This window comes from Pelophylax lessonae (genome assembly GCF_965119305.1).
Source record: "Pelophylax lessonae genome assembly, chromosome: 8".
Lineage (NCBI taxonomy): Eukaryota > Metazoa > Chordata > Amphibia > Anura > Ranidae > Pelophylax > Pelophylax lessonae.
In genome coordinates, this window is record NC_138775.1 from 291,550,967 (window position 1) to 292,628,179 (window position 1,077,213).

General features: G+C 44.2%; 1 long non-coding RNA gene across 1 annotated transcript; it reads left to right on the forward strand.

Annotated features, from left to right (window-relative positions):
• Nucleotides 1-107,888: 107,888 nt before the first annotated feature.
• On the forward strand, nucleotides 107,889-972,099 carry LOC309561228. Its single transcript, XR_014225552.1, has 4 exons — nucleotides 107,889-108,059; nucleotides 533,904-534,064; nucleotides 703,143-703,202; nucleotides 971,989-972,099. It is a non-coding gene; the product is annotated as an uncharacterized lncRNA (long non-coding RNA).
• The last annotated feature ends 105,114 nt before the right edge of the window (nucleotides 972,100-1,077,213 follow it).

Genomic DNA, 1,077,213 nt, shown 5'->3' on the forward strand with positions numbered 1-1,077,213 from the left:
GGGATAACAGAAGGAGAAGGAAGAGAAGGGAAGGAAAGGATAACAGAGGTCAAAGAAAGAGAAGGGAAGGGATAACGGAGGGAAAAGAAAGAGAAGGGAAAAGAAAACAGAGGGAGAAGAAAGAGTAGGGAAGGGATAACATAGGGAAAAGGGAAGGAATAACAGAGAAGAAGGAAGCAAAGGAAAAGGATAAGGAAGGGAAAAGGAAAAAGGGTAGGGAATCAGAGGGAGAAGGAAGAGAAGGGAAAGAAGGGATAACAGAAGGAAAAGGAAAAGAAGGAAAGGGAAGGTATAACAGAGGGAGAAGGAAGAGAAGGGAAAGAGGGGATAACATAGGGAGAATAAAGAGAGGGAAAGGAATAACACATGGAGAAGGAAGAGAAGGGAAGGAATATCAGAGGGAGAAGGGAAGCAGAGAGAATAATGGAGGGAGAAGGAAAAAAAAGGGAAACGGGAGGAGAAGAGAAAAGGAAAGATGTAGGGCAGCTTCCCTCTAGGGTCTGTATTTGTAAATCGCTGTTGCTTTGTAATTTTAAACAAAGTTAGTTTGTTCAGACAGGTACCTCTTGACTGGAGTTAGGTTAGTTAAAGTTAGTAGGTGTATAAGTACTACCTGTTCCTGCTAGTTGGGTTAGAAACCCTGATTGGAGGAATGTGATAGCTTAAAGCATGGTCATCGCAGCTTTTCATTCAGACTAGAAGAAGAGACTATTGGACAAGTATTCCTGTGTTCTAATGGTTTTACTGTTGCAGCTTCTGTGTGTATCTGAAGCTTGGTGACAGAAGTATCCCTGTCCTATTGTTATTATCTCATTTGCCCCATGGCAGATAGGGAAGTCTGTGCTGGTCTGTAGGTGTAGGCAGAGTTGTATAAAGTACTCAAAACCCATACTTGAGTAAAAGTACAAGTGCTCGATCAAAAAGTGACTTGAGTAGAAGTGGAAGTGCTCGATCAAAAAGTGACTTGAGTAGAAGTACTAAAGTATTCAACATTTTTTGTACTTAAGTATTGCAAGTTGTTTTTTTAAAAAGTTTGCTTCTCAAGTACTGAAAGTAAAAGTACCAGTAGTTTTTTTTTTTTTTAAAAATTGCTACTCAAGTACTGAAAGTAAAAGTACAAGTACTGTGTTATGTAGTTATTAAAGAAATAAGTCAAAAGTTTATTAAAGTTAAAGTTATTAAAGAAAGAAGTCAAAAGTCAAAAGTACACATGACATTATACACATTTTTTTGAGCTTCATTAAACCTGCCATCTACTGTTCTGGCAGTGGTAATTTTTATAATTGTAACGAGTAACTATATCGGAGTAGAAGTATTGAACTCATCGAAAAAATGTAGTACAGTAGTGAAGTAGTTCTACTTAGTTACTATACATCTCTGGGTGTAGGACACTGTTATTGAAGTCTTTTTTTTTTCTAGCAGTTATGCCTGGCTTCTTCTGTTGGTACCTGATTATGTTTCTTGAACATAGTTACAGTAGATCGAAACCAAATCACCAACATTTTATTGAAGTGTTAAAGTAGAACTAAAGGCAATTTTTTTTCAGTTTGGATAAAGTAAGGGAGGGCTATAACCCCTGATTTTTTTTGCCATCTGTGTCCTGTTGGGGATGTTTCCCTTCACTTCCTGTCCCATAGCCAAAACAGGAAGTGAGAGGAAATTCCTCCAAAGTTAGGGTGTCACCAGGGTCACAGGAACTAATGTCCCCATTGGAAGATTTCCTCTCAATTTCTATTCTGGTGACAAACCAAAATGTGGCATTTACTTTCTCTCTCAGTGATAAAGGTAATCAAGACAAATAGAGAAGGTGAATATTCCCTAATGGGGGCACAGACAGTGGTTATTTAAATAATCCCTTATGATCCTGCCAAAGAAGGTCCTTGTCCAGGTACTTCCTTTTTACAGGGTGACCTCAATCTGTCCCTGTCTTCCAATTGTGTTTTTGCGTTGTCACTCTGTCACATGGACCCCTGGTGGAGACTTTAAGTGGATATTGTTGATACGTTGCATGGTCACGGTCAACCGTTGTCACTATCAGGAAGTCAATCCAGAGCCATGATGTTCAGCCGACCTTAGAATGAATGCATGTAGGCAGAAAGTGGCTGAAAGAGGCCGGAGGACATGGGCAGCAATTAGAAAAGGAAAAATTATGGAAAAAAAAAGGTGAGGAAAAAAAAATCTTTGTTTACAATGCTTTAGAAGCAAAATATCCAGTTCGGGTTTTCTCTCCCCGGCGGCATGCACATGCTTTTAAACCGTCCAGTTTTTATTACAGAATGAGACTGATTGATGACTTTTACCTCTGAACATTGGAGGGACAAGATGACTCACCTCAGGTCTTTTATAATGTCAGTGCTGAGCTGGTTTAAAGTCAGTTTTTAATTAGCTCCTTTGATGGTTGTGGCAACAACAGATTTCCACAAATTTGCGGCTGTCAGTTCTCCGTCCCAGCTTTTCTCCGTAGGTGGGTGTCTAATATAGCACGTAATTGCCTATAACACAATGTTATTAATGTTTCTGTCATTCATTCATGGGAAGCTGTATATTCATTTTAGAGAGTCGACACCCTGAGTTATTATTGTAACATCCACCCAACTTTTTCGTTGTGATTTGCTGTTTCATATTTTCAGAGCTGTTGTTTTCAGGTCTACCTCTGTCTTTAGATCAAGTAAGGTGATCAGTATCCTTGTGGAAACACTGCTCAGATAAGAATACGGGCAGGGCGTAGGTACCCTAGTGGGGACAAGTGGGACATCACTTTTTAAGCCTGAACTCCAGGCTGAGAGCTAGAGATGGGCTTGGGGGTGTTCGGGATCCCCCCAGGAAGCCAACACTGCACACAGCTAATCACATGCAGAGAGACATTTCCCAATCTGTACAGCGGCATACTGGGAAATGTCTCTGTGACGGTACTCACCTTCACTGGGAGTGAAAGACTGATACTTAACGGACACTGAGAATATGGTTTGGATTGCTTCAAATGGGTTATGTGTTTACACTTATGATAATGTGCTTTGTACTTCAATGTCAGAGACAGATAGTCTGTCACTGGCGGTCTTTTTCCATTGTCTGTGTATTGAGGTGTGATGTGTATTCTGTTAAGCTTGTCTGTCCCATTGTTAATTGTTAATGAACTCACATATTGTTTCTGTCCAGATGGCTAGATAATTAGTTCAGGTTAATTCTATTTCTGTATACAATATCATCTGCATATTATAATGTAATCAGGCAACCCCTGACCTGATGGGGTAATCTGATCAGGAGGGGGGTGTCCATGCTGTATATAAACTGTGTGCGTTGTTCAATAAAGGAGAAGGTTCCAGTACAAGCTAAGTTGTCGGCTAGCTTTGTATGGGGGCGGCTGGAATATTTGATATCTATGTTCAAGACTGAAGGAAGCCGTATGCTGACGGAAGTCCAAAAGCACAGTGTGGGTCACGGTTCCAATACAGTCTCTCCACCAGTGATAAGTCGTATGCAGTAGGAACAACAAAAACAAAAGAAGGGTGCATGACCTAGTGCAATATCATAAGACCTTTATTGGAGAGTAAAAAATGATTCCATACATCATACTCACAAAGGCATGCTGAACATGCACATATAAATTCCTAATGCAGTCAGGAGACCTCCAGGACTGGGATTCTTTACTGTACTGCAGGTGGACATGAAGGCATCTGTACTGGTGAGGCTGACGTGTTTCAAGGGAGAACCCTCTTCATCAGGGCTCTGGAGACAGGGCTCTGGCAACAGACACTTTTATGTTGGTTGACCTGTAGGCCTTGCCGGAAATGGCAGGAAAAATGTTGACCCTTACAGCCTGGTTACCCTCAGCTCTCAGGTCACCCCAAGGACATGGGAAAACATCAAGACATTGTAACATTTGGCACCTGGCTGGTTCAACTAAAGTGAGGAGATGAGAGCAGCCAGGAAAAACAAGTGCTTTTACAAGAACACATGGTAATCCCTTGTACCTGCCTACAAGATCAGTTGGCAAATTTGCCTTATAGAAGTGTAGCATCCTCCTAGGTAGGTGCTAGGAAAAAAGATCAGTTTGCTCTGCCTGCCTCACAGGGGAGCCTGATCAGTAGTTAGGCCTGTTGCATGTGTCCATGTGTGATTCGTCTGGTCTGAGGGAGTGTCCCCACTGGGGAGCCTGTTGGACAGTGGAGGAAACCCAGCCAGTGACACACAGGCTTTTATGACTATCCCAGTGGGTAGGCACAGCAGTGGTGCATCCTGGCATATGTTATAAAAGCCATGGGCACATGTGACAGGGTGGCTTTGGGCGGAAAGCCAGGTCCCAGGAGGAGGGTGATGGCTGTCTCTCCTCCTGTTGCTGAGGAAGGTGGTCACAGGCAGTCTGCCTTGTGGACCAGACGTGTGTAGCTGAGCCAGGAGGTCCATTGGATGCCGACAAGGGAGTTGGAGGCAGAGCGACCCAGGGAAAAACAGTGTCCGTGAGTATCGGGAAGCTTGCCAGGGGTCTGCCCTGGAAGGGGACCGCTCCAGTAGAGTGTCAGTGGACAGGAGGTCAGCACACACAGTCAGTGAGAAAGGGGGTGCCAAGTAAGACACTGAAGAGTAACCTAAATGAGAGTACATATTCATTATCTTCACTTCAGTGGCAAGGCGATGCAGCGGCCTTGCCGCATTCTACAGTCAGTTGTCCTCAGGAATTGTGCATAGTTCAAGTTGGAGTATGCCACTCATCCCTTCACCCATCCAAGTTCCAATAAAAACACAAAAAAAAAAAATCTCCTGGACTGTTCATTAGCTGAGCCAAGAACTGTTAATGCAGTGTATCTGCTTTTGCTAATAGTAACCCAGGGGAACCCAAGAAGTGTAATTCTCAGCAGCTCCCTAGGGGGCAGTGCTACAGAAGTAATAAAATTGGAAGCAGTATTTTCACATAGCCCTCTTTCTGTCCAGTTACCCCACCAAGAAAAACAAGCTTGCAGCTCAATCAGCTGCACTGTACAAATATATTTTTTAATGTTACCAGAAGCACTTTGAGTAGGGTATTATTTTCCAGGCACAAAATCTTTAATTTAAATGCATTCCTCAATCCACTTTGTACCAAGCCTTGGTATTTGAAGCTGAGCTGTGGGAGTGGCCCAGCAGGCTCCATCCACTGCAGAAAATTGCAGGAGAGGGGCGGAGGCAAGACCGGTCACCTTGCACACGGAGATAGAGCAGAGCTATGAGATTTGCCCTGCAGGCTCCACCCACTGCAGAAAACTACAGGAAGGAAGGGGGAGGAGACAAGACCAGTCTCCCTGCTCAAGCAGAGAGAGCCTCAGGGAATGGTCTTTTTTACAGGAAGTCTCAAACTGGATTATGACACAGATCTGGAAAAAATACACAAAGCACGCCAGGACTGAAGAAGAATATAGATGACCAATAGATTCAGACATTCGGTAAAGAAAAATGTATTATTTATTTTTAAATTCAGACAATATTGACTTATCCCGGAGTTCGGCTTTGTTCCTGTAACACAGAATCAGTATAAACCAAGGCCACCCGAACTGCACAGGAGATGCTGAGTGAATTAAAGGAAGAAATGCGTGTAATATATTTTTGTACTTTATGCAGCCAACATAATCCATGGCTCTGTGCAGATAACACAGAATCCCACATGTCAGTCTCCTCCCCAGAGTAGAGTCTCCTCCCCAGAGGAGCTCATATTTTATTTTATCGTTTTACCTACCACATTCATACACATGGAAGCACACACACCAACCAACCAATTTATTAGGTGATCTTTAGCAGTAGTAGAGTAGTGTTCCATGTTAGCCATCGATTGATGCAGAAAGTTTGGAGTTTCAGGTGATCCCTTTTATTGGCTAACCTAAAGTGGAATCACACTGTATAGGAGTACCACAAACTGAAAACAATTTAACTCCTTCCCGCTCGTGCTATAGCCAAAAAAGACGGCTACAGCGCAGACCTAATTTGCTTGGAGGGCGTACATGGACGTCCCCCTGTGATCTCGCTGCCAATGCCTTCAGCTGATCACAGATAGGGGTAAAGGGCCAATCACAGTGGCCATTTACCACGTGATCAGCTGTGTTCAATGACAGCTGATCATGGAAGTAAACACAAGCTGGTGTTAGCATGAGGAAAGAAAAAGAGAACCGATAACCGGCTTGTGTTAAAGGGACATCGATAGTCAGGGCACTAATTACCAGTGTCCTCATTATCAGTGCAGTCCCAATAGTATCCACCAGTGCTGCCAATCAGTGCCCACCAGTGCCTCCAGTCAGTGTTGCCAGGCAGTGCCCATCAGTGCCTCTTTATCAGTGTTGCCTATCAGTTCCCATCATTGCCGCCTATCAGTACCCATCAGTGTCACCTATCAGTGCCGCCTATCAGGGCTGCCTATCGGTGCCCTTCAGTGCCCATCAGTATCACCTATCACTGCTGTCTATCAGTGCTGCCTATCAGTGCTGCCTATCAGTGCTGCCTATCAGTGCCACCATCACTTTGATAAACACCCCCCCCAGCATTTCTAGCCCCAGCTATCTTGCGAAAGGGCAGATGATATATGTAGCATTTACTTCCTGGATTCCATCTGCCCTTAGCTCAGGCACGCAGGCAGGAGGGTGTGCTTAGCTGAGAAATCCCTCCTACTCTTATCCCATGAAGACTTCTGTGATGTATGGCATCATTCTGGCCTAAGGCAGAAACCAGGAAGCAACTGAAGAAATTTAAAAAAAAATAAATAAATAAATAAATATAAGTACTTTTGCTGACTTTTGAACCCTCATGTTTGTATATAGTCGCAAACCTAATAAAACCTTTTTCTTTAAAAAATATACATTCCTATCTATTTACCAATGCTAACAGCATAAGGGTTAAATAATATTGTGTCGATTGGGACAGTTTAATTCCGCTTTAAGTCATTACGCGTGTTTTTTAGATAACTTAGATCTTTTCATCAGCCTTTATAATGTATAAAGACTGGCGAAGGGATCTTAGTTATCCCAAAAGCTTGCATCTTTAATAATTAAAGTGGTATTAAAGTCAAATTGCTTTTCATAAATCAGATACTAATAATATAACTTACATATATTTGATGTTTTTTTTTTTTTTTTTTAATAAATTTCTTCCTCTGGGTTTTATTTTTAAACTGTCCATTGGCTGGGCTGCTTCATTGCATTTCTATCTGTGCCCCTGTGCCACTGGGACCCATGGAGTCCTGTAGGAGTCTCCGCTACATGTGCACTCCTGCTGAGACTACAGCTGTAAGTGCAGCCATTTAGAGTGCTGCACACGCAGGCAGCGCGCCAGAAACATTACAAAAAACATCAAATAGATGTATGTTATATTATAAGTATTTGATTTAGGGGAACAATTATTTTATTAATAATTTAAACACTTGCCTACTGGGTACTTTTACCCCCTTCTTGCCCAGGCCACTTTTCAGCTTTTGGTGCTGTCACACTTTAAATGACAGTAGCACAGTCATGCAACACTGTACCCAAACAACATTTTCAGACAGATAAAGCTTTCTTTTGGTGGTATTTAATTGCCACTGGGTTATTATTTTTGACTTAAACAAACAAAAAAAGACTGAAAATTAAAAAAAAAAAAAAAAAAGTTTCTCCTAGTTTCTGTTATAACATTTTGTAAATAAGTAATTTTTCTCCTTCACCAAAGTGTGCTGATGAGGCTGCACTGATGGGCACTGATTAGGCAACACTAATGGGCACTGATGAGGAGGCACTGATGGGCACTATTAGGCAGCACTGATAGGCAGCAATGATGAGCACTGATTAGGCGACGCTGATGGGCACTGATGAGGAGGCACTGATGAGGCTGCACTGATAGGTGACACTGATGGCACTAATAAGCAGCAATTATGTGCACTGATAGGTGGCAATGATGGGCACTAATAGGCAGCACTGATGGATGGCAATGATAGACATCACTGATAGGCACTGACAGGTAGCACTGATGGGCACTGACATTCAACACTGATGGGCACTGATTGGCAGCACTGATGGGCACTGTTGAGGCTGCATTGATATTCAGGGCACTGATGATTACCTGTGTGGATTCGCCAGTTATTGGCTCTCCTCACGCTGTCAGCATGAGGAGAGAAATGCCGATAACGGACAAATCCTGTTTACACTGCGATCAGCTGTGATTGGACACAGCTGATCACGTGGTAAAGAGCTCCTGTGATTGGCTCTTTACTATGATCTGTGATCAGCTGTGTTCCAAGGATATGGCAATCACAGATCCCTGCGGATGCTTGCCACAGAGGGCACGCAAGAAGCGCGATCACAGGAGGACATCATGTGCTACCTTCCAGGCAATGTGCAAGCGCACTGTAGCCATCATTCAGCTATAGCCCAGTCATGAAGAGGGTAAAGAGCAATTCCACTTTTATTGAAAAAAAAAAACACCCCCCTCTGGGTGATCTCTGTACATTGCAGGGATTTTAACAAACATTGTTTTGTTATTCTGAAGTAATAGCTGTTTGTTTGTCTGTGTCCATCTCAAAGTGAATCTGTATGGGAGTGATTTTACAATGATCAATCAGCTGTTGCTCTTGCAGGTCTCTAATGAGGAAAGTGGCAAGGTCTGCATCCCTTTACATGCGATTTTCCTTTGGGGGTATCACACCAAAAATTGCATTTTTGTTGCAGGTGACGCACAAAATCTGACTTGCATCTTAGTGCAGACTTCTGAGAAAATCAGTGAGCCAATCACACAAGCAGGAAATTACATTTTCAGGGGGAGTTCTGTACACTCGAGACCGCCTCCAGGTAGCCATATTGCATTGCATTTTACAGTAAATTACAGCAGCTGAAGATTGAAAAGGAAAGGTCATTTTTAATAACATTCAATTACAATATAACTTGTGTTGCAATTTTATACTCTCTAATATTTTTTTTCTTTTAATTTGCTGTTTTATTTCCCCACAAAAGTGGAGTTACCCTTTAATTAACTTATATCACTTAAACTACTGATATTCTACATTGGAAACATTACATTAATAATGGGTAGGGTTTCTCTTTGTTCTTATACTGAACAAAATTATAAACGCAACACTTGTTTTTTTCCCCATTTGCCCCCCTTTTTCATGAACTGAACTCAAAGATCTAAGAAAACCGGGATTCATCCATGAAGAGAAAACCTCTCCAAAGTGCCAGACACCATCCAATGTGAGCATTTGCCCACTCAAGTCAGTTACAACGTGGATCTGCAGTCAGGTGGAGACCCCCAATGAGGATGACGAGCAAGCAGATGAGCTTCCCTGAGATGGTTTCTGAAAGCAGCTGTCCGGGTGGCTGGTCTCAAGCGATCGTGGAGGTGAAGATGCTGAATGTGGAGGTCCTGGGCTGGTGTGGTTACATGTGGTCTGCGGTTGTGAGGCCGGTTGGATGTACTGCCAAATTCTATGAAACGCCTTTGGAGACGGCTTATGGTAGAGAAATGATAATTCAATTCACGGGCAACAGCTCTGGTGGACATTCCTACAGTCAGCATGCCAGTTGCACGCTCCCTCAAAACTTGCGACATCTGTGGCATTGTGCTGTGTGATAAAACTGCACATTTTAGAGTGGCCTTTTATTGTGGCCGGCCTAAGGCACACCTGTGCAATAACCATGCTGTCTAATCCTCATCTTGATATGCCACACCTGTGAGGTGGATGGATTATCTCGGCAAAGGAGAAGTGCTCACTAACACAGATTTAGACAGATTTGTGAACAATATTGGAGAGAAATAGGCCTTTATGTAGATAGAAAAAGTCTTAGATCTTTGAGTTCAGCTCATGAAAAATGGGGGCAAAAAAAAAGGGTTGCATTTATTATTTTGTTCAGTGTAGTTCTTCATGGGATGGATTCCAAATTATACAATAATTATTTTCAGATTCTAGTTTATGTTGATATTGATCGCACAATTCCTACAGATTTGTAATCTGCAAATTCAATCTGACGATCGCACATTCTATCACATTCCAAAGGTATTCTATTGAATTTAGATCAGTGACTGGTCTATCCTCTGTGTGTGTCAGCACACAAAAAGATTCATTAGACCAGGCTACATTTTTGTAGTCTTCAACTCTCCAATTCTGTTGACTCTGCACCCAATGCATCCTCAGTTTTCTGTTCTTTGTGGACAAGAGTCCAACATGGTCTTCTGCTGTTGAAGCCCATCGGCCTCTCAAGGTTCAACATGTTGTACATTCTCAGATGGTGTTTTGCTCACCACAGTTGTAGAGCGGTTATCTGGGCATTTGTATTGATGAGTGGAGGCTATTTTAGATCCCGTTATGGAGACCTTCACTACACATTTTTATATACCTGCCCTGATGCATGCAGCCATCGCTCACTCAGTTCCCAGTTTGGACATATTCATTGGACGATCCGCTACCTCAGAAACTGTTAACCACTTAAGCCCCGGAAGATTTTACCCCCTTCCTGACCAGGGCCTATTTTGCGATTCGGCACTGGGTGACTTTAACGGACAATTGCGCGGTCGTGCGACGCTGTACCTAAACGAATTTGACGTTCTTTTTTCCCACAAATAGAGCTTTCTTCTGGTGGTATTTGATCACCTGTGCGATTATTTGATCATGCACTATAAACAAAAAAAGAGCGACAATTTTGCAAAGATAACAATATATGTTTACAAAAAAAATGTAAAAATCAAAATTTTTGAACATTTTTGGCCAATTTGTTTTCTGCTACATATGTTTGGTAAAAAAAAAATCACAATAAGCGTATTTTGATTGGTTTGCGCAAAATTTATTGCGTTTACTAACTAAGGGAAAGATTTTTGTCATTTTTGTTGTTTTTTTTTTCTACGAGTAATGGCGGCGATCTGCGATTTTTTTGCGGGACTGCTACATTGCGGCGGAAAGATCGGACCCTTGACTGACATTTTTGACACTTTTGGGGGTACCAGTGACATTACTGCAGTAATCAGTGCTATACATATGCACTGTTACTGTAAAAATGACACTGGCAGGGAAGGGGTTAACTTTATTGGGGAAGGAGGGGTTAAGTGTGTCCCTAGGGGCGTGTTTCTTACTGTGCAGGGATGTGGCTTTACATTTAACAGCAGAGATCAACGGTCCTACATAGCAGGACCGTTAGATCTTTGCTGTTACACAGGGGAGAATGACAGGTGGCTTTGTTTACATTAGCCGCCTGCCTTTCTCCCTTCACAGCGGACTATCGCGAGTGACACACGCGCGGAGGTGTCCGTGAACGAGCTGGGGCGGGAGCGCGCCTCCGGCGGCGCGCGCTCACCCGCTATTGGTTCCCAGGCTAGTGACGTACTGGTACGTCACTTTGCCTGGCCGGGCTGACCGCTGCAGTATATGTACTTGCGGTGGTCGGCAAGCGGTTATTATCCAATTGTAAGTTGACCCTTGTTAAATTACCGAGGCTGACTTGCCTATTGGATATATTGTTTATTGTATGTGCATTTTTTTTAGATACCTGAATCATGCCTGCTCCTGATGAAGTGAATTTTTACGAAACGCGTTGAGCTTAATACAGGCTATTTCATAAATTTATAAGAATTAATTATGTATCCAGTTGTTTCATGACCCTATTTATTTTTTAATTCTGTGCCTGGCTAATATTGTATTACTTTGTACCATTGTTGTGGTTTTACCAAACCGTTTATGTATATTGATATAGGTATCATTTACAATATCTCAACTCCTTGGGTTATATACCTCTATCTAGCTATATTGGACTATATTATTTCATTAAACAGATATTTTATTGATTATTGGTTTCTTTTTTCTCATTATGTACGTAAATATTATCTTTTGCTGGTCACACCTCACACAAAGTCCCAGTTTGTGTTTATCCTTTTGCTTCAGAACATATAGAAGCTTGAGGTGGATGAGCGATGGCAGTAGAAGACCCCATCAGGCTCCTGACCACCAAGAACAGAAAGCTGAGCCTGTTGTAGACACAGGATTACCACCGTTGAATTCTGGGAAAAAAAGTAGCCTGATCTGATGAATCTCACTGTCTACTGAGGCACACAGATGGTAGGCCTGTAGGCAGGTGTAGTCTGTACTCCTCACCGTAGGTGGCATTTGACCGAAGTGGAAATGCAGAAGGTGAAAGAAGTCGAGAGGAAAGTTGGCTCTTCTATGATTTCCTGTGGCCACCAGGGGAACGGCTGTCCGATTAGACGCTGGTGCTCCTCGTGACCTCTACGGCCATCTTGGATGAAGGCAGAGCCTATTTAAAGCCCTACAAGGATAGAAGGTGCCCTGCCAACAGGTAACCAGACCCTGTGTGAGGGGGGCAGTCTCTGTATAAATAAGCCATAAGAAGTTCATAGGAAGTCAATATAAGTATGGAGTTCATAGGACAGGTGCATATGTATTCGTAGCCTATTGCATTAGGGTGTGCATCCCAAAGCTTAAACACATATGCATGTGCATATATATATATATACTGCCAGTGTCAGTGGAGCAGTGGATGGTATAAGTAGGGCAGAGTTTGGTGTCAGTAGGGTAATGGACGGTGTCAGTCCTTTTTATTTTCTTTATTTTTATTTTTTTTATTATTTTTGTATAATTTTTTTAGGACCCCATTAGGGAGCTTATGTGAAATATCAGGGGTCTAAACAGGAGGAATCTGCAGCACACGGGATGTTTAGGGTGTGCCAAGGCACACCTGGCACACCCTGTGCCCACGCCTATGGACAGGAGGAAGTGATTCAACAAGAATGGGGGGATCCTAAATCATGGTGTCAAGGCAGGCTTATTCACAGGAGAAGAAGCAGGCCCTAAATGACAGACAGGAGAGAGAATAAAAAGTGCCTTTAAGTGCAGACAGTTTACTGGTTTATTGGGTGCAAGGGGCAACTCACATGGACTGAAATAAAACAAACTAATCAACTTCTTCTCTCTCCTGCCTATTTATAGACTGGCTCCCTGATTTGGTGCACATTGTGGGACTGGTTAGTGTAGGGACAGGTTCCCCATCTGTCAGGGACAGTGCGGAGCAGCAAGGAGAGGTTCCAAAGAAGTAGGGAAAGTGCAGGGACTGCACTATCTCTTCTCAGGAAGCCTTCTATTTGGGTGTGGACAGGCCAGGCCACATTCCCGCTCCTCGCTGCAGAAGCTGTTGGCACCATTGCAAGATAACATTCCTCTGCCACAGCCTGTAAGTGGCTCCGGTCAGCTGTGCCTACACATTGGGCCCAATTGTGCATTGTGGGACATTGTGTTTTCTCTGGCGCCAGCACACCATGCTGCACCCTACTCACAGGCCAGTCACCTGAACTCAATCCAATAGACATGCTCATAGGGGGGGGCGGACAACAAATCCTCTTGTAGGGGGCCCGAGCACACAGGAGAGCCCACAGAGGGGGGGGGGGATTTGTGATGAACAACATTCACAGAAATCTTCCTCCAGTAGCTGAAAACTGATCTCTCCCCCTCTCCTTGTTGCCAGCTTTATCTGCTGAGAAAGAGACAGTTGTCCCTCACTAATCCCTCTCCCCTCCCAGCCCTGGCTCTAATGTTATCTCTGCTTCTGAGTTTGTTATCTCTGTAACTTTGTTTCTCTCCATGCAGTTCTTCATTTATTCCTTGTCCCAGCCTGTATATTTCCTGACACAGTCACAGCTGATCAACTGCATTCCCATGGGGTGAAGAATTTACTGTTACACCAGTTTCAAAGCTGCCTGTTATCTTGTCCCAGTGCAGTTAAGTGGCTATGGTTATGTAGCTGGGCTTCCCACTCCTCTCCCCCACACTGCTTCCTGACCTATGCAACTTTGCTTCTTCTCCCCTACACTGTCAGTTCCCTCTGCATCCATGTATCATCTCCTTCTATATAACCATTTACTAACTGATCTGGCAGCAGTAAACTAATTTTTTTTTATCTTGTATCTACAGATAAGACTATAATAGGGCTTACCTGTAGGTTCAATGAATATCTCCTTAACATATCAGCTGGTAAAAACACCAGCGCATGTGCACTGTGCTGTCAATGGATGAGCTGTGCTGTGACCATGACACCGGCGCGCATGTGTGTGAGTTACAACATCGCAGTTTGGTCAAACGACTGTAGCCCAAGAAACCAGAAAGAAGACCATACGAAGATAGAATCCATCTTAGTAGTGACAGCACATCGCTGGAGAGATCTGTTTTTTTAGGTTAGAAAAATATACTTAAGGGCTCATTCACACAGGTACTCTGGCTGTGTAAAGGAGGGGTTTGTGCTGGAGCCGCCTGTCATTCTATGGGAATGCAGCGCCTGTATGAACACAGCCGCAGGCCCTAATTGGACAGGTGTGCAGGTGAGTGGCCCCCAAATGCACACTGTCTGTGTTCAGGCCATACACTTGCATCCCCACACCTGTCAAATTAGGACCTGCAGCTGTGTTCATACAGATCCAGGTGGCTCAAGCCACATAAATAAACCTGATTCACACTGTACAGACCACAGCACCCATGTGCATGACCCCAACCCCTCCCCCCCACACACACAGATTTATTTATCAACTCAGTTTCATCTTTTAGATTTATCAGGAATTCTGTGAGTTATGTTTTATTTGTGTCTGCTAATAATGATTTTATTGTATTTTTATTGAAATATAGCTTTAATATTTTCTTAGGGGGGGCCTGTCAGGTAGTCTTTACGGGGCCCCGGGATTTCTATCAGCAGCCCTTGACACAAACAGTTATAGAAATACAGAAATCAGGGCTGGCTCTACCATGGGTTCCGCTGGGTCCATTGGACCCAGGAGGAAAATTGAGAGTGGCAGCAAATTGACACCCAAGATTTTTTTTCCAGCAGTTTTCTGTTGCATTTCCCCAGTTCATACTGCCGCCTGTAGTGCAAACTGATGAGTATGAGGAGGTGGAGCGTCTCCTCCGGGGAATGTCCCTCACGTAATTGTGGTGTGCCCAATGATGTCAGACATCAGCAAAATCCATCTCACACAGGGCAGGCTGAATCTTCTGGGCGGGGGTCTCGACAGACACAGGAGTGACAGGAGGACAGACAGTGGGTGTTTGGTGTACCTGGTCCGGTGGTGGGGTATGGAAGAAGATAACAGTATATATAATATTTTCTAAATGTTATATTCAATATAGCTATTACTGGTTTTTTTTGGTTGTTTGTTTTTTGTCCCTATACCCCACAAAGCAGCACCTTAACCCCCCCTTCCCCCCCACACAAAGCAGCCCAATAACCCCCTCCCCCACAATACAGCTCCTTAACCACCCCCCCCCCCCTTACAATGCATATAGACAAGGTGCTGTTGCATGTATATCTGACTTCCTGCTAAATTTAATTTTAGTTTTAATTATCATGATATAAAATAATGGATGAGGGGGCCTTTTGGTGGGCGTAATTTTTTTTTCTTTTTTGGAGGGGTGGGGCAGCATTTCATTCTTGGACCCAGACAGCACAATGCCTTGGGCCAGCCCTCCCAATCAGTGGTGGAACGTCCATTGGGAGCGCAGGGGCACGGCGCCCCCTATCCATGCGTCCAGCCCCCTAATCTACATGCAGGGCGCCGGACACATGGATTTCAATGGGTTTTTTTTTTTTTAAGCACGTGATTAGAGCCAGAGGCTCTAATAGGCTTCAAAGAAGGGTGGGCTCGGGGCGCAGAGCACTTCGCCCTGAGCCCATCCAGTTGTGTGACAATAGCAAATGAATATTCGCTATTGCCACACTGATTCTCCCCCTGGCCAATTAGGATGCGGGTCCGATTGGCCGAAAGGAGAAGCCATGCTATTGGCCAAGGAGGAGGCAGGAGTCGCAGGGGAAGCTGCTGCCGCTGCCTGCCCAGGGTGATTGAGCCGGCAACCGAAGGGGGGGTTTAGGTGTGCGGGCTGGAGCTGGTGTGGTCTGGGGGGGTATGGTGTGGTCCATCTGACGCCCCCCCCCCCCCCCCAGGCCCATGGAGCACCAGCCGCCACTGCTGCCAATAATCATTCCACGGTCAAAAGCACCCATTCTAGTATTTGATTAACATATCTGAAGCTTCTGACCTGTATCTGCTAGATTTTGTGCATTGTAAAGCTGAGTGGCTAATAACTGTATGAATAAGCAGGTGTACGGATGTTCTAAAAAAAAAGTACTAAAAGAGTGTATACATTTTAGCCAATGTAGCCAGATACCAATCAATCATCACTTGCTCAGAAAAAAAAAAGAATAATAATGCTCAATACCACTGCAAGAGGGATACAAATGGCGTAAAAAGATACAGCCTTGCAGGAATTGTAGCAAGCCTCGATTTTTCACAAAGTAATAATGTAACACAGAGTCAAACCAGTTTATATCAATAAATATTCAGTTTGTACAAGATATTCTGTTGACGGCTTTCCAAAACCTTCACTTTTTTGCTGGAGTTTAATATAAAAGAAACTACATATAAAGTATGTGATGAGATACGTGCCATTGCATTCAAAAGCATTGTTTTTATCAATGCATTTTTATTCGCTGTGCTTTTTAAAGCATCTTTGCAGATTTTGACAAATACAGATAAACGGAGCCGCATGTAAAACACACAACAACGCACCGTTTATGCCTTTTTTTAAATTTAAAGCAGACCTTCCAAGCCATGTGGAAAGTCTGCTTTTTTTGCAAGCCTCCTGTACTTCCCCCACCGTTAATGGATTTTAAATAATCCATCTGTAAAGAAACAGAAAGCCAGAAAAAATTACCTCGACCCCTACCTGCAATCTGTGGCGGCCCGTCCATTGGGGGCGCAGGGGCAACACCCCCCCCCCATCCATGCGTCCGGCTCTCTAATCTACATGCAGGGTGCCGGGCGCATGGATTCCAATGGGTTTTTTTTTTTTTTTTTTTAAGCACGTTATTAGTGCCAGAGGCTCTAATAGGCTTCAAAAAAGGGTGGGCTCGGGGAGCAGAGCACTGTGTCCTGAGCCCACCCAGTTGTGTGACAATAGCGAATGAATATTCGCTATTGTCACACAGATTCTCCTCCTGGCCAATCAGGAGGCGGGTCCTGACACCCGTTTCCCGATTGACCGAAAGGAGAAGCCATACTATTGGCCAAGGAGGAGGAGGGAGGAGACGCAGGGGAAGCCCATCCCATGGAGGAGACTGAGGGGGAAGCAGTCGCTGCCTGCCCTCCACATGTCAGTCCAGGGTGATTGAGCCAGGCCACCGGGGGGGGGTATGGTGTGTGGGCTGGAGCTGGTGTGGTCCGGGGGGGTATGGGGTAGTCCGTCTGTCCCCCCCCCCCCCCGGCCCATGGAGCACCAGCCGCCATTGCCTGCAATACTTCTAGGAGGGACAGATGATTTCATCATGTTATCTTGCAGAACTAAGAGCTCAAAATCCCTCACGAATGCACTCCAGCTGATCCCAATAGTGCATTGTTGTGAGATTTCTAGCAAGCACCTAGCCCATAATGCAGAGGGGAGACACAGTGACATCACCTGTGCCTCCCGGAAGGGTTTCAGGCCAGGGCCCAGGTAATTCATTTTTTTTCCCCAATCTGTTTGTTTACAAATGGCTTTTCAACTCCTTGCCACTGGCCTTTTGGAGGTTCTTAACCAGATAGCAAAGGCAAGTGACCAATGTATTGTCTGTCACAGTAAATTCTGGATGGACCCTCTGCACACGGATATGCATCCTTTCCAACAAATTATGCAATGAAAAACAGGGATTTTTAGTTCATACATATTGCAATACATGTTTAAGCTGGCCAACTGCATCAAAGTAATCCCAGTCCTACCCTGCTTTGCCATTGCAAATGCTACAGTGGACACCAAACCAAGCTGGGGCATAAAGACACAAGGTGGGGGAGAGCGACTAGGTCAGGTCTGACCTGCATTACAACAGAGAAAATATATACCTGTGCTCAAACCCCAATAGCTTGTACACGTAGAGCTTGTACTGTACATGAAAAGGGTCCATCCAGAATTTGGAGTGTTAATATGTGGTCACAACCCTGTAGCACCTGATCGTTTAAATGCATGTACAAGCTATTGGGAAAGCAATCCATCGTTACTCCCGTTTGCTTGTTACTCTAAAAACAGTCCAGGGGATTTAAATTTGTATTTATTGTGGAACTTGGATGGGAGAAGGGAATAGTGGGATACTCCAATTGAACTATTCACAGTAGATAAGGACAACTCTCACGTGGCCTCACCAGGTTATTTGTGGTAGCAGACACACTGCTTTAACCATACTGCCACTTGTATGGAAGAATTAGGTCCTCTTGCTTTCTCTAGCAGCAGACTTGAAGCAACTACATTATCTTCAGGACACTCTCTAGCATCTCCTTTACTGACACCCATCCACTGACTCTTCTACTCAAGGAATGGCCCTCACATGATAGGCGCCATGACACAGATCTGTACTCGCTGTAGGCAGAATCAGATCCTTTCCAGTGTCCCCCTTCCAGCAAGACCTCTGGGTTTAGCTCCTCTCTAACATTCAGTCCCTCAAGTCCACCACCTGAGGCCGCATGGCAGCTTCTACAGAGGAGTGGCAGCTGCCCCCTCCCTCCAGGACCCTGCTCTCCAGCGGAAGACCCTGAGCACATGTGCCCTTGGCATTTACTGTATACAGTATTCCAGCATGCACCGAGACACTTTCCTCTGCCGATCACCAGGGCTGTAGTATATGCCTGTGCCCTCACTTGTCAGGCTTCCTCCCACTGTCCAATATGCCTCCCTCTTGGACCAGTGTGAAACATTTCAGACAAGTTGAGCTGCACCTGAGCACCATGAGCAGACCCTACCAATGGATCCCACTCTCTGATAGGCAGAGAGCAATATAAATTTACCTGGCGATCTCTCTGGTAAGCAAAAAGACCCAAAAATATGAATCTCTCTTCTAGCACCCACTTAGGAGGGTGCTACATCAGCAGACAAGGGTAATCCAAAAGCAGGTCACGTGGGAGCCAGGCCAATCATGGGCTCAAAATGAGTATCAGGAACACAGGAGCAAGACTGAAGACCATTCAGAAAGGAGCTTGTGTAGAGTTCAGATTTGGCAGCAGTGGACGTGCTTGCATGTCCGCACGTGTTCGCGCTCGTACAAGTGCTCAAAGTTGAATGTACAGTTAGGCTTCTCTGCCTGCAAGTACAGAACATGGCACTAATTGTTCAGTTACCTAAAAACTTGAATCTGATTGGTTGCTGTACTTTGTTGCTTCTCAAACTATTTTTTTTTTATCTCACAGAATAAGCTGTAAAAACTTGGGCTCGCATAACAGCCTCCTCACAAGGACAGGGGTGTCAAGCCACAATACAAATGACATACTAATGAGAATCTGAATGTTTACTGGATGTGACAAGTTTCTTTGTGATGAAAAGTTATAAATCCCCGAACATATGTGCTCTGCAGTGAGCCCAATAAATCTTCTGCTTTCATCTCATTTCCTCTGGAATCCAGACAAACACGGGGCAGCAAACTCCAGAAACCATTTGGCTGCCAATGGGCTATGGAGGGTGAGCGGAGCCAATGGAAATTAGAGCTTAATTGGGCGTTAAAGGGTTGATAACGACTCGTGTGAAGGGTGTTGCTGCTGGCATCTCAGAGACCCCGGATCTTCCAGCTGTCACAGAAATGGAAGTTTTATGCCCAATTATAAATCAGTTGAACTTGAATGTAAACTGCGGTCCGCACAGAAGATTTCACCTTTAAAGCACAACACCGGGATAAGTAAATATTTTCTAAAAACAAGAGTTTTCTTCTACTTCTCTATGTGCTTTGTAGCACGCTGCACGCACTGGAAATCGCACCCTTGCAGTTCCAATGCCAGCTGTGGTTCCAAAAATGGTGCATTTCAGGAGACAAGGCAGCCCATTTAACCACTTAAGCCCCGGAAGATTTTACCCCCTTCCTGACCAGGGCCTATTTTGTGATTCGGCACTGCGTGAATTTAACGGACAATTGCTCGGACGTGCGACGCTGTACCTAAACTAAATTGACGCCCTTTTTTTCCCCACAAACAGAGCTTTCTTTTGGTGGTATTTGATCACCTGTGCAATTTTTACTTTTTGCGCTATAAACAAAAAAAGAGCTTACATTTTGAAAAAATAACAATATTTTTCACATTTTTTTTATTATGAAATTCCCCAAAAAAAAATGTAAAAATCAAAACTTTTTAACATTTTAGGCCAATTTGTTTTCTGCTACATATGTTTGGTAAAAAAAAATTGCAATAAGCGTATTTTGATTGGTTTGCGCAAAAGTTATTGCGTTTACTAACTAAGGGAAAGATTTCTGTCATTTTTTTTTTTTTAACGAGTAATGGCGGCGATCTGCAACTTTTTTTGCGGGACTGCGACATTGCGGCGGACAGATCGGACCCTTGACTGACATTTTTGACACTTTTGGGGGTACCAGTGACATTACTACAGTAATCAGTGCTACATATGCACTGTTACTGTAAAAATGACACTGGCAGGGAAGGGGTTAACTCTATTGGAGATGCCGGGGTTAAGTGTATCCCTAGGGGCGTGCTTCTTACTGTAAAGGGGTGTGGCTTTTCATGTAACCACGGAGATATACGATCCTGCATAGCAGGACCGTATGATCTCTGCAGTTACACAAGGGAGAATGACAGGCGGCTTTGTTTACATCAGCCGCCTGCCTTTCTCCCTCTGCAGCTGATGATCGCGGGTGGCCGGCGGACATCGGGTCCGCCGGTCACCTGCGCGGACATGTTAGGGGCTCTCAGGCTAGCGACGTGGTCCTACGTCACTTTGCCTGTACGGGGCTGACCGCCGCAGTAAATAGTCGGCAAGTGGTTAATAATGGGCTGCCCTGCCCATGCAAAACGTGGCTCATATAGCCGCATAGGTGTGAACCTAGGCTAGGGGAGGGTTTTAAAATCAGGTTTTTATTTGTCATCTGTGTCACGTTTGGGGAGCTTTCCTTTCGCTTCCTGTGCCATAGCCAAAACGGGAAGTGAGAGGAAATCCTTTCTAAGTGGGGGAATCCCTGGTTATCACCAGGCAGACGAACGTCACCAGCACACTGTGGATCTCCAAAGTTTTCCCATACAGCACCCCTGTCGGCTGCCCATCAAGAGGGTATTTCATCTTGGATGTACACACAAGAGATCTAGACATCACGTTCTCTGACCCACATTGGGATCCACAGTGTTCTGGGGATGTTCTTCTGCCTTGACTATCATCAGTTTCAGCCAATGGCCGCTACAGCACCTGTTTATACAGTATAAACAGCCATTATTCAGGATAGTGTGCATTGGGATTGTGCATTGGCATCCCTTGACTACCCACATTGGAGATCTATGGTGTGCTAGTGACGTTCTTCTGCCTTGAGTATCTTCAGGTCCATCCAAGGGTTGCTACAGCACCTGTCTATATACAGAGTCATTATCCAGAAATGTGTGCATTGTGATTGTTCATTGGTATCACTTGACTACCCACATTGGAGTTCCCCTGGGGTGGTGGTGACATTCTTCTGCCTTGACTATCTTCAGTTCCAGTCAATGGTTGCTACAACCCCTGTCTATATACACAGCCATTATACAGGAGCGTGAGTTGAGATTGTGTATTGGTATCCATTGACTACCCTCATTGGAGATCCACGGTGTGCTGCTGACGTTCTTCTGCCTTGATTATCTTTGGTTCCAGCCAAAGGTCACTACAGTACCTGTCTATATACATAGCCATTCACCAGGAATGTGTGCGTTGGGATTGGGCGTTGGCATACCTCCCAACTTTCTGAGATGGGAATGAGGAACACCTATTAGCAAAAGTATGAAGGCACAGGACACACACCCTGCCACGCCCCTTTTAAAAGAGAATTGTACAAGAAAAATGATTGGTTAAACCCACAAGTGCTTTTTTTTTTACCACTAATATTCCTTTAATTTTGGCTTTTGGAACTTACAAATGCAGCAATTTAGAAATTGGATAAAAGATTTTGCACTGTGAAATAGTTTGATAGATAGGTAGTGCATTTTATATACAACTATATAGATGAAACCAAAATGAGGGACAAATGAGGAGGAAAGAGGGACAGAGGGACTTTGTTCCAAATCAGGAACAGTCCATCGGAATCAGGGACAATTGGGAGCTATGCATTGGTTATCACCAGGGTCACCAGAACTAGTGTCTCCATTGGAAGATTTTCCCTCTATTCTTGTTCTTGTGACTACCCAAAATGTAGAATTTTCTTCCACTTTGACTTTCTGTGATAATGTTCATCAGCAGAAATAGAAAGAGTGACTCTCCTTAACACAGACAATAATAAAAACCTGACAGGTGCTCTAACCCCTCCCCACTCTATCCAAAATGTAAAAAAAAAATTTTTTCCTTTAGTTATACTTTAAAGATTTGGTTTTGGCATTTGGCTACAGGACATAGCTTGGATCTGTGGAGCGTCAGGATTTGGTTGAAATCTCATGACAGTCCCGCAGAATACTGGACGATTCGGAGGTATGCTTTAAGGAGTATTTTGTGGGCACAAGGACTTTGGGATATGTGTGCAGTGTGCACTGTGAAGAAGCTTAGACCATGTTCCTTTAGGCCAGTGTTGGGGAACCTTGGCACCCCAGATGTTTTGGAACTACATTTCCCATGATGCTTAACTACACTCCAAAGTACATGCGCATCATGGGAAATGTAGTTCCAAAACATCTGGGGTGCCAAGGTTCGCCATCACTGCTTTAGGCCATGCCCATTTCAAGCACAACTTAGCCACACCCACTTTTCATTGCATGTCTTCTCCTTTTCCAGGTTATCCATCTTTCTCAACTTCTGAGTAAGGTATAGAAGAACTATAAAAAGGGGTGGCAGGGGGCAGTTTTGGACTTCAGTTTGGCTTGCAGGTGATAGGAGCCAGGCTGTCTTCCCTATATACATCTTTGTATTTAAGAGATGGATACAAAGATTCTTTAGGAGACATTTTATGACAAACCAGATTTTGCTGCATTGTGCATTTGGAATAAGTCTCTCAGGTCAACCCCCAGCGGGTCTCCCCATAAGAAATGAAGCATATTGCAGAAGTTCTGCTTACAGTGACACTCGGAGTGTGTATACTGCCTGGAGGGAGGGACATCTGGTAAATGGGAGATAAAATGCGATAATTATAAATATCTATAATGATACTCTGCTGGGTTTATTCAGAGCGCAGAGATGATTTAACATCTTCGCAAAAAAACAGCAAACTCCTGACTCGGGGCAAATTCTGGACTGACAGGATTTGCAATCGATGCTTGCATGTTATCGCATTTTACAATTAAATTAACATTGTTTTTCACACAAGCGCAGAGTTCCAAAGAGAATACTTTAATCGCGTTAAAAACTCCAAATTGTATTACGCCTGTGAAAGGGGAGGGCGGACAGACAGAGGGCAGTTGAATGACCTTCAGGGATTCAGGTGAAGGAACATTGCTATAGATTTTGAGGCAACGGTTAAACTGGGCCAAGCATGAGATTTTTTCATGTTAACTGCATCACACTAAGAATTGTGTCAGTGTAACACTTCCAGGCAAATCATGGGATCCAGTACAGCCTACTTGAAAGGGCACCCCCCCCCCCCCCAACCCTAGTACCCCCCATCAGTGGCTTTGCCTAATATCCCTTAATCTGTTCCCTATGAATACCCCACTATCCTGCACTCTGCACCCCCCAATACCCCCCATCAGTGGCTTTGCCCACTATCCCATAATCTGTTCCCTATGCATATCCCACTATCCTGCACTCTGCACCCCCCCCCCCCCAGTACCCCCCATCAGTGGCTTTGCCCATTATCCCATAATCTGTTCCCTATGCATATCCCACTATCCTGCACTCTGCACCCCCCCCCCAGTACCCCCCATCAGTGGCTTTGCCCATTATCCCATAATCCGTTCCCTATGCATATCCCACTATCCTGCACTCTGCATCCCCCAGTACCCCCCATTAGTGGCTTTGCCCATTATCCCATAATCTGTTCCCTATGCACATCCCACTATCCTGCACTCTGCACCCCCCCAGTACCCCCCATTAGTGGCTTTGCCCATTATCCCATAATCTGTTCCCTATGCATATCCCACTATCCTGCACTCTGCACCCCCCCCCCCCAGTACCCCCCATCAGTGGCTTTGCCCATTATCCCATAATCTGTTCCCTATGCATATCCCACTATCCTGCACTCTGCACCCCCCCCCCCAGTACCCCCCATTAGTGGCTTTGCCCATTATCCCATAATCTGTTCCCTATGCACATCCCACTATCCTGCACTCTGCACCCCCCCCCCCCCAGTACCCCCCATTAGTGGCTTTGCCCATTATCCCATAATCTGTTCCCTATGCATATCCCACTATCCTGCACTCTGCACCCCCCCCAGTACCCCCCATCAGTGGCTTTGCCCATTATCCCATAATCTGCTCCCTATGCATATTCCACTATCCTGCACTCTGCATCCCCCCCCCCATTACCCCCCATTACTGGCTTTGCCCATTATCCCATAATCTGTTCTCTATGCATATCCCACTATCCTGCACTCTGCATCCCCCCCCCCCATTACCCCCCATTACTGGCTTTGCCCATTATCCCATAAACTGTTCTCTATGCACATCCCACTATCCTGCACTCTGCACCCCCCCCCCCCCATTACGCCCCATCAGTGGCTTTGCCCATTATCCCATAATCTGTTCCCTATGCATACCCCACTATCCTGCACTCTGCACCCCCCCCCCAGTACCCCCCATTAGTGGCTTTGCCCATTATGCCATAATCTGTTCCCTATGCATACCCCACTATCCTGCACTCTGCACCCCCCCCCCAGTACTCCCCATTAGTGGCTTTGCCCATTATCCCATAATCTGTTCCCTATGCACATCCCACTATCCTGCATTCTCCACCCCCTCCCCCCCGCATACTCCCCTTACCCCTTACTCTGCAGCCTCGCATTCTCCGTTATTCAGCACTTTACACCAGAATAGTAATGTGGGAATACTGCACTGTGTGTGTATTAAAATCTATAATTAGGGCAACTAATACATAAGAAGTATTACACAACTTATAAAAAAATGATAAAAGTGTAGCGCCTTATGGAAATATGTCTAAATTCAAACATAGAAAAAATGTGGACACATTTAACCACTTCAGCCCCGCAAGGTTTTACCCCTTTAACCACTTCTGGACCGGAAGATTTTCCCCCTTAATGACCAGGCCTTTTTTTTTGCGATTCGGCACTGCGTTACTTTAACTGACAATTGCGCAGTCATGCGATGCTGTACATAAATAAAATTAATGTCCTTTTTTTTCTCACAAATAGAGCTTTCTTTTGGTTGTATTTGATCACCTGTGCAATTTTTATTTTTTGCGCTATAAACAAAAAAAGAGCGACAATTCTGAAAAAAAAAAAACAATATTTTTCACATTCTGCTTTATAACATTCTCAAAAAAAAAATTTTAAATCAAAATTTTTTAACATCTTAGGCCAATTTGTTTTCTGCTACATATTTTTGGTAAAAAAAAAAATCACAATAAGCGTATTTTAATTGGTTTGCGCAAAAGTTATTGCGTTTACTAACTACGGGAAAGATTTATGTAATTTTTATTGTTTTTTTTACTTGTAATGGTGGTGATCTGTGATTTTTAGCGGGACTGTGACATTGCGGCAGACAGATCGGACCCCTAGCTGACATTTTTGACACTTTTGGGGGGGACCAGTGACATTACTACAGTAATCAGTGCTATAAATATGCAATAATGACACTGGCAGGGAAGGGGTTAACATTGTGGGTGATCAAGGGGTTAAATGTGAGCCTAGGGGAGTGATTCTAACTGTGGGGGGGGGGGCGTGGCTTGTCAAATGATCAGCTCTGTGATCATTCCAGGGAGAAGGATGGTCAGATGTGTTTACAACAGCTGACCGTTCTTCTCTCTCAGCGGTGAGCGATCGCGGGTGTCAGGCAGCAAAGTCGCCTGCACTGTGCATCAGAGTCCCCACTGCTGAGTGGGGGCAGGAGCACGGCGGCGCACGCTCACCCCCTAGCTGCCGGAGCGCGACCGACATAGGTCTACGTCGGTTTGCGCAGGAGAGCCACACTGCCGCAGCAAGAAGGTGGCGTGTGGTCAGCAACCAGTTAATGACCAGGCTGTTTTTTGCTATTCGGCACTGGGTTGCTTTAACTAACAATTGCGCGGTGGTGCAATGCTATACCCAAATACAATTTAAAATACCTTTTTTTCCCCACAAATAGAGCTTTCTTTTGGTGTTATTTGATCACCTCTGCAGTTTTTAGATTTTGCGCTATAAACAAAAAAAGAGCGACAGTTTTAAAACAAAAAACAGTATTTTTTACTTTCTGCTATAAAACATTCCCAATAAAAAATTTTTAAAAATCTAATTTTTTTTTTTTTATCAGTTTAGGCCAATTTGTATTCTGCTACATATTTTTGTTAAAAAAAAAATCCCAAAAAGCTTATAATAATTGGTTTGCGCAAAAGTTATAGCATTTACAAACTATGGTAAATTGGGAAAGCTGCGCTAAACAAATGATACACTGTGGATTTGGCAATAACACAGAAAAAACATAGACTGCAGTCCAAAAGTAACACAAATTATGTATGATGGTATTAGAACAGTCCACAGAAAGAGGATTCCAAGGTGCAGGTATAGGGATGATGAATCCACCACCAATAGGTCACTCCAAACAAACCACGGTGAAGCAAGCTAGGTGTAAGCTTACCAGAAAGAATATGGTTAAAGGCCTTGTAAGATCTGTGAGCGATCAGCTACAGGGGAACTTCACATCACCAAATCCTTATCTGTCCAGGGATCCTCCTCGTCAAACCAATGCAAAACACCAAACTCCTCCTCCAACCCGGTGGAATACCACCTTGAAGCGCTGTCCCGGTCCTCTCAGGAGAAGCTTGTCCTTCCCATGCAGCCCCGGTTACAGAGAAGCGGACACGGTGCTAAGTCCAGGCCAGCAGCAGAGCCGGTAATCACCCCGAGTCTCACTCCTCGCCTCTCCCCACTGCGGCCTCGTGACGTCAAGCTTGGTGTATGGTGGCAGCGGCGGCCAAATCCACAGTGTATCATTTGTTTAGCGCAGCTTTCCCAATTTACTTTACATCTATAGTGATTCCCACTACAGCTGCTGCTTTTTTGTTTATTTAGCTTAGCGCAGTTATTTACATTTAATGTTTTCAAACTATGGGATAGATTTTTGGACTTTTTATTTCTTTTTTTGTTGTTTTTATTAGTAATGGCAGCGATCAGCGATTTTTAGGGGGTCTCCCAACTACTGCCAGTATTAGTATCACGTACCTGGTGCTGGAGGCCAACGGAGAGAGAGGGCTTCCCTTTGCGGCTAAGTTCCAGACCCCCCTGAGGATGAGAACAGGAGAGGTCAGGCCCAAAGTAGCACGGGTCGCCTGCTGGAGTGTGTGCAGAAGGATCCAGAGTACAGCTGGAGTGCTGGAGTGGGATCAGCAGACAGGTGGCGCCCTTGAGGTGTTTGCAGGACTTGGATAATGCTGAGACTGGAACGTGGTCAGGTGGATAGCCAAGATCAGGAGCCAGGTGGATGTCAGAGCAAGCGTGGTCAGGTGGATAGCCGAGGTCAAACACAGGAAGCAATCAGGAGACAGGTGAAGGACAAGCCGGGTCGGTAACAGGAAACAGGAACTGGAATATCACAAGGATAACACACTGGAGGAGCCGAAGATCAACCAGCAACTAAAATCACTAGCAGGCTTCCTTATATAGGCCCAGGTAAATTGCTGGTAGTGCTGCTGGGTCCTAAAGTCCTTCTTCTGCTAAGTTGCTGATAGTGCTGCTGGGTCCTAGAGCCCTTCTCCTGGTGTTTGTGCCCTGACAATTAGGCAACCTGACCTTCTGTCCGGGCCTCATAGGTAGAAAGTTTCAACATTTTCATCTGTCAGATAGGTTTCGCCTTTGAGAGTTTTTATCTGGATCCAGCCTGAAGTCCTTGTTGGACGTTCAGGCGATGTTTGACCTGCTGCTGGATTCCTGGTGGTTGCACCGGCTAACACACTTTCTCGCTACCTTGAATCATAGTTTGATTGCTTCCAGTCCCACCACCTCGTTTGAAAGTCTCTTTTTGGAGACTGGATCTCCTTAACATGGAAATAAACAAACTGCTCCTGCAAACACCGGAGGAGTTTGTACCTCCATTCTTGTTGAAGTGGTAAAAAGATTTGGGACTCGCACTCTCTTCTAAACAAAGCAAACACGTTCTCTAGTTTGCTCATTATTTGTCTATTGCAAGCAGGTTTCAGGAGTTGATTTATAAGATTTTTACTCACTGGTATAAGATTCTCTAAATAGCAAAGATGCTCTCCTGAAGAAAATATATCCGGAAGCTGTGAGCACTTGTTGGCGATGTAAGGAGGAAGAGTGATCTATGCTCTGCATCTTCTTTAACTGCAAGAAACTGACCGGGTTCTGGTCCCAAGTGAGAGACTCAAGTCAAGTGGCTCACTGATTTTGACTTGGACTTGGATCCAGCCAAGTACCTTTGCACCTTTCTGATCTCCTGAAAAAGAGATACAAACACACCATATTGATCCACTTGTTGAATGCAGCTAAGGCCTCTATACTGGTGCTGTGGAAGCAGGAGACCCACCTACACTCTCGATGTGGTTGGGTAAGGTGGAAGAGATTCACACTATGGAAAGCTTTATAGCAGCCCTAAAGGGCAAGGAAGAGATATTTAGATGGAAGTGGTTCTATTAGTCCCTGTATACATGAATATGGCTCAGTCCTTGCAGATGAGGGGTATCCCCATCAAACTTTTTCATTCCCTGCCCCCTTCTTCCACCCATATGTCCCCATATGTCTGCCCCCCCCCTTTTTTTTTCTTCTCTTCTCTCCTTTCTCTCTCATTTCCCTTTTCTTTTCTCTTTTAAAGTTTTTGTGTTAACTATCCAAGCCGTCCCAGATATGGCTTCCTGCTTCTTGGGTTTTATTTCATGAGAAAATTGCTCAGATGGGAAATTTAGGATCTGGTCAGTTATCTATACTTGTCACAGTGGTGCACATATTGTCTGTTATTTGTTTGGTGATATGGTTGTCTAGTTTGGATGCAATTGAGGACTGCCTTCAGACTTGTGACCCTGTAATTTGCTACCTGTCTGGGCGTACTTTCTTTAAATAAAGAATACAAAAAAAAAAAAAACACTTGGAGGCAGCTATTGTTTTTGTATGTAAAGCACTATTTGTAGAGTTAAAGTGGATCTAAACTCTCCTATCCTTTAGCAAGGAATATTGCTATCTTAGCTTCTGTTTGACCTACAGTTGCCATGGTGCTGCACATGTGATCAGTTACGACACCAGACATTTCATGCTGTGACAGTTCAGTTGAGATCACAAGCAACTGTGACTGTTATCCTTATTGACATGCCTCGAATGGAACAGGTAAATCAATGGATTTAGTTCTGCTTTAACCAACTCCATTGACGATCATAGAAAAAGGTGTGTGTATCTAATACCATGTGGCAAATCACATGCATACACTAACAGCGCTACCACATGTATACAGGATTTTTAACATGTGTATTGTAAATCATGAAGTGAGTGAAAGTCCAGCAAAACAGCATCACTTGAAATAGTCCAAGTAGTGTTCCTCCACAGAGTCCTTAAATCTGGCATGCACCACCACCTCACCGGCGTGCCCCCCAAGAAGTGCCCAAATAACCTCCGGGTGGGGAATAATACTCCAAAACTGATGAACAATGAGAGCAGCCGAACCCCAGGACTCCTCTGGATCCCCAAATGGCTGATGCCTCGATCAGTCCTCACATATACCGTGTGACATGCAAATGAATGATAGGCTCATAGTGTAAATCCATATACACGATAAATGTATTGTTAAAAATAAGCCCAAATATTATGCACTCACAAATATAAAATACAGTAAAGCTCGTCAAAGTATATCCTGGTCTGGGCTACCTGGTTGTCGTACCGTCCTGCACTCGTAGTCTGCGTCCGCGGCTTGGATACCACCGCCGAACCTCCGGGTGCCAGTCTGACGTCAGGCGCTCAGGACGTATCGTTTTTATGGTCACCGCGTGCTCAAGCCCTTATGCGTTTCGTCACAGCGGACTTCTACGGAGGGCGTCCGCTGAAGTCCGCTGTGACGAAACGCGTAAGGGCTTGAGCGGATCCAAAGACTAGAAAAGAACCAGCCTGGGTGAAGACAGCATTGGACTCCTGTGTTGATAAGTGTCTGTTTCTCAACCACTTCAGCTCCGAAAGATTTACCCCCGTTCCCGACCAGGCCATTTTTTGCAATATGGCACTGCGTTATTTTAACTGACGATTGCGTGGTCGTGCGACTCTGCACCCAAATCCCAAATAAAATAAATAAAATGTATGTCCTTTTTTCCCACAACTACAGCTTTATTTTGGTATTATTTGATCCCCTCTGTGTTTTTTTTTTTTTTTTTTGCGCTATAAACAAAAAAAGACCAACAATTTTGAAAAAAGAAAAAAAAACAATATTTTTTACTTTCTGCAATAAAACATATCCAATAACAAAAAAACTTAAAAAAAAATGAATTTCTTCATCGGTTAAGGCCAATATGTATCCTGCTACATATTTTTGGTAGAAAAAATTCCCAATAAGCGTATATTTATTGGTTTGCGCAAAAGTTATCGTGTCTACATGGGATATGTAGGATATATTTATGGCATTTTCATTTATTTTTTTTTTTTCTACTAGTAATGATGGCAATTAGCAACTTATAGCGGGACTGCGATATTGTGGCAGACAAATTGGACACTGAATTTTTTTTTTTTAGGACCAGTGACACTAATATAGTGATCAGTGCTAAAAATATGCACTGTCACTGTACTAATGACACTGGCAGGGAAGGGGATAACATCAGGGCGATCAAAGAGTTAACTGTGTGCCTAGCTTGTGTTTTAGTGTACTACTGTGGGAAATGCTTTTACCAGAGGAAGGCATGGATCCATGTCCCTGCTTTGCAGGAACACCGGATCAATGCCTTCCTTACTGACAGAACAGCAAACTTGTTTAGACAGGCAGATTGCCATTCCGCCTGTGTCCTGAACGATCAGCGGGTGCCGCCAGACATCGGGTCCACGGGACCCACCGTGTAGAATCACAGCGGGAGCAAGCCGCCGGCAGGGCCCGATATTTAGAAGTGCAGGATCACTAATATATACACGTGATCCTGCGCAGAGCGGCTGCCTTTTGCAGGAAAGCTGCTATAGTGTGGTCGGCAAGTACCGGCAAGTGGTTAAAAGTCATCAGCTACAGCATTTTTTATTTTATTTAAAAAAAAAAAAAAGACTGGAGTTCTTCTTTAGGGACAACATATGGAAGCTCAGCATGACAACCCATATCAAGATATTACACTCGCTAAATTGAAAGATTTAATGAATTTTGCAATCTATGAGGAAAGAGCAGTAGTAGGTTTTATTGAACGTTTGGGTAAATGTAGAGAGATGAGAGCTGTAGATTTACATTAACCACTTCTGGACCGGAAGGATTTGCCCCCTTAATGACCAGGCCATTTTTTGCGGACAATTGCGCGGCCGTGCGACGCTGTAACTAAATAAAATTAATGTCCTTTTTTTTCCTACAAATAGAGATTTCTTTTGGTGGTATTTGATCACCTCTGCAATTTTTTTTTTTTTGATTTTTTGATTTTTGCGCTATAAAAAAAAAACAGCGGCAATTCTGAAAGAAAAAAAAAAAAAAAAAACAATATTTTTCACATTCTGCTATATAACATTCCCAAAAAAATGAAAAAATTAAAAATCTAATTTTTTTAACATCTTAGGTCAATTTGTTTTCTGCTACATATTTTTGGTAAAAAAAAAAAATCGCAATAAGCGTATTTTTATTGGTTTGCGCAAAAGTTATCGCGTCTACTAACTACGGGAAAGATTTATGTCATTTTTATAAGTTTTTTTTTTTCTTTACTAGTAATGGCGGCCATTTGCAATTTTTAGTGGGACTGCAGCATTGCGGCGGACAGATCGGACCCCTAACTGACATTTTTGACACTTTTGGGGGGGACCGGTGATATTACTACAGTAATAATCAGTGCTAACAATATGCACTGTTACTGTAATAATGACACTGGCAGGGAAGGGGTGAACACAGTGGGTGATCAAGGGGTCAAATGTAAGCCTAGGGGGGTGTTTCTAACTGTATGGGGGTGGGGCTTTTGAAATGATCACAGAGACTTGTGATCCTATATAGAAGGCTCTCAGTCGCTCTGTGATCATTCCAGAGAGAAGAACAGTCAGATGTGTTTACAACAGCTGACCGTCCTTCTCTCTCAGCGGGGAGCGATCACAGGCACTTGGCCACAATTGGATCTGCCGGCCCCATGCATCGGAGTCCCCGCTGACGCTGGCGGCGCGTGCTCGCTTCCTAGCTGCAGGCGCGCGACCGACGAAGAGCTACGTTGGTTCACGCAGGAGGGCCAGACTGCTGCAGTAAAACTGGGGAACAGGTTAAAAGTCTTAACTTGTGTGGTACAGAAATAAATGCCTTCTCAACTCCATCCAACTGTTTAAGGCAGAGAAACCAGATTGTCTTTTAAACTTCTCAGCCCCAGAAGGTTTACCCCCCTTCATGACCAGACCATTTTTTTGCAATATGGCACTGCGTTACTTTAACTGACAATTGCGCGGTTGTGCAATGCAATACACAAATAAAATGGATGTCCTTTTTTTTTTCTTATAAAAAGAACGTTCTTTTGGTGGTATTTGATCACCTCTGTGGTTTTTATATTTTCTGCGCTATATACAAAAATAGACCGACAATTTTGAAAAAAAAACAATATTTTTTTACTTTCTGCTATAAAACATATCCAATAAAAAAAATGTAAAAAATCTAATTTCTTCTTCAATTTTGGCCAATATGTATTCTGCTACTGCCTTTGACAACGCCTAATGGTAGGACGAAACGCGTCAGTCATGCCAGCCCCCATGCAGATATGCTTGTAGCCGTGTCCAACTTTTTTCTACATGCCTGTATCACGCAGCTGACATGTGAGTGTTTTACCTTTGTTTTATGCAATAAATCTGTACATACTTCACCATGTGAGCCCCATATGTGTTTTTGGAGGAACATCAATGTCCATCATTTGGGGTTTATGAAGTTTGCAAACTTTACTGTCCTGTATGAACATTCCGTGGTGGATTGGATGCTGATTTGGAGTGGACCCTTCACTGATGATCGTTTTTTATACCTCATGCTCGGTGGACCTTCCTTAACAGGGGGGTCTATAATTCTGGTAAGGAGACTACCTTATTCATGCACGTGGTGATCGTCAGGAATGTGTCTGCACTAATGGTGTTGGAATTTATTTGTATTTATTTCTGCACCTGAGCACCAGCCTCAGACGGACTTTATGGGCTTTGTTCATTTCAATTTACTATTTAGGGTCCCTTTTCAATGTGGCGCTGTACTTGAACACAATTGCTTTATGGTTTGATATACTATTGTACTGGCAGCCTTCATTCTTGTTAGTGTATTGAGCGCAGCTTTCTCCTTTCTTTGTTTACCTACGTGTATATTGATTGGTTTATGCAAAAGTTTTAGCGTCTACAAACTATGGCAGGAGTTCCCAAACTGTGTGTCGGGCGCGAGCTGCGTTTGAGTGGGTCGCGCTGAGCCAGAAACCACTGAGAGTGTGAAACTGTGCAATGCGAGCCCGTGCAAATTACAGAGAGCCAAAACAGTCAAATCGCGATGGATTCATGACCCTGCCCACGCAGTTTATGGAGGCTGGTCTGCATTTCCCGCGAGAAAGATACTTGCATCAGTGAGTACATATGTGGGCTGTTATGTAGGTTGTAGGATATATTCATGGGGTGCAGAGCCAGCTCCTCGGTCCTGCTGGCAGGAGTGGTGGTGGCTAGACTGGCGGTGGGATTCTCTCAGCTATAGCTGGCAGAGACGGCAGCCTCTGTGTCATAGGAGGACCAGGTGGCCCAGTGGTGTCAGGAGTTCATGGCAGCTTCTATTTTTAATTTAACATCCCACTCCCTTTAAAATATGCATTATTATTAATTTTTGCATTTATATAGTGCCAACAAATTCTGTAGCGCTTTACAAAATTCAATTACAAGCAAGTGGGTCACAAAAAATAACTTTATTCCGAAGTGGGTCTCGGCCCAAAAAAGTTTGGGAAGCCCTGAACTATGGGATTATTTTATGTATTTTTTTTTCACTAGTAATGGCAGCGATCAGCGACTTCTAGCAGGACAGCAACATTGCGGCGGTCAGATTGGACACTAAGCGACACTTTTTTGGGGACCAGTGTCACTAATACAGTGATCAGTGCTAAGTAATATACACGGTCACTGTACTAATGACACTGGCAGGGAAGGGGTTAACATCAGGGGCAATCAAAGGGTTAAATGTGTTACCTGGGAGTGCTTTCTAACTGTGAGGGAGGTGCTTGTACTGCAAGAAGACAGAGATCCGTGTTGTTGCTTAGCAGAAACAAAAGATCTCGGTCTCCTCCTGTCACAGAATTGTTTACATAGGCAGACCGCCATTCTGTCTGCCTCGGCAGCGATCGGCTAAACCGGCGGACACTCCCCGGACTCGCTTTTTGACTCCCACTGTGGTCACTGGCGGCGAGCGTGTGTGCCACGGACCCTGGAACCAAAATTACGTACATGTACGTGATTTCACGCTGAAGTGCCGCCCTGCCACAGTATATATGCGTGGGGCGGTCCTGAAGTGGTTAATGAGCAAGGAGTTCCCAGGACACTGGGAATGTGTGCTGAACGGCAGGTATATTTCCCCAATATTTGAGTTGTGGTCCCTATAAGGGGGACAGTTTATAGACTTGGTTTAGTACTCAGGGGTTCTCACCTATGCAGGATTAGGGGCTCCAGGGCAGGGCCATCTTACCAAATGGGCATGCTGGGCAGTTGCCCGGGGGGCCCCATTTGCCCAGCGACCCAGCCCCAGCCAAGCATTAGCCCCGATTCCTGTGTGCATCCCACCGCCAAACTTAGCAGGTGGCAAGCCCCTTTCGGTCCTGCCCTGCTATCAGGCCACTTGGGCCATGGAGGGGGAGCCCTCAACTTCATGAATACTTGTCCGCCTCCATGGGAACATGCACACACAGGACAGTCGAGTCTGACTCCCGACCGTGTGTGTGTGGTCACCGGACCCAGCCGCCAAGCTGTCATTAGCCTGGCACTGCTGTACAAATAAATATCGCCTTTTCGATAATTTTCATTTTTAATCTCGTGGGTGATTGTGTAGGCGGTGCCCCAGTGCACTGCATTGCCCGGGCCCCTTAAATGCTCTTAAGATAGCACTGTTCCTGGGCCATCTCATATCCCGATATGTATGACTCCAATTCTTGTTTTTTGGATTTTTCAATCACCTGTTGAATGAAAACGATATCATTTTACAGTATAAATGAATCTAAAACTGCTAGGCTTTTCAATATCAAGGCAAGGGGTTATTTTTATGCTTCTGCCCAGGACCTGCCACTGGGAAAAATGTTGTGCCTTTTTCCACCCCCCCACCATCCGGAGGAGGAAGCAAAATGTTCATACGAATGTTAATATTTTACAATTTTCGAGCTGTGCTTGACTCTGACCTCATAAACAGTTAGTGTTATGTTTGTTTCTTTACCCCCAGAGCGGGTCATTGTTTTCCTTTTACATGGTTTGGTTATTTGGCCAGCTTAGAGGCAAATAAATAGCAAAGTTCCGCTCAGAGGGTTTCCTTCACACTGTGGTCTCTCTAAAAGGTTTTCAGGCATTTGGCAGAGGCTCCTGACCCCTGACAATGCCGGGTCTAAATGTGTGTTCTGAGCCAAATAGCAAAGTGGCAGAAGCTGAACCAAAACGCATAAATTGAGCTTAGACAATGAACCATACGTGTTCTGGGTCAAGTGGCTTTATTACTTTTAAACAAGAAGTACTTGTGCTCAAAGAAGAATGTGACTGCTGCAAAGCAGTGATCTGTGTTAAAAATGGAAAGTTCACCCAAAATAGAAAATAAAAAGAAATGGAAAAAGAAAACATATACAGTATATATGTAGCACCCTACAGGTAGGTGCTAGGTAAATGTATAGTGGGCCGTGTCTGCCTAACAGCAAGCCCAATCAGGGGACACATCCCAGCTTGTAACTACCCCAGAAGGCAGATTAGGCTGCAAAGGATTCTGGGAGTGGGTATAAGTTTGGGGGGAAGTGTGTGGCACGGTGTCTTTGGTGGGAGCAGAGTCCCAGGAGGGAGAGTACGGCTGTCTCTCCTCCTGTCTGAGGAAGAGGATATCTCGGGGCGTCGCCTGAGTATCCAGAGAGTGCTGAGTTGAGCTGAGGGGATCTGGTGTGCCGAGAGCCTGCGGAGAGAGAGAGGGGTCCAGTCCCAGGAAAGCCTACACAGGTCGTGAGTACTGAGGATTGCCCCTGGGGGTCTGCCTAGTGTCAGAGGGGACCACTCCGGAAGAGGTTCTAGGATCCAGTGTCAGCTAGCTGCAAAGGGGGTACCTAGGTTGAGGACCCTGAAGTTATAAAGGGGGTACATAGTCAGTGGACCCTGAAGAGTTACAGTCAAGGGGGCATCTGCATCTGGGCCCTGAATTGTATAGAGTGTGTCAGTTGTAAGTACAGATTTGCAGAGTTCTACTTCATACTACCTCAAGCTGGCCAAAGTGGGGGAAAGTATTCAGTGAATTGTACAGCATAACAGTGTCAGGAGTTCTACAGTTTCACAGTCCTGGATCTTCTGGACTTTCAGTCGAGGATTCAGCACTTCTATCAAGTTGCAGTGTATACTCAGTGTTAGTGAGCGTTGGCTGGCGCCGACTGGCATCAAGGAAGCACCAACTGGCATTTTCAGGATCAAAGTCCCAATTGTAATTAGTTTGAGCCTAAAGGAGTATCCCACTCATCCCCTTTAACTTATAATAAAAACCACAAACAAAGATGCCGGAGTTGTCGCTGCTACAGTTGTCACACCCTGGGACTCAGCTCACATGGGCAGGAGAGGATTCCGGTACTAATGGCAGACCCACATCAGGCCACAGGCCTGGAAACCTTGCTATATATATATATATATATATATATATATATATATATATATACACTGTATATACACTATTTATATAACAACAGGTGCACTAGATGGGCAGCAATAAGACAACCTCCAAAATAGGAATGGTTTTATATAGGCCTTTTTTTCCCTACTCATCTTTTCTGAATGTTTTTCACTAGTTTTGCATTTGGCTAGGGTCAGTGTCACTACTTTTATCATGAGGCGGTACCTGGACCCTATAAAGGTTGCAAAGGAAGTCCCACTCCTCCAGGATGGTACATCAATACGTGCCATTGCCAGAAAGTTTGCTGTGTCTCCAAGTACAGTCCCAAGAGCATGGAGGAGATTCCAGGAGACAGGAAATTATTCTAGGAGACCTGGACAGGGCGATAGACGGTCCATAAGCAGGATCGGTATCGGCTCCTTTGTGCAAGGAGGAACAGGATGAGCACTGCCAGAGCCCTAGAAAATGACCTTCAGCTGACCACTGGTATGAATGTCTCTGACCAAACAATCAGAAATAGACTTTATGAGGGTGGCCTGAGGGCCGATGTCCTCTAGAGGGCTCTGTGGTCACTGCCCAGCACTATGGAGCTCAATTGACATTTGCCATTGAACACCAGAATTGGCAGGTACACCACTGGCGCCCTGTGCTTTTGACAGATGAGAGCAGGTTCACCCTGAGCACATGTGACAGACATGAAAGGGTGAAGCCGTGGAGAACATTATGCTGCCTGTAACACCGTTCAGCATTTCCAGTTTGGTGGTGGGTCAGTGATGGTCTGGGGAGGCATTTCCATGGAAAGACTCACAGACCTCTACAGGCTAGACAATGGCACCCTGACTGCCATTAGTTATTGGGATGAAATCCTTGGACCCATTGTTAGACCCTACACTGGTGCAGTGGCTCCTGGGTTCCTCCTGATGCATGACAATGCTCAGCCACACGTGGTGAGAGTATGCAGCCAGTTCCTGGAGGACGAAGGTATTGATACCACTGAATGGCTGCCACGTTCACCTGACCTAAATCCAATGGAACACCTAAGGGACATTATGTTTCAGTCTATTTGACGCCGCCAGGTTGTACCTCAGTCTGTTCAGGAGCTCAGCGATGCCCTGGTCCAGATCTGGGATAAAATACCCCAGGATGCAATCCGTAGTCTCATTAGGAGCATGTTGTCAGGCATACATACAAGCTCTCAGGGACCAAACAAACTACTGAGGAACATTTTGAGTTGCTGCAATGAAATTTGTGAAAAATGGACTAGCCTGCTGCATCATTTTCTCACTTTGATTTCCGGGGTGCAGGGGCGTACCTAGACCATTTGGCACCCGGGGCGGATCTGATATCTGGCACCCCCCCCCCCAACTTTAAAATGTAAAAACACAATTTGCGCGGTTGTGCGACGCTGTACCCAAATTAAATTGATGTCCTTTTTTTCCCCACGAATAGAGCTTTCTTTTGGTGGTTTTTGATCACCTGTGCGATTTTTTATTTTTGAAAAAAAGGAGTGGCAATTTTGAAAACAAAAAAAAACAATATTTTTCACATTCTGCTATATAACATTCCCCGAAAAAAAAATTTGTTTTCTGCTACATATGTTTGGTTAAAAAAAAAAACACAATAAGCGTATTTTGATTGGTTTGCGAAAAAGTTATTGCGTTTACTAACTAGGGGAAAGATTTCTGTCATTTTTTTTACTAGTAATGGTGGCGATCTGCGATTTTTTTTGTGGGACTGCGACATTGCGGCAGACAGATTGGACCCTTGACTGACATTTTTGACACTTTTGGGGGGACCAGTGACATTACTGCAGTAATCAGTGCTATTCATATGCACTGTTACTGTAAAATTACACTGGCAGGGAAGGGGTTAACACTGTTGGTGATCAAGGGGTTAAATGTGACCCTAGGGGTGTGTTTCTAACTGTATGGGGGTTGAACTTGTGAAATGATCATAGAGACCTGTGATCCTATATAGAAGGATCACAGGCGCTCTATGATCATTCCAGGGAGAAGAACGGTCGGCTGTGTTTACAACATCCGACCGTTCTTCTCTCTCAGTGGGGAACGATCGATGGTGTCAGGCAGCAATCGGAGCCGCCTGAAACCCCCATCGGCTTCCCCAATGACGATCGGGAGCGGGACCGCGCCACCTATCGGCATTCAGGCGAGCGACGTATACTTACGTATACGTACGTAAATATACTGTAGGCACTTGGCAAGTGGTTAAGTATACAGCATGTATACAGGAGCAACGAAGGGCCAACAACTGAAGTGGGTTTCATTAAAATAGCACGGTGTACTGTGACAAGCCATGTTGCAGATATAAAAAACAGGAGGACTGCCTTACCAGAAATACTGCCATTTAGGAGGTATGTAGTATGCAGAGTAAAGTGTATATTTTCTGGGGGGTTAGTGAACAGATATATTCAAGCTGTATAAGTAGTTTTATTTTATGTACTGATATTATATGGTGCCCAGAATCAAGTGAGGCTGGAAGAATCCATTAGGCAGATGATCAGATCTCCACACACAGCACCCCCCCCTCCCCCCGATGGTAGTGCCCAGACAGACTGGTGTGTCCTCTCTCTCTCTCAGATCCCCTCGGTCAGTCGGGACCTGGGCTAGTGGGCTGGCCAGGAGGAAGAAGACACCCAGGGCAGTGATTTTTATCAGGGACAGTCACAGACAGGAAGAAGACTCTTGCAGACAGTTGCGGCCAGAGGAGGACATAATAATTACACTTACATCATCACAGATTGACAGAGGACACTTACCTGCAGGCTGCAGCGAGGAGGAGATGGGTGGAGCAAGGTCACGTTCTTGGCGCGGAGGAGGAGGAATTTAAACCCTCCTCCGCTGTGAATGCTGGGCATTCCCTGTGTGCCTGACGTCACTGGTTGCTAGACGCCAAGCGGCAGTCAGAAAGCAACCAGTGGAGGAAGCAGGCAGCGTGCGTTTCATTCTGGGACACTGTTTTGTCCCGGAATGAAACTGCCTTCTCATCTGTCATGCTATAAGCAGCAGCGGCCGGCCCGGCACCAGTTTGTCTCTGACACCCCCCATTTGCCTGACCCAGACAGTGACACCCCCCCAGTGAATGGCACCCGGGGCGGACCGCACCCCCGCCCCCCCTATTGGTACGCCACTGCCGGGGTGTCTTTAAATTCAGCCCTCTGTAGGTTGAAAATTTTAATTTCCATCAAACAATATGGCATCCTTTTCTTTCCAACACTTTACCCAGTTCATATGAGTACAGATATCCAGCATGATATTTTTCCCTATTGCAATCTGATGTATTTACAAAGTGTTCCTTTAATTTTTTTTGAGCAGTATATATATATATATATATATATATATATATATATATATATATATATACAGTATCTCACAAAAGTGAGTACACTCCTCACATTTTTGTAAATATTTTATACCTTTTCATGTGACAACACTGAAGAAATGACACTTTGCTACAATGTAAAGTAGTGAGTGTACAGCTTGTATAACAGTGTAAATTTTGTGTCCCCTCAAAATAACTCAACACACAGCCATTAATGTCTAAGCCGCTGGCAACAAAAGTGAGTACACCCCTAAGTGAAAATGTCCAAATTGGGCCCAATTAGCCATTTTCCCTCCCCGGTGTCATGTGACTCGCTAGTGTTACAAGAGCTCAGGTGTGAATGAGGAGCAGGTGTGTTAAATTTGGTGTTATCGCTCTCACTCTCTCATACTGGTCACTAAAAGTTCAATATGGCACCTCATGGCAAAGAACTTTCTGAGGATCTAAAAAAAAAAATATTGTTGCTCTACATAACGATTGCCTAGGCTAAAAGAAGATTGCTGAGCTGCAGTATGAAGACCAAGACCATACAGTGGTTTAACAGGACAGGTTCCACTCAGAACAGGCCTCACCATGGTCAACCAAAGAAGTTGAGTGCACGCGCTCAGCATCATATCTAGAGGTTGTCTTTGGGAAATAGACGTATGAGTGCTGCCAGCATTGCTGCAGGGGTTGAAGGGGTGGGGGGTCAGCCTGTCAGTGCTTAGTCCATACACTGCACATTGCATCAAATTGGTCTGCATGGCTGTCGTCCCAGAAGGAAGCCTCTCCTAAAGATGATGCACAAGAAAGCCCACAAACAGTTTGCTGAAGACAAGAAGACTAAGGACATTGATTACTGGAACCATGTCCTGTGGTGTGATGAGACTAAAATAAACTTGGCCAGATGGTGCCAAGCGTGTGTGGCGGCAACCAGGTGAGGAGTACAAAGACAAGTGTGTCTTGCCTACAGTCAAGCATGGTGGTGGGAGTGTCATGGTCTGGGGCTGCATTTCCACTGCCAGCACTGGGAAGCTACAGTTTATTGAGGGAACCATGAATACCAACATGTACTGTGACATACTGAAGCAAAGCAAAGCCCTCCCTTCAGAGACTGGGCCGCAGGGCAGTATTCCAACATAATAACGACACCGAACACACCTCCAAGATGACCACTGCCTTGCTAAAGAAGCTGAGGGTAAAGGTGATGGACTGGCCAAGCATGTCTCCAGACCTAAACCCTATTGAGCATCTGTGGGGCATCCTCAAATGGAAGGTGGAGGAGCGGAAGGTCTCTAACATCCACCAGCTCTGTGATGTCATCATGGAGGAGGGGAAGAGGACTCCAGTGGTAACCTGTGAAGCTCTGGTGAACTCCATGCCCAAGAGGGTAAAGGCAGTGCTGGAAAATAATAATGGTGGCCACACAAAATATTCACACTTTGGGCCTAATTTGAACATTTTCACTTAGGGGTGTACTCACTTTTGTTGCCAGCGGTTTAGAAATTAATGTGTGTTGAGTTATTTTGAGGGGACAGAACATTTACCCTGTAATATAAGCTGTACACTCACTACTTTACATTGTAGCAAAGAGTCATTTCTTCAGTGTTGTCACATGAAAAGATAGAATAAAATATTTACAAAAATGTGTACTCACTTTTGTAAAATACTGTATCCTCATATTTATCAAATACTGTAAAGTCTCATAAAGTTATATTTCAGCATGTGAACTTTAAGCAAACAAAGGGAAAAAAACACCCACTTCTATTTAAACAATAATTTCAGTGAATGCAGCTGCTGTCTATTATTCCCAACTGGAAATGTACCTTAATAAATCCTAAATTCCAAACTATAAAAGCCAATAAAAGGAAATATAGATACATATACTGTAATACACAAATGTGCAAAGTTTTTAAAGTGAAACTACTGCAACAAAAGTCTTTATGGGTTGTGCAATCTTGAGTGCTTGGGTGCCTGGTTCCCAGGGTATCCCCTGTAGTTAATATTCCACCTCGTGCTGAATATTTTCACACAGCACTCACCAGATGTTGATAACTGTCTTACTGTACAGCAAGTAAAGTTATATAGGCTTGTAGGTCCCTTTGGCTGAATTCACACCTATGCATGTTGCTTTTGAGCGTATCTGTTATATATTATGCTGTGCTTTCCGTGTTTTTTTACCTCAATTTTTTCCTGTGATTTACAGCCATTTTGAGGCAATTTTACTGGGATTTGCAGATTTTACTTTGATTTTTTGGGGGAAAATTTGTTGTTGGGCAGATGTAAAAATGCAAATCGCTGAGGAATCATGGTAAAAACGCACTACATGCTTTTCTGCAGCTTCTCCATTGAAGTCTATTAAACTAAAAAAGCAAAAAAAAAGCATTGTTTTGCATTTTAAAAAGTCCCTGACCCTTTCCAAAAATGCAGAGGCACACAAATGCATTAAAGTGAATGTGTTCCATAGGAGTCCAAGACAAACGCATTGGTGTGAATGGAGCTTTAGGGAGAGCTACAGCCTTACTCCTCCTCTGTGTAATCCAAACATTACTCCAAAAAGTTTAGAGGGCAGGCAATATAATGCAAATAAAAATGGAGAAGGAGACTATCATAGTATAAAATTCTTTTGGATATGTTTATTAAAATATAGATAAAAAGCACCACTTGTTGTAATCATACATCTTAATACACTGGAAAAAACGTCCCGCTATTGGTTTCAAAAGATGGAGATTACCTGGAGCCTGGCATGTGTTCCACTCGCAAATCCGGAAGTGACGCACAAGGACAGCCGCCTAACGTGTTTCGTCATCAATGACGTCTTCAGAAGCAGCAGAATCTTTATATAAACTCTGTTTGCTAATTGTGGTATTTTAGTCCTTACAAGAAGATATACAACTTCCAAGCCCTGATGAAGAGGAAGCATTCAGACCTCTGAAACACGTTGGCTGTTTTTTTTTTTTAATTACTTGATGAACGATTAGACCCTGCAGTGACCCATGTTTTACCATACTGGATGAACGCAGGTTACAGCTAGGACACTATGTGTCCTATTCATACCACCCTGGAGGTTCAGTGCAGTGAACTGTGATAAAATGCACACATGCTGCATTTTATCACAGTACAGTGACATGACTGAAATGTTGCTTCTGTGCACTTCAAATAAAGATTGTACAAAAAAAAAAAGGAGTGGTGTGATGCCCTCAAATGGTTATCATATTGCCCCCTACCACCCCTACTGCAGCTGCAACGGAAAGCTACCGCTAGGGTTTAGTGTGCAGCAGCTGTCCAGGACAGATCGACTTTCCCTGGAATCCTTTGGCACTATATCGAAGTTTCTCTTTCTGGATTCATGTATCCTATATATCAATTACCCTTGGCACCCCAGATGTTTTGGGACTACATTTTCCATGACGCTCAACTAAGCTGCAGAGTGCATGAGCATCATGGGAAATGTAGTTCCAAAACATCTGGGGTGCCAAGGTTCGCCATCACTGCTATATATCCTGGTGACAACTGAGGAAAAAAAACAGAATTTTGAGTGGCCATCAAAACATGAATAGAGAGGAAATAATCCAACAAGGACACTTGCTCTGATGACAATTGTCTAAGAGGAAATGTATTTTACCTTTTTCTTTTTACTTAAAACTTTAAAAAAAATGTTGGCTTTATGTGTTGCTTTATCTGATCGCCTGGGTCAAAGAGCTGATAGTCTAATGCAACCTAGGCAAAATCTTCACAGTGCAAGTGTACCTTTTGATAAACATATTTGTTGGATTTTTTACATTTTATTTATTGTAGGTAATTTTTCTTAATAATTACATTGAAGCAGTAATAAAAATGCAGTTTCTCCTAGGCATTGACCCAGGCTAGGAGAAACTGCATTTTTATTACTGCTTCAATGTAATTATTAAGAAAAATTACCTAAAATAAATAAAATGTAAAAAATCCAACAAATATGTTTATCAAAAGGTACACTTGCACTGTGAAGATTTTGCCTAGGTTGCATTAGACTATCAGCTCTTTGACCCAGGCGATCATTGTTTGGAAAACACAGAACAACCATTGATTTGCTGCAAATGTGGAGTTTCGAGGTCAGCAAAATGCCCAGCTACTAACTACTGTGTAAAGAGTGGGGATTACAGCCTGCTGACCCAGTATGACAGAAACAGGCAAAATGCACAAAGGGTCATCAGTACTACCATGAATAGAGAAGACCAGAGCTGGAGATAACCAACAGATCCTGACCAGCCTCAGCTTACATCAAAATCGCATCACTGCTAGGGCCAAAAACAGGGTCAGAGATTAATTGGATGATGACCCCTGAAAAAGAAAAGCCTGGCATTCCAGAAATACTTTACTATCTATTTTTCCTACTATAAGCTAAACCAGTAATATGGAGATATATATACAGTATATATGTTGTGATAGGTCAATCTACCCACAGCACTGTGACAGAACTTCTTGTAACCATTTTTCATTGCTGGAGGACTCTGCTCCTTCCTCTTTCTAACTCTTCTCTCCTAAAATACTCTGTTCTGCTGGAGGACTATGCTCCTTCCTCTATAACTCTCCTCTCCTGAAATACTCTGCACTGCTGGAGGACTCTGCTCCTTCCTCTAATTAACTCTCATCTCCTGAACTACTCTGAACTGATCGAGGACTCTGCTTCTTCCTCTATAACTCTCCTCTCCTGAAATACTCTGCTCTGCTGGAGGATTCTGCTGATCTTTTATTAAAAAGAATTAAGCAACACATTTTATACAAAAGTAAAAAAACAAAACCATAGTACAAAACATTAACAGAAAACAAAGGAATACACATCCATGCTCAGAATATACATACAATGTATACATAGTCCACTACCAAAATTTTGTAGAAAACTATTTACTAAGAGGCACAACCCATCACCTATGTATGCAGCCATTTATCATAAATTAAGCATAAAGACAAAATATAGGGTGATAAGAGACAAATAGCCACACTCGGGAAAGTATTGAATGCTCCGTACACCCACTCAGCATAACCCAGCCCAGGGAGCGGCGGGCGGGCAGCGCCGGCGACTGCGAGTAAGCAGCACTCGCTGATGATAGATTGATGATGATGACGAGCGATGGATGGCTGCAGATAGCGGGGCAGCGTGGCGGACCCGGCAAGGCCCAGTCACGGACACCGGTGTCTGTGAGCGGACACCTTGCCGACCCCTGACCCAGCCTGGAGAGTAAAGGAACACGAGGGCCCGCCCAACCTGTTTGTATAACTCTGTGTTAAAAGGACAGCGTGGATCTGAGATCTTCAGCCAACAATCGCCACTGCCGCAGCAACTTTAGACACGGAGCGACATAGGCTGGAAGCTGACCACGATAACCCCTGGGATTCTTCACTTGGCCACCTTCTTCCCAAAGTCATAGAAAAGGCCTAAACCGAGGTCCAAACATGCCTGCCCATTCAGGAGGTTCCACTTCAAGCATATTACCAATGATAAACTTGAGAAAAAGCAGTGAAAAGAACATGGTTGACCATACCTAAGCTACCCTCCCTCCGGGATAGATAGGTGATATCCCACTTGATGAGGTTCAGTCTGTTCCCCCACAGCATCCAGAAGAACACACTTAATCACTAGATCCTAGCATAGAGAGACACTGGCAAGATGCAGACAAAGCTGACATACAAGAAGATCGGTATCAGATAAGTCTTAATCAGATCAACCCTTTTCCTCAGAGATAACTTCCATCTTTTCCAGCTGACCTCCTTAGTATTGGCAACTTCCAGCCTGACTTCCCAGTTTTTGAGGCCATAATCTCCGGGCCCAAATTCAATGCCTAGTATCTTCATTTTTTCCTGGGGCACTGGAAAGGTGTTCGGGAGATCAAACCTCTCACCTTCCTTTCCCATCCAGAAAGTTTCACACTTTTCCTGATTGATCTTGGAGCCTAATATTTCAGAGTACCGTGATGTCAGAGAGACCACCTCCTCGGTTTCATCTGTCCCAGTGACAATCACTGACACATCATCCCCATAGGCAACAACCCTCAAAGGGGGCTCACCTGGGATTCCCCAAATAACATGCTGCTCTTTATAATCCGGATGAAGGGGTTGATTGCAAACACATAGGAGCAGGGGACTCAGGGGACAACCCTGGCGCACACCAGAGCCAACGTCAAAGGACTGTGCAACCCAACCAGTAACAAAAGGGAATCTTTCTGCCCCCTAATAGAAGGCTTTTAACCAATTGACAAAACCACTCATGGTTGACACAACTGAAAGCCTTCGTCTGATCCAATCCCAGCAAATACTTTCCCCAGCCTGCAGCTCTGCACTGCTCCAAGGCTTTCCGGACAGCTAAAACTGCTGTGAAGGAGCTCCTACCCTGGATCGAAGAGTGCTGATGCAGACAAAGCAAAGAATCTGCTACCAATGATAGGAGCCAGAAAAGTATCTTGGCCAGAACCTTTCTATCGGCATTGAGAAGGGATGGGGTGCCAATTCTCAATCATCAAAGGATCTTTACCTTTTGAAAGAAAAATCACAGCTGAGTGCCTCATGGAAGGTTGAAGCATCCCCTCAGCAGGTCATCACCAGAGGATATAAAGAGGAGATTTTAGATAAAAAAGAAAAATAATTTCTTATGCCGTTAGCCCCTAGAGTGCCGACTATATATTATCTACCTAAAAGTGCATAAAAGTTTGGGTAAGCCCCCAGGTAGACCCATAGTGAGTGGCATTGATTCGGGTACTTCTAGAATAGGGAAATACATCGATTTTATCTTACAGCCACTAGTGATTGGCACTTTGGCGTACCATAAGGATACAACTCAGTGTATCGATGAACTTTCCCAGATTAAAGTAGAGGGGGACATTCTACTGGTGACAGCTGATGTATCCTCCTTTTATACTGTTATCCTGCACCAAAGGGGGTATGAAGCCAAAGAGTTTTTTCTGGGACATAATGAAATGTTTCCCCATATACAGAAATGTTTCAATCTTAAATTATGAAAATTCGGGATGGAACAAAATTATTTTTTCTATAAAGGGAAATACTACCTACGGAAAAAAGGCGTAGAGATGGGGCAAAATTTGCCCAAAGTCTCACAAATTTGTTTATATCTTTATGGGAGGCTAGATCTATATTTTCTTGTAGGAAACCCAACCTTTTATATATATATATATATATATATATATATATATATATATAACGCCCTGTTCCTGTGGAGGGGTGATGAGACCTCCCTACACAGATACATGGTAACTCTTAACTCCAATGAGTGGGGAATAAAATTCACATATGATTGGAGTTTCAAGTCAATTCGTTTTCTGGATCTGGTCATATCGAGGGAGGGTGATGGCTTTATGACTAAAACATTCTTCAAGACCACAGATAGGAATAGCTTTATCTCATTGGACAATTGCCATCACCCTTCTTGGTTAACGTCCATTCCTAAAGGCCAATTTAGACGAATACAGCGTAATTGTTCTAAACTGTCGGACTATCAGCAGCAGTCAAGCACATTAAAAGACAGATTTTTGCAGAAGGAATATGACCTTAGGAACGAGATTTATTATCAGTTGCTGATTTGGATCGAAATGACCTATTAACCTGTAAGAAAAAGAAAGATAACAGTTCCAGGTTTGATACTGCATTTGTTACTACATTCTCGAACCAATTCAGATGGGTTAATAGGATCATTTACAAACACTGGAAAGTGCTGAAGAATGATCAAGTGTTGGGACCCATTCTCCCTGAGAAGCCACATGTTATTTTCAGGAAAGCACTTACTTTGAGAGACAGGGTTGCGCTCAATACAGTGGATAAACCTGTACAACCAGTGATGTTTGGCAATTTAAAAGGTTTTTATGTGTGTTGAAGGTGTAATATTTGCCTTCATTCCACAACTTTGAAAATGACCACTTTTAGGTCATCTGTTACATCCAAGGTATATAAAATTACTAGTTTTATAACTTGTCATACTCGTGGAGTAGTTTATCTACTCCACTGTAAGTGTGGTTTTCTATACGTGGGGTGGACCATAGACCATACATACTTTAGCTATTAGAGAAGGTGAACATCTGTCTAATATCAGAAAAGGTTTTGCTGGCCATAGTCTGTCGAAACACTTTGTGAAATGTCACTATAAAGAAGATCCCTCCCCATTGGAAGTGATTGCTATTAAAAAATACAGTATCTCACAAAAGTGAGTACACCCCTCACATTTTTGTAAATATTTTATTGTATCTTTTCACATGACAACACTGAAGAAATGACACGTTGCTACAATTTAAAGTAGTGTACAGCTTGTATAACAGTGTAAATTTGCTGTCCCCTCAAAATAATTCAACACACAGCCATTAACCACTTAAGCCCCGGAAGATTTTACCCCCTTCCTGACCAGGCCCTATTTTGCGATTCGGCACTGCGTGACTTTAACGGACAATTGCACGGTCGTGCGACGCTGTAACCAAATTATATCCTTTTTTTTCCCACAAACAGAGCTTTCTTTTGGTGGTATTTGATCACCTGTGCGTTTTTTACTTTTTGCGCTATAAACAAAAAAAGAGCGACAATTTTGAAAAAAATAACAATATTTTTCAAATTTTTTTATATGAAATTCCCCAAAAAAATGTAAAAATCAAATTTTTTAACATTTTTGGTCAATTTGTTTTCTGCTACATATGTTTGGTAAAAAAAATCGCAATAGGCATATTTTGATTGGTTTGCGCAAAAGTTATTACGTTTACTAACTAAGGGAAACATTTCTGTCATTTCTGGTGTTTTTTTTTAACGAGTAATGGCGGCGATCTGCGATTTGTTTTGCGGACTGCGACATTGCGGCGGACAGATTGGACCCTTGACTGACATTTTTGACACTTTTGGGGGTACCAGTGACATTACTACAGTAATCATTGCTATACATATGCACTGTTACTGTAAAAATGCCACTGGCAGGGAAGGGGTTAACTTTATTGGAGAGGCAGGGGTTAAATGTGTCCCTAGGGGCGTGTTTCTAACTGTAAAGGGGCGTGGCTTTTCGTGTAACCACAGAGATATACGATCCTACATAGCAGGACCGTATGATCTCTGCAGTTACACCAGGGAGAATGACAGACGGCGTTGTTTACATTAGCCGCTTGCCTTTCTCCCTCTGCACCGGACGATCGCGAGTGACCGGCGGACATCGGGTCGGCCGGTCACACACGCGGACTTGTTAGGGAACAAGCGGGGAGCGGGAGCGCGCCTACGGCGGCACGCGCTCGCCCCCTAGAGGCTCACAGGCAAGCGACGTAGCCCTACGTCACTTTGCCTGTACAGGGCTGACCGCCGCAGTAAATAGTTGTGCGGCAGTCGGCGAGCGGTTAATGTCTAAACCGCTGGCAGCAAAAGTTAAAATGTCCAAATTAGGCTCAAAGTGTCAATATTTTGTGTGGCCACCATTATTTTCCAGCACTGCCTTAACCCTCTTGGAAATGGAGTTCAACAGAGCTTCACAGGTTGCCACTGGAGTCCTCTTCCACTCCTCCATGATGACATCACGGAGCTGGGGGATGTTAGAGACCTTGCACTCCTCCACCTTCCATTTCAGGATGCTCCACAGATGCTCAATAGGGTTTAGGTCTGGAGACATGCTTGGCCAGTTCATCACCTTCACAGTCAGATTCTTTAGCAAGGCAGTGTTCGTCTTGGAGGTGTGTTTGGGGTCATTATCATGTTGGAATACTGCCCTGCGGCCCAGTCTCCGTAGGGAGGGGGATCATGCTCTGCTTCAGTATGTCACAGTACATGTTGGCATTCATGGTTCCGTTAATGAACTGTAGTTCCCCAGTGTCGGCAGCACTCATGGAGCCCCAGACCATGACGCTCCCACCACCATGCTTGACAGCAGGCAAGACACACTTGTTTTTGTACTCCTCACCTGGTTGCCGCCACACACGCTTGGCACCATCTGAACCAAATAAGTTTATTTTAGTCTCATCAGACCACAGGACTTGGTTCCAGTAATCCATGTCCTTAGTCTGCTTGTCTTCAGCAAACTGTTTGCGGGCTTTCTTGTGCATCATCTTTAGAAGAGGCTTCCTTCTGGGACGACAGCCATGCAGACCAGTTTGATTCAGTGTGCAGCGTATGGACTAAGCACTGACAGCCTGACCCCCCACCCCTTCAACCCCTGCAGCAACGATGGCAGCACTCATACGTCTATTTCCCAAAGACAACCTCTGGATATGATGCTGAGCACGTGCACTCAACTTCTTTGGTCGACCATGCCGTGGCCTGTTTTGAGTGGAACCTGTCCTGTTAAACCACTGTATGGTCTTGGCCACTGTGCTGCAGCTCAGTTTTAGGATCTTGGCAATCTTCTTATAGCCTAGGCCATCTTTATGTAGAACAGCAATTCTTTTTTTCAGATCCTCAGAGAGTCCTTTGCCATGAGGTGCCATGTTTAACTTCCAGTGACCAGTATGAGAGAGTGAGAGCGATAACACCAAATTTAACACACCTGTGCCCCAGTCACACCTGAAACCTTGTAACACTAATGAGTCATATGACACCAGGGAGGGAAAATGACTAATTGGGCCCAATTTGGACATTGTCATCTAGGGGTATACTCACTTTTGTTGCCAGCGGTTTAGACATTAATGGGAAAAAAAGGATATAATTTGGTTACAGCGTCGCACGACCGTGCAATTGTCCGTTAAAGTCACGCAGTGCCGAATCGCAAAATAGGGCCTGGTCAGGAAGGGGGTAAAATCTTCCGGGGCTTAAGTGGTTAATGACTGTGTGTTGAGTTATTTTGAGAGGACAGCAAATTTACACTGTTATACAAGCTGTACACTCACTACTTTACATTGTAGCTAAGTGTCATTTCTTCAGTGTTGTCACATGAAAAGATAGAATAAAATATTTACAAAAATGTGTGGGGTGTACTCACCTTTGTGAGATACTGTGTATATATATATATATATATATATACAGTATACAGTATATATGTATATATATATATAGAGAGAGAGAAAGATAGCTAAATATATATATATATATATATATTTATTTTATTTTTTTCATCCATGTTTTGCGTGGAGTTCAGCTTTAATCAAATGGAACAAATGACTCCCAACAGAGTAAGTTAGTCAAGTATCTTGTAGTAACGTGTAGCGATGATTTATCTTACAGGATTACATAATGTTTCTTTACGATTCTTTTTTTTTTGTGCCTTTGCTGCATGTGTGTCCCTGACATCATCAAGAAAAGCTTGAAAGGGGTGCTCAGTGCACGGAGACTGTTCCTTAGTGAAGATTCCTATTAGATCCTTTGACAATCCTCAGGCATCCGGTTTACCTGTATTGTGACCTGTGAGGTCCTCGGCTGTTCTGATTATCGAGCCCTCTGTGACCCCTGCTTCCCATTTATTGCCTGGTTGTCACCTGCGTTGACCCCTTTGCCTGCGTACCTACGCATGAGATTAATCGCCTGCCCATCTTGGGACCTAAAAGCTTTCCAATTCCTTCCAATCCGCTTTACCTGTTGCAAAGATTTCTGATTGCTGTGACTGCGTCCTTTCCGTCAAAAATGACACATAAAATCAAAGAACAATTTTGAGCAGCGCATCTAATGGCACACAAATGCATCTCACCTGTCACTGAACCGATCATTGTCTTGTAATAACATTTTTATGACTCTCATTCGGCAGGTACTGGATTCACTGCAGATATCACAGCCGTCAGTAATAATGCAACACAAATATTTAACTGCTATGGATGTTATTAAATTTTAAAGGAAATATGATTGTAACGGCATTTATCCTGACAGCCCTTTTTTTTTTTGGGGGGGGGGGGGATTGCAGGGAGCATGCAGCTGTAAATTAAAAGAAGCTCTCAGTACTCAATCTCTTGCTTATGCTGTGGGATATATGGGCATTCAATGGGTATCATGTGTCCTATTTGCACATAAAAGGCTTGCATGTGTTTATAAGGCATGTACTGATCATGTCGACTCTTAGGCTTTATGCACACGGCTGTACAAAGGCCATACACCATGCAGAGCCTGTGTTATGACATTCCTGGGACCCGCTGCCACTACATACAGTCACATTACTAATGCATTAGAAGAGGTGGCTGTGCATCGTACAGGGGCATATATAAGGGGGGGTTATAGGGGGGTCCAACTTCCCCCCAAAGTGTCTGAAGTGTGGTAGCTAGCTCTGATAGTCGCTGGGAGAGTACTGGGGGAGAGATCTGTACTGGAAAGAGAGATATGTCCTGGGGGATCAGCATACCTCACAACTTTTTGAGATGGGAACAAGGCACACCTATAAGCAAAAGTATGTAGGCAAAAAGGACACACCCCCTGCCATGCCCCTTACAGGTAAATTATACCAAAAACAATTATTAGTTAAACCCAGAAGTGATTTTTTTTTTTTATCACTATTGTACATTTATACAGGCATCTAAAATTTACAAATGCGGAAATTTAGAAACTGGATGAAAGGTCTAGCACCGGGAAATACTTTTTGAAAAATAAATAGTACATTGTATATACAACTATATAGATCAGACCAAAATGAGGGACCAATGAGGAGGACAGAGGGACAGAGAGACTTTCTTCCAAATCAGGGACAGTCCCTCAAAATCAGGGACAGTTGGGAGCTATAGATCAGTACTGGGGGGGAGACCTGTACTGTGGGAGAAATCTGTAATGGTGAGAGATCTGTACTGGGGGGCGGGGAGGGAATTGTACTGAAGGAAGCAATCTTTACTAGTAGGAGAATCAGAGATCTCTACTGGGGATCTCTAGTGCTGCTCACTGCATGTACTTTCTAATTATTTTTCTCTAGGTACCAGAGGGTACCCCCCCCCCCCCCCCACACAAGAAAAAATAGCTACAACCCTGGTACAGAGGGTTATGCACATTTGTATAAAGTACTCGAAACCCATACTTGAGTAAAAGTACAAGTGCTCGATCAAAAAGTGACTTGAGTAGAAGTGGAAGTGCTCTATCAAAAAGTGACTTGAGTAGAAGTACTAAAGTATTCAACAATTTTTGTACTTAAGTATTGCAAGTAGTTTTTTTTTTAAATTTTGCTACTCAAGTACTGAAAGTAAAAGTACAAGTACTGTGTTATGTAATTATTAAAGAAAAAAGTCAAAAGTTTGAACATCATATTGTTTTTTATTATTTCAAATGATTAACCTAAAGGACAATCACAATTCCTTTGGCTGTAACTTTTTGTAAACAAAAACAGATAAAGTATGTCCCTCCCTTCCCCCTTTAAAGCATCCCTCCTTTTCCCTGCATGTTTTTTTTTCTCCACAGCTTATTGGTGCGCAAAATCATATATAAACCAATGTGATATACAACAATATATTCCAATAATGAAATAAAGGAAGAGTGTATGAAATCAAAGTCAATAAAAAGTCCATATATATAATGCCATAAGACCATATATATGTGACAAAACAAGATAAATATATTTTCAAAGGTGCAGGAATCAAACAGGTGCTATTCCAAATAATAGGTGCAGACTCCTCCCACCACCTTGTGGATTTCCCCCTTACCCGGCGGATGAAGGGAAGTGCAAAATAATATCCAAATAGACTCTTCCAGTGAAACAAAACTGCAAAACCTGGGCTCTCAACTTCCAGTGAAAAAAGCAAAATCAGCGTCTTACCAGAAAAAAGGTCTATGTACGCTTGTGACTCTCCTTGGTTGGGGGAGGTTCTCTTTCCCCTTAACAGCAGATATGTAGACCATTTTATTTATACATACAGTAGCATTTATTTTCGTATGCGCTGATTTACACATGACATTATACACATTTTTTTGAACTTCATGAAACCTGCCATCTACTGTTCTGGCAGTGGTCATTTTTATAATCGTAACGAGTAACTATGCAGCACAAAAAGAAAATATCGGAGTAGAAGTATTGAAATCATCGAAAAAATGTAGTGAAGTAAAAGTGGAAGTAGGAGAAAAAAATTATTCTCCAGGAAAGTACAGATACCGCCTTTCGGTACTTAAGTACAGTAGTGAAGTAGTTCTACTTAGTTACTATACATCTCTGGGGTTATGTAAAACAATCAAACGCGCACTGATGAATGCAGATAGTGTCAGTGCACATGCATGCTGAACACAAACCTCGGCACACAACCATGTATATGTGCCTCTTTAACCTCCCTAGCGATATTCCCGAGTGTGGCTCGGGTTAATATAGTGTAACAAAAACTGTAACCCCGAGCCACACTCGGGATTACCCCAGAATCATACTCACCTTCCCTGCGATCCCCCGCTGTCCTCCCCCACCTTCCTCCCTGCCGTCCTCCCCCGCTGTCCTCCAGCCATCCTCCCACTGTCCTCCCGCTGTGTGCTCGGCCGATGCCGGCACTTGCCTTCCGGTTCCCTTCCCTGCGAGCGTTGCGACGCAGGGGGGTGGAACCGGCGGCAAATTCAAAAATGTAAATATACTAAATGACATGATACAAAGCTGTACAGGATCCTAACGGATTACACTGTATCATGCCATTTCACCACAGGATTTCACCTGGTGACTTTTCCAGTGCCCTGCATGTGCTTTTCCAGTTCTTTGTACCTGGAAAATTGAGAACGACCATGGCGTCCAAAAAGCGATCTTTTTGCCCAAAAGCGACTTAAAGTTGGGGCCCTTTAAGAGCGTTGGGTAAATTTAAAGGGGTCGTAAAGTTTTGCATTTTTTTTACAAAAATAACAAACATGTTATACTTACCTGCTCAGTGCAAGAGCTCCCACTGTTATCAATCTATCCAATGAGGACAGGGACAGTGGCTGGGGCCACATAGAATGCATTAAGGTGAAAAACAAGGAGACTTTACAATCCATTTAAGCAATGTGTTGAGCTGCTGCATTTAATATTGTTTCTAGCAGCACAACAATTTTACTCTTTGATACAGTATATGATTTTGACAGCGCACTGGTTCTTTTTTTACTTTATTCGTTAGGAGCGGTGGTGCACTTAACAACAGTCCCAGTTAACCTGCATGTAGTATAGGTACAGTATAGGTACATTATATTTTCAACACAGGTGCAAGGTAGATGTGGTTTAGATGCAGTAAAAGTTTGGTATATTGTGGTATAGGGTTGGTATTGGTGCAGGCCAGGTTTGGAAAAAGTGCTGCATGGAGTGCAGTATGGATGAGGCATGGATTGGGTACACTTGGTGTCCTGCACTTAGTCCCCGCTAGCAGTATCAGCAATGGGCAAATAGCCCTCTCACCGGTCCCTGGGATGCTGCGGTGACCTCTCTCTGTAGAAGGTTGGGCCCCCTCAGTCTCTCCACAGAATGCCTTTGGTGATCAGTGGTGGGAAGTAGAGGGTGGGGAGATGCTTTGTTCTCCCTATGGCAACGGTGTAGATGTGATCGCTATGGTGCATGCTGTGCTGCCCCTGGTGTCTCTGCCCCCAGGTTTCAGTCTCTGGCTCTGATTGATCACCTCATGGATAATTTGTTTGCACCACAGGACTAAGGTGCACACTTCAGCTCCCATGCTGCAAAGAAGAGGAGGTTTCCAATGCAGTCTGGAAAAAGCTGTTCTACCACTCCCCTTCCTCCTCAGTTCATTATGGAAACTGTATTGTAAAGATCCATAAGTCCAGTGGCGGCTGGTGCTCCATGGGCCGGGGGGGGGGGGGGGCAGCAGACGGACCACACCACACCAGGCCGACACCATACCCCCCCCCCCCCCCGGACCACAGCAGGACAGGACCACGGCAGGGGGCAGGACAGGAAAGGACCCCACTCACTCACCCTGCCTGGACATCTGCAGCAGCAGGCGACGGCGGCGACTTCGGCTTCTTCCCCCTGTCTTCTGTGTCTCATCCCTCCTCCTCCATGCCCAATGACATGGCTTCTCCTTTCGACCAATCGGGAAGCGGGTCTCAGAACCCGCTTTCTGATTGGCTAGGAGGAGGATCCATGTGACAATAGCGAATTTTCATTCACTATTGTCACACAACTGGGTGGGCTTGGGGCGCAGTGCTGTGCGCCCCGAGCCCACCCTTTTTTTTAGCCTATTAGAGCCTCTGTCTCTAATCACATGGTTAAAAAAAAAGCCCCATTGAACTCCATGCGTCCGGCACCCCACATGTAGATTAGGGGGCTGGACACATGGATAGGGGGGCGGCGCCCCTGCGCCCCCAATGCACCAGCCACCACTGCATAAGTCCCATTCTGTGATTGATGTTTCAGACTACAATTCCTATGATCTTCAGTAATCTGCATAGAAGTCCATAGGCTTTCCTGACTATATTTCTCCCTCTGCTGACTGGAGGGAACACAACATTCAGCATAACAGCAGAAAGGAAAGTAACCATAAGGGAAATGTCTCCTTCTCCATGTTTCTGTAGTCCAGCACCTGGCTATATGTATTCATTTGGAATTAGAATTTATTAGAACATTTACTCCAAATATTAAAGACAGCTCAACTTGTCCATTGACACATCAGCCTAACATCAAGGAACTGCCAACAGTGACAGTAGGATCCCATCTGGGTCCTTTCTAAGTAACACCTAATTAATGATATATAACATGTGACTCTTGGGTGCAATGATGTCTGGCTGACTTGGCATTAGACTATAGAGACATACAGAGCCTCCCCACCATTTGGCAGACTATAGCCAAATGTATTTTCAGCTGGACATCAAGTTTGGATGTTATATAAGCATTGTAACTGGATGACACTTAAATGCAGAAAAAATACATTGTTATGGCCATTTTGTTTTTCATATGAACAGACTTATTCGTTTGCATATTTATGGGCTGGCTGTACATTAGTGGACAGATGAAAACTCTACTCTCTCAGGTTGGTTCTGTTTTGCTCTCAGCAATGCACCCTGGACTCTTTTACCTCCCCAAATTCTTTAATGGTGACAAAATAGCTTGAGGCTCATATGTGGCACCTACTGCAAAACTAGAAATTTGCTTAGTTTCTGTATCAATCATCCATTATTCAGAATGGGAGCAGAGCAGGTTGAAATGTCTGTGCCTGCGATCATCTTAGTCTTAGCAGGCAGCATTAGATCTGACATAACACTTGGCCCTTACTTAGTGCCCTCAGGCTCCTCTGTAGCCTTGGAGAACTTTTTTGCCAGTAGAGGGACCTTGGGAATTGGGCTCATCACAGCAGAAAAAAAAGGCTAACTGCTCACAGGGTCCATTAACAAAATGTAACCTGTAAGCAGTACACTTATGCAATTATTGAAAAGTTCTGATTGGTTAGGAGAAGCCGACGGCCTGCAGAAATCTCCTCCCAAACTGTGGCAGCTCCAGATAAAGGACCCTTTTAACACCAGGCAAATTAAAAAAAATGAATATAATTCTGTAACCATTAATACACCAATAAATGTATTTTTGGTAATGCAAGCAGCGTAAGTACCTGGACTTGGCTTGATATCAGCTTCCTGCAGTCCCCTGTACAGCAAAGCTCATACTGGAGGTGGGAGAAGCGACACAAGAAGCAAAGCATGCGTGCTGCAGTGCAAGAAACATATTAATAGCATACTTGCCAACTGTCCCGTTTTTGCTGGGACAGTCCCAGAAAATAGGAGCCTGTCCCGGGTAATTTCCATTGTCCCGGCAATGTACTTATTTACACTTTGCACTTACTTAAAGTGGTTGTAAACCCACTTTAACGTCTTTTGCCTATAGGTAAGCCTATATTAAGGCTTACTGTACCTATAGGTGCTACAAATATCTCCTAAACATGCACAGTTTAGGAGATATTTACAGTGCATGCAGCCGGTGACGTCATCGGCGCATGCGCTCTGAAGGAACGGCCACCCGTGCCGTTCCTTCAGAGCCCTATGCCGTGAACGGCGGGAGTGATGTAATCGTGCGCCTGGCCAATTAGATGGCCGGAGGACGCAAACAAGGAAGCAGGACGGCCGGACATGTCGGCTGCCCTGTCGCTGAGCGGGCCGCACTGCGAGTGGGCTTCGTTTTAAGGTAAGTATTTCATAATGAGCTAGTATGCGATGCATACTAGCTCATTATGCCTTTGTCTTTACAGGGTTTTTTTTTTCTCAATTTTTTTTTGCGGGTTTACTTCCTCTTTAATGTACTTATTTACACTTTACACTTTATTTATATTTCCATATTAAATTTTTTGTATGGTCACACCTGAGCACATTTCACACTTTATAATTGTAGGGAATTGTGATGAGAATTTTAAACTTTAGGCAGAAGTAGTGCGGCTGAATGGGAGAATTATTTCAACTCTGCTACTTTGGCCTCACGTTTAAAATTCCCCTTTCAATTTCCTGTAATTCTCTCTTTATTGAGTAAACTCTATAATCTGATGATAAGTAGGCAGAGATTAATTATGTGGAGTGGGCGGAGCTTCAGGGAAGTGGGTGTGGTAAGTAATTAATAGCTGTGCTGCAAAGTGTCCCTGGAATTTTATTCAAATGTTGGCAACTATGTAATAGTTGGAGAGAGATGAGCTTATTCCTGTGCTGCTTCACCTTTCACTGTCCAGTCACAGCTAGAGGTGGGGAGGAGACATGTAAGTGAAAGTGAAAGTGAAACTGAAGAACATCAGGACCCTGAGCTGTGTTAATCTCAGGACTAGATGAACAGAAACACAAATCTTTTGGCAGGTAAAACAATTCTCATATATTAATGTCATCTGTTTATTGAGCTTTTTGTCTGGAGTTCAGCTTTAACATGTGTGTTTTATTACAGGTTAATACATATGCAAAGGTTTACCATTATTTTAACCACTTGCCGACCGCCCCACGCAGATTTACTGCAGCAGGGCGGCTTGGCTGCGCATAATCACGTACTTGTACGTGATTTGTCATGTATGACTGCTGAAAAATTATAACAATTTATGGGCGGACTTTGAAGTTTCTTAAGTATGCCCAAGCACCCAAAGCAATTACAAAATGCAGGGTGAGGCCGAGTTCACATTTATGCAAATTGGATGCATTTGTAACCGCATCCATGTGAATGTGAACGGCTTTCAATACAGCCGGTTCACACGTGTGCAGGGTGGCCACGGTGCGGTTTAAAAAAGGGTCCTGTGAGTTTTTGGGTCCAGTTCAGGTGCGATTTCAGGTAAAAGTTTGCACCTGAATCCCACCTGAACCAGTAAACAGAAACGCACCGGACTACAGCACAAAAACTACGGCCGCATATGTGTGAACACAGCCTAATGCTGTGTATTCAGCTGTCAGGACCTGGTTCACCTGCTGGTGGTGCTGTGGTTTCCTGGGAGGAGGGTTGTAGATCCATTGTCCACCAGCAAGTGTCTCCTGGTAGCCAGTAGTTTCTAGTAAATCAGTCTCTATCTGATGCTTGTTGCTGGGAGGGTATTTAGTCTTTCCTCTGCTAGTACACTTCGAATCAGTGTTTTGCTTTGCTTGCTACCAGATACTGTATCCTGTTTATCCTGCTTATGATCTTTCTCTTGCCCAGCATCTTGTACCCTGCTGCCAGAACTTCCCTTGTACCTGATCCCAGTCCTGGTTCCCCCTACCTATATGTTCCCTGCATTGCCAGTCTACCCTGTTTATCTGTGTTCCTCATTTACATACACATTGTATATTGTTAGTTTGTAATTCTTGTTACTTAGTTTTGGTTATATGGTTGTTGTTCACTTGTATCTTCCTATTTGTTTGTTTCAGTATTGCTGGTGTTTGGATATCTTTCGTTTCCCTATTAAAATATTTACTTCACAATACAGTATATAGTCTGGTAGCAGTTCCTAAGTGTAACTGCGCAGATTTGGTCATCTCTGCTGCAGATTCCTGACACCAGTCTAAAGGCCAACAAAGCCCCTAACTATTGTGGTTAAATCGTGTGTGTTAAATCTTTTCGATTTCTGCTTGTCTTGGTCCTTTCCCAAGTGTTACTAAACCCACAACGTGTTACTAAACCCACAACAGTAAAATCAGTCTGTATATGCAGTAAAGCATGCTTGTTATACTCTTCACTATCAGTGGCGGCTGGTGCTCCATGGGTCAAGGGGATGCGGCAGACGGACCTGACCACGGACCACACCAGCTCCAGCCCGCACTGCACACCATACCCCCCCCCCCCAGTCGGCGGCTCACTCACCCTGTGCTGCCCCTGTACTGACATGTGGAGGCGGCGGCAGCTTCCCCCTAGTCTCCTCCGTGTTCCCCTTCCTTGGTCGGGCTTCCCCTGCGTCTCCTCCTTCCTCCTCCTTCGCCAGGAGGATGGCTTCTCCTTTCGGCCATTTGGGGGAACGAAACCCGCTTCCTGATTGGCCAGGAGGAGAATCTGTGTGACGATAGCGAATATTCATTCGCTTTTGTTACACAACTGGGTTGGCTCAGGGCACAGTGCTCTGCGCCCCGAGCCCACCCTTTTTTGAAGCCTACTAGAGCCTCTGGCTCTAATCACGTGCTTAAAAAAAAAACAATCTCCCATTGGAATCCATGCATCCGGCGCCCTGCATGTAGATCAGGGGGCCGGACGCATGGATAGGGGGGGCGGCGCCCCTGCACCCCTAATGGACGGGCCGCCACTGCTCACTATGAAACCTAAGGGTTTAATTCTCTGCATTGTATAAAAAGGCTGTTTGATCCTTTTTCCACAGTCCCCAAACCATCTGCTAATAGAACAGAGCTATGGGGGCAAGCTGCACATTCTCAGTTTGGTGCGGATTGCTAGAGAGTATTATTTTCTTGGGAGAGTGCATGTGATCAGCACAGGGTCAATCAGCACTGTCCAGACAAAGGGTCAGAGGTCCTGCAGCATCATAGGACAGTCAGAGAAGAATGAAAACTCCTCCTAAAAGCTTTAACCAGACACTGATAGAAGTCACAGGACTGCTATATACTGTTAATGAGAAGAAGTATTTAGCTGTTTATATTTACTAAAATTATTGCATTTCCATGTTCTGTGTACTGTGGAAGACCAGATACAGTAAATCCCCCTCCATTGCAGGGGTTACGTCCTGGACCCAGCCGCGAAAAGTGAAAATCCGTGAAATAGAAAAACCCTATTAAAATGCATTGTAGGCATGTTTTTTTTACTGTCACTGTACGTGTAAAAGCATTTTAAGGTCTTTAAACACACTTTTAAAACAATAGAAACTCATTTAAACACATAAAAGATACTGAGAGACTTAGCAAGAGCTATGGAAAACACAAAAATATTTCATTTTTAATGATTTATAAAGTAAAATAACATTACAAAAAAAAAAACGCAATATACCGGGACCGCAAAAACTGAACCGCGATGGAGCGGGGGTTTACTGTATAGTGAATGCAGACTCCTTGGTTTAGTAACACTTTAAGATTGAAGGTGTTGCCAGGGAAAGACCAGGTTGGGCATTTGACTCCTGGGCCAGGAAAAAGGTTGGTCCCATGCCCCAGAATGGAGATCACTGACATCATTCATTAATTAGGACATCGTACAGAGCAGGACCTGTAGCCTGTAGCTTAGGGTGACCAGACGTCCCTGGTTTCCGGGGACAGTCCCCGTATTGCGGACACTGTCCCCAGTCCAAGTCTGTCCCCAGTTTTGTCCCCGGATTCAGGGCCGGATTAATGTAGACAGGGCATCCCATGCTGGCTGAGAAACAGCCTGGTGGCTCAGATGCAGACGCCCCCTGCTGGACGATCTCACTGCCGCTCCTGCTGCTGTTCAGTGGAGGAGAGACAGAGCCAAAAATTAACTGTGTGGAGGGCTGAGAACGGGAGGTGAGCAGATGGGGGGGGCTGTTTGTATACAGGTGAGGGCAGTGGGGGAGCAGGGATCAGAGTTGATGCAGCTGCATGGAGAGGTGGAGAATTTAGCTGTTGTGGTGGAAGGGCTAAGAGGTGGCTGCAGAGATAATCTGTGAGAGAAGAGTGCAGAGGTGAGCTATGGATGTGGGGGCAGAAGTGTCCTCTGTGCATAGCAAACCTCTTAACCCTGTACTCTATGCCTATCTCCCTCCTGTATATTATGTAGTCCTGTGCCCAGCGTTCTGTGTATTATGTAGTCCTGTGCCCAGCGTTCTGTGTATTATGTAGTCCTGTGCCCAGCGTTCTGTGTATTATGTAGTCCTGTGCCCAGCGTTCTGTGTATTATGTAGTCCTGTGCCTGGCGCTCTGTGTATTATGTAGTCCTGTGCCCAGCGTTCTGTGTATTATGTAGTCCTGTGCCCAGCGCTCTGTGTATTATGTAGTCCTGTGCCCAGCGTTCTGTGTATTATGTAGTCCTGTGCCCAGCGCTCTGTGTATTATGTAGTCCTGTGCTCAGCGCTCTGTGTATTATGTAGTCCTGTGCCCAGTGCTCTGTGTATTATGTAGTCCTGTACCCAGCGCTCTGTGTATTATGTAGTCCTGTGCCCAGTGCTCTGTGAATTATGCAGCCCTGTGTCCAGTGCTCTGTGTACTATGCAGTCCTGTACCCAGCACTCTGTGTATTATGCATTCCTGTGCCATTTGCCAATAAAAAAAGAAAATTAATAATATATCCCCGGATTTCATTTTAAAAATCTGGTTACCTTACTGTAGCTACCTGATACACAAGGGATGGCAGCAGCAACAGCCACCAGGATCCATACAACGTTATTGGATACTTGGATGCCTCCTCCAAATATCAGACATACATTTCTCTAGTGAATTCTGCAGGCCAGATCCTCAGTGAAATCCCTTGCTTAGCTTCAGAGATTCTGAACCAACAGACCCCCAGACTATTCATGAACTCCACAGCCACCTTCTGGGCATCTTCCCCCAGGAATTGGCTGAAACAACATAAATATTTAGGTTGCTGATTTGCCTTTCCAGCACACTACATTCTAGAACAATTCTCTAGAAGGCAGGGGGAAATAATCAAACCTGCAACCAATGGAGCCCAGGACAAGCCAAATCAATCGCAAACTGCTCCATCGATTACAGTGGGGGCAAAAGAGCTAACTTTACATAGCTTTCCTAGCAACCTAGGAGATAGGGTTGCCACCTTTTCTTCAAGTCAAAAATGCAAATTTTAGCTGTGCACAGAAAAAAAAAATTAAAGGGGAAGGCTGCAGACAGGTGTAAAGGGGTTTTCTGCACACTAAAGCCCCTACTTACATCAGGATTGCCAGCCTTCCCTCTTAAATCAGAATTCCCAAAGCCCCCCTTACATCATAGCCCACAGAGCACCCGTTACACCTGAGTTCCCCCTACCTTAGTGTACTCACTTGCTCAGAGGCAGGAGAGGGAAGAAAGGGAGGGGGATACTTTAGTCACAGACAGTGGATGGTGAGCTCACTCACCCGAGGATGGAGGCTCAGTCATCAGAACCTAGGGGGTAGGGGCAGCAGGAGCCCTCTCTCCTCTCCTGTCTGTGCAATGGGGGTGGAAACTGTGCTGGCTCTGGGTAGCATGAGAGAGATAGTGTCACAGACACTCACCTTAGACAACTGCAGCCAACGATGGCCAATCCTTGTGATTAAGATGTGCCCAGGCACACCTGACCCGTGCACATGCCTATGCACTCGGTGGCTATGGTTACTTAGGGACTGGAGCCAAAGTCTATTTTAAATAACGGGTCTGAAACCCAGACACATGATTCAAAACCCAGACTGTTCGGGTAAATCCCTGACTGGTGGCAACCCTAGTGGGAGACCTGGACCACCGCAGAGGCAAGTATAATCCCTCTTCTATTGCATGGACCATTTGGATTCACTAGTTGTCTTGACAGGGTCTCTTTAAAAGTGACGTACCACTGAAAAAGCAAAAATTATTCCAAGTAGTTAATAAGCCACCTTGATAGTAGGAACTAAGTTCCTCTCACCCTAGAAAATCCATAACAAGGTGCTGACAGAAGATCCTTTCTAATAAAAATTAAAACCGCTGTTAGGTTACGGCCCAGAATTCATAAACAGACCCCCTTGTACGGGGGCCCATCGTGGCGGTTGTGCAAAGACACAGCTAAATGCCTTTGAAAAATGTTCATTAATATGTTAATTAAAATTATACATCACACATTTAAATAGCAATTATAAATTACAAGACTCTTGGACGTTGATTGTCAAAGGCTGCCTGGAGATGTATCTCCCTGTAGCGGATATCTCAGCTTCAGCACGCAATGCCTCGTATTGTCGAAGTCTAGCTGGCATGTTATCACAGGCTGAAACACCAGATTATCTGGCACACGGCCAGCAGAGAGTGCACTAATGGGGTGCAGCAACTTTGTGCCGCTGAGATGGCACATGCTCATGAATACTCTGAACTTTGGTCCGGTTCATTATGACTTCCTAATTGCTGAGGATGATGGGAGTGGCTGCAGATTGTTTCCAGGCTTAGCGATAAAGAAAGATGAGTTTTACAAACCAGCTAAAAAATTTTTGTTTAACTGCTTCAATACTGGACACTTTTACCCCCTTCCTGCCCAGGCCAATTTTCAGCTTTCATTGCTGTCACACTTTGAATGACAATTGCATGAACATGCAACACTGTAGCCTTATAAAATATTCATAATTTATTTCACACATTTAAAGTTTTCTTTCAGTGGTATTTAACCACTTCCGGACAGTCTGCCGCATATATACTGCAGCAGTGCGTCCCGGCTGCGCAAAATCACGTACATGTACGTGATTATGTGCAGGAGATGTCGGGGGGCCCACGCGCCGCTCCCGCTGTGATTGCACCCGCTGATCGTTCGGCGGAATGACCAGTGGCGGCTGGTGCTCCATCGGTCGGGGGGGGGGGGCGGCAGACGGGCCTGGCCACGGACCCCTCTCCCCCCCTCAGAGCCCTCCCCCCCTTCACTCCAGAGTCCAGTCTACACCATATCCCCCCCCCCAAGACACCAGTTCACCTACCTTGCTCCTGCTCCTCTGGATAGCGATGGCTTCCCCCTCAGTATCATCCATGTCCCCTCTCGGTGGCCATCTCCTCCCTCCTCCTCCGCCAATAGGATGCCTTCTCCTTTGGCCAATTGGGAAACAGGTCTCAGAACCCGATTCCTGATTAGCCAGGAGGAGAATCAGTGTGGCAATAGCAAATATTAATTCGCTATTGTCACACAACTGGGTGGGCTCAGGGTGCAGTGCTCTGCGCCCCGAGCTCACCCTTTTTTTGAAGCCTGTTAGAGCCTCTGGCTCTAATCACGTGTTTCAAACAAAAAATAAACCCTCATTGGAATCCATGCATCCGGCACCCTGCATGTAGATTAGGGGGCCGGACCCATAGATAGGAGGGTCCCCTAATGGACGGGCCGCCACTGGGAATGACAAAACGCCAGTCTGCCTATGTAAAGACGGCAGACGGCTGCTCTGTCACAGAGGAAGAGAGAGATCTTGTGTTATAGCTAAGCTGAACCACAGATCTCTCTTTTCTTCTAGTGCATCCACTCCCCCCACGGTTAGAAAGCACTCCCTAAGAGCACGTTTAACCCCTTGATCGCCCCTGGTGTTAACCCCTTCTCTGCCAGTGTCATTTATACAGTAACAGTGCATTTCTTTTAGCACTGATCACTATATTGGTGTCATTGGTCCCCAAAAAGTGCCATATAGTGTAAGATTTGGCCACCGCAATGTCGCAGTCCCGCTAAAAATCGCTGATTACTAGTAAAAACAAAACAAAAAAAAAAAAGTCCATAAATCTATCCCATAGTTTGTAGACGCTATAACTATTGCGCAAACCAATCAATATACGATTATTGGGATTTTTTTTACCAAAAATATGTAGCAGAATACAAATTGCCCTAAATTGATGAAAATATTAGATTTTTTTTTACATTTTCTTATTTGGTATGTCTTATAGCAGAAAGTAAAAAATATTGTTTTTTATTTTTTTTAAATTGTCGCTCTTTTTTTGTTTATGGCGCAAATAACAAATACCACCAAAATAAAGATTTGAGGAAAAGAAATAACATAAATATTATTTGGGTACAGCATTGCATGACCATGTAATTGTCAGTTAAAATAACGCAAATGGCTTGGTCATGAAGGGGGGTAAATCTTCCGGAGGTCGAGTGGTTAATGGTTAGAGTTAGTGTAGGCCTCTCTGAAGAGATTCCTTTTTAGGGATTGCCTAAAGGCGGATGGTGTAGGAGATAGCGTGACATCAGATGTGGGTCAATCTGAGGCTGGGTCTACGCGTTTCGCCCAAGGAAGAGGGCTTCTTCAGGATCTCATAACAGATATAATAGACACCACTAGGAGCATAAAATACAATCAAATGAATTTCAATATTCATTAGTAAAAAATCATTTTACTAATGAATATTGAAATTCATTTGATTGTATTTTATGCTCCTAGTGGTGTCTATTATATTTGTTATGGGGTCCTGAAGAAGCCCTCTTCCTTGGGTGAAACGCGTAGATCCAACCTCAGATTGACCCACATCTGATATTTAACTGTTTCTGTGAGACACATTATATGATATGATGTACTCCATATTATAGTTATTTGTTGTATTTTTTACATATTTTTTGATACTAATAAATAAATACTATTTTTTATGTGAGTTGTAATATCTTTCTATGCCGGACACTATTGAAATCCCACCTCACTCATCCCTTATCTCCTATGGAGTAAGAGGGTGAATGTTCCCCACTTTTCTGTAAGTTTTTTTTAATTCGGCGTCGCCAGTACCCGGAAGTGATGTCATATGACATCACTTCCGGGTACTCGGCGGCGCCAAATTAAAAAAAATGGAGACCCTGTCAGAGCCGAATGCAGTGTCTTCTCTTCGGCAGCCCTGCAGGTAGGATGCCGGGTCTCCCGGTGGGACGGGAGTCGCGGAAGGCGGCGGGAAGGGTGGACGTCCCGTCCCGCTCCTTGGAATGACAGTCGAGCGGCTTCTCAGCCGAATTGGTTGTCATTACAAGGCAGCCAACCGTCGGCTATGGACGCCGGTACCGGGGTGATGCCTCTAGCTGCAGGCATCACTCCGGTACAAGCACTTTCCCGAAATATTGTTAATATTGGGAAATCCAAAGGCCGATTACAATATATCGGGAAAAGTGCATATCGGCCACCGATATATCGGTGTTGCCGATAATCGGTCGATCACTAGTTTTTAGTCTCCACATACATAACAATGCTCTTACAGGACTCATGCACACTGCAGCTCAAAGAAGCTCAAAGAAGCTGCTCCTACAGGCTTTTGAGCTTTTTTGAGCTATTATTTTTTCTGCCTGGAAACTCCCCTTCATGTTAACCAATGTGTTCATGCATACTATGGCCCCTTTCACACGGGCGGTCCGATCCGCCTGTCGGTTTTTTAGGCGGACCTGATCGGATGCTCCATGAATCCCTATGGGAAAGCAGATGTCAGCGGAGACACCCGCTGCTATCCGATTCTGATCCTGTCCGTGAAATCCTATTTTCCATCAGTCTGGAGGATTGGATCGGATGGGATCGGATGAGAACGGACAGGCGGTCTGTTCTCATCCGATCCCCCCATAGAGGACAGCGGGGATCTGACAGCTCCTTCTTTGGAGACGGAGCTGTCATCCCCCTTCTCAGCGGGGATCGGCGGAACGATCCCCCGCTGAGCAGATAACAGACCTCATCGGGCTGTGCGCCGTGTGAAAGGACCCTTAGGCTATTTCAGGAGTTTACCGGCATATGCTCTTACAGGCTGAAAAAGAGAAACCCCATCAAACTCGTGTTTTGGAGAGGAACTTTTGAGCAGAAAAGACACCTAACAGGCCAAAAAAACATGAAAAAGCGTGAAAAGGGGCCAAAGAGCATGAAAAAGTTTAAAGAAGCTCGAAAACACACACAAAAAAAGGAAAAATTAGCTGAGGGGAGGGTTTGTGAAAAAAAACGCTTATGCTCAAAAAAGCTTAAAGGAGCTCAAAGAAGCTCAATAAAAATGTGCAAAGGAGCCCAAAAAAGTACAAGCTTCCTTAAGCTGAAATAAAAGCTCTAATGCATGTAAAAGCAGCTATTTTTTTTTTTTTTAGCAGCAGTGTGCATGAGCCCTAAGGATCAATTCTACAAAGGAATCCTGTCTATCGGCTGATTGAGGTAATCAACAAGTGATCATTGCCTTTGCAGACTAATGATTTATCCAGGTGGAAAATCCAACCTAATCTGGAGCACATTGACCTTTTCTTTGTTGTTCAGAGCATTCGTTTTTTAAGCTAAAGAACATTTCAAACAATCAAATTTATAATCAATTGATTGTTCTTTTATCATTATCTGCATGGCCGGCCCGACAGTCAGCTCAGAATATTATTTCTAATGTTTGAATCTCTCAGAAAAGTGTTACAACATTTTATAATAATCAGCACAACTCAAAAGGGTAGAAAACTGCTGCACAATAAGGGATCCTTACCCTACTGGGAGAATGCTTACTACTCTTAAAGCTGAAATGGTTTATTACCCCCAAAACTTCATATTCCTGATATGTGGCTGCTGTACTGTGTACTTGTATGAGGAGGTCTCCTGTTCTCTTTGTATTGCTTCCTTTATGTGAAATCCCTGGTGTTCCTGCCAGTACCTCTGCTTTCCTGTTAAAAACTGACCACACTAAGCAGAAGAGCACACCGTGCTTAGTTCCAGAGTCGCTGATAGGGGGGGGTGGGGGAACCACCAGTCCTCCTGTAGGGGGCCCGGGCACACAGGGGGGCCCCAACAGCACGGGGAATCAGTGCGGTCAGGTGGAGGGGCAATTACAGAAGGAAGCCCTGTGTGGCTCCCTGCAGCAGCTAAAAGCCATTTTCTCCCCCTCCTGCCAGCTTTCAGCTGCTGCGGGGAGAGACACAGACAAAGGGTATCGTTCCTATAATTTCTTCTCTGACACCGATCCCCCTCCATGTTCTGCCTACTTCTGACCACTCCCCCCCCCCCCATGTGCCCTCCTTTCACTGTGCCAATCATCCTCCCGCAGCACTGCAGGCTTCCCTGTTCTGTAAAAAAAATAACAAATTGTAAAAAAAAAAAAAAAAATGTAAATATTGTTATAAATCATTTTAAAAAAAAATAAAATAAAATAATTGTAAATATTTTTAACATTTTTAAAAAAAACTTATAATTTATTATTTTTTTTAAATGTAAAAAACAATTAAAAAGGGCTAATTCACCCAGATTCTCTGTTATGTTCGTGTTCACTAATAATGATTTTAGTGTATTTTTAGTGATAATATTGTCTTGAAATATTTGGGGGGCCCTACTAGGTAGGCTGTACAGGGGCCCTGTGATTTCTAACAGCAGCCCTGGTCAGTTCTCTAGCTATGCCTGCTCGCCTCCAATGTTTAGACTTTTCCTGACACGCCTCCCCTGCACAGCCATTCACTGGGAAGCTCAGTATGCTGCTGCTTCTCCTCCCCTAGCTCTTATGCAGCTGAGAACTGAGGGAATGTGATCACCTTTAAAAAAAAAAGGGGGGGAGGTATTTATAATGTTTTATATATCTATACACAAATGTTTTGTATTTCATTTCTATTTTAAACTGAATGGTTTGTTTTACAAGGTGATCAATACAATCACTTGAAGTTTAATCAGCTTATATTTTGCCTTCCTTGGTTTCTCAGCATGTTAATGACATTTTAAATAAAACCTTTCTGTTTCTAATACTGTACATACATTATTTTATTCCTAGTGACGGTCATTACTGGGTCTCTGTGCTTCTCTATGCCAGTGTTTCTCAATCTTTTTTTCAGCAAATGCACCCTTTAAAAATTATGGACTATCTCGAGGCACCCTTTAAAAATTATGGGCTATTCTAATAGTTTTACATAATGCAGCAACATCCACAAGTCAAAGTAGGACACACAATGTTAGAGGTGATTTATTCTTCCTAAGCAAATACACTTTTGCAAACTGGTACTGACTAGTATTCCAATGTTTCTCCATCACTCAGCTAATGTGGCTCCACCGCTGATGGAGAGGGGCAGGGGAGGATCAAACAAGGATGCTATGCAGGCGACTGACATCCTCCTTATCAACCGATGATGCCATTGGTCGTTAGGACGCCGGCAGCTAGAAGGTTGTAATGGTGCACAATGACAAATTGTGACTAAAAGGAAGGTTTCATCCACACGCCAGCTTGTATCAAATTTTTGGGCAATTTTTAGGCATTTCACCAAGGTACCTCTGAAGAAACCTTAACCACTTTACCACCGGAGGATTTTCCTGCTTAACGTCCAGGCCACTTTTTGCAACTTGGCACTGCGTGAATTTAACTGACAATTGCGTAGTCAAGCAACGCCGTACCCAAACGAAATTTACATCCTTTTTTTCCCACAAACAGAGCTTTCTTTTGGTGGTATTTGATCACCTCTGCGCTTTTTATTTTTTGCGATATTAACCGCTTGCCGACCGCCGCAAGTAAATTTACTGCGGCGGTCAGCCCCTGCCAGGCAGAGTGACGTTAATTAACGTCAATAGCCTGGGAGGGTCTGTAGAGCGAGCGCGCGCCGCCGGAGGCGCGCTCCCGCGCGGTCATGGACCCCCCGCGCATGTGACCGGCGGACCCGATGTCCGCCGCTCACTCGGCGATCGTCGGGGGAGAGGGAGAAAGTCAGGCAGCTAGTGTAAACAAGCTGCCTGTCATTCTCCTCAGTGTTAAAACACTGATCAGACAGATCTACTATGTAGATCTGTTGATCAGTGTCCTTTCACCTCAAGCCACAGCCAATCACAGTAGAAAGCATGCCCCTAGGGACACACACAGCCCCTCCCTCCCAAATAAAGTTAACCCCTTCACTACCAGTGTATTTTTACAGTAACAGTGCATATATATAGCACTGATTACTGTAGAAATGTCACTGGTAACCCCAAAAGTGTCAAAAATTTCAGTCCAGGGTCCGATCTGTCCGCCGCAATGTCGCAGTACCGCAAAAAAATCGCAGATCGCCGCCATTACGCGTTAAAAAAAAAAACAACAAAAATGACAAAAATCTTTCCCTTTGTTAGTAAACGCGATAACTTTTGCGCAAACCAATAAAAATACGCTTTTTGCGATTTTTTTTACCAAACATAGGTAGGATAAAACAAATTGGCCGAAAATGTTAAAAAATTTTGATTTTTACATTTTTTTTGGGGGAATTTCATATAAAAAAATGTGAAAAATATTGTTATTTTTGCAAAATTTACGCTCTTTTTTTGTTTATAGCGCAAAAAGTAAAAATCGCACAGGTGATCAAATACCACCAAAAGAAAGCTCTGTTTGTGGGAAAAAAAGGACGTCAAATTCGTTTAGGTACAGCGTTGCACGACCGCGCAATTGTCCGTTAAAGTCACACAGTGCCGAATCGCAAAATACCCCCTGGTCGTTTAGCAGGAAAATCCTCCGGGGCTTAAGTGGTTAATAAAAAAGAGCGAAAATTTTGCGAAAAAATTGACATTTTCTACTTTGACAGTTAAAAAATATCCAATATATTAATTTTTGTCATATATTTAGGCCAAAATGTATTTAGCTACATGTCTTTGACAAAAAAATTCTCAATGAGCGTATTTTTAACCGCTTTAAGACCGGAAGATTTTACCCCCTTCTTGACCAGGCTATATTTTGCGATTCAGCACTGCGTTATTTTAACGGACAATTGCGCAGTCGTGCGACGTTGTACCCAAATTCAATTTATGTCCTTTTTTTTCCCCACAAATAGAGCTTTCTTTTGGTGGTATTTGATCACCTGTGCGATTTTAAATTTTTGAAAAAAAAAAAACTATATTTTTTACATCCTGATATATAACATTCCCCAAAAGAATTAAATAATCAAAATTTTTTAACATTTTAGGCCAATTTGTTTTCTGCTACATATTTTTGGTAAAAAAAACTCACAATAAGTGTATTTTGATTGGTTTGCGCAAAAGTTATTGCGTTTACTAACTAAAGGAAAGATTTGTCATTTTTATTGTTTATTTTTTTTTACTAGTAATGGCGGCGATCTGCGATTTTTTTTTTTTGCGGGACTTCGACATTGCTGCAGACAGATCGGACTCCTAACTGACATTTTTGACACTTTTGGGGGTACCAGTGACATTACTACAGTAATCAGTGCTATAAATATGCACTGTTACTGTAATAATGACACTTTATTGGTGATCAAGGGGTTAAATGTATGCCTGGTGCTTACTGACGTGTGTGGGGGGAGGGGATTGTGTGACACAGGCACAGATCGCAAGTTGAGCTATGCTGAATCCTGTAATCTGTCACTGTCTGTCATATAGGAGATCTGCCCGCTTTGTTTACACAAGTGGGCGGATTTCCTCACTCGATCCCTGATGATCGGGGAAGAGCGGCGGTGATCTATTCTCTAAGAAAAAAAGCCCTGTTACTACTTTAGTTTTCAAGAAGACCGCTGCAGGCTGAGCAATTAATAAGGCCCTCTGGGGAAAAGGGATCTAACACGCTATCACTAGGGCTCAGCTCATTGGATGCCTCCTTTTCGATATCCACTGGGCACTCTTCTGTAAGGGAGAAATAGCTCACAATACCACAGTACAGCTGGACACCCTCCTCCACCTTCTTCTGGGCACTCTTCAGCAAGCTCTCCAGACCCTAAATCCCAGACTAGCACCCTTGAAGCAGCCCCTCCAGCTATGCTACAGCTAGGACCTTGATGAAGATCCAGCGGGGTTTCAGAAAACTACCATTAGGGACAGAGCCCCCTAAGGCTAGGGGCTCCTCTTGCAGGACTGAACCCAGGACAAAAACTAAAACTCTTGCTCCAGTCCTCATACTATTTATGGGCTCTCCGGACACCTACTGTGCACACCTACCCAGGGATTGGCTGGGTCTCCATAAACTTTTAGACTGACCTCCTGTCTTTCCTCCCACTGTGATTCTAGAACTCTCTAGAATGCAGGGGCAAATAATCAGATTAGCAGCCTATGAAATACTTAGCAGGCTAAAGCAATAAAAAACTGCAAACTAAATTTACCTATCATGCTATACTCTAATTAGGAGGGTGCTCCACTTATATTCATGTATTGTACCTGCCCAGTTATAATTAGTTCCAGTAGCATCTTGCTCTGTGATTTTATTTAGCAATGTACTTCTATTTATGTTACAGTTCCTGTCAAAACCATAGAAAAATGTAGAAAATATAGTCTTTAAAAAAAAAACTAATTTAATCTTCAGGATATATATACACCTGTTACACGGCTTGAGTATTATAAGCCTAATTTCCAATCTAAATGGGAATCAGATATAACTGCTTTGCTAGACACCGAACACAAATTACTAGGAAAAGAATGGACACTTTTGCAGCAAATACTCAGTGGCAGGACTTGTGATATAAATCGGATTCAAGATGCTACAAAACTCCAGGCTTATTAAATCAAAGGAATCCAACAAACAGCACTGCCTGCTGCAGATGTAACAGGCAAATCTAAAATGATAGATCTATGCGTGGTATTGATATATAGATGTAGCACCCTCCTAGGTAGGTTCTTAAGCTGATAGGTAAATTTAGTTATTTTTGGCTCCTCTGTAATGATTAGAGCAGCTATTGATTTCTTTGGGCTGTTCTAGAATTCACAGGCTGCAAGTTTGATTGCATCCCTCTGCATTCTGGAGGCTTCCAGAACATAGAGGGCTGGGGAGTCTAATGGGCAGTTTGAAAATTTATTGTGCTGAACCCAATCCCTTATGAGATGTGCCCAGTAGGTGACTGAGGGGGATATAAACAATCTATGGTCTAGAGCAGTCCTGTTCTTGTCCTGCTGGAGAAGTTCTCAGCCTCAGGGGGGCTGCTGCTCACCAAGGTCCGAGCTTTAGCAAAGCTGAGGACCTATTTGTAATTACTCCTAGAGCTAAGGATTTGGTTTGGAGGACCCACTGAAAAGTGCCTAAACCAGTTAATCCAGGGGCCTTAAAGTGGTTGTATCCTCACCAAAAAGAAAAATAAAACCCTGCAAGACATACTAGCTCATTATGAAATACTTACCTTAAAACAAAGCCCCGACACGGGAGCCCGGACACCGCTGAAGGAGCTGTCATGTTCCCTCGGCGTCTCTTCCGGGTTCGGCGGCTCCGGCGCTGTGAGTGGCCGGAGCAGCGATGACGTCACTCCAGCACATGCGCGCGGGAGTTTGTTTTCAGGCAAGGAACTCTGAAGGTCCGCCGAACCTTCAGAGCGCATGCGGCGCTAGTGTCAGCGGCTGCATGCAGTTCGAATATCACCTAAACCGTGCAGGTTTAGGAGATATTAATTGTACCTACAGGTAAGCCTTATTATAGGCTTACCTGTAGGTAAAAGTTAAGTATACTCTGATACTACCACTTTAAGGGGTAGCTCTACATGTATATATTTATATCAAGCAGGGGCGTAACTACAGGGGTTGCAGGGGTTGCAATCGCTACCGGGCCCCATGCTCCAGGGGGCCCGGTAGCAAACCAGTGGGTGAACTTAAAGGATCGCAAAGGTCACACTTGCGACCGGGCCCTGGCTTTGCACCACTGTGGGGAGGCCCCAAGATTGCAGGAAGGGGGCCCACTGCAGAACTTGTGAAAGGATCCTGCTGCGGGACCATAATAAAAGGCCATGCAAGGAGTGTAAAGAGCCCCAGGATTAGTGGGAAGAGCCCTGGGCTTGAAGGGAAGGGCCCCGGCCAGGGGTCTGGGGGGCCCTTCATGGTTTCTTGCATCAGGGCCCTGAAGGTTCTAGTTACGCCTCTGATATCAAGCACACAGGTGCATGCACAAAGCAGGCAATGCTCTAATGCTAAAGTCCAATCACAATAGCAAGAAGGATCTCTGCCGGCAAAAAAGCATCTACTGCACAATTCACCCTTTAACTCATCTATACTTTTTATTTAAAAATATCTACCTAAGTGCCCCAGGGTCTGTAGTCATTTGGCAAACTAGGTTCAATACAATGTGGACGTGTCTCATTGAATGTAACCAAAGTCCATCAAAGGGTTCTCAAAAGGTCCTACATACATTAAGTGACAGAATAGTGACACCCTGATGTGAGAAGGGGCAAAAAGACCAGAGCGCATAGACTATGTATTATGCCCTGGCACTAAGCCCCACCAACATGTCTACCCTCACATAAATGCCAATTGTCCCGGATGTGCTGGGACAGTACTGCATTTTAGGACTCTATCCATACGATGCTGTGTCCTGGGAGCATGCACAGTAACTAAAAAGGTTAATAAAGTAGAACGAAATCTCTACTAATGGAAAAAATCCCTCCACTCCAGCAGGCATCTCGTCCCTGTTTTTTTCTGGGTCTTTGGCTGTCTTTATTGATGTGGGATGGCATAACTTCTGGCTGAATTTTTATAAAATTTTGTCTGCTAAGGTGAAGACTTACCATACATGTGTCTGATTGATGCTCTTTCTTCCTCTTGCTTCAGGTGGTTACCCTATGAGCTTGCTCCACTTTTAAGGTGGCTCCTTAGCCTTGCAGGATCCTATCAAGCCACCCCTAAGTGCATGCTCCCGGCTAGAAATAAAACTTAATGGATGAGCACCAATACAGGCATACAGCCTATGCAAGCCACTCCCTTCTCCTTTCTCCAAGCTAATTTGCTGCTACTGCTCTGCTGCTTGCAACCATGAGACTCAGACAGGAAGTTTGGGGAATCTGCGTTGATGACCTGGTGTCTGTCGTTATAGGAGCAACTGTAACTGTTTTTTATCACATATTCTGGGCATTAAGTAGTGAGAAATGTTTACCAGGCAGCTTGGCATACAGTCCTTCAGATAGGAACGTGAGAATTGGCATATAATTTAATTCAGCGATCTCCAAACTTTTCAGTACAAAGGCCACATCATATATTTTACAAATATTCCTGGACCTTCCATCCATGAGTGCCCATCAGAGTTCTCCCTTACATCCATGAATGCCCACCAGAATCCCTACTTACATCCATGAGTGCCCATCAGAGTTCTCCCTTACATCCATGAATGCCCACCAGAATCCCTACTTACATCCATGAGTGCCCATTAGAGTTTCCTTTTACATCCATGAGTGCCCAACAGAGTTCTCCCTTACATCCATGAATGCCCACCAGAATCCCTACTTACATCCATGAGTGCCCATTAGAGTTTCCTTTTACATCCATGAGTGCCCATCAGAGTTCTCCCTTACATCCATGAATGCCCACCAGAATCCCTACTTACATCCATGAGTGCCCATTAGAGTTTCCTTTTACATCCATGAGTGCCCAACAGAGTTCCCTCATATATCCATATGTGGGGCAAACAGAGTAATTCCTTACATTTATGTGTGCCCATCAAAGTCCCACCTTACAACCATAAGTGCCCAAAAGAGCGCCCCCCCTTGCATTCGTGACTACCCACCAGAGTCCCCCCTTACAGCCATGAGTGTTCATCACAGTCCGCCCTTACATCCATGAATGCCAATATATCCCCTCTTACATCCATGTGTGCCCAGCATAATTCCCCCATATATCCATATGTGGCCAGCAGTATCTCCTCTTACATCCATGTGCACCCTGAAGAGTCCCCCTCCTCTTAAATCCATGAGTGCCCAGCAGAATCTTCACTGGGGACAAAGGGTAGTTGGTCATGGCTAGCTGACTAGCAGTGAATGCTTTGGTCTTCATGTTACTATACACAGACTGGTGCATCCATTGTCTGTTGGCAATGGACAGCTGCTGTGGGCCGCATAAAACCTTGTAGTGGGCCGAATGGTTCCCTGGTTTAACTCAAAGTTAATAAAACAAAACACTTCCGATAAGCAGTTATTTTTTACAGATTTCAACAGCTCTGCCATTGCGGTCTACATGCAAATTATCATTTAGAACAGAGCTTGAATTCAAGCCCTAAAGGCAAAGCTAATTGTTGCCCGTTCCTGACAATTCTGTTAGCCAGCTGAAGAATTCTAACTTAATGAATGAAATGCATTACAAATGGTTTTGCTAGTTCATTAACAAACTTCTTGGCTTTGATCAATAATTTCAATCTTCTGAGCATTAATTAACGTGAACAATAGGATCCCCTGAGTGGTCACGAAGAAGATTCACTGATCAGTAAAATTGCTCCAAGATTGGAGATCAGTCAACATAATACCAGGCTAGAGTTTACAAATCAACTCATTGCCTAGAAGATTAGGAATCGGAAGAATATGCAATCACTGATAAGTCAATAAAGGAATCAACAAATTCAGCATTGCATGAAATTACTGTAGATATGCTACAAGCTTCCTCACAAAGAGCTGGCCACAATTACCACCATAGCAAGCAAGGATTAAAAGAGCAGTTATGCATACGATTAATTACATTTCTAAGTACAAAGGGATTAATAACCGATAAAATAGGGCAGCCACAAGAATCAATATTCAATGGAATTACAACATCACAGGGAAAGCTGACTCTCTAATGTGATACGTTCTATTCATTATAGCCTAGAAAATACTCTTCAATAGAACTGTATGATTTTCATTAAAATTCAACCTACAATTCAAACTACGAAAATATTTTGCTCCTGGTCTTCCCTTTACCTTTCTGAATAAGCTGACCACTGAGATATCACACCTTTAAAAATGACCCCCCTGTCTCTCCAAACTGCGGCCCATGGGCAAAATGTGGCCGGTTGCTTGCTTTTATCTGGGGCATTATTCCTCCCACTGTCAGCAATAGTGGGGCAAAATTCCTGCCGCTGACAATGGGGCACTATTCCTCTCACTGATGCCAAAGATGGAACACTATTTCTCCTACTGACACCCATGATGGGGGACTATTCCTTCTATTGATACCAACAACGAGGCACTAGTCCACTCACTGACACCAATCCTTACCCCCTATTACCAATCATGGGGCAATGTTTACGCCCACTGATGCCAGGACATTTTCTACCCCCACTGGCCACTTGCCACAGTCTGGTCCCCGTAAAGCATGAAGGACAGTAAACTGGTCCTTTGTTAAGAAAGTTTGGAGACCCATGCTCTAAAGGTTACCAGGGATTCATTGAGCTGTAGTTGATTGACTTCCCATTTGAGGGTGCTTGCATAGTTCTTGGGCCAATGTCACTTGAAAGAGCCAGCGGCACAACACCAAGAATCTTTAAAGCTGTTTCAAAGTTACTGACCACCACTGTAAGGATGGTGGGGGACCATTTTTCTCACTGGTCACCTTTAAATTAATTAAAGGTCATCCTAGGGTAAAACGTTTGAGAAAGGCTGGTCTAGATCCTCTAATATTTATGAAACGGAAGTATATACATTTGCCCTTCTCAACCACGGTTGCGTGGAACTCAAGTGTTCCTCCCGAGGTTGCTAGGGGTTCCTTGAGCTGTGGTTGCTCAACTTCCCATTTGAGGGTGCTTGCATAGTTCTGGAGTCAATGCTACTTGAAAGAGGCAGCAGCACAACACCATCATTTTTGTAGCTGTTTCTAAGGATAGCATTCTGACCTCAATTGTAAGGGGGTATTCTTCCCAGTGGCCACCCACCATTAATTGATTTTAGCATGGGTTCCACTAGGCCAGAATATATTTTCAAGGGTTTAGTTGGGGTAAAGGGTTTAGAAAGGCCAATTTATAAGGTAGAAAATACTCTGGTATTAACCTTCTCTCTCCCACTATGAATACACCCACCACTGCAATCTCACACATTCCAACATGGCCCAAACCCATAAAAAGTGGAACATACTCTGTTCCTGATCTTTTTACTATACTTCCCATTCCATTCACCACCGGGATATCATACCCTTCAACATGAACCTCATTAAGGTAGAAATACATTTGCTCCTGACCTTCTCTCTTCCATCTGCTTACACCCCCAATCAGGATATCATACCCTCCAACATGACCCTATATAAAGAAGAAAATACTCTGCTCCTAGCCTTCTCTTGACCTTTTGATTATGCTCACCACTTCCAACATTAACCTTCATAAGAAAGAAAATACTCTTCTCCCGACCTTTTCCTCTATCTTTCGAATTACAATGTACATCCATCACCAGAATATCACTCCCTCCAACATGACGATCCATAAGGAAGAAAATACTCTGCTTCTGACTTTCCTTCTACCTTTCTGATCACACCTTCCAACATGATCTTCTATAAAGTTGGAAATACTCTTCTCCTATTTTGATGGTTACACTGACCACTATAATATCATACCCTCCAATATACAGTAAGTGTGCACAGCCTATTGAATTAGGGTATGCACCCCAAAGCTCAAACACATATGCATGTGTGTATATAAGAGGGGTCTTCAAATTTTGGCCCTCCAGTTGTTTGGGAACTACAATTCCCATCATGCCTAGTCATGTCTGTGAATGTCAGAGTTTTACAATGCCTCAGTGAGCAGTGAATGGTGTCATAAGGGCAGATATTGGTGTCAGTAGGGTAGCTGGCGTTCTCAGTAGTTTTTTTTTTTTTTTTTGTATTATTTTTTTACAGTTTTTTTTAATTATTATTTTACAATTTTTTTTAGGAGAAAAAAGAAGAAAGGAGAACATTTTTTTTTAAATTGGTGAAATATTAGGGGTCTAAACAGGGGGAATATGGGTTTGACGCCCTGTGCGCATTCCTACAAGTGTAGATATATTGCCCTCAGAGCTTCTGGTCATCCCAGCCAGCACTGAAATTAGCTCTGCATGCCTAACACAGTCTTGCTCTGTGTCTCCTCAGTTAAGTGCTTTTTGTACTTCTCCAAAAAATCCCCAAAGTTTAAATACATTTGTTTTAGGCCCCTTTCACACAAGCGGACCGTTCAGATCCGCCTGTCACCCTATGCATCTCTATGGGGCATCAGATGTCAGTGGAGACATGTCCACTGACATCCGATCCTATCCGTCAAATCTGGATGGACGGAAACCCTATTTTCCATCCGTCCAGAGGGTCGAATTGGATGGGATCGGATGAGAACGGACAGACGGTCCGTTTCCCATCCGATTCCCCCATAAAGAACAGTGGGACCTGACAGCGCAGAGACACAGCTGCCATTCGCCTGCTCAGCGAGGGATCGGCGGATCGATCCCCCACTGAGATAAACAGAGTCCGCCTGACGGACTCCCCATTGTGAAAGGGCCCTTAGTCCCGGTTCACACTACCGCGACTTGTCAGGCGACTTGGGCGCCTGACAAGTTGCGGTCCATTCAGTGCTACGGGAACCGTTCTAATAGGAGCGACTCAAGTTGCTCCGACTTAGAAAATAGTTCCTGTACTACTTCGGGGCGACATGAGAGCAACTTGTATTGACTTCAATAATGTGAAGTCCGTGCAAGTTGCGCCGAAGTCGCGGTGCACGCAACTTCACAGGTCGCCCCCAAAGTCGTGCCGCAGTAGTGTGAACGGACACTAGAGTTATAGAGTATTATTGTCATAATATAAAATACTGGATGGCCAATTATTATTGTTACCACAACTCTACTACAACTTTTTTTTTTTCTTTTTATTAAAGACTAGACTCCCTTTTTTAACACCCACTTGCTGTGGCAGCGATAGGGGTTAAAGGGCTTACAACTTATGGTGTATTGAGGTCCCCAAGATCTGAGATGATGAAAAAGACTGGAGATCTACTGAGGATAGCGGCTAGCTGGAAAATAAGGGTTAAAAGTGAATTCCCTGCACTCATGCCCCCTTTTCCCTTACAACATCTATCCACAGCTATGCTGCCTAGTAAAGTACTGACTAAGCTGACATCTATAATAAATGGACATATTTTATAGGGTGGCAGTAGGAAGGTTGCTGGCGGGCCCCATCAGAAGTTTGCTTTAGGGCCCCATGATCTGTAGATATGCCCCTAATTCTGCACCTTCAAGAGCTTTGTAAATGGAGTGGTGAGAGCTCCCTGAGCGGCGGATTGTCAGGTGTTTGCCCTCCCTTCTCCGTCACCACCGCAGGGATCCATCCCTCTCAGCAAGAGAGATTCTCAAAAAAAATTAATTCCCAACGATTCCTATCAGTCATCTCCGCTGTGCTCCATCTCTGTTCAGTCACTGTATTGCCGGTGATTGAAGTGAGGGCAGCAGAAGACAACCCAACGCAGATAACGAAATTTGTATTCCAAGATTAAGACGTACATCTGCCAGCAATATAGATAGATAAATAATCATTAATTAGCTTAATGGACTCACTTCTGCCAGGTTTGCAGGATGCAATGTATGATATAATATGCCAGCAGGGAAATGTGTCTGCTATATGGGAAATAATGATAGAGAACTTTAACCCAAACCCCAAGGGAGCTTTCATAGGCAAATAAAAACTTGCGTTGATTGAGGCCCTCTTCTGCAATGCGCTATTGGTCAGCGAGGCTATGCAAGCCAATAATGAGGTGCAAAAGGAGAGAGGAGTGACTATTATAAATTCAAGACAACTGTGCCTTTCTTATAACTTTCACTAATTTGCCCTCCCAGTCTTATACTAGGTTCACACCTTGTATTTTTGTATGCCGCGTTTGCGTGGGTACAGCAACCTATTCAAGTGAATAGCAATGCCTGCATTTCCACAAATAAAAAGGCGTAGCACCTTTTCAAAAATGGCATGCAATTTCTCTGCAGTTCCCGCATAGGCACTACCATTTTACATGCGTGGGGGTGCCATTCAGAATGAATAGCAGCCCCGCGCGATTCCGCAGGGCAGTGCGTTTTCACTGCGGGTGGTTGCAAGTGTGGGAATCACTGCAAAAAAAAAAAAATGTGTATTTATGATTTTTTTTTTTTTGTAAAGTTTACAAGTGAACTTATCCTTTAAAGCTAAACTCCAGTGATGATAAATTTTGCATAAATACTGTATATTGGGCCAGCTTGGCACAATGGAAATATGCATATGTAATAATCAACCACTGTGGAGGCTGTAAATCTCTGTAGTAGTCCAAAATATTTAAAGGATAATTTCACCTTTACAAAATATAATAATAAATGCACTTTTTTTGCATGTAAAAAAAAATATGCATTTATTATTTTTTTAATGGACCTGAAGATCATGGACCTGCAGATCATGGGTGTAATGCTGCGGTCTTGCCATAGGTGTGCGCAGCCTATTGGATTAGGGTGTGCACCCTAAAGCTCAAACACGTGTGTGTGTCTACATATATGGGACCTTGACACATTGATCTCCCTGCCGGCACAGTGACAGGTAAGTGTGTAAACTCTTCTCTTATGGCAGAGTAAGATGGAGATCTTTCCCACCTTCTTGCCACCACACAGAGCGATAATGCTAATGCGCATGGAGTGATTAGGGTGTGCCCTGGCATACCCGCCACACCCTGTGCTCACGCCTATGGGTCTTGCAGACTGTCTGTGTATCTGTCTGCCCGTACCTCCGATACGTTCAGGCAGGTACACTGTGACAGGAAAAGAGAATGAACTACCATGGCCCTCCACAGTGCCGTGGCAGTTCACTGAGAACTTCAAACCGACAGCCGCAAAGGATGTTGGACCTTGTAGCTTTCCCATTGGCAAAACACTGTGAATGGATGACACGGCCGGGCGTGCGAGTGTGACAGCTACCCAGATAACAAGCAATTGTACTACAAGTTTGAAAATTACTTGCTAAGCTATTGCTAGACTTGCCAGGTTTCACAGGTTTGTTGCACAATTGCAGCAAGTCCTCATTGCATGACTCCAGATCAACTTTCATTGCAAACATTCTGCAAGTCTGCTGCAAGTTCTGGTTCAGTTATGTTGTGCAGTTGTCCTCCCACCACAGGGGTCACTGTGGCTGAATTTTCATGCTGTAAACTTGCAGAGCTCTTGCAGTAGACTCACCACTGCAACTTTGCTCTTGCTAGAGACTTACCACGCAAATTTGCGATAAATTGGAAAAGTGTCTGCTAGAACTTGTGCTTCATGTCTTCTGCAAGTGTACAACTTGCCAGTAAAAATGTGCAGCAAGTTAACAAACTTACAATTCAACACTGCCACAAATTCGGGGGAAGTTATTCTTGCTATGTGGGTAGTGGGGGGGGGGGGGGGAGATCCTCCACTAGCTGTCAGAACAGGGGACTTAGGGGAGCGGGAGCTGGTGCATCTGTAACATGTGACAAAGGCTTATCCTTTAAAGCGGAGATTTCCGGCCGCAAAATCGTCACAAAAGATTTTGTGCCATCCGCTTCCTTAGTGTCACCTGAAAAACAATTGGATATTCCCGATTTTTTTTTTTTTTTTTTACTTACCTTGTTTCAGAAGAAAATATACTTACCTTCCTTCCACTTCCTCCCTCTGCGGCCCGCGCCGTCACTTCCTGTCCTGCAATGTGTCTTGGGAACTCTTACTCATCACTCCCAGGAGGCAATGGGCAGTGACGTAGGTGTCTCATTGCTTTATTTGCAAACAGGAAATGACGCGATGATAGGCGTCCCTATGGAAACCCTTACTATGCCGATCGCATAGTGCTGGGCATGCGCGAGATTTCGCGCTGCATTCATCTGCCCCATCCAGCAAGAACCAGGAAGCAGGGCATACATTTTCATACTGCGGCTTAGGGTGACCACAACAAAGATGGCGGCGCTCAGCAAACGATTTCTAAAGTAAGATTTTATGATTGCAAATCACTTAATCTGTGTAAAACCGGATTAGCGGATGTATGAAGGGCGGTGGATCACTATTTGGGAAGTATTTAAAAAAAAAAAAACGATTCTCTGGCCGGAACTCCGCTTTAAGTGATGGCTGCAATCTTCCAGATTCTGTCCCAAGTGTCTGCCCTTCTGCATAGTAACCACAGGGGGTCCCTCACAAGGCGCTGATGCCATTTAGAACACACATTGCATTTTTCTCAGTTAATGCAAAGCGTTCTCTAATTGGAGGAGGTGTAGAGGAGGGGTGGAGCCATCACAATCTCCACCTCATCCAATCAGAGAACGCCTTGTAGTCACTAAAGTCAATTACAAAGCATTCTGTGAATGGTGGCCGTGCAGAGTGAACGAGTGACCCCTGTGGGTACTATGGATAAGGGCTACTACAGTGATTTACAACTTCCAAGAAGGCTTATAAGCTGTCATATATACATACTTCCACTTTGCCAAGCTGGCCAAACGTAAGTATGCAAATTATATAATCCCTGGAGTTCAGCTTTGAAGATTCCCAGGTAAATCCTATTCCTGCACTGTAATGGCATGCACACCTGCTTACGGCACTACCCTCATCTATTATAAATGATAACAAAAGATGGCCAATTGAGTTGTAATGTGTTGCTATAATACTGTTTTTTGTAATCATAAGAATGCACTGCCCAATATCAGACAGCTGTTATATATAACCATTAAAAACCATTTAACATGGAAACTGTTTTTAATGATTATATATAACAGCTGTCTGATATTGGGCAGTGCACTTCCATGATTACGAAAAACAGTTTGATAGCAACACAATTAAACTCTGTTGGGCCTGTAAAATGGCTCTTTCTGCTGTATAAAGTGGTGTGTTCATGACATATTCAAACATAACAATAAGTACATAGCAGCTGAATATTCAGAAACAGTTTCCAAAGATATAGAGTTTGGGACTAATCTGAGCTCTTAAGGGTATGCATGCATTGGGGTGATCCAAGGCCTGTAGAGTATGCAGGCATTGGGGTGACCTGACATCATCAGAGTATGCATGCACTGTATGGATCCAAAGTCTGTAGAATATGCATACACTGCATTATTCCAAAGTCTGTAGAGTATGCATGCACTGAGGTGATATGAGGTCTTTGGAGGATGCATGAACTGGGGTAATCTAAGGTCTGTAGAGTATGCATGCACTGCGGTGATCCAAGGTCTGTAGAGTATGCATGCATTGGGGTGATCCGAAGTCTGAAGCGTGTGCATGCATTGAGGTGATCCAAGGCCTGTGGAGTATGCAGGCATTGAGATTACCTGATATCTGCAGAGTATGCATGCATTTGAGGTCTGTAGAGGGTGTATGCATTGAGGTGATGTAGAGTGTGCATGCACTGCTGGTATTTAAGGTCTGTATAGTATGCGTGCACTGCGGTGATCAAAGCTCTGTATAGTATGCGTGCACTACGGTGATCAAAGGTCTGTATAGTATGCGTGCACTGGGGTGATCCAAGGTCTGTATAGTATGCGTGCACTGGAGTGATCCAAGGTCTAAATTAGTATGCGTCCACTGGGGTGATCCAAGGTCTATAGGGTATGCATCCTTTGGGGTGATCTGAGGTCTGTGGAATATGCATGCATTGGGGTGATCTGAGGTCTGTAGAATATGCATGCATTGGGGTGATCCAAGGTCTGTAGAGTATGTATGCATTGGGGTGATCTGAGGTCTGAAGCGTATGCATGCATTGGGGTAATCTGAGGTCTGAAGCATATGCATTCATTGGGGTGATCCGATGTCTGAAGCATATTCATGCATTGGGGTGATCTGAGATTTGTAGAGTATGCATACACTGGAATGACCTGATATCTGTAGAGTATGCATGCATTGGGGATGATTTGAGGTCTGTAGAGGGTGTATGGATTGGGGTGATCTGAGATCTGTAGAGTATGCATGCAATGGCATGACCTGATATCTGTAGAGTATGCATGCATTGGGGATGATTTGAGGTCTGTAGAGGGGGTGTGCATTGGGGTGATCTGAGATCTGTAGAGTATGCATGCATGCATTGGGTTGATCCAAGGTCTGTGGAGTATGCGTGCATTGGGGTGAACTAAGTTCTGTAGAGTATGCATGCACTGGGGTAATCCAAAGTCTGTGAAGTATGCATCCATTGGGGTGATCTGAGGTCTTCTCCTGTGCATTCATGTGTAGGTAAATATATGCCTACTCTGTAGGCCTTAGGGCCCGTTCACAATACTGGCTGCAATAGAATGCAGCTGCTGGTGTGCAGTAAGATGACATCCGTACCGATGCATCCATTGAGGCAAATCATTTTTTTTAAGCAAACAAAGAACCATCTCACCAACTGGCCTGGTAGGAGACAGGGCATTTCACCTTATCTTTTGGTGGGAGTGTGCTGGAATCGCTGCCCAGAGCATTCCCAGGACACCTAGTGTGAACCAGCCTTTAGGGCTCATTCACACAACATGCTGTGACCTGTGTTTTTCTGCACTGGACAAACACAGGGTGCATAGGACATTGTGGTGTGCCCTGTTCACACCAAAACGATGATGTGATGTGTGTTGCAGTGGAGAAAATTGCAGCATGTCTGCATTTTTCCACAGGTTACTGGGTGGCACCATATGTCACCAAACAACAGTGCAACACATTGCAAGGCTGTGCAGTCGTGAATGAAGTGTCACTATATGACTTAAAATAATGTTAAAGATAAGATGCACTGAAACACTGACACTCGTCCTAACCTGCACTGAATAATTCTGCATTTTACCATGCAGGCTAGTGTGAACCTTGCCTTACAGTCTGCCACAATGGCACAATGACAAGAAATACCGCCATATTGGTTACAGCAGTGAGTTCATCCGTGTTGGATAAAGGTTGCCATCATCCCTTTAATTATATAGAAATATTGTAACAAACCTCTTTGTGGGACTTTTAAAAGGCAACCAAATCAGCAGGAAAGATATTACTGTAAAAATATGAATATTTATTGGTAGTAACTCGCATGAGGCCTATATTGGTTTTAAAACATCAGCAGACATATGATAACATGATTCATGTATGGAGTGGTGATATCCAATACAATGAGTGACTGCACATTCCCCAAGGTTAAGTAATAGTTATACATGGAACGGGCAATCCAACATCATTTCAAAAGTCTTCATCTGGGATATTAATCACCACCCTGAAAGTAGAAAAGTTCTGCCATAATTTACATTCCACAATCATATATCATGGTACATCGAGATTTATTTAAATCTATATTCACATACAGTACCTCACAAATGTGAGTACACCCCTCACAATTTTGTAAATATTTTATTATATCTTTTCATGTGACAACACTGAAGAAATTACACTTTGCTACAATGTAAAGTATGTTACATAGTTAGTCAGGTTGAAAAAAGACACAAGTCCATCTGGTTCAATCAAAAAAAAAAAAAAACAGTATTGAAAACCAAACCATACAATCCCGTATACACAATCCTATACCCGCAAGTAGTGAGTGTACAGCTTGTATAACAGTGTACATTTGCTGTCCCCTCAAAATAACTCAACACACAGCCATTAATGTCTAAACCGCTGGCAACAAAAGTGAGTACACCCCTAAGAGTCCAAATTGGGCCCAAAGCCTAAACCATCTTGAGTATAGAGTTCACCAGAGCTTCCCAGGTTGCCACTGGAGTCCCTCTTCCACTCCTCCATGACAACATCACCGATCTGGTGGAGACCTTGTGCTCCTCCACCTTCCATTTGAGGATGTCCTACAGATGCTCAATAGGGTTTAGGTCTGGAGACATGCTTGGCCAGTCCATCACCTTTACCCTCAGCTTCTTTAGCAAGGCAGTGGTCGTCTTGGAAATGTGTTTGGGGTCGTTATCATGTTGGAATACTGCCCTGCGCCCCAGTCTCCAAAGGGAGGGGATCATATTCTGCTTCACTATGTCACAGTACATGTTGGCATTCATGGTTTCCTCAATGAACTGTATCTCCCCAGTACCGGCAGCACTCATGCAGCCCCAGACCATGACACTCCCACCCACCATGCTTGAGTGTAGGCAAGACACACTTGTCTTTGCACTCCTCACTTGGTTCCTGCCTCACACGCTTGACACCATCTGAACCAAATAAGTTTATCTTGGTCTCATCAGACCACAGGACACGGTTCCAGTAATCCATGTGCTTAGTCTGCTTGTCTTCAGCAAACTGTTTGCGGACTTTCTTGTGCATCATCTTTAGAAGAGGCTTCCTTCTGGGATGACAGCCATGCAGACCAATTTGATGCAGTGTGCAGCGTATGGTCTGAGCACTGACAGGCTGACCCCCCACCCCTTCAACCTCTGCAGCAATGTTAGCAGCACTCATACGTCTATTTCCCAAAGACAACCTCTGGATATGATGCTGAGCACGTGCATTCATGTTCGAGGCCTGTTCTAAATGGAACCTGTCCTGTTAAACCGCTGTATGGTCTTGGCCACCATGCTGCAGCTCAATTTCAGGGTCTTGGCAATCTTCTTATAGCCTAGGCCATCTTTACGTAGAGCAACAATTCTTTTTTCAGATCCTCAGAGAGTTCTTTGCCATGAGGTGCCATGTTGAACTTCCAGTGACCAGTATGAGAGAGTGAGAGCAATACCACAAATTTACACACCGGCTCCCCATTCACACCTGAGACCTTGTAACACTAATGAGTCACATGACACCGGGGAGGGAAAATGGCTAATTGGGCCCAATCCGGACATTTTCAATTAGGGGTGTACTCACTTTTGTTGCCAGCGGTTTAGACATTAATGGCTGTGTGTTGAGTTATTTTGAGGGGACAGCAAATTTACACTGTAATACAAGCTGTACACTCACTACTTTACATTGTAGCAAAGTGTCATTTCTTCAGTGTTGTCACATGAAAAGATAGAATAAAATATTTACAAAAATGTGTGGGGTGTACTCAAATTTGTGAGACACTGTATATTGAAAGCCCTGTCCGTTTCCCTGTTGAGCTCAACAGTCCCATTTCCAGCAGGGCATAGATGGAAACATCCGCCCCAATATAGGGCTATATACTGAGGCAGAAAGAAATCATTACTATATTTCTTTACCACCATATTGGTGAGAAGAGAAACAAAGATAAACAAGACCTCTTCAATGTTGGAGTAAATTGTAGATGTAGAAGTACTGGGCTGCACATAAAATTCTGCAGGTAATTCTGCAAGCTACTAATAACAGCAATCACTGGGAATGGGCATGGCGATTTTTGGTGAAATTGACTTTGCTTCACAATTTCTGAGTTCACCATCGACAAAGTGGAAACACTCACTTTCACTCATTGAGCAATCTCGTTCCTTTATTTAGAATGTATGTTTTTGTTCAATTGGTGGTGATTTTATTTATTTAGCTACCTGAGCTCCGGTCGGTTTTACTCCCTTCATGACCAGGGCATTTTTTGCTATTTAGTACTGTGCTACTTTAACTACTTGCCGACCATGCTACAGCCATATGACGGCTACAGCGCCGTCGTCCAGTTCCAGTCTATTGACGTCCTTCCAGAGCCACATCCGCTGCGGCGGATATCCTGCGCGTATCCTTCAGACACAGCAGATCACAGATCAGGGTAAAGGGCCAATCATAACTGATAACAATGTAAACACACTTGCTGTTTATCGGTATTCCTCTCCTCACGTGTTGTCTCAGCGTGAGGAGAGGACAACCAGTAACCGACAAGTGTGAAAGGGGACATCTACACTGATAATCAAGGCACTGATCATCAGTGTCCTGATGATCAGTGATGCCAATCAGTGTCCATCAGTGCTGCCAATCACTGCCCATCAGTGCAGCCTATCAGTGCCCTTTGGTGCCACCTCATCAGTGCAACCTCAGCAACACACATCAGTGAAGGAGAAAAATTACCTGTTTGCAACATTTTATTAAAGAAACTAAAGGCCCGTACACACGTGCAGATTGTCGGCCGAAAAGATTCGGCCGACGACCGATCGGCCGATTTTCGGCTTGTTAGTATGATGCTTCTGACAGCCGACAGCGCACTTTCGGCCGAACAGAATCTGTCGTGCAAGCATTAAAATTTTTGTATGCCAAGAACGGCCGAATGTTCGCCAGTCAGTACAGATTTCGTCCGACAGACAGTAGATTTGCAAGACTGGGCATGCTCAGAAAAGAAAAAACACAGGGAAAGTTAACCATCACATGACATCACTTCTGCAGTCGGCTGTTGTTGGCGGACAAAATTCTTGTGCAGTCTTTTGCACTTTTCAGCGGACACGACAGCCCGGGGACAAAAGACGGCCGATCGTTCGGCCGACAATCTGCACTTGTGTACGGGGCTTAAGAAAAGGGTGTTTTTTTTTAAATTTTCAGTCTTTTTTAATTTGTTTAGCAAGGAATAAAAAACCCCAGTAGTGAGTAAATGCCACCAAAAGAAATATGTGTGAAAAAAGGGAAGGGGGTGAAAGGGCCCAGTAGGCAAGTGGTTAACTAGTAAATGTGCGGCCATGCAACACTGTACCCAAACAAAATTTATATACATTTTTTTCACACAAATAGAGCTTTCTTTTGATGATATGTGATCATCACTGGGATTTTTATCTGTTATTATAAAAAAAAACAACAAACAAAACAACAATTTTGAAAAAAAAAAAAACAATATTTTCTACTTTCTGTTATATAACATATCTGATTATCTGATTAAATCAAACTTCTTCATACATTTAGGCCAAAATGTATTCTGCTACATGTCTTTGGCGAAAAACTATGATACCCTAAGGCAACCCTCAAAAATTCCACTCGCCTGCTCGCATTTTTCGAGTGGAATGATGAGGATGGCGAGTAAGGGCTGTGCTGTAAGAAAAGGGTGGACCCGGGGCGCAGAGCAGTCCACCCATTGTGTGACAATAGCGAATGAATGTTCGCTATTGTCACATGGATCCTGCTCCTGATCCTCCTCCTGGCCAATCAGGAAGCGGGTCCGAGACCCGTTTCCTGATTGACCGAAAGGTGAACAATTGCCATTGGCCAAGGAGGAGGACTTGGGAGACGCAGAGGATTGAGGAGAAGCCGCCGCTGCATCAGGTAAGTGCACGCTGGTCTCTCTGCACGCTGTGAGCACTCTGCATTTAAGGGGGCACGATGTGGGCACTCTGCATTTAAGGGGGCCCGATGTGGGCACTCTGCATTGAAAGGGGGCATGCTGTGGTCACTCTACATTGAAAGGGGGCACGCTGTGGGAACTCTGCTTTCAAAGGGGGCACGCTGTGGTCACTCTGCATTTAAGGGGGCATGCTGTGGGCACTCTAAAGTTGTTCCATAAACATAAATTGTTTTGCTCCATAAAATATCCCAATGTTTGTAGACGCGATAACTTTTTTTTTAACAAAAACATGTAGCAGAATACATATTGGCCAAGAAATTTAAATTTTTGCATTTTTTAAATTGTTTTGTAGCAGAAAGTAAAAAATATTGGTTTTTTTTTTCCATAATGGTCGGACTTTTTTTTGTTTATAGTGAAAAAAAAAAAGTTGAGGTGATTAAAGCGGAGTTCCAGCCATTTACTCACCTGTCCAACGGTCCAGCGATGCGGCCGCCGGAAGCCTCGATCCTCTCCCTCGGCGCCGGCATCACTGCTGTGGGCACCCGGCTGTTACAGTTTGCGGCTTCACAGCCGGGTACCCACTGCGCATGCGCGAGTCGCGCTGCGCGCCGTGATTGGCCGGCAATCTTCTGGGACCTCTGACGTGTCCCAGAAGATTGCAGGGAGGGAGGGGGAGAGGAGAACTTCCGCTCAGGGCGCCGCGGCGCTCCGAGCGGAAGTGGGAGCGGGTACCTGTCAAAACTAGGTACCCGCTCCCCCCCCCAAAAAATGACATGCCAAATGTGGCATGTCGGGGGGTCAGGACTCCCTAAAGCGGAAGTTCCACTTTTGGGTGGAACTCCGCTTTAAATACCACCAAAAGAAAGCTCTATTTGTAGGGGAAAAAAAAGGATATAAATTTTATTTTCATACAGCATTGCACGACCGCGCAATTGTCAGGTAAAGTAACGCAGTGCGTACCGCAAAAAATGGCCTGGTCATGAAGGAGGGAAAACCTTCCGGGGCTGAAGTGGTTAATCAATGTCTCAATGAACACAAGAACAATTTTCCAAAATTTTGACAAAATTTAGTTTTATAGAACATTTTTTTTAGCTCATTACAAAGTAAGGTTAACAATATAACTTAGATTACAAAATCTTCAGTTTTACTCAAATTAGTTGATGCAAAAATGAATACATCCCACGACAAAAACTCCTCCATCTAGTATTTTGTATGACCTCCATGATTTGTAAGGAGAGCACCAAGCCTTCTAGGCATGGAATGAACGGCGACATATTGCAACATCAATCTTTTTCAATTCTTCAAGAACGACCTTTTTTAGAGCCTGGATGCCGGATTGCGAGTGATGCTTGTCTTTTCAGAATTCCCCATAGGTGTTCAATTGGGTTCAGATATGGAGACATACTTGGCCACTGAATCTCTTTCACCTGGTTCTTCCTCAGAAATGCAACAGTGGCCTTAGATGTGTGTTTTGGATCATTGTCATGTTGGAAAAGTACACAATGACCAAGGGCACGGAGTGATGGTATCATCTTGAATTCTAGTTCCCATCAATGAAATGCAGCTTCCTGACACCAGCAGCACGTATGCAGCCGCACAGAAGGACCCTTCCACCACTATTTTTCACTGTAGGCACCATGCATTTTTCTTTGTACTCCTCACCTTTACGACGCCATACAGTTATAAAGCCATCAGTTCCAAATACATTTATCTTGGTCTCATCACTCCAGAGTACAGAGTTCCAGTAGTCTTCTACTTTTTTGGCATGGGCCCTGGCAAATTCTATGCTGGCTTTTTTGTGAATAAAGTCCGTGCTGCAATGGTGCTGATACAAAATAGTGCAATTGTGCAATGTGACAGAAAGTCTTTTCATGTGACTCTTAAAAGTGCCGGTGCCGATGCATACACATGTGCAACAATGTTGTGACCCTCCGCTTCGGAGTAGAGTGGTAAGAATTCCCACTTACCAGATGTGGTGGATTCCCGGTGGCGTATGCCAGCAGGAATCAGTGTGAGCTTTGGTCACAGTTATTCCGGTCTCCTGGTGAGAGATGGGGGTCCGCGGTTCTTTCGCCTATATATGCTCAGGGTATAGAGGAAAGAAGACTCCTCATAGTGTAGACGGTTCCAAACTTCTTTATTTGTTAAAAAAACATCACGCCAATCCCCTTTCACATCTAGGCATTGCTATTTTTACAGGAGTTTTTCAGGCTTGTTTTTCGGGCGTTTTTGCAGCGTCTACTTAGTTATGACTTTTGTCTTATGACAAGGTGCTCCATCATGCTGGAAAAGGCATTGTTCTTCACCAAACTGTTCTTGGATGGTTGGGAGAAGTTGCTCCCTGAGGATGTTTTTGTACCATTCTTTAGCCCCGGTTCACACTAGGGCGACCTGTGAGGCGACCTGGTCGCCTCACAGGTCGCCTCCCATAGGGAAGCTACGGACCCGTTCTAATAGGAGCGACACAAGTCGCTCCGACCTAGAAAAAGGGTCCGGAGCTTCTTTGGGGCGACCAGGAGGCGACCGCCATAGACTTCAATGTTATGAAGTCTGTGGCGGCCGCTCCGAGGTCGCGGCGCGCTGCTCGCACCGCGATCTCGGAGGTCGCCCCTGAAAGTAGCGTCGCGCCAGTGTGAACCGGCGCTCATTCATGGCTGCATTCTTAGGCAGAATTGTAAAGCAAACAATCCCCTATGGTTGGGACTATGTAGGCAAACATTGATCCAATGTGTTAAAAAATTACATTTATTTGAATTGTATAAAAATGCACATATCACATTTCATAGAAAAGGTAGTGAACAATTGGACATGTACAATTAGATACAATGACAATAAAAAAAAAAATCACGGCTTGCAAAGGATGCTCATCCAGATAAATGGAACTTCAGTGGAAATTCATTCTCCGAGGGCCGGCGTGTTTCTGGTGAGAAACACCTTTCCTCAGGGGTACAGAGTTGTATAAAGTACTCGAAACCCATACTTGAGTAAAAGTACAAGTGCTCGATCAAAAAGTGACTTGAGTATTAGTACTAAAGTATTCAACATTTTTTGTACTTAAGTACTGCAAGTAGTTTTTTTTTTAAATTTTGCTACTCAAGTACTGAAAGTAAAAGTACAAGTACTGCGTTATGTAGTTATTAAAGAAAGAGGTCAAAAGTTTGAACATCATATTGTTTTTTATTATTTCAAATGCAGCTTTTATTCATGCATACAGTAGCATTTATTTTCGTATGCGCTGATAATACACATGTTTTGAGCTTCATGAAACCTGCCATCTACTGTTCTGGCAGTGGTAATTTTTATAATAGTAACGAGTAACTATGCAGCACAAAAAAAAATATCGGAGTAGAAGTATTGAAATCATCGAAAAAATGTAGTGAAGTAAAAGTGGAAGTAGGAGAAAAAAATTCTACTCTAGGAAAGTACAGATACCGCCTTTCGGTACTTAAGTACATTAGTGAAGTAGTTCTACTTAGTTACTATACATCTCTGGGTATAGAGTATGGAGCGGTGTAATTTCCTACATTATTTTAATAAGAAACAAATTGTTTGAATCATATAACATTTCCATTTATGTATATTTCCATTCCATTTCCATTCACATGTATATATGTGCACCAAACATCACCACAGAATATTATGTAGCACCCTCCTAGGTAGGTGCTAGGCAAAAGCTAGGGGAGCCTGATCTGTAAGGTTGCCTGTTACATGTTCCCAGGTGTGATTCACTGGGTCTGAGGGAGTGTCCCCACTGTATCCAATGAGGGAGCTTGTTGGACAGTGGAGGAAATCCAGTCAGTAAAACATTGGCTTTTGTGGGAGTCCCAGTGGGTGTGCAGTCTCGTAGTGCATCCTGGGATTGCTCATAAAAGCCGGGGGGGACATGTAACAGGGCGTCTTTGGCAGGAAGCAGAGTCCCAGGAGGAGGTGGTCTCTTCTCCTGAAGCAAGAGGAAGGTGGTCTTAGGCAGTCGGCCTAGTGAACCAGGTGTGGAGCTGAGCTGCAGAGGATCCAGTAAAGCTGACGGTGGAGCTGCTGGCAGAATCTTCTGGGAAAAACAGTGTCCGTGAGTACAAGGGGACTTGCCAAAGTGTCTGCCCAGGAAGGGGGACCACTCCAGTGAAGTCAGAGGATCAAGGGGCCAGCTCACACAGAGTGTCAGAGTCAAGGGGGTGCCAGTTACAGAACCCTGAAGAGTAGGGACAAAGGGGGTGCCAAGTAGGACCCTGAAGAGCAGTGGCGTCGGCAGGGGGGGGCTGACCTGGGCTATAGCCCCGAGTGTGCTCCCCAAAACCCCCGGGTCTCCTGTTGCTTTTTTAAAATGATTAGCCCCGAGTCCCAAAGCCTGGGTTTGGCCGAGAACTTGGGCTACATACCTCAGCAGTGTAAGATTTATAAAGCACATCCAATGATTGGTGGGCAATCCAGGGCAGCCGCAAGGAGAGTTAATGCAGCTGTCAAGTTTCAGCATTGATGTCGGGTGTGGGCGGGGCCGGTATGCCACGCCCACCTTCCTCCCCAGACAGCTTCTGTTTCTCTATGCACGGAACAATGGGGCGGAGCCCCGCATACCGGTCCCGCCCACACCCGAAATCAATGCTACTTGACAGCGGCAATCACTCTCCTTCCTTGCGGCTGCCCCAGATCGCCCACCAATCACTGGATGCAGTGGAGTAAAGGGCACTGTGTAAAGGGCAGGCAGTGGCAGCTCCTTCAGTGCGGGGACTAGCGGGGGCGGGGCCACGACGGGAAGGGGGCGGAGCCTTGGCGGGAAGAAGGGGGCGGAGCCTCGGCGGAAAGAAGGGGGCGGAGCCTCGGCGGGAAGAAGGTCAGTGCCCATTGCCCAAGTGTGTGTGCTAGGTAGTAGAGGGATGGGGAAGCTGCATATAGAGGAATTCATCTTTCCCTATTCTTTCTGCAGCTGCTGAATAACTGATTCTCCTCCTTTCCCTCCTGCAGGAAGAATAGGGAAAGATCAATTCATCTATATGCAGCTGCCCCATCCCCCTCCTATACAACTTCTTTTGCTGGCTCACCAGTGCTCTTAACCCCCCCCTCCAGTGTTCTAATCCCCCCTCACTGCTCTTATCCCCCCCTGCTCTTATTCCCCCCCCTCGATGCTCTTATTCCCCCCCCCTCGGTGCTCTTATTCCCCCCCCTCGGTGCTCTTATTCCCCCCCCCCCCTCGGTGCTCTTATTCCCCCCCCCCTCGGTGCTCTTATTCCCCCCCCTCTGTGCTCTTATTCCCCCCCCTCGGTGCTCTTATTCCCCCCCCTCGGTGCTCTTATTCCCCCCCCCTCAGTGCTCTTATTCCCCCCCCCCCTCGGTGCTCTTATTCCCCCCCTCGGTGCTCTTATTCCCCCCCCCCTCGGTGCTCTTATTCCCCCCCCCCTAGGTGCTCTTATTCCCCCCCCTCGGTGCTCTTATTCCCCCCCCCCTAGGTGCTCTTATTCCCCCCTCTCGGTGCTCTTATTCCCCCCCCTCTGTGCTCTTATTCCCCCCCCTCTGTGCTCTTATTCCCCCCCCCCTCGGTGCTCTTATTCCCCCCCCCTCAGTGCTCTTATTCCCCCCCCCCTCGGTGCTCTTATTCCCCCCCCTCGGTGCTCTTATTCCCCCCCCCCTCGGTGCTCTTATCCCCCCCCCTAGGTGCTCTTATTCCCCCCCCTCGGTGCTCTTATTCCCCCCCCCTCGGTGCTCTTATTCCCCCCCCTAGGTGCTCTTATTCCCCCCCCTCGGTGCTCTTATTCCCCCCCCCTAGGTGCTCTTATTCCCCCCTCTCGGTGCTCTTATTCCCCCCCCCTCTGTGCTCTTATTCCCCCCCCCTCTGTGCTCTTATTCCCCCCCCCCTCGGTGCTCTTATTCCCCCCCCCTCAGTGCTCTTATTCCCCCCCCCTCGGTGCTCTTATTCCCCCCCCTCGGTGCTCTTATTCCCCCCCCCCTCGGTGCTCTTTCCCCCCCCCCCCCTCGGTGCTCTTATTCCCCCCCCTCGGTGCTCTTATTCCCCCCCCCTCGGTGCTCTTATTCCCCCCCCTCGGTGCTCTTATCCCCCCCCCTCGGTGCTCTTATTCCCCCCCCCCCCACCCTCAGTGCACTTATCCCCGCCTCAGTGCTCTTAACCCCCCCACCCAGTGCACTGGACTGCCCCCTGTTCTTTAGCCCTCCCCCGGTGCTCTTCAGCTCCCCACTGTGCTTTTCATCTCCCTCCCCCCTATGCTCCCTGTCCCCCCCAGTGCTCTCCACCCCCTGCGCCTTCCAACCCCCCTGCAATGCTTTCCAAACCCCCTCTTAATACTCTCCAGTCCCCCACCCCCACCCCACCATGCCCTTCAGCTCCTCCAGTGCTCTCTGCTTCGCCTGTGCTCTCCGGCCCCCCTAGTGTCCTTCTATCTTCTATCATGTCCTCAGTCTCTGAGCATCTCTTGTATCATGTCTGCAGTCTCTGACCGTCTCTTGTATCATGTCTGCAGTCTCTGACCGTCTCTTGTATCATGTCTGCAGTCTCTGACCGTCTCTTGTATCATGTCTGCAGTCTCTGACCATCTTCTGTAACATGTCCTTAGTCTCTGGCCATCTTCTGTTTAATGTCCTCAGTCTCTGACCATCTCCTGTATCATGTCCTCAGTCTCTGACCCTCTCCTGTTTAATGTCTGCAGTCTCTGACCATCTCCTGTATCATGTCCTCAGTCTCTGGCCATCTTCTGTTTAATGTCCTCAGTCTCTGACCATCTCCTGTATCATGTCTGCAGTCTCTGACCACCTCTTGTATCATGTCTGTAGTCTCTGACCATCTCCTGTACCATGTCTGCAGTCTCTGACCATCTCCTGTATCATGTCTGCAGTCTCTGACCATCTCCTGTACCATGTCTGCAGTCTCTGACCATCTCCTGTACCATGCCTGCAGTCTCTGACCATCTCCTGAACCATGTCTGCAGTCTCTGACAATCTTCTGTAACATGTCCTCAGTCTCTGGCCATCTTCTGTTTAATGTCCTCAGTCTCTGACCATCTCCTGTATCATGTCCTCAGTCTCTGACCATCTCCTGTATCATGTCCTCAGTCTCTGACCCTCTCCTGTTTAGAAACATAGAAACATAGAATGTGTCGGCAGATAGAACCATTTGGCCCATCTAGTCTGCCCAATATATCTGAATCCTCTGAATAATCCCTGGCCCTATCTTATATGAAGGATAGCCTTATGCCTATCCCATGCATGCTTAAACTCCTTCACTGTATTTGCAGCTACCACTTCTGCAGGAAGGTTATTCCATGCATCCACTACTCTCTCAGTAAAGTAATACTTCCTCATATTACTTTTAAACCTTTGCCCCTCTAATTTAAAACTGTGTCCTCTTGTGGTAGTTTTTCTTCTTTTAAATATGCTCTCCTCCTTTACCGAGTTGATTCCCTTTATGTATTTAAAAGTTTCTATCATATCCCCTCTGTCTCTTCTTTCTTCCAAGCTATACATGTTAAGGTCGTTTAACCTTTCCTGGTAAGTTTTTCCTGCAATCCATGTACTAGTTTAGTAGCTCTTCTCTGAACTCTCTCTAGAGTATCTATATCCTTCTGGAAATATGGCCTCCAGTACTGCGCACAATACTCCAAGTGAGGTCTCACCAGTGTTCTGTACAGCGGCATAAGCACTTCTCTCTTTCTACTGCTTATACCTCTCCCTATACATCCAAGCATTCTGCTGGCATTTCGTGCTGCTCTATTACATTGTCTTCCCACCTTTAAGTCTTCTGAAATAATTACTCCTAAATCCCTTTCCTCAGATACTGAGGTCAGGACTGTGTCAAATATTCTATATTCTGCCCTTGGGTTTTTACGCCCCAGGTGCATTATCTTGCACTTATCCACATTAAATTTCAGTTGCCAGAGTTCTGACCATTCTTCTAGTTTTCCTAAATCCTTTTCCATTTGGCGTTTCCCTCCAGGAACATCAACCCTGTTACATATCTTTGTGTCATCAGCAAAAAGACAAACCTTACCATCGAGGCCTTTTGCAATATCACTTATGAAGATATTAAACAAAATTGGTCCCAGTACAGATCCCTGAGGTACCCCACTGGTAACATGACCTTGTTCTGAATGTTCTCCATTGACTACAACCCTCTGTTGTCTGTCACTCAGCCACTGCCTAATCCACTCAACAATATGGGAGTCCATGCTCAATGACTGCAGTTTATTGATAAGTCTTCTATGTGGGACAGTGTCAAAAGCCTTACTGAAATCTAGATATGCAATGTCTACTGCACCTCCACCGTCTATTATTTTAGTCACCCAGTCAAAAAAATCTATAAGATTTGTTTGACATGATCTCCCTGAAGTAAACCCATGTTGTTTTTCATCTTGCAATCCATGCAATCCATGTCTGCAGTCTCTGACCGTCTCCTGTATCATGTCCGCAGTCTCTGACCGTCTCCTGTATCATGTCCTCAGTCTCTGACCCTCTCCTGTATCATGTCCTCAGTCTCTGACCCTCTCCTGTTTAATGTCTGCAGTCTCTGACCATCTCCTGTATCATGTCTGCAGTCTCTGACCATCTCCTGTACCATGTCTTCAGTCTCTGACCATCTCCTGTACCATGTCCGCAGTCTCTAACCATCTCCTGTACCATGTCTGCAGTCTCTGACCATCTCCTGTACCATGTCTGCAGTCTCTGACCATCTCCTGTACCATGTCTTCAGTCTCTGACCATCTCCTGTACTATGTCTGCAGTCTCTGACCATCTCCTGTTCCATGTCTGCAGTCTCTGACCATCTCCTCTACCATGTCTGCAGTCTCTGACCATCTCCTGTACCATGTCTTCAGTCTCTGACCATCTCCTGTACTATGTCTGCAGTCTCTGACCATCTCCTGAACTATGTCTGCAGTCTCTGACCATCTCCTGTACCATGTCTGCAGTCTCTGACCATCTCCTGTACCATGTCTGCAGTCTCTGACCATCTCCTGTACCATGTCTGCAGTCTCTGACCATCTCCTGTACCATGTCTGCAGTCTCTGACCATCTCCTGTACCATGTCTTCAGTCTCTGACCATCTCCTGTACCATGTCTGCAGTCTCTGACCATCTCCTGTACTATGTCTGCAGTCTCTGGCCATCTCCTTTAGCAAGTCTCCAATCTCATACTCAAACTTAAACACATTGCTAATAGTATTAGCTATCTATTTATGCTGAAGGTAGGACTATGCAGGGGAGGGAGGCAGAGAGTGCAAAAGGGGGAACTGTGATTAGAGAGACGGAGGGCAGACTGCAAGGGGCACTGTGATGGGGGGGGGGGAGGGGGCTGTGAAATGTGTGCAATAAATATTCTTGAAAACATTACAAATTTTTGTGGGTGTTTTTACATTTTAAAGTTGGGGGGTGCCAGATATAGGATCCGCCCCGGGTGCCAAATGCTCTAGGTACGCCACTGACTGGATGTGCTGTAATACATTTTCTTTCTAAAAAACCCCAGTGAGTTGGCGCACAATGAAAGAGATCTCAGAAGAAACTCAGACGAGTCAACCAATCGCAGCAAGACCTCCCAAACTAAAATAAGAAAGGGGTCTCACCATAAATATGTACCAATGTTTAAGAATGACCAAATAAATCTATAAGCAGCTAAAAAATCAACTGATTGAAGCAAACAACATATAAAATCCAACTCTTGTAGGCTGATCCGATTCCTTAAAAAAATTCTTAAAAAATCCTTAAAAAAATTCCTATATCCGCCTAGGATATATGAAGATAGGAAAATATATCCAACTTATAGACAACTCCCAATCTATATTAAAAGACGTGTATGATGCGAATCCTAAAATTGATCCAATTCCTTAACACTAATCATAAATAAGTAATCTAAATATCTGTTCCCAGTGGAATTATGGCTTCTTTTCCTAAAACAATATGAGATGAAAACAGGCTAAATAGTCGCAACAGCCGACTGGATCGCAATACTAGTTTGTAATTCACAAATATAGCCAATATTCTCACAAATGAATCAGTGATGATGCATGTATACCCAAAGATCGTAAAGCTGTTGCAACTATTTAGCCTGTTTTCATCTCATATTGTTTTAGGAAAAGAAGCCATAATTCCACTGGGAACAGATATTTAGAGGGGGGCAGATATAGGGTGGTATGGAGAGGAGCGGAGTACAGGGGGTCAGTCATGGGGTGGTATATTGAGTTGGTCTCACCTTTGCATCTGTAAACAGCTTCCACTTTTCTGGGAAGGCTTTCCACAAGATTTTGTATTGAGCTTGTGAGAACTTGTGCATTTTTGAGGTCAGGTACTGATGTTGGACAAGAAGACCTGGCTGTTTACATTTACGCCAAAGGAGTTTGATAGGATTGAGTTTAGGCTGCATTAATTTATGTTCTCCTCTCCATACCACCCCATGTCTGACCCCCTGTACTCCTCTCCATACCACCCCATGTCTGACCCCCTGTATTCCTCTTCATACCACCCCATGACTGAACCCCTGTACTTCTCTCCTCTCCATACCACCCCATGTCTGACCCCCTGTACTCCTCTCCTCTCCATACCACCCCATGACTGACCCCCTGTACTCCTCTCCTCTCCATACCACCCATGTCTGACCCCCTGTACTCCGCTCCTCTCCATACCACCCTATATCTGCCCCCCTGTACTCCTCTCCATATCACCCCATGTCTGACCCCCTGTACTTCTCTGCTCTCCATACCACCCCATGACTGACCTCCTGTACTCCTCTCCTCTCCATACCACCCCATGTCTGACCCCCTGTACTCCTCTTCATACCACCCCATGTCTGACCCCCTGTACTCCTCTTCATACCACCCCATGTCTGACCCCCTGTACTCCTCTCCTCTCCATACCACCCCATGTCTGACCCCCTGTACTCCTCTCCTCTCCATACCACCCCATGACTGACCCCCTGTACTCCTCTCCTCTCCATACCACCCATGACTGACCCCCTGTACTCCTCTCCATACCACCCCATGTCTGACCCCCTGTACTCCTCTCCATACCAACCCATGTCTGACCCCCTGTACTCCTCTCCATACCACCCCATGTCTGACCCCCTGTACTCCTCTCCATACCACCCCATGTCTGACCCCCTGTACTCCTCTCCATACCACCCCATGTCTGACCCCCTGTATTCCTCTTCATACCACCCCATGACTGAACCCCTGTACTTCTCTCCTCTCCATACCACCCCATGACTGACCCCCTGTACTCCGCTCCTCTCCATACCACCCTATATCTGCCCCCCTGTACTCCTCTCCATATCACCCCATGTCTGACCCCCTGTACTTCTCTGCTCTCCATACCACCCCATGACTGACCTCCTGTACTCCTCTCCTCTCCATACCACCCCATGTCTGACCCCCTGTACTCCTCTTCATACCACCCCATGTCTGACCCCCTGTACTCCTCTTCATACCACCCCATGTCTGACCCCCTGTACTCCTCTTCATACCACCCCATGTCTGACCCCCTGTACTCCTCTTCATACCACCCCATGTCTGACCCCCTGTACTCCTCTCCTCTCCATACCACCCCATGTCTGACCCCCTGTACTCCTCTCCTCTCCATACCACCCATGACTGACCCCCTGTACTCCTCTCCATACCACCCCATGTCTGACCCCCTGTACTCCTCTCCATACCAACCCATGTCTGACCCCCTGTACTCCTCTCCATACCACCCCATGTCTGACCCCCTGTACTCCTCTCCATACCACCCCATGACTGACCTCCTGTACTCCTCTCCATACCACCCCATGTCTGACCCCCTGTACTCCTCTCCATACCACCCCATGACTGACCTCCTGTACTCCTCTCCATACCACCCCATGACTGACCTCCTGTACTCCTCTCCATACCACCCCATGACTGACCTCCTGTACTCCTCTCCATACCACCCCATGACTGACCTCCTGTACTCCTCTCCATACCAACCCATGTCTGACCCCCTGTACTCCTCTCCATACCACCCCATGACTGACCTCCTGTACTCCTCTCCATACCACCCCATGTCTGACCTCCTGTACTCCTCTCCATACCACCCCATGTCTGACCCCCTGTACTCCTCTCCATACCACCCCATGACTGACCTCCTGTACTCCTCTCCATACCACCCCATGACTGACCTCCTGTACTCCTCTCCATACCACCCCATGACTGACCTCCTGTACTCCTCTCCATACCACCCCATGACTGACCTCCTGTACTCCTCTCCATACCACCCCATGTCTGACCCCCTGTACTCCTCTCCTCTCCATACCACCCCATGACTGACCCCCTGTACTCCTCTCCATACCACCCCATGTCTGACTCCCTGTACTCCTCTCCTCTCCATACCACCCCATGACTGACCTCCTGTACTCCTCTCCATACCACCACATGACTGACCCCCTTTACTTCTCTCTTCTCCATACCACCCAATTTCTCACCCCCTGTACTCCTCTCCATACCACCCCTTGACTGACCCTTGACTGAGGGGGCCATTGGGTGGAGTTTGGGCGGTACTTACTTTTAAATATGGGAGGAGCTTGGGCGGGGCTTACTTTAAAATGTGGGAGGGGTTATCAAATTTATCTTCGGGCTGAAGCCCCTGGTCTTTTTCCCACCTAGCAACGCCCCTGCTGAAGAGTGATACACAGTACAGTACAGTGCAGTTCATCTAATTCTCCTTCCTTCACCTCAGTATCAAGGTGAAGCAGAGGCCTTGCCCCACTCAGCGTTATATAGAAGTCCCAGAAATTGTGCATAGTTTATACAGTTGGAGTATCCCACTCATCCCTTCTCCTATCCAAGTTCTCAAAAAAAAAATAACAAAAAAAACAAAACCCCTAGACTCTGACTGAGCCAAGCACTTTGAATACGCTACATTGTCAAGTTGTTGCTATGGGTAACCCAGGGGAACCCGCAACCAGCAGCTCCCATGGGAGTAGAGCTACAATTACATACCACTTTAAAAGTTCCTGGTAATGAGAAAGCCGTGTAGAGAATAAAATCAAAACGTGATGGGAGAAGGAGGGGGGGGGGGGGTGATATCAGAGCCGCCAGAACCAGAGTCTCATGGGGGGTCCCCACAAATAAGGCCAAAGACTGTCCCTGGGTCAGGTGGATGGGCCTGCCTACACAGAAAAAAAAGAAATAATAATAGGGAGAAAAATTTGAATGAAAAACAAAATAGATGAAAGCATATCTGGGTATTATAGGATAGTAATGATAGTGGGGGGAAAGCAGCTACCTAAGGTACAGCAGATTATCTAAGGAGTTGTGGTCAAATGAGATTCACTCAGATATTTCAAACAATTATGACAAAATGAGCAAAAACCATAAAGTTAGGCAAAATTATAAGTGAGCGCACTCCCTTGGCTGAGATGCCTCCACACATGAATGTTCTCAGGATGGATGGCACAGCACTGTTGGTAGCGCTCACCTTTTCTTCTCCAGACAAGGTTTTTACTGGATGCCCCAAATAATCTGAAAGGGGATTCATCAGAGAAAATGACTTTACCCCAATCCTCAGCAGTCCCATCCCTGTACCTTTTGTAGAATATCAGTCTGTCCCTGATGTTTGTTCTGGAGAGAAGTGGCTTCTTTGCTGCCCTTCTTGATACCAGGCCACCCTCCAAAAGTCTTCTCCTCACTGTGCGTGCCGACGCACTCACACCTGTCTGCTGCCATTCCTGAGCAACCTCTGCACTGGTGGTGCCCCGATCCTGCAGCTGAATCATCTGTAGGAGACGGTCCTGGCACTTGCTGGACTTTCTTGGCCGCCCTGAAGCCTTCTTCATAAATGCAGTGAAAATGTTTTTTTTTTTTTTTTTTTATGGGATTTAGTTCATTTTCATGGCAAAGAGGGACTTTGCAATTAATTGCAATTCATCCGATCACTCTTCATATCATTCTGGAGTATATGCAAATCGCCATCATAAAAACTGAGGCAGCAGACTTTGTGAAAATTAATATTTATGTCCTTCACAAAACCTTTGGTCACGGCTGTACACTTATAATCAGTGCCGCCTCTCAGTGCCCATCAGTGACGCCTCTCAGTGCCCATCAGTGCTGCTTCTCAGTGTCCATCAGTGCCGTCTATTGGCACTTTTCCACTGCCGGCTCCCCTCCACTTGGCCCTACTTTGCTCGGTTTGGTTTTCCACTGCATGGTACCGCATGGTACGGTGTTGGAACGGTTCGGTGTGGTTTGCTTTTCCACTAAAGTAGTAAGTGGGTGGGATAACAACGATTCTCTGACCAATCAGTGGCTAGTAGTGACAAACAGTCAAGGCTGCATGCAAAGGATTGTGGGATATGGTATCGGTACGGCCCTCTTGGAACCACAACCGAGGTGGTACTGTTTAAAAGAGCCGTACCGTTCGGTTCCATGTAGTGGAAAAGCACCGGCGTACCGTACCGTACTGAACCGTTCCAACACCGTATTATGCGGTACCATGCAGTGGAAAAGCGCAAAAGCGAGCCGTACGGTTCGGTTCCATGTAGTGGAAAAGCGCCGCTGTACCGGACCGAACCGTACCATGCGGTACCATGCAGTGGAAAAGCGCAAAAGCGAGCCAAACTGTTCGGTTCCATGCAGTGGAAAAGCGCCGCCGTACCGTACCGTACTGAACCGTTCCAACACCGTACCATGCGGTACTATGCAGTGGAAAAGCGCAAAAGAGAGCCGTACCGTTCGGTGCCATGTAGTGGAAAAGCGCCGGCATACCGTACCGTACCGTACTGAACCGTTCCAACACCGTATTATGCGGTACCATGCAGTGGAAAAGCGCAAAAGCGAGCCGTACGGTTCGGTTCCATGTAGTGGAAAAGCGCCGCTGTACCGGACCGAACCGTACCATGCGATACCATGCAGTGGAAAAGCGCAAAAGCGAGCAAAACCGTTCGGTTCCATGCAGTGGAAAAGCCCCGCCGTACCGTACCGTACTGAACCGTTCCAACACCGTACCATGCAGTGGAAAAGCGCAAAAGCGAGCTGAACCGTTCGGTTCCATGCAGTGGAAAAGCGCCGCCGTACCGTACTGAACCCTTCCAACACCGTACCCTGCAGTACCATGCAGTGGAAAAGCGCAAAAGCGAGCCGTACCGTTCGGTTCCATGTAGTGGAAAAGCGCCGCTGTACTGTACCGTGTGCAGTGGAAAAGCGCAAAAGCGAACCGAACCGTTCGGTTCTATGCAGTGGAAAAGCGCCTTATCAGTGCTCATCAGTGCCATCTATCAGTGCTCATCAGTGCCGTCTATCAGTGTCCACCAGTGCCGCCTATCAGTGCCGCCTCATCAGCGCACATCAGTGAAGGAGAAAAATTACTTATTTACAAAATTTTATAACAGAAACTAAAAAATTTTTTAAAAATTTTTGGTCTTTTTTTATTTGTTAAGCAAAAAATAAAAAACCTCAGTGGCACCACCAAAAGAAAATTATATTTGTGTGAAAAAAATGATAACAATGTAATTTGGCTAGTGTTGAAAAAAGGTGTACAGCGCCAAACACTTCATAAACAAATAAGTGCAACAGAAGTAAAAAGACTAAACAAAGTCCATATAAAGTCCGTGGGGCCGGTTGCTAAGGGTCAGAGATGAATGAAGAAAAGTTCCAACACCATAGAGTTGAAATCCCCAATCCTGGAAGAACCACATGCTCATATAAAGTAATTCCCTTACCGGAACATTAGACCCCCCGTTAAGGAAGGTCAAACAGGCATGGACCGCAGAAATCACGAGTAGAGCGGTATCCCCACAAGTATCTGGCACCAGGTCCGTCACGATAACTTCATCATTGATGATAGATCATCATACATTCATACTTCATAAACTCCTTCTCACGATTGGTAAAGGTGCCCCTCCAAAGACAAATGGGACTCAATAGTGAAGTATGTACGTTTATTAGAATAAAAAACAAAGTAGATAACTCACATGATGTGGCATGATACAAAGCATGTATTCATATTGGCCGCGGCTGGAGGCGTGGCTGACGCGTTTCGTCGCACCACAGCTAGTGTTGCATGATTGCGCAACAGCGACAGCGCTGAAAGCAGAAAATTGGCCTGGGCAGGAAAGAGGTGGGATTGCCGGTAGATAAGTGGTGAAGTAATCTAAAAAAACTGCCAAAAAACACATTTTGTTTTGCTGAAACGGCAACATTTCACCGAAATCTCCACATTTTTAGAAGCAATTTAGGTGAAATACAAACTTCCGTGTAGGGATCGGCCGATTATCGGCAAAGCGGATATATCGGGGGCCGATATGCACTTTTCCCGATATATCGGACCGATATTGCCGATATATCGGGAAAGTGCTGTACCGGAGTGATGCCTGCAGCTAGAGGAATCACCCCGGTACCGGCGTCCATAGACGACGGTCGGCTGTCTTGTAATGACAACCGATGGGGCTGAAAAGCCACTCGGCTGTCATTACAAGAAGCGGGAGGGGACATCCCCCCCCCCTTACGCGGCTCGCCCGGGTCTCCCGTCCCACCTGCACGGCCGCCGAAGACCAGATCAAAGCTGCATTCGACTCTGATCAGGTCTCCATGTAAAAAACCCGGAAGTGATGTCATGACCTCACTTTCGGGTACTCTGCGCCAAATTCAAAAAAATGACAGCATTTAAAACACCCAAACTTGGCGTTTTGAATGCTTTTAAGTGCAGAGGAGGGGTTTGGGGTCTTTTAGACCCCCAGATCCCTCCATAAGAGTACCTGTCAAACAAAAAAAAAATAAAAAATTTTAATGTACGAAAATATCGGCCAATACCGATATGCATTGGCCCAAAATATCGGTATCGGCAATAAAAGAACAATATCAGTCGATCACTACTGATGGTATAAATAACAAGCGGTCAGGAAGGGGGTAATATAGCCATCTGAGGGGGGTTCTAGGTCTAGGATGTTTTTTTATTTTCCTCCCCTCACAAAAATGTGCATCCTAAAAAATGTTTCCCTCAGCTACAGGTGAGCGCGCCCCCGTGGTCCCCCTCACGACGAGTGGCGGCGCGCGCCCAGAGCCTTTCCCGCCTCTCTCTCTCACACACAATCTGCTGAAGCGGATGAGGCGCGCGCTCCCCTTCCATCAGCTTCTGCTCTGCTCCGCGCGTGCCCGCGCCTCCCTCCCTGAGGTGAAGTGAGGAGGAGGAGGAGGACGCGCTGCGGAGCGGCACAGGCAAAGCTTGAAGGGAGCGCGCGGCGCGGGCACGGCGGGCAGCCCAGGAGTAGAGAGAGAGAAGCTGCAGCCGGAGAGGAGAGGAGCTGGGAAGAGATAAAAAAATAAAAAAGAAAAAAAAAAGAGGGAGAGGAGCTGAGCCCCGGACATGTCCTCCTGTGGTGAGTGCACCCCGATTTATATACCCCCATTATGTGGAGGGACCCCTCCCCCCCTCACATTCTGCCCTGAGGGGGGTCATTACTGTGCAGGAATGGGTGTCTAGTTCTGGATGTGATTTTATTGGTGTCACAAAGAGAAATGTAATTGCCCCCCTCCTTTACAATTGCCCCCTGACATACCTTCACCCCGTAGGAATGCCCCCCCCCCCAACCCTTGAGTTGAGTCCTCCCGTGTCATCCCTGCTTGCATTAAATGGAAATTTTGCTGCCCATCCTCCTTACCTGCGGGGCCCCATCCTCCTTACCTGCGGGGCCCCATCCTTCTTACCTGCGGGGCCCCATCCTCCTTACCTGCGGGGCCCCATCCTCCTTACCTGCGGGGCCCCATCCTCACCTGCGGGGCCCCTTCCTCCTTACCTGCGGGGCCCCATCCTCCTTACCTGCGGGGCCCCATCCTCCTTACCTGCGGGGCCCCATTCTCCTTACCTGCGGGGCCCCATCCTCCTTACCTGCGGGGCCCCTTCCTCCTTACCTGCGGGGCCCCTTCCTCCTTACCTGCGGGGCCCCATCCTCCTTACCTGCGGGGCCCCATCCTTCTTACCTGCGGGGCCCCATCCTCCTTACCTGCGGGGCCCCATCCTCCTTACCTGCGGGGCCCCATTCTCCTTACCTGCGGGGCCCCATCCTCCTTACCTGCGGGGCCCCATTCTCCTTACCTGCGGGGCCCCATCCTCCTTACCTGCGGGGCCCCATCCTCCTTACCTGCGGGGCCCCATCCTCCTTACCTGCGGGGCCCCTTCCTCCTTACCTGCGGGACCCCATCCTTCTCACCTGCGGGGCCCCTTCCTGCCCACCTGCGGGGCCCCATCCTTCTCACCTGCGGGGCCCCATCCCGCTCACTTACGGGACCCCATTCTTCTCACCTGCGGGGCCCCTTCCTGCCCACCTACGGGACCCTATTCTTTTCACCTGCGGGGCCCCATCCTGCTCACCTGCGGGGCCCCATCCTGCTCACCTGTGGGACCCCATTCTCACCTGTGGGGCCCCATCCTTCTCACCTGCGGGACCCCATCCTTCTCACCTGCAGGACCCCATTCTTCTCACCTGCGGGACCGCATCCTTCTCACTTGCGGGGCCCCGTTCTGCCCACCTGTGGGACCCCATTCTTCTCATCTGCGGGACCCCATTCTTCTCACTTGCGGGGTCCCATTCTGCCCACCTGCGGTGCCCCATCCTACGGGGCCCCATCCTGCCCACCTGCTGGACCCCATCCCATCCTTCTCACCTGCGGGACCCCATCCCATCCTTCTCACCTGCGGCACCCCATCCTTCTCACCTACGGGACCCCATCCTTCTCACCTACGGGACCCCATCCTTCTCACCTGTGGGACCCCATCCATCTCACCTACGGGACCCCATCCTTCTCACCTACGGGACCCGATCCTTCTCACCTACGGGACCCGATCCTTCTCACCTGCGGGGCCCCATCCTTCTCACCTGCGGGGCCCCATCCTTCTCACCTGCGGGGCCCCATCCTTCTCACCTGCGGGGCCCCATCCTTCTCACCTGCGGGACCCCATCCTTTTCACCTGCGGGACCCCATCCTTTTCACCTGCGGGACCCCATCCTTTTCACCTGCGGGACCGCATCCTTCTCTCCTGCGGGGCCCCATCCTGCCCACCTGCTGGACCCCATCCTTCTCACCTGCATTGTCCCATCCTGCCCACCTTGCAACACCCCACCTCCTGCAGCCCCTCACATCTTCATTGTGCGTTCCCCTGGCAGCATTAACATTTGCCTGCACCCCGGGGGACATCTCAGTGCCGTATCCAGATCAGACTATTGGAATCTGCCCTGGGTACACCTGCTGGTCACAGTTTTTCCGACCTACCCGGCTGCTGCTCCTGTACCCCACTAAGCAGTTAGTGCCCTTATCAACTCACAGCTCATCGGTCTTCATCTCATTGCAAACGCTTATATCCCCCCCCCCCCCTCTTGGGGTGCCATGAAAGTTCCAGCTTCACCCATAGAGTCCAGTAAATTCCAGATTCACCCATAGAGCCAAGGAAGTTCCACCTTCACCCATAGAGCCAAGGAAATGTCAGCTTCACCCATAGAGCCAAGGAAATGTCAGCTTCACCCATAGAGCCAAGGAAATGTCAGCTTCACCCATAGAGCCAAGGAAGTGCTGGCTTCAGCCATAGAGCCAAGGAAATGTCAGCTTCACCCATAGAGCCAAGGAAATGTCAGCTTCACCCATAGAGCCAAGGAAGTGCTGGCTTCAGCCATAGAGCCAAGGAATTTCCAGCTTCACCTAAAGAGCCAAGGAAGTTCCAGCTTCACCCATGGAGCCAAGGAAGTGCCATCTTCTACAAAAGAGCCAAGGAAGTGCCAGCTTCTACAAAAGAGCCAAGGAAGTGCCAGCTTCATCTGTAGATCCAAGGAAGTGCCAGCTTCATCTGTAGATCCAAGGAAGTGCCAGCTTCTCCCATAAAGCAAAAGAAGTGCCAGCTTCTCCCTTCAAGCCATGGACGTTCCAGCTTCTCCCATAGAGCCAAGGAAGTGCCAGTCTCACCCATTTGAGCAAAGGACGTGCAAATTTCACCAATAAACCATGGAAGTACCAGCTTTACCAAGTGAGCCAGGGAAGTGCCAGCTTTACCCATGGAGTCAAGGAAGTGCCAGCTTTACCCATAGTGCTAAGGAAGCTCCAGCTTCACCCATGGAACCAAGAAAGTGCCAACTTCACTCATCAAACCATGGAAGTTCCAGCTTTACCAATAAAGCCAAGGATGTGCCAGCTTTACCCATGGTTCCAAGAATGTGCCAGCTTCACCCATTGTTCCAAGGTAGATCCAACTTCACCTATGGTGTCAATGTAGTGTCAGCTTCATCCATGGAGCCAGGGAAGTGTTGGCTTCAGCCACAGAGAAGAGGGTCCGTACTTCATTCATGGTACAAAGTAAGTGGCAGCTTCACCCATTCTGCAATGGAAGTGCCAGCTTTACCCATGGTGCCAACCCTTTTGTGATTGCAATAAAATAACGTCTGTCTCTACGCTGCATGACAAAACCCAGCAAACACCTATTTGCCCCCTCCCTTGAGTGTCAATGAAGTTTGAGTTTCCCCTAAGGTGCCAGTTTCACTCATTGTGCCAAGGAAGTTCCAACTTTACCCATGGTGTCAAAGAAATGCTTGCTTCGCCCATTGTGCCAAGGAAGTTCTAAGTTTAATCATGGTGGCAACAAAGTGTCAACCAATGCCATGGAGCCAAGGGAGTGCTGGCTTCAGCCACAGAGCCAAGAAGGTGCCAGCTTTACCCATGTGCCAAGGAAGTTCTATGTTTAATCATGGTGGCAACAAAGTGTCAGCCTTATCCATGGAACCAAGGAATTGCTGGCTTCAGCCACAGAGACAAGAAGGTGCCAGCTTTACCCATGGTGCCAAGGAAGTTCTAACTTTAATCATGGTGGCAACAAAGTGTCAGCCTTATCCATGGAGCCAAGGAATTGCTGGCTTCAGCCACAGAGCCAAGAAGGTGCCAGCTTCACCCATGGTGCCAAGGAAGTTCTAACTTTAATCATGGTGGCAACAAAGTGTCAGCCTTATCCATGGAGCCAAGGAATTGCTGGCTTCAGCCACAGAGCCAAGAAGGTGCCAGCTTCACCCATGGTGCCAAGGAAGTTCTAACTTTAATCATGGTGGCAACAAAGTGTCAGCCTTATCCATGGAGCCAAGGAAGTGCTGGCTTCAGCCACAGAGCCAAGAAGGTGCCAGCTTTACCCATGGTGCCAAGGAAGTTCTAAATGTAATCATAGTGGCAACAAAGTGTCAGCCTTATCCATGGAGCCAAGGAATTGCTGGCTTCAGCCACAAAGCCAAGAAGGTGCCAGCTTTACCCATGGTGCCAAGGAAGTTCTAAATGTAATCATAGTGGCAACAAAGTGTCAGCCTTATCCATGGAGCCAAGGAAGTGCTGGCTTCAGCCACAAAGCAAAGAAGGTGCCAGCTTTACCCATGGTGCCAAGGAAGTTCTAAATGTAATCATAGTGGCAACAAAGTGTCAGCCTTATCCATGGAGCCAAGGAATTGCTGGCTTCAGCCACAGAGCCAAGAAGGTGCCAGCTTTACCCATGGTGCCAAGGAAGTTCTAACTTTAATCATGGTGGAAAGAAAGTGTCAGCCTTATCCATGGAGCCAAGGAAGTGCTGGCTTCAGCCACAAAGCAAAGAAGGTGCCAGCTTTACCCATGGTGCCAAGGAAGTTCTAAATGTAATCATAGTGGCAACAAAGTGTCAGCCTTATCCATGGAGCCAAGGAATTGCTGGCTTCAGCCACAGAGCCAAGAAGGTGCCAGCTTTACCCATGGTGCCAAGGAAGTTCTAACTTTAATCATGGTGGAAAGAAAGTGTCAGCCTTATCCATGGAGCCAAGGAAGTGCTGGCTTCAGCCACAAAGCAAAGAAGGTGCCAGCTTTTCCCATGGTGCCAAGGAAGTTCTAAATGTAATCATAGTGGCAACAAAGTGTCAGCCTTATCCATGGAGCCAAGGAAGTGCTGGCTTCAGCCACAGAGCCAAAAAGGTGCCAGCTTCACCCATGGTACCAAGGAAGTGCCAGTCTCACCCATGTTGCTAACACCTATGGGATTGAATGAAAAAATGTATATCTCTATCCTGCATGACAAAACCCAATAAAGACATATTACCACCCCCCCCCCCTTCAGATTAGTTTGACATATGACATATTTGCCCCCCCCCCCTCCAAGGAAGTGCCAGCTTCCCCCATGGCACCAAGGAAGTGCCACCTTTACCCATGGTGCCAGCACCGTTGGGGTTTCCTTGCATCCGTCTCTACTCTGCATGACCAAACCCAGCACAGCATCCCATGTACCCTCTCAAAACTGTATGCCATCACCTCTGGAATCGCCTACCGTTACTTCGAATGCCTGTCTCTACCCTGCATGACAAAACCCAGCATAGCAGCTTAACTACCCTATCAAAACTGTGCCAGCGAGACCATACTGGTAGGAAGGGTAAACAGATATGCCCTCATCTACATATGCATGATGCCCCCTCCTTTCCCAAGCCGCCTTTACTTTGCAACATCTTTTTTTTTTTTGTGTACTTTGTTTCATTATGTGTATTGCTTTTATTATTCATCTGCTTCTGAGTTTGCTCTCCTTTTCCCGCAGCCCATGGGTTAATCTCTCGCATGCAAGCGAGATTCATACATATCGCAGACCTGATCAGCCTTAAATTGTTTTACATTTTCTCCCCGTCTCAGCGGTGGACCTTTCTGACGGATGTCAAGCCGCGCTTCCACCTCCCTCCTTTCATCAAACCCATCATTGTTTATAAAACCCGTCGCAACGCATAATTGTGTTGGGTTGCTTCCCCTTAAAGGATAAAAGGGGAAATGAAAAAAAAAAAGAATCTCCCTACGAGGGTCGTTATCTTTTCACGTAGCAAGGTTGTAACCCTTATTAGCCTTAGTGCCTTTATTCTCTGGGTAGTCATTATATCTGGCAGCGTATAATTTTGTTTGTTCGGGATTATTTGTGCCTGTGTGACCCCCCCCCCCCCTCTCCCACCACCTTCTCTCCGAGTTCACTTAATTGATTATTCCGATCGATGCACCCTCATTAATTGCAATGATCCTAATGCACGATGTGAAGACCCTGCGATTGGTGGGCAGGCAGGGACGGCGCTCTGCCTCGGCATCTGTCTTTAGCTGTGGAAGTTGAAAATTGGAGCTTTGCCTGTTGAGGAGCTAAGCTGGTAACTAGTGAATCATCCCCCGTAGTGGTGAAGCTACAGAAGAGTAGAGTTGCCTATGAAGAGATATCCCCCCCCCCCCCCCCCACCATCTCTGCTTTAACTGTTTTAAATCTGGAAAGAAATGGAGCACCTGGACGCATTTTGCATGCATGGCATGAATTATTTAGCCGCCTGACACCAGTAGAGTCGTGATAAATTGGATTTAGGCTCTGTGCATTTTTTTTTTAAACTGAATTGGTCAGTCTTGCCCCTTTGTGCATTGTTATACTAGGCATGAGGGGTTAACCCCCTCCGCTCAGGCTGCAGGGAGAGACGTTGGCTCCCCTTCGGTTTAGGAAGGACGGACTTGAATGAATATATTGCAACATTATTCATAGCTGGGTAATTCCTGCCTTCTCGGGGATGGTGAAGCGAATAGACGAGGCTTTGCTGCAGTTGTGTTTTCATTAATGATGAGGTCTTCATTGCATGGTGCTTTTATGGAGTTTAGAGCTTTTCTTTGCAAGCCTGGTTTTGTCGCTGGAGGTAGAGGATACAAGGATGCAACCATTTTATCTGAAACCTCTTCTGCTGTAGAGGCAGAATTTAAAGGGCAGCTCCACCCAAGGCGGATGTCTTTAGTTTCCAAAGGTTGCGGAAAAGTTAAATCATGTATCAGCTTATTATTGCTCTATGGGATTGCTGTGCTGAGATATACCCACTGGAATTTCCAACTTCTTACAGAGCAGGGGGGTGTCACCCTCACACAGGGTATTCTCCATTTTGTAGAGTAATGCCTCGTACACACGCAACGATTATCGGCCGACCGATCATCCGACTTTTGTCCAGAGTTGTGTTTTGTTGGTTGGAATGTGCCTAGACTGCACACGAATTTTCTCGGCCAACAAAAATCTACTTCAGAAATGATGTCATGTGCTGGTTTACTTTCCGTGTGTTTTTTCTTCTCTGAGCATGCCAAGTCTTGCTCATCAGAATTTTTGTCTGCCGAAATCTGTACTGACTGATGGAAAATCGGCCGTTGTGTTGATGGCCAACAAAAATTTTATAGCCTGCACACCAGATTTTTTTCGCCCGGAGTCGGAGTTGGTTGTCGGAAGTCGGAAGCATCATACTAACAAGCCGAAAAACGGCCGATCGGATGTTGGCTGAAAATTCACGACCAATAATCGTTGCGTGTGTACGAGGCATGAGCAGATCATTGGTGGATCCAGATGCAAGAGTGCCACACTTTTGTTATAGCCTGCTGGGAGGAAGGCCACACTTTTGTTATAGCCTGCTGGGAGGAAGGGGTAGCTGAGCAGGCTTTCTGAATCTTAGACTTGTCAGAGGTTGGCAGGTGATTCAATCTACTGGTGACCACCCAAAGTGAAGGATAGATTGTGGGTGGAGTTCGCCCTTAGAAAAAAAGGGATTTTACTTTTTTTTTGACGTTTGCTTTCTTTATATATTTTTTTTTTCCATAAAGTTTTTATTGAGAATGAAAAAGCAGAATACAGAAATGGTAAACATTGACAATGAATTAAAAGTAACAAAGAAAATGTCTTAATTAGTAACACTCTTCTGGTTACAATAAGTGTCGGTTCACACTAGGGCGACACGACTTCACATAATGGAAGTCAATGCAAGTCGCTCTGATGTCGCCCCGAAGTAGTGCAGGAACCTTTTTCCCTAAGTCGGAGCGACTTGAGTCGCTCCTATTAGAACGGTACAAATTGCACAGCACGGTCCGCTACTTGTCAGGCGACCAAGTCGCCTGACAAGTCGGAACAGTGTGAACCGGCACTAAGAGCCCGTTCAGACTAGTGCGACACGACTTTGGGGGGCGACCTGTGAAGTCGTGTGCACCGCTGTGCACCGCCACTTCGGCGCGACTTTCAGAGACTTCACATAATGGAAGTCTATGCAAGTCGCTCCGAGGTCGCCCCAAAGTAGTACAGGACCCTTTTTCTAAGTCGGAGCGACTTGAGTCTTGAGATGGAGGGAGGAGGTGGGTGGAGCCAGAGAGTCAGTAATAGGCGCAAAGGAGGACGAGGAAGATCCTCCTCTGCTGTGCATGCTGGGTCCTCTTCTCAGCTTCGCTTTTCTCTCGGGACCGTGACGTCACTGGTTGCTAGAATCCATGCAGTTGGCGATTCTAGCAACCAGTCTAGCACAGGGCGGGCGAAGAGGTACAAACAGAGGGTCTCGGGAGTCGGCTGCGGCCGGTCACGCACCATATAAGTTAAAGAGAAAGCTGCTGCTGCAGCACCCATTCATTTTTGGCATATACTGTATAACCTGTTTTCGGCCGAAATGGGATAGGCCCATTTTCGGCCAAAAATTTTGGTTGCCGAAATTTCGGTGCACCACTAGGTCAAACCTAAACCCTTTGGGGTTAATTTACTAAAGGCAAATAGACTGTACACTTTTCAAAGTGCAGTTGCTCCAGACCTCAGTAAATGAACAGAAGCTCTGCTGACTTCCATCATCCAATCATGTTCAAGCAAAAATTCAGTTTTTTATTTTCCTTGCATGTGATTGGGTATTCTTTTCAAAGTGAAGCTTTACCTCATTTACTAAGCTATGGAGTAACTGCATTTTGCAAATTATGGTCTATTTGCCTTTAGTAAATCAACCCCTTTCAATTTGTATGCAATCAGGCAGGTACTTGCACTACATAATTGAAGGTAATTCTAAAGGAAATTGAATAAGAGAACTGTATAATGCATGGCCAGCATTCATCTTTATATGTTCAGTGTTATACAGTAAGGATATACAGAGCAATAAACATGGTGAAGTATAGAACTTTGTATCATCTCATTTTATTTCAGCTGCAAAGCGGTAATGAACCTAAAACCAGAAATGTAATCTATTGCAGCTTAACAATCATTAAATGTGGTGGCTGAATTCGTTTTCATTGTAAGGGTTTTTTCCCTCTGATTTCACATGGTGATCTGGCCAGTAACACCTCCTTTATCCACTTAAGCCCTGGAAGATTTTACCCCCTTCCTGACCAGGGCCTATTTTGCGATTCGGCACTGCGTGACTTTAACGCACATTTGCGCGGTCGTGCGACGCTGTACCCAAATAAAATTGACGTACTTTTTTCCCCACAAACAGAGCTTTCTTTTGGTGGTATTTGATCACCTGTGCGATTTTTTTTTTTTTTTTTTTTTTTTTTTTTTTTTTTTTTTTTTTTTTTTTTTTAATCATGCGCTATAAACAAAAAAGAGCGACAACTTTGCAAAAATAACAATATTTTTCACATTTTTTTATATGGAATTCCCCAAAAAAAAAGTAAAAATCTAAATTTTTTAACATTTTAGGCCAATTTGTTTTCTGCTACATATGTTTGGTAAAAAAAATTGCAAAAAGCGTATTTTGATTGGTTTGCGTAAAAGTTATTGCGTTTACTCACTAAGGGAAAGATTTATGTCATTTTTGTTGTTTTTTTTTTTTTTTTAACGAGTAATGGCGGCGATCTGCGATTTTTTTTTTTTTTGCGGGACTGCGACATTGCGGCAGACAGATCGGACCCCTAACTGACATTTTTGACACTTTTGGGGGTGCCAGTGACATTACTACAGTAATCAGTGCTATACATATGCAAAAATGACACTGGCAGGGAAGGAGGGGTTAAGTGTGTCCCTAGGGGCGTGTTTCTTACTGTGCAGGGATGTGGCTTTACATGTAACAGCAGAGATCTACAGTCTTACATAGCAGGACCGCATGATCTCTGCTGTTACACAGGGGAGAGTGACAGGCAGCTTTGTTTACACTAGCCGCCCGCCTTTCTCCCTCTGTAACTGACGATCGCGAGTGACCGGCGGACATCGAGTCCACCTGTCACACGCGCGGGGATCAGAGTGAGTGAGCGGGGGCGGGAGCGCGCCTCCGGCGGCGCGTGCTCGCCCCCTATTGGCTCTCAGGTGAGTGACGTACCGGTACGTCACTTTGCCTGGCCGGGGCTGACCGCCGCAGTATATGTACTTGCAGCGGTCAGCAACCAGTTATTAGAGTGCCTCCATTCTGGATTAAGGTGCACAAGGGGCACACTTGGACAGCAGCATTGTTAATCAGGGGGGGTGGTAGATGTACTAGCAGATTTAGATGCACTAACAAATTGAAGCTGAACTCCAGCTAACTTTATAAGAATTTACAGCAAACATTTTATTTTGCTTTTGGGTTAAAGGTTTTATAAAAATATATGGACAGCGCACAGTGATGGTATATATAGAAGTGAACCCATAAGCAGCAATCAAAAAGTAAAAAGAAATCAGTTTATAAACTGATTTCCTTTTACTTTTTGATTGCTGCTTATGGGTTCTCTCCTATATCTACCATCACTGTGCGCCGTCCATATATCCTACTAAAATTCTTTGCATTTACATCCCATGCTGGGGACTGGCGGCTCAGTGAGCGGTTTTGGAATTTTTAAAGTGACCACCTGGTTTATTCCTCCACAGGGTTTTTTTTTGGTTTTAAGCGCCTGAACTGTGTATATAATCTTTTGGTTTAATAAAAACACATAAAAGCTGATCATTTTAAGCACCCCTGTCAGTGGAAAATAGTTTGTCTCTTCCCTGTAACTGCTACATCAGCAAGCGAGCTTGTTCTTTGGAAAAGCAACAGAGTAAAGTGGGGCACACACTAGTAGAAAATCTGCCGGAAATTCCCGTCCGAGGTAAAATCATACGATTTTCGGTAGGGATGCAGCGATCCGATAATCGGATCGGATATCGCCGCCGATATGGCCATTTTAGATGGATCGGGGGATCGGTAACATTGACCGATCCACTGGCGGATCCTGTTTTTGCTTGGTAACGGCTCAGCCATCCCTTACTAGGTGCAGTAGTAGTATGGGATGGGAGCCGCTACTTCCTGTACAGTTCCAGCTCACAGGCGGAGTGATATCAGATGCACTTCGCCTGTGAATGGAGGAGCCATACACATAAAGCAGCGGCTTTGCTCTGTACTGTAGCCGCTTGCTTTGTGTGTAGCTCCGGATCGGTTCCGGTATCGGCGATTTCATAACGCCAGATATCGGTATCGGGTCCAAAAAATTCGGATCGGTGCATCCCTAATTTTCGGCTAGTGTGTACACAACTTTCAACAGTCGATGCCGCCATTTTCAACGAAAAAAAACGGAGGGACAAACACCAAAATTTTTATCGTCCGTCCCCGGCGACCAATTTTCGTTTAATGTGTATGCAGTACGTCCGTGAAAAATCAGATACGAAAGACCGCGCATGATCTGAAGTTGCTGACAACCCGGAAGTCTAGAAACAAATGTCCCAAAAAAAAAAAAAATCGGACGAGAAATTTTGGGAACATTTATACACTGTCTACTAAAAACGGTTATGAACGCTGAGCAAAAGAGAGAAAAATCGGAGGATATTTCACACTTGTGCGACTTCAAAGTCGAATGATTTTACTGTGATTTTGCCGCGACTTTGTTGCCGCGATTTTGACGCGAATTTGACTGGGCTTGAATTGTCTTTTCCTCAAAAAGCATCAAAGTAGTGCCAAAGTAGTGCAGGGACTACTTTGAAGTCGGTGCGACTTCAAGTCACACAGATATGAATGGGAATCATTGGAAATAATGGAGAACGAATTGTCATGCGATTTTGCAGTCCCAAATCGGATGACAAGTCGCACAAGTGTGAAAGGGGCCTAAGGCCCCTTTCACACATGCGGAATGTTTGTCCGTGTTTCATCCATCCGTTGACGGATGAAAAACAGACATCTATGAAAAAACGAATGTAAATGGATGATCATCCGTTTACATCCATTTTCACCCGCTTCTGTCAATCTGTTTTTTTGAATGGATGAAAGCCCTATTTTTCATCCGTTAACCACTTAAGCCCCGGAAGATTTTACCCCCTTCCTGACCAGGGCCTATTTTGCGATTCGGGACTGCGTGAATTTAACGGACAATTGCGCGGTCGTACGACGCTGTACCCAAATTAATTTGACGTCCTTTTTTTTCCCACAAACAGAGCTTTCTTTTGGTGGTATTTGATCACCTGTGCAATTTTTTTGATCATGCGCTATAAACAAAAAAAGAGCGTCAATTTTGCAAAAATAACAATATTTTTCACATTTTTTATATGAAATTCCCCCCAAAAAAGGTGTAAAAATCAAAATTTTTTAACATTTTAGGCCAATTTTTTTTTTTTACCATATGTTTGGTAAAAAAAATCGCAAAAAGCGTATTTTGATTGGTTTGCGCAAAAGTTATTGTGTTTACTAACAAAGGGAAAGATTTTTGCCATTTTTGTTGTTTTTTTTTCTAAAGCGTAATGGCAGCGATCTGCGATTTTCTTTTGCGGGACTGCGACATTGCGGCGGACAGATCGGACCCTTGACTGACATTTTTGACACTTTTGGGGTTACCAGTGACATTACTGCAGTAATCAGTGCTATACATATGCACTGTTACTGTAAAATGACACTGGCAGTGAAGGAGTTAACTTTTTTTTGAGAGGGAGGGGTTATGTGTGTCCCTAGGGGCGTGATTCTAACTGTGATTGGCTGTGGCTTGAGGTGTAGGAACAGTGATCAACGGTCCTACATAGTAGAACCGTATGATCACTATTCATACACAGGGGAGAATGACAGGCGGCTTGTTTACATTGGACGATCGCGCGCGGGGGGGGGGGGGGGGTCCGTGACCGCTCGGGAGCAGGAGCGCGCCTCCGGCGGCGCGTGCTCGCTCCCTAGACCCTCACAGGCTAGCGACGTAGCCCTACGTCGCTTTGCCTGTGAGGGGCTGACCGCCGCCGTAAATAGTCGTGCGGCGATCGGCAAGCGGTTAAGTTAATTAAAATATAATTTCTAGTTGTTGCAGGGTATTGCAGGTTATACATTTTCTATTATTCTTGGGGTGCTTTATTGTTATTATGATATAGGATTTATATAGCGCCGTCAGTTTACTCAGCACTTTACAACTTGAAGGTAGACAGTAGAAATACAATACACTTTAATATAGTGGGAATCAGAGGGCCCTGCTCGTTAGAACTTACAATCTAAGAGCTTTATTGAATAGTTCTAATATTATTTTTTTCTTTTTACTGTGTTAGAAATGTTTAAATGGCTCTTCAGGCAACATTACAAGTATGCTTGAATATATTGTTAACATATCACAATATAGAGCAACCGTAAAAATATTCAGAAATGCTTCACCTTTTGTCATTAAAAAGCCATCTCTGAGTTCTAAATATAATATAGCCTTGCAAAATGAACACAGTTTGGCAGGGGTACCATAATCCTAACATGTGAGATCTGGCAGCCCCCCCTACTGCCCCCCCCCCCGTTGAGGTATATTCAGCCTGTTGGACATCTGATTGAAATCTTTCCAGCTGCTACTGACTTGACAGTATAGTTCAACCCTATAGTGCTAACTTCTGCACCATTACCTTAATAAGCTGTCTCCTTTTATCATCATTCACTGAGTTGGTTTCCAGTGAGGTGGGCTGAACATCTCCCTCCCCCCCCCCCACCTTTTTCCTCCCAGGGTGTAGTTATTTCTACCCATAATTTTTTTCAGTACCTGGTTATGTATGTCTACTCATTGTCCCCCTTTGGGCACCCCTTATCCTTGCTGCCCCTATTTGCCTGTATAATTCCTCCTGAAGAAGCGGTTCCAAACACGAAACATGTAGAGGATTCATCATACATCTAAAGAGCAACTACATTTTATCAGCAAATAGCTTGGAATGTTATAGTGATAATAAAGTCTAATTTTTTTTTTTTTTTTTAAACAAAAATGTTATACTTACCTCCTCTGTGCAGGTGGTTTTGCACAGGGCAGCCAGGATCCTCCTTTTCTCGGGTCCCTCTTTGCTGCTCCTGGCTCCTCCCTCCTATCGAGTGCCTCCACAGCAAGCAGCTTGCTTTGGGGGCACCAGAGCTGAGCTGCAGCTCCCTGTGTCCATTCAGACATGGAGCTGCCGTTTGGCCCCATCCCCTCTCTCTCCTGATTGGCTAACTGACTTTGATTGACCGCAGCAGGACCCAGTGGGGCTACTACACACAGAAGGCTTTTTATGTTGATGCATAGCCTTCTGCCTTCAGCCCCGGTTCACACTACTGCGTGTGTGGGGTTCGCATGTCATGTCGGAGCGCACTGCTCCGACATGACATGCGATCAGCTGTGCGGTGCGAGTTTAGCCATACAGTTTGTATGGCTAAATTCGCATCGCACCCGCAGCAAACACGCACAGGAGGCATTTTTGCTGCCGCATCAGGATCGGATCACACAGCGGATCACACTTGTGCGATCCGATCCTGTGCGAACTGCACGATCGCACTGCGATATGCGATCAAACTGGGGGTGTCGTTAAGATTACATTGACACCCCCAGCGGAGCGCATATGGCAGTGTGAACTGCCGGGGGTGCGTGTGCGATGCGGGAACAGGCTGCGAATTCGCAGCCTTCCTGCATCGCATCAGTGTGAACCGAGCCTTACAACTCCTTTAGGGATTTTTGAAATGTCTCTTTGATGCATTTTACATTTATGGGCATTTGTCTTTGTTTTTAATCATGGGTAAAAGAAAACTTTATCTGTTTTTTGAAAACATGTAATCATGTAATCGTAATCCTTGGCTACAGAGATAGGTACAGAGATAGTCAGTTTATCCTTCTGTTGGGGGCACATGAGGGGTGCCCCTAAGAGCCGGTTCACATTAGAGCGATCCGACTTGCCGGGGCGACCTCACAAGTCATGGTGCGCTGCTCGCACCGCGACCTCGGAGCGGCCGGCATGGACTTCATAACATTGAAGTCTATGACGGTCGCTCCGGGTCGCCCCAAAGAAGCTCCGGACCCTTTTTCTAAGTCGGAGCGACTTGTGTCGCTCCTATTAGAACGGGTCCATAGCTTCTCTATGGCAGGCGACCTACGGCGACCTGTCAGACGACCAGGTCGCCTGACAGGTCGCCCCAGTGTGAACCGGCTCTTTTTTTCAGACCACTGAGTGCTAGTCGATGACTGCCTAGGCTGACATGACATCAGTCTGCTGCAGGCATGAGGAAGCATTTCATTTGTCTCCCCCCCCCCCCCCCCTCCACTGATGAGACTACAACATTGTAACTTTGTAGCAAATCACAAGACTAGAGGCAGATGTCTGGGCCTTTGTAATCTCCAAGAACTGCACAGACACCAGGATTTACATGATTGTATCATTTTCGAGCCAACATCTCAATCCAGGAAACCTGGAATATTGCCTGAACAAAGATTGTGCCATCCTGGAAAGAGAATCAGATGCAGGCATTGTCAGGGGGAGTACTGGGATCCCTGTGAGAGTTAATAAATACCTAGAAGTATTGCACTGACACATTACTTACTGCACATGCTTAATAAAATATATCTAATGATACTTCTGCTGCAAATGATGGGGAGATAACAGAAAATACAAAACAATCATCTGTGACAAAACCATATTCTGTCTCTTGGATATATTTTTTTTTTATCTTCTTTCTGAAATTGTGCTTTTCGGTTTAGCATTTTTTTTTTTCCTCCTGCTTTGTGTCAACCTCTATGCAGTGTCGAGGCCTTTAGCTCATTAGCGTCAGTCTGCTGTTTAACAGCATTCTAAAGCAGTTTAATGTGACATGTACCTCTTGTTGAGGCTGAGAGGATGCAGAGAGCTTTTGTGAGGCTCAGGTAAAATACAGTTTAAACACGAGGCCACTAAGGTAGAAAGCATTTACTGCCTCATACTTCTGCAGTGTCGTGAGCTTCAAGTTCATTGGTGGGAATTTTTTAACAAGCCTTGTATATAAGAGGGAGATTGTGGTGCACCTTATAAAGGTACACTCCAGTCAATTAACCTTCCTAGCGGTATTCCCGAGTGTGACTCGGGGTAAGATTTTAGTGCCAAAAGCGGTAACCCCGAGTCACACTCGGGGTAGCGCTAAGAAGATCGCTGGATGCTGGAGGAGGTTTTTCTTACCTTTTCTCCGGGATCCAGTGAAGACTGCGAGTGGTGTGCGGCGGCGGAGCTTCCTCCCGATCGTCTGCGAGCCCCGGCTTCCGTCTCCGGCGACGTGACGTCCGCCGGGGGGTGGAACCGGCGGCAAATTCAAATGTAAAATGCACCAAACACACTGATACCGTTCAAAATAAAATAAAATCACATTACATTGCCCCCCAGTGCCCTTTCCTGCAGTTTTACTGTACTTTTTATGTAAATATGTGTGTATATATATATATATATATATATATACACATATTTACATAAAAAGTACAGTAAAACTGCAGGAAAGGGCACTGGGGGGCAATGTAATGTGATATGATGATATATATATATATATACACGTAATTCTTGTGAATGAGCAGCCCAAACCAACTGTATACATTATATATATATATATATATATATATATATATATATATATATATATATATATGTATACATAATATATGTATACATACATATATATATATATATATATAATATATATAATAAATGTATACAGTTGGTTTAGACTGCTCATTCACAAGAATTACATGCAAAATAATGGTACCGCTTTCAGCACCTAAAATCCAAAAGAATCATACTGCCAGGGAGGTTAACCACTTGCTGACCGCCCACCGCAGTTTTACTGTGGCAGGCTGGCTCGGCTGCGGTCGCGCTCGTGGTGCTAGGGGGGGGGGGGGGGGGCGAACGCACTCCGCCTGAGGCGCGCTATCGTTCCCACTAGGCAGCGGGGTTGCTGATGCACTGGGTCGGTGGCCGCGATTGCTGTTGGCCCCCCGCAATCGCTCTCCAGTGAGAGAGAATAACGGTCGGCTGTTGTAAACACAGCTGACCGTTCTCTCTGAAATGATCACAGAGCGCATTTGATCCTTCTATATAGGATCACAGGTCTCAACGGTCATTTCACAAGCCCATCCCCCCACAGTTAGTAAACATTCCCCTAGGCTCACATTTAACCTTTTGATCACCCACTAGGTTAACCCCTTCCCTGCCAGTGTCATTATCACAGTAACAGTGCATATTTTTAGCCCTGATTACTGTAGTAATGTCACTGGTCCCCCCAAAAGTGTCAAAAAGGTCGGTTAGGGGTCCGATCTGTCTGCCGCAATGTCGCAGTCCCGCTAAAAACTGCAGATCCCTGCCATTACTAGTAAAAATAAATAAAAATGACCTAAATCTTTCCCATAGTTTGTAGACGCGATATGTTTTGCGCAAACCAATCAAAATACGCTTATTGCGATTTTTTTTTTTTTTACCAAAAATATGAAGCAGAATACAAATTGCCCTAAAAAATTTAGATTTTTTTGTTTTTGGGAATGTTTTATAGCAGAATGTGAAGAAAATTGTTTTTTTTTCCAGAATTGTTGCTCTTTTTTTGTTTATAGCGCAAAAAAAAAAAAATTGCATAAGTGATCAAATTCCAACTCAAGAAAGCTCTATTTGTAGGAAAAATAAGTACATCAATTTTATTTTGGTACAGTGTCGCACGACCGAGCAATTGTTTGTTAAAATAACGCAGTGCCGAATCGTAAAAAATGGCCTGGTGATTAAGGGGGAAAATCCTTCTGGTCCAGAACTGGTTAAAAGCTCAAGCTGCATAGTTGGTACTAGTATATTCAGCCTGCTCAAAAGATTTTTGCATCTAGGCCAGATATCTCAACCAAGTTTTTGTGGAGTGGTAGGGTTCCTTTAGAGTTTGCTTGGGGTTCCTTGAGGAGTGGCAGATTGACCTTCAACCCTATGGTGCCTACATAATTCCAGGACCATTGCCACTTAACCGAGTCAATAGGGAAAGAACAATAATCTTTTTATCTCTCTTTATTCTTCCCAATTTACCACCACTGTAAGGGGAATTTTTCCTACTGGTCACCAATGTAAGGGAAATTCTTCCAACTGACCACCAGTGTAAGGAGCATTCTCTTTTTTGACCTCCAATTTAACCACTTGCCGACCAGTCACGTTGACTGTACTGCGGCAAAGTGGCTCGTTATCGTCTGGCGACGTAGACCTACGTCACCAGACATTCCCCTCTCTCGGCGGCATGCGCGCGGCGCCGGAGGCTCGCTCCCGCTGTATTCGGTTACAGCGGGAGTCGGGCCAGGGGAGGAGCGGCGGTGATCACCGCTGCTCTTCCCCGATCGTCGGGGAATCGAGTGTGGAAATCCACCCGCTTGTGTAAACAAAGCGGGCGGATCTCCTAAGTGACAGGCAGGGTCAGAATGCAAGGTTCAGCATAGCTGAACCTGCGATCTGTCCCTGTGTCACTCAGTCACCTCCCCCCAAACACATTAGTAAGCACCAGGCATACATTAACCCCTCCCTCTCCAATAAAAATGAACCCCTTCCCTGCCAGTGTCATTTTTACAGTAACAGTGCATATGTATAGCACTGATTACTGTAGTAATGTCACTGGTACCCCCAAAAGTGTCAAAAATGTCAGTCAAGGGTCCGATCTGTCCGCCGCAATGTCGCAGTCCCGCAAAAGAAATCGCAGATCGCCGCCATTACTCATTAAAAAAAAACACCAAAAATGACAGAAATCTTTCCCTTATTTAGTAAACGCAATAACTTTTGCGCAAACCAATCAAAATATGCTTATTGTGATTTTTTTTTTACCAAAAATATGTAGCAGAAAACAGATTGGCCTAAAATGTTAAAAAATTTAGATTTTTACATTTTTTGGGGGGAATTTCATATAAAAAAAGTGAAAAATATTGTTGTTTTTTTCAAAATTGTCGCTCTTTTTTTGTTTATAGCGCAAAAAGTAAAAATCGCATAGGTGATCAAATACCACCAAAAGAAAGCTCTATTTGTGGGGAAAAAAAGGGCATAAATTTTATTTGGGTACAGCGTCGCACGACCGCGCACTTGTCCGTTAAAGTAACGCAGTGCCGAATTGCAAAATATGGCCTGGTCAGGAATGGGGTAAAACCTTCCGGTCATAAAGCGGTTAAAAATACGTTCATTGAGAATTTTTTTGTGAAAGACATGTAGCTAAATACATTTTGGCCTAAATATATGACAAAAATTGAATATATTGGATATTTTTTAACTGTCAAAGTTTTTTTAATTAATATCGCAAAAAATGAAAATCTCACAGGTGATCAAATACCACCAAAAAAAAGCTCTGTTTGTGGGAAAAAAAGGACGTCAATTACGTTTGGGTACGGCGTTGCACGACCGCGCAATTGTCAGTTAAAGTCGCACAGTGCCGAATCGCAAAAAGTGGCCTGGACGTAAGACAGCAAAATCCTCCGGAGGTGAAGTGGTTAAGGATCCTTCTTTCCACTGACCACTAAGGGGCATTCTTCCCACTGACCACCAATATAATGAGCATTCTTCCCACTGACCACCAATGTAAGAAGGATTGTTTCCACTGATTAGCAATGTAAGGAACATTTTTGCCACTGACCCCCAATATAAGGAACATTCTTCCTACTGACCACCAATATAAGGGACATTCTTCCCACTGACTACCAATGTAAGGAGCATTCTTCCCACTGACCCCCAATGTAAGGGACATTCTTCCCACTGACTACCAATGTAAGGAACATTCTTCTCACTGACCACCAATGTAAGAAGGATTGTTTCCACTGATTAGCAATGTAAGGAACATTTTTGCCACTGACCCCCAATATAAGGAACATTCTTCCTACTGACCACCAATATAAGGGACATTCTTCCCACTGACTACCAATGTAAGGAGCATTCTTCCCACTGACCCCCAATGTAAGGGACATTCTTCCCACTGACCACCAATGTAAGGAACATTCTTCTCACTGACCACCAATGTAAGCAGCATTCTACCCACTGACCACCAATGTAAGGGACATTCTTCCCACTGACTACCAATGTAAGGGACATTCTTCCCACTGACTACCAATGTAAGGGACATTCTTCCCACTGACTACCAATGTAAGGGACATTCTTCCCACTGACTACCAATGTAAGGGACATTCTTCCCACTGACTACCAATGTAAGGGACATTCTTCCCACTGACCACCAATGTAAGGGACATTCTTCCCACTGACTACCAATGTAAGGGACATTCTTCCCACTGACCACCAATGTAAGGGACATTCTTCCCACTGACTACCAATGTAAGGGACATTCTTCCCACTGACTACCAATGTAAGGGACATTCTTCCCACTGACCACCAATGTAAGGAACATTCTTCTCACTGACCACCAATGTAAGCAGCATTCTACCCACTGACCACCAATGTAAGGGACATTCTTCCCACTGACCACCAATGTAAGGGACATTCTTCCCACTGACTACCAATGTAAGGGACATTCTTCCCACTGACTACCAATGTAAGGGACATTCTTCCCACTGACTACCAATGTAAGGGACATTCTTCCCACTGACTACCAATGTAAGGGACATTCTTCCCACTGACTACCAATGTAAGGGACATTCTTCCCACTGACTACCAATGTAAGGGACATTCTTCCCTCTGACTACCAATGTAAGGAACATTCTTCCCACTGACCACTAATGTAAGCAAAATTTTCTTCTTGTAACCATGAATGTAAGGAGCATTCTTCCTAGTGCCACTTAGAGTAAGGGGCATTCTTCCTGTCACCAAACATAAATGTAAGGGTGCCCTTCACCTACTGAACACCAATATTGGGGGAATCTTCACTGACCAACAATGCAAGAAGGCATTTCTCCACTGACCACCACCGTAAGGGAGTCTGTGTTTCTTTTCTAGATATTATTTTATTCATATTTGTTGCTAAGATTAAAAATTGTTTAATCGTATAGAGCACGGGGTGTTAAAAGTGGTCCACGTTGAATGTGAAATGCTGTAGTTACATAATGCTCTTTATTCTTTTATGTATTATTACATCTATAATTTACTGAACTTGATAATGTACCGAGAGCTGTAGATGAAAGTTTTAGTATGGGTTCCCTGAGACCTGAAAAATATTTCAAGGGTCCCTCTGAGGTATGACGGTTGAGAAAGGCAGGTCAGGACAATGCTGTGTTGCATCAATCTCAACACTCCATTGTGTCAGCAATTTGATCTGGGGACATTTATTGTGATGCAGTAGAGCTGTTCCTGAACAGACCGACTGCTGGCGACTTTTTGTCTCTAACATGAATGCTAGTTAAAAATAAAAATGTCAGGACACAGATATTTCCCAAAGTCATCAAGTAAATTCATACCAGTCTTGAAAGTTTGAATGTGATTGGTGAAACAGGGAAAAGGAAAAAAAAAAAGTTAGTACAGGCATAGTGACCCTATGAGGTGCTGTCTGACATCAGGGAAGAAATTAGTAAGAATTCAGTATATGGGAATACATACCCACAGCAATAACTTTATGACCTCTGACAGGGTAGGTGAATAACATTGATTATCTTGTTACAATGACATCTGAAATTCGGTGGGATATATTAGGCAGCAAGTAAAAATGTTGTCCCTGAAGTATATGTGTAAAGCCCCGTACACACGAGTCAAAATTCGGCCGGGAATTTTCGTCCGACGACCGATCTGCCGATTTTCGACTTGTTAGTATGATGCTTCCGACAACCGACTCCCGACTTTTCGGCCGAAAAAATTCTGGTGTGCAGGCTATAAAATTTTTGTCCTCTGTCAAAACACGTCCGATTTTCGTGCAGTCAGTACAGATTTCGACAGGGAAAAACCTTATGAGCAAGTCTGGGCATGCTCAGAGAAGAAAGATCACAAAGAAAGCAAACCAACACATGACATCACTTCTGAAGTAGAATTCTGTCGGTCGAAAAAAATTTGTGTGCAGTCTAGAACACATTCCAACCAACAAAACACCACTCTGGACAAAAGATGGACGACCGGTCGGTGGAAATTTGTTGCGTGTGTACGAGGCTTTAAAAGCAGGAAAAAATGGGCATCAGAGTTTGTTGCGTATGGGGGCTGTGTAGCCGCAGACTGGTCAGGGTGCCCATGCTGACTCGTGTCTACAGACAAAAGCTCCTACAATGGCCGCATGAGCATAATAACTGGACCATGGAGCAGTAAAAGAAGGTGGCCTGGTCTGTTGGTTCATGTTTTTTTTTTTTACGTCATGTGGATGGCCGGGTGCGTCACTTATCGGGGGGATAGATAGCACCAGTATGCAGTATGGGAAGAAGGCAAGCCGGCAGACCGGCAGAGGCAGTGTGATGCTTTGGGCAATGTTCTGCTGGGAAATCTTGGGTCCTGCCCTACATGTGGATGTTACTTGACACATACCACCTACCTTAACATTGTTTGGGGCCAAGTACACCCCTTAATAGAAATAGTATTTCTTGATAGTAGTGGCCACTTTAAGGATAATATGTCCTGCCACACTGCAAAAATGGTTCAAGGAATGGTTTAAAGCCATAGTATACTCCGCTTTTTAACTTTTACCTATAATAAGGCTTACCTGTAGGTAAAATTAATATCTCCTAAACCGACTCGGTTTAGGAGATATTCACCCTGCATGCAACCACTGACACCAGCGGCGCATGCGCATTGAAGGTCCGGCGGACCTTCAGAGCTCTTTGCCGGAAAGTGAGCACGGGAGAGACGTCATCGCGGCTCCGGCCACTCACAGCGCCGGAGCCGCGAACCCGGAAGAGACGCAGAGGGAGCATGACAGCTCCCTTAGCGATGTCTGGGCGACCGTGTGGGGGCTTCGTTCTAAGGTATGTATTTCATAATATGCTAGTATGCGATGCATACTAGCATATTATGCCATTGTCTTGCAGGGTTTATTTTTTGTGCGGGGATACTACCCCTTTAAGGAACACAACAATGAGTCTAAAGCCAAGTCTACCGATTGTCGGCCGTAAATATTCGGCCGACGAACGATCGGCCGATTGTAGGCTTGTTAGTATGATGCTTCCGACAGCTGACAGCGCATTTTCGGCCGAACAGAATCTGTTGTGCAGGCATTAAAATTTTTGTATGCCAACACCAGAACAGCCGATTGTTCGCCAGTCAGTACAGAATTCGGTAGACAAACAGCCGATTAGCAAGACTGGGCATGCTCAGAAAAGAAAAAACACACGGAAAGTTAACCATCACATGACATCACTTCTGCAGTCGGCTGTTGTTGGCCAACAAAATTCATGTGCAGTCTTTTGCAGTTTTCAACCGACACGACAGCCCTGGACAAAAGACGGCCGAACGTTCGGCCGACGTTCGCTACGTGTGTACGTGGCTTTAGGTGTTGATTTGACCTCCAAATTCTCCAGATCTCTATCAAATCAACCATCTTTGGGATGTGCTGTAAAAACAACTTAAATCCATGGATGCCCCACTGGACAACTTACAGGGCTACGTACCTTCAGAGGTCTAGTGAGTTCATGCCTCAACAGGTCAGCTCTGTTTTGGCGGCAAAACAGGGACCCACACAATATTGGAGTGGTGGATATAAAGTTATGGCTGATCTGTGTGTTTTGTATGTGTGTATATATGTATATGCATATATATGAATGTGAGTGTGTGTGTGTGTGTATATATATATATATATATATATATATATATATATATATATATATATATATATATATATATATATATATATATATATATATATATATATATATATATATATATTATATTGTCAAAAGTATAGGGACACCTGCCTTTACACGTACTCGAACTTTAATGGCATCCCAGTCTTAGTCTGTAGGGTTCCTACACCCCAAACTCGCTCATCCATGTCTTTATGGACCTTGCTTTGTGCACTGGTCTAAATCATTTGGGAGAGGGGGAATTATGACGTGGAGTTGTTTTTCAGGGGTTGGGCTTGGCCCCTTAGTTCCAGTGAAGGGAACTCTTAAGGCGTCAGCATACCAAGACATTTTGTACAATTTCACGCTCCCAACTTTGTGGGAACAGTTTGGGGATGGCCCCTTCCTGTTCCAACATGTCTGCGCACCAGTGTACAAAGCAGGGTCCATAAAGACATGGATGCTGGATTTTGGTGTGAAGGAACTTGACTGGCCTGCACAGAGACCTGACCTCAACCCGATAGAACACCTTTGGGATGAATAAGAGCGGAGAATGCGAGCCAGGCCTTCACTCCAATATCAGTGCCTGACCTCACAAATGCTTTTCTGGAAGAATGGTCAAACATTCCCATAGACACACTCCTAAACCTTGTAGACAGCCTTCCCAGAAGAGTTGAAGCTGTTATGGCTGCAAAGGGTGGGTCAACTCAATATTGAATCCTACTGATCAGGACTGGGATACCATTAAAGTTCATGTGCGTGTAAAGGCAGGCGTCCCAATACTTTTGACAATAAAGTGTGTGTGTATATATATATATATATATATATATATATATATATATATATATATATATATATATATATATATATAGTATCTACAAGGCTTGTGTCACTCTGTCCTGGGGTAAATACAGTAAATAAGTTTGTTACGGCCACTGTGAATGAGGCCATAGACTAAGGCTCCGTTCACATACTGGCGGATCTTATTGCGGGCAGAATCGTGATTCTCGTGATTTGCAAAGACACCCCAAACACGGCACAATTTTTGCCGTGATTGTCGCCCGCCAAATCGCACAAAGAGAATCGCAGGATGCCTGTGTCACTATATAAATCACACTATAGGTTGCTGATCACCACCATTACAGTATAGTGTCTATAGCTGAGTAAATTCCAGTATATATACGATTGTTTGTAGGCGCGTATATATTAAACAGTTAATATACGCATAGTGGGATTTTTAGCAGGATTGCAACATTGTGGCGGATAAATCTGACACCTAAGTGACACTTTTTTGGGGATCAGTAACACCAATACAGTGACCAGTGCTAAAAAAACGCACTGTCACTGAACTAATAACTCTGGCTGGGAAGGGGTTAACATCAGGGGTGATCAAAGGGTTAAATGTGTTCCCAGGGAGTGCTTGCTAATTGTGTGGGAGGTGCTTTGACTGGGGGAAGACAGAGATCCGTGTTTCTGCTTAGCAGGAACACAAGATCTCCATCTTACCCTCTCACAAAATGGCAGTCTGCCTATCTCATGAACGATCGCCGGGTGCCAGCGACATCGAGTCCGCCGGACCCGCTGATTGGCTCCCACTGTGTCCAATACCAACGGGAGCTAGTCGCTGGTATGGCATGTGTGCACCCTAGACCCAGTGCATGAAACGGCGTACAGGTACGTCATTTCGCGCAGGAGGCCTGCAGTATATATGTGTGGGGCAGTCCAGAATAGGTTAAACAGTTAGTTAAAAAGTCAAATATAGCGCGGGTTTGACAAGGTATGGGAATCGTGGATTAACTACCTCACGGGGGGAGCTTGAGGGATTCGGGTGGGTCTGGGGGCGGGGTGCGGGGTCGGGTCCGATTCTACTTCTTCCTTCTTCTCTTTTCTTTTCCTCCTTTCCTCTCTAGGTTCTATCTCCATTTCTCACTCTGTACTGCTTCATACCACTGCTAACATGAGGTTCTCAGTGGTTACGTCACGCAGCATCTTTGTTGCCTCTATTCCCGGCATTAGGCTAGGACAGAGGTCTACAGGGTCAATATTTAGCCACTAGCCCTGGGGTTTGCATTGAGAGGGGCCAAATAATTGGGCTAGCAGGACCTATCTATCCATTGTACTGGTCTCTCATGGTACCTTATGGTTCCTGTTCTCTGTTACCTAGGCCAGTGGTCCTCAACCCTGGCCTACAGGGCCCACTAACAGGCCAGATTTTCAAGATAACTGAAAAATACATCCCAGGTGATATAATTTGCTGCTCAGTGATTGCAGTACTGTAGTCTGCATCTCCCCAAGGTAATACTTAAAATCTGGCCTGTTAGTGGGCCCTGAGGACCGGAGTTGAGGACCACTGACCTAGGCTATAGATATTTACCATGTTACTGTGTTGGCCTCCTAGGGCCGTGTTGGCTGTTGTTTGATACTGATGTACCACTGCTTGCAGTTATTTTGCACTGATTTTTTTATGTGTATTTTGTAAAAATTTCAATAAAAACCATTGAAAACGAAAAAGTCAAATATAATACAATTATATTTAAAAAATTTAATTTTTCGGTTTTTAGCAAAGTGCATCCTGCATTTTCCATTCGGTGCACCTATAATAAAAATGGAATTTGCGTACAGTGTTGCATGACTGCGCCATTGCCAGTTAAAGTAGCGCAGTGCTGAACAGCAAGAAATTGGCTGGCCATGAAGGGGGTAAAACCTTCTGGAAGTCAAGTGGTTAATATGTGTTAACACAAAAAATGAAGCATGTGGTATTTTTTATAAATATCTTAGTTATGCGGCTGTTGTATGTGATATGTGGAAAGGAAGTCATTGCTATGCCTTATATTAGAAATACGCTTTTCTGGTGATTTTGCACATGTATCTACAAAGGGTGAATGGAAACTGTTTTACATAAGCCAGCTGGCAGCTCATTTCCAGTGGCCCTTTAAGCCATGACACTGGTAATAATTGCATCTTTCAAACTGTCTCCAATTGCCCTTAATTGAGCAGGAGACATTCAGAAATATTGATCATATTTGAAAATGCAGCTGTGTGTTTGGATCTGTGACCTATAGATCGTTGGATGTGAGGCTTACAGAAGAATTATCAATTATTTCATTCTCTACTGAAACTCCTCTGTTTGGGGAAAAAAAAAACAGCACAAGTCATTTGTGAGATTTTAGGTCCCTTGAGGAACTTTAGCGGAAAACTGGGCTGAACAGGTACATGAACAGTTACAAAAACATTCCCAATGGCAATTTAGAAGCTTTATTGTAAGTACAGGTACTCTTTAACCACCTTAATACCTCTCTATAGTAAAAAGAGAAAATGCGTTGGGTTGGTGGTTGCAGTTTTCTGGTGTGCTATTTATAAATGACGTTGCAAAAAAAGTGCACACACAGCCAATACGCCCTTTTAATGCCTGCAGTTGAGGTTGTCTTAAGGCTCCGTTCACACCTGGGTGATTTAAGATCCTAATTGCACCCCAATCGCGCAGTGATTGTCGCGGGATAAATCGCGCTGCAATCGCAGCAAATCCTCCTATCTCGGTAGAAGTCTCGCGTCAGAGAGGAGGCGTGTCGCGCTGCCACTCGCGTCATCCCTCCGTGCTCCAGCCGGACATGAGTTCCCACAGGCTCAATTAATTTATGCCAGTATACATCTTGGATACATGTAAGTGCATTCGCCTATTTTTATTCAATAAATCGGGGGTAATGCACCATTGTCAATTCCATTGATTTTCTTTACATAAACAAACTGTGGAGCAATTTAAGAGATAGAGCACCACCCCATCTGCGGACCATATGACCGATAGCCAGCCTAGAGTCACATCTGGGAAAGTGGAGAGTTTAACCATAACGCCCAACCTAGCTTACATCTGGTAAGAGGCTTTTGAGTGTGCTCACATGCTGGGTGAAGGTATATGGGAAAATAGCTAAACCTTGGTTTATGTGGATGAGTTACGCCATCTATACACATATTTCTGGTAAGAAGCTAAACCTGCTGGTGGTGGGATCGTTTCACGTGGATGTCACTTTATGTTGAACTGAGTTTTTGCACGGAATATATCACAGAAATTTCACGGAATATCACTATCGTTTGATGGACTTCATTTTGCATGTTTCACACATATGATATATTCATGGTTTATATTGTATTTCAATATCATGTTTTTTTTATAATATTGATTAACCACTTTACCACCGGAGGATTTTGCTGTCTTCCGTCCAGGCCATATTTTGCGATTCGGCGCTGTGCGACTTCAACTGACAATTGCGCGGTCGTGCGACGCCGTACCCAAACGAAATTAACGTCCTTTTTTTCCCACAAACAGAGCTTTCTTTTTGTGGTATTTGATCACCTGTGCAATTTTTACATTTTGCGCTATAAACAAAAAAAGAACGTTTATTTTGAAAAAATAACAATATTTTTAACATTTTTTTTATATGAAATTCCCCCCAAAAAAGATGTAAAAACCAATTTTTTTAAAAATTTTTGGCCAATTTGTTTTCTGCTACCTATGTTTGGTAAAAAAAATCGCAATAAGCGTATTTTGATTGGTTTGCGCAAAAGTTATTGCGTTTACTAACAAAGGGAAAGATTTCTGTCATTTTTGGTGGGTTTTTTTTTTAACGCGGCGGCGATCTGCGATTTTTTTTGCGGGACTGCGACATTGCGGCGGACAGATCGGACCCTTGACTGACATTTTTGACACTTTTGGGGGTACCAGTGACATTACTACAGTAATCAGTGCTATAAATATGCACTGTTACTGTAAAAATGACACTGGCAGTGAAGGGGTTAATTTTATTGGAGAGGGAGGGGTTAATGTATGCCTGGTGCTTACTGACGTGTAGGGGGGGGAGGTGACTGAGTGAGTCATGGACAGATCGGATGTCCAGCTATGCTGAACACTCCGATCTGTCACTCCCTGTCACTATGGAGATCCGCCCGCTTGTGTTTACACAGGCGGGCGGATCTCCACACTAGATCCCCGGAGATCGGGGAAGAGCAGAGGCGATCACCGCTGCTCCTCCCCTGGCCCGACTCCCGCTGTGAATATAAACAGCGGGAGCGAGCCTCTGGCGGCACGCAAGCGCCGCCCAGAAGGGGGAGTGTCTGACGACGTAGTACTACGTCGTCAGATGATAACGAGCCACTCTGCCGCAGTAATATTACTGTGGGCGATGGTAAAGCGGTTAAGGACACATTTCAGTTTTAGCGCACCAACCTTTTTTCACAATTTATCACTTACATTTCTTGGTAGCAGCTATACATTATATATATATCAGTGCACCTTTATTTTTCATAATCGCAGCAAATCGCAACGCCTGATATTGTAGCTCAAAACAAGTTCCTGCTCCTTTTTGAGTGACAAGCGCCGCGCGTTGAGATTTGCCGAGATTGCGGTGTGATTTATTGCACGAAAATCGTGACAAAATCGCGGCACGATTGAGGTGCCATTAAGAAGTAATGACATCACGCACACGTTCCACGATTTTGCCACAATTTGGATTCGCGGGCAGAATCGCTGCGATTCTGCTGGGAATTTAAATGGCCCAGGTGTGAACGGAGCCTTAGGCCCCTTTCACACTTGTGCCACTTGTCCTGCAACTTGGGACTGCAAAGTTGCATGACAAGTTGTTCTCTATGATTTCTAATAATTACCGTTTCCTATCCGTGAAACTTCAAGTCGTCCCTGCACTACTTTGGGCCAATTTTACTGACTTTTGAAGTCCATAGACACAGGCATTGCTTCAAGTCCAGTCAAAATCGTGGCCAAATTGTGGCAAAAAAATTGTGGAAAAATCGCAGTAAAATCACATGACTTTTAGGTCGCATAAGTGTGAAAGGGGACTTAGACAGTGCAGATCACAGGCAAAATGCACAGTGTCAATCAGAGTAGCTTTGTGCCTTATGATTGCTGTGAACCAATCACACGAGTCACAAGTGTAAACACAAATGAAAATACAGCCTTCCCCTTCTGCCTCTGCGGTGGATAGAGTCCACCTGACACCCTGCCACAGGAAGCAAGGATGCCAGCACCTCACTGTACGCAACACCCACCTATCGACACCGAGAAAAAAGAGCTTATGATGAGCAGGTTGCCATGGTTACAAGGACCTCGATTTGCTTAAAGCAGACCTAAACCTATAGATTTTTACGGTTTCCAAAAACAACAGGAATGATAACTGTCATATTTGCTTGTGCTCTCAACCAAACTGGCAAACCATCAAATGGCTGGTGTCATAACAGATCACATGTGCAAGTACCATGTTGCATATCAAACATTGGCTAAGATGGCAGCTCCCTTGGCTGAAAAGAGATTGGAGGGTTTAGTCCCACGTTAATGTTTTTTGGGGATCTTGTTACATGGAGATTGGGGGTTTTGAGTGCATTAGCATTCATCTATATATATAATTTTATATATATAATTTTATATATATATAATATATATATATATATATCTACACTGCTCAAGAAAATTAAAGGAACACTTTTTAGTTAGGCCCTTTTCACACATCCTCATATCCACCTGTCTGTTTTTTTGGCGGATCTGAACGGATGCCCCATGCATTTCTATGGGGCATCGGATGTCAGCGGAGACATGTCCGCTGACATCCGATCCGATCAGTCAAATCTGGATCTTCTCATAGCCTAGGCCATCTTTATGTAGAGCAACAATTTTTTTTCAAATCCTCATAGAGCTCTTTGCCTTGAGGTGCCATGTTGAACCTCCAGTGACCAGTATGAAAGAGTGAGAGCGATAACACCAAATTTAACACACCTGCTCCCAATTCACACCTGAGACCTTGTAACACTGATGAGTCACATGACACCAGGGAGGGAAAATGGCTAATTGAGCCCAATTTGGACATTTTAACTTAAAGCGGTAGTATCCCGCTTTTTTACACTTTTACCTACAGGTAAGCCTATAATAAGGCTTACCTGTAGGTACAATTAATATCTCCTAAACCGGCACGGTTTAGGAGATATTTGCAGTGCATGCAGCCACTCACGCGAGCGGCGCATGCGCTCTGAAGGTCCGGGGGGACCTTCAGTTTTACTTGCCGGGAGCTTGCCGGAAAATCATTCCCGCGCGCATGCGCGGGAGTGACGTCATCGCGGCTCCGGCCAATCACAGCGCCGGAGCCGCCGAACCCGGAAGAGACAGCGAGGGATCATGGCAACGCCCGCAGCGATGTCCGGGGGTCCGTGTCGGGGCTTCGTTCCAAGGTAAGTAATACATAATGAGCTAGTATGCGATGCATACTAGCTCATTATGCCTTTGTCTTGCAGGTTTTTTTTTTTTTGCAGTTTTGGGTTTACAACCGTTTTAAGGGTGTACTCACTTTTGTTGCCAGCGGTTTAGACATTAATGGCTGTGTGTTGAGTTATTTTGAGGGGACAGCAAATTTACACTGTTATACAAGCTGTACACTCACTACTTTACATTGTAGCAAAGTGTCATTTCTTCAATGTTGTCACATGAAAAGATAGAATAAAATATTTACACTATTCCACTATAAAGAGATACTTGTACAAATATGGTCTTCATGGAAGAGTCATCAGAAGAAAACCTCTTCTACGTCCTCACCACAAAAATCAGCGTTTGAACTTTGCAAATGAACATATAGACAAGCCTGATGCATTTTGGAAACAAGTTCTGTGGACGGATGAGGTTAAAATTTAACTTTTTGGCCGGAATGAGCAAAGGTACGTTTGGAGAAGAAGGGGCACAGAATTTAATAAAAAGCACCTCTGTCCAACTGTGAAGCATGGGGGTGGATCAATCATGCTTTGGGATTGTATTGCAGCCAGTGGCACAGGGAACATCTCACGAGTAGAAGGAAAAATGGATTCAATAAAATGTCAGCAAATTTTGGATGGTAACTTGATGCCATCTGTGAAAAAGCTGAAGTTAAAGAGAGGATGGCTTCTACAAATGGATAATGATCCTAAACACACCTCGAAAGGTTTTGCCATGGCCTTCACAATCTCCTGACCTCAACATAATTGAAAATCTATGGATAGACCTTAAAAGAGCAGCGCATGACAGACAGCCCAGAAATCTCAAAGAACTGGAAGACTTTTGTAAGGAAGAATGGGCAAAGATACCTCAAACAAGAATTGAAAGACTCTTGGCTGGCTACAAAAAGCATTTACAAGCTGTGATACTTTCCAAAGGGGGCAGTACAAGATATTAACTCTGCAGGGTGCCCAAACTTTTGCAGACGCCATTTTTTTGTTTTCTGTTATCTTGAAAGTGTCAATGATGGAAATAAAATCTAACTTTTGTTGACATATAAGAATGTCTAATCTGTAATTTGATGCCTTTTGGAGATTTTTCCATCTTTCCTTGACTTCTTTACATTAATACAAATTTTTACCTGGGGTGCCCGAACTTTCGATCCCTACTGTGTGTGTATATATATATATATATATATATATATATATACACCTTTTTGACCATGTTTGCAGTATACAGTATTTTTGGCAGGTTGTTTATATTGCATGCTAATTGTGAGATGACTGGAGGTGTTCCTGTGGCTGGGGGCATGAGATTGATCTGAATAATGGGGAGTCCACTTTACAAAAAGGGGAAATGTTCATTTGTCTACAGTTTTGCATGACTGATTAATTGTCAGTCAAACTATCACAGCATTAAAAAAAAATGGCCTGGTAATGAAGGAGTATATAAAGGCTAGTACTAAAGTGGTTGAAGATTAACCTTCCAAAGCAAAGTTTAAATGTAAACTGGACCAAAAAAAAAAATTCAGTGCAGTTTTGGACCCTTTCCACCTATTTTCTAATTTATTTAGGCCTCATTCACTAGGGCAACTGGGGAATGAAAAAATGAAAGCCCATCTGCTCATGTTGAAAAAATGATATTCCCTGTTGCGTTCAGCGGGCAGTACTGGATGTAATAAAGGATGTCTTCCAGCTAGGAAATGAAGTGGGTTCTAACTGACTTGCTGCCACTTCTAATGTACATTCTGAGAAGCTCACAGTGTGCAGTGAAATCAGAGTAAGTCATTTTAGTCCTGCAGTGGAGCCGGTACAACAGTGCACAAGTGAAGGGAAGGCCGGAGGTCAGATTTCTTGCTTATTGATGGCTATCCCCTTGAACAGAAAGGAAGTAACTTTGTTAACCGCACTTTTGTGATTGCCGTGGCTCTCTTAGTCTCAAGCAATGCCCAATTTATCTTATAGCTCGCTTTAGCCAACTGTTAAGGGACCGTTGCTTGTCAGGTTGCAGAATAAGTTCCTTTTCCTTTCCTACCTCCTCAGCCGTTCATGTACCTTTCATGCAATTCCTGATTTCTCTCACGGCAGGTCATTTAGAGAAAGTCGCTGTGAAAAATCTCTTCTGCCGAGTACGGGATAATAAAACCGATGAAATCAGATGAAGCTTTTATTTCAGGCTGATAATGTCACCACTGTGACGCTCAGCGATGGGGGAAGGGAGGGTGATTGGAGACCAATGATGTTATGGTACAGGTAGACAATTTTAAAGTGATGCTTATTGCACTTGAGAGGAGATGTTATGTACTGGGCTTGTGTACAAAGTAAAGTGCAACTCTATTTTTAATGAAGTGTATGGTGATAAATAAAGCATAAATAATACATCTTTTTGATTATTTTTACTTATCTTCTTTTTTATATATAGTATCTCACAAAAGTGAGTACACCCCTCACATTTTTGTAAATATGTTATATCTTTTCATGTGACAACACTGAAGAAATGACACTTTGCTACAATGTAAAGTAGTGAATGTACAGCTTGTATAACAGTGTAAATTTGCTGTCCCCTCAAAATAACTCAACACACAGCCATTAATGTCTAAACCGCTGGCAACAAAAGTGAGTACACCCCTAAGTTAAAATGTCCAAATTAAACCCAAAGTGTCAATATTTTGTGTGGCCACCATTATTTTCCAGCACTGCCTTAACCCTCTTGGGTATGGAGTTCACCAGAGCTTCACAGGTTGCCACTGGAGTCCTCTTCCCCTCCTCCATGATGACATCACAGAGCTGGTGGATGTTAGAGACCTTGCGCTTCTCCAACTTCTGTTTGAGGATGCCCCACAGATGCTCAAAAGGGTTTAGGTCTGGAGATGTGCTTGGCCAGTCCATCACCTTTACCCTCAGCTTCTTTAGCAGGGCAGTGGTCATCTTGGAGGTGTGTTAGGGGTCGTTATCATGTTGGAATACTGCCCTGCACCCAGTCTCCGAAGGGAGGGGATCATGCTCTGCTTCAGTATGTCACAGTACATGTTGGCATTCATGGTTCCCTCAATGAACTGTAGCTCCCCAGTGCCGGCAGCACTCATGCAGCCCCAGACCATGACACTCCCACTACCATGCTTGACTGTAGGCAAGACACACTTGTCTTTGTACTCCTCACCTGGTTGCTGCCACACACGTTTGACACCATCTAAAGCAAACAAGTTTATCTTAAGTTTATCTGGTCTCTTCAGACCACAGGACATGGTTCCAGTAATCCATGTCCTTAGTCTGCTTGTCTTCAGCAAACTGTTTGCGGGCTTTCTTGTGCATCATCTTTAGAAGAGGCTTCCTTCTGGGATGACAGCCATGCAGACCAATTTGATGCAGTGTGCGATGTATGGTCTGAGCACTGACAGGCTGACCCCCCACCCCCCCACCCCATTCATCCTCTGCAGCATTGCTGGCAGCACTGATATGTCTATTTCCGAAAGACAACCTTTGGATATTACGCTGAGCACGTGCACTCAACTTCTATGGTCGACCATGGCGAGGCCTGTTCTGAGTGGAACCTGTTCTCTTAAACCTCTGTATGGTCTTGGCCACCGTGCTGCAGCTCAGATTAAGGGTCTTGGCAATCTTCTTATAGCATAGGCCATCTTTATGAGAGTTCTTTGCCATGAGGTGCCATGTTGAACTTCCAGTGACCAGTATGAGAGAGTGAGAGCGATAACACCAAATTTAACACACCTGCTCCCCATTCACACCTGAGACCTTGTAACACTAATGAGTCACATGACAACGGGGAGGGAAAAGGGCTAATTGGGCCCAATTTGGACACTTTAACTTAGGGGTGTACTGACTTTTGTTGCCAGCGGTTTAGACATTAATGGCTGTGTGTTGAGTTATTTTGGGGGGACAGCAAATTTACACTGTTATACAAGCTGTACACTCACTACTTTACATTGTAGCAAAGTGTCATTTCTTCAGTGTTGTCACATGAAAAGATAAAATAAAATATTTACAAAAATGTGAGGGGTGTACTCACTTTTGTGAGATACTGTGTGTGTGTATGTATTTTATATATATATATATATATATATATATATATATATATATATATATATACAGTATATATTTATTTATTTTTTCTTTTTTGTTTCTAATAGATATTCACACTCGCCAAGTTGTTCACCAGCTGGTGTAAAATCCATGTGACCTTACCTCCATTTTTCTTTATCTGGTATACCACGGCTTGTCTCTTAACTGTCAAAGATAGTTTGCACTTGAATATATCCTGGAAGGTGGAAGTAACAACACAGGAGACTAAAGCTGCTTGTTAGAGAGAGATTTAATGCTTCAGTTGAAATGATTGTACTTCAAATGAAAGGATTGTTAGCAAGAGACTTACTTTTGCTAGCCAGCAGTTTTAATCACCTGTATAGCATTAGCCATAGTCCTACATTAAAGTGGTTGTAAAGTCAGAAGGTTTTAGATCTTAATGCATTCTAATGCATTCTATGCATTAAGATCAAAAACCTTTCCCGTATGGCAGCCACCCTAATGCTTACCTGAGTCCCCTTCTCGATCCAGCGTTGCCCACGACTGTCTCAGCCATCCGGTACTCCCCTCCTCATTGGCTAAGACACTGCAGCAGTGCCATTGGCTGCCGCTGGTGTCAAACAAAGTCAGTTAGCCAATGAGGGGAGACGGGGTGGGCCAAACTTCAGCTCCATGCTTGAATGGGCACAGGGAGCTGTGCCTCGGCTCCAGCGCCCCCATAGCAAGCTGCTTGCTGTGGCGGCACTCAAAGGGAGAGAGGGACCAGGAGAGCCGAAGAGGGACCCGAGAAGAGGAAAATTCAGACTTTACAATCACTTTAAAGGATAGCTGTTTCATGTAGTTATTCTTTAACTTCTCCTCACACCCTTAAGTCTTATAAACACCTGTCCAGGCTCCTTTCATATATTTTCTATGTAGGCCACTGAACTGCACAGCCGACACTGCACATGTTCTCAGATAGTTTGTTTCTACTTCTCTGAATCAGTCCCAATGGGGGATGACCTCTCCATAGTAAGAATTTGATTTTTCTGTGTGCATGCACAAAATAAATAATGGACCAAGGAGAGTTTGCAGCAGCAACAGTGTGGAGAGCATCAACAGGTGAGTAACAAACTTTGTGGAAGATTGGTTCTAAATTAGTTTGTAAAAAGTGATTGCATACTTATGTTTCCAGTGGCATGTACCGCATCTCTTGGTTCCAATATTGCAGTTTCCATCAGACTATTTAGCATTCAGCATTTCTGGGAATGTCGGATGTCTGTGTCCCACACTGTGCGCCCATCTGTTGAAAGTAGATGGCCTCTCTTTAGAAAGAGTGGGAATTTTCTGTGAATGCTCAGAACTAAATAATGGACCAGGGGGAATTTGCATTGGCAGTGGTTTGACAAGAACGAAAAAAGGGGGGACGGGGTCAGATGCAAAATTTTTAGGATCAGTAAGGATCGGAGAATGGAACCAAAGAACAATGAGGGAAACTGCAATCAGAAACTTGTATAGTTAATACGTTTTTTTAATGAGCCCTGAAGATGGTGACAAAGATCCTCGAAACGCATTGACCTTCTTACTAAATCTTCAGTATATATTTTAGAATGCTACAAAAATCAGTATCCTCTTGATTTGTTGTATCATCCATAGGGCCGATTCACAGCAGGCGCGGTAGGTCTGCGTTACGCGGCTAATCCGGTGCAGTTCCACTGCAAGACAACGCAGGATGCTTTGTCTTCTACCTGGCCTGTTTACACCACCGCATCGTGGCACTGCTGTCATCCTACTGCACACCAGCAGCTGTGTTCTGATGAAGCTGCTGGTGTGGACCAGCCCTTAAAGCGGAACTGTACCCATCAATTTAATGGTTTCAAGTTATATTCCAGGCATGCTAGGGGTACTGTCACATTAGCAAACTATCAAACAACGCACTAACTGGTTTCATACCTGATCACATCATGAAAGTTGAAGATCAAACAGAGGCTAAGATGGCAGCTTCCTTGGCTGAAAAGTATAGGAGGGTTTAGCTCCGCTTTAAATATAGGCAATCTGGTTAGATTGGAGCAGCCTGTAATCCTAACTTCATTAAAGATGTCTGTTTTTCATCGTGATGATCCTGTGACAACTTTCCTAGTCATTGATAGTAGATACACTATATGGTCCAAAGTTTGTGGACCCCTTCATTTGTTTCCAATGAAGGGTATTGTAAATATGCAGTATACAAAGACAATTGTAGACAATCCTGCCCTTCTAACCTTGTGACAACAGTTTAGAGAGAGCCCTTTTCTTTTTCACCATAAATGTGGTCCTGTGCTCAAAGCCAGCTCAATAAAGATATGGTTTGGGGGGGGGGGGGGACGTAATTGTCTGTTGTCTGGCGATCGCAGGTCCCAGTACTCGGGGGGTCATGTGATCGCTATGCCATTCATTCATACCAGCTGTGTTTCCTATGCTGTGATTAACCCACCGTTATCACATGGTACCAGGGCTAATCACAGCGCTCTGTACCATGTGATTAGCTGTAGCCAATCGCAGATCACTAGTGATTACAGCTGTCATGAATGTAACCCATTTATGACAGTTGAAAACTTTGCTGTTACAATGATCCTCATTCTAACAGCAAAGTGTAAAAAAAAAAAAAAAAAAGTTTGATTACCCCCTTAATGAAGTATGGTGTTAATATGGTGAAACTGAACTACTCTGATATTATTATTATGTACAGAACAAAATAGTAAAAAATAAAAAAATGTTAAAGGTTTAAAAATGGAATGAAAAAATTATTTAATTTCTTTCTCTTTTAACATACTGTCACCAGTCAGTGTCCCTGATCACTGCCACATCAGTTATATGATGATGCTGAAATGCACTGGTGAAAGTATGTAAAGAAAAAAATGTGGACAATATGTTTTGTTCAATTTCTTTATTTTCAAAACAATTGTGACAAAAAAATTACAACTGTGCCATGCCTCTTAGAGCCCATTCAGACTAGCGCGACTTGTCAGCCTGACAAGTCGCGGTAGGTCGCGGTCCATTGAATAGTACAGGACCCGTTCTAATAGGAGCGACACAAGTCGCTCCGACTTAGAAGAAGGGCCCTGTACTACTTTGGGGCGACTTGCATTAACTTCCATTATGTGAAGTCTCTGCAACTAAACTCAGACTGTCTACTTTCCAAATAGGGGTCAATTGGGAGGTTTTTGTACTGTCCTGGCATTTTTTGGGCCTCAGGATGATGGCCGTCAGTACATCAGAACTGATCAATTTTCAAACATATACAGTATATACCATAGTTTGTAGACGCTATAACTTTAACACAAACCAATTATTATATACCTTTTCGGATTTCTTTTTTACCAAAGACATGTAGCAGAATACATTTTGGCCTACATTTATGATGAAATTTGATTTTTTTGGATATGTTTTATAACAAAGTAGAAAATAGTTTTTTCAATATTTTCAGTCTTTTTTAGTTTATATTGCAAAAAATAAAAACCCAGTGGTGATCAAAAACCACCAGAAGAAAGCACTATTTGAAAAATTATAAAGATTTAATTTTACATACAGCGTTGCATGAATGTGCAATTACCAGTTTAAATGGCACAATGCTAAACAGCAAAAAATGCCTTGGTCATGAAGGGGGGTAAAACCTGGAGCTGGGGTGGTTAATCTGCCAGTAATTTTTGCTTGCTTATTGGGATTGATAATTGTACAATTGTGCCTCTCTAGTGACTGTCTGTGTGTAAGACAAGTATAGTTAGCTTCCCTGCTGCAGGACCTCTGAGTTATGGCACTTTTCCACTGCAAGTACCGGCTCGGCTCCACTCGGCCCTGCTTTGCTCGGTTTGGTTTTCCACTGCATGATACCGCATGGTACGGTGTTGGAACGGTTCGGTACGGTTTGCTTTTTCCACTAAAGTAGTAAGTGGGTGGGATAACAGCGATTCTCTGACCAATCAGTGGCTAGTAGTGACAAACAGTCAAGGCTGCATGCAAAGGATTGTGGGATATGGTATCGGTACGGCCCTCTTGGAACCACAACCGAGGTGGTACTGTTTAAGCGAGCCGTACGATTCGGTTCCATGTAGTGGAAAAGCGCCGCCGTACCGTACCGAACCGTTCCAACACCGTACCATGCGGTACCATGCAGTGGAAAAGCGCAAAAGCGAGCCAAAACGTTCGGTTCCATGTAGTGGAAAAGCGCCGCCGTACCGTACTGAACCGTTCTAACACTGTACCATGCGGTACCATGCAGCGGAAAAGCGCAAAAGCGAGCCGAAAGCGCCATTAGATTTGCAGTGAGATAGGACAATGGAGCACAATCACTGCTCAGCACTATTAAACAGGAAGCAGCACCATATATAATAGGCAAAGGTGTCTGTCCGTTTATGATTTATTTATTTTTTATAATCACAGCACATGTTTTTGTTTAATTTATTATTGCACATTGAAAAGATTGTTTACAATACATTGATGACTAAGTTAACATACTTATCTGAGAACATTCAATTATTAATGGCTGCCTTTAACCCCAGTTGTTACAATAATCTGCTATAGAGTTCTTCTGAATAGATAATTGAATTTGGAGTTTCATACTTCATAATTTTCTCAATAAAAACCTGTTTTGAGCCCAGTGGTGGCAGTGTTACTCTCTCTCTGTTCATGTCTTTGTGAACCTGCTTCTTTGTGAACTGCTCAGAGAGACAATGGGGTTTATTTACGAAAGCTTAAGAGTGCAAAATCAGGCTAACTTTTGCATAGAAACCAATCAGCTTATAACCTCAGCTTGTTTAGTTAAGCTTTGTCAATAAAACCTTGACGCTGATTGGTTTCTATACAGAAGTGAGCCTGATTTTGCACTCTTCAGCTATAATAAATAAACCCCTATGTATCCTCGCCATTCTTTCACTCTTCACTGTAGATAAAGACGACTCCTGGCAACATATCAGACAGCCATAAAGGCACTGTTTTACCTGCCTCAAGATTTGTAAAGTGGTGCACATAATTCAGTCTGGTCTGTGCTATATGGCTACAGAAAAGAAGGAAAGTGACATCACAACTGCCAAATACGTACCAGAGCAGGTTTCACACCAGCAACTTATAGCTCCAACCTCCTTTGCCTGTTAGAGTCCTCAAGCATTACAGAGTTTTTTTAAGAGAGGAGAGTTAGGCTCCGTTCACATCTAGGCGTTTTTGGGCGATTTTCTGCTTTAAGCCTTGGCTTTAAAAATGCCCAACAAGATAAATCCCATTCATTTCAATGGCCCCTGTTCACATCTGAGCTTTCTGTCGCCCTAAGCAAAACGCCGGTCGCTCAAAAAAGTACATAAGCTTCTTTTTCGGCTGATTACTGGCGTTTTACTGCTTTTCATTGGTCACTTGTCAACTCAAAACACCTGCACAAAAGCTGCAAAAATGCCAGAAAAAAAAACGCCTGTAAAAATAGCAACACCGAGATGTGACTGGAGCCTTAGAGAAAGGAGAAAACTCCCACCAGTCCACAGTCGCCAGTGCATATTTTTTTAGGAGTGGAGAGTTAGAGCAGTGAGCAGTCAGGGTTGGTGAGTATATTTGTTCTTCGTGGACCCGCTGTAAGTAGTAGCAGTCTCTAAATTGCGGCCTGGGGGGGGCAGATGTTGCCCTTTGCATGCCTTTATCCTGCCCTTGGGGCACTATTCTTTTCTCTAATACAAGACATTACTCCCAGCAATGGGGCATATTTCCTGCCACTGACACAAATAATGGGGCTTTATTTCTCCCACTGACATTAGCAATTTTTCTCACTGACACCGACAATGGGGCACTATTTCCCCCACTGACACCGATGATGGGGCACTATTTTTCCACTGACTCCAACAATGGGGCACTATTTCTCCCACGGATACCAATGATGGGGCACTATTTCCCCCACTAACACCAACAATGGGGCACTATTTCCCCCACTAACACCAACAATGGGGCACTATTCCTCCCACTGACACCAGCAATAGGGCACTATTTCTCCCACTGACACCAATGATGGGGCACTATTCCTCCCACTGACACCAATGATGGGGCAATATTTCCCCCACTGACACTAGCAATGGGGCACTTTTCCTCCCACTGACACCCACAATGGGGCATTGTTCCTCCCACTGACACCAACGATGAGGCACTGTTTCTTCCACTGACCCCCCACAATGGGGCACTATTTCTCCCACTGACACCAATGATGGGGTACTATTCCTCCCACTGACACCAATGATGGGGCACTATTTCCCCCACTGACACTAGCAATGGGGCACTTTCTCCCACTGACACCCACAATGGAGACTATTCCTCCCACTTACACCCACAATGGGGCACTGTTCCTCCCACTGACACCAACGATGAGGCACTGTTTCTTCCACTGACCCCCCCACAATGGGGCACTATTTCTCCCACTGACACCAACAATGGGGAACTACTCCCACTGACACCAACGATGAGGCACTATTCCTCCCACTGACACCCACAATGAGGCACTATTTCTCCCCCTGACACCCACAATGGGGCACTATTCCTCCCACTGACACCAACGATGAGGCACTATTCCTCCCACTGACACCAACGATGAGGCACTATTCCTCCCACTGACACCAACGATGAGGCACTATTCCTCCCACTGACACCAACGATGAGGCACTATTCCTCCCACTGACACCAACGATGAGGCACCGTTTTTTTCCCCCTAATATCAAAGATTCATTGTTTGTACTTTATACCTTCCACTGTGGTATTCTGGAAACAGGGCAGAAAAGTATCAGCGCTTCTGCTAATTATCTGCTTCTGCGTGTTCCAGCACGTCACTCTGCTTAATTTGAGTTGGCAAAATTTGCTCCATACTCTTTAGAGAAGAGGACTATTTTAGCTTACACATTCGATTTAGGACCAAAAGTTAGAGGAAGCAGAAGCAACGAGAACCAATAATCTTTACCAGCGTTCCTATAGAGGCAGGTGTAACTTACAGATCATACCTACCTTCTCAAACCCTGCCATATTTAGCTTTCTGTAATTCTCTCTAAAACACGAAGGCTTCAGTACATTCTAAACAAGTACCAAATCCAGTAACTATGCAATACAAAACCGAAGGTTCGGGTGGCGGTGTTTGATGTGAGTTGTGCGGCTTATGTGTTTTTATCTTTACTTGGCAAAATGCTATTTGACTTTATATTCATGTTTATAATAAATTACTACACAATAAGGCACGTATTTTGTTTATTGCCTATGGTGCCTGGGGATATTCATACGAAGCGCTACCCTTGGAAGTGAGAGCTACTCAGGAGGAATTTGTTTACCGATGCCTGCAGTTGTTATCCAGGTTATCTCCATTGCTTGAATAAGACCTACTTGGCGGTGAGTGCGCACTGCATAGGGGTGAAAGCTGGTGATTGGGGATTGCACACACATTTTTTTCTGCATCGAGTGATATTGTTTTCACCTGGGTGTGAGTGTTTTTTGTCATAACACTATAGACGTTTTCTTTCTTGGGATATACATGGAGTTCCGGAATCCTTTAAATATTGATGAGTAGAGATACCAACGCCTCAGGAATGCCGTACATATGTTTGTTTGCTGCACTTAATTGAGCAGCCAAAGCCACTAGTAAGCCTCTGATCCGGTTATCTGGAGGAATATCCCGGCTTTTTTATCTGAAGTTTTATTTGATGTTTTGGATCACTGGAAGTTTAAACCTTTTCTGATATTGAGTGGGTAATACACAGAAAGACTTTCACGTTTCATAGTACTTTACTATATTGGTTGAAAACACCATAGATAGTTTTCATTTATTAGGCCCCTTTCACACAGTCCGTCCGTCGGACGGACTCCGTTTATCTCATCGGGGGATGGCAGCTGTTCTCCGTTCTGTGTGGGGAGACACAGCTGTCAGGTCCCCATGCATCTCTATGGGGGAATCAGATGGGAACGGACCGTCTGTCCGTTCTCATCCAATCCGCTGGACGGATGGAAAATAGGGTTTCCAGATTTGATGGATCGGATGTCAGCGCCGCTAACTACCACTAACTGCTTCTCACACTAACTGAAGTCACAAGTGACACTAATACAGTGATCAGTAAATTATCTTTATACTGTATATAGTGACACTGTGACAGGGAGTGAAAGGGTTAACTGGGGGGTGATCAGGGGATTAAATGTGTGCCTATGTGTACTGGTGTCAGTGTAGTGCTTGTGTACTCACTGTCTGATGCTCTTTTCTCTCATGCTGGAACCGAAAAGGGTTTTAGGGAGAGAAGATTGCATAATTTCCTGTGCCTGTGGTTGCATTACACAGGCACAGGACGTTCTGCAATTGGTCAGAACTGATTACCAGGTCCAGGCTAAAAATTATTGGCCTGAACCTGATGACTGATCGGTTTTGAACCGAATCAGCACATCCCCGGGAAGGCGGGCGGGCGGGCGCCCCCTAGCCCCGTGCGACTGATGTACAGTTACATACATTCGCCCAGCCAAGCCACCTTGCCGCAGTAAATCTGCGGCGGGTGGTTGGCAACTGGTTAAATGCTACAGTGCGTATTTGTTTTTTAATCGGAAGCCATAGTTCTACTGTAAAGAGAAAACAAAGGCAAAATAGAATTTTAATACCTCAACAAATTCTATCATGTAACTAAATATTTTCCAGACTTATGTTTTTATTTTTTATAATAATGGTAGAGAAGCCACTTTTACCTCGCAGACTTTTATTGGTTCCATCTAAGAACTGTTCAGGATTGTTTTATTACCGCATGTCATTCCGGTGTGACAATCTGCTCCCCCAGTTTTCTGCAGGTTAAATAATTTTTTTTCCTCTCTTAACTTGACTTTAAAAACAGTATTTTACCACTAGGAAAATAGCGAGCAGTTTTTCCTTTCATCCTAATTACATATTCCACTGTCAAATCACCCAGCAGTTTTCAATTCCCGAGAAATATTGATGTAGAATTGTTTATTTGTAGTGGTTCTTAAATGTAGCTGTCGTTGTGAATTTTCTACAGAAATGTCTTATAACTCAGACAAAGTCACTGCAAGTTTCCAGTCAGCAGACATTTTTAACTCTTGCAGTGTGTGAAGGGCAACTGCGCTACTTAGTATGCTTTTTTTAAATACAGGTAAAATAAGTATTAAACACGTCACCATTTTTCTAGGTAAATATATTTCTAAACACACTATTGACATGAAATTTTCACCACGTCGGTAACAACCCATGAGATTCATACATACAAAGAAACTAGTGATCGACCGACATCGGTTTTTCGTTACCGATACCAATATTTTGGCCAATGCATATTGGTATCGGCCGATATTGGCCGATATTTTTGTACATTTAAATTTTTATTTATTTATTTATTTATTTATTTTTTTGACTGGTACTTTTGTGGAGGGATCTGGGGGTATAAAAGACCCCAAATCCCTCCTCTGCACTTAAAAGCATTCAAAACGCCAAGTTTGGCTGTTTTAAATGCTGTCATTTTTTTTAATCTTGCGACAGACAGTACCCGGAAGTGATGTCACTCATGACATCACTTCCGGGTTTTTGCATGGAGACCCGATCAGAGCCAAATGCGGGTTTGATCGGGTCTTCGGCGGCCATGCAGGCTGGTTGCCCGGGTCTCCCGGTGGAACGGGAGACCCGGGCAAGCCGCGGAAGGTGGCGGGAGGGGGGGGGGGGCGTCCCCTCCCGCTCCTTGTAAAGACAGCCGAGCGGCTTCTCTGCTGCATTGGTTGTCATTACAAGACAGCCGACCGTCATCTCTGGATGCCGATACCGGGGTGATGTCTCTAGCTGCAGGCATCACTCCGGTACATGCACTTCCCCGAAACATCAGCAATATCGGTAACCTCCGGCGCCGATTCCGATATATCGGGAAAAGTGCATATCGGCCCTCAATATATCGACTTTGCCGATAATTGGTCGATCCCTAAAAGAAACCAAAACAAATAAGTTCAGAAATTAAGTTATGTGTAATAAAATGGAATGACACAGCGAAAAAGTATTGAACATGCTAACTGAAATTTATTTGATACTTCCCAGAAAATCTTTGTTTAAGATGCCTCCTGTATGGAGAAACTAGTCGCATTCGTTGCTCAGGTGTGCTTTTGGCCCATTCTTCCACACAGTCTTCAAATTATGAAGATCCCATGGGCCTCTACTATGAACTCTGATCTTTAGTTCTTTCCATTTTTCTATTGGATTCAAGTGAGGTGATTGACTGGGCCGTTCTAGCAGCTTTATTTTCTTTCTTCTAAACGAGTTGAGTTTCCTTGGCTTTGTGTTTGGGATCATTGTCTTGCTGAAATGTCCACCCTTGTTTTATCTTCATCATCCTGGTAGATGGCAGCAGATTTTTATCAAGAATGTCTTAGTACATTCTTCCATTCCTCCTTCCTTCAATGACATGAAGTTTGCCAGTACTGTATGCTGAAAAACAGCCCCGCCCACACCATGATGTTCCCACCTCCAAACGTCACTGTTGGTATGGGGGTGTTTTTGGGGTGATGTGCCATTTGACCTCTAAACATGGTTGTGTATTATGGCCTCCAAACAGTTCAATTTTGGTCTCATCTGACCAGACTATATTCTCACAGTATCTCACAGGCTTGTTTAAATGTTGTGCAGCAAACTTTAAACAAGCTTCAACATGCTTTTTCTTCAGCAATGGCGTCTTGCATGGTGAGCATCCATACAAGCAATGGTGGCTGAGTGCATTGTTTTTTCTTTCAAACAATTGTACCTGCTAACTCTAAGTCTTTCTGGAACTCCCTACAAGTGGTCATTTGCTCTTGGACCGCTCTTATGATAATTTTTTTGACTCATCTGGCAGAAATCCTGCAAGGTGAACCTGGTCATGGCCTGTTAATGGTGAAATGATGTTCTTGCCACTTCTGGATTATGGCCCCAACAGTGCTCACTGGAACATTCAGAAGTATAGAAATCCTTCTGTAACTAATACCATCAGTATGTTTTGCAATAATAAAGTTACGAAGGTTACGGGAGCTCTTTGCTTTTACCCATAATGGGATGTTTCTTGTGCGACACATTGGTAAAGAGACCTCTTTTTATAGGCCATCAGTTGAGACTGAACCAGCTGATATTAATTTGCCCTGACAAGGGGCAGGATTGCTTTCTAATTACTGATAGATTTCAGCTGGTGTCTTGGCTTTCCATGCCTTTTTGCACCTGCCTTTCTTTATGTTTTAAATACTTTTTCCCTGTGTCAGTACATTTTATTACACATAACTTAATTTCTGACTGTGTTTGTTTTGGTTTCTTTGTATGTATGGATTACAGGGGTTGTTACTGACATGTGGTTACAATTTAATGTCAAGGTGATGTGTTCAATACGTATTTTAACTGCTGTATTTCTGTATAAATTTGAGCTGAAACTCATATGTGTTTGATTATATTTAAACCAGAACTCTGCTTACCCTTTCTGAACCGCCCTCAGATCTATGTTTAACCTGCCTAGCCCCGACAGGAAGGACTACCCAATCACATGACCACTGTAATTTGCTGTCACAGCAGTCGCATGATCAGGAGCAGGTCCCGCTGCCTCCTTATTATTGTTAAAGGCCAGGAGCTGTCTATGAGAGCTTGGTCACAGTGCTGGGAGCACATAGTGAGCAAACTTTCAGCACAGAAACGTCGGCCTCCCATGGACGCATATTTGCATTCCGTTGTCATTAAAGTGTTTGTAAGAGCCGGTTCAAACTGAGGCGACACGACTTCGGGGGGCGACCTGTGAAGTCGCGTGCAACGCGACTTCGGCGTGACTTGCAGGGACTTCACATAATGGAAGTCTATGCAAGTCGCTCCGAGGTCGCCCCAAAGTAGTACAGGACCCTTTTTCTAAGACGGAGCGACTTGTGTCGCTCCTATTAGAATGGGTCCTGTACTACTCAATGGACCGCGACCGACCGCGACTTGTCAGGCTGACAAGTCGCCTGACAAGTCGCGGCAGTGTGAATGGGCTCTAAAGGTACAAAATTAAAAGCAAAAAAGTAACAAACAAGTTATAGTTACCTTCTCTATGTATTGGTTTTCCACAGAGCAGGCCCGATCCACATCTTCTCGAGTCCCCTCCGATGGTCTGTGCTCCTCCCACCTGTTGAGTGCCCCCCTAGCAAGCTGTCGATAGTACACAGAAAGCACAGCTCAGTCCCGCCTTAAGAACCACTTTAAAGCCTGCCCTGTTTGTCACTGCACATATGCATTGCATGGGTGACAAGAGGTTAAACGCAGACATTTCCAAATCTTATCGCACCCTTTGTGTTTGGTAAACAGTTACACCACAGGATTCAGTCGCAGAACGCAACTGATTTACTTTTAGTGGTGATTCCTTACAAGAATCTGTCATTCCTAAAAAAAGCGTTGCAATAGTGCGATAAGCAAAGTGTATTGTCGCACAGATCATAAAAACCTTCAGCTACTGTTGCAACTGTGCCATTCCTGTGTGCATCCAGCAGATTTAGGTAATTATAACGAGGTCTGAAGAGACAAAAATTGAATTCTCTTCCAGCAGTCAACAGATGCAGCTGATATATGTGTAAATGAACATAGAGAAGTGTTCTGACAGCATGGGAAAGCGATGATAGTGGAGCGTTTTGACAGCAGGAAAAAAAAAATGCAGGGAGAGAAGCGTTATTATTTTAAAATTTTTTTTTATTAGGTTGCACAAATTTAAAACATGCTCAATACTATTTTTACATTTTATGACTAATTAAAAGAGATGAATGGCTTTTTTTTTTTTTTGTAAGATTATTACTAACCTAGGTGGATGCAGCTTCTGTCCCCCGACATCTTTAGCACTGAGAATCAAGCTATCAAGCACCCTCAATCGCTCAGTTCTCACAGCTCCCTGAGCAGAGAGCTGCTGACTTTTAGTCAGCAGCTTTCTGCTCAGTGTGTCTGAAGTCAGATGGAGGCTAGGACCGCAGGGTGAGACGCAGGGTGAGCCGCACTGGCCGTCTATGGATCTTCCGGCGTGATGACGACGTGTTTCGGAGCATGCGCACTGCGGGGGAATACCAGCGCGCACTCCTTTTTCAAGCTAGCCTCAGTCTGACTTCAGACACACCAACCCACTTCCTGTGGGACAGGAACCGGAAGGACACAGAGGATTATTGACCATCAGCGGTGGCCCCATGCAGAACATGGATGCCAGAGGACCCATTCACCTACATTCACTTACTTTGATGTAAGTTTTTAATGTACCTTGCTCATTAAATCTTACAGTCTATACTCAGAGGTGCCTGTTTTCTCTCTTTGTATCTTTTCCTCCTTGATCCTATGGGTAAATGTTGGGCGGAAAGTATGTGCAGCTACGTGAGACTGGACTCAAACCAAACTACACCAATGCCACACAAATGGGCGGTAAGGCATGTCAAGGTGTTGTCGGGCAAATTGTAACCAAGCTTTTTTTTGGCATTGGCACAGTATAGGCTTCTTTTAGGCAACTAGTCCATGCAGATTATTTTTGTTCAAGTATTGTCGTATTGTGCTTCTAAAAATCAACCACACTGCCTTTTTCCAGAACAGCCTGTATTTCTCTTGAGTTTACCTGTGGGTTTTTATTTGTATCCCAAAAAATTCCTCTGGCTGCAATCTTTCTTGGTCTACCTGACCTTGGCTTGGTTTTAAAATATCCCCAAATTTTCTACTTCCTAATAAGTGATTGAACAGTACTTACTGGCAAATTTAAGGCTTTGGATATCTTTTTATATCCTTTTCCATCTTTATAAAGTTCCGTTGCCTTGTTATGCAGGTCTTTTGACAGTTCTTTTCTGCTCTCCATGGCAGTATCTAGTCTGCTCAGTGCATCCACATGAGAGCTAAAAACAACAAAGACATTAAATGCAACTTAAAAAGCCACAGATTGCCATTGTAACCTGTGTGTGTGACCTTGTGTGCCTGTACCAAGGCCAAACATTCTTGGGGGTGGAAACGTTTGATCAGGCCCTTATCATCATTATTCTTAATTAAGAGAGTTTTTTTGGCATGATTTCCCATATTTGTAATTATAATGCCAAAATGTCACGATTTCTGCCAGGGGATGCACAACTTTTGAGCACAACTGTATTAAATGATGCTGTATGAATACATGAAAACATGTAACAAATGTAAAGTTCGGTGCTATCCAAATGGAAATACACTTTAAGGTCTAAAGCTGAGAGCTCTACTAATTTACACGCAGAAGAGTGTGCTGTAAAATCAGTGAGGGGTTGGGAACTATGCCGTGTCATTGCCCCACCCCCATAAATGGCAGCTTTGAAGGAAGAGTAGAAAAATGCATCTTATTTTTTTTTTATTCTTTGTTTATTCGTCCAGGTGTTAGTGATATGTGGACCCCATAAATAGTTTTTTTTTTACATATACTCGTTTTCTTTTTCAGTGCAAGTGTAATTTGGTGTAATTTGCTATCTAATTTGCATATAAGTAATTTTATCTCCCTGACATCCAAAATTCTATTTTCGGCTTGTGTAGGTAGATCTGTACCTGGGAAAAAGTCAGTGTAATTGTTCTGTGTGCTTTAAAAATTCCTTGAAGCAAACAATTATGAACTTCTGCTTCATTCACACTCCCCGCGCCTCGTTGTAGCGATGGTGGTTCGCGCTCTTTGCCTAGGGATGTTATCGCACGTGTTTGTTCCGCTGGTGTGTAGCGCAACAATTACAAAACGGGGAACTTTCTTCCTGCTGTTGCCCATAATTCAAGAAGTCTAAAAAATAATGAGCAGTTAGCATGCAACACTTAACAGCTCATTCATTCAAATGTGTTTTAGAAAAAAAAGTGCACATATTTATTTTTATTTATGTGCCTTCATTCTGTGATTTGTTGTATATTGATAAGTTTATATCATTTTTTTAAGCGTTTAAATGTTTTCTTTGTGGTGCATTGCGTCTTTTTTTTTTTCCTGCCATGTCTCTTTTCTGGATTGAGGCTTTTATTCAAAGGTCATAAATATACAGACAAGGCGAGGGTTTTACATATTTTGCTTTGTGCTAATGCAGTCAAACTGCAACAGTATTTTTTTTTTTTTTTTTAGCTTGGCATAGACCAGCGAAATTAAAGAGGAACTAAACTCTCTCAATCAACATTGACTATGTTTAACCACTTTACCCCCAGCCCTATTTCAGACACTTTTTTTTCACAAGTTAAAATCAGTATTTTTTCCTAGAAAACTACTTAGAACCCCCAAACATTATATATATTTTTTAGCAAAGACTCTGGAGAATAAAATGTCGGTCATTGCAAAATTTTTTGTCACGCGGTATTTGCGCAGCAGTCTTTAAAACGCCATTTTTTTGGAAAATATTTGACAAATCACATTTGACTGCATTTAAAAAATACTAAACAGTAAAGTTAGCCCATTTTTTTGTATATTGTGAAAGATGATGTCACGCCGAGTAAATAGATACCCAACATGTTACGGTTTAAAATTGCGCCCCCCCGTGGGATGGCGACAAACTACGGTCAATAGAGATCTCAATCTGCGATGCTTTAAATTTATTTAACGGTTACCAGTTTAGAGTTAGAGTATAGCTCTTTTTTTTTTCATTATTGCCCACGCTCGCGGTGATACCTCACATGTGTGGTTTGAACAGCGATTTCATTCGCGGCTCGACTAGCGTATACGTTTTTTCTTGTGCGCGAGCTAACGGTGACGGGGGCAGCTAAATCTTTTTTTTTTTTCCTATTTATTTTTTTTTTTTTTTAACTTTATTACAGGTTTAAAAAAAAATAAAAAATCTGATCACTTTTATTGCTGTCACAAGCAATGTAAACATCCCTTGTGACACCAATATGTAGTGACAGGTACACTTTATGGAGGGATCGAGGGTCTAAAAGACCCCAAACCCCTCCACTACACTTCCCTGTATGCAAAACGCCGAAAAAACTGCATTTTTGCATACAGCCGTTTTTCAAATTTGCCGCCTTTTGCAGCACAGTAACCCGGAAGTGACGTCATGGACGCCGCCTCCGGGTTACGTCATCGGAGACCCGATCGATGCTGTTTCCGGCATTCATCGGGACTCCATCCAGCCGGCGGACGTGCCGGCTGGGTGCTCGGGGGCTCCCGGTGGGACGGGTGCCCCGAGCAAAGCCACGGAAGGCGGCGGGAGGGGGGGGGAACGTCCCCTCCCGCCCCCCGGGTAACGATCAAATGGCTCCCGAGCCGCATCGGTCGTTACTGACGGAAAGCCAACCGTCGGCTCTAAACAACGGTACCGGGATAATGCCTCTAGCTAGAGGCATCATCCCGGTATAACCCCTTAAAGTCAGCCGACGTAGGTCTACGTGGCTGGTCGTTAAGTGGTTAATCCTTATGCTGCCAGCCTTAGTAAATAGGAAAGTATAAGGTATTTACTTGTTTTAAACTATTTTTTACATTTTAATTGCTTCCTAGTTTCTGGCCTAGGCCAAAATGATGTCATACATCCCTAGAGTCTTCTTGGTAGGAGGGGCTTTCTCAGCCAAGCATAATAAAACAGTTTTTGGCGCATTGGAAGTATGTGACCATAAAGAACAAAAGTGCACGTGAGAACACAGCTCTGTAATAAATGTCTCAGTCCATGAAATAGCCCATAGATTCTAAATACATAAAGTAGCGGCAGCTTCCCTTAGAGCCGGTTCACACTACTCTGACTTGGGACGCGATTTGTGTGCCCTCAAGTCGCCCCAAGTCTCTTGTCATTACAAATTCAATGTAAATGAATGAGAGCCATCCTAATATGCACTACTGAAGTCGCTTCGACTTCAGAAAAGGTTCCTGTACTACTTAAAGGCGACCTCTATCCGACTTGTGCACATAGACTTCAATGGGAGTCGCCTCTAAGTCGGATCCTTATCTATTTTCAAGCGACTGTGATCAGACTTTCCAGGAAGAAGAAAAAGATTAGATAGGCATTCCCCACAGACAAAGTCGCCTATCATTTAAGTCTCTTACAAGTCTCTTACAAGTCTCTTCAAAAAAAGAGGGAGATTATGGTCTGCCACATTTACATACTTAAAAAGCCTCCATCCCTAATATATCGAGAAAAAGTGGGGGAAAGCAATGGGACTTTAAATGAGGCATTTAAGTAGAGGAAAAGGGGAAATTTATTCTATAATGAATACATATATATAATACATGTAATTATACAGAATTTATGAGCAAACAACATGATACATAGTATACAATTTATATTGAAATCATAAATACATAAAAGTAGGATCTCACATAGGATCTCTCAACATAATACATGTCAATATAAAAACTGTTTGTTTGTCAATTCATAATTACTAAATAAAAATAGAAAGGATAAAGCATCTGAGTTAATCGTAGGCTCGACGCGTTTCTTGGACCTCCGTCCATTCATCAGGAGCATTGGGTACAAGAAAAATGTCTAAAAAAGGGGAAAATATATTTATTTATGCATTGTTGCACCAGAACATCAAGAGGGTAAAAGAATACCAAAGAGAATATGTACGAAAACCTTTACCTCAAATGTCTCAAAAAACCTAATTGGACACGAAAAATACCTCCAGATGGGAGGGGAAAGTGAAGACATCGCAGGCATAGTCTCCCCCGGGGCTGAGGTGCCGATGATGCCAAGCACAGGGGGGATAATCACCGTCCAGGTAGTAAACGGAGCTCCTGAGTGATATACCAAGTAGTGGCAGTGAGTGCTCCCTTGGACCAGAGAATTTCTAAAATGCATAAAGATATTGGGTATGATTCAATTGGAATCTGTATAGAAATAATAAGGATATATCAAATGGTCCAAAAAGAGTGCCCATCAGTGTATAAAAATCATGTGGATAATATAGGTGAAATGAAGAGGGAAGGAGACATGGAGAGATAAAGACTAGAAAAATTGATTAGATAGAAAAGAAATACCAGGTGTGCAAGTGGTAGTGCAAGTGCATCAATAAACCAAGTGCTAGAACCAAGTAGGTAAAGTGAATAAAGATATGAAAAGAACGTACCGTGAATAAAGGAAGTACAGGGAAAGTAATCCCCATTTGTAGTGGGATGGTGAACAGGAGAGCCGAGTAGGTCCTTGCGGGGTGCCCCGATGTACAGGCGAGATCAGCGCCAACGCCATGTGTACCGCCAAATATAGACGGAATTCCGTCCTCCCACTTCCGGTGATGAACCGGAAGTGGGTGGCGTCAGACCGTCCGAGGCGTGGATGACACAAAAGAGGAAGCTGTCACGGTAGTGCGACATAGGTATGTCATCACGTCCCGGGCAACCTTACATGACGTCGATGGGCAGTGGGAAACCCCACCCCCAGCATGGATGCAATGCAGAGGCAGGACGGGGGGGAAGCCCCAAACGCCCAACGCAGCCCCGGAGTAGGAGACACCCCCCATGCAACACTAAAAACCCCCCTCCAACCGATGATTTAGGTGGTTCCTGATAAATAAAGGGAGTACATATTGATAAACTAAAAAATATATAATATAATTGACAGTGAAAGCATTGTTCAGGTGCAACATGGCCATTAGTCTAAATTAGAACGTACAGGGGTGGCAGAACATGAGAACCGGGGTGTGTTATCCACCCAATATCGCAACAGAAAAAGAGGGAGATTATGGTCTGCCACATTTACATACTTAAAAAGCCTCCATCCCTAATATATCGAGAAAAAGTGGGGGAAAGCAATGGGACTTTAAATGAGGCATTTAAGTAGAGGAAAAGGGGAAATTTATTCTATAATGAATAAATATATATAATACATGTAATTATACAGAATTTATGAGCAAACAACATGATACATAGTATACAATTTATATTGAAATCATAAATACATAAAAGTAGGATCTCACATAGGATCTCTCAACATAATACATGTCAATATAAAAACTGTTTGTTTGTCAATTCATAATTACTAAATAAAAATAGAAAGGATAAAGCATCTGAGTTAATCGTAGGCTTGACACGTTTCTTGGTCCTCCGTCCATTCATCAGGAGCATTGGGTACAAGAAAAATGTCTAAAAAAGGTCTTCAAAGTTGCGCTAAAAAGTCGCTCCTTCTTGGGGCGACTTTCTGGTCGGGGTAGTGTGAACCGGCTCTTATTAGAGTATAGCCAGCTCTGTATAAATAAAAACAAGGGAAGAGAAGGAAGCAACGTCTAATTGTAGCAATCAAAAATCAGTATTCTAAACAGTGGTTTTAAAAAATCACAAGATCACAAGGATGAGTGAGTTTGGGGTTGAGGAACTTGACTGGCCTGTACAGAGTCCTGACCTCAACCCAATGGAACACCTTTGGGATGAATTAGAGTGGAGACTGCGCACCAGGCCTTCTCATCCAACATCAAAAATGGAGGGTTGATACAGAGATGTGCCAGACCAGCCTGAAATCCCTTCCCCAAACTTATTCATGGAAGAAGCAAAAAACAGTGTCCCTGGGGAATTTGAGTGGATCAGGCTGGAAGTAGTAAGTATAGTAAAGAACGAATAGAAAAAGTATGTAAAAGTTAACATTTATTAATCCATTTAAAATCACATGTATAAAGATAAAATATTGAAGAACATGGTGATATAAACGTTCAATAGATAATACATATAATAATAGTATGTGTAATATCTATTGAACGTTTATATCACCATGTTCTTCAATATTTTATCTTTATACATGTGATTTGTGATTTTAAATGGATTAATAAATGTTAACCTTTACATACTTTTTCTATTCGTTCTTTACTATACTTACTACTTCCAGCCTGATCCACTCAAATTCCCCAGGGACACTGTTTTTTGCTTCTCTCATCCAACATCAGTGCCTGACCTCACAAATGCGCTTCTTTAAAAAATGGTCAAACATTCCCATAGACACACTCCTAAACCTTGTGGACAGCCTTCCCAGAAGAGTTGAAGCTGTTATAGCTGCAAAGGGTGGGCCAACTCAATATTGAATCCTACGGACTAAGACTGGGATGCCATTAAAGTTCATGTGCGTGTAAAGGCAGGCGTCCCAATACTTTTGGTAATATAATGATACAGCGATCGTCAGGGGCAGGATCATTTAATTTTGGTTGTTCTTTGGTGTAAGGTTATGGTAGTAGCAAGAAATATACAGCTAAATATAAATAAATATATATATGTGTGTGTATATGTATGTATATGTATATGTATGTATATATATATATATATATATATATATATATATATATATATATATGTATAATATATATATATATGTATAATATATATATATATATATATATATATATATATATATATATATATATATATATATATATATATATGTATGTATATATATGTATATATATATATATATATATATATATGTATATATATATATATATGTATATATATATGTATATATGTGTATATATATATATATATATGTATATATATATATATATATATATATAATTTTTTTTTTTTTTTTTTTACTATTTTAGGCCAGTTTTCCTTTGATAAAAAAAAAAAAAAAATAGGAGATATCCATTACCATTTACTACCAAATGAAGGCCGAATTTGTCCAGAAAAAAAAAAAAGGTATAATCCACCTGGATGCACAAAGTAGTTGTGGTGATATGTACAGTTTTACTAACACATGTCAACGTTTCAAATTTGTGCTTAGGCATATAGATTTGTTTTACCCCTGGGTGTGAAGGGGTGTAAAGTTAATGAAGGTTCTTTTCTTCCCCTACTCTATTACAAGGGTAGTTTTTGTGCGCTTTTGTTTCTGTTAGGGAGATTTTCCCTCATTTCCTGTCTTGGTGCTGTCACTGGGACATGAGTAGAGGGAAAATCTCCCAAATGCAGCAACAGGCAGCAAAAAAGAATCTGACAGGGGATCCAACCATTCACCATTTTCCAAAACGAAAAAAAATTTGGGCCAGAGCTCCGCTTTAAGGCCCCCACCAAACCATAGCAACATTTGGGTCTGGTGATCGGCCACACATGCATTCAGCACTGAATCTTAGCATGAAAAGGAAATGCAGATCTATGAAACATTATTTGTACTGCTGCACAGTGTGTGTAAATAAATAAATAAGGGCAGAGCAAAGTTAAATAGCCGATCATTTAATGCAATTTCTCCTTTATTGTGTGCTTTGCCTGGAGTGTTGCCACTCTGTCTCCGAACAGACCCAGACTAGTGCCATCTTAAGAGCATTAAAGGGCGCCCGGGCAATGAGGTGCACTGGGGCCCCGCCTACACAATTACCCACGAGAATAAAAATGCAAGTTATCGATAAGGCAATATTTATTGGTACAGCAGTGCCAGGCTAATGACAGCTTCCAAGTTCGGCGGCTGGGTTTGGTGAACACTCACACACACACGGACGCGAGTCAGACTCGACTGTCCTGTGTGTGCCTGTTCCCGTGGAGGCGGAGAGGCATTCCTGCACTTGTGGGCTCCCCCTGCATGGCCCAAGTGGCCTGACAGCAGCGCGGGGCTGACAGGCGCTTGTCACCTGCTAAGTTCGGTGGCAGGATGCACACGGGTATCAGGACTAATGCTTGGCTGGGGCTGGGGTGGGTCGCTGGGCAGGTGGGGCCCCCTTGGCAAGTGGCAGCGTGTCCATTCGGTAAGATGACCCAGACAATAAAGACTAAAAGCAGAGTGGTGAGGGTTTACATTCACTTTAAGGCTCGGTTCACACTTCTTCGACCCCAAAGTTTGCACAAGTTTGCACTTGCTTGTACCGTCCTTGTGACTTGCTTCTGACTTTTGTGATTTAACATTCCAGTCTTGGCACTCAAGTCGCAAAAAAGTAGTGCAGAAACCTTTTTTGTTGCTGCAGCTTGAGTCGCATTGATTAAGTGCCGGTTCACACTAGGGCGACCTGTGAGGCGACCTGGTCGCCTCACAGGTCGCCGCAGGTCGCCTCCCATAGGGAAGCTGCGGGCCCGTTCTAATAGGAGCGACACAAGTCGCTCCGACCTAGAAAAAGGGTCCGGAGCTTCTTTGGGGCGACCCGGAGGCGACCGCCATAGACTTCAATGTTATCAAGTCCGTGGCGGCCGCTCCGAGGTCGCGGCGCGCTGCTCGCACCGCGACCTCGGAGGTTGCGGTGCGAAGTAGCGTCGCAGTGTGAACCGGCGCTAAGACAGCACCTATTGATGGGCACGTTTTATGTTCAAGTCCTAATATAACATTCTGAGTAATTAGCCGTGTTGAATGTATAGATAGAAATTGTATTGTGCACATTTTTTTTTTTCTACATGTTTCTAACCTTCCTAATAAAAACATTTGTAAACAAAAAGACAGTACCCATAGGCCCCTTTCACACTTGTGCGTCTTCAAAGCCGCGCGATTTTAAAGCGATTTTGCCGCGACTTTTGGCGCGATTTTGACTGGGCTTGAATGTCTTTGGCCTTAAAACGCTTCAAAATCGTGCCAAAGTAGTGCAGGGACTACTTTGAAGTCGGTGCGACTTCAAGTCGCACTGATATGAATGGTACTCAGTGGAAATAATGGAGAACGACTTGTCATGCGATTTTGCAGTCCCAAAATCGCATGACAAGTCGCACAAGTGTGAAAGGGGCCTTAAGGTTTCATTCACACCTGAGCGTATCGTTTTCAGGTGCTTTTTTTGGGCTGTTTTTTTAGGCGTTTTTTTCAGGCGTTTTTTGCAGGTGTTTGGAGGCAGGCATTGACATCTAACAAAAACGCTTGTAATCTGCCAAAAAAGAAGCTCATGTACTTTTTTGAGCTTCAGGCGTTTTGCTTCATGCGAAAAAAAAACGCTCATATGTGAACAGGGGCCATTGAAATTAATGGGGTTTTGCTTGTTAGGCATTTTGAGACTTTAGAGATGAGTGCTTTACGAGCTGAAAAAAGCTCAGATGTGAACAGGGCCTAAAATTAATGTGTTTTGACTTGTCATACAACAAGTGTCGACGTGTTGCAAGTTGCATGACAAGTCACAGCAGTGTGAACTGGGGGTAATTCTAGGGGTAGAGGAATAAATTATAATGTTCCCCTTATTTCTCAATCGGGGACACTCTGCTTTTCTCCCTGACGCTCTTGCTTGTGGGCAGCCCCTCGTCATCCTCGTGTGCATCGCAGGACTAGTGGCCACTTGTTACTTTACCATTTCCTGATTTTAGATGTATGCAGCCTGCATACATCCATACATACATATTTTATAAACATTAATTATGCTGAGTGCTACATCTCATATTTACCTTCTACATCTGCCAAAGCCATTTTTCTTTTTCTGCACACTTAATCACTTCAGCTCCGGAAGATTTACCCCCCATCATGATCAGGCCACTTTTTGCAATACGGCACTGCGTTACTTTAACTGAATTGCAAATGCTGTACCCAAATAAAATTTAATTTTCCCACAAATAGAGCTTTCTTTTGGTGGTATTTTATCACCACCTCTGTGTTGTTTTTTTTTTGTGCTATAAACAAAAAAAGACCAACAATTTTGAAAAAAAAAAAAAAAACTATATTTTTTACTTTCTGCAGTAAAACCTATCCAATAAAAAAAAATGAGAGAATGAAATTTTGTCATAAATTTAGGCCAATATGTATTCTACTACATATTTTTGTTAAAAATAATCCCACAAAGCATATAATGATTGGTTAGTTTACGCGAAAGTTATAGCGTCTACAAACTATGGGATATATTTTTTGAATTTGTTTTTTTATACTAGTAATGGCGGCGATCAGTGGGACTGCGATATTGTTGTGGACAATCGTGTGTCCATCGCCAACATGCGTGCCCCCTGTAGGCAGAATTGCAGAATCACGTATATATACGCGATCCTGCTCACAGCTGCCACCCGGTAGCAGTAAAACTGCTATAGGGCGGTCGACAAGTGGATTATAAAATGGAATGATAAAACATGATGGGCTTTTCAAACTGTTGGTGGCACAGAGTGAGAAATTGTGACACAGAGATTATGTGCAAAATTGTTGCAAATGCATCAAATTCTGTATTATGTCACAGTGGCCATAATTGATAAAGGAGTCCTGCATCTCCTACTTCTTGGTGCACTAGCGTGCTTTTTCGATATGTCCAGAATATTTGCAATCTTTTCAAATATATGTCGCACAAATTGCAATGTTTCTGTGAACTACAACAAATGTGGATTTTCTTATTTCTGCTGCACTTGTCACATTCACACTGCAAATCATTTTTTATTTATTACACTAATAAAAACATTTCCAATCTGCGCTATGTCACACCGTCCATAGTTTATTGGGCCCTACATTTTTTCTTAAAGAAGAGACCCTGTAGATTAAAATGTGGTAGTTGCAATTATTTTTATATGTTCGGTTTGCGTCACTGTTTCTAAATTTATATTAATATGTCAAGTCTTAAAATTGTGTGTGCACCTATGAAGTAAAAAGCTATGGCACCCAAAATTGTCCATTGGCTTTAAAAGTCTTTGCAGGTCATTAACTGTGAATGGTGGTCCTAGAATTATGGCGTTCACTTTGGCAGCGATACTTAATAGGTGTTGTGCAGTTGTCAGTTTTGTACGCAAGTGGTGGAGGGGGATGGTGGACAGCTTTTAAAATTTTTGGGCGATAAACATGTGATGAAATAGGTCACAATGTAAATGATCAACTTTAGGATTAACATTAGAGTTCTTCTTTGGTGGAAATTACTAGGAGCACCAAATCACTGCTACTGAAGGAGAAACGGGAAGGTCCTCACAATGGAGATATCCGGTGAGCAAAGTGTATGTACAAGTATCCTGGCAGGCAAAGTGATGTGCAGTGTGCTGGCAGTATCCTGGTAAACAAGATGGATACTAAGACTGCTCAGTAGGGTATAAGTGTATCTACAGGTGTAGGCACAGATATGTCCTTAAGGTGGGGTAATTGCGTCTTTAACCACTTTGCCACTGCTCACTAGAGCTGTACTGCGGCAAAGTGGTTCGTTATCGTCTGGCGACGTAGACCTACGTCACCAGACACTCCCCTTTCTCAGCGGCGCGTGCGCGCCGCCGGAGCCTCGCGTGCGCGCCGCCGGAGCCTGGCTCCCGCTGTATTCCACATACAGCGGGAGTCGGGCCAGGGGAGGAGCTGCTCTTCCCCGATCGTCGGGGAATCGAGTCTGGAGATCCGCCCGCTTGTGTAAACAGAGCGGATGGATCTCCTAAGTGACAGGCAGGGTTCAGCATAGCTGAACCTGCGATCTGTCCTTGTGTCACTCAGTCACCTCCCCCCACACATGTCAGTAAGCACCAGGCATACATTAACCCCTTCCTCTCCAATAAAATTAACCCCTTCCCTGCCAGTGTCATTTTTACAGTAACAGTGCATATATATAGCACTGATTACTGCAGTAATGTCACTGGTACCCCCAAAAGTGTCAAAAATGTCAGTCAAGGGTCCGATCTGTCCGCCGCAATGTCGCAGTCCCGCAAAAAAAAAATCGTAGATCGCCGCCATTACTCGTTAAAAAAAAAACACCAAAAATTACAGAAATCTTTCCCTTAGTAAACGCAATAACTTTTGCGCAAACCAATCAAAATACGCTTATTTTTTTTACCAAACATAGGTAGCAGAAGACAAATTGGCCAAAAATTTTTAAAAAATTTGATTTTTACATTTATTTGAGGGGGAATTTCATATAAAAAAATGTGAAAAATATTGTTATTTTTTCAAAATAAACGCACTTTTTTTTTATAGCGCAAAAAGTAAAAATCGCACAGGTGATCAAATACCACCAAAAGAAAGCTCTGTTTGTGGGGAAAAAAAGGATGTAAATTTAGTTTGGGTACGGCGTCGCACGACCGCGCAATTGTCAGTTAAATTCACACAGTGCCGAATCGCAAAAAGTGGCCCAGACGTAAGACAGCAAAATCCTCCGGTGGTAAAGTGGTTAAGGTGGGCAAGTGCGTCTTTAAGGTGGGAAAGTGCCCGCTCACCAGTCCTGTGACCCAGGCCCAATGGAAGATGCCTTGGCAAGATGGTTCTTCAGGTTGTTAGCCTGGATACCTTGCACGCCTCACGTCCTCAGGAACTGAGATGCACCTGAGTCCCTCTTTGGTTGGATGTCTGTCACAGACCGACTCTTGGGACTGTGGCAGGATTCTCTCACCAACTTTTGTGTCCATTCTCTCTCCTCTTGCCTCTTGCTGTGTTCCTCCACTCCCGGACAGCCTCCCCCTGTATGGGGCATGTTGGCTTTGTAGTTTTGCCCCCCTGAGATTTCTATGGGGCTGCCTGTGATGGGGACTACATATCCCAAGATGCTTTGCTGCTCCTGCTCCAGTGTCTTAATTGGCACGTTCCCCCTTCCAATAAGGAAGCAGGGGAGGGAACAGAGCGGGCGGCTAGGTACTTGCAACCACCACTCGCACACTACAATGAAGATGAGAGGGAGGGGAGAGAAATCCCCCGCAGGAGCTGACAAGCTTGCTCACACTCAGAGCCAGTCAGTGGATTAATGTGAGCAAGGCTGGCAGGAAGTGAGCTACAGAATGTTTGGGAGTTCTAAGTAATTTCTAGCAAAAATACAGATTTTTACTTGTAAACAACAAATGTCAGAAAGAAGGCTGGGTCCTTATTATTTTAAGCATTATTTTTTTATCTCTACAGGAAATTGGCAGCCTGCAGGGAAGAGTTGTACAAACTCTCTGCTGCTACAGTGGGATAAAAGACAAATACAAAACAAACATAATACATAATAATTGCACAGTAATTTACAATTTCCATCCTCGTTTACCTGTCTGAAATATTTAGAATAACTCTCCTTGTATTCTTCATCGTATGTTTGCTATATGTCACCATCCTTTATATAGACAAATCCTGTTGCTGCTGACTTTTAAAAGGCAGGTGGTTACCAGTGCCTGGAGTTCAGCACTGTCTTCCTGCAGTCAATTCTTCTTACCTCGGTGGGTCCCCAGCACCGCTGTCTTGTATGTATCTTCCTGAGGAAATACAGCCGTCTCTCCACTGTGCAAGCTCACACAGCACTCTGTAGTTGGTCCTGTAGCCTCCTGGAACATGTGATGTGTCCCAGGAGGCTGTGGGAGGGGAAGGGACGAGGCAGTGTCATTCACATTTAGGCGAGGATTGCGGAAGTGGGAGCCAGTACCAACAAAAATCAATACTTGTCGCCTGCCCACTCATTTATTGGCTGGGGGGAGGGAGAAAACCAGCAGTACTTCATTGTACTTCTTCATTGTACATTCTTATTAGCCATCATATTAGTCATCAATATTTATTCATTTATTTGTGGTCCAACATTTTAGAAATTTAGCGCTGATTTCTTTTCTCTATATATCTTGAAGTTAGTTTGTGATACTACTTAATCAGCTGCTGATTTCAGGTGTTCCACCACTATTCCATCGCCTGATCCCACACTTTTCTGTACCTCACTGGTAGCGCATTTGGTTCCCCTCTTTCTTATTTTTTATTTGTGGTCATCCAGTTCTATGATTAGCACAGCTCTGCCTCTGTCTGAAAGTTAAAGGTCTTGTCTCTTCCTCAGCCAGTGACTGGACAGTGAAGAAGAAGCAGCAGTCTATTGAATACATCTTTCTCCCACCCTACTCTCTCCTCCTATCAGCACGTTCCTTGTAGGCACATGAGCATTACAGTCTTACCAATTGGCTCCTTGTGCACCTTTTCCCTCCCCCAGTCTTCGCTCTGCTGTACAAGGACTAGAAGAGGCTCATATCAAGTCAAATACCACGTAAAGTTCAGATACTTACACTGCCTATAATTAAGAGAATTTTAGTTGTTTTTCTTTTTAGAAATCCTATGTCCCCTGCCAGCTCTAAGACTGAGAACTGAGCAATCAAATACCGCTCATCAATCAGTTCTCAGTGCTCCATGAGCAGAGAGCTAGCGACTGTCAGCTCTGGTTCAGGCTCTCTGCGGCTCACTTAGAGGCTGAGCCAGGTGCCGGATAGGGCTTCTGGATGGATCCCAACCATATTGTTGCAATCTTTCTGCAGCCTGGACTGGCTTTGTGACGTCAGCCGACCGCAGGCTTCAGCCCGCTGTAGGCTGAAAATGGGTCACAGGAGTGCAGTTTTTGTCTGCACAAGTACTTCTCCTTTAAAGCAACAATAATAATGATTTAAACCACACACCGCTCCAGGTGGAAATGCCTTATAAAATCCTCACAGTAACAGCACAGGTGCTGGGTTGCAGGCTCAATGTGCAAGCCATATAGAACAAAAAGTGTGTCTGGACAGCCACACTCCAATGCAGATATTTATTGAAAAGAATATAAAATACCACAGCATACAGAGGTACGGATCAAAGACAGCTGACACATTTCACACTACTAACAGTGCTTAATCATAGCTATGATTAGGCACTGTTAGTAGTGTGAAACGCGTCAGCTGTCTTTGATCTGTACCTCTGTATGCTGTGGTATTTTATCCTCTTTTCAATAAATATTTGCATTGGAGTGCGGCTGTCCAGACACACTTTTTGTTCAATAATAATGATTTATTGTTGAAATAATGAATGTAGGGCTTCATTATTTTGTGCATTTTTTATCTACTTGGAGTTTAGCTTTAACAAAGGCATCATACGGTACATTCATTTAGTTTACGATTTGAGATAGCAAACCTTTACAGCCGTTTCTTTGTTTATTAAAAGTCAGCAGCTACAAAAAATGTTGCTGCTGACTTTTAATAAACACACATTCACCTGTCCCAGGATCCAGCGATGCGGCCGCCTGAAGCCTCAGTTCTCTCCTTCTCCTCTCCCAAGCGCCGGCATCACTAGTGTGGGCATCCGGCTGTGACAGCTTGCGGCTTCACAGCCGGGTGCGCACTGCGCATCCTTAATAGCTTGGCAAACTTCTGAGACCTGTGACGTGTCCCAGAAGATTGATGGGAGGGGGAGAGGAGAACTTCCGCTCGAGCCACCTAGGCGGCCCAAGCGGAAGTGGGAGCAGGTACCTGTCAAAGCTAGGTTGCCACCCCCCCCCAAAAAAAAAAAATGACATGTCAAATAAACTGCATTTTTTTCATAAATCACAAATACAGGAGAACCTAGCATAACGAGACACAGAGAGTTATACACTGCTCAAAAAAATTAAAGGAACACTTTGAAAACACATAAGATCTTAATGGGAAAAAATATCATGCTGGATATCTACATTGATATGGACTGGGCAATGTGTTAGGATCTATACTGGTATGGACTGGGTAATGTGTTAGGATCTATACTGGTATGGACTGGGTAATGTGTTAGGAACTAAAGGATGCCAAAATTAAAGTAAAAAAATGATGCAGCAGGCGAGTCCATTTTGCTGAAATTTCATTGCAGCAACTTAAAATGGTCCTCAGTAGTTTGGCCCCCACTGTAACGTTCATGCGTTTTTGTTTGTGGATGGATTTACAGCTGCAGAATTATTACACTCAGTAGCCTTGTAGAGAATCTGTTGAACAACATATCCAACTCTCAGGACTTCATCACCGTGTACAGCCTGTTATATACTATATATATATATATTAATAGATGTTTAATGGAGGGATAGAGTATATGAGGATATATAGATGAGAGACAGGCTATTGTATGGTGAGCACTAGAAGTAGTATAGGAGAGTTGCAGGTGATGGTAAGCAGATAGGTTCTGATGTCAAGTATAGTGCAGATGGTAAGAGGACACAGATGGAGTATACTTTAGACAGAGTAACCTAGTGCAAGGATAGTTCAAGGTAGTCCCAAGAACTAACCGTCTTATGCAGATGATAGTGAATAGATAGATACAGATAGTCTTGGTAATTGCAGTAGATGACAGTAGGAGATTGGTTAGTAAGAATCCCCTGCGGGGTACTTATCACTTAGGTTAGGAATAACAGTGTCCATTGGAGAGGGGTGATCCCGTAGCGAGATACGGATCACCAGCGAGGTTTCCGGCTTTAGTTCAGCAAGGAAGGTATGTCAGCAGCTCCGACTTCTCAGGCGTAGGTGCGATGAACATGTGGGTTTGAATGAGCGATGAGTGAGAGCAAACCGGCGATTGAAATAGCCGCTCATAGCGGCGCTCGGCAGTGATGTCATCCGGTCTTAAAGGTGTATGCGTCCTTTGTTATACAAGATGGGACGCAAAGAGAGGAGAAATATAGGAACAAGGGTACCATAGGTACCGGAACATTACACCCACATGCTTGTTTGCAAGACTGACAATGTCGGGTCATGCTCCTAATGAGACGACGGATGGTGTCCTGGTGTATTTCCCCTCAGATCTGGACCAGGGCATCCCTAAGCTCCTAAACAGACTGAGGGGCAATCTGGTGGCATCGGATGGACCAAAACAAAGTGTCCCAGAGGTGTTCTTTTGGATTTAGGTCAGGCAAGTGTGGGGACCATTCAGTGGTATAAATTTCTTCATTCTCCAGGAACTGGCTGCATACTCTCGCCACATAAGGCCGAGCATTGTCATGCACCAGGAGGAACCCAGGATCCACTGCACTAGCGTAAGGTCTGACAATGGGTCCAAGGATTTCATCCTGATTACTAATGGCAGTCAAGTATCATTGTCTAGACTGTAGAGGTCTGTGCGTCCCTCCATGGATATGCCTCCACAGACCATCACTGATCCACCACCAAACTGGTTGTCCTGAACGATGTTACAGGCAGTGTAACATTCTCCACAGCTTCACCAGACCTGTTCTTGTCTCTCACATGTGCTCAGGGGGAACCTGCTCTCATCTGTGAAAAGCACAGGGTGCCAGTGGTGGACCTGCCAATTCTGGTGTTTAATGGCAAATGCCAGTCGAGCTCCATGGTGCCGGGCAGTGAGCACAGGGCCCACTAGAGGACGTCGGGCCCTCAGGCCACCCTCATGAAGTCTGTTTCTGATTGTTTGATCAGAGACATTCACACCAGTGGCCTGCTGGAGGTCATTTTGTAGGGCTCTGGCAGTGCTCATCCTGTTCCTCCTTTTACAAAGGAGCAGATACCGGTCCTGCTGATGAGTTAAGGAACTTCTACTGCCCTGTCCAGCTTTCTTAGAGTAACTGCCTGTCTCCCGGAATCTCCTCCATGCCCTTGAGACTGTGCTGGGAGACACAGTAAACCTTCTTGCAATGGTACGTATTGATGTGCCATTCTGGAGGAGTTGGACTGCCTGTGCAACCTCTATAGGGTCCAGGTATTGCCTCATGCTATCATCAGTGACACTGACCATAGCCAAATGCAAAACTAGTGAAAAACAGTCAGAAAAAGTTTCAGTGGCCCCCACCTGTAAAACCATTCCTGTTTTGGGGGTTGTCTCATTGCTGCCAATTTAGTGCACCTGATTTTGATTTCATTAGACATTGATTCTTTAGACAAAGCCTTGTCCAATATCTACAAGCAATTGTTTGTGGATACCAACAGGGTCCTTGCACTTTGCAGAACAGAGTGGGAAAGGGTGTTCCCTCTGTTAGACAAAGATGACTGGGATGATCTTTGGGATATTACAATTTTTCCAGATTGGTTTCAACTAGAGATCATCTCATCCAATACAAATTCCTGCATCACATATACCTTACCTCGGTCAGGTTAGCTAGAATCATTCCTTCCCAGTTGTCCTGCTGTTGGTGGTGCACCTCACCCGGAGCAGATTTTATACATATATTTTGGGACGGTGTTCTGGTTCTGGTTAGGTTCTGGTTAGAAGTTACTGAATGTATATAGGAAGTTACTACTCTGTGTTAGACCCACTATTTAAGTGTGTCTCCTAGGACTAGTTGATGCCCTGGCTCCAAAAAGAGTAATACGTACCCTTTTGACTTTGCTATTCCATTATGCTAGAAAGATGATAGTTCTCTCTTGTAAGAAGCCTACACCTCCCGCCACCTAGCCATGGAAGGCACTTGTAAATTAAGCACTCCCCTTCTATAAAGCCACGTATGCCAGTAGGGGAATACACAATAAATTTGAGAAAGTGTGGGGTGGCTGGACAAAGAGCCAGATTCAGACTAGATTCAGTGTATTTTAATGGCTCCTGGCAGTTGATGTGGTTTGACGCTGATACTTTGGGCTTCATGTAAGATGTGTCCCTTGGGGAGTTGAACGTGTATCAGCTCCAGGGTCGGTTGTTTAGCACTGTGGCCTGGTAGACTGTTACTAAATCTGGGAGTCCGGAAAATAAAGTAATTTTATGACCTGATAAACTTGAAACAAGATGTAATGGTCTTACGATTATTACAAAAAATATATTCGCCTTCGAGCTATGTTGTGTGCCTTTGTGCTGAAGTTTTGTCTGTTTAAGTGTTGCCTGATGGTCAGGCTGTTCTTAAATGTATAAGTGTTGTCTGTGTTTGTACTGTTCTGAAAACTGCAATAAAAAGAATTTTCCACAAAAAAAAAACAACAAATCTGGCTTTGTTCGGGACTCCAGCCAGCCAGCAGACGTGCCGGCTGGTTACTTTCTCTTGGTGGGACGGAATTTGCACAGTCAATTTCTGGCCATATACAATACAGATAAAACAATCAACAATGGATTAGATCATTTTGAAAAAAAAAAAAAAAAAACAGTTGTTCAAACCAACAAAGAAAAGATCAATTTGATAAGGGTTTCTTCTACGGCAGAGTGTTTTTTTTTTTTTTTTTTTTATTGATTTCAACATTTTTTTAGTACACTTGATTTCTGAAAGACATTTTTTTTATCGAAATGTTATTTTATATAGCAAACTATCTTGTCATTACACGTATGATTGGTATTTAGTGGCAAAAACATTAGTTTCTCTTACGTCCTCCGACAGTCGCCGCCTCCTCTAAGTCATCACTGTTGCGGATGGGAAGTCAATACCCAACAGTGATGACTTAGAGGAGGCAGCGACTGTCGGAGGACTCAGAGAAAGGAATTTTACAGGTAAGATTTTACAAAAATTCCGTTTTCTCTTACGTCCTCCGACAGTCGCCGCCTCCTCTAAGTCATCACTGTTGGGTATTGACTTCCCATCCCCAAAAGTGATGACTTAGAGGAGGCAGCGACTGTCGGAGGACTCAGAGAAAGGAATTTTACAGATAAGATTTTACAAAAATTCAGTTTTATGTGCAGTCTCCTGCACAGGCACCCAGATTTGCATGATTGTGTCATTTCTGAGCTAATGTCTCAGTCCATGAAAAAAGTATTAGTGCCAGTTCACACTAGGTCGCTCCGACTTAGGGGGCGACCTGTGAAGTCGCGTGCAGCGCGACTTAGGCGCGACTTGCACGGACTTCATAAAATGAATGTCAATGCAAGTCGCCTCCAGGTTGCCCCGAAGTAGTACAGGACCCTTTTTCTAAGTCGGAGCGACTTGTGTCGCTCCTATTAGAACCGTTCCTGTACCACTCAATGACCATGACGGTGCATGACTTGCCAGGCTGACCAAGTCGCCTGACAAGTCGTATTAGTGTGAACCGGCACTTACCAAAAAAGCATCACCGCTCCAGGCTTGTCAACTCTAGCTCACCACTATGGGGGGCTCATCCAGTTCTTTCAGTATATAGCCTCAAAATAAAGGGTTTTACAATTACATTTGAGATTTCATCAAAAATTATGAAAGTACTGCAAGCTAAAACCTTTTTTTTCCATTTTGGATAGAAAAGAGAAGGATTAAATCCCCTGTCAGTTTTTTTTTTTTATCTGTGTCTTATTAGGCCCCTTTCACATGGGCGATCTGATCCGCCTGTCAGATTTTCAGGTGGACCTGATCGGATGCTCCATGCATCCCTATGGGACAGCGGGTGTCAGCAGAGACATCTCCGCTGACACCTGCTGCTATCCGATCTGATCCTGTCTATGAAATCTGGGCGGATGGAAACCCTATTTTCTATCCGTCTGGAGGATCGGATCGGATGAGAACGGACAGGTGGTCCGTTCTCACCCGATCTCCCCATAGAGGACAGCGGGGATCTGACAGCTCTGTCTCTGCACACAGAGTGGAGATGGAGCTGTCAATCCGCCTGCTCAGCAGGGTTTGGTGGATCGATACCCCGCTGAGCAGAATGGACTCCGTCGGGCGGTACGGCCGTGTGAAAGGGTCCTTAAATAGATTTCTATTGAATTCCTGTCCCTTACTCAAAACAGAAAATGAGACTTTGCAAAGTGCAGCTGCTCCAGAGCTTAGGAAATGAGGTACGGCTTCACTTTGCAAAGAGTATCCAATCACATGCAAGGGGAAAAAAAAAACAGCATTTTTTCTTGCACGTGATTGGATGATGGAAGTCAGAGGAGCTTCTGCTCATTTACTAAGCTCTGGAACAGCTGCATTTTCAGAGTTCAATTGCACTTTGCAAAGTGCACAGTCTATTTGCCTTTAGTAAGTCAACCTCAAAACCTCTCCAAAGTGAGGGAAAGCCCCTTCTTGTTCTGGTGACAACTCAAAATTTAGTTTTTTTCCTTTTTTTTTGGCCATACTCATATGAATAAAATAATTGTCCATAGATTACATTAATTCAAATTACCTTTTGGGTTCTCCCCCGCCCTTTTAGTACCAGTGACAATGGTCAACTGAACAAACAGAAAGCATGAGTTTACCCAGCCGGGGCAAGGACAGCAATAAAAATCTGACTGAGGTTCTAATCATGGGGTTGGCAAAAATTCAATTGCAATCTATCTGTTGGTTGCAGCCTTATGACAGGTGAATTACAACTCCACTGTATCAGCCTCTAGCTCCTGAACCCTTCCCGCCACCTCCCAGACCTCATATAAGAGCGTCAATAGGCATTTTAGAACCGAGGGAATTCCTAGGCTCCTCCCCAGCTCTCATCATTTCCCCCTCCAGTATGCGATACATACCATTGACCTCTGAATGCTGCTTTACTTCTGATCCCTTAATTTTTAACCACTTCAATACTGGGCACTTTTACCCCCTTCCTGCCCAGGTCAATTTTCAGCTTTTAGCGCTTGCACACTTTGAATGACAATTGAGCGGTCATAATGAATAAATCTGCCTGCCTTTACACGCACATGCACTTTAATGGCATCCCAGTCTTAGTCTGTAGGGTTCAATATTGAGTTGGCCCACCCTTTATAGCTATAACAGCTTCAACTCTTCTGGGAAGGCTTTCCACAAGGTTTAGGAGTGTCTATGGGAATGTTTGACCATTCTTCCAGAAGCGCATTTGTGAGGTCAGGTACTGATGTTGACAAGAAGGCTTGGCTTGCAGTCTCCGCTCTAATTCATCCCAAAGGTGTTCTGTCAGATTGAGGTCAGAACTCTAAGCAGACTAGTCATGTTCCTCCACCCCAAACTCTCTCATCCATGTCTTTATGTACCTTGCTTTGTGCAGTGGTGCGCAGTCATGTTGGAACAGGAAGGGGCCAACCCCAAACTTTTCCCACAAAGTTGAGAGCATGAAATTGTCCAAAATGTCTTGGTATGCTAACGCCTTAAGAGTTCCCTTCACTGGAATGAAGTTGCCAAGCCCAACCCCTGAAAAACAACCCCACACCATAATCCCCCCTCCACCAAATGATTTGGACCAGTGCACAAAGCAAGGTCCATAAAGACATGGATGAGAGAGTTTGGGGTTGAGGAACTTGACTGGCCTGCACAGAGTCCTGAACTCAACCCGATAGAACACCTTTGGGATGAATTAGAGCGGAGACTGCAAGCCATAGACACACTCCTAAACCTTGTGGACAGCCATCCCAGAAGAGTTAAAGCTGTTATAGCAAAGGGTGGGCAAACTCAATATTGAATCCTACGGATTAAGACCGGGATGCCATTAAAGTTCATGTGCGTGTAAAGGCAGGTGTCCCAATACTTTTGGTAATATAGTCATACAGCGATCGTCAGGGGCAGGATAATTTAATTTTGGTTATTCTTTGGTGTAAGGTTATGGTAGTAGCAAGAAATATACAGCTATATATATATATATATATATATATATATATATATACAGTGCCTTGCGAAAGATGCCATTAAAGTTCATGTGGGTGTAAAGGCAGGCGTTCCAATACTTTTGGTAATATAGTGTACTTTCCTAATGCTATTGAAAGCTAACATGTTTTTCCTTTAGTTACACTGTAACACTAGACAAATTTGAAATGCTTTGTTAAATGATTCTGCATTTATACAAAGGTTGATATTCTTCATAGATCTCCAAGGAGACTAATGAAAAAGCACAGGTGGTGTGAAAGAACTTCTATATATATATATAGGGATATTGGTTGATATATAGTTCTGTAGGATAACCCAACTGATTTTTACAGCAAACCTGTCCTAATACCTAAGAAGCCAAACTGCTGAAAATAAAATATGAATTGTCCGTCTCCTAAAGTCAGTAAACACGGCAACATCTCGTGTTTTGAAGGGTTGGTTGGAATGCCACATTAAGTGTTGGAAGTAGCATGGAGAAAATGGGCGATGACCGTGTTTTCATTTTTTTTTTTTTTTTTCTAAATGTGTATTTTGAACAGTTTCCAACGAAAATTAAGCTAACTGCCTCGCCAACATGTACTTAGGAAGTCTAAATAAACAAGCTATACTTTTCTCTTTCTAAATGATACATTCCCTTCAACTCGTGTTAGATAATATCGTGGTTTGATGGATATACCCCTAAGTGTCACTTTGCAGGAGGAAATTACATTGTAATTGCTAGCTTAATTCATTTACATAGCATCTCAGAGCTCTCTCGTCTTTCTGCCTTTGTCTATGGGGACTGCGCTTTCTGGTGCCTTACAGTAATTTGAGAAAAGTACCTGGAAACAGAGAAAATTATGCTTTCTGTGCTTAATACATGTGTGCATCGGTAAACCTTGCTAAATAAACATGGTGGACAAAATAAAGCCTGTATGGATAATATATAGTGGTGGCAGTACATTACCGAGTGCATAAAATTACATATTTAGGTGTTTATTAAACTGAGGTGAGGCGGTAATTCATAAGTAACGGATAATTCTGAAAACATGAGAATTACATTAAAGGAAATAAATAAATGAAACGTGATATATATAGTAAAAAACATATATGTCTCAAATAACAGTAGCGCAAGGATGGTGGGAACCCCTTACCACCACACAGTTGTTCACAAACCTGGTACAAAGGCTAAGACCTATATACACAATAAAATCATATAAAGTGACCTTATGGTTAAGTTCTCAGCACAAAAAATAGTCCATAAAGTCCATGAACTCTAAATAGATGCAAATAATCTTCAAAGAGCAGAAATAATCCGTGATATTAGGGGGGACACCCCACTCTCCACCACCACAGTGCCGGGATAATAGCTGGATGGAACACTCACCAAATGATCATGCCCCCCCACTCTCGTGGATCAGGCACACAACACATGGATACCAGGAAGCTTAACTCCACCGGACCGCCACAGACAGCCCTTCGGGTAGTGTAACTCCCGTGTATGGAAAAAAATAAATGCTCCACTAGTCTGATAACGTTTGTTTCACACACTTTATTAAAACAATCCCACACAATGCACTCACTTGTTCATAGGAAGATTATCACATAAAAACCATATTCCAACATCACACCGGAGCTGTGGACATCCTTCAGACACTTACACTTGCTCCACGCCAAGTAGAGAGTTCCTCCAGACACTCCAGTTCCTCCGCCATGTCGGTAACTAAGCACGCCATTTGGTCGCGCCCCTACGTGTTTCGTCATATCCGACTTCAACTGGGGGCGTGACCAGACGGCACGTCGTACTGTTTTATAGTGGCGTACCCTGCCCTATGCAAAGCAGAAAGGGCTGGGCACACGCTGCGAAACACACCATCCGGTCTAACAGGCATAGATAATAGGAGTGATAGCCCAGCATCCACATGTACATTTAACCCCTTCTTTGCTGATAAACGACAATTCCACCGCAACACACTGGGAAGTTAGTGTGACTGGAGTCACCCAGGATTACCAATACCCCAGCCTAAATGACTCACACAGGTTACTATGTGCTGCACAATGAAATGCCTATAAAATATGGAGAGCCATTAACAACTGTCAATAAGACAGGATACACCAGTTAATGGCGCAGCAATCCTATTCAAGATGCATACACATATAAATGCATACATATATAAACAGATCCCATCCACTCCTAAAATTAAAAAGGGCCAGTGGATGTAAAAACAATATTCAAAACCATTAAGGCTTCATGTGTATATAAATTTGGCCACTCATACAAGCCTTAAAGAGGTTGTACACCGAGAATTTTTTTTTCTCTTCTTTACATCCTGAAAGAGAAACCCATAATGAGCTAGTATGCATCGCATACTAGCTCATTATGAAATACTTACCTTAGAACGAGCCCCCGCCGTGCCGTCCGCTTACCTGTATGACGGGCGACATGTATAGTCGCCCGTCTTCCGGGATCGCGGCATCCGGCCATCTGATTGGCCGGAGCCGCGGTGACGTCACTCCCGCGCACGCGCGCGGGAGCGGACGGTCACGGCACAGGGCTCTGAAGGAACGGCACGATCTGCCGTTCCTTCAGAGCGCATGCGCCAGTGACGTCACTGGCTGCATTAAAGGTAAATATCTCCTAAACGGTGCATGTTTAGGAGATATTTACAGTACCTATAGGTAAGCCTTAATATAGGCTTACCTATAGGTACAACTTCCTGAGGAGGGTTTACTTCCTCTTTAAGACCGGAGCAAAGTGTGCTTTATCGCATACACTACCATACCATATAAGAAATAACAATAAACTCACATGTATATGGGAAAGCCTGTATAAATCCAAGGAAAATACATACATAAATCATGATAAAAGCTATATCTCATGAAATATAAAATTCGTAAAATATATGCATATATCATATACATTACATAAAAATTAAAATTTAAAATTAAATTGCGTACCCTTAGGAATACTCCCCAGACAGAGATCTCAAAAAAACAAAAAATATATCAAAAGAATGATTAAAGATTATTATTTTCAAGACCCCACTGGAGATCCTCAGGGGCTCATCTACAATACTATGCATCACTAATGAAGCAGTTCAAATCTAACTCAATGTTAAGGCCTACTGGATCAAGCGACTGGGTCAGAAAGATCCATTTTGTCTCGCACTTGGACAATTTTCTGACCCAGTTTGCACCTCTCCACGATGGGGACACCCGCTCCACTCCCCAAAAATGCAGACCCCTAGGGTCCCGTTAATGGAACCTTCTGAAGTGTGCGGATACACTATGTTCTCTCTTCCATTTTAGAATATTGCTGATGTGTTCACCCACCCTCTGCTGTATAGTTCACTTTGTACGCCCAATATACAGCAAATTGCAAGGACACATGTGTGCGTAAACAACAGTAGTGTCGCATGTCATGAGGTGCTTGATCTTAAATGATTTATTTAAAGCTGGAACCCTGAACTCTTCACGTTTTCTCAGGTTCGATCTAGTGAAAAAACAAGACCTACACCTCCCGCATGTATAAAAACCCTTCCTCCCTAGGAAGAAAGAGGTATTGGGCGGGTCAAGTATTTTTTTTGACAATCCTGTCACCAAAATTAGGTGCCCTCCTATAGATAAATGAGGGAACCTCAGGTAGAACAGGTCCCAGTGTTTTGTCCATACATAATATGGGCCAATGCTTTTTAAAAATGGCCTCAACTCTTCTGTAGTCCTCAGAGTAATCTGATAAAAAAACTCCACTCCTTATTGCCAGACAAATTTTGAGCACTGATCTTCTTATTCTCCAAACAAGAACTTCTTGGGACTTCCAAAATCTTCATAATTTCAACATCCAAGATATCTTCTCTGTAGCCTTTAGTTAGAAACCTATCCTTCAGAATACCCGATTGTTCAAATAGTCAGCGTCAGACGTACAATTACGCCTGACCCTCATAAACTGATCAGGGGATATATTTTTGAGCCAGGTAGGGCGATGGCCACTCTGAATGCATAGATAACTGTTTCTATCTGTTGGCTTAGTTGGGTTAGTGAACTTGGTATCTTGTCTCCGAATGATCACATCCAGAAAGTGTATTTCCTCCTGGCTCCATTGGAAGTCCAACTGGATGTTATTCTGGTTGTTATTGAGGTGGCTCAGAAAATCCTTCAAAGAGGATTCTGGGCCCTCCCAAATGAAGATAACATCGTCAATGAACCTGCGATAATATTTCAATGCGGGCCTGCTGGTGTTAAAGACCAATTTATCCTCCCACTCCGCCATGAATATATTTGGGAGACTTGGGGTGAAGGAAATGTAAAGGTTTTTTTTTAGTTTTCTTTTTTTGCTAAACATGTAAAATTTATATGTAAAAAGCGTTATGAATGCATGTCAGTGTTTTTCAAAATACTTTTTTCTGTGTATAGTAGTTATACATGGGTGCAATTTTATATGTACTTGGGTGCAACCCTATTTGATAGTTATACATACATTCTTTGCTTCCTTCTTTGCATTGTTTTACAGCAGTTCTGCTTTACTGCGTCATCTCACAGTGCAAATTTCAAAAATCAGTCGCCTCTTAGGCTCGGTTCACTTATATGCGAATTGGATGCGTTTTGAACTGCATCCGATTTGCATGACATGTGAAAAAACATTGATTTTAATTGAAGATGTTCACACTATATTGCCAAAAGTATTTGGGACACATGCCTTTACATGCACATTTCATGCCAGTCTAATGCTGGCCATACACTATATGAAAAATCGTCCAAAATTCGATCATTTGGACAGTTCTTTCATTTTTCGGCCAGTTAATGGGCACAAATGGGTAATCGGTTGTGATGTTTTTGAGACGAAAAAACGAAAGACAAGATTGGAAATTTTTTGCCAAAGGAACGATAAAATGATAGGTTAATGTGTTTCTCGTCCAAACTGTTTGCACTAGGTATATGTGAATAAACAAACAAAAAATGGATTAATTTATGTCCATTGAGCGATTTATCAGTCATTACATGATGGAACAATCGTTTGCTCTCACAGCCCAGTGTTCGTTTTTTGAAAATGAGTTTGAACAATTTTTCGTATAGTGTATGGCCAGCGTCCGTAGGGTTCAATATTGAGTTGGCCCACCCTTTGCAGCTATAACAGCTTCAACTCTTCTGGGAAGTTCCTCCACCCCAAACTCGCTCATCCATGTCTTTATGGACCTTGCTTTGTGCACTTTTCCAAATCATTTGGTGGAGGGGGAGAATATGGTGTGTGGTTGTTTTTCAGGGGCTGGGCTTGGCCCCTTAGTTCCAGTGGAGGAACTCTTAAGGTGTCAGCGTACCAAAATATTTTGGACAGTTTCATGCTTCCAACTTTGTGGGAACAGTTTGGGGATGGCCCCTTCCTGTTCCAACATGACTGCGCACCTACTTTATATTTTATCACTTCCTTTTCTGTGGTAAACGGATTTCATTTCACATTAAATGGCATTTTAGAAGGAATATTTCCCATATGCTAGCTTTCATTCAACATGTTTCTTGGAACAAAGTCCACTTTTTTAAGGATGCGTAGTTCAAATATTGGAGATGCAATCCCTGCATTAAGGTAAAAAACATTTTATACTTTTCTGTCCTCCCCCTTCCCTGTGTGGAGGGGAAGAGAGGGTAAAAGTTATCTAGTGCTGTTCACAGCTGCATCTCTTCTCCCATGACTTCTGCTTCCCCAAGGGACCCAGGCAGCAGCCATTGGCTCCTGCTGCTGTCAATCAAATGCAGTGAGAAAGCGGGGCAGGGCTAAGCCCGGCTGTGTGCATATCTATAGAGTGCGGCTCCATAGACACACACAGCTCGGGAGCAAGCACCCACTGTGTGCCCCCATAGCAAGAGGAGGAGCCAAGATTGCCAGCAGAAGAAGAGTTTTGGGGCCACTCTGTGCAAAACCATCGCACAGAGCAAGTGAATACAACATTTATTATTTTAATTTAAAAAAAAAATTACCTTCAGTAATACTTTCATTTCTGAGGGGAGGACACATCAGTGTAGAAGACCTATGCCCCACATTAGGAAAGAATAACCCAGGTAAAGTAGAGCCTGACCCACCATGAAGGACCGAAACACCCCTCAACTGCCACCATCTTTCTGCCCTGTTGATTTGTTAGATTTGGTACAGGCACACAATGAGGGTCTTCGGCCACCTACAGAGAGTTTGGACTTATAATGCATTGCTGTACCTTTAAGGAGAATAGGGCTACTTGCCAGGCTTGTTTGCTCTCTTATAGGTTTGTCTGCTGTCACTATATATCACAGTTTGGGAGCACAGTTCTCATATAGTTCGGGACCACACGTTGCACTGGTGCCCTGATTCAGCAGTACAACCTTGTATATATTTGCAAACGTATGCAACAAACACCTTTGTTTGTAATTGTGCAGAGTAGTTGGAAAGTGTGTTGGGGTAATTTTGCCCTGTCCCATTCGAGGATTTTTCTTCCCCTTCTGTTCCGTGGGCAGTCATAGAAGTTGGGGTTTCTTGTCACTTTCTGTCCTAGTAACACCAGTCACCAGGTAAATATAAACAGTGAAAGTGGTCGTTAACCCACTTTAACTACATTATATAATCCACTGTGTAGCCTGATGACAAGTGCTCCTGTCTCTGTGTTTTTTAAAAAAAAATGCCGCCCTTACGGTATTTCAGAGCGATTCCCAGCGATAAAGTGACCGTCTGGCTCTCTCCTCTCCCCGTCTGACAGATGCAGGGAGCAAGGCCGAGATTCCTTTGCTGATGTCAGGCGGGGCAATAGAAGGAGAGGAGAGAGAGAGAGCCGGCCGGTCACCTGATCGCCAGGAAACGCTCTGAAATACAGTAAGGGTGGCATTGTTTTTTTATAAAACACAGAGACAGGAGCACTTGTAATCAGGATACAGAGAGGATTATAGGGGAAAAAAAAAAGTTTTAATAGCAGCAGGAGGGGAGGGGGCGGGCACTGATACAAGAGCAGACATGCAGGGACGGAAGAGGGAGAGTAGCAAAGAGGAGGACAGAGAGCAGCGGATGACGGAGGCATGTAAACTGACCACGGTGGCAGGGCTCAGCAGCCATGATATACTGTGGTCAGTTTACAGAGGTGAGGGTAGAAACTGGCAGGATCAGCCAGATATTTCAGGTGTTACAGGGGGGGGGGGGCAAATTTCCCAACACAAGCACTGTGCTGTGTAACATGCTTTAAGGGAACAGGATCTTTTTTTTTTTTTTTTTTTTTTTTTTTTAGGGTAACAAACGCTTGAACTTCCTCCTGGCATGGGTTTAGCCATTTCCCTTCTCTTTTCAAAACGTAAAAAATGTTGATTCGAACTTCAGGATAAGCTAATATTGTCTAACAACAGTTGTCATGTGTATTCTTCCTGAATCTTGGTGTGCTTTGTGAATTTTTCCCAGATCTTTTCTGTAATCAAGTTTGCCTACAGGAGCTTCCTGTAGAAAAACTGGTCACTGCTGCTCTCTCTCTCTCTGTGTGCGAGATGACTGGTCTTGTCTCCACCCCCTCCTCTAGTTGTCTGCCTGTAATGGATGGAGCTGCTTGACACCCCCCCTAGCACTGCTCTCTGAACAAGCTACGTACAGCACAGTGATGATGTCATTGCAAATTTTACAAGGTAATATCTGAGTTCGAAAAGACATTTGAAGCACACTTAATGGGTTTATAACCGTGTGGCTTTTGAGGAATATATACCGTATTTATCGACATATAACACGCACCTCAATTTTAGGAGGACAATTTCAGGAAAAAAGCTTAAATTTGAAATAAACAGCTTTGAACTCAAAACTTTTTAAAAAAAATCAAATGCAGCCTCACCAGTGCCCATGAATGGAGCCTCATCAGCGCAGTGTCCATAAATGCAGCCTCTGCAGCGCAGTGTCCAGCAATGCAGCCTTGCCAGTGCATTGTCCTGTATTTCTGCCTCGCCAGTGCCTTGTCCAGTATTTCTGCCTCGCCAGAGACATTGCACAGAGCGAGGGCAGGCCGGGCTGTGGAGAAGGGAGGACAAGCAGCCACTGTCCTCTGAAGTTCTGGCGCCTATGATAGATGTGACACGCCCGGCATTGGTACCACTGTGCTGTCTATCATAGGAGGCGGGACTTCCTATGACAGTGACCGCTCGTCCTACCTTCTGCTCGGCCCAGGCCCGCCCCCCTTTGCGTCTCATCGCTGCCTGGCCTTTTTTTTACTATATCGGCATATAACACGCACTGCTATTTTGAACTCCATTTTTAGGAGGAAAAAGTGCATGTTAAACGCCGATAAATACTATAAGTTTTTGTGCCTGGAGTTCAGCTTTAAATGTTAACATTATTTTTCCTAAGAAATAAAGGACCAGTCGGAAGATGGCATGACAGCACTGGGAAATGCTGAATGTGCATGGTGCCCTCTCTTCTGCTGATATCTTGTGTTATTAATCACCCCAGTGGATATAAACTGCAAGCACAGTCCACTGTATTTCATAGTTGGAGCCTGTCTGGAGAGAGAGTGCTGTAGCCTTGGGCATTGCATCTCGCATGAGCCAAACAAACAGGAATACACTAGCTGAGAGCTGTTAATCAAGAGCAAGCCTGGATATTTCCGGGACGCTGCTCAATGCTCATTTCCAAATCTTGGGCAAGATTTATGAAAAGTGTTTCAATGTTAGTGCTGCTAAAAATTGGCCTCAATCCGGAACTGGACTAATCACCAGCAGCCAGTATATCTAGAAAATTATTGTTCAGTCCAAATTTTTACAGGGTTTGTTCTTTCCTGTGAAATCCCACATTCCTTTATCTAAGTGTTATTTTTTTTCCCCAACCCTGGGATACAGGGTCAGTTCACACATTCATCAGTGATTAGAAGGAAGTTAAAGAGGAACTTCATTTTTTTTTTTAACCACTTGACGACTGCTCACTGTGCCTCTACTGCGGCACAGTGGTTCGTTATCGTCCAGCGACGTAGTACTACGTCGCTGGACTCCTACCCTTGTGGGCGGTGCTCGCGCGCCGCCAGAGCCTCGCTCCCGCTGTAATCATTCACAGCGGGAGTTGGGCCAGGGCCGCTGCTCTTCCCCGATCGTCGGGGAATCGAGTTTGGAGATCCGCCCGCTTGTGTAAACAGAGCGGGTGGATCTCCTCAGTGACAAACAGTGACAGATTGCAGGGTTCAGCATAGCTGAACATGCGATCTGTCCCTGTGTCACTCAGTCACCTCCCCCCACACACGTTAGTAAGCACCAGGCATACATTAACCCCTCCCTCTCCAATAAAATTAACACCTTCCCTGCCAGTGTCATTTTTACAGTAGCAGTGCATATATATAGCACTGATTACTGCAGTAATGTCACTGGTACCCCCAAAAGTGTCAAAAATGTCAGTCAAGGGTCCGATCTGTCCGCCGCAATGTCGCAGTCCCGCAAAAAAAATCGTGGATCGCCGCCATTACTCGTTAAAAAAAAAAAACAACAAGAATGACAAAAATCTTTCCTTTAGTTAGTAAACGCAATAACTTTTGCGCAAACCAATCAAAATACGCTTATTGTGATTTATTTTACCAAACATAGGTAGCAGAAAACAAATTGGCCAAAAATTTAAAAAAAATTAGATTTTTACATTTTTTTTTGGGGGGGGGGGGGAATTTCATATACAAAAATGTGAAAAATATTTTTATTTTTTCAAAATTTACGCTCTTTTTTTGTTTATAGCACAAAAAGTAAAAATCGCACAGGTGATCAAATACCACCAAAAGAAAGCTCTGTTAGTGGGAAAAAAAGGATGTAAATTTTGTTTGGGTACGGAGTCGCACGACCGCGCAATTGTCAGTTAAAGTCGCACAGTGCCGAATCGCAAAAAGTGGCCTGGACGTAAGACAGCAAAATCCTCCGGTGGTAAAGTGGTTAAAAAGATAGCAGCTACAAATACTGTGGTTGCTGACTTTTATAAATTAGGTATTTACCAGTGATTAGGGTCCCGCAGAAGCCGGGTCTTCTTAGTGCTGCGAGTCCCCAACACCACCATCTTGGAGCTGGCCGTAGCTTCCTGAGGGACCAAAGCCACTTCACTGTGCTTTTTGAATGGTCCTGCAGCCTTCTGGGACATGTCAAGGGGGGGGGGGGGGTAGGGGGCAGGGCAAGGGGTGTCATTTTCATCTAGGTGAAGATTGTGGAAGTGGGGATGGGTACCAGTAAAAATCGGTACTCCATACCCACCTCTGCAAAAAACCTGAAACTCTGGCTGATAGGAGAGAATGAACTTTTAGCCTCATTACATCCAATGCAGGGCTGGTGACATCAGGACCCTAGACCACTGGAGTGCGGGGGAGAAGAAGCCAGGGCCAGTCAAGCTGCAGGGAGGAGCTGAGGATCAAGTAAGTAAACCTCTTTTTGTTCCCCCATTACCAAAACGACCAATTAACCCTTGCAGTGCAGGCATAGTCCCACTGCAGGGGTGCACAGTCATTTTGGAACAGGAAGGGCCAACCATAAACTGTTCCCACAAAGTTGGGAGAATGAAATTGTCCAAAATGTCTTGGTATGCTGACGCCTTAGGAGTTCCCTTCACTGAAACTAAGGGCCAAAGCCCAACCCTTGAAAAACAACCACACGCCCGTCCATCATCCCTCTGATGTGAAGTTGTCCTGTCCCCATAGCAGAAAAACACCCCCAAAGCGTAATGTTTCTAACTCAAATGATATTCTATTTCTTTATATTGTATCGTAGCACATGTCACTTTATAGACTTTCTTTATATTGTATCATAGTCACTTTTCACAGACGCTAAGGAATATTTCCGGCACTGTACAGTCACTTTATTGTACATTGTGTTATGCATAGTTTGGTAATTTTAGTCATTCATGAATTTGTTAACCAATCAGGTTCTGCAATCATTTAAGGAGTTTTTTTTTTTTACTATAATTGCCAATTTGCACATTTAATCACTTTACTTAATTCACCAATTGCAGGTACACTTAAAAAGATACACACTATATGCAGCGCCATACCCACTCCTCTGAAAGATTTATCAAGTAAATGGAAGAACTTTTTGCTTCCAGTAGAGGTACTCAATTGGCAGACGTGGTTTTTTTGGAACAAGTTCTCTTTTATCTCGGAATATGAAGACTTTATGTGTACGAACTCTCTGCAATGAAAGAATTGATGAGCTTTAGAGAGTAATCATGGTCTAGGAAGGAGGAGCCATTGGATGGAAGAAAGTTACCCTCGTTCTTTTCTTTCCCCCTCTGTTTTTTAGTGCCTCCCCTTTTTTTTATATCCCTTGCTACCCCACCTTTACTTCTTTTTTTCCCTTCACTTAAAATTTTGAAAACAACTCATAACCATTGGTGGATGCAGTTCCTCAGTTATGTTTTGTACAAGACAATATAGCCTTTTTATGTATTTATTTATTTTTAAATAACACTATTGTGTTTTAGGGTCTAGCCAATTCATATTATTTAGGCTGCATTCACATGTCCGCGTATGGATCGCGGCGCGATTCCGCCCGCGATCCGGAGATTATTGCAAATCGCGGGACGCCTGTGCGTTGCCCGTGATTTGCAATAGCACCCCAAACGCTGAGCGATGTTGCCGCGATTTCCGCCTGCTGAATCGCGGTAACATCACGAAAAAAAATCGCGGGACGCATTACGCCCAAAAAAGTACAAAAGCTTCTTTGGAGCGTATTGAGTCCCGCGATTTTTTTTGCGCGATGTTACCGCGATTCGGCAGGCGGAAATTGCAGCAACATCGCTCAGCGTTTTGGGGTGCTATTGCAAATCACGGGCAACGCACAGGCGTCCCGCGATTTGCAATAATCTCCGGATCGCGGGCGGAATCGCAGCGATTCTGCCCGCGATCCATACGCTGACATGTGAATGCAGCCTTAAGGATTTCGTTATGTGATTTTATAACTATCCTACTACAACCCCAATTACTAAAAAAATTGGTCTGCTGTGTAAAATCTACATAAAAACACAACGATTTGCAAATCTCATGAACACATTTTATTTACAATAGGAAAAAGAAAGAACCCCCAATGGGTGGGACTATGAATGCGACTGAACACTTAAATATGTAAAAAATATCAAAACTTTATTTTGTACATACATAAAAAAGAGAAAATTTGAATAAAGAAGACAAAAACATGACAATATAATATGCTAAAATTGCATGCAATGACAGTTTTTGTCTCCTTTATTCAAATTTTCAAATTTTCTCTTTTTTATGTATGTACAAAATAAAGTTTTGATATTTTTTACATATTTAAGTGTTCAGTCGCATTCATAGTCCCACCCATTGGGGGTTCTTTCTTTTTCCTACTTACTGGGATGATGGCCACTGACACTTAGGTACTAGATGATGGGGCAACACATATATCCTTTTATTTACAATAGAAAACAACTCAAATGTTTAAACTGAGAAAAGGTACCATTTTAACCAGTTGCCGACCGCCCACCACAGATTTACTGCAGCAGGGCGGCTCGGCTGCGCAAAGTCACGTAGATCTACATGATTTTGTACAAGCGGCACACGCCGCCGGAACCGCGGAGGTGGGCCGTGGGAGGAGCGCCGGCGATTGTCACCACAATCGTCAGAGAAACTGACAGAAGACCCACCTGCTTATGTAAACAAAGCAGACGAGTCTTCTGTCACACAGGCAGAGAGAGATCAGGCGTTTCAGCCAAGCTGAAACCCCGATCTCTCTGTGCTTGTCACAGAACCCCCCCACAGTCAGTAAGCATATTTAGGCATACATTAACCCATTTGATCAGCCCCAGTGTTAACCCCTTCCCTGCCAGTGCCATTTATACAGTAACAGTGCATATTATTTAGCACTGATTACTGTATTAAGGTCTCTGGTCCCCAAAGAATGTAAAAAAATGTCAGTTAGGGGTCCGATCTGTCCGCCAAAATGTCACAGTCCGGCTAAAAATCGCTGATCGCCGCCATTATTATTAAAAAAAGTCCAGAAATCTATCCCGTAGTTTGTAAACGCTATAACTTTTGCGCAAACCAATTAAAAAATGCTTTATTTTTTTACCAAAAATATGTAGCAGAATACAAATTGGCCTAAACTGATCAAAAAAATTAAATTTTTAAAAAAAATTTTGTTGGGAATGTTTTATAGCAGAAAGTAAAAAATATTGTGTTTTTTTTTTTTTTTTAAATTGACTCAATTTTTTTGTTTATAGCGCAAAATCTAAAAGCCGCAGAGGTGATCAAAAACCACCAAAAGAAAGCTCCATTTGTGGGAAAAAAACCGCGCAGTTTATCGCTAAAATAACGCAGTGCCGAATCGCAAAAAAATGGTCTGGTCATTAAGTGGGTAAAACCTTCTGAAGTGGTTAAGAAAAAAAGGTAATTGTAAAACTGATTGTCTCAATAAAGTTGGGTGGGGCCATGGACCTTATATTGTAAGCTCCTTGAGGGCAGGGACTGATGTGAATGTGCAATGTATATGTAAAGCGCTGCGTAAATTGACAGCGCTATATAAGTACCTGAAATAAATAAAATGTATATCACGGTATAGTCTCCCCTCTTCTCTTATGAACATTCTTTAAACATCTGGGAACTGAGGAGATCAGTTGCTGGAGTTTTGGGAGAGGATTGTTGTCCCATTCTTGCCTGATATAGGATTCTAACTGCTCAACAGTCTTGGGGCATTGTGTGGTTTAGCATTGTCCTGCTGAAATATGCAGGGTCTTCCGTAAAAAAAGACGTTGTTTGGATGGGACCATATGCTGCTCTAAAATCTGGATATATCTTTCATATTAGTATAAATGTGTGTAATTCTCGCGCTGTCAGGTATAGGTATCTGAAGACCTCTAATGCTGCAGGTACTATTATTGTGAACCACACAATTCTAATAAATAAGAGGGGGAGGAGTACCGCGCTTGAGCCCCCGTTCACACTGGGGCGACGCTACTTCACACCGCAACCTCCGAGGTCGCGGTGCGAGCAGCGCGCCGCTACCTCGGAGCGGCCGCCATGGACTTCATAACATTGAAGTCTATGGCGGTCGCCCCAAAGAAGCTCCGGACCCTTTTTCTGAGTCGGAGCGACTTGTGTCGCTCCTATCAGAACGGGTCGGCAGCTTCCCTATGGGAGGCGGTCGCCTCACAGGTCGCCCCAGTGTGAACGGGGGCTTAAAGGTGCATCTGTGCTCTTGTAAATAAATATATAAAAAACCTAGAAATATTATGCTGATATATATAGAAAGTGTCTCATTAATATATAAATAAATATGTGCTTATTTATAAATAATTCATGTGTATAATACCTTCCTTGTAATATTGTGTAAAATCATAAACATATATAATCAATAAAACCACATCTTCTAAAATTCATACAAAAATTCATAGAATAGATGTTTTTATGCTAATAATATTCCAACTGTTCCTTTAAGTCTTTATATAAGTCCCAACATGATTCAATCCAATTTATAAATATAAAAGTGCTCAAGTGTCCCAAATCGGTGTCGATAGTGCTCAAAAACAACTTTCTTCTAAATATGCATGCAGGTGCTCTTCAGTGCTGTGACCACTAGGTGTCCTATGCGCTCACCTCCATCTCTTTAATTTTAGGCCTTATATCTCAGATGTGTGTTTCTTGCTCCTCTACGCCTCCAAGGTAATTAAGATCAGTTAGATGTCTCCTTATACATAGGATCGATGTAGCTAGGTCTCTGTCAGGACCTCTTAATCTCCAAAAAATAGAACGGGCTCAAATAGTGAAGTACCGTCAGGTTTTTTATTAAGATAATAGAGTAACACTTACATGAAACTTTCTTGATTAAAAGCATATACCAAATGCGGGTCCTAATGCCACTACGTCACTTCCGGTGCTTGATCCTACGCATTACGCTGCGTCCTCACGCAGCTTCTTCCAGGGACCCCTCCCCCTCTTATCTTTCATATTAGGCTTCTCATTCCATACACACTACTTCACCCATGTACCAGAGACGCCGACTTTTGAGCTGAACACTGATTACCAGCTGGAAGGTCCCTCTCCTCTTAATTTCGGAGGATGCAGTTCTCATGGTTGCCAAAAAGAATGTCAAATTTTGATTTGTCTGACCAGAGAACAGTTTTCCACTTTGCAACAGACCATTTGAAACAAGCTTTGGGCCAGAGAAGACGGCAGTGTTTCTGAATCATGTTCAGATATAGCTTCCTCTTTGCTTTACCTTGCATGTTTGGATGGCACAGGGAACTTTGTTCACAGTCAGTGATTTCTGGAAATATTCCTGACCCCATGCAGTGCTGTCCATCACAGAATCATGTCTGTTTTTAATCCAGTGCCGTCTGTGGGCCCAAAAATTATGGGCATCGAGTATTGTGTTTCAGCCTTGTCCCTTGTGCACAGAGATTCCTCTGGATTCTTGGAATGTTTCAATGATATTATCTACTGTAGATAACAAAATATTAAAGCTATTTGCAATTTTATATTGAAGAACATTATTCTGAAATTATTCAACAATTTTTAGAAGCAGCTTTTCACAGATCAGTTAACCTCTGCCCATCTTTACCTTTGAGATAATTTAACCCTCTAAGATGATCCTTTGTACCCAATCATGTTACTGACCTGTTGTCAATGAACCTTATTATTAGCAAAATGATATTCTAGCTCTTCCTTGTTAGTGACACTTGCTTTGCCAGCTTTTTGTTGCCCTGTCCCAACTTTTTTGAGATGTGTTGCTGCCATCAATTTCAAAACCACCTTATTTTTTTCTTAAAATGGTCCATTTTCTCAGTTTAAACATTTGATACCTTTTTTATTGTGAATAAAATAAGTGATTATGAGATTTGTAAATCATTGGATTCTGTTTTTTATGTACATTTTACACAGTGTCCCAATTTGGGTTGTATATTTGATATTTTTGCTTGAATCTGTCCCCTAGCAGTATTTGAAAAGAATATATATATATATATATATATATATATATATATATATATATATATATATATATATATATATATATATGAAATCTGTCTCCTAGCAGTACTGGTCACTGCAGTATTTGAAAAAAAAAAAAAAATATATATATATATATATATATATATATATACACACACACACTCACTGGCCACTTTATTAGGTACACTTTGCTAGTACTGGGTCCCCTTTTGCCTACAGAACAGCCTTAATTCTTCGCAACTAGCATAGATTCAACAAGATGTTGGAAACCATCCTCGGATTTTGGTCTATATTAACATGAAAGCATCACACAGTTGCAGATTTGTCGGCTGCACATACATGATGCGCATCTTCCATTCTACCACATCCCAATGGTGCTCTATTGGATTGAGATCTGGTGACTGTAGAAGCCATTGGAGTACAGTGAGCTCATTGTTCTGTTCAAGAAACCAGTGGTGAGATGATTTGAGCTTTTTGACATGGTGCAATATCCTGCTGGAAGGAGCCATCAGAAGATGGGTATGCTGAAGTCATAAAGGGATAGACATGGTAAGCAGCAATACTCAGGTAGGCCGTGGCGTTTAAACAATGCTCAATTGGAACTAAGGGACCCAAAGTGTGCCAAGAAAATATCCCCTACACCAGTGATGGCGATCTTTGGCACCCCAGATGTTTTGGAACTACATTTCCCATGATGCTCATGCACTCTGTAGTGTAGTCGAGCATCATGGGAAACATAGTTCCAAAACATCTGGGGTGCCAAGGTTGGCCCTACACCATTACGCCACCAGCCTGACCTGTTGATACAAGGCAGGATGGATCCATGCTGTCATGTTGTTTATGCCAAATTCTGACCCTACCATCTGAATGTTGCATCTGAAATCGAGACTCCTCAGCCCAGACTTTTTCCAGTCTTCTAAGGTCAAATTTTGGTGAGCCTGTGCGAATTGTAGCTTTAGTATCCTGTTTCCTTATTTGAGTTGCTGTTGCCATTCTAACATCTCAAACCAGTTGCCCCATTCTCCTCTGACCTCTGACATCAACAAGGCATTTTTTTTCACACAACCGTCGCTTACTGGATATTTTCTCTTTTCCCACCATTTTCTGTAAACGCGAGAGATGGTTGTGACTGAAAATCCCAGCAGATCAGCAGTTTTTGAAATACTCAGACCAGCCCGTCTGGCACCAACAACCATGCCACGTTCAAAGTCACTTAAATCCTCTTTTTTTCCCATATTCTGATGCTCGGTTTGAATTTCAGGAAGTCATCTTCACCACGTCTAGATGCCTAAATGAATTGAGTTGCTGCCATGTGATTGGCTGATTATCAATTTGTGTTACCAAGCAATAGAACAGGTGTACCTAATAAAGTGACCGGTGAGTGTGTGTGTGCTGTATATACTTGAACCTGTTGGTTGGAGAAATTTTTGAGGTGCTACAGTCACCTTATCTTTAAAGGAGAAAGTGTGTGGACTGTCAGCTTTATCCTTTGATTTACTGACTAAAAACAAGCGGGTCTAAAGATTACACTTTTCTGGCTGTAAACTTGACATGGGGCATTGACTCACTAAGCCATAAAGCATGGATACCAGCCCTGGATCTTGCACCTTTAGAACTAAGGCAGCTTCCGTATATCTCTCTTTTACAGACCTGCTTTAGGCAAGGAGCAAAAAAGGATAAAAAAATGTTGTAAAATAAGTGAAGTACATGTGTGCTTTGTAGTTTGGGCTACAAAGAACCTGAAACACATAATACAAATTACCTGTTTGGTTTTTGGGTCCATATTATTGCCTTACCGGGTGGTAGGAACAGATCCACACATGCAGATTAGATTACTGTGTATTAGTTGTTAGAAGATGGAAAGAGGTGGTGAAACCCCACACTGGTTGATAACAAACATTCCATCTTTCTCGGCGCATCCGAATAGCGCAGCAGTCCTCTCGCCTCTTCTTCCCCATACCCTCACAATCCACGCTGCTAGCTCAATGGGTAGCATAGAAAGCAATTTCCTCATCTGCATGATGGATTGTGGTAGAAATATGACTTTTTATCTGCACTTAGAGATGAAATGACCCGCTATCCTGCACACACTGACACATTGCCTGTGTTTGGATCTGCGGGAAATTCACATCCACCACAATTCCGGAGTTGTAAGATGCTTTATTGGAATATTAACAATGATAATTGTGCACAAGGAGTGCAAACAACAGGGGAAGGACCATTTTCCTAAATCTGCATCGTTATTTGGCAGAATTTCAAAAAAAGTCAGAAAAGTAGCACAAAGATTAACACATAAATGAAAATCTTGTTCCTAAAGTCTGCTTGTGCGTGCCCAGACTATGAGCGTTAAAGTGATTGTAAATAATAAACATGTTATACTCACCTATAAATAACCAAAAATAATTAAGCGCTAATCAATTTGTGAAAGAATGCGTAAAAAGATGTGCAAAAATTGCTAAAGGACTAGCTGCTGTTACTACTACCGTGTTTTCACTACACATACATATTGTACATATAAATCCAAAAAACAGTGCTGCACTACAAATACTCTACATGAATTATGATTAACAGATCCAAAAGTGACATAAGAATAAAGCGTCCAAAAATCATAAACTTGTTGAGATAAAGTGAATCACAATATTAATCCACCATCCGTGCAAACAAGCAATCAAAGTGCTCAGTGCTTCTCCACCTATGTGATCAAGCCCTTCACCTTACATTCTGACCCCCATTTCACCAGTGGGTCAGAATTAGCAGTCCTCCTCTGGGGATAATTATGGTCTGGTGATGATTTGAGGCTGTGCTTCCTATTGCCAACTTCTATAAACTCGGTCCTGATCGGCAATATATCAAAGGATATAAAAAAAAAAAACATTTAGTGCTCTCCGTTTACACTGAATGTTTATTAAAAATATATTATTAAATTGTTTTTAAAAATGTGACTCCAACACGCAGGCTCCGCCCCCTATATGCATTACGTCAGGCGTTGACTTTCCCTACCGAGGAAGTTAACGCCTGACGTAACGCGTATAGGTGGCAGAGCCTGCGTGTTGACGTCATATCATGGCCATTGCAAATGACATGTTTAATGCCGGAACAGCCTGCACTGATTTAGTGCCTGACTTGTGAGTTGTTTTATGTATTTTTATTAAACATTCTATCACGTACCTGGTGCTGGAGGTCAATGGAGAGATAGGGCTTCCCTTGCGGCTAAGTTCCAGACCCCCCTGAGGATGAGAACGGGAGAGGTCCGGCCCAAAGTAGCACGGGTCGCCTGCTGGAGTGTGTGCAGAAGGATCCAGTGTACAGCTGGAGTGCTGGAGTGGAATCAGCAGACAGGTGGCGCCCGTGAGGTGTTTGCAGGACTTGGATAATGCTGAGACTGGAACGTGGTCAGATGGATAGCCAAGATCAGGAGCCAGGTGGATATCAGAGCAAGCGTGGTCAGGTGGATATCAGAGCAAGCGTGGTCAGGTGGATAGCCAAGATCAGGAGCCAGGTGGATATCAAAGCAAGCGTGGTCAGGTGGATAGCCGAGGTCAAACACAGGAAGCAATCAGGAAACAGGTGAAGGACAAGCCGGGTTGGTAACAGGAGACAGGAACTGGAAAATCACAAGGATAACACACTGGAGGAGCCGAAGATCAACCAGCAACTAAAATAACTGTCAGGCTTCCTTATATTGCTGGTAGTGCTGCTGGGTCCTAAAGTCCTCCTCCTGCCAAGTTGCTGATAGCGCTGATGGGTCCTAGAGCCCTTCATCTGGTGTTTGTGCCCTGACACATTCAGTGTAAACGGAGAGCACTAGATGTTGTTTTTATTTATATCCTTTGATATATTGCTGATCGGGACAGAGTTTATAGAAGTTGGCTATAGGAAGCAAAGCCTCAGTCATCACCAGACCATAATTATCCCCAGAGGGGAATTGCTAATTCGAACCCACTGGTGAAACGGTGGTCAGAATGTAAGGTGAAGGGCTTGATCACATAGGTGGAGAAGCACTGAGCACTTTGATCGCTTGTTTGCACGGATGGTGGATTATTATTGTGATTCATTTTTTCTCAACAAATTTTTGATTTTTGGACGTTTTATTCTTATGTCACTTTTATTCACTTTTGGTTCTGTTCATCATTATTCGTGTAAAGCATTTCTGTTGCTGCACTGTTTTTTGGATTTATTTGTTATACTCACCTGCCCTCTGCAGTGGTTTTGCACAGGGCAGCCTGGATCCTCCTCTTTTCGGGTCCCTCTTCAGCTCTCCTTGCCCCTCCTTCCTGCCGAGTGCCCCCACAGCAAGCAGCTTGCTATAGGGACACCCGAGCCGAGCCACAGCTCCCTGTGTCCATTCAGACTCAGAGCCCTGTTCGGCCCTGCCTTCTCTCTCTCCTGATTGGCTAACTGATTTTGATTGACAGCAGCGGGAGCCAATGGCGCCACTGCTGTGTCTCAGTCAATCAGGAGGGAGAGTCCCGGACGGCCGAGGCACTCGTGGACATCGCTGGATAGAGATGGGGCTCTGGTAAGCATTAGGGGGTGTTGGGGCGGCTGCTGCACACAGAAGGCTTTTTATTCTAATGCACAGAATGCATTAGGATAAAAAAACCTTTTCCCTTTACAACCCTTTTAAAGAAGAATTATCGTTACAATTTTTTATGCATAGTTTAGGCCCCCATAGAATAAAGTACATTTGGACTTTATAACTAGGTGCTTACTAAGTCTAATCATGAAGTCTGACCTTCCCTCCTCCTCTCTCTATGCAGCAAATCCAACAACAACTTAGTAGAAGATGATTCCATCATAACTGCAGCTTGTTTTGACGCAGACCACTGGAATCTGCACAATCCGGCAGTGACATTGTAAATGCCTTTAGGCACCTTAATGCTAATTTTGTGCTTCTATGTTTGATACATTGGCAAAATGGTAGACATCAAACAGAGAAGGAAAGAATTATAATGATATCTACCAACAGGTTTATAAACAGACTTTAACCTGTTCTTGCCCATGCTATAGCTCAAAGACGGATACAGCACAGCTTTCCAGTTCTGGGAGGACGTCCATGAACGCCCACCCACGTGCGTGCCTCCTGTGCGCCCTGTGGCGTAATTATCAAGCACACTCTGTGACAGCTGTGTCCTTTGGACACAACCAATCATAGATCGTGATAAAGGGCCTATCACAGCGAACCTTTACTATGTGATTAGCTGTCCCCAATCAGAGCTGGTAAACAGACTTGCCGGTTATCAGCCTTTCTTTCCCTACATGCTGTCTGTGTGTGAGAAAAGAGAGCCGATAACCGGCAAGTCTGACAGGACACAGTAAATACATCGTTTACACTGATAATCAGGGCACTGATCATCCATGTCCTAATTATCAGTGCAGCCCCATCAGTGGCCAGGAGTGCAGCTTATCAGTGCCACCTATCAGTACTAGGAATCGACTGATTATCGGCAAAGCCTATATATCGAGGGCCGATATGCACTTTCCCCGATATATCTGAATCGGCCACCAAGGTGACTGATATTGCCGATATTTCGGGAAAGTGATTGTACCAGAGTGATGCCTGCAGCTAGAGGCATCACCCCAGTAGCGGCGTCCATAGCCGACGGTCGGATGTCTTGTAATGACAACTGATGCAGCTGAGAAGCCGCTTGGCTGTCATTACAAGGAGCGGGAGGGGACGTCTCCCCCCTCCCGCTGCCTTCCGCGGCTCGCCCGGGTCTCCCATCCCACCGGGAGATCCAGGCAACCAGCCTGCACGGCCGCCGAAAACCCGATCAAAGCTGCATTTGGCTCTGATTGGGTCTCCATGCAAAAACCCGGAAGTGATGTCATGAGTAACATCACTTCTGGGTGCTGTCTGGCGCCAGATTAAAAAAAATGAGCATTCAAAACAGCCAAACTTGGCGTTTTGAATGTTTTAAGTGCAGAGGAGGGGTTTGGGGTCTTTTAGACCCCCAGATCCCTCCAAAAAAGTATCTGTCAAAAAAAAAATGTACAAAAATATCAGCCAATATCGGCCGATACCGATATGCATTGACCAAAATATCGGTATCGGCAACGAAAAACGATATCGGTCGATCATTAATCAGTATCCTTCAGTGCAACCTCATCAGCGCTCTACAGTGTAGCCACATCAGTGCCCATCAGTGTAGCATCCTAAATACTTATGATCCTCCGTGTAGCCTCATAAGTATTTAGTGGGTGCTGGGCAGTAGTTGACAATGGAAGAATGCGTTAAGATAAACAAACTTCTGTTCTTACAACCCCTTATAGAATATTTAAATGCATCTTCCAATATGTTATTTTTTTAAGAAATGAATTCCAGGTATGGATATTTTATACATAGTTACATTGGTCCAGCCTGGACTAATATAACTATGTATATACTATACCTGGCTTATCTCCCTGGAAGCTGGAAATCACTGAAGTGATCACCACTACTCCAGTGATCTCCACTTGCTTCCAGGTCCTGTGCTGATTGGCTGCTAATGCTGCATTATAAACATAGAAGATTGGCCGCTCAGCTCATTTGCCATTTAGAGAATGCTTTGTATTTTCGGAATTAACGGAAAGCGTTCTATGATTGGACAAAGTGGCGAGGTGGGATGGTGATGTAGAATTCTTCTTTAAGATTCTGGGAGAAGTTTCAGTTTGTTGTTCCCACTTTACTTCCTTCCTTCCTTACATTCTTTCTCCCTTCCTTACTTTCTTTCCTACTTCTTTTCTTTCTTTCTTGCTTTTCCTTTTTTTATAAAACTTTTCTACTTTCTACATTTAATTTCATTCCTGCCCTCCTTCTCCCTCTCTCCTAACTGCATATTTTTTCATCCAACGTGGGTACATATAATTAAACATGCAAATGACATGTAGAACTGTGCTATAGTTTTCTAAAAAGCAACATGTCAGATCAGGAAATGTGGCACGTGAGCGGTAGTTGTGAATTGCTTCACTTTCACTGACTTGCTAAACATCTGTTGCAAGCTGTGAAGTTTGTTTTTAAGAAAAATAAAATTAGTAGGCAGGTACTTGACATCCTGGCAAAAGCATTTTTAGGAATGAGCAAAAACAAATCTACTATCACAAACACAATCACCTCAAGGTGAGGTAGTCTCTGAGGTAGTATGCGGGGTGCCCCAGGGCTCAGTCCTGGGACCAACCTTGTTCAATTTATTCATAAACAGCATTGAGGACGGGATCAGTAGTTCGATATCAGTTTTTGCGGATGACACAAAATTGGCCAGGGCAATAACTGCACAGCATGAAGCAGATATCCTACAGAATGACCTGGACAAAATAACGGAGTGGGCAACGACATGGCAAATGAGGTTTAATGTGGAGAAGTGTAAGGTTTTGCACTTGGGGACTAGAAACATAAAAGCACAATACACGTTAGGAGGGGAACCCTTGGGGGAATCAAAAATGGAGAAGGATCTGGGAGTCTTGGTTGATGATAGATTAGGCAACAGCATGCAATGTCAAGCGGCAGCTGCCAAAGCAAGCAGAATATTAGCATGCATAAAGAAAGGGATGTATTCCAGAGATAAGACTATAATCCTTCCACTTTATAAAACTCTGGTCCGACCGCATCTGGAGTATTCTGTCCATTTCTGGTCGCCAGCCCTCAAGAGGGATGTATTGGAACTGGAGAGAGTCCAGAGAAGGGCAACTAAACTGATTAGGGGATTGGAGGACCTTAACTATGAAGAGCGGCTGCAATCGCTCGATTTATTCTCCCTGGAATAAGAGACGCCTGAGGGGGGACATGATAGCAATTTATAAATATCTTAATGGGGATCTCAGCTTAGAAAAAAAGCTGTTCATTCGAAGGTATTGCATGAGGACTCGGGGGCATACAATGCGATTAGAGGAGAAGCGTTTTAACCTCACGCAACGAGGGGGGTTCTTTACTGTTAGGGCTACAAGATTGTGGAATTGTCTACCACAAGAGGTGGTTTCTGCGGGAAGTATGGTGGCTTTGAAAAGACTCTTAGACTTACATCTCAAGGATCAGGACATTAAGGGCTATGTGAGATGATTACAGCCACACACACCCACATGGGTTGAACTGCATGGACTGTTGTCTTTATTCAACCTCACCTACTATGTAACTATGTTTGTAACTATGTAACTCAATAAAGTTAAAAAGAAACAAAAAGTATAGCATGTGTTAATATAAGTAAAAGATTATAAGTATACTAAAATTTTTTGTGCAATATAATGTTTTTCTTGCACCTCCCTTTGCTGCATCAGCATTTTCCCATTTTGAAAAGTGGTTATTTGTTAAATAGACATTTAATTAGCTAAAATTGCAAACTGTGATTCCTTTTGCAAATTTAACCTTCTTGTTCAAATAAATGAACATGACAGATTCCTGAAATTTAGAACCCGAGATTGTTGTGACTTATCCAGGCCCTTGAGGGGAAATATTCATCCCACTGGTATGAGACACTATTCTGCCCTCTGACACCAAAAATGGGGCAGAATTATTGCTACTGATACCAACACTGGGGCACTATTTCTCCCCTAATACCAAAGATGGGGCACTGTTCCTCCTACTGATGGCAGAAAAAAAAAATGTATCTTTTCATTCATTGACGGACACAGCTCCTGATCTTCATAACCATTGGGTTATACTGCCCCTTCAGGAGTAGGACACTAGGCAGAAAATGAATCTGGCTACACCAGTCCCAGGGGGTATGCTTCCTCTCTATCTGCTATAGGTACTCAGTTTTTTTCTGTCTAGTCAGGAGTAATGACCTTTCTCTTACGTCCTCCGACAGTCGCCGCCCTCTTCATATTCGTCACAATGGGGTATTAGACTTTGCTCCGAAGGAGTAGCTAGGCAACAGAATATGTTAATATAAAAGTTTTAACACATCCCACCCCCAGGGGGTGGTCCCCTCAGTCAATACCCTCCTACTTCCTGTATCCATACTCCAGTTTTAATGTCTAGCTTGTCAGGAGTGGCTGGCTCTCTCTGTGCTGGAGCTTTGTGCCCCAGACTCTTTCTTCTTTTTTTGATTTTTGTTTGAGTTTTCTCTCTTGCTTTACTTAGCTGTTATTTTTTTCAGCGTTAGTTAGTTCTTCTGATGAAGAGGATTCGTGCGGGCTGGGTCTCTGGCTGATCCCCCTGGTCGCAGGTTGTGGGTCAGTGGCTTCCCAGCCTGCCATCGAGCGTTCAGTCAGGTATCGCTCCTGGCGCAGTGAACGACCCATCCCTGTTCGGTGCAGGGATGCTTGGTGAGGTGGCTACCTCACTGGACGCTGTGCGGTTTCTTAACCCACCGTTATGCTGCGTCCTGGATGCGACTCTCCATGCCTTGTGTGCAGCGGTTTGTTCGCCTGTGCGGGTCCCCCACGCCATCCGTGGAGGTAAGTGTATCTATGTGGGGACCTGTCTGTTTTGGGGGGGCTGTCAGTCTGGGACTGTGTTACCCTGCCTGTGTTCACACTGTGGATTTATTTGTCCCTGTCCCTCTGGCTGCATGCTGTGGGCTTGAGGAGGGGGGGGGGGGGCTGGGCTGCACTGTCTGTGTCGGCCTGTGTATGTGTGAAGGCTGTGTGCTGTGGGACATGATTTTGGACATGTTGGGGCACTTTACAGCGATCGTTACGGCGATCCGCCATGTTTTTTTGGCATGGGTGGTGTTGGTGCATCACTGTAGTGGGGGAGCGGCGGTTTCAGCGCCAAACAGCGCCATTTTGCCTGCACTCGCCCAGCCGCATGTTTTAACTGCGGGCGGCCATTTTCTTGTAGCCTTCCATAGGCTTTCACAGAGCGCCCTGATTGCATCACTTCCTCTTTCCTGGTGTGCACGATCGCGGCGGCAGCTACAGCGAGGTCTCCTTCAGGTTTTTACCTTCTAATCTTCCTTTGTCCATTGCCTGGGTTCTGTGTCTTCCCTGTGGGGGTCCCAATTGTGCTGTGTGTGTGTGCGGTGGGCTGCGCTCGCTGCGCTCGTTAAAGGGGCAGTTAACCCCTTCTTGGCCAGCAATATTTTTTTGGGCAATGGATTCTCAGGAGGGCAAATTTCCTACCACGTTGATGGGTAGTCAGGGGACTGCTGTTTCCCCCCCAGGGGGGGATTTGGCTGCGATTGTGGCTAATCTGGCAGCACAGGTGCAAATGCTGGTGGCTGCTCAATCCACAAAAAGGTCCAGGGATTCAGTTTCCTCTGGTTCTGAGGGTGATGGTGCAGGGGCTGGTGTGGCCGGGGTCTCCTCATCAGGGTCCCGTTCCTCCCTGGATCTTGTGGGGTCCGAGGTGGAGGCTGAGGTTGAAGGGGTGGATGATTCTCCCCCTGGCTCGTCTGAAGAGCTTGCACTCATGGATGAAATGGTTGCTTCTATTAAACATACGCTGCGCTTGCAGGATGAACCGTGTCCACCTGCTGCTTTGGCAGCTTATGGGACAAAGAGACGGCGCAAAACATCGCAGGTTTTTCCCTGCACAGATGATTTTCAAAACGCTGTTAAAGAGCAATGGCGTAATATCCGCAAGCCTTTTGCTGTCCCCAGTAGGTTCAAATTGCGTTATCCTTTCACGCCCGATACTGACGAGCGTTGGTGTGTACCACCTCCGGTGGATCACGCGATCGCGGTTTTGAACAAATCCACTGCGATTCCTGCTGAGGATACCCCGGTGTTCCGGGATGCCACGGACAAGAGGCTGGAGTCTCTTGCCCGTCATACCTATTCTATTATGGGTTCTATGTTGAAAGCTCTGTTTGCTTCCCTTATGGCGGCCCAGGCGGTCGCGAGTTGGACGCAGGTGCTTAGACGCGTTTTGGTGGCTGACTCAGCCCCGCAGGCGACATTGGACGTGGTGGATCAAATCCATCAGGGTGTCATGTATTTGTGCGATGCGGACTTGGATATGGTCCCGTTGGCCGCACGTGTACACGTGTGGCGGTGTTGTCTCGCCGCTTGGTTTGGTTGAAGTGTTGGTCGGTGGACCAATCTTCTCGCAAGACTTTAGCCAATCTTCCTTATGACGGTTCTCGCCTTTTTGGTGAATCCTTAGATACATTGATAAAGGGGATCACGGGTGGTAGGAGCACGCTCTTGCCCCAATCCCAGAAGGCTAAGTCGACTGCTGGTAAGAAGCATGCTTCCTTTCGGCCCTCTCAGGGGTCCTTTCGTGCCTTTCGGCCGCACTTTAAGGGAAAACCGTTCAAGGGTCAGGGCTCTCAAAAGAAGCCGTGGACAGGTAAGCAGAAGTCCGGCCAATCCGGATCCGCTGCCCACAACAGTGCGGCCTGAAGGGGCGCCCTCACCCGGTTCTGGGGTGGGGGGACGCTTGCTCGGTTTTCTACAACCTTGGTTGGCCCGTGTTCGGGACAGGTGGGTTCAGGAAATCGTTCGATCGGGTTACAAGATTGAGTTTCTCTTTCGGCCGGAGGGCAGATTTTTTCCCTCAAATCTTCAACTGTCTCCGGAGCGTTTGCGGGATCTGCACCTGGCGGTGCGGGACCTGAGAGCTCAGGGAGTGGTGGTCCCGGTGCCTCATCGGGACAGATTTCGGGGGTTTTATTCCAATCTGTTCACCGTGCCCAGGAAGGAGGGCAAGGTTCGTCCAATTCTGGACTTGAAGGCTCTGAACCGCTCTGTGGGGGTTCGCAAGTTCCGCATGGAATCCCTGCGGTCGGTGGTGGCTGCCCTGGTTCCGGGGGAATTCATGGCCTCCATCGATTTGAAGGATGCGTATCTTCACATCCCCATTTTCGAGGGTCACCAGAGGTACCTTCGATTCGCCATCGCGGAGGATCACTACCAGTTCGTGGCGTTGCCCTTTGGTCTCGCCTCGGCTCCGCGGGTTTTCACCAAGGTGCTTGCACCGGTTCTGGCATTATTGAGAGCCCAGGGCATTTCTGTCCTGGGGTATCTGGACGACATTCTGGTTCGGTCTGCGACCAGCCAGGGTCTGGAGAAGGACCTGTCTGTCACGATGCAAACTCTGCAGGAGTTTGGTTGGACGATAAATTTTCCAAAGTCGACACTGAGTCCGTCGGTTCGTCTTCCCTATCTGGGAATGATCCTGGACTCGGTGCAGGCGAAGGTCTTCCTGCCGGAAGACAAACTCAGAACTCTTCAGGAGGAAGTCAGGTCCCTCAGGGACGTTCCGCACTCGTCTCTGCGGACGTGCATGAGATGTCTGGGATTGATGGTCTCGGCCTTCGAGGCGATTCCCTTCGCTCAGTTTCACACGCGGGGTCTCCAAGCGGAGATCCTGTCCATGTGGGACGGGCGACCTCAATCTCTGGATCTTCAAATCTCGTTGAGTCATCGCACCAGAAGAGACCTTCTGTGGTGGCTCCAGTCACCGATGGTGTCCGGGGGCAAGTCGTTTCGTCCTATCTCGTGGACGGTAATCACTACGGATGCCAGCCTGTCGGGCTGGGGTGGTGTTCTGGGCGTTCTGTCCGCCCAGGGGACTTGGTCGGAGGGGGAGTCCTCCCTTCCGATCAACATTCTGGAATTGCGTGCGATAAATCTCTGTCTTCATCGCTGGACGGACCGGCTGCAGGGCTGCCCGGTTCGGGTGCAGACGGACAATGCCACGGCGGTGGCCTACATCAACCACCAAGGGGGCACCAGGAGTGCCCGAGCGGCTCGAGAAGTGGCCAACATTCTGTCTTGGGCCGAGACTCATGTCCCGGCGATAACGGCGGTTCACATTCCAGGGGTGGAGAACTGGCAGGCGGACTATCTGAGTCGCCAGACCCTGGATCAGGGGGAATGGTCTCTCCACCCGGCTGTCTTCCAGATGTTGTGCGCGAAGTGGGGTCTTCCAGATGTGGACCTGTTCGCGTCTCGCCTCAACTACAAGGTGAAAAGGTTCGTGGCAAGGACGCGCGATCCTCGGGCGGACGCGTCCGACGCGTTGGTGGCCCCGTGGCGCAAGTATCGGCTGCTGTATGCGTTCCCGCCGATCCAGTTGCTGCCCAGGTTCCTTCGCAGGCTGAACTCGGAACCACACGCGGTGATTCTTGTGGCACCGGACTGGCCTCGCCGGTCCTGGTACGCGGACCTCGTGAACCTGGCGGTCGACGCTCCTTGGCGTCTGCCTCTTCGAGAAGATCTCTTGTCTCAAGGACCGATATTCCATCCTGCTTTACAGTCGCTGGCTTTGACGGCCTGGCTGTTGAAACCGAGGTCCTGAAGGATCGGGGTCTCTCTCCGGAGGTCATTCACACTTTGATTAACGCGAGGAAGTCTTCCTCGGGGAAGGTCTATCACCGTACTTGGAAGGCCTACTTTGCCTGGTGTGAGTCCAGGGGGTTTTCACCTCGCACTTACTCGGTGTCTAGGGTGTTGTCCTTCCTTTAGACGGGTGTCGACCAGCGTTTGGCGCTGGCTACGGTCAAGGGTCAGGTGTCTGCGCTGGCCGTTCTTTTTCAACGTCCTGTGGCGTCTAACTCTTTGGTTAGTACCTTTGTTCAAGGGGTGCGACATCTGGTCCCTCCTAGGAGATAAATAGATAGATAGATACAACTTTATTGTCATTGCATAGTACAGGTACACAGCAACGAGATGCAGTTTGGCATCTACCAGAAGTGCAAAATGTAGCAATCGTGCAAAAGTGCAGATAATATCTAGCATATTTACAGTGCAGATAACCATCTAGCATAATTAAAAAATATATATACACAAATGAATGTGAAATATTGGGCAAAATGTACTGTAATGATAAAGATACATACAGATATAAATAGTGCAGATGTACTAAGGAGTGAAAAGATATACTATGTAGTATGTACATGTATAGTACAGAGGTTATATACAGTCTTTTGTTTGTGTTTGTTTTGTAATGATTAGCGGTGTAATGTTGAGTTCAGTAATATGATGGTGGATGGAAAAAAGCTGTCCCTGAACCTGTTGGTTCTAGTGCGCAAGTTTCTGTATCTCCTTCCTGATGGAAGGAGGTTAAACAGTTTATGACTGGGATGCGAAGAATCCTTGATGATGTTGTGAGCTCTGCGCAAACATCTGCTGTGGTGAAGGTGCTCAATGGCAGGTAATTGGGTGCCAGTGATGTGTTGAGCAGTTTTGACCACCCTTTGCAGTGCTTTACGTTCACTCACAGTGGAGCCTCCGTACCATACAGTGATGGAGTTGGTCAGGATGCTCTCAATGATGCAGCGGTAGAAGCTCGTTAAAATCCCCGGGGACAAATGAGATTTCTTGAGACTTCTCAAGAAATACAGACGTTGTTGTGCTTTTTTTACCAGAGCTGACGTGTTCAACTGCCAGGACAGATCCTCAGAGATGTGAACTCCCAGGAACTTAAAGCTGGAGACTCGCTCTACCTCGGTTCCATTGATGTTGACTGGTAGATGTCTCCTGCTGTTGGATTTCCGGAAGTCCACAATGAGCTCTTTGGTCTTTGTGGCATTGAGAGTCAGATTATTGGTGGCACACCATACTGCCAGATTACAGATCTCTTCCCTGTAGGCCGATTCCTCATTGTTTTCAATCTGGCCGACCACGGTGGTGTCATCCGCATACTTGATAAAGATGTTGGATTTATACAGAGGAGCACAATCGTGGGTGAACAGGGAGTAGAGCAGTGGGCTCAGAACACAGCCCTGCGGTATGCCAGTGTTCAGAATGAGGGTTGAGGATACCTGGTTTCCCAACCTGACAGATTGGGGTCTGTTGGTGAGAAAGTCCAGAATCCATCTGCAAATGGAGGTGCAGATACCCAGTTCCCTGAGCTTAGTGATCAGTACAGTGGGGAGGACTGTATTGAAAGCAGAGCTAAAATCAATGAACAGCATTCTAATGTATGTATTGCTCTTATCCAGGTGGGTGAGAGCAGAATGAAGAGCTGTGGAAACTGCATCCTCAGTTGACCTATTCGGGCGATAGGCATACTGGTGTGGGTCCAGTGTAGGTGGTAGGCCCGCAGTAAGGTGATCCAGGACCAGTTTCTCAAAGCATTTCATAACAATAGGGGAGGGAACCTTTGCCTCCTTGGGACTTGAATCTTGTTCTGTCCGTGCTACAACATGCTCCTTTTGAACAGATCAGGAAGATCTCATTGTCCATGTTGTCCAAGAAAGTCGCTTTTTTGGTGGCGATCACTTCGGCTCGCAGGGTTTCGGAGCTGGCGGCTTTGTCCTGCAAGTCTCCGTATCTGGTCCTTCATCTGGATATGGTGGTCTTACGACCTAACCCTTCTTTTCTTCCGAAGAGGGTTTCGGATTTTCACATCAATGAGGATATTGTCCTGCCTTCGCTCTGCGCGAAGCCCAAACATCCAAAGGAGGTGGAGCTGCATTCCTTGGATGTTGTTCGGGCGATTAGGGTTTACCTGAAATCGACTGAATCTTTCCGCAAGTCGGATTCTTTGTTTGTCCTTCCTGAGGGACCTCGGAAGGGCTTGGCTGCATCGGCCTCTACCATTGCCAAATGGATCAGACAGACTGTAGAACAGGCCTATGCTTTAAAGGGGAAGGTTCCCCCTGTGTCTGTAAAGGCGCACTCTACAAGATCTCTGAGTACGTCTTGGGCCTGTCGTCATGGGGCTTCTGTGGCCCAGGTGTGTAAGGCGGCGACTTGGTCGTCCGTTCACACCTTCACTAAATTCTACAGAGTGGATGTTCAGGCATCGGCAGATGCTTCCTTTGGCCGCAAGGTTCTTAGTGCGGCAGTTCCCTAGAGCCTCTTGTATGGGCTTCTTGGCTGTTGGGATACATGTTGTTATCCCTGGGTTATTTGTTCTACTGGGATTATTTTGCTTCTGTTGAGCAAGTTTTTTTTTTTTTCTTCTTCTGTTGCCCAGAGGGTTTCCTTCCTTTGGTAAGGTTCCTTTCTCTGCTGTGGAGACGGCGTTGCCTTGGGCGCGGCTGCGTTTCCCACCCCTCATGTTTGCACTGCTTTGGGACGTCCCCATTGTGACGAATATGAAGAGGGCGGCGACTGTCGGAGGACGTAAGAGAAAACTGAATTTTTGTAAAATCTTACCTGTAAAATTCCTTTCTCTGAGTCCTCCGACAGTCGCCGCCCCCGCCCCTCTTTTGGGGTTGAATGTACTCTCTACTGCTATTCCACTAAAACTGGAGTATGGATACAGGAAGTAGGAGGGTATTGACTGAGGGGACCACCCCCTGGGGGTGGGATGTGTTAAAACTTTTATATTAACATATTCTGTTGCCTAGCTACTCCTTTGGAGCAAAGTCTAATACCCCATTGTGACGAATATGAAGAGGGCGGCGACTGTCGGAGGACTCAGAGAAAGGAATTTTACAGGTAAGATTTTACAAAAATTCCGTTATTTCCTTGCTGGGATCTCTGGTCCTGGCAAATTTTTTCTCCTTGTTTTTTCCTGTGAGATCTACAATCAACTGTTGGACTGGGGGATGGGCTGGATAATCTAGATCCAGTGGTCACCCCAGTCTGGCCAGCGCACGCAAACCTCAGCTCCGCGCTAGGTCGGCCGCGACATAGCCCCACTAGATGGAGGCTGGCCTGCGAGTTAAATGTCTCCTGAGGTTGTATACAGCCTGGTCTCGGCCTGAGTTGCAGTGTTCCTTCTGGCCGACAGCCACCCATTTAGATGGCGAGGGGTTCTGTCTGGAGCGGTGCCCGCCTGGTTCCTGATATGGTGAATAGCTGTTCCCCCCCTCTCCCCCTGAAGGGTTTTGGGGATGGTCAGACTGCCGTGTTCCCTTTCTCATCTGGTACCCCCCTTTTCATCTGTCCCCCATCATACCCCCTTCCACTTATGCTGGGGCTGTGTGGGTGGTCTGGTCCACCTCGTGGGGTGGGGGCAGGCCGCTGTGCTAGGGATGGGGCCAGGGGGGGTGCGCCGCCAGCGACCGAACGATCGGCTGTGCGGGGGGAGGTTTGTATCTTGGGTGGTCTCCAGCCAGGGCCCCCTGTCCTGCCTGGGTCTGTCCTTGAGGCCTAGGGATCCCTCCTGGGTCCCTGGGAGCCTCCTGATGCCACCATGTTGCTGTAGCCTGTGTGTTTCTTTTCAAGGCGACCATGTTTGTGTAGTCCAGCGGCCATTTTGCGATGGTTTGCCATTGAAAATAGCGGCGGCCATGACAGTGGAGCCCTGTGGGCGGCAATTTCGGTGGTGGGAACCCCTCCTCATCCCCTGGTGCTGACTTATGGATCTTTTCACTTCCTGATCGCCGCACGTGGAGTTCAAATTATCCTGGTGCCTGCAGGTGCTTGTTTCTGCTTGCTGGGTGGTGAGTATGGTGGGGTTCTCTTCCTCTCTGCTGAGGATCGCTTAGTGCTTGTGCCTGGCAACCGGGTTTTAGAAAGGTTGGAGACTCCTGAATGGTCTCTCATTTCTTGAGCCTCTTAAAATGCCAGGACAGTACAAATACCCCCCCCCCCCCAAATTACCCCTTTTTGGAAAGTAGCATTTAGTAAGAGGTATGGAAAGTTTTTTAAAGTTGTAATTTTTTATCACATTTTGTTTTTTTTTCTGAAAATAAGGAAATGTAATCTTTTTTTTTTTCACATTTTTATTTTACATTCTGTCACCAGACAGCGTCATCATATGACTGGCGTGGTGGTGATTATGTACACTGACTGGAGTCAGTATGTTTTTTTTCTTTTTTTACAATTTTTTTTTTTTTGTAAAAGCAATATTTTGTACTGTCATGAATGGATTACATTCATAACAGCTGTGATTTCTAGTAATCTGTGATTGGCTACAGCTAATCACATGGAACAGGGTGCTGTGATTGGCCCATGTACCATGTGATAGCTGTGGGCCAATCACAGCATTGGAAACACAGCTATTATGAATGAATTCATTCATAACAGCTTTATTGATATTGTGATCATGTGATGGCATACCGATCAAAGCTTAATTGAACGAGCTGAAGTTAGAAGCTGACTGACTACCATGCACAGCAGCACCAGATTTTTCACTCATTGGTTTTAGTAAATTAACCCCATAAAATCAATACTTCTTGGAGCAATTGTGTTCGTGTGTATTTGGCTTATTTTTAAAACCCTGGGTGCTGAAGTGTACACGGTCCTTTCCAAACATCATTCCTCGTAAAAGATTGACTTGTACTGGGCCTAACTGTAAAGGCGAAAATAATAGTCACATAACAACATCACTTTTTGTTTTTAGCACTCCCTAAGTAGTGTGGCACGCCATCGTTTCCATCTCAGGGTCTGGTTCTTGGTGTGTGATGGGAAGAAAAATAAGTTCAACACTAAACTCAAGTGCTAGAAGAGAGGGTTTAGGGGTTACATGATATCCAAAAAGAGTACAAAAATAGGGCCCTTTAAAACCAGCTTTTTGGTTCTCCTAACAGTCCTGTGACTCTGCGAGAGAAGTGTAATAAGTCCTGCTAATGAATCTGGCCCTTGTCCCTGTGATATTAGTCAAAGATACATTGATCTGTGAGCAATGAATCCTTCCTGCAATGTCCAGCAGCAGCTTCAATCCAGCTCCTCTGCAACCATCTTCAACACTTCAGACTGGTTACAGCCTAGCTGCAAACACACTAAATTCCATTAAGGACACTGCAACTTATATCAGGGTCCCTCCAAATTATTCAGTTTTGTATTAATCTTGCCACATTTCCTCTTGAGCATATCAAAACCAGCAGTATTAGCCTTTCTGCCCATCGTGAGTCATACCCATAACTAATGTTAGGGATTATTATTGCTTTCACTGATGTCAATGTTGGGGGTTATTATTGCATCCACTGACACCAGTGTTGGGTTAATATTGCATCCACTGACACCAGTGTTGGGTTATTATTGCATCCACTGACACCATTGTTGGGTTAATATTGCGTCCACTGACACCAGTGTTGGGTTATTATTGCGTCCACTGAATCCAGTGTTGGGTTAATATTGCATCCTCTGACACCAGTGTTGGGTTATTATTGCATCCACTGACACCATTGTTGGGTTAATATTGCGTCCACTGACACCAGTGTTGGGTTATTATTGCGTCCACTGACACCAGTGTTGGGGGTTATTATTGCGTCTACTGACACCAGTGTTAGGGATTATTATTGTGTCCACTGACACCAGTTTTGGGAGTTAATATTGTGTCCACTGACTCCAATGTTGAGGGTTATTATTGAGTCCACTGACACCAGTGTTGGGGGTTACTATTGTGTCCACTGACACCAGTGTTGGGGGTTACTATTGTGTCCACTGACACCAGTTTGGGAGTTATTATTGTGTCCACTGACACCAGTTTGGGAGTTATTATTGTGTCCACTGACACTAATGTTGGGGGTTAATATTGTGTCCACTGACACTAATGTTGGGGGTTAATATTGTGTCCACTGACACTAATGTTGGGGGTTAATATTGTGTCCACTGACACTAATGTTGGGGGTTAATATTGTGTCCACTGACACTAATGCTGGGGCTTATCTTACTCCAAATTCTTCAGTGTGCATTGCAATACGTTGCAAGAAATGCAGCAGGACAAACATTTTGTTGATGTACAAAAATTCACTGTTAATGTGTGGCCCTCTGGAAGTGTGGGGGGGGGGGCTGCACTTGAGGCCCCCTATAATTCTCCAGTTGACCACCACTGCCTATACAGTATTCTCCAAGAAGAAGAAAACTGATGCCGCTGTCCATACCTTAATGACAGTATTCTCATCCTGCTGCATCTAAACTTGCACCCTTTTTGCAGAGGTTCTCTTCAGGACTATGCGGTACCCTACACCCACTTATCATTCTAAGTATCGCACTACGGGTGTAGTGGGACTCAATCCACTGTTTTGAACCTGCCCTGTGATAAACCAGCATCCCTGCTGATCAGATTGTGAATCTTCAGAACAGCAGGTGTGGGTGGAAGTGACGTTCTATAACTATTTGTATTTTTAACAAATCAAAAAACTAATAATAACTTATTCACACTTAGAGATGTAAACAGCTGTCAGTAGAAGAAAGAGATCAAAAGACAAGGTGCCTCTAAGTGCAGTAGGCTCTGAGTATTTATTAGGTTAAAAGTATAAAAGCACTCACATTTGGTAAATATGACATGGGCATAGCAAAGATCTGTCTGGAGTCTTCCTATCCGCTGTGCTGAGTGGTTGAAATGAGGACATCTGGTGATCCGCTTCCTGTAGATGCGTCCTTTCGTCTGTGTCTCAGCCTGGTCGGCATGAGATTTCCTGAAGGCAGGGTGTGGACGCAGCAGCTGGTGTCCAATAGAGCGGTTGGTGGGCGGTTACATGTCTTGGAGCTCAGCTCCTTTGTCAGACCTCCACCCGCTGGAGGTAAAAGGACATTTATATAGGCAACTGAAATCGTTATTAAATGGGACAGGTGCATTCAGGCAGAAGATAAATGGATAGGAAATTGATACCAGCATGTGCATACCCTGAAAGCTGGTAACCATTGCACAATTATCGCCAAAACTGTTTTAGAGGCCATTTCTCTTTAATTAGGAGCCGGCCCATTATCGCTGGCAACCAGGCTTAAAAAAATGTAGATAATTCTGGAATAAATTCTGCATGGTGTAGTGGCTGTGTGATTCATTCATTGAACAAAGTAACTCCTCTCATTTGCTGGTCTTTTGAACTTCTATCTTGATGGTCTTCTCCCTTCTCCCGTTTTTTAAATTTTTTTTTCAATTTTTTATTACTGTAAGCCTTTTGATGTTGTTTGCAAGTCTACAAAATTAGTTTTGCAGAGGATGGATTTCTGCTTTACTTTAATAGAACTGGGTTGTCTGTCTGTCTGCATTGAAATTGTTCCATATTTTTTCCACTGGTTCTGCCCAGTAGAGTTTGCACCCTTTTTTAGTGACCCTTGTGATATGAATAGGGTAGAAAAAACTTGCATTAACAAAAATAAATAAAATACTCACCGGCCACTTTATTAGGCACACCTTAATCGTACCGGCTTGGACCCCTTTTTGCCTTCAGAGCTGCCTTCATTCTTTGTGGCAAAGATTCAACAAGGTGTTGGAAACGTTCCTCAGAGATTTTGCTCCATAGTGACATGATAGCATCACGCAGCTGCTGCAGATTTGTCGTCTGCACATCCATTAATGGTGTGGGGGATATTTTTTGGCTTACTTTGGGCCCCTTAGTTCCAATTGAGCATTGTTTAAACGCCACAGCCTACCTGAGTATTGTTGCTGACCATGTCCATCCCTTTATGACTTCTTGGATCTTCTGATTGCTCCTTCCAGCAGGATAATGCACCATGTCACAAAGCTCAAATCCACTGGTTTCTTAAGCATGACAATGGGGTCACTGTACTCCAACAGTCACCAGATCCAATCGAGCACCTTTGGGATGTGGTGGAATGGGAAATTTACATTGTAGCAACGTGTCATTTCTTCAGTGTTGTCACATAAAAAGATATATTTATTATTATTATTATTATACAGGATTTATATAGCGCCAACAGTTTGCGCAGCGCTTTACAATGTGAGGGAAGACAATACAGTTACAATACAGTTCAAAACAGGAGGAACTAGAGGGCCCTGCTCGTTGGAGCTTACAATCTAGAAGGGAGGGTCAAGTGAAACAAAAGGCAATACCCGTGGGGGATGGGTTGATGGAGAAAATGGAGGTACATTTGTTAGGGGTTGGTAGGATAGGCTTCTCTGAAAAGGAGAGTTTTCAGAGATCGCCTAAAAGCTAATAGAGTAGGAGATAATCGGACAGATAAGGGTAATGAGTTCCATAGGATTGGAGAGGCTCTGGAAAAGTCCTGGAGGCGAGCATGGGAGGAGGTGACGAGGGAGCTAGAGAGCAGGAGGTTTTGAGAGGAACGAAGAGAGCGATTAGGTTGGTATTTTGAGACGAGGCTGGTGATGTAGCTGGGGGCTAAGCTATGGATTGCTTTGTAGGATGTTGTAAGTATTTTGAATTTAATTTGATGGGTGAGCGGAAGCCAGTGGAGGGGTGTACTCCCTTATGTGAGATACTGTATGTATATATATATGAAGTGTGTATATAGATAGATCGTTTTTTTTATTTTTTTATTTATTGCAATATTTAGAAAAAAAAAGCTTCAAAAGCAAACTTTTGCTTTGAATCCCCTCAGTGAACTCTATGTTAAAACTCCAGTTCCATATAATAGTTAAAAGCTGAAGTCTTATCTGGTTCCCTATTGTCCGTATAGGGGAATTGAAGTATCCACTGGGCCCTATACTTGAAAGCCCAATTGAAGTTTCACACCGTTTTATCTCACTCCTTTAGCAGGATTATAATCCTGAACCCCCTCATGGTATGATTTGTGACTGATGTTTTTTCTTGGAAATGCCCTAAAAATCTACTTTCTCTAGCGCTCATCGACAGACGTAGTCCTCGGTGATACACCACCTTCGGGTTATGTTACCTCCGCAGGAGCAGGACTAGACAGGAAATTAAAAAGCTCTGGCCACACCCTAGGGGCAGTCCCAGAGGGTATATCCTCTCTCTCTCTGCCTCAGCAAATCAGTTATTTTCTGTCTAGTTAGGAGTAAGGACCTAGATACCTTGCTGGGATCTTAGGTCCTGGCAAGAATTTTTTTCTAAAAGGATTTTTAGACAGCTTTTTTTCTCCAGTGTTCCTGTGAGATCTTCAAGCAAGAAAGCTGAACTGGGCGACGGGCTGGATGTTGAGATCCGGTGGTCACCCCAGTTCAGCCTACGAGCGCGTGCAGGCCATAGCTCCGCGCTGGGTCGGCCGCGACAAAGTCCCATTAAAAGGACTGAACCCGCGAGTTAAACGTCTCGCTGAAACGCCAAAGACCATGAGTCACGGCGTCCGTATCGGTCGACAGCCCTCCCGCCCCGGTGGAGAGGGGTACTGTCAGGAGTTGGTGCCCGCCTGGTTCCGGTATGGTGAGTAGTATGTTCCCCCTTTTTCCCTGACGGGTTTTGTGGTGAACGCGGGCCCCTCTCTGTATGGTAAGAAAGAGTTCTTTCTATCCTATAACATGTCACAAATCCTCCTACTTTGAGTGTGATTTTATGTGTGCAAAAAGCCAGGAGGCTTGGTTTGGGAGCTAACAATCTATTGTATACATGTTTTAAAGATGTAATCTGTGGCATTCTGGGAATCTTATGGGTTAAGTATAAGCTACCTACCAGTCAGAAGCCACGGACATGTAGACTGCCTTCCAAATCAGATCTCCAGCTATTAGCAGGCCTCCCGAACGGCCATGCGGTCCGCCAGGGCCGGTACCACCAACCACGCCATATCCCCATGCAGAGAGAGTGTTGTGTGCCTGCAGCACACCGCTAGTCAGCACAGGCCGCCGCCATTTTTTTTGCTGGATCGCACGAGCCGCCATTTTGGCGTAGCCTCGTGTCTCCAGCATGGGGGCGGCCATGTTTGAGGTGATCCTACACCTCGTGGAGCTTGGGGGAGGCGCCGGAAGGCGTGCAGAGGGGCGGAGCCGCCTCCCTTCTTCCTGGGCAGCCAGCCAAAAGACTTCCTGTTTGTCAAGACAGCGCTGTAAGCTGTTGCAGTTTAACTCTGAGCATCAAGTGGTGAGCCTGGGGGTCTATCTCTCTCTCTCTCGATCGATAGGGATCCCTAGCAGGTAACACTAAGGGGCTTTTGTGGCGCTGGGGGTCAGAAAAAAAAAAAAAAAAAAAAAAAGTTTTTTTTTCTTTTTGAATTATATTATCCAGGAAGTAACTGGAGTTATCATGGACCCTGCCACACATATTCCCCCACCTGTTTCCCTCGAGGGGGCCTCGGGACCCGCCGGTGCACAGAGTATAGAGTCATTTACAGCAATTTTGGAGTCTATGGTGGCTCGGGTGGAGGCGGCCTGTCAGGGACGGGGGTCAAGGAAGCGACCCCCGCCTACCCCTATACTATCTGACACCTCTGACTCAGATTCAGAGATGGTCACGGCAGTTGCAGGTTCCTCTGCAAGGGCTGTTATCCCAGGTAAAGCCCCCTCAGACAGTGAGGAGGACGCTTCTTCTCCTGCTATAATTCAGGAAGAAGCATTGGTGGACGCACTAGTTGTGGCAGTGCAAGAAACCTTAAAACTTGAGGCTTTACCGGCAGAGGCAACTGAAACAGAGAGGCCTTTCGGTACTAATAAGCCCATCAAGATGGCGAAGGCTTTTCCGGTACCTAAATGTTTTGGTAATCAGATTAAAGGAGAATGGGAGCATTCTAAACGTACCTTTACTATTTCCAAGCGTATTGCTAGACGCTATCCGTTTGAGGAATCCATCATTAAGAAATGGACGGTACCACCAGTCGTGGATCCGCCTATTTCCAGGCTGAATAAAGCCACGGTTATTCCAGTGGAGGACACTTCGTCCTTTAAGGATCCGGTGGATCGAAAGATGGAAGCAGAGTCCCGCACCATCTTCTCTCTGATAGGGTCAGCATTTAGACCAGTAATTGTTATTGGTCTAGTTTCCCAGACACTTACGGAATGGGCGAAAATGGTACGCCAAGATCTTAGGGGAAAAGATATTCCCCAGGAGACATCTGATTTGATGGAACAGATCATACAAGGGCTACGGTTTATCTGTGACGCAGCCTTGGACACAACTCCCTTATTAGGGCATGCATCTAAGTTAGCAGTGATCCTCAGACGTGTGCTGTGGTTAAAATGCTGGTCAGCTGACCTAGGTTCCAAAAAGACCTTGACCAATCTCCCATTTCAGGGGAATCGTCTATTTGGGGCCAACCTAGATGAAATCATTAAGGATGCCACTGGGGGCAAGAGCACTTTCTTGCCACAGGCTGCAAAAGCTAAGGGACCTCGCAACAAGCGAGGACCTTTCTTTACCGCCCATAAAGGGCGCCCGGCTGGTACTAGCGGGAAAGGCAAGACTCCTCCAGGAGGATTCAAGAAGGGCTGGTCGGACAAGCAGAGGACCAACCCAGCCAAACCCGAAGCAAAGGAGTACACAGCCTGAAGGTGCGCCCCCACCTGGTTTGAGGGTGGGGGGACGTTTTCACCGGTATTCAGGACATCAGATCGAGCATCAACCACTACTACCGGTGCGATTCTTCCCTTCCAACATTTAAGTACCACAGGAAGCGGTAGTTACCGTTCCCTGAATAGATCTTTTCCTTTACCCTTTCCTAAGATTAGTCCCGATACCACACAGGAATCGGATCTGGTTGACCAGATAGGCCAAGTAGCCTCTAGTCGGGTGACTTCGGTCCCTGAGGTTCAACCAGAAAAGATCACCCTTCCTGATAACTATCAGGTATCTGATAAATGTGTGGAAACAGAAAACGACCAGACTTCCTCGGATGGTCGGGGCCAGATAGCTCTAGGGACGCCTGGTTCAGATCCAATCAGCGCCAGTGGTCCTAGAAATTCTAGGCTGGCCTCCCCAAGCCGGCCTGGCCGACTTGGACATGCTAGTCGCAGACGTTCCGTGGGAACTTCGTCTCAGGGAGTGTCTGTGGTCTCAAGGACCAAGTTACCTTCGTGCTTTACAGTCGCTGGTTTTAATGGCCTGGCCATTGAGACCCAAGTACTGAAGGACAGAGGTTTGTCTACTTCAGTCATTTCTACCCTTATTAAAGCAAGGAAAGCGACTTCCAGCAAAGTCTATTATCACACATGGAAGACTTATATTGCGTGGTGCGAATCTTTAGGATTTCCTCCACGTACCTATTCGGTGTCTCGAATATTGGCCTTTTTGCAACAAGGGGTTGAGCAGAAGCTAGCCTTGAGCACCATCAAGGGTCAAGTTTCAGCATTAGCAATCTTCTTTCAGAAGCCGTTAGCTACCAAATCCTTGGTGCGGAATTTCATCCAGGGGGTGCGGCACCTGGCTCCTCCAGTCCGCGCGCCCTTACCGCCCTGGGATCTTAATTTGGTTTTGTCGGTTCTACAGAAACCTCCTTTTGAAAACATCAGGGAGATTCCCTTGCTTACTTTATCCCAGAAGGTGGCCTTCTTGGTGGCTATTACTTCTGCTCGCAGGGTGTCAGAACTGGCTGCATTATCATGCCAGTCCCCATACCTAGTGATTCATAGGGATAAGGTAGTACTTCATCCTAAGCCATCTTTTCTTCCCAAGGTGGTTTCAGATTTTCATCTGAATGAAGATATTGTACTACCTTCCTTGTGTCCTCAGCCCAATCATCATCGGGAACATGCGTTGCATTCCTTAGATGTGGTTCGGGCAATCAGGGTATACCTGAAAGCTACGGAATCATTCCGTAAGACGGATTCACTTTTTGTGATCACGGATGGCCCCAGAAAGGGTTTGCCTGCATCTGCCGCAACCATTGCCAAATGGATTAGACAAACGGTGGTACAGGCTTATTCTATTAAGGGTCAGAGTCCTCCGTTCCCTGTTAGGGCGCACTCCACTCGAGCGCTCAGTACTTCCTGGGCCTTTCGCCATCAGGCGTCAGTGGTCCAGGTATGTAAGGCGGCCACCTGGTCGTCGGTACATACCTTTACAAAATTCTATAAATTTGATGTGACGGCATCGGCGGATGCCTCATTTGGCCGCAAGGTTTTGCAGGCCGCAATTTGAGGAGACCGGTGGTCTACCTCGAGGGTTTTTTCTGTTTGGAAAAAAAAAAAAAAAAAGAAAAATTTTTTTCTCTCTTTTGTTGAGTCTCATCATTAAGGATGAGCATTGTAAACTTCTAGTTGGCACCGGTTGGGCCTTCTAGATTGGGATTTGTTTTCATTTTCCCACCCCTCAGTTGTGATACTGCTCTGGGACGTCCCGAAGGTGGTGTATCACCGAGGACTACGTCTGTCGATGAGCGCTAGAGAAAAATGGATTTTTGTAAAATCTTACCGTAAAATCCTTTTCTCTTAGCTCATCGACAGACGTAGTCCCCGCCCCTCTGTTTTGGAGTTGGGTTGGGTTAAATTCTCTAAGCACTGCTTTTTCACATAACTGATTTGCTGAGGCAGAGAGAGAGAGGATATACCCTCTGGGACTGCCCCTAGGGTGTGGCCAGAGCTTTTTAATTTCCTGTCTAGTCCTGCTCCTGCGGAGGTAACATAACCCGAAGGTGGTGTATCACCGAGGACTACGTCTGTCGATGAGCTAAGAGAAAAGGATTTTACGGTAAGATTTTACAAAAATCCATTTTTTTTCGTAGTAAAAAATGCTGCTTTCTATCCTCCCCATTCAGTGCTCAATGCTGGGAGAGATGCAGTCACATCCATCACCACAATTGTATTCACATAAAGTTGTAGTGCAAAAGAAGAGAAGGGGCATGTTCAGGCCAGGTATGTTGCTGAGCACACTGGATGCCATTTCACTGCACAGTCATATTCAGACTCCCAGCACAACTGCTGCAACAGGAAAGTGGACAAACCTTCCACTGTCATCCCACCTCTCCTACACTCTTTTGTGGCCACCCTTATTGCTGCAGTCCCTTTCCCATCATCTGCATTGCCCAAGCCCATGGCTCCCTGGAGTACCTACAACATGCCTGTCTCCCTTCTGCTGCCACCTCTTATGGTACACCAGGCAGTCCTCTGCTTTGTGCCAGGCTGAATCAATAGGCTTAGTGATACCTTCGTGACACTGCAGAAGTACTGTGCGAACGCATTCAACTTCAGCAGAAGTGGCCGAACCTACAGCATTGACTTTAGCACATTTACATTGGTTTCGGGTTAGCATTAGCTGTCCACAGACTTTTCTCATTGTGTAGAGCTGCTATTAACCACTTGCCGACCGCCGCACGACTATCTACGTCGGTGGTCAGCCCCTCACAGGAAAAGTGACGTAGGGCTACGTCACTAGCTTGTGAGGGTCTAGGGAGCGAGCGCGCGCCGCCGGAGGCGCGCTCCCGCTCCCGCGTGGTCACGGACCCCCCCGCGCGTGTGACCGGCGGACCCGATGTCCGCCGGCCACTCTGCGATCGGCGGGGGAGAGGGAGAAAGTCAGGCAGCTTGTGTAAACAAGCTGCCTGTCATTCTCCCCTCTGTATGAGAGCTGATCATATGGATCTACTATGTAGATCCGTTGATCACTCTGCATACAGCTGAAGCCACAGCCAATCACAGTTAGAATCACGCCCCTAGGGAAACACACAGCCCCTCCCTCTCAAATAAAGTTAACCCCTTCACTACCAGTGTATTTTTACAGTAACAGTGCATATATATAGCACTGATTACTGTAGAAATGTCACTGGTAACCCCAAAAGTGTCAAAAATGTCAGTCAAGGGTCCGATCTGTCCGCCGCAATGTCGCAGTACCGCAAAAAAAATCGCAGATCGCCGCCATTACGCGTTAAAAAAAAAAAACAACAAAAATGACAAAAAACTTTCCCTTAGTTAGTAAACGCAATAACTTTTGCGCAAACCAATCAAAATACGCTTTTTGCGATTTTTTTTTACCAAACATAGGTAGCATAAAACAAATTGGCCGAAAAAATTTTTTGGGGGGGAATTTCATATAAAAAAAAGGGAAAAATATTGCTATTTTTGCAAAATTGACACTCTTTTTTTTGTTTATAGCGCGTGATCAAAAAATCGCACAGGTGATCAAATACCGCCAAAAGAAAGCTCTGTTTGTGGGAAAAAAAGGACACCAAATTCGTTTAGGTACAGTGTCGCACGACCGCGCAATTGTCCGTTAAAGTCACACAGTGCCGAATCGCAAAATACCCCCTGGTCGTTTAGCAGCCAAATCCTCCGGGGCTTAAGTGGTTAAAGTGAACCGGTCACTTTTCCCTTTAAGAGCAAAGTAAATTGCTCTCCTGATAGCCCTAACCTCTTCCCTTTATCTAATACTTATTGGGCAGAACCAAAAATACATTTTAAAAATTACCAAAATATCAAGAGAATAAATATAGTGATTAAAATGTGTAGAAAATTTCCATAAACCATACACCATGAATACATAAATTCCATAGTATAATCTGTGATCTGAATGATGAAGCAGTTTGTTTTGAATGTGCTACAATCCACCCTCAAGTGAAAGGCAAACTCACCAGAAAGTCTAGCTGTAGGACATACAGCTGTAGCACCCTCTTAGTCAGGTGCTAGGTAAAAGCATCAGATTGCTTTCCTGCTTATCAGGGAACAGGATTTCTAGTTAGGCCTGTTACATGTGTCCAGGTGTGATTCACTTGGTCTGAGGAAGTGTCCCCATTGTATCATATAGGGGAGCCTGTTGTACAGTGGAGGAAACCCAGCGAGTGACACACAGGCTTTTGTGGCAGTCCCAGTGGGAGGGCACAACATTGGTGCATCCTGGGATTGACCATAAAAGCCAGGGACACATGTGACAGGGCTTCTTTGGGCGGGAAGCCAGGTCCCAGGTGGAAGGTGACGGCTGTCTCTCCTCCTGTCAGGTTGGAAAGTGGTCACAGGCAGTCGGCCTAGTAGACCAGAGTGTGGAGCTGAGCTGTGAGGTCCAGGAGAAACTGACGGTGGAGCAGTGGCAGAGATCCCTGTGAAAAACAGTGTCCGTGAGTACCAGGGAGCTTGCCAAGGGTCTGCCCAGGAAGGGGACCACTCCAGGGAAATTCAGTGGACAGGAATCAGCACACACAGTGGGTCAGAAAGGGGGTGCCAAATTAGACCCTGAAGAGAAGCTAAAGTACAGTTCACCAGTTAAATCTTCACCTCAGTGGCAAAGTGAAGCAGCGGCCTTGCCGCATCCTCTGCAGATAGTTTGTACTCAAGTTGTGCATATTTACTAGGAGTATCCCACTCATCCCTTCTCCCATCCCACTATAAAATAAAAACACAAAAAAACTAAATCCCCTGGACTGTTCGTTGACTGAGCCAAGTGTAAAGGGAGGAATATTTTACAGACTGTTGCTATGGGTAACCCAGGGGAATACACTTAAAGCAGTGCTACACAGCTCAAACCAGTGTGAATCAATATAAACAGCCTGCTTGTAACCCCTCTGTCAGCACAGACCCAGAATAGAAGATGAGCTCCAGGTATGAGAAAGCAGAAAGCCACAAAACCACATTGGGATAGAAGAAACTCACCCCACAAGTGAGTAGGATAAAACCATAGTGCAGTTCTTTTTTTGTTAAATCTTCATAACACAGCAATACAGGTAAGCAAATTGTTCCACTCACATTAAGGCAGCTGAGTGCAGTGCAGAGGCATAAGCGCTACAGGCTCCACCCCTACGAGTTTCGTCAAATGGTATGTCTTCAGAGGGACTTATTTAATACTTACTCTGCCCATATTCCCTCATTTTAATGGTTTACACCAGATTCCTGAGCTAAAAACCCAGTGTGAGCTCCATGATGGCCTTGGTGTTGGTGCTTACAGTGGACTAGCAGCCTTCCCTGACCCATGTGACAGTGCTTGGGCTTGGTGATTGGGTATTCAGGTGTTGAATTGTGGGAGGAAAGGGAGAAGATCACATGCATGAGGTGGGGTTGAACATTATCGCTTTCACCTCCAATGGGTTTCCTCTACTTGCGTTTGATATCTATTTGCTTTATTGTACTGTTTATTTTGTACTGGATGTCAACTGACTGCATCTTCAGTCTATTTAATACTCTAAGAGCTTTAGTCAGTGATCACATCTATTATATGTATCAGCACGTACTGTGTGTACAGCAGAGAAGCTTTGGAGGGCATTCTGGACAGACCTGCTTGTCTATATCTTTTTGTATTGCCATTGATTTAATACTGCATCTATTTTAAATACTCCCCCCCATAAATGAAAATTCTGTGAATTTCCAAGGCCGACAGACGAGTGAAGCTTTGGGGGACTGCAGTGAAGAAACATAATCTGAAGGAGGAGAAAGGCTATCCAGGGACCAGGGCAAAGTGACAGATGCACTTTAGGCATGGGAGAAGCTGACAGTTCTGCATGCTACTAGTTGCTTTGTCAGGAAATTGGCATTATACTTCATCATTCTCCTAAGAATGGGCCTTGCCTTGCGTCTTTCACTCTTGAACGCGTTGGTAATCTCTTCTGCGGTTATGGAGGAGGACAGCCTATCAAAGAGCTCTGTTATCAACACAGACAATTACGTCAACTAATTATAATCCACAGTAGGGGAATGAGTGCAAGTGAATGAGTGCAAGCTTTTCTACGTCAGCAATTATTATATTTGTGTAAAAAAATAAATAAATCTTTTGGACTCTGCAGAGAGTGTGAAGGGATATTTCAGTTTAACCACTTTAGGACCGGAAGAATTTGTCCCCTTCCTGACCAGGCCCTATTTTGCCCATTTCCCACTGCGTTATTTTAACAGACAATTGCGTGGTCGTTGACACTGTACCAAAATAAAATGTACGTCCTTTTTTGCCCACAAATAGAGCTTTCGATCACCTGTGCGATTTTTATTTTTTGCGCTATAAACAAAAAAAGAGCGGCTAATGTAAACACAGCCGCCTGTCATTCTCCCCATCCAATTACAGTTAGAATCACGCCCCTAGGGACACACTTAACCCCTTCCTCTCCAATAAAATTAACCCCTTCCCTGCCAGTGTCATTTTTACAGTAACAGTGCATATGTAATAGCACTGAATTAGTGTAGTAATGACACCGGTACCCCCAAAAGTGTCAAAATGTCAGTCAACGGTCCGATCTGTCCGCCGCAATGTCGCAGTACCACAAGAAAATCGCAGATCGCTGCCATTACCCGTTAAAAAAAACAATAAAAATGACAAAAATCTTTCCCTTAGTAAACGCAATAACTTTTGCGCAAACCAATCAAAATACACTTTTTGCGATTTTTTTTTTTTTTACCAAACATATATAGCGGAAAACAAATTGGCCTAAAATGTTAAAAAATTTTGATTTTTACATTTTTTGGGGAGAATTTCATATAAAAAAATGTGAAAAATATTATTTTTGCAAAATTGTCGCTATTTTTTAGTATATAGCGCATGATCAAAAAATCGCACAGGTGATCAAATACCACCAAAAGAAAGCTCTGTTTTTGGGAAAAAAAGGACGTCAAATTAATTTAGATACAGCGACGAACGACCGCGCAATTGTCCGTTAAATTCACACAGTGCCGAATCGCAAAATAGGCCCTGGTCAGGAAGGGGGTAAAATCTTTTTGGGTTACAAGTGACATTACTGCAGTAATCAGTGCTATACATATGCACTGTTACTGTAAAAATACACTGGTAGTGAAGGGGTTAACTTTATTTGAGAGGGAGGGGCTGTGTGTGTCCCTAGGGGCGTGATTCTAACTTTGATTGGCTGTGGCTTGAGCTGTAGGAACAATGATCAACGGTCCTACATAGTAGAACCGTATGATCAGTGTTTCTACACAGGGGAGAATGACAGGCGACTTGTATACACTAGCCGCATGACTTTCTCCCTCTCCACCGACGATCGCAGAGTGACTTGATGTCCGCCAGTCACACGCGGGGGGGTCCGTGACCGCGCGGGAGCGGGAGTGGCCTCCGGCGGCACGCGCTCGCTCCCCAGAGCCTCACAGACTAGTGACGTTTATATACGTCACTTTGCCTGTGAGGGGCTGACCGCCGCAGTATATCTACATGCGGCGGTCGGCAAGTGGTTAAGTGAGCCTCATTTTTTTTTTTTTTTTGCTGTGTTGAATGTAAGCACTAAATATTTCTTATATCATGTGGCGACTTTTATTGGTGTATTAATTCAGGGATAGACTGAAACCTGTAAACACAGCCGACCATCCTTCTCCCTGGGATGATCGCAGAGCTTAAGTGATCCTGCTATATAGGATCACATGTCTCTGTGGTCATCTCAGAAGCCACGCCCCCCCCACAGTTAGAATCACTCCCCTAGGGTCACATTTAACCCCTTCATCACCTATAGTGTTAACCCCTTCCCTGCCAGTGTCATTATTACAGTAACAGTGCATATTTATAGCACTGATTACTGTAGTAATGTCACTGGTACCCCCAAAAGTGTCAAAAATGTCAGTCAGGGATCCGATCTGTCCGCCGCAATGTTGAAGTCCCGCAAAAAATCGCAGATCGCCGCCATTACTAGTAAAAAAACAATAAAAATTACATAAATCTTGCCCGTAGTTAGTAGACACGATAACGTTTGCGCAAACCAAACAAATTATGCTTATTACAATTTTTTTTTACCAAAAATATGTAGCAGAAAACAAATTGGCCTAAAATGTTAAAACATTTTGATTTTTAAATGTTTTTTTGGGGAATGTTATATAGCAGAAAGTGAAAAATATTGTTTTTTTTTTTTCAAAATTGTCGCTATTTTTTTGTTTATAACGCAAAAAATAAAAATTGCACAGGTGATCAAATACCACCAAAAGAAAACTCTATTTGTGGGGAAAAAAAGGCTGTAAATTTAGTTTGGGTACAGCGTCGCATGACGGAGTAATTGTCTGTTAAAATAACGCAGTGCCGAATCGCAAAATAGGGCCTGGTCATTAAGGGGGCAAATCCTCCCGGACCAGAACTGGTTAATAAAATAATGCTTCACAACAAATAAAGGCTTGCAAAGGATAACTATATCTTGTGAAAAAAAATTAAATTTCATACCTGTTTTGTCCTTATGTATATAAGTTAAATGTGTTATGTGATGTAGTGAATGCAGTTGTTATACTTTGTGCACCTAAGCAGACTAACGCCATACTTTGTCCTAGGGTTCGGCTGCGATTTTAGGATAAGCAATTCTGTTCATCTTTCTGAAGTTGCCCAGTACATATACTCAGTAATTCTTGGGCTTCGCTCCAAAGCTTCCTGGGCAATGTGCCACTTGAAAATGACCTTAGCTCGGTTTAAACCAATGTTTAAACCTCCTCTCGCTTTTATAAAAGACTTTGATGTGCTGTCTTTTCCTGGACAAAAATACCTGTATAATCAAAGTATAATCTGATCAGATCAATCTCCCGAACGCAAGTCATTCATTGTGCTCCTTACGTCTGCGTGTCCAGCTGCTTCTTTTGGCAAGCTTGCTTGGATACAAAGGGTGCTGTCAATTCTAGTGTCCAGCAGTGTCCTAAGTACTTTATGTGGTTAAAAGAGACCCCCAGCACTTCCAACATTTTGTTTTTAATATGTAAAATTAAAGGCTATAAAGAAAATAATTAAAGGTTGATGGAAAAAATACCAATTAAAGTGACATTACAGTATATGTGAACCCTTACCTTTATAAAAGCAACCCATTCAAAATAAAATAGAAATGAAAGGCAAAAGATGTGTGTGTGTGTATGTGTGTATATATATTAATATATTTGTAGCAGGTTTTCCAGGCCTGTGGCCTGATGTGGGTCTGCCATTGTTACCGGTTACCTCTCCAGCCTATGTGAGCTTCGGCCCTGGGTGTGAAGACTGAGACATGGACTACTCCGGCATCTTGGTTTTGCTGTTTTATTGTAGATAAAAGGGGATGGGAGAAGGGAATGAGTGGGATACTCCTTTAGGCTTCAACTATTTACACTTGGGACTTGGCTCCTGAAAAATGCCCGTTGTCGCTTCCTTGATGCCAGCCGGCGCCAGCCAACGTTTACTAACTCTGAGAATACTCTGCAGCTAAATAGAAGTTCTGAATCCTTGACTTAAAGTCCAAAATATCCAGGACTGTGAAATTAAAGTTGAAAAGACAAGAACTCACTGCTCAAGGTGGTGTGATTCTATAACATAAAATAGAGCAGCGCTAGCAGACATAAACTAAACACAAGAATGAGACAAAATAAATTAAATATTTGATGTTAGAGAAAAATGTCCATGCAAAGCCCGTGGAAAGAACAAGTGTCATGCACTCTCTCATGAAGGACAGACAGGTGCGCTTGTGCACTACCGACCACCACCATACGAAATGGCCTGTCACCTCCAGAGCACTGATTGTAAGCATATATCAAACGGGCAATCACTGGACGATCATCCACAAATGTAAGGGAAGACAGCTCTACTCCACCGCACCTTAAGCAATATATGTCCCTGGATAAGGCTCTGGACTGCTGCTCCACTCAGGACCATGTAATGGGGAACATAAAAGCAGACAAGCCCATAGTGCAATACTGACATATACTTTATTTGCTAGGTGCACACAAAGACAGCCTCTTACTTTGTAGTTGTGTAAAAACGGCAATAATGATCACAGCGGTGCTGGCGGGTCATACAGACAACCGCGCCAGACTTCCAGATAGTAGCAGGTGACGTCAACGGCTCCGCCTTCCCCCCGAACGCGTGTCGTCCTCCAAGGGGTGGAGACTTCTTCAGCGGTATGAAGGCGGCCGAGGGACGTCACCCCTTATGTAAAACGGGCTTACCGCTCATTGGATGGGCGGTCCCGGTCTGCTGATTGGCTATTCTCCCTCGTCATGGCAACACAGATGCCGCTTCTCACTACACAGCGGAAGTTGAGACATCTGGTGCCGGAGAGATAGCCTATGCTGTATGCTATGCCGCTCGCTGATTGACCGAGCTAGCACTAAGATTACATAGTATGTAAATCTCAAAATGATTCACTACCAATGCTTATCCTCTCCACTGGCTAGCGGAAACAGATTAGCAGAGGGAAAACAATAGTATGGTCTATATGAATTCTATGGTTAACCCTAAGGACACTGTAGGTGCGTTATTGTTGTGACTGCAGGGAAGGTAATCTCCCTATTAGGCTTATAACCCTTTAGCTACACAACATACCATCAGGCACTATACAGGAACCCCTATATAGACAAACTAAAATAAATAAATAAATATATATATGGAGCTATCGACGTCCCGCTACTATCTGGATCACATAATTAGGCTGAATACAATATAAAATTGGCTAAATACAATGTAAAATTATTCCTAAAACATTATAAAACACTAAAAACCTAAATTACTAAAAAGTAATATAATTTCTAAAAGACGGTTAAAACAATATTATCGATCTGAAATAAAACAATTGAGATCAAACTCAACGTTTAACCCGCGGGGAACCCCCACTTTGGTTTCATATATCCAGAACGATTCGCGTTGACTGAGTTTCCTGATAAAATTTCCCCCCCTCCAATGCTTATTGACCTTTTCAATTCCCCAAAATTTCAAACTGCTAGGGTCTTTGTTGTGATGTTTTTTAAAATGTTGGGTAACATGGTGGGGGGTTTTTCCTTTTCTGATGCTTCGTACATGCTCGGCTATTCTAGTCTGTAGGGCCCTGGATGTCCTGCCGACATACTGCAGACCGCAGTCACACTCGAGCATGTACACCACTCCTGTAGTGGAGCATGTAATGAGGTCTTTAATCTCGTATTTTTTATTTGTGGCATTAGCCATGAAATCTTTCCTGCGTTTAAGATTCTTTTTTGCGGTGCGGCATACTACACATTTGCCGCAGGCATAGAATCCTGACAAAAATGTAAATAATTTACTTTTGGTTTGTGTGGGCGGGTCTATTACCCCTGGAGCCAAGATGTTCCTCAAAGTTGGAGCCTTTTTGTATACAAAAGAAGGTTTAGGTGGTAATTTAGCCCCAAGTACCTTGTCCTGTTGTAAGATCGGCCAATGCTTCTTTATTATTTTTTCGATTTTTTTATATTGGATATTGTAGTCCAATATAATACTGATTTCATCAGTTTTAGGATTGGCCACCTTAGGGATATTGGACAGGAGGGAATCTCTTGCGACACTCTGTACCGTTAATCTATCCCTCTCCAATTTTTCTTTACAGTACCCTTTTTGAATGAACCTCTCTGTATACAATTTTGACTGGGACTCAAAATCCGTATCTGATGCACAATTTCGCCTTAGGCGCATATATTGTCCTTTAGGGATGTTACAAAGCCATGTGTGATGGTGGCAACTGTCCAGCGGGATGTATGCATTACGGTCTGTTGGTTTTGAGTAATTGGAAGTGATGAATTTGTTATCGGTTTTTGAAATGACTAGGTCCAAGAAAACAACCTTTTCTTGACTAGTTGTCCATGTTAGAACAATGTTCTTATTGTTTAGGTTTAACTTATCCATAAACATGACCAGGCTATCTTGATCCCCATCCCAGATTAGGAACAGGTCATCGATATACCTTCGATAACATAACAACTCTGGAGGGCGATCGCCAAACACTACCTCTTCCTCCCAGTGGGCCATAAACAAGTTGGCCACACTGGGAGCAAAACGTGCTCCCATCGCCACTCCTCTAGTTTGTAAGTAATATGATCTGTCGTACCAGAAATAATTTCTGGTCAGACAAAACCACAAACTACTGAGAAGGAAACTCCTTAGTTTTCTTGGAAGGTGGGAGTTGGAAAAAGCCCATTTGACTGCTGCTTCAGCAGCATTATGTCCGATGATGGTATACAGGGATCCAACGTCCGCTGTAACCAATATCGCAGAGCTTGAGCACGGTAAGTTTTCCACAATCTGTATTATGTGCTTGGTGTCCTTTAAGTAGGCCTTGGTGTTGATGACCAATGGTTGTAGGTGTACATCTATAAACTGGCCTAGTCTGGACGTCACCGACTCAATTCCATTTACAATTGGCCTACCCGGTGGCTGTTCTTTGTTCTTATGCATCTTAGGTAAAAAATAGATGACTGGGGTACGGCAAAATAAGGGATCCAAGTAAAGGGACTCCTTTTTATTAAGGACTCCTTTCTTTTTGCCTGATTCTACTAGAACGTTGAGTTCACCTTTGTATTCTGACAGAGGGTCACCCCGCAATATGCAGTATGTTTCCCGATCAGAGAGGAGGCGTGTCATCTCCTTTTTATAGTATTCTTTACTGAGGACGACCAATCCTCCCCCTTTATCGGCGGGTCTGATGACTAACTCTTTGTTCTCTTCTAATGATTTTATTCCCGCTCTAATAGTTTGGGGGTCATTCACTTTTCTTACTTTTAACTCCTCCAAATCCTTGAATACCATGTTCTTAAACACGTCCATATATTTATTATCCCTATTTTGGGGATTAAAAATAGACTTGTTCCTTAGGTTAGTGTGTAGTATAGGATTACTGGAGGAACTAATAGAAGCAGAGGAACTAGCGGCGGGGGCAGAGGAATTCTTAATGATGGGGTTGGACATGCAGTACTTTTTTACATTTAGAGAACGGACAAATTTTTGGATGCCAACATAGGTCTGAAACTTGTTTAAGTTTCGTGCCGGAGCAAATTTTAGGCCTTTGTCCAAAGTTCTCAATTCATCGTCTGCTAATTGGACCCCACTCAAATTAAAAATGCCGGCTCCTAACGGGATTTTTTTCCTCTGGACTCTCCTGCCTCCTCTGTTTCCTCTCTGCTTCTTTTCCCTCCTTTGGCTCCTGGGGTGCCCTCTAACGGGCCCCTCCACCAGTTGTCTAACTGGTTCTGGCAGGGGAGGGGGGGGGCCCTCTCTTGTCCCCCCGTGTTCCCTAAAAAAGAGTTCTCATATTGGTTATTCCTAAGTGGATCAAACCTATTCTGGGTAGCAACTTGCGCATAGGTGTAATCATTCCTTCTGTTTCCATGCCCTCTATTACCATGCCCTCTTATAGGCTGACCACCTCTTTGGGGGAGGTTTGTACCCCCTCTCCCCCGATTATACCCTTGTGGGTTATGTCTCGGGGTCTGTGGTCGTTCACCTTGGGGGTATGTGTAATAACCATTTTGGTGATTATTAGGCGGGAAATGGTAATTCCCTCTTCCGGGGGTGTTATTTTTCCCTCTTCCACCGCTACCCCCCCTTTTCCTTCCCCGATTAGAGTGTCCTTGTTGGGGTTCATTATTATAATAGGGGGCAGGTGAGGCTCTCCAGACATCATTAGGAATATCCCCAATAATAGGAGCAGGAGTGGTGGGGGGGTTTTGAGGACCTTCTCCACCATCATCAGCATTATTGGTACTTTTTTGCCACTTATAGATACTATCTACCTGGAAATCCCCAAAATCTCTGATGAATTTTTTCTTTTTCTTATTTTGGGTTTCTATATCCCATTTGACCATCCTATTTTTGAGGATCCCTGAGAGTCTGGTGAACTCCTCGGTATCCTTATGCGGCTCTAGGGATGTTTGTAGATCTTTAATCTGGGACTCAATAATTTTCAATTTGCGTTTTTTCCTGATAAGGAGGAAATCAATAAGTTCAAGACCTTTTTTATTAAAAAATCCCTTCCATTCCTCCATAGACTCATTGTCCAGGAGTCCATCATTGGGTGGCAGATCCCACCTCAGGCGCCTGGGGATGAGTTTCTCACGCAAGTAGTATTCAAAAGTGGTAATATCCCACCATATTTTGATTTTTTTCTCTAGTGCGTATCCTAATTTTTTGAAAGCAGAAGAAACATCTCCTTCTATATTGGACACTTGACTACTAGAGAATATATCCCCCAGATTTACCTCCCTTTTTTCTAGATAGTTGAAGATATCCATATTAATTGCAGCCAGATATATGTAAATTGAGATACACAATGATACAGTAACAGGGATAATATCAGCGCAAAAAGATATTTAAAATTCACATAAAGCAGCTGCACTCTCAGGTCAACAAACAACACCCGTGTAAATTCTATAACATAAAATAGAGCAGCGCTAGCAGACATAAACTAAACACAAGAATGAGACAAAATAAATTAAATATTTGATGTTAGAGAAAAATGTCCATGCAAAGCCCGTGGAAAGAACAAGTGTCATGCACTCTCTCATGAAGGACAGACAGGTGCGCTTGTGCACTACCGACCACCACCATACGAAATGGCCTGTCACCTCCAGAGCACTGATTGTAAGCATATATCAAACGGGCAATCACTGGACGATCATCCACAAATGTAAGGGAAGACAGCTCTACTCCACCGCACCTTAAGCAATATATGTCCCTGGATAAGGCTCTGGACTGCTGCTCCACTCAGGACCATGTAATGGGGAACATAAAAGCAGACATGCCCATAGTGCAATACTGACATATACTTTATTTGCTAGGTGCACACAAAGACAGCCTCTTACTTTGTAGTTGTGTAAAAAGGGCAATAATGATCACAGCGGTGCTGGCGGGTCATACAGACAACCGCGCCAGACTTCCAGATAGTAGCAGGTGACGTCAACGGCTCCGCCTTCCCCCCGAACGCGTGTCGTCCTCCAAGGGGTGGAGACTTCTTCAGCGGTATGAAGGCGGCCGAGGGACGTCACCCCTTATGTAAAACGGGCTTACCGCTCATTGGATGGGCGGTCCCGGTCTGCTGATTGGCTATTCTCCCTCGTCATGGCAACACAGATGCCGCTTCTCACTACACAGCGGAAGTTGAGACATCTGGTGCCGGAGAGATAGCCTATGCTGTATGCTATGCCGCTCGCTGATTGACCGAGCTAGCACTAAGATTACATAGTATGTAAATCTCAAAATGATTCACTACCAATGCTTATCCTCTCCACTGGCTAGCGGAAACAGATTAGCAGAGGGAAAACAATAGTATGGTCTATATGAATTCTATGGTTAACCCTAAGGACACTGTAGGTGCGTTATTGTTGTGACTGCAGGGAAGGTAATCTCCCTATTAGGCTTATAACCCTTTAGCTACACAACATACCATCAGGCACTATACAGGAACCCCTATATAGACAAACTAAAATAAATAAATAAATATATATATGGAGCTATCGACGTCCCGCTACTATCTGGATCACATAATTAGGCTGAATACAATATAAAATTGGCTAAATACAATGTAAAATTATTCCTAAAACATTATAAAACACTAAAAACCTAAATTACTAAAAAGTAATATAATTTCTAAAAGACGGTTAAAACAATATTATCGATCTGAAATAAAACAATTGAGATCAAACTCAACGTTTAACCCGCGGGGAACCCCCACTTTGGTTTAATATATCCAGAACGATTCGCGTTGACTGAGTTTCCTGATAAAATTTCCCCCCCTCCAATGCTTATTGACCTTTTCAATTCCCCAAAATTTCAAACTGCTAGGGTCTTTGTTGTGATGTTTTTTAAAATGTTGGGTAACATGGTGGGGGGTTTTTCCTTTTCTGATGCTTCGTACATGCTCGGCTATTCCCCGGCTCGCCTCCGTGAAAACTTGATAAAGGAAAATGAATTGGCAGCACTCCAGGTTGAGTCAAAATCCAAATTTATTGACTGGACATCCAAATATGACAATCGTGACAAGGTAGACGCGTTTCACACACTGACTGTGTGCTTAATCATTACCAAATTACCTGGAGTGCTGCCAATTCCTTTTCCTATGTGAAATTGTAGTACCACCGACTCCGTTAAACTGCAACAAGTCACTGAATACTTCCCTTCCGCCTTGCTCTGGCTTGAGGTAGTATGTTGTAGAACTGTAAATCCCAACTGGCACACTCTCTGTACAATTCAGGGCCCAATAGTAGGTGCCCCCTTTTACCTTGAACCTTGAATCCTTTGGGGTTCACTGTCTATGTACCCCCCTCTGTAACTTCAGAGTCCTCAACCTAGGTACCCCCTTTCCGCTGGCACTGGATCCCAGAACCTCTTCCGGTCCCCTTCAACTCTGGCAGACCCCCAGGGGCAATCCTCAGTACTCACGACCTGTGTAGGCTTTCCTGGGACTGATACCCTTTCTCTCTCCACAGGTTCTCGGCACCCTGGATCCCCTCAGCTCAATTTGGCACTCTCTGGATTCTCAGGCGACACCTCGAGACATCCGCCTTCCTCAGACAGGAGGAGAGACAGCCGCACTCTCCATCCTGGGACTCTGCTCCTGCCAAAGACATTGTGTCATGTGCCACCCCCAAACTTATACCCACTCCCAGAATTCTTTGCAGCACAATCTGCCTTCTGGGGTAGTTACAAGCCTGGATGTATCCCCTGATTGGGTTTTCTCCACCGCCCTATGAGAACTCTCTTACAGGAGCCAGTGGGGAGACTCTCCCTTCAGCAGGCACACCTGGAAACCATGACACCCTGACTAAATAAATCACAGCCCTGCTGTTAGGCAGACAAGGCCCACTATACATTTACCTAGCACCTACCTGTAGGGTGCTACACATATATATAGATATATAGATATATGCACACAGTATATTGTCCAAAGTATTAGGATGCCTGCCTTTACACGCACATGAAATTTAATGGCATCCGTAGGGTTCAATAGTCTAAGTTGGCCCACCCTTTGCAGCTATAACAGCTGCAACTCTTCTGGGAAGGCTGTCCACAAGGTTTGGGAGTGTGTCTATGGGAATGTTTGACCATTCTTCCAGGAGTGCATTTGTGAGGTCAGGCACTGATGTGGACGTGAAGGCCTGGCTTGCAGTCTCCGTTGTAGTTCATCCCAAAAGTGTTTTATCGGGTTGAGGTTGCAGGCCAGTCAAGTTAATCCACCCAAAACTCATCAAGCTGTGGCTGCTTTCTAAGGCTCCATGTACACGGGACGTTGTTAAAAGTCCCTTTGAAGGCTGGAATTTTTAGGACGTTTGAAACGTCCGTTAGGTCGCGTTTGTACCCGCGTTTAGCGGCGTTTGCGTTTAGAAGCGTTCCTAGAGGTAAAAAAAATGATTCCCCTTTTGTGCGTTTGAAACGCCGCGAAACACACGTTCGAACGCAAATAATTGCGTTCTAAAAAAAAGTCCCTGAACGCAACTGCCTGCAAATGACTGTAAACGACCCTGTGTACATGGACAGATAAGATAAAATGTAGGTGGGTTCAGGGGCTTCTGAAAAAAACGCCCAACTGCTCCTAAACGACCATTTCCAGCGTCCCGTGTACATGGACCTAAAAAAAAAAAAACTAAAGACTTCACACAGCTTTTTTTTTTTTTTTTTGATGCACATAAAATGCATTTAGTTGATTTAAAAAGTAAACATTTTTTTTTTTTTTTAATAAAAAAATAGACCTAAAACCATTAAAGTTTCCCTTAAAGAACCATAAAGATATCAGAGAAAGATTCACATGGTTGTGAACAAGCACGGTGTGTTGTGTTCAATGTTAACCTGTCTACCTGTCCCCTGTCTGTCTGGACTGATGAATAAAGGAACTTATCTCAGCTATGGAGTGCGGCAGTATCTTTTTCTGGTATCTTTATAATCTACAGTGGTGAGCCGAGGTGAGCACCTGCAACAGATATGTTGTACTTTCCCATTTTGGCCTGAGCGGTGTATGTATATTTTTTGGACCTTAAAAAGGTTGTAAACCCCCCAAAAAAATGACAAAAAAAAAAAGGCATAATGAGCTAGTATGCATCGCATACTAGCTCATTATGAAATACTTACCTTAGAACGAAGCCCCCCGCAGTGCTGTCTGTTCACCGGTGACACAGCCAACATGTTCGGCCGCCCTACTTCCTGGTTCGCGTCCTCCGGCATCACTCCCGCGCATGCGCAAGGGGAGCCGCCGTTCACGGCACAGGGCTCTGAAGGAACGGCACCAGCGGCCGTTCCTTCAGAGCGCATGCACCGATGACCTCATTGGCTGCATGCACTGTAAATATCTCCCTAACGGTGCAAGTTTAGGAGATATTTACAGTACATATAGGTAAGCCTTATTAAAGGCTTACCTATAAGCAGTGGCGTATTAGGTTTTGTGCTGTCCTAGGCCTAACTAAACTTGTGCACCCTAATTTAAATATGACCCACCCCTTCCTGTAAAGGCCACACCCCTTCCTGTTTATGACCCACCCTGTCATCTGTAAACCACAGACCACAACCACAGTCTATCAGTGCAACCTCATCATTTCCCATAAGTTCAGCCTCATCAGTACCCACCATTGCCGCCTCATCAGTGGCCATCAGAGCAGTATATAAGTGCCCATCAGTACAGCCTATTAGCGCCCATCAGTGCAGCATATGAGTGCCCATCAGTGCCTGGGGGCAGAGGAGAGTAAGCGTTGCATTTGGCTGCACTGCCACACTTATTAGCATTGGCGGCCGTCGGGCCAGTTATATTAATTGTGGTCGGCGGCCTGTGGTCTGTCCAAATGTCCTGACCGGCCGGTATTATCATACTGGTAGGTAGCAGTGTGACCGCTTTATAGGGATACCAGACTGATTTGCCTCCTGGACCCTGCCCTCTGGCCCAATTCACCACATAAGACTGGCACTATACAAAAAGTGTAGCGCATGCCGGCGGGGACCCTTTTCGTGCCGGGAGGAGGCTGTTTTTTTTTTCGTGCAGAGTGCAGCTTTTTGCTGCCCCCCCCCCCCTGCAAAGTACCGCCCTAGGCCTGGGCCTTGTTGGCCTAGGCCAAGATACAGCACTGCCTATAAGTACAAGTTATAAGAGAGGGTTTACAACCTCTTTAAAGTACCATGCCAACAGTCTCTACACTAAGTATTTGAGCTGAGATGGGTTAACTTTAGTTTTGGTGCCTCTAATTGGTCCATTTGTCAAGTTGTTGTGAGCTCTCTGCAACTACCTTTAGGTAGACTAAAATAATTGATGGCTTTTGTTCCTTTAGCTTGAAGGTGCAGACAGCAAAGTTAATAAAAGTTTTTTTTTGTTTTTTTTTAACTTTCTCATATGGGCACATTTTTGATTGATATTTTAAAGTGGTTCATCTTCTTTCAGCACCAGACTGCTTTCTTTATATATATTGCAGGAGGTGTGTCTAAAGGGCCATACACACTATACAATTGTCTTTAGATTTTTACCTTTAGATTTACCAAAACCATATAATATGAGGTCAAATCTAAACACTTTTAATTTGCATGCAATCAGACAGGCCCTTGTACTACATAGTATATAAAGGTAAATCTAAAGAAAATCTAACCACAAAAGTTGTATAGTGTGTATCCAGCTTTAAGCTACAATCACACCAATGATTTTCCACGCAATGCAGATGTAATAAAGTGCTTTTTGGGTACCTTAGCATTCATCCGTTTAAAATCAACTGCATTGGTTATGTGACTCAGCACTGAATGTGTTCTGCATTCACTATCAAACTAGCCAAAATATTTTTGCATTTGTATTTAACTGTTAACAACGTGAGGATTATTAGTACATTAAATACATCCTAAAAAAAAAAAAACTTCAATAAAGTTTTTAGGACTCATCTCTTAGGCTCCTTTCAGATACAGCAAATCCATCCAAACGTAATCCGCCTGCTCAGCGAGGGATCCCCACTGATCCCCGCTGAACAGGCAGATGACAGGTCCGTGTCGGCTCCACTATGCAGAGCAGACACAGACACATCCTGCTCTCCTCTATGGGGCCGTCGGATTGAAGCCGACTGCATGTCTGTTTCCATCCAATTGTCATCCGATCCAATCCACTGTACAGATGGCGAACGTATCGCCATATTTCTATTTTTAGCAGATTTTATCGGACAAATGTCTGCCGACATCCGCCGCCTAATAGAGAACAATTGGTGGTCTGATCGGGTCCACCTAAAAAACACTCGTGTGAAAGGGTATATAGGGGGAAAGTTTCCGCGCTATTGGAGAAAATTAAGTAAATAAATGACTGCAGCCTACCTCAAAAATATAGATAACTATATTTGGTAAATGTGAGGAAAGGGGAGGTAATATGGCGCTGTCAGGCTAATAAATAGGAAAAAATAAATAAATATGTCTTAAAGTGCACTGGTGATAGGTGAATAAGAACCAGAATATATAAAACTTCATATGGTGAATCCTTAAAAAGTGTAAATAAGTTTGAATAAATTGGTAAAAAATGTATATCTATATAATGATAAATAGATAGAAAAATTTTTTTTTTAAGATATAGGTGATACAAAATCAATGTGTAATCTTAAAAATATATATAACTATATAAAGGATTTAAAGTGATGTTATAAATATCTTCCATATATACTTAAAGTGCTAATTAATCAATCGGATATATATTGTGCTAATGGGCCAAACGGTAAATAACTTTGTATAAATCTGTGCACATAAAAATCATAAATAGTGTCCAACAAATTAGATAGCATAAATAAATAAATAAATATAAAACGAATATATAGGAAAATTGTCCATATAAATAGCCAAATATTAAATGATGCTACAAATATAATTGAGTCCCAAAAGGGTGATGAAGTAGGGATTTGACAGGATAAAATGGATTACAGGACTTCCAGACTGATGGGGGTGCTCAATACAGGAATCAGTGCTCCCCTCCTATTATTCCCGCACTCACCAGATGGTGGTACCCCCACAGGGGTAATCAGCGTTTGGGGTGACTCTTGGAGGTCCCTCCGAAGGTTGGCTAGTAATCCACTTAAACCCGACTTCGTATCCTACTCCAGGGAAATTTGATGAAAAATCCCTCCTCTTAGAGTACTCCAAAAAAGTTTGAGAGATCCGGATGAGGAAAGAAAGAAGGGCTCCAATAGTGAAGTATTGTAAAAAATTGGTGCTTTATTAATATAAAATAACAATACTCACATTAAATAGAAAAAACAGTGCATGTATGTCCTAGGGACCGCAACACCCTCGTGTGGCGGTAGTTCCGGGACGCGGTGCGTTCCACCGGCCGGATGTGCGTCTCAGTCAACAGGAAGCGGAACTGACGTAACCACGCTCTACGCGTTTCGTCATCAATGACGTCATCAGGAGCAGCGTATGGTCACGTCAGGTCCGCCTAGTGTTATACTTCCTAGTTGCCAGGCAACGTTAATTGCAAATACATGACCGCCAATAGGAAAAAACCTCTTCGGCGCGTCATGAGTTGCCGGGCAAGGACATGTTTGAACATTTAGAGAGAAAGGATTAAAACAGACATAAATTCTATTGGTTAAAAAATCATAAATAAAGCATCATCTGTTACTAAGTGGAATTGAAGTGTCTAACAATGGTAAAATAGGATACGATGTATAAGTGTCGACGGAACTATTATATATTTAAAAAGGATTAATGGAATATAAGCGATAAATACTAGAAATTTATAAAAGTGTATGTAAATTAAATATAAAAGCAACTCGTGTGAAAGGGGCCTTACATTCAGAGCCTCTCTCCCTGCTACTGCTCCCTTGACAGTAACCACCAGCTGTCAAAATGACAGCCAGGAATTGCTTTGTATTATATAGCAGGAGTGGCTGTCAAAATGCAGATGGTCTACAAGTGTCATTGAATAAATACAATGTAACAATGTATTGTTAGAATGTCTGCACATGATACAGGTTCAAGAAATTAACAAAAAAAAAAAAAAAATCTAAATAATATTCCTATATAACCCCTGACTGCTCACAGTATATTTACTGCGGCAGTCAGCCCCTCACAGGCAGAGCGACGTAGGTCTACGTCGCTAGCCTGTGAGGGTCTCAGGAGCGAGCGCGCGCCACCGGAGGCGCGCTCCCGCGCGGTCACGGACCCCCCGCGGTCACTCGCGATCGTCGGTGCAGAAGGAGAAAGGCGGGCGGCTAATGTAAACAAGCTGCCTGTCATTCTCCCCCGTGTAGGAATGGTGATCATACGGTTCTACTATGTAGAACCGTTGATCACTGTTCCTACACCTCAAGCCACAGCCAATCACAGTTAGAATCACTCCCCTAGGGACACACATAGCCCCTCCCTCTCAAAAAAGTTAACCCCTTCACTGCCAGTGTAATTTTACAGTAACAGCGCATATGTATAGCACTGATTACTGTAGAAATGTCACTGGTAACCCAAAAAGTGTCAAAAATGTCAGTCAAGGGTCCGATCTGTCCGCCCCAATGTCGCAGTACCGCAAAAATAAATTGCAGATCGCCGCCATTACTCGTTAAAAAAAAAACAACAAAAATGACAAATCTTTCCCTTTGTTAGTAAACGCGATAACTTTTGCGTAAACCAATCAAAATACACTTTTTGTGATTTTTTTTTTTTTCCAAACATATGTAGCATAAAACAAATTGGCCGAAAATGTTAAAAAATTTGGATTTTTACATTTTTTTGGGGGAATTTCATATAAAAAAATGTGAAAAATATTGTTATTTTTGCAAAATTGACGCTCTTTTTTTGTTTATAGCGCATGATCAAAAAATCGCACAGGTGATCAAATACCACCAAAAGAAAGCTCTGTTTGTGGGAAAAAAAGGACGCCAAATTTGTTTAGGTACAGAGTTGCACGACCGCGCAATTGTCCGTTAAATTCACGCAGTGCCGAATCGCAAAATAGGCCCTGGTCAGGAAGGGGGTAAAATCTTCCGGGGCTTAAGTGGTCAACACAATGCAAACCTAATTTACTCCTTCCTCCTCTTCTCCTCATAACCCCATAATTTTTCTGCTGTTTTTTTTTTTTTTTATTCATATTTTTTTCCTTTTTATTTACTTTGTCACTTTTTTAATTTGCAATTTTTTTTTTTTTTTTTTAACGCTTTGCTCCAGAAATATTATTTAAATGACACTTCAAATGGGATAAATTCTAGAATAGAATGCATACTTTTCGTTTACAGTAAAAAAAACTTTCACTAACCCGGATAAAAATTGAAAAAAAGTCTATAGATTCCTTATCACATTAAATGTTTTTGCAAGAAAATATTGCCAAGGTATTTATTAGGCCCCTTTTTCAAGGGCGCCATCTGGCCAATTTAGCAGGAGATCCTTGAACTGATCCCCTGCCGATTCAGAGCAGAATGGGATGGATGTCACTTTTGTGACATTCGTGTCTTCAGTTTTAAGCTCCATTTAAAAACCAGGGCTTTCCTGACCCATTTTAGATCTATTTGCCGTTGGATGAAGACAGACTTGCATCTTTTTGCATCAGACTACCTCTAATCCGTCACATTTATATCAGGAAAAAATGGAAAAGGATGGAAAAATGGAAAAGGATACAGACCATTACCAAATTTTATCCCGGTGTTCCGTGAGAATTACCTACCCGTGAGAAAAACCTACCCCTCGTCACTTCCGGTTCACGGCACTGTATGGAATGCAGCCGTTACATTAAAACAGCGGGGCTGCAATACGAATCATCTCCGCTCCTGTGCCTGTCACTTCCCTGCTCTCGGCAAGTAAATATAAAAGCGGCGGCGGGTGTATGTAAACATAAATCACGGAGACGCCAGCCGCTTTTATATTTACTTGCCGAGAGCAGGGAAGTGACAGCCACAGGAGCGGAGATGATTCGTATTGCAACCCCGCTGTTTTATTTAACCGCCGCGTGGGTAGGTTTTTTCAACGGTACACCGTGCTATTTCCATACTAGTGCGCATGCGCACTAGTCTGCTCCTCTGTCGTCCCTTTAGGTATCCGGCCCTGTGAGCATGCGCACTGCTGCGCTGCTCAGCTGTTCCTGGCCGGAAGTGACGAGGGGTAGGTAATTCTCACGGGGTAGGTAATTCTCACGCTACACCGGACCTGAACAGACTCCAAGATAGAAGGATGTAAACAAATGCATGTCTGTTTACATCCACATGCCGAAAAACTTACATGGATCTTTCGATCTGGCCTGCCTGAAAAAATGACAGGTGGACCTGTTCGGACAGCTTGTGTGAAAGAGATCTTTCTTTGTGATGTTAAGTAATTACAAAGTTATTTTTGAATAAATAGGCCCATAGTGGAAAATGTACACATTGCTCTGGTCCATAAGGGACATACAAGTATGAGAGCTAAGGTGGTTAATTACAGTATTTATAGCCAGCATTTATATAGATGTGCTTTTCCTATCCACTTTTAGGCCCCTTTCACACTTAAGCCCCGTACACACGCACAGATTGTTGGCCAACCGATCGGCCGTCTTTTGTCCAGTGTTGTTTGTTGGTTGAAATGTGCTCTAGACTTGCACTGGACTTTTGTTGGCCAACAAAAACCAACTTCAGAAGTGATGTCATGTGATGGTTGACTTTCCCTGTGTTTTTTCTTCTCTGAGCATGCCCAGTCTTGCTCATCTGATTTTTGTCTGCCGAAATCTGTACTGACTGAGGAACACTCGGCCGTTCTTTGTTGGCCAACAAAAATTTTATAGCCTGCACACCAGATTTTTTTCGGCCGAAAATTCGCAGTTGGTTGTCGGAAGCATCATACTAACAAGCCTACAATCGGCAGATCGGACGTTGGCCAACAATTTACGGCCAACAATCTGTGCGTGTGTACAGGGCTATACAGTCCATTCAGTTCATCAGTTCAGTCACATCAAAATGTATCAGTTTTTCATCCATTTTTCATCCATTTTTCATCCGTTTTTCGTCCCTTTTCATCAATTTTTTTGTCCTTTTTCATCTGTTTTTCATCCGTTTTTCATTCATTTTTCATACGTTTTTTTTTTACATCCACCACCAATGCAATAACAGATGAAAAACGGACCGTTTGTCCGTTTACATCCGTTTTTCGTCCGATCCGTTTTTTTGACGGATGAAAAATAGGGCATTCATCCGTTCTTAAAAAAAAACAGACATTGACGGAAGCCGATGAAAACGGATGTTGACGGATGATCATCCGTTGTCATCCGTTTTTGCATAGAGATGCATTGATGTCCGTTTTTCATCCATCAACGAACGGATGAAAGACGGATGAACGGACAGCATGTGTGAAAGGGGCCTTATTCCCTGTACAAACGTTCCAATAATCGTACGACAAAACTCGCTTTCGACCTGATCGCACGATAATCTGATCGTTAGTACACAGTTTTCGACAGCCAATCACAACAGTTCATCCAACATAGTTACATAGTTAGTGAGGTTGAAAAAAGACATCAGTCCATCCAGTTCAACCTATGATGTGTGTGTGTGTTTGCTGTTAACCGTACATTGTATACCCCTGTATGTTGTACATTGTATACCCCCTGTATGTTGTACATGTATACCCCTGTATGTTGTACATTGTATACCCCTGTATGTTGTACATTGTATACCCCTGTATGTTTTACATTGTATACCCCTGTATGTTGTACATTGTATACCCCTGTATGTTGTACATTGTATACCCCTGTATGTTTTACATTGTATACCCCTGTATGTTGTACATTGTATACCCCTGTATGTTGTACATTGTATACCCCTGTATGTTGTACACTGTATACCCCTGTATGTTTACATTGTATACCCCTGTATGTTGTACATTGTATACCCCCTGTATGTTGTGGTCTTTAAGGTGCCCATCTAATAGTTTTTTGAAACTATCGATGCTCCCTGCTGATACAGGACAAACAAAATCCGAAGGGACAAACAGGAAAACTGTCGTACGACAGCCTCGCGAACGACAATAGTTTCATCAGTACACTATGCGTCCGCTAAAAATCGATCGACAAAGACCACGCATGCTCAGAAACACTAAATAGCACGGAAAAAGCCTGGCTGCCATTGTTTTTGTTTTGCACCATCTGATACGTAGCTAAGCAACCAGGAAGCTTTTCCTGAATCGTACGACAAAAATCATACGGTTTGTACGCATTGTTGAGTTCGATGTTAGTATCATGCAACAAAATGCGAACGATAAGTCGTCCTATTATCTGAACGTGTGTACGGGTCATAAGTCAGGGCTGTCTCTGGAAAGAATTAAGCCACAGAGAGTGACAAAGAGCTGTGGCCTGTTCATTCTGAGATATTCTCTTTAGCTTTTCGGCAAAAACCTGTATATTGCTGTGTAGAAAAGCCAGTTGAAATCGTTTTTTTTATTACTGTCATTCCATATAATCACTATTGGCTTCTGGCCTTCTTCACATGGGTGAAGTGGCCTGTGCTTCCAAAGTGCCGAGGTAATGAAGTGTCACAGCAAAACGTGGAAGCACAGGCCACTTTATGTGACCTTGTCATCTGCACTGTTTTGCACTATTGGCACTTTTTTGGAGAATTCAAATCCATTTATTTGCAGTGATCCAACAAGGACTGTTTTTTGCACATTATAAACGTCGCATTTATTTATTAGAAGTGGTTTCATCCAGCACTATTGGCACTTAATAAGAGGTTACTATATATTGGCACTTGTTCAGTTTTATTTTGGCACCATTTTGATAATATTTCATTTATGTATATGTGATTTATACACATTGGGCACATTTATATATATATTTTTATTGACACCTTTTATCACTATTTTTTATTGTTTATTATTCTTTATTTAGTCTATGTATAGACCCATTGGATATTGATCACATTATGGGTATATGATATTTTTGCGCCGCAATTTTATTTTTATTAATATTAATTACACTGTGTGAGATAGTGGATTGTTTGCAGCAATTATATCGCCAATTGGTTGCTCGAAGGATTTATTGATTAATTTACTTTTTATACATTTCTTTTAGACATTATTGTTGACTTTATTGAAGTTTGATGCCCTTCTATGAATCTGGACTGAGAACCTTTTCCATGAACATTCTTTTCGGACATTTGCATCCTGACAATTTAGGGTAGCGCTGAGTACTTTGTTTCTCTTGTGTCTGAAATCTATCAACCACCTCTCTTCCCCCAAAGTGATTTCATATAAGTGACTGAGCTTGTTTGAGCCATGGGTGCATCTTATTTTTTTTTTTGGACAAAGCAGCAGATTATTACGTTGAATAGTTGTATGCGCATTGCATATTAATCAGACCCGATGCTTTACCCCCTCCTCCCCCTTGTAATTACGGGAATGAATAATAGCCACTTCTGAATGATAACTGTCAAAAACAAACACGCCTTCCCACTACATAGAGGCCTTTTACATGTCTTCCCCTGAGCCATTGCCGCCACTCCGAGATAGCAATGCATTAAGCATGTGTACCAAGGGGTTGGCATGTCACATTGAAGTACATGTAATAATGTGCCATGTGTTCGTCTCTCCCCTGTGGAGGTGTGTGTCATGGTGTTCAAATGACGCCTTGATGTTTCAGGCTACAAAAGTCTAAACTAGATTTTTTTTTTACATTTTTTTATTGGGAATGTTTTATAGCAGAAAGTAAAAAATATTGTTTTTTTTTTTTTTCAAAATAGTTTTTTTTTTTTGTTTATAGCGCAAAAAATATAAACTGCAGAAGTGATCAAATACCACCAAATAAAAACTGTATTTGTGGGAAAAAAGGACATCAATTTTGTTTGGGTAAAGTGACACACGACCGCGCAATTGTCAGTTAAAGTAACACAGTGCTGTATCGCAAAAAATTGCCTGGTCATGAAGGGGGGTAAACCTTCTGGGGCTAAAGTGGTTAATAAACTGCTACACTAGTGGTCGCCTGGCGCCTTTCTCTCCCTTACCTCTTCTGTTGTAGCATGGGCTCCCAGACCCTGGAACAGGCAGCCTTGTCCACACTGGAGACTAGGGCTGCACGATATTGGGGAAAAAAGTACATTGCGATATTTGGTTTTCAACGATATATATCGCCATATTTCTCTGGGTGGAATGCAGAAGACACTGACAGTGTGCATTAGGCAGAGTCGGGACTCACAGTGGTGATAGGAGGTAGAAGAAGTTAGAACACAGCCCGACATGAGTGGAGCAGCCACAGCTCCTCACTGTTGTCCTGTCTGGAGCTCAGGATCAGATGGTGACCCGTCAGGCACAGGGTCCCGCCCACTGGCGGTTGGAAGGGTCGGTACAGGACCACCTTGTCCACCCGGGGGGTTTTGATCAGCTCTGCGAACTCCATAGCGGACACCGGAGGATCCCCGTCACCGTCCTCTCATCACCGGTACTACACCTGACACAGCGCTCCCCCTCCCTTACCGGAGACGAGTTTCCCCTTGCTTTCGGCTGTGATCCCAGCTCTGCCTCTAGTCTCCAGCCGACCATTACTCCGCCCATTGTCTCTCCATTGACTCTATTTACAACACATTACAGCCTGATCCCGCCCCGTACGCGCCCCCGATGCAGCCAGGAGAGACAATGGGCAGAGCAGGGCGGAGTAATGGTCGGCTGGAGACTAGAGGCAGAGCTGGGAGGGCTGGATTGCATCGGGCTGGAGGGGCGGAGTTCCGATCACAGCCGAAAGCAAGGGGAAACTCGTTTGTGTTGGCTGCCTGCACAATATTGTGTCTTCGGCGATATGAATATCGCCCGCAGAAAGATAATCAATATCACATCGACTATCGTTCAGCCCTACTGGAGACCACAGTCAGCTTTACTTTTTATTAGTAATCGTCCAATATAGTTTTTTTTATTGCCGATACCGATATTTTGGTCATCGCATATTGGTATCAGCCGATATTGGCTGATATTTTCGTACATTAAAAAAAATATATATTTTTTTTTTTACAGGTACTCTTATGGAGGGAGCTGTGGTTCCAAAAGACCCCAAACCCCTCCTCTTCACTTAAAAGCATTTAAAAGGCCAGGTTTGGCTGTTTTGAATGCTGTAATTTTTTTTGAATTTAGTGCAGAGTACTCGGAAGTGATGCCATGACATCACTTCCGAGTTTTTACACAGAGACCCGATCAGAGCCGAATAGGGCTTTGATAGGGTCTTCTGTTCGGCGACCGTGCAGGCTGGTTGCCCGGGTCTCCCAGTGGGACGGGAGACCCGGGCGAGCCGCGGAAGGCAGCGGGAGAGGGGAGGAGGGGGACGTCCCCTCCCGCTCCTTGTAATGACAGCTGAGCTGCTTCTCAGCCTCATCGGTTGTCATTACAAGACAGCCGACCATCGGCTATGGACGCCGGTACCAGGGTGATGCCTCTAGCAGCAGCCATCATCCGGCACTTTCCAGAAATATCGGCAATATCGGTAACCTCAGGGGGCCGATTCTGATATTTCGGGGAAAGTGCACATCGGCCTTGCCGATAATCGGTCAGTCTCTACTTTTTATACATTTCTTTTATACATCATTGTTGACTTTATTCAAGTTTGATGCCCTACTATTAATTGGTACTGAGAACCTTTTCCATGAACATTCTTTTTGGACATTTGCATCCTGACAATTTAGGGTAGCACCGAGTCCTTTTTTTATCTTGTGTCTGAAATCTATAAACCACCTCTCTTCCCCCAAAGTGATTTAATATAAGTGACTGAGCTTGTTTGAGCCATGGGTGCATCTTATATATTTTTTGGACAAAGCAGTAGATTATTACGTTGAATAGTTGTGTGCACATTGCATACTAGTCAGACCCGATGCTTTACCCCCCCTCCTCCTCCTTGTAATTACGGGAATGAATAATAGCCACTTCTGAATGATAACTGTCAAAAACAAACACGCCTTCCCACTACATAGAGGCCTTTTACATGTCTTCCCCTGAGCCATTGCCGCCACTCCGAGATAGCAATGCATTAAGCATGTGTACCAAGGGGTTGGCGTGTCACATTGAAGTACATGTAATAATGTGCCATGTGTTCGTCACTCCCCTGTGGTGTGTGTCATGGTGTTCAAATGACGCCTTGATGTTTCAGGCTACAAAAGTCTAAACTGCTTTTCTTTTGCTTTTCAATGCAAACATTACAGGCAGAATTGTTTTTTTTATTTTTTTTATTTAATCAGATATTAAAACACAAAAATTAAGGGAAAATGGTTCTTTTCCGCTTAAGAGCAGCTAAGTAAACTCACTTATCCGAGCCAGAAGAAGTTAGCAAGGTTGGTTTAGGAAAAGCTGCTTTTGTGCTAATCACGTGGTATTGCACTTGGATTATCCAGAACTAAATGAACATTCACTGTTGGCTTGTCAGAGGCTTTTTGTGTTATCACGCTGGGTTACATAGCAGCGCATTAACGCCCGCAAATTCACTCTTATTCAGACAGCAGTTCAATTTTGACAGGAGATTGAAAAATGCAAGCACTGAATGGAAATATGTGAATGCAGATGAAGGAGCGCCGAAGATAAAATATCACATTAACTTTTTATGCTTTTCTAAGATCTGGGAATTTTGTTTCTTTTTTTTCTCTTTTTGTCTTTTTTTTCTTTTCTTATGAAAAAATACTGCCACCTTGTGCAGTGATTTACCGAAAGCTTATCACAAACTTTAAAGGGCAAGTGTCTTATTTTCAGACATAAAGATGCCAATACAAGATAGATAAGTTAATTGAAAAGACAGGTTTTTGGATTTCAGATTGTTGTAACCAACACACTAGTGTTTTATTGCATATTTTTGGTTCCCCTTTGAAGAACTCTCATTTAAATTTTTTTTCAGTGTTGTGTGCCCTATGGCAGTGGTCTCCAAACTGCAGCCCGTGAGCTGCTTGTGTCCTTTTGCTTGCCTTTATCCGACCCTTTGAGCACCAATCTTCCCACAGACACCAACGATGGGGCACTATTCTACCCACAGACACCAACGATGGGGCACCATCGTCCCACAGACACCAACGATGGGGCACCATTCTTCCCACAGACACCAACGATGGGGCACCATCTTCCCACAGACACCAACGATGGGGCACTATTCCTCCCACAGAAACCAACGATGGGACACTTTTCCTCCCACAGACACTGACAATGGGGCACTATTCCTCCCACAGACCCCAACGATGGGGCACCATCCTCCCACAGACACCAGCAATGGGGCACCATCCTCCCACAGACACTGACGATGGGGCACTATTCCTCCCACAGACACTGATGATGGGGCACTATTCCTCCCACAGACACTGACGATGGGGCACTATTCCTCCCACAGACACCAACGATGGGGCACCATTCTCCCACAGACACCAACGATGGAGCACTATTCCTCCCACAGACACCAATAATGGGGCACTATTCCTCCCACTGATACCAATGATGGGGCACTATTCCTCCCACAGACACCAATGATGGGGCACTATTCCTTCCACTGACACCAATGATGGGGCACCATCCTCCCACAGACAAAAACGATGGGGCACCATCCTCCCACAGACACAAACGATGGGGCACCATCCTCCCACAGACGCCAACAATGGGGCACTATTCTTCCCGCAGACACCAATGATAGGGCACTATTCATCGCACTGATACCAATGATGGGGCACTATTCATCGCACTGATACCAATGATGGGGCAGCATTCCTCCCACAGACACCAATGATGGGACAGCATTTCTTCCACAGACACCAACGATGGGGATTAATTTCTACCTTGAATACCAACAACGGGGCACTATTCCTCTCACTGATACCAAAAGAGGGCACTATTCTCTCCACTAAAAGCAATGATGGGGCACTGTTTACTCTCAGTGACACCAGTGCGTTTTCAAACCCCCCCCCCCCCAAATTGGCCGTTTTTCAGAAAGTTTGAAGACCTCTGTCCTAGGGGACAAATTACATGTGGTACTATGGGGTTGATTTACTAAAAGCAAAAAGAGTGTGCACTTTGCAAAGTTGCTACAGAGCTTGGTAAATGAGGTAAAGCTTCACATTGAAAAGAATACCACATTACATGTGTAAGGGATTAGCTCGGTGGCGGGTGTGGATGACCCCTTGGGGGGTGCGTTTTCCCAGAGAGGTAGCCGACAAGTGCTTGCAAACAAACAGTGTGGTTTATTAAATGGTGTTTTCTTCACCAGGCTGTATGCAGCAAAACATCCAAAATAAAATAAAACAGAAAAATAAATCCTTGCCTCTGTGGGCGGCTACCTTCTCACAACTGGAACCTGCCTAAGTGTCTGTCTCCAACCTACCGTTGGGCAGACTTCCTTGTCCTACAGCGGACACTCAATAGTCCTTTTATAATAGCTTCACAGGGCAACACAGTCCTTTTGTTTCTTTCACATCAACAGTTCGTCTTCTCACCTTTGAGACGTATTCACCCTTGGTTACCGTCCCGGGCACACATCACTCCGGGGGGTCTTCTCCCAGGCCCACACATCCTGTCGGGAGGCACACGCTGACTGTCCTCCTGCTCCCAGCCCACATGGCTTCAGGACACAGCTTCTGGAGGCAGCAAACAATAGGACTTTCTCTGAACAAATTATAGAGCCTTAACTCCCTCATTCTGAACAGGTGAAGGCCTTTCAACTTCCTGCTGGCTAGCTCTGTAGCCAACACCCTAAATTAATTAATGGACTTCTCAATCAGGTGGAAATGTATCTCCTTCCTGTGACTACATTCCCAGATTTAGCTGACTTCCTGTCACATACCCCCCCCTCTTGTTTCAACCCTAGGGTTGGGACACAGATTTCCAGGCACGCATGTGTCAAGCACTGCTGACTCACTGATAAGCCTCCTATTATCCTCAAGCTTCCGGATGAAACTGTTTTGTCATCTTCATTGACGGATTTCTCATAAATGCCACACAGTTTGTCTCTCATCTCATATACACATTCTTCAACTGCATTTTTGGCATCATTTTGCTCCTTCTCGTTTCTGTCATCTTCATTGACAGCTTTCTCATAAATGTCAGACAGCTTGTCCCTCATAACCGTCTGTCCAATCCACCATGGAGGACCGTGATCCATAGGCAACTCAATTGGGCTAGTCTTAATGTCTTCAACATTCTTAAGACGCCTCTCTCTGCAATCCATAAATGTTTTCCACAAAACTTTGAGAACCTTTGCTTCACTAAGCTTTGTTCCAAGTAGGGACTCTTGACATCCCTCTGTGACTTGAGTTGCCTCTCCATACATCTGTACACAATCATTGACTTTTTGTTGTAAAAGGGAATGATCTTCCTTCTTGAGCTTTGCTTGCTCTAAGATGCTGTGCAGAGGATTTTCCAATTGAGACAACAGGCTGTCACACATTTCTTCAAAGTGACCCCTGTTCCTTTTCCCAGAGATATCAATATCATTCACCAAACATTTCATATTCATAGGCAGATCTGAAGCATTTGCACTCATCAACTTCTTAAACTTTTCGCCCTCCTGAGCGAGTCGCAGTAAAGGCCTACTATTTGATTTGATATTCAGTTTATATTTCTTGCCAAACTCTTCACAGAAGAAGCCAACCAGAACATCATCAACTTTCCTTCCACCAACATAGGGGTCAAAGGCAACAACACAGTTGAACCCAGCGATCTGGGTGGTATCCATTATAGACCTCCTCTCTGCATCAGTGAAGAAGCATGGAACTGCAACACATTCTTTTACAGGTTTCTTCAATGCACTTTCTGCTGAACTATTTGACCGCTCAAGGTCACCTAGTTCTTTTTCTCTATCTGAATTCCACATGGAATGCATCTCAAGATCACGATCAAACTTCTGCCACCCGTCTTTCACCAGTTCCATTTTGGAAACACTCCCTGAAAGGCACTTATTCATTTGCTTCACGTTTTCACCAACAGCCTTAGTTTTCTCCACTAGGTGGCGTTTGCTTTTTCCTCCCAGATTTATATCACTTGCTTTAGTTTTCTCCGCTTTAGATTTCTCCACTAGGTTTTCAGCCTGAACTGAGAAATCATCACATTTCTTACACAACTCCTTTATTTGCTGAAGTTCTAATGATACATTTTCCAATGCTTGAAGTTTTTGAAGGAACGGTTTATTCCAAAGGGGTGATTCAAGCCACGTGTCATCACATTTCTGAGGCTCACTCAGGACAGACCCCAAAACACTGATCCTTTTAAAAACTGCATCAGGCACACTATCCCCTCTTTGGGACAGATCCTCTGTTGCCTGGAATTCCTCTTCCAGTTCCTGCAACGGAATCTTCATCTCTTCTAGTTGCTGTTCTAAGGCTCGCTTAGACTTTTCTAGCTCCTGAACGCTTTTCACAACATCATCCTTGGAGCTGACCAATTCTTCCATTTCTGTACGCAGCTGTTTAACACTTTCTAGTTCAGCCTTACACTCTAGAGCTTCCTCCAAAGAGCGAGCCAAGAACAGGGCTTTGCTCTCGTTATCACGCACCTCCGTTTCTGCACGTGCGCGTTCTTCTGCATATTTTGCAGACACAGTCTTCTTTTCACCAAGCATCTGAACAAACTTCTTTTTCACATCTTCAACACACTGTAATGAACCAACGCTTTCTTCCATGCGTTTTTTCATATCCGCTATCTGAGCTTGCAATGTTGCGACTTGCTCTGATAGGTTTTTCTTTGCTTCCGCCTCCTCTTTTAATTGTTCCAGGAAGCCATTTTTCTCATCTTCCATTTGTTTGAGCTTTGTGCTAAAACTCAGCCTTTGACACCTCTCTTCCTGTAAGAGTTCCTGCGTGTCTTGCAGCTGCGATTCCAAGATAGAAAAATCTTCCGCAATTTCTCTAGATTTGCTGTCTGCTTGAGAAAGCTGATTTGTAACATTGTCCAACTCAACCTGCAGTCGGTTTGCCTTCTCTGACAGCTTAGCACACAATCGGTCACCTTCTGACACCTTGACTTGCGATTCCAGAAGCTGTGCCTCTACTTTTTCCCTCTTATGTTCACAATCTTCTTTTCCCTGCATAAGAGCCTTCACCTCATTGGCTAGCATCTGGGAATAAGAATGTAATTCTGCCACACAGGCTTCTTTCTCCTTTAACTGCTGCTGGACACGTTGGGCTTCCCCTTTCCAACTTTCACAGTCCGCACGCCATTCATCTACCACATTGCTTAAAGTAGTGAGCTCATACACAGTACTCAGTAATTTAGCCTCTCTTTCACTTTTCTCTTTGTCGCTGAGAGACAATGTCGCTTCCAGAGCAACATTCTGTTCCTGCGACTCCTGCAGGTCTATTTTTGTAGCTCCCAAAGACTGAAGACTTTTTTCCAGCTGATTACGCAACTCCAACATATCAGCCATACTTTGCTTCTGCAAAGTCTGAATTTCAATTTCCTTTTCCATGAGGATGGTATCTTTCTCCTTTATAGTCTCTCTGCGTTTTTGCAACTCGACCAAAAGAAGAGCAGTGGATTCTTCCCACTGTGACACATGAGACTTGAGTAGTTCATTTGTTTCCTGCAAGTTTCTATGCTCCATTTTAAGCAATTCCAAGGCTTGTTCCTTTTCTTCCATTTTCCGTTGCAAGGCATCCAACTCAGCCCTGCACACATACTCGGTTTCTTCCAAACCGATGGCCTCCATTGGCTGCTGGCGTCTCTGTTTCCAGCCTGCCATGCTCTCTTGATGAGCCTTTTGTTGAGCTGCAAAGCTCTGCTGAAAATCCGCATTTGCCTGCTGTTGAGCTGCATTTGATATAATCAGATGTTTCAACATCTCCTCCATTTTGAGCTTACTTTTCATCTGAGCACACTGCGTCTCCATAGCAGCTTCATCAGTGTTGCTAGGGACAACAACCTTCCTCTTTAGTAGACTCTCTTTAGGCATGGATGGGGCTGGTTCAGACGGCAACATCCCCTCCATCCATAGAATCCGGTCTCTCATTTCATCTATCTTTGCATTTTTCAGGCGTTTGGACCGCCCCATCTTCAATAACTCCACAAACAAATTTTTCACAGTCCAGCAAACAATTTTCAGACCACTGTCTCTTCAACACATGTAGTTTTTCTCTCTCTTGCAGGATCTCTTTTCCTGCACACACAGTTTGTGCAGTCACTTGCACCAGACACAACAAAGTTCATCAAATAATTTTGAGACCGCTGTCTCTTTAAAACACTTTTTTTTTTTTTTTTCTGTCAGGATCTTCTCTCCTGCACACATAGATTGTGCAATCTCATGCACCAGACAAAGTTCATCAAACATATGCACTCCATTGCAGGGATCTCTGCTTATGCCCACTGCATACCTCCACCATATGTAAGGGATTAGCTCGGTGGCGGGTGTGGATGACCCCTTGGGGGGTGCGTTTTCCCAGAGAGGTAGCCGACAAGTGCTTGCAAACAAACAGTGTGGTTTATTAAATGGTGTTTTCTTCACCAGGCTGTATGCAGCAAAACATCCAAAATAAAATAAAACAGAAAAATAAATCCTTGCCTCTGTGGGCGGCTACCTTCTCACAACTGGAACCTGCCTAAGTGTCTGTCTCCAACCTACCGTTGGGCAGACTTCCTTGTCCTACAGCGGACACTCAATAGTCCTTTTATAATAGCTTCACAGGGCAACACAGTCCTTTTGTTTCTTTCACATCAACAGTTCGTCTTCTCACCTTTGAGACGTATTCACCCTTGGTTACCGTCCCGGGCACACATCACTCCGGGGGGTCTTCTCCCAGGCCCACACATCCTGTCGGGAGGCACACGCTGACTGTCCTCCTGCTCCCAGCCCACATGGCTTCAGGACACAGCTTCTGGAGGCAGCAAACAATAGGACTTTCTCTGAACAAATTATAGAGCCTTAACTCCCTCATTCTGAACAGGTGAAGGCCTTTCAACTTCCTGCTGGCTAGCTCTGTAGCCAACACCCTAAATTAATTAATGGACTTCTCAATCAGGTGGAAATGTATCTCCTTCCTGTGACTACATTCCCAGATTTAGCTGACTTCCTGTCACACATGCAAGAGAAAAAAAAAAACCCAGCAGTTTTGCTTCCACATGATTGGATGATGGAAGATATTCTGCTCATTCCCTATACTCTAGAACAGGGGTGTCAAACTCAATAATGGGCCACATCACCATTATGATTGCCCTCAATGAACCGGTTGTATCTGGAAGACTAAATTTCCAGAGTACTCATCCCCTCCTTACATCAGATGTCAAGAGCACCCCCACCATCAGCAGCCAAGAGCCCTCTACCCTTCCTTACATCACAGTGATCCCTTTACCTTGTGCTGCTGCTGAGAAAAGCTGGGGGCATTGCTGGAAAGCAGAAAGTGCAGGGTCTGTAGGAGGACCAAAGGAAGGCTGGAGCTTTCCTACAGCTGCAGGAGAGGAGCAAGGGCCACGTGAGATGGTCTGGAGGGACGGATTTGGCCTTCTGGCCCTGTGCTTGACATCTGTGCTCTAGAGCGTCTACACTTGCAAAGTGCACAGTTTATTTGTCTATTTGCCTTTAGTAAATCAACATCTTTGTCTCATGTTTCTATGTGCTTTGAAAGCCAAGCTATAGGGTCCAACAGGTTGCCCCCCCCCCTCCCCCTTAACATCTTTGTCTCATGTTTCTATGTGCTTTGAAAGCCTAGCTATAGGGTCCAACAGGTTGCCCCCCCCAACATCTTTGTCTCATGTTTCTATGTGCTTTGAAAGCCTAGCTATAAGGTCCAACAGCTCCCCCCCCCCCCACCCACACCCACCCTGGTCCCCCTTCAGCTGTCTGAAAATGTAGCTAGTAGTGGACAGCCTCTTCATAACTTTTAATTGTCTCAGCTTCAGGAACTTACCTGAGACAACCAGGCAGCAAGAGGAATGCAGAGGGATGGAAGGCTGACACGCCCTCCCTCTGCATTCTTCTTGCCACTGCATGTCTCTGTCAAGAGCTTGAATCCAAGACAAGCAGCCACCTCTTTGCTTGTTACGTCGTCAGATGGCCAGGAAGGAGCGGGTGCCCTGTCCACATTCCTAGGTTTACAGGGCATGTAGGAACACGGGAACACGTACTACATGTACTTTGTCCCCTGGGGGACAGAAAACTAAAACAATGTGGGGAATTATTCTTTTAAAATGCTGCTTTGTTTTCCTTTTCAAGGAGTCTGAGATATCATTTGTCATTTTATGTCTAAGGGATATACTGGAAACCATATTTTATTGAATGGTAAAGTGGTGATGTGAAGTACCGTCTACATTATGCAATAATGTTTTGACCCTTCCACCGTGAGTTTACTGATATTGTTTCAGAATGACAACTATCAGTGTAAGTGCCTTTATACTGTAACTCAAAATTATGCTTTAGTAAAAGGATAGGCTTTTCAGACAGGATTTTCTGTTATACACCAGGCCACCCTGCCATTCACCTTTCCATGTTACTCATAATCCAGGGTTCCATTCTCTCGCTAATGCAGGTGCATTGATACCTGGCCCCTCCTCCTAAGTCTGACTTTTGGCCCAAATTTTTTATTTTTTTTTTAACAAATGAAGAATTGAAATGACATAGACATTTTCACTTTTAAATAATAATTATTGAGCAGATTTTATAAGTGAAAACATCTATTTGATTTTAAATATGTGACTTTTGCGCCAATTATTTTATTATTACTTTTCAATATACATGTTTAAAACTCAACTTGATCTCTTTAGGTAAAGCCAGCTTTCATCATCCTGTCAAATCAGAAACCAGAATCTTCACTTAGTTTTAAATGTCAACACACATCCAAAATTTCAAATGAGATTTAGCATGCTAATTTAATTTTAAATGCCATTTTTCCATATTTATTTTTAATTTGTAGCTTTCAATATTATAATACCCAGTGATCCTGCCATGAAGGTGCTTGCTCAGGCAGGAAATGGCTGCAATCAGAGTGCAAGGGGGTCAACAGCACTAAGATGTAACAAAGGATTTAAAAAAGGTAAAACAATGTTTAAAAGAAAAAGGCAACGGGTTATGATAAACAGTGCAGCATTCTGGGTTTACATCTACTTTAATACTTTGGGTTCTTTAATAAAGAGTGTTTTTTTCTTTTTTTTATTGGACCTCTTGGGTATCTTAATGTTAGAGGCAATATTGAAGTTGATATTGTTATATGTGGGAAAAGCCTGACCAGCAGAATATAGCCACGCTTGTAACATGATATAACTTGTGTTGGTACTCTATCCTATGTGATGACTCACAATGACTGCCATACGTATTGTTACCTTGGGAGAATAGCTGTATGTTATTTGCTAGTATATCGTAATCCCAAATTTATTGCTTTTCTGAACTGGTAATGGCATGCTGATGGTGTCATCCATGTTACAAGCGTGTTCTCAGCAAACACAGTCTAATGAGCCTCTGCTTTAGAGGGTGAGATTACATTCTGGATGTAAGTCTTCTCTTCCTTTATGTATGTTATTCTGTAAACCAAAGACCCGCTTCCTGATTGGCCGAAAGGCGAACCCATGCCATTGGCCGAGGAGGAGGCGGGAGGACTCGAGGAGACGCGGGGGACTGAGGAGAAGCCGCCGCTGCAAGTAAGTGCACTGGTCACTCTGCATTGATGGGGGCACGCTGCGGTCACTCTGCATTGAAAGGGGGCACACTGGTCACTCTGCATTGAAAGGGGGCACGCTGGTCTCTCTGCATTGAAAGGGGGCACGCTGGTCACTCTGCATTGAAAGGGGGCACACTGGTCAATCTGCATTGAAAGGGGGCACGCTGGTCACTCTGCATTGAAAGGGGGCACGCTGGCCACACTGCATTGAAAGGGGCACGCTGGCCACTCTGCATTGAAAGGGGCACGCTGGTCTCTCTGCATTGAAAGGGGGCACGCTGGTCACTCTGCATTGAAAGGGGGCACGCTGGTCACTCTGCATTGAAAGGGGGCACGAAGGTCACTCTGAATTGAAGGGGGCACACTATACCTTGATTACTGAAGGCCCCTTTCACACTTTTGTGACCTCAAAGTCACGCAATTTTTTACAGCGTTTTTTGCCGCAAAGCAATGCCTATTACATTTTTCTGTTTGCGCCCCCCCCCCCCAAACAATTTTGAGCACCAGCCACCACTGTATCCAGGCTAGTCAAACAAGTTTACAAATACCAGTTTCACACTCTGCATTGAAAGGGGGCACGCTGGTCTCTCTGCATTGAAAGGGGGCACGCTGGTCACTCTGCATTGAAAGGGGACACACTGGTCAATCTGCATTGAAAGGGGGCACGCTGGCCACTCTGCATTGAAAGGGGCATGCTGGTCTCTCTGCATTGAAAGGGGGCACGCTGGTCACTCTGCATTGAAAGAGGGCACGCTGGCCACACTGCATTGAAAGGGGCACGCTGGCCACTCTGCATTGAAAGGGGCACGCTGGTCTCTCTGCATTGAAAGGGGGCACGCTGGTCACTCTGCATTGAAAGGGGGCACGATGGTCACTCTGAATTGAAGGGGGCACACTATACCTTGATTACTGAAGGCCCCTTTCACACTTTTGTGACCTCAAAGTCACGCAATTTTTGACAGCGTTTTTTGCCGCAAAGCAATGCCTATTACATTTTTCTGTTTGCGCCCCCCCAAAAAAAAATGTTTTGAGCACCAGCCACCACTGTATCCAGGCTAGTCAAACAAGTTTACAAATACCGGTTTCACCCTTTTTTCTTGTTCCTGTTGTCTACCTCTAGCACTAACGGGCTCTCCAGCGTTCTGGCAATTCAAAATTCTTAGGGGATGACTGCACAGGAAAGAAATGATAACAAACCCCACCCTCGGCATCCTTCCATATGTTTATTGCATCCAATCACTTTCAGGGATTACCAAGAAACAAGGGATGCTAGATCGAATTCCTTCCACCAGTAATGGAAGCGTTGACTAGCTGTTCCTCCTCTGTTCCCTCAGGATTTTATTTATTTTATTTGCTTGCCATGGCATTGTCCACATAAGATTTAAGGTGAGCGGGTCTAAGCCTGAAAAAAGCCCCCACTTTCATGATTCAGTAGGATCTTCCCATAGTTTGCTTTATGTAATTCTATTGGCTCTAGAGGGCAGGATACTTGTAGCCCTCAGGCAGATCATTCCATATACTTGTAAGAACAACTCTGCCAATGTCCAATTGATTACATTCCCCATTAACAAATGATGTTTATTAATGAGAATGTAAAACTTGACACCCTATTTATATGTCATTCAGGATCAATATAATGCAATATGGAGCCTTTGGGTTATTTATTTTGGAAATGCCCACATATAAGATCCCTAGGCCTCATTTACATGAGTGATTGGGGCTGGTTTGCAGCAAGAATCAGCTCATTCTTGTAGCCGGAATCACCGTTCCTTACGCTTAGCTGTGGCCTTCTGCCTGTGTGAATGAATAACATGCTGCTGACAGTGACCACATACATGCAAAAATTACCTGTGGTCAGGGATGGAGGATTGCCCCTGGACATCGCGTTTGGGTGCAATGGTGACCATCTATCCCTAACCACTCCATGTGTGTTTACCTGCAGACATATCTGGCTGCTATCAGATTGTCATCATGCACATGGGCAGACTGGCCACAGTTAAACGCAAACACTGGTGATTCTGGCGGTAGGTATTCCCTGATTCTTGCAGTTGGAATTCACAGACTGGCCCAAATTGCCCGCGGGAATGAGGCCTTACTTTACCATGAGCAGAATGGGTCTAAGACCCCAATGAACTCTTACAGGCAGTGACTACTGCCTGATAGCGGTTCAAAATATTCTGATAATGAATATGTACAAGGGGCCTATGGGTGGGCTGGACTCTTGAGCCGCTCCTTCCTTTTAATTCCACCCCGCTTTCTTTTTTCTTCTACTTTGTTAGTTTTTTCAGACTTTCTTCCTGTGCTATACTTCATAATAGAACCAGGCCACCTGCTGACCTATAATGACCCTTTAACAATTAAGAAGTTTTGAAAGGATGAGAGTGCTACACCAACTTGTACAAACTTTTAAAAGTTTTTTTATTTTAGAACAGCTGATGCATTTCAGGGGCTTAGCACTCCCCCCTTCATCAGGGCTAAAAACAAGATGATGCAGGCACTTGGATTGGCACTTTTCCCTGATGAAGGGAGAGTGCTGAGCCCCAGAAACATGTTGGCTGTTCCAAAATAAAAATGTTTTAAAAGTTTGTACAAGCTGATGCGGCACTCCCATCCTTTCAAAACGTCAACAAACCCCTCTGGGGACCAGCAAAAACCCACAGTTGCTGGTGAGCAGCATCTAGGACCACAAACCAGGTACATATACACAACTTTCGACCTGCACCAGTGGAAGAGTTAAGTACATTCGATCTTATGAAAAAAGTTTCAACTTTGGCTGTAGGTAGTCTTTTTCAGTGTAGATTAAAAGGTTATTTGTTACATAAAAACAATGTAGTAACTCACACAGAGGAAATAGTTGATCAGCAAATGGTGATGGTTCATCTGCAACATTGTAGGGATGTTAGGGAAGTACACTGTGGCGGCCCTGGTCCTGGCTGTGCCGGTGGAGTCCGACACTTCCTGTGTTTCTGGCAGCGTTCAGTATCCAGGCTTACATCCAATAGTGGCAGGGGGGTGCTCGCGTTCGGAACATGCATGCTCCTTCCTCAGGTGATGACCACAAACCACCTATCCCATCAAAACACATCCTGATGACGCATGTATGATGGTGAAACGCGTTGAGGCTAGTGAGCGTGGGTGACGTATTTCTGTTCTGGTTGCGGTAAAGAGACCGCTGGTGAGACTCAGTGCCGGTCCACAGGCACCAACCCATGTGAGTGTATTTTTTTAATTTTAAAATCACAACAATGAACTGAATCAAGGGAGTTTCGCAATTATGGCTATTCCTTATTCTATCAATGCATGAGAGGGACTGTTACAGACATCGAAGCCATAGGAGAGACAATACAGATCCACAGAGGCCTTTTCAATAAGGGCTTTAACTTATTTTAACACTGGTGAGTGTGCAGTTTGGCTGGCGGTGGACATGCACAACATTGGGTGAAGCACTGAATGATAAAAATATATCATTTTGGCACGAGTTGGAATCAATGGACACTTGGATATTTGAAACAATTGCTGTTTTTTGGTTATCTGTTCACATATGTGTATGATTTGAGTTAATATTGGGGTTATATTGTTTAACTGTATTAACCGCTTGCCGACCGCCGCCAACTATTTACTGCGGCGGTCAGCCCCTCACAGGCAAAGCGATGTAGTACTACGTCGCTAGCCTGTGAGGGTCCCAGGAGCGAGCGCGCTCCGCCGGAGGCGCGCTCCACACGGTCACAGACCCCCCCTCGCCGATCGTCCGCCGGTCACTCGCGATCGTCGGTGGAGAGGGAGAAAGGCAGGCTGCTGATGTAAACAAGCCGCCTGTCATTCTCCCCTGTATAGGAATAGTGATCATATGGTTCTACTATGTAGGACCGTTGATCACTGTTCCTACACCTCAAGCCACAGCCAATCACAGTTAGAATCACGCCCCTAGGGACACACATAACCCCTCCCTCTCAAAAAAAGTTAACCGCTTCACTGCCAGTGTAATTTTACAGTAACAGTGCATATTTATAGCACTGATTACTGTAGTAATGTCACTGGTAACCCCAAAAGTGTCAAAAATGTCAGTCAAGGGTCCGATCTGTCCGCCGCAATGTCTCAGTACCGCAAAAAAAAATCGCAGATCGCCGCCATTACATGTTAAAAAAAAAATGACAAAAATCTTTCCCTTTGTTAGTAAACGCAATAACTTTTGCGTAAACCAATCAAAATACGATCTTTGCAATTTTTTTTTACCAAACATATGTAGCATAAAACAAATTGGCCGAAAATGTTAAAAAATTTAGATTTTTACATTTTTTGGGGGGGGGGGGGGGGGATTTCATATAAAAAAAGTGAAAAATATTGTTATTTTTGCAAAATTGACGCTCTTTTTTTGTTTATAGCGCATGATCAAAAAATCGCACAGGTGATCAAATACCACCAAAAGAAAGCTCTGTTTGTGGGAAAAAAAAGGACATCAAATTCCTTTAGGTACAGTGTTGCACGACCGCGCAATTGTCCGTTAAAGTCACGCAGTAAAAAATCGCAAGAAACCCCCTGGTCAGGAAGGGGGTAAAATCTTCCGGGGCTTAAGTGCTTAAGGAAGTATGTATGTAATGCACTTTTATAGGTTAGCGCAGCTAATCACAATTTCCTTGTTTCCATTCACAAACCTTGTAAGCTTTTTTTCTTGTCTATTTCGGCTGTTATCTTTTTTATTTCTTGATGATAATTAAATCTTATACTTAAAAAAAAAAAAATTTTACTTGGCTGTGTACAATGATTTTATTAGTTCTTTGTTTTATAATACTGTTCTCCCTTTCAGTAAGGCAGAGCTGTTGTTAAATAGATGCTGAATTTGAACATTTGTTAGAAATGCGGTTATTATTGTTCCATGTCTCGGATTATCTGATGGTCTCTGTGAGGACCCGGTGATTGATACAAGCTGACCGTGTGTTGGATCAGCCAGATGATGCATGTATGCACATATTTCATAATGAGGGCATTTCCTTACAAAGCTGCGGGTTTCTGCGCAGTCGATTCTTTGTATGTCTCATTTCGGATGTGGGAGACAGGTGGGCTCTTCTTCAATCAATAATACTCTCATGACTGCAGCTGCCATTTACATAATTATATGTGCACTTACATTGAGCTGGTTTCTCAGTGGAATTTAAAGCACCTCGCGGATACGATAGTAACAGATGCAAAATTTATTTTAGAATTTCACATAAAAAAAAAGAAGCTCTATCTATAGGGAGTGAGTACTTAAATTTTGTTTAAAAGCACTGTTTATTACAGTAGATAAAAATATATGATGCAAATGTAGTATTTATACCTTTGGATGAATCACTTGAATATGATGTATAAATTTGGCAATGCGTTGTGATAGATCTTGAAAGGGTTCAAAGGTAATAAAAGGGAAGAAAAAAGGTTTCACGCAAGAAAAGCTTTATTAAATGTCATTAACCCGTTTGTGACCACAATACGTCTTTTAAGACCATATAAATAATGTCCCTTGTTGTGAGACTGGAAAGAGATGTTTTTTTTTCAAAATCATACTCACCTGGTTGGATGCAGCATCCCCCATCGGCTCTAAGTGCCGGTTCACATTTGTGTGATCACAGAGATCGCATGTAATTCAGATCGCACTGCTCCTAAAATTACATGCGATCTCTGTGCGGTGCAAAATCGCACCTAACTCGCACAGGACATTTTTTTTTGGTCCGCAGCAGAATCGGATCGCATGGTGGTTCACACTAGTGCAATCCGATTCTGTGGGAACTTGCAGATCGCACTGCGATATGCGATCTGATCTGGGGGTGTCAACTTTTAATTGACACCCACAGCGTATCGCATATGGCAGTGTGAACTGCCATGGGTGCGGATGCGATGTGGGAACACGCTGTATATTCGCAGCATTCCCGCATCGCAGAAATGTGAACCGGCACTTAAGCTGGATACACACTTTATAATTGTCTATAGATTTTTTTCCTTTAGATTTACCAAAACCATATAATATGAGGTCAAACCTAAACCCTTTCAATTTGTATGCAATCAGGCCGGCCCCTGCACTACATAGTTGAATGTAAATCTAAAGGAGATCTAACAACAAAAGTTGTATAGTGTGTATCCAGCCTGAGAACCCAGCGATTGAACATTGCTGAGCTCCATGACCAGAGAGCTGAGAACCCAGCGATTGAACACTGTTGAGCTCCATGACCAGAGAGCTGAGAACCCAGTGATTGAACACTGTTGAGCTCCATGACCAGAGAGCTGAGAACCCAGTGATTGAACATTGTTGAGCTCCATGACCAGAGAGCTGAGAACCCAGCGATTGAACACTGTTGAGCTCCATGACCAGAGAGCTGAGAACCCAGCGATTGAACACTGTTGAGCTCCATGACCAGAGAGCTGAGAACCCAGCGATTGAACACTGTTGAGCTCCATGACCAGAGAGCTGAGAACCCAGCGATTGAACACTGTTGAGCTCCATGACCAGAGAGCTGAGAACCCAGCGATTGAACACTGTTGAGCTCCATGACCAGAGAGCTGAGAACCCAGCGATTAAACACTGTTTAGCTCCATGACCAGAGAGCTGAGAACCCAGCGATTGAACATTGCTGAGCTCCATGACCGGAGAGCTGAGAACCCAGCGATTGAACATTGCTGAGCTCCATGACCAGAGAGCTGAGAACCCAGCGATTGAACACTGTTGAGCTCCATGACCAGAGAGCTGAGAACCCAGCGATTGAACACTGTTGAGCTCCATGACCAGAGAGCTGAGAACCCAGCGATTGAACACTGTTGAGCTCCATGACCAGAGAGCTGAGAACCCAGCGATTGAACACTGTTGAGCTCCATGACCAGAGAGCTGAGAACCCAGCGATTGAACACTGTTTAGCTCCATGACCAGAGAGCTGAGAACCCAGCGATTGAACATTGCTGAGCTCCATGACCGGAGAGCTGAGAACCCAGCGATTGAACATTGCTGAGCTCCATGACCAGAGAGCTGAGAACCCAGCAATTGAACATTGCTGAGCTCCATGACCAGAGAGCTGGTTGGGAGCGGCTGGTTCAGGCTCTCAAAGGCTCACTGAGAGGCTGAGCCAGGTGCCAGTCCAGGGTTATGCGAGGATCCTAACCAAATTGTCACGAACTTTCCCCAGCCTGGACCGACTCTGTGACGTCAGTTGACTGCGGGCTTCTGCTGAAAACGGGTCACAGGAGTGCAGAATGGACTGCACTGCTGTGATCCACAGGAGAAGTGCAGCCAAACAAGCTTTGGCTGCATCCTATAACCTTTCAGCAGAAAACTATGAATGTGCAAATTTGTTCATACTTAGTTCTCAGACCTGATGTCAGACTGACAAATAAGTCATAGAGCTAAGGTCCATTCACATGGTCCATTGCTTCTGACGTTCTCACACCTATGCGATTCCTGCACTCGCAACAGGAACCCGTGGCCCGCACTAGTGTGAACCGAGCCTAAAGGGATGCAGATCCTGCAATTTTCCTCATTAGAGCCCTGCAGGTGCAGCGGCTGATTAATAATTGCAAAACCACTCCCATACAGACTGTCACATGGATACAGACAAACAAACAGCTATTTCTCCAGGATAACAAAAGGTAAGAATCTGCAACAAAGTTAAAATGCTGTTAAAAGTGTTGAAATCCCTGCAATGTATATCACCCAGAGGGTAAGAAAATGTTCTCAAAAAAATTGGAGTTACTCTTTAAACTAGCCATACATTATACAATGTTCTTATTCAATTTTCTTTAGATTTACCTTCAACTGTGCAGTGCAAGAGCCTGACTGATTGCATACAAATTGAAAGTGTTTAAGTTTGACCTCATATTATATGGTTTTGGTAAATCTAAAGGAAGATTGTATAATGTATAGCCAGCTTAATGACTTGGTAGCCACAGTGTATTACATAATTATATTGGGGTTCAGTGCTTTGCCCTTCATGGAGAGGGACTTTTTAACCTGGCTACCTACAGGATTTAAAAACTGGGAAAGATTGAATTACAGACTGCAGATATTGTGCTGGCAGTACCTGGAAAAGCAGAGCCTGGAAGTAATATACAAAGATGTGTAGAAGCGGCACTGTGGCCAGATTAATACGATGAACAAATTTACTGCTGCTCCTAAGAAAACAATGGCTCCTAGTGAATGCAGCATTGAAGACTTATTGACCAGGTTATATATGGAGAAAATTGGTCTTGGTTGAGATGGGGCTGTAAGAAGCACAGGCATTGACATATTGATCTAGTCATTGCAGGAATGTGCGTCCTTGTACTCTGCATTGATTGGGAGATATATGGTTGTTGCTATATGCTTTTGTTTGTTTTAATACATTCGAATGGGAGTCTACTGGATAATGACAGAGGCAGCTACTAGTGTTGTCTTTGACCCACTTCTCTGCCTTATTCTTCAGTTCCCTCTCTCTCTTTCTCTCTTTTTTTTTTTTTCTAGCTCCCCCTAGCCCCCTCTCTTCTTCCATCTCTCCCCCGACCAATCTACTCTCTAAAATGTTCTTAAAGCTAGTGGTTTCAGACATAAATGCAGTTAGTGCTGTCAATATTACTTTAGATCCCTTAGTTTTCCTGCTTGGTATAACTGATAATCGCCATGCTTCCACTCACCAGAATCTGTTTATATTTATACTGCATTTTATGCCAGAAAAACAATTCTAAGTGGAAAATGGCGGATCCCTCAACTATGTCAGCCTGGGCATCTATGGTAATGCTGACCTTCCCCTTTATCGGCTCACGTATATGGGTCGTAATTGTCCCAAAAAAATGTGATAAGGTCTGGTCAGCTTGGGTGGACGCTAGGAATCTTACCCTTAGATTAGCTTGTATTAGCCCTCATCCTTTCCAGTGCCATCTCCTACTGACCTCCCTCCTCCACCAGCTCCTCCTCGTGATCCTTCTATATTCCTTCTCCGCCCCCTCCCTCCCTCCCTCCCTCCCTTCCTTCCTCCCTCCCTTCCTTCCTTCCTTCCTTCCTTCCTTCCTTCCTTCCTTCCTTCCTTCCTTCCTTCCTTCCTTCCTTCCTTCCCTCCCTCCCTTCCCTCCCTTCCTTCCTTCCTTCCTTCCTTCCTTCCTTCCTTCCTTCTTTCCTTCCTTTCTTCCCTTCCTTCCTTCCTTCCTTTCTTCCCTTCCTTCCTTCCTTCCTTTCTTCCCTTTCCTTCCTTCCTTCCCTTCCTTCCTTCCCTCCCTTCCTTCCTTCCTTCCTTCCTTCCTTCCTTCCTTCCTTCCTTCCTTCCTTCCTTCCTTCCTTCCTTCCTTCCTTCCTTCCTTCCTTCCTTCCCTTCCTTCCTTCCTTCCCTTCCTTCCTTCCTTCCTTCCTTCCCTTCCTTCCCTTCCTTCCTTCCTTCCCTTACTTCCCTTCCTTCCTTCCTTCCCTTCCTCCCTTCCTTCCTTCCTCTCCTCCTCCCCTCCTCTCTCCCTCCTCCCCTTTCCCCTTCTACCACTCCTTTATTGTTTTGTTGTTTTTTTTTGGGGGGGGGGGGGTAATTAAAGAACTATAGGCAAAACTTTTTGTTATTCGTTTTGGAAAGAGCAGGGGAGGGTACATTTTTTTGTAGCCATCTGTGTCCCTTTGCAGAGTTTTCCCTTCACTTCCTGTCCCATAGCCAAACAGGAAGTGGAAGAAAATCACTGCAAATTCAGAAAATTTCTTGGAGACCCACAGGACCAGTGTCCCCATTGGAAGATTCCCCTTCTATTACTTTTCAGGGGACAACTCTAAATTGGGGATTTTCTTTGAATTTCACTTTTAATGATAACCGTAAACAGGACAAATAGAGAGGGTGACTCTCTTTAACTGGGGCACAACGCAGAAATAAAAACTAACAAGTATTCTTTTCCCTCTCCACTCCAAAACTAAAAAAAAAATATTTTCCTTTAGTGTGTGGATGTGGGGTAGTCAGTTTTTTTTTTTTTGGTTCCACCTGCTGGTTGAATGACAGAAACTGTCCCTTGTATACCCAGTTTGACATTCCTCTGTGCAGAGCAAATATATTGCATTAGGGACTCCAAAAGAAGCAAGAATTTGCTAAACAGAAAAGTATATTACAAATATGAAAATTCTGTGCTTGTACAGGAACAGAAATTTTATTCATAACCTGGTGATCCCCTCACCCCATTGTGCTAAATGTCTACATCTCATAAGGAAAGTGACAACATGTTTCAATGTGCGACTGCACTGCCTCGTGCTTTCTCTCTTTCGCCTGCTAGTAAACATTACCACAGTGGTGACACCCACAGTAAACTCTTTCCTTCTTGTCATCCAAAGGCAGAAGGTTTTTTTTATCTTAATGCATTCTATGCATTTAGATAAAAAGCCTTCTGTGTGCAGCAGCCCCCCCCCCTGTTACTTACCTGAGGTCCATCTAGATCCAGCAATGTTGCAGAAATGTCTCGGCTGCCTGGGACTCCCCTCCTCAGTGCTGAGACCGCAGTTCGGCGCCATTGGTTCCCGGTGCTGTCAATTAAAGTCAGCCAGCCAATGAGAAAAGAAAGGGGGCAGAGCTGGGCTGCAGATTCATGTCTGAATGGACACCGGGAGCTGTGGCTCAGATCGGGTGCCCCCATAGCCAGTGCTGTATTTTGGCCTAGGCTGACAAGGCCCAGGCCTAGGGTGGCATTTTGCAGGGGGGCAGCAAAAAAGCCTCCCCCCTCCACCTGAGAGTCTTTTGGCCACTGGTTGCTAGAGCCGCCTCTCTCACCTCTCTCTCTCTCACCCCCTCTCTCTTTCTCTCTCACCCCCTCTCTCTCAACCCCTCCTCTCTCATCCACTCTCTCTCACCTTAAGAACGGTCAGCTGTGTTTACAACAGCTGACCGTTCTTCTCTCTCAGCGGGGAGCGATCGCGGGTATCAGGCGGCAATCGGAACTGCCGAGTGGGGGCGGGAGGCGACGAAGGCGTGCGCTCACCCCCTAGCTGCAGGCACGCGACTGACGTATACCTACGTCAGTTCGCGCAGGAGGGCCGTCCTTACGGAGTATAACTGCGGCGGGCGGTCGGGAAGTGGTTAAAGTGGTTGCAAACTTCTGAAATAAAAAATTAAGCATATCCTTCTATTGTGTTTACTTGCCACTATCTAAAGCACTGAGTATGATTTCTGTCTGCACTCTCATTCCTGTGATATCTGCATGAGACACTTCTGGTGGAACACCAAACAATACTGGGAGACTGCCCCCTCTCCAGCACACAGCAGTTGATTGACAGCCTCAGCTGTGCATGTTTCTCTATGAGACTGTGTAGAGAGTAGTGGCCTGTGGCCCCACTCAGGCCTCAGATTACACTCACCTCCTTGCTGTGTGTGCTGTGCAGTGTGTGACATCAGATCCCCACCCCCTGCCTAGAAGGCTGAGAGAAGTCTGAAAATAAATAGATAAACGTATGTAGGAGGATTTGTTTCATCTCTGTGTATCACCTGGGGCCAGTCTCTTCACTGGGTTTATTTAGGGGTTTACAACCACTTTAAGCGCCTCTGTCTCCTGCCTATCTGCTTACAGAATAAATGCTTCCTCTGCAAGCTTGATTTCACCTTTTAGAATGTGCGTAGAAATTCGGAAATATTTTAGGTGGTTATATTGAAAAAAAATGCGATGTGACTGGTCACAGAATACATTGAAGTGAACTGAAGAGCATTATTAAGTATAGCAGTAGTAGAGCTGTCCTTTGAAAGTAGAATATAGGGTAAGTAACCGTGAGGGTTTTTGTGTTCGTAATTAATTTAAGTCATTCTTTTTTTTTTTTTTCCCTTTTTAACTACGATGAAAAGTAGGCCTCTTGCGTCATCCCTCTTCTTCCTAAACTCGCCGGCTGTTATTTGTTACCTTTCATTTACGGCGTCTCTCATTTGCATATTTCTGACTGCTAATATCTCCTTCAGAGCTTGGAGTTTTCATTAAGGTTTAAGAGCGATTTCCCAGCCTAATGAGTTCGGAAACGAGCGCAGTTTGGCAAATTTTTATTTAAGTTTTATTACTTGCTTAACAGCCGAGTGGCAGGAGATAAGGTTAGAGGAAATGCCGCACCTGAAAAACAACAATATGCCTCATTTGCATGAAAAGCAGTAAAATATGCATGATTGCTTTATGTCCAGCTCCATCCATGCATCCATCTTTTGTCTTAACCACTTCTGGACCGGGCCTTTTTCTGACTCTTGTTATTTACAAGTTAAAATCAGTTTTTTTTTTGTTATCTGTTATATCTGTAATATCTGTTATTTAGAACCCCCAAACATTATATATATATATATATATATATATATATTTTTTTTAGCAGAGACAGAGACCCTAGAGAATAAAACGGAGATCATTGCAATATTTTTTATCACACCCTTTTTGCAAAGCGATTTAACAAACACAATTTTTTGGGGAAAAAAAATACACTTTTTTGAATTAAAAAATAAGAAAACAATAAAGTTAGCCCAATTTTTTTCTATAATGTCAAAAATATAATGTTATGCTGAGTAAATAGACACCCAACATGTCATGCTTCAAAATTGCGCACGCTCTTGGAATGGCGACAAACATAATCTTTTATTTTTACGCAGTTTTTTTTTTTAAAAGTTTTTTTTATCACTTTTATGTAAACATTACTTGCAATAGAAATAAGCAGGACAGGTCCTCTTTAATGTGAGATCTGGGGTCAAAAAGACCTCACATCTCACATCTACACTAAAAAAAAAAGTAACTTTTCATGATGAAAAAAATGGGCTCTTTAAATCCGTTCCTAGAAAGTGACATATGACGTCGCTCTGGTCCTCCAAGGTCATAGAGTCGAGTGAGGGCCATCTTGCCCTCACTCAACTTCCTGCCTGAGGGGACAGCGGACCGGATATCCGGTAAGCGGGGAAAATGACTGGGAATTGGCGGAAAGGGGGGCACCTCTCCCGCCGCCCATAAAGGTGATCCAGCGGTGAATCCGCAGCTGGGACCACCCTTATGTTAAAGCGGACCGCCCGCCATTTAAAACAAAAAAAAAAAAAGGGGTTATGGCAGCTATCTCCTGCCATAACCCTGGTATTTAACATCAAAGTACCGACGTAAAACTGCGGCGGGCGGTCCGTAAGGGGTTAAAGGCTTTTCTACACTTTCAGATGTTTTCGATGTTTTAACTAGGTTTTAGCCCTCGTTCATACTGAATGCGGCTTTGAAATTGTGCAACTTCACTTAAAATTTTATTTCAAATCAGTGCGGCACAGCAAAGTCAGCAATTTAAACAGTTCCATTGCCAATAATAGGGTGCAACGTGCTATGCAATTTGGACCTGTCAAGTCGCACCGGTGTAAACGGAGGTTTGTGTAGTTTATTTTGTGTGTTAATTGTTTGCCTTCTATATTGTGGCTGCAGTTTGTAGTGTAATGGCTGTTTGATTCCTCTATGTTCTTGTATTGTTTCACCTAACTTGTCCCTATGCACCAAATGACAAGACAACTTTGTGTTCTGGGTCACACAGGGTTCAATGCATGCCTTGCCATATGCTCTTTATCACAATACAAACTGAGCAAAGTGAGCTCTCTGTGTGTCTGTGAATGCTCTGCCTGTTTGTGTCTGTGCCAGATTAATTTACTGTGTAGCTATCACCTGCACCAACACTAGAGTGATGGACCCAAGGATTGTGAAATGTATCAATTTTTTTCATTGGACGTATCAGTTCTCAAACTATGGACCGAGGTCATGCATTAACCTGTGCATTGCCATGCCGAATACCTCATGTTTCTACAGAAACTGCTGACACGGGAATATGTAGATTCACTCTACCATAATGCATGGAAGACTATAACCACTTGACCTCTGGAAGATTTACCCCCCTTCATAACCAGGCCATTTTTTTGTGATAGGGCTCTGTGTTACTTTAACTGACAATTGTGCGGTCGTGGGACACTGCCTAAATAAAATGTTTGCCTTTTTTTCCACAAATAGAGCTTTATTTTTTGCGCTATAACAACTTTTTATATACTTCTATTATAGAATATCTCCCTGATGAAGACCCGTGACCCTGTGTCGATTCGCGTAGGGGAGGGGCAAGGACAGTGACGGCACCCGGCTGCTAGGCAGAACCAGCTCCTAGGAGTGTGGACTGATGGCTTGCAGTCACGAATGAAACTGCTGTTGGAGGATATTTTGTATGTTTAGACTGGTGCGCTGGAAGCTCCGGCAAAATGTGAGTACCCATACTATTGTTTTTAATAAAGATATGCTTTTAAGGGTATAACCACTATTGAAATCTTTCTTCGTATGTGGCATTGCAACAGTGCTGTGGAGGGGTGGAGTGAGAAGACAGGCAGTTCATATTGGGGTTAACTGGATGCTCATCCCCAAGCCGGGGAGAGGCAAAAAGGTGTTATTAGACCGAACTTAGGTGCGAGGTCACATCATTTGAGGTGAGAACCCAACTATAAGGGGGGGAGCACTCATCGTGGTGGCACATGGATGTGTTCATTTAACTGCACGAAAGGAGAAGGAAGAGTGAGTACCCTGTGAGTTGGGGGGGGGGGGGTGAAGTGATTGGCGCTGCCTATATTATATCAATGAAGGTGTAATATGTAAATAAAATATCATCCAAATCCTGCTACCACATATTAATCACAAATAACATTGAATAAGTGATATCACATGAATCGTATATACAAAAGGCATATATATAACGTGCAAATGGTGCAGTAAAGTGGCAAGTGATTATTTTGAACAGGTAGATACTGGTAATAGATATATCAAAGTGGCTCAAATAAATAAAGTGTTGGGTGATGGTGCAAAATTTGCTAAATAAGATTAAATACATATTCTGATTGTAATATAGGTGGGTATTTAGAAAATAAAAAATGTATAAAATAAATATAGACAAATAAAGTGCATATACTACAAAGTTCTGGTGTTAAGGTGACAAGTGTGAAAAATGGCAGAATCCACAAACATGTTGTGCAACAGAGTAAAAGAACAAAATATTAAAGTGACAGGTGTGAAGGTTCACTGAATCCACAAACTTGTGGTTCAGCCAAGAAAATACCAAGGTAAAAAATTGGTCTGTGAAAATTGATGATAAATCAATTAGTGATTAAATTAATATTTAAAAAAGTCCATAAGTAGTTGATATGTGCAAAGTCCAAAAATATATATATATTATAGGGTGCTTTCTTGAGGTGATCCGGAGTGTGTGTGCGGGTGAGGAATCTTGTGCTCCCCTGTCAATACAGCCCGCACTTACCAGTAGGTTTGCCACCTCATCCCTTTAATCCAGGACACATATTAATTACACAGGTTCTGGGGCTAATATAATGCACATAAGGCACAGAGTGAGTTAAATTACCACCTTAATCAGCCACAGAACCTGTGTAATTATTATGTGTCCTGGTTTAAAGGGATGAGGTGGCAACCCTTACTTACCAGAGCTAAGTACCCCTACAGGGGTGGCTAGCTTGTAGTTAATATTGGGGTTCACTCCCGTATGGCAGGAGTCCTGGACCCTGATAACCTTAGCTGTGGTCCTTCTCACAGATCATCTCTCAAGGGTACAGTTTAGGCTCATAAACATCAATGGACATCAGTATCCCAAGGGTAATAAAAGGTAATCCCAGGTCATGTATAAAGGATAAATGCTTCATATAGTGAAGTATTATAATTAAAGATTCCTTTTATTAAGTTTAAAAAACATATTACGTTTAAAAAACAGGTACTCACATTACATAAGGAGATCAACGAGCATGTATGCAATAGGAGCCGCAACTTCCTTGTATATCGGTGTATTTCCGGAACGTCGTGCGTTCCAACCGCCAGATGTGCGTTCCAAACCAACAAGCGGAAGTGACGTGGTTACGCTCTTGACGCGTTTCGTCAGAGTGACGTCATCAGGAGCAGCGTACAACACGGGTAGGGTTGCCACCCCATCCCTTTAAACCAGGACACATAATAATTTCACAGGTTCTGTGGCTGATTAAGGTGGTAATTTAACTCACTCGGTGCCTTATGTGCATTATATTAGCCCCAGAACCTGTGTAATTAATATGTGTCCTGGATTAAAGGGATGAGGTGGCAAACCTAAACACGGGTGTCAGTGGCGGGAAGGATCATCACAAAATATTTACATAAAATTTACAGTGGCACATCATTGGGAAGTGGAAGGAAAATGATAAATGGTTTTCAACATTTTTTACAAATAAATGTGTGAAAAGTGTGACGTGCATTTGTATTCACCCCCCGGAGTCAATACTTTGTAGAACCGCCTTTCCTTGCAATTACAGCTGCAAGTCTTTTTGGGGATGTCTCTACCAGCTTTGCACATCTAGAGGGGGACATTTTTGCTCATTCTTCTTTGCAAAATAACTCAAGCTCTGTCAGATTGGATGGAGAGCGTCTGTGAACAGCAAAGTCTTGCCACAGATTCTCAATTGGATTTAGGTCTGGATTTTGACTGGGCCATTCTAAAATATGAATATGTTTGGATCTAAACCATTCCATTGTAGCTCTGGCTTTATGTTTAGGGTTGTTGTCCTGCTGGAAAGTGAACCTCCGCCCCAGTCTCAAGCCTTTTTCCAGACTCTTAACCGGTTGTCTTCTAAGATTGCCCTGTATTTGGCTATTTCCATCTTCCCATCAACTCTGACCAGCTTCCCTGTCCCTTCTTAAGAAAAGCATCGCCACAACATGATTCTGCCATTTTCATGTTTCACGGTGGGGATGGTGTGTTCGGGGTGATGTGTAGTGTTATTTTTTCCCTACACATAGCTTTGTCCTATTATCTAATAGTTGTCCTGTGGACAGATTCTCCCATCTGAGCTGTGGATCTCAGCAGCTCCTCCAGAGTTACCATTGGCCTCTTGGCTGCTTCTCTGATGAATGCTCTCCTTGCCTGGCCTGTCAGTTTAGGTGGACGGCCATTTCTAGGTAGGTTTGAAGTTGTGCCATACTCTTTCCATTTTCAGGTGATGATTGAACAGTGCTCTGTGAGATGTTAAAAGCTTGGGATATTTTTTTTATAACCTAACCCTGCTCTAAACTTCTCCACAACTTTACTCTGAGGAATACAAAAAGATTGTGACATAATGTCCCCCTTACAGGAGAACTCTGGGAATGGACCCGGGGTCGCTTTATTTAACGGAGGCCGGACGGAATAACCCTCCCCTCTCGTGATATTGTGTCAGCTTACCCCCCCCCCCTTTATTTTTCCTCTCCTCCACCTTCCCCCTCCCCTCCTTCCTTCCTATCTGTCTCATCTCTTCCTTCCTTTCTCTTCTTTTCTATGACACTGATAGTGTCCTCTTTTCTGCCTTAGCCTTTAAGTATGTGCTCATCAGCTGGTAGGAATATCATGGATGTAGCCACCACTACTCATATGAATGGGGATTCATTACCTCCTAATACCGGCCAGGAGATAGATTCCGGTGGAGGTGGTGACCCTGCCATTGGGTTCATAAGTTGTTTGTTCCTTCTACCATTGTCTATCATATGGCATTGTCTTGTATTACAATTATATAGTAATCTGAATGGTCAAATATATTTTGTTCGTGAACAGTCAGTTGATACATGTTGTGGTTAATAACTATTAACCTACAGTTGTTTACTCCCTATTGTATACCACATTTAATAGAAACCTGGACTATGATGCCATGTATTATTATTGTGTCTTTATATTTTGCATACCTTTAAATAAAGAATTAAAAAAATAAAATCTCCACAACATTATGCCTAACCTGTCTCGTGTGTTCCTTGGCCTTCATGATGCTGTTTATTCACTAATGGGCCATACACACTATACAATTGTCTTTAGATTGTTTCCTTTAGATTTACCAAAACCATATAATATGAGGTCAAATCTAAACACTTTCCATTTGTATGCAATCAGTCAGGCCCTTGCACTACATAGTTAAAGGTAAATCTAAATAAATTTATCAACAAATGTTGTATAGTGTGTATCCAGCTATAAGCCCGTTTCACACAGGTGATCCGATCCGATCGGCCTGTCAGTTTTTCAGGCGGACCGGATCGGATGCTCCATGCGTCCCTATGGATCGGCGGATGTCAGCGGATGGATGGCAACCTATTTTCTATCCGTCTGGTGGATCGGATCGGATGAGAACGGACAGATGGTCAGTTCTCATCCGATTCCCCCATAAGAGGACAGCGGGGATCTGACAGCTCCTTCTCCGCACACAGAGCGGAGACTGAGCTGTCCCCCGCCTGCTCAGCGGGGATCGACGGACCTAAGGTTCTCAAACAAACCTCTGAGAACTTCACATAACAGCTGCATTTATACTGAGTTGAAATTACTCAGAGGTGGACTCCTGAAGGCAATATAGGTTCCACTAGATTCTAGTTAGGGGTATCAGAGTAAAGGGGGCCTGAATACAAATACACACCACACTTTTCACATATTCATTTGTAAAAGATTTTGAAAACTATTAATCATTTTCCTTCCACTTCACAATTATCTGCCCCTTTGTGTTCGTCCATCACATAAAATCCCAATAAAATACATTTACATTTGTAACATGACAAAATGTGGAAAATGTCAAGGGGTATGAATACTTTTTCAAGGCACTGTATATGAGAGCTGTTTTACCTGTCAAAAGTGTTTGTTATAATAGTTTTAGATTTACATCCTCCCTGGCAGGAATGGGATCTAATCTATCTCTGCTGCAGATTAACTTTTCAATTACAGGCCACCATTCTACCTTTAACTTGTATTTAGACATTGAAAAGTGAAGAATCACTATTGCTGAGCTCACCTCTCTGTAACTCCGCTTGAATGAATACATACTATATCTACTTTTATTTGGGCAGAGGGGGTGTTTAGAATCATCAGCTTTTATTCATATAGTGTAATCCACTTTTCCAAAAAAAAAAACTGTAAATGCTTTTAAAAGTATTTGGTGAGGTATGCAATGATTTTTGTTTGTCTCTAAGGCCTCGTACACACGATCAGATTATCGAACGATCTGTCGTTCGTTTTTTGTTACATGCTAGCCTCATGTCGAAAGTGAAGAGGTTACTTTCATACGAAAATTCCCGTACGACAGAGTTCAACTTCAGAAATGATGTTATGTGTTGAATTGTTTTGTATGTGTTCTTTTGTTTCTGCGCATGCCTAGTCTTGCTCTTTTTTCGGACGAAAACTGTACTGATTAAACGAAAATCGGACATTGTGTTGACGTACGATAAAAATTTTATAGCCTGCACATCCAGTTTTTGTCATCCGAAAATACGTTATCGGCTGTCGAAAGCACCATACTAACAATCCGAAAATCTACAGATTGTTCTTCGGACTAAATCTTCCTTCTGATTTTCGTATCGTGTGTACGGGCCTGCCATAGATTAGCACAGGACCCGTTCTAATAGGAGCGACACAAGTCGCTCCGACTTAGAAAAAGGGTCCTGTACTACTTTGGGGCGACCTGGAGTGACCTGCATTGACTTCAATCATATGAAGTCCGTGCATGTCACTCCGAGGTCGCGGTGCAAAGCGTTGCACCGCGACTTCACAGGTCGCCCCGGCAAGTCGGGTCGCCCCTATGTGAACCGGCTCTAAAACTATCCCATCTAAAGGGTTGCAACACTGCTGTGTGATTTCACTGCAGAAAAAAACAATGTTGTCGCCTTGTTACAAGAAATGGAAAAATAACAGGATCAACGGGTAATAAAATGATGGTCTGGGGAAGACTCAGTCTATCAGTAGCATTAAGGCTGCATTCACATGTCAGCGTTTGGATCGCGGGCAGAACCGCCGCGGTTCCGCCCGCGATCCGGAGATTATTGCAAATCGCGGGACGCCTAGCGTTGCCCGTTGATTTGCAATAGCCCCCCAAACGCCGAGCGATGTTGCCGTGATTTCCGCCTGCCGAATCGCGGCAACATCGCGCAAACAAAATCGCGGGACGCAATACGCTCCAAAGAAGTACAAGAGCTTCTTTGGAGCGTATTGCGTCCCGCGATTTGCAATAAATCTCCAGATCGCGGGTGGAACCGCGGCGGTTCTGCCCGCGATCCAAACGCTGACATGTGAACGGAGCCTTACTCAACAGTTTTTGTTTTTCCGACATCTATGTAATTTTAGGTTTTGCACATAGTACCCTTTAACCGGTAATTATCAGTGGTTTGGGGTCCTTCTTACAAGAGAAACTGTCACTTTGCCTTGAATGGGCAAAATGTATTTTTCGATATAAAACCCAACACTTGCTAAAAAGAGACTTTATGGTACAACAGTGGTGTAAATTCAAGTGTACTGAAAAAAAAAAAAAAATTTTTTTTTTATCCATTTTGGTAAAAAATGTACAATTAAAAATATGAATGATTTAGCCCCCGTTCACATAGAGGCGACCTGTGAGGCGACCTGGTCGCCTCACAGGTCGCCGCAGGTCGCCTTCCATAGGGAAGCTGCGGACCCGTTCTAATAGGAGCGACACAAGTTGCTCCGACTTAGAAAAAGGGTCCGGAGCTTCTTTGGGGCGACCAGGAGGCGACCGCCATAGACTTTAATGTTATGAAGTCCGAGGCGGCCGCTCCGAGGTCGCGGCGCGCTGCTCGCACCGCGATCTCGGAGGTCGCCACCCGAAGTCGGATCGCCCCTATGTGAACGTGGGCTGAGTAGTATTACATCAATATTGATATACAAATAACTGGTTGCCTCCTGATCCTGCCCGCAAGCATCTATGTATATTTATATTGTCTTACAACTTTACACATTTTGATCATTGATCAAATGTAGGCAAATATGGGGTGCTTATGTGGTTCTCCCAAATAATGTATGCTCGCACTGGGTCAGCCTCTGCTGGTCGGACAAAGTTAAGGTTGTATTACAAATATTGCAGTTTTTAACAGTACATTTGGGATTACATTAAAGTCCCTTTATAGCAAGCCCTGGGTTATATATTAATCAAGCTGAGATGAAGGTACTGTCAATTTGGTAGCATCTACACCCCAATCATTACTTTGCTAGGCTCCAAAGTGTCTCTTCAAAAAAATCAGGCTATTTGTTAATTTCTGGGCTCAGGTAATTCTTTATCTAAATCAGTTAGAACAGACTTAGAAGCAATAAAGCACCATAAGGCTAAGTATATATAATTTTGTGGTTCGGAGCCATGTTTGGAGCGCCTCCTAACCCCTCCAGGCTGCAAAGATAGTGAATGATCTTCTGACCAGCCACCATGACATGTGAGTAAGGATCGGCTTCAGCCTTTAACACCACACATTTCGCCCTGCCCGCCGGGGTTTAGTCAAAGGGTTCATGACTAAGCTCCTGATGGGAATGGCGAAGCGAGTTAGGCTGTAGTTTCTTGGCGAAGACATGTAGGCTGAAGCCAATCCTTGCTCACATGTTCTGGTGGCTGGTTGGGAGGGCGCCATTTTCCTCATTTACTGCACACATCCCTCTGGCTGGGTATATTGACAGCCTGCACCCCTTTACCTGTGGATTTTGGGAATAAAATCCCTGGCTTTGAGTGGCATTCCAAGCTCAGTCTATGTTCAGAGCATTGTCACAATACTTTGCTTTACGCTTGCAGCTAAAACTATCCAACATGTTGCAGTAAGCGAAAGGGGGAAGGCCAGCAAACAACCCGCAACCATGTGCGCTGCATGCATTTGTTGGGCAAAGATGGATTTCAAACAATCGGCGATGAGACTTCACGTCACCTCCTCATTGCCGAACGTGGATCGCTTTTCAGAGTAGCGACAGGTTTAGATGTACTTCTTAACCTACTGTGAAGTGTTTCTTAGCCAGGCGAAGATGTAATACAATGATCAAGCAATGGCTGCTCTCCTGTATATGATTGCTAACTGAGCCTACAGCTAAATTTTTTGCATTATCTTACATTTATAGGATATAAAACCATTAACTTTAAATCTGCCACATTCACATTCATACCTAAAACAAAAATATATTTTTAAAAAGACAATTGTTACCCCTTCAAGCCAAGAATATTTTTGAAGCTGTGCATTTTTATGGCTTCCTTGTATAGTTTAGGGTGAAGTGTTTTGGGCTGTCGGCTACATTATGCAAATTGTTTTCTCCTGTGAGCAGCTGCTCAGGTAGAGAGGAGGGGGTAATGATATTAACCAATATAAATTCACAAAATCTGCTCCAGTTGACTGCTCCTTTTCTAGTAGACGTTTGAGGGACATTGAGGAGAATTCTCAGGACCTCTGCTGTTCTGAAGAACACTTACAGCATCTTCTGCTGAAATAGATATTTATTTAATTTCATGAAACTTGCAGAGAGCTCTGTTCTCACCTGCAGATTTACCAGACAAATCACGATTTTATATCTCTGTATTTTAAACAGATTTTGCAGAAATAAAATGAACAAAAACAAGAAATGTGAAGTCTCTATAAGGCCCCATGCACACTGGACGTTTTTACAGCTGCTGTTTTTGGCATCAGGCATTTTTTCTGCAGCCAGTAAGCTCCTCAGCATGATATCCTATGTGTCCATGGACAATATAGGCTGTTATCACCAGTTTTTGGCTGGGATGTTTTCTGGCTGGAAAACAAAAACAAGAACTAGTGGGTATGAAGAGGAGCTGTAAAAATGCTCTACCGCTGAAAAACTTTGCTATTTGGTGTTTATGAGCGTTTTTGACCCATAAGCTTTTGTGGGAGTATAGTTTTGCTAAAACGCTTAAAGCGGAGTTCCACCCGTTTTGGTGTTTATTAAAAATTAGCAGCTACAAAAAGTGTATCCGCTGACTTTTAATAAACACACACTCACTTGTCCCATGGTCCAGCGATGCGGCTGGTGGGAGCCTCGGGTCTCTCCCTCTTCTCCCCACGGCGCCGGCATCTCTAGTGTGGGCACCCGGCAGTGACAGCTCGCCACTTCACAGACGGGTGCGCACTGCACGTCCTGAGTGGACGGGCAATCTTCTGGGACCTGTGTTGTGTCACAGAAGATTGCAGGGAGGGAGGGGGTGGGGAGGACTTCCGCTCGAGCCGCCTAGGTGGCCTGAGCGGAAGTGAGAGCGGGTATCTGTCAAATCCAGGTACCCGCTCCTCCCCACCCCCCCCAAAAATGCTATGCCAAATGTGGCATGTCAGGGGGTCAGGAGCACTTAAACTGGAAGTTCCACTTTTGGGTGGAAGTCCGCTTTAAAAACGCTAATGCAAAAAGGATAAAAAAAACTCACGTTTTTACATCAGCATTCTACAGCTAATGCTACTGGTATTTTTATAACATCCAGTGTGCATGAGACCTAACTCTGTCTTTGAAGCAGATTTTGCAGAAAAAAATAAAACTAAAAAAAAAAAAACAGAACAAGAAAAGTATAAAAACATACCTCCTAAAGAACATCCAGTTATGCATCTTTATAGAAGTTAACCAATATTCCGGCAGGGGTGCACTCTGTACTCCAAAAGGTCGCTGTGTTCTTCAAGAGCTTTGTATAACAATGCATCTATTGTAGCAAAGGCTTGAATACAGTGTAGGTAACAAAAACCTAAAACCAAAAAGAAATATAAAAAAATGTAACCTTATCAGGTTGTTTGTATGTTGTCTGTGTCACTGCTGGGGAGATATACTGTTGTTGTTTGTCCTGGGACTATTGTTACCAGTAATGAATGTATGTAAGATAAAATAAAAGCTGTAAGTGGCCAATGGAAGAGAAGGTGAAAGGAAATCCTCCATTGGGAATATTTGTCTAACCACTTAACCTCCAGAAGATTTACCCCCCTTCCTGACCAGGCCATTTTTTGCAATACGACTCTGTTATTTTTAACTAATAATTGTGCTGTTATACGACGCTGTACCAAAATAAAAATTATTTTCTTTTGGGGCCCGGTGTGTAAAAGAGATATCATGTAACAAGAAAAGAGGAAAGTGGTCCTCAATACATGATATTTTGATGTAGTACCAGGAAAGGGGGGTTTTTGTGGTATATCAAGCCCCCCCAGAAGACATCCCACAAGGATCACCCACCATAGGGTAAGACGTCATAGGGAAGCCCACCGGCAGCCAATCCTGCAAAACAGGGACTCAATAGGACCCAAAGTGAGTGATCTATTTGATTTCAAGGGATTAAATGGTAAAGGTCAAATAAAATTGATGTCCTTTTTTTCCCACAAATTGAGCTTTCTTTTAGTGGTATTTGATCACATGTGCGATTTTTTATTTTTTGCGCTATAAACAAAAAAAGAGCGAAAACTTTGAAAGAAACAAAAAAACATTTTTTTTTACTTTCTGAAACACAACTAATAAAATAATGTAAAAAATCTAATTTCTTCCTCAATTTAGGCCGAAATAAATTCTGCTACATATTTTTGGTAAAACAAAATCCCAATAAGTGTACATTGATTGGTTTGCGCAAAAGTTATCGCGTCTACAAACTATGGGATCTTTTTAAGGCATTTTTATTTATTTATTTATTTTACTAGTAATGGCGGCGATCAGCAATTTTTAGTGGGACTGTGACATTTCAGCAGACAAATTGGACATCTGACACTTTTGACACTTTTTTGGGGCTCAGCGACATTATTACAGTGATTAGTACTAAAAATACTGTACTAATGACACTGGCGGGGAAGGAGTTAACATCAGGGGCAATCAAAGTGTTATGTGTGTCCCTAGGGGGTGCTTTCTAACTGTGTGGGGGAGGTCCTCTAACTGGGGGAAGACAGAGATTTCTGTATCCTGCTTAGCAGGAACACAAGATCTCTGTCTTCTCCCCTGTCAGAACGGTGATCTGCCTTGTTTACATAGGCAGACCACTGTTCTGCCTCTCTCGGGAACAATCACAGGTGGCCGGTGAACATCGGGTCCACCGGACACCCTGATTTGCTTCCCCTCTGTCCAATCAGCGCACAATCGCACCTCCGGCAGCGCGACTGCACCACCTAGTGGTATTGCACAAAATGACGTACAGGTATGTGATTTTGCGGGAATAGAGCCACGTTGCCCCAGTGTAAATGTACATTAGGCATTCGGCAAGTGGTTAAAGAGGAAGTAAACTCCTTAAAAATTGTTTATCTTTCTTTCTTCCCTGCAAAGTAAATGCATAATGTGCTAGTATGCATTGCATACTAGCACATTATGTGACACTTGCCTCCAACGAAACCCACGATGTCCATGATGCTGACTGTATCCATGTTCAATCGTCTTCTTCCGGGTCTGCTGTCTCCGGCAGTATTACTGGCCGAAGCCGCGTGGCGTCACTCCTGCGCATGCGCGCGGGAGCCGCCAGTCGCGGGACTGGGCTCTGAAGAAACGGCATGGGCGGCCGTTTCTTCAGAGCGCATGCGCCGATGACATCATCGGCTACATGCACTGCAAATATCTCCTAAACGGTGCAAGTTTAGGAGATTTTTACAGCACCTATAGGTAAGCCTTAAGATAGGCTTACCTATAGGTAAAAGTAATTAAAGTGGGTTTACAGCCACTTTAAGATACCCACTTTATAAAATATGTAGGTAAAATAATATTTTAATTAAATATTTATAAGATTAAAATACATATCTTAAAAAAAACCTCCACAGAGGGAATAATTCATATATCACACAACCTCTATCAATACATATTACATCTACCACAAACCTTCTACAGAAATAAGATAATTTAACTGCATTGCTTTTCCATTAACCTGCACACATACTCCAGTTTAATGTGTATATAATAAAGGTGGTAAAGTGGGAGGAGATATCTTCTAACTCACAGCTAGAACACTGCAGATGTTCGTCCCGAGAGATGTGTGACAGCTTCTGTTGCTGACCTCCTTTTTCCTGGTAATGACTAAAAAATTATTGAAGCCATTGGATCACCATGAAAGCCAGTCATTTTTAGAAGGAGAGGTCAGCGGTGGCAACTTACATATTTTATCAATACTTTAAAGTAAAATTTCCACACGTAAGAAAAAGGTTTCAGGGACCCTCATTGCAGATTTGTGCCAGCCTGCTCTTCAGACAGACTGCCAAAACGATTCAGACGAGGAAAGTAGGTCATCCATCCAGTAGTTTTGTTATTTCTCTCAAGTTCTGGACCCGCTAGCTGCCAGTCTGCAGCTTTAAACTCACCATGACCAGTCTTGTTGCCCCCTGGGAACTTTATCATGATGACATTGGAGACTTCAGGTTCCACGGATGGCCTATGGCACCTAAAGAAAGACCCTCCTACTCTGCGGTTCAGAAGAGGAAAAACTGAAGACCTTGCAGTTCATGTGATCACAGATTCGGTTGAGCATTTGGGCCATTTTTCTCAGTTTCTGGACCAACTAGCTGCCAGACTGCATCTTTGTATTCACCATAGTTGGTCTTGTTGTTGCTCCTTAGGACCTCATCATAATGGCACTGGAGATTTCTGGTTCCACCAATGGTCCATAGCACCTGAAAAAGGAACCTCCCTCTCTGCAGTCAAAAAGACAGGCACGTAATCACAGATTCAGGGAAGCATTTGGACCCTTGGTGTCTGGTCCCACTGGCCATTTCACACTGCTCTGTAGCAAAATCAAGATAAAAATGCATATTTTGTTGTGTTTCAGGTGCGTTTCTGGTGCAATTTTCGGTTGCCTGAACTTGTGAAAAATGGACATGTGACTCAAAAAATGCAAAACGCGGTGCATTTTTACCACGATTTTGATGTGTTTTCCATTCATTTCAATGGGGAGTTGCGTTAATGGTGGGATTTTCAAATTCGTACCAAACATGCAGCATGCAAGACATTTCAAAACGCACCGCACCCATAACACAGTGGTGTGAAGAGTCACATAGGAGTCCTATAAAGGGAAACATTTGTCTTGCATTTTTTTTTTTTTTGCAAGGGGAAAATGCTGGAAAAGGGCCCTAAGAGGTTCTAAAACACGGGATGTGGATGCATGATTCCCATTCACAGGATTACAGGACTTGGTTTTCACAGCAGTCACATGTTCAGGAGCCTCCCCCACTGGCTCCTTATTGTATATAGCAGTGATGGAGAACCTTGGCACCCCAGATGTTTTGGAACTACATTTCCCATGATGCTCAACTATACTGCAGAGTGCATGAGCATCATGGGAAATGTAGTTCCAAAACATCTGGGGTGCCAAGGTTTGCCATCACTGGTATATAGTGATCGAGAGCACTGTCAGCACAGAACAGTGGTGCCAACTGATGCATATATGCATACAGCTGGCATTAAGGCCCACTTGACACATATCTGCATTACACTGGTAGGAGGTTAAATGGAAACTATAAGGGTCCTGTCATGCGGGCTTTCCGCCCGGCCGACTCCATTTCGCTGATCCCAGCTGAGAAGGCAGATGACAGGTCTGTCTCCACTCACTGCTGATACAGACCTGTCAGAGCCCCGCTCTCCTCTATGGGAGATCAGGTGAAAACGGACTGCCTGGAAAATAGGGTTTCCATCCATCTGAATTTCATGGACAGGATTGGATCGGATAGCAGCGGGTGTCAGTGCACATATCACCGCTGACATCCGCTGTTCCATAGGGATGCATGGAGCATCTGATCAGGTCCGTTTGAAAAACTGACAGGCGGACCTGATCGGAAAGGCCATGTGAAAGGACCCTAACACCCTGTTCACACCTGAGCGTATTTCAGCTCGTAAAACGCTCATCTCTAAAGTCTCAAAACGCCCAACAAGCAAAATCCCATTGATTTCAATGGCCCCTGTTCACATCTGAGCGTTTTGTCTCCTGAAGCAAAACGCCTGAAGCTCAAGAAAGTACATGAGCTTCTTTTTTGGCAGATTACAAGCGTTTTTGTTAGATGTCAATGCCTGCCTCCACCTGCAAAAAATGCCTGAAAAAAAGCCAGAAAAAACGCCTGAAAAAAGCCCAAAAAAAAAGCCTGAAAACGATATGCTCAGGTGTGAATGGAGCCTAAAGCCCCGTACACATGATCAGATTATCGAACGATCTGTCTTCCGTTTTTTGTGGCATGCTAGTCTGATGTCGAAAGTGAAAAGGTTACTTTCATACGAATTTTCCCGTGCGACAGAATTCAACTTCAGAAGTGATGTCATGTGTTGGATTGCTTTGTATGTGTTTTTTCGTCTCTGAGCATGCCTAGTCTTGCTCTCAAGATTTTTTTCCGTCAAAAACTGTACTAATTAAACGAAAATCGGACGTTGTGTTGATGTACGAAAAAAATTCTATAGCCTGCAATTCCAGTTTTTGTCGTCCGAAAATCCGTAATCGGCTGTCGAAAGCACCATACTAACAATCCGAAAATCGGAAGGTCGGTCGTCGGACGAAATTTCCCTTCAGATTTTCTTATCGTGTGTACGGGCCTTAACTGTTTGTGGCCAGTTTTTTAAATTTATGCATTTATAAGTTAATGTTTTCAATCTGTTTTCATTTATTTTATACTTTATATAAAGTATTCTTTTTTTTTTTTTAAACAGCCTAAGTGTCCATTCACATTGATCCGACTTGTCAGGCGACTTGTCAGCCTGACAAGTCGCGGTCCTCACGCTTCCACTGTGTAGTACAGGAGCCGTTCTAATAGGAGCGACACAAGTCGCTCCGACTTTGAAAAAGGGTCCTGTACTACTTTGGGGCGACCTGGAGGTGACTTGAATAGAGATTCATGTTATGAAGTCCGTGCAAGTCGCGCTGAAGTCGCGCTGCACGCGACTTCACAGGTCGCCCCCTAAGTCGGAGAGACCTAATGTGAACGGAGGCTATGATATAAAGAGAATATTACATATAATTTAAAAGTACATATAAGCACAATAGAGGGGGTAGGAAACTGAATCTGGTTGTTAGTTTATTGCTAAATAAATCAAGTCAAAATTCAACTTTTGTTGTTGCTTTTGTTATTTTTGTTTTTTCTATCCTCTGTAAATGCTGAGACTCTGGTCTTCCCAAGTGAAATCTAGTTCACAAATTGAAACTTCATTTCAGTTGCCTAGTTGTGATCATTTCTTTGTACAGTTGTTGCTCCTTGTGATTGCGTTTTGGCCAAACCTTTGTCTTGCTGGATTGTGCTCTATTACTTGTACTTCCGAAAACGATTTTTTTTCTGCACGTACATCCCAAAACTCCTCTTGTACCAATGTTTATTTGCAATTATGAAGCTTTACCTTACAAAGGAGTACAGGAAATTCTCTGGAGATATCTATGCCTACTTCTTTTAATCGAAATCGATACTATAAAAAAGTTCTGCTTGATATGTTTCTATGTTGATGTATTAAGCAGATGAACGTGTTTTTGCTTTGGGATGTATCAGGGGTTTAGCCTACTGTGGAATATTGCAGCTGCAATGTATGCAAATCCACTGACCCCTTGTTCAATATTACAAGATGTACCGCTCTGTTGTTTAACTGACTTTTTGAGCTAGAAATTAATGATATTTGTTGCCTGAGGGGATTCAAAGTTAAAGTTGCAAAATGTTGCAATTACAAAACTTGTTTGTAAGTTTGAAGCCAGTCTCGTTTTGACAAGTTGTAGCTGTTGAGGGCCAATAAGCTTAAAAAAGTTGTAAAGGCAGAAGGTTTCTTTATCTTAATGCTTTTTATGCATTAAGATAAAAAGCCTTCTGTGTGTAGTAGCCCCCCTTAAGCTTGTCTGAGCATCTCATCTCTATCCAGCAATGTCCACCAGTCCCTCGACCGTCTGGGACTCTCTCTCCTTAGAGAGTGGGCAGGGCCGAATGGCAGCTCCATTTCTGAATGGACACACGGAGCTGCAGATCAGCTCAGGTGCCCCCATAGCAAGCTGCCTGCTTTGGGGGCACCTGTTGGAAGGGAGGGGCCAGGAGCAGCAAAGAGGGACCCGAGAAGAGGAGGATCCAGGCTGCTCTGTGCAAAACCAGTTGCACAGAGGAGGTAAGTATAATATATTTGTTATTTAAAAAAAAAAAAGACAAGACTTTACAATCACTTTAACTATGTTCTTAGGGCCATGCAGGTTCTTGAGTACCCACAATCCTCAGTGTTTCTTTTTGAGCTCATTCACACGCTAGCATAGCTGCTCCTCTGAAAACTGATCTGGTGTAGATCGCTGTGCAGGGCGAATTTGACAGTCCGTGAAGAGGCGATATGTATGAATATAGCAAGTAATATGCAATGTACACTATATTACCAAAAATATTGGGACGCCTGCCTTTACACCCACATTAACTTTAACGGCATCCTAGTGCGTAGAGACTAATATTGAGTTGGCCCACCCTTTGCAGCTATAACAGCTTCAATTCTTCTGGGAAGGCTGTCCACAAGGTTTAGGAGGGTGTTTATGGGAATGATTGACCATTCTTCCAGAAGAGCATTTGTCAGGTCAGGCACTGATGTTGGAGAGAAGGCCTGGCTTGCAGTCTTCGCTCTTATTCATCCCAAAGGTGTTCTATTGGGTTGAGGTTCTCGAATATAGGGATGGAGGTACAATGATCCGTTGTAACCTCATTTAAAGTCCCAAACCCCCCTCTCCATATATTGGGTTGAGGTCAGGACTCTGTGCAGGCCAGTTCCTCTACCCCAAACTTACTCATCCATGTCTTTGTTCCAGTGAAGGGAACTCTTAAGGCATCAGCATACCAAGACATTTTGGCCAATTTCATGCTCCCAACATTGTGGGAACAGTTTGGGGATGGCCCCTTCCTGTTCCAACATGACTGCGCACCAGTGTACAAAGCAAGGTCCATAAAGACATGGATGAGCAAGTATGGGGGTGGAGGAACTTGACTGGCCTGCACAGAGTCCTGACCTCAGCTCGATAGAACACCTTTGGGATGAATTAGAGCGGTGACTCCGAGCCAGGCCTTCTCGTCCAACATCAGTGCCTGACTTTACAAATGTACTTCTGGAAGAAAGGTCAAACATTCCCATAGACACACTCCTAAACCTTGTGGACAGCCTTCCCAGAAGAGTTGAAGCTGTTATAGCTGCAAATGGTGGGCCAACACAATATTGAACCCTACAGACTAAGACTGGGATGCCATTAAAGTTAATGTACGTGTAAAGGCAATACTTTTGGTAATATAGTATAGGTAGAGGTCGTATGGAAATATATTGATTGGTAATGAAAAAAGATGTGACTTGCAATTCTTTTTGAGATGTGGTTTTAAGATGTATAGGATAAAAACTTTATGGATTTTAAATAAAAAAAATACATGTCTTGTAAATTCAATAACTGACCTAAAGTGATTGTAAACCTAAAATTTTAAAAATAACAAACATGTTATACTTACCTGCTCTGTGCAATGGTTTTGCACAGAGAGGCCCAGATCCTCCTTCTTCTGGGGTACCCCGTTGGCACTCCTGGCTCCTCATCATCTCGGTGTGCCAGCTTAGGAAGCCACTTCCTATTGTGGCACATTTTCTTCAAAAAGTATAGTGTCTACAAATTATGGTGTAAATATACTGGAATTTAGGCAGCTATTCTGTAATGCCGGTGATCAGCGACTTGGAGTGGGCCTATGATAGGGTTGTGGGCAATCTGGCGCTAACAGATACTATCTGGGAGGGTCACTAACTGACACTGATATCGCTAGTGACACTAATACAGTGATCAGTGATAATACTGTACACTGACACTGTACTAATGACGTTGGCTAGGAAGGGGTTATCTAGGGGAAATCAAGGGGTTAACTGTGTGTATAATAAGGTGTAATATGTGCTGATTTACTCTACTATCTGGCTATATTTTTTCTCCTTGCTTTGCAGGGTGAAAAACAGCCAGATCCACTGTTCCCTGTACACAGAATTTTGTGTTTTTGTAAACACTGAACTCTGTGTATGATTGGACACAGCTGGTCAGCTAAATTTAGAAATCCAAACTTCAAAATCATTGGCTGAAATAAGCTGCAAAACTTGTGCTGCATCCAATCACCGCACGAGTCGGCAGGGGCACATGCATGTGGAAGAATCAGCCGACGTACACAGGGACGTAGATAAGGGTGGGGATTAGGGGGGTTGAAACTCCCCCCAGAGCATCAGTGTACAATATACATTTACATTTTTTTTGCACCGCACTAGGCACTAGTGCATTGCTATTTTAATGCTGATGCCTGCTGTTACTCCACCTGACCACCTGGAGTGCCGCCCAGGCTGTAGGCTTGGCTTGGGATGAGGGAGGCTCTTACTGACAGTGCTCTGGTCTGTCTGCTCTGCCTCCACACCTCCTCTGTAGTCCAGACTGAGACTCCAGAGACATGTCTTGGCTTGTCCAGCCAGTTACAGAAGCTTCCAGGAGGACAGCAGCACTGAGAGCAGATTGGGAGGGAGCGAGCAGCACCTATCCCGCCCACTGACACATGATTGGCTCCTCCTCTCTTTGAGCTGCCATTTCCTGCCTTTGGCTGTGGCTTTGGGAAGGAGCTGCCTGAGTCTGAGTGCTGTTAGCTCAGCTGAGCCTGCCTGCCTGTTTGCCAGTACCATGTGGAAGGATCATCTCAATTTTCTCTGAAGTGCTGCTGTGCTGTGCTAGAGTCTGGATCTTAACCTTATTTCCAGGAGGACAGGTCACCAACAACCACCAGGTGTGTCTCTCTCTCTGTGTGCTGTGTTATAGATCAGTGTTGCTAGAACAGTTGGAGTTCAGTTTTTTCTTCTGTTCTTTTATAAACTCTTTCATAATATCTCTTCTTATCCTCCTCTTATTTCATGCTTGCAATGCATAACTCAGTCTCAACATTACAGTGTAAAATAGGTGTAAGGTTGATGATCTCTTACAAAAGCCAATCCTGCCATTCTGAATATAAGCACAGTGGGCAGGATGGATTTCTTTTTTTTTTTTGCTCTTGTGTTATCTATTTTATGACAAAGGAAGGAGACCTACAAATGAACAGGCTCTCTCTCCCCATGTGTGTGCTATCTGCACATTCACATAACAGTGGTAACATTCTTAGATCTACCTTTAGCTGTATGGAGTGCTGTGCTACTATATTTGATTGCTGCCCTGAAGGTTATTAATCCCTATTTAAATGTATGCTGCTAGCCTGCTACATTGTAGTTCTGCTGAGGAAGTTGTTGACCCTTTCCATGCGATGCTAGGCCTACTGGTCTTAGCTTAAAGTGGTAGTAAACCAAAAATAAATCTTCTCCCTGAATGTAAATGGCATAATGTGCTAGTATGCATCACATACATTATTATTATTATCACATTATTTTTATTATCACTTTATTTTTGCGTGGCTGTTTTGTTACATATTTGAATGTATTCTGTGTTAATTATCTCACAGCAGAGTCGCTGCTTATATCACCAATTAGTTTTGGTTTTAATAATGATGTTTTCCAAGGGCAGTTTCAAATTTTGGATTATATATATATATATATATATATATATATATATATATGTGTGTGTGTGTGTGTGTGTCTCTTTCCCTTGTGTGCTCCTCAGGCTAAAATTGCAGTGCAGAATTTCTTCCTGTCATTGATTCATACATTAATTCTGTCATTGAGTCATTGTGGGAAGTGCTGGCAAAGTTTGTTGATTGAGGTACTGGGTCTTCTATAATTGTTGTTGTGTTAGCCTGTAAGGCCCTGACTGTTCACATGTAGCAATTTGGGATTGTGGGCAGAATATCCCTGTGATTCCGCCCGCCGCCACACCCAGATTCCAATCCAAATTGCACGGCAATGCTGGCAAAACGCAGCACGTGTGTTTGTGTTCTATTCATTTTTAGTGACACCAAAATGTGGTGTGGTTTTGCTGTGATTGTTGAGCGATTTATCACACAAGGATCCAAAACCACATCATGTTTTGGTGCCACTAAAAATGAATGGAACACAACCACATGTGCTGTGTATTTCCAGCATTGCAGTGTGATTTGGAAATGGAGGCAGAATCACGAGGATACTGCCAGCCCGTGATCCCAAATCACTACATGTGAACAGGGCCTTAATGACATTGACTAAGGCTGAGCTGAGTCTTCCATTGCTGTTGTGATACTGTTGTGTTTCCCGGGTGCACCGCATTCTAAGTATCTTCTTTTTTTCTGTATATATGGACTCTGTGGTGTCTGCAAAGTACCACTTCTCTTGTCCTGTATTTGCTGCTTCCTTCCACAAGATGGTGCCCTTTGCATCTGCCCAGTAAAGATCTCAAATTGCTACATGTGAAAAGTCATGGCCTAACAGGCTAACACAACAGCAATTATAGAGGCACCAGCCTCAGTGTATTTTGTAGGTACAAGGAAGCCCGGGTTTTGTTTAACCATGTCTCTTAGACCCTCCCACTGTAATGTTTTGACACACCCACTTTTTTTCATTCTCGGAAGCTCGGAAGTTGTGAGGTATGTTCTGTATGTATGAACAATGGACAATGCCGCTTCTCTTATCTGGTATGCCAGGTTAACAAAAACAAATCAGTGAGTGCTTCCTTCCATAAGATGGTGCCCTTTGCACCTTGGGCAGTCCAATGGCTGAGGGCACTGTACACTGTGTTCTGGTGAGGGGGGGAACACAATAGCACAGCTGGGGAGATTGCTGTACTAACGCAGCAAGTTTTAGTACAGTGATCTGTCAGTTTTTTTCCTTCAGTCAGTACCCAGCTTTAGGCTGGACAATAGCCAAGCAAACTGGGCAACATTCATAAGAACTGGAAGAAGGCAAACCTGAAATCAGGCTTAATTTTTAAGAAGATCTGAGAAAATAGAATTAAGAATGTGATTGCTTACTATGAGCAACACATAGTTGTTTCCTTTTCCAGCTTTTTTTTTATTTGGCGCTATTTGTTTTTTTTTAAAAAAAGACTTTTACAGAGTACCTGCTGCTGAACCCCCCCCAGAACAAAAATTTATTCACGGCCCTGGACGTACAGGTACTCAATTGTGCCTTCACCTGCCGCCTGCTCACAGTATATTTACTGTGAGTGGTCAGCAGGTGATTAACCACTTGAGCTCCGCCCACCACAGTTTTACTGCGGCAGGCAGCTGCTCCTGGGCAAGTCGCTTGCTCAGGAGACTCTAGGGGGCGAGTGCGCCGGGGAGCCAGTGCGTGCGCCGGGCACTCGCAATCTCCTGCAGCTGAGAGAGAAAGACAGACGGCTGATGTAAACATAGTCATCTGTCATTCTCCCTGAAGTGATCACAGAGGCTATGTGATCCTGCTATATAGGATCGCATGTCTCTGTGATTACTTCACAAGCGACGCCCCCTGACTGTTAGAATCATGACCCTAGGGACACATTTAACCCCTTGATCTCCAGTACAGTTAACCCCTTCCCTGCCAGTGTAATTTTTACAGTAACAGTGCATATTTTTAGCTCTGATTACTTTAGTAATGTCAATGGTACCCCCAAAAGTGTAAAAAATGTCAGTTAGGGGTCAGATCTGTCCGCCACAATGTCGCAGTCCCGCAAAAAAAATCACAGATCGCCGCTATTACTAGTAAAAAAAAAAAAAAAAAAAACAATAAAAATGACATATATCTTTCCTGTAGTTAGTAAAACGCAATAACTTTTGCGCAAACCAAACCTTATTACGATTGTTTTTTTACCAAAAATATGTAGCAGAAAACAAATTGGCCTAAAATGTTAAAAAATTTTGATTTTTACATTTTTTTGAGAATTTCAGATAACAAAAATGTGAAAAATATTATTTTTTCAAAATTGTCGCTCCTTTTTTGTTTATAGCGCAAAAAATAAAAATCGCACAGGTGATCAAATACCACCAAAATAAAGTTCTATTTGTGGGAAAAAAAGGACATCAATTTCGTTTGGGAACAGCGTCGCACGACCGCAGAATTGTCCATTAAGGTCACGCAGTGCCGAATAGGGCCTGGTCATTGAGCATCCAAATCCTCCGGGGCTAAAGTGGTTAAACATTGAATGCTGTGGTTTGACATGGAGGTATTGGTTGCTTTTTTAACTAAAATATCAGTATGGGGTGGACGGATGATTATTTTTCTGCCTGTGAAAGAGCTGTCTGATTTGCTGCTTGTGGCGATGCAGATAGTTCACTTCTCAAATGTATTTGAGAACTTTAGAGATATATCTATGGTTTGGAAGGTGGCTAGAGCGCGGTTTCTCCAGCCCAACACTTGGTCCCCTTATCAGCCCCTGTGGGGCAATCCGTCGCTCCCTCATCTGCGGATGCTTCCTGAGCCGCAGGTGTGGGCCCACTGCGGAGTCCAGAGGCTGAAGGACATAATGCCAATTGGCACACTTCGCACACTCCCGGACTTGCGCGGCTCCGTTGCTCTACCCCGCTGAATAGGTTTCTGCTACCTCCAACTGCGCCATGCGGTTCATGCCCAGTTCCCGACCACCCTGGTCCTGCAGACTGATCGTCTGGAGGATGTCCTCGCGCAAGCTGAGCTCCCCAAGCCTCTTTCTGCCCTTTACGCTACCCTGTTGGTTACGGACTCTCCTGCCCTGGAGCGTCTGTGGCAGCGCTGGTCTTCGGACTTGCCTGCCCTAGATAAGGAGGAGTGGGAGGACTGCCTGTGTCATGGTTCGGGTTCGGTTATAGCATCTAGAGACAAACTTATTCATACTAAATTTCTGCACAGGGTCTATTTCACTCCACTGAGACTGCACAGAATGTATCCTGCGCGATCGGCTGCCTGCCTTAAATGTCTGGTAGTTGAGGGATCTTATCTGCATATGTTTTGGACCTGCCCATGGGTGGAGGAGTTTTGGGGTGCTGTGTTTGACCTTCTGAACAACCGTCTCCACCTCACTGTCACCCATACCCGGGAACTGGCACTCCTGGGCATTCCTGATAAGGTTAGACGCTCTAAGTACTCACGGTTGATGCATTCCTTGTTGCTGTATTATGCTAGGAAGGAGATCATTCTTTGCTGGGGTTCCCCCTCCCCCCCCACGCTGTCTGCGTGGGTGGCCCTTGTGAATGGGGCTCTCCCCATGTATAAACTTACTTATATTAATAGAAATTGTCCCCACAAATACGAAAAAATTTGGCAGCCTTGGGTTAATGATGCGATTTAGCTTCCCTTCCCCTTGCTGCACTTTTGTTCCATGATCTGCCGATTCTATACTTGATACTTATTTTTTGCATTTTCTGTACTGTAGGTTGCAATATTTTTTCCACCACGCTTACTTGTGCGCTATTAGCGTTCTTTTTTTCCCATTGGTTTCTGATGTTGGCCACTGGCTACACGTGTGTTGTATACTGTTGTTTAATTCTGAATTTTTTCAATAAAGAGCAACCTTGTTTGTAAAAAAAAAAGATATATCTATAGAAGAAACTGTAGCGGAGCAAGTGTCAAGCTGAGGTTACCTAATCTCCCTGCAAAGGCCTGACAGCCTGGTTCCGATTCTTCAATATAATTATCATAAACACTGTCGTGTTAATCATTTATGTATTTTGCCTTAGGCTGACATCTGAAATTAGAGTCTTTTTTTTCCTTCAGCCTTTTTTTGTATCATGCCAGGGTTATATATTTTTAATTTTATTGTCAGATATCAAAGTCTCTGCCAGGTTTTACCTGCCTAGTTAACATTTAAAAGGATGACTTGTGAAATTGTCATCATGATATTATATATCAATTTGTCCTTCCAGCTTAATGTGAAATGACATCCAAACTGAGGAAAAAAAGATTATGAGAAAAATTACATTTATTCGCAGCTAGAGGAAGGAGCAGCTGCCTTTTTAAAAGGAGATTGCCTGGCTTGCTTTGGAACAAAATCTAGATCCTTGTCATATTTTGTCTTCCTGTGTTCTTAAAGATTTGTTTGTAGCACACAGGATCCTGTGGAGATTCAGCCCCCATTCATATCGGGGCGATTTGACATGCCAAATCGCTGCCTATTGCTGGCAACGTCACCATCTGAATCAGTGCGATGCCGACTTTGCCAGAAGTAGTTCCTGCACTACTTTTGGCGACTTCGGGGACGATTTCAATAGACATCTTAGAGATGTCTCTCAAATTGCCCCCCAAACTCGCACTGAAATGCCAGTTTGAAATTGTGCGAGTTCAGCACGATTTCAAACCCGCCTTCAGTGTGAATCTAGCCTCAGGGCCACACTAGCTTTCGAAAACTAGGATCAGAATCAAAAACAGACACACCAGATTCAAGGACAACGGCTGGGAATTGAAGGTGTTGGGCCTGTAGTGTGCATTCACACCATTGCACTGCAGTAACATGCACAATATCGTAATGTACGGTAACGCAGGTTACAATGCATTGTTGTGCCATCTGTTCTGCATGATGCCCCAGCACTCCTTGCTGAGGGACGTGCGTTGCAGTGTAGCATGTCCGAAAAAAAGGTACATGCATCTTTTGGGGTTTTGTGGTGCATTAGGCAGCCTATAAGAGCTGGTTCACACTGAGGCGATCCGACTTGCCGGGGACCTGTGAAGTCGCGGTGCACAGCGCGCACCGCAACCTCGGAGCGACATGCACGGACTTCATATCATTGAAGTCAATGCAGGTCGCTCCAGGTCGCCCCAAAGTAGTACAGGACCCTTTTTCTAAGTCGGAGCGACTTGTGTCGCTCCTATTAGAACGGGTCCTGTGCTAATCTATGGCAGGCGACCCACGGCGACTTGTCAGGCGACCAAGTCGCCTGACAAGTCGCCCCAGTGTGAACCGGCTCTTAGTGCCACTTCACACTGATGCGGCTGCGGCGATCGCATGTAATGTCGGAGCGCACTGCTCCTTCATTACATGTGATCGGCTGTGCGGTGCGAGTTTAGCCATACACTTTGTATGGCTAAATTCGCACCGCACCCGCAGCAAAGACGCACAGGACCCTTTTTTGCAGCCGCATCAGGATCGGATCGCACAGCGGTTCACACTTGTGCGATCCGATCCTGTGCGAACTGCAAGATCGCACTGCGATATGCGATCAAACTGGGGGTGTCGTTAAGATTACATTGACACCCCCAGCGTATCGCATATGGCAGTGTGAACTGCCAGGGGTGCGTTTGCGATGCGGGAACAGGCTGCGAATTCGCAGCCTTCCCGCATCGCATAAGTGTGAACCGGGGCTTATACATGGACTGCCTTAAAATGATTGTAAAGTCTTGTTTGTTTTTTTTCAATTAAATAACAAACATGTTATACTTACCTCCTCTGCGAAGTTGGTTTTGCACAGAGCAGCCCAGATCTTCCTCTTCTCCGGTCCCTCTTCGGTGCTCCTGGCCCCTCCCTCCTTTTGAGTGCCCCCACAGCAAGCAGCTTGCTATGGGGTACCTGAGCCAAGTCACCACTCCCTGTGTTCATTCTGACGCGAAGCCGCAGCCCGGCCCCACCATCTTTCTCTCCTTATTGGCTGACTGGCTTTGATTGACAGCAGCAGGAGACAATCGCTGTCTTAGCCAAGGAGGTGGGAGAGACCTGGACAGCTGAGACACTCCTGCAACATCGCTGGATAGAGATGGGGCTCAGGTAAGTATGAGGGGGGCTGCTGCACACGGAAGGCTTTTTATCCTGATGCATAGAATGCACCTTCTGCCTTTACAATCCATTAACACAATACACGTTACCACATGGCATAACACATGTAACATACTTCAATGGTATGAATAGGCCCACAGCTCAGTTCTAGTTTTGTATTTTATTTTTAATTCAGTATAGTAGCTCAGCATTTGGGAAAAAAAAAAATATGCTTTGGCTCCAATACTCTCCTCCTTTCTGGCGCTGTCCCCACCACACTCACTGCCCCAGTTTTCCAGAACAGATTCTTTTCTGTGCTGGATGACACCCAGCCTTGTCCAATTGCCGTCACCACGGCATCTTGCACTCACAATGCAGTGATACAAAAATCTAAACATTTACATTTAAATCAGGAATATCTCTGAAAAAATATACCCCTTTGTTTAGCTTTACTCATTAGGCTGCATTCATACTATAGCATTATGTGAATGTGCACAAAATTGCGAGACTTTGAGCATGTTTTCAAAACCTGAAAGCTGTACCCAAATAAAATTTGTCATTTTTTCCCCACAAATGGAGCTTTCTTTCGGTGGTATTTGATCGCCTCTGCATTTTTTATTTTGAACGCTATAAACAAAAAAATCTAATTTCTTCAAAAATTTAGGTCAGTATATATTCTGCTACATATTTGTTGTAAAAAAAAAATCCCAATAAGTGTATATTGATTGGTTTGCACAATTATATAGAGTCTACAAACTATGAGATATATATTGTAATTTTTATTTATTTATTTATTTATTTATTTTAACTAGTAATGGCGGCAATCAGTAACTTATATCAGGATTGCAATATTGCGGCAATCTGACACTTTTGACACTTTGTGGGAACCAGTGACACTAATACAGTTATCAGTGCTAAAAATATGCACTGTCACTGTACCAATGACACTGGCAGGGAAAGGGTTAAACATCAGAGGCGATCAAGGGGTTAAATGTGTGCCTAACCAGTGTTTTTGTGTACTATGTATGTTGTTTTTACTAAGTGCCGGTTCACACTGCAGCGGCACGACTTCGGGGGCGACCTGTGAAGTCGCGTGCACCGCGACTTCGGAGCGACTTGCACGGACTTCATAAAATGAATGTCTATGCAAGTCGCTCCAGGTCGCCCCGAAGTAGTACAGGACACTTTTTCTAAGTCGGAGCGACTTGTGTCACTCCTATTAGAACGGTTCCTGTACCGAACAATGGGAGCGCGACGGGCCGCGACTTGTCAGGCTGACAAGTCGCGGTCCAAGTCGGATCAGTGTGAACCGGCACTAAGGGATGTGCTTTGCAGGGAAAGAAAATACATCAGATCCCTGCTGACAGAACAGCGCTCTGCATTGTTTACATAGGCAGAGCTCTGTTCCATGTCTCTCCTTGCTGATTAGGTGGACATCCATTGGCCAGCACCTGTTGATCGGCTTGTGCTTTGTCTAATCACATCACAGCCGTGACGCCGGTGGCTCGTGCACGCCCCCTACCCATAAGTGCCAGGTAAAGTACTTAGTACGTAAGAGCCACAATGTCGCAGTCCCGATATGAGTCGCTGATCGCCACCATTACTAGTACAAAAAAATAAATACATAAAAATGCCATAAAAATATCCCATAGTTTGTAGACGCTATAACATTTGCATAAACCGATCAATAAACCTTTTTGGATATACAGTAAATCCAATATAAAAACCATAATGACCATTTTTCACATTTTTTTTTTTTTATTGGATATGTTTTATAGCAGGAAAAAAAAAAAAATATATATATATATATATATATATATATATATATATATATATATATATATATATATATATATATATATATATAGATATTTTTTTTCTATACAAAATTGTTGTTTCCTGACAGACTCCATGGCAGCATACGTATCGGGTTTGGCCCCGCCTCCAAACCTACCCATAGGACCTCACTCCCATAAATCTTTGCTCCTGTTCAGCACACGTGTTCTTTTTTTGTCCTCCAAAGGATTACCTGATATCCTACCTGAAGATGGATTCCGGGTGATGGATGGCTCTACCAGTCGGGTATGGAGCTCTCCAATAAGCCCCAGCTGCTGCGGGGTATGGAGTAGGGGCGAAGATGTATGCAGCCTTGGCCAAAAAGCCCAGCTGCTGCGGGTGGCCGGTACCCTAAGAATGAGATAAGTCCGGTGTGTGCATCCATCCCTGGTGATCTGCGGTCCGTGAGTACAAAGTCCTCCATGGCAGCTATTTTGTTTATATATTGCTTGCTTGTGCCTTTATGTCTTACCTGGTTTTTCTCCTGCCTTCCCTGGTGGCTAGTGGTCCGGGGCCGGTCAGCGATTCACTTCCTGACCGGCCTCCGGTGCGCGCTACTGCGCATGTGCGGCGCCTCGGGATCGAGGCTTGGTTCTCGCGCATGCGCAGTGTAAGCACGGCGCATGCGCAGTAAGCTGGCGTCGGTGGCGATCGCTGATGACGTCACCAGGCGCCATATTTAAACCCCAGAGCTGTCAGCAGTGTTGTGTTTGTACACACTGCTGATATTGGGTGTTACACATACGAAAATCGTTCGTTTTTGTGGTCATTCTGCTGTGCGCTGCCGCTCTGCCTGCTATCCTTGGTTCCTGGTGAGTACTGGCCCCAGTTTGGGAGCAACCCCCCCCCCCCGCGCTTTGCTGGTTTTTCTGACATGCTGTCCGGCTCATTCTTGTAGGTCAGCATCAGAATGGAAGCTACCTTGCCCTCCGGTGGTCAGCCCGCCCCTAACAGGTATTTGGGGCTTCTTGGTGGGGTTGTGGGTTATAGGGGGTGGGGGTAGGAACTCAAGTGTTCCTAGCTTCCTGTCTGTGTTTTTCTGTTTTTTCTCTTGTTCACAGCCCTCCTCGTTCAGAGACTAGGCACTCTTCTCAAAGAAGTGAAAGGCGCTCAAGCTCTCGCCACCGGCACTCTACTGGAAAGTCCCGTTCGGGCTCACATCATCGTAAAGCGTCCACTTCAGCCAGCCACGCACAGAGACCTGACAAAGCAGGTTGCAGAGGCTGTGGCGCTAGTGTCCCGGAGAGGAAGCTTTTCTGTGACAGATGTTTCTCCCAGGCTGCGGGAGAAAGGGATACTTCTGATCAACGCATTGAGGCTTTGGTCAAGAGAGTGGTAAAGGACTCTTTGGCAGAGTTGGGTGTCAGTCGTTCTCAAGACACTGCAACGGCTTCCCCAAGCCCTTCCCCTGTAGCACTACAGGTACAGGAAGATTTCGAGTCGACCCACACAAGCCATCAGTCGATGCTCTTGTCGGGTAGCGACTCTGAAGATGAAGATCCCTGCTTGGGTTTTGAATATTCCTTGGTGCCTTCCCTGGTTAAGGCGGTCAGAGAGACCTTAAATTGGGAAGAGTCAGCTGTTCCCCCTCCCAAGCAGAAGAAGTACTTTAAACAGCTCAATAAGGAGCGTGTTAATTTTCCCTTCCTGGGAGAGTTGGGTGAAATCATCTTAGAGGAGTGGAAAAAGGTGGAACGAAAGAATTCCTTAGTATCCAAGATGGCTAAACTTTACCCCTTCAAAGAGGATGACGTGAAACATCTTGAGTCTCCTCCCCTAGTTGACGCAGCAGTCATGAGACTGGTCAAGCACGTGACCCTCCCATTAGAGGATACGGTCTCATTTAAAGACCCGTTGGACCGAAGGATGGACTCTGATTTGAAGAGAATCTACCTTACAGCAGGTATGGCCTGTAAACCAGTCCTGGCTTTGGCTGCTCTATCCAAAGCCATGGAGTCTTGGGCTGATGTGGTAGACGAATCGGTCAGATCGGTTTCGGAGGAGGTGGCCAGAAGCGCTCCAATCCAGGAGCTTAGGCTGGGCGCGTCGTTCCTTGGGGAGGCTTCCATAGACTTGATCCGTCTATTGGCAAGAGTTATGCTGTCCTCGGTCACAGCTAAGAGAGCTCTTTGGCTCCGCCCTTGGGTTGCGGATCCGGCATCAAAGCAAGTTTGGTGCCGTATTCCCTTTGAGGGGTCCTCCCTTTTTGGGAATAAACTTGACGAGGCCATAACCCGGGCTACAGGCGGTAAGTCTGGGTTTCTTCCCCAGGATCGGCGCCAGTTCAATGTCAAGAAAGGACAGCCTACCAGAAAATTTGTGCCTGACCGGGCCAGGGAAGCTCGTTCTTATAGACCTGGTCGGGAGTTCGACCGGAACTGGAGATCAAGACAGTCTTCCAGGAAGACGACAAAGAACGTCTCCTCGGGGGACCGTGAGCCCACTAAGTCCTTTTGAAGGTGGGCCCGCTCAGACGTGTCGGGTGGGTGCGCGTCTACGCTCCTTCCGACATGTCTGGGCGGCTTCGATTCAGGACCCCTGGGCCGTCAGGACGGTGTCTTCAGGCCACAAGTGGGTCTTCAAGGAGAGGCCAGGCTCAAGGTTCCTGCCTACTGCCATACCATGCCTAGAAGAAAGGCGTCAGATTTTGTTTTCTTACGTCGAAGCTCTCATTGCTCAAGGGGCTGTCATCTCCGTTCCAGAGTCCGAGCGAGGCCAAGGAATATATTCTCCGCTCTTTCTGGTCCAAAAGAAGAACGGATCATGGAGACCAGTAATAGATTTGACCTTCTTGAACAAATTCATAAAAAAAGAAAGGTTCAAAATGGAGACCCTGTTGTCCATACAGCAGTCAGTCCAGCCGGCAGATTGGATGGTGTCCATCGACTTGAAAGACGCCTACTTTCATGTCCCTGTGGACGAAGATTTTCAAAGGTTTCTCCGGTTCGAAGTGGGAGGATTACATCTTCAGTTTATCTGTCTCCCATTCGGGCTCTCAACATCTCCACGGACCTTTTCAAAAATCTTATTGGCCGTGGTAGCCCTACTGAGATTGAAAGGTATCCGTCTTCACCACTATTTGGACGATCTACTCCTGTTGTCCCAAGACAGAGATCAACTATTAGTTCATCTGGAGCAGGTCGTGTCCACTCTCCAGAAGTTTGGTTGGTTACTCAACAAGGAGAAGAGTCACCTGATTCCAACTCAGTCCCTGATCTACTTGGGCGCTCTGTTCGACACAGAGAAGGCGACTATCTCTCTTCCAGAGGAAAAGATAGGGACTCTTCGAGACAGGATTCGCTTTGCCCTCTCATCCTCTCATCTTCAGGCACGTCAATGCCTGAAGGTGATCGGGACTATGGTCGCAGTAGTCCCCATGGTGAAGTGGGCCCTGTGGAGGATGAGACCCTTTCAGAAGGGATTCCTTCAGCAATGGGATACGTGGCATCTGGATCAACGCATCTTCTTAACCCCTTCAATGAGAGCGAGTCTCCCCTGGTGGTTATGCAGAGACCACCTGCTGAACTGCCACTCTCTGAAGCCGGCTCCGTGGGTAGTGGTTACCTCGGACGCCAGCAACATAGGCTGGGGTGCCCACTGTCTGTCGGAGGTGGCACAGGGCAGGTGGGAGTTTTCCACTCGAGGAATAGTATCCAACATACTAGAACTCCGAGCAGCATTCCAAGCTCTTCGAGCATTTGCTCACCTGACAAAAGACCAACCTGTCATGCTGCGCCTGGACAACACCTCAGCAGTGGCATACATCAGGAAACAAGGGGGAACACGCAGCTGGTCCCTATTGAGAGAAGTGGAGCCGATTATGTCCTGGGCACAGAAAAATCTCTCGAATCTTTCAGCGGTTTATGTTCCAGGAGTCCAGAATGTCAAAGCAGACTTCTTGTCCAGAGTGGATCTGGACAACAACGAGTGGTCCCTTCACACGGAAACGTTCAACTGGATCCTAACATTGGGGTTTTCTCCAGAGGTGGACCTCTTCGCCTCCCCCTGCAATCACAAACTGCCGAAGTACTACTCAAGATTCAGAGATCCACAAGCATCAGGGATAGATGCACTCTCGGATCAGTGGAGATTCCACAGGGCATACGCCTTCCCACCAATTCCGATTGTGTTGCAGTTCCTTCGGAGACTCAGGTCGGAGCCAGTGGAGGTAGTGGCGGTGATTCCCTTCTGGCCGAACAGGCCATGGTTTCCCCTTCTGACGCTACTCAGTGTCCAAGACCCAATTCCGCTACCCTTCAGACCGGATCTGTTGTCCCAGGGGTCTGTGCTCCATCCGTGCCCAGACCGTTTACATCTCAGGGTCTGGATGTTGAGAGGAGGAGGTTACAGGCTTTAGGCTGTCCAGAAACGGCAATCTCGACATTACTTAGTGCTAGAAGAAGCTCAACGAACAGGGTGTATCAGAGAATCTGGGAAAAATTTTCTGCACAACTGAATACAAGGCCTGATCCTCAATCTTCAATTAAGATCCAGGATGTATTGAGCTTTCTCCAATCAGGACTGGATTTGCCTCTATCAGTGAGTTCGCTCAGAGTCCAGGTCTCGGCTATTTCCGCTTTTACAGGGATCTCCTGGGCCACTCATGCCCTAATTCGTCAGTTCTTCCAAGGGGCAGTGAGAATCAGACCTCAGAGAAAACCCAGGTTTCCCAAGTGGGATCTGCCACTAGTTCTGGATTTCCTGGCGTGTCAGATTCAGGACATGTCTGATTCCTTGACCATAAGAGAGCTTACACTGATAACAGTGTTTCTAGTAGCTATAACCTCAGCAAAGAGAGTGTCGGAAATTGGGTCCTTTGGGACACAAGAGCCTTTCTTAACCTTTTTTCCTGACAGAGTGGTGCTCATCCCCATGCTGGATGCGAGACCAAAAAGGACTTCTGTCTTCCATGAAAACATAGAAACAGTATTACCAACCTTTAGACAGGAAGAGGAAGAATCTTCGGTTCATCCGCTGGATGTTGGAGTGTGTATTAAGAAATATTTAGATGCCACTTCCTCTTTCAGAAAATCAGAACATCTCTTTGTTACCTTCTATGGAAAAAACAAAGGTTCAAGAGCCTCGACGAGATCCATTTCCTCTTGGATCATCCAGACCATCCAGTGGGCTTATAGGGCTAAGGGCTTGACCCCTCCAGCAGTAGTTACAGCTCATTCGACGCGGAGCATCTCTACCTCCTGGGCAGTATCCAGACATGTGGCTCCTGAAGTCATTTGCAGAGCAGCGTCGTGGTCCTCTATTAACACTTTCTTATCCCATTACTGTGTTGAGCCAGCGGCTCTTTCTTCTGTGAATTTCGGTTTGCAAGTCCTGTCTGTTTGACAAAATGCATTAAACTTTTCTGTTCAGCACCGGCCCACCCTGTGTGTACGGCGAGTTATTTCCCGATACGTATGCTGCCATGGAGTCTGTCAGGAAAACGGAAAATTTATATCAAATACTTACCGTAATTTTCCTTTCCTGATGGACTCCATGGCAGCAGGAGTTCCCTCCCGGATTTCTGTGGAGGATAGTTACAGAACACGTGTGCTGAACAGGAGCAAAGATTTATGGGAGTGAGGTCCTATGGGTAGGTTTGGAGGCGGGGCCAAACCCGATACGTATGCTGCCATGGAGTCCATCAGGAAAGGAAAATTACGGTAAGTATTTGATATAAATTTTCCGTTTTTTATTTGTTTATAACGCACAAAATAAAAATTGCAGAGGTGATCAAATACCATCAAAAGAAAGCTCTATTAGTGGGAAACAAATCACCTAAATTTTATATGGGTACAGTGTTGCATGGCCGTGCAATTGTCGTTAACATAACGCAGTGCAGTATCGCAAAAAACGGAATGGTCATGAAGGGGGTAAATCTTCCAGAGGTCAAGTGGTTAAAATCAGCTTGCCCATACATGGATCGACTATCACCGGCCCCTGCTGAAGATTCTATGGCCAGCTTTAGTGTTTGTTTCTGTTTTCTGATGTGTTTGATAATTCTGCTTGGAGTTTGTTTGGTCTCTGTACTGCCGGCTGCTCATACTTGCAGGTGTTGCTTTTGGTATGCACAGAACCTCTTTCCATGTTTGTGATAATGCATTTCAATGAGAGCTGTAAAGAGGCAGATTACACAGTCCGGGTATACAGCATATAAATAAATAGATGTAGAGTGGAGCACAATTAGCACACAGACAACGTTGGTTAGAGGAATTACCATTCTGCCTAGTTCTCCTCCTTTTACTCGCAATGTACTGTAATCACTGCGCTGGTGGAGGGCTCCCTCTCTCCTGCTTTGCATATTGTTTGTCACTGAATTACTTATTATTTCTAATTATTGCTGTGGAGTGGAAATGGCCACATCGAGTGATTTAATTCTAGCAGATGACTCTTGAGAAAATGACTCCTTTCGATGAGACCAGACTCGCGAGCCTGGTAATGAGTGGTGTGTTCGCCAAAGTGGAGCCGGCGCTTTGTGATGTAAGATGGCCTCCTCATGGAGGGACACTTAAAGAGCACAGCTACAGCCTATTTTTATCTCAGCTGGTTGCATAACATAGATCAACCCCAACGCAATAAGCAAAAAAAAAATAACTTTCTGAGGTTTAGTGCCTGTAACAGCCGCAATATATAGAATGTAATTTTAAAAAACAGGACCTTTTTATGATCGTCTTTTTCAGCATTAGAAAATTACTTAGGAAACATGTCTAGGGACTTTTAAAATGGTTGTAAACCTTTGACAAGTAAAATGAACAAAGCATATCTCTCTATAGCAGGGGTGAGCAATAGTGGCCCTCCAACTGATGTGAAACTGCATTACCCATGAGGCATTGAAAAATGACCATTACAAGCATGACTACCAGAGGCGTAAACATGATGGGAAGACTGACAGTTACTGCCTGAGACAGGGGCATGATGGACTTGTAATTTTGCAACAGCTAGAGGGCAGCAGTTGCCCACCCCTACTCTATAGTGTATACTTGCCTTAATCCAAAGCACCAATGTCTGTGATGTCTGTCTGCTGCCTTGTTCCTCTGATATTTACATATGTCAATTCTGACAGATTGTGCTGACTCCAAGGGGGCTGACTCCAAGTAATGCCTCATCTGTGCATGTTTTCCTATGAAATTTTCTAGAGGGAGGGGGTGTCCATTGCCTCCACTTAGGTATTAGTTTACATCCAGCTCTCCTCTCTGATTTGTGCAGTGCGCGACATCAGATTCCTGCCCCCTGCCTTTCGAAGATCAAAAAAACTGTAAATTCTGGATTTTGAGAGGAGAGGGGCTGCAAATAAACAGGTACAACTTAAGCAGGAGGATTTGTTTAATCTTTGTGTATAACCTGAGGCCAGTCACTTCACTAGGTGTATGTAAGGGTCTACAACCACTTTAAGGTAGCAAACAATACATAATTTTATCATATTTTATTATTTTAGTCATTAATCACCTCAAGACTCGATTGTTTCACCCCCTTCCAGCCAAGGCCATTTTTCTGTTTTCAGTGCTGTCACACTTTGAATGACACTTACTCATTCATCGTTTGAGACAGTGCTTTCTTTTGGCTGTAAACCCCTACTGGTCCTTAGCCATTACTGTATGTTTTGTTTTTTTGCTATATAAACAAAAAAAGACCAAACATTTTGAAAAAAAGTTTTATTAGTTTTTGTTAGAACATTTTGCAAACAAATAATATTTTTTCATAAATAAATGCCAAAATGTATTCTGCTGCATTTCTTTGGTAAAAATATTCCAAATCAATGTATATTATTTAGTCTATAGGAAAGTTGTGGAGTCTACAAACTATGTTATATATACAGTATTTGAAAACTGAGCAATCCTGATTTATTGACTGCCTATTCTGTTTATTGAGGCTCTAAAATGCCAGAACAGTACACCCATTTTTGGAAAGTAGACAGTTCAAGGTATTTAGTGGTATGGTGATGGGCATGGTGATATTTTTTAAGTAATTTTTTTGTCACATTTTTTTGAAAAATTAAGATATTAAATTTTTTTTGTTTTGTTTTTAAAGTTCTCATTGTAACACGTTATTTCTCTCACATAATTATTATTATTATTATTTTTACACAAAGCTAGAAGAAATTTCTAACACACAGGTATAGTTAGAATTACACCCCATAACACATTCTGCTACTCCTTCTGAGTGTGGTGATACCACATATGTGAGCGTTTTTTGTAACCTAACCACATAAAGTGGCCCACAATCCAAGGAGCACTTTCAGTCTTGCTAAATTATGCCTCCTGACTACCTATACCAGTTTTGGAGGCCTCAGAGCACCAGGAAAGTATAAACAACCACCCAATGATTATATTTTGGAGAGTAAACACCCTAAGATATTTTTTAGGAGGCATGGTGAGTCTTTTAAAGACTTCATTTTTTGACACAAGTTTTTTTCTAAGATTTTTCTCATACACACAGCTTTGGCATACTTACAAATTCACCTCAAAACACTTTCTACTAGTCCTCGCAAGTATGGCAATACCACATTTGAGACTTTTCCACTGTCTGGATTGATTATGTAATGGACAATATATCTTTTAATACCAATGTATTGTAATGGTCACCTCTGTATGAGTGGTCAGGGAATTTAGCTCAGGGCTCGACAAACCCAGGGCGCCAGGTCGCATTTGCGACTAGAATTAGCGACCTGGCGCCTGGGGTGCCCTGCAGGTGGTGTCCTGTCCCTTTTGCGCCCCCACCTCCTCCCCGAGTGCACGGACTTCCCTTCCGCGCCGTCCAAAAATTGAGGCCCCGGCTTTTCGGCCTTCTTCTGTGAGAGAGAGTTCCAATGCGGAACTGGCGCCCTCTTGTGGTGGCCGGGAGTAATGACTTTCCACTGCCTGTTCTCAATACAATGAGAGGGAAGTTTTTGCAGGCTTCATCTCCCTATCTAGTTACCTTTGCTTAAAGGTAAGTGGACAGGGAGTGTGGTTATTATTATTAATTTATTTTTTAAATTAAAAAATTTATTTTTCTTTTTTTTTCAATTATTGTTATTTAAAAAAATGTGTGTATATATATATATATATATATAAAATCTTTTTTTTTTCCCTCATCGCCATGCCACAGCCGAAGGCCCCTTTCACACGGGCTGTCTGATCAGGTCCGCCTGTCAGTTTTTCAGGCAGACCTGATGGGACCCTTCAGTCTCCTCTATGGAGCAGTAATCTGCCGCCATCTGATCCTGTCTGTCAAAAACAGACGGATGGTTGTTCTATTTTCTATCCATCCCGACCGTGGATCGGATCAGATGGCAGCGGATGGAAAGAGACAGTCTGTTTCCATCCAATTGCGCTATAGAGGAGAGTGGGGTTCTAGTCATATTTATGTGTAAATTTAGTATCCGTTTTATTAACTAAAGCTTGGTTGTTTAAAAAAAAAAAAAAACTGTCTCCTAACTTTTTTAGCTGGCTCCTAGATTTCAGGCAAATTTGTCAAGCCCTAATTTAGCTTAGTGTAGAATCACCTATAGCACTCCCAGTTCCTATAAGCCTAGCCTACTAATATGTGGCTGCCCCCAGGAATGACTTTTTCACTGGTCAGGAAGTATAGGAGGCTGAAGAAGAGGGTCCCTGTGGTTCCAGGAGTGCAGTTAGATGGCTGGGACTGGTGTCTCACAGGAACATAGTCAGTCAGACGTGCAAATAGGTCAGTTCAGGCAGCAGGCAGAGACATGATCAGCAAACAGGCAAAGGATCGGTCCAGGCAGCAAGCAGAAAAGTGGGCAGCAGGCAGAAGCAATACTTTTCTGGTGTGGTCAGATCAGGAATAATGTTGCTGGCTGCACTGATTTGGTGACAGTTGGACCTGTGTAGTGGCTATCAGGAACACTGTTGCTGGCTTACACTGGTCTGGTCTGGTGACACTGGAACTGGTGTGGCGACAAACAGAGACACCATTTCTGACTTACACTGGTGTGGTGACACTGCGACTGGTGTGGCGGGGATAGGGATAAGGAACACTGTTGCTGGCATACATCTTTTTGCATCCATCCATCATACTTCCATCAAATATGGCTTATGGTCCTGGCTCTCAACCGGAAGTCACAGAAGATAGAAGTCACCTGTTTAAGTGTTGTATGCCAATCTGTAAAAAGAGAGGCATTGTCTGGTGAGTCCTAGTCTGCTGGTGAGAGGTGGAGTACTGGAGGACTGTTTTTCTCTTACGTCCTCCGACAGTCGCCGCCTCTTCATATTCGTCACATATGGGGTATTAGACTTTGCTCCGAAGGAGTAGCTAGGCAACAGAATATGTTAACATTAAAGCTTTTAACATATCCCACCCTCAAGGGGTGGTCCCCTCAGTCAATACCCTCCTACTTCCTGCAACCATATCTCAGTTTCAATGTCTAGCTTGTCAGGAGTGGCTGGCTCTCTCTGTGCTGGGGCTTTGTGCCCCAGACTCTTTCTTCTTTTTTGATTTTTTGTTTGAGTTTTCTCTCTACCTTTACTTAGCTGTTCTTTTTGTCAGCGTTAGTTAGTTCTTCGGATGAAGAGGATCATGCGGGCTGGGTCTCGGGCTGATCCCCCTGGTCGCAGGTCGTGGGTCAGTGGCTTCCCAGCCTGCCATCGAGCGTTCAGCCAGGTAACGCTCCTGGCACAGTGAACGACCCATCCCTGTTCGGTGCAGGGATGATTGGTGAGGTGGCTACCTCACTGGACGCTGTGCGGTTTCTTAACCCCCATTCTGTGCGTCTTGTATGCGACTCTCCCTGCCTCATGTGCAGCGGCTTGTTCGCCTGTGCGGGTCCCCCACGCCATTGTGAGGTAAGTGTATCTATGTGGGGACCTGTCTGTCTGGGGGGGTGTCAGTCTGGGACTGTGTAACCTGCCTCTGTTCACACTGTTTGTCTCCCTATCACTCGGCTGCATGCTGTGGGCTGCAAGGGGGGGGGGGGGAGCTGTGTGACACTGTGTGTGTCAGCCTTGTCAGTGTGAGAAGCTTTGTATATTAAAAAAGAATAGTGCGCAAATGCAAAAGAAATAACTACCAAATCTGAAGACAATCCATAAATAAAAATGGGGGTTTGGTCCCACCATATGGCCATATCGTGCTCAAGCCCACTACTGCGTCAAAGTACCCCATTATCAGTGGGTCCTACACTATCCATGAAAAAGAGATGAATCCAGCCATTCTAACCCTTGGAGATAATACTCCTTGCTGGGAAGGATGTGCAAATGCACTACAGGGGACTCCTCCTATATCCAATTGATGGTGGACACTGATTGAGTACAGGTGTGTGTGGGGGGGTGGGGAGGGTTGCTCAACCTCGATAGTCTGGTCAGACCGAATACATAATAAACAGGCAAAAAATGCCTGTTTATTAGTGTGAGAAGCTGTGTGCTGTGGGGCATGTTTTGGGCATGTTTGGGCACTATACAGTGATCGTTGCGGCGATCTGACATGTTTTTTTATACATGGATGACATGTGTGCATTACTGTACTGTGGAGCGGCGCCATTTTGCCTACATTCGCTCCGGCCGCATGTTCTACATGCATGGCGGCCATTTTCTTGTAGCCTCCCATAGGCTTTCATAGAGCGCCCTGGCAGCATCACTTCCTCTTCTCCAGGAACACCGATCGAGGCAGCAGCAGCGGCGAGGGTCTCCTCAGGTTATATCCTTCTTATCCATTGCCTGTGTCAGTTTTATTGTCCCTGTGGGGGTCTCATTGTGCTTGTGTGTGGTGCGGTGGGCTGCGCTCGCCGCGCTTGTTAAAGGGGCAGTTACCCTTTATTATCCGGCATTTGTAATAGGGGCAATGGATTCTCAGGAGGGCAAATTTCCTACCACCTTGGTGGAAAGCCAGGGGACCGCTGTTTCCCCCCCAGGGGGGGATTTAGCCACTATTGTGGCTGGCCTTGCTGCTCAGGTGCAGATGCTGGTGGCTGCTCAATCTACTAAAAGACCCAGAGTTTCTCTTTCCTCTGATTCTGAGGGTGAAGGTGATGGGGCTGTTATGGCGGGGGCCTCCTTATCGGGGTCCCGCTCCTCCCTGGATCTAGTGGGGTCCGAGGTGGAGGCTGAAGTTGAAGGGGTTGATAATTCTCCCCCTGGCTCGCCTGAAGAGCTTGCAATCATGGATGAATTGATTGCTTCCATAAAACAAACGCTGCGTTTGCAGGATGAAGTGTGTCCCCCCGCTGCCTTGGCGGCTTATGGGACGCAGAGAAAACGCAGGACGCCGCAGGTTTTTCCCTGCACTGATGATTTTCAGCGCGCTGTTAAGGAACAATGGCGCAATCTGCGCAAACCTTTTGCTGTACCAAGTAGGTTCAAGCTGCGTTATCCTTTCTCGCCTTCCACTGACGAAAGGTGGTGTGTGCCACCCCCAGTGGATCACGCAATTGCGGTTTTAAACAAATCCACTGCGATTCCTGCAGAGGATTCCCCTGTGTTCCGTGATGCCACGGATAGGAGATTGGAGTCTCTTGCCCGTCATACTTATTCTGTTACGGGTTCTATGCTTAAGGCTCTGTTTGCCTCTCTCATGGCGGCCCAGGCGGTCGTAAGTTGGACGCAGATGCTTAGGCGCGTCCTAGTGGCAGATTCGGCCTCGCCGGCGACCCTGGATATGGTGGATCAAATCCACCAGGGTGTCATGTATCTGTGTGATGCGGACTTGGACCTAGTCCCGTTGGCTGCACGTGTGCACAGCGTGGCGGTGTTGTCTCGCCGCCTGGTTTGGTTGATATGTTGGTCGGTGGACCAGTCTTCACGTAAGACCTTAGCCAATCTACCTTATGATGGGTCTCGGCTTTTTGGGGAGTCCTTGGATGTGTTGATTAAGGGGATCACCGGAGGTAAGAGCACTCTCTTGCCCCATTTCCCCAAGGCTAAGGGGGCTTCTGGGAAGAAGCATGCTAATTTTCGGCCCCCTCAGGGGTCCTTTCGTGCCTTTCGGTCGCACTACAAGGGCAAACCGTTCAAAGGTCAAGGCTCTCAGAAGAAGCCCTGGTCTGGAAAACAGAAGTCCGGTCAATCCGGATCCGCAGCCCATAACAGTGCGGCCTGAAGGGGCGCCCTCACCCAGTTTTGGGGTGGGGGGACGCTTGCTCGGTTTTCTTCAGCCCTGGTTGGCCCGCGTGCGGGACAGATGGGTTCAGGAGATCGTTCGATCTGGTTACAAGATCGAGTTTCTCTCTCGGCCGGAGAGCAGATTTTTTCCTTCAAATCTTCAACTGTCTCCAGAGCGTTTACGGGACCTGCACCTGGCGGTGCGGGACCTGAGGGCTCAGGGAGTGACAGTTCCGGTGCCTCATCGGGACAGATTTCGGGGGTTTTATTCCAATCTGTTCACCGTGCCCAGAAAGGAGGGCAAGGTTCGTCCAATTCTGGACTTGAAGGCTCTGAACTGCTCTGTGCGGGTTCGCAAGTTCCGCATGGAATCCCTGCGGTCGGTGGTGGCTGCCCTGGTTCCGGGGGAATTCATGGCCTCCATCGATTTGAAGGATGCGTATCTTCACATCCCCATTTTCGAGGGTCACCAGAGGTACCTTCGATTTGCCATTGCGGAGGATCACTACCAGTTCGTGGCGTTGCCCTTTGGTCTCGCCTCGGCTCCGCGGGTCTTCACCAAGGTGCTTGCACCGGTTCTGGCATTATTGAGGGCCCAGGGCATTTCTGTCCTGGGGTATCTGGACGACATTCTGGTTCGGTCTGCGACCAGCCAGGGTCTGGAGAAGGACCTGTCTGTCACGATGCAAACTCTGCAGGAGTTTGGTTGGACGATAAATTTTCCAAAGTCGACACTGAGTCCGTCGGTTCGTCTTCCCTACCTGGGAATGATTCTGGACTCGGTGCAGGCGAAGGTCTTCCTGCCGGAAGACAAACTCAGAACTCTTCAGGAGGAAGTCAGGTCCCTCAAGGACGTTCCGCACTCGTCTCTGCGGACGTGCATGAGATGTCTGGGATTGATGGTCTTGGCCTTTGAGGCGATTCCCTTCGCCCAGTTTCACACGCGGGGTCTCCAAGCGGAGATCCTGTCCATGTGGGACGGGCGACCTCAATCTCTGGATCTTCAAATCTCGTTGAGTCATCGCACCAGAAGAGACCTTCTGTGGTGGCTCCAGTCCCCGATGGTGTCCGGGGGCAAGTCGTTTCGTCCTCTCTCGTGGACGGTAATCACCACGGATGCCAGCCTGTCGGGCTGGGGTGGTGTTCTGGGCATTCTGTCCGCCCAGGGGACTTGGTCGGAGGGGGAGTCCTCCCTTCCGATCAACATTCTGGAATTGCGTGCGATAAGTCTCTGTCTTCATCGCTGGACGGACCGGCTGTAGGGCTGCCCGGTTCGGGTGCAGACGGACAATGCCACGGCGGTGGCCTACATCAACCACCAAGGGGGCACCAGGAGTGCCCGAGCGGCTCGAGAAGTGGCCGACATTCTGTCTTGGGCCGAGACTCATGTCCCGGCGATAACGGCGGTTCACATTCCGGGGGTGGAGAAATGGCAGGCGGACTATCTGAGTCGCCAGACCCTGGATCAGGGGGAATGGTCTCTCCACCCGGCTGTCTTCCAGATGTTGTGCGCGAAGTGGGGTCTTCCAGATGTGGACCTGTTCGCGTCTCGTCTCAACAACAAGGTGAGAAGGTTCGTGGCAAGGACGCGCGACCCTCGGGCAGACGCGTCGGACGCGTTAGTGGCCCCGTGGCATCAGTACGGGCTGATGTATGCGTTTCCACCGATTCAGTTGCTGTCCAGGTTCCTTCGCAGGTTACACTCGGAACGCAGCACGGTGATTCTTGTGGCACCGGACTGGCCTCGCCGGTCCTGGTACGCAGACCTCGTGAATCTGGCGGTCGACGCCCCGTGGCGTCTGCCTCTTCGAGACGATCTCCTGTCTCAAGGACTGATATACCATCCTGCTTTACAGTCGCTGGCTTTGATGGCCTGGCTGTTGAGACCGAGGTCCTGAAGGAGAAGGGTCTCTCCCCAGAGGTCGTTCATACCTTGATCAACGCGAGGAAGTCTTCCTCGGGGAAGGTTTATTACCGTGCTTGGAAGGCCTATTTTGCCTGGTGTGAGTCCAGGGGGTTTTCTCCCCGCACGTACTTGGTTTCCCGAGTGCTGTCCTTCCTTCAAACGGGTGTCGATCAGCGTTTGGCGTTGGCTACGATAAAGGGTCAGGTGTCTGCGCTGGCCGTTCTGTTTCAACGTCCCGTGGCTTCCAACTCCTTGGTTGGCATTTTTGTTCAGGGTGTGCGGCATCTGGTTCCTCCTAGGAGGGATCCTCTGCCCCCTTGGGACTTGAATCTCGTTCTATCTGTGTTACAACGTGCTCCTTTTGAACAGATCAGGGAGATCTCGTTGTCTATGTTGTCCAAAAAGGTCGCCTTTTTGGTTGCGATCACTTCGGCTCGCAGAGTGTCGGAGCTGGCGGCTTTGTCCTGCAAGTCTCCGCATCTGGTTGTTCATTTGGATAAGGTGGTCTTGCGACCTAATCCTTCTTTTCTTCCGAAACGAGTTTCGGAATTCCATCTTAATGAGGATATTGTCTTGCCTTCGCTGTGCGCGAAGCCTAAACATCCAAAGGAGGTGAGATTACATTCTTTGGATGTTGTTCGGGCGATAAGGGTTTACCTTAAATCGACTGAGTCTTTTCGACAGACGGACTTCTTGTTTGTTCTTACAGAGGGTCCTCGGAAGGGTATGGCGGCGTCGGCCTCTACCATCGCCAAATGGATCAGGCAGACCATTGAACAGGCGTATGCCTTGCGGGGGAAGGTTCCCCCTGTGCCTGTGAAGGCGCACTCTACTAGATCTCTGAGTACGTCTTGGGCCTGTCGTCATGGGGCTTCTGTAGCCCAGGTGTGTAAGGCGGCGACCTGGTCGACCGTGCATACTTTCACAAAATTCTACAAAGTAGATGTTCAGGCATCGGCGGATGCTTCCTTTGGCCCGCAAGGTTCTTAGTGCGGCAATTCCCTAGGGTCCCTTGTTGGGGACCTCTGGCTGTTGGGATAAGTTTTTTATCCCCTGGTTATTTGTCTTTTCCTGGGTTGTTGCTCCTGTTGAGCACTTGTTTTTCCTGTAGCCCAGCTGGTTTCCTTCCTTTGGTAAGGTTCCTTTCTTTGATGCGGAGACTGCGTTGCCTTTCGGCGCGGATGCGTTTCCCACCCCTCATGTTTGCACTGCTTTGGGACGTCCCCATATGTGACGAATATGAAGAGGCGGCGACTGTCGGAGGACGTAAGAGAAAACTGAATTTTTGTAAAATCTTACCTGTAAAATTCCTTTCTCTGAGTCCTCCGACAGTCGCCGCCCCCGCCCCTCTTTTGGGGTTTGGTTGTATACTCTACTGCTATTCCACTGAAACTGAGATATGGTTGCAGGAAGTAGGAGGGTATTGACTGAGGGGACCACCCCTTGAGGGTGGGATATGTTAAAAGCTTTAATGTTAACATATTCTGTTGCCTAGCTACTCCTTCGGAGCAAAGTCTAATACCCCATATGTGACGAATATGAAGAGGCGGCGACTGTCGGAGGACTCAGAGAAAGGAATTTTACAGGTAAGATTTTACAAAAATTCCGTTTTTTTTTTACTGGAGCACTTTTTATTCACATTGGGGAGTTTGAACTTTTTTGATAAGATTTTTTTTTTAGAACTATTGCAGGATGGATTAAACTAAATACGATCGACTAAAATACGACTACAACTTAAAACAATTCAGATGACTAAAATACTACTAAAACTAAAATGGCATTTTAGTCACAAGACTAAAATACGACTAAAACTAAAATGGCATTTTAGTCACAAGACTAAAATACGACTAAAACTAAAATGACATTTTAGTCAAAAGACTATGACTAAAATTAAATCGAAAATTGACATTAAAATGAACACTACTCTGCTGGCCATTTCTAAATCGGCAACACAATTCCATCCAGAGCCTGTAATAATTGCACATAAATGTTTAAACATGCATTGCACCACCGCATAGACATAAGTAAGGGTCATCTACTAAGCTGCTGAAAGAGAAAAAAATAAGATAAAGGCTTTTCTTATATTTGTTAATATTTAATGCTGGTAATATATTCAGATTATGTGCAATGACATTACAGCCAACAGAGTTTACAGTTTTTTGTATTTTAAAGTGGCACTTCTGTTTGTCAAAAAGCAATATTTTTGGTTGTTTATGAAACTCGGTTTTATTTATAAAGACGTTTTATATCACAATGGCTAAATCTCTGTCTGTAGTGCATGTTCAAACACTAATGGGCCATACACACTATACAATTGTCTTTAGATTTACCAAAACCATATAATATGAGGTCAAATCTAAACACTTTCAATTTGTATGCAATCAGGCAGGCCCCTGCACTACATAGTTGAATGTAAATCTAAAGGAAATCTAACAACAAAATTTGTATAGTGTGTATCCACATTAATACCCTAAATAGTTACATAGTAGTTGAGGTTGAATAAAGACAATAGTCCATCCAGTTCATCCTGTGTAGGCGCGCGTGGCTGTAATCATCTCTTATACCCCTCAATGTTCTGATCCTTGAGATGTACATCCAAGAGTCTTTTGAAAGTTGCCATACTTCCCGCAGAAACTATCTGGTTTGACAAGAATGCCCATTTGTAAACCCGTGCTGATTACTGCTGCTGATGTTGTTGTCTTTAGCAAACTCTACGATATAATCCCTTATCATCCCCTCCAGAAGTTTACATACTATCGATGTCAGACTGACCGACCTATAATTTCCCGGGACATGCCTCTACCCTTTTTTGAATATCGGTATCACGTTAGCTTTCCTCCAATTCCCTGATACATTTCCTGTCATAATACTGTCAGCAAAGATCAGGAACAGTGGTCTAGATATAGTTTTACTTAGTTCTTTGAGTACTCTCGGATGTACGCCATCCGGGCCTGGTGATTTATTTGTGTTAATTTTACAACATAACAACATATTATTAGATTTTTACTCCAGGAGTATATAATTAGTTTGGAAATTGTAGAGAAATGTTTAAATAATGCATTACAATTTACCTAAACCTTATTCGATTTGTAGTTGACTAAAATGTATGAGATTTTATTCAACTAAAATGTATGGAGATTTTAGTCAACTAAAATTTGACTAAAACAATTCAGATGACTAAAATACGACTAAAACTAAAATAGTATTTTAGTCAAAAGACTAAAATTAAAATGGCAATTTAGTCAAAAATCTATAACTAAAACTAAATGGAAATGTGCTGCCAAAATTAACCCTGATTTCAGCAAGACGATGATCCCAAACACAAAGCCAAGGAAACTCTTAATTGGTTTCAAAGAAAGAAAATAAGGCTGCTAGAATGGCCCAGCCAATGGAAAGAACTATAATCAGAGTTCATAGAAGAGTAGAAGAGGCCCACGGAACCTTTAAAATTTGAAGACATGTTTGTTTTAAAGAATGTGTCAAAATCACACCTGAGCAACGCATGCGACTAGTTTCTCCATATAGGCGGCGTCTTGAAGCTGTGATTACTAACAAATGATTTTGTACCAAGTATAAAATAAATTTCAGTTAGCGCATTCAATACTTTTTTGCTGTGTCCTTCTATTTTATTACACAACTTCATTTCTGAACGTATTTGTTTTGGTGTCTTTGTATGTATGGATTGCATGGGTTGTTACCAACATGTGGTGAAAATGTCATGTCAATAGCGCCTTTAGAAATATATTTACCTAGAAAATGGTGAAGCGTTCAATACTTATTTTACCTACTGTATGTTTGACAATGTTCAACACATCAGTCACCATGAAAAGGTGGTGCAGGCATGCATGTAAATTGCATTGATCCCCGCACTTGCATGCAGCTGCTCTAAAAACGCTCTGCTTAATAAAAAATATTAAGAGTTAATGGCACCCCCCATGCACTAAAACACGCGGTGCGTGATGCATGCGGATTCAATGCGGCCTAACTTTAAAAAGGTACAGGGACCTTTTTCCTGCAGAAAACACAGGCACAGCATCCCCAGGAGTTTTATTTTCCTGATCCTTCCCATAGGCTGCCTCCACACTTTAAAACCGGGCCCCACAGCCTCTTTTTTTTAAGATGCTTCGGTGTTTACAGGCCCTCGGAAATCATCAGGGCGAGTAGACCTGTATTGTACAAGATGACTTAAATGTCTTTGCTACTGGTACCCTAGATAAAAACGAGCATTTAAGCTTTGCAGTGTGAGAGGTGCCCCCACTGCAAGAGAGGAGTTTTCTTTTCCCTGAAGTTCAGCATTAAAAAATAGCAATTGTTTATGATAGACAAACTAAAAGTCATCTGGTTGGAGTTTACATCCGCTTAAGCGTATTTTACTTATGCAGGTGTACCTATAAGAAGTGGTATAGGTGAGAAGGTGGGAGAAATGTAAAATGAAATATTACTAAATATTCCTGTACACATTATATTATTCCAAGATTTGACGTTCTCGACTAAGCCCATTCATGACCTTTAAAATATCTTTAAATATCTCTTTAAAATATTACGCATGCCCGAGCCTTATTAGTGTGAACTCCCTGTATTTAATGATTATAACAGCTTCTAATTTTAAAATGGAAGTACGTTTTGGTGAACACTGGAGATTCATTGAGGAAGGCAGCACTGATCATAATGTTCCCCACCATTTTTAATACACTCATGATGGCTCCACCTATGGCCTTCGAGTTTGGGTTTTGGAACAAATTCCCCCCCTGTGACTCTGTGGCGGAGAGGTTTCATACCCTCTGCCGCAGAGAAACCTTTTGGATTTATGACCTCAATACTCTGTCCCCAGGAGGCCTCAATGAGGAACTTGAGGTGTGTACTATTTTGTAGTGAGTACCCGGTCTCCTCTCTGTTCTTATTAATTTTTTTCAATTTTGTTATATTATTCGAGCTTCTGTTATCATATACCTTTGCTACATACCACTTGGTCTCTTTTAATTAGAAATGCATATTAGTTGTGCAGTATATATATATATATATATATATATATATATATATATGTATTATTTATTAATTGAGCTTATTGATTTTTTTATTTATTTATATATTTTCTTTATTTACATCTTTATTACCAATATATATATCCATATATCCATTATTCATATTCATATATCCATTTTTAATCGTATATGAATATGTCTATAGTAATGGTAATATTGTAACGTAATACATGATCCTCTACTTACAGTGCAGCTACTTTATTAAATTTTCTTGTTTTACTCCCTGCTTCTAGTAGTAATATTGTATTCCCTGATACTGGCAATTTTGCAGGCCAAGGGTTAATGGCTCAGCTGTGTCTTCTGTGATGTTCTCTCCCCTCCCACTTTCCTCCCCCTCCCACATTTCTAGCTCTATGCAGCAGCTCAGCTTTCTCCCTCCTTCCCCTCCCATGTTCCTCCACTTCCCGCCATTTTGGCTTTATAAGCCCATCACTTCCTTTCACTGTCCATATTTGAAAAAGAGGGCAAGTCCCTGGAAATGTGTCATGCACACCCCCTCTCCTGACACCCACCAGGCATTTTGACAGCTGTGCAGCGCTGCCAATATCCATATTTAGAGCTGGCTGACTCCCTGTCATCCTCAGTCTCTGTTTGTCATGTACCTGACTGGAGGCTGAGGTGATGAGAGGGCTCCTCTTGCAGCTGAGTGCAGAGTACCCCTAAAGGTGGTGACAGAGGATGCTATGCCCAAAGAGGCACAGGTTGCCTGCATGTGAAGCTGCCTGATAAAACCAGATGCGAGGACACACACGGGTAGAGAAGGTGGTCATAGCCAATGGTTCTCTGGAGATGCTGGGCGGTCAAACACAGCAAGTCAGTCAGGTGCAGAGGTAGGTAGCGTAGTTCAGATTAAGCCGGGGTAAAACACAGGATGTCAATCTGGAATAGGCAGGAGCAGGTCCGTGAAGCAAGCCAGGTTCAGAGCCAGGAGAGAAGCCAGAGCAGGTCAGGGGTAAGCCGGGTCGGTAACAGGTAATCAAACAGAAGCACAAGGCACAGGATACAAAGCTGACGATAATCCAGCAATTTCTGTTGTCCTTATATAGGACAGTGAACACTGGCAATTAGCAGGCTTTGCGTATACGGATGCGCCATCGCGTATGACGATTCGCCATTGCGTGCCTTTCACTAATGCGTATGCGCGCATTAGCGAGGCCATATTGGGCCATATTGGGCAATGGCATATTTGCCAGTTCTTCTTGGACTTCTTCCCTGACACTGTTTTGCTCAGTAATGTCTACAGCCTCACACTCATTACAGCTGCTTGGTCCAAGGTGTTCCCTATCCATGCTGTTTCATGCTAACTTCTATGTAAGTGTGCAGCTTATTTTAATAAAGTGTTTTTAATTTGCTAATGACCTCAGCGCCCTGCTATTCATTTTCTTCCTCATTGAGCTGATCCTACCCAGATCATCTGCGGGAGCTGCAGAGGTTCCAGTCTCGGTCCCTTCTCCTGTTCATCCATCCATCCAGTTGCCTCATCCTTACCTTTACCCTGTTGATGGTCTACAGATACAGATGGAAGTTCCAGTGGACCAAGGAACTATGTACTTCTCCTAGGAGCACCGCATGTAGTGTATACTTGTACACTCTTTGGATCTAATTTTAAAACAATGTCCTGTTTTTTTTAATTAGCCTCGGAGTTATTCAACTTTCTCAGTAGAACCCCTTCAACACAGCCAGCAAGCTTCTTGATTTCACCGCATGGTTACGGGATTCTATTTTCATTTTTGCATTATGTTCCTTCAATAACTAAACATGCAAGAAAAATATCCACTGGCAACCTTTCGGCTGACGAGAAATGTTCATGCATGACTAAAGTTATGCCCATACATTAGGAACCTGTTGTGGTTTAATAAGATATAATTACTTTGTAGCTCAGGGATACAGAAAGGATATGGAATTCAAGAGCGTCAAACAAATCCAAGAGATGGCTTGACCTTTTCTGAAGTAATTATATGCTTCTACACAGCAAAATTTGTAAAAATAGTGTGTGTGTGAGTGTGTGTATATATATACAAACACTATGTCCTCCTTACTGTATATAATATTTTTTTATACAGTGTGTGTGTGCGTGTGTATATATATATATATATATATATATATATATACAAACAGTATCTCACAAAAGTGAGTACACCCCTCACATTTTTGTAAATATTTTATTCTATCTTTTCATGTGACAACACTGAAGAAATGACACTTTGCTACAATGTAAAGTAGTGAGTGTACAGCTTGTATAACAGTGTAAATTTGCTGTCCCCTCAAAATAACTCAACACACAGCCATTAATGTCTAAACTGCTGGCAACAAAAGTGAGTACACCCTTAAGTGAAAATGTCCAAATTGGGCCCATTTAGCCATTTTCCCTCCCCGATGTCATGTGACTCGTTAGTGTTACAAGGTCTCAGGTGTGTTAAATTTGGTGTTATCACTCTCACTCTCTCATACTGGCGACTGGAAGTTCGACATGGCACCTCATGGCAAAGAACTCTCTGAGGATATGAAAAAAAGAATTGATCTACATAAAGATGGCCTGGGCTAAAGGAAGATTGCCAAGACACTGAAACCGTGCTGCAGCACAGTGGCCAAGACCATACAGCGGTTTAACAGGACAGGTTCCCCTCAGAACAGGGCTTGCCATGGTGGACCAAAGAAGTTGAATGCACGTGCTCAGCGTCATATCCAGAGGTTGTCTTTGGGAAATAGACGTTTGAGTGCTGCCAGCATTGTTGCAGAGGTTGAAGGGGTGGGGGTTCAGCCTTTCAGTGCTCAGACCATACACCGCACACTGCATCAAATTGGTCTGCATGGCTGTCGTCCCAGAAGGAAGCCTCTTCTAAAGATAATGCACAAGAAAGCCCTCAAACAGTTTGCAGAAGTCAAGCAGACTAAGGACATGGATTACTGGAACCATGTCCTGTGATCTGATGAGACCAAGATAAACCTATTTGGTTCAGATGGTGTCAGGCGTGTGTGGCGGCAACCAGGTGAGGAGTACAAAGACAAGTGTGTCTTGCCTACAGTCAAGCATGGTGGTGGGAGTGTCATGGTCTGGGGCTGCATGATTGCTGCCGGCACTGGGGAGCTACAGTTCATTGCGGGAACCATGAATGCCAACATGTACTGTGACATACTGAAGCAGAGTGTGATCCCCTCCCTTCAGAGACTGGACCACAGGGCAGTATTCCAACATGATAATGACCCCAAACACACCTCCAAGAGGACCACTGCCTTGCTAAAGAAGCTGAGGGTAAAGGTGATGGACTGGCCAAGCATTTCTCCAGACCTAAACCCTATTGAGCATCTGTGGGACATCCTCAAATGGAAGGCGGAGGAGCGCAAGGTCTCTAACATCCACCAGCTCTGTGATGTCGTCATGGAGGAGTAGAAGAGGACTCCAGTGGCAACCTGAAGCTCTGGTGAACTCCATGCCCAAGAGGGTTAAAGCAGTGGTTGAAAATAATGGTGGCCAGACAAGATATTAACACTTTGGGCGCAATGTGGACATTTTCACTTAGGGGTGTACTCACTTTTGTTTTGTTGCAAGCGGCTTAGACATTAATGGCTGTGTGTTGAGTTATTTTGAGGGGGACAGCAAATTTACACTGTTATACAAGCTGTACACTCACTACTTTACATTGTAGCAAAGTAATTAATTAATTACTAGCGCTTTAAAAAAAAAAAAAGTATATATTTCTATATACATTGCCCCTAAAAATAAGGGGGATAACGTTTTTTTTTAAGATATCCATGTACATTTCTCATGCACCAAAAATCGCAAATGTAATTATATTATATATATATATCTATAGATAAGAATAAAAATGCCCATAAATTATCAATCAAAATTTAAATCATTCCAAGGGGATTGATTTTAGCATTTTTAAAACGCTATATATTAATGATATATATATTTGTGTTTTTGATAATAGGTTGTTACTGGAACATTTTCTGTGTTATATTGGAGGGTGACTACATTTCGTTTAATTGTCTCTCTACGATTTAGGATGGATTAAAAAGAAATGTTTTTTTTTTTTGTTATCTGATTACTTAATTGATACCTAATTAATTCCTGGTGTGATATGTATTTAAATATAAGGAATGTAGGAATGGCATTGTCACTTCATATTTGTTCTAACCTGAAGAAGGGCGCATCTGTATGTGAACCTTTTTTAAATAAATTTTAAGTGCAGCAATCCCTGGCCTGATTGCATGCGCTGAAAGAATACTGTGTGCGGTTCGCCTCACCTGTGAAGTTATATATATATATATATATATATATATGTGTGTATATATATATGTGTGTATATATATATATATATATATATATATATATATATATATATATATATATATATATATGTATATATACTGTGTGTATATAGATACAGTATATATATAAATACAGTTGTTCTCATAAGTTTTCATACCCTGGCAGAATTTAGGATTTCTTGCCCATTTTTCTGAGAATATGAATGATAACATAAAAACTTTTCTTTCTTTCATGGTTAGTGTTTGGCTGAAGCCATTTATTATCAATCAACTGTGTTTACTCTTTTTAAATCATAATGACAACAGAAACTACCCAAATGACCCCAATCAAAAGTTTACACACCCTGAAGATTTTGGCCTGATAACATGCACACAAGTTGACACAAAGGGGTTTGAATGGCTGTTAAAGGTAGCAATCTTCACCTGTGATCTGTTTTCTTGTAATTAGTGTGGGTGTATAAAAGGTCAATGAGTTTATGGACTCCTGACAGACCCATGCATTTTTCATCCAGTGCTGCACTGACGTTTCTTGATTCTGAGTCATGGGGAAAGCAAAAGAATTGTCAAAGGATGTGCGGGAAAAGGTAGTTGAACTGTATAAAACAGGAAAGGGCTATAAAAAGTTATCCACGGAAATGAGAATCCCAATCAGCAGTGTTCAAACTCTAATCAAGAAGTGGAAAATGAGGGGTTATGTTGAAACCAAACCACAGTCAGGTAGACCATCTAATATTTCAGCCACAACTGCCAGGAAAATTGTTCGGGATGCAAAGAAAAACCTACAAATAACTTGGGGTGAAATACAAGACTCTCTGATAACATGTGGTGTGGCAGTTTTTAAGATGCCCAATAAGGAGGCACTTGAAGAAAGATGGGCTGCATGGTCGAGTCGCCAGAAGAAAGCAATTACTACGCAAATGCCACAAAGTATCCCGCTTACAATACGCCAAACAGCACAGAGACAAACCTCAAACCTTCTGCCACAAAGTCATTTGGAGTGATGAGACCAAAATTGAGCTTTTTGGCCACAACCATAAACGCTACATTTGGAGAGGAGTCAACAAGGCCTATGATGAAATGTACACCATTCCTACTGTGAAACATGGAGGTGGATTGCTGATGTTTTGGGGATGTGTGACCTACAAAGGCCCAGGAAATTTGGACAGCATTGATGGCAAGATGAATGTAGGATGTTATCAAAACATACTGGGGGAAAATTTGCAATCATCAGCCCGGAAGCTGCGCATGGGACGTACTTGGACATTCCAACATGACAATGATCCTAAGCACAAGGCCAAGTCCACCTGCCATTATCTAGAGCAGAAAAAAGTGAAGGTTCTGGGGTGCCCATCTCAGTCTTCTGACCTCGATATCATTGAGCCACTCTGGGGAGATCTCAAACGTGCCGTTCATGGAAGACAGCCCAAGAATTTACAGGAACTGGAGGCTTTTTGCCAGGAAGAATGGGCAGCTTTACCATCTGAGAAGATAAAGAGCCTCATCCACAAATACCACAAAATACTTCAAGCTGTCATTGATTGTAAAGGTGGCAATACCACTGGTATTAAGAACTGGGGTATGTAAACTTTTGATCAGGGTCATTTGGGTAGTTTCTGTTGTCATTATGATATAAAAAGAGTAAACACAGCTGATTGATAATAAATGGCTTCAGCCAAACACTAACCATGAGTGAAAGAAAAGTTTTTGTGTTATCACTCATATTCTGGGTATATAAAATGGGCAAGAAATCATAAATTCTGCCACGGTATGTAAACGTATGAGCACAACTGTATGTATATATATATATATATATATATATATATATATATATATATATATATATATATATATATATATATATATATATATATATATATATATATATATATTATATGATTTCATTTGATTTGACAAGGAATGTTTGTAAAATCTATGTGTGAGTAGGTAATGCACAAAGATCCTGGCTGGTAGAAGCTGAAAATATTCTTTCACTTTATACTGCATACCACAGATCTGTGCAGTAGGAATTCCAAACATAGAATAGAAATGAAGCATTTCCTCTTCTACATACCACAAGCTTTCAGTATTAAAGTGGAACTAAGCTCTCTCAATTGATGTGTACTATTTTAAACCATTAGACCTCCAGAAAATGACACCCCCCCCCCTTCAAGACCAGGCCATTTTTTTTGCGATTTGGCACTGCGTTATTTTAATGTTGATGAATATATAACTCAGCACTAAAAAAATTGAACAATTTTGTGAAAACACAAAAATAAATCAATATAATGAACATCAATTTTTTGGGTGAAAAAAATCACACCAGATATGTAGATAATGTCCATAAGAACCCATTCACAAGGGCTAAAAAGGAAAAATATATGAAACAACAAAGTCCAAAGTAAACAAATCGTCCACTATTCACTTGCTCCATCAGTGTCCTCACAATCACAATTCCTAGTTCTTCCACCACCAGGTGACACCAAGTATTAAAGCCTCTTACCAGATCCTGTGGACCCTCATGTAGTATGGTTAAATGCGCGTGTTACATCTCCTTATGAAGGGGAACTCCAAAGCGCCAAACGTGATCCAGTCCGGGTTGGTTCATCAGCAGAATGAAAAATAAAAAAGCATATACGCCCATAGTGTAATCCATAAAAAACATTTGTTCAAAAATAACAAGTAGAACTTGCAAAGGGAATCTCACTAAGCAAATCCTAGGGCAATGGGTTTAAAAAACTTGCATATAGCAATAAAAACAGATACAATTGCTCTCCCAAAAAGCAGCAGGCTGTGTGGTTGCACCGGACTATCCCAACGTTCAGCAAGCGTGCGTGATGATGAAACATTGTAGCCATGCCCAACTAGTTTCGTCAAAGAGATGACGTTATCAGGGGACTGACTTACACATCATACACCACACTAGACTGCGTTATTTTAAATGACAATTGCATGTACCCAAATAAAATGTATGTCCTTTTTTTTCTCTCAAATAGAGCTTTTTTTTTTGGTGGTATTTGATCACCTCTGTGTGGTTTGTGCAAAAGTTATAGCGTCTACAAACTATTGGGATATATATTGCAATTTTTTTTTTCCATAAAGATTTTATTGAGAAAAAGGTAAGCAAACATAGAGACTTTAAATAGTGACATTGATCAAGATATGCGCCATAACGCATGCGAATAGTACAGTACATCAAACATACATGAAGTATCAATTGTCAACAGGGATCAACAGTAATATAAATGAGGTAAAACAGTAAACTTATACCTGAATATAATTAACTAGTAATAGGAATGGAGTCTGGTCCTAGAATAGGTAAGGTATAAGTGGAATAAATTCACATGAAATATCAATTGGGCGATGAGGGGTGATAATGTGGGGGGAAGATGCGATGTGAGGGGGGGGGGAGAAGGGAGGGGGGGATTCAAGGGGAGGTTGGATAAAGAGTATTGTAGGGTATATTGCAATTTTTATTAATTTATTTTCCTTTTTTCACAGTAATGGCGTCAATCAGCAACTTATAGCGGGACTGCGATATTGAGGCAGGCATTCTGACACTTTTGACACTTTGTGGGAACCAGTGACACTTATACAGTTCCCTGGTGGTGATCAGTGCTGGCTGGGAAGAAGTTAAACATCTAGGGCGATCAAAGAGCTAACTGTGTGCCTAACATGTGTTTTTGTGTGTACTATGTTGTGGTTTTACTAAGGCAAGTGGTGGATTCTATCCCCTGCTTTGTAGGGAATCAAATTCCATCACTTCCCTGCTTACAGGACAGAGCTCTGTCCTTACTCTCTCCTCGCTGATCAGGAAGTGCCATTGGACATCCATTGGCCAGCACCCAATGATCGGCTTCTGCTGTGTCTAATCACAGCCGCATCGTGTGCGCGTCCCCTAAGCTTTGCCGCCATACATCTAAGTAATGTGGTCGGCAAGCGGTTAATCTGCTAGCATTAGTAGATAGGAAGGTGTATTATATTTACTTGTTTTAAACTTTTTTTTTCACATTTCTTCATTTGCTTCCTGGTTTCTGGCCTAGGCCAAAATTATGTCATGCATTCCAGGAGTCTTCATGGGAGGAGGGGCTTTCTAAGCTAAGTACACCCTCCTGCCTGCATGCCTGAGCTAAGGGAAATGGATTCCAGAAAGTAAATGCTACAGTTTAGTAAATTTATCATCTGCCCTTACTCAAGATTGCTGCAGCTAGAAATGCTAGGGGGTGTTTTTTTAAAGTGATTTCTCAACAAAATAAAACTTGGAGACATTTTATTATAGTTAAATGAAATGGCGTTTTTGGTTTGTTGTGCTCAGATACAGTTTAGTTCTGCTTTAACCACTTTACCACTAGAGGATTTTGCTGTTTTACGTCTGGGCCACTTTTTGCGATTCGGCGCTGTGCGATTTTAACGGACAATTGCGCGGTCGTGCGATGCTGTACCCAAACAAAATTTACGTCCTTTTTTCTCACAAACAGAGCTTTCTTTTGGTGGTATTTGATCACCTGTGCAATTTTTACTTTTTGCGCTATAAACAAAAAAAGAGCGTTTATTTTGAAAAAATAACAATATTTTTAACATTTTTTTATATGAAATTCCCCCCAAAAAAATGTAAAAATCAAAATTGTTTTAAATTTTTGGCCAATTTGTTTTCTGCTACCTATGTTTGGTAAAAAAAAAATCACAATAAGCGTATTTTGATTGATTTGTGCAAAAGTTATTGCGTTTACTAACTTAGGGAAAGATTTTTGTCATTTTTGCTGTTTTTTTTTTTTCAACGAGTAATGGCGGCGATCTGCGTTTTTTTTTTTTTTGCGGGACTGCGACATTGCGGCGGACAGATCGGACCCTTGACTGACATTTTTGACACTTTTGGGGGTACCAGTGACATTACTGCAGTAATCAGTGCTATAAATATGCACTGTTACTACAAAAATGACACTGGCAGGGAAGGGATTAATTTTATTGGAGAGGGAGGGGTTAATGTATGCCTGGTGCTTACTGACGTGTGTGGGGGGAGGTGACTGTGTGACACAGGGACAGAGCGCATGTTCAGCTATGCTGAACACTGCGATCTGTCACTCCCTGTCACTTAGGAGATCCGCCCACTCTGTTTACACAGGCGGGCGGATCTCTAAACTAGATTCCCAGACGATCAGGGAAGAGCAGCGGCGATCGCCACCGCTCCTCCCCTGGCCCACCTCCCGCTGTGACTGAAAACAGCACGAGCTCCGCCTACAGGGGGAGGAGTCTAGCGACGTAGTACTACGTCGCTAGACGATAACGAGCCACGTTGCTGCAGTAGCAGCAACGTGAGCAGACGTTATGTGGTTAAGTGGCAGTGAATAGTAATAGATTAGAAACAAACCAATAAAGATTAAAGTGGCATTTGTAAATTTTAGAGCCCACTGTCAATCAGCAGCACTAACATTTCTTGCAAACAGTCCTTGTGTCTTTACTATTTTTTTCATACTCATGCTTGCAGAATGCTTCTAGGTCAAAGATATGATATATCTTTCTTGAATGCACCAATTTTCAACAAGTGGATAACTGAATTATGTAGAAAAATACTCCAGATCTTTTTTAATTTTTGTTAAAGTGGTTGTAAACCTCAGACATGAAATATGAACAAAGCATATTCCTCTATAGTGTGTACTTGTCTCAGTTAGGAGCACTAGGTGTAATTTATGCTGCTGCCTGCATCCTCTGCTATCCGCATGAATGACTTCTGACAAGTTTTCCTGAAACCAGGAGAAGAATGGTGACGGGAGGGACCTCCAGCTGATTGACATCCTCAGCTCTGTTCCTGTGTGCTGTGTGAAAGTGGGTGTGCCCCTTCCCTCCAATTAACTCGCAGAGCTCTCCTCTCTGCACCCAGAAGAGTGTATCTTTAACTCTCCTTTTTTCTGATCGCTCAGACAAGCTATATAAAATCGACACTTTAAATGAATGTAGAGAACAGAAGACTACAGATAAACCAGAGTGGATTCGATTTAAATAACAATTTTTAAAGATCAACTCTAATCTGTGTCCCGCAGCGACTCCTCTGTTGACCCTCTGTTGACTCACTAAAAGTCCTATTCACTGTAATGGAACAACTGGTGACGCAGCAGTGACACAACAAGGCAAGGGACGTGGCGGCAGCAGGTGAGTGGATGCCCGCTAACAGTTGCTGCCATGATGGATCTGAAATGACAGGTGCTCTTAAAATGTAAGGACTCATTCTTGCTGGTAGTTAGTATGAAATTGTGTGAATGCATCAATGCAGTGAATGGTATCTCAGCTTGCAGAACTTGGATTCATTCAATGAGTTTACCAAAAATGTAAATATTGCAGAATATACAGCTCCATTATCATCCATTATCATATAAGCTCCATTTAATGCTAAATAAACTCAATTATTAATGTATCTTAAAAAGAAAACTATCTTTAGATTGATTTTTACTCCAAAATATTAATAAAAGTTGCTCAGAGGTGCACAAACCTTTGCTTAAACATAAAAAAAAAAAAAAAGCAGTTGGAGTGGTTCTAAAGGCAGAAGGTGCATTCTATGCATTAAGATAAAAAAGCTGTGTGCAACAGCCCCCCTAATACTTACCTAATATTTACCTGAGCCCTGATCTCGACCCAGCAATGTTGCACAAGAGGCTCGACTGTCCAGGGCTCTCCCTCCTCATTGGCTGAGACAAAGTCAATGAGCTAATGAGGAGAGAGGGGGCAGGTCTGGGCCATGGCTCCGTGTCTACAATGGACACACATAGCAGCGACTCAGCTCGGGTGCCCCATAGTAGGCTGCTTGCTGTGGGGGCACTCGGTAGGAGGAAGGGGCCAGAAGCGCTGGCGACGGACCCAAGAAGAAGAGGATCTGGACTGCTCTGCACAGAACCACTTCATGGAGCAGGTAAAGCCCCATGCACAGAGCGTTTTTACAGCTGCTTTTACCAGCGTCAGACATTTTTTTTTGCAGCCTAAAAATGCCTATCCATGTTATTCTATGGCATCATGCACACACTGGCTTTTAGGAGCTGTAAGATCCGACTTGTGGTGCAACTTGTACTCTGAGGATCTTGAAGGGGAACCCCATGCCAAAATGTAAAAAAAAAGGTGTGGGGTCCCCCCCCCCCAACAGGCCCTTTGAGACTAGTATGGATCTTGAAAGGAAACCCCACATCAAAATGAAAAAAACACGGCGTGCCCCCCCCCCCCCCCCCCCAAGACCATACTAGACCTATCTGAAATAGTTTAGGGGCTTAGTTTCTTTTTGATGATGCAGTGGGTCCGACAAACAACCGCTTTGGTGCTGGGTTGTCTGTATCCCTAATCTATCAAAAGAAGAAGAGAAGACCTCCTTCTGTGCATCTGAAATTCTCCCCCTCGTTTTCTATATGGACTAATTTCTGATGACCTTAGACAAATTCTACTACCAGCTAGCAAATCAGCTCCTAATCCTCAAATAAAGTCTGTTATATCTCCTCCTGGACTCTTAAGCTATATCATCCCCTGAGGAACAACCGTGGACCAGGGTCTGTCATATCCTATTGATTTCCTGTCACTTTTCCTTCTTAATTTGTTTGAGCATTTTATTTTGTAAAACGAGTGACACAGATAAAAAGAAAACATCAAATCAGCATTTCTCTAATCTCTGCTGCTCCAGGGTCCTAAATGTGCAAATGTGGTTGTATTTTATGTATTCAGTGTTTGTTCTATCGGGTGCAACCTGGGCCAGGGTTTTATTTTGAACATACTAGTGATAAAAATGAAACCAAACCCAGGAAAATAAAACCACTTACTAATATCATGAATTGTACAAAGTCAACTATGTTGCTTTCACCAGGACCTTAATTATTAGGTGTGTGGGGTTCAGCATATGACGAGAATGTAAGGTTCTAGGAACTGTAAATTACACACCGGCAGATCTGAACATGATGGGTGAAATTTACCATTTTGCAGGTTTTTTTGGTGCAATCTACTTTCCCAAAGGTTTGAGGGTGCTTGAGGCAGTTTCACTGCTCATTTTCACTACTGTTGAAACATCTAAGAGTAATCAAGTTTTAAGAAAATGTTGCTTATTTTTTGAAGATATTTTTTTTTTGTGCCTAGATTATTTCGGATAATTTATTTTAGTTCAAATCAAGTTAGTATTTGCTCTTTGTTGCTGTCTTTTTCAAATCTGTACATTGTACACTATTAATTTGTTCACATTTTTATAAACTGGATACAAATGTACTGGTGGAAAAAAGTGAGGTAGGAGCCCCTGAAAGCTAACTTGTGTAATGGAGACCAGTTGACTTACCCAAGAGTTCAGTTTTCCATCCTGCCATAGTTGTGACCTCCCGAATACTTAAATAATTGTGTTGCTAATAACAAAATATAAAGAAAAAGATGGGGCTTTGTATGGGCAATTGGAGAGAGGATGATCACAATTATCACACCATATGATTAAAAATTACTCTTTATTGAACAGACATGTATGTATATAAAAAAGACAAAAAACAACATATACTATAAATACGTAGAAAAAATGGATAAAAGAAAAACGCATTTGTAGAAATATATTCCCATAGGGCAGTAATGGCGAACCTTGGCACCCCAGATGTTTTGGAACTACATGTCCCATGATGCTCATGCACTCTGAAGTGTAGTTGAGCATCATGGGAAATGTAGTTCCAAAACATCTGGGGTGCCAAGGTTCGCCATCACTGCCATAGGGAATGCTGATACAGTGTATCTCAATAGATGTTACGGTCCCTAGATAGCACGGTCTAGGGTCCCCAGCAAGCCGACGGGTTTCGCAACAGGGCTTCCTCAGGGCCAGAAAGACCAAGGCAGACCGATATTTCCAGCTGCGATAGAGACCTTGGCAGACACATGCGTTGAGGGGCAGATCAGTGCAGGCAGATATATGCAAGAGGTTATATGCAACAGAATGACTGCAAATATGTGGATTTGGGGGGAGAATTCACAATCAGTATCCTCTCAAAATCATCACAGAAACCCCAAAATTATAGGCGCCAGACACGTTCCTCGTCTAATATTACATCAACATAAATGGGGTCTCTGTTAGGACCACTGTATACATGAGGCAGATGCTTCACAGAGTACACTTTATGTATATCCATATGTATTGGCCATATCGTAGACCTTGCCATCAAAAAGAGGGACTCCTTACATCCATCTTTGTCACAGAGATCTGCCTGTGTTGCTAATAATATGGCTTCCTGGGCACAGCAGTCCGTGAACCATGTCAATCTGTAGGCCAGGTATTCTCCACTCTGTTCCAGCTATTGTAGGCCCTTTTCTTTCTCAGAGAGAGGGATTGAAGTTGCACAGAAGGGACCCACCCAAAAGATCCTTTTAAAGCTTGCAGAGACTTTCCTCAGGAAATTGCATAAACTTGGATTTAGGTAAATTCAGGTAAATGACTATAGCACAGTTACAGTGTGAACGAACAAGGGTGCCCGGAGTTATTGCACATCAGTTCTACTTTGACTTCATTAGAAAAGCAAAGTTGTTTAGATGTTGACTCATGAAATGAGATTCGACTGCAAGAAGGGAAGATTGCATTGCGCAAAAATCTTATCGCAAGGCTTGCATAATTTGTGCTGCTTAGAATTTAGTTTTGAATAGCGTGTTCTAGTCATTTGTTTTAAATGTGCATTTTGCAATTGTTCAACTAGAGCTATATGTGTTTAATGTTGTGTAAATCTTTTCAAGCAGTCAGAAGCCTAATAGTTCCAATGATGTTATGTTATAGTGCTATCCTGGATTCGGCCCTATCTGTTATGCCATCCCGGATGAGCCCCCAACTGTAGTTGCTGAAGTGTAGCTTATGCACAGTTATTTGGTGCTTCCAACATGGAATCCTTCTTTACCCTTCAGTTCCTTAACCATATTTGCTTGCTTTTTGTTTCTTCTCTATCCTTTATTAATTAATACATCTTTTCAACTTCCCTTTCAGTCTGATTGGAGTATTTACATTTTTTTTTTGTCTAGAATAGCACAGTTATGAACATAGTTAAATTTGGCTCAAAAATGGGAACTGGTATCATATTTATATTCTGCTACATGATCGCTAAATATGAGGTTATACCAATCCTGAGCTTGTAGCGGTTAGCAAGATCACCATTGATCAAATGGCAGCATGGTAATTGATGTACAAATATATACATAAAGCTGCGCTAACAAATGAAACAGTCCATGTGAATGTCCATAAATGAGAGGGAAAAATGATGACCCTTGTGCAGGTACCGCTTACCAGATTCCAATCATTAAAGAGCCAAGAAATTTAGAGGCAGAGTCTTCAAATGTGGAACACAGCAAGCTTCATAGGGCTCCGATGTAAATCTCCAGAAGTAGCAGATACTGTAGCCAAAATAATGAGAACCGAATCCACAGACCTCAGAAGGCAGCAACCCGTACCGTGGTGATGCAGGTGTCCAGGGATAAGTTTAAGTAAGGGAAAAAAAGGCAAACGCCATAGCGTAAAACCACAAAACAAACGATGATAACACCCAAATAGTGATAACTAAAAATCCAATAATGGTGAATGATGACAGCCACCACCGAAGAGGGTAGGATCCCTTATAGACTGTACCAAGAAGTTTAAGCAGGTAGTGAGATAAACCGCTTACCAGATAGACTAGAAGGTAGACGTATAATAGAACCTAGAGGGCACCAGTGAGGATGGGTACTCTTACCAGCTCCAGATATTAATTGAGCGGGGATTCAAAGTGACGCTGGACAACACTCCTGATAGCGCTCGTCAACCAGACTCAGGGAGGGATGCAGGTTACCCAAGAAATGAGGAGGGGAGAGCCATAGCATAAAATCCAACGACTAATTTATTGACACAAAATGTATTGCACTTACAAAATATCAGACGACAAGGAACGTGGATGAGAGGGGTTGGAGGGAGGTAACAGCCGCCGGCCGGACGGCTCCGCTCGCCCGTCCTTCACAACAAGTAGGTGGGTGTGACGTCAGCACGCCGTGAATTGTTCTGTCACAATTTTCTTAAGCATTGTTTGTACTTTTTTTCAAAAAAATATTCGGCCTGTAAAAAAAAACCTCTCGCATTCCGGTTTTGTGGGAATATTTTCTGCCACTACAGACCAGTTTCTAGGGAAAAGAAGAGCAGTGCCATCTAAGTGTAGCAATAAAGCACCACTTTAATACAGATAAGAGAGGAGACACTCACAAGATATTGATGTAAGCAGTGCTCTGTATACTAATATTCTTCCACTCTGCTTCAGGATCTGTGTCGCTTCTTTGTGCGCATGGCTCCCAGCTAGGCCTGAGCAGGGCCGGTGCTAGACTATTTTACGCCCTAGGCAAGACCAGCTACTTGCGCGCCCCCCACAAAAAAAAAAAGGGAAGGGGTTAAATACTCCTCTATGTCATACCCAGTGACCCTGATCTGATGGTTATGCTTTCATACCCAGTGACACCCCATGTTCCTCCATGTCACACCCGGGGACCCTAATGTCCCTCCGTGTCACACCCAGGGACTTTGATGTTTTTCCATGTCACACCCTTGGACCCCAATATTCCTCCATGTCATGCTGTCATACCCACTGACCCTGATGTTCCTCCATGTCACACCCAGGGACCCCCGTATTCCTCCATGTCATGCTGTCATACTCAGTGACCCCAATGTTCCTCTATGTCAGACCCTGATGTTTTTCCATGTCACAGTTGGGGACCCTGATGTTCCTCCATGTCACACCTGGGGCCCCCAATGTTCCTCCGTGTCACACTTGGGGACCCCAATCCCCCATGGCACACCCAGGGACCCCAATTCCTCATGGCACACCCGGTGAACCCTATCCTCCATGTCACACTTGGTGACTCTGATTCCCCATGGCACACCTGGTGACTCCGATTCCCTTTCATACCAGGGATGCTCCATGTAACACCCAGGGACCAGCTCAGTGCAGAGAGTCACTTCTTGCCTGGGGTTAAGGCCGTTCAGCTCCAGCTGAAGAGGATCATCATGCAGGCAGCACTCTGGTGGGCTCCATTCCTACCTCTTGGGGCCCCTCCAACAGTAGTGGAAAGCCAGGGCCTGATAGTTCCGCCACTGCCCAAGACACCTGGCATCTTTCTCTGTCCCTTCTTCCTCCCCTACCGCCACCTCTCCCCTCAGCTCACAATAATCATTCATGATGGAGAGAGATTGCTGACTCCTGGCTGCGCCCCTAGGTGGCAATGCGCCCTAGGCGGCTGCCTAGTTTGCCTAGTGGAAGCACCGGCCCTGGGCCTGAGGAAGAAGCAGGCATGCTCTGAACGCATGCCACGCCCACTTACCTTGGACCCAATAGTGACGACATCCTTGTCTTCCGAGTGTACCCGGGATACCTGGAAGCGCTAGGAGCCACCAGCGCCCCCAGAGCTATCGGCACCACTTCTAAAGCAACCAATCCTGGAGCAGAATAGAAGAATATCAGTATACAGAGCACTGTTTACATAAGTATCTTGTGAGTGTCTCTACTCTTATTTGTTTAAAAGTGCTTTATCGCTACACTTAGATGGCGCTGCTCTTCTTTTCCCTTCATCCCCATAGTCTCTTCTAGCTCCTTTCAGAGCTGGCAGCCACTGGGAAAGCAATTCTTTGGAATTATTGACTAACATACACCCACTTATTAACTGCATGGATATTTTTCATTACACAGAAGTATATGGGTATACTCTATTCTGCCTGAATATTGTTTGTTTGTGTCACAGACCATTTACTATATACATTATTTTTTCAAATGTACAAACAATGTAACAGTCTGAGCTTAAAGCATTTCTGAATTTTTCTTTTTTATGGCTGTTTCTCTCCCTCAGAAGGGTGATTATGGCTCAGTAAAATGCGATATTCATAATTCAATTAAACCTGTTCCGCACAGGTGTCTTGTCATTATTGGGTAGCTAATAAATGTCCTTTTCACTGTGATACAGAAAGTTGATTTAATGCCTGACGGAGCTTTAAGCTGCAGAGAAATATGACAGAAAGGATAAGGCGTCCAGCTGGTGACTGTCTATTGTCTTGTTAGAAAGCTACCTCAGAGTTGATACAGCAGAACAGTGACATACAGTAACCTATAGCAGCTTACAGTTTATATAAACCCTAAATCTATTTTTCCATGTGTTTGGCATCATGCAACTTTGTATAGAATTCTCCTAAGCAAATAATGTTTTTGTGAATCTGTTGCAAAAGTTCCTAATTTGAGATCATGTAAGTAGCAGCACATCCTGCTTCAGTCTGTCAACGTTAAGCCAATGGCCAGAAAGTGGAACCGGCTTTCTAAGCCTGCCGTGGACTACCTATGAGTCTGCTGCAGGCAGAAGGAAACATTCACGCAGTCTCCCCTACCCCAGTGGTCAGACTGCAACATTGTAACTTTGTAGCAAGTCACAACGCGAGAGGGCTAAGCTGTTTTAGACCCCGTTCACACTGGGGCAACCTGTCAGGCGACCTGGTCGCCTGACAGGTCGCCGTAGGTCGCCTGCCATAGAGTAGCACAGGACCCGTTCTAATAGGAGTGACACAAGTCGCTCCGACTTAGAAAAAGGGTCTGGAGCTTCTTTGGGGCGACCCGGAGCGACCTGCATTGACTTCAATGATATGAAGTCCGTGCCGGCCACTCCTGTGAAGTCGCCCCGGCAAGTAGCGTTGCCCCAGTGTGAACGGGGTCTTAGATTAATTTAGCTACAAGCAAAGAAATTAAGCCCTGTGTCAGCCCTGTGTCCTGTGTCAGTGCTTACTCTAGGAGGGGGCTTTTCTATCCCATGTGACAGCAGTATGCAAATCTTCAAGCTCCAGCACCGTCACTTGAGAGAAAGGGCAGAAGGGGAGTAAAGTTGCCCATGGATGGGTACAATTTTAAACGAAAATTTATGGACCGAGCCCATTTCTGACACATGTTGTTTACTAGTTAAAATCTGTATTTTTAGCTAGAAAATTACTTAGAACCCCCAAACATTATATATATTTTTTTAAACAAACACAAAGACTCTTGAAAATTGAATTGGTGGTCCTTGCAATATTTTTTTATCACGCTGTATTTGCGCAACGGTCTTTTAAACGCCATTTTCTTGGAAAAAATACATTTCACTGCATTTAAAAAAAACGAAACCGTAAAGTTAGCCCATTTTTTTTGTATATTGTGAAAGATGATGTCACACAGAGAAATTGCGCACACCCGCGGAATGGTGACAAACTGCGGTCAATAAAAATCTCCATAGGTAACATTTTTAAAATGTTTTAACGGTTACCAGATTAAAGTTATAGAGTAGCCCTTTTTTTAGAATTATTGCTCTCGATGTGGCAATTGCAACAATACCTCACATGTGTGGTTTGAACCTCGCTTTCATTTGTGGGCGCGACTTCGGTATGCCTATTTCTTTCGTGCGTGAGCTCACAGCGACGGGGGCACTTTACTTTTTTTTTTTTTTCGGATTTCTTTTATTTAATTTTTTACTTTTAGCACAGTTTAAAAAAAAAAAAAAACATCACTTTTATTGCCGTCACAAGCAATGTAAACATCCCTTGTGACAGTAATAGGCAGTGACAGGTACTCTTTATGGAGGGATCGGGGGTCTAAAAGACCCCAGACCCCTCCACTGCTCTTCAATAAAATTGGCACCTTTGAATACTGTTACTTTTTTAAATACGGCACCTTTAGCAGCCAAGTAACCCAGACATGACGTCATCACGCTGCTTCCGGGTTACTACATCGGAGACACGATCAAAGCCGAATCTGGCTTTGATCAGGACTCCAACCAGCTGGTGGACGTGCCGGCTGGGTGCTCGGGTCTCCTGGTGGGACGGGAGACCTAGACAGAGCCGCGGAAGGCATCGGGAAGGGGCGTCCCCTCCCGCTTGCAGGGGTAATGGCCGAACAGGTCCCAAGCCACATTGGCCATTAACACCTGTAAGCCGACCGCTGGCTCTAAAAAATGGTACCGGGATGATGCCCCTAGCTGCAGGCATCCCCTCGGTGCAACAACTTCTCAGAGGCGACATAGAGCTACGTCGGTTTGCGGGAAGTGGTTAATCATTAATGGCTCAATCAATGTTTGTTTTCAACTGCAGTGATGAGAAAATTCAAAGAAGTGGGATGGAAAATTTTTCATGAACAAACAAATTTATAACAGTGTATGTGGTTTAATTTGCTAAAGTCCATTCATTCTAATATCAAATGTTAAAAGCAAACAAAATCTTTCAAACGATATTAGAATGTTCTGAGAAATTTCATACAAATTTTCTTAGGATTTTTGTCCGAAATTGTATCCCTCTATGTATAAATACAATCAAACCCGTGCTAAAGGTGCCTGTATCTATATACTTTTCCTGTTGCTGCTGTTCATTTTCTATTCAATAATGTATATCAAACCACAGCGCAAACAGCATAACAATTCCAATGTGATCGCTCCAAACAAATAAAGTGCCAGAACTGTGCATACATAAAATGTATAACACAACAAATTGTATATTTCAAACAAACAAGTCCAAAATAATAAATGTAGACTTAAAAGTCTACATTTTTTTCCAAAGTGCTGTTGGTTAGAAATTCCTAAAGTACTGTAGTGCTCCAATCAGTCAAACAGTGAACTGTGCTCCACACAATCCATTTGTGCTTTTACCAGAGGTAAGTCAGACTTAAGTCACCAGTTTGAGGACTTGAGACTTGCTTGACTAAAATTAATAAAAGACTCGACTTGACTTTGACTTGGTATTCATGACTTGAGACTTGACTTTGACTTGAGACGTATGACTCGAAATTACTTTACTTTTTTAAGTTATTAAATATTTGCATTTTCTCAAGATGTGTTAAAGCAAAATGAATGTGCCTGTTATGTTTCTGACACCACAGTCACTTAAAACACCTCAGTGTGTTCTGATTTTTAGGACACTGGCTTTTTAACAATGGAAATACTTAACATGTTTTTAGTGACTGTGGTGTTGAAACATGACCAGACGAAGGATTTTGAGCTGTTTGGGCATTCAAAGTGTTTCTTTAATATGCCAAGAAAAAAGCACTAAGCAGTTGTGTTAATTTTGAAAATAAAACAAAACCTTTGCTGACCACTGACTTTTAACTGATTTAAAGGTGAAAATTGGGGTAGATCAGTATTTTGACTTGATTTGTGACTTGACCAAAATAAATGACTTGACTTGACTTGCTTGACTTCTAGCAGGGACTCGACTTGCTTGCTTTCCCCCACAGTAACTTGGTACTTGCTTGAGACTTGAAGGTTAAGATTTGAGACTTGCTTGTGACTTGCACATGTCTTTTAGACCCTCGATCCGTCAATAAAGAGTACCTGTCACTGCATATTGGTGTCACAAGGGATATTTACATTGCTTGTGACAGCAATAAAAGTGATCAGATTTAAAAAAAAAAAAAAAACCTGTAATAAAATTAAAAAAAAAATAAAATAAATAGGAAAAAAAAAAAATTTTAGCCGCCCCCGTCACCGTTAGCTCGCGCACGAAAAAAAGCGTATACAGAAGTCGAGCCGCGAATGAAATCTCTGTTCAAACCACACATGTGAGGTATCGCCGCGATCGCCGGAGCGTGAGCAATAATTAAAAAAAAAAAAAGAGCTACACTCTAACTCTAAACTGGTAACCGTTAAAAAAATTTAAAGTGTCGCCTATTGGGATCTCTATTGACCGTAGTTTGTCGCCATCCCACGGGTGTGCGCAATTGTAAACCGTAACATGTTGGGTATCTATTTACTCGGCCTGACATCATCTTTCACAATATACAAAAAAATGGGCTAACTTTACTGTTTAGTATTTTTTAAATGCAGTGAAATGTGATTTTTCAAAAATTTTCCAAAAAAATGGCGTTTTAACCACTTAAGCCCCGGAGGATTTGGCTGCTAAACGACCAGGGGGTATTTTGCGATTCGGCACTGCGTGACTTTAACGGACAATTGCGCGATCGTGCGACGCTGTATCTAAACGAATTTGACGTCCTGTTTTTCCCACAAACAGAGCTTTCTTTTGGTGGTATTTGATCACCTGTGCGATTTTTTGATCACGTGCTATAAGCAAAAAAAGAGCGTCAATTTTGCAAAAATAACAATATTTTTCACATTTTTTTATATGAAATTCCCCCCAAAAAAAATGTAAAAATCAAAATTTTTTAACATTTTCAGCCAATTTGTTTTATGCTACATATGTTTGGTAAAAAAAAATTGCAAAAAGCGTATTTTTATTGGTTTGCGCAAAAGTTATCGCGTTTACTAACAAAGGGAAAGATTTTTGTTGTTTTTTTTTTAACGCGTAATGGCGGCGATCTGCGATTTTTTTTGCGGTACTGCGACATTGCGGCGGACAGATCGGACCCTTGACTGACATTTTTGACACTTTTGGGGTTACCAGTGACATTACTGCAGTAATCAGTGCTATACATATGCACTGTTACTGTAAAAATACACTGGTAGTGAAGGGGTTAACTTTATTTGAGAGGGAGGGGCTGTGTGTGTCCCTAGGGGTGTAAATCTTACTGTGATTGGCTGTCTGTTGAGCTGTAGGGACACTGATCAACGGTTCTACATAGTAGAACCGTGTGATCAGTGTTTTTACACCGAGGAGAATGACAGGCAGCTTGTTTACACAAGCCGCCTGACTTTCTCCCTCTCCCCCGACGATCGCCGAGTGACCGGCGGACATCGGGTCCGCTGGTCACACGCGCGGGGGGGTCCGTGACTGTGCGGGAGCGGGAACGCGCCTCCATGGGCGCACGCTCGCTCCCCAGAGCCTCACAGGCTAGCGACGTAGACCTACGTCGCTCTGCCTGTGAGGGGCTGACTGCCGCAGTAAATATACTGTGAGCAGTCGGCAAGCGGTTAAAGACCGCTGCGCAAGTACCGCGTGACAAAAAATATTGAACTGACCGTAATTGTATTCTCCAGAGTCTTTGCTAAAAAAATATATATAATGTTTGGGGGTTCTAAGTAGTTTTCTAGGAAAAAATACTGATTTTAACTTGTAAACAAAACGAAATAGGGCTGGGGCTTAAGTGGTTAACAATACTGCATGTGGGTCTATTAGGTCTAAACTGGTGAGCGGGGAAATGTAGCCACTGATCCTCTATTTCTTCCTGTGTAATCACCACTCATACATGAAGGAAAGAGAATCCGTATAGTGTAGTACATTCTTGTTTATTTGTAAAAAGTTTAAAATTACACTTACAGTGTTGCAGAGATTGTACACTTTTAACATAAAATTGTTAAAGCAGGGCAATCGGCAGGAACTTGCTGGGTGGCCACGACCTCGCATGTGCTCCACTGCTTGCCGGACGTGACGTCACGAGGGAACGGAAGTCTATGTCAACACGTTTCGCCCCTCCCACAGGACATTTTTAAAGACAAAGATTCCCGGTCTCTTAGTTGGCTAAATAGTCATGCGCAGACTTGTTCTGTTCACGTGGTGAACATGTAATATCCTGTTGGGTGTACTAGGCTTCATAACCATACTAAGGCTGCCCACTTCTGGCTCCTACATATTCAGTCATCTCCATTTACAGCACGGTTTTAAAGTTATACTTTCTTTTGCATTATTGCAGCATCTATTAAATATTACATAGAAGAGAAGATTAAAGCTAAAACTAAAAACGTGAAAAATAATAATGAAATTAAAATTAAAGAAAAGAAAATTACAATGAAAATTAAATGAAAATAAAAAATAAAAATGGAAATAAAAAACAAAAGAACAAAAACAAATAAAATACAAATAATAATAACAAACAAAACATAAATAAAAATAAAATATATTGGATTTTAAAATATGAGTTATAACAATGATAAAACTATATGGCTCTGCCAATCACCAATTAGACAGAAAACAATTCAGGTCTTATTCTATGTTTAACCCTTTGGGACTCATAGTATTTAACAAGTATATCCACTTGGTTTCATTTTGAGAAATGCCCTTTTTTTTAGATTGCTTCTTCTCTAATTTGGCAATACTCTGTCTATTCCGCATAACTTTAGTGATGTGGAATCCCTATCTATTGTGAACCAATCTATAGTGCCTGGATAGACTATTATTTAATATCCCTTTTTAATGTTACTCACATGTTCACAAAGTCTTACTCCAAGCCTTCTAGTGGTTTTCCCTACGTACAAAAGCTTGCATGGACATTCCGGAAGATATGTAATGGGTACTCTCATAAACTTGTCTATCTTGAATGTTTTCCTCTTCACCTCAAAATTAGTGGTTTTCTTTTTCCTATTCTGTACTGTCCTACTTGCTACACATCTTCCACAGGTGAAAAAAACCCACCTGGTCTAAAAATGTGGTCGTTTTTTTGGGGGTTAAATACATTTTTCACCAGACTATTTCTAAAAGTAGGGGGTCGTGTATAGATAAATTGAAGTTTTATTGGTAGTATTTTACTTAATATTTCATCTTTCAAAAGGATTTACCAATGTTTCTGCACTATTTTTTCCACCTGTTTATATTGTCTAAAAAAAACTAGTCATAAAGGCTAGTCCATAGTTAATATCCCCTTTTTGTTTATTTTCCAGCATCTTATCTCTATTAAGTTTAAGGATTGTTTCTTTTGTTTTAGCTGGTTCCCTTGGCCTATACCCTTTTTCTTGGAATCCCTCCATAATAATTGCTGTCTGTCTGTCTGTCATAATCTGCTTCATCATCGCAGTGTCTCATAATCCTCATCATCCGGCTTTTTGGTACCCCACTTAGCCATCTTGGGTGGTGACAACTTCCTTTTGAAACATAACCATTCTTGCCTATGTCCTTAAAAAAAGATTTGTGTGTTTAGTTTACCAATTTTGTTTTTATATAACTAGATCCAAAAAGTTTACAGCCATTTTATCATACGTTTCTGAAAATGAGATCCGTATTTATTATTATTCAGTTTTTTGAAAAAAATCTAAAAATGTTTCTTGCGTTCCCACCCATACAATAAGGATATCGTCGATATACCTTTTGTACAGTTTTAGTTCTGGTCTGGATCTCCCATATATGGCCTCGTGTTCCCATTTGCTCATAAAGATATTAGCTACTTGGGGCGCTTATTTGGCCTCCATGGCAACTCCCTTCTTTTGCCTAAAGTGGTCTGCATTATACCAAAGGAAGTTGTCACTCAGCTAGATCTTGTGCCTTTACAAAAAAAAAGTCAGTTCTTTGCAAGGCCCAGGCTACTGCTTCCAAAGCATAGCCCTGCTTGATGTTGTATATAGCAAACATACATCGATGCTCGCCAAAATACAATCATCTCCTACTTCTACATTTTTTAGCAGGTTAGTAAGCTCTTTGTTATCTTTTAGATATGCTGGAAATCGCTCGGATAATGGTTGGAAAAAACAATCCGTATATTCTCCCAATCTACTAAAAAGAAAATCAATGCTGCTTATTATCAGGATACCAGGGTTTTTTTTCTTACAGTTATGAATCTTTGGTATCTGAAATGAAACCGGCATCCTTGGGGCATCCGGTATTAGATATCTTGCCTCTTTCTTATTGATTATATCTTCCTTTTGTGCTTTTTTTATTAATTTCTACAATTTTCCTTATTTTTATTTGTCAACTTCCCTTTTGATTTCACATATTTATTTCTATCTTCTATCAATCTATTTAGTTCTGTCAAATAATCAGTTTTATTTAGGATTACCAGCCCCCTCCTTTATCCTGGTCGTATTACAACCTCTTTATTTTTTTTCTAACATTTTTAGTCCCCTTTCTATATCTTTCTTCTGCCTTCTTGGTATAATTTTTAAATCCTCAAGATCCTGTTCTACCAGGGTCTTGAAAACCTCAGAAAATGGTTATTGGCCACTTTGGGATTGAAAATAGAACAATTCCTAAGGTGTGTATGTTTATATTCACTTTCTCCTTGGATCTCATAGTATTATTATTATTATATTATTATACAGGATTTATATAGCGCCAACAGTTTGCGCAGCGCTTTACAGCGTGGGGGAAGACAATACAGTTACAGTACAATTCAATACAGGAGGAATCAGAGGGCCCTGCTCGTTAGAGCTTACAATCTAGAAGAGTATAAAGTCCACATCTATCCCTCTATGGCAGGCTTAAGTCACAGGTTCCTCCATATCCAGAAGTACTGGGTTTGTACCTCTCTCTCTAAGGGTAAAGGGAGAAGCAGGACTGCAAAAGTAAAGTTCAGGTTTGTTTAACCAGTTTTCCAGTTCTCCTTGCTGCAAAGAACAGTTATAGGTGGGGGCAATGGCCACTTGTTTGCTTAACCACTTGCGGACCACCCACTTTACATATACTGCGGCAGGGCGGCCACTCTGTATCAGATGACACTTCCGGATCTGGGGCATGCGCGTCGCCGGCGACCCATTCCCGCTGTGATCGCACACAGCGGCAGCCCAGCGGCAGGTACCGTGGACTCAATGTCCGCCAGCACCTGCCAACTATACAGTACACAGACAGAACTGTGATCTGACTATGTGAACAAGGCAGATTGCTGTTCTGTCAGCAGGGAAGGTATTGATCCTGTGTTTCTGCAAAGCAGGAACATGGATCAATGCCTTCCCCCAATCAAAGCACCTCCTACACAGTGAGAAAGCACAGACTGGGCACACAGTTAACCCTTTGATCGCCCCTGTTGTTAACCCCTTCCCAGCCAGTGTCAGTACAGTGATAGTGCATATTTTATTCACTGTATTAAGGTCACTGGTCCCCAAAAATTGTCAGTTAGTTTCTGATTTGTCCGCCACAATATCGAAGTCCCGCTTATAAGTCACTGATCGCCGCCATTACTAGTATAAAAATAAATAAAAATATCCCATAGTTTGTAGACGCTTTAACTTTTGCGCAAACAATAAACGCTTTTTGGGATTTTTTTTTACTAAGATATATAATACATATTGTCCTAAATTGATGAAGAAATTTGATGTTTTACATTTATTTATTGGATATGTTTTATTGCAGAATGTTTTTTTTCCCCAAAATAATGTAATGTGTTGTAGTGTATTTACAATGTATTTTCAAACGACAACTGTACTGATTAAAACGAAAATCGTACGATCTGGTATCATACAAGAAATTTTTTCATGCTTGTCCGATCAGATAATATCGGATGAACTGTCATGATTGGCTCTTGAAAGCTCTGTACTAATGATCAGAATATCGTATGATTGCTTCGAAAGCAGCATTTTTTGTATGATTTTCTGATTGGGTCAGGGCCTTTAGGCTTTAACAGGGGCCGATAAAATTCAGGTTTCCTCCCCTGCCAGACAAGTCTGTGCTTTGTGGCAGAGCTGTGTAAACTTCAGGACTAAATGGACAGAAATGCAAATCTTTCTCAGGTAAAACAGCAATCATTCATGTATTTAACCACTTGCCGACCGCCCGCCGCAGTTTTACTGTGGCAGGCTGGGTGGGCTGCGCGAACCGACGTAATACTACATTGGTCGCGCGCGTGGTGCTGGGGGGCGAGCGCGTGCTGCCGGTGGGGCGCTCCCTCCACCACTAGGCAGCGGGGATGTACCGCTGATAGCACCGATTGCCGCCGGCCACCCGCGATTGCTCCCCGCTGAGAGAGGAGGACGGTCTGCTGTTGTAAATGAAATAATTACAGAGCGCCTGTGATCCTTCTATATTGGTTCACAGGTCTCTATAGTCATTTCACAAGCCCCTCCCCCCACAGTTAGTAAACACTCCCCTAGGCTTACATTTAACCCTTTGATCACCCCTAGGTTAACCCCTTCCCTTCCAGTGTCATTATTTCAGTAACAGTGCTTATTTTTAGCACTGATTACTGTAGTAATGTCACTGGTTCCCCCCAAAAGTGTCAAAAAGGTCAGTTAGGGGTGCGATCTGTCCGCTGCAATGTCGCAGTCCACACAAACAATTTGCAGATCGTCGCAGTTGTGTCGCAGTCCTCACAAAAAATTGCAGATCGCCGCCATTACTAGTAAAAAATAAATAAAATTAAAAAAAAGGACATAAATCTTTCCCCTAGTTTGTAGACGCGATAACTTTTGCGCAAACCAATCAAAATACGCTTACTGCGATTTTTTTTTTTATACCAAAAATATGTAGCAGAAAACAAATTGGCCTAAAAGGATGAAAAAATTAGATTTTTACATTTTTTTTTGGGGAATGTTGTATAGCAGAATGTGAAAAATATATATATTTTTTTCCAGAATTGTCGTTTTTTTTTTTTTTGTTTATAGCGCAAAAAATAAAAATCGCAGAGGTGATCAAATACCACCAAAAGAAAGCTCTGTTTGTGGGAAAAAAAGGACATCAATTTTATTTGGGTACAGCGTCGCATGACTGCACAATTTTCAGGTTAAAGTAACGCAGTGCCAAATCGCAAAAAATGGTCTGGTCATTAAGGGGGGAAATCCTTCCGGTCCAGAACTGGTTAATTTGTGTATTTAGCTGTGGCCTGGACTTCAGCTTTAAAAAAAGACAGGCTGAAAAAAAAACCAAATGTATGGTCTTATTTCTCACAATGGCTGATAACTAAAACCCTATAGCTCATTGTGTTTTGTAGACACTCTTAAACTGAGCACATTACATGCTTATTAATAAATCTCTCCTATTCTAATATTGCTTCAAAAGTGCCTCGGTAATTCATCCAGAAGTTATAGACTTCTATTCCATCCACCCATAAATTTAATGCAGGGAATTAAAATGGCATAGCCCAGCAAGTGTTGTGGTTTTGGCCTGTCATTCCAGAAAATGGAGTTTCATCCATATGCCAAGTCGGATTCAGTTTTGCAGACCGCATTGTCACAATTCACTTTGTAATAAAAAGCTCCCATGATTCAGAACTGACAGGAGCTCAGCATGAATGACCTTCCTAATTGAGCCTCTGTTCTACAATGGTAATAATTACTTTTGCTGCACTTACCTTTTCTTATTACCACCCTTATTCATATCTTTTTTTTTTTGGTTAAAGGTCACATCATGGAATAGTATGTTTTAACATTGTAATTTCAATTTTTTACTAAATTGGTTGTATTTAGAAGTGTGCTTAGTTAGATTCATGTATGCAATACAGAATTTTAAACTCTTAGCCGTTATATAAAATTTCAAGTAATATGAAATAAAAAACACTTGTGTAATGGATATGTAGAAAGAAGAGAACCAAAATAGTGGGACTTTAAATGAGGCAAACTATAGAATTTATTCATGGAGATGGAGATCTTGCCCGCGATACCTCCACTTTCCCCTCCCAGTATTGGTTTGTTTCTTGATAAACTAATCTTTAGATAGTCAAGGTAAATTTCTATGTAAATTCTGAATTTGATATTCCTTAACCACTTAAGCCCCGGAAGATTTTACCCCCTTCCTGACCAGGGGGTATTTTGCGATTCGGCACTGCGTGACTTTAACTGACAATTGCGCGGTCGTGCGACGCCGTACCCAAACTAAATTTATGTCCTTTTTTTCCCACAAACAGCTCTTTCTTTTGGTGGTATTTGATCACCTGTGTGATTTTTACTTTTTGCGCTATAAACAAAAAAGAGCGACAATTTTGAAAAAATAATAATATATTCACATTTTTTTATATGAAATTCCCCCCCAACAAAATGTAAAAATCAAAATTTTATATCATTTTAGGCCAATTTGTTTTCTGCTACATATTTTTGGTAAAAAAACATCACAATAAGCGTATTTTGATTTGTTTGCGCAAAAGTTATTGCGTTTACTAACTAAGGGAAAGATTTCTGTCGTTTTTGGTGTTTTTTTTTTAACGAGTAATGGCGGCGATCTGCGATTTTTTTGCGGGACTGCGACATTGCGGCGGACAGATCGGACCCTTGACTGACATTTTTGACACTTTTGGGGTTACCAGTGACATTACTACAGTAATCAGTGCTATACATATGCACTGTTACTGTAAAATGACACTGGTAGTGAAGGGGTTAACTTTATTTGAGAGGGAGGGGCTGTGTGTGTGTCCCTAGGGGCGTGATTCTAACTGTGATTGGCTGTGGCTTGAGGTGTTAGGAACAATGATCAACGGTTCTACATAGTAGAACCATATGATCACTGTTCCTACACAGGGGAGAATGACAGTCGGCTTGTTTACACTAGCCGCCTGCCTTTCTCCCACTGTCACGGACGATCGTGAGTGAGTGGTGGACATCGGCGCGCGCTCGCTCCCCAGAGCCTCACAGGCTAGTGACGTACCGGTACGTCACTTTGCCTGTGAGGGGTTGACCGCCGCAGTATATGTACTTGCGGCAATCGGCAAGTGGTTAAATGAGGCAAACTATAGAATTTATTCATGGAGATGGAGATCTTGCCCGCGATGCCTCCACTTTCCCCTCCCAGTTTTGGTTTGTTTCTTGATAAACTAACCTTTAGATAGTCAAGGTAAATTTCTATGTAAATTCTGAATTTGATATTCCTTAATCATCTCCGATGTTCTGATACAACAATGTATAAATCCCTTTTTCTTTTTAGATACATTATATGTATCCAAAGCTCCTGATGAATGGACAGAGGTCTCAGAAACGCGTCGAGCCTACACACATCTCAGATTTTTTTTTTTAACTGATTCAAAAAACCATGTATTGACAAACAAAGATTTTATATTGGAATATTCTCATCCCCAGAGATCCTATTTTAGATCCTCCAACACTGTACCTATTTTTTCAATATGAACTGTGTATTTTGCTATATGCTATCTTTTTGTATTTGTCTATATCTATACAAATGGTTGTTAAAGGTGTTCATATATGTTTTTTTTTTATGTTTTTTGATCCATGAATAAATTCTATAATTTGCCTCATTTAAAGTCCCACTATTTTGGTTCTCTTCTTTCTACATATATTAGGGATGGAAGCAATTAGATATTACTGTGTGTGGCAGACCAGAGTTTGTTTCTCTTATGTAATGGATATGTTAACTGGTTGAGTTTTTTAAAGGTGCATTTTAGATTAAATAAAAATGTATGTATAATTAATTGATCCATACTGTATATCACAGGTATCTAAAATTGGCAAGAAAATTCCAATTATTTTTTTTTTTTTAGCAACCGTGTTTTCAATTTTCAGATAGGATTTTCCAGAATCTCCATTGAACTTCTGCTAGTCTAATTTGCTCATTGCCTCTCTAAAAATTCTGTATGGAACTTAAAGCGGAGTTCCGGGCACAGAAGTCATTTTTTACTAAACATACCCCCGGGACAGTCAGGGCTAGCACATTCCACAATGGCTAGCCTCTGATCTGTCCCGGTTCGCACTTACCTTTTAGAAGAAATACTTACTTATAAAATTTCTTCCACAGCGTTTCCATCTCTCTTGTGGGCAGCTGAAGCCGGCGCGGTCCTCTTCTGTGTCTTCTTCCGCGTCTTCTTGTCCCAGAATGCGCCTGCACCGGCCCCTCTCGTCACTTCCGGTGCGGCGCCGCATTCCTCCACAGCTTCTGGGCGTCGCCCGGAAATGACGAGCGGGGCCGGTGCCGTCGCATTGATTCCTGGGAGCTATGACGTTCAGCTCCCAGGAATCATAGCGAGACAGGAAGTGACGGGGTGAGCCGCGGCTCCGAGGGAGGAAGTACTCTGAGGTGAGTATCTTCGATCTTCAATTACAAGGTAAGTAAACAAAAAAAAAAAAAATAACTATCCAATTCCTTTTCAGGTGAGGTCTACCTAGTGGAGGGGCACAAAAAAAAATATCGTTTTTGTGCCCGGAACTCCGCTTTAAAGTGGATCTCCACCCAAAAGGGGAAGCTCTGCTTGTTTGCCTCCTCCTCCCCTCTGCTGCTACATTTGCCACCTTTGTGGGGGAGGCGGGAGCAAGTACCTGGTTTTGACAGGTACCCGCTCCCACTTCCAGCTGACTTCGCTGCAGCAAACTCAGCTGGGAGTTCGCCCCCCACCCTCCTTCCCTGCCACTGCACAGTAGGAAAGCGGCTGTGAAACCGCTTCACTGTCGGTTTCCCTTAGCCGAGATGGTGAACAAGTGAGTGTCCTAATATTAAAAGTCAGCAGCTACAGGATTTATAGCTGCTGACTTTATTTTTTTTTCAGAAGGAGCCTGGAGCTCTGCTCTTTAAAGCAGAACTACACCCATTGATTTAATGGTTTCTAAAAGCAGTTTCATTTCCAGCATGCCGGGAGTGCTGTTACATTTGTTTTTTCTCTCAACCCAACTGTCAAACCATCAAATAGCTGATATCATGACTGATCACATGTGCAGCACCATGGTAGTTTCAGGTCAAACAGAGGCCAAGATGGCACCTTCTTCGGCTAAAAAGGATAGGTGGGTTTAGTTCTGCTTTAGCTTTCCTAAAACAGTTACAGTTAAGGCATGCAAAGAATGATAACTTTCACAGTTGTCTGTGCTCTCAGCTAAATTGTCAAGCCATCAAATGGCTTGTGTCATAATTGATCACATGTTTAGCACCATGGCAACTGAAGATTAAACAGAGACTAAGATGCCGGCTTCCTTGGCTGTAAAGGATAGGAGAGTTTATTTCCACCTTTTAAAGTTTAATTTAAAAAAAAAAGGTTTAAAACAATCAGCTCAAGGGACGTCACTTACGATTAATGCGAATTGTCTACTTGGGCTGCTGGTTGCTGGTTTAGTTCTTCTCCCTTCCCCCACCACTGTAGCCTTCTTAGACCACAGGGATTAGAAGAACTGAGGGACCTGTCATATGCATTCATCAAGAGTGCCACCTACGCCAACCCTTTCTGCCCCGCACCTCCATTATTAGAAGTACTATAGCTTACATGAATGGAGGAGGCAGACCTTTCATCTGCCTCTCCTCCATTCACAGATCAGTTTTCATTTATGGGAGCTATAGCATAGCTTCTTTGAATGAAGTAGGTGATCAGAAAAGGCGGGCATAGTCGGCGCTCTTGATGACTGTATATTACAGGTCTAATAGCTATATTAGCCCTCACAGCCGCAGAAGATTATGGGGGGGGGGGGGGGTCGGGGTCAAAGGACTGGAGATTTTAACTAAAGCAGCAGTTAGCACCGCAAGGGACAATGGAGCATTGACTGTTAGTACCGTCCCTTGTGTTGATTTTTTAAAAACATTTGTTGGCTAAACTTGGGCTTTAAAGCTGATGTCCAGGTTTATCTCCACTTTATATAGTTTGTTTAGGCCAAACTAACTATTTCCTTTGCGATCGCAGGATACGCGGTATAAACTGTATGTAGCCTCAGCTACATACTGTATACAGCAGTGTGTTCTGGGTGTGAGATGAGACCTTTCTGTCCCACACCTGGAACAAAATAATGTCGAGATGAGTGCCACTCTATCAGTGATTACAAAGCTTCCTCTTTATTGACTGAATCGGAGAGGCAGGCTGATGATATCAAGATCTTCGACTCTTCCAATCAGAGGATGCTTTGTCTTCATTGATAGAATACAAAGCTGCCTATGAATGGCTGTGTGCCGCTCAGCCTGACCCTATTTTGTTCTGGGTGTGAGACAGGAAAGTCCCGTTTCACACCCAGAACACAGTGCTGTATACTGTATGTAGCTGAGGCTACATACATGTTATTCATTTGAGCGCTGCAAGATTTTACCCCCTTCGTGACCAGGCCATTTTTTGCTATTTAGAACTGCAATACTTTAACTGGTAATTTTGCAGGCATGCAACACTGTACCCAAAAAATGTATAGTATTTTTTTCACACAAATAGAACTTTTTTTGGTGGTAATTGATCACACAATTGATTGAACGTGATGTGAATGAATGAGAAGTGAACTGGACCTTTAATGTAATTTAATCCAGTGTTTTTACAAGCACAGGCTTTGTCAGCAGCTGATTTGGCAGCAACTTCTAGTTCACTCACATTGTGTTCAATCAAGCCCCCCCCCCCCCCAAAAAAAAAACAGTGACTACTGTCTGGATTTTTTTTTTTTAAATAAGGTTCCATTTGGGACAACATGAAGTCAGCAATGCACCCTTTAGCATTGAGAACCCCCAGCTCTGAAAGAAGAGAAACTTGGGCTCTCACTTGGGTGGTCAGAAGATGGCTCCATGTAATATATGCATTAGGAATGCCGATATATATTGGCTGAAAATAAGGTTATCTGCATTTTGCAGATAGAAAAAAAGATGCAGATAATGGCCGCCGAAAATAGGGTTATCAGCATTTTGCCAATAGAAAAAAAAGGTGCCAATAATGGCCGCCGAGAAATGTCAGCTGCGAATTGGGTTATCTGCGTTTTATCGATAGAAAAAAGGTGCTGATAATGACCGCCGAAAACTATCAGGCAAAATTAAGGCTATCCACGTTTTGTCAATAGAAAAAAGGTACCGTCAATGACCGCTGAAAATTATCGTCCGAAAATAAGGGTATTTTTTTGCCGATAGAAAAAAAGGTGCCGATAATGGCCGCCGAAAATGAACAGCCAAAAATAGGGTGTCAGCGTTTTACTGAAAGAAAAAAAGATGCCCTTAAGGGGCGCGAGAATTATCGGCCGAAAATAGGGTTATTAGCATTTAACCTATGGAAAAAAAGGTGCCGATAATGGGCGCCGAAAAGGATCGGTCAAAAATAAGGTTATCGAAGTTTTGCTGATAGAAAAAAAGTGCAGATACTGGCCGCCGAAAATTATCAGCCAAAAAAAGGGTTATCAGCATTTTGCTGATAAAAAAAAAAGGTGCCGATTAAGAAATTCATATTAATTTAAATTCATGGTATTAAAAAGTCGAATATAATACAATTATATAAATATATATATATATATATATATATATATATTTTTTTTTTTTTTTTTAACCACTTCCGCACTGCTCACTAGAGCTCTACTGCGGCAAAGTGGCTCAATAACGTCTGGCGACGTAGACCTACGTCGCCAGACATTCCACTTTCTCGGCGGCGCACGCGCCGCCGCCGGAGACTCGCTCCCGCTGTATTCAGTCACAGCGGGAGTTGGGCCAGGGGAGGAGCAGCTGCGATCGCCGCTGCTCTTCCCCGATCGTCAGGGAATCGAGTGTGGAGATCCGCCCGCTTGTGTAAACAAAGCGGGCGGATCTCCTAAGTGACAGGCAGGGTCAGATTGCAGGGTGAACATGCCATCTGTCCCTGTGTCACTCAGTCACCTCCCCCCACACATGTCAGTAAGCACCAGGTATACATTAACCCCTCCCTCTCCAATAAAATTAACCCCTTCCCTGCCAGTGTCATTTTTACAGTAACAGTGCATATGTATAGCACTGATTACTGTAGTAATGTCACTGGTACCCCCAAAAGTGTCAAAAATGTCAGTCAAGGGTCCGATCTGTCCGCCGCAATGTCGCAGTCCCACAAAAAAAATCGCAGATCGCCACCATTACTCGTAAAAAAAAAAAAAAACACCAAAAACGACAGAAATCTTTCCCTTAGTTAGTAAACGCAATAACTTTTGCGCAAAGCTTATTGCGATTTTTTTTTTACCAGAAAACAAATTGGCCTAAAATGATAAAAAATGTAGATTTTTACTTTTTTGGGGGGGGGGGGGGTGGGAATTTCATATAAAAAAATTTGAAAAATATTGTTATTTTTTCAAAATTGTTGCTCTTTTTTTGTTTATAGCGCAAAAAGTAAAAATCGCACAGGTGATTAAATACCAGCAAAAGAAAGCTCTGTTTGTGGGAAAAAAAGGACATACATTTCGTTTGGGTACGGCGTTGCATGACCGCGCAATTGTCAGTTAAATTCGCACAGTGCCGAATTGCAAAAAGTGGCCCAGACGTAAGACAGCAAAATCCTCCGGTGGTAAAGTGGTTAAACTGTCCATTTAGGTTTCTGTTTTTGGCAAAGTTCATCCTGAATTTTCGGTTTTGGTCCTGATTTTTCATTTCAGTGCCCCACCACCACCAGTGCATACAGGAATGTTTCAGGTGAGGGGGTAATTCAGGAGTGGGTTGATGGAAAAGCTGGAGATGAGTTGTAACAGTCTTCTCCACTATATAGTTTTGACTTGAAGGAATGTTAAAAGGAATCTCAGTCAAACAAATGTAACCAAAAAATCTTTGATATAAAAATTGAGGACAATTCCGTATAATTGCGATAAATTTGCTCAGCTACAGTTCTAGAAAGTTTCTCTTTTATATTCAGAGCTAATTTAGAAATGCATGTTAGTTCGTGCTACCATGTGTTTAAATGCGGCTCTAACTTTGCTGTTCAGTGGAATTTAGAACATTCTTATTCGGTTTATAAATTCCTTTTTTTATTCCCCTGTCAGCTGTTTGAGAGGCTGGCAAGTAAATGACGGTAGACTGTGGAGATACAGAGAGTGTCCAATACACGACTCACTAATCCTGCTAATTGCTCAGCCAGCGGGGTGAAGCTGCTGACTCTTTCACTGGATGAGCATTAAGGACAGTTTGCAAAGCAGTCTCTTAAGAAGGCTCTGCGGTGGCACTTTCCTGGGTGATACATTTGTGATGCCTATAAATTTCATCCTACCAATCCAAAAAAAAAAAAAAAAGGCTTGAAAACTGTGATGAGAATAAACCCATAAATATCCCTATTGGAGACATTACCATACCATAGTTTTTATCCATTTGTTGTTCACTACTTGGTCATGTTTTTTTTGTTTTGTCATTACAGTATTAGTTACTTCGCTTTTGTTATATGGAATGTTAATTAGGTTTAATCATCTGTCACTGCTTCCATTGGCCTGAAGAAGGCTCCCTGCAGAAACTTGCCAGGCTGTTATACCGGATTATGTCACCAGGGGGTGGAGGAGGATTTTTTCGGGACCATTCTTCGCCTAGGACTTTCTGTCTCTTTAATGTTTTCCCCGCTGGTGGCCAAAGTATTAGGAAAGCCACAATGGACTTTGACAAGCCGACTCTTGTCTGTTCTGTGGCTGTTTACATGGTCTTTCTATTGCCTTTATACTAGTGCCCATACAGGAATATACAGTACATTCAGAGAGAGAGATACACAGTATATTTGCAATTATATTGCAAATTGCTTTTCTTCCCCTTTTTTTCCACTATTGCTTCCATTTAAAACCTCTGGTGACATACTTTTCCAGAATTTCCTTTTATAACATTGATGGAGAAACTCTCTTTACAAGGGTTTTTGCTTTTCTTTGGATCAATTGTATTTATTTTTTAAATTCTGTAATATTTTTTTAAGTATCTAATAATGTATTATTAGTGGAACTTATCTGTTATGCCCTAGGCTGTTTTTTTTTGTTTTTTTTTAATTAAACTCTTTTCTTTTTTTTTATCTACTCCTTTGAATGTGCTATGAATATGACTCACCTGGGAGATTGACAGATGTTTTTAGTGTGTTTCCCTCAATAGAAAGCTCTGCACTGTCAGCTGTGGGAGTGAAATAAGGACTGCATTACACATGAGGTTAGGAACCATAAAACCATGTGGTTGAGCTCTGTTTTTACTGCCCCACAACTGCTCCCACTTTTGCTGCAGAGGCAGTGGTCTGAGTTGTAGCCATAATGCTTTGCTTTCCAACCACAGCAGGAATTATACTCCTTTTGAATGTGCTATGACTGTGACTAACCTGGGAGATTGACAGATGTTTAGTGTGTTTTCACCTCAATAACAAGCTCTGCACTGTCAGCTGTGGGAGTGAAATAAGGACTCCGTTACACATGAGGTTAGGGACCATAAAACCATGTGGTTGAGCTGTGTTTTTACTGCCCCACAACTGCTCCCACTTTTGCTGCAGAGGCAGTGGACTGGGTTGTAGCCATAATGCTTTGCAACCACAGCAGGAATTATACCTCTGTCGGATTCTGCGAGCACTACCACTCACCAAACACAACCTATTCAAGTGTTTGGGGCCACGCTGCAACTGCTTTCCAATAGTTGGAAAGTGTACGTGGCTGCGGCGTGGTGGTGCAGCATTTAAGCAGTTAACACAGATGGTGAAGAGGCACCATATCACCTCCTCAACACCTGTCAAATGCCGCTGAAAAGTGGTCTATGCTGCAGTCCTTGCTGCTAGTGTGTGCGTGCTCTAAGTCTAGGTTGACACTTTTTGCGTTTTGGACAGGCATAGCATCTCATTCATTTGAATTGGGCTGCTGTGCCTCCAGAAAACGCAGAGAAAAAGCCCCTGCACCTTTTCTAAAAACGGGTCTACAAGGAAACTGCAAGTGCAGCGCGGTTCCCAGTGCGGGGAAACTGTACTGCGTTTTCCAGTTAGTGGGGGTACCATTTGAAATTTATAATTCCCACCACGCATCTCCTGAGCCGCCAAGCGTTTTTCTGTGGGGGAGGTTGCAGCTGCGGGAACAAAACAAGTGCGGACCTACAGCAGCAACCACCCGCACAAGTGTGAACCTAGCCTATGACTGAGAGGAGGCAGTGTACTTTGTCATTTTCAGCATACTAATTAAATTTTTATGCAGTTGTGTGATAATATTATCAATGGTAGATTCACCGTGGTTCTACAGTCTACGTCAAACACTGCCTGTCACTGAAGGATGATGGGCAAAGTACCTCACCCTCCCTAAAGAAGCTCCCATTTGTCTCAGGGCCCATTCACTTTGTCACCTCATTGCAATGTCATTTATTTTCACGAAAGCCCAATGCACATGTGCTGCAAGGCGAGGCCCGGTTACGCACTATCATGGGATTTCAGTGCTATGCATTGCAAAATATGATGTGTGACAAATATGATGGGTTGCCGTAACGCAACACACATTAAAACACTAATGTATGGATGGGCCCTTACGGTTTACTATAACACATTTGTCCCATCGTATACTTTACAATAGTATAGGTAGAGATTTACAATAAAGTGAATGCACTGGGGTGATAATTGTTGGGTGTTTGCTCAGTAATTATTTAAAGACTTAAGACTTTATGAACATTTTTGAAGTTACTCTGGCAGAAAGAGTACCATTAACCTCTTTAGCACTAGCCACTGTGCTGCTACTGCCGCCGAAGGCGCGCTCCCGCTGTTTTCATTCACAGCGGGAGTCGGGCCAGGGGAGGAGCGGCGGCGATCGCCGCTGCTCTGCCCCGATCGTCGGGGAATCCAGTTTGGAGATCCGCCCGCCTGTGTAAACAGAGCGGGCGGATCTCCTAAGTGACAGAAAGTGACAGATCGCAGTGTTCAGCATAGCTGAACATCCGATCTGTCCCTGGCTCACTCAGTCACCTCCCCCCCCACACGTTAGTAAGCACCAGGCATACATTAACCCCTCTCTCTCCAATAAAATTAACCCCTTCCCTGCCAGTGTCATTTTTACAGTAACAGTGCATATATATAGCACTGATTACTGCAGTAATGTCACTGGTACCCCCAAAAGTGTCAAAAATGTCAATCAAGGGTCCGATCTGTCCGCCGCAATGTTGCAGTCCTGCAAAAAAATCACAGATCGCCGCCCTTACTCGTTAAAAAAAAAAACACCAAAAATGACAGAAATCTTTCCCTTAGTTAGTAAACGCAATAACTTTTGCGCAAACCAATCAAAATACGCTTATTGCAATTTTTTTTACCAAACATAGGTAGCAGAAAACAAATTGGCCAAAAATTTTTAAAAAAATTGTTTTTTACATCTTTTTTTGGGGGGAATTTCATATAAAAAAATGTTAAAAATATTGTTATTTTTTCAAAATAAACGCTATTTTTTTGTTTATAGCGCAAAAAGTAAAAATCGCACAGGTGATCAAATACCACCAAAAGAAAGCTCGGTTTGTGAGAAAAAAAGGACGTAAATTTCGTTTGGGTACGGCGTTGCACGACCGCGCAATTGTCAGTTAAAGTCGCACAGCGCCGAATCGCAAAAAGTGGCCCAGACGTAAGACAGCAAAATGCTCTAGTGGTAAAGTGGTAAAAAAAAACATAATCTTCTATTTTCAACAAAAACCTTCTGTGGCGTCATCCTCCTAGACAGCTTTCCATTGAGTGCAGCGTAACTGAATTTAGCAGCACCTCCTCCCACCTTTCCCGTGTGTTGCTGACTGTGTGTCTCTAGGTACTTGCTAGGAAATGTTTTTAAATGCTTATCACAGGTGCTTCGGATGTTCAAAGCGAAATAAGAAATCTCAAATGCGCACAACTTGGAATTAATTTTGATGTCAATTTTTTATTCTTTACTAATCAAGTTTTCCTTCTGTAAGCAAGAACCAAACCCATGAATTAAAATATATTTTACACTGTGTCTCCTTCAAATGAAGGGACAGGTTGGCCATCTTTGGGCCACTGGATGCAAGCACTGTAATGGATGGGAATGTCACTTTTATAATTGCCCACTGTAGGGCTTAAAGTAGATCTTAAAGAGGAACCTCAACTGCCCAACACCCCATTTCTTTATAAATTCCTGCTTGTCTAATGCTGGGTTGTCCTCAATTCAGATACTCCTCAACCCATTAGATCCAGCGTTTCTCTGCTGTAATACGCTTCTCTACTGCCACTGCTCAGGTCCCGCTCTACCATCTTCCTCCATGATGTCTTTAGGAGGAGCCTGTCTCTTCGGGGTTTGGACAGCTGTCTCCTGATGTGCTACCAGGATCATCTATGGGTGCGGCAGCAGTAAACACTCAGAGTCCAGTTGCAGACAACAGAACTTGTATTAATGTAGAATCCAGTAATTCACAACAACCCCGTGAGAAGGCACCCGACTGGGAACACTTACAGTATATGATGGCATTGTGTAGCGGAGCAGGTCTCAGATGTGCCGACAGCGTCTGCCTTGAGGGGCGGAATGCAGCCTGGCCGGTCTGTACCCAAATGGGGAGGTTTCAAGGAAGGATGGCGTGTCCATATTCTTTCCCTACTTCTCTGGATCCCCTCCCTGACACTAATCACTGTCCCTTTCAGGCGGTTGACCTGTCCCTACACTACCCACATGCAAAATGTGTGCAAAGCCCAGGAGCCAGGGTCTTGAATAGACTCTGCCTGACCAAAGATTGCCACCAAAGTCACATGGGGTGGCAGCATCCAATCGAATAGCTCCCCCAGTGACCTGGGAAACCATAGAGAAATCATAATCCTATTGGCTTATCAACTGCCACCTGCAGTGGGGAAAGTAAACTGCACCTGCCTACTCACCCCCCTAAACCCCCCCCCCCCCCCACACACACACACTTCCTTCATGAATGGGAATCTGATGAGAGCTGAGGCTCTGGGAGAACAAGATGTGAATCTGAATTCAGAATGGACCTGCCTACTCACCCCCCCTAAACCCCCCCCCCCCCACACACACACACACACACACACTTCCTTCATGAATGGGAAGCTGATGAAAGTTGAGGCTCTGGGAGAACAAGATGTGAATCTGAATTCAGAATGGAGGAGAACGTTTAGTTTTAAAGTTAAGTTCTGCTTTAACCCTCAGTGACATTTAATTAGCTATAACACTGTGTACCATGAACATTTTCTTTTTTTTTTATCAAATAAAATACTGTTTTCACTCTTGTTTCAATCTTGTTTTGCATCTTAGTGTTGCTAGTTTGATGCTGCTGATCTCCTCAAGTCTCTTTTACATGGTGGCTTTTAACCCGCACCAGGGTTGTTTTGTGATAGGGTTAAAGAACAGTAATGCAACTGTTGTCATCCCATAACAAGAGGTATCTGAATAAGGACCTTCATGGTGGCAAGATCACCAGGTATTCTTATATGTGGACTCTGAATGAGTTCAGGTGTTTCTAGTGAAGGGTACTATTAGTTTTACAGCATACAATGATATTTATTTATTACATGTATCTATATGACACCAACACTATGCAGTGCTTTACATACATTCACATCAGTTCCTGTCCTCAAGGAACATAATTACAATCTAAGGTCACTATCTCACATGCATACATTCACATGCAAGAGCCAATAAATCTGCCAGCATGTCTTTGGCCTGTGGGAGGAAACACAAGCAAGAACAGGGAGGTCATACAACCTCAATGCAAGTAGTGCCCAAGTTGAGATTTGAACCGAGGACCCTAGTGCACAAAGCCAACTCCATAAAGACATTCAGCAGTTTGGTAAAGAGAAACTCGAGTGTATCCTGCAAAGAACCTTGACCTCAACCCTACTGAACATTTTTGTGATAAATTGGAATGTTGATTGTAAGCCAGGTTTTCTTGTCCAACATCGGTACCTGATCTCGCAAATGTTCTATTGCATCCACAGACACCCTCCAAACTCTTGTGGGGAAACCTTCCCAGAAGAGTGGAATCTGTTATAGCTGCAAGGTAGGGTGGGCAACTTCATATTAATTCCCATAGTTTTAGAAGGGAATGTCCAATAAGCTTCTACTGGTGTGAGGTCAGATGTCCGCAAATGTTTGGCCGTATACCGTCTAAAAGATTTTTAGTGATTGGATCAAATGTACTTTAACTGAAACTGAGTGTTGCTTACACTGAATTTGATCAACTTCTCTGCATAAGACATTGGCTTATGGAGTGAGGGAGAAATATGGCGGCACGTATAATGTTACTCAAGCAAAAACGATGTGCCTTTTTGTAGCAACCTCAAACCCTGTAACCTATTCAGATTATTCCTTAAATTTCTTTATTGAGTGAACACAAAAAGTACTCTTTTGGTGGGCCAACTGCATTTCCTCAATTCTTCCTTCATTGGAAAAAAAAAAAAGTAATAAGCCTTTAAATTTTCTTTGCAGATCAAAGGTAAATTGAATTGTTTGGATTTAAAAAAAAAAAAAAACCTTCAAAGAACGTATTTATCTCTTTTTTTTATTGCTGCATATTTGTTAATTAGTCTCTGCTAGATAAAACATTCCTTTAGGTTCAGCTCTATGCCGTTTGCGAACCTCAGTACTATCTTTGAGATCTGCAGCTTCTTTTCTGTTCCTTGAAGTGGCTTCCATCTATATTTAATTAAAGGTAGGAAGGAGCGTCTTTATTAAATGCGTTCGTCCAAATTTTTCCTTGGAATGCAAGTCTTAAAGACTTCTCAGCTATACCGGCGCTTGTCACGTGGTAGAGCCGAGACACATTGAGTTCTCTTCATTGTACTGGGATTGGATTGCTTTGTTTGCTCCTCGTTCTTGCTGGCTCTCAAATTGCAATCCTTGACTTTGTGGCTGATGTCTAATTCCGGACCACAAATTACTCTTGCGTGTTGCTTATGCCTTGTTTGCTTGCTGTTGATTTTCATCCGTGAGGTTCATTTTACAACTTTTATATCCCCATGAGCAAAATTGAGGCTAAAGTGGGGCAAAGTGTTTTGCCGCTTCTCACAGCTTTGGTCTGTGGCTGAATGTTACCATGTTCCAATTTTTTTTACATTTCTAAGGCTCCTTTTACATGGGGTGGACTTCTCCTGGAGTCTGCCTGCTCATCGGGGAATCTGTCCGCGGATCCCTGCTGAAAAGGCGAATGGCTGGTCCATGAGTGGACACAGACAAAACCTACTCTTCTCTATGGGTGAGTGGTTGTAAACAGCCCGCCTGTCTGTTTACACCCAACGGTCATACAATCTGATCTGCTAGATGGATGGGGAACCCCATCCATCTGTTTTTAGCAGATAGGATCAGTTGTCGACGGGTGTGAACACACATTTCCATTGACACCCAATGGTCCGATCCAGTCTGCATAAAAAACTGACAGGCAGACCCAAGCGGTCTGCCTGTGTAAAAAAGGGGCCTTAGTATTTAGGCTCCATTCACACTACCGCGACTTGTCAGGCGACTTGTCAGCCTGACAAGTCGCGGTCCCTCACGGTCCATTGACTGGTACAGGACCCGTTCTAATAGGAGCGACACAAGTCGCTCCGACTTAGAAGAAGGGTCCTGTACTACTTCGGGGCGACCTCAGAGCGACTTGCATAGACATTCATTATATGAAGTCCGTGCAAGTCGCGCCAAAGTCGCGGTGCACGGGACTTCACAGTTTGCCCCCGAAGTCATGCAGAAGTTGTGCCGCTTCAGTGTGAATGCGGTCTTAGTGCTTTTCTCTGCAGATGTTTTTTTAACTTTTTAACTAATCTTGTTTACTATTTTGTTTTGCTTGTTCTGTCTTCATAGTTTCTGCAGTATGAGGACTCTAGATTCATCTCTTTGCATGGATGTTGCATATTTTTGTGGGTTTTATCTCAATTCTCTTGTTTCCTTCCACAGCCCAAAAATATAAGTAAAATCATTTGTACAAGCACAACCCTTTTTATCCCCTCCTAAACCTTCCTCTTCCCCTCTAGAGCATGTCCCAGCATGAATTTCTTTTTCCTGTTTCTTATAGCGAGATGTGGTCATCAGGCTGGCAAAACTCTTGCATGGGCAGCTTCTGATAGCTCCGCTCCTTCTGATATAGGTGTAGCCCTGCCCCCCTGGAGGGCGGCTGGATTTCTCACCTTTTCGGGTCCTCTGGGTTACCAGTAGCAACTGTATGCAGAATCTTAACACTTTACTCTCCGGCTCAGTCAGTGAACAGTTTAGGGGTTTTAGTTGTTTTTGTTGTTTTGTTATAAATAGGGATGGGAGAAGGGATGAGTGGGATACTGCAGATCTTGAACTATTCACAATGCTGAGGGCTCCTATCTGTGGATGCGGCTAGGCCCCAGTTTCACTTAGCCGCTAGATGAATCTGAGGCAATGTTCTTGAGCACTTATCTTCTGGGTACTCCCCTAGCACCCCATTTCTATCCACCAGCTGACACCCGTCCTCTTACTATTCTACTCCGGAGTGGCCCCCTTCCTGGTCAGGCCCTTAGACACGATCCCCTGTACTCACGATACTGTTTTTCTAGTTTCTCCTGTGTCTCAACTCCTCTTATTCAGCTCTCCTGCACCTCTGGGTTCAACTCACACTTCTTGCTCACCAAGCCGGCTGTCTGTGACCATACACCAACCACTGCAGAAGAGGAGGCAGCCGCCACCCTCCTTCCGGGACTCTGCTCACCAGCCAAAGACCCCGAGCACATGTGCTTCTGGCTTTTATACCACACCCCACAATGCACTGAAGCAACCAGTCTGTGCCAATCACTGGGGCTGTATTAAAGCCTGTGTACTCATTGGCCAGGTTTCCTCCACTGTCCAATGTGCCTCCCCATTGGACCAGTGGAAACACTCCCCCAGACCACATGAATCACACATTGAGCACATGTAGCAGACCTAACTCACAGATCCTGCTCCCTGTTAAGCAGAGAGAAATATAGAATTTACCTGCTGCTCCTCTGATAGGCAGACAGAGCCAAAAACTATACTTACTCTCTAGCACCTACCTAGGAGGGTGTTACACTGGTAACAGCTTAAAAATATGAGGGGCGTTCAAATCAAACTGGGCCTTTCATTTTACAGGTATAAAAAAGGATGCTAGCGTGGGAGTACTACGTGCAGTATTAAATGGCAAGAGTGCCCTATTACTGATAGGCAGTGCACATGTCGTGGGCCAGTCCAGAGACTGTTAATCAAGATGGCAGACAACAGTGTTAGTGCATGCATGGAACAGCGTGTGGTGATGAAGATTCTTGTGAACAAAGGTTTAAAACTCGTGGATGTCTACAGAAGACTTTAAGCATAGCATGGTGATGAGACACTCAGCCGCAGTAAGACATTTAAATGATGTAAATGTTTTGAGGTGGCCGTACGCCCCTGAGTGAGGATCCCGGCTGTGGTGGTACCCAGCCCACAGCAGTCATTCATGTGAAAATTTAACACATGGAATGCCTGATCCTGAATAAGCGACGCATAGCCTGTTGTGAAATTGCATAACAATTTGTGTCTGCAGGTAAAGTGATGGCAAGTGTTTTCTGGGACATACGTGGTGTTAGTCATGTGCATTTTCTACCCCATGGTGCAACTATCAACAGTGAGCATTACTGTCATGTTCTGAGTGATGTGCCTACGCGTCTGAGGAAAAAACATCCTGGTTTGATCACTAAGGGCATCCTATTTCTCCAGCTCATACTGTTAGCCACACCATGTGCACATTACAGCGACCCGGTTGGGAGGTATTGCCACATTCACCTCTTACAGCACGGACCTTGCTCCAAGTGATTTACACCTGTTTGGACCCCTAAAAGGTATTCCTCGAAGGTCAGCATTTCAGCACTGATGACGAAGTAAAGCAGGCTGTCCTAGGATGGTTCAGGCATACTGACAAATCTTTCTATGCCGAAGCTTTCCAGGCATTTGTTAAACGCTGGGATAAGTGTATAAATGTTGCAGAGGAGGATGTTGAAAAATAAATGCAGTTTCCGACCCCGGTTTGACTTAATTGCCCCTCGTACATTGCCTAAGGGTGCTTTCACACTGCTTTGTTAAAAAAATACAGTAAAATCGCATATGGATTTTTGTTGCGTTTCTGATGCGTGTTCTGGGTGCCTGACTTCCAGCACCTGAGTAGCTTGGACATGGCTGACAGCGCGGTGCATTTTTTAATGCATTTTTGACGCATTTTCCTTTCATTTCAATGGGGAGCTACATTTCTAGTGTAGTTTTGAAAAGCACACCGAAGGTGCAGCATCCATGACTTTTCAAAATGCACCACACCCCTACCACAGTGGCATGAAGAGTCCCATCAGATTTAAATAGAACTGTTTTTATTGCACTTTTGCGTTTTAAACTAGGTAAAAATGCAGCAAGAACAGATCAGTGTGAAAGGGCCCTAAGAGTCCTTTCCCTATAGTGTGTGGTCGGTCTATAAAGAAAGTCAAGACAGCAAAAGTTTTTTTTTTTTTTGAGAGGGGGGGGGGGGCGGTGGAGCAGAGCCCAGTTGTCCAGCAGGTAGAGCTGACAATCCTGAAGGAAAGGAACTGAGTTATATATTCACTTTATTAGGTACACCTTGCTAGTACCGGGTTGGACCCCCTTTTGCCTTCAGAGCTGCCTTCATTCTTCGTGGCATAGATACAACAAGGTGTTGGAAACATTCCTCAGAGATTTTTCTCCATAGTGACATGATAGCATCACGCAGTTGCTGCAGATTTGTTGGCTGCACATTCATGATGCCAATCTCCCATTCCACCTAGGGTTGCCACCTCATCCCTTTAAACCAGGACACATGTTATTTACACAGGTTCTGTGGCTGATTAAGGTGGTAAATAAACTCAACTGGTTCATTATGTGCATTATATCAGCCTCAGAACCTGTGTAATTAATATGTGTCCTGGATTAAAGGGATGAGGTGGCAACCCTAATTCCACCACATCCCCAAAGGTGCACTATTGGATGAGATGTGGTGACCATGGAGGCCATTGGAGTACAGTGACCTCATTGTCATTTTGAAGAAACCAGTGGTGAGATGATTGGAGCTTTGTGACCTGGTGGAAGGAGCCATCAGAAGATGGGGACACTGTAGTCATAAAGGGATGGACATGGTCAGCAACAATACTCAGGTAAGCCGTGGCGTTCAAATAATGCTCAATTGGTACTAAGGGGTCCAAAGTGTGCCAAGAAAATATCCACCACACCATTACACCACCACCAGCAGCCTGAACCGTTTATACAAGGCAGGATGGATCCATGCACCAAATTCTGGCCCTACCATCTGAATGTCGCAACTGAAATCGAGACTCGTCAGACCAGGCAACGTTTTTCCAATCTTCTGTTGTCCAATTTCGGTGAGCCTGGGCAAATTTTAGCCTGTTTCCTGTTCTTAACAGACAGCAGTGGCACCCGGTGTGATCTTCTGCTGCCGTAGCCCACCTGCTTTCAAGATTTGATGTGTTGAGTGTTTAGATTTTGCTCTAAACCAGGCATGTCCAACCTGCGGCCCGGAACCGCAGGCAATGCGGCCCACTGCCCCTGGCAATTTTTTTTTTTTTTTTGCTAGGGAGGAAGGAAGTCGAGTCGGGGGCACGGCCTCAGAGGCAGCCTCGGAGGGGATCATCCATTAGTTGTGCTCAACTAGTGCTGGGGGGGGTGCGGCAGCACGGGAAGGGTGCGGCGGCATTTTATTACTTATATACCTTAACTAATAGTATATATTTTATATGCGGCCCGAGAAAATTTCTCTACACTCAAAGTGGCCCAGAGAAGCCAAAAGGTTGGACACCCATGCTCTAAACACACTTTAATTTGCTTCCACATAACCTACACCTTATGTGTGTGTTTTTTGGCTGTAGTGAAGACATTAGGTTGAAAGTTCCATTGAAAAAATAACTAATTTGAGTGGTTCAGTGTTCTCTATACAGCACTGTTGAATATATTCGTGTCACATCAATGCAAGATAGAAGGCTTTGTTGTGACAAAACAGTTCTTTGAGTTTGTTTTTGTACCCTACTATCAACCACCAATCTGCAGCAGTTGGAAGACACAGATAAGCAAGGCAGCAGTCAAAATGAAAAAAATAACACATTGGTTAAAGCAATATGTCTTCCAATGTAACTTGATGGCTGTTAAAAAAAATAGAAAACTTTCTTCAAGCTTTCTCATAGAAGGGCCGGAATATACAATAATTGATTGCCACAAAACAAACACCGGGATGAATATAAATGAAGTTTCGGAGCTTTCCCTTCCCTGCCGCGGCTTTAATATTATGTAAGAACATGGCACGCTTTCCCTCAGCGAGTTGTTGGGAAAAGGTCAGCGTGTATCGAAAGAATGCAGTGACTTCAATGTAATTTATTTAGGATGAAAGGTTATGGAAGGGATGTGTTCCACTGATTAGATCATTGGAGACTTGTAGGTTTTCACCGTCGGTCCTTTGTGCAACCTTGGCATGGCATTGTGTCCGCGCACTGCGCTGGAGAAAAGAGACATTAAAACTGCGTGTTTAGCACTAGAATGCAGCTAATATGTTTGCAATTGAGAAGAAAAAGCATTTTCTCTTTTCTGAATTTAATGCTTGTACCAGCAGAATGGCCACAATGGAAGGCAAAAAAATGTCCTGTTTTGTAGAGATGATTAAAGTTGAAATACGCTCATAGTTCGTACAAAGCGGATAAAGCTTAGGATTGGAATTTGATTTGATAAATGAAGCACCTGGACGGGGGTACAAAGTGTCTGAAACAACAGCGGCTTGTCACATTGTTCCTCATTATATATAACATCATAAAACTACCAGTAGATATAAAAGACATAAATGAATGCAGTTTTGTAATCATTACAGATCAAAACATGTTTTCTACTGCGTTACTGCAATGCACATTAACAAACGTTCATTTGGAATGGTATGCGCTAAAGGCCCGTACACACTTGATGGAAATCGGACAAAATATCCTCCGATTTTTCTCTCTCTTGCTCAGCGTTCATAACCATTTTTAGTTGACAGTGCATAAATGTTCACGAACTTTCTCGTCCGATTTTTTTTTTTTTTTTGGGACATTTGTTCCTAGACCTCCGGGTTGTCAGCAACTTCAGATCATGCGCCATCTTTCGTATCCGATTTTTCACGGACGTACTGCATGCACATTAAACGAAAATTGGTCGTCTGGGGACGGACGATAAAAATTTTGGTGTTTGTCCCTCCGTTTTTTTTTAATTGAAAATGTCGGCATCGGCTGCTGAAAGTTGTGTACACACTAGCCGAAAATCGTTACGATTTTACCTCGGATGGGAATTTTCGGCAGATTTTCTACTAGTGTGTACCCCACTTAAGGGAACATCGTTCTTATGCACATGTGTTGCAGCATTCCACAACTCATGGTAACACAATACTGTGCATTGTGGAGCGCTGCATTGTCAAAATTGGTGTTTGGATGTTTGGGTGAGCTGTCAGCCTATTCATTTCATTGCTATCTTACAACAAATAACGTTAACACGTGTTAAAACCCATTATTGCAGAGGACAAAAGAAGAAAAATGGGCCCAATGGGGTTTTAACGGGGCATCTAAATATAGGAGTCACAGGCAGTAAAAAGTAATATTTATAAAATGGTAAATATATTTATTAAACATGTAAAAAAGAGAAAGAGGCTGAGTCAAACAAAGCAATACTCAAAACCTCATAAAATACACATCATTTCAAATGACAACAAAGTACAGGTATCTGTGCAACACGATTAACAAATTGACTAAACGGCACCCAATGAATGTAGGAGCCTAGTAGATAGTGATTGGAACCAGGTAGTCCCAACATGTTTCGAAGATGATTTCTTCATCAGGGGAAAGGAGAGCACAGAGTTGACTATTTTTGAGAAATAATGCAATATATCAATAAATCAAATCAATACATATGCAAATATATACATATACAAAGTATGTTGTGATAAATATTGTAATGCAGGTTTACAATCAAGCATAGATCAGCCACGTGTATGTACAGTGGGTACGGAAAATATTCAGACCCCCTTAAATTTTTCACTCTTTGTTATATTGCAGCCATTTGCTAAAATCATTTAAGTTCATTCTTCTTCCTCATGAATGTACACATAGCACCCCATACTGACAGAAAAACACAGAATTGTTGACATTGTTGCAGATTTATTAAAAAAGAAAAACTGAAATATCACATGGTCCTAAGTATTCAGACCCTTTGCTGTGACACTCATATATTTAACTCAGGTGCTTTCCATTTCTTCTGATCATCCTTGAGATGGTTCTACACCTTCATTTGAGTCCAGCTGTGTTTGATTATACTGATTGGACTTGATTAGGAAAGCCACACACCTGTCTATATAAGACCTTCCAGATCACAATGCATGTCAGAGCAAATGAGAATCATGAGGTCAAAGGAACTACCTGAAGAGCTCAGAGACAGAATTGTGGCAAGGCACAGATCTGGCCAAGGTTACAAAAAGATTTCTGCTGCACTTAAGGTTCCTAAGAGCACAGTGGCCTCCATAATCCTCAAATGGAAGACGTTTGGGACGACCAGAACCCTTCCTAGAGCTGGCCGTCCGGCCAAACTGAGCTATCGGGGGAGAAGAGCCTTGGAGAGAGAGGTAAAGAAGAACCCAAAGATCACTGTGGCTGAGCTCCAGAGATGCAGTCAGGAGATGGGAGAAAGTTGTAGAAAGTCAACCATCACTGTAGCCCTCCACCAGTCGGGGCTTTATGGCAGAGTGGCCCGACGGAAGCCTCTCCTCAGTGTAAGACACATGAAAGCCCGCATGGAGTTTGCTAAAAAACACCTGAAGGACTCCAAGATGGTGAAAAATAAGATTCTCTGGTCTGATGAGACCAAAATAGAACTTTTTGGCCTTAATTCTAAGCGGTATGTGTGGAGAAAAGCTAAAATAATGAAGGAGTGGCTTCACAACAACTCCGTGACTGTTCTTGAATGGCCCAGCCAGAGCCCTGACTTAAACCCAATTGAGCATCTCTGGAGAGACCTAAAAATGGCTGTCCACCAACGTTTACCATCCAACCTGACAGAACTGGAGAGGATCTGCAAGGAGGAATGGCAGAGGATCCCCAAATCCAGGTGTGAAAGACTTGTTGCATCTTTCCCAAAAAGACTCCTGGCTGTATTAGATCAAAAGGGGGCTTCTACTAAATACTGAGCAAAGGGTCTGAATACTTAGGACCATGTGATATTTCAGTTTTTCTTTTTTAATAAATCTGCAACAATGTCAACAATTCTGTGTTTTTCTGTCAGTATGGGGTGCTATGTGTACATTCATGAGGAAGAAGAATGAACTTAAATAATTTTAGCAAATGGCTGCAATATAACAAAGAGTGAAACATTTAAGGGGGTCTGAATACTTTCCGTACCCACTGTATATTCAACATAGTATTATATAGTGATAATGCTTACCATAAATGGATATGTACACAGAAATAGGAAATCAACAAAAAAACGGATGTCCTATTGGCCGAGAGGGATTCCTAGATGGTCAAAGACACCCCCCAGGGGGCTCCACAAATATAGGAGGTGGATTTTCCTTACATTTCTTGCAGTCACAGCCTAGATTATAAAAGATCAGACCCCAAACTTGATCATGATCCGATAGGAAATCGGTATCAATTCCAGGTAGAGTGCCATAGGTGCCGTGTCATGCCCCCAGATATCTCACAAGGATCACCCACAGAAAGAAGGGAGATCAAAAGGCCTTCAGAGGGACTAGAAGTAAGCACAAAAGGCAAAGTAAAAAATATGTAATGTAATGAAGAGGTAAGGAATTCTAGGAAAAATTGGATTGCATAGGATGCCAGGGTATGAATGGTTCCCCGTACATTGTTACATGTTTTTAAAGTCATTCAAAGTGTACAAATGTTTTTTTTTTAATAACAAACATGGTATACTTACCTGATCTGTGTAATGGTTTTGCATAGAGCAGCTCCGATCCTCCTCTTCTCTGGTCCTTACCTTCCACCCTCGGTTGAGTGCCCCCATAGCAAGCCTCTTGGTATGGGGGCACTCCTGCATGCTTGCTCCTAAAGCCGTTGACACACAGAACGAGGCTCAGCCCCGCGCCTGCTCCCTCCTCACTGGCTGTGATTGACAGAAGCTGGAGCCAATGTGATTGAGACAATGAGGAGGGACTGAGCCAGGAGAGCAGCTGCTCTCCTGCATATCGCAGGATCAAGGTTTAACTCATGTAAGTATTAGACAATTTTTTTGCGATTCGGCACTGCGTTACTTTAACAGAAAATTGTGCGGTCGTGCGACACTGTACCGAAACAAAATTGATGTCCTTTTTTTCCCACAAATAGAGATTTCTTTTGGTGGTATTTGATCACCTGTGCGTTTATTTTTTTTTCTACTATAAACAAAAAAAAGAGCAACAATTCTGGAAAAAAACAATATTTTTCACATTCAGCTATATAACATTCCCAAAAAAAAAAAATTAAAAAATCAAAATTTTTTATCCTTTTAGGCCAATTTGTATTCTGCTACATATTTTTGGTAAAAAAAGAATCATAATAAGCGTATTTTGATTGGTTTGCACAAAAGTTATCACGTCTACTAACTAGGGGAAAGATTTATGTCATTTTTATTTATTTATTTATTTTTTACAAGTAATGGCGGCAATCTGCTATTTTTAGCGGGGCTGCGACATTGCGGCGGACAGATCGGCCTAACTGACATTTTTTACACTTTTGGGGGCACCAGTGACATTACTACAGTAATCAGTGCTAAAAATAAGTGTGAGCCTAGGGGGTGTTTTCTCACTGTATGGGGGAGGGGCTCGTGACCACAGAGACCTGTGATCCTATATAGAAGGATAGGATAATTTCAGAGAGAAGAACGGTCAGCTGTGTTTACAACAGCTGACTGTCCTTCTCTCTCAGCGGGGGAGCGTTCACATCGTTATCCCCGCTGCTGGCGGCGTAGCCCTGCGTCGTTTCGCGCAGCCGAGCCAGGCTGCTGCAGTAAAAATGTGGAGGGTGGTCGGCAAGTGGTTACTGGCTTATATTTTCTTTCCATTTTGCAGCACGTTTTGTGTTCATTTTATTCAGGAACTAATTGGCTTTATGGGTATTTATTTATTTGAAGCAATAGAAAGAAAAAAAAAATTGCGCTAAACAAAAATTATCTAAATCTATCGGTCATGTGTATTCTTGAATCCTGGGGTGCTTTGTGTATTTGTGTATTTCTTCCAGATCTGTGCTGAAATCAGTGGCGTAGCGTGGGTTGTCAGCACCCGGGGCAAAGCAAGTAATTTGCGCCCCCTAACCCGTGGGATTTTAGCACTCGAGTCTCTTCCACTAGATTAGTTAAAGAAACCCTTACCCCCTAAGCACATGTATTGTTTGTTATGAAAATACTGATCTAATTAAAGTAAAATGCATCTAAATACAAGTTTGAATGACCAACGTGCCCCCTTTCAATGCCTTGGACCCGCTTCCCGATTGGCCAAGAGGAGGATCCATGTGACAATAGGGAATTTTCATTCGCTATTGTCACACAATGGGTGGCCTCGAGGCGCACCACTCTGCGCCCCGCACCCACCCTTTTTTGAAGCCTATTAGAGCCTCTAATATGTGACTAAAAAGAAAAACCCACTCTGTGACAGCGTCAGGCTGCTGACTCACTTGCTGCAAAACTGACTGAGCAGTGAGGAGAGGCTGCATAGGCGGGGCTTGGCTTTCAATGCCACCCCACCCTACACCAATGGACAGGTGAGGCACAGTCCAGCCCCACCCCGACCCACCATTTTCAGCCATATGGCGGCGACGCTGGACATCTCCCTGCCTAAAGATGGAGGCAGCCGCAGACAGTGTGTGAACTGTGTATGTCAGAGTCAGACAGACAGAGTGACACTGTAGATGCGCCCCCCCAAATGTTGCGCCCGGTGCGGTCGGCCCCCCCTGCACCCCCCACGCTACGCCACTGGCTGAAATCCAGTGTGAGACTCCCTGTAATAAAGACCGCCCACTGCTACTCTCTCTTCTTGTGCAGGGGGAGTGGTCTGGTCTCTGACCCCTTCTGTAGTTTTCTGTAGTGGGTGGAGTCTGCTGAGCTCCTCCCACAGCTCTGCTCTCCCTCTCTCTCTCTCTCTCTTTGTGCAGGGTGACTGGTCTTGTCTTCACCCATCCTGTAGTTTTCTGTAGTGGGTGCAGCCCTTGGGGCCCCTCCCACAACTCTGCTCTCTCGCTGTGTAGGGTGATTGGTCTTGTCTCCACCTCCTCCCTTATCCAGCTTGTAGTGGGTGGGGCCTGCTGGGTCACTCCCACAGTTCTTCGGCACAAGCTATACACATTACTAGGGATAAGCTTGGGTTTGGTCTGAACTTGCACCCCTTGTCACCTAATAAGTTGTGGCGAGGGCATTCTCCACTCCACAGCTGCAGATACACAAAGACTCTGGGTTTCCTTATGACGTCTTTGAGCTTAACCACTTAAGCCCCAGAAGATTTTACCCCCTTCCTGACCAGGGCTTATTTTGCGATTCGGCACTGCGTGACTTTAACGAACAATTGCGCGGTCGTGCGACGCTGTACCCAAATTAAATTGACGTCCTTTTTTTCCCACAAACAGAGCTTTCTTTTGGTGGTATTTGATCACCTGTGCGATTTTTTTGATCATGCGCTATAAACAAAAAAAGAGCGACAATTTTGCAAAAATAACAATATTTTTCACATTTTTTTATATAAAATTCCCCCAAAAAAATGTAAAAATCTAAATTTTTTAACATTTTAGGCCAATTTGTTTTCTGCTACATGTTTGGTAAAAAAAATCGCAAAAAGCGTATTTTGATTGGATTGCGCAAAAGTTATTGCGTTTACTAACTAAGGGAAAGATTTTTGTCATTTTTGTTGTTTTTTTTTTTTTAACGAGTAATGGCGGCGATCTGCGATTTTTTTTTTTTTGCGGGAATGCGACATTGCAGCGGACAGATCGGACCCTTGACTGACATTTTTGACGCTTTTGGGGGTACCAGTGACATTAATACAGTAATCAGTGCTATACATATGCACTGTTACTGTAAAAATGACATTTGGAGGGAAGGGGTTAACTTTATTGGAGAGGGAGGGGTTAAGTGTGTCCCTAGGGGCGTGCTTCTAACTGTGATTGGATGTGGCTGTGTGTGTAACAGCACAGATCAACGGTCCTACATAGCAGGACCGTATGATCTGTGCTTTTACACAGGGAAGAATGACAGGCGGCTTTGTTTACATTAGCCGCCTGCCTTTCTCCCTCTCCACCCGACGATTGCGAGTGACCAGCGGACATCGGGTCCGCGGCTCACACGCGTGGGCTTCTTAGGGAACAAGCGGGGGCGGGAGCGCGCCTCCGGCGGCGCGCGCTCGCCCCCTATTGGTATCGGTATGTCACTTTGCCTGGGAGGGGCTGACCGCCGCCGTATATAGTCGGGTGGCGGTCGGCAAGTGGTTAATGTGCCCACATGGCAATATTAGGTCAATGATATTGATTGGGCAGCAGTGGAAGGGAGTGATAGCTTCCTTCCGGGTTTAATCCAAACCCAATTTCGGATCAAATCCAGGATCATCTCTAGTTTCTAAATTTACAAGGTAACCAGGATGCAGAGGCATTTGGTGCCTTCAGAATGAATGCCTTTGTGGCTGTTGAGAAATATATATGAATAAAAGTTTTTTTTTTTGTGCTCAGAGAAATTCACTTTTTATTAGTTATATCCAGCAAAGAGGGTAGTTTGGCCTGCCACTGTGTATATATTCAAGGGCAAACTTTTGTTAAAACCGATAATAACAAATGTCACGCAAGTCGTTTTCTTCAATTTGATAATGTCAAAATTACCTTTTTACATTTCAATCTACAGGCATTCACTATTTTCTCAAACTGTCAAAATCTGTTCTAATTTGCCTTCCTTGAAAACATGTTTTAAAGCAGTAATTCCCCAGAATCCTTTCCCCTGATCTTGTAATTGGCGCATTGCATCTTTACAAAATCAGTTCAGGGATTGAAGTCAAATTAAAACTGTCAGGGTTGTAGGTTTCAGCCCTGGGATTGATTATGTGATTGTAGTAAATTCAGAACCTCATTGTTGGCACTGATTTGGAAAGATATCCATAACCACTTGCTGACCCAGACTTTTTCTGTCATTTGTTGCTTACAAGTTTAAATTAGTATTTTTTGCTAGAAAATTACTTAGAACCCAAAACATGAAATATATATATATATATATATATATATATTTTAAGCAGTAACCTTAGAGAATTAAATGGCGAGTGTTGCTATATTTTATGTCACACTGTATTTGTGAAGCGGTCTTTGAAACGCAATTTTTTGGAAAAAAAAAAAACACTTTAATTATTTAAAAAAAAAATAGCACAATTTTTTGTATAATGTGAAAGATGATGTTGCGCAGAGTAAATAGATCCCTTACATGTCATGCTTTAAAATTGCACACGCTCATGGAACTAAGACAAACGACGGTACATATAAATCTACATAGGTGGCGCTTTTAAAATTTCTACAGATTACCAGTTTAGAGTAACAGAGGAGGTCTAGTGCTAGAATTATTTCTCTTGCTCAGACGTTCACGGCGATTCCTCACATGTGTGGTGCAAACACCATTTACATATGTGGGCATGACCTACGTATGTGTTCACTATTGTGTGTGAGCACGCGGGTACAGGGGTGCTTTATAAAAAAACACGTGACCTATGGATAACCTAGGTGAGAAGGTCAGGTGTAAGCTGCCACCAACCTACCCCTAAGGGACTTGGGGTAAAATGAATAAATGCAGTAAAGTGTTGGTATATGGCGCTACCTGCTCAAGGGGAATGAAAATAAAGTGACTTGGTGCACAGTGTGTGTATGTGTGCAAACTAAAATCTTTTAAACCGTAATATCCAAAACCATCCAAAAAAATCAAAGAATACACCCCCCCCCCCGCAAATTAGTTAGAATATAATAAATTAAATAATTATACAAAGGTGCACCATGCGGCAGCTCCAGATGACGTTGATGTGACGAAACGCGTAGGTCGGAGTTTAGCATCACACGTCACTTCCGGTTTGGGGACCCGGCCTGTGGAACGCGAAAAGTGTTCCGGCGTTCCCCGCTAAGCTGAACAGTGAACTTCTAGATTGTGAGTTTTATCTGCACTCGTTTTGCCTTATTTTATACATACTACACTATGGGGAATTCTTTGCTTTTATTTTGAGCCTGCCAGACCCAGTGGATTTCCAGGAGGGGACTCATAGCTATTGTAGCCACGGACACCCCGGACATCCAGGACCCTGTGAAAGCAAGCCAAAAGACGCAATAGACATAGCCAGCACCCCTGTTGAAAGGGGAATTACGTGGGGTGAGTGCAATACCTAGTGGGGGGCGACCGGTAAACGCACTGAAGCAACTGCACGGGACCCGGTTGGTTATCACCTGGATTAATTGCATACTTCACTGCCTGACACCAAGCGCAAGAGAAATTTTTTCCACAATTCCCTATGCGAACATTTTACCTGGTCTGCACTACTGCACTTTTTATTTAAATCATCACAACACCCCCTGAGAAGGGGGTATCACCCAGCACTGGTGGTATATTACTAAGCATTTGACCTAATACATCTCAGCACAGCGAGCACGTGCAATATTAATTTCAATAAAGCTGTATATAGTAGCACATTATCTGAGCACCAGTACTAATTTCTTTATCAGTTTAGCAGCTGCACTTGCACTAAGCATGTAGCACTTTTATAAGGGTATTATCAGACACCCAGCAAGCATACACCCTTTTTTCACTTAGCACGGTGCACCTTTGTATAATTAAAATTGCACCTCCGCGTTCCACAGGCCGGATCCCTTAACCGGAAGTGACGTGTGATGCTAAACTCCGCCCTACGCGTTTCGTCACATCAACGTCATCTGGAGCTGCCTCATGGTGCACCTTTGTATAATTATTTAATTTATTATATTCTAACTAATTTGCGGGGGGGGGGTGTAGTCTTTGATTTTTTGGATGGTTTTGGATATTACGGTTTAAAAGATTTTGCACACATACACACACTGTGCACCAAGTCACTTTATTTTCATTCCCCTTGAGCAGGTAGCGCCATATACCAACACTTTACTGCATTTATACAGGGGTGCTTTACATTTTGTTTATTATTATTATTATTATTATTATTATTTATTTTATTATTTGTTTTAATTCCTTAAAAAAAAAATAAAAAAATAATTGTGATCACTTTTATTGCTATCGCAAGGGATTTCCATTCCTTGAGATAACAATACAGCATGACAGGTCCTCTGTATGGAGAGATCTGTGGTCTAAAAGACACCAGATCTCTCCTCTACCCTTAAAAGCAAAAGATAAAAAAAAAATTAATAATAATAATTGTTTTTATCTTTTGCTTTAAGAAAAAAAAAAATCAAGTTGAAATGGCCCGAGAACCTGAAGTGATGTTGACGTCGCTCTGGTCCTCCAAGGGCATAGAGATGAGCGGTCTCCATCTAGCCATCATTTATCTCTATGGAAAATCCCTTCCGATGCCGGATGGTTCCTGGGCTAGCGGATCAGTAATGTTAGCCCAGGAACCAGTGGAAAGCAGCGCGGGGGGGGGGCACCTTTCCCCCTGCTTGTAAAAGTGCTCCCATGGTGAATCCCCTGCTGGGATCACTTTTATCAGAAAGCTGGCCCCCTAATGTAAAAAAAATAGCAGGGTTATGGCATCTAGCTGCAGCCATAACCCCGGTATTTAGGCCCCGTTCACATTGCCGCAATCCGACTTGGGGGGGGGGGGGGCGACTTCCGAGGTCGCGGTGCGAGCAGCGCGCCGCGACCTCGGAGCGGCCGCCACGGACTTCATAACATTGAAGTCTATGGCGGTCGCCTCCGGGTCGCCCCAAAGAAGCTCCGGACCCTTTTTCTAAGTCGGAGCGACTTGTGTCGCTCCTATTAGAACGGGTCCGCAGCTTCCCAATGGAAGGCGACCTGTGAGGCGACCAGGTCGCCTCACAGGTCGCCTTAGTGTGAACGGGGACTTAATGTCAAAATAATGACGTTTGTTTACAGTTAGGCGGTCGCAATATTGTTGGAACAGAATCAAATATTTGTATACAGATATATGCTAAAATACTTTCAGTACCAATAATTGACCTTGGGGTGATTTCTTCTGAACAGAACAATATTTTTACTTGATGTCTGATAGAAGGAATAGCCCACACACGTAGGTGAAGATGATTCACGATCCACCGATATCCATTAGTGATCAAAGCAAAATTCAGTTTGGTTCCAGAGGGTGTCACGGATGTCTGTAGGTTCATCTGAAACGTTTCGCTAAAAGCCTCGCGAGCTGACATTGAAGTTTGCATTCCAGTAATGCCGGAATGGCAGGTGACAGATCTGGTGTTTTAGAGATATTGTACAATAAAAGGCAAAAGAAACAGCTGTGTATCCCTTATGTGTGCTTACATGACTGAGCAAGTAACACGGCTTTTCTTCATGAAAAACACAGGCTTCGGCCTCCAGGGAGAGCCGTTGATCTATGCGGAGGAGACATGAAAGGTAACAAATAAAGCTGTTTGTAGTTTTTCTAAGTAAATTTAACTGTGATCAATACAGTATCGTATAGAGTGCAGTGTGCTAATTACTAGCCGTTTATGTGGAATGAATGAAACATTGGTTCAGTAGAAAGAGATCAAACCTGAACTCAGCAACCAGAAAAATAGACACCCCACCAATTGGCGTAGGTGGAACTTTATAAACATGGATGTTTAACTCAAAGTCTATTTCCATGAGTGCCTTGCATAAAAAAAAAAAAATACCAAAAAATGGCCAAAAAGCGTTGCTGAGCTGTAGAATTTTGGATATAGTTTATTATATTATTCAAAAAATTAATAAAGCGCTATATAGGAGCACAACCTTTCATAAATTCACATGCATAAATATATTCCTGAAGAGGAACTTCATCCTCTCAGCTAATTTTAATCATTATGATGCTAGCATTAGTAAATAGATAGGAAGGCATACTTTATTTGTTTGTTTTAAACTTTGTTTTACATTTCTTCAGTTACTTCCTGGATTTCATGCCTAGGCAAATTATGTTATTCATCCCAGGAGTCTTCGGGAGAGGGGGGGTTTCTTAGCTAAAGACATCCTCCTGCCTGCATGTCTGAGCTAAGGGCAGATGTATTCCAGAAAATAAAGGCTACATGAATCACCTGCCCAAACTCAAGATGGCCACAGCCAGAAATGCTGGGTGGGTGTATTTCAAAGTGATTTGTCAGCAAGATAAAGCATGAAGACATGGATGGATTGGGGGAATTTATGTTGAATATCAAAAATGATTAAAATAGGGATGTTGGTTTGTGGTGCTCAGATGCAGTGTAGTTCCTTTTAAAGCAGAGCTCCAACCTCCCCTCCCTTTCAAAAATTAAAAGTCAGCAGCTACAAATACTGTAGCTGCTGACTTTTAATATTAGGACACTTACCTGTCCAGGGGTCCTGCGATGTCGGCACCCCTAGCTGATTTTTCAAACACCTCTCGGGTGTTGCCACCACCATTCCTTGTACGGGGAAACTGGCAGTGAAGCCTTGCAGCTTCACAGCTTGTTCCCTACTGCACATGCGCCAAGCGTGCTGCACTTTCTGAATGGCCCAGCAGCAGGGGAAGCAGGAGGGGGGCCAAACTTCCTGCGGCAAGGACTGCGGCGAGGTATCCCGGAAGTGGGGTCAAAAACAGGTACCCACCCCCTCCCCGAAAGGTGCCAAATATGGCAGCAGAGGGGGGGGGGGAGGAAGCAAACAAGCGGGGCTTCCCCTTTTGGGTGGAGCTCCACTTTAAGGGAATAAAGCACACCTTGGAATATTGACCTCCAAATTATAGGCAGTTCAAAGCATGTTTGAATGAATCCACTGCAACACCTGGGAATCACAGCTCCTCCTTTCTATAGTTTTCCAAGCTGAAATATGCAATATTTAATGCTTCCAGAAAAAGAAGAAAAGCTCACAATAGTGAAATGCTGTTTTTAAAATTTCTTGAATATGTAAAATTAAAACCAAAAAACTCACATGCTCATAGTGACCCAGCACTATTTAAAAGCGTTCCAGCAAAAGCACTGACAAAGTTAGAATGCAAAACGGATCACAGCAATGGACAGGGATCTGAACTTAATGATGTCATAAGGTGCCTATGCGTTTCAACCCATTTCATTCAAGACTCGTCCAATATATGGACTATGGACTTTCAGATATTTACTTATTCCTAACAAGCAGTAACTTAGCTTTAAATCAAGCCCTCATTGACCTTTGTAAATACAGACATTGCAAAGTAATAAAGCAGAAATTTCTCGCCATTATTCTGCATGATGGCTCCATCTAGTGCCTATAAGCAGCCCCTGAAAATGTATCGCAGCCCCAAAAATTTTTGGTACTGCCACAGCCAGAATTGCACAGCTGTTTCCTGGTGGGCTCAGCTGTCCACATCCCCTGTTGTTCTACAGACTATATAATTTTTGTTCTGCCAGGAGGAGCAGGGAGAGCTGAGCTGATGACCGGCTAGCAGAGATGCGCTGCTAATATACTGTACTTCTAGGGGAGGATAAAAGGGTGAGCTAAGCTGCTGAGCCACTGCTAGGAGGGTGAGCTGAGCTACTGAATTAATGCTAGAAAGGAAAGGGGGAGGTTGAGCTACTTCACTGCTGGGAAGGGGGCAGTAGGATGAGCTGAGCTGCTTTGTCACTGTTTGGTGAGGTGAGTAGCAGTGAGTCATTGCTGGATAGGGAAAGCAGGAGGAGCTGAGCCACTGCTGGGTGGGGGCAGTAGGGAGAGCTGAACTGCTGAATCACTGGTGGTTGCAGTGGGACCTTGTCTGCTGAGTTACTGTTAAGAGAGGAGAACAGGGAATACTGAAACAACTCCATTGCTTCTGCTGTGAGCTTTTAGAATTAATGTCTCCACAGTGCCAGCAATTACACATGGGCTTGTTCTTAATTGCATCTACTGTTTGTAAAGAATTAAGTAAATATTTAGAATCACAACTTGCTCATAGATCTTTTTAAAGGCAGTAATCTTGAATCTATGATTAACTGGCACTGCTTCCTGCCAGTGCCCCTGTAAAATGGCATTCGGGCAGGAACCCTATTGTTCTGGGAGGACGTTGTATGATGTCCCCACGAGAACGCGCCTCTCGTTCCCCTACCGGGCTACTCTCCGGAGTGATCTGTCACCCCCTGTGTCATTGGATACAGAGGATGACTGATAACTGCACTGACCAATCACAGCAGATCACATTATAATTGTAAACAATGAATGGCTTCCTTTCATGCCATCCATTCTATGCAATTGTGTTGCAAGCTGTGATTGGTCACAGTGATCACATGGTACAGACCAGGCCAATCACAGCCCATTTGTACCATGTGATTAGCTGTGGCCAATCACTGCTAATTACAACAATACACAGTGTCTACACAATGTCTTTCAGTAAAAATATTTGCTTATAACAGTGAAATTCACTGCTAGTGTGGAGGGTTAGACTGCTTCCGCAATCTGCACCATGCAGTCTTCTTTGAATCCTATTAATGCCTCACACGTCCGATTTTAAACTTCTTAGCACTGACATTTTGATAAATCCAACTTTCTATATGAGTGAGAGGAGTCTGCATTGGGTATGTTTGAGAATTAATGCCCTATATTACAAAGGGATAAACAGGAGATGCTCCCACATCACCAGAATACGAGGATATGAATATGACTGCCTCGTACTTTTAGTTTGTGTTCGTGAGTTAAACGTATTTGGATTTATTTGTATTTTTGCCTGTGTTTATTGTGCTTTTCAATTTTGTGAATATGAATAAATGGAAAAGGTGTCATGAAAATATTTCATTCTGCTTTTGCAGGTAATAATGAGACCTAGAAGCAAAAAGACAGTTATATTTAATTCAGTGTAGAATTAATTACAATTAATTATCTGTTTGTACAACTATGCGGTGGAGGTAATTACTGGGAGATGGGGCCTTCACAACTGCTTAACTGCTGATTTAAAGCTTGTGTAAAAATTGTATTGGATAGAAGGGGGAGGAATTCCCTATTCACAGATGGGGTGGTGATAACTTTCTGCGGGTCAGCAGCTGTTTGTCATCTTTGTAAAGTAGTCAGGAAAGCCTTTATTTATTAATTTTTTTTTTTTATTTCAATCATTTTTATTAGAAAGATTTTGCAATAAAATACAACAGTATAAGTAAGAAAAAAGCAAGGGAGGGAGCCCAAATATAGGCAACAGTGATATAAACTGACAGCGTAAAAAAAGTCCACAGTTATATAAACGAGCTGCCATGCAAAACGTGAGAACATAATGGGGGGTATAGGGGCGAGCAAAATGAAATTCAGACATCAGAGAATACTTCCACCCCACCCCAATCAACCCCAGCCTGATATGGTCCCGGGAAACCAAGGGAACCCATAAACTAAGGCAGGGCAGCCCCAGATTACCACCGTCCCAAGGAAAGTGTAATAAAGGCAAAACAATAAGGGAGAAAAGGGAGAGGAAAAAGAAAAAGGGGGATGGTGAGGGGAAGGAAAGAGAGGGAGGGAAGACACATAAACGTTGCATAGAACCCTAATTGGTACAGCTAAGGGGCAACCCCCAAGGGGAGCAGGTACGAAAGCCTACTCTACCCCCAGGAAAGCCCGAAAAAAGCCCAATTATTTATTTTTTTAAGCTAAATATATACATCTACTACATTTGGAAAAAGTTTCAGGCTGATGTTTCAGTGATGACTATTAGAAAAGCGGGCAGTGTAGTATAAATTGCTGATTGTTTGTGAGTCTAGAAAATGCTGTAAGCATTATTCTTATGGGTAGCTGACACTTTAAGTCATTTTTTTTTCTTCATTAGGAATAACAAACATGTCATACTTATCTCCTCTGTGCAGTTGGTTTTACATGGAGCAGCCCGGATCCTCCTCTTCCCGGGTCCCTCATCAGTGCTCCTGGCCCCTCCCTCCTGTTGAGTGCCCCCACAGCAAGCAGCTTGCTATGGAGGCGCCCGAGCCGAGCCGCTACTCTCAGTGTCCATTCAGATACAGAGCTACGGCCCGCCCCCTTTCTTTCCTCATTGGCTCACTGGCTTTGACAGCAACGGCAACGGGAGCAGCGCTGCTGTCTCAGCCAATGAGGAGGTTAGTCCCGAAAAACCAGAGTCTCTCGTGCAACATCGCTGGATCTAGAGATAAGTATTATGGGGCTGAGGGGGGAGCTGCACACAGGCTTTTTATCCTAAAGTAGAAATATAGGCAAAACTTATTTTTTCATTTTGGGTAAAGTAAAGGGAGAGTTATAACCCCTGTCTGGGTTTTCTGTGTCCTAGAGATTTCCCTTCACTTCCTGTCCCATATCCAAACAGGAAGTGAGAAATCTCTGCACGTTAAGGGAATTTCTTGAGGACCCCCATGTCACCAGAACTAATTTCTCCAATGGAAGATTTGTTTCTCTTCTATTACTTTTCTAGGGACAACCCAAAATTTGGGATTTTCCTTTACTAATTTAGTGTCTTCACCGCACCAGAAACGCACCTCCCTGTTAAAATGCATTGAAAATGCATCAATAACGCATTAATAATGCACCTGTGTTATGTTTTGATGCGTTTTTCGAGTCACGTTATCGATGAAAAACACACTATAAGCGCATTCAAATCGGGCCAAAATTCCGTGCACTTTCTGCGCCATTATCGGCACCCTTTTTCGGCAAATTGCTGAAAACACCATTTTCGGACTATATGTTTTGGCCGCCTAAATTTCGGTGCATCTCTAGGCTACAAGCTATAAGCAGCAGGAGGGGCTGAGATTTCCCTCTTACATCAGGCAGCTAGCCGGGGGAGATCACGTGACTGCACAGCAGCGGTGTGAGAGAAGGTATTTAGCATTATCATTTTCAAAAAACACACACTGTAACTTATATCTTTATAAACTGGGGGGGATACCTGTCTTTGTTTTAGATATTTCAGCAGAATAGCGGCGGGTGGGGAGGAGATAGATTATGTCATAAACTGACCATGGTATCATGGATATCATGGTTCAGCAGCCATGATTACTGTTGTCAGCACACACAGAGCACACAGAAACAGGCAGGATCAACTAGGTATTTTACAGCATAGCATGGGACAAATTACACTGCAGAAGCACTATGCTATTTATCATGCTTTAACCACTTGCCTACTGTGCACTTAAACACCCTTCCCATCCAGGCCAATTTTCAGCTTTCAGCGCTGTCACACTTTGACTGACAATTGCGCGGTCATGCTACACTGTACCCATATGAAATTTTTATCATTTTTTCACACAAATAGAGCTTTCTTTTGGTGGTATTTAATCATCTCTGGGTTTTTTATTTTTTACAAAAAAAAAGAATAAAGACAGAAAATTAAAAAAAAAAAAAAAAAAAAAAGTTTTTCTTATTTTCTGCGAGTAAATTTTGAAAATAAATTTTTCTCCTTCACTGATGTGCGCTGATGAGGCGGCACTGATGGGCACTGATAGGCTGCACTGATGGGCACTGATGAGGTGGCAATTATGGGCACTGATGAGGTAGCACTTATGGGCACTGATGAGGAGGTACTAATATGCCGCACTGATGAGCACTGATAGGCGGCACTGCTGGGCACTGAGAGGTGGCACTGCTGGGCACTGAGAGGTGGCACTGAGAGGTGGCACTGCTGGGCACTGAGAGGCGGCACTGACGGGCGGCACTGATGGGCACTGAGAGGCGGCACTGATGGGCACTGGCGGATGGCACTGATGGACACTGACGGGTGGCACTGATGGGCGGCACTGATGAGCACTGATGGGCAGCACCATCAGTGCCCACACTCAGTGCCCATAGTGCTGCCAGTCAGTTCTCATCAGTGCCTAGATGAGCAGGCACTGATGGGCACTGACTGGCAGCACTATGGGCACTGATTGTGGGCATTGATGGGGGACACTGATGGCGGGCACTGTGGGCACTGTTGGTGGCAATTTGTGTATGTTTTTTTACCTTTTAGTAATCAGGGCACTGGTGATCAGTGCCCTGATTACATTGCTGTGTGTCCCCGGCGGCTGACGGCTCCCCCTCCTTCCTCACACTGCAGGCTCCGTGTGAGGAAGGAGCGCCGGCGATGAGAGATGATCTCATATGTTTACATATGAGATCATCTCTCATTGGATGGTCCGATCACGTGGTGATGGCCGCTGTGATTGGCCATTCACCACTATCTGTGATCGGCTGTGTCCAAGGGACACGGCCGACACAGATTCTCCCCGATGCGCGCTCGCGGGAGCGCGCGGGGAGCCTGCTTCTGGGAGGCCGTTTAAAAACGGCCTCCCGAAAATTCGAGTCCGCGCTGCAGCCGTATATAGGCTGTAGCGCGGATGCGAGGAAGTTAACCACTTAAGCCCCGGAGGATTTTCCTGCTAAACGACCAGGGGGTATTTTGCGATTCGGCACTGCGTGATTTTAACAGACAATTGCGCGGTCGTGCGACGCTGTATCTAAACGAATTTGTCGTCCTTTTTTTCCCACAAACAGAGCTTTCTTTTGGTGGTATTTGATCACCTGTGCAATTTTTACTTTTTGCGCTATAAACAAAAAAAGAGCGTACATTTTGCAAAAATAACAATATTTTTCACATTTTTTTATATGAAATTCCCCAAAAAAAATGTAAAAATCAAAATTTTTTAAAATTTTCGGCCAATTTGTTTTATGCTACCTATGTTTGGTAAAAAAAATTGCAAAAAGCGTATTTTGATTGGTTTGCGCAAAAGTTATTGCGTTTACTAACAAAGGGAAAGATTTCTGTCATTTTTGGTGTTTTTTTTTTAACGTGTAATGGCGGCGATCTGCGATTTTTTTGCGGTACTGCGACATTGGGGCGGACAGATCGGACCCTTGACTGACATTTTTGACACTTTTGGGGTTACCAGTGACATTTCTACAGTAATCAGTGCTATAAATATGCACTGTTACTGTAAAAATACACTGGTAGTGAAGGGGTTAACTTTATTTGGGAGGGAGGGGCTGTGTGTGTCCCTAGGGGCGTGCTTTCTACTGTGATTGGCTGTGGCTTGAGCTGTAAGGACACTGATCAACGGATCTACATAGTAGATCCATGTGATCAGTGTTTTTACAGCGAGGAGAATGACAGGTGGCTTGTTTACACAAGCTGCCTGACATTCTCCCTCTCCCCCGCCGATCGGCGAGTGACCGGCGGACATTGGGTCCGCTGGTCACACGCGCGGGGGGGTCCGTGACCGCGCGGGAGCGGGAGCGCGCCTCCGTGGGCGCGCGCTCGCTCCCCAGAGCCTCACAGGCGAGCGACGTAGACCTACGTCACTCTGCCTGTGAGGGGCTGACTGCCGCAGTAAATATACTGTGAGCAGTCGGCAAGCGGTTAAAGGAACATTTTTTTTTTTTTTTTTTTTTTTTTTAAGGGTTACAACCACTTTAAGCTACTCCTTTACACTACAAAGGCAAATGATGTGGGAAGTCCTATTTTGTGTATGCATCTTTTAAACATTTATCTTCTATTGTATAGAATGATTTTAGAATTTATGCATATTTCACAAAGTCATTACTGTTCTGTGCTTTGCATTTAAAGAATCCTAGTACTGTGCTATTCCACAACACATGAATCCACACATGCTGAATGGAAAAAAAAAAGAAGAGATTTACCATCACACTATTAAAAAAAGGGTGGGCAGCATCCCACCATAATGTTGGTCTGGTTAGACAGAAGGGGGAGGTTTACTAAAAATGGAGAGTTTAAAATCTGGTGCAGCTCTGCATAGAAACCAATCAGCTTCCAGGTTTTATTGACAAAGCTTAATTGAACAAGCTGAAGTTAGAAGCTGATTGGCTACCATGCACAGCTGCACCAGATTTTGCACTCTCAAGTCTTAGTAAATCAATCCCAAACTGTCTGCTCCCAGTCTGTTGACTGGTCTTGTTGGTTTATCCTTTAGCCTGCGGTCACACCGGGTACGATAGTGCGATTAAACCACTACTTTACCACTACTTCTGTGAGATGTGTAACTATTTGATATGACTTCAGTGCTACTTCAGTGACAGGGGCTGTTCATGTCACAGGGAGGAACAGTGATGTTATGAACAAAAGATTAACTAGTAAAGGGTTAATATTTACCTTCTTTCAGGCTCAAGAAGTGCTGATATAGACACAGGTATGATTTACAGCACAATTTACATTATAGTCTCTGGCAGTAAAATTGTGCTGAAATCCTGAAAAAGTAATACATAAACTACTTCTCAAATCGCACTTCTTGAAATCGTACCTATTAAGACACTGCCATAGAAACACATTAGATGCTACTTCAGATACAATTTGTAAATCGCATACCTGAAGTTGTATCAGTGTAATGGGGGGCTTACATAGTTAGATAGTTAGTGAGGTTGAAAAAAGACATCAGTCCATCCAGTTCAACCTATGATGTGTGTGTTTGCTGTTAACCATACATTGTATACCCCTGTATGTTGTACATTGTATACCCCTGTATGTTGTACATTGTATACCCCTGTATGTTGTACATTGTATACCCCTGTATGTTGTACATTGTATACCCCTGTATGTTGTACATTGTATACCCCTGTATGTTGTGGTCTTTAAGGTGCTCATCTAATAGTTTTTTGAAACTATCGATGCTCCCTGCTGATACGACTGTTTGCGGAAGAGAATTCCACATCCTTACTGCTCTGACAGTGAAGAACCCCCTACGTACTTTAAGGTTAAACCGCCTTTCCTCTAGTTTTAGTGAGTGGCCACGCGTCTTATTGTATTCCCTTTCTCTGAATAGTTTGTTCCTTATGCTCGGGTCGCCAGTACAGTATTTGTACATTGATATCATATCCCCCCTCAATCGTCTCTTCTCCAGAGAGAATAAGTTCAGTGCTTGTAGTCTTTCCTCATAGCTGATGTCCTCCATTCCCCTAATTATTTTTGTTGCCCTTCTCTGGACTCTTTCCAATTCCAGCCCATCCTTCCTGAGGACCGGTGCCCAGAACTGGACAGCATACTCCAGATGTGGCCGGACCAGAGTCTTGTAGAGCGGGAGAATAATCTCTTTATTTCTGGAGTGAATCCCTTTTTTTTTATACATCCCAGTATTCTGTTGGCTTTGCTTGCAGCGGCTTGGCATTGCATGCCACTGCCAAGCCTGTTGTCTACCAGTACCCCCAGGTCCTTTTCCATCCTAGACTCACCAAGAGGTCCCCCCCCCAGTGAGTAGCTTGCTTTCTGGTTTCTGGCACCCAGGTGCATTACTTTACATTTTTCAACATTAAACCTCATCTGCCATGTAGTTGTCCACCCCATAATTTTGTTCAGGTCCGCTTGTAAGGTTTCCACATCCTGCCCAGAAGATATTGGCATGCTTAGTTTAGTATTATCCGCAAATACTGAGATTTTACTCGATATCCCCTCCTCTAGATCATTTATGAATAAATTAAACAGGATTGGTCCCAGGACAGAACCCTGGGGGACCCCACTTTCCACACCCACCCAATCCGAGTACTCCCCATTAATCACCACCCTTTGCACTCACCCCTGGAGCCAGTTCTCTATCCAGGTACTCACCCTATGGTCCATACCTACCTTCCTTAGTTTGTACAGTAAGCGTTTGTGGGGAACGGTGTCGAAGGCCTTTGCAAAGTCCAGATACACCACATCCACAGGCCTTCCTTTATCTAGGTGGCAGCTCACTTCATCGTAGAAGGTTAATAGATTGGTTTGGCAAGAACGATTTTTCATGAATCCATGCTGATTACTACTAATAATTCCATTTTCATTACTAAAGTCTTGTATGTGGTCCCTTAACATCCCCTCCAAAATCTTTCAGACTACTGATGTTAGGCTGACCGGCCTATAGTTACCCGGGATATATCTCGGCCCTTTTTTAAATATTGGTACCACATTGGCTTTTTTCCAATCAGCTTAGTTCTAGTTAACACCAGTGTTTTGTTTTCTGCATGAAATTCTGCATGAAAAATGCATGCACAGTGTTTTCTATGTATTCCAATGGCCCTAGTTCATACTGGTGCAGTTTCTGGTGCAGAAAAAAAAGGTAGAACATGCTGCATTTTGTCTGCACAGAACTGTACTGGAACCAGTGGCGGCTGGTGCTCGGTAACTCAGCTGGGGAGGGTTTGGTCGGATGGACGGTCGGTCGGTCGGCAGGCAACACATCCCCCCCCCAAAAAGCCTGCCTCCTTACCTCCTTCTTCCTCCTGTCTGAGCCGGGGAGTGCTGGATGGCTGAGCCATGAGCCGCTGTGCTTCTCCTCCAGCCGTGTGTCTTCTGCCTGTTCCTGGCCACTGGTCAGTAAGATCGCTTCTCTTCAACCCTCTTCCTGATTGGCTGGGAGGAGAGTCAGTTTGGTGGCTGGACACATGGATAGGGGCCTGCACCCCCAATGGATGGGCCGCCACCGACTGGAACACAAAAAAATATGCAATCAACAATACTTATGGTAGTCACTTTGACATAAAGGAACTTCTTGTATGTAATACAAGGATATCGCACATAGAAAAAAAAAAATAGAATATGTGTTATATGGACCTATATTACTAAATAAACGGACCAATTTACTTCTATATATATATCCATTAACATCTATTAGAGGGGTGCTAAGCACCAATGAGTATTGAAGCACAGTGAGCCCACCCCCTCAATCCCATTAATAGTCATGATCTATAGCATTCTGGTCCTTGATCATTCAGCAGCAACTCCAGATTAGTGGAAAATAAATGGGGAGGAGGTTAGTGAAAAAAGGGGATTAAATTCAAATTAAAGTTAGAGCAGCCAGGAGTAGTGAGCCATAAAGAAACTTCACTTAGTCATATTTGGGACCTACTGATTCCATAAAAAGATTCTGAATTTCCGTTGACTCCCTAAATACGCATTTTTGCACATTAAGCAGGTTTACACTTTATTCTTGTTTTCATTATGGTGTATTTCATGTAACGGTAGGCGTTTAACACACTAGGACACGTTTGAGGGGATATTACCAACAGTAAAGCATTTTTTGAGTTATATATTTTTGTATTTATTATTTTCTCATGATAATTACACATTAGAAAGAGGCCGCGCCATCTACACCTCTCTCCCTATATACCTCTTTGTATAACCGGCTTCTGTGGGATTTCTGAGGTAGGCAGCAGCCATATTATATAACCATAGCGCGGGATCCAATACTCCACTTCATCTTTCTGTTTTCATGTTTTCAGAAAACGTCTTCAAATATAAACTATATAGCTTATAGCTTGCATAAAACTCTGCTTCGGTCTGTCCTGTGGTTTTCTCATTGGCAATACCATCTTGTCCCTTGCACAGCAAAGAGAAGCTAAAGCCTGGACATATCAGACACCTGTGTCCATACGGTCATGCGACACCACTCTCTGGGCATATCATTGGCCAAGAGAAATTTATAGAGATGGAGATGAGGATTTTGTTGCTCACTTTTGAGAAAGAAGTCAACATTTGTATATTAGTGCCAGTGCTGTTTAGTCTGCTTAGGCTGCATGTTGGGGGAAAATGAGTGTGTTTTTAAAACAGCTGATTAAGCAGATTATTAACAGACCTTTATGTTTACACACTTGGGGAATGGAAAAGTGCATTTAATGCTGAAATTTAGGCAGATATTAAATACACAAATTAATGCAGCTCTATCTTCATTCATATTCATTTTTTTTTTTAACGCAAGCATTTTTTTAAGAAATGGCACTTTTAGGCAAAGTGCACTTCTTTTTTTGCACCTGTGTGCTCAGCTAATTCATCCTACCCTTCCCATCCGCATATTTAATAATTACTGAGATTTAACCACTTTACCACTGGAGGATTTTGCTGTCTTACGTCCAGGCCACTTTTTGCGATTCGGCACTGTGCGACTTTAACTGACAATTGCGCGGTCGTGCGATGCTGTACCCAAACGAAATTTACGTCCTTTTTTTCCCACAAACAGAGCTTTCTTTTGATGGTATTTGATCACCTGTGTGATTTTTACTTTTTGCGCTATAAACAAAAAAAGAGCATAAATTTTTAAAAAATAACAATATTTTTCACATTTTTTTTATATGAAATTCCCCCCCAAAAAAATGTAAAAATCAAAATTTTTTAAAAATTTTTGGCCAATTTGTTTTCTGCTACCTATGTTTGGTAAACAAAAATCACAATAAGCGTATTTTGATTGGTTTGCGCAAAAGTTATTGCGTTTACTAACTAAGGGAAAGATTTCTGTCATTTTTGGTGTTTTTTTTTTTTTAACGAGTAATGGCGGCGATCTGCAATTTTTTTTTGTGGGAATGCGACATTGCGGCGGACAGATCGGACCCTTAACTGACATTTTTGACACTTTTGGGGGTACCAGTGACATTACTACAGTAATCAGTGCTATAAATATGCACTGTTACTGTAAAAATGACACTGGCAGGGAAGGGGTTAATTTTATTGGAGAGGGAGGGGTTAATGTATGCCTGGTGCTTACTAACATGTGTGGGGGGAGGTGACTGAGTGACACAGGGACAGATCGCATGTTCAGCTATGCTGAACCCTGCAATCTGTCACTGTTTGTCACTTAGGAGATCCGCCCGCTTGTGTAAACAAAACTCGATTCCCCGACGATCGGGGAAGAGCAGCGGCGGTCGCCGCTGCTCCTCCCCTAGCCCGACTCCCGCTGTGTCTGAAAACAGCTGGAGCGAGCCTCCGGCGGCGCGCGAAGTCTATGTCGCTGGACGGAATCGAGCCACTTTACCGTAGTACAGTCCCAGTGACTGGTCGGCAAGTGGTTAAGAAATGGCACTTTTAGGCAAAGTGCACTTCTTTTTTTGCACCTGTGTGCTCAGCTAATTCATCCTACCCTTCCCATCCGCATATTTAATAATTACTGAGATTTAAAGTGGTTATAAAGTGTAACTTTTTTTTTTTTTTACCCTGATGCATTCTTTTTCGTAAAAAACGTCCCACTATTTGTCCTATCCACCCCATTCCTAAACACTAAAGGCCCGTGCAATTAATAGCCTTAACACAAAAGGCTATCTACAGCGCTTGCTGAATAAACTTATGATGTTTACAAAAACAGATAGTAGCTCACTTATCTAATAAATTAATATGTGCCCCAGTTTACATCAGTGACTTTATGAATAATGAATTAATAAATGAATCAATAAATAAAATCAATAAATATAAGAAATCAAAGGATGAATAGTGACTAATCACATATAATAAAGTCCAAAATAAGTGACTGTTGTGCTCAAAATGTTCATATGTTCAAAGTCCTTTGTGACTGTATATATCCAATAGGTTCAAAAGTGCAGGTGCTCAAAGTGTGTATCCATAAATTCTGTGACATCGATTCGTTTCACCGTGTTTGTGGGTAGATTAAATCACTTACCAGATCCAATGGGTCCTATATGCCTTATAGCATTAGGACCACTCGCGCTTAATTGCCCCCTGGGTTGGGATGGGTTCCCCTTTAGTTTCCTGTGGACTGGTATCAGGCTCCTCCTCACACCCGGGTAAGAACCAGGTAAATATGGAGGAAGGGAAAAAAGCTCCAGATGGTGTAGTATATTAAAGTTATTTATTACCCACAATGTGGGTTTTAAAAGCAGGTAAAGTATACAAGTAAAAAGACGGTTGTCAGCGGTCAGCTGTGCGGGCTGCGCGTCCTCTCTGCAGAGTGGCGAGCGGTGCTTCCGGCTTGCGTTCCACCTGACGTACCGTAACCATTGTCTGCTCCACAAAAAAACAGGCAGAAAGGTTTGGCTGGAGTTAGGTTTTAATGCAATGTTAATTCATTGTATTAACCCCTTAGCGTCGAGGGAACGCAAATATGCGGCCTTGGATTGAAGGGGTTTTCCTGGGGTGATGGGTGCAGCTAGAGGCTGCACCCATCTTTAGAGCCGACGGTCGGCTTTCTTGTAATGACAACCGATGTAGCTGAGCAGTCGCTCGCCTGTCATTACAAGGAGCAGGAAGGGACGTCCCCCCTCCCGCCGCCTTCCACGGCTCGCCCGGGTCTCCCTTCCAGAAGGAAACCCAAGCGACCAGCTGCCATGTCCACCTTCCATGGCTCGCCCAGGTCTCCCCTTCCACCGGGAGACCCAAGCGACCAGCCGCTATGTCCGCTGGCTGGCCGAAGACCCGAACAAAGCCGAATTCAGCTCTGATCGGGTCTTAGATGTAAAAACCCAGAAGCGATGTCATGACATCACTTCCGGGGTACTGGAGCCTTAAAGGCCCCAGATTTAAAAAAAGATTACAGCATTCAAAACAGCCAAACTTGGTGTTTTGAATGCTTTTAGGTGCAAAGGAGGGATTTGGGGTCTTTTAGAAAAATCTGCTAAAAAATATGTTTGGGGGTTCTAGGTAATTTTCTAGCAAAAAATACTGATTTTAACCTGTAAGCAACATATGTCAGAAAAAGGCTTAGGCTCCAAGGGGTTAATCTTTTTCACCATTAACATTTGGATTGGGTTTAATGTGGTTTTGGCCTGCACAAGATCTTCTCCAGAGCAGCACAGGCCACTGGCTAAGCAGCATTGGGGTCAGAGGCTGGTGTGTGAAGGCCCTGGTTCCTGAGTTCTTGCATTTTGCCAGTTTGTTTGTTTGTTTGTTTTTCGCTGGCCCAAAGCTGAATGTTTTAATAATTGAAGGTCTCTTGATTGAAATTACAGATTACAGCTGTAACTGATTGTTTAAGTCAAATTTTTGCTGCTTTGCAGACTCTTTTCATGTTCCTGAGCCGTTCTGGTACAATTCAACCAATACAAGTAAGATCTGATTGCTGCTGCATTCTCCTGATGTTTTAATGGCCTTCCCTGCAATTGGAGATGAATTCAGTTCATGCACACAAATCACAGAGCTCCTTATAATGAGGATCCCTGAGATTTTATATTGGCAACATTGGAGTCACACTGTGATTAATATGGACTTATGTTTTCATGCTTAGACTAGTGCTCTTAAAACACATGTAAACCCTACCAATAAACTTCTCTTGTTTACTCCCTTTTGATCCGTTAAATATACCATTGGAAACATTTTGTTATATCTTTTTTTAACAAAAGATGCAAACAAAATAGCTGTTGATCATATCCAGTGCTGTCCTTTGTCCTCTGCACTCTACAGCCGGTCCCAAGACTATGGGGTGGCTTTACTAAAGGCAAATAGACTGTGCACTTTACATGTTTTTTAACCACTTATGGACTGGAAGATTTTATTTACCCCCTTAATGAAATGACCAGGCTCAGGGAGAGAGGATTGCATCATTTCCCTGTACCTGTGTTTACATTACAGGTACAGGAGGCTCTGCAATTGATCAGAACCGACCACCAGGTCCAGGCCAAAAATCATTGGCCTGGACTTGATGACTGATCGGTTCTAAACTGAATCAGCACATCGCGGGGACGGCGGGTGCGCGCGCACGACTGATGTATAGTTACGTCGGTTCGTGCAGCCGAGCCACCTTGTAAAACTGCGGCAGATGGTCGGCAACTGGTTAATTTGCTGAGCCTCTCTTGGTATGGACGGGTTGGGGTCATCTAAGGGGAATAAGACAGTTTTGTCCCAATTGATAACAAGGCCCAAAATGAGCAAAAGGTTTGTATTAGGGTCCTTTTTTTTTTTTACGGACACGGTTGACACTTGTGTCATCCGGTCCGTATGTCCGTTTATCATCCCAGATAATGCATGTCAATGGGATTGCGGTTGTCAGCAGATGACACCGCTGACACCGATGACATCCGCTTTTGCGTCCGTTCCGGAAGAAAAATAGGGTTCTCTTCCGTTCCAAAAAAAACGGAACTGATTGGAAAAAACCCAAATCGGATGTCAGCGGATGACTATCCGCTGACATCCACAATCCCATTGACATGCATTATGTCAGTTTTTCATCCGCAAAAAAATAGGATGAAAAACGGACATACGGACCCGACCGCCCGTGTGAAAGGACCCTAAGTGTCATGAGGGAAGTTAAGGAATTGCTTCTGTCCCCAAGAAACAGCAAGGTGTCATCCACATATAGGGAAATGTTTTCACTCCGGACTCCACTAATAAAACCACAGATGATATCAGACTGCCGAATAGCTGCGGCTAATAGTTCGATGGCCAATGCAAATAATATTGGGGGCAGGGGTGCACCTAAATAGTGAAAACATTTCTGAAACCTTAATTTTTATGCAGGCCCTTGGGGCAGGACATGGTAACTTCACCCATCATATGAATCTATTGCTGAGACTAAATGAACCCAGCATCTCCCACGGGTATGTTCACTCAACGCTGTCAGAAGCGCCTTGTGACAATAAGGCTCTTTTCCCAGGGTTATCTGATGGTAGCTACATATTTAAGAGTCTCCTTAAATGTATCGCAGTGGACCTAGTACGAATGAAACTGGACTGGTCTGGTTGGATCAGTCCCAGCATTACCCTACTCAGTCTCATTGCCAGGACTCTAGCTAAAATGTGAACGTCCGAATTCAGAAGCGATATGGGACGATAAGTTTCCGGAACCAATGAATTCTTGCCGGTTTTGGTAGCACAATAATACAAGCGTCCTTCATAGAATCTGGGAGCTTAAGCCTTGTTAAGAACCTTCAGCAGTTCTGGCAACAAGACATCCCTGTATTGTTTATACACTTCTGGCAGTAAGCCATACTTTGCAAGTTACATCATTGGTAAGGTTGAATAAAGACACCAGTCCATCCAGTTCAACCTGTGTGGGTGTGGTCATGTAAAATGAAAAAATAATAATTTCCCATATCCCTGTGTACTGTGTTCGCTAAGATGCACTTGCTCCAGAGCTTAGTAAATGACAATAAGCTCTACTGACTTCCATCATCCAATAATGTGCAAGCAAAAATACTTTATATAAAAAAATATATTTCTTTTCATTTTCATTGCATGTGCTTGGGTGTTCTTTGTAAAGTGAAGCTTTACCTCATTTACCAAGCTCTGGAGCTACTGCAGTTACAAAGAGCTCAGTCTCTTTGCCTTTAGTAAATCCTTGCATATATTATCAGCTCTGACCAGCTCACTTCTTGGAACTACACAACATTCTCTTCTTATGTTATGGATATCAGATATCAGTAGTTCTTACACACTCCCTGTCCAAGGGTGACATCACTGTTCCACCAGAGATCGGAGTAAATTTAGTAAGCGTTGTCACCCTAAGACTGTTATGATCGCTAGAAAAATGAAAATGAATGCAGTCCCTGCATCTAAGGACTGGTAAGCTGCAATATTTTAAATTTTTGTTTTGAGGATTAGATACACAGTTTAATATAGTGTTACTTAATTGTATTATTCGCTCAATACTGAAAATGTTTTTTTTTAGACTACAACAGACAGTCATTGTAAAATAAACAAATCAGCCTACGTTTAATATATATATATATATATATATATATATATATATATATATATATATATATATATATATATATTGTGAGGGATTAGCTCGGTGGCGGGTGTGGATGACCCCTTGGGGGGTGCGTTTTCCCAGAGAGGTAGCCGACAAGTGCTTGCAAACAAACAGTGTGGTTTATTAAATGGTGTTTTCTTCACCAGGCTGTATGCAGCAAAACATCCAAAATAAAATAAAACAGAAAATAAATCCTTGCCTCTGTGGGCGGCTACCTTCTCACAACTGGAACCTGCCTAAGTGTCTGTCTCCAACCTACCGTCGGGCAGACTTCCTTGTCCTACAGCGGACACTCAATAGTCCTTTTATAATAGCTTCACAGGGCAACACAGTCCTTTTGTTTCTTTCACATCAACAGTTCGTCTTCTCACCTTTGAGACGTATTCACCCTTGGTTACCGTCCCGGGCACACATCACTCCGGGGGGTCTTCTCCCAGGCCCACACATCCTGTCGGGAGGCACACGCTGACTGTCCTCCTGCTCCCAGCCCACATGGCTTCAGGATGCAGCTTCTGGAGGCAGCCAACAATAGGAATTTCTCTGAACAAATTATAGAGCCTTAACTCCCTCATTCTGAACAGGTGAAGGCCTTTCAACTTCCTGCTGGCTAGCTCTGTAGCCAACACCCTAAATTAATTAATGGACTTTCTAAATCAGGTAGAAATGTATCTCCTTCCTGTGACTACATTCCCAGATTTAGCTGACTTCCTGTTACATACCCCCCCCTCTTGTTTCAACCCTAGGGTTGGGACACAGATTTCCAGGCACGCATGTGTCAAGCACTGCTGACTCACTGATAAGCCTCCTATTATCCTCAAGCTTCCGGATGAAACTGTTTTGTCATCTTCATTGACGGATTTCTCATAAATGCCACACAGTTTGTCTCTCATCTCATATACACATTCTTCAACTGCATTTTTGGCATCATTTCGCTCCTTCTCGTTTCTGTCATCTTCATTGACAGCTTTCTCATAAATGTCAGACAGCTTGTCCCTCATAACCGTCTGTCCAATCCACCATGGAGGACCGTGATCCATAGGCAACTCAATTGGGCTAGTCTTAATGTCTTCAACATTCTTAAGACGCCTCTCTCTGCAATCCATAAATGTTTTCCACAAAACTTTGAGAACCTTTGCTTCACTAAGCTTTGTTCCAAGTAGGGACTCTTGACATCCCTCTGTGACTTGAGTTGCCTCTCCATACAGCTGTACACAATCATTGACTTTTTGTTGTAAAAGGGAATGATCTTCCTTCTTGAGCTTTGCTTGCTCTAAGATGCTGTGCAGAGGATTTTCCAATTGAGACAACAGGCTGTCACACATTTCTTCAAAGTGACCCCTGTTCCTTTTCCCAGAGATATCAATATCATTCAAACATTTCATATTCATAGGCAGATCTGAAGCATTTGCACTCATCAACTTCTTAAACTTTTCGCCCTCCTGAGCGAGTCGCAGTAAAGGCCTACTACTTGATTTGATATTCAGTTTATATTTCTTGCCAAACTCTTCACAGAAGTAGCCAACCAGAACATCATCAACTTTCCTTCCACCAACATAGGGGTCAAAGGCAACAACACAGTTGAACCCAGCGATCTGGGTGGTATCCATTATAGACCTCCTCTCTGCATCAGTGAAGAAGCATGGAACTGCAACACATTCTTTTACAGGTTTCTTCAATGCACTTTCTGCTGAACTATTTGACCGCTCAAGGTCACCTAGTTCTTTTTCTCTATCTGAATTCCACATGGAATGCATCTCAAGATCACGATCAAACTTCTGCCACCCGTCTTTCACCAGTTCCATTTTGGAAACACTCCCTGAAAGGCACTTATTCATTTGCTTCACGTTTTCACCAACAGCCTTAGTTTTCTCCACTAGGTTTTCAGCCTGAACTGAGAAATCACCACATTTCTTACTCAGCTCCTTTGTTTGCTGAAGTTCTAATGATACATTTTCCAATGCTTGAAGTTTTTGAAGGAACGGTTTATTCCAAAGGGGTGATTCAAGCCACATGTCGTCACATTTCTGAGGCTCACTCAGGACAGACCCCAAAACACTGATCCTTTTAAAAACTGCATCAGGCACACTATCCCCTCTTTGGGACAGATCCTCTGTTGCCTGGAATTCCTCTTCCAGTTCCTGCAACGGAATCTTCATCTCTTCTACTTGCTGTTCTAAGGCTCGCTTAGACTTTTCTAGCTCCTGAACGCTTTTCACAACATCATCCTTGGAGCTGACCAATTCTTCCATTTCTGTACGCAGCTGTTTAACACTTTCTAGTTCAGCCTTACACTCTAGAGCTTCCTCCAAAGAGCGAGCCAAGAACAGGGCTTTGCTCTCGTTATCACGCACCTCCGTTTCTGCACGTGCGCGTTCTTCTGCATATTTTGCAGACACAGTCTTCTCTTCACCAAGCATCTGATCAAACTTCTTTTTCACATCTTCAACACACTGTAATGAACCAACGCTTTCTTCCATGCGTTTTTTCATATCCGCTATCTGAGCTTGCAATGTTGCGACTTGCTCTGATAGGTTTTTCTTTGCTTCCGCCTCCTCTTTTAATTGTTCCAGGAAGCCATTTTTCTCATCTTCCATTTGTTTGAGCTTTGTGCTAAAACTCAGCCTTTGACACCTCTCTTCCTGTAAGAGTTCCTGCGTGTCTTGCAGCTGCGATTCCAAGATAGAAAAATCTTCCGCAATTTCTCTAGATTTGCTGTCTGCTTGAGAAAGCTGATTTGTAACATTGTCCAACTCAACCTGCAGTCGGTTTGCCTTCTCTGACAGCTTAGCACACAATCGGTCACCTTCTGACACCTTGACTTGCGATTCCAGAAGCTGTGCCTCTACTTTTTCCCTCTTATGTTCACAATCTCCTTTTCCCTGCATAAGAGCCTTCACCTCATTGGCTAGCATCTGGGAATAAGAATGTAATTCTGCCACACAGGCTTCTTTCTCCTTTAACTGCTGCTGGACACGTTGGGCTTCCCCTTTCCAACTTTCACAGTCCGCACGCCATTCATTTACCACATTGCTCAAAGTAGTGAGCTCATACACAGTACTCAGTAATTTAGCCTCTCTTTCACTTTTCTCGTTGTCGCTGAGAGACAATGTCGTTTTCAGAGCGACATTCTGTTCCTGCGACTCCTGCAGGTCTATTTTTGTAACTTCCAAACACTGAAGACTTTTTTCCAGCTGATTACGCAACTCCAACATATCAACCATACTTTGCTTCTGCAAAGTCTGAATTTCACTTTCCTTTTCCATGAGGATGGTATCTTTCTCCATTATAGTCTCTCTGCGTTTTTGCAACTCGACCAAAAGAAGAGCAGTGGATTCTTCCCACTGTGACACATGAGACTTGAGTAGTTCATTCGTTTCCTGCAAGTTTCTATGCTCCATTTTAAGCAATTCCAAGGCTTGTTCCTTTTCTTCCATTTTCCGTTGCAAGGCATCCAACTCAGCCCTGCACACATACTCGGTTTCCTCCAAACCGATGGCCTCCATTGGCTGCTGGCGTCTCTGTTTCCAGCCTGCCATGCTCTCTTGATGAGCCTTTTGTTGAGCTGCAAAGCTCTGCTGAAAATCCGCATTTGCCTGCTGTTGAGCTGCATTTGATATAATCAGATGTTTCAACATCTCCTCCATTTTGAGTTTACTTTTCATCTGAGCACACTGCGTCTCCATAGCAGTTTCATCAGTGTTGCTAGGGACAACAACCTTCCTCTTTAGTAGACTCTCTTTAGGCATGGATGGGGCTGGTTCAGACGGCAACATCCCCTCCATCCATAGAATCCGGTCTCTCATTTCATCTATCTTTGCATTTTTCAGGCGTTTGGACCGCCCCATCTTCAATAACTCCACAAACAAATTTTTCACAGTCCAGCAAACAATTTTCAGACCACTGTCTCTTCAACACATGTAGTTTTTCTCTCTCTTGCAGGATCTCTTTTCCTGCGCACACAGTTTGTGCAGTCACTTGCACCAGACACAACAAAGTTCATCAAAAAATTTTGAGACCCCTGTCTCTTTAAAACACTTTTTTTTTTTTTTTCTGTCAGGATCTTCTCTCCTGCACACATAGATTGTGCAATCTCATGCACCAGACAAAGTTCATCAAACATTTGCACTTCCTTGCAGGGATCTTCGCTTCTGCCCACTGCATACCTCCACCATATGTGAGGGATTAGCTCGGTGGCGGGTGTGGATGACCCCTTGGGGGGTGCGTTTTCCCAGAGAGGTAGCCGACAAGTGCTTGCAAACAAACAGTGTGGTTTATTAAATGGTGTTTTCTTCACCAGGCTGTATGCAGCAAAACATCCAAAATAAAATAAAACAGAAAATAAATCCTTGCCTCTGTGGGCGGCTACCTTCTCACAACTGGAACCTGCCTAAGTGTCTGTCTCCAACCTACCGTCGGGCAGACTTCCTTGTCCTACAGCGGACACTCAATAGTCCTTTTATAATAGCTTCACAGGGCAACACAGTCCTTTTGTTTCTTTCACATCAACAGTTCGTCTTCTCACCTTTGAGACGTATTTACCCTTGGTTACCGTCCCGGGCACACATCACTCCGGGGGGTCTTCTCCCAGGCCCACACATCCTGTCGGGAGGCACACGCTGACTGTCCTCCTGCTCCCAGCCCACATGGCTTCAGGATGCAGCTTCTGGAGGCAGCCAACAATAGGAATTTCTCTGAACAAATTATAGAGCCTTAACTCCCTCATTCTGAACAGGTGAAGGCCTTTCAACTTCCTGCTGGCTAGCTCTGTAGCCAACACCCTAAATTAATTAATGGACTTTCTAAATCAGGTAGAAATGTATCTCCTTCCTGTGACTACATTCCCAGATTTAGCTGACTTCCTGTTACAATATATATATATATATATATATATATATATATACAGTGGGTACGGAAAGTATTCAGACCCCCTTAAATTTTTCACTCTTTGTTATATTGCAGCCATTTGCTAAAATCATTTAAGTTCATTCTTCTTCCTCATAAATGTACACATAGCACCCCATACTGACAGAGAAACACAGAATTGTTGACATTGTTGCAGATTTATTAAAAAAGAAAAACAGAAGTATCACATGGTCCTAAGTATTCAGACCCTTTGCTCAGTATTTAGTAGAAGCCCCCTTTTTGATCTAATACAGCCAGGAGTCTTTTTGGGAAAGATGCAACAAGTCTTTCACACCTGGATTTGGGGATCCTCTGCCATTCCTCCTTGCAGATCCTCTCCAGTTCTGTCAGGTTGGATGGTAAACGTTGGTGGACAGCCATTTTTAGGTCTCTCCAGAGATGCTCAATTGGGTTTAAGTCAGGGCTCTGGCTGGGCCATTCAAGAACAGTCACGGAGCTGTTGTGAAGCCACTCCTTCCTTATTTTAGCTGTGTGCTTAGGGTCATTGTCTTGTTGGAAGGTAAACCTTCGGCCCAGTCTGAGGTCCAGAGCACTCTGGAGAAGGTTTTTGTCCAGGATATCCCTGTACTTGGCCGCATTCATCTTTCCCTCGATTGCAACCAGTCGTCCTGTCCCTGCAGCTGAAAAACACCCCCACAGCATGATGCTGCCATGTGGTCTGGCATTGTCATGTTGGAAAATGCAAGGTCTTCCCTGAAAGAGACGACGTCTGGATGGGAGAATATGTTGTTCTAGAACTTGGATTTACCTTTCAGCATTGATGGTGCCTTTCCAGATGTGTAAGCTGCCCATGCCACACGCACTCATGCAACCCCATACCATCAGAGATGCAGGCTTCTGAACTGAGCGCTAATAACAACTTGGTTGTCCTTGTCCTCTTTAGTCCAGATGACATGGAGTCCCAGTTTTCCAAAAAGAACTTAAAATTTTGATTCGTCTGACCACAGAACAGTTTTCCACTTTGCCACAGACCATTTTAAATGAGCCTTGGCCCAGAGAAAACGCCTGCGCTTCTGGATCATGTTTAGATTTGGCTTCTTTTTTGTCCTATCGAGTTTTAGCCGGCAACAGCGAATGGCACGGTGGATTGTGTTCACCGACAATGTTTTCTGGAAGTATTCCTGAGCCCATGTTGTGATTTCCATTACAGTAGCATTCCTGTATGTGATGCAGTGCCGTCTAAGGTCCGAAGATCACAGGCATCCAGTATGGTTTTCCGGCCTTGACCCTTACGCATAGAGATTGTTCCAGATTCTCTGAATCTTTGGATGATATTATGCACTGTAGATGATGAGAACTTCAACTTCGCCGAAGCATTGGGGGAATTGGTGATCCTCTGCCCATCTTGACTTCTGAGAGACACTTCCACTCTGAGAGGCTCCTTTTTTACCCAATCATGTTGCCAATTGACCTAATAAGTTGCAAATTGGCCCTCCAACTGTTCTTTATATGTACATTTAACTTTTCAGGCCTCTTATTGCTACCTGTCCCAACTTTTTTGGAATTTGTAGCTCTCATGAAATCCAAAATGAGCCAATATTTGGCATGACATTTCAAAATGTCTCACTTTCAACATTTGATATGTTATCTATATTATATTGTGAATAAAATATAAGTTTATGAGATTTGTAAATTACTCCTTAATTGCCCCCTGGGTTGGGATGGGTTCCCCTTTAGTTTCCTGTGGACTGGTATCAGGCTCCTCCTCACACCCGGGTAAGAACCAGGTAAATATGGAGGAAGGGAAAAAAGCTCCAGATGGTGTAGTATATTAAAGTTATTTATTACCCACAATGTGGGTTTTAAAAGCAGGTAAAGTATACAAGTAAAAAGACGGTTGTCAGCGGTCAGCTGTGCGGGCTGCGCGTCCTCTCTGCAGAGTGGCGAGCGGTGCTTCCGGCTTGCGTTCCACCTGACGTACCGTAACCATTGTCTGCTCCACAAAAAAACAGGCAGAAAGGTTTGGCTGGAGTTAGGTTTTAATGCAATGTTAATTCATTGTATTAACCCCTTAGCGTCGAGGGAACGCAAATATTGAAAACATAAATAGTGAAAACATTTCTGAAACCTTAATTTTTATGCAGGCCCTTGGGGCAGGACATGGTAACTTCACCCATCATATGAATCTATTGCTGAGACTAAATGAACCCAGCATCTCCCACGGGTATGTTCACTCAACGCTGTCAGAAGCGCCTTGTGACAATAAGGCTCTTTTCCCAGGGTTATCTGATGGTAGCTACATATTTAAGAGTCTCCTTAAATGTATCGCAGTGGACCTAGTATGAATGAAACTGGACTGGTCTGGTTGGATCAGTCCCAGCATTACCCTGCTCAGTCTCATTGCCAGGACTCTAGCTAAAATGTGAACGTCCGAATTCAGAAGCGATATGGGACGATAAGTTTCCGGAACCAATGAATTCTTGCCGGTTTTGGTAGCACAATAATACAAGCGTCCTTCATAGAATCTGGGAGCTTAAGCCTTGTTAAGAACCTTCAGCAGTTCTGGCAACAAGACATCCCTGTATTGTTTATACACTTCTGGCAGTAAGCCATACTTTGCAAGTTACATCATTGGTAAGGTTGAATAAAGACACCAGTCCATCCAGTTCAACCTGTGTGGGTGTGGTCATGTAAAATGAAAAAATAATAATTTCCCATATCCCTGTGTACTGTGTTCGCTAAGATGCACTTGCTCCAGAGCTTAGTAAATGACAATAAGCTCTACTGACTTCCATCATCCAATAATGTGCAAGCAAAAATACTTTATATAAAAAAATATATTTCTTTTCATTTTCATTGCATGTGCTTGGGTGTTCTTTGTAAAGTGAAGCTTTACCTCATTTACCAAGCTCTGGAGCTACTGCAGTTACAAAGAGCTCAGTCTCTTTGCCTTTAGTAAATCCTTGCATATATTATCAGCTCTGACCAGCTCACTTCTTGGAACTACACAACATTCTCTTCTTATGTTATGGATATCAGATATCAGTAGTTCTTACACACTCCCTGTCCAAGGGTGACATCACTGTTCCACCAGAGATCGGAGTAAATTTAGTAAGCGTTGTCACCCTAAGACTGTTATGATCGCTAGAAAAATGAAAATGAATGCAGTCCCTGCATCTAAGGACTGGTAAGCTGCAATATTTTAAATTTTTGTTTTGAGGATTAGATACACAGTTTAATATAGTGTTACTTAATTGTATTATTCGCTCAATACTGAAAATGAACCAATGTTTTTTTTTAGACTACAACAGACAGTCATTGTAAAATAAACAAATCAGCCTACGTTTAATATATATATATATATATATATATATATATATATATATATATATATATACAGTGGGTACGGAAAGTATTCAGACCCCCTTAAATTTTTCACTCTTTGTTATATTGCAGCCATTTGCTAAAATCATTTAAGTTCATTCTTCTTCCTCATAAATGTACACATAGCACCCCATACTGACAGAGAAACACAGAATTGTTGACATTGTTGCAGATTTATTAAAAAAGAAAAACAGAAGTATCACATGGTCCTAAGTATTCAGACCCTTTGCTCAGTATTTAGTAGAAGCCCCCTTTTTGATCTAATACAGCCAGGAGTCTTTTTGGGAAAGATGCAACAAGTCTTTCACACCTGGATTTGGGGATCCTCTGCCATTCCTCCTTGCAGATCCTCTCCAGTTCTGTCAGGTTGGATGGTAAACGTTGGTGGACAGCCATTTTTAGGTCTCTCCAGAGATGCTCAATTGGGTTTAAGTCAGGGCTCTGGCTGGGCCATTCAAGAACAGTCACGGAGCTGTTGTGAAGCCACTCCTTCCTTATTTTAGCTGTGTGCTTAGGGTCATTGTCTTGTTGGAAGGTAAACCTTCGGCCCAGTCTGAGGTCCAGAGCACTCTGGAGAAGGTTTTTGTCCAGGATATCCCTGTACTTGGCCGCATTCATCTTTCCCTCGATTGCAACCAGTCGTCCTGTCCCTGCAGCTGAAAAACACCCCCACAGCATGATGCTGCCATGTGGTCTGGCATTGTCATGTTGGAAAATGCAAGGTCTTCCCTGAAAGAGACGACGTCTGGATGGGAGAATATGTTGTTCTAGAACTTGGATTTACCTTTCAGCATTGATGGTGCCTTTCCAGATGTGTAAGCTGCCCATGCCACACGCACTCATGCAACCCCATACCATCAGAGATGCAGGCTTCTGAACTGAGCGCTAATAACAACTTGGTTGTCCTTGTCCTCTTTAGTCCAGATGACATGGAGTCCCAGTTTTCCAAAAAGAACTTAAAATTTTGATTCGTCTGACCACAGAACAGTTTTCCACTTTGCCACAGACCATTTTAAATGAGCCTTGGCCCAGAGAAAACGCCTGCGCTTCTGGATCATGTTTAGATTTGGCTTCTTTTTTGTCCTATCGAGTTTTAGCCGGCAACAGCGAATGGCACGGTGGATTGTGTTCACCGACAATGTTTTCTGGAAGTATTCCTGAGCCCATGTTGTGATTTCCATTACAGTAGCATTCCTGTATGTGATGCAGTGCCGTCTAAGGTCCGAAGATCACAGGCATCCAGTATGGTTTTCCGGCCTTGACCCTTACGCATAGAGATTGTTCCAGATTCTCTGAATCTTTGGATGATATTATGCACTGTAGATGATGAGAACTTCAACTTCGCCGAAGCATTGGGGGAATTGGTGATCCTCTGCCCATCTTGACTTCTGAGAGACACTTCCACTCTGAGAGGCTCCTTTTTTACCCAATCATGTTGCCAATTGACCTAATAAGTTGCAAATTGGCCCTCCAACTGTTCTTTATATGTACATTTAACTTTTCAGGCCTCTTATTGCTACCTGTCCCAACTTTTTTGGAATTTGTAGCTCTCATGAAATCCAAAATGAGCCAATATTTGGCATGACATTTCAAAATGTCTCACTTTCAACATTTGATATGTTATCTATATTATATTGTGAATAAAATATAAGTTTATGAGATTTGTAAATTACTCCATTCCTTTTTTACTCACAATTTGTACAGTGTCCCAACTATTTTGGAATCGGGTTTGTATATATATATATAGATATATTAGAGCTTCATTAGAAGTTGCAATCTCGATCTTGAGCCTTTTTCTGTATCAGTATTTTTTGCTATAAAATTACTTAGAACCCCCAAACATTATATATATATATATTTTTAGAAAAGACCATAGAGAAAAAAATGGCGATCGTTGCAATATTTTATGTCACGCTGTATTTGTGCAGTGGTCTTTCAAATGCAATTTTTTGGGAAAAATACACTTTAATTAATTAAAAAACTAAACAGTAAAGTTAGCCCAATTTTTTGTAAAATGTTCAAGTTTATGTTACGCCGAGAATCGTGAGAGAATCGGGATCTTTATTCGAAGCAAAGGAATTGTGACTCTCATTTTATCTAGAATCGTTTAGCTCATATATGTAAATATATATATATATATATATATATATATATATATATATATATATATATATATATACATACAGTATCTCATAAAAGTGAGTACACCCCTCACATTTGTGTAAATATTTTATTCTATCTTTTCATGTGACAACACTGAAGAAATGACACTTTGCTACAATGTAAAGTAGTGAGTGTACAGCTTGTATAACAGTGTAAATTTGCTGTCCCTTCAAAATAACTCAACACACAGCCATTAATGTCTAAACCACTGGAAACAAAAATTCCAGTAATCCATGTCCTTAGTCTGCTTGTCTTCAGCAAACTGTTTGCAGGCTTTCTTGTGCATCATCTTTTCTTTCTTGTGCGGTGTATGGTCTGAGCACTGACAGGCTGACCCCTTCAACCTCTGCAGCAATGCTGGCAGCACTCATACGTCTATTTCTCAAAGACAACCTCTGGATATGACGCTGAGCACGTGCACTCAACTTCTTTGGTCGTCCATGGCGAGGACTATTCTGGGTGGAACCTGTCCTGTTAAATTGCTGTATGGTCTTGGCCACCGTGCTTCAGCTCAGTTTCAGGGTCTTGGCAATCTTCTTATAGCCTAGGCCATCTTTATGTAGAGCAACAATTCTTTTTTTCAGATCCTCAGAGAGTTTTCTGCCATGAGGTGCCATGTTGAACTTCCAGTGACCAGTATGAGAGAGTGAGAGCGATAACACCAAATTTAACACACCTGCTCCCCATTCACAACTGAGACTTTGTAACATTAACGAGTCACATGACACCGGGGAGGAAAAATGGCTAATTGGGCCCAATTAGAACATTTTCACTTAGGGGTGTACTCTTTTTTGTTGCCAGTGGTTTAGACATTAATGGCTGTGTGTTGAGTTATTTTGAGGGGACAGAAAATTTACACTGTTATACAAGCTGTACACTCACTACTTTACATTGTAGCAAAGTGTCATTTCTTCAGTGTTGTCACATGAAAAGATAGAATAAAATATTTACAAAAATGTGAGGGGTGTACTCACTTTTGTGAGATACTATATATATTTATGTGTGTGTGTGTATATATATATATATATATATATATATGTGTATATGTATATGTGTGTATATATATATACTGTACATATATATATATATATATATATATATATATATATATATATATATATATATATATGCATAAATGCACATACTATATTTGTGAGTATTTTAAAGTGGCAGTTGTAGTCTAATTACAGTATTTAATTTTTGGTATTGGTACACACTGTATTAGTCACTGCGTTTCTGGACAGGATGAGGGTTTGTAGGCCTTAGTTTGGTATTTGGCATTAATAACGCTCAGTATAAACATCTGGATTTACCTTAGTGAGGTTTTGCCCTTCCCAGGATCTTCTTTTAAGCAGCACAAGCCACTGGCTAAGATAGCATGTGAGTCGGAGGCTGGTGTGGAAGCCCTTGGTTTCTTAGTACTTCTTGCATTTGATTGCCAGTTGTTTGTTTGTTTTTGCTGGACCGAAGCTGAATGTTTTATTAATTGAAAGCCTCTTGATTGAAATTACAGACTACAGCTGTAACAGATAATTCAGGACCTATCTGAGCTGCTTTCCAGCTTCTTTATGTTCCTGAGCCGTCGTGGTGCAATTTAACCAATGCAAACCACATCTAATGGCTGCTACCGTCTCCCGTTGTTTTATGGTCTGCCCTGTAATTGGAGAAGAATATACGTCATGCACACAAATTATAGAGCTCCTTATACTGCGGATTCCTGAGGTTCTATATTGGCAACACTGTGGTTAGCATGGACTTATCCTTCCATGCTTAGGCTAAATTTCCTAAAGTGTAAGTAAAAGTGTACACCGGTCAGCCAAAACATTAAGACCACTGAAAGGTAACGTAAATAGCCATGATTATCTTGTTGCAATGGCATCTGAAAGTTGGGTGGGATATATTGGGCAGCAAGTGAAGATGTTGTCCCTGAAGTTGATGTGTTGAAAGCTTAAAAAAATGGGCAAGCATAAGGATTTGAGCAACTTTGACAAGGTCCAAATTGTAATAGCTAGAAAACCGGGTTACAGCATTTCAAGTGCAGCTCTTTTGGGATATTCCCGGTCTGCAGTGGTCAGGACCCCAAAAGTGGTCCTAGGAAGGAATACTGGCAAACTAGCGAAACAGTCATAGGTGGCCAAGGCTCATTGGGGAGCAAAGTCTACCGGTGTAGTTTGATCCAATAGAAGAGCTACTGGAGCTCAAATTGCTGAAAAAGTTATTTCTGGTTCTTATAGAAAGGTGTCAAAACACACAGTGAATTGTAATTGGTTGTAAGTGGGGCTCCGTAGCTGCAGACCGGTCAGGGTGCCCATGTTGACCTGTAACCACAGCCAAAGGTGCCTACAATGGGCACGTGAGCATCAAAACTGGCCATGAAACAATTTAGGAAGATGGCCTGGTCTGATGAATTCAAAAAAAGTTAGACACAAAACAACAACTTTAAAGTTTCGACTTGGCCTCCAAATTTTCTAGATCTCAATCCAATCGGGCATCTGGGGGATGTGCTGGAAAGTCCAATCCACGGAGGCCCCACCTTGCAAGTTACAGAACTTAAAGTATATGCTACTGACGGTTTGGTGCAAGATACCACAGCATTCCTTCAGAGGTCCAGTGGAATCTGGTGACGTAGGTCTACGTCGCTGGACACAGGGCTGCCACCATGCTGCATTAGCAGCAACGTGAGCAGTCCTAAAGTGGTTAAAAACTGTACGTTTCGGTTTTTGGCCAAGTGCATCCTGCATTTTCGGTTTTGGTTTCGGCACCAAAATTTCCATTTGGTGCACCTCTAGTTTGGTTGTGTGACTGAATTTAAAAAGTGCCTTCTCAGTGAATTTTATTTGAAACTTCGCTGTGCTAAAAAATGATGTTTTATGCTAAGATGATTTATTACATGAGGATACCGCAGTTTTTAATTCTTTTAGTTTCTTTAAATGTGTAAGTAGAAAAATTTACAACACTTCCACCTTTTTAAGAGCCCCCACTGCATCAGAAGTGTCCATATGAAAATCCAGTCCTAAGCTTTTAAACAACACCTGCAGTGCTGCGTGCATTTGGCCCTCTTGCTTCGCCAAGTGAGAACTGTGACCGTGAAGGCCTTTTACTTGTCATGTTCATCCTTTATAACTCTACTTGGGGGTTTAATACAGGAAAAATGTGGCCTCTCTGTTCTATGTAAAGCGCACTACCGCCTCTCGTAATGGATCGGACTCACTCAGCCCATCAATCTAGTTGAAAGGTCTGGAGATTTGTAAGAGCTGTCTTCGCGGGGAAGCAAATGAAATGGCACACTTTGCGTGTGCAAGCATGCATGAGATCACACGTGTCCTCTGGCTGATACTTAACACCGGAGCGATCGAGCTATTACGCCGAGAAGAAATGGATTGGGCTGACTTTATATGAGCTACATACATCACCTGGTGCACACTCCATACACATGTCATTTAGTGGGAGAGGAGTGTATCAATTACTGGCAGGGTGCCTTAGAAACTGAGGCTTTAAATCATGAATGTATCTGTTTCACATCCAGTAATCTTGTCTCTCATCCTGATGTCAGTGAGGATGATAGCTGCTGAGATTGACACCTGGGGTCAGCAATCTGATGGTGCAGACTTGCAGCAGAAAGCTTGCTGGGACCTGTAGTTCAGCATCTGAGTGGACACTGCCTGCAACCTTTTTTAAAATCTGTTTTTATTCAGAACAAGAAATTACAAATGAAAGGGGTTGTAAACAGTGGTGGCTGGTGCATTGGGGGCGCAGGGGCGCCGCCCCCTCCCCCCCCCCAGCCATGCGTCCGGCCCCCTGATCTACATGCGGGGCGCCCGACACGTGGACTTCAATGGGGCTTTTTTTTTTACTGCTGGCTGGTACTGCTGGCTCAGGCTGGTACTACTGGTTAGTACTGCTGGCTGGTACTGCTGTGGGTACTGCTGACTCAGGCGGGTACTGCTGTGGGTACCTCTCACAAAGACTCAGCTGCACGGGGGGCCGGACCAGATGACTTCCCCACCCCTGTCTTAAAGACTTCGGCTCCATTCACACCTGAGCGTATCCTTTTCAGGCATTTTTCTGGTGTTTTTTTCCAGGCGTTTTTCAGGCGTTTTTTGCAGGTGTTTGGAGGCAGGCATTGACATCTAACAAAAAACACTTGTAATCTGCCAAATAATAAGCTTAAGTACTTTTTTGAGCTTCAGATGTTTTTCTTCAGGCCACAAAATGCTCATATATGAGCAGGGGCCATTGAAATTAATGGTTTTTTGATTGTTGGGCTTTTTGATACTTCAGAGATGAGCGTTTTAAGAGCTTAAAAAAAAGCTCATGATCCTTTTTCTGTATTTTTTGCTAGAAAATTACTTAGAACTCCAAACACTATATATATATATTTTTAGAGAGACCCTAGAGAATTAAATGGCGATCGTTGCAATCTTTTATGACACACAATATTTGCGCAGCGATCTTTCAAACGCAGTATTTTTTTCTTTTAATACACTTAGTGCCCATTCACACTACCGCGACTTGTCAGGCGACTGGTCAGCCTGACAAGTCGCGGTCCATGCAGTGCTACGGGAACCGTTCTAATAGGAGCGACTCAAGTCGCTCCGACTTAGAAAGTAGTTCCTGTACTACTTCGGGGCGACATCTTGCATTTGACATTCATTATATGAAGTCCGTGCAAGTCGCGCCGAAGTCGCGGTGCACGGGACTTCACAGGTCGCCCCCGAAGTCATGCCGCGGTAGTGTGAACCGGCACTTAAAGTAATTTAAAAAAAACTAAACAGTACAGTTGGTCCAATTTCTCGGTATAATGTGAAAAATGATGTTACACCGAGAATCGAGATCTTTATTCTAAGCAAAAAAATTGTGATTCTCATTTTATCCAGAATCTTGTAGCTCTAATGGACAGCTTTAGAAGAAAAAAAAAATTACCTACTATCTTCAGTGGTGATCTCCACCGAACATTCCTCTTATTTATCCCATTTTTGACTGAAGACCATTGGTGCGACCCAGACCACCAACTTTGGCAGGATCAGCATGTATTGATTAAATAATAATAAACACTATTCGGAAAAAAGTTTTTAAAAAAATCACCACAAGGTGCAGTATGTTACTTACATTTATTCTGATTGTGGCTGGCCATTGTACTGGTGATGGCTGTAATAGTGGCAATCCGCAGTCCTCGGTCCCCTTCTTATACCCCATTGTAATCTTCCAATGCTGTGGAAGTAATACCAGCACTGGACCTGTGACAGGTACTTATCCAGAGTACCGACAATGCACGCCCTTTCCGCCCACCTCCTCCATTCAAAGAAACTACTATAGCTTCTATGAGTGAAAAGCACTATGTGAATGGAAAAGGTGGACCTCTTATTTATCTGTCCTCCTCCATTCATAGATCATTTTCATTGATGGAAGCTATAGCCCAGCTTCAGTGAATGGAGAAGGACAGAAAGGGCAGACATAGTTGGCACTCTAGATGAATGCCTGTGAGAGGTCCAGCGCTGGTATTATCCCCTACAGCACTGGAAGTTTATGGCTACAGAGTATGGGAGGGGCGAGAGAGGACTTTGGATTTCTACTTATATGGCTGGCACCAACACAATGGACACTTTGCATTGAATGTAAGTTATGTCTCGTGTCCCGATTTTTAAAAAAAACACTTTTTTCCTAAATATGACTTTAAAAGAAAATGCTCTTTATTGTACTTATAGGACTAGTAGTCATAGACCATGGGTTATATACTGCTACCTTCAGGTGATTGAAAACTGACAAAAACTTTGCTGGGGCTGCCCCTAAGGCCCTGTTCACAGCTGAGCGTTTTTCAGCTTGTAAAACGCTCATCTCAAAATGCCCAACAAGCAAAATCCCATTAATTTCAATGGACCCTGTTCACATCTGAGCGTTTGGTCAACTGGGGCAAAACGCCTGAAGCTCAAAAAAGTACACGAGCTTCTGTTTTGGCAGATTATCAGCATTTTTATTAGATGTCAATGCCTGCCTCCAAAACACCTGCATAAAAACGCCTGAAAAAAGCCCCCCAAAAAATGCCTGGAAAAAAAGCCCCCAAAAAAAAAACACCCGAAAAAAGCCCAAAGAAAAGCCTGAAAAAACCCCCCAAAAAACGCCTGAAAATGATATGCTCAGGTGTGAATGGAGCCTTAAGCCTACTCATATAACCCACCTACTTTGTGAGGCTCAAGCTTTTTGCTAGTGTCCTTAGGTAATGGACTTGTTCTCCTCCAGGGAAGATTTTATTCGTGTAAACTATTGAACATTTTTCCATCTGAAGCTTCGGCAACATCTGTCTGCTTATTGCTTTACCCTACCTATCAGATTCCAGATTGGTTACCCTCAGTTTACATCTCTGAGACTGTACTTTGACATCACTGTGATGGGGCCGGCCTCTGATATTGGCTTCTGAAACTGGATCCTGGGTGGTGGGTAGCAACCCCAGCTGTCCTCGACATCTTTCTTGGACTAGCACTGTCCTCGAGCTACACTTTGCATCATTCTGCCCAGTTACTGTGAGCCCAGCCTGTCCTTTACAAGTCCCCACCCCCCAGGGGATTGCAGGCTAAAGCCCCGTACACACGTAGCGATTGTCGGCCGAACGATCGTCCGTCTTTTGTCCGGTGCTGTCCTGTCGGTTGAAAAGTGCTAAAGACTGCACACAAATTTTGTCAGCCAACAACAGCCGACTGCAGAAGTGATGTCATGTGATGGTTAACTTTCCATGTGTTTTTTCTTCTCTGAGCATGCCCAGTCTTGCTCATCTGCTGTTTGTCGGCCGAATTCTGTACTGACTGGCGAACAATCGGCCGTTCTGGTGACGGCCAACAAAAATTTTAATGCCTGCACGCCAGATTCTGTTTGGCCGAAAAGTCGCAGTCGGTTGTCGGAAGCATCATACTAACAAGCCGACAATCGGCCGATCGGTCGGCGGCCGAATACTTACGGCCGACAATCGCTACGTGTGTACGGGGCTTTAGTTTACAGTACTCCAGGACTGAGCAGTGTGAGGTGAGATACAGTATAATTTTGATAAAAAATAGTTCTGCTATCATTAGGATTGTGTTAATTAGGATAATTAAAATTGTTTTTATTTTCTTAACCCTGACATTGTTTTTAAAACCATTTTGTCTTTGCTCTTTATTATATCACAGCCAAAACACATATACCAAAATATGTATATGCACAATAGTGTTTTTTGTTTTTTCTTGGTAGCTGTTGACTGACTTTATGAATGGTTTATCTGTATTGTTTTGTAAAGATAGTAAATTGTGGCCATCGCTGAATAGCTCTTTTTCAAGGATTCTCACAAATGTTTAGTTACATCCTAGTTGTCTAAGCACACCCCCATTTCGACTACAAGGCCACCACTTTATTTGTGTCCTTGTAAAGAGAAAGTAATCGTGCTTACTGTCATTTTCTTTGATCATTTTTCTTCCTCGCCAAACTATGAGCAAGCATTTTCAGAGCTATCACGAAGGTCATTAATAAACAAATTAAACAATTATTGTTTCCAAAGAGCGAGGAATCAGTCAATGATTCAGAAATAGACTCTCACTTATTGTGTTTATGAACAAAGAAAGAATATAAAAATATCTTGTTCTCTGTCTAATGAGTACTGCAATTTGCATTTTCCCAAAGACAAAAAAATGAAAATCAAAAGTTTACTTTATCTGTCCAATCTGCATTTTTTTTCTTTGTTGTTAGTTTAATAATATTAATGTATAATGCACAATAGTTGTGTATATAGGCTGCATATTCATAGACTGCATTCTTACTGATGGCACCGCTTTCTAGTAAAGGTCTGTAGTGAATCGATATGCTGCATTCTCAGTGATGTCACCGGTCTCTAGTGAATGTATAGGCTGCATTCTCAGTGATGTCACCGCTCTCTAGTGAATGTATAGGTTGCATTCTTAGTGATGTCACCGGTCTCTAGTGAATGGATAGGCTGCATTCTCAGTGATGTCACCGGTCTCTAGTTAATGGATAGGCTGCATTCTCAGTGATGTCACCGGTCTCTAGTGAATGGATAGGCTGCTTTCTCAGTGATGTCACCGGTCTCTAGTGAATGGATAGGCTGCATTCTCAGTGATGTTACCGGTCTCTAGTGAATGGATAGGCTGCATTCTCAGTGATGTCACCGGTCTCTAGTGAATGTATAGGCTGCATTCTCAGTGATGTCACCACTCTCTAGTGAATGTATAGGTTGCATTCTTAGTGATGTCACCGGTCTCTAGTGAATGGATAGGCTGCATTCTCAGTGATGTCACCGGTCTCTAGTGAATGGATAGGCTGCATTCTCAGTGATGTCACCGCTCTCTAGTGAATGGATAGGCTGCTTTCTCAGTGATGTCACCGCTCTCTAGTGAATGGATAGGCTGCATTCTCAGTGATGTCACCGCTCTCTAGTGAATGGATAGGCTGCTTTCTCAGTGATGTCACCGGTCTCTAGTGAATGGATAGGTTGCTTTCTCAGTGATGTCACCGGTCTCTAGTGAATGGATAGGCTGCATTCTCAGTGATGTCACCTCTCTCTAGTGAATGGATAGGCTGCATTCTCAGGGATGTCATCATTCTCTAGTGAATGGATAGGCTGCATTCTCAGTGATGTCACTGGTCTCTAGTGAATGGATAGGCTGCATTCTCAGGGATGTCACTGGTCTCTAGTGAATGGAGAGGCTGCTTTCTCAGTGATATCACCGGTCTCTAGTGAATGGATAGGCTGCATTCTCAGTGATGTCACCGGTCTCTAGTGAATGGATAGGCTGCATGCTCAGTGATGTCACCGGTCTCTAGTGAATGGAGAGGCTGCTTTCTCAGTGATATCACCGGTCTCTAGTGAATGGATAGGCTGCATTCTCAGTGATGTCACCGGTCTCTAGTGAATGGATGGGCTGCATTCTCAGTGATGTCACCGGTCTCTAGTGAATGGAGAGGCTGCTTTCTCAGTGATATCACCGGTCTCTAGTGAATGGATAGGCTGCATTCTCAGTGATGTCACCGGTCTCTAGTGAATGGATAGGCTGCATGCTCAGTGATGTCACCGGTCTCTAGTGAATGGATAGGCTGCATTCTCAGTGATGTCACCTGTCTCTAGTGAATGGATAGGATGCATTCTCAGTGATGTCACCGGTCTCTAGTGAATGGATAGGCTGCATGCTCAGTGATGTCACCGGTCTCTAGTGAATGGATAGGCTGCATTCTCAGTGATGTCACCGGTCTCTAGTGAATGGATAGGCTGCATTCTCAGTGATGTCACCGGTCTCTAGTAAATGGATAGGCTGCATGCTCAGTGATGTCACTGGTCTCTAGTTAATGGATAGGCTGCATTGTGAGTGATGTCACCGGTCTCTAGTGAATGGATAGGCTGCATTCTCAGTGATGTCTTCAGTCTCTAGTGAAGGGATAGGCTGCATTCTCAGCGGTAACTATTATCTCTAGTGAATGAACAGGCTTAATTTTTAGGGATATCACAAGTCTCTAGTGAATGGGTAGGTTTCATTCTCTGTGATAACACAAGTTTCTAGTGATGGATAGGGTTCATTCTCTGTGATGTCACTGGTCTCTAGTGAATGGATAGGCTTCGTTCTCATATAGCTATTGTTTCTAGTGGGGCAGACTTCTCTGTGATGTTGGCAGTCCAAATGTAAATTTGTGTGCATCAGAAGTCCTTTTCACCAGCTCTTTTGATGATACCTTGGCATGCTAGTTGCCTTTGTGGATGGTTGTCACTAATTGTATTGTCTTGTAGCTTTGGGTAAAATTTATGAACTTCAGAAAATTGTTCCTCATTCCCCTGAGCCTGCTGTTTCTTCTTTTTTTAGTTAGTATTATGAATAAGTCTCGTACGGTCGTTTTCACGCATATGAATGGCGGGCCTGTTGTACATCTCTTTCATGTGCTGATTATGGTGTTCTTTTAATCTTTTAATCTTTTTTTTGTCACAGCTCAGGGTGCCACATTAACACAACTCTTTGCCAACTAGTTGAGATGTCTGAGAGAAGGGAATTCCTACCTGGATTATGTGGTGTAATCTCTACAATAACATTTCAATAGTATATTTGTTTTTGGTAAACTCAAGACATCCCTAACACATTGGGTAAATATAAATTTGAAGTGGACCCATAAATAAAGTTTTGGATAGAGTGGAGAGGGATTGGAACACCTATCGGTTTCTATTGCTGTCTGTGCCTCCGTTAGGGAGATTCCCCCTCTCTATTTGTTTTTTTTTTGCCATTATCGCCAAAAGTGAAAGCAAATGAAAGTTTTAAAATTTGGGTTGACACCAGAACCGTAGTGAAGGGAAAATCTTAATGGGAACACTGGTTCTAGCAACACCCTGGGATTTCCTCACTTTGGAGGAACTTCCTCTTACTTCCTGTTTTGGCTATGGGACAGGAAGTGAAGGGAAATATTTACAGTGGGGCACAGATGGCAAAAAAACTGACAGGGGTTATAACCCACCATTTATCCAAATTGAAAAAAAAAAAGTTTTGCCCTTCGTTCTACTTTAGCCACTTCTATACAACCGTATGTATACAAAGTATCCCACAAAAGTGAGTACACCCCTCACATTTTTGTAAATATTTTATTCTATCTTTTCATGTGACAACACTGAAGAAATGACACTTTGCTACAATGTAAAGTAGTGAGTGTACAGCTTGTATAACAGTGTAAATTTGCTGTCCCCTCAAAATAACTCAACGCACAGCCATTAATGTCTAAACCGTTGGCAACAAAAGTGAGTACACCCCTAAGTGAAAATGTCCAAATTGGGCCCAATTAGCCATTTTCTCTCCCCGGTGTCATGTGATTTGTTAGTGTTACAAGGTCTCAGGTGTGAATGGGGAGCAGGTGTGTTAAATTTGGTGTTATTGCTCTCACTCTCTCATACTGGTCACTGGAAGTTCAACATGGCACCTCATGGCAAAGAACTCTCTGATGATCAGAAAAAAATAATTGTTGCTCTACATAAAGATGGTCTAGGCTAAAGGAAGATTGCCACGACCCTGAAACTAAACTGCAGCACAGTGGCAAAGACCATACAGCTGTTTAACAGGACAGGTTCCACTCAGAACAGGCCTCGCCATGGTCGACCAAAGAAGTTGAGTGCATGTGTTCAGCGTCATATCCAGAGTCTTTAGAAAATAAACATATGAGTGCTGCCAGCATTGCTGCAGAGGTTGAAGGGGTGGGGGGTCAGCCTGTCAGTGCTCAGACCATACGCCACACACTGCATCAAATTGATCTGCATGGCTGTCATCCCAGAAGGAAGCCTCTTCTAAAGATAATGCACAAGAAAGCCCGCAAACAGTTTGCTGAAGACAAGCAGAATAAGGACATGGATTACTGGAACCATGTTCTGTGGTATGATGAGACCAAGATAAACTTATTTGGTTCAGATGGTGTCAGGCGTGTGTGGCAGCAACCAGGTGAGGAGTACAAAGACAAGTGTGTCTTGCCTACAGTAAAGCATGGTGGTGGGAGTGTCATGGTCTGGGGTTGCATGAGTGCTGCCGGCACTGGCGAGCTACAGTTCATTGAGGGACCCATGAATGCCAGCATGTACTGTGACATACTGAAGCAGAGCTTGATACCCTCCCTTCGGAGACTGGGCCGCAGGGCAGTATTCCAACATGATAACGACCCCAAACACACCTCTGAGATGAACACTGCTTTGCTAAAGAAGCTTATGGTAAAGGTGATGGACTGGTCAAGCATGTCTCCAGACCTAAACCCTATTGAGCATCTGTGGGGCTTCCTCAAACGGAAGGTGGAGGAGCGCAAGGTCTCTAACATCCACCAGCTCTGTGATGTCATCATGGAGGAGGGGAAGAGGACTCCAGTGGCAACCTGTGAAGCTCTGGTGAACTCCATGCCCAAGAGGGTTAAGGCAGTGCTGGAAAATAATGGAGGCCACACAAAATATTGACACCTTGGGCCCAATTTGGACATTTTCACTTAGGGATGTACTCACTTTTGTTGCCAGCGGTTTAGACATTAATGGCTGTGTGTTGAGTTATTTTGAGGGGACAGTAAATTTACACTGTTATACAAGCTGTACACTCACTACTTTACATTGTAGCAAAGTCTCATTTCTTCAGTGTTGTCACATGAAAAGATAGAATAAAATATTTACAAAAATGTGAGGGGTGTACTCACTTTTGTGAGATACTGTGTGTGTATATATATATATATATATATATACACACAACTTCGTATTTAGGTGGTTATACTGGGATCATGGTTGAGACTACATTGGTTTTTCAGCTGATTTTCTACAATGTGCAGCCGCTGGATCACCCCTCCTGCTACCACCTTTCCCATCGGGGAGCCTTTGGGCAGGACTTACTCACCCTGCATGTGGTGGTACATTTTGTGTGGAGCATGCTCATAAATGCCTGGGACTAGGCGGGGGACTGTGTTAATGTGAGAATCAAACATTATAGTGGTGCCTCAGAAAACATACAGAGTTCCTCTGTGAAGCGTCCTTGCCCCATGTCACTGCACACCTTAGCTAGAAGTATGTTGCATTTAGAAGGGACATTGCTGAGCCTATGCCTCTCCACCAGTCCACTCCCAGTGACAGAATGGGACCTGGCCTATGGAAAATTAAATGTACCATACTTTGTCGCCAGCCATGCTCAATATCAAAGCATGACATGTTTGGTATCCATTTACTTGGCATAACATATTGTGTTTATGTTCACTAAAATTCATTAAAACTTTTGTTTTGTTTTTTGCCAGAAAATTTTCATTTAACCGCTCAGCAAATATGTAAAAAAAAAATCGCAACACCCACAATTTTATTTTCTAGGTCCTCTGCTTAAAAAAATGATATATAATGTTTGGGGGATCTAAGTAAGTTTCTAGCAAAGCAATGCAGATTTTTCCTGTCTACCTACACTTCATCCATAGCTGCATGGCATTTTTCAGGGTGGGTTTCCCGATGATGAAAATGGTGGGCCAAGCTTGTGTAACATGTAAACATTTGTAATCTGAGATTGTGACAGGGTGATAATGCGGTAGCAAAATTGAGAAACGCCTCAACAGGTGTCTGAACACTTCCTGTTATCGTGGCGGGATCACAAAGTATTCTTTTATTGAAAGCTGCCCATTTAAAAAGATTAAAAAATACATTTTAAATTGCAATAACATGTTAATCATTTTATGAGGTTTTAGGTGATTGGTTTTACATTTACTTTTATTCCTAAAGATGGGATTAAAGCTGCTACATTTTCTTACAGATAATGATTCCCATGTTACTATGCCTGACATTTTAATTTGGTAACTAATTTAGAAGAGCATTGAGCATGAACTAAGGCAAATGTTGGTCTTCTAGAGGTTTCAGAAGAGAAGCATGACAGCTCATCACAGCTTGTGATTGACATTTTACAATTAAAATCAGATGTCTGTTGGCTTTGTAATAAGTTTTGGCAGCCCCTGCCACATCACAAGGAGGAACAATAGTAATTTGGGCAGACTTCTTACCAAGGGTGTTCATGCATGGGTTCTATGAATAGACAAAGTGATGTATAATTTCGTAACTGCACTCATCATTTTGCCCAAAACAGGTATAAAATCTTAACCCCTAGGCGACGAGCACACGCAAATATGCGGACTCTCGTCGGCCAGGCTTTGGCGTGGAGGGGCTGCATATTTGCGTGCATTAGCGCCGACAGAGCTGTGCCAAGGGTGTGCGCTCTGCTTGCTCCTGGCACAGTGACCGGTGGCTCAGGAAAAGCTCCCAATTACTTTTGCGATCATGTGACAGCTGTGACAGCCAATCATGGCACTCACATGGTCACAAGCACCGCCCTGCCTCCCGGAATGCCAAACCCCTTTAAGGGTCGGGGGGGGGGGAGCCGGCACAAAGGGGTTAAAGCTGAACTCCAGCTTTCTCTTCAGTCTTTCAATTGTATAGGCTCATGTCCTATGGAGTAATGGCTTAGGCTCGGTTTCCACTAGTGCGGCTACGAAGTCGTGCTACTTCTAGCGCGACTTCGTAGCTAAAGTTGTTTGCGGCTTTCAGTGAGACTTGTCCCTAATTATAGAGGGAAGTCGCACTGAAGACGGCTCAAAAGTAGTGCACAAACTACTTTTGAAGTCGCCGCAACTCAAGTCGCGGCAGTGGAAACGGGCTAGATAGAAATCAATGGCTTTTGACTTGCTGTGCGACTTGACATGTGTCAAGTCGCACAGCAAGTCGCGTTAGTGGAAACCGAGCCGTACTCTGATTTCACTGCATACTGTGAGCTTCTCACAATGTGCATTAGAAGCTACAGAAAGTCTGACAGAGCCCACCTCACTTCCGGGCTTAAGGCCCTTTTTCCTCCGGCCTGAGGGTCCTTGGCCTGTCTCTTTCTTTCACTAGGTGTTCTATCAAGTTGAGGTCATGCCTTTGTGCAGGCCAGTCGAGTTCCTCCACCCCAAACTCGCTCATCCATGTCTTTATGGACCTTGCTTTGTGCACTGGTGTGCAGTCATGTTGGAACAGGAAGGGGCCATCCCCAAACTCTTCCCACAAAGTTGGAAGCATGAAATTGTCCAAAATGTCTTGGTATGCTGACGCCTTAAGAGTTCCCTTCACTGGAACTAAGGGGCCAAGCCCAACCCCTGAAAAACAACCCCACACCATAATCCCCACCCCACCAAATGATTTGGACCACTGCACAAAGCAAGGTCCATAAAGCTGCAGAGCCAACTCAATACTGAACCCTACGGACTGCGACTGGGATGCCATTAAAGCTCATGTGCGTGTAAAGGCAGGTGTCCCAATACTTTTGGTAATATAGTGTATATAAACATTATGAATATCTTTTTTCCCCTTTGTTATAAATGATCACATGACCACTGTTCTCAGCTGCATAAGAAGTTTAGAGAGCTGGAGAAGGAGAACCAGCAGTTGATGTTCCCAATGAATGGCTGTGTGTGTGTGTGTGTGAGGGGGGGGGTGTCAGGACAAGTTCTGATCATTGGAGGAGAGCAGGCTAGAGAACTGACCACGCTGTGCTCTCATGCCTAGCATTCTGCCCTTGGTTTGCACACATTTCTTTCTGAATATAGTTTTTCAAGCCTAACATTTTTTTTTTTTTTTTTTGGACTTGTCTGACCCATGTTATTTTATTTTACTTGAAGCCCATAAACCCCCGCCTTTGTTCTAATGAAAACAGCATTTCTGTAGTAAAGATCTTTGGTCTTCTACATTGAAGTTTACTTTTGGATATTGGAATTTATTGCAGTGAAAAGTAATATACATCCGAAGCTTTGGTGGTGATCTACGTTCTGTAAATCCTTTGTTTTACTTCAAGGGGTTTTGTGTCCTGCAGATGAAAAATCTCTGATATGTACCGAGCCAAGAGAGCAAAATCCAGTGCAGAATTCAAGAGTCATTCAGTTCTATTTAACCACTTACGCTCCGGAAGATTGTACCCCCTTAACGACCAGGCCATTTTTTTGCAATTCCCCACTGCGCTATTTTAACTGGCGATTGCGTGGTCACATAATGCTGTTCGCAAACTGAATTTATATAGTTCTTTTCACACAAACAGAGCTTTCTTTTGGTGGTATTTGATCACCTGTGCGATTTTTTGATCATGCGCTATAAACAAAAAAAGAGCGTCAATTTTGCAAAAATAACAATATTTTTCACATTTTTTTTATATGAAATTCCCCAAAAAAAAATGTAAAAATCTAAATATTTTAACATTTTCTGCCAATTTGTTTTATGCTACATATGTTTGGTAAAAAAAATCGCAAAAAGTGTATTTTGATTGGTTTGCGCAAAAGTTATCGCATTTACTAACAAAGGGAAAGATTTTTGTCATTTTTGGTGTTTTTTTTTTTAACGAGTAATGGCGGCGATCTGCGATTTTTTTTGCAGGACTGCGACATTGCGGCGGACAGATCAGACCCCTGACTGACATTTTTTACACTTTTGGGGTTACCAGTGACATTACTGCAGTAATCAGTGCTATACATATGCACTGTTACTGTAAAAATGACACTGGCAGGGAAGGGGTTAACTGTATTGGAGAGGGAGGGTTTAAGTGTGTCCTAGGGGCGTGTTTCTCCCTTCCCGACAAACAATCGCGAGTGACCAGCGGACTCCCCTGGTCTAATCAATGGCAGGCGACCCACCGCGACTTGTCAGGCGACCAAGTCGCCTGACAAGTCGCGCTAGTGTGAATGGGGACTAAATACCACCAAAAGAAAGCTCTATTTGTGTGGACAATGTGTTGCATGACCGCGCAATTGTCATTCAAAGTGCGGCCCTGGTCAGGAAGGTGTTGTAATAAGTACCCATTAGGCAAGTGGTAAATGCCAGATTCACTATATATATATATATATATATATATATATATATATATACACACAAACTATATTACCAAACGTATTGGAACACCTGCCTTTACACACACATGAACTTTAACGGCATCCCAGTCTTAGTCTGTACGGTTCAATATTGAGTTGGCCCACCCTTTGCAGCTATAACAGCTTCAACTCTTCTGGGAAGGCTGTCCACAAGGTTTAGGAGTGTGTCTATGGGAATGTTTGACCATTCTTCCAGAAGCTTATTTGTGAGGTCAGGCACTGATGTTGGAAGAGAAGCCCTGGCTCACAGTCTCCACTCTTAATTCATCCTAAAAGTTTTCTATCAGGTTGAGGTCAGGACTCTGTGCAGGCCAGTCAATTTCCTTCACCCCAAACTCGTTCATTTCTTTTTGGACCTTGTTTGTGCACTGGTTGGTGCTCAGGCACGTTGGAACAGGTAGAGCCATCCCCAAACTGTTCCCACAAAAATAGGAGCATTAAGTTGTCCAAAATGTCTTGGTAAAAGGGTTTGTTGTATGGGCGCTTCCATGGAATACAGCTGGCTTTAGGTGAGACACTGCACTTCGGCAGCACTGGAGAGGAGAAGCTGCTCTGAAAGTGATAAAGATAAAAAGACAAGGCGCCTCTAAGTGCAGTAGGCTCTGAGTATTTATTAGGTTACAAGTATAAAAGCACTCACATTTGGTAAATATGACATGGGCATAGCAAAGATCTGTCTGGAGTCTTCCTATCCGCTGTGCTGAGTGGTTGCAATGGGGACATCCGGTGATCCGCTTCCTGTAGATGCGTCCTTTCGTCTGTGTCTCAGCCTGGTCAGCATGAGATTTCCTGAAGGCAGGGTGTGGACGCAGAGGCTGGTGTCCAATAGAGCGGGTGGTGGGCGGTTACATGTTTCGGGGAGGTCTGACGAAGAGCTGAGCTCCGAAACATGTAACCGCCCACCACCCGCTCTATTGGACACCAGCCGCTGCGTCCACACCCTGCCTTCAGGAAATCTCATGCTGACCAGGCTGAGACACAGACGAAAGGACACATCTACAGGAAGCGGATCACTGGATGTCCCCATTGCAACCACTCAGCACAGCGGATAGGAAGACTCCAGACAGATCTTTGCTATGCCCATGTCATATTTACCAAATGTGAGTGCTTTTGTACTTTTAACCTAATAAATACTCAGAGCCTACTGCACTTAGAGGCGCCTTGTCTTTTTATCAAAATGTCTTGGTATGCTGACGTCTTAAGAGTTCCCTTCACTGGGACTAAGGGGCCAAGCCCAACCTCTGAAAAACAGCCCGCACCGTAATCACTCCACCACCAAATGATTTGGACCAGTGCACAAAGCAAGGTCCATAAAGACATGGATGAGTTTGGGGTGGAGGAACTTGACTGGCCTGCACAGAGTCCTGACCTCAACCCGATAGAGCATTTTTGGGACGAATTTCAAGAGGAGACTGCGAGCCTGGCCTTCTCCCCAACATCAGTGCCTGACCTCACAAATGCGCTTCTGGAAGAATGGTTAAACATTCCCATAGACACTCCTAAACCTTGTGGACAGCCTTCCCAGAAGAGTTGAAGCTGTTATAGCTGCAAAGGGTGGGCCAACTCAATATTGAACCCAACGGACTAAGACTGGGATGCCATTAAAGTTCATCTGTGTGTAAAGGCAGGCGTCCCAATACTTTTGGTAATATAGTGTGCGTGTGTGTATATATATATATATATATATGTCCCTAATTATTCTTTACGGACTTCAGCTGTGCAGAGATTACCACTTTCTGGAGGTAGACTTGGGCATTAGAGGGCTGCAGTTTGACATCCGTTACTCTTGTTCATTTCATTCTGAAAATGATACTAAGAAGTTTAGGGCTTGAACACATCATTGAAATGGCCTGAAAGGAAGTAAATTTTGTTGCTGCGCCGCAAAAGTGTGCAGTCTTTTTCTTTGAAGACCCGCTTATCGGGAGAGGGCAGAACCCCATCTCTAATCCTCCATCTAATTTCTGATGCTTAGTGGCGGGTTCAGCGAGGAGCAGTCCCAGCAGGTGGAGGAAGTGTCACGTGAAGCGTGGGCATAAACACAGAACAGGGAACTACAGAAAGCGGCGCTGTCTGGGATTTCACTAATGATCCCCTTTGCTGCTGCTCTTTCTCCCCAGTAAATTTCATGATGGGATGTGATGTCAGGAGTTGTCATACAAATGCCTGCTCCTGAGCTGAAGCATTCAGCGGGCTGTGAAAGAGGCAGGTTCAATGATTTTAAACTTATTTGATTTTGCTTCTCCAGGTTATTGGAACTTGGCACCAGTTATTTAAGTGTGTCTTCTTGCCAGTTGTGTTTACCAGAAATACGTACAGCCTAACAATTCACTCAGAACAAGCAGTGATGTTGAGTTGTGGATTTACTCTGTGTATTTTCATATTGATTAGGAAGTAAATCCACAGCCTCTACTCACGGTGAATTTTTTCAAGTTTATTCAGAAACTAAAGAACTGGAGCACAGAGCAATAGAAGAAGGTGGCCTGGTCTGATGAATGGCATTTTCTTTTACATCATGGGGATGGCAGGGCGCGTCACTTACCTGGGGAAGAGATGGAACCAGGATGCAGTATGGGAAGAAGGCAAGCCGGTGGAGGCAGTGCAATGCTTTGAGCAATGTTATGCTGGGAAACCTTGGGTCCTGCCATTTACGTGGATATTACTTGACATGTACCACCTACCTAAACATGGTTGCAGACCAAGTACACCCCTTAATGAAAATTGTATTCCCTGATGGCAGTGGCCTCCTTCAGCAGGATATTGTGCCCTGACACACTGCAAAAATGGTTCAAGTATAGTTTGAGGAACGCAACAGCGACTTGGCATTGAAATTCTCCAGATCTCAATCCAATTGAGCATCTGAAGGATTTGATGGAAAAACAAGTCTGATCCATAGAGGCAGTAAAGTTCAAATTCCCATCGCACACCTTCCTGGTATATAGGCACATGTATATTGGGTGCTGAAGCGATCACAAGCTGGACACTGAATCTGTTACAAGTAGATACATATTCGCCAGCACACCATGGATCTTGCAAAAGCAGTCCAAAAGCTTTATTGCAAAAAGGATCACATAAAAAAACAGTGCAACATTTCGGAACCATGCAGAACCTCTTCGTCAGTCATGCCTGACTAAGGGGTTCTGCGTGCCTCCGAAACTTTGCACTGTTTTTTTTTTATGTTATCCTTTTTGCAATAAAGCTTTTGGACTGCTTTTGCAAGATCCATGGTGTGCTGGCGAATATGTATCTACTTGATCCAAAGAGGCCTCACCTCACAACTTACAGGACTTGAAGCAACTGTTACTGACAGCTTGGAGCCAGATACCACAGCATACCTTCAGAGGTCTAGTGGTGTCCATGTCTCCACAGGTCAGGGCTGTTGTGGCAAATATTAGGTGGGTGGTCACGGTGTAAGTAAAATGTAATGTAATCTTAATGATTAGGAAAGCATATTGTTTTCTTTATTGTTCCTATTGGTAAACCTCAGACATTAAATATGAACACAGCATATTCCTCTCTATAGTGTCGTCTGGTGGGTGTTACACAGTCTTTACAAATAAATGGACTTGGACTCCAGCATGGTGTGCAGCCATTCTTTTCGATGAATTGGAGCAGCTAACTAGCCACTCAATTGCTTTTATAAGCAGCGGGAGCGGATAGTCCTCCTCTCCCCTTCCGTGGCATGCTCAAGCTTTCCGTCCTACCAGAAGACTTGAGCTACCAGATTGCACATCCACCGGCTAGTCGGACATCCAAGCAAAGCCAGGATCGGCTTTGATCGGGTCTCCGCTATGGTAACCTGGAAGCAATGACGTTACACCATTACCGGTTTACCTGGATGTCAATGGTGCCATTTTTAAAAAATGGAAAGTATTCAAAAGCATCCCTCGATAAAGAGTACCTTTCACATGCCTATTGCTGTTGCAAAAGGGTGTTTACATTCTTTGTGACAGCAATAAAAGTAATAAAAATTTGTTAAAGCGACAGTGTAAAAAGAAAAAAAAATGAAAGTTCCCCTGTCCCCCTGTGGTAGCACGCAAAGACGAACAGGCACGTCGGTCCCGCATGCATGCAAACAGCGATCGTTCCACATGTAAGGTATCGCCGCGAATGTCAGATAAAAAAAAACTGATTGTTACATGTAAACAAAAAGTGCCAGAAAAAGCCTTCTAAGAGGATAGTTTATAATTTAAACATATTATTCAGTACTGGAGCATACATACATAATATTAGTAAAATCAATCCAGTTGAACGCATATTCGAGGGATAGCTCAAGGCCTCAAACAGTAGGAATAAAAGCATACGACCGTCGTCAGAGCGCCAAGGTCAGGCACCCCCCCCCCTCCCATGTGCGAACGCAGGGCAATATAACTTTACATGAGTCCTAGGGTGGTTGGAGGGCATTGGTTACATGTTTTTTTTCTACCTTCACCCTAGGACTCCTGTAAAGTTATATTTCCCCTCTTTGTCTTCCCTTTTCTTGTGGTTTGGGACTTTCTATTTTTAAGTATTTCAGTTCGTCTTCATGAAAGTTGCAATGTAACTGGATTATCTGGGTTACTATTGTGTGCTCCCTGCCTCATTAACTAATCCCACAGAGGACAGTTACACAATCCCACCACATTTGTGCAGGGATTGCTATAAAGATAATCTAAATCGAATACAGTAATACCTTGGATTGCGAGCATAATTGGTTCTAGAAACATGCTTGTAATCCAAAGCACTCGCATATTAAAGCAAATTTCCCCATAGAAAATCATGGAAACTCAGATGATTTGTTCCACAATCATTTTTTTTATATAAAATTGATTACGGCAATACAAAATTCAGTACAATATAAAGTGTATGGTGCATACAGTATGTAGCCAGAGGTTCGGGGACAATACGAGCAGTAGGAGGATCATAGTTTTAACCACTTTACCACCGGAGGATTTTGCGGTCTTACGTCCAGGCCACTTTTTGCGATTCGGCACTGTGCGACTTTAACTCACAATTGCGCAGTCGTGCGACGCCGTACCAAAACGAAATTTATGTCCTTTTTTTCCCCACAAACAGAGCTTTCTTTTTGTGGTATTTGATCACCTGTGCGTAAATTTTGAAAAAATAACAATATTTTTCAAATTTTTTTATATGAAATCCCCCCCCCCCCAAAAAAAAATGTAAAAATCAAAATATTTTAAAATTTTTGGCCAATTTGTTTTCTGCTACCTATGTTTGGTAAAAAAATCGCAATAAGCGTATTTTGATTGGTTTGCGCAAAAGTTATTGCGTTTACTAACTAAGTGAAAGATTTCTGTCATTTTTGGTGTTTTTTTTTTTTAACGAGTAATGGCGGCGATCTGCGATTTTTTTTGCGGGACTGCGACATTGCGGCGGACAGATCGGACCCTGCAATCTGACACTGCCTGTCACTTAGGAGATCCGCCCGCTTTGTTTACACAAGTGGGCGGATCTCCAAACTTGATTCTCCGACGATCGGGGAAGAGCAGCGGCGATTGCCGCTGCTCCTCCCCAGGCCTAACTCCCGCTGTGACTGAAAACAGCGGGGGCGAGCCTCCGGCGGCACGCGGGCGCCGTCCACAAGGGGAGGAGTCCAGCGACATAGGTCTACGTCGCTGGATGGGAACGAGCCACTGTGCCGCAGTAGAGGCACAGTGACTGGTCGTAAAGTGGTTAATGTAAAAAAAAAAAGTGGATTTGCACTCACAATGTTAAAAATAATATCCCGCGTTCAGGAGCCTGGTGCTCATCCATGTGAAGCCGCTGGTGTATACGTGACTGTATGCGGCCAGAGGTCCGTGGGCGCTGGTGGTTCCCAGCACTTCCTGGAGAACTCTGAGACACTTGGGAACTGTTACACTTCTGGGTGCCCCAAACGTGCATTACGCCCGCCCCACCTATCTGGGAGTGTCTCTGAGTTCTCCTGGAAGCGCTGGGAGTCATCAGTGCCCCTGGACCTCTGGCCACATACAGTACTGTATACACCAGCGGACGCTTTACTGTATACAACAGCGGCTTTACACCATGATGATGATGAGCACTAGACTCCTTAACATGGGATATACATTGTGAGTGTAATTCCACTTTTTAAAAAAAAAAAGAAACAGTGTTGGTGTTTCGCTGTTATTTCAAATCAAATCAGTGTGATCAATAGTTAAAACATAAAAAGTAATGTGGATACTTAAAGTGACTACGTACACATGACACCTCAATAAAAAGCAAATGATCACAATCAAACAAATAGTTTAATCAGTGCTAACAACATATAAACTGTGCCACTTCTACGTGCTTATGTCAATATGGTGGCTAATATCCAAACCTCATGTGACATATCATAAAGGTGATGATAAAAATAACAATCTATTGGGAGAGTCCATATAGTAAATGTGTTGTGACTATTGACAGTGCATCTCTTCACCATTAGAATGTGTTGCCTGATGTCTTTTCTTCCCAGTGATGTGACACCTACCGTGTTTCCCTGAAAATAAGACCGGGTCTTATATTAATTTTGGCTACAAAAAACACACTAGGGCTTTTATTTCAGGGGATGTCTTATCTATGTCCCCTTTCTTCTCTCCCCCTCTCCACCTGTCAGCTTAGGAATCACCATGTTGACATCTTTAATCTCGAAAATAAACCTTAGTTAAAAAGTCATTGTAAAAATATGTAATCTGTTTTGTAAAAAGATTAAATAATGACCAGCGTGTCTCCTTTTGTAACTTTATTGTCGAAAATACTAGGGCTGCTGAATATAATCGCCGAATCGATGCATCGCGATGCGACCCTTCGCGATTCTGCATTGATTCAGGGTGGTTGAATAATCGATTACATAATGACGTCACTTCCGGGGGCGGGGACAGAAGTGACATGGCGGCGCAGGCCGGGCTTGTGGGATACGGAGCTCCTCCTCGCGGCGCGGGAGAGGAGAGGAGGAGAGCGGAGCTATCAGTGCTCTCTCTGGCCCCGGGATACACACGGCACGCCCACTTAGCACGCTGCTGCCCGACCGCCCGCTCTGACAGCCCGGCCGCCCGAAGTCGCGGCCTTCCCAGCTCGGTACACTTCTGGTAGCGGTGCGGTTCTCGGCAGACAGCCTGAGTTGACCGCAGGGGAGCGAGGAGGCCCTGCTTTCCGCCTGTACCGTGCACTGCACTAGTCTGAGCTCCAAATTCCTGACATGAGGCTCATCACCCAGGACCTTTCCGAGCCCTACTCCATACACCAACCGCTACTTCATCCACAACTGGCTGCAGCTCTGCTTCCTGGTAAGTCGGGGCACTACAGGGCCCAGCATTCCTTCTTACCAGGGCCTGCTATAATACAACTAGGGGCACTACAGAGCCCAGCATTCCTCCTTACCAGGGCCTGTTATACTACAACTAGGGGGACTACTACAGACTCTGTAGTACCCCTAGTTGTTGTATAACAGGCCCTGGTAAGGAGGAATGCTGGGCTCTGTAGTGCCCCTAGTTGTAGTACAGTAGGCCCTGGTAAGGAGGAATGCTGGGCTCTGTAGTCCCCATAGTTGTAGTACAGTAGGCCCTGGTAAGGAGGAATTCTGGGCTCTGTAGTCCCCCTAGTATAACAGGCCCTGGTAAGGAGGAATGCTGGGCTCTGTAGCTCTGTACAGAGCCCAGCATTTCTCCTTACCAGAGCCTGTTATACTACAACTAGGGGGACTACAGAGCCCAGCATTCCTCCTTACCAGAGCCTGCTATACTACAACTAGGGGGAGTACAGAGCCCAGCATTCCTCCTTACCATGACCTACGGTACTACAACTTGCATCAGATAACTCTTCTAACCTGATGTGGCCTGCTCTAAAGGGGGATCTATGAGGGGACCTGCTCTACTAAAGGGGGATCTATGAGGGGACCTGCTCTACTAAAGGGGGATCTAGGGGGGGACCTGCTCTACTAAAGGGGGATCTCTGGGGATGCTGGTCTACTCTAAAGGGGGTTCTATGGCAACCCTGCACTAAAGGGGATCTATTCCATAGATCCCCCTTTAGAGCAGGGTCCCCATAGGTCCGCCTTTAGAGCTCAGTTCCCCTGGATCCCCTTTAGGACAGGCCCAGGCTCCCCATAGATCTCCTTTAGAGCAGGGTCACCATAGATCCCCTTTAGAAAAGGGTCCCCATAGTAATCGTGATGCATCTTGATGCATCGCGGAATCGAATCGTATCGAATCGTGACCCTAATAATCGTAATCGCATCGAATTGTGAGGTAAGTGAAGATGTGCAGCCCTAGAAAATACCTTATTTACAGTGCTGCTGGGCGCTCACATGATCTGCCGAAGCTCTTCTTTCCCACTCCGAGCACTGCTGATGTAAGCGCCGAAATCCCCACTGATGTCAGCCCGCTCAGAGCACTGCAGAGGGAAGGGCCACTGACATCAGGTGGGAGGAGAGGAGAAAGTCTCTGGGGGGGTCACGTGAGTGCCCAGTGGCGCTGTAAATAAGGTATTTTCGACAATAAAGCTAGAAAAGGAGACACACTGGACATTATATAATCTTCTTACAAAACGGATTACATACATTTACAAGGACTTTACTGGGCTTATTTGCGGGGTAGGCCTTTTATTGCAGCCCCCCCTGAAAATCGTGCTAGGTCTTATTTTCAGGGTAGGGCTTATTTTCAGGGAAACAGGGTATGTGTTCCTTACCCTCTCACCTTACTGCTGTAAGGTAACAGCATATGTAGGTATCTTTTGCTGTAGCTTGGTCTGCCCCCTCCTGCCTCTAGGGGTCCTCCTATGATCTATCAGGCTGGTGGGTTTCTGTGGTGAATGTTATTTCCTCTATGGTACTCCTGGTGGGCCCTCCTGATGTGTTCCGTTTTTAGTTAAAAATGTAAAAGAGACTCTCCATGGTGTGATACGGTTTATGAAACTTGAATAAATTAAAAGCAGCTATATTACTCACTTTTTATAATTAGTACCGTGCATAAACTCCACGAGCAGCAAGCTTGTACGATTGCGTCATTTCCGGTATGCCTCCACTTTTTTTGTTACATTAAAACTGTGAAACTGCGATCCTTCTACTGCTCGTCTTGCAAGCCATCGCACGCATATCAAGTTACAATTTTAAAAAAAACATTACTCATCTTGCAAAACGCTTGTTTACCACGTTACTCGCAAACCAAGGTATTACTGTATGATCCGGCTAGATTCTATATCAGCCGTACTAAAGATTTTCCTTTCTGTGGAGTACATTATACATTCATGACTGCTGTACTCTGTCTGCTCTGCTGTTTCATACATACTCTTAACCACTGCACTCTGTATGCACATTACTTACTCCTGGCTTCTATATGCTGAGCTGTATGTTAAATACTCCTGATGGCTGTGCTTTGTGTTGTATATTACATACTCCTGGCTTCTATATGCTGAACTGTATGTGACATACTCCTGATTGCTGTGCTTTGTGCTGTACTTTACATTTTCCTGGTTGCTGTATGCAATCCAGTGTTGTTGCATTTTCCAATGGTTTCTCTCCTGTAGAACTCCAACCCCATTTACTTCACCAACTTGGACACTTCTAATTTCTAATACTAAATATTTGAATTTTGATGAGTTGGGCACTTTTTAATAAAGGTTCCTGTGACAGAGAATGCTCCTAACATTATCCCTAGGGGGTGACCCTGATGACGTCAGTTACAAGCTGACGAAACCCGTCGGGACGTAGAATCGTGATCGCGCTACCTTGTCACCTCCGGATCCCGGTGGAACGCGGAAGCGGCGTTTCACACCCGGAGACCGCGGCTGTTTTTATGTATATGCTCTTTACAAGCCTTTACCATGTAAGTGCATCTAATTAATTTATTACATTTATTCTTCTTGAACGTACTTCACCATTTGAGTCCTCTTGTTTCTTCCTGGGTACGATATATGGGAGTCCATCCCCAGCTTCAGTGAGTTATACAGGAGGATTTGTTTGGAGTACATTGGAGTTGCTGCCTTATCCTGGTACCGGGTGTCAATACCATTGGTGTCCTGTGTCTGCTTTTACTGACCCCCTTTAACATAAGGGGTCCACTTCATCCGGTAAGCCTTGAGTGCACACCGGGCGTTCCTGTTCATTTGGTGGAGGGGTTTAAGCTTATCAAGTGCTGAAGTCATTACCATCAATTACTCATTTACATTGGATATTTATTGGGATCCATTGCGGACTACAGTAAACCCCCCTCCATTGCGGGGGTTACGTTCCGGACCCAACCGCGAAAAGTGAAAATCCGCGAAATAGAAAAACCGTATTAAAATGCATTGTAGGCATGTTTTTTTTACTGTCACTGTATGTGTAAAAGCATTTTAAGGTCTTTAAACACACTTTTAAAACAATAGAAACTCATTTAAACACATAAAAGATACTGAGAGACATAGCAAGAGCTATGGAAAACGCAAAAATATTTCATTTTTAATGATTTATATAGTAAAATAACATTACAAAAAAAAAACGCAATATACCGGGACCGCAAAAACTGAACCGCGTTGGAGCGGGGGTTTACTGTATTTATTTATTGTATATATGCAATATATGTATATATTTTTTCACTTTCTTATGGGTTTATGATTACACAGTAATCTTATTATTTATTGATATTTAATATTTATTCACCTATGCACTATTTTATGCCCTATATTATGCATTTAATATAAGGTTTGTGTCTCTCACAAGTGTTATTTGGTTGAGCGCAACTCATATTTAGCAATAATAAAATTGGCCATATTTCACGTATTTTACGTTTTTGTTGCGGCTCCTAAGGATAAGGACATTTTTCTACACTTTTTGTCATAATTTTTATATTTATAATCTACACTAAACCACGGGTATTTATTCACAATATTTCCTTTGCCCGGGTTTTTGTTGGTAATTAGCACCATCAATTTTTCTCAATGATCTCTCTTTGTCTGTTAGCTGCTTTCTAATTTTAAAATCAGCACATTTAAGAAAGTTGTAAAGTCAGAAGGTTTTTTATCTTAATGCACTCTTTGCATTAGGATAAAAAGCCTTCTGTGTGCAGCAGCCCACTCAGCCTCCCTAACATTTACCTGAGGTCCCTCTCTGTCCAGCGATGTACACAAGTGTCTCAGCCATCTGATATTCTCCCTCCTGATTGGCTGAGACACAGCAGCGGTGCCATTGGCTGCTGCTGCCACTCAAGGTTAGCTAGCCAATCAGGGAAGAGAAGGGGCAGGGCCAGGTCAGGGCTCCTTGTCTAAATGGACACAGGGAGCTGTCCCTCGGCTGTCTGGGACTCTCCTTCCTAAATGGCTGAGACACAGCAGCAGCGCCATTGGTTCCCACTGCTGTCAATCAAAGTCAGTTAGCCAATAAGGAGAGAGGGGGCGGGGTCGAACTGCAGCTCCGTGTCTGAATGGACACCCAGAGCTGCAGCTCGGCTCGGGTGCCCCCATAGCAAGCTGCTTGCTGTGGGGGCACTGAACAAGAGGGAAGGGCCAGGAGAGCCGAAGAGGGACCTGGGAAGAGGAGAATCGGGGCTGCTCTGTGCAAACCCACTACACAGAGCAGATAAGTATAACATGTTTGTTATTTTTAAAGAAATAAAAAAACGAGACTTTACATTCACTTTAATGCCCACTCCAATTGTATTATATTTTATTATTATTTTGTCATTACTAGAAGCATCAACTAATTTGAAGGATAACTCTCTACGCTGAATTCTTATTTTAAATAAACTCTGTCTTTCTGGAGATACTTTGTGAACATTGTTTGCAGTTACTTTTGTTACTGTCATTGATAGTTTTGTATGGCCAGCCCAATGATTTTAATTCTCTGGAGTATTTTTGAAGTTCTCTCAACTTTTTATTAGTTTTTAAATGCTTACATGAGTATTAAACACATTTAATAGGTTTATTAAAACTTTGAGGTTAATTAAGCTCATCTTGTTTATTTTAGTGAATTCCCCTGATGAGCAAATGTATTTCAGTCCAATTAATTTGTTAAAAGAATACCATGAATGTACAATTTTTAATCCTTTGTGAAAAGGACAGAGTCCCTTTTTGAAATTACAGTCTGAGGACTTATTTCATTAATATTAAATACCACATAATGTCAACCTTCTTTAGTAAACGGATAGGCTGAATTCTTAGCTTGGACACCAGTCTCCAGTGAATGGAAAGGCTGATTTATCAATGATGTCCTAAACCTCTAGCTGAGCCTTTCTCAACTAGGGTTACTGTAGAGGTTGCTATTGGTTCCCTGAGCAATCAGCAATTTCTGCCTCTCAGATAAGCAACCACTAACGCCAGTGATCTATTTCTATGTCTGCAAGGGGAGGATTCTTCCCACTGACCACCAATGTAAGGAGCATTCTTTCCATTGACCACCAATGTAAGAATTATTCTTCCCACTGACCACCAATGTAAGGGACATTCTTCCCACTTTTTAAACAAAGGGCCAGTTTACTGCCCTTCAGACTTTAGGGGGGTTGGACTGTGGCCAGCCTGAATTGAAAATTTTCCAGGCATAAACTGTGCCCCAGCGTTGATACTAGGGGGAGGAATAGTGCCCCATTGTTGGTGTCAGTGGCATGAATTATGCCCCTTTTTTTTTTGTCAGAGGGAAGAATAGTGCCCCAAGAGCCAGATAAAGGTAAGCAAAGGGCCACAGTTTGGAGACCCCTGCCCTAGATGTTTAACCCCTTCTGAGCCAGTGTCATTAGTACAGTGGCAGTGCATATTTTTAGCACTGATTACTGTATTAGTGTCAATGGTTCCCACAAAGTGTCATTTAGTGTCTGTCCACTGCAATATCGCAGTCCCGCTGATCGCCGCCATTACTAGAATAAAGTATAAATAAATAAAAAAATCCAGTATATATTCAATAGTTTGTAGACGCTGGACACATACCAATCAATATACGCTTATTTTGTTTATGGTAAAAAAAAAAACACAGTGGTGATCAAATACCACCAAAAGAAAGCTCTATTTGTGTGAAAAGTTTTTTTATTTGGGTACAGTGTTGCATGGCTGTGCAATTGTCAGTTAAAGTAGCGCAGTGTCGTATCTCAAAACATGACCTGGTCATGAAGGGGGTAAATCTTCTGGAGGTCCAGTGGTTAAATCTAGTACATCCAAGACCCCCCCCCCCCCCCCCCCGTCTGACAGTGCTGCTGTCCACAGGTACCCCTGTGGTCCTTCGAGTGATTGTAATGTCTCGTGTGTTTTTTTTTTTAAATACCGTATTTCCCCGAAAATAAGCCCGGGTCTTATATTAACTTTGGCACCAAAAGACACAGTAGGGCTTATTTTTGGTGTAGGTCTTATTATATAATGTGCTGTCTTCTCTCCCTCCCTGCCTCTCAGGAATCCTCTGTGTGAACCTAGTTTAGTGTTTGTAAAATCCTGGACTCCACTTTATGACTGTTTTATATAATGTCCAGTGTGTGTTTCTGTAATCTAATAGTGTGAAATACCGCTCAGCTAATCTCCCGCTCTGCTCTCCTTTCCTTCTCTTCTCATAGCTGTCAATAGGGGATCTCAGCCCCTCCCCTCAGAGCGGGTCACAGAAGCACCGAGCATTATATTATAACAGTGTGAAATACCTTCAGTACAGCGCCGCTCGGTGCTCAGCTGATTTCCCGCTGCTCTTCCTTCTCTTCTCCCCCAGCTGGGGGTCACGGAAGCGCAGAGCGGCGCTGTAACAAAGGTATTTCCCACTATTATAATATAATGCTCGGTGCTTCTTTGACCCGCTCTGAACACTGCAGAGGGGAGGGGCTAAGATCCCCCGCTGACAGCTATGAGAAGAGAAGAAGAGCAGAGCGGGGAATCAGCTGAGTGCCGAGCGGCGCTGGACCAAAGGTATTTCACACAATTAAAATATAATACTCTGCGCTTCCGTGACCCGCTCTGAGCACTGCAGAGGGGAGGGGCTGAGATCCCCCGCTGACAGCTGGGAGAAGAGAAGGAGAGCAGCGGAAGATCAGCTGAGCGGCGCTGTACTGAAGGTATTTCACACTATTATATTTCAAAATACACTTGGACATTATATAAAACAGTATAAAAGTGGATTCTAGGATTTTACAAACACTAAACTAGGGCTTATTTTCGGGGTAGGGCTTATATTGCAGCCCTGCCCGAAAATAACAGTACGTCTTATTATCAGGGTAGGTTTTATTTTCGGGGAAACACGGTAGCAAGCATGTTACATTTACCTCCTCTGTGCAGTTGGTTTTCCACAGAGCAGCTTGGATCCTCCTCTTCTCAGGTCCCTATTCGGCTCTCCTGGCACCTCCCTCCTGTTGAGTGCCCCCACAACAAGCAGCTTGCTATGGGGGCACCTGAGCCGAGCTGCAGCTCTGTGTGTCCATTCAGACACGGAGCTGTCATTTGACTCCGCCCCCATCCCTCCTGATTGGCTAACTGACTTTGATTGACAACAGTGGGACCCAATGGCGACACTGCTGTGTCTCAGCCATTCAGGTGGTAGAGTGGCGGACAGCCGAGGGACATCGCTGAATAGAGAGGGGGCTCAGGTAAGTATTAGGGGGTACTGAGGTGGATGCTGCACACAGAAGTCTTTTTAACTTAATGCATAGAATGCAGTAAGATAAAAAAAACTTCTGCCTTTACAACTCCTTTCATCCAGAGTGGGGGCCCTCTAATAAGGGAGGTCTCTGTTACTGGACAGATCACCCGGTGAAAACAGAGGGGAAAAAAGCCTAAAAAAAAATGCATCCACCACATGTAATGATTGCTGAGCTGCAATATTTAATACATTTTCTGGTTTGGGGTTTAATGCCTTTAGGGACTGATAAGGTTTATTTATTTATTTATACTAAGATTCATGATAGGTTAATCACCGTGTGTTTGTCTTAATTAGTAGTTGGACATTTCCTGACCCTATGTGAACATAGCTGTGCGTCGGATTACTGTTGTATTACCCTGAAGAGAAAGCACTGTTTTCTCCGAAAATGCATTGAGTTTTAGTAAGGGATTTTAAATACATTTTGGAGGTTTTTATTTCAGTCCCCCCATGAGATCGAGTTTTATGATTCATCTAGCCCTGCGGATACCAAACATTCAGAGCGCTATTGCTGCGGATTGCTAACCCAGCAATTACCTCAGGTGAGCCTTTCCATGTTGGCGTTTAATCTGTATTATAATTGATACCCTTAGAAAGAATACTATTTTCTCTGCCAGAAACATTGTCAGTATGTGCTGAAGAATAATCTGCACACTTATCCACCACTGATCCTTTACCTGTTGGAGGTGTTATAGCCTGATTGCCGTGGTGCACACTAAAGTAAGCAGTATACGTGTATTTTATTATACCAGTGAATTTACTGCTACTCCTGTACCTTGTATGTTCTTACATAGATAGGCTACATTCTTAGTGATGTCATTGGTCTGTAGTGCATAGATAGTCAGTGATGTCACCAGTCTCTAGTGAATGGATAGGCTGAATTCTTCTGATGTCATCTTCTCCAGAGAATTGATAGGCTGCATTCTTAGTGATGTCACTGGTCTCTACCTAATGGATAGGCTGCATTCTCAGTGATGTCACCGCTCTCTAGTGAATGGATAGGCTGCATTCTCAGTGATGTCATCACTCTCTAGTGAATGGATACGCTGCATTCTTAGTGATGTCACCGGTCTCTAGTGAATGGATACGCTGCATTCTTAGTGATGTCACCAGTCTCTAGTGAATGGATACGCTGCATTCTTAGTGATGTCATCGCTCTCTAGTGAATGGATAGGCTGCATTCTTAGTGATGTCACCAGTCTCTAGTGAATGGATAGGCTGCATTCTCAGGGATGTCACCTGTCTCTAGTGAATGGATAGGCTGCATTCTCAGTGATGTCACCGGTCTCTAGTGAATGGATAGGCTGCATTCTCAGTGATGTCACCGCTCTCTAGTGAATGGATAGGCTGAATTATTCTGATGTCATCTTCTTCAGAGAATTGATAGGCTGCATTCTCAGTGATGTCACCGGTCTCTAGTGAATGGATAGGCTGCATTCTCAGTGATGTCACCGCTCTCTAGTGAATGGATAGGCTGCATTCTCAGTGATGTCACCTGTCTCTAGTGAATGGATAGGCTGCATTTTTAGTGATGTCACCGGTCTCTAGAGAATTGATAGGCTGCATTTTTAGTGATGTCACCGGTCTCTAGAGAATTGATAGGCTGCATTTTTAGTGATGTCACCGGTCTCTAGAGAATTGATAGGCTGCATTTTTAGTGATGTCACCGGTCTCTAGAGAATTGATAGGCTGCATATTCATAAAATAAAAGTACTGGCTTATTGTTTGTTTTTTTTTGCCAAACATTGTGGATTTCTTCATCCTGTGATGCTGACGTCTGAAATTTAAACTTAAGTAAATCACATTACCAACATTACCAAAAAGTTCTATCCAGAGTTCACATTTGCAGAGACTTAAAGCTCAGCACGTAGATGAAAACTTGAACGTTTGACCAAGTACTGTAACTCCTTTTACTTCGCCTCAATCAATTCAGCATCATTTAATAAACCTTTCAAAGAATTAGCAACCCCATAATGTACATGACATTAATTTTTACAGGCTTTTAGACATAATTTAGACAAACAGAGCTAATGGGGCATGTTTACTGAGAAGCTGCATTATAGTGACGCTGCAGAATGCAGATGAAGAAAGGATAGCTGTGCAATCGCTGCAGATTTGGACAGAAAAATGCAGAGATGTCCCTGAGCTAAGTCATTTTCAACCGCAGTGCAAAGCCGGTATTGGAGGCTGAAAGTCATTAGGACTTTTTATGATGCCCTTTGTACTTCCTTTGCTATAAAATTCACAACTGGGTAGCTCTGAGAGTCCCTGTAACCCAGTAAAAATGACGGATGGCAACCTCTGTTCTTTAGACATTTAACAGACTCCGGCTGAGCGAACCACCCTTCTCCTGCCAGTGAGGACGAAGGTGCCACCAAGCACACATCAAAATAAATGCGATTTTAGCTTTTTGATCTGCGCTGGGTCATTTCCATTTAACCTTAGTGTGCCTTTTGTGTTTGTAGATCTTGCTGTAAAGTCAGCTGTAATAAATGTTATGACATTTAAAGCGGAACTCCAGGCCTTCCCTTCACAGTCTTGCACAGTTGTACGGGTTCCTCTCCTGGAATGAAATAGCTTTCTCTGATTTCACTGCACACTGTGAGCTTCTCACAATGTGCATTAGAAGCTGCAGCAAGTCAGATAGAGCTCCCCTCATATCCTGGCTGGAGGACATCCAGCATTATTGTGCCTTTTCCTCCCTAGCCTGATAGTCCCTGGCCCGTCCCATTTATTAATTGGATTTTAGTTCTTTCAATCACTGAGGGCTTGGCATCATATGTAGGAACTCCCTGGGGTTGTCTTCATGCAAATACAGCCTGCCCAGGAATGCCCACTCCTGCAGACTATTATCTACCTATCGCGTATATTTTAAATTTGCATATCTCCTCCCAAGAAACAGCCCACTATTTGCGTGCTGGCTCTTGAGACAGGGTGCTGGGATGTTTTCAGGAAATAAACTGAACAGAACCCTGCAATAGGGTTGGCACCTCACCCCTTTAACCACTTGCCGACTGCCTAAGGACGATTTACGTCGGCAGTCAGCCCCTCACAGGCAAAGTGACGTAGATCTACGTCGCTAGCCTGTGAGGGTCTAGGGAGCGAGCGCGCGCCCCCGGAGGCGAGCTCCCGCATGGTCATGGACCCCCCCGCGCGTGTGACCGGGGGACCCGATGTCCGCCGGTCACTCTGCGATCGCCGCTGCAGAAGGAGAAAGTCAGGCGGCTAGTGTAAACAAGCCGCCTGTCATTCTCCCCTGTGTATGAACAGTGATCACACGGTTCTACTATGTAGGACCGTTGATCATTGTTCCTACAGCCCAAGCCACAGCCAATCACAGTTAGAATCACACCCCTAGGGACACACACAGCCCCTCCCTCTAAAAAAAAGTTAACCCCTTCACTGCCAGTGTCATTTTACAGTAACAGTGCATATGTATAGCACTGATTACTGTAGAAATGTCACTGGTAACCCCAAAAGTGTCAAAAATGTCAGTCAAGGGTCCGATCTGTCCGCTGCAATGTCGCAGTACCGCAAAAAAAATTGCAGATCGCCGCCATTACGCATTAAAAAAAAAAACAACAAAAATGACAAAAATCTTTCCCTTTGTTAGTAAACGCGATAACTTTTGCGCAAACCAATCAAAATACGCTTTTTGCGATTTTTTTTTTACCAAACATATGGTAAAAAAAAAATTGGCCTAAAATGTTAAAAAATTTTGATTTTTACATTTTTTTGGGGGGAATTTCATATAAAAAAATGTGAAAAATATTGTTATTTTTGCAAAATTTACGCTCTTTTTTTGTTTATAGCGCATGATCAAAAAATCGCACAGGTGATCAAATACCACCAAAAGAAAGCTCTGTTTGTGGGAAAAAAAAGGACGTCAAATTCATTTAGGTGCAGCGTCGCACGACCGCGCAATTGTCCGTTAAAGTCACGCAGTGCCGAATCGCAAAATAGGCCCTGGTCAGGAAGGGAGTAAAATCTTCCGGGGCTTAAGTGGTTAATTGGATTTTAGTTCTTTCAATCACTGAGGGCTTGGCATCATATGTAGGAACTCCCTGGGGTTGTTTTCATGCAAATACAGCCTGCCCAGGAATGCCCACTCCTGCAGACTATTATCTACCTATCTCGTGTATTTTAAATTTGCATATCTCCTCCCAAGAGACAGCCCACTATTTGCGTGCGGGCTCTTGAGACAGGGTGCTGGGATGTTTTCAGGAAATAAACTGAACAGCACCCTTCAATAGGGTTGGCACCTCACCCCTTTAAATCCAAACACATATTAATTACACAGGTTCTGTGGCTGATTAACCACTTCCGGACCGCCCACTGCAGTTGTACGTTGGTACTCTGACGTTAAATACCTGGGTTATGGCAGTAGATAGCTGCCATAACCCCAGTATTTTTTTGAATCTGCAGGCAGTCCTCTTTCACATAAGGGTGGTCCCAAAGGCGGATTCGCAGTGGGATCACCCTTACGGTGCGGCAGGAGAGGTGCCCCCCTCCCGCCGCATACCGGACCGGCCGGCAGCGGGGAAAACGATCTGGTCCGCGCTCCTCACAGGCATCGTCATTGTGAGAGCAAGATGGCTCCCACTCCACCCTATGGTCTTGGAGGAACGGAGCTGCGTCAAACGTCCTCTCCTAGCAACGCATTTAAGGGGACGATTTTTTTCATCATTTTTCAACATTTTTTTTTTCTTTTTTAGCGTAGATGTGAGGTTTGAGGTCTTTTTGACCCCAGATCTCATAATAAAGAGGACCTTTCATGCTTGTTTCTATTACAAGGGATGTTTACATTCTTTGTAATAGGAATAAAAATGATCAAAACATTTAAAAAAAAAAAAAAAACTGTGTAAAAATAAAAAAAAATAGATAAAATAAATAGGAAAACAAATTAAAGCGCCCTGTCCCCGTTAGCTTACGCGCGGTAGCGAAAGCATACACAAGTCCCGCCCATATATGTAAACAGTGTTCAAACCACACATGTGAGGTATTGCCACGATCGTTAGAGCGAGAGCAATAATTTGAGTCCTGGACCTCCTCTGTCACTCTAAGCTGGTAACCTGTAGAAATTTTTAAAATGTCGCCTATGGGGATTTTTAAGTACCAATGTTTGTCGCCATTACATGAGCGTGCGCAATTGTGAAGCATGACATGTTGGGTATCTATTTCCGCGGCGTAACATTATCTTTTACATTATACAAATAAAGTGGGCTAACTTTACTGTTTTCTTATTTTTTAATTAAAACATGTGACATTTTTCCAAAAAAATTGCGTTTGGAAGACCGCTGCACAAATACGGTGTGATAAAAAATATTGCGACAATCTCTATTTTATTCTCTACGGTCTTTGCTGAAAAAAAAATATATAATATTTGGGGGTTCTAAGTAATTTTCTAGCAAAAAAAATGATTTTAACCCCCTCCCATCCGCGCTACAGCCTATATACGGCTGCAGCGCGGACTTGAATTTTCGGGAGGCCGTTTTTAAACCTCCAGTGACACGCCCCCCCGCGCGCTCCCGCGAGCGCGCATCGGGGAGAATCTGTGTCGGCCGTGTCCCTTGGACACGGCCGATCACAGATCGTGGTGAATGGCCAATCACAGCGGCCATTCACCACGTGATCAAGCCGTACAATGAGAGATGATCTCATATGTAAACATATGAGATCATCTCTCATCGGCCGGCGCTCCTTCCTCACACAGAGCCTGCAGTGTGAGGAAGGAGGGGGAGCCGACAGCCGCTGGGGACACAGACAAATGTAATCAGGGCACTGATCACCAGTGCCCTGATTACTAAAAGGTAAAAACATACACACAGTGCCCCCCCATCAGTGCCCACAGTGCCCGCCATCAGTGCCCCTATCAATGCCCACAATCAGTGCCCATAGTGCTGCCAGTCAGTGCCCATTAGTGCCTGCTCATCTAGGCACTGATGAGCACTGACTGGCAGCACTATGGGCACTGAGTGTGGGCACTGATGATGCTGCCCATCAGTGCTCATCAGTGCTGCCCATCAGTGTCCATCAGTGCCATCCGCCAGTGCCCATCAGTGCCGCCTATCAGTGCCCATCATTGCCGCCCGTCAGTGCCGCCTCTCAGTGCCCAGCAGTGCCACCTCTCAGTACCCAGCAGTGCCACCTCTCAGTGCCCAGCAGTGCCGCCTATCAGTGCCGCCTATAAGTGCCGCCTATTAGTGCCGCCTATCAATGCCGCCTATCAGTGCTCATCAGTGCGGCATATTAGTACCTCCTCATCAGTGCCCATAAGTGCCACCTCATCAGTGCCCATAAGTGCAACCTCATCAGTGCCCATCAGTGCAGCCTATCAGTGCCCATCAGTGCAGCCTCATCAGCGCACATCAGTGAGGGAGAAAAATTTATTTTCAAAATTTACTCGCAGAAAATAAGAAAAACTTTTTTTTTTTTTCAAAATTTTCTGTCTTTTTTCTTTTTTTTTGTAAAAAATAAAAAAAACCAGAGGTGATAACATACCACCAAAAGAAAGCTCTGTTTGTGTGAAAAAAATGATAAAAATTTCATATGGGTACAGTGTAGCATGACCGCGCAATTGTCATTCAAAGTGTGACAGCACTGAAAGCTGAAAATTGGCCTGGATGGGAAGGGTGTTTAAGTGCACAGTAGGCAAGTGGTTAACTTGTAAACAACAAGTGTCAGAAATAGGCCCGGTCCTTAAGTGGTTAAGGTGGTAATTAAACTCACTTAGTGCCTTATCTGCATTCAATTAGCCTCAGATGATCTTGTGTAATTATTATGTGTTCAGGTTGAAAGGGATAAGGGGCCAACCCTACCCTGCAAGCTCTTCCCTCCAGCCATGATCTGCCTGCAATGCACAGGAAAGCACATAGGCCTAGTGATGACATCACTGGGTTTAAAATAAGGTTTGTAATAAAAACAGATTTTGCTTCAAATTTTCATTAGCATGTTAACCGCTTGCCGACCGCCGCCTGTCATTCTCCCCTGTGTAGGAATAGTGATCATACGGTTCTACTATGTAGGACCGTTGATCACTGTTCCTACACCTCAAGCCACAGCCAATCACAGTTAGAATCACGCCCCTAGGGACACACATAACCCCTCCCTCTCAAAAAAAGGTTAACCCCTTCACTGCCAGTGTAATTTTACAGTAACAGTGCATATGTATAGCACTGATTACTGTAGAAATGTCACTGGTAACCCCAAAAGTGTCAAAAATGTCAGTCAAGGGTCCGATCTGTCCGCCGCAATGTCGCAGTACCGCAAAAAAATCGCAGATCGCCGCCATTACGCGTTTAAAAAAAAACAACAAAAATGACAAAAATCTTTCCCTTTGTTAGTAAACTTTTGTGCAAACCAATCAAAATACGCTTTTTGCTATTTTTTTTTTACCAAACATATGTAGCAGAAAACAAATTAGCCGAAAATGTTAAAAAACTTTGATTTTTACATTTTTTTGGGGGGATTTCATATAAAAAAATGTGAAAAATATCACACAGGTGATCAAATACCACCAAAAGAAAGCTCTGTTTGTGGGGAAAAAAAGGACGTCAAATTCGTTTAGGTACAGCGTCGCACAACCGCGCAATTGTCCGTTAAAATCACGCAGTGCCGAATCGCAAAATAGGCCCTGGTCAGAAAGGGAGTAAAATCTTCCGGGGCTTAAGTGGTTAATTGGATTTTAGTTCTTTCAATCACTGAGGGCTTGGCATCATATGTAGGAACTCCCTGGGGTTGTTTTCATGCAAATACAGCCTGCCCAGGAATGCCCACTCCTGCAGACTATTATCTACCTATCTCGTGTATTTTAAATTTGCATATCTCCTCCCAAGAGACAGCCCACTATTTGCGTGCGGGCTCTTGAGACAGGGTGCTGGGATGTTTTCAGGAAATAAACTGAACAGCACCCTGCAATAGGGTTGGCACCTCACCCCTTTAAATCCAAACACATATTAATTACACAGGTTCTGTGGCTGATTAACCACTTCCGGACCGCCCACTGCAGTTGTACGTTGGTACTTTGACGTTAAGTACCGGGGTTATGGCAGTAGATAGCTGCCATAACCCCAGTATTTTTTCATAACATTGAAGTCTATGGCGGTCGCTCCGGGTCGCCCCAAAGAAGCTCCGGACCCTTTTTCTAAGTCGGAGCGACTTGTGTCGCTCCTATTAGAACGGGTCCGCAGCTTCTCTATGGAAGGCGACCTACGGCGACCTGTGAGGCGACCAGGTCTGTGAACGGGGACTTAGTGTCAAGTGGCATTCACAGTCCCAAACAATAGGGGGAACCCTCTCTTTTTCTCTACTTATCGGGATGATGGCCACTGACACTAGGCACTAGGTGATGGGATTACAAATCTCCTAAAAGAATCAGTGATTCATCAGTCTTCTTCCATTGTTCCATGCTCCAGTTCTGATTGTCACGTTCTTATTGTAACCATCTCTGGCTGTGGAGATGGGTCAGCATAGGCACCCTGACTGGTCAGCAGCTAGGCAGCCCCCATACACAACAAACTGCAATGCTCTGTGTGTTCTAACACCTTTCTATCTGAACCCAAAAAGTTGGGACTCTGTGTAAACATAAAACAGAACGCAATGATCTGCAAATCTCATACACCTATATTTTATATTTTATTCATAGTGGAAAATAGAAAACATATCAAATGGTATATTGAAAACATATACTGTTATATATATATTAAACTGAGAAAAGGTATGATTTTAAGAAAAAAATGTGATTGTAAAATTTATCACAGCAACATGTATCAAAAAAGTTGGGGTGTGGCCATATATGGCACGGTGTAGCCTCCCCTGTTTTTTTACCAACACACTGGAAACATCTGGAAACTGAGGAGACCAGTGTAAGATTCTGGTACCTCCAGTACCCTTAATCACCACTTTCCTCTGTAATGCGTCCCACCTTTCTCTTCAGGTGGTACGCATATACCTTTAAGAACGATGATGTCACTGCTGAGCGCCGCAGAGCGGCTATTTCAACCACCGGCGGTCTCACTCACATTGTTCGTTCAACCTGCCTTGTTATCCACATGCTTTCAAGCCTGTCTCTCGATCGGAACCTCCAGCTATTCCCTCTACCTGGAGCAGACCGGAACCTCGCTACTGATCCCTGTATCTCGCTACCGGACCATCCCTTATCTACTGGACCTCTCTAAACTACTAACATTACAAGTGATAAGTACCCCGCAGGGGAACCCTCCATAACCTTATTGCACTATCTACCTATGCACATTAAGGACTGTTACTACCTATCTATACTATCCTATCATCTGCACTGTTACATAGATTGCTAGCTCTTCAGCCTACTACCATCTATCATCTGCACTGCTGCATAGATTGCTAGCTCTCCTGTCTACTACTATCTATCCTTGCACTGGGTTAGTCTATCCTGTATTTATCATCTGCTGTCCTCACCACTTGTTAGCATACTCGATACTAACCTATCTGCATTCCTAAATACCATCTTGAACTCTCCTATACAAAACCTATCAAGTGATTACCATCCTTGTCACTGTTCACACCTGTCCCTTCAGCACATCACCTTCATACTATCATATACATCCTATCACTCCAGGAACATCTCATTGAGTGTGTATATATCTGTATGTTGAAGCTGACAGGCCCACGGTGATGAGTCCTGGAGAGTTGGATCTGGTATTCAACACATCTCTACATGACTACTGAGTGGAGATTTTGCAGCTGTAAATCCAGCCTACAATAAAAACGCAGGAGCGTTACAACCAGTTGCTGGAGTTTTGGGAGAGGAATGTTGTCCCATTCTTGCCTGATATAGGATTCTAACTGCTCAACAGTCTTGGGTCTTTTTTGTCATATTTTTCGTTTCAAGATGAGCCAAATATTTCCAAATTGTGAAAGGTCTGGACTGCAGACAGGCCAGTTAAGCCCCCGGACTCTTCTACTACAAAGCCATGCTGTTGTCATAGATGCAGTGTGCAGTTTTGTATTGTCCCGCTGAAATATGCAAGACCTTCCCTGAAAAAGATGTCTGAATGGGACCATATGCAGCTCTAAAACCTGGATATATCATTCAGCATTGATGGTGCCTTTCCAGATGTGCAAGCTGCTCACTTCATATGCACTAATGTACACCCCCCTCCCCAATACCTCTGTTGGCATCTTTATTTATTTGTCACAGATGTTAGCTGATTATGTATAATCCACTCCGTACCTAAACACTTGTCATACTGTGGCAATTCATGTCCCCTGATGGTTACACTTTGTCTGGTTTGCCCTCGATGTGAGTACAGTGGTCATCATGCAGAAGTGTACTTTTCATTAGGGAAGACAAGAGACTTGTATGCTACACATGGGATATAAGTTACCCAGTACTGTACTTCCAATTCTGCATACGAACTCCCGGTTCCTGGCAATGGATGGATACTTCCCCCCAAGGGCACGGTGATGGTCAGGGTCATTATGATGCTAGGAATATACGGCTAGATTACAATATTATCTGACCCCATCAGTCCAGGATCTCCTTTTCCCCTTGCCATTGGCAGGATCTTCTGTCTCCCCAATTTAACCAAGAGCTCGAGCTCCCAGGGACTTGCACATAGAGGGATCCTTTGCACCAAGAAAGAGGATGTGGGCTGTATATAGAATTTACTGGCAGAAAAAATGTTTTACTCTCCAAAGTAAAACAACAAGGGCAGAAGAGTTAGGTGGAAAGATGAAAAAATACTTTAATGGTGATCTCCCTTCGGTACTTATCTCCAATGCTATACTTCCACTTCTAGGCATTAAGGTCTGAAACATGTAAGGATAACAGCAATATAAAGTACAATGGCTATGCAAAAAAGGTGAATATATACCTTCTAAACAGTGAAACAAAAGACAAGTGCAGCGCTAATAAATGACTAACATATAAACAGCAAAATGATAATGAAAAGTAAATGAGTGTGTCCGTAATACAAAACCAAACTAAAAAGTATTTCCGAATATCCAATCCTCTTTAATAGTCCGTAAACAGAGGTAGAGAATAAGCTGTAATGTGTAAGCGTCTATACACACTCCAGAATCTAATGAAAAAAAAATATATTAAAAAAATAGTGACAAAAAGTGAAGAAAAGTTCAGGAAAAAGTTCATAAAAAGGGTGACTCCACCTCAAGTGACTGTAGCAATCAGTGACAATGCTCCTTCACCACCGTATATATGTGATCACCAGATATCCTGAGTGCATAAACCTTGGTATATAATCCCAGGCACTGGAAAGATCCCTCTAGGGTGCAAACACTTCCTGTCAGCCAAGAAGTGGTGGCCTTTCCGATATCCTAAGTACATGGACCTTGGTATATAATCCCAGGCACTGGAAAGATCCCTTTAGGGTGCAAAGATGTCCTGTCAGCCAAGAAGTGGTGGACCTGCAGATATCCTGAGTGCATGAACCGTGGTATATAATCCCAGGCACTGGAAAGATCCCTTTAGGGTGCAAAGATGTCCTTTCAGCCAAGAAGTGGTGGCCTTTCCAATATCCTGAGTACATGGACCTTGGTATATAATCCCAGGCACTGGAAAGATCCCTTTAGGGTGCAAAGACGTCCTGTCAGCCAAGAAGTGGTGGACTTGCAGATATCCTGAGTACATGAACCTTGGTATATAATCCCAGGCACTGGAAAGATCCCTTTAGGGTGCAAACACTTCCTGTCAGCCAAGAAGTGGTGGCCTTTCTGATATCCTGAGTACATGGACCTTGGTATATAATCCCAGGCACTGGAAAGATCCCTTTAGGGTGCAAAGACGTCCTCTCAGCCAAGAAGTGGTGGACCTGCAGATATCCTGAGTACATGGACCTTGGTATATAATCCCAGGCACTGGAGAGATCCCTTTTAGGGTGCAAAGACTTCCTCTCAGCCAAGAAGTGGTGGCCTTTCCGATATCCTGAGTACATGGACCTTGGTATATAATCCCATCAGGCACTGGAAAGACCCCTTTATGTTGCAAGGACTTCCTCTCAGCCAAGAAGTGGTAGGCTTGCTAAATAAATGCACATCAAATGGAGCCAGAAAGCTTATATAATGTAGTATTTAATTAAAAATAAGAGAATAATACATGTACATGTAGGGATAAAAAATGGCCAGTAACTCACATCAAATAGACCGCCGTTCCACAGCAGGGATACAGTGGTCAGACACCAGCATGTAGGCTTACTCCCAACGCGTTTCGTGTCAAGACACGTTATCAAAGGGATATGCCTATCCTAAAGTTCAATGGAGCCTCCCAGTGTGGTTACCAATTTCTGGTGTATTGGGGATAATGGATTTTTAATATAAAGACATTATAAACATAGTAGCAGTTTTTATTACATAATTACCGATTGAGCCCACCTTGTGCGTCATGTGAAAGAATCAAACAGGCATTTTGTTGATCAGAATCTGAGTTTCTCTGCTCTTGTTGTTAAAGAACAAAAGACTTAAATTTCATGATAGACTTTTTTACAAAATTGGTTTTCTACCCCTTGACGTTTCTTCGTTAGTTGGGATACGATTGGTGTAAAATAGGACTTGACACTGACACAGATGGTTGTGAAGATCCTCAGATTGGGCTGCCTGTCTCCATCGTTGCTTAGCAGCCTTCCTACACTTTGTATGTCAATTGTACCAACATTGTATCAACTGCTTAACTGTCCTTCATTGTAAACAGAATACCAATTTCTTTCCAGTCAGTGATTGGCTGATGGGGAGGGCACAGTGACTTTAATCAGTATGTGACTTTGGCCATATATTGTGGCAATTGGTACCATAAAAACCCATCCCAGGACAGAAGAACGCAAGGCAGAGGTCACACATATCAGACCACAATGTTCCAGGACAAGACAAATGCTCTCAAGTAGAAAACTGATGACATCATCCCAGCCTAGACCAGAACTAAAACCTCATTTGAAGAAATTGTCTGTTGCTGGAAATTTTGACATTCTAAGTATTTATTTGTGTAGGCCTGTAAAATAACTGAAAGATCCACTTTAATAACTGCTGAGATAAGGTAAATTTACAGAGATACTTGTTTTCATTGATGATAGATGTATATTAGGAGAAAGAAACCATATTGCTTAATCACGGTGCCTTCTTCTTCAAATGAGTTTAAAAAAATAAATAAAAAATCTGCTTCTGAGTTCCCTTTTAAGTGGCTGTAACCCTGACCAAAAAAAAAAAAGCTCCTGTCCCTTTAACCACTTTAGCTCCAGAAGGTTTTACCCCCTTAATGACCAGGCCATTTTTTGTGATTCGGCACTGCGTTACTTTAACTGACAATTGCGAGGTCGTGCGACGCTGTACCCAAATACAATTGCTGTCCTTTTTTTCCCATAAAAAGAGCTTTCTTTTGGTGGTGTTTGATCGCCTCTGCAGTTTTTGGATTTTGTGTTAAAATAAAAGAGCTGCGATTTAAAAAAAAAAAACACAATATTTTTTACTTTCTGCTATACAACATTCCCAATAAAAATTTTTTAAAAAATCTAATTTTTTTATCAGTTTAGGCTAATTTGTATTCTGCTACATATTTTTGGTAAAACAAATCCCAAAAAGGGGATTTTAATTGGTTTGGTCAAAAGTTATAGTGTTTACAAACTACGGGGTCGATTTTGGGACTTTTTCTTCTTTTTTTTGTTTTTATTAGTAATGGCAGCAATTAGCGATTTTTAGCAAGACTGCAACATTGCAGCGGACAGTTTAGACCCCTAACTGACATTTTTGACATTTTTTGGGGACCAGTGACATTAATACAATAATCAGTGCTAGAAATATGCACTGTTACTGTATAAATGACACTGGCAGGGAAGGGGTTAATTACTGGGGCGATCAAAGGGTTAAATGTATGCCTATTTGTGTTTACTGACTGTGGGGAGGGTAGAGGGCTCTGTGACCGGTACAGAGAGATCAGTGTTTAAGCTTAGCTAAAACACACAATCTCTCTGTGCCTGTGTGACAGGAGAGCCGCCTGCTTTGATTACATAGGCAGGCGGCTCTTCTGACAGTTTCTGTGAAGATCGGGGGAGGCCAGCGGCGATCGTGCCGGCTCCTCCCACGGTCTGGCTCCCGCTGTGTCTAAACATGCGTGCACTAAATTACGTAGATCTACGTGATTATACGCAGCCAAGCCGCCCTGCCGCAGTAAATCTGCGTGGGGTGGTCGGCAAGTGGTTAGGCATGATATATAGCAGTGATGGTGAACCTTGGCACTATAGATGTTTTGGAATTACATTTCCCATGATGCTCATCTACACTGCAGAGTGCATGAGCATCATGGGAAATGTAGTTCCAAAGCATCTGGGGTGCCAAGGTTCACCTTCACTGATATACAGTATAGTGCTTTTGCAGTGTCAGTTGGCCTTTTTCATTTTGTACAATACCTGGTTTATCCTGCTTGTTCCTGTGTTCCCCTGTGTGTGCTGACCACGCTTATCATGGCCAGTCTAAGTGCCTCCGTCATCCAGCTCTCTACTCAGCATCTCTGCATCTCCCACACTCCCCCTCGCTCTCTTCCTGTCATTTCTATATTTCTGTGTGTGAACTGTGAAGCCGATCTCCCTGCCCCTCCCTTCCTGCCTTAACCACTTAAGCCCCGGAAGATTTTACCCGCTTCCTGACCAGGGCCTATTTTGCGATTCAGCACTGTGTGACTTTAACGGACAATTGCGCGGTCGTGCAACGCTGTACCCAAATGAATTTGACGTCCCTTTTTCCCCACAAACAGAGCTTTCTTTTGGTGGTATTTGATCACCTGTGCAATTTTTTGATCATGCGCTATAAACAAAAAAGAGCGTCAATTTTGCAAAAATAACAATATTTTTCACATTTTTTTTTTTTTATATGAAATTCCCCCCCAAAAAATGTAAAAATCTAAATTTTTTAACATTTTAGGCCAATTTTTTTTTTTAACCATATGTTTGGTAAAAAAAAATCGCAAAAAGCGTATTTTGATTGGTTTGCGCAAAAGTTATTGCGTTTACTACCAAAGGGAAAGATTTTTGTCATTTTTGTTGTTTTTTTTTAACGCGTAATGGCGGCGATCTGAGTTTTTTTTTTTTTTTGCGGGACTGCGACATTGCGGCGGACAGATCGGACCCTTGACTGATATTTTTGACACTTTTGGGGTTACCAGTGACATTACTACAGTAATCAGTGCTATACATATGCACTGTTACTGTAAAAATGACACTGTCAGTGAAGGAGTTAACTTTATTGGAGAGGGAGGGGTTAAGTGTGTCCCTAGGGGCGTGTTTCTAACTGTGATTGGGTGTGGCTACTAGTGTAAGAACAGAGATCAATGGTCCTACATAGCAGAACCGTGTGATCTCCATTCTTACACAGGGAAGAATGACAGGCGGCTTTGTTTACATTAGCCGCCTGCCTTTCTTCCGGTCTGGTCATCAGGTCCGCCGGGCACACGCGCGGGGGGGGGGTGTCTGTGACAGAGCGGGAGCGCGCCTCCGCTCCCTAGAGCCTCACAGGCTAGCGACGTAGCCCTACGTCGCTTTGCCTGTGAGGGGCTGACTGCCGACGTAAATCGTCGTGCGGCGGTCGGCATGCGGTTAAGTAATAATATTGTCTGCAGCTGCTCCAGTGCTTGTAAAGAAATATCTATTAATTACCTTGATCCTGTCTGTTTTAGGTCCATCTATAGTACAGCGTGCATGTTTTCTAAAATAATATGGCTACATCTTTCTTTGCCCAGTGCTGCTGTGCAGTCACGTGTCCTCCCTCTGCCATCTTTCATACATTAGAAGGAAATCTCAGCACCTCCCACTGTAGTCTTTCACATTGGGAAGAAAAGCAGATGGAGGACACATGATTGCTCAGCAGCACTGTGCAAAGAAGGTGTTTAGCATTATAATTAAAAAAAAACACACACACACACACTACTAAACATGGACCTAAAATAGAGAGGATCGAAGTAATTATTACCTGTGACTTTACAGCCACTTTAAAAGACCCAAAGCCCTGGCAGCCTAAGGCATTGTGGGTGTTTTAGAAATTACAGAAGGCAGAAAGCAGAGCCTATTGAGCTATTATGGCTACCCCCAGCTACAAACACATTAACAAACCATTCAAACAAAAACAAGGTTTGAAAAAACGCACCTATGTGAGCTTGTTGCATAACTCATTTCAAAACCAAACAATGGCTGATATTAAAGCCAGGTACACGTGATGAGTAGGGATGGGCTCAGACGTGTTAAGATCCTAGTCCCAATCCCAACCCACCTGAGCAAGCCGTCACTGCACACCGACAATCATAGGCATAAATAGAGAAAACAGGGCAACAGGTCAGTGCGAGTAAAAAAAAACAACACTTTATTCCAATATCCACTTACATCTGAATAACTTTCAGACTGCGTGTAGAGGTGCTGCGGTGTCGTATGTGGTAATCCAAGACGGTAGGGTGGGCTGGAGGGCTGCTGGAGATATCTGGACCCGCTAAAGATGACAACTGGGGCTAATCACATTAGCAAACTCCAAGGCTCCCACTGCCGAGTGACCGAAAATAAAACAGCCGAGAGAGAGACCACCGCTCACAAAAGTCCAGACCCGCCGCATGAGAGAGCAGGAGAAAGGCAGCATCACAGGCTTTCACGCACCACTACTGGCTGCAATAAGACCGGGCACACAAAAAAAAAACATGAGGTCAGTTACTCATGTTGGATGAGAAGACCTGACTCACCATCGGCATTTCAAATCTATCCCAAAAGTGTTCAGTAGAGTTGAGGTCACTTCAGGTCCTCCACACCAATCTGGTCATACCATGTCTTTTTGGAGCTGGCTTTGCCCACAGGGGAGAGTCAAGCTGGGACAGAAAAGGGTCTTCACCAAGGTTTGAAGAGAACAAATGTCTAAAATATCTTCGTAAGCTGTGATATTAATAGTACCCTTCACTAAAAACACCTAAACTCAAATTTGAAAGGGTATCCATGTACAGGCGGTCCCCCGGGTTACAAACATCCGACTTACAAACGACTCCTACTTACAAACGGATACAAGAGAAAATTCCCCTATGTATGGGATTTTTTGGGCACATAAATAGACTGATTCAAAGATCTATGCAAAAAATTATATTGTTTATTAAAGTGACAAACATAAGAGCATAAATGGTAAAAACATAACAGGCAATATGTATGCGTCAAGAATATAACCGTAACCGTGAGATGGTAAGAACTACAGCCCAATATATTTCGGAAAGTCAATTTCCTTCTTCAGGGACGGTTCAAACTGGAAATGTTCTAATAACAGAAACAACAATACAATTAAGCCTATTATATATATTGAAAGTATTCATCATATAAAGTATGACTATTACATTCTAGGCCTAGTATCATACAAATACATATATTGTTATATGTTTTCTTCAAAGAGTTGGAGAGAAAACAACACTTACATGGTTAATCTTGTCATACATGTAGAGCCTGTAGGGTAGCTAAAAACAGAGCTGATTCACCGCATATGTGGATCCACTGCCACTGATATCCAAGTGTCCCATAACTTAGGGGAGACCAATATATCTGATTGTATTGTGGGGTGATTAAATTGGAAGCCCCCCGTTTCCAAAATCCCTGTGGTCACCTGAAGTCCCAAAGGGTGGCTGCAGCACCAAGGAACTGACAATGGAGGCCAACTATAAGGAAAAAGTCATAAAAACATAGTGTCTTAATTAGTTTCTTGGGCTTAGTATAAGACTTCAAAGGTACCAGATAGACACCTGGATCATTAAGATATTTTCCAGAGTGTCATGCATAAGGGTATTAAAATTCCAATTACCTGTGTATTATGAGACCCACAGAATCCACATATGGGGATCGACCAGCGCAATTTCACAAGTGTGGACATAAACAGGGGATGTAGGGGTTTTAAATGTTACCTTAATTGGCACAATTGCCAGCAGCTGGTGTCCAGCCTGCGGGGCTTCCTGGATCCCGAACGCCAGGACAGCCTCGCCATAGTGCGCATGACAGACCGTCATGACGCTAGGCGGAACCGGAAGTGGCGCTCGCGTTCCACCGGCACGGGTCACGTAACCGGAAGCGGAAAGCCGCATCCGCTTCACGATTGGCCAGACCCGCCCATGTCTGCAGAGGACTGCAATGGGCAGGGCCGGCCAGAGACAGCACACGCCGAGCGGCGATCTGTCTCCCCGTGCCGGGGTGGCCATAAAGGGAAAAAGATGCATGGGGGGGCCACAATGATTGATACCATGGTATCGGTCGCCCAAATTTTGGGTAAATTGAAAGTTTTAATGTATACATTCTATTCCCAAATCTGCCCCCAAATGAATTGTGGAGATTATTAAAGAATGGGAATTGATAGGTAATTAGAAATATAATTATTCGGAATAACACTTTGGCTGTGGTGGGAAATCACATGCGGTGACATCTGGTCTGGAATTAGCTACTCCTTTCACAATTCTGTATATATAACAAACATAGTATATAATACATATCATGTGCATAGTAGACACAGGACACTGAAAGTAGATATTGATGTCACAAGATACATAATACCATAAAATGAAACTATTGTTCCATCCCTCCCGATGAGAACCCTTCAAGAAAGGGTTTGAATGACATAGCTCCATTGAGACCAGGAGGCTCCGTCGCTCTTAAGAAATGTATCCACCTCAGCTCAAGCTGGAGGAGACTTTTGTTCCAGTCTCCTCCTCTAGGGCTGGGGTGGATACGATCCAAGATGAGGAATTTAATTTTGGGAAATTTTCCCTCATGAACCATTTTGACGTGACGCCCTAGGGGGAGCTCAGGGTCTGGCTTGCGCATACTTAGAATATGATGGTATGCGCGTCGCCAGAAGTCCTGTTTCGTTTTTCCTATGTAAAAGCATCCGCATGTACATAGGAGTAAATAGATGACACCGATCGTGCGACAGTTCGCAAAGTGTCTTGCCTTAAAAGTTTGGCCATTTGGTAGACTGGGAAATTTACTTGTCAACATATAACCACAATAGTGGCATGAGCCACACATATACGTGCCCTTATACTTGCAACATGTCACGTCGTTATTATTAAATTCACTTCGGACAAGTTTGTCCCGGAGTGCCGGGGCTCTTTTGTAGGTGAAACCCGGTGTGTTAGATAAAAATTGTCCTAGTATCGGATCGGATGTTAGTAGGTGCCAATGTTTGGTCACTATTCTTTTTATCTTGTTGTGTTGGTACATATAAGGGGTAATTATCCTGATGTTATTACTATCATTAGTGTTGTTACGTTTAGAAGGGTTGAGAAGTTCCCGTCTATCACTAAAGAGGGCTCTTTTATATGCCTTTTTGAGAGACATTTTAGAGTATCCTCTTCGTGTTAGTCTTTCACGTAAGTCATTTGCAGCAAGTTGAAAGGACTGTAGGTCGCTGCAGTTGCGCCGTAGGCGCAAGTATTGACTTATAGGGATCGATCGGATTAGTGGCTCAGGGTGAAAACTTGAGCCATGGAGGATGGTATTCCCCGCGGTTGGTTTACGGTAGAGTTCACTATGTAAAGTACCATCGTCTCCTCTAAAGATCTCGACATCTAGGAACGTCACGCGGTTGGGATCCAAATTCATCGTAAAGAGTAGGTTGAACTCGTTCCTATTCATCCTTTCCAGGCAAGTGTATAACAGTTCAAGGGGACCCTCCCAGATGAGGAACACGTCATCTATATACCGGGTCCACAAGGAAATGTGGTCCGTGTATAGAGACATGGCCTCATCATCTAGGAACGATGTCTCCCACTCCCCCATGTACAAGTTGGCGTAGGATGGGGCACAACAAGTGCCCATCGCTACGCCTTGCACCTGGAGGTAGTGGGAGCCATTGAACATAAAGATGTTATGTGTAAGAATAAAACGTAGGAGGTTAATTATAAACTCACTGTATGCATTATTTGGTGCTTTTTGTGAAATAATGTGTTGGATTGCAGCTATACCTTTTTCATGGGGTATAGAGCTGTATAAAGCTTCTACGTCAATGGTATCGAGTACCGCCGTGGAAGAGATAGGAACGCCTTCAACCTTACTCAAGAAATGGATCGTGTCCTTCGTGAAGGAAGGAAGTTCCTGCACGAAGGGTTGTAAATAGCTGTCGACCAAGCGACTAGCATTTTCTGATATGGATCCTCTCCCTGATATGATGGGTCTACCAGGGGGGTTGGTAGGGTTTTTGTGGACTTTGGGAAGTCCATAAAATGTTGGTACTTTGGGGAATTTTGTTCTAATGAAGTCCCAAGTTTCCTTGGTGATGACATTGTTTAGATATGCTTGATCTATTAGGAGGTAAAATTCCTGGTAGAATTTAGCTACAATGGTAGGGGTGATGCGTCTATACCAGTTGATGTTGTTAAGAATCTGGGTACACATCTGTACATACTGTGTGTCATCCATTATGACAATATTGCCCCCCCTTATCGGCTTGTTTGATAATTATGTTTTTGTTGTTGGAAAGTTTATTTATGGCTTCTTGATGTTGGGGGGAAATATTGGCATAGGGGGTGGAGTAAATTTTCATCTTCTCAATTTCACTAGTTACAATCTTGAGAAACATGTTAATATTCTGGTTTTGAAAGGGGGGATACATATCCGATTTCTTTTTTAGTGTTGTACTGTTTTTATTATCCTTCGTTTTATCCAATACTGCACCTGATAATAGCGCATCGATGTCAACCCGATCAATTACGTTTTCATTCTCCTCTAGTAAAGAAATTAAAATATCTAGAGCAGGTTCCTTAACTGTATTTTTGCTATTATCTTTGTGAAATAGAAGTTTCAAATTCAATTTGCGTGCAAACAAATGTAGGTCTTTTATAACCTCAAATTTGTTTGTATTGGATGTGGGGCAGAAACTGAGACCCATTTGAAGGATCTCAGTTTCTGATTTAGTGAGAGTGTGTTGGGATAAATTCATAATAGAAAAATCCTGCACCAAAGATGGGACGTGATCTAAAGTAGTGGTGTTGAAATTGGGGATGAGGGCAGAGTGTTCGTGGCTGGTGTGAGTTGGAGTGCTCGCTGGTGGATTAGGTCTAAAAAAGTAGAGTCCTGTAAATCAATATTTGTGGAAGTGCTGACAGGGGGAAGTGGAATAATTGGATCCTGAGGTTGTTGTGATAATGGGAGTGATGGTGCCTCTCGTGATTGGGTGTGTGCAGGGAATAAAGAAATATTATCTTTTTTATTCAAGGGTAAGTTTGATTTTTTGTTTTTTTGTTGGAGAGCTAGATCATCTTGGAATGGGCGTTTTATGCGGTCACTTACTTTGGCCTTTTTATCAATGGGTGTGTCTTTTTGGATAGAGATGGGAGGGTTGTCCCTTTTGACACTATTATTGATGTTTCTATTATGTGCCCATAGATACGCTTTGCCCTGTTGGGAAATATTCCTGCTTCTATTCAAAATTTTTTGTTTTTTCATTAAGATGTTTTTGTTGAAAGCATCTAAATGATCTTTTAGTTTTTTCTCTCTTTCAACATATGTTTTATGATTTTTGAATTTTTGTATTTTTTGTCAGGTTTGAGCAATGTCGATATCTAATTTCTTAGCTCTTAAAGAGTACTCCTCGATGAGGAGTCTCATTAAAGATCCTGAGCAGGCCTGTAGAGTGTCCTCCCATTTTGCCTTGAAATTCGGCGTTATGTCCTCTAGGGAGGGGAACACCTGTATTCTTAGGCCGAATGGGGTGACACCCTCATGGATGTGATCTTGGAAGGATTTACAATGCTAAAAGAGTGTTGACTTTTTTTCAAGTAATTTAGATAGCTGGAATAACAGTGAGGCCAATTCGGTTTCAATGAACTCCTTGTGTTCATATTCATCCAAATAGTTGGCCATCAAGGTGTTCCAGTCATCCCCAATGAAACCAGACATTTTCAAAAAGGACTGTGAAAGTGACCAAACAAACAATGTCAAATGTCCAAACTACACAGAGATATATAGTGTTTCTACAAACTAATATGTTAAAGAATATAATACAAATACTTATAAACGGAGGGAGACAACAGGAAGTGAGGAGAAATCTACCCCTAGGAAGGGAAATTCACTCCTGGAAGAGTTCTCATGGGAAAAATGTGTCTCCACTGAAGCTTTATCACCAATCCTTGTTTCTACAACAACCCAACATTTTCAAAATCCTATTGTCACAGGGACAGAAAGTGAGGGGACATCTTCGGAACAGGGGTACAGACAACAAAATAAATGTTACAGGTGTGTTAACCCTTCCCTGTGCTATCCAAAAAGCTTTAAAATTATTTTTTTGGCTGGAGCTACACTTAAAAAAATGTACCTGCTCCATCTTAAATACAAATTCAACTTAAGAACAAACCTACAGACTCTATCTTGTTTGTAACCGGGGGACCGCCTGTAGTAGGTGTGATGGTCACGTGTTCACATACTTTTAGCCATCGTTTATAAAGAAAAACAAGACTCACTTTGATTGATTTGCGCTGCTGTCGTTTCATTGTGTGCTTCCTCTGCTGCTTTAGTCCTAGCTGATAAATCCGATTTTCCAGGTAGCAGGATATTCTGCAAAGTACACGATATCTCAGTTATCTGTTCAGAGTGACACCTGGGTATATTTTCTTTTTAATGACTAACAAGCAGCAGCTTCAGAGCTGGCTGACCCGCAATACCTCTGTGATTGACAAGTACCAGCTCTGTGAAATCGTCGCCAACACAGGAATGACCAGGCTGACCTGCTGGATGTCATCTTCTGCAGATTTCTTTCTGCACTCGTGATGCGGCTCAGCATGGTACTGGGTCTGTCTGCCGAAGTCAGTCTGTTTCCTGTCTACAGATGCAATGTGTTTATGTGACTGGACTTCACTAGAGGATGGTCTGTGCTGGTATGTATATGTATCAACAGGTACAGAATCATATCAGACTTGGTAGAAACAGATATTTAGCCTGAGAGGTGGGGCTGGACCTTGTCTAGTCAGAGAACACCTTGTATTCACTGAAATAAATACCAGTGTGTATGGCGGCCGGCTTCTGTCATACGGGAATGCTGGAAAACCAGCAGCTGACCGGCTCCCGATCAGCGCTCTCAGCCAATGACAGAGACCAGAGTGTTCTGACAAAACAATAGCTCAGCAGGGGAGATCGCTTTACTAACAAATTGTTAGTACAGTGGCTCTGACCTGAGCTGTCAAGTTTTTTTTTTTTTTTTATTCAATTCACCGGGTTGAACTAAAAAAAAAGAAAAATGATAGTGTGTATGAGGCTAAACGTGATACTAAAGTCGAAATTTTGTTAAACTTACCTGTACTGTGTAGTGCTTTTTTACAAAGCAGCCCAGGTCCTTCTCTTCTCGGGTCCCTCGCCGGCCCTTCTCTCCCCTCCCCCTCTGCCGATTGCCCCCACAGCAAACAGCTTGCTATAGGGGCATCCGAGCCAAGCAGCTGCTCTCTGTGTCCATTCAGACATGGAGCCATGGCCCAGCCCCACCCCCTTTCTCTCCTTATAGGCTCACTGACTTTGACAGCCGTGGGTGCCCACGGCTGTGTCTCAGCCAATGAGGAGGGAGAGTGCCGGACAGCCAAGCCTCTTGTGCAACATCGCTAGATCGAAATGGGCTCAGGTAAGTATTACGGGGGCTGAGGGAGGCTTCTGCACACAGCTTTTTTAATCTTAATGCATAGAATGCATGGAACAGGAACTTCTGCCTTTCGAACCACTTTAATGATTAATAGGATATTTAATCTGAATGGAGGATACGGACCTATCAATCAAATCCCCATCCTCTATTCTTAGATCCTGTTCCATTCAAAGAAACTGAAGTATGGCATCTATCAATGGGTAGCTGAGAACTGAAATGATGAGCATAGTTGGGCTCTTTTGAAGAGAACTTGTAACAGCCCCTGAAAGCGGCTGTATACTGGAAAAAAAAAACAAAAAACACTGCAAGACCAAGGCATAATGAGCTAGAATGCATAGCATACTAGCTCATTATGAAATACTTACCTTAAAACGAAGCCCTGACACGGACCCCCAAACACCGCTGACATGCTCCCTCACCGTCTCTTCCGGGTTCGGCGGCTCCGGCGCTGTGAGTGGCCGGAGCCGCGATCACGTCACTCCCGCGCATGCGTGCGGGAGTAATTTTCCGGCAAGTGCCCGGCCAGATCGTCAGAGCGCATGCTCCGCTATCGTCAGCGGCTGCATGCAGGGCAAATATCTCCTAAACCGTGCAGGTTTAGGAGATATTAATTGTACCTACAGGTAAGCCTTATTATAGGCTTACCTGTAGGTAAAAGTCACAAAAATCAGTTTACTACCACTTTAACTGTATCCCCCCCCCCCCCAAACACACACATATGTGCGTTCAGAGATGGTATTCTGCATTCCTTGGGTGTAACGAGTGGGTATTTGAGTTTCTGTTGCCTTTCTATCCATTCTCCTCTGACATAAACAAGGCATTTTTCTCCACACGACTGGATATTTTCTCTTTTTCCCACCATTCTCTGTAAACCCAAAAGATGGTTGTGTGTGAAAATCCCAGAAATACTTAGACCAGCCCATCTGGCACCAACAACCATGCCACGTTCAAAATCACTTAAAGCGGAGTTCCGGCCTCAAATACCTTTTTTAACTAAAAATACCCCTATAATACTAATCCATCGCCCTTTACAGAACCGCTATTCTCATACTTACAAGGTGTACAGTATTGGATTTTAGTCAAAATCGTACTTTTAAAAACACTGTCTGGGTGCAGCCATCTTGGATGTGGGCATCTGAAGCCGCAGTGTAATCTGCTGTGCCCTTCTTCCTGATTCCAGGGAGTGTTCTGGGAGTTCTTCCTGATTCCAGCCTCCTGGGAGTGATGACAAACAGCTCCCAGGATGCAATGCAAAGGCGGAAGTGATGTCAGTGGCTATTGCCACAGAGGGGGGAGAAGGAGGAAGTACAATCAAAAATGCCCTGAAAATAAGGTAAGGGACCCCCGAAAAAATTGAAAATGCCCAATTGTTGATCAGCATAGCGAGCACTCCAGGAATCACTAAAGTTGCAAAATAGGCCGGAACTCCACTTTAAATCCCCTTTCTTCCCCCATTCTGATGCTCGGTTTGAACTTCAGAAAGTCATCTTCACCACATCTAGATACCTAAATCCATTGAGTTGTTGTGATGTGATGCGCACACCTATGTCCATGGAACTGCCTGCATGGGGATATACAGAACACCTGTGCAGGTAAACACGGCCCTCACACGGGGTACACAATGATAAACCCCGTGTGAACAAAGCCGAAATCTTCAAATAATAGCCCTGAGTGTTCTGAACATGTTTTTAGGGACTTCTGAAGAAGTATGTAACTATATGAAAGCGCTTTCTTTCTATATCTATATACTGTATATATTCATTCACCAGGTTCATAACCTGTGGCTGTGATAGCCGAGCTATCTGAAGTGTTTTTGTTTCCTTCTATCTGCAGAAAGCATTATTTAAGGGGAGGGCTGTGATCTTTTGCAGTGCTACCATATTAGAGATAATTGGCTACTTCTGTCACATAGATTGGCTCATACCTTGTTGCATGTTTTGACGGTTGAGTCCGTTTCTTCTGTTCCATTAACTGAACCTTGCATTTTGCTGTTGAAGGGATATTTGTAGCCGGCATACACACACACGCGCACACACACACACACACAGGCGGACACGGCACTTTATCTGCAGCATAATTACCATCTTTGTTTGCATTAATTTGTAACAGCGGCAGTTGAACCCAGAACGCCTTGTGTGGGCTGTTTTTTTTTTTTTCTCTTTTTCTGGGAAATGTGAAGATTCCTTTACGTTATTGTCTCTCGTTTTATGCTGTTTTATGCGAATTCTGAGTAAGAAGGAAGGCATTATTTTTTTTCCAGCCGTACTAATGTCAGCTTTGATGCCCTTTGAAAGGGAACTGTCATGGGCTGCCAGCTTTTAAGTGGCAGATCGTGCTAAGCGAAGTTGGTTTTGCTGCTCAGAAAAACAGAGATTCCTCCTTCTGTTGTTTTCTGAAATAATAAATTAATAAGCTAATGTGATTTTCTAGAACACCTTTTCTGTGCCTTAAAGATGAATTCTAGAGATGGATACTTTATACATAGCTATGTCACGGCCCCCGCCTCTCCACCTCGTCCAATAAGAGAACAGAAAGTGCAAAGCGTTCTCTGATTGGCACCTGTGCTGCGCGACCAGCCTCCTGTGTTCCAAATAGAATGGGCCATCCACTCAGTACATGACCCAGAAGCAAGTGGAAATGACTTGAGTTGCAGTGTTTACTTCAGTGATTTCCAGCTTCCAGGGGCATCGGCCAGGTATGGTATATACCAGTGATGGCTAACCTTGGCACCCCAGATGTTTTGGAACTACATTTCCCATGACGCTCATGAACTCTGCAGTGTAGTTGAGCATCATGGGAAATGTAGTTCCAAAACATCTGGGGTGCCAAGGTTCACTGTCACTGGTATATACCTAGTGTGACAGGAAGTCAGGTAAATCTGTGGATGTAGTCACAGACAGGAGATACATTTCCACCTGGTTTAAGAAATTCACCAATTACTATAGGGTGTTGGCTGCAAAGGTAGCCAGAACTGTCTAAGGAAGTTGAAAGGCCTTCAGCTGTTCGGAATGAGGAAGTTAAGGCCTCTATAATTTGTCCAAAGGAAGTCTAAGGATTACTGCCTCCTGACGCTGTGTGGGCATGGGGAGAGGAGGACAGTCAGATGTGTGCCCCCTGAAAGCTGTGTGAGCATGGGGAAGACCTCCTGAAGCGATGTGCGCTGAGGAGGGTAACAAGTGTGAAGACTACTCGAGGTGAGGTCTTGGATCGTTTCTATGTGAAAAGAAACCAATGGACATTTCCTGTGTGAAGGGGAAATTAATTAAGACTGAAGACTACTCAAGGTGAGGTCTTGGACTATTTCTATGTGGAAAGAAATAAATGCACTGTTTGCTATGTGAAGAGACAAGCAAAGGAATGGTTGCTATGTGAAGAGTGTGAAGAGACAAACAAAGGGATGTTTTCTAGGTGAAAGGAAAGTCCAATGAACATGTGCTGTGAGAAGAGAAAATAAATGGACTATTGAGTGTCTTCTGTAGGATCAGCAAAGTTTGCCCAACAGTAGGTTGGAGACAGACTCCGTAGATAGGTTCCTGTATGTGAGAAGGTAGCCGCCCACAGTGGCAAGGATTTATTTTGTGTTTTATTTTATTTTGATGTTTTTGAAGCTTGCACTTGTGTGAAGAAAATTGCAAGAATAAAACCTTACACTGTTGTTTTCAACCACTTCTCATCTATCTCCCTGTGTAACGAACCCCCCCCCCCCCCCCAAGGGGTCATCCACGCCCGCCACCAAGCTAATCTCCCACACTAGTTACATTGTATAAAACATGTCATTGTATAAAATATCCATACCTGGATTTCATAAGGTGGACCTTTCACAGTGGTATGTTACTGTGTACTGCACCACTATCATATCTCACAAATGTTCCACATTTTATTATTCAAAACCACCCTTGAGCTCCAGTTCAATGACTTTGCCTAGGCAGAGATGATGTCATCAGTCTGCTGTAGGCAGGAGGAAGCATTTCCTCAGTCTTCTTTCCCGCAGTAACGAAACTTTGTAACAGGTCACAGGGCGGGAAGCTGGAGCAGGGGCTGATCTATTTCAGACTTTTATGAACATCTAAGATCTGTACGAGGTCCTTGTTCAGGCACTTCCTCTTATGGGGTGACAGCTGTTTCCCAATTTTTCACCTTCATTATCACCTAGCCACATATGTCCCTAGTGGAGACTGCAAGTGGCCGTGCCAACACACCGTCCCATTTTGAATACCTGGTTGGGCTGTAAATAGGGGATGGGTTCTGACCATCGGTAGATGTTCTTCAGCACAATTTATTGTATGATGTACTCATGGGAGTCCGCATGGGGGGGCAAATGCCCCCCCCCCCTGGAATCTCAACATCCCCTTTAAAGTGGTTGTTAAGCCACTTTATACTATCCTGTCTGGTCTGTTTCATAATCCTGTGTGCCCCTGTGTCTGTGTTTTAAAAAAATAAGCCATTCTATACCAGTTTTCAGGGCGCTGATCGCCGCTCACGGGACCCGTCACTGAGACCATATAAGCATGCCTTGGTTGTCTCCCATATTGCTAGGAGCCCAATTAAGTAAATGACTGTAAAGAAAAATGAAGTCCACTCACTCTCATGAGGCTTCTAGTTGAAGGAACTTCATTTTGAGCTGTAAATGCAAAAGTATATCTAGAAACAGATGTAGGAAGCACCACCTCAAGATTAAAGAGACTAGCCTCTGACTGGTTTCATTGGTACCAACTTCCTCAGAGAAGCTTTTTAAAGCGGATCTTCACCTGCCCTCAACCTCCCATTTTTTTTACCCCCCCCCCCCCCCCACTTACCAGATGGTCTGTTGTGCACATTTCAGATACTCAACCACCTTAGAGGATCCAGTGTTGTCCCACTGAGATCCTCTTGTCGTCTGCCACCACTCAGTCCCGTACCACCATGTTACTTGTGACTTCATAAAGAGGTCCACTGGCTCTTTCGGGTTCAGCCAGGGCACCTCCCGATGACAAGGCAGTAGTCATACCCCCCTCCTTCTTGATGAATTAAGGGCTATGCCTCCTGGGATATGTGATATGTATATTCCAGGAGGCACAGCAAGCACCGTACATGTTGTTCACCTAGGTCAGTGATGGCGAACCTTGGCACTCCAGATATTTTGGGACTACATTTCCCATGATGCTCATGCACTCTGAAGTGTAGTTGAGCATCATGGGAAATGTAGTTCCAAAACATCTGGGGTGCCAAGGTTCGCCATCACTGACCTAGGTGGATGTAATGCATGGGTGGGGCTGCACGTTTTCATAAAAAAAATTAATAAGCAAACAAAACTAAAAAAAAAAAAACTGTGCTTTTCATGCAGCAGGGGAGGAGGGGTGGATTGTAGATAAGTTCCCTCAGAGGACCACTTTGGGCAGTTGGTTGCATGAGTATATATATATATATATATATATATATATATATAGGTAATAGCCCCCTGAGGGGTTAATATAGCGCTTGCTTTTAACCCTCCTCTTATGTTAGGGTCAGAACCGACCCGTTTTCAGGTTTTGAATGTCTATAAGTATCACATAAATTTGTTTATTGCATCAAGATTTTTTTACTTTGTCAGGAACCTCTATTTAAACAATGTAATAGAAAAATAATCCTTTTCACTAAATTATAAAATACTGTGGTGAAAATTAAGACTTCATGGTGTTAGGGTCAATTCTGACCCAGTTATAATATAGGATTTTAGGACACTAATAAGTGCCAAAACTGAAATCATAAACACTCTCTCTGCTTAGTAACACTGACAGCCAATCCCCTCTCAACCCTGTGAGCTGTAGTTAGGCAGGGGCCTATCTCTTTTCCTGCTTGTCTGCTTCTCTAAATAAAGTGAAGAAACATAGGACAAATAAATTTCAGAGTTGCTGACTTTATTTTACCATTTTTTAAATTTGAAAATGAGAGGTATGCTATCAAAAGAAAGGTCTAAGGGGTCACACCAAAAATATTAAAACCAATCTTTTCAGGGATAAAGAAGCCTAACAAGGTAACCAAGAGGTAAGAAACAAATTTGATGATAAATAATTATTCAGAGGGTATTTTATGGCTGATTTAAAACACGGGTCAAAACCGACCCTAAACATCATGGATAGTAACGGAATTCTAACATAAGAGGAGGGTTAAGCAATCAGGGGTGAACAATTCCTTGTTCACACACCTGAATGAAGAACAATAAGTGAGGAAATATATTTATTTCCTAAAGGTGATAGCAATTGTAATGAAGTGCACAGTGCTAAATAAATAAACCAAAATGTATTAGTGTATAAATATCAAATGAGGTGATAGCAGATGTAAAAAAATTGCACAGTGCTGAATAAATAAACCAGAGTAGGATAGTGTATAAATATACAAGTGAGGGTGATCAAATTATTCACAATAATAACCAAGGCCCAAGTTTCTTGTGCAGAAAAATGTCCAGTAAGGTTTCTCCAGTATTCGGCATAACTCGTATCATAAGGGGTGCACACTCCCTGGATTTGATGGGTCTTGAATTCCATATAGCAACAAGACCTTGCGAGCTTGTGGCTTCCACATATATATATCTTTTTGTCTTCTGTATTTAAACTTTCGTGGTACTCCTGCAAAGTAGATATTTTTATAGTAAGAGTCTCCACGTTGGGTTCTGGATATGTAATATAGTTTTTGTTAGTTAACCCTTCAGGGTGTGGGCTTTGAGGTGTGTTCACAATATTGGTTACCATCCTGACGCTCAGCAGATGCTGGGACAATGTAAAGAAGATTGCTAAGAGTAGGAATGTAAGAAGCCTTTAGTACAGCCTTTCTCAACCTTTTCAACACAGAGGAACCCTTAAAGCGGAGTTCCGGGCACAGAAATGATTTTTTGCTGAACATACCCCCGGGACAGTCAGGGCTAGCACATTCCACAATGGATAGCCTCTGATCTGTCCCGGTTCGCACTTACCTTTTAGAAGAAATACTTACTTAGAAAATTTCTTCCACAGCGTTTCCATCTCTGTTGTGGGCAGCTGAAGCCGGCGCGGTCCTCTTCTCTGTCTTCTTCCGCGTCTTCTTGTCCCAGAATGCACTGCACCGGCCCCTCTCGTCACTTACGGTGCGGCGCCGCATTCCTAAACAGCTTCTGGGCATGCCCAGAAGCTGTTTAGCTGGGGAATGCGGCGTCGCCCGGAAATGACGAGCGGGGCCGGTGCCATCGCATTGATTCCTGGGAGCTATGACGTTTAGCTCCCAGGAATCATCGCGAGGCAGGAAGTGACGGGGTGAGCCGCGGCTCCGAGGGAGGAAGCAGTCAGAGGTGAGTATTTACGATCTTCAATAAAAAGGTGAGTAAACAAAAAAAATAAAAATAACTATCCAATTCCTTTTCAGGTGAGCTCTACCTAGCGGAGGGGCACAAAAAAAAAAAATCGTTTTTGTGCCCGGAACTCCGCTTTAAAATAAATGTCTGGTCTCGGGGAACCCCTGCTAAATTAAAAATTTACAAATCATGACACATTAGTGTGACAGTCAGTGGGAAGAATGCTCCTTACTCTTGTCATCATTGGGAAGAATTCCCCCCTTACAGATAGCTAAAAGGAACAATGGTGTCATTGGGAACTTATCTGAGAGTCAGAAATTGCCCATTGCTCAAGGAACCCCTAGCAACCTCAGGAGGAACCCTGGGGTTCCACAGTAACCCTGGTTGAGAAAACCTGCTTTAGTTTGTCTCTTCTCTTTTCAAAAACCTTGCTCGCAATATTTTGTTTTCAGTCCACAGTTCCTCTGTAGGTTAGCAGCAGGGTTATCCAATTGTTTTAAAGAAGCCCCATAAGATTGTTTTCCAAGGCAAAGAAAAGGGAACTGATGGTGGCAGCTAAGCTTGCATGGTATGCAATTGCATGTTTAGAAGTATGTATATGTTAGTATAGAAGTACATACGGATTAAATATTGTGCTGTATATAAATGCTATTTTCATTGTCTGTGCTTCTGTCTATCTGTGCTTCTGTACACTCATGCTTTCACATGTTTTCATTGACAACCTTGAACCTTCCCAGGGTGGCAACAAGCAGGCATGTGTGTAGGTTGGCATGTGGTGGGGAACATTTTTGAGGGAATGGCTACATTCATTTGTGCTATTATCAGCGTTAAAGGTTACTGAGCGTAATTATAGAAATATAAATGGAGCAAGGGCTTGGCTCGCTTCCACGGTGTGTTTTTGTTTAGCTGGGTGTTTAAATTAGCAGTTTGTATTCAGGATTAGCTTGTAAACAAACATGCGGGAGTAATGAGGAGGAATACATATTCGTTGTGCTCAAAGGCAGCACGTAAACGCTGCTTTGACTGCATTTTTTGGATGTTTCTTCTGAGAAATACACCAACTAAAAGCGAGAATATTTTTAAAGCTGAATTCCAGCCTTCATTTCAGCCTTGCACAGTTGAACAGGCTCCTCTCCTGCTTATGCCTGGTACACACAAAAAGATTAGGCTAGTCTCCATATCGAAAAGAAAAGAGGTTAATAAAGTTACGAAAATTCTCGTACGACAGTATAAAAATTATGAATTGATGTAATGTATTGTTTTTGTATTGTATTTTGGGAAAACAACTGTACTGATTAAACAAAAATCGTACGAGAAAAATTTTTATGTTTGGTTCTTCGAGTGAACTGTCCTGATCGGGTCTCGAAAGCTGATTAGATTAACGATCAGATTATCGTATGATTGATTCAAAAGCGGTAATTTTTTATGATTTTCTGATCGTGTGCGGGCCTTTACTGTAAATTTACTGGACACAGTAAACATCTCATAAATCACTTTTCCACTGCAAGTACCGGCTCGACTCCACTCGGCACTGCTTGGCCCAGCTCGGCTCAGTTTGCTTTTCCACTGTGTGGTACAAGTCGGCACCTTTCAGCACTGTATAGGCTCTACTCAGCTCGGTTTGCTTTTCCACTGTTTTAGTACTTTAGTAAGTGGGTGGGATTACAATGATTCTCTGACCAATCAGTGGCTAGTAGTGACAAACAATCAATGCTGCATGCAAAGGATTGTGGGATATGGTATCGGTACAGCCTGCTTGGAACCCCAACCGAGGTGGTACTGTTTAAGCGAGCCGTACCGACGCCGTACCATGGAGTGGAAAAGTGCAGCTGTACCAAACCGTTCTAACCCGTACCATGCGGTACCATGCAGTGGAAAAGCGCCAAATCGATCCATACCATGCAGTGGAAAAGCGCCTATAGTGTGCACTAGAAGCTGCAGCAAGTCAAGTAGAGCCTGCCATATTCATTGGCTGGAATACATCCAACAAGGACTGGATCCTACCTCCTCAACCAGACTAGTCCTGGCCTATTCCTTTCATTCATTATATTTATTTCAATCTGTTTTATTACGTTTTGTAGTACAAAACATCAAATGTTACAGTTGACAATGCGCTGGTGAATCATGGAAAAAAAAAGCACAACAGCAATATCGTTATAGTAGATGACTACTTGCAACCGAAGTTCTGCTAGAAATGGAATCATCACAATGCCTGACTCAGTACGATTTTGGCATCTCAGCCAGCTGCTGAGGGGTCATCACTGTGATCCAAAGAGAATATGCATTGACAACCAATTTTAGCACCATGAGTCGCATAGAGTGCGAAGATCAGGGCAGTGCATAGAAAGGGAAGGTAAAGAAAGGAATAGACGGCCAGATAAAAAAGGAAAAAGCGAGGCAAAAGGGGATAAGAGAGGGATGGAAGGGAAAATAGGGGGGAAACCCAGAGAAAAAAGGAGCAGGACGTGGTGAAATAACCGTCATGAGAGGCGGCTATGATCACCAAAGGTCAATATGTACATAGCTGAGAAAAACAGGAATGGCTAGTGAATGGAGGAAATGCCGGATAAGACCCACATCCCTGGTACAACAGAGAAAAGGGAGAAAAAGGACCCCCCCATGGCACTTTATTGGTTTTTATCCCATTGGTTAATGATAACCGAATAAATTATATGTAGTACAAAAAGCCTGGGCTCCCCTTAAGTTCAGAAGGGAAGCCCAGGCACCTGCCAAGCAGGAGGGACAGCTATACTGCCTTACTTCTGACTCTTGTGGGGATTCGGTATCTGTGCCACCACCCCCTTCTGTCTGGGCTCCTCCCTGTGTGCCCCTCCTCCCCTGAAACGCTGCCAGCTTCCCTCTTTTCCTATCCTGCCAGAAGCTGCTGCAGGGTACAGATGTAGTGGGTTTAGGTTGGAAAGTGGGGTTAGTACTGATCACTCCTGTGTGTTGCTTCAATTTGTGAAGGAACAGGAAGCCGCTTCCAGGTCATTCGCTGTCCAGTGCAACTGAGGTTGCAGAGAAAGGGACTGATTATTCTCTGTCTTAGATGAGAATTTAGACCCCTGATATTTCACCAAAGGCCCCCAACAGGGCAATTACAATATGAAAGACTAGAAATACAATTCTAAAAAAAAAAAAGTAAAAAAAATGTTTACATTCTAAAAAATATTAAAAAAAAACGTAGGGACTTGTTCAAACTTGCATTGCTCTCTGAAGAACAGTCAGCTTTTGGACTGCATTTGACAGGTGGTTAGGTGGACTATTATCTCCTTACCGTCTGCTTTAACTTTACACTAGAATACTGCAATTGCATGCTTTGCATATGGTTGCGGGGTGCTTGCAGAACAGTGCTTTTCACCTGAATGGGTCTTGTTTAATATGGGCATCATTTCTGCCATGGCTGCATTTTAGCAACAATATAATTTGATATTTTCAGAAGGGGGGCCCTGTCAGGCAGGCTGTACAAGGCCCTGTGATTTCTTAATAGTAGCCCTGAATAAAGACACCCCCCCCCCACCCTCCCCTGCCCTCAGCCACTCAGTACCAGTGCTAGCATGGAGGTGCTTATTTTGCAGTATGGCAGTCAAGGTATTCAGGTGTTTGAAGGAGTTCTATTGTGACTTTGTTGACACTTAGAAGACAAAGGTACCATTAGGGGTGGTCCTGGTTTCTTCCATCTGCAAGATTTGGTTGACTCTCTGTAACCATTCAACAATCAAAGGGCCCAAGCTTGACTTCCTGTATCTTTTTGATTTGCTTTTTTTTTTTTCTTACCATACAACAGCCATATACCTAATATCAACATTACATTTCACAGGCCTACAAAAATGTATTGTCTTTATATAGTAGAAAATAAGTTGTGATATTTCCTGCCTAGGAAACGTAAAGGGAAAAAAATATTGTTTTAGTGGTTTCTGATCCTTTAAGACTGCACTAAAGCTGCCTATTTTCTGTGCTCACTTCATGAACCTGGAATATGTGCTGGTCTGGATTGCACTGCTTGTGTTTTACAGACCTCTTCAGCCAATAGGTGTAGATATTGGATCTTTGTGTCATTTCTCTCTTCAGTTGCCTCTTCACCAGGTGCCTTTTACATTGCAGCGTAAGCCTTCGAAGTGGAGGAAACAAAAGTAGTAGAGCGGAGATAGACAGCTGTTATATATATACATATATATATATATATATATATATATATATATATATATATATGTATATATGTATGTATGTATGTGTGTATGTATGTATATATATATATATAACAGCTGTCTATCTCCGCTACAAAGTATGTAATTTAGTATTTTAAAGGTTTTATATACATATATATATATATATATGTATGTATGTATGTATGTATGTATGTGTGTATGTATATATATATATATATATATATATATATATATATATGTGTATATAAAACCTTTAAAATACTAAATGACATACTTTGTAAATAGCATGGTGAAATAGAGAGGCTAAACAGCACAAGGCTGCATTTTTTACTGTTTATCAGTTCCTACAAATTAGGTTCCAATGGAGACAATCATTCTTTACACCTCTTTTTTCTTTTTATAATCTCCTTATTTATAGCCAAATCTAAAGTACAAGATATTAATAGTGTATTCCACATAGTGTTGTGAACAAGCCGAATACAGCTTAGTTACAAATAGAGTGGAGACTGCTGTGTAACAGAATGAGACATATTAAGACGATGGATGTAGCATATGTGCCTCATAAACATGTTCGGCATTCAGAAAGGGAAACCACAAGAAGGTTAAATTGGGGAATTTGTTTAAATTGGGGAATTTGTGTATGCTTAATGAGGATACCCCAAAGATGAGAAATGTAAGTGTAATCTAAAATGTTGATGCCACATGGGGCATAGGAGGACAACCATGGCCAATGTCTCAACCAGGATGTGATCCAAGAGAGAAGAAAAGGAGGAACAAAAGGATAATCAAGGGAAGGATAAAGGCGGTACATAAGGCGGTGTGGCTCATGGTATCTTCGTGTGCCGGTCAGTCTCAGTAGATGTGGGGTGTGTGTATGAGTTCCTCCGCATCTGCTACTAAGAGTGCTGGCGAGGGATGGATCATGGAGCCCATCCTAGCTCCTACAATGGCTCAAGGGAGGGAAAGGAGGTAATCCCTGATGTTGCACATCCGTGTGCTCCCATGGAGTTAGGGGATCCCCATGACTAAGCTTTGGTGGGGGGGGGGAGCAAAATGCATTGGGGGTGTGGTCTGGTTGGAGTCCAGCCTGAGGTTGCCACTATGTTCACCTCTATAACAAGCGAAAAAGGTTGCCCTTGGAACTTTGAGTGAGGTGAACACGATGGTCACTTGTAATAAATGAAATTACAAATGTATTGGCAAATGTGTGGCACCACCTCTTTTCCCTAGCTTGGTACATGAGGCAGTACTGGGAGGTGGAGGGATGGGAGGGAACTGAGGGCTGTGGAAAATAAGAAAGGGAGGGGACAAGGAGAAGGAAGACAACTACATGGCAGATGAGGTTTAATGTTGAAAAATGTAAAGTAATGCACTTGGGCGTCAGAAACATGAAAGCAAGCTACTCACTAGGGGGGAACCTCTGGGTGAGTCTAGGATGGAAAAAGATTTGGGGGTACTGGTAGACAACAGGCTTGGCAGTGGCATGCAATGCCAAGCCGCTGCAAACAAAGCCAACAGAATACTGGGATGTATAAAAAAGGGGATTCACTCCAGAAATAAAGAGATTATTCTCCCTCTCTACAAGACTCTGGTCCGGCCACATCTGGAGTATGCTGTCCAGTTCTGGCCACCGGTTCTCAGGAAGGATGTGCTGGAACTGGAAAGAGTCCAGAGAAGGGCAACAAAAATAATTAGGGGAATGGAGGACATCGGCTATGAGGAAAGACAACAAGCACTGAACGTATTCTCTCTGGAGAAGAGACAATTGAGGGGGGATATGATATCAATGTACAAATACTATACTGGTGATGACCCTAGCATAAGGAACAAACGTTTTAGAGAAAGGGAATATGATAAGACACGTGTCCACTCACTAAAACTATAGGAAAGGTGGTTTAACCTTAAAATACGTAGGGGGTTCTTCACTGTCAGAGCAGTAAGGATGTGGAATTCTCTTCCACAAGCAGTCGTATCAGCAGGGAGCATCGATAGTTTAAAAAAACTATTAGATGGGCACCTTAAAGACCACAACATACAGGGGTATACAATGTACAACATACAGGGGTATACAATGTACAACATACAGGGGTATACAATGTACAACATACAGGGGTATACAATGTACAACATACAGGGGTATACAATGTACGGTTAACAGCAAACACACACACACATCATAGGTTGAACTGGATGCACTGATGTCTTTTTTCAACCTCACAAACTATGTAACTATGTAAGAGTGTGAGGAGGTGGGTGAGCAGAAAGTCATCAGGACATGTAGTCATGCTGTGGTGAACCAGACTGAGGAAGGCAGCCATCAATTATTAGGAAGGTAGACATCATTTGCTCACACCATTTTGATATTGTATACCTCGTCCTTGGAAACAACAGTTATTGATAGTTTCAGCCTCTCTCAACCTTTGACCTTGATATAACTTTCCGGGAACTCCTGCTAAAGATCTACAACTCGTGATACATTAGTGTGATGGTTAGGGGGAAGAATACTCCTTACATGTGTGATCATTAGGAAGAATTACCGCCTTACAGATAGCTAAAAAGATCAATGGTGTCAGTTGGAACCTATCTGAGAGGCAGAAATTGCCTATTGGTCAAGGAACCCCTAGCAACTTCTGGAGGAACCCTAGGGTTCCATGGAACTCTGGTTGAACAACCCTGGTTTAAAGTCTTTGTTTAGCCAAAAACCTTTTTTTTTTATATAAAGGAGGAAGGGTTTCAAAACCCATTTGAGTTTTTTTTTTTTTTTTTGCTTTCTTTGTCCCATTGGGGAGATTTCCCTTCACTTCCTGTCCTAGAGATATAGGAAGTGAGAGTAATTCCCTCCAAAATAAGGGGAATTATTTTAGACCGCTATCACTGCAACAAAAGGCTACCAACTGGGAAGTCCTCACCTCTTGTTCTGGTGTCAATTTAAACATGTTGTACTTCCTAGCACTTGGTCGTCTAGGCAATTAGAGATGGAGAATCTACCCAGCAGGCACATAAACAGCAATAACATTTTGACAGGGCTTGTAAACCTTCCCACTCTACCCAAAACTAAAAAAAAAAAAGGAGTGGCAGATAGCCTTCCACTCTATGGAAAGAAGAAGATCATTCTTTCATCTCTGCAGGAGATTGGGAGCTGTGAGGTCACCTAGAGGGGTTCTGGGGGGGGGGGGGGATGTCTGCTTTCATAGAACTCCTGTGCTGGGCTCTCTGTTTAAAGATGTCACTAGGCTGCTTTGCCTGACAGAAAACATGAATTGGCAGAAATATAGAAAATTACAGTAAGCAGAAACAAGGTTAAACTTGCTTTATTTGTCTGGATTTATCAGAGTGAGGTTGTGTTAGGGCACTTATTCTTTGATCTTTTTTAAGAGTTGTAAGTGATTGTAAAGTTTTTCTATCAAAATAACAAACCTACTTCCTGTGTGCAGTGGTTTTGTAATATTCTCGGATCTCTGGCTGGAACTCTTGGCCCCTTCCTCCTGTTGAGTTCCCCCACAGCAAGCAGCTTGCTATGGGGCACCTAAGCCGAGCTGCGGCTCTGTGTATCCATTCAGACATGGAGCTGCCGTTTAGCAATCTCTCCTGATTTGCTGAGTATGATTGACAGCAGCAGGAGACAATCAGGAGAGAGAGAGTCCTCGATGGCTGAGGCACTTGTGGGCATCCCTGGATAGAGATAGGGCTCAGGTAAGTATTAGGGGGGCTGAGGGGGCTGCTGCCCACAGAAGGGTTTTTATCCTAATTCATAGAATACATTAAGATAAAAAAAAACTGATTTACAACACCTTTAAGCCTCATGCACACTGGATGTTTTTACAGCTCCTGTTTTTGGCTTCAGGTGTTTTTTTTTTTTTTTTTTTTTGTCTACAGCCAGTAAACTCATCGTTATTGTAGGGGCACACATAGGGCTTTTATCAGCAGTTTTTGGCAGGGGTGTTTTCTGGCTGCAAAAAAACCCCCAAAACGAATGTGTCTGAAGAGGAGTTTTTCAGCTGGAAAAACTCTCTAAGGGCTCTTTCACACGGTCCGCCTCCATAGGCGGATCCGTGCTGCTCAGCGGGGATCGATCCGCCGATCCCCGCTGAGCCGGCGGATGACAGCTCCGTGGGAGGTGTCACAGCCCCCGCTACTCTCTATGGAGGATCGGATGAGAGCGGACCGCCTGTCCGCTCTCATCCGATCCGATTCCTGAACACATGGAAAAATAGGGTTTCCATGCGTCCAGATTTCACGGACAGGATCGGATACAGATGGCAGCGGGTGTCAGCGGAGATGCCTCCGCTGACATCCGCTGCCCCATAGAGCTGCATGGAGGATCCGATCAGATCCGTCTAAAATACTGACCGGCGGATCTGATCGGATCGCCCATGTGAAAGAGCCCTAAGGCTTCTTTCACACGGCCGCTCAGTTTATTTCGTCCGCTGCGGCACTTTTTTTTTTTTTTACGGACACGGATGACACTCTAGTCATCCGGTCCGTATATCCGCATATCATCCCATCCGTTTGCGGATGATATACGGACATAATGTATGTCAATGCGATTGCGGATGTCAGCGGATGACACCGCCGACATCCGATTTAGCGTCATTTCCGTTTTTTAAACGGAAAAAAAAAATAGGATTCTGTTCCGTTCCAAAAAACGGAACAGAGCTGAAAGGACGCAAATCGGATGTCAGCGGATGGTCATCCGCTGACATCCACAATCGCATTGACATGGATTATGTCCGTATATCACCCGCAAAAAAATTGGAGGATATACGGAAATGCGGAACGCCCGTGTGAAAGAGGCCTAACTCTGAAAAACGTTAAAATAAGCTGAAAAACGCAGCTATTTGGCGTTTATGAGCGTTTTTTTAACCATAAGCTTTTGTGGGGTATAGTTTTGCTAAAAAAAAACTAAAAAAACACAAACACTTAAAAAACTCTAATGCAAAAATGCTGCAAAATGCTAAAAAAAACTCTTGTTTTAACAGCAGCATTCTACAACGAAAGCTCCTGGAGTTTTTATAACAACCAGTGTGCATGAGGCCTTAAACTCTAAAACATCATTTCTGTGTTCTCACTTAAAATTTTCAATTTCTGATCATTCAGAAATGATTTCCCTACTTCACTTCAACTTGTTTTTATTTTGAATAGTTTTCAGAATGAAATCTAGTTTTCCTATTCTTTCCTTGAATTATAAGAGTTTAAAAATGTGTTTTTTTATTTTTTTTATTTTAATTTAGTAAAATATTTCTCCACTTAACCTCACCTAGTCCCTTCTTTTCAGTAGAGAACCAGCTCTCTAAATAATGACATTTTTATGAATTTTATCTCTCAGTTGGCAATTTTTATTGTTTTCCTTCCTGGACAATTCACACAATCCGCCACTTTGTTTTATTTCTGAAATTATTGCAAAGTTAACATTCCAGGTAAACATGTTAAAGCAGCTTTTGGTCGACGATAATCCAAACATTTCCAGTTGCAGTATCATAGTTTTCTGACATTTAATATCTTGATGCGGATCTTCACTGCATCTGAGTACCAAAAACACTATTTAATTAATTGTTAATATTCAAAGCAAACTTCCCCATCCATTCTTGTCTCTATGCTTTATTTTGTTGAAAAATCACTTTGAAAAACACCCTCCTAGCATTTCAGGCTGCAGCCATATTGAGTAATGGCAAACGATTCATGTAGCATTTACTTTGTGGAATCCATCTGCCGTTATCTCTAGCATGCATGCAGGAGAGTGTGCTTGGCTGAGAAAACCCCTCCTCCCCTCCTAAAGACTCCTGGGATGTATGACATAATTTGCCTAGGCAAGAAACCAGGGAAGTAACTGACGAAATGTAAAACAATACGCTTAAATCAAGTAAATATGATATACTTTCCTATCTATTTACTAATGCTAGCTGCCTGAGGGTTAAATATAATAAATGTCCATTGGGAGAGTAAAGTTCCACTTTAAGTAGCCACATGCCAGTTGAAGATTAAAAGCAGGCCTGCAGTGGAAGTGCTTGATGGCCAGAAGAGGTGGGGCACTTAAGCCTCATACACACGTACCGATCGTCGGCCGAATGATCGGCCGTCTTTTGTCCAGGGCTGTCGTGTCTGTTGAAAACTGCAAAAGACTGCACACGAATTTTGTCGGCCAACAACAGCCGACTGCATAAGTGATGTCATGTGATGGTTAACTTTCCTTGTCTTTTTTCTTTTCTGAGCATGCCCAGTCTTGCTAATCGGCTGTCTGTCGGCTGAAATCTGTACTGACTGGCGAACAATCGGCCGTTCTGGTGTTGGCCAACAAAAATTTTAATGCCTGCACGACAGATTCTGTTCGGCCGAAAATGCGCTGTCGGCTGTCGGAAGCATCATACTAACAAGCCTACAATCGGCCGATCGGTCGTCGGCCGAATATTTACGGCCGACAATCGGTACGTGTGTACGGGGCTTTAGATGTGTTCATATAGAGCAGGGATATGCAAACTGTGGTCCTCCAGCTGTTGGAAAACTACAAATCCCATCATGCCTCTGCCTCTGAGTGTCATGCTTGTGGCTGTCAGAGTCTTGCTATGCATCATGGGACTTGTAGTTCTGCAACATCTGGAGGGCCACAGTTTGCATATCCCTGATATAGAGGAAGAAGTGAGAGAGGTTATGATGGATGTCACATGTGTGGTGATATTCACTAGCAGCCCAAAGACCAACGGAAGTGTCTGTTTTGTAAGCCAATTGGCAGGAGAGAGGAGGCACTTACATGGGTTCACAGTGAGACAGAAGGGAGAGAAATTTTATGGTGGGCGTCAAAAATTGTCGAAGATCACTGTCAGCCAAAGAACTTGGGGAAGTGGCTGTTCTGTAAACCAAACAGCAGGGAAGAGGAGGCAATTAGTGGGTTCATAGAGAGAAAGAAGTGAGAGAGATTTTATGGTGGGTGTCACAGGTTTGGCGAAGTTCACTGGCAGTCAAAGAACTTGGTGAAGTGGCTGTTCTGTAAGCCAACTGGCAGTAGAGAGGAGGCACTTAGTTGGGTTCACAGAAGAGAAGAAGGGAGACAAAGTTTAGGGTGTCATCAGTGTGGCAAGGGTCACTAGCTGCCTGAAGAATTAGGGAAGCGGCTGTTCTGTAAGCCTATTGGCAGGAGAGATGAGGCACTTAGATGGGTTCACAGAAGAGAAGGAGGGAGACAAAGTTTAGGGTGTTATCATTGTGGCAATGGTCTCTAGCAGCCTGAAGAATTAGGGAAGCGGCTGTTCTGTAAGCCTATTGGCAGGAGAGAGGAGGCACTCAGATGGGTTCACAGAAAGAAGAATGGAGAGAGATTTTATGGTCGAAGATCACTGTCCGCCAAACAACATGGGGAAATCCCTGTTCTGTAAGCCAATTGGCAATAGAGAGGAGGCACTTAGATGGGTTCACAGAGGAGAAGAAGGAAGACCACCTTTATGGTGGGTTCACCAGTGGGGTGATGGTCACTAGCAGCCCAAAGAACTAGGGAATTGGCTGTTCTGTAAGCCAATTGGGTGGAGAGAGGAGGCACCTTAATGGGTTGCAGTTCAAAGAGCTAAGGAAGTGGCTGTTCTGTAAGCCAATTAATGGTAAAAGGAAGGTACTTAGAAAGGTTTGCAAAAGAGAAGGGGGAGACAAAGTTTAGGGTGGGTGCCACCAGTTTGGTGATGGTCAATGGCAGCTTGAAGAAAAAGGAAAGTAGCTGTTTTGTAAGGGGATTGATGGGAAAGGGGAGGTACGTAGATGGATCACAGAGGAGAAGAAGAGACACAAAGTTTAGGGTGGGTGTCACCAGTGTGGCAGTGGTCACTAGGAGCCTAAATAAAAAGGGAAGTGGATGTTCCATAAGCTATTTGGCAGGATAGAGGAAGTACTTATATGGGTTCTCAGATGAAAAAAATGCAAACATTGCTTAGGGTGGGTGTCACCAATGTGAACATGGTCACTAGGAGTCTGAAGAACAGGCCAGAGATTAAGTGGCTCATAGTTGCCAATAGAAATGGCCAAACTGTAGGCTCCAAAAAAACGTTGCCACCCATCTTATAGCACAACTCACAATAGTTCACAAGAATTATTTTACAGATCTTTTGGTCAATACAGCAGTTCCTTTATATGTTTTGAAGGAACTACATATGCAAGCATGTTCTGGCAGGTGTAGAGAGTCTATGTTAGCTGTGGCCAACCAATAGAGAATATCCTTCTTACGTGAAAGATGATGCTGGTTGGATGATGTTGATTTTCGAATAATGCTTTTCTTTCTTTCTTTCTTTCTTTCTTTCTTTCTTTCTTTCTTTCTTTCTTTCTTTCTTTCTTTCTTTCTTTCTTTCTTTCTTTCTTTCTTTCTCTCTTTCTCTCTTTCTCTCTTTCTCTCTTTCTCTCTTTCTTTCTTTCTCTCTTTCTCTCTTTCTTTCTTTCTCTCTTTCTCTCTTTCTCTCTTTCTCTCTTTCTTTCTCTCTTTCTCTCTTTCTTTCTCTCTTTCTTTCTTTTCCTAGTAGTTGTCATCTGGTTGTGCTGCCCCTATGTAAAAGTGGCAGCACTGCATAGTCCAATACTTGAAGGAAAATCTGTGTTGGATTGTATCCTAGAATTACTCACAGCTCAGAATCACTGCTCTCAGACCATTGCAGTGGCCAGTCGATGACTGACAGAAATAGCTCCGTCCTCTATATACCATAAACCTCTGTGTTCCCCCACTCATATTTCCAAAGTAAAGCGGCAAAGTAAAAAAAACAACATAAGGTCCGTAAAATCTAGCAGATTCTAACATAACAAAGAGATCAAGCAAACTTCCCTAGCGTAGGATTAGACTTTAACGCCATGATTGTGGTGTCAAAACTTCTCTTTGCCTTCTCTAGTGGCGTGAAATGAGGGTCATGCCACTGAACTCCATTTGTAGTCTGGGGCTAAATGAACATCTAGTCTTTGCCCCGTTACAACAGTCTGGTTGGTGTTACCATTCATGCAATAAAAAGATACAATCTTCTTCTGTTGATAAAACATTTTACATTGCACGCAAAGAATTTAGCATTGCTCTAATCTTTTGTAACTATGTATTTATTGGCAGTCAAACAAAAGCCATAAAGACAACAAACAATTACAATAAAAGCAAACAAACAAACAAACCATGTGTGGCTTATTTCCAGGGAGCACAGCTGTGAAAACATACAGATTCTGAGTGACACCATAATAAGAATGAAAGGAACATTTTTATAGGCATGTATCTTTGCGTACAGTGCAATGTAATGCCAGAGCTTTCCCAATACATAATAAATTTGAAGTATCAAAGCTAGTCATAGAGGGATCCAAATTCGCACAAATTTCGATCCATCTTCAGGCAGGCTGGTTGTACTGAAGTTGATCTATCGATCAACTTCAATACAACCTGCCTTTTCATCTTTTTTTTTTTCCAATACCATCATTACCAGCAGCTATAGATGACAGCAGTGATCATAGTATTGTGAAGACCAGGAAACTTCCTGCTGTTGTAATACAATAGTACAGCGGGAGGGATTCCCCCCATCAACACTGACTGTGTTGAAGGGGGATCAAGCAATTTTCTTTCTTTCATCTGTTGTTGAAGGAAAGAAAATTGCAAAATCTATGGCCAGCTTAAGGCAAGGTTCAGATTAGTGGGGCTGCAATTTGATCTGATTTTTGCGTTTTTTGTTTTTGCTGAATTTATTTTATACTGCTGTGTTTTGACTCATGCCTGCTGTCAGTCAGCAGGGATCAGTCATTGGTTATTAAGGAGCTGGCACCCTCCGGAATCCTGACAACCAATGACTCATCTCTGCTGTCAGTTGGGGCATTCCAAACAAATGAGCTGGTCAGTAAGCAAAAAAAAACATAAAAAGGCATGAGGTCCCCCCAAAATCCATACCAGACCCTCATCCAAACATGCAGCCTGGCAGGCCAGGAAAGGGGGGACAGAGTCGGAGTTTCCCCACCCTCCTGAACCATTCCAGGCCACATGCTCTCAACATGGGGGGGGGGGGGGGGAGCCACTTTGGTTCATGAGGACAAGGACCTCTTCCCCACAACATTAGCCATGTGGTTGTGGGGATCGGGGGGTCACTTATCGGAATCTGGAAGCCCCCTTTAACAAGTACCCCTACTCATTCACCAAAAAGAGTCACGTTAAAAAAATATAAACACAGTTCTTTATTAATAAAACGATGCCCCTTGATGTAGATCCATCACCAATCACATCATCCACTAATGTCCACATGGAAAACGGCCACTGACCCGCAGGAAAAACACAGACACCCAACTGCAGTCCCCGAATGACAGCTCTGCTTCCTGCTGCTACAAAGAAAAACAAATGAGTGAGTAAATTATATCACAAATGACTCTTGGACTACATATTGACATGTCCATATTTGGTCAATGATGTCAAAAGGGGCATGGGTCACTCCATGATGTAATTGACCATATATGGGCATGTCCAAGTATGGTCAATGGTGTCAATGGATGGCCCTGCATCTTGCAAACACTTTTCCCCTCCCCTATTCCTGGCCTGCTGGGCTGCATTCATTTTGGGGGGGGGGGGGGGGTCCAGACCAGAAGGACTTGGTATGGATTGTGGAGGGACCTCCACACTGGTTTATTTATTTTTTCCTGACAGGGGATTTGTTTATATTCTACTGTCACCTGGGAATCCCCCGCCTGAGCAGAGATGAGTCACAGCGGGGGGCTGGCTCCTTAACAACCAATGACAGCAGAGATGAGTCACAGCGGGTGATGGCTCCCTAACAACCAATGACAGCAGGGATGAGTCACAGCAGGGGCTGGCTCCTTAACAACCAATGACAGCAGATATGAGTCACAGCCGGGGCTGACTCCTTAACAACCAATGACAGCAGGGATGAGTCACAGCAGGTGCTGACTCCTTAACAACCAATGACAGCAGGAATGAGTCACAGCGGGTGCTGACTCCTTAACAACCAATGACAGCAGGGATGAGTCACAGCGGGGGCTGACTCCTTAACAACCAATGACAGCAGAGATGAGTCACAGCGGGGGCTGGCTCCTTAAGAAACGATAACAGCAGGGATGAGTCACTGCGGGTGCTGACTCCTTAACAACCAATGACAGCAGGGATGAGTCACAGGGGGTGCTGACTCCTTAACAACCAATGGCAGCAGAGATGAGTCACAGCGGGGGCTGGCTCCTTAACAAACAATGACAGCTGGGATGAGTCACAGCGGGGGCTGGCTCCTTAACAAACAATGACAGCTGGGATGAGTCACTGGTTATTAGGAAGCCGCTGGGTGCCTGCTCCATAACAACCAACACAAATCGCAGATGTGAACAGGCACCATTGAAATCAATGTTGTTTTCCATTGTCATGTGATTCTCTGTGAGTTAGGTTGCATTTGAAATCGCACTAATGTGAAGCAGGGTAAGAAGCCAAGGATTCTACTTTAAAAAGTATCTTCTATGATGCTACAGAGTGTGTTGCAGGTTTGTGCGCAAATAGAGATAAGTTTGGAGGTCCTTTGAACTCATCTCTAGCTTAACTAAAAACTCATGCTCTTTAAAAAGAGCCCAAGTTTGGAGTTTGGCTAGAGATGTTTTCGAAGGATGCCTAAACTAACCTCTACCAGGGATCCTCAAACTACGGCCCTCCAGCTGTTTTGGAACTACACATCCCATGAGGCATTGTAAAACAATCACATTCACAGACATGACTAGGTATGATGGGAATTGTAGTTCCTGAACAACTGGAGGGCCGTAGTTTGAAGACCCCAATGTACATGCAATATCGTTTATTAATATTTCCTATTTTTTTCAGCCAGTAGGTAGCGCATTAGTCTTATTTTTGCATGTCTTCCAGATTGTAGTATCAGTTGTGTTATTTATGTTGCTCCAGACTCATTCCAATGACTCCTCATCAGACAGTTCAGTCTGAAGTTTCAGTCAGACAAGGCCTGCCACAAGGCGAGCTGCTGTGCTGTGCCCTGAGAATCCTTTGTCATTTATTAAATCTTTATTAAACAAAGACTGTGCACAAACAATAAAAGAAAAAAGACATAAAACACATTTTGAAGATGCAAATGTTTTACAAATAAAATTAACCAAAAACAATTATTGTTTTCATTTAATGGCAAACAGCAGATTCAATAAGAGGAGCCTGAAAGTCGTTTCTAAAGCTGCCTTCACAATTGCTATATTGTGATATTTGTTTTTCTCATACTCCGTTTGAGCTGTCCATTCTCTTTCACACTTTCTCTCTATTCAGACAGCATCTTGCAGGGATTGTACAGGATTACATTGTTTGTTTAGTCTTTGCCTGGATATCCCCATGGGATTTTATACTTGCAACAGACTGAACATGCTGTAGCTTTGTAAATTGTGGGGTTAAAGTACGCTGCTGCTTATGTTACCTTTATCTAAACTTGTGTATCCTTTCACTGTTGATGCTAGAAAATAGTATTTAACTGAAGAAAGGAAACATCAGGTTTTACTAGAGCTAAAGTGGTTGTAAAGGCTGAAGGTGCATTCTATGCATGAAGGTAAAAAACCTTCTGTGTGCTGCTCTCTCCACAGCCCCCCCCCCAATACATACCTGAGCCCCCTCTTGATCCAGTGATGTGCATGATAGCCTCGGCTGTCTCGGGACTCCCTCTCCTCATTGGCTGAGACAGCAGTGGGAGCCATTGGCTTCCACTGCTGTCATTCACAGCCAGTGAGCCAATGAGGAGGGGGCGGGGCTGAGTCAGGGCTATATGTGTCTTAAGGATGCATAGAGCAGGGCCCTGGAGCGAGCACACACCAGTGTTCCCATAGCAAGCTTAGCTTGCTATTGGGGGAACTGGTCAAGGGGAAGGAGCCAGGAGTGCTGGAGGGGGACCCAAGAAGAGGAGGATTGGGGCTGTTCTGTGAAAAACCATTAAGTATAACATTTATCTATTTTTTTTTTTTTAAAGCTGAACCTTTAATACCAATTTAATATACAAGGTGTCCTGCTGTTATGAAGCATTGTGCTTTCATTATTGCATGATTGGCACTATGGTTTTCTTTTGAAGCATTTGCAGTTTTTTTTTCTTCTGGTGGCAGTGAGCTATGCTGATGGACTGCTAAGATAAGATCATTTAGTACCTTTAAGCAGTCCGGGAAGTCAAGAGCAACATTCTTAGGCCCCTTTCACACAGGCGGACCGTTCAGATCCGCCTGTCCGTTTTTTTGGCGGATCTGAACGGTCCCCCCATGCATCTCTATGGGGCATCGGATGTCAGCGGAGACATATCCGCTGACACCCGATCCGATCTGTCAAATCTGGACGGATGGAAACCCTATTTTCCATCCGTCCAGCGGATCGGATCGGATGGGATCGGATGAGAACGGACCGACGGTCCGTTCCCATCCGATTCCCCCATAGAGATCTATGGGGCTGTGACAGCTGTGTCTCCGCACACAGTGCAGAGAACAGCTGTCATTCTCCTGCTCAGCGGGGGATCGGCGGCTCGATCCCCCGCTGAGAAAAGCGGAGTCCGTTTGACGGACCCACTGTGTGAAAGGAGCCTAATAAAGCAGAATTATAGTATTAGACCCCTTTCACACATACGGTCCATTCAGTTCATCAGTTCAGTCACGTCAAATGTATCTGTTTTTTATCCGTTTTTCATCCGTTTTTCATCCGTTGTCATCCGTTTTTCGTCCGATCCATTTTTATGATGGATAAAAAATAGGGCATTCATCCGTTCAAAACAAAAGGGCATTGACAGAAGTGGATGAAAACGGATGTTAACGGATGATCATCCGTTGTCATCCGTTTTTACATAGAGATACATTGATGTCCGTTTTTCATCCGTCAACGGATGGATGAAAAACGGACAAACGGACTGTATGTGTGAAAGGGGCCTTAGGCTCCTATCATACTATTCGTCCGGTGGACGGATTCCGTTTTTCTCAGCAGGGGATCGAGCCGCCGATCCCCTGCTGAGCAGGAGGATGACAGTTGTGTCTCCGCGCTGTGTGCGGAGACACAGCTGTCAGTTCCCCATGCATCTCTATGGGGTAAATCGGATGGGAACGGACCGTCCGATCCGATCCGCTGGACGGATGGAAAATAGGGTTTCCATCCATCTAGATTTGATGGATCGGATCGGGTGTCAGTGGATATGTCTCCGCTGACATCCGATGCCCCATAGGGATACATTGGGGGACCGTTCAGATCCGCCAAAAAAACAGACAGGCGGATCTGAACTTGTCCGCCTGTGTGAAAGGGGTATTAGGGTCCACGCACACTGGGTTTAAAAAGGGAGTTTTGCCTGTAGAAGCAGCTCAATGATATCCATGCACATTAGGACGTTTAGAGGCCTATTCTAAGCTCAGTGTTTAGAGACAAAAAAGAACCCTTAAAAAAGCATCAAAGATGGGCTAAATTTACCTAAAGTGCTAAAGAAATTAATTAGCATAAACAAATATAAATTAAAACAATCAAATAATAGAAATATATATAATATATAATAAAATGGAAAGTGCCACAAATTATAAAAATTATATATATATATATAGTTCCTGCACTTTCAGGTATTGCGCGCGAGTGCAGCTGATCGTTCGGTACACAGGCACAATGTAAGCAAGGCAGATCGCCATTCTGTAAGCACAGAAGGCATGGATCTTGTGTCTCTGCAAAGCAGGGACAGCGATCAATGCCTTCCACTAGCAAAAGCACCTCCCCCACACTACACTAAAACACTCACTAGACACACAGTTAACCCTTTGATCGCCCCTGATGTTTAACCCCTTCCTAGCCAGTGTCTTTAGTACAGTGACAGTGCGTATTTTTAGCACTGATCACTGTATTAGTGTCACTGGTTCAAAAAAAAATGTCATAATTGTCAGTTATGCCTCGTTTCCACTGAGCGGATTGGTCCGGGTCGGTTCAGTACGGTACGCTATTTTGAGTGTGTCCATTATGAAAGTGGCCCATACAACCGAACCAAACCGCACCATTCCTGGTCCTCCTTCAGATGTAGGGCCATAGGAAATGGTACGGTACGGTTTGGACGGAGCTACTGGCGTCACACGATACATTCCACTGATTGGTGGACAGGGAAACGTCAATGCTCACGTCAAACGAAAGCACAAAACAAACACCACCTTTGATGTGAACCCTGCATGGCCCCTGGCGGTCCGACTTGCAATGGAAACGCTCACCTGAATGGGCCGGACCATTCTAACCCTTCCAAACTGTACCGACCCGAACCGTTCCGCTCAGTGGAAACGAGGCATTCGTGTCTAATGTGTTCACTGGAATATCGCAGTCCTGCTAATCGCCGCCGATACTATTATTATTATTATACAGGATTTATATAGCGCCAACAGTTTGCGCAGCGCTTTACAATGTGAGAGAAGACAATACAGTTACAATACAGTTCAAAACAAAAGGAACTAGAGGACCCTGCTCGTTAGAGCTTACAATCTAGACTAGTAAAAATAATTAAATATAAATACAAATTCCATAAATATATCCCATAGTAGACTGACCGATCAATTTACGCTTACTGGGATTACAAATTGGTCTAAATTTAGGAAGCAATTCGATTTTTTACCTATTTTTTTATTGGATATGTTTAACCACTTAAGCCCCGGAGGATTTGGCTGCTAAAGGACCAGGGGTTTTTTTGCGATTTTTTACTGCGTGACTTTAACGGACAATTGCGCGGTCGTGCGACGCTGTACCTAAACGAATTTGACGTCCTTTTTTTCCCACAAACAGAGCTTTCTTTTGGTGGTATTTGATCACCTGTGCGATTTTTTGATCACGCGCTATAAACAAAAAAAGAGCGTAAATTTTGCAAAAATAACAATATTTTTCACATTTTTTTATATGAAATTCCCCAAAAAAAAAAGTAAAAATCAAAATTTTTTAACATTTTTCGGCCAATTTGTTTTATGCTACCTATGTTTGGTAAAAAAAATCGCAAAAAGCGTATTTTGATTGGTTTGCGCAAAAGTTATCGCGTTTACTAACAAAGGGAAAGATTTTTGTCATTTTTGGTGGTTTTTTTTTAACGCGTAATGGCGGCGATCTGCGATTTTTTTTTTCGGTACTGCGACATTGCGGCGGACAGATCGGACCCTTGACTGACATTTTTGACACTTTTGGGGTTACCAGTGACATTACTGCAGTAATCAGTGCTATACATATGCACTGTTACTGCAAAAATGACACTGGCAGGGAAGGGGTTAACTTTATTGGACAGGGAGGGGTTAAGTGTGTCCTAGGGGCGTGATTCTAACTGTGTAGGGACATTCCTATTGGTGTAAAAGCAAAGATCAACCGTTCTACATAGTAGAACGGACAGATCTTCACTTTTACACAGGGAGAACTGACAGGCAGCTTGTTTACACAAGCTGCTCTGTCTTTCTCCCTTCACAGGAGCGATCGCAGTGTGACTGGCGGACATCGAGTCCGCCGGTCACACGCACTGACTTGCCTGTGAACGAGCCGCGGCGGGCGCGCGCCTCGGCGGGCGCGCGCCCGCCCGCGATAGGCTCGCAAGTCAGTGACAGGCGAGTGACGTACCGATACGTCACTCTGCCTGGCCGGGGCTGGCCGCCGCAGTATATAGTCGTGCGGCGGTCGGCAACCGGTTAATAGCACAAATAAAAAATATTGTTTTTTTTTTTTTTTGCTTATAGCGCAAAAAAAAAAAAAAAACGCAGAGGTGATCAAATATCACCAAAAGAAAGCTCTATTTGTGGGGAAAAAAGGACAAACATTTTATTTGGGTACAGTGTCGCACAACGGCGCAATTGTCAGTTAAATAACACAGTGCCGTTTTACAAATAATGGGCTGGTCATGATGGGGGGGGGGGGGGGTAAATCTTCCGGAGCTAAAGTGGTTTAATGGGCTTCTAGGAGGTTTATGCGTAGTGTGCACACTGCATATTAACACATTATGGAAGACTTGCCTGTCAAACGAAGCCCTCCAGCACCACGCTGTCAGCACTCGGACGCTTCCACCTTCTCCTGGTGCTCATTCTAGGTTCCCTCTGTTCAGCCTTTTAAATGGCCTGGGCCGTGATGATGTCATTCCCGTGCATGCACAGGGGAGTCACTTCATCCTGGCACAGGGCGGTGCTGTAAGTATTCTCTGAGCTGCCCATATTCAAAATAATTCTGTCACTGGTCAAATATTGAGCAGAATTCTGAACCACTGGAGCCCAGTGCAGTAAGAGGTCACGTGACCTTTTCTGTATCTTGCTTCTGCTCATGCTTTTTCCTGCTTCAGATTTCCTGTTTATGATGGACACAGGGGGGTCACATGGATGTCACAGGGCATCGGTTCGATGGCAGTAGGCCCTGGTGCTTATTTTATTCTTCTAAGATGGGATTCAGATACATGAGCTTTAGATTGTTAGCTCTTTCTCGCTTCAGTCTCTTCTCTGTCTGTGTCGACTCTATGCAGCAAACAATATTAATAAATCATCACAATGTGTTTCCTGAGTGGTAAACTGTAGGTGCAGATCAAACAGAATGAACAGATGGTTTTTGACGGTAAATTGTAAATTTGTCAATTGATAACAGGAAAAATGTTTGCAGCGTGGGTCCAGCCTCCTCGCCTCACGGCTGGGAAACAGCCAGTGATCCAACATTTTTTAGTGCCTAGTGACAGACAGCTGTCATATGCAAAAATGCATGCTCATCTGTGTAACATTATACATTCTTTCTCCAAAAATCTAATTCATTATGCAGATGATGTGCTGCTGATATAGACACATGGTTGTACCTTTAACCTACTTCAGCTCTGACAGCTCTTTATCAGGGCTTTTTTTCAGCTGGAACTTGGTGGAATTCAGTTCCACCACCTCTGGCTCAGGCCCTCTGTTCCCTGCTTACCACTATCACTTGTAAATACAAAAGTCTGGCTTCTATATTTACAAGTGACAGCTTGTATCCCAACGGCACCCACAGATCTGATCTCCTCAGTGGCTCCTACTGAGTGCATATTTGCCAATTGTCCCGTTTTTGCTGGGACAGTCCCGGCAAATAGGAGCCTGTCCCTGGGAATTTACATTGTCCCTGGAAGCGCCGTTAATGTTACACAATAGTAGTGCAGCTGAATGAGAGAATTATTTCAACTCACTGCTACTTTGGCCTTAAGTTTGAAATTTCCTTTTTAATTTCCTGTAATTCTCTCTATATTGAGTATATAATCTGATAAGTGGGCGGAGCTTCAGGGAAGTGGGTGTGGTAAGTAATTGATAGCTGTGCTGCAAAGTGTCCCTGGAAATCTTTTTTAAATGTTGGCAGCTATGGGAGTGCAGGGTAGGGACAAGGGAGAAACAGGGTGCAGTGCGGATGCCGACACCCCCACTGGATGAGCTCCAAGCAGGTGAGAGAGGCAGAGCCACCTACAGTGTTCGGGGAGGTACCAGAGCCAACTGGGTGCTTCAGCCTAATACAGCAACAAAAGTAATACATGTGGAAGATAATGGAGCTTTTAAGGAGGTGGGGATAAGATGGGGGCAGTGGAGAGAGGGGGAGGGGTTGCATGCAGAGTTCAGAGCTGAAGAGGGTTGAAAGTGAGGTGTGAATGGGGGGTGCAGAGGTAAGCAGCTGTGGAAGAAGGCTGAACTCTGCACTCTGCGCAAAGCGCACCCCTTAATTCTACACTATGTACGTAGTGTACCCCCAGAATCTGCACTCTGTGCGTAACCCCCCTCTCCCCCCCCCCCGAACTCTGCACTATGTACATAATGCACTCCTGGTATTTAATGCCCCTTTAAGACCCTCCCACTGTTGGTGAAATTTGACCACACCCACTATTTGATGCGGTTTGGAGGGTTTGTGTGTGGTGGGCGGAGGGGGTTTTTGGGGGTCGTGATTGAGTTCCTGTACCTATTTTCTGAGAAAAAAAGCCCTGTCCTTTATACTCCCTAAGGACCTGAAGAGTTTTTACATTCCTGCTATTGTCCTATTGAATCAGCAATAACTGGAATTACCTGCTGAGGTGACAAAGTAACATATTGTTGTTTTGTTTTGTTTAACCTTAAGGCCCCTTTCACACTTGTGTGACTTGGGACTGCAAAGTCACATGACAAGTTGTACTCCATGGTTTTCAATGAGTACCGTTCATATGTAGGCGACTTCAAAGTAGTCCCTGCACTACTTTGGTCCTATCTTAATGCGTTTTTTGAGGTCCATAGACACAGGCATTGCTTCAAGTCCAGTCAAAATTGCGGCAAAAAAATTGGTAAAATCACACAACTTTTAGGTCACACAAGTGTGAAAGGTGCTTTAGCCCCCGTTCACATCGGCGTGATTTGACAGGTCAAATCGCAGCCTTTTGCCAGCAATGGGAGCGTCCCAATTGATGTAACGCCGACTTTGCAGGGCCACAATGATTTTAAAAAGTAGTTCCTGCACTACTTTTGGCAGCTTCGGGGGCGATTTCAATAGACATCTGTGCATGAAGCTGCAGATGTCTTTGAAGTCCCCCCCAAAGTGAGACTGAAACACAGCTTTGAAATCGTGCAAGTTCAGATAAATTTGCACGATTTCAAAGCCGCGTTTAATGTGAACGAGGGCTCATCGTTACTTACAATTCTACTTCTTCCTCACCTTTTCCTTTCTCTGTCGGGGTCCCCCAAGGTTCTGTTCTTGGGCCTCTCCTATTCTTGATCTACACCTCCTCCTTGGGTCAGCTGTTATCCTCCCATGACTTCCAGTACCATCTCTACGCTGACGACACCCGAATTTATCTCTCTACCCTTCAGCTCACTCCCTCAGTCTCCTCACATATCACTAATTTACTAACAGACATATCAGCTTGGATGTCACACCACTTCCTTAACCACTTTATGTCCAGCTGCAGATGTACTGCGGGAGGCTGGCTCTCCCAGGCAAAGCCCCATACATGTACGGCGCTCGCCTGGGAGGAGCTAGGGGGTGATCGCCGTACATGTACGGGGCTTTGCCTGGGAGGAGCTAGGGGGTGATCGCCGTACATGTACGGGGCTTTGCCTGGGAGGAGCTAGGGGGTGATCGCCGTACATGTACGGGGCTTTGCCTGGGAGGAGCTAGGGGGTGATCGCCGTACATGTACGGGGCTTTGCCTGGGAGGAGCTAGGGGGTGATCGCCGTACATGTACGGGGCTTTGCCTGGGAGGAGCTAGGGGGTGATCGCCGTACATGTACGGGGCTTTGCCTGGGAGGAGCTAGGGGGTGATCGCCGTACATGTACGGGGCTTTGCCTGTGAGGAGCTAGGGGGTGATCGCCGTACATGTACGGGGCTTTGCCTGGGAGGAGCTAGGGGGTGATCGCCGTACATGTACGGGGCTTTGCCTGGGAGGAGCTAGGGGGTGATCGCCGTACATGTACGGGGCTTTGCCTGGACGCCGCTCGTCAGCTGGGGAGCCAGTGCGTGTGACAGGGGGCTCCGATGGCCACCGGCCACTCGCGATCTCCCCCAGCTGACAGAGAAGGACGGACGGCTGATGTAAAAACAGCTGTCTGTCCTTCTCCCTGAGATGATCACAGAGACCATGCAATCCTGCTATATAGGATCTCATGTCTCTATGGTCATCTCACAAGCCCAAACCCCCCCCCCCCCCACAGTTAGAATCACTCCCCTAGGCTTACATTTAACTCATTTATCACCCATGGTATTAACCCCTTCCCTGCCAATGGCATTATTACAGTAACAGTGCATATTTTTAGCACTGATTACTGTAGTAATGTCACTGGTACTCCCAAAAGTGTCAAAAATGTCAGTTAGGGGTCCAATCTGTCCACCGCAATGTCTCAGTCCCGCTAAAAATAGCAGATCGCCGCCATTACTAGTAAAAAAAAAAAAAATAAATAAAAATTACATAAATCTTTCCCGTTGTTAGTAAACGTAAAAAAACTTTTGCGCAAACCAATCAAAATACGCTTATCGCGATTTTTTTTTACCAAAAATATGTAGCAGAAAACAAATTGGCTTAAAATGTAACAAAATTTTGATTTTTACATTTTTTTTTTTGGGAATGTCCTATAGTAGAATGTGAAAAATATTGTTTTTTTTTTTTTCAAAATTGTTGCTTTTTTTTGTTTATAGCGCAAAAAATAAACATCGAACAGGTGATCAAATACCACCAAAAGAAAGCTCTATTTGTGGGAAAAAAAGGACGTCAATTTTGATTGGGTACAGCGCCGCACGACCGCGCAATTGTCCGTTAAAGTCACGTAGTGACGAATCGCAAAATAGGGCCTGGTCATTAAGCAGCAAAATCTTCCGGTCTTAAAGTGGTTAAACACAAACTATCCAGAACCAAGCTCATATGTTTTCCTCCCCAACGTGTCCCTTCCCCTGATCTCTCTGTAATGGCACAACTATCAGCCCATCCGCACATGCCAAGGTTCTAGGTGTAATCCTGGACTATCCTTTTCGGCCCCACGTCCAATTTCAGCCCCACATAAAATCTTGCTGCCTCAAACTCCGCAACATCTCCAAAATACGTCCCTTTCTAACCAATGACACCACAAAGCTCCTGATTCACTCCCTGGTTATCTCTCGCCTTTACTACTGCAACTTTCTTCTCACTGGATTACCTTTACATAGACTATTCCCCCTTCAACCAATCATGAATGCTGCTGCCAGACTCATCCAACTTACCAACCGCTCAGAGTCTGCTACTCCTCTGTGTGAATCCCTCCTTTGGCTTCCGCTCACCCAACAAATTAAGTTCAAAATACTAACAGCAATTTACAAAGCCATATATATGCAATAGTTGAAAATAATGTATGCAAAACATGTGATAAAGTTAGTTAAATCAATTTAATGGATTTTCAATTTGATTTAACTAACTTTATCCACTTTTTAGGAATTAATAATGTGATTTTTTTTTTCTTTCATATTTTTAGATTTGCACATTTGATCTTGTTATGAATTGTGATAATTTATTTTTTTCAAGCGATATTGCACTATTAATACAAAAATATGTGCAGCGCTAGAAGAAAAAATTTCCCAACAAAATAAATTGTCCAATCGCAGGAAGCATTCCACATAAACAATGGACGGTGAGAAAAAGTCCAATATATAATGGTGCAAATCATATATAAGTGCAGCAAATCCCGTCACCAGTGAAGGTAGAAATATATTGCGCTCACCAGATGGATGGGACCCCAAAACACCTTATAGTGTAGGAGTCAAACAGGCTTAAGAATGATGGAGTATCCCCACAGATTTTTCACCGATTCCAACGGCAACCATGCAAATCTCCGGTAGATGAAATAATTCAGAGATTCCCCTTCCACATGGTGGGTGGTAAAACCGAAAAAAATGGAGGGACATATAGCGTAATATTGCTAAAATCAATTTAATATCAATAAAGCTGATACACTTACAGACATCCGTGAAAGACAGGCAAATAAGATGTAAAACAGCTGGGCTGACCAAGTCCTCTTTACATGTTTCGGCATAAATGCCTTTTTCAAAAGATAAAGTCAGCAGGTAGCCAGTGTTCATATATATATATAGAGGTAGAATTAATTGGGTACACCTGTAGGAAGTAGGCAGTGGACTGCATGGAAACCGGAAGTAAAACCGGCGTGCGTTCCAAGCCTCACTATGGTATAGCGCCAAAAATTAAGCCTATTAAATCATAAGGGGAAAATAAATATTTAACAGGAAGTGATGAAATGCCTGGAGGGGATGGCATTAGCATATTGCACTATTTAACCCTTTATATTCTATACGGTACTTTGTACAGGTCATTTCATTGTTTGTTGATAAAACACGTTTTGCATACATTTTTTTCAACTATTGCATGGTTGATCATTCATCACATGCATATAGTTTTTTGTGTAATCACTTGACATTCAGCATTGTGCAAAGTTAGGGGGACTCTGATGGGGACCATGATGTAAGGGAGGATGATGATGGGGACCCTGATGTAAGGAAGAGAGGAAGCTCTAAAGGGTCCCTGCTGTAAAGAAGGACTCTATTATTATTGTTATTATTATTGTACAGGATTTATATAGCACCAACAGTTTGTGCAGCACTTTACAATATGAGGGCAGACAGTACAGTTACAATACTATTCAATACAGGAGGAATCAGCACATTAGAGCTTACAATCTAAAAGGAGGTCAAGTGATAGAAAAGGTAATATCTGTAGGGGCTGATGGAGAAAATAAAAGTAAAGTTGTTAGGTGGAGGTGGGATAGGTTTCTCTAGATTGGGGTGGGGAGTTCCAAAGGATGGGAGAGGCTCAGGAGAAGTCCTGGAGGCAAGCATGGGGGGAGGAGGAGACAAGGGAACTAGAGGACAGGAGGTCTTGGGAGGAACAAAGAGAACTATTTAGTTGGTACTTTGAGTCTAGGTTATTGAAGTAGCTGGGGGGGGGGAAGAGTTGTGGATGTCCATGTAAGTTATTGTTAGTATTTTGAATTTAATTGGTCAGTTGAGTGGCAGCCAATGGATGGATTGACAGAGAGGGGTAGCAGATCCCTCATTGATTTAATTTCATCACTTATTTTTGTAATTTCTTTTTTCAGGCCTGTGAATATTTGTGGCCCTCGTACTGAAAATGTGATGACCCCCTGCTTTAGATAAACAGGGTGCAGTTTGTTCTAAAATTTGTCATGTTTATAATGAACTCAAATGATGTTTCTATTACAAAGCACGGAAAAGTTATTTTTTACAATTCAAATAAAGGCTTTTTGTTTTTTAAGTTTGTGTTTCATTGCAGCACCAACAATTGTAACCACTTGCCGACCAGCCGCTGTACATATACTGTGGCAGGTTGGCAGGTTCCCGCCAAACGACGTACCTGTACATCCTTTCACGGGAGCGCTCGCCAGAGGGGAAGCTGATTTGCAGGACCGGCGGGCACCCTCGATCGCTCCCCGTGGAGACCGAACGGCGGTCTGCCATTGTAAACACAGCAGACCGCTGTTATGTCAGCAATGAACACAGGGCTCCCGTGTTCCTCCTATTTAGGAGAACAGTTCCCTGTGTTCATACCATAAGTCCATCCCACACACAGTTAGAAAGCACACCATAGGTACACATTTAACCCTTTGATCACCCCTGGTGTTAACCCCTTCCCTGCCAGTGTCAGTACAGTGACAGTGCATATTTTTAGCAATGATTACTGTAGTAATGTCACTGGTCCCCCCAAAAATGTCAGTTAGGTGCCCGATCTGTCGGCCGCAATGTCGCAGTCCCGCTAAAAATCGCTGATTTAGTAAAAAATAAATGAAAATGACATTAATCTTTCCCCTAGTTTGCGATAACTTTTGCGCAAAGCAGTTGATATACGCTTATTGGGATTTTTTTACCAAAAATATGTAGCAGAATACAAATTGGCCTAAATTGATGAAAAAATTTGATTTTTAATTTTTTTTTTATTGGGAATGTTATATAGCAGAAAGTAAAAAATATTGTTTTTTTTTTTTTTTTTTTCAGAATTGTCGCTCTTTTTTTGTTTATAGCGCAAAAAATAAAACTCGTACAGGTGATCAAATACCACCAAAAGAAAACTCTATTTGTGGGAAAAAAGGACATCAATTTTATTTGGGTACAGCATCGTGTGACCGTGCGATTTTTAGTTAAAATAATGCAGTGCCGAATCGCAAAAAATGGCCCGGTCATTAAAGGGTAACTCCACTTTCATGGGGAAAAAAAATCAGCAAATAAAGAAAAAACAATACAGCGTATACAATTGCGACACAAATCATATTGTAATTGAATGTTATAAAAAAATTACCTTTCCTTTTCAATCTGCAGCTCTTGTAATTTTCTGAAAATGCAATGCAATATGGCCGCCTGGAGCTGTTCTGTACACAGAATGTATACTGACCACACCCCCAGAAACATCATTTCCTGCTTGTGTGATTGGCTCACCAATTTTCCCAGAAGTCTGCACTAAGATACAAGTCAGATTTCTGGCATCCCCTGCAACACAAATGTCATTTTTGGTGAGATACTCCCAATAGGAACACGTCTAAAGGGATGCAGCCCAGCAGATTTCCTCATTAGAGCCCTGCAGCTGCCACAGCTGATAGATAATTATGAAGCCACTCCCATTAGTCCCACTCAGCACAGAGGAACAAACAATGATTTCTTCAGAATAACAAATGGTAGGAACTGCAACAAAGTTTGTTATAATCCCTGCAATGTACAGAGATCACCCAGAGGGGGAATGTTTTTTTCCTCAACAAACGTGGAGTTACGCTTTAAGGAGAAAAACCTTCCAGTCCAGAAGTGGTTAAAGAACACAAGGGGGGGGGGGGTTGATTTACTAAAACTGGAGAGTGCAAAATGTAGTGCAGCTCTGCATAGAAACCAGTCAGTTATTCTGTTTTCCACACTTCATGAGGATGTAACTTGTAGAAACATACATTTTAAAGTGTTAAACAAAATTTGTGTCACCAACACCCCATCTACCAAATAACTGACAAGCTTGGAATTTTCACACATCGTGATCTCATAACTTATTCAGCAATTCCAGGCTGTGAGTGAAATGGATTTGTAAACTGATATTTCTATCCAAGAAACACTGCCACTGTTCAGGAGTCAGAAGGTTGATTAGAGTACAGGCGGTCCCTAGGTTTTGAACACGATAGGGACTGTAGGTTTGTTGTTAAGTCGAATTTGTTTGTAAGTCAAAACAGTGCATTTTTAAGGCCCCTTTCACACTTATGCGATGCGATTTTGCCGCAAATCACGGCCCGATTTTGATGCGATTTTGATGCGATTTTGAGCAATGGCTCAGGGCTATATACCTCAAAACGCATTAGAATCGTGCCAAAGTAGTGCAGGAACTACTTTGAAGTCGGTGCGACTTGAAAACGCACTGATATGAATGGGGCTCATTGAAAATAATGGAAAACGACTTGTCACGCGATTTTGCGGTCCAAAATCGCGGAACAAGTCGCAATAGTGTGAAAGGGGCCTAAAGCCTAACTCCACTTTTGTTGAGAAAAAAACGTTCCTCTCTGGGTGATCTCTGTAAATTGCAGGGATTGTAACAAACTTTGTTGCAGATTCCTACTTTTTGTTATTCTGAAGAAATCATTGTTTGTTCCTCTGTGCTGAGTGGGTCTAATGGGAGTGGTTTCATAATTATCTATCAGCTGCGGCAGCTGCGGGGCTCTAATGAGGAAATCTGCTGGGCCTGCATCCCTTTAGACGTGTTCCTATTGGGAGTATCTCACCAAAAATGACATTTTTGTTGCAGGGGATGCCAGAAATCTGACTTGTATCTTAGTGCAGACTCCTGGGAAAATTGGTGAGCCAATCACACAAGCAGGAAATGATGTTTCTGGGGGTGTGGTCAGTATACATTCTGTGTACAGAACAGCTCCAGGCGGCCATATTGTATTGCATTTTGAGAAAATTACAACAGCTGCAGTTTGAAATGGAAAGGTCATTTTAAATAACATTGAAATACAATATGATTTGTGTCACAATTCTATACGCTATATTGTTTCTTTGTAGAGAAATGGTAGTAGCGCTGGAACAATCTAAAAAGGTCCCTAAGACTATGAATGTCCGCCACACTGTTAGTGCGGTTAATAACAGTCCTCACAGTCTTTAATCAAATAGTCCCATAGGTCTAATAGTGGATAAAAATACACATCAATCTCCTTTTCCCCAATCTTCAGTCACCATGAAGTACTCATATATGGATAACGACAGTTCTTAGGTATATGATAGGGATACACCAAAACTTCGTGTTATCTGATAGGGTCACCACAGGTCCACCACCAAGTGCAAGGGGAAGTAAGAAGTGGCCACTCACCGGATGTACATGCTCACTTATTCTCATAAATGAGCTCACTTCGCATATTAATAACAAATCCCAATGTAGCCATAGGACAGGTCAGAAGTAAGCAAACGGTCTTTACACTCCAATGCAGTGGCACTCTTTTCACTGTTTCTCCCAAGTGTTATGGAAAACAAAAGAGATAACTTCCCTAGTGCAATATGTCTGATAAACTTTATTAAACAAAATGCTCATACATTGCACTCACTTGTAGTGTAGTAAAAACACGCTCATCACATAGTATAAAGCAGTATCAGGGCCTCCATTCCCACTTCAACATGACTCCACGTCAAATCAGGTAGTCCCGGAAGTCCTTCAACTGTTGTAATCCACAATAGGGTTCGTCGTCTGGCCACGCTCCGACGCGTTTCGTCACTTCCTGACTTCAACTGGGGGCCTGTATATTGTTTCTTTATTTGCTGATTTTTTTTCCCCATGAAAGTGGAGTTACCCTTTAGGTGTAACTTCAGCCTGTGCAGGGATGTGGGATGTTCCGGGCGCTTCTGGGAATGCAGACTGGAACTCATTCTTATTCCAGAGAACATGGAAATATAAGCTGCTAAATACCTATTCTCATCAGCAGTATATAGCAAGCTTGTGACTTCTATCAGTGTCTTGTTAAAGTTTTTTGGAGGAGTTTTCATTCTCCCCTGATTGATAAGGCAGGATGACCCCTGACCCTCTGCCTGGACAGTGCTAATTGGCCCTGTGCTGATCACATGCACCCTGCCAAGAAAAAAAAATCTATCATACACACCAAACTGAAGAGTGCCGTCAAGGCTCTGTTCTATCACGAGATGGATTGGGGACAGTAAAATAAGGGAAGTAACAGAGAAGACAGGATCAAACAAACGTTTTACACAAGGCAGAGGACTAACCCTTTAGGTCCCACAGTGAGTATACCCAGCATGATTTACTGCATACACAGACTGATTTTACTGTTGTGGGTTTAGTAATGCTTTAAATAAAGGACAAGATCCCACAGTTAGTATAATAATAAAGGACAAGATCCCACAGCTAGTATAATAACAAAGGACAAGATCCCACAGCTAGTATAATAACAAAGGACAAGATCCCACAGCTAGTATAATAATAAAGGACAAGATCCCACAGCTAGTATAATAACAAAGGACAAGATCCCACAGCTAGTATAATAATAAAGGACAAGATCCCACAGCTAGTATAATAATAAAGGACAAGATCCCACAGCTAGTATAATAACAAAGGACAAGATCCCACAGCTAGTATAATAATAAAGGACAAGATCCCACAGCTAGTATAATAATAAAGGACAAGATCCCACAGTTAGTATAATAATAAAGGACAAGATCCCACAGCTAGTATAATAATAAAGGACAAGATCCCACAGCTAGTATAATAACAAACGACAAGATCCCACAGCTAGTATAATAACAAACGACAAGATCCCACAGCTAGTATAATAACAAAGGACAAGATCCCACAGCTAGTATAATAATAAAGGACAAGATCCCACAGCTAGTATAATAATAAAGGACAAGATCCCACAGTTAGTATAATAATAAAGGACAAGATCCCACAGCTAGTATAATATTTCCTTTTGATCTTTTAAGTTTTTGGGACTGATTATTTAAAAAAAAATAGTTGGAGCTTCCAATAAAAAGTAAAAAACAAAGGGAAGTACACATACCATAAACACTCTATACCCCCCAACACATGCACACTTATACACATGTGCACAAACACCCTTCTCATCATGTTCCTCTACTGGACACCAGATGGAAGCAGACTGAAGTTCTCACTAGCCAGCATGCTGAAGACCAGGCAGTGTGTATGTCCTCTATCTCTTGAGGCTGGTTTTGCACTAGTTTCACACTATTTTTATGACAGGAGAGTGTCCCTGGCTCTCAATGAAGCCGGTTCACACATCTTCATGGTGGCTGCGGAGCGGATTGCACAGGGGTCCTGTGTGTCTTTGGCTTTGTTTCAGGTCCGAATTCAGGTAAACATTCGGGCCTGATTTGTCCCTGAAACGGACAACAGGGACGCACTGGACCCCTACTGTGAGCCGCATCCTTATTAAGTGTGACCCCAGCCTCAATAATGGTTGTACATGCGCTGGGTCAAGCCATAGGAATAAATGGCTGGATCCTGAGAGATGAATAAAAAGGATAATGGAAGACACAACCACTACTTGATTCTAGGCAGGCCTAGTAATGAAAACCTTGTGTTAATGTATACTAATTTGATTCAAGTGGGGTGAGGAATACAGGGCTTCTGTTGAAAGTGCACTTTGTTAAAGAGGAGCCCTAGGCTCCTTTAGAAAAAATAAAAAGTCAGCAGCTACAAATACTGGAGCTGCTGACTTTTAATATAAGGAAACTTACTTGTCCAGGGATCCCGCAATGTCCTTGTCAACTTCTCACGTACCTGACTGATGAGCCCGATAGTGCAGAGGAAGGCCTCCCTTACGTATCTGACTCGCGGCCCCTTTTAGAGCAGACAGGTGGCACGGGAGAGCAGAATGGTATGAGGGCCTGGCGGGTCAGCTGTTGGACGGGCAGCTCCAAGGTCCCAGATGCTTTAAGAGGAGACAACCAGCAGGTAGGAGGATCCCAACAGCAGGCAGTCAGAAGGATGGAACACCTAAGTCCACACTCACTCTGGGGGCTCACAGGCAAACGGATCAGTTCACAGGCCAGGTCAACAACAGGCGGGCGGCGTGGAATCCAAAGGAGCATGCAGGTTCAAGGTCAGAGGGGAGCCGAGGTCAGGTGCAGGCAGAAAGCAAGGGAAGTCCAAAGTCAAGCCGGGTCGTACAGGAGATCAATCACAGAAGCAGGTAAACAGGAGCAGGGGTCACAGGAAGCTGCAGATCAGACAGCAAGGAGATAATGCTGCTGCAGAGTTTAAATAGAGCAGCCTGTTGCCAATCACTGCAATTAGGCTGCAGACTCTGCACTAAGTGAACCCCTTAGGTAGCAGACCCATGACAGTCTTCATCCAAGCCGATTCTTTAATCGGCTTCGGATGCCGGCATCTTTAGTAAGAGAAACAGGAAGTGAAGCCTTGCGATATTTTATAGCAGTCGCGGCCAACCTTGCGTAGTCTTCTTGGATCTGTGATGTGTCCCAGAAGACTGTGGGGGAAGGACAGGTGGCGATCTTCCAGGTCAGTTCGCCTTGGTGATCTGAGCTGCAAGTGGGAGCGGGTACCTCTCGAAACCAGGTACCAGCCAAAAAGTGCCAAATGTTGTAGTGGTAGGGGGAAAGGTGCAAACAAGCTGAGCTTCCGTTTTTGGATGGAGCTCCACTTTAATGATTATGATCAGGAAAAAAAATCAAAACACGTTGAAGTATTTCTTCAAAAACTGTCTTGGTATGCTGACGCCTTAAGAGTTCCCTTCACTGAAACTAAGGGGCCAAGCCCAACCCCTGAAAGACAATCCCACACCATAATCCTCCCTCCACCAAATGATTTGGACCAGTGCACAAAGTAAGGTCCATAAAGACACGGATGAGCGAGTTTGGGGTGGAGGAACTTGACTGGCTTGACCTCAACCCAAAAGAACACCTTTGAGATGAATTAGAGCGGAAACTGCGAGCCAGGCCTTCTCGTCCAACATCAGTGCCCAACCTCACAAATGTACTTCTGGAAGATTAGTCAAGCATTCCCATAGGCACACTCCTATACCTTGTGGATAGCCTTCCCAGAAGAGTTGAAGCTGTTATAGCTGCAAAGGGTGGGCCAACTCAATATTGAACCCTACGGACTAAGACTGGGATGCCATTAATATTCATGTGTGCATAAAGGCAGGCGTCCCAATACTTTTTACATTTCTATACACTGTGTGTAGGGAAAAGGCTCTTGGTAAATGTAGTTCTGGCATTGTGTCTACATCAGTAGGAACTGCCCTGCCAGCAGCAGCCCCTGCCAGAATTTTACAATTTTACAGGCAGTAATAGCAGCTGTTTCCCACTACAGGAACAAAGTAAAAGTAAAATAATAATGCTAGCACATTCCTATATTAGTTTAAAATGTTCAAACTGCCATCCTGTTTTTTTTTTTTTGCAGACCAGCCATTGATGAAGACATAGATTCATTCTCTGGTTGCTCGCTGCCATTTGCGCTGCGAGGAAGGTGATACTGATTACAGAGTCACAAGTAATTTTAATTACATTCAGGTGACAGTTCACATTTATTTCGGCTAAGTTTCATTCTCTTTATTTTCTTCTCTAAATTAATTTTTCAGACCTCTTCCTCATTCAGATTCAGACTGTTCCGTTCATTCAGTATTTTATAGCAGTCGCGGCAACCTTAATTAAATGCGTGTCTCCATCTTTTGTACGAAAACATATGTGCCCAATCCTGGGCTTTTGCAAACGGATGCCGTTATTGAATAGAACAGATGAGCCCTGGGTCTTGATGGTTGAATTGCAATTGAAGAGCAATGATAGTTTGGTTCTCTGTGGAATTTGGTGTTGTAATAAGTAGTTTGGGCGTATACCATGTTTTCAGAGAGTAGAAAGCTGACAAAGCTGTCCCTTTGTGCTGTATATGTTTCTGTTTTAATCATTTTATTGGTTTTAGCGGGTATAATAGGAGTTCTGCCCACGCAGGGGCTAAAACATCTGATAAAGTTTACAATTAGGATGCAATGAACAAACGCTTACATGAGTAAATTATCTGGACCTGTTAGAAGGTTTTGTTTGAAGGCCCTTTATGAGCCTAGAAAAGTGATTAGGTGGTCTGAACCACTGAGGGAACAGATTGGGATGGAGAGAAGAGTGTAAAGAAAATAACTGTAGGAAAAACTTGTAGGGGTAGGACAAGGAAAAGCCAGGATAAGGTTCAGGGTAGGGAGGCAGAGACAATACAGAGGGAAGGGTAGGGATAGGGAAGGGATACGGTAGGATGTATCTCCCCATAAACTGAAGCCAAAGGGCGAGGTAAATGGACTATAGACAACTCAGGCTAGAAGAATTCATGATAAAATATAATCAGTTACAGTTCCCATATTTTGAGAAATCTAGTTTGTGTGTAATTAGGTATTCTAGACACTTTCTCACTAACCACCATTGGGGTTTGTAACAGATCCCCAATACTTGGACCAAGTATTTCTTAGGTCTCCAGAATCTCACATGATGCAGTGACCTGGCCCCTCAATTCCCCCCAAACATCAGCCTAAGCTCAATGAAGGGTAAAACAAAAGACACTTTATTCAACAACTCACTTCCAATATATACAGTCTCATGTGTTTGATTTCATTATCATATGCAAATGTAATTGTATACAGAACATAGTTAACATACCTTGGCCTTCTGGAAAGAGACAATAGGTGAATGAGGCTGCAACATATTTCATAATTAACTCAACAAACAACAAGCCCCCAAAACAAAGCCGAATACATATTCCTAGAAGTGTAAATACAAAACCACCTCTAAACAGATGAAAGCAGAAGACGTAGGCTCGCAGACTGCCCGTCTTCGTTTTCAAAACACCTTATTATACGTGTCAATACACATCCCCACAGTAGATAATGGCTGAGTTTGACGTCATTAGCATCTCTTTAGTCTCTCATTGTGTGGAGAAGTCCTCTGCTGTAACAGGCAGCTTTAGGCCTGTAACATTGATCTTAGTCTCAGAGTCTGTATCTTGGGGTGACATGGATTTGAGTCCAAAGTAACACTACTCCCATGGTCCTCCAGCATATACCCCCCACACAAAGGTGCACTCCCCTACAAGCCAGGGCCCATAGTCCGTGGGAAGGAGTCTGGCCTCCACACACCTCCAGTAGCCTGTGGCGAACGTCCCAGCAAATGGGTGTTCGGCAGAGGGTTGATTTACTAAAACTAGAGAGTGCAAAATCTGGTGCAGCTCTTCATAGAAACCAACCAGGTTTTCTTGTCAAAGCTTAATTGAACAAGCTGAAGTTAGAAGCTGATTGGCTACCGTGCAGAGCTGCACCAATTTTTGCACTCTCCAGTGCTAATATATCAACGCCATTGAGTGCATGCAGTCTTTGACTTCTTGAAAGAGAACTGTGGGCTTCTTCGAGGATTTGACTGTTGTTTTCTTTGCATATACATAGACAATTTATGTTGGTATGAAAATAGCTCTGAAATTGTGTGATGGAGAGCCAACCTTGCATCCTTAGATACTAAAATGTCAAACAGGGTTTGAAGAATGTAAAACGCTCTGGATCAAAATGTGGTCAGCTTCATGCAAGACCACCAGAGAAAGCCCTTTATCTACTCCTCCCATGAAGACTCCTGGGGTATATGACATCATTTTGGCCTTGGCTAGAAACCAGAAGGAAACTGAAGAAATGAAAAAAAAAGCGTAAAACAAATGAATATATTACACCTTCTTATCTATTTATTAATGCTAGCAGCATAAGGATTTAAAATAATAATGTCAATTGAGAGTTTAGTTCCACTTTAAGCAGAACTCCAGCCTTTCGTCCACATCTCCACCACGTCTTACTTATTAGTGTTTAGTCCTATATAGTATCAACATCCCTGGTCAAAGCACATATTTTGTTGATTTTTCAAAAGAAATTACAGTGATTGTAAAGTCTTGTTTTTTTAAAAATAATAAACATGTTATACTTACCTGCTCTGTGCAGTTGGTTTTGCACAGAGCAGCCCAGATCCTCCTCTTCCCGTATCCCTCTTTGGCTCTCCTGGTCCCTTCCTCCTGTTGAGTGTCTCCACAGCAAGCAGCTTGCTATGGGGGCACTCGAGCCGAGTAACAACTCCCTGTGTCCATTCAGACACAGAGCCGCAACCTAATTGGCTGAATGATTTTGATTGACCGCAGCGGGAGCCATTCGCGCTGCACTGCTGTCTCAGCCAATGAGGAGGGGAGTCCCAGGCAGCTTAGACACTCCTGCAACATCACTGGATAAAGACAGGCTCAGGTAACGCATTAGGATAAAAAAACCTTCTGCCTTTATAATCCCTTTAAAGTGGTTGTAAAGGCCAAAGGGTTTTTTATTTTACCTTCTGTGTGCTGCTCCTCCCACAGCCCCCCTAATACTCACCTGGGCCCCTTCCTGGTCCAGCTATGTGTACGAAAGCCTCGGCTGTCTCGCGACTCCCTCTTCACATTGGCTTCCGCTGCTGTCAATCACAGCCAGTGAGCCAATGAGAGAGCGGGGGTTGGGTCGGAGCCAGGGCTCTATGTATCTTATGGACTCAAAGAGCAGGGGACAGGAGCGAGCAGGCACCAGTGCCCCCATAGCAAGCGGCTTGTTATTGGGGGTACTGGTCAAGGGGGAGGAGCCAGGAGCACCGTCAGGGGACCCAAGAAGAGGAGGATCGGGCTGTTCTGTGCAAAACCAACTGCACGGATCAGGTAAGTATAACATGTTTGTTATTTAAAAAAAAAAAAAGCCGAACCTTTAATAACATCACTTCTGCCAATTGTAATTCATAGTTATTTGCACCACATAATTATCAGTTATTGAAACTTTATAGGTAGATGCCAAGCATGCAGCAGACAACCCCTTTTGATTTTGGATGATTCTTGGGTCATCTTCCAAAATCAAAAGGGTTTGTCTGTTCTAGCTTTGGTGGCAGCACATTATAGGGCATGACCAAATTCAGGGCTGTGCTTACACTGTACAGCACCACTCATTTACGATCCAAGTGTGGACATTTCAAGTGGACCGCCAGTCCCCTTTTCCTGATCACGTTGAGAACTCTTATGGAACCCTGCCACTGGACAGCCAATAGGAAATGCCCACACTGCCCGAAAATCCCTCCTCTGCCAAAAAGGAGTTAGCTGATTGGAGTGCCATGTGACCACAGATTAAGTACAAGAAGCAATTTTTTAGGGGGGGGGGGGTCTGGCTGCCCCGAAGAATCAGCACAAGAGGGGAGGGGGTCTGGCTGACACGGAAACACTGATCTCTGTCTTCCTCCAATTGCCCCCCCACACACAGCTAGAAAGCACTCACTTAACCCTATGATAGCCCCTAATGATAACCCCTTCCCTGCCAGTGTAATTTATACAGTGACAGTACATTTTTTTTTAGCACTGATTACTGTATTGGTGTCACTGGTCCCCAAAAAGTATCACTTAGTGTCAGATTTGTCCTCCACAATGTCGCAGCCCCGCCGCCATTACTAGTAAAAAAAAATAAAATTCCATGAATCTATTCCATAGTTTGTAAACGCAATAACTTTTGCCCAAACCAATCAATATATTTTTTTATTGGGTATGTTTTATAGCATAAAGTAAAAAATATTGTTTTTTTTTTTTTTTCAAAACTGTCAGTCTTTTATTGTTTATAGCGCATAAAATAAAAAACGTAGAGGTGATCGAGTACCAAAAGAAAGCTCTATTTGTAGGAAAAAAGGACATACAGTTTATTTGGGTACATCATCGCATGAACGCACAATTGTCAGTTAAATTAATGCACTGCCGTATCACAAAAAATGGCCTGGTCATTAAGGGGTTAAAACCTTCTGGGGCTGAAGTGGTTAAACACGTTTTGCATCGAGCACATTATTTCCACAGACATGGGGGTTGATTTACTAAAGGCAAATAGACAGTTCACTTTGCAAGTGCAATTGCTCCAGAGCTTAGTAAATGAGGAGAAGCTATGCTAAATTCTATAATCCAATCATGTGCAAGCAAAAATATTTCCATGCATGTCATTGGGTGTTATTCGCAAAGTGAAGCTTTGCCTCATTTACTAAGCTCTGCAGCTAATGCCCTTGCAAAGTGCACAGTCTGTTTGCTTTTAGTAAATCCCTGTATGGTCTTGGAAGTTTGTTTCAGAGTGGACTCTTCTTTATGCTATGCAGTTTTATTTGGTTATTGCAGAGCATTATTGCTAGCATTTCAAATGTTGATGTATAATAATAATTGTTGTTTGATCGTTCCAAACAAAGGGCCAGTTTACTATCCTTTAGACTTTGGGGGGCCGGACTGTAGCCAGTGAGAGTAGAAAATGCTCTGACATCAATGGGTGTAAACAATGCCCCAACATTGGTATCAATGGGAGGAATAGTACCCCATCATTGGTGTCAGTGGGAGGAATAGTGTTCCATCATAGGTGTCAGTGGGAGGGAATAGTGCCCCATCATTGGTGTCAGTGGGAGGAATAGTGTCCCATCATTGCTGTCAGTGGGAGGAGTAGTTTCCCATCATTCAGCTTCGGGTGTGGCTGCAGGAAGGTTCTCTGGCTGTGTGTCTGGAGCTGCTCCAGGTGATCTGTTTGAGAGGGGAGTCTGGTAAAATCTCTCCCAGCCCTGCTGGCCCCTATCTGGGGAGGCCATGCAGGCCAGCAGGGCCTCTCCTGCTGGAAGCTCTCAGCTATCCCATGGGCTGACGGATGACATACCTGCTCCCGGACAAGCCATGGCTGGGGATCTCTCTGCCCCTGGTGAGGATGAGGATACCGAATCCATTCGGGAGCGAGTGGTGGCCGGGATCAAGGTCCTGAATAGGGAGAGAGACCAGCTCTACAAACTGAGGCAGAGATTTACACCACAAACTGCCACTTTGAGCGCCCCTGGTTCAGGTCTTGGGTCTCTGGCTTCTGCTGGGGGTCCAAGACGTAATGTTGTTATACTTAAATGGGAAGGTGGTGCAGTCTCTCCAGCACGGCGTGTGGTGGTGGATATGATTTTGGAGATGGGCTTTGGGGCGAATGACCTTTATGCCCTAATACATGTAGCCGGGAGCCGGGAGTACACAATCAGCTTCACCAGGCCAGAGGGCCTTGACCTGTTCTGGGAACGATATGAGGCTCGGTGCAGGTCAAGACCCGAATGGGAAGATCTGGCACCAGTTGCTGTTTCGCAGAGATCGACGGTTAAAAAAATAACCATCATTCTCACTAACGAGAGTGTTCCTGCTCGGGACTTAGAGGTCTGGTTAAGGAACTATGGTGAGGTTTTGACAACGCCAAATAAAATCCTTGATGTACGTGGCATCTGGACTGGGGGTTGGTCAGTAACGGCCAGGTTGGCCAGGGATGGGAATGTTGTCCGTCACCTGCCCTCCTCGGCTTTCATAGGGAGGGATAGGATGACTATTTTTTATCCTGGTCAGCCAAAGCTGTGTCACCGCTGTGGAGAAAAGGGGCATTTTAGCTCCTCCTGTTCAGCCTTAATATGTTCAGTATGTCGGGGACAGGGTCACGTGGCCAGGGACTGTACCCAGGCGATAAGGTGCAACCTGTGCCTGCGTCTTGGCCACCCCTACAGCCGATGTCCGGAAGCCTGGCACAATATGGAGAAGGAGGTAGTAGATGAACTGTTGAGGCTGGACGGGATGGAGGATGAGGCCCCTGGTGTACCATCCTCCTCTGCGGTGACTGACCCCCCAGGTCCTGTTCAGGATCCCTCCCCAGTTTCTGTGGCCAACCCTCCTGTGTCTGTAGGTATTCCTTCTGTGGCTGTCTCTGTGTCCCCCCAGCCTACTGTACCCGCTCCTCTTGTGTCAGAACCTTCAAAGTTTGTGCCCCCCGAGTCAGTTATGCCCCATGAGTCTTCCCCTCTTAGGTCTGACTTAAGGGAAGGTCCCCCCCCACCAGGAGTGGTAGAGGGTACCAAAAAGGGTGCTGCGGCTTCCTCTGTAAAGAAGTCTTCTGTGAAGACTTCAAAGAAGAAGAAAACAAGAGATAACATCTCTGAATCTGACCTGCAGTACCTGGAGGAGAGAAGGAGGGTTGTGAGGCGGAAGAGACAGACGGTGAGGACGGAACAGGGACAGGATGCCCCAGTGTCTGTCCCCAACCGTTCTAGGGCTTCTGCATGGGATATCTCTTCATCTGGAGCTTCTTCTGAGCAAAATTCTGATTCAGAAATGGAATTGGAGGAGGCCTCAAGAAAGAGAGAGGCTTCTGGTGATGAGCAGCAGAGGGGAGCTAAGAAGCAATCCACCCAATAACCCAAATGGCGGTTCCCCCTCCGTTAAAAGTGGTGACAATAAATGTCGCCAGTATTAAGTCGGTAAGAGCTCGTTCTATGGCCTTCTTTTTGTTCAGCCAATTAGATGCTGAAATTTTATTTTTGCAGGAGACTAGGCTCACCTCCTTGGCAGATATTCATATGGCCAAGAGAGAGTGGAGGTATGGTCCATCTTACTGGTCTCTTGCGGCCGAGCCTTACGGCGGGGTGGCGGTGTTGTTTAAAACCGGCATGGTAACTGTCCGGCGGGTTATTGAGGTGGAGATTGGGAGATGTATGGTCTTAGACGTCCTTGTGGGAGGGCAGGACCTGCGCCTAATTAATATTTATGGGCCGCACACAAAGTGGGACAGGAAATGCCTTTTTACAAGGATCAAGCCATTTCTTTTTACATCCCGGCAAGTGGTTTTTGGAGGTGACTTTAATACTGTGACTAGGCCCAAGGACAGGAAGGACTTCAATGACAGGCTGGGATATGATAGCGTTTTTTTAAATAGTATGGTTAGGGATGCTGGTCTTGTGGATGTGCACATTAAGCACCTTCCGGATGACACAGGGTTCACCTTTCATCGAGGTAATAGTCAGAGTAGGATAGATAGGTTTTTTTTGAAGGAGGCCTCTGCTTTCTCACCCCCAGTGGTGCAGGCAGTGGAGTTCTCTGATCACTGTATGCTATCTGTGGTCTTGAATGCTTCAGACTTTCCTCAGAGGGGAAAAGGCATCTGGAGATTAAATTCGACTCTCCTTGAGGAAGAACATGTTAGACAATCCTTTGAGGAATTCTTTCAGGCACAAGTGACCATCCTGGACTTTTGTAGCAGCAAGGCTGAGTGGTGGGAGCTGACCAAAAAGAGGATTTCTGGATTCTTCAGGGGCCTAGCCAATAAAAAACAGTTTAATAGATACATGACCTACCAACGTTTACGGAGGAAGCTGGATATTCTTGTCTCGAGAGGAGGAGATCCTGGGGCAATCTCTGAAGCGAAAATCCTCCTCAGGAAGTGTCAATATGACCGGCATACCTCTTTGGTTCTGGAGCGGGACTATGGGAAATACCACTCACCTGACCCTTACCAGAACTGCAAACAGGGTGTAGCTGTTAAGATGGTCGTTGGCCTTAAGGATAGTACAGGTTCCTTGACAAAGTCCAGGTCAGGGATCCTGGAGGTCGTGAGGTCTTTTTATGCTGAACTTCTTGGGAGGAAAGAGCTTGACCGAGACAAGATGGAAAGCTTTTTGGACTCTACTCCAGGTCTAAATGGTGGAGATGTCCCCTTGATGAATTTGACAGAAGAGATCACAGTTGAAGAGGTGACGAGGGCAATTGAACAGCTTGCCATCAAAAAGTCACCTGGACCAGATGGTCTGACGGCTGAGTTTTACAAAGCCTTTAAGTCTATTCTGGCCCCACATTTGGTAGAGGTTTTTAACAGTTGTCTTGCTGAGGGGATGCTTCCCCCTTCCATGAGACTCTCAGCTGTGATTCTTCTTTCAAAAGGTAAAGATCCTTCGATGATTGAGAATTGGCGCCCCATCAGCCTTCTCAATGTCGATAGAAAGGTGCTGGCGAAGATACTTTTCTGGCGCCTATCGGCAGTAGCAGAGTCTTTGCTTTCTCGCCATCAGCACTGTTCGATCCAGGGTAGGAGCACCTTCACAGCGGTTTTAGCTGTCCGGGAGGCCTTGGAGCAGTGCAGGGCTGCAGGCTGGGGAAAGTATTTACTGGCATTGGATCAGGCAAAGGCTTTCGATCGTGTCAACCATGAGTACCTGTGGTTGCTCTTTAGTAAGTACGGTCTGCCGGGGGGTTTTGTCGATTGGTTAAAAGTCTTGTATAAGGGGGCAGAAAGCTTCCCTCTTGTTAATGGTTGGGTTGGACAGTCCTTTGAGGTTGGTTCTGGGGTGCGCCAGGGTTGTCCCCTGAGTCCCCTGCTCTATGTGTTTGCAATCGACCCCTTCATCCGGAGGCTAGAGAGCGGCATGTTGTGTGGGGTACCAGTGGGAATCCCGGGTGAGCCGCCTTTGAGGGTTGTTGCCTATGCGGATGATGTGTCAGTGATTGTCACTGGGACAGATGAAGCGGAGGAGGTGGTCTCTCTGACATCACGGTACTCTGAAGCATCAGGCTCCAAGATCAATCAGGAAAAGAGTGAAGTTTTTTGGATGGGAAAGGAAGGTGAGGGGTTTGATCTCCCGGACACCTTTCCAGTGCCCCAGGAAAATATTAAGGTATTAGGCATTGAATTTGGACCTGGCGATTATGGCCTCAAAAACTGGGAAGGCAGGCTGGAAGTTGCCAATACTAAGGTGGTCAACTGGAAGAGATGGAAGTTATCTCTGAGGGAAAGGTTTGATCTGATTAAGACTTACCTGATACCGATCTTCTTGTATGTCAGCCCTGTCTGCATCTTGCCAGTGTCTCTCTATGCTAGGATCTATAGTGTGTTCTTCCAGATGCTGTGGGGGAGCAGACTGAACCCCATCAAGAGGAATGTCACCTATCTATCCAGGAGGGAGGGTGGCTTAGGTATGGTCAACCCCGTTCTTTTCTTTTCACTGCTATTTCTCAAGTTTAACATTGGTAGTATGCTTGCAGTGGAACCTCCTGGATGGGCAGGCATGTTTAGATCTTGGTTTAGGCCTTTTCTGCGACTTTGGGAAGAAGGTGGCCAAGTGAAGAATCTCAGGGGTCATCGTGGTCAGCTCCCAGCCTATGTCGCTCCGTGTCTGAAGTTACTGCGGCAGTGGCGACTGTCGGCTGAAGATCTCAGATCCGCTCCGAGGAAAGTCCTTATGAGCCGAGTCTTGAGCGAAGTCTTTCATGACCCACTGGCCTTAAGGGATTGCCCAGGCCCAATTTTGAGGGAAGGGTTAAGACTGATTAATTTGGCTAGAGTCCCCCTTAAATTCAGGGATCTGGCATGGTTGTGCTTCCACGGGAGGCTCTATGTTCGGGGCAATTTGAAATTCCGCAGTGGGATGGATCGTGGTTGTCCTCGGGAGGAATGTACAGGTGAGGAGGAGACTATGGACCATTTTCTGCTTCGTTGCCCTTTTAACATAGAGGTATACAAACAGGTTGGGCGGGCCATCGGTGTTCCTTTCCTCTCCAGGCTGGGTTATGCTGAGTGGGTGTATGGAGCATTCAATACTGGTGGGGGCTTTTGTTTGGATACACTTTTTTTAGTTAGCTTAGTAGTCCGTTATTACACATGGAATTCACGGTGTCAGGTCACCCTTCAGCGTAAAATCCTTCCTGTTCAGGTGGTGGTGTGTGACATTCTGCATGAGGTGGGGAAGATTCGGGCGCTTGAGAGAGACAAGTGGGGTCAGAGGGCTTGGTTGAAGGCGTGGAGGGGTTTCAAGCCTCCCTGACTGCCAGGAGTCTCTTTCCCGGGTGTGGCTTTCTGTCTCTTATCACCCTAGATTTTTTCTTAATGCTCAGTTTTTGATAAATGGCTGCATACATAGGTGATGGGTTGTGCCTCTTAGGCCCTCTCTGCTGCTTTATGTAAATAGTTTTCTAAAAATGTTGGAAGTGGATTATGTATATATTGTATATATTCTGCACATGGATGTGTATTCCTTTGTTTTCTGTTGGAATATTGTACTATAGTTATGTTTTTTACTTTTGTATAAAATATGTTGCTTGATTCTTTTCAATAAAAGATCAATAGTGTCCCATCATTTGTGTCAGTGGGAGGAATAGTGTCCCATCATCGGTGTCAGTGGCTGGAATAGTGCCCCTTCATTGGTGTCAGAGTGAGGAATAGTGCCCCATTATTGGTATCAGTGGGAGGAATAGTGCCCCATTATTGGTATCAGTGGGAGGAATAGTGCCCCTTCTTTGGTATCAGGGAAAGGAATAGTGTCCCTTCATTGGTGTCATTGGTAGGAATAGTACCCCATCAATGGTGTCAGTGGGAGGAATAGTGCCCCATCATTGGTATTAGTGGGAGGAATAGTGTCCCATCATTGGTGTCAGTGGGAGGAGTCGTTTCCCATCATTCAGCTTCGGGTGTGGCTGCAGGAAGGTTCTCTGGCTGTGTGTCTGGAGCTGCTCCAGGTGATCTGTTTGAGAGGGGAGTCTGGTAAAATCTCTCCCAGCTCTGCTGGCCCCTATCTGGGGAGGCCATGCAGGCCAGCAGGGCCTCTCCTGCTGGAAGCTCTCAGCCATCCCCTGGGCAGATGGATGACATACCTGCTCCTGGACAAGCCATGGCTGGGGATCTCTCTGCCCCTGGTGAGGATGAGGATACCGAGTCCATTCGGGAGCGAGTGGTGGCCGGGATCAAGGTCCTGAATAGGGAGAGAGACCAGCTCTACAAACTGAGAGCGGAGTTGAAGCGTCTGCGAAAGCAACGTGAAGGTTTGTACAGCCGCAACCGTGGATCTATGGATCCGGAAATCCAGTTGGCAAAGGTCCGGGTTCAACACCAGGAAACCATTGTGGCCATGATGGAAGGTAAAGAGGGGCCCTTTAAGGAAAAGTTTTGCAATGACCGCAGATTTGCAAGGATGGCAAAGATGGAGGTGGACGAGGAGACCCCCAGTTCTGACCCCCTGACCCCCCAAGGTGAGGTAAGCAACCCGTTGCCTTCTCAGGGCTCAGGAGGCATGCTGACAGTGATCCAGGCAGTGGAGTCTCCATTACGGGCGGATCAGCTGGTGTTTGGTGAGGAGAACTTTCCTGACAATGTGCCTGATAAGGTAAAACCTAGCAAGTCACAAGTGACTGATAAAACTATTTTTGTGCCATTTAACACCTTGGCTAATACTGATGTTTTGCCCAATGACACCCAGGCTGGTAATATTATATCCAGCAATACTTCAGCTGCTGATGTTTCCACTGAGGAAAAATTGCGTTTAAAAAATGACATTGCAGCAAAGGAACTACAAGAGCCAGAACAACCAGTTAACCCCCCTTTTGCTGAGTCAAAGGCTGTTTGTCCAGTCACAGCTGCTGTCTCTATACTGCAGCATCAGGACACCTGTGGTACTACAGCAGAAACTGTGATAGTGAATACTGATTGTTCTGACATTACTTCCAACACAGGTGTTCTGAATAATCCTACTAATGTTTGTGTAATAGACAATCCTGCTGGCTCAGTACAAGCAGTTAATAATAAGGATAATAATAATAATGTACCAGCTAAAGTTACATCGGTGTGGGGTCTTGGCCCTGATAAGCCTTCTTTTGCTCAGGTGGTACGCTCTGCTCCTGGTAATATTATTAGGCCAGGGCTGCAGCCAATGAGGAACCCTGCTTCCAGGCAGAGATTTACACCACAAACTGCCACTTTGAGCACCCCTGGTTCCGGTCTTGGGTCTCTGGCTTCTGCTGGGGGTCCAAGACGTAATGTCGTTATACTTAAATGGGAAGGTGGTGCAGTCTCTCCAGCACGGCGTGTGGTGGTGGATATGATTTTGGAGATGGGCTTTGGGGCGAATGACCTTTATGCCCTAATACATGTAGCTGGGAGCCGGGAGTACACAATCAGCTTCACCAGGCCGGAGGGTCTTGACCTGTTCTGGGAACGATATGAAGCTCGGTGCAGGTCAAGACCCGAATGGGAAGATCTGGCACCAGTTGCTGTTTCGCAGAGATCAACGGTTAAAAAAATAACCATCATCCTCAATAATGAGAGTGTTCCTGCTCGGGACCTAGAGGTCTGGTTAAGGAACTATGGTGAGGTTTTGACAAGGCTAGAAAAAATCCTTGATGAACGTGACATCTGGACCGGGGGTTGGTCAGTAACGGTTAGGTTGGCCAGGGATGGGAATGTTGTCCGTCACCTGCCCTCCTCGGCTTTCATAGGGAGGGATAGGATGACTATTTTTTATCCTGGTCAGCCAAAGCTATGTCACCGCTGTGGAGAAAAGGGGCATTTTAGCTCCTCCTGTTCAGCCTTAATATGTTCAGTATGTCGGGGACAGGGTCATGTGGCCAGGGACTGTACCCAGGCGATAAGGTGCAACCTGTGCCTGCGCCTTGGCCACCCCTACAGCCGATGTCCGGAGGCCTGGCACAACATGGAGAAGGAGGTAGTAGATGAACTGTTGAGGCTGGACGGGATGGAGGATGAGGCCCCTGGTGTACCATCCTCCTCAGCGGTGACTGACCCCCCAGGTCCTGTTCAGGATCCCTCCCCAGTTTCTGTGGCCAACCCTCCTGTGTCTGTAGGTATTCCTTCTGTGACTGTCTCTGTGTCCCCCCAGCCTACTGTACCCGCTCCTCTTGTGTCAGAACCTTCTAAGTCTGTCCCCCCCAAGTCAGTCTTGCCCCATGAGTCATCCCCTCCTAGGTCTGACTTAAGGGAAGGTCCCCCCCCACCAGGAGTGGTAGAGGGTACCAAAAAGGGTGCTGCGGTTTCCTCTGTAAAGAAGTCTTCTGTGAAGACTTCAAAAAAGAAGAAAACAAGAGATAACATCTCTGAATCTGACCTGCAGTACCTGGAGGAGAGAAGGAAGGTTGTGAGGCGGAAGAGACAGGCGGTGAGGACGGAACAGGGACAGGATGCCCCAGTGTCTGTCCCCAACCGTTCTAGGGCTTCTGCATGGGATATCTCCACATCTGGAGCTTCTTCTGAGCAAAATTCTGATTCAGAAATGGAATTGGAGGAGGCCTCAAGAAAGAGAGAGGCTTCTGGTGATGAGCAGCAGAGGGGAGCTAAGAAGCAATCCACCCAATAACCCAAATGGCGGTTCCCCCTCCGTTAAAAGTGGTGACAATAAATGTTGCCAGCATTAAGTCGGTAAGAGCTCGTTCTATGGCCTTCTTTTTGTTCAGCCAATTAGATGCTGAAATTTTATTTTTGCAGGAGACTAGGCTCACCTCCTTGGCAGATATTCATATGGCCAAGAGAGAGTGGAGGTATGGTCCATCTTACTGGTCTCTTGCGGCCGAGCCTTACGGCGGGGTGGCGGTGTTGTTTAAAACCGGCATGGTAACTGTCCGGCGGGTTATTGAGGTGGAGATTGGGAGATGTATGGTCTTAGACGTTCTTGTGGGAGGGCAGGACCTGCGCCTAATTAATATTTATGGGCCACACACAAAGTGGGACAGGAAATGCCTTTTTACAAGGATCAAGCCATTTCTTTTTACATCCCGGCAAGTGGTTTTTGGAGGTGACTTTAATACTGTGACTAGGCCCAAGGACAGGAAGGACTTCAATGACAGGCTGGGATATGATAGCGTTTTTTTAAATAGTATGGTTAGGGATGCTGGTCTTGTGGATGTGCACATTAAGCACCTTCCGGATGACACAGGGTTCACATTTCATCGAGGTAATAGTCAGAGTAGAATAGATAGGTTTTTTTTGAAGGAGGCCTCTGCTTTCTCACCCCCAGTGGTGCAGGCAGTGGAGTTCTCTGATCACTGTATGCTATCTGTGGTCTTGAATGCTTCAGACTTCCCTCAGAGGGGCAAAGGCATCTGGAGATTAAATTCGACTCTCCTTGAGGAAGAACATGTTAGACAATCCTTTGAGGAATTCTTTCAGGCACAGGTGACCATCCTGGACTTTTGTAGCAGCAAGGCTGAGTGGTGGGAGCTGACCAAAAAGAGGATTGCTGGATTCTTCAGGGGCCTAGCCAATAAAAAACAGTTTAATAGATACATGACCTACCAACGTTTGCGGAGGAAGCTGGATATTCTTGTCTCGAGAGGAGGAGATCCTGGGGCAATCTCTGAAGTGAAAATCCTCCTCAGGAAGTGTCAATATGACCGGCATACCTCTTTGGTTCTGGAGAGGGACTATGGGAAATACCACTCGCCTGACCCTTACCAGAACTGCAAACAGGGTGTAGCTGTTAAGATGGTCGTTGGCCTTAAGGATAGTACAGGTTCCTTGACAAAGTCCAGGTCAGGGATCCTGGAGGTCGTGAGGTCTTTTTATGCTGAACTTCTTGGGAGGAAAGAGTTTGACCGTGACAAGATGGAAAGCTTTTTGGACTCTACTCCAGGTCTAAATTGTGGAGATGTCCTCTTGATGAATTTGACAGAAGAGATCACAGTTGAAGAGGTGACGAGGGCAATTGAACAGCTTGCCATCAAAAAGTCACCTGGACCGGATGGTCTGACGGCTGAGTTTTACAAAGCCTTTAAGTCTATTCTGGCCCCACATTTGGTAGAGATTTTTAACAGTTGTCTTGCTGAGGGGGTGCTTCCCCCTTCCATGAGACTCTCAGCTGTGATTCTTCTTTCAAAAGGTAAAGATCCTTCGATGATTGAGAATTGGCGCCCCATTAGCCTTCTCAATGTTGATAGAAAGGTGCTGGCGAAGATACTTTTCTGGCGCCTATCGGCAGTAGCAGAGTCTTTGCTTTCTCGCCATCAGCACTGTTCGATCCAGGGTAGGAGCACCTTCACAGCGGTTTTAGCTGTCCGGGAGGCCTTGGAGCAGTGCAGGGCTGCAGGCTGGGGAAAGTATTTACTGGCATTGGATCAGGCAAAGGCTTTCGATCGTGTCAACCATGAGTACCTGTGGTTGCTCTTTAGTAAGTACGGTCTGCCGGGTGGTTTTGTCGATTGGTTAAAAGTCTTGTATAAGGGGGCAGAAAGCTTCCCTCTTGTTAATGGTTGGGTTGGACAGTCCTTTGAGGTTGGTTCTGGGGTGCGCCAGGGTTGTCCCCTGAGTCCCCTGCTCTATGTGTTTGCAATCGACCCCTTCATCAGGAGGCTAGAGAGCAGCATGTTGTGTGGGGTACCAGTGGGAATCCCGGGTGAGCCGCCTTTGAGGGTTGTTGCCTATGCGGATGATGTGTCAGTGATTGTCACTGGGACAGATGAAGCGGAGGAGGTGGTCTCTCTGACATCACGGTACTCTGAAGCATCAGGCTCCAAGATCAATCAGGAAAAGAGTGAAGTTTTTTGGATGGGAAAGGAAGGTGAGGGGTTTGATCTCCCGGACAACTTTCCAGTGCCCCAGGAAAATATTAAGATATTAGGCATTGAATTTGGACCTGGCGATTATGGCCTCAAAAACTGGGAAGGCAGGCTGGAAGTTGCCAATACTAAGGTGGTCAACTGGAAGAGATGGAAGTTATCTCTGAGGGAAAGGGTTGATCTGATTAAGACTTACCTGATACCGATCTTCTTGTATGTCAGCCCTGTCTGCATCTTGCCAGTGTCTCTCTATGCTAGGATCTATAGTGTGTTCTTCCAGATGCTGTGGGGGAACAGACTGAACCCCATCAAGAGGAATGTTACCTATCTATCCAGGAGGGAGGGTGGCTTGGGTATGGTCAACCCCGTTCTTTTCTTTTCACTGCTATTTCTCAAGTTTAACATTGGTAGTATGCTTACAGTGGAACCTCCTGGATGGGCAGGCATGTTTAGATCTTGGTTTAGGCCTTTTCTGCGACTTTGGGAAGAAGGTGGCCAAGTGAAGAATCTCAGGGGTCATCGTGGTCAGCTCCCAGCCTATGTCGCTCCGTGTCTGAAGTTACTGCGGCAGTGGCGACTGTCGGCTGAAGATCTCAGATCCGCTCCGAGGAAAGTCCTTATGAGCCGAGTCTTGAGCGAAGTCTTTCATGATCCACTGGCCTTAAGGGATTGCCCAGGCCCAATTTTGAGGGAAGGGTTAAGACTGATTAATTTGGCTAGAGTCCCCCTTAAATTCAGGGATCTGGCCTGGTTGTGCTTCCACGGGAGGCTCTATGTTCGGGGCAATTTGAAATTCCGCAGTGGGATGGATCGTGGTTGTCCTCGGGAGGAATGTACAGGTGAGGAGGAGACTATGGACCATTTTTTGCTTCGTTGCCCTTTTAACATAGAGGTATACAAACAGGTTGGGCGGGCCCTCGGTGTTCCTTTCCTCTCCAGGCTGGGTTATGCTGAGTGGGTGTACGGAGCATTCAATACTGGTGGGGGCTTTTGTTTGGATACACTTTTTTTAGTTAGTTTAGTAGTCCGTTATTACACATGGAACGCACGGTGTCAGGTCACCCTTCGGCGTAAAATCCTTCCTGTTCAGGTGGTGGTGTGTGACATTCTGCATGAGGTGGCGAAGATTCGGGCGCTTGAGAGAGACAAGTGGGGTCAGAGGGCTTGGCTGAAGGCGTGGAGGGGTTTCAAGCCTCCCTGACTGCCAGGAGTCTCTTTCCCGGGTGTGGCTTTCTGTCTCTTATCACCCTAGATTTTTTCTTAATGCTCAGTTTTTGATAAATGGCTGCATACATAGGTGATGGGTTGTGCCTCTTAGGCCCTCTCTGCTGCTTTATGTAAATAGTTTTCTAAAAATGTTGGAAGTGGATTATGTATATATTGTATATATTCTGCACATGGATGTGTATTCCTTTGTTTTCTGTTGGAATATTGTACTATAGTTATGTTTTTTACTTTTGTATAAAATATGTTGCTTGATTCTTTTCAATAAAAGATCAATAGTGCCCCATCATTGCTGTCAGTGGGAGGAGTAGTTTCCCATCATTCAGCTTCGGGTGTGGCTGCAGGAAGGTTCTCTGGCTGTGTGTCTGGAGCTGCTCCAGGTGATTTCTGTGAGAGGGGAGTTCGGTAAAATCTCTCCCAGCCCTGCTGGCCCCTATCTGGGGAGGCCATGCAGGCCAGCAGGGCCTTTCCTGCTGGAAGCTCTGAACCATCCCCTGGGCTGATGGATGACATACCTGCTCCTGGACATGCCATGGCTGGAGATCTCTCTGCCCCTGGTGAGGAGGAGGATACCGAGTCCATTTGGGAGCGAGTGGTGGCCGGGATCAAGGTCCTGAATAGGGAGAGAGACCAGCTCTACAAACTGAGAGCAGAGTTGAAACGCCTGCGAAAGCAACGTGAAGGTTTGCACAATCTATGGATTCGGAAATCCAGTTGGCAAAGGTCCGGGTTCAACACCAGGAAACCATTGTGGCCATGATGGAAGGTAAAGAGGGGCCCTTTAAAGAAAAGTTCTGCAATGACCGCAGATTTGCAAGGATGGCAAAGATGGAGGTGGAGGAGGGGACCCCAAGTTCTGACCCCCTGCCCCCCCAAGGTGAGGTGAGCAGCCCGTTGCCTTCTCAGGGCTCAGGAGGCATGCTTAAAGTGATCCAGGCAGTGGAGTCTCCAGTACGGGCGGATCAGCTGGTGTTTGGTGAGGAGAACATACCTGATAATGTGCCTGATAAGGTAAAGCCTAGCAAGTCAAAAGTGACTGATAAAACTATTTTTGTGCCATTTAACACCTTGGTTAATGCGGATGTTTTGCCCAATGACACCCAGGCTGGTAATTTTGTATCCAGCAATATTTCAGCAGCTGATGTTTCCTTGCAGGAAAAACTGCGTTTAAAAAATGATATTGCAGCAAAGGAACTACAAGAGCCAGAGCAACCCATTAACCCCCATTTTGCTGAGCCCAAGGCTGTTTGTCCAGTCACAGCTGTTGTTCAGGACTCTACACTGCAGCATCAGGCCACCTGTGGTACTACAGCAGACACTGTGATAATGAATGGTGATTGTAACGATTCTTCTAACGATTCTTCTATTTCAGGTGTTCTGAATAGTGCTGCCAATATGTGTGCAATAGACAATCCTGCTGGCTCAGTACAAGCAGTTAATAATAAGGATAATAATAATAATGTACCGGCTAAAGTCACATCAGTGTGGGGTCTTGGCCCTGATAAGCCCTCTTTTGCTCAGGTGGTACGCTCTGCACCTGGTAATATTATTAAGCCAGGGCTGCAGCCAATGAGGAACCCTGCTTCCAGGCAGAGATTTACATCACAGACTGCCACTTTGAGCACCCCTGGTTCCGGTCTTGGGTCTCTGGCTTCTGCTGGGGGTCCAAGGCGTAATGTAGTCATTCTTAAATGGGAAGGTGGTGCAGTCTCTCCAGCACGGCGATGATTTTGGAGATGGGTTTTGGGGCGAATGACCTTTATGCCCTAATACATGTAGCTGGGAGCCGGGAGTACACAATCAGCTTCACCAGGCCAGAGGGTCTTGACCTGTTCTGGGAACGATATGAGGCTCGGTGCAGGTCAAGACCCGAATGGGAAGATCTGGCACCAGTTGCTGTTTCACAAAGATCAACGGTTAAAAAAATAACCATCATCCTCACTAACGAGAGTGTTCCTGCTCGGGACTTGGAGGTCTGGTTAAGGAACTATGGTGAGGTTTTGACAACGCCAAATAAAATCCTTGATGAACGTGGCATCTGGAATGGGGGTTGGTCAGTAACGGTCAGGTTGGCCAGGGATGGGAATGTTGTCCGTCACCTGCCCTCCTCGGCTTTCATAGGGAGGGATAGGATGACTGTTTTTTATCCTGGTCAGCCAAAGCTGTGTCACCGCTGTGGAGAAAAGGGGCATTTTAGCTCCTCCTGTTCAGCCTTAATATGTTCGGTATGTCGGGGACAGGGTCATGTGGCCAGGGACTGCATCCAGGCGATAAGGTGCAACCTGTGCCTGCGCCTTGGCCACCCCTACAGCCGATGTCCGGAGGCCTGGCACAATATGGAGAAGGAGGTAGTAGATGAGCTGTTGAGGCTGGACAGGATGGAGGATGAGGCCCTTGGTGTACCATCCTCCTCTGCGGTGACTGACCCCGCAGGTCCTGTTCAGGATCCCTCCCCAGTTTCTGTGGCCAACCCTCCTGTGTCTGTAGGTATTCCTTCTGTGGCTGTATCTGTGTCCCCCCAGCCTACTGTACCCGCTCCTCTTGTGTCAGAACCTTCTAAGTCTGTGCCCCCCGAGTCAGTCTTGCCCCATGAGTCTCCTAGGTCTGACTTAAGGGAAGGTCCCCCCCCACCTGGAGCGGTGGCATGTGCCAAAAAGGGTGCTGCTGCTTCTTCTGTAAAGAAGTCTTCTGCGAAGACTTTGAAGAAAAAAACAAGAGATGAAAACATCTCGGAGTCTGACCTGCAGTACCTGGAGGAGAGAAGGAGGGTTGTGAGGCGGAAGAGACAGGCGGTAAGGACGGAACAGGGACAGGAAGCCCCAGTGTCTGTCCCCATCCGTTCTAGGGCTTCCGCTTGGGATATTTCCTCATCTGGAGCTTCCTCTGAACAAAATTCAGACTCAGAAATGGAGTTGGAGGAGGCCTCAAGAAAAAGAGAGGCTTCTGGTGATGAGCAGCAGAGGGGAGCTAAGAAGCAATCCACCCAATAACCCAAATGGCGGTTCCCCCTCCGTTAAAAGTGGTGACAATAAATGTCGCCAGTATTAAGTCGGTAAGAGCTCGTTCTATGGCCTTCTTTTTGTTCAGCCAATTAGATGCTGAAATTTTATTTTTGCAGGAGACTAGGCTCACCTCCTTGGCAGATATTCATATGGCCAAGAGAGAGTGGAGGTATGGTCCATCTTACTGGTCTCTTGCGGCCGAGCCTTACAGCGGGGTGGCGGTGTTGTTTAAAACCGGCATGGTAACTGTCCGGCGGGTTATTGAGGTGGAGATTGGGAGATGTATGGTCTTAGACGTCCTTGTGGGAGGGCAGGACCTGCGCCTAATTAATATTTATGGGCCGCACACAAAGTGGGACAGGAAATGCCTTTTTACAAGGATCAAGCCATTTCTTTTTACATCCCGGCAAGTGGTTTTTGGAGGTGACTTTAATACTGTGACTAGGCCCAAGGACAGGAAGGACTTCAATGACAGGCTGGGATATGATAGCGTTTTTTTAAATAGTATGGTTAGGGATGCTGGTCTTGTGGATGTGCACATTAGGCACCTTCCTGATGACACTGGGTTCACCTTTCATCGAGGTAATAGTCAGAGTAGGATAGATAGGTTTTTTTTGAAGGAGGCCTCTGCTTTCTCACCCCCAGTGGTGCAGGCAGTGGAGTTCTCTGATCACTGTATGCTATCTGTGGTCTTGAATGCTTCAGACTTCCCTCAGAGGGGCAAAGGCATCTGGAGATTGAATTCGACTCTCCTTGAGGAAGAACATGTTAGACAATCCTTTGAGGAATTCTTTCAGGCACAGGTGACCATCCTGGACTTTTGTAGCAGCAAGGCTGAGTGGTGGGAGCTGACCAAAAAGAGGATTGCTGGATTCTTCAGGGGCCTAGCCAATAAAAAACAGTTTAATAGATACATGACCTACCAACGTTTGCGGAGGAAGCTGGATATTCTTGTCTCGAGAGGAGGAGATCCTGGGGCAATCTCTGAAGTGAAAATCCTCCTCAGGAAGTGTCAATATGATCGGCATACCTCTTTGGTTCTGGAGCGGGACTATGGGAAATACCACTCGCCTGACCCTTACCAGAACTGCAAACAGGGTGTAGCTGTTAAGATGGTCGTTGGCCTTAAGGATAGTACAGGTTCCTTGACAAAGTCCAGGTCAGGGATCCTGGAGGTCGTGAGGTCTTTTTATGCTGAACTTCTTGGGAGGAAAGAGCTTGACCGAGACAAGATGGAAAGCTTTTTGGACTCTACTCCAGGTCTAAATGGTGGAGATGTCCCTTTGATGAATTTGACAGAAGAGATCACAGTTGAAGAGGTGACGAGGGCAATTGAACAGCTTGCCATCAAGAAGTCACCTGGACCGGATGGTCTGACGGCTGAGTTTTACAAAGCCTTTAAGTCTATTCTGGCCCCACATTTGGTAGAGATTTTTAACAGTTGTCTTGCTGAGGGGGTGCTTCCCCCTTCCATGAGACACTCAGCTGTGATTCTTCTTTCAAAAGGTAAAGATCCTTCGATGATTGAGAATTGGCGCCCCATCAGCCTTCTCAATGTCGATAGAAAGGTGCTGGCGAAGATACTTTTCTGGCGCCTATCGGCAGTAGCAGAGTCTTTGCTTTCTCGCCATCAGCACTGTTCGATCCAGGGTAGGAGCACCTTCACAGCGGTTTTAGCTGTCCGGGAGGCCTTGGAGCAGTACAGGGCTGCAGGCTGGGGAAAGTGTTTACTGGCATTGGATCAGGCAAAGGCTTTCGATCGTGTCAACCATGAGTACCTGTGGTTGCTCTTTAGTAAGTACGGTCTGCCGGGTGGTTTTGTCGATTGGTTAAAAGTCTTGTATAAGGGGGCAGAAAGCTTCCCTCTTGTTAATGGTTGGGTTGGACAGTCCTTTGAGGTTGGTTCTGGGGTGCGCCAGGGTTGTCCCCTGAGTCCCCTGCTCTATGTGTTTGCAATCGACCCCTTCATCAGGAGGCTAGAGAGCAGCATGTTGTGTGGGGTACCAGTGGGAATCCCGGGTGAGCCGCCTTTGAGGGTTGTTGCCTATGCGGATGATGTGTCAGTGATTGTCACTGGGACAGATGAAGCGGAGGAGGTGGTCTCTCTGACATCATGGTACTCTGAAGCATCAGGCTCCAAGATCAATCAGGAAAAGAGTGAAGTTTTTTGGATGGGAAAGGAAGGTGAGGGTTTTGATCTCCCGGACACCTTTCCAGTGCCCCAGGAAAAAATTAAGATATTAGGCATTGAATTCGGACCTGGCGATTATGGCCTTAAAAACTGGGAAGGCAGGCTGGAAGTTGCCAATACTAAGGTGGTCAGCTGGAAGAGATGGAAGTTATCTCTGAGGGAAAGGGTTGATCTGATTAAGACTTACCTGATAACGATCTTCTTGTATGTCAGCCCTGTCTGCATCTTGCCAGTGTCTCTCTATGCTAGGATCTATAGTGTGTTCTTCCAGATGCTATGGGGGAACAGACTGAACCCCATCAAGAGGAATGTCACCTATCTATCCAGGAGGGAGGGTGGCTTAGGTATGGTCAACCCCGTTCTATTCTTTTCACTGCTATTTCTCAAGTTTAACATTGGTAGTATGCTTGCAGTGGAACCTCCTGGATGGACAGGCATGTTTAGATCTTGGTTTAGGCCTTTTCTGCGACTTTGGGAAGAAGGTGGCCAAGTGAAGAATCTCAGGGGTCATCGTGGTCAGCTCCCAGCCTATGTCGCTCCGTGTCTGAAGTTGCTGCGGCAGTGGCGACTGTCGGCTGAAGATCTCAGATCTGCTCCGAGGAAAGTCCTTATGAGCCGAGTCTTGAGCGAAGTCTTTCATGACCCACTGGCCTTAAGGGATTGCCCAGGCCCAATTTTGAGGGAAGGGTTAAGATTGATTAATTTGGCTAGAGTCCCCCTTAAATTCAGGGATCTGGCCTGGTTGTGCTTCCACGGGAGGCTCTATGTTCGGGGCAATTTGAAATTCCGCAGTGGGATGGATCATGGTTGTCCTCGGGAGGAATGTACAGGTGAGGAGGAGACTATGGACCATTTTCTGCTTCGTTGCCCTTATAACATAGAGGTATACAAACAGGTGGGGCGGGCCCTCGGTGTTCCTTTCCTCTCCAGGCTGGGTTATGCTGAGTGGGTGTACGGAGCATTCAATACTGGTGGGGGCTTTTGTTTGGATACACTTTTTTTAGTTAGTTTAGTAGTCCGTTATTACACATGGAACGCACGGTGTCAGGTCACCCTTCGGCGTAAAATCCTTCCTGTTCAGGTGGTGGTGTGTGACATTCTGCATGAGGTGGGGAAGATTCGGGCGCTTGAGAGAGACAAGTGGGGTCAGAGGGCTTGGTTGAAGGCGTGGAGGGGTTTCAAGCCTCCCTGACTGCCAGGAGTCTCTGTCCTGGGTGTGGCTTTCTGTCTCTTATCACCCTAGATTTTTTCTTAATGCTCAGTTTTTGATAAATGGCTGCATACATAGGTGATGGGTTGTGCCTCTTAGGCCCTCTCTGCTGCTTTATGTAAATAGTTTTCTAAAAATGGTGGAAGTGGATTATGTATATATTGTATATATTCTGCACATGGATGTGTATTCCTTTGTTTTCTGTTGGAATATTGTACTATAGTTATGTTTTTTACTTTTGTATAAAATATGTTGCTTGATTCTTTTCAATAAAAGATCAATAGTGCCCCTTCATTGGTGTCAAGGAAAGGATATGTGCCTCTTCATTGGTGTCAGTGGGAGGAATAGTGCCCCTTCATTGGTGTCATTGGAGGGAATAGTGCCCCTACATTGGTGTCAGTGGGAGGAATAGTGCCCCATCATTGGTGTCAGTGGGAGGAATAGTGCCCCATCATTGATGTAAGTGGGAGGAATAGTGCCCCATCATAGGTGTCAGTGGGAGGAATAGTGCCCCATAATTGGTGTCAGTGGGAGGAATAGTGCCCCATCATTGGTGTCAGTGGGAGGAATAGTGCCCCATCATTGGTGTCAGTGGGAGGAATAGTGCCCCATCATTGGTGTCAGTTGGAGGAATAGTGCCCCATCATTGGTATCAGTGGGAGGAATAGTGCCTCATCATTGGTGTCAGTGGCAGGAATATGTCCCCATTATTGGTGTCAGTGGAAGGAATAGTGCCCCTTCATTGGTGTCAGGGAAAGGAACCAGCGCTTCTTCATTGGTTGGAGAAATAGTCCCCCATTGTTGGTGTCTGTGGGAGGAGTTATGCCCCACTGTGAGTGTCAGTGGAAGGAATAGTGCCCCAAGGGCCGGATAAAGGCAAGTAAAGGGCCAAAATTCAGAGACCACTGGTTTAGACACATTATATCCAGAGTGAGTATTTATTAGATTTGAGAACACTAGGAGTGCTGGGTTATACACTTACAGCTCTTTAGATGTATCAACCCCTGCCGCACTGGAAGACTACAGCGCCCGGGGAGGGGTATGACGGGGGAAGATTTCTCCTAAAAGAAGAATCAGCAGAAAGGAAACACATCTTGCTAACTCTTATTATGTCCCTTATGCTAAGTTTTGTTGTTGTTTTTTTAACTAATCTGACGCTTTAATGTATTTTTTAAAATTATTATATTTATTGCATGTGGATCAAACAGGTTCACTTACATCCTGATGAGTGATCCATAGAGGCTTCCAATATGTCATTACATTGTACAGTACCAGCAGCTTCTCTTCTCTAAAGACCCATCATCGATGTAGATCTTCTAAAAGTGGCCACTGATGCCCTTACATTAGATGACATTGGGTGAAGGAGGGATTAGATTTGTCTGCGTTGCCGTAAATTGTAAGCTTACATTTAAAAGCGGTTTTGGGTGAACTTTGCTTTGTGTACTAAACTGCCTCTTGCAGACTGTTAGAGAAAATAATACCCTTTTAATGTTGCAACACACTATCACAGTTCAGGGCAATGCAATTGTTATATAATAGTCTGGGTATTTTCCTCTTCACTTGCTGTACTAATAGCTAGAGATGTATTGTCACCTTGTATCGAAGCATCTTCCACCAGAATGTATGGGGTTTTTTTTTTTTCTTTTGCCTAGTCTCTCCTTTCTATTTATATCTATAAATCAGTGTACAGGAAAAGAGGTAATAAAGGCACACTACTTTTTTTCTTTTATTCAGAAATTGTACTACGCCGTTCCACCCCTCACACCTTTTATCGGTGATATTGGAAACCCTTTTGCTTACCTGTTGGTATTTAGAGGAATGCATGAAAACTGTTGTGGCAATATTATTTTTTATGTGGACTTGTAGTTGGCTCTTATCCTGAGTTTGTCTTTTTCTCTTCATCAGGGCTGTGCTGACCACCTGTGCTAATTAATGTATGACTGTTTTTTCTGTTTCTTTTCCCATTTTTAGTTTTTTGTTTTACCATCTGACAAATGATCATGTGTGTACTATGTTGAAAATTATTAAAAGAATAATAAAAAAAATAAATAGGAAGGAGAATAAGAGCTGGTTCACATAGGCGCGACCCGACTTGCCGGGGGCGACCTGTGAAGTCGCGGTGTGCAGCTCGCACCGCGACCTCGGAGCGGCATTCACAGACTTCATATCATTGAAGTCAATGCAGATCGCTCCAGGTCGCCCCAAAGTAGCTCAGGACCCTTTTTCTAAGTCGGAGCGACTTGTGTCGCTCCTATTAGAACGGGTCCTATGCTAATCTATGGCAGGCGACCCGCGGCGACTTGTCAGGCGACCAGGTCGCCTGACAAGTCGCCCCAGTGTGAGCCGGCTCTTAGACACACTCACTTGGATGAAAATAGAGACCACTATTTAGGCAGTGTCCCTATCTTTTTGTATCTATCATTTTGTAGGCTGACAGATTCTCTTTAACCACAATTTTTCTTTCACGTGCATGTAAAAATCCTTTTTTCTTTTTTTTTTTTTCAAATATAAATTTTATTGAAGCAGGGAAGAAGAGACATCCAAAATGATATACAAGCAGTGTAAACAACAAAATCAGCTATAAACACATAAGAGAGTATTCTTGTGCACACAAATGGCATGTTAACCACTTTACCACCGGAGGATTTTGCTGTCTTACGTCTGGGCCACTTTTTGCGATTCGGCACTGTGCGACTTTAACTGACAATTGCGCGGTCGTGCGGCGCTGTACCTAAACGAATTTTACGTCATTTTTTTCCCCACAAACAGAGATTTCTTTTGGTGGTATTTGATCACCTGTGCGATTTTTTGATCATGCGTTATAAACAAAAAAAGAACGTCAATTTTGCAAAAATAACAATATTTTTAACATTTTTTTTATATGAAATTCCCAAAAAAATGTAAAAATCAAAATTTCTTAACATTTTTGGCCAATTTATTTTATGCTTCATATGTTTGGTAAAAAAAAAATCGCAAAAAGCGTATTTTGATTGGTTTGCGCAAAAGTTATCGCGTTTACTAACAAAGGGAAAGATTTTTGTCATTTTTGTTGTTTTTTTTTTTTAACGAGTAATGGCGGCGATCTGCGATTTTTTTTTTTGCGGTACTGCGACATTGCGGCGGACAGATGGGACCCTTGACTGACATTTTTGACACTTTTGGGGTTACCAGTGACATTACTGCAGTAATCAGTGCTATACATATGCACTGTTACTGTAAAAATTACACTGGGAGTTAACTGTATTGGAGAGGGTTAAGTGTGTCTTAGGGGCGTGTCTCTAACTGTGATTGGCTGTGGCTACTAGTGTGAGAACAGAGATCAACGGTCCTACATAGTAGAACCGTATGATCTCCATTCCTACACAGGGAAGAATGACAGGCGGCTTCGTTTACATTAGCCGCCTGCCTTTCTTCTGGTGTAACACACATCGGGTCCGCCGGGCACACGCACGGGGGGGTCTTTGACCGCGCGGGAGCGTGCCTCCGGCGGTGCGCGCTCTCTCCCTAGAGCCTCACAGGCTAGCGACGTAACCCTACGTCGCTTTGCCTGTGAGGGGCTGACCGCCGCAGTAAATAGTCGTGCGGTGGTCGGCAAGCGGTTAACCACAATTTTTCTTTCACACGCATGTAAAAATTTGCATTTGTTTTTCAAATATAAATTTTTTTGAAGCAGGGAAGAAGAGACATCCAAAACTATATACAAGCAGTGTAGACAACAAAATCCGCTATAAACACAAAAGAGAGTATGCTTGTACACACAAATGGCATGTTAAGGACAGGCTCATTACTTCCCTCATTTACTTTTATTGAAGAAAGAGAAAAAGATGAGAGAAAAAGGTGGAGAGGGGACGAAAGGATAAGGAAAGAGGCGGAAGGGGGAAGAAAAAAAAAAGGGGGGGTGGGGTAGAGGGAGAGGAGGGTACCTGGCAAGGGACGATCTAAGCACAGAAGTGCATGTATTATCTATGAGGAGACTACGTTCCCAACAGAGCAGCTTCCTCCTCCGGTACAACAAATAGATCCCAGTTTCGCCACAATGTAGCATGTATCTCGTGTTGGTGTCGAGAGGACAGAACAAGGTCTTCCATCTTACTGATGTCCTTCACTCTACGCACCCAACTCGCAACCGTGGGGGGAGAGGATTGCTTCCAACGGAGGGGAATACTGGACTAATAATCGACTTTTAAAAATCAGCATTTTTTTGCCAGGAAATTACTTTGGAGCAATATATATTTTCTAAAAGCAGAGGCCATGGAGAATAAAATGGTGGCAGTTGCAATTTTTTTGTCACACGATATTTGTGCAGCTATTTTTAAAATTCCGATTTTCAGGAAAAAATTAACTAATATTAATTTTAGTGCACAAAAGCACAAATATAATACCTGTTTTTTGGTGAAATATAAAAGATGATGTTGCTTCAAGTAAATAGATAAAAGACAGATACAGCCTCCTGCGCTCGAGTGCTGTGTTAAAGGGACTGCTGTTTTGTTGGCTTCTAGGATCTTGCTGCCCGCTCAGGACATCGGGTATCCATATAGACTGAAAACATAGAAAACAAGAGAAGGGGCGCACCAACCTAGTGCAATATCAAAAGACATTATACTCAAAAACGTATGCTAAAATTAGCATAAGAAAGGTTTCTTTTTGCAATCCGGAGACCTCCAAGAACAAAGGTGCTTTTTGGTAAAGCAGGAGGACTGGAAGGCATCCTAGTGATGGTGTTGACGCGTTTCAAGGGAGAACCCTCTTCATCAGAGCCATGATCCCAAATGACTAGCTAGAAATTTATATAGCCCAGCAGAGTAGATAGGACCTCCCACAAAGGCCAGCCCTGCCCCTCTAACATCGGTCGCATACAAATAGTGACTTATGGTACATTGAATAAAATGCATTAAAAAATGAATTTATATATATATATATATACAGTACAGACCAAAAGTTTGGACACACCTTGTCATTCAAAGAGTTTTCTTTATTTTCATGACTATGAAAATTGTAGAGTCACACTTCAAGAGGTAGTCAGTCACCTGAAATGGTCTTCCAACAGTCTTGAAGGAGTTCCCAGAGATGCTTAGCACTTGTTGGCCCTTTTGTCTTCACTCTGCGGTCCAGCTCACCCCAAACCATCTGGATTGGGTTCAGGTCCGGTGACTGTGGAGGCCAGGTCATCTGGCGCAGCACCCCATCACTCTCCTTCTTGGTCAAATAGCCCTTACACAGCCTGGAGGTGTTTGGCGTCATTGTCCTGTTGAAAAATAAATGATGGTCCAACTAAACGCAAACCGGATGGAATAGCATGCCGCTGCAAGATGCTGTGGTAGCCATGCTGGTTCAGTATGCCTTCAATTTTGAATAAATCCCCAACAGTGTTACCAGCAAAGCACCCCACACCATCACACCTCCTTCTCCATGCTTCACAGTGGGAACCAGGCATGTAGAGTCCATCCGTTCACCTTTTCTGTGTCGCACAAAGACACGGTGGTTGGAACCAAAGATCTCAAATTTGGACTCATCAGACCAAAGCACAGATTTCCACTGGTCTAATATCCATTCCTTGTGTTCTTTAGCCCAAACAAGTCTCTTCTGCTTGTTGCCTTTCTTTAGCAGTGATTTCCTAGCAGATATTCTACCATGAAGGCCTGATTCACTCAGTCTCCTCTTATCAGTTGTTCTAGAGATGTGTCTGCTGCTAGAACTCCGTGTGTCATTGACCTGGTCTCTAATCTGAGCTGCTGTTAACCTGTGATTTCTGAGGCTGGTGACTCGGATGAACTTATCCTCCGCAGCAGAGGTGACTCTTGGTCTTCCTTTCCTGGGGCGGTCCGCATGTCAGCCAGTTTCTTTGTAGCGCTTGATGGTTTTTGTGACTGCACTTTCAAAGTTTTCCCAATTTTTCGGACTGACTGACCTTCATTTCTTAAAGTAATGATGGCCACTCGTTTTCCTGTACTTAGCTGCTTTTTTCTTGCCATAATACAAATTCTAACAGTCTATTCAGTAGGACTATCAGCTGTGTATCCACCTGACTTCTGCACAACACAACTGATGGTCCCAACCCCATTTATAAGGCAAGAAATCACACTTATTAAACCTGACAGGGCACACCTGTGAAGTGAAAACCATTTCAGGTAACTTCCTTTTGAAATGTGACTCTACAATTTTCATAATCATGAAAATAAAAAAAACTCTTTGAATGAGAAGGTGTGTCCAAACTTTTGGTCTGTACTGTATATATATATATATATATATATATATATATATCAGTGACCCATAACAGCAAAAGACCAATCGATCAATCACACCTGAGGCTACGTACATAAACTGATTAGTAAAATCGCACATAAAAAATGTATAAAAATATTGGTAAATCATAATCACAGATATAAAAGTATACTTATGTATGTATGTGTTCACTAAATAGGTCCCCTGACCAGCAGGGATCACCAGGAGGACTCCTCAGCTTTGAGTAAATAGATATCGCTCTCCTTCCACGATCTAAGGGCTACAGCGGGTTGACCAGAAAACATATGAAATAAGATATTTAGAGGCATAATTTTATACAAACATGTACTTTACGTCCAAATCACAATCAGGTAGCAGGGTCAGGCAGGCTAAGATCCGACCAGGCAGCAAAGATCATAAAAGTGTACACAGCAAAGGCCTGCTCTTAGAATGCCTTCAGAATTCCATCCTCTGCATCCTCCAAACACTCAGCATGACATAAATAAAGCCCAGACCCAATCAGAGCTCCGAACCAGAGGCATCATTGCCCATACACAGGTAGAGTGATGCTCTTGTACAGCGGAGGGGCGTGGATGATGGAGTGTAGGCTCCTCGAAGGGAGGGACCCATGAGAATGGTTCTCTGTACTCCGAATAGTGTTGCATACTATATCAACTTTGTATAAATATTGTAAATAATAAATCTGCGGGGCTCAGAGGAGTTTTTATTTCTTTTTTGTTTTTTTTTTCTCTTGCCAGAGCAAAAGCCAAGCTATTAAAAATAGAGCGACAGAGAGAGAGAGAGAATGGATTGTATGCGCTGCGGGTTATGTATCCTGGCCTTCCTCACACACGGATACACAGTGATTAACCTCGTGTTCGGGGATTCAAGCTGAAAAACAAAGATAAACTGCATTCAGGTGAGCTATGATCTGCTAGAAGTGGCAGGCAGGCAATCTTCGCTGACAAGATTTATGACTTTCTGTGGCAGGCTGGGAAAGGACGTTGGATACAGAAAATACATTTAGCACGGGTGCTGCGTGGATTGGTGCAGTGCAGGCGGAAAGGTCAGAACTGGGGGGCAGATATATGAGGAAAGCGGGATGAGCTGTGACAAGCAGAATGAGAGGACAAGATAGCAGCTCTGGTGGAATGCTGGGAAATGGGCTTGTTTTCTACCGCTAATTACAGCAACAAAGAGCTTGTGATAACTGTTCCTTCCTTAGATCTCTAGGTAGATATAAGAAACAAACTTATGGCATACTTATGTCATCTAATCCTCACTAGCCTAGTGTCTGATGGGATCACTTATTTGTTGGCCAGTGGCCACATAGATTTGCCAGCATGCTGTAAAATATCTCTGACCAGTTAGGAATACTTCCAGTTTCTCCTAAAAAATACTTCACATCACAACCCCCATTTACAGCACAGTTTTCCTCTTATATCAGTGTACACAGTCCCCCTTTACATCAAAGTTTCCCCTTTAAGCAGTCCCACGGTGTCCTCTGTTCCTCTGTACATTACAGTGCCCCTTTACAGTGCAGTCCCCTTTACATCATCATCATAGGTCAACTTTACAGTGCAGTCTCCTTGTAAAGGGCACTGCACTGTAAAGGGGTACTGTGATGTAAATGAAGCTGTACTGTAACGGAGCGCAGTTATATAAAGGGAACTGCACTGTAAAGGGGCATTGTAATTATTACAGTGCCCCTTTACAGTGCAGTTCCCTTTATATCACTGTGCCCCTTTACAATAAAGTGCAGTCCCCAAAGGGGACTGCATTGTAAAGGGGTACTGTGATGTAAATGAAGCTGCACTGTGACAGAGCGCAGTGATATGAATAAAGGGAACTGCACTGTAAAGGGGCATTGCAATTATTACAGTGCCCCTTTACAGTGCAGTTACCTTTATATCACTGTGCCCCTTTAGAGTGGAGTCTCCTTTACATCACAGTGCCCCTTTACAGTGCAGTCTCCTTTACATCACAGTGCCCCTTTACAGTGCAGGCCCATTTACATTTATGTAAAGGGAACTGCACTTTAAAGGGGTACTGTGATGTAAATGAAGCTGTGTTGTAACGGAGCGCAGTTATATAAAGGGAACTGCACTGTAAAGGGACATTGTAATTATTACAGTGCCCCTTTACAGTGCAGTTCCCTTTATATCACTGTTCCCCTTTACATTACAGTGCCCCTAGCAATCACAGCCCCCCCCCATCACAGTGTCCCATACAGTCATGGCCCCCTTTCCTCTCTTATATCACAGTGCCCCCTTTCCATCTCTGCCTCTCCTGCACAGTCCTACTTTCAGCAGGGCAGAGGCAGTTATCAGTTCTGGTACAACTCATGACTCATCATATTGGGATGCTGCACCTTGCAGTTCTCTCCCAAGAGCCCCAGGATTCCGGGCAACATCCAAGCCATGGAGAATACCAGAATGGACTGTAAGCCAATGACACAACATCCTGTCTTGCAGCAGCAGGCCGAGCCTATAGAACTGTGTTTCTCAACCTTTTTTTAAGGCAAGGCACATTTTAAAAATGATGGACAATCTTGAGGCACCCTTTAAAAGTTACGGACAGTCGAGGCACCCTTAAAAAAATGATGGACAGTATTGAGGCACCCCATTTTAACATGTAAAAGCTATGGGACTGTAGGCCACACCTTCGCCCATTTAAGCTATATCTTAAACTAATGAAATAAAACCAAGCAGATCCGCGGTATTTGGCAAAGAAATGGCCGCGGCACACTTTATTGGTTTCAATGTATGTAAAGCATACATTTAAAATGATCAAATAATAATACTTAAAACCAAACTCACATAATGAAACCATAATTGTAATTGCTCAGTTTTCAGAACTCGAGCAAACAGTAATCTCAAAATTAACCAACAAAAAATACACATCCCCCCTAGAATACTAGGGTGACCCAACCACACAAAGGAGCACGCCACATAGGGAGGGGGGGGGGGGACTTTCCTTCTTGCTCTTCAGGTGCAAAAGGAGGAACTCCAGACTGCCACTTGCTTTTATCACCTTGCACCTGCATTCCAGATCCTTTCATGTTCTCTCATTGGTTGATACTTGCCCCAGCACCAGAGGGGGGATTAACCCAGTAATAGCACCTGCAACAAAACTGCCACTTAGCCTAAGGCTATTCTATATTGAAATATACTGAGGGTGGCCACAATACCATGCAAGTGGGCACTTAATCGTACCCCCTTTTTTTATTCTAATAGTTTTACATAAAGCAGCAACATCCACAAGTCCAAGCAAGACACCCAACATGAGAGGTGATTTTTTTCTTTCAACGCAAATTAACTTTTGCAAACTGGTACTGACTAGTATTCCAATGTTTCTCTTTTCCCTCAATTTTTCTCCATCCCTTAGCTACTGTGACTCCAACGCTAATGGAGAGGGGCAGGGGAGGGTAAAAAAAAATGCTATGCAGGCGACTGACATCCTCCTCATCAACTGATGAGGCCATTGGTCATTTGGACGCCAGCAGCTAGAAGGTTGTAATGGTGCACAATGAAATCCTGAAACTTAGTGTAACTAAAAATGCAGCCTTCATCCACGCTCCGGCTTGTATAGAATTTGTGGGCACGTTTTAGGCATTTTGCCAAGGCAACCCTGAAGAAACCTCAAGGTTGAAAAAGGCTGCTATAAAAGACAGTACATACATGGATAACCCAGAGTTAACAATTAACAGAAAGACACAACATGCGCACATATTCATGCAAACTCATATACCTTGCCCCAGGGGCGTAACTACAGGGGTTGCAGGGGGTGCAATTGCAACCGGGTCCCATGCTCCAGGGGGCCTACGCAGCTCCCCTGTACACCTGGATAGGAGGGACGGTGGGGGCAGCATGTAGAGAAATCACTGTCCTCCTTTTTCCTCCTGTAGCTGCAGGAGGAAAATGAAGGAGATTGGTTCTTCTGTATGCTGCCCCCACCACTCCTCCCATCCAGTTCACTTGTGTTCTTCTGTCTGTGCAGGACTTGTGAAAGGGTCTCGCTGCGGGACCATAATAAAGGGCCCCACAACGAGAGTAAAGGGTCCAAAGATCAGTGGGAAGAGCCCCAGGCTTGAAGGGAAGGGCTCCGGCCAGGGGTCTGGGGGGCCCTTCATGGTTTCTTGCACCGGGCCCTGAAGGTTCTAGTTACGCCTCTGCCTTGCCCCCTCCCTTCAATATTGCAATAGTTTTACACATCAGCACTGCATCACATTGAGTTACCCCCCAAAAAACTATACAGATATTTGTGAGGTAGACATTTCAGCCCATTGAGATGTACAGATATCCAGCCAGAGCTTCCATATCTTACCCTAGGTTCACACTAGTGCGAGACAAAAAGTTCTCATAGTGTGGCACGTTTATTAGAATTGAGGAAACATAAGAGCATTACCAAATGGCTTCTTACATGAGACGTCATTGTCACAAAACGCACAGAGGGGAAGCTTCCGACGTGTCATTTCTGGCCACGTATCTTCTGGTAATTGGAACGCACCTGGTTACGGTGGAGCAAGGTTTAAGATAATCTTGTAGGCTGTATTAGTGCCGATGGGGCACCATTTATGTAAGAAGCCATTTGGTAATGCTTTTCTCTTTCTTCAATTCCAATAAACTTGCTTCACTATGAGAACTTTTTTCTTTATGGGCAATTCTGATATATGTGAGCGCTATAAGAGAGGAGAGGTTTACATCAACTAAAGGTGATTTCCTTGGTCACCTGAGGAGTGGAACCAAGAGCATATTGACCACTTTTAACTAAGTGGTCACTGGCAGTCTGGTGAGTGTTTAGCACATATATTGATCACTGGGTGTCACAACACGGTGTGATAAAGAAGATTTGGATTATATGCTGTCTATGGATTTCATTTGGTTTTTGGACATTCTCTTTTGATTGCTCTTTTGCACATATTATCGTGGAACTCATCGTTCTAAAGTCACTGCTTCCAAATATATGCTCTCTAGAACTTTAAATAACACATATTTTAAATGATTATATTTTTGCACATATCGATCTGTATTCTATAATTCATGAATTGTCAAACTTAACATATCATATATATTTATAGAGTGAATTTTTATACTTTTATATTCATGTTTTTTATATTTATTTGGCACATGAATTAGGGATCACATAGTTAGGTTGGTTTTTATGTAATATTGGTATTCACTAGTGCTTCCTACATGCTATATTATTAAGGGTTATAACCCCCCCCCCCCTTACTCTATTCAAAATATTTTTTTAAAGACAGATAGAGCTTTCTTTTGGTGATGTTTGATCACCACTGGGTTTTTTATTGGATTTGGAGTGGCATTAATGGATAATGGTACCCAAATGCGCGTTGCATGTTGTGCGATTCCTGTGGTTTGGAATCGTGGGCAGAATATGGGCGATTCTGCCCGTAATTCCAAATCGCAAAGTGTGAATAAAATCTCTTTTTGGGCGAATTCAAGCCGATAAATCGCAGAGCAGCCGGAGAGATCACCGATCCAGCTGCTCTGCGTTGCTGGCTGAACTATGGGGGCAATGGCTTTTTTTTTTTTTTTTTTACAAGCTTTATTTGAAGTGTACAAAACACATGCTTCATTCACTGCAATGTCAGGCGGTGCGCTACAATACCTGACATTGCAGTGCGATTCAAGCCGAAGCGCTGCGATAAAATGCAGCATGTGAATGGAATACAAACCCCTCCCCCCCCAAAAAAAAAGCATGCTTACCCCCTAAAATTCCCCCTCCTTTCACTATAAATCTACCCCCTGCTGAACTTATTAACAAAAGAAAAAAGGCTGACAGTTTTGAGGGGGAAAAAAACGTTTTCTTCGTTTATGTTATAACAATTTGCAAATAAATAATTTTTCTTCACTGATGTGCACTGATAAGGCTGCACTGATGGACACTGATAGGGGGCACTGATGAGGCTGCACTGATGGGCACTGATGAGGCTGTATTGACGATCACTGATGAGGCTGCACTGATGGGCATTGGTGAGGCTGTACTGACAAGCACTGATGAGGCTGCACTAATGGACACTGATTAAGCTGCAGTGATGAGGCTGCACATTTGCACATTTAAGGCAGCACTGATGGGCAATGATATGCTTTACTGAGAGGCACTAATAAACTGCACTGCTGGGCACTGATTTTCTTCACTGATGTGCACTGATAAAGCTGCACTGATTGACACTGATAGGGGGCACTGATGAGACTGCACTGATGGGCACTGATGAGGCTGCACTGATGGGCACTGGTGAGGCTGTACTGACGACCACTGATGAGGCTGCAGTGACGGGCACTGATGAGGCTGCACTGACAAGCACTGATGAGGCTGCACTAATAGGCTGCACTAATGGACACTGATGAAGCTGCACTGATTAGGCTGCACATTTAAGACAGCACTGATGGGCAATGATATGCTTCACTGAGAGGCACTAATAAGCTGCACTGCTGGGCACTGATATGCTGCACTGAGAGACACTTATAAGCTGCACAGATAATTAGGGCACTGATGATCAGTGTCCTGATTATCAGTGTAAATGTGTGCTGTCACAGGATTGCCAGTTATCAGCTTTCCTTTCCTCACACAGTGACAGCGCTGAGGAAAGGAAATACTGAAAACCGGCATTTGTTTATAAAGGATCAGCTGTGATTGGCCCTTTACCTTGACCTGTGCTCAGCTGTGTCTGAAGGACACAGCGATCACAAACGTGCCTGTTGTGCACCCAGGCTCTTGGAGGACATCAATAGATGCCTTCCCGGAACTGGACAACCGCACTGTAGCCGTCTTTCGGCTATAAAGCGGTCAGCAAGTGGTTAAAGCGGAACTAAAGCGGTTAATAATCACCTTTTCTTCATCTTCTCCTGTGTGCTGGTCTTCATCTTCTCCTGTGTGCCGGTCTTCATCTTCTCCTGTGTGCCGGTCTTCATCTTCTCCTGTGTGCCGGTCTTCATCTTCTCCTGTGTGCTGGTCTTCATCTTCTCCTGTGTGCCGGTCTTCATCTTCTCCTGTGTGCCGGTCTTCATCTTCTCCTGTGTGCCAGTCTTCATCTTCTCCTGTGTGCCGGTCTTCATCTTATCCTGTGTGCCAGTCTTCATCTTCTCCTGTGTGCCAGTCTTCATCTTCTCCTGTGTGCCGGTCTTCATCTTATCCTGTGTGCCAGTCTTCATCTTCTCCTGTGTGCCAGTCTTCATCTTCTCCTGTGTGCTGGTCTTCATCTTCTCCTGTGTGCTGGTCTTCATCTTCTCCTGTGTGCTGGTCTTCATCTTATCCTGTGTGCCAGTCTTCATCTTCTCCTGTGTGCCAGTCTTCATCTTCTCCTGTGTGCTGGTCTTCATCTTATCCTGTGTGCCAGTCTTCATCTTCTCCTGTGTGCCGGTCTTCATCTTCTCCTGTGTGCTGGTCTTCATCTTCTCCTGTGTGCTGGTCTTCATCTTCTCCTGTGTGCTGGTCTTCATCTTCTCCTGTGTGCTGGTCTTCATCTTCTCCTGTGTGCTGGTCTTCATCTTCTCCTGTGTGCTGGTCTTCATCTTATCCTGTGTGCCAGTCTTCATCTTCTCCTGTGTGCCAGTCTTCATCTTCTCCTGTGTGCTGGTCTTCATCTTCTCCTGTGTGCCGGTCTTCATCTTCTCCTGTGTGCCAGTCTTCATCTTCTCCTGTGTGCTGGTCTTCATCTTATCCTGTGTGCCAGTCTTCATCTTCTCCTGTGTGCCAGTCTTCATCTTCTCCTGTGTGCTGGTCTTCATCTTATCCTGTGTGCCAGTCTTCATCTTCTCCTGTGTGCTGGTCTTCATCTTCTCCTGTGTGCTGGTCTTCATCTTCTCCTGTGTGCCAGTCTTCATCTTCTCCTGTGTGCTGGTCTTCATCTTATCCTGTGTGCCGGTCTTCATCTTCTCCTGTGTGCCAGTCTTCATCTTCTCCTGTGTGCTGGTCTTCATCTTCTCCTGTGTGCCAGTCTTCATCTTCTCCTGTGTGCCGGTCTTCATCTTCTCCTGTGTGCTGGTCTTCATCTTCTCCTGTGTGCCGGTCTTCATCTTCTCCTGTGTGCCGGTCTTCAGCCATCTTCATTGGCATCACCTCGGCACATAGGGATCGGCCCGGCGCTAAAAGCTGAGCTGTGCAAGTGCAGCTCAGTGAACAGTGCCAAAGAAGATGGCAAGCAGGCAGGTAGGGGCATTTCTCTTCTACAATAAAAGCCTGCCTGTCTGCTGTTTGCTACAGCAGAACTTTAGTTCCACTTTAAGGCCTGAGACATCACCAAAGCCTTCCATTATCTGCATCAGAGTTCAAAAAGAAATTCAAAACTGGAGATTTGAAAAGACTGAAGACACAGTTTGAAATTACCATATCATGTTACAGTTTATATCAGGTTTTATTGATTGTATTCAGATCTAAGAGTTATTAAACCCAAAACCAAAAATTTAATATATTGTAGCTTACCAATCATTAGATGTGGTGGCTGCATTTGTTTTCTTTTCTTAGGCCTTTTCCTTGTGTTTTCCTCTGGTGATCTAACCAGTATTAGAGTGCCCCCCCCCCCACTCTGGATGAAGGAGCACAGGGGGGCACCTTGGACAACAGCATTGTCAGTCTAGGTGGAAGGGAGTGTTAGACCGCATTCACACTGGTAGGACTTGGACCACGACTTGTCAGCCTGACAAGTTGCGGTCCTCACGCTCCCATTGTGTAGTACAGGAGCCGTTCTAATAGGAGCGACACAAGTCGCTCCGACTTAGAAAAAGGGTCCTGTTCTACTTCAGGGCGACCTGGAGGCGACTTGCATTGACTTCTATTATGTGAAGTCCGTGCAAGTCGCGCCAAAGTCGCGCTGCACGCGACTTCACAGGTCACCCCCTAAGTCGGAGTGACCTAATGTGAACGGAGGCTTAGATGTACTAGCAGATTTCGATACACTAACAAATTGAAGCCAAACTCCAGCAAACACTTTATAAGTAGTTGCAGCAAATAGGTTGTTTTCTTTTGAGATAAAGGTTTTACATAAGAAAATAAAAGCTGATCATTGTAAGCACCCCTGCTAGTGTTAAATGGTTTGTCTCATCACTGTAAATTATACATTTAGCTAGAGAGCCAGACTTACTGGCTGGATCACCAGATGAAAAAAAAGGAAAGAAAGTATAAAAAAGAAAACGAATGCAGCAATCATATCTAAGAAATAGTAAGCTGCAATATAATAAATGTTTGTTTTTGGGTTTAATACCGCTTTATAGGAAATCTATGGTCATAGCATACAGTTTCATTATATAACATCAGCATTGTAATACTAACACAAACAATAGTTATTTTATCTAAATTCCAGTATAAGATTACCTTAGTGTTTTGCTTTCATCAATTCTGCCTGTCTGCTGGCCGTCTCTATCCACAACTTCCAGGATTCCCTGCATGCTTTTCAATTTCTCCTTTGCTGTTTACTTTGTTCTAAGGACTACATAGCCCAAGTTTCCCTCCTGTCTTCAAGTGTGATTCCTGTACTGACTCCACCGCCTGAAACTTTTCCCAACACGTCTGTAGTTCAGAAGGCAGGCTCTGTGAAATGTGTGACACAGCAGTGCTTACCCACAGGGCATAGTGACTACGTGTCAGAGACTTCCAGGACCAGGGGAGGACTGGGCCAGGGGAAAGGGGGGCAATCGTCCCCCTGGGCCACCCTGATGCCCCATAAAAAGGCTGCACTGCTCCTGCCACAGACATGCCTAAAGGATTCCTGGTGAAGAGAAGTAAAAACTCCCTGACGCTGACCTACTGAGTGCGGGTTGAAGACAAGGACCGAGCGTAGGCCTCCCCCCCAGAATGGTTGGTGTAAACTGTGTCTGACCAGAGGACGGTTCCATACCCCACTGGGGACTCTTCCCCCCGGCCAGCCCCAACCAAGCTGTCCCAGCTCCCCCCAACCTCCCCCTGCTGGCCAGGTCGGGAACCCGTATTCAGCCAGTAAGTAGAGAGTATCTGGAGCAGGGCTTCAGCTTGGAATGAGGGTCAGGAGGAGGATTGGGAGAGTGGGAGGGGGGGTGAGGGAAAGTGGGAGAGGGGGTGAGTCGCTGCACCGTGGGCCTCTGGTCTGTACTTGCCCCCTGGGCTGAAAGGTGCCAGTCTGCTCCTGTTCAGGACGTAAATGTGTGTGGATTTTTCAAAGTAAGTTTACAAACTTCAAGATTGTTCAGATTATTAGGAGTCGGCTAGAAATAATTGGAATGCAATGTGGAAATTAATATAATGATTTTACATTTTGACCATAGATACACTTTAAGTCCCTACTTAGTATTCCACTCAAGTCATTTCAGTGAAATACATTGCACAGTGAAGTCATTTTTACATTATCTTCCCACTTACATATCTAGATTGATGTTCTCTTTTTTGAGGAGAGTGAGGGGGTTGGAAAGTTTTGAAGTATCATGCAATCAACTAAAATCCAAGTATAATAATAAATTTGTAGTAAAAAAAAAAAAAAAAAAAAAACTTTTCTGAAGAGCAGAATATATCAGTAAGGCTAAGTTTACACATCTGGCAGACTTTGCCACCCCTCTGAAAAGGAATTTACTATGGATTTGACAGGCAGTCAGGAGGCGATATGTCACCTCCCCAGTGGTTGTTTTAACCCTGTAAATGCTGCACCACCACGCTTAACTGGGTGTACTTTACATGGTTTTGGCACGGCCCTATTCACTTAAAGCAGAGCATCACAGCCACTGCATGTGTGCAATCCCATTCAGGTGTCTTTGCAGCTTAAAGTCCCAGGCTCCTTCATAAAAAATGAAAAGTCTTTAATAACATACTCTTAATATTAAGGCACATACCTGTCCAGGGATCCAGCAGTTTTCTCACCCGAGGCACCTCCATCTTGACAGCAGTCGCCTACTGCGCATGCTCGAAGCGCTCTGCACTTTGTGAAAGGGTTGAGAAGGAAGAGGGGGCGGAACTTCTGTCTCAGTTCGCCGCAGTGAACTGAGCCAGAAGTGGGAGCAGGTACATGTCAACCCCCCCCCCCCCCCAAAAGGTGCCAAAGGAGGAGACAGACAAGCGGAGCTTCCCCTTTCGGATGGAGCTCCGCTTTAATGGGGGGGGGGGTCAGGGTGGCAGTTAGAACACATCTTAGTTGTCTGCTTTTTATGCCCCCCCCCCAACACAAATGTAAAGGAGTCCTTAGTCTAGGTTCACAACTATTGGGTTGTGCTTCATACATTTTTCAGGCACGTTTTGCAGTGCGTTTTGCATTTTTAAACCCTAGTTTTTATGCATTTTTGCATGCAGTTCTCATGCATTTTGCGTTTTACGTTTTGTTTTTTCTCTTTCTACACACTGTAAACACACGGCATATACCTGGTTGTGGGTCGGGAAGACAGATAGCGATGGAGGAAGACTGTGTTTGTTATTTTTAGCGGCAGCGGTGGTGACAGCGGACGAAGAAGACAACGACATCACTGGAGCGAAGAGGGAGAAAAAAACACCAGTGGATCAAGAAACACTGGAGGATGAAAAAAGGTAGGGAGGGAGAAGATACCACCGGAGAGAGAAGAGGATGAAGAAACACCTGGTGAAGAAAACACGATTCTTAATAGGACTTGTCAAAAACTGTCTCTTGTGTTTTGTAACACTACACCTCTTTATTTGGGTGAATGGGTAGGGGTACAATATACCCCATGGTCATTCACGGGGGGGGGGGGATCTGGGTGTCCCCTTCTTAAAGGAGGCTTCCTGGTTCCCATAAGCCCCCTGCCCACAGACTCCTACAACCACTGCCCAGGGTTGTCGGGAAGAGGCCCTTGTCCCCATCAACATGGGTTGCACCCCCCCATATTGAGGGCATGCGGCCTGGTATGGTTCAGGAGGGGAGGGGGGCACTCGCTTGTCCCCCTCCCTTTCATGACCTCCCAGGCTGCATGCTCGGATAAGGGTCTGATATGGATTTTGGGGGACCCCACGCCGTTTTTCTTCACAATTGTTTTTTTTTTTTTACATTTAGCTGTCAGTGGGCATCCTTGCTGACAGCTGATGACTCATTGATTGTTAAGGACGCCGCGGCTGGCTTCCCGGCCCGCTCGTTAGCAACCAGCTTTATACAGGGTTTAAAAGGGAAAAATAAAATCCAAATTTCCATTGTTGAAGTCTATTACACCCAAAACTTAGAAAAAATGTCCCCAACCCTTTCCAAAAACACACCAGCTGCAAAATGCATAGATGTGAATGTGTACCATCGGAGACCATGTTAAATGGACTGTAGTGCGTTTCTGCAAACTGCAATACACACTAAAAAATGCATAGGTGTGAACCTAGTGTTGGGGAGTATTTTTCTTTGAATATTGGAGATATTTGTTTAATTTCTTTATTAATCAGGGCTGTGTTTAAAGTGGTAGTAAAACGCAGTTGAGGGAAAAAAAAATCCCCTGCAAGGCAGTGTCATAATGTGCTAGTATGCATTGCATACTAGCACATTATCAGAGACTTACCTTAAAACTAAGCCCTCCAGCATCGTGCTGTCCCTGCAGAGAGGGATTCCATCTTCACCAGGTCTTCCTTGCAGGTTCCTGGCAGGTTCCTGGCTACCCGCTACATAATTGGCGGGGGGCGCAATGATGTCACCCCCGTGCATGTGCGCAGGAGCTGCCGTTTACGGCACAGGCTCTGAAAGTCCGGCATGGTATGCAGGATCTTCAGAGCACAATAGCGGGTGACATTACCGGCTGCATGCCCTCTGAATATCTCCTAAACAGTGCAAGTTTAGGAGATATTCACAGTATCTCCTTAGGTAAGTCTTATTATAGGCTTACCTGTAGGTAGAAGTGGTACAACTGAGTTTACTACCACTTTAAGTTTTGCAGTCCTGTAATGTCTGTCGCTGCTAGGACATGTCTTGTATGCGTGGCCCCTTGTTAGAGCCGTAGTTATTCCTGGGAACGGTACTTAGCACACGGGCTGTTGACTTTCATTCGGTTGCTGATCCCTGCAGTTGCTATGGTGACCCCGGGCTATAGGCTCAGTTCTGTCAACTTTGCAAGCGGTGTCAACGAATGATGTTTCTCAGGCTGAGCGCTACGATGGGCGAAGGCTTTAGATCTTTGCAAGTTTTTTGAATTGTTTGTCTTCCCGGAATATTTTTATTCCTGGCTCTGGAATAAGTGATGATACATGTTACTCTAAAATAGAGCAACTGCTGTCAAAACACAGATATAGCACAGGTGCCTGCATGCATATTAGTAATTAGTGCTCATTCAGAAATTGCAACGGCTTCCTTTAAATCTTGTGTTGAAGATATTACATGTAGATTTCACCTTATTATTATCTGCATCTGTTATCACTCTGTCATCTTCATCTTCTCTTTTCTCATCTTATATTTAAAAATATAAAACTTTTCTTGTATGAATATTGCTAGGATAAACAGATAGATAACATAGTTTGGATAGATGGATATCTAATTGCATGTGGATTGATAGAAATGAGCATGATAGATAGATAGATAGATACATACATACATACATAGATAGATAGATAGATAGATACATACATAGATACATACATAGATACATAGACTATATTACCAAAAGTATTGGGTCGCCTGCTTTTATACGCACATGAACTTTAATGGCATCCCGGTCTTAGTCTGTAGGGTTCAATATTGAGTTGGCCCACCCTTTGCAGCTATAACAGCTTCAACTCTTCTAGGAAGGCTGTCCACAAGGTTTAGGAGTGTGTCTATGGGAATGTTTGACCATTCTTCCAGAAGTGCATTTGTGAGGTTAGGCACTGATGTTGGAGTGAAGGCCTGGCTCTCAGTTTGCGCTCTAATTCATCCCAAAGGTGTTCTATCAGGTTGAGGTCAGGACTCTGTGCAGGCCAGTCAAGTTTCTCCATCCCAAACTCGCTCATCTATGTCTTTATGAACCTTGCTTTGTGCACTGGTGCGCAGTCATGTTGGAACAGGAAGGGGCCATCCCCAAACTGTTCCCACAAAGTTGGGAGCATGAAATACTTCAATATTGTCTTGGTGTGTTGACATCTTAGGAGATCCCTTCACTGGAACTAAGGGGCCAGGCCCAACCCCTGAAACACAACCCCACACCATAATCCCCCCTCCACCAAATGATTTGGACCAGTGAACAAAGCAAGGTTCATAAAGACCTGGATGAACGAGTTTTTACTGGAGGAACTTGATAGGCCAGCATAACCCGATAGAATACCTTTGGGATGAATTAGAGCAGAGACTGCGAGCCAGGCCTTCGCTCCAACATCAGTGCCTGACCTCACAAATGTACTTCTGGAAGAATGGTCAAACATTCCCATAGACACACTCCTAAACCTTGTGGACAGCCTTCCCAGAAGAGTTGAAGCTGTTATAGCTGCAAAGGGTGGGCCAACTCAATATTGAACCCTACGGACTAAGACTGGGATGCCATTAAAGTTCATGTGCATGTAAAGACAGGTGTCCCAATACTTTTGGCAATATAGTGTAGATAGATAGATATAGTAAGGGTGACAGGCTCAACTGATATTGGCAACGATAAACCATGCACAACACCTAGGAACAATCCCAACAGGTTTTACCTGTAGTTTTATTCAGCAATGCAGCAAAAAAAAAAAAAACAACACGGTTTCAATGGAGGAGGGATTTGTATAGCAAAACCATGGAAAAAACGTGTTTCACGGTGAATAGATGGATACATTTTTGGGTATGTAGGGACCCTGCCTTTACTTAGCATGTCTAACCCAAAATTAGTGGGAAGCTAAGCTCTGGTCAGCCTGAGATCTAATTATTAATGTTTCTATATTCAATGAGTTCAAGATATTGCTTTCCAATGCTTGTTGGGGGATTTGTCAGAAAAAGAACGATCTTGCTGGGTTAATAATATTTATTTCTCTCAGTCAAATTATTAGGGGGGTTCTTTGCAAGTGGTCCATGCTGGGGAAGGGTATAAATATTTAAGATTACCTTGGAGAAGGGTCTTCCCAGTGCCATCTTAAGAACATTAAAGGGCCCCTGTGCAGTGCACAGGGGCCCTGCTTACACAATCACCCTGGAGAATATAAATGCATATTATCAATAAGGCGATATTTATTGGTACAGTAGTGCCAGGCTAATGACAGCTTCCAAGTTCGGTGGCTGGGTCCGGTGAACACACACATGGACGGGAGTCAGACTCGCCTGTCCTGTGTGTGCCTGTTCCCGTAGAGGCGGACAGGCATTCCTGCAGTTGTGGGCTCCCCCTCCACGGCCCAAGTGGCCTGACAGCAGCACAGGGCTGACAGACACTTGCCACCTGCTAAGTTCGGTGCGGGATGCACATGGGAATTGGGACTAATGCTTGGCTGGGGCGGGGTTGCTAGGTAGGCGGGGCCCCCTGGACAAGTGGGGCCCCCGGGAAACTGCCCAGCATGCCCATTCAGTAACATGGCCCTGGGTCTTCCCTGTCAGTCCTTTGCCTGGAGTGGATGCCAGTGTGGGAAAAAGTTGTCTTTATCCTGGCAATGTTGGAGGTCATTTGTTTCCCAGGCTTGCTGCTTGGAGAGGATGATACTGAAAGAGAGGCTTTAGGCTGGGCCTAGGGAATTTATGTTGTCTTGCTGGAGGGTACATACAGAAGGAGGGAAGCAGGAAAATGGCAGCCTGTGTGGAGCATCTTGGCTAGAGACTTTGCTGCTGAATAGTGTCCTGGAGAGCTGGATATAGGCTGCTGCTAGTAGACATGGCAGGAAGTTCTGGCTGCTCACCTTAAAAGGCACGTGTGTTACCTGGTTGTGTTTAACAGTCTACTAATACAGATTGCTAGTCCGAGGATAAAGGTCCACATTGGAACATCCCCTTGGTTAATCAGATGTCAAAAGCCAGGCAGGGGTTCCTCCTGTACCCCACTGTATCCAAAATATAGAAAATATAGCTAGGGCTAGACTTACATATTAACCACATTTCAGTAACTCAAGCTGTAATTTACACACTGAACTGAGCCAAATGAGTAAACCCACCCCCCCCCCCTCCAATACCTGCCATACCTGCCTACTCCCTACAGACAGGATCATGTGGAGTTTTATTCAGAGAGAGATTCTGAAGGCAAGCAGTTTCTGGAACGCTCTCTCTCAATGCTTTGTGAACACTGTCATGTTGTCTGTATATTAAGATACTTCAGCATGTTGCCTTGTGCTGTTGATAGGTTAGTAATTGTCCTCCCTTTTTTACAGCTACCAGCCAGCACTTTGAAAAGCTGTTAAACCCAGCTGTTCAGAGTGATTCCCAAACAAGTTATTACTACATCAGCTAGTGATCGTATGTAAACTAAAATCTGTATTCAGAAAAAAAATCCATATCAATCTGTAGATGGCAGTGTACCTCTGTTTAATAATATAATTGTCTAGTACAATTACAGTGTGTATATGTGTGTATGTGTATATATGTATCTCACAAAAGTGAGTACACCCCTCACATTTTTGTATATATGTTTTTATATCTTTTCATGTGACAACACTGAAGAAATTACATTTGTAAAGAAGTGAGTGTACAGCTTGTATAACAGTGTACATTTGATGTCCTCTCAAAATAACTCAACACACAGCCATTAATGTCTAAACCACTGGCAACAAAGTGACTACACCCCTAAATAAAAATGTCCAAATTGGGCACAAAGTGTCAATATTTTGTGTGGCCACCATTATTTTCCAGCACTGCCTAACCCTCTTGGGCGTGGAGTTCACCAGAGCTTCATTGGTTGCCACTGGAGTTCTCTTCCACTCCTCCATGATGACATCACGGAGCTGGTGGATGTTAGAGCTTGCGCTCCTCCACCTTCCATTTGAGGATGCTTTACAGATGCTTAATAGGGTTTAGGTCTGGAGACATGTTTGGCCAGTCAATCACCTTTACCCTCAGCTTCTTTAGCAAGGTAGTGGTCGTCTTGGAGGTATGTTTGGGGTCGTTATCATGTTGGAATACTGCCCTGCGGCCCAGTCTCCGAAGGGTGATCATGCTCTGCTTCAGTATGTTACAGTACATTTTGGCATTCATGGTTCCCTCAATGAACTGTAGCTCCCCAGTGACGGCAGCACTCATGCAGCCCCAGATCATGACACTCCCACCTTCATGCTTGACTGTAGCAAGACACACTTGTTTTTGTACTCCTCTCCTATTTGCCGCCACACATGCTTGACATCATCTGAATCTGAACCATCAGAGCACAGGAGATGGTTCCAGTAATCCATGTCCTTAGTCTGCTTGTCTTCAGCAAACTTGCGGGCTTTCTTGTGCATCATCTTTAGAAGAAGCTTCCTTCTGGGACAACAGCCATGCAGACCAATTTGATACAGTGTGGGGCGTATGGTCTGAGCACTGACAGGCTGACCCCCCACCACTTCAACCTCAACGTCTATTTCCCAAAGACAACGTCTGGATATGACGCTGAGCACGTGCACACAACAACTTTGGACAATCCATTTTCTCCTCTGGGGTCTACAGTCAACTGCCAGGCTGGGTGATGGGCTGGAAAATCTAGATCCAGTGGTCAACCAATTCTGGCCAGCGACATAGACCTCAGCTCCGCACTAGGTCGGCCGTGACGTAGCCTCACCGGATGGGGGCTGGCCTGCGAGTTAAAAGCCTCGTGAGATCACATACGACCGGGTCTCAGCCCGAGTCGCAGCGTTCCTCTTGGCCAATAGCCCCCCATTTCAAAGGAGAGGGGTTCTGTCTGGAGCAGTGCCCGTCTGGTATGGTGAGGAGTTGTCCCCCCTCTCTCCCTGGAAGGTTTTGGACGTGGGCCCCTCCTTGGGACGGTCGGATCCCCGGGTTCCCCTTCTTCCTGCAGGCATCTCCCCTCTTGTCAAATCCCTAATCCTGCCCCCCCCCATGCTGGGGCTATTAGCGTGGTCTGGCCTCTTTCCTGGCATGGGTGCACGGCGCTAACTGCCAATGTAGGCCGGGGGTGGGGGTGCGCCGCCGGCGAACAGACAATCAATTGTGTGGAGGGGGGTTGTACCTGGTGGGGGCCTCTGCCAGGACCCCCTGTCCTGCCTGGATCTGTCCTTGATGCCTAGTCTCCCTCCTGGTGGCTTGCAGGGCTGCCGTTTTGTTGTAGCCTGTGTGTTTCTATACACAGCGGCCATGTGGGACACAATCATGAAGTGGAACGAAATTTATTGGATATTTCAAACTTCGTTAACAAATAAAAAACTAAAAAAATTGGGCGTGCAAAATTATTCAGCCCCTTTACTTTCAGTGCAGCAAACTCTCTCCAGAAGTTCAGTGAGGATCTCTGAATGATCCATTGTTGACCTAAATGACTAATGATGATAAATAGAATCCACCTGTGTGTAATCAAGTCTCCGTATATATGCACCTGCACTGTGATAGTCTCAGAGGTCCGTTCAAAGCGCAGAGAGCATCATGAAGAACAAGGAACACACCAGGCAGGTCCGAGATACTGTTGTGGAGAAGTTTAAAGCCGGATTTGGATATAAAAAGTTTTCCCAAGCTTTAAACATCCAAAGGAGCCCTGTGCAAGCGATAATATTGAAATGGAATGAGTATCAGACCACTGCAAATCTACGAAGACCTGGCTGTCCCTCTAAACTTTCAGCTCATACAAGGAGAAGACTGATCAGAGATGCAGCCAAGAGGCCCATGATCACTCTGGATGAACTGCAGAGATCTACAGCTGAGGTGGAAGACTCTTTCCATAGGACAACAATCAGTCGTATACTGCACAAATCTGGCCTTTTTGGAAGAGTGGCAAGAACAAAGCCATTTCTTAAAGATATCCATAAAAAGTGTCGTTTAAAGTTTGCCACAAGCCACCTGGGAGACACCAAACATGTGGAAGAAGGGGCTCTGCTCAGATGAAACCAAAATCAAACTTTTTAGCAACAATGCAAAACGTTATGTTTGGCGTAAAAGCAACACAGCTCATCACCCTGAACACACCATCCCCACTGTCAAACGTGGTGGTGGCAGCATCATGGTTTGGGCCTGCTTTTCTTCAGCAGGGACAGGGAAGATGGTTAAAATTGATGGGAAGATGGATGGAGCCAAATACAGGACCATTCTGGAAGAAAACCTGATGGAGTCTGCAAAAGACCTGAGACTGGGACGGAGATTTGTCTTCCAACAAGACAATGATCCAAAACATAAAGCAAAATCTACAATGGAATGGTTCACAAATAAACATATCCAGGTGTTAGAATGGCCAAGTCAAAGTCCAGACTTGAATCCAATCAAGAATCTGTGGAAAGAACTGAAAACTGCTGTTCACAAACGCTCTCCATCCAACCTCACTGAGCTCGAGCTGTTTTGCAAGGAGGAATGGGCAAAAATTTCAGTCTCTCGATGTGCAAAACTGATAGAGACATACCCCAAGTGACTTACAGCTGTAATCGCAGCAAAAGGTGGCTCTACAAAGTATTAACTTAAGGGGGCTGAATAATTTTGCACACCCAATTTTTCAGTTTTTTATTTGTTAACAAAGTTTGAAATATCCAATAAATTTCGTTCCACTTCATGATTGTGTCTCACTTGTTGTTGATTCTTCACAAAAAATTACAGTTTTATATCTTTATGTTTGAAGCCTGAAATGTGGCAAAAGGTTGAAAAGTTCAAGGGGCCGAATACTTTCGCAAGGCGCTGTATAAATATATTTATATTTTGACAGACTCCTAAAAATATCAAGCAGGGTATTTATTAAAACAGTGTACCAAACAAAATGTTTATATGTCCTTAAAAAAAATAAAAAAATGATTTAGGTGGTCAAGATTTTCATAGTTATTGTCAAGTTAACCGATGGTGACATAGCTAAATTTGCCTTGGGCATTTACATATCAATGTCCTTTGGGCATAAAATGGTTGAACATTTATGTTTTCATATATTTATATGAATTAAATATAAACCAAATTATAGAAAACATGAGATTAAAAACATTTAAATGTTAAAAAAAGTTTGAAAAATAAAACATAGAAAAAAGATCTTAAAGCAGTGTAGTTTTCCTTTAAGAGGACTAGTCAGTGACTTGGTTTTCCATCCTGTTCATTAATAAATAATTCAGCACATTTTTTTCAGTGCATTAGGGCAGTTTACCTTCAGGGTTTGTGATGTTAAATGATACATCCCAATATCCATAGCTTGATGGATGAAATGTAACAGACTCTGCTCTTCCCTCCTCTACAAGGCCGGAATTTTATAAATGGATTATCAGGAAATACGGCCAGATTCATTATATTTGGTATGTCATAACAGAAGCAGGTCAAGAATAAGTAATTTCATCTTAATGTCCTAGATACGAAGACCTCGCTGTTCCTGTTCTTTTCCTTTTTGCTGTTTAAATGAGAAAAAATAAAAATATAGAGAGAAAAAAGGATAGATAAGAACATTTCTCGGCCTGGCTAGAAGCTTGTCGAGTCAATGCTGTGACCAATTCCAACAAAATACATACCGTTCCTGGAGGAAACAAACTTTATTCTTTATTCAAAGAGGAAATCTGCTAAGCTCTATGTCTGAGTGAATAGCAACAGTACACAATCATTTTATAATTTTAGAAAAATGGCAGTTCACCATGAAACCAATATATTTAACCACCGGGCACATAGGAGAATACACCTCTTTATCAGCAGGTCTGCATTTCTGAATCAGAAAAATTATAATCTGGCATCCATCATGCTCCGGTGGACGTTTCTGCCTCATTGATAGCTGTGATCATGGTGGAGCAAAAGCATAAGAGAGTGTTCAGACTGGGTTTGCTGAATTCAACCAAGATTTTTTTTTTGGATGGAATGGGAAAAAGGACATAGCCTCTGTTCTGTTCCTACATTGTCCCTCTTGGGAAGGATTTACTTTATGCTCTTTGGTGATAGTACCTAAAACAGAGAACTATTTGAGGTCACATGCAAGATAATGAACCTGCAACCCAATCATGCAATCAGGGCCAGCAAGAGCTCTCTGTTTCCACTCACCGTGCCTGACTTGCGGTCTCCACTCTGCAACACAAGTGTCCTTCCATGTAGATAAAGTCGGCAACCAGGTAATGATGAATAATTTCTCATTGATTTGTTCAAAGAGTACCCATGTTCCAAACAGAACCAACACTCACGCCTTTTTAGCCTTTAAAGAGGTTGTAAACCCCCCAAAAAATGAAAAATAAACAACAAAACACTGTAAGACAAAGGCATAATGATCTAGTATGCATCACATACTAGCTCATTATGAAATACTTACCTTAGAACGAAGCTGTAAGTCGCTTGGGGTATGTCTCTATCAGTTTTGCACATCGAGAGACTGAAATTTTTGCCCATTCCTCCTTGCAAAACAGCTCGAGCTCAGTGAGGTTGGATGGAGAGCGTTTATGAACATCAATTTTCAGTTCTTTCCACAGATTCTCGATTGGATTCAGGTCTGGACTTTGACTTGGCCATTCTAACATCTGGATATGTTTATTTGTGAACCATTCCATTGTAGATTTTGCTTTATGTTTTGGATCATTGTCTTGTTGGAAGACAAATCTCCGTCCCAGTCTCAGGTCTTTTGCAGACTCCATCAGGTTTTCTTTGGCTCCATCCATCCTCCCATCAATTTTAACCATCTTCCCTGTCCCTGCTGAAGAAAAGCAGGCCCAAACCATGATGCTGCCACCACCATGTTTGACAGTGGGGATGGTGTGTTCAGGGTGATGAGCTGTGTTGCTTTTACGCCAAACATAACGTTTTGCATTGTTGCCAAAAAGTTTGATTTTGGTTTCATCTGACCAGAGCACCTTCTTCCACATGTTTGGTGTGTCTCCCAGGTGGCTTGTGGCAAACTTTAAACAACACTTTTTATAGATTTCTTTAAGAAAATGGCTTTCTTCTTGCCACTCTTCCATAAAGGGCAGATTTGTGCAGTATACGACTGATTATTGTCCTATGGACAGAGTCTCCCACCTCAGCTGTAGATCTCTCAGTTCATCCAGAGTGATCATGGGCCTCTTGGCTGCATCTCTGATCAGTCTTCTCCTTGTATGAGCTGAAAGTTTAGAGGGACGGCCAGGTCTTCGTAGATTTGCAGTGGTCTGATATTCCTTCCATTTCAATATTATCGCTTGCACAGTGCTCCTTGGGATGTTTAAAGCTTGGGAAATCTTTTTGTATCCAAATCTGGCTTTAAACTTCTCCACAACAGTATCTCGGACCTGCCTGGTGTGTTCCTTGTTCTCCATGATGCTCTCTGCGCTTTAAACGGACCTCTGAGTCTATCACAGTGCAGGTGCATTTATACGGAGACTTGATTACACACAGGTGGATTCTATTTATCATCATTAGTCATTTAGGTCAACATTGGATCATTCAGAGATCCTCACTGAACTTCTGGAGAGAGTTTGCTGCACTGAAAGTAAAGGGGCTGAATAATTTTGCACGCCCAATTTTTCAGTTTTTTATTTGTTAACAAAGTTTGAAATATCCAATACATTTCGTTCCACTTCATGATTGTGTCCCACTTGTTGATTCTTCACAAAAGATTACAGTTTTATATCTTTATGTTTGAAGCCTGAAATGTGGCAAAAGGTCACAAAGTTCAAGGGGGCCGAATATTTACACAAGGCACTGTATGTATGTATGTATGTATGTATATATATGTATGTATGTATGTATATATATATATATGTATGTATGTATATATATATATATATACTTTAACTTATTTATACGTTTTTATTATATTATAATTTATGATTTTGTGTTTCAAACTTTATTATACCTGAGATCTTATAAAGAAGAATGCACAGTAAAAAAAAATCATATGTAAATAGTTGGTTTGGGCTGCTCGTTCTTAAGAATTACATGCAAAATAATGGTACCGCTTTCAGCACCTAAAATCGGAAACAATCATACCGCCAGGGAGGTTAAAGGCTTACTTATAGGTACAAGTTATAAGAGAGGGTTTACAACCTTGTTAAGGGCCTTACTCATGGTTGCCATGAGTAAGGCCTTGATGGGCTGAAATGTGTTAGTGTTGGCTCTGTTTGGACAAAGTACCCCTTGGACAAAATAAAGAGACATTTTATTCATCCTTACCTGGTCGCCGACTTTATCTACATCGAATATCTATTTGAAGAGGCAGGAATCAGCAGGGTTATGGCCCAGAATGACGGACCCAGGAAATAAGTGAATATGGAAGCACCTGGTGCTTCCCAAGGTGACAGGTAAGCTGAGGTGTCTGTTTACTGCTACGGGCTGGGATAATACAGAACACATTGGGGGGAGATTTACTAAAACAGGGGCAGCTGTGCATGGTCAAATACAAAGGTAACCCACGCTAGAAAATAACCAGATCTTTGCAATAGCAGATATAAGTGCAATACCCAATCTTTAAAAAATGTATATCTAAATTGATTGTGACTGCAGCACTCACTGATTTTCACACATCAAATATCCAACTTTAATTGTTTCCAAAAATAGTTTTGCGCTATCACATAAATCATAAATTCCTAAAGAGTGCATAAATCATAATATTATCAAATTAGATTCCAGTGAAAAATTCAAACTCAAATAGTCCACAGTGAATACAAACTCTTCACGTCAAATATGCACCAGGCACCTTATACAAATAAAGCAGCTTACCAAACATTTGGACCACACATCTCAAGAGGTCTAACAGCGCTTTAAAATGATGGCTCCGGCCTGGATGGACGTCTCCAGCTTCCTCTCTTACAGTTGGATGCGCCTCAAGCGTGTCCCACTTCAGAACGGCATGCCCCACACAGCCACTGGATTGCTTCACATAAAAAGTAAAACAATTTCAAAGAGCATATGGCATAGCCGCCGGCTCCCAGGATGGACGCACTGATGTTACTCTGCCCTACGTAAGTTTTGTCCGACGGGGCGTCTTCCACGAGCAACAGAGTTTGAGTTAGAATTTTTTTAAGTAGACTCTAATGTGATAATATGATGTATGCACTCTTTATAAATTTATGATTTATGTGATAGCGCAGCACTATTTTTGGAAAAATAGCTGTGCTTGGTAGCCCACCAGCTTCTAATTTTAGCTTGTTCGGTTAAAATTTTACTAAGCCCACAACAGTAAAATTAGTCTGTATATGCAGTAAAGCATGCTTTTTATACTCATCACTGTGGAACCTAGGGGGTTAATCCTCCTCATTGTGTAAAAAGGCTGTTTGATCCTGTCCTCTCTGATCCTCCCCTTATTTTACTGTCCCCAATCCATCTGCCAATAGCACAGAGCCCTAGGAGGCACTCTGCACATGTTCAGTTTGGTGTGTATTGCTAGTATTGTTTTTTTTTTCTGGGGGGCGGGGAGGGTGTGCATGTGACCAGCACAGGGCCAATCAGCACTGTCCAGACAGAAAGTCAGGGGACCATGCAGCCTCATAGGACAGTCAGAGGAGAATGAAAACACCAGTGTTCGTCCTGTAACTGATAAACTGCTGATGAGAAAAGGTATTTAGCAGTTTATTTTTACTAAAAGAATTACATTTCTGTGTACTGTGGGAGAGCAGATATAGTGATTGCAGGCTCCTGGGATTAGTAACACTTTAACCTTTGACGATAAAATCTGGAAGTTGATTGGTTTCTATGCAGAGCTACACCAGATTTTGCACTCTCCAGTTTTAGTAAATCTCCCCCTTTGAGTTTGCTTTAATAAAAGGAAGTGGTAGGTGCAGTAATCTATACCAACCAATCAGAATTCATCATGGACTGTTTGGCCTAAGGCTCCATGTACACGGGACGTTGTTAAAAGTCCCTTTGAATGCTGGAATTTTTAGGACGTTTGAAACGTCCGTTCGGTCGCGTTTGTACCCGCGTTTTGCGGGCGTTTGCGTTTAGAACCGTTCCTAGAGGTCAAAAAAATTATTCCCCTTTAAATTGGAAAAACGCGAACGCTAAAAGCGGGTCATCGCGTTCGGACGCGTTTGTGCGTTTGAAACGCCGGGAAACACACGTTCGAACGCAAATAATTGCGTTCTAAAAAAAGTCCCTGAACGCAACTGCCTGCAAACGACTGTAAACGACCCTGTGTACATGGACAGATAAGATAAAATGTAGATGGGTTCAGGAGCTTCTGAAAAAAACGCCCAACTGCTCCTAAACGGCCATTTCCAGCGTCCCGTGTACATGCCTTCTTCAATGGAGAAAAAGTTTTCTTCTCTCAAGCACATCACTTGGGTGGCTAACCGAGTGCCAAAAAGTTGAGTAGAGGTTTATCCTGTGCCCCAAAGTGCATCAAAAAGTAAGATAGTTGGCAACATTCCACTAAAATCTAATGAAACTGTAGCTATACTGTTAATGTGGCCTCCTCCCTGACTCATTTCACCCAAAACTGGGCTTAATAGTATTCATTCTATGACTAAGCCTAGTTTTTTGTGAAAATCATCATAGTAGGAGGCCGGAACAATAAAGCTACACTTGTGTTGGATTTTTATGAAGTGCCACTGGCTTTCTTTTGGGTGACTTTTATAATGCCAGGAGCCATACATTATTTCTAAACATGACATGACTTTACCCCAATATAGAAAAAAACAGAGAACAACTGCACAAAGAAGGCCTCCGCACAACCACTTTAGATAAAAAACCTCCCACAGATCTGCTCAGCAAAACTGTTGGCAAGCATTTAAATGCAAGTAGTTTGAAAACAATTATGAGATACCTTATTTGATACCATTCCTACCATACAAAGCTCAGAGCCAAAAAATAGCATGTGAACTTAAAGGGCAACTCCAATGTTGTAGGGAAGAAAAAAAGCAAATAAAGAAAAAACAATATAGCGTATACAATTGTGACACAAATCATATTGTAAATGAATGTTATTAAAAATGACCTTTCCTTTTCAATCTGCAGCTGTTGTAATTTTCTGAAAATGCAATGCAATATGGCCGCCTGGAGCTGTTCTGTACACAGAATGTATACTGACCACACCCCCAAGAAACATCATTTCCTGCTTGTGTGATTGGCTCAGAAGTCTGCCTAAGATACAAGTCAGATTTCTGGCATCCCCTGCAACAAAAATGTCATTTTTGGTGAGATACTCCCAATAGGAACACGTCTAAAGGAATGAAGGTCCAGCAGGTTTCCTCATTAGAGCCCTGCAGCTGCCACAGCTGATAGATAATTATGAAACCACTCCCATTAGACCCACTCAGCAAAGAGGAACAAACAATGATTTCTTCAGAATAACAAAAGATAGGAATCTGCAACAAAGTTTGTTATAATCCCTGCAATGTACAGAGATCACCCAGAGGGGAATGTTTTTTTCTCAACAAAAGTGGAGTTACGCTTTAAAGCAGAATTAAAACCAAAAAAATTGCTAGGAGGTAGATTTTTTTGTCTTTTTTTTTTCAGAAAGAGATTTTGCGTGTCTCATGTGTCAAAAAATTACCCGTGTGCTAGAAATTTTCTTTGTGTACACTGTCTGTGGTGTTTGCACCCCAAGCCACCTGTAAGATGTCAAGAATGGAGCCAAGTGGCGGGATATTGTTACTCCTGCTTACATGGCCAGGGGTTACATTGTCAGTGGCCAAACTGAGCCGAAGAAGAAACCTAGCCAAAAAAAGGATGCAAGGAGGTGACAGTGATGGTAGACAGAGTGGTGAGAGGGAGTGTGGACCTATCAATGCTGGAGGAGGCGCCACATACTTGCGCATCATGGCAATTGCTACAGGGAAGAGTAGCAGATTTAGTTAAGCTAACGTAAATGTACGTGTATGCACTTGTATGTGTGTGTATATATATCGTATAGCAGAATGTCTCAAAGGGAGCTTGGAAAAGGGTTTCCACCTCTCCCAGGCTCCTCTCATACACTTTTAGTAGCTTCTTATTCTCTGTCTAGTTCACGTTTTGCACATCTTGCGTTTGGCAATTTAGGGTCATCTAAAACTCAGTCAGTGCTGCAGTGCCTTCGGAACAGACAGGTTGTGTCTGTGCGAGCTGCACTGTTTATTTTGTGGAACACTGTACAGCAACTATAGACTGTAAATAGTACCAATAAACACACCACTGTTACATCACTGGACTGGTATCTGTGCCTGAAAATGTGCTCACCCTAGTGAGCTTTGTACCTGCTACCTATCCCCAGCTCAATATACAGTACCTTGAAAAAGTATTCGTACCCCTTGAAATTTCCCACATTTTGTCATGTTACAACCAAAAACGCAAATGTATTTTATTGGGATTTTATGATTTTTCCCATCAACTCTGATCAGCTTCTCTGACCTTGCTGAAGAAAAGCATCCCCACAACGTGATGTTGCCACCACCATGTTTCACGGTGTGTTCAAAATGATGTGCAGTGTTAGTTTTCCGCCACACATAGCGTTTTGCTTTTAGGCCAAAAAATTTAATTTTGGGCTCATCTGACCAGAGCACCTTCTTCCACATGTTTGCTGTTTCCCCCACATGGCTTCTCGCAAACTGCAATTGGGACTTATGGCTTTCTTTCACCAATGCCTTTCTTCTTGTGACTCTTCTATAAAGGGCAGATTTGTGGAGCACACGACTAATAGTTGTCCTGTGGACAGATTCTCTCACCTGAGCTGTGGATCTCTGCAGCTCCTCCAGAGTTACCATGGGCCTCTTGGCTGCTTCTCTGATGAATGCTCTCCTTGCCCAGCATTTCAGTTTAGGTGGACGGCCATGTCTTGGTAGGTTTGCAGTTGTGCCATACTCTATTTTCGGACAATGGAATGAACAGCGCTCCGTGAGATGTTCAAAGCTTGGGATATTTTTTTAAAACCTAACCCTGCTTTAAACTTCTGCACAACTTTATCCCTGACCTGTCTGGTGTGTTCCTTGGCATTCATGATGCTGTTTGTTCACTAAAGCCTCGTACACACGCAACGATTATCGGCCGACCGATCGGCCGTCTTTTGTCCAGTGTTGTTGTGTTGGTTTAAATGTGCTCTAGACTGCACACGAATTTTCTCGGCCAACAAAAACCAACTTCAGAAGTGATGTCATGTTATGATTTACTTTCCGTGTGTTTTTTCTTCTCTGAGCATGCCCAGTCTTGCTCATCAGATTTTTGTCTGCCGAAATCTGTACTGACTGACGGAGAATCGGCCGTTCTGTTGACGGCCAACAAAAATTTTATAGCCTGCACACTAGATTTTGTTCGGCCGAAAAGTCGGAGTCGGTTGTCGGAAGCATCATACTAACAAGCCGGCAATCGGCCGATCGGACGTTGGCCGAAAATTCACGGCCAACAATCGTTGCGTGTGTACGAGGCTTGAGGTTCTTTAACAAACCTGAGGGCTTCACAGAACAGCTGTATTCATACTGAGATTAAATTACACACAGGTGGACTCTATTTACTAATTAGGTGGCTTATGAAGGTAGTTGGTTCCACTAGATTTTAGTTAGGGGTATCAGAGTAAAGGGGGCTGAATACAAATACACGCCACACGTTTCACAGATTTATTTGTAAAAAATGTTGAAAACCATTTATCATTTTCCTTCCACTTCCCAATTATGGCCACTTTGTGTTGGTCTATCACATAAAATCCCAATAAAATACATTTAGGTTTTTGGTTGTAACATAACAAATTGTGGAAAATTTCAAGGAGTATGAATACTTTTTCAAGGCACTACATGTAAATATTAGTGGTGCACGAAATGAAAATGTTGATGCCAAAACCGAAAATTTAGGACACACTTGGCCGAAACAGAAATTGAGGGGTTTTTAAAAATATATAAATTTTCTCTTTCGTTCATTGACGGACACAGCTCCAGAATCTTCTTAACCATTGAGTTATGCTGCCCCCTACAGGAGTAATACACTAGGCAGGAAAAAGCTTTATCACGCCTATGGGGCAGTCCCAGGGGATATACTCCCACACTTTGCTCTAGGCATTCAGTTTTTTTCTGCCTAGTCAGGACTCAGGAGTAAGGACCTAGTTCCTTGCTGGGATCTCTGGTCCTAGCATTTTTTCCTTTTTAAATGGATTTTCTTTCTCTTTTATTATTTGCTGTTCCTGTGAGAACTACAATCAGCTGCTGGACTGGGCGATGGACTGGATATCCTAGATCCTTAAGGTCTTCCCAGTCCAGCCAGCGAGCGTGCGCAGGCCTCAGTTCCGCGCCAGGTCAGCCAGGACATAGCCCCACTGGACGGGGGCAGGCCTGCGAGTTCTTCTACTTCTCGCGAGGGCACATACGACCTGGTCCCGGCCTAAGTCACAGTGTGTCTCTTGGCCCGCAGCACCCCCATTTTGATGGTGCAGTGGTCTGCTCAGAACACTGCCCACCCGGGTTCCATGGTGTGGTAAGTAGTGTCCCCCCTCTCCGCTGGTGGTCTTTTGTGGTGGACGTGGGCCCCTCCCTTGGACGGTCGGACCCCCAAGTTCCCTTCCCTTCCCCCCAGCCCCTCTAAGTGGTTACTATGGATCTTTCGGTCCCCCGAACCCACCCTCCCCCCTCTCCCTGGGTGCGGTTGTGAGCTGGCTTTGCCACATGCTCCTATGGGGAGTTGGCTGTAGTATCTGCTGGCCAGGCTGCTGGTCGAGCTGCTGATATTGACCGGGTTGCTGACTGGGTTTTTCCTGGGGAGCAATGGGGCGGCGGCGGTTGCTGGGCTGGGGAAGCAAATTTTTTACTATTGGCGGAACCTATATGAGGATGGCTGAAGGCACCTACTATTGGCGGAACCTATGTGAGGATGGCTGAAGCCACTGCCTCCTGTGTGGGCATCCGCAATGGGGGGGGCTTTAAAATTTAGGCCACGACTTGCAGCCTACTAGGCCATACGGCCGAGTTGGGTGCCACCATTGGGGGGCGACATCAGTGAGTCTAGCTGAAGCCCCCAACTCCCCCCCCTTGGGCATCTCCTGGACTGAAGATCTGTGCTATTTGCGGCTGGGCCCCCACAGAAATTTTGGCATGCGGCCTGCTGGGCCATATGGTCAGCTTGGCACCTCCCTTGAACCGGGTAGCGCCGTGGGGGCGCTTCATTTTGAGAGACAGTCTTGCCTCCATTATTGCGTGAGCGGGGGTACCCTGCCTGTGTGTCCACGTCACGGTGGGTAGCCCACCTTTAAGGGGGGCTATGTTCTATTATGTCCCCTATGGTGGGCTCCTAAGGCAACCCCCTTGTCTTTTGTGGGGTCTCATAGGTGGTCCATTTGTGGACCCTTGGCCGGCTGCCCCTTGCGGGATTGCAGTCGGCGGTCAACCCTGATTTTTATGTTTCGGGGTGAGCTAGTATGTAGCGACCCTTCTGGGTCTGCATCCACACACTTTGAATACTCTGTTAGTGAGGATGATTCTTCTACTGCAGCCTTGCATGATATGGTGCTGGTGAATGCGCTGATTGTATCGGTGCTGGCAACTTTAACCAGTTCTGGACCGGAAGATTTTCCCCCTTAATGACCAGGCCCTATTTTGCGATTCGGCACTGCATTACTTTAACGGACAATTGCGCGGTCATGCAACGCTGTACCCAAATAAAATTGACGTCCTTTTTTTCCCACAAATAGAGCTTTCTTCTGGTGGTATTTGATCACCTGTGCGATTTTTATTTTTTGCGCTATAAACAAAAAAATAGCGACAATTTAAAAAAAAAAAAAAAAACAATATTTTTAAGATTCTGCTGTAGGACATTCCCAAAAAAAAGTTAAGATCAAATTTTTTTAACATTTTAGGCCAATTTGTTTTCTGCTACATATTTTTGGTAAAAAAACATCGCAATAAGCGTATTTTGATTGGTTTGCGCAAAAGTTATTGCGTCTACTAACTACGGAAAAGATTTATGTCATTTTTTTTTTTTTTTTTTTTTTTTTACTAGTAATGTCGGCGATCTGCGATTTTTGGCGGGACTGCGACATTGCGGTGGACAGATCGGACCCCTAACTGACATTTTTGACAGTGACCAGTGACATTACTACAGTAATCAGTGCTAAAAATATGCACTGTTACTGTAATAATGACACTGGCAGGGAAGGGGTTAACACTGTTTGTGGCCTAGGGGAGTGATTCTAACTGTGGGGAGGGGGGGGGGGGGGCGTTGGGCTTGTGAAATGATTACAGAGACATGCAATCCTACATAACAGGATCACATGCAAGTGGTTAAAAATGGAGGATCCGGCTCCAACTATGAACTATGCACAATCTTAAGGACAACTAGCTGTAGTGTGCGCTGCTTTACCTTGTCACAAAAGTGAAGATAGATAATGTGATCCTGTTTAAGTTGTTCTTCAGGGTTCTAACTTGGCACCCCCTTTCTCACTTGCTGTGTGCACTGACACCTGTCCACTGACTTCTCCACTGGAGTGGTCCCCTTTCCTGGGCAGACCCCTGGCAAGCTTCCCGGTACTTACGGACACTGTTTTTCCCAAGGTTGCTCTGCCTCCAACTCCACTTGTCCGCTTCCTGGACCTCCTGGCTCAGCACCACACTCTTGGCTCACTAGGCCGACCACCTGTGACCACCTTCCACATCAGACAGGAGGAGAGACAGCCGTCACTCTCCTCCTCTGACCTGGTTCCCGCCCAAAGACACTGTGTCACATGTGCTCTTGGCTTTTATAACATATCCCAGCATGCACCACTGTTTGTGCCAACCCACTGGGATAGTCATAAAAGCCTGTGTGTCGCTGGGTTTCCTCCACTGTCCAACAGACTCCCCTATTGGATACAGTGGGGGAGACTCCCTCAGCCCAGATGAATCACACCCTGAGAACATGTAATAGGCCTAACTACTGATCAGGCTCCCCTGATAAGCAGATGGAGCAGGCTATGATTTACCTGCTACTCCCCTGTTAAGCAGGCAGAGCAAACTATTCTCCCTGCCTAGCACCTATCTAGGAGGATGCTATATATATATATATATATATATATATATATATATATATATATATATATATATATAATTTATTTGAATAGCATCGGGAGCTAAAATATCTTGCAAGATGTTGATTCTGACAAAATTTCTCTGTTAGGCCATAAAAGATTGCTACGCATAGTTCCTGGAAGAATCGAACTCTCATTAATAAGAATTGATAAAATCAGAGCAAACAATTATCAGAGTGGAATACATAAACCTAAGGTGTCACAGCCTCTATGTAATCCGTTCCAAAGATACATGGAGCCGGCTGATCCTTATTTTTGTACTACTAGCATAAGGTTATCAGGTCAGTTGATTAATCAGACAACGCCATATAACATCTCTTGCAGCTGCTGCATGGAACACACTTATTAACATTTGCTTGTTGTGATGCTAACCTCACCAAGCGGCCTCTGAGATGTAGTAACATTAGGTAGCACATCCTGTGGGGAAATTTCTACAGCTAGGAAGGTCATGCTTTACCTGGGCCCCTGACACCTTCCATGCCTCACTGTAGGCATGTGAGGCCATCACAATATATCACCAAGAAGCTTTGAGCCAAAATAATGACTTCCTAGCAATTACAGGGAACAATTAAAACTTATCAGTAAGCTTCTAATGTTATTTTGCCAAAATATCTAGTAGTAGATGGTCACATTTAGCAAGACTTGTTCTGTAATGTTGAAGGCATTTTACTACTCAGCATGTACAGTAGCTTCCTCAGCTGTAAGAATTGACAAACCTACTTGAATGAGTAGCAAGACATCTTCAGCATTTTAGACCAAGACACATTAAGCCCCCCTTACACCGACCCGACTTATCGTGTGATTTGACAGTTTCAAATCACATGACAGGTCGCACCCCATTTCTGGCAATAGAATTGTTCATACGGGATTTATGTCGCAGCAATTATGAAAAATGTTCCTGTACTACTTTTTACCGACTTTTAAAAAACAGCCACTCACCTGTCCAGCGGTGAGCTCACTGCAGCCGTCTTCTACCTCGGTCCTCCCTCGGCGGCGCCGGCATCTTCAATATGGGCACCTGGCCGTGAACACTTGCGGCTTCACAGACCAGCACTCACTATGCATTCGCGCGAGTCGCACTGCGTATCCTGTATTGGTGGATGCAGTCTTCTGGGACCTGTCAGTGTCCCAGAAGACTGCAGGGGGGAGGGAGGGAGGAAGAAGAACTTCCGTTCCCAGCGCCACGGTGCTGGGAAAAGAAGTGGGAGTAGGTACCCGTCAAAATTGGGTACCTGACCCCCCCTCCCCCCCGCTCCTTAAAAGTGCCAATTGTGCCAGAGGAGCGGGGTACGAGTCCTTAAAGTGAAACTTCCCCTTTTGGGTGAAGTTCCGCTTTAAATATCAAAATAAAGAGACAGGCTGGGTAAGCACTCAACACTAGTAATGTACCCTGGCCTACATTTATCGTGATCACAGGACAACACAAAATACGGCAATATTGTGCCATGTTTTTGCTGTGTTTTTGCAGCTTTTCGCAGTTACTTTCGGCCGGTGATCAAAATGTTCCTATACTGATCGCGATTCTTCCGTGTTCAGGAGAGGGAGGTTGAAACTCACCTAAATGGGGCAGCTCCTAACTGCTGAAAGCCTGTGTGTACATTGACACATAGGGGTTGATTTAATAAAGGCAGATAGAATGCGCACTTTGCAAAGTGCAGTTGCTCCAGAGCTTAGTAAATGAGCAGAACCAAGAAAATGTGCAAGCAAAAATGCTGCTGTTTTTTTTTTTTTTTTCCTTTCATGTGACTGGTTACTATTTGCAAAGTGAAGCTTTACCTCATTTACTAAGCTCTGGAGCAACTGCCTTTAGTAAGTCAACCTCATAGACTTTTATGGAGTTGAGTTTAGAAGCTTTGGCAAAAAAAAAAACACCAAAAGCTCCTAAACTCAAGTTTAGGAGCTGCCAGTACTAAACGTCCAAGCATGAATCCTTGGTTATATATATAGGGGATTATAGAGAACAAAATAGTAGTTTGGCACCTTTACCCTCCAGCAGAAAGATCATGTGACTACATTGCACCATTTCCATGTTTCAGGCGATCTGGAGACTATGGGACTCATTGTCATCCCTGGAACCTCAGCTGTCCCCTTGTTAGTTTTGCCTCCAAAACTTTGCAACTATATAATCCACGTGGGAATCATTCCCATTTAATAGTGTGCACCAGCAGCCCTGAAGAAGGGAGAGCCCTTTTTTCCCAAAATGCATCAGAGAGATGTTCTCTCCTCGGATGAATCCCAGTTTTCACTTTACAGGGCAGATGGCAGACAGCGTGTATGGTGTCGTGTGGGTGTGCAGTTTGCTGATGTCAACATTGTGGATGGAGTGGCCCATGGTGGCGGTGGCGGTGGGGTTATGGATCCTGAGGCCCACTGTTGTGCCATTCATCCACGATCATCACCTCATGTTGCAGCATGATAATGCACGGCTCCATGTTGCAAGGATCTCTACACAATTCCTGGAACCTTAAAATACGTAAGGGGTTCTTCACTGTAAGAGCAGTAAGGATGTGGAATTCTCTTCCGCAAACAGTAGGGAGCATCGATAGTTTCAAAAAACTATTAGATGGGCATCTTAAAGACCACAACATACAGGGGGTATACAATGTACGGCTAACAGCAAACACACACACACATCATAGGTTGATCTGGATGGACTGATGTCTTTTTTCAACCTCACTAACTATGTTACTATATAAATATGTAACATGTCACTCACTGAGCATGTTTGCATTGGATTGATATACTTGCTGCTGTTCTCAATAAATGCCTCCTAATTTACCATTGAACGTGCGTTTTTTTTGGACATCGGGCTTTTCTATTATTTCAAGTCTACATGCAGAAAATACCTTAAAGGGAATGGCCACCCTAGCATTAAAATCGCTACATCTACAGGGATCCACAATCTAAGACTAACCTATCTAGCCCTGTAAAGAAGAAACTGCTATACATACCTTTTTTTAAACTGATCCGGTCCGGTCTCCAGCGGCGGAAGCTCTGCAGAGGACACGGCCGACAACGGCTTGGAAATGAATGGGAAGTGACGTCACCCATAGAGTTACTATGCGGCTTCCATTGTCGGCTGCCTCTTCTCCCCCGGCCTCCACAGCAAAGCTGTCACTGACAGTTCAGCATGGGATCAGAATGGAGAGGCTTCAGAAAAAGTATGTATACTGATTTCTACTTTACAGGGCTAGATTGGTTCGTCTTAGATCGTGGCTGCCTGTAGATGTAGCAGTTTTAGGTGTTGGGTAGACTTCCCCTTTAAGGCCATACCTAAATGGCAGAAGCCAAGCCCTAAGAGGGTTAACCGCCAGTATCCACCATTGGGCAAAACCTACTGGAGGGACTTCTCCTTACTCAACCACACAATCACGCACCCAGACCAGTGACTGATCCAGTCAGTCCAGTGTAGTCCTCAGCACAAACAGGGCACTATAGGAAGGAACTCACAGATGACAGCTATTAATTCTCATAATAACCAGAATTATTCATTGGCCCAATAAAAGCTCTTTTTTTAGCATCTAGCCTTGTAAAGGACACGCTAAGCATACATTTTATCACAATTGCTTGTTTAACAACTGAATAAATTGTGGCTCATAAACAGGATTTAAAAAAGAAAAAGCCAAGGACGCTCCCTTACCATCTCGTGAAGTTCTGGCCTTGAGATATTAATAGTCTGTCACATAGATAGTCAAGAGCTCTGTTGATCTGCATAAGACATGCATGAGGCTCATGAGGTTTTCACTGCCCACCTGGAGTTTTGCACCCTGGAACGAGAGTTGGATACGTAGATAGAGAGCGGTAAATAACATGCGGGATTAGAGTCCTCGTCCGCTTGTGCTAATGTCCCTTTTACGTTGAAGGATTGGCTCTGTTTTGCAGGGCTAATGAGACAATTTCTTACAACCTGTTGCAGAAACTGTTTATGGAGGAGAGAATTGCATTAGCGGTATGTATTTTGGGAATACAGGCAAATTAAAGCGCCTTACAAACTATCCATTGACGTTTGGACAATTTTGAAGCCTGGCGTTTGGGGGGTGCTTGGTAGATGTGAAAAAAATGCACTGAACACTCCTTAGGATGACCTATTAATAGCAGAGAAGACTCTCATCTCCAACATAGATTTATGGTCATGTTCCTAGAGAAAGGTCTCTATCTGTAGAGCCTGATGAGGTCAGCAATGTGTCTGGTACACTAGCTCCAATGTTTATGCACACAAATGATTTATTAATCCATAATCATGTGCTGAAACAAAGGAATGAAAAGACAAGTTTAATCTCTAATATTATTCAGCAACATTAAGGCTCCATTCACACCTGGGCGTTTTTGAGTGTTTTTCAGCTCCAAAAAACGCTCAAAAAAAACATTTCAAAACGCCCAACTAGTAAAACCCCATTCATTTAAATGGCCCCTGTTCACATCTGAGCGTTTTGCAAAACGCCTGTAGCTGAAAAAAGTACATGAGCTTCTTTTTGGGCTGATTACCAGCGTTTTTGATAGATGTCAATGCCTGCCTCCAAAAACGCCTGAAAAAAACGCCTGAAAATCGCGGTAAAAATCGCTGTAAAATCGCAGTAAAAAACCGTGGTAAAACGCTACGCTCAAGTGTGAATGCAGCCTAACAGTTTCACCGTGACCACTAATTAGCAGTACACAAAGTCAGCATAATATTTTTTTTCCCCCTGTAGTTCTATAGCATTGGTCTCCAAACTGCAGGCGGGGGCCGGATGTGGCCCTTTGCATACATTTGTCTAGCCCATGAGGCATCATTCTTGCCACTGACACCAACAATGGGGCATATTTCTTGCCACTGACACCAATGATGTGCCATAATTCCTCCCACTGACAACAGCAATGAGGCAACGTTCCTTCCACTGACACCAATGATGGGGCACTATTCCTTCCACTGACACCAATGATGTGCCATAACTCCTCCCACTGACAACAACAATGGGATACTATTCCTTCCACTGACGCCAATGATGGGGCACTATTCCTCCCACTGACACCAATGATGTGCCATAACTAATCCCACTGACAACAACAATGGGGCATAATTCCTTCCACTGACACCAACGATGGGGCATAATTCCTCCCACTGAAAACAATGGGGCCTATTGCTTGCCACTCATACCAACGATGGGGCATAATTCCTCCCACTGACAACAACAATTGGGCACTATTCCTTCCACTGACACCAACAATGGGGCATATTTCTTGCCATTGACACCAATGATGGGGCATCATTTCTCCCACTGACACCAACAATGGGGCACTTTACCTTCCACTGACACCAACGATGGGGCACTATTCCTTCTATCGACACAAATGATAGGGCATTACTCCCTAAACTGACACCAAAAATGGGGCATAATTCTTTCCATTGACACCAATGATAGGGCACTATTCCGCCCACTGACACCAATCATGGGGCATACCTCCCAACTAACTGAGATGGAAATGATTGACACCTATTAGCAAAAAAATGTAGGTGTAGGACACACCCACTGCTATGCCCCCTTAAAAAAAAAATGATAGAAAAAAATGTATTGGATAAACTAACAAGTGCATTTTTTACCACTGCTATGCCTTTATATTGGCTTTTGAAAGTTACAAATGCAGCAATTTAGAAACTGGATGAAAGGTTTAGCACCAATTTTTGTAAGATAAAAAGTATATTTTATATATACAAGTATATAGATCAAACCAAAAACGAGTGATCCCCTCCAGTGCAGTGCTATTAGCATTCCCGTCAGTCACAGGTGCTTCCATCTTCGCTCTTCCTTTCCAGGTTCCGACTTTTCAGTTTCCATATATTTTTATTGAAATGTTACAAAATACAAGTCTTAGGGAGAAGTGACAAATTAATGTAGACAAAACTCTATCTATCAATAAGGACATAGCTGTCAAGTATACAGGACCATTCAAAAACATGGTTACAATGTTTATAAGTAGAAAAAACAGGGAGTTGACGATGTGAGAAAGAAGCAGCAGCTTGGTTTGCTGGGCCGCAAAAATGTCACTCTCCTGTGCAAAGAGTCACATCGCCAGGGTACAGAGTGGCTCAACGTACACATAGTTACATATACTGAACAAAATTATAAACGCAACACTTTTGTTTTTGCCCCCATTTTTCATGAGCTGAACTCAAAGATCTAAGACTTTTTCTATGTACACAAATGCCTATTTTTCTCAAATATTGTTCACAAATCTGTCTAAATCTGTGTTAGTGATCACTTCTCCTTTGCCAAGATAATCCATCCACCTCACAGGTGTGACATATCAAGATGCTGATTAGACAGCATGATTATTGCACAGGTGTACCTTAGGCTGGCCACAATAAAAGGCCGCTCTAAAATGTGCAGTTTTATCACACAGCACAATGCCACAGATGTCCCAAGTTCTGAGGGAGCGTGCAATTGGCATGCTGACTGCAGGAATGTCCTCCAGAGCCGTTGCCCGTGAATTGAATGTTCATTTCTCTACAATAAGCCGTCTCCAAATGCGTTTCAGAGAATTTGGCAGTACATCCAACCGGCCTCACAACCGCAGACCACGTGTAACAAAACCAGCCCAGGACCTCCACATCCAGCATCTTCACCTCCAAGATGGTCTGAGACCAGACACCCAGACAGCTGCTGCAACAATCGCTTTGTATAACCAAAGAATTTCTGCACAAACTGTCAGAAACCGTGTCAGGGAAGCTCATCTGCATGCTCGTCATCCTCATCGGGGTCTCCACCTGACTGCAGTTCATCGTGGTAACCGACTTGAGTGGGCAAATGCTCACATTCGATGGCATCTGCCACTTTGGAGAGATGTTCTCTTCACAGATGAATCCTGGTTTTCTTATATCTTTGAGTTCAGCTCATGAAAAAATGGGGGCAAAAACAAGTGTTGCGTTTTATAATTTTGTTCAGTATAGTTGGTAAGGTTGAAAAAAGACACCAGTCCTTCCAGTTCAACCTATGGTGTGTGTTTATGTCGAGAGTACATTGTATACTCCTTTATGTTGTGCTCGTTAAGGTGCTCATCTAATAGTTTTTTGACACTCCCTGCTGATACTACCGCATGGGGTAGGGAATTCCACATCCTTACCGCTCTGACAGTGAAGAACCATCTACGCAGTTTAAAGCGGAAGTGCAGCCTAATACCTTAAATTCTCCCCTGCCATCATCAATGTGAGCTGAGTTCAGCCTTATGTGTCAAAATTATCATATCCCAGTTTTTCTGCCTTTATTTTACAGTATTCAGTGCTGTCACATGACTTAAATTCCTCTTCCTGCTGAGTCCAAGAGCAGCAAGTGGGTGTGGTTACAGAAAGCTAGTGACATCACTTCCAGGGAGGGGCACTGTTCCTGTGTACCATAGGAGAAGGAAGCTGGACACAGGGACGAAGCGGGGGAGGGGGAGGGAACTGTCAGTGTAGCTGGAGGTGCTCTGGGGTCTCAGCTCACAGTCTACAATGATCATAATACAGGCAACCACACAGAGTCTCCCTTTCCACTAGTGTGACTTGTCATGCGACTATGGACAAAGCATGACAAGTCACAGCCTATTGATTTCAATGGCACCCATTACCATCTATGCAACTTTGAAAATCAGCAACTTTAAAAAGGTACCTGCACTACTTTGATGCAACTTTTGATGCGACTTTGATCCAGACAGTGTAAAGTTGGATCAGTTGCATCAAAGTTGCACTCTAAATCACAATAGTGGAAACGTAGACTAAAGCTCAGTTTCCACTAGTGTGACTTGTTATGCAACTTTGGCCTCACAAAGTCGCATGACAAGTCACAGCCCATTGATTTTAATGGCACCCATTCCCATCTATGCCACTTTGAAAATCAGCAACTTTGAAAAGGTACCTGCACTACTTTGATACAACGTTTGATGCGACTTTGATCCAGCAAGTTTAAAGTTGGATCAAAGCTGCATTCAAAGTCACACTCCAAAGTCGCACTGTAGCGTAGTGGCTACGTTTTCACTAGTGCGACTCTTTAGGTTGAGCAATTAGAGTGCAACTTTGAATGCAGCTTTGATCCAACTTTACACTCTCTGGATCAAAGTTGCTGATTTTAAAAGTATAATAGATGGGAACAGATGCCATTGAAATCAATGGGCTGTGTCTTGTTATGTGACATTGTGTGTCCAAAGTCGCATGACAAGTTGCACTAGTGGAAACAGAGCCTAAAGCCCCGTACACACGTACGGATCGTCGTCATACAAACGTTCGTCTTTTCTCCCCGGGATGTCGGTGTCTGTTGAAAAGTGCAAAGACAGCACAAGGACAGCACAAGAATTTTGTCCACAGACTTCAGCTGACTGCAGAAGTGATGTCATGTGATGGTTAACTTTCCCTGTGTTTTTTATTTTCTGAGCATGCCCAGTCTTGCAAATCTGCGGTCTGTCGGCTGATTTCTGTACTGACAGGCGAACAATCGTCCGTTCTGGTGTCCGCAGACAAAAATTTTCATGTTTGCAAGAAAGACTCTTGTCTGCGGATTGTGTGCAGACAGCTGTCGGAGGCACCATACTAACACGCGTACAATCGGCAGATCTTTCGTCCACCGACGTTTGTATGACGACGATCTGTGCGTGTGTACGGGGCTTAAAACTCATTACTTGTGAAAGTTTTTGATCTGGCTCCAGAAGAAACTGTGGCTATGTTTGTTATTAAGCTACTCAGAGGTGTAATTGATGCTAATTAACTGCAAATGCAGCAACAGGGTAAAAAAGGAAAAAAATCTGCGCCAAAATCCTCTTATTACTCAGAGCTCTAAAAATGATATATCACCCAAAATTATTGTGACTATAATGAGTGAATTATACTAAAAATATTACTATGAAATCCTCATTATATCTCTAATATACAAAAATATTGTTTAAAAATATTTGTACAAATATGTGCAAAATAACTGTGTAAACCATCAATGATTGATATATGTGACAAACTATCAACAATTCATATAAGGGAAAAATTAAACATACATACAGTTCATAATTGTTAAAAATTAAGACATCAGTGGTTAAAAAAGTCCCAAGAAAAGTCCAATAAAGTGCAAGTAATAAATATCTGTATCAGCCAATCTTCAACCAAAGGTGTGCCGAGAAACACCCTGTGTGCTGCTTCCACCAATCACCCCAAACTGACTCACCAGATGGAGTATAAACCAGCTATTAGGCCTTTTTCTATAGAGTATATCCAGTATGCAGGATCATGATCCACTTTAAAACAGAGTTCCGGCCTCAAAAAAATGACTTTGGGCCATCCGCTTGCTGACATTCACCTGAAAAAGAAATGGATAATGACGATTTTTTTTTTCTTTACTTACCTTGTTATAGAAGAAAATATACTTGCCTTTCTTCCACTTCCTCCCTCTGCGTCCGCGGCCCGCGCCATCACTTCCTGCTTGCATTGATTCCTGGGAGCTTAATGTCATCGCTCCCAGGAGTCAATGCGCCCCGCTCGTCAGTTCTGGTGCAGACGCGTCATTCCCTGCTAAACAGCTTCTGGGCATGCCCAGAAGCTAATAAACAAGCAAAAAATTGGGGGAGCAAACCCTGAACATGTATATCTAAAGCCGGTGCAGCTATGGACCAAGCGACATGTATATTAAAAAAGAATAGCGCAACCATGCAAAAGAAATGACCATCAAATATGGAGACAATCCATAAATAAAAATGGGGATTTGGTCCCACCATATGGCCATATCGTGCTCAAGCCCACCACTACGTCAAAGTACCCCATTGTCAGTGGGTCCTACACTATCCATAAAAAAGGGGTGAATCCAGCCTCTCTTACCCTTGGAGACAACACTCCTTGCTGGGAAGGTGTGCTAATGCACTGCAGGGGACTCCTCCTATATCTACTTGATAGTGGACACCAATAGAGTACAGGTGTGTGTGGGGGATGGGATGCTCAACCTCAGAAGTCTGGTCAGACCGAATACATAATAAACAAGAAGCTGTGCAGGAATGACTCGCCTGCACCGGAACTGACGAGCGGGGCCGGGGAAGGCGCATTCTGGGACTGAAGAGGACGCCGAAGAGGACGCGCTGGCTTCAGCTGCCCACACCTGAGATGGCAGCGCTGGACAAGACATTTTCAAGGTAAGTATTTCTTCTAAAAGGTAAGTGCGACCTGGGACAGTTCAGAGGCTATCCATTGTGAAATGTACTAGCCCTGACTGTCCCGGGGGTATTTTTATTGCAAAAAAGTTTCTGAGGCCGTAACTCCACTTTAAATGGTAATCCTCAGACAGGCAATCACATATATCAGGCAGGGATTTGTCATGTATTAGGAGGAAAGATGAATCCACATAGCTTGATTCCGTAAAACTTATAGACTTTTATTCAGTAAAGGTTAAACATACATTCAACAAGTGTCATCCTGACACTAAGAATTTCAGTGCGACTTTAAAATGTATTAACCTCCCTGGCGGTCTGATTATGTCCAGATTTCTGTGCTAAAAGCAGTACATTGTTTTGCATAGAAATCAGTTGTTTTACATTTTAAAACTCACCTTCCCCTGCGATCCCCCGTGGTCCTTTCCCGCCGTCCTTCCGCTGTCCTCCCGCTGTGTGCTCGGCCGATGCCGTCACCTGTCTTCCGGTTCCCTTCCCTGCAAACGTTGCGACACAGGGGGGTGGAACAGGCGGCAATTTCAAAAATGTAAATAAACCAAATGAGATGATGGAAAGCTGTGATCCTAACGGACTACACTGTATCATCCCATCTCACCACAGGATTTCACCTGGTGACTTTTCCAGTGCCCTGCCTCTGCTTTTCCAGTTCTTTGTGCCTGGAAAATAGAGAACGACCATGGCGTCCAAAAAGCATTCTTTTTGCGCAAAAGGGCTTTTAGACGAACTGGAAAACAGCGACAGCGAAACTGAGTTACTTGAAGAACTGAGCGATAGCAATTGGTGGGAAAATTCGTCATCAGGTACGGAAAGTGAGGTCAGCGACGGTTCTGATGTCTCTTTCTGGCACATCGCTCCATTGGAAATTCTGAAGAATCATTTGAAATACTTCCCAAATTCCACAAGCTAACTGCGTGCACAATTTTGAAGCATGAAATTCTCAAAAAAAATGTAAAAATCAAATTTTTTAACATTTTAGGCCAATTTGTTTTCTGCTACATATTTTTGCTAAAAAAAATTGCAATAAGCGTATTTTAATTGGTTTGCGCAAAAGTTATTGCGTTTACTAACTATGGGAAAGATTTATGTAATTTTTATTGTTTTTTTTTTTTCAACTAGTAATGGCGGCGATCTGCGTTTTTTTTTGTTTTTTTTTTTGCGGGACTGCGACATTGCGGCGGACAGATCGGACCCCTGACTGACATTTTTGACACTTTTGGGAGTACCAGTGACATTACTACAGTAATCAGTGCTATAAATATGCACTGTTACTGTAAAAATGACACTGGCAGGGAAGGGGTTAACTTTACTAGTGATCAAGGGGTTAAGTGTGTCCCTAGGGGCGTGATTCTAACTGTCATGGGGTGTGGCTTGTGATGTAATCACAGAGACATGCGATTCTACATAGCAGGATCGCATAGCCTCTATGATTACTTTAGTGAGAATGACAGATGGCTGTGTTTACATCAGCCGTCTGTCCTCCTCTCACTGCAGCGGGAGATTGCGAGTGGCCGGCGGCCATCAGAGCCGCCGGTCACACGCACTGACTCCCCAGCCGACGAGCAGGGGCGGGAGCGTGCCTCCGGCGGCGCGCGTTCGCCCCCTAGCTCCTCCCAGGCTAGCACCGTACATGTACGAAGCTTTGCCTGGGAGAGACAGACTGCCGTCGTACAACTGCGGTGGTCGGTCGGCAAGTAGTTAACATTACAGTCTTGGTTACTATATCCCCCGTTTCCTTTGTGAAAACTGAGAAGAATGCATTTAAAACCATTGCCTTCTCCTTGTCTTTTGTAAACAAATTCCCTTCATCATCCTTTATGGGGCCAATATGTTCTGGCCTCACTTTCTTACTGTTTATATATTTAAAGAATTTTTTTTACTCTCCTTCGCTATATGCCTTTCATAGTCAATTTTGGCTGCCATGATTGCGCTTTTACATTTCATATTGTATTCTTTGTATTGTTGGAATGCTAACAATGACCCCTCAGCCTTGTATTTTTTAAAAGCTTTTTCTTTTGCTTTCATATGCATTTTTACATTGGACTTTAGCCTTCCAGGAAAAATTTTAGCTCTTTTATACTTATTTCCCTTTGGAATGCACTGGCCAATACCTTTATTTAGTATGCTCTTAAAGAACTCCCATTTTTCCTCCATGTTCTTTGCTCCTAAGATTTTATCCCTAATATTATCGTCCAGCAAAAAGCACAGTTTAGGGAAGTTGGCTTTTTTGAAATTCATTGTCCTTGTATTACCCTTGTGCTTCTTATTTGTGTGATTTATACTGAAACAAATTGACCAGTGGTTACTGTTTCCGAAGTTGCCCCGTATTTCCACATCCGTGAACATGTCTGTATTGTTAGTAATCGGTAGGTTTAGTACTGCCTTATCTCTTGTTGGTGCATTCACCAACTATAATTATCCTGCAAGACATTTAGGAAATGGCGAGCCTTAGGCGAATGCGTGGTTCCTTCTGCCCATTCTATATCTGGATACCCAGTCTATATCTGCTATATATATATACACAAACACCAACAGGCAGAAAGAAGAGCTTATGACAGGGAAAACTGTCTTTTCTGTCATAGAAATCCTACCTGTTTTTTATTTATTCTTTTTTTTTTTTTTTTAGGTTTAATTTAGTGTTAATATGCGTAGCTTAGTTATTATCACGCAAGTGCAGATAGGGCAATATGAGTATATGATACAGTTAGTATGAAGACATAAATAAATTGTTGCATATTTCAGCAAATTAAGAGGCATGCTAATGCGTGTCCAAGCATGGAATGAAACAATTTGTATGAAAAATAACATCTTCCAATTAATTTGAGTAATTACATCTTTTAATTAATATACTTTTGGGGGTAAGGCAGCAGAGACTGCATAAGTAACAAGCAAATAGAGAAGGTCCAATTTGCATGTATAATTATAATATTATCTATCTATCTATCTATCTATCTATCTATCTATCTATCTATCTATCTATCTATCTATCTATCTATCTATCTATCTATCTATCTATCTATCTATCTATCTATCTATCTATCTATCTATCTATCTATCTATCTATCTATCTATCTATCTATCTATCTATCTATCTATCTATCTATCTATATACAGGGCTTTTTTTCTCAGAGAATAGGTGCAGGAACCCCCCCCCCTTGTCTCCACCCCCTACCCACCCCCAGGCACATACCTTGGTCCCACCTCCCAGTACTGCCCCTTTTAGAGAACAGAGAACCAAGTATCATTCTGTGGTACTGTGGTAAGAAATTTGTATGGAACTTGTTAAATAAAACAAGAAAAGAAGCAAAATAGATCCCCTGCAGCCAGCAACAATAAACCCCCCCAGAAACAAGAGATCACCCCCACAACAATGCCCCCCCCCCACAACAAAATACCACCCCAGCAACAATAGACCTCCAGCAGCAACATTAGATTCTCCAGCAGCCAGCAACAATAGACCTCTCTCTCTCAACAGTAGATCCCTCCTAGCAACAACTGACTCCCCAGAAATATAGGATCCCTCCCAGCAGTAATAGATCCTTCTCCAGCAACAATAGAACCCAGTGCAAAAACAGATCCCCACTAGCGACAATAGATCCCCCCCAGTGGCCATCAATAGACCGTTCAGCACACCCCCAGCACCCCTTGCACTTAAATACATTCAGTGTTGGAGGTGCCGGAACTGCGTTCCCCCACGTTCCCCCTGAAAAAAAGCCCTGTAAATATATATATATACTCACTGGCCACTTTATTAGGTACACCTCGCTAGTACCGGGTTGGGCCCCCTTTTGCCTTCAGAACTGCCTTCATTCTTTGTGGCATAAATTCAACAAACTGTTGGAAACATTCCTCAGAGATTTTGGTCCGTATTGACATGGTAGCATCACGCAGTTAACGGCAGCACATCCATGATGCCAATCTCCCGTTTCATCACATCCCCAAGGTGCTCTATTGGATGAGATGTGGTGAGTGTGGAGGCCATTGGAGGACAGTGACCTCATTGTCATGGTGAAGAAACCAGTGGTGAGATGATTGGAGCTTTGTGACATGGTGCATTATCCTGCTGGAAGGAGCCATCAGAAGATGGGGACACTGTAGTCATAAAGGGATGGACATGGTCGGCAACATTACTCAGGTAAGCCGTGGCGTTTAAACCATGCTCAATTGGTACTAAGGGGTCCAAACTGTGCCAAGAAAATATCCACCACACCATTACACCACCACCACCAGCCTGATCCGTTGATGAATCCATGCTTTCATGTTGTTTACGCTAAATTCTGACTCTACCATCTGAATGTCGCAGCTGAAATCGAGACTCATCAGACCAGGCAACATTTTTCCAGTCTTCTGTTGTCCAATTTTAATGAGCCTGTGCGAATTGTAGCCTAATTTTCCTGTTCTTAGCTGACAGGAGTGACACCCGGTGTGGTCTTCCGTGCTGTATCTGTATCTGCTGGATCTGCCGGATCTCTTCAAGTTTTGATGCATTCTGCATTCAGAGATGGCATTCTGCATACCTTGGTTGTAACGAGTGGTTATTTGAGTTACTGTTGCCTTTCTATCATCTCAAACCAGTCTGCCCATTCTTCTCTGACATCAACAAGGCAATTTCCTCCACACAACTGCCGTTTACTGTTTTTTTTCCCTTTTTCGGACCATTGTTTGTAAACCCCGAGAGATGGTTGTGTGTGAAAATCCCAGTAGATGAGCAGTTTTTGAAATACTCAGACCAGCTCACCTGGCACCAACAACCATGCCACGTTCAAATTCCTTTAAATCCCCTTTCTTCTCCATTCTGATTCTCGGTTTGAACTTCAGCAAGTCATCTTCACCACATCTAGATGTCTAAATGCATTGAGTTGCTGCCATGCGATTGGCTGATTAGCAATTTGTGTTACCAAGCAATTGAGCAGTGTACCTAATAAAGTGGCCGGTAAGTGAAGGAGAGTCTTCACTAAACTGAATTGTAGCCTTGATTTGTATACGGTTGAAGGGTTGGGAGGTCTGGATTTGCTTTCTCATTATTGCTGTGATGTTGAAGGGCACTGGATTGATCAATATATTCTATATAATTGTGGATTATATAAAGGAATCAGCTGGTAGCTCAATTTTCTAGGCCATTTTTAAATAGTCCTTAGAGAAACAAATAGACAAGGTAGAGAATAGAAGTGCCACTTCACTTATAAAGGCCAGAATAGTATTTTATTAATTTGCTAAGTCCAGAATAATATTTCATTTTGATTCACCAGGAGAAGCCTGGTTCAGCGTCAACCAAACTGGGCTGGAGTGAAACAAAAGGACATCAAGACAGATGCACCTGAATAAGAAAGAGCAGAGAGAAGTGTTCTACTTTTATTATGTTATAATTATATAAATACAGTGCGGAAAAATTATTTGATCCCCTGAGGCTTTGTAAATTTTCCCACTTACAAAGAAATGAAGGGCCTATAATTTTTATCATAGGTGTATTTTAACTACTTGCCGACCGCCTGCCGCAGATATACTGCGGCAGGGCGGCTCGGCTGCGTATAATCGCATACATATACGTGATTAAGTGCACGCGGTTTCGGTGGCGCGCGCGTGCCGCCGGAGCCGCGTTACCGCTGTGATTGCTGCCGGGCCTCGCAATCTTCGGCTACAGTGACAGAAAAGCCGCCTGCTTATGTAAACAAAGCAGGCGGCTTTTCTGTCAGAGAGGCAGGGAAAGATCGTGTGATTCAGCCAAGCTGATCCGTTCCATCGACGGAGCCGTTCTGCTCAGCGGGAGATCGATCTGCCGATCCCTGCTGAGCAGGCAGATGACAGCTCCGTCTCCGCTCTGTGTGCGGAGACGGAGGTGTCAGATCCCCGCTGTCACCTATGGGGAATCGGATGAGAACGGACCGCCTGTCCGTTCTCATCCGATCCGCCAGACGGATGGAAAATAAAATTTGACTGACAGGATCGGATCGGATGTCAGCGGACATGTCTCCACTGACATCCGCTGCCCCATAGAGATGCATGGGGGGACCGTTCAGATCCGCCTGAAAAACTGACATGTGTGAAAGGGGCCTTAATGTCACTGGTCTCAAAAAAAGTGTCAAAAATGTCAGTTAGGGGTCCGCCGCAATGTCCCAGTCCCGCTAAAAATCACTGATCTCCGCCATTACTAATAAAAAATAAATAAAAATTCCAAAAATCTATCCCGTAGTTTGTAAACGCTATAACCTTTGTGCAAACCAATTAAAATAAGTTTTTTGAGATTTTTTTTTTTTTACCAAAAATATGTAACGGGATACAAATTGGCCTAAACTGATAAAAAAAAATTTGATTTTTTAAATTTTTTTATTGGGAATGTTTTATAGCTTTTTTTGTTTATAGCGCAAAATCTAAAAACCGCACAGGTGATCAAATACCACCGAAAGAAAGCTCTATTTGTGGGGGAAAAAAAAGACATCAATTGTATTTGGGTATGGCGTCACACGACTGCGCAATTGTCAGTTAACCACTTAAGCCCCGGAAGATTTTACCCCCTTCCTGACCAGGGTTTTTTTTACCGATTAATTTACTGCGTGACTTTAACGGACAATTGCGCGGTCGTGCGACGCTGTACCTAAACGAATTTCACGTCCTTTTTTTCCCACAAACAGAGCTTTCTTTTGGTGGTATTTGATCACCTGTGCGATTTTTTGATCATGCGCTATAAACAAAAAAAGAGCGTAAATCTTGCAAAAATAACAATATTTTTCACTTTTTTTATATGAAATTCCCCCCCAAAAAATGTAAAAATCATAATTTTTTAACATTTTCGGCCAATTTGTTTTATGCTACATATGTTTGGTAAAAAAAATCGCAAAAAGCCTATTTTGATTGGTTTGCGCAAAAGTTATCGCATTTACTAACAAAGGGAAAGATTTTTGTCGTTTTTGGTGTTTTTTTTTAACGAGTAATGGCGGCGATCTGCGATTTTTTTTTCGGTACTGCGACATTGCGGCGGACAGATCGGACCCTTGACTGACATTTTTGACACTTTTGGGGGTACCAGTGACATTACTGCAGTAATCAGTGCTATACATATGCACTGTTACTGTAAAAATGACACTGGCAGGGAAGGGGTTAACTGTATTGGACAGGAAGGGGTTAAGTGTGTCCTAGGGGCGTGATTCTAACTGTAGTGGGACATGGCTACTAGTGTAAAAACAGATATCAACGGTTCTACATAGTAGAACCGTCTGATCTGCATTTTTACACAGGGGAGAATGACAGGCGGCTTGTTTACATAAGCCGCTCCGCCTTTCTCCCGCTCTACCGACGATCGTAAGTGTGACCGGCGGACATCGGGTCCGCCGGTCACACGCCCACGCTCCTCCGTGAACAAGCCAAAGCGGGCACGCGCTCGCCCGCTATTGGCTCAAAACCCGGTGACAGGCTAGCGACGTAGATCTACGTCACTCTGCCTGGCCGGGGCAGACTGCCGCAGTAAATATACTGTGCGCAGTCGGCAAGTGGTTAAAGCAACGTAGTGCCGAATGGCAAAAAATGGCCTGGTCATTAAGGGGGTAAAACTTTCCAGGGCTGAAGTGGTTAAATGATAGAGACACAATATCAACCAAAAATCCACAAAAAAACACAGATGAGACCAAAATTGAGCTCTTTGGCATTAATTCCCTGTACACACTATCAGATTATCTGAAGACTTTTGTCTGCAGACTTACCCAAACCATATAATATGAGGTCAAACCTAAACACTTTCAATTTGTATGCAATTCGGCAGGCCCTTGCACTACATAGAAAAGGTAAATCTGAAGACAAAAGTCTTCAGATAATCTGATAGTGTGTACAGGGCATAACTTGACTTGCCGTATTTGGACAAAAAAAAAAAAGCTGACTTTGACCCTAAGAACACCATCTCTACAGTCAAGCATGGAGGTGGAAACATGATGCTTTGGGGCTGTTCTCTGCTAAAGGTACAGGCCGACTTTGCTGCATAGAGGGGCCAATTTAGGGGCCACGTATTGTAAAATCTTGGATGAGAACCTTCTTCCCTCAGTCAGAACACTGAAATGGATCATGGATGGGTCTTTCAGCATGACCATGGCCCAAAATATACCGCCAAGGCAACAAAGGAGTGGCTCAAGAAAAAGCACATTAAGATAATGGAGTGGCCTAGCCAGTGTCCAGACCCCAATCCCATAGAAGATATGTAGAGGGAGATGAAGGTTCGAGTTACCAAACGTCCGCCTCAAAACCTTAATGACTTGGAGAAGATCTGCAAAGAGGAATGGGACAAAATTCCTCCTAAGATGTGTGAAAACCTGGTCACCAACTACAAGAAACGTCTGACCTCTGTGCTTTCCAACAAGGGTTTCTCCACCAACTACTAAGTCATGTGTTGCTTGGGAATCAAATACTTATTTTACTCACTGAACTGCAACTCAATTTCTAACATTTGTACCATGGGTTATTTTCTGGATTTTTGGTTGACATTCTGTCTCTCTATCATTTAAAATACACCTATGATAAAAATTATAGACCCTTCATTTCTTTGTAAGTTTGCAAAGGGGATCAAATTATTATTTTCCCCACTGTATACTTACAGTACCAGTGAATATTTTTATACCATTGTTGTAGACTAGATACTGATTTGACTATATTTGTCATTATACATGTATATGTTCAAAGCTCTGAAATAAGAGGACTTTTGCAACCCGGAAAAGTGTTTCTCCTGGTGAATTGAAATAAAATCTTATTCTGGAGTTCATAAGTGGAGTGGCGCTTCCATTCTCTGCCTCATCTGCAGGTTATTATTTTTGTCTGCATTTTCACTATTGACCTATTTCTCCAAGTAACTACTGTTACCAGGACTGAAATTGAGGGAAAATCTGAAATTTGGTGTTGTTACCAGAACAAGAATAATAGGTAAATCTTCCTATGGGGTTCCAGTGACAACTGTCTTAAAGCAGAGTTCCGGCCACAAAATCGACATAATCGATTTTGGGCCATCCGCTTGCTCTTGGTCACCTAAAAAAAGAAATGTATAGTTACGATTTTTTTTTTGTTTACTTTACCTTGTTATTGAAGAAAAATATACTCACCTTTCTTCCACTTCCTCCCTCTGCGGCCGCGGCGTCACTTCCTCTTTGCATTGATTCCTGGGAGCTGAACGTCATCGCTCCCAGGACTCAATGCTCCTGCACAGGCCCTGCTCGTCACTTCTGGTGCGGCGCCTCATTCCCTGCTAAACAGCTTCTAGGGCGCTGGAGAAGAAATTTTCAAGGTAAGTATTTCTTCTAAAAGGTAAGTGCGACCCGGGACAGATCAGAGGCTAGCCATTGTGGAATGTACTAGCCCTGACTGTCCCGGGGGTATTTTTAGCTAAATTTCACCCCCGTGGCCGGAACTCCGCTTTAAGCTGTATACACACTATACAACTTTTGTTGGTAGATTTCCATTAGATTTACCTTCAACTGTGTAGTGCAAGGGCCTGCCTGATTGCATACAAATTGAAAGTGTTTAACCTCCCTGGCGGTATGATTATGTCAGGAATTACATACCAAAAGCGGTACAATTCTTTTCATGGAAATTTGGCTTTATGTATTATAGGCCTACAATTCTTAGTAATTACTGACTTAAACCTGACCAAAACAAGACTCTAGTAGACATCCCAGATGTGATAAATTTGAAACACAAACACGTGAATTATAATCGAATCAATAATATTATTTTATTATTTAATATATAATATATATAATAAAATTATATTATTGATTAGATTATAATTCATGCATTATATATTATATATAGATATATGTGTGTGTGCATATATATATATATATATATGCATACATATATATATATATATATATATATATATATATATATATATATATATATATATATATATATATATACCGGTGTATATATATATATATAGATATATATATATATATATATATATATATATGCATGCATATATATATATATATGTATATGCATGCATATATATATATATATATATATATATATATATATATATATATATATATATATATATATATATGCATGCATATATATATATATATGTATATGCATGCATATATATATATATATATATATATATATATATATATATATATATATATATATATATATATATATGCATATACATATATATATATGCATATACATATATATATGCATATATATATATAATATAAAATGTGTTTTGTGTTTTGTGCAACTTTTTTTTTTTTTTTTTTTTGAATTTCCCTCCCTAGTTCCGCTCCCATGCAGCATTGCTGCTGCAGGGAACGGAACTAGGAAGTGATCAGAGCGACGGAGACCGACGGAGGAGCGGCGGGACTCTCGGCTGGCGGTCACCAATGAGAGATCATCGCTGGATCGCCAGGATAAGGTAAGAGAACACCGCTGCGCTCTCTGCAATCCACCCCGAGCGTGACTCGGGGTTACCGCTCCTGATATGAAAAACCAACCCCGAGTCACGCTCGGGATTACCGCTAAGGAGGTTAAGGTCTGACCTCATATTATATGGTTTTGGTAAGTCTATAGTGGGATACACACTATAAAAAAATCAGCCGAAAATCTTAGTCCGAGGAACGATCGTACAATTTTCGGCTAGCATGTACACAACTTTCAGCAGCCGATTCCAACATTCTTAAAGAAAAAAAAACGGAGGGACAAACTCCAAAATTTTCGTTGTCCGTCCTCAGCACTACCAATTTTTGTTTAAAGTTTAAATCGGATACGAAAGACAGTGCATGATCGGAAGTTGCTGACTACCCGAAAGTTTATAGATAGAGCTTATGTTTTAGAGCTTAAGTTTATGGATGGAGCTCGAAGGCGTGGCCATGGGGTCACATGTACAAGTACTTACATTACAATTTATGATCAAACGTCCCAAGAAAAAAAAGAGATTGGACGAGAAATTTCGTGCAACATTATGCACTGTCAAATAAAAACGGTTATGACCGTTGAGCAAGAGCGCGAAAATCAGACGATATTTCATCCGACTTTCGCTCAGTGTGTAAGAGCCTTAAGACTCCATTTTTTTTCCTTCTTTTTCTTCTTATGATATTTTTCATTAGATAGTGATTATGTTGTTGTAATGATATTGTGATTGTTCTTTTTGAATTTTCTTTGTATGTTTTGTTGGTTATAAAATTTAATAAAAAGATTTATAAAAAAAAAAAGACTCCATTCACACCTGAGTGTATCGTTTTCAGGCATTTTTTTGGGCTTTTTTTCAGGCGTTTTTTGCAGGTGTTTGGAGGAAGGCATTGACATCAAACAAAAACTCTTGTAATCAGCCAAAAAAGAAGCTCGTGTACTTTTTTGAGCTTTAGGCGTTTTTCTTCTGGAGACAAAACACTCAGATGTGAACAGAGGCCATTGAAATGAATGGGATTTTGGTTGTTGGGCGTTTTGAGACTTCAGAGATGAGCGTTTTATGAGCTAAAATACGCTCAGGTGTGAACAGGGCCTAAGGGAAAAAAATCTAAAGAAAATTGTATAATGTGTATCCAGTTATAGGCTCCATTCACACCTATGCATGCTTTTTTAACCGCGATTTGTGTTTTTTTTTTTTTTTTTTTTTTTAGACAAATTTGTTGTTAGGCAGATTTTAAAATGCAAAACTCAAATCAAGTGTAAAAACACACTACATGCTTTTCTGCAGCTTCTTTATTGAAGTCTACTGAACCAAAAAAGCAAGAAAAGCAGCGTTTTGCGTTTAAAAAAGTCCCTCACCCTTTCCAAAAACGTAGAGGCACAAAAAATGCATTGATGTGAACGTGTTCCATATGAACCCATGTTAAAAATAATGTCCTGCTTTTCTGCAAAAAGGAGGAAATAACGCATTGGTGTGAATGGAGCCTAAGGACCCTTTCACACGGGCTGTCTGATCAGGTCCGCCTGTCAGTTTTTCAGGCAGACCTGATCAGACCATCCATTCACCCCTATGGAGGGGCAGATGTCAGCAGACACATGTCCGCTGACCAGGGGAGGACTGGGCCAGGGGGCAGGGGGGCAATTGCACCCTGGGCCAACCTGATGCCCCGTAAAAAGGCTGCACTGCTTCTGCCACAGACATGCCTAAAGGATTCCTGGTGGAGAGAAGTAAAAAGTCTCCACCACTGACCTACTGTGTGCGAGTGCGGGTTGAAGACAAAGACATATGCAGTTGGCTGCAAATTGCTGTGGGAGCCTCCCATTGCTTTCAGTGGGGCTTCCCACCCTCAGCTAATCAAAGGGGTCCCATCTTGAGTCTAACGCAGCTAATCGCAAACGGCCCCATTTGCATTTGTGAATGGGGCCTTCGTTTATTTACTGAGGTAGTTATTGGCGTTGATCTTTTTGAAAGCACAACAGTGGCTGCTCTCTTGTTGGCTGTTTGCCCTGAGCTGTACTTAATGACGTGGGATTGAAGCCAGTAAATTTCAGCAGAACAGTCACACAAATAGATGGAGCCTGGCGGGAACGAGGAGTAAAGAAAGTATTACAGCTTATTCCTCATCCCCTAGATTTATTGTGCATTTAACACTTGTAGTGTGGTAACGCCCTATTGCAAGGGTCGTTTTTTTGTAATTCCCATGGTTGAGTTTTAAGATAAAGTTCCCCTATAAAAGAGCAGGAAAGAAAATAACTCAGCCGTACTGTAAACATATCTAAAGCAGAATGAAACCCCAACCCATAGTCTGCCCATCTTCATCCACATAGCCGGCCACACTAGCTCCCTCCCAGCACACTGAGCCGGTGGCAAATACTACCTTAATTATTTGTGGAGTAACCCCTGCATTTTATTTTCTTTAACCTCTTGACCTCCGAAAGATTTACCCCCCTTCATCACCATGCGTTCTTGCGTTATTTTAACTGACAATTGCACGGTCATGTGAAACTCTAGCCAAATAAGCTGTATGTCCTTTTTTTTCCCCCACAAATAGAGCTTTCTCTGGTGGTATTTGATCACGTCTGCGGTTTTTATTCTTTGTGCTATAAACAACAAAAGACCGACATATTTGAAAAAAAAAAAAAAAAAAGCTGTATTTTTTAGTTTTTGCTATAAAACATACCCAATAAAAAATTTAAAAAATCTGAGGACGTCACCAGAAGTGACGAAACGTGTCAGCTTGGAACGCATAGCGTCGTTACGTTTACGTTGGTGGAACGCAAGCTGGAAGCCAGCTCCGTGAGGAGAACGTGCAGCCCGCACCGCTGACCACCAACACTATTGCCTGCATGATTTTAATGCTTTGTACCCGATATATGGGTAAATAAACTACCTATAATTTAAATACTACACTCTTTGGAGCATTCTTTCTCCCCCTCTATTGGACCGGATTGTATATATTGGAGCCCAGAGGAGTTGTTGCCAGCCCACGGGATACCGTCCAGAGGGGACCCATCGAGCCCAGGGGGCTTACAAAGTTCATTTGGTCCTGGTGCCGTATGGCATTCAGGACCCATTCCATTCGGTAAGTGACCCAACTTATTACCTACTTGGGATTGGATACTGCTGAGATTATATCAATCAAGCCTGACCACGAGCACTTTTTGAATATTTAATAATCACCTTCACCAAGGAATTTTTGTATATATTTATCTGAGCACTTAAAAGTCACTGTTGTATTTAAATTTAATATTGTGAATTATTCCATTTTATCCAACACTGTTGCACTTTATATTCACTGCGAATTGATGACTTATAGGAATTTTATCAACTGATCAAATTTTTATTTATTTATTATTATTATATTCAACACTGTTGGACTTTACATTCATTATTTGTTACCAGTATATACATGTATCACCACAGCAAGCACTGTATTTGGCCTTTTAGACCAATCACTTGCAACTATAAACCACAAAAGACCGTCATATTTAAAAAAAAAAAAAAAAAAAAAGCTGTATTTTTTAGTTTTTGCTATAAAACATACCCAATAAAAAATGTAAAAAATCTAATTTCTTCATCAATTTAGGCCAATATGTATTCTGCTACATGTTTTTGGCAAAAAAAATCCCAATAAGCGTATATTGATTGGTTTGCGCAAAAGTTAAAGCATATACAAACAAACTATGGGATATTTTATTTATTTTTTTACTAGTGATGACGGTGATCAGCGACTTATAGCGGGTTTTCAACATTGCGGTGGACAAATCAGACACTAACTGACACTTTTGACACTTTATGGCAGGGATTCTCAAACTGCGGCTCTCCAGCTGTTGCAGAACTACACGTCCCATGAGGCATTGTAAAACTATAACATTCACAGATATGACCAGGCATGATGGGAATTGTAGTTCCTAAAGAACTGGAGGGCAATAGTTTGAAGACCCCTGCTTTATGGGAACCATAGTTACATAGTAGTTTAGGTTGAATAAAGACAACAGTCCATCCAGTTCAACCTGTGTAGGTGTGTGTGGACGAACCAGTGACACTAATACAGTGATCAGTGCTAAAAATATGTACTGTCACTGTACTAATGTTACTGGCTGGGAAGGGGTTAACATCAGGGGAGATCAAAGGGTTAACCGTGTGCCTAGCCAGTGATTACTCACTGTGGGGGAGGTGCTTTTAATAGAGGAAGGCAAAGATCCGTGTTCCTACTTTGCAGAAACACAGGATCAATACCTTCCCTACTGACAGAACGCAATCTGCCTTTTTTACATAAGCAGATTGTCATTATTCTTGTGTCCTGTGTAATCGGCGGGTGCCGACAAACAGCGGGAGCCCAGCAGCCCACCGCTGCTGGGCTCCTGCTGTGTGTGATTACAGCGCGAACAGGTTACCGGCAGGGTGTGCGCCCCATTCCCGTTTCCCATTTTGTACTAGGTATGTGATCTGGCACAGAGCGGCTGCCCTGCTGCAGTAAATGTACAGTGGGCGGTCCGCAAGTGGTTAATTGACTACCACTATAAAAATTGTCCCTAGTATGTGTAGGCCTTTAAGGCCGTGGTAGGGAGTGTAAGCTCCTCAGGGGCAGGCACAGATTAACCGGTTGCCGACCACCCCCGCCTTTTTACTGCGGCAGGGTGACTCTCCTGCCCAAACCGACGTAGACCTAAGTCGGTCACGCGCCTGCAGCTATGGGGGGCGAGCGCACGGTGCCGGCGGCGCACTCCCACCACCACTCGGCAGCAGGGAAGCCGATGCACCGGTCAGGCGGCTCCGATTGCTGCCTGACACCCGCAATCGCTCCCCACTGAGAGAGTTGTAAACACAGCTGACCGTTCTCCCTGGAATGATCATAGAGCCCCTGTGATCCTTCTATAAAAGGTCACAGGTCTCTATAATCATTTCACAAGCCCCGCCCCCCCACAGTTAGAATCACTCCCCTAGGCTCACATTTAACCCCTTGATCACCCACAATGTTAATCCCTTCCCTGCCAGTGTCATTATTACAATAACAGTGCATATGTATAGCACTGATTACTGTAGTAATGTCACTGGTCCCCCCAAAAGTGTCAAAAATGTCAGGGGGTCTGATCTGTCCGCCGCAATGTCGCAGTCCCGCTAAAAATCGCAGACCACCGCCATTACTAGTAAAAAAAAAACAATAAAAATTACACAAATCTTTCCTCTAGTTAGTAGACGCGATAACTTTTGCGCAAACCAATCAAAATACGCTTATTGCGATTTCTTTTTTTTTAACCAAAAATATGTAGCAGAAAACAAATTGGCCTAAAATGTTAAAACATTTAGATTTTTACATTTTCGTTTTGGGAATGTTATATAGCAGAAAGTGAAAAATATTGTTTTTTTTTTTTCAGAATTGTTTTTCTTTTTGTTTATAGCGTAAAATATTAAAAACCGCAGAGGTGATCAAATACCACCAAAAGAAAGCTCTGTTTGTGGGGAAAAAAAGGACACCAATTTTATTTGGGTACAGCGTCGCACGACCGCGCAATTGTCCGTTAAAATAACGCAGTGCAGAATCGCAAAATATGGCCCGGTCATTAAGGGGGAAAACCCTTCCGATCCAGAAGTGGTTAAAATTATTCTATGTGGGGTTCAAAGCAGCATTATATAAGTGAATAAAATAAAGATGATTGCACTCCCTGTGCCTACATCAGCCATTCAGTTGCAAAGGTAGAACCGTATTAAACTTCACAAGGCAAGTCTATTAGTTTTATATACAAACACTCTCTCTGTGTTATGGCGACTCTGTTATACGGATGATTTGCAGCATCTTTATTTTAGGTTAGCAGAGGTTAATGTACCTTCTTTGGAGAATAGTGAATTTACTGGGTTTTGAACGCATTTAATGTAAGGTTTCCTGTCTAACTGACCAAACACTCTGCGATCTGCAGACTCCCTGACATTTTCACAGCAATAAGATTTTGCAAATGGCAAGTGGAAGAGGAGGGGTGCGGGCGTACAGTTTCTTAATGCACATAAGGAAAAGGACAACTGCTGAAAATTATACAAGTATTACATTTTCTAGATCTAGATGGCTGGACCCTTCTAAAGTTCAGCTCTTTATTTTTTTCTGATCCTACTGAAGTCTGCATAGGTTAAATGTAGCTTCCAATACATGAAAACAAATTTGACTCGGCTGCTTAAAGTGAACCTGGTATTAAAGTGGTTGTAAAGGCGCAAGGTTTTTTTTTTTCCTTCATGCATTACATTTTCTATGCATGAAGGTAAAAAAAAAACCCTCTTATACTTACCTGAGCCACCTCTCAATCCAGCAATGTCCACAAGAGCATGGCCGTTGGCTCCCGCTGCTGTCAATCACAGGCAATCAGGAGACGGAGTGGGCGAATGGTGAATGGACACACAGAGCCGTGGGTAGGAAGCCCACCTGCTTGGTATGAAATACATTTAAATGGTTTATTACATGTTACATTTTATGGCAGAGCTGATCAAAGGAGAGAGAGAGGGGGGGGGTGAGAAAGAGGGAAAGGGGGTGAGAGACAGACAGACATGGGGGGGGGTAAGAGAGAGAGGGTGAGAGAGAGAAAGGCGGTGAGGGTGATAGAGGGGGGGGTGTGAGGGAGAGAAAGGGGGTGAGAGACAGAAACATGGGGGGGGTAAGAGAGAGAGGATGAGAGAGAGAAAAAGGGGTGAGGGTGATAGAGAGAGAGGGGGGTGAGAAAGAGAAAGAGGGAAAGGGGGTGAGAGACATGGGGGGGGATAAGAGAGAGAGGGTGAGAGAGAGAAAGGGGGTGAAGGTGAGAGAGAGTGGGGGGGTGAGGGAGAGAAAGAGGGAAAGGGGGGTGAGAGACAGACAGACACGGGGGGAGTAAGAGAGAGAGGGTGAGAGAGAGAAAGGGGGTGAGGGTGAGAGAGGGGGGGTGAGGGAGAGGAAGGGGGTGAGAGACAGAGACATGGGGGGGGGGGTAAGAGAGAGAGGATGAGAGAGAGAAAGGGGGTGAGGGTGATAGAGAGAGAGGGGGTGAGAAAGAGAAAGAGGGAAAGGGGGTGAGAGACATGGGGGGGGGTAAGAGAGAGAGAGGATGAGAGAGAGAAAGGGGGTGAGGGTGATAGAGAGAGAGGGGGTGAGAAAGAGGGAAAGGGGGTGAGAGACAGAGAGACATGGGGGGGGGGTAAGAGAGAGAGAGGGTGAGAGAGAGAAAGGGGGTGAAGGTGAGAGAGAGTGGGGGGGGGTGAGGGAGAGAAAGAGGGAAAGGGGGGTGAGAGACAGACAGACATGGGGGGGAGTAAGCGAGAGAGGGTGAGAGAGAGAAAGGGGGTGAGGGTGAGAGAGGGGGGTGAGGGAGAGGAAGGGGGTGAGAGACAGAGACATGGGGGGGGGTAAGAGAGAGAGAGGATGAGAGAGAGAAAGGGGTGAGGGTGATAGAGAGAGAGGGGGTGAGAAAGAGAAAGAGGGAAAGGGGGTGAGAGACATGGGGGGGGGTAAGAGAGAGAGAGGATGAGAGAGAGAAAGGGGTGAGGGTGATAGAGAGAGAGGGGGTGAGAAAGAGAAAGAGGGAAAGGGGGTGAGAGACAGAGAGACATGGGGGGGGGGTAAGAGAGAGAGAGGGTGAGAGAGAGAAAGGGGGTGAAGGTGAGAGAGAGTGGGGGGGTGTGAGGGAGTGAAAGAGGGAAAGGGGGGTGAGAGACATGGGGGGTAAGAGAGAGAGGGTGAGAGAGAAAAAGGGGGTGAGGGTGAGAGATGGGGGGGTGAGGTTGAGAGAGGGGGGATGAGAGAGAGAGGGGGGTGAGACAGAGAAAGGGGATGAGAGAAAGAGAGGGGATGAGAGAGAGGAAGGGAATGAGAGAGAGAAAGGGGGTGAGAGAGAGAAAGAGAGGGGATGAGAGAGAGGAAGGGAGTGAGAGAGAGAAAGGGGGTGAGGGTGAGAGAAAGAGAGTGGGGTGAGAGAGAGAGAAAGAGAGTGGGGTGAGAGAGAGAAAGGGGGTGAGAGAGAGAAAGGGGGTGAGAGAGAGAAAGGGGATGAGAGAGAGAAAGGGGGTAAAAGAGAGAAAGGGGGTGAGAGTGAGAAAGGGGGTGAGAGTGAGAAAGGGGTTGAGAGAGAGGAGTGAGGGGGGGTGGATGAGGGAGAAGGGGTGTTTAGTATGCCTGCTATTTAGAATCATGGCCCCAGGCTGGTCTCCCCTAGGCTCAGTCAGCCAGGATCTGGATCTGCTGTGTGCTGTATATTTAATTCTGCCACCTTCATTACAAGTCCTTTCACAGAAGTGTGTGCAAGTCAGGGGGTGGAGTGTGGGGTGGGGCAGACATAGTAGGGATAGGATGGGAGGCGGAGCAGATTCAGCCTCCTGTATTCTTTATACAGCTTATAAAGTTTATATATTGTTTATTGTTTATACTGTACTAGGCACTGCTGATTGGATTGGTACATCAGCACAGTACACTGCTCCTTCCCCTGAGCTCACAGGCACCCCCACCCACCCCGGCCAGCAAGGGAGTTAAGGTGATGATGCAGCAGATCCAGTGCTGCTGGTAAAATATACTTGTGGTAGTGTAGTGCATGACAGGACACAGCTACAATGTGTCTCCCTTCCATCGGGGTCGTGTGGCTCGCACACTTCTGTACATTGGATGATACACTGGTGCCCGGGGTGATTATGATGGAGACTATAAGGGAAGCTGTGTGTGTGTGTGATGATAATTTTTATTGAAAGGGTTTTGTTGTTTTTTGTTTGTTTTTTTAAGAAAACAGATAGCATGCAGTAAAAACCAAAAAGAAGTGAATATCATTATATTTCATCCACCCCATAGACCGTGTAAAGAAGTATTGCGGGATAATTGAATTGAAAAACCTTTTAGAGCTTTAGGTAAAATATTTCTTATCATCTCTAAGTGCCGATTCACATTGGTGCGATGCGGGATACTTGCGAATCCACTGCGGGTTCCCGCATCGCACCATACTCGCAGGAGGGTTCACACTGCCATATGCAAACTGCTGGGAGTGTCAATACAAAGTTAATCACACCCCCAGATTAGTAGATGCATATCGCAGTACAAACTGTCAATTCAGACAAGAATCTATTGCATAGGTGTGAACACCCATGCGATCTGATTCAGGTGCGGATCAAAAAAAGGGTCCTGCAGGACTTTTGATCCGAACGCGATGCGAATTCAGCCATACAATCTGTATGGCTGAATTTGCATCGCACAGACATCGCATGTGATTTGCATAGCAGTGCAGTGCGAATCACATGCGATGTCTGACATCGCTTAAGTGTGAACCGACACTAAAATTGCAGCAATGTTAACAACGGCAGACAGATTTTGGCAAGCGGTGGCGCTTGCCAAACTCACCCATTTAAGTCAATAGGACGGTGTTGCAACCACAAGCCAAGCGTTGTGGCACTGCAGTGGCATGGAATATCCCTGTTCAGCTGCAAAAAAAGAAACAGTCATTCAAGAGGTGGCAGTATTGCCTTCTGAATGCCTGCAAATCACAGCTGAAAAGTGGTCAACCCCGGATTGCTTTTCAGAATAGGAGACTACCACTAGTGTAAACCTAGCCTGACTAAGATAGTCTATGAGTAGAGAATATGCCCTTTTGGTTATGTATATCTGTAACAATAGGTCTCTCTCTGAAGTTGTAACCTATGTAGGAATATTTCAGCTTGTGCACTTCAGGTGTATGTGGCCACCCTGACTGCATATTGTCAAATCTTCTGGGGTAGCCCCACTACTGATGCATACGTTTTTCAATATAATATAAGAATTTATTTTTCTCTTTTTACATTAATAGGGGGGAGGGAAGCCATTTTTTTGCTATAGTTTTCATGCTAAAAAAATAAGAATCTCGTACTAGCAGTAATCAAGCATTGGTCATCTGCCTGTAGAACTGTTTTATTATCCCAAAAGAAAGGAAAACCCACACTAAACAGGAAACATTGCTAAAAATGGGATTGACATAGCCTGTATGTGTGTAACCTTTCTGGAATAAAAAAAAGTACAACTACAGTACTTATAACACCTTGGTGTGAAAGATTGCAGGATAATTTGGTAACCTTCCTGAACATTATTTGGAGCCTTCCTGATATGGAGCCAAATTGATATGTGTGTGTGTGTGTATATATATATATATATTAGGGATGCACCGAATATTCGGCGGCCGAACATTATTCGGCCGAAAATAGAAAAAATGGCACTTTCGGTATTCGGCCGAATAAGTCAAAAGGCCGAATAATTTTGTGCCGAACAATAGGGCTGAACGATAGTCGATATATCGACTATCGTTCTGTGGCCGTAGGCGATATTCATATCGCCGAGGTCACGATATTTACAGGGGGAAGGGACTCGGAGGAGGACTCACAGACTTCCGTGAAGCCGGGACACTTCAGCGGTGAGCATACATCCATTACTCGTGCACTGCAGCCCGCCCCACACATTCAGTGAGTCTTACTCTCCTCCCTAGTTTTTTCAATGGCACATTCAGGAAGCCAATCATGCCGTGATTAGCTGCACAGCGAAGCAATCACGCGTGCCTGCACACCTGATTGGTTCCGCTGTGCCGCTACTCACGGCGTGAATGGCTTCCTGAATGTGCCATTGAAAAAAACTAGGGAGGAGAGTAAGACTCACTGAATGTGTGGGGCGGGCTGCAGTGCACGAGTGAGTAATGTATGTATGCGGCTGTGCTCCTTTCCAGCCTCCTACTAGTCCACCTCCAGCCTCCTACTACCACCACTATGAGAGACTGTCTGTCACTGTATAATCTGATCGAGTCCACACTGACACTGACTGACTGTCACTGAGTAATTGATGTTACCACATTAACCCTGACCTGCCCAGTTCCCTGTATCTGCAATTAAACTTTACAAGGCTGCCTGCATGCTTCCTGATTTCCATTCCCAGCATCCTTCCCAATCCCTACAGTGTCACTAACATTAACCCTATGGTACAAGGCTGCAGTGTGCACTGAATCCCATTCCCTACAGTAACATTTAGGGAGAGAGAGAGACATGAGAGGACAAGAGAGAGAGAGAAACATGAGAGGACAAGAGAGAGAGAGTGAGAGGACAAGAGAGAGAGACACACGAGAGGACAAGAGAGAGGACAAAAAATTGGCAAAATAAATGGAAAAAATGCGAAACACCGCGTTCGGTATTCGGCCTTCGGCCAAACATTTCATTATTATTCGGCTTCGGCTTCGGCCAAGAATTTCATTTCGGTGCATCCCTAATATATATACAGTATCTCACAAAAGTGGGTACACCCCTCACATTCTTGTAAATATACTATTCTATCTTTTCATGTGACAACACTGAAGAAATGACACTTTGCTACAATGTAAAGTAGTGAGTGTACAGCTTGTATAACCATTATTTTCCAGCACTACACAGCCTATGAAGCAGGGTGTTCAATTCAACATAGCATCTGGGGCAAGAGAGGGGAACATCTTTGGCAAAAGCAAGAAGAGAACTAGCGGGGGTCAGGCAGCAGATAAAGTAGATACGGAATAAGCTGAAGCCTAGTCAAAATGTTAATAGCGAGTAGTAGCTAGATGGGATCAAGCAGAAGCATAGTTGATGAACGAGTCAAGGATTGATAATGAGTGGTAGCAAAAACAGCAGGTATTTAAAGGAGCAAGATATCGGCCGGAAAAAGCACAATAATCTGACAAACAGGAAGTACAGACACATGACTTAAATAGGAAGTTAATGGGAGGAGCAAAGAGTTCAGGGTTCACCAGAAACAAGATACAGAGTAAGATAGTCCAAAGATTTAGGCAGGGAGCTGTCCAGCATCTCAGGTGGCACAGTGAGGAGAATTATAGCCAGACACCGCAGAGGTTCCAGTTTCAGATCTAGATCCTGACAATGGAACTCTAACTGTGATTGTTGACTTCAGAATATCTTGAATAAAAATTTGATTGACATATTTGAAGAATTACTGTTTTTCATTTACATTTGCAAGTGAAAAAAAAAATGACAGAAGAATAATAAATTGTGGCACATGATTTCACACAAAAAAATATTTTCACACCCAACTGTACTTTTGTTGATGTTAAGAACAAAGTGTGGCTCTGCATTGAAGGCGTCTTAGCTGGTCCCAGCTCAGCACAATGCTTCCAAACCCACCGAACACCTTGTTAACACAATATAAAACTGTGAATTATGCTGGATGATTTAGAGTTTTTATTTCATGTATTTTTATTTATTTTTTTATTTTTTATATAGGACATGCATCATTTCTTAGATCTGTTTTGTTGCCTCCCTGCCAGCTGTCAAATGAAGCTGACGAACAGCAGCATGCTAACTGTGCAATGTGACTAAATCGAATTGTGTCAGCATATGGTTTGGTCAATCAAATTATGCTAAATAAGACAATATTATTTTTTTAGCGGCTCTAGAAGGAGCAATCTACCGCTGTAGTCAGTTCTGAAACTTAACTTCCCTAGATAGATATCTATCTTGAGTTTGACAAATGACAGATGCGAAAGCATTATCCAGAAATGATGCCCTGTTGTTGTGATTGAGATACTGATCGGGAGGGATCACAAAATGACTTTAAAGTGGTTGTAACCCTAAAGAAAAAAATATATATCCTGTTCCTTTAAAGCATGAATAACAGCACAGTGCTTGTGCTGTGTAATTTGTCCCTTTCTATTATCTAAAATACCTGGCTGATCCTGCCTGGTGATGCCCTCCCCTCTGTAAACTGACCCGTATATCATGTCTGCTGATCCATGATTACTGTGGTCAGTTTACGTGCCTCCATCATCCTGCTGTCTCTCCTCCCTCTCCCTCCCTCCCTCTCTGCCAATCTGCTCCTCGCCCCTCCCGTCCTGCTGCTAAAATAACTGTGTTTTCTTACTAGAATCCCCAGTGTTAGATTAAGTTAGGTGCCCCAGTGTATGTACTTTTTAAAAAATATCATGCTTTATACCCTATTTTAGAGCACCGGTCGGCACTTACGTGACCGCCTGCCGCTCTCCTTCCAGCTGAGGTCTGCAGAGAATTCTCAGCCCCTCCCACTGTAGTTCTCAGTTTGTGGGAGAAGAGCAGCAGGCGGTCACGTGAGCGCCGAGCGGCACTCTAAAATAAATGTGTGGAAAATAGTGTGGACTTACTGTATGCGAATGTCTAGAGTCTAGCAGAACTGGTCTGGATTCTACGAGCTGCCCGAACATCTCTCCCAGTGCCTAAAACATAAAGCTTTTGGAGCTGAAAACGAGAGATGTTTCGTTGATCGGCTTTGGTTTTTCTCTTCCTTTGCAACAGCAGCGCCGGTGCAGGCACTCCGAGCATCAGCCTAATTGGAACTTTCAACTAGTGTGTGGGGTATGGTGGGAATGGCAGTTAACAACACCTAGCAATGTTTAATTGTTAGAAGATATAGGTGTTTGCCAGTTGGGGGTTTCAGTTTTGGTGTATTACTTTTCAGGGTGAAGCATTTTCAGATTTAGGCTCAGTAAAGACAACATTATCAGCACTCTGGTGAATGTTATAATAATAAGCTTGTTATAAATCTGTTCTGTGAAAAAAAAAACTATTGACAGATGTATTTCCTGTTAAAAAAAAGCTGTCAACCTCTGTTCATCATGGCATCAACTACAGAAGTGTCTGGGGGACGGTGTGTGTTGACAGAAAGGAATGTAATTGTGTTTGTTATTCCTCCCCCAAATACAGTGACAGAGGCTATATAAACTCAAACGTAAAAAAAAATGGCAAACAAATAAATTAACTCTTTTTTACACTTTTTTTTCACTTTTTTAAAAGCTGAACTCCAGATATGTAAAAGACACAGATGAATGCAACTCTGTAAGGCCTCGTCAGACTAGTGGTTGTTGGGGGTGGGGGGGGGGAGGTAGTGTTGTGTGGTTGAGCTGCATTTTAAGTGTCCCCTATCTGCCCCCTCTAAGCTGCAATGGCAGCAGGTGGCACTGTTTACATGCCGCACTTGCGATGATTCACTCCCGTGGCAAATACCATCTAATAGATCACAGTCGCTGAATGCAATCCATTTAAGCAAATGGGGGAAGTATCGCAACCAAGTGCAATGCATGGGGTTGTGGCACATTTGTTCAGCAAAAATGGGGTTAAAACTGGTGGTCAAGGGCATCACATCGCCTCCTCACTGCCTGTCAATTGTCTCTGAAAAGCGATCTAAATAAATAGTCTTTTTTTTTTTTTTTTAAAGAGGTTGTAAACCTCAGAAAAAAAAAAAACCCTGAAACACAAAGTCATAATGAGCTAGTATGCATTGCATACTAGCTCATTATAAAATACTTACCTTAGAACGAAGCCCCCGCAGTGCTGCCCACTCACTGTTAACACGGCAGACATGTTCGGCTGTCCTGCTTCCTGGTTTGCATCCTTCCGCAATCTGATTGGCCGGAGGCGCGATGACATCACTCCCGCGCATGCGCATGGGAGCCGCTGTTCCTTCAGAGCGCATGCGCCGATGACGTCATCGGCTGCATGAAATGGAAATATCTTCTAAATGGTGCAAGTTTAGGAGATATTTATAGTACCTATAGGTAAGCCTTACTATAGGCTTACCTACAGGTACAAGTTATTAGGGTGGGTTTACAACCTCTTTAACCTCCCTGATGGTTTTCCCGAGTGTGGCTCGGGGTTAATATACAGTGCCAAAAGCGGTAACCCCGAGTCACACTCTGGATTACAATCAAACCTACCTTCCACTGCAATCCCCCGCCGTCCTTCCCCGCCGTCCTCCAGCCATCCTCCCGCTTTTTGCTCGGCCAATGCCGTCACCTGTCTTCCGGTTCCCTTCCCTGCGAGCGCCGGGACACAAGGGGGTGGAACCGGCTGGAGATTAAAAAGATAAACAAATGACATGATACGGTGTAATCTGATAGGATTACAACTTTGTATCATGCCATTTCACCACAGCTTTTCACCTAGAGGCTTTTCCAGTGCCCTGCCTGTACTTTTTGCAGTTCTTTGTGCCTGAAAAATTGAGAACGTCCATGGCGTCCAAAAAGCGTTCCTTTAGCTCAAAAGCGCTTTTGGACAAACTGGAAAACAGCGATGGTGAATCGGAATTATTTGAAGAACTGAGCGATAGTGATTCGTGGGAAAATTCGTCATCAGGTGACAACAGCGACGATGTGCGAACTTGACTGCGGTACGGATCAGGCAGCGCCCTCAAGATTCCCATTTACTGGAGCACCTGGTATAAAAAGTTGACGTTGACCATGACCAGCGTTGGGGTAGTTACTCAAAAAATGTAACTAGTTACTAGTTACTTCTGTAAATTGTAATGAGATTACTTTACTAGTTACTGCATTTAAAAAGTAACTTCACTACTTATTACTTTACTCTCCTCTTTCTTAATTAACCGTGTAGAAGAAGATATATGACAGTCTTTCTGCATAGAGTTTATTGTATAAACACAGGCTTTGGGAAACATGAGAACAAAACCTGAAAAAACTGAATAAAACATAAAGTGCAACAAAAAGTCATAAACTTCATCCCTCTCTATTCTCCGAAATAACGATTGTATCGCACGGCTTGGGTAACGCAGGAAAGCGCGTTCCTATAGCCTAGTAAAGTAGTGTAGTTACCTCCTATAGCCTAGTAAAGTAGTGTAGTTACCTCCTATAGCCTAGTAAAGTAGTGTAGTTACCTCCTATAGCCTAGTAAAGTAGTGTAGTTACCAATATTAGTATTGTAACTAGTTACTTTACTTAGTTACCAAAAAAAAGTAATTTAGTTACTGTAATTAGTTACTTTGTAACTAGTTACCCCCAACACTGACCATGACAACCCCTTGGCATACCTACAATTATTTCTGGCCGATTAGGTTTTTTGAAAAAATAGTTACCGAGACAAACCGGTACAAAGAGCAACAATTGGCCACGCATCGGACGTTTGCAAGATGCAGAAAGTGGGAACCAGTGACCAAAGATGACATTAGGAAACTTCTGGGCTTAATAATTCTTCAGGGAGTGGTGGGGAAACCCCTGCAGAAGTGGCATTGGACAACCAATACAATACTTGCCACTCCATTCTTTGGCAGAGTACAGATTCTCCCTCATAATGAAATATCTCCACTTCCAAAACAATGAAGAATTTGATGACATTTATTATTACTATATTATAATTTATGATTTCATGTTTCAAACTTTATCATACCAGGGATGTCTACTAGACTCTTGTTTGGACAGATTTAAGTGAGTTATTCCTAAGAATTACAGGCCTAAAATATAAAACAACAGATTTCCATGCAAAACAATGTACCACTTTTAGCCCAAACATTCTGACATAATCAGACCACCAGGGAGGTTATGCAAGCAGTGTAAGTACCTGATTTTGACCTGGTGTTATCCTCTTGTAGTCCCTGTCCAGCAGAACTCTGAGATAGGAAGAGGCTGCACGAAGAGCCAACCAGGTGCTAAAAATGGAATTGCTGACAGGAGGAGAAAGCAGAGTGACAGAGAGATGAGCTCATCAGTTTTTTGTTCACTGTCCAGTCACAGGCTGAGGGCGGATCATTGACTACCTGGGCTCAGAGGGAGGGAAGACTGAGGACATCTAGTAATGGGGGGGGGGGGGGGGGAAGCTAGTGATGCACAAGGAGCCAATCAAGTGCTGACAAAAGACAAATTGCAACCATAAAACTAACAAACTGACACACCAGCCTAGTTTATAAACCTTTGTTTATTTAAAAAAAATAAGTAATATACTCACAAACCTACAAAAGTACAAGTTTGTCAGACAGATTTCCAGCCTCAAACCTCCAATACGTCACATCTCACAGAGGGACAACATGGGTCCAGAAGGCTAACGCATTTCAAGGGTCTTACACTCTTCCTTAGATCCAAAAAGGGACATGCTGATAAGAGAAGAGAGCAGATTGACAGAGATAAGCTCATCAGCTTTTTTTTTTTTTTTTTACAGTATTTCACTGTCCAATCAAAGGCTGGAAGCAGGGCAATGAATACCTAAGCCCAGAAGGAGAGAAGAATGAGGACATCTTGTGACAGTGGGGGGGTGTGGGGTGCTGGTGATATTGACAGTGTCTCTCATTTCTGTCATCAGTCCAATTCTGTTGCATAGTGCAGGCTAGTGACCAGACCTAAGTCTATAGCTCTCCACCAACTGTGTCAGTTTACCCCATATTGACACCCCATGTCCTCTAAGACAGTGTTTCTCAACCTTTTTCCAGTCGAGGCACACCCCAGAAATTATGGACAGTCTCGAAGCACCCTTTAGGCTCGGGTCACACTATTGCGATGCGGGAAGGCTGCGAATTCGCAGCCTTTTCCCGCATCGCACACGCACCCCCGGCAGTTCACACTGCCATATGCGATCCGCTGGGGGTGTCAATGTAATCTTAACGACACCCCCAGTTTGATCGCATATCGCAGTGCGATCGTGCAGTTCGCACAGGATGGGATCGCACAAGTGTGAACCGCTGTGCGATCCGATCCTGATGCGGCTGCAAAAATGCCTCCTGTGCGTGTTTGCACCGGGTGCGATGCGAATTTAGCCATACAAACTGTATGGCTAAACTCGCACCGCACAGCTGATCGCATGTAATGTCGGAGCAGTGCGCTCCGACATTACATGCGAACCCGGCACTCGCATCAGTGTGAACCGGGTCTTAAAATTATGGACAGTCTTGAGGCACCCCATTCTAAAATGTAAAAATTATTCTAATAGTTTTACATAATGCAGCAACATCCACACACGTAGGACACCCAACGTTAGAGGTACAAGTTGGTATTGACTAGTATGCCAATGTTTCTCTTTTTCCTCAGTTTTCTCCATCACTCATCTAATAGGACCCCAAAACTTATGGAGAGAAGCAGGGGAGAGTCAAACAATCATGCTACGCAGGAGACTGACATCGTCCTTATCAACTGATGATGTCATAGGTTGTTAGCAGGTTGAAAGCTAGAAGGTTGTAACGGTGCACAATGAAACCCTGTAACTTTGTGTAACGTAAAAGGCAGGCTTCATCCACCCGCTGCCTTGTATACAAATTTTGGTAAATTTTTGGGGCATTTTGCTGAGGCACCCCTGAAGAAACCTCAAGGCACACCAGGGTGCCTGGGCACCCTGGTTGAAAAAGGCTGCTCTAAGATATAATCAAGTTGTTTACAAGGTACTGAGAGAGGTCTGACACCCAGAGGAGGCGGAAAGGAGATGGCATGATTGATCTTCGATATAAGCAAGCGCTGTCAGACCTCCTATTAGAGGTCACATTGGGTCTGGTGAGTGTTTTGATTTTTCTCACAGTGGAGGAACATGTGTGGATAGAGGAACACATTTCAAGTTCACTATTTGGTGGAAGCAAAAATTAAAAGGATTTTCTTCAGCAGCTCGGTCGGTTGATAGGCTAATTTACTTGATTGTTGATTTATATTATTCTTTGATGTGGTTATGATTATGGTTGTTGCTTTGCAGAGGTGTTTTTTTTTTTTTTTTTACTGTATTGAATGGTAATGGTCCGTAGGCATCTAATTTTGAATTTTAGCATCACATTTGGGTAAATACAAATAAGTTACAAGATGCGGAGCATTTGATTTATGACACATTTTATATGTATACTATAATTGCAGTGCTGCTTAAAACACAAAAACACAAAATTTTAGTTGATGCAGGAAAACAGTAGCTGGTTCATTTGAGGGTTAGAGTGGAACCCAACCCTTATTTATGAAAATGTTTTTCAGGACAGAGAAGCAGCAGCAACCATTGGCTCCTGCTGGTGTCAATCAAATCCCGTTAGAAAGGAGTGGGGGCGGGGCCAAGCCATGCTGTATGTGTCCATGGACACATACAACCTGGTTTGGGGGCGAGCCTGAACGTGTGCACCTCCATAGCAAGTGGCTTGCTATGGTAGTGCATGCAGATGAGGAGGAGTCAAGAACGCTGGTGGAGGACCCCAGATGAGGAGGATCGGGGCTGCTCTGTGCAATACCACTGCACAGCGCAGGCAATTATAACATGTTTGTTATTTTAGGAAAATACTATTAGATATTATAACCAATGTATATACCTAACGGCCACTGTATAGTTAAATGACAGCTGGGGGGTGATTCTATTGTTCCGGGACGTCGTCCTATGACGTCATCCCACTCTCGCTGCGCTTGTGCACCCGCAGGATGCTGATCACATGTAAACAAGGAAATGCTGGTTATCGGCTTTCCTCTCCTCACACTGACAGAGTGTGAGGAGAGGAGAGCCGATCAACAGCATTTCCTCACAGGGGACATCTGTACAGATATTCGGGGCACTGACTAGCAATGCAGACCCAACAGTGGCCATCAGTGATGCCAGTCAGTGGCCATCAGTGATGCCAGTCAGTGGCCATCAGTGATGCCATTCAGTGGCAATCAGTGCCCATCAGGGATGCCAATCAGTGACTATCAGTGATGCTAATCAGTGCTGCTTTTCACTGTCTGCTCATCAGTGCCGCCGATCAGTGCCCATCAGTGCCGCCTATCCATGTAATCTATCAGTGCCCAACAGTGCCGCCTATCAGTGCTGAATATCAGTGTTGCCTATCAGTGCCCATCAGTGCTGCATATTAGTGCCTCATCATCTTTGCCACATTATCATTGCCCATCAGTGCAGCCGCATCAGCACGCATCAGTAAGGGAGAAAAATTACTTATTTATTGATGACCGCGCAATTGTCATTGAAAGTGTGACAGTGCTGAAAGCTGAAAATTGGCCTGGGCAGGAAGGAGGTAAAAGTGCCCGATATTGAAGTGATTAAAGAGATATGAAAAACAACTTCCTATAGATCATCCTGTTTTAACCACTTCAGCCCTGGAAGGTTTTACCCCCTTAATGACCAGGCCATGTTTTGCGATTCGGAACTACGTTACTGTAATGGAAAATTGCGCGGTTGTGCGATCCTGTACCCAAATAAAATTGATGTTGTTTTTTTTCCCCACAAAAGAAGTTTTTTTTGGTGGTATTTAATCACCTGTGCGGTTTTTAGATTTTGGGCTATAAAAAAAAGAGGGACAATTTTGAAAAAAAACACAATATTTTTTTACTTTCTGCTATAAAACATTCCCAATAAAAAAAAATTAAAAAACATATTTTTTTTATCATTGTAGGCTAATTTGTATCCTGCTTCATATTTTTGGTTAAAAAAAAATCCCAAAAAGCTTATTTTAATTGGCTTGCGCAAAAGTTATAGTGTTTACAAACTATGGGATAGATTTTTGAACTTATTTATTTTGTAGTTTATATTAGTAATGGCAGTGATCTGCGATTTTTAGCGGGACTGCGACTTTGTTGTGGACAGATCGGACCCCAAATTGACTTTTTTGACACTTTTGGGAAGACCAGTGACACTACAGGAATCAGTGCTATAAATATGCACTGTTACTGTATAAATGACATTGGCAGGGAAGGGGTTAATACTGGGGGTGATCAAAGGGGTTAAGTGTGAGCGTAATTGTTATTTGTTGTTTCTTTTTCTGATTTTTTCCTCCTATGACTTTATGTATTGTTGAAAAATGTAATAAAAACATATAAATTGTGCTTACTAACTGTGGGGGGCTCTGTGAGAGGCACACAGAGATCGTGTTTCAGCTTAGCTGAGACACACAATCTCACTGTGCCTGTCTGACAGGAGAGCCGCCTGCTTTGTTTACATAGGTAGGCGGCTCTCCTGTCAGTTTCCTCGAAGATCACGGGAGGCCGGCGGTGATCGAGCCCGCTCCTCCCGCGTCTAGCTCCCGCTGTGTCTAATCACAGCGTGAGCGTAGCTCCGGCGGCGCATGAGCTGCCGAGGCCGCGTGCACATGATCACATATATGCACGTAATTATGCGCAGCCAAGCCGCCCTGCTGCAGTAAATCTGCGTGGGGTGGTCAGCAAGCGGTTACTGTACCTCTCTCAAATTTCCCTCTCTCCAGCTTGCTGGTGTTTCACTCCTCCTAACTTCTAAGCGCCGAGCAAGCACATAAGGGTTGATTTACTAAAGGCAAATAGGCTGTTTGCTTTGCAAGAGAAGTAGCATGTTGCACGAGAATTCACCCCAGAGCTTAGTGATAATGGTGAAGTTTCACTTTGCAAAAAATACCCAATCGCATGCAAGGGAGATTCAAAAACAGCAGTTTTGTTTGGATTGGTCCATGGATGTCAGCAGAGCTTCTCCTCATTCAATGAGCTCTGGAATAAATGCCTTTGCAAAGTTCAACTTCCTTTGCAAAGCGAGCCATCTATTTGTCTTCAGTAAATCAGCCCCACAGTTTCTTACTGCTGCCTGGTTATGAGACTACCAGTTCAATGAGCCCTCCCACGCACATTATTATTGTGCACTTGCAATGCATAGAAGATATTTTCTATAGGTTACAGATGTGTGAACTGTCAATCGCAGCGGCTCTGCCTCCTTAGCACTCACTGGAGGACCAGGCTGTAGAGGGGTGAGTGCAGTTGGCTCAGGCGCTCAGCAGCGTGCTGAGAGGAGGAGCCAGCTGCCAGTCAGGAATCTGGGCAGATCTCAATATTATTGATGGGATCCCTGCAGAGCCTAGATTGGCTCTGTGACGTCAGCCGACAGTGGGGTAAAGTCTACTGTCGGCTGAATCTGGGTCACAGGAGTACAGAACTAAGTGCACTCCTGTGACCCACAGAAGAAGTATGGCCAAAAGAGCATTGGCCATACTTCTCCTTTAAAGTTTTAAAAAAAAAAAGTGGTAACGCAGCCTGCTCTGTGCAATGATATTGCACAGAAACATTGCTTTCCCCATCTTCTTGCAGCCCCTCGGGTGTTGTAGGCTCTTGCAGCCCCTCGGGTGTTGTAGGCTCCTCCCCTCTTTCAGGTGCCTCTGAAGGCGCTAAGAAGGCACCCATGCGTGCACGCTTCCATCGAGAGCCATGCTGAGCTGTGTGCATCTATAGACACACCCAATCCCAGTAAGCCATGTCCGCACTCCCTACTCGCAAGAGCCTGTGGCTCCACTGCCCTCAGTTTATCCTGTGAAACAAGGAAATGAGGGGAGTGATGCTGGAGAAGTGCCAGGTAAGTGTTTAGGGATGGGGGGACACAATAAATTAGTAATTGTTATTTTACCTTGTTGCAGCGAATGCGTTACAGGGAAAAAAAATTGCAATAATAAAAAAAAAAATATATATATATATATATATATATATATATATATATATATATAATTACGCATCACCTTATCCGGTAATTTGATTACTTTACCAACATAATGAGGCTTTGGGCATTTTTTTTCTGCCTATATATCAATATTTATGCAGCTGTTTTGTATATAGAAAAGTATGAAAGCGATTTAAGGAAATCTACCTCCAATCTTTATTTAACTTGAGATTTTAACAAGTCACATGTGAGAAGTTCATTCTGCCAATCTGTTGTTTCACAAGAATGTAATTGGGGAGCGCAGTTTTATTATGCATCGTTAGAAGCTGTAAAAATTGCATATGTGATTTTTTGGGTAGATTTTCTGTGCATTTAATTTTTTCTTAGAGCCCCGTTCCTCCTTTATCCTTCTTTGCACAGGGTGCAGTCACACTGGAACAGAAAATAACCTTCCCCAAGCTGTTAGGCCTCCTGCCCACTGGAGTTTCAAGACAACTGAGGAGGAAAGAGGAACAAAGGGATTGGGTTCCAAAAGTGGGAGAGTCTCTCCTAATGAGGGCAAGGGGCAGTCTGGTTTCTCCACTGCAGTTGGCGCTCAAGCGCAGCGGCATTGCAGAAGGAGAGGAGGTCAAGAGGAACACGGTTTCTCTATGGTTTCCTGGGTCACTGGGGCTTCTATCTGATTGGATTCTGGCAACCCATGTGACTCTAGTGGCCATCTTGGGTCTGGCAGAGTCTATATAAGACCCTGGCTCCCGAGCTTGGCACACATTTTGCATGTGGGTAGAGTAGGGACAGGTCAACTGTCTGTCAGGAACAGTGCTTAGCATTAGGGAGAGGTTCCAGCCAAGTAAGGAACTTGCAGCGACCCACCAGCCAGGCCGCATTCTGCCCCTCAACACAGACAATGTTGGCATAACGAGGACCTGCTGTTTCTACTCCACACTACATTCTGTGAGTGCGCCCGGTTAGGTTGTCTTCCCTCTGGGCTTGTTATGCATTACCAAGCTTCAAATTCAATACAGTTCTGTTTTTTGTAACTGGACTCTTGAGTGTTTACTACCGTCGCCCTACGCTGCACCCACCCACTAGTGGGCTGGACGGTCCGCTTGTGCCTTCTGCCCACATGAAAATGCCAGGATATCACACACAGGTGTTAAACACCCAGTGTACATGAGGCCCTTACCACAACAGTTGTATATAATATCTTTGTATGCGGTCCCATTACTAGCACCCTTCACCTGAAAGCAGTCAGGGGTTCACATACTTTTGGCCATATAATATAGATAAAAAATAAATAACTATACTAAGTGCTGATTCTGTAGTGCAAACCCGATGGCCTTGTTCACATGGGTGAAGGGCCGTGTTTGCCCGCACAAGATACACAGGTGACCCGTGCATCCACTAGCAGGCAGTCCCATTAATGTCAATTTGGACACAGTGGCTGCACGGACACATCTGCTGCTCCTAATTTGACATCCATGTGGGTTTGGGTGGTTGTCTCTGAATTCAGACAGTATGATTTCGGGGACCCCCACATACCCACGTGAATGTCAAATTAGGAGCACCGTCTATGTCCGCACAGCCACTGCTTCCCAATTGAAATGAATGGGACTGCCTGCATGCATTATGATAAAAAGCCTTCTGTGTGTAGCACCCCCCCTAATACTTACCTGTGCCACTTTTCTGTCCGGGATGTCCACGAGTCCCTCGGCCGTCCTGGGACTCTCCCTCCTCATTGGCTGAGATACAGCTGTGGTGCCCTTGGCTCCCGTGGCTGTCAATCAAAGTCAGTTAGCCAATGAGGAGAGAGAGGGGGTGGGACCGATCGATAGCTCCGTGTCTGAAAGGACACACAGAGCTGCAGCTCGGCTCGGGTGCCCCCATAGCAAGCTGCTTGCTGTGGGGGCACTCAATAGGAGGGAGGGGCCAGGAGCAGGAATGAGGGACTCGAGAAGAGGAGGATCCGAGCTGCTCTGTGTAAAACCAACTGCACAGAGGAAGGAAGTGAAACATGTTTATTTTTTTATTTTAAACAATCACTTTAACCACTTGCCGACCGCCGCACGACTATCTACGTCGGCGGTCAGCCCCTCACAGGCAAACTAACGTAGGGCTACGTTGCTTGCTTGTGAGGGTCTAGGGAGCGAGCGCGCGCCCCCCGGGGCGCGCTCCCGCTCCCGCGTGGTCACGGACCCCCCCGCGCGTGTGACCAGCGGACCCGATGTCCGCCGGTCACTCGGCGATCGGCGGGGGAGAGGGAGAATGTCAGGCAGCTTGTGTAAACAAACTGCCTGTCATTCTCCTCGCTGCAAAGACACTGATAAAACGGATCTGGTATGTAGATCCGTTGATCAGTGTCCTTACAGCTAGAGCCACAGCCAATCACAGTAGAAACCACGCCCCTAGGGACACACACAGCCCCTCCCTTCCAAATAAAGTTAACCCCTTCACTACCAGTGTATTTTTACAGTAACAGTGCATATATATAGCACTGATTACTGTAGAAATGTCACTGGTAACCCCAAAAGTGTCAAAAATGTCAGTCAAGGGTCCGATCTGTCCGCCGCAATGTCGCAGTACCGCAAAAAAAATCGCAGATCGCCGCCATTACGCGTTAAAAAAAAAAACAACAAAAATGACAAAAATCTTTCCCTTTGTTAGTAAACGCGATAACTTTTGCGCAAACCAATCAAAATACGCTTTTTGCGATTTTTTTTACCAAACATAGGTAGCATAAAATAAATTGGCCGAAAATTTTTAAAAATTTTGATTTTTACATTTTTTTTTGGGGGAATTTCATATAAAAAAATGTGAAAAATATTGCTATTTTTGCAAAATTGACGCTCTTTTTTTGTTTATAGCGCGTGATCAAAAAATCGCACAGGTGATCAAATACCACCAAAAGAAAGCTCTGTTTGTGGGAAAAAAAGGACGTCAAATTCGTTTAGGTACAGCATCGCACGACCGCGCAATTGTGCGTTAAATTCACGCAGTGCCGAATCGCAAAATACCCCCTGGTCGGAATGGGGGTAAAATCTTCCGGGGCTTAAGTGGTTAAGTAGGTCCATGTGAATGAGGCCTAATACATGGAATAGAACTTTAGTGTGTTTTCATTAAATACAGATTTTGGGGTTTTCCATATCGCCTGAAAGTTTTCTGTTTCTAATGTGACTTTCCCATTTTACAGGCCCATGTTCACATATTTTTAAGACTTTATTTCATGTGTGGATTTGTAGAGACTCCTTGTGGCTGTGTCTGGCCCTCAACAACCTTTGGTGAATACCTACAGAAATAATGTATTACAGTTCTAAGCCTGCTGGGAGCGCATGAATGCTGCCTACAAGTGTTACAATGGGGATTATATAATCCATCCAGTCATTTAATATTTTGGTTCAATCTGAGAAAAACTCAGACTGATGACTTTTTATTTCCAATTATTAACAAAAAAAGGAAAATGTGCATTCATTTTTTGGATGTGATGTATCAAGCTTATTTTTTTACTGATCCTCATCAACGTTTTTCGAGTCCCAAATTCCCAGTGAGATTGAATTGTAACAGACAAAGATTTTCAAGAGCACTGATTCGAGAAATCGTAAAAAGATACAAAACATCTGTGTGGCTGGTTAAAAAAATAGATCTCTAGGCTCAATTAAAATGTAGACTGGGCAAGGAAAAATGGAATTAAAAAACAAAAAACAATAACGTTTGTGGTTTGCATTAATGCCCATTCACACTACCGCGACTTGTCAGGCGACTGGTCAGCCTGACAAGTCGCGGTCCATGCAGTGCTACGGGAACCGTTCTAATAGGAGCGACTCAAGACGCTCCGACTTAGAAAGTAGTTCCTGTACTACTTCGGGGCGACATCGGAGCGACTTGCATTGACATTCATTATATGAAGTCCGTGCAAGTCGCGACAAAGTCGCGGTGCACGGGATTTCACAGGTCGCCCCCGAAGTCGTGCAACGGTAGTGTGAACCGGCAATTGGATATTGTTTCAGAAAGTGCTACAAAGATTTTATAAAATTTTAAATAAGCATTAAGTACTTAGCGAATGTCCTATAGCTATTTTACTGCTACAGGGCGGCAGCAGTGCGCCAGGTCACGTGTGTATATATATATATATATATATATATATATATATATATATATATATTTATATGTGTGATTCCAGACTTTCGCCTGCAGGGGGTGGGTGCATGCCACCGGCAGACCGCTTCTGCTGTTAAAATTCAAAGCAGAAGCCGATCTGCGGGTCCCCGAGTTCTCTGGCACCCGCCTATTGTGTGTACACCACACAGAATAGAGATCTGCCTATGTAAACAAGGCAGATCCTCATTCTGACAGGGGGGAAGGCATGGATCCTGTGTCTGTGCAAAGCAGGAACTAGTAACATCCCCTAGTAAAAGCAGCACACATAGTAAACACAAACACTGGCTAGGCACATATTTAACCCTTTAATCGTCCTAGTTGTTCAACGCAGTGTTTCTCAACTCCGGTCCTCAGGGCCCACTAACAGGCCAGATTTTAAGTATTACCTTGGGGAGATGCAGACTAGAATGCTGCAATCACTGAGTATAAAATTATATCACCTGTGATGTATTTCAGTTTTCTTGCAAACCTGGCCTGTTAGTGGGCCCTGGGGACCAGAGTTGAGAAACACTGGTTTAACCCCTTCCCAGCCAGTGTCATTAGTACAGTGACAGTGCATATTTTTTAGCACTGATCACTGTATTAGCGTCATTGGTTCCCAAATAGGTGTCAAAAGTGTCAGTTAGTTTCTGATTGTCCGCCGCAAAATTACAGTCCCGCTATAAGTCACTGATCCCCGCCATTACTAGCATAAAAAAAAAAAAATTCCATAAAAATATTCCATAGTTTGTTTACATAACATAACATTACATAAACCAATCGATATACACTTATTGGGATTTTTATTTACCAAAACATGTAGCAGAATACAAATTGGCCTGAATTTATGAAGAAATTAGGTTTTTAAAATGTTTTTATCGGATGTGTTTTTATAGCAGTAAAAGAAAACATATAATTGAAGTCAATGCAGGTCGCTCCGGGTCGCCCCAAAGTAGCTCAGGACCCTTTTTCTAAGTCGGAGCGACTTGTGTCGCTCCTATTAGAACGGGTCCTGTGCTAATCTATGGCAGGCGACCCGCGGCAACTTGTCAGGCGACCAGGTCGACTGACAAGTTGCCCCAGTGTGAACGGGCTCTCAGTCTTTTATTTGTTTATAGCGCAAAAAAAAATCAAACACTCAGTGGTGATAAAATACCACCAAAAAGAAAGCTCTATGTGTGGGGAAAAAATGACTTCATCTTCAATTTCATTTGGGTACAGCGTTGCATGACCACGCAATTTTCAGTTAAATTAACGCAGTGCTGTATCTTTATGACCTGGTCATAAAGAGGGGGGTAAATCTTCTGGAGGTCAATAAAAAAATTAAACACGGCATTCTAATTACAAAAATAATTAGTAACAACTATTTTCCAATGTGATGGAAAATCTTTTCCTATAGATTAGCATTTCTGAGAAGTATTATCAATACATGCAGCAGTATGTGAGTGAAGAGAGAATAAATGGTCTGTTATATATGTGCTGTTGGCGAGAGCGGCCTCAAAGCATGCAGGTAGCCAGAGCTGGGACAAGGGGTGGTAGCAGGGACGACTGCCCTGGGCACTGTGGTATCATGTGAAGTGGGGGGGGGGGGGGTGCACCACAAGGAGATTGTGGAGGAGGGGATTTGTGTTGAAAGGGGGGGGGGATTGGGGGGCAGCAGGGGAAAAGTATTGTTCTAGGAGGGAAAATTGGGGTGGGATGCTTATGGCCCGTACACACGATCCGAAAATCGGCTGAAAATTAACGCTTGTGAAAGGATCGGACGATAATCGGATCGTTAGTACACAGCTTACGAGAGGCGATCACGACAGTTCACCCGATATTATCCGGTCGTGCAAGCATAAAAATTTGGATCGTATTATAACACATCGTACGATAATCGTATTATCAGTATGTTGTTCGTCCGAAAAAAATGGTGAGCAGTAGACAGCGCATGAGCAGTAGACATCATTTCCCTCACACGCTACGGCGTGGTTACGCATACCGGAAGCTAAGAATTATCGTCCAAGAAAATTCGTATCGTGAGTAACCTCTCCTGTTAGTGAATATTATTGAGAGCTGCTAGAATACGAAAAATAACGGATGGAACGTCGCCCGATTTTCGGATCGTGTGTACTGGGCATTAGAGTGGCGATTTAGGGGGATTTATGTTGGGAGGGGGGATGGCAGAAGAATATTTGTGCCAGGAGTTTGGGGGGAATTTTTGCTGGGAAGGGGGGGGATTTGAAATGGGGGGGGGGGGAGATGTGTACTAGGAGAGGACATTTTAAGGGATAGAGGATTTGTGTCAAGAGGGGTGAGGTTTTTTTTTTTTTTTTTTTTTGAGGGAGGGGAGTGGGCATTTGAGCTGGGGGGATTTGGGAGATGGGGGGCAAATATTTGTGCTGAGAGGGGGGATTTCAGCAGGGGGGGCTGGATATGTACTGAGAGGAGGGGGGATTTATGCTTAGGGGTAAGCATGCAGATTGGTGCTCAGTGTTTTTTTTTTTTTTTGGGGGGGGGGGTGAATTTTTGCAGACACATAATGCTCATACATCTTGGGATGGGGAGGGGGGGCAGTTTGGCATGTTCACCCTGGGCTCAAGATGACCTTTTCCACTGCAGGTAGCAATAACTTTTTGAAATGAGATTTGGATGAAATGCATGTAGTTTGTGAACCTCTAAACTATTGCTATGCAATCACTTAAAGTAGATGTAAACCTTAAAGCAGGGGTCTTCAAACTATGGCCCTCCAGTTGTTCAGGAACTACAATTCCCATCATGCCCCAGTCATGTCTGTGAATGTCAGAGTTTTACAATGTCTTATGGGATGTGTAGTTCCACAACAGCTGGAGGGCCGTATTTTGAGGATCCCTGCCTTAAAGGGATGACATTTAGTTTGCTCTGTGCTCTGTGTACTATAAAAGATTGACTTTTTTGTTATCATCTGTTGCATCTCAGCGCTACTGCAGCCTATTTGCAGCCAACTCCTGTTTTCAGGCAGCTAACTGATGACAGCATTTCTCAGTGTGGGTGATGGTAACAAAACTGGGCCATGCCTGTTTAATAAGGCCTCATGCAAATGGCTGCCTGTGATGGCACAATAGCCGATGCATGTGTATTTCCCCATTTTAGGAGCCACATTAGTTGTGTATAGTCACCCATAAACATCAGTGGCAGTAGGCGGGTATACGCCAGTACTAAACCCACGCATGTGAGCAGATATACAACCATGAATGCATTCAGGGTAGTTTATGCAAGTATGTATTACCTACATAGAGCCGCATACAACCATTGTAGCCATTGCACTGTTCTTCATGGGAAGGGAAATATGCCTAAATCATATGTTGTACAGCCGCTCGCAGGTGGCTGTGTGCAGAATCCCTGTGTCAGGGTGACAAGGCAGGGGCATAATGGGTATAAATGGACAGAGAGTTGCCACCCAATGTCTAAACAAGGACCTTCATGGTGGGATCACTGGTGATTATTTTAATAAAAACTGATGATTTAAGAATATTGAAAATGGCTGGAAAGAATTAAAAAAACTGGTTTGAAGGTTTTTTTTCTTCCTTCATGCATTCTGTGCATGAAGGTAAAAAACCTTCTGTGTGCTTGTGTGCTTCTCCCCCCCCCCCCCCCCAATACCTGCCCCCTCTTGATCCAACGATGTGCACAAGAGCCTCGGCTGTCCCAGGACTCCCTCTCTTCATTGGTTGAGAAAGCAGCAGGAGCCATTGGCTCCCACTGCTGTCAATCAAAGCAAGTGAGCCAATGAGGCGAGAGCAGGGGTGGGGCCGAACCATGGCTCTATGTGTCTTATGGACATGCCAATAGAAAGAGCGCGGCCACCTATCCATTGGCAGCAAGCACACCCTGAAACGCGTTGCATCTTTGTGACGTCATCCAGTCACGACTCCAGAGCTTCCAGCTTTTCAAGCCTCAGTTTCGCTTGTTTGCTCTCCAAGCCTCATTCCTGCTCCTGCTCCATCCACCGCTATTGCCGGCATAGTGGTGAAAAGGGGACACCGACTCCAATGGAGGTGTCCACATAGGATGATGAACATTCCTATCTTGGAACACCTAGGATGGTTTTCTACCCACTACTTGTTATCTTGAACTGATGTGAGTGTTTATTACATCTCAATAAATGCTGTAAAGTCTGCACTTAGAGGCCCCTCTTCTCTCTTTTTACATTAATACAGTAATCAGTGCTAAATAATGTGCACTGTTACTGTAAAAATGACCCTGGCAGGGAAGGGATTAATACTGGGGGTGATAAAGGGGTTAAATGTAAGCCTAAATGTGCTTACTAACTGTGGGGGGCTCTGTGAAAGGCACACTCAGATCGATGTTTCAGCTTGTGCCTGTGTGACAGGAGAGCCGCCTGCTTTGTTTACATAGGCAGGGGGCTCTCCTGTCAGTTTGCCCAAAGATCGCGGAAGGCCAGCGGTGATCGAGCCCGCTCCTCCCGCGGTCTGGCTTGGTGATTGGACACAGTGGGAGCACGGCTCTGCTGGTGCGCGCGCGTCGCCGAGACCGCATGCATATAATCACGTAGATCTACTTGATTATGTGCAGCCAAGCCGCCCTGCCGCAGTAAATCTACGTGGGGCGGTCGGCAAGTGGTTAATGGTTTGGCTATTGGGCCGCAGCTCTCTAAGTTAGGGTCCAGCATCCAAACTGCACAGATGCCATTCTCCTTTTTCTGAAGAATATTTGCAGCATATAGAAGAGAGAGTTGTTAAGTAACATCTCCTGTGGGTTCTCCATAACACTTGTATCGGGAGGTAATGCACAGCCATATATATGTGTTCTGTGTAACTGCCGTATACAGAGTGCAATAATGTTGGTGACTCACAATTCCTGTTTCCCTCTCCTGCTGTAGCCCACAGCGGACGCCCTACATGGACGGCCACTGAAAGCTCTTTATTTGATGCCCTGCTGGGTTACGGGAGATGTACACTCAGAGCATTGGGCCTTTGCAAGATATCAAGGAAAGTGCATCCAGGACCATTAGCGACATATCCAGCACTCTGCTTTTAGAAATGCTGCTCTTTGATCATATGACCCTATCAGAGTACAAATGGCACTCAGTACACCACAGTAAACAAGCACGCCACTTTTCCTGCTATCTCCCCCGTTCTGCTTTTCTTCTCCTCTCTGCTGTTATTTTATACCGGCCGGAAAAAACAGAACTTAACCAGCTTAAAGGGAAGCCATAATGTGCTTTTAGTCAGCGCACATCTCCAGTTATTAATGGTACGTTTACCTGAAATTATTATTTTTTTTTTCCATGGTATTTTCATGTTTATACATGCTCACTTTTCCTTAACCACTTGAGTACCAGGCTGTATTACCCCTTCATTACCAGGCCATTTTTCAGTTATCAGCCCTGTGATCGTTTAACTGGCTATTACTTTGTTATGCAACACTGTACTAAAATTCATTTTAGATCATTTTTTTTGAGACAGATAGAACTTTATTTTGGTGGCGTTTAAAGTGTTACTGAACCCAGGAGCCTGGAGTCACTATATCTGCTCTCCCCAGGAGCCTGCATTCACTATATCTGCTCTCCCCAGGAGCCTGCAGTCACTATATCTGCTCTCCCCAGGAGCCTTCAGTCACTATATCTGCTCTCCCCAGGAGCCTGCAGTCACTATATCTGCTCTCCCCAGGAGCCTGCATTCACTATATCTGCTCTCCCTAGGAGCCTGCATTCACTATATCTGCTCTCCCCAGGAGCCTTCAGTCACTATATCTGCTCTCCCCAGGAGCCTTCAGTCACTATATCTGCTCTCCCCAGGAGCCTGCAGTCACTATATCTGCTCTCCCCAGGAGCCTTCAGTCACTATATCTGCTCTCCCCAGGAGCCTGCAGTCACTATATCTGCTCTCCCCAGGAGCCTGCATTCACTATATCTGCTCTCCCTAGGAGCCTGCATTCACTATATCTGCTCTCCCCAGGAGCCTGCATTCACTAGATCTGCTCTCCCCAGGAGCCTGCATTCACTATATCTGCTCTCCCCAGGAGCCTGCAGTCACTATATCTGATCTCCCCAGGAGCCTGCATTCACTATATCTGCTCTCCCCAGGAGCCTGCATTCACTATATCTGCTCTCCCCAGGAGCCTGCAGTCACTATATCTGATCTCCCCAGGAGCCTGCAGTCACTATATCTGATCTCCCCAGGAGCCTGCATTCACTATATCTGCTCTCCCCAGGAGCCTTCAGTCACTATATCTGCTCTCCCACAGTACGCAGAACACGGAAATACAATTATTTTAGTAAATATAAACTGCTTAACACCTTTTCTCATCAGCAGTATATAGCAGTCACGTTGTGACTTCTATCCGTGTCTGGTTAAATCTTGTATGAGGAGTTTTCATTCTCCCCTGATTGTCCTATAAGGCTGCAGGACCCCTGACCCTCTGTCTGGACAGTGCTGATTGGCCCTGTGCTGATCACACGCACTCTCCCAAGAAAAGAAAAAAAAAAAAACTCTACAGCAATACACACTAAACTGAGCAAGTGCAGAGTGCCCCCCAAGGCTCTGTTCTATCAGCAGATGGATTTGGGACAGTGGACGAAGGGGAGGATTAGAGAAGACAGGATCAAACAGGCTTTTTACACAATGCAGAGAATTAACCTCTTAGGTTCCACAGTGAGTATAACAAGCCAGCTTTACTGCATATACTGACTGATTTTACTGTTGTGGGTTTAGTAACACTTCAGAGACTAGAAATATTTAGAAAACAACACATTTCCATTTGCAAAGAAAGAAACAATAGAAGGGGTCTAATCCTAATAATCATAAAAAAAATCATTATACTGTAAAAAAAATGTTGATAATGTATAAAAACACTTCTTTAAGTGTGTATTACACCTACGTAACAATATTCAAATAACAGTAAGCCAATTTACACAAATGCAATAACAATGATTAACCAGTGGTCCAAACAAAAGTCCAAAAGAAAGCCCACGACTACATGACCCAACACCAAATAGGTCATTCACGCACTTGCACTTGTAGTTTTTCCTCTTTTCTTTAAGCTTCCTGTGGATGCAGTATCGATGAAACGCGTTGATGCAGGACTATTGATGTCACTTCCATTTCACCTGTGTGATGTCACATCCGGGCACGGAATTCCGGCATTTGGAGTGTACCCCGGCTCTAGAGATCAGAGTGGTTTTCTTTCAACAAGGCTGTATACAGTGGTGCCGTTCTGGGGTACTTATAAATGTGAGTGGGCATTATTCTAAGTATTTATTCCAAATAGTAAATAAATACTGCATTATGATATAATTTTTAGATTATGTCGCTGAACATGTGTGTGAGTATGTGAGTGAGGACCATATGGTACATCAGTGAGGGGCCATAACTCACTGGTGTCTAGGAGGAATTGTGATTTACAGTGATATTGCTAACCAGGATAAAGTGCATAATGACCTCCCTAAACTAAGGGGTCACCCCCATTTGGTGAGTGTGCATTTTTACAGAGGTTATGGCACAAACATGCAGCTATGTAAAGAAAAGAACTACACGTGCTTGAATTACCTATTTGGTGTTGGGTCACATGGTTGTGGGCTTTTGTTTTGACCACCGGTTAATCATTGTTATTGCATTTGTGTAAATCGGCTTACTTTTATTTGAATATTCACACGTTTCCCTTACTTTCTGTTGAATTAAAAATGCCAGAATAGTACAAAAAAACTAAACAAAATGACCCTCTATTTTCAAGTAGACACCCCAAGGGGATCTCATTTTATTGGCACAAGTTTATGAAAATGAAGAAACATGCCGGCAGTACTGTTCCAGCCCAATGACGACCCCAAAGCTCTTATGACGTCCTGGGCTTTGAGTGGAGATATCTGAATGATGGGTGCAGCTGCAGGCATCATTCAGATATCATCTTTTGCAGCCCGTGATTCCCTGCTCCGAAAGTACAATCATAGCGGCAGTTCAACCTCTGGTGCTCCTACCAGCTCTCCCGTGCAAGCGCTAAGCTGGAGAAGTGATCCGCCTGCGGCAGAAGTTCACCATAGAGAATATGAAAGTCCAGAAACCAGAAAGTCCCCGGCAGTCTCTATGATTCTCAGAGGCCCGAGTGTGACATTATGACGTCACATCTGGCCTGGCAGTTGTAAATACTGCAGTGGACTCGGCTGGTAAGCTGATATCGTTTTGTTTTATTTTATCTCAGTCTTTCCAGCCTAGAGGAGAGATGTGGGGACTTATAGACCCCATATCTCTCCATAAAGAGGACCTGTCCTGCCCTATTCTTATTACAAGGGATGTTTACATTCTGTATAATAAGAATAAAAGTGATAAAAAAAAATTAAAGGGAAAGACTAAAAATATAAAATCAAATCAAATATAAAATAATCAATAAAAAAATGTAAAGCGCCCCCGTACGCAGAAGCGAACGCATACGCCCACATATGTAAACAGCTTTCAAACTACACATGTGAGGTATCACTGCGAGAGTGAGAGCAACAATTCTAGCCCAAGACCTCCTCTGTACCTCTAAACTGGTAACCTGTAAAAAATTTTTTATCATGTCGCCTATGGAGGTTTTTAAAGCATGACATATTAGGTATCTATTTACTCAGCGTAACATCAGCTTTCACATTTTACAAACAAATTGGGCTAACTTTAGTGTTTTGTTTTTTTAAATCCATGAAACTGTTTTTCTTTTCGTACATCACGGGACACAGAGCCATGAATCATTACATATGGGTTATATAGCCACCTATAGGTAAAGGACACTGGCAACCAATCAGAATTGATGACCCCCTATATAATCACTCCCACACAGGAAGTACCTCAGTTTTTTCGCCAGTGTCTAAAAGGTGAAGGTCGCTATGGAAAGGTGCTCCACATGTTTGTTCTGTTTCAGAGAAGAAAAAAAAAGATTATGCTATCATACCCCAGTCAAAGATCACTGGATCTAAGGGGTTAGCTATCGGATCTATCTAAAACAGTCAATGGACTAAAAAGATGGTACCCAAACCTCGAGAATCAGATACAAGGTTTTGCCTGTAACGCTATCCTTTTTAGGCGCTGGACCCTGGGATCGGGACCCTTGGAATACCAAACCACAAAGGCGCTCCATGCAGGGTGCTCTACAGGTCCAAGGCCGTGGCCCTCTTATATAGGGGACACAGTCCTTGAAGGTCTCTAAGACAATGCTCGCCATGATGGGTGAAGATTGGATTCGTGCTTATAGCAGATTCCTGCGGTAGGACTGGTGAGTCCATTTTAAATACCCTATTTTCCTGCGTATAAGAAGACTGGGCGTATAAGACGACCCCCCTAATTTTCATCTACCGGTAATACTTATACTTAGGTTACCTTGGAGATATTATACTCGGCGTATAAGACGACCCCCCATTTTTGGGGGATTTTTTTGAGGTTCAAAAGTAGTCTTATACGCCAGAAAATTTACACAGCATACAAAACTTAAAAGGTTAAAATTGTAAATATTTGATGCACTGTTCCCTTTAATAAGATTACAGAGACTTGTGCCAAGTGTATTTCTGCTTGTAATTACATGTAATGTAGCAGGTTTATGCAAAGTATGTTTAAAGCATATTGTTACACTGTTTCTTACCCTGAGCTGATTACCTGAAGGGTTTCATCTGTGGCAAACAAGATTCAGCCTAAGCTGCTCTCATCCCATCTTTGCTGTTTTCGCCTTGGCGTTTAAGCGTCCCCATGCTCGTCTCCCGCTTCCTGGCATGTCTGTGGCGAAGTATTGTTCACGCGCGTGGGAATCTTCGCTTTTCATAAACAGGCGTATGCCGCGTAGGAAGGCAGGTTCAAACACAATGGCGTGCACGTGGACGCCACATACACGCCGTGCATGTGCGGCTCAGCATAAAAAGGCGCAAATTTTAAAGGAACTGTTTTCAACACACTAGCCTCTGTCAGAGGCTGAAGGGGACACAGATTAGGCTGTATAAGCTTGGCACTTTTCAAGGTAGTACCTCAAGTTTGTCTTGCTATAAAAAAAAAAAGGGCTAGAGGGAGCACAGTTGGAAAGGCAACATAATGCCACTGTCAGGCCCTGAAGGTCCTAGTCATGCTTCTACTGTGTCTATTCCTCCTGATAAGCCAGAGGCATCTAGCCAATCTGAGCCATTATGGTTGTCAGGCATAATAGTAGCTACTCAGTGTACTTCTGCCACAGCCTATGTTATCAAGGATGAGTTGGCATCGGCATTAGCCAGCCTAGAGGGTAGGATTGCTGACATGATTGCAGCATCACATGGAGGTAAGAAGCGGGTTAGATCCCCTTTGCCTAAGCTGCCCCCTGAATCAGTTCAGGGTTGGGCAGAGGATGTGGAAGATGTAGCTGAGGGTGACCCTATGGACTGACAAGCTGAAATTTCTACTTCCGGGGAGTCAGAGTCAGAGGAATTTCTATCAGTCTCTCAATCCCAGAGATTGTTTATTCGGTCTCTTGCTGAGATGGTCCAGGCTGAGTTTAAACTTCCGCCCTTAGAGACAACTGAAACCTCTTTTTCCTCCCTGGGCTCATTGCGCCCTTCTCAGAGTCCTCGGTCATTTCCCATGCATCCACTCTTGGAGCAAGAAGTGTATAATGATTGGATCATCCTGACAGGATGTTTGTTCCTCCTAAAAGGTTTTCATTGTTATATCCTATGGAGGATAAGTTTTCTAAGAGATGGAAAATTCCCACTGTGGATGCAGCCATTTCTTCGGTTAACAAGAATCTGTCCTGTGGATAATGCCAAGGTTTTTTTAAAGATCCAGCGAATAAAAAGTTGGAATCTTTATTGAAAGTCTCCTTTGCGGTTGCAGGTTGTGCAGTACAATCAGCAGTACCAGCCATAGGAGTGTGTCAGTCTTTGAAAGACCGCATAAAGCGAGTGTCCAAGACAGTTCCTTCTCAAGGAGAGTCTGTGGAAGATCTGTCAGATCTACCTCGCACTTTGTGTTTCGCAGTAGATGCTCTTACGGACTCCATAAGGCAAATGTCATGGTTTGCTCTGATGACAGTGCATATGCGCAGAATCCTTTGGTTAAAGAGCTGGTCTGCGGAATTACCATGTAAAAAATTACTAGCTAGCTTCCCTTTTCAGGGAGAACGCCTTTTTGGTGATGATCTGGATAAGTATATCCAAAAGATCTTGGGGGGGGGGGGGGGAGAGTACGTTGCTACATGTAAAGAGGAAGAGCAGGTCTCGGAGACCTTCCTTTAAGATCCCCAGCACTCATAATACCAATGCTTCCAATTCCAGGCAATGGCGACGGCCTTAACCGCCTGCATCCAGACTCAAGCCTTCAGGGCAAGGTCAGAAAAAGCCCTGGGCCCAGAGATCAGCCAACTCTTCATCTAAGCCCTCTCAGTGAAGGGGCGCCCCCACTCGCCTTGGTGGCGGGAAGGCTCATGCAGCTCTCAGGGGTATGGGTAAAGTCAATTCAGGACCACCATTTCACAGGGACACAAGCTGGAATTTCGGGTGTTCCTGCATCCTTGGTTTGTGAGGTTGTTACCAACAGATCCCCTAAAAGAAAGATCTCTCTTTCAGGTATTGGACCAGCTGAGAGTTCAGAGGGTGATAACCGAGGTTCCAGGAAACGAAAGGTTCAAGGGTTTTTACTCAAACCTATTCATAATCCCCAAACCAAACGGGGATGTGAGACCTAATTTGAATCTCAAGGCGCTGAATCAGTTTCTGAACGTTCATTCTTTCCGCATGGAATCAATTCGTTCAGTCATAGCCTCCCTGCAGGGAGAGTAATTTCTAGCATCCATAGACATCAAAGATGCATATCTTCATGTGCCTATATTTCAGACCTATCAAAGGCTTCTTCTTTTTGCAAATAGAAACCATCATTTCCAGTTTGTGGCCCTGCCCTTAGGATTGGCCACAGCTCCAAGAGTGTTCACAAAGATCCTAGCTTCAGTATTGGCTGTTCTAAAGTACCGAAGGATATCTGTAATAGGATATCTGGACAATCTATTACTAATAGATTGATCGGCGTCGGCTCTAAGCCGAAATATCCTTCAGACAGTAAATTTTTTGGAACGTCTGGGTTGGATACTGAACCTAGCAAAGTCATCATTACAGCCAGTCCAGCGTATGGAATACCTGGGGCTTCTTATCGACACGGTGCAGGCAAAGATATTCTTACCAGCAAGAAGGGTCTCAGACCTAAAGGGTCAGGTTCAGTCTACAGTAAGGCTGAGATATCCGTCTATACGTCTTTGCATGATGTTACTGGGGAAGATGATGTCGAGGCACTTCCCTATGCTCAATTCCATGCCAGACCCATGCAGAACAACATTCTGTCTGCATGGAACAGAAAAATTCAGTCCTTGGACTGGTTCATATCTCTGCTACCAAGAGTACAACAGAGTCTGAATTGGTGGTTGTTGACCAGAAATCTGGAGAGGGGGAAATCCTTTCTTCCAGTGACCTGGAAAGTAGTGACTACAGATGCAAGTCTCTCCGGCTGGGGAGTGGTTCTGAAGGAAGCTACTGTCCAGGGGAAATGGTCTTGGGTAGAGAGTTGTCTCCCCATCAACATTTTGGAAATGTGTGCAGTCAGTCGGGCTCTGAAATTCTGGATGCCCAGACTTCGGGGTCACCCTGTCAGGGTGCAATCCGACAGTGCCACGGCCGTGGCTTATGTCAACCATCAAGGAGGCACAAGGAGTTGATCAGCCCAGAAAGAGGGGGATATTATCCTGTCCTGGGCAGAGAAGTTTGCGTCCACCCTTGAGCATTAGTTGCGCTAGGGCCAGCACATCCCTGACAGGAGGAGACAGAAATGTGGATTTCTAGAAGCTTCAGCTAAGATATTTACGATAAGGGGGAGATCTGGCCGGTATCTTGGTTTTTCCGGATGGCTCATGCTTGCGAATTTCACTTTTCAAATTTTTTTATCTGGGTTTCTAGACTGAAGTTTGGATAATAAGCAGTAGAGAGTAGATAATTTGATATTGAGGTTCTGGCATTGGCTAACAGTTTGTGTATCGTATGAACTGAACAACTGGGGAGGGGGTGAAAAAGGGGGCCACTGCTGCTATTCACCAACTTGTGTTACAAACTGTCATGGCTGAATGTTGAACAACATGGCGTCCTTGCCTTTTTGCACAGCTTTGTGAGGGCCTAGTACGTGTTACCATTACACAGTCTATTTGTATATAGTAAACCTACCCCCTTACTTAACATGCAGCAGTTCTAAAAATTTTTACCTTAATGCATTCTATACATTAACCGGTTGCCGACCGCCGCACGACTATATACTGCGGCGGTCAGCCCCGGCCAGGCAGAGTGACGTATCGATACGTCACTCGCCTGTCACTGACTTGCGAGCCTATTGCGGGCGGGCGCGCGCCTGCCGAGGCGCGCGCCCGCCGCGGCTCGTTCACAGACAAGTCAGTGCGTGTGTCCGGCGGACTCGATGTCCACCGGTCACACTACGATCGCTCCTGTGAAGGGAGAAAGGCGGAGCGGCTTATGTAAACAAGCCGCCCGTCATTCTCCCTGGTGTAAAAATGAAGATCTGACAGTTCTACTATGTAGAACCGTTGATCTTTGCTTTTACACCAATAACCATGTCCCTGCACAGTTAGAAACACGCCCCTAGGACACACTTAACCCCTCCCTGTCCAATAAAGTTAACCCCTTCCCTGCCAGTGTAATTTTTGCAGTAACAGTGCATATATATAGCACTGATTACTGCAGTAATGTCACTGGTACCCCCAAAAGTGTCAAAAATGTCAGTCAAGGGTCCGATCTGTCCGCCGCAATGTCGCAGTACCGCAAAAAAATCGCAGATCGCCGCCATTACTCGTTAAAAAAAAACACCAAAAATTACAAAAATCTTTCCCTTTGTTAGTAAACGCGATAACTTTTGCGCAAACCAATCAAAATACGCTTTTTGCGATTTTTTTTACCAAACATATGTAGCGTAAAACAATTTGGCCGAAAATGTTAAAAAATTTTGATTTTTACATTTTTTTTGGGGGGAATTTCATATAAAAAAAAGTGAAAAATATTTTTATTTCTGCAAAAATTACGCTGTTTTTTTGTTTATAGCGCATGATCAAAAAATTGCACAGGTGATCAAATACCACCAAAAGGCTCTGTTTGTGGGAAAAAAAGGACGTGAAATTTGTTTAGGTACAGCATCGCACGACCGCGCAATTGTCCGTCAAAGTCACGCAGTAAAAAATCGCAAAAAACCCCCTGGTCTTTTAGCAGCCAAATCCTCCGGGGCTTAAGTGGTTAAGGTAAAAATCTTCTCTGCTGCAGGATCCCCGCAGCCCTCCTTTATTCTTACCTGAGCCTGATCCGATCCAGCATCTTGCACGAGAGCAGCGGCTCTCGCTGCTACCTCCCTCCTCACTGGACAGATTAATAGCAGTGCGAGCCATTGGCTTCTGCTGCTATCAATCAAATGCTGTGACGCGGAGGCCAGCCGAGTTGCCCAGCCTGTGTCAATAGACGCAGATACTGCGTTAAGAAAGCTGCCTCTGATGGGGGCACTCGCCTAAGAAGAGGAGCGTGGAGAGCCGGCTGGATACCCCAGAAAAGGAAGATTGGGGCTGCTCGGTGCAAAACCATTGCACAGAGCTGGTAAGTATAACATGTTTATTATTTAAATTAAAAAAAAAAACAAAGATTGAATTTTACTTTAATATTCAGTATCATGCCTAAGTGCAATTCCAACTGGTTCTCTTTAATAAAACCCCCATCTGAGATGGAAGCAGGAGGGGTGATGAATGGCGGCCGCGCAATGATACGCAGTATTGAGGGCCAGGGCTCATTGACTTCATGCCGTGGCATTTTATTATGGGAAGGAGGCTATTACGCTTTGATGAATCGCAGGCCATTGTGTAATGATTCAACAACTCAGCCCTTTTCCCTGTTATTTTCTTAATTAACTCTCTCAAAGGGCCACCAGGCCTAAATTCATTGATCTTGTCTGAAAAGACACCTTATTACATTTGTAAATGTGTGACAAAGTCAGGCTGGATCTCACGCAGTAAGCTTTGTATCAAGAACGTGGGGTGCACGCCTCTGTAATGTGACCTGCGTGTCTGGCTTCTGGAAGATTATTTTATTTTATTCACGATGGTAAAATGACCGCCGTGCAGTCTACAAAAGGCAAATATTACCACGGTAAAATAAAAGAACGGTGGGGGGAGATTATTCAACTTTACCGAGGAGTAAAGTACTGCAAAAGAAGAGCAGAATTGTGTTTTCAGAATGCTTAGTCTCATGAGCAAAATGATAAATCCAGTCAGTGCATAGGGGGGCTGACCCCAATCATCTCTCTGCCTTCTCAAAATAGGCTTCATTGTGTCGGGCTTGTTGGTTTCTGCACAAAACATTTTGCCATCTAAAATTTCAGCATTGGTAAAATCTAAACCCAATCACTATGTGCCGTTCTGGTGGAATATGGAATTCACTGTACTGTAGCAGGCACCACTTCTCGATTGATCTCCACTAGTTTCTATGTCTGATGCTGAGCGTCTGCCCTACTATATTGTGAACACAGCTAAGCACAGGCACCATTCTGGGAACACTTTGCAATCTCTCAGTAATTGCAAAGTGTTTTTTGATTGGAAGAGGTGGAGAGGCAGGGTAGTGTGACGTCACAACCTCCATCTTAACCGAGCAGAGAACACTTTGTATTCATTGAGAAAGTACAGAGTGTTCTCAGAAAAGTGCCAATACTGACCAGTTCAGTAAGCAGCAGGGCACAGGACCCGGAACCTGGCAGCAATCACTGTGGTAACGGTGCCTACTACAATGAATCCCAGCTTCTAGAACAGGGGTCTTCAAACTATGACCCTCCAGTTGTTAACCACTAAAGCCCCGGAAGATTTTACCCCCTTCCTGACCAGGGGGTATTTTGCGATTCGGCACTGCGTGACTTTAACAGACAATTGCGCGGTCGTGCGACGCTGTACCCAAACAAATTTGACGTCCTTTTTTTTCCCACAAACAGAGCTTTCTTCTGGTGGTATTTGATCACCTGTGCGATTTTTTGATCATGCGCTATAAACAAAAAAAGAGGGACAATTTTGCAAAAATAACAATATTTTTCACATTTTTTTATATGAAATTCCCCCCCAAAAAAATTAAAAAATCTAAATTTTTTTAAATTTTTGGCCAATTTGTTTTCTGCTACATATGTTTGGTAAAAAAAAAATCACAATAAGCGTATTTTGATTGGTTTGCGCAAAAGTTATTGCGTTTACTAACTAAGGGAAAGATTTTTGTCATTTTTGTTGTTTTTTTTTTTTAACGCGTAATGGCGGCGATCTGCGATTTTTTTTTTTTGCGGTACTGCGACATTACGGCAGACAGATCGGACCCTTGACTGACATTTTTGACACTTTTGGGGGTACCAGTGACATTACTACAGTAATCAGTGCTATACATATGCACTGTTACTGTAAAAATTACACTGGGAGAGAAGGGGTTAACTTTATTGGAGAGGGAGGGGTTAAGTGTGTCCCTAGGGGCGTGTTTCTAACTGCCATTAGATGTGGCTAGTGGTGTAATAGCACAGATCAACGGTCCTACATAGCAGGACCGATGATCTGTGCTTTTACACAGGGGAGAGTGACAGGCGGCTTTGTTTACACTAGCCGCCTGCCTTTCTCCCTCTCTACCCGATGATCGCGAGTGACCGGCGGACATCGGGTCTGCCAGTCACACGGCGCCGGCTTCGTCGGGTACGAGCGGGGGCGGGAGCGCGCCTCCGGCGGCGTGCGCTCGCCCCCTATTCGCTCCCAGGCTAGCGACGTACCGGTACGTCACTTTGCCTGGGAGGTGCTGACCGCTGCCGTATATAGTTGGGCGGCGGTCGGCAAGTGGTTAAGGAACTACAATTCTCATCATGCCCAACTATGTCTGTTAATGTAAGAGTTTAAAAATGCCTCATGGGATGTGTTGTTCTGCACCTGCTGGTGGGCCGTAGTTTGAGGATCCCTGTTCTAGAGGGATCCCACAGGAATGGCATAAAGAGTACATAGCCAAGCTGAACCCATGCAGTTATGTAAAAATTACCATACCTAAACTGCAGCTTTAAACATGTTAAAGTGTATGCAAACCCTTTAGAACTAATTATTGCATATATGCATTAAATAAGACCCCAAAAAACTGGCCAACAAATCACACCAATTTTTCTAAGCTCAAATACCATTTATTCGCCTCGGCACTTCATTGTCCAAAACTGGAGTGCAGGAGATTCATTTCAGCGTATTGCGAAGCCAAGCATGATCGAGCCTTATGTCAGTGCCATTTGCAAAAAATCCCCTTCACTGTTTTACGGGGTCTCCTAGGGGGTGACTTACTAAAACTGGAGCGTGCAAAATTTGGTGCAGATCTGCACAGAAACCAATCAGCTTCCTGGATTTATTGTCTAAGCTTAATTGAACAAGCTGAAGTTAGATAGTGTAGAAAATCTATCAGCGCAATAAATGTGTGAAAAATATGTGTACAAATAAGACGTGACACACTAGATATTAGGTATCAAACAAAATAACAGTATCCAGCTGCTAGCACCAACTGTGTTCCCACTCCACAAAACAATAATATAAAACCAAAAAAGTGCTGCGCCAGGTCATAAATATATGACTCAAATAATCAAATAGAAAATTATATGACTCAGATAATCACATAAAAAATGAAAATGCTACAAATATCATGTGATACATTAAAAATCCAAGTGAAAAAGTTATGCTGTGGTCCCAATATAACATCAGTGTCCAAATCCACAACTCCATGAGCGTGCTCCAGTTCACCACCACCGCAAAATTATAGCCTCTCACCTTAATTTCTGACCCAGGAGTCACCCAGGGTCAAATGCAGCTATACCCCTCAGGGGTTAAAGAATGTTTGGCAGATTCTCATTCAGGACACCAGAGGGTCATCCAGGATCCGATTACATTCACCCACAAAAAGGTAAACCAGGTAGAAGGAGAATCCACTGGCATGATTTTAAATAGTTTAATAAAGCAAATAGACTTACAAAGAAGGCACTCGATAGTGAATGTATACAGCCGTTCCGTAAGTAATCCAGAGAGGATGTGACGTCCACAAACAGGCTCTGCCCTCTATACGCGTTACGTCAGCGCGTGAGGCGATGACCTCTTCAGTAGGGGATTCATTTCAGCGTATTGCGAAGCTCTGAGCCCAAGCATAATCGAGCCTTATGTCAGTGCCATTTTGCAAAAAATCCTCTTCACTGTTCATGGGGTCTCCTAGGGGGTGACTTACTAAAACTGGAGCGTGCAAAATTTGGTGCAGATCTGCACAGAAACCAAATAGCTTCCTGGATTTATTGTCTAAGCTTAATTGAACAAGCTGAAGTTAGAAGCTGATTGGCTACCATGCACAGTTGCACCAGATTCTGAGTTCTACAGTTTAAGTAAATCTTCCCCCTTGTGTCTCCAGTAAGTCATATGTGGAAAATTTAGAGCATCTATGTCACATATGTCAAACACAAGGCCTGTGGGCCAAATCTGACCTGCCAGTCCTTATCACGTGTCCTTCTCAACCAGTTTTGTAGCTGGATCATGGTGGAACTCTGGCTCTAACTTAACTCTCTGCTCCCCGCTGTCTTTTGTAAACACAGAAATCTTCTGTGTTAACAAGGGACAGCTTTGTGTTCAGCAGCTTCCAGATGGGGGGGGGGGGGGGGCACACAGCGCGGACAGCTGTCCTGAATGTGTCCTGAATGTGAGAGCGAGAACAATCCCCATGCAAGGCAGCATCACCTACACAGGGAGGTATAATAGAGCCAAATATATGGGTAGCTCAAGTTGCCTACACAGGGTGGTACTAGATCCCTCTGCATAGGGAGAGGTAGGAGGGACTAGAGATGCAACAAAGCTTTTGGGGGAGGGGGATTGGCATTGCACACTGTGCATAGCGCATTGCTGAACCCAGCACTCTGTACATAGCACATTGCTGAACCCTGCACTCTGTACATAGCACATCGCTAAACCCTGCACTCTGTACATAGCACATTGCTGAACCCTGCACTCTGTACATAGCACATCGCTGAACCCTGCACTCTGTATATAATTGCATCTGAACTCTGTACATAACGCACCCCTGAACTCTCCACTCTGTACATGATGCATCCCTGAACTCTGAACTCTGTATGTAGAGCACTCCTGAACCCTGTACTCTGTAAGTAGCGCACCCTTGAACTCTGCTCTCTGTACATAATTCACCCCTGAACTTTGTACTGTGTACATAACGCACTCCTGAACTCTGCACTCTGTACATAATGCAGCCCTGAACTCTGCACTCTGTACGTAACGCACTTCTGTATATAACACATGGCTGAAATCTGCACTCTGTACATAATGCAACCCTGAATTCTGCACTCTGTACATAACGCACCCTTGAACTCTGCACATAACGCACCCCTGAACTCTGTACATAACACACCCGTGAACTCTGCATTCTGTACATAACGCACCCCTTAACTCTGCACTCTGTACATAACGCACCCCTGAACTCTGCATTCTGTACATAATGCACCCCTGAACTCTGCACTCTGTACATAATGCACCCCTGCACTCTGTACATAACGCACCCCTGAACTCTGCACTCTGTACATAATGCACCGCTTATCTCTGCACTCTGTACATAAAGCACCCTTGATTTTTGCACTCTATACATAACGCACCCCTGAATACTGCACTCTGTATATATTGCACTCCTGAACTCTGCACTCTGTACAGAACCCACCCCTGAACTCGGCACATAACACACCCCTGAACTTTGCACTCTGTACATAATGCATCCCCGAACTCTGCACTCTATACATAACGCACCCCTGAATACTGCACTCTGTATATATTGCACTCCTGTACAGAACCCACCCCTGAACTTGGCACATAACGCACCCTTGAACTCTGCACTCTGTACATAATGCACCTCTGAACTCTGCACTCTGTAGATAACGCACCCTTGAATTCTGCACTCTGTACATAACGCACCCCTGAATTCTGCACTCGGTACATATTGCACTCCTGAACTCTGCACTCTGTACATAACCCAGCCCTGAACTCTGCACATAATGCACCCCTGAACTTTGCAGTCTGTACATAATGCACCTCTGAACTTTGCACTCAGTACATAACGCACCCCTGTATTCTGCACTCTGTTCATAACGCACCCCTGAATTCTGCACTCTGTACATAACGCACCCCTGAATTCTGCACTCTGTACATAATGCACCCCTGAACTCTGCACTATGTATGTAGGGTACCCCATAACTCTGCACTCTGTACATAACGCAACCCTGAATTCTGCACTCGGTACATATTGCACTCCTGAACTCTGCACTCTGTACATAAAGCACCCCTGAACTCTGCACTATGTATGTAGTGTACCCCATAACCCTGCACTCTGTATGTAGCGCATCCCAGATACAACCGGCCCTTTGAGGACAACCATACTGCTGATGCGACTCTCAATGAAATTGAGTTTGCCACCCCTTATCTATTGATGCTTCTTTTTCTGTGCATAAAAGGGCTAAACCAGTAAACCAGAAAATCTTCTCCTCTGATGCAGTGTGTGCGTTTCTTATTTCCCTTACTTTGCTTCTTGTCCTCTGATGAGAATCTGATTTATCAGGGTTTCTAGTTTTGTTCTGCTGTCTTTCTCCTCTCCCTGTCCAAGGAAAGGATGTAAAAGTGTTTATTGGTTATGGTTATTGATTTCTACACAGCTCCCTTGTTTTACAAGCATATCTTGTCTATCGATTAGATTAGAGTTCTGCTTTAATCCCCCGTAAAATTCCTATACATAAGATTTTTTTTTTATTTTAATCTGTTTGGATTTCATCAGCGGCCTCTTTTTGGAATGCTGGTTCAAAACTTTACAAGTCTGACTTGTTATAAAAACATTAAAGTCGATTTTTCAGTAACTTTATCATTTTGCTTTAATACGTTTCTGACGGTGTAATTTTTTTAGAAAAGCTCCACCTTTTATCAATAAATATCTGTCTCCGAGCTCCAGTCAGTGACTCTGCCTAGGCTGAGATGATGTCGTCTACTGCAGGCAGAAGGAAGCATTTCCTCCGTCTCCTCTCCCCCTTTGATCAGACTGCAACACTGTAACTTTGTAGCAAGTCACAAGCTGAGAGACTGAAACAGGGGCTGATTTGTGTCACACCTTTGTGAACAAGAATAACCTTGATTTTGTCATCTCTGAGCCGGCATCTCAGTCCAGGAAGTAGAAATTGACCTTGGATGATCCCAGAACAAAGTTTGTGCTGTCCTTCTGGAAAGAGAAACAGATGAAAGCATAGTCAGGGAGCACTGCAATCTCAATGGGAGATAATACCTGGAAATCTTACACTAAAACATTACTCAGCATGTAGCATTTAGGGCTCCGTGTGTGGTGCCCTCTGAAGAGTGATCCGCAGTGGATCACTCCTCAGAGGATGTTTGACAGGCGGCGGGGAGGAAATATGTCACCACCTCAACACCTGTTTAAGCCCCTAAAATCCTATGTGGCGGGGAATGTGCAACACAGCCCGATTCAGTTATATGAGTTGCGCTCAGTGGGCAAAAATGCCGGCAGAATGCAATGGGAGGTACTTTTTGCTGCACCGCAATGCAAAGTAATTCGGCCATATCATGTGTACACCCCTAACTTCTGCCTCTGCAGCTTAAGAGGGAGCGGTTGGGATGGGGGTGGGGGGGGGGGGGACAGTAAAAACAAGGTTCAAAGTGCGTTTTTTTCTACCTTCCAATCACAAGTATAAATGAGCCTTTAATTGGAAAAAATAACTTGTGAGAAAGAACTCCCCCTTTGATCTGGATACTCATTAACCAGTGGACCTCCGGAAAATGTACCCCCTGACCAGGCCATTTTTTGCGATACGGCACTGCGTTACTTTAACTGACAATTGCACAGTCATGCAACGCTGTACCCAAATAACATTTATGTAATTTTTTTCCCCACCAATAGAGCTTACTATTGGTGGTATTTGATCACCTCCACTTTTTTTTTGCAATATAGGCAAATATAGGCAATATAGGCAAAAAAAAAAGACCAACATATTTTGAAAAAAAAAAAAAAATTATATATATATATATATATATACCAGTGGACCTCCGGAAGATTTACCCCCTGACCAGGCCATTTTTTGCGATACGGCACTGCGTTACTTTAACTGACAATTGCACAATAAAACACATCCAATAAAAAATGTAAAAAAATCAAATTTCTTCATAAATTGAGGCCAATATGTATTCTGCTACATATATTTGGTAAATAAAAATTAAAAAAAATAAGTATATATTGAATGGTTTACACAAAAGTTATAGCGTCTACAAACTATAGGATATATTTTTGGAATTTTTATTTATTTATTCTTTTAAACTAGTAATGGCACTGATCATCGACTTATAGCGGGACTGCGATATTGACAATCTGACACTAACTTACACTTTGACACTTAGTGGGGACTGGTGACACTAATACAGTGACCAGTGCTAAAAATATGCACTGTCACCGTTCTAATAGCATTGGCTGGGAAGGAGTTAAAATCAGGGGCGATCAAAGGGTTAACTCTGTGCCTAGCCAGTGTTTTTGTGACATGTATGTTCTGCTTTTACTAGAGGAAGTGATTGATTTTATTCCCTGCTTTGCAGGAACACAAAATCCATCCCTTCCTGCCTGTCAGAACAGAGATCTGCCTCCTTTACATAGACAGATCCCCGTTCTGTGTGTTATACTGATAATCGATGGGTGCTGGCGGACATCCAGTGCCGACACCCGCAGATCGACTTCTGCTGTGAATAATTACAGCAGGAGGGGCATGCTATTAGCGCGCAGTCGCCCCCTGCAGATGGAAGTGCAGAATTATATACAGTGGGTACGGAAAGTATTCAGACCCCTTAAATTTTTCACTCTTTGTTATATTGCAGCCATTTGCTAAAATCATTTAAGTTCATTCTTCTTCCTCATGAATGTACACATAGCTCCCCATACTGACAGAAAAACAAAGAATTGTTGACATTGTTGCAGATTTATTAAAAAAGAAAAACTGAAATATCACATGGTCCTAAGTTTTCAGACCCTTTGCTCAGTATTTAGTAGAAGCCCCCTTTTGATCTAATACAGCCAGGAGTCTTTTTGGGAAAGATGCAACAAGTCTTTCACACCTGGATTTGGGGATCCTCTGCCATTCCTCCTTGCAGATCCTCTCCAGTTCTGTCAGGTTGGATGGTAAACGTTGGTGGACAGCCATTTTTAGGTCTCTCCAGAGATGCTCAATTGGGTTTAAGTCAGAGCTCTGGCTGGGCCATTCAAGAACAGTCACGGAGTTGTTGTGAAGCCACTCCTTCGTTATTTTAGCTGTGTGCTTAGGGTCATTGTCTTGTTGGAAGGTAAACCTTCGGCCCAGTCTGAGGTCCAGAGCACTCTGGAGAAGGTTTTTGTCCAGGATATCCCTGTACTTGGCCGCATTCATCTTTCCCTCGATTGCAACCAGTCGTCCTGTCCCTGCAGCTGAAAAACACCCCCACAGCATGATGCTGCCACCACCATGCTTCACTGTTGGGACTGTATTGGACAGGTGATGAGCAGTGCCTGGTTTTCTCCACACATACCGCTTAGAATTAAGGCCAAAAAGTTCTATTTTGGTCTCATCAGACCAGAGAATCTTATTTCTCACCATCTTGGAGTCCTTCAGGTGTTTTTTAGCAAACTCCATGCGGGCTTTCATGTGTCTTACACTGAGGAGAGGCTTCCGTCGGGCCACTCTGCCATAAAGCCCCGACTGGTGGAGGGCTGCAGTGATGGTTGACTTTCTACAACTTTCTCCCATCTCCTGACTGCATCTCTGGAGCTCAGCCACAGTGATCTTTGGGTTCTTCTTTACCTCTCTCACCAAGGCTCTTCTTCCCCGATAGCTCAGTTTGGCCGGACGGCCAGCTCTAGGAAGGGTTCTGGTCGTCCCAAACGTCTTCCATTTGAGGATTATGGAGGCCACTGTGCTCTTAGGAACCTTAAGTGCAGCAGAAATCTTTTTGTAACCTTGGCCAGATCTGTGCCTTGCCATAATTCTGTCTCTGAGCTCTTCAGGCAGTTCCTTTGACCTCATGATTCTCATTTGCTCTGACATGCATTGTGATCTGGAAGGTCTTATATAGACAGGTGTGTGGCTTTCCTAATCAAGTCCAATCAGTATAATCAAACACAGCTGGACTCAAATGAAGGTGTAGAACCATCTCAAGGATGATCAGAAGAAATGGAAAGCACCTGAGTTAAATATATGAGTGTCACAGCAAAGGGTCTGAATACTTAGGACCATGTGATATTTCAGTTTTTCTTTTTTAATAAATCTGCAACAATGTCAACAATTCTGTGTTTTTCTGTCAGTATGGGGTGCTATGTGTACATTCATGAGGAAGAAGAATGAACTTAAATGATTTTAGCAAATGGCTGCAATATAACAAAGAGTGAAAAATTTAAGGGGGTCTGAATACTTTCCGTACCCACTGTATGTAGTAGAATACAAATTGGCCTAAACTGATAAAAAAAAATAGATTTTTTTTAAAAAAAAATTTATTGGGAATGTTTTATAGCAGAAAGTAGAAAGTATTGGTGTTTTTTCAAAATTGTCACTTTTTTATGTTTATAGCGCAAAAAACTAACAAACCGCAGAGGTGATCAAATACCACCAAAAGAAAGCTCTATTTTGGGGGAAAAAAGGACATGAATTGTCAGTTAAAGCAACGCAGCGCTGAATCGCATAAAATGGCCTGGTCATTAAGGGGGTAAAACCTTCCGGGGCTAAAGTGGTTAAAGAATAAATACAGTATATTTTAAAATGCTGCTAATTTAAATGCTTGAAATGTGTCTTCGTACTATCTTCCTCCAGTCCCCTGCACAGCATATATCAGATGCCCTTTCACACTACAATGAGCAGGCTGGAGACACAAAATGCTTCAGTAGTGTGTTGTCATCCTTTAACTACGTGATTTGGCAGAAATAGTGATTTACAGAAACGTCTGGATAGAATTCCAAGTATTTGGCAGGTGACTGTTCGCGTCTACGTATTTCTATTTTTGGGCTTGAGTTCTGCTTTAAAAAAAGGGGGGGGGGTGCCAAATTGGCTAATTACCTGTGAGTTAGCAAGATCCCAAGGTTGCAGTTTGCTAGAACTCCACAGGGATCTGTGCTTCCCCCCAGGCCAAGAACGGAATCATGCGGCCTCCTGCTAATCAGGCCTGTCTACCCTATTCAGGTGCCAAAGGGCAGGGGCCCCCCCAGGTAAAGGCCAGACTCGGGGATCAATTTGTCCCCTCTGTTGAGCTGTGTATGTGGAGGAAGTTTAATGAGGGTTTGTGCATAAAGAGTTAGCAGAGTACGGCCTGCCCCTGGCTCTCTCTCCGCTATTCCGCTCCATATGCAGCGTATGTCCCAGCGGGAGGGCGGGAGCACTGCTCCAGTTTGAAGAAAAGAATTAGCAGATGTCACAGTTAAGAGAAGGGTATTATGTGCTGGAGGCACAGCATCCCGCTCACGTGACTCCATGCATCGCCGTGTCTTTGCCGTGTTCCGTGCACCTCTCTCGTGTCCTTATGTATTCACGGTAGCAGAACGGGGAACATTTCGCTTACAGCAAAAAGGGAAAAAAAAGTGAATTAAAAAAAAAAAATGTCCCCAGGTAGCAGTTGATTCCTAACCAATGGACTACAGTATTTATATTTGGCACATCCATTTCTCTTTTGCTGCACGCTCTGAAGATTTAGCTCTGGAATTTTATAATTGCTTGATATATATATATATATATATACATATTATATACACACTATACTGTCAAAAGTATTGGGACACCTGCCTTTACATGAACTTTAATGGCATCCCAGTCTTATGCCTCCTACACACGCAACGATTGTTGGCCGTGAATTTTCGGCCAACGTCCGATCGGCCAATTTTCGGCTTGTTAGTATGATGCTTCCGACAACCGACTCCGACTTTTCGGCCGAACAAAATCTGGTTTGCAGACTATAAAATTTTTGTTGGCCGTCACAGAACAGCCGATTTTTCATCAGTCAGTACAGATTTCGGCAGACAAAATTCAGATGAGCAAGACTGGGCATGCTCAGAGAAGAAAAAACACACGGAAAGTTAACCATCACATGACATCACTTCTGGTTTTTGTTGGCCGAGAAAATTTGTGTGCAGTCTAGAGCACATTTCAACCAACACAACAACACTGGACAAAAGACGGCCGATCGGTCGGCCGATAATCGTTGCGTGTGTACGAGGCTTTAGTCCGTAGGGTTCATTATTGAGTTGGCCCACCCTTTGCAGCTATAACAGCTTCAACTCTTCTGGGAAGGCTGTCCACAAGGTTTAGGAGTGTGTCTATGGGAATGTTTGACCATTCTACCAAAAGGGCATTTGTGAGGTCAGGCACTGATGTTGGACGAGAAGGCCTGGCTCACAGTCTCTGCTCTAATTCATCCAAAAGGTGTTCTGTTGGGTTGAGGTCAGGACGCCTCCACCCCAAATTTACCCTTCCATGTCTTTATGGACCTTGCATTGTGCACTGGTGCTCAGTCATGTTGGAACAGGAAGGGGCCGTCCCCAAACTGTTCCCACAAAGTTGGGACCATGAAATTGTCCAAAATGTCTTGGTATGCTGACGCCTTAAGAGTTCCCTTCACTGGAACTAAGGGGCCAAGCCCAACCCCTGAGAAACAACCCCACACCATAATCCCCCCCTCCACCAAATGATTTGGACCAGTGTACAAAATAAGGTCCCTAAAGACGTGGATGAGGGAGTTTGGGGTGGAGGAACTTGACTGGCCTGCACAGAGTCCTGACCTCAACCTGATAAAACACCTTTGGGATGATTTAGAGCGGAGACTGTGAGCCAGGCCTTTACTCCAACATCAGTGCCTGACCTCACAAATGCGCTTCTGGAAGAACGGTCAAACATTCCCATAGACACACTCCTAAACCTTGTGGACAGCCTTCCCAGAAGAGTTGAAGCTGTTATAGCTGGAAAGGGTGGGCCAACTCAATATTGAACCCTACGGACCAAAACTGGGATGCCATTAAAGCTCATGTGTGTATAAAGGTAGGCCTCCCAATACTTTTGGATATATAATGTGTGTGTATATACAGTGGGTACAGAAAGTATTCAGACCCCCTTAAATTTTTCACTCTTTGTTATATTGCAGCCATTTGCTAAAATCATTTAAGTTCATTCTTCTTCCTCATGAATGTACACATAGCACCCCATACTGACAGAAAAACACAGAATTGTTGACATTGTTGCAGATGTATTAAAAAAGAAAAACTGAAATATCACATGGTCCTAAGTATTCAGACCCTTTGCTGTGACACTCATATATTTAACTCAGGTGCTTTCCATTTCTTCTGATCATCCTTGAGATGGTTCTACACCTTCATTTGAGTCCAGCTGTGTTTGATTATACTGATGGGACTTGATTAGGAAAGCCACACACCTGTCTATATAAGACCTTCCAGATCACAATGCATGTCAGAGCAAATGAGAATCATGAGGTCAAAGGAACTGCCTGAAGAGCTCAGAGACAGAATTGTGGCAAGGCACAGATCTGGCCAAGGTTACAAAAAGATTTCTGCTGCACTTAAGGTTCCTAAGAGCACAGTGGCCTCCATAATCCTCAAATGGAAGACGTTTGGGACGACCAGAACCCTTCCTAGAGCTGGCCGTCCGGCCAAACTGAGCTATCGGGGGAGAAGAGCCTTGGTGAGAGAGGTAAAGAAGAACCCAAAGATCACTGTGGCTGAGCTCCAGAGATGCAGTCAGGAGATGGGAGAAAGTTGTAGAAAGTCAACCATCACTGCAGCCCTCCACCAGTCGGGGCTTTATGGCAGAGAGGCCCGACGGAAGCCTCTCCTCAGTGTAAGACACATGAAAGCCCGCATGGAGTTTGCTAAAAAAAACACCTGAAGGACTCCAAGATGGTGAGAAATGAGATTCTCTGGTCTGATGAGACCAAAATAGAACTTTTTGGCCTTAATTCTAAGCAGTATGTGTGGAGAAAACCAGGCACTGCTCATCACCTGTCCAATACAGTCCCAACAGTGAAGCATGGTGGTGGCAGCATCATGCTGTGGGGGTGTTTTTCAGCTGCAGGGACAGGACGACTGGTTGCAATCGAGGGAAAGATGAATGCGGCCAAGTACAGGGATATCCTGGACAAAAACCTTCTCCAGAGTGCTCTGGACCTCAGACTGGGCCGAAGGTTTACCTTCCAACAAGACAATGACCCTAAGCACACAGCTAAAATAACGAAGGAGTGGCTTCACAACAACTCCGTGACTGTTCTTGAATGGCCCAGCCAGAGCCCTGACTTAAACCCAATTGAGCATCTCTGGAGAGACCTAAAAATGGCTGTCCACCAACGTTTACCATCCAACCTGACAGAACTGGAGAGGATCTGCAAGGAGGAATGGCAGAGGATCCCCAAATCCAGGTGTGAAAGACTTGTTGCATCTTTCCCAAAAATACTCCTGGCTGTATTAGATCAAAAGGGGGCTTCTACTAAATACTGAGCAAAGGGTCTGAATACTTAGGACCATGTGATATTTCAGTTTTTCTTTTTTAATAAATCTGCAACAATGTCAACAATTCTGTGTTTTTCTGTCAGTATGGGGTGCTATGTGTACATTCATGAGGAAGAAGAATGAACTTAAATGATTTTAGCAAATGGCTGCAATATAACAAAGAGTGAAAAATTTAAGGGGGTCTGAATACTTTCCGTACCCACTGTATATATATATATATATATATATATATATATATATATACATACATATATATATAGAGAGAGAGAGATAGAGAGATATGTATGTGTATATATATATATACACACACACACACACACACACAGTATATATATATAAAGTATATATAATATCTAGAAAAAGCAAGAGAATGGATAACATCAGAAGACAGGCCACAAAACACAATCTTTTGCAAGGCTTCTGTGTCTCATTCAGAAAATAAACTAGCAGAGCATATGTGATCAGGGAGTAGTAGATAAAAGCTCTTAACTTAGGGCCCATTTACAATGTTGCTTTTTATTGCACGCATTACAATGCACTAAAATGATTGTGTCCACGTTCCCCATAATAAATACAGTCCCGGTTCCCATCTCTGTATTGAAATTTAAAACGTCTCCCTTTGTGCTGCGTTTTGGTGCATTGGGAGGCTCATAGAAGTTATAATTTATGTTTTGATGTGACACAAGCCTCTGTCAATGGCTGTTGATTCATCCACTCCAAATCCTAAATTCAAAATGCATTGGAAATGCATGTCAATGAGCTTCAATAACATAAACATTAAATATTTTTATGTAAATTATATAAATATTTTAAGCTACAAAGGTGTTTTGGGTAAGTATTGGTCAAAGTACCATATTTAAAGGGCCATTCTACCTGAAAATGATATTAAATGATTATAGAGAGTGGATTCATACAATTTTTGGGAACCCCCAACATCAAGATATCACTGCTGTAGTTGTTCACCCCACTAACAATGCACTTACTATTGTATACTCTGTGATGAACTAATGAATAAAACATTTTTCAGGAAGGCTTCTTTCATATTAGCAGTACTGCATTCCACCGCCTGAAAAGAGTTCTGCGGTTAATCTTTTTAGAGAAAGGTATAACAACAGCTGAGAGGCATTCAGGAGGGGCTAATGCTGTCTTCTGAAAAGCCGTTTTTTGTTTTAATGTTTTTGAATTTCATCTTTAGGCCCCTTTTACACTGTCCGTCCAGCGGACGAACTCCGTTTATCTCAGCGGGGAATCGATCCGCCAATCCCCCGCTGAGCAGGAGGATGACAGCTGTGTCTCTGCGCTGTGTGCGGAGACACAGCTGTCAGTTCCCCATGCATCTCTATGGGGGAATCAGACATTCCGTTCCCATCCGATCCGATCCGCTGGACGGATGGAAAATTGGAAAATAGGGTTTCCATCCGTCCAGATTTGACGGATCGGATCGGGTGTCAGCGGACATTTCTCCGCTGACATCCGATGATGCCCCATAGGGATGCATGGAGGGACCGTTCAGATCTGCCAAAAAAACTGACAGGCGGATCTGAACGGTCAGCCTGTGTGAAAGGGGCCATAAACTGCTAAACGGCAATTTTACATTGCAGGACTGCGCCAGCAGGACTTGTGAGCTGCATGCTCGGCTCACATTGCATTACCGCCAGTGTTAATTTTGGCGTTAAATTTCAATTTAGTTTTAGTCATTTGAGATCGATACAGCGCAGATTGTCTGGAATAAATGAAGTTATACTTTTCATGAAGTTGTATTAGATGTCCTGTACTGATTCCACCAATTATATCATATTGTAATCATTATTCATGATTTGATTTTTTATGTTTCTATGTAATAAATTTATACGTTTTTAATATTGGTTGTGTGCCTCTTAAAAGTCCCATGGGCCATTATTTTTGTTCTAGTTTTAGTCATTGTCTTTTGACTAAAATGCCATTTTTCTTGACTAAAATCTAATGGGTTTAGTCAAATTGTTATGCATTATTTAAGCATTTCTCTAGAATTTCCAAACTCATTATATACTGGAGTAAAAACAAATCTAATATGTTATTATTTATGGTATTAGGGTTTTAACAAACTACACAGACACTCTGGACAGTGCTGTAATGCTGCTCAATGCTCTGGACGATAGTCTGAAAAGGCCTATAATGCTGCACAGTGCTCTGGATTCCTGTAACGCTGCACAGTGCTCTGGACGGTGGTCTGAGGAGGCCTGTAATGCTGCACAGTGCTCTAGACGGTAGTCTGAGGAGATCTGTAATGCTACATAGTGCTCTGGATTGTGGTCTGTGGAGGCCTGTAATGCTGCACAGTGCTCTGGACGGTGGTCTGAGGAGGCCTGTAATGCTGCACAGTGCTCTAGACGGTAGTCTGAGGAGGCCTGTAATACTGCACAGTACTCTAGACGGTAGTCTGAGGAGGCCTGTAATGCTACACAGTGCTCTGGATTGTGGTCTGAGGAGGCCTGTAATGCTGCACAGTGCTCTAGATGGTGATCTGAGGAAGTCTGTAATGCTTCAAAGTGCTCTGGGCGGTCTGAGGAGGCCTTTAATGCTGCACAGTGCTCTGGACGGTGGTCTGAGGAGGCCTATAATGCTGCACAGTGCTCTGGACGGTGGTCTGAGGAGGCCTGTAATGCTGCACAATGCTCTGGACGGTAGTCTGAGGAGGCCTGTAATCCTGCACAGTGCTCTAGACGGTGATCTGAGGAAGCCTGTAATGCTTCACAGTGCTCTGGGCGGTCTGAGGAGGCCTTTAATGCTGCACAGTGCTCTGGACGGTGGTCTGAGGAGGCCTATAATGCTGCACAGTGCTCTGGATTCCTGTAACGCTGCACAGTGCTCTGGACGGTGGTCTGAGGAGGCCTGTAATGCTGCACAGTGCTCTAGACGGTAGTCTGAGGAGATCTGTAATGCTACATAGTGCTCTGGATTGTGGTCTGTGGAGGCCTGTAATGCTGCACAGTGCTCTGGACGGTGGTCTGAGGAGGCCTGTAATGCTGCACAGTGCTCTAGACGGTAGTCTGAGGAGGCCTGTAATACTGCACAGTACTCTAGACGGTAGTCTGAGGAGGCCTGTAATGCTACACAGTGCTCTGGATTGTGGTCTGAGGAGGCCTGTAATGCTGCACAGTGCTCTAGATGGTGATCTGAGGAAGTCTGTAATGCTTCAAAGTGCTCTGGGCGGTCTGAGGAGGCCTTTAATGCTGCACAGTGCTCTGGACGGTGGTCTGAGGAGGCCTATAATGCTGCACAGTGCTCTGGACGGTGGTCTGAGGAGGCCTGTAATGCTGCACAATGCTCTGGACGGTAGTCTGAGGAGGCCTGTAATCCTGCACAGTGCTCTAGACGGTGATCTGAGGAAGCCTGTAATGCTTCACAGTGCTCTGGGCGGTCTGAGGAGGCCTTTAATGCTGCACAGTGCTCTGGACGGTGGTCTGAGGAGGCCTATAATGCTGCACAGTGCTCTGGACGGTGGTCTGAGGAGGCCTGTAATGCAGCACAATGCTCTGGACGGTAGTTTGAGGAGGCCTGTAATGCTGCACAGTGCTCTGGATTGTGGTCTGAGGAGGCCTGTAATGCTGCACAGTGCTCTAGGCGGTCTGAGGAGGCCTTTAATGCTGCACAGTGCTCTGGACGGTGGTCTGAGGAGGCTTGTAATGCTGCACAGTGCTCTGGACAGTGGTCTGAGGAGGCCTGTAATGCTGCACAGTGCTAAGGGCACCACACTACTAAGAATGGTGATCTGGAACATATATTGAACAAACTCACACCGAATATATACCTCACCTGGTCAGGTACCTGATTACATTATCATATGCAGATGACATTGTGTGCAGAAATATAATTAGCATATCTAAGGAACAACCAACACAAACAGTATTTACTTTTCCACTAGCAACTTATAGATGACATTGATTTAATTAACTTGAGCTAATTAACTAGCAGACTTGCCGTCATCGAGCTCATGAAGTACAATACACATTATTATAAGTGCAAACACATCCCCACAGTAGACAATAGGTGAGTTAATCAGCACAATCAACAATGTGTGGAAGACAGGAGGTTGAGCTGATGACATTAGCATCTGCCATTAGTCTGACTGTGCAGAGCAGTCCCCTATTGGCAATAGGCAGCTAGGCCTTTAACATGATCCTAGGCCTACAGTCCCAGAGTCTGTGTGTCTTGGGAAGAGGTGGACTTGAATCCAAAGTAACATTACTCCAAGGGTCCCCCCCAGCATACACCCCACAAGGAGCAGTGTTCCCTCACAAGCCAGGGCCCATAGTCAGTAGGCAAGAGGCTAGCCCGCAGTCCCCTCCAAAAGCCCCTGTCCTGAGTGAGTTTGTCACAGGCTTTACAGGCGGAGCTCCAAGGAAACCAGACGTTTACGAGGGGAACATCCCTAACTCAAATTTTCGTTCCGTTTTCGTTCATTGACGAAAATGGAATTGATTTTCGCCAGTCTTTGTCAATTGAAGAAAAAGTGGGGTAATTTTCGTTTAGTTTTTGTCACTGGAAATATGCCGCTGACCAAAATTATAACAAAAATTTTTTTGTCAAAAAATTAACACTGGTTGCGGCCCCACTAAACTTAATGGACGATTTTGACAGGTGATGCAGGATAAATGTTTAAGGCATAGTCAACCTTTTAAAAAAAAAAAAGTATTAAATGCAGCAACGTTGCTCTCATGATCAGTGTGCATTTACTACGTTTTTGCATTAAAGCCTGCAGAGCATTGTACCTTCAATCAGTTCATCGCCCATGTGAGAGAGCTGGCACAGCTCTGCACAGTCCTGTGGTGGCATAAGGGACTTGTAGTATTTTCACTTAGCAAACCTAGTAAATTGATTACACATCTGTGCATGCGGAGGAGTGCACAGCTGCACCAAATTCATACAACTACAAATATCTGTATGAACAAGCACCCTGCAATCCAGGGAAGTGGGCGAGTGGGGGGTTGTTTTTGGTTTTCATGGATGCTGTTGACGTGAAACATGGTCAAAAGGGTAACCTTGGCCTTTAACCGGTTGCCAACCGCCGCACGACGATATACGTCGGCAGTCAGCCCCGGCCAGGCAAAGTGACGTACCGGTACTCGCCGATCGTCGGTGCAGAGGGAGAAAGGCAGGCGGCTAATGTAAACAAACCGCCTGTCATTCTCCACTGTGTAGAAATAGTGATCATACGGTTCTACTATGTAGGACCGTTGATCATTGTTCCTACACCTCAAGCCACAGCCAATCACAGTAAGAATCACGCCCCTAGGGACACACACAGCCCCTCCCTCTCAAATAAAGTTAACCCCTTCACTACCAGTGTCATTTTGCAGTAACAGTGCATATGTATAGCACTGATTACTGCAGTAATGTTACTGGTAACCCCAAAAGTGTCAAAAATGTCAGTCAAGGGTCCGATCTGTCCGCCGCAATGTCGCAGTACCGCAAAAAAAATTGCAGATCGGCGCCATTACGCGTTAAAAAAAACCACCAAAAATGACAGAAATCTTTCCCTTAGTTAGTAAACGCAATAACTTTTGCGCAAACCAATCAAAATACGCTTTTTGCGATTTTTTCTACCAAAAATATGTAACAGAAAACAAATTGGCCAAAAATGTTAAAAAATTTTGATTTTTAAAATTTTTTTGGGGAATTTCATATAAAAAAAATGTGAAAAATATTGTTGTTTTTGCAAAATTGTCGCTCTTTTTTTGTTTCTAGTGCAAAAATTAAAAATCGCACAGGTGATCAAATACCACCAAAAGAAAGCTCTGTTTGTGGGAAAAAAAGGACGTCAAATTAGTTTAGGTACAGGGTCGCACGACCGCACAATTGTCCGTTAAAGTCACGCAGTAAAAAAATCGCAAAAAAAACCCTGGTCAGGAAGGGGGTAAAATCTTCCGGGGCTTAAGTGGTTAAAGCAGAACTCTGGGCAAAATCAAAAATGACATATAGCTGACAGTGCTTTTTGTCTGTGAGTCCCCCTTGTAAAATAGTTGTATTACCTGTTGATCCTGCCAGTAAGTCTGTTATTTTTCAATTGATATAACAAGGTGACAGTGCTGGTCATTCTGCAGTGAAAGCGTATAACAGCGTTGTCATCCTTGTGGACGGGTTGTCCCAACCCCTGTAACGGTCACTTTTGCTGTACAGTTTGGTCTGCATGTAAATGTGAGGAAAAATATAAAGGTATGTGAAATAATAAAAGTAATTTGTATAGTATCCTTACAGGTAATAACTCTATACAGCTACAGAAATACAGTATAATATGCTTTAATGGGCCTTTCACTCCAGTTCCTGGTGGTAGACATGGCGGCGAAGGGGGAATGGCTTTGGTCGGGTAGGAGTTAATCTTTTGCTGCCTGTACAGATTCAATCACTGCGCATTGTGTGATTTGTCAGCGCAGCCCGTTACACACAAGAACGAGCTTCAGAAATAAGGATGGAATCTCCATAAAATGACACTGGCAAGCTATCAGCTGATGGAGTAAATGGACCTTCTCTTACATCTGCTCGGCTGTGCATGGGTGGCCTTATGGGAAGAGATAAATCGCCATGTACGTGCCGCATCTGCCTCAGCGCCTCCAGGAACCGGGACCTCTCTCCTGCAGACCCTGGAGCGCCCGTTTAAAGGGGATTGTACTCCACCTGTCATCGGATATTAAATTTTAGGAGCTTCAAGGAAGGACAAAATAAAAGGTTTATGTGCAAGATACAAATTTATACACTATTCATGTAGTGCATGATACAGAATTTGATGCTGTGAGTCCCTGCAAACTGACTTCTCCATTTTTCCTGCATGTTAGTGGGCAGGCAGCTCAAGCAAGTCTGAATCGCTCCTGCCTCAATTCTGTACAGTTTAGAAGAAGACTTTTTTTTCAGTCCCACCTCAGTGCAATTCTTTGGTTTGAACTCTCTACCATATACAGTGGATTTTTTCTGCACTGGTGCATGAATAAGCTCTCAGGCTTGGTTCACACATATGCAATGACAGACATCACATGTGGTTTGTAGCGAACTGCTCTGCAAATCACATGCGATGTCTGTGCGATGCAAATTCAGCCATACAGATTGTATGGCTGAATTTGCTTCTCGTTCGACACAGCTTGCGCAGGACCCTATTTTGGGTCTGCGCCAGAATCGGATCGCATGGGTGTTCACACCTATGCGTTCCGATTGATGTCTGAAGTGACAGTTCGTGCTGCAATATGCAAACTGATCTGGGGGTGTCGTTAACTTTGTATTGACACCCCCAGCGATTCGCATATGGCAGTGTGAACTGCCTGCAAGCCCGCAGTGGATTCGCAGGGTTCCCACATCTCATATGTGTGAACCGGGACTTAATTCCAAAGGGAAATTATTAGGATACAATCACATTCAACAAAGGCAACACAAAATCACAATAACGAACAGAAAGAAAACACAATAACAGCAATACAATTATCAATAACAGCAAATTATTACCAAATAAAACTAAATTAACCGCTTGCCGTCTACCCCATAGCAGTTTTACTCCTACAGGGTAGAAGTTTTGCGCAGGAGCACTTCCGCCTGAAGGGGGCGTGTACGTACCTCTGGCAGGCCACTTCTGCTGTGAATATTTAAAGCAGAAGCCAATCTGCAGGTGCAGGGCACTGGATGCTCACCAATCATCGGTGAAACACAGAGAACTGAGATCTGCCTATGTGTACAAGGCAGATCCGAGTTTTGACAGGGGGGGGGGGGGGGGGATGGAATCCATCTCTCCTCCTAGTGAAAGCAGCACACATAGTACACAAAAACACTGGCTAGGCACACAGTTAACCCTTGGATGTTTAACCTCTTCCCAGCCAGTGTCATTAGTACAGTGTCACTGGTTCCCGCAAAGTGTCAGTTAGGTGTCCGATTGTCCGCTGTAACATCACAGTCCCCGCTATAAGTTGCTGATCAGCGCCATTACTGTATGAAAAAAATAAAAATTCCATAAAAATATCCCATAGTTTGAATATTCTATAAGGTTTAAGGTAAACCAATCAATATACGCTTATTGGGATTTTTTTTCACCAAAAATGTAGCAGAATACATATTGGCCTAAATTTATGAAGAAATTAGATTTTTTATGTTTTTTTGGATGTGTTTTAGATCAGAATGTTTTATATATATATATATATATATATATATATTTTTTTTTTTTTTGTTCATAGCACAAAAAATAAAAAACGCAGCGGTGATCAAATACCACCAAAAGAAAGCTTGATTTGTGGGAAAAAATTTGGGTACAGCGTTGCATGACCATGCAATTGTCAGTTAAAGTGACAGTGCCGTATCGCAAAAATGTCCTGGTCATGAAGGGGGGGAGAGGGGGTTAATCTTCAGGAGGTCTAGTGGTTAATGCTATATTGTAATAAACCATACCATCATAATAAAATGCTACATAGAATAAATAACACTGATCGAAAAAGCAGGAAATCAAACTGCCAAAATGCAAATATTACACCACTTTATTACCCAAAAAACGTTACACAGTTAACCTAATAACAACATCAGATAAAAACGAAATGAAAATCTGGACCATAAACTAGATTAAATTAGATTCCGGTGCATCACATGTAATTCAGCCTATTTATTTCAATGGGCTCCCCCACGTGCAAAAAACGTGGAAAAGTCCCCGACTTTGAAAAAAAAAAAAAAAAACCTCACTGAACCGCATGGTAACAATTAATGGCAACGTCTGCTTAACCACTTAAGCCCCAGAGGATTTGGCTGCTAAAAGAGCAGGTGGTATTTTGCGATTCGGCACTGCGTGACTTTAACAGACAATTGCGCGGTCGTGCGACGCTGTACCTAAACGAATTTGACGTCCTTTTTTTCCACAAACAGAGCTTTCTTTTGGTGGTATTTGATCACTTGTGCGATTTTTTTGATCACGCGCTATAAACAAAAAAAGAGCGTCAATTTTGCAAAAATAACAATATTTTTCAAATTTTTTTATATGAAATTCCCCCCCAAAAAAAAAGTAAAAATCAAATTTTTTTAACATTTTCGGCCAATTTGTTTTATGCTACATATGTTTGGTAACAAAAATCGCAAAAAGCGTATTTTGATTGGTTTGCGCAAAAGTTATTGCGTTTACTAACAAAGGGAAAGATTTTTGTCATTTTTGTTTTTTTTTAACGCGTAATGGCGGCGATCTGCGATTTTTTTTGTGGTACTGCGACATTGTGGCGGACAGATCGGACCCTTGACTGACATTTTTGTCACTTTTGGGGTTACCAGTGACATTTCTACAGTAATCAGTGCTATATATATGCACTGTTACTGTAAAAATACACTGGCAGTGAAGGGGTTAACTTTATTTGAGAGGGAGGGGCTGTGTGTGTCCCTAGGGGTGTGATTCTAACTGTGATTGGCTGTGGCTTGAGCTGTAGTTACACACTGATCAACAGTCCTACATAGTAGAACCGTATGATCAGTGTTTCTACATAGGGGAGAATGACAGGTAGCTTGACCACGCGGGAGCGGGAGCGCGCCGCCGGCGGCGCGCGGGAGCTCCCCAGAGCCTCACAGGCTAGTGACGTTAATATACGTCACTTTGCCTGTGAGGGGCTGACTGCCGCAGTAAATATACTGTGGGCGGTCGGCAAGTGGTTAAGGGCAAAACGTTTCTATGTGTGTCAGAAAAGTACGCAATGTTTGAGTAAGCGCTGACTTTAGCGCGAAACGCGTTACCTTTTATGTTTTTGTGATACCTGTGATGTGATTTTAATACTTCAATAAAGTTACCAAGGAGTGCAGCAATATTCCGGATTTTTGCATGTCTCTGAAAGTACGAGATGTTGCGCACGTTCCTGACACACGTAAATATAAACCTAGCCTAAGACAATTTAGCTGTGAATTTCGTTTTTTTTTTGTTCAGTACATTTCCACTTAAAACTAATAAAGTCCATTCAAAGTCAAAAAAATGTTTTTAGTTGCCTTTTATTTAAAATAAAAATATATATATTTTAAATAAAGGGGGACAAACTGTTCGTCGCTGCTCCTTTGAGGCCGCGTTTGATTTAGCAGGCAATAATCAGCCGTTTAATGCAACATTAAATGCTCGCTAATACAAACTGCAGCCGACAATTGCCTCTTTATATGATCCAGAAAGGAGAGTATTAGTAAGCGGAGTTATGCCGATAATTATAGAGCAGTCTCTCACCTGCTGAAAGAACGCTGATGTGCTTCTTTTTCTTGGGAAGATCTTTGTGTAGCAGACTTAAGTACTTACACAAAGTGACTCTTTGCAGTGCCTGTAGGTCTATGGAGGTTGTTATTTACTGGTCAGCCGAGATTATTTTGTCATTGCCATTGATCAGGTTAATATGTGGGTAGAACTATAGCGAGAATCCAGAATTTTTACACCATATTAGTGTTTCTCAATCTTTTTTTTTTAGTCAAGGCACCCTTTAGCATATTGTACAATCTCGAAGGCACCCCATTCTGAAATGTAAAAAAAAACAAAACTAATAGTTTTACATATCACAGCCGCATCCACACATAGGATAACCCAACATTAGAGGGGATTTCTTCTTACAAAGCAATATATCTTTCCACACCGGTACTCACTAGGGTTCCTTCATTTCTCTTCTCCCTCAGTTTTTCTCCCTCATAACGTGATCCCAGTGCTGACAGAGAGGGGCAGGGAAGAGGCAAACAAAGAATTTCTCAACCTATGGCATCATCGGTGTGTTAGCATGCTGGCAGCTGGCCCCCGTGGTGCCCAAGATTGCAACACTACCCAATGAAAAGCTGTGGCTTTGTGTAACAAACATGCAGGCTCAGTCCAACCACTGGATTGTTGATCATTTTTGGGCAATTTGGGACAATTTTAGGCATTTTGACAAGGCACCCCTGAAGAACCTAGGGGGCACCCCTGAAGAACCTAGGGGGCACCCAAGGGTACCACGGGACCCTGGTTATTGATTATGCAGCAATATTCCAGATTTGTGCATGTTACTATATCGATTGTGCATTGATCTCTTCACCTAAAAGGGAGATTTTATTCCGTCTGTGAATTATGGCTCTCCTGAGACACACTGTAGATCAGCAAGGGTTTCCATCTAAAGCAGGGTTTCCATGGAACCGTATGGTACCTTTCGAGGTTACTAGGAGTTGCTTGAGGAGAGAGCAATAGTGGATTGATCTCCTGTCTGCACTGACCACCAATGTAAGAGAGCAAGTTCCACTGACCACCAATGTAAGAGAGCAAGTTCCACTCACCACCAATGTAAGAGAGCAAGTTCCACTCACCACCAATGTAAGGGAGCAATAACCACCAATGTAAGGGAGCAATTTCCACTGACTCTTAGTATATAAGGAAAATAAAATTTTTACAGTTTTAACCTATTGTTATCATTTGATTTGTTTTATGTATAGTACTGGAAATATTTTGGTCAAGAAGAGCAGGTAGTCATTAAAAAAATATCCACCATACAGGCGGTCCTCGAGTTACAAACATCCGACTTACAAACGACTCCTACTTACAAACGGAGGGAGACAACAGGAAGTGGGAAGAAATCTCCCCCTAGGAAGAGAAATTCACTCTTGTAAGAGTTCTCATGGGAAAAGGTGTCTCCACTGAAGATTTATCACCAATCCTTGTTTCCACAACAACCCAAAATTTCCAAAATCCAATTGTCATAGGGACAGAAAGTGAGGTGAAATCTTCTGAACAGGGGTACAGACAGCAAAACAAACATTACAGGGGTGTTAACCCTTCCCTATGCTATCCAAAAAACGTAAAAATGATTATTTTAGGTGGAGCTAAACTTAAAAAATGTACCTGTTCCTACTTACAAACAAATTCGACTTGAGAACAAACCTGCAGTCCCTATCTTGTTTGTAACCCGGGGACTGCCTCTGCCTGTATAGCACTTTTTACAACTTCGTCATCATGTTACTATGCCATGAGCTTCAGATCTAATAACTTTAGCAGGTTTCCCTGATACCTGGAAATTTTTTCAAAAGAAAAGGTAAAAAGGTTTAGAAAGCGTAATCTAACTCAATTTATGAGATAAAGGTTATATCACCTGCGGCCTCTGACAACACCAAGGGGCCATACATATCATTCGATATACACTGAACAAAATTATAAAACGCAACACTTTTGTTTTTGCCCCCATTTTTCATGAGCTGAACTCAAAGATCTAAGACTTTTTCTATGTACACAAAAGGCCTATTTCTCTCCAATATTGTTTAGAATACTCTCTAAATCTGTGTTAGCGAGCGCTTCTCCTTTGCCGAGATAATCCATCCACCTCACAGGTGTGGCATATCAAGATGCTGATTAGACAGCATGATTATTGCACAGGGGTGCCTTAGGCCGGCCACAATAAAAGGCCACTCTAAAATGTGCAGTTTTATCACACAGCACAATGCCACAGATGTCACAAGTTTTGAGGAAGCGTGCAATTGTCATGCTGACTGCAGGAATGTCCACCAGAGCTGTTGCCCGTGAATTGAATATTCATTTCTCTACCATAAACCGTCTCCAAAGGCGTTTCAGAGAATTTGGCAGTACATCCAACCGGCCTCACAACCGCAGACCACGTGTAACCACACCAGCCCAGGACCTCCACATCCAGCATCTTCACCTCCAAGATCGTCTGAGACCAGCCACCCGGACAGCTGCTGCAACAATCGGTTTGCATAACCAAAGAATTTCTGCATAAACTGTCAGAAACCATCTCAGGGAAGCTCATCTGCATGCTCGTCATCCTCATCGGGGTCTCAACCTGACTACAGTTCGTCGTCGTAACCGACTTGAGTGGGCAAATGCTCACATTCCATGGCGTCTGGCACTTTGGAGAGGTTTTCTTTTCACGTATGAATACCGGTTTTCTTAGATCTTTGAGTTCAGCTCATGAAAAATGGAGGCAAAGTGAAGTGTTGCATTTATAATTTTGTTCAGTATATGTAATGCTACAGAAGACTGTCAATATAAACCAGGAGATTGTAAGAGACTGTTGGATGAGATTGTTAGACATTGATGCCATTACAGTTCCATTAAAAATCAATGTTTCCATTATTGGTTCTTGGGATTTGCACAACAGGGAACAAAAGGATGCATATGGCCGGTGGATACTGGTTGGGCACCAGGGGTCTAAATCAGTAGTCTCCAAACTTTCTAAACAAAGGGCCAGTTTACTGTCCTTCAGACTTTAGGGGGGCCAGACTGTGACCTTTGGGAGTAGAATTTGTCCAGTCAATGAGAGTAAACAGTGCATCTTTAGCATTAGGGGGAGAAAGAGTGCCCCATCTGTGTCAAAATGGAGAAATAGTGCCCCATTGTTGATGTTTCTAACAGGAATTATACCCCATTGTTGTTGTCAGTGGCAAAAATAGTGTCCCATGGGCCAGATAAAGGCAAGCTAAGGGCCGCAGTTTGGAGACTACTGGTCTAGATAAAGGTGCCAACAAGTACAGTACAGTGGCTTAGTGATTAGTGCTGTGGACTTTCAACCCTAAGGCCTTAGATTCAGATTGCATGAGAGAACTATCCGAATATTGAAAGTTCTGTTTGCATGGGCTTCTTCCTACATTCAGAGCCTCATTTAATCATATTCACTGCCCTCCACAGTGTCTCCCATTCTACTGCTTTTCCCCCAACCCATTTACAAAAGTACCTTTCTCCTAATTGCAACTGCCAACAACCATTATTGGGATGGTGCAGTCACAGTCATGCAATTGCTAAAGTTGTCCTGGTAGAGCTTCAACACAGCTGCAAAACAGCGACCACAATTTTAGGCCTATTGTAGGCAATCTTAATTTGTTACCATTTGGAGAAACCCTTGTGCTTCTTCAAGGCTAGAAAGTGTCTGCGATAATGGGATTAAATCAGTAGCCATTTTGAGAAGAATTTTTTTTTTTTATTTGTCTTTCTTTAGGGCTGCAGTTACTCTATTGTGTTGGCACAACATGCACTAAAATGTGCAATTTGCTACATGTTACTGCAGTTGCAGTTGTTGCATTGCATGTTACTGCAATCTTACTGAACATTGTCATACCCGCGTGAGTTCTAGTGCATTGCCCTTCATTTTCAACAACAACACAAACCCCTTATACAGTTAGAAACATCGCACATGGGTTAAAGTAGAACTATAGGCAAAACTTTTTTTTTTTAATTTTGGATAGAGTAACGGACAGTTATAACCCGCCTGACTTTTTTAGGTCATCTGTATCCCCTTTGCAGAGATTTCACTTCACTTCCTGTCCCATACCCAAACAGGAAGTGAGAGGAAATTCATGCAAATTAAGGGAATTCCTTGGGGACCTCCAACTCACCAGAACTAGTGTCCCCACCAGAAGATTTCTTCCCCTCTATTACTTTTCTGGGGGCAACCCACAATTTGTGATTTTCTTTAACTTTTACTGTTAAAGATAATGATAAACAAGAAATAGAGGGTGAATTTCCCTAATGGGGGTACAGACAGCAAACTGACAGGGGTTCCAGTGCCACTGGGAGACCCAAGCGACCAGCCAGCACCTCCTTCTTCAAGTGACTCAAAGGAAGAACTAGCTGATCAGGACGCAGAAGGCTGTCAGGACAATGTTGTTCAGAGGGTATGGCCTCCTTATTCAGTTCCGCCCTCTAGAACGGGAAGCTTTTAAATAGGATTGAGTTGGCATTCAGGGAATTCGATCGACCTGAAGGAGGCCATGGCCTCTGAAACGCGTTTTCCTGGAAACCTTGTGCGTCCTGTCAGCTGGTTCTCCCTCGAGTCATGCTAGAAAAGGCAGAGGTTGGGACTTTAAATGGAGCACTAAAAATAGTGCCCCCATCCCTGGTTACATGAATAAAAGAAGGGTTTGGGACTTTGAGTGAGGTGGAGACCAGAACGCTGGGAAACATGGGTAATAAAAACATTTTATTACTGTATACCATCAATAGACAAAGTACAACATGTAACATAGCAATTCATGTGTAAACAGCATATTACAAACATATTGGTCAGTCTGATGCATTTGCAGCTACACAAAATATGCATAAAGAGTATAGGGACTATGGCACTTCGTATTGGCCACACAGTCCAAAGTTGCTACATTATTGCCATACTGTAGGCGGTCTGCAGGGTGCACCATGGTAATGAATGTTGAATCAAAAACTTGCTGCAGCAGTCATGGACCTAATATATATCATGTGTTGAATCACACAGAATTGCAATAATTGTTCAGTAGGTAAGTAACCATTAAAATTGATTGAGTAGCGATTAATTCCTGTATAGTAGAAAAATTGATGACATCCTTGTAGCTCTACGCGTTTCATGGCTAAATACCACTCTTCAGGAGCGGATGCCAAAAACTCTGTAAAAAAGTATAAATGTAAAAAAGTATAAATGTAACTATTGATCGACTAAAATCGCATACATGAGAATGAGGAGGGAGGAAAGGGTTATCCAATCCTATGGTTACTTACAAGATGGCTGTCATTAACAAAGTGCGGCTCTGTGGGCGCAGGGCATCGAATGCGCCTCCCCCTGGAGCTGTGGTGGTCATCCCCGCAGTCCCGCACAACGCACCACACATATCACCCTAAAAACGAAGTGCAGAGTAATGAAAAAAGGTGGGTTGCGGCTGTGTTGCTGTGAAAAAGCGAAAAACTACTAAGAGACTGAAATATCAAAAGTGTGGGATAAATGGCATGTGTAGAAGTAGTGGACCAAAAAATAAACTCTCCACAGCCCAAAAGAAGAGAAAAAAAAAAAAAGTTAAAATAAATTAGGTAGAGATAGGAAATACTCCAAGAGAATCAGTCAAAATAACCAAGTAGTAAGTAGGTGCAGTATATCCAAAAATAAAAAGTATACTGCAAAGTATTAAAAATGTGGTTACCTTAAATGACTGCATCAAGTGTTATAGTAGTAGTAGTATACATGTGTTGTCTCTCAAATCCTGGGTCTGAATGACCTGTAGCAAAATAGGGGATATATATGCACGTCAGCACAACCACGGGTGCCTCCCAGCGTCACGTTGATTGCTAATTGGTAAAAGGTGTCTCCCAATTGAGGCAAACCTGCTGCCAGAAGAGGGAGTGATACACCTCAGACACAAAGCAATTGTAGATGTAATAATGGTATCTAATGCTAAGACGCCAAATGACGCCCAGCAATAGACACAAAAACGTGGCGCCGACGCACGTCGGAATGAACCTGCCAAACCCCCCATGCCGGTGAAGCAGGGGGGGGGGAGAGGCAGGGCACCGATACGCGTCGCAGCTCCCTGGTCTGGAAACCAAACAAATGCCCAGCCCACAGGACCGCACAATGACGATGAAAAAGAAATAAGTAATTGTATATCATGAACAAGAGGAACCATGATTGCCATGCTGCAGATAGTGATGAAAACACATCCAACCCAACCATAATTAGATAATATAAGATAGAATAAATGGTAATCTGTATGTAAGGGTATGCCCAGCAGTCTGTGAAGCCACCTCCATCCCTTTTAGTCAAACTAGAAAAGGCAGAGGTTGAGACTTTAAATGGAGCACTAAAAATAGTGCCCCCATCCCTGGTTACATGAATAAAAGAAGGGTTTGGGACTTTGAAACGCGTAGAGCTACAAGGATGTCATCAATTTTTCTACTATACAGGAATTAATCGCTACTCAATCAATTGTAACTGTTACTTACCTACAGAACGATTATTGCAATTCTGTGTGATTCAACACATGATATATATTAGGTCCATGACTGCTGCAGCAAGTTTTTGATTCAACATTCATTACCATGGTGCACCCTGCAGACCGCCTACAGTATGGCAATAATGTAGCAACTTTGGACTGTGTGGCCAATACGAAGTGCCATAGTCCCTATACTCTTTATGCATATTTTGTGTACTTGCAAATGCATCAGACTGACCGATATGTTTGTAATATGCTGTTTACACATGAATTGCTATTTTACATGTTGTACTTTGTCTATTGATGGTATACAGTAATAAAATGTTTTTATTACCCATGTTTCCCAGCGTTCTGGTCTCCACCTCACTCAAAGTCCCAAACCCTTCTTTTATTTCCTCGAGTCATGTGACAAAGGAGGCGGCGCCGGCCCTCTGTGGCCGATCAGCTCTGAGAGAGGCCGACTGGTGTTGGCAGCTGCACACTGCAATCCAGTTCCTGAATGGTACAGAGGACACTCTGCCCAGGGACCTGACGTCCAAGGAGTGGTATTGATGACCATTAATGCTTGCTCACATTGTTACTTTTCTAAGTGCATTGATTTATTTTTATTTGCTTTTATTCAATAAAACAGTACTGCACCAGGAACCCATGTGTTCTGTCTCTCCTTATGTTTTCACAGCTGTCAGTGGCCTGCTGAATCACAGAGCTGCAAGGCGCTGTGCGTACCTGCAATTTAACCCTTTATGTGAAAGACTCATAAGCCACTATGTATTTAAGGACACCTTTGTGGACTGTAGCGCAACACTGCAATATACTATTTAATTACAAAAAAAATGACCTGCCTTAATGTAGGCACCCCAAAACACAAACATTAGTATGTTGACACATGGTAGTTAACACATGCGAATGAGCCCTAAAATAACATGAACCCTAGATGCGTTGCCTGCACATGACGAATAGGAACTGCAGCCCTGAGCATGTACTGGCAAGATAAAAGCCAACCCTGTCCAAAATTGATGCAGTATTTGAGCACCACGTGTTGAATTCTCCCCTCCCACTATTCCCTTCCCCACCTATATTTAATATGACTACGTAACATCCTTGTCGTATTTTGTGTCTCTGAACACACCCCCCACTATCTACCCCCCCCCCCCCCCCAATACCACCACCAACTCCATCACAAGCCAGTAGTTAAAGTGGATTTTGTTTAAGGTCATAATGCTGGCTCCAGTGTGGGTGGCAGCTTAGACTGCATTGTGTGTTCTATATTAACCAACCAGTTTTTAGTTTACTTCTGTGAAAATGAAATGCAGTTTGTTAGGGGTTGTTGCGCTGCGCTATTGATTATGGTGCCTCTTTAAAGGAAAAAAAAATCTTGCAAACAGCAGCAGCCTGTTAGCGATATAGCTGCACGTTCGCAGGAGGAGATTTTGGCAAGTGCAGCGCCTCGAGCATCTGTGTATATTGAGATGAGTGGGCGACGCAAGGCAATAAACAGTTGTGAAAACTGGCAGATCATGCTAGAAATGGACACCCACTTTGTGCAGACGAGCTCACTGGAGGAATGACTACAGCAAGAAATATTGTTCCACCTGCGACACAGAGACTCATCACGCATGGCTCTGTTTATTTTATACATTCTCGTGAAGTCTGCACAATATGGAAAGCGGTGACTGCATTAATCGGAACACCAAACATTTGCTAATGTTGACAGTACATCCAAGAACATAGTCAGCTTCATTTGTCAGACCGTATGAAATCTCCTGTAGCATCTCAGAACAGACGGACAGGTTTAGTATTACAGGTAGAAATGGCGTTCCTTATGCCCACTGAACCCTTTTTCACCCCAGGAGTAAAAAGAGTGTAATCAGTTGAACTGTGATAATGCATAATTGCCTGGCAAAGTAACCTTACTGGGGGTGTGAGTAAGGTGCAAAGTAAATATAGAGAGGCTCCATTACAGGCATAGTGGCAGACAGAGTAAGTTTAGTCAATTATCTACCTTGAACCCCACATGTACCCACTGACCACTGGAGGACCTCAGGTAAACACTTGGGTATAGAAGATCAGAGTAATTTGTATTAACGACAGGGAGTTGGCGGGACCGACCCCCAATCAAGTGACCACTGTGGCAACCAATCACAGTGGTCACCTGATCAACTGATCCTTCCTGTCCCTCTGATGTACAGACCCTATTAAAGGGATATTAAAAAAGAATAGTGCGCAAATGCAAAAGAAATAACTACCAAATCTGAAGACAATCCATAAATAAAAATGGGGGTTTGGTCCCACCATATGGCCATATCGTGCTCAAGCCCACTACTGCGTCAAAGTACCCCATTATCAGTGGGTCCTACACTATCCATGAAAAAGAGATGAATCCAGCCATTCTAACCCTTGGAGATAATACTCCTTGCTGGGAAGGATGTGCAAATGCACTACAGGGGACTCCTCCTATATCCAATTGATGGTGGACACTGATTGAGTACAGGTGTGTGTGGGGGGGTGGGGAGGGTTGCTCAACCTCGAGAGTCTGGTCAGACCGAATACATAATAAACAGGCAAAAAATTTGGGGGAGCATACCCATGTATTTCTAAAGCTGCTGCAGCTATGAACCAAAAGACATGTATATTAAAAAAGAATAGTGCGCAAATGCAAAAGAAATAACTACCAAATCTGAAGACAATCCATAAATAAAAATGGGGGTTTGGTCCCACCTCCTATTAAAGGGATGCTAGGGCTGGGCAGAAAGGGGTTAAAGGGCATTTATAGTACAAACTTTGTTTTGGAAAGATTAGAGAAGGATTTTAACCACTCTTGGTTTTTTTTTTTTTTTTTTTTGTTTCCTGTATGGAACCTTTTGGGAAGACTTTCCTCAACTTTTGATCCCAGAGTTGTACCAGGTAGAGAGAGGTAATTTCTACAAAATAATGGCAATTCTTCCATTAAAACAGGTGTCTCCATTGGAAGATCTACCCTTACTTCTTGGCCTAGTGACAGCTGAAAAATGAGTGATTTCTTGCCACTTTTATTTTATCATTGTGACAGTAGTAACCAGTACAAATAGAAAGGGTGAAACTACCCAGTAGGATTACAAACAGCAATAAAAACTACACAGCAGTTATAACCGTTCCCTGCTCCCTTTTGTATTAGGAACCTGGATGCATCCTTAGCTCTGAGCACTTCCAGGTTCAGAGCCACAGCCCCTCCAGTCACATGCTCCCAACTTTGTGGGAATAATTTGGGGATGGCCCCCACCTGTTCCATTATGACTGCGAACTAGTGCACAAAGCATGGTCCATAAAGACATGAATGAGTGAGTTTGGGGTGGAGGAACTTGACTGGCCTGCACAGAGTCCTGGCCTCAACCCGATAGAACACCTTTGGAATGAATTTGAACAGAGACTGCGAGCCAGGCCTTCTCGTCAATTCTATTTTTTTTTTAATAATGTATAATATATAATGGCTACCCACGGTTATGTGCAATATGTGGACATCATAGACTTACCAATTGGTATCAAATGTACAGCTATGCCGTATTGACCTACATATCCCACATACCATTCTGCGTCCGAACGCAATACAGTGTTTTTTTTGTTTTATGTTATACGTTGTCTGTTTTGTATGTATCACACTCACATTTGGCTGGGACACTGTATTTTAGATGTACCGTGTATACTTTTTATACTAGAGCAACTGATGCAATTGATCTGGCTCACTTTTTTATAAATAATGATATCTTTTCTATCATTTCTTGCCTTAAACCACATTTACTGGTCTGACTTGCCTTATAATAACCACTTTTCTTGTATCACTGGGGAGCTATACTCTCCAGGTGAATACAATAATTGTTTTTTGGTATGCGATTCTTTGGTTACTAGGCAAGAACCCTAAAGGAGACACAGTTGATATAGGATTTGGACTTATTATTACCTCCCCACCTTTGTAGGTTTTTCTTCTTTGTTTTTTTCTTCTCGTCCAACATCAGTGCCTGACCTCACAAATGCGCTTCTGGAAGAATGGTGAAACATTCCCATAGACACACTCCTAAACCTTGTGGACGGCCTTCCCAGAAGAGTTGAAGCTGTTATAGCTGCAAAGGATAAGCTAACTCGATATTTAACCCTACGGACTAAGACTGGGATGCCTTTAACCACTTAAGCCCCGGAGGATTTGGCTGCTAAAGGACCAGGGTTTTTTTTGCGATTTTTTACTGCGTGACTTTAACGGACAATTGCGCGGTCGTGCGACGCTGTACCTAAACGAATTTGACGTCCTTTTTTTCCCATAAACAGAGCTTTCTTTTGGTGGTATTTGATCACCTGTGCGATTTTTTGATCACGCGCTATAAACAAAAAAAGAGCGTAAATTTTGCAAAAATAACAATATTTTTCACATTTTTTTATATGAAATTCCCCAAAAAAAAAAGGAAAAATCAAAATTTTTTAACATTTTTCAGCCAATTTGTTTTATGCTACCTATGTTTGGTAAAAAAAAATCGCTAAAAGCGTATTTTGATTGGTTTGCGCAAAAGTTATCGCGTTTACTAACAAAGGGAAAGATTTTTGTCATTTTTGGTGTTTTTTTTTTTAACGCGTAATGGCGGCGATCTGCGATTTTTTTTTCAGTACTGCGACATTGCGGCGGACAGATCGGACCCTTGACTGACATTTTTGACACTTTTGGGGTTACCAGTGACATTACTGCAGTAATCAGTGCTATACATATGCACTGTTACTGCAAAAATGACACTGGCAGGGAAGGGGTTAACTTTATTGGACAGGGAGGGGTTAAGTGTGTCCTAGGGGCGTGATTCTAACTGTGTAGGGACATTCCTATTGGTGTAAAAGCAAAGATCAACCGTTCTACATAGTAGAACGGACAGATCTTCACTTTTACACAGGGAGAACTGACAGGCAGCTTGTTTACACAAGCTGCTCTGTCTTTTTCCCTTCACAGGAGCGATCGCAGTGTGACTGGCGGACATCGAGTCCGCCGGTCACACGCACTGACTTGCCTGTGAACGAGCCGCGGCGGGCGCGCGCCTCGGCGGGCGCGCGCCTGCCCGCGATAGGCTCGCAAGTCAGTGACAGGCGAGTGACGTACCGATACGTCACTCTGCCTGGCCGGGGCTGACCGCCGCAGTATATAGTCGTGCGGCGGTCGGCAACCGGTTAAAGGTCATGTGCCTGTAAAGGCAGGCGTCCCAATACTTTCGGTAATATAGTGCATTTTGCATGTCAAATCCAAAACCATGGCTGCTTGCAGTGCTCACTGGGCTGGAGGAGCTGTGGAAAGTTCCAAGACCCTTGTGGGTATAGGGCGGAAGCTTGGGGGCGCCTACACATTTCCTTCAGCCTTGTGAGCAACGCAAGTGGCCACTGTCCTAATATATTTCCCTGATTCCAAAAGTCAGCCCCCCCTGCCCCCCTATGTGTGCCTTCTGGAATGCCCGCCCAGTCTCTGACAAACTTGCCTCTGTCAATGACCTTTTCTCCCCAACTCCCTCTACTTGCTATTACCAAAACCTGGCTTTAGAATCCTACACTGCCTCTCCAGCTGCCCTCTCCCATGGTGGCCTCCTCTGGACTCACTCACCCAGATCCAGTGGACAAAAAGGAGGCGGAGTAGGACTTCTCCTTTCCCCACAAAATTCCTTCCAGGTTCTTCCTTCACCTCCCTTTCTTTCCCCTTGTTCCTTTGAAGTGCACTGCATTCACCATTTTTATCCAGTTTGTCTGAGGATTGCATGAATTTACCGGCCCCCCTGGCACAGTGTCACGTTTTCTCGATGACTTCTCCACATGGCCACCCTACTTTCTCTCCTCTGAAGTACCTTCCATCATCATTAGTGACTTTAACATTCCAATTAATGCTAACACCTGAGCCACTTCTCAACTACTCAATTTAACCTCCTCTTTCAACCGAATACAATGGAAACAAACCACCACTCACTCCAATGGCAACACTCTTGACCTCGTATTCTCCCACCTTTGCACTCCCCTCAATCTCTCCAACACCTTTTTTCCTCTCTCCGATCACAACCTTATAAGTTTCACACTCTCCCTGTCTTCTACCTCCCACGCCACCAACCTGCAAACATCGGACACCTCAACCCTTCTCTTCTTCATTCTGCTACTGACTGCCTTTATGATAAAATCACACCCCTGTCCCGCCCAGAACTAGCCACTTCTGTCTACAACAACATACACTAATCCTCCTTGGACACACTCGCCCCCCTCTCTACAGGCAGAACCAGGCCTTGCCTGCTACAACCCTGGCAAACAGATGACACCTGAAGTCTCAAGAAACGCAGCAGTGCTCTTGAGCAAGTGTAGCGAAAAACTAAATTGCTACAAGACTTCACCCTCTACAAATCTGCCCTTCTCAAATACAACTCCTGCCTCCACTCCACTAAATAAACCTACTATACCGCTCTCATCAAAACCCTCCCATCCAAACCTCATCAACTCTTTTCTACCCTTAATTCCTTACTACACCCCCTTCCCCCCCCGCCTCCACCCACCAACTGGCTTACTGCCCAGGAGATTGCCAATCACTTCAAAAACAAAATTGGCACAATTCGTGATGAGATATCCTGCGTCCATCTTCCTCCACCAACCATCACCTCATGTCCAACACCAATCTCAACACCTAACCTGTTACCACTGAAATAGTTGCCAAACTCCTTTTCACAGCCCACTTCACTACCTGTCCCCTCGCAACTATTGCGACCACCCTCCTGCTCTATCCTATACTCTCTAACCCACATCTTCAACCTCTCCCTCTGCTCTGGCACCTTTCCCTCACCGCTCAGACATGCACAGGTTACCACCTTACTTAAAAAACCCTCACTGGACCCCATCTGTTTGAATAACTTAAGACCCTTTTCCCTGCTCCTGTTTTCCTCCAAGCTTCTTGGATGCCTTGTCCACAATCGTATGAGTTGCTACCTCACTGACAACAACCTTCTCAATCCCCTACAGTCCGGCTTCCGTCCACAACATTTCACAGAAACTGCCCTACTAAAACATACTAATAACCTACTAACTGCTAAAACCAATGGGCAGTACTCCATACTCATACTCTAAAGGCCCGTACACACGTGCAGATTGTCGGCCGAAAATGTTCGGCCGCCGAACGATCGGCCGATTTTCGGCTTGTTAGTATGATGCTTCCGACAGCCGACAGCGCACTTTCGGCCGAAAAGAATCTGTCGTGCAAGCATTAAAATTTTTGTATGCCGACACCAGAACGGCCGATTGTTCGCCAGTCAATACAGAATTCGGCCGACAGACAGCAGATTTGCAAGACTGGGCATGCTCAGAAAAGAAAAAACACAGGGAAAGTTAACCATCACATGACATCACTTCTGCAGTCGGCTGTAGTCGGCGGACAAAATTCTTGTGCAGTCTTTTGCACTTTTCAACAGACACGACAGCCCGGGGACAAAAGACGGCCGATCGTTCGGCCGACGATCGGTACATGTGTACGGGGCTTCAGACCTTTCTGCTGCCTTTGACACAGCTGACCACCCACTCCTCCTCAACAAAAAACACTTTCTTGGCCTCTGTGACTCTGCTCCTTCCTTGTTCTCTTCTTACCTATGTCAGTGCACTTTCAGTGTCACATACAATACATACATCTCCTTCTTCCTTTTTCTGTTGGGGTACCCCAAGGCTCTGTCCTAGGGCCCCCTCCTATTCTCTCTCTATACCTCTTCCCTGGGCCAGTTGATAACCTCCCACGGCTTCCGTTATTACCTCTATGCTGAGGACACCCGATCTATCTCTTGACTCCTCCACTCACCCCCTCAATCTCCTCACACATCACAAACTTACTAAGTGACTTATCGATATGGATGTCACACCACTTCCTCAAACTCAACCTTTCTAAGACTGCGCTTTTAATATTTCCTCCTCCCCAATCCCCTACCCATGACTTTACCATTTAGATCAATGGCACAACCATTGGTCCCTCCACATATGCCAGAGGGCTGGGTGTAATCCTAGACTCTGACCTCTCCTTCAGCCCCTACATCCAATTCTTGGTAAATCTTGCCACCTTAACCTCCATAACATCTCCAAAATCCAATAACTAACGACACCACAAAACAACTTATTCACTTCTTGGTTGTTTCCTGTCTTGATTACTGCAACTCTCTACTCACTGGCCTTCCTTTACAAAAGCTATCCCCCCTTCAGTATATCATGAATGCTGATGCCTGATTTATACATCTTGCTAAACGATTGATTCCCCTCTCTGCCAATCATTTCACTGGCTTCCCCTACCCCATCGTATAAAATTCAAACTACTAACCACTACATACAAGGCCATAGACAACATCATCCCTAGCTTCATCACCAACCTAATCTGCAGATATTGCCCAAATTGCCCTCTTTGTTCCTCCCAGGACCTCCTGCTCTCTAGCTCCCTTGTTACCTCCTCCCATGCTCTCCTCCAGGACTTCTCCAGAGCCTCTCCTGTCCTCTGGAACTCCCTGCCTTAGTATGTCCAGTCAGCTCCTACCCTGTCTGGCTTTAGGCGATCCTTAAAAACACACTTATTTAGGGAAGCCTACCCCACCTCCACCTAAGAACTGTACTTGAGTCCCCTCCATCAGATCATCCCCTGCAGTCGCTACCTTTTGTACCACCTCCCCCTCCCTTTAGATTGTAAGCTCCATGAGCAGGGCCCTCCTTTTCCTTTTGTATCGAACTGTATTGTAAATTGTGCTGTCCCCCTTTTTATTGTAAAGCGCTGCGTAAACTGTTGGCTCTATATGAATCCTGTATAATAATAATATGTATTTGTGATAGGGACCTTAGATTGTAAGCTCCTTGAGGGCAGGGACTGATATGAATAAACAATATATATGTAAAGAGTTGTGCAAGTTGATGGCCTGTAATAATATTATATTCATTTTTATTATAATAATTTTATCTTCACTTGAGGGCAGATCATTAATTTTGAATGGGCTGCTAATGCACTGCAAAAGACCTGTACTTTTTTTTCCAAAGAAGCACACCACAACGCACAATATGGTTCACATTTGTGCATTGTTTTTTGATAAAACTGGCATGTTTTGTGGTGCACTGGATGGGTAAATCAGGGTGCCATTCAAAGTGAATGGCTTTCAGCACATCGCACCGTGTTTTGTGTGTTACCTGCTTTGCGCACTGTAATCTACAAGTATGAATCCAGTTTGAAGCAAACCTCTTCTGAAATATTTCCTCATTATATGATCATTGTATGAATTCCCCGGGTTTGTGACAGCTTTACTATAAATTGAAATATATCTTCAGTATCTAGTAAAGAAAAAGGTCGCACATGCTGTAACCCGACGAGGAGACGAGGCCTTTGAAAGGAGTTCCGAGGTACTGTCTGGGTTTCAAAATTGATTTTATGCAGCAGTTCCGTCACAGTGTATTGGTGTAGTGCGCTCTTATGATGAATAGAAGGGCAGTGACCCCTCGCTCAATAGATGGCAGAAAGCCTTTGTTCTAGGTGTGGGTGATGGAAATCACCGTAGCACATTGTGACTGTAGCCAGGAGCATTTTGTCGATATTTCTAGCCCAATTTAAAAACACAACAAGTCACATTTCCTAATGGATCAGACAATGAGGAATTTGGGCACATTGAGTCGCTCCGTTTGTGCCTGGTCTCTTAGACGAAAGCCGGTGCTCGCTCGGGGCTCTGGCCTTTTCTGCTCCGCTAAGCGTGCCGTATAACTTGATGGAGTCTCAGATACGCTTTCTCGATTTCATTGTACCAAGGCCTGGCGTGGTGCTTTCATCCTCTCCCTCCTCTCACTGTGCGCTATGGGTCCCTGAGATGAGCATGATACACGGCAGAAATTTACACACAGTGCTTAAGTGCATGTCTTTGTGTCTTGGCTAATGTATCTCTCCATATTGTCTGCCCTTTGTGACAATGCTGACTGAAAAGATTCATCTATACTGCTGAGAATGACTCACTCCACCACATAACTAGAAAGCAGAACTGTACATGTGGAAAAGCCTCGTTAATCGCATTCCCCTCTTCTTGTTCCTATTGTGAAGACAATGCTTGACCAAGGAAAGAGAACATTCAATAGTTCATTCACTAAAGTGCAACTTCAGACAAAACTTTTAATTTGGGGTAGAATCTTCTCAGGTACTTTCTGCCATCTGTGTCCCCATTAAGCCCCTTCTTGTAGTCAGTGAGAAAACTAAGCAAAATCTCTCCAAACAGCAAAAACATATACAGCTGTATATCAGGGCCTTTTTTATCTTCGCATTCTGGGGCACTGTGTGATTGACGAGTGCAATACATGTTTTTTCACATAATAATGTGCGTTGCTTTAGGGTAGCCCATTCAAATGAAAGGGCTGGTAGTGCTCCAAAATATTATGATTGCTGGAGTTGCATTGCCATATTGCATTGGACTCCAAACAGCAGCTCACAGGCCAGGTGCAGCCCTTTGATTGCCTTTATCTGGGCCATGGGGCATTATCCTTCCACTGATACCAATGATGGGGCACTATTCCTCCCACTGACACCAATGATGGGGCACTATTCCTCCCACTAACACCAATGATGGGGCACTATTCCTCCCACTGACACCAATGATGGGGCACTATTCCTCCCACTGACACCAATGATGGGGCACTATTCCTCCCACTGACAGTAATGATGGGGCACTATTCCTCCCACTGATACCAATGATGGGGCACTATTCCTCCCACTGATACCAATGATGGGGCACTATTCCTCCCACTGACACCAATGATGGGACACTATTCCTCCCACTGACAGCAATGATGGGGCACTATTCCTCCCACTGACACCAATGATGGGACACTATAACTTCTACTAATAGCAATGATAGGACATGATTCCTTCTACTAATACCAATGATGGGTCACTATTCCTCTGATTGACACGACAATGGGGCACCATTCCTCCTCCTACTGACCACTGGTGCTATATAATTCTTTTATTCCCACTGACGACCAAGCCTAACATATTGTGTACCCCTACACTGACACATGGGCATTTTCTACTCCCACTGCCCACAGCCCGGCCCCCCAAAGTCTGAAAGACAGTAAACTGCCCTTTGTTTAGAATAGTGGTCTCCAAACTGCAGCCCTTTGCTTGCTTTTATCTGGCCCTTGGGTCACTATTACATCCACTGACACCAACATATGGACACGATTCCTCTCAATGACATCAATAATGGGGCACGATTACTGAAGTAAGAATTACAAGTACTGAAAAAACAATGGGGCATTATTTTTTCCCACTGACATCAGGACCTTTTCTACTCCTACTGGCCACAGTCCAGCCTCCCAGAGTCTGAAAGACAGAAAACTGGCCCTTTCCTTAGAAAGTTTGAAGACTTCTGGTTTAGAATGTGTGGAGACCCCTGCCATAAAGCGTTCAAAATGAATGGAACTGCAACGCGCCATTGCACCGAATGTGTGTTGTGGCAATACTGTGACACCCATCACTGGAAACATGTGAACGGGGTCACCTTAACCGCTTAGGGACCAAGCCTATTTCTGACGCTTGTTGTTTACAAGTTAAAAATCAGTATTTTTTGCTCGAAAATTACTTAGAACACCCAAACATTATATATATATATATATATATATATATATATATATATATATATATAGAAAGAGAGACTCTGGAGAATAAAATGGCACTCCTTGCAATATTTTGTCACATGGTATTTGCGTATTTACGGTCTTTCAAATGCAATTTTTGGGGAAAATATGCACTTCACTGAATTTTAAAGAAAGGAAACTGTAAAGTTAGCCCAATTTTTTTTTGTATATTGTGAAAGATGATGTCACGGCAAGTAAGCAGATAACTAACATGTTACAGTTTAAAGTTGCACACACGTGGAATGGCGACAAACTATGGTACTTAAAAATCTCCTCAGGCGTCGTTTTAAAATGTTTTAATGTTTACCAGTTTAGAGTTACAGAGGAGGTCTTTTGCTAAAATGATTGCTCTTGCTCTGTCGATTGTGGCGATAACTCACATGTGTGATTTAAAAACCTAAAATACCCCAAATCCCTCCTTTGCACCTTAAAGTATTTCAAACGCCAAAAATCAGGGTTTTTGAATGCTGTAATTTTTTTTAAAATCGGTGCCATTGGCAGCTGACTACGTCTCTTCTGGGTTACTTCATCAGAGACCCAATTGAAAACTTTGTTAGGGACTCTGATCAGCCAGCGGACGTGCTGGCTGGTCGCTTGGATCTCCCGATGGGACAGGAGACCCGGGCAGCGCGTAGGGGACCCAGGCAGAGCGGCCCCCTCCCACTCCTTATGATAACGGCTGAGCGGCTGCTGCTGAGTGGCTGCTGAGCCACATTGGTTATCACAAGAAAGCCGACTGCTGGCTCTAAAAAACGGTATTGGGATGATGCCTCTAGCTGCAGGCATCACCCGGTTACAACCACTTCTTCCAGCCGACGTATAGGTATTTTGGTTTGCGGGAAGCGGTTTTTAAAGAAGCTTTAAAATTTCTCTCAGATGTCATTGCTGTGTGTATGTTTCCAATTTGTAAATTCCTGTCCTTACTTATTTGTTAAGGGGCATGTAATAAGGGGGCCAGCTGAAAATAATGGTAGCCCCCCTGATGATAAAGGGCATGTGCTATGGAGTACCCAGGAGCCTCAAGGGATACCTTGGAGACCTTGGGGTACTCCACAGAACAAGTAGGCAGCTGATTAGTCATTGCTTCCTAGGAGAGAATCTAGGAAGTTCAGGGATGTTTTCTCAAAAAAAATAGTCAAAATAAATGTAGACTTGTGAGAGGGGATTGGGTAGAGCGGATTGCCAGAAAGTGGGTGAGGGTGAAGGTCCACTAAATGATGAAGATGGAATTGGCTTGCCTTCCAAAAGGTGATGGCTGTTTTATGTGATTCCATTTTGAACCATTAAAGCTATTTTAACTCTTTTATAAATTGGTCTGGTGCTCCTGTTGATTCTTTGTTTTGAGTATAACTCTAGGTAATCCATTGGAGGAATTGGCAAATAAATAGTGCGCTAACAATGAAAACTAGTTATAAGTCAATATAATAATAGTGAAAGAAAAAACATAAAAGTCTCTGAAATAATATAACTTTGCTCAGACTTCTAAAAAAATTATAAGTGAGTCCTTGCCAAAGTAACGTGATGGTGTGAACAGACAATGGTGTTTCGCATAAACCAATACGATAAATATAAAAAACCAACATAAGTCTCTCAAATGATGTGAATCAGCTTAAACTTCAAAAATAAGGTAAGTGAGTCTGTGCCAAGGTGACATGACGATATGTGCAGACAGTGGTGTTTCGCTGTAATGTTCTGGTACCTCTGGTACCCTTATTCCACTTTCCTATTCAGTGTATGCGTCCCACCATTCTCTTCTGGTAGGTGCGCCTACACCTTTAAGACCGATGCTGTCATCACTGAGCGCCGCAGAGCGGCTATTTCAACCGCCGGCGTTCTCACTCACATGTTCGTTCAACCTGCCTTGAAGCTCATATGCTTACAAGCGTACCTCGCTGTCGGAACCTCGCTGCTGATCCCTGTATCCCGCTACCGGATCACTCGCTCATACCGAACCTCTCTACTACTGCTTGCTATTAGTGATAAGTACCCCGCAGGGGAATCCTCCATAACCTTCCTACTAAGCTTACACTATCTAGCTCTGCATATTAAGGACTGTAACTATCATCTGCACTGTTGTTTTAGATTGCTAGCTCTTGAGCCTACTAACATCTATCCTTGCACTGGGTTAGTCTCTCCTGTATGTCATCTGCTGTTCTACCACCTACTACCATACATGATTGCTAACCTATCTGCATCCTACCTGTTACCATCTATACTCTCATGAACATTTCTCTCAAGTGCTGTTCACCTATTTGTCACTGTTCATACCTGTCTCTTCAACTCATCACCACTATACTGCTATATACATCTATCACTCCAGGAACATCTTATTGAGTGTGTATATTTGTATGCTGAATCAGACAGACCACAGTGATGAGTCTTGGGAGTTGGAATTGGTATTTCAACGTATCTCTACATGACTACTGAGTGGAGTTTTTCTGCAGCTGCAAATCCATCTTGTTTCAGAAAACGCAGGAGCATTACAGATTGAACGAACCTAAAATGGATTCAGCAGATTTACCCACTCAAGTGACACAATTAAAACAACAAGTGACTGCGTTAATACATGCTCTTACTGAATTAAAAGAAGACAATCAGGCTCTGAAGCAGCAGGTAACCCGTCTATCGCAACTTGCCGCTGCTCAGCCCCCTGAACCCAAAATAAATCCTCCTCTAGTGTTTATAGGTGATCGCAAAAAATTTAGTGAATTCAAAAAACGCCTGTCAGTTACTTTTCTTGCTAAAACCTCGTACCTACCTTACTGATCATATCAAAGTCTGTACTATTATTTCATACCTAACGGGTGATCCACGGGCCTGGGCAGACTCTCTTTTTGAGAAAAATGATCAGCTTCTCAACTCCTATGCTTTATTCCTAGCGGAACTCGCTAGTCTATATGATGACCCCAATAGGCAGAGTACTGCCGATATTCAATTGAGGTCCTTGAAACAAGGTAGGAGACCTGTAGAAGACTTTGTAGCAGAGTTCAAAAGATGGGCCCTTGATTCAGGGTGGAATGATACATCTCTGAGAACTCAATTTAGACTCGGCCTATCAGAAGCCGTTAAAGACGAGAAAGAAAGGCTGAAAAAATGGGAATGCCATTGTCCAGTCCTTCTCGGATTTCGGCCGTTGACCCTACTCCTATGGAGGTAGGAACCATACGCCCACCTTTATCAACTGCTGAAAGAGCCAGGAGACGATCCAGTAATCTTTGCTTGTACTGCGCATCCCCGGATCACATGATAAGCGTCTGTCCCCTTGTCCGCAAAAAAGAGGGTGAGTGTTCACATGTCCTCCTAGGGGGATTGACAACTTCATTTACTAACCCTTATCTTTTTGTTCGTTTGACATTGCAGTGGGACCAGACTAGGATTACCACTAAAGCCATGATCGACACAGGATCTTGCGGAAATTATATCGATATACGTTTTGCTACTTTAAATAAAGTACCTATTATTTCAAAACCTAAGCCTGTCTCTGTGAGTCTTATTAACGGTATTCTGTTATCTTCTGGCCCAATCACTAATCAGACACAAGCACTCCTAGTCACCACTAACGAGTCTCATACGGAGACCACTACCTTCGACCTATTGTCTTTGCCCCACTTTCCCATTGTTTTGGGACTTCCCTGGTTACACACACATCAACCAACCATAGATTGGAAGAAACGGACCCTAACCTTCCTCTCTTACTATTGCGAGAGTACGTGTAACCTCCCGTCTTATGGAAAGATCCTGTCTGTGGTGTCAGATAAGATTGCACCACTATGCTATCAGGATCTGTCCGAAGTTTTTCTTGAGAAAAATGCTCAAATACTGCCTCCCCATAGGGATTATGATTGTACTATTGATCTACTCCCTAATTCTAAATTGCCTTTTGGTCATGTTTATCCTCTTTCGCAGGATGAACTTTCCCATCTCAAGGAATACTTGGATGAGAATTTGACAAAAGGTTTTATTAGACCTTCCACTTCTTCCACAGCTGCAGGACTTTTTTTTGTCCGCAATAAAGACTCAAGTCTCAGGCCTATTATCGACTATAGGCAATTGAACGCCATTACAGTAAAAGATCGTTATCCTTTACCGCTTATCCCTGAACTCATTGAACAGGTGCGTGGAGCTACCTACTTTTCAAAATTGGACCTGAAAGGAGCATACAATCTGATCCGAATCCGTGATGGAGATGAGTGGAAGACGGCATTCAGAACCAGATACGGATTGTTCGAATATCTTGTAATGCCATTTGGGCTATGTAACGCTCCCGCAGCCTTTCAACGATTCATAAACGATATCCTTAGAGACTTACTTGATGTCTGCGTTGTGGTATATCTGGACGATATACTTATTTATTCACGATCCTTGTCTGAACATATAAAATATGTAAGACTTGTGTTATCCAGATTACTCACACACAATCTATACGTGAAACTAAAAAAATGCTTATTTCATAAAGAAGAAGTATTATTCCTAGGATACATCATATCCAAAACAGGAATCAAGATGGATATGAGTAAGATATCCTGTATTCAGGATTGGCCTATACCAACCACCCGCAAAGCACTACAGCGATTCCTTGGATTTTCAAACTTCTATAGGAAGTTCATCAAGAACTTCTCTGCCATTGTGAGACCTCTCACACAACTCACAAGTATTAAGAAACCATTTAAATGGTCAGATGAAGCAAATGAAGCTTTTCGCTTGTTAAAAACAAGCTTTACCTCTGCTCCCATACTACGCCATCCAGACCTATCCCTCCAATACATTCTCGAAGTAGATGCGTCAAATATGGCAGTAGGAGCAGTACTCTCCCAATGACCAGCGAATACTTCACCACTCCATCCAGTCGCCTTCTTCTCTAAATATCTAAGCAGCCCAGAGGTGAATTACCCAGTGGGTGAAAAGGAACTGCTTGCTATAAAACTGGCTCTGGAGAATTGGCGACATCTACTTGAAGGCACCCGATTACCAATACTCATATATACAGATCATAAAAATCTTCAATATCTTCAGACTAACAAAACCCTCTCCCACCGGCAGGTACGATGGTCACTATTCTTCCTAAGATTTAACTTCCTAGTGACCTACACACCTGCAGACAAGAATAAAAAAGCGGATGCGCTATCACGATTAACTGAACATAATTGCTCCGAAATCCCTTCCGTTCCTATAATACCCTACAAGCGTATTATTGGGGTTGTCCGTTCCTTGAAGGAAGAGATTCTGCACAGTATAGGTTTGGATTCACCTCCACCACAACTAACTGCTAAAGCAGAAGGCTTCCTCTACAACAACGACAAACTCTACATACCCCCTACTATGCGCACCAAGATCTTGGAATTGTCACATGATGTGCCTATGGCAGGACATATGGGTATGACAAAGACCCTTAATTTGCTTACCAGGCAGTTTTGGTGGCCTGATATGAAGACATCTATACAAAAATTTGTCTCTTCATGCAACGTCTGTGCCAGGTCCAAAATTGACACTACAAAACCATCCGGTCTACTATGCAGTCTACCAATACCCCAGACTCCATGGGAAGTTGTGTCCTTGGACTTTATAGTAGAACTACCACCTTCCAAAGGATTTAATACCATTTTAGTGTCAGTGGACCATCTGACAAAGATGGCACATTTCATTGCTATTCGCAGACTACCTTCGTCCAAACAAACAGCGGAACTACTGATGAAACATGTCTTTAAGTTACATGGTATTCCAAAAACTCTTTTGTCTGACCGTGGATCACAATTCATCTCCAAGTTTTGGCAAGAACTATGCCACATACTACGAATTGAGCGAATGCTCACTTCTCCCTACCATCCTCAGACCAACGGACAGACTGAAAGAGTCAACCAGTGCATCGAGCAATATTTACGTTGCTATACATCATACCTCCCTCTGGCAGAATTTGCCTACAACAACGCAACCCACAGTACGACCAAACAGAGTCCGTTCTACTTGAACTATGGGTTTCATCCCACTATTCTTCCACCACGCATCCTTCCATCAAGTAGCCCAGTAGCCTCAGACTATCTTACCCAAATAAAAGACTCTCTGGGTTTACTTAATACTACCATCTCACACGCTCATAGTCAACAAAAAAAATACTATGACCTTCGTAGAAGACCTTCTCCTCAGTATGCTATTGGGGACCTCGTTTGGCTATCAACAAAAAACTTAAGATTAAAGATCCCTAGCAAAAAGCTTGGGCCTCTATTCTTGGGACCCTTCCCAATCAGGAAACTTATTGGAAAAGCTGCAGTACAGCTCACATTACCAACAGACCTCAAGATACATCCCATCTTCCATGTGTCGCTACTGAAGCCCCATGTTCCTGACCAAGGAATAAGGCCTACCATCCCACCTCCACCTCCTGTACAAGTTGAAGGCGGAGAAGAATATGAGATAAAGGAGATTCTGGATTCTCGTATCCACAGAAGAAGACTCCAATATCTAGTACGATGGAAGAACTATGGGCCCCAAGACGACACCTGGCTGGATACCTCTGATATACATGCCCCTAGGCTGATTCGCAATTTTCACGCGAAATACCCGGAAAAACCAGTTCTAGAGGCCTTCCGGAGCCGGCCTTAAGGGGGGGGGGGGTACTGTAATGTTCTGGTACCTCTGGTACCCTTATTCCACTTTCCTATTCAGTGTATGCGTCCCACCATTCTCTTCTGGTAGGTGCGCATACACCTTTAAGACTGATGCTGTCATCACTGAGCGCCGCAGAGCGGCTATTTCAACCGCCGGCGTTCTCACTCACATGTTCGTTCAACCTGCCTTGAAGCTCATATGCTTACAAGCGTACCTCGCTGTCGGAACCTCGCTGCTGATCCCTGTATCCCGCTACCGGATCACTCGCTCATACCGAACCTCTCTACTACTGCTTGCTATTAGTGATAAGTACCCCGCAGGGGAATCCTCCATAACCTTCCTACTAAGCTTACACTATCTAGCTCTGCATATTAAGGACTGTAACTATCATCTGCACTGTTGTTTTAGATTGCTAGCTCTTGAGCCTACTAACATCTATCCTTGCACTGGGTTAGTCTCTCCTGTATGTCATCTGCTGTTCTACCACCTACTACCATACATGATTGCTAACCTATCTGCATCCTACCTGTTACCATCTATACTCTCATGAACATTTCTCTCAAGTGCTGTTCACCTATTTGTCACTGTTCATACCTGTCTCTTCAACTCATCACCACTATACTGCTATATACATCTATCACTCCAGGAACATCTTATTGAGTGTGTATATTTGTATGCTGAATCAGACAGACCACAGTGATGAGTCTTGGGAGTTGGAATTGGTATTTCAACGTATCTCTACATGACTACTGAGTGGAGTTTTTCTGCAGCTGCAAATCCATCTTGTTTCAGAAAACGCAGGAGCGTTACATTCACAGAATCAGATGTTCTTAAAGCGGAGTTCCACCCTAAAATTAAACTTACCTCCATCAATCTCTAAAACCTCACCTCCAAAACAAATGGATAATCGCAATTTTTTTTTTTTACTTACCTGGTTTAGAAGAAAATATACTTACCTTACTTCCTCTTCCTCCCCTCGGCGTCCATGGCGATTCGTCACTTCCTGGCTTTGCAATGATTCCTGGGAGCTGAACGTAGGCTTGTGACGGTATCAGATTTTCATGCTGCGATTAATTGATTAAGGTTTTGCCACGGTATACGGTATTATCACGGTATTCTATTATTAAATTTAAATTATTAAATTTCCACCTCACTTCAATTTCATTGCTGAATTTAGGGGCTTTGGTTCACTTATGCACATTATTATATAGTCAGTCAGTACAGACTCTGTGAACCAGGCCTAAAATAGGTCATCAAGCAGTGTCTGGCCTAACTGGTGATAACTGGTCCTGGCGCTCGGCTCCAATCCGATGGCCTGGTCATTAAGAGGGCAAATCCTTGTGGTCAAGAAGTGGTTAAACCTGAAGGAGGTGTTGTTTATAAATTACTTTACTATTGCTTTAGGCCTGGTTCACATGTATGCGGGTTGGTGGTTCACATGTATGCGGGTTGGTGGTTCACATGTATGCGGGTTGATGGTTCACATGTATGCGGGTTGGCGGTTCACATGTATGCGGGTTGGCGGTTCACATGTATGCGGGTTGGCGGCCCACATTTGCACAGGCATAACAGCCCATTGATTTGAACGGGCTGCTATGCCCTCATTTTCCGCAGAAAAAAGGTGCATGCAGCATTTTTTTAAAATTCAGTGGCCTTGAAATCCATCCTGCTTTTGAACCATGCGACTAACCTGCAGTTCCTGCTCTGGCAAGCTTTCTGCATTTTTTGTATACGTGGGCACGGCATTTAAAAACAGTTTGCGTGTGCAGCAACGGCAGGTAAGTCGCATGGTGCAAAAGAAGGATGGATTTCATGGCCACTGCATTTTTTTAAATTCTGCATGCACCTTTTTTCAGCTGAAAACGCAGGCATAGCAGCTCAAGCCCATTCACATCAATGGGCTGCTATGCCTGTGCAAATGTGGGCCCCCAACCCGCATACATGTGAACCAGGCCTAAAGCAATAGTAAAGTCATTAATTGGTTAAACCTGCAGGAGGACAGGTGTTTTTATCTATTAATGACTTTACTATTGCTTTAGGCCTGGTTCACATGTATGCGGGTTGGGGGCCCACATTTGCACAGGCATAGCAGCCCATTGATATTACAACAATCGCCATTTTTTTCTGTAGGGTCTCTGCTAAAAAAATATATAAAATGTTTGGGGGTTCTAAGTACTTTTCTAGCAAAAAAAAAAACTGATTTTAACTTGCAAGCAACAAGTGTCAGAAAAAGATCCAGTCTTTAAGAGGTTAAACTTCCTTTCTCCCTGGCAGAGGGAAGGAAAAAATACAATGTAATCATTTTTGTTTATAGTTACTGGGAGACTTTGCTGATAGGCATTAGCTGTGTGAGTGAATGAGTCATCCAGCTCACTGAAATGTATCAATTCACAAGTCAGACCCAGGAGCAGAGAAACTCGGTATTTTAAAAATGCCACAATAACAATACCGTGGCTATGCAATACCGCATATATCGAATTACCGAAAACCGGCATATGTCTAGCTGAACGTCATCGCTCCCAGGAATCAATGCGCCTGCACCAGCCCCGATGTCAGTTCCGGTGCGGGCGCCGTCTTACCTCGCTAAACAGCTTCTGGGCATGCCCAGAAGCTGTGCAGGGATGACGCTGAGGCACCGGAAGTGACGGTGGGGCCGGTGTAGTGCATCGTGGGACCGAAGAAGACGGAAGAGGACAGAGAAGAGGATCGTGCTGGCTTCAAGCTGCCCACACCTGAGATGGCAGCGCTGGACAATACATTTTCAAGGTAAGTATTTCTTCTTGCAGGTAAGTGCGACCCGGAACAGATCAGAGGCTAGCCATTGTGGATTGCACTAGCCCTGACTGTCCCGGGGGTATTTTTATTTAAAAAAAAATGTCCCAGGGTGGAACTCCGCTTTAATGTCAGGGTGGCCTCACCGCAATAAACTTCTATAGTAACATTCAAACTGTAGAGGTGACAATGTGGTGAGGTGGTAACACCCGGTGGTAAAGATGGAATCTTACCAGAGAACAGGGAGATATGAGCTTGAACTGCTGAGAAAAGGAAATCCAGTATGTAGATAATAAAGAGTAATGGACTCTCGCTGGAAAATCCTGGAACTAGTCCACTTCACTGTAGTCGGTTCCGGTGTCTCAAGCCATCATAAGATGGCTGTGCACTGGTGAAATTCAGCAAGACATGTAGACCACCAGAGCTTGCAGTGTTTATTCCCTTTTTTTTTCCTTTGGGTACCTTCTCCTTGGCCAACGTCATCGCTCCCAGGAATCAATGCGCCTGCACCGGCCCCGACGTCAGTTCCGGTGCGGGCGCCGTCTTACCTCGAGACACCTTGTGCCTTGAGACACCGGAACCTACTACAGTGAAGTGGACTAGTTCCAGGATTTCCCAGCGAGAGTCCATTACTCTTTATTATCTACATACTGGTTTTCCTTTTCCCAGCAGTTCAAGCTCATATCTCCCTTATCTCTGGTAAGATTCCATCTTTACCACCGGGTGTTACCACCTCACCACATTGTCACCTCTACAGTTTGAATGTTACTATAGAAGTTTATTGCGGTAAGAGGCCACCCTGACATTAAGAACATCTGATTCTGTGAAACACCACTGTCTGAACATATCGTCACGTCACCTTGGCACAGACTCACTTACCTTATTTTTGAAGTTTAAGCTGATTCACATCATTTGAGAGACTTTTATGTTCGTTTTTTATATTTATCATATTGGTTTATGCGAAACACCATTGTCTGTTCACACCATCACGTTACTTTGGCACGGACTCACTTATAATTTTTTTAGAAGCCTAAGCAAAGTTATATTATTTGAGAGACTTTCATGTTTTTTCTTTCACTATTATTATATTGACTTATAACTAGTTTTCATTGTTAGAGCCCATTCACACTAGCACGACTTGTGAGGCGACTCGTGTAGCCCCAGGTCGCTTGACATAACAAAAGCAATGTTAATCAATCAGTGCCGTCTTAATTGGCACTACTGAAGTCTCTCCGACTTCAGAAAAGGGTCCTGTACTACTTTGAGGCGACCTGTGATCCGACTGTGCCATATACTTCAATGGGAGTCGCCTCCTTATCTTAATTGAAGCGACCTGTTATCAGACTTTCCAGGAAGAAGAAAGAGATTAGCCAGGCATTCCCCACAGACAAAGTCGCCTGTCTCTTCAAAGTAGTGCACAAGTCTCTTCCAAGTCTCTTCCAAGTCTCTTCAAGTCACGGGGTGACTTTCTGGTGGTGGTAGTGTGAACCGGCTCTAAGCGCACTATTTATTTGCCACTTTTTCATTATTATTGCGTTTCTAGTGCTGCTTTCATCTTTCCACTCTTGTTTTGCGCACCTTTCCTTTACCTTTCACAATTATAATCCATTGGAGGGCAATCCTGTTTTATGTGAGCAGCCCTACCAGAGCCATTGGTCTACTATACTCTTTTCACCCTCTTTGAACAAATAGGCTTTGCTGCCATCCTAGCACTTTTTTAGAGAGGTCTTTTTAGAGTTCTATAGTTTATCTGTTACATTATACATGTGCATGAGTGGCGGATATATTTGCTCATTACATTTTCAGGCCCTGCTGTAGGCTGCAGGTATTGTATGTCTTTGAGTTAAGGGGCCAATGTCAAGCTCATGACTGTTGCTTTCATACATGACATGTTGCCTCTTTCACAAGAGATTGGTGGCATATGTCAGAATAAAACAAAAAGCGCTCGCCACACTCCATTGCACCCAGAAGGTGAAGGTCACTGCCATCTCCAACAATATCATTTAATCATTTTTGCAAACTAATAAAGCAGTTACGTACTGGAGGCCACTACTTATCCGCGCCTTGTTACCTCCAATCCTGGCGCACAATATATTACTCCAGGAACACTCCGCTTATTAGCGGTGACCTTGGCTCTTCTGCAAATCCCTGTGACTTTGTGCAAGTGGATACTTTGCCAGTGCAGACTCGTTATGTAAACAGATTTTCCGCATTATTATTTTGGTTACAGGGCCGTTCATCACATTGTTTGATTTACGTCGATGACACAATAGCACCCTTCAATAAAGCCTTATTGTATCCTGTTTATTGTTAATTTACAGCTGTTTTAAGTGCTCAGATCGGGGTATTTTATTCATTCTTTTATTCACATTGCAATGTCAATGTCAGTGAAACGCCTTTGTGCGCCAAGTGATTGTACTAGTCCCCCCTCCCCCCAGGCATTTGTGGCTTTATGACTATTGTTACATTGTTATCCTGAGTGTGTAGGAAGTGATCGTTCTTTATGGAATGCTTTCCTGTGATTGACGACTGACTAATCCTGAAATGGTTTTCACACGTTTTCTATGATTAAGGTGTGCGCACAGGCGGTTTTTATGTCTTAATGAAAGAGGAGAATGGGAGAAACACAGGTTGATTATTATATTTTGTACTATTTATTAAATCAGTTTAAGTTTTTGGTTTGTTTTATTTTATTGCATTTTAAAATGAATTAGAGGACTTCTTACTCATAAATATAAAATGGCAAATTTTAGTAACGCTCTATACACATATTCATAAATACGTTATCTTTTTTTTATCAAAGGTCAGGGCCAGATTAACGTAGGGGCTATTGGAGCTGCAGCTCCAGGCCCCTACCTTTTTATATAGGCCCCGGGTTGGCCATATTCACTGTTACCGCTCTTCTGTCACTTGTAAACACAGAAGTCTGGCTTCTATGCTCGCTTCCCTAGGCAGCACCCTCAGAACCTCCCCACACAGCGCGAAGGCCGGACAAGGAGGGACAGTTGCCGATGCATGGATGTGTTTATGGGCTTCAGAGACAGCATCCCATGTTGAATTAGGCATGCATGGCTGCACCCTTCCTCCTCTGAGTGCATGCCAAGGCACGGCCCTTAAGGCCCTTCAAAATCCTCAGCACCAAGCCCATGATGCTCTTAATCCGGCCCTGTCAAAGGTACTATCCTCCCCTCCTTCCTTCAGTTCACACACCTGCCCAGCAAATCCAGCATTTCCCTGCTGTGATCCACTGCTCAGGTGCCACAGCCCCGGGTCCCGTGATGTCATCTTCCTATCTGATGTCATTGAGAGCCCAGATTCCCCCCGATGGCCTGACACTGTGAGTCCCTGCTCCTTGTGATGGCAATATCCCAGGAGGCCGCGGGAGCAGTGGCATGTCATTCTTGCCTAGGCGAGAAAGGCAGTGCAGGGTGGAGCCATAGTTAAAACAATGTAAGAAAAAATGGCTTTTTCGTATTACTGAGGGTGAGGAGGTTGGAAGAAGCAAAACTCCAATTTAGGAGTGAAGGTTTGCTTTAGTTACTCCCAAAACAACATTTCAAATACTTCCCTCTTGTTTGTTGTTTAATAGTTTTTATTAGTATTTTAAAATATGTGTATCATACAAAGACAAGCTCTTACACTCCGTTCACACTAGGTCGCTCCGACTTCGGGGGCGACCTGTGAAGTCGCGTGCACCGCGACTTTGGCGCGACTTGCATGGACTTCATATAATGAATGTCTATGCAAGTCACTCCGAAGGTCGCCCCGAAGTAGTACAGGACCCTTTTTCTAAGTCGGAGCGACTTGTGTCGCTCCTATTAGAACGGGTCCTGTAGCACTGCATGGACCGCGACGGACCGCGACTTTTCAGGCTGACAAGTCGCCTGACAAGTCGCGGTAGTGTGAATGGACACTTACAGAGACTTACTCAATGTTGCAAAGGAACAGCTTTAAACAGTTTGACTAGTAACAACCAAAGTCGCTGGCTATATAACGCCATATGGGATGTAAACCTAATGGCCCGTACACACGATCAGAAAATCGTATGAAAAATATCGCTTTCTAATCAATCGTACAATAAAGTGATCGTTAGTACAGAACTTTCGAGAGCCGATCACAACAGTTCATATGATATTATCCGTTCAGACAAGCATGAAAAAATTTCTTGTACGATACCAGATCATACGATTTTAGTTTAATCAGTACAGTTGTTGTTCGAAAATACAATGCAAATACACTACAATACATTACATCCCTTCCAAATTTTTATTCTGTCGCATGATCATTTTCGTAACTTTAGCACATAGTTACATAGTTAGTTAGGTTGAGAAAAATACACAAGTCCATCTGGTTCAACCAATAAAAAAAAAAAAAAAAATCATACAATCCCATATACACAATCCTACAGTGCCTTGCGAAAGTATTCGGCCCACTTGAACTTTTCGACCTTTTGCCACATTTCAAACATAAAGATATAAAACTGTAATTTTTGTGAAGAATCTACAAGTGGGACACAATCATGAAGTGGAACGAAATTTATTGGATATTTCAAACTTTGTTAACAAATAAAAAACTGAAAAACTGGGCGTGCAAAATTATTCAGCCCCTTTACTTTCAGTACAGCAAACTCTCTCCAGAAGTTCAGTGAGGATCTCTGAATGATCCAATGTTGACCTAAATGACTAATGATGATAAATAGAATCCACCTGTGTGTAATCAAGTCTCCGTATAAATGCACCTGCACTGTGATAGTCTCAGAGGTCCGTTTAAAGCGCAGAGAGCATCATGAAGAACAAGGAACACACCAGGCAGGTCCGAGATACTGTCGTGGAGAAGTTTAAACCCGGATTTGGATACAAAAAGATTTCCCAAGCTTTAAACATCCCAAGGAGCACATTGCCTTCTCTTGGCAGTCTGGTTGTACCCAGATTGATCGATCGATCACCTTGGTACATTCAGCCTGCCTATTAATGGTTAGAATCAGCAGGAACCGGCCTAGATTCGAACTGTGTATGGCCGGCCTAAGTGTAATTGAGAAGGTTGCCTACTTCCGTGTGAGGCAGGTCTGGGGACCCCCTACATAAAATGGGTCCAAAGCTTTATTCATCGATCACATCATTACAGTAAATTGCAACATTTTGGAGGCACACAGGACCCCTTCATCAGGCATGTGACATCACACATGTCAAGCAAACACACGTTGCGATTTGCTGTAATGATGTGATCGCTGAATAAAGCTTTGGATACATTTTTGTAGATCTTGGTGTGCTGGTGACATCTCTATCTGACTATTCACAGTTCCAGCCAGTGGTCGCTTCAGCACCTACTTACATACACAGTTATCTCTACAGGAATGTATGCATTGGGAATATTGCATTAGACCCCCTACATAAAAGGTACAGGACTCAGGGAGGTGTCCATCCTACAAAACTTCACAACACATTAATTTAAAGAACCAGTCAAAAGAGATGCATTAACTCCCAGTCCTTTAGCGTAGTGTCCTAATGGACTAGTCTGGGAATACATCTACAACTCAACATGAAAAGAAAATAGGAGTAGCCTATGCTACCATAATACTCCGCAAATTGTCACAAAGGCCAGATGTGGGCTTTAGGTGTTTGTGGTGAGGCCGATGGAAGTATGCCAGAGACCGGTCTGAAGTGCGACCTTGGTGACCCTGGTAGTTTCACCACTGGTGTCAGTAGTTTTTTATTTTATTTTTTACCATATTTTTAAATGCATTTATTTTTTTTTTTATAAATATTGTTTACATTTTTTTAGGAGCCCTGACACATTTACTGGCCCCTTCCTCTCTCTCCATTCTGACAGCATCCTTCACAGCAGCCGGCGAGCGAGGGGAGAGTGGAACCCAGGAGAGCTCCGGGGGGGGGGGGGGATAGAAAGAGCTCAGGGGGGCACCCAAATGAAGCTGGATAGGAGGATCAGCTGCATATAGGAACCAATCTCTTTGTTTTCCTCCTGCAGCCGCTGAATGCCTGCGGGAGGGGGAGGAGGAGAGGCAGGCATTCAGCGGCTGCAGGAGGAAAATGAAGAGATCACTTCCTCTATATCAGTGATGGCGAACCTTGGCACCCCAGATGTTTTGGAACTACATTTCCCATGATGCTCATGCACTCTGCAGTGTAGTTGAGCATCATGGGAAATATAGTTCCAAAACATCTGGGGTGCCAAGGTTCACCATCACTGCTCTATATGCAGCCACTCCCACTGCTCCTTCTATCCAGGTGCACAGAGGGGCCGCAGGGGGTGCTCCCAACACAGAGACCAGGATCTTACTGTGATCCCCGGGCCCCTACTAACAATTGCTTTGATAGCCTCTGATTGGCTGTCACAGTGGTCAGTCACTGTGAAGCTCACCCCTGTGTTTTCTTTCTCTGTGAATGGAGGAAAGAGATACATCTTACCTCTCTCTCTTGTTGAAGAGAAAAAAAATAATGTGTGTAAATAAAAACAAAATAAAAAATAATAAAAAAAATTATAAAAAATTCCTAGATCAAGGTTTGATCTAGTTCAGTGCCAGGGTTAGTGTTTGGGTCAGGGTCTCCTCCTATCCAGCTTCATTCGGGTGCCCCCCCTAAGCTCTTCCCTTCCCCACCCCCCCCCCCCCCCCATCCCCTGCAGCTCTGCTGGGTTCCACTCTCCCCTCGCCCACCAGCTGCTGCAAAGGATGCGCCTGAATTGTCTATTTTGTAATTTAACTAAGCTAAACAGCTGTGATTATGCATGCCAGTCTCCAACAAACCCACATAACATAATCTTTGTTGTTTTTTTTTTGTTGTTTTTTTAGTGAACAAAAGTCACATGACTGCAAATTCGCTCTGCAGGGTCTGGGCAGGAGACAAGAATACAGAGCAGTTGCTCCAAAAGGTAATCTGACGCACTGCAGTTTAGCTCCACCCACAGACTGGATCCTTGCAGAGCGCAAAAGGGATAAGTCACATGACTTGAAATGCTCTCCTGCTTTGAATTGTGCGATTCAGGAATAGACTATATTTTTTTTTAGTCTTCCCATCTTATATGGCGGCCGGGATGTAGATGGGTTTACTGACACTTTAGTAACTTCATTAATTGGTGTCTTTATGTCTCTCCGGAGTTCAGCTTTAACCACTTAAGCCCCGGAAGATTTTACCCCTTTCCTGACCAGGGGGTATTTTGCGATTCAGCACTGCGTGACTATAACGGACAATTGCGCGGTCGTGCGACGCTGTACCTAAACAAATTTGGCGTCCTTTTTTTCCCCACAAACAGAGCTTTCTTTTGGTGGTATTTGATCACCTGTGCGATTTTTTGATCACGCGCTATAAACAAAAAAAGAGCGTCAATTTTGCAAAAATAGCAATATTTTTCACATTTTTTATATGAAATTTCCCCCCCAAAAAATGTAAAAATCAAAATTTTTTAACATTTTCGGCCAATTTGTTTTATGCTACCTATGTTTGGTAAAAAAAATTGCAAAAAGCGTATTTTGATTGGTTTGCGCAAAAGTTATCGCGTTTACTAACAAAGGGAAAGATTTTTGTCATTTTTGTTGTTGGCGGCGATCTGCGATTTTTTTTGCGGTACTGCGACATTGGGGCGGACAGATCGGACCCTTGACTGACATTTGTGACACTTTTGGGGTTACCAGTGACATTTCTACAGTAATCAGTGCTATATATATGCACTGTTACTGTAAAAATACACTGGTAGTGAAGGGGTTAACTTTATTTGAGAGGGAGGGGCTGTGTGTATCCCTAGGGGCGTGCTTTCTACTGTGATTGGCTGTGGCTTGAGCTGTAAGAACACTGATCAACGGATCTACATACTAGATCCGTGTGATCAGTGTCTTTACAGCGAGGAGAATGACAGGTGGCTTGTTTACACAAGCTGCCTGACATTCTCCCTCTCCCCTGCCGATCGCCGAGTGACCGGCGGACATCGGGTCTGCTGGTCACACGTGCGGGGGGGTCCGTGACCACGCGGGAGCGGGAGCACGCCTCCGGCGGCGCGCGCTCGCTCCCTAGACCCTCACAAGCTAGTGACGTAGCCCTACGTCACTTTGCCTGTGAGGGGCTGACTGCCGACGTAGATCGGCGTTAGGCAGTCGGCAAGTGGTTAAAAGAAAAATGTGGTGTATTTTCAGCGTGCTTTATTGTGAGTCGTTATTTTAATATTCATCTGAAAGTGAGTTTTATTGTGACCTTCACATTTTTAGAATCTTTCTTCTAGATTCTGCCTCTAGTGGGTACCTGTATATCAGGCAAAGGAATCGTCAACCCTTCACTGGGCCGGCAGAGATACACGAAGAGGGGAAATTTATTATACTCCGTACAAAGCCAGGCAGATATCCGTTCCTTCCATCCCATTTGTCCTAATCTGCTCTCGTTTTGCTCCACATTTAAAGACCCATTATAGGAAAAAATCCTGTATTTTGGTATTTGTATGGGGTAATAGTTGTAATGTTAGCGTTCCATATACTAAAGTGTAACTGTGACCAAAATCAAAAATGATATGGTATGATACGGACAGTCTAAAGTCTTGCATTTAAAAACTGTGAGCAGGCAGGCTCTTTATCGCAAAAGAGACAAGCTTTGTGATTTAAGGCGCCCCTGCCAGACAGAGCAGCCCTGTCCTGGACCTCCCTGCAGATTTCAATATGCAGAGGCAATATGCAGCTTTCCTTGGCTGACCTCTTCTTCTAAAATTGCCAGTTGCTTGCCTCACAGACCTGTAAGAAGTCTGCAGATCAGGAATTGCGTCTATACTTTGACATTATTTGTTGCATTTTTGGTTAATGACTCATAAAGTTCTGAGCCAGAGAGAGCCAGAAAATTACCCAAAGGAAACCAGTGAGAACACCCTACGTAATTCCTAAATGAATACTTGAGTACTGTCCGCGATACTTTTTTTTTTATATGAATACATAACTTATAGTGGCTGTAAAGGCTCAAGGTTTTTTTTACCTTCATGCATTCTACGCATGAAGGTAAAAACCTTCTGTTTACAGCAGCAGCTCCCAGCCCCCCCCCCCCCCCTCCAATACCCACCTGATACTTAGGCCCCTTTCACACTATCCATCCGTCGGACGGATTCCGTTTTTCTCAGCGGGGGATCGAGCCGCCAATCCCCCGCTGAGCAGCAGGAGGACAGCTGTGTCTCTGCGCTGGGTGAGGAGACACAACTGTCAGTTCCCCATGCATCTCTATGGGGGAAATCGGGTTGGGAACGGACCGTCGGTCCGTTCTCATACGATCCCATCCGACCCGATCCGCTGGACGGATGGAAAATAGGGTTTCCATCCATCCAGATTTGACGGACCAGATCGGATCGGATGTCAGCGGACATGTCTCCGCTGACATCCGATCCCCCATAGAGATGCATGGGGGGACCGTTCAGATCCGCCAAAAAAACGGACAGGCGGATCTGAACGGTCCGCCTGTGTGAAAGGGGCCTTAAGCTACCTCCGATACAGCAATGTTCCTGGTCTTCTCCTCCTCGTTGGCTGAGGAAGCAGCGGGAACCATTGTCAATGTCAATCACAGCCAGTGAGCCAATGAGGAGAGAGTGGGAGGGGGGGGCTGAGACGTTTGTTATTTTAACCACTTGAAGACCGGGCCTTTTCTGCCACTTATTGTTTACAAATTTAAATCCGTATTTTTTGCTAGAAAATTAATTATAACCCCCAAACATTATATATACAGTATATATTTTTTTCACACAGTATTTGTGCAGTGGTTTTTCAAACACGATTTTGTTGGAAAAATACATTTCAATTTCAATGGATTAAAAAACAAAAACTAAAAACACAATATACAGTATCTCACAAAATCTCACGTTTTTGTAAATATTTTATTCTATCTATTTACAATAATGTGAGGGGTGTACTTACTTTTGTGAGATACTGTATACCCCAATGTTTTGTATAATATGAAAGATGATGTTACTCTGAGTAAACAGATACCTAACATGTCACGCTTTAAAATTGCCCACGTTCGTGGAATGGCGACAAACTATGGTGCTTAAAAATCTCCATAGGCGACATTTATTTGCCTTTACAGGTTACTTGTTTAGTTAGAGGAGGTCTAGCGCTAGAATTATTGCTTCTACATGTGTGGTGTGAGAACTGTTTACATATGCGTGCACGACTTACGTATGCGTTCACGCCTGCGTGCAAGCACGGTGAGATGGGAACACTCGAAATTTTTTATTTTTTTTACATTCAATTTATTTTTTATTTTTACACTGTCCCTTTAATTTTTTATGTAAAAATGTAAACATCCCTCGTAATAGAAATGAGGATGACAGGTCCTCTTTATGAAGAGATCTGAGGTCAAAAAGACCCCAAATCTCTTCTTTACCTGTAAAAGCAAAAGATAAAAAAAAATTGTTTACTTCCAGCCTGGACCGGAAGTGACGTCATGACATCGCTCCAGTCCTCCAAGGCCATAGAGGCGATCAAAGTGGATCTACTCTTTGATCACCTGTGTGACCAGCTGGTGGCACTCTCGGATCGTATCCTGAGCGAAGCGGTGGAAACGGTAAGCCCGATAGACACCAGCAATCGATGGGAAGGGGGGAGTCCCCCTCTCATGAGCCGCTCAGAATGCTTTCAAGAGAAAGCCAGCCACCTGCTGTACAAAACAAAACCGGGATTATGGCTGATATCTTCAGCCATGATTCCGGTAAACCACTTGCAAACCGTAACATATACATATTGTGGTCGGCAAGTGGGAAAAAAAATATGCCTTTACAATCACTTTAATTTGAGTATTTCCAAAGCCAAAACTTTTTTCTTCCAATCGGTTCAGCTTTACATTGACTATAGAGTCCTCTATAATCAAACCATCCAATGGCTAGTGTCATAACTGATCACATGTGCAGCACAACGGCAGTTGCAGATTCAACAGAGACTTAAATGGCTGAAAACATTAGGAAGGTTTAGTTCCACTTTAACCACATAACGACCGCCCACTGCAGATATACTGCGGCAGGCGCCCCCGCTCGTTCCCTGTGGAGCTAGCGCGAGTGACTGGCGGCTCCGATGGCCGCCGGTCACTCGCGATCTCCCGCTGCAGAGGGAGAAAGACAGACGGCTGATGTAAACACAGCCGTCTGTCATTCTCCCTTAGATCATCACAGGCTATGCGGTCCTGCTATATAGGATTGCATGTCTCTGTGATGATCTAACAAGCCACACCCCCTGACAGTTAGAATCACACCCCTAGGGTCACACTTAACCCCTTGATCACCAATAAAGTTAACCCCTTCCCTGCCAGTGTCATTTTGACAGTAACAGTGCATATTTATAGCATTGATTACTGTAGTAATGTCACTGGTACTCCCAAAAGTGTCAAAAAATGTCAGTCAGGGGTCCGATCTGTCCGCCGTAATGTCGCAGTCCCGCAAAAAAATGCAGATCACCGCCATTACTAGTAAAAAAAATAAAACAATAAAAATGACATAAATCTTTCCCGTAGTTAGTAAACGTAATAACGTTTGGTGCAAACCAGAACAAACCTGCCTAAAATGTTAAAAAAAATTTGATTTTTAAATTTTTTTTGAGAATTTCATATAAACAAATGTGAAAAATATTATTTTTTCAAAATTGTCGCTCTTTTTTTGTTTATAGCGCAAAAATTAAAAATTGCACAGGTGATCAAATACCACCAAAAGAAAGTTCTATTTGTGGGAAAAAAAGGACGTCAATTTCGTTTGGGTACAGCTTCGCATGACCGCGCAATTGTCCGTTAAAGTCATGCAGTGCTGAATCGCAAAATAGGGCCTGGTCATTGAGCAGCCAAATATTCCGGGACTAAAGTAGTTAAACCGCCACCAACCAAATGTTCCTATTGACGGCGGTGCTGAGGCCTCAAAAAGCTAGGAGTACTTTTTTTTTTTTTTCCTTTTACAGCTGTGTTTTCGATTATTATTTATTTTTTTAACAGACCTGCCAGTGAAGTCCATTATTTGCATATAAACAGCGTGGCGCACGTCTGTATTCCGCATGGGTTACTTAATATATCACATTAGACAGCGTGCTTTCCTTCCAGCGGAGTACGGCACCCATAAGGAACGAGAGTTTATTAACAATCCAACACAAGCCCATTATCTATCAAGCAAAACTGTTTGTGAAGAGTCAGACAGATGTTCCCATCTACAAGTCTTGTGTGTGAGTGTTTTTTTTTTTTTTCACGGTAATAAGCAGGAACAATCAGAATGCTGATATTACAACCCTCAGGAAATGTCGGAGTGGCGGAGATAGCACAATGAATGCTCGAGTCCCTCTCATCTGAACAGACGCAGATTATTCAGATTTGCGATTTACTGAGACTTGGCTGCGCTGCCTTGAGTTAAAGTGGAACTGTTATCTGCTTCATTTTTTGTTAGATATACATGCAAAAGAGAGCTTAGAGAGGACGTGAAACCTTGATGCTGTGCCCACCACAAAAGACAAGCAGAGGGCAAAGGACTAGTCAACAATAATGTGTGTGATCTCCTTGCGGCCATTAATGACATGGTTCTGCTCTGTGTCTCTGTATGAATGAGTGAGTGAGAAAGGAAAATAAGTCCCAGGAGCCGCACATCAAACAAAACCCTCATGTGAAGAGTGGAAGCAGCCCCAGCCTAGACTCCGTCCAGGTCAGGCATGTTTCACCCCCCCCCCCCCACATGGGGTTTATTCATGGGAAGGAGGTCATCTTGGTAGAGGAGTAAAACTTCCTTATGTCTGAGGTGTCCCTGTGATGACTGGTAATCTGATGACTAGAGGTGTAACCGTCAAAAAGCAGATGGTGGAAGCATCGACCTACAGAATGAATGAAGAAGAAGCAGGGATATTCTTGCACTGCAGTTCCTCAGGAACAGCTTTCTCTCCAGCAAGGAGAACAGTAAACACAGCATAGTCCCGATTACTCAATCTCACTCCAAACCTGGTGAGACTAAAAGTCGGGCAGCAGTGCATTAAATGATCATACACCGCAGAGCCTTATCCAGGCCACACCCTCAACAGGTTTCTCACAGCCCACGGGGCTTAGAGTCCATTCACACTGCCGCCACTTGTGAGGCGACTTGTGTGCCCTCAAGTCGCCCCAAGTCGCTTGACATAACAAAAGCAATGTTAATCAATGAGTGCCGTCTTAATTGGCACTACTGAAGTCGCTCCGACTTCAGAAAAGGGTCCTGTACTACTTTGAGGCGACTTGTATCCGACTTGTCCCATAGACTTCAATGGGAGTCGCCTCCTTATCTTATTTGAAGCGACTTGTGATCCGACTTTCCATTAAAATGGTCCTGAACCAGAAAAAAAGATAATTTTTCTTAGAATTTTTAGTAGCGTAGGGATGGGGCTCCGCTCCACCTGGGCGTTTTTGTTGCAGGCGTTTATCTGGCATTTTTTGGGCGTCTTTGGAGGCAGGCATGACATCTGAACTTCTGTGTAGGGGTATATACACACACACATATATATATATATATATACACACACATATATATATATATATATATATACATACACACATATAGGTGTAATAGGAGCGGAGCCACATCCATGCGCTAATGAAATTATTTGCAGGGATGTGGCTCCGCTCCTATTACACCTATATGTGTGTATGTATATATATATATATATATATATGTGTGTGTATAGATACCCCTATACAGAAGTTCAGATGTCATGCCTGCCTCCAAAGACACCCAAAAAATGCCCGATAAACGCCTGCAACAAAAACGCCCAGGTGGAGCGGAGCCCCATCCCTACGCTACTAAAAATTCTAAGAAAAATTATCTTTTTTTTTCTGGTTCTGGACATGCTACAGAGCTGAAACTTCACTGGTACACTTTTTAGACCCCCCAGACACTAAATCCAAATAATATTTTTTTTTTTCAATAATTGGCTCTCTATCAAAAACGACAATTTTTAAGAACTTTTTTTTGTGTGATTGAGCATGACCCAGAACCATCATATTCTGATTGCTCTATCATACAAGTCGAGCTGAATTCGCGCAAAGTCGTGCTGAAGTCGCGCTAACAAGTCGCCCCCTTATGAGGCGACTTTCTGGTCGCGGCAGTGTGAATGGGATCTAAGTCATGGGGAGGAGGCTATCTTGGTAGAGGAGTAGAACTTCCTCATATCTGAGGTACCTCCGTGATGACTGCTGATCTGATGACTAGAGGGGTAACAGTCAAGAAGCAGGTGGAGGAAGCATGGATCTACAGAATGAATGAAGAAGAAGCAGGAATATTCTTGCACTGCAGGTCCTCAGGAACCGCATTCTCTCCATCATGGAGAACAGTAAACACAGCAAAGTCGTGATTACTACATCTCAGTCCAAACCTGGTGAGACTAGAGGTCGGGGCAGCACTGCCGTCGATGATCTTACACTGCAGATATACGGCTTTTAGGACACAGAAAGAAAGGATGGAACCGGGCTGAGGCTGCTTTTACTCCCGAGACTGTCGGGTTTCATTGTAGTGCAGATTCCGGGGCCGTCTCTCCTTTTATACTACAGAAAGTACACTGCTATTTTTCAGGAGGTTTTCTAGGCAAATGGTACATTTTCACAGTACTGTTCAATATAAGATAGCAAATCCTGACTTTTTTATTTTTGGTCCACAATAATCTTATCATTGGATTTTTACGTTTTAATAACTTTTTATAGTATAGCAATGTGTTCTCTCTAAAGTTTGTAATTATTTATACATATGGGTGAAACCAGACATCTATAAGCACCACTTTGACCAACATGTAGAAGGTCCCCTTGCGGTTTCCTCAGTGGGGGATCTGGCATTTATAATACTTTTTTATTATAATGGGCTTCCACTATCCCTGCACTAAATTCCTGGGTCTGTACACCTGCTGTGTTTACAGAATTATGAGGGGCTCCCAGCATCCTTATGCTGAGTTCCCGGGTCTGTACACCTGCTGTGCCCATTATCAGGGGTCCCCACCATCCCTGTGCTGAGTTCCTGGGTCTGTACACCTGCTGTGCCCATTATGAGGGGTTCCCACCATCCCTGTGCTGAGTTCCTGGGTCTGTACACCTGCTGTGCCCATTATGAGGGGTTCCCACCATCCCTGTGCTGAGTTCCCGGGTCTGTACACTTGCTGTGCCCATTATAAGGGGTTCCACCACCCCTGTGCTGAGTTCCTGGGTCTGTACATCTGCCGTGCCCATTATGAGGGGTTTCCACCATCCCTTTGCTGAGTTCTCGGGTCTGTACACCCGCTGTGCCCATTTTGAGGGGTTCTCACCATCCCTGTGCCGAGTTCTCGGGTCTGTACACCTTCTGTGCCCATTATGAGGGGTCCCCACCATCCCTGTGCTGAGTTCCTGGGTCTGTACACCCGCTGTGCCCATTATGAGGGGTCCCCACCATCCCTGTGCTGAGTTCCTGGGTCTGTACACCTCCAGTTCCCATTATGAGGGGTTCCCACCATCCCTGTGCTGAGTTCCTGGGTCTGTACACCTGCTGTGCCCATTATGAGGGGTTCCCACCATCCCTGTGCTGAGTTCCTGGGTCTGTACACCCGCTGTGCCCATTATGAGGGGTCCCCACCATCCCTGTGCTGAGTTCCTGGGTCTGTACACCTCCAGTTCCCATTATGAGGGGTCCCCACCATCCCTGTGCTGAGTTCCTGGATCTGTACACCTCCAGTTCCCATTATGAGGGGTTCCCACCATCCCTGTGCTGAGTTGTTTTGGGGGTTGTCAGGCCTACATAAATGAGTAAGAGAATATTCCATTACAACCATACACCATACCTTCTTTAACTGCCAGAAGGGAGATTTAGCTGTTTGTTCTTAAAACATCTATTGATTTAACACTCAGCGCTCTTGCCGTTTGTGTCTGCAATTTCAACCGACACTTTTTTTTTTTTTTGGCAACAGTCAGCAGCCAGACACAAATGCATTGATTATCTCTTCTGCGGGCCTGCGCGTTCGTATTGTGTGACCTTCGATGAATTAAATTAAATTGGCCTTGCGGTTACAGTTTCTATTGTGCATTAAAACAACAACTGTCTGAGTCTTATGTCCATTTTCCAGTCAATCAGAGCATGTTTTTTTTTGGAGGAGGGGGTTCATTGTCTGTGTAAAATGTACCATGACTTTCCAATTATTGCACAAAGCCCGGGCCCAGAAATGTGAGGTGCAGCAGAATAATTGGGTGTTTTTCTCTGCATACGGTTTCATCTGCTGATGCTGAACTGTGAAGGTTGAAGGTTATTTAAAAGAATACCAAAACTTCAGTAGAGTATCTGCAAGTGTGTGTATGAGCCCTACCCCCGGCCCTTTGATGCAGCAGTGTGGAGTTGGGAAGAGATGGTTTGCTGCTGATAACTGCCACTGTTTTCTTCAGTCGGGAGGAAGATATTTTGGCCTTAAAGGAAACCTGTGCTGACAATATAGAGACTGCCGTTGTCGGCCTTCCCTTGTGAAGATGTTAATCTTCTGTCTGTCAGTTCTCCATAGGGATATTTTCCTGGCAGCAGTACCGGGTGAGCTGCCAATCAGGGATTCTGTTTCTTTAGTCTCATTGGATGAATGCAGAGGAGGTATCTAAGGTCTAATAGACCACTGATGTCAGCTTAAAGAGCACCTGCCACTTTCTTTGTATTATCACATAGATGGCTTGTCAAGCCCTTTGCGGTAGTAATACATTTAAACTAGTTCTAAAGCTTTAGGCCCCCTTTCACACAGGCTTTCCAATTAGGGTGACCACATTTCCTAACTGCCATTCAGGGACACTTACTTTCCCAAGTGCATTTCGTCAAACTTATACGTGAGACTGGCAAAAACATATATGTCTGTGCATTTTTCAGTATTTCTGCACACTTTAACTGGCTACTTAGATATCTCTGAAGAAATAGAAAACAAAACAAGTTGCATTAAAGAACAGTTTTTTTAATTTTTTTTTTTTTCTTAATGAGCAGGAACTTTTACAAAATATGAATACTTTACCAACCATAAATAACAGACTGCAAAACAATTCCACATATTTCTTAATGTATAAATAACCAATATATTACTCTATAAAAAGTTAAACTTACATTTTGTCCTCTTAAATGCTGATAATACTGGCCATTGGATTACAGACAGTCAGTTACAGCAGGCTGAGGCGCTGCACAGTAGAGATCCCGGCTCCGGCTGACGTCACCGTCGTCACGTGACTCGGCCGCGCACTGCGTGCAGCAAGGCAGGGGAGGAGCCACACACACTGGACAGTACTATGCGATGCCGATCTGATTCGGCGATCGCATAGTATAAGGAAGTGACTATCTGTCACAGCACAGCAGCGGTCTGCGGACGGCGGCTCACGGGCTCAGATCATTCCGGGACACTGCATTGTCCCGGAATGAGGGTGACCGGGACCCGGGACAGACTCTCCAAATGCGGGACTGTCCCAGGCGATCCGGGACACGTGGTCACCCTATTTCCAATCCGCCTGTCAGTTTTTCAGGCGGACCGGATCGGATGCTCCATGCAGCCCTATGGAGCGGCGGATGTCAGTGGAGACATCTCCTCTGACACCCCGCTGCTATCTGATTCTGATCCTGTCCGTGAAATCCGGACGGATGGAAACCCTATTTTCCATCCATCTGGAGGATCGGATTGGATAAGATTAGATGAAAACGGACTGCTTGTCCGGAATCTCCCATAGAGAAGAGCGGGTCTCTGACAGCTCTGTCTCTGCAAAGTAAGCGGAGACGGAGCTGTCATCCATCCGCCTGCTCAGCGGGGATCGGCGGTTCGATACCCACTGAGCAAAACGCTGTCCATCGGGCGCATCTCTCGTGTGAAAGGTGCCTAACACTTTCACTCGAGGTCAGGGACCTGACTAGGGATGCATCGGAAATCGGCGCCGATCCAGACAAAATAGCTCAATCGTAGATCGGTAAAGTTCAGCCGTCCCACAGGCCGATCCTGTTTTTGCTGAGTAACGGCTCAGCCATCCCTTACTAGGTGCAGTAGTAGTATGGGATGGGAGCCGCTACTTCCTGTATAGGGCCGGCTCACAGGCGGAGTGATATCAGATGCAATCCGCCTGTGAATGGAGGAGCCACACACATGAAGCAGCGGCTTGCTTTGTGTGTAGCTCCGGATCGGTTCCGTATCGGTATCGGCGATTTCACCTCGCCAGATATCGGTATCGGCTCCAAAAATGCCGGATCGGTGCATCCCTAGACCTGACTACAGTTCTGAATCTCAAGACTAGCTGAACAGAATTGCAGATCTTCTGGTTGCTGTATAAAGTATATTTCAACTGCATATTTAGCTGTTTGCCTGAAGTTTAGGTTTACGTAATCTGAAGGTAGAAAACACGAGTTCCCCTGCTTGTATTAGTAAAGTCTCAAAGATAATTTTACATTTTATTTTTTTTATTTTTTTTCGTAAGAACTACCAACCAACTGGAAGAGGATATTGCCATCAACATGTAATCAGGATGAAGCTAGCAAGATTAAAGTATTTATTTTCAAGCAGAAAATCTCATTAAAAATGCTAAGCTCCTGAAATCTATTTAATATATTATCGTTTCTGATTTAGAGACCTGTTTTTTTTTTTTTCCTCTTTCCCCGGATGGTCGTTTAAAAGTTACCCGTTAGCCAAGCGGCGTGTGATAGACGAACCTGTTGCTCTTTCAGTTCACCTGTGACAGTTGCAAGCCCTAAATGGCAATTATTTTAGGTGTTTGGTGGAAGCTCCATCTGTCATTTGGAAAAGGTAATCAAGGCCGCGTCAGGATCTCTTCCAACCACCATCCCCGCTTGTCTTTTTATTGCTCAGCAAACCGGCTTGCAAAGCGGTTAATGTCTTATTTGTGCCGGTGGCTCTCTAGTTGAAAGCCTTTTTATTTATTTTTTTTAAACCTTTTTCCGCAATGTACTATGGAGTTGAGCTTGTTTGGATTTTGTTGTAAACCTCTTAGTTATGATAGGAGCAATCCTCTTATACACAAATTCCTTGTAGCATCTGACAGACTTTAATAAAGGATAACCAGATAGACAAATATCACTGGCAGATGGGCTTTACAAAAAGTGTGGCACAGTTTTTTTTTGGTATTAAAGGGGAATTAGGCACCTAAGCAAATTCCTGGTGGTTTCTGTCCAGCTTTGAGCCCATGTTCACATTGGACACATTGGTCCGATTTGACATGTCAAATCGGAGCCATTTGGCGGAAGTTGCACCGTCTGAATCAGTGCGATGCCGACTTTGCGGCGCCACACTGATTCCCAAAAGTAGTTTCTGTACTACTTTTGGCAACTTTGGGGGCGATTTCAATAGACATCTGTGCAGGAACCTGCAAAGATGTCTGTGAAGTCGCCCCCGAAGTCGGACTGAGATGCCGGCTTGAAATCATGTAGCTGAACCCCCATGATTTCAAAACAGCCTCAGTGTGAACCTGGGCTATGACTTCATTATAATTCAGACGTAGAGGGTGTTGTCCTTCAGCGGTGTGACTTATTTATGATGAGGCGATAAGCTTGGTTCATGGGTAGTACAGTAGGGCACCATCTATATGGCTAAATACACAGCTAAAGAACAATGGTTAGTTTGCTTTCCTTGCCAAAATTTAGTAGAATGGTACAAATACTCCATTCCATTAAATGTAATTTATTACTCCTGATGCACTGTCTGCATAGCATAGGAAGGTTATGCCACTTAACGGGACTGCAGATTTTGTACCGCTTCAACTACTTGTGGATCTCACACTGATGATGCCAACTCTTGACCTCTCTACAACCTATAAGCTCACCTTAGTGGTTGTAAACCTCAGGCTGGGTTCACACGAATTTGATGTGGTTTTACCTGCAGGAGATTGTGACCGGCTGTGTTTGTGACCGGTTCTCAGTGGAGTTGGTTCACTCATCTCCTGGGCGGCTGAGGTGCCGATTACACAGGGGTACTGTGTGTCTTTGACTCAGTTTCAGGGCCTGATTTGTCCCTGAAACAGAAAACAGGGACACACTGGACCCCTGCTGTGAGCCGCATCCGCATTAGGTGTGAACCCAGCCTTAGACATGAAATATGAACAAAGCAAATCCCTCTATAGTGTGTACTCAATCCAGAGCCCTCTATAGTGTGTACTCAATCCAGAGCCCTCTATAGTGTGTACTCAATCCAGAGCCCTCTATAGTGTGTACTCAATCCAGAGCCCTCTATAGTGTGTACTCAATCCAGAGCACTAAGTGGCATTTCTGTCTGCTGCCTCCTTTCTCTGCTACCAGCATGAATCACTTCTGACAAGTTTTCCTGACACCAAGAGAAAAAAGGTAATCGGGGACAGGGTTTCAGCACACAGCCTCAGCTCTTTTCCTGTGTGAAGGGGGCTGTGTCCCTACTCTCTAAATTGACTCTCAGAGCTCTCCTGACTGAATCCTGCAGAGTGTAACTTCAGCTCTCTCCGCCTACTTTTTTCTGACAGCTCAGACAAACTTTATAAATTATGGACCTTGAACAGATGTAGAGAAGACTGGAGATAAACAGGTGCAACTTATATAGAAGGATTTATTTAATCTCTGTGCATCACCTGAGGCTCCACACTTCACTGGGTATATGGAAGGGTTTACAACCGCTTTAATGTGAACTTGTGCTTAGCTTAGGTCCCACCAGCTGCCAGCACTCACTTTGCCTGTGCTCCACTTGGCTGATGGGAGCAAATGAGAATGTCATGAGTAAGCTTCACATCGGTACTTGGCGCTTAAAGACGGTTGAGAACTCTCTGCCACCTACATACTTGGTGGCATTGTCGATTGTCAACTCATCCACAATATTTGACACCCAAATTCTACCTGAACAGGTAACGGCTCTTTTGAATCCTAAACCGGAATGTCTTTCGCGCAAACAATTTAGACTTTTTATCCAACTCCTCAACTCGCAAAGCAGATGATAGCCAAAGCATGGATATTCCTTTCTTTAAACCTCATTGAAACCAAGCACCGTATGAATTGTGCCATGTTGCATGCTAAAATGACAGCTTTGGATAACGCAAATTTGACTCCATCTGTAGACCGTGAATTTCTAAAATTCTTCCTCCAGATTTTAATGAATATGTGCTACTTTTTTGGTAATACCCTTATCCACACCGGCTCATATGGATTCTTGCCCTAGTCTCGAGATCTACTTCCTACCTTTCTTTCCTTCCTTTTCTTGACTCTGCAGCCTCTTTTCTCTATTCTTATTCGGCTCGCGCCTCCTTCTTTCTACTCCTCTTTTCTCTTTCCTATACCCTTATTATATGGTTTTCTTTAAATACAATTATTTTTAACTACAGTCATCTAGTTTCCAAATATTCGGGTCCTATTTCATGGTGTCTTTAGAGGACACCCCATTACTACATTTTTCTTATTATTGCTCCAAACGGAACACAGTCCTTCTTGATGCCCTATAATTTTCACTTTATATTAGTTTGTATGTTGATTCTCTTACTGTATGGTCTCCCTCCGGGGCACAGTTTGATCCCTTTTGGGGTGTCCTGGAGGAGATCGTGACCTTGCTCCCCTTTTTCCTTTACCCCGACTGAACTCCACCTTTACAATATAGTTCTATACTTCAAATTGATAGATATGTTTTGTTCCTGTTTGGACCCTGTGCAATGCAATTTTCATGTATTTGGGAAATTACTTCCATATCCTTACCTATTTGTTATACGATCTTAAACATATAAAATATTTTAAACAAGAGAACTCTCTCCCAGTCCTTATGTAAGATTGCTGACTCACAGTAAAAAACATGCAAAGCACAAGGTGGCAAAAACTCCAATGCCTACCTTCCTGCATTTGTCGTGTGTAGGGCAGCCTATTGAAATCAATGGGAAACTGACAGGGTGCCAGCCCTGGTGCAGGTCTAAATAAGAAGCGGAAGCTTAGAAACACATCAACTGACCTGTCTGTGATTTCCCATTGGGCGTTGCTTCCGGGGCCTCCCAGTCCGGTACAGACATACCAGGCTGAGGAGCGGCATACCATCAGCGACAGATCCCTGGACATCTCCATCTGGGCCAGACACTACCATTCGATATATGCCCTATTCTGTACTACTTTTCTGAGCAGCTACTTATCTTTTTATCCATCAATCTGTGTTTTAATCTGCTGCACCTAGGCTGGCGCCCCTGTCTGTTCTCTTTTGTTTCTGCAGTTTTGCTTCACTCAATGGGGAGCTGCCACTAGAATGGTGTTTTTCTAAATATGGACTCTGGATTCCAATGACTATAGATTCCTTTTAGGTCTTTAGGTTTTTAAAGTAGAAGAAATTCAGAATCTTTTGTCTGCTTGCCTTTTTGGGTCAGTAACTCAAAGACAGCCACTATTTCAGGTTTCTTTTAACTTCAGCTACAGTAAAAATCAGCAAGTTTAATAAGAAGTAAATGCTAACCAAATGTTATTGTGTGATATATAATGAGGCGCTGCTACTGATTAATTAACACAAACAAGTGCGTATAACTGTAGAGGATATACACTTCATGCAATCTTAGGCTCCATGTACACGGGACGTTGTTAAAAGTCCCTTTGAATGCTGGAATTTTTAGGACGTTTGAAACGTCCGTTCAGTCGCGTTTGTACCCGCGTTTAGTGGGCGTTTAGCAGCGTTTGCGTTTAGAAGCGTTCCTAGAGGTCAAAAAAATTATTCCCCTTTAAAATGGAAAAACGCGAACGCTAAACGCGGGTCATCGCGTTCAGATGCGTTCGGATGCGTTTAGACGCAAATAATTGCGTTCTAAAAACAGTCCCTGAACGCAACTGCCTGCAAATGACTGTAAACGACCCGGTGTACATGGACAGATAAGATAAAATGTAGATGGGTTCAGGGGCTTCTGAAAAAAACGCCCAACTGCTCCTAAACGGCCATTTCCAGCGTCCCGTGTACATGGAGCCTTATTATTAAGTGACTCCAACTCCCGTATTGGGGTGGGTGTGACTTTTCCACACAAAAGTGACATAAATGAATGACATTAAAAGGAATAAATAATTAATTATAAAAAAAAAGTGCTTGTGACAAACCGTGCTAATATCTCAATACGTGCTATATCCCAATATGTGCAATAATTATCATAAATTATTAAATCAATTTTAAATACAGAGTATCATGCACATTGCGGGTGCCAGAGAACTAAGATTTACAATATTAAAGGTGCTAAATATAAAGTGTATAAAAGCTCTCTTATGTAAACCAATGTTGAAGACGTGATATAAGGTGCTCATCCAAAAATAATTAAGGTTAAAAAAATATTCCTTAAAATTGTGTGCAATGCAACAATGCATATATTAACCACTTTACCACCGGAGGATTTTCCTGCCTTACGTCCAGGCCACTTTTTGTGATTCGGCACTGTGCGACTTTACCTGACAATTGCGCGGTCATGCAACGCCGTACCCAAACAAAATTTACGTCCTCTTTTTCCCACAAACAGAGCTATCTTTTGGTGGTATTTTATCACCTCTGCGCTTTTCATTTTTTGCGATATTAATAAAAAAATGTGACAATTTTGAAAAAAATAACAATATTTTTCTACTTTGACAGTTAAAAAATATCCAATAAATTCAATTTTTGTCATATATTTAGGCCAAAATGTATTTAGCTACATATCTTTGACAAAAAAATTCTCAATGAGCGTATTTTTAACCGCTTTAAGACCGGAAGATTTTACCCCATTCCTGACCAGGCCATATTTTGCGATTCGGCACTGCGTTATTTTAACGGACAATTGCGCGGTCATGCGATGCTCTACCCAAATTAAATTTATGTCTTTTTTTTTTCCCACAAATAGAGCTTTCTTTTGGTGGTATTTGATCACCTGTGCGATTTTTACTTTTTGCGCTATATACAAAAAAAGAGCGACAATTTTGAAAAAATAACAATATTTTTCACATTTTTTTATATGAAATTCCCCCCCCCCCCCAAAAAAAATTTAAAAATCAAAATTTTTTAACATTTTAGGCCAATTTGTTTTCTGCTACATATTTTTGGTAAAAAAAATTGCAATAAGCGTATTTTGATTGGTTTGCGCAAAAGTTATCGCAGCTACTAACTACGGGAAATTTATGTAATTTTTTTTTTTTTTTAACTAGTAATGGCGGCGATCTGCGATTATTTTTTTGCGGGACTGCGACATTGCGGCGGACAGATCGGACCCTTGACTGACATTTTTGACACTTTTGGGGGTACCAGTGACATTACTACAGTAATCAGTGCTATACATATGCACTGTTACTGTAAAAATGACACTGGCAGGGAAGGGGTTAACTTTTATTGGTGATCAAGGGGTTAATGTATGCCTGGTGCTTACTAACGTGTGTGGGGGGAGGAGACTGTGTGACACAGGGACAGATCGCAGGTTCAGCTTTGTAAACAAAGCGGGCGGATCTCCACACTCGATCCCCGACGATTGGGGAAGAGCGGCGGTGATCACCGCCGCTCATCCCCTGGCCCGACTCCCGCTGTGACTGAATACAGCGGGAGCGAGCCTCCGGCGGCGCGCGCGCGCCGCCCACAAGGAGGGGAGTCCAGCGTAAGTCTACGTCGCTGCATGATATCGAGCCACTTTGCCGCAGTACCAGCTCAGTGAGCGGTCGGCAAGTGGTTAACAACAAATAGTGCCCATGGAAGTGGTGCCAAATGGTGTATTTTCCTTCTTCCCTTGGTGCAAATCAATGGTGCAACAGATCTCTGATCCTCCACTTAGTAGGTAGTGGCCACTCACCAGAGGCCTCTGGGACCTAAAGTGCCTGTTGGACTCCTCTTTCTTTGGGAACCACTTCCTTCTAGGGGTAGGTCAGGGTCACATATATCCACTTGTGCTTATATCTCAAAGAAAAGCGAAAAGTCGCAAAAGTCGCATTGGTTTCGCAGTGGTTTCCAGTTTGTTGCTGGTCAGAGCGGGGCAAGACGCATATTGGAAAGCACGCCACTAGCAGAGACACGGTGGGCGGAACCACCTGCATGAAATCTGCTCTGCCACAGGTGCCAGAGGAGCCTCAGTGCTACACCGCATCCTTTACAGTGTAAAATAATGAATTGGAGAACCCAAAGGAGGTTTTAAACCAGTAAATGTTTCAATCTGCCTCCATCCACCACATCACTATGAAATATCAGCCTTGTGTGTAATTGGCCTTTTTAGGATCTTACCCTGCAAATAAATATACTGTTACTCTATATTGTGACATAATTCCATGTTATTTATTGTATTTTTTTTTTTTGCAGGAGTATAATACATGGATCTCTCATTATAAAGGCAGGCTTATCGGGACCATCGATGTAAAGGTATGTGGAACACATAGTGGAAGCTCCCCTTCTACCGGATTGTGTGATGATTTCCCCTGGCAGTGCTCAGTGAATGAATACACTCGTAAATGATTGAAGGTTCTTTGCAAATAATTTATATTCTTCTATAATCATTTTCCTAATAATCATTATCTAAAGCCGGCCATAGATGGTTCGAATCTCGGGCAGTTTAGCAGGGACCTGCTGAGATTTGAGGAATAGTGCCCCATCATTGGTGTCAGTGGGAGGAATAGCCCCCCATCATTGGTGTCAGCGGGAGGAATTACGCTCCCATCATTGATGTCATTGGGAGGAATAATGCCTTATCATTGGTGTCAGTGGGAGGAATAATGCCCCATCGTTGGTGTCATTAGGAGGAATAGTACCCCATCATTGGTGTCAGTGGGAGGAATAATGCCCCATCATTGGTGTCAGTGGGAGGAATAGTGCCCCATCATTGGTGTCAGTGGGAGGAATAGTGCCCCATCATTGGTGTCAGTGGGAGGAATAGTGCCCCATCATTGGTGTCAGTGGGAGGAATAGTGCCCCATCATTGGTGTCAGTGGGAGGAATAATGCCCCATCATTGGTGTTAGTGGGAGGAATAGTGCCCCATCATTGGTGTCAGTGGGAGGAATAGTGCCCCATCCTTGGTGACAGTGGAAGAAATAGTGCCCCATCAATGGTGTCAGTGGCAGGATTAGTGCCTCATCATTGGTGTCAGTGGGAAGAATAGTGCCCCATCATTGGTGTCAGTGGGAGGAATAGTGCCCCATCCTTGGTGACAGTGGAAGAAATAGTGCCCCATCATTGGTGTCAGTGGGAGGAATAGTGCCCCATCATTGGTGTCAGTGGGAGGAATAGTGCCCCATCCTTGGCGACAGTGGAAGAAATAGTGCCCCATCAATGGTGTCAGTGGGAGGAATAGTGCCCCATCATTGGTGTCAGTGGGAGGAATAGTGCCCCATCATTGGTGTCAGTTGGATGAATAGCCCCCCATCATTGGTGTTAGCTGGAGGAATTGCGCTCCCATCATTGGTGTCATTGGGGGGAATAATGCCCCGTCATTGGTGTCAGTGGCCTAAGGGCCAGATAAAGGCGAGCAAAGGGCCACATCCGGCTTAGTTTGGAGACCACTGCCTTAAAGCAATATTAAACCCTCAATGTTATTAGTTAGTTTAACACATTGAGCACAATATAATAAACATTCCCCAATATATTATTTGCTAAACTTCCAACCCCAGCACTTATCACTAAGTGCTGGGGTAAGACTACACTGCCTCCCTTCTTCAAGCTAACAGACTGACTGGAAACTGTGCTGTTCATTGTTAGCTCTTTCCTGTGAAGACGAGAAGTTTAGGTAAGCACTAACCCAACTCCTGTTTTCTCAGTGGTGCTTCCCTGAACTTCTGGTCTTTGCGGAAAGAGCTAACAATGAAAAGCACAGTTTCCAGTCAGTCTATTAGCTTGAAGAAGGGAGGAGGAGGAGGAGGGAGGGAGGGAAGAGCAAGAGAGTGCCTTAACATCCTAGGCTACAGGGCTGTGTGTTTCTATAAGTGCACGCAGTGTAGGGAGGCACAACACTAGTCCCTACATGCAAGAGTGACTCCATAGGATGCTGCAAGAGAAAGGAGCCACTCTGAAATGGGAAAAAGGGACAGTCATCATGGTACCATCTTACACTGGAACATAGGCAAGAAATTAAAGATAAAGAAGCAACATGCTAAGTACGTGATTTTTTTCAGCTGCTGAAAGTGCTTAAAGTGCTGTGGGTTTAATTTCACTAAAAGGCAGCCAGTTCTGTGATTTCCTGACAGCTACCATTTGGACTCTTAGCTTGTTTTCTGCTTTTTTTGTTGCTGACCCAGATTGTCTGAATCTGCCCGCGTCTCCTGTTTCTGTTGCCGACTTTGCCCATTCCTGACAATCTTTGCATGCTGCCTTCCTCGACCTTTACCTGTAAGCAGGCTATCCCTCCCTGCAGCCTGTTTTGATGTATGAATAAAATTGACTCTCTTTGACTGCTGCCTTCTTCGACCTCAGCCATAAGTAAACCTGATTGCTGTCTCCTCACCATAGCCTCCCTGTTACTGTTATCCATTGTTGGCGTGATTCTGAGGCGTGTGACCTGGTGGCATCTTGCTGCAAAGTAGGCTGGTGGCCACCAGGGTTGCCGGCCCATCGTCTCTTGGGGAGTGCTGTGAGGAAGACCAAGGTGCCACTTGGCCCACATCACCTGTCAGGGGTGAATTTTAATAACATGTTGTTTCTTTGCCCATCCCAACAACTGACTTCTATGACTTGCTGAAGAGGAGGAGTGGCTCCTAATATTCCTTCACATGTGTGTGACTGTTAGTTTGGCCTTGGATAAACAGATGGTTGTTGGACTTGCATGCATTTTCCAATTGCCCTCTGGACAAGAAATCTAATGAAGGCAGCAGAGCACCACATAAACATGCAAGGTTAGCTTGGCCAACCTGGCAAGTTCACACGATGGTGTGTTGTGGTGCCATTCAGTTTGTATAGCATTTCAACACCTTTCTAGAATGTACCTACATTACAAGGCATCACAGCACATTGCAACCAATAATGCGTGTTTGGGTGAACTAATACATTTGCATGTATTATAGCCCATTCATTTAGAACACGTTAACTGACAGTGTGCAGCAACTAGACTCAACCAGTGATGGGACGAGGTCACCTAGAGCCCAGGGTGAACATGCCAAATTGCGCCCCCCCCCCAAGATGTATGAGCATTAAGTGTCCCAAAGATCCCCTTCCCCCCCAAAAAAATTGAATGTTAATCTGCATGCTTTGCCTAAATCCTCTCATTCCACATATGCTCCCAGCAATAGCCCCCCCCCCCCAAAAAATCCCCTTTCTAGCACAAATCCTCCACCCCTCTAATTTCCTCTCCAAGCACAAATCCCCCCCCCCCCCCCAAGATGTATGAGCATTAAGTGTCCCAAAGATCCCCTTCCCCCCCAAAAAAATTGAATGTTAATCTGCATGCCTTGCCTAAATCCTCTCATTCCACATATGCTCCCAGCAATAGCCCCCCCCCCCAAAAAAAAAATAATCCCCTTTCTAGCACAAATCCTCCACCCCTCTAATTTCCTCTCCAAGCACAAATCCCCCTCCCCCCACTCCAAATCCCCCCAAATTCCCCTCACCCGATCCCACATCCTAGCACAACCCCCCCCCCCTTAAATTTTCTCTCCTAGCACAAATGCCCCTCCCAAAAAAAATTCACAAATCCCCCCCCCCCCCGCCATATTACCTTTTCTAGCGCAATTCACCTATCCTAGCACAAATCCTCTTATCTCCTTATCTCCACTCTCAAATCTCTCCCCCCCCCCCCCAAATCACTACTCCTAGCACACCTCTCCAAACTTCCCCACTTTGAAATATTCTTACCTTCTGATGCCCCCCACAAATTCCCCCTCCCAAAACAAATCCCCTTCCCCCAATCTCCTTGGGGTACCCCCGAACCTTACATATACCACAGTGCCCACACTAGGAAGCAAGGTCCATAAAGACATGGATGACATTGTACTACTAGTCACTGTCACTCTGTGTCACAGATCACAGTCACTGACTGCTCACTGCTCAGATTCTTCTCCTTGGACATTGTTCGGTGCTGGCTGCTTGGAGAGAAGCTGCTGGAGCCTGGAGGGAGGAGGTGGGTGGAGCCAGGCAGCGCGCGAGGAAGGACTCGGAGGTTCCGCTGTGGATGCTGGGGCATCGCTCTCCTCCACTCCTTAGACCGGCGACGAGGTGACGTCACTGGTTGCTAGACGCCAATCGGCGGCTGGCATAGCAACCAGTGCACTCACTGCGGGCGGGCCGCGGCTGCTGTACAGGCCAGCGGCGCGGCGGCGGGACTACAAGAGAAGCTTTCAGCTCCGCCGCGCTGCTGGCCTGTTCCTGCTGGGGAGAAAGGACCATGGACTGGAGAGTTACACAGTAAGTGCCATGGGTAATATTTTTTTCGGGGGGTGCAATTGACCCGATGCCCCCCCCTGGATTCGCCACTGGTGGAGGCGGGGACTGGGAGGCGGCCTGGCTGGAGGAGAAGAGGCTCAGAGTCAGAAGGCCTGGTGACGTCACTGGTTGCTAGATGCTAGGCGGCCTCTAGCCTAGCAACCAGTGCTCCCGGAAGAGAGAGAGAGCGCTGCCGCAGCCACAGACAGGACAGTCACGATTCACACAGAGGCAGAGAGAGCAGCGCCGCAGCCAGGACACAGAGGACAGATCACAGATGGTCAGTAGCAGTAAGCTGGTTCTGCGAACTGCCACATGTTTAGTAACCGGTTCTGTAGAACCGGTGAGAACCGGCTGAATCCCACCACTGGTAGTAACCAGTACAAATAGAAAGGGTGAAACTAGCCAGCAGGATTACAAACAGCAACAAAAAATTACACATCAGTTATAACCGTTCCCTGCTCCCTTTTGTATTTAGAACCTGGATGCATCCTTAGCTCTGAGCACTTCCAGGTTCAGAGCCACAGCCCCTCCAGTCACATGCTCCCAACTTTGTGGGAATAATTTGGGGATGGCCCCCACCTGTTCCATTATGACTGCGAACTAGTGCACAAAGCAAGGTCCATAAAGACATGAATGAGTGAGTTTGGGGTGGAGGAACTTGACTGGCCTGCACAGAATCCTCACCTCAACCCGATAGAACACCTCTGGGATGAATTAGAGTGGAGACTACGAGCCAGACCTTCTTGTCCACATCAGTGCCTGACCTCACAAATGCGCTTTTGGAAGAATGGTGAAACATTCCCTCAACATTCACACTCCTAAACCTTGTGGACAGCCTTCCCAGAAGGGTTGAATCTGTTATAGCTGCAAAGGGTGGGCCAACTCAATATTGAACCCTACGGACTAAGACTGGGATGACATTAAAGTTCATGTGTGTATAAAGGCAGGCGTCCCAATACTTTTGGTAATATAGTATATATAACTGATTCAAATTCAATGTAATATAATGCACCACAAAAATGTCATGCAAGCTGCAGGTTTTGCAGTGTAACACAACCCACACTGTGCATTTTGCTGTGCTGTGTCCTGCCTTGCAGTGCCAGGCGCTTTGTGCAGACATGTTGGTGTGAACATCAATGGAGAGGGAGAGAAAGTAATTGGTTTGTCTCAGGAGAAAATAATAGAAACCAAGACAGATTTTAGTAACCATCCTGATTATTTCCCGTGAATGCCAAGAGGATCCATAGACATCAGATTGTCATCCAATAAGGTGATTGTCATCTAATGTCTGTGGGTGGCTAATGAGACACGGTGACAGGAAAATTCTATAGTCAGAGGCAAGGACTTTCTATCATGATGCTAGAGTTATGGGACCAGCCGAGTAGATTTCTTTAGTTTGGATTTTAGTGGGCCCTATCCTGCTTTCCCTATGGGGCCCTTTTCTTAATCGTTAGTTACCCCTCTGTTTGCAGATGCTGTATTTGTCAGGTTCCCCTCTTCTGCGATGGTTGTCACTGTGATTTATGATTGATATAACATGTCAGTTTAAACTGGATACATTTATTCTGAGCTCCGTGAAGCAGCACACTCATCACCGCAATCAGGCCTCAGTGATAAATACAGAGAACAGCTTGTGTTACCTCCCCTCTGATTGGTTGCATCAACTGTCAGTTAAGTAACTGTTATCATTTCATTTTTAGCCAGATTTAGGTCCATTGAGGGTACACTGAGCTGTGGCAATATAAGTTTCAGCGTGTCTTTCCAGCCTTGTGTTGATAAAATGTGTTATAATTTTCCTCTCCCCCCATGCTCTCTACAATTGACATCCCACCTCTTTGCACTACTCGACGACACACACTTGTTGCCCCCAGCCGCCCGCAATTACAAGGAGCATTCCAACCCCAATTACGATGGTTGATCCCCGGGCTCGGACACAGCTTGTTCCCCTTGGGGGTTTCCGGACCCTGGGTGGGCCATCAAGACATAAAAAGGACCCTTGCTATCATGCCACTCTCTTCTAGGCTGGACTGAACTCTGGAATTATTTGGGTCATCTCTCTTCTATATTTGTTATGCAAGTTATATATATGTGTTTACTTGCATGTACCATGATCGTGTTACTTGCCTGGATAGTGTGAATGTTTATTCTCGGCTTTGTTCACCTTGTTTATTACTTCAAAATTCCTAATAAAACGTTATTTAAAAAAAAAAAAATGTATTTTAAGTGTTAAGGATTTATTGATATAAATGCAATTAAATCTGAATAATGTTCTTGACAATTTTGCTCTCCTAAATGGGTTGTAAACCTCAGATATGAAATATGGACAAATAATTATACACTATAGAAACCCCTCTATAATGTATGTTTGTCTCAATCCAGAGCACTAAGTGTAATTTCTGTCTGCTGCCTTTAACCTTTCCTATCTGCATAAATAACTTCTGACAAGTTTTCCTGACAAAAAGGGAAAAATGGTGACAGGGGAGGGCACCACCTGTGAGTGACAGCCTCAGCTCTGTTCCTGTGTGATGGGGGGGTATGTCCTTTCCCTCCAATCAGCTCTCAGAGCTCTCCTCACTGATGTAACTTCAGCTCCTGCCCCCTGCTTTTCAGAGCTGAGAGATCCTGTGTTAATTCTGCACTTTGAATGGATGTAGGTGAAAGACAGCTGTAGTTAAACAGGTACAACTTATGTAGGAGGATTTGTTTCATCTCTGTGTATCACCTGAGGGTGGGCACTTCACTGGGTATATGTACGGGTTTACAACCACTTTGGCTGTTTCTTTATCTGCTCCAGGGCTGTTCCTTGTGTAGCACCCTCCCAGATAGGTGTTGGGATTAGGTAAATGCAGTTCTGGCTCACGGTATTCAGTGGAGCTGCCTTTCGTTGGTAGGCAAATTTAGTTGTGGCTCACTGTAATCAGTGTAGCTGTGTTTGATTGTTCTTGTCCGTTTTGTGTTTCAGTGGCTGCAGGATTGACTGCTTCCCCCTGGTTGGTTGGCCAGAAATCTTCTGGAAGTTAGTGGAAGAGTCGAATCAGCTGCTGAATATTCATGCAGCCCTGGCTAATCCCTGGGAAGAAGCACCCAGATGATGACTGGGACTCTGTATAAATGCCCTGGGACTTGTAGCAGCCTGATCTATTTCCCTGAGGAGGAGATTAGGTTGGCCAGAAATCATCTGGAAGTTAGTGGAAGAGTCTAATCACCCACTGAATATTCATATAGCCCTGGCTAATCCCTGGGAAGAGGCGCCCAGATGATAACTGGGACTCTGTATAAATGCCCTGGGACTTGTAGCAGCCTGATCTATTTCCCTGAGGAGGAGATTACAGCCTAGGGGGGCTGTTAGCCCCCTTAGGTTATTCTGCCATGTGCCTACAGGTTGTCAAGGCCTCAGTAGGGCAATTCAAGGCCTACTTTGCTGAGAGTTGCTGAAGCTTACTGAAGGGCTGTCATCTAAGGATCTAGTCTGATACCACCAAATGAAAGTGTCTGGAGGATATTTGAAAAAAGCAACCAATTTCCCGAGGATATTAATAAGTACAGACAGGTGAGAGAGATAATGTGTGCTGTTGCATTCCCTCTTAAGCTAGAGTCAGCATATTTAGAGGGGACATTGTGTGTTTTGTCCTAAAGAACCAAGCCAATTCAATTCTTAGTGAAAGGACGTTACTTGGATTTCCAACAAGAAAGATTAATTTCCTCAAGCTGCTACTACAAAGCTCAGTCCATCAGTTATTGGACAAGGACCTGGCTCACATTTCTACAAGAGAAAGTTCAGTGTCCTCAAAATGTTACCAAGGGTTACTGGAGTATCCTTCCATTACCCACTACCTATCCATGTGCTTATCATAGAAGCATACCCCTAGACTGGTTAATGAGCCTTAAGAGTAATTGGAATTGTGTGCTTGGCTGTGAGGTAACTACTGGGAAAACGATCCTGGGCATTTACCTAGCGCCTTCTCGGGGGGTAGAGCTACACTTGCATACAATAGCAAGTGACCTGTGCAAGGAAAAGCACCTAATTGGTCTGGGACTTCATGCTTAGTAGAGTTTGCTGTTCTGTACCAGTCCACCCCAACCCATTCTGCCCCTAATCTGGTGATCCTGGAATGCACCTGCTGGTGATACTGGGACATGCTTCTTGCCTTTCACATGCATCATTTTTAAGAACTTTTCTAAAGCCAACAGTTATATTCAAACCTGCCTGGGAACTTTCAATGTGAATGATAATCCAGAAAGCAGTGACTACACATAGTTACTGGTAAGGTTACTCCCATGCAGATAGCATCCCTGATAGGATTCCAATACAACCAAAAAAAGAAGGCGCACTGACCTAGTGCAATACTGTATGATCTCTTTGTTAACCACTTGCCGTCTGCTCACTAGAGCTGTACTGCGGCAAAGTGGCTCTTGTAGGTCTGACGACGTAGACCTACGGTGGCAGACACTCCCCCTTCTCGGCGGCGCGCCGCTGGAGGCTCGCTCCCGCTGTATTCAGTCACAGCGGGAGTCGGGCCAGGGGTGGAGCATCGGCGATCGCCGCTGCTCTTCCCTGATCGTCGGGGAATCGAGTGTGGAGATCTGCCCGCTTGTGTAAACAGAGCGGGTGGATCTCCTAAGTGACAGGCAGGGACAGATTGCAGGGTCCAGCATAGCTGAACCTGCGATCTGTCCCTGTGTCACTCAGTCACCTCCAGCCCCCACACACGCGTCAGTAAGCACCAGGCATACATTAACCCCTCCCTCTCCAATAAAATTAACCCCTTCCCTGCCAGTGTCATTTTTACAGTAACAGTGCATATGTATAGCACTGATTACTGTAGAAATGTCACTGGTACCCCCAAAAGTGTCAAAAATGTCAGTCAAGGGTCCGATCTGTCCGCTGCAATGTCGCAGTCCTGCAAAAAAAAATCGCAGATCGCCGCCATTACTCGTTAAAAAAAAAACACCAAAAACGACAGAAATCTTTCCCTTAGTTAGTAAACGCAATAACTTTTGCGCAAACCAATCAAAATACGCTTATTGCAATTTTTTTTACCAAAAATATGTAGCAGAAAACAAATTGGCCTAAAATGCAAAAAAATTTTGATTTTTACTTTTTGGGGGGGGGGGGGGGGGGAATTTCGTATAAAAAAATGTGAAAAAATATAATTTTTTCAAAATTGTCGCTTTTTTTTGTTTACAGCGCAAAAAGTAAAAATCGCACAGGTGATAAAATACCACCAAAAGAAAGCTCTGTTTGTGGGGAAAAAAGGACGTCAATTTCGTTTGGGTACGGCGTTGCATGACCGCGCAATTGTTAGTTAAGGTCGCACAGTGCCGAATCGCAAAAAGTGGCCCAGACGTAAGACAGCAAAATCCTCCGGTGGTAAAGTGGTTAAATAAAACCAAATGCTGATATATTCACAAAGGTACACAATTGAGTGCATGTAACAGATCCAGTCCCTATACAGGAAACATTTCCATCCACCAGGGCACAGCTTATGTGTTTCAAGGGCAGAGACCTCTTCCAAACATTAGCCGGTTTCCCCAAACTTAAGTGGGCAGCAAGGCCAGAGTTGCGTGCATTGGGGTGGTGTCCAATGGCAATCATCCATTTTGTATGAACAAGATTGAAGAGGAGCCTGCTCCGAGCCAATACATGGATCTGCATTTCCGAGTCTTCAAAGTTTTGGTTCCTGATGGGATTCCATCCTAGGCTCTGGAACTGTAATGCAAGAGTGATGACTACTTTAGCCATTGTACAGCTCTCCTTAGTATTGTGCCACCTAACCCAGATACCCCAATGCCCCCGTTGGGGAAGTTCAATCTCTATATTTGTCTTGGCAACTTCTGACCCAAAGTGATCGGAAATCCAAAACTTTGAGTTTCAACCACAAGGTTAGATCTTCCAATAAGTAAGTTTTCATGATGACATCTCCCCTCCCTTTGGAGAGATATCCTTTCACTTTCTGTTGTGTCTACAGTACAGCAAGTGAAGGGAAATATCCCAAGTGGGACACAAATGGAGTAAACATGGTACAAGAGTTTTAACCATTCCCTACTCCACACAAAATGAAAAGAAAAAAAACAGTTTCAGCTTTAGATATTTAAGCCAGGTCTCGACAAACCCCAGGCGCCAGGTCAACATGACGACAAGGAATGTCGTCCCTGTGCCTGGGCTGCCGCCCAAATGTTCCCCACACCTTGCGCATGTCAGAGTGACACACATCCGCTCTCCTCCCCTTGTTGACCGGAAAGTGATGTGTAACAGGTACCCATTCATAGTTTTCCCTGACCATCAAGGCTGGGAAAGAATGTAAAGCAGTGCGATGTGCATTGTATTACATTCAGTGGAGCACAGGGGAGAACCTGTCACCAAAAAAATTCATCAAGTTGCACCTAAGCATATAATCCCCCACCCGCAAAAAAAAAATTGAGGCCCCCCACAAATACACACATACAAACATAAATACACACGGTGAGGCGCCAATGCCTGAAAACGACGACTGTAATACACGTGTTACATATCACGCTGGAATAAGAGCAATAATTCTAGAGTCAGACCTCCTTCGTAACGCTAAACTGATGACCTAGACGGGGCTTTTAAAGGGTCCCCTATAAAAAGTATAGGGTACTGACCAGGGTGGATTTGATTAAAATCACAGTTTAAATCACTAGTAAAAAGGCTTGATTTAAATCATAATTTTTACAGAGCAACTGTCCTCTCTGTCCCACAGTGGCTCCTCCTCTGACCCGCTGTTGACTCCCCGACAGTCCCATTCACTTTAATGGGACGGCTGGTGATGCGGCAGTGGCACAACAAGGGGAGGGACGTGGCGGCAGCAGGTGAGTGGATGCCCGCTAACAGGCGCTGCCATGATGGATCTGAAATGACAGGTGCTCTTTTAAATGTAAGGACTTATTCTTGCAGGTAGTTAGAATCTTTAATATTTCAAACAAGTTGAAGGTTTACTATGTAGAATAATAAGCTGTCAGATTACTAAAACAGCGATATCAGAACCGATTCAATCATACAGTTTGTAGTGTACATAGATTTGCAAAACAATGGGATAAAGGAATATTCCTGAACTTTGTTTTATCTCATGGTTACTATGAAATTGTGTGATTGCATATTCAATGCAGTGCATGTTATCTCAGCTTGGATTCATTGAATGAGTTTACCAAAAATGTAAATCTTGCAGAATATACAACCTCATGCTACATAACTAAGCTTCATTTCATGCTGAATAAACAAAATGATTAATGTATCTTAAATAGAAAACTATCTTCAGACAGATTTGTACTCCAAAAGCATTTTATTAAAATAAACTTGATAAAAATCCAAAAAAATCAGATTTGAGCACTTAACCACTTAAGCCCTGGAGGATTTGGCTGCTAAAAGACCAGGGGGTATATTTTGCGTTTCGGCACTGCGTGACTTTAACGGACAATTGCGCGGTCGTGCGACGCTGTACCCAAACTAATTTGACGTCCTTTTTTTCCCACAAACAGAGCTTTCTTTTGGTGGTATTTGATCACCTGTGCGATTTTTTTGATCATGCGCTATAAACAAAAAAAGAGCGTAAATTTTGCAAAAATAACAATATTTTTCACATTTTTTTATATGAAATTCCCCCCAAAAAAATGTAAAAATCAAAATTTTTTAACATTTTCAGCCAATTTGTTTTATGCTACATATGTTTGGTAAAAAAATTTGCAAAAAGCGTATTTTGATTGGTTTGCGCAAAAGTTATCGTGTTTACTAACAAAGAGAAAGATTTTTGTCATTTTTGTTGTTTTTTTTTTAACGCATAATGGCGGCGATCTGCGATTTTTTTTTTGCTGTACTGCGACATTGCGGCGGACAGATCGGACCCTTGACTGACATTTTTGACACTTTTGGGGTTACCAGTGACATTTCTACAGTAATCAGTGCTATACATATGCACTGTTACTGTAAAATTACACTGGCAGTGAAGGGGTTAACTTTTTTTGAGAGGGAGGGGCTATGTGTGTCCCTAGGGGCGTGATTCTAACTGTGATTGGCTGTGGCTTCAGATGTATGAACAGTGATCAACGGTTCTACATAGTAGAACTGTATGATCATCGTTCATACACCGGGGAGAATGACAGGCGGCTTGTTTACACTAGCCGCCTGACTTTCTCCCTCTCCCCCGACGATCGCCAAGTGACCGGCGGACATCGGTCCGCCGGTCACACGCGCGGGGGGGTCCGTGACCACTCGGGAGCGGGAGCGCACCTCCGGGGGCGCGCGCTCGCTCCCTAGACCCTCACAGGCTAGCGACGTGAGGGGCTGACCGCCGCAGTAAATAGTCATGCGGCGGTCGGCAAGTGGTTAAGGACCAGGCCTATTTCTGACGTTGTTTACAAGTTAAAATAATTTTACTTTTTTGCTATAAAATTACTTAGAACACCTAAACATTTTATATATATACTATATATATATATATATATATATATATATATATATATATATTTTTTTTTTTTTTTTTTTTTTTAGCAAAGACTCTAAAGAATAAGTTAGCTCGATTTTTTTCTATATTGTAAAAGATGATGTCATACCGAGTAAATAGATACCTAACATGTTACGGTTTAAAATTGTGCACACTTGTGGAATGGCGACAAACTATGGTACTTAAAATTCTCCATAGGCGACGCTTTAAATTTTTTTAATGGTTACCAGTTTAGAGTAACAGAGGAGGTCTTTTGCTAGAATTATTGCTCTCGCTCTGACGATTGCAGTGATAACTCACATGTGTGATTTGAACACCATTATGGCTCTAAAAAAAAGTACGGTGGTAAGGCCTCTAGCTGCAGGCATCACCCCGGTACAACCACTTCTTCAAACTGACGTACAGGTACGTCGGTTTGGGGGAAGTGGTTAAATTTAAAAAATCAGATTTTTTTAAAAAAATAAATTTTTAAAAATCATTGATTTTTATCCACCCTTGTACTGACATGTTTAAGGTTTGATGTGTTGGGTATCTATTGCAACCTCGGCGTTTATATTTTACCAAACAATCTAGTAATTTATTGTGTTTTTGTGCCCCCTAAAATTAACTTTTGCGGTAATATCGTGTAAGATAAAAAATGAAAACTGCCGGGATTTTATTCTCTAGGGCAGCCTTTCTCAACCTTTTCAACACAAAGGAACCCTTGAAATAAATTTCTGATCTCGGGGAACCCCTGCTAAATATTAAAAATCTACAACTTACAAAACATTAGTGTGACAGTCAGTGGGAAGAATGCTCCTTACTCTTGTCATCATTGGGAAGAATTACCCCCCTTACAGATAGCTAAAAGGAACAATGGTGTCATTGGGAACTTAACTGAGAGGCAGAAATTGCCCATTGCTCAAGAAACCCCTAGCAAAAACAGGAGGAACCCTGGTTGAGAAACCCTGCTCTAGGGTGTCTGCTTTCAGAAAATATATAATGTTTGGGGGTTTTATGTAATCTTCAGGCCTAAAATTATTTTTTAAATGTGTGCAAAAATGTAAAAATGGCTCTGGCTGTGTAAAGGTAAAGGATAAGTTCAACTTACATATTCCACCCATAAGATTTGTTAGTTATGTAGCAACCTCCTAGGTAGGTGCTAGGTAAATGCATCTATTGCTCCTTCTGCTTATCAGGGGAGCCTGATCTGTTAGGTTGCCTGTTGCATGTCTCCAGGTGTGATGCACTGGGTCTGAGGGAGTGTCCCCACTGTATCCAATGAGGGAGCTTGTTAGACAGTGGAGGAAACTCAGCCAGTGACCCATTGGCTTTTGTGGGAGTCCCAGTGGGAGGACATTCTTGCAATACATCCTGGGATTTCTCATAAAAGCCGGGGGACATGTGACAGGGCGGTCTTTGGCGGGAAGCAGAGTCCCAGGAGGAAGCAGATGGCTGTCTCTCCTCCTGCTGTGTATGAGGAAGGTGGTCTTAGCCAGTCAGCCTAGTGAACCAGGTGTGGAGCTGAGCTGCAGAGGATCCAGTGTAGCTGACGATGGAGTTGCTGGCAGAATCTCTCCAGAAAAACAGTGTCCGTGAGTACTGTGGGACTTGCCAAAGGGTCGGCCCAGGAAGGGGACCACTCCAGTGAAGTCAGGGGATTGAGGAGCTAGCTCACACAGAGAGAAGTACAGTAAAAGGGGTGCCGTGTAGAACCCTGAAGAAATATGGATAAAGGGGGTGCCTAGTTGGGCTCTGAAGAGCTATTCACAGAGAAATACAAGTCCATTAAATTCTTCTTTACTGCTAGTGACAAGGTGAAGCAGCGGCCTTGCCACACTCAGTTATCTCTAGACATCCCAGCAAATTGTGCATAGTTCATTCAAGTTGGAGTATCCCACTCGTATCTTCTCCTATCTAAGTTCTCAAATAAAACTACAAAAAAATTAATACCATAAATAATTGAAAATGCTAAACCGTGATGTTGTTGCTATGGGTAACCCAGGGGAATCCGTAACCAGAAACTCCCAAGTAGTGCTACAGTTATAAAAAAAAACTGGCTCCTAACTTTTTTAGCTGGCTCCTAGATTAAAAGCAAATTTGTCAAGCCCTGATGTAATCTATTGATAAGCTAGCGCCAACCTGTTCCTCCCTTACTATTGCTTTTTCCTAAACCCACCCCCTCTACCAGCTATTTGCAGACATTTGAGGGGCGCGTGCTCGTTAAAATCCGCCTTATGCTTTCCCGATGCCACAGACTGTTTAATAGCTGCTGGGCTCTGCCTGTATTTGCGGCTCCTATTTGCTATGCAAACCTGGTTTCCTATCATTCCCGGGGAATGAGGCTGGAAATAGAGAAACAGACGATGCACACTTCTTGGCTGCAGCTCACGGACACTGCATTAAAGTTTGATTTAATGTTACTGACAGGACTATTTCAATTGTGCTCATGCAGTTTGACAACTAACATGCTGATGCTTCGGCGGGAGGGAATTCAGAGGCGCTTAAAGATTCTGTAGCCAGCCCAGGTACGGATGGGTGGACGGCGATTAATAGGAAGGAGAATGTGGGTTGATGGCAGTCGGGGAAGCAGTGCCAGAATGAAAATAAAACTCTTTTCAAAGTTGGCTAAAAAGTCTTAACATTCCTGAGACGGCTGCTGGTGAAATTGGGCTCTGATTCTTCCATGATTTATCTAATGAAAAGAAATTGCAAGGGTTGCGGCGTGGTGGCGAATTAAAGGTACACTGCACAGAAAATGGGAAACTGAGAAAATTAAAGCGGAGTTCCACCCTGGATTTTTTTTTTTTTTTTTAATACCCCCGGGACAGTCAGGGCTAGTGCATTCCACAATGGCTAGCCTCTGATCTGTCCCGGGTTGCACTTACCTGTTAGGACAAATACTTACCTTGCAAACGTCTTGTCCAGCGCTGCCATCTCAGATGTGGGCAGCTTGAAGCCAGCGCGTCCTCTTCGGCGTCTTCTTCCGCCTTCTTTGGTCCCACGATGCTCTACGCCGGCCCCGACGTCACTTCCGGGTCGCGCGCGTCATCCCTCCACAGCTTCTGGGCATGCCCAGAAGCTGTTTAGAAGGGGATGACGCGCGCGACCCGGAACTGACGTCGGGGCCGGTGCAGGCGCAATGATTCCTGGGAGCTATGACGTCCAGCTCCCAGGAATCATTGCAGAGCCAGGAAGTGACGACGGGCCGCGGGCGAGGAAGGAGGAAGAAGGAAGTAAGGTAAGTATATTTTCTTCGCTACGAGGTAAGTAAAAAAAAAAAAAATATGCGATTATCCATTTGTTTTTCAGGTGACCCGGAGCGAGAAGATGGAGGTAAGTATAAAAATAGGGTGGAACTTCACTTTAAGAACCCAAAAGATAAGAAAATGTATCTATTTTTTCTATTGATCAGTGGTCTCCAAACTGCGGCCCAGTTGGCCAGATGTGGCCCCTTTGATTGCCTTTATCTGGCCCTTGGGGCACTGTTCCTCTCTCACTAATACAAGACCAGGGCTTTTTTTCTCAGAGAATAGGTGCAGGAACCCTTCTGGGTCACTTGCTTTCTCCGCCCCCCTTCCCACCTCCGAGCACCATTCCTTGGATCCACCCCCTACCCACCTCCCAGTACCACCCCTTTTAGAGAATACAGAACTATCATTAGAAGGATTCAGAAGTATAATTTTGTGGTACTAAGTAATTTAATGGAATAGTACCAAGAAAACCATTCAAGTAGATCCCCTCACATCCAGCAGCAATAGATTCTCCCCAGCAACAATAGACCCCCAGCAGCAATAGATTCTCCCCAGCAACAATAGCCCCCCAGCAACAGTGGACCTCAACAACAGTCGACCCTGGCAGGAACAACAGATTTCCCAGCAGCCAGCCCAGCATCAATAGACTCTCCAGTAGCCAGCAACAACTGAACCCCCCCCCCAGCAACATAAGCCCAATCAGCAACAATAGATCTCCCACCAGCAACAATTGACCTCCCAAGCAACAATAGAATGCCACACACAAATAGATGCTCTCCAGCAACAATCGATCCCCCAGCAGCCAGCAACAGTAGATCCATTTCAGCAAAAACTGACCCCCCCAGCAACAATAGATCCCCACCAGAACCAATAGACCGCGTCCACAACAATAGACCGCCATGTAAAAATAGAACCACACCAGGAACGATAGATTCCCCAGCAGCCAGCATCAATAGATCCTCCAGCATTATACACATCACATACATTCTGTGCTGGAGGTTCCGGAACTGCATTCCCACTGAAAAAAAGCACTGTACAGGACACTGTTCCTCCCACTGACACCAACTATGGGGCGCTACTCTTTCTACTGACACCAATAATTGGGCCCTATTCTTCCTACTGACTCCAATGATGGGGCACTTCTTCCTACGGACACCAATGATGGGACACTATTCCTTTCACTGACACCAATAATGGGGCACTATGCTTCCGACTGACACCAGTGATGGGATGTTATTCTTCCAATGGACAGCAGCAATGGGATACTATTCCTTTAACTGACACCAATGATGGAGCACTACTCTTCCTACTGACACCAATATAGGGGCACTATTCCTCCTACTGATACTAGTGATGGAGTACTATTCTTCCCCCTGATACTAACATCCAGCCCCCCTTAAGGCTGAAGGGCAGTAAATTCACCCTTTGTTTAGAAAGATTGGAGACCCCTGCTATAGATCTTTAATTCAAAGAGGTATTAACCACTTGCCGACCGCCGCCCGACTATATACAGCGGCGGTCAGCCCCTCCCAGGCAAAGTGACGTATCGGTACGTCACTAGCCTGGGAGCGAATAGGGGGCGAGCGCGTGCCGCCGTATGTCGTGCTCCCGCCCCGCTCGTACCCGAAGAAGCCAGCGCGTGTGACCGGCGGACCTGATGTCCGCCGGTCATTCGCGATCGTCGGGTGGAGAGGGAGAAAGGCAGGCGGTTAATGTAAACAAAGCCCCCTGTCATTCTCCCCTGTGTAAAAGCACAGATCACTCGGTCCTGCTATGTAGGACCGTTGATCTGTGCTGTTACACACAAAGCCACATCCAATCACAGTAAGAAGCACGCCCCTAGGGACACACTTAACCCCTCCCTCTCCAATAAAGTTAACCCCTTCCCTCCCAGTGTCATTTTTACAGTAACAGTGCATATGTATAGCACTGATTACTGTAGAAATGTCACTGGTAACCCCAAAAGTGTCAAAAATGTCAGTCAAGGGTCCGATCTGTCCGCCGAATGTTGCAGTACCGCAAAAAAAATCGCAGCTCGCCGCCATTACTCATTAAAAAAAAAAAACAATAAAAATTACAAAAATCTTTCCTTAGTTAGTAAACGCAATAACTTTTGCGCAAACCAATCAAAATACGCTTTTTGCGATTTTTTTCACCAAACATATGTAGCAGAAAACAAATTGGCCTAAAATGTAAAAAAAATTTGATTTTTACATTTTTTTTGGGGGGGGGGGGGGGGGGAATTTCATATAAAAAAATGTGAAAAATATTGTTATTTTTGAAAAATTGACGCTCTTTTTTGATTAAATGATTAAATGATTAAAAAATCGCACAGGTGATCAAATACCACCAAAAGAAAGCTCTGTTTGTGGGAAAAAAAGGACGTCAATTTCATTTGGGTACATCGTTGCACGACCGCGCAATTGTCCGTTAAAATCACGCAGTGCCGAATCGCAAAATAGGCCCTGGTCAGGAAGGGGGTAAAATCTTCCGGGGCTTAAGTGGTTAAACCAAAAACAAAAATGTAATATGTTGCAGCTTACCAGTCCTTAGATGTGGTGGCTGCATGTGTGTTGGAGTTCCATTCATAATGAATGGCAATGGTTACATTGTACATCCAAGGATACCTCTACAATGAATTGTACATCCAAGGAGATTGCATTAAAATAAATCTGAACTCAAGGCAAACATCTCATTCTATTTAATACATATACAGGCGCATCTAATAAAAATAGAATATTGTCAGAAAGTTATTTTATTTCAGTAATTCAATTCAAAAAGTGAAACTCGTATATTTTATATAGATGCGTTACACACAGAGTGATAGATTTCAAGCATTTCTTTCTTTTAATTTTGATGATTATGGCTTACAGCGAGTGACACCCCAAAATTCAGTATCTCAGAAAATTAGAATATTACATAAGACCAATAAAAAAAGGTTTTTTAATACAGAAATGTTGGCTTAGTGAAAAGTCTGTCCATGTACAGTATAGGATGCACTAATGACTTGGTCGGGGGTTCCTTTTGCAAGAATTACTGCATTAATGCGGCGTGGCATGGAGACGATCAGCCTGTGGCACTGCTGAGGTGTTATGGAAGCCCAGGTTGCTTTAATAGCGGCCTTCAGCTCATCTTTATTGTTGGGTCTGGTGTCTCTCCTCTTTCTCTTGAAAATGCCCCACAGATTCTCTATGGGGTCAGGTGAGTTTGCTGGCCAATCAAGCACAGTGATACCATGATCATGTGACCAGGTATTGGTAGTTTTGGTAGTGTGGGCGGTGCCAAGTCCTGCTGGAAAATGAAATCAGCATCTCCATGGTCAGCAGAGAGAAGCATGAAGTGCTCTAGAATTTCCTGCTAGAGGGCTGCACTGACTTTGGACTTGATAAAACCCAGTGGACCAACACCAGCAGATGACACGGCTCCCCAAATCATCGCTGACTGTGGAAAATGTTGCATTTAATTTGGAAGTCAAGGTCCCAGAGTCTGGAGGAGGAGTGGAGAGGCACAGAATCCAAGTTGCATGAGGTCCAGTGTGAAGTTTCTACAGTCAGTGATGATTTGGGGAGCCGTGTCATCTGTTGGTGTTGGTAGTAGCAAGAAATATACAATAATTTTTTTTTTTTTTTTTACTATTTTAGACCAGTTTTCCTTTTATAATAAATAAATATATATATATATATATATATATATATATATATATCCATTACCATTTACCACCAAATAAAAGCCCAATTTGTCCTGAAAAAAATGCGGTATAATTCACCTGGATGCAAAAAAAGTGCTGGATTACTACCCAATGAGGCGCATACAACAAATCTCTTTAACCGCTTGCCGACCAGCCGCCGTACTTATATAGCAGCAGGTCGGCTCTGTCCTACGAAATAACGTACCCGTACATTGCTTCGCGGGACCGCTAGGCGATTGGTCACAGGGGGAGCCAATCAGCGGGTTCGGCGGCTGCGATGTCCGCCGGGCACCCGCGACCGCTCCCTATGGAGACAGAATGGTGGTCTGCCGTTGTAAACAAGCAGACCACTGTTCTGTCAGTAATGAACACAGGGATCCTCTTATTTAGGAACACAGGTCTCTGCTCTGTGGTCATCAAGCAAGCCCATCCCCCACACAGTTAGAAAGCACCCCCGGGCCCCTAGGGACACATTTACCCCTGGTGTTAACCCCTTCCCTGCCAGTGTCATTAGTACAGTATCAGTATTTTTAGCACTGATTACTATAGTAATGTCACTGGTCCCCCCCCAAAAGTGTCAAAAATGTCAGTCAGGCGTCCGATCTGTCCACCGCAATGTCGCAGTCCCCCTAAAAATCACTGATTGCCGCCATTACTAGTAAAAATAAAATAAATTTTAAAAAATTACATAAATCTATCCCATAGTTTGTAGACATGATAACTTTTGGGCAAAGCAATCAATATACACTTATTTGGATTTTTTTTTTCAACCAAAAATATGTAGCAGAGTACATATTGGCCTAAAATAATGAAAAAATTCAATTTTTTTAATTTATTTTTTATTGGGAATGTTATATAACAGAAAGTAAAAAATATTGTTTTTTTTTTTTTTTTTTCAGAATTGTCGCTCTTTTTTCGTTTATAATGCAAAAAATAAAAATCGCACAGGTGATCAAATACCACCAAAAAAAAGCTCTATTTGTGGGGAAAAAAAGGACTTAAATTTTATTTGGGTACAGCTTCGCACAACCGCGCAATTGCCAGTTAAAATAACGCAGTGCCGCATCGCAAAAAATGGCCTGGTCATTAAGGGGGTAAAACCTTCCGGTCCAGAAGTGATTAATTTACTTATTTTTATTTACACTGAGCGTCAGCAGCCTAGCTATTGCTATACTTCCGGTACTCTGAGGCTGAACCTTTAGGCTTCAGCTAATACAGCTGCAGAGTCACATGCAGCCGCTGTACCCGCCCCTCCCCTCTTTCTGCCCAATCACAGATCTCTTTGTATTATGTTAACCCATTCACAAAACAAAGGCTTCTGTGAATAGCAGAGGGGAAGGGCACAGAGGCTGTTGTATGAGAGAGCAGCGCCTCTTCTGTCAGATGCTGTGTTTAGATAAGCTTCAACCTCCCTCTCCTGAAAGGGGAAGAATTGCATTCAGGATAGGAACATTTTAAACCGCCGGCAGCGGGAAAACGCAAAACACGTCAAAATCGCAGCAGGCAATACTTTATTATGGGCCTGAGAGGGCAGCAAGTACTGTGATCCAATTGTGCGGTGGCTGGGGCGGCCGCGTTTGGGTCCGGTGTAGGAGACCCTACTTTTATGGTCCATGGGTGCCTCTTGCGTTCGAAGGAACGCTATTTGCGGCCCAGCAGCCATCTTGTCTGGGTGCTGCATAGGGTGAGTCACCATCTATCCTCCACTACAGTGTAAGAATACTCTGGTATATTTTCTTTCCAATAAGTGTGTAATGAAGTATCCACTGACTCTTTATAGGCTTTTAGATATATATTTAATGAATTTTATAAGAATTTTATAAATATTTAAATACTTTTCCCCCCCCCTATTTTGGGGTGGGGCTTCCTAGTTATGACCTGTTTTAAGGCGTTTGTTCAGTGTTGTTTAGAGTAGCTTAGCTCTGAGAAAAGGGGGTGCAACCCCGAAACACGTCAACTATACATCCCTTAGATGCAATTGGAGTATGCATTGGCTTATATCAGTTGCTACTTTGTGAGTACTTATTTTTTGCTATTCCATTATTAATATACAAAAATAATTAGGGGAATGGAGGACATCAGCTATGAGGAAAGGCTACAAGCACTGAACTTATTCTCTCTGGAGAAGAGACGATTGAGGGGGGATATGATATCAATGTACAAATACTGTACTGGTGACCCGAGCATAAGGAACAAACTATTCAGAGAAAGGAGATCCAATAAGACGCGTGGCCACTCACTAAAACTAGAGGAAAGGCGGTTTAACCTTAAAGTGCGTAAGGGGTACTTCACTGTAAGAGCGGTAAGGATGTGGAATTCTCTTCCACAAGCAGTCGTATCAGCAGGGAGCATTGATAGTTTCAAAAAACTATTAGATGGACACCTTAAAGACCACAACATACAGGGGTATACAATGTACGGTTAAAAGCGGACACACACACACACATCATAGGTTGAACTGGATGGACTGATGTCTTTTTTCAACCTCGCTAACTATGTAACTATGTAACTATGTAATAAATAAATGCTGTCAGTAATGCACTAGTTGCATGCGCCTTCTTGTTCATTTGTTTTTGTAGTATCACGTTGCATTACCTCATCTGAGGAAGGCTGCATCCGCACAGGACATCATATCGCTGGAAGTGACTGCTTGCTTTCATTCATTCTATGCATGAATGTAAAAACCTTCTCTGCAACAGCTTCCCCAGCACTTACCTGAGCCCATCTCGATCCAGATTCACAAATACCTCGGCTCCCTGGGGATCCTGCCTCTTCATTGGCTATGCCAATGGTTCCCGCTGCTGTCAATTTTAGCTACTGAGCCAATAAGAAGAGAGAAAGGGCGTGGCCAAGCTGCAGCTCTGTGTGTTAATGCACATGTAGAGCCGTAGCTTGGAAGTGAGCCTGCTCGATGCCCCCGTTGCAATCTGTTTGCCCTATAAGATGGAGTATAAGATGGAGATTGAAGCCAGATACAACTGGAAAGGAGATACCAGGAAAAGGAAGTGATGTCAAAAAATAGGAAGGAAGGAGTTAGAGATTGATGGAAATCCAGTGTAGAGGGGAGGTATTGGATTATATTAATGGACATTTTACACCACCCTGTGATAGCCTTTGATAACGTCCTGTGATAGGGACGAAACACGTCAGTTACTGCCGGTGGTGACGTCAGATCCAGGCCGGTGACGTCAGATCCAGGCCGGTGACACGCAAGTGGCGCTGTACTTCCAGTTTTTGGTTTTTATGCTTGTTTTACCTTGTACATAAGTGAGTGCAATACTGTGTGTTTTTAGTATTTTAATAAACCAGAATTACGCTATTGTCAGGGCCTTACCTTGCCCTCCTGTTGGCAGCCATCTTCGATATGTGCAGACTGCTGCCTCTTATAGACTCTAATTGCATCATCACTTGCCTGCTGCCTGGGCATCGCACAGTGATGATGCTGTACACCTGACTATATCTATCACTTGATGGGTTGCAGTCCTTGCCCTTGTGTTTGTGCTCCAAGGTGCATCTCTGCTAGCAGTCTTCTGTTCTCTGTGTTCCTCCGTGTATGACCTGGGTTGGCTGACGACTCTCCTGGCTCTCGACCCCGGCATCGGCAGACGACCCGGCATCAGCAAACTACCCTCTTCTGGGCTTGACCCCGGATTGGATTACTACCTGCTTCTGGACTTGACGCCGGCTTGTTCCTGCTCCCACTTCCTCACTCTTTTCTTTTTTTTTGTTGTTTGCTCGAATAAACTGCTTTATTTTACCTGCATCCCCATGTGGTCTGGTTTCCTGGCACCCTGACTGGCATTATACTATATACTATACATGAAGGGAATCTGTATCCACACAGAAGGAGCTCTGGACTGGAGGACTACTAATCCCAGTATCTGAGATGTTTTGCAAAGCACACATGACTTCTGTTATGGGAGTTTATGGCAGCTGGTGAGTGAGTGGGCACACAGGAGGGGAGCGCGAACTGCACCAATTTTGTTTACAGCATTTGGCACCTCAGCACTTTAATTATGATGGAACTGCAATAATTTTCACCAATATGATGGACTTTAATGTATTTTGACTTCTATTGATTTTGAACCTTGATATTGTGTGTGCGTATATATATATATATATATATATATATACAGTATATGATTTTATTTTACTGTTTACACAATAGGTTTTCATAGTGGGAGTGCCCTTTTTACACATATTTATAAGAAAAGAGACTTTAATATCACTTTAATTTTGTTTGGGTACGTTTTTTGGCTTGTATCACACAGCCTTCAGTGGTGAGTGCAAGGGTTGCAGTTGCAACCGGGCCCCATGCTCCAGGTGGCCTGTGCGGCTCCCCTGTATACCTGGATAGGATAAATCACTGTCCTCCTTTTTCCTCCTGTAGCAGCAGGAGGAAAATGGAGGAGATTGGTTCCTCTGTATGCTGCCCCCGCCACTCCTCCTATCCAGTTCACTTGTGTTCAGCTGTCTCTGGGCCCCTGTGTGCTCCCCCCCGCCCCCCCCCCCCCCACACTGCTACCTCCCCTCTCCTGTGGGCTGCTGCAGGGGATGTGTCACAATAGAGATCCAGCAAAGGGTCGGTAAATATGTAATTTACCAACTCCTTCCTTTTCTGAATGGACAGAATCATAGTCAGTGACATTGTAAAAAAATAAAATAAAATGATAAAAAATAATACAATTAAAATACCAAAAAATAAAAACTGACACCAGTGGGTGAACTTCCAGGATCGCAAAGGTCACACTTGCGACCGGACCCTGGCATTCCACCACCGTGGGGAGGCTCCAAGGTGGCAGGAAGGAGGCCCACTGCAGAACTTGTGTAAGGGTCCCGCTGCCGGACCGCATTAAAGGGCCCCCGCAATGAGAGTAAATGGCCCCAGGATCAGTGGGAAGAGCCCCAGGCTTGAAGGGAAGAGCCCTGTCCAGGGGTACAGGGGGCCCTTCACGGTTTCGTGCACCGGGTCCCTGAAGGTTCTAGTTACGCCTCTCACATTCACAGTTCAGCTGAGTTACAGGTAGGCCAGTGGAGTTAGTTTGCCAAAGTTAGATTTGGAATGTTAACTTTTCTGCTGAATAGCAAAACAAAATGCAGAGTGAGCCACTGCCTTTATGGCTTTTATGCTGTCATTTTATGTTTCGCTCGGGGTTTTCTTGTAGGAATCTCTGAATTTAGTGTTTCTTTTTTTTTTTATCTCTTATATCTGAAAGTGGTTATAAAAAAAAAAAATCATATTTTGATAAATACGATTTGTATGAATAATTTACCTTTTTCAGCATTCTCCTTTTTGGAGAAGTTTTGATTTGTCGTTTTATTAGCAATGTTTCTGAAGAAGTGAGGATATTTACATGAGTCGTACTGATGATTTGATGGTGATAGAAGGACAAGAGGTGCTTGAAGGAAAGCTACAATGAGTTGCCTGTTTTCTGAGAGGGTTCTTGTGATATTGTGCAGACGTTCAGACCTGCTTTACCTCTCATGTCTTATAGAAGTGTTTATATGGTTCACTTATTACTCCTGATAAACCTCTAGATGTGCAATGGAGGAATCATATACTTGTGCTGATAAAATAAATACACCTTTCTACATTCCTGAACCATTGTGAGAGGATAAAGGCACCAGTTGTTTAACCTCTTGACCTCTGTAAGGTTCTACACCCTTCATGACCAGGGCATTTTTTGCTATTTAGCACTGCGCTTCTTTAACCGGCAATTGCTCAGTCATGCAACACTGTACCCAAACAAAATTTATATAATTATTTACACACAAATAGAGCTTCTGTTTGGAGGTATTTAATCACCATGGGGTTTTTATTGTACAAACTAACCTGGTACCGGCTGGTCGACGTACATCTACGTCAGGAGTCTCCAAACTTTCTAAACAAAGGGCCAGTTTACTGACCTTCAGACTTTGAGGGGGCCGGACTGTGGCCAGTGAAGTAGAAAATGCTCTGGTGTCAATGGGGGAAAACAATGCCCCATCGTTGGCATTAGAGGGAAAAATAATGCCGCATCATTGGTGTCAGTGCAAGGAATAGTGGCCAATCATTGGTGTCAGTGGGAGGAATAGTGCCCCATCAATGGTGTCAGTGGAAGTAATAGTGCCGCATCAATGGTGTCAGTGTAAGAAATAGTGCCACATCAATGGTGTCAGTGGAAGGAATAGCTCCCATCATTGGTGTCAGTGGGAGGAATAGTGCCCCATCATTGGTGTCAGTGGGAGGAATAGTGCCCCATCATTGGTGTCAGTGGGAGGAATAGTGCCACATCAATGGTGTCAGTGGAAGGAATAGCTCCCATCATTGGTGTCAGTGGGAGGAATAGTGCCACATCAATGGTGTCAGTGGAAGGAATAGCTCCCATCATTGGTGTCAGTGGGATGAGTAGTGCCCCATCATTGGTGTCAGTGGGAGGAATAGTGCCCCATCATTGGTGTCAGTGGGAGGAATAGTGCCCCATCATTGGTGTCAGTGGGAGGAATAGTGCCCCATCGTTGGTGTCAGTGAGAGGAATAGTGCCCATCATTGGTGTCAGTGGGAATAATAGTGCCCCATCATTGGTGTCAGTGGGAAGAATAGTGTCCCATCATTGGTGTCAGTGGGAAGAATAGTGTCCCATCATTGGTATCAGTGGGAAGAATAGTGCCCCATCATTGGTGTCAATGGGGGTAATAGTGCTCCATCATTGGTGTCAATGGGAGTAATAGTGCCCCATCATTGGTGTCAATGGGAGTAATAGTGCCCCATCATTGGTGTCAATGGGAGTAATAGTGCCCCATCATTGGTGTCAATGGGAGTAATAGTGCCCCATCATTGGTGTCAATGGGAGTAATAGTGCCCCATCATTGGTGTCAATGGGAGTAATAGTGCCCCATCATTGGTGTCAATGGGAGTAATAGTGCCCCATCATTGGTGTCAATGGGAGTAATAGTGCCCCATCATTGGTGTCAATGGGAGTAATAGTGCCTTGTATCAGTGTGAGGGATAATGCCCCAAGGACCAGGAAAAAGTAAGCAAAGGGTCGAATCCGGCGGCTGGTCCGCAGTTTGGAGACCACTAATCTACGTGATCCAGCCTTTTATACTTCTCTACTGTGAGCAGTTGGCAAGATAAATGTAATAAAATTGTATATATTTTTAAAACTCAGATTAAGCTCCTTCAGCACCTAAAAAGTCAATTTTAATAAACACTTTCTATTTGAATTAAAAAAAAAAAGATTTGTTAAATTATTTTTTAAATTACTCCGTGTGTTTTTTAAAAATGATAATTCTTACCTGCATAACAAGGGGGACCAGTGTAGGGGAAACCCCCAAAACTCATAGGTTTCACTAACATTTTGACTGTTGAAGCCAGATTGAAAAATATATTTATTTTTACAAACATGTAGGTAGAAAGACATGATTGGAGAGCAATAAAGTCACATTACATAGTGTTGTTTTCAAAACAATTGCTCTACCTGGCTAAAGACTTGTAATACAATTTATATGTTTTATAAAGGGTGGGACCTATGTATCTAAAGTTTCTTTGAAGGCACATCTTGATTGAAATGCAGAGTAGTTGTTCACATAGTCTTGTTACTTCTAGTAGTTGTTTAGCTGAACAGTTCTTCAAAGGCCTAGATATCAATCTATACAGCTGGAGGTATAAATGGCATTTGAACACAACAGCTGTTACAATATGACTTCTAACAACATATACATCCAATATATCTGCTTAAACATGTTTGATAATCAGGGCCGGTGCTAGACTATTCTGCTCCCTAGGCAAGACCAGCTACTTGCCCCCCCCCCCCCCCATAAATAAAAAAAGAACTTCAAAATTTATTTCCCTATTCTCACAGCACACTCCATGCATTCCTAATACTCCCCCCTATACTTGCATCACTTGCAGTGCCCCCATGAATGCAGAGTGACCAGTGCCCCATTAATGCAAAGTGACCAGTGCCCCATTAATGCAAAGTGACCAGTGCCCCCATTAATGCAGAATGACCAGTGCCCCCATCCAATGCAGAGTGACCAGTGCCCCCATTAATGCAGAGTGACCAGTGCTCCCATTAATGCAGAGTGACAAGTGCCCCCATTAATGCAGAGTGACAAGTGCCCCCATTAATGCAGAGTGACCAGTGCTCCCATTAATGCAGATTGACTAGTGCCCCTTATTAATGCAGAGTGACAAGTGCCCCCATTAATGCAGAGTGACCAGTGCCCCATTAATGCAGAGTGACCAGTGCCCCCATCCAATGCAGAGTGACCAGTGCCCCATTAATGCAGAGTGACCAGTGCCCCCATTAATGCAGAGTGACCAGTGCCCCATTAATGCAGAGTGACCAGTGCCCCCCATTAATGCAGAGTGACCAGTGCCCTCATCCAATGCAGAGTGACCAGTGCCCCCATTAATGCAGAGTGACAAGTGCCCCCATTAATGCAGAGTGATCAGTGCCCCCATCCAATGCAGAGTGACCAGTGCCCCCATTAATGCAGAGTGGCCAGTGGTCCCATAGAATGCAGAGTGACCAGTGCCCCCATCAATGCAGAGTGACCAGCCTCCCCGCCGGGTAAGCAGAAGAACTTGGCTTTTTGTAATCAGGCAGCGCTCTAATAACCATCTCCCCCCCCCTTCCCCTCCGGAGGCAGCCCAAGCGGGAACTATGGCGCCCCCCTGCTCCAGTTCACGGTGCACCATGTCTGTCTGGTCACCCAAGGGTGGCAGTCAGGCTAGTAGGGAAAGCAGTGGCCGTGGCTGCGCCCCCTAAGCAGCAGTGCGCCCTAGGCGGCTGCCTAGTTCGCCTAGTGGGAGCACCGGCTCTGTTGATAATCATAAATAAATGTTTGATAAATAAAATGGCTGTTCCCTTTTCCCCTTCAACCAGTTAATCAGTTCACCAGGTAGGAGGGGTGACCGCTGGCTTGCACTTCATGGACCAGATACACTGCTTCTTTTAGTGGATTGGGCCTGACAAACCTGGGACAGGAGAAAAGTAGGGTTTCTACTTTACTCCACTGATGTGAAATAATGGGTTTATCTCGCCTAATAGGTGCTATTCAGGTGCAATGCTTCATTCTCATTTCTGTGGCTCTGCCAGGCTGAACTTGAATGCTTCCAAAGTACACAAATATGTTCCTCAGTCTCGCTGTGTTGTTACATATTGTTCTCATCTGAGCCTGTGAGATATGGATGATTGGAGGCAGCCAGAGATCTGTTCTGTCTCTCCCCTGATGTGATTCTCTCCACATGTTTCCCACCCGCCGATGTGTCAACCAGTCCATGCTTCACTGGTCAGCCTTGTTCAGTTGTGCTACAGTAACTCACGTTCCTCCAGCTCTCTTACACTGTAACATTTGCTTTTCCTTTCTGTTTTCTTCACCTCAGTTTGCTGCATCTGGGATTTAATGGCCAACTGCAGACAAGTACAACCTGTGAAGTGTGAATGTGGTCCAGTAAACATTGCAGCTCTGCTAAAGGCAGTAATCTTCAGTTTATCCTTATCAGGTTTTTGTGTGGACTTGTAAACTTTCTTTGTGGGGAGAAACTGTGGGCAACTGTGGGGAAAAAAAGAAGCCTGCAGTAGGGGAACATACTCTATATTACCAAAAGTATTGGGACGCCTGCCTTTACATGCAGGGCAATCGGTGGTGTGGTGTGTCGATCCAACACACCACATCTCCGATCAAGGTAAAGAGCCTATGGCATAGGCTCTTTACCACATGATCAGCTGTGCCGTTTATCGGCGGGTAGAGGAGAGCTGATCTGCTTCTCTCCTGACGGGGAAGGGGGGAGGGGGGTCTACTCTGATAATCAGTGCATTGATTATCAGTGCAGACCCTTTAGCAATGCCCACCAGTGCGCACCAGTGGTGACCATTAGTGCCCCACCGGTGATGCCTACCTGTACTTACATGGGATGCCAATCAGTGCCCACCTGCACACACCTTTTATGCCAATCAGCGCCCATAAAGGATGCCAATCAGTGCCCATTAGTAATGCCAGTCAGCGCCCATCAGTAATGCCTGTCAGTGCCTCCTCATCAATGCTGCCTATCAGTACCCATCATTGTCACCCATCATTGCCCATCGGTGCCGCCTAATATTGCCCATCAGTGCCACCTATCAGTGCCCATCAGTGCCGCCTATCAGTGCCCATCATTGCTGCATATAAGTGCCTCCTCATCAGTGCCATCTCATTAGTACCCTTAGTGCCTAGTCAGGAGTAAGGACCTAGATCCCTGCTGGGATCTCTGGCCCTAGCAAATTTTGATAAAATTTGGAAAAAAATCATTTTTTTTTCTATAAGATCTAAAATCAACTGCCGGACTGGGCGACGGGCTGGATAATCTAGATCCAGTGGTCACCAAAGTCTGGCCAGTGAGTGCTTGCAGACCTCAGCTCCGCACTAGGTCAGCGACATAGCCCCAGCGGACAGGGGTTGGCCTCGCGAGGTCACATACGACCGAGTTGCAGCGTTCCTGGCCGACAGCCCCCATTTCAATGGCAAGGGGTTCTGTCTGGAGCAGTGCCTGCCTGGTTCCTGGTACGGTGAGTAGCTGTTCCCTCTCTCCCCCTGGAGGGTTTTGGGGTGGAGTGGGCCCCTCCATGGGACAGTCTGACCTCCCGGTTCCCCTCCTTCCCTTCAGGCACCCCTCTCATCCTCTCATCTGTCCCCCCATCCTACTCCCACCTCCACTTATGCTGGGGCTGTGTGGGTGGTCTGGTTCACCTCCTGGGGCTGGGGGCAGAGCGCTATGCTGGTGATGGGGGCGGGGGGTATGCACCGCCGGCGACCTGACGATTGGCTGTGCGGGTGTGGGATGTACCTGGTGGGGGCACCTGCCAAGGCCCCCCATCCTGCCTGGGCCAGTCCTTGAGGCCTGAGGATTCCTCCTGGGTCCCTGGGAGCCTTGTGGTGCCACGCGGTGCCACCATTTTCTTGTAGCCTTATGTGCTGCAATGCACAGTGGCCATTTTGTGCCCTCTCTGCTGGGGATCGATTGGTGTTCTGTGACTGGCAACCGAATGGGCTGCGAGAGAGTTGCTTGTTGTCCCTTAGCAGTGTTTTACACTTTTTTGTGGGGTCCCCTTGGTGAGCCTTTGGAGCACATCTTCCCACCTGATCTCCTCACTGAGGCAGCGGGGCGCTCCGGGTCCCATCCATCCATCGATGCACTGAGGCCGTTCCTGGAGTTCTTTGTGTCCTGGCTGGAGGTGACTTTTGGGCGACGGTATGGCAAAAAATGCCCCCCGCCTTCCCCTGCCTCATCTATCTCATCAGATCCTGAATCTGATTCGGACGTGGGTCACCCTGCTGGGTCTGCGACCACCTGCCCTAAGTCCTCAGATTGTGAGAAGAATGCCTCCACTACTCCAACCACATACGAAAAGGTGCTGGTGGATGCACTGATTGTAGCTGTGGGTGAGACCTTAAAGATGGAGGCACAGGTTCCCTTTGGTACTCACAAGCCATCCAGAGCGGAAAAGTTGTTCCCTTTCCCCTCCTATTTTGACAGAATTGTCACTAAAGAGTGAAGACGACCAAAGCGTCCCCTTGGGGTTCCTAAGCAATTTGCTAGGCGATACCCCTACGAGGAGTCCCTTCTTAAGAAGTGGACTGTTCCACCAGTGGTGGACCCTCCGGTTTCCAGACTAAGCAAGGCAACCATGATTCCGGTTGAAAAGTCCCTGGCTTTTAAGGACCCGGCTAACAGGAAGGTGGAGGCTGTGGCCCATAATATGTACCCCCCTGGCTGGTTCGGCACTGAGGCTGATATTCACCATTGTCCCGGTGTCGCAGCCTCTGACCGAATGGGATAGGCTTTTGTGCCATGACCTGGAGGAGGAATAGCTCCCCCCTGCCTGTGCTGAGCTGGCAGCCAGCTGGACCAGGGGCTGCAGTTTATCTGTGATGCCTATTTGGATGCGGCTCCCCGAGTGGCTTGGCTCTCTGTTTCAGCAATGGTCCTTAGGCGTGTCTTTTGGCTCAAATGCTGGTCTGCGGACCAGACTTCCTAAAAGGCCTTGACTGATCTTCCCTTTCAAGGAGATTGCCTGTTTGGTGCTACCCTGGATAACATAATTAAAGGTCTCACAGGGGGGAATAGTACCTTTCTTCCGCAGGCTACTAAGGGCAAGGAACCTCGCCCTCCTTCTTGGCTCATAAGAAATTTTTCGTCCCTCAGGGTCGACTGACAAGAGATCGGAGCCCTTTGGGTCTTCCTCTGGAGAATCCAAGCGAATTTGGTCTGGCAAGTCAAGAGCGGGCTTCTCCAGACCCGAGGACAAGACCCCTTTAGAATGAAGGTTCGCCCTCACCCGTATCTGGGTGGAGGGGCGTCTTCGCTGGTTCCTGGACACGTGGACTCCCCTGGTACAAGACAAGTGGGTCCACAAGGTCATTCAGTCAGGCTACAAGGTCGAGTTTTGTTCTTACACTCTGGTAAGGTTCTTCCTTCCAACATACAACTTTCCCCGTTCCGCTTACAGGCTCTTTTTTGGGGCGGTGCAAGACCTTACTTAAAGGGTGATGGTCCTGGTTCCGAATTCGGAACGTTTTTAGAGTTTTTTACACAAACTTGTTTACAGTATACAGGAAGGAACCTCAAGGCTCTGAACTGCTTTGTGCAGGTGCAGAAGTTCAGAATGGAGTCCATTTGCACGGTGGTGGCTTCCCTGCATCAGGGGGATTTTCTTGCCTCCATCGACATCAAGAGCGCTTACCTTCACATTCCAATATGTGTCAGTCTCCAGTGCTTCCTCCACTTTGCCGTGGGAGAGGAACATTATCAGTTTGTGGTGTTACCCTTTGGTCTCGCCTCTGCTCCTCGGGTCTTTACTAAAGTCTTGGCCCCGGTGCTAGCATTGTTACAGCAGTGGGGGATCGTGGTATTGGGCTACTTGGACGACCTCCTTCTGTGAGCGAAGTCTCCTACTGCTCTGGTGGAAAACATGGAAATCACCATACGAGTTTGAGGGAGTTTGGCTGGATTCTGAATTTTCAGTAGTCTGCTCTGGTTTCCGTCCACAAAACTGGACTATCTAGGTCTGACTCTGGACTCAGCCTTAGCCAGAGTGCTCCTTCCTCTGGACAAACTTCAGAAACTGCAGGCTGCAATTTATCTCCTGCTGTCCAGCAGATGGTCATCCCTCCGGACTTGCATGCGGGTACTGGGCCTGATGGTGTCTACCTTCGAGGGAGATTCTAGCCAAATGGGACAAGAATCCCCAGTCTCTGGACAATCAGATCTGGCTGAGCTGGGGAACGAAATAATGCCTGATATAGTGACTTTGTTCTTTGGCGCTTCGGCTGGGCAAATTCCTCCTCCCCTTAAATTGGACAGTGGTTACCACGGATACCAGGCAGTCCGGCTGGGGAGGCGTCCTCAGCAAAAACTCTGCTCCGGGGATCTGGACATTGGAAGAGTCCAGACTACTGATCAATGTCTTGGAACTCTGAGCGATAAGACTGTGCCTGGAACATTGGACGGATCGTCTTCAGGGATGTCCAGTGCGCATTCAGTCGGACAATGCTACGGGCGCGGCTTATGTCAATCACCAGGGGGGCACAAGAAGTGTCCTGGCGGCTCTGGAGGTAGCCAGCATTCTAAGGTGGGCAGAATGGTTTGTTCCAGCCCTCTCTGCCGTACACATTCCGGGGGGGATAAAAAGTGGCAGGCGGATTACCTCAGTTGGCAGGCGTTTGACCAAGGTGAGTGGTCCCTTCATCCAGGGGTGTTTCATCAGTTGTGTCTCCAGTGGGGCATCCCCGAGGTGGATCTGTTGGCATTCCTGCTCAACAGAAAGGTGCAGAGATTTGTGGCTCGGTCACGGGATCCAATGGCGGAAGCCACAAATGCACTGGTGGCCCCGTGGGGGTCAGTATTGTCTGATTAATGCCTTCCCTCCTCTCAAGCTTCTGCCAAGACTTCTACGCAGGATCGAGGCAGAAGGGATTCCGGTCATGTTAGTGGCCCCGAATTGGCCTCGCCAGGCTTGGTACGCCGATCTGGTGAGGCTGGTCGCTAACGTTCCTTGGAAGCTTCCTCTCAGGGAGGATCTGCTGTCAAGGACCAATCTTAGCAGAAACACAGGATCTCTGTTATCCATACTAACAGAACAGCGATCTGCCTTGTTTACATAGGCAGACCACCGTTTGGCCTCTGTCGGGAACGATCAGCAGGTCCTGACAGACATTAGGTCCACTCGACCCGCTGATTGGCTCCTGCTGTTTCCAATCACAGTGGGAGCGGGTCGCTGGTTGCAAGTGCAAAATCATGTACCTGTGTGTGATTTTGCGCAGAGAAGTGGCTTCTCTGCGCAAGAGTTTTTGATAAAGTCACGTGTTTTGTGACACAACACGTCTGGAGGAGCTGGGTGATGTCACTTCCGGTCTACGGCCGTGACCGGAAGTTCGGTGTTTGACACGCTGTTTGATACGGGGACCCCTCAGTCCTATTTGGGAAAACTACACCTGCATTTGTGCACTACTCTGTAAGTGATCTATGTTTTTTAATAAATTATTATTCTATATACTACACTAAGTATGGAGGTATTTATTTGTTTTTTTTCATGAGCTGATCACTACTTGCTACGGAGTTATCCCTCTAAAAGGATTGCCTTATATGGAAACACATTATTACTTCCAGCTAAACTGATTACCATTTGCCACGCAGTGAATCCCATGATTAGGATTACTTCATATGAAAACACATTATTTTATTAATTTAGGGTGAGCGGCCATTGGACTTGATGGTGGATATTGGTTGCTGGGATTCTACACTGGTGACACCCTTATTATTAGACATCATTTCTCATGTGTTTTTATGGATTTTTATTTGTCTTTTTGCACAATTTTGATTCACAATATTTATGGATTTTTTGAATATATATTATTTATATATCTGTGATTTGTTTTTTCACTTCTGATGAATTACACTTGGGATTAATTTATCACTGTGCTCATTTTGCATGATGTGCACTTTATATAGATATATATATCTATATTAGTGATCGACCGATATCGGTTTTTCGTTGCCGATACCGATACTGATATTTTGGCCAATGCATATCAGTATCGGCCGATATTGGCCGATATTTTTGTTAATTTAAAAAAAATTTTTTTTTTTTTTGACAGGTACTTTGTGGAGGGATCTGGGGGTCTAAAAGACCCCAAACCCCTCCTCTGCACTTAAAAGCATTAAAAACGCCAAGTTTGGCTGTTTTGAATGCTGTCATTTTTTTTTTTTTAATCTGGCCCCAGACAGTACCCGGAAGTGATGTCACTCATGACATCACTTCCGGGTTTTTTCATGGAGACCCGATCAGAGTCGAATGCGCCTTTGTTTGGGTCTTCAGCGGCCGTGCAGGCTGGTTGCCCGGGTCTCCCGGTGGGACGGGAGACCCGGGCGAGCCGCGGAAGGTGGCGGGAGGGGGGGGGGGACGTCCCCTCCCGCTCCTTGTAATGACAGCCGAGCGGCTTCTCAGCCGCATCGGTTGTCATTACAAGACAGCCGACCGTCGGCTATGGACGCCGGTACCGGGTTGATGCCTCTAGCTGCAGGCATCACTCCGGTAAATGCACTTTCCCGAAATATCGGTAACCTCAGGGGGCGATTCCGATATATCGGGGAAAGTTCATATCGGCCCTCGGTCGATCACTAATATATATATTATATATATATATATATATATATATATATATATATATATATAAATAAATCATATTATGTTCACATTTATTTATATATTTTTGCATTTATTACATTTCGCATTGGTTTTGATTCTTATGCTGTAGCGCCAATCTATTATTTTACTATCTTCACTTATACAGGGGCATTGTTTTCCTTTCAGTGACACCATTGATGCAGGGACATTTTTTTCCTTTCAGTGACACCACTGATGCAAGGACATTGTTTTCCTTTCAGTGACACCACTGATGCAGGGACATTGTTTTCCTTTCAGTGACACCACTGATGCAGGGACATTTTTTTCCTTTCAGTGACACCATTGATGCAGGGACATTGTTTTCCTTTCAGTGACACCACTGATGCAGGGACATTGTTTTCCTTTCAGTGACACCACTGATGCAGGGACATTGTTTTCCTTTCAGTGACACCACTGATGCAGGGACATTTTTTTCCTTTCAGTGACACCACTGATGCAGGGACATTGTTTTCCTTTCAGTGACACCACTCATATGTTTGCATCAGGTTTAAACTCTTTAGTTAAAGCGGTAGTATCACTATTTTTTTCACTTTTAACTACAGGTAAGCCTATGATAAGGCTTACCTGTAGGTACAATTAATATCTCCTAAACCGGCACGGAGATGCATACTAGCTCATTATGCCTTTGTCTTGCAGGGTTTGTTTTTTTTTTCCTGGGTTTACAACCACTTTAACTGTAGCTTTCCACAGCTATTGGTATTTTTTCAGCACGTGCCACAAACATTACATACATTTTGCTTGTCGCTGTTAGCCCCGCCCCCTCCTCTCAAGGGGGGGCGCGCAGTTTACCATCTTCGCCCTGGGCACTGGATGACCTTTCCACTGATTGCACATATACCTGCACCGCCGCCACCAAATGCGTCTGGTAAAACCCAAACTCTTGTAACTACACCAGGTGAAGGAGTGTTAAAAATTACAGCCTCCATTGCTGCAGTTTATCATGCAATTTTACCATCATTGTGCTTTCAATAAATAGCGCTAAGTGGAGCTCATGCTGTAAAGCGCCATGTAGCTCATGAAAATGAATTTAAACGAAGTAAAAAAAAAAAAAACCTGTATTCTGTTGTTCTAACCCGCTCATTACGCCGCTAAATTGCAGCAGCCTTTTTACTCAGAGGAAGAATGTGAGCCCGTTATTGCAGTCAATTATGATTGGGATCTGTGTTGCTGAAGAGTGACAATTTCAAATGAGCTCTCTGCCGCAAGAAGTTTGAGGAGGGGAATAAAGGCGGATTCTGCGAGGGGGAGGTCACAGAGAATCGGGCTGCTACTCCAGATGTTTTGTATTTCAGAAAAAAAATAAGACTTAAAATTCAGTCACTCACACTTTTTTTTTTTTGCCTTCAATTATATCTGCCACTTTATTAGTAGCTCTCTGGCCAAAGTAAGAGGGCAGGCTTCAAACCGAGCCTCACAATTATGTTTTTTTCCTCTAACAGGCGCAGTGCGTCCGCCTTTCAATCTGCTTCCACATTTTCTTTTTGCGTGCAGAGTTCATACACACAGTCTGATTTCCGGCACTTAGAAGAGCAATACGGGAATAAAAAAAAATAAATAAAAAAATACACTCAATACGGGTAGCAAATTCTACAGTGCACAATGGAGTACTTCAATATGGGTAGCAAATTCTAAAATGTATAATGGAGTGCTAACTGTGGCCTTTTATCTCAGGCAAAACTCTAAAATGTTTGACTTGTACAAACAATTCAGAGGCGGCTTTCAGCCAGACCTGCCTATTCAAATTTTATTTTATTTTATTTTTTTCCTCGGGTCGGTTTGGAAATTCACTTCTAGAGATTGGCAGAAAAGAACATCAGCTTTCAGTTTTCAGATTATTATTTTTTTTAGCCCTTCTTCCCAGCTGCAAAACAGACTAGGTAATGTAACAATGTAACAGTTTCTGCTTTTCCATCTTCAGGTTACTTACATATAATGATCAGTAAAGGCTCACACTCTTTATTTCTCCCCTTCTTTCTTGTCTCTCTCTCTCCAATTTCAGTCTCCTTAGTTGCTCTTTCGCTCTTCAGTCCCCCCCCCCCCCCCCCGGGAAGTTCTCACATCTGTTGCCCTGCGATACGGCGCAGAGATGCAGCCTGGAGACATTAGTCGTTTTTCTAAATCGGAGAAGCAAGCTGCAGTAGAAATCTGTGTATTTAGTGTATATGTCTTCCAAATTGTTTACATTTAAAATGATCCTTTGGAAACAGTCTGCCTGCTGAGTGGTAAGATTTTTATCTGTCAGCTTAAAGCGGAGTTCTACCCAAAAGTGGAACTTCCGCTTTAAATACTGCTGACCCCCTGACATGCCAGATTTGGCATGTCATTTTTTTTTGAGGTGGGGGGGGGGATAGGTACCTAGATTTGACAGGTACCCACTCCCACTTCTGCTTGGGACGCCTAGGCTGCTCGAGCAGCTCCTCTCCCCCCGCCTTCCCTGCCATATTCTGGGACACGTCACAACGACTCGCACATGCGCAGTGCGCACCCGGCTCTGAAGCCTCAAGGTGTTACAGCTGGGTCCCCACAGCAGAGATGCCAGCGCATCCAAACGATCAGACTGTGCCTGGAACATTGGACGGATCGTCTTCAGGGTTCTCCAGTGCACAGAACGGTTCGCTCCAGCCCTCTCCGCCGTACACATTCCCGGGGTGGAAAACTGGCCGGCGAATTACCTCATTTGGCAGGCGTTGGACCAAGGGGAGTGGTCCCTTCATCCAGTGTTGTTTCATCAGTTGTGTCTCCGCTGGGGCATTCCCGAGGTGGATCTGTTGGCGTCCCTGCTCAACAGGAAGTTGCAGCGGTTTGTGGCTCGGTCACTGGATCCTCTGGCAGATGCCACAGACGCGGTGGTGGCCCCATGGGGTCAGTATTGTCTGATTTACGCCTTTCCTCCTCTCAAGCTTCTGCCAAGACTTTTACGCAGGATTGAGGCAGAAGGGATTCTGTTCATCTTAGTGGCCCCGGACTGGCCTCGCTGGGCTTGGTACGCCGATCTGGTGCGGCTGGTCGCCGTTGTTTCTTGGAAGCTTCTGCTGTCCCAAATACCAATCTTCCATCCTGCTTTACAGTCGCTGGCTTTGACGGCTTGGCTGTTGAACGCCAGGTTCTGATGGACAGAGGTTTGTCTGAGGTGGTGATTCCAACACTGTTAAAAGCTAGGTAATCTCACTTCAGGAAGAAAGCACAAGTGAATAATTAAACCCACATAGACGTAGTGCAATATGAGGTGGAAGAAAAAAAACGTTTGTGAAAAAATTCATCAAAAATATATGAGTCCACAATTAATAAGTGGTGGTATTCAGTGATAGAGGTGTCATCCGTGCAGAATCCCAGAGAAAACAAGTAGTTATCCACCAATGAGTGCAATGGCCGCTCACTTTAATAAGGGATTATATGCTCATTCATAATAAGCAATCCAGTTGTAAGAATTCCTCCATAGTAATAAAAGATCAGCTCATGAAAAACAAATAGGCATCTCCATGGTGTAGTATGTAAAACCAAGATTTAATAGCATAAAGTAGTAATTTACAAATAAATAATCGAATGCAGGTAAGTATCAGGTAGGACCGCGGGGTCCCCGGATCACACAGCGTGTCAGAATGTAAGCGTGTAAAACCGGAAGTGACATCACCCGGCTCCTCCAGACGTGTTGCGTCACAAAACACAGGACTTTCTCAACCTTTAACTTTAATACTCGTCTTCTTTCTATATTGCAAATTACTGGTTAGCATATTGGTTTACTGACCCTACTTCTAGGAAGATATACCATCGTACGTGAAAGACGTGAAAGATTGTGTGGTGTGTATCTCCTGAGGTTCATCTTTGCTCTTATTCGGTGGCTCAGATCTTGACCTTCCTTCAAGAGGGGGTTGAGCAGAAACTGGCCTTGAGGTGTCGGCCTTAGCAGTCTTCTTTCAATGGCCTGGTGCGTACTTTTCTTCAGGGAGTTCGGCACTTGGCTCCTCCAGTACGGTCTCCGTTACTGCCTTGGGACCTCAATTTGGTGCTCTCAGTCCTCCATAAGCCCCCCTTTGAGAATCTTCGGAAGATTCCCCTACTTACGCTGTCCCAGAAGGTGGCATTTTTGGTGGCTATCACCTCTGCGCACAGGGTGTTGGAATTGGCGGTGTTATCCTGTCGTTCACCTTACTTGGGGGTTCACAGAAATAACGTGGTTCTTCACCCCTGTCCGGCGTTCCTGCCAAAGGTTGTCTCTGATTTTCATTTAGATGAAGACGTTGTGTTGCCTTCCCTGTGTCTCAGTACAAAACATTTGAAGGAAGTTGCTTTGTATGCCTTGAATGTGGTCTGGGCGATTAGGGTGTACCTGGCAGCTACGGAGTCTTTTAGGAAATCAGACTCACTATTTGTGCTCACGGATGGGCCTCGGAAAGGGTCGTCCGCTTCCTCTTCGACCATTTCCAGATGGATCAGAGAGAGGGTGGTTCAGGCCTATTCCATCAGGGGTCAGGTTCTCCTTTCCCTGTCAAGGCGCATTCTACTCGGGCGCTCAGTGCCTTCTGAGCCTTCCGTCAACAGGTGTCACTGACGCAAGTTTGCAAGGCGGCCACCTGGTCGTCCGGTGCACACTTTCACAAAGTTATATAAAGTAGATGTGTTGGCATCTTCGGATGCTTCCTTTGGTTGCAAGGTTTTGCAGGCTGCTGTTTAGAGGGCCCCATCCTCTTTGAGGACGCCGGCCACTCGCGATCGCTCCACGCTGAGAGAAAAGAACGGTCAGCTGTTGTAAACACCATTCTCTTTGAAATGATCACAGAGTGCCTGTGATGCTTATATATTGGATCACAGGTCTCTATGATCATTTCACAAGCCCCTCCCCCATACAGTTAGTAAACACTCCCCTAGGCTTACATTTAACCCTGTGATCACCCACTAGGTTAACCCCTTCCCTGCCAGTGTCATTATTACAGTAACAGTGCATATTTTTATCACTGATTACGGTAGTAATGTCACTGGTCCCCCCAAAAGTGTCAAAAAGGTCAGTTAGGGGTCTGATCTGTCCGCGGCAATGTTGCAGTCCCGCTAAAAATTGCAGATTGCTGCCATTACTAGTAAAATAAATAAAAATTACATAAATCTTTCCCCTAGTTTGTAGACGTGATAACTTCGCAAAATCAAAATACGCTTATTGGGATTTTTTTTTTACCAAAAATATGTAGCAGAAAACAAATTGTCATAAAAGGATGAAAAATTTTTGATTTTTACAATTTTTTTTTTTTGGAATGTTATATAGCAGAATGTAAAAAAATCTAGTTTTTTTTTTTCAAAATTGTCGCTCTTTTTTTTGTTTATAGCGCAGAAAAATATAAGTCGCACAGGTGATTAAATACCTCCAAAAGAAAGCTCTATTTGTGGGAAAAAAAGGACATGAGTTGTATTTGGGTACAGCGTCCCACGACAGCGCAATTGTCAGTTAAAGTAACGCAGTGCCGTATCGCAAAAAAAATGGCCTGGTCCTGAAGGGGGAAAAACCTTCCGGGGCTGAAGTGATTAAAGAAATAATGAATGCCCAAATATTTGTGAATTGCAGAGATGTACTGCTTGTTTTTTTTTCTCCTTAGATATACACTTTAAAGCATGGGTGTCCAACCTTTTGGCTTTTCTGGGCCACAGTGAGTGTAGAGAAATTTTCTCGGGCCGCATATAAAATATATACTATAGTTAAGGTATATAAGTAATAAAATGCCGCCGCGCCCTTCCCGCACTGCCGCGCCCCCCCCCCCCAGCACTAATTTAACACAACTAGAGGATGATCCCTTCCGAGGCAGCCTCTGCCTACAGTTAGTTGGAAGCCACTGTGGCCGTGCCCCCGACCCGCCTTCCTTCCTCCCCAGCAAAAAAAAAAAAATTGTCAGGGTGCAGGGGGCCGCATTGCCTGAGGTTCTGGACCGCATGCGGCCCCCGGGCCGCAGGTTGGACATGCCTGCTTTAAAGTATCTTGTTTTTAACCAAGGTTCTTATAGATTGCTTTAAACTGGTTGCTTAATAAGGTATTTTAAAAGTAATAGGCCCTCCTTAATGAGGCAAAAAATCCCTTTCTGTTGAACAATTGGAGAATTGTGATACTTTGACTGCTGTATAGTTTCTGTTATTACGCTGTCACTCCGCAAAAGGGAAGAAAGCAGAACCAATGACATCATTACAGTGTGAGAATCGTACCGCCACACGTCAAAGCCGTCTAATCACTGCTGATTCTGAAAGCAAATGCTATTAGACTTGGATGTGTTGATTTGATTGTTCCCAGGCCAAATACCTTGAGATGTGGTTTCTTGTATTTTGTCCTGAGGCGGTGAGGTAAACCAGGCATTGAGTAGATAGAACGCTGCGCTGGCTAAATATACCTCATGCCTCCCGGGAATGAGCTCAGACCCTTATTTATTCTACAGTTACACTCCTCACACCTTCCCGAATCTTGGCTCATTCGTTATGACATGCCGCTACCGCGAAACAGGCTCCGTCTTTCTTCCTGCCTTCCTTTCAGAATTCTCTTAATGGTTTCAGATGTCAAAGCGTTCCGACACCTTGCTGCCTATCTTCTGGTCTTGGTAATCAAACCACTCCTGTAATGTCCTGTTCCTTCGGAGCCTTTATGTGTTATAATTGTGGAGAGAAGACAGAGTTGCTGGGCCTGACGTGAAGGATTGGTTAAAAAATAATAAAAAACCCCCCCAAAAAAAACAAAGCCTCGCCTACGTTTCTGAAAAAAAAAAAAAACAGGATCTCTAACACTTTTTGTTCTTGATTTTCTGACTCAGGTGCTGTCAGAGCTAAATATAACGGTTTTTACAGTTCCCTGTATGTTTTCTTCTTAGCCTGCTGGGAGCTGCATAGTACCTGATGGGCAGTGACAATGTTAATTCTGGCAGTCACATTGGGTTCCACATGTGCATAGATCACCCATTACCGAAAGGGAAAGTTTAAAAAAATTGTACGGGGCCGGGAAGATGGGAAAGTGAAGAATCATGAACAGGAAGAAAGAAACATAATTATATATTTCAGGTACATTGAAGAATGAACAGCAAATATGTTACTGAAAGTAAAGAAAGTTGAACTTGACTTTAAAGTTATATTAACCACTTTGGAAGATTTTCCCCCTTAATGACCAGGCCCTATTTTGCGATTTGGCACTGCATTATTTTAACATACAATTGTGCGGTCGTGCGACCCTGTACCCAAATAAAATTGACGTCCTTTTTTCCCACAAATAGAGATTCCTTTTGGTGGTATTTGATCACCTGTGCGATTTTAATTTTTTGCGCTATAAACAAAAAAAGAGCGACAATTTTGAAAAAAAATAAATAATATTTTTCACATTCTTTTATATGACATTCTCAAAAAAAATTTAAAAATCTAGATTTTTTTAAACATTTTAGGCCAATTTGTTTTCTGCTACATATTTTTGGTAAAAAAAATTGCAATAAGCGTATTTTGATTGGTTTGCGCAAAAGTTATTGCGTTTACTAACTACGGGAAAGATTTATGTCATTTTTATTGTATTTTTGTTTTTTTTTACTAGTAATGGTGGCGATCTGCGATTTTTTGTGGGACTGCGACATTGCGGCGGACAGATCGGACCCCTAACTGACATTTTTGACACTTTTGGGGGTACCAGTGACATTATTACAGTAATCAGTGCTAAAAATATGCACTGTTACTGTAATAATGCCATTGGCAGGAAAGGGGTTAATACTATTGGTGATCAAGGGGTTAAATGTAAGCCTAGGGGAGTGATTTTAACTGTGGGGGGGGTTGGGCTTGTGCAGGGCAGCCATCAGAAATTTTGGGGCCCCTTACACAGCTTTAGGCCTGGGCCCCGGGACCTGACCACAAACATTATCAATGGCCCGCCCACTGGCCCTCCCACCAAATCCGCCCATTGGCCATACCACGAGTCCTTCGGGGCACCCACTTTTATTTTAACACTCTTAAAATGAACATGAAAAGTGTAATATTCCCCATCCCTTTCCACAATGTATCCCCATCCCCGCCCAGAATTATCCATCCCTTTCCACAATGTATCCATATCCCCGCCCAGAATCCTGGAAAGGAGTGGATAATTCTGGGTGGGGATGGGGGATACATTGTGGAAAGGGAAGGATAATTCTGGGCGGGGATGGGGATACTTTGTGGAAAGGGATGGATAATTCTGGGCAGGGGGTGATGGGGGTTGAGCTGGTACCGGTGAAATTAATCATCGCTGATTCTGTAGGGGGTGAGGGCCGGGCCCCCTTGGAAGCTCGGGCCCCTTACAAGTATACTGCCTGTACCCCCCTGATGGCGGCCCTGGGCTTGTGAGATTACCATAGAGACATGTGATCCTATATAGCAGGATCACAAAGCCTCTGTGATCATCTGAGGGAGAAGGACAAACGGCTGTGTTTACATCAGCCGTCCATCCTTCACTGTCAGCTGACGAGCGGGGGCAGGAGCGTGCCACCAGCGGCGCGCGCTCGCCCCCCAGCTCCTCCCAGGTGAGCACCGTACATGTACGGGGTTTTGCCTGGGAGAGCCAGCTTGCCGCAGTACATCTGCGGCGGCTGGTTGTCAAGTGGTTAACAAGTTCTGGACCGAACGGATTTTCCCCTTAATGACCAGACCATTTTTTGCGATTCGGTACTGCGTTCTGGCATCCCCTGCAACACAAATGTTATTTTTGGTGAGATACTCCCAATAGGAACACGTCTAAAGGGATGCAGGCCCAGACGATTTCCTCATTAGAGCCCTGCAGCTGCCACAGCTGATAGATAATTATGAAACCACTCCCATTTGACCCACTCAGCACAGAGGAACAAACAATGATTTCTTCAGAATAACAAAAGATAGGAATCCGCAACAAAGTTTGTTATAATCCCTGCAATGTACAGAGATCACCCAGAGGGGAATGTTTTTTTCTCAACAAAAGTGGAGTTACACATTAAGCTCTGAAGAAGAGGGAGCCCATTCCCCTGAGACGGAAGTTTGAACCAGGCACTCTTATTGGTATTAGAGAAGCAGCAATGTTGGCCCAGAACCGTGTCCTTACTTATGGCCCGTACACACAATCCGGAAAATACCGCTTTCAAAGCAATCGCACGATAATCTGATCATTAGTACAGAGCTTCGAAGAGCCAATCACGACAGTTCATCTGATATTATCTGATCAGACAAGCAGGAAAATATTTCTTTTACGATACCAGATCGTACGATTTTCATTTAACCAGCACAGTTGTCGTCCGAAAATAGCATACAAATACACTACAACACATTACATGACATCGGATTTTTTATTCTGTCGTACGAATTTTCATAACTTTAGTAACCTCTCCATTTTCAATATGCGACTAGCATGCAAAAAAAAAAAAACGGTGTGTACGGGCCATTAGTCACCCCTGGTGGAAAAAAAACACACTTTATTCTATATTCATTAGAATCAATCTCTCTTTATATCAGTGCAGCGCTATCACACAACCTTTACTCCTCTAGTGTAAACACACAGTGTATCTAAGCTCTTACAATGCGACACAACCTAAGAGTCTTTGTTGTGATCTCTAAAGATCTTTCAGCAATAATAACTTTACATTACAAGCAGCCAGAGAGGTCAGGGATGACTTGTTTGAAGCCTTTTTTGCTGCTTGTTAAGAATATGTAAATAATTGCATGCCCCTAGCCTGGGCACAGGTGAACTTTAAAGTGGAACTTGCTTCCCCCTTAGTAAATAAAAAAAATACTAAAGTTCCATTTATAAGCTTTGAAACCAATGAAAAAAAGAACAGCATCAGCTAAAATAAAAACAAATAAAAAAAGGAAGAATTACTGTAGATGAGTTAGATCATTTCTATACTAGGAAACTAAGTTGATGATAAATTTTATGTAATATCTGTTAGAAGCTACGGCACTTAAAGCGGAGTTCCACCCAAAAGTGGAACTTCCGCTTTAGCTGGTCCTAACCCCCTGACATGCCACATTTGGCATGTCATTTTTTTTGGGGGGGGAGCGGGTACCTTGTTTTGACAGGTACCCGCTCCCACTTCCGCTCTGAGCGCCGCGGCGCCCTGAGCGGAAGTTCTCCTCTCCCCCTCCCTCCCTGCAATCTTCTGGGACATGTCAGAGGTTCCAGAGGATTGCCGGCCAATCACGGCGCGTAGCGCAACTCGCGCATGCACAGTGCGTACCCGGCTGTGAAGCCGCAAACTGTCACAGCCGGGTGCCCACACCAGAGATGCCGGCGCCGCAGAGCAGAGAGGGAGAAGAGCGAGGCTTCGGGCGGCCGCATTGCTGGACCGTTGGACAGGTGAGTGTGTGAGGCTGGAACTCCGCTTTAAAGGCTGAAGGTGCATTCTGGGCATTAAGATAAAAATCCTTCTGTGTGCAACAGCTGCCCTCAGCCCCCCTAATACCGGACCCCCATCTCTATCCAGCGATCCAGCGATGTCTTCGAGTCCCTCGGCCATCCGGGACTCTCTCTCCGAATTGGCACAGACACAGCAGCGGCGCCATTTGCTCCCGTGGCTGTCAATCAAAGTCAGTTAGCCAATTAGGAGGGGGGTGAATGCCAGCATAATGTCTGAGTGAACACACGTAGCTGCAGCTCAGCTCGGGTGCCCCCGTAGCAAGCTGCTTGCTGTGGGGGCACTCAACAGAAGGGAGGGGCCAGGAGGAGCAAAGAGGGACCTGAGAAGAGGAAGATCGGGCCTGCCCTGTGCAAAACCAACTGCACAGAGGAGGTAAGTATCATATGTTTGCTATTTAAAAAAAAAAAATGGGACTTTACAATCACTTTAATTTAACCCTTCTAAGGGTGGGATCTATTTTGGGCCCCACTGTTGTTGTAATTGAGTACTTGGTGTGCTCTGAATTGTTGGGGTTCCTGGGGTGCCCTGGGAGATATCTGAAGATATGTGTAAGTAGAGCTGGCACCAGACACGCACCATTGTAGCTTTAATGAGTAGACAACTTTTCCTTGGAAGAAATAATAGGAAACTCTTCACATGGAATGTGTAGGGGGCATTGCATTCTAATTATGCCAGTTATTTGATGGCTGGTACTTTACACTTAGGAAGTGTAGGTTGTGAGACCCCAAGTATCATGACATGTGAAATCCCATGTTAGTCAATGAGAGCTCTTAACTAGCACTACTGAAGTTTCCCCGGCTTTAAAAAAGGTTCCTGGACTACTTGAGGGAGACTTCTATCCGACTTATGCCCATAGATGTTAATGAAAGTCGCCTCCAAGTCAGATCCTCATCTATATTAATGTGATTTAGATCCGACATTACAGGAAGATTACCCAGACAGCGCATGGCATCTTCTTGTATGCTGTTATCTCTGCATACCTGCACAAGACAAAGTTGATTCAAAGTAGTGCTCAAGTCACCAACAGATAGCCAGGAAGTCGTCTGGCAAAGCCGCACTGTAATTCATGCAACTTTCAGGTCGCAGTAGTGTGAACCAAGCCTTGGGCCCCTTTCACACTTGTACAACCTCAAAGTCACGCGACTTTGACGTGCCTTGAAGCAATGCCTGTGTAATCTTGAGGTATATAGACCTTAAGTCACATTAAAGTCGGACCAAAGTAGAGCAGGGACTACTTTGAAGTCTCTATGACTTGAAGTCGCACCTATATAAATGGTACTCATTGGAAATCTAGGGGTATGAATTGGCATGCAACTTTGCAGTCCTAAGTTGCAGGACAAGTCGCACAAGTGTGAAAGGGGCCTTAAACACACAACCTCTATGACCAGCCCTTCACAACCACTTAACACACCTGATATTCATTCTTTCACTGAGTGGTGGCCAACGATTAATTTAAATCGTTGGCCACCACTGGAAACTTCATCCCCTTGAGTAAACTTCGGTGAGCAAAGTGAAACTCGTTGGAGGCATGGCCTGGCGGGGTCCAAGCTGAGTAGGGGTTCTGTTGGAAATCACGGGGCCCTGTACAGCCTACCTGACAGGGCCCCCCTAGAAAATATCAAAACAATACTTCCGCTTAAAATACACAAAAATCATTATTAGCGGATACAAACACAACATAACTTACAAACTTAGGGGGAAACAGGCAGGTACAGTACAGAAGGGGGGGCAGGATGGCACAGTATAGGGGGCACAGGAGGGTACAGTACAGGGGGAGGCAGGAAGGCACAGTACAGGGGGGGCAGGAGGGCACAGTACATGGGAGGCAGGAGAGTACAGTACAGGGGGTCTGGATGGCATAGTATAGGGGGCGCAGGAGGGTACAGTACAGGGGGGGCAGGAGGGTACAGTACAGGGGAGGACAGGAGGGTAAAGTACAGGGGGGGGGCAGGAGGGCACAGTACAGGGGAGGGCAGGAGGGTGCAGTACAGGGGGACAGGAGGGCACAGTACATGGGAGGGCAAGAGGTAACAGTACGGGGGAGGCAGGAGGGCACAGTAGGGGGGGCAGGAAGGTACAGTTCAGGGGGGAGGAGGGATACAGATATGGTCTCCTCAAGAAGAGGAGTGCAGGGAAGCTGAGGTCACAGATTCTACCTATTCTGGCAGGCTGTCACTGAGCTAAATCTACAAATGGAATGACATCTCCCCCTCTACCTTCACCTCTAGAGTTTCTGTCTCCCTTTCGGTGCTTTGCAGAGATTAAGAAAGAACCCAGATGAGCAGAATCGTACTGCTGCTGCTTTTGTGGGCAGGATGTGTACTGTGCCAATCACATGGGATGAATAAAGGAAGAGGGTCAGCAGGGATTGGTGCAGTACACATCCTGCCCACACAAAGAGCAGCAGTAATAAGATGCTCCACCTTGGGGTTCTTCCATAGCCCATGCAAAATTGGAGGGGGGGTGGGGGGTGGAGATGGGAACCATGTGGTAGGGGAGAGAGAGGAAGGGCAAAAAAAAGTGGAGGTAGGTAAGAGATGGGTGGAGAAGAACTGGAGTGAGACTGGGGAATCCTGATCTGTATAGGGATAAAAAAATGTGGCGGATTTGTGCTGGCATTAGGGAAGGGAAGGAGAGGCAAATAGGTGGGGATCAAGGGGACTGGAGAGGAATGGTCAGGGATGGGCATGGGGAACAGAGTCGGCTGGTGAGGAATAGCTAAAGTATAATAAAAGCAAAAAGGCTGTCTGGTAATGAGGGGGGAGGAAGATATCTCCATTAACTAGTAAAAAGAAAGTGTTGGGTGCAGGATGGGGGATTTCAGCCATTTGCAGTGTTTGTGTATGAAGGAGGGGGGCACACACCTGTGTCAAGGTGAAGTTTCTGCACAGAAAAAGACTGGGAGGGGGGAGTGAGGGAACTAGAGAGGGACTATTGTTGGGAAAGTGTCAGTAAAATACTTAATTTCTGGACGGGTGGGTTCTTCGATGTCGGCAAACTGTCTGGGCGAAGGGAACAAAGATCTGGGAGAGAGGCAGTGTGTCAGGCAGGGATAGACCTGGTAAACCAGGTCTTTGTGGACACCATCTAGCAGTAGATTTCTGGAGGTGAGTGGTTCCCATTTCCTACATGCCTGTATACATCCTATGTTTGTGAGTATAATGTACGCTACCCATTTCGATTTTAATAAATTTTCTAGTGGTACTGCACAAGGTCGGTGCGCCCTTCTCTTGTTGTTGTCTTACAGTTCCCAGAGGTGCCTGTATATTAAGACAGCCCTAAGAAGGGGCCAGTAAATTACATATTCACCGGCCTCTTCCCCCGCTTTAAGTGTCCTGACACATCGCTCTCTTTTCCAGGAGAGAAAACACGCAGCGCTGCTTTCAAAGCCAACAGGAGGGAGAGGGAGAGAAACCAGCTTTCAGCTGCTGGATGGAGAGGCACACATATGCATAGTTTCTGTAATTGCAATACCGTACCGATCCGCCTCCCTGTCCGGGCCCCTATGTGTGCTCGGGCCCTCTACGGGAGGACTGGTGGTTCCCCCTATCAACGGCTCTGAGGCTGAGACTGCCACTCACTATCATACAGCAGGTCTTGACTTGATCTGTGACTCCCGGGACGCCTATCACTCTCCACCATTGCCTAGAGTGTAATCAAGCTCCCTTCCCGGCCAGCACTCACAGCTGCCGGGCTCAGGACTTCATTGCCATACAGCATGAGCAGCTCACACACTACAGAAGGAACAGAAAAAAAAGTTTGCGTCATATATGCATTTTTCTTTTTTTTTTTTTTTCCTAACCATGGTTCCGTTTTAAAAAAATGTGGGTCTGTACTTGCTACGATTGAGCATCAAAAATATGGTTAAAGTTTGTGCAGAAGACTCCCTGTTCTGAATTGAGAGCAACCTATTATTTCCCCAGACCAGGGGCGTAACTACAGGGGTTGCAGGGGTTGCAATCGCTACCGGGCCCCATGCTCCAGGGGGCCCGGTAGCAAACCAGTGGGTGAACTTCCAGAATCGCAAAGGTCACACTTGCGACCGGACCCTGGCATTGCACCACTGTGGGGAGGCCCCAAGATTGCAGGAAGGGGGCCCACAAGATTGCAGGAAGGGGGCCCACTGCAGAACTTGTGAAAGAATCCTGCTGTGGGACCGTAATAAAAGGCCATGCAACAAGTGTAAAGAGCTCCAGGATTAGTGGGAAGAGCCCTGGGCTTGAAGGTAAGGGCCCCGGCCAGGGGTCTGGGGGGCCCTTCATGGTTTCTTGCATCAGGGCCCTGAAGGTTCTAGTTACGCCTCTGCCCCAGACACTTACTCCCTTAAACTTCTTGATTCTTTATCAGGTATTAAGCAGTCTGGGCGAATCCCAGGAGCCAGACTGCCAATGCCCCCAACTTCAAGCATAAGCTGTAACTTAACTTTTGAAGTTTCACTGCTGTCAGTGGAAGTTTATGCTCCCAGATTCTTAAAAGAGCATTCTTGTAGATGATCCCACTGGTACCTTCATTTCTCTGCCCCTGGATGTTTCTTTAGGAGATTAAATATCCTGCACCAGGCTTCAAAGCCATTAGCTTTGAAACATAATTGTACGATTTGGAGAGGTCATCTGGGTCTTGTTATACACGTTTCATTAATTGCTACGGTCATCAAGTCTTTTTTTTTTTTTTTTTTAGATCGGTAGGGAAACAAATTGTCTGTTTCTTAGATGCCGTCTCGTATAAACGTGACCGGAACACAGTGTGACCTTGAAGGCACAAAAATATTATGTGGTCAACAAGCGAGAGATGGATAATTCCCATCAATTAGGGAATTATTATTTGTTGCGCAAGACCTTCGTTGAGCGGTATAAATAACCGCATAGAGCCTTCCCAACAGCCAGAGATTAATCTTGAAGCGTGGAAAAGAGGATTGCATGTATTAGAGTCAGGTTAATGAGAATATTCTACTGTAAACTGTTGTCTTGATCTGGGCGATGGGCTTAGCTTGCGCTTTCTAATTAGTTCAGATAAGGGTTTGATCTTGGCACGGTGGAGAGTGATATGGTTTAATTTCAAGGTTTGCATCGCCAGCCAGCAGTAAGCCCAGTGCTTCCTTTCCACTTCAAGGGCGCCAGCTCAGAGGCCGAAAAAAAAGACCTGAAAGACCTTCTCCGTCTCCCACCTAGATTTCGTACAGTAACCGCCTCGCTACGACTCATAATTGAAAAGATATATTCATTGTGTTTTGGAAAAAAAAAAACCTTTCCTTTTACCCTGGCGGTTTTCTGGATTGTTCCTTTTGTGAAAAATTACAAGACTTGTCCGCTATTCCTGAAATAAAATAAAAATTGAAGACTCAAAAAATGTGAACAATTTGTAAGAATGGCAGACATAATCGGACGTTGAAACTGGAAAGTCTTAGAATCGCTTAGGCCTCACGCACACTGGACTTTATCAAAGCATCAGTAGAAAGCTTAGAAGGAGTTTTTCAGCTTTTTTGCAGTAACGTTTTTCAGATTTTTTTTTAGCTTTTTTCAGGTGTAGCTTTTTTTAGCTTTTTTACTAAAGCTATACTCCCACAAAAGCTTATGGCTCAAAAACATTGATAAACCAGAATAGCCACATCTTTTAGTCTTTCTTGGCATTTTTTAGTGTTTTTAAGCTTTTAGTAAGAGTAAGAAAAAACTCCTCTCAAAACCTAATAGTTCTGTTTTTTTTTCCAGCCAGAAAACGACCCTACAAAAAACTGCTGATAATAGCCTGTGTGTGCATGGGCACATAGGATAACATGATGGGAAGTTTATTGGCTGTAGAAAAAAACGTCTGACGCCAAAAGCGGCAGTTGTAAAAACGTACAGTGTGCTTGAGGCCTTATGGTGATATAACTTGTGGATGTGGTTTTTGAGTCCTTGTCAACAGAAATGGGCTTGTTCTCCAAAATTTCAAATTGTTTAAGCCTTGTACAGTATTTAGAAAAGCTGAATATTTCTGCAAAACCACTTTTTTTAATCGAATCTATCGCTCAGTTTTTTTTTTTACTATTATTACTTGTCGATATATATATATATATATATATATATACAGTATCTCACAAAAGTGAGTACACCCCTCACATTTTTGTAAATATTTTATTATAATCTTTCATGTGACAACACTGAAGAAATTACACTTTGCTACAATGTAAAGTAGTGAGTGTACAGCTTGTATAACAGTGTAAATTTGCTGTCCCCTCAAAATAACTCCACACACAGCCATTAATGTCTAAACCACTGGCAACAAAAGTGAGTACACCCCTAAGTGAAAAATGTCCAAATTGGGCCGAAGGTGTCAATATTTTGTGTAGCCATCATTATTTTCCAGCACTGCCTTAACCCTCTTGGGCATGGAGTTCACCAGAGCTTCACAGGTTGCCACTGGAGTCCTCTTCCACTCCATGAAGACATCACGGAGCTGGTGGATGTTAGAGACCTTGCGCTCCTCCACCTTCTGTTTGAGGATGCCCCACAGATGCTCAATAGGGTTTAGGTCTGGAGACATTCTTTTAACATCACCTTTACCCTCAGCTTTATCCTGGTCTCATCAGACCACAGGACATGGTTCAAGTAATCCATGTCCTTAGCCTTCTTGTCTTCAGCAAACTGTTTGCGAGCTTTCTTCTGCACCATCTTTGAAGGGGGTTCCTTCTGGGACGACAGCCGTGCAGACCAATTTGATGCAGTGTGCGGCGTATTGTCTAACTACTGACAGGCAGACCCCCCACCCCTTCAACCTCTGCAACAATGCTGGCAGCACTCATACATCTATTTCCCAAAGACAACCTCCGGATATGACGCTGAGCACGTGGACTCAATTTTTTTGGTTGACCATGGCGAGGCTGGTCCTTTTTTCTTTGTTTTTGTAATCAGTATTTATTGATTTTCAGACAATTACAGGTAATGCAGTAAAAGAAAACCAGTAATCACATAATGACATTAGAAGAAAAAGGAGAAAGAAAACAAAAAGAAAAAACAAACATACCCCATATGATCTGGACTAAGTGGACCACCAGTCTATTGGTTTTCTAAACTATACACTGGCTTTATAGTTGTATGAGGCTATATCGGAATTGTTTCCCATATGCAGCCATCACCCGGAGGCAATTACAGTAGAGCCTTCCCAGCAAAGGCTGTAAATATATAGGTGTAAGTAATACATCGCAGGACTCTGGCCAATTACTCTACAGCGTCCTAATAGGGTAAGGTGAAAGATCTTAGTTTAAGAGACCAGTCCTCCAACCGGTCAGATCCATGGGAAAAAGGAAAGGAAAAGAGCAGGCTTAATTAAAACAAAACTACTATTGGTCTCAGTAGCACCAGGAATGTGGCTTCCCAGTTGGAAGTTGGAAGTGAGATCATTCAGCCATCATCAAGTATCTCAGACTAATGTAGTGCAACACTTGGTCATAGATTGAATTCCATGACATCCCTGCCAAACTATATACCATGCCTGTATAGGTAAATATTGCATGTTTTTAAGGTGTTTGGGATCTAGTGAGCCCAGCTATTTCCAGGGAATAAAACATCCACCCAGACCATATATCTAAAAATTGTTGTTCTTAATTCTGATTCTTGTAAACCCATCTCTCTGCCTCCATTATCTTCTCCACCTCCCAATCTTCCAAAGTGGGACAAGTATTCTGCCTCCAGTACCTAGGAATTAGGCACTTAGCTACATTTAACAAGTGTGGAGTCACGCTGCATTTATATACTTTCGAAGATGAGGAAGTATTGTGGAAAAGTTAAGGAACAGGTCTAAATTCAATTGGCCTGAGGGTGGTCTTCTGTATCCATGGTGAGATATCCTGCCAGAACTTCTGAATTTTAGGGCAAGTCCACCACAAGTGTATATAAGTCTCCCTCTTGTGGGCATCCCCTCCAACACCTAGAATCCACTCCAGGAAAGATTTTTGCTAAGCTGTGCGGTGTGCGATACCACCGAGAAAGGAACTTATAACAGGATTCTTGCGTTTTTGTATTTATGGATGAGACATGAGATAACTTAACTATTTTTTGCAACTGGGGTGGGGTAAATTTAGTTCCCAGTTTAGTCTTCCATTCCCGTATAAAGTAAGGGGTAGTTTGTAAATGTGTCCTCAATAAGAACCAATATATGTGAGAAAGTAGATGGGAGTTGTTCGATTGATGGGCACACATGTCTTCAAACTCTGTAAGGAAGTCCAAGGTACAAAGTTTGGGGCTTAGTTTACTGAGGAAGTCCTGCAGCTGTCTATGATGCCAGACATCCAAGGGGAATTGTCCATGTCTTTGTCTCAGTAGATCCAGAGTAGATATATGCCCTGTGGGAGCAATTTTCGAACAGCTAGGATCTTCGTCTTTGCCCCAGTGTAAGCTCCCTGTTCCTATTTAGTCTATCCCATTATCTTAGAGTGGTTAACATGAGAGGGGAAACCCAGGCAGACACACCCCTGTTCGTAGCAAAAATATTAGGTGCCCCTGCTAAATTACGACCTACTATGGTTTTTTCCCACAGTTTGTCAGAGTAATTGTGATGCCAATTGAGAATGCATACCAGGTCCATTGCTTTGTTATAGATGTTAATGTCTGGAAGTCCCAAACCCCCATCCTCCTTGCGTCTACTTAAAAAATAGTAGCCTAGTTTGCGGAGTGTGTTCTGCCACACAAACGCTGTAAATAATTTATGCAAGTGTCAGAAAAATGTATGGGGTAGGTCGATAGGTGCCGTGTACAACAAATAGATTCTTGGTAAGACGTTATTTTTCAACACTAGATGTCCCATCCAGGTGAAGGCTATGTGCCTCCATTTTTTAAGGTCCCCTTCTATGGACTGATGGACTGCAAAAGTTTACCATAATTATTCGAATATAGAAGGTGATAGTCTGGGGATATATTGTTACCCAAGTATGGGAGTGTCCGGTTTTGCCATGTGAAAGAGAAGTTTTTCTTTATAAGGGCCACCGGCAAGATATCAGATTTGCTATAATTCACCCGGAAATTGGATAAGTGGCAATTCAGATACCAAAATTGGCAAGGTAGTATGAGGTTGGGTAACATAAAAGAGTATATCACCCGCGTACACCGATAATGTATGTTCAGTCGCACCCACACGGACACCTCGTATATCTGTGTTACTCCTAATCTTGCGTAATAGGGATTCTAGAACCAGTGTGCAAAGTAAGGGGGAAAGGGGACAACCCTGCCTAGTACCGTTGCAGTTGGCAGACGGGAAGGAAAGGGTCCTGATCACTTTAACCCTGGCCTCCGGTCGATGGTACAATGCCAATATCCATCCCAGCATTTTCTGCCCAACGCCCAGCCTAGAAAGGGTTTCCTCCAGGTGTAACCAGGCCACCCTGTCAAAGGCCTTCTCAGTGTCGGTGGATAAGAGCAACCCCAGAGATTGAGAGGGACCATGACGTAGCCAATGCAGGATATGGATATCCCTGATCGCATTGTCCCGAGTCCACCCTTCCAGGAATAAACAAAGTCTGGTCCAGGTGGATTATGGATGCTAAGGAATCTTGCAATTCAGAATTTTTGAGAACATTTTTGTGGCAGAATTTAATAACGATATGGGGCGGTAACTATGGCATAATGTAATACTACTATATGGCCCAATAGGGCTTCTTTAGGGAAGAGATTTGAAGAACTGAGAGAGGGTGCCATAAAATATGGGATCGTTTTTTATAGTAGGCATTGGAAAACCCGTCCGGGCCTGGGCTCTTCCCATTGGGGAGAGCGGCAATAACTGCGGCTATTTCCATAGTAGTGATCGGGCATTCTAGATCTTGTAAAGTCTCGCTTAATAAAGTTGGACAATCTACATCTTGTAGGTACTCCAGAATCAGGGTTCATTTGCATCAGGGTTGTTTGGGGGCCAGTGAGGGAGCTGATGTTATATAAGGATTGATAGTATTTTTGGAATTCTGTTGCAATACAAGAGGTGTCTGTGATGAAGTCATCGTGAACTACCAGCTTTTGCATATGAAATAAACTTTGTTTCTTCCAAAGGACTTGTGCCAGGATACGCCCACAGTTATTTCCAAGCTCATAGAATCTGTGGGCAAAAAAACTGAGTTTATTCTGTGCCCTGCGTTCTAGACATTCTGTCAGTTTAGTTCTCAGATCAGTTCTCTTTTAATTTGTTTTCATCTTTGGGTAGTAAGGAGGGTTTATGCCTCTGTTCCAATCTTCTGATCTCCTCCAATAGATCTCTTTAAGTTGCAGTTTTTTGAGTCTAGTACCATGACTAATTAACATTCCAGGGATCACCGCCTTGTGACCCTCCCAGAGTGACTGCTCAGACACCTCGTCAACGGAATTTAGCTCAAAGTAGGATTTGAGTGAGGATTCAAGACTCTCTAATACCTTGGCTTTGTCCAATAAGTTTTCACTTCCATTCTCTTCTCCCAAGGTCTAAAAGGGTGATCATAAGAGATACTGGAGCATGGTCAGAGATAGTTAACTGCCCAATAGAGGCGTCGACAAGGCGGTGAAGGTGATATTGATCCACATAGAGGAGATCCAGCCTGGAGTAAGAGTTATGGACTCCAGAATAAAAACCATAATCCTTTTCAAAGGCATGTTTTGCCCTCCAACTATCCACCAGTTGTAGTGAGCCTAGTAGTTTTTGGAAGTGTTTCCTGGCTTTAAATGAAAACACAGATCTTCCAGATGAGGTATCTATCTGGGGATCCAGGGGTAAGTTGAAGTCCCCTCCCAAAACTAAGAGGCCTTCTGTAAAACTGTGAAAGGAAAACTAACAGTACGTGTGTTTGGGGCGTAACAGTTCGCAATTGTTATAGATTGACCTGCAATAGTGCCCTTAACAAATAAGTACCCGCCCTCAGGGTCTATGTCCTGTTCCATTAGGACAAAAGGGCATCTTTTATGTATAGCAACCGCCACACCTCTAGCTTTAGGAATCGGGGAAGGGCATGAGTACCACTGTGCAAATACTGTGCGAGGCAAGTTAGGCATGGATTTCACAGTGAAGTGGGTCTCCTGGAACATCACGATATGTGGGTCACTGTGACAGAGTTCCTGCCACAACTTGCCACACTTGTTAGGAGAACATAGTTCCCTAATGTTATAGGAAAGTGCTTTTAAGTGAGACTGACACATCATCCCGACGTGATAATCACACGGCGTCTGTGTAGCAGGATGTAACGTCCAGGAGATCCCCTCATGCGACCTATAATTAGAGCCACATTAATGGCCGAGTAATGCTTCTATTGTGCATAAATCCCAGGTGTACAGAGACCACTATTAAACATACATGTAAAAATAACCTTGAAAAAAAACAAATAAACCATCTTGCGTCCTTCAGGCGCACATAAAGAGTAGTAGAGGGTTTGCTGGAGGACACCCCAGCCGGGGTGGCATCCAGGAACCTGTGTGTACCAAGGTTTACTAGCCTGTCCCCACCAGAAGGTGGTCAGGTCATGGGGGGGCGCAGTTGGAAAGAAGCATGGAGCATCCTTACGGGATCCCTGGGCTTACCAAAGATGAAAATGTAATAAACATTCAGGCACTTAAATATTCCATCAAAACAGCATATAACCCATAAACACTTAAATTCTAGATCTTATAACTGGTAGATAAGGTGGCACTGCTGGTGGGTAGGCAGAGAGCGGTAGAAGATCTAGAAATATTCAGTTTGGGAGTGGAACATTTTCTGCATTGCTAGGAGCCCTGCGGTCCGTCCACCCTCAGGGCCTAATAAGGCCATTAATGAGATATATTAGTTCAGTTACAAGCCATCTCCCATAGCAAGAGTGTATTAACAACATTGTGAAAGATAAGGTAACAAATCTGTGGATATAAGCTTCATAAGAAGTGGTGAGGTAAAAGATACTTTCAACTATCCCTTGCAGCAGCATCCACTGAAGCTCACCTGTCAGCCCGCCGGAGACGATGAGACCTTTGGGGGGCAGGTTCCCATTTCCCTGGCCTCCAGGCTCTGAGGAAGAGGCACAGCCTCGAAACGCGTCAGCCCCCTCCTTCCAGTAAAGACGTTGATCCTCTGGTAGGAGGCAGGTGTATGGAATTGATGTGCCTGAACTTCTTGTTTGTTTGTGAGTATTTGATTTTAAACAATTTTAACAAAATAAACCTGCTGAGGATAATGCGCTAGGCTGGTGCGCCCTTCTTTTGCTTTGTATTTTCAGTGTCTGGTCGACCACCCTGGTCGTAAGGGGCAGCAAAGCCTAGCCATCATGGATGCCTAATACCAGTACGAGTTCCAGGATTGAGACAGCCTGAGGACCAGGTTCCGAGCGCAGGAAAGGGGGTGCTGTCCAGCACTTATCTTTTTTGGAATCCCATTTCCCTGGACCCGAGGGGATAGGGACATCCGTCAAAAATTGCCAGTCCTCAAAGTCCACTCGTGGAAGGGAGAGAGTGTCCAGGAATTTAGGGAGATCATATTTATTGCAGAGTACTGATGTTCTCCCATCTTTCTTCGCCGTGAGGTGAAAGGGAAAACCCCATGTGTAAGTGACACCTTCTTGGCAGAGGATCTCCAGTACAGGATGCAGGGAGTCTGCTTGGATAAGTCCGGAAACAAGGAGATTTGTGCGCCATCAAAATCCAGACGGTCTCTGACATGCATGGCCCTCATGATGGCTTGCTTGATTGCGTACTTATGAAGTTTACATATGACATTGCGTGGTCGGTTAACATCCTGCATTAAAATCAAAGAACAAACACAAGGGCGCTCCGACCTAGTGCATTGTCCTCTATAAAGGTTTTTATTGAATAAAAGGTATAAAAATACTCACAAAGTCTTGGTATAAGCATATCAAATGGATATAGTGCCATCTGTATCAGAACCAAAGAGGCTTCGCCTCTTCCTCAGAGCCTAACACCCTGCATTGGCGGAATGAGAGCCCTATGAGCTTGCTCAATTTCTATACATGCTGGAGCCGCATTGCCTAGGATTTGTGTAAAAATCCCTTGTAGTGTGGGTATTAAATCTGGCGCGTTGCCTCAGGCAGGCCTCTGACACGTATATTTTGCTTCCTCTCCCTGTTCTCATAATCATTTAATTGCAGAAGGATAGATTCAACCATATTATCTTGTCTCTGCACTCTGCCCTTCAATGCTAATACAGAGTCTGTAATATCTTCCTGACCAGATTCCATCGTCTCAATCCTGTTGCCCAAAGCATTTGTTTCAGATTTTAGATGATCTAGGGCCTCTTTGAAATTAGCGTCAACGGTGGAGATCAGCAGGAATATTTCAGATTTGGTGGGTAGTGCTCTAATATGCTCCTTTAAGTCCCAATCCCTGTCCAAGTCACCCATCAGGAAATCCGTGTGTCATTGTGAGTTGAAAGCATGTGAGGGGGTTGGGCTGTGGTGTCAGCGAGTCTATGGTAGTGAGCCCTTATAGATCCCCAGCTCAGGATTCCCCAGGGCGCGGAGTCTAAGCCCCAGCCGGCTTCTTCACCAGGGCCCCTGATGGTGGGGATGGACTTGCAGCAGACTGTAACCACCTCCCTACCGGCCACTGTATATACGTCCTGAGTTTAAACCTAAATACCGGTGTTATGGCAGCAGATAGCTGCCATAACCCTGGTATTTTTTTAAACTGCAGGCGATCGGCTTCCCGATAAGGGTGGTCCCAGCGGCGTATTCGCCGCGGGATCACCATCCGGGATGGCGGAAGAGGTGCCCCCCTCCCGCCGCTTCCCGGTCCTTTTGCCCGCTTACCGGACCCGCCGGCAGCGGGGAAAACGTTCAGGTCCCGGATCCTCACAGACAGGATGTCGAGTGAGGGCAAGCTTGCCCTCACTCGACTCTATGCTCTTGGAGGACCGGAGCGACGGCAAACGTCATTGCCTAGCAACCGGCTTAAAGGTCCCTTTTTTTTTTTTTGTCTTTTTTTTTTTCTATCTTTATTAGTGTACTTGTGAGATCTGAGGACTTTTTGACCCCAGATCTCACAAAAAAGAGGTCCTGTCGTGCCTATTACTATTACAAGGAATGTTTACATTCCTTGTAATAGAAATAAAAATTATCATTTTTTTTTTTTTTAAACGGTGTAAAAATAAATAAAATGAATAATAAAAAAAAAAATTAAAGTGCCCTGTCCCCGTTAGCTCACACGCAGAAGCGAACGCATACGGAAACCCCGCCCACATATGTAAACGGTGTTCAAACCACACATGTGAGGTATCGCCACGATCGATAGAGCAAGAGCAATAATTTGAGCCCTAGACCTCCTCTGTAACTCTAAGATGGCAACCTGTAGAAATTTTAAAGTGTCGCCAATGGGGATTTTTAAGTACCAAAGTTTGTCGCCATTCCGTGAGCGTGCGCAATTTTGAAGCATGACATGTTGGGTATCTATTTACTCGGCATAACATTATCTTTCACATTATGGAAAATAATTGGGCTAACTTTACTGGATTCTTATTTTTTAATTAAAAAAAGTGCATTTTTTCCAAAAAAATTGCGTTTGGAAGACCGCTGCGCAAATACTGTGTGATAAAAAATATTGCAATAATCTCCATTTTATTCTCTAGGGTCTCTGCTAAAAAAAATATATAATGTTTGGGGGTTCTAAGTAGTTTTCTAGCAAAAACAACTGATTTTAGCTTGTAAACACCAAATGTCAAAAATAGGCCTAGTAGGCAAGTGGTTAAACCAATCAATAATCACTTATTGGAATTTTTTTTACCAAAAATATGTAGCAGACAACAAATTAGCCTAAAATGATGAAAACATTTGATTGTGAGTTGTCACAGTTTTTTGTTTATAGCGCAAAAAATAAAAAATGCAAAGGTGATAAAATACCACCAAGAGAAAGCTCTATTTGTGGGGAAAAAAGGACATCAATTTTTTTTGGGTACAGCGTCGCACGACTGCACAATTGTCAGGTAAAGTAACGCAGTGCCGTATCGCAAAAAATGGCCTGGTCATTAAAGGGGGAAAACTTTCGGTTCAGATGTGGTTAATTGTGTTTCTGTATACAGTTTAATTTGCATATGATAATATGATCAGCCTCATCTGAGTGTGTAGTGTATGAAAAGCCTGTATTCTTGTTCAATAAACAGTTCCAGTTTTGCAGCTAAACGAGTCCCTTCTAGTTCTTGGCTTGCAGTATGCGGCTATAATATCTGATATCTATGTTCAGAATGGAGAAAGCGGTATACTGACGGAAGCACTCAAGTGAAGCGTGGGACGGTTCCGTCAGACCCACCAGCGATAGTCTGCCTGAATTGCAAAAACTGATGATGTCCCTGGGTAATAAAGTATGTCATAGAAAACAGAAAGGTTTAATTTAAAATCTGAATTAGCATGTTGATAAAGAGGGAAGGAGGAGGAACCTCGGAAGGCAAACATAGGGAGATTAAACTTCAGCTTTAGGTGATATGTATGTCATCATTCTGCTAAGAGCAGCACTTTGAAGATTTAGATTTTCATTTACCAGAGAGCTGTGACAGTCCCAGCAGGATTGCGGCCACATAGGTCATTGCAGGAGCGAGCTCTTAGTGTTGGTAAGGTTTTCCAATCTCCTGCATTCTAATCATTGCCAGGGACAATGCGTGTCTTTAGAAAGGGCACACAAATTAGTTCATGTGTAGCACAGAATTGATTCACAGAGAAACCTGAAATCAAATTGGAAGGAGCTTCTATGGGGGGTTTATGTTTGCCTTTCCTGAACCGGTGACACGGTAATGGTATAGAGACGCCACAGCTGTCCGCCTTGCGATGAAACAAAATAACAACCCCAACACTGTGTAACTAGGTCACCATCAATACCCCAGTGTTAGCTGCTAACCTATAATAAATAGAAATACAATATACACTAATAATGGACAGCGCTTAACTAAATTAAACAAACATGTGCATAGGTTTATTTTATTTAATCTTCTTTAGTTATTATTTTATTGTCTAAACTTGAGTTTATAAATATCTGCTATACAATTCTATGTTTCTGTAGTAGCTGTAAGCCTTTTCTGAATTGCATTTAGTTTGCCAAAGAACTGTGTATCATAAGCAATTGCCTTTTTTCATTGCCCGAGCAATTTGTGAATGTTTGTATGCACAAGTTTAAAAAATTATTTTAGGCCTCAGGCCCCGTTCACACTGGGGCGATCCCACTTGCCGGGGCCTCGGAGCGGCCGGTACGGACTTCATAACATTGAAGTCTATGCAGGTCGCTCCGGGTCGCCCCAAAGAAGCTCCGGACCCTTTTTTTAAGTCGGAGCGACTTGTGTCGCTCCTATTAGAACGGGTCCACAGCTTCTCTATGGCAGGCGACCTACGGCGACCTGTCAGGCGACCAGGTCGCCTGACAGGTCGCCACAGTGTGAACGGGGTCTGAAGCTTGCTTAAATCCTCCAAACATTAAATATTTATTATGAAAGCAGAGACCCTGGAGAATAAAATGGCGATAGTTCCAATTTTTATATGCCACATGATATTATTACAACGGTTTATCAAGATTTCAGTAAAAAAAAAAAAAAACACGAAAGTTACGCTAAATTAATTTTATACTGCGGCAGGGCGGCCCTACAGCACGAAATCACGTACCTGTACTTTTTTTTTTTTGTCTGGGGCGCCAGCGACCCACCCCTGCTGTGATTGGACACAGTGGGAGCCAATCAACGGGTCCGGTGGACCTGATGTGCGCTTGCAACTGGCGATTTCTAACGAGAGAGGCAGAACGGAGGTCTGCCTATATAAACAAGGCAGATCGCCAGTCTGTTAGAGGAGAAGATAGAGATCCTGTGTTTCTTCTAAGCAGGAACACGGATCTCTGTCTGCCCCCAGTCAAAGGACCTCCCCCACACAGTTAGCAAGCGCTCCCAGGGAGCACATTTAACCCTTTGATCATCCCTGATGTTAACCCCTTCCCTGCTACCTGCCAGTGTCATTAGTATAGTGAAAGTGCATTTTTTTGGCACTGATCACTGTATTAGTGGTACTGGTCCCCACAAAGTGTCAGATTTGTCTGCAGCAATCACATTTGTTGGTGCTTCTACCTACCAAGTTTTGGGAAGGTTGGCTTTATTTGCATGCTGGGACTTGTGGTACCTTTCCTAAGGAAAGTGCTTTATTTCGTGACTGGATTTTGCTTTCACCTCTTCATTATATGGACACTTTTTGGACCTTCATGTTTTTATATATTTATATAACATTTTTATCACTTTTGCATTGGTCACTAATGATTTACATATGTTTGAATTTGTTTTTTCACATATGTGTTATGTCACTTTATTACTAGCGGTGCACGCAATTTTTGTATGCTTTGTTGGGTTTTTGTCTATTGGCCTGTGTGAGCTGCTGTCCTTTTTAATTAATTTTGCTGGTTTTATGCTGTATCCAGCGCAGATTTTTTCCCTGGTATACAATTTGTTCGCAGCAATGTTGAAGTCCTGCTAAAAATCGCTGATCGCCGCCATTACTAGTAAAAAAACTAAAAATTCCATAAATCCATTACATAGTTTGTAGACACTATAACTTTTGCACAAACCAATCTAATCCAATTTTTTTAATGGATATGTTTTATAGCAGAAAGTAAAAAATATTGTTTTTTTTTTTTTTTTAAATTGTCGGTATTTTTTTGTTTATAGCACAAAAAATAAAAACCACAGAGGTGATCAAATATCACCAAAAGAAAGCTCTATTTGTGGGGAAAAAACAAAATCAGTTTTATTTGGGTACAGCGTCGCACGAACGCGCAATTGTCAGTTAAACTAACGCAATGCCGTATCACAAAAAATTACCTGATCAGGAAGGGGGGTAAAACCTTCCGGAGCGGAAGTGGTTAAAGAGGAGTTCCAGTAATTTTTGTTTTTATTAAAAGTCAGCAGCTACAAAAAGTGTAGCTGCTGACTTTTAACTCCTTTACGACTGCCTGCCGCAGATGTACTGTAGCAGGCAGCCGCTCCTGGGCGAATCGCCGTACATGTACGGCACTCCTGCCCCCACTTGTCAGCGGGGAAGTTGATGCGTGTGTCGGGCGGCTCTGATTGCCGCCTGACACCCGCGATCATTCCCCGCTGGGAGAGAAGGACGGTCGACTGTTGTAAACACATCTGACTGTCCTTCTCCCTGGAATGATCACAGAGCACCTGTGATCCTTCTATTTAGGAACACAGGTCTCTATGGTCATCTCAGAAGCCACGCCCCCCCACAGTTAGAATCACTCCACTAGGGTCACATTTAACCCCTTGATCACCTATACTGGTTACCCCTTCCCTGCCAGTGCCATTATTACAGTAACAGTGCATATTTTTAGCACTGATTACTGTAGTAATGTCACTGGTACCCCCAAAAGTGTAAAAAATGTCAGTTAGGGGTCCGATCTGTCTGCCACAATGTCGCAGTCCCGCAAAAAATCGCAGATCGACGCCATTACTAGTAAAAAAAAAAAAAAAAACTATAAAAATCACATAAATCTTTCCCGTAGTTAGTAGACGCGATAAATTTTGCACAAACCAATCAAAATACGCTTATTGAGATATATTTACCAAAAATATGTAACAGAAAACAAATTGGCCTGAAAATGTTAAAAAAATTTTGATTTTTACATTTTTTTGGGGGGGAATGTTATATAGCAGAAAGTGAAAAATATATATATTTTTTTTTTCAAAATTGTCACACTTTTTTGTTTGTAGCGCAAAAAATAGAAATTGCACAGGTGATCAAATACCACCAAAAGGAAGCTCTGTTTGTGGGAAAAAAAGGACGTAAATTTCATTTGGGTACAGCGTCGAATGGCCACGCAATTGTCCGTTAAAGTAACGCAGTGCCGAATCCCAAAATAGGGCTTGGTCAGGAAGGGGGTAAGATCTTCCAGGGCTGAAGGGGTTAATAAACAGCCACTCACCTGTCCTACGATCGAGCGGTGCACTCACCCCAGCCGTTTTCTCTCTGTGTCCTCCCTTGGCAGGCATCTTCACTATGGGCTGTGACAGCTTGCGGCTTCAGAGCCCGGGTGCCTACTGCACATGAGCAAAAGGCACTGCGCTCTGTGACTGGTCCCAAAGCTTTCTGGGACCTGTCATGTGTCCCAGAAGACTTTTGGAAGGACCGGAATGGAAGAGCAGGTACCTGTCAAAATTGGGACCCACGCTCCCCCCCCCCCCTTCTCCCCAACAGCCGATGAGGAAGGCCTTAAAGCAGAACTTCTCCTTTTGGGTGGCAAACAAACACAATGGGGTTGATCTACTAAAACTGGGGAGTGCAAAATCTGGTGCAGCTGTGCATGGAAGCCAATCAGCTTTTTTTGTTGAGAAAAGTCCTACCTTTTGTTATGCTGAAGAAAGAGCTGTTTGTCTGTGTCCATGTGCAAACTGAATTTGTATGGGAGTGGTTTTATAATTATTAATCAGCACCTGCAGGGCTCTAAGGTTTCATGTACACTTGGCTGTCATTTACCGCGACCACGGGAAAACATAAAATTGCCTTGCGGTTTTGCCGCGTTTTGTGTTCTCCTGCAGCCGCAGTAAATGACGGTCAGGTGTACATGAAGCCTTAGAGCCCTAAAGCTCACCCTTCAGTGCTCACCCTGCTCTTTTATCCTATCAGCATTAGAGGTGCGCATCTTCACTGGTCTCATGATGCGATTTGATTATGATTATCCTGTCAATGATTCAATTTGATTCCACGATGCTTCACGACTACTGCCCATTTTTGCTAAACAAACAAAAAAAGACAGAAAAATAAAATGCATAATTTTGCAAACAGGTAATTTTTCTCCTTCACTGATGTGCCAGCGCATTCATCAGCATGAGGCTGCACTGATTGGCTCAGATGAGGCGGCACTGGTGAGCACTGATGAGGAGGAACAGAAGAGGCTGCACTGATGGGTACTGATAGGTGGCAATGATGGGCACTAATAGGCAGCACTGATGGGCACTAAGGTGGCACTGATAGGTGGCACTGATGGGCAGTACTGATGACCCAGCACTGATGGGCACTGATAGGCGGCAGTGCCCATCAGTGCTGGCTCATCAGTAGTGGCTCATCAGTACAGTCCATCAGTGCCACCTATCAGTTCCACCTTCGTGCCAATCAACATGAACATTGCTCATGTAAAATGAGTCTAAATACCTTATCTCTGATCTGTTCTAGCCGGTCACGTGACCTCGGGCCGCTCTCCTCCGATCTCGATCTAAGGGCTACAGCGGGAATGGCTGAACAGACAGAGCACAGCAATCATGTGACCTTCCTGGCTGATGTCAGAGGGGATCTCGGCCCCTCCCACTCTAGCCCTTAGGTCGGAGGAGACAGAGCAGCCGGAGGTCACGTGACTGGCCATAAAAGATCTGCATTAAGGTACTATTTATATAGAGGCATCGGTTTACAGTGTAGGATGGATTATTAAAACCGAAATGGCTGGCATTGTTTTTTCTTTTTACTTTAGAGTATGCTGGGCTGGCAGGGCTCTCCCAGGAGAGGCAGCAGGGCGCACCGGGAGGACATCATTCGTGCAATCACAATGCAGGCGTTCTCTGCATCAATGCAGAATTGTTCATGGCTGCATCAATTACACAATTATTTTCAACACCCCTAATCAGCATGTCCTTTGTCAGCACATTTGCATGCAGCACACCTAACTGGCTCCTGATGTTGTCCTTACCACTCCCAGACTGAGCACTGTGTACAGGGGATTAGAGGCTGAAATCAAGTCATGGTCAGGTACTTTAGTTACACATACATTTGTTGCATTAAATAATAATCATAATTTATTAACTAATACAGAGCTGCATTAATTTATAATAATGCCCTAGATTTTAGGCCTAAAATGTAAAACTACAAAAAAAAGCTCCAGTTACGTTGTGATGCACAAGCCCCATCAAGTAAACAAAGCCAAATCTTCCTTCATTTTTGTCTCACAAGCTCCCCCCTCCCAGGCACTGCAGCTCACAGTGGGAGGGCTTCAGCAACAGAAGTAGTGTTGTCATTCCAGTGGGTGGGATTAGGGGTGGCTTGTAAATCAGCACTGATAGCCACTCCCCCTTACATATTTTATGCCCACGTCTTCTTACGTCTTCTCCTCCCACATATACTGCAAGCAGGATCCACATACATGAGAGCTCACAACTCTGCTCTGAATTCAGAAGCAGTGCAGCATCATTTCCCTCCCCCATACACCAATCAGCCATACCATTATGACCACCCATCATACCACCATGAAGCATTCTGGATCTCCAGTGTGGCTAGTATTAGACATTCCTTTTTTCTCCCCAATTGGTTTTTGGTGGTTAATTTTTTGTTTTTTCCTTTGTTTCACGCCAATATAATGTTCCTTTTATTTTTATTTTTTGGATTTTTCTTTTTCTATTTTTTTCTTTTCTTTTTTCTTTTTATATATATTTTTTTATTTATTATTTTTTATTTTTAATTTTTCAATTTCCTGATTCAGCCTATGAGGGGTTTTTTTTTATTGGCTAGTTAGCCTAATCCTGCCTACTATTTGGCTTCTTAGAACCTCCGGTTGCCCTTAGCCACAACTTGACAAAGCTACATTTGTAGCGAAACATGTAGTTGTGGCAACGGGAGGTTCCAAAGAAGCGAGCACATAATTTCCTCCGCTCCCCCCGGCTTTCGGGTTGTCTCTTCGGCTGACTCTCAGCGGACTTCCGGCTCCCTTTGGTGACGTCATCAGCGCGCAGCTCCCGGTGCTTACGGCGGGCATTGCGGGAGCGCAACGCATTGGCTCCGGTTCAGGGACGCGGCCGCACACTGGACCGTGCGAGCCTCCACCACTGAGGACCATCGTTTTCCAACCTGAGAGCATTACCTCCCTCCCATCGTTCACAGAGGTACCAGGTTCCCATGACACACATCAGGGATTCCTGTAGTATAGCCTGGAGACACAGAGGCTTCAAGGATCGGTAGGATTACATACCAATTGTTTTAACTAATTATGGACATACCCAATAAACTTTCATAAGATTGTACATTTGAGCTTCCATTGGGGTTATTTACCACTATGATGCACACTAGAGCGCCATCCTATTTTTTATTCCTATTTATCTATACACCATCCTGTATCTAGGATTGGTCGAGCAGTGGTGCATTCGATTCATTTGCCATTATAATTTGTGCACTCTTCATACAAGGACATCATAGGATTTTCATGTCTTGGATCAGCGCCGGAACTCTTTTTTGTGTGACCACCCATCATAACCCATCATGGACCCCCCGTAGAACTTTGAAGGTATGCTGTGGTATCCGGCACAAAGCCATCAGTAGCAGGTCCTTTATGTCCTCTGAGGTGGGGTCTCCATGGATTAGACTTGTTTTTCCAGCACATCCCACAGATGTTTGATTGGATTGAGATCTGGAGAATTTAGGGGCCAAGTCAAAACCTCAAACTCAGTGTTCTCTTTAAACCATTTTTTTTTAATTCACCAGGCCAGGTCACCTTCTTCCATTGTTCCGTGGTCCAGTTCTGATGCTCATGTGGCCATTGTAGGCGCTTTTGGCTGTGGACACGGGTCAGCATGGACACCCGGACCAGTCTGCGGCTACACAGCTCCATTCACAACAAACTGTGATGCTCTGTGTGTTCTGACACCTTTCTATCAGAAACATCATTCATGTTTTCAGTAATTTGAGCTACATTAGGTCTTCTACTGGATTGGAATACACAGGCCAGCCTCCCCTTCCCCCACCTCCATCAATGAGCCTTGGCCACCCATTACCCTTTTTCCGGTTCACCGGTTCTCCTTCCTTGCACTACTTTTGGTCGGTCCTGACCACTGCAGACCGGGAACATCCTACAAGAACTGCAGTTTTTGGAGTTGATCTGACCCAGTCGTCTATCCATTACAATTTTATTCTTGCTCAAAGCTTTACACTTGCCCATTTTTTTCTGCTTTCAACACATCAACTTCAGCAAAAACATGTTCACTTGTTGCCTAATATATCCCACCCACTTACAGGTACCATTAGAACTAGATAATCAATGCAATTCACTCTAACTGTTAGTGGTCATCATATTATGGCTGATCAGTACATTTTTTTTTTTTTAATGGGAGGCTAAAGTTCTACTTTAACAACAACAATGTAGGCTATGTGGGACTTTAAGTAAGACACCAGCAGGTAATGCCCAGCGTCTCCATCCCTGTATCAGAAAAAACGAAAGTTGAAAATGATTAAAAGAGGTGCATGGAAGCCAGACAGCCCCCAGTCTGATGTACTCACCCTCCAGTCTGCCACCAACCAAGTAGACCTGTCTCATGATATAAATAAAGAACAGGGGTTTAGTTGACACGCATTTGCAAGCGCATGTGTAAGCTGCAGGGCCACTACACGGCACCCTGTTTTACCTGCAGTCCTAACACTTTCTAATTTGAGTGTCTCCACAATGGAAGCACATGGCTGCTAAATGGATGGATAGGAGGCAGGTGGGAGGGAGCAGCCCATTCTGTTAGTAGGGAAGGCATGGATCCTGTGTTCCTGCAAAGCAGGGACATGGATCCATGCCTTCCCCTAGTAAAAGCACCTCCCCCACAGTACACAAACACCAGCTAGGCACACAGTTAACCCTTTGATCGCCCCTGATGTTAAATCTTAGCCAGTGTCATTAGTACAGTGACAGTGCATATATTTTAGCACTGATCACTGTATTAGTGTCACTGGTCCCCAAAACGTGTCAGTTAAGTGTCCTGACTGTCCGCCGTGATATATCAGTCCTGCTATAAGTCGCTGATCACCGCCATTAATAGTTTAAATAAAAATATCTCATAGTTTGTAGATGCTATAGCTTTTGAACAAACCAATCAAAATACGCTTATTGGAATTTTGTTTTTACCAAAAATATGTAGCAGAATACATATTGGCCTAAATTGATGAAGAAATTTGATTTTTTACATTTTTTTTTGTAATACCACCAAAAGAAAGCTCTATTTGTGGGAGAAAAAAGAAAATTTTATTTGGGTACAGGCTCGCACAACTACAAAATTGTCAGGTAAAGTAACGCAGTGCTGTATCGCAAAAAATGGCCTGGTCATGAAGGGGGGGGGGGGTAAACCTTCTGGAGGTCAAGTGGTTAAAATCAGAGAGCAGGAGTGAGTTATTGAATCTAAGGACGCTCTAAGGTCCAGTCATGTGGTTGGGGTCCCAGCTCCAGCTTCGAGGGAGAGGAAGGATAGCAAACAACAGATGCCCCATAATAAGCCTATGAGTGACCACCCAGGTTCTGCAGCCGTTGTCAGCGATCTCTCCTCTTCACTGGAGCTGGCCGCTGGGGAGGTCACATGACTGGACCAGAGCACCCTTAGATTAGGTAAGTATAGACATCTTTCCTTTACAGGGTAGTAAGTATAGGGCTTAGAATGGGGGTGGGAGCAGGTTTAACCGCTTGCCGCCCGCCCGCCGTCATATGACGGCGGAGCGGTGCGACCATTATCCTGGGCCGCCGTCATATGACGGCGGCACTTTAAGCAGGGCAGGCGCGCAATCGCGTGCGCGCCGCCCTGCACTGCCGGTGTCGGGGTGTCCCCGGGACACCCCCCGTCACCGGCAGGGGGGAAACAGCCAATGGGCGTGGCTGTTTCCCACGTGATCGGCTGTGTTCCAATGACACAGCCGATCACAATGAAGGCGCCCACCAGATGACCGCGCATGCGCGATCGGGAGCGCGCAGCGCGGTCATGTCGGTGGCACTGTGTTCCGTAGGAACACAGCTGTCACCGGCGGTAGTAAACAGTCACTGACAGTGACTGTTTACTATGTGATCGGCTGTGAATCCATTCACAGCCGATCAGAAAATGTAAACAAAGAGCAGTAACTCAGTGTTACATAGTTACATAGTTACATAGTTACATAGTTAGTGAGGCTGAAAAAAGACACAAGTCCATCCAGTTCAACCTATGTGTGTGTGTTTGCTTTTAACCGTACATTGTATACCCCTGTATGTTGTGGTCTTTAAGGTGTCCATCCAATAGTTTTTTGAAACTATCAATGCTCCCCGCTGATACGACTGCTTGCGGAAGAGAATTCCACATCCTTACCGCTCTTACAGTGAAGAACCCCTTACGCACTTTAAGGTTAAACCGCCTTTCCTCTAGTTTTAGTGAGTGGCCACGTGTCTTATTGTATTCCCTTACTCTAAATAGTTTGTTCCTTATGCTAGGGTCGCCAGTACAGTATTTGTACATTGATATCATATCCCCCCTCAAGCGTCTCTTCTCCAGAGAGAATAGGTTCAGTGCATGTAGTCTTTCCTCATAGCCGATGTCCTCCATTCCCCTAATTATTTTTGTTGCCCTTCTCTGGACTTTCTCCAGTTCCAGCACATCCTTCCTGAGGACCGGTGCCCAGAACTGGACAGCATACTCCAGATGTGGCCGGACCAGAGTCTTGTAGAGTGGAAGAATAATCTCTTTATTTCTGGAGTGAATCCCCTTTTTTATACAACCCAGTATTCTGTTGGCTTTGCTTGCAGCGGCTTGGCATTGCATGCCACTTCCAAGCCTGTTGTCTACCAGTACCCCCAGGTCCCTTTCCATCCTAGACTCACCCAGAGGTTCCCCCCCTAGTGAGTAGCTTGCTTTCTGGTTTCTGGCCCCCAAGTGCATTACTTTACATTTTTCTACATTAAATCTCATCTGCCATGTAGTTGCCCACCCCGTTATTTTGTTCAGGTCTGCTTGCAAGATTTCCACATCCTGCATAGAAGATATTGGCATGCCTAATTTAGTATCATCTGCAAATACTGAGATTGTACTAGATATCCCCTCCTCTAGATCATTTATGAATAAATTAAACAGGATTGGTCCCAGGACAGAACCCTGGGGGACCCCACTTTCCACACCCGCCCAATCCGAGTACTCCCCATTAATCACCACCCTCTGTACTCTCCCCTGGAGCCAGTTCTCTATCCAGGTACTCACCTTATGGTCCATACCTACCTTCCTTAGTTTGTACAGTAAGCGTTTGTGGGGAACGGTGTCAAAGGCCTTTGCAAAGTCCAGATACACCACATCCACAGGCTTACCTTTATCTAAGTGGCAGCTCACTTCATCGTAGAAGGTTAATAGATTGGTTTGGCATGAACGATTTTTCATGAATCCATGCTGATTACTACTTATAATACCGTTTTCATTACTAAAGTCTTGTATGTGGTCCCTTATCATCCCCTCCAAAATTTTGCAGACTACAGATGTTAGGCTGACCGGCCTATAGTTACCCGGGATATATCTCGGCCCCTTTTTAAATATTGGTACCACGTTGGCTTTTTTCCAATCAGCTGGCACCATACCCGTCTGTAAACTATCCTTAAAGATCAAGAATAATGGTCTGGCAATCACCTGACTGAGTGTTACTAGCTCTTCTCTCATACAGTTTCCAGTATGAGGGGAGAAGAGCTAGAAATAGTGAGTTACTGCTCTGTACACATGTCCCAAAGTCAAAATCACACTAATAAAGGTCCCCACACTGTCCTCAGCCCCCCCCAATGTCACCTGTCACCCAACAGTCACCTCATCAGTGCCCAGAAATTGACACCCATAACGTTCACATGTGAGCGCAGCGATCGCGGGTAGAATCACTGCGATTCTGCCCGCGATCTGGAAATCATCGCAAATCGCGGGACGCCTGTGCGTTGCCCCTGATTTGCAATAGCACCCCAAACGCTGTGCGATGTTGCCGCCATTTCCGCCTGCCGAATCGCGGTAACATCGCGCAAACATCGCATGACGCCCAAAAAAGGTACAAGAGTTTCTTTGGAGCGTCATGCGTTGTTTGCGCAATGTTACCGCGATTCGGCAGGCGGAAATCGCAGCAACATCGCACAGCGTTTGGGGTGCTATTGCAAATCACGGGCAACGCACAGGCGCCCCGCAATTTGCAATGATTTCTGGATCACGGGCAGAATCGCAGTGATTCTGCCCGTGATCGCTACGCTCACATGTGAACATAGCCTAAAGTTCACCGGTCACCAGAGACTGCCATCAGTACCGCCGTGCACCATCGCCCGTCACCTGTCACCCATCAGTGACCATCGCCCGTCACCTGTCACCCCATCAATCATCGTCACCTGTCACCCCATCAGTCATCGTCACCTGTCACCCCATCAGTCATCGTCACTTGACACCCCATCAGTCATCGTCACTTGACACCCCATCAGTGATCGTCACTTGTCACCCCATCAATCATCGTCACATGTCACCCCGTCAGTGACTGTCATCTGTCACCCCATCAATCATCGTCATCTGTCACCCCATCAATCATCGTCACCTGTCACCCCATCAATCATCGTCACCTGTCACCCCATCAATCATCATCACCTGTCACCTCATCAATCATCGTCACCTGTCACCCCATCAGTCATCGTCACCTGTCACCCCATCAGTCATCGTCACCTGTCACCCCGTCAGTCATCGTCACCTGTTTGCCATATACATGCAATCACTTACTGACCGCCTAACGACTATATGCGTCGGCCATTAAAAGCTAAATACTGGGGTTATGGCAGCAGATAGCCCCCATAACCCCGGTATTTTTTGAAACGGCGGGCGGTCGGCTTTCAGATAAGGGTGGTCCCAGTGGCGGATTCGCCGCGGAATTACCCTTACGGTGCAGGGGAAGAGGTGCCCCCCCCCCTCCTGCCGCGTCCCAGACGTTTTCCCAGCTTACCGGACCCGCCGGCAGCGGGGAAAACTATCCGGTCCCGGATCCTCAGAGACAGGAAGTCGAGTGAGGGCAAGATGGCCCTCACTCAACTCTATGGTCTTGGAGGACCGGAGCTACGTCAAAAGACGTTGCCTAGCAACCGGTTTAAAGGGCCGCTTTTTTTTTTTGCTTTTTTTTTTCCCCTCTTTCAACTATTTTTTTTTTTTTTTTCTTTTTTAGTGTAGTTGTGAGGTGTGAGGTCTTTTTGACCCCAGATCTCACAATAAAGAGGACCTGTCATGCCTATTTCTATTACAAGGGATGTTTACATTCCTTGTAATAGGAATAAAAATGATCAAAACATTTTTTTTTTTTTAAACTGTGTAAAAATAAAAAAATAATAAATAAAATAAATAGGAAAAAAAAAAAAAAAAAAAATTAAAGCGCCCTGTCCCCGTTAGCTCGCGCGCAGAACCAAACGCATACGCAAGTCCCGCCCACATATGTAAACGGTGTTCAAACCATACATGTGAGGTATCGCCGCGATCGTTAGAGCGAGTGCAATAATTTGAGCCCTAGACCTCCTCTGTAACTCTAAGCTAGTAACCTGCAGAAATTTTTAAAATGTTGCCTATGGGGATTTTTAAGTACCAATGTTTGACGCCATTCTGTGAGCATGCGCAATTTTGAAGCATGACATGTTGGGTATCTAATTACTCGGCGTAACATTATCTTTCATATTATGGAAAAAAATTGGGCTAAATTTACTGTTTTCTTATTTTTTAGTTCAAAAAAGTGAATTTTTTTCAAAAAAATCGCATTTGGAAGACTGCTGCGCAAATATGGTGTGATAAAAAATATTGCAACGATCTCCATTTTATTCTCTAGGGTCTCTGCTAAAAAAAATATATAATGTTTGGTGGTTCAAAGTAGTTTTTTAGCAAAAAAAATTATTTTAGCTTGTAAACACCAAGTGTCAAAAATAGGCCCAGTCTTAAAGTGGATAAATGGACAACTTTGTGTAAAGCGCTACTTGGATGTGAGGCCTATGTATGTGGCCAGGCTGTGAAAAAGTGTTACACATGTGGTATCGCCATACTCAGGAGGAATAGCAGAATGTATTTTGGGGTGCAAGTTTTGCTATGTACATGCGATGTGTTAGAAATATTGCATAAATGGACAGCTTTGTGTAAAAAAAAATGTGTTTTCATTTTCTTTCCACATTTCCCAAAAACTTGTGGAAAAAAATGACATATTCAAAAGACTCATTATGCCTCAAAGATTATACGTTGGGCTGTTTGCTTTCCAAAATGGGGTCATTTTATGGGGGTTTCCATTGTCCTGGTGCTCCAGGGCCTTCAAAAGTGCGATAGGTTGTCAGGAAATGATATGTGTAATTTGTGCTCCTAGAATGCCGGACACTGCTACTCGGATGTTAGGCCTCTGTATGTTGCCAGGCTGTGAAAAAGTCTCACACATGTGGTATCGCCATACTCAGGCAGAGTAGTAGAATGTGTTTTGGGGTGTAGTTGCAAGTATACATGTGCTGTGTGAGAGAAATAACCTGTTAATACGGCAATTTGTAAAAAAAAATAAATAAAAAAAAAAAATCTTCATTTTGCAAAGCATTGTGGGAAAAAATTACAACTTCAAAAAACTCATCATGCCCCTTATTAAATACCTTGGAATGTCTACTTTCCAAAAAGGGGTCATTTGGGGGGTATTTGTACTTTCCTGACCTTTTAGTGTCTCAAGAAATGAGATAGGCCTTCAGTACATCAGGTGTGATCAATTTTCAATGAATAGCACCATAAATTGTGGACTCTATAACTTTCACAAAGACCAAATAATATACACTTACTTGGGTTATTTTTACCAAAGATAAGTAGCAGTATAAATTTTGGCCAAAATTTGTGAAGATAAATGACTAATTTGCAAAATTTTATGACAGAAACAAAGAAAAATGCGTTTTTTCATGATATTTTCAGTCTTTTTTTATTTATAGCACAAAAAATAAAAAACCCAGTATTGATCAAATACCATCAAAAGAAAGCTCTATTTGTGTGAAAAAAAGGACACAATTTTTGTATGGGTACAGTGTTGCATGACTGAGTAATTCTCAGTCAAAGTGTGAGAGCGCTGAAAGCTGAAAATCGGTCTGGGCAGGAAGGGGGTGAAAGTGCACTGTAGGCAAGTGGTTAAGCTGAGTTGGTTTTTGACTGACTTCTAGAAATTTACAATTATTCCAACACAGGGTGGTACTGTGGGTATATAGATGGTAAAAACCAGTGCCACTTCCTAATGATTATGGTATATGTACAAAAAATGGGAAATATGGACTTTTTAGGCACAAATACTATAAAATATACATTTTATTGATAACTATTTACATAAAAACACATGTGTACATGGTAAAAATTGCAATGTAAACAATACTAAAGATTAATTATTTAACTAGCTCTGACCACTGGGTCAGGGCAAGTAGGATAATAGAACCTGATAGTATTCTGTCACAGAGATGGAATATGATGTAAACTGGCTAAAAGCTCAACATGTGTCGAGATGTTTCGCTTCTTCAGACGCTTATTTTCTTTTACAACATTCTGTCCAGATCAGTGTACTCAGGTTGTGCACAGGACTGGTAATTTTGCAGGATAGGAAAAGCAGGTATGTTTGTGAAGTTCAAAGATGTCCTCTTAGCCAAAAGGTAGTCCTGCTTTAACCACTTGGCAACCGCCCCACGCAGATTTACTGCGTCAGGGCGTGTCGGCTGCGCATAATCATGTACATGTACGTGATTATGTGCACATGGTCTCAGCGGCCTGCACGCGCCACCGGAGCCACGCTCCCACTCTGATTAGACACAGCAGGAGCCAGACCGCGGGAGGAGCGGGCTCGATCGCCGCCGGCCTCGCGCAATATTCGGGCAAACTGACAGAGGAGCCTCCTGCCTATGTAAACAAAGCAGGCAGCTCTCCTGGCACACAGAGATCGTGTGTTTCAGCCAAGCTGAAACACTGCTCTCTGTGTGCCTTTCACAGAGCCGCCCCCCCCCCCCCCCACAGTTAGCAAGCACATTTAGGAGCACATTTAACCCCTTGATCGCCCCCAGTGTTAACCCCTTCCCTGCCAGTGTCATTTATACAGTAACGGTGCATATTATTTAGCACTGATTACTGTATTAATTTCACTGTGAACCCACCCTTAAGGTTACAATGCCTGTGAATATGGTGTGTATAAAGGGGAGTTTCAGCCTGTAAAAAATAAAGGTCAGCAGCTACAAATACTGAAGCTGCTGACTTTTAATATAAGGACACTTACCTGTCCTGGATCCCGCGATGTCGGCACCCCAAGCTGATTTCTCCAACGGCCATGCAAGTAAGGGAAAACAGTTTCTTACTGCGCATGCGTGATTTGCGCTGCCCTTTCTGAAAAGTCCCGTCGTCTTCTGGGACAGACACAGGTCCCAGAAAGCATCGAGGGGTGATGGAGGGGCCAATGGAAATGTGGAAATGCCACGACGAGGTACGACGGAAGTCAAGCTGAAAAAAGCATAAAAGGTACAAAAAATTACAAAAAAAATAAACTATTTAAAAAAAAAAACTAGGTGGGGGGGGGGGGTGGTCTATTGTTCTATACCTAGTTGCATTTAAGGCTGAAACTCTGCTTTAAAGCGGAGTTCCACCCAAATATGGAACTTCCGCTTTAAGGCCTCCTGACATGCCACATTTGGCATGTCATTTTTTTTTGGGGGGGGGGGGGGGAGCAGGTATCTAGATTTGACAGGTACCTGTTCCCACTCCTGCTCGAGCCTCCTAGGCTCTCACCTCCCCCTCCCTCCCTGCAATCTTCTGGGATACATCACAGGTCCCCGAAAATTTCCTGTCCACTCAGGATACGCAGCGCGACTCACCCACGGCTGTGAAGCCACAAATTGTCACTGCTGGGTGCCCACACTAAAGATGCTGGCGCCACGGGGAGAAGAGGGAGAGAATCAAAGGTTCCTGCCGGCCGCATTGCTGGTCTGTAGGACAGGTGAGTGTGCGTTTATTAAAAATCAGCAGATACACTTTTTAGTAGCTGCTGACGTTTAATAAGCACAAAAACATGTGGAACTCCACTTTAAGTAGAATAAAGAGTTCAGATAAAGGTCAGGCACAGAAAATTATGTTAATAGTAGGATGTGACTAACTGACATTTTCCCTTTCCATTTTATTTGCCATTCTTCCTGTAATACTGTTCTGTGCTCTGTGATGGTGAGCGGCGGCGGACGACACGCGAGTGGGAAGTCCCAGAAAACTGGCAACATTTTTTTATTTTTTTTTATTTAGCAAAGCAATTTTTCCTGCTCCAGACTCCACTCCTGCTGGATGCCACTGAGGCTGGATTTGATTCTCTCTGTTTGTATGCTCATTTCCCAGTTACTTCCTAATTTACTTTCCCATTTTATATACAGTGCGCGGCGAGGTGCAGACGACCGCCTGCTGGCACGCTCTCTTTATGTTTCATTCCGACTATGATATGATATAGTTCTCTGGATTTTCAAAGACTCTCATTGCTCCTCTTTTTCGGGTGCCAGGCTTGGTTTTGGATGCTGGAAATATTCTTTCTTCTTTTGTTCTGTGTGATGTCGATACGTTTTTAGCAATTGCATTGTCTGCTGTTTGTTTTTTCTTCGGCGGGATTGTTTGCAGTTTGTTTCGTGACTTTGTACAATGTGAAAACAACTGGAGGCCATACCATAAAACTCTCTTCTATTATTATTAATATTTTTCAGACAAGGGCATTACATAACCATTGCGTTGTTCCGTCCCGCAGACACAGGTGTCAAGGGAGAACACTTACTGCATGAGACCGGAGGAGAGTAAAAAGGCCTTGTGACTCAACGCATACCAACTTCAAAGTGTATGAACAGTGAACTTCTCCTTATTGTTCCCTTTTCATCTGTTAAATATACACTATGTTGTCAAAAGTATTGGGACGCCTGCCTTTACACGCACATGAACTTTATTGGCATCCCAGTCTTAGTTCGTAGGGTTTAATATTCAGTTGGCCCACCCTTTGCAGCTATAACAGCTTCAACTCTTCTTGGAAGGCTGCCCAAAAGGTTTAGGAGTGTGTCTATGGGAATGTTTGACCATTCTTCCAGAAGCGCATTTGTGACCTCAGGCACAGATGTTGGACAAGAAGGTCTGGTTCGCAGTCTCCGCTCTAATTACTCACAAAGGTGTTCCATCAGGTTGAAGTTCAGGACTCAGTCAAGTTCCTCCACCCCAAACTCGCTCATCCATGTCTTTATGTACCTTGCTTTGTGCACTAGTCCCCAAATCATTTGGTGGAGGGGGAATCATGGTGTGGGGGTTTTTTTAAGGGTTGGGCTTGGCTCCTTGGTTGCAGTGCAGGGAATTCTTAAGGCGTCAGTATACCAAGATATTTTGGACAATTTCATGCTCCCAACTTTGTTGGAACAGTTTGGGGATGGCCCCATCATGTTCTAAAATGACTGCACACCGGTGCACAAAGCAAACAAATAACAAAAAAGCTTATAAACACCCAAGAGCTACCCCCTTATAAGTTTATTATGAATGAACATATCAAAAATACACAGCAACATAAATCCCAAGTCCCCCCTCCCACCACCCCCCCCCCCCCCCACAACATCATATGAACCGACCACCTACAAGCTTTTTTGCTCCCTTTCACTGTAGAGCCGTGGTTATGGAATGGTAAAGGAGAGGAGGTCATTACTTTCCACTGACAGTAGTAATTGGGATGTCAATACCCAGCTACCTTTCCTGCCAGAAGTTTGAAAGAAGACTAATGCAGTTGGTTCAGAGGACAGAGTGGATGGTCAAGATGTGACAACAAAGCTTTAGGTCAGTGATGACGAAACTTTTTGAGCCCGAGAGCCCAAACTGCGACACAAAACCAACTACTGTATTTTCTGGCGTATAAGACTACTTTTGAACCCCAAAAAAATCGCCCAAAAATGGGGGGTCGTCTTATACGCAGAGTATAATATCTCCAAAGGTAACCTAAGTATACAGTGGGTACGGAAAGTATTCAGACCCCCTTAAATTTTTCACTCTTTGTTATATTGCAGCCATTTGCTAAAATCATTTAAGTTCATTCTTCTTCCTCATGAATGTACACATAGCACCCCATACTGACAGAAAAACACAGAATTGTTGACATTGTTGCAGATTTATTAAAAAAGAAAAACTGAAATATCACATGGTCCTAAGTATTCAGACCCTTTGCTCAGTATTTAGTAGAAGCCCCCTTTTGATCTAATACAGCCAGGAGTCTTTTTGGGAAAGATGCAACAAGTCTTTCACACCTGGATTTGGGGATCCTCTGCCATTCCTCCTTGCAGATCCTCTCCAGTTCTGTCAGGTTGGATGGTAAACGTTGGTGGACAGCCATTTTTAGGTCTCTCCAGAGATGCTCAATTGGGTTTAAGTCAGGGCTCTGGCTGGGCCATTCAAGAACATTCACGGAGTTGTTGTGAAGCCACTCCTTCGTTATTTTAGCTGTGTGCTTAGGGTCATTGTCTTGTTGGAAGGTAAACCTTCGGCCCAGTCTGAGGTCCAGAGCACTCTGGAGAAGGTTTTTGTCCAGGATATCCCTGTACTTGGCCGCATTCATCTTTCCCTCGATTGCAACCAGTCGTCCTGTCCCTGCAGCTGAAAAACACCCCCACAGCATGATGCTGCCACCACCATGCTTCACTGTTGGGACTGTATTGGACAGGTGATGAGCAGTGCCTGGTTTTCTCCACACATACCGCTTAGAATTAAGGCCAAAAAGTTCTTTTTTGGTCTCATCAGACCAGAGAATCTTATTTCTCACCATCTTGGAGTCCTTCAGGTGTTTTTTTAGCAAACTCCATGCGGGCTTTCATGTATCTCATGTCCTCCTCCTCCTGCATCCCATGTCCTCCTCCTCCTCCTCCTCCATCCCATGTCCTCCTGCATCCCATGTCCTCCTCCTGCATCCCATGTCCTCCTCCTGCATCCCATGTCCTCCTCCTGCATCCCATGTCCTCCTCCTCCTGCATCCCATGTCCTCCTCCTCCTGCATCCCATGTCCTCCTCCTCCTGAATCCCATGTCCTCCTCCTGCATCCCATGTCCTCCTCCTCCTGCATCCCATGTCCTCCTCCTGCATCCCATGTCCTCCTGCATCCCATGTCCTCCTGCATCCCATGTCCTCCTCCTCCTGCATCCCATGTCCTCCTCCATCCCATGTCCTCCTGCATCCCAATGTCCTCCTCCTCCTGCATCCCATGTCCTCCTCCATCCCATGTCCTCCTGCATCCCATGTCCTCCTCCATCCCATGTCCTCCTGCATCCCATGTCCTCCTCCTCATGCATCCCATGTCCTCCTCCTCCTGCATCCCATGTCCTCCTCCTCCAGCATCCCATGTCCTCCTGCATCCCATGTCCTCCTCCTCCTGCATCCCATGTCCTCCTCCTCCTGCATCCCATGTCCTCCTCCATCCCATGTCCTCCTGCATCCCAATGTCCTCCTCCTCCTGCATCCCAATGTCCTCCTCCTCCTGCATCCCATGTCCTCCTGCATCCCATGTCCTCCTCCATCCCATGTCCTCCTCCATCCCATGTCCTCCTGCATCCCATGTCCTCCTCCTCATGCATCCCATGTCCTCCTCCTCATGCATCCCATGTCCTCCTCCTCCTGCATCCCATGTCCTCCTCCTCCTGCATCCCATGTCCTCCTCCTCCTGCATCCCATGTCCTCCTCCATCCCATGTCCTCCTCCTCCTCCTCCATCCCATGTCCTCCTCCATCCCATGTCCTCCTGCATCCCATGTCCTCCTCCTCCTGTCCCATGTCCTCCTGCATCCCATGTCCTCCTCCTCCAGTCCCATGTCCTCCTGCATCCCATGTCCTCCTCCTGTCCCATGTCCTCCTGCATCCCATGTCCTCCTCCTGTCCCATGTCCTCCTGCATCCCATGTCCTCCTCCTCCAGTCCCATGTCCTCCTCCTCCACCCATGTCCTCCTGCATCTCATGTCGTCCTCCTGCATCTCATGTCGTCCTCCTGCATCCCATGTCGTCCTCCTGCATCCCATGTCGTCCTCCTGCATCCCATGTCGTCCTCCTGCATCCCATGTTCTCCTTCTCCAGTCCCATGTCCTCCTGCATCCCATGTCCTCCTCCAGTCCCATGTCCTCCTCCTCCAGTCCCATGTCCTCCTCCTCCAGTCCCATGTCCTCCTCCTCCAGTCCCATGTCCTCCTCCTCCACCCATGTCCTCCTGCATCTCATGTCGTCCTCCTGCATCTCATGTCGTCCTCCTGCATCCCATGTCGTCCTCCTGCATCCCATGTCGTCCTCCTGCATCCCATGTCGTCCTCCTGCATCCCATGTCCTCCTTCTCCAGTCCCATGTCCTCCTGCATCCCATGTCCTCCTGCATCCCATGTCCTCCTCCAGTCCCATGTCCTTCTCCTCCAGTCCCATGTCCTCCTCCTCCAGTCCCATGTCCTCCTGCATCCCATGTCCTCCTCCTCCAGTCCCATGTCCTCCTCCTGCATCCCATGTCCTCCTGCATCCCATGTCCTCCTGCATCCCATGTCCTCCTCCTCCTGTCCCATGTCCTCCTCCTCCTGTCCCATGTCCTCCTCCTCCTGTCCCATGTCCTCCTCCTCCAGTCCCATGTCCTCCTCCTCCAGTCCCATGTCCTCCTGCATCCCATGTCCTCCTCCTCCTGTCCCATGTCTTTCTGCATCCCATGTCCTCCTCCTCCTGTCCCATGTCTTTCTGCATCCCATGTCCTCCTCCTCCTGTCCCATGTCTTTCTGCATCCCATGTCCTCCTCCTCCTGTTCCATGTCCTCCTGCATCCCATGTCCTCCTCCTCCTGTCCCATGTCCTCCTGCATCCCATGTCCTCCTCCTCCAGTCCCATGTCCTCCTGCATCCCATGTCCTCCTCCTCCAGTCCCATGTCCTCCTGCATCCCATGTCCTCCTCCTCCAGTCCCATGTCCTCCTGCATCCCATGTCCTCCTCCTCCTGTCCCATGTCCTCCTCCTGTCCCATGTCCTCCTCCTCCTGTCCCATGTCCTCCTCCTCCTGTCCCATGTCCTCCTCCTCCTGTCCCATGTCCTCCTGCATCCCATGTCCTCGTCCTCCTCCAGTCCCATGTCCTCCTGCATCCCATGTCCTCCTCCTCCTGTCCCATGTCCTCCTCCTGTCCCATGTCCTCCTCCTCCTGTCCCATGTCCTCCTCCTCCTGTCCCATGTCCTCCTCCTCCTGTCCCATGTCCTCCTGCATCCCATGTCCTCGTCCTCCTCCAGTCCCATGTCCTCCTGCATCCCATGTCCTCGTCCTCCTGCATCCCATGTCCTCGTCCTCCTCCAGTCCCATGTCCTCAATCCCAGGAACATAAAGGTGAACAGTTCTAGTAAATGCCGTTCCTCCTGTCCAGGAGTGAACAGCTGGAGAACAGGGGAGGGTTGGGCCTACAGCTGTTTGTGAGGGCTAGTGAGGGGCAGAACCCCCCCCCCACATAGTGCCAGTCTGCGGAGAATGGCGGAGCTTGCAATTGAATGGTATTGCAAGGACAGGTGGCAACCCTACCGTGTTTGGGGCCCCTCGGGACGCCTGGGCCCCCTACATGTGTATGGGCTGTACCCCCCCCCCCCTGATGGCAGCCCTGTCCACAGTTTACCATATTAGTCAACGTGGCCCAACAATTTGCTGGTAAAACAGGTGCTGAGACATATCAGCAATACAGATTATTAATGAAGACATTTCATTAACACTGAAGTGCTGACACGACATTATGTAGGCAAGTGTGTGGGCCAGGGCACAGACAGAGCCTGCCGGGACCTGCTGCTGAATCTTTGAGAATCTTTGAGACCCTGTAGGGGGAGGAATACTTATACCCCCCTATTGCTGGCCAATGCTTATACCTTCTAGCTCACCAATGCTTATACCCCCCCTGTTGCTGGCCAATGCTTATACCCTCTATTGCTGGCCCTATGGTACATCAAATAACTAAAGGGTGAGGTTTTATGTCTCTGAAACACCCACAAAAAAACAAGAGGAGGACCCCTACTGATTGATATGCAGCAAAAAAGATTTCAATGTGCATCACTCACCATTACGCATCTATTTCAGGGGAGATGGAGGCTGGTGTCTTCACAGGGGATTCTCATGTATAAATCTGTATCCTTTCCAGGTAGCCAACATGGTCTCTGTGCCCTTTTATATATTTAGTCCATGTAGAAGATACCAAAGAACTTCTCACAAGGACACTCTCTGCTTCACCCACTCTTCATTATTTCATCAGTAGCCAAAAAACAGCACATTTTGAAAACAACTTGAAAGCCAACATCCATTTTAGGAAATCTGCTTTCTTGTCTCACAGTGAAATAAAGAAGAGCAGGTGAAGGCAAGAGTGCCCCTGTGAGATGTTCTCCACCCTTCCTAATGGGGATAGATACAAGAAATAATGGACATGCCAGTAACTGCAGGTGATAGGAGTTAGGAATGGATGAAAAATGTAATAAGTGAGTTTGGTGGAATTGTTTAAAGGTGAATTCCAGGTATGGCTATTTTCTATATAGGTACATTTCTCCAGCTTGGACCACGTGTCACCGCTGGGATTTGTGGTTCTGGGTGGCCTCTGGTAGAGCAGTGTTCTAGTCTGGAACTTCTGGCTTAGCAGCAGGCAGGCCGCAGGCGTAAAAAACAGAAAACAGCTACACACTGTCACTGCTAGAAAATATGTGCCATGCCAGTTTGCTTGCTACATGTGATGTGACAGCCAGGTGCACATTTTCAACTTGAAAATGTGCACCTGGCTGTCACATCACATGTAACAAGCAAACCGGCATGCCGCATGGCACATGTTTTCTAGCAGTGACAGTGTGTGTGTAGCTGTTTTCAAAACAGCTACACACTGTCACTGCTAGAACATGTGCCATGTAAGGAAAGGGCACAAAAACAAACACAACACTGCTGGGATTTGTGGTTCTGGCCTCCGGCAGAGCATTGTTCACTTTTGGCTTAGCAGCAGGCAGGCCGCAGCCGTAAAAAACAGAAAACAGCTACACGCTGTCACTGCTAGAAAACATGTGCCATGCCAGTTTGCTTGTTACATGTGATGTGACAGCCAGGTGCACATTTTCAACTTGAAAATGTGCACCTGGCTGTCGCATCACATGTAACAAGCAAACTGGCATGGCACATATTTTGAGGTGTGAAGGTGCAGGAATTGGGGCAATCTGAGGTGTGAAGGTGCAGGAATTGGGGTGATCTGAGGTGTGAAGGTGCAGGAATTGGGGTGATCTGAGGTGTGATAGTGCAGGAATTGGGACTGATCTGAGGTGTGAAGGTGCAGGAATTGGGGCAATCTGAGGTGTGAAGGTGCAGGAATTGGGGTGATCTGAGGTGTGATGGTGCAGGAATTGGGGTGATCTGAGGTGTGATAGTGCAGGAATTGGGACTGATCTGAGGTGTGAAGATGCAGGAATTGGGGTGATCTGAGGTGTGAAGGTGCAGGAATTGGGGTGATCTGAGGTGTGAAGGTGCAGGAATTGGGGTGATCTGAGGTGTGAAGGTGCAGGAATTGGGGTGACCTGAGGTGTGAAGGTGCAGGAATTGGGGTGATCTGAGGTGTGAAGGTGCAGGAATTGGGGTGATCTGAGGTGTGAAGGTGCAGGAATTGGGGTGATCTGAGGTGTGAAGGTGCAGGAATTGGGGTGATCTGAGGTGTGAAGGTGCAAAGCTCACTTGATTTCTTACTATTATTCAAGTGGTTTACAGCAGTTACTTTATATGAAGTTGACAATTGTTTTTTATGTATCTGGCACTCCCAATTTCTTTGAAAACATTTTTCGGCACACTGTGCCCAAAAAGGTTGTCTACCCCTTGATTAGAGTAACCCTCATCCTGTGCTGCTTCATACTATTTTTAGGACTCAACCATCAAAACAGGATTTAAAGTAAGACAAAAAAAACAGCATCATATGGCAGCTCTGATCTAAATTGGACCCAATCTATCAGATTAGACTAAAAAAGGTACCGTAATCGAATCCACACATCCTGGAACATTAAATCCTGTCATCAACCATCCCGACGAACGCCACGCCCCGCCACGCCCCAGTCACGCCCCCGTCACGCCACCCCCCCCCCCCCCCCCTCCTGGGCTGCTCAGTCCAAAATGCCCGGGCCTATTTTTTGTCCCAGTCCGGGCCTGGTCGTCTTATACGCCCAGTCGTCTTATACGCCGGAAAATATGGTAATTTCTTTCAAAGTGCCAACACTGCAATTAAAAACAGCCACAGATAATGGCCGCAAGGGCCTCTCACCAATCCCAGCGACACAACAACACTTCCTCCGCTTCCACTCACTCTCAGTTGCCCATGGCAAGGCCCGCAACTGGCACTGCAGGGGGGGGGGGTATCCTTGCAGCCTCTCTGTCCCCCGGCTCACAGTGTGCTGCTCCAGTCTCTCTCTCTCTCACGATCTCTATCTCAATTTCACTCTCTCTCTCCATTGTCTTCTGGGACTAAATGTCCCATGGTGCACTTGTCAACTTCCACATTGGCGCTTGGCTGCAGCCAATGGGCAGGCAGGAGGAATCAGAGCGGACGGCCATCTCTGCAAGCGCCGCTCTGTCCCTGTCCAGCGCTGCTTGACTGAAGAAGGGCGGACAAGGAAATACACTGACAGTCCACGCTCGCTTCCCCCCTTGTCACAGCGCCGCTGCCGTGTTGGGGGGAGGGAGGATTAGAGAGCCTAGGCATCAGCTGGCGGCAGCTTCCAAGTATAGCTGGCGTGCCCACAGAGAGGGCCCTGTGTGCCAGCTGTGCCACGCGTGCCATAGGTTCGCCAACACTGCTCTAGGTGTAGTCAGGCACTTCCTCCGACAGTGAGATCTGTCCCCGCTACACTTTTCCCTGGGTGTGGCTCAACATGCAGCTAAACTCTCCTTTTCTGCAATAAGCCAGACTGAGGGTCATCTTCAGGTTTTATTAACAAAACAGGGTGGGGTGAAACTATTGAGAAAAACTAATACAGATAAATATAATTAGTATGTGAAATATACAGAAATACAATGAATAATCTAATCTAGCATCATTGGTGATAAGTAATTATCACCAATGATGCTGCGTTTAGGGGATGCAAGTTTTAGTCCAACATGTGCTCTTATATCTTTTGGTCTCTAAGATGGTGTCTGAACTCCCATGATGCATCTGCTTCCTATCCTTGAACTGAAGAATGATGGGAAGTTTATTAAAGGTGAACAGTTTTTTTTTTTTTTTATTTACCACCAGCTCCATCTTGTGGTCAAATCTGATATTGCAAACAACCTAATTAATATCCTTCTGGAGGCAGAACACAAAGGAGGAAATGTTAGTGTGTGTATGCAGCAGTGTGATCCAAGGAAGACACAGAGAAGAGAATGACAATGCCATGGTAAATTCTTCAACCATCTTGCTGTGTTGTCATTCTTCAGAAGGAAATTATAGGTACAAGTATTCTGGTAGGATGGACAGGTAAGATTCTCATGAAATAAAGGAGATGGGAAATAATTTTTAGAATACTGGCAGCTATTCAAGGCTAAGCCTTTCTCTGAGAGATGTTTATATTTCGAGTGGAAATGCACTTTAAATTTTGGCTCGATATCTTCCAAAGAACAGAAATAGATATGTAACATGTTCTTGTTGTAGACCCAACACAATGATGGCACACGTTTATCACCTTCATATTTTCCCATTATCAGCCAATGAACACATTAAGATAATTTACGTAGAGTGATAAAATAGTGGAAATAGAATCTTTTCACATGATGAGGTGTTTCCATGGGCTGATATAATCCGCTATGGGTTCAAGAAACAAATACATTAAAATACTTTATTCCAGCTATTCAAACATGTTTAGTTCAGGTGTTCAAAATGCCTGGATTATCTTTGGCCAATGTTGTCTCATGATGTAATAATTAGGGATGGGGCTCTATGTTCGAGCGAAACGTAAGCTCGACTAGAATGGGGCGCTCAGCGGGAAGTTCACCCGCCGATGAGCGTCCTATAATGCACTGCGCTGTTGCACCGGAACTGTGTGCTTTACCCAATCACAGCACAATCTGTCAGAGCCATGATTGGCCAAATGAAGAATGCCTTTTAGCCAATCATGGCTCAGGGGTTAAGTCCACGCGGCAGACGTGTATAGTGTGTGAGAATAAAAATTAGACAGGTAGTAAGTGGATAGTGAGTTGAGTCAGTTTAGTGCAGTCAGTGTAGTGTACAGGCATACCCCACTTTTAAAATGTATAGGTATGTTGTAGTCCTGGGTCCCCATCTGGTGCTGTGTCCCTGTCACTTATAGTTCGTGAGCAGTGCCATGCCAAGCTGACCAAAATTTCCCATAGACACCAATGTTAGACAGGCAGCAGTGCCATGTCAAGCTGTGCAATATTTCCCATAGAGGCCGATGTTAGACAGGGAGCAGTGGCATGTCAAGCTGTCCAATATTTCCCATAGACACCAATGTTAAAGAGGGGGAGCAGGAGCAGTGCCATGCCAAGCGGACCAATATTTCCCGAAGATGCCAATGAGCACTGAAAGTTGAAAAATTATCTAGGCAGGAAGGGGGTGAAAGTACCCACTATTTAAGTGGTTAAGGAAAACCCTATGACAGTATTAAAAAAAATGGCATGGGGTTCCCCCCAAAATCTATACCAAGCCCACTTAAAGCGCCCCCCCCTCCTGAACCATACCAGGTCGCCTACCTTCAACATGGGGAGGATTTGGGTTGCCCCCCAAAGCACCTTGTCCCCATGTTAATGGGGACTAGGGCCTCTTACCGACAACCCTGGGCTGTGGTGGGCTTATCGGAATCTGGAAGCCCCCCTTAACAAGGGGGCCCCCCATGTGAATGGGTATCGGGTACATCCTACCCATTCACCAAAAAAGTGTAAAAAATGAAAAACCACAGAACACAGTTTTTGAAAAGTCCTTTATTAAAAAATAAATATCCCTCGATGTAAATTCATCGACAATCATGACGCCCGCTCACCCAAAAAATAGAAACATTTAAAAAATGCTTCTCCTCTTCTGAGGCTACCCGCCGTATGCCCCTCTTCAGCTTTGACAGCTCTTTTATAGGCAAGGGGTGGGGCCACCCGGTTACATCACCCAGTGGCCCCGCCCCCTTCTGACATCACAGGGTTGTCGGTAAAAGGGCCTTGTCGCCATCAACATTAGGACAAGGTGCTTTGGGGAGCACCCCAAAGCACCCTCCCCAAAGCACCTTGTCCTAATGTTGATGGCGACAAGGCCCTTTTACCGACAACCCTGTGATGTCAGAAGGGGGCGGGGCCACTGGGTGATGTAACCGGGTGGCCCCACCCCTTGCCTATAAAAGAGCTGTCAAAGCTGAAGCTGTTGAAGGCTAGCGGCCTGGTATGGTTCGGGGGGGGGGGGGGGCTCGCTCGTCCCCCCCCCCCCCATCCTTGCCTGTCAGGCTACATGCTCGGATAAGGGACTGGTATGAATTTTGGGGGGAACCCCACCCGTTTTTTTTTTTTTTTTCACTTTTTTTATCTGTATTGCCGAGAGCCAGCAATACATTACAGCCGCGAGCAAGTTTAAATGACATTTTATCCTTTCTCCCATGTCAGAATTGCTGCAGCAGGCTCCATACATCGTACAGATGCGCCACTTTACAGGCACATTAAGGGGACTCCCCCCAGGCACAATATTTAAAGGAATTTTTCATTTTTATTTTTTCACTTTAAGCATCATTAAAATCACTGCTCCTGTAAAAACTATCTTTTTTAAAAAAAAATGTTTGCATTGATACATCTCCCCCAGGGCAGTACCCAGGTCCCCATACACTTTTTATGGCAATAACTTGCATAAAAGCCTTTAAAATAAGGACTTTTGATTTTTCATGTTCATGTCCCATAGACTTTAATAAAGTTTGCATGTTCGCGATAAGTATTTCTCTGTTCGAGATGTTCTGGTGCGAACCGAACCAGGGGGTGTTCCGCCCATCACTAGTAGTAATCTTTTTTGGTAGGAGTTTGGCTAGAGAATGTAACATAACCTGAGTTGCTGGAATTTCTCTATATCGCCATCTATAAACAAGTTCTGCTACTGCAATACTGTCACTCAGCAGCCTGCACACCTGACCTTTGTTAACCAGTTCTGGACTGGAACGATTGTCCCCCTTAATGACCAGGACATTTTTTGCGATTCGGCACTGCGCGGTCGTGCGGCGCTGTACCCAAATAAAATAGATGTCCTTTTTTCCCCACAAATAGAGCTTTCTTTTGGTGGTATTTGATTTTTCACTTTCTGCTATATAACATTCCCTAAAAAAATAAAAATAAAAATTTTTCATCCTTTTAGGCCAATTTGTTTTCTGCTACATATTTTTGGTAAAAAAAATAATCAGAATAAGCGTATTTTGATTGGTTTGCGCAAAAGTTATCGCGTCTACAAACTAGGGGAAAGATTTATTTATTTTTTTTTTACTAGTAATGGCGGCCATCAGCGATTTTTAGCAGGACTGCGACGGACAGATCGGACCCCTAACTGACACTTTTGGGGGAACCAGTGACATAACTACGGTAATCAGTGCTAGAAATATGCACTGTTACTGTAATTATGACACTGGCAGGGAAGGGAAGATAACCAAGCAAGTTCTCTACATCCATAGGACACAGAGAGCGTGGCTTAACCCCCATCTGCTCCCGCCTCACTGGCTGTGATTGACAGCAGCAGGAGCCAATGCTGCATCTCAGCCAATCACGAGAGAGAGACCTGGGAGAGCCTCGGGTCTTGTGCACATCACTGGATCAAGATCAGGCTTAGGTAAGTTTAGAGGGGGGGGGGCTGAAGGGGGAGCTGCACACTGAAGGTTTTTTTTAACCTTCATGCAAAGAATGCACCTTCAGAACCAGTTCACACCACATGATGTCCAGTGCTTTTTTTTCAGCATAAGAAACGCATAGATGGTAGGTTATATGGTTTCCAATGGTATAATTCACATCAGTTCGGTCAGTTCCAGAAAAAAAAGTAGAACATGGTGTATTTTTTCTCCACTGAACTGTACTGGAACGCGGTAAAATGCACCGGAATGCACCTTGGGGCCCTTTCACACCGAACACAGTTGTATGCATTTTGAACTGCACTCCGACTGCATAGACAGCCCAAAATCAAGGTAATCCTATGGGAATAGTTCACATCATTGCAGTGCAGTTCACCGCAGTTAAAAAAAAGTAGAGCATGCTGCATTTTTCTTAACCGCAAATGCAGGAATGCACTGCACCGCACCCCTTTAAGCCAAGAAAGCCAATGCCAAAAAGTATAGAAAAATGCACTGCAAAACGCAGGTCAAAATGCATGCAAAACGCATTCAAGCACGCGTCAAGCGAGCAGCTTGACGCACACTTCAAATGCATGTAAACAGCAGTCAAAATCATGCAGTTGTGTGCAGTTTCTGGTGTGAATGGGCCCTAAATGCACCAAAAACAAAAAAGAGGGGAATAAATGCACTGAAAAGTATTAATAATGCACCGGAAACGCATCCAAAACGCGCATGGAAAAAATGCATCCAGACTGCGTTTCTATGGTGTGAACTTACCCTCAGACTTTACAACCACTTTAACCTCCTAACTCAGTACCTCCACTTAATGTCTGATCAACAGACTCACAGATCAACTTAGGGTCACACCGATGCAGGTTGTGGTTAATGCATTTTCCTGGTGCAATTTGCATTTTTTTTTACTTGCTTTTTGTTTTTTGTACCTTGATCCTGCTTCTGTCTGCTGCTTGTCTGACCAAGCTACTGTCTGCTGCTTTCTTTAAAGAGGAAGTAAACCCTCCTCGGGAAGTTGTACCTATAGGTAAGCCTATATTAAGGCTTACCTATAGGTACTGTAAATATCTCCTAAACATGTACCGTTTAGGAGATATTTACCTTTAATGCAGCCAGTGACGTCACTGGCGCATGCGCTCTGAAGGAACGGCTGATCGTGCCGTTCCTTCAGAGCCCCGTGCCGTGACCGTCGGCTCCCGCGCGCGGGAGTGACGTCACCGCGGCTCCGGCCAATCAGATGGCCGGATGCCGCGATCCCGGAAGACGGGCGACAGAACATGTCGCTCGTCATACAGGTGAGTGAGCGGCACGGCGGGGGCTCGTTCTAAGGTAAGTATTGCATAATGAGCTAATATGCGATGCATACTAGCTCATTATGTGTTTCTCTTGCAGGATGTAAAAAAAAAAAAAAAAATTTTAAACGGGTTTACAACCTCTTTAACTATTTGCCTCTCTAATGATGCTTATGTCTTCCAGTTTTATACTGCACCTGATTGCCTTCTGGTCGGCTTTCACCACCTTACCCTCCTTGAGTTGCACCATGAGGGGGGTTAGCAGAATAAAACAGGCCATAGACAAGTCAAATATCGAACAAAAATTCTTGTCAATCATCCGGTTGTTTTGCTTTTGCATTATTAGTGTGCCAGCTGCGACATACGATTTTCAATCCGCAATTGAAAGTGGCTGATTCAACATGCTGGATTTATTTTTGAAAAAAAAAAAACGAAACAAATAATAGCACAACCACATGCACCATTTTCATTTTTCGATCAAGGGAACATTCGGTTTTCAACTTGTCTATGGCCAGCTTAACGAAACCACTAGCAGCTATAGTTACACCCGCCAGGAAGTCATCACTGCACACCGCCGATCATAGGCAGTCAGGGATTTCCCGGCCCGCAGTTGCACATACATACGCTGCTCATGATTGGTGGTGTGCAGTGATGGCTTCCTGGCAGGATTGCTCAGAAGTCAGATGGGTTGGGACTAGGATCCTGAACATGCCTGAGCCTATCACTACTCCTATCCATAGCTGCTAGTTGTTTAGTAACATTGTTTCACTCGTCTTTGTACCATTATATTGTTAACTTCAGCTCTTCCAGGAAGGCTGTCCATAAGGTTTAGGAGTGTATCTATGGGAATGTCTGACCGTTCTTCCAGAAGCACATTTGTGAGGTTAGGCACTGATGTTGCAGAGAACGCCTGGATCGCACACCATTGTATCATCTCTGTACCATTGTAGTTGTACATCCATCTCTGTAACATTGTATCATCTCTGTACCATTATAGCTGTACATCCATCTCTGTACCATTGTATCATCTCTGTACCCTTGTAGCTGTACATCCATCTCTGTAACATTGTATCATCTCTGTACCATTATAGCTGTATATCCATCTCTGTACCATTGTATCATCTCTGTACCCTTGTAGCTGTACATCCATCTCTGTAACATTGTATCATCTCTGTACCATTATAGCTGTATATCCATCTCTGTACCATTGTATCATCTCTGTACCATTATAGCTGTATATCCATCTCTGTAACATTGTAATACTCAACATCTATCTCCATATCATTGTACCAGTCATTTCTGTAACATTGTATCAGTCTTTTTCTTTTTTTTTTTTTTTTCCAAAATGTCTTTTTCTATGTCTGTAACACTATCACTCTTCATCTATATCTGTAACATTGTATCACTCTACACCTGTCTCTGTAACACTGTATCACTTATCTCTGTAGCACTGTATCATTCAATATCCATCTCTGTAACATTGTATCAATCTGCATCCATCTCTGTAATGTTGAATCAGTTATCTTTATAATATTAGGTCACTTTACATCAGTCTCTGTAACATTGTATCATTTTATATTCATCTCTGTAGCATTGCATCTGTCATTTCTGTAACACTGTCATTCTACATCTATCTCTATAACATTGTATAACTTCTCTCTCTCTCTCCCTTTGGAACACTGCATTAGTCATCCCTGTAACATTGTATCATTCTGTATTCATCTCCATAACACTGCATCATTCTGCATCCTTCTCTGTAACATTGTATCACTCTGCAGGCTTCCCTGTAACATTGTTGAAGTCTGCATATCTTTCTCGGTTTCCTCCCCTGCAGGATGTGAAGTTTCTGCTTGAGGTGATCCGGTCTCTTGATGAGAGACTCAGTATTCCACTAATCTTCTTTTTCTCCTTTTTAAGATAAGCCGTATCCTCCAGCCACTGAATTATTAGCAATATACTTCTATCCAGCGTTCCATTTATTTCTTTGTGTGTCAGATACATAAACAAGTAGGCGGATTTGGGGAAAGTAGGCCATGTTTTTCTTGTTCAGATCCCTCACATACAAAACAAAAAAATAGTTACAAGTCAACTGAGCCCTCTCCGCAGATTGTTATCTGCAAATCAATCCTGTTATTTTGGGGTAACGCAATGGTTATTAAGTAAAGATGAATTCAGTTAATACCTAGCCGCATTTATTTTCTGTATGCAAAATAATGTGTGAGAATACTTAGATGGGCGCTGTATCTTCCTGCAGAACAAGCATCAGACTACAGAGCAGTGGCTCCATGTTTTGAGTGCAAAGGATTATGGAAGATATGCAGAGGTACAGCCAGAACCACCATTGGAAATTGTGGGGCCCCATACAGCCTGCCTGACAGCCCCCCTCCCCAAAGCCTGTTACTCCTTGCCTTTAGATACCTTTGGGCGCATGCTCAGTAACCACACTAGTAGCTGCTCCGTGTGGAAAAAATAGCAAATAAAGAAAAAACAACAGATGATCCCCTGATGACGTCAGCACGGCCTGACGAAACGTGCGTCGGGAGCGTGAGACCGTAGAGTTCCAGTTTGGCGGAACGCAGGCGTGGAGCGGCGTTCCATCCACCAAACCCATCGATCGTTGTATTTGCATAGAAGGCGTTTTTCAAGTGTAATGAAGTAAGTGCAATTTTAACATTAAGCCTTCGTTATATTGACATATTACACTATTGGAGTCTCCTTTCTATTTTGCATTTGGATATCCCTAATACCGGAGTGTCCTATAGCATCTGGTTATATTTTCTTGCTGATGAGGAGACAGTGATAAGGATGGCTTGGAGCTTTCATGGATATCAATGCTGATTATGACCCCCTGTAATTAAGGGGTCATATCCCTCTGGTAAGAAGTACCTAATCAGAGCACTGGGTGAAGGTTTTGAGGTAAAGGCTTTCCATCATTCCCACCAAGTCCATGCTGATTCACATTGCTGAGATATCACTCTGAATTGAGCACCTTAAGGACTTTATTTAATCACAATATTTATTCACGTTAATTTTATACTATTTATATAAGCTGGTCTTTGCTCTTATCCATTATTGCAGTTGTTGCCATTTATGGTTTTAGCATTTTAGATCATATATCGGCTTTATATTATGCACATTAGCACTTTACTGTGAGCTATATTGTTGAGCGCAATATTCACTTCTTTTTGTTCACAAAGAAAAAACAATATAGCGTATACAATTGTGACACAAATCATATTGTAATTGAATGTTATTAAAAATGACCTTTCCATTTCAATCTGCAGCTCTGTAATTTTCTGAAAATGCAATACAATATGGCTGCCTGGAGCTGGTCTGTACACAGAATGTATACTGACCACACCCCAGAAACGTAATTTCCTGCTTGTGTGATTGGCTCACCAATTTTCCCAGAAGCCTGCCTAAGATACAAGTCAGATTTCTGGCATCCCCTTAAACAAAAATGTAATTTTTGATGAGATATTCCCAATAGGAACACGTCTAAAGGGATGCAGGCCCAGCAGATTTCCTCATTAGTGCCCTGCAGGTGCCACAGCTGATAGATAATTATGAAACCACTCCCATTAGATTCATTTTCCCACATGGGCAAAGAGAAACACACAGGGATTGCTTCAGAATAACAAAAGGTAGGAATCTTCAACAAAGTTTCTTATACTCTTTATAATGTACAGAGATCACCCAGAGGGGAATGTTTTTTTCTCAACAAAAGTGGAGTTACGCTTTAAATCAAAGTTGGCCATCAGTTAAAGCAAAAGTAAACCTACAGATTTAACAGTTTCATAAAACAGAAATGTAACTCATATTGGCTGTGATGTCAATCAAACTGTCCAACCATACAATGGCTGGTGTCATAACTGATCACATGTGCAGCATTATGACAGTTGATTAAATAGAGACCAAGATGGCAGCTTCCTTGGGTGAAAACAATATGAGGGTTTATTTCCACTTTAAAAAAAAAAAGGCCCCATCGGTTTAGCAGCAGGGGCCAAGAATAGAGAGGGGGCTAGTCACTCATTTACGGGATCAGGCAGAGTAATCTTCTGTGCTGCAGCTCCCGAAAAATAAATGAAAGTTCTGGCCTGCACTAGTGGATTGATAGAGAAGACGATGCCAGAATTTTCATTGACATGTCAGGAGCTGCAGCACGGAGGATTATTCAGCCTGCTCCCAAAAATGAGCAAATAGCCCCCCGTCTGTCAAAATACAGGTAGCACTAAACCCCAAAATCTACAGTGAATAATTATGCAAATTTGTGGAATTATTGGCAATACATATATGTGACAGTAATCAAAATTAAACATTTATAGAAAATCAAAAAGTATCAGAAAGCCTAAATTAAACTGTGATCATCAAAAGTGAAAAAATCCAAAAACAATCCACAGAAGGGAAAGTCCAGTCCCACGTGAGAGGATAACAAGTGAATTTGTTTAATCCAGTGTATTCTGACATTAGCACCACATTTGAATCCACTGTGCCCACTTGCCGACCGCCGCAAGTACATATACTGCGGCGGTCAGCCCCTCCTGGGCAAAGTGACGTATCGGTACGTTACTCGCTCACGAGCCAATAGGGGGCGAGCGTGCGCCGCCGGAGGTGCGCTCCCGCCCCTGCTCGTTCACTAACATCACCACTCAAGTGCCCGGCGGCTCCGATGTCCGCCGGTCACTCGTGATCTCCCGCTGGAAAGGGAGAAAGGCAGACGGCTGATGTAAACAAAGCCGCCTGTCATTCTCCCTGGTGTAACTGCAGAGATCATACGATCCTGCTATGTAGCATCGTATGTCTCTGTGGTTACATTAAAAGCCACGCCCCTTGACAGTTAGAAGCACGCCCCTAGGGACACACTTAACCCCTGGATCACTGATAAATTTAACCCCTTCCCTGCCAGTGTCATTTTAACAGTAACAGTGCATATGTATAGCACTGATTACTGTAGTAATGTCACTGGTACCCCCAAAAGTGTCAAAAATGTCAGTCAGGAGTCCGATCTGTCCGCCGCAAAGTCGCATTCCCGCAAAAAAAATTGCAGATCGCCGCCATAACTAGTTAAAAAAAAACACTAAAAATTACATAAATCTTTCCCGTAGTTAGTAAACGCAATAACTTTTGCGCAAACCAATAAAAATATGCTTATTGCGATTTTTTTCACCAAAAATATGTAGCAGAAAACAAATTGGCCTAAAATGTTAAAAAGTTTTGATTTTTACATTTTTTTGGGGGGGAATTTCATATAAAAAAATGTGAAAAATATTGTTATTTTTTCAAAATTGTTTATAGCGCAAAAAGTAAAAATTGCACAGGTGATCAAATACCACCAAAAGAAAGCTCTGTTTGTGGGAAAAAAAGGACGTCAATTTCATTTGGGTACAGCGTCGCACGATCGCGCAATTGTCCATTAAATTCACACAGTGCCGAATCGCAAAATAGGCCCTGGTCTTTGAGCAGCAAAATCCTCCGGGGCTTAAGTGGTTAAGGCTTCATTCACACCTGAGCGTCTCAATTTACTGGCATTTTTCTGGCTTTTTTTTTTATTTAAATGTTTTTTTGCACCTTTTTACAAGCATTTTTAAAGCGTTTTAAAAGTGTACTGCAATCGTTTTTCAGCTTCAGGCGTGTTTAGCCAATAGAAAGCACTAGGGGGAGGAGAGGGAGAGGAAAATAGGGGTGGAGAGCTGTTGTTTGAGCAGAAACATGCTCGTAAAATGCTCAAGTCAGGCATTTCTATTGAAGTCTATGGGGCCAAAAATGCTCAGTACTTTTTTGAGCTTCAGGCGTTTTGCTTCAGACAACAGATTTGAACAGGGGCTATTAAAATGAATAGGATTTGGCTTATTGAGCATTTTAGAGCTTTAAGCAGAAAATTGCTCAGGTGTGAACGGGGCCTTAGTGATTGTAACACTTTTTTAAAAAAAATACAAACATGTTAGGCCCCTTTCACACCTGAACCGCCCGACGGAGTCCATTCTGCTCAGCAGGGGGATTGATCCGCCGATCCCCGCTGAGCAGGCGGATGACAACTCCGTCTCCGCTCTGTGTGCAAAGACTGAGCTGTCAGATCCCCGCTCTCCTCTATGAGGAGATTGGATGAGAACGGACCACCTGTCCGTTCTCATCCGATCTGATCCTCCAGATGGATGGAAAATAGGGTTTCCATGCGTCTGGATTTCACGGACAGGATCGGATCGGATAGCAGCGGGTGTCAGCGGAGATGTCTCCGCTGACATCCGCTGCCCCATAGGGATGCATGGAGGATCCAATCAGGTCCGCCTGAAAAACTGACAGGCAGATCGGTTTGGATCGCCCGTGTGAAAGGGGCCTTAAAACGCTGGCATAAATTAGTGGTGCTGTGTAAGTACAAACATGTTACAGTTGTGCTCAAAAGTTTGCATCCCCTTGGAGAATTGGTAATATAAAATATGGACCATTTTTAAAGAAAATATAAGTGAGACGGCAAAACCCATTTCTTTTATTTCTATTTATTTCTTATGGGATTCATATTCTGTAACTGTAGGTGATAACAGAATGGCCCAATCAAGTAGACAAGTGAAATGACCCCTGTTCAAAAGTCTGCATATCCTCCGATCTTAACCCTGTGTACTGCCCCCTAGCATCAATGACAGCGGTCAGTCCTCTGTAACAGTTGTCCATGAGGTCCTAAATTCTTGCAGGTGGTATAGCTGCCCATTCATCTTGGCAAAATGCCTCCAGGTCATGCAAAGTCTTTGGTTGTTTTGCATGGACTGCACATTTGAGATCTCCCCAGACCGGCTTGATGATACTAAGGTCAGGAGACTGTGATGGCCACTTCAGAATATTCGTCTTTTTCTGCTGTAACCACTGTAGGGGCACTGTGGTCTTGTGCTTAGGGTCATACGCAGCTTTCTTGCAAAAGAATGCAAATTGTCTGGAGCGTGAGAGCCTCTGCTCTCATGCACATTGCTGGATCGGGATTGGGCTCAGGTACAGGGGAGGACTGGGCCAGGGGGCAGGGGGGCAATTGCCCCCTAGGCTGCTCTGATGCCCCAAAAAAAGGCTGCACCACTTCTGCCAAAGACATGCCTAAAGGATTCTTGGTGAAGAGGAGTAAAAAGTCCCTGCTACTTACCAACTGAGTGCAGGTTAAAGACAAGGACAGAGCGCAGGCCTCCCCCCCCCCCCCCAGCATGGATGGTGTAAACTGTGTCTGAGCAGAGGCCGGTTCCATGCCACACTGGAGACTCTCCTCCCCCAGCTAGCCCCAATCGAGCTGTCCCAGCTCTCCCCAACCGCCCCCTGCTGGCCAGGTCAGGAACCCGGATTCAGTCGGTGAGTAGAGAGTACCTGGAGGGGAGCTTCAGCCTTCAATGGGGGTCAGGAAGAGGGAGAGTGGGAGGGGGGCTGAGTTGCTGCTTCATAGGTCTTTGGTTGCACCATGGGCCTCTGGTTTGTACTTGCCCTCTGGGCCAAAAGTTGCCAGTCAGCCCCTGCTCAGGTATGTTTTTAGGAGGGCTGTGGGGGGAGCTGCATGTAGAAGGTTTTTCACTTTACTGCATAGAATACAGTAGGGTAAAAACAACTTCTGCCTTTACAACCACTTTAAGGAAGAACTCTTACCAGAACACCATAGCCCCCGACCATAGAGTGGTCATGGTAAGCATGCATTTGAAGCTCATCCAGGATCCGTTTTCATCCAGATTCTTCAGTTAATATACAGCCCACACTCCGCAGTGCCCACATGTAAATTTAAAAAGATACTGCAATAGTGTAATACCATTTAAACAAATTTTATTTCAAAATTATTAAAAAATTAACACAATTTTGTGGATACAAACTGCGCTCATCAATCCAGCAAACTGGCAATAGCATAGCATAGATTTGGTATTTAGGCAATTCCCCTACGCATTTCGTGAGATTTTGACATTCTCCAGGGCATGTGTTGGATGCCGCTCACCACGCACTATACATAGCCCAGAAGGAGGAAGATGGATACAACTTCTGGTCATAAAAAAAAACAACCGGCAAGCACACCTCAACCACAGCATAGAGACATCTTGTGGTGGTGAAGCTAACTGCACACAAAAATAGCCTATGTACACTATATTGTCAAAAGTATTAGGACGCCTGCCTTTACGCACACACATGAACTTTAAGGGCATCCCAGTTTTAGTCTGTAGGGCTCAATATTGAGTTGACCCACCCTATGCAGCTATAACAGCTTCAACTTATACACAAGATTGCCGTGCAATATAGGCCCTTACCCCTGTTAAGGACTAATGAAAAAACATTGGGATAGAAAAGGCAGGGCTTTGCGGGCCAGTGGGAGTAGAAGGATCAGAGACAAAACTGATTATAAAACCAAAAATACATTTTATTGATATATAAAGAGAATAAAAAACAAACAGGTGATGCAGTGCACACGATACAGAGGGCTTGGATAGCCCAGGACCTTGGGTCCATATAACTGGAATATATGTTTGTATAAATCCTTGTTTCCTGCCTGTAATAATTTTTCAGTCTGAGGAGAGGTCAACGCGGTCGTCATATTTGACCCGTATCCTGAGGATATACTTCTTACCAAGTGCACAGAGGAAGGTGCTTGGCTCCTGGATTATAATTATCGTAATTATCGTAATATAAATACTAGATTTATTGTATCTGGGAGTGAAGGTGCATATAAGGACGAATAAATCAGGAAGAGGACATCCACCAGCTGAGGGGTGACTTTACCCCAAGAGGCTACAGTGGAACTATCCCCAGAAGCCTTGACTTTGATGACTCAGTCGGGACCCAGTATATCGGACTCGGTGCAAGAAAAATATATCTTTGAGGTCTATTTGAGGTCTATTTTAGATTTTGTATGGTGAATATGGAAGCAATACTTTCCGAACGGCATATGTATCGCTGCAGCCCTGTCGCTTAACACGGGTCACTGCTAAGAAGGAAACATCGGTCTGTTATGGTCTCTCAGGCCCTGAGGAAGCCTTGAGCGAAACGCGTCGGCTTGCTGGGGACCTACCGTGACCGAATCCAGCTTGAGACCCATCTTCCACCTTATACAGGCTTTGTCTTTTGGCTTAAATCCCTTTACGGGATATGTTTCTATACCAACAGTGACATTATATGTTTTGATTTTATTTGTATGTTAGTTTGTTGCAATCATACATGCATGGTATATTAAAAAAGAATAGCGCAACCATGCAAAAGAAATGACTATCAAATATGGAGACAATCCATAAATAAAAATGGGGATTTAGTTCCACCATATGGCCATATCGTGCTCAAGCCCACCACTGCGTCAAAGTACCCCATTATCGGTGGGTCCTACACTATCCATAAAAAAGGGGTGAATCCAGCCTCTCTTACCCTTGGAGACAACACTCCTTGCTGGGAAGGTGTGCTAATGCACTGCAGGGGACTCCTCCTATATCTACTTGATAGAGGACACCAATAGAGTACAGGTGTGTGTGGGGGATGGGATGCTCAACCTCACAAGTCTGGTCAGACCGAATACATAATAAACAAGCAAAAAATTGGGGGAGCAAACCCTGAACATGTATATCTAAAGCCGGTGCAGCTATGGACCAAGCAACATGTATATTAAAAAAGAATAGCGCAACCATGCAAAAGAAATGACTATCAAATATGGAGACAATCCATAAATAAAAATGGGGATTTAGTTCCACCATATGGCCATATCGTGCTCAAGCCCACCACTGCGTCAAAGTACCCCATTATCGGTGGGTCCTACACTATCCATAAAAAAGGGGTGAATCCAGCCTCTCTTACCCTTGGAGACAACACTCCTTGCTGGGAAGGTGTGCTAATGCACTGCAGGGGACTCCTCCTATATCTACTTGATAGAGGACACCAATAGAGTACAGGTGTGTGTGGGGGATGGGATGCTCAACCTCACAAGTCTGGTCAGACCGAATACATAATAAACAAGCAAAAAATTGGGGGAGCAAACCCTGAACATGTATATCTAAAGCCGGTGCAGCTATGGACCAAGCAACATGTATATTAAAAAAGAATAGCGCAACCATGCAAAAGAAATGACTATCAAATATGGAGACAATCCATAAATAAAAATGGGGATTTAGTTCCACCATATGGCCATATCGTGCTCAAGCCCACCACTGCGTCAAAGTACCCCATTATCGGTGGGTCCTACACTATCCATAAAAAAGGGGTGAATCCAGCCTCTCTTACCCTTGGAGACAACACTCCTTGCTGGGAAGGTGTGCTAATGCACTGCAGGGGACTCCTCCTATATCTACTTGATAGAGGACACCAATAGAGTACAGGTGTGTGTGGGGGATGGGATGCTCAACCTCACAAGTCTGGTCAGACCGAATACATAATAAACAAGCAAAAAATTGGGGGAGCAAACCCTGAACATGTATATCTAAAGCCGGTGCAGCTATGGACCAAGCAACATGTATATTAAAAAAGAATAGCGCAACCATGCAAAAGAAATGACTATCAAATATGGAGACAATCCATAAATAAAAATGGGGATTTAGTTCCACCATATGGCCATATCGTGCTCAAGCCCACCACTGCGTCAAAGTACCCCATTATCGGTGGGTCCTACACTATCCATAAAAAAGGGGTGAATCCAGCCTCTCTTACCCTTGGAGACAACACTCCTTGCTGGGAAGGTGTGCTAATGCACTGCAGGGGACTCCTCCTATATCTACTTGATAGAGGACACCAATAGAGTACAGGTGTGTGTGGGGGATGGGATGCTCAACCTCACAAGTCTGGTCAGACCGAATACATAATAAACAAGCAAAAAATTGGGGGAGCAAACCCTGAACATGTATATCTAAAGCCGGTGCAGCTATGGACCAAGCAACATGTATATTAAAAAAGAATAGCGCAACCATGCAAAAGAAATGACTATCAAATATGGAGACAATCCATAAATAAAAATGGGGATTTAGTTCCACCATATGGCCATATCGTGCTCAAGCCCACCACTGCGTCAAAGTACCCCATTATCGGTGGGTCCTACACTATCCATAAAAAAGGGGTGAATCCAGCCTCTCTTACCCTTGGAGACAACACTCCTTGCTGGGAAGGTGTGCTAATGCACTGCAGGGGACTCCTCCTATATCTACTTGATAGAGGACACCAATAGAGTACAGGTGTGTGTGGGGGATGGGATGCTCAACCTCACAAGTCTGGTCAGACCGAATACATAATAAACAAGCAAAAAATTGGGGGAGCAAACCCTGAACATGTATATCTAAAGCCGGTGCAGCTATGGACCAAGCAACATGTATATTAAAAAAGAATAGCGCAACCATGCAAAAGAAATGACTATCAAATATGGAGACAATCCATAAATAAAAATGGGGATTTAGTTCCACCATATGGCCATATCGTGCTCAAGCCCACCACTGCGTCAAAGTACCCCATTATCGGTGGGTCCTACACTATCCATAAAAAAGGGGTGAATCCAGCCTCTCTTACCCTTGGAGACAACACTCCTTGCTGGGAAGGTGTGCTAATGCACTGCAGGGGACTCCTCCTATATCTACTTGATAGAGGACACCAATAGAGTACAGGTGTGTGTGGGGGATGGGATGCTCAACCTCACAAGTCTGGTCAGACCGAATACATAATAAACAAGCAAAAAATTGGGGGAGCAAACCCTGAACATGTATATCTAAAGCCGGTGCAGCTATGGACCAAGCAACATGTATATTAAAAAAGAATAGCGCAACCATGCAAAAGAAATGACTATCAAATATGGAGACAATCCATAAATAAAAATGGGGATTTAGTTCCACCATATGGCCATATCGTGCTCAAGCCCACCACTGCGTCAAAGTACCCCATTATCGGTGGGTCCTACACTATCCATAAAAAAGGGGTGAATCCAGCCTCTCTTACCCTTGGAGACAACACTCCTTGCTGGGAAGGTGTGCTAATGCACTGCAGGGGACTCCTCCTATATCTACTTGATAGAGGACACCAATAGAGTACAGGTGTGTGTGGGGGATGGGATGCTCAACCTCACAAGTCTGGTCAGACCGAATACATAATAAACAAGCAAAAAATTGGGGGAGCAAACCCTGAACATGTATATCTAAAGCCGGTGCAGCTATGGACCAAGCAACATGTATATTAAAAAAGAATAGCGCAACCATGCAAAAGAAATGACTATCAAATATGGAGACAATCCATAAATAAAAATGGGGATTTAGTTCCACCATATGGCCATATCGTGCTCAAGCCCACCACTGCGTCAAAGTACCCCATTATCGGTGGGTCCTACACTATCCATAAAAAAGGGGTGAATCCAGCCTCTCTTACCCTTGGAGACAACACTCCTTGCTGGGAAGGTGTGCTAATGCACTGCAGGGGACTCCTCCTATATCTACTTGATAGAGGACACCAATAGAGTACAGGTGTGTGTGGGGGATGGGATGCTCAACCTCACAAGTCTGGTCAGACCAAATACATAATAAACAAGCAAAAAATTGGGGGAGCAAACCCTGAACATTTATATCTAAAGCCGGTGCAGCTATGGACCAAGCAACATGTATATTAAAAAAGAATAGCGCAACCATGCAAAAGAAATGACTATCAAATATGGAGACAATCCATAAATAAAAATGGGGATTTAGTTCCACCATATGGCCATATCGTGCTCAAGCCCACCACTGCGTCAAAGTACCCCATTATCGGTGGGTCCTACACTATCCATAAAAAAGGGGTGAATCCAGCCTCTCTTACCCTTGGAGACAACACTCCTTGCTGGGAAGGTGTGCTAATGCACTGCAGGGGACTCCTCCTATATCTACTTGATAGAGGACACCAATAGAGTACAGGTGTGTGTGGGGGATGGGATGCTTAACCTCACAAGTCTGGTCAGACCGAATACATAATAAACAAGCAAAAAATTGGGGGAGCAAACCCTGAACATGTATATCTAAAGCCGGTGCAGCTATGGACCAAGCAACATGTATATTAAAAAAGAATAGCGCAACCATGCAAAAGAAATGACTATCAAATATGGAGACAATCCATAAATAAAAATGGGGATTTAGTTCCACCATATGGCCATATCGTGCTCAAGCCCACCACTGCGTCAAAGTACCCCATTATCGGTGGGTCCTACACTATCCATAAAAAAGGGGTGAATCCAGCCTCTCTTACCCTTGGAGACAACACTCCTTGCTGGGAAGGTGTGCTAATGCACTGCAGGGGACTCCTCCTATATCTACTTGATAGAGGACACCAATAGAGTACAGGTGTGTGTGGGGGATGGGATTCTCAACCTCACAAGTCTGGTCAGACCGAATACATAATAAACAAGCAAAAAATTGGGGGAGCAAACCCTGAACATGTATAGCTAAAGCCGGTGCAGCTATGGACCAAGCAACATGTATATTAAAAAAGAATAGCGCAACCATGCAAAAGAAATGACTATCAAATATGGAGACAATCCATAAATAAAAATGGGGATTTAGTTCCACCATATGGCCATATCGTGCTCAAGCCCACCACTGCGTCAAAGTACCCCATTATCGGTGGGTCCTACACTATCCATAAAAAAGGGGTGAATCCAGCCTCTCTTACCCTTGGAGACAACACTCCTTGCTGGGAAGGTGTGCTAATGCACTGCAGGGGACTCCTCCTATATCTACTTGATAGAGGACACCAATAGAGTACAGGTGTGTGTGGGGGATGGGATGCTCAACCTCACAAGTCTGGTCAGACCGAATACATAATAAACAAGCAACAAATTGGGGGAGCAAACCCTGAACATGTATATCTAAAGCCGGTGCAGCTATGGACCAAGCAACATGTATATTAAAAAAGAATAGCGCAACCATGCAAAAGAAATGACTATCAAATATGGAGACAATCCATAAATAAAAATGGGGATTTAGTTCCACCATATGGCCATATCGTGCTCAAGCCCACCACTGCGTCAAAGTACCCCATTATCGGTGGGTCCTACACTATCCATAAAAAAGGGGTGAATCCAGCCTCTCTTACCCTTGGAGACAACACTCCTTGCTGGGAAGGTGTGCTAATGCACTGCAGGGGACTCCTCCTATATCTACTTGATAGAGGACACCAATAGAGTACAGGTGTGTGTGGGGGATGGGATGCTCAACCTCACAAGTCTGGTCAGACCAAATACATAATAAACAGGCAAAAAATTGGGGGAGCAAACCCTGAACATGTATATCTAAAGCCGGTGCAGCTATGGACCAAGCAACATGTATATTAAAAAAGAATAGCGCAACCATGCAAAAGAAATGACTATCAAATATGGAGACAATCCATAAATAAAAATGGGGATTTAGTTCCACCATATGGCCATATCGTGCTCAAGCCCACCACTGCGTCAAAGTACCCCATTATCGGTGGGTCCTACACTATCCATAAAAAAGGGGTGAATCCAGCCTCTCTTACCCTTGGAGACAACACTCCTTGCTGGGAAGGTGTGCTAATGCACTGCAGGGGACTCCTCCTATATCTACTTGATAGAGGACACCAATAGAGTACAGGTGTGTGTGGGGGATGGGATGCTCAACCTCACAAGTCTGGTCAGACCGAATACATAATAAACAAGCAAAAAATTGGGGGAGCAAACCCTGAACATGTATATCTAAAGCCGGTGCAGCTATGGACCAAGCAACATGTATATTAAAAAAGAATGGGAGTACTCCAGTGGGAGTAGAAGGATCAGAGACAAAACTGATTATAAAACCAAAAATACATTTTATTGATATATAAAGAGAATAAAAAACAAACAGGTGATGCAGTGCACACGATACAGAGGGCTTGGATAGCCCAGGACCTTGGGTCCATATAACTGGAATATATGTTTGTATAAATCCTTGTTTCCTGCCTGTAATAATTTTTCAGTCTGAGGAGAGGTCAACGCGGTCGTCATATTTGACCCGTATCCTGAGGATATACTTCTTACCAAGTGCACAGAGGAAGGTGCTTGGCTCCTGGATTATAATTATCGTAATTATCGTAATATAAATACTAGATTTATTGTATCTGGGAGTGAAGGTGCATATAAGGACGAATAAATCAGGAAGAGGACATCCACCAGCTGAGGGGTGACTTTACCCCAAGAGGCTACAGTGGAACTATCCCCAGAAGCCTTGACTTTGATGACTCAGTCGGGACCCAGTATATCGGACTCGGTGCAAGAAAAATATATCTTTGAGGTCTATTTGAGGTCTATTTTAGATTTTGTATGGTGAATATGGAAGCAATACTTTCCGAACGGCATATGTATCGCTGCAGCCCTGTCGCTTAACACGGGTCACTGCTAAGAAGGAAACATCGGTCTGTTATGGTCTCTCAGGCCCTGAGGAAGCCTTGAGCGAAACGCGTCGGCTTGCTGGGGACCTACCGTGACCGAATCCAGCTTGAGACCCATCTTCCACCTTATACAGGCTTTGTCTTTTGGCTTAAATCCCTTTACGGGATATGTTTCTATACCAACAGTGACATTATATGTTTTGATTTTATTTGTATGTTAGTTTGTTGCAATCATACATGCATGGTAGCCCATGCGTGTTTTTTATTCTCTTTATATATATCAATAAAATGTATTTTTGGTTTTATAATCAGTTTTGTCTCTGATCCTTCTACTCCCACTGGCCCGCAAAGCCCCGCCTTTTCTATCCCAATGTTTTTTTTAACAGCTTCAACTACTCTTCTGTAAAGGTTGTCCACAAGGTTTAGGAGTGTGTCTATGGGGAATGTTTGACCATTCTTCTAGAAGCGCATTTGTGAGGTCAGGCACTGATGTCGGATGAGAAGGCCGAGCTCACAGTCTCCGTTCAAATTCATTTAAAAAGTGTTCTAGCGGGTTGAGGTCAGTCAAGTTCCTCCACCCCAAACTCACTCATCCATGTCTTTATGTGTCGACAGCCTTCCCAGAAGAGTTGAAGCTGTTATAGCTGCAAAGGGTGGGCCAACTCAATATTGAACCCTACGGACTAAGACTGGGATGCCATAAAGTTCATGTGCATGTAAACCAGGGGTGGGGAACCTACGTCCCGGGGGCCGTATGCGGCCCTCGAACTCATTTGGTCCTGCCCCCCGTGCAGCTGAGTCTGTGTCTCTCAGTTGATCTGTCAGAACAGCGCCAATGCTTCCTGTATAGTTCCTGTATAGTTCTATCAAATGCACTCCGCCTGTGACCAATACAGGAAACATCGCCTCTTCCTCCAGCGCGGCGCCGCTACTAGCCAGCATTTACCACCAGCAGCACACACAGCAGTACCAGCCAGAGCCAGCAGTACCAGCCAGAGCCAGCAGTACAAGCCAGAGCCAGCAGTACCCACAGCAGTATAAGCCAGAGCCAGCAGTACCAGCCAGAGCCAGCAGTACCCACAGCAGAACCAGCAGTACCCACAGCAGTACCAGCAAGAGCCAGTAGTACCCACAGCAGTACCAGCCAGCAGTACCCACAGCAGTACCAGCCTGAGCCAGCAGTACCCAGGGCAGTACCTACAGCACAGTACCAGCCTGAATCAGCAATACCCACAGCAGTTCCAGCCTGAGCCAGCAGTACCAGCAGCATAGTACAAGCCAGCAGTACCAGCCTGAGCCAGCAGTACCCACAACAGTACCAGCCAGCTGTACCCACCAGCAGTACCAGCCAGTTATACTCACCAGCAGTACCCGCCAGCAGTTCTTTTCAAAACCTACCACCACAAAGTCTACTGCGCTCCAGACTGACCGATACAAATCTGGAAAACCAGTTGCAAGCAGCAACATCATCAATACCAGCTAACATCACAAAAGAGAAGCAGTTGCAGCCATCACAGTAGGGGTGAGTTAATAAAATTTTTGACCAAATATAAACAGGCACATTTTTAAGTTGATAAGTTTGTACAGCCCCCGAATGGTTTTATAAATACCCAAATGGCCCTTGGCAGAAAAAAGGTTCCCCACCCCTGGTGTAAACACAGGTGTTCCAATACTTTTAACAATATAGTGTATATACTGTGTGTGTGTGGACAATAGTAGAAGTTATTTAAAAATCAAACTATTGCAAAACCAAATTTTAAATGACAAATCTATAGCAGGTCACAGGAAGAGTCAAACTGTAAACATATTAAAGTACTTTAACTATTCTCAATGGATGGGAATGTATATTGTACTTGGACCTAGCTATTAGTCCTCCCTCTGTCCCTGGCCCCTGGGAACATTTACTTATTCACCGGGAGCCACAGATAATGGGATTACTATGAATGTGTCCAAAGTTATTTAAAGGGTCCCCTCTCTGCCCTCGGCCCCTCTGGTGAACTGATAGGGCCCAAGCCCGGTGCAGATGGGCCAGCTCTACCCCGCTATCGGTGGATATGGGTACAGCCATGAAGTCTCAGGAGCTTTATCCTTCTGCAAGACTTTAGCGTGACTCAGAGCCACCTGGTCCACATTTTTCAGAGGTGGCAGGCAAGATGGTTCAACAGGCTTATCCACTTTCCTGATGGTCTTGATTGTTTCTTCCTCTGAAATAAAGTGTAATAAATGTTCTGTATTAGGAAGAAAGTTTCAGAATAAATTCCCATAGCTACAAGGAAAAAAAAGCATTGATTTAATTTGAGTTAACCCTTTTAAATGTCACTAAGTTGCAAGGCCTCTTCAGCCCCGTCTTTGTGAGCAAGAATTTTCTTGAGAGCTCCATTATATTTGGTTATTACATCATACTGCTCACTGTTTTTATTAAATAATTCACAGTGCAGTTCCACAGTTGTCATGGAAACAGCTTCACTCTCGCTGTATAGACTTATTTACAGAGAACTTTATGGCTCTCAAGTACCCCCAGCAGGTCTTGTTTTCAGGATTTCCCTCTGTGGCGACAAAGATGCACATTCCCAACAGCTGTAAAGATGAATTAGCTTATGTATAATTTAACAAATTTCCCAAAACTCATGTTTATAGGGTACAAATTTGTCAATTCTGCTTTTAAATTGCAGAGAATGCACTGATATGCTCACACCTGAGGGTTCCATAACAATGGGTGTGCGTAACAAAGACATCCTGACACTTTGAGGTTCCATAAAAATGACAAACTGATACTTAACGGTCCCAGAACAAACCATTAAGGTCCAGAACAAAACATTTTGAAATTTGTGGTTCCTAGAACAGACTGTGACAGTTGGAGGTCCCAGGACAATTGTGCACTGACAGTTGGAGGTCCCAAAGCAGTGACACACTGACACTGTTATTTTCGTTTATTTATTTTTCTACAAATACTTACACAGCATCACCAATTTACACCAGCGCTTTACATACATTGTGCATTCCTATCAGCCCCTGCTTTCAAGGAGCTTACAATCTAAGATCCCAAACCAAATGAACTAACGTCATACATATGCTAGGGTCAGTTTAGACAAAAGCCAATTAACCTACCAGCATGTCTTTGGAGTGTGGGAGGAAACTCACGCAGGCAACGGGGAGAACATGCAAAAATCCAGGCAGGTTGTGTCATGGTTAGGAGTTAAACTGGCAACTCTAGTGCTCAGTGGCGGCTGGTGCTTAAAAATTTTTTTTTGGGGGGGGGGGGGCGCAAACAGAAAAATGTAATAGACATTGCTTTGCGGCAAAAAACGCTGTAAAAAATTGCGTGACTTTGAGGTCGGAAAAGTGTGAAAGGGGCCTTCAGTAATTAAGGTATAATGTGCCCCCTTTCAATGCAGAAAGACCAGCGTGCCCCCTTTTAATGCAGAGAGACCAGCGTGCCCCCTTTCAATGCAGAGTGACCAGCGTGCCCCCTTTCAATGCAGAGAGACCAGCGTGCCCCCTTTCAATGCACAGTGACCAGCGTGTCCCCTTTCAATGCACAGTGACCAGCGTGCCCCCTTCAAAACACTGACCAGCGAGCCCCCTTCAATGCAGAGACCAGCATACATGCCCCCTTCAATGCAGAGACCAGCGTATATGCCCCCTTCAATGCAGAGCCCAGCGTACATGCCCCCTTCAATGCAGAGACCAGCGTACATGCCCCCTTCAATGCAGAGACCAGCGTACATGCCCCTTTCAATGTAGTGACCAGCATACATGCCCCCTTCAATCACTTACCTGGAGCAGCCGCGGCAGTGGCTTCTCTTCAGTCCCGGCGGCAGCTTCTCCTCACTGTGTCCCCGGGCGGCGCGTCTCCACTCTCCTCGAGTCCTCCCGCTCCCGCCTCCTCCTCGGCCAATGGCATAGGGTTTGCCTTGCGGCCAATCAGGAAGCCGGTATTAAACTAATTTAATTGGCCAGGAGGAGGATCAGTGTGACAATAGCGAATTTTCAATTTTCATTCGATATTGTCACACAATGGGTGGGCTCGGGGCGCACTGCTCTGCGCCCCAGGACCACCCTTTGCATCACCCTATTAGAGCCTCTGGCTCTAATCAGGTGATTTAAAAAAAAACATTAAGCTCCATGCGTCCGGCGCCCCTGCATGCAGATTAGGGGGTCGGACACATGGATGGGGGGGGCGGCGCCCCTGCGCTCTCAATACACCGGCCGCCACTGCTAGTGCTGCCAGGTGGAAGTGCTAATCACTAAAGCCCCGTACACACGTACTGATCGTCGGCCGAACGATCGGCCGTCTTTTGTCCAGGGCTGTCGTGTCTGTTGAAAACTGCAAAAGACTGCACACAAATTTTGTCGGCCAACAACAGCCGACTACAGAAGTGATGTCATGTGATGGTTAACTTTCCTTTTTCTTTTCTGAGCATGCCCAGTCTTGCTAATCTGCTGTCTGTCGGCCGAAATCTGTACTGACTGGCGAACAATCGGCCGTTCTGGTGACGGCCAACAAATATTTTAAAGACTGCACGACAGATTCTGTTCGGCCGAAAATGCGCTGTCGGCTGTCGGAAGCATCATACTAACAAGCCTACAATCGGCCGAACGGTCGTCGGCTGAATATTTACGGCCGACAATCGGTACGTGTGTAGGGGGCTTAAGCCAACTTCGGGTTCACAAAACGACACACTGACACTTGAAGGTCCCAGAACAAAGACGCACTGACATTTGGAACAGTGATATACTGACACTCTGAGTTTCCAGGATTATGACACTTTGTGGTCCCAGAACAATGAGAGCCTGATGCTTGGGGTTCCCAGAACTATTACATACTGACACTTGGGGTCCTTGAACAATGACACACTGACACATTCGGGGTCCCAAAACAATGAAATGCTGGCATTTGGGGGGTCCCAGAACAATGAAACACTGGCATTTAGGGGTCCCAGAACAATGGTACACTGACACTTAGGGGTCCCGGGATAATGACACACTAGCATTTGGGGGTCCCAGAACAATGGCACACTGACACTGGGGTCCCAGAACAATGGAATGTACACTTTGGGAACCCAAAATAATGACACACTGATATTTGGAGGTCCCAGAAAAATGACACATTGACACATGTGGGGCCCAGAACAATGACACACTGACATTTGGGGGGACCCAGAACAATAAGGCAGTACACTTTGGGATCCCCAAACAATGACACCATGACACTTGGGGGTCTCAGAACAATGACACACTGACACTTGGCCGGCACGGACTTCATAACATTGAAGTCAATGCAGGTCGCTCCGGGTCGCCCCAAAGAAGCTCCGGGCCCTTTTTCTAAGTCGGAGCGACTTGTGTCGCTCCTATTAGAACGGGTCCACAGCTTCTCTGTGGAAGGCGACCAGGTCGCCTGACAGGTCGCCCCAGTGTGAACGGGGGCTAAGAGTCCATTCACACTGCCGCGACTTGTAAGGCGACTTGTGTGCCCTCAAGTCACCCTAAGTCGCTTGACATAACAAAAGCAATGTTAATCAATGAGTGCCGTCTTAACTGGCACTTCTGAAGTCGCTCCGACTTCAGAAAAGGGTCCTGTACTACTTTGAGGCGACTTGTATCCGACTTGTCCCATAGACTTCAATGGGAGTCGCCTCCTTATCTTATTTGAAGCGACTTGTGATCCGACTTTCCATTAAAATGGTCCTGAACCAGAAAAAAAGTTGCCTCCAAAGACGCCCAAAAAATGCCCAATAAATGCCTGCAACAAAAATGCCCAGGTGTGAAAGGAGCGGAGCCCCATCCCTGTGCTACTAAAAATTCTAAGAAAAATTATCTGTTTTTTCTGGTTCTGGAGTCCTGAACTTCTGACTACTGACACTTGAGGGTCTCAGAACAATGACATTTGGGTTCCAGAACAATTACACACTGACACTTATGGTTCCAGTACATTGACACACTGACACTTGGGGTCCCAGAACAATGACACACTGAAAACTTGTGGTTGCTTTTGGTTACCAGATCAATGACACATGGACACTTGGGGGTCCACAAACAATGATACACGGACATTTGGGGTCCCAGAACAATGACACTCTGACACTTGGGGTCGCAGAACTATGACACACTGAAATTTGGGGGGCCCAGAACAATAGGACAGTACACTTTGGGATCCCCGAACAATGACACACTGACACTTGGGGGTCTCAGAACACTAACACACTGACACTTGGGGGTCTAAAAACAATGACACATTGACATTTGGGGGTCTCAGAACAATGACACACTGACACTTAAGGGCCCAGAACAATTACACACTGACACTTGGAGGGTCCATAACAATTACACACTGACACTTGGGGTCCAGAACAGTGACACACTAACACTTGGGGTCCCAGAACAATGGCACACTGACACTTAGAGGTCCATAACAATTACACACTGACACTTGGGGTCCAGAACAGTGACACACTGACACTTGGGGTCCCAGAACAATGGCACACCGACACTTGGGGTCCCAGAGCAATGACACACTGACACTTAGGGGTCCAGAACAATTACACACTGACACTTGGTGTCCCAGAACAATGTACATTGGCATTTGGGGATCCCAGAACAATGACAAACTGACACTTGCGTTTACCAGATCAATGACACACGGACACTTGGGAGTCCACAAAAAATGATACACGGACACTAGGGGACCCAGAACAATGACACACTGACACTTGGGGGTCCAGACAATGATGCACTGACACTTATGGGTCCCAGCATATCGACATACTGATATTTAGAGGTCTCAGAACAATGTTATTTTGACAATTTGGGTCCAAGAACGATAATACATGATGCTTGGGAGTCCCAAAACAATAATATTTTGACTCCGGGGTGATAGAAGAATAATACATTTACCATTTGGATTAGCAGAACAATGACAAACTACACTTGGTGGTCTCAGAACAATGACACATTGACACTGAAAATCCCAGAACAATGATATTTTGACACTTGGAATATTAAGAACAATGTCCCACTCACATGCAAGGGTTACAGAATGACACTTCTTATGTATTTTTTTTTCTCTCTGGAATATCATTGTCACTTTTAAAGTAATCTCAGCGTATTGTTTAATTTAAGATTTCCCTCCCCACATTTGTATTAATGAGGCAATTTCTTGTAAGGAAGATTTGTCTACAAAAACCTCTTCAGATGGAGTGTGAATAAGATAACAGTATACAGATATTTGCCTGAGGATTAGCTCAAATATTCCTCCTCTTAATCAGACATTTATTGTCACATTTTAAGAACAGCCTCTTTACATCGGGTCCCACAAAAACGGAGCATTTAAGTCATTGTTTTTCTGTTTGTTCAGGCAAAATCTTTTCTTTTTTTTTTATACGGCTCTGAAAATCGGCTTCTCCGAATGCCTTTGTTCTGGAATGATCGTTGTTTGTGCAGAGGAAATCCTGGAGACTTGATATTTTTTATCTGATTTGTTTGGGAATAGCATCTGCCTGGTGAATCAATTTTTCAATTTCAAAGGGAAAAGATAAGAAATAAGTGGGGCCACAGATTGCTTTGCAGAAATGGTCTTTTGAGACCAAGATTGGGCAGGATCTAATGGGGGGGTCATGCGGACCTAATATCTTTGAATCTCCCCCCTCGTAGATTGTAAGTGTCTGTTTATTTGGATGTAGTATTGGATGAGTACCGTTTTAGATTTCTATTTAACCAAAGAAAAAGATTTGTTTTAGCAGCAATTTATTAGATAAATGCAGCTTTGTTTATTCTTATCCTTTGTTAAACGGGAACTGCTGCCCCATCAAGGATATACTCATACTTCAATGTTGAACTCCAGGCAGATATAAAATACACATATAATAAGAGCTCTGTATTTATAAATACATCATTAAGGCCCCGTTCACACTGGGGCGATGCTACTTCGCCCGGCGACCTCACAGGTCGCGGCGCGCTGCTCGCACCGCGACCTCGGAGCGGCCGGCACGGACTTCATAACATTGAAGTCAATGCAGGTTGCTCCGGGTCGCCCCAAAGAAGCTCCGGGCCCTTTTTCTAAGTCGGAGCGACTTGTGTCGCTCCTATTAGAACGGGTCCACAGCTTCTCTGTGGAAGGTGACCAGGTCGCCTGACAGGTCGCCCCAGTGTGAACGGGGGCTAAGAGTCCATTCACACTGCCGCGACTTGTAAGGCGACTTGTGTGCCCTCAAGTCACCCTAAGTCTCTTGACATAACAAAAGCAATGTTAATCAATGAGTGCCGTCTTAACTGGCACTTCTGAAGTCGCTCCGACTTCAGAAAAGGGTTCTGTACTACTTTGAGGCGACTTGTATCCGACTTGTCCCATAGACTTCAATGGGAGTCGCCTCCTTATCTTATTTGAAGTGACTTGTGATCCGACTTTCCATTAAAATGGTCCTGAACCAGAAAAAAAGTTGCCTCCAAAGACGCCCAAAAAATGCCCAATAAATGCCTGCAACAAAAATGCCCAGGTGTGAAAGGAGCGGAGCCCCATCCCTGTGCTACTAAAAATTCTAAGAAAAATTATCTGTTTTTTCTGGTTCTGGAGTCCTGAACTTCTGTGTAGGGATATATATATACACACACATATATGTATATATACACATACACACATATAGGTGTAATAGGAGCGGAGCCACATCCCTGCAAATAATTTCATTAGCGCATGGATGTGGCTCCGCTCCTATTACACCTATATGTGTGTATGTGTATATATACATATATGTGTGTGTGTATATACCCCTACACAGAAGTTCAAATGTCATGCCTGCCTCCAAAGACGCCCAAAAAATGCCCGATAAACGCCTGCAACAAAAACGCCCAGGTGGAGCGGAGCCCCATCCCTGCGCTTCTAAAAATTCTAAGAAAAATTATATTTTTTTTTCTGGTTCTGGACATGCTACAGAGCTGAAACTTCACAGGAACACTTTTTAGACCCCCCAGATACTAAATCCAAAGAAATCTCATTTTTTTTTTTCAATAATTTCCTCTCTATCAAAAACGACAATATATTTTCTAATGCAAGATGTATAAGTAACTTAATTTGACCTGTTATGTCCCCCACACAGCATGGCACAAACTATCTACTTTAATGAGACCCTCCTTGCAAGGGGGCCTTGTCAAGCCTGATTGTTTTAAATATTTTCTAGCCTCACAATTAGTTACAGCCTACTTACTGGTGGCTCTGCCCAGATAACTCTAACACTGCAGCAGTCCTGGAGGCAGCGGTGCTTTCCTCTATGAAAGCTTTTCAACTATTGCTTTTTCGTGGAAATAAGGCCCCATACCCATTGACTCTCTATGCTCACCACCCTTAAGGCTGGGAAAGTGGGCTTGAGTTTTGAACCTGGCAATTCACAACAGCATTCCCTGAACAGTCCCTTATGGATTAATCCTACCTTGCCTCTTCTATACTCTCATATAGGGGGAAAGTTTCCGCGCTATTGGAGGAAATTAAGTAAATAAATGACTGCAGCCTACCTCAAAAATATAGATAACTATATTTGGTAAATGTGAGGAAAGGGGAGGTAATATGGCGCTGTCAGGCTAATAAATAGGAAAAAATAAATAAATATGTCTTAAAGTGCACTGGTGATAAGGTGAATATAAATCAAAGTGTATAAAACTTCATATGGTGAATCCTTAAAAAGTGTAAATAAGTTTGAAGAATTTGGTAAAAAAATGTGTATCTATATAATGATAAATAGATAGGAAAATTAAGATATAAGTGATAAATTATTAAAATCAATGTGTAATCTTAAAGATATATGTATGACTATATAAAAAAATTATAAAGTGGTGTTATAAATATCCTCCATATATACTTAAAGTGCTAATTAATCAGATATATATTGTGCTAGTGGGCCAAACAATAAATAACTTTGTATAAATCTGTGCACATACAAATCATTAATAGTGTCCCAACAGTTTAAATAGCATAAATAAATAAATAAATATAAAGCGAATATATAGGAAAATTGTCCATATAAATAGCCAAATATTAAATGGTGCTGCAAATATAATTGAGTCCCAAGAAGGGTGATGAAGCAGGGATTTGACAGGATAAAATGGATTACAGGACTTCCAGACTGATGGGGGTGCTCAATACAGGAATCAGTGCTCCCCTCCTATTATTCCCGCACTCACCAGATGGTGGTACCCCCACAGGGGTAATCAGCGTTTGGGGTGACTCTCAGAGGTCCCTCCGAAGGTTGGCTAGTAATCCACTTAATCCCGACTTCGTATCTTACTCCAGGGGAAATTGATGAAAAATCCCTCCTCTTAGAGTACTCCAAAATGTTTGAGAGATCGCATGTGATTGGTCTGTACAGGTGACCGCTTTCTGGTGGGATCCCAATCTACATGTGAGCCCACCAGAAAGCGGTCACCTGTACAGACCAATCACATGCGATCTCTCAAACATTTTGGAGTACTCTAAGAGGAGGGATTTTTCATCAATTTCCCCTGGAGTAAGATACGAAGTCGGGATTAAGTGGATTACTAGCCAACCTTCGGAGGGACCTCTGAGAGTCACCCCAAACGCTGATTACCCCTGTGGGGGTACCACCATCTGGTGAGTGCGGGAATAATAGGAGGGGAGCACTGATTCCTGTATTGAGCACCCCCATCAGTCTGGAAGTCCTGTAATCCATTTTATCCTGTCAAATCCCTGCTTCATCACCCTTCTTGGGACTCAATTATATTTGCAGCACCATTTAATATTTGGCTATTTATATGGACAATTTTCCTATATATTCGCTTTATATTTATTTATTTATTTATGCTATTTAAACTGTTGGGACACTATTTATGATTTGTATGTGCACAGATTTATACAAAGTTATTTATTGTTTGGCCCACTAGCACAATATATATCTGATTAATTAGCACTTTAAGTATATATGGAGGATATTTATAACACCACTTTATAATTTTTTTATATAGTCATACATATATCTTTAAGATTACACATTGATTTTAATAATTTATCACTTATATCTTAATTTTCCTATCTATTTATCATTATATAGATACACATTTTTTTACCAAATTCTTCAAACTTATTTACACTTTTTAAGGATTCACCATATGAAGTTTTATACACTTTGATTTATATTCACCTTATCACCAGTGCACTTTAAGACATATTTATTTATTTTTTCCTATTTATTAGCCTGACAGCGCCATATTACCTCCCCTTTCCTCACACTCTTCTATACTCTCTTCCTGGTCCACAATCCTGGACCAAATTTCAAATGAAAGCACTCTCGCACATAGTGGCTCAAGGTAAATTGATTCCATTTCCCACTATTTGTTTGAGATATAATGTCCCACTCTCTTACTATTTTAGATATTGGCAATTATCCCGTGCTTTTGACAGCCAATTTCCTGGCTGTCATGTCAGTTCTTGAGATCATGCGGGCCGAATGCTTGACATCTATGCCCAGTTACCCTCACGGATCTGGCTGTTCTCTGGAACATATGGCTAGAAGATGCTCTGGATCTTGATGGGGATGACTGGTCAGATATTTGGGCTCTCCCATTTAAACAGCTTGTCTTACTCAGAGACTGACTTATCCAATTTAAAATAGTGCACAAAGTCTACTATATGTCATACAGGGTGCATAAAATGAATCCGAACACACCACCTGACTGTTGGAGATGCTCTGACCTCAGGGGAGACTTCAATCACATCTTCTTGTCAGGCCCTGTAATCACACAATACTGGGAGGCAGTGGTTTGTGTTATACTAAAGGTCTCTGGACGGGACTTTTCCCCTTCTCTACGGGTCTGCCTGCTGGGTTTGGTTGAGGAGCTGGCCCCTACAGTGGCAGAACGAATGTTACTGGGACTTCTTCTATTTTTTGCCAGGAAGGCACTAACCCTTGCAATGAAAAGTCCACTCCTCCAACTTTCTTAGCCTGGATGAAGCTGATCAGCTCTGCCTTACAATTCTGTACTGTATTCTTACTATAACAGAGGGTGTCCAAAGAAATTTAGCAAAATCTGGGACAAATGGCTTAAATATGACTCTACGGCACTCATGTCAGTTGTTTCTCATTAAGGAATAATTTTTCATACCTGGGTTATCTTGGTCTAGTGGGGAGGTGGACAGGGCCATGTCGGCTTACTGGGGATGTTTTTTTTCCATTTGTTCTACAATTAAGTACGAAGGGGAGACACACACACACACACACACTTGAGTTGTATTGTTTTACTGTACTTTTGTTGTTGGCGGCTGTGTGGTGGCGCCGGCGGCCTGCCTTGGTTTGACCCCTGCATGGGTTATTTTTTTGTTTTCACAAAATCGAATAAAAACATTTAAAAAAATGACCGGTTACCAGCCTTTCAGTCTAACTGATATCAACTGTACTTAATGCTACCTAACCAATACTTACAAAGTCAAATAAACTGGATATAAACAAGTGTTTATTATTTTTGATGATACCACAATACATACAATATTGCCACCTTCACCTTCTTATAAATATACAGTGACCTTACAAAGTGCCAAACAGCCTTCATATACAATCATCGGGGATTCAGATCAATGGGAACTATGAAGTATTCCTGTTGAATACACTACCCAGATACAGCAAAAGTGCAATGAAAGGAACAACTAAACCCCTCTAAGACAAATCCAACATTTTGGGGGTTAGATATCCCCTTTCTCAAGGACCTCAAGCCAACCTGTGTTATTGACATAAACACTTATACACACACATTATAGGTTGAATTGGATGGATTAGTGTCTTTTTTCAACCTCACTAATTATGTAACTATCACCTGGTGGATAGAGAGAGGAGAACAAAGTCCAGTATTTTGGAAGTAGGTCCTTCAGAAAAGTGTTTTTAGTCTTTTTCCTACTCACTTTATCCACCAGGCAAGTAGAAGGTTCTTGAGAAGGGGTGACTGACCCCCGAAACATTGGACTTTGTCATCCTGTCTCTATGCATCTGGGTGACCAGAGGCTCTCGAAAAAGGGGTATCTGACTCCAGAAACACTGGAATTTTTCCTCCTCTCTGTATCCACCAGGCATATAGGAAGTCCTTAAGAAAGGGTATCTGATGCTCAGAACATTAGACTTTTCCCTAAACTCTCCATCAGACAGGCAGGAGGTCCTTGGGAAAGGGGAATCTGACCCTCAAAATATTGGGTTTTCCCTCCTCTTACTGTCCACCAGGACATCCTTGATAAAGTTGGTGTCTGACCCCTGAAATGTTTGAATTTGTCCTCCTCTCTATATCCACCATGCAGGCAGGTAGTCCTTGAGAGGGGGGTGACATACCTTTTGAAACATTGGATTTTTTCCTCCTCTCTCTTTACGTAAGGGTGGGAGGACATTCTTGAGAAAGCAGGTGTCTGATCCCCAAATGCTGGACTTTGTTCTTCTTTGTCTGTGGCTGAACTTTCACATTTACACTCGCCCGCCACTTTATTAGGTACGCCTTGCTAGTACCGGGTTGGACCCCCTTTTACCTTCATAACTGCCCTAATTCTTTGTGGCAAAGATTCAACGAGGTGTTGGAAACATTCCTCAGAGATTTTGGTCCATATTGAGGTGATAGCATCAAGTAGTTGCTGCAGATTTGTTGGCTGCACATTCATGATGTCACTTTCCCGTTCCGCCACATTCCAAAGGTGCTCTATTGCAGTGGTCCTCAACCCTGGTCCTCAGGGCCCACTAACAGGCCAGGTTTGCAAGATAACTGAAATACATCCCAGGTGATATAATTTGCTACTCAGTGATTGCAGTATTCTAGTCTGCATCTCCCCAAGGTAATACTTAAAATCTGGCCTATTAGTTGGCCCTGAGGACCGGAGTTGAGGACCACTGCTCTATTGGATTGAAATCTGGTGACTGTGGAGGCCATTGGAGGACAGTGACCTCATTGCCATGGTGAAGAAACCAGTGGTGAGTTGATTTGAGCTTTGTGACATGGTGCATTATCCTGCTGGAAGGAGCCATCAGACGTTGGGGACACTGTAGTCCTAAAGGGATGGATATGGTCAGCAACAATACTCAGGTAGGCCGTGGTGTTTAAACAATGCTCAATTGGTACTAAGGGGTCCAAAGTGTGCCAAGCAAAAATCCCCCACACTATTACACCACCAGCCTGAACCGTTGATACAAGGCAGGATGGATCCATGCTTTCGTCAAATTCTGGCCCCACCATTTGAATGTTGCAGCTGAAATTGAGACTCCTCAGACCAGGCAACGTTTTTCCATCCTTCTATTGTCAAATTTTGGTGAGTCTGTGTGAATTGTAGCCTCAGTTTCCTGTTCTTAGCTGACAGTAGTGGCACCTGGTGTGGTCTTCTGCTGCTGTAGCCAATCTGCTCCAAGGTTCGATGTGTTGTGCGTTCAGAAATGGTATTCTGCATACCTAGGTTGTAACAAGTGGTCATTTGAGCTACTGTTGCCTTTCTATCATCTCGAACCAGTCTGCCCATTCTCCTCTGACATCAACAAAGCATTTTCCTCCATACAACTGCCGCTCACTGGATATTTTCTCCTTTTCCCACCATTCTCTGTAAACCTGAGAGATGGTTGTGCGTGAAAATCCCAGTAGATGAGCAGTTTATGAAATACTCAGACCAACCAGTCTGGCACCAACAACCATGCCACGTTCAAAGTCACTTAAATCGCCTTTCTTCCCCATTCTGATGCTCGGTTTGAATTTCAGCAAGTCATCCTCACCACATTCTAGATGCCTAAATGCATTGAGCTTCTGCCATCTGATTGGCTGATTAGCAATTTGTGTTACCAAGCAATTGAACGGGTATACAGTACCTAATAAAGTGGCAGGTGAGTGTATATATTTTCAATTTACTTTCTGGTTAATACATTCTTTTATTCAAAACTAAAAAAAAATGGCTTTAGATATAAACATTTTCATTTCAAAGCAATGTAAAGGAAGTCCTTGAGAAAATATTTGGGAAATCATGATTCTGCTGCCCACAATCCTCAAATCTTAGCAAACGGATAAGATTATATTTATGAGAAAATGAGTGAATCCCCATTATGGGCAAGCAACAAGTACGCTTAATGCTGTTTGCACCTTCCTCAAAAGCAAATTAGACGGCTCCCCGTGGTGTGCGTTTTAGCCTGTCCCTTTGTTATGCACCTTAATTATTCTGACCCTCTGATACTGCCAAGGCCATCTACAGGCACATTAAAAGCCCTGAATTCTATATTGACAGCCATCAGCATGTGGTCTAATAGTTCAGTCTGCTGTGCTGCATACAAATCAATAAACCGTCGTTCTACATCCAGAAGAATACAGACTTTGGCTGTCAATATACAGAATCTCACAAAAGTGAGTACACCCCTCACATTTTTGTAAATATTTTATTCTATCTTTTCATGTGACAACACTGAAGAAATGACACCCCGCTACAATGTAAAGTAGTGAGTGTACAGCTTGTATAACAGTGTAAATTTGCTGTCCCCCTCAAAATAACTCAACGCACAGCCATTAATGTCTAAACCGCTGGCAACAAAAGTGAGTACACCCCTAAGTGAAAATATCTAAATTGGGCCAAATTAGCCATTTTCCCTCCCCGGTGTCATGTGACTCGTTAGTGTTAGAAGGTCTCGGTGTGAATGGGGAGCAGGTGTGTTAAATTTGGTGTTATCGCTCTCACTCTCTAATACTGGTCACTGGAAGTTCAACATGGCACCTCATGGCAGAGAACTCTCTGAGGATCTGAAAAAAAGAATTGTTGCCATAAAGATGGCCTAGGCTATAAGAAGACCCTGAAACTGAGCTGCAGCACAGTGGCCAAGACCATGCAGCGGTTTAACAGGACAGGTTCCACAAAGAACAGGCCTTGCCATGGTTGACCAAAGAAGTTGTCTGCACGTGCTCAGCGTCATATCCAGAGGATGTCTTTGGGAAATAGACGTATGAGTGCTGCCAGCATTCTGCAGAGGTTGAAGGGGGTGGGGGTCAGCCTGTCAGTGCTAAGACCATACGCCGCACACTGCATCAAATTGGTCTGCATGACTGTCGTCCCAGAAGGAAGCCTCTTCTAAAGATAATGCACAAGAAAGTCTGAAAACAGTTTGCTGAAGACAGGCAGACTAAGGACATGGATTACTGGAACCATGTCCTTTGGTCTGATGAGACCAAGATAAACTTATTTGGTTCAGATGGTGTCAAGCGTGTGTGGCGGCAACCAGGCGAGGAGTACAAAGACAAGTGTGTCTTCCCTACAGTCAAGCATGGTGGTGGGAGTGTCATGGTCTGGGGCTGCATGAGTGCTGCCGGCACTGGGGAGCTACAGTTCATTGAGGGAACCATGAATGCCAACATGTACTGTGACATACTGAAGCAGAGCATGATCCCCTCCCTTCAGAGACTGGGCCGCAGGGCAGTATTCTAACATAACAACCCCAAACACACCTCCAAGATGACTATGTAATGTTCCGGTACCTATGGTACCCTTGTTTCTATATTTCTCCTCTCTTTGCGTCCCATCTTGTATAACAAAGGACGCATACACCTTTAAGACCGGATGACATCACTGCCGAGCGCCGCTATGAGCGGCTATTTCAATCGGCGGTTTGCTCTCACTCATCGCTCGTTCAAACCCACATGTTCATCGCACCTTAGTCGGAGCTGCTGACATACCTTCCTTGCTGAACTAAAGCCGGAAACCTCGCTGGTGATCCGTATCCCGCTACGGGATCACCCCTCTCCAATGGACACTGTTATTCCTAACCTATCTAAGTGATAAGTACCCCGCAGGGGATTCTTACTAACCAATCTCCTACTGTCATCTACTGCAATTACCAAGACTATCTGTATCTATCTATTCACTATCATCTGCATAAGACTGTTAGCTCTTGGGACTACCTTGAACTATCCTTGCACTAGGTTACTCTGTCTAAAGTATACTCCATCTGTGTCCTCTTACCATCTGCACTATACTTGACATCAGAACCTATCTGCTTACCATCACCTGCAACTCTCCTATACTACTTCTAGTGCTCACCATACAATAGCCTGTCTCTCATCTATATATCCTCATATACTCTGTCCCTCCATTTAAACATCTATTAATATATATATAGTATATAACAGGCTGTACACGGTGATGAAGTCCTGAGAGTTGGATATGTTGTTCAACAGATTCTCTACAAGGCTACTGAGTGTAATAATTCTGCAGCTGTAAATCCATCCACAAACAAAAACGCATGAACGTTACAGATTGAACGAGCCTTTAAAAAAAATATGGATTCAGCAGAATTATCCACTCATGTACTACAATTAAAACAACAAGTAGATGCATTGATCCATGCGCTTACAGAGGTAAAAAATGACAATCAAACCTTAAGACAGCAGCTTGGCCGTCTCACACAGCCTCCTGCTGCTCAGCCCCGTGAGCCTAAGATAAACCCTCCTATAGTGTTTTCTGGTGATCGGAGCAAATTCCGTGAATTTAAAAACGCATGTCAATTGTTTTTTTTTGTTAAAACCTCTAACCTACACCACTGACCAAATTAAGGTTTGTACCATCATCTCCTATTTAACGGGTGAACCCCGGGCCTGGGCAGATGCTCTCTTTGAAAAGGATGATCCACTCCTTAATTCTTATCCCTTATTTCTAGCACAACTTGCTACTTTATATGAAGACCCCAACAAGCAGAGTACCGCTGACACCCAGTTACGGGCCCTAAAACAAGGAAGGAGACCTGTTGAAGATTTCGTGGCGAATTTTAAAAGATGGTCCCCTGATTCAGGGTGGAACGACACATCTTTGCGAACGCAGTTTAGACTCGGCCTATCTGAGGCCGTTAAAGACGAGCTCGCCCGAGCGGATTTACCTGGCACTCTAGAGGGACTGATCCAGACCAGTATCAATATTGACAGACGACTGCGAGAAAGAAAGGCTGAGAAGATGGGCTCACCATTTTCCAGTCCTTCTTGGATGTTGCCTGCTGACCCTACTCCTATGGAAGTAGGAATGATACGTCCACCTCTGACCCTTTCTGAACGTGCCAGGAGGAAAACCGAACATCTTTGCATGTACTGCGCATCCCCGAATCATTTGGTAAACGACTGTCCTCTTGTCCGCAGAAAAGAGGGTGAGTGTTCAAATGTCTTGCTAGGGGGACTCACAACTTCCTTTTCTAATCCTTATCTTTTTGTTCAATTAACATTGCAGTGGGACCAAACTAGGATCACCACCAAGGCTATGATTGACACAGGATCTTGTGGAAACTACATTGACATTTGTTTTGTCTCCCTTAATAAAATACCTATTGTTTCAAAACCCAAACCTGTCTCCGTTAGTTTTATTAACGGTACCCCTTTATCCTCTGGTCCTATCACCAGTCAGACACAGGCACTTCTTGTAACTGCTGACGAGTCTCATGTGGAGACCACCACCTTTGATGTATTAACTTTGCCACATTTTCCAATCATTTTGGGACTTCCCTGGTTACACATACATCAACCAATCATCGATTGGAAAACAAGAACGTTAGCCTTCTCTTCTCACTATTGCGAGACGACGTGTAACCTCCCCACACATGATAGGATCCTGTCTGTACTGCCAGATGACATTATTCCTAAGTGTTATCAAGATTTATCGGAGGTTTTCCTCGAGAAAAACGCTCAAATGCTACCTCCTCAAAGGGACTATGATTGTTGTATCAATCTGCTCCCTAATAGCAAGTTGCCTTACGGACATGTATATCCTCTCTCACAGGATGAACTCTCTCACCTTAAAGAGTATCTGGATGAAAACTTGGCAAAAGGATTCATCCGACCTTCTACTTCCTCCACTGCTGCTGGGCTTTTCTTTGTCCGCAATAAGGACTCTAGCCTTAGGCCTATCATTGATTTCAGACAATTAAATGCCATCACAATAAAGGATCGTTATCCTTTACCTCTTATTCCTGAACTTATCGAACAGGTGCGTGGGGCTTCTTTCTTTTCAAAATTGGACCTAAAAGGGGCATACAATTTAATTTGAATCCGTAAAGGGGATGAATGGAAGACGGCATTCAAAACCAGTTACGGACTGTTTGAGTACCTTGTAATGCCATTTGGGCTATGTAATGCCCCGCAGCCTTCCAACGTTTTATAAACTAGATATTCCGAGACTTGCTTGATGTTTGTATGGTAGTATATTTGGACGATATACTTATCTATTCTCATTCCTTACCTGAGCACATTAAACATGTGAGACTTGTGTTGTCAAGACTACTTGCACATAACTTATATGTTAAATCAAAGAAATGTCTGTTTCATAAAGAGGAGGTACTATTCCTAGGATATATTATATCTAAAAGTGGAATCAAAATGGACATGAGCAAAATATCCTGCATTCTGGATTGGCCTGTGCCAACCACTCGCAAAGCATTACAAAGGTTCCTAGGATTCTCTAATTACTATAGGAAATTCATTAAAAACTTCTCTGCGATTGTGAAACCTCTCACACAACTTACATGCACGAAGAGACCATTTAATTGGTCAAAAGAAGCAAATGGAGCATTCTCTCTGCTGAAATCAAGCTTTACTACTGCCCCCATACTATGCCATCCAGACCCATCCCTTCAATACATCTTGGAGGTAGATGCATCTAATATGGCAGTAGGAGCAGTTCTCTCACAACGACCAACAAACACCTCACCTCTTCACCCAGTTGCTTTCTTTTCAAAGTCATTAAGTAGCCCCGAGGTGAACTACCCAGTAGGTGAGAAGGAGTTATTAGCCATAAAACTGGCATTAGAGAATTGGAGACATCTACTTGAGGGCACTCAATTGCCAATTCTGATATATACTGATCACAAAAACCTCCAATACCTTCAGACTAATAGAACTCTTTCCCACCGGCAGGTACGGTGGTCGTTATTCTTTCTGAGATTTAATTTTTTAGTAACTTACACGCCCGCAGACAAAAATAAAAAAGCGGATGCACTCTCACGACTAGCCGAGAAAGATTGCACTGAGGTTCCCTCAGTTCCTATAATACCACTTGAACGTATTATCTGAGTCGTTCGCTCACTGAAGGAGGAGATTTTGCACAGCATAGGGTTGGATTCACCTCCACCACAACTAACTACTGACGCAGAAGGCTTCCTCTACTACAACGATAAATTATACATACCCCTTACTATGTGAACCAAGATCTTAGAATTGTCGCATGATGTACCTATGGCAGGACATATGGGTATGACTAAAACTCTCAATCTACTCACTAGGCAATTTTGGTGGCCAGACATAAAGACAACGGTAAAAAAGTTCGTTTCATCTTGTGATATCTGTGCAAGGTCTAAAATTGACAACACGAAACCATCAGGATTACTTTGTAGTTTACCGATACCCCAGGTTCCGTGGGAAGTGGTATCCTTAGATTTCATAGTGGAACTACCACCTTCCAAAGGATTCAACACCATCTTGGTATCAGTGGACCATCTGACCAAGATGGCACATTTCACCCCTATCCGAAAACTACCTTCATCCAAACAAACAGCGGAATTACTTGTGAAACATGTCTTTAAGTTACATGGTATTCCAAAAACACTGCTGTCTGACCGTGGTTCACAATTCATCTCAAAGTTTTGGCTAGCTCTATGTCAGATACTGCGAATAGAGCGTAACCTTACTTCTGCCTACCACCCTCAGACCAACGGACAGACAGAGAGAGTTAACCAGTGCATTGAACAGTACCTGCGTTGCTATACTTCGTATCTACAGGACGATTGGGCAGATCTCCTCCCACTGGCGGAATTCGCCTATAACAACGCTACTCATAGCACTACTAAGCAAAGTCCGTTTTACCTGAATTATGGGTTTCATCCCACACTCCTTCCTCCACGTATCTTACCATCAAGTAGTCCAGTAGCATCTGATTATCTTGCCCAGATAAAGGATTCTCTGGGATTACTCAACAATACCATATCTCATGCTCATAGCCAACAAAAAAAATACTACGACCTCCGTAGGAAACCCTCTCCCCAATATGCCATTGGGGATCTTGTTTGGCTTTCTACAAAAAATCTGAGACTAAAGATCCCTAGTAAAAAACTTGGACCTCTATTTCTGGGACCTTTTCCAATAGAGAAGCTTATTGGAAAAGCTGCAGTACAACTCACATTGCCAGTAGACCTCAAGATACATCCTGTCTTCCATGTGTCTCTACTGAAGCCCCATGTTCCAAACCAAGGAATAAGGCCTACTATCTCACCTCCACCTCCTGTACAAGTGGAGGGTGGAGAAGAATTTGAGATAAATGAAATTTTGGATTCCCGTTTCAATAGAAGAAGACTCCAGTATCTTGTACGATGGAAGAATTATGGGCCCCAAGATGACACCTGGCGGGATACCTCCGATATCCATGCCCCTAGACTGATTCGCAATTTCCACTCGAAATATCCGGAAAACAAGTTCTAGAGGCCTTCCGGAGCCGGCCTTAAGGGGGGGGTACTGTAATGTTCCGGTACCTATGGTACCCTTGTTCCTATATTTCTCCTCTCTTTGCGTCCCATCTTGTATAACAAAGGATGCATACACCTTTAAGACCGGATGACATCACTGCCGAGCGCCGCTATGAGCGGCTATTTCAATCGCCGGTTTGCTCTCACTCATCGCTCGTTCAAACCCACATGTTCATCGCACCTACGCCTGAGAAGTCGGAGCTGCTGACATACCTTCCTTGCTGAACTAAAGCCGGAAACCTCGCTGGTGATCCGTATCCCGCTACGGGATCACCCCTCTCCAATGGACACTGTTATTCCTAACCTATCTAAGTGATAAGTACCCCGCAGGGGATTCTTACTAACCAATCTCCTACTGTCATCTACTGCAATTACCAAGACTATCTGTATCTATCTATTCACTATCATCTGCATAAGACTGTTAGCTCTTGGGACTACCTTGAACTATCCTTGCACTAGGTTACTCTGTCTAAAGTATACTCCATCTGTGTCCTCTTACCATCTGCACTATACTTGACATCAGAACCTATCTGCTTACCATCACCTGCAACTCTCCTATACTACTTCTAGTGCTCACCATACAATAGCCTGTCTCTCATCTATATATCCTCATATACTCTGTCCCTCCATTTAAACATCTATTAATATATATATATAGTATATAACAGGCTGTACACAGTGATGAAGTCCTGAGAGTTGGATATGTTGTTCAACAGATTCTCTACAAGGCTACTGAGTGTAATAATTCTGCAGCTGTAAATCCATCCACAAACAAAAACGCATGAAAGTTACAGACTACTGCCTTGCTAAAGAAGCCGAGGATAAAGGTGATGGACTGGCCAAGCAGACCTAAACCCTATTGAGCATCTGTGGGGCTTCCTCAAACGAGAATGGAGGAGCGCAAAGTCTCTAACATCCACCAGCTCTGTGATGTCGTCATGGAGGAGGGGAAGAGGACTCCAATGGCAACCTGTGAAGCTCTGGTGAACTCCATGCCCAAGAGGGTTAAGGCAGTGCTGGAAAATAATGGCGGCCACACAAAATATTGACACCTTGGGCCCAATTTGGACATTGTCACTTAGGGGTGTACTCACTTTTGTTGCCAGCGGTTTAGACATTAATGGCTGTGTGTTGAGTTATTTTGAGGGGACAGCAAATTTACACTGTTATACAAGCTGTACACTCACTACTTTACATTGTAGCAAAGTGTCATTTCTTCAGTGTTGTCACATGAAAATATATAATAAAATACTTACAAAAATGTGAGGGGTGTACTCACTTTTTTGAGATTCTGTATGTGTGAGCGTTTATCTATCCAAAATACAACATTCACTTCTCAGCTGGTATATAAAAAAAATAATATTAAGGGGCCTCCAAGCTGACGGCGATAATGGATTTTCATTTTCTGGTATGGAAGTGGCTGCGGAATTGTAACAAATGATAGCACAAACAAGCCATGTATTATGGTGTCAGGGAGGGTCTCCTGGCAATAGCGGCTGTCTGGTCTCCGAAAACTAGATTGGTGCTTGCTGACACAGTTTGTAAAATCTCACTGCAACATCTTTGAGTTCCGGTGCTCAACGCAGAGTTTTAGGCTTTTTTCTGTTTTTTAGATAGTTGAAATGTTCGTCAATCCAGTAAAATCTAAAGATCTTGGTCTCAGGTGACTTTTCTTTTAACTTTTACTAAAAGTAAATTAAAGTTAACCTGTCAGGCATTTTAAACTTTTAAAAGTCTCGTCTAAGATGTTACATTTATTATCCAAAAAAAAAAACTACACTTCTATGAAACTGTATTCACTTTATTGTTGACTTCCCTGACTTTTAGAATAAGCTCTGCCCACTTTCTACATTTCTGTCCACTGAGGGTGCTCTTACTGGCCACAGAGCCACTCTGCATTAAGGGGTTGTACACCCTTACATATACCCAGTTAAGTGAATAGTCTCAGGTGATACAGAGACTAAACCAATCCTCCTACATATGTTTTACTTGTTTATCTGCAGTCTTCTCTTTTCTACACCTCTTCAAATGTGCTGATTTTAGATTTAATTGTTCTGCATTTTTCAGTATCACAGAGGAGGGGGTGGAGAGCTGCAGTCAGAGGTCTGAGACACTATGTGGGAGCTGATTGGAGGAAAGGAACACCCCCACCCCCCCTCCACACACAGCAGAACTGTGTTCTGAATAGACAAGCTGGGTACTGAGCTCTCTTCCCCGACACTCATGCTGATAATAGAGGATAATAGAGTAACGCAGCACTAGAGAGAAACAACACTTAGGCCCCATTCACACCTGAGTATTTTGTAGCTTGAAGCTCGAAGCGTAACCACTGGCCGACTGCCCCACGCAGATTTACTGTGGCAGGGCGGCTCGGCTGCGCATAATCACGTAGATCTACAGGATTATGTGCAAGCAGTTTCAGTGATTAGACACAGCGGGAGCCAGACCGCAGGAGGAGCGGGCACCATCACCGCCGGCCTCCTGCGATCTTCACAGAAACTGACAGGAGAGCTGTCTTTCTATGTAAACAAAGCAGGCAGCTCTCCTGTCAGAATGGCACAGTGAGATTGTGTGTCTCAGCTAAGCTGAACCACGGATCTCTGTGTGCCTTTCACAGAGCCCCCCCCCCCACAGTTAGTAAGCACATTTAGGCATACATTTAAACCTTTGATAACCCCCAGTATTAACCCCTTCCCTGCCAGTGTCATTTATACAGTAACAGTGCATATTATTTAGCACTGATTACTGTAGTAATGTCACTAGTCCCCAAAAGTGTCAAAAATGTCAGTTAGGGATCCGATCTGTCCGCCACAATGTTGCAGTCCCGCTAAAAATTGCTGAACGTCGCCAATACTAGTAAAAAATAAATAAAAAGTCCAAAAAGCTATCCAATAGTTTGTAAACGCGATAACGTTTGCGCAAACCAATTAAAATACGCTTTTTGAGATTTTTGTTTTACCAAAAATATGTAGCAGAATACAAATTGGCCTAAACTGTTAACGGCTTCCCTGCAAGTGTCATTCATACAGTAACAGTGCATATTATTTAGCACTGATTACTGTATTAATGTCACTGGTCCCCCAAAAAGTGTCACAGTGTCAGATCTGTCCGCCGCAATGTCGCAGTCCCGATAAAAAACTGCTGATCGCCGCCATTACTAATAAAAAAAAAATAAAAAGTCCATAAATCTATCCCGTAGTTTGTAAACCTGATAACTTTTGCACAAACCAATTAAAATGCGCTTTTTGAGATTTCTTTTTTGCCAGAAATATGTAGCAGAATACAAATTGGGCTAAACTAATAAAAAAAAAAAGTAGATTTTTAAAAAAATTTTATTGGGAATGTTTTTTTTACATAGTTACATAGTTTGTGAGGTCGAAAAAAGACATCAGTCCATCCAGTTCAACCTATGATGTGTGTTTTCTATTAACCGTACATTGAATACCCCTGTATGTTGTGGTCTTTAAGGTTTTATAGCAGAAAGTAAAAAATATTGTGTTTTTTTTTTTCAAATCTATCGCTCTTTTTTTTTGTTTATAGTGCAAAATCTAAAAATCGCACAGGTGATCAAATACCACCAAAAGAAAGCTCTATTTGTGGGGGGGAGGACATCAGTTTTATTTGGGTACAGCGTCGCACGACTGCGCAATTGTTAGTTAAAGTAACGCAGTCCTGAATCGCAAAAAATGGCCTGGTCATTAAGGCGGTAAGTGGTTAAAAACACTGGAGGAGAAAAAAAATCAATGATTCTCTATAGAAATGGTTCAATTTTTTTTATTACCAATAGAGAAGACTATCATCTGTTGCATCATTTATTGCTAGGCATTTCAGCTTTTTTAGCTTTTCCATCAGCTTTTATTGCTTTTTTATTATTATTTATTTATTATTTTTTTTTTTTCATTTTGGTAAGGGGTTAGAATTAGGAGTTGGGGTTAGGGTAAGATTTGGAGTTAGGATTATATTTTATTTATTTATTTTTGTTAGGTTGTTACTACTGGTACTACTACTATTACTAATAATAATAATTATAATAATAAATTGATAAATGTAAAAAAATACACAAATAAATAAAAATAATCATAAATAATTAACCACTTAAGTCCCGGAAGATTTTATCCCCTTCCTGACCAGGGGGTATTTTGCGATTCGGCACTGCGTGACTTTAACGGACAATTGCGCGCTCGTGCGATGCTATACCTAAACGAATTTGACGTCCTTTTTTTCCCACAAACAGAGCTTTCTTTTGGTGGTTTTTGATCACCTGTGCGATTTTTTGATCATGCGCTATAAACAAAAAAAGAGCGTAAATTTTTAAAAAATAACAATATTTTTCACATTTTTTTATATGAAATTCCCCAAAAAAAATGTAAAAATCAAAATCTTTTAACATTTTCAGCCAATTTGTTTTATGCTACATATGTTTGGTAAAAAAATCGCAAAAAGCGTATTTTGATTGGTTTGCGCAAAAGTTATCACGTTTACTAACAAAGGGAAAGATTTTTGTAATTTTTGTTTTTATTTTTAAAGCGTAATGGAGGCGATCTGCGATTTTTTTTGCGGTACTGTGACATTGCGGCAGACAGATCGGACCCTTGACTGACATTTTTGAAACTTTTGGGTTTACCAGTGACATTACTACAGTAATCAGTGCTATACATATGCACTGTTACTGTAAAATTGCACTGGCAGGGAAGGGGTTAACACAGTGGGTGATCAAGGGGTTAAACGTAAGCCTAGGGCAGTGAAGGGGTTAACTTTTTTGAGAGGGAGGGGTTATGTGTGTCCCTAGGGGCGTGATTCTAACTGTGATTGGCTGTGGCTTGAGAAACTCTTTCCCTTGTTTCTGCCCACAACCCACCTCCCAGTACAGCTACTTTCAGAGAATAAAAAAACAAATATCACTATGTGGTGCTAAGTACTTTGTATAGAATTTGCTAATAACGAGAAAAGCAGTAAAATACAGTAATTTCCTTCAGCCAGCAGCAATAGATCCCCCTCAACCATAGATCCCCCAGCAACAATCAGGGCCATCTTACCGAATAGGCACGCTGGGCAGTTGACCCAGCCCCAGCAAAGCATTAGTCCTGATTCCCATGTGCATCCCGCCGCTGAACTTAGCAGGTGGCAAGTGCCTGTCGGCCCTGCGCTGCTGTCAGGCCACTTGGGCCAGGGAGGGGGAGCCGACAACTGCAGGAATGTCTGTCCACCTCCACGGGAACAGGAAAACACAGGACAGTAGAATGTGACTCCAGTCCATGTGTGCTCACTGGACCCAGCTGCCGAACTGGGAAGCTGTCATTAGCCGGGCACTGCGGTACCAATAAATATCGCCTTATCGATAATTTGCATTTTTATTCTCACGGATGATTGTGTAGGCAGGGTCCCAGTGCACTGCATTGCCCGGGCCCTTTAATGCTTTTAAGATGCCACTGGCAACAATAGACCCCCAGTAACAATAGATCTCCTAGCAGTTAGCAACAATAGACCCCCCCAGGCAAACATGTTTCCCCCACCAGCAACATTAGACCCCCAGGCAACAATAGATCCTCTGCCAGCAATAATAGACCCCCCCCATCAGCAACATTACATTCTCCCAGCAACAATAGACCCCCAGTAACAATATATTTCCTAGCAGTTAGCAACAATAGACCCCCCCCCAGACAAACATGTATCCCCACCAGCAACATTAGACCCCCCAGGCAACAATAGATCCCCCACCAGCAATAATAGACACCCCCCCAACAACAACATTACATTCTCCCAGCAACAATAGATCCCCATGGAACAGCATCACTACACACCTCCCAACATTTTGAGATGAGAATGGGGGACACCTATTAGCGAAAGTTTGTAGGCATAGCACACACCCTTGACACACCCCCTTAACCACTTAAGCCCCGGAAGATTTTACCCCCTTCCTGACCAGGGGGTATTTTGCGATTCGGCACTGTGTGACTTTAATGGACAATTGCGCGGTCGTACGACGCTGTACCTAAACAAATTTGACGTCCTTTTTTTCCACAAACAGAGCTTTCTTTTGGTGGTATTTGATCACCTGTGTGGTTTTTTGATCATGCGCTATAAACAAAAAAAGAGCGACAATTTTGCAAAGATAACAATATTTTTCACATTTTTTTTATATGAAATTCCCCCCAAAAAATGTAAAAATCAAGATTTTTTAACATTTTCGGCCAATTTGTTTAATGCTTCATATGTTTGGTAAAAAAAATCGCAAAAAAGATTTTTGTCATTTTTGTTTTTTTTTAACGCGTAATGGCGGCGATCTGCGATTTTTTTGCGGTACTGCGACATTGTGGTGGACAGATCGGACCCTTGACTGACATTTTTGACACTTTTGGGGTTACCAGTGACATTACTGCTATAAATATGCACTGTTACTGTAAAATGACACTGGTAGTGAAGGGGTTAACTTTTTTGAGAGGGAGGGGCTGTGTGTGTCCCTAGGGCCGTTATTCTAACTGTGATTGGCTGAGGCTTGAGGTGTAGGAACAATGATCAACGGTCCTACATAGTAGAACCGTATGATCACTGTTCCTACACAGGGAAGAATGACAGGCGGCTTGTTTACACTAGCCGCCTGCCTTTCTCCCGCTGTCACGGACGTTCGTAAGTGAGCGGCGGACATCGGGTACGTCACTTTGCCTGTGAGGGGCTGACCACCGCAGTATATGTACTTGCGGCGGTCAGCAAGTGGTTAAAGGAGAAATATACATAAAAAAAAAAAGATTTCTTAAACCCACAAGTGCTTTCTGTCTTTATTTTTTTGTAGATTCTTTTTATTTTTTCATAAAGAAAATAATGCAGAAACAGAGCCCCTGGGCACACCCCATCTAAAAAAAAAAAAAAAAAAAAAGTACAAGAGAAACCGAACAATAAACAAAACAATAGAACAGAACTTAAAAACCCCAAAAGCTTGCTGCGTTAAGGAGGTATATTGTGTGCTCCATAAGGTACAACATTTTATGGATAACATATGAATGTGGTCTGTGACTAGTCGCCCCCTCTGTTATATGTTAAAGGACAGGATACTCTAGGGTGGAACATTCACAGGATCCTCTTGTTCAACAGTGGTCTCCAAGCAAATATTCCAAACTTTGTTGAATTTTTGAGGACATCCTCTCTTGAGATACGTTTCTTTATATAACGGGATTACAGAATTAACCAGTGACTTCCACATATTAATGGTGGGAGCATCGTCTGCTCTCCATTTAAGCACAATTCATTTTCTGGCATAGAAGAGGAGAAGACCCAACAGGGTGCGGACCGCTGTAGAGTGAGTCAAAGCATTTACAAGTCCCAAAATGCAGACATCTAATTTTTGTGGTATAAGGATGGCGGTTAAGTGCTTTCTTTTTACCACTACTATTCCTTTATACCAGCTTTTGAATTTTACAAATGCAGCAATTTAGAAATTGGATGAAAGGTTTTCGCACTGGGAAACAGTTTTTTAAGATAAAATGTTAATTTTATATGCAACTATATAAATCAGACCAAAATGAGGAGGAAAGGGGGACAGAGGGACTTTATTACAAATCAGGGACAGTTTCTCGAAATCAGGGACAGTTGGGAGCTATGTCACTACACCCTTTAGCACATCCCAGCGCCCCTTGGCCATGGCCAGTACATACATTCAGTATTGGAGGTGGCAGAACTGAGTGCCACCATGTTCCCGATGGAAAGAAAGCCGTGCTTATTACAGAAATGATCCCAATATAAATACACTTATTAAAGCCTATCTCCAGGAATTCTAGAAAGTTCTCCCTTGCAGTGCCCCCTCCCCCTGAACTGCAGGAGTTATGTGCTTGTTATGTCTAGGGATGCACAATTACACCCCATTCTGGCCAACTCCAGTGCTCTCCTCCTCGGGCCGAAGCTGTGATCTGTGGGCCCTAACATCATCATGTACAATACAGGGTCATTAAAATGGTTGTAAACCCACTTTGATTACTTTTACCTATAGGTAAGCCTATAATAAGGCTTACCTATAGGTGCTGTAAATATCTCCTAAACTTGCACTGTTTAGGAGATATTTACATTGCATGCAGCCAATGACGTCATCGGAACATGTGCTCTGAAGAAACGGCCGCCCGTGCCGTTTCTTCAGAGCCTTGTGCCGTGACTGGCGGCTTCTTCGCACATGGGCGGGAGTGACGTCATGCGGCTCCGGCCAGTAATACAGCCGGAGTCCGCAGACCCGGAAGGAAGACGTGCGAAGATGGATGCGGCCAGCAGTGGGAACATCGCGGGCTTCGTTGCAGGTAAGTTTCACATGATGTGATAGTATGTGATGCATACTAGCACATTATGCATTTACTTTGCAGGGGGGGGGGGAAGAGGAATAGTTTACTTCCTCTTTAAAGTATATGTAAACCCTTAACTTGTAAAACAACGTATTCAGTTTAAAATAAATAGAAATGAAAGGCAAAACATTTGTGCATACATATAAACAACATTATAAATACCTTTTTTATAAGTGATCACATTCCCTCTGTTCTCAGCAGCACGGAGAGGTGAGGGAGGAGAAACAGCAGCACACTGGTCTTCCCCGCGATAGGCTGTGCAGGGGAGGCGGGTCAGGACAAGTCTGATCATTGGAGGAGAACAGCATAGCTAGCGAACTGACCACACTGTGCTCTCCTGCTTGGTGTGGTCAGTTTTTAATAGGAAAGCAGAGGGACTGACAGGGATTTCAGATAAAGGAAGTCATACAAAGAGAACAGGAGCCTTTTTTTTATACAAGTACATGGTACAACAGGCATATTTTAGGAATATGAAATGTTTGGTTCACATTCTTAAAAGTGGTTCTAAAGGTAAAACAGTCCACCACTTTTTGTGCCTACCCCCCCCCCCCCCCCCTCCCCTCCAAAAAAAAAAGTCCTGTATTCCTGTAGTCCTGTATTGATCCAGCACTGTGCTCAGTTGCATCTGTTCTCTCTAGCAAACTTGGCAGAGAGCACTGCTGCTGTCAGGCAGATCCTCTGCAGAGAGTGCAGGGGCAGGCCTGAGCTGCTTCTTGTGTGTCTATAGATGCACACAGCCTAACTTGGATACGAACCTGCAGGTGCACCCCCACAGGAGGTGGTTTCTTATGGTGGCGCACCTAGAAGAGGAGGAGCCTAGAGCACCCAGAAAAGGTTCAGGGCCACTCTGCACAGAGCAGATAAGTATAGCATGCTAAAAGTAAAAATGACAACTGTTTTAACCCTGCATTGTGTGTGCACTGCACCACACCTATGGCGGAACAGCGTTGTCACCTTATTGTAGGAATTTTACCCAAGCTCAACTGTTATATTTTAAATGCAGGAGCTGGAGAGCGGTGCTCTGGCTCTGGCGCTCAGCTCCCAAAGTAGCAGATATCAGTTAGATGAACGCCGGCAACTCGGGGTGCTCTTGCAAATAACGTTCTTTATTGGCTACATGTATAAAAGCATAATACAGTGGGTGCTAACATGTTTCAGCTTTTGCAACCTTTCTCACGAGGAAGGCTGCAAAAGCAGAAACGCGTTAACATCTACTGTATTAAATGTTGTCACCCTAGGCTGCTCTCCTGAGTGCAACTACAAACACCTTCCCTCCCATCTCCACAACATAGGGCAGAGAGAGGTGTTTTGTAGTTCACAGAGAAGAACTGGACAGGTCTAAGACCAGTGCTTGGGATTTCGGTGCAGAAAATGCAGAGTACACAAGTTAGGAGCTCACTTGATTTCTGACAGAATTGGCAGGCATTGTTTCCCATTTATTGAACAGATACAGTATAACAAATTGCTTTCAATGGTATACTTTACAGACCAAAATGGAGCAATTGAGAGAAGTTCGTTGTTAGGGTGGACATCCACTTTAAGCGCATTGTAGTTTATGTTCTGTGACACCTAGTATTAGTCATCTGCATCAGCATCCAATGCACATTGTTCTGTATTGGATACATTGTATCAAAGCACAAAACACTGGTAATACATTGTGTCTTTCAGTCAATGAGGGCCGGCCTATACAGTGCTGGTGCTATTTATAGCCCCTAGATGCCTAATTCAATGTGATAAATTCTGTTTATGTCGTGTGAAATGGTGTCTGAGCATTGCCATTCCCTGGCTGAGGCTGTGGACAGTAAAAAAAAAAAAAGTCAACATCTGTGACCCCAATACCAAATCCACATCGACATGAATCTCAGAAGAGAAGCAAGAATGTGGTGAGTGCGGAGGAACATTTTGAGTCCCGGTTATTTATACCCAAGTGCTCTTCTTTCTGCATCTTAGTCTGGGAACATGGCAAAGCAGAGAACAGTTTGTTTCATTTTTACAAACCAAGTACATAAAAACACACACAGCATTATGGGAGTCACTGTCTGCTGCATTTTGGATTTAAAGATCAGTGTCTGGATGGAGTATTTCTTCAGTTTTTATACAATTGGTCTTATCCAGCTGTTTGCAGACTGTCCTGCGTACTTTTACTGCGGCAGTGCGGCCGCTGTGCGCTGGATCATGTACCTAGTATGTAATTTGGCACTTCCGGGAAAGGGGGCGCACGCCGCCGGCACGTTGGCTTTGCTGTGATTAGACACAGCACAAGCCGATCAGCAAATGCCGGCCAATGGATGTCTGCCGGCACCTGCTGATCGGCTAGGAGAGACACGGAATGGAGCTCTGCTTATGTAAACAAGGGAGAGCTCTGTTCTGTCAGTGGGGAAGTGATGAATTTTGATTCCCTGCAAATCCATCACTTCCTTTATTAAAAGTAGCACATACAGTGTACAAAAACACGTGACAAGTGGACATTTAACCCTTTGATCGCCCCTAGATGTTTAACCCCTTTCCAGCCAGTGTCATTAGTACAGTGACAGTGCATATTTTTAGCACCGATCACTGTGTTAGTGTCACTGGTTCCCACAAAGTGCCAAAAGTGTCAGATATACAAGTCACTGATCGTCGCCATTACTAGTATACACTAGTATTACTAGTATACAGCTACAGGGTGGCAGCTGTGCACAGGATTGCATATATATATATAGGTGATTGTGATCCTGCACTTCCAGGTAGGGGTGGGCACCCACCAATCATCAGCCAGAGAGACAGAACAGCGATCTGTAAACAAGGCAGATTGCCGTTCTGACAGGAGGGAATGCATAGATTCTGTGTATCTGCAAAGCAGGAACATGGATCCATGTCTTCCCCTAGTAAAAGCACCTCCCACAGTTTAGTAAAACACTGGTTAGGCACACATTTAACCCTTTGATCACCCCTGATGTTAACCTCTTCCCAGCCAGTTTAATTAGTACAGTGACAGTGTATATTTTTAGCAGTGATCACTGTATTAAAGCCGGTTCAAACTACCGCGACCAGAAAGTCGCCCCATGAAGGAGTGACTTTTTAGCTTGACTTTGAAGAGACTTGTAAGATACTTGAATGATAGGCGACTTTGTCTGTGGGGAATGCCTGGCTAATTCTTCCTGGAAAGTCTGATCACAGTCGCTTGAAAATAGATAAGGATCTGACTTAGAGGCGACTTCCATTGAAGTCTATGTGCACAAGTCGGATAGAGGTCACCTTGAAGTAGTACAGGAACCTTTTCTGAAGTCAGAGCGACTTCAGTAGTGCATATTAAGACGGCTCTCATTCATTTACATTGAATTTGTAATGACAAGAGACTTGGGGCGACTTGAGGGCACACAAATCGCGTCCCAAGTCGGAGTAGTGTGAACCGGCTCTTAGTGTCACTGGTTCCCACAAAGTCTCAAAAGTGTCGATATATAAGTCACTGATCACCTGACATAGTGATCAGATTCAGGCTGGAAGCTCCACTGACAGGCTGCAGTGGCATCTATTTAAAGTGATTCTAAAGGCATGAAGTTTTTACTCATAATGCATTCTCTGCATTGAAGTGGTAGTAAACTTGTTTGTGACATTTTTACCTACAGGTAAGCTTATAATAAAGCTTCCTGTAGGTAAAATTAATATCTCCTAAACACGCACTATTTAGGAGATATTCCAGTGAGCAGCAACCAGTGATGTCAATGGCACATGTGCTCTGAAGGAGTGGCATATCTGTTCCTTCAGAGTTATGTGCCGTAATTTGGGACTCCCGTGCGCATACGCGGGAGTGATGTCATCGGCCAGTCAGACAGCCAGAGCCCGCATAACCACAAGGAAGACTGGTTGAAGATGGAAGCCCTCTCAGTGGTGACAGCGCGCTGCTGGAGAACTTTGTTTTAAGGTAAGTTTACATTATGTGCTAGCATGCAATAAAATTGCCTTGCAGGGGGAATTTTTTTTTTTTTACTTTCCAAACTTTATTACCGCTTTAAAGCCGTTGTATACTCAAAAAAAAAAAAAAAAAAACCCTGCAGGAGAAAGGCATAATGAGCTATGCATCGCATACTAGCTCATTATGAAATACTTACCTTAAAACGAAGCCCCGACATGGTTGCCCGGACACCGCTGAGGGAGCCGTCATGTTCCCTTGGCTTCTCTTTCGGGTTTGGCGGCTCCGGCGCTGTGAGTAGGAGTTACTTTCCGGACCTTCAGAGCGCATGCGCCTCTGGTGTCAGCGGCTGCATGCAGGGCGAATATCTCCTAAACCGTGCAGGTTTAGGAGATATTCTTTTTACCTACAGGTAAGCCTTATCATAGGCTTACCTGTAGGTAGAAGTTTAATGGCGGAGTATACTACCGCTTTAAGGTAAAAAACTTCCTTGGCCATTTCCCCAAGCCCCCCCCCCCCCCTTATACTAACCTGCCCCGTCTTTCAATCCAGTACTGTGTCCATCTGAATCAAGGCATGTCTTCTTTCCCTCTCTCCCACAGCCACAGAGACAGCAGTGTGAACCATCGGCTCCTGCTGCTGTCAGTCAAATCCTGTGAGGAGGGTGTGGGAGCGGGGCTAAGCCACACTCTGTGTGTCTATGGATGCACAGAGTCCGGCTCGGGAGCCCACATGAGTGCCCCCATAGCAAGTGGCTTCCTATGGGGGCATTCAGTGAATAGGAGGAGCCTACAGCTGGGCTAACCCCAGAAGAGGAGGTTTGGGGGCTGCTCTGTGCAACACCATTGTACAGAGCAGTTAAGAATAACATGTTTAAAGAGGAAGTAAACCCTCCTCTGACACTTCCACCTATAGGTAAGCCTATGATAAGACTTACCTATAGGTGCTGTAAATATCTCCTAAACATGTACCGTTTAGAAGATATTTACCTTTCATGCAGCCAGTGACGTCACTGGCGCATGCGCTCTGAAGGAACGGCCGATCATGCCGTTCCTTCACAGCCCCGTGCCGTGACCGTCGGCTCCCGCGCGCGTGCGCGGGAGTGACGTCACCGCGGCTCCGGCCAATCAGATGGCCGGATGCCGCGATCCCGGAAGACAGGCGACTGGACATGTCGCCCGTCATAGAGGTAAGCGAGCGTCGCGGCGGGGGCTCTTTCTAAGGTAAGTATTTCATAATGAGCTAGTATGCGATGCATACTAGCTCATTATGTCTTTCTCTTTCAGGATGTAAAGAAAAAAAAAAAAATTTCTCGGTTTACAACCTCTTTAATATTTCAAGAAAAAAAAGTATGCTGCTTAATCCCACGCCGACCGTACACAAATACGCAGCCCCACTGGACTGGGCTTTTATCCATGGGGCCGCGTATTTGTGTATCTTTCTTTGTGCTGAGAGTTCCCCGCACGGCGCACTCTCAGCACAGAGACCGGGGTCTCACGGAGAGCCACCCCCCCCCCACCCCGTACTAACGATCGGGACACGGAACCCCAATTCCGGGTCACCTGATCGCTGCGATAGCCTCTTATTGGCTATCACAGTGATTAGTGTTGTTTTTTTCTCTGTAAATGGAGGAGACAGATGCATTGTATCTCTCTCTCTCTCCTTGCAGAAAAAATGTGAAAAAAAGCTTTTCTTTTTTTTTGACAATATTTTTATTTATATATAAAATTCATATATATATGTGTGTGTGTGTGTGTCAATTAATGTCAGTGTGTTTCAAGTAGGATAAAATAAAAGCAAAATGGACACTATTGTTTCTGGGCCGTACTACGGGTACAAACAACAACTAACATACACATATGTGGTATTGCTGCGATCGCCACAAGCAGAAGAATTTTTTTTTACATAATCAGTAGATTTAATAGCGTTGCAATATACATCATGAATTACATATTTGGCTTTACAGAAGATATATAAAAATAAGAATAAAATTTAATGTTTAATTTCATTATTTCTCTGCGTTTTTGTTGCTCTGTAGTGTCTTAGGAGCAGGAGAATTAATTTGTTGTTCTTTGGTCAAAGGGTATGGTAGTAGCAAAAAATATACAGCTAAATTAAAAAAAAAAAACCTTTACTATTTTGGGCCAGTTTCTCTTTGATAATAAAAAAATATATATATCCATTACCGTTTACTACCAAAAGAAAGGCCATTTTTTTCTGAAAAAAAAAAAAAAGACGGTATAATCCACCTGGATGCACAAAGAAGTTGTGATGATATGTGATGTACACATGTCAAAGTTTCAAAATTGTGCTTAGGCATTTATATTTGTTTTACCCTTAGATGGGAGGGAATTAAATAGCTTAAAGTGGAGTTCCGTCCTCAAATACCTTTATTAACTAAAAATACCCCTATAATACTAATCCATCGCCCTTTACAGAACCGCTATTCTCATACTTACAAGGTGTACGGTATTGGATTTTAGTCAAAATCTTACTTTTAAAAACGCTTGTCTGGGAGCGGCCATCTTGGATGTGGGCATCTGAAGCCGCAGTGTAATCTGCTGTGTCCTGGGAGTGATGACAAACAGCTCCCAGGATGCAATGCAAAGGCGGAAGTGATGTCGGTGGCCGCGGCCACAGAGGGGGGAGAAGGAGGAAGTACAATCAAAAATGCCCTGAAAATAAGGTAAGGGACCCCCGAAAAAAATTGAAAATGCCCAACTGTTGATCAGCATAGCGAGCACTCCAGAATCACTAAAGTTGCAAAATAGGCCGGAACTCCGCTTTAACTCCCAGAGATAAAAGAATGTTTCCTTTAGCTGCATTCAGCTTTAAGGACATATAAAAATGATTTATATCATTTTATGTCATATCATATCATATAGCAGTATTAACCCCCAAAACTAAAAATGCAATATATTGCAGCTTAACAAGTTTTACATGTGATTGCTGCATTTGTTTTTTTCATTATTTCCGCCCAGTGACCCGGCCAGTAATCTACTTTCTGTCTTATGGTTTCTCCTCTCTGGATGGAGAGCAACGTTGACACCTTTGCAGCGTTGTCTATCTGGGGTGAGGGTAGTATTAGATGTACTGTACTAGCAGATTTAGAGGGACTTGACTAACAACATTAAACCCCAGTTTACACCGGAGCGACATTCCTGGCAATGGAACCGTTCATGTCGGTGCAACTCGTGTCACAGCCATTATGAAAAGATTCCTGCACTACTTTTACCGATTTCATTGCGACTTGCATAGCCTTCTGTTACAGTGTCTTGAAAAAGTATTCACACCCCTTGAAATGTTCCACATTTTGTCATGTTACAACCAAAAACGTAAATATATTTTATTAGGATTTTATGTGATAGAACGACACAAAGTGGCCATAATTGTGAAGTGAAAGGAAAATGATTTTCAAATTGTTTTACAAATAATTATGTGAAAAGTGTGGCTGCATTTGTATTCAGTCCCCCTGAGTCAATACTTTGTAGAACTTTCACTGCAATTACAGCTGCAAGTCTTTTTGGGGATGTCTGTAACAGCTTTGCACATCTAGAGAGGACATTTCTGCCCATTCTTCTTTGCAAAATATCTCACGCTCTGTCAGATTGGATGGAGAGCGTCTGAACAGCAATTTTCCAATCTTGCCACAGATTCTCACTTGGATTTAGGTCTGGACTTTGGGCCATTCTAACACATAAATATGCTTTGATCTAAACCATTCCATTGTAGCTCTGGCTGTATGTTTAGGGTCGTTGTCCTGTTGGAAGGTGAACCTCCTCCCCAGTCTCAAGTCTTTTGAAGACTAACAGGTTTTCTTCTAAGATTGACATGTATTAGGCTCCGTCCATCTTCCTATCAACTCTGACCATGACTCTGGGGATGGTTCTCTTCAGCTGTCCCTGCTGAAGAGAACCATCCCCACAACATGATGCTGCCACCACCATGTTTCACAGTGGGGATAGTGTGTTCAGGGTGATGTAGTGATAGTTTTCCGCCACACATAGCGATTTGCTTTTTGGCCAAAAAGTTAAATTTTGGTCTCACCTGACCAGAGTACCTTCTTCCACATGTTTGCTGTGTCCCCCACATGGCTTCTCGCAAACTGCGAACCGGACTTCTTATGGCTTTCTTTCACCAATGGCTTTCTTCTTCTTACTCTACCATAAAGGGCAGATTTGTGGAGCGCACCACTAATAGTTGTCCTGTGGGCAGATTCTCCCACCTGAGCTGTGGATCTCTGCAGCTCCTCCAGAGTTCCCATGGGCCTCTTGGCTGCTCCTCTGGTGAATGCTCTCCTTGCCCGGTCGGTCAGTTTAGGTGGACGGCTATGTCTTGGTAGGGTTGCAGTTGTGCCATACTTTTTGCATTTTCTGATGATGGATTGAACAGCGCTCCTCCATGAGATGTTCAAAGCTTGGAATATTTTTTTATAACCTAACCCTGCTTCAAACTTCTTCGCAACTTTATCTCTGACCTGTCTGGTGTGTTTCTTGGTCTTCATAATGCTGTGTGTTCACTAAGATTCTCTATCAAACCTCTGAGAGCTTCACAGAACAGCTTTATTTATACTGAGGTGGGACTCTATTTACTTTTTTTTTCCATAAGGAACTCTATTTACTAACTAGGTGACTTCTGAAGGCAATTGGTTCCACTAGATTTTATTTAGGGATATCATTAAAGGGGGTGAATACAAATGCACGCCACACTTTTCACATATTTATTTGTAAAAAATTTGGAAAACTATTTATCATTTTCCTTCCACTTCACGATTATGTGCCAGTTTGTGTTTGTCGATCACATAAAATCCCAACAAAATATATTTAGGTTTTTCATGACAAAATGTGGAAAATTTTAGGGGTATGAATACTTTTTCAAGGCACTGTAAATGAAGTAGAAATAAAAGCGTCACTGCAAATTGCTTGATTTGAAAGCTGCATCGGTGTGAACCAGGGCAGCTGAAGTCCAGGTAACACCGTTTAAGCCACATATGTCAAACACAAGGCCCGCGGGCCGAATCTGGCCCTCCAGGCCTTGTCATGTGGCCCTTGCACACAGTTTTGCAGCTGGAATATGGCAGAACCCCATTCCACCACTTCCAGCTCCCACCCTCCCTGCAAGTTGAGGCAGAGCCACCTACACCGGGGGTTACTAGAGCCAGGCAAGTTAGAAGAGAGAGATGTAAGGAAGCTTCAGGGAGAGGGGTTGGGGTTGCACACGGTGCATTGCCTCCCTTAAACCCTGCACTCCGTACACAGCACACCCCTGAACTCTGTACGTAACACACTCCTGAACCCTGCACTTTGTGCACAGCGCACTCCTGAACTCTGCACTCTGTACAAAGCATAATCATGAGCTCTGCACTCCTGAACCCAGTACTCTTTACATAGCGCACCCCAGATACAACCAGCCCTTTGAGGGCAACCATACTGTCGATGCGGCCCACAATGAATCTGAGTTTGACACCCCTGGTTTAAGCAGTTACACCAATTTTCTTTTTCCTTTTGGGATAAAAGCTGATCATTGCAGACACCCCTGTCAATGTTAAATGTTTTGTCTCGACTCTCTAACTGCCACTTTTGCTGGAAAGCTTGTTCTGTTAAAGGAAGCTTAAAAACAAAAGACTCACTGGCCAGATCCCCAGTTGAAAATAAAGTTAAAAAAAAAGCCAAAAAATGAAAATGGAAGGACTAATGCAGTCACCACAAGGACTGGTAAGCTGCAATAGATTATATTTTGTTTTTGAGTTTATCACCGCTTTCATTGTGCAAATTTGTCATAGATATATTGTCAGCCAGTGCACACTGACATTGATAAACTTGGCCTGGGCATCGAGGTATCAATGACATCTGATCATGAAAGGGTCAAAGCAATATTCTGCTGTACAATTTTAGCAGAGCTCGTCTTTATTTCTAGTAAAGCTAATGTAGCACTGCCCCCGTAGGGACTGCTAAAAATATCAACTCTGTGGGCTCCCCTGATTACCAACACACGGCTATAAGCAAATACAGTTCTTACATTCCTCTTCGCTCTTCACTTCAATAAACAGTCCAGGGGTATTTGTTTTTTTTTGTTGTTTATTTTGTAATGGGGATAGGAGAAGGAAATAGTGGGGTACTCCAATTTAACTATAACAATATAACTATAACAATATCTGAGGACTTCTATCTTCACAACTCCGCTTGTAGATCTGGAACAGCCAAGCTGTTAATTCACCCTGCCACTTTAGATGAATGGGGTTAAGTCTCTTGCTTTCTTTATCCTTTCTCACAAGACAACTAGATGAACATTATCTTATTTTCTGGATACTCTCCCTAGCATCCTCTTTCTGCTGACACCCGTCCACTGACTATCCTATGAGCAGGGGTGGCCCCCCTCAGGTCAGGCCCCACGACACGAGTTCCTATACTGACAATACTGCAGAAACAGGACCTCCAGTGTCTCCCCTCTCCCTGTCAATTTCCCTGGACCTCTGGGTTCAGCTCCTGTCGACCACTCCTCTGGTCCTCAGGGCGACCTCCTGAGACAGCATGGCACCTCTACAGAGGAGGAGGCAGCCGCACCCCTCCCTCCGGGACTCCGCTCTCTAACAAAAGACCTCGAGCACATGTGCTCCTGGATTTTATACAGTATCCCAGCATGCACCGAGGCGACCTGCCCTCTGCAAATCATCAGGACTGTATCAAAAGCCTATGCACCCATTCATCAGGTTTCCTCCCACTGTCCAACACGCCTCCCTATTGGACCAGTGTAAAACACGCTCTAGACAGAATGAATCGCACAATGAGCAGACCTCCCTAACAGATCCTGCTCTCTGGTAGGCAGAGAACAATATAGATTTACCTGCAGCCCCTCTGGTAAGCAGACAGAGCTCAAAACTATACTCTCTCACTAGCACCTACCTAGGAGGGTGTTACACTATATAAAGTTTAAACTTAAAAATAGAAGACAATGTTTCTCTAACATTAACAAAACGATAAGCCTGGAAGTAGCATTTGGTGCATATGCATTTTTTCCCTTCCACCCACTATGTCCACAGATGTACTCAGTTAATGTTTGTCCATATTATATAATTTCCCGCTCTGTAATTTCATTTTGTCATTAAATTTTGCATTCTCTCCATCCACATAACAGGACCATGACTATCTCATTTCTTGCAATTTACAATAAGAACACAATCGGTAATGAATTCATGAAATTGTAATTTATATATAGCGAGGAAGGGTGCGTTCTCCTCCACACTGACATTATTCGGTGAGTTTAAGGCTGACAATTGAATAGAATTCATTTGCTCCTCAATTACATCTCACAATCAGCTCAGCCCCATGGCAAGACCGTCTTCAATATGTGCATCAAATTCTTCGGTCTTTGCGCCTCGTTCTTGTGGTCTTCGTCCCGGACAGACAAAGCGTCCTGCTTAATATGAGCAGCTTGTCCTCCGGAAATGCCAGCAAACTTTCTACGTTAAAATGAACCTGTCAACCATTTCCAACTTTTAGAATGAAGCACCGCAAAGTCGCTTACTGTCACCCTTGGTAGAAAAGCAAAGAGAGAACGCTGATGTGTGTGGAATATGTAGGTGTCAAAGTCCCAAATTGTACACAAAAACAAAGGGAATGGCCCACGGGACTTTTAAAGAGACACATACCAAATGTTAAAAATATACAAGTTTATTGCACATCATAATGTACATTTAAAATCCAATAATGACAACATGGTGAATTCATCAATGGAAGCAGCACAAAAAAGTAATGAAACACAAATTCATAACATATACAACTTCATATAGGAATAACAGTTTGTGCTGTATAGGTCTCGTTATGCACAATATCATGTAAAAACAACAGTCTGTGCTGCATGGATCTCAACGCGTTTCACGCAGATGCATATAAATGATACAGCGATTTGAATCGTTGCAAGTGACCAAACGAGGGCCTGTAGCATCCAATCAATGAATATTATCGGCAAGGGTGACAGGGAAGTCCCCCCAAAAAAAGTGCATAAATCTTCCCCCCCAGGAGTTGAGGAGAGGAGGAAAGTCCCCAGGAGTTGGGGAGAGGAGGAAAGTCCCCAAGAGTTGAGGAGAGGAGGAAAGCCCCCAGGAGTTGAGGAGAGGAGGAAAGTCCCCAGGAGTTGAGGAGAGGAGGAAAGTCCCCAGGAGTTGGGGAGAGGAGGAAAGCCCCAGGAGTTGAGGAGAGGAGGAAAGTCCCCAGGAGTTGAGCAGAGGAGGAAAGTCCCAAGGAGTTGGGGAGAGGAGGAAAGTCCCCAGGAGTTGAGGAGAGGAGGAAAGTCTCCAGGAGTTGAGGAGAGGAGGAAAGTCCCCAGGAGTTGAGGAGAGGAGGAAAGTCCCCAGGAGTTGGGGAGAGGAGGAAAGTCCCCAGGAGTTGAGCAGAGGAGGAAAGTCCCCAGGAGTTGGGGAGAGGAGGAAAGTCCCCAGGAGTTGAGGAGAGGAGGAAAGTCCCCAGGAGTTGGGGAGAGGAGGAAAGTCCCCAGAAGTTGGGGAGAGGAGGAAAGTCCCCAGAAGTTGGGGAGAGGGGGAAAGTCCCCAGGAGTTGAGAAGAGGAGGAAAGTCCAAAGGAGTTGGGGAGAGGAGGAAAGTCCCAGGAGTTGAGAAGAGGAGCAAAGTCCCCAGGAGTTGGGGAGAGGAGGAAAGTCCCAGGAGTTGAGGAGAGGAGGAAAGTCCCCAGGAGTTGAGGAGAGGAGGAAAGTCCCCAGGAGTTGGGGAGAGGAGGAAAGCCCCCAGGAGTTAAGGAGAGGAGGAAAGTCCCCAGGAGTTGGGGAGAGGAGGAAAGCCCAGTCATAGGTGTGTTACCAGCGTCCCCTGGGAGTCCTGGAGGGATGTCACGGTCTGACAGGGTCAAGCAGGGATAACAAACCAGAAGATGTTCTTAGTAGAAAAGCCTCCTCCATGTGCCCTTCTGATCCTGAGCCTATATGCTGCCACTATTTTATTAACCAGCCCCGGAAGGTTTACCCCCTCTTCATGACCAGGCCATTTTTGTGATATGGCACTGCGTTACTTTAATTGATAATTGCGCGGATGGTCCTCAAATTAAATTGATGTTCTTTTTCTCCAACAAATACAGCTTTCTGTTGGTGGTATTTGATCACCTGTGCTATAAACATTGTGCTATAAAAAAAAACAAAAAAACAAAAATTTTGAATAAAAAAAAAAAATATTTTTTACTTTATGCTATAAAACATATCCAATAAAAAAAATAAAAAAATCAAATTTATTTATCACTTTAGGCCAATGTGTATTCTGCTACATATTTTTGGTTTAAAAAAAATCCCACTACGTGTATATTGATTGGTTTGCAAGTTATAGCGTCTACAATATACAATATGGGATATTTTTATGGAATTTTTTTTCTTTTTTATTGCTAGTAATGGCAGTGACCAGCGATTTTTAGCGGGACTGCGACATTGCGGCTGACAAATTGGACACCTAACTGACACTTTTGAAATTTTTTCGGGGACTAGTGACTCTAATACAGTGCTAAAAATATTTACTGTCTCTGTACTAATGACACTGGGAAGGGGTTAACATCAGGGGTGATCTTACGGTTAAGTGTGTTCTTAGGGAGTGCTTTCTAACTGTGTGTATGTGGGGGGGGGGCAGCTTAACTGGAGGAAGACAGAGATCCATGTTCTTGTTTAGCAGAAACACAAGCTCTCCATCTTCCTCGCTTACAGAATGGCCTCCTGCCTTGTTTACATAGGCAGACCGCCGTTCTGCCTCTCCTGTGAACGATCGGCGGGTCCAATCACAGCGGTAGGGGGACACCGGTAGGCATGCCAGAGGCGTGTGCACGCACCCCAGACCCTGTGCATAAAGTCATGTACAGGTACGTGATTTTGCGCAGGAAAGCCACAGTATATCTGCGTGGGGTGGTCCATAAGTGGTTAGGGTTTATCTATAACCAAGAACACAACAGTTTCTCTAAACTAGTAACCTGTAAAAATGTTTAAAGCATTACCTATGGATATTTTTAAGTTCTGTAGTTTTGCGCCATTCCACAAAAGTGCGCAATTTTAAAGTATGACATGTTAGGTATCTGTTTACTCGGCGTATCATCATTTTTTATATTTTACAAAAAAAGTGGGTTATACAGTGTGTATGTTTGCATTAATATTAATTAAAGTGTATTTTCCCCCCCAAAAAAACTGCTTTTGAAAGATTGCTGCGCAAATACTGTGTGACATAAAAAATTGCAACAATCACCATTTTATTCTCTAGGGCAGGGATCCTCAAACTACGGCCCTCCAGTCATTGTGGAACTACACATCCCAATGAGGCATTGTAAAACTCTGACATTCACAGACATGACGAGGCATGATGGGAATTGTAGTTCCTGAACAACTGGAGGGCCATAGTTTGGAGATCCCGGCTCTAGGGCCTCTGCTAAAATATATATATATATATATATATATACAGGGCTTTTTTTTCTCAGAAAATAGGTGCAGGAATCCCCCCCTCCAAGTCACCCCTTGTCTTCCCCCCCACCCACCTTCAATCACTGTCATTTGGTTCCACCTTCTAACCACCTTCCAGGACCGTCCCTTTTAGAATGCAGAGCCAAGTATCATTTTGTTGTGGTAAGTAATTCGTATGGAGTATGATAGCGATAAAAAGAAAAGCATTAAAATAGATCCCTGCAGGCAGCAACAATAGTTGCCCCCTCAGCAACCACAGACCCCCCAGTAGCAATAGGCCCCCTCCCCACATCAGACTCCCCAGCCACAACGCTCCCCCCCACAAAAAAAATACCACCCGAGCAACAATAGATCCACCCAGCAACAATAGACCCCTAGCAGCGACAACAGATCTCCAAGTAGCCAGTATCAATGGATTTCTTCCATAAGAGTAGACCCCTCCCAGCAGCAACTGAATACTCAGCCATATAACCCCCCCCCCCCCCAGGCAACAATGAACTCCCCAGGGCAACAATAGACCTCCCTAGTAACAATATATCCCCTCCAACAACAGTAGATCCCCTAGTAGCCAGCATAGACTCTCTAACCCCTTGCCGTTACATACATTCAGTGCTGGAGGTGCCGGAACTGCGTTCCCCCACGTTCCTGCTGAAAAAAAGCCCTGTATATATATATATATATATATATATATATATATATAATGTTTGGGGTTCTAAATCATTTTCTAGCAAAAAAGTTATAATTTTTACATGTAGGGGAGAAATGCCAGAATTGGCGCGGTAGGGAAATGGTTAAACTACCTTACCTTCCTGTACAACCTGAATTGTGGGAGTGACGCCATCTAGGCTCGGCGAATCAAAAAGGCCAAAGATCGGTACCTGGAATCTGCCAGGCTTAAGATGTCAGCGTCTGGCGGGGAGCTCTGGGATATCGCAGCGCTGGAGAGAGGGTGAGTAGAGTTCCACTTTAATTTTTTGGTTGTCACTGAAGTGTACTAGAAAGGATTTTTGCACAGCTCCATGATAATCTTTAAATATGTTGTGTTGGTATTATGAGCAACTCTTAATAATCCAGATTCCCTACAGGTCATACAGTGTTTTCAGTCATTGCTTTTCTTTCCCCTAATTGGCGACCGACAACACAGCTGCCCCCTCTTCCCTTCACGATGGCCATTCTCTCTACCATTCTAGATGGGAATCCATCTCCCAAAGGCCTTGTAATCCTCACTGCAAAGTCAAGTTGGAAAGACATTTATTGGGGAGAGTATTGATTTTTGCAAGGATAGAACATGAACGAGGGAATGACGAGAAGATAAGTTTTATATCTTCTTGAAATGAAGCGGATCAGATGCGGCCACTGGGCTGTGGGCCTCTTGTGCATCGGTCAGGGAAATGTCACCATTCTCCACTTACAACGTTATGGATCATTAAGCCATAATAATTAATGACTGCCACGAATAGGCTTTCCGCTCCCACTTGTTCTGTATTTTATTCCACCACAAGAGGCATTTGGTAATGGCAGAAGTTACGGAAATGGTTTGTAACATTGTTGTGTAGCAGGCCTGGTTGGAAGGTGAGGCTAATGATTGGCCAGATACTCCCACGGGTGTATTGTTTGCTGAAATAACAGATTATTTTCTTTACTGACCTCACCAATAGCATTCTCCCTGCCATGCTTGAAGAGCTTACAGTTACCTTTGTGAACTGAACCCAGGAACAAAAGATAAATTGCAACAAGTCTACCAAAAGGTACTATTTTCAGTATTATAGCCCGATAGGTCCCAGCACCCAGGTAGCTAAAACAAACAGTAAAAAAATGTAGACAGCGGCTAAAAATTTCCCTCAGCATGAAATCACATCCTTTTGCTTCAGGAAAAGCTCCTACTGGCTCCCGAATTCTGCATCATTTTATCCTTAAGCTGGATACACACTATACAACTTTTGTTGTTAAATTTCCTTTAGATTTACCTTCAACTATGTGGTACAAGGGTCTGACTGATTGCATACAAATTGAGCTTGTTTGGGTTTGACCTCATATTATATGGTTTTGGTAAATCTAAAAGAAAAAATCTAAAGAAACTTGTATAGTGTGTATCCAGCTTTAGTGTTGGGATTGAGTTTACCTACAGGTGGCACTGTACTGCTCCGGGCTGATTGCCGCAGTTCAAATGTCCACCAGCAGGTGTCTCCCAGAAGCCAGCAGGCTGTAATGATCACATACACCTGTGTTCAGCTGCCAGGTGGCTATTAAAAGCTCCCCCCTCCAAAAATTAAAAGTCAGCTGCTACACATACTGTAGCTGCTGACTTTTAATATTAGGACACTTACCTGTCCTGGAGTCCATCGGCTTTCGGATGCGGCCGCCACCATTGCCAGTAAGGGAAGCCGGCAGTAAAGCCTTGCGGCTTCATGGCCAGGTCCCTACTGCACATGTGCAAAGCGCGCTGCGCTCAGTAATTGGCCAGGCAGAAGAGGGAGGAGTAGGAGCCGGAACCTCTGACTAACCTCGTTGTGGCGAGGTCCTATGGAAGTGGGGACAGGGTACCTGTCAAAAACAGGTACCCGCTCCCCCCTGAAAGGTGCCAAATGTGGCACTGGGGGGGGGGGGGGAGAAACAGATAAGGAGAAGTTCCACTTTTGAGTGGAACTCCGCTTTAAGGCTGCTCCTCACTATTCCCCAATGTGTCACTATTCTGATTGCCTCCTTGTTGCTAGGGCCTTGTTCTGGAGATCCTGATCTATCCTGCACCCTACCCTGCTGCCTTGCTCTTGTTCCCAATCTTGTTTCCCCTCTTTCTTGCTTCCCTGTTACCCTTGTCCCTTATTTTGTAAATATTTATATATAGTCAGTTGTTAGGTTCATTTGTTATTTTTGTCTTTGGGGTTGGTTCTTATGTTCTTATGTTCCTATGTTCCTATGTTCACTGTTTGCTGTGTATGCTTGTTTGTGTGTTTCACTGTAAGTAAATCTCACTTTAACCACTTACCGCCCGCCCGCCGTCATATGACGGCGGGACGGTGCGGCTATTATCCTGGGCGGATGTCATATGACGTGACCCAGGAAATGCACGGCAGGCGCGCGATCGCGGGCGCGCCGCCGTGCACTGCCGGTGTCGGGGTGTCCCCGGGACACCCCCCGTCACCGGCAGGGGGGAAACAGCCACTGGGCGTGGCTGTTTCCCACGTGATCGGCTGTGTTCCAATGACACAGCCGATCACAATGGAGGCGGCCGGGAGATGACCGCGCATGCGCGATCGGGAGCGCGCAGCGCGGTCGTGTCGGTGGCACTGTGTTCCGTAGGAACACAGCTGTCACTGGCAGTAGTAAACAGTCACTGATAGTGACTGTTTACTATGTGATCGGCTGTGAATCCATTCACAGCCGATCAGAAAATGTAAACAAAGAGCAGTAACTCAGTGTTACTAGCTCTTCTCCCCTCATACAGTTTCCAGTATGAGGGGAGAAGAACTAGAAACAGTGAGTTACTGCTCTGTGTACCTGCAAAAGTAAAATCACACCAATAAAGGTCCCCCCACACAGTCCTCAGCCCCCCCCAATGTCACCTGTCACCCAACAGTCACCTCATCAGTGCCCAGAAATTGACACCCATAACGTTCACATGTGAGCGCAGCGATCGCGGGCAGAATCACCGCGATTCTGCCCGAAATCCGGAAATCATTGCAAATTGCGGGACGCCTGTGCGTTGCCCGTTTTTTGCAATAGCACCCCAAACGCTGTGCAATGTTGCCGCCATTTTCGCCTGCCGAATCGCGGTAACATCGCGCAAACAACGCATGACGCCCAAAAAAGGTACAAGAGCTTCTTTGGGGCGTCATGCGTTGTTTGCGTGATGTTACCGCGATTCGGCAGGCGGAAATCGCAGCAACATCGCACAGCGTTTGGAGTGCTATTGCAAATCACGGGCAACGCACAGGCGTCCCGCGATTTGCAAGGATTTCTGGATCACAGGCAGAATCGCAGTGATTCTGCCCATGATCGCTACGCTCACATGTGAACGTAGCCTAAAGTTCACCGGTCACCAGAGACTGCCATCAGTACCGCCGTGCACCATCGCCGGTCACCTGTCACCCATCAGTGACCATCGCCCGTCACCCCATCAATCACCGTCACCTGTCACCCCATCAGTCATCGTCACCTGTCACCCCATCAGTCATCGTCATCTGTCACCCTATCAATCATCGTCACTTGACACCCCATCAGTGATCGTCACTTGTCACCCCATCAATCATCGTCACATGTCACCCCGTCAGTGATTGTCATCTGTCACCCCATCAATCATCGTCACTTGTCACCTCATCAATCATCGTCACCTGTCACCTCATCAGTCATCGTCACCTGTCACCCCATCAGTCATCGTCACCTGTCACCCCATCAGTCATCGTCACCTGTCACCCCATCAGTCATCGTCACCTGTTTGCCATATACATGCAATCACTTACTGACCGCCTAACGACTATTAGCGTCGGCCATTAAAAGCTAAATACTGGGGTTATGGCAGCAGATAGCCCCCATAACCCCGGTATTTTTTGAAACGGCGGGCGGTCGGCTTTCAGATAAGGGTGGTCCCAGTGGCGGATTTGCCGCGGAATTACCCTTACGGTGCAGGGGAAGAGGTGCCCCCCCCCCTCCTGCCGCGTCCCAGACGTTTTCCCAGCTTACCGGACCCGCCGGCAGCGGGCAAAACTATCCGGTCCCGGATCCTCAGAGACAGGAAGTCGAGTGAGGGCAAGATGGCCCTCACTCAACTCTATGGTCTTGGAGGACCGGAGCTACGTCAAAAGACATTGCCTAGCAACCAGTTGAAAGGGCCGCTTTTTTTTTTTTCTTTTTTTTTTTTTCCTCTTTCAACAATTTTTTTTTTCTTTTCTTTTTTAGTGTAGTTGTGAGGTGTGAGGTGTTTTTGACCCCAGATCTCACAATAAAGAGGACCTGTCATGCCTATTTCTATTACAAGGGATGTTTACATTCCTTGTAATAGGAATAAAAATGATCAAAACATTTTTTTTTTTAAACTGTGTAAAAATAAAAAAAATAATAAATAAAATAAATAGGAAAAAAAAAAAAAATTAAAGTGCCCTGTCCCCGTTAGCTTGCGCGCAGAAGCAAACGCATACGCAAGTCCCGCCCACATATGTAAACGGTGTTCAAACCATACATGTGAGGTATCGCCGCGATCGTTAGAGCGAGAGCAATAATTTGAGCCCTAGACCTCCTCTGTAACTCTAAGCTAGTAACCTGCAGAAATTTTTAAAATGTTGCCTATGGGGATTTTTAAGTACCAATGTTTGGCTCCATTCTGTGAGCATGCGCAATTTTGAAGCATGACATGTTGGGTATCTAATTACTCGGCGTAACATTATCTTTCACATTATGGAAAAAAAATTGTGCTAAATTTACTGTTTTCTTATTTTTTAGTTCAAAAAAGTGAATTTTTTTCAAAAAAATCGCATCTGGAAGACTGCTGCGCAAATATGGTGTGATAAAAAATATTGCAACGATCTCCATTTTATTCTCTAGGGTCTCTGCTAAAAAAAAATATATAATGTTTGGGGGTTCAAAGTAGTTTTCTAGCAAAAAAAATGATTTTAGCTTGTAAACACCAAGTGTCAAAAATAGGCCCAGTCTTAAAGTGGATAAATGGACAACTTTGTGTAAAGCGCTACTTGGATGTTAGGCCTATGTATGTGGCCAGGCTGTGAAAAAGTGTTACACATGTGGTATCGCCATACTCAGGAGGAATAGCAGAATGTATTTTGGGGTGCAATTTTTGCTATGTACATGCTATGTGTTAGAAATATTGCATAAATGGACAGCTTTGTGTAAAAAAAAATGTGTTTTCATTTTCTTTCCACATTTTCCAAAAACTTGTGGAAAAAAATGACATATTCAAAAGACTCATTATGCCTCAAAAATTATACGTTGGGCTGTTTGCTTTCCAAAATGGGGTCATTTTATGGGGGTTTCCATTGTCCTGGTGCTCCAGGGCCTTCAAAAGTACGATAGGTTGTCAGGAAATTATATGTGTAATTTGTGCTCCTAGAATGCCGGACGGGGCTACTTGAATGTTAGGCCTCTGTATGTGGCCAGGCTGTGAAAAAGTCTCACACATGTGGTATCGCCATACTCAGGAGGAGTAGTAGAATGTGTTTTGGGGTGTAGTTGCAAGTATACATGTGCTGTGTGAGAGAAATAACCTGTTAATATGGCAATTTGTAAAAAAAAAAAAAAAAAATCTTCATTTTGCAGAGAGTTGTGGGAAAAAATGACAACTTCAAAAAACTCACCATGCCCCTTATTAAATACCTTGGAATGTCTACTTTCCAAAAAGGGGTCATTTGGGGGGTATTTGTACTTTCCTGACTTTTTAGTGTCTCAAGAAATGAGATAGGCCTTCAGTACATCAGGTGTGAGCAAGTGTGATCAATTTTCAATGATTCGCACCATAGCTTGTGGACTCTATAACTTTCACAAAGACCAAATAATATACACTTATTTGGTTATTTTTACCAAAGATAAGTAGCAGTATAAATTTTGGCCAAAATTTGTGAAGAAAAATGACTAATTTGCAAAATTTTATGACAGAAACAAAGAAAAATGCGTTTTTTCACGATATTTTCAGTCTTTTTTTATTTATAGCACAAAAAATAAAAAACCCAGTATTGATCAAATACCATCAAAAGAAAGCTCTATTTGTGTGAAAAAAAGGACACAATTTTTGTATGGGTACAGTGTTGCATGACTGAGTAATTCTCAGTCAAAGTGTGAGAGCGCTGAAAGCTGAAAATCGGTCTGGGCAGGAAGGGGGTGAAAGTGCACTGTAGGCAAGTGGTTAAGGACATCTACATTGTTTGGTCTCAGTTTCCATGTGTAGCTACATGTGTCTGGTCTCCCTAGCAGCTGCTAAATCCTGACACAGTCTATAATCTTATTATTGTTACTAGGGATAAGTGGTTTTGTAAAGATTGATTTACCTGCAAAACATTATGAATTTTGCCATTGATTTTGCAGAAAGAAAAGCTCTCCGTTTTTTTTTTTTTTTTGTTTTTTTTTAAAGAAGTTGAGTTCTCCTGATTTTTTTTTTTTTAACTCCACTTTGCTTTGCATAGTCTGGTTAAAAAAAGACACAAGTCCATCAGTTCAACCAATAAAACCCCCCCCAAAAAAAAAAAAAAATCATATAATCTCATATACACAATCCTTTACCCACAGTTTGATCCAGAGAAAGGCAAAAAACCCCAATAAAGCATGATCAAATTTGCTCCAGCAGGGGAAAAAAGTTCCTTCCTGATCCCCAAAGAGGCAATCAGATATTCCCTGGATCAACTTTACATATAAATGTTAGTATCTAGTTATAATCTACTGTGCTGGCCAGAACCAGCTCCTGTGGGAGTCTATTTCACATTTCCACAGCTCTTACTGTGAAGAAACCTTTCTGTATTTGGAGAATAAATCTCTTTTTCTCCAGACGTAAAGAGTGCCCCCTTGTCCTCTGTGATGACCTTAAAGTGCATAATTCAACACTAAGTTCACTATGTGGACCCCTTATGTATTTATATATGGAGATTAAATCCCCCCTATGTATTTATACATGGAGATCAAATCCCCCCCTATGTATTTATATATGGAGATTAAATCCCCCCCTATGTATTTATACATGGAGATCAAATCCCCCCCTATGTATTTATACATGGAGATCAAATCCCCCCCTATGTATTTATATATGGAGATCAAATCCCCCCCTATGTATTTATACATGGAGATCATATCCCCCCTTATGTATTTATACATGGAGATCATATCTCCCCTTTTGTATTTATACATGGAGATCATATCCCCCCTTATGTATTTATACATGGAGATCATATCCCCCCTTATGTATTTATACATGGAGATCATATCCCCCCCCTTATGTATTTGTACATGGAGATCATATCCCCCCTTATGTATTTATACATGGTGATCATATCCCCCTGTATGTATGTATACACAGTGATCATATCCCCCGTATGTATTTATACACAGTGATCATATCCCCCCTTATGTATTTATACACGGTGATCATATCCCCCTGTATGTATTTATACACGGTGATCATATCCCCCCTTTATGTATTTATACATGGTGATCATATCTCCACTTATGTATTTATACATGGTGATCATCCCCCCCCCTTATGTATTTATACATGGTGATCATATCCCCCCTTATGTATTTATACATGGAGATCATATCCCCCCTTATGTATTTATACATGGAGATCATATCCCCCCTTATGTATTTATACATGGAGATCATATCCCCCCTTATGTATTTATAAATGGAGATCATATCCCCCCTTATGTATTTATACATGGAGATCATATCCCCCCTTATGTATTTATACATGGAGATCATATCCCCCCTTATGTATTTATACATGGAGATCATATCCCCCCTTATGTATTTATAAATGGAGATCATATCCCCCCTTATGTATTTATACATGGAGATCATATCCCCCCTTATGTATTTATAAATGGAGATCATATCCCCCCTTATGTATTTATACATGGTGATCATATCCCCCCTTATTTATTTATACATGGAGATCATACCCCGCCCTTATGTATTTATACATGGTGATCATATCCCCCCTTATGTATTTATACATGGTGATCATATCCCCCCTTATGTATTTATACATGGAGATCATATCCCCCCTTATGTATTTATAAATGGAGATCATATCCTCCCTTATGTATTTATACATGGTGATCATATCCCCCCTCATTTATTTATACATGGAGATCATACCCCCCCCCCCCCTTATGTATTTATACATGGTGATCATATCCCCCCTTATGTATTTATACATGGAGATCATACCCCCCCCCCCCCCTTATGTATTTATACATGGAGATCATATCCCCCCTCATGTATTTATACATGGAGATCATATCCCCCCTTCTGTATTTATACATGGAGATCATATCCCCCCTTATGTATTTTTACATGGTGATCATATCCCCCCTTATGTATTTATACATGGAGATCATATCCCCTCTTATGTATTTATACATGTCGATCATATCCCCCCTTATGTATTTATACATGGTGATCATATCACCCCTTATGTATTTATACATGGTGATCATATCCCCCCTTATGTATTTATGCATGGAGATCATATCCCCCCTTATGTATTTATACATGGTGATCTTATCCCCCCTTATGTATTTATACATGGAGATCATATCCCCCCTTATGTATTTAAACATGGTGATCATATCCCCTCTTATGTATTTATACATGGTGATCATATCCCCCCTTATGTATTTATGCATGGAGATCATATCCCCCCTTATGTATTTATACATGGAGAACATATCCCCCCTTATGTATTTATACATGGAGATCATATCCCCCCCTTATGTATTTATACACGGTGATCATATCCCCCTTATGTATTTATACATGGAGATCATATCCCCCCCTTATGTATTTATACATGGAGATCATATCCCCCCCTTATGTATTTATACATGGAGATCATATCCCCCCCTTATGTATTTTTACATGGAGATCATATCCCCTCTGATATCCCATAGTTTGTGGACGCAATACCTTTTGCGCAAACCAATCAATATACGCTTATTGGGATTTTTTTTCCAACAATATGTAGCAGAATACATATTGGTCTAAATTTATGAAGAAATTCGATTTTCTAAATAAAAAAAAAAATACTTCTGTGCAGTGGTCCAAATCATTTGGTGGAGGGGGGATTATGGTGTGAGGTTGTTTTTCAGAGTTTGGCCTTGGCCCCTTAGTCCCAGTGAAGGGAACTCTTAGTGCCGGTTCACACTGGTACGACTTGTCAGGCGACTTGGTCAGCCTGGCAAGTCGCGCACCGTCGTGGTCCATTGTGTAGTACAGGAACGGTTCTATTAGGAGCGACAAAAGTCGCTCCGACTTAAAAAAGGGTCCTGTACTACTTCGGGGCGACCTGGAGCGACTTGCATAGACATTCATTTTATGAAGTCCGTGCAAGTCGCGCCGAAGTCGCGGTGCACGCGACTTCACAGGTCGCCCCCAAAGTCGTGCCGCTTCAGTGTGAACCGGCACTTAAGGTGTCAACATACCAAAGCATTTTGGACAATTTCATGCTCCCAACTTTGTGGGAACAGTTTGGGGATGGCCCCTTCCTGTTCCACTGTATTGGGATCACTGGTCCCCAAAAAGTATCACTTAGTGTCAGATTTGTATGCCACAATGTGAAAGTCCGGCTAAAAATCGCTGATCGCCGCCATTGCTGATAAAAACAATAACAAAAATTTAAAAAGTCCATAAATCTATCCCTTTGTAGACGCTATAACTTTTGCGCAAACCAATTAATATTCGCTTTTTGGAATTTGTTTTACCAAAAACACGTAGCAGAATACAAATTGGCTTAAACTGAAAAAGAAATTCGATATTTTACATTTTCTTATATGATATGTTTTATAGCAGAAAGCAAAAAATATTGTTTTTTTTTTCAAAATTGTTCGCTAGTTTTTTGTTTATAGCACAAAAAATAAAAATCGCAGAGTTGATCAAATACCACTAAAAGAAAGCTCTGTTTGTGGGAAAAAAAAGAACATAAATGTTATTTAGGTACAGCTTTTCTCGACTGCGCAATTGTCAGTTGAAATAACGCAGTGCCGAATCGCAAAAAAATGGCCTGGTCATTAAGGGGGTAAAACCTTCTGGGGAAAGAGAAACCTCCCACCCTCTCTCCCAGAAGGAGAATAAGGGTAGGAGAAGAAAAGGGAATTCTTAAGTGCCAAGCATGAACACACAGGTGTAAAAATCCAAGGAATTTATTGGTACATCAAATATTAAAACCAACACCAAGTAACTATAGTACGTTTATCCAAATGGTGTATCTGATTCAACACAATCAGATACATATGATGTGGGTAATTCAAGATCAACGCGTTTCGCCCTACGCAAGGGCTTCTTCAGGATCCAAATAGTAGAATTAACACCACTACAGATCAGTGGCGGCTGGCGCTCAAAATTTTTTTTGGGGGGGGGGGCGCAAACAGAAAAATGTAATAGGCATTGCTTTGCGGCAAAAAATTGCATGACTTTGAGGTCACAAAAGTGTGAAAGGGGCCTTCAGTAATCAAAGTATAGTGTACCCCCTTCAATGCAGAGTGACCACAGCGTGCCCCCATCAATGCAGAGTGACCACAGCGTGCCCCCCTCAATGCAGAGTAACCACAGCATGCCCCCTTCAATGCAGAGTGACCACAGCGTGCCTCCATCAATGCAGAGTGACCACAGCGTGCCCCCATCAATGCAGAGTGACCACAGCATGCCCCATCAATGCAGAGTGACCACAGCGTGCCCCCCTTCAATGCAGAGTGACCACAGCATACCCCTTCAATGCAGAGTGACCACAGCGTGCCCCCATCAATGCAGAGTGACCAGCGTGCAGAGAGACCAGTGCACTTACCTGATGCAGCGGCGGCTTCTCCTCAGTCCTCCACGTCTCCCGAGTCCTCGGGTCCTCCTCCTCCTCCTTGGCCAATGGCAAAGGTTCACCTTTCGGCCAATCAAGGAAACGAGTCTCGGACCCGCTTCCTGATTGGCCAGTAGGAGGATCCCTGTGACAATAGCGAATATTCATTCGCTATTGTCACACAATGGGTGGGCTCAGGGTGCACTGCTCTGCGCCCCGGGTCCGCCCTTTTCTGAAGCTTATTAGAGCCTCTGGCTCTAATCACGTGCTTCAGAAGAAAAAAAAACCCATTGAACTCCATGCGTCCGGCGCCCCGCATGTAGATTAGGGGGCCGGAAGCATGGATGGGGGGGCGGCGCCCCTGCGCCCCCAACACACCAGCCGCCACTGCCTACAGATACAAAAATAGAATTAAAACAAAATAACATTGCACAAAACACAGTTCACATACAGATCTGTACATGACATAGTTGAAAACATAAACTTATATAAAATACAAACATAAACAGAACATGAGAAGAAAAAAAAAAAAAAGGAGAGGGAGGATAATTCACACACAAAAAAATATATATATAAAATCAAATTGGGAACGGTGAAGGGAAACCCAAAATAGATATCAGAAACTGGGGGAGCTGAGATAGAGACAAACGTAAAGCCACCATGACCTTCTGGGGCTGATGTGGTTAAAGTGAAAATTGTGGAAACAATCCTTTTTTAGAACAATACACGCACAGGGGCAGTCGGCATGTAGGCCTCCCTGCTGTAGGATCACATTTGCTGACCATTTGTCTTAAAGCGGAGTTCCGGGCACAGAAACCATTTTTCAATAAACATACCCCCGGGACAGTCAGGGCTAGCACATTCCACAATGGCTAGCCTCTGATCTGTCCCGGTTCGCACTTACCTGCAAGATGAAATACTCACTTATAAAATTTCTTCCACAGCGTTGCCATCTCTCTTGTGGGCAGCTGAAGCCGGCGCGGTCCTCTTCTGCGTCTTCTTCCGCGTCCTCTTCTCCCAGAATGCGCGTGCACCGGCCCCTCTCGTCACTTCCGGTGGCGTCGCCCCGGAAGTGACGAGCGGGGCCGGTGCCGTCGCATTGATTCCTGGGAGCGATGATGTTCAGCTCCCAGGAATCATTGCGAGACAGGAAGTGACGGCGGAGCCGCGGCGCTGAGGGAGGAAGTACCCTGAGGTGAGTATTTTCGATCTTCAATTACAAGGTGAGTAAAAAAAAAAAAAGAACCTAACTATCCAATTCCTTTTCAGGTGATGGAGAACTAGCGGACAGGCACAAAAAAAAAAGATCGATTTTGTGCCCGGAACTCCGCTTTAAGGTTACGAAGAGAGCAGGGGAGGCCCATGGTAGTCACCTCTACCACTGGCCTTTTCAGAAGCAGACAGTAAGGATTGGGGTGTCTTTACATTAGATTGTATTCTGATTCAGCGGAAAAGGCCATATTGAGAAACTATTATCTGTGGGGGCTTTTTATAAGTTTGACCTCTAGTGTTGTCTTTTACTTTTCATGATCCTTAAAGCATCGAAGAATAAATCCTTTGACATATAAAGAGCTCACGTCTTTATTCTTTTACCAGTGTCAAGTTCAAACCTTGAGCATTAGAATTCTGCTGCAAAGGGTCTTTTTACTGAACAGATTGGAGATTTTGGCTTTTTTTGAATTTCTGAAAAATGTTAATCTTTTTAGATCCAAAACTTGCTATATTGTAAAATTCCTGCATGTAGCAGTCTTTTTCTTCTGGAGACGCACAGAGATGATTTCCAGGCAGATGTAAAAGACACAAATTAATGCAGTTCTGTATTCAGTAATAATACTTTTCACATACAAGGCATGACATGCACGCCCCTGTGATTACTTATTTTTATCATAGTCTAACCAAACTTTATTGAAATCAATAATTGCATTCAAAGGTGTGGAGTATATTTTTTTACTTTTCCATATTTACCGCCCTATAGCAGATTTATCTATAGGGCGTTTATTTGCGTTTTCTGTGCAGAATCACTTATATATATGTGATTCTGCACTTCCTGTTAGGGGGCGCACACTCACGGTGTGCCGCCTCTTCTCTCATTAGACACAGCAATAGCCAATCAGTGGGTGCTGGCCAATGCATGTCTGCCGTCACCCACTGATTGTCAAGGAGAGAGGCTGGACAGAGCTCTGCCTACGTAAACAACGCAGAGCTCTGTCCTGACTGCGGCGAGCTGATGAATTTTCTTTCCCTGCAAAGCAGGGGAAAAAAATACATTGGATCTCTTAGTAAAAGCAGAACACAATGTACACAAAAACACTTGCTAGACACTCATTTTACTCTTTGATCGTCCCCTAGATGTTTAACCCCATCCCAGCCAGTGTCATTAATACAGTGACAGTGCACATTTTTAGCACTAATCACTGTATTAGTGTCACTGGTTCCCAAAAAAGTGTCAGGTAATGTCTGATGTCTCCGCCACAATATCACAGTCCCACTATAAGGCGCTGATCGCTGCCATTACTAGTAAAAAAATATAAATAAATAAAAATTCCACAAATATATCCCATAGTTTGTGGACGCTATCACTTTTGCACAAACCAATCAATATACGCTTATAGGGATTTTTTTTTTTTTTAACAAAAGTATGTAGCAGAATACATATTGGTTTAAGCCTCGGTTCACACTCGGGCGGCACGACTCCTTACTACTTCGGGGGTGACTTGTGCATTCCCATGCACCACCACTTCGGAGCGACTTGCATGGACTTCACATAATGGAAGTCTATGCAAGTCGCTCCGAGGTCGCCCCGAAGTAGTACAGGACCCTAGTGTAGATCGAGTCTTAATGTATGAAGAAATTCGATTTTTTAAATAAAAAAAAATATATATGCTTATGTGCACTGGTCCATATCATTTGGTGGAGGGGGGATTTTGATGTGGGGTTGTTTTTTAGGGGTTGGGCTTGGCCCCTTAGTTCCAGTGAAGGGAACACTTAAGGCGTCAGCATACCAAGACATTTTGGACAATTTCATGGTCCCAACTTTGTGGGAAGAGTTTGGGGATGGCCCCTTCCTGTTCCAACATGACTGCGCACCAGTGCGGAAAGCAAGATCTATAAATAAATAGATGAGCGAGTTTGGGGTGGAGGAACTTGAGTCCTGATCTCAACCCAATAGAACACCTTTGGGATGAATTAGAGCGGAGACTTCGAGCCAGGCCTTCTCGTTCAACATCAGTGCCTGACCTCACAAATGCGCTTCTGGAAGAATGGTCAAACATTCCCATAGACACACTCCTAAACCTTCTGGACAGCCTTCCCAGAAGAGTTGAAGCTGTTATAGCTGCAAAGGGTGGGCCAACTCCATATTGAACCCTAAGACTGGGATGCCATTAAAGTGCATGTAAAGGCAGGTGTCCCAATACTTTTGACAATATAGTGTATGTGTGTGTATTTCAATATATATATATATATATATATATATATATATATATATATATATATATTGTACATTTATATCAGTCTCTGCCCTCAAAAAGCTTACAATCTAAGGTCCCTAACTTACATTCATACACATACTAGGGCCATTTTAGCCAGGAGCCAATTAACCTACCAGCTTGTCTTTGGAGTGTGGGAGGGAACACCACACACAGGCTCAGGGAGAACATGCGAACCCCGGGCGGGTAGTGCTGTGGTTGGGATCTGAACCAACGACAATAGTGCTGCTAGGCGGAAGTGAAACCACTTTGCCACTGTGCTTAAATTGTCAAACACCTCAACTTGTATGCCTGTTTATCAACCAACTTCCATCTATCCGTTTTGGTTACGCCGCATTTACATCTGGTCAGCCCTGGGTGAGTCCATTGCGGTTCTTTGCCCCCGTAAAGGGTAAGGGAAATAGTCTGGGGGTAATTGACTGATTCATCAATTAAACATTTAGTTATTTTTTGCTGGACTTTTAGCCTGGTGTATTATGGAATATTAATCTATTGATCTATTTGTTAACATTGTTGTGGTATAAGTGATACCTCATATTGAATTTCTTTCTCAACAGACAATACAGCTTTTCTTCTAATATACTCCTGAAGAAGTGGTATATCCGCGAAACATGTCAAGTATTTGTGACTCCCCCTTATAATTGATTTCCCTACTTTGGGGGAATTTTGAGGTGGTTGTCTATATTGTTGGTACAGCCATATGTTGTGATTCTAGCACAAATTGTTAGTCATTGTGTTTTTAGAACTTTCACTGTATATTTTCGTATATGTGTGTCCTTAATTATTTTTTAACTAGTTCTGGACTGCAAGGATTTGCCCCCTTAATGACCAGGCCATATTTTGCGATTCTGCACTGCATTATTTTAATGGACAATTGCACGGTCGGGCGACGCTGTACCCAAATAAAATTGATGTCCTTTTTTTCCCACAAATAGCGCTTTCTTTGGGCGGTATTTGATCACCTCTGCGATTTTAAATTTTTTGTGCTATAAACAAAAAACTAGCGACAATTCTGAAAAAAAAAAAAAAAAAATATTTTTCACATTCTGCTATAGGACATTCCCAAAGAAAGAAATTTTAAAATCAAAACTTTTTAACATTTTAGGCCAATTTGTTTTCTGCTACATATTTTTGGTAAAAAAAATAATCGCAATAAGCGTATTTTGATTGGTTTGCGCAAAAGTTATCGCGTCTACTAACTACGGGAAAGATTTATGTCATTTTTATTGTTTTGGTTTTTTTTTACTAGTAATGGCGGCGATCTGCGATTTTTAGCGGGACTGTGACATTGCGGCAGACAGATCGGACTCCTAACTGACATTTTTGAAACTTTTGGGGAGACCAGTGACATTGCTACAGTAATCCGTGCTAAAAATATGCACTGTTAAGCAGGGTACACACTAGTAGAAAAACTGCCGAAAATTCCCGCCCGATGTGAAATCGTCCAATTTTCGCCTAGTGTGTACACAACTTTCAGCAGCCGATGCCGACATTTTCAACGAACAAAAACGGAGGGACAAACACCAAAATTTTTTTCGTCCGTCCCCAGACGACCGATTTCCGTTTAATGTATATGCAGTACGTCCGTGAAAAGTCGGATACGAAAGACCGCCCATGATCTGAAGTTGCTGACAACCCGGAAGTCTAGGAACAAATGTCCCAAAAAAAAGAAAAATCGGACGAGAAATTTCGTGAACATTTATGCACTGTCTACTAAAAACGGTAATGAACGCTGAGAAGACAGAGAAAAATCGGAGGATATTTCGTCCGATTTTCGTCAAGTGTGTACGGCCCTTAACTGTACTAATGACACTGGCAGGGAAGGGGTTAACACAGTAAGTGATCAAGGGGTTAAATGTGTACCTAGGGGCGTGTTTCTAACTGTATGGGGCAGGGCTTCTGAAATGATCATAGAGACCTGTGATCCTATATAGAAGGATCACAGGAGCTCCGTGATCATTCCAGAGAGAAGAACGGTCAGCTGTGTTTACAACAGCTAACTATCCTTCTCTCTCAGCGGGGAGCGATCACGGGTGTCAGGCGGCAATCAGAGCTGCCTGCCCGTGCATTGGAGTCCCCGCTGACGAGTGGGGGTGGGAGTGCGCTGGTTGGCGGCGCGCGACCGACGTATACCTACATCGTTTTGCGCAGGGGGGGCTGCCTGCCACAGTATAACTGCGGCGGGCGGTCCAGAAGCAGTTAAAATAAGATTGATGTATAAAAAAAAAATTATGTAATTTTTTAATCGATTGTGTATAACATTTGTGCGGTACCATGAAAGGCCGCCGTGCCTTCCAAAAACTTTTCTTCTGTTTGAAACTTTCATCTAAATAAAAATATCCTAGTCCCTATCTGGTCGCTAATTAAATTCCAGCTCATAAAGGATCCATGCTAGTGGGATGGAAACAAGAAACAAGATGAATCTAGGATCCCAATATCAGCAACAGCAAGGAATATTCGATCGTGACCAGGGGCAAATGGTGCAGTCTGCTGTGTAATAGGTCAGAGCTGTATTAATGAGGGAAATAAGTAGGAAAGAAAATCTTGGACCACGCCAGCCTTAGAGAATGTAGAGTTCTAGGTTTCTTTAGAACAATAATCAGAGCAGAGCTAGACAGGGAATCCCTCTTCTTGGCAGTCATTTTGTTTTACACAGGGATTGATCATATTAAGATGTTTTTTTTCCCCCCCATCGCTGTGTTGTACTTTGGTGTGCGTCGCCCTGAAATAAATTCTGACGACAGACGCCAGGAACAAATAGCCTGACTCGGCTTCCTCGTGCGAGTAACGCGATTAATTTTCAGCTTCTTGAAATTAATGGAGTTTTTATGGCGGAAAAGTGATGAAGGTTAACAGGATTGGGAACTGAAATCCTTCTCATTTAATCCAGAGGAACAATGCAGTTCACACTGGCTCAAGTCACCTCTTCTTGGCAGCCTTCCCCGGCCTTGCTTAAATTGCTCCTGGACCACGGTGTCCTTCGTGTAATGGCTTCTCATTACCGCATCTGCGTTATACAATGTTGTTAACATCTATTAGGGAACACTGACAAGTGCTCCAAACATGGATATAACAAGTATATCTGGAATCTGTGCGAAAAAGGGGCATCTGACTTAGGCTACATCACTGTTTTTTCCTCATTTGCCGGCTTAAAAATCTGTTCCCATTAACTGTGTAGCTTTGCATTGCTCACTGCCTGCTTTAATGATTTAAACCCCACACAGGGTCACTTGAATGGGTGGCGATCAGTGGGCAGTATCATCTGCTGCAAACAACAATGTAATGTGTGTAGTGTAATGCCGGTGTTGGGCGTGAAGCAAAGCATCTTGGCTATGGCATGTGTACACCCTCGGCTGTTGATGGGGGAGTGGTTAGGAGGAGGTAGAACCACAGTTTAAATGTGGGGTTTTACTGTCCCACAACCTCGCATGTGAATGACCCCCGACAGAGATACTGTATACAAAAAGAACCCCCAATGGTGTGGGACTATGAATGCCACTAGACACTGTATGTCATAGTTAAAATGTTAAATTTTATTAATCAAAACAAACACAATTATACAAACAAAGGTAATACGAACATTAATATTACATGAAAGACGGGGCATATAAAAATTGCATGCAATTGACAGACCATGTACCAGACCACATTGAAGACGCTCAGGTGCACATGGTAGCCTTGAACCGGAAACAAGACCCTACGTGTTTCGGGCGTAAAAGCAGCCCTTCCTCAGGGGTCAACTAGAGTTCCAAAAGCACCTAGTATGCCCTTGACGTCTATACAAAGGATTGGAATGATCTGTCGTTTAAAAACGTTAACTAGGTACCGTGGGGAGGAATGCCCAAGTTCCAAAGAGCCAGTTAAAGGCAAAAATAAGGAAGAAGAAAAGAGGTATAGTAGTTGCCCCGGGGGACAATCGGGGACCACGACGATCGGACAAGTAGCTCAGTAAGGACCACTCCAAGGGAAGACCTCACTTGTGTAATATGAGTAATTTATGATAAACCTGTGAGGTTTGAAAAAAGTATGACAGAGGGTCATGTGTAGAGAAGGAGTAATAATTCCATATTAGGAGTATCACAGCATGTGAGTATCTGCTCGTGTACAGTCCTGGAACTTGGCAACCTCTCCCCGACAGAGATACTGTCACTGTTTAGGGCAGGGGTGTCGAACTTAATTTCACCGCGGGCCGCATCAGCAGTATGGTTGTCCTCAAGGGGCCGGTTGTATCTGGGGTGTGCTATGTACAGAGTGCAAGGTTCAGGAGTGCATTACGTACAGAGTTCAGGACTACGCTATGTTCAGAGTGTAGAGTTCAGGACTATGCTATGTACAGAGTTCAGGAGTGCGCTACGTACAGAGTGCAGGATTCAGGAGTGCATTAGGCACAGAGTTCAGAACTATGCCATGTACAAAATACAAGGTTCAGGAGTGTGCTACATACAGAGTGCAGGGTTCAAGAGGGCATTAGGTACAGAGTACAGGGTCCAGGGGTACGTTATGTACAGAGTGTATGGTTCAGGGGTGTGCTGTTTATGGAGCACAGGCTGTAGGGGTGCAGTAATTTTGTAACCTCAACCACCCATGAAGCTTCCTTGCATCTATTTTACCTACCTGGCCCGGCTCTAGTACCTCCCTGTGTAGGTAGCTCTACTACCTGTGTATTGGCAGGGAGATCATTCTTTCTCTTAGATTCTGGAGATCTGTCCCCTACCGTTAGTGCGTCCAGAAATCTGTTAGATCTGGGAACTGCTGAGGACAAAGGATTCTGTATGTATAAGTGACAGCAGGGGGTGGGAGCGGACGTTGAGAGCCGGAGGTGGCAGAATGCAGTTCCGGCCATGTTCTAGCTGCAAAACTGGGTGTGAGGGCCACATGACAAGGCCTGGAGGGCCACATTCAGCCCGAGGGCCTTGTGTTTGACATACCTAGTTTAGGACAACGTGACAGCTTCTGTGAACAATTTCTCCCCTACCCTGGTGACCCACTGATCCTCACAACCCAGCCCCCCCCCCCCCCCAGCACTCCCCAGCTGATCCTTCCTTTTATGCATGACGCCCCTAGCAGGTAATGGGAGCTTCTTGGGGCATGGCCTGTTATGGATGACACCTCTAGCAGGTAATGGGAGCTCCTTGGGGCAAGGAGGCTAAGGGACAGCTTGGTCTTCACCAGAGCACACCATAATGAGCAATAGGTGTGTGACCCTTTTGGCCGCTGGACTATTTTGCTACTAGCTGACACTAGGTTGCAGCCCTCAAGAGTACCCAACCAAGGAGTCCCAGAAGCAGGGTGGCTATTTTGAGGAGACAGGGTAAGGCAGAAGACTGGGTCAAGGCAGGCTGTAGGAACGAGAGTAGTCAATGTCCAGGCAGGGGTTGAAGCATGTGGTAGACAAGAGATATACAGCTGCTCAGATCACTTTTCCATTAAAACCAACTGGCTGGATGAAATATTTGATACCAGGATCGATCAATGCTGCAACTGCTATAACCTCTTCTTGTCCAGGACGTATATACAGGTGTATCTCATAAAATTAGAATATCATCAAAAAGTTAATTTATTTCACTATTTCAATTCAAAAAGTGAAACTGATATATTGTATATAGATGTGTTACACACAGAGTGATATATTTCAGCCATGTCTTTCTTTTAAATTTGATGATTATAACTTACAGCGAGTGACTCCCCAAAATTCAGTATCTCAGAAAATTAGAATATTACATAAGACCAATAAAAAAAAGGATTTTTAATACAGAAATGTTGGCTTAGTGAAAAGTCTGTCCATGTACAGTATAGGATGCACTCAATACTTGGTCGGGGCTCCTTTTGCATGAATTACTGCATCAATGCGGCGTGGCATGGAGGCGATCAGCCTGTGGCACTGCTGAGGTGTTATGGGAGCCCAGGTTGCATTTGATAGCGGCTTTCAGCTCATCTGCATTGTTGGGTCTGGTGTCTCTCATCTTCCTTTTGACAATACCCCACAGATTCTCTATGGGGTTTAGGTCAGGCGAGTGTACTGGCCAACCAAGCGCAGGGATACTATGATCATGTGACCAGGTATTGGTACTTCTGGCAGTGTGGGCAGGTCCCAAGTCCTGCTGGAAAAGGAAATCAGGATCTCCATAAAGCTGGTTAGCAGAGAGAAGCATGAAGTTCTCTAGAATTTCCTGCTAGAGTGCTGCACTGACTGTGGAAAATGTTGCATTTCATTTGGAAATCAAGGTCTCAGAGCCTGGAAAAAGAGTGGGGAGGCACAGAATCCATGAGGTCCAGTGCAAAGTTTTCACAGTCAGTGATGATTTGAGGAGCCATGTCATCTGCTGGTGTTAATCCACTGTGTTTTATCAAGTCCAAAGTTAGCGCAGCCCTCTAGCAGGAAATTCTAGAGCACCTGCCAAAAGCACCAATACCTGGTTTAATGATCATGGTATCACTGTGCTTGATGGGCCACCAAACTCACCTGACCTAAACCCCATAGAGAATCTGTGGGGTATTGCCAAGAAGAAGATTAGAGAAACCAGACCCAACAATGCAGACGAGCTGGTGGCTGCTATCAAAGCAACCTGGGCTTCCATAACACCTCAGCAGTGCCACAGGCTGATCGCCTCCATGCCACGCCACATTGATGCAGACAAATCTGACACTTTTGACTATTTTTGGGGACCAGTGACACTAATACAGTGATCAGTGCTAAAAAATATACACTGTCACTGTACTAATGATACTGGCTGGAAAGGGGTTAACATCAGGGGCGATCAAAGGGTTAAATGTGTGCCTAACCAGTGTTTTACTAAACTGTGGTAGGTGCTTTTACTAGGGAAAGATATGGATCCATGTCCCTGCTTTGCAGAGACACAGGATCTATGCCTTCCCTCTTGTCAGAATGGCGATCTGCCTTGTTTACAGATCACTGTTCTGTCCCTCTGGCTGATGATTGGTGGGTGCCCATGTGACAGTGGCGGGTATCAGACCCCTGGCCTTCTCATCCAACTTATGACCAAAGACCAAGCAATCTCACATCCTGCCGTCGCTTGCGTAACAATGCCTCTCTCAGCTGCACCCGGCACACAGATTGTCCAGCTTGCGGGACCACAATCTAGATGCCAGCACACTGAGAGCGTTTGTCACCGGGTTAATTATACGAATGACCCTTTCTCTGCCACCACCGCTACGTTTGAATGAGCCCAGCGGACGCTCGTGATTTTACAAATATCAATTATGACTTTAGAATAACCGTCTGTAACACACACACTGTCACCTCAGACAAGAATGTTTCAGATAGGTTAGCCTAAACAGTACAAATATCAATTATGACTTTAAAATAATCGTCTGTAACACACAGTAGTGCGCTTTCAGGAGGCAGGTTCGTTTGGGTCAGTTTGCGTATAAGAGCTTAGAGACAAAGATAACACTTTTCAAAATAAGGTTTAATTATAAGAAAGGTTAAAATTGGTGCGAATAAAAAATATTTACAGAAAAATGGGTTACAAAGAAATAGAGACACAATACAGCAATTCAGAAATAGGAGAATAAAGAATGGAAATACTTGCATTAAACGGTCCTGGTATTACCTTAGTTTCAGAAGATGAACCGGTATGATTGGTTCCCCTTGGGCGATGTTATGGCTTCGATGGTAGGATCAGAACTGCCTGCTCTCTCAGTTCCTGTGTTTTTCTCTGACCCTCCGGGGGGCGTCACCAGAAGTACTTAGCCAATGTAAGCTAGATAGGGGCAGACCAGTGGATGTGGTGTACCTAGATTTTGCTAAGGCGTTTGATACAGTTCCCCATAAGCGCTTAATTTATAAATTAAGGTCTGCAGGTATCGACAGCAGGGTTTGCTCTTGGATACGGAACTGGCTAAAAGGGCGTGTCCAAAGGGTGGTAATAAACAGCGCATACTCAGACTGGTCTGAGGTAGTAAGCGGGGTCCCCCAAGGCTCAGTCCTAGGACCAACCTTGTTCAATTTATTCATAAACAGCATTGAGGAAGGGATCAGGAGTTCTATATCAGTTTTTGCAGATGACACAAAATTGGCCAGGGCAATAACTGTACAGCATGAAGCAGATATCCTACAGAATGACCTGGACAAAATAACGGAGTGGGCAAAGACATGGCAAATGAGGTTTAACGTGGAGAAATGTAAGGTTTTACACTTGGGGACTAGAAACATAAAAGCACAATACACGTTAGGAGGGGAACCCTTGGAAGAATCAAAAATGGAGAAGGATCTGGGAGTCTTGGTTGATGATAGACTAGGCAACAGCATGCAATGTCAAGCGGCAGCTGCCAAGGCTAGCAGAATATTAGCATGCATAAAGAAAGGGATGTATTCCAGAGATAAGACTATAATCCTTCCACTTTATAAAACTCTGGTCCGACCTCATCTGGAGTATTCGGTCCAGTTCTGGTCACCAGTCCTCAGAAGGGATGTGTTGGAGTTGGAGAGAGTCCAGAGAAGGGCAACTAAACTAATTAGGGGATTGGAGGACCTTGATTATGAGGAGCGTCTGCAATCGCTTGATTTATTCTCCCTGGAGAAGAGACGCCTGAGGGGGGACATGATAGCAATTTTTAAATATCTAAATGGGGATCTAGGCTTAGAAAAAAAGCTGTTCAGTCGAAGGGATTGCATGAGAACTCGGGGGCATACAATGCGATTAGAGGAGAAGCGTTTTAACCTCAGGCAACGTGGGGGGTTCTTTACTGTTAGGGCTACAAGATTGTGGAATTCTCTACCACATGAGGTGGTTTCTGCGGGTAGTATGGTGGCTTTCAAAAGACTCTTAGACGTACATCTCAAGGATCAGAACATTCAGGGGTATGCAAGATGATTACAGCCACACACATCTACACAGGTTGAACTGGATGGACTTTTGTCTTTATTCAACCTCACCAACTATGTAACTATGTAACTATGTAATGTCTCTGAGTCTATAAACTGCTAAGTGACCTCCCGGTTTGACAGATTAATAAAAAGCACTCATATCTTGAGGTATGAAATGGTTACATGCTTGAAACCGATATTTTATGGTCCGTTTTTAAATTGGCTTTCTACAGACACTAAACATGGGCCATCTCGGAATAACCCCTGACCTGTAAGGCATTGGATCGCTAGCTTGTCTTTCCTAGGCATGAAGGTGTCCGTATTGGGTCTTAATTCAATTGGTATTTTATGGGGCACCCAAATATCTACTTTTTGTTAATATGTTATGTTTGTGTAAAAAGATATGATTTGAGCACGGATTGTGAGATGTAACTTAACAATTTGGCTTGGGGAATTTACAAGGCAGCTTCACTGGACATCTGCTCTGACCCCCTGCTGTCCTCGGAGACACAATTCCTGCCTGGTCAATCTGCTTGTGTATAGTAAAGGTGTGAAAAATGTCAGCTGTGCAGGAACCTGGCATTCAGTGACCCAGGGGGTCATTACAGTGCCAAAAGCCTGGGGGATGAGGCTGGTAAGAATGACCATTTCCAAAACTGTCAACTAAGTTTGCAACACAAGATGGATGCTTGCAACAGCGTTTGAACGAAATGGCGGCCTGGCAAACTAGAGTGCCAACGCACGATACCATTACAGCCCACCCCTACCCGGAAGTGCAGGATCACAATCACCTATATATACAGTGGGTACGGAAAGTATTCAGACCCCCTTAAATTTTTCACTCTTTGTTATATTGCAGCCATTTGCTAAAATCATTTAAGTTCATTCTTCTTCCTCATGAATGTACACATAGCACCCCATACTGACAGAAAAACACAGAATTGTTGACATTGTTGCAGATTTATTAAAAAAGAAAAACTGAAATATCACATGGTCCTAAGTATTCAGACCCTTTGCTCAGTATTTAGTAGAAGCCCCCTTTTGATCTAATACAGCCAGGAGTCTTTTTGGGAAAGATGCAACAAGTCTTTCACACCTGGATTTGGGGATCCTCTGCCATTCCTCCTTGCAGATCCTCTCCAGTTCTGTCAGGTTGGATGGTAAACGTTGGTGGACAGCCATTTTTAGGTCTCTCCAGAGATGCTCAATTGGGTTTAAGTCAGGGCTCTGGCTGGGCCATTCAAGAACAGTCACGGAGTTGTTGTGAAGCCACTCCTTCGTTATTTTAGCTGTGTGCTTAGGGTCATTGTCTTGTTGGAAGGTAAACCTTCGGCCCAGTCTGAGGTCCAGAGCACTCTGGAGAAGGTTTTTGTCCAGGATATCCCTGTACTTGGCCGCATTCATCTTTCCCTCGATTGCAACCAGTCGTCCTGTCCCTGCAGCTGAAAAACACCCCCACAGCATGATGCTGCCACCACCATGCTTCACTGTTGGGACTGTATTGGACAGGTGATGAGCAGTGCCTGGTTTTCTCCACACATACCGCTTAGAATTAAGGCCAAAAAGTTCTATTTTGGTCTCATCAGACCAGAGAATCTTATTTCTCACCATCTTGGAGTCCTTCAGGTGTTTTTTAGCAAACTCCATGTGGGCTTTCATGTGTCTTACACTGAGGAGAGGCTTCCGTTGGGGCACTCTGCCATAAAGCCCCGACTGGTGGAGGGCTGCAGTGATGGTTGACTTTCTACAACTTTCTCCCATCTCCTGACTGCATCTCTGGAGCTCAGCCACAGTGATCTTTGGGTTCTTCTTTACCTCTCTCACCAAGGCTCTTCTCCCCCGATAGCTCAGTTTGGCCGGACGGCCAGCTCTAGGAAGGGTTCTGGTCGTCCCAAACGTCTTCCATTTGAGGATTATGGAGGCCACTGTGCTCTTAGGAACCTTAAGTGCAGCAGAAATCTTTTTGTAACCTTGGCCAGATCTGTGCCTTGCCACAATTCTGTCTCTGAGCTCTTCAGGCAGTTCCTTTGACCTCATGATTCTCATTTGCTCTGACATGCATTGTGATCTGGAAGGTCTTATATAGACAGGTGTGTGGCTTTCCTAATCAAGTCCAATCAGTATAATCAAACACAGCTGGACTCAAATGAAGGTGTAGAACCATCTCAAGGATGATCAGAAGAAATGGAAAGCACCTGAGTTAAATATATGAGTGTCACAGCAAAGGGTCTGAATACTTAGGACCATGTGATATTTCAGTTTTTCTTTTTTAATAAATCTGCAACAATGTCAACAATTCTGTGTTTTTCTGTCAGTATGGGGTGCTATGTGTACATTCATGAGGAAGAAGAATGAACTTAAATGATTTTAGCAAATGGCTGCAATATAACAAAGAGTGATAAATTTAAGGGGGTCTGAATACTTTCCGTACCCACTGTATATATATACACAATTCTGTGCACAACTGCCACCCTGTAGCTGTAAAACTGCTATAGGATGGTCGCTAAGTGGTTAAGTGTAACTTCAGCCACAAAACACAATTTTTTTTTGGATAGCATAGGGAAGGGTTAAGACCCCCGTAGTGTTTGTTTTACTACCTGTGCCCCTGTTCAGAAGATTTCACCTCACTTTCTGTCCCTGTGACAATTGGATTTTGAAAATTTGGGGTTGTCATGGAAACAAGAATTGGTAATAAAGCTTCAGTGGAGACACCTTTTCCCATGATAGCTCTTACGAAAGGGAATTTCCTTTCCTGGGGGGAGATTTCCCCTCACTTCCTGTTTTCTCTCTCCATTTGTAAGTATGAGTCGTATGTAAGTCAGATATATGTCACTCGGGGGACTGCCTGTAGTACTATATGTTTATAGAAATCTGAATTACTATTGTGCCAATGCTCTGAATAGATCTGAATAAAAGGAGAGCAAATACACACATGAAGGAGGAGGAGGAATTTTCTGTTTTCTGAAGCGGCCAACAAGTGCGCTGAGAGTGCAATAAATGTGTGTAAAAAAGTAAAGAATTGATATTTGTTATAAAAGGAGTATAATAAAGAAACATACACCATATTACCAAAAGTATTGGGACGCCTGTCTTTACACACACATGAACTTTAAAGGCATCCCAGTCTTAGTCCGTAGGGTTCAATATTGAGTTGGCCCACCCTTTGCAGCTATAACAGATTCCGCTCTTCTGGGAAGGCTGTCCACAAGGTTTAGGAGTGTGTCTATGGGAATGTTTGACCATTCTTCCAGAAGCACATTTGTGAGGTCAGGCACTGATGTTGGACAAGAAGGCCTGGCTCGAAGTCTCCGCTCTAATTCATCCTAAAGGGTTGAGGTCAGGACTATCACGTACTTGGTAGCAAAGCCTGAAATGATGAGGAAGGCCTCTCTTACACCTCTGACTCGGGGCCCCTGGTAGTGGGAAAAGAAGGCACAGGAGTGCAGAGTGGCACGAGTGCCTGAAGGTCTTGCCAGAAGCAGAGCGGGTATTGGCACCAGATGGGAAAGGTCATCAGTAGACTTCAGTGCAGCAGATGGGCTGGTAGGCAGCTGAAGGATGGCAGACTGAAGCAGGCTGGTACTGGCAACAGTCGGCTGGGGAGACATGCACTGGTAGCAGACTGTAGGGTGTGTCAGGAAGCAGGGTCAGGCAAGCTGGGTCATATACTGGCCGGACAAATCAGGTACAGAGGAGCAGGCAATGGCGTGGCCTGGATACAAGCTGGGTCAGAAGCCTATCGGTGCAATAGAAGCCAATGGGGCAGACAGAAGCGGAGGTCAAGGATAAGCCTGGGTCAGTTCAGACGCAGTTCAGAGAGTGGTCAAACAAGCCGGGTCAGCAACTGGAATCAGGATACAGGATAACAGGAACACAGGATGCAGGGAAGGCTGTAAGACAAAGCAGCACTGATCCTGAGCGCTGGCTGAGTTTAAGTAGCCGGTTTGGTGCCAACATCTGTCACAGGTTCACAGGAATGCGCGATGGATCATGTGGGTGCGCAAGTTGGCGCATACGCATATGTTTTAGCCAGTGCACAATTCTTGTGAGCATGAAAAGGAATATGTGTATTAGCCAGTGCCCAATTCTTGCGAGCATTACCAGGAACATGTTTTAGCCTCTGCACAGAAGGACTTTCCTTACAAGGGCTCTGTGCAGGCCAGTCAAGTTCCTCCAACCCAAACTCGCTTATCCGTGTTTTTATGGACCTTGCTTTGTTTCCTTGGAACGCAGTCCTTTTGGAACAGGAAGGGGTCATCCCCAAACTGTTACCACAAAGTTGGGAGCATGAAATTGTCAAAAATGTATTGATATGCTGACGCCTTAAGAGTTTCCCTTATTGGAACTAAGGGGCCAAGGCCAACCACTGAAGAACAACCCCACACCATAATACCCCCTCCACCGAATGATTTGGACCAGTGCACAAAACAAGGTCCATAAAGACATGGATGAGTGAGTTTGGGGTGGAGGAACTTGACTGGCCTGCACAGAGTCCTGACCGCAACCCGATAGAACACCTTTGGGATGAATTAGCGGAGATTTAGTGTCTGACCTCACAAATGCGCTACTGGAAGAATGGTCAAACACCTCCCATAGACACACTCCTAAACCTTGTGGACAGCCTTCCCGGAAGAGTTGAAGCTGTTATAGCTGCAAAGGGTGATCCAACTCAATATTGAACCCTACGGACTAAGACTGGGATGCCATTAAAGTTCATGCGCGTGTAAAGGCAGGCGTCCCAAAACTTTTGGTAATATAGTGTATATAACAGGGATCTTCAAACTACGACCCTCCAGCTGCTGCGGAACTACATGTCCCATGAGGCATCACTGATGCCTCAAAACGATGCAGCAAAACTGATTTTCACAGGCATGACTAGGCGTGATGGGAATAGTAATTCCTGAACAACTGGAGGGCCATCGTTTGAAGACCTCTGGTATATAACCTTGGAAAAACTGAGATAAAATTGACCAGAAGCCATTTGTAGTAGGCACATCTAAACATTGGCTCCATGTTAAACGTCATTCGGTAGATATCAGAAGACTATGTTGGATCTACACACACAGATAATTGTAGACAGTTTTATGACCCTCATTGAATTGTGTTATTTCCATGGCTACAAACAGCTGATGTCATGGACAGCTTTGGACGCTGAGAATTTAAATTGCTTGCCTTTCTGAGATGGTAACAATATGAACTCCCATTCTTTTCCTTGACTAAGCTGACCTGATGACACCCAGACGTGATGGCAGCCTAGCGAATATGATGCGAAGAAGACTGACTCTCACATTTTGCTGAAGGATAAATTAGTACTGTCATTCACCGCAATATTATCAAAGATTTTTTTTTCTGTGATGCTATTTGGAGATGGTCTGTGCAATGCTTGAAATTCCTGGCTTCAAACAATAGAAGTAGTTCTCTCCTGATTGTTCAAATCTTACGTATCTCTATTGTTGTGTTTGATCTACACGTAGGAGAAACAGACCTGAGCTGTCGAAGCTGTGACCAAAAAAAGGCAGGCAGGGCACAGAGGACTAGACCTTACTATTTCCTGTTATACTCCTGCAACTGATATGTTCATATTGACTTAACAGTACCTCTAGGGTAAATTAAACAGCAACGCAAAAATTCATAGTTTTATTCAATATCATAGACATAAAAGCAACTGTTTTAAAAACATTCACACATGCAATGGTCATATGAATTTCTCTTTAGGCCTTTTGATCCAATATATTGGCCAACACGTTTCTGGGGCTTCCCCGCTTCGTCAGGACCTTGGATCCTCCAAGGAAATGCTGTAATTGTATATAAACATACATTAAGACATCATTTATACATTGCTAACATGTTATCATTGAGCGTCCTATTATAATTCCATTTTATGTATACATATATAGATATCATATCCACCAGATATGATATTTAATTTATATATTGTGACAGGATGAGACGCTGTCACTGTAAAATTGATAAGTTAAAGGACACAGAGTGTGCTAATTGGACTACAGAGTAAAGCTGTGGCGTGGAGAAGACTGCTTTTGCAGCTTTCTCCAGGTTTTGGTATACCTGAATGGGGCTCTGTAGTTGGGAGATTCCACAGTGTCTTGGGTGGGATGGAATCTCTAATCCTGTGTCCAGGTTTTGTGGAGGAACAGCAGGGTGTGTGCTCAGGTGCACGCAGCCCTTATAATGAAGGTTTAGGAAGACATCAGGGCTCCCACTTGGAGACGGCTCCACCCAAGCGAGACAGGAGGTCTCTAGGAGTCAGAGGCAGTGGCGGCTGGTGCTCAACATTTTTGGGGGGGGCGCAAACAGAAAAATCAGTGACCAGCATGCCCCCAATCAATGCAGAGTGCCACAGCATGCCCCCATCAATGCAGAATGCCACAGCATTGCCCCCAATCAATGCAGAGTGCCACAGCGTGCCCCCCAATCAATGCAGAGTGCCACAGCGTGCCCCCCAATCAATGCAGAATGCCACAACGTGCCCCCCAATCAATGCAGAATGCCACAGCGTGCTCCCCAATCAATGCAGAGCGCCACAGCGTGCTCCCAATCAATGCAGAGTGCCACAGCGTGCCCCCCAATCAATGCAGAGTGCCACAGCATGCCCCCCAATTGATGCAGAGTGCCACAGCATTGTCCCCAATCATTGCAGAGTGCCACAGCATTGTCCCCAATCAATGCAGAGCGCCACAACATTGTCCCCAATCATTGCAGAGCGCCACAGCATTGTCCCCAATCATTGCAGAGCGCCACAGCGTTGTCCCCAATCAATGCAGAGCGCCACAGCGTTGTCCCCAATCAATGCAGAGCGCCACAGCTTTGTCCCCAATCATTGCAGAGCGCCACAGCATTGTCCCCAATCATTGCAGAGCGCCACAGCATTGTCCCCAATCATTGCAGAGCGCAACAGCATTGTCCCCAATCATTGCAGAGCGCTACAGCATTGTCCCCAATCATTGCAGAGCGCCACAGCGTGCCTCCCTCAATGCAGTGTGGGCTCCTCCCCAGACCAATGCACTTACCTGGCTTCTCTTCAGTCCCGGCGGCGGCGGCTTTTCCACACTCTGTCCCCCGGCGCGTCTCCACGAGTACTTCCGGTCCCGCCTCCTTCTCGGCCAATGGTAAGAGGTTTGCCTTGCGGGCAATCAGGAAGCGCGTATCGGACGCACTTCCTGATTAGCCAGGAGGAGGATCGGTGTGGCAATAGCAAATTTTCATCCGCTATTGTCACACAATGGGTGGAGTCGGGACGCACTGCTCTGCGCCCCGGCTCCACCCTTTGCATCGCCCTATTAGAGCCTCTGGCTCTAATCAGGTGATGTAAAAAAAAAAATCCCCATTAAGCTCCATGCGTCCAGCGCCCTGCATGCAGTTTAGGGGGCCGGACGCATGGATGGGGGGGGGCGGCGCCCCTGCGCCCCACATACACCGGCTGCCACTGGTCAGAGGCTGCAGGTGGCAGCCAGAGCACATGTGTGTCTGCAAGGGACAGGTGACGGCCAGAGGTCTAAGGCCAGATTGAAGCTGCCAGCTTCGTGGAGTTCATGGTTTGGGGACCAGTGAAAAGAGCAGAGGTACTGCTACTGAAAAACTGAGTAGAAGCGAGAGAGCCAGGTGGGCTAGCATTTTCAGTTTGTTATATATTGACTGAAGAAGAACCCCTGCGTGGGAAACCTTTGTTATGGAATTTTGCCATTTTAATAAAAATGGGCTGCCATGCCCTAAAACCACAGTCCTGACTACAGTGAATCACTGAAAAAACTTATCTGCCACTGAGCTAATGGTCCCCCATGTTATAATATGTATACAAAAAATGGATGTAAAATGCTAAATGACATGATGTCAGTAATGTTTGGATGTTTTGTTGAATTATAATAGAACGATATGATATTGAATAAAACTTTATGATTGTTTTACATATCTTTCGAATTGTGTTTGATATACCCTAGAACAGGGGTGTCAAACTCAACTTAATCGCGGGCCGCATCAGCATTATGGATGCCCTCAAAGAGACGGTCATATCTGTAGGATTAGATGTCCAGAACACCCCACGTCCCCTTACACGAGATGTCAAGAACCCCCCCCACCATCAGAAGTCAAGAGTCACCCACCCTTCCTTACATCACAATGCAACCCCTTACCTTGTGCTGCTGCCAGTAAAAAGATGCGGGCGGATCTGGGAGGAAGTGCAGGGTCTGGAGAACCAGAGGAGGGCTGGAGTAGGCTTCCAGAGTCTGCTGAGACCAGGGGAGACAAAGGCAAGGTAGTGTTGCGGCTGCACAGAGAGGTGCAAGATCTGTGGAAGGAGTTCTGCCCTCCTCTCTGCTGCGAATTGCTGAGAAAAGGGGTGGGGGGGGCAAAGATGAGCCTTTCTGCAGCTGCACAGAGGAGTGCAGGGTCTGGTAAAGGAGTTCTGTCCTCTCTGCTGCCGGCTACATTGACAAGGTGGGGGCAGAGACAAGGGGGGTACCGCAGCTGCAGGAGAGGTGCGAGGGCCACATAATATGGCCTGGAGGGCCACATTCAGTAACTCGGGGACCGCCTCTATTGTATTGTTTTGTATTGTATTATATTTTCTGACAAAAACTGTACTGATAAAAAAAAAAAAAAACATTTTTGTGCTGTACCTTTGGATAATTTCAGATGACAGCTGCGTATTTACATTCAGATTATCGTTTCTGATTTTCTGATCGAGTGGACGGCCTTTACTATGCCTTGTTCTGCACTGCCTTTCTGTGTGGAGGAGGCTACCTTACAGTGGAACTAAACTGTATTTGAGCAACACAAACTAAAAATGCAATGTACACTGAACAAAATTATAAACTTAACACTTTTGTTTTTGCCACCATTTTTCATGAGCTGAACTCAAAGATCTCAGACTTTTTCTATGTACATAACAGGCCGATTTCTCTCCAATATTGTTCACAAATCTGTGTAAATCTGTGTTAGTGAGCGCTTCTCCTTTGCCGAGATAATCCATCCACCTCACAGGTGTGACATATCAAGATGCTGATTAGACAGCATGATTATTGCACAGGTGTGCCTTAGGCTGCCCACAATAAAAGGCCACTCTAAAATGTGCAGTTTTATCACACAGCACAATGCCACAGATGTCACAAGTTCTGAGGGAGGGTGCAATTGGCATGCTGACTGCAGGAATGTCCACCAGAGCTGTTGCCCGTGAATTGAATGTTCATTTCTCTACCATAAGCCGTCTCCAATGGAGTTTCAGAGAATTTGGCAGTACATCCAACCGGCCTCACAACCGCAGACCACGTGTAACTACACCAGCCCAGAACCTCCACATCCAGCATCTTCACCTCCAAGATGGTCTGAGACCGGCCACCCGGAAAGCTGCAATAATCGCTTTGCATAACCAAAGAATTTCTGCACAAACTGTCAGAAACCGTCTCAGGGAAGCTCATCTGCATGCTCCTTGTCCTCATCGGGGTCTCCATCTGACTGCAGTTCGTCGTCGTAACCGACTTGAGTGGGCAAATGCTCACATTCCATGGTGTCTGGCACTTTGCAGAGGTTTTCTCTTCATGGATGAATCCCGGTTTTCTTAGATCTTTGAGTCCAGCCCATGAAAAATGAGGGCAAAAACAAGTGTTGCTTTTATAATTTTGTTCAGTATAAGTCACTTTTTTAATATACAAAGCAAACTCCCCCATCCATCCATTCATGTTTCCATGCTTTATTTTGTTGAGAAATCACTTTAAAAAAACACCCCCTAGCATTTCTAGTAGCAGCCATCTTGAGTAAGGGTAGATGATTTCTTCATTCATTCATCGCTCCCCCTCCTCCTCTACTCAAATGAAAACTCTTGCGATGTATGACATGATTTTTGTCTTAGCCAGAAACCAGGAAGCAACTGAAGAAATGTAAAAAAAAAAAGTTTTAAACAAGCAAATATAATATACCTTCCTATCTGTGACAGACCCATTCGGAAGGGGCTTTTGGGGGAGACTGCTCAGGAGCCTCTTGCCTAATAACTATGGGCCCTGGATTTTCAGAAAGCTCTATTATTTGGGAGGTGTGTGCCTGGGGAAGTTTTTGAGTGATTTTGCTTCAGATTCGGGTCCATGTCTCCCCAACAACACACAGACCCTTGAAAACTAGGACCTGGATACAGATTTGGGGCCTCTGTTCCCAAACTAGCATTGACTGCTTCAACCCCCCCTCCCCCTTTAGACTCAGAGACTCCAAGCAAAAGATTATAATCAGTTTAAAACAACCTGATCCTGAGGGCTCCTGCTGCTATGTGTAATCTGTTTATTAAGATGTCATTCTCGCATTGTATAAATCCCCATTTTGTGCCTCCTAGGTGTGAATCCCCATGGTAAATGAGTCACCTATTGTTTCTGTCTCTCTGCTAGTATTGTGTCCACTTTACCTTGCTACCAAACTATTGTAGGATGTTTATATGTTTATGTTAGCTGTTGTACTGATATTACTATTTACAGTTTGCATTGTTTAGGATAATGTGATCAAGCTCATATCTGATTTTATGCAGTATATATCCAATGTGAGTTTACACTAAAGTTAGTTCCAGTTTGCACCTAAGCTAGTGTCGTCTAGTTCTTGGGTGCAATTGTTAGCTCTAATATCTGAATCCTGGTTCCAGAGTGAAGGAAGCTGTATCTTGGCAAGGACACTATCTATTTACTAATGCTGGCAGCATAAGGATTAAAAATAGCCCTTGCCGATTGGCAGAGTTTAGTTCATCTTTAACCACTTTAAGACCGGAAGGATTTGCCCCCTTCCTGACCAGGCCCTATTTTGCAATTCGGCACTGCATTATTTTAATGGACAATTGCGCGGTCGTGCGACGCTGTACCCAAATAAAATTGACATCCTTCTTTTCCCACAAATAGAGCTTTCTTTTGGTGGTATTTGATCACCTGTGCGTTTTTTTTTTTTTTTTTTTGCGCTATAAACAAAAAAAGTGCGACAATTTAAAAAAAAAAAATATTTTTCACATTCTGCTATATGACATTCTATAAAAGAAAATGTAAAAAATCAAAATTTTATTAACATTTTTGGCCAATTTGTTTTCTGCTACATATTTTTGGTAAAAAAAAAATCACAATAAGCGTATTTTCAATGGTTTGCGCAAAAGTTATTGCGTCTACTAACTACGGGAAAGATTTATGTCATTTTTATTGTTTTTTTTTTTTCTTTTTACTAGTAATGGCGACAATCTGCAATTTTTTGCAGGACTGCGACATTGCGGCGGACAGATCAGACCCCTGACTTATATTTTTGACACTTTTGGGGGTACCAGTGACATTATTAACCACTTAAGCCCCGGAGGATTTGGCTGCTAAACGACCAGAGGGGATTTTGCGATTCGGCACTGCGTGACTTTAACGGACAATTGCGCGGTCGTGCGACGCTGTACCTAAACGAATTTGGCGTCCTTTTTTTCCCACAAACAGAGCTTTCTTTTGGTGGTATTTGATCACCTGTGCGATTTTTTGATCACGCGCTATAAACAAAAAAAGAGCGTAAATTTTGCAAAAATAGCAATATTTTTCCCTTTTTTTTATATGAAATTCCCCCAAAAAAAAATGTAAAAATCAAAATTTTTTAATATTTTCGGCCAATTTGTTTTATGCTACCTATGTTTGGTAAAAAAAATCGCAAAAAGCATATTTTGATTGGTTTGCGCAAAAGTTATTGCGTTTACTAACAAAGGGAAAGATTTTTGTCATTTTTGTTGTTTTTTTTTTTAACGCGTAATGGCGGCGATCTGCGATTTTTTTTGCGGTACTGCGACATTGCGGCGGAAAGATCGGACCCTTGACTGACATTTTTGACACTTTTGGGGTTACCAGTGGCATTTCTACAGTAATCAGTGCTATATATATGCACTGTTACTGTAAAAATACACTGGTAGTGAAGGGGTTAACTTTATTTGAGAGGGAGGGGCTGTGTGTGTCCCTAGGGGCGTGATTCTAACTGTGATTGGCTGTGGCTTCAACTGTATGCAGAGTGATCAATGGATCTACATAGTAGATCCATGTGATCAGCTCTCATACAGAGAGGAGAATGACAGGCAGCTTGTTTACACAAGCTGCCTGACTTTCTCCCTCTCCCCCGCCGATCGCAGAGTGGCCGGCGGCGATCGGGTCCGCCGGTCACACGCGCGGGGGGGTCCGTGACCACGCGGGAGCGGGAGCGCGCCTCCGGCGGCGCGCGCTCGCTCCCTAAACCCTCACAGGCGAGCGACGTAGACCTACGTCACTTTGCCTGTGAGGGGCTGACCGCCGCCGTAGATAGTCGTGCGGCGGTCGGCAAGTGGTTAATATCACTGGTACCCCCTACTACAATAATCAGTGCTAAAAATATGCACTGTTACTTTAATAATGACACTGGCAGGGAAGGGGGTTAACATTATAGATGATCAAGGGGTTAAATGTGAGCCTAGGGGAGTGATTCTAACTGGGGGGGGCAGGGCTAATGACCATAGAGACGTGTGATCCTATATAGAAGGATCACATGGGCTCTGATCATTACAGGGAGAAGAACGGTCAGCTGCCGACCGTCCTTCTCTCTCAGCTGGGAACGATCGCGGGTGTCAGGCGGCAATCGGAGCCACCTGACACACGCATCGGCTTCTCCGCTGACGAGCAGGGGGCGGGAGCGCGCCAGTGGCGGCACGCGCTCGCCCCCTAGCCTCCTGAGATGTAGACATATGTCGCTTTGCCCAGGAGTGGCTGCCTGCCGCAGTAAATCTGCGGTAGTCGGTCGGTAACTGGTTAATGGAGAAGAAGGGCTTTGCTTCCTCATTTTATTGCTCTCCCCTTTATAAATGGTCATCCAATGACTAGTGGGAAACTTATCAAGAAGTAACTGGATAGGTGAAGGAAGATCAATAAAATATCTGAAACTATATGCAGGGGAATCTTTGCACTGCAGGTCCTCAGGTACAGCTTTTTTTACAGCAAAGAGAACAGTGAGAAGCACATAGTGACATCACCAAATCTCACTCTAAATCTTGTGACATTAGCAGTCAGAGGCAGCAGTGCCTTATGACCTTACACTGCAGATATAGCAGAAGTGCCTAGGAACAGGAAGTGCGCTGCTACCTTTATAGAAGAATTCAAGACAGAAGTAAACATTTTAGGATGTTCCCTAAAGGAACAATCTTCCCTTTCTGAGTTCAGGTTTACTTTAACCACGTGCAGACCACCCACCGTACATTTACTGCAGCAGGGTGGCCGCTCTGTGCCAGATCACGTACCTAGACACTTCCGGGTCTGGGGCGCATGTGTGTGCCACCACCGACCTGCCACCACTGAGATCACACAGCGGGAACTCTATTTGTAAACAAGGCAGCTTCTCATTCTGTTAGTCCCCGTTCACACTGGGGCGACCTGTGTGTCGACCTGGTCGCCTCACAGGTCGCCCTCCATAGGGAAGCTGCGGACCCGTTCTAATAGGAGCGACACAAGTCGCTCCGACTTAGAAAAAGGGTCCGGAGCTTCTTTGGGGCGACCTGGAGCGACCGTCATAGACTTCAATGTTATGAAGTCCGTGCCGGCCGCTCCGAGGTCGCCCCGGGAAGTCGGATCGCCCCAGTGTAAACGGGGCCTTAAGCAGGGAAGGCTTTGATCCCGTGTTTGTTCAAAGCAGGAACACAGATCTTTGCCTTCCCCTCGTTCCCCCAGGAGTGAGTAGGTGCTAGCTAGGTGCACAGTTAACCCTTTGATCATTCTTGATGTTAACCCTTTCCCAGCCAGTGTCATTAGTACAGTGACAGTGCATATTTTTAGCACTTGTCACTGGTCCCCAAAAAGTGTCAGTTAGTGTCCGATATGTTCGCCGCATTATCGTAATCCCACTATAGGTCGCTGATCACCAACATTGCTAGTAAAAAAAAAAAAAAAAATATGCCCTAGTTTGTAGCCGCTATAACTTTTGTGCAAACCAATCAATATACAGTTATTGGGAATTTTTTTTACCAAAAATATGTAGCAGAATACATATTGGCCTAAATTGATGAAGAAATTAGATTTTTTACATTTTTTTTGGATATGTTTTATAGCAGAAAGTAAAAAAAAAAGAAAAATATATATATATTTTTTTCTTTCAAAATTGTCGGTCTTTTTTTGTTTATAGCACAAAAAATAAAAAGAGAGGTGATCAAATACCACCAAAAGAAAGCTCTATTTGTGGGGGAAAAAAAGGACAATTTAATTTTGTTACAGCATCACAAGACCGCGCAATTGTCAGTTAAAATAAGGCAGTGCTGCATTGCAAAAAATGGGCTGGTCATTAAGGGGGGTAAACCCCCCTTTTTTTCTTTTTTTTTCGATAGTAAATACATATTGTAGATGAGTCAGGAAGCAGGCATTAAGTGCAGCATCTGAAGAAATGTATTAGATCTGAAGCAACACCAGAAGTGATAAATGTCAGACGTTGCTCATTTTCACAATCTCTGCTTTTTTTTCAAAAGCACAACATTTTTGAAAAAGCGGGAGCTGCAAAATGTGATTCATAGTACTCTTGTATTGGATTTACTATCCATGCATACAGCTGTGAGCATAATGACTTGTGAAAGGGTGTACAAAGATCAGAATCTGAAAAAATACCTAGCTATCAAGTACCTTAAATCCTTAAATGCCTGTTGTTTTTCTTTGTGCATTACCTCTTGCCTACCAGGCACTTTTACCCCCCTTCCTGCCCGGGCCAATTTTCAGCTATTAGCGCTGTCACACTTTCAATGACAATTCCCGGTCATGCAGCACTGTACCCAAACAAAATTGTTATCATTTTATTCACATAGATAGAGCTTTCTTTTGGTGGTATTTAATCATCACTGGGTTTTTTTTATTTATTTTCCAAAATTAACAAATAAAGACTGAAATAAAAAAAAAACAGAAAAAAAAACACCTTTTTCAGTTTGGTTTAAAATTTTGCAAACAGGTAATTTTTCTCCTTCACTGATGTGTGCTGATGAGGCTGAACTGATAGGCACTGATGAGGCAGCATTGATGGGCACTGATAGGCTGCACTGATGAGGAGGCATTGAAGAGGCTGCACTGATAGGTGGCACTGATGGGCACTGATAGGTGGCACTAATATTGATGTACACTGATATGTGGCACTGATAGGCAGCACTGATAGGCGGTACTGATGGGCACTGATAGGCGTCACTGATGGGCACTGATAAGTGGCACTGATGGGCACTGATAGGTGGCACTGATGAAGAGGCACTTATTGGCGCACTGGTGGGCACTGATAGGCAGCACTAATAGGTAGTACTGATTGGCACTGATAGGCATCACTGATGGGCACTTATAGGTGGTACTGATGGCACTGGTAGGTGGCACTGATGGACACTGATAGTTGGCACTGATGAGGAGGCACTGATTGGCAGCACTGGTGGGCACTGATTGGCAGCACTTTTTGGCATAGAATGGTAGCACTGGTGGGCACTGTTGGGACTGCACTGATTATCAGTACCCTGATTATGAGTGTAGATGTTCCTTTTAAAGAAGCTAGTAATCGGCTCTCTTCCCCTCTCCTCATGCATGAGTTGTTAGACCCCCCCCCCCCGGGCATAATACATAATAGTCTATTAAAAAGGATGCTGGGGCTGGGCAGGACGAGGTTAAAGAATTGTAACTTTCCAGAGGCTCTTTCTGCTGCAGATATAAAAAGCACAATAACACTGCTTTGTGTTCATTGATAAATCATTGCATTTATTATTTAATTGCCTCTCATGTAAGCACATTAATTTGACTTGGTATTTGCTTCTTGTAATGCAATGACAGCAATCACACTGGGAGAAGAATGGATGGGGCAAAATACCAATAAATTCTTTAGGAAAATCTGCTGCCCTCTGCTGGCAGAAAGTTGTGAATGGGAAGAAGGTTTCCCTTCCAACATGACAATCACCCAAAGCACACCACAACAATGAGCACCAGGTGGTGAATGTCCTTGCATGGCCTTGTCAGAGCCCAGATTTAAACCCCATTGAAAATCTGTGGAATGACTTGAAGACTTCAGTCCACAAATGGTCACCATCAATTGTAACTGAACTTGAGCAGTTCTTCATAAAAATATTGCAAAGTCTAGATGTGCAAAGTTTGTAGAGACAACTCTCAACAGACTAAAGGCTGAAATTAAAGCAAAAGGTGGCTCAACACTTAGATATTCTAAGTTGCACTAAGTAAATACAGCGGTATAAAACAAAAACCGTGTCCGTCCTCATTTCAGGCTGCAAAGTAACAAAATGTGATTATTTTAAAGGGGGGGGGGGGGTGATTATTTTCTATACCCCCTGTATTTTGTGTTCTGTGTGTGTATATTTGAATATGTTTGTATATATATACTGTACAATATATTTCTGTAGCGAATGATAATGTAGATATTGTTTGCTGCCTTTCCTGTATATTGTACTCAGTACATTGCTGCCATGCTCCCCATGGTTAACGGGAGGCAAGTTAATCTTGGTCTCTTGAGACCCAAGCTGAAAAACAAACCTTGTTATTGTTACGGGCAGTTTTTCACCTGTAATTTCGTATTATATGTGAATCTGGAAGAAATCAAAGTTTAAATTGATTTAGCTGCTCAACTGAGCTTCAAACAGAGGAGAGGAAAATAGAATCCGTCTGGAGGATGGATTTCTCTTGTCACTCTTAGAACTGTTATTAAGGGTTGTATTGCTGACATAAGGCACTGAGGAGGAGGGCGACTGCTGGGCACAGCACAAGAACTTTCCTTCCCTCTGTCACACATCATCCCTCTTTTTCAGATCATTCTCTGTCTTTTTCTGTTCCTTTTCTTGCTTTCATTACTACTTATTTTTCTTCATACTTTCCTTTATTGTCTTTTCTTCTCTTGTTTCTCCTTTTCTTCCTTTCTTTTCCTTCTCTCTCTCTCTTTCTATAATGCATTCTTTTTTTTCCTCTACCCAACCCTACCTTCTTTCTTTCTCTTCGTTCCTTGCTTTTCTTTGTTCCTCTTCGCTTTTCACTTCATCTCCTTTTCTTCTTTTCTCTCCTCTTCCCTTCCTTCTCTACTTTCCTTTTTCCTTATCTCTTTTCCTTCTCTTTTTTTCTTTTCTCCTTTCCACTCTCCTTCTTTTATCTTTTCCTTTTCTCATCTCTTTTTATTCTCTTTCTTCTATCCTTCTCTTTTCTTTCCTCTCCCCTTCTCTTTTTTTTCTCTTTTTTCTCCTCATCTCTTTTACTTCTCTTTTTTCTCATCTCCTCTCCTCTCATCTTTTTTATCTTTCTTTTTCTCCTCATCTCTTTTCCTTCTTATTTGTTGTCTTGCCCTCTCTTCTTCTCTTCTTTCCTTTTCCTTGTCTCATCTTTTTTTCCTTCTCTTTCTTCTCTTCTGTCCTATCCACTCCCTTTTTCTTTTCTTCCTCTTCTCTTTGTTCCTTTTCCTTTCTCCTCTTCTCTTTTCCTTCTCTTTCTACTCTTCTCCTGTCTTTTAGTCTCTTCTCTCGTTCTCTTGTTTCCTTTTCCTCATCGATTTTTCTTCTCTTCTCCTCTCTCTTCTCCCATCGTTTTCCTTTTCTCCTAATCTTTTTTCCCTTCTTGTTTTTCCCTCCTCTCCTTTACTTTTCTCCTGATCTGTTTTGCTTCTCTTTCTTCTCCTTACCTCTCCTTTCCTCTCCCCTTTTCTTCTCTTCTTTACTTTTCCTTTCTCCTCATCTCTTTTCTTTCTCTCACTTCCTTTCTGTTTCCTCTTCTCTTCTCTTCATTTTCTCCTGATCTCTTTCTCTTCTCTTCGTTTTCTCCTTATCTCGTTCCCTTCTCTTCTCTTCGTTTTCTCTTCTCTTTTCTCTTCTCTTTTCTCTTCTCTTTTCCCTTCTCTTTTCCCTTCTCTTTTCTCTTTTCCCTTCTCTTTTCCCTTCTCTTTCCCTTCTCTTCTCTTCGTTTTCTCCTGATCTCTTCTCTTCTCTTCGTTTTCTCCTGATCTCTTTCCCTTCTCTTCATTTTCTCCTGATCTCTTTCACTTCTCTTCTCTTCATTTTCTCCTGATCTCTTTCACTTCTCTTCATTTTCTCCTGATCTCTTCTCTTCTCTTCATTTTCTCCTGATCTCTTTCACTTTTCTTCTCCTCTCTCTACTTTTCTTTTCTCTTCTTTACTTTTCATTTCTCCTCACCCCTCTTGCTTCTCCTCTCTCTCCTTTCCTCCACTCTTCTCTTCTCCTTTCCTTTCCCTTTCTTTTTCTTCTTGTCTGTCATTCCTTGTTTTACTGAATAAGACTTTTTGTCTACGCCTCTGCCCTTGTGTTTCTTTCCTCACCCCTCCCTGCCCCTATTTTTCCTTTTTCTCTTCCTTTCATTCCCTCTGTCTCCTCTGTCTCTCACCTCCCTTTTTCCTATTTTTTGCAGGGCTCAGTACTGTTACATGTGACTCCTGATTGTGGATTGATCTGATAACTCAGTAGTAGCCAACCTGCTGGTAACATCATTAAAAAGTAAAAAGGCTATGTGGGGGATCTGCTAGGCCCGCTGCAGTGACAATTTTGAGTCAATCTCATTTATTTATTTTTTTTTAGCTAAAATGAAGTTGTACATGTTATCTCCCTGCGACCATTCTGACCTGCGGCCTGATTCCTTCTTCTGTGCAATACAAACAAATACCTGCCTCCGGTATTAAACCAAAATTACCCTTAACAGCTTTCATCCGGGATATGCTGTATTTACACGTGGAAATGTGTTCTTCTAAAGAAGTAAATAAACCCATTATATGGTGGGGGAGCGCACACGGCTTTCAGCTTTGACAAAACTAGCGTTGGTGTACAATAAAAATGCTATTGCAAAGATATTGAAAAGAAAAAATAACCACATATAAAATAATGGAAAAATAGAGAAAGAATCAGTCTCTGTGGTGGTCGTAGTTGTCGTCTACAAATAGACAGACCAACGGCCTCTCACACTTGGCTTGGGACTTTATAGGCTGTGAACAGGTCTGTATTAAACAACACTTAGCTTCATAAATAGTTATTTTATTGAAAAATGATGACAAAACAATACATAATGCATATATTAAAAGATTGTAAGCATGTGCAAAATAACATCAATCCAATACATCAAATGATACATTATAAAGCCAGTATTGTGTGACTAAAAACGTCCTACATGTTTCGCTAAGGCTACAGAGCTCTCATGTTGGCTTCTTCAGGGACTATATCCTGTAGTCACAACACTGCTTCAAGATGCTATACATAAAAAGATAAAGGGAGGATTATACAGATAATCACACCATACAAGCTCTTATCCATAGGTAAAATCAACTCCCTATCGTCTATAATAGGATTGTGGGATCATGCTTACCATTTAAGATAGATCAGAGAGAATGCCAGATGTGCATCCAGGCCCCGACAAAAATCATGTAGGGCCAAAGGTGTGATGCCGTCATGATGGAAATGAATGGAGCCAGTGTCCTACACAGGGCCCCTGATGGGGGGGACCACCAGCCCTCTTGTAGGGGGCCCGAGCACACAGGGGGGCCCACACAGAGAGGGGGATTAGTGATGGGCAACAAATACTGAAATCTTCCTCCAGCACCTGAATCTGATCTGTCCCTCTCCCTGCTATCAGCTTTTATCTGTTGAGAAAGAGACAGTCATCCCTCACTAATCCCCCTCCCTGTGTGGGCCCCCCTCCCAGCACTTATCTCTGCTCAGGAGTTTATTTGTAAATTGCAACTTTGTTTCTCTCTCTCTGTCTCTCTGATCACTAAGCTCCAACTGCCCAGCCTGTATATTTTTCTCATCTTCTTTTTTATTTAACATAGTTTTTTTTTTAGATTTAGCAGGAATTATGCGAGTTATGTTATATTTGTGTCTGATAATAGTGATTTTGTTGTAATTTTAGCTAAATATATCTTCAATATTTTCTTGGTGGGGGCCCTGCCTGGTAGTCTGTACGGGGCCCCGCGATTTCTAACAGCAGCCCTGGTCCTACAACCCGAGAAAGAGGGGAAGCCTGCACAGCAAGCACTGGAACGAATATCCAATGCGTGGGGAGTGTCTCCCAAAAGTATGGATCACCAACCAGGAATGAATACCACTGCCTGCATAATTTATATCAAAAAAGAAAAAAAAAGGGGGAGGGGGGGAAGAAAAAAGGTCCCTGTAAGCAAGTCCTACTGGACAGAATGTAAATCCCTGTTATGCCAATCTAAATAGGCTGCCCCAGATGGTAAGAGGGAGAATAACCCAGTAAGGAGGCAGACCAAAGTAGTGACAAACACGGCTAAGGAATTCGTGCCACATATAAAATAATGCTTCCCTGCTCTTCTTTTGGTGTAAATCACTTGTTAAAGGAGTCAGCGCTACCAAAAATAATGTTTCTGTTATGAGTTCACATCTATAACTTTAAGGGCTCATTCACACCAGCCACTGCATTGCAGCACAGCAGCCGTTGTGCAGTGCGATCCGAATGACATCAGCACAGTGATGATGCACTGTTAGGCCCCGTTCACATACAAGCGACGCTACTTCGCACCGCGACCTCCGAGGTTGCGGTGCGAGCAGCGCGCCGCGACCTCGGAGCGGCCGCCACGGACTTCATAACATTGAAGTCTATGGCGGTCGCCTCCGGGTCGCCCCAAAGAAGCTCCGGACCCTTTTTCTAAGTCGGAGCGACTTGTGTCGCTCCTATTAGAACGGGTCCGCAGCTTCCCTATGGGAGGCGACCTACGGCGACGTGTGAGGCGACCAGGTCGCCTCACAGGTCACCTTAGTGTGAACGGGGACTTAATGATGCATTTGCACGTTTTCCTTTTTTTTTTTTTTTTTTAAACAAACACAGACATCTCATAAAGTTCATTTGCTGGCAGTGGATTGCCTCACACTGTGGTTCGCTGAAAAAAAGTAGTGCATGCAGTACTGCGCACTTTGCCTGCACACCACTGCAACATAGTGGTGTGAACTGGACACACAGAAGACAAAGTGTTTTGCCTTGTGACTGGGGACTTGATACTGCACTAAAATAGCCTGCCAATGAAGTCCCACTGCTTCTGGTATGAATATACTGTATCCTAACTCACCTTGGCTATTTGTAGTTGAGCATAGATCTGCCCTGAGGGGGGAACTCATGGCAATTGTATTCAGAGATGTATAGTAACTAAGTAGAACTACTTCACTACTGTACTTAAGTACTGAAAGGCGGTATCTGTACTTTCCTGGAGTAGAATTTTTTTCTCCTACTTCCACTTTTACTTCACTACATTTTTTTAATGATTTTTTTGTGCTGCATAGTTACTCGTTACAATTATAAAAATTACCACTGCCAGAACAGTAGATGGCAGGTTTCATGAAGCTCAAAACATGTGTATTATCAGCGCATACGAAAATAAATGCTACTGTATGTATAAATAAAAGCTGCATTTGAAATAATAAAAAAACAATATGATATTCAAACTTTTGACTTCTTTCTTTAACCACTTGCCGACCGCCGCACGACTATCTACGTCGGCGGTCAGCCCCTCACAGGCAAACTAATGTAGGGCTACATTGCTTGCTTGTGAGGGTCTAGGGAGCGAGCGCGCGCCCCCGGAGGCGCGCTCCCGCTCCCGCGTGGTCACGGACCCCCCCGCGCGTGTGACCAGCGGACCCGATGTCCGCCGGCCACTCGGCGATCGGCGGGGGAGAGGGAGAATGTCAGGCAGCTTGTGTAAACAAGCTGCCTGTCATTCTCCTCGCTGTAAAGACACTGATCACATGGATCTACTATGTAGATCCGTTGATCAGTGTCCTTACAGCTCAAGCCACAGCCAATCACAGTAGAAAGCACGCCCCTAGGGACACACACAGCCCCTCCCTCCCAAATAAAGTTAACCCCTTCACTACCAGTGTATTTTTACAGTAACAGTGCATATATATAGCACTGATTACTGTAGAAATGTCACTGGTAACCCCAAAAGTGTCAAAAATGTCAGTCAAGGGTCCGATCTGTCCGCCGCAATGTCGCAGTACCGCAAAAAAAATCGCAGATCGCCGCCATTACGCGTTAAAAAAAAAAAACAACAAAAATGACAAAAATCTTTCCCTGTTAGTAAACGCGATAACTTTTGTGCAAACCAATCAAAATACGCTTTTTGCGATTTTTTTTTACCAAACATAGGTAGCATAAAACAAATTGGCCAAAAATGTTAAAAAAGTTTGATTTTTACATTTTTTTGGGGGGGAATTTCATATAAAAAAATGTGAAAAATATTGCTATTTTTGCAAAATTTACGCTCTTTTTTTGTTTATAGCGCGTGATCAAAAAATCGCACAGGTGATCAAATACCACCAAAAGAAAGCTCTGTTTGTGGGAAAAAAAGGACGCCAAATCCGTTTAGGTACAGCGTCGCACGACCGCGCAAATTGTCCGTTAAATTCACGCAGTGCCGAATCGCAAAATACCCCCTGGTCGGAATGGGGGTAAAATCTTCCGGGGCTTAAGTGGTTAATAACTACATAACACAGTACTTGTACTTTTACTTTCAGTACTTGAGTAGCAAAATTTTTTAAAAAAACTACTTGCAATACTTAAGTACAGAAAATGTTGAATACTTTAGTACTTCTACTCAAGTCACTTTTTGATCGAGCACTTCCACTTCTACTCAAGTCACTTTTTGATCGAGCATTTGTACTTTTACTCAAGTATGGGTTTCGAGTACTTTATACAACTCTGATTGTATTACCTGTGTCTGTAAGGTAGAGCTGCACGATTAATCGTTAAAAAAAAAAAATCAAGACCCTCGCAATCTTCATCCAGCATTTCCACGATTCAGTGCAGAGCCGTTGTCTGCTCAGAGCTGTCATAAAGAAAAAAATAGCAGCCAGCAAATGTTTATCAACATTGCTCAGCGCTGAGAGATAAATATAAACATTGTATAATTTGGTTATTTTAGATCAAAAGGACGAACTTCCGTCTGTAATTGAGGTCAGTTTATTCACAATGGCCGGAATACACAATAAGTACTGAAAATCGGCTGAAAATTTCCTTTCAGCGAACGATCAGCCGATATTCTACTCATTAATGCCCAGCCATCAATGTCCGATATCGATATTGTAAACAAAAAATACAGTTTGAAAAAAAACGAAAAATTCTGTCGTCTCGTTTGCGAATGAACGATATTCTATAAGTTGGTGTTAAGGTCGTTCATTTGAAATCTGTAGAACATCATCACGCTGAACACTGTTTCGATGGTCAGCGGTCAACGGTCGGGCGATATTCGCCCCGTGCTTGTTGGCAACGTTTTCGACCAACGAACACTTTTTCATAAATCGGTGGTCGATATTCTAATTGTGTATTCCGGCCTTAAGCCTTTTTCTGACACTTGTAGCTTACAAGTTGAAATCAGTATTTTTTTCTAGAAAATTACTTAGAACCCCCAAACATATATATATGAAACACGAAATATATCAGCGCACAGTAAAAACTAAAGAAAACACAGCAGCTGTACACTAAGGTTCAAAAATACAAAACCAGCACAAAGTAACAGAATAAAAATAGTGCAGCGCTCATGAGTCACAATAGATAATATGAGTGACTAAAACAAACATAATAAACAGGAAAATATAAAGGAAATTATAAAGTCCATGCTTTAGCCCATGAGTGAGGGATGAAAGGAATGCTATTCCAGAGAATTATGGTAAAATATCGTGCTCTTCAGTGAACGAATTGCCCACCACCACATGCAATGGCCTCTCACCTTAGGGCTGAGAGAAAAGAGCCCAACACTCCTCATAAGACCAGAGACAAATGGCACTGTTCCTTTAAGCAGACTCAACCAGACTTCCAATTCTCCTTGGGGCTCCTCACTTATAGTACCATTCTGTATAAAGTTTCCATCTTGAAGGGGAGGGGGCTTTTTTCACCAGGCAGGCTCTGCCTCTGTGTTTTGGAGAGGCAGAGCACTGCACTGCGCCGGGTGATGTCATTGGCGATTAATTCGGCCAACTCTCAGCATCGATGCAGAATCGCAAACATCTGAATTGCGATGCATCAATGCAGCGATTATATTCAACACCCCTACTGCCTAGTTCCAGGGCCAATGTAACCTGGCAAAGTAAGTGGAATAACACCAATTATCTTTTTAGCTGTCTTAAAGGGTGCAATTCGAACCACTATTATAAGGGGAACATTCTTTCCACTGACATTTTTTCCACTTGGTGGAAGGTTGAAAAAGGTTTGTCTATACAAAGTCATTTTTGACCAGATGATTGGACCGGTCCTGTAGATAAGACCTCACATTACATAGCTGTTGGTAAATGAAGGAACATTTTAAAAAATTCTACATTCAGAATGCAACTTGTGTGGCCATCTTTAATTTTCCCAATATGTTCAGAGTATCAGCTCCCATATTGTTACAGTTGCCTTCAGTGTACCTTGTTCAACAGAAAAAAAAAGCTAATTTTCCCTGCCAGATTAGCTCTAATTTTGGCAGAGAAGGATCAGCATTAATTAATTTTTATCCAATTTATTCACTTAAATTAATTTTGTGCATTAGAAATAGTGATTAGCAAAAGCTAGGGTTAGTCATTAGCTGGAGTTAGGGTTGCGTTTTAGTCCAGGATATCTGATTATCCAAGATTAGGGCTAGTGGTGTGCCAGTTAGGTTCATATGATAGTAATTAGCAAGCCTACAATTAGTGATTAGTTGGGGTCTAGGCCAAGGATTTTCAGGTACTAGATATTTTGATACACTGTTAGTTTGGTTTTGCGATTCGTTTTGTATTTTTTATGTCCAACACTAATGCAAAATGCATTTTCTCTTTCATTCATTGACCTATCAGTGCCCATCAGGTCTGCATATCAGTGCCGCCTATCAGTGTCCATCAGTGTTGCATATTAGTGCCTCATCCTCAGTGCCCATCAGTACCACCTCATCAGTGCTCATCAGTACCACCTCATCAGTGCCGCCTCATCAATGCCCATCAGTGCAGCCTCATCAGTGCTAAGTGCAGGAGAAAACGTACTTATTTACAAAATTTTATAACATAAACAAAGAACAACTTTTTTCTTTTCAAAATTTTCGGTCTTTTTGTATTTGTTTAGCAAATAAGGAAAAACCCAGTGGCTCTATTTGTGGGAAAAAAATGATAAAAATTCAGTTTGGGTACAGTGTTGCATGGCCACGCAATTGTCATTCAAAATGCGACAGCCTGAGCAGGAAGGGGGTGAAAGTGCCCTGTATTGAAGTGGTTAAGGACCCGGCCGCAATATGTACACTGTGGCTGGTTCGGCACTGAGGCCAGTATTCACCATTGCCCTGGTGTCACAAACTCTGACCGAGTGGGCTGAGCTTTTACACTGTGACTTGGAGGGGGAGCAGCTCCCCCCTGCTTTTGCTGAGCTGGCGGACCAGTATCTGTGATGCCTTCTTGGATGGGGATCCCCTAGTTGCTAGGCTCTCTCTTTCAGCAGTGGTCCTTCAACGTATTTTTTAGCTCAAATGCTGGTCTGCGGACCAGACTTCTAAAAAGGCCTTGACTGATCTTCCTTTTTAAGGAGATCGTCTGTTTGGAGATACCCTGGATGACCTCATTAAGGGTTTCACAGGGCAGGGACCCTCGTCGTAGACATGGGCCATTCTTCTCGGCTCATAAGAGGTTTTTTCGTCCCTCAGGGGCGACTGACAAGGGATCAAAGCCTTTCAGGGCCTCCTCTGCTGGATGCAAGCGAACTTGGTCTGGCAAGTCGAGAGCGGGCTTCTCCAGACCCATGGACAAGGCTCCTTCAGCATGGAGGTGCGCTATTACCCGTATCTGGGATGGGGTGATGTCTCTGCTGGTTTCTGGACCCGTGGACTTCCCTGGTACAAAACAAATTGGTCACTGAAGTCATACCGTCCGCTACAAGATCATGTTTCGTTCTTACCCTCCGAAAAGGTTCTTTCCTTCCAAATTGTGCCTGTTCCCATCCTGCTTACAGGGTCTTTTTGGGGCGATGCAAGACCTGTTACTTTAAGGGGTGATTGTCCCGGTTCCGACATCGGAAAAGTTTTCAGGGGTTTTACTCAAACCTGTTTACGGTTCCCAGGAAGGAAGGCAAGGTGCATCCAATTCTGAACTTCAAGGCGCTGAACTACTTTGTGCAAGTGCAGAAGTCCAGAATGGAGTCCATTCACATGATAGTGACATCCCCTTTGGTCTCGCCTCTGCTCCTCGGGTCTTCACAGAAGTGTTGGCCTCGGTGCTAGCATTGTTACGTCAGCGGGGGATCGCAGTACTGGGCTACTTGGACGACCTCCTTCTGCGAGCGGAGTCTCCTACTGCTCTGGTGGAAAACCTGGAGATCACCATACAAACTCTGAGGAAGTTCGGCTGGATTCTGAATTTTCAGAAGTCTGCTCTGGTACTGTCCACAAATCTGTACTATTTGGGTCTGACTCTGGACTCGGCCTTATCCAGAGTGCTCCTTCCTCTGGACAAACAGAAACTGCAGGCTGCAATTCATCTCCTGCTGTCCAGCAGATGGTCATCCCTCTGAACTTGCATGCGGGTGCTGGAACTGATGGTGTCTACCTTCGAGGCAGTTTCATTTACACAGTTCCATATGAGGTCCCTGCAAAAGGAGATTCTGAGCAAATGGAACATGAATCCGCAGTCTCTGGACAATCAGATCCGGCTGAGCCGGGGAACAAAAGGGTCACCGATATGGTGGCTTCATTCTCCAGTGCTTCGGCTGGGCAAATCCTTCTTCCCCTTGTATTGGACAGTGGTCACCACGGATGCCAGTCTGTGTGGGTGGGGAGGCGTCCTTGGCAGAAATTCTGCTCAGGGGGTCTGGACACTGGAAGAGTCCAGACTACCGATCAATGGCCTGGAACTCCGAGTGATTCGATTGTGCCTGGAATATTGGACGGATTGTCTTTAGGGATATCCAGTACCCATTAAATCAGAACAATGCCACAGCCGTGGCTTATGTCAGTCACCGGGGGGGGGGGGGGGGGGCACAAGAAGTGTCCTGGCAGCTCTGGAGGTAGCTGGCATTCTAAGGTGGGCAGAACAATTTGTTTCCAGTCCTCTCCGCTGTGCACATTCTGGGGGTGTAAAACTGGCAGACGCATTATCTCAGTCGGCAGGCGTTGGACCAAGGGGAGTGGTCCTTTCATCCGGAGGTGTTTCATCAGTTGTCTCTCAATTTGGTGCTCTCAGTCCTCCAGAATCCTCCTTTTGAGAATCTTCGGGAGATTCCCCTGCTTACACTGACTCAGAAGGTGGCTTTTTTGGTGGCTATCACTTCTGCGCACAGTGTCGGAATTGGCGGCGTTATCCTGTCATTCATCTTACTTGGTGGTCCACAGAGATAAGGTGGTTCTTCGCTCCTGTCTGTCGATCCTTCCAAAGGTTGTCTCTAATTTTCATTTGAATGAAGACATTGTGTTGCCTTCCCTGTGCCCCAGGCCAAAACATCCGAAGGAAATTGCTTTGCATGTCTTGGATGTGGTCTGGACAATTAGGGTGTACCTGGCAGCTACGGAGTCTTTTATGAAGTCAGACTCACTGTTTGTGCTCGCGGATGGGCCTCGGAAAGGGTTGTCTGCTTCCTTTGCGACCATTTTCAGATGAATCAGACAGGCGGTGATTCAGGCCTATTCTATCAAGGGTCAGGTTCCTCCTTTCCCTGTCAAGGCACACTACTCTACTCCATTATATTTTGACCACCCACCATAACATTATGACAACCCACCTAATATTGAGTAGGTCCCCCTTTTGCTGCCAAAACAACCCTGACTCATTGAGGCATGGATGCTACTAGACCTCTTAAGGTATGCTGTGGTATCTGGCACCAAGCCATCAATAGCAGATCCTTTAAGTTTTGTAAGTTGCGAGGTGAGGCCTGCATGGATCGGACTTCCCATAGTGCTTTCTGGTGCCATCTCTTCTCCAGGTAAGCGACGCACACACACTCGGCCATCCACATGATGGAAAATAAAAAAACAAGATTCATCAGACCTGGCCACCTTCCTCCATTGCTCTATGCTGCAGTTCTGGTGCCCATGTGCTCATTGTAGGCACTTTTGGCTGAGGACACAGGTCAGCATGGACACCCTGACCAGTCTGCAGCTACACAGCCCCATACACAAGAAACCACAGTTTTTCTCTGTGTGTTCTGACACTTTTCTATCAGTACCAGCATGAACTTTTTCACCAATTTGAGCTCCAGTAGCTCTTTTATTGTATCAGGCTACAAAGGCAAGCCTTCACTCCCCACCTCCATCAATGAGCCTTCTTTCTCCACCTCCATCATGAGCCTTCCCTCTTCACCTTCATCAATTAGCCTTCCCTCTCTACCTCCATCAATGAGCCTTCGTTCCCCACGTCCATCAATGAGCCCCCCCCCCCTCATCTCCATCAATAAGCCTTCCCTCCCCAACTCCATCAATGAGCCTTGGCTGCCCATGACCCGGTTGGCCAGTGTTCTGTCGATTACTGCAGATTGTCGGATAATGCCTCGGGCGATCTGCGCATGCACAGTAGTGACGACACTCCAGCCGATATATATTCTACTATTTCTCCAACAAACACTAACAATGGGGCATTATTCTCCCCACCGACATCCACAATGCGGCAATCGCCCTGTCACTGACACCAAAGATAGGGCATTGTTTACTCCCTCTGGATGCCAGGACATTTTCTACTCCTAAATTTTGAAGGATATTAAACTGGCCCTATGTTTAGAAACTTTGGAGGTCGTTTGTCAAGAGTGATTGATCAAAGTCCCTAGGTAGATACTGTAGTTTTTAACTTAAGAGTTCCAAACATGTTCAAATGTATGTAATTTTTTTTAAGGATTACAAACCTCTTTTCATTTAGGGGGTACCATGCCATTTTTATACTTCACCTGAGTTGTGAGTGGGTCGAACAACACCGAAGGGGTAGATTTCGCCAATATTTGTAGGAGCATGTACACACACATGAGAAGCTTAAAATTAGAGGAATTTATGGAGCAGTGGGATGTGGTGTAGCAGATGTGTCCCCAATCCTCCTGCTCTATGGTTTCACCCAAGTCATTTTCCCAGCACTCCACATATAGCAGTGGTTTGGAGGCTTGACTTTTTAACAAGGAGATATATTGTATATATGATGTCTCTAGCTGTTGGGTCGTTGATTCATATGCGTTCAAACTGAGTCAGTGTTTGTAATGCGTGTGATCTCTTTAGTCTCGATCCACACTAGCGCGATTTGTCAGGCGACTTGTCAGCTTGACAAGTCGCGCTCCCTCGCGGTACATTGACTGCTACAGGACCCATTCTAATTGGAGCGACACAAGCCGCTCCGACTTAGAAAAAGGGTCCTGTACTACTTAGGGGCGACCTGGGAGTGACTTGCATAGACTTCCATTATGTGAAGTCCCTGCAAGTCGCTCCGAAGTCGTGGTGCATGGGAATGCACAAGTCGCCCCCGAAGTAGTAAGGAGTCGTGCCGCCCCAGTGTGAACCGAGCTTTAGACCCCGTTCACACTGGACCGACTTGTGTCGCCTGCCATAGAGTAGCACAGGACCCGTTCTAATAGGAGCGACACAAGTCGCTCCGACTTAGAAAAAGGGTCCTGTACTACTTTGGGGCGACCTCCATTGACTTCAATGATATGAAGTCCATGCATGCCGCTCCGAGGTCACGGTGCGAGCTGTGCACCGCGACTTCACAGGTCGCCCCGGGAAGTCGGGTCGCCTGTATGTGAACCGGCTCTTATGGTCTTTGTAATACATTTTAGTTTGTAAATATCAGAAGAGTTACAAGGCTGGGGCCTCATGAAAGCTACATGACAAGGCGATAGGTCATTTGAGTGTGATTTGATTATAAATGTAAACCTTGTTGATCCTAATTGTATGAACAAAATGATACAAATTTAGTTTGAATGAAAACTGTCATGTAACACTGCACCCAAAGTGCGACGGCGCTGAAAATTGGCCTGGGCAGAAAGGGGGTAAAAGTGCCCTGTATTGAAGTGGTTAAGACAGGTCCCATCTGCATACTATCTAAGGCCACATACACACATTAGGCGTTTAGTCTCATTTTTGTACAGGTGGAAGGTGCAGGCACACAGTGCCAGCCCTGCTGCTGGCAGCCTTTTTAAGAGGCAGAAAGCTGCTGCAGCAGGACAGGAGCTTTTGGGCATAAAAAAAAACCGCTAAACGCACCAAAGTGCTAAGTGCGTTTATTTATTTCTATGGCCAGAATAAATTTAAAGGGTAACTCCATTTTTGTGTGTGTGTGGGACCCCCCCATAGCTATACCCCATAGCAAATAAAGAAAAAAAGAATATAACTTTGACATAAATCATATTATAATTGAATGTTATGAACAGATATTATTATTGATACAGGATACATGTAGCGGCAAAGGTTTACTCAGCACTTTACAATAAAAAAAGGGGGACAGCATAATTTACAACACAGTTCAATACAAAAGGAATAGGAGGGCCCCTTCTCATGTACCTTTCCTTTTCAATCTGCAGCCGCTGTCATTTCTTGAAAATAAAATATGGCGACCTGGAGCTGTTCTGTACACAGAATGTATACTGACCACACCCCCAGAAACATCATTTCCTGCTTGTGTGATTGGCTCACTGATTTTCCCAGAAGTCTGCACTAAGATACAAGTCAGGTATCAAGGCATCCCCTGCAACAAAAATGTCATTTTTGGTGAAATACTCCTGATAGGAACACGTCTAAAGGGATGCAGCCCCAGCAGATTTCCTCATTAGTACCTCATTAGTTGATGATTATGAAACCACTCACATTAGATCCACTCAGCACAGGGGCACAGAGGAACAAACAGGGATTTCTTAATCATAGCAAAAAGTAGGAATCTGCAGTTTGTTATAATCCCTGCAATGTACAGAGATCACCCAGAGGGGAATTTTTTTTTTTTCTCAACAAAAGTGGAGTTACGCTTTAAATTCTGGCCAATTAAAAAAACACCCAAACACGGTTTTTAATGCTGATTTTCTCCTGTCAGGAGAAACTGAGGGGGCCCGGCCACACGGGGGGGGGGGGGGCAACAGCACGGGGAATCGTGCGGTCGGGCAGAAGGGCATTTACAAAAGGAAGCCCTGCGTGGCTCTCTGCAGCAGCTGAAATCCAGTTTCTGCCCCTCCTGACAGCTTTCAGCTGCTGCAGGGAGAGACTCATTCCTGTAATTTCTTCTCCAACACCGATCCCCCTCCCTATTCTGCCTGCTTCTTATCCCCCCCTCCCTGTGTGCCCCCCTTTTCACTGTGCCGCCCCCCTGCCCCTCCCACAGCGCCGCAGGCTTCCCTGTCCTGTGAATAAATAACAAATTGTAAAAAAAATAAAAAAATAAAAATATTGTAATAAATAATTAAAAAAAGGGTAAATTAAAATAATTTTAACATTTAAAAAAAAAAAATTATAATTTTTTTTTTAAACAGACGTAAAAAATAATTGAAAAGGGGCTAATTTACCTAGGTTCTCTGTTATGTTTGTTTCCGCTAATAATGATTTTAGTGTATATTTAGTGAAAATATCGTCTTGATAAATTTTGAGGGGGGGGCTGCCTGATAGGCTGTACGGGGCCCCATGATTTCTAACAGCAGCCCTGTATCTACTGGCAGGATCAACAGGTAATAAAAATGTTACAGGTGGGGAATGGATTCAGAAAACCAAAAACTTCCATGTTGTGTTCTAGTGACGGACTGAAATCTATTTGTCATTTTTAATTTTCCTCCGTAGTTCCACTTTTACGCAGATGCATTTATTTTCTCTGGATGGCGTTAGTAGTTCACTGATTTTTACTTGTCACCTCAAGATGTTCTTTAACTTCTCATGCAGGGGACTTCTTCTAAGCGCGGGTGACAGGTACACTTCAAGAGGGGAATGGGAAGTGTAATTAGTTTGCCAAGCTATCACAATGCCGGGTAATTAGATGGCACAATCATGGCCTGTATTCATCTCTGAACAGCTTGTTGCGTTCTGGATGGTTATTTTTCACATACAGAATTTTGGATGATAAACCTCCCCGTGTTGTGACAATTGCCGGCTATAATGTAACACTGTCAGCCCAGGTGTTCAATTCCACTCTCCATAGGCAGCTAATGGCGGCAAGAAAATGATCCGATTAACCCTCGTCTCTCTGCTCCTGGCCGCGGTGCCCCAAACGTCGCCATGCATTAAACAAATCAGTGTTTTATATTCAAATTTTATTGGAATTCAAAGTCAATGGTTTTCTGGTGTCATTTTATCTAGGGATAGGCCGATATGTTTTTTTCAGGGCCGATACCGATATTTTGGTCACAACGTATTGGTATCGGCCGATATGGGCCTATATTTTGTACATATAAAGTTTTAAAAATTTGAAGAAAAATTTTAACACAAATCTGGTACTGAACATGTTAATTTTTACAAATTTTTTATTAATGCTTAATAATTGGCTTGCTGGCACCCTGTGATGGGTGGCTGGCTGTTTGGCACCCTGTGGTGGGTGGCTGGCTGTCTGGCACCCTGTGGTGGGTGGCTGGCTGTCTGGCACCCTGTGGTGGATGGCTGGCTGGCTGGCACCCTGTGGTGGGTGGCTGGCTGGCTGGCACCCTGTGGTGGGGGTGGGTGGCTGGCACCCTGTGGTGGATGGCTGGCTGGCACCCTGTGGTGGATAGCTGGCTGGCACCCTGTGGTGGATGGCTGGCTTTCTGGCACCCTGTGGTGGGTGGCTGGCTGTCTGGCACCCTGTGGTGGATGGCTGGCTGGCTGGCACCCTGTGGTGGGTGGCTGGCTGGCTGGCACCCTGTGGTGGGTGGCTGGCTGGCTGGCACCCTGTGGTGGGTGGTTGGCACCCTGTGGTGGATGGCTGGCTGGCTGGCACCCTGTGGTGGATAGCTGGCTGGCACCCTGTGGTGGATGGCTGTCTGGCACCCTGTGGTGGGTGGCCGGCTTTCTGGCACCATGCAGTGGGTGGCTGGCTGACACCCTGTGGTAGGTGGGTGGCTGGCACAGGGCCTGTGGTTGGCTGGCTGGTACAAGGCCTGTGGGCGGCTGGCTGGTACAGTGCCTGTGGCTGGCTGGCTGTCTGGCACCCTGTCTGTGGATGGCTGGCTGTCTGGCACCCTGTGGTGGGTGGCTGGCTTTCTGGTACCCTGTGGTGGGTGTGTGGCTGGCTGGCTGGCACCCTGTGGTAGGTGGGTGGCTGGCACAGGGGCTGTGGGTGGCTGGCGTGTACAGGGCCTGTGGGTGGCTGGCTGGTACAGTGCCTGTGGCTGGCTGGTACAGGGCCTGCGGGTGGCTGGCTGGTACAGGGCCTGTGGTTAGCTGGCTGGCTTGTACAGTGCCTATAGCTGGCTGGTACAGGGCCTGTGGGTGGCTGGCTGGCTAGTACAGGGCCAGTGGGTGGCTAGCTGGTTCGCTGGTACAGTGCACGTGGCTGGCTGGTACAGGGCCTGTGGATGTGGGTGGCTGGCTGACACCGGGCTGCTGTGGGCGGGTGTATGGCTGTGATACACTACCGCCAGACTAGTCTCGACTCCAGATGAGGCTGTCCAAGGCGAGGGAGGCGGCCTAAGAAGGCAGAATGACTTTTACAAAAATATCTGTAATATCGGCCAGTTTCGGGGCCGATATCGATATATCGGGGAAAGTGCATATCGGCCCTCGATATATTGGCCTTGCCGATAATTGGTCTATCCCTAATTTTATCATTCAGAGGTATTTTCTTAAAGCGGTATTAAACCCAAAACCAAAAAAGTCAGATATTGTAGCTTACCAATTATTAGATGTGGTGGCTGCATTTGTTTTCTTATAGGACCGGTTCACACCACATGCAGTCCAATGCGTTTCTTTTCTACACCAGAAAAGCATGGATAGCAGGTTATATGGTTTCCAATGGCATAGTTCACACCAGTGCGGTCAGTTCCAGAAAAAAAATTAGAACATGCTGCATTATTTCTGCACTGATCTGTATTGGAATGCAGTAAAATGCATCAAAAAGACTGAGGGGTTAATTTACTAAAGGCAAATAGGCTGCACTTTGCAAAGTGCAGTTGCTCCAGAGCTTAGTAAATGAGCAGAAGCTCTGCTGACTTCCATCATCCAATCATCCAATTACTTGCACGCGACTGGTATTCTTCTCATTTTACTAAGTTCTGGAGCAACTGCACTTGCAGAGTGCAAAGTGCACAGTGTGTTTGCCTTTAGTAAATCAACCCCTATGTCTGTGTCCCGTGTGAATGGACCCTTACTGGCTGGATTACCAGATAAAAAAAAAAGAAAAAAAAAAAAGGAAAATTAAAGCAGCCATCAAATCTATGAATTGATAAACTGCAATATAATAAATGTAGCTTTTTAGGATTCCTCTAAGTTGGTCCTAACACCCGAGGGGGGGGGGAGGATGGACTGCCCAATCACATGACCACTGTGATTGGCTGTCCAAGTGGTCAGTGTGCTGGGAGCGCACAGTAAGCACACTCAACACAGAACTCTCAGCCATTCATGGACGCGTAGATAAGTGTTAAAACTCACCCTGTCTGCCACTGCACACATGCATTAGGTGGGTGGCAGACGGTTAGTACAACAGTTACAGTGATTTCTTCTAAAATGCAGATCTGGTTTTTGTATATCAGAAAACAATTGTTATGAATGGTTTAATTATGCAGCAAAGCATTTTGTCATTTAACACCTTCCTGCTCACAGTCTGAGTAATAAATTTGACCTTCCGACTTCCCGTCAGCCTTGCACAGTTGTACCGGCTCCTCTCCTGGACTGAAATGGCTTCACTGCACACTGTGAGCTTCTCACAATGTGCGGCAAGTCAGATAGAGCCCCGCCTCATTTCCTGGCTGGAGGATATGTGGCATCATCTATCACTTTCCTTTCCAGCCTGACCATCCCTGGCCCGCTCTTTTCATTCATTGAATTTTAGTGCTTTCAATCATAGACCCAAGAACACCATCCCCACCGTCATGGGCGTAGGAACCGGGGGGGACACATCCCCCCCAGGAAATAATGCGGGGGACAGGTATGGTGAAATCCCCCCCAGTTTAGTACTTGGAGAGTGCTGATTATTCGGCTTCCCAACACCTACTGGATGGGGGTGGGGTTTACGACCCAGAAAGGCGCCGATTGGCTGCCTTCTGGGGGCGTAACCTGGGCGCAGGAAAGAGCGCTTGGCCACCCCCACCTTCGTGATGTCTCAGCTGTGATTGGTCCAGTCTCCAGCCTGGACCAATCATCATCCAGGACATCCGATCGCTGACTTTACAATGGGGGCAGTGCCGATGCGTGCGTCAGTCACTCACCGTCACCGCCGCTCACCGCTGCTCACCTTCCTGCCGGTTCCCTCCGCAGAGAAGAGGAGAGGCCGCCCGCTGGTTCCCGCCGCAGAAGAGGACGAGGGAGAAGCCGCTCACCTTGCCGCCGCTGCCGATAGCCGAGCTGCCGCCGCCAGGTAAGTGCATTGGGTTGAAGGGAGCACGCACGCTGGTCTCTGCATTGATTGGGGGACAATGCTGTGGCACTCTGCAATCATTGGGGTACAATGCTGTGTGGCACTCTGCAATCATTGGGGTACAATGCTGTGGGCACTCTGCAATCATTGGGGTACAATGCTGTGGGCACTCTGCAATCATTGGGGTACAATGCTGTGGCACTCTGCAATCATTGGGGTGCAATGCTGTGGGCACTCTGCAATCATTGGGGTACAATGCTGTGGGCACTCTGCAATCATTGGGGTACAATGCTGTGGGCACTCTGCAATCATTGGGGTACATATACCTGGCGAGTAAAAATGCTGTCCCCCCCAGATTTGTGTGGGTTCCTACACCCTTGCCCACTGTCATATATGGAGGTGGAAACATTATACTTTGGGGGTGTTTTTCTGCTAAGGGGACAGGACTACTTCACCGCATCAAAGGGACGATGGACGAGGGTAAATACTAGTGATCGACCAATATCGGTTTTTCGTTGCTGATACCGATACAGATATTTTGGCCATTGCATATCGGTATCGACCGATATGTGCCGATATTTTTGTACATTTAAAATTGTTTTAATTTTTTTTCTTGACAGGTACTCTTGTGGAGGGATCTGGGGGTCTAAAAGACCCTAAACCCCTCCTCTGCGCTTAAAAGCATTCAAAATGCCAAGTTTGGCTGTTTTGAATGCTGTCATTTTTTTGAATCTGCGCCAGTACCCGGAAGTGACATCATGACATCACTTCCGGGTTTTTGCATGGAGACGCGATCAGAGCCGAATGCGGCTTTGATCGGGTCTTCGGCGGCAGTGCAGGCTGGTTGCCCGGGTCTCCCGGTGGAAGGCGGCGGGAGGGGGGGGACGTCCTCTACCGCTCCTTCTAATGACAGCCGAGGGGCTTCTCAGCCGCATCGGTTTTCGTTTAAAGACATCCGACCGTCAGCTACCTCTAGCTGCAGGCATCACTCCGGTACAGCCAAGGCAACAAAGGAGTGGCTCAAGAAGAAGCATATTAAGGTCCTGGGGTGGCCTAGCCAGTGTCCACACCTTAATCCCATAGAAAATATGTTGAGGGAGCTGAAGGTTCGAGTTACCAAATGTCAGACTCGAAACCTTTGTGACTTGGAGAGGATCTGCAAAGAGGAGTGGAACAAAATCCCTCCTGAGATGTGTGCAAACCTGGTGGCCAACTACAAGAAACGTCTGACCTCTGTGATTGCCAACAAGAGTTTTGCCAAAAAGTACTAAGTCATGTTTTGCGAAGGAGTCAAATACATATTTCACTCATTAAAACGCAAATCAATTTATAATTTTTAAAAAATTCATTTTTCTGGATTTTTGTTGTTGTTCTGTCTCTCACTGTTAAAATAAAGCTACCATTAAAATTATAGACTGATCATTTCTTTGTCAGTGGGCAAACGTATCAGCAGGGGATCAAATACTTTTTCCACCTCACTGTACATGCATGCTGAAGGCTCCATTCAAAAGAGAGAAAAAATCATTTAAGTTTGCAGAGGCCAGTTGCAGCCTGTAGATGGCGTATCAGTTTTGGGTGGACTGACCCTTTAAATCCTATGTGCAGAAATGTGTAATTGCCGGTATGATTGTTTCTCCGATAGAAGACAATTTTTTCCTTTGTTCCAGCCTGCATCTCCTGTATCTCTGGGGAGACATCTCACCGGCTGGCTAGGAAGGAGGAGGATGATTTTGGCTGCTGCTCATTGCTCCCCCACTACCCCCGCTGCTTTCTCATGCTTTCCTGTTGACACCTGTGTGGATACCGAGATGTACTAGACACCGGCCTCGCTGCAAAATAGCTGTGAGCGCTCGCTGGCTTCCGCATGACTTGCTCTGCACACCAATGTCGGCCTGTCAGATGCTGTTTACACTGTTTGAACGAACATTAGCCCTGCGGCGATAGATGTAACTTTTTTCCCCTTTTGCATTTTTATTTTGAGTTAATCTACAGAAAGCCGGCGAGCGCAGGAGACAAAAGAGCCAATTCACAATCCCTTTGTGTTCTTCATTTTTCCCATTGTCTCATTGATATACCCATTTTGTAGTTGCTGTGTAACGGTAATCAATTCACAAAACTCAATAACAATTCTTATCTGACAAAATTAGAATTTTTTTTTAACCACTTAAGCCCCGGAAGATTTTACCCCCATTCCGACCAGGGGGTATTTTGCGATTCGGCACTGCGTGAATTTAACGCACAATTTCGCGGTCGTGCGACGCTGTACCTAAACGAATTTGACGTCCTTTTTTTCCCACAAACAGAGCTTTCTTTTGGTGGTATTTGATCACCTGTGCGATTTTTTGATCACGCGCTATAAACAAAAAAAGAGCGTCAATTTTGCAAAAATAGCAATATTTTTCACATTTTTTTATATGAAATTCCCCCAAAAAAAAATGTAAAAATCAAAATTTTTAAAAATTTTCGGCCAATTTATTTTATGCTACCTATGTTTGGTAAAAAAAATCGCAAAAAGCGTATTTTGATTGGTTTGCGCAAAAGTTATCGCGTTTACTAACAAAGGGAAAGATTTTTGTCATTTTTGTTGTTTTTTTTTTTAACGCGTAATGGCGGCGATCTGCGATTTTTTTTTGCGGTACTGCGACATTGCGGCGGACAGATCGGACCCTTGACTGACATTTTTGACACTTTTGGGGTTACCAGTGACATTTCTACAGTAATCAGTGCTATACATATGCACTGTTACTGTAAAAATACACTGGTAGTGAAGGGGTTAACTTTATTTGGAAGGGAGGGGCTGTGTGTGTCCCTAGGGGCGTGGTTTCTACTGTGATTGGCTGTGGCTCTAGCTGTAAGGACACTGATCAACGGATCTACATACCAGATCCGTTTTATCAGTGTCTTTGCAGCGAGGAGAATGACAGGCAGTTTGTTTACACAAGCTGCCTGACATTCTCCCTCTCCCCCGCCGATCGCCGAGTGACCGGCGGACATCGGGTCCGCTGGTCACACGCGCGGGGGGGTCCGTGACCACGCGGGAGCGGGAGCGCGCCCCGGGGGGCGCGCGCTCGCTCCCTAGACCCTCACAAGCAAACAACGTAGCCCTACGTTAGTTTGCCTGTGAGGGGCTGACCGCCGACGTAGATAGTCGTGCGGCGGTCGGCAAGTGGTTAAATGGCGGTATAAAAATTCTTCCTAAATAAAGGAGTTGTAAAATCAGAAGGTTTTTTTTATCTTAATGCATTCTATGCATTAAGATAAAAAGCCTTCTGTGTGTAGCAGCCTCCCCAGAACCCCCCAATACTTACCTGAACTTGATTTCTGTCTAGCGATGTCCACGAGTCCCTCAGCTGTCCGGGACTCTTCCTCCTGATTGGCTGAGACACATGTGCAGGCTTCTCTTTGGCTCTTCCTTCTCCTGGCGGTGGGCTGTTATCAATGCAGTGAGTTCCTTTTCTCTGCATCATTGTGTCTCACCCCTAGGGGGCAGGCCCATGACTCCATGTATTCACAAGAGGTGGGTTGAATGAGGCTTGGTGCCATTTAAGAGATATATAGTTAAGGGTAAGCCAGGTTGAAAAAAGACACCAGTCCATCCAGTTCAACCTATGACGAGTGTGTGGGTGTTTGTGTTCATGTCAAGAGTACATTGTATATCCCCGTATGTTGTGGTCGTTGAGGTGCCCATCTAATAGTTTTTTTAAACTATCGATGCTCCCTGCTGATACCACTGCTTGTGGAAGAGAATTCCACATCCTTACCGCTCTGACAGTAAGGAACCCTCTACACAGTTTAAGGTTAAACCGCTTCTCTTCCAACTTTAGTGAATGTTCGCATGTCTTTTTAAATTCCTTTTCACTTCACTAAATAGTTTTTTCCCTAAGCTAGGGTCACCAGTACAGTATTTGTACATTGATATCATATCCCCTCTCAAGCGTCTCCTTTCCAGAGAGAATGAGTTCAGTGCTTGTAGTCTTTCCTCATAGCTGAAGTCTTCCATTCCCTTTATTAGCTTTGTTGCCCTTCTCTACACCTTCTCCAGTTCCATCACATCCTTCCTGAGGACCGTTGCCCAGAACTGGACAGCATACTCCAGATGCGGCCGGACCAGAGTCTTGTAGAGTGGGAGAATTATCATTTTATCTCTGGAGTGAATCCCCTTTTTAATTCATGCCAATATTCTGTTGGCTTTGCTTGCAGCAGCTTGGCATTGCATGCCGTTGCTGAGCTTGTCATCTACTAGGACCCCCAGGTCCTTTTCCATCCTAGATTCCCCCAGAGATTCTTCTCCTAGCCGGGAACTTGCGTTCATATAAATGCATTACCTTACATTTTTCCACATTAAACCTCATTTGCCATGTAGTTACCCATCCCATAATTTTATTTAGGTCTTCTTGTAAGGTTTCCACATCCTGTGTAGAAGTTATTGCCCTTCTTAATTTTGTATTGTCCGCAAATACTGAGATTGAGCTGTTTATTGCATCCTCTAGATCGTTTATGAATAAATTAAACAGGGTTGGTCCCAGGAAAGATCCTTGGGGGGACCCTGCTTACCACACCAGACCATTCAGATTACTCGCCATTTCTCACCACCCTTTGGATGTTGCATTGTAGAGTCACATAGAGCCCTGTTTAGCTACCCTTCAATGCGCACTCTCGGAAGGGAGACTACACTGTCATGAGTACGCCATTTTGGAGGAACATGTGGGAAGCCATACATGCGTGTTGGATGCTGACAACCTGTTTTCCTGCATGTTGAATCTGTACTAACATCTCAAACCTCGGGGGTTAGAACCTTCCATATTCATTATTTCCCCTTGTTTGTTGAGTTTAAGTCCACGCTCACAGTGAATGCGGCTTTGAAATTGCTCTTCTTCAGCGTGATTTCAAAGCCACAGGACAGATCGATTTCATCTGCAGCTTGTGCGATTTCATACACAGATGTCAATGCAAGTCACACATGAAATTGTCAAAAGTAGTGCAGGAACTATTTTTCAAATCGCACTTATTAGCCCTGGTTGACACTGGTGCGGCTTTGAAATCCCGACACGTCAGTGTGATTTCAAATCCGCAGATCAGTGCAATTTGCACCCCTGATTTCATTGCGGATTTTGACTTTGTTGAAGAGAATCTCAATGAAATCAGAAAAAAAGTAGTGCAAGAACCTTTTTCAAAGTTGCTGTGACATGAGTCACGGCAATTTGAACAGTTCCAACGCTGGCAACTTGTCATGCGATTAGGAACTGTCAAATCACATTACAAAGCGCACTGTGTGAACAAGGGCTTAAGACGCGACCATATAAAGACATCAGATACGACTTCAGGTGCGTTTTGTAAATCGCATGTCGCAACTAAAGTCACAAAGGTGTGAACAGGGTTAAGAGCCATATGACTGTGAGGATCCCTTCTCAGGGATCTCCCCACAGACTGGTGGGTATTACCAGGATTGTTTCCCTGCCCCCCTACTTATGCATTAATTTGTTGCTCAACAAGATTAGAAATACAATACATGGATTGAAGGGATCCAAAACATATGCAGAGTGTTTTACTGTTGGTTGAGATCAAAATCCTGAGGAAGCAAGCGATGCAGTGAAACGTGTTGACCCATCTTCAATGGTCTCTAAGTCTCTCTTCAACTACCATCTAAGTTCCTATACCATCTAGAATAGAATTGGCATTACATTTATGTTCAATAAATGGTCTTAAAGAAATGACATGTTTTTATTCTGTATGAATAAAATGCATTAAGAGCCGGTTCACACTGGGGCGACTTGTCAGGCGACTTGGTCGCCTGACAAGTCGCCTGCCATAGATTAGCACAGGACCCGTTCTAATAGGAGCGACACAAGTTGCTCCGACTTAGAAAAAGGGTCCTGTACTACTTTGGGGCGACCTGCATTGACTTCAATGATATGAAGTCTGTGCATGTCGCTCCGAGGTCGCGGTGCGCGCTGTGCACCGCGACTTCACAGGTCGCCCCGGCAAGTCGGATCGCCTCAGTGTGAACCGGCTCTAAAAGTTTTAACTATTGTTATACAGGTGCATCTCATAACATTAGAATATCATCAAAAAGTTAATTTATTTCAGTAATTGAATTCAAAAAGTGAAACTCCTATATTTTATATAGATGCGTTACACACAGAGTGATAGATTTCAAGCATTTCTTTCTTTTAATTTTGATGATTATGGCTTACAGCGAGTGACACCCCCAAATTAGAATATTACATAAGACCAATAAAAAAAATTAAATAATTTTTATTACAGAAATGTTGGCTTATGCCCCATACACACGTGCAGATTATCTGCAGACTTTTGTCTGCAGACTTACCAAAACCATATAATATGAGGTCAAATCTAAACACTTTCAATTTGTATGCAATCCGGCAGGCCCTTGCACTACATAGAAAAGGTAAGTCTGCAGACAAAAGTCTGCAGATAATCTGCACGTGTGTATGGGGCATAAGTGAAAAGTCTGTCCATGTACAGTATAGAATGCACTCAATACTTGGTCGGGGCTCCTTTTGCATGAATTACTGCATCAATGCGACGTGGCATGGAGGCGATCAGCCTGTGGCACTGCGGAGGTGTTATGGAAGCCCAGGTTGCTTTGATAGCGGCCTTAATCTCATCTGCATTGTTGGGTCTGGTGTCTCTCATCTTCCTCTTGACAATATCCCACAGATTCTCTATGGGGTTTAGGTCAGGTGAGTTTGCTGGCCAATCAAGCACAGTGATCCCATGATCATGTGACCAGGTATTGGTAGTTTTGGCAGGGTGGGCGGTGCCAAGTCCTGCTGGAAAATGAAATCATTATCTCCATAAATCTGTTCAGCAGAGGGAAGCATGAAGTGCTCTAGAATTTCCTGGTAGAGGGCTGCACTGACTTTGGACTTGATAAAACACAGTGGACCAACACCAGCAGATGACACGGCTCCTCAAATCATCACTGACTGTGAAAAATGTTGCATTTCATTTGGAAATCAAGGTCCCAGAGTCTGGAGGAGGAGTGGAGAGGCACAGAATCCAAGTTGCATGAGGTCCAGTGAGAAGTTTCCACAGTCAGTGATGATTTGGGGAGCCATGTCATCTGCTGGTGTTGGTCCACCAGTGGACATTGAAAAAATAATTAAATACTATGTAGCGCTACCCCTGCAGGAGCTGCTGGTAATTTTGAGTCCTCTGCTCTTGTCTAGCCCTCTGTGAGGCCTCACCCTCACTGAAACCCTTATAACAGATAAGTAGACTGTTTTGGCAGATTTAAAGCGGAGTTCCACCCATTTTTAATAGGTTGGAATACATAGATCTTTGTAATCCCCTTTAAAACGGCTTTTACCAATGGAAACTTTTTTTTTTTTTTTTGCTAGTAAATACCTTAATTTCGGCTTTATTCCTCCTCTCCTCACTTCCTGGTCCGATCGGCGATGACCTCATTCGGCGATCCGCAGTGTCTGCTGGGATGTATTCTATTCCAGAAATCTCAGTAGCTGTATCTGTACTGAGCCGTGCCTGCCCCGCCTCCGCCCCGCCTCCTCTCATTCAGTTGCATTGTATGAATGTATTAAGGCCGTTCTCTGCCCCGCCTCCACCCCGCCTCCTCTCATTGAGTTGTATTGAGAGGAGGCGGGGCGGAGGCTGGGCAGAGAACAGCCTTAATACATTCATACAATGCAATTCATTGAGAGGAGGCGGGGCGGAGGTGGGGCAGGCACGGCTCAGTACAGATACAGCTACTGAGATTTCTGGAATAGAATACATCCCAGCAGACACTGCGGATCGCCGAATGACGTCATCGCCGATCGGACCAGGAAGTGAGGAGAGGAGGAATAAATCCGAAATTAAGGTATTTACTAGCAAAAAAAAAAAAAAAAAAAAAAAAGTTTCCATTGGTAAAAGCCATTTTAAAGGGGATTACAAAGATCTAAAGTTCCAAAAATGGGTGGAACTCCACTTTAAGTTACAAATATAATAAAGAAGATTGTTATAAAAGAACCGGTGCACATAAACACAACAGTAAAGGGTACAGTGTACTCAACAGAGGTACCTCTAGAGTCAAACCCAGCTAATTCTGCATTATTGGGAGCATAAAAAGTATCTCTCTGCATGAGAGGATATGCCTCAAGTGCCCAAAGAGAACTATAAAGAGATGGAGCAGGCTAAGTCACTTAAAAGGTTAGGCCTTCAAACCTAAACTCTTCAACAGCAACCCAGTTCTGACCTCAGTAGAGGAGTAATTAAAGTAGATGTCACGTACCTGGTAGGTAGAGCCTGAATGTGCAGAGGAAGGCCTCTTACACCTCTGACTCGGAGCCCCTGATAGAGTAAACAGGAGGCGCAAAGTGCAGAGTCGCACGAGTGCCGGTGGATGTGCAGGCTGCAGGACTGCTGGTAGCGTAGAGTTCCAGAAGGAGGCAGGTGTCCTGGGAGTAGTTGGACCAATGCAGCAACTAGGGAGCCTCAGGGAATACTGGAAGGTAAGCAGAGTCAGACAAGCCGGGTCATACACAGAGAGGTCAGATCAGGTACAAGTGGAGAGACTGGAGAATGGTCAAAGAACAGGCTGGGGTCGGTGCAGGCAGAGAACTGGAGTAGTCAGAGGCAAGCAGGGTCAAGATTTCAGGAACAGCACAGGTAACAGGAAGCAAGACTGGCACGGAATGCTGTAGACGAGACAGCACTGATCCTGGGAGCAAATCCAGCTTAAATAGCCCTTTCCTGCCTAAACTGTCATCAGGTTAGCGTGCGCATGCGCACTCAAATTCACATGCTGGCGCTTTCACGTTTGCCAATTAGCCAATTAGATAAGTGCACCTCTTCCTTGGGAGATTTGAGGGGCAGGACCTTGCCTGCGGTTGCTAGCTTGTCTTCTGGCAGGACCTTCCTGACAGTAGAACTATAGGCAACATTTTTTTCTTTTTTTCGCATAGAGTAAGGGAGGGCTAGAACCCCTATCAGATTTTTTTCGCCATCTGTGTCCCATTGCAGAGATTTTCCTTCACTTCCTGAACCATAGTCAAACAGAAGGTGTCCCTATTGGAAGATTTCCCATCCATTACTTTTCTAGGGACAAGCCAATATTTGGGATTTTATTTTTACTTTCACTTTCAATGATAATGGTAAACAGGGTATATATATATAGAGGGTGAATCTCCCTAAGGGGTGCACAGACAGCAATAAAAATTGTCAAGGGTTCTAATCCTTCTCCACTCTATCAAAAAAAAAAAGTGTTGCCTTTAGTTATACTTTAAGGCTTTATGGTGAACTTCTGCCGGCTATGTTGAGGCCCTTTTGAACCGTTGGTGCACCAGGTTTTGAAGGTGGATCAGAGGGTGGCGCTCAACAGCAGTTTAGTATACGATTGGGTGCAGTGTATATGTGGACTCCTTTATGTCAGGAATGCAGCAAATGGGATAGGCTCGAAGGTAGCAGTTGGTGTATAAAGACTAGGATATTATGCAGCAATTTGAGGCAGATGGGAAGCAGAGAAAAGTCAGGGTTCTGGGGTACTACTGGCCTGATAATATATATATATATATATATATATATATATATAATGACTTTGATGGCTCTGGACTGTAATGGATGCAGCAACAAGTGTGATAAATCTCTTGTTGAACAATGTTAGTGGAAAGGAAAGGGCTCAATAATAAGACTAGGTGGTAGAAAGGGTTAACAGTTATGACTGAAATGCGGGTCAGAGATCTTCTCATTGGTTTCCTCTTTAGGCAGTCCCTTGGCAGCAGCTAGTGATCTCTATGGTGGGAGGCCCGCTTATTCAGTGATACAGCAGATGGCAGCTGATACAATGGCGACTTGAACAGCGAGTCTGTATGCAGATAACCAGGGTCACTAGTATTGCTACAGTCCCTGGTTGGATCAACCTTCTGTTTCCATGGTCCAGCAAAGAAACCTACTCTCTCTCTGACACTGCACAACTTGGCACAGTACAGATCTCTCTTTTTCTGCCCCGGGGGGTGTGCTTCCCCCAAATGCCCGGTGAACACCGGCTCTTTCCTAGGATTTTGCTTCATCTGCTCCCTCCTGCTCCCAGGTGCTTATGGGCCTTGTAGTTGGGGCCCAGGGACAGCTATAGCTGAAATCTTTCTTCAAGACTACATCTCCCAGACTCCTCCTGTGTCCCTTGTACAGACCCAGTCACAGCTAGGCAAGGAGTAATTAGCAAAGCCATCTTGTGGACAACAAAAGTTATGCAAATTCAGTAACATTGCCCAGTGTTACAACTATATAAGCACACTTTATTTCCAGGGACAATGTTTTGTAAGATGATGAGTTGTTACAGAGCTGACTCTTATGACATGCACAGTTTTATTTGCACTTGTATATATGGTTACAGCAGATTATGTTTGTTACAATTTAAATGTATCATTTGTGATAATTGTTGTTTGATCATTTAGATTCTTTACACATAGTTATCACTATGTGAAAACACATAGGAGCTCTGGGCTATACACTTACAGCTTTGTATTCATTATCATCACTGATAATAAGCATAGCGCCTTCATTTAACACTTTAAGGTTAGTAAAGATAGGGAAGTGCGGAGGTAAATTAATTTAGTTATTGTATATTTAAATCTGCAGCTTTTATGAAAGAAATCCCTAGTGAATGGCCGTGAAGTTTCTGGTTCTGACATTTCCAGTTAGAGTGTGACAACGCTCTGTCCCTGTCTTCCAGTTGTGCTCATGCATTGTCACTCTGTCATGTGGGCCTCTGATGGGAGGCTACAAGAGGCTGTTTTACCAAGCATCACATAACCACTTCCCGACCACCCCATAGCAGGTATATTGCTACAGGGCAGCTGTTCCGCATATTAACGTGATTCTGCACTTTCTGGTAGGGAGTGAGTGCCCGTGCCGCTTTTGATGTGATTTGTCACAGCAGAAGCCGATCAGCGGGTGCTGGCCACTGGATGTCCACCAGCACCCACTGAACGTCGGGAAGATAGGCTGGATGGAGTTCTAGCCTATGTAAAAAAAGGCAGAGCTCCGTCCTGACAGGGAAGCGATGGATTTTCTATCCCTGCAAAACAGGGAAAGAAAATCCATCACTTCCGCTAGTAAAAAGCACCACAGTGTGTACACAAAAACACTGGCTAGGCACACATTTAACCATTTGATCACCCTAGATGTTTAACCCCTTCCCAGCCAGTGTCATTAGTACAGTGACAGTGCATATTTTTAGCACTGATCACTGAATTAGTGTCACTGGTTTTCACAAAGCGTCAAACGTGTCAGTCAGTAAATGCTTGTCCGCCACAGTATTGCAGTCCCACTATAAGGCGCTGATCGCCGCCATTACTAGTATAGGAGACAAAAAATCCAGTATATTTTTGATCTACAACTAGAAATATGTAGCAGAATACATATTGGTCTAAATTCATGAAGAAATTCGATTTTTTAAATGTTTTTATTGGTTATGTTTTATAGCAGAAAGTAAAAAAGTATAATTTTTTTGTTTTTTAAAATTGTTGGTCTTTTTTAGTTTAGAGCCGGTTCACACTGAGGCGACACGACTCCTTACTACTTCGGGGGCGACTTGTCAGTCCCGTGCACCACGACTTCGGAGCGACTTGCAGGGACTTCACATAATGAAAGTCTATGCAAGTCGCTCCGAGGTCGCCCCGAAGTAGTACAGGACCCTTTTTCTAAGTCGGAGCGACTTGTGTCGCTCCTATTAGAACGGGTACTGTAGCGGTCAATGGACCGCGAGGGAGCGCGACCTGTCAGGCTGACAAGTCGCCTGACAAGTCGCGCTAGTGTGGACCGGCTCTTATAGTATAAAAAAGAAAACATTTTTTTGGTGATCAAATACCACCAAAAGGAAGCTTTATTTGTGGGGAAACAAGGACATACATTTTGTTTGGGTACAGCGTTGCATGACCCGTTAAAGTAAATTGTCAGTTAGGCCTCTTTCACACTTGTGCGACTTGTCCTGTGACTTGGGACTGCAAAGTCGCAAGACAAGCCGTACTCCATTATTTCCAATGAGTACCATTCATATCTATGCAAGTAGTCCCTGCACTACTTTGGTCTGACTTTGATGCATTTTGAGGTCCATAGACCTCAACATTACACAGGCATTGCTTCAAGTTCAGTCAAAGTCCCGGCAAAATCACGCGACTATTAGGTCGCACAAGTGTGAAAGGGCCCTAAAGTAATGCAGTGCCGTATCGCAAAAATCCGCCTGGTCATGAAAGGGGGTAAATCTTCTGGAGGTCAAGTGGATAAACATGGTCCACTGGTGTCAACATCAGGAAACCCTCCCTGAGAAATTGTTGGTTACAAAGAGGCTGCAGGAAATCAGCAGCAGTGAGTTGCAAAAAGGGTGAAAATTTGTATTTAACCACTTTACCACCGGAGGATTTTGCTGTCTTACGTCTGGGCCACTTTTTGCGATTCGGCACTGTGCGAATTTAACTGACAATTGCGCGGTCGTGCGACGCCGTACCCAAACAAAATTTACGTCCTTTTTTTCCAACAAACAGAGCTTTCTTTTGGTGGTATTTGATTACCTGTGCGATTTTTACTTTTTGCGCTATAAACAAAAAAAATAGCGTAAATTTTGAAAAAATAACAATATTTTTCACATTTTTTTATATGAAATTCCCCCCCAAAAATGTAAAAATCTAATTTTTTTAAAATTTTTGGCCAATTTGTTTTCCGCTACCGATGTTTGGAAAAAAAATCACAATAAGCGTATTTTGATTGGTTTGTGCAAAAGTTATTGCGTTTACTAACTAAGGGAAAGATTTATGTCATTTTTGGTGTTTTTTTTTTTTTTTTAACGAGTAATGGCGGCGATCTGCGATTTTTTTTTGCAGGACTGCGACATTGCGGCGGACAGATCGGACCCTTGACTGACATTTTTGACACTTTTGGGGGGACCAGTGACATTACTACAGTAATCAGTGCTATAAATATGCACTGTTACTGTAAAAATGACACTGGCAGGGAAGGGGTTAATTTTATTGGAGAGAGAGGGGTTAATGTATGCCTGGTGCTTACTAACGTGTGTGGGGGGAAGTGACTGAGTGACACAGGGACAGATCGCATGTTCAGCTATGCTGTACCCTGCAATCTGTCACTGTTTGTCACTTAGGAGATCCGCCCGCTTTGTTTACACAAGCAGGCGGATCTCCAGACTCGATTACCCGATGATCGGGGAAGAGCGGCGGTGATCACTGCTGCTCCTCCCCTGGCCCGACTCCCGCTGTGACTGAAAATAGCGGGAGCGAGCCTCTGGCGGCGCGCGAGCGCCGCCCACAAAGGGAGCAGTCCAGCGACGTAGGTCTACATCGCTGGACGGAATCGAGCCACTTTGCCGCAGTACAGTCCCAGTGACTGGTCGGCAAGTGGTTAATTTAGCAAAAAAGACAATTGCTTATGCTACCCAGTGCACAGAACAAATTAAATTTGATTCAGGTAGGGTGTTCGCCCACCGTAAAGGATACATTCATCTTTTGTAGAAAATTTTTTGATTGTTTTTGTTTCCTACAGGAGCCTGCAAAGCATTGCACCCACGATCAGTACGTTGCAGGTGCAATGTCAGGCTCCTGCACATTCTGTAGTACCTCTGTAGTAGCAGTACCTCTGTACAGACATTCAGTTAGAAAGCTGGGGGAAAAAGTGAATGAATTACGGGGGCGCTCATCAGCACCCTCCCAGTCTATTGAGAACTATAAGTCGTCTGCCGTAGGGGGAAGATGGAACTTGTAGTTTATTCATTCACAGATTCTTGTGAATAAATGACGTGGCTGTGCAGGTGGAGCACAGCACATCCGTGCCTTTTTTAAAATGTGGCGGCAGCGGGGAGAGAATCCCCTACTCACTGTCACAGTGGTAGGGTTGTGAGGGGTGAGCAGCGCAAGAGCTGGAAAATGTTACACCGTAAATATGGGCGTCACATATAACATGTTTAGCCTTTAACCGCTTGCTAACCACCTGCTGCATTTATACTGCGGCAGGCTGTCTCAGCTGCGTGAATCGTCTTACCTGTATGGCGGTTCGCGGAAGCGGTCCTGAGGGGCAAGCGTGCGCCGCCGGCACGCGTCTGCCTCCGCTAGGCAGCGGGGATGCTAATCCACGGGACTGGCAGCACCAATTGCTGCCGGGCACCCGCGATCGCTCCCTGCTGAGAGAGAAGGACAGTCAGCTGTTGGAAACACAGCAAACCGTTGTTCTCTCTGAAATGATTACAGAGCGCCTGAAATCCTTTAATTTAGGATCATAGGTCTCTGGGTACATTTCACAGGTCCCTCCCCCATACAGTTAGTAAACACTCCCCTAGGCTCACACTTGACCCTTTATCGCCCCTAGGTTAACCCCTTCCCTGCCAGTGTCATTATTACAGTAACAATGCATATTTGTAGCACTGATTACTGTAGTAATGTCACTGATCCCCCCAAAAAATGTCAGTTAGGGGTCTGATCTGTCCGCCGCAATGTCACAGTCCCACTAAAACTCACTGATTGCCGCCATTACTAGTAAATAAAAAATAAAAATGACATAAATCTTTCCCCTAGTTTTTAGACGCGATAACTTTTTTGTGCAAACCAATCGCTTATTGGGATTTTTTTTTTTACCAAACATATGTAGCAGAATATAAATTGGCCTAAAAGGATGAAAAAAATTTTGGTTTTACATATTTTTTTTTATTATGAATGTTATATGGCAGAATGTGAAAAATATTGTTTTTTTGTTTTTTGTTTTTTTTTTTTTTTTTAGAATTGTCGCTCTTTTTTTGTTTATAGCTCAGAAAAAAACATTTCCCCCACAAAAGTGGGGGTTACCCTTTAATGACCAGGCCATTTTTTGTGATACGGCACTGCGTTACTTTAACTGACAATTACGCGATCATGCGATGCTGTACCCAAATGAAATGTATGTCCTTTTTTCTCCGCAAATAGAGCTTTCCCCTGGTGGTATTTGATCACTCTGCATTTTTATCTGTTGCACTATAAACAAAAAATACCCACAATTTACAAAAAGAAAAAAAAAAATGTTTTTAGTTTCTGCTTTAAAACATATCCAATAAAAAAATGTAAAAATCAAATTAATCAATTTACGCCAATATGTATTCTGCTACATGTTTTTGGTAAAAAAAAATCCCAATAAGTGTATATTGATCGGTTTGCGCAAAAGTTATCTCATCTACAAACTATGGGATATATTTCTGTATTTTTTTTTTTACTAGTAATGGCGGCGATCAGCGTCTCATAGCGGTACTGCGACAGTGCGGCAGACAAATCGGAAACTAAGTGACACTTTTGACAATTTTTTGGGGACCAGTGACACCAATACAGTAATCAGTGCTAAAAATATTCACTGTCACTGTACTAATGACACTGGCTGGGAAGGTGTTAATCAAAGAGATAAATGTGTCCCTAGGAGGTGCTTTCTAAAGGCCAGTACACGCGATAAGAAAATCTGAAATTTCGTCCGACGAACGATCTGCCGATTTTCGGATTGTTAGTATGGTGCGTTCGACTGCCGACTCCGACTTTTCAGCCGACAAAATCCTGGTGTGCAGGCTATAAAATTTTTGTCGTCCGTCAACACAACGTCCGATTTTCATCTCATTAGTACAGTACGACAGAAAAAAATCTTATGAGCAAGACTAGGCATGCTCAGAGAGGAAAGAACACTTACAAAGCAATCCACACATGACATCACTTCTGAAGTAGAATTCTGTCGTACGGGAAAATTCGTATGAAAATAACCTCTTCACTTTCCACATCAGTCTAGATTGCCACAAAAAAACGGACGACAGATCGTTAGATAATCTGATCGTGTGTACGAGGCTTTACTGTGTGTGGGGGATGGGGGTGATTGTACTGTAAGAAGACAGATCCGTGTTCCTTCTTAGCAGAAACACAGGATCTCTGTCTTCTCCTTTCACAGAACGACGATCTGCCTTGTTTAGATAGCCAGACCGCCGTTCTGTCTGCTTTGGGAACAATCGGCTGGTCTCGGCGGACATCGGGTCCGCAGCACCTGCTGATTGGCTCCCGCTGTGTCGCCTGTGCCCCAAGACTGAGAAGAGCGAAATCACATGCAGGTACGGAATTTTGTGCAGAACAGCTGCCCCGCTGCCAGAAATGTAAGTGGGGCAATGCAGAAGAACTGAAATCCAAAGAATAAAAGAGGCAGGGGGTGTAGGGCTAGTCAGGCTGGGTAGGAAAGGACAAGAAAATGCTGGGCGTCTTCCAGCCAGGAAACGAGGGGGAGGGTCTCTATTTGACTTGCTGCAACTTCTGGTGCACACTGTGGGAAGCTCACAGTGCAGTGAAATCAAAGTTCGCAATTTCAGTACAAGAGAGGAGCCACTCAAGAATTACACATTTATTTATTTATTTTAGCTTTTTTTTTTTTTTTTTTTCACTTCAATATCCTAGCTTCTTAACCACTTGCCGACCGCCGCACGACTATCTACGTCGGCGGTCAGCCCCTCACAGGCAAACTAACGTAGGGCTACGTTGCCCCCGTGTGGTCACGGACCCCCCCGCGCGTGTGACCAGCGGACCCGATGTCCGCCGGCCACTCGGCAATCGGCGGGGGAGAGGGAGAATGTCAGGCAGCTTGTGTAAACAAGCTGCCTGTCATTCTCCTCGCTGCAAAGACACTGATCACATGGATCTACTATGTAGATCCGTTGATCAGTGTCCTTAGAGCTGAAGCCACAGCCAATCACAGTAGAAAGCACGCCCCTAGGGACACACACAGCCCCTCCCTCCCAAATAAAGTTAACCCCTTCACTACCAGTGTATTTTTACAGTAACAGTGCATATGTATAGCACTGATTACTGTAGAAATGTCACTGGTAACCCCAAAAGTGTCAAAAATGTCAGTCAAGGGTCCGATCTGTCCGCCGCAATGTCGCAGTACCGCAAAAAAATCGCAGATCGCCGCCATTACGCGTTAAAAAAAAAAACAACAAAAATTACAGAAATCTTTCCCTTTGTTAGTAAACGCGATAACTTTTGCGCAAACCAATCAAAATACGCTTTTTGCGATTTTTTTTTACCAAACATAGGTAGCATAAAACAAATTGGCCGAAAATGTTAAAAAATTTTGATTTTTACATTTTTTTTGGGGGGAATTTCATATAAAAAAATGTGGAAAAATATTGTTATTTTTGCAAAATTGACGCACTTTTTTTGTTTATAGCGCGTGATCAAAAAATCGCACAGGTGATCAAATACCACCAAAAGAAAGCTCTGTTTGTGGGAAAAAAAAGGATGCCAAATTCGTTTAGGTACAGCGTCGCACGACCGTGCAATTGTCCGTTAAAGTCACGCAGTGCCGAATCGCAAAATACACCCTGGTCGGAATGGGGGTAAAATCTTCCGGGGCTTAAGTGGTTATCTGCAGATCAAGGTATCATAAAGCATGGTAAGTATTCGTCAAACGTATCCGCTATTTGTGTCATATGGCAGATACGGAAAAGGAATATTTGGCAGACCTTTTAAAATTAGGCCCTGCAGAGGCGAGTGAGACTCTTCCTGAGCGATTCACACTTGCGCAGCTCTGTGACATTCGCTCACTCGCACTCCTGTTATGTAAGCGCAGCCGGGGTGCATTCATCCGCATGCTAATCCCCGTGTCTCTACCAGTTGCATTTTCATGTTGACAGGCAGAATAATTCCTCCTGGCCTTCTCTCCGTTTTTTCCTAACCAGCTTTGCAATGATATCAATTTCCAAAAGAAAGAAAGTCATCCCATTTCAGCTCCTGCAACAATTAGATCCAGCAAAACAAATATTGATTAATGAAAGCGATAATGTTATTGGCACGCAGCCTGTCCCCTTCTCCCCTGCGAGCTCACCCCTTAAATCTCCCAATTTTATTAGCAAAGGATTGCTTTTGTGTTATCTATAAATAAGTAATGTCTTTGTATTGCAGACGCCGGGTTTCACTCTCATCCCCGCTGCAAAAACAATGAATATTTTGCAGAGCCTCTATTCCCCCAGGGTAATGTTATGACAGCCATGTCTGATGCTAATTGGAGGTCTGCTTCACTAGCAGGTTCTGCGGATCTTCCGGGATCAGCCACTGCTGGATTTTGTATGGTGCTATGCTGGCTGTGTACCCATTCTGTAAACAGGGGCTTATGTATATGTCAGGCCTAAATTGGGCCTGCCATCAGATATATGGTAAATGCATGCAAATGCCAGTGTAAAACTTACAGGTATTTTCTTCCTCTGTCAGATATCACAGTACTCCACCTGCCTTCACTTGTGTTCTGTTTCATTGAACATACACTATATTGTCAAAAGTATTTTATCTTTATCTTTAATGGAATCCCAGTCAGTGGCGGCCCGTACATTGGGGGCCCCTGGACTGTTTATTGTCTGAGCCAAGAACTGTTAATGCCGTGTTTCTGCTATCAGTTGCTAATGGTAACCCAGGGGACCCAAGAATTTGTAATTCTCAGAGGCTCCCTAGGGGGCAGTGCTACGTATTCATGAGGAATTGTTGGGTTACAGAAAGGTTCAACTAAACCACTTGCCGACTGCCGCACGATTATTTACGTCGGCAGTCAGCCCCTCACAGGCAGAGCGACGTAGTACTACGTCGCTAGCCTGTGAGGGTCTAGGGAGCGAGCGCGCGCCCAAGGAGGCGCGCTCCCGCGCGGTCACGGACCCCCCGCGCGTGTGACCGGCGGACCCGATGTCCGCCGGTCACTCGGCGATCGTCGGTGCAGAGGGAGAAAGGCAGGCGGCTGATGTAAACAAGCCGCCTGTCATTCTCCCCTGTGTAGGAATAGTGATCATACGGTTCTACTATGTAGGACCGTTGATCACTGTTCCTACACCTCAAGCCACAGCCAATCACAGTTAGAATCACGCCCCTAGGGACACACACAGCCCCTCCCTCTCAAAAAAAGTTAACCCCTTCACTGCCAGTGTCATTTTACAGTAACAGTGCATATGTATAGCACTGATTACTGCAGTAATGTCACTGGTAACCCCAAAAGTGTCAAAGATGTCAGTCAAGGGTCCGATCTGTCCGCCGCAATGTCGCAGTACCGCAAAAAAAATCGCAGATCGCCGCCATTAGGCCTTAAAAAAAAACTACAAAAATGACAAAAATCTTTCCCTTTGTTAGTAAACGCGATAACTTTTGCGCAAACCAATCAAAATACGCTTTTTGTGATTTTTTTTTACCAAACATATGTAGCATAAAACAAATTGTTATTTTTGCAAAATTTACGCTCTTTTTTTGTTTATAGCGCATGATCAAAAAATCGCACTGGTGATCAAATACCACCAAAAGAAAGCTCTGTTTGTGGGAAAAAAAGGTCATCAATTTCACTTGGGTACAGCGTCGCACGACCGCGCAATTGTCCGTTAAAGTCACGCAGTGCCGAATCGCAAAATAGGCCCTGGTCAGGAAGGGGGTAAAATCTTCCGGGGCTTAAGTGGTTAAGGAGCATATGGACTGCTTTCAACATGCATATCAACGGTAAATACGGCAAATGTACCACAAAATATGTGCCAACTGAAATGACACTATACTTTCCCTTTAAAAAATGCAGCAGAAGGACGGAGACTGCATGGGGAGAGAAGAGATGCATTCCCCTACCAATGCTGGTTTGAAACTGTGTCCTCCAGCATCTGTCCATAAGTGAAATATGAGTTTTAGAACCCATTAGAGGTCAATATGGAGTCTCTGCTCGCCGTGCTATCAGTGATTTTCTGGTTCTTTCACCCAAGGCGGTACGGTGCGGTATAATTGCAGGTGATCAGGGCCCTTCTTTGTGGTACAATTTTTATTTCATCTCAAAATAACGACTGTTAGGCGACAACCACAATTCTCTGTCCCCGAGTGCCGCAGTGCTTACAGATGTGCAGGTTAATGCATGAGCGATGCTAACATGACTTGCTGACAGCAACAGACGTGATAATGAAAACATGGACTGACACCGAGAGAAATGCTGCGTCCGTTCACTTAGACACAAATCATTGGCTAATAATAAAAGTCGCTTCTGTAATCGAAGGCCTCCATCCATCCAGTATTTTATAGAATGTAGCCTATGAATTCACTGGGCCCAGTGACAACAATGGTATATGCTAGAATAGAATGCCCAGAAGAACATAAGAGTGTAATGCAAGAATAATATTATTTCCCAGAGAATTTATAGATCACAAAAAAAGCCTATCTCTTGCCCAAACTTTTTTTTTTGGTTGTGTCTGTGTTGGGGAGATTTCCTGTGGCTTCCTGTGAGAACTCTCCCAAAAAGGACACGGATGCCAATAGAGTTCTAACAGAGGCTTAACCCCCCTGAAAATATTTGGATTTTAGGACTGGAATATACAGCCTAAAGAATAGTAATGAAAAAAAAAAAAAACACAAGGGGCATTGCTTATCATCAGTAGGATGTGTCCCTTGTGCTGATTCTTCTTCTGTTAGTTGTAATCCTTCTCTGTCATGCCCCCCCCCCCCCCCCCGCTGCTGTAATCTCCTAGTGCGGTGGGGATCAATACAACAAAGGGGCTTTCATGGTCTCCCATTTAAAGACAGCCCAACTATGCTGCCCATTCCACCCAGTTCTTCCTTTTTGACTGTTGAAAACAGTCTGGGGACAGAACGTCCCTGATCACCATCTGAGCACTGGTACACTGGGCGTGCTCTGTGTTGGAGGTGTAACTAAGCGCTCTCTGACTGTGTGATGTGACTTAGCATCCCTCGGGATAGAGAGGGAAGAACCATGAGTATGCTGGGGGCAGGATATAGATGAAAGACTGATAAATATGCTGGGGGCAGGGTAAAAAGGAAAGACCACTAAATATGCTGGGGGCAGGATATAAAGGAAAGACCAATAAATATGCTGGGGGCATGATATAAAGGAAAGACCAATAAATATGCTGGGGGCAGGATATAAAGGAAAGACCAATAAATATGCTGGGGGCAGAGTATAGAGGAAAGACCGATAAATATGCTGGGGGCAGGGTATAGAGGAAAGACCGATAAATATGCTGGGGGCAGGGTATAGAGGAAAGACCGATAAATATGCTGGGGGCAGGGTATAGAGGAAAAACTAATAGATATGCTGGGGCAAGATATAGAGGAAAGATCAATAGATATGCTGGGGAAAGAATATAGAGGAAAGACCAATAAATATGCAGGGGGCAGGGTATAGAGGAAAGAGGCTATAGAGGAAAGACCAATAAATATGCTGGAGGCAGGGTATATAGGAGAGACCACTAAATATGCTGGGGGCAGGGTATAAAGGAAAGACCAATAAATATGCTGGGGGCAGGGTATAGAGGAAAGACCGATAAATATGCTGGGGGCAGGGTATAGAGGAAAAACTAATAGATATGCTGGGGCAAGATATAGAGGAAAGATCAATAGATATGCTGGGGAAAGAATATAGAGGAAAGACCAATAAATATGCTGGAGGCAGGGTATATAGGAAAGACCACTAAATATGCTGGGGGCAGGGTATAAAGGAAAGACCAATAAATATGCTTGGGGCAGGATATAAAGGAAAGACCAATAAATATGCTGGGGGCAGAGTATAGAGGAAAGACCGATAAATATGCTGGGGGCAGAGTATAGAGGAAAGACCGATAAATATGCTGGGGGCAGAGTATAGAGGAAAGACCGATAAATATGCTGGGGGCAGGGTATAGAGGGAAAACTAATAGATATGCTGGGGCAAGATATAGAGGAAAGATCAATAGATATGCTGGGGGAAGAATATAGAGGAAAGACCAATAAATATGCAGGGGGCAGGGTATAGAGGAAAGAGGCTATAGAGGAAAGACCAATAAATATGCTGGGGGCAGGGTATATAGGAAAGACCACTAAATATGCTGGGGGCAGGGTATAGAGGAAAGACCAATAAATATGCTGGGGGCAGGGTATAGACGAAAGACCAATAAATATGCCGGGGACAGGGTATATAGGAAAGACCAATAAATATGCGGGGGGCAGGCTATAGAGGAAAGACCAATAAATATGCTGGGGGGTAGGGTATATAGGAAAGACCACTAAATATGCTGGGGGCAGGGTATAGAGGAAAGACCAATAAATATGCTGGGGGCAGGATATAGAGGAAAGACCAATAAATATGCTGGGGGCAGGGTATAGAGGAAAGAGGCTATAGAGGAAAGACCACTAAATATGCTGGGGGCAGGGTATAGAGGAAAGACCAATAAATATGCTGGGGGCAGGGTATAGACGAAAGACCAATAAATATGCCGGGGACAGGGTATATAGGAAAGACCAATAAATATGCGGGGGGCAGGCTATAGAGGAAAGACCAATAAATATGCTGGGGGGTAGGGTATAGAGGAAAGACCAATAAATATGCTGGGGGCAGGGTATAGAGGAAAGACCAATAAATATGCTGGGGGCAGGATATAGAGGAAAGACCAATAAATATGCCAGGGACAGGGTATAGAGGAAAGACCAATAAATATGCTGGGGGCAGGATATAGAGGAAAGACCAATAAATATGCCGGGGGCAGGGTATATAGGAAAGACCACTAAATACGCTGGGGGCAGGGTATAGAGGAAAGACCAATAAATATGCCGGGGGCAGGGTATATAGGAAAGACCACTAAATACGCTGGGGGCAGGATATAGAGGAAAGAACGATGGGTGTGGTAGAAGTGGGGTATGGGAAAGGTAGCAATCAGCATGCTGGAGGTCGAATCTCTATGGATTGGAGACAAAGTCCCCATGTGAAAATGTCTACTTTAGAAGTACATAGGCTGCTAATTATGAACTCTTCTTTTACAAATGCTACTTTCCCAGCAGTCATGTTGATCCAAAGGCTTTGGTGTTTTCTGAGTCACTGACCAAGAACAAGTATAGAAGTAAACTGATAAAGACTAGAGATGAGCTTGGGCATCCTCCAAATTCATTTCTAAACCAGACTCATTAATCCAATGAGCTGGGGGCTGGGTCATCCCTTGCCCAACAGCTCAAATGAGCCGTGCGGTGGTCCGCAGTTCATTGGAATATAAAAAGTAGGAGTTTCATTTAGAGATGAGTTCGGGGGACACCCAAGCTCATCTCTAATAAAGAATTCTGATTTTTCTCTCTATGATGTAAGTGGTGGCTAAAAGCAGGTCATAAACTTTTTGTAGTCCAAAAACCACTTTAGCGCTAAACTCAAGGGGAATCTTTAATTCCGCTTCTTTCCACAATGCCCATCAAAGGTGCAGCCCTTCACCGACTGGGACGTCCTCCAAACAAACTGCAACAAACATACAGGAAGGCGCAACCATTGATAAGTTTTATTAAAATTACATAGATGAACGGATACTCACATACCACTAAAAAAACATCACACAAAACTGATCTGCTCCAGCTTGGACGCAATGTAACTCGTCCTAGGACCAAATGGTTGGAAGTCTGATGTGTTTTGTGCGTCATATCCCTTTCCTCCTTTCCCTCTGAGGAAATGGCCATCCTCGAAACATGTTACCCGTCCAACCATTTGTTCCTAGGAAGAGTTACATTGCGTCCAAGCTGGAGCAGATCAGTTTTGTGTGATGTTTTTAGTGGCATGTGAGTATCCATTTGTCTATGTGGCCTTAATAAAACTTATGAATGGTAATGCACAAGGTGGTTGCGCCCTCCTGTATGTTTTTTGAAGAAATGCCTGTGTAATATGATAACTTCCACCTCCCACGGGTGCCTGGTCATGTGACCAATGCCAAGCCATTGGTCATGTGGTCTCCGGCAGAAGATATTGTTAGGGGGCTCATCTCAGATATGAAGTCTAGTACATGGTTGCTCATCTCCAAGGCAATTGGATAGGTCTAACTGATGTATAGCCGTATGAAGATTTCACACTTGCCCGTGTCTGCTCTTAACATGACTTAAAACAACATGAAAGGATTTTCACTCCTCGACAGAAAGGCATTACAGCGCTCCCCTGACTGTGTCTGTGAGATAATTTCTTCCCCTTTTCCCCATTGGGATGGATCTGGGTCAGGACATTTCATCCCGCACATAGTCCAGACTCTCCGCAGCCTCCTAAGTACATCTAATAGACCTGAGACCGCGCGCTCGCCTTGAAATGCTCGGAGGAGCTTTGCAAAAAGCCGGTTCAAATCCCTCTTCTCCACACAGCCAGAAATGCTTTGAAACTTAGAAGAAGTGGGCTGATGAAACAAAATATGGGTCATTTAAGGGCAGAGAATTTGGCTGTTCTGTTTCTTTGAGGGTTGTATGATAAGGAGAAAAAGAAGTTGCTGTTAAGCTGGGGTGCAAATTTATATTGATCAGGCTGGTCAGTTTTTCTTTTTGTTTTTTACCTGTTTTGAAGTTCAAATTACTTATAAAAGCTTTGATAGTTGCATGAAGCTGAGAAGAAAAAAAAAAAAGGGAGGGTCCATCCCTCCATTGTGTCCAGGCGTGAGTTGGAGTTGGTCATCCTGATCCTGGCTTTATGACCTTGACCAGCCTGACTCATTAGAAGAAGCATGCAGCCAGTGAAAATTCACAATTCATATAGAGCTAAGAAAGTGGCTAGTGTGCATGCTTTTAATAAAAGACTCTACTTAAAGAGTAGCTCCAGTCCCCCCACCAAGTAATTAAAAGTCAGCAGCTAGAAATACTGTCCAGGGATCCCACAATGTCAGCACCTCAGCCGATTTTTCAATCGGCTCTTGGTAGCTGCCGCCACCATTCCTTGTAAGGGAAACCGGCAGTGAAGCCTCACAGCCCTTTACCTTCTGCGCATGTGTGAAGCACGCTGGGGTTGGTGAATGGCCCGACGGCCAGGGAAGGAGGTGGTGGGGACGGGTACCTGTCAAAAACAGGTACCCCTCGAGAGGTGCCAAATCATGTGACAATGGAGGGGGAAGGAAGCAAACAAGCTCTGCTTTATGTGGACCAGTCATTAAATATCACACATCGCATTAACCTGCATCTATTTTGGCATCCCTGGTTCCTCCTGTCCCCCTCATCAACATGTTAAAGCGGTTCAAAAGGCAGAAGGTTTTTGACCTTAATGCATTCTATGCATTAACCACTTAAGCCCCGGAAGATTTTACCCCCTTCCTGACCAGGGGGTATTTTGCGATTCGGCACTGCGTGACTTTAACGGACAATTGCGCGGTCGTGCGATGCTGTACCTAAACGAATTTGAGGTCCTTATTTTCCCACAAACAGAGCTTTCTTTTGGTGGTATTTGATCACCTGTGCGATTTTTTGATCATGCGCTATAAACAAAAAAAGAGCGTCAATTTTGCAAAAATAACAATATTTTTCAAATTTTTTTATATGAAATTCCCCCCCAAAAAAATTTAAAAATCAAAATTTTTTAAAATTGTCGGCCAATTTGTTTTATGCTACATATGTTTGGTAAAAAAAAGTGCAAAAAGTGTATTTTGATTGGTTTGCGCAAAAGTTATCGCGTTTACTAACAAAGGGAAAGATTTTTGTCATTATTGTTGTTTTTTTATTTAACGAGTAATGGCGGCGATCTGCGATTTTTGCGGGACTGCGACATTGGGGCGGACAGATCGGACCCTTGACTGACATTTTTGACACTTTTGGGGTTACCAGTGACATTTCTACAGTAATCAGTGCTATACATATGCACTGTTACTGTAAAATGACACTGGTAGTGAAGGGGTTAACTTTTTTTTGAGAGGGAGGGGTGGTGTGTGTCCCTAGGGGCGTGATTCTAACTGTGATTGGCTGTGGCTTGAGCTGTAGGAACAGTGATCAACGGTCCTACATAGTAGAACCGTATGATCACTATTCCTACACATGGGAGAATGACAGGCGGCTTGTTTACATCAGCCGCCTGCCTTTCTCCCACTGTCACGGACGATCGTGAGTGCCCGGCGGACATCGGGTCCGCCTGGCACACGCGCGGGGGGGTCCGTGACTGAGCGGGAGCGCGCCTCCGGCAGTGCGGGCTTGCTCCCCAGAGCCTCACAGGCTAGTGACGTACCCATACGTCACTTTGCCTGTGAGGGGCTGACCGCCGCAGTATATGTACTTGCAGCGGTCGGCAAGTGGTTAAGGAGAAAAAAACCTCCTGCAAGCAGCTCCCCTTAAATACTTAACCTAAGCCCTATCTCGATCTAGCGATGTACATGAGAGAAGAATCTCTTTCGGCTCTCTCTCTCCTCATTGGCTCAGACACAGTAGCGGGAGCACAATCAGTGACGAGTGAACGGGGGGCAGGGCTGAGCCCCACTCTGTGTCTCCTTTGGACACACAGAGCAGGGCTCAGGAGTGAGCACGCTCAAGTGCCTCAATAGCAAACAACTTGCTATGGGGGCACTCAGCAGGTGGGAGGGACCAGGAGCACCGGTGGGAGACCTGTGAAAAGGAGGAATGGGGCTGCTCTGTCAATCGCAGCCAGTGAGGAGGGGTGGGGGCAAACCATGCACTGTGCATCTTATGGGCAGAGAGCTGGATTGGGAGCGAGCACGCACGAGTTCCCCCAAAGCAAGTGGCTTCGTATGGGGTCACTCGGCAGGGGGGAGAAGCATGGAGCACCAGTGGGGGAACCTAAGAAGAGGAGGACCAGGGCTGCTCTGTGCAAAACCATTGCACAGACCAAGTAACTATAACATGTTTGTTATTCTTAAAAAATACAATTTCAGCCTTTAGAATAAATTTAATGAAATGTTTAAAAAAAAAAACATTTACATTTTCTATGCATTAAGGAAAAAACTATATAGCTAGGTGTAATCTTGAACTCTGAGTTCTCCTGATGGCCCCACATCCAATTGTTGTTCAAATCTTTCCCCCTCAACCTCTGAAACTTCTCTAAAATACGCCCCTATCTTAACCAACGAGTTACTTATTCACTTCCTGGTTATCCTTCAGCCAGACTATTGCAACTCCCTCCTCGTTGGCCTATATCTACATAACTTATTCTTCCTTTAGTCCATAGTAAATGCTGCTGCCAGACTGATTCACCTTACCAGCCGTTCGGTGTTTGCTACCCCTCTCTGCCAATCCCTCCACCGGCTTTCACTCATCTAATAAATTAAGCTCAGAATCCTAACAACACCCGACAAAGCCATCCACAACTCTGCCCCAAGTTATTCATTCCTTCAAAGACCTCCAACTTTCTAGTTCCCTTGTCACCCTCTACGCTCATGTTCAGGACTTCTCCAGAGCCTCTCCTATCTTCTGGAACTCTTTACCCAGATCTGTCCCACTATCTCCTAGTCTGTCCATCTTTAAATGATCTCTAGAAATTAATTTCTTTAGGGAGGCCTATCCCACCTCCACCCAATAAACTGTACTTTTATTTCCTCTGTTAGGTCATCCCTCACAGTTATTATTTTTTTGTACCACTTGACTCTTTCTTTTAGCTTTTAAGCTCTCACAAGCAGGGCTCTCTGACCCCTCTTGTATTGAATTGTATTATACCTGTACTGTCTCTCTTTATTTTGTAAAACATTGTGCAAACTGTTGGCACTTTATGAATCCTGTATAATATTATTATTATTAATAATAATAATAATAATAGCTTCAGCTTCTAATGCACATGTGTGAAGCTCTCAGTGTGCAGTGAAATCAGAATAAATGATTGGGCGGCACAGTGGTGTCGTGGTTAGCACTTTCACCTACTAGCAAATGGGTCGCTGGTTCAAATCCCAACCATGACACTAGCTGCATGGAGTTTGCATGTTCTCCCTGTGCCCTAATGGGTTTCTTCTGAGTACTCTGGTTGCCTCCCACAATCCAAAGACATGCTGATAGGATAATTGGATCCTGTCTAAATTGGCCCTAGTATAGGTATGTATAAATGTCAACCTTAGACCTTCGATTGTAAGCTCCTTGAGGGTAGGAACTGATGAGAATGTACAATGTATATGTAAAGCACTGGGTAAATTGATGGCGCTATACAAGTACCTGAAATAAATAAACAATTTCAGTCCCTGAAAGGAGCCACTACAACTGTGTGAGACGGAAGGGAAGGCCTGAGGTTGAATTTAACCAATAGGGTGCAAGTCAGCGTTAAATCATATTATTTTAAGTTAAAAAAAAGGACCTCTCGCATTCCATAAGTAAAAAGGCTGACATTTTCCGATATGTACAGTCAGGGCTTTTTTTCAGCAGGAACGCGGTGGAACGCAGTTCCGGCACCTCCAGCATTGAATGTATGTAATAGCAAGGGGTGTGGGGTGTGTTGGAGGGTCTCTTGATGCTGGCTGCTTGGGGATCTATTGTCACTGGTAGGGATCTGGTATTGTGCGAGGGTTTATTGTTGCTGCTGGGGGATATATTGTTGCTGGGGGGGGGTTTATGTTGTTGGTAGGGATCTTCTGTTGAGGTAGAGGTCTATTGTTGGCTTATCTATAGATACTGGTTGTTGGGAAAGCCATTGTTGCTACTGGAGGGGGTCTAATGTTGCTGAGGTGGATCTTTTGTTGCTGGGTGAGGTATTTAGTTGTGCGTGGGAGGTTGATAGGGGGTGGAACCAAGGGAGAGTGCTCAGAGGTGGATAGTGGGTGGAGACAAGGGGTGACTCAAAAGGGGGGAGTTCCTGCACCTATTCTCCGAGAAAAAAAAGCCCTGTGTACAGGATAGTGATATATATATACTATATATTAAAAAAGCATTTATATATATATATATATATATATATATATATATATATACAGTGGGTGCGGAAAGTATTCAGACCCCCTTAAATTTTTCACTCTTTGTTATATTGCAGCCATTTGCTAAAATCATTTAAGTTCATTCTTCTTCCTCATGAATGTACACATAGCACCCCATACTGACAGAAAAACACAGAATTGTTGACATTGTTGCAGATTTATTAAAAAAGAAAAACTGAAATTTCTCTGTCGCTCATTGACAGACGTAGTCCTCGTTGATTAATAACAACTCGGGTTATACTGCCCTCTACAGGAGTAGGACTAGACAGGAAAGAAAACGTTCTGGCCACACCCTAGGGGCAGTCCCAGAGGGTATATCCTCTCACTTCCTGCTACAGCAAATCAGTTTTTTTCTGTCTAGTTAGGAGTAAGGACCTAGATGCCTTGCTAGGATCTTCGGTCCTGGCAGGATTTTTTTCTTAGAAAGATTTTTTAGACAGCTTTTTTCTCCAGTGTTCCTGTGAGATCTTCAAGCAAGAAAGCTGGAACTGGGCGACGGGCTGGATGTTGAGATCCAGTGGTCACCCCAGTTCAGCCTACGAGCGCGTGCAGGCCATAGCTCCGCGCTGGGTCGGCCGTGACATAGTCCCACTGGACGGGGACTGACCCTGCGAGTTAAACGTCTCGCTTAAACGCCAATGACCATGAGTCACGGCGTCCGTATTGGTCGACAGCCCTCCCACCCTTGTGGAGAGGAGTACTGTCAGGAGTTGGCGCCCGCCTGGTTCCGGTATGGTGAGTAGTATGTTCCCCCTTTTCCCCCTGACGGGTTGGTGGTGAACGCGGGCCCCTCTCTGAAATGGTATGGATGGGTCTCCCCTCTATCCTATAACATGTCACAGATCCTTCTATTTGAGTGTGATTTTTGTGAACAAGAAACCAGGAGACTTGGTTTGGGAGTGGACAATCTAATGTCATTTCAAAACTGTAAAGATGACTGAAGTCAGTGGCAGTACTAGAATATTACTGTGGTAGCATAAGGTATCCTACCTGCTACGCCAATATGGCGGCCTCGTGTCTCCAGCATGGGGGCGGCCATGTTTGAGGTGACCAAACACCTCCTGGAGCCAGGGGGAGGCGCCGGAAGGCGTGTTAAGGGGCGGAGCCGCCTCCTTTACCCAGGAAAAAGGGCCAAAGACTTCCTGTCTGTAACAGGACAGCACGGAGCAAGCTGATGAAAACTTCTGTGCATCAGTTGTGTCCGTCCGGGAAACCTTTAGTCTTGAGGTTACACCGGCAGAGGTGGCTGAGACTGAAATTCCTTTTTGGTACTTGTTAGCCTACCAAAAGAGCGAAGGATTTTCCTTTACCCAAATGGGGTCGTTTCAAAACGAACCCCTGTTATTTCCTAACGCATGGCTAGGCGCTATCCGTTTTGAGGAATCCCTCTTTAAAGGATAGACGGTACCACCTGCTGTCTTGCCACAGACTGTTAGGATAAAGAGGACCTCGTAACAAACGAGGACCTTCCCTTTCTGCTCATAAAGAGTTTGTTCGTTCCGCGAGGGCGGGCGATAAGGCGAAACCCTCCAAAACCCCTTCAGAGGGTTTTTCAAAGGGCGCTGGTCGGCTAAACAAAAAGTCCGGCTCAGCCAAGCCTGAAGAATACAGCCTGATGCGCCCCTACCCATCTCTGGGGTGGGGGGATGTCTTCACCGGTTTCCGGATCCATGGCTTGCCAAAACCCCGGACTAAGGGGTTCGCGAGGTCATACGGTCAGGATACAGGATCGAGTTTCGATCACTTCCACCGGTACGATTCTTCCCTTCTAACATTGAACGGTTTCAGGGGTTCTATTCGAACCTGTTCACAATGCCCAGGAAAGAGGGCAAGGTGCGTCCAATTCTGGACTTGGAATGTTGGATACATCCTGGGCAAGAAAGTTTCTCCTTGCGGAAAAACTCCAGAAGGTTCAGTCAACGATTCGGATGTTGCTGTCCGTCAATTGGCTGGGACGGATGGTGGCCTTCTTAGAGGCAGTACCGTATACCCAGTCTCATACCCAAAATCTCCTGAAGGAGATTCTTTTCTTATGAAATCAGAATTCCGATTTCCTGGACAATCAGATCCGGTTGAGCGAGCGGACCAGGGAGCCTCCGATGCTCAACCAGGGGAAGTCATTCCTTCCGATAGCATCCAGGTTACCAATAGGGTATCGGAACTGAGAGCGATCAGATTTTGTCTGATTTACTGGACCGAGCAGCTCTAGAGCAGCCCAATTCGGATCCAATCGCACAATGCCACGGTCGTGACTTATGTCAAGAAAGGGGCACTTAGAGTGTCCTGGTGGCCATCGAAACGACTAGCATCTTTCGTTGGACGGAACGGTTTGTTCCGGATCTCCCCGCAGTGTTCACTCCGGGGGTGGGAAATCGGCAGGCAGATATTTCAGCCGTCAGATTCTGGATCAAGGGGTATGGCCTCTTCATCCAGAGGTTTTTCACTAGCTGTCCCTTCATTGGGGCACCCCGGATGTGGATCTGTTGGCACCTTGGCTCAACAGGAAGATGCGGAGGTTTGTAGCTCGCACCCGCGATCCTCTAGCGGACGCAGCAGAAACGCTGATCGCCCCGTGGGGGCAGTATCAGCTACGGCATGCCATCCTCTCAAGTTACTGCGGGAACTTCTTCGCAGGATAGAGGTGGAGGGAATTCCAGTTATTCTGGAAATTCCGGACTGACCTCGTCGAGCCTGGTACGCCGACTTGGTGAGGCTAGTCGCGGACGCTTCTTGGAGACTTCCTCTCAGGGAGGATTTGTGGTCTCATGGACCGATCTTCCATCTTGCTTTACAATCGCTGGCTTAATGGCCTGGCCCTTGAGACCCAGGTACTGAAGGACAAGAGAGTGTCAGCTTCAGTTATTCCTACCTCTAGTTAAAGCAAGGAAAGCGACTTCCAGCACATGGAAGTCTTATATTGCGTGGTGTGAATCTTTTGGATTTCCCCCACATACCTATTCGGTGACCCGAATCTTGGTCTGTCTGCAACAAGGGGTTGAGCAGAAACTGTCCTTGAGCACTATCAAGGGTCAGGTTTCAGCGTTAGCAATCTTCTTTCAGAAACCTTTGGCTAATCATTCCTTGGTGCGGAATTTCATCCAGGGGGTGTGACATCTGGCTCCGCCAGTGCGCGCACCCTTACCGCCTGGGATCTTAATTTAGTGTGGTCGGTTCTTCAGAAACTTCTCTTTGAAGATATTAGGGAGATTCCCTTGCTTACATTTTCCCAGAAGGTGGCCTTCTTGGTGGCCATTACTTCTGCACGCAGGGTGTCAGAACTGGCCGCATTATCTTGACGTTCCCCATATCTGGTGGTTCATAGGGATAAGGTGGTTCTCTTTCCAAATCCATCCTTCCTTCCTAAGTGGTTTTCAGAGTTTTCATCTGAATAAAAATATTGTGTTACCTTCCCCGTGTCCTAAGACTAGCCATCCTTGGGAGTTTGCATTACACTCCTTGGATGGGGTTCAGAAGGATACACTTGACTACTACGAACTTGTTTTCGTAAGACGGACTCACTTCTTGTGATCACGGATAGCCCTTGAAGGGGGTTGCCTGTGTCTGCCACGACCATATCTAGATGGATCAGTCAGACGGTGGTACAGGCTTATTCTATTAGGGTCGGAATCCTCCGTTCCCTGTTAAGGCGCACTCTACTCGGGCGCCTAGTGTCTCCTGGGTCTTCCGCCATCAGGCGTCAGCGATCCAGGTTTTCAAGGCGATGACTTGATCGTCGGTTCATACCTTTACAACATTTTATAAAGTTGATGTGATGGCATCGTCAGATGCCTCTTTTGGCCACAAGGTTCTGCAGGCCGCAATCTGAGGAGACTGTTGGTCTGCCTCAAGGTTTTATTGGGTGTTTCACTTAGGTCTCATCTTTTTGCTCGATGAGTCCTTGATGCTTCTGGTTGGCTTCGGTTGGGCCTTCTGGATTTTGATTTCTGTTATCCCACCCCTCATTTGTGGTACTGCTTTGGGACGTCCCGAGTTGTTATTAATCAACGAGGACTACGTCTGTCAATGAGCGACAGAGAAAAATGGATTTTTGTAAAATCTTACCGTAAAATCCTTTTCTCTTAAGCTCATTGACAGACTTAGTACCCGCCCCTCTGTTTTTGAGTTGGGTTGGGTTAAATTCTCTAAACACTGCTTTGTGACATAACTGATTTGCTGTAGCAGGAAGTGAGAGGATATACCCTCTGGGACTGCCCCTAGGGTGTGGCCAGAACGTTTTCTTTCCTGTCTAGTCCTACTCCTGTAGAGGGCAGTATAACCCGAGTTGTTATTAATCAACGAGGACTACGTCTGTCAATGAGCTTAAGAGAAAAGGATTTTACGGTAAGATTTTACAAAAATCCATTTATCACATGGTCCTAAGTATTCAGACCCTTTGCTGTGACACTCATATATTTAACTCAGGTGCTTTCCATTTCTTCTGATCATCCTTGAACAAGCAGGATAAAAGTTGGCGCATCACACATACCTATATAGCATCAAGGGGTATGCAGTTCAGGTATAGTCATTAATCTGGTGTAGTTGATGGCTGAAATAGATTACACTCAGGGCCAGCTCAGCTGCAGAGAGAAGTCAGCTCTGAAAGTGAAAATAAAAACAAAAAGCAGATAGCCTCTAAGTGTTATCAGTTTAATTAAAAGGGTAATGCAGGTACAGGAAAACTGCTCACATTTAAAACAGTATAAAATAGCTCATCTGTTAGGTGGTCTGCAGGTACATCCTTGAGATGATTCTACACCTTCATTTGAGTCCAGCTGTGTTTGATTATACTGATTGGACTTGATTAGGAAAGCCACACACCTGTCTATATAAGACCTTCCAGATCACAATGCATGTCAGAGCAAATGACAATCATGAGGTCAAAGGAACTGCCTGAAGAGCTCAGAGACAGAATTGTGGCAAGGCACAGATCTGGCCAAGGTTACAAAAAGATTTCTGCTGCACTTAAGGTTCCTAAGAGCACAGTGGCCTCCATAATCCTCAAATGGAAGACTTTGGGACGACCAGAACCCTTCCTAGAGCTGGCCTTCCGGCCAAACTGAGCTATCGGGGGAGAAGAGCCTTGGTGAGAGAGGTAAAGAAGAACCCAAAGATCACTGTGGCTGAGCTCCAGAGATGCAGTCAGGAGATGGGAGAAAGTTGTAGAAAGTCAACCATCACTGCAGCCCTCCACCAGTCGGGGCTTTATGGCAGAGTGGCCCGACGGAAGCCTCTCCTCAGTGTAAGACACATGAAAGCCCGCATGGAGTTTGCTAAAAAAACACCTGAAGGACTCCAAGATGGTGAGAAATAAGATTCTCTGGTCTGATGAGACCAAAATAGAACTTTTTGGCCTTAATTCTAAGCGGTATGTGTGGAGAAAACCAGGCACTGCTCATCACCTGTCCAATTCAGTCCCAAAAGTGAAGCATGGTGGTGGCAGCATCATGCTGTGGGGGTGTTTTTCAGCTGCAGGGACAGGACGACTGGTTGCAATCGAGGGAAAGATGAATGCGGCCAAGTACAGGGATATCCTGGACAAAAACCTTCTCCAGAGTGCTCTGGACCTCAGACTGGGCCGAAGGTTTACCTTCCAACAAGACAATGACCCTAAGCACACAGCTAAAATAACGGAGGAGTGGCTTCACAACAACTCCGTGACTGTTCTTGAATGGCCCAGCCAGAGCCCTGACTTAAACCCAATTGAGCATCTCTGGAGAGACCTAAAAATGGCTGTCCACCAACGTTTACCATCCAACCTGACAGAACTGGAGAGGATCTGCAAGGAGGAATGGCAGAGGATCCCCAAATCCAGGTGTGAAAGACTTGTTGCATCTTTCCCAAAAAGACTCCTGGCTGTATTAGATCAAAAGGGGGCTTCTACTAAATACTGAGCAAAGGGTCTGAATACTTAGGACCATGTGATATTTCAGTTTTTCTTTTTTAATAAATCTGCAACAATGTCAACAATTCTGTGTTTTTCTGTCAGTATGGGGTACTATGTGTACATTCATGAGGAAGAAGAATGAACTTAAATGATTTTAGCAAATGGCTGCAATATAACAAAGAGTGAAAAATTTAAGGGGGTCTGAATACTTTCCGTACCCACTGTATATATATATATAAAGGCAGCTCCTTGTCTGTGTCATCGTTCCCCATTTTGCAGTCAGACTTGCATTATTCTCAGCAGTATTAAGAAAGGGGGATTGGTAATGCTATTATATTTTACAACAGCCACTTACACCGGTCAATTGACATGAATTATAACTTGTAATATAAACCATTTCCAGTAATACCCTATAATTCCACGCTACATTTTCACATTGTGCGCAGCCTAATGTACTCTTTTTAAGAGAGGAGCTCTTCCAGAAGGGAGGCGGCTTGCAATATTTTGTAGCAGGTCGTTGGACGCTGAACACTTGTCCTGATCTTACAGTTCAAGAAGTTTACTGACTGGAAGAGAGAAATGACTGTGCTGACTATTGCAAACAGATGCCAGTCATCAGCATTTCATCAGGTAAAGAATATATATACTGATTCCTACTTAAAAAATCATCATAACAAAATATAACTTTGAAACCACTGCCAGGTTCCACCTAAAGAATAGGAAAAAATGGAAATGGACTTTCTAGGCACAATAGAATTAGAATAAATAACCTTTATTGTTGATTGACATAAAATCAGGAAAGGGAACCCCCTAAAAAGGGAGATAATAATAGGACAAAATACATGAAAAACACAACAAAATACACCTTGCCAATAAGGCATAAGCATATAAAAGTGGTTTACAATAATTGCATATATGAACAAAGTAGTAAAGGAGGATGCTATACGTTACATCCTACATGACTCGAGAACGATGTCAAGGATAACGCAGAGCGTCCTCTTGTGTGGTAGGTACAACTTTTGCATGTAAGGGAAGGTTCATGTAGCCAGGTGCCCTACATGTTTCGCTCAAAATTTCAAGCTTCTTCCGGAGCTACTGGTATACAAGTTCTGCATGGCAAAATGAACCATTGTTAGTAACACAGCACATATGTATGCAATCATCGCACGTCTGGTTCAATGAAACAGACTTGTTAGCAGTTATATAACAAAATACAGAGTTCAGCAAAAAGTTATAAAAACAGATAATCAAACTAGACATTTACATTTAGTCAACACAACGCAAAGTATAATGGGATAACAAAAATAGGGGGAAGTGGGAAATATTCCTCACCAGGGGGACCCAGAGGATGACTGATGACTATAGTCGCAATGACCCAAACGCCAATGTGGGGAGCGGAAAAACATACAAGCAATTAACAGGGTATAATAGAGAACGTGTACAAGGTTATACCAACCCCTGTAGAGGCAGATGTGTGTTGCGCCCCTATTTTTGCTGCATTAGTGTTGGCGCATTAGACTTGGTCAAAGGTTCCACCTAAAGCCTTGACGTCCCATACCTGATGAAGTAGCCTGAGCAGCTACAAAACACTTTTTTGTTGAGGCTTTTATCCGATTAGTCCAATAATTGAAAAAATAATCGGCCAACTAATTAATTATGAAAATAATCGTTAGTTGCAGCCCTACATCTTTGGGTATGGCTTGAATGGTGTTTAAGATCCTGGGAGAACGTTGATTTTTAATAATGGCTTATTTGCCAAACTATGAGAATTTGGGTTTGTTCCATTGTTGAAGATTATTGACTTATTTCCTGTAAAAGTGGTTGGAAAATGAGAGAATATAGGTTTGTGTGCTTAGCTGAGAGTTGTATCCAAAGATATGACAGAAGTATGCTTCCATGTGAAAGGGTATTCCTTTTGACATTGTGAGACTAATTCATTTGAAAAGTTAAGGTTGAGGACTCAAAACTCTTGATTTTGAGAGGGTACTAAAATAGGGTGACCAGACATCCCCAGACCAAGTCTGTCCCCAGTTTTGTCTCCGGCACTGATCTGTGCGGCGGTGGGTGGAGTTACAAGCACGATCTCCCTGTGTGGCCTTCAAAGAGGCAGTTGACAGCCACTTAACCTCCTCTCCCTCCCACGGCTGTCAGCTGCTTCATTGAAGACCACACAGGGAGATCAGTGCTTGTAACTCCCCCCACCGCCACACAGATCATCCCCTAATGCCCATCAAATGTCCCTAATCTCTGGGCCCCGTGCCCTCCTCTGGCTCCCCGGGTCCTCCTCCGGCTCCCCGTGTCCTCTGTGCTCCTCTGGCTCTTCCTCTGTGCTCCTCTGGCTCCCCCTCTGTGATCCTCTGGCTCCTCCTCTGTGCTCCTCCGGTCCCCCTCCGTGCTACTCCAGTCCCCCTCTGCTCCTCTGGCTCCCCTCTGTGCTCCTCTGGTTCCTCTCTGTGCTTCTCTGGTTCCCCTCTGCTCCTCTGGTTCCTCTCTGTGCTTCTCTGGTTCCCCTCTGTGCTCCTACAGTTCACCTCTGTGCTCCTTCGGCTCCCCTCTGTGCTCCTCTGGTTCCCCTCTGTGCTCCTCTGGTCCACCACTGTGCTCCTCTGGTCCACCACTGTGCTTTTCCGGTCCACCACTGTGCTCCTCCGGTCCACCACTGTGTTCCTCTGGTCCCCACCTTGTCCTGGATCTGTCAGGATGAAGAGCGCAGGAAGGAGCAAGTAAATATGTCATTTACTGACTCCTTCCTTTTCTGAATGAGCAGAGTCAGTGGTCACTGACTCTTCATTCATAAGTGAGCATTGTAAACAGTCAGTTTACAGAAGAGTCCCAGAAGAGTTGAAGCTGTTATAGCTGCAAAGGGTGGGCCAACTCAATATTGAACCCTACGGACTAAGACTGGGGTGCCATTAAAGTTCATGTGCGTGTAAAGGCAGGTGTCCCAATACTTATGACAATATAGTGTATATTTGATGCTATGTTCACTTCAAGGTAGAATGAACAGTGACTTTAGCAGAGCTGCAGCGTTGCCTGGGTAGTTTTATCATTTTCACTGATTGATTTTAATGGTTGGACTTGCTCTTCCAACAGCTGGAAAATGGCTGAGTTGGTGCACAGTTTGTCAGACGCGAAGGCACGGCCACCTAAACATTTCACTTTCCCTGTAATCTCTACAATGAAAAACATACGGCAAACGAGGCCGCGTCTATTTCCCTGCCCATTTTGGTAAATAATTCATTGGAATTATTAAGCGCCTCGCCTGATGAAGGGCCGCAGACAGTTGGAGAATATTGCTTTTTACAATCCAAATGAGTTTACGTGTAATTATGCCACAGATCCCTCCAATAAAGAATGTTATTGGGGCCGCGGATGGATGTGCTGATTGCACAGCGGTTTATCATTTACATACAGAAAATATCATTATCCGGCTACAAAGTCAATACAGTGATGAGCACTAATGACCTGCAGTGATGTAAACTGAGAAAAATTGATATAAAACTTGAGAAACGCTGATGAAGTAGGAGATGCGTAGCATGGAAACCCTCTGGGTTAAATGAAGGTTCTCCGCTAAATCAGGGAGGGGGGGTGTGAGCACAAACATTTAATGAATGCATTACATCTTCCTTCTAGTTTGGTGTGCATTGAAAATATCTCACTGTGAATATATTGTGTACTCACAGTGTGACAGCTGAGGTGGAGATCCCCCGGGAACAGATTACCACTCTCTGGAGCTGCTGTGCCATAATGAAGATAAAGTTTTGCCTTTAAATTTCCACCTCCTTTACATGCATTTAGGAAAGGACCGGGTTTAACCACTTGCCTACCGGGCACTTTTATCCCCTTGCTGCGCAGGCCAATGTTCAGCTTTCAGCGCTGTTGCACTTTGAACGACAATTGCGCGGTCATGCAACGCTGCACCCAAACTAAATTTTTATCATTTTTTTTTTTGCGATAGATAGAGCTTTCTTTGGTGGTATTTAATCACCACTGGGTTTTTTATTTTTTGCTAAACAAACGTAAAAAGACCGAAAATTTTGAGAAAAAAATGTTTTTCTTAGTTTTGGTTGTAAAATTTTGTAAATTTGTAATTTTTCTCCTTCACTGATGTGTGTTGATGAGGCTGTGCTGATATGCTGTACTGATGGGTACTGATAGGCGGCACTGATGGGGCAGCACTGATGGACACTAATAAGGAGGCACTGATGAGGCTGCAATGATATGCAGCACTGATGGGTACTGATAAGCTGCACTGATTGGTACTGATAGGCAGCATTGATGGGGCAGCACTGATGGACACTAATAAGGAGGCACTGATGAGGCTGCACTGATATGCAGCACGATGAGTACTAATAAGCTGCACTGATTGGTACTGATAGGTGGCATTGATGGGGCAGCACTGAAAGACACTAATAAGGAGGCACTGATGAGGCTGCACTGATATGCAGCACTTATGGGTACTGATAGGTGGCACTGATGGGTACTATTAGGCAGCACTGATGGACATTAATAAGGAGGCACTGATGAGGCTGCACTGATATGCAGCACTGATGGGTACTGATAGGCGGAACTGATGGGCGATACTGATGGGCACTGATAGGTGCCACTGATAGACAGCACTGATTGCCACTGCCAGGCATCACTGATGGGCACTGATTGGCAGCACTGGTAGGCACAGATTGGCGGCACTGTTGGGGCTGTACTAATAATCAGGACACCGATGATCAGTGCCCTGATTATCAGTGTAGATGTCCCCTGTGTGGATTTATGTCTTTTGGCTCTCCTCTCTTCATGCCCTGCCAGTGTGAGGGGAGGATCGCCAATAACCGGCAAAACCTGTTTACATCCGTGATCAGCTGTGTCCAATCACAGCTGATCATAGATCTTAACAGGATTTGCTGTGATTGGCTCTTTACCCTGATCTGTGATCAGCTGCGTGTGGTTTGCTATAGTGGAGGAGGAGGAGCCAGGAGCAGCTGCAGGGGACCTAAAAAAAAGGAAGATCGGGGCTGCTCTGTGCAAAACCATTAGACAGAGCAGGTAAGTATTACATTTTTTTTTTTTTTTAAATAAAGCTTTACATTGACTTAATGGTGAAGGACCTGCAACATAATAGATTTTTTGCAATGAGGATCACCCCCAACATACTAGACCCCTCAGACCCCGTTCACATAGGGGCGACGCTACTTGCCGGGCGCACCGCGACCTCGGAGCGGCATGCACGGACTTCATAACATTGAAGTCAATGCAGGTCGCTCCAGGTCGCCCCAAAGAAGCTCAGGACCCTTTTTCTAAGTCGGAGCGACTTGTGTCGCTCCTATTAGAACGGGTCCTGTGCTAATCTATGGGCAGGCGACCCACGGCGACTTGTCAGGTGACCAGGTCGCCTGACAGGTCGCCCCAGTGAGAACAGGCTCTTATAGTTGTTTGGAGATCATTGACCTATGCCAACTAGATCACAGCAATCCAAACTTTTGTGGTTTATGATCTATGGAGAATTCCATGCTCAGGCATAGTTGGCACTCACACTGAAGCAAATTGTACTGGACCACATCTTGGAAGAAGTAGTCTTAGGCACGGTCTGGAGCACTCATGCTACAGAAACAAACCAGACTAAGGGCATGTATAAAAACTACCAGTGTTCAATTTTTTGGGTATATGACACCAGTGGTCCTTCATGCAATGTATAGTATTACTTGTTGGAGGTGTTACAGTGACCCTGGCTCTGGCTTTGATTTACATATATTGGCACTGCCAGCTTATTATTCCTTATTGACTACCAGTTGCCCATTTGATGCAATGGTTACTTGACAAGACCATTCCTTTCCTTCTGGGACTGTCTCCCAACCCCCCTCCCCTTCTCTAAAACTTCCCAAAAAATGGCCCATCTCATATTGATGGCAGCACGCTGCTTGGTGGCTCTCCTTTGGAAAAAAGGAGACCCCCACTTTGGTGGATCTCAATGTTGAACTGATGGAGACCTTAACAACACGCAATACCCTAGACCAGTGATGGCGAACCTTGCCACCCCAGATGTTTTGGAACTACATTTCCAATGATGCTCAAGCACTCTGCAGTATAGTGGAGCCTCATGGGAAATGTAGTTCCAAAACATCTGGGGTGCCAAGGTTCACCATCACTGCCCTAGACAAAGAAGATGCAGTCTGGGGACCCTGGCAGCGGATGTAAACCGCATAATGGGAGGCCACTTACCCCTTACATCCCTTTGACGCTCGTTGGATATATTTTTTTACCCAACTATTACTCTGATCGGAACATATGTCATATGTTTCCCACCACTGTGTCTTTCGTTTATCTCCTAAATTCTACTGGTTCTTCTACTCTTTTCATTTAGCTTGCGTTGCCAAGCATAGTTATCAGTATGATACAGGTTATTGTACCCTTTGACAGATGGTGTATTTGTAGCTTCTATCCTGCAACCTTGGAGAAATAAACATCGTTCTAGTTGTTATTTACTAACACGGGTGTGATAAAGCAGTCAAAATGATGTACATTCTGCAACCCTCATTACATGCTACCTGTTTGAGTTAACAATCTCATTTTGCCTCAATGATGCCATTTATCCTTTTTCTATTCTTAACATATGTACCTGACTTTTTGTTTACATGCTATACGTTATGCAAAGCATTGTTATTTTTTAATAAATTTAATAAAAATTGTTATTAAAAAAATGACTACATACAAAATAAAAGAAACAACAGTTCTAATATTGTAAAAAAAAAAAAAAAAAAATAGCGAATCTTTTTTTTTGTACAAATGTTGCTCCAGTATTAAAAATGTAGCACTGCCCCCTTAAGGACTGCTGGATATTACACTTTCGGGTCCCCCTGGGTTACCGTTAGCAACACTGGTATTCACAATTTAACACTTTACTTTGTGGCTCGATCAATGATCAGTCCAGGGGTTTGTAGTTGTTTTTGGTGTTTTATTTTAAATAGGGATGGGAGAAGGGAATAGTGGGATACTCCAAATTAACTATGCACAAAGTTGGGAGGACATCTATCTGTAGATACAGCCAGGCTGTTGATCCACCTTGCCACTTAGGTGGATTTAGGGTTAAATCTCTTTCCAGATGACTTAATGACCTACTGTTATCTTCAGGACACTTCTCCTAGTATCCTCTTTCTTGTCCACTGACACCCGTGCACTGACTATCCTACTCCGGGGTGGCCCCTCTCAGGTCAGGCCCCTTGACACCTATGCACTGACTATTCTACTCCAGTGTGGCAACCCTCAGGTCAGGCCCCTTGACACAATCTCCTGTACTCACTCCTGTACTCACTGTTTTTCTAGCGTCTCCAGTGTCTCCCCCTCCGTCAGCTTTCCTAGACCTCTGGGTTCAGCTCTGTTCGTCTGGCCCTCAGGACAACCTCCTGATGCCACGTGCAACTGCTACAGAGGAGGAGGCAGCCGCCACCCTTCCTCTGCTCACTGGCCAAAGACCCCGCAGCACATGTGCTCCTAGATTTTATATACAGTAGTATCCCAGAATGCACCGAGACAGCCTGTCTCTACCAATCACCAGGACTGTATCAAAGCCTGTGTATCCATTGGTCAGGTTTCCTCCCACTGTCCAACATACCTCCCTATTGGACCAGTGAGAAACACTCCTCTAGACTCAATGAATCACACACTGAGCGCACTGAGCAGACCTCACTCACAGATCCTGCTCTCTGGTAGACATAAAGCAATATAGATTGGCCTGCTGCTCCTCTGATAGGCAGACAGAGCCAAAACCTATACTCTCTCACTAGCACCTACCTAGGAGGGTGCTACAAAAATATAAGGGCTTGCACCATGTGCCCCTAATGATAGCAAAACACAAACGTATGCAAATGTAGTTGTAAATCTTCCTGAACATTCATACACAGATCATTAAAACAGGCTTTAATATATTCACATCATTTAAAAAGTAATTTTAAATTAAAATCTGCAGCTTTTCAAAATAATCCCCTGTGATCCTACAATAAATGTCCTTCTTCAGGCACTTCCTTTTATAGGGCGATTAAAACTCTGTCCCTGTCCATAGACAAGGAAAAATAACTTTCCACACACCAATGACATCACACAAGTTCGAGTTTATTGCAGGCGGCAATCGCATTGATAGTCCCTGCCCTTGGGACCTCCCCTCTAACACGCTTCGCCCAAAGGGGCTTACTCACAGAGATGGTTATGAGTAAGTGTTGGAGCGTGGATGGCTCCATGAGTCACCTGGACAATGGGCAGAGCAGGTGAAATCTGGCTTGTGAGCGGAGGAGACTTCTAATATGTCTACTGCTTCAGGTCTGCCCTGTTTCACTCCTGTTTTGCCTGGTCTGACAACAGAACCTGTAGAAATGATTTCACCCCAAGGGGAATGACACCATCGCTGGAAATTCCAACATCTAAATAAATATTTCTGTATGGGATTTTGTAGGAATTTACAAAGTGCATACACAAAAGCGTAAAATCCATAATACCAGGGAATGCCCCAAGGCTGTGTTTTGTAACCACTTCAATAACGCTTGAATAAAGAGACGTTTGAAAAAAAATCCATAATAATTTTATTATTCATAGGAATAAAAACGTATCCAGTTGTGTATATATAGCATAAAACACAGGGGCTGGCAATATCTACATATAAAGTAATGTTGCTATGCTAGTGTGTCTCTATAGTACCGCTACTCCAGAAGTAAACAAGTGTATTATGTAGATTTATCTTTCACTGAAAGAGAGATGTAGGACACTCGTAACGTGTTTAGCAATTCTTCTTCAGGGAAAAAGAGACTTGGTTCATTCTACAACAAGTGCACAACATATTGTAATCCACAAGTATACAGTGCAACCGGAAAGTGCTTGACTTTTTCCACATTTTGTTATGTTACAGCCTTACTCCAAAATGGATTAAATTCATTATTTTCCTTAAAATTCTACAAACAATCCCCCATAATGACAAAGTGAAGGAAGTTTGTTTAAAATATTTTCAATTTTATTAAAAATAAAAAACGAAAAAAATCCCATGTACATAAGTATCACAGCCTTTATCATTACACTCAAAATTGAGCTCAGATGTATCCTGTTTCCACTGATCATCCTTGAGATGTTTCTTCAACTTGATTGGAGTCCACTTGTGGTAAATTCAGTTGATTGGACATGATTTGGAAAGGCACACACCTGTCTATATAAGGTCTCACAGTTACCAGTGCATGTGAGAGCACAAACCGAGCCATGAAGTTCAAGCAATTGTCTGTAGACCTCCGAGACAGGATTGTATGGAGGCACAGATCTGGGGAAGGTTATAAAACATTTCTGCAGCATTGAAGGTCCCACAGAGCACAGTGGCCTCCATCATCCATAAAGGAAGAAGTTTGGAACCCCCAGGACTCCTAGAGCGGTCCGCCTGGCAAAACTGAGCGATCGGGGGAGAAGGGACTTAGTCAGTAAGGTAACCAAGAACCCGATGGTCACGCTGACAGAGCTCCAGCATTTCTCTGTGGAGAGAGGAGAACCTTCCAGAAGAACATCCATCTCTGCAGCACTCCACCAAACAGACCTCTATGGCAGAGTGGCCAGACGGAAGCCACTCCTTTGAAAAAGGCACATTACAGCCCACCTAAAGTTTGCCAAAAGGCACCTGAAAAGCTATCAGACCATGAGTAACAAAATTCTCTGGTATAATGTAACAAAGATTGAACTCTTTGGCCTGAATAGCAAGCGTCATGCTGGGAGGAAACCAGGCACAGCTCATCACCTGGCCAATACCATCCATACAGGGAAGCATGGTGGTGGCAGCATCATGCTGTGGGGATGTTTTTCAGCGGCAGGAACTGGGAGACTAGTTGAGGAAAAGATGAATGCAGCAATCAGTGGTGTATTTTGGTTTTGTGCTGCCCTAGGCAAGACTAAATTTGGGCACCCCCCCCTCCCCCTCCTATGTAAATTTGCCCCACTCCTTCCTTTTTAACGGATGTGACTCCCTTTCAAAATTGAAGGACTACAAGTCCCAGCATGAACCCCTGAGATCTCACGATAGGGGGGGTGAGAGGGAGTGGAAGAGAGAGAGGGTGGGTGAGGGAGGGAGAGAGGGGGAGTGAGAGAGAGAGGGTGGGTGAGGGAGGGAAGGAGAGAGGGGGTGAGAGGGGTGAGAAAGAAAGAGAGAAAAAAGAGGGGGGGGGAGAAAGAGAGAGGATGAGAGAGAGGGGGTGAGAGAGAGAGAGGGGGGGGGAATGGGAGAGAGAGAGAGAGAGAGGGGGGGATGAGAGAGAGAGTGGGGTGAGAGAGAGAGGGGGGAGGGGGGGGAGAGAGGGGGAGGGGAGGGGTGAGAGAGAGGGGAGGAGTGAGAGAGAGAGGGGGGGGTGAGAGAGAGAAGGGGGTGAGAGAGAGAGAGGGGAGGGGTGAGAGAGAGAGAGAGAGAGAGGGGGAATGGGAGAGAGAGAGAGGGGGGGATGAGAGAGAGTGGGGTGAGAGAGAGAGGGGAGAGAGAGGGGAGGGGTGAGAGAGAGAGACAAAGGGGGGTGAGTGAGAGAGAAGGGGGTGAGAGAGAGAGGGGAGGGGAGAGAGAGAGAGAGAGAGGGTGGGGTGAGTGAGAGAGAGGGGGGGAGAGAGAGAGGGGTGTGAGAGAGAGAGAGAGAGAGGGGGGAGTGAGTAAGAGAGAGAGAGAGGGGGTAAGAGAAGCGACTTTAGCAACCAGTGGCCAATAGAGTCTCAGGTGGATGGGGGTGGCTTTTTTGCTGCCCCCCTGCAAAGTGCCGCCCTAGGCCTGGGCCTTGTTGGCCTAGGCCAAAATACAGCACTGGCAGCAATGTACAGAGACATCCTTGATGAAAACCTGCTCCAGAGCACTCTGGACCTCGGACTGGGGTGAAGGGTCATCTTCCAACAGAACAACGACCCTAAGCACACAGCCAAGATAAGAAAGGAGTGGCTACAAGACTACTCTGTGAATGTACTTGAGTGGCCCAGCCAGAGACCATACTTGAAACCGATTGAACGTCTCTGGAGAGATCTAATAATGTGCACCAATGCTCCCCATCCAATCTGATGGAGCTTGAGAGGTCTTGCAAACAAGAATGGGAGAAACTGCCCATAATGAGGTGTGCCAAGCTTGTAGCATCATACTTAAAAAGACTTGAGGCTGTAATTGGCGCCAAAGGTGCTTCAACAAAGTATTGAGAAAAGGCTGTGATACTTATGTACATGGGATTTTATTTTTGGTTTTTATTTTTAATAAATTTGCAAATTTCAAACAAACATCTTTCACATTGTCATTATGGGGTATTGTTTGCAGAATTTTTAGGAAAATAATCAATTTAATCAATTTTGGAATAAGGCTGTAACATAAAAAAATGTGGAAAAAGTGAAGAACTGTGAATACTGTGAATAATGCACTGTATATCAAACACAGGTTCTGTCCACCTAGCCCCAAGTTCTGCTTATTAGGCCCCCAACTTGCACGCAAACACACTAAATGGACATTTAAAAACACATAAAGCATTACAAGAATACTCAGCTAATACTCGTCATCACTAGGCCTTCTCACAGGAAGCTGGGTAAAGCTGAGGATCCAAATCCCCAGAGAATGCACTCCTGCAGTCATCTCACAAGAATCCTATTGGATAGGCCCAGTGCATAAATGCCAGCTGCCCTGGATTTGCCGGGACAGTCCTACGCCTTGGCTCTCTGTCCCACCAATACTGTGTCCCAAGCCATGTTTTGGGATCACAGCATCAAACACACAAACTGCAAATGCACAGAAACTAAAAAAAGTCTTTCATTGCAGGATCATGGCTATGAGCAGCAATATTTAGGGGTGGGGTCTGGGGGAAGCCAACTCATAAAGTCTACCCACCTGGAAAGTGGGCAGAAGAAATGCAGACAGTTGGTTGGGATAACAGCATCCTAAGATTCAGGACCATAACGCTGGTATATGTTATAATACGACATCAGCAACTGGAAGTGACAAAGTAAGGTGAATATTTTTTCCATTTTATTTTTTTTTTTTCTTTTGATGTTTATGTTTTTGATATATTTAACTGGTGTTTTTACCTGGTGGGGGCTTCAAGGTAAATGGACCCTGCATTAAAGACACTCATCTTTCCCATACATGGCAAAATGATAGTGTCTGTGTAACCCAACCCAACTCCACCCCATTATACTCATCATACCTGTAAACTCCCTAACTGCTCCTTCCTCTGTCGCAGTTGGTGCTGAAAGTTCCTGTGTTAGTGACTTTGAACTGCAGGGGTGACATCACTCCTTTGGCAATGCTTGGGCCTAGCTCTTGGCTATCACAGGGGTGCAGATCATATTCTCCCCACAAACCCAGAAGCACTGCTTAGCGTTGCCAACTGTGACATATTAACCACTTGCCGACCGGTCACTTTGACCGTACTGCGGCAAAGTGGCTCGTTCCCGTCCAGCGATGTGGACCTACGTCGCTGGACTCCTACCCTTGTTGGCGGTGCACGCGCGCCGCCGGAGGCTCGCTCCCGCTGTATTCAGTCACAGCGGGAGTCAGGCCAGGGGAGAAGCGGCGGCGATCGCCGCTGCTCTTCCCCGATCGTCGGGGAATTGAGCCTGGAGATCCGCCCGCTTGTGTAAACAAAGCGGGGGGATCTCCTAAGTGACAGACAGGGTCAGATTGCAGGGTTCAGCATAGCTGAACCTGCGATCTGTCCCTGTGTCACTCAGTCACCTCCCCCCACACACGTCAGTAAGCACCAGGCATACATTAACCCCTCCTTCTCCAATAAAATGAACCCCTTCCCTGCCAGTGTCATTTTTACAGTAACAGTGCATATTTATAGCACTGATTACTGTAGTAATGTCACTGGTAACCCCAAAAGTGTCAAAAATGTCAGTCAAGGGTCCGATCTGTCCGCCGCAATGTCGTAGTCCCGGAAAAAAAATCGCAGATTGCCGCCATTACTCGTTAAAAAAAAAAACACCAAAAATGACAGAAATCTTTCCCTTAGTTAGTAAACGCAATAACTTTTGCGCAAACCAATCAAAATACGCTTATTGTGATTTTTTTTTACCAAACCTAGGTAGCAGAAAACAAATTGGCCAAAAATTTAAAAAAAAATTAGATTTTTACATTTTTTTGGGGGGAATTTCATATAAAAAAATGTGAAAAATATTGTTATTTTTTTCAAAATTTACGCATTTTTTTGTTTATAGCACAAAAAGTAAAAATCGCACAGGTGATCAAATACCACCAAAAGAAAGCTCTGTTTGTGGGAAAAAAAGGACGTCAATTTTTTTGGGGTACGGTGTTGCACGACCGCGCAATTGTCAGTTAAAGTTGCACAGCGCTGAATCACAAAAAGTGGCCTGGACTGGACGTAAGACAGTAAAGTGGTTAAAGAACTATGAGGAAGCACAGGTAAGGTGGATTTTGGGTGGTCGGGGGCAGGGCTGGCCCAAGACATTGTGCTGCCTGGGTCCAAGAATGAAATGCTGCCCTCCAAAAAAAAAAACCAGGCCCACCAAAAGGCCCCCACATCTATTATATATAAAATTTGGAAATATTATATATACTGTTGTCTTCTTCCATAGCTCTCCACTGGACTGGTCCACCAAACACCCAGTCTGTCCTCCTGTCACCCCTGTTACTCCTGTGTCTGCCGCAGCCACCGCCCTAGAAGATCCAGCCTGCCCTGCGTGAGATGGAGTGCGCTGATGTCTGATGTCATTGCGCACATCACGATTACGTGAGGGACATTCCCCGGAGGAGACACTCCGCCTCGTCATACTCATCAGTTTGCTCTTCGGGCAGCAGTATGAGATGGGGAAATCCCTCCCATAACGCGCCGCAAACTAATGACACACAAAACTGCTAGAAAAATAATTGTGGGAGTCAATTTGCTGCCCCTCTCAAAGTTCTGCTGGGTCCAATGGACCCAGCGGGACCCGTGGTAGGGCCAGCCCTGGTCGGGGGGGTACCCTTTACCCTGCATTGGTAATGTGACAGGGTATCTTCAAATTGCAATTTGGGTCACGTGGTGTGATGATCAGTGCTGTGTCAGAAATTATCAGTCATATACAAGATGCTGGATATTTATAGATCCTGGGTTATAGGCTGCTACCTTTAAGTAATTGGACATTGGCAAAACGTTTGCTAGGCACGCCCCCTTATAACCCCACCCTAGTCTGTGAGTTCTAAATTTTTTGCTTTTGTGTCCTTTTGTGATGGACCTCTTCTCCCAAATGCAGAAGGTTTCTATGCTTAACAAATTTTTGTTGTTTTAATTAATTTAATTTTAACCCCTTGGAGCCAGCGCCAACCAGCCCCTTAAAAGGTTCAAGATGCCCGGAGGCGGGGTTTGTGATCATGTGACCACCTTGATTGGCGGTCACATGATCGGAAAGCTCCTGATCGCAAACAGCTTTCTGTTAGCCGCCGGTAATTGCGGGGAGCACGCAGAGCATGCGCTCTCGGCACTGCTGTATTTGCACGAATGCACGCAAATATGCGGCTGTTCTGCGCCAAGGCCCGTCTGCCAAGAGGCCGCATATTTGCATGCGGCTGGCACAAAGAAGTTAATTTAATTTCAGATTCTTCAATCAGCTAAAATGTAACCTTACCTCGGTAATACCATGAGAACCGTACCCAGACCCCACTCCGCACGAACGGCCTGTAATGTTGCTTCAGGCAGTGAATCCTGCTTAGGTGCACACCTTGGCACTGAGCACAATGAGTGCAGTTTCTCGGAGGGGGCTTCTTTGGCTCCAATGGCATTTTGAGATGTAGAGTTTAGCTCTTTGGCCCAGAAGTTTACTCACCTAGGTCAATGGGGAATTATCTACCGTGGGATGGCGGGATTGTAAATGCACAAACAAAAAATGTAAAAAGTTAAATGCAGTTAAAAAGTTATCATAAACTAACGCAGAAAGAATTGTTGTCTCAGCCGCCGAGCTGTCACCGTTAAATTATTTTCTTCTGCCGTTTGCGAACGCCGTGCAACTTTGAAGATAAGTAATAAGTATGAAAAGTTTTTCAGAGTTAGACGCACAAGAATGGTTCATTCATAATTGAATATTGCAAGATTTCCTTTGATTCTATGAATTTATAATTGGTGTCTGTACAGACTCACGTTCAGTTAGCGGAATTGTATATTTTCTTCGGAAAATAGTTGGTTGCCGCAGAGCTGTCTCTGCTTGTCTTGCAGAGCTTCTTTTTTTTTTTTTTCTGAGTCTGGCTTCATAAATAAAGAATCAGATGGTGGAATTTTCTTTCTGTTTTGGAGTAATAAGTAGCAGACGGCAGCAATGAGGACGGTTCATACGGGCCGAATGAAAGCAGCTTCACCAGCTACAAGTTTGTCCGGCCAGTAATTGGCTTGCAGAGGAAAGGTCAACGCTTTGAATGTTGCGCATTTGCGTTCGGCCTGCTCTTGGTACGTTGCTTCTCCTGAGGCAGTCAGGAATCAGTTAATCCTGGAGCCATCATTGATGACCTTGTCTTGACTTTCAGTTCTTCTTGCTGAGCATGGGCTTCACAAGTCCAGTAATTACGCATAATGGCATTCATTCTCCTACTCATCCAGCATAGCATTTCACAGGTTCATTTGTTGTTTTCATCGAGGGACAGTTGGCTTGGCTGTTACATTGAATTGTCTTTGACAGTTTAAAGGAAAACTGATAAAAAATAAAAAATAACATTTATAGACAGGCGTTTTTACTGCTATACTGTAAGCATGGAAACTGAGATTGCTTTGGAAAACAGAGATATACACTATAGTGTCAAAAATATTGGGACGCCTGCCTTTACACACACATGAACTTCAATGGCATCCCAGTCTTATGCCTCGTACACACGCATCGATAGTTGGCCATGAATTTTCGGCCAACGTCCGATCGGCCGATTTTCGGCTTGTTAGTATGATGCTTTCGACGACCGACTCCGACTTTTCGGCCGAAAAAAATCTGGTGTGCAGGCTATAAAATTTTTGTTGGCCGTCAACATAACGGCCAATTTTCCGTCAGTCAGTACAGATTTCGGCAGACAAAAATCTAATGAGCAAGACTGGGCATGCTCAGAGAAGAAAAAACACACGGAAAGTCAACCAACACATGGTTTTTGTTGGCCGAGAAAATTTGTGCGCAGTCTAGGCACATTCCAACCAACAAAACACAACTTGGACAAAAGACGGCCGATCGGTCGGCCGATAATCGTTGCGCGTGTACGAGGCATTAGTCCGTAGGGTTTAATACTGAGTTGGCCCACCCTTTGCAGCTATAACAGCTTCAACTCTTCTGGGAAGGCTGTCCACAAGGTTTAGGAGTGTCTATGGGAATGTTTGACCATTCTTCCAGAAGCACATTTGTGAGGTCAGGCACTGATGTAGGACGAGAAGGTCTGGCTCGCAGTCTCCGCTCTAATTCATCCCAAAGGTGTTCTATCGGGTTGAAGTCGGGACTGTGCAGGCCAGTCAAGTTCCTTCACCCCAAACCTGCTCATCCATGTCTTTATGGACCTTGCTTTGTGTACTGGAGCACAGTCATGTTGGAAATATATTTAAATATTTAAATATATTCCTTGATTGGCAAAAATGATATACAGTATCTCACAAAAGTGAGTACACCCCTCACATTTTTGTAAATCATTTATTATATATCTTTTCATGTGACAACACTGAAGAAATGACACTTTGCTACAATGTAAAGTAGTGAGTGTACAGCTTGTATAACAGTGTAAATTTGCTGTCCCCTCAAAATAACTCAACACACAGCCATTAATGTCTAAACCGCTGGCAACAAAAGTGAGTACACCCCTAAGTGACAATGTCCAAATTGGGCCCAATTAGTCATTTTCCCTCCCCGGTGTCATGTGACTCGTTAGTGTTACAAGGTCTCAGGTGTGAATGGGGAGCAGGTGTGTTAAATTTGGTGTTATCGCTCTCACTCTCTCATACTGGTCATTGGAAGTTCAACATGGCACCTCATGGCAAATAATTCACTGAGACACCAGAGACCCAGATGTTACATAATAAAAATAGCAATGACATCATCACTATACTTTACCTAGGCTGTGCAGAGAGAGAGCAGGACTGTGGGTGAGACCCAGCAGTGCATACTTAGTGTGTAACATGAAATGTGATTGAGCACCACATCCCCAAACCCTGCACTGTCGCCCCTTCCTGATTTGGATCACAGGTTGGATATTCCATGGAAATCCTGTGATTTTTTTTAAATGTATTGTGTCTGTGCATGAACCAGCTGGTCCTTATCCACTTCAATACCTTGCACTTTTACCCCCTTTCTTCCCAGGCCAATTTTCAGCTTTGAGCTCTGTCACACATGGCAATTGCTCAGGCATGCAACACTGTACCCATATGAAATGTTTATAATTTTTTTCACACAAATAAGGCTTTCTTTTGGTGGTATTTAATCACCACTGGGTTTTTTATTTATTTGTTAATAAATGAAAAGCGACGGAACAGTTTAAAGAAAAACTAGTTTTTCTTTGTTTTTGTTATAAAATAGAACCCAAATACCTGTCTTTGACAGTTCCCGGCCTCTAGTAATGATGACAGTGGTCAGGTGATGGAGCAGACCTTCCCACCCCCTGGGCGTGATCGCCAAGTTAAAAGGATGCCAGGGCTGGGCAGGAAGGGTTTTAAGTGGAACTAAACCATCCTATTGTTTTCAGCCAAGGAAGGTGCCATCTTGGCCTCTGTTTAATCTTCAGCTGCCATGATACTGAACATGTGATCAGTTGTGACACCAGCCATTATATGGTTTGACAGTTTGGTTGAGAGCACAACCAATGTGACAGTTACATTCCCGGTACGTGATGTTTTTTGGAACTGTTAAATCTATGAGTTTACTTCCGCTTTAAGGTTAAGAGTTTCATCTTTTCCAATGTAATTCTTGTGATGGATCTTCAGGTTTAGGACGCTGGAAGTCTTTATTGTTGTTTACGGTCTCTTATGATACTTTGCAATATTCTAACTTCATTTTCCTGTCCTTACTTCTAGTATTTAAGTTTTTAGAATCTTCTGTCGTTGTATGTGTCAGATTTGTCCCACGTCTTTTTGCACTGTTTGTCACTTCCTCGAAGTTGTGGAAGTTGTTTATGTGTCAAGGAAGAGCCTCTGTACCATTCACAACGCTGAATGTAATTGTGGCAAATTGTGAAGACACCTTCCTTGGGCAATCTGTTTATACGTTGTGTTCAAATAATCTCACAGTATTTCTTTCACATGGTACACGTGTCTGAGATATAACACTTCTGATGGAGCTGATTTCCTATCCTAATTCTTCTACAGAACAATGTACAGTAATATTTCACCTTATGTGTATAACAAATTATAATTGACAAATTAATTTCCTGTATTTACAGAGCTCCAGAGGAGCTTACACTCTAATGTCCCACCAAAGTCACACACCGTTATCATTATTATACATTTATATAGCTCTGTAAATAAATGTAAAACATGCAAAATGCAATTTTCGTAGTCACATTTTAAAAGCATAAATCACATTGAGCAGTGCTTAAATCAAACTGTAAGATTGCATAACATTAGTCCATATAATAATATACTGTCCAAATATTATGAACCACTGTCCAGAATGTCCAATGTATAAACGGTGATAGTATGGAAACACAGTCTCTCTAGCTAAAGGTCACCAGTGTTCCTCAAACAGATGCTCAATAGCCTTCACCACACCTTCTGTGCTCCCCTTAGCAATGGACACTCACCAAATTTCAATTCACTATGAGCCTGTATGCATCGGCTGCATGAGCCCTTGTCCCCGGATATCCAGCCAATCTCAATGGTTTACAAGCCAGGACACCTCATCAGCTTTCTCCAAAGCCAGGGTCAGGAACCGTGTAGCAGCAATAAATGCAAGCAGACAAATGGGGACAGAGGATAGTGTAATATTGCTTAACTTTATTATGTCACATATAACCCCGAACACCCCTCAATCAATCTGCTTACATCTGCAAGAAATTATACTGGCTCAAAACAAATTGGGACCGGGTGTACCGCTGCTCGCTGTCCGCGAGCTGAATCACCTCCTCGCGCTGAAACGGGATGTGACAAACCGCGGCTTCGGCAAGTTACGGAACACCAGCTAGTAACCCCCACGGTCTCGAAGGCAGCAACGTACGTGCGTCCTGATGCGTTTCGTCACGTGGACTTCTACTGAGGACGCTGGTACGTTGCAATGCTCGGACTTATGAATGCAGCCGGAGACCTCCCCCTTCGCATTCATTAGTTCTCAGGTGAGCGGACCGGACTGAATAGCACCATCCCGATCTCCCGAGTCAGTGCAATACGTATACTGGAAATTTGATTACATGTTTCCTATGCCCATACACTGCAAATGCAACTCTCCCAGTGCACTTATACACAAGACACCATGATTACGATAGTTTGGAATAATACCTAGGTAGGTCAGGCTGAAGTGCCTACCCGGATCGGTCACCAATCCAATCGGTCACCGACCACATATCTCACTGTGTATGGTCAGTCAACATGATAAATGGTACTCCTGCAACATATTTATATAGCTCTGACATATACCACAGTGCTGTACAGAGAACACTGAGCCAGTCACATCAGTCTCTGTACCAGAGTGGTTGTGGCAGCTCTCCTTCTCCAGACACCAGAGGGTCAGGTGAGTTAAATGGCCCCAGTGAGGAACTGAGATTCTGGGGTTGACCCAGGCAATGGTCCCCCTGAGGGATCTGACCCGCAATCCCAAACCACATCTTTACCTGAAGAACCTCGGCTATGGCCCTAAAAAAGGTGATTTGACCCCCCACTTTCAGAAAGCGGGATGCAGATCATCTAAAGAGAATAAAGAAGAAGGAGGAAAACCTGGTGAATCTGAAAGCAGACTACAGAAAAAAGAAAGCTGTGCATGATAAATATGGAGCAAGAAGCGCCAGAGTCTGAAACCGGAGGTTAAAATTTTGGAGGAAGCAATAAAGTACCAGCAGAATCTGGTCAAAGTGTTGAAGGAGAAAAGCGGAGCTTTCAAGGAAAAGTTCCAGAACGAGGAAAAGTTTCCGGAGAATTTGGGATGACACCAGTTGCAGGAAAGGCATCGGCGGTGGCAGTATGGGTGGAGAGTGAGGAGGGGGTCCTGATTGCTGACCCTGAAATCCCATCCACCTCAGGATCTACTTCACCAGAGGAAATGGTGGCCTCTGCCTCCCTCCCCAACAAGCTGGAGGAATAGCACAGGAGGTAGAGGAAAATGGCGGGAGGCCTGCTGAATTTTATTCAGGAAATTGAGTCTCACTTAAGTGGAAGAACCTTTCACTTTTCAGCGGATTCTGCAGATGAGGACGATGGTGAGGACTCTGTACCTGGACATTTAAAGGTAAAAGTGACTGAGAAGCCATGCTTTGTAAAAACTGTCAGTATGGACTCCAGTATGCAGAGCAGCATGAAGAGCAGTGTTTTGGAGGGAAATCCCCCTGTGTCTGTACTGGACTCTGCCACTAAGATGCCTGTGATTGTGAACTCCGAGGCTATGAATTCTATGTCTCTGGACTTTGCTGGAGGGAAGGGAAAGGTATTTCTCATTTCTTTTGAATAATCCCCACTGGTTGCTGCAGGTATAGTAGATAATGTTGGGAAAGGAAATGACAGCTGCACTGTAAAAGGTGTTACTGAAATCCCAGGAAGAGTGACAAGGAGTGGAAGGCTTTTACCTTAGAGAAGTATGTTGGGGGAGGGGGAGGTGAAGACAGCAGCGTCTGGTGTGAGTGGGTCTGCTGGGAGCAGTAGTGCCACGGATGGGAAAATGAATGTAAATGATAAAGCTGTTTGTAATGCTGGAAAGGGGAATGTATGTTTGTTGGTGGATGGAGTGACACCTGCTGCTGCCTCTGGTGGTGATTTGCAGAGCGGGGGTTCTGATGCTCCTGCAACCAATGGTGCAGCTTTTTTAATAGTTTTTTTTAAAGGGTAACTCCGCCTTCTCTGCACCAGTGTGTCAGGCGGTGGAGTTTTGCGATCACTGTATTGTGTCTGTGACTCTGAATAGTCCCGATACACCACCTAGGGAGAGGGGTACCTGGAAGCTGAATTTGAGTCAATCCTTTGAGGATTTTTTTCAGGCACAGGTATCGATCACGGACTTTTGCAGCAGTACGTCAGAGTGGTGGGAGCTTACAAAACAAAGGATCGGTTTGTTTTTCAAGGCCATAGGAAGAAATAAACAGCTTGATAAGTATGTCACCTACCAGCGTTTGCGGCGGAAGCTTGATGGGCTTGTGTTGAATAATGGAGATCTGGAGAGGATCTCTGAAGTTAAACTCTTGCTCAGGGAGTGTCAATATGACAGGCATGCCTCTTTGGTTCTGGAAAGGGATTATGGGAAATATCACTCACCTTACCCTTACCAGAATTGCAAACAAGGTAAGGGCAGTTAAGTCAGTAGTAGCCTGGTTGACAGTACTGGTTCCTTGACCAAGTCCAAGTCAGGGATCCTGGAAACCGCCAGGTCATATTATGCTGACCTCCTGGGCAGGAGGGACCTTGATCGGGCAGGCATGTCAGGTTTTCTGGATTCTTTTCCAGAACTGGGAAATGACAGTTCTCTGGTGAGCTTAACAGAGGACATCATTGCAGATGAGGTAATTATGGCTATTGATAAGCTTGCCATTAAGATGTTGCCTGGGCCAGATGGATTGACATCCGAGTTTTACAAGCACTTTAAGGTTACTCTGGCCCCGTAACTGGTGGAGGTTTTTAATGGCTGTCTGAGAGAGGGTTTACTCTCTCCCTCAATGTGACAATCTGCAGTGATTCTTCTGTCAAAGGGTAAAAATTATTATAGAATCAAGAACTGGCTGCCCATTAGCCTTCTCAATGTTGATAGGAAGATACTGGCAAAAATAATTTTCTGGCGTTTATTGTCTGTAGTGGGCAATTTACGTTCTCACCACCAGCACTGTTCGGTTCGGGGTAGAAGCACTTTTTCAGCGGTGTTAGCTGTCTGGGAGGCCCTTGAACGGTGCAGGGCTGCAGGCTGGGGAAAGTACCTGCTGTCATTGGATCAGGCAAAAGCTTTTGATCGGGTTAATCATGAGTACCTATGGCTGCTTCTTGGCAAGTATGGCCAGGAGGGGGGCTTTATTTATTGGCTAAAGAGTTTGTACAGAGGGGCTGAAAGCTTCATGCTTGTAAATGGTTGGATGAGACAGCCCTTTGCGGTTGGCTCAGGTGTGCGTCAGGGATGTCCTTTGAGTCCTCTGCTATATACGTTCGCAAACGATCCCTTTATCAGTAGGTTAGAGAGTGGACCGTGGGGTGCCTTTGGGCATTCCTGGTGAGCCTCCTTTGAAGGTTGTGGCCTATGCTAATGACGTGTCTGTTTTCATCTTTGGGACAGAGGAGGCGGTCTCGGTAAAGGAGCAATATGCTGAGGCATCTGGCTCAAAGATCAATCAGGATAAGAGTGAAGTTTTCTGGATGGGAGAGGAAGGCGATAGTTTCGAGCTTCCAGACGCCTTCCCAGAGCCCCAGCAGGAAATTAAAGTTTTAGGCATCAAATTTGGCCCTGGCGATTAAGGTCTGGCAAATTGGGAAAGCCGGGTACAAGATGCCGATGCCAAGGTTGCCAGCTGGAAGTAATGGGAACTCTCTTACAGTGAAAGAATTGTCCTGATTAAAACTTACCTGATGCCGTTATTTCTGTATGTCAGCTTTGTCTGTGTTTTGCCAGTATCTCTCTATGCGAAGATCTACAGTTTTTTCTTCTAATCTTTATGGGGGAACAAACTGAACCTCATTAAGAGGTCTGTAACATACCTTCTCAGGCTGATGGGTGGCCTAGGTATGGTCAACCCAGTGGTATTTTTTTCTCTGATGTTTTTGAAACATCATTTTGGTAACATGCTGGCAGAGGAACTGCCTGGGTGGGTTAGTATTTTTCAGTCCTGGTTTAGGCCTTTTCTGCTGGAAGAATGATGGGCCAGTGAAAAGTCTGAGGGTCTAACATGGTAATCTCCCGACTTACGTTGCCCTGTGCCTGAAAATGCTTTGGCCATGGCGAGTGACAGCGGAGGAAAAATAAGTATCTTCCTAGGAAGGCCCTGGAAAGGAGGGCTGTTAAATCTGCCTTTAGCAAGCCTCTGGCCTTGAGGGATTGCCCAGGTCCTGTTATGAGGGAGGGTCTGTGTTTAATTAATCTGGAGAGAATCCCTTTAAAGTTTCGGGATTTGGCCTGGTTCTCGTTCCATGGCAGACTCTATGTGAAGGGCAACTTGAAGCATCTCTCTCTGGAGAACCATGGTTGTCCAAGAGTGGAGTGTGGCGGTGTGTGGAGGAAACAATGGACCATTTCTTGCTTCAGTGCTCTTCAATTTAGAAGTCTGTAAACGGGTGGGTGGGGCTCTGGGTATCCCTTTCCTTTCCTGCTTTAGTTATGCGGAGTGGTCGTATGGGTTGTTTGAGATGCATCGGGATTTTGATTTTGAGACATTTTTTTTAGTTAGCTTAGTAGTCCGTTACTTCACATGGAATGCGCAGTGTCAGGTTTCCACTCGAAAAAAAGTCGTTTCTGTCAAGGTGGTGGTGCACAAAATTCTGGGTGAGGTTGGGAAGATTCAGGGTCTTGAGAAGGACAGGTGGCCGCCAGGAGCCTGGATAAAGGCGTGGAGGAATGTCAAGTCCCCGTAGCTGCTGTCTGTCAGTCTCTGGGTGTGCGGCTTTTCTTTCTGTCCTTTCACGTCCCCTAAATTTATATAAGATCAGATTTTTGGAAAAAGGCTGCATGCATGGGTTAAATGTGTAATTGTGTCTTAGCCTGAGGGGGTGTTTAGGTGGAGGTTAGGGCTTTGTTGTGCATTATTATAATATTAATAATAATAGCAACAATATATATCTTGGTTTGTATATTTGCTTCTGTATATGTTTTCTGGCAATAAAGCTAGTTTGTTTTTTGTTTTTTTCATGCTGAAGTAAGCTACTTTTTGTTTGTTTATATATCATGTATTTATTCTGTATATACCGTATGTAAATATGTTTTTATTATGTTGTATGTTTGTAAGATTTTTAATAAACAAAAATTTACACTCTAATTTCCCCTCCCCCACAGTCACACACTACTATTATTATACATTTATATAGCTCTGACATATAATGCAGTGCTGTACAAAGAACACTGAGCCAGTCACACCTGTCTGTGTGCCAGAGGAGCTTACGCTCTAATGACTCCCCACAGTCACTTAGCATGCAGTATAGATATTTTAAGCAGTGTTCCAGACCATATAGATCTGTTTTCTCTAATAGGAACAGTTACATTTTTAGAGCTTCTATACCACTACAGAAGAGCTCATGAAGGGATATTTGCTGTTTGGTTTATATCCCAGAAGACATTCTAGGTATGTTTAGGCACAGAAGGTGTTTTAATGTGCTTTACAATTTTCACAGTGCTGTGCGGATCTAAGACTTTATCTTATTGCATTTCGTTCTCTGGGTAGCTGTGAACGAGGATTATCTTTTTGTTTTCCAGGTTTTTCAGCGGTTTTCCTTCATTCTGAGATTTTACAAAAGGGATATTTTAATTGGCAGTTCTCCTGGCAAAGTTGGTATCGATGGCATCTTGGCACCAGTGCAGTAAGGTAGGACCTGACTCCCCATTTGTAATATCATATTTATACAGTGCTGGTTTATATTTTGATATCAAAATATTGTGTTTTGCTTGGCATTTTATGGCATCTTCATTACACATATATTCAAAATGACATTTAAAAGTCGCTGCCAACAGCTTGATTTTGTTGTTTGAAGCAGGGATGGGCTAGAACCGTTGTCAGGTTATTATTGCTTTTGGGGGTTTATCGTTGCTTCTCCCACTCACCAGCATGGGACGTTTGGGAAGGGAGTTTGCTTTAAGCTGATCTCCAGGAATTCAGCTACTTTCTCAAATGCGCTGGCTTGCTATGAATTAGGCCCTTCAAGGTTGCATGCCACACCGTAGACTTATCTCTTTTATTTCCAGTTGACATTTCTACTGAACTCCTGAAGCACAACTATTGCTATACTCCCAGCGCTCTGACAGGAGAGATGCTTCTTTCATATACAGCAGCTGCTCTGCCTGCTCCTCCCCGCTGACCATTCACAGCTGACTTTTTATTTTGTGAATGGGTTTTTATAATTCAAAGCACTCCCTCATTGGCAAGAGGAGAGAAGGGGTGGGCAAAGCAGCTGCAGTAGCTGAGACCTGAAACTCCAGTATAGGAGCACAGAAAGTATAGCGATAGCTATGCTCCTGGATAGTGGTGGCTGGTGCTTCATCAGTCGGGGGGGGGGGGGGTGGAGGGCGGCAGACAGCCCCCCCTCCCAATCACTCCAGCCCGCACCACCATACCCCCCCCCCCCTGCCAGTTTACTTACCTTGCTCTGCGGGACTGACGGGCAGCGGCGGCGGCTTCCCCCTCATTCTCCATGTTCCCTCTCGGCGGCCGTCTCCTCCCTCCTTCTTGGCCAAAAGGATGCCTACTCCTTTCTGCCAATCGGGAAACAGGTCTCAGGACCCGATTCCTGATTGGCCGGGAGGAGAATTAGTGTGGCAATAGCGAATATTCATTCGCTATTTTCACACAACTGGGTGGGCTCAGGGCGCAGTGCTCTGGGCCCAGAGCCCACCCTTTTTTGAAGCCTATTAGAGCCTCTGGCTGTAATCACGTGCTTAAAAAAAAATCCCCCATTAGAATCCATGCATCCGGCGCCCTGCATGTAGATTAGGGGACGGACGCATGGATGGGGGGGCGGCGCCCCTGCTCCCCTAATGGACGGGCCGCCACTGCTCCTGGAGCTCAGTAAAAAAAAAAAGTACGTTTTATATATTAAATAAATAAGTCCACAAGTTGGAATTCACCTTGTTAGACTTAACCCATAGTAATCCAGCACATTTGAGAAAGTGGCTGAATTCCTGAAGGTCAGCTTTAAAGGGAGGTTCTGATATAAAGAGTATAAAGAGGGGATTATGTGATTGGGGGCCTGTGTGATGTGGGGGTTCGGTCATTTGGGGGGGGGGGGGCTTTGTGATAGGGTTACTCTGATGTGATGAGAAGACTCAGTTATTGGTGGGCCCATTGTACTGTACAGGGGGGACTCTGATATATAGGGAGAACTCTGACGCATAGGGGGGATTTTACATGATGTGGGGGGCTCTGACATGATTGGGGGACTTCTGACCTGATTGGGGGCATTTGATGTGATATGAGGACCTCTGATGTGAAGGGGTGCTCTTGACGTGACGGTAATTTCATCAAGACAGCTGTGTGCATCGTCCCAGGCTCAAGTTTTCCATTGATAAGTAAAATTCATATTTTTTTTTTTTACATTTTACACAACGGTGCCTTGAGATTTTGCATACCTTTAAAGGGTGCCACAACTGATAAAAGGTTGAGAAACGCTGATCTAGAGCATAGCGCGGCCAAATCAAAAAGCACTTATGATATCACTTCTTATAAATTGGCCCCTTTGCAAAAGCGGCCTTCAGACCTTTAGATGTGATGAGGAAAAAATTATGTATGTGTTATGAATATCTGACAGATGTAACACAATTCAAATGATTAAAACAGAATACAAGTCTCACAGCCCCGTCCAGGACTGTCAAGGAGCCGGCCCAGCTCTGCCTATACCAATTAGTGAAGGGTTAGGCTACTAAAAACTGGAGATAATGAGGGTATGAATTGAGCCTTCTGTGGCTCGCCGTACATTGTCGTAGTGACAAGTTCATTTTAATGGTTCATTAAGGAGGAGAGAACGTATTCTAAGTTCCCTTTTGACGTGTCCAATGAGCAATAACCCTCGTCACCTTTCAGCGTGTAATTCGGATCCCGGGTTTTTTTTTATTCCTTTATGGCGGTTGCCCGTTCACTGGACATGATGGGCTGTTTGTGCTGTTTTTTTCCTTGTTTAACATCTGTCACTTCTAATAACATTCCAGCGGTCTCCGTTTTTTTTCCCCCCTTGGGCGACATATGGAAGTCATGTTCCCGTAGATGTTCGACATGACCGGATGATAGGCCTGGAAGACGCGCGATATGACTCGGCCGGCACAGAGCGGTAATGAGCTGTTCAAAGTTTCAGGCTCGAACCTGTCATCCGTCAGATTTACTGTCCGCTCCTGGGAAAGGGCAGGAACGTTTTATTGGATGTGACTTACAAATCCGGAGCGGGGGACCGCAATGAATTTGGATGCTGTGGAGAGGCGCGGCGGCCTGTGTCGCCTGTTCCCGCGTTATGGCGTGTCCGTCTCTTACAGCCACCAGAGGACCCATTTGGCCAACTTAGGGCGCTTAGCTCTTCGCTCCTTGCTTGCTGTAAATCACTTTCACGGGCCCGGCGCAAGATGTGAGCTATGTACACTCTCATTTACTGTCATGTTTCGCACTGAGTATTCCAGATATTAAATCACATCTTGTTCAGGATCACTTAGAGCCCAGAAATTAATGTGTTTGGTGTAATGCTGTCTCGAGGAACATGACATCTTTTCAATCTGCCAGCCGCGGAGACATTGAAGTGTCATTCACCTCTAACGATTGTCGGCAACCACTCAAACTCCCCCTGATGAGAATCCCCCTTGCCTTTAATTCAAAGCGGTGCCTTGCATGAAGCAAGATCACAGTGTCGTAGAGAAGACTAAAACTGTAGAGTTGTTGCTTTTTTTTTATTCATGGTGTTGTCACCCAGAAGTCATGTGGCAGAAAGTAAGAAGAGTTTTATTTAAAATCCGCCCTCCCAAAATATATTTATTTATTTGTTTATTTATTTATTTTTATACTTAAGGCCCGTACACACGATCTGGAAATCGGACGAAAAATAACGCTTGTGAAAAGATCGGACGATAATCTGATCGTTAGTACACAGCTTACGAGAGGCGATCACGACAGTTTGCCCGATATTATCCGGTCGTGCAAGCATAAAAATTTGGATCATATTATAACACATCGTACGATAATCGTATTATCAGTATGTTGTTCGTCCGAAAAAAATGGTGAGCAGTAGACAGCGCATGAGCAGTAGACATCATTTCCCTCACACGCTACGGCGTGGTTACGCATACCGGAAGCTTTTGAATCATCGTCCGAGAAAATTCGTATCATAAGTAACCTCTCCCATTTGCGAATATAATTGAGAGTTCCTAGCAACCAAACAAAAACGGACGGAGCGCCGTCCGATTTTCGGATCGTGTGTACTGGGCATAACTCTAGATTGGTAACCTGATGTGCAGGCTTCTCTTTGGGTTTTCCTTCTCCTGGCGGTGGGCTGTTATCAGTAATGCAGTGAGTGCCTTTTCTCTGCATCATTGTGTCTCACCCCTAGGGGGCAGGCCCATGACTTCCTGTATTCCCAAGAGGTGGGTTTGAATGAGGCTTGGTGTCATGTAAAAGAGATATATAGTTACTGGTAAGGTTGAAATCCAGTTCAACCTATGATGTGTGTGTGGGTGTATGTGTTCATGTCAAGAGTACATTGTATATCCCTGTATGTTGTGATCGTTAAGGTGCCTATCTAATAGTTTTTTGTAAGGCTCCCTACTAATACCAATTATTTTCTACACTACAATGGATTTTTATTGATTATATGGATATTTGCAAATATTATTTGTCTTTTTGCACATCTTCTCTATATCACATTACTGTAATTGCACGTTTCTTTAGCACAACACTTTGGAATATATCTTGCAAATCAGTTTTAGATATTCATATATTATTGTCATCTACCTCATTGGTTGATATCACCAGGTTTGCACATATACACTTGGCACTTTATTTACTTATTTAGTGTCCATCACTCATTTTCTAGCACTTTATATTAATATTTTATCATTATTATACCTTTTAAATATGTTTGATATGAACTTGCTTATGTCATTTGGTATCACGCTGTATCATTAGGAGGCAGCGCAGCACTACAACACTGACCGTAAATCATTCAAAAGCTAAGGATAAGCTTCTACGTGTTAGCAGCAGCCTAGCACTTCTATACGCACATACACTCATCACATATCCACATCCAGGACAGCGCGGGAGACATATACCTTTTAATCTCTTTTAACTTAGATGAGTACAAGACAGGAAGGATGCTCTAAAAGAGCTGGGGGTTTTAAGGTGCCAATAATCTAGACTACAACATTAGATACAACTCATATCGTTTATCGGTTTAATTCATATAAAAACATCAGGATAATGAATAAAATTTGCTAAAAACATTTGATCAATTAGAATTGAGTGTCCACAATATGGTTGTTTACAGATGGTTCTCGTGGTGTAGCAATCCTGACATGTTTCGCCAGTTTATAGGCTTTCTCGGGAGATACTGGTATGTACTACCACTAGCTGAATACCAATCCAAGAAATGGAAAGGGGAATTTTTTAAACAAAGAGGCCCAATCAAGTCAAGGCAGGCGAGATCCCCAATCGGGAAGGCAGAGCAGTATGTGATTAGCCGCAGGAGGGACAATCAGGGCTTCCTGAATCTGCTTCCAGAACAGTTAGCATCAGTTCCGGGACAAGGTCATCTAGAACCAAGGGCAAACATGCCAAACTGCGCCCCCCCCCCCCAAATTTATGAGTATTATGTGTCAGCAAAAATCCTCCTCCCCTAAAATTGAGCACTAATCTGCATGCTTACCCCCTGAACATAAATTCTCCCCCTCCCAGGACAAATCCGCCTTCCTGCTGAAACCCCCTCTCCCAGCACAAATCTTTGCCCTACATACCCCATATCCCCTTAACCCAAATACCCCTCCCAAAAAAAGTCACCCCTCCTAGCACAAATCCTCTACCCCTCTAATTTCCCCTATGAGTACACCCCCCCATCCCAACTCCAAATCCCCCCTTCTAGCACAAAGTCACCCCATAAATTTCTCCTCCTAGCACAAATTCCCTCCCAAACAAAAATGTCCCCTCCTAGCACAATTCTTCTGCCCCCCTAACCATATCACCTCTTCTAGCACAAACCCCGAAAAATCCTCCCTCCTAGCACAAATCCTCTTCCTCATCCCCCCCCCCCAACACAAATCCCCCTAAATCACCACTGCTAGCAAATCTTACCCCTTGCCACTGCCCAAAATGCCCCTCCCAACTCAAATCCCCTCCCCCTCAATCTGCTCACAGTGCCCCCTCACCTCACATGCAAACTCAGTGCCCGGGGGAAGCCGCCTCTCCTGCCCACCCATTGTCCCGGCCCTGGTTAGCATCTATGTGAAACTTCTGTCAGTGTTTTTTTTTTCCTCCTTTGTCCAGAAAGTAAAAGGAAATCTTCCCACATAACACCCGAGTGTACGTGTCTTTTTGAACTGCTGCCATATTACAATGCTTAATGAGCAAACATGGTGCAAGTCAAAACATATATATATATATATATATATATATATATTTATATATACACACACAACATATGGCACAAAAGCCACAATAATTGGATGTTGAGGCCCAGTGTAACCTACACGGTACATATTGAACATATGTGTGCAATCAGCTTCTCATTTGCTATGTGAGGGTACAGTATATCTGAGCGATCCGCAAATGCTAGCTGAGTATACCGATCTATTCATGCTGCTGTTAATTTCCTTTTAGTTAATCAGGAGGCTTTCTGATTTTTCATATCAGTAGTATTCTCTGGATAGCAGTGTCAGCTCCCTCGCTGCTGTTTCTTCTTCCCTAAAATTTTTCTTTAACCAATTAAGTACCGCCCACTGTACATGTACCGCAGCAGGGCAGCCCTGAAGTGCAAAATCACATACATGTACGTGATTTTGCTTAAAAGCTCTAGGGCGGGCGTACGCGCCGCCGGAGCCGCGCTATCACTGTTATTAGACACAGTGAGAGGCAGTCGGCAGGACCTGAAGCCGCGATTGCCTCCGGCCTCCTGCGATTGTCAAGGAGACTGACAGAACGGGTGACTGCCTATGTAAACAAGGCAGACGGCTGTTCTGTTAGACAGGAAGAGAGAGATCTCGTGTTCCTAGTAATCAGGAACACGGATCTCCCCCTTCCTGCAGTCAGTCCATCCCCCCACACAGTTAGAAAAGATTCCTTAGGAGCACACTTAACCCCTTGATCGCCCCTGATGTGCCAGTGTCCCTGCCAGTGTCATTTATACAGTAACAGTGCACAGGGCTAGCCCAAAACATTGTGCTGCCTGGGTCCAAGAATAAAATGCTACCCCCCCCCCCCCCCCGCATGTCAGGCCGGCTGCGGACCTTTTTTTTTCGAGTATGAGCATGAGTAAGAAGAGAAGAGGCGGCCAGGGCTGCCCCTCTGTAAGTGCCGCCTGGGTCCCATGGTCCCACCGGGACCCATGGTAGGGCCGGCCCTGACAGTGCATATTATTTAGCACTGATTACTGTATTAACCACTTTAAGACCGGAAGGATTTGCCCCCTTAATGACCAGGCCCTATTTTGCAATTCGGCACTGAGTTACTTTACCGGACAATTGCACGGTCGTGCGATGCTGTACCCAAATAAAATTTACGTCCTTTTTTTCCCACAAATAGAGCTTTCATTTGGTGGTATTTGATCACCTGTGTGATTTTTATTTTTTTGAGCTATAAACAAAAAAATAGCGACAATTAAAAAAAAATATATATATATATATTTTTCACATTCTGCAATATGACATTCTCAAAAATAAAAAGATGTAAAAATCAAAATTTTTTAACATTTTAGGCCAATTTGTTTTCTGCTACATATTGTTAAAAAAAAATCGCAATAAGCGTATTTTGATTGGTTTGCGCAAACGTTATCACGTCTACTAACTAGGGGATTTATGTCATTTTTATTGGGTTTTTTTTTTTTACTAGTAATGGCGGCGATCTGCGATTTTTTGCGGGACTGCGACATTGCAGCGGACAGATCGGACCCCTAACTGACTTTTTTGACACTTTTGGGAGTACCAGTGACATTACTACAGTAATCAGTGCTAAAAATATGCACTTTTACTGTAATAATGACACTGGCAGGTAAGGGGTTAAAAGTATAGGTGATCAAGGGGTTAAATGTGACCCTAGGGGAGTGATTCTAACTGTGGGGGCTTCTGAGATGACCATAGAGATCTGTGTTCCTATATAGAAGGATCACAGGCACTCTGTGATCATTTCAGGAAGAAGGACGGTCGGCTGTGTTTACAACAGCCAACCGTCCTTCTCTCTCAGCGGGGAACGATCGCGGGTGTCAGGCGCCTGACACACGCATCGGCTTCCCCGCTGACGATCTGCTACCAGGCGACCAACGTACCGATACGTGGTTTTGCCTGTAGGAGCCACTCTGCCGTCATATAAATATAGTAAGCGGTCGGCAAGTGGTTAATGTCACTGGTCCACAAAAATCGCTTATCTTGGCCATTACTACTAAAACAATTTTAAAAAAAGTCCATAAATCTACCCCATAGTTTGGAAACACTATAACTTTTGCGCAAACCAATTAATATACGCTGTTTAAGGTTCTCTGTTATGTTTGTGTCCACTAATAATGATATTAGTGTATTTTTTGTGAAAATATTGTCCTGATATATTCGGGGGGCTGCCAGGTAGGCTGTGCAGGGCCCCGTGATTTCTAACAGCAGCCCTGGGTGCCGGTAGCCAGTACCAGCATATTCCAAAGCAAAAAACGCTTATTTGTCACCCTGTTACAGGATGTGGAAAAGAAGCTCTTCTACTGGCAGGAATAACAGATGATAAAACTAAAATATTCTTTATTAAAGTATAACTAAAGGCAAAACTTTTTTTTTTTGTTTTGGATAGAGTGGAGAGGAATTAGAACACCTGTCAGTTTTTACTTCTTTCTGTGCCCCCGTTAGTGAGATTCACCCCCTCTATTTTAGGGATAGACCGATATGTTTTTTTCACAACGTATCGGTATCGGCCGATATGGTCCGATATTTTGTACATTTAAAGTTTTGAAAAATAAAGACTATTTTTTTGGTACTGAACATGTTAATTTTTGTTTAATGCTTAATGGCTGGCTTGCTGGCACCCTGTGGTGGGTGGCTGACTTGCTGGCACCCTGTGGTGGCTGGCTGGCTGGCACCCTGTGGTGGATGGCTGGCACCCTGTGGTGGGTGGGTGACTGGCTGTCTGGCACCCTGTGGTCTGTGGGTGGCTGGCTTGCACCCTGTGGTGGGTGGCTGGCTGGCAACCTGTGGTAGGTGGGTGGCTGGCACAGGGGCTGTGGGTGGCTGGTACAGGGCCTGTAGGCGGCTGGCTGTCTGGCACCCTGTCTGTGGGTGGCTGGCTGTCTGGCACCCTGTGGTGGGTGGTTGGCTTTCTGGCACCCTGTGGTGGGTGGCTGGCTGGCACTCTGTGGTGGGTGGGTGGGTGGGTGGCTGGCTGGTACAGGGCCTGTGGCTGGCAGGTACAGGGTCTGTGGATGGCTGGCTGGCTGGTACAGAGCCTGTGGGTGGCTGGCTGGCTTGCTGGTACAGTGCCTGTGGGTGGCTGGCTGGTACAGGGCCTGTGGATGTTGGTGGCTGGCTGGCGAGACTAGTCCCGACTCCAGACGAGGCTGTCCAAGGCGAGGGAGGCGGTCTAAGAAGGCAGAAAGACGTCACAAAAATATTGGCAATATCGGGCAGTTCCGGGGCCGATACCGATATATCGGGGAAAGTGCATATCGGCCCCCGATATATCGGCCTTGCCGATAATCGGTCTATCCCTACACTATTTGTCCTGTTGTTTACCATTATCATTGAAAGTAAAAGACAATCCCAAATTTTGGGTTGTCCCCAGAAAAGTAACAGAGGGGAAATCTTTCAATAGGGACACTATTTCTGGTGGCCTGGGGTTCCCCAGGGAATTCCTTTAATTTACAGGGATTTCCTCTCACTTCCTGTTTGACTATGGGACAGAAAGTAAAGGGAAATCTCCTCAATGGGACACAGATGGCGAAAAAAAATCTGACAGTGGTTATAACCCTTCCTTACTCTCTCCAAAATGGAAAAAAAAAGTTGTTCCTATAGTTCTACTTTAAATGTTATAAGGGGGACTCTTTATTTGATTTATAATTATCAGACCAGCTCCCAGAATGCACCAGCAACTTGATATGATTTATTTCTTCCTCTTGCTGAGCTGAATGGAAAAAAAAAAAAAGAAGTCAGATTTGTCTCTATGTTGAGCCTTTTTCGGAAAAAAAAAAGGAAGAAAAAAGAAAGAAATTGATTCTGTTAAAGAGGCGATTGACTGTCAGTTCCTGGAGCGACGCCTGCTTCCTACAGTGAAGATTGGATGTAGGCTGATAATCGATCTTTACTTTTCAGGAACAGGAAATGGTCTTCGTACAATTGGATTTATTTTTTTTTCCCTGTAATGGCCTTGGTTACATTTTCAGTCCAATGTAGCCTGCTTGGTTTCTTTGTAAACCGTCTGCTTGCTTGGATGAGACAGTTATGTACGCAACTTTAGCCTGCAGTAACCAAGGGGCTAATAACATCCAACGTCACCAAGGATTGAAGTTTACGCTGTATTGTCCAACGGCAATGGTAACCCCCCCACCCTTACAGGAGCTGCGTCAGGTGGAGCTGAATACTAAAGTGTAGTGTATATGCCCCTGGAATCTCCATGCAACAAGCCTGACTGCATCCACCCAAAACTTTACAACCTTTCAATGTTCTTTATACAAATTAGCCCTGCAGACTCTTCGCACGTATTGAATGTCGGCTAAGGACCATAGCAGCTTGCTGCAGGCAAGTTTTATGTCGATTTTGCAGCATATTACAAGGTGTCTACACAGTATTACCGAAGTGTATTATATTTATTGTCCCTATCTCCAATACAAATTGTTTTAAATAACTTGGCAGCGTCTGTTGAATTCCAATCCATTGCATTACCCTTTACTATTACAGAAGAGCGGAGAACTAACCCAGAGCTAATTCAATTTGTCTGTGTGTCTCTGGCACCAGGCGGCAGCCCACAGCCTCTTCGGGGCCAGAAACAAGTCTTCATAATGCCGGAGTACATAGGCTGGAACTGCTGAAAGTTGTATACAGGCGGTCCCTGGGTTACAAACAAGATAGGGACTGTGGGTTTGTTCTTAAAGCGGAGTTCCGGCCTCAAAAACAACTTTGGGCCACCCGCTTGCTTTAAATCCCCTAAAAAACAATTGGATAATCCCGATTTTTTTTTTTCTTTACTTACCTTGTTTTTGAAGAAAGTATACTTACCTTCGTTCTACTTCCTCCCTCTGCGGCCGCAGCCCGCGCCGTCAATTCCTGCTTGTGTTGACTCCTGGGAGCTGAACGTCATTGCTCCCAGGAGTCAATGCGCTTGCACCGGCCACGGTCGTCAGCTCTGGTGCAGACGCATCATTCCCTGCTAAACAGCTTCAGTCCCGGCGGCGGCGGCTTCTCTTCAGTCCCGGCGGCGGCGGTGGCTTCTCCTCACTCTGTCCCCCGGCGCGTCTCCTGCAGTCCTCCTGCTCCCGCCTCCTCCTTGGCCAATGGCATGGGGTTTGCCTTGCAGCCAATTAGAGCCTCTGGCTCTAATCAGGTGATGTAAAAAAAAAAAACCCATTAAGCTCCATGCGTCCGGCATGCAGATTAGGGGGCCGGACGCATGGATGGGGGGGGCGGCGCCCCTGCGCCCTCTATACACCGGCTGCCACTGCTCAAAGGGCTGGTTGTACTTGGGGGTGCACTACATACACAGTGTAGGGTTCGGGAGTGTGTTATTTACAGAGTGCAGGGTTCAGGAGCGTGTTATTTACAGAGCGCAGGGTTCAGGAGTGTGTTATTTACAGAGTGCAGGGTTCAGGTGTCTGTTATTTACAGAGTGCAGGGTTCAGGTGTCTGTTATTTACAGAGTGCAGAGTTCGGGAGTGTGTTATTTACAGAGTGCAGGGTTCAGAAGTGTGTTTTTTACAGAGTGCAGAGTTCAGGAATGTGTTATTTGCATAGTGCATGGTTCAGGAGTGTGTTATTTACAGAGTACAGGGTTCAAGCACACTTGTATAAAGTACTCGAAACCCATACTTGAGTAGAAGTACAAGTGCTCTATCAAAAAGTGACTTGAGTGGAAGTACTAAAGTATTCAACATTTTTTGTACTTAAGTGTTGCAAGTAGTTTTTTTTAAAATTTTGCTACTCAAGTACTGAAAGTAAAATGACCAGTAGTTTTTAAAAAAAAAAATTGCTAAAAAAAAAAAAAAAGAAAAAAAAAAAAATTGCTACTCAAGAACTGAAAGTAAAAGTACAAGTACTGTGTTATGTAGTTATTAAAGAAAGAAGTCAAAAGTTTGAACATCATATTGTTTTTTATTATTTCAAATGATTGACCTAAAGGACAATCACAATTCCTTTGGCTGTAACTTTTTGTAAACAAAAACAGATAAAGTATGTCCCTCCCTTCCCCCTTTAAAGCATCCCTCCTTCTCTTCCCTGCATGTTTTTTTTTTCACCACAGCTTATTGGTGCGCAAAATCATATATAAACCAATGTGATATACAACAATATATTCCAATAATGAAATAAAGGAAGAGTGTATGAAATCAAAGTCAATAAAAAGTCCATATATATAATGCCATAATACCATATATATGTGACAAAACAAGATGAATATATTTTCAAAGGTGCAGCAATCAAACAGGTGCTATTCCAAATAATAGCTGCAGACTCCTCCCACCACCTTGTGGATTTCCCCCTTACCCGGCGGATGAAGGGAAGTGCAAAATAATATCCAAATAGTCTCTTCCAGTGAAACAAAACTGCAAAACCTGTGCTCTCAACTTCCAGTGAAAAAAGCAAAATCAGCCTCTTACCAGAAAAAAGGTCTATGTACTCTTGTGACTCTCCTTGGTTGGGGGAGGTTCTCTTTCCCCTTAACAGCAGATATGTAGACCATTTTATTTATACATACAGTAGCATTTATTTTCGTATGCGCTGATTTACACATGACATTATACACATGTTTTGAGCTTCATGAAACCGGCCATCTACTGTTCTGGCATTGGTAATTTTTATAATAGTAACGAGTAACTATGCAGCACAAAAAAAAAATATCGGAGTAGAAGTATTGAAATCATTGAAAAAATTTAGTGAAGTAAAAGTGGAAGTAGGAGAAAAAAATTCTACTCCAGGAAAGTACAGATACCGCCTTTCGGTACTTAAGTAGAGTAGTTAAGTAGTTCTACTTAGTTACTATCAGTGTTGGGGTAGTTACTCAAAAAATGTAACTAGTTACTAGTTAGGCCTCTTGCACACTGCAGCTTAAAAATACTCAGTACAGCGTTTTTTTTTTTTTTCTGAGCTAAAATATAGCCCATTCATTCTTAATGTGCCTATGCACACAGCCGCGTAAATGAGCGCCGCGTTTTCTTCAGTAAGAACAAAATAGAAAAATCTGCATTTTTGGTCAGTAATTTGCGCCTGATGCGCGCAAAAACGTGCACAAACGCGCGAATGCGCTCAAATGACCCAAAATGTCAATTGAATATCCAGAAAGCTAGAATAAATTTGCACGCAATTACGCGCATTTGCGTGAATTCGTGCGAGCGCGTAAGCGCGAAAATGCTCGCATTACAATTTCGCCAGAAAACTTAGATGCTCTAACAGGAGTTTCGTGTGTAAGGTGCCTTACTAGTTACTAGTTACTTCTGTAAATTGTAATGAGATTACTTTACTAGTTACTGCATTTGAAAAGTAACTTCACTACTTATTACTTTACTCTCCTCTTTCTTAATTGACCGTGTAGAAGAAGATACATGACACTCTTTCTGCATAGAGTTTATTGTATAAACACAGGCTTTGGGAAACATGAGAACAAAACCTGAAAAAAACAGAATAAAACATAAAGTGCAACAAAAAGTCATAAACTTCATCCCTCTCTATTCTTCCAAATAACGATTGTATCGCAGGAAAGCGCCTTCCTATAGCCTAGTAAAGTAGTGTAGTTACCTCCTATAACCTAGTAAAGTAGTGTAGTTACCTCCTATAGCCTAGTAAAGTAGTGTAGTTACTTCCTATAGCCTAGTAAAGTAGTGTAGTTACCAATATTAGTATTGTAACTAGTTACTTTACTTCGTTACCAAAAAAAGTAATGTAGTTACTGTAATCAGTTACTTTGTAACTAGTTACCCCCAACACTGGTTACTATACATCTCTGGGTTCAGGAGTGTGTTATTTACAGAGTGCAGGGTTTAGGGGTGCACTATGTACAGAGTGCAGAGCTCATGGGTGTGCTGTGTACAGAGTGCAGAGCTCATGGGTGTGCTGTGTACAGAGTACAGGGTTTAGGGGTGCGCTATACACATTATGCAACCCCAACCCACCCCCCCCCCAAATCTTTCTCACGTTTTTCTCTCCTACCTGGCCCGGCTCTTCCTGTGTAGGTGGGTCTGCCTCTCCCTGTAGTGAGATTGTTCCCTCTCTCTCTCTGATTCTGGAGATCTGTCCCCACCGCGCCCTGCCGTGAATGCATGTAGGGATCTTTTAGATCCAGAAGCCGCTGAGAGCAAAACTGTCCCTTGTAAAAACAGAAGGCTTCTGTGTTTACAAGGGACAGCAAGGAGTCTATGGTGGTGGAACATTTCTGTTCTCTATCCTTCTAGCTTTCTATCTGCAGTTTTAGATCATCTAAGACACTGCTCCCTCTGACTGCTAATTTCATCAGATTTGGAGTGAGGTTTGGTGATGTCACTGCTGTGCCACTCACTGTTCTCCTTGCTGGAGAGGATGTTGTGTTTGAGGACGTGCAGTTCAAAGATTTTCCAGCTTCTGCTTGAATAATTTTGTGGATATATGCTTTATCCACCTCTTCTGCCTCTTTTACATTACCCCACTAGTCATCAGATTCCAGTCATCAGTGTGGTACTTTGTTCTGAGGAGGAAAATCCCTGCTAATCTACTAAAATGATGGTCCCCATGCAGAGACACAGTACAGAACAAGCCATGGTAAGTCAGTAATCAGACTTGCCTGAAAAACTGACAGATGGACTTGATCGTACCTGTGTGAAAGAGGCCTAAGTAAGCTAAACAGAAAGCACAGCAGTGGCTTAGCACCAGGCATTGGCTTAGTTGTTTGATTAAACTTCAGACTAAGCCCTAGGACAGTGATGGTGAACCTTGGCACCCCAGATATTTTGGAACTATATTTCCCATGATGCTCTTGCACTCTGCAGTGTAGCTGAGCATCATGGGAAAAGTACTTCAAAACATCTGGGGTGCCAAGGTTCGCCATCACTGCCCTAGGATGAGAGAAGGGTCATGCCTGTGTGTAAATTACTGCTTTAGCTATTGAACTCTGTGAACACAAAGCTTTATTATATTTTTAAGAGGTTAGCAAAGAGGTAGATAAAAAGATGTGAAAATAAACCCAAAATTCTACCTGGTGGCTAGAACAAAAAAATTCTAAATGTTGCGCCTCACGCCCCTTTGAGACCTTATGCGTGGAGCGCTCCCCGTTGCGTCATGCTATCTCCTTGCTATATCGGTTATTGACAAGTCCCATACCAACGTATCGGCCCCCATACTTAGAACGCTGGGAAAGAGACCTAGGCTTGTCCTTTACAGATCACCAGGTGGAGAGGCTTCTGTTCTTCTCGTATAAGACTTCTGTTTGCTCTAAATATCAGGAAGCAAGGTACAAACTTTTAACCAGGTGGTACTACACCCCGGCCAGGATCCATAAAACGTTTCCACTCTGCTCCGACCTGTGGTGGAGATGTGAGGAGGAGATTGGCTCTCTTCTCCACGTCTTCTGGTCATGTCGCCTCTTGCAGACATATTGGTCTGCGGTGTTGGAACTCGCTCAGAAATTCACTGACCATAAACTCACCTTGGACCCTGCACTCTTTCTGTTACATCACCACCGATTCCCGAGAGCGTCCTACAAGAAATCTATTCTACCGATAGAAATTGATTACAACGGCTAGGAGCTGTATCCCCCTGTTCTGGAAGCAGACCCAACCCCCCCCCCCCTTGGTAGCCGTGTGGCTGAAAAAGGTAGTCCACGTCAATGAAATGGAAGATCTTGTTGCCACGGAGAGGGGCACAAGGGACCAGTTTCTTGATCAGTGGTTTTACTGGCATGAATTTGTGTACTCTGCGGAGTACAGGAGTCTCATCACTTAACACTCATTTCGCGGCGGAACGTCTCTACCCCACCCCCCGCTTTTTTATTTTTTCCTTTCTCGCTCTTCTCCTGTGATTTCCCCTCGGCCTATTCCTGTTTTTCTCTGTTCCTGTACACTTTTCAAAGCTCTCCTTGTTTCTTGAAAAATTTATTTTTTTCTTCGTCATCAGGCGGGCTTGCATTCAGGATGACACTATGGTGCGTGTGTTGGGGGTCCTTCCCCGTGCTGTGCTCCTTCGCCCTCGTGTGCCGGCCATAAGACAGATGCCGGTAGGGGTGGTGGCCGCTCCCGGGGACCCCCTGGCATGCCCGGATGCTTTTTTATCTTATTATTCTATATGACAATGAGCTGGATAGCATGCCTGGTCGCATTCATTCATGTTGCCGTTTTATTATGCATTTGCCATGTTTTCTGCGATGTTACGCATTCTTAGACCTGCTCGCTTCTTATCTTGATGTTGTCCATTTGAGGTCATCGCTTGTATTTCACCATTTTGTCATGTTGAATTTCTTTTTTTTTCCTGTTTGTACCGCATGCCTTTTAAATAAAGAAAAAAAAAAGCTAAATGTTGGTAGGAGATTTTTTCATGATTATCATATTTTGCAAAAATGGTCCTTTTTAATCTTGACTTTAATAAATCCAGAAAGAAAATCTCTACAAAAGCAGAACATTTTCTATTTAGTGACTGTTGGATTTCATCTACATCAGATATCACTGCAGACCTAATCAGCAACCACATTGAGAGGTCAGAGACTAGACATTGGAATGCATTATCTGAAGATCTCCTGTGAATAAAATAAGGGGTTAAGGTGGAACCCTGGGCAAAATAAAACTTAGTGATATAATGCAGTCTGTCACTCGCATTTGCATAGTAAACCTAGTAACATAACTTTATTACGTCTTGATCCTGCCGGCCGTGGAGTAGTGTCAGTGGGGCCACAGGGCCAGCTGCCCGGGGCCCAAAATTCTTCAGTGTCCAAAATTAGTAAGAATTCAGAAAAAGGAGAGGTGGGAGATCGGTGTGTGTTGCTCCCTTTCTGGTCCTGTTAGCGGCGTGCTCCCTCGCCTCTTTCTCCCTCTTATGCTGTGTGGCTGGTTCCAGGAGTGGGCAGAGCTTAGGAGAGCGAGCGGTGTGCTCACACTGAGTGTGTGGCAGTGCGCAGCTCGGTGCAGTTGAGGATGCCTCTGATTTATTCTCTCCTCCCTGAGACCACCTCCCACTGACATGCCATGCACTGGAACTTCTCCAAACACCTGGGGGAAAGGGGGCCATATGCAGCTGGGGTACACAATGTCACTATAAGTTCATTAAAGTCCCATGGACACTCTAGAAGTTTTGTTTAAAATTACAGTATATTTCGGGGGATGGAGGTTACATAATTTCATATACCAGATGACAATACAAAAAATTGCACAATAAATGGGTGGCAGGACTGGGGGTGCACAATGGGGTGTATGGAGTTGGGGGGCATAATGAGGGGATGTATGGAGTGGGGGTGCACAATGAGAGGGTGGGAGAATAGAGTGGGGGTGCTCACTTAGGAGGGTGCACATATATACAGTGTGTGTGTGTGTGTATATATATATATACAGGGCTTTTTTTCAGCGGAAACGCGGGGTAACGCAGTTCCGGCACATCAAGCACTGAATGTATGCCATGGCAAGGGGTGCTGGAGGGTCTACTGATGCTGGATCTATTGATGCTGGAGGGGATCTATTTTTGGATGGCAATCTATTGTTACTGGTGGAGATATTTTTATACTGTGGGTTAATTGTTGCTGGAAGGGATCTACTGTTTGAGTAGGGGGTCTACTGTTGCTGGCTGCTACAGAGTCTATTGATGCTGGCTGCTGGGGGTCTATTTCTGCTGGGGGGGGGGGTATATTGCTGTTGGCTGTGGGGGATCAATTTTATTGCTTTCCTTGTTGTCATAACCAAATTCCATACATTCCACTACAAAATTATACTTGGCTCCATATTCTCTAAAAGAGACTGTACTGGAAGCTGTGTAGGGGGTGGATCCAAGTGTCGGTGCTCAGAGGTGGAACCAAGGGTTAGTGCTCGAAGGTGGGTAGGGGCGGAGACATAAAGTAACTTAGAAAGGGGAGTTCCTGCACCTTTTCTCTGAGAAAAAAAGCCCTGCGTATATATATTTGTATATATATGTTCTGGTGGAAGGGACTCAGGAAGTGTTAATAGTCCACAGTAGGGGGCGCAATACTTGCCTTCCCCTGGGCGCCTCACGAGACCTGCCTGCCAGTAGATCCATTGAAATTCTTCTGTCATGGGGTGACCATGCTGTGTGTTCTGCATTGAAATCACGCAGCAGTGTTGTCACCCTGTAGACAGAGTAGTCTTAGATGTCCCAACCCCTGTAACAGTCACTTTTTCTGTCACTTTTTCTTATTACCACCTTTTCCAGTCAACATATGGTCATTAAAAACTTAATACGTCAACACTGGCATATTTTAAATAACGACCCTGTTCTAGGCACAACCCTACCTGAGAAACCTAGGGTTGTTTTCAAGGGTGCACTATCTTTGAGACATAGTCTGGCCCCCAATGTGCTGGAACCCCCTAAACCTAGGAGTACTTTCCTAGACCAGCTCACTGGTTATTACAAATGTAATAGGTGCCAGATATGTTCTTTGAATTCAATACGGACACGTAATACTAAATCCTTCACCTCACATAGTACTGGCAAGCCACATGACATTGAGCCTTTCATCTCGTGCACTACCAAGGGAGTTGTCTATCTGCTTCAATGCCCTTGTGGCTATCAATATATAGGCCGAACCAAACGCCCTATGAATGTCAGACTCAATGAACATGTGGCAAACATTCGTAAATCATTCCCGAAGCACTCGGTATCGAAACATTATGCCCAGGCCCACAATAGTGATCCCAAGAATACATTATTTCTGGGAATAGACAAGTTTACCCCACACTGGCGGGGTGAACCTCTTAAGAGGGGTATCTCCCGCCTTGAGATGGCCTGGATATATAGGGTCAAAACATACACACCTTTTGGCTTGAATGTTGACACAGAGATCAACGCATTCATTGATAACTCCTGAGCTGATTAGGATTTTCAAAGAATAATACTTTTTTGGTTGGTGAATTTTTAATTTCCTTTTAAGGGACAACATGTTCTGTATAGGTGCTTTTTATGTACTTTTTTAATATGTTGCAATATATTTTTTAATATATTTTTTAATTAATTTAGTGATTTTAGTTTAGCTTTTTATTTGTAATGTATTTAGGAATCCATGACCGGAATATCCTAATTAATTATTCAGTTATAATATTATTTATATCATTTTAATTTTTCATTGGCCGACGAGATAGCATCTTTGATAAATTTGCCATCTGGGGCTGTTTTGGAGTCTCGGCGCTAAAGCCCGGATTTCGTAGTGGACCTCTGGTCTGTGTTGATGTAATTTCTGATCCCTTGGATGCGGAGCTCCACTTTTGCTATTTGTTTACATTTTGGCAACATACGTCATATCCTCTTCCGGTCTATGACGTGTATTTCCGGTCTTCTATTACCATAACGAAAATGGCCGAAAAGGAACTTCCGGTCATTGATTCAACTATATTTATAGGTGGCGTCAGCACGCCGCCCGTACCTTTGAAAAAATCATCTTTGATGAAACTAGTCAGGTCGCGGCGTGCTGACGTCACATCCACCTACTTGTTGTGAAGGACGGGCGAGCGGAGCCGTCCGGCCGGCGGCTGTTACCTCCCTCCAACCCCTCTTATCCACGTTCCTTGTCGTCTGATTTTTTGTAAGTGCAATACATTTTGTGTTAATAAATTAGTCGTTGGATTTTATGCTATGGCTCTCCCCTCCTCATTTCTTGGGTAACCTGCATCCCTCCCTGAGTCTGGTTGACGAGCGCTATCAGGAGTGTTGTCCAGCGTCACTTTGAACCCCCGCTCAATTAATATCTGGAGCTGGTAAGAGTACCCATTCTCACTGGTGCCCTCTAGGTTCTATTATACGTCTAAGTTTTAGTCTATCTGGTAAGCGGTTTATCTCACTACCTGTTTAAACTTTTTGGTACAATCTACAAGGGAATCTACCCTCTTCGGTGGTGGCTGTCATTATTCACCACTATTGGAATTTTAGTTATCACTATTTGGGTGCTATCATCGTTTGTTTTGTGGTTTTACGCTATGGCGTTTGCCTTTTTTTCCCTCATTTAAACTTATCCCTGGACACCTGCATCACCACGGTACGGGTTGCTGCCTTCTGAGGTCTGTGGATTCGGTTCCCATTATCTTGGCTACAGTATCTGCTACTTCTGGTAAGCGGTACCCGCACAAGTTACAACGCAATTTTTCCAATTTTTTTTTTTTTTTTTTTTTTTTTTTTTTTACTGGTTTACACTATGGTGTTGTTTTTCTCCTTCTATTCATATATCACTGAGGAGATTTACATTGGAGCCCTATGAAGCTTGCTGTGTTCCACATTTGAAGACTTTGCCTCTAAATTCTTGGCTCTTTAATAATTGGAATCTGGTAAGCGGTACCTGCACAAGGGTCATCATTTTTCCCTTTCATTTATGGACATTCACATGGACTGTTTCATTTGTTAGCGCAGCTTTATGTATATATTTTCTTCTTGGGGTGTCAGTCGCACTTGAAGCTGCTGCTTTGCTTTTTTGAATTAGCGCAGTTGTTTTTTCTCTTTTATTTCACCTGTTTGACTTTCAATTGCTGCTTTTTCATGGATATTTTTGATTATAGGGCCTCTAAGGTGGTCAACACCGATGGGGTATTCGAATCTTTTACTTCAGATGATTTTGACATGAGTGGTCTGTTCATGAGGCTTAAAAATTTAATGGTGTCTGAAGTACATACCCAGTGGGACATAGTTTTTCTTGAAACTTATGTTAAGAGAACAATGGTGCCCAGGAGTCTGAGGTGGGAGGTATGTCCCCAGTCAGATGAGGGTGAGCTTGAAGAATGGCACAGATACTTCAATGAGGCAGGGGTTAATTTTTTGAGATTCCTCATATCCCGTAAAAATGCCAAACTAACTAGGCTGGATGGGGAAATCAAAATTGTTAAAGAGAAATTAGTCCCTCATATGACTAGCGAAGCCTACAAGGCCGCGTCGGCTGATCTATTGAAGCTCCTCCAAAAGGAAGAGAGAGAGCAAAAAATTAAAAAACGTAAAAAGTTCAATCGTGACTTACAGGACTATCAGTCAAGTGCAGTCTTTGAGTGGCAAAAGAAATTGTTGGGTGACCAAGAGCAACCTGATGATGCAATGGAAGTTTCAACTAACCCCCCAAGAGTTGCTTTTAATGGCCCACCTCAAACCAATAACAATGGCCCCAAAACAAATAAAAAGGGACCTCGGCCTAATGGTCGACGTCTCTCATATAAATCACCACATAGGGGCCCCAATGTTGCTAATAACAAACCCACTGGGAATCAATCTAAACCCAATAATCATTTTTCCGGACAGGGTCAACAAGGCGACTGGCAACGCGGTAGAGACCGCAACCAGCATGGAGGGTATGGTTATCCCAACTATCCCCATACTCCTCAATGGAGGAGAGGACCAGACAACTTTGCTGAATCAGGATATTATTATCCTAATCCCCATTGTTCAGAACCTGACCAATATAGACCACCACACTGGCGGCAGTATTACAGTCCCCCTAGATCCCAACCATATTGGTATGATCCAGGTTACAATCGTCCACCAGGGCCTGCAAGGGAACCTCAGAATTCTAGAAGAGATCACCCTCCCCCTAGACAAGAGGGCTATCAGTATAATGTACCGGTTAATAACCGATTCTACCCGCTTAAGGACAATGAGGCCCCTGAAGAAGTGGAAACATCTCAACCACTCAACAGTACACACACTGTAAGAGAGGTGGCCTTGGAAAACCCCAACTCTGAGACCCTAGCAGGTCAAAGCTATCCTGGTTGGGGTTTTCCCAAGGCCAATCAAGGCATCAAGCGCCCAGCCGAACCTCAAGAGGATGTCGGGGAGGCAGGCGCACTAAATCAAAAAAAATCCAAAACGTAGAGGGTGCAGGTATCTTTAACCTCAGCAAGGTCACCCTTAGTAGTGCTGAGATTCAAATTTTAGATAAAGGCCTTAAATTCGCACCCCCACAACGCCTTAATAAATTCCAAACATACATGGATGTACACAAGTTTGTGAGGAAAATGAGTGTAAAAAGATACATGATGAGTAATCCAATTAGCCAACAAACGAATGTACCCCGGCAATATCAGCATTCCGGGTTATCAAATGCATCTGTTTTTAACCCGCCAGGATCTTTAGCACCGTCTCTGAAAGTTTTCAGGGATGTGGTGCTTAGAGATCTGGATCGCATTCAAGTGCATAAAACTTCTCTACCCTCTAATTTACAGACCGGATTAGATTCCCTATGTAATAATAAAAATTTGGTGATCAGGCCTGCCGACAAGGGTGGTGGGATAGCAGTCCTGGATAGGGACGACTATATGGCAGAAATGTATAGACTATTGAGTGATGGCCAGACTTATGTCACACTGCCCTCTGACCCTAAGATCAAATATAAAAAGGAGTTGGTAAACATAGTTGAAGATGGTTACCAAAGAGGCATACTCAACAAAAAGGAGAGGGCCTATCTTGTCCCAAAATGTCCCCGGACTCCGGTGATTTACTGCCTCCCTAAACTGCATAAGAGTCTGACTTCCCCCCCGGGTCGTCCCATCGTCAGTGGTATAGACTCTGTGACGTCCCGGGTGGGGAAGTACATTGACTCTTATTTGCAGCCTCTGGTCCAAAAGACCCCATCATACATTAAGGACACTACACATGTCCTTAATTTACTGTCTGGACTGACTCCCACTGCTGACCTATGGATGGTAACAGCGGACGTATCTTCACTGTATACCGTCATTCCACATCACTTGGGTCTTAATGCAGTGGAAATGTTTCTAGACAGAGACTCCTCTATACCTGACCAACAGATCTCACTCATTATGAGACTTTTGGAGTTCGCCACCCATCACAACTATTTTTGGTTTGATGGGAGGTTCTATCGCCAGACGACAGGTGTGGCAATGGGGGCTAAATATGCCCCCTCCCTTGCCAACTTGTTTATGGCACAGTGGGAGGAGGATGTCATCTATGCCCACCATAGGCCTCAATTGAGGTTGTGGGCCAGGTACATAGATGATGTCCTCCTCCTCTGGGATGGTCATCATCGTGACCTGGTAACTTTTATGGAGATGCTGAATTCCAACTCAAGAGGGATCCAACTTAATTATGAATGTAGTCAATCTACTATTAACTTTCTTGACATTACTATAACTGTGAGGGATAACTGCTTTTTCACCTCTACCTACTTTAAATCGACGGACAGAAATTCATACATTCCCGTCGACAGCTGTCACCATGACCCTTGGCTAAAGGCTGTGCCAAAGGGACAATATCTCCGCATTAGGAGGAATTGTTCCAGTCATCAGGTTTTTCTCTCTCAGTCCGAGGTTTTGACCAAGAGATTTCTTGAGAAGGGATATGATCATGAATTTCTCCAGAAAACACTCTTGGAGGTACAGCAAAAAGATAGAGCTTCACTCTTGAAACCACGGGAAGTGGAAGTTAATACAGTTTCCAGTGTGCCCGCTGCTCCCTTTATTACCACCTTTTCCAGTCAACATATGGTCATTAAAAACTTAATACGTCGACACTGGCATATTTTAAATAACGACCCTGTTCTAGGCACAACCCTACCTGAGAAACCTAGGGTTGTTTTCAAGGGTGCACTATCTTTGAGACATAGTCTGGCCCCCAATGTGCTGGAACCCCCTAAACCTAGGAGTACTTTCCTAGACCAGCTCACTGGTTATTACAAATGTAATAGGTGCCAGATATGTTCTTTGAATTCAATACGGACACGTAATACTAAATCCTTCACCTCACATAGTACTGGCAAGCCACATGACATTGAGCCTTTCATCTCGTGCACTACCAAGGGAGTTGTCTATCTGCTTCAATGCCCTTGTGGCTATCAATATATAGGCCGAACCAAACGCCCTATGAATGTCAGACTCAATGAACATGTGGCAAACATTCGTAAATCATTCCCGAAGCACTCGGTATCGAAACATTATGCCCAGGCCCACAATAGTGATCCCAAGAATACATTATTTCTGGGAATAGACAAGTTTACCCCACACTGGCGGGGTGAACCTCTTAAGAGGGGTATCTCCCGCCTTGAGATGGCCTGGATATATAGGGTCAAAACATACACACCTTTTGGCTTGAATGTTGACACAGAGATCAACGCATTCATTGATAACTCCTGAGCTGATTAGGATTTTCAAAGAATAATACTTTTTTGGTTGGTGAATTTTTAATTTCCTTTTAAGGGACAACATGTTCTGTATAGGTGCTTTTTATGTACTTTTTTAATATGTTGCAATATATTTTTTAATATATTTTTTAATTAATTTAGTGATTTTAGTTTAGCTTTTTATTTGTAATGTATTTAGGAATCCATGACCGGAATATCCTAATTAATTATTCAGTTATAATATTATTTATATCATTTTAATTTTTCATTGGCCGACGAGATAGCATCTTTGATAAATTTGCCATCTGGGGCTGTTTTGGAGTCTCGGCGCTAAAGCCCGGATTTCGTAGTGGACCTCTGGTCTGTGTTGATGTAATTTCTGATCCCTTGGATGCGGAGCTCCACTTTTGCTATTTGTTTACATTTTGGCAACATACGTCATATCCTCTTCCGGTCTATGACGTGTATTTCCGGTCTTCTATTACCATAACGAAAATGGCCGAAAAGGAACTTCCGGTCATTGATTCAACTATATTTATAGGTGGCGTCAGCACGCCGCCCGTACCTTTGAAAAAATCATCTTTGATGAAACTAGTCAGGTCGCGGCGTGCTGACGTCACATCCACCTACTTGTTGTGAAGGACGGGCGAGCGGAGCCGTCCGGCCGGCGGCTGTTACCTCCCTCCAACCCCTCTTATCCACGTTCCTTGTCGTCTGATTTTTTGTAAGTGCAATACATTTTGTGTTAATAAATTAGTCGTTGGATTTTATGCTATGGCTCTCCCCTCCTCATTTCTTGGGTAACCTGCATCCCTCCCTGAGTCTGGTTGACGAGCGCTATCAGGAGTGTTGTCCAGCGTCACTTTGAACCCCCGCTCAATTAATATCTGGAGCTGGTAAGAGTACCCATTCTCACTGGTGCCCTCTAGGTTCTATTATACGTCTAAGTTTTAGTCTATCTGGTAAGCGGTTTATCTCACTACCTGTTTAAACTTTTTGGTACAATCTACAAGGGAATCTACCCTCTTCGGTGGTGGCTGTCATTATTCACCACTATTGGAATTTTAGTTATCACTATTTGGGTGCTATCATCGTTTGTTTTGTGGTTTTACGCTATGGCGTTTGCCTTTTTTTCCCTCATTTAAACTTATCCCTGGACACCTGCATCACCACGGTACGGGTTGCTGCCTTCTGAGGTCTGTGGATTCGGTTCCCATTATCTTGGCTACAGTATCTGCTACTTCTGGTAAGCGGTACCTGCACAAGTTACAACGCAATTTTTCCAATTTTTTTTTTTTTTTTTTTTTTTTTTTTTACTGGTTTACACTATGGTGTTGTTTTTCTCCTTCTATTCATATATCACTGAGGAGATTTACATTGGAGCCCTATGAAGCTTGCTGTGTTCCACATTTGAAGACTTTGCCTCTAAATTCTTGGCTCTTTAATAATTGGAATCTGGTAAGCGGTACCTGCACAAGGGTCATCATTTTTCCCTTTCATTTATGGACATTCACATGGACTGTTTCATTTGTTAGCGCAGCTTTATGTATATACTTTTTCTGGACAGCTTGACCTGCAGATAAATGTGGAGATAATTATAAAGACATGAGCTACAACAAAATAATTCATATCCTAACTACGCTCATTATAACTATAAACTTCATACAGTTACCAGAAAACATTTTTTTTTTTTTTTGCTATAGCAGTCATCTAAGTATTTTGTTTTCTGTTGTTGCCTGAATTCTCTCCACCACATCACACACCTGTGCGCACGTGGGCGCGCATATCTGTTGCTGACTTGATAACTAATTAAATACAGGCTTGCAGCTTGCTGGAGTCAAATAATGAACATCTGGCGGTGGTAGAGGTGTCATTTGCGGCACAGGAATGATCTATGTGTTTACTGTAGGGACACAAACAGTCCAGACTCTTCACGTAACCTTCAGAAAGACCTCTTTTTCTTTGGGTCTTCAACGTGTGTGCAGCTGTCTGCAAACATTGCTCAACAAGAACCATTTTTTTCTTTTTCTTTTAAGGAAACGGTAAGTTAACTTTGCAATAAGAAACTGTACAGGGTGGGTACCCTTGGCAGGGGGCATGTACAATGTGCAGAAAGTAACTTTGCTCTAAGTTTGCTCCAGCTCCCCACCTCCACCACGCAGCACTAAGGAAAGGTGCCCATGTGGTGCCTTCTGTTGCCCTGTAATCCCTAATATAAATAACCTGACTTCCTAACAGAGTGCTCCTACTAAAGCAGACCTCCACTTATCTGACAGTCCCTCAAATAAAAAAAATAAGTACAATCCAAAAAAATAATATACAACGATCAACCATAACATTATGACCACCCACCTAATATCGAGTATGGCCCCCTTTTGCTAAAACAGCCCTGACCCATTAAGGCATGGACAGCAAAGTAATATCCACATGAATAGAAGGACCCAAGGTTTCCTAGAACATTGCCCGAAGCATCACACTGCCTCTGTCGACTGGACTGGGAATACCAGGTCTCTTTGGGGTCCTGAATGAGTCTCCAAAAAACTGTACTTTGAGTCAGCCAGAATATCCACCAGGCTCAATGGAAGCAAAAAAAGCACTCATAGTCAGTGGTGTATTTTGGTTTTGTGCTGCCCTAGGCAAGACTAAAATTGGGCGCCCCCCCCCTCCCCCACCTGCTATGTAACTTTGCCCCACTCCTTCTTTTTTAATGGATGTGGCTCCCTCCAAAATTGAAGGACTACAAGTCCCAGCATGAACCCCTGAGATCTCATGAGAGAGGGGGTGGGTGAGGGAGAGAGAGAGGGGGGTGGGTGGGGGGGGTTGAGAGAGGGGGGGTGAGAGAGCAAGAAAGGGGGGATGAGAGAGACAGAGAGAGGGGGATGAGAGAGAGAGAGAGCGAGAGGGGGATGGGAGAGAGAGAGGGAGGGTGAGAGAGAGAGAGAAGAGGGGTGAGAGAGAGAGAGAAGAGGGGTGAGAGAGAGGAGGGGTGAGAGAGAGAGAGAGAGGGGCGGTGAGACAGAGGGGGGATGAGAGTGAGAGAGAGGGGGTTGAGAGAGAGGGGGGAAATGAGAGAGGTGGCTCTAGCAACCAGTGGCCAATAGAGACTCAGGTGGAGGAGGGCAGTTTCTTTGCTGCCCCCCTGCAAAGTGCCGCCCTAGGCCTGGGCCTTGTTGGCCTAGGCCAAAATACAGCACTGCTCATAGTGAAATACTGTAAGAAAGGTTTATTTGCACAATAAAAAAAATGTACTTACAAAATCTCTATATAAAGCGGGTATTGAGACAATAACGAGGCTCTTCTTTCCTTAATGGTGCCCTTGGGGAAGGGCGAAATGTGTTGACATAATTTCTGGTTCTCTGACCCAAGACGTCACTTCCGCCCTTCGTGGAACGCATGCCGAGTCGCAGCGAACCCGTAAGAGCCTCGTTATTGTCTCAGTGCCCGTTTTATACAGAATTTCTTTTTTTTTAGTACATTTTTTTAAGCCTTTCTTACAGTACTTCACTATGAGTGTTTTTTTCTTTCATTGAGCCTGGTGGATATTCTGGCTGCCTCAAAAAGCAGTTTTTTGGAGACCTCATTCAGGATGCCAAAGAGACCTGGTATTCCCAGCACCAGACGTATGCGTGCTTGACCCCCCAGACTGTAAAGCTGAGGGTCCATTTTCTCTGGTGAGTGGGGATACGAGAGGGGAGTGTTGCACATTGCATGACATGTTTTCTTGAAGCACTTCAGCACTTTTTCTAAGGATTTTGGAGCACTGAGCACTTTATATGTGATTTTTTTTTTTTAAAGACTTTGGACTTTTTTCATGAGTTTTTCACTGTCAATCACTGTTATCTATGTTGGACTGTAAGCACTGTATTATTGATATTTGATTTACAAGGGACTTAGCACTTTGTGGACAGCAGCTGCAGGGTTTTGAATTTAAAGTTTTTGTATTTGTTTTTTCACATGGCGTGAGTATTTATGTATATTTTTCAAAATCTATTTTTTCAAGTGCAGATTTAAAAAAAAAAAAAAGCACACTCTAATTCTCTAAAATAGCGCAAATGCCAAATCATAAATCCAGTAAAAATGATCACATAGTTATTTATGTGTCTTTGTGTTTTTCCTATTTTTCTTAAAAAATAAAATCCAAAATTATAATTAATCTGTGTTCACGGAGCAACTGTTCTTTCCTTTATTTTGTGTTCAACACTTTGGGATCCACCACTTATCACACCAGCTGCTCACCTGAATAATGGGCCTACTATAAAATAGGTCACTTTGTGCTTTCCCGTATATTAGGATCTTTCAGCTGCTACCATTGATCTCTCCAAATTTATCACCAGGCCACCTTCACTCTCTTGAGTTCAGCACAGGGCTCCAAACAAAAGTTGATGCTTTACATAGACCACATGCATCTCAAAATAACAATTTAAGGCCATTGTCATGCAAATATCTCAAAAGAACCACTCTTTTATTTAAAATAAGACAAAAGCCACTCACAATAAAAGTGCATTGCATCTATTATTATAGTCTTGCCCCTTTAAAGTGGTTGTAAAGCTCCATTTTTTTATTTATTTTTTTAATATCAGATATGTCTATACTTAACCAGCTCTGTGTAATGGAATTGCACAGAGCAACCGGGAACCTTCTCTTTTTGGGTCCTCCGCCGGTGCTCCTGGCCCCTCCCCTCTGTCCGGTGCCCCCATGGGAAGCATACAGTGTAGTGAGGTAAACTAATGCTCAATCATAGTAGTTTGTGTGAGTCTGGGTAATTGCTGTGGGTTTAACTTAAGGTCAGGCTGGAAGGGTCTGCAGACCTCTATCACCTCCCCCTGGTTCTTAAGGTCCATGGAAACTTTTAGAAACTAGTGGGCAGAGGTAAGTGGGCAGCGTCTGATTATTGATGGGAGTTTTGACCAGGAGGCCTGGTAGGTTGGTCAGACATGACCGTGAATATTGAAGAGCCTGGCCGGTAAAGTTGTTGTCAGGTGGAAGATGAAGTGCTGAGGCTGGAGTCGAGAGGCCTGGGAGGGGAATCTGCCTCCAGGCTGGAGCTGAGGCAAGGAAGAAGAGGAAGCTGAAGAGAGGGATCTCCCTTCAGTCTCATACAGAAGACACCCTGGCTAGCATGGGAAGCCTGAACAGCAGACTTTTCCAAAGCAGCAGGATTCAAGGGTGAGTGTGAGTACCTCTACAGCCCCAGGGCCTTCAAGGGAGAAGGCTGCCATATGCAATATCCTGCATGCTTTCACAGGGACATAGCTAACCTAAAGCCTTTTCTCTGGGACACTTTTTAAGGCAGCCAGGTGGGCTGGTATCTTCTGCAAGTGTGGGGACTTTGTGAGGTTCTACTAAGTGGACACAGCGCTCCTGCATACAGTCTAGGATTTTGCTGTTCTACCAAATCAAGTTGGACATCCCATAATCCCTCTTCCCCCATCCAAGTTGTTTTCAATCAAAAAAAAAGCCAGCCCCATGGACTGTCTACTGTCTCTGTGAGGAAGTTGGAAAATGCATGTTGCCTGGCTGTGCAGGAATAGGGGGAGCCAAAATCCAGCTCCCCTCTAGGGGATAGTTATGGCCCATTAGTTACAGTGAAGTGAACTTTTAAGGCGTCAGCATACCAGACATTTTGGACAATTTCATGTTCCCAACTTTGTGGGACCAGTTTGGGGGTGGCCCCTTCCTGTTCCAACATGATTGTGTACCAGTGCACAAAGCAAGGTCTATAAAGACATGGATGAGTGAATTTGGGGTGGAGGAACTTGACTGGCCTGCACAGAGTCCTGACCTCAACCCGATAGAACACCTTTGGGTTTAATTAGAGCGGAAACTGCAAGCCAGGCCTTCTCGTCCAACATCAGTGCCTGACCTCACAAATGCGTTTCTGGAAGAATGGTCAAACATTCCCACTAAACCTTGTGGACAGCCTTCCCAGAAGAGTTGAAGCTGTTATAGCTGCAAAGGATGGGCAAACTCAATATTGAACCCTACAGACTAAGACTGGGATGCCATTAAAATTCATGTGCATGTAAAGGCAGGCGTCCCAATACTTTTGACAATATTGTGTACAGTATCTCATATAAGTGAGTACACCCCTCACATTTTTGTAAATATTTTATTCTATCTTTTCATGTGACAACACTGAAGAAATGACACTTTGCTACAATGTAAAGTAGTGAGTGTACAGCTTGTATAACAGTGTAAATTTACTGTCCCCTCAAAATAACTCAACACACAGCCATTAATGTCTACACCGCTGGCAACAAAAGTGAGTACACCCCTAAGTGACAATGTCCAAATTGGACCCAAAGTGTCAATATTTTGTGTGGCCACCATTATTTTCCAGCACTGCCTTAACCCTCTTGGGCATGGAGTTCACCAGAGCTTCACAGGTGGCCCCTGGAGTCCTCTTCCAATCCTCCATGATGACATCACAGAGCTGGTGGATGTTAGAGACCTTGAGCTCCTCCACCTTCCGTTTGAGGATGTCCCACAGATGCTCAATAGGGTTTAGGTCTGGAGACATGCTTGGCCAGTCCATCACCTTCACCCTCAGCTTCTTTAGCAAGGCAGTGGTCATCTTGGAGGTGTTTTTGAGGTTGTTATGTTGGAATACTGCCCTGCGGCCCAGTCTCCAAAGGGAGGGGAACATGCTCTGCTTCAGTATGTCACAGTACATGTTGGCATTCATGGTTCCCTCAATGAACTGTAGCTCCCCAGTACCGGCAGCACTCATGCAGCCCAAGACCATTGACATTCCCACCACCATGCTTGACTGTAGGCAAGACACACTTGTCTTTGTACTCCTCACCTGGTTGCCGCCACACACGCCTGACACCATCCGAACCAAATAAGTTTATCTTGGTCTCATCAGAGCACAGGAGATGGTTCCAGTAATCCATGTCCTTAGTCTGCTTGTCTTCAGCAAACTGTTTGTGGGCTTTCTTGTGCATCATCTTTAGAAGAGGCTTCCTTCTGGGACGACAGCCATGCAGACCAATTTGATGCAGTGTGCGGCGTATGGTCTGAGCACTGACAATCTGACCCCCCCACCCCTTCAACCTCTGCAGCAATGCTGGCAGCACTCATACGTCTTTTTCCCAAAGAGAACCTCTGGATATGACGCTGAGCACGTGCACTCAGCTTCTTTGGTTGACCATGGTGAGGCCTGTTCTAAATGGAATCTGTTCTTTTAAACCTCAGTATGGTCTTGGCCACCGTGCTGCAGCTCAGTTTCAGGGTCTTGGCAATCTTCTTATAGCCTAGGCCATCTTTATGTAGAGCAACAATTATTTTTTTCAGATCCTCAGAGAGTTCTTTGCCATGAGGTGCCATGTTGAACTTCCAGTGACCAGTATGAGAGAGTGAGAGCGATAACACCAAATTTAACACACCTGCTCCCCATTGACACCTGAGACCTTGTAACTCTAACGAGTCACATGACATCGGGGAGGGAAAATGGCTAATTGGGCCAAATTTGGACATTGTCACTTAGAGGTGTACTCACTTTTGTTGCCAGTGGTTTAGACATTAATGGCTGTGTGTTGAGTTATTTTGAGGGGACAGCAAATTTACCAGAGATGTATAGTAAGGAAGTAGAACTACTTAAGTACTGTACTTAAGTACCGAAATGCGGTATCTGTACTTTCCTAGAGTAGAATTTTTTTCTCCTACTTCTACTTCACTACATTTTTTCGATGATTTCGATACTTCTACTCAAGTATTTTTTTTTTGTGCTGCATAGATACTCGTTACTTTTAAAAAAATTACCACTGCCAGAACAGTAGATGGCAGGTTGCATAGAGCTCAAAAAAATGTGTATAATGTCATTTGTAAATCAGCGCATACGAAAATAAAGGCTGTGTATAATAAAAGCTGCTATACCAAATCTTTCCAATAAAAAGAAAATATGAAACAAACAAATAAATGGTGCTACAGCGCTTAAAGTGCATCAAGAAACTACTAACAAACACAGGTTAATCATTTGAATAAATCATTTGAAATAATAAAAACAATATGATGTTCAAACTTTTGACTTATTTCTTTAATAACTACATAACACAGTACTTGTACTTCTACTTTCAGTACTTGAGTAGAAATTTTTTTTCAAAACTACTGGTACTTTTTACTTTTAGTACTTAAGTAGCAAATTTTTTGAAAAAACTACTTGCAATACTTAAGTAAAAAAAATGTTGAATACTTTAGTACTTCTACTTAAGTAACTTTTTCTGCGAGCACTTCCACTTCTACTCAAGTCACTTTTTGATCGAGCACTTGTACTTTTACTCAAGTAGAAATTTTGAGTACTTTATACAAGTCTGAAATTTACACTGTTATACAAGCTGTACACTCACTACTTTACATTGTAGCAAAGTGTCATTTCTTCAGTGTTGTCACATGAAAAGATAGAATAAAATATTTACAAAAATGTGAGGGGTGTACTTACTTTTCTGAGATACTGTGTGCATATATATATATACACACACTCACCCATCTGCAGTCCTGTCGGTTTTCAGAAAGTTTTCAGCACAATTTAGGTCAAGAATGAACTGTTTGTGATTTTTGCAGTCCCTGGAAGTTGAGTAAGAGAAGCCAGGAGAGATATTTTGGGAACTGAATAACCGAGGTGTGGGCAGTTAAAAATAAAGAGCTTTTATCTACAGATGTGTGTGAGAGTGGGCCCCCTCCTGTCCTGGACCCCTGCCAGGCACGGTACGTACAGTCCTCAGCTCCATTCTTCGTACACGGGCTCTGCACCGGCGTAATTAATGTCTTTGCTTTTTAACGCCTGGCAGACACTACTCACACATTATGTGGTGTTCATTATTATTCCCTGGTTGAAATCCACACTTCATTTATCAGGATACGAAGCAGAACAAAAGGGGTCCAGTGAGTATGGGCCTGCCTAAGCTGTTCCTCAGGGGATTCAGCAGAGGGCAGTGCTGCCCCTGAGGTCTGCAAAGACCGCTGGACAGATAACAATGTTGTCTGATGTCTGGGAGTCTGTTTGTTGGTTTTAAAAGCAGGTTATTCCGGATAGTCTCAAGTGCGGGTTGCAAGGAGTGGTGAGGAACTGTGTAAACAATACAATGGCTTTTAAAGACTAAGCTCCTCTATCTCTTCTATGTTTTAACTTAACGTGTAAAGTGACAAAAGAAACAAAAACAATATGCGCAAAACCATTTTGCCTAAAGCCTATATATATATAATTTTTTTTTATGAAAAATACATTCCCCAGCTTGTGTTATAATAATAAAACATTACGCTCACCAATCCAGGGACAGTCCTCTTCCAATTTGAATGACACCTTGCATCATCAGTCTCTCTTCCTTTGAATTCAGGCTGTAATGGACACACCCCCTGGGGGTACAACATCACGTCTGCCTGAGCTCACAGTATATGAATAAATGCTGCTTGACGCTGATTAGCGCTGGCTTGATGCTGGTTAACGCTGGCCGAATGCCGGTTAGCGCTGACTTGATTCTGTAACTTCCCTTTTTCCTACGGAAGTCCCTTTTAGCTCCCTGAGGTACTCTCGTCTGAGGTAGCTACTTGTACACCTTTGCTGCACTGCTTAACGCTTCAGGGCCCACACTGGCACCCCCTTTCACTTCCCTATCTTCTGGGCTTTGAACACTTGGCACCCCCGGCCCCTTTCACTGCCAATACTACTGATTAGCTGGCTCCTGGATCTCCTTGACCTTCTGGAGTGGTCCGCTTTCCTAGGCAGACACCCCTGGGCAGATCTTAAAGCGGAGTTCCACCCTAAAATTATACTTACCTCCATCTTCTTGCTCCGGGTCACCTGAAAAACAAATGGATAATCGCAATTTTTTTTATTTTTTTTTTACTTACCTCGTTTAGAAGAAAATATACTTACCTTACTTCCTCTTCCTCCCCTCGGCGGCCACGGCGATTCGTCACTTCCTGGCTTGCAATGATTCCTGGAGGCTGAACGTCATCGCTCCCAGGATTCAATGTGCCTGCACCGGCCCCGACGTCAGTTCCGGTGCAGGCGCCGTCATACCTTGCTAAACAGATTCTGGGCATGCCCAGAAGCTGTGCAGGGAGGATGCTGCGGCACAGGAAGTGACGGCGGGGCCGGTGCAGTGCATCGTGGGACCAAAGAAGACGGAAGAGGACACAGAAGAGGATCGCGCTGGCTTCAAGCTGCCCACACCTGAGATGGCAGCGCTGGACAATACCTTTTCAAGGTAAGTATTTCTTCTAAAAGGTAAGTGCAACCCGGGACAGATCAGAGGCTAGCCATTGTGGAATGCACTAGCCCTGACTGTCCCGGGGGTATTTTTATTAAAAAAAACTTTCCCAGGGTGGAAGACCGCTTTAAGTACTTACGATACTGTTTTTCCTGAAGACTTCTTCCCAGCAGCTCCACTCGGTCAGCAACACTCTGGATCCCTCTCTGCAGCACGGCTAACCCTCTGGTCCCCGTAGGCTGACTGCCTGGACCACCTTCACTCTCTGACAGAGGGAGAGACAGCCATCACCTCCTCCTGGGACTGATGCTCCTGCCAAAAGACGCTCTGTCACATGCTCCCCACAGATTTATATCCAATCCCAGGGTGCATTGCGGTAAACCCCGCCCACTGAGACAGTCATAAACCCTGGTGTGCGCTATTGGCTAGGTTTCCTCCACTGACCAACAAGATCCCTCATTGGATACAGTGGGGAGACTCCCCAGACTTAACAGACACACCTGGAAACATGTGACAGCTAGCTAACAATTCAGGCCCTCCTGATAAGCAGACAGGGCCACATAGGCATTTTCCTAGTGCCTACCTAGGAGGGTGCTACAATTGCTATTAGAGCCTATCTTCATGGTCACATGATAGCAAAGCCTCCTTGACATTAAAGCCCATTTAAAGGGCCTCTGGGAGGTGGTGTGACGGGATTAAGGTCCTTCAGGCACTGGGGTTATAGATTTCCAAAACTTGTCCTTTAACTTATACCTAGAAAATTCCTGTTCAGTAACTAAACTGAGTTTTTTTTTTTACCTAGAACATTTTCAATATTCCATAAATAGTTATACACCTCTACAACACCGAATCAGTTTGGATCTGGTTGGTTGCTGTAGGTGACCCTGCACACTCTCTGTAATGAGCTTTAATATTTACAGGACACTTTGATTGTAACTTCATACAAGCCTATAAAAAAAGTAACTCTAAGGTAAAGTATCTTGCTGGAATATGATGTATAATGGAGGTTTGTATCCCGTTTACATTTTTATTGAATGTGCTGCAGCACCTAGGCTGAAGGCAGTTTGTAATCTCGTGTTTTATATTTTTCTTTTTTTTTTCACATTTCCTGCAATGTTAATATTAAATTAGGTTAATAAAAGTGCTAAAGCTGGCGGTTTATTTCTTAATGATGCAGCAGCTGGGGGTCACTAGTAGTATTCAGTAATGCTTGGATGAGAAAATAATAAACGCGGATCACGCACATGTGATAGAAATCACTTAGAGGCTTCCTGCCGCGAATACTGAGAATAGTTTCTTTTTCTTTTTTATCAAAGAAGGACTTTTTCTTTTTTTAACATATTACAAAAAAGGAATTTGAAGTCCAATTGGATATTTAGTTTAACTTAGTTAAATACTTTCAAGGTGCGTGTTGTAAAAAAAACCTCTTATATGGGACTTTTACACGGCAAGCAAATATAGCAGAAAACAAACGGATATAAAAAATATAAATGTTTTTTTAAGGTTTCTTAAAAGGAAAGCCTCACATGAGGCTTGATCATAAAAATCAATGGAAATTGACAATTAAGATTAACATGTTATACATAATATCAGTGGTGATACCCCATACCAGTGATGGCAAACCTTGGCACCCCAGATGTTTTGGAACTACATTTCCCATGATGCTCATGCACTCTGCAGTGTAGTTAACCACTTGCCGACCGCCGCACGACTATCTACGGCGGCGGTCAGCCCCTCACAGGCAAAGTGACGTAGGGCTACGTCACTAGCTTGTGAGGGTCTAGGGAGCGAGCGCGCGCCACCGGAGGCGTGCTCCCGCTCCCGCGTGGTCACGGACCCCCCCCCCCGCGCGTGTGACCGGCGGACCCGATGTTGCTATTTTTGCAAAATTTACGCTCTTTTTTTTTTTATAGCGCGTGATCAAAAAATCGCACAGGTGATCAAATACCGCCAAAAGAAAGCTCTGTTTGTGGGAAAAAAAGGACGCCAAATTCGTTTAGGCACAGTGTCGCACGACCGCGCAATTGTCCGTTAAAGTCACGCAGTGCCGAATCGCAAAATACCCCCTGGTCTTTAGCAGCCAAATCCTCCGGGGCTTAAGTGGTTAAACATCATGGGAAATGTAGTTCAAAAACATCTGGGGTGCCAAGGTTCACCATTACTGCCCTATACCATAAAGGGATGCACACTCCTCAAGGTTTTCCTTGGGTTTTCCTAAGGGTAGATAGAAGCTATGCATAGAAACGGTAATCCAACGTCATGTCTTCATCAGGGATATTGATTACCACCCTGAAATGCAAAAGATTCTACCATAATTTACATTCTAAGTTGATATATTTCAGTACAAAGATAGTTTGAAACTATACTTACATATATTTAAATATATCTAAATATAGTTTTAAACTATCTTTGTTGTACTGAAATATATCGACTTAGAATGTAAATTATGTGAGGCTTTCCTTTCAACCACTTGCCGACCGGACCATAGCCGAATGTTGCTACAGCGTGGTCGGCTAGTTCTGGGAGGGCATATTATGATATCCTCCCCTTGGGGCAAGCATACCAAGGTCCATTATTCCCCCTGAGGAAGACTGAATAAGTCGAAACGCGTCGGGGTGTTGGACGAGGACTATTGGGACCTGATCTTCATATGCCAGAATATTGTTGAGTTTTTGTTGTTATGTGTTACATGGGTTTCTTCCCTTCTATTAACTCCCATTTTTAGGGGTGTTTTAATATACTGCTTTATTAAATTTTTTTAATTTAACTTCTTTATATAACTTAATGACTTCTTGGGAATCGTTCAGAGTCCCTCATAAGAAAAAAAGGGGTAAAGAAAAGCAGTTGCAAAGTATGGCTACAACAAAGGTGAGGTAAATTAAATCACAAAAAGCTTTATTGAATGAAAAAATATATGGAATAAATTGTAAACAACAGCATCAGCATTGCACAGAATGTAATAAGAAAATTACATATCAGCATGAAGATGAAACACTGCAAAAGGTCCTGTCTAGTGAAAGAATGGCACCACTACGCTACAGGCTCCACCCACCACCCCAATTGAACATTGAAAAATCCAGCGATCACTTGAAAATTCAAAAAAATATTCAAAAAAATGTTCATAGTAAAAATGAAATTAATTATAGCGCTTTTGGAGTGTGAACATAACATGTATGGAGAGAGCCACCCCCAGTAGAGACATCCAGTTGGGAATATCCGTAGAGATCTTGATATAAGAGTTTTTGTTGGTGGTAATCAAAAGTCTCCAAGTATGACCATTCGGTGCAGGATCCTCACACCCACATGGTATGCAAGGGTAATTGATGGCTCTACCACATCCCCTTCTGGCAAATGGACATGTACTGAATGGCTGCACTTTCCAAGTGAATCTTTACACACATAACACAGCAGTAGACACCATATAGAGCGGCACGGACATATGACTTAAACGGACAGTTAAGCAAGCGAAGCAGGCAGACAGACATATGACTTTAGACATTGATTTGCATACCCGGTCTGATGTTCAACCAGTGTATGTGTCTGAGCAGTCAGAGTGCTCTGTAGCTGAATGTCCTGTGGTCTGTAGATATTGCAGTCCGGTATATAGAGTTATGCTTGCTGATAAACACACTTGGTATGTCTCCGACCGTTCAGTCAGCCTTCCATCTCTAAGGATATCAGCAGGACAGGCATATAAGCAAATAAGTAGTCACAGGAACAGAGCCGTTTACTGACCGTATGGATGGTCTGAGTCCGTGTCATGTCCGCTTAGTGCTGTCCGTCAGAAATCAGTCCGATTGTATGTCCGGCCATGGTGAGTCCGTTGGGGAGGGCAAGCCTTAGTGTCCGCCAGAGAGCGTAGGAGCTTGTCCGTCTACCAATCAGGGCTTGGGCATCGAGCACGGTCAAAGTTTTCGATAGGGTGGAGGGTGGAGTCCGCGAGCGTAGTGGTGTATGACGTCGACGCGTTTCGCGTGACGCAGCACGCTTCTTCAGGACGTACTTAGCGTCCATTACGTCAGTCTTTAAATACTAGGAGCTCAGCAATCATTGGTTAAAGACAGTCAGGCTCACTGCTGACGTGTTATCACCTAAATAGTGACCCCTAGTGGACTCGGGAGAGATCAACGCTAAAAAGAAGCACATTGATTGTTACAAGCAAAATATATAACAACGTATTCAATACTATCATATGTGATTATGAATAAGCAACATTTAAGGTGATTAGGGATTAATCTGTGGATGAAGGGAACAGAGGAATCCAGTTATCATTTTTACAAATAGATAAGGAGGAGCATTTAAGAAATCAGGGATTCAAATATGATCTAGGGGGGCATTTCTTATCACTTTTATTGCCTAAACAAAAATCAAGGGATATTTACAAAGCCCTGATACTCTTATATCATATCCAAACCACCATACATGGAGTATATATAGTGTGGACATACATAACCCATATAGTATATAGCAACATATGTTATATTGGTGATCTATTAAATAAGAGAATATAACAGGGTTAGTATAATGGTCAAGCATGACCACTCCAAAATTGTTGTTACTGATTCAGAAATATTTTCAGGCTACACTCGGTGTTAAGGCCTCTAGGTACAAGAGTACCGAGACGAAAAATCCAGGCTTTCTCCCTTTGAAGGAGAATCCTGTCATAATCACCTCGTCTGGGTGAAAGATCAAGAGAGAAAAAACCTTTTACTTTTAGGCCTTTGGGATCACTATTGTGTAGTTCTTTAAAATGAATGGCAAGGGGGGTATCTTCATTGAGTCTAATGCTTTTGATGTGTTCGTTGATTCTTATGCGAAGCTGGCGCTTTGTTTTTCCCACATAGAATTTATTGCATGGGCATTGAATGGAGTAGAGGACCTTGCTGGTTCCACAATTGATGAACCGCTGGATGAGGTAGGTTCTGGTACCTTCTGAGTTTGTGAAGACATTAGTTTTCTCCACAAACCTACAAATGCCGCAATGGCCACAGGGAAACATTCCCTTAAGAGGAGGAAGATCTGTAAGCCAAGAATGTTTAGTGTTTTTTTGGAATTCTGAGTGAACCAAATGGTCGCCTAGATTATTTGCTCGTTTTGCCACCAACAAGGGCCTGGGTCCTACTATCTCTCCTATTTTCCCCGCTCTTCTAAGGATGTGCCAATGATTTTCAAGAATGGTTTTTACTTCATTCCATTGCCCACCAAATTTGGTGATCAATCTAGGGCAATTATCCTGTTTTGGTTTTTGTTTCTTAATGGGGTTAAGGATTTCTTGGCGTGAACGTTTACCTGCCAGTTTTTTAGCACGTCTAAGGGTTCTGTGAGAGTATCCTCTCTCACGGAACCTGGAGTAGAGCTTTGCTGCTTCCCGGTGGTATTCAGCAGGGTCAGAGCAAATCCGTTTGACCCTGATGAATTGTCCTACCGGAATTCCGCGAATAAGGGATCCAGGATGGTAACTGTCTGCACGTAATAACGTGTTTGCAGCAGTTTCCTTTCGAAATGTGGAAGTAGAGAGACAGCCTTGGTCTATCTTTATTTTGAGATCAAGGAAGGAAATTTCAAGGGGATCTGCTATATATGTAAGTTTTATATTCCTAGGGTTAGAGTTGAGCTCAATCATGAACTCATCCAATTCACCCCTAGAGCCAGTCCATAAAACCAATACATCATCAATGTACCTCAGCCATGTTTTTACATGGCTGAGGTACATCAAGGAAGTGTATATGGTTTCCTCCTCCCACAGGCCTAGGTGGAGGCATGCGTATGATGGGGCCCACGGGGCTCCCATCGCAGTCCCTTGTATTTGCTGGAAATTACTTCCGAGAAATTGAAAAAAGTTGTTAGTTAAAGCAAAGTCCAAGATTTCAATCAGAAATTCATTTTGGGCCCCAAATTTATAATATTTTTGTTCAAGGAAGTGATAAACGGCTAATATTCCCCATTCATTGGGAATAGATGTATATAATGATTCAACATCTATTCCCACCAGTAGAGCTCCATTTGGGACTTCAATATCACTGATTTTCTGTAGAACATCACCTGTGTCCCTAACGTATGAGGGCAGATCCATCACCAAGTCTTTAATAAATGAATCAAGATATCTACCGAGTTTTTCAAGGGGTCCCCCGATTGCCGAAACAATAGGGCGGCCCGGGGGGTTCAAGAGATTTTTATGAAGTTTCGGAAGAATATAAAAGGTCGGTATATTGTAATTGGGAATTTCGAGATATTCCTTCTCGGACTTGGTGATTAGGTTGGCCTCACACGCCAGGGACAATTTGATGTGAATTTCGGCCGCCAATTGTGGGAAGGGGTTGAAAGTCAATTTTCTATAGGTACTGCTGTCCGAGAGCAGCCTAGAGACCTCGGCCTCATAGCTGGTCTCAGACATCAGCACCACATTGCCTCCTTTGTCACTCCTTTTTATGACAATGCCCTCTGCTTTCTTCAGCTCTTCAAGAGCTTGTCTCTCATCAGCAGTGAGATTGTCAGAAACTGGGAGACTCCAATCGATCTTGGTTAAATCCTCTTCCACAAGCATAAGGAAGGTGTTAAGCCATTTGTTGGTAGTGAATTTAGGCATAATAGTAGACCTGATTAAAAGCTTACATTTCCTCCGATATGCACCAGAAATCAATTCCTCATCCAGCGGTTCATCAATATTCTCGTCAAGTAGGGACTCAAGAATCTCCAATGCTTCTTTGTCACTGGGATCACTCGACTCCTGGGTATCAGCCACTGTGTCTTTATCTTGGGAAAATAATGAGGAAAGATAGACTTTTCTTAAAAATAGACATATATCTTTATATACATCAAAATGGTCCATTTTTGCAGTTGGTGAAAACGATAAACCTTTTTGTAGGAGCAGGATGTGTGATTTATTTAGCGGAAAATTAGATAAATTAACCACTTTACAGTCATCATGGGTGGGAACTTCTATTTCTAGGGGCTGAACAGACACATGATTATTTACCTCTAGTTTCTTTTGGTCCGTGCCCTGGTTTCCCGTTGTGATCCTGCTTCTACGTTTCCTCCTCCTTTTACGCCTTTTTTTGGAGGGGGAGGGTTGTTTGTTTTCAATATCCCTCTTGATGGAGGGGGTGATTCGTCTTCTTCCAGGGTTCCCTGTCCTAAAAAACGGACCGATCTGTCTTCTTCATCATCACTTCCCAGGGCTCCTGATCTATTATTGGACCTACTTCTATTGGTATTCCTTCTACGTCTTGAGCGACTTCTCCTGTTGTGTCCACTTAGGTCAAAGATTTCCCCTTTTGCCCAGTCTGATAAATCTCTTTGGAATTTGGACTGCTTTGTACTTTTAAGATTTTTTTGGGATTTTTCAATCTCTTTTTTAAGTTGGTCATTGAACTTATCAAACTCATCTAGGGATTTAAGATGTTCCAGTTTTTCTTTTGTTTCACTAATTTCCTCCTCCAGGTTTTTAAGTTGGAGTTTTTCCTCTTCTACGATGAGTTTCATAACTTCAATGCCATGTGAGATGCATTGGATTTTCCACTTCTCTAAGAATCTATCGGTGTGTAGATGTATGGCAGGGATAACTCTTTCCCTAAGACCTCGTGGGATAATTCCCTGACTGATATACGATTCCAGGGATAATATATCCCACTTTCTGTTTAGTGAGCGTAAGGTAAGTTTTTTATGTTCCCTAAATAGGGATTTTAATGTATCATCTGAACTTGCCTCTATGCTAGTATCTTTATTAAATACTGCCCTGATCTCCTCATCCAGAGAATCTCCTAATATAAATGCCATGATTGAAATCAAGTCTTAAAATCTGTAATCACCCAGGATGTTTTAAGAACGTTGCCCAAAGAGGCAAAATAATCAAACATATAAGTATATCCCGATATACCACTTACAGATAAATCATCTCCATGTCGGTAGGAAGCCACATATAATGGCAATTTTCTGTGCCTCTCCTTCTCCTCTTGGCCCTTATGTTGTGTATTTTCTGATATAAATTTTGTCCAAAATTTATTAACCACTTGTCGACTGCTCGGCTGCGTGAAACGATGTAGTACTACGTCGGTCGCGCGTGTGGCACTGGGTGGCAAGCGCTTGCTGCCAGCAGGGCGCTCCTGTCCCCTCTAGGCAGCGGGGATGCCGATGCACTGGGCCCCTAGGTTAATCCCTTCCCTGCCAGTGTCATTATTACAGTAACCGTGCATATTTTTAGTCACTGGTACTCCCAAAAGTGTCAAAAAGGTCAGTTGGGGGTCCGATCTGTCCGCCGCAATGCTAAAAATTGCTGATGGCCGCCATTACTAGTAAAAGAAACAAAAAAATAAATAAAAATGACATAAATCTTTCCCCTAGTTTGTAGACGCGATACATTTTGCGCAAACCAATCAATATACACTTATTGTATTTTTTTTACCAAAAATATGTAGTAGAATACAAATTGGCCTAGAAGGATGAAAAAATTAGACTTTTACATTTTTTTTTATTGGGAATGTTTTATAGCAGAATGTGAAAAATATTTTTATTTTATTTTAGAATTGTCGCTCTTTTTTTGTTTATAGTGCAAAAAATAAAAATCGCACAGGTGATCAAATACCACCAAAAGAGAGCTTTATTTATGGGACAAAAAGGGCATCAATTTTATTTAGGTATAGTGTTGCACGACCGCGCAATTTTCCGTTAAAATATTGCAGTGCCGAATTTCAAAAAATGGCCTGGTCATTAAGGGGGAAATCCTTCTGGTCCACAACTGGTTAAGAAAAATTACTAATTCGCAAAATTTTATAATCGCAACGAAGAAAAATACATTTTTTTTTACAAAATTTTCGGTCTTTTTTCATTTATAGTGAAAAAAAAAAAAAAAAAACGTGGTGATTAAATACCACCAAAAGAAAGCTCTATTTGTGTGAAAAAAAATGACCAAAATTTTAATATGGGGACGGTGTTGCATGACTGAGTAATTGTCATTCAAAATGTGAAAGCACTGACAGCTAAAAAATGGCTTGGTTAGGAAGGGGTATAAGTGCCCAGTGGGCAAGTGGTGAAGAAACCTTAATAAACATTTATATTTTTATATCCATTTATTTTCTGCTATATTTTGTTGCCGTGTAAAAGTCCCATATAAGAGGTGTTTTACAACCAGTGCTACAATTCAAGGGATAATGGCAACCTGATCCAAATCAATGCCAACACTTTCAAGGTGCAACAAAGCAGTGCAAAGTCTTACAGTTTGGTTTCTTTAGAGAGCAGCCACAGCCTGAGAAGAAAATCCTGTCCTCTGCCAGCAAGCTGCAGAGAAGGACCCTTGATTTTGTGTGGAATCAGTAGGGCCCCATTTAGATCTCAGCGTTTTTGTGGCTTGCAGCACAAAGCTCCAAAATGCTAGAGGAGAAAAAAATCCTTCTCTATGGAGTCAGTTCACATCTCCACTACAAGTCGCCTGAAGCCAAACGTCTGACGCTCAAAAAAGCTCTGTTTTTTTTTTTCTTTAAGCTCAAATTGGCCAGATTTGCGCAGTTTTTGGCGTTACAAATTAATTAACTTTTGTGCACAATCACGCATTTTGGCGCGCTATTGTGCACGATTTTCTGCTCAAATGAAAAAATGTAAAAAAAAAAAAACAAAAAAAATTAGCAATAATGTATGAATAAATACATAGAAAATAAATAACTGAAAATCATAATAAATAAATAAAATAAATTAATAATATGCAATAATAAACAATAATTAACCCCTATCTGTACAAAATATAATAAATACATTATTAATAATTATAATAATAATAATAATCACCCAAACCCCAAAAAAATTATTATTATGTATTTATTTTGTTAGGATATTTAGTTGTTTATTAAAATTTTATTTTCTTAATATTCTTTTTATTTTTTTAACGGTTAGGCGATAATTATTTATTTATTATTACATCAAATTCATTCATTGCATTTATGATTATTTTTATTTATTTGTGTATTTAATTTACATTTATTTGTTAATTTATTATTATTAATAATATTATTATTAGTAGTAGTAGTATCAGTAGTAGTAGTAGTAGTATCAGTAGTAGTAGTAGTATCAGTAGTAGTAGTATTAGCACCCTAACCCTAACAAATAAATAAATAACCCTAACCCCTAATGCTAACCCTAATCTCAACCCTTAATCCTAACCTAACCTTAACTCTAACCCCTTACCCTAATAAAAAAAATAACAAATTAATAATATTAATAATAATAATAAAAAAACAATAGAACACATGGTGTTCAAAATTAATTAATGGGACTTGTGTATGGGTTTATTTAACTACTCTTATTATCATATATACCCCCTATGGCTTTTACCTACCATGTATGTCCATCTACTGTCCTTTGTACCTTGATTTGTAATGATTTGTAATGCTGTCGTTTACTGCCATGTTATGTCTACTAATAAATGTGAAATGTTGATCTATTATACATTGTTTTGCTTACCAGCATATGTATACACTATATTAACATTCACACTCTGGCCACACCTCATTCAAAGTCCCATTAATTAATTTTGAACACCATGTGTTCTATTGTTTGTTTATAGACATAGGGATGGAGACTCGATGGCAAGAGTCTCATTTAAAGTCCCACCTTCCCTTATTTCCACTCCCTCTCCCCTTCCCCTCCCTTCCCCTTCCTTTTTCCATATTTATATCAGATTCAGGGATGGAGGTGTGCAACCAGGTTTCCATGGTCTTATTCCAATTATATTTTCCACGTTTATCTGGCATTATGTTCATTTTATCGATCTAGTACATGACTACTGGTAATGCCCACTATTCACCATACCATTTTCCATTACTTTACTAGGTGACTGTCGCTTGGGTTGTTTATCTCCCGGACTGTCCTCCTTGGGAACTGCGATGCGCCCTGCCTGCTTCCACTCCCGCCCTTCCCCGCCCCGGCCTTGGCCGGGATACGGGGTGGTTGGTTCAGTCGCGGCCACGACGCATCGGCGTCACGTCACTCCGCACGGAGCGTGACGTCATTCATTGGCGCCAACGCTCCTACACGTGATTCCATCGGCATTCATAATGGGGAGACCGTCTTGGGCAACAGATGTATGCCCGACGGTTCTCCTACTACTTTGAATTGCACCGTGACGCTGAGAGCTGCCCCCCACCTTAGCACCGCGTAGGTCCTCCTTTTTACACACCCCTCTGCACCTTACCCAGGCATGTATTTATGACCACACCACTTCTTCTTTAATAGATTTTCCGTGCACATTTTTTGGTATCAGTTTTCTTTTGTTTGCGTCAGCACTATATTATTGGGTCTTTGTTTTTAGTTTTGCTTTGTCATACTTACCCACCCTTTTTACCCTTCACCCTACCCTGGTCGGCTGTTATACAGCCTCTACACACACTTTCTTCACACCCTTTGGTATCCTGGTTTTGATCTGACCTCACCTACACACCCTGGTATCTTGGTTTTGGGCCAGCTCACCACATTTACACAATTTCATGTTAATACATAACTTATTATTGTTATACTTTTATACAGTTTCATCTTAATACCGAGCTTGGCCCTCCAAGACCCTTTATGAAGATCTTCACTGTTTATATGGACCACGCCTCCTTGGCTCTGTGCGGGGGGTCACACTCTCTCAGTTCCCAACAGGGACCTACCACTGGGGGATCTGTACCCTCACTGACAGCCAATATCCTCATGTAAGTTACATTCCCATTCAACATTCTTATTAGATCCGTCTTGTTGGATGCAACATTTATTCTTTTGTATCCTTTTAGACATCTTAACCATGCCTTCTCCTGAAGAAGTGAACATAGTTTCACGAAACGCGTCGAGCTTATGAGGCAACCACTATTTACAAGTTTCATCATGTATCTAAACTCACTATTGGTTTGCTACATCATGCATCCAACCAGTTTACATTCATTCATTTTTTTGCCTGTTCTATTGTGTATGGGTTTATTTAACTACTCTTATTATCATATATACCCCCTATGGCTTTTACCTACCATGTATGTCCATCTACTGTCCTTTGTACCTTGATTTGTAATGATTTGTAATGCTGTCGTTTACTGCCATGTTATGTCTACTAATAAATGTGAAATGTTGATCTATTATACATTGTTTTGCTTACCAGCATATGTATACACTATATTAACATTCACACTCTGGCCACACCTCATTCAAAGTCCCATTAATTAATTTTGAACACCATGTGTTCTATTGTTTGTTTATAGACATAGGGATGGAGACTCGATGGCAAGAGTCTCATTTAAAGTCCCACCTTCCCTTATTTCCACTCCCTCTCCCCTTCCCCTCCCTTCCCCTTCCTTTTTCCATATTTATATCAGATTCAGGGATGGAGGTGTGCAACCAGGTTTCCATGGTCTTATTCCAATTATATTTTCCACGTTTATCTGGCATTATGTTCATTTTATCGATCTAGTACATGACTACTGGTAATGCCCACTATTCACCATACCATTTTCCATTACTTTACTAGGTGACTGTCGCTTGGGTTGTTTATCTCCCGGACTGTCCTCCTTGGGAACTGCGATGCGCCCTGCCTGCTTCCACTCCCGCCCTTCCCCGCCCCGGCCTTGGCCGGGATACGGGGTGGTTGGTTCAGTCGCGGCCACGACGCATCGGCGTCACGTCACTCCGCACGGAGCGTGACGTCATTCATTGGCGCCAACGCTCCTACACGTGATTCCATCGGCATTCATAATGGGGAGACCGTCTTGGGCAACAGATGTATGCCCGACGGTTCTCCTACTACTTTGAATTGCACCGTGACGCTGAGAGCTGCCCCCCACCTTAGCACCGCGTAGGTCCTCCTTTTTACACACCCCTCTGCACCTTACCCAGGCATGTATTTATGACCACACCACTTCTTCTTTAATAGATTTTCCGTGCACATTTTTTGGTATCAGTTTTCTTTTGTTTGCGTCAGCACTATATTATTGGGTCTTTGTTTTTAGTTTTGCTTTGTCATACTTACCCACCCTTTTTACCCTTCACCCTACCCTGGTCGGCTGTTATACAGCCTCTACACACACTTTCTTCACACCCTTTGGTATCCTGGTTTTGATCTGACCTCACCTACACACCCTGGTATCTTGGTTTTGGGCCAGCTCACCACATTTACACAATTTCATGTTAATACATAACTTATTATTGTTATACTTTTATACAGTTTCATCTTAATACCGAGCTTGGCCCTCCAAGACCCTTTATGAAGATCTTCACTGTTTATATGGACCACGCCTCCTTGGCTCTGTGCGGGGGGTCACACTCTCTCAGTTCCCAACAGGGACCTACCACTGGGGGATCTGTACCCTCACTGACAGCCAATATCCTCATGTAAGTTACATTCCCATTCAACATTCTTATTAGATCCGTCTTGTTGGATGCAACATTTATTCTTTTGTATCCTTTTAGACATCTTAACCATGCCTGCTCCTGAAGAAGTGAACATAGTTTCACGAAACGCGTCGAGCTTATGAGGCAACCACTATTTACAAGTTTCATCATGTATCTAAACTCACTATTGGTTTGCTACATCATGCATCCAACCAGTTTACATTCATTCATTTTTTTGCCTGTTCTATTGTGTATGGGTTTATTTAACTACTCTTATTATCATATATACCCCCTATGGCTTTTACCTACCATGTATGTCCATCTACTGTCCTTTGTACCTTGATTTGTAATGATTTGTAATGCTGTCGTTTACTGCCATGTTATGTCTACTAATAAATGTGAAATGTTGATCTATTATACATTGTTTTGCTTACCAGCATATGTATACACTATATTAACATTCACACTCTGGCCACACCTCATTCAAAGTCCCATTAATTAATTTTGAACACCATGTGTTCTATTGTTTGTTTATAGACATAGGGATGGAGACTCGATGGCAAGAGTCTCATTTAAAGTCCCACCTTCCCTTATTTCCACTCCCTCTCCCCTTCCCCTCCCTTCCCCTTCCTTTTTCCATATTTATATCAGATTCAGGGATGGAGGTGTGCAACCAGGTTTCCATGGTCTTATTCCAATTATATTTTCCATGTTTATCTGGCATTATGTTCATTTTATCGATCTAGTACATGACTACTGGTAATGCCCACTATTCACCATACCATTTTCCATTACTTTACTAGGTGACTGTCGCTTGGGTTGTTTATCTCCCGGACTGTCCTCCTTGGGAACTGCGATGCGCCCTGCCTGCTTCCACTCCCGCCCTTCCCCGCCCCGGCCTTGGCCGGGATACGGGGTGGTTGGTTCAGTCGCGGCCACGACGCATCGGCGTCACGTCACTCCGCACGGAGCGTGACGTCATTCATTGGCGCCAACGCTCCTACACGTGATTCCATCGGCATTCATAATGGGGAGACCGTCTTGGGCAACAGATGTATGCCCGACGGTTCTCCTACTACTTTGAATTGCACCGTGACGCTGAGAGCTGCCCCCCACCTTAGCACCGCGTAGGTCCTCCTTTTTACACACCCCTCTGCACCTTACCCAGGCATGTATTTATGACCACACCACTTCTTCTTTAATAGATTTTCCGTGCACATTTTTTGGTATCAGTTTTCTTTTGTTTGCGTCAGCACTATATTATTGGGTCTTTGTTTTTAGTTTTGCTTTGTCATACTTACCCACCCTTTTTACCCTTCACCCTACCCTGGTCGGCTGTTATACAGCCTCTACACACACTTTCTTCACACCCTTTGGTATCCTGGTTTTGATCTGACCTCACCTACACACCCTGGTATCTTGGTTTTGGGCCAGCTCACCACATTTACACAATTTCATGTTAATACATAACTTATTATTGTTATACTTTTATACAGTTTCATCTTAATACCGAGCTTGGCCCTCCAAGACCCTTTATGAAGATCTTCACTGTTTATATGGACCACGCCTCCTTGGCTCTGTGCGGGGGGTCACACTCTCTCAGTTCCCAACAGGGACCTACCACTGGGGGATCTGTACCCTCACTGACAGCCAATATCCTCATGTAAGTTACATTCCCATTCAACATTCTTATTAGATCCGTCTTGTTGGATGCAACATTTATTCTTTTGTATCCTTTTAGACATCTTAACCATGCCTGCTCCTGAAGAAGTGAACATAGTTTCACGAAACGCGTCGAGCTTATGAGGCAACCACTATTTACAAGTTTCATCATGTATCTAAACTCACTATTGGTTTGCTACATCATGCATCCAACCAGTTTACATTGATTCATTTTTTTGCCTGTTCTATTGTGTATGGGTTTATTTAACTACTCTTATTATCATATATACCCCCTATGGCTTTTACCTACCATGTATGTCCATCTACTGTCCTTTGTACCTTGATTTGTAATGATTTGTAATGCTGTCGTTTACTGCCATGTTATGTCTACTAATAAATGTGAAATGTTGATCTATTATACATTGTTTTGCTTACCAGCATATGTATACACTATATTAACATTCACACTCTGGCCACACCTCATTCAAAGTCCCATTAATTAATTTTGAACACCATGTGTTCTATTGTTTGTTTATAGACATAGGGATGGAGACTCGATGGCAAGAGTCTCATTTAAAGTCCCACCTTCCCTTATTTCCACTCCCTCTCCCCTTCCCCTCCCTTCCCCTTCCTTTTTCCATATTTATATCAGATTCAGGGATGGAGGTGTGCAACCAGGTTTCCATGGTCTTATTCCAATTATATTTTCCACGTTTATCTGGCATTATGTTCATTTTATCGATCTAGTACATGACTACTGGTAATGCCCACTATTCACCATACCATTTTCCATTACTTTACTAGGTGACTGTCGCTTGGGTTGTTTATCTCCCGGACTGTCCTCCTTGGGAACTGCGATGCGCCCTGCCTGCTTCCACTCCCGCCCTTCCCCGCCCCGGCCTTGGCCGGGATACGGGGTGGTTGGTTCAGTCGCGGCCACGACGCATCGGCGTCACGTCACTCCGCACGGAGCGTGACGTCATTCATTGGCGCCAACGCTCCTACACGTGATTCCATCGGCATTCATAATGGGGAGACCGTCTTGGGCAACAGATGTATGCCCGACGGTTCTCCTACTACTTTGAATTGCACCGTGACGCTGAGAGCTGCCCCCCACCTTAGCACCGCGTAGGTCCTCCTTTTTACACACCCCTCTGCACCTTACCCAGGCATGTATTTATGACCACACCACTTCTTCTTTAATAGATTTTCCGTGCACATTTTTTGGTATCAGTTTTCTTTTGTTTGCGTCAGCACTATATTATTGGGTCTTTGTTTTTAGTTTTGCTTTGTCATACTTACCCACCCTTTTTACCCTTCACCCTACCCTGGTCGGCTGTTATACAGCCTCTACACACACTTTCTTCACACCCTTTGGTATCCTGGTTTTGATCTGACCTCACCTACACACCCTGGTATCTTGGTTTTGGGCCAGCTCACCACATTTACACAATTTCATGTTAATACATAACTTATTATTGTTATACTTTTATACAGTTTCATCTTAATACCGAGCTTGGCCCTCCAAGACCCTTTATGAAGATCTTCACTGTTTATATGGACCACGCCTCCTTGGCTCTGTGCGGGGGGTCACACTCTCTCAGTTCCCAACAGGGACCTACCACTGGGGGATCTGTACCCTCACTGACAGCCAATATCCTCATGTAAGTTACATTCCCATTCAACATTCTTATTAGATCCGTCTTGTTGGATGCAACATTTATTCTTTTGTATCCTTTTAGACATCTTAACCATGCCTGCTCCTGAAGAAGTGAACATAGTTTCACGAAACGCGTCGAGCTTATGAGGCAACCACTATTTACAAGTTTCATCATGTATCTAAACTCACTATTGGTTTGCTACATCATGCATCCAACCAGTTTACATTCATTCATTTTTTTGCCTGTTCTATTGTGTATGGGTTTATTTAACTACTCTTATTATCATATATACCCCCTATGGCTTTTACCTACCATGTATGTCCATCTACTGTCCTTTGTACCTTGATTTGTAATGATTTGTAATGCTGTCGTTTACTGCCATGTTATGTCTACTAATAAATGTGAAATGTTGATCTATTATACATTGTTTTGCTTACCAGCATATGTATACACTATATTAACATTCACACTCTGGCCACACCTCATTCAAAGTCCCATTAATTAATTTTGAACACCATGTGTTCTATTGTTTGTTTATAGACATAGGGATGGAGACTCGATGGCAAGAGTCTCATTTAAAGTCCCACCTTCCCTTATTTCCACTCCCTCTCCCCTTCCCCTCCCTTCCCCTTCCTTTTTCCATATTTATAATAATAATAATAAAAGACAAGCTAATGGAAAAACGAAAAAAAAGCTGAAAAACCTAGCAATAGATACGTTTTCTCTACTGGCTAATAAAAAAACGCCAAAGCTCAAAAACGCTGTCTACAAAACCCAAATTGCGCGTATAAAACGTCCAAAACAACACCGGAAAACGCAGAAAGACGCTACGCAGAGGTGTGAATGCAGCCTAAGCACTCCCTTCTCCCTTACACACAACTGAAGGATCACATGACCAGAGTGGATTGAATATAGGTAAATTCACAGATTTCCTTTTTTTTTTTTTTTTTTACAGGTTAGTCAGGATAGGTGGGAGAGAATATTTTTTAAGAATAATTATAGTTGGGGTTTTCTTATACTTTAAAACTAGTAGGGACATTAGATTGTAAGCTTAATTGCCAACAGGGATTGAGATGGCTGGTCTACAGTGCTGCAGAATTGATTGTTGCTATATAAATCAATAAAATTGGCCATTGATGCTTTTTGTAGACAAAAATGATCATCAAATCATTGCTTTTCTCCCTAGAAAAGGTGACACTGGGGGTGTCTCCAGCACATTCCCCCCCCCCCCCCCCCACACACACCCCCCCCCCCCCCCGCTCCATAGGGTAAAGGCATGTTGTTCATGCCTAGAACAAGAGTCTGATGGGGATCAGATTTTAGTTGAATACAAATAAATGGATTTAGCTTTTCCTGTTTTCTTGTAAAACATTTTTATCATTGGTGATTTTTTATTTTTTTTATCTGAATTTACAAGAAGAAATATTAGTTTTTCCCCTAAAATCCACCCTAAAATAACCGTCCTACTTCACCTCAATAATGTCCTCTCTTATCATAGGACCAGTCAGTCATCTACAATGTATCATGTCGCTGTCTGTGGAAGAATACACAGGAATATTCGCTGTACCTCCATCTATAATCGCAGAGCCAGGTGCAGTTTTTTGTCATTGCGATCTGGATGAAGCAGATTATGTGATGCTTGTTGGGACTGCGAGTTGTGAGGAGCTGGGCCGTGCAGGGAGAGCGCTGGCTGTCTGTGGGTGAATAAATTATTGTCCGCCATGACAGCTTTGATTAATGGTACAGGCAGTGATGGCGATCATGGGTAATTATCTCACTCACTGATAGATCTGGAGTCAAATATTTCTGTGTCCACCACCTTTATCACCGTCAGGATGATATGTGTGCGCAGAATGCTACGGATTGGGGACCATTTCTGCATGGCTTCCTCGTATTCTGGAAGAGTGTAAGCTCTTCTACCTTCTCTATCCTCCCTTATATTCTGGAAGAGTGTAAGCTCTTCTACCTTCTGTACCCTTCCTTATATTCTGGTAGAGTGTAAGCTCTTCTACCTTCTCTATCCTCCCTTATATTCTGGTAGAGTGTAAGCTCTTCTACCTTCTCTATAATTCCTTATATTCTGGTAGAGTGTAAGCTCTTCTACCATCTCTATCCTCCCTTATATTCTGGTAGAGTGTAAGCTCTTCTACCATCTCTATCCTCCCTTATATTCTGGTAGAGTGTAAGCTCTTCTACCTTCTGTATCCTTCCTTATATTCTGGTAGAGTGTAAGCTCTTCTACCTTCTCTATCCTTCCTTATATTCTGGTAGAGTGTAAGCTCTTCTACCTTCTGTATCCTTCCTTATATTCTGGTAGAGTGTAAGCTCTTCTACCTTCTCTATCCTTCCTTATATTCTGGTAGAGTGTAAGCTCTTCTACCTTCTCTATCCTTCCTTATATTCTGGCAGAGTGTAAGCTCTTCCACCTTCTGTATCCTTCCTTATATTCTGGTAGAGTGTAAGCTCTTCTACCTTCTGTATCCTTCCTTATATTCTGATAGAGTGTAAGCTCTTCTACCTTCTGTATCCACCCTTATATTCTGGCAGAGTGTAAGCTCTTCTACCTTCTCTATCCTTCCTTATATTCTGGTAGAGTGTAAGCTCTTCTACCATCTCTATCCTCCCTTATATTCTGGTAGAGTGTAAGCTCTTCTACCTTCTCTATCCTTCCATATATTTTGGTAGAGTGTAAGCTCTTCTACCTTCTCTAGCCTCCCTTATATTCTGGTAGAGTGTAGAATATAAGCTCTTCTGGTAGAGTGTAAGCTCTTCTACCTTCTCTAGCCTCCCTTATATTCTGGTAGAGTGTAGAATATAAGCTCTTCTGGTAGAGTGTAAGATCTTCTACCTTCTCTATAATTCCTTATATTCTGGTAGAGTGTAAGCTCTTCTACCTTCTCTATCCTTCCTTATATTTTGGTAGAGTGTAAGCTCTTCTACCATCTCTATCCTCCCTTATATTCTGGTAGAGTGTAAGCTCTTCTACCTTCTCTATCCTTCTTTATATTCTGGTAGAGTGTAAGCTCTTCTACCTTCTGTATCCTTCCATTTTATTCTAGCAGAGTGTAAGCTCTTCTACCTTCTGTATCCTTCCTTATATTCTGGTAGAGTGTAAGCTCTTCTACCTTCTGTATTCTTCCTTATATTCCGGTAGAGTGTAAGCTATTCTACCTTCTCTATCCTTCCTTATATTCTGGTAGAGTGTAAGCTCTTCTACCTTCTCTATCCTCCCTTATGTTCTGGCAGAGTTTAAGCTCTTCTACCTTCTGTATCCTTCCTTATATTCTGGTAGAGTGTAAGCTCTTCTACCTTCTGTATCCTTCCTTATATTCTGGTAGAGTGTAAGCTCTTCCACCTTCTGTATCCTTCCTTATATTCTGGCAGAGTGTAAGCTCTTCTACCTTCTGTATCCTTCCTTATATTCTGGTAGAGTGTAAGCTCTTCTACCTTCTGTATCCTTCCTTATATTCAGGCAGAGTGTAAGCTCTTCTACCTTCTGTATCCTCCCTTATATTCTGGTAGAGTGTAAGCTCTTTCATCTTCTGTATCTTTCCTTATATTCCTGTAGAGTATAAGCTCTTCTGCCTTCTGTATCCTCTGTTATATTCTGGTAGAGTGTAAGCTCTTCTACCTTCTGTTTCCTCCCTTATATTCTGGTAGAGCGTAAGCTCTTCTACCTTCTGTATCCTTCCTTATATTCAGGCAGAGTTTAAGCTCTTCTACCTTCTGTTTCCTCCCTTATATTCTGGTAGAGCGTAAGCTCTTCTACCTTCTCTATCATCCCTTATATTCTGGTAGAGCGTAAGCTCTTCTACCTTCTCTATCTCCCTTATATTCTGGTCGAGTGTAAGCTCTTCAACTTTCTGTATCCTTTCTTATACCCTAATAGAGTGTAATTTCTTTTACATTTGTTTCATCCCTTATATCCTATAGATTGAAAGCTTCTCAAAGTTTTGTATCTTCTGTTACATCATTTTAGATTGTAAGCTCTTCCACCTTCTTTATCCTCCCTTATAGCCTAACGCTTTGGATCGCGCTTCAAAGGCTACTGACAGGCGGTGAGGAAGCGATGTGATGCCTCCTCAATGCCTCTTTGAATCCCACTGCCGACAAACGCGCCACACCTGCGTGCATTGCATGCAGTCTAAAGCTTCTCCTTTTTTTTCAGGGTGTGGCATTTGCTTCATGTCAGGTAAACTTTGCCACGGATGCGAAGCATCATACCCGCGGCATCCAACACCCCCATCCACTGTCTATTGCAGCTTAACCAGGATCGGTTGGCGGGTGGCAATATGGATCAACCATGCATTTTTTGCCACCCCTCAACCGCACTTCTAAATAAATTCTAATAGATTGTAAGCTCTTCCACCTTCTGTATCCTCCCTTTTATACTCCAATAGATTGTAAACTCTTCTTTTGCCTTCTGTATTCTCCCTTATACCCTAATAGATTGTATGTTCTTCTGCCTTCGGTATATCTTCCTTATATCCACTAGATAGTAAGCACTGTGTCTTCTGTATCCTCCCTTAAAGTTGTTGTAAATCTCATACATGAGATATGAACAAAGCCTATCCCGCTATAGTGTGTACTCAGTGCCGGGACAAGGTCATCCAGCGCCCAGGGCAAAGATGCCAAACTGCGCCCCCCCCCCTTTCCTTAGGGTTAGGATCAAGGCGCCCACATCCCTGCAATAAACCATTGCAGTGCCGGGACAAGGTCATCCAGCGCCCAGGGCAAAGATGCCAAACTGTGCCCTCCCCCTTCCCTTAGTGTTAGGGTCAAGGCGCCCCCATCCCTGCAATAAACCATTGTAGTGCCGGGACAAGGTCATCCAGCGCCCAGAGCAAAGATGCCAAACTGCGCCCCCCCCTTCCCCCTTCCCTTAGGGTTCGGGTCAAGGCGCCCCCATCCCTGCAATAAACGATTGCGCCCAGGGCAACCGTCCCTCCTGCCCACCCCTTGTCCCGGCCCTGTGTGTACTTGTCTCAATCCAGAGCACTAAGTGTAATTTCTATCTGCTGCCTTGTTCCTCTGCTATCTGCATGAGTCACTTCTGAAAAAAGGTGACAGGAGAGGGATCTCCAGCTAATTGACAGCCTCAGCTCTATTCCTGTGTGCTGTGTGAAGGGGGTGTGTCTCTTCCCTCCAATCACCTCTCAGAGCTCTCCTCACTGAGCTCTGCAGAGAGTCATTTCAGCTCTCCGCCCCCTTTTTTTTTACTCTCAGACAAGCTTTAAAAAAAAAAAAGGACTTTTAATGGATGTAGAGAAGACCGCAGATAAACAGGTACAACCAATGTAGGAGGATTTCTTGAGGCCAGTCACTTCACTGGGTGCATGGAAGGGTTTACAACCACATTAAACAAGTTTGTAAGCTTTTCCACCTTCCATGCCCTGCCTTGTAATAGATCGCAAGCTCTTTCTACCTTCTGTATTTCTCCTTATACCCTAATAGATTGCAAGCTCTTTGGCCTTCTGTATCCTCCCTTTTTCTCTAGTCAGCTGGTAATTTACCATTCCAGCATCTGCCAATAGCAGGGTAGACTAAACCATTCAGTTTGTTGCAGTCATCTGGCACACCTAAGTTTGATTCTTTTCCTCTAGCAGTGTGTGTTTAGTTTATTTATAGAGCATTTGTGAAATGTCATAAATAATGTGTATTTGTAATGGAACCTCTTCTAACTCACAGCTTGTAGGAGCTCAAATCCTTCCTGTCCCCCGATAGAGCTGATAGGGTTCTTTGTCACCCAGCTATCTGAGGATTGCACAGCGCTCAGGAAACTCGGAGCCTTTCTACAGATTATAGTGCTTCACAGATCTCCGGAAATGTCAGTAATTCACGCTTTGCCTATTTTCCCCCCGTCGGGTGGCAGGCTGGTGTTGTGAACCTTTATTAATATGATACAGAAAGGAAATGATATGTTTTCTGTCCTGGGATTGCATACTCCACCAGTCAGTCACTTCAAAGTGTTTAGCGGGTGAGATAAGCCCCAGAGTTTGCTAAATGCATCTTCTATGCGCGGCTAGTGGACATCATTGTATGAGTACCGCCTGGCCACCCGCAGACGTTTTCCACTGCTGTTCAATAGAAAGGCTTCTTTCCGTTTTATTATTATCATTCCATAACAAAATAATACTAACAACTATAAAGAGCTGTATGACTGATTCATGGAAGAGTTTTGTGGTGCAGCTGGGAGCTCTTCGAATCACTAAGTAGAGCCATTTTTATGCAGTTGGAAACAGCTATTTTACTATGTGATAAGGGAGGTATACAGAAGGTGGAAGAGTTTACGATCCATTAGGATATTATAAGAAAGGATACAGAAGGTAGAAGACCTTACAATCTATTAGGATATAAGGGAGGATATACAACCACAATTCCAAAAAAGTTGGGACACTAAAATCTACATAAAATCAACATTTGCTAATTTTATACACCCATATTTCATTCACAATATCAAAAGGTTAAACTGAGAAAATGCGCCATTTTACCAATTCTTGCCTGCAATACATCATATGATTTCCTGGGCCTTCAGTATGGATACCTGCAGTGGCGGCTGGTGAATGAGAAATTTGGGGGGAGAGGGGGGCGGCAAAACCAACACCCCCCCCCCCCCCCACGGGACAGCCGGCCAGCAATCAAATCTACCACCCCCTCCCTCCTCCCCCCTCCCGGGACAGACGGCCGGCTGGCTGCCCGGCCGGACAGCCAGCATCCTTACCTGCTCCTTCCTCGAGCAGCTGTGAGTCTCCTCCGGCCATACGTCTCCTCCCTCTTCCTAGCCAATGGCCAGTAAAATTGCTTCTCTTTTCAGTCAATCAGGAAAGAGGTCTCACGACCCGCTTCCTGATTGGTTGGCAGGAGAATCAGTGTGATAATAGTGAATATTCATTCGCTATTGTCATACAACTGGGTGGGCTCAGGGCGCAGTGCTCTGTGCCCCAAGCCCACCCTTTTTTGAAGCCTATTAGAGCCTCTGGCTCTAATCACATGCTTCAAAAAAAAAAATCTTCTATTGGAATCCATGCGTCCGGCGCCCTGCATGTAGATTAGGGGGCCGGACGCATAGATAGGGGGAGCGGCGCCCCTGCACCCCCAATGGATGGGCCTCCACTGGATATCTGAATGATAGGTGCAGTTGCAGGCATCATTCAGATATCTTTTGTTTCAGCCGGCGATTCCCTGCACCGTAAGAACAATCATAGCGGTTTGATTGTTCCTACGGGCGGCAGGAGGGGACGTCCCCCCCTCCTACCGCCCTCTAGTGCTTCTACCGGCTCAACCGTGCGATCGGCGAGCCATAAAAGGAATCCGCCAGTGGTGGAAGTTCACCATAGAGAATACCGGGGACCAGATGGTCCCCGGCAGTCTCTATGACTCCCGGAGGCCGAGGGGCAACGTGATAACTTCCCGTCCGGCCTGGCAGTTGAAAATACTGCCGTGTACTTGGCTGGAAAGCCAAGATTTTTTTTCTTTATCTCAGGCTTTCCAGCCTGGAGGAGAAATGTGGGGTCTTATTGACCCCACATTTCTCCATAAAGAGGACTTATCATGCATTATTCCTATTACAGGGGATGTTTACATTCCTTTTAATAGGAATAAAAGTGATCAAAAAAAAAAATTAAAGGGAAAGTGTAAAAATAAAAATAAAATAAACAATAAAAAAAAATGAAAGTGCCCCCGTCCCCGTGTGCTCGCACACAGAAGCGAACACATACGTGCGGCGTGACCACATAGGTAAACGGCACTCAATCCACACATGTGAGATATCGCCGTGAACGTTAGAGTGAGAGCAATAATTCTAGCCCAAGACCTCCTCTGTAACTCTAAACAGGTAACCTGTAGAAAATTTGAAAGTGTTGCCTATGGAGATTTTTAAGTACCGAAGTTTGGCGCCATTCCATGAGTGTGCGCAATTTTAAAGAATGACATGTATGTATCTATTTACTCAGTGTAACATCATTTTTAACATTATACAAAACAATTTTGCTAACTTTTGTGTTTTTTTTTTTTTTTTTTAATTCATGACAGAATTTTTTTTCCATGACATAAAAAGTTGCAACAACCACCATTTTATTCCCCAGGGGCTCTCCTAAAAAAAAAAAACATAAATAATGTTTGGGAGTAATTTTTTTTAACAAAAAATTATGATTTTTACATGTAGGAGTGGAGTGCCAGAATTGACCCGGTGTGGAAGTGGTTAAGAAAAAGACAAGAGAAATTGATGGCAGCAACACGTCTCAAAAAAGTTGGGGTAGTAGGTGTAGCCTCCCCTCTTCTTTTACCAACATTCTGTTAACGTTTGGGAACTGAGACCAGTTGCTGGAGTTTTGGGCCAGGATTGTTCTATTCTTACCTGATATAGGAGTCTTACTGTTTAAAAGTCCTGGGGCTTCTCGGTCATAATTGTCATTGTAAGATGCTCCAAATATTTCCAATTGGGGAAAGGTCTGGACTGCAGCCTGGCCAATTTAGCACCCAGGCTCTCATACTAGGAAGCCATGCTGTTGTCATAGATGAAGTGTGTGTGGTTTAGCATTGTCCTGCTAAAATAGGCAAGACCTTCCCTGAAAAAAACGTCTGGATGGGACCATATGCTGCTCTAAAACCTGGATATATCTTTCAGCATTAATAATGTCTTTCTACCTGTGCAAGCTGCCCATTCCATACACACTAATACCCCCGTGCCATCATAGATATAAAATTGAGCGCTTATAACAAGCCAGAAGGCCCATCTTCTCTTTAGCCTGGAGGACGTGGCCACCATGGTTGCCAAAAATAATGTCAAATGTCGATGTGTCTGACCACAGAACAGTTTTCCACTTTGCAACAGACCATTTTAATTGAGATTTGCCCAGAGAAGACGGTGGTGCTTCTGGATCATGTTCATGTTTGGATGGCACGGCGAACTGTGCTCACCGGACGTGATCTTTGGAAGTATTCCTTAGCCTATGCAGTGATGTCCATCACAGAATCATGCCTATATTGCGTTTTGGCCTTGTACCTTCCACACAGGGATTTCTCCAGATTCTCTGAATCTTTTGATGATGATATTATGTACTGTGTAGATGATGATATATTTAAAGTCTTTCCAATTTTACATTGAGGAACATTATTCTGAAATTGTTGGGAAAATTTTCAGATGCAGCTTTTCACAGATTGGTGAACCTCTGCCCATCTTTACTTCTGGGACACTCTGACTCTCTACGATGCTCCTTTTTATACCCAATCATGTTACTGACCTGCTGCCAATTAGCCTAGTTAGTTCCAAAATGTTGTTTTTTTTCAGCTCTTACTTGTACAACTTACTTTGCCAACTTTTTGTTGTCCTCTCACCACTTTTTTAAGATTTGTTTCTGCCATCAATATCATATTTACCTTCTTTTTTTCCTAAAATAGTACGATGATAATTAAAATAAAATTTAAGAGATTTGCAAATTATTATATTCTGTTTTAAGTAGATTTTGCACCGCATCCCAACTTTTTTGGAATTGGGGTTGTAGAAGGTTGAAGTGTTTACAATGTATTAGAGTATAAGGGAGGATAAAGAAGAAGCAAGAGCTTACAGTCTATTAGGGTATAGGAAAGGATACAGAAGGTGAATGAGCTTACAACCTATTCACATAATGGAGAATACAGAAGGCAGAAGAGCTTACAATCTATTCATATAATGGAGGTCACAGGAGGTAGAAGAGCCTCACAGGGAGTGTGTTGTACATGGAGAGCAGATTGGCTTTGTCATGCCCTGTTTCATTTAGTTTTTTTAGGTTTTTGAGAAGAGATATAATTAATACATTTTTGTATTTTTCCAGAATGCATCTCTTGTATAAAGAAAATGACATTATTTTGATGTAATTTCATTTTCTGTATTTTTTGTAGAGGAGGTCGTTTGGGGTGACTAGTGGTAAAATTAGCCAGTTCGGTATTAATATTTTGTTTTTGAAGTGACTCTTTTCATCATCATTTTTCATAACAGGGATAAGTGGCCATCGGGTCACAATTACTATTATTACAGTAAATAACTTCCTTTGTTTCAGTGTTTTTCAGGATTCAGTGACTTTCATTTTGGTTTGCTTTTATTGAGTGATGGGTGACTGGTGATAAAAATGAGCCTGTTCAGTACTATACATTTTTTGTGAAGGGACTCTTTTCATTATTATTTGCTATAACAGAGTTAAGTAGCCATTGGGTGAAAAATTACTATTATTACAGTAAATAACTTCCTTTGTTTCAGTGTTTTTCAGGATTCAGTGACTTTCATTTTGTTTTTTTTTTTTGTTTTTTTTTTGAGTGACTAGCAATATTGTGCCTATTTGTTGAACAGGCGAAAATTAAACTGTGCATTGGGGCAAAGGATGTGAGTGCAGGGGGGTGCAGGCATGGCAGTGAGATGGGAAGTGCAGTCATGGTGGTGAAATGAGGTGTGCAGGGGGTGAAGTCATGGTGGTGAGATGAGGTGTGCAGGGTGAGTAGGCAGTGGGCACAGTGATTAAATGAGGTGTACAGAGATGAAAGCATGTGGTAAGATGAGGAATGCACACATGGTGGTGAAATGGAGGGTGCGATGAGGTGTACAGGGGATGCGTCCACAGTAAAGAGATTAGGTGTGCAGGGGGTGCTGACATGGTGGTAATATGGGGAGTGTTAGCATGGTGGTGAAAAGAGGTGTGCAGGAGGTGCAGTCATGGTGGTGAGATGAGGTGTGCAGTAGGGCTGCAACTAACGATTAATTTGTCTGTCGACTAATCTATCGATTATTTTTACGATTAGTCGACTAATCTAACGATTATTTTTAATTTTATTTTTTTTGCTTAATTGAGTGTTTTTTTGATTAGCTAATTAATCCTGTAATTAATACAGACCCATCAGTAAGCCCTCTCCCAGTACAGACCCCTCAGTAAGCCCCCCTCCCAGTACAGACCCCACAGTAAGCCCCCTCCCAGTACAAACCCCATAGTAAGCCCCCTCCCAGTACAGACCCCACAGTAAGCCCCCTCCCAGTACAGACCCCACAGTAAGCCCCCTCCCAGTACAGACCCCACAGTAAGCCCCCTCCCAGTACAGACCCCACAGTAAGCCCCCTCCCAGTACAGACCCCACAGTAAGCCCCCTCCTAGTACAGACCCCACAGTAAGCCCCCTCCCAGTACAGACCCCATAGTAAGCACCCTCCCAGTACAGACCCCACAGTGAGTAAGCCCCCTCCCAGTACAGACCCCATAGTAAGCACCCTCCCAGTACAGACCCCACAGTAAGCCCCCTCCCAGTACAGACCCCACAGTAAGCCCCCTCCCAGTACAGACCCCATAGTAAGCACCCTCCCAGTACAGACCCCACAGTGAGTAAGCCCCCTCCCAGTACAGACCCCATAGTAAGCCCCCTCCCAGTACAGACCCCACAGTAAGCCCCCTCCCAGTACAGACCCCACAGTAAGCCCCCTCCCAGTACAGACCCCACAGTAAGCCCCCTCCCAGTACAGACCCCATAGTAAGCACCCTCCCAGTACAGACCCCACAGTAAGCCCCCTCCCAGTACAGATCCCATAGTAAGCACCCTCCCAGTACAGACCCCACAGTAAGCACCCTCCCAGTACAGACCCCACAGTAAGCCCCCTCCCAGTACAGACCCCATAGTAAGCACCCTCCCAGTACAGACCCCACAGTAAGCACCCTCCCTGTACAGACCCCACAGTAAGCCCCCTCCCAGTACAGACCCCATAGTAAGCACCCTCCCACCTAGTACAGACTTAAGCAGGCCATAGACGATTCGAATTTCGTACGATTTATCGTTCGATAAACGAAAGCGGCACTCGTGCACATCATCGAGTGTACCATCAATGTGAGCCGAAAATCGTACGACAAAACACTATTTTTTGTGCCTTTTAACCACATCTCTACCGGACACACTCCCTACTGTTCTGTGTTTTGTTATGCGAAATCATACAACTCACCCACTAATGATACGAAATTCTGCCGATTTTCGCAAAAAAACACAACATGTTGGATATGTGAATTTTTGCTGTCGTACGAAAATCGAACGTTTTACATACCACACTAACGATACGAAAATCGTTCGATAACACTGCCATTTACGATTTTCGAACGAAATTCGAATCGTCTATGGCCTGCTTTAGTAAGCACCCCTCCCTGCAGACAGTCAGTAGGAAAGACCCTAGATGTCTTGTATGTAGGACTGTGCCCACCCACTCATGTCCCAGGAGCTGTGGGGACTGACTGCTGGTAACATAAAGAAAGCCATGTGCACTCACTTGTTGGGCCCCCTCATTGAACTTCTGCAGGCTGAAGTCCTGGTCCAAGAAGGTCCGGATAAGGAGTACGTAGACTCTTGTTCTTATCCAGATGAAGGGATTGAGGAGGCTGGCGCTGCTTGCTGTACTCCCGCCTGATACATCGCTGCTCTGCTGCAGCCGGGGGCAGGAATGGGAGCCACATGGGCTGAGCTCGGTCCCCTCAGGCTCAAGCAGGACACTCGGAGCGCCGTCCACACATCCTGTGCACCTACTAATCCGTCCCCGGGAAACACAGGACTCAGCTGAAAGGGGCCGCTTACTACTAGGAGCCCGGAGAAGGTGATTTCACCCGGCCGGCAATGCTTCAAGCGGCACTGCGGCCGGCCAGGGTGCGTATGACGCCACGTGTAGACGCGTCGACGCCTTTCACGCACGTCGACGATTTTTTGTAGTCGACGCGTCGTGGCAGCCCTAGTGTGCAGGGGGTGCAGTCATGGGGGTGAGATGAGGTGTGCAGGGGGTGCAGTCATGGGGGTGAGATGAGGTGTGCAGGGGGTGCAGTCACGGGGGTGAGATGAGGTGTGCAGGGGGTGCAGTCATGGGGGTGAGATGAGGTGTGCAGGGGGTGCAGTCATGGGGGTGAGATGAGGTGTGCAGGGGGTGCAGTCATAGTGGTGAGATGAGGTGTGCAGGGGATGCGGGCATGGTGGTGAGATGAGGTGTGCAGAGGTGGAAGTATGATGGTAAGATGAGGGGGGCACAAATGGTGATGAAATGGAGGGCGCAATGAGGTGTGCAGGGGATGCATCCACAGTAAAGAGATTAGGTGTGCAGGGGGTGCTGGCATGGTGATGAGATGAGGTGTGCAGGGGATTCGTCCACAATGAAAAGATTAGGTGTGCAGGGAGGTGCGGGCATGGTGGTGAGATGAGGTATGCAGGGGGTGCAGGGACAGTGGTGAGATAAGGTGTGCAGGGGATGCAGGGACAGTGGGTGATATAAGGTGTGCAGGGGGTGCAGGGACAGTTGTGAGATAAGGTGTGCAGGGACAGTAGTGAGATAAGGTGTGCAGGGGGTGCAGGGACAGTGGTGAGATAAGGTGTGCAGGGGGTGCAGGGAGAGTAGTGAGATAAGGTGTGCAGGGGGTGCAGGGACAGTGGTGAGATAAGGTGTGCAGGGACAGTAGTGAGATAAGGTGTGCAGGGGGTGCAGGGACAGTGGTGAGATAAGGTGTGCAGGGGGTGCAGAGATAATAGTGAGATAAGGTGTGCAGGGGGTGCAGAGACAATAGTGAGATAAGGTGTGCAGGGGGTGCAGGGACAGTGGTGAGATAAGGTGTGCAGTGGGTGCAGGGACAGTGGGTGATAAAAGGGTGCAGAGGGTGCAGGGACAGTGGGTGAGATAAGGTGTGCAGGGGGTGCAGGGACAGTGGTGAGATAAGGTGTGCAGGGGGTGCAGAGATAATAGTGAGATAAGGTGTGCAGGGGGTGCAGAGACAATAGTGAGATAAGGTGTGCAGGGGGTGCAGGGACAGTGGGTGATATAAGGTGTGCAGGGGGTGCAGAGACAGTGGTGAGATAAGGTGTGCAGGGGGTGCAGGGACAGTAGTGAGATGAGGTGTGCAGGGGGTGCAGGGACAGTAGGGTGAAGAGGTGTGCAGGGGGTGCAGGGACAGTAGTGAGATGAGGTGTGCAGGGGGTGCAGGGACAGTAGTGAGATGAGGGGTGCAGGGGGTGCAGGGACAGTAGGGTGAAGAGGTGTGCAGGGGGTGCAGGGACAGTAGTGAGATGAGGGGTGCAGGGACAGTAGTGACATGAGGTGTGCAGGGGGTGCAGGGACAGTAGTGATAAGAGGTGTGCAGGGGTGTTAAGGTTTTTTCAGTGAGAAGGCATGTCTGTGGTGGATCTAGTCAAGTATCAGAATAATGAATTATGTACAGTACATGCTGTTACATACATGGTAGAACTCTAGTGCAATTTTAAGAAAGAAAAAATAAATGTAAAAAATACTCTTTTTGTAGTTTATATACTATTAATAATCAGGCATAGATAGCAAAAAAACAAAAAACAGATTCCAGACTACAGTAACACCCCCTAGTCCTTGTATAGAGTGTAGTTAGTGAGGAAGTGACATTTTTTTCCCCACAGTCACCAAGCAATCTTTCATGGCGGGTCTGATGGTGATCAGTGAGTTTGGAGGGGTGGCACCACTCCTTAGTAGAACATGGTGATGTAAGGCTCTGTCTTCTGGGTTAATATAATAAACACTCCTAATACCGGAGAGAAGATCGGTTCTGCTGGTTGCCATTTGCCTGTAAGCGATGAAAGACTGTTTACTAACAAGAGGTCTTTTGTTCTATCTAAACAAACATTAAAACCGCGAGACAGCGCCAAAGCCAATACATTGAAGGTGTGCCGTCAAGGATCTCTTCTTACCAACAAAACCTTGAGAGATTGTAGTAATGAAATTGAGTTTTTAAGAACTTCAGCAAGCAGTTAAATCCAAAGCTTGAAATGCTTATTTGTGGCCTTTTTACTTTCCAAAAGATTGCGTACGGTCGGACTTTTGATTCAGTCAGCCCCGTCATACAGTACACACAGGTGTAGCAGCAGAGCATGGTCCAGGAAACACCTCGACCCCGGTGATTGGATAGTGAAAGAGCAGGAATGCAGTAGTCACACTGCTCTATTCTAGGGTGACCAGACATCCCAGTCCCGGATTGAGGACACTGTCCCCAGTCCAAGTCTGTCCCCGGTTTTGTCCCATGGATTTAGGGCCGGTGTTCCGTGAGAATTACCTACCCGTGAGAAAAACCTACCCTCGTCACTTCCGGTTGCACGGCAGTGTGTTTAATGCGGCGGCTTCATTAAAACAGCTGTGCTGCAATACGAGTCATCTCCGCTCCTGTCCCTGTCACTTCCCTAATCTGGGCTAGTAAATATAAAAGCGGCGGCGGCTGTATGAAAAGATAAATCACGGAGCCGAGAGCCGCTTTTATATTTACTAGCCAAGATCAGGGAAGTGACAGGGAGAGGAGCGGAGATGACTGATAGTGCAGCCCAGCTGTTTTAATTTAACCGCCGCGTCGGTAGGTTTTTATCACGGACACCGTGATAATTTCATACTAGTGCGCATGCGCACTAGTCTGATCCTCACCTGCTCCATTACGTATCGGGGGCTCTGAGCATGCGCACTGCGGCGCTGCTCAGCTGTTTCTGGCCGGAAGTGACGAGGGTAGGTTTTTCTCACGGGGTAGGTAATTCTCACGTTACACCGGATTAATGTAGACATGGCATCCCATGCTTGCTTGAGAAACAGCCTGGTGGCTCAGATGCAGACGCCTCCTGCTGGACGATCTCTGCCGCTCCTGCTGCTGTTCAGTGGAGGAGAGGCAGAGCCAAAAATTTACTGTGTGGAGAGCTGAGAACGGAAGATGAGTAGATAAGGGGGGGTAAATTAAGTTTAGCTGTTGCGGGGGAAGGACTAAAAGGTGGCTGCAGAGATAATCTGTGAGAAAAGAGTGCAGAGGTGAGCTATAGATGTGGGGACAGAAGTGTCCTCTGTGCATAGCAAACCTCTGAACCCTGTACTCTATGCCTAACACCCCCCTGTATATTATGTAGTCCTGTGCCCAGCGCTCTGTTTATTATGCAGTCCTGTACCCAGCGTTCTGTTTAATATGCAGTCCTGTGCCCAGCACTCTGTTTAATATGCAGTCCTGTGCCCAGCACTCTGTTTATTATGTAGTCCTGTGCCCAGCGTTCTGTTTATTTTGCGGTCCTGTTTCAGTGCTCTGTGTACTATGTAGTTCTTTACCCAGCGCTCTGTGTATTATGCAGTCCTGTATCCAGCGCTCTGTGTATTTTTTATTCCTGTGCCCAGCGCTCTGTTTAATATTTAGTCCTGTACCCAGCACTCTGTGTATTATGCAGTCCTGTGCCCAGCGCTCTGTGTATTATGCAGTCCTGTGCCCAGCGCTCTGTGTATTATGCAGTCCTGTGCCCAGCACTCTGTGTATTATGTAGTCCTGTGCCCAGTGCTCTGTGTATTATGTAGTCCTGTGCCCAGCGCTCTGTGTATTATGCAGTCCTGTGCCCAGCGCTCTGTGTATTATGCAGTCCTGTGCCCAGCACTCTGTGTATTATGTAGTCCTGTGCCCAGTGCTCTGTGTATTATGCAGTCCTGTGCCCAGCACTCTGTGTATTATGCAGTTCTGTGCCCATCACTCTGTATATTATGTAGTCCTGTGCCCAGTGCTCTGTGTATTATGTAGTCCTGTGCCCAGCGCTCTGTGTATTATGCAGTCCTGTGCCCAGCGCTCTGTGTATTATGTAGTCCTGTGCCCAGCGCTCTGTGTATTATGTAGTCCTGTGCCCAGCGCTCTGTGTATTATGCAGTCCTGTGCCCAGTGCTCTGTGTATTATGTAGTCCTGTGCCCAGCGCTCTGTGTATTATGCAGTCCTGTGCCCAGTGCTCTGTGTATTATGTAGTCCTGTGCCCAGTGCTCTGTGTATTATGTAGTCCTGTGCCCAGTGCTCTGTGTATTATGTAGTCCTGTGCCCAGCACTCTGTGTATTATGTAGTCCTGTGCCCAGCGCTCTGTGTATTTTATAGTCCTGTGCCCAGCACTCTGTTTAATATGTAGTCCTGTGCCCAGCACTTTGTGTATTATGTAGTCCTGTGCCCAGCGCTCTGTGTATTATGCAGTCCTGTGCCCAGCACTCTGTGTATTATGCAGTCCTGTGCCCAGCACTCTGTGTATTATGCAGTCCTGTGCCCAGCACTCTGTGCATTATGCAGTCCTGTGCCCAGCACTCTGTGTATTATGCAGTCCTCTGCCCAGCACTCTGTGTATTATACAATCCTGTGCCATTTGCCAATTTAAAAAAAATGTCCCCGGATTTAATTTTAAAAATCTGGGCACCTTAATCTATTCTCCTGTCAGTGTGTTCTCTATGGTGGACTGACAGCATCAAGCACTGGCTGACTCTGTTGGCATTTAGGTTACCAGTCAGAGCACTGAGAACCATTAAAAAAATTGGATATGAGTTTTTTCGTGAAGTACAGAAGTTCAGGGACGTAGCACTGAGAGAGCAGAAGCCTACAGCATTAAAATTTGTAGTGTTGGGGTAAGACCTTTACCAAATAGTTTACTGCGGGATGTTTATTTTATTGTTCTAAACGTATCCAGCCACAAAAAGGCTGAGGCCTTCATACTGTTTTAATGAAAGGTCAGTTCGTGACATTTTAATAAAGTTCACACAAAATGGGGATCAGTGCATCGATACCGCTACCTTTACATCGCACAGCAGCTGCTGGTGTAAACGAGCCTTGAACATTTCCTTCTCACACATGGTCCTCATCAGCAGAAATTTTGGCAAAATTTTCATCTGCTGCCTTTTTAAAGTGACGAAAACGAAAGGCAAAGTACACCACATTTTCATCCACTGATGAAAACTATGACGAAAGTCAATTCCATTTTCGTTAAAGAATGAAAATGTGAGGGAATGACATTTAACCTTGTGAACTTCCAGTTTCCACAGAGCTCCACCTGTGTAGAGCCCGTGAGTGCTTCCGCTCCCAGCAAGCAAGCAAGTCCGTAGCATGCTTAAAGCGGAGTTCCGGCCTCAAATACCTTTTTTAACTAAAAATCCCCCTATAATACTAATCCATCGCCCTTTACAGAACCGCTATTCTCATACTTACAAGGTGTACAGTATTGGATTTTAGTCAAAATCTTACTTTTAAAAATGCTGTCTGAGCGTGGCCATCTTGGATGTGGGCATCTGAAGCCACAGTGTAATCTGCTGTGTCCTTCTTCCTGATTCCAGGGAGAGTTCTGGGAGTTCTTCCTGATTCCAGCCTCCTGGGAGTGATGACAAACAGCTCCCAGGATGCAATGCAAAGGCGGAAGTGATTTTGGTGGCCGTGGCCACAGAGGGGGGAGAAGGAGGAAGTACAATCAAAAATGCCCTGAAAATAAGGTAAGGGACCCCCGAAAAAAATTGAAAATGCCCAATTGTTGATCAGCATAGCGAGCACTCCAGGAATCAGTAAAGTTGCAAAATAGGCCGGAACTCCACTTTAATACTTAGCAGTTAGCAGTGTGCAGCATTACAGGCCTCCCCAGACAACCGTCCAGAGCAGCACTGTGCATTACAGACGTCCCAACAAGAGTCCAGACTCACAACCGTCCTAGAGCAGAGCACTGTGCATTACAGGCCTCCCCTTAGACCACCATCCAGAGAACTGATCAGCATTACAGGCCTCCTCAAACCACCGTCCAGAGCACTGTGTGCATTAAAAGCCTTCTCAGGCCGTCCAGAGCACTGTGTGCATTACAAGCCTCCTCAGGCCATCCAGAGCACTGTGTGCAATGCATTACAGGCCTCCTCCTCAGACTGTCCATGTCCAGAGTACTGTGTGCATTACAGGCCTCCTCAGACCACTGTGCAGAGCACTGTGCAGCATTACAGGCCTCTTCCGACCACCATCCAGATCACTGGGCAGCATTACAGCCTCTCAGACCACCGTCCAGAGCAACACTGTGCATTGCAGGCCTCCAGATGAGAGTCCTGACTTATGACCGTCCAGAGCAGAGCACTCTGAGTGTGTACATTACAGAAATACACAATGTTAACAGGCTCTTGATTACATATCGAACCAAAAGTCCATGGAGTTAAAAGTCATTAATGGCACAGGGGGAGAAAAAGTCCACCATGTAGGGCAGCCATCCAGAAACCAACAGCCAGGGGTTCCACAGGGCTAAAACAAAGACAGACAGAGGCGCCTCTAAGTGTAGACTTTATGCAACAGGTTTAATGAATAAAATGATGCACTCACGTTAGTAAGCGTATATTCATGCCCATAAAACAAGGTTCCAGTGTGGAGAAGTGTACATCATCCGGTCATGGATATCCGTCCTGCTGGAGCCGAAATCCTTTCGCCGTGGCCGGCTTGTACGGCAAGGTTAGAACCAGGAAGTAGGCTCGGTGTCAAGCAAATACACCAAGCCTACTTCCTGGTTCTAACCTTGCCGTACAAGCCGGCGACGGCGAAAGGATTTCGGCTCCAGCAGGACGGATGTCCATGACCGGATGATGTACACTTCTCCACACTGGAACCTTGTTTTATGGGCATGAATATACGCTTACTAACGTGAGTGCATCATTTTATTCAATAAACCTGTTGCATAAAGTCTACACTTAGAGGCGCCTCTGTCTGTCTCAGTGTGTACATTACAGGCCTCCCCTCAGACCTCCGTCCAGAGTACTGTGTGCATTACAGGCCTCCTCTGACCAGTGGCATCCAGTGCACTGTGGAATGCATTACAGGCCTCCCCTCAGACCTCCGTCCAGAGTACTGTGTGCATTACAGGCCTCCTCTGACCAGTGGCATCCAGAGCACTGTGGAATGCATTACAGGCCTCCCCTCAGACCACCATCCAGAGCACTGTACAGCATTACCATCCTCCTCAGACCTACGTGCCAGAGCACTGTGTATTACAGGCCTCTCAGACCACTGTCCCAGTGCACTGTGCATTACAGGCCTCTCAGACCTTTGTCTCAGAGCACTGTGCATAACAGGCCTCTCAGACCACCGTCCCAGGTCACTTTGCAGCATTACAGGCCTCCTCAGAGCACTGTGTAGCATTACATGTAGCTGGCCAGCTATAACCTGTCCTAGTTTGTGACTCACATGCATATACAGCTAGACCTGCTAATAACCTCAATACAGTGCATATGTTTATGTGTGAGAGACAAAAGCAATTATTTACTGTGACTTTATGTTTGGATGTCATATAACAATTGTATATTGTGTTCACAGAAGCAAAAAGAAAATATGCCTGTAAGATTAATTTATATGCCTGTAAAGGTAAGCTCAGACACAGCAGAATTGAAACCAGAAAGCACAGAGTTAAACTTTATTACCCATAAGAAGTTTGTGGCCAATCACAGCCAATCTCACACTCAGCAACAGTCTTGGCCAATTACAGCCAGCCTTACACCCATTTTTTGTCTAAAGTTCCATGCTTTCAGCCAGCATTCTCATTCCACTACAGAGAGGAGATCTGTACAGACACAGATCCAGAGTCAGTTTTATGGAAGCAAGTGGCCAAAAATAGGTAATTAATACAGTTATATGTGTTCCTATTGTTAGTAATGTGATTAGAACTGTATACTGAACTAGTTATGTGTTCACTTGTAGTTCCACCAAACTCTAACTTCATAGCAAACAAACTATTGAACACGAACTCAAACAATCCATACATCCTAGCAAAGTTATACCAAACTTCAAAAGTTATATCAAACAAATACGCAAACTATCGAACATACTTTTGCTTATAGGTGTCACTCATTCCGATCTCAAAAAGTTGGGAGGTACTGTATGCCTACGTGCCAGAGCACTGTGCATTACAGGCCTCCTCAACCACTGTCCAGAGCACTGTGCGCAATACAGGCCTCCTCAGACCACTGTCCAGAGCACTGTGTGCAATACAGGCCTCCTCAGACCACTGTCCAGAGCACTGTGTGCAATACAGGCCTCCTCAGACCACTGTCCAGAGCACTGTGTGCAATACAGGCCTCCTCAGACCACTGTCCAGAGCACTGTGTGCAGTACGGGCCTCCTCAGACCACTGTCCAGAGCACTGTGTGCATTACAGGCCTTCTCAGACCACCGTCCAGAGCACTGTGTGCAATACAGGCCTCCTCAGACCACCGTCCAGAGCACTGTGTGTATTACAAGCCCCCTCAGACCACTGTCCAGAGCACTGTGTGCAATACAGGCCTCCTCAAACCACCGTCCAGAGCACTGTCTGTATTACAAGCCTCCTCAGACCTCCGTCCAGAGCAGTGTGTGCAATACAGAGCAGTGTGTGCAATACAGGCCTCCTCCCCAGACTGTCTAAGCCCAGAGCACTGTGCAGCATTACAGGCCTCCTCAGAGCAGCTAAATCTGTATCTTTGAGTTTGTTCAAACCTTAATACCATAAACAATACCATGATATTAGATTTTTTACTCCAGGAATATATATTAAGTTTGGAAAAATTCTAGAGAAATGTATAAATAATGCATTACAAATTAACTAAATACATCAAATTTTAGTCGACTAAACTGATTCTAGTTGACTAAAATGTACTGCAGATTTTGGTATACTAAATACGACTAAAATTAAAACAATCCCAGATGATTAAAATGGGACTAAAACTAAAATGGCATTTTAGTCAAAAGACTATGATTAAAACTAAATCAAAATGTGATGCCAAATATGAACACTGATAGTTATCAGATTTTCTCATTGAAACCCTCCACGGTGTACATCTCCATTCCAATGCCGCCTTAAACTGATGAAACTCTAAATTGTGCACTACCGGATTTCACCATGTCAGACAACCGTTTTATGAACCTAATGCTGGTGAAGACACAACAGGCGAACCTTCAGCATATTGCACTGCTAATAACATTGGCCAGGGCGGCCCGTGTGTGGAAGGTGTTAAGTAGGCTACAATTACCAGTCTGTCACTGGATGTATATTATGCAGGGAAAGCGAGTGAAGGTTTCTCGACATACAGCTTATCTGGAAGAATAGAAGAGCTGCAAAATGAGTCCTACCGCCTGTCGCGGCGCATAAAATCGCCTATCTCCGCATGGCTTCATTGTTTTTTTAAATGACTGTTCCAATTCAGCCACATAAACTGCCTAGTCGTCATTTAATGCACATAATTGTAGCCCAAACAGTACATTTCACTTCACTGGAAGGACTGTCACGTAGTTATAAAATGGACGGCAGCAAATAAAAAGCGCTCAGAAAATTTATGAAACAGACAAAAAAAAAGCGCTCAATTGTCTTTTTTTTTCCTTTTGGAGTAATATTCCTAAAGCTAAACTCTAGGAACAAAAAACTTTCATTTACCCTTTCACTGTCAGACAATTTTTTTGTTTTTTTGCACGCATGTGAAAGATCTGAAGATTAGTTAAAACCCCCAAAAATATGATACATTTTTTTACAAGCAGAGACCCTGTAGAAAAAAATGGTGGTCGACGATTTATCAAGTGCTAAATTTCAGTAAATAATATACTAACATTAATTTTAGGGCAAACAAACACAATATCTTGCCCAAATTTTGGCAAGATATAAAAGATGAGGTTGCAAAGAATAAATACATACTCAACACGTCAAGCTTTAAAAATGCACGTGCTCACAAAACAGCTACAATTTTCGTACCCTAAATTTTCCATAGCTTTTTTTTGGGCAGATTACAAGCGTTTTTGTTAGATGTCAATGCCTGCCACCAAACACCAGCAAAAACGCCCGAAAAACACCTGAAAACGATACGCTCAGGTGTGAAAGGAGCCTCAAGGCCGTACACATATACCGATTGTCGGCCGTAAATATTCGGCCAAAATCTGGTGTGCAGGCTATAAAATTTTTGTAGGCCAACAAAGAACGGCCGATTGTTCGTCAGTCAGTACAGATTTTGGCCGACAAAAAGCAGATGAGCAAGACTGGGCATGCTCAGAGAAGAAAAAACACACGGAAAGTTAACCATCACATGACATCACTTCTGCAGTCGGTTGTTGTTGGCCGACAAAATTTGTGTGCAGTCTTTAGCACTTTTCAACCGACAGGACAGCACCGGACAAAAGACGGCCGAACAGTCGGCCGACAATCGGTGCGTGTGTATGGGGCTTCAGTGATTTGGAATCTGCCCGCAATTCCAAACTGAGCTAAAATCACTGCAAAACTCGCAATGCGTGTTTGGGTGTCATTTATTCTTAACCACTTAAGCCCCGGAAGATTTTACCACCATTCCGACCAGGGGGGTATTTTGCGATTCGGCACTGCGTGACTTTAACGGACAATTGCGCGGTCGTGCAACGCTGTACCTAAACAAATTTGGCGTCCTTTTTTCCCACAAACAGAGCTTTCTTTTGGTGGTATTTGATCACCTGTGCGATTTTTTGATCACGCGCTATAAACAAAAAAAGAGCGACAATTTTGCAAAAATAGCAATATTTTTCACATTTTTTTATATGAAATTCCCCCCCAAAAAAATGTAAAAATCAAAATTTTTTTAACATTTTCGGCCAATTTGTTTTATGCTACCTATGTTTGGTCAAAAAAATCGCAAAAAGCGTATTTTGATTGGTTTGCGCAAAAGTTATCGCGTTTACTAACAAAGGGAAAGATTTTTGTCATTTTTGTTGTTTTTTTTTTTTAACGCGTAATGGCGGCGATCTGCGTTTTTTTTTTTGCGGGACTGCGACAGATCAGACCCTTGACTGACATTTTTGACACTTTTGGGGTTACCAGTGACATTACTACAGTAATCAGTAGGGATGCACCAAAATGAAATTCTTGGCCGAAGCCGAAGCCGAATAATAATAAAATGTTCGGCCGAATACCGAACGCGGTGTTTCGCATTTTTTCCATTTATTTTGCCAATTTTTTGTCCTCTCTCTTGTCCTCTCGTGTCTCTCTCTCTCTCTCTCTCTCTTGTCCTCTCACTCTCTCTCTCTTGTCCTCTCATGTCTCTCTCTCTCTCTCTCTTGTCCTCTCACTCTCTCTCTCTTGTCCTCTCATGTCTCTCTCTCTCTCTCTTGTCCTCTCTCTCTCTTGTCCTCTCATGTCTCTCTCTCTCCCTAAATGTTACTGTAGGGAATGGGATTCAGTGCACACTGCAGCCTTGTACCATAGGGTTAATGTTAGTGACACTGTAGGGATTGGGAAGGATGCTGGGAATGGAAATCAGGAAGCATGCAGGCAGCCTTGTAAATTTTAATTGCAGATACAGGACACTGGGCTGGTCAGGGTTAATATGGTAACATCAATTACTCAGTGACAGTCAGTCAGTGTCAGTGTGGACTCGATCAGATTATACCGTGACAGACAGTCTCTCATAGTGGTGGTAGTAGGAGGCTGGAGGTGGACTAGTAGGAGCCTGGAAAGGAGCACAGCCGCATACATACATTACTCACTTGTGCACTGCAGCCCGCCCCACACATTCAGTGAGTCTTACTCTCCTCCCTAGTTTTTTCAATGGCACATTCAGGAAGCCAATCGCGCCGTGAGTAGCGGCACAGCGGAACCAATCAGGTGTGCAGGCACGCGTGATTGGTTCGCTGTGCAGCTAATCACGGCCTGATTGGCTTCCTGAATGTGCCATTGAAAAAACTAGGGAGGAGAGTAAGACTCACTGAATGTGTGGGGCGGGCTGCAGTGCACGAGTGAGTAATGTAATGTATGACACCGCTGAAGTGTCCCGGCTTCACGGAAGTCTGAGAGTCCTCCTGTCCTCCGAGTCCCTTCCCCCTGTAAATATCGTGACCTCGGCGATATGAATATCGCCTACGGCCACAGAACGATAGTCGATATCATATCGACTATCGTTCAGCCCTATTATTCGGCACAAAATTATTCGGCCTTTTGACTTATTCGGCCGAACACCGAAAGTGCTATTTTTTCTATTTTCGGCCGAATAATGTTCGGCCGCCGAACATTCGGTGCATCCCTAGTAATCAGTGCTATACATATGCACTGTTACTGTAAAAATACACTGGTAGTGAAGGGGTTAACTTTATTTGGGAGGGAGGGGCTGTGTGTGTCCCTAGGGGCGTGCTTTCTACTGTGATTGGCTGTGGCTTCAGCTGTAAGGACACTGATCAATGGATCTACATAGTAGATCCGTGTGATCAGTGTCTTTACACCGAGGAGAATGACAGGTGGCTTGTTTACACAAGCTGCCTGCCTTTCTCCCTCTCCCCCGCCGATCGCCAAGTGACCGGCGTACATCGGGTCCGCTGGTCACACGCGCGGGGGGGTCCGTGACCACGCGGGAGCGCGCCTCCAGGGGCGCGCGCTCACTCCCTAGACCCTCACAAGCTAGTGACGTAGCCCTACGTCACTTTGCCTGTGAGGGGCTGACTGCCGACGTAGATCGGCGTTATGCAGTCGGCAAGTGGTTAATGGCACTCCAAACGTGCTGCAATTTAGCCACTATTGCCGTGCGTCAATTAAAACAAATGCGTAAAACCAAGCCTCAATCAGGACCAAAATTTGGTCCCTGAGCTTCTCGGCCATTTAAGTGAAAGTGGCTGCCCTTTGTGCAACATGCGAAAATGCGAATTAACTGCTCAAAATAAAAAAAATTGCGAGCACCGACACGTGTTCCTGCTACACGATACAGTATGTGAACCGGGCCTAAAAGTGCCTATAGGTCATCAGTTTAAAGTTAACCATGAATAGTGGCCCTGTAATTATTGCTCTTACTCCGGCATGTGTGGCTGTATGTAACCTTTAGCGTTATCAGCTCTTTTGCATATAGGTGCCCCTGATGCATGTGTTTACGTTCATATATGAGGGTGGGGGTTGAAATTTTTGGAGGGGTTTTAAGGGTTTGGGTGCAACTATACTATTTAGGTTCTCTTTATGAGACATCAGGGATCTTTCAGACCCCTGAAGTATCACCTGCCCTCATTAAAGCTAACAAAGCACAGCGGCCGGGAAAGGTGACAGCTGAACCCGGCAGTGATGTCATACACGTCGCTTCCAGGTTCTTACTAGGTAGGGATGTTCAACAAATGGGCATTCACTGGTCTCCCTCCCTCTACTGGGAGGCACCCACCACTGTAGTTGGGACAGCAGGGCCCAAGAAACATGGCAGAGAGCAAGTGTGTTGCCGTGCATCGTGGCAATGCCCATTGTAGCATGACTTGCCACAAGGCACCAGTATGAATGGGTTCTAAGGTTACGAAAAGGGAAGTAGTACCTGTGCATGTATTCCAAAGCTATGTCTGCCCTGTTGGTTGTGAGTCCACCCTGGCTCCCTGATCACATAGAAGAAGCTTTTCTAGTACCAACTCTTAGGGAATTGTGCTGGTTGGACATTTTGTATTTGAAATAAAGAATGGTGTGCCAGACCAAAACTAGATAAGAGTCCAAGATAATTTTAATTGTTGGTAAAAAAAATACAACGCGTTTCGAGGGCAATGCTACCCACTCTTCATCAAGGCCCCACACAGGATAAAACTTGGCCTCCATTCAATACTGGTTCTAATATACAATAGATCTGTGAAGTCACTGTTTTTTCTCTGGTCCCATCCATGTTTTATCCTGTGTTGAGCCCTGATGAAGTGGTGTTGCCCTCAACACGTGTTGGATTTTTTTTATATAATTTTTTTTCACTAAGAATTAAAACGATCTTGGTCATTTTTATCCAGTTTCGGTCTGGCGTTCCTTTCTGTATTTCTATTGGTTGAGCTACTGTTGGGTGCCCATTGAGGGACGTCTTGCTGTGTGGGAGCCGCCTTGCCAGAGTTTTTGGGCTTGTTTGAAGTTTTCCTTTATCTGACTACACATACACATCGGAAATTTCCAGAGCTTATTTTAATTATGTTGTTCTAGGTTTTGTTTCTGATGACTAGTTCACTTTTTAAGCGGAGCTCCACCCAAAAGGGAAAGCTCTGCTTGTCTGCCTCCTCCCCCCTCCACTGCCACATTTGGCACCTTTGGGGGGGGGGGGCACCAGGTTTTGACAGGTATCTGCTTCTATTTCCAGGGGAATTTGCCGCGGTGAAGTGAACCGGAAGTTCGATCCCCCTCCTTCCCACAAATTCATAGAGTGCATTACGCAGTAGGAAACAAGCTGTGAAGCCGCAAGGTTTTACGGCTGATTTTCCTTAGCTGAGATGGCGGTGCCAGCACCCAAAAGCAGATTCAAGAATAGGCTCCGGTGAGGACAGCGCTGGATGCCTGGACAGGTGTATGCCCTAATAGTAAAAGTCAGCAGCTACAGAATTTGTACTTGCTGACTTTTATTTTTTGAAGAAGGGGGGGAGGGACTCTGCTTTAATGCTGTGGACGAGTTTAGTTCTCCCCCCGCGCACGCCCCGTGCACCAGTTTGCATTATGCCCGCTCCCTCTGCGAGGTGTGGCACCAGTAAATTTGTTTATCTTGGAACACAATACAAGTTACATAATATCACGTCTGATAAACATCCTCCATATTCATGCACATGCCTTCCACAGAGTACCGTGATCCAGGCTCGGGAGAGCTTGGCAAGTCTTTCCCACATTCCACTTCTCACTGATAATTCAGTCCTCTTGTTTTTTTGATCGCTGGCCAGCGTAAGTTCTCCCGCAGCTTGGAAAAGATCTCCTCCTGCTCGCTGACTCCCTGTGACCATCAACACAATTATACCATTATGGGTTAGAGAAAACTAAAGCACAGATCTCCCTTTCCAGCACTGCCGCCAATTAGACCGAAACCTTCAGCCTTTGTGGTTGCTGTTTTGTGTTTAATTTTACTACTTTCATCATTTTTGTGTTGTTCAGGCATTTGTTAATGCTGAACTTCATCCTCCCCTTCTGCACAGTTGAACCGGCTTCTCTCCTCTACTGAAAATGCTTCCTCTGATTTCATTGCACACTGTGAGACTCTCACAATGTGCATTAGAAGCTGCAGCAAGTCAAATGGGGGCCCACCTCATTTTCTAGCTGGAGGACGGCCAGCATTATCTAGCTTTATTCCCAGCCTGACTATCCCTGGCCTGCCCCTTTTATTCATTGGATTTCAGCTTGGGGGGTTACCTGCATGCAAACGCAGCCTGCTGAGGAACGTCCACTCCTCCAAACTGACATTTACCCAATAAAGTGATTGTAAAGGAAATTGTTTTACTTTAATCACTTTAAGACCGGAAAGGATTTGCCCCCTTAATGACCAGGCCCTATTTTGCGATTCGGCACTGCGTTATTTTAACAGACAATTGCGCGGTCGTGCGACGCTGTACCCAAATAAAATTGACGTCCTTTTTTCCCACAAACAGAGCTTTCTTTTGGTGGTATTTGATCACCTCTGCAATTTTTATTTTTTTGCGCTATAAACAAAAAAAGAGTGACAATTTTGAAAAAAAAAAAACAATATTTTTTGCATTCTGCTATATGACATTCCCCAAAAAAAAGTTTAAAAATCTAAATTTTTTTTAACATTTTAGGCCAATTTTTTTTTCTGCTACATATTTTTGGTAAAAAAAAATCGCAATAAGCGTATTTTGATTGGTTTGTGCAAAAGTTATTGCGTCTACTAACTACGGGAACGATTTATGTCATTTTTATTGTTTTTTTTTATTTTTACTAGTAATGGCGGCGATCTGCATTTTTTTTTTGCGGGACTGCGACATTTCGGCGGACAGATCGGATCCCTAACTGACATTTTTGACACTTTTGGGGGTACCAGTGACATTACTACAGTAATCAGTGCTATAAATATGCACTGTTACTGTAATAATGACACTGGCAGGGAAAGGGTTAACCCTTTGGGTGATCAATGGGTTAAATGTGAGAATAGGGGAGTGATTCCAACTGTGGGGGGGCGTGGCTTGTGAAATGACCATAGAGACATGTAATCCTATATAGAAGGGTCACAGGCACTCTGTGATCATTCCAGGGAGAAGAACGGTCAGCTGTGTTTACAACAGTCGACCGTCCTTCTCTCTCAGCGGGGAGCGATTGTGGGTTACAGGCGACAATCAGAGCCCCTTCCCATGCATCGGCTTCCCCTCTGCCAAATGGGGGCGGAAGCGCGCCGGCGGCGGCGCGCACTCACCCCCTAGCTTCCCGCGCACGACCAATTTAGACCTACGTCGGTTTGCGCAGGAGAGCCACCCTGCCGCAGTAAAAAGGCGGCGGGTGGCCAAGAAGTGGTTAAAAAAACAAAAAAAAAACAAACGTGTTATACTTACCTCCTCAGTGCAGTTGGTTTTGCTTAGAGCAGCCCTGATCCTCCTTATCTCGGGTCCCCTGCCCTTACCAAGTACCCACTCATGCATGCATGCTCACTCCCAAACCGGCTCTCTGTCCATAAGACACAGAGAGCGTGGATCAGCCTTGCCCCCCCCCCCCCCCCCAGCTCCACGCGGCGATCTTTGCTTTCCTCTATGTTGTCCAGGTAGATCTCAACCTCTGAAAGGTTGCCTGCCCCTGCGTTAGTGCCACCCGGGGCTCTGTTCAGCCGCAGCAGCTTTCAGTCTTTCACAGAGTTTTACAAGCTGCAAGGAGCGGGGCTGGATGGTGCGCCTGTGATTTCCATCTACACCTAAATTCTGGTGTCTATATCAGTTAATGAGCAGACATAACTATAACAGGAGGACTTCCCATAAAGAATATCCCCTTTAGGAACTGAGCCCATGACATCACCATTGCAAGGTTAGAATGATACCCACCGAGCCACCACTTCCTAATATTTTATGGTATCAGTGACATCATAATGAATGGAATGCAACCTTTTCATTGCCCTTGGTTCCATGGATGAATGGGTACATTGAACTGTAAACCAATGGACATCTTTGTCTATGGATTGTTTGTGCATTAATTCTACATCTATCCTCCTGATTTGCGCTGGCATCCATTTGGCACAGACAAATCGAAGATGACAAACATATTGAATCGTACCTTTAATCGTGTTTATAACAATGGGAAATTTGTTTGGCACTTTCCTATGCGGACTCTAATTTTAAGATGACGGGGAGCATAAATTTAGTCTGTAGATTCATGTGAAGCTCTGCATGGTTCTATGATTTGTTAATTTGGTTTTACGGTTTCCAGTTATGAGTCTAAGTAGGATTAATCGATTTTATAGATAGCGTTTGATGCATAAGAGCTCCGAATCTGGGACAATATATAAATTCAATATATTACATCCATATATTCCGAATGATGTTTACAATTGAGTTCCGTTATGTGTTTATTTTTTCCTTGTTTTATGTAGTCATTGTCTTTTAAACTCCATTATTGAGAAATCTCAGATATGAAAAGAAGTTTTAATGTCGATATTTATAGGCTAAAGACACTTTCCTGGCCTACCGTCTTTTTCTCATTTTACATACAAGAAAATATTATTAGTTCATACACATAACCATTTTGACCTTAATGGAGCATTTAAAATACTTAAAGTGATACATAAAATGCTATTTTTTTTTTTTTTTTTAATAAAAAAGAGGTTATACTCACCTTCTCTGTCCAACAATATTGCACAGACAAGTCACAGTTTTCTCCTCTTTTGGCAGTCACCCACCGGTGCTGTTCCCTTGTCCTTCCTTCGGAGGCCCCCTGTAGCAAGCCAGTTGCTAAGGAGGCACTCATGCGTGCGCTATCCTGAGCTGGGGTGTGTGCATCCATTGACACACACCACTCTCCCTCCTCACAGGTGTTAGACTGACGGCAGGAGAAGCCCATGTGAAAGCAAGCATTGGGCAGCACAGTGACTCACACTGATTAGCTCTGCTGCCTTGAACCACTGTGGTCCTTGGTTCAAGGCCTGGACAGGATACTATATGCATGGAGTTTGCATGTTCTCCCTGTGCTTGCAAGGGTCTCCTCCAGGTTCTCCGGGTTCATAGTTACATAGTCCATCTGGTTCAACCAACCAAAAAAAAAAAAAAAAAAAAAAAAACAGTATTGAAAACCCAACCATACAATCCTATATACACAATCCTATACCCACAGCTGATCCAGAGGAAGGCGAAAAAAACAACAGGAAAGCATGATCCAGTTTGCTACAGCAGGGGAAAAAACATTCCTTCCTGATCCCCCGAGAGGCAATCGGATATTCCCTGGATCAACTTTACCTAAAAAAATGTTAGTACCCAGTTATTTTATGTACATCTAAGAAAGAATCCAGGCATTTTTTAAAGCAATCTAGTGAGCTAACCAGAACCACCTATTCCACATTTTCACAGCTCTTACGGTGAAGAAACCTTTCCGTATTTGGAGACAAAATCTGTTTTCCTCTAGACGTAAAGAGTGCCCCCTTGTCCTCTGTGATGACCTTAAAGTGAACAACTCAACACCAAGTTCACTATATGAACCCCTTATGTATTTATACATGTGGATCATATCCCCCCTTATTCTCCTCTTCTCAAGAGAGAATACATTCAGTTCCTCTAATCTCTCCTCATAGCTGAGCTCCTCCATGCCTCTGAACAGTTTGGTTGTCCTTCTCTGCACTTTCTCCAGTTCCCCGATATCCTTTTTAAGAACTGGTGCCCAAAACTGAACTGCGTATTCCAGATGAGGTCTTACTAATGATTTGTACAGGGGCAAAATGATATCTCTCTCTCTGGAGTTCATGCCTCTCTTAATACAAGAAAGGACTTTGCTTGCTTTGGAAACAGCAGCTTGGCATTGCATACTATTATTAAGCTTATGATCTACCAGAACACCCAGATCGTTCTCTGCTATTGATTCCCCCAGTTCTACTGTATGCATGCATATTCTTAGCACCCAAGTGCATAGCTTTACATTTATCAACAATAAACCTCATTTGCCACATACAGGCATACCCCGTTTTACGTACACTCGCGAGTACGGACATACCCGAGAGTGTACATAAAGTGCCTCGCAAGTACGGACATTCCTGCACCGCGAAGCCGCAGTATAGCCTGGAAGAGGCGGAGCTGCCGCCTGGAGTTGTTAGGCCGCTAGTGAAGTCTAAAGATGTGAATATATAGGATAGACATCTGATATCACCAGGAAGACAGGAATATCCATCACCTCCTTATATGCTAGGATATCATTAGAGGCCCATCTCTCTATTTGTTCTGGTGAGTGGGTTCACTATTGTTTGGAATACAGCACCAGCACTTTTCTATGAACTAATCCTTCAACACGGTTTTCCAGTTGAAATGTTAAGGACTATTATTTCACTCAGCACTTTATTTATTTGACGTGTTAAGTTGCTAATGCATTTATTCATTTCTATCAGCATTGTGTTGCACATTCTATAGATACTGTATTGGAGGGATACCTTTGTACCTATAGCCAGAGGATATATTTACCACTATATTTATAATCTTTTTTACTATGTTTATTTTAGTTATCAATGCATTATTTATATCAGTTGTGCATGTAAATGGACTACTGGAATGCAGTACATGCATTGAGAAGTGAAAAAAGGTATTGCTTCACTTTAAGTACATTTTCATTTTACATACATGCTCCGGTCCCATTGTGTACTTAAAAGTGGGGTATGCCCGTAGTTGCCCAATGAAACATTGCATTGAGGTCAGATTGTAAGTTGGAGACATCCTGAAAGAAGTTATTCCACTGCAAAGCTTGGTGTTATCTGCAAAGACTGAAATGGTACTTTTAATCCCCGACCCAATATAATTTATAAAGGTATTAAAAAGTAAGGGTCCCAACACTGAACCTTGGGGTACACCACTGATAACCTTAGACCATTAAGAGTAAGAATCATTAACCACTACTCTCTGAATTCTATCTTTTAGCCAATTTTCTATCCATCTACAAACCGATCTTTCCAAGCCAGTAGACTTTACCTTACACATTAGCCGTGTGTGGGGAACTGTGTCAAACGCTTTTGGAAAATCCAAGTATACTTGGTAGGTTAACTGTTAGGTTAAGTGTCTCCTGTCTTAAAGATGGCTGCCTTACCATCTACCCCAACAGCAGTTCCCTGTGAGAAAAGTGCTATAGAAATAAAAGTTAATTTTAACCCCATCACGCCAGCCGCACACATATATAGGCCTTCACACCGTGCAGTCGCATAAATGCAGTCATGTGCAAACCACTTGCCATGCTGAAAGTGCACTCCCTTGCACTTCCAGCACAGTAGCTGGTGGGTACTGGAAAGCTCCCGATGCATACTAGCGATCAAGAGCTTTCCGATCATATGTTCACTGTGGCAGCCAATTACAGCAGTCACATGACCTGAATGCCCACCTCCGCCCCCCGTCTTTCTTAACCTCTTTGGCTGGGTTCACACATATGCAAATTGGATGCAGGTTTCCCATGCATCTAATTTGTATGACAGGTGAGTGTGACTGGCTCTAAGCGGAGCCAGTTCACACAGGTCTGGGGCTGCCGCGGTCCACATTGAAAAAGGGTCTTGTGTGTCTTCTGGTCTGATTCAGGTGCAAATTCAGGCACAAATTCTGACCTGTTTTGCACCTGAACTGGTGAACAGGAAGGCACCAGACCCCAGGCACGAACCCGCGGCCGCATATGTGTGTGAACTTGGCCTTAAAGTTCTGAGAGGCGGTCGGTGGGAAGGAGTTAAAAATTATGAAAAATTATTAAACAATGACAAAATGATCGAGGATACATCCAGAGATATAGACATCCGAAGTTTTGTGCAAGTCTTGAGTTTTTATTAAAAAAAAAAAAGAGGAAGCTTTCCTTGTCCTCTCCTTTATCCCAAGCATCCATCTTGGTTCATTCATTTGATATCGAGCCTCATTGGTCAAATTGGAGGCTCAAGTGGTTGGGGAGGCCAGGGCCCAGGTAAACTTTACCAGGAAAAGATTTGAATATAACTTCAGAAGCCTTTATCTTTATATCTATTGATCATGCTGGTAGATAGATGTAGCACCCTCCTAGGTAGGTGCTAGTGAGGATTCGGAGGTATAGTTTTGAGCTCTGTCTGCTTACCAGAGGGGCTGCAGGTAAATCTATATTGTTCTCTGCCTACCAGAGAGCAGGATCTGTTAGTGAGGTCTGTTCAGTATGCAATTCATTCAGTCTAGAGTTTGTTTCACGCTGGTCCAATAGGGAGGCGTGTTTGACAGTGGGAGGAAACCTGACGAATGGGTGCATAGACTTTTGATACAGTCCTGATGAGTGGCAGAAGGCAGGCTGCCTTGGTGCATGTTGGGATACTGTATAAAAGCCAGGAGCACATGTGCTCGGGGTCTTTCGTTGGAGAGCGAAGTCCCGGAGGGAGGGGGTGGCTACCTCCTCCTCTGTAGAGGTGCCATGCGGTCTCAGGAGGTCGTTCTGAGGACCGGAGGAGTGGTCTACAGGAGCTAAACCCAGAGGTCCAGGGAAGCTGACTGAGACGGGAGACACTGGAGGTCCTGTTTCTGCAGTATCATGAGTACAGGAACTTGTGTCAAGGGGCCTGACCTGAGGGGGCCACCCCTGCTCATAGGAAAGTCAGCGGACGGGTGTCAGCAGAGAAAGAGGATACTAGGGAGAGTGTCCTGAAGATAGGTGATCGTCCATCAAGTCTCCTTGTTAGAGAGAGTAAAGAGAACAAGAGACTGAACCCCATTCATCCCAGTGGAAGGATGAATTTACAGCCTGGGTGTTCCATATCTATCAGCAAAGATTTGAAGATAGAAGTCCTCAGATATTGTGAATAGTTCAATTGGAGTATCCCACTATTCCCTTCTCCTATCCCAATTATTCAATAAACAGCAAAAAAAAAAACAACACCCCTAGACTGTTCATTTCTCCCGGAAGCCAACAGGAGCAAGGAGGGATTCAGGAACCGTAATTAACCATAACTGTGTGTTGGTAACCAGGGGGGCCCGTGGAGACAGTATCCAGCTGTCCTTACGGGGGCAGTGCTACATAGATTTCCCTAAAGCCAACTTCTGCTTCTGCAGTTTGTTCATCAAGCGCTGGGTTGAGTATGTGACAGGTCTACTTTAAAGAGGGATGATGGACAGAGTGATTTGGGTCCGGAAGATGTTGGGAAATGTACTTTCTGTAATCTGTTAACCACTTGCCGACCACCGCAAGTACATATACTGCGACGGTCAGCCCCTCCTGGGCAAAGTGAAGTAGGGGTACGTCTCTCGCCCATGAGCCTCTAGGGGGCGAGCGTGCGCCGCTGGAGGTGCGCTCCCGCCCCGCTCATTCCCTGACATCCCCGCGCGAGTGACCGGCGGCTCCGATGACCGCCGGCCACTCGTGATCTCCCGCTGGAGGCAGGTGGCTGATGTAAACAAAGCCGTCTGTCATTCTCCCTGGTGTAACTGCAGAGACTATACGATCCTGCTATGTAGGATCGTATATCTCTGTGGTTACATCACAAGCCACGCCCCTTGACAGTTAGAATCACGCCCCTAGGGACACACTTAACCCCTTGATCACTAATAAAGTGAACCCCTTCCCTGCCAGTGTAATTTTTACAGTAACAGTGCATATGTATAGCACTGATTACTGTAGTAATGTCACTGGTACCCCCAAAAGTGTCAAAAATGTCAGTCAGGGGTCCGATCTGTCCGCCGCAATGTCGCAGTCCCGCAAAAAAAATCGCAGATCGCTGCCATTACTAGTTAAAAAAAAAAAACAATAAAAATGACATAAATCTTTCCCATAGTTAGTAAACGCAATAACTTTTGCGCAAACCAATCAAAATCCACTTATTGCGATTTTTTTTACCAAAAATATGTAGCAGAAAACAAATTGGCCTAAAATGTTAAAAAATTTTCATTTTTACATTTTTTTTTTTTGAGAATTTCATATAAAAAATTTTGAAAAATATTGTTATTTTTTCAAAATTGTCGCTTTTTTTGTTTATAGCGCAAAAAGTAAAAATCGCACAGGTGATCAAATACCACCAACAGAAAGCTCTGTTTGTGGGGAAAAAAGGACGTCAATTTCATTTGGGTACAGCGTCGCACGACCGCGCAATTGTCCGTTAAAGTCACGCAGTGCCGAATCGCAAAATAGGCCCTGGTCTTTGAGCAGCCAAATCCTCCGGGGCTAAAGTGGTTAATACTGAGGCATAGTAACAGGTTAGCTACAGAATGGGTACCATATGTTGCTGGTACTTCCTCCCCAGGCTTCTCAAAACTGATGCAAGGCCCTCCCAGAATTTTTGTGCAAGCTGGGACTAAAGACTCAGCAAGTTTCTGTCAGATCCCTGTGTGACAGCACTCAGGCCAGGCCATTGGCCACAGGGCTGCTGTTACAAATCGCAGGGCCCCGTACAGACTACCTGGCAGGGCCCCCCTAAGAAAATATTTAGCTAAGATTACAACAAAATCACTATTTGCAGAAACAAATATAACATAACTCACATAATTCCTAAAAATCTAAAAAAAACAACGTTAATAAATAAAAATGAAGATGAGATGCAAAAAATATACAGGCTGGGCAGTTGAAGCTCCATCTGATCAGAGAGACAGAGGGAGAGAAACAAAGTTACAAATAAACTCCTGAGCAGAGATAAGAGCCAGTGCTGGGAGGGGGGCCCATGCAGGGAGAGGGGATTAGTGAGGGACAACTGTCTCCTTCTCAGCAGATAAAGCTGAAAGCAGGGAGAGGGACAGATCAGATTCAGGTGCTGGAGGAAGATTTCTGTATTTGTTTTCCATCACTAATCCCCCTCTCTGTGTGGGCCCCCCTGTGTGCTCAGGCCCCCTACAAGAGGGCTGGTGGTCCCCCCCTATCAGCGGCCCTGATTGGCCACATTGTATTGTCATTAGGTGAGGGTTGGGTCACATGTTCATAGCACAAACAAATGGTTACTGCCCACACCTGTAACTGGTCTCTGCAACAAGGAACCTAGGAAGGGCAATGCATGTAACAAGACACAAAAAGATTCCAAGCTCTCCTTACTGACCAGTCTGCGACCAACTAAATCGACCTGTCCAACAGTATGCTTTAAAAACAGGGGTTTAGTTGCACACGTTTGCAAAAACATGCGTAAGCCACAGAGCCCCGACAAGGCACCCCATTGTCTGTGGTCCTAACTCTAAACTTTGTAAGTCTCCATCAATGGAAGCACATGCATATAAATGGACAGGTGAAGGGCAGATATACCTGACAACTTTGCTGCTATAGCACCACGGCAGCAAAGGTGTCAGTGCATTGCCCGGCCACTATAATCCATAGCACAAACAAATGGTTACTGCCCACACCTGTAACTGGTCTCTGCAGCAAGGAGCCTAGGAAGGGCAATGCATGTAACAAGACACAAAAAGATTCCAAGCTCTCCTTACCGACCAGTCTGCGACCAACCGAATTGGTCCCATGTTCCCCTATACCCAGAAGTACCAGAGCTCCATCATTGGATTGGTCCATGGAGGAGAACCTGAACTGCTTTGCAGTGAACCAATTTACCTAGGCAAAGTACAAGTACCCTTTAATAGTTCATGGCGTATAATTTGGTTAGTGAATCTACTTCTTAAAAAAATAAAAAATAAAATCTGACGTCTAATGTAAGTGAGATGAGCAGTGGACTCGTCATTGCTATAAATAATTAAAGTTCCGGAACTATTAATGTAGCAGAGCCTAGAGGTAAAGAAACTTTAATTGGAAGAATCTCGGACAGATTTTGACTAGATGTTCCATTACAGGTTAATCGCTTATTCTATTTTGACACATTACAATCTTTTTTTTTTTATTTCCCCTCCCATCTCCTGATAGAAAACTTACAATTTTTACCCATTTCTTTGCATTTTCAAGATGCAGAGCCGAACGACGCTCTGCAGAAATGTAATTTGTAGCTAGCGTGAGCCCGCAGCTTTGATAATTGCTTTAGGGAGAAGATGGTCCTGCTTTAATTTAATTTCAAGAACTCAGGTGGGTGTCCAACCCACCTTCAAAGGGTAACATTGTCTTCTGTTGGCTGTAACCGCTGACTTCGCAGATTCTGCTTCACCTCGGCGCGTTCCCCAGAGATGGGGGGCGGGGGGGGGCGAGAGATGCCTCTTCCTTCTTAAACGATCTTTCACTGTGGGGAACCCCTTGGGAATTTTTTTTTTCTCCAGCTCAAGTTCACCTCAGAAGTCCTTCTTACGTGCGAGAACAATTATATAACACTTCCTGTGTGTAGCAGATATATAATGACCTATATATAGTGAGACACAGGCTTTAGAAACACATACGCAGTGCATTAGCTAGCATGTTAGTCTTACATTTTTTATGTGAGATTATTGGGCACTTGTGCACATTAGTGGTATATATTTTAAGCTGACTGTGTGTGCATCTATCTTACATTGCCTTTAATTTTTACTTACTGGATATATTGTCACACGTACCCCCTCTGGGACCCAGCCAGTGGCGTAGCGTGGGTTGTCAGCACCCGGGGCAAAGCAAGTAATTTGCGCCCCCTAACCCGTGGGATTTTAGCACTCGAGTCTCTTCCACTAGATTAGTTAAAGAAACCCTTACCCCCTAAGCACATGTATTGTTTGTTATGAAAATACTGATCTAATTAAAGTAAAATGCATCTAAATACAAGTTTGAATGACCAACGTGCCCCCTTTCAATGCCTTGGACCCGCTTCCCGATTGGCCAAGAGGAGGATCCATGTGACAATAGGGAATTTTCATTCGCTATTGTCACACAATGGGTGGCCTCGAGGCGCACCACTCTGCGCCCCGCACCCACCCTTTTTTGAAGCCTATTAGAGCCTCTAATATGTGACTAAAAAGAAAAACCCACTCTGTGACAGCGTCAGGCTGCTGACTCACTTGCTGCAAAACTGACTGAGCAGTGAGGAGAGGCTGCATAGGCGGGGCTTGGCTTTCAATGCCACCCCACCCTACACCAATGGACAGGTGAGGCACAGTCCAGCCCCACCCCGACCCACCATTTTCAGCCATATGGCGGCGACGCTGGACATCTCCCTGCCTAAAGATGGAGGCAGCCGCAGACAGTGTGTGAACTGTGTATGTCAGAGTCAGACAGACAGAGTGACACTGTAGATGCGCCCCCCCAAATGTTGCGCCCGGTGCGGTCGGCCCCCCCTGCACCCCCCACGCTACGCCACTGGACCCAGCATTCCTTTGAGGTTCATGTGGAACACTGGCACTGTTGCAAATGAGGAGGCAACTCTCTTGATCAGCACTGCAGTCAATCAAAAGACAACTCTCCTCATTGGCGTGTATTTAAATTGCAAACTGACGCATGGGACTGCATTCAAGCAACGTGTTGCTTTGCTTTACCAAGCTCCCCTCTCTGCTGCAGTACTCACCTGTGTGTGTTATGCATGCCTAACTCCGGTGCTGCCTGAGATTGCAATCTGCCCAGTGTACCTTATGGCTCCAGTGTACCCAGTTATTCCACTGCACCCAGTGTACCTTATGACTTCAGGGACTTTGGTATATCCAGTGACTCCAATGTGTCCAGGGTACCCCATACATGCAGTGACTCCAGTATACCCAGTACTTGCAGTGACTCCAGTGTACCCAGTACATGCAGTGAGTCCAGTATACCCAGTACACGCAGTGACTCCAGTATACCCAGTACACGCAGTGAGTCCAGTATACCCAGTACACGCAGTGACTCCAGTACATGCAGTGACTCCAATGTGCTTAGTGTACACCCAGTGACCCCAGTGTACCCTGTGACTCCAGCACACCCAGTGACACCAGTGTCTCCAGTGCACCCAGGACACCCAGGGACTCAAGTATACCCAGTGACCCCAGTTTCTCCAGTGCACCCAGTACACACAGTGACTCAAATGCGCTTAGTGTATCCCGAGACTCTAGTGCGCGCAGTACACCCAGTGATTCCAGGGCACCCAATGTACCCTGTGACTTCAGGGACTCCAGTGACCCCAGTGCGCACAGTGTACCCTGTGACTCCAATGACACCAGTATCCCAAGTGCACCTAGTAAACTCCAAAGTTTTCAGTGTACCCTGAGACTTGAGGACTCCAGTACACGCAGTGACTCCAATGCGCTTAGTGTACCCTGTGACTCTAGTGCACCCAGTGACACCAGTATCTCCAGTGCACCCAGTGACTCCAAAGTGTTCAGTGTACCTTAAGACTTCAGTGCACCCAGTGTACCCTGTGACTTGAGCACTCCAGTGCACCCAGTACATCAACTGACTCCAATGCACCTATTGTACCCCATCACTGTAGTACACCCAGTGTCTCCAGTGCTCCTAGTACACCCATGTACCCTGAGACTCCAGTACACGCCATGATTCCAGTGCATATTTAGTGTACCCAGTGACTTCAGAGACTCCAGTACACCCAGCACATCCAGTGTACCCTGTGACTCCAGTACACCCAGTGACACCAATATCTCCAGTGCACCTAGTGACCTATTGACAAGTGTTCAGTGTACCCTGAGACTCCAGTGCACCCTGTGACTTGAGGACTCCAGTGCACCCAGTACACGCTGTGACTCCAATGCGCTTAATGTACCCTGTGACTCTAGTGCGCCCAGTACATCCAGTGATTCAAGTGCACCTAATGTACCCTGTGACTTCAGGGACTCCAGTAACCCCATTGCGCACAGTGTACCCTGTGAGTCCAGTACACTCAGTGACACCAGTATCTCCAGTGCACCCAGTGACTCCAAAGTGTTTAATGTACCCTAAGACTCCAGTGTACCCAGTGTGCCCTGTGACTTAAGGACTCCAGTGCACTCAGTACACCAAGTGAGTCCAATGTACCTTGTGTACCTTGTGACTGAAGTACACCCAGTGTCTCCAGTGCTTTCAGTACACCCAGTGACTCCAATGCCCTCAATGTATCCTGAGATTCCAGTAAACCCCATGATTCCAGTGCATATTTAGTGTAACCTGTGACTTCAGAGACTCCAGTACACCCAGAACATCCAGTGTACCCTGTGACCCCAGTACACCCAGTGATTTCAGTGCATGCAGTACATCTGTACCCCTATGCTCCCCCGCACTCCCATGTACCACAAAGCATTGTGTCATCTAGTAACCCTCAGTGCACCTTATGGCACCCGTGCACCCCATAGAGCATCTCGTGTCATCTATTGACTCCAGTGCACCCCATGACACTCATGCTCCCAAGACAATCCTGTATCATCTAGTCATCCCAGTGCACCTAATGATACTTGCGCACCCCATAGCATCCTGTGTCACCTATTGTGACTAGTGTGCCCTGAGTGCCTTGGTAACAGCTGAATGCACTGGGTGTAACTCTGGTGCCTATTGAAATGTCCAGTCATATTTATACACCCTGCACATTTGCTGTAACGGGAAAGTGGAGGGAGGAATGTGAACATGGACATTTTTAGTATATTGTCTATCTCAGTGTTTCTTAACTCCGGTCCTCAGGGCACACTAACAGGCCAGATTTTAAGCATTACCTTGGGGAGATGCAGAATAGAATGCTGCAATCACTGAGCAGCAAATTATATCACCTTTGATGTATTTCAGTTTTCTTGCAAACCTGGCCTGTTAGTGTGCCCTGAGGACCGGAGTTGAGAAACACTGATCTATCTGATGGGATATCTATTTCTTGAAATTCAGTTGGTCTTCAATTTAATTACATTTTTCTACGTTCCCTGCAAAGATTGAAATGGAAAAACAACTCATTTAATACACTGCAAATGGCAAAACTCCACATTTTGCTTAATTTTTTAGTTTGGAAATAATTTATTGAATAAAGCTAACATACTACTCAATATTTTATCAATACAGTTAGAGTAGTGGAACCAGATCAGATTGAAATTTACATGGGCATTGTATATAACTTTGGAGCACCCCCTAAGAAGCCGCAAGTAGAATGAGATCCCCACCCTGCACAGCCAGGGACTCAAAGCCCCTATACTTGGAAAACAGGGTGACATAGCTCACACTTTCCCAGCACTTCCTCTCTGTGGCCACTGGTCCCAGGATTACCTCTTCAGGTGCTGCCAACCTGCCTGGCTGCAGCTTCCCCTTTTTACTAAAAGCCCTCCAGGCTAACTTCTCTCCAGCCCACCTGGCTGACTCTCAGGAGATCTCCCAGACGTGCTGACCTGCTCCTCTCACTTGCTCCCGTGCCTCCAGGAAGGGCTTCCGACATATGTTGTGAGGGATCCTTCCAGCACCTGAGCCGCAGACCTGATGTCACCCCCCCCCCCAAAAGTAGGGAGTGCCCTGCAAGGGCCTCGGACAGCCTCCTCAGCTTTCCATCACCATCTTCCACCCGACTGCCTCCTCAGCACTCCATCGCCATCTTCCGCCCCTGCTGATATGACTCAGAGTTATCTATGAAGTGGACTGCCCCTGCCAGCCCATTTGCTGGAGATTGGCTGGGGCCTTCATAAATATTCCAAACAGCCCCTCCTACCCTCCACCCACTACATCTTTAAGCTTCTCCAAGGTTTCAGAAAACGGGGGGGCACCAGAAGAGCTGTCCAAATAAGTCACCCAGCCTCCCTGAGTCACTAAGCCCAGAGGGTGCTACATAACTGTATATCTTAATCTACTGAGAGAAAAAAAAACAGAGGAGTCGTTTGGCACCATGACTTTCAGAAGGACAAGGGCCTGTGTTGACGGTATTGTATAAGCTTCAGAGGGAGCTTGCATTCCGATTCAAGTCTATGGGAATGCAAACCTGCTTGAGGCAGGTCAACTGCAAGTCAGAAGGAGATCAACTGAAAGTCAAATGCACCTGAATGAGCTCAGAGCATTTCAAACTGATCCCATCAACTCAAGCTGTTGAAGTGCCAGGTCATGTTCGGCTGTAGGACACATGGAGGTGGTACTGCAGAAGATGGAAGCTGGGCTGAACCATTGTGATGGCTCCCTTTGCGGTATTTCCCATAATTCTCTGCTATTGAAAACATAAATGTGATTCAGCTTTACCTCAAGAACCGAAGCCCCAGGCCCTCCCGTTGTAGAAGGGGTTCACATTGGCAGATCAACCGCCTGCTGGAAATTCAAATCTTTGAGGACTTGTTGTTATTGATTAATGATGTGATACATGGAGGAGCTGCCGACGTGCAGTCAGTATTTGGCATATTTTTCTCTTGTTAAGGCGTAGCAGGAGCGTGCGTGTGGCAGGGTAACAATATCAAATCGTTATCTCTGCAGTGAAAATCCCGCCATTATCGCCTGTTAGCAATCACCTATTTTGACAACATTATGCCTCATCTCTGTAGAAACCCTAATCAATTGTATGAATACAAGCTGTATGATAATTACCTTTCCACTGTCACTGGCTTGTTGCTTCGAGAAGCGGGCAGGCAAACCGCAGCTGTGACAAATTACTAGGATATCAGAAATTGCATCTGTCAGAGAGGGTCATGCGGGGGGTGCTGAGCAATCGCATTATTTTTTTCCCTGCAATATCTCTGGGCTTAAAGTGACATTCCTGACGAAGCGCTAAATTTATTAAAGTAAGATTCCTGCCAAAGAGTTAGACACACAGTTGAATTCACATGAACTGCTCTAGATGCCATTATGGCTTGGCCATCAGAGTTACACCACTTTTTCTTCTATGTCTCAGCTGCTGACAAACTTTGACTTTGCGCTTCATTATTTGCTTGGTTAAATACTGTATATACTGTATTTTGAAACTATATAGATCTTTATTTAGACCTCATTTAGAATGCCGTGTCCAGTTCTGGAGCCCTCACCTGCAAAAAAAAAAATACAGACTCATTCACAAAACTTATGGACAGCCTTCCCAGAAGAGTTGAAGCTGTTATAGCTGCAAAGGGTGGGCCAACTCAATATTGAACCCTACGAACTAAGACTGGGATGCCATTAAAGTTCATGTGCGTGTAAAGGCAGGTGTCCCAATACTTTTGACAATATAGTGTATATTTACATGGGACCTTTAATTTTTTTTTTTTCTCTTTCCTTTATTGACGGACATAGCTTCAGATCTTCATAACCATTGGGTTATACTGCCCCCTACAGCAATAGGACACTTGGCAGAAAAAAGTCTGGCTACGCCCATGGGCAGTCCCAGGGGGTATACTCCCTCTCTCTGCTATAGGCACTTTTTTCTGCCTAGTCTGGAGTAAGGATCTATACTCTTGCTGGGATCTTTGGTCCTGGCAATTTTTACTTTTTAGATTTGGATTTTTCCTGTGAAATCTACAATCAAATGGCCGGACTGGCCGACGGGCTGGATAATCTAGATCCAGTGGTCACGCTAGTCTGGCCAGTCTGGCAAGCAGGCGGTCGCAGACCTCAGCTCCACGCTAGGTCAGCTGTGACATAGCCCACTGGATGGGGGCTGGCCTACGACCGGGTCTTGGCCCAAGTCACAGCTTTCCTGCTGGGCGACAGCACCCCCCCCCCCATTTCGATAGAGAGGGGTTCTGTCTGGAGCGGTGCCTACCTGGTTCCTGGTATGGTGATTAGCTGTCCTCCTTCTCCCCTGGAGGGTATTGGGGTGGACGTGGGCCCCTCCTTGGGACGGTCAGACCCCCCGGTTCCCCTCCTTTCCATCAGGCACCCCCCTTGTCATCTGTCCCCCATCCTACCACTCCCTCCCCCTCCACATATGTTCAGGCTGTTTGTGTGGTCTGGTCCATCTCCTGAGGGGGGCAGGCCGCTATGCTGGTGAATGGGGCCAGGGGGTGCGCTGCCGGCAACCGGACAATGGACTGTGCGGGGGGGGTTTGTACATGGTGGGGGCTCCTGCCAGGGCCCCCCATCCTGCCTGGGTCTGTCCTTGAGGCCTGAGTTCCCTGGGTCCCTGTAAGCCTGTGGTGCCAAGCGGGGACAATGTTTTGTTGTAGCCTGTGAGTTTTTATACACGGCGGCCATGTTTGTGTAGTCCGAAGGCCATTTTGTGGTGGTTTGCCATTGAAAATAGTGGTGGCCATGACATTGGAGCCCTGTGGGCAGTGATTTCGGTGGTGGGAGCCCTGCTCATCCCTTGGTGCTGACTCCTGGACCTTTCACTTCCTGATCACCATGCATAGAGTGCAGATTATCCTGGTGGTTACAGGTGCCTGTTTCTGCTGGCTGGTGAGTCTCTTGGGGTCCTCTCCCTCTCTGTTGAGGATCGCTTGGTGCTTGTACCTGGCAACTGGGTGGTGCTGCCAGTGCAGTGGGGATTGTCCCTTATAGTGTTTTACACTTTTTGTGGGGTCCCCCTGGTGACTCATGGAGTCTTGGGAGCACATCCCCCCACCTAGTCCCCTCTCTGAGGCCGCCCAACCATCCATCGATGCATTGACAGTGGTCCTGGAGTCCATTATGTCCCGGGTGGAGGCGGTCTTTGTGCGACGGGCTAGCAAAAAGCACCCCCCACCTTCCCCTGCCTCATCTGTTTAATCAGATCCTGAATCTGATTAAGACGTGCAGCCACGCACCCGGAATCCTCTGATAGTGAGGATAATTCCTCCACGTCTGCAACAGCTCACGAAAAGGCGCTGGTGGAAGCACTGATTGTATCTGTGCATGAGACCTTGAAGATGGAGGATGCAGCTGCAATGTAAGTTACCTTTGGCACTCACAAGCCATCCAGAGCGGCAAAGGTGTTTCCTTTCCCCGCCTATTTTTACAGAATTGTCGCAAAATAGTGGGGACAACTAAAGCTTCCCAGTGGGGTCCCTAAGCGCTTTACTAGGCGTTACCTCCATGTGGAGTCCCTTCTTTAGAAGTGGTGAACTGTTCCACTGGTGGTGTATCCTCCGGTTTCCAGATTGAACAAGGCAACCATGATTCCAGTTGCAGAGTCCCTGGCCTCGGTTGACAGGAAGGCGGAGGCTGTGGCCCGCAATATGTACACTCTGGCTGGTTCGGCACCAAGGCAGGTATTCACCATTGCCCTGGTGCCGCAAACTCTGACCCAGTGGGCTAAGCTTTTACGCCGTTACCTGGAGGAAGAACAGCTCCCCCCTGCCTTTGCTGAACTGGCGGACCAGCTGGTCCAGGGGCTGCAGTTTTTTTCATCTGTGATGCCTTTTTGGATGCGGCTTCCCTAGTGACTCGGCTCTCTGTTTTGGCAGTGGTCGTTTGGTGTGTTTTTTGGCTCAAATGCTGGTCTGCGGACCAGACTTCTAAAAAGGCCTTGACTGATCTTCCCTTTCAAGGAGATCGCCTGTTTGGAGCTACCCTGGATGCCATCATTAAAGGTTTCACAGGGGGGGAAGAGTACCTTCCTTCCACAGGCTACTAAGGGCAAGGAACCTCGTTGTAGACGTTGGCCTTCCTTTTCGGCTCATAAGAAGCTTTTTGGTCCCTCGGGGTCGACTGACAAGGGCTCGAAGCCTTTCAGGGCCTCCTCTGGAGGATCCAAACGAACCTGGTCGGGTAAGCCGAGAGTGGGCTTCTACGGACCCATGGAAAATGCTCCTTCAGCATGAGGGTGCGCCCCCACCTGTATCGGGGGTGGGGGGATGTCTTCGCTGCTTTCCAGACTGGACTTCCCTGGTGCAAGACAAGTGGGTCCACAAAGTAATTCGGAGTTTCGCTCTTTTCCCCTGGCAAGGTTCTTTCCTTCCAATTTGTGCCTGTCCCCGGACTGCTTACAGGGTCTGTTTGGGGCAGTACAAGACCTGTTACATCAAGGGGTGATTGTCCCAGTTCCGACTTCGGAACGTTTTCAGGGTTTTTACCAAACCCGTTTACAGTTTCCAGGAAGGAAGGCAAAGTGTGTCCAATCCTGGACCTCGGGTGCTGAACTGCTTTGTGCGGGTACAGAAGTTGAGAATGGAGTTCGTTCGCACGATGGTGGCATCTCTGTGTCAGGGGGGATTTCCTTGCGTCTATCGATGCTTTCCTTCACATTCCAATATGTGGCAGTCACCAGTGCTTCCTCTGCTTTGCCTGGGAGAGGAGCATTATCAGTTTGTGGCCTTATGCCTCGTACACACGTGCAGATCGTCGGCCGAACGATCGGCCGTCTTTTGTCCCCGGGCTGTCGTGTCTGTTGAAAAGTGCAAAAGACTGCACAAGAATTTTGTCCGCCGACTACAGCCGACTGCAGAAGTGATGTCATGTGATGGTTAACTTTCCGTGTGTTTTTTCTTTTCTGAGCATGCCCAGTCTTGCAAATCTGCTGTCTGTCGGCCTAATTCTGTATTGACTGGCGAACAATCGGCCGCTCTGGTGTCGGCATACAAAAATTTTAATGCTTGCACAACAGATTCTTTTCGGCCGAAAGTGCGCTGTCAGCTGTCGGAAGCATCATACTAACAAGCCGAAAATCGGACGATCGGTCGTCGGCCGAATCTTTTCAGCCGACAATCTGCACATGTGTATGGGGCATTACCCTCTGGTCTTGCCTCTGCTCCTCCGGTCTTCACAAAAGTGGTAGCCCCGGTTCTAGCTTTGCTACGCCAACGGGGGATTGCGGAACTGGGCTACTTGGACGATCTCCATCTGCGAGCGGAGTCTCCTTCTGCTTTTGTTGAAAACCTGGAGATCACAATATGAACTCTGCGGGAGTTCAGCTGGATTCTGAATTTTCAGAAATCTGCCCTGGTTCTGTCCACAAAACTGGACTATCTGGGCCTGACTCTGGACAAGGGGTTAGACAGAGTGCTCCTTCCTCTGGACAAACTCCGGAAATTGCAGGCTGCAATTAGTCTCCTGCTGTCCAACAGATGTTCATCCCTCCGGACTTGCATGCGGGTGATGGGCCTGATAAGGTCTACCTTCGAGGCAGTTCCATTTTCACAGTTCCATACGAGGTCCCTGCAAGGAAGATTCTGACCAAATGGGACAAGACTCTGCAGTCTCTGGACAATCAGAGTCGGGGGAACGAACAAGTCCCTGATATTGTGGCTTTGTTCTCCGGGGCTTCAGCTGGGCAAATCTTTCCTTCCCTTGTTTTGGACATTGGTCATCACGAATGCCAGCCTGTCTGACTGAGGAAGCGTCTTCGGCAAGCATTCTGTTCAGGGGATCTGGACGATGGAAGAGTCTAGACTACCGATCAATGTCTTTAAACTCTTAATGATCAAAATGTGTCTGGACCATTGGACTGATCGTCTTCAGGGTTGTCCAGTGTGCATTCAATCGGACAATGCCATGTTTTATGTCAATCACCAAGGGGGCACAAGAAGTGTCCTGGCGGCTCTGGTGGTAGCCGGCATTCTAAGGTGGGCAGAACGGTTTGTTCCGGCCCTCTCCGCCGTACACATTTTCGGGGTGGAAAACTGGCAGGCGGATTACCTCAGTTGGCAGGTGTTGGACAAAGGGGAGTGGTCCCTTCATCTGAAGGTGCTTCATCAGTTGTGTCTCTGGTGGGGCACCTCCGAGGTAGATCTGTTGGCGTCTCGGCTCAACAGAAAGATGCAGAGGTTTTTGGCTCGGTAAAGGGATCCTCTGGCGGACGCCACAGAGACGCACTGATGGCCCCGTGGGGTCAGTATCATCTGATTTACACCTTTCCTCCTCTCAAGCTTCTGCCATGACGTCTACGCAGGGTCGAGGCAGAAGGGATTCCAGTCATTTTAGTGGCTCCAGGCTGTCCTCGCTGGGCTTGGTACACCAATCTGGTGCGGCTGGTCGCTGGCATTCCTTGGAAACATCCTCTCAGGGAGGATCTGCTGTCCCAAGAACCAATCTTCCATCCTGCTTTACAGTCGCTGGCTTTGGCGGCTTGGCTGCTGAACGCCAGGTGCTGAAGGATAGAGGTTTACCTTTGGTCACACACTCCCTGGTGCGTATCTTTCTTCAGGGTGTCCGACATTTGGTTCCTCCAGTCCAGGCTCTGTTGCCACCTTGGGACCTCAATTTGGTGTTTTTGGTCCTCCAGAAGCCTCCCTTTGATAATCTTTGGGAGATTCCCCTGCTTACGCTGTCCCAGAAGGTAGCCTTTTTGGTGGCTATCACCTCTGCGTGCAGAGTGTCAGAACTGGCGGACGGTGTTATCCTGTCGTTCACCTTACCTGGTATTTTTCAGAGATAAGATGGTTCTTTGCCCCTGTCCATCGTTCCTTACAAAGGTTGTCTCTGATTTTCATTTGAATGAAGACATTGTGTTGCCTGCCCTGTGTCCCAGGCCTAAACATTCAAAGGTAATTACCTTGCATGCCTTGGATGTGGTCCGGGCAATTAGGGTGTACCTGGCAGCTACGGAGTCTTTCAGGAAGTCAGACTCTCTCTTTGTGCTCACGGATGGGCCTTGGAAAAGGTTGTCTGCTTCCTCTGCGACCATTTCCAGATGAATCAGACAGACAGTGATTCAGGCCTATTCCATCAAGGGTCAGGTTCCTCCTTTCCCTGTTAAGACGCACTTTCCTCGGACGCTTAGTGCCTCCTGGGCTTTCTGTCATCAGGAGTCAGTAACGCAGGTTTGCAAGGTGGCCACTTGGTCGTCGGTGCACACTTTCACAAAGTTTATTAAGTGGATGTGTTGGCATCTGCGGATGCTTCTTTTGGCCGCAAGGTTTTGCAGGCTGCTGTTTAGAGAACCTGATCCTCTTTGCGGGTATATTGTTTTTTTCAGGTGGGCTCCAGTTGTTTTGTTTGAGCCTCTGTTGCCTGGTTGGCTACTGTTTAGCCTTGGGATTTTTTTTCTGTTCCCATCCCTCATGTTTAACACTGCTTTGGAATGTCCCAATGGTTATGAAGATCTGAAGCTATGTCCGTCAATGAACGAAAGAGAAAATGGGTATTTTGAACTACCGTAAAATCTATTTCTCTGATGTTCATTGACGGAGACAGCACCCACCCCTCTGTGGAGTTGTAATTCTTCTGACACTGCTTGTAACAAAACTGAGTGCCTATAGAAGAGAGAGGGAGTATACTCCCTGGGACTGCCCATAGGCAAAGCTAGACTTTTTTTCTGCCTAGTGTCCTACTCCTGTAGGGGGTAGTATAACCCAACTGGTATGAAGTTCTGAAATTGTGTCCGTCAATGAACATCAGCGAAATGGATTTTACGGTAAGTAAAAAATCCAATTTTTTCTACCTAAAATTGTTATTATGCGGCAAACTATAGCTTACATAATGTCCCCTGTATAATATGGTGGCCTCCTTTAGCCTTATGCTATAACTCTTTCACCTCATTTGACACACATCTGAACTCTGCCTGACCTCTGTGTGTGCTGTGCAAACACAAATATGACATAGAGCCTTGCTAACAAAGGTGACTGCAGATAGTGTGCTCCGCTCTCAGTCTTCTCACTCCTTTTATACGGTGGCAGCCTACTCTGACATTTGCGGCATGAAAGACACGTCAGTCTTTTATAATCCCGCATTTACATCTGTGGAGGAAAAGAATAGATGGAAACATTTAAAAAATGCACAGTATCTGTGTGGTTCATATGACTGCTTGATTGTTGTTATGAAAAATAGCGACATTTATTGAAGAAGTTACAAGAAACATTCTTCATAGGATAATGATGCCTCAGTCCTCTTTAGAGTCGGCACCTTTGGACCTCACACAGTTCTCTTCATCGTATCATATCTCTCAGCCATCAAAGAACATTGAGGCAATATTCATTATTTGCTTGGCCTGAAGGAGCATCCTTGTGATGGACAACACCTTCCCAATCAAAAAAACACCGTTAACACTGTCTTGATCTTGCTGCGACTTTACTGCGCTTTCTTTGGGAGTGCAGAACCAGGGGACTTCTATTGGGATGACTGGGCCTTCGTTTCCAGATCATAACCGTAGACCCACAATTCATCTCCAGTTTGACCTTCTTGAGAAAATCTGGTTTATTGGTAGCAGACCTTTGATGCAGATTAGTTGCTCTACTCACTCAGTCATTTGGAATGTGATGGCCATGCAGTACATATGCTTACTCAACAGCGTCTAGCGCCCCCACTGACTAAGACAGTGAAGTTGTCATCGTTCACACATGCACATTCCAGTCCAATCTCCTTGGCTGCCAGGATACATGGATGTCGCCCAAACCATTCTCATTATAACAATGGCTGGACTTTTTCTGGATAAACCTTGTGTGTGTGTGTGTATATAGATAGATACAGGGCTTTTTCTCAAAGAATAGGTGCAGGTACTCCCTACTTCCAAGTCACACCTTAACTCGGGTCCTTACCTACCTCCAAGCACCGTTCCTTGGTTGCACCCCTCTCACTACCACCTTTTATAGAGAATACAGAACAAAGTATAATTTTGTGTTGCGAAGGATGGAATTTGTTAATAACTAGAAAAGCTGTAAAATATATCCCATAAGTCAGCAACAATAGACCCCCTCCGAGTAACAATAGACCCCCCCCCCCCCCCCTCCAATTGAACCCAGTAACAGTAGACTACCGCAAACAACTCCTAAGCAACATATCACACCCCACCAACAACAACAGATCTCCCAGCAGTCAGCAACAGACCCCTCCATCAGCAGTAGATCGCTCTCAGCAACAATTGCCCCCCCCCCCCCATTTTTGGAAATATTTTAGTCTATCTTTTCATGTGACAACACTGAAGAAATTACACTTTGCTACAATGTAAAGTAGTGAGTGTACAGCTTGTATAACAGTGTAAATTTGCTGTCCCCTCAAAATAACTCAACACACAACCATTAATGTCTAAACCGCTGGCAACAAAAGTGAGCACACCCCTAAGTGAAAATGTCCAAATTGGGCCCACAGTGTCAATATTTTGTGTGACCACCATTATTTTCCAAAGAGAAGAGGTAAAAAGCACAATTTATTACAAGACAATGTAGTAACTTACATATAAGTAAGCTGGTAGGTGCATGGCTCTCCGAGGGCGGCTGCTGGAGATTGCATCCAAGTATCCAGGTGTTCAGGCGTAGGCTTAATGTCCAGGAACTGGTGGAGACTTAGCTCAATCGTTCCGGAAGTGCCGTGCAGCGGTGGAGACTTGTGCGGCGGCCAGGAGTCAGCGGAGGCGTCTGACATCACAGGTAGGTGTGGGCAGTCTGGGCTTCACAACTAGTTTCAGAGCATGCGCGAGAGTCCTGTCCTGGACCCGCGCTCTCCTTTTTCAAGTGTCCAGACAATGGTGCTGAGCAGTGTATATACCCCTCGAGGGGGGTGTGTTCAATAACAATCAATCAATCAATCAATCAATCAGTGCAGGTGGAAGCAATGAGAGTCTTACAGCAATGCAAGGAGTCAGAAGGAGGACTCCCAGATGACTCCTTGCATTGCTGTAAGACTCTCATTGCTTCCACCTGCACTGATTGATTGATTGATTGTTATTGAACACACCCCCCTCGAGGGGTATATACACTGCTCAGCACCATTGTCTGGACATTTGAAAAAGGAGAGCGCAGGTCCAGGACAGGACTCTCGCGCATGCTCTGAAACTAGTTGTGAAGCCCAGACTGCCCACACCTACCTGTGATGTCAGACGCCTCCGCTGACTCCTGGCCGCCGCACAAGTCTCCACCGCTGCACGGCACTTCCGGAACGATTGAGCTAAGTCTCCACCAGTTCCTGGACATTAAGCCTACGCCTGAACACCTGGATACTTGGATGCAATCTCCAGCAGCCGCCCTCGGAGAGCCATGCACCTACCAGCTTACTTATATGTAAGTTACTACATTGTCTTGTAATAAATTGTGCTTTTTACCACACTCAAGAGGCGCTTCCCTCTTCTCTTTATCTACTGCTCAGAGTCGACTTCACTCTCCCGGACAGCAGCCCTGAGTGCCTTGTGATCCATCCAGCCATCCATCCATCCATCCTTGGATCCACCCCGTATCTGCTTATCCTTTATTGGATTCCAGGCCATTTATTTCCCTTTTATCCTCAGAGACTTGCACAATGGACTTATAATCCCCACCTTGTGCTAATTGTCAGTACAGCCCCTAACAACACGCTGAATATTGTCCTGGCCATTCATTTAAGACATACCACTCCTTACTGTATTGTTATTGTATATTCCTCTGCATTATCTATGAGCGCCATACCACCTATATATCTCTACCATTATTTTCCAGCACTGCCTTAACCCTCTTTTGCATGGAGTTCACCAGAGCTTCACAGGTTGTCACTGGAGTCCTCTTCCACTCCTCCGTGATGACATCACAGAGCTGGTGGATGTTAGAGACCTTGCACTCCTCCACCTTACATTTGAGGATGCCCCACAGATGCTCAATAGGGTTTAGGTCTGGAGACATGCTTGGCCAGTCCATCACCTTTACCCTCAGCTTCTTTAGCAAGGCAGTGGTCGTCTTGGAGGTGTGTTTGGGGTCATTATATTAATTAATTTTATAATAGCACATTAATTTATTTCTTGATATTAATTTTATGCATTAGTGTTACAAGTGGCCCAGCACTTTTTTGATATTATATATACAGGGATAGTGCGGAAATATTTTTCACATTTATATGTAAATATCATACCTAAAATACGGTAATGGTTGTATGTCCGTCTGGAGGAGTAGGTGTTCCTAGGCAGGCAGTATTTGCATGCAGACTGTCCTAGGTAACACCCTCATGTGATGCTGAGCCAATGAATGCAAGGGGCAGGGCCAGGGACAGTCAGGATGGGGAGGAAAAGGCTAGATGATTCCGGATGTCTTTCAGTCATGATATTTGGTGGGCTCTATTTGACTTGCTGCAGCTTCTAATGCACATTGTGAGAAGCTCACAATGTGCAGTAAAATTAGAGTAAGCAATTTCAGTCCAGGAGAGGAGCCGGTACAACTGTGCAAGACTGGAGGTCAGGAAGGAAAGGAATGGCTTCATCGTTGTGCTTCTCCTGACTGTCTACTCAACAGGCTGGTGACCAATCTTTATTGTATAACAGCAGAGGAGAAAAGTGCGGTCAGCGGGCTGTCTATGGTGTCAGACCAGGGTGATCAGAGGAGTAGCTAGACACAATGAAAATATTTTGTCAGGTTAGATTGCTCCCGGATAAGTATTTTATCTCTGTATTCAGCTATTTATATTGAATTCTTCTATAACCACTTACTGACCGCCCACCGTGTATTTACGCCACTACTTTGACGTTCAGCACTGGAGTTATGGCAGCAAATAGCTGCCATAATCCTGGTATTTTTTTTTTTTTTTTAAATGATGGGTGGTCCGCTTTCACATAAAAGTGGTCCCAGAGGTGGATTCGCCGCAAAATCATTTTTATGGGCGGCGGGAGAGGTGCCACCCCTCCCGCCGCCTCCTGGTCAATTTCCCCGCTTACCAGAGCTGTCAGTAGCGGGGAAAACGATCCGGTCCTCTCCCCTTCTAGGCAGGAAGTCGAGTGAGGGCAAGCTGGCCCCCACTCGACTCTATGGCCTTGGAGGACCAGAGCAACGTCATACGTCACTTCCCCCCAACGGCCTTAAAGGGCCCTTTTTTTTCCATGATGAAAAAAATTACTTTTTTTTTTCTTTTTAGTGTAGTTGTGAGATGTGAGGTCTTTTTGACCCCAGATCTCACATTAAAGAGGACCTGTCCTGCCTTTTTCTATTACAAGGAATGTTTACATGAGCTCACGCGCAGAAGCGAACACATATGCAAGTTGAGCCCACCTATTTATTTTATTTATTTATTTCAGGTACTTATATAGCGCTGTCAATTTACGCAGCGCTTTTACATGTACATTGTACATTCACATCAGTCCCTGCCCTCAAGGAGCTTACAATCTAAGGTCCCTAACTCACATACATACACAGTAGGGCCAATTTTTTTTTTTTTTTATTTATACAGGATCCAATTAACCTACCAGCATGTCTTTGGAGTGTGGGAGGAAACTGGAGTACCCGGGGAAACCCATGCAGGCAGAGGGAGAACATGCAAACTCCAGGCAGGTAGTGTCGTGGTTGGGATTCGAACCAGCGACCCTTTTGCTGCTAGGTGAAAGTGCTAACCACTACACCACTGTGCCGCCCCAATATGTAAACATTGTTCAAACCACACATG